Genomic DNA, 1,125,494 nt, shown 5'->3' with positions numbered 1-1,125,494 from the left:
TGGTGGACTGCTCCTAATCTATTCGGTGTTTGGATAATATCTCGAGAAAGGAATCCGGTGACCAACGCGGTTTCCGGGCAAGTGGGCATTGTTGTGTAGCAACATGGACCCGATGGGCGTTGATGGAAATTCAAGTCGAGATATGTTTGTGCAGAAGGATACCCGAATTAAAGGGGAGTAAACCTAACACTGGAGCTCACACGTGAGTTATAGGTAGGTCTAAATAGATATTTTATTTAACAGGTTCAGACTTGGGCTCTCTCTCGACAAATTTCCCTAGTGAAGGTATCGGACTTCTGTCATGCGCTCCCAACCAAAAGCTAGTTTTGGGAATGAGACAAGCCAAAGACCATCCAACACCGGTGTCAAAGCTTAGGTTATCAACAAATCTGGACCTAATAGTCACACAAAAGAGATAGAAGTTGTCGCTACCTCCGACCCAAGGCCCAATATGTGAAGAGGAGATTGTTGGGGTTATCCTATATCGGTTGTGGAACAAGTCGGTGGAGAGCAAATGATTGATTGGTGGCCCACTTCCAATATGTTTGATGTTTGACAAATATCTCAAGGAAGGAATTTGATGACCGGCACGGTTTCCGGGCAAGTGGTCGTTGTGGTGCAACAACACGGGCTCAATGAGCGTTAATGGAAATTCAAGTCAAGATATGTTGATGCAGAAGGATACCCGAATTAAAGGGAGCAAATCTAACACTAGAGCTCACCCGTAAGGAAAAGATTATTAGGATGTACGTGTAGTTGTATTAAAGAAGTCCTACATTAAAAAATTGATGTGATTTTGAGCAATTAATATATCCTAGTTGACCCATAACTCACAAGCTTAAGATTTTGAGTGGAACCGAGTCCAACTGGATATATTGAATGGCTCATACTTGGGTTCTCTCTTGGCGATTTCTCCCGACGAAGGTATCGAACTTCTACTGCGCATTCCCTACAAATAATATTAGAGCCGATGGTTAATTGGTGGTCCACTCCCAATCTGTTCGATGTTTGGTGAATATCTCAATGAAGGAATCCGATGACCAACACGATTTTCGGGTAGCTGGGCATTATGGTGTAGCAATGCTAGCTCGATAGGCATTGATGGACATTCAAGTCGAGATATGTTGGTGTAGAAGAATACTTGAATTATGAGGGAGCAAACCTAACACTGGAGCTCACACGTGAAGGGATATTATTAGGATGCACATGTGAGTTGTGTTAGAGAAGTCTCAGATCGGAGAATTGATGTAATGTTGAGCAGTTTTTATATCCTATTGGCCCATAACTCGGAGGCTTTAACTTTTAAGTGAAGGTGGGTCCAACTAGATATGTTGATGGATTCGGACTTGAGCTCCCTCTTGACTATTTTTTAGGATGAATGTATTAGACTTCTGCTATATGCTCCCAACAAATGCAATTCAAAAATCCCAAGTGTGCACTAAGTCTCTAGCCTACCTATTGTTCCCCTCCATAATGCCATATTTGACAAGACTCATTAGATTCAACGTCTAAACTGGATACATGCTATGAGTAATCAATTTCAAGGTAGCTAGATTCCCACTTTGGAATTGAAAATCGGACTAGAAGGGCCAATTCCCGGTTTGTAGAACCGAAAACCCACCCACCAGGGAACTGGACCGTCATGTCCGATTCAATTTCTAAGTGGGTCCAAGAACCAGCTGTGATCATTTCCTTTCCTACAAGTTCACAACAATTGGAAGTAATAGACAAACCGAAGAGAAGTAACATAGAGAAACATCAATTCAAACGAACTTTAATGATATCAATTGTTCAGCACTAATTAAGGTTTCCATGCCCTAAAAAATTTCAAAACATTCAACCATAAACAGTTGCAGATATGAAACTCCGGCAAATTACAACGAAGTACCAAAAAAGGAAAGAGAAAATTCGAAACACAATCCACGACCAGGATCTAATTAGCTCGATGCAACCAACCAAAGTAGAGAACCTTTCCTTCGAAGATGCGCAATAGAAAGCAAAAGCCAGAAAGGCTGAAACTTCAAGGAGCGAGAAACGAAATGGTACCTAAAAAGCCATCGATTTTCTTCAAGTATTCAATAACGGAGAGTCCGAGAGTGAGCGAGACCGACGGTAAGCAAAGAGCATCATGAGTGAGGTTACAAGAGATGTGCCCGAGAGTCCGAGAAGGAGCGTCGTGCTCGCGCACGCGTGCGCGCGTGTGAGAGAGAGAGACATGTGAGTGAAAAAATGGACAATTAGGATTTTCATAACGCAACGTTCGGCGAATAACGCAAGAAAATCCTTCCTAAAGGAGAGAAATCTCGAAAATTCTGTGAATATTATTGATGATGTGCTTTAAAAAAACGTGATAAACACCTTTTATAGAGTGTTATCCTAACCCTAATCTAATTATGAATCAAAATATCAAAACAACGAAAAATTACAAAAGTGCCACTGAAATAAAATTAAGCCCGAAAAATACTAAAAAAAATAGGAAAACCCATCTAGACATTCTCGAACGGCCAAAATTCATCGTTAGTCACGGCCAAAGGCGGTGAGTATTGATCGGGACGCCGTTTCGCTTCAGCCTGCCGAATTTGAGCTCAATTCGACGTCGTCAACCCAATCACCTGGTTCTAGCCGCAGCACTTTTTCGCCTTCCGATTAGATTTATATCGATCAAATCGATCCAGAAACGTATTACTAATGACATCCGCATCATTCTCCTCTACTTGAGAAAAATTCGTCCTCGAGTTAGAATCAGAATCCGGATACATCGGCTCGGTTGACTCATGGAATGGCGACAAATCAGCAACATTAAAAGTGTTGGATATGCCCATGCTATGTGGAAGGTCTATAACATAAGCATTATCATTGATTCTTCTACTGACGGTATAAGGCCCGTACTTCTTCTGCTGCAGTTCATTGTAAGATCCAACTGGTAACCGCTCCTTACGAAGAAACACCATGACCTGATCACCTACCTCAAACACCCGCTTTCGTCTGTGCTTATCTGCGGCTGCCTTATACTTCTTATTAGCTTCCTCCAGCTTCTGTCTGACTTCATGATGCACCTCTACAATCTGTTTAGCCATATGATCCGCTGCAACACTCTTGTCTGTTTGCTTAGGCAACTGTATCAAATCTAGAGTATGCTGAGGCGCCTTTGTATAAACAATAGAAAAAGGCGATCTGCCAATAGAACTATGGATTGCATTATTATAAGCAAACTCTGCCCGAGATAAAGCAATATCCCACTGCCTCGGCTTGTCTCCACGGATGCTTCGAATCAGATTGCCAAGAGTTCTATTGACCACCTCTGTCTGACCATCGATCAGCGGGTGTACTGTGCTACTAAAATTCAAAGAAGAGTCAAAGAGCTTCCACAAAGTCCTCCAAAAATGCCCTAGAAACTTACTGTCTCTATCAGAAGTAATAGATTTATGCACTCCATGCAAGCGAACCACTTCTTTGAAAAATAATCCGGCCACACTTATCGCATCGGACATTTTCCTACAAGGAATGAAGTGTGTCATCTTGAAAAATCTGTCTACCACAACAAAAACAGAATCTACGCCTCTTTTGGTTCGTGGCAACCCAAGCACAAAATCCATAGACAAATCTTCCCATATATTGCTAGAAACAGGTAAAGGCATGTATAGACCTGTATTCTTAGATTGCCCCTTAGCAGTTTGACAAACATAACATTTTTGCACGTACCTGCTGACGTCTCTACGCAACCGGGGCCGGTAAAATCGCTCCCTAACGGCAGCAATAGTTTTGTCACGTCCCGGATGTGCAGCTAAACCTCCTTCATGTAAATCACGAATTACCTTCTCTCGTAATGAGGTCCGAGGAAGGCAAAGCTGATTACCTCGCATCAGATAACCATCCATGGCATAGAATTCTTGCACAGTTGCCCAAAGAAGACATGACCCCCAAATCTGCCCAAAGTCATCATCGTGCGCATAATGCTCTTTCAGCTGCTCGAATCCCAGAATGTCTTGGCTTAATGTAATCAACAAGCCAGCCCTTCCGCTCAACGCATCAGCTACTACATTCTGCACACCCGACTTGTATTGTAATCCGAAAGGAAATTTTTGCAAGAATTGACACCAATGCACGTGCATGTCTTTACTAATTCTCTTCTAACTATTCAGATACTTCAAAGCTTCATGATCAGAATATAGCACGAATTCTTTTCCAATCAGATAATGCTCCCAGGTCTTCAAAGTCCTTACGACGAAATAAAATTCTTTGTCATAAGTACTCCACTTCTGTCTCGCGTCGCTAAGGTTCTCACCGAAATAGCAAACCGGTTTGCGCTCTTGAGATAAAACAGCTCCTATGCCCACTCTACTAGTATCACAATCCACTTCAAACAGTTTATCAAAATCAGGTAAAGCCAGAACATGTGCGGTACATAACTTTTCCTTCAGAGCAATGAAACTACTCTCGGCTTCCTCCCCTCATACAAATTTACCTTTCTTCATACACTCTGTAATTAGGGCCGCAATAGTACTGAAATTTTTAATAAAACGCCTATAAAAAGTAGCCAACCCATGGAAACTCCTAACTTCGAAAACGGTTTTAGGAGCTGGCCACTCTCTTATTGCTTTAACTTTCGCCTCATCCACCTCTATTCCCTCAGCGGTGATAATAAATCCCAAGAATAACAACTTATTAGTCAGAAAACTGCACTTCTTAAGATTTACATACAGCTTATTGATCCGCAAAGTCGTCAACACCTCCCTCAAATGCATCAAATACTCCTCCTCGGTTCTACTATAAATCGGGATATCATCAAAATAAACTACGACAAATTTGCCAATAAAAGATTTCAAAACCTAATTCATAAGCCTCATGAAAGTACTTGGAGCATTAGAAAGCCCGAACGGCATCACCAACCACTCGTACAGCCCCTCTTTTGTCTTGAAAGCTGTCTTTTACTCATCGCCAAGCCGAATACGAATCTGATGATATCCGTTTTTCAAATCCAGCTTCGAAAACCACTTAGCGCCATGTAACCTATCCAGCATGTCATCCAATCTTGGAATAGGAAACTTGTAACCCACAGTTATTTTATTGATGGCTCTGCTATCTACACACATCCTCCAACTCCCATCTTTCTTAGGAGTTAACGGGCGAGAAACAGCACATGGGCTCATACTATTCTGAATATGCCCCTTTCGCAGCAACTCCTCCACCTTCTCCTTTAGAATCTCGCTCTCCTTTGGACTCATCCTATAATGCGGTAGGTTAGGCGGACTAGCACAAGGAATTAAGTTTATATGGTGCTGAATATCGTGCATAGGAGGCAACCCGTCTGGAATCTCCTCGGGCATCAACTCGCTAAATTCCTTCAATAAAGGTCTAACCGATTCAGGTTGCTCCTCTACTTGTTGTTCGGCCTCTGCCTTAATTGCCTATTTTACTATCAAAACATGAATTTCCCTGGTCTCCTTAATTTCAGAGTCAAATTTCCTTGTAAGGGTAAGGAAATTACTTCCGGCAACCTGTTTGCTTTTGTTCTTTAGGGGCAGCAATGTATACTTCACACCATCCTTCACAAGATTATACTGATTGCTCCTCCCCGAATGCTGAGCATCTACATCAAATTGCCATGGCCTCCCAAATAACACGTGACATACATCCATGTCGACCACATCACAATACAATTCATCATGATATTTACCAATGGAGAATGGAATTTTACATCGCTCGATCACCCGAATGCCGTCTGCTCCAGATTTAATCCATCTTAACGTGTATGAGTTAGGATGCTTCTCCATGGGTATGCCGAGCTTGTTTACTGCCTCTTTCCCGATAATGTTCTCCATGCTCCCACTGTCAATGACCACAGCAAAGATTTTTCCCAGAATGGTACATCCGGTTCGGAATAACCGATGTCGCTGCGAATCATCCTCCCGTTTTGGGACTAACATCATCCCGCGCACAACACAATTCACCTCCTCTTCCTCTTCTTCAAAATCATCCTCGTCGCCATTTGGTTCACAACAATATTCATCTTCCTCCTCTTCCCTCCTTGCCACATTAACTGTCTTTCTCCGAGGGCATTCATTAGATTTGTGCCCAAGTTGATTACACCTGTAGCACTTTATCCCCGCTGGTTTAGCGTAAGGATTTGGGTTCGCAGATTTCTGCGCTTGTGTTCCCTTATCCCTCGCCTCGTTCATAGGGCGCTTCTCCACCGCCTTATCATCTCGACTCCGCTCTGTGTTATAGTGATTGTTGAAGCCGCTCTTCTCTACGGAACTGTTCGAACTACTACCTCTATAATTCTCGTAGCCCCTCTTACCCCGTTCTTGCTGCATCATCTCTGCCTTCATCGCCATGTTCTTCGCTTCAAACAGATTCCACAAAAACTGTACTCCAATCTTATCTCGGATGAAGGGCTTCAACCCATCGAGATATCCGGCCACCTGTTGCCCCTCCGTCTCCGACAGGTTATTCCGCTCCGCCAACCTCATAAATTCTGCCGTATACTCATGTATAGACCGATTACCTTGCTGGCAACGTTGATATTGCTGGAACATGATTTGCTCATAATCGGGAGGAAGGAACTCCCGCTTCAGCAATCTTCTCATCCTCTGCCAAGTTCGAACTCGCTCTTTTCCTTCTCTTTCTCTCCTATTCTGCAATCTCTCCCACCATGCGGACGCACCTCCCTTCAATCTACAAGCTACTAATCGCACTCTTTTCTCACTAGGGGTTTCCATATAATCGAAGAATTTATCTATATCAGCAACCCAATCCGGAAACTCCTCTATTCCCGGACCTCCATTAAAAAAAGGGATATCGACTTTTAGTTTAAAGTCGTTACCTTCACGTTCGTCATAGCGTCGCTCGCCGTCTCTTCTTTCACGATCGTTGTAACGTCCCCTTCGAATTCCTCCATAATTGTTCCGGTTTGCATAATCAGCACGTTCTTCATCCGAAACTTCGGTCTCCTCTTCTTCCGAACTCTTTGAATAAAGAGGATTATCCTCCTCGCGAACAGGAACAGGCCTATTGACAGGGTCACCGTGAGCAAAATCTGCACCCGGCCTTACGCCATGTCGCCGATTCCGATTCACATCAACGCCGAGACCCTCGAATCGATCCGCTATCTCGTCAAATCGCTCTTCGAAACGACGAAGGCCTTGATCAAATCGTTGATCTATGCGTTCCATTAAACGCTGCTCCAAACGTTGCAACGCATCGTCCCCAAGGATTGGGGCTCCGGTCTCCTCAACATCGTCACGAAGACCACCGCCAGTCGCCATAGGCTCTGATACCACCCGACGCGGCGTTCGGCGAATAACGCAAGAAAATTCTTGCTAAAGGAGAGAAATCTCGAAAATTCTGTGAATATTATTGATGATGTGCTTAAAAAAAAACGTGATAAACACCTTTTATAGGGTGTTATCCTAACCCTAGTCTAATTATGAATCAAAATATCAAAAAAATGGAAAATTATAAAAGTGCCACTGAAATAAAATTAAGCCCGAAAAATATTTAAAAAAATAGGAAAACCCATCTAGACATTCTCGAACGGCCAAAATTCATCGTTAGTCACGACTAAAGGCGTGAGTATTGATCGGGACGCCGTTTCGCTTTAGCTTGCCGAATTTGAGCTCAATCCGACGTCGTCGACCCGATTAGCCGGTTCTAGATGCAGATGATGCGGATGTCATTAGTAATACGTTTCTGGATCGATTGGATCGACATAAATCTAATCGGAAGGCGAAACAGTGTTGCGGCTAGAACCGGCTGATCGGGTCGACGACGTCCGATTGAGCTCAAATTCGGCAAGCTGAAACGAAATGGCGTCCCGATCAATACTCACGCTTTCGACCGTGACTAATGATGAATTTTGGCCGTTCGAGAATGTCTAAATGGGTTTTCCTATTTTTTTAAATATTTTTCGGGCTTAATTTTATTTCAAGGGCACTTTTGTAATTTTCCGTTTTTTTTTTTATATTTTGATTCCTAATTAGACTAGGGTTAGGATAACACCCTATAAAAGGTGTTTATCACGTTTTTTTTAAGCACATCATCAATAATATTCACAAAATTTTCGAGATTTCTCTCATTTAGCAAGGATTTTCTTGCGTTATTCGCCGAACGCTATGTCGGGAAAAATAGGAAAACCCATCTAGACATTCTCGAACGGCCAAAATTCATTGTTAGTCACGGCCGAAGGCGGTGAGTATTGATCAGGAACCGTTTTGCTTGAGCCTGCCGAATTTGAGCTCAATCCGACGTCGTCGACCCAATCACCTGGTTCTAGTTGCAGCACCGTTTCGCCTTCCGATTAGATTTATGTCGATCCAATCAATCCAGAAACGTATTACTAATGACATCCGCATCATTTCACTTTACCGTGAGAGCGAATTATGAATAATGGATAGTTAGTAATTAGGATTTTTACTTTTGTAATAATAAAAATTGATAAATATATCGGTCCAATATGAATGGAATCGAGAACCCGATCGATATTTGCGGGTTCCAAGTTTGAGGAATCGAGAATAACTTAGAAGCGACTTGTTTGGTCCGGTTCTTTTTCTCACATCCAGTGCGTGCATAGTTTTTCTCCGCAGTTTGACTTTGTACCAGACAGTCCCCCATGTCTCTCTCTCTAGACAATGTCCACGTCAGATGGGTCCAGGTCAACTCCACATTTTGACCGCCACGTAGGACGAGAATCTGCACTAGCAGAGCAGTGGAGGACTAGGCGCACCAGCAAAGTGACCCGACTGATTTGATTATACGTCTCTTCGTCCTCATACAAACCAGAAGAAGCCCTTCTCTTCTCGAACGCTGAACTCTCTGCAACTTTGGCCATCTACGACGGAGACAGCGCAGTGAAAGCCACTGACAATCTCAGAATTCGCCATCTCTCTCTTTTTTTTGGTTTCTTGTCGTGGCTATAATGAGTGTGGGAGGCGTGAACTGACTACGTCATCATCTCCCTCTTTTGATTTCATCTTTTGCTCGTTTTGCACACTTCGAGCGAAACTTCATTTGCTTGGCAGGCTTTAGCTTTTTCCCTCTCCATCTTCAACAATGCTCCTGCAAAAATTTTCAGAATGGGGTCGGGAGACCACCATAAAAGCCGATTCGCCGTTCCGCCAAAACAGAAGCAGATAGATTTTGAATTTTTCCCCATAATGATAAACATTCGGAAAAGTAATCGCGGTTTAAAACGTTTGATGAAACTTTTAAGATGTTGCATGTTGGATATAATTTAAATTCCCGGTGGTAATAATAAGAAGTTAATGTGAAGAACAAAAGGCCGGGATGTCCCTAGGCGTAGTAATTTTTAATAGAAGATTTGCTCTTTTTAGACCCCAAAATAAAATAATTACTTAATTCTTATCTCTTTAATAGGCCTGTTAAAATGGGTCTAAAACTCATTTAATAGATAATAAGCATTTAAATTGGTCATAAATAAATTATTACAAACTTAGCAAGCATGTATAATGGGTCTACAAAATAAAGATGCTAAAATAAGTAGCCTATAAATGGGTCCAGTGTAAACTCATTTATAACCCATTTAAAAGGCATATATCATTTCATTATCAGCTAGACTTAACCCATTTTTTTAAGCAAAAGACTTAACCCATTTAATAGATCGAACAATTAACAAGATTTTAACACTTTTTTTTTTAATTTCCGGCCGACCCTCGTCGGACTTTGCAAGAAAAGAAACAAGGAAAGAAAGACAAATAAAAATGAAAAAAAAATCATTTTCTAAAAAATTTATAAAATTAGTCCACTAAGTTTATATTGCATGGAAGTGTCTTAGCAATATTTAAGAAATAAGTTTTCTGAAATTTGGCTAAATATGGAAGTGTATTAGCAGTATGAGTCGGGTCGGGTATGAATTAAGAAATTTCCATTACAAATAAATGGGTCCATTTGGATTGAACAATTTATGAAACCCAAACCCGACTCGACCCACCCGTTTGACAGCTTTACTCTTCTGATGATAAATTGTGATTAACTGTTGCAAAGTCAAGACTCCATATGCATAAATCAAACAACGTGCACACAACCGATGAATGCATAAAAGAAACAACACGCTGGTGCTAGTTGCAAGCACTAAATAGACCCCGATTGAGGTGAAGCCAAAGATAGTACATAAATTATCAACTGGATTATATTTCCGAAATGAATGCTAAGGCGCATGTTCAGACAAAAAGCTAGATGAAGTTTCACGAATTCAAAAGCCTAGATTGGGGGATGCATTCAATCTCCCTTTGCGACTATTTAAACTCAGTTTTACAACTTGGTCTGTCGTGTGGACAAAAATTGTCTGCGGGATGGATGTGAGGTCAATTATGTGGGGCTGCATTTTGCAAATACACTGTTTTGCCACTGGAGAATGTCTGAACTTTATTCATCAAGATGCGTACATTTTGTTGGTTGCTAAACTATTTCAACCCGACAGAGTAATATGTATTTATTATTTGGCCCGTGCATATAAGTTTATTGGGGATTGTGTTGGAACCAAAGTCATCATGAGCACACCTACGTTTCTATATTCAGTCTTGATGCAGGTTCTTCGTCCTTTAATTATGGCAACTTCTGTTAGTGTTTGTGCACGGGTAATAAACTTTTGGATGGTTACATAAATGCTCCCTAAGTTTTGGTCTAACGTGGGATTTCATCATTGAACTCTTCGTTTATTCAAAATGGTCCATAAACTTTAACCCCTTTTGATTTGTTTAGTATGATCCCTGAACTTTTAGTAAATATTCAGTTTATTGGCTAAACTATAAAAATGTTCAATATTAGAAACAATTCTTCCATCAGTTCAAGTTTAGAAACAACATTGTACATTTTTATATAATTTATGCACTCAATTGAACATGTATCAAAAGTTCATGAATTACATTGAAAAATTAAAAAACTAAAATCTAGGGACCACATTGAATAAATTAAAAGTTCAAGGACGACATTGCACTTTAAGCCAAAGTCTAGGGACCATTTGCGACATTTTTACTGAACTTTTTAGTTCAATTGTGCCCTTTCTTACATGTTTCCACATTCATATTACTGAATTTTGAAAAAAAATGATTTTTTTTTTTGGCATATATGATAGTAATGTCAAATCACGAGGTAAGGTTAGGCGTCAAATTGGGTGGTTGCCTATGAGAAGAAAATGACTGGGAAAGAGGATGAAATGGAAAATAATAAGAGATATTGATAATTATATTTTTATTTTTTATCATTTAATACATGGGTGATTTGAGAATAAACACGTTTTCACTTGTCATTGACGGCAATATGGGAAGAAATTTGTTGTAAAAATGAATTCCTAATGCTTAGTTGCTTGAGGACAACATTCATGGTCAAAACTCCGTAGAATTTTTCATTGGATTTCTTCAATTTTGAGATGATAATGCATACTACAAATCGCAAATTATATTTTTGATGTGCTTGTGATTATTTAAAACATCTCCTATAGTCTAACCATCATCTTATAAACTTACAACACGACCCATATTTCTTTTTCATATTGATGGGAACCAATCCCTAATTCTACGCATATGAATTGTGCAATTAACATGATAAAATCAACTTGAATCACCGATCGGAAGTGTACGTCATGGAACGAGCGGAGCATACCTTGCGTTTCGCAAATTAAGATTTGCAATGCAGAGAGAGAGAGAGACAGAGAGAGAGAGAGAGAGAAGTCGTCCTCTTTCAAGGTCGTTTACTGTTCTCTGTATTCTTTGTGAAATGAACGACAGACTTATGACATCTAAAAAGACATGATCCTTTATCACGTTCAAAAAAAGGTAATGGGCTAGGTTACCCAACATGGGCGGCCCCACCCATCCATAAAACCCAACACATTTTTAATCACATTTTTATTTATTTTCACATAATCGAGATTAAATATTTAATCTATTTGGTTTATAGGCTCTCTTGATATTTCCTGGTAGCTTGTTACTATAATATACTACAGAAGAAAAAAAGCTTGCACATGTAAGTGTAGCTATTTTAATTACAACTTCATACAAAAGTATTGTATATGGTAATTGAACTTTCATTACGTTGTTCCATGTAATTGCAAATCAAAAGAATATTATATTTACTTTTACTTGTTCGAATAGAATGAGATATAACTGTATCTTCGGCTCACTTACATGATAACTGACGTATTGATCAATAATTTACTGAGCAACAAGATTAAAGTGTTTTACATGAGTATAACACATGCTTTTTCTACGTGTGTAATACATTTACGCTAGACAAAACCAGGCCTTTTTTTGCATAGAATGCGAAAAATACTGAGTAATTTGCCCAGAGGATGGGGGAAGAACCATGAGCAAATCCCTTTTTTGTGGTATATCCATGCTTATGTCTATCGACGGAATTTAGACATCGAGAAGGTTAGGGCTCTTTAACTTCAGTGATTACATTAGTCATATTGAGATTTCCAGATTGAGCATGTACCATTGGAGATTCCATCAGAAACTATTCCCAAGCCAAATAGAGTTTTTGTTTTTGGACATTTGTTATCATCGACCCTTAAGTAATCCATTAGCTTTTTCTACGTATGTCGTAACGAATATTGTAGGACGTATTATTGTACATACCTTTAGAAAATGATTATCTTAAGGAAACAAGATAATATGATATCAACCACAGTCAGTTAGGGTAGGTATTCTTGCTTCGGAAATTAATTGCCAGTCAGCCACAATTTGACAACATAAACAGTCAACAAAGGGTCTTCTGTTCTCAAGGACAAGTTGGTTTAGTTTCCATTAATCAAAGCTTAGCGGTGATTCTTCACCTGTTCTTTCTCTCGATAGTTAAGGTTGAGAAAAATATATTTTTTTGTTTTCTTCTCTCTTTTTTCATGTCTTCGAAGATATGGATAAAAATTGTACAAGTGTTATAACTTTTATACGGAGCTCACTTGAGTGTCATTATTTTTTTTTTAATACTTGAGTGTCACATTGATGAAAAATCATTCACTTGAGTGCCTATTTTGGTGATTTATCTTATATGACTTTTTAAATAGAGTTTATAATCCGGCATGGCTTTGGAAAAAGAATCGAATCCAAAGTGGAAAATGGACAAGAGGACATGGCAATGGAGACTAAAATGATGAGGCTTCATTGCACGGATTAGGAAGTACCAGTTCTCTCTCCGTCTCTTGTCGACGGCCATAGGCTGCGCCTTTAGACCTACCTTCCTTAAGAAAGTTTCTCCTAATATTCTTATCCCTTCGAAATTTTATATGCCACGCAATCAAATGGAAGCCATCTTAAAATCTACGCGATGTGCTAATTATGTTGGAGTTATTGGTTGGACGCAGCACTAGTTTTGATATGTTACAATGGGTGGAAAAACTCATTCTGAAAAGCTAGCTGTCCAAGAGAGGGAACCCTACCCATTATACACCCAAGAATATCTCCTTAGCTGCCTGATGTGGGACTTTGCCCATATCAAGTTTAAGGATGAACTAGAATAAATCTTATGTAGATTTCTCTTTCTCGCTTTATGCTTTAGTTTATTTGTGATTTGTGTGCCAAATCCTAACGGTTCGTACTCCTCATCAACAAGAAGGTATAAAGTCTCTCTCACCGGTGAGTGGGGGAGGGCCCTCGGGCCCCCCTCCAAGCGGGAGTTGCAAGAGGTGAAGGGTTGTATCGCAAACCAATTCAGAACAATCACATAGATAATAGAAGAAAATTAAACGACGCACGGTTTACCCAAGTTCACCCCGGAATAGGACTACGTCCCGCAAAGAGATTTCACTATGATTTAGGTTTACAACCGCATAACTCGTTACAATAATCAACAAAAAAACGAGTAAATATATATGCCCTAAACGGGCCCAAAACCTAAACTTATTCGAAACCTCTTTAATCCCTCAACAAATAGGTCAACTTAAACAAAAGCCCAAAATCGTTGTTATTTAGGGGGTATTGCCCCCGAACCCCCGCATCCCGTGCACAGGGGTTACATGTCGTCGGATCATACTTCAGATCTCCTAAACTCGCGTGGACGTGCTCGGTGTGAGAAACAAGGGTTCCCGAAGTATTTGCCAATTCCAACAGGAAGCAGTATTCCCGAAACACTATAGGGCTTTTATAGTTTGAACATACATTTTGTTAGTAATTTGAGCTTGAACCTAAGAATAGCTATAATCTCTCTCTTGTAACATTGAGAGTTGTAACAAAGAGGTGAGATGTGCTAATTATAGTAGAATCATCTGCTGGATGTAGCTCTAGTTCAAAGGCGAATAAGAATTAATCTCGTGTCTTGATTTCTCTTTCTTAATTTTGCTTTTTATTTCGTTGCGTTTATCAAATTTTGCGGTATTGGTAATACATACCGAGCTAAATCTCTAGAGACGACTTCATCACCGGCGGAAATGCCTGGAACACTAATGTTGCTCCTGTGGAGTTGCAAATTGGTGCTGAGCCATGTCGGGGACGCGTAGGCGCATTATGCTATGTTTTGCAAGTCTTGGTGTGTTTAGACGTTCTTCCAATTTTGAACTATCGTAGAGTTGGACCACCGTGGCCGGATTAGGTAGATTGTCCCCAAGTATTCCATGGTTCAGGTTGATGTCGCCTTCGTAAAACCGTATTCATAGTAAAGCAATGCTAAGATTGATGGAACGAGGATCATCAAAACCGGCCAAATAAATGAAAATTATCTTTTATTTAGTAATCTGAAAGAGGTAATGAGAGAGAGAAAGAGACTACCCGCGACAAATTATGGGAATAACATAGATTTTTTTGGACGGAAATGGGAATAACATAGGTGACAAATGACATTTTCAGTTCGATGAATGCCCAAAAAGAAAATAAAACACAATTTGGTGTTTATGGTCACTCGGAAAAGTCCCTACGAGGTTACGAAACTTAGGTCCGTTTGTTTCACGAAAAATAAATTATTTTGAAATTATTTTCCTAAAAATGATCTATTATATTACTTAAAATAATTAATCAATGAAAAACCTTTTTCATTATTAATAGCACTTTATATTTATATATTTTTGTGGAAAAAATATTTTTTTCTCCATTAGTTTTGTAAGCGATAATTAATTTTTTTTTCAAATTATTCATTTTCCATGCAACAAACGAAGTCTTAGTTTGCGAATGATCCTTCAAGAATGATGACCTATAGCTAGACATGCATTATTCGATGTGGACGTTCAAATAGTGAATCCTCTTTGACCCTAATGTTCTTACAACAACTAAATGCTAATAGTTGCATAATATTATATGTATCTTTCCAAAAATCAGGGAATTTGTTCTGATAGGTAAGTTTCGGTTTTAGGTAGATGGAACTTGGAATCTAAACTTGTAATCTGTAACAATTTTTGTAATTTTTTTTGTAGTCTTCGTATGATCATTTGATATTCTATGATGTCTAATAATGAGTATGCAATAATAAACTACTAGTCTAAGCTTTCATTTCCGACGATATTAAATACTCGTGACTTTTATTTTTTTAATGTATAATATTTATTTGTGTGTCTAAATAGGAATTGTGATCAGTAGATTGTAGCAACAAATAATGCTCATTAAAAGTGATAATTCATTGTAATCATTCAATTAAAATTATAGGTGGAACTTAAGTAAACTCTAAAACGGATCCCGAAACTTATGACAAGGTAGGTTCTAGGTTTCGGGTAGAACCTATACGGAACCCGGAATCATTCATCCTTAGTTTCTTTCATATCAACCATCTTTTCTTTCGAATGAAAATTTTAGAGTTTCAACTTTTATTTTCAATTTAAAAAGACTTAGCATGTCGTAATGTCAATAGTATTGTCTCGTTTTGCTAATGTCTAGCCTAATCAATATGTTTCAAGTTTCATATACTTGGACCCCTGATGAGTTGTTTAAATATTTCACCGTAAATCTTCATATTACTCAATAAAGTTGCTGCAATAGAAAAGTTTGAATACCCCTAGCTAGCTGTATTTTATAGACAAAAGAAGCAAAGCAATAAAGGACGATGGCAACTTTTTCACTTCTCCTTGGCCCTATATATTTGTGTGTATATATCACTGCCCATAAAAAAGATTGGTTCACCTAATTGTAGGACCCTCCAAGAGCTTATGGCTTTTCTCTTCCTTGTTCCATTACATCTTTTCAAGACATTAAACATGATGAATCCTATGATTGGTGCTCATGCGTCCTAAAATCCAAAGCCACACACATATATCGCGATGGGTAGTTCAAATCATAGAAGATCAAGAGATAAGAGAAGTGATTAGAGTGGTGGGACAGGAGGATCTCATTGTCATCATTAAAACTGGATGCTACGTGTCCCTCAGGACACCCTACGAGCCCTATTCATCTTCCACTGACTGAACTAAAGACAATTCTCAGGTTCTAAGGTTGGTCTCACTCTCAGACGGGGAACCCAACTCGCCTTTATTCGAGGACTGGCACATATGTGTTTGTCACGACCTGGGGAAAGATAGAGGATTCCATAAATTTTTGGGGGAAATGTCGGGATATATATAGTAAAGGATTTTAGTTTTAAGGTAAGTTTGTTTCGCCGAAAATTTGCCGTCGAAAGATGTTTTTCTCATCTTCCGACGATGGAATCATTCAAGAAAAAGAACGGATGAAAAAAGCTTTTCATAACCAATGAAAATGTGCAATTAACTTAAAGGAATATTTTTTTAGGGAAGTTCATGTTCCGTGAAATAATCAAATTAGGTTATGTGCGATTTTCACTCTCCAACTTTTTAATACTCAAGCAATTTGATATTTTTAACTCTTTTTATAAGGTAAAGTCTTGTAATTAAACCTAAAAAAAAAATTCAAATAAGGACTTGAAGTGTTATCGTTTTCTCAAATCAGGGCATGAAGTAGATTTTATTTTAAATAAGAGCATGAAGTGCTCAAATTATTTTAAAGACGGGTTTTTTAAAAAAAATTTTTTTTTGTCATTTCTTTTTTCTTTTGCGTTCTTTTTTCCTTTTCCTCCTCTCCCTTCTCCTGGCTATCGCCAACCTCGGACCATCCTCGCTTGGACAGTATTGGGCTACCCTCGCTCGACGTCCGCTCGGGTGAGTCCGACGATGACCTGAGAGGGGAGGAAAAAAGAAAAGAAAAGAAAAGATCAAAAGAAAAAAAATAAAAAAATTCAAAAATAAAAAAAATTCAAAAATGTAAAGGACAAAAAGGCTCGTTGGCTAGGTCCTTTTTTAAAATAATTTGAGCACTTCTGACCTTTATTTAAGAAAATGAGGACATTTTAAGTTTTTTTTTGAAAATTTTCCTTTGAACCTTTTCTGCTTTTTATTTTGTACCGGCGCTGAGTTGTTGGGCAATGACTCAGCCTCCTCGGGAGTCCTCTCTGGGCATTGATAGTGGACCCTTAGCTAACTACTGGACCATAAACGTACAAATCGTATGAATTTCTCAACCATTATAGATTCTTATGATCACGCCCGAATTTGTTGCTATCAATTGGTCGGCATCTCCTACGCATTCATTTAGAGATGGTAAAAATAGACGTCTCGCTTGTCGAATCCTCTCAAACTCCTCCTCGGACCTTAAATTCCAAACCGATTTTAGGTGGAATCTTTGACTATAACCACCATCTCAACACCTACATTCTTTTAAGACATAATGGTCCTAAACCCCAAACCGATTTAGAGATGGCTAACATGGCGCGCTTTGTTCTATCATCCATGGCAGCTAGAGGCCCACCTTGAAACGACTTTTGATGGAACTCTTTTGTTCACGTCGATTTGGGATTCGGCTCACTCGCTCTTCCTCACGTTTGAAGCTTATCTGGTGTCGAGTCCGAGCTCTTTCACAATGTCTCAGCCGTTCAATTAATAAGCCGTCACCTTATATAGATGCTAACATATTATCTTCCTTGGATTGTTGTATGAGATCCACACAAAGCCATCACATTAGAGATCCACTTGCTCCTTAGGGACCAAGGTCTGTCGCCATGTCCGAATGTGACGATCTCGAAGTTTTTGTCACTCCTTTTCAGATATAAAATACCAATCGTCCTATCCACATTGAAGATTTAATATCCCTAATCCGTGTAAGACTGGTTCTACAGTTCCGTTACTTATAAATGATAAATTTGGCATATCTCTTGTCCGCCGTTGGATTGAAACATTTCAATGTCAGCCATCGGACTCTGTCTGTGCTATCGGTGTTCAAGCATGTCTGCAATTTGAATTTGTGAAAAAAAAATTGTGATCTGAATAGAAAGCTATGTCCGAACAGAAAATGTAATTAGACCACTGAACAAACGAGCAAAATTTTCATGCGTAAGTCCAAGTGAAGGTGGAATTTCCTACTTAAGGATATACATATTTCATGTTTTGGAAATGTCCTTTTATGCTTGTATGTGCAGAAATTTTCGGCGTTAGATCAGAGAGTTCATTTTTTAAATTACGACAATAAAAAAAAATATCAGCTTGGTTAAATCTTGTGGATTTTCATGTATTCTTTTTTAAGATTGAAAAATTAATTCGTAAGCAATTATAAAAGCTAAACATCTTACAAGTCACTAGGTTAGGAAATGCTAAGAATGTTTAAGTAACTCAAGTGCGATTGTAAATCTGTGATTTGCTTAGTGGTGGAATCTTTGACTACTCTTGCTGCAGAGTAGGTTATATTGACCGAACCATATAAATTTTGTGTCTGACTTAATTTTCTTGCCGTGGTTATTAGTGTGATTAATCACTTGTCTTTAGCAAAAGTCAGCAGTCAAACCAAATGTTATCAGAGTCAACTGATGAATTGTGCAGACACGCATGTCGTTATGCTAGAGCCTACCAAAGCATAATGAAAATGGTGGATAGATCCACGTCTTGCGCGAGAAAAATAAAATTCATGAACTAATTTCGAACCAACCCCGCAGAGTGCTACTCTATTCAAACATCAAATTACCCTTTTTATCTAGCAATTTATATACTATCTATAGTACCCCACGAAAATATCGAATCCCATGTTAGCGATGCTCAATGGTGCCTGGCGATATGGTGCTAGAGGCAGAGACCAATCTTGGCTGTGGCAATCACCTATCATGATAGTGATTGTCGCAATGGTTGATGGTTGTATTGATATAACGAGGTGGCGATTGATAATAGAAGTTGCGATAGGCCAGAATCGATAGAGGGAGTTGGGCGTCGGGAACAATAGTAGGGTTGACAGGTAGGCAATTAAGGCGCTGATTATTGACGACGGAGGAGAGTCGGTGGTGCCGGTGGTATATAGCTGATAGTTAAGGCGGTCTTTGTATTTCGGGCGCTATTGTACAAGCCATACTATGTAAGCTTAACAGGAAAAATTGCCCATATATTTTCATCTGAAGTCACTGAAAATTCTTGCTCGATCCGTTCTTAAATAAGGGCACGATTCCCATCACGGTTCACATCTCTTCATCAAACCACACGCAGAGTAGGGCAAAAGTAACTACGAGTTCCGAGGACAGCCTCTCAAATCTTACTTTTGTGTTCATTAATTTCTCTTTTACCCTGGCGATGATAGGCACCCAGGGAAGCTCTCCCTTCAGTCAATTCAACATGGGCATTTCCGGTTTCGTGGCAGATTGGACAAAAGTAAAGCGGCAGTTACGAATAAGTGTTAAAAACGTGTAAATTCTATTACGTGACAAAGTGATACCAGATGATACCAATTTTATGTACATAGAGTTCGACAGAATAATTGTTCAAAAAGAAGTTCGTCAATTGCACATCCTTATACGATTTCAAAAATCCGATTATGACACACGATCATGAATTACCAATTAATGAAAAAGAAGACAGGGATAGACTAGTGGTGAAAGGAAAACAAACGGTAACATCACACGGACCATATGACATACTTAGCCAAAAATGGTTTAATTTTAAGGAATTTTCTTAATAAGCGTCTCGATATTTGTAAATCAATTAACTAAACAAAAAGCGCAAATTTCATTAGTCTGATTATTTTTATGACGTGCGTAATTTATGCTGTAAAATTTTATTTTTTGCTAATAAAATATGCTTTGTAAGTGAAATTCAATTTTTCAAAACCAAACATTGGTCTCAAAAGAACGTTATTGTTTATATAAAAAAAAAAGGTGAAAAACCAGGAAAGCGTCGGGAGGTCGAGACGTTCCAAAAGCAGGATTTGTTTTTTGACCGCCAAAGGGGGGTCACGAAATTCAAAAAGAGACGCAAAGTGGGATCCAATCAAGCTGGCTCTAAACCTTTTTTGGGCACCTTTTTTCTTTGGTAACAGTAAAGAAAATGGAAATCCGACGCAGTCTTAAGGACCAACCAACGTGTTAAGAAGAGTCATCTTGCTCGGTAGCAATTTAATTTTAACACGTAGGTTCTTTTGCTTCAAATAAGATAAACGATTTAAAAAATATCTTTTTTTTAAATGATCGCTTATATTATTTATAAAATTAAACGAACGAATAAAAAGTTCATTAATTACCAAAAAATTTATACATAAATATTTTATAAATAATAAAATATTTTATATTAATTAATTATTTCAAAAAAATAAGCAATCACCTTTTAAAAAATATTTTCTAAATAATTTATTTTTCGCGAAATAAATGGCATCATATAGTGTCTCGAGTTTATATAGAATGATATAATAGGCCTTCTTCAGAATATCTACATTTTCCTCTACCTTCATGGTAACGGAGCTTATCATTTTTCTTAAGGGTTAATACCACGAAAATGTCCAAACCGATACACTTGTGATAAATTTACTTCAAATTATTTTTTTGACCATAAAAAATCTTAAATTGGTACACTTTTGATAAATTTACCCAAAACTAGTATACCCGTAATAAATTTATCATTCATTAATTTTTGTTAAATCTAATTATTAAATTGCTGAGTGGGATAACACATGACGGTTAACGTGTGTACCATATCTATTTTTCACAGATGTATCAGTTTGAGATTTTTCGTGGTATTAACCTAATTTAATGGAAGATAAATTTGTTACATGTGTACAAGTTTGAGATTATTTGTGGTAAAAAAATATTTTAGGGTAAATTTTCATAGATATACCATTTTAGAGGTTTTGGTGGTAAAAAATAGTTGAGGTAAATTTGTTATATATATATTAATTTAAGATTTTTCGTTATAAAAAAAGTAATTTGAGATAAATTTATTAGAAGTGTATTAATTTAGAATTTTTCGTGATATTAACCCCTTCCTTAATATATCTCCAACAAAGTGCTCATCTTAATGCTCTCTAGATTATAAGAACTCTCCTAATTAAACTACCCCGACTCGAAATTCTTGTTGACTAGATAATTTTCAGAACTATCAAATCAACATAATGAGTTGAGGGCTTTGATATCAATTTGATAATAAAATCGAGAAGAGTGGACAAAACATATGAGGCCTAACTCTATGCCATTATCACATCTTCCCCGCCATGTCGCTATTTCATTTAAAGTTCCGCGTCATCCTTTGGTAATCTTTTTCAAAATTCTTTTACCAATCGATCCAAAGAAATGTAGCATTTGGATTTGGTTTAACACACACACACATATACATATAAATATAATGTCAAGTTTTATTTTATGTGGCACAACAAATGAAAGAAATTAATTTAGGAAAGAAATTTAAATGATTGCCATACGAGAGACATTTAAATACAATTTTTTTGAGCAGTTAAATAATAGGGTTAATACTACAAAAAATCTCAAATTGGTACAATTGTGAAAAATTTATTTCAAATTATTTTTTATTAAAAAACCCCAAATTGGTACTCCTGTAATAAAATTTTATAAATTATTTTTTTGACCACAAAAAATGTCAAACTGGTACATTTGTAATAAATTTACCCCAAATTAATTATTTTGACCACCAAAAATCCCAAACTCGTAGATATGTGACCAGTTTACTCTCTGTTAATTTTCGTTAAATTGAATAATATCACGAAAAATTCAAATTGATACACCTATGACAAATAGATGATAAAAATCACAAACATTTACATTCGACAATTGCTACGTGTTATCCAACTCGTCAATTTGACGATAAAATTTAACAAAAATTGATGGAAGGTAAACTTGTCATAAATATATCAATTTGGGATAAATTTGTCAAAAGTATATCAGTTTAGGGTCTTCAATGGTAAAAAAATAGTTTAGAGTAAATTTGTCACATGTGTACCAGTTTATGATTTTTCATGGTATTAACCCAAAAAAAATATTGTGATGGCTCCATTACTTTTAATATATTTATCTCATTTGGATAAGTTCGTAATTAAGTACATATGTAACGATCTTATCGATTCGATTATAACATGTTACTGTTTAATGTGATAACAACAAGCATGCGCTATTCATAAAATTGTTTTATGAAAGTTTTCGAGACCGAAATGGAATGGGCGAGTGGATTGATTAAATTATTTACGTAAGAACACTATATCATAATGTTTGGATGCATTACAGTAGTATATTTCATTTCATGATGATAGCTATCATTTGGCCAGTACAAACAATAGCTGGCTCCAATGAAATGCCCTTCTACAAAAATAAGTACATAAAGCTATAATGACGACCGTGCGCCGCCGCTTGGGAGGCGCCGTAGAATAGGAAGAGGAGGCCAGTTGCTAGTGTTGGGACTTGAAGCGATCACAAGAAAGATTCTCTTTTCCTCTCTTTATTATTGACTCTTAGTAGATGGGGATGGCCTCGTTTTGAAGGGGAGAATAGGTTAGGGGAAAAAATCTCTTGACAAGCAACAGTTCAGCTATAAAGTTTCGATCTTCGTACGCACCGAGCCACATGAATACTGCAGATTTTTGTAGTCCTCGAGCTTATGTAGTGAGAGTCATCAAGAGTTTGTGATGCGGAAAGTTTGAGGAAAGTGCTCGTATGGAGAAATTTCATCGCCATCGAGGTTTGGTTGGGACGTGTTTGGTAACATTTTCATTTTCAAGAATAATTTCTGATCAAAAATAATTTTTTTCGATTTTATTCTTAACAACAGTTTCTGAACAGAGGCCGAGTTTGCTAATTGTATAAAATTTCTATTTTCGGAATAGAGAAAGAATAGAAATTTGTTTAGTTTGATCCTAAAATTTCTATTCCCAATTTTTTTATTTAATTATAAAAATATTAGTGGAGGCGGCGAAGACCGATAGGCGGGGGCAGTGGACTTGTGGTTGTAAAGATGAGCATTACGTTACACTAAATTTGTTTTTTTAAAATGACATTTTTTCTTATTTTGTTAGAAATTACTTTTTTTACTTTGTTTTGGTTGTCTGGAATAAAAAATCAATTTATATTTCAAATAGGTTCATGTTCTTTTTATATTCCGAGAAATAAAAGAATAGAAAACAGAGAATAGGAAACCATACCAAACGTTGCCCTAAAGAGATTTTAGTTGCATGCATCAAGTGATAAGTCTTCCGTGGCAAAGAAAACAAGTTTCGCGTTAGGCTCGGGCTGCCTTTGAAGAGCGTCTCAACCCCAATTAAGCGGGCTTAGTGAAGGAGGGATCTGATTAGAAAATTTAGGTGAATTTAGAGAAACGTGATTAGAGAGATTTAAAGTTTAGGAACCTGATTGAAAAAACAAAATCGCACAAATTGAAGGACCAAAACTGGACATTTACCTTTTAAAGTACAAAAATCAATCCATTGGGGAAAAATGTCAAAAAAAGTCATTAACCTATTGCATTGGTACTAATTCAGTCCTAAACTTTATTTTTATGCCAATTAAGTTCTAAATCTTTTACATTGGTGCCAATTCAGTTCCTAAACCATTTATTGGTGCCAATTGAGTCCTAAACCTATTTGGATTGACGCCATTTTAGTCCTAAACTTTTTGCATTTGTACAAATTGAGTCAATTCGGTCAATTTTAATCGAAAATTGCTAACGTGGATGTCGGATGTTTTACGTGAAATGTCTGACGTGGATGTTTTAATATTTTCAAATATTTTATATAATTAAAAATAATTAAAAATAATATTAAAAAATATCAACGTCAACTCCAGTCGTACTATGTAGAATAACTGTCATTCACATTAATGATTTTGGGTAAAAATTGATCGGATTGAGTCAATTTGTAGAAATGCAAAAAGCCTTAGGACTAAATTGACATCGATACAAAAGGTTTACGACTCAATTGGCACAAATAAAAGATTTAATACTGAATTGACACAAATATAAAATGTTTAGGATTGAATTTGCATCAATGTAAAATGTTTAGGACTGAATTGACACTCATACAATAGGTTTAGAACTTTTTGGATACTTTTCCCAATCCCTAGCAAAACAAAAAAAGTACAAAAATCAATCCATGCTGCAAGTGAAGAATTTGTCTAACTGTAATGGACTTATTAAAACATATTAGAAGTATTGAGTTTCTCCTTGATGAGTTGGTTAGGATCTTTACTTTTCTTTTATTTTTTCATGATTAGTGAACTAATTTCCAATAATCGAAGAGCATAAGGATTCAGGTCGCCAAATACGGTATGCAGCCATTCTGGGCCTCTTTAAGATTCAGACCTCTGATCATTTGCCCCTCAACATCACTGGTTTAGCCAAAACAAATTCATCAGGCTCTAAGGTCACGATCCATTCAATGTAATTTCCCTGAAAATTATTAGTAAAAGCACATGCCTAGATCGATTCCACCACCTCAATGAAAGTATTATTCACTAATAATGAATCTAATTAAAAGTATAACTGTGGGTCGTTTGTATTTTGCACACATGAAACATGCCAAACCGCATCGATCGACAATGGTTAGCACTGGAAAATTGCTGTCAATTCGAAATTATTGTTGGGAGATACTTCTATAATTCGTTAGAGAAAATTTGTCAAATGCCTCTACCAAGGATTAGAATTTTGTATATTCTCTTGTCAACCTCGTACTCAAAGTGAATTCATGATCTCTCTCTTCCATGAGCACAAAAGAAGCACAAAAATACTTTTGTCAGTACATTTATTAGTTTTCATTCGCTGCAAAGAGAGTTGTTTTTGCAATTCAGAGAAGCTCAAAAGCCATTTGAGTTGGGATTTGGCTTAAACCTTTTACCTTTAGACCCCTCTGTTAGGAGTCGGCGCACAATCATAACGAAATAGAGCATAAAAATAAGAAAGAGAAATCGAGACACAAAATTTATCCTATTTTACCCTAAAAGTAGTGCTATATTCAACAAATGAGTATGAACCATACCCCTGTGCTTTTCCGTCGATGGGGAGTACGAATTACACCCTAACATCCTCACCGTCTGCAAAAGTGGGTGTTGAAGCAGTATTATGCAAAGATGAAATCCCCGGATTCCAGCAATCCATTCCAATTGCACCTCCAAAAGGGATTACCTAATTAGGCTCACCAACGTGGGGTGCAGGACTTAACATTGTTTGTAGCATGGAAAAGCAGTGAGATTGAGGAGACTGCATCAGCCAGATTTACCCGGGCAACTGTACGGGAAACTTGAAGTCTTGTTACAGGTTAGAAATGGAGAAGGCAGCCAAAATTTAGCGGAAACCCATCTACGACAAACCAACAAAAAGCAACTTGTGACAACAAGCAGATCGAAGGGAGAATAGTAGTTGCTGTTAAAGAGTAATTCATTAGCTTGTCTTGTTTTCTCCTCAGCTGAAGCAGGGGATTTCATGCAAGAGATGATTGAAGGTGCCTGCAAAAAATGGGGAAGCAAGAAAAGAAATGTCTATTAGAGCAGCAACCCAATGATATAAAGTTGATGAACAAGAGAAACAGCTATAAGAATAAAATCTTTAAGGTTAATACTAGATGTTTCTTTCTAGTACAAGATGCATGTTGACACATGAAAGAAATTATTGCTTCAAGGCTAGTAGATCCCCAGTCAAACCGGAGTTCTACTCGTAGATGATAGATACTACCTATCTTATGACATTGAATTGATTCTTCTCTCATTTGGCTAACAACCAGTGACAGCAACTCCGTTTCTAGGAAGATTAGTGCATGTTACAGTTGCTTATTTAACTTTCTAACTGTTAAAGTATTCCACAACAGTTATCTATGACTCTTATATGGGCCCGTATGTTTTTTTTTTGGTAAGGATATGGGCCCGTATGTTCGTGTAATCACATTTTATCAAATAGCTTAAGCTTCTTGGTGAGACTTTTTCACATGATATTAGAGCCAAGTTTCACCTTGAATTTATTTCGTGTGTCTCCACTCATCAATTGGATGTGCCGTTCTTAATCTTTGGGTTGAATTCTCTCACATCAACAAGGTTAGACAAATTTTCAAAGTGACACCAAACAATAAATCAGATGAAAATTCGATTGACCTCCATTACCAACTCAAGCTAAATATTAATATAGACATTTATAGACATTCACGACTATGACGGATTCTGCTTTGATTATTTTGCGGTTCTTTTCTCCCTCAAAGTATCAACAACAATCGATCTAGGCCTCCCTTCATCAATTAAATCCACAAAGAACACATTCCTGTAAAACTGGCACTAACAAAGCAGAAAGGAGCAATTCACACTATGTTATGGCTTAAACAAGTAACCAGTCTAAACCGTTGGTGTTCATAGAATTATATTTGATCATGCCCTATGACCTGCTAAGATTTCCTTGTCTTTCATTCAGGAAATGCTGCATACTGATGGTTCTACAAACTCGTTTGGAAGGATGACTAACTAAGAATGTATTATTAATGGATGGATCAAACAGGAAAAGGGTCACCTTAGTCTTAAATTTTTCTCAAAGCACATGTCGAAATCTTGTCTGTCTTCTTCTTTGACAAAAACTGGAGACATTCCTCTATGCATAGAATGAAACTAAGTCGAATGTACTTCGTAACAATCTACGCATTATGACAGAAGTTGACTATCCCCTATCAGTAATTTAATAAAGTCTATTTACGCAAATTTAGCAGTTTCAATCATCCATTACAAATACTACACATCAGGAAATATAAGCCCGCGAATATCCAGAGAGAAGCAACCCAAAGAGGAAGACATGAACTCTTCAAATCAATGCACTTAGGGATTCCATCCTCAACATCTAATTCTGAGTAGTAGCTGCAAACATGCGCGCAGAGAGAGAGAGAGAGAGAGAGAGAGAGAGAGAGATTACAGTTGGGAATCACACAAGGGAGGAACCTGAGATGATGATCAGTGCGTCAAAGAGTCTGTTTCCATCCAGGTTCACATTCACATTCAAACAGGAAAGTGCTGTGCTCACTGTGCTTACATCGAGGGATGACAACATTTCTGATGCAGAAATTCATTTGATAACACAACTTTAGAACTAGAAATCTGTTTGGTTACGGAACTTTATTTTTCTATTTTTGAAACATATTTTTACTTGAGAAGTAGTTTTACAATCACCTAAAAAGGTAAAAACAATTTGCTTCTCTTCAAAACTAGAAACATCAATTTGTCTAGAAGTTGATTTCTAGGGCAGAAGTATTGTCATGCGTGCCCTAAAGGGGCAAAAGGAAACCCAAAAATTTCGATTTGTGTACTAAAGTCGTTAACATTTATTGAAAAAAGCAATCGGATCGTGACCTATATTGAGAAGTACAGTTTAAATTGTCACGCATGGAGTTCTCTGGTACAACATAGACACATTGCTCACGAAAAATGAAAAGGCTCTACTGTACTTTTGGAAGAAAAATATTAGATTTGATTGTATTGATTGGAAAGTTTAGGACCCAATTAATTTTCCATAGACTTATGAAGAGAGTAAATTAAATGAAGGCTAAGGCACATGATTATTGACTTGAGGAACAAAAAGTGCGGAAAATCTGACGAATTCGAAAGCTAGACTAGGGGATGCATTTAATCTCTCTTTGTGACTCTTTAAATGGCTTAATACCCAAAAAAACCTCAATTTTAGTATTTATACTAATTATATTAAAAAAATTATCTCATAAAAAATCCCAAACCCTTACTTTTGTCCCAATTTTACCAGCCTAATACCCAAAAAAAAATTCAATTTTAGCATATGTTCCAATTATATCCAAAACGTTTTTTTGTCTCATAAAAAACTCCTAACTTGTGTCCCAATTCTACCACCGTCAGCCTTCTGTCCATAATCAACATTAGTTAATCCTACGTAGCTCGAATTTTCTAGCTGAACTTACCAATGAATCTTTGAAATTCGAAAACAGAAGATTTCGGGGATGATGAGATTTGAAATTGTTGGTCCAAATAATTAGATCTCTACGTCTAGCTGTTCTTTGGAATATTGAGTATCGGGGAGAATCCGAAATGCGCCGCCTAAAGTGACTCTGTGTCTCCCGATAATGTGTAGGTGAAGCAAATAACAAAAGAGAAGTGGGGGGATCTTTTTATGTCGGCTTTGCTGAGGTGTAATTTATTAATGACGTGAAAATATCACGTAGGATTAACTAACTGTGATTGTGGATGGAAGGTTAATGGTGATAGAACTGGGACAAAAGTAAAAATTATGGGTATTTTTTGAGACAAATTTTTTTGGATATAATTGAGACAGATGATAAAGTTAAGCGTTTTTTTTTTGTATTGAACCGATAGAATTTGGACAAAATTAAAAGTTGAAGATTTTTTATGAGATAAAAATAAGTTTTAGATATAATTAAAATAGATACTAAAATTGAAGGTTTTTTTTGGGCTATTGAGCCCTCTTTAAAGTCAATGTCACAACTATGTCGAGCTGAGAAAAATTCTCTGTAGAGTGAACGTGAAGCCAATTATGGGGGGCTGCAATTTGCAAATCCACTGTTTTTGCCATTGGAGAATGTCTGTCCTTTGGTCATCACAGTGCGTACGTTTTGTTGGGTGCTAAATTACGACAATCCGAAAAAGTAATTCTGGTATTTATTATTTGACCCGTGGATATAAGTTTACTGGGGATTGTGTTGGAACCAAAGTCATCATGAGCACACCTACAGATGCATTCACTGCTCAGTAATCTCTTGTATCTATATTCAGTCTTGAATCTTGATGCAGGCTCTGTGTCTTTTGATAATGGTAACTTCTGTTTGTGTGTGACCTTTACCTGCCCGTTATGCCTTTTTTTTTCAATCCTGTTATGCCTCTTTTTTTTAATCTGATTAGATAGGTCTATACTCTCCGGATTTATGAGGATGCGAATAATAACTATTCTATTTTTGGAGATTATTTCTGCCTGAAAATAGATTTTTTTATTTCTATTCTATGGATGAATTTATGAGTAGAGTAACACGTTTGATAATGGCACATCATTTCTATTCCCGGGACATAAATCGTTTGACAACAGTATAAAATTTCTGCGATGGCTGGCTGCCGGTTTGAAGACCAAAATTTTTACCCGATTTGGATTAACAAGCAAAATGGTGATATGGGGTTAATAAACTTAAGCGCGGTGGACTAGTTGTGGTGTCAGGCGTGATATTGTTGGACGGACTGTTGGTTTTGATTGTTTTAAGTAAATCGGTTTGGAGTGGAATTCGTTCGTGATTTGGGTGCGAAGCTCCCACCACCGATCTATCCATTGCCTTACCCTCCTATATAACCCCTTCTCTTCTCTGTCTTCCATCATTTTTTCCTCTCTTCTCATCGTGGACAACCCCCCTCCCTCTCAAGTTCTCTCTTTTCTCTCTTTCTCGATGAGCCCTTTCGTTCCTTCTTGCTTAGATGGCGATACCACAAGGCGACGCCGGCTCCTCGAGACTTCAAGACATCGTGCCTCGGCCCTTAACACTCGCCACTCGGCCCCTTGCTTGCTCATCTCGGTGGCTGCGGCGCTGAGGAGGAAGGAAGGTGATTTGAGTCCGTTTCGTTGTCGAATCGACTCTCGTCTTTGCAGAGCTTCAATCTAAGGTAAATACTCATCCAACTCTGTCTCTAGATGGCTAGATTGATGTTCGTTGTGATGGGAAACTTAGATTTGAAAATGGATATAAAGAAAGGAAAATGGGTTTGCATGTCGGGGTAGATGACCTTATACGGACGATCCAACGCTTGATTTAGCGTCCTTAGATCTTGGGTGAGCTGATTCTATAGTCTGATCGTTTTGAATGTTGCCAGATGCGCGTGAATTGAAGTTGAGCCGCTGTGGGTATTTGGCCATGCATCTTGGGGACGGTTTATGATGTTTTATAGGGCGTGGATACCATGATTTGATGAGGAAAGAGGATTAAGTCGTAGGTGGCATTGGCCGTGAGTCTCGAGAAGCCTTACTTAGGAGTTTGTTAGTTCGATTGCCGGTTGAATTCATTAATTGATACCTATGTCTCATGAACCTCCGCGCTTTTGTTTCACGTCGCTTTCTGTTTTGCGTTGTGCTGACTTGTGCCCTGCTGAAATTCACTTGATTAAATGAATGGATGGACTATTTGGTAGTTTGGCTAGATGTTTACTTGTGGAGCATTCCGCTCACCCTTATTGTTATAACCCCTTTTCAGATCGACAGCAAGGACAAAGCCGATGAGATACTGTGGAAGATAGGAAGGCTATTGGAGCTCGAAGGTGATATCTGTTAGTCAAGAATAGTTATAGTACCTTCAAATTTTTCTGTAATCTTTGAAATTTTGTAAAGAACCTTCTAAAAGATATGCATATATGTATATAAACTCAAATTTTCTTTCCCAGATCTATTGCTTTATCAGGCTAGTGCGCCCTATTAATGCTGTACCCCTTTAGGCATCGTGCCTGCCACTTATTATGATACACTTGTATTTTTGTCCAGTCTTCCACAAACGTCCTATTATATGTAATAAAAGATTAAAACAGAACACGATTAGAGCATGGATTAAGGTCGGTGTCCTAATAAGGTTGGTATCAGAGTAGGATTAAGGTCGGGCCCCGATAGCCAAGACTCGACAGGCGAGCAGCAGACGTTCGGGGACGCGAGAGAGAGAGGGAGACTGCATCAATAGGAGAGGAAGCGAGCGATGAAAAGCACTACTATTTTTGTTTCTATTCTAGAAATAGAAAAGTGCACAATTTCTACATCCCATTTCTATTTCAAATTTATTTCTGGGTTAAAAATTTATCCCGAAAATAGAAAAATGAAATTGTTTTACCAATCTGATTTACATTCCAAACTTATTCGTGGGAACATGAAAATAGAAAAACAAAGAAACATAACGGTTGTTATTCGCGCCCTAAATAGCGATCATGTTTTTGTTTTTTTTTTGAAATAGCAATCATAGTTGGGATCATTAACTTGTTGTCGAATTCTAACTTGCCATTGTATTCCTATTTTGCACATACCTTAGATCCAATTAATGTAAGATTAGATTATTCTCAATTCACCACGCTACGTCCTATGGTGTAGGATAGCCACTTGAGTTACTCAAACATGCTCGACCCGATTATGGATGCTTTCTACTGGGCCATGGAGAAAGAAGGAGTAAGCCATGTGGATATGGTGGTTTCCGGGAGCAGTTAGCTATCAGCCAGAAATGGAAACTATTAGAATATATTTGTATGAGTTTTATTAATTGGTATTGTAATTAATTATTGGTCTAATAAAGGAAAGATATAAGATTATCTAATACTAGTTAGATATGAGGCTGGATAGTATGAGCTGAGATAAACCTTATCCATAATGAGAGAATATGTTAAAATCTCTATAAATAAAACTCAAGTTTCTCCTCTAGAGCCTAATGTTCATATAACCTCTCATAAGGAGTCGTCAGAAAGCGATATGTGAGGGGTTGTCTGGTTGAAGCTAGTGTTTAAGTGGGTTCATAGAGGAGAAGCTCTTTAGTATCGGATCGTCGCAATTCCACATAAAAAACGACGGATCCTAAACAAAGTGCGTCAATTCTTTTATTTTATAAAACTGTGGTTCGCATATCAATACGTGAAGGTCTTGGGGCGTTGCTTAAGATTATAATCACAACTTATATGTGGCATCTTAGCCTATACGTTTTAGATCTTGAATCAATTTTTAGGTATTTTTTGGAATTTTTTTACTCGGTAAAACACAAGGTGAGTATCGATCTCTCAATTCCCAGCAGGTAATAATTGCAGATTTGGTATTTCCCTAAAAAAAAGAAAAGCAAAGTGGGATCATACTGAAGGGGACGTTTGTTGGATTTGATTCGTATATAAGGCTATGGTTTGTGGGGGCTGAGTATGATCTGGTTTGACTTTGCTCATGATAAGCTCTAAGATTGGATGAAAGGGTCAGATAATTTAGAGCCCATACATGTGATTGCTAATCCTAGCTTTTCTGGATCATGAACCAATCGGCCCCATACGAACAAGAAAGATTATATGCTTTTGCCTCTTTGTGCACATAAATATTTCGAGTATGTTACAATCGCGACAATATCATATTTTAAGTGTTATAAAAGCTCAAGCTTTTAATTTTTGATCACATATTTGGATTGTGCTCGATGAGATGAGAAAAACCCACGTTGGATCTTCGCCGGTGACCGCTGGACGAGCTGTCATGCGTGGCCACACGCATGAAGAACAACCATGTGCTAGACCCGGGCCCGCACATGGTCTGCATGTGCGGGACCGACGTCACTTTATTCTGGGTAGAACCAATTTGACCTGATGACTCGACTCGGGGAAAAGTACACTAGAAGTGCTATAACTTGTGTACGACGTTCACTTGAGTGCCATAACTTTCAAAATGTTCACTTAAGTGCCATAACTTTCAAAAATCGTTCACTTGAGTGCTACGTTGAAGTAGAATCATTCACTTGAGTGCCACAAGAACTTTTTCGGCGTGCCATGTTAGCTTCCCGGCTACCACGTCGGTTTTTCCGACGTCCACGTCAACATGGCATTCAAGTGAACGATTTTTGAAAGTTATGGTACTTAAGTGAACATTTTGAAAGTTATGGCACTTAAGTGAATGCCGTACAAAATTTATGACACTTCTAGTGTACTTTTCCCCTCGACCTGACCCCGGACCCCGACCCGAACAGGTTGATTATTGGCTCGGGCCTTCCGATTGAACTGGTCATTGACCGATCGGATCGTATCGCGATTCGCTGGTTTGATAAAGGGATATCGGTTAGATCGGAAAAATCGGTTGGACTAGTTTTTAGAATCGACTAATACTCAAACATGTGCTATGCACATGTCGTTGTTCTTGCCCGACTTTTGAGGGTCGATCCGTGCAAGAACTTAGGCTCCCTTGCATCGTTGGAGTGACTAAGCTAAGCTTTTGCTCAAGGATCACTTACTCGAATCACCCGGATCATAGAGAGAAAGTTTAGAGAGAGAAGCTTTAAAATACTTGTATTGCTTAATTGAAGTGGATGATACAAATGCGGGAGATGACTACTCTATTGATACTAAAGGGCCTCTTATTACAATCACCGATCTACTATACGATCTAATGATAGAGAAAGTTGGTCCTTGTTTAGTCAATCCAAGGGTAGAGATTTACTTAATCTAACATTGGAGGATGGTGATCCTCGCCATATTAAACTCACGGTGGATATTAGATTCATCCGATGGTTGAGATCATCAATCCTTATTAACCAATTTCGATGGTAGAGATTGAGCCCTTTTACGATCTAACGGCTTCGATGAGTTCCATTTGGATTGATGATGTGACACTTTTATTTGATCGTAACATTCTCCCCCACCCATTCGAGGGCCATTCTCGATGCTCTCGGCTTGGGGAATTTGACTGTCGACTTCTTTGAGCGTTGTCATTTTTTTGTCCTCGAGACTGCTTCTTCTTTGGCTTCGGAATTTGACAGCTCCCCCGTTCTTTGGGTTCTTTCTTTGATTTGGCAGCTCCAATTTTGGTCGGCAAGCTTTTCACCTCCGAAAAGAGAACATGAATTGGCATTCTATGTTGAGTTGGTGATTCTACCTTTAGCTTCTCTAAAGGTTGCGGTTTAGCACTCGACCATATCGTAGGTGTCCCAACTCTTAGTATTCCCTTCATGAGTTGGGTCATGGAGATGGATTTGGTCTCCATCAACCCATGAATCGTCGGCACCACTGATTGGCGTTTTGGGTCGGTGATTATGATTGACTTAGTTCTCATGTCAATCGTTGCCCCCGCGCTATCAAAGAATTCTAAATCCAAGATTAGATCGTATTCATCAAGCGGGATTACCTAGAACAGGAGTTTGCCCTTGTTGGGATTTGCGTAATATGCATAGGCAAATAAAACATATAAAATACGCATCGGAAATAAATAAAAACCTATACACGTATCTCCAGAGGCGTAATTCGTGCGTTTCAATCGAAAAACATGTGCAACGAAGGGGGTTTAACGGATTACCTCTTGAAGCGTGCTTGAAACAAAACATGTTTAGATATTCTTCGATCCGAGCCCCACAAGTGTCGAGCCTCTAGTTCAGACACACCACCAATCACGAAGACGAACGGAAGAACGTACACGCGAAAGTTACCACCTAAATTGTGCTAGCAATTCGTGGCGACAATTCTCCGCACGCTCGATTCTCGGTCACCGCAAAAACATAAAATGCAAAGAGAGAATTTTCTGTTTTCTCTCACACTTTTTTTTTACACCCATCCGCACACCGGACTTGAATCATATTCACTACGTCAATGCGTTTTTCACATTTTTCAATAACCCTAAGCGGTTGCCGATCGTGAGAAACGCCCACGATCAGCAACCGCTTGCTGATCGTGGAAGAACACCCACGATTCATTAATCGTGGGTGTCCCATGCACACGGTCAGCAAGTAGTTGTTGACCGTGTGGTCAGCAACTACTTGCTGACCACGTAGTGCATTATGTGGTCAGCAACTACTTGCTGACCATGTAATGCATTACCTTTATTTTTTTTAAAATAATAATAATAACAATTATTATTATTATAAAAACAAAAAGGTACACCACCCTTATGTGCGTAAATTGGGCACATCAATATGTGTTCGGACAATACGTGTATGTCATTATATGCACGTATGTCAATGACCGAAAATAAAATTAAATTAAATCTCATTTAATCTAATTTATGTCCGACTAATTCGATAGTCGTGATTGCAAACAAATTTACAATATCGCATTTCCGTTTAACGTCGTTATTTATTGGTTAAGGTGTGTGACATCCCTAGGTTCATCACTGAGCTGGTAGTAAGACATGCACTAACATGTTAGTACTTCCAAGAGAATTAATTGTCCCGATTAACCTCTAGGTCCCACAAGCCATGAGTGACATCTAGCAATATGTCATGGCTACCCGGACAAGGTGAATTCTTTAAGAACATAATGAACCTGTCAGCTTTGACTACAGTGTAATTCAATCCCTCCGTCTTACTATATCCCGATCGAACAAAGACCATGGAATATTTGTCAAGTCACCAATTCGATCATATGCACAAATCTAATCGACATGCATTCATACGAGACATGAACATTTCATTCGCGGTTATAACCCCGGCCGAGGATTTCAATGCATTGTCATAATTAAATTGCATAGGATATCATACCTTGCATGTGACAAGGAGACAGATTCCATTTTGCGCACACGTGTGACTTCGTATGTGCATGAACTGCGACCATCAAGAACAGAGACGGATCGACGAACCATCAATATGCGTCCTCGTGAACCATAGTCATGCAACACACAAGTCAACACTATGCCTCAGGTCTAAGGATTATTTACACAAGACCAAAGCATGATCAATTAGACATTGACCACGCTAAAAGCTTCCATGTCGCTAATCGTCCAATGTGTGTCACGTTCGGTGAACTTGTCTGATACAAACACATGTGTTCTAACTCGAGCATCGCAATACCCAATGACTTGTGACTCGTCATTCCCTTAAGCATCCAATGCTCAATGGTGAAGTTAAGAACACACCGGTCTCAACAGGATCATTGATATCCATTCAATAATCCATCAACCGGGAACAGTTTAAAGATTCAGTTTAATCGTGAACCCGTCACACATATTCTCAACGTCTCAAGAATAGGTCCAGCCACAACCGATCTTGTGGAATTTATTCATATAAGTAAATAATTGGACAAATGAATAAATACGTCTTTGCCATTAATTAAATAATAAATTGAAAATACAACTGAAATCCCTAACATGTAACTATTACATAGTCGCTTTAGGGCATATCTCTAACAGCCCTTCCATTCATTGATTTTCAGCTCTATGTCTCAAGTGACACCCATGGCTGGAGCGTCATCCAAGTTTATTGCCTTAAATCGACGTTCGGTTGGCTCCACGCGAAGTTCTAAACTCTAGGCCACTTCGCATGACATGAACAAGTTTGATGCTCCCGTATCAACTAAGGCATAGAGTGATTTGTCGCGTACCTTGACTTCTACGAATGGCAAACCGATTGCACTCGAAGACTTCTTAGGCAGTGGTTGAGTCTTCACAGAGTTGAGGGAGTTGAGAACCTTCACGGTTCAGAGTCGCACTTCTCTCTTTTCTTCTTTCTTTAACTCGTCATCTTCTATGGCGAGCAAAGCACTAAGTTTGTTCTTCTTTGGACATAATTAGGTCCAATGCCATCCATTGCAAATGAAGCATGGCGATGGCGATGGCGACTTGAACTTGTCGTCGTTGTTGTTGTTGATGAAGTTGCCTTGGGGCCGGTTTCCCTTTTGTTGATAGGGTGATTTGGAAGACCCTTCTCCATATGATTTTTCTCGTTCACCATGGTTTTTTCTACCACAATTGGGTTTGCCTTCTTCTTTCTTGTCGTGGTGACGATCCGATCTCCACCTATTCCCTTTCAACTTGGGGGAATCGATTTTGGTGAAGTAGGTGAGAAACTTGGCTACGGAGAGCGCCTTCGAGATACTTCAAATGTCTCTTCGCTTGAGCTTGAGTTGTGTCCATGGTTTCAATCCATCCATGAACGCTATGAAAGCCTCCTCCTTCCCAAGATTGGGAACTTGGAGCTTGAGTTCGGTGAATTTCTTCACGTACTCTCCGACTGTACCTCTTTGCTCGAGGTGGTGGAGCTTGCTACGGGCCTCTTATTGAGCGAATTCGGGGAAGAAATAGTCCGGAAACTCCTTGACGAAATCATCCCATTTGTTGATGGGTTCAGCACCTCGCTTGGCCTCATCATAAACATTATGCCACCAAAGTATGGCATTATCGGTTAGGAATATACAAGTGTTTCATACCTTGACCAACTCATCTTGGATTCCAATGCATCGAAGTATTACTCCATGCTCCAAAGGAAGTTATCCACTTCTTTTGCGGATCAATCGCCCTTAATGGCTTGGGTTTCGGTACCTCTATCTTCGGCGTCATTTGAATGGGCATGATGCCGTTCGCGAAGCTAGACTTGCACAAGACTAGCTTGGTTTTAAGTTGTTGGACCTCTACCTTCAAAGCATCGATCTCGACTTGGTGGGTGTTGTCCTTTTCTTGGACTTTCAACTTTAAGGCATCCATCGAGGCTCCGAGGGCTTTGTTCTTCATATGTAACGGAGACACGATTTCGTTGACGACGACGGTGCAGTCTTGACGAAGCATCTTTTCGACCTCATTGATTTTCTCCTTCACGTCATTGAGTCTGTCAACAAACCTTATCATGGTGGCTCTTATTCGAGTGAGTTTTTCGTCAATGGTGGACATGGCATCCGACGAAATAAACCTCTTTTGGGACTTGGATCTCCCACGAGTCACCCTTTATGGAACCTTCTCGTGCGGAATTTCATCATCTACGGCAACACGATCAGCTTCCGAATTCGACATTCTCTCGACCAATTGTTGCACTCCTTGATCTCACGAACTATCTTCTCTACTCCCTTTGATACCACTTGTCACGGTCCAACTTTTGACGGTCGATCCGTGTGGCAACTTAGGCTCCCTTGGACCGTTGGAGTGCCTAGACTAAGCCTTTTCTCGAGGATCGCTTACTCGAATCACCCGGATCATAGAGAAAAAGTTTAGAGAAAGAATTTTTGGAATACTTGTATTTCTTAATTGAAGTGGATGATACAAACAGGGGAGATGTCTCCTCTATTTATACTAGAGGGCATCTTATTACAACAATTAATCTACTATGCGATCTAATGTTAGAGAAAGTCAATCCTCGTCTAGTCAATTTGAGGGTAGAGATTTACTTGATCTAACGTTGGAGGATGATGATCCTCGCCATATTAATCTCACGGTCCATATTAGATTCAGTCGACGGTTGAGATCATCAATCATTGTCAATTAATTCCGATGGTAGAGATTGAGCCCTTTTATGATCTAACAGCTTCGATGAGTTCCATTTGAATTGATGGCATGATACTTTTATTTGATCCGTGACATCAACATGTAGGGATCACGCGCAAAGGCTTTGATACTGTTGTGAGGGGACAGGTCAAAATGAGGTGTTTCGGGAACCGACGTGCTTGTATGCTAATGCTCTATTAGGTGGTATATTTATTTTACATGTTTGATATTTTTATAGAATAAAAATACATACGGAACCTTAAATATGTGTATTTTTTTGGGGTATTTTTCGTATGTATTTCTCTATAATTTGTGAAATATAGCTGCAAGCTCATACGTAAGTACCACATGCAGATACATTGAGCATGATTTATCAATTAAATGTATATGGTTTAACTTGTACTCTTGAGTGTATCAATGTAAATTAGTACGGAATGTAATCTTTTATGATAATTGCCCCTAATCTTAAATCTAAAATTACATGCGCACTGTGAATGTGAAATAAAAAATTTATATTTCAATTTTAGAAAAATTCAATTGATTTGTGACCGCAAAAGTGTCACACTTGATTGGCTTTAATAAATAACGGTTTATAAAGTATTAGGATGTTTTTTGTTTTAATACGTAGTTATACTCCCAAGGAAGATAATTACGTATTGTTACATGGAGGGATACATGCACAACATATGGTTGAGAATTGTTTAATCTAAGTATTTTCATACACCCAAAGATGGTGATTAACGAAGATTAAAATAAATTCTCATGGCCGCTGTAATATAGAGAGTATATAACTAATATATCATGTTTTCTACCCAAAAGTGATTATATGATGATGTACGTAGCTCTTAAGGTAAAATTTCACATTATGCTAATTGTATACATTGATTATTTTTCACTCAACATTTCTGTGAATGACAACTCTATTAAAATTGAGATTCATATTGGTTCAAATTTTAAAAAGTAAATGGAGATTGCGAATATTAAAGATGTTGCTCTTATTAAGTATAAACCTGCATATCTCACTCTCATTAGTGTGGAATTCTAAAAGGCACTATGTGTTGCTAGGAAAAAGAGCAATATGATCTGTTTATTGTTAGCTATGAAGCGATTCATTAAGGAATACTTGAAAAGTGTTATTGCCAGCTGACTACACTGTTAAATAAATGATGAAAACCTTCGAGGCTTTGATCCATGTGTCGTCTAATGCTGAAAGTGGTACACATCTACAATGACTCTTTAACATCATATGTGATGACTCTAGTAAGTTTAAAGATTACGTCTTAAAGATGGTAGAATTGCATATTAAGCGATTTCTATTAAGCGATTCAGAAATCATACTCGAGAAGGAAATCATAAAATCACCAGTTATTCTAACTGTTTGGACCCATAGAAAGCATCCTTTAAGAAGGATGGTGACCTCTACTTCTTTCGTAAGCGGAATGGTCACATAAAGATAGTTTGTAGTAAAAAAATAAAAATAAAACTTGATTGTCTAAGTGTGAGTGTAAATGTTATGATTCTTTGGCATTTGTTTGTAAATCTAATATATCAAAAGCCCCATCTTGTTCGCGATGGCTAGATAGCGGTGCAACAAATTATGTTGCGTTTATCATATGGGGATTCATGAACTGAAAGATGCCAAATTAGGATGAATCAAGCTCACTATAGAAACGACTATAAAGTTGGCGTTGAGTTTGTGGGAATGTCATTCCGTATTCTGGTTTTAACTTGACATTAAGAAACACATTTTATGTACTTTCCTTAAAGACGGGACTTTGTTTTTGTATGAAGTCCGGGCTTGTGTAGTTATTCTTCTGAATTAAGGAACACTAGTATTTATATGTTCTTTGATTCAGATAAGGTTGGGTGCTATGCCCAATGGATGGTAGATATTTTATTGAACTCCCAATGACATATACGTCGCTTATACAGCTAAAAGAGTTATTCTTTTTCTCCGGATAGGATGTCATCTTGTGTAACTAGGTCTTGGGGAATTAGCTGGTACAGCCTGTGACAATAATTTGGTGGAAAGGCATTTACCTAAGGAACAGTCTTACTCGTTATAGTATATATGTCTTAATCACATATCTAAAGAAAGAGAAAAGACTAATAAAGGCAGACATTCTAGCCACTCTTAAAAGTGATCTATACATATGCATAGACTTCTGTAGATATAAGATGACTAAAATAAAGAATAAAATTGCAGTCTGCAATCATGACCTATTGGAGGTCATTCGCACCGATATAAGTGGACCAAATATGGCAACATTGTATAGAAATTTTTGTTTCATCATATTTATGGGCGGTTATTCCCTATATATATAGTTATATGTTCTTGATTAAAGAAAAGTTTGGATTTTTTAACAAGTTCAAAATATTTCAGGCTAAAGTCAAGAAACAGTTGGGAAAAATCATAAAGGTTGGTTTGGACTAAGGTAGCGAGTATTTTGACAGACATTGTGATGCTGGATAGCTTAAAGAGCCATTTGCCAAATACTTAAGAGGATTCTAAGATAGTCCTTCAGTTTACTATTCATGGGAGTCTTAAATTAAAAGGTATGATCGAAAGGCACAATCACACCCTTATGGATATGATGAAGATTATGATTTGTAAAATCAATTTATATGATTTTCTGTGGGGGTGAAACTTTGAAAGTAATCCTTTACATTGTGAACCGCATTTCTACTAAAGTCGTTCCATTGACTTCTGTTGAGTCATGGATTGGACGTTCATTTAGCTAAACCATACTAAATTTTGAGGTGTTCCTGCAGAAGTGAAATTACATAATCCAACATTAGATGAGTTAAACTCCGGAACCACTCGGTTGTACTTCGTACCTTACCTATATCATTCAAAGGGATACTGATTTTATGATCCTAATGGAGGAATGAGAATTGTGGAATCACAGATAGCTAAGTTACTAGAGTTTGATGTGGCCGAGAAAATGTATACACTTACGGACTATTAAAGATAACGGTATGATCGGGATTATCGTGTTGTTTTTCTCTACTTATACTGGATCATAGAGATTCCTAAACTACAAACTAAACTTGTTGGGGTTTAGGATTTGTCAATGTGACACTTCCCGATGAAGTTTTTCAAACCGTACAAGCGCATGATAAGGTTGAAGTAGTTCTGCTTAATAGATCTATCAAGTTGAGATGGCTGCTATACCACCACACCGTATTGTCTATCCGGGAGAGCATGACTACAATATCGGCTATATGATTAATCTAGTAATTTATATATATACTATTTCTTATTCTCAATCGGAACTATAGTTGGGTGCATTGATAGATGAGATACATACTATGAAACATAAGGCGTTTGAAAGTTTGTTGACATGCCTCAAGGTCACAAGTCCATCTACTGCAATTAGGTGAATAAAAATAAAACGAACTCCAAATGAAAGATATTAGTAATTAAATTATTTCACTCATAGAGAAGGAGTAAACTTAAAATAATTTTTTCCTTCATTCTCTCCTAAAATTTTTTCAGAGTGATTATGGCATTAATAACTCATTATGATAAGGAGCTTTATCATATGGATGTAAAACTTCTTTTATGAATGGAGACCTTATTAAGAAAGTCTATATTATGTAACCCATAGGTTTTGCAGCAGATGATTCAAGTAAACTTGTGTGTAGAGAAAGATGAATCTCATATAAATACCATGGAAAAAAGTTTGATCATACTCATGGGGATTTTAGACTGAAAAATCTATTTATGGGTTCGAGTAAGTTTTTAGACAACGGTACTTGAAGTTCATAATGTTATTGCTTTATTCGGTTATGTCAAAAACAAAGTAAATTGGTGCATATACTACAAGGTCGGTGGGAGGAAATTTTTTTTCCTCGTGTTTTATGTGGACGACATCTTATTTGAGAGCAGTTTTTTTAAATTACTGCATGTGATGAAGCAGATATTGTCAAAGCATTTTGATATGATTGACCTTGGTGAGGAGTATTTTGTCCTAGGCATTGAGATCCTTATAGATCGTTCTTGCTGTATATTGGGTTAATTCTAAAGGACACATGTTGATCGTATTTTTGAAAGATTTGTGATAAAGTATTGCAAGCCAGGAATTGCTCCTGTCATTAAGGGCAATAAACTAAATCAGTCATAATGTCTTCATAAAGATATTAAGAAAATCCAAATAAAGAATGTACCATATCTTGGTGCGGTTAGAAGCATCATGTATTCTCAAGTTTGCACCGGATCGGATGTTGTTTTTGCAATGAGACTTCTAGATAGATATCGATCAAATTCAGGACAAGATCACTAGGTTATTGCTAAGAAAGGTTTGAGGTACTTAAAGAGGACAAAAGACTATATCCTGATTTATAAACATATTCAGAACCTACGGTTTGTAAGGTATTTGGATTTAGACTTTGCTAGCTGTTAGGATGATGTGAAGTTGACAACTATATATATTTGTATGTCTAAAGGGAAGTGCAGTATTATAAAAAAGAAAGAATAGAAATTTATGTCATCCTCTATCAAGCAAGCGGAGTTTGTAGCATGCTTTTCGGCTACTATTCAGGTAATTTGGCTCCGGAATCTCATTAGGAAGTTAACCGTATTTAATTTTATGGATAGCCCCGTACATTTGTATTGTGACGATAACTTTGTAGTGTTGCTCATTAATAGCAATAGAGGTCCCATGGGGTCTAAGCATCTGGCGGTCCAGTTTTTTACCATAAAGGTAACATAAGAGAATGATGACAATGCAGTAGAGCTTATTTCACAGATAATATGGATGCAAACCGACCAACTAAAAATCTTTGCCTTTGCATATTTGAACGACATGTCATAGACTTAAAAGTATAATGGGATGTTGTTATGACATGTTAATTGATGGGTTAAATAGTATCATGAGATGCTATTATTTAGTGGGAGCTGTTTTATTTTTGCTCTAATAAAGTTTGCATATGTGTTCTGTTACATTTAGTAACAATTTTGATATGTATTGACTCTTTTACATTTAATAAAGAATTTGTGAATGTATTGTCTTTATATATAACACATATGTAAAGAAAAATCTCAAAGTATCGTATAAACCTTGAGTGATGGCCGTGGCATTTAATTTTCAGCTATAAACATATGTCTTGGTACAAATAAAGCATAGTTAACTATAAATGTGAGACATATGTGAGTTCATTGAAACTATAAGGATATTGTCTAGTGGCACATCAGATTTCGTGACACATAAAGTAAGAGAATTGCGACCGACAAGGAAGATAACATATAAAGTTTCTCTATTATTTGGGATGTTATCTATTTGCTATACCGCCATATCAAATCCATATTAGTAAATTTAAGAGCATTTGTGACCATGAATGGCTCTGTGTCTTCTAATGCAGTTACTACCATGATTTGGTGTCTAAGATTTTATGGGATCGGATTGACTATTAAGAATTATCTATAGACCAATATAGAGATGCACATGTACAGTACAATCAATTAATATAGCCCAAGTGAGAGAATGTTAGAATATATTTGTGTGGGCTTTATTAATTGTTATTGTAATTAATTATTGGTATAATAAAGGAGAGATATAAGATTTTCTAACCCTAGTTGGATATGTGGCTGGATCGTATAGGCTGAGATAAATCTTATTCATAATGAGGGGATAAGTTAAAATCTCTGTAAATAAAACTCAAGTTGCTCCTCTAAACCCTAATGTTAACATAACCTCACATAAAGAGTTGTCAGAAAGTGATACGTGAGGAGCAGTCTCTTTTTTCTTTTTCTTACTTTTCTCTAGTTTGAGAGCTTTTCTCTTTCAAGTTAGCATAGATCTAGAAGCTTTTCTCTATCATTTTTGGGAGATTTCTATTCCTATCTAGTTTAGATTTGGGATTTTCTGCATGTATGTTTTCAAGATTTCGCTCTCCTCGGGTTTCGTCGATGAACAAATCTTGTTTCGAAAGAGATCATAGGAGCTTGCTCGTGTTAAATCTATGCTCGTTCAACCTTTTTACTTTGCTTAGTAATGGTGTTGGGGACGTCGGACCTATGCACTCATTGCCAAAGGGCAAAGCCGTAACAAAAGATGAGGTTCTCGATGTGTGCTCATTATTGAAAATGGATTCGGTTATTGGCCATCGATTATGGTATGAAGAAGTCATAAATATGCTCTTTGAGCGTGTAACTCAGATTTTTCTTGTTATATGAAGCTTGTTTTATTCTAAAATTGTCTGAAATGTATTTTGATTTGCACTTGAATTGCGATATTTCTCTCTTGTATCTTAGGAAGTGAATGAGATTAAATGTTACTTTGACAAAAAAAAAACCTAGATGGGACACTGGATTATTGAGAGACTTATGGATCGAGGCCAGGGATGTGTAATGAATAATGTTTGTATTCGGATTAAGTATACCAAAAAAGTCTTAAACCTATTATAACTGTGCCAATTCAGTCCATCTAGTCAACCGTCGTTGATGTCGTTGACATAGACTTCTTCAAATGATATTTTAATATTTTTTTTATAAATTTTTACAATTATTTTCTTTCTTTCTTTTTTTTAAACTTTTTTGGACTTTAGGGCCGGCGGGGACAGAGACGGCCTCGCCGGCATTGGGTGAGGGCAAGAGCGCGCGGCCTCTCGGGCAAATCCGGTGAGAGCGTCGCGGCCCTCGCCTAGATCAGACAAAGGCCGTGATGCCCTCGCTCAATTTGGGTGAGAGAGACGTCGCAGCCCCCACCCTAACCGGGTGAGGGCTGCGCCACCCTTGTCGGCCCTCAAGTCCGAAAAACCTAGAGAAAAGAAAATAATTTTTTTTAAAAGATATAAAAAATATTAGTGCCAACTGGTCAGATAGATTGAGTTGGCAAAATACAACATGTTTGTGATTGAATTGTTACAAATGCAAAATATTTACGAATGAATTGGACAAAAAAGAAAGTTTAAGATTGAATTGGGAAAATTATAATAGGTTTAGGACTTTTTGGGTGATTCTCCCAGTTTCATGCAATTGGAATCCAAAAAAAATTCAATTTTAAGGGCCAATATACGGAACATTCTAAATCCCACGTATGTATTGCAGTTAGGTTCTTAACAATGCAATTGCTTCAATCAATAGTCTTAATTTTTTTTTTAAATGCGAATAAGTCCATTAAGAGAACGATGGGTGAAATGCCTAAGTAGCACCAACAATTTGCTTGTGAGGAACTTAATCTCTTAATTGCATTAAATTAAGGATTTAAAACTCGACCCAGTCCTCGTCTTGCTTCTGCATCGTCGTCCTTGTTTGTCGTCACTGTCAACCGGCAGTGGCGGTTCGAACTTTTTGCTTGAGTCCCAACAATGCACGGCGGCGATATCCGTGCCTCCATCAAATCGACCGCCGAGGAAGTTGTGTGCAAAATTACATGGCGAAAGACGGGCTCTCTTGCTCGCACGCGTCGGGTCTACTACTCTCGGATTGGAAGTCCGCACATGACACCCCATCCTACTCTGGTCCGCCTACGCTTCAAAATTACATGACCGAATTCTCCTTGATTGCATTTAATTGCTGTGCCGAGATCCAGCCACCACACCTGCCGACTGTTATTCACCAAATCTCGATTTTGTCGATAAAAAAAAAAAAAAAACGAAAGAAGTGTTTAAATGTGAAAATGAAGTATGAGTCAAGTTTTAAGTTTATTTTTTTTTTAAAGTCAAGTTTTAAGTTGGTCACATGATTGTTCGGTTATTGGCGATTTTCTAAATTATCTCTCTCTCTCTCTCTCTCTCTCTCTCTCTCTCTCTCTCTCTCTCTCTCTCTCTCTCTCTCTCTCTCTCTCTCTCTCTCTCTCTCTCTCTCTCTCTCTCTCTCTCTCTCTCTATATATATATATAACTATTTGCAATTGGTACTGTCATCAAAATCGAAGAAAACCGAGGAAGGATTTTCACAAAATTTTTACCATGAATGTTGTCCTCAGACAACTAAGTGTTAGAAATTCCTTTTTATAACAAATTTACCAATCACTTGTTATTTGGTATCTCATTGTTGCGACCTAATTTTTGGGCTAGTAGATTACTAAAATAATTATTTAATTAACCTAGCTCGGACTCTCCCGAGTCCATACCAAATCGCAACTTTGGATTTATGTCTATATGCAATATATATCTAACTTTGGAGTCGCCACTAATCAATTTATTATAGGTCGATTAGACACATAAGTAAAATAGTGTGAGAACTAAATCACTTCTACGAATAAGAGATTATGAATTTGAGGGCTTGGTTACACTAGATTTTCTAATGCCCTTCCGTTACCATTTCATTTTTATGAAAACGTTTAATCAGGCAGCTGAATTGATTTTAACCTAGCTCACTAGGTTATCATGGGTGCGCAATCAATTAAATAAAACACCCAGAAATCAATCCAAACCGTAAGGAGCATGTGCCACGCAGATTATTCTCTCTTTATGGGTGTTTGCTTTTTATGAAAATAAAATGCATGCAATGCATGAATTCTGTTCTAAAATGCAATGAATTAATTGATGCAAGTTATCCTCAGCTAATGCATGTGAAATTAATCTAATTAATTACATGACTATTCTAGATGACATGCTATTAACTTAAATTAATATACGTACTATGTTATGGCCTGATTAAATCGACTATATGACGCTCGAATTAATTAAAACCTAAGCATGCAATTCTATATGCAATGTATCCTATGATGCAATCTCTATGATATGGCGAGAACGAATTCTTTTTTGTGATTTTCGGAATTAATTATGATTCTAAAATAAACGATGCCAAAGCAATATCTATCTTGCGTATTTTAGGGTTTAAATTGACCAAAACCCTAACTCATTAAGATAAATTATTTAAGGCATAAAAATCTACTTGAACATGCATCTATCCTAGAATGCAATCCAATTTAAATTATTCTAAGAATTAAATAGACATGCAAATTATCTACATGATTCTACTCTAGAATGCAATTTAAATCTAACATGGCAATCCTATGCAAATCTAATATATATGCAATAATTATCCTCAAGCCGAAATCTTTTTTATTTTTTTTTGATGGAAACATACTAGTTTCATTCATAGATGTGAATAAAAAACATTTGAGTCACCACAATCCATACATAACAAAGACCAGAGTTGTTGAGCGGGCTTAAAAAGCCAATTCGGGTTGAGAAAATCAGTACGTTGAGCCTTGGCCACCCAGTCGGCGGTTTGGTTGGCGGACCGACGACAGTGGGCCAGTTCAGCTGTCCAAATTGGTCGAACAGAACTCTGCACTCCTTTATAATTGGGCTCACTAACCTTGGGCTATCATCCTGGTTTAAGATCCTTCGTATCACAGAGAGGCAATCTGTCTCAATCTCAACTTTCGGGGCATGGAGATCTAAATAACGATGACTTCCAGACCACTTTGCACTTCGTACTTGTAAAAGGTGTTTCAACCCAGCTCGCACAGCTAGGGTTTCTGCTGCACAGGCGGATGGGGCTCGAATCTTCCTCGCAAAGCCGGAAGTTTTAGAAATTTAAAGTCATGCAAGATAATATCCTAAAAGATAGCAAGCCAATCCAATCAAGTCAAACAGGGAAAATGTATAATTGACGATGTCGCAAAATTTAAATCCCATTATTGATCTATAATCTTACAGATCAATCTATCGGATTTAAATCCCTGCTTAATTAAATGTTCATAGATAGACCAATCTAATTATTTGGAAGGTTGCAGATTAGGAATTCTCCTAATCAATGTCCACATGGTTAGAGATAATGCAATATCGTCAAAATAGGCAATCAAAATATTCTAATTATCCAGGACAAGAAATTTACCTTAATTGCACAATTTACTTTCCAAATTCAAAGAAAACGAATTGACTCAATCTTGCTTGCGGATGGGATCGGCTGAACAAGGACGGCGACTCACGAACCGGCGGCGGATCTCGCAGACTAGCAAGGTCATCGTTGCGGCTGGTTCCTCTGACGTCGATGGAAGCAACAACAGCTAGAAGCGATGGCCTTCGGTCTTCGGACAACAGCAACACCAGCAGGACAGCAGGATCATTGAGAGGTCTTCTCGGCTTGGCACAGCAACAACGGTAGGATGACTCCGGATCAGCAGCGACCGGAAGCGCCAAGACCAGTTCTGCTCGGCTCCTTGGCAACAACGGCAACCAGACGGAGTAATAGTGACCAATCAACTTGTCGAGACTGGTCTCGCATTTGGTGGGGAAAATTACCAAAAAACAGTCCTAAACCTAATTTAATCGCGCCAACTTTTTTTTTGCCAATTAAGTTATAAACCGTTTGCAATTGTGTTAACTCAGTCTGGGCCGGCACTAACTTGGCAAATTTTTAATAATATTTTAATATTTTTAGAGTTTTTCAATTATTTTCTCTGTCTTTCTTTTTCTTTTTTTTTTTGTTGGACCTGCAGAAGGTTGCCAACCACCGGCCGAGCACCGGCGGCCTCCACCGACCCCTAGGCAAGAGCTCAAGACCCCTTGCCAGTGTCCGACAAGGGCTCGCAGGCCCTTGATAGGGGCTAGCGGTTAGCTCACACAAATAAAAAAAAACATAAAGAAGAAAAAGATAGAAAAATTATTAAAAACATAATTAAAAAAATTAAAAAATTATTAAAATTTGCTACGTTAAAATGGGCAGCGCCACGTCAACACCAGCCAGCCAAATAGATTGAATTGACATAATTGCAAAAGATTTAGTACTCAATTGGTAAGAAAAAGATTTAGTACTCAATTGATACAATTACAATAAGTTTATGACTTTTTCGTAACTCTCCCCCATTTGGTGTATAGGATCTCTTGACAGTTCTTGTAGGAGGGACTTCGGCAGCAAAACCTTGAGCAAACCCAAATAAACTATCTCCCCTATAATTTTTATGGAAAAGAAAAACTTATTCTATTTTGTGATATATTCAAGTCTATCTATGTCTACTAAATTATATAAATACATTTAATCACGCTTTCCATCTAACAACTTAAATTTTTAAAATAATTGAGTGTGACATCAATATAAGTAGTGTAATCATTAAACTTAAAGAACTCCAACCTGCTAGATATATGAATTTTGTAGATAGATATTGTCAAATTTTGAACTTTCTCCCCTATAATTTTATGGAAAAGAAGAACTTATTGTGTTTTGTGATATATTCAAGTTTATGTCTACTAAAATATATAAATACAATTAGTCACGCTTTTCATCTAACAACTTAAAATTTTAAAATAATTGAGTGTGATCTCACAAAATTTGACAATATCTATCTATAGAATTCATGTATCTAGCAGGTTGGAGTTCATTAAGTCCAAGATTGCACTACTCATATTGAGATTTCGCAGGTACGATTGGAGAATCCACAAGGTTATTTAAATCTTATCCTTTTTTATTTGAACAATTATGTGTAAAACAATACAAGAAAGAAACACAAGGGCCAAGTATATGGATATGGTGTCTCATTTATTGTATTTCCATTTGTCTAATTATTATCCATTTCTACAATTTCCCTTGGGACACTCAAGGACCGAGTATAGAAAATGATACACGTTAAGAGCCTAAAATCAATCATATGTTGGAGGGATAAACTCCCTTATCTTTTTAACTAGTTCGATAGCTTTCTCATAAAAGCTTCATTGCATAAGGTACTTGCCTCACATTTGCATGCATCTAATGGACATTTAGAGGGATGGCAACATAAACTTATATATGGTCATGTAATAAAACAAGATAATATACTACATTTGCCCATAGAAAATACATTCTTAATTTTGAAATCAATTGCCAGCGTCAGCCTCAATTTGACAATATAAGCGGTCAAGAACGGTCCTTCCGATTTTCAAGGACAAGTTGTTAGTATCCATGGATCGAGCTTACCTGTGAGTTTTTACATGTTTCTTCTTATAATAATGTTTGAGGAAATTAAACTTTCACTTAGTTTTTTTATCTCCTTGAAGTTCTATATGCCACGCCATTCTATGATAAAGGAAGAGCACCCTTACGCTCTTTCAGATTACTATTGATAATTGTCATGTTTCTAGATAGGAAGTAAGAATCTAAGAGATGGCATCAGCTTGGATAAATATTGTCATATCAATAGTAGCACTGCCTGCGAGTCTTTCCATGTTTCTTTCTATCATAGTGAAGTTTGAGGAAACTAAAAAGGGGGGTTTTTTTTGTCCAATTTAATTTAAAAAAAATATTTATGAAATTATTTTTTTAAAAAAATATTTACAAGTTTGGGCCTCGCTTGGCGGTGGGGCTGCCGAGCAGCCCATGCAAGCTCGGCCCACCACTCGGCAGCCCAATCGACGAGCAACCCACTCGCTCGGCGGTTGGGTTGTCGAGCGGCTGGGCTATTTTTTTTTTTAAATTTCATTTTTTAAATGTTTTAATTATTTATACTTATAATATTTAGTTTATTTTGTATTTTTTAAACATATTTATATTTATTTTATTTATAATTTTTTTCTTGTGAAACTTATCTTTATAACATAATTAGTAATAATTAATATAAAAAATTATTAAGATCTATAATTAATAAATAATATTGTAATTATGTAATTAATTAAAAATATTCATAAAATAAAATTGTAAGATATATGAAATCAAGGAGGACGAGGATCCAGATGTCATTTCGTAAATATATTTTTTTTGAAAATTAAATTGGAAAAAAAACCCTTTTTTTGCCATTTTCCCTACATTTCATAAATGACAAATTTTATCAGCTTTTATAGTTTTGCGAGAGTCTCTCGTCACATTTTTCAAGAGTCGCGTTAGGACAAAGGCTGTTCGATTGATAAAGCTGAATAATGCATCGACACTCGACTTGTCACGCACCACATGCATGAACCTCCTCCTTGATTCAATATCATGCAAGTCCGTATGTTCCACTATGATGCAATGGAAGTGTTAAGTGGAAATGCTTTTCAAAGGGTAAATTGAATTTGACAAAATGATAACATAAAAATTACATAGGGTGGACGTCCATTATATAGATTGGACTCCTTTAGGAATTAGAATTACTCAAAGATAACATTAAACGAATCAAATATACTCTAATCAAACGGAATCCAAATCAAATATTGCGATTATCTATATCGCTAAGTTTCCTAAAATTAAAAAATTGCCCCGAAAACCTATCTAAACGACTCCGAAATGCGAAAATTCATCGTACGTCACAGCAAAGCTGTGGTTATTATTAATCAGAAGGCCGTTTCACTTTAGCCGATCGAATTTGAGCGCAAACCGAGCTCGCCAACCTCAAATCGGTGAAATCTGCCTAATTTCTAACGATCACGTTTTTCCAAAAAATCACACGCCGGTTGTTCTACATCAGATCATTCTTGGATAGTTGATTAGTATTATCCAGATCGAGTAATTTGTCGGTTCGGTATGCAGCAGCTAATACCTACTTGTCCACGTAATCATACGGCATTGCATGATATTGAATTAAGGAGGGGGTTCATGCATAAGGTGTGCGACAAGTCGAGTGTCGATGCATTGTTCCACTTTATCCGTCGAACAGCCTTTGTCCTAACGCGACTCTTGGGGAATGTGAAAGGGACTCTGGCAAAACCACAAAAGCTATGAAATTTTTCATTTATAAAATGTAGGGAAAAAGGCAAAATAAGGTTTTTTTTCAATTTAATTTTCTAAAAAAAAAAATTTACGAAATGATATCCAGATCCTCGTCCTCCTTAATTTCATATATCTTACCAATTTTATTTTATGAATATTTTTAATTAATTACATAATTACAACATTATTTAGTAATTATAGATCTTAATAATTTTTTATATTAATTATTACTAATTGTGTTATAAAGATAAGCTTCACAAGAAAAAAAATTATAAATAAAATAGATATAAACATGTTAAAAAAATACGAAATAAACTAAATATTATAAGTATAAATAATTAAAACATTTAAAAGACGAAATTTAAAAAAAATAAAATAGCCCAGCCTCTCGGCAACCCAACCGTCAAGCGAGTGGGCTGCTCGGCGGTTGGATTGTCGAGCAGCTAGGGCGGGGCCCAGCACAAGCTGTTCGGCAGCCCAACCGCCAAGTGAGGCCCAAACTTGTAAATATTTTTTTTAAAAAATAATTTCGTAAATATTTTTTTTTGAAAATTAAATTGGAAAAAAACCCACTAAAAAGTCTTTACACTGTTTTAGCCTCACTTGTAGTGTTCTTTTCCCAAAGTAAAAAACTTGTAGTGTTCTTTCCCCAAGTAAAAGACTCACAGCTTAGGCGTGGATTAAAATTCGAAGTTCTAATACAAATAAAAAAAGACCGATAATCAAGATTAAGCACAAATCAACTCCAAAAAAAGGATAAAACATATTCGTTTTCATCTCTTCGTCCTCCTTCGTAGAAATTGAGATGGGTAGAAGTGTCGAAACGGGTCATGAACTCAAGTTTTTCGACTCGTGTTTTTAGGATCTGATTATATATGGAATTGTCTAAATGTCGAACCCGTCTTCCCCTGCAGAAGAAGAGGATGGTGCGCCTCTTTTCTCTCCGCGGGTGTGTGTGGGAGTGAAGGTGCTGCTCTTTACAGGTGCGTCCTCGAATTTCGGGCTTTTCTTCACGCCCTCGCTCGCATCCTTTCAACATCATTGTGCAGCAATGCCACGCAATCGAAAAGGCATGCACGGTGAAGGTGGGGAGCATCCTTTTACCATTTGATTCTCGCAAGAACATCAGTGTCGGAGCAGCATTCAATTATTTGTAGCTGTCCTTGTCTAATTTCATTCTTATTTTATCTTTCAGATTGCTAACAAATGACACTTCTCATGCTTTTGGGATAGGTATCTTAAAAAGATGTCATCAAGTTTGACGATCCTCATTCTATCTACAGTAGCATTATTGCTGCACTACCATATCGGAATTACAGAGGCAGACGTCGGGGTGAACTACGTAGGGGAAGGAATCAATCTCCCACCTCCAGCCACAGTGGTCCAACTTTTGACGAAGAGCGGCATTGGAAAAGTGCGACTTCTCCAGCCAGACTTGGACATGCTCAATGCGCTTGCGGGCAGTGGAATAGACGTCACGCTAGGCATACCAACCCATGACATAGAGACCGTAGCATCGAGTTCCAGGGAGGCTATGAAATGGTTCAACACCTAAGTGCTACCACACAGCAATGACATCAATTTTCAGCATATTACGGTCGATAATATGGCCGTTCCGAGAAATTGGGCTAAATATGTATTACCGGCTATGCAAAATATACAAGCTGTTAAAGAACTCTATCAGTTTAATGGGTTGAGGGAGACCACAGTAGTTGGGACCAGTAGCTTGGGGAGTTTCGACCCACCCTCAGGCCGTGCATTCTCCGGCGAAGCTCGAACCCACATTGTTGGAATCCTTAAATTCCTGGTGAACAATAGCTCGCCATTACTAGTTAATGTGTATCCCTATTTTGTGTATGCCTTGATCCAACAAAGGTGAGAATAGATTATGCTCTAGGTACCGCGACCGTTCCATTGGTTCAAGATGGCAACTTGGGTTACAAGACCATGCTGGATGCGATGGTGGATGCTTTCTACTGGCGATGGAGAAGGAAGGCATGAGTTCCGTGGATGTGGTGGTTTCTGAGAGCGGTTGGCCGTCGGGCAGAGGCGGACTCGTCACCACTCCGCAGTTTGCACAAGCTTATAATCAACATTTTGTGAAGAAGTTTATGGCCATGCAATCGACTCCTAAGAGGCCTAACCACTACTTGTAAGGCTTCATCTTTGAAATGTTTAATGACGATCAGAAATCTCCAGGCGTGGATCAACATTGGGGCTTATTCAAACCGGATGGGACGCCGGTTTATCCTGTATTTACAGAGGGTTGATTAAGGGAAATATACTGAATCCTTTTCAAGGAAGTCTAGGAAATGAGTAATGAAAAATGTTCTGAATCTGAATCAGTATTCACGGTTTTGTTTTAATACGCTTCCTATTCATCTACTTGGATCTAGAGTTTAAAGTCAAAGAGTTGCTCAGATGAAGTTTCATGCGACAGGAATCTAATAATTTCAATTTCAAGGATCCATAGATTTGGAAGTTCTAAATCATATAATCCAATTTCAATTTTGCTCTAAACTTTTCAATTGCTTCACTCAGTAGTCCTAAATTTAAATCTCAGGTTTGGATTAAAATTGAAAGTTCTAAATCTAAAGTTTTCCACTGACCGCCAAGCACTCTCCAGAAACCATCACATGCGCATCGCCTCTGCCTTCCTTCTCCATCGCCCATGCCTTCCTTCTCCATCGCCCATTATAACGTGCATGATCGCATTGAGCATGTTATTATAACTCAAGTTGCCATCTTGCAGCACCGGACAAGTCACAGTGAATCAAGCATAACCTTCTTTCCGACCAAAAAAAAAAAAAAATGAATTAAGCATAACCCGATCTCACATTAGTTGATAGGGGCGAGCGATTCCAGGTTCCTTACAAATTTCACCCGGAACCCGAAACCTACCCATCTACACAAGTTCTTTTTTTGGAACCTGGAATTTACCCATCATACCTTGGAACCCGGAACCTACCCTATCACAGGTTCTAGGATCGGTTCCACGGTACCCAAGAACCTATCAATTTCTTTTATTTTCTTTTATTTTTTCATTTTTAGTTAAGCAAAATAAGAATGAACGCTACAACATCTAAGAAAAAATAGAGGTGAGTGGTTTTAGGTTTCGTATGCATTACATTTAAAACCCGTAACTAATACATTGGAACACGTTTATCCTTTTTTGGAACCTGAAACCTAAAAATTTGTTTGACTCCAGATTATACACTCATCATCGGACGCCATAGAACATTGCGGGATCGTGCAAAAATATATACTAAAAAAAATATAAAAAATTATTTCAGAATCTAGGGTCCAGGTTCCGGGTTCCAAGTAGTGGAACCCGGAACCTACCCATTAAAACATGTTCCTCAATTTTTGGAACCTGGAACCTACCCTACATACCTTGGAACCCGGAACCGGACCGGATCCTACGGGTTCCGGTTCTAGGTTCTCGGTTCTCGGTTTTACCCTGGAACCATGCTCACCCCTATTAGTTGGATATGAAGTGTACGCAAGTACGGATACGCATTAATTAGGGGCAATGAGCTACTGCTTGACAAGAAGTTTATGATCCCACCCATGCCGGCCTAACCTTCATCCTAGGATGCACCGCTTAAGGCTCTAGCACGACTCCAAATCCGTCCGAAGAAGAAGAGCCATTCGTTTGCTCAGAAACCGTCTGATCGCGGGTAAGAACTCCTGAGGCTCCGGAAGCAATTGTGACGGCAACTCTCGCTCCATCATATTTAGAACTACTTAAATTGGTTGTAGATTTTGCGTTATTGGTAATACATGCCAAGCTAAATCTCTGGAGACTACTTCGTTACCTGCGGAAATACACGGAAGATTGACGTTGGTCCTGTAGAGTTGCAAATTGGTGGCGAGCCATGTCGTGGACACATCGGCACTCGAGGCTATGTTAAGTCTCGGTGTTTTATGCATTCTTCCAATCTTGTACTCTCGTAGAATTGGATGACCGTCGCCGGATTAGGCAGATTGTCCTTAAGCATTCCCTTGTTCACGTCGATGTCACCTTCGAAAATCTGATTTCACAGTGAAGCAACGCTAAGATTGATAGAATGAGTATCGTCAAAGCGAGGACCTCCTCTTAGAATTTTTTCTATTATCAAACTTATCTTTTAATTAGCAATCTGCAAGAGGTAATTAGAGAGGGAAAGATTATTCACGAAAAATTATCGAAAGAACATGTTGTCGACAGTAAATTATTTTGAGTGCCAACAGACAGAATCAAGATTAGGTGTATTACCATTTGGTGTATAGGTTCTCTTGACATTTCTTGTAGGAGGAACTCCGGGAGCAAAACCATAAGCAAATCCACACAAACTTTCTCCCCTACAATTTTTACGGAAAAAAAAAACATTTTCCGTTTTGTGATATATTGAAGTTTACGTCTACTAAAATATATAAATATATTTAATCACGCTTTGCATCTACCAGTTTAAATTTTTAAAGTAATTTACTGTAACCCGTTTGATCGAGTACGCTACCAATCCACCGGTGCAAAAATACTATAGATGTAAGATGTGATCTCACAAAATTTTGCAATATCTATATATGAAATTCATATATCTAGCAGGTTGGAGGTCTTTAAGTTCAATGATTGTACTACTCGTATTGAGATTTAGCAGGTACCATTGGAGAATCCGGGTGGTTATTTCAAACTTATCCATTTTCATTTGAACTATTCCTTGTAAAATAATACAAGAAAGAAACATGAGGGCAAAGTATATGGATATGGTGTCTCATTTATTATCTTTCCAAGTGTCTGATTATTATCCATTTTTACAATTTCCCCAATATAGAAATTGATAAACGTTAGGAGCCTAAAATTAACCTTGTTTTAATATTCACATGTTGGAGGGATAAACTCCTTTATCTCTTTAGCTAGCTCGATAGCTTTCTCATAAAAGCTACATTGCATAAGGTACCTGCCTCACATTTGAATGCAATCAAAATGGACAGTTGACGTGAAGGCAACATGAGCCACAATTCGACGACATAAACGGTCAAGAAATGTCCTTCTGATTCTCAAGGACAAGATGTTAGTATCCATCGATCGAGCTTACCTGTGAGTTTTTACATGTTTTTTCTTATAGTAATTTTTATGGAAATTAAACTTTCACTCCCTTTTTTTTTGTTTTTGTTTTTATCTCCTTGAAGTTCTATATGCCACGCCATTGTATGGTAAAGGAAGAGCACCCTTACTCTCTTTCATATTACCAACTAATAATGATAATTGTCATGTTTCTAGATAGGTAGTAAGAATATACGAGATGGCATCGGCTTTGATAGTGAAGTATGAGGAAAAAAAAAGTCTTTTCCATCGTTTCAGTCTCACTTGTAGTGTTCTTTTTTCAAGGCAAAAGACTTACAGCTTCGATGTGGATTAAATTCGGAGTTCCAATACAAATGAAAGAAGACTGAGATTCAAGATTAAGCACAAATCGGCTTGGAAAAAAAATGGACACAACATATTCGTTTTCTTCTCTTTGTCTTTGGTGATGGAGAGATGGGTAGAAGTATCGAAAGGGGTCATAAATTTAATTTTTCCGACTCATGGGGCTTTTAGGATGAGATTATATATGAAATTGTCTAAATATCGAACCCGTCTTCCCCTCCAGAAGAAGAGGATGGTGTGCCTCTTTTCTCTCCGTGTGTGTGTGGTGGCGGTGAACGTGCTGCTCGCGTCTCTTCGTCCTCGATTTTATGGGCTTTCCACATCCTTTTTTAACGTTGAAAATTGTGCGGCAATGGCACACGAGCGAAACGTCTGGTATGGTGAAGAAAGGGCATCCTTTTGCCATTTGATTCTCGCAAGAACATCAGTCTCGGAGAAGCATTCGATCATTTGGAGGTGTCCATGTCTAATTTCATTCTCATTTTATCTTTTCATGCTTTTGGAATAGGTATCTTCAAAAGATGTCATCAAGTTTGACTATCCTCGTTCTATCAACAGTAGCATTATTGCTGCACTACCACGTCGGAATTACAGAGGCGGACATCGGGGTGAACTACGTATCGGAAGGATTCAATCGGCCACCTCCGGCCACGGTGGTCCAACTTTTGAAGAGCAACGGAATTGGAAAAGTGCGACTTTTCGACCCGAACGTGGACATGCTCAATGCGCTTGCGGGAAGTGGAATAGACGTCACGCTAGGCATACCAAACCAAGACATAAGGACCATAGCATCGAGTTACAGGGAGGCTATGAAATGGTTCAACACCCATGTGCTAGCACACACCAATTGTTGGAGTTGGCGAATACTTCGAGGACCCTTGTTTCTCACACCGGGTACGCCCATGTGAGCTTAGGGAAATCGAAGTGTTACCTAACGACATATGACCCCTACGTGCGGGATACGGGGGTTCGGGGGCAGCGCCCCCGACACGGGTGTCCCGCTGCCCGGTCAGCGGGCGGGGGTTCGGGGGCAGCGCCTCCCGACGGGGGTAAACCGGAAAATATAGTGAAAATCTCTTTGCAGGACGTAGCCCTAATCTTGGGGTGAACCTGGGTAATCTCGTGCGTCTTTCAATTTTTCTCGATTCTCTGTGTGATCGTCTGATTCGGTTCCGATAAATCCCTTCACCAATGAGATCAATTTCCAATATATTACGGTCGGTAATATGGTCGTTCCAGGATATTTGGCTGAATACGTATTACCGGCAATGCAAAATATACAAGCTATTAAGGAACTCTATCAATTGAATGGATTGAGGGTGACCACAGTAGTTGGGGCCAATAGCTTGGGGAGTTTCGACCCACCCTCAAGCGGTGCATTCTACGGCGAAGCTCGACCCCACATTGTTGGAATCCTGAAGTTCTTGTCGAACACTAGCTCGCCGTTGCTAGTTAACGTGTACCCCTATTTTGTGTATGCCTCAGATCCGGCAAAGGTGAGACTAGAGTATGCTCTAGGTACTGCGACCGTTCCATTGGTTCAAGATGGCAACTTGGGTTATAAGACCATGCTAGACGCGATGGTGGATGCTTACTACTGGGCGATGGAGAAGGAAGGCGTGAGCTCTGTGGACGTGGTGGTTTCCGAGAGCGGTTGGCCTTCGGGTGGAGGCGGACTCGTCACCACTCCGCTGTTTGCACAAGCTTGTAATCAACATTTTGTGAAGAAGTTTATGGCCATGCAGTCAACTCCTAAGAGGCCTGACCACTACTTGGAAGGATTCATCTTTGAAATGTTTAATGACGATCAGAAATCTCCGGGCGTGGATCAACATTGGGGGTTATTCAAACCGGATGGGACGCCGGTTTATCCTGTATTTACAGAGGGTTGATTAAGGGAAATATACTGAATCATTTTCAAGAAAGTCTAGGAAATGAGTAAAGAAAACTGTTATGAATTTGAATCAATATTCATCGTTTTGTTTTAACACTCTTCATATTCACCTACTTGGATCTAGAGTTTAAAGTCAACAAGTTGGTTAGATGAAGTTTCATGCGATATGAATCTAAGATGAAGTTTCATGCGATATGAATCTAACAATTTCAGTTTCAAGGATCCATAGATTTGGAAGCTCTAAAGTCATATAATCCAATTTTAATTTTGTCCTAAACTTTTCAATTGCTTCACTCAACAGTCCTAAATTTAAATCTTAGGCGTGGATTAAAATTGAAAGTTCTAAATCTAAAGTTTTCGACTAACAGGTAACAGCCAAGAACTCTCTAGAAACCATCACATGCACATCGCCCATGCCTTCATTCTCCATCGCCCTTTATAATGTGCATGATCACATTGACCATGTTCGTAGAATTCAAGTTCCCATCTTGCAGCACCGGAGAAGTCACGGAGAATTAAGCATAACCCAATCTCACATTAGTTGGTTATGAGGTGCACCCAAGAACGGATACATATTAATTAGTGGCAATTAGCTTGTGCTTGACAAGAAGTTCACGATCCTACCCGTATAGGCCTAAGCTTCATTGGACCGGACGGTGCACCGCTTAAAGTTCTAGCACCATGCCAAATGTGTTCGATGAAGAAAAGCCACTCATCTGCCCAGAAGCCGTCTGATCGCGGGTGCGAACTCCTGAGGCGCCGGACGCGATTGTGACATCAACTCTTGCTCCATCATATTTGTAACTACTTAAATTGGTTGTAGATTTTGCGTTGTCAGTAATACATGCCGAGCTAAATCTCTGGAGACTACATTGTTACGGGTGAAATACACTGAAGACGGGAAAAATGTCAAAATGTTTTTAAACATATTGTATTTGTGCCAATTCGATCTTAAACCTTTTGCATTTTTGTTAATTGAGTCAATCCGGCCAATTTTGAATGAAAATTCGCTAACGTCGACGTCGGTCACCCTACGTGGCACGGCCGACGCCGATGTGAATATTTTTGAATATTATTTGAATATTTTAAAATAGTTTTAAATTTTTTTAATGGTTCAGAAAAGAAAAAGATGAAAAAAGAAAATATTTATTAACAATTTATTAAAAAATAATAAAATAAAAAAAATTCACTTTAGCGTTAGCCATATCACATATGACAACCGATGTCTACGCCGGTGAATTTCTGATCAAAATTAGCCGGATTGACTCAATTAATTAATAGAAATGCAAAAAGTTTAGAACTGAATTGACACAAATGTAAAAAAGTTTGGCACTGAATTGACACCAATAAAATGTTTATTATTGAATTAGCACAAATACAATAGGTTTAGGACTTTTCCAACACTTTTTCCCATGAAAGACGGACGTTGCTCATGTAGAGTTGCAAATTGGTGCCAAGCCATGTCATGGACGCATCGGCACTCGATGCTATGTTGAGGCTTGGTGTTTTATGTGTTCTTCCAATCTTGTACTCTCCTAGAATTGATGTGGCCTTCCTAAAGGGGATTTCATGGTGAAGCCACGCTAAGATTGATGGCACGAGTATCGTCAAAGCCAAGGCCATTCTCTTGTAATTTTTGCTACCAATTTAAAATATAATGAAAATTAACTATCAATTAGTAATCTGAAAGAGGCAATGAGAGAGAGAGAGAGAGAGAGAGGGAGAGAGTTTGCAAATGATCCTCCAAGAATGATGACCTGTAACTAGACAAGCATCCTTTGATGTGGACTTTCAAATAGTAAAAGCTCTTTGATCTCAACGTTCTTCCAAGAACTATACTATATATAGATTGTTCCAATGAAAATTTCTCTTTCAATAGGAATGAGACGGTAACAATCAAATAATTCTCTCTCTCTCTCTCTCTCTCTCTCTCTCTCTCTCTCTCTCTCTCTCTCTCTATATATATATATATATTGGTTATGTTACCTTCACTTTTAAAATTCATGTTTAATTATATGAAAATCCGAGGCAAAAACTTCTTAAATTGTAAGGAATATCCAAAAGCTTCATCTGACTTGGGAAAAATTTCTAGGAACCCACTCGAGCCACAACTATAAAAATGGGTAAGGTTGATTTTTAGGCTCTTAACATTGATTGTCTTCTCTATCGAGTCCCCTAGTTTCACATTTATCAATAGGGTCCGTCAACCCGTGCAGCGGATATAGTTTTAGTCTTCCGTTGATTCTACTATAATGGTAAAGTCAAAGTCTATAATTTTGCTGTTCTTTGTAAGGCCAAAGAGCAATAAAAGTCCTCACATTTTCTTGTCTTTTCAATTTTGTTCCCACCTTTTCAGGTTATCAACAAATTCTTACTAGGGGTGGCCATCGATCTTGGTCCAACCCGTGAAGCGGACTGAACCGGCCGACTTTGGGTGGTTTTTGGAGGGACCAATCCATTTGCTGGAACAAAAATTTTGGAATGGGTAATAACAGGTCCGGTTCCTTGATTTCTTGAATTATTTATTTATTTATTTATTTTATTATGAAGAACCCTAATTAGTACATTTTTTTTTTGTTTAATATAGGGAAACTCCCACTTTTAGGGAGAAGAAAAAAAAACATTGATTTCGGGGTCAATTCCAACATCGTTTAGAATGATTCTCAATTCCACATATTGGGAATCGATCATGCCCGATCGAGTTCTAGGTTCCAGGGTTGGAACAGATCCTCCCCGAAACAAATCACCCCCAATCCGCATAATCAAAATCATATTCAAATCTATCCCAAGATTGAATTCCCTCCAAAAATTGTGATTTAATTGCCCATTCCCTCTTCACCCATAAATATTTATAGCATTGCAATTAAGACTTAAGTTTTTTTTTAATAATATAATATATTTTCTGTTGAAAAATTAATAAATTAAATAGGGCTGATATGCAGCCAAATAAATATTTTTCCTTGAATTATGCATCTGTTAAATAATTCCCTTGGATATCCTTTCTTGGATAATAAACTAGAAATCTTCTTGCCGTAGTGGCAAAATTGTAACTGGAGAAGGAATCGAATGATATTTGCTTGCACAAATGGGGTTAAAGGGACTGGATATATTTGAAACAAAATCAAATTTTCTTTTATGGTACTAAAAGGTAAAGTAAAATTGAAAATGAAGCTTGTGCCGAATTTGCAATCGACATTCGGGATCGATGCTGCCTGCCCAAGTCGGCGGACCCAGCGAAACGACTTTGAGCTCGCCTTGTCCTCCTCCTTCACTTGGTCTTGTCGCCGCCGTCGCCAACTTGCCAGAAACATTATCCGCCACCATTTGAAGCAATATCTAAGGTCCATAACTCACAAACAAACAAATCCCGATTCAATGTCAACCAGCTTTTCATTTTTTTTTTTTTGAGTTTATTTCTTTTCAAATTTCTTTTTAGGCTCCATTTGTTTAGCGAAAAATTTAACATTTTCAAAAAATATTTTCCGGAAAGTTATTTTTTTTTAGGGAAATGACAATATTCTTTGGTGTTTGGCTAAAATATGAAAAGCACCCGGAAAATATTTTTTCTTATTTGGTATGGAAAATCAAATTTGATTTTTTTCCATGGACTCCTTTTAATAGTTTTTTCTATTTCTATTTTTTCTTTTCATTTTTGTAAATATGAACTTTTAGTTATTTATCTTTATCTTTTTTCTCTTTTATTTTTTTGTGTTCATTTTTTCCCTTCTGGGTTTAGCTAGTTTCGGCCATGTAACGACCGACAACATGCTATAGGTGAGCTCGAGGCTCAGCTAGTCTCAACGATCTCGAGCTCGGCCAAGGCCAGCTCCCTCCCTCCCTCCCTCATCCTCGGCACTGTATTGCGCCTGCGACCGTGAGAGAGAGGGAGGAGATGAAGTGCTTCTATTTCACCAATGGAGAGAGACAAGACGAGGAGGATGGTATCGTCTCTAGGGCTTCCAAGGTGTTGTGGACCCGCTCCTTTAGCATCGCCTCTTGCACCGCCGACACCAGGTGGTCTGAGTTCGACTCTGATTCCAAGGACTTCGGCTATTCTGTGGCCTTCTACGAGCTATTGACCTAGCACCGTGCTAACGATTTGCGCGTCTTCTCTCTTTTAAACCTCAAATCAGCCACCAGAGGTTTCAGCAGAGCTCTCATGATCGGCGAGGGAGGATTAGGTCGTGTGTAAAGAGGCATCGTTGCGAAGTTCGCCGATCTTGCGATCCCGAGATTGCCGAGACCAATCAAGCCTCGAGCTCGCTAACCCGCTTCATGCCCAATAGCCGGGCTGCCGGCTGTTGCCGAGGTTTGCGGTCGACGGAGGAAGTAGTGGCGGGCGAAGGAAGCAGGAGAAAAGACAAAAAGAACAGGAGAAAAAAATTTAAAAAAAAAAGAAAAAGAGAAAAGAGAAAAAATAATTTTTTTTTGAATTTTTAAAAAATAAATGAACAATGAAAATAAAGTAAAAAAATAATTATAAAGAAGGGAAATGTGAAAGAGAGGAGGAAGGAAAGATGAAGAAAATATTTTCCTCTTCTAAAAAATAGGAAAACCATTTTCCCGCTTTTAAAGGGTTTTTTCCATGAGTGGAAATTGTTTCCCTAGACTAGCTTATTTTTTGAACCAAAACCGAAAAACTCGAAGAACATTTTCCTAAAAGTTATTTTTCGCAAAACAAAGCGAGCTTTAATCTCTTTAATTTTTTTTTTCTCCACAGTGGCTGATATAGCAATGACGCCAGTGGCTCTCTTTACAGAAAACAGTAAAAAAATGCCACGTCGTTATTTTTTGTTTCTCAAATTGGACGAAGTTAACTTGATTGCACTTTGCCAACAAGTTTTAAACCTTTTGATGCACTTTCCCTTTCAAAACCTGACATGTTAAATTTTTCAGCAGGAAAAATCATTGAAAACACTTAATCTCACTATTTTAAGATTATTAGGATTAAAATGTGCAATAACAACGTCGAATACCAAAATGTACCTCGAATGACAATTTTAGAATCTTGACTGTTATTTTCTCTCTTGAAAACACTTAGCCCGTCGTAAAGTTTCATCATAAATCTTCATATTACTCACCTATAACAGAAAAAAGTTTGAATATACCCTAGCGAGCTGTATTTTAGACAAAAGAACCCACTGATCAAGATGATGGCAACTTTTTACTTCTCCTTGGCCAAAGCAAACATGTAAGATTGGATCATCTACGTGTAGGACCCTCCAAAGTTACTGCTCACTTCTGAGCTTATGGCTTCTCTGTTCCTTGTTCCATTACATCTTTTCAAGACATTAAACATGATGAATCCTAGGATTGGTGCTCATGAGCCCTAAAGTATCAAGAGATGTGAGTGGAGAAAGAGGGAGAGATAAGAGAAGTGATTAAAGTGGTGGGAACATGGGTTGGTGGGACAGGAGGATCTCATTGTCATCATTAAAACTAGGTGCTACTTATCCCTTGGGACACCCTACGAGCCCCATTCATATTCCACTTCGTGATCTAAAGACAATCCTCAGGTTCTAAGGTTAGTCTCAAACACGCGAAATTTCATAAACAATCCTTAACTTTATATGAAGTCTCAAATCTATTCTAAACTTTTTTTATTTAAAAAAAATCCGAATTTTTGATTTGTCCTTCGAACTTTTTTTTATATTAAAAAAAACCTCAAACTTTAGATTCAGTCCCAAACCTATCCCGAACCTTTCTTTTTTATCTCAAAAATAATCTCAAACTTTAGGTGCAGTCCCAAATCCATCCCAGTTTGTCTAAAAAGTTCATAAATTTTCAATTTATTTTCAAATTTACCCTGTAATCCAGTCCCAACTTGACGTGGCATTTTCACGTTGACAAAAAATCCAACATTAACAAAGTAATGAAGCGATAGTTACGAAGCAACATGGCATTTTCATGTGAATAACAAATTCACCCCAATAAAAATCGTTGAAATTCTCGAAAATGAAACCACCCTCGGATATGAAAATTAAGGATATCTAACGACGATTTTTGGCTAAAGGGCCAATAGGGATATGTTTGAGAGTAGAGTAAAAAATGATGATTTTTCTCTCGGAAAAAAAGTGTTCGGGGTAGATTTAGGATTGAAAATAAAGTTTGATGTTTTTTCATAGACAATAAAAAAGGTTTGGGGCATATTTGGGATTAGACCGAAAGTTGGGGGTTTTATTTAAGAAAAAAAGTTTGGGGTAGATTTGGGACTGGATATAAAGTTGAGGGTTTTTTCTCAAAAAAAAAAAAAAGTTTGGGACATATTTGAAATTGAACATAAAATTGTGAGTTTTTTTGTGGACTTAGGCGGTCAAACTATGGACCCCAACTGTGACCCGGTTTAGTTCAATGGATCCCCACTGCCCTTTATTTGAGGACTTGCACATTTGTTTTTCGTCAGACCTTGGGGAATGATGAAGCATTCCAAGAAGTTTGGGAGGAAATTGTGGGGATACAGACAGAAAAGCATTATACTTTTTGGGTAAATTTTTATTTTTGAAGAAAATTTATTGTCGAAATATGCTTTTCTCATTTTTCAACGTTTGGATCATTTAGGAAAATGAATAAATGGAAAGACTTTTCACAGTTAATGAAAAATCTGTGGTTAAGTTCAAGAATAATTTTCAAAAAAATTCATTTTTCATGAAACAAGCGAATTAGGCTATGTGCGATTCTCATTATCTATCTTTTTAATACTCATGTTGATAATGAAAATATTTTTTTTGACTAATTATTTTGAGCAATACAAATGATCGTTTTTAGGAAAATATTTTTCAAATTATTTATTTTTTACGAAACAAATAAGTTTTTGTTCAACTCTTTTGTTCATGTCAATTTAGCATTCGACTCACTCTCTCTTTCACAATGTCTCAACTGTTCAGTTAATAAGCCGTCAAATTAGAGAGATGCTAGCACGTTCTCTCTCTTGGATTTGTTGTTTGAGATCCGCACAAAGCCATCGCGTTAGAAATCTACTTGTTCGTTAGGGACCAAGGTCAACCTCCATGTCCGAATGTGATCATCTGGAGGTATTTTGCCGCTCCTTTTCAGATATAGAATGTCACGTCCCATGCACGTTACGGATTTACTAAACCCTAAATCTTTGAAGAGCTTAACGTGAGGCGACAATCTAAAGAATAAGGTATGACTGTCTCGAATTGCCATGAAATATCCTCGTCAACCTGCGGCTACATTTCTGACCCAAAAAAAAGAACCTGCGGCTACATGCATACGCGACTTTATAGATGGGAAATTTGGCGTATTTCTGATCAGTTTTTGATAGGAAAACTTGCCTATACATAGTATTTTTTTTTTCATCTGATTCACTCAAATTTCTTGCTCGATCCGTTCTTAATAAGGGCACGTTTCTTGTCGCAGTTCGCATCTCTTCATCAAATCACACAGAGAGGATAGGGCAAAAGAAGCCCTCTATCAGTCAATTCAAAGGGGATATTTCCAGTTAGATGACAAGTTGCAAAAAGTAACTCGGCAATTACATATTAGAATTAATGCATTTAAACACGATTATATCACCAATTCGAAATTGACACGCAAATGTACAAGCATATTATAATTTAATTAAGAAATGAAATCCATACGACTTAGCTCGATTATGGAAGTGGTCTATGAAATTATGAACTAGTGGTGAGTACCAATCCCCGTCCAACCCGGTAGACGGATCGGATTGGATCGGCCGGTTCTTGACAGTTCCCAATTCCCAAATTTTGGAATTGGTGATTACTGAACCAAACTGGGAAACGGCTACCCTAAAATAGGATTTAGGGCTTGAATTCTACCCTTCAATCTTCAATTCATCTGCCTCAACTGTAGTAAGATACTAGGTTTACTATACTTGGCATTTATTGTGGTTCAATGTCAGTTAAGTATCCAATTTTTGAATGACTATTTTATCTCTTCCTTAATTGTTGATTTTTGGTTTACTTTTGGCTGAGTCTACCAATTTTATGATGGTGGAGAGTTCATGTTTGTTTGGTTGCAAGTTTGACTGTTGTGTTAAAGGAGGAGCAAAAAAAGAAACAAAAAACGACCCTAGTCCAATCCAGGAACTGCATCGGGATCAATTGATCGGGTCTGATTCTTGATTTCATGGTGGGAGCTGGTCCACTTTAAAACTGATCATCCAATGAACACGAATGATTACCTAAGAGACACGAAAAGAGAAGGAAAGACATTGGTCGCGAAAAAAAGAAAAAAAGGGAAAGATCAAAGGAGCCAATATTTAACTTTCAGCGGTCTTTATGATATATGGCCCAATATTTATTAAGTTATCAAATAAGTACAAATTGTAACTATCAGTAGATTAATTAATTTTGTGATATGCACGACAAATATTTCAAAAATCGAATATTCTTAATAAGAGAGATCCTTTTAAAATCAAACATTTCCGATAATAAGTTCTGAGCATTTTTCTCGAAGACAGAGAAGTGGATTTTTTTTTTTCACTTCTTGTTTCTGCTCCAAATTTGCTTCCTCGCTACTGATCTGTTCCAGGAATGAAATAATTAACCGACATTAACCAAATAGATTTTTTTGTTTTTTGTTTTTTTCTGTACCCGAGAATAGAATAACAGAGGAACGTTACCAAATAGATTCTTAATTTAAACACGTAGATCATCCCAAGTTTCTTTAGAGCAATATTATAATCCCTTCTTGAGAATATCTGCTTTTTCCTCGCCTTCATAGCGACGTATAACTTATCCTCTTCATCAAAACACTAAATCTAACCCATGCGTCCACAACGATACGCTCACCTTATTACTCAAGAATGTGAGTGTCACGACCTAAAAAATTAATTTAGATTAATGGATTATTAGATTAATTAGATGAATTAACTAACATAATACGGACTCTTTCAAATCCTACCAATTCGCAACTTAGGTTTAATTTTTAATTTAGGAGTCGCCACTAATCTTTTTTGGTAGGTAGATTAGATACCTAAATAAAGTACAGGAGAATACTTTATTTTCCGCCAACCAGAAATTTAGGGTTCGGGGACTTGATTATGTTAATTTTTAATTAACACCCTTTCGGTACCAAATTTCATGAAAATGCCTTTTCCTGATTGATGATTTGTGATTTTGATTTCCATTTTTTTTATTTTCGGATTTTTTCATTTTTTTATCTTTTGGATTTTCCATTTTTTTATTTTTTCGAATTTTTGAATTGAAACAGATGAATTTGAATAAAATTAAACAAAAATGCCCATAATATACCTTTAAATCCGATTTTCCGATAAATCTTCCCATTCCCGAAGATCCGGGCTAGAGCAAGATTTTATTCGCTACATTCTCGGGGATTCGAGCTAGTATGCGAATAGTGGTATAAGATATCAACGTCCCTTCTCGCCAAAGGGCAGAATACGAAATCTTATACTAAATTGCCATCCCACCCCATAAGATCACGGTTAAGGCTTGCAATTTAATATTCCGAAGGGTCGGGCACAAGGGAGCATATATTATAGGCAATTTTGTTTAAAAATGTTCAAATATTTATTAAATTTTCGAAAATCCTTAGGGGATTCCGGAATTTTCAAGGAGATAAGCTCCTATTCACAAATGATTGATATCTTTTAATTCAAGAAAAGTTATCTCTCGAGATCTAAAATCTTTTAGATAATTCCTCGAATTTTAAAGATATATTCAGAATTCCCAACTGAGATATAGATCTTATCCGATATGCTTAGGATTCGGAAATTTTAAATAGAGCAACAAAAGATGTCAAATATTCTAGAGATAGACATAATATCCACAAGATTTGCTCAAGATTCCAATTTTCCAATTTAAGAAAAAATCCTTACGGATAATGTCAAGTAATCTGGATAAATTCAAACAAGACAACTTTGATATCCAAGAGTAGAATTTTACCTTATCTTGCGAATTGCAATCTCCTAATTCGAACTTTGCTTGAAAAAACCTGCACACCAAGCTTGGGAATGGACTGATCGGCTAGGGAATGGACTGATCGGCTAGGGAATTCCGCACACCTAAAGGACTTTGGCAAAGACAATTTTGTATTGTCGATAAAGCTTAATTTGCAGCGGCAATTTAAAGCGTAGATCCACCTAAAAGAAACAACAAATTGCAGGGAAATTGTGCAAAAAACGGCAGAACACGCAACCCCGAACAGCCCGTAAAAAATCGGCTCAAACTAGTGTTGATGGCTTGGCAACGAACAACCCATCTGAGCGTGGTCATGAATGGAGTCAGATTTTCCATTTTTTTATGCACGCACTCCTGCTATATGTTGACCGAACGTGGTCTTGCATTGAACATATACTTCTCCAATGGATTCATGCGTGAACTTGGAGTTAGCTGCTTGTGAGGGTGATCAACGACACGATCTGGCACATTGGACTGTTCTGGCATCACTTTTATTGTCTTCGGTCCTGCACTCCACTTGGCAAAAAAAATATGACAAAATTAAACTCCGTTAGAATCCTTCCAAACCTGATCAAAAGGTGGTGAGTGATGCGAGGAAGGACAGATTTTTCCGATCTTGTTTCTTAAAACATCAAGGACCAAGATTCTTGAAGGAAACTCCACGATTGTAAACACTGCAGCGGCTGCATCGTGAACAGGTTGGGAGGCGGTGAACGGCCATGTGGCTCTCCGTTTGAAGGTCTATTTGTCGAAATTTGCTCGAATATCGTCGAACGTAGATCAAATAGCCCTTTACATGTGCTGCCCCATAGTGGAGATATGTGTTCTCCCTCCTCAATCGTCAACCTCCTACATGCTGAAGACTCCTCTTGGCCTCTTCTCCGATTGTTCCACCTCCAAGGAGAGCAAGAGTTTTTTCTTTTCTTTCTCCCACTGATCACCTTTTTCCTCTCTCACGACTTTCTCTCCATACTGTGATCATGTATGTGAATGAAGGAACCTCCAATGGCCGTATATTACAATTGAATTGGCCTCCTCAACCCTAGGCATAACACTTGTATTTATAGCTAAAAGTGTTCCAAATCAAGTGCCTAAGTTTCTTAATTTTTGTAAAATAAACCCGGGCTCAAAATATAACTTGAATTAAGTCCCGAAGGGTGTAATTGCACAAATTGATCCTTGAATGAACTGAAAATTTTGGCCTAGCCATATAGATGGGCTAGTCGAATTTTTCATGTCAATTGTGAGCTTAATTAGGCTTTTTCCAAATAATTGGCATTTTAGACAAAGCCTTTTTTCTAAAATATAAGCTCCAAAATAGTTTTAAATTTTCGGCACATATGTCCATGAATTGCTAAAAAATTTCCCCATCTGTTTAAGTCCAAATTGCCCGATAAATTAAGCTCGATCTCGCACCGCCGATCCAGATAAATGCCGATGCAATGCATTAATGAAAAATGACTTAATTATTTTTGTCTAGAACTAAAAGATTAGCTCTAATTTTCTATGCAAAATTGATTGAAAAGTTTAGTCAAAATTTAGGTGTCAACAGCTGCCCCTCTTTGAGTGGAAGCTCGTAGAGGTTTCGTTCAAAGACCAAAGATTGCAACCTAAATTTTGCTAATGCGAGTGATAGTAATTTCTGGTGGGTTTGAATCCCATTTTTTTTACATGAAATAAATGATGCATGAAATGCGAAACTGTAAATAACATGTGAAATCTGCACATGGATCGCATATGAGAATACCTATTGTACCAAATACCTCATAATGCTGATGATTCCCTTAATTTCCAAGTTTCTGATGCGAGGATATTAAGGTACTAGGCCCATCCGTTACCAGAGATTTCCCCACGATGCGAGACGACGCAAGATATGTGTGTCCTTCAAGATCACAAGAGTTACGTCGTTGTGAGTCGAAAGAAGTGAAATCAAGTTCACAAGAGCTACGTCGTTGTGAATTGATAAAATGTCAAAATCGCGAGTGCATATGTCTTCACGATTTGACAAAGGGGAACCAAAATCATAAGAGCTACGTCGTTATGATTTGGTTTGGATCAAAATCATGGGTGCTTATGTCGTCATGATTTGATAAAGGGCCGAGAATCATAAGAGCTATGTCATTATGAGCCGACTAAAGGTCAAGATCACCAGTGCATATGTCTACGTGATTTGAGACCGAAATCATAAGAGCTACGTCATTATGATTTGATAAGATGTCAAGATCGCCAGTTCATATGTCTACACGACCTGAGATTGCAATCATAAGAGCTACGTCGTTATGATTTGATAAGATGTCAAGATCGCCAATGCATATGTCTACACGACCTGACAGGAGAGGCATATTGCCCGATTTGAACAATATTTGAGAGGAGTACCACCGAATGGAATCGATAAGTACGAAAGTGGCATATTGCCTTAATTGAATCATAACAACTATCATAAGAAGAGTTGTTAATTTGAAAAGGGGTTAAGAAAACTTACCTGGATTCTCCGAACGAATAATCAAGGAACGAGATAGATTGCTTGCATCGTACCTGTTTAATCCCTTGAGATGAACATGATCGATTGTCAACACAACATGACACATCCACAAATTCTTGAAAATTTCTTTTGTTTTTATTTATTTATTGCAAAGCTCCATGGGGATTTGTCAATAAGAAAATAAGTATGGTCCTTTTAACAAAACATAATCGCATTAAATGACGAACCTTTTGTTGGAAAGGACTTTTACTCACTCCCATGGAAGGGTTCAGGTTGAAGAGGTACTTACCCGAGGGTTTGAAAGATCACCTGGTGGGCATTTGCCAGCAGAACTTGCTCATTCAATCCTTGGATGAATTTCGAGACCTTGGGAGGGAACTTGAACATCGGGAATGCATTACCTATCATAGAATGTCGGAGGTAACATGTGCAAACATATTCAATAATGAGTTCATGTAAAACTATTCTGCTGAGCTTGCAATGATTAGAAATAACATGCGTATAATGCAATGACTCATACTATGGTTCATGCATAACCATTCTATCAAGTTCGCATTACCAATTCTGTCCAGGGAGGTTCTCACATTATGAATACCTCAAATGTGAGCTGAATGGGGGGACTTTAGTCCGAAAGGGTTTTCTCTCACTCTCAAGAAAAGCTATTTATCATGTCTGCAGGATTCAAGAAAAATCACTCAATCTTACGATCATCGAACTCGACAAGGATCCGAGTAATCTCGCAATTGATACGACCGAGCCGATCTGGAGATCTTGATTAGGACCGTAATGAGGGCTAGGTCAAAGGTTTACAAAGGGGACTCTAGTTGAGTCAAGGCTGCTTAAATGAATTTCTTCATCATCTACTCCGGGTTTACAAGTCAAGAACCCCGCAAAAATGAGAGAGAAATAATCTTGCTCAAACTTCTTCGAGCGATGCTTAAAATCATTTAACTCTACGTTAACTCAAGTGTCCTAATCAGAAGAGACTTTGAAGGGTTGTAACGTAGGCTAGGATTAGGGACCGAGGAACAAAAAGGCTCGTTTTGGCTCAGAAACTATATGAGAAGGGGCTTGACGTTGGTGATCATCGCCGACTAGTCACCGATCTTGGTCTTACGGAAATGTCTTCCGAAAGAATGCCATCATTAAATGAGGGATGATAGTTTTCTACTGAAAATTGCACTTTGCAAACCGACTTCTTGGGGAGTCTTCTTCACAACAAGTGTCTGTCGGGGATTTGCAAGAGACACAATGCAAACATGTACGTGGAATTTACAACTTAACATGCAAAAATGTACATTCAAAATTCAGAAGTACTTTACAAATGAATGGGCATTGGCTTTACTTTTGGTAGGCACTTTGCTTTTCTTATGCTCGAAATTTTCTATGAAATCAACCTTTGCTTTTCTTACTCCCGACTCTCATTTTTCTTTTTCTTTTTCTTTTTCTTTTTTTTTTGGGAGCGGGCCCCTTTTTTCAAGCTGCATTTTCTTTTTATAATCCCGTGATTTTGAATTAGGAATTACAATAAGAATAAACTTTACAAACAAAAATTACGAAAATATCAAATACAAGATGAGTTCACACGGGAATTGTCTCTTGACTTGATCATCTCCAATTCTGCTCCTTGGGAAAATGTTATCTTCATTTTGGAGTGAGCAACCGATCACCAACGGAGGTTTAAGAAAGGAATTTGCAGGCTCAAGTGGGCTATGCAAAGGACATAGTGTATAGGATAGAGAAATGAATGCTCTTCATCATCCTAAGGCACTTGAATTAAAGTTCGAGTATAATGTAAAGGAACACCCGAAAATTGATGTTAGTCCGAGCAAGAAAATTTCTAACCATTTACCTTGTTCTGCTGGTAGAATTTCCTCATTTAAGCCCCGATATGGGGTGGTTCTTGACAGGGGTGAAGAAATGAAACCACCGTTCAAAAGGGTTAATCAATGGATCACCCGTAGTGTTTGGGATAGAGAACTGAATGCCTCTGTCACATCAGCTATCGTACATTTTGCGAGAAAACCCTTTGCCTTATGAATGCGGAATCTAGCTGCTGCTAAACTCACTGGGGATTATAACGCGGAATGTGTGTAGAAATGGGTTGCCTTTCATCATCCCATTATACCCCATTCTGTACATTCGATGCATCATATATAGCTTACACTCCCTATTCAGAGTTGGTAAATTAAACATGAAGAACAATTATGCACAAATTATGAAATGAGTGAGCATTTTTGGGCATGCAAAATCATATTGCATGAAAATCTCATGCACTTTGTTAAAGAAAAGACCATGCAAGTATAAAAAGCAAATTCTTGTGGATGGGGGATTTGAGTTGCCCCAGAACATGCCAATGGGTCAAATCAAGGAGTTTAATCTTTGGGTCGAGGACCAGCTCGTTTCCATCTAAGCCTTAAAACATATATGAACGAGTTGAGTGAAGACTTCAAATGCTCTGGTTGCTCCCTTTCAATGGTGATGGCCGTCATGGTCGGTCGCATGATCCTACAAAAAGGAAAATGTTACCTTGAAAACAACCTGAGATAGAGAAATATATCCCCTTTTTCAAGTTGTGGTTTGCTTTTGGTTTGCCTCATTTTCAATCGGGGTGAGTATAGCTTTGGCAAAATGTGAGATTGCCCCGACATGGCCGAGTGTTGGAACTCGATTTCAAACCTTGGCAAACAACTTTTCTCACACTTGATTCTGCATAGAAAAATGTGAATGAATAGGATCTAAAAAAAGACGAGGTGAGAATTTGAGAAGCTCCAATTATCGATCCGCTTCGATGATAGCTATTAAAGACATGTCTCCTAACTTGGCACCCGTAAAAAGGAAAATAAAAGGTCATCTCGTAAATGATTGGTCGAGGGCAAGAGATACTCCCTTTGAGATCGGGCGGCTTTAGTCTTGGCCCGTTCTTCCTTGGTCGATACGACATGATCAAAGGATTGATCGAGGGCGAAGCATGGATAGGCTACGACCGGCTGATGCGGATAGTCGGACATGCCCCAATCCCTTCATTAAGTTGCACCCTAGCCATGTGTGATCCTTGATAGCTGTAGATGCTTAGTTGAGCTGTCTTGAATCATATAAGGGAAAATACATACTCCATGGACGATCGTCCATTGGATCGAGTCGTCGAGGATTGTCCCATGGATTATCATTGGGTTGATCAATCATTGGACGGCCTGAGGCAGCGCCGATCGATGCAGGGCCCGACGACAGTTGACATCGAGATATAATGCAAGGATTGTTGAGCATTTGGTCGGTCTGGCCTGACACCGATGCATGGTCGACAGTCGCTCCATCGATTGGCATGGGAGAATGATCAAAAGCGAAGCATGGATCTGCCTCAACTGGATGATGAACTAAATTCTACCAAGGACGTCCAACTTGATATTCATGCGTGGGGCCATCCAAGGATCAATCGGGCTGATGTGTAGTGAGAGTTAAGAATCTACCCTCTAGCCCCTGGATTGATTCTGAAACACATAGTATAAGCATCAGTAGAACAACTCGGGTTAAACCACATGCCATTTCTAAAATTTTTTATGAAAAACCTTTTGTTTTCAAAAACCTTGGGACCAGAAATCTTGAGAAGCCCAACCCTCGGTGCTTACCATGGATGACAATACGTTCAATCGTTGGTTATCATCATCGGGTTAGTTTGAGATACCTCGACAAAATTCAAAATATAATGAAAAACATCTGTAATTTTATTGATATTAAATCAATCGAATTACATCTTATTGAAATTGAAATCCTAAATTGTAACATGGAATGAAAATGAAAATCCTAGAAAACAATAAAAGCTCCCATACAGGGGGAAATGAAAGATTGAAAAATAATTACTCTTGAGGGCCAACGCCCATCCCCACCAATGATTTCTCAAACGTTGCCCGAATGATTGGGCAACCGATTATTTTGAACATTCGATCGATCGTTATTCTGAAATGAAAATGCCCCGGAGTCGAGCAAGTCCTGGATGCGATTCTTGAGTACATAACAGCCGTCCGTATCATGTCCGAGTTCTCCTCGATGGTAGTCACATTTCTTAGTCGGGTCGTACCTTGCAAAGGTTGCATAATTCGGCCACATGGGCTCTGTTGACAATAAGTCCTTCTTACGTAGGACGGCCTAGACCTGCGAAAGAGTACCAGGCAATGGTGTATACTGTCGATTGCGCTTGTATCCTCTTTGTCCCCGAGTACTAAAATTCTCCGATTGTTGATTAGGGGTTTGAACCTTGGGCGCTTGGACCTGGGGCTTCCGAGTATAAGTGACATTCACTTGTGGAGCGGGTTCTTTGTCTTTCTTTACCGCGAACCGTTTAGCGGGCGCACCAGCATCCTCATACCAACCTTTCTTCATGCCACTTTCCACCTCTTCAACCATTGCAATGAGGTGACTGAACGACGTTGCAGCAGATCCAAGGATTCGCGACCGCATTGTCCGAGGTAGAGTGGAGACAAATAATTTCATGAGCTCTCGCTCGGGGGGTATTGGCTTCAGCTGAGATGCCACATTCCTCCACCTGGTGGCGTCATGCTTAATCGTCTCGCCTTTCTTCATCTCTCGCTGTTCTAGATCTTCCCTAGAAATGAGAACATCCAAGTTGAAACTAAAATGCTTAACAAAAGCATTAGCCGCCTTCTCCCGGTTCTCCATGCTGTATATTTCATAGTCCGTGTACCATCTCATAGCTGCATCTTTCAAGTTGGCCTGGAAGGTTTGAATCATCAGAGGAACGTTAGCCGCATATTTGCTCATCCTGGCTTGGTACATCTGAACATGTTGCACTGGGTTGGAAGTGCCGTCATACTTTTCGAAGTCGGGCATTTTAAACTTCTCGGGCACACTAACCTTCGAGAAGGCGGAGAAATCAACCTGGGGGATGTTATGGGTACCTTCTACTTCTCGGATCCTCTGCTCCATCTGAGCTAACGGTTTGGCCGTCTCATCATTCATCCCCATAGCAACAGGATTGGCTTGGGGAGCTGGGAGTGGGGGTGGTGAACCCGAGCTCATGCCAGCAATGATCACGTCTTCTAGCGGCATTGTCCGGTAAGGAGCAGCTTCGGAGGTTTTGCCGGTGTTATCTCCCGGAGGAATGGAAAGGCCTGGTAGTAGGCCAGAATTAGGTGGCTGAAGCTTGGCGGTAAAGGCAGCCATCATTTCCTCCATCTTTTGGGACATCATCCCTTCAAAGCGTTCGATCGGGGAGGCAAGTTTCTCATCTAGGGCGGCATTGACGACGGCGTTGATGTCGGCCATCCTCTTTGTGACTGATCGAGTAATATGCGGAGGATCCGTGTTAAATTACCTGAAAGGGACGATCAAGTGATGAGTAAAACGTTGTGAGAGACGTCGAGTCGATCCATGGCTAATCTAGACTTGTGAACGCCACTCAAACTTGGCTCGCGACCCTGACCAGGAAATTCCAGTTTCGTCGGATTTCGGCAAACAATTCGTGAAAAATCATAATGTAGTCAAAATGGTGTGAAAATTTATGAGCTTGTAGTAGAGAGGCTGATGAACAACTTTCATGTAGGGAGATCAGACTAGAAATGAGCGGATCAAATCAGTTTAATGTGTCTTTCCGAAAAATCATGTTCAGAAAACTGTCCTGTCCGCCTATATTTAAAAGAACGAAGGACCCCCTTAGATTGTGAATTTAATTCTGAAATTTTTCAGACTATTAGTTGAAACATAGATCTACAACTTTCATATTTGGCAATTTATCAATACGGCACGTTTTCTAGTAGTAAATTGCAAAATGAATCTGTAGTCTGGGAACATGTCAAATTCCAGCCTGCTCGACCCCGGCCATTAATTCCATAATAAATAGAAAACACACTGGATTACCATGAAATTTTTTGAGACGATGGATCAAGATCTTACGAACATTTTTCGTTTGAAGTGAGGAAATTAAATCCAACATGAAAGGGAAGTAAAAATTCGTACAAGACAGCAAGGTCAGAATGAAAACAGAACTGTTTTAGTAATCAGAAAGTGTAATAAGATATGAGATCCCTAAAATCCGATGAACTCCTAACATAAGGCCTAGGAAAGAAAAAAAAACACGACGACATGACTCAACAAATGTATATCACTTCGAGGGCCCGGCTCCATTCCTGGATCTCTTGACTTGAGGACCAGCTTGTGCCTTCAACCGCTTGATGACTTTCTTCGCCATGGCAATCTCTTCATCAGCTTCGGCCAGCAAACGCCTAAGCTCGTTGTTGAGGGATCGGGATGGAGTAATATCTGGGAGCTTTGGACGCCATTCCTCAAGGATGGAGTGCTTCAGTCGGTACTCCTTGGTGGATCGATGGGCCTCCTCAGCGGGCTCAAGCGGTTTCCTCGGGAAAGAAAGTTTGGTCGGCTGAGAAGCAGCCCATAGGTAGTTTTGTTTAAAAATGTTCTGGCTAGAGCAAGATTTTATTCGCTACATTCTCGGGGATTCGAGCTAGTATGCAAATAGTGGTATAAGATATCAACGTCCCTTCTCGCCAAAGGGCAGAATACGAAATCTTATACTAAATTGCCATCCCACCCCATAAGATCAAGGTTAAGGCTTGCAATTTAATATTCCGAAGGGTCGGGCACAATGGAGCATATATTATAGGCAATTTTGTTTAAAAATGTTCAAATATTTATTAAATTTTCGAAAATCCTTAGGGGATTCCGGAATTTTCAAGGAGACAAGCTCCTATTCACAAATGATTGATATCTTTTAATTCAAGAAAAGTTATCTCTCGAGATCTGAAATCTTTTAGATAATTCCTCGAATTTTAAAGATATATTCAGAATTCCCAACTGAGATATAGATCTTATCCGATATGCTTAGGATTCGGAAATTTTAAATAGAGCAACAATAGATGTCAAATATTCTAGAGATAGGCATAATATCCACAAGATTTGCTCAATATTCCAATTTTCCAATTTAAGAAAAAATCCTTACGGATAATGTCAAGTAATTCGGATAAATTCAAACAAGATAACTTTGATATCCAAGAGTAGAATTTTACCTTATCTTGCGAATTGCAATCTCCTAATTCGAACTTTGCTTGGAAAAACCTGCACACCAAGCTTGGGAATGGACTGATCGGCTAGGGAATTCCGCACACCTAAAGGACTTTGGCAAAGACAATTTTGTATTGTCGATAAAGCTTAATTTGCAGCGGCAATTTAAAGCGTAGATCCACCTAAAAGAAACAACAAATTGCAGGGAAATTGTGCAAAAAACGGCAGAACACGCAACCCCGAACAGCCCGTAAAAAATCGGCTCAAACTAGTGTTGATGGCTTGGCAACGAACAACCCATCTGAGCGTGGTCATGAATGGAGTCAAATTTTCCATTTTTTTATGCACGCACTCCTGCTATATGTTGACCGAACGTGGTCTTGCATTGAACATATACTTCTCCAATGGATTCATGCGTGAACTTGGAGTTAGCTGCCTGTGAGGGTGATCAACGACACGATCTGGCACATTGGACTGTTCTGGCATCACTTTTATTGTCTTCGGTCCTGCACTCCACTTGGCAAAAAAAATATGACAAAATTAAACTCCGTTAGAATCCTTCCAAACCTGATCAAAAGGTGGTGAGTGATGCGAGGAAGGACAGATTTTTCCGATCTTGATTCTTAAAACATCAAGGACCAAGATTCTTGAAGGAAACTCCACGGTTGTAAACACTGCAGCGGCTGCATCGTGAACAGGTTGGGAGGCGGTGAACGGCCATGTGGCTCTCCGTTTGAAGGTCTATTTGTCGAAATTTGCTCGAATATCGTCGAACGTAGATCAAATAGCCCTTTACATGTGCTGCCCCATAGTGGAGATATGTGTTCTCCCTCCTCAATCGTCAACCTCCTACATGCTGAAGACTCCTCTTGGCCTCTTCTCCGATTGTTCCACCTCCAAGGAGAGCAAGAGTTTTTTCTTTTCTTTCTCCCACTGATCACCTTTTTCCTCTCTCACGACTTTCTCTCCATACTGTGATCATGTATGTGAATGAAGGAACCTCCAATGGCCGTATATTACAATTGAATTGGCCTCCTCAACCCTAGGCATAACACTTGTATTTATAGCTAAAAGTGTTCCAAATCAAGTGCCTAAGTTTCTTAATTTTTGTAAAATAAACCCGGGCTCAAAATATAACTTGAATTAAGTCCCGAAGGGTGTAATTGCACAAATTGATCCTTGAATGAACTGAAAATTTTGGCCTAGCCATATAGATGGGCTAGTCGAATTTTTCATGTCAATTGTGAGCTTAATTAGGCTTTTTCCAAATAATTGGCATTTTAGACAAAGCCTTTTTTCTAAAATATAAGCTCCAAAATAGTTTTAAATTTTCGGCACATATGTCCATGAATTGCTAAAAAATTTGCCCATCGGTTTAAGTCCAAATTGCCCGATAAATTAAGCTCGATCTCGCACCGCCGATCCAGATAAATGCCGATGCAATGCATTAATGAAAAATGACTTAATTATTTTTGTCTAGAACTAAAAGATTAGCTCTAATTTTCTATGCAAAATTGATTGAAAAGTTTAGTCAAAATTTAGGTGTCAATAGTGAGGAACTCCGACTCGAAATTGGTAGAGGCCATAGGTATTGTTGCCTAGATAATTTCAAAACAATGAAATCAGCATAATGAGTTAGGGGCTTTGATATCAATTTGATGACAAAATCGTTATGGGTAGGCAAATATAAAGCGAAAGATTTACGTTGCTCGACTTACCAACCCTAGTGGAAAAGACCATGAGTTATACCAATATAGTCAGCATAACATGGATTACAAATGCTCAAATGATTCGTTCTCGAGTGTTTTCGAACCTGATCACACCCAAGATCCTCAGGAGAGTGAAAAGAGCGCTCTCTCTTGGGCACGTAAAATATTCAATTAAGCCTATAATTCACTTAAATAGTCCAGGAAAGAATGATTTATTTGTTAATTCGTCCGCTAGGGAGATTAATAATGGAATTTGCGCGTCACTCTAACGCTCCGGTGCTTGATTTTCAAACTTAGGCCAGAATGCTGTCTTTGAATTTCATCTCAGTAGTATTTTCAATTTCCCACCTTCGTGCTTTTCTAAATCGCCGTCCAACTCCATGTCATGATTACATTTTCTCTGCCATGTCGCTGTTTCAATTAAAGTTCCGCGTCATCCTTTGATGACTTTTTTCAAAATTCTTTTACCAAGAAGAATAAAAAAGTGTAAATTAGCATTTAGGCTCCGTTTGTGCCGCAAATAATTTTCTCCTCATTTTTCAACATTTGAATTGGTTAGAAAAATGATTTAATGAAAAATGTTTGCGTACCAAAACTTAAATTCGAAAAAATGATTTCTTCTTAAAAAAATGAAAATCATTTTTCCAAATATGGCTAGGTGTTGGCCCTTAAACCAAAAACATTGCATTTGGGCACGGGAACCCCAACTCTCGTTCCTAAGCCCTTGGAAGTTGGGCCAGGTCCCTAGCTTCTAGGCCTGGGCCCATCAAGGTCGGGCTTGAGACTCTGATACCCCGGCCCATCTCCATCTAGGCCGTGCCCAAGACCCTAGCCACCACGCTCGGGTCCGTCGATCTTGGGCTAGGGACATCGAGCTTGCTAACGTTGAGGTCGTGCCCGGGTGTCAAGAGCCGTCCTTAATCCATGCCTGATACCAACTAATGTAAAGAGCCATCCTTAATCCATGACGTCCCAATGCATCACCTTACTAATTGCGTTCGATTTTAATCTTTTAATTACATATAATAGCGCACGTGCAGAAGACTGAACTAAAATTAAGTGTATACAGAACAAAAAGGCAGCATCGACGCCTAAATGGTAAGGCTTTATTTATAGGATTCCTAACCTGTAGCGATCGCACAGAAAGACTATTCAACAAATTTTAAATACATCATTCTAAAACGAAATGAGATTGAACCATAGGAAGAGAATCAAAACAAAACTAGCTTCCTCTAGCTACCACCACTGATGTACTCTATCAATCCTGCCTGGCTATCATGCGACCTTAGTAAAAAAATAGCCATCGTGTCAACTAATGCCCCCAAAAACTAACCTGTACACCTCCAAGCTCTGACCTCAACTCGCCTACAGTGAACTATCGGTACCATACCTCACGAACGGAATCGGCCCCGTGAGTCTGCCATCATCATGTCTCTCAAATATGGCAAAGAATTGGTACGTCACAAATCTATTCGATTCAACCGCAAGCTCCAATACCGTCACCAACCGCACAAAGAGTAGCAGAACCCCCTCCCATGGTATTATCCTCCATAACGTACGAGAAGTTGGAGGGAGCGCCGTAAATAAAGCTGGGGGTCGGAGGTGCGATCAGCATGGCTGTCCAACTAAGAAAAATAGGTAAAAGCCACAAGTGCGAGTTTGATAACTCAGCAAACACGCATCGAATCTAATAACCAGACTTATCAATTAATCCCTTGATCGAACAGAGAACCTTAAACCAACGATGTGAACCGGGCAAATGGTTCCACCAGTCACCCACACCCGAATACTCAAGAGACCACCACACTTCTTGATTATGTTACCAAATACAACAAGGGGACCATTATTCCAGGCCACCAATTGTCCCTCGCTGCCGAGACAATGACCAATCCTGATCATACGGCACGTAAAGCTACCCCACAAGCTTCCCAAACTCCCAATCAGAACCCCACGAGGGCTCATCCTCAAATGAGCTCCGTTTGACATCATGTGAATGAATCAAATCTCGAGTTCTGTCCACCCACCCACGATGAACTAATATAACCCATGGACAACCCGCAAGATCGCGCGGTTCTTTTGTCAAGGTACCCGGTCGCCGAACTTGCACCGCCATTCATCTCTAAATTAAATTGTCCTGAACCAAGTCGAACACGATGATCAGCCTGCGTAGTCGCACTAACAATGTCCTAAAAGTGTTATATCCGGCAATAGATTGGACATGCATCTGTGTTTACTCTTCGATGGAACTCAAAACTAAGTCGGCACTTTCATGAGCGAAACCAACAAAATTAAGCTCGATCAAACACTAATTGGATGATCTAGTAATAAGATTGGACGCGCACTTGCCTAGGAGCATCACACGAAGAAACAGGAGCTCAAACGACAACGAGACGAGCTAGGGCTTCAATTTCTCCTTCTCGGGGCGTCCTAGGTCCAAGGACAATGGGGAAGGCGAGTGGAGGCGATTGGTTCGACGGCGGAGCTCAGGACCTCCACGGCTACTGGCTTCGTGGGGTCGCGGCGTCACTCGAGCTCAACCGAGCTTGCGGGCACCGAGTGGATATAATGAGGTTGGCAGTGACAAGAGAGTGTGTGGGTGGGGGCTTGTCCACGAGGGGAAAATGGCGAGGTGAGAGAGTGAGTGGAGGGGAGGGGAAGTCTTATATGAAGAGTATAAGTGGGTCGACTATTTGAAGTTCCCGAAGTGAGTTTCGCGCCCAAATTCCTTGGACCGGCTTAACATGACCAAACCAATTACCAATGGTCTCTCACTCCAAGTGAGAATTTTTCATTCGGTTCTAACAATCATCGCGCCAACTAATTAGTCCGCATGGACATAAATTTCATCAGCTAATTTATTCTAACAAAATTCAGGTCATTACACCAGGTCCTTGGCACACACGTCCATGTCCATAGGGGCTGGGACCAGGACTCCAGAACCCATGCTTGAGTCCCCAACTTTCGAGCTCGAGTCCCCCTATGCTTACGCCATAGTCCATTGATGCGAAGCTGGGGTCCACTACGGTTGTGGCTGCGACCCTGATGCTCAATCTCGGGTCCATCGAGACTATGCCCGGGACCTTAGTGTCCATGCTTGAGTCCTTAGTGTAGGGGTCCGTGCCTGGAACCCCAACCGTTCATGTTCGGTCCATCAAGGCCAAAACCTAGGCCACGGGTTTTCTGGATCAAGTCCCCAGCGCTCCCAGGCGGCGGACCTCAGCACTTGCACCTGGGTCCATCGAGGTCGGGCCCTAGACCCCAAAGCCGGGGTCCAAGTCTCTAGTGTTGGGAAATAATGCGCATACATTAACATATCGGGAGAAATACGTAACACTGTTTGTATATAATAAAAAAAAATAACATAGAGGCGATAATAATATTTAATACCAATCAAGCCAATGTATAATCTTTACTAATAAAGATTACAAAACAAATAAACTTGCTGAATACTGCAAACTAGAAAAAGAATTGGACAATATGTGACGTACGGCTAACCAAATCTCTCAAGGCGATTAATTCCTGTTGATGATACCAAGCAGCTTCACGAACTATGCCTCCCAAGATACAATTCCCCGAACTTGTTTGTATCGGCATTATAAAAACAAGACTCTGTTGAACACTTCTCGAAACCGGTACACTTGGAGGACGACTATGAGAGGACTAGAGGAATGTACTTCGATTTGTGAATTGTAATTCTAATCTATGGAAACACGTCAATTTATAGATCGGGAAAGCATTGGTTACGTCGACATAAGTGCATGTCGGTTGCACCGATATTAATCCATGTCGATTACGCAAACATAAATGTACGTCGGTTACACGAACATAAACGCATGTCGGTTATGTAGACATAAGTGCACGTCGGTTACGCAGACATAAGTGTTACGCCGACATTAGACTAGAAAAGACGTAACCATTACAAAAACTGAAGAGACATGAATGCAATAATGTCTCATTAATGTTGAGCCATTAACACACAAAATTACAATAATCCCCCACATAATGGCTCAACAGAACAAAGACTCGAGGAATTCCAAGTGTGCTTGTGAAAATACACTGTATCAAGATAGTAGCTTTCGCATTGAACCTTCTTTAGTGAAAACCTATCGAACATACTTAACCAATCGGTAAACTTAGTATTGAACCACCGGTTGTTGGAGTAAGGCCGGATAATAGCCCTCACATAGAGTATCTTTGAATCAATATTGGTTCTTAGTTGCATTCATTCTTTTGGCCCCGAACCTCTCGGGACTCATGCGTGCTTTAAAAAATCCAACCTTTGAAGATTTTCATTGAGCCGGCCATATCCATGCATATAGTTGCATTCCTATTAGTGTTATCCTACCTTATTAGGATGTTAAATCCAAGCTATAGGAATCATTAAATGTATAGCGTACCCTTAAAACGCTATAGGAATCACTATTGCATTATAGGAATGAGAGACAATGCTCACTCTAGAATTTTTGAAATTTGTGTTGTCTTGTTGAACCTAGTCCATGGGATCTCCAATCGCATAGGTTAGGTTTCCACTTCAGAAGCTCTTTATTGGATTAAGGCTTTTAACCCCAATCCCCTCCATATGCGGTTTACTTGCTCTCTCAACAAATCTTTTGTTAGTGAATCCGCAATGTTTTCCTTTGACTTCACAAAATCCAACGAAATTATTCCATGCAATAGCAACTGCCTTAGGGTGTTATGTCTACGACGAATGTGTCCAAATTTATCATTATATATCATATTATGTGCCCTTGCAATTGCTGCTTGATTATCACGGTGAATGCATATTGTAGGCACAGGTTTTGGCCACAACGAAACATCCTCTAAAAACTGTCAAAGCCATTCTGCTTCTTTAGCAGCTTTATCCAAAGCAATAGACTACGATTCCATCGTGGAGCATGCTATTAGAGTTTGCTTTGAGGATTTTCATGACAATGTGGCACCTCTTAGTGTGAAAACATACCCGCTTGTTGATTTCGATTCATCAGAATCCGAAATCCGGTTGGCATCACGATAGCCTTCCAATGCTCGTGAGTTGGATTGCTTGTATATCCGCTCGGTTTTCCTACTGAGTATGCAATATCCGGTCTAGTGCAATTCATGATGTACATGAAGCTACCGATTATTTGAGAGTATTCCAACTACCCGATACTATTTCTAGTATTCTTTCTTAAAGTTAGGTGCGGTAGAAAAGGATTAGTTGCATCTATAATGCCGAATCTTTTAAACATTTCAATTACTTTTTCAAAGTAATGAGAATGTGTTAAACTTAGGCATCGGGATTCTTTAGAATTTTGATGCCGAGTATAACATCCAGAACACATAAGTCTTTCATCCGAAAGTTCTTCTTGAGAACATTCTTGGTAATTTTGATAATATTAGTGTTATCTCCAAGAATAAGCAATTTATCAATATATAGACAAATAAGTACACATCTAATGGACATAGATTTGGTGCACACACATTTGTCATATTCATTGATTCTATATCCATTTTGGATCATCACATGGTCAAACTTCTCATGTCATTGTTTAGGAGCTTGTTTAAATCCATACAATGATTTGACAAGTCTACACACTTTGTGCTTTTATCCTTTGACCTTGAATCCTTCAGGTTGTTCCATATAAATCTCCTCGTCAAGATCATCATTCAAGAATGCGGTTTTCACATCCATATGATGTGCATGCAAATTCTATGACAAAGCTATATGAATCAACATCCCAACCGATGTTATTCTTGTTGAGGGTCGGCAACCCTTGAGCGTAGGCCGGCGGGGGTTGCCATCCACCGGGCGCGGGTCGCGGCGATCCCGCCAATCACGGCGTGGGGCTGCGACCCTTGCCCACTGCGGGTGGGCATTGCCGGCGACCTCGCCAACCCTTTGCCCTAAGTAAGAAAAAAAAATAAAAAAAGAAAGAATGGTTAACCAAACCAAATCGAACCAAAATAACCAAACTGAAAAAAAAAAAAACAAATTCTTATTTTTCAATTACCTAAATCGAAAACTGAACCAAATCGAAATACACGAAATTTTCAGTTCAATTCAATTCGGTTCATGGTTCGGTTCGGTTTTTCAATTCGGTTTTGACACCACTAGAATCATAGGCGGGGAAGCCATCTCCGAGTAATGCGAGCCGTTGGTAATGGAGAATTCATCAGAATCAGAAACGACAAAGACAACCTATTCGGAAGCAAGATCGCACTTGATCCTCTGTGTCCTCTTTATTAGCGCATCCTAGAAACTCTTGTGCTATTGTTCCTATATTCGTGGACTAAAGAAGTATGGTCGGGAATTGACGCGGATGTCATTAGTAGTGCATTCTTGGATCGATTGGACGGGACGAAATCTAATCGGAAGGCAAAACGGTGCCGCGGCTAGAACAGGCGGATCTGGTCGACAACGTCGGATTGAGCTCAAATTCGGTAGACCGAAGCAAAATGGCATCCTGATCAATACTCACGGCCTTTGACCGTGACTAACGATGAATTTTGGTAGTTCGGGAATGTTTAGATGGGTTTTCCTATTTTTTTAGTATTTTTCAAGCTTAATTTTATTTTAGTGGCACTTTTGTAATTTTCTATTTTTTTATATTTCGATTCCTAATTGGATTAGAGTTAGGATAACACCCTATAAAAGGCGTTTATCACGTTTTTTTGAAGCACATCATTAATAATATTCACAGAATTTTCGAGATTTTTGTCCTTTTAGCAAGGATTTACTTGCGATCTTCGCCGAACGCCGCGTAAGGTGGTATCAGAGCCTATGGCGACTACCGGTGGTCTTCGTGACGATGCTCGGGAGACCGGAGCCCTAATCATTGGGGACGACGCGCTGCAACGTTTGGAGCAGCGTTTAATGGAATGCATATATCAGCGATTTGATCAAGGCCTTCGTCATTTCGAAGAGCGATTTGATGAGATAGCAGATCGATTCGAGGTTCTCGGCGTTGATGTGAACCGGAATCGGCGACATGGTAGAAGGCCGAGTGCAGATTTTGCTCGCGGTGACCCTATCGATAAGCCTATTCCTGTTCGCGAGCGGGATAATCCTCTTTATTCAGAGAGTTCGGAAGAAGAGGGGACCGAAGTTTCGGATGAAGAACGTGCTGATTATGCAAACCGGAACCATTATGGAGGAATTCGAATGGGACATTACAACGATTGTGAAAAAAGAGACGGCAGGCGATGCTACGACGATCGTGAAGGTAACGAATTTAAACTAAAAGTTGATATCCCTTATTTTGATGGAGGTCTGGGAATAGAGAAATTTCTAGATTGGGTTGCTGATATAGATAAATTCTTCGATTATGTGGAAACCTCTAGTGAGAAAAGGGTGCGATTAGTAGCCACGAGATTGAAGGGGGTGCGTCTGCATGGTGGGAGAGATTGCAGAATAGGAGAGAGACGGAAGGAAAAGAGCGAGTTCGAACTTGGCGGAGGATGAGAAGGTTGCTAAAGCAGGAGTTCCTTCCTCCCGATTATGAGCAGATCATGTTCCAACAATATCAACATTGCCGGTAGGGCAATCGGTTTGTATATGAGTACACGGCAGAATTTATGAGGTTGGTAGAGCGGAATAATCTGTCGAAGACGGAGGGGCAACAAGTGGCTAGATATCTTGATGGGTTGAAGCCCTTCATCCGAGATAATATTGGAGTGCATTTTTTGCAGAATTTGTCCGAAGTGAAGAATATGGCGATGAAGGCAGAGACGATGTAGCAAGAACGGGGAAAGATGGGCTACAAGAACTATAGAGGTAGCGATTTGAGCGATTCCGTAGAGAAGGGCGGCTTCAACAATCGTTATAACGCAGAGCGAAGTCGGGATGATAATGCGGTGGAGAAGCACTCTATGAACGAGGCGAGAGACAAAGGAACGCAAGCGCAGAAATCTGCGAACCCAAATCCTTACGCTAAACTAGTGGGGATAAAGTGCTACAGTGTAATAAACCCGGACACGAGATCTAATGAATGCCCTTAGAGAAAGACAGTTAATATGGCAGCGAGAGAAGAAGAGGAAGATGGATATTGTTGTGAACCCGATGGCGACGAGGATGATTTTGAAGAAGAGGAAGAGGATGAGATGAATTGTGTTGTGCACGGGATGATGTTAGCCCCAAAATAGGAGGAAGATTTGCAGCGCCATCGGTTATTCCGAACCGGATGTACCATTCTAGGAAAAATCTTTGATGTGGTCATTGACAGTGGGAGCATGGAGAACATTTTTGGGAAATAGGCAGTGAAGAAGCTAGAAATACCTATGAAAAAGCATCCTATCCCATACACGTTATGATGGATTAAATCTGGAGCGGACAGCATTCGGGTGACTGAGCGATGTAAAATTCCATTCTCCATTGATAAATATCGTGATGAATTGTATTGTGATGTGGTAGACATGTGTCACGGGCCGGGAGATTGTGATCGACCCGCGCGGCGACTCGGGCTTCCTTTGGATCATTGGAGCACCCGAGCTAAGCCTTTTCTCTATTTTCTTCTTCTTTCTAACCTGGATCGCGTAGAGAGAGAGATGATCGAGAGGGAGAGGCTCTGGGGAGGAAAGCTTTCTATTTCATTAGTGGATGATCAAAATGAGAAGGAGGACTCCCCTTTATATAGGAGGGGGCCTCCGATTACAACCGTAGATCTAGATCTCATCTAACGGCTTAAACTTCATCTACCGACTCCCCAACCACCGATAATAAATAGGAAGGTTCCAGAACATTGCCAAATTACCGACTCGCCCGTCCCCGGAAACCTTCTAGAATATTATGGAAACTAGTAGAAAATAGTAGAAAATCCTAGACAAACCCTAGGGGACCAAGACACAGCAAGTCTTGGGGCATCTCTCGGCCATCCGGACGACCGTTTGGGGCATGAAAACCTCGGCCCGTGTCATTCTCCCCCACCCATTCGAGCACCGTCCTCGGTGCTCTTGGTTCGAGGCGTTTCTTCGCAGCGGAATTTTTGTTTTGGCCGCCCACATCCTTTACCTGGACCGTCGGCTTCTTCTGGCTTTTGTTTTTGCGTCCACGAGAGTGATTCTTCTTCGGCTTCGGGACTTGGTATTTCTTCGGTGCTTGGACCGCTTCATGAGTCATCAACGACTCGTTCTTTGTCTTGACCGCATCAATGACCTCTAACTCCGGGAATAGCACACCGATTGGCAAGTAGTCTTTTGTTTCTATGGGCAGCTCCCACTTTTCCTTTGGCATCTCCGAAGATCCGGTCTTGACGCTTGGCTTGGGTGGCGACTCAGCACTTGCTTTCTTCTTTTCCACGACTCGAATTGTGTTGATGTTTTTCGACTCCTTCACTCCGTTGAACATCGGTACGACCGACGCTCCTTTTGGATCGGTGATGATGATCGTCTTGGACCTCGGATCAAGCATCGCTAGAGCTTCGTCGAAGAAGTCCATCCCCAGCAACGGATCGTAATCGTTCATCGGGATCACATCGAAATCAAGCTTTCCTTTCCATCCGCCGACTTGAATTTCCACGCCTCTGGCTATGCCATTGGCTAGCTGGTCCGAAGTGTTGATCGGCTTGAAGAAACATTCAGTGGGTTCCACTCGGAGTCCCAGCCACTTTGCCGCTTCGCTTGATATGAACAAATTTGTCGCTCCCGTGTCAACCAAGGCGATCAGAGTTTTACCACGTACCTTGACCTCCACAAAGTTTAGCGATGATGCTCCAGCAGTCTTCTTTGATGGAGATTGAGCTCGGATAGTGTTGAGTCGAGATACGCCACCAAGTCGCGCAATCTTCGGTTCTTCTTCTTTTTGCTCCTCGTCCTCCTTATGCTTGGCAACGACGGAGTAGAGAGTTTTGCCGTTGTTCTTCTTCGGACACTGTTGAGTCCAATGGCCGCCACCACAAATTGCGCATGGCTGCGAGGGAGGATGTTTGAACTTGTCCTCCGGGTTGATGTAGTTGTTTTGGGGTCGGTTACCCCGATGTTGGTAGGGTTGTTGTCTAGAAGACCCTTCTCCCCAATTTCTTCCTTTTCCTCGGTCTCGATATTCTGATCGATCACGACCGGAATTGTTTTCTTCATCTCTACGATCCGCGTCTCGATCTCTTCCTCCATTTCCCTTGGATTTAGATGAGTCGGATTTGCCGAAGTCGACCGGTGACTCAGCCACGGATATCGCCTTTGTGAGACTTTGGATGTCTCTCCTCTTTAACTCGAGCTGCGCCCACGACTTGAGTCCGTCCATGAACGCTCCGAGAGCCTCCTCTTCGCCCAGATTGGGGATTTGGAGTTTGAGCTCGGTGAACTCCTTGATGTACTCCCGAAGCGAGCTCTTTTGTTCAAGATGATGAAGCTTGCTACGAGCTTCTTGTGCCGCGAACACCGGGGCGAAGTTGTTCCCGAGTTGCTCGGTAAACTCGTCCCATGTTTCGATCATGTCCGAGTTACCCTTTCTAGCTTCATCGCACATGAATCGCCACCATAGCATGGCTTGATCGGACAAATATAGGACTAACGGTTTGTACCTTGGCCGCTTCGTCTTGAATTCCCACGGCGTCAAAGTATTGCTCCATGCTCCGGATGAAGTTTTCAACATCCACGGCGGATCGTTCGCCTTTAAAGTCTTTTGGTTTCGGCACCTCGATCCTGGGCGTCGCTTGAACGGTGTATGCACCATTTGCGGTTGCACCGTTGGCTATGCTGGTTTTGTACAAGACCAACTCCGTCTTGAGTTCTTGAATTTCCACCTTGAGCGCCTCTATCTCGGCTTGGCGGGAGTTTTCCTTTTCTTCGACGTCCAGCTTCAAAGCTTCGATCGACGCTTCGAGAGCTTCGTCCTTCATTTGCAATGGTCCTATGGCTGCGTTGAGTCCGATGATGAAGTCTTCGCGAATCTTGTCGTCCATGCTGGTGATTCGGTCCTTAGCATCTTCAAGACCATCAAGCAACTCTTGCACCGTTCTCTTCATCGTATCAAAGTTGTTGGCAAGCACGGACACCACATCCGATGATGCTTCTTTTCTTTTTGATTTGCCCCGTTTCTCTTGCGGAGCTTTGTCATGAGGAAGTTCCCCATCCGTAGCTGCATAAACATGATCCACTTCTGAGTTAGACATTACCTCAACCCGCTTGATGCTCGTCGACCTCACGAACGGCTCGCCTATACGTTGTTTGCTCCGATACCACTTGTCACGGGCCGGGAGATTGTGATCGACCCGCGCGGCGACTCGGGCCTCCTTTGGATCGTTGGAGCACCCGAGCTAAGCCTTTTCTCTATTTTCTTCTTCTTTCTAACCTGGATCGCGTAGAGAGAAAGATGATCGAGAGGGAGAGGCTCTGGGGAGGAAAGCTTTCTATTTCATTAGTGGATGATCAAAATGAGAAGGAGGACTCTCCTTTATATAGGAGGGGGCCTACGATTACAACCGTAGATCTAGATCTCATCTAACGGCCTAAACTTCATCTACCGACTCCCCAACCACCGACAATAAATAGAAAGGTTCCAGAACATTGTCAAATTACTGACTCGCCCGTCCCCGGAAACCTTCTAGAATATTATGGAAACTAGTAGAAAATAGTAGAAAACCCTAGACAAACCCTAGGGGACCAAGACACAGCAAGTCTTGGGGCATCTCTCGGCCATCCGGACGACCGTTTGGGGCATGAAAACCTCGGCCCGTGTCACATAGATGTATGTCATGTTTTATTTGGGAGGCCGTGGCAATTTGATGTAGATGCTCAGCATTCGGGAAGGAGCAATTAGTATAGTCTCGTGAAGGACGATGTGAAGTATACATTGCTGCCTTTGAAGAACAAAAGAAAACAAATTGTCGGAAGTAATTTCCTTACACTCACACGGAAATTTGACTATGAAATTAAGGAGACGAGGGAAATTCATGTTTTGATAATGAAGCAAGCCATAGAGACAGAAGTTGAACTACAAGTGGAGGAGCAACCTGAATCAGTTAGGCCTTTATTGAAGGAATTTAGCAAGTTGATGCCCGAAGAGATTCCGGATGGGTTGCCTCCTATGCACGATATTCAGCACCATATAGACTTAATTCCTAGAGCTAGTCCGCCTAATCTACCGCATTACAGGATGAGTCCGAAAGAGAGCGAGATTTTAAAGGAGAAGGTGGAGGAGTTGCTGCGAAAGGGGCATATTCAGAATAGTATGAGCCAATGTGTTGTTCTCGCTTTGTTAACTCCTAAGAAAGATGGGAGTTGGAGGATGAGTGTAGATAACAAGATAACTGTGGGCTACAAGTTTCCAATTCCGAGATTGGATGACATCTTGGATAGGTTGCATGGAGCTAAGTGGTTTTCGAAGCTGGATTTGAAGAACGGATACCATTAGATTCGTATTCGGCCTGGCGATGAGTGGAAGACAACTTTCAAGACAAAAGAGGGGTTGTACGAGTGGTTGGTGATGCCGTTCGGGCTTTCTAACGCTCCAAGCACTTTCATGAGACTTATGAATCAGGTTCTGAAGTCTTTTATTAGTAAATTTGTCGTAGTTTATTTTGATGACATCTTGATTTATAGTAAAACTAAGGAGGAGCATTTGATGCCTTTGAGGGAGGTGTTGACAACTTTGTAGATTAATAAGCTGTATGTAAATCTTAAGAAGTGCAGTTTTTTGACTAATAAGCTGTTATTCTTGGGATTTATTATCACCGCTGAGGGAATTGAGGTGGATGAGGTGAAAGTAAGAGCAATAAGAGAGTGGCCAGCTCCTAAAACGGTTTCTGAAGTTAGGAGTTTCCATGGGTTGGCTACTTTTTATAGGCGTTTTATTAAAAATTTCAGTACTATTGCGGCCCCAATTACAAAGTACATGAAGAAAGGTAAATTTATATGGGGGGAGGAAGTCGATAATAGTTTTGGAGTTCTGAATGAGAAGTTATGTACCGCGCCTGTTACGGCTTTACCCGATTTTGATAAACTGTTTGAAGTGGACTGTGATGCTAGTGGAGTGGGCATAGGAGCTGTTTTATTCGAGGAGTGCAAACCGGTTTGCTATTTCAGTGAGAAACTTAGCGACGTGAGGCGTAAGTGGAGTACTTATGACAAAGAATTTTATTCTGTCGTAAGGGCTTTGAAGACCTAGGAGTAGAGATGGCCAAATGGACTCGTGGGCCCGAAACTGCCGGTTCTGGGCCGGTTCCGACGCGATTTTTTAAATAAAAAAAAAGGAAATAGGTTTGGTGAAGAGAGCAATTAGGCCTTGGAACCGGCGGTTCCGAACCGGAATCGGAACCGGCTCGGAACCGGCGGTTCCACCTTTTTTTAGAACCGGAACCGGCGGTTCCGTCGAACCAACCACCTCTACCTAGGAGCATTATCCGATTGGAAAAGAATTCGTGCTATATTCTGATCATAAAACTTTGAAGTATCCGAATAGTCAGAAGAGGATTAGCAAAGACATACACGCGCGTTGGTGTCAATTTTTGCAAAAATTTTCTTTCGATTTACAACACAAGTCCGGTATGCAGAATGTAGTAGCTGATGCATTGAGTAGGAGAGCTAGCTGGTTGATTACGTTAAGCCAAGACATTCTGGGATTCGAGCAACTGAAAGACTGTTATGTAGGCGATGATGACTTTGGGCGGATTTGGGAGTCATGTGCTTCTGGTCAACCTATGCAGGAATTCTATGCCATGGATGGTTATCTGATACGAGGTAATTAGCTTTGCCTTCCTCGGACCTCATTGCGAGAGAAGGTAATTCCTAATTTACACGAAGGAGGATTAGCTGCACATCCGGGATACGACAAAACTATTGCTATAGTTAGGGAGCGATTTTACCGGCCCCGGTTGCGTAGAGATGCCAGCAGGTATGTGCAAAAATATTATGTTTGTCAGACCGCTAAGGGGCAATCTAAGAATACATGTCTATACATGCCTTTATCCGTTCCTGGCAATATATGGGAAGATCTCTGTATGGATTTTGTACTTGGTTTGCCACGAACCCAAAGAGGCGTGGATTCTATTTTTGTTATGGTAGACAGGTTTTCCAAGATGGCACACTTCATTCCTTGTAGGAAAACGTCTGATACAATAAGTGTGGCTAGATTATTTTTCAAAGAAGTAGTTCACTTGCATGGAGTGCCTAAATATATTACTTCCGATGGAGACAGTAAGTTTCTGGGGCACTTTTGGAGGACTTTGTGTAAGCTCTTTGACTTTTCTTTGAATTTTAGTAGCACAAGACACCCGCAGTCTGATGGTCAAACAGAGGTGGTTAATAGAACTTTGGGCAACTTAATTCGAAGCATCTATGGAGACAAGCCGAAGCGGTGAGATATTGCTTTATCTCGTGCAGAGTTTGCTTATAATAATGCAGTCCATAGTTCTACTAGTAGGTCGCCTTTTTCTGTTGTTTATACAAAGGCGCCTTAGCATACTCTAGATTTGATACAGTTACCTAAGCAAACAGACAAGAGTGTTGCAAAGGATCATATAGCTAAACATATTGTAGAGGTGCATCATGAAGTTAGACAGAAGCTGGAGGAAGCTAATAAGAAGTAAAAGGCAGCCGCAGATAAGCACAAGCGAAAGTAGGTGTTTGAGGTAAGTGATCAGATCATGGTATTTCTTCGTAAGGAGCGGTTACCAGCTGAATCTTACAAAGAACTACAGCAGAAAAAGTACGGGCCTTATACTGTCAGCAGGAGAATCAACGATAGTGCTTATGTTCTAGACCTTCCACATAGCATGGGCATATCCAACACTTTTAATGTTGCTGATTTGTCGCCATTCCATGAGTCAACCAAACCGATATATCCGGATTCTAATTCTAACTCGAGGACGAGTTTTTCTCAAGTAGGAGAATGATGCGGATGTCATTAGTAGTGCGTTCCCGGATCGATTGAACCGACAAAAATCCAATCGGAAGGCAAAACGGTGTTGCGACTAGAACCGGCGGATCGGGTTGACAACGTTGGATTGAGCTCAAATTCGGTAGGCTAAAGCGAAACGGCGTCCCGATCAATACTCATGGCACTAACGATGAACTTTGGCGCTTTGGGAATGTCTAGATGGGTTTTCCAATTTTTTTTTTGTATTTTTCGGGCTTAATTTTATTTCAGTGGCACTTTTGTAATTTTCCATTTTTTTTATATTTTGATTCCTAATTGGACTAAGGTTATGATAACACCTTATAAAAGGTGTTTATCACGTTTTTTGAAGCACATCGTTAATAATATTCACAGAATTTTCGATATTTATCTCCTTTTAGCAATGATTTACTTGTGATCTTCACTGAACACTACGTCGGGAATGCTAATACGAATCCAGATTTTGAGTCACGGGCTTAACCGAATGGAGCATCGGCTATAGAACTATAATAGTGCGCAAAATGAGTCGCCAAACCTGGAGCTTACGACGGCATTTCTATGGCAGATCTGGAAATCTCGGAACAACTACATCTTCAGAGGAACCAAACCAAGTCCGAGAAGTGTAATCGCAGAACCTTGTGCAATGAGTAGCAATGTCACTCACAGGAGCTCGAAACACACAGGAAAATGGAAAGGACAGGAGAACTCACCAGGATCTTGAACTCCATTGCAATCGGCTGCTCTGAAAATTAGTGTGGATAGCTTGTATCTGGAGGAAGAAGCTACAGGCCCCATCTCCTGGATATGCCAAGACTCCTCCGGGAAGCTTATAAATGCATTCGCGAGCTCGGTGAAGGTCACTTCTTCCCTGCATGCCGAAACCCTAGCTCTAGCGTGAAGCGTTGAAATGGATGAGTTCATGAATGGTGTAAAGCGTTGAGTTAGAGTCAGACAACTCTCATTTAAGTCAGAATGCTTCAAGGTGCAAATCAAGTGTCTAGTAAAGTTGATGCACTTATCCGAGAGTGTGACCGCTTGCTTCTCAAAGTGAATGTCATTCGTTCGGCCCACTGTACGTGAGCCCAAAATGAGGTTGCGCATTTAGTTGTAAAGGCCCAAGCCCAAATAACGTTCCTCTTAGCTAGGTTTCCAATCCGCTGCAGGGAATTTGGGATTTATTATGTTGAGAAGCCCACTTAGTGTAGTTATCAACTTTTTCAATTTAAATGAAATGGTACGTCCCACCCCACCCCACCCCACCCCACCCCAACCCACACAGACACAACACACACACACACACAACAACCCCACCCCCAAAAAAAAAAAAAGACACTCAAGTATGTGCATATCATATGCATATATATGTGCAATTTTAGGGAATACGAAGAAATATTCTGGTACTTAATGCTCAAAAAACAATTTGGAAGATATCTTGAGAAAATGCTTTAGTACCAGTGTCATGTATGATCTTACAAGGTCGATGAGATTTATATTCCAATATTTTTTTCTTAGATCAGCTCTTTCCTCTTTCTCTATCATTATCCCATAGGTACAGCTTTAGCGAATGAGAAGCAGGGCTTGCCACCAGGGGGCAATGCAATAAGAAGATAGCCCTAAGTGGTTGTTAAAACCTTAAAGCGGTTGATCAGATAGACTAAATAGAATCTTTGTATTCGGCTAAATCCTTTTAGTAAAAGATTGGGCCGAATTTAATTGCAATACAATTAAGAGAACGAACGGTAATTAGTGAGTTACAAAGTATCCATTGCTTCGAATTCAAATTTGATCTACTTCCATACTTCACAAGCATCAACCAGTTCATGACTCCATTTGCTAACCTCACGGATAATTTCATTGCCCTCACGAGCAAGATCATGTCCCTCATTACGAGCTTGTATGCATACTTCCAGAGCCACTCGACTCGCTACGGCACTCGATATTTTTCCCCAAGGGTGTCCTGAAGTTTGCAGTGCAGAATCATCTGGAATCCATTTCTTACACAACAAATATTCTTGTCTTGGAAATCGTGCATAATCAGGCTAGATACAGAGCATCTTCAAATTATCCCTAACACAATTAATGCTCCTAGTGGAATCCCATTCATGTACAAAATGTACTGTTGTTTTGGAAATTAATTGCCAGTCAAGAAAAGGTCCTCTGTTCTCAAGGACAAGTTGTTTTAGGCTCCATCAATCAAGCTCTCCTGTAAGTTCGACCAAAAAGAAAGAAAGCTCTCCTGCAAGTCTTTACATGTTTCTTTGTCTCGTGGTAAATCTGAGAAAAAAAGTTCTTCTTTTCTTTTATGTGGTGGAACTTGGAAGTTCTATATGCCACCCCATTGAAATGTCTTGCGCGATAAAAGAAGGGCATCCTTTTTCCATTTAATCCTCGTAAGAAAATGAGGATTAAATTGAAGGTGTCCATGTCATGAAGCAGACGTCTAATACCACAGTTCTTCATTCTTGTTTTATCTTTCAGATTAGTAACTAATAATGATAATTCTCATGATTTCGAAATCGGTATCTCAGAGATGGCACCCACTTTGATGATCCTCATTGTATCCATCGTAGGATTGCTAAACGGACCATATCGGAATCACAAAGGCACAACTTTGAAGAAAAGCACCTACCTATCATTTAGGGGCAGTGGAATAAACGTCATGCTAGGCATAAAAAATCAAAGCTTAAAATCCGTATCATTGAGTGCCGATGAGGCTAAGACATGGTTCAACACTAACGTGCAATCCTACATGAGAATTATCACTCTCTAGTATATTTTGATCGGAAACGAAGTCGTCCTTGAATTTTTGGCTCAATATACATCATCAGCTATGCAAAATTTATGAACAGTTATGAGTGATCATAAATACACTGGAGTGAGGGTGTCCATAGCAATTGTGACCAGTACCCTAAGGAGTTCATACCCACCGTCGAGAGCGGTGCATTTGCTGACGAAACTCGGACCAGCAGAGTTTGAACCATAAACTTCTAGTCGAACACTAGCTTGCCATTACTGATTAATGTGTATCCTATTTTGCATATGTCGCAGAAGCACGCTCAATTCACCGTACCCGGTCTAGTGGTGTATAGATCCACTTAATGGTAACACCACTTTGTTTTTTTCTTAATTACAGAATCGAGACTAGGCGTACAACCCATTTGCGGTGAAGACTCTCTTGACATTTCTTGTAGGAGGGACTTTGGAGCAAAACCATGAGCAAGCCCGCATAAACTTTCTCCACCATAATTTTTACAGGAACAAAAAAGGCTATACTTAATTTTATGATACATTCTTATAGAAATCCAATAGAATATTTAACTATTAAATCAATTTTTTATCTGACAGCTCAAATTTAAAAAAAAAAAAATAGTTGTGATCTCACAAAATTTTACAATATCTATCTACATGAGTCATGTATCGAGAAGGTTGGAGTTCTTTGAGTTCAATGATTACACTAGTCATATTGGGAAGTTCATTGCCCCCACGCAAGCGCGCGTGCGCGTGCGCGCGCACACACACACACACACACATATATATATATATATATATATATATATATATATATATATGGATATTTGTGACTTCCAAATTTAGCAGGTATCATTGAAGAATCCAAGAGCTTGTTTCAACCTTGTCCATTTTTATTTGAACAATTCTGTGTAAAATAATGCAAGAAAGAAACACAACAGCAAATTATATGGATATGGTGCCTCATATATTATCTTTCCAAATACTAGATTATTATCCATTTTTACAATTTGCCTTAAGATACTCAAGGACCCAATATAGAAAATGATCAAGTACCTGAAACTCGTTCGATAACTTTCTCATAAAAGCTTCATTGCATGAGGTACCTGCCTTACATTTGCATGCAATCATAAGGGATGTTCGAAATGAAGGCAACATGGACATATATATGGTCATGTAAGAAAACAAGATACTATACTATATTTGCTCGTAGAAAATCCATTCTTACTTTGTAAATCAATTGAACTACTTTGGATATTCCTTACCATTATCTCTTTAACTAGCTCGATAACTTTCTCATAAAAGCTTCATTGCATAAGGTACCTGCCTCACATTTGCATGCAATCATAATTTGGAAGTCTGAAATGAAGGCAACATGGATATATATATGGTCATGTAAGAAAACAAGATACTATACTATATTTGGTCATCGAAAATCCGTTCTTACTTTGGAAATCAATTTCCTAATAAGCCACAAGTTGACAATATAAATAACCAAGAAAGGTCCTTTTGATTCTCAAGGACAAGTTGTTGGTATCCATCGATCGTGCTCACCTGTGAGTTTTTATATGTCCCTTTTTATCATAATGTTTGAGGAAAATAAACTTCCAGTTTTTTTTATTATTTGTCTCGTTGAAGTTCTATGTGCCACGCCATTGCATGATAATGGAAGAGCGTCCATATTCTATTTTTTTTTCAGATCACTAACTAATGAGGATAATTTTCACGTGTCGGTATAGGTAGTAAGAATCTAAGAGATGGCATCAACTTGGATAAATATTGTCATATCAGTAGGAGCGTTGCTGCACTGCCATATCGGAATCACAAAGGCACAGCTCGACATCGGAGTGAACTACGGAATGGTCGGAGACAATCTTCCCTCTCCGGCCACTGTGGTCCAACTTTTCAAGAACTACAGCTTTGGAAAAGTCCGACTTTTCGACCCTAACCCCGACGTGCTCGATGCGCTTGCAGGCAGTGGAATAGACGTCACGCTAGGCATGCAAAACCAAGACATAGAAACCGTAGCATCGAGTGCCAAACAGGCTGGGATATGGTTCAACACCTATGTGCTACCATACATCAATTTTATCAATTTTCAGTATATTACAGTGGGTCATGAAGTCGTTCCGGGAAATTTAGCTAAACATGTATTACCGGCTATGCAAAACATACAAACTATTAAAGATTCCTACGGGTTAACTGGATTAAGGGTGTCCACGGTAGTTGCGACAAATACCTTGGGGAGTTTGGACCCACCCTCAAGCGGTGCATTTGCCGATGAAGCTCGAGATGACATGGTTGGAATCATAAACTTCTTGTCGAACACTAGCTCGCCGTTACTAGTTAATGTGTATCCCTATTTTGTATATGCCTCAGATCCAACAAATGTGAGATTAGATTATGCTCTACTCACCGAGACCAATCCAATGGTTCAAGATGGCAACTTGAGTTACTCGAACATGCTAGACGCGATCGTGGATGCTTTCTACTGGGCAATGGAGAAGGAAGGCGTGAGCCATGTGGACGCGGTGGTTTCCGAGAGCGGTTGGCCGTCGGCTGGAAACGGACTCATCACCACTCCGTTGTTCGCACAAGCTTATAATCAACATTTTGTGAAGAAGTTTCTTGCCATGCAATCGACTCCTAAGAGGCCGGACCACTACTTGGAAGGATTCATCTTTGAAATGTTTAATCAGGATCAAAAACCTCCAGGCGTGGACCAAAATTGGGGCTTATTCTATCCGGATGGGACACCGGTTTATACTGTATTTTCATAGGGTTGATTTAGAGAAGTAGACTGGATCCTTTTCAAGGTAGTCTAGGAAATAAGTAATGAATAATGTTTGAGTATGAATAAGTATTCACTGGTTTGTTTTGACATTGTTCCTATTCATCTTTGATCTGGGTTCTGTTTTGACCCTCTCGGTTATCTCTCTCAGCTTTGCCCATCTCGTGAGGATTCTCCCGCTTTGTCCAGCTTTGTGACTACTGTCGCCGACCCTTGCTCGAGGTTCACCCAGATCGAAGTGAATCATTGCTTCCAAATTAGGGATTGACGGGTGTAAGAGGGTGTTAACAGAGCCTCCAAGGTGATGCATCCAACTCGAATTCCTCCTCCATTTTGTTCGTCTTTTCCAAATTTTTTGTTTCATTGCAATCATGGTTTTGTTGATCTTTTGGCTTATGTGGAAGAAAAATACTTGGACCTGTACAATGGTGAATGAATGCGGCGGTTTAGAAAGAGGAAGTTTAATTTAATTGATCAATCCCTAGGATAGAGCCGAAGCCCGTTTCGCGATTTCGGGTTTTCTCATAGGCGGAATAAGATAGAGCGGGAATTGATAGTGTTACGATAGGATTCGAATAGAAGAAGGGATCGTATGAAAGAGCTATTTCGCGATTTGGCTATTGGAAATAGAGATTTTGTCCATTCCTACCATAGTCTCTGAATCTTTTGGTCAGTACACGAACGTTCTTTATAGAGGGGGCAAGAGAAATTTCTTGAATTTTGAAATGACATAAGACCAATGAAATAGACGAAGATTAAGGTTCATAAGACATAAACCAGTCTCCAATTGAAATCGGCATGAAACCTAAAGACATTTGTGTAATCCTAGCCTTCGTACCCGAGCGATGTGCGTGTTTGTAAAAAGAAGCCATTTCAAAAACTACTTCAACATGTCTGCGGACAAAAAAATTGCATTTTGCTTAGTTACCGTCAATGTTGTGATATTTTCTGCATACATATATGTTAGATGTCCTTGAAAAAATGTTGAAGTACATCATGAACAAAGTTTACCAAATGAATTATCTTTGTGGGCTAATATAACAGGGTTTGCTAAATAAGTGTATGGAAGTTTAGTACCGAATGAATCAAAGAGCGCCAATCTAACAGATGTCGTAGTTGTGAATCTTATGGTTGCGACATGGTCAAGTCGATGTATTTATATGTAGCGAAAATCCAGAAGTACTAATATGCATAGAGGTACAACTGCAGAGAGTGTAAGTTTAATGCTGAATGCTATTTCTGTAACCGGGAAAACCTAGTAATATGCTTTTGTATTATTCTTGTTGTTTGTGTTATTTAAATTAGAAGTTAAACTCTCATCTTGCCCCTATTCACTGTATTCAGAGTCTTCAAATTATCCAAGCTTACAATACTCATGAGCTCAGAGTCTTCAATTTGGGCTTTTCCTTGCATTGCTGGATGTTCATGTTGGGAAGGTTCAATCATAAGCTTGATTACAGTTTACAGATGGGGCGACGCCGAAACTCGTTGGAAAGTCGAAGCAGATGGAGGAAATCCGAGGGAAAAAGCCCCATGAGAAGGTGGAAACAATGTGAGTAAGGCAGCTATATGGCTTATGGTTCGACCTTCTGAGAGTAGTTTTCCATGGCGGCAAATGCAATGACCCTAGGTGCCGTTCGCCCGTTTGTGATCAGAACTTATAATTTTAGCTTACTTGATTAAGCCTAGTTCGAGTTTCTGGCATAACAGTGATGTTGCTGTTTTTTGCTTACCTTTCACTTGGATGTCACTGAAGCCAAATATTTTGGAGAAAGTAGCATGATGTGTTCAGTAAATTTAGCCGATTTTTCCAGTTCGATCCCTCAAAACACTACAACAGAGAGGTTTTGCAAATCTGCATTCGGAAACAGAATTGATCAAGACAATAACAATTTTGCTGCTAACAATTCAGTTTCTTGCGACGAAATCTGGCTTTTGGCACACTAATGGCCGGCTTAATGACAAAATTGATATGCCTTTGCAATTGTCGACGAATTGCTTTTGTTAAAGGTTCTCTCTCTCGTTATTTTTTGCGTAGTGCAATTGAAATAGAGAACAACCAAGGAAAAACCCAGATAGGGGAGGGCACCTTCTCGTCACATATCGGAATCTTGAGCATATATTTCAATTGCAATTAATCAGACTACCATAAATGTAACCTCTGCCTAATTGGAGAAAATTACCAAAAAAGTCCTAAACCTATTGCAATTGTGCCAATTCAGTCCTAAATTTTTTTTTTGGCCGATTGAATCATAAACCTTTTGCAATTGTGTCAATTTAGTCTATCCGGCGAATTTTGGCTGGTCGGCGACATAATTACTATTTTTTTTTATTTTTTTCAATGTTTTTGAATTTTCGTATTTTTTTATTTTTATTTTTTTACTTACCCTTCCCAGCCCAGTAGGTCATCTTCTCCACGATGCTTTTCACAGGGCCTTCTTCACAGGTCCTCCCTCTTGGACCTGCACAGGAACCGACCGCCTCCCCCAAAAAACGAAAAACATCAACGACGCCATCCACCAACTCCAACCGCCAGGACCATATTTCCTAATGGATCTTGGTTCAGTTCAAACATATTTCCTAATGATCCAGTTCAGTTTGGTTATTTGAATAACCGAACTAAACTGAATCATTGACATCCCTAGTTTAGATGAAGCTTCATGCAATAGGTATCCAATAATTTTAATTTCAAGGATCCATAGATTGGAAGTTCTAAATCTTATCAATCCAATTTCAATTTGGTTCTCAACTTTTCAATTATTAAACTGTTTTACTCAATAGTCTTAAATTTAAATCTTAGGTATGGATTTAAATCGAATGTTCTAAATCTAAATTTTTTCGACTAACCGCCAAGCACTTTCTAGAAACCACCACATGCACTTCGCCTATGCCCTTGATATCTCAATGAGTCCACACGATGCATGGCAACGATCGCCGTGCCTGCAACAAATCGGTTGCCGAGCAAGTCGTGTGTAAAATTACACGGCGAAAGACAGGCTCCTGTTCCCGAACGCGTCGGGTCAGTTCTTGGATTCAAAGTCCATGCGCCATGCTAAGAATACTGTTTTTTTTTTTTTCCTTTAATTATCTAATACATAGGTACTTTGAGCTTAAATAGGACTTCTTTCCTTTATCGTTGAGAGTGACATCGGAAGATCCTGACAAGTTGGTGTAAGAGTAGTTTTGGCTTAATATATATGAGACACCAAATAACAAGTGATTGGTAATTTGTTGTAAAAAAAAAAAATCCCTAACATTATTCCCTTTGTTTCACGGAAAACAACTTCCGAAATAGCGTATTTTGGATTTTTTGGCGCTTGGTTCTAAAAAAATAAACTAGTCTAGGAAAACATTTTCTATTCATGAAAAAAGCTTCTTCAAAAGTGAGGAAAATAATTTCCTCTTTTTGAGAAAAGGAAAACATTTCCCCTTATCTTTACTCCCTTAATTCCTTTATATTCATTTTTCTTTATACTATTTTTTTAATTTTCTTTTCTTCTTTTGTTTGTTTTTTTGTTTTTCCTTTCTTTTTCTTTTTCTTTTTCCTTCTTCCTCCTTCCTTCGCTCGTGCCTCCTTCTCTTTCTTGCTCCGCCTATCGCGGATCTCGGTGATGATCGATAGTCCAAGAACCAACAGTGATGCGGACCGGCAAGCTCTGAGGCTCGGCCAAGGCTTGTCAGAGGCCGATAAGCCCCGAGCTCGCTTCGATTTGGTGAGCTTAGTGGCCTCGGGGGAACCTTGAGCTCGCCTATGGTTGGTCGTCAGCCGTCACCGTGGCTAGCAATAGGCTGAAACGAGAAGGAAAAGAAAAAATATATAAAAAATAAAAGAGAAAAGAAAGAAATATAAACATAAATAATAAAAAATTCAAACTTTTTAAAAAAAAATTATTGAAAGGGGTGCATGGATGAAAATCAAATCCGATTTTCCATACCAAACAACGGAAAGTATTTTTCAGGTCTTTTTTATTATAGCTAAATACCAGAAAATATTGTTTATTTTTTTGGTGAATAACTTTTGGGAAAATATTTTTTGAAAACGTCACATTTTCCGTGAAATAAACGGAGTGTGCAACCATTCATGGTCAAAATTTTGTAGAATCTTTCGCTGGTTTTCTTCAATTTTGAGATGACGATTCCAATAGCTAATAGTTTCTTTTTACATGCTTGAGATAATTTAGAAAATCACCAATAGTCGAACGATCATGTGACCAACTTAAAACTTGGCTCGTACTTCATTTTCACATTTTAAACGAGAAAAATATATTAAAAGTGCCATAACTTTTGTACGGCGTTCACTTGAATGCCATAACTTTCAAAACGTTCACTTAAATACCATAACTTTCAAAAATCATTCATTTAAGTGTCATGCTGACGTAGATGCTGGAAAAGCTGACGTGGCAGCTGGAAAGTTGACGTAGTTCATCGGAAAAGTTGTTGTAGCACTCAAGTGAACAATTTTGCTCCGACGTGGCACTTAAGTGAACGATTTTTGAAAGTTATGGTACCTAAGTGAACGTTTTGAAAGTTATGGCACTCAAGTGAACGTTGTATACAAGTTATGACACTCATGGTGTACTTATCACCATTTTAACCGCTTCTTTTGTTTTGTCTTTTGTTTTTTTTTTTTTTTTTTTTGAAGTTTGACAAATCGAGATTATGTTTTTAACCCATTTTGTGTGTAGGCCCTTTTGACATTTCTTGTAGGAGGGACTTGGGAGCAAAACCATGAGCAAACCCACATAAACTTTCTCCCCCATTATTTTCACGCAAAAAGAAAACCATACCTACTTCGTCTTATAATATATTCATTTACACATCTATAAAAAATATTGAAATAGTGAATCATGCTTTTATCTAGTAGCTTAAATATTTAAAATAAATGATTGTGGTCCCCCAAAAATTTTACACTATCTATTATAAGAATTTATGTATCGAGAATGTTAGAGATCTTTAAGTTCAATATTTACACTAGTCATATTGAGTCCCCCGAATTTAGCTAGTACCGTTGGAGAATCCATGAGGTTATTATGTTTCCAGTTATCTGATTATTATCCAATTTTACGATTTCCCTGGAGATGCTTAAGGACCCAATGTAGAAAATGATAAACCTTAAGAGCCCAAAATCAACCCTTTTTTTTGTAATTTTCATCCCTTATCTTCTTAAGATCTTTTCCTAACGCCAAATGAAGCTTTTGGATATTCCTTACCGTTATCACTTTAACTAGCTCGATAACTTTCTCATGAAAACTTCATTGCATAAGGTACTTGCCTCACATTTGCATGCAATCATAATTTGGATGTCTGAAATGAAGGCAACATGGTCATATATATGGTCATGTAAGAAAACAAGATACTATACTATATTTGCTCCTAGAAAATCCATTTACTTTGGAAATCAACTTCCCAATCAGCCAGAATTTGATAATATAAATAGCCAAGAAAGTTCTTCTGATTCTCAATGACAAGTTGTTAGTATCCATTGATCGAGCTCACCTGTGAGTTTTTACATGTCCCTTTTTATCATAATGTCTGAGGAAAATAAACTTTCAGTTTTTTTTTATTCATCTCGTTGAATTTCTATATGCCACGCCATTGCATGATAATGGAAGAGCGTTCATATTCTTTTTTTTTTTTTTCAGATTACTAACTACTGAGGACAATTTTCACGCCCCGGCATAGGTAGTAAGAATCTAAGAGATGACATCAACTTGGATAAATATTGTCATATCAGTGGGAGCGTTGCTGCACTGCCATAGCGGAATCACAAAGGCACAGCTCGACATCGGAGTGAACTACGGAATGGTCGGACACAATCTTCTCTCTCCGGTCACTGTGGTCCAACTTTTCAAGAACTACAGCATTGGAAAAGTCCGACTTTTCGACCCGAACCCCGACGTGCTCAACGCGCTTGCGGGCAGTGGAATAGACGTCACACTAGGCATAGCAAACCAAGACAAGGAAACCATAGCATAGAGTGCCAAAGAGGGAGGGATATGGTTCAACACCTATGTGCTACCATACATCAATGGCATCAATTTTCAGTATATTACAGTGGGTCATGAAGTCGTTCCAGGAAATTTAGCTAAATATGTATTACTGGCTATGCAAAATATACAAACTATCAAAAATTCCTACGGGTTAACTGGATTGAGGGTGTCCACGATAGTTGCGACTAATACCTTGGGGAGTTTAGACCCACCCTCAAGCGGTGTATTTGCCGACAAAGCTCGAGATTGTTGGGATTCTCCTTAAATTAGTTGGGTGAATCAAAACATTAAAGCTTTGTTGACTATGTAATTCCAACGCAACCTCCAAGCATGGGAAAATGAATTTTTGCAAGGCTCCATACAATTCACAACCCACAAGCAAGAGAGAGAGAGAGAGAGAGAGAGAGAGAGAGAGAGGGGCACTATTGAGTGAAGAGTTTGAGAGATTCTCAAACTAGAGTGAATTCCACCACAAAGGTGAGGGTGATCCACCAAATTCGGTGAGAAAATACCGTTGTAATCCTACTGCTATAGTAGAAGATTTTGTGGTTTTTCCCTTCGTTTTTGAGGGGATTTCATAAAAAAAAAAAATCCGTGTGTCCCTATCTCTACATTTCTTTATTTTTCTCTTGCCTATCTCAGTCACAAAAAGAGGAAAAAAGGGTTCGCTTCTGCATACCCACCTTTTTTCCCAATAGTGGTATCAGAGCTTGGTTCAAGGGCATCGTGTGATTCAAGATGGAGGCTACCGTCACACATGATGGTAATGTGTTCAAACTTACCGTGGAGAACTATTCCTATTGGAAGCCCATGATGGAGGACCTTCTATATTGCAAGGATTTGTACGAGCCAATCATAAATGATAGATTGTGGGTTGTGAATTGTTGGATTGTCCGATGCTACAATCCATCTATCAACACGCCCGATTCAGTCTCACCCAACTATCAACATATCATCAATATAAAGTAAAAGAATGATGAAATCACCACTAGCTTACCTCTTAATAAACACACAGTGATCAGCATGAGTCTTCTTGAAGTCATGTTGTGCCATGAATGAATCAAACTTCTTGTACCACTGTCTTGGTGCTTGTTTTAAACCATAGAGGCTCTTTCTGAGATGACACGCCAAGTGCTCTTTACTTGAAACTTTGAAACCCTCAGGTTGCTCCATGTAGATCTCTTCCTCTAGGTCTCCGTGAAGAAAGGCAGTCTTCACATCGAGTTGTTCAACCTCCAAGTCTAGAGTGGCGGCTATACCAAAGACAGCCCGGATCGATGACATCTTTACCACCGGAGAAAATATCTCTTTGAAATCGATGCCCTTCTTCTAGTTGCATCCTTTGACAATAATTCGAGCTTTGTACCTCGGCCGTGAGCTGTTTTCATCAATTTTCAGTCTATACACCCACTTATTTTTCAACGCTCGCTTTCCCTTCGGTAACTCAACTAGATCATACGTATCATTCTCATGCAAAGACTGCATCTCCTCATGCATGGCTTTCACCCATTCTTCTTTCTCATTGCTAATCACAGCTTCTTCATAGCTTTGAGGCTCCCCCTCTTCTGCAAGAACTGTATAATCATCTGCAAGATATCCGGTGGAGGGACGCCCGATTCTAGTGGATTGCCTCAATTGAGGTTGAACTTGGGGCTCTAGTTAGGCAAGCTCTAATTGGTTTAGTTCTATCTCAACCGTCTCAACAGGCTCCTCTGTTGGTGGTTCAACATTGCCATCACCAACTTCTTCGTTGTTGTTTTGTGATGATTCTCCCCTTGAATCATCACGCTCCTTAGAAGATAATACAGGATCGGAATGGGAAACAACTCTGGTCTTGGGCTTCTTGACATCTTCAAAAGGTTGGTCTTCAAAGAATACAACATCACGACTTCTCACAATCTTCTTTTTGATGGGATCCCATAAGCAAGAACCAAACTCATCTCTTGGTGAACCAAGGTAGATACACTCCTTGGTCTTTGCTTCAAGTTTAGATCGTTCATCTTTAGGAATATGGACGAACGTTCGGCAACCGAATACTTTCAAATGATCGTATAACGCCTTCATTCCTATCCAAACCTCCTCTGGAATTTCTCCATCCAAAGGATTTGACGGTGACAAGTTGATTATATCAACCGTGGTCTTCACGACCTCACCCCAAAATGACTTGGGTCGTTTGGCATGAGATAACATGCATAAGACTCTCTCCTCAAAGGTTCGGTTCATCCTATCAGCTACACCATTTAGCTGTGGAGTCTTTGGAGGCGTCTTTTCTGGTTTAATACCATGTGACTTGCAGTACATTTCGAATGGACCCTAGTACTCGCCACCTTTATCGTCTCGCACGCACTTCAATTTCCTCCCTATCTCCCGTTCTACCATGGCATGGTACTCCTTGAATGCTTGAAGAACTTGATCTTTCGTGCTCAACAAAGATACCCATACTCTTCTTGAGTGATCGTTGATAAAGGTGACGAAGTAGTATGCACCGCCGACAGATTTCTCTATCATGGAACAAACATCTATGTGGACTAGATCAAGAACATACATTCTCCTTCTAGGTTGATTTGGCTTCTATAATGACACTCGGCATTGTTGCCAGCTATGTAGTGAGTGCGGGGCTCTAGCAATTGGCCTTTTACATTAGAGAGTAGTTCTTTCTTGGCGAGGACTTGCAATCCCTTCTCACTCATGTGACCAAGCCTCTTGCGTCATAGCTCCAAGCTTGAGTCACCGTAGGCAACATTAGCATCTTCATTGCATACTCTGCTCCGCATGACGTATAAGGAGCCTTCTTTCTTTGCTCGGGCAATGACCATACTCCCTTTGGCAAGTTTCCATTTGCTCGCACCAAAGTGATTCACCAACCCAGCATTGTCTAGCTTCCCAGTTGAGAAAAGGTTGAGAAGCATATCCGGAACATGCCTCACCTCCTTCAATACTAACTTATATTCTCAGTCGACCATCAAAGTGACTTCACCAATTCCAACAATTTTGCTGGTGACGCGGTTTCCCATCTTGGCTGTACCAAAGTTGCCACTTTGGTAGGATGAAAAGAAACCTTCATGTGGAGTAACGTGGAAGGATGCACCCGAGTCAATGATCCACGAACTATCATCATAGGCAACGTTGAGGTAGTTGGCTTCTCCAATCGGGAAGACATCATCATCTACAAAGGTTGCGACGGCCGTAGGGCTTTTCTCCTCCTTCTTCTTTGGGTCAACTTGGTCCGGCTTAACATTGTCCGACTTTTGATCTCTCTTAAGAATCCGACGCTTCGATTTCTTGTGACCTAGCTTCCCGCAATAATAACAAGTTACTTTGGAGTGATTTCTAGACCGCCCATGGGACTTAGCATGACCGCGGCTTTTACTTCTTCCATGAGTCTCACTTCTCCCATGATTGTCGACGACGTTGGCCTCATATTGGTTGGACGTGCCTCGTTCTTTTCTCCTAGCTTCTTCATTCAATAGGCTATCGGCTACGGCATCCATGGTGAGCTTCCCTTCCGGGCTGAGTTATTTAGAGTGATGACCAACGTATCCGAACTTTCTAGTAGCGAACCGAGGAGTAGAAGGGCTTGCAACTCATCATCAATCTTCATCTCAATCTTCATTAATTGATTCACGAGCCCCTTAAAAGTGTTTAAGTGCTCGATCATACTTTGACCATCCTTATACTCCAGCTTCACCAATCGTCGCACTAGATGAGCTTTATTACGTAGCGTCTTCTTTTGAATCATGGACGCTAGCTTCGTCCATAACTCATAAGCATTGGTGTATGTTGACACAAGCTCGAACAGACTTTTATCGATGTATTTACGGATCATGGCGACCGCTTTGCCATTTAAGAGTTCCCACTCTTTATCGCTCTTTTCCTCCGGCTTCTCCTCTTTTATGATTGGCTCGTACAAATCCTTGCAATATAGGTGGTGCTCCATCATGGGCTTCCAATAGGAATAGTTCTCCGCGATGAGTTTGAACATATCACCATCATGGGTGACGGTAGCTTCCATCTTGAATCACACAATGCCCTTGAACCAAGCTCCGATACCACTGTTGGGAAAAAAAGGCGGGCATGCGGAAGCGAACCCTTTTTCCCTCTTTGTGTGATTTAGATAGGCAAGAGAAAAAAAAAAGAAATGTAGAGACGAGGACACATGGATTTTTACGTGGAAAACCTGTCAAAAAAGAAGGGAAAAACCACAAAATCTTCCACTATAGTAGTAGGATTACAATAGTATTTTCTCACCAAATTTGGTGGATCACCCTCACCTTTGTAGTGGAATTCACTCTAGTCCGAGAATCTCTCAAACTCCTCACTCAATACTCTCTCTCTCTCTCTCTCTCTCTCTCTCTCTCTCTCTCTCTCTCTCTCTCTCTCTCTCTCTCTTGTGGGTTGTGAATTGTTTGGATTGTCTGATACTATAACCCATCTCTTCCTCTCCTATTTATAGATGGCCAAGGGACCCCTCTTCCATGCTTTAGAATTTTCAACAATTAATTAGGAGGATTTACGAAGATGACAAGCATCTTTTCAATGTATGGAGCCTTGCAAAAATTCATTTTCCCATGCTTGGAGGTTGCATTGGAATTAGGTAGTCAACAAAGCTTTAATGCTTTGATTCACCCAACTAATTTAAGGAGAATCCCAACAATCGCGAGCTTATGGTGGGTCTAAACTCCCCAAGGTATTAGTCGCAACTACTGTGGACACCCTCAATCCAGTTAACCCGTAGGAATTTTTGATAGTTTGTATACTTTGCATAGCCGGTGATACATATTTAGCTAAATTTCCCGGAACGACTTCATGACCCACTGTAATATACTGAAAATTGATGTCATTGATGTATGGTAGCACATAGGTGTTGGACCACATCCCTGCCTCTTTGGCACTCGATGCTAGGGTTACTATGTCTTGGTTTTGTATGCCTAACGTGACGTCTATTCCATTGCCCGCAAGCACGTCGAGCACGTCGGGGTTTGGGTCGAAAAGTCGGACTTTTCCAATGCTGTAGTTCTTGAAAAGTTGGACCACAGTGGCCGAAGAGGGCAGATTGTCTCCGACCATTTCATAGTTCACTCCGTTGTCGAGCTATGCCTTTGTAATTCCGATATGGCAGTGTAGCAACGCTCCTACTGATATGACAATATTTATCCAAGCTGGTGTCATCTCTTAGATTCTTACTGCCTATACCGGCACATGAAAATTATCCTCATTAGTTAGTAATCTGGAAAAAAAGAAAAGAATATGGATGCTCTTCCATTATCATGCGATGGCGTGGCATATAGAACTTCAACGAGATAAATATAAAAAAAAAACCTAAAAGTTTATTTTCCTTAGACATTATGATAAAAAGGGACATGTAAAAACTCACAGGTGAGCTCGATCAATGGATGCTAACAACTTGTCATTGAGAATCAGAAGGACCTTTCGTGGCTATTTATATTGTCAAATTGTGGCTGATTGGGAAATTAATTTCCAAAGTAAATGGATTTTCTATGAGTAAATATAGTATAGTATCTTGTTTTGTTACATGACCATATATATGTCCATGTTGCCTTCATTTCAGACATCCAAATTATGATTGCATGCAAATGTGCGGAAGGTACCTTATGCAATGAAGCTTTTATGAGAAAGTTATCGAGCTAGTTAAAGAGATAATGGTAAGGAATATCCAAAAGCTTCATTTGGCGTTAGGAAAAGATCTTAAGAAGATAAGAGATGAAATTTTTTTTTAAAAAAAGGGTTGATTTTAGGCTCTTAACGTTTATCATTTTCTATATTGGGTCCTTCAGTATCTCCAGGGAAATTGTAAAAATGGATAATAATTAGATAACTGGAAACATAATAACCTCATGGATTCTCCAATGGTACTTGCTAAATTCGGGGCAGTCAATATGACTAGTGTAAACATTGAACTTAAAGGTCTCCAACATTCTCGATACATAAATTCTTATGATAGATAGTGTATAATTTTTGGGGGACCACAATAATTTTTTTTAAAAATTTAAGCTATTAGATAAAAGCATGATTCAATATTTAAATATTTTTATAGATATGTAAATGAATATATTAGATGAAGCTTCATGGACTAGGTATCTAATAATTTTAATTTCAAGGATCCATAGATCGGAAGTTCTAAATCTTATCAATCCAATTTCAATTTGGTCCTAAACTTTTCAATTATTAAACTGTTTTACTCAATAGTCTTAAAATTAAATCTTAGGTATGGATTTAAATCGAATGTTCTAAATCTAAATTTTTTTGACTAACCGCCAAGCACTTTCTAGAGACCACCACATGCACATCGCCTATGCCCTTGATATCTCAATGAGTCCACATGATGCATGGCAACGATCACCGTGCCTGCAACAAATCGGCTGCCGAGCAAGTCGTGCGTAAAATTACACGGCGAAAGACAGGCTCCTGTTCCCGAACGCGTCGGGTCAGTTCTCGGATTCAAAGGCCATGCGCCATGCTAAGAATACTGTTTTTTTTTTTTTTCCTTTAATTATCTACTACATTGGTACTTTTAGCTTAAATAGGACTTCTTTCCTTTATCGTTGAGAGCGACATCGGAAGATCTTGAAAAGTTAGTGTAAGAGTAGTTTTGGCTTAATATATATGAGACACCAAATAACAAGCGATTGGTAATTTGTTGTAAAAAAAATTCCTAACATTATTCCATTTGTTTCACAGAAAACAACCTCCGAAATAGTGTATTTCGGATTTTTAGGTTCTTGATTCTAAAAAAATAAGCTAGTCTAGGAAAACATTTTCTATCCATGAAAAAAGCTCATTCAAAAGTGAGGAAAATGATTTCCTTTTTTTGAGAAAAGGAAAACGTTTTCCCTTATCTTTACTCCCTTAATTCCTTTATATTCATTTTTCTTTATGCTATTTTTTTAATTTTCTTTTCCTCTTTTAATTTTCTATTTTCTTCTTTTTATTTGTTTTCTCGTTTTTATTTTCTTTTTCTTTTTCTTGTTTCCCTTCTTCCTCCTTCCTCCGCCCGTGGCTCCTTCTCTTTCTTGCTCCGCCTATCGCGGATATCGGTGACAATCAACAGTCCGGCAATCAGCGGTGATGCAGCCCGGCAAGCTCCAGGCCCGGCCGATCCCGACGGTCTAAGGCTTGCCAAAGGCCGACGACCCCCGAGCTCGCTTGGATTTGGTGAGCTTAATGACCTCGGGTGAGCCTCGAGCTCACCGTGGCTAGCGATAGGCTAAAACGAGAAGGAAAAGAAAAAATATATAAAAAATAAAAAAGCAAAGAAAGAAATATAAATATAAATAATCAAAAATTCAAACTTTTTTAAAAAACTAAAAGAATCAAAAATAAAAAAAATTATTGAAAAGAGTGCGTGGATGAAAATCAAATCCGATTTTCCATACCAAACAACAGAAAGTACTTTTCGGGTCTTTTTTATTATAGACAAACACCAGAAAATATTGTTTATTTTTTTGGTGAATAACTTTTGGGAAAATATTTTTTGAAAACGTCACATTTTTCGTGAAATAAACGGAGTGTGCAACCATTCATGGTCAAAATTTTGTAGAATCTTTCGCTGGTTTTCTTCAATTTTGAGATGATGATTCCAATATATAGCTAATAGTTTCTTTTTACATGCTTGAGATAATTTAGAAAATCACCAATAGTCGAACGATCATGTGACCAACTTAAAACATGACTCGTACTTCATTTTCACATTTTAAACGCATCTTTCGCTTCGTTTTGTCTTTTTTTTTTTTTTTTTTTTAAGTTTGACAAATCGAGATTATGTTTTTAACCCATTTCGTGTGTAGGCTCTTTTGACATTTCTTGTGGGAGGGACTATGGGAGCAAAACCATGAGCAAACCCACATAAACTTTCTACCCATTATTTTCACGCAAAAAGAAAACCATACCTACTTTGTCTTATAATATATTCATTTACATATCTATAAAAAATATTTAAATAGTGAACCATGCTTTTATCTAATAGCTTAAATTTTTAAAATAAATGATTGTGGTCCCCCAAAAATTTTACACTATCTATCATAAGAATTTATGTATCGAGAATATTGGAGATCTTTAAGTTCAATGTTTACACTAGTCAGATTGAGTCCCCCCGAATTTAGCAGGTACCGTTGGAGAATCCATGAGGTTATTATGTTTCCAGTTATCTGATTATTATCCATTTTTACAATTGCCCTGGAGATGCCTAATGACCCAATATAGAAAATTATAAACGTTAAGAGCCTAAAATCAACCCTTTTTTTAAAAAAAATTTTCATCCCTTAATTATCTTCTTAAGATCTTTTCCTAACGCTATCTCTTTTTTTTTTTTTTTTTGGTTTGGGTTGTGGGGCGGGGGGTGGGGGGCGCGGGGGGCGCGCGGCAAATACCGTTATCTCTTTAACTAGGTCGATAACTTTCTCATAAAAGCTTCATTGCATAAGGTACCTGCCTCACATTTGCATGCAATCATAATTTGGATGTCTGAAATGAAGGCAACATGGACATATATATATATGGTCATGTAAGAAAACAAGATACTATGCTATATTTGCTCATAGAAAATCCATTCTTACTTTGGAAATCAATTTGCCAATTAGCCACAATTTGACAATATAAATAGCCAAGAAAGGTCCTTCTGATTCTCAAGGACAAGTCGTTAGCATCCATTGATCGAGCTCACTTGTGAGTTTTTACATGTCTCTTCTTATCATAATGTATGCGGAAAATTAACTTTCAGTTTTTTTTCTTTTAATTTATCTCCTTGAAGTTCTATATGCCACACCATTTTATGATCATGGAAGAGCTCCTTTTGTTTTTTCGGATTACTAACTCAGAGTCACAATTTTCCTGTTTAGATAGGTAGTAAGAATCAAAGAGATGGCATCAGCTTGGATAAATATCGTCATATTAGTAGGAACATTGCTGCACTGCCATATCGGAATCACAAAGGCATGGCTCGACATCGGTGTGAACTACGGAATGGTTGGAGACAATCTTCCCTCTCCGGCCACTGTGGTCCAACTTTTCAAGAAGTACAACATTGGAAAAATGCGACTTTTCGACCCGAACCCCGTCGTGCTCAATGCACTTCGGGGCAGTGGAATAGACGTCACGCTAGGCGTAAAAAACCAAGACTTACAAACCATAGCATCGAGTGTTGATGCGGCTAAGACATGGTTCGACACTAACGTGCAACCCTACATGAGCAAAGTCACCATTCGGTATATTTCGGCCGGTAACGAAGTTGTCCCCGGAGATTTGGCTCAATACGTATTGCCAGCTATGGAAAATTTACAAATTGTTTTGAACCATTATAAATATACTGGAGTGAAGGTGTCCACAGCAGTTGCGATGGGTACACTGGGGAGTTCATACCCACCCTCGAGCGGTGCATTCTCCAACGAAGCTCGGGCTGACATGGTTGGAATCATAAAGTTCTTGTCTAACACTAAGTCGACATTACTGGTTAATGTGTATCCCTACTTTGCATATGCCTCAGATCCAACTCATGTGAAATTAGATTACGCTCAATTTACCGCGCCCGGTCCGGTGGTGAAGGACGGTGACTTGAGTTACTCAAACTTGCTCGACGCGATGGTGGATGCTTTCTACTGGGCCATGGAGAAGGAAGGCGTGAGTAGCGTGGATGTGGTGGTTTCAGAGACCGGTTGGCCGTCGGCCGGAAACGGAGTCTTCACCACTCCACAGCTTGCACAAACTTATAATCAGAATTTTGTGAAGAAGGTTCTTGCCAAGCGAGGAACTCCTAAGAGGCCTGGGCACTACTTGGAAGGATTCATATTTGCAATGTTTAATGAGGATCAAAAGCCTCCGGGCGTGGAGCGAAATTGGGGCTTATTCTATCCGGATGGAACGCCGGTTTATCATGTATTTTCTTAGGATGGATCAAGAGAAGTAGATTATATAAATAAGTATCCACAGATTTGTTTTAACATCGTTTCTATTCATCTACGTGGATCTTGGTTCAAGTCAATGAGTTGTTTGGATTAGGGGTGTCAAAACTGAACCGAAAACTGAACTAAAAACTGAACCGAATTGAACCGAACTGAATTTTTGTGTTCTTTCGGTTCAGTTTAGTATTTGGTTCAAATAATGAAAATAACCAATTCCTTCTAAACAGTTTGGGTTTTTTTAGTTCAATTCAACGGTTAACCGAACCAAACTATACACGCTTCTTCGTTTCATGATTTGATACTCTTTTCTTTTGTTTTTTTTTTTTTTTTTTTACTTTTTGGTGGTTGAGGGCCGGCGGAGCCACCAGCATTGGCTGAGGATCGGCGACCCTCGCCGGCCCATCAGCGAGGGGCGTGAGCACTCGCGGGCGATGGGTGAGGGGTTGCGGCCCCCTCGCCGACACGGGACAGGGCGTCACGAGCCTTAGCAGTGGCCGGCAATGGTTGCCGGTCCTCGCCTCGCCAGCTCCGGCTGTCGAGAAGTATGTCCAAATCAGGCATCAATTAACCTCGCGAAGCATTTGGAGGGCTTAGTGGAGACGATAAAGTCGAAGGTGCGAGTGTTGAAGAAGACGAAGAAGTCGTGCGCAAAGATGGACAAGGGCTTGGTGGAACGACACCTTGCAGCAGATTTTGGAGAAACCCTAGGGGCCAAGATTCGAGGGAATCAGCCAAAGACAGAAGTGAAGAAGACGAAGATCTCAAGGCAGGTGGTGTGCTGGAGGACAGAGAAGACGCCCGTGACGGAGCCCCGGAGGTTGGTGGTGTCGAGGGTCATCACGATGTGGATGGTGTGTCGTCGCCGTTGCTTCTGTGGGTGTCCTCCTGTGGTGGAAGGAGGATGGGGGTATTATGGGAAATACGTGAGCGAGTGGGGGTGTCCTTTTGTGGTTTCTTGGGGGCATAGAGTGACGCATCTTGATGACGATGATGCGCACGTTCTCTCTCTATTTTCATTCTAAAACCCAAAAACTGAACTGCCCCAAATTGGACTGAACTAAATTTTTAGTTTGGTTCATATGCGGTTCAACAAAAGATATAGTTCGGTTCAAGTTATCTCTTAATGGTTCGGTTCGGTTCGGTTCAGTTTTTTTAAAAACTAAACCGAACAGAACTATTGACACTCCTAGTTTGGATGAAGCTTCATGCAACAAAAATCTAATAAATTTCAATTTCAAGGAGCAATAGGTTGAAAGTTTTAAATACTATGATTTGATTTCAATTCGCTTCTAAAATTTTCAATTGCTTCAGATAATAGTCCTAAATTTAAATCTTACGTGTGAATTAAAATCAAAGTTCTTAGACTTTCTTTTTCGACGGACGACCAAGCGCTCTCTAGAAACCACCACGTCCAGGTCGCCCATGCCTTCATTCTTCATCGCCCACTATAGTGTGCACGATTGCTGAGCATGTTCGTATAACTAAAGTTGCCATCTAAAAGCACCGGACCTAAAGTTGCCCTCTCAAAGTACCGGATAAGACGCAGTGAAGTGAGCATAACTTAATCTCATATTAATTGGACACGTACAAAACTGTCCAAAAAGTCATAAACCTATTGCAGCCAATTTCACTTCTAAAATTTTTAATTTTACCAATTGAGTCATAAATATTTTTATATTTTGCTAATTGAGTACATTCGGTCAATTTTAGCAGAAAATCGTTGATGTGGACGTCGCTTGTCCTACGTAGTACGGATGGCGTTGACAAGGACAATTTTTAATAGTATTTTAATATTTTTCTATTTGTTTATTAATTTTTTAATTTTATCTTTTTTTTCCTCTATTCTTCTTTTCTCGTTGACCGGCAAGGGTTGTTGGGCCCTCACCGGCAGCTGGGCGAGCGTTGCCTGGCCCTTGCGGCCGCTAGACAAGGGCCGCGACGCCTCGCCGACCGTTGAGAAAATTGATAAAATCTATGTCCTATTTTGAGGTTTGATCAAAGTGTACAATTGAGTATATTCATCTTAAGATTTATGATGACACTCAATTTGTTCGAATCAAATGGCTGATGCTTAAGATACACATGTTTCGATTATGATCGTTCAATCGTGTTATGTTTGGAGCGTTATGATTTGGCCTGATCCGTTCATTCCACGTCAAAAGATTAATTCATAAGCTTTTCGACACTGGACCCATTAGTTTGACTCGATTCTCAGAAATTGGTGAACCTAACACTTTTTCGGAAAAATGTACCTCATTTTCTAGAGTTTAGAGTCATCAGCTTTCCATGGGCATTGTATGGTAATTGATGGCTGGACCGGAAAAATTATCATCGGTCAAAGTTTAGTCAAATTTAGGAAAAATATTTTCTTTTTCTAAAAAAGAAATTATGACGTCAGCCTGCCACCGGCCAATGAGCGACCGCTATGTGCCACTTCCAGTGTCGGGCCAGCTTGATAGGTGAGGTTTTTAGAGTTTGATGCGTAAGTTACTCTTTCTATGCATTTTAAGTTACTCCTTCTTCTTCTCCTCAGATTTTCATTTGATGCGTAATTTACGGAAAATCTGCCAAACTTCACTAATCCATGCATTTAACAGCTATAACTTTATCAAGTCATCTCCAAAAATAAGAGAAAATTATAAAAAAAAAGTCCTAAATCTATTACAATCGTGTCAATTTAGTCCTAAATTTTTTTTACCACTTCAGTCTTAAACATTTTGCATTTTTACAAATTCAGTCTATCCGATCAACTTTGGCCAACCGGCACTCTCATGGATGATTTTTTTATAATATTTCAATATTTTTTGAATTTTTTTATTTTTTGTTTTTTTACTCCTTCCTCCTCCTCCAGCCAGTCACCGATCCAACCGATTAGAATTTAATCCTCGGACCTCTCTTGTAGCACTTTACTAGTTTTTCAACTCCATCGTGAAAATAAGAAACTTTCAATACCCTGAACTTCAACCTCACCTTCAATGGACCATGGTACGTACCCACTCGATAGGCAATCCAATCGAAGTGATCATTTCATTAGGGGTAGATGTGATCGTTTGTAATTCGCCTACCACAAGCACATGAAACAGATTCCCCCAAAAAAAAAAAAAATCATCCTGAATCGAAAAAATTTCTATTTTACCACCAACTTCCACGCTGCCTTTGATAATTTCACTCTATAAGTAGCTAATTAGCAAGGAAAATTACCTCAATCAGTTATAAACCTATTATACGGATGGTAATTCAATATTAAACTTTTTAATTTTTTCAATTTAATCATAAACCTTTGGATGAAATTCTAATGTAGTCTTTTCGATCAATTTTCGTCGGAAGTTGCTGACGTGATGACATGTCACGTAAGATGACCAATGATGATTGGATTATTACGTCAACGATTTGCGACGAAAGTAGATCAGAATAACTACATTGAAATTTTGCTCAAAAGATTAGGACTGCATCAATAAAATTAAAGAGTTTAAAACTGAATTAGCATCCATACAATAAGTTTAAGACTTCAATGGGACTGTTAGGGCTTGTTTGGCAATGATTCTAATTTTCTAATTATGTTCCTCGGAATAGAAAAATGTGAGAAATATGTTTGGTAACTTAAATGATTCCGGTTCTCGAATTCTCTAATTATGTTCACGATAACATATTTAGAGTAGAAAAAAAATAAAAATAAAAATTGATTCTTTGTTCGAAAATCACTTTTGAGAAACAATATAAGGATTACTAAAAAAGTACTAAACCTATTGCAATTGTGCCAATTGAGTCTTAAACCTATTGCGATTGTGCAAATTGAGTCCTAAACCTTTTGTAATTATGTCAATTCAGTCTATTTGATTGGCCAAGACTATGTGACAATGCCAACACCGACGTGGCAAATTTTTCATTATATTTTGATTTTTATTTTATTTTTTTCCTATTTTGTGCTAATTTAGCTAATTGGCCGGTGATGCTTGAAGTGGCCTTGCCAATGCTGATGTGAAAAATATTAAATAATTTATTATGTCTTCTCTTTTTGTTTTCTTTTGGTTTGGACCGGCAACCCCGCTGCCATCAACCAAGGAAAAAATTATTAAAACAGTCAAAAATATTAAATTATTGTTAAAAATCTATCGCGTCAATGCCGACCGGCCAGCCAAATGGATTGAATTGGCACCATTGCAAAAGGTTTAGGACTCAATTGACAGAAAAAAGAAAGTTTAAGACTAAATTGACAAAATTGCGATAGGCTTAGCATTTTTTTGGTAATTTTCTTGAGAAAAAGATCGAAATTTAAGTGCAACTTGCCTATTAAGCTTATGTTCTTTCTTAAAGATCTTGCATATGCTTTCATGCTCCAAGAAATAAATAGCATAATTACGGATTATGCATGATCTGTATTCATTTCATTAATGATGCTACATAGTGACAAAACATAATTATTTGACTTAAATGAAAAAATTGGGAAGAGAAATTGTTCTTGGAAACATAAAATTTATGCAGCTACCAATTGCATTCATGTTCCGAAAACAGAAATTTTATACAATTAACAAATACTTTCTAATTCTCTAAAACTTGTCCGAGGAACATAATCAGAAAAAAAAAAATCAATTTTGATCAGAATTGATTTTTTGGATTAAAATCGTTGCTAAAGGCACCCTTAGTGTGATGACTAGTGAGGTCCTTTGACTGTCAAAGTTTGATACAAGCTTTTCATAGAGATAGATTATGAAGCCACATACATATAAGCATATGTTAGTTTTACTATTAGAGACCAGAGAGGAACAATTTTGGAGATAAATCCGTTTGTTTCGTGAATAGTTAATAATTTGAAAAATATTTTTGTAAAAACAATCATTTATGTCACTCGAAATAATTAGTCAAAGAGGAATCTTTTCATTATCGACCACAATTTAAGTTTCAAAATTTTCGTGAACGATGAAAATACTTTTGGTTTGTTCATTTTTGTTTTTGTTTTGAGCCATCATTTTTAGGAAAAAAAAATTCAAATCATTTATTTTTTTGTGAAACAAACGGTGCTAAAGAATCTTGTGCTACTGTACCATCATACCACGTGTCATTATGACATTTAAGTAGTTAACATTCGGATTTAGGTCCTTGAGCTTAGTAGTTTTTTCCAATTAAACCCTTGGATTTCTAAATTATCCAACCAAATCTTTGAATTTGCCTATATTTTATAAGTCTGTCCGGTTTCAAATCAGGTCAATTGAATTTGATGTGCTCATTAGAGTCATCAGGAGTCTAATGTAGAAGGTTTGGAGGAAGTACTCATACGGAGAAATTTCATTATCATCGCAGTTTGAAAGTGGTTCTTGTGGAGATTCAGACCCATGCTGGCTTTGAAGAATGGACTCAGAGCAGTTTGATCTGAATAGAAAGTTTATGCAAATTTAAAAAACCTGATTAATAGAGATTAAAAGTTCAAGAACTTAACTGAAAAAAAATGCACAACTTGATGAGCTGGTTAGGATCTTTCCTTTTCTTTTCATTTCTTTCTCATGAAAAGAGTCCATTTTAACTAATTGAAGGAGATAAGGATCCACGACGCCAACATTGCAACATACTGTCAAGACCCAAGAAACCCGTGATTTGTAGGCGGCCATGCACGGGTTGCAATCTTTTTCTGGGCCTCTTTACGATTCACTCCGACGATCCTTTTCCCCTTATCATCATTGCTTAGCCCAAACAAATTCATCAGCTCTAAGGTCGATCCATTCAATGTAGTTTCCCTCAACTTAATTAAGGAATAGCATCGACCAAAAAAATAATAATAATAAGGAATAGCATAGGCATGGATTCATTCCACCACCTTTCACAACAATGAAAATAAAAGAAAAATCAAGACATAGCCGAAGCAAACCCGACTCGACCCGAGTCAAAGGGTATAATGGTCTTTGTGGGTTTTGAATGTTTACTTTAGTATGTATGTATATCGTTCTTTTCATCAAATAAAAATAATGCGCTATGTTAAGAACTTCAACATGATATCCGAGCCTTTTTGAAACCCTAAACCTAGGTAGCCACCTCTGTCGACCACCCGCAGTCGACCACCATCGTCGATCGTCGTTGACCTCCCACCGACAATTGCCAGCCACATGTCGAATTCACCGAAGCTCGTCAAAAACCCTAAATCCGAAGTCACCTAGGCCTAGCGAAGCCAAATCCAAGGTTGCCCAGGCCCAGCCAGCCAAGACTTGATGTTGCCTAGGCTGGTGAAGCCTATACCCCTTGTCACCCAAGGCCGCCGAGTCCAGATCTAGGGTCCTCCGAAATTGCCTAGGCCGGCGAGCCTAGCTTTGGCGTCAACCGGCCCCTTCTAGTTAACTGTTCTGGTCTATTTTTAATGTTCTTGATGGTCTGCTAATGTTCTGCTCTATTTGGTGACTGCAATTGTATTGGTGATGGGGCTGTTCAATAGTGATGTGACTTTTGGTTGTGAATTTTTGGAATCTTGGCTTTTGTTGGTGTTCTCATTGATGTATGATGTGAGTATTGGATTGTGGGGTCTCGGCTGTTGATTATAGGATCTTGATTATTGGTTGTTAGTGCTGGTTTTCTTATTTATGTGAGATTGAAGATGCTGATTTAGTTAGTAATTAGTGGTGTTGTGATGGTTTGTGGAGTTTTGTTTCTAATTTGGTAGAAGTATCCGATCTCTAATTTACTAGTCTTAAGATTTTTATGAAGCCCATGTTATGGCAAAGAGCAAAGGAGTAGTGACTAAGGCCATGATTGCATCCTCTAGTCGTTTGACGTAAGGGAAGCTTGCTAGTGTCACCAATTTCCAGCAATGGAGGAGAATTGGGGTGGTGATATTGACTAAAAGGGAGCAATATCATTTAACAGGTGAAAGATTTGCTGCTAATACAAAATGGGATACCATGGATGCTAGAATTCTTAGGCAAATATGGAATTATATGGAATTTCATGTGGCTACCTTGGTTACACATGCCACTAGAACTAAGGATTTATGGGATTACTTAAATGTCCTTTTATTCTAGACAAAATAACCTCTCAAGGATCTATGAAATTTCCCAGGATTTCTTTAGAGCCGACGAAAAGAGTCAACCCATTACTAAGTTTTTTGTTGATTTTAAACTAATGTACGAGGAGTTTAATTATCTTTTGCCAATTGCCTCTAATGTTAAGAAGATGCAGGAACAGCGAGAACAATTGGCTGTTATGGGATTTTTGGGAATACTAGGACCATAATTTGATGCAGTTCGGTACACAAATTCTTTGAGCAAAAAATGTGGCTTCACTAATGGAAACTTTTTCTCATGTCTTAAGGGTTTCAAGTGAATCATCTAAGGATAAATTTCTCACAGGTGATACCTCGGCTTTGGCAACCCAAGGGAATCATGGTGATTGTTACGGTCATGGTGGTGGTCGTCGTGGTAGTAGTGGCTACGGGTTTGGTAGTGGTTGTGGGTTTAGTAGAGGTCAACCACACTCATATAATAATACCTCTGGTAATACATACCAAATTTGCATGGGCATGTCACTAATGTGTTGTACATGGACACATTTAACGTTTTACTATAAGCTTCATGGAAGGCCCCTTCATTCGACTCCGGCTAATGTAGCCAATGTAGTAAAGTCGGATGTCATTTCGCAGTCATATGAAGGAGGAACATTGATCAGAATGTCAGAAGAGGAATTTGCTAGATACAATCAGTTCTAGATTTCTCAGTTAGTTTCCTCCTTCATAGGTACTTTTGCTCGACATGATAGTGCCACATTGTGCCTTTCATCTACCTCTTGCTTTTGGGTCATTGATTCAAGTGCTACCTATCATATGACTGGAGTTTCATATATCTTTTCTAACTTTCATGAGTTTATGTCTAATGTTACATTAGCTGATGGTTCTCTATCAACAGCAAAAGAGATGGGCACAGTTCCCCTGACATCCTCCATATCTTTATCTTATGTCATGTACCTCCCAAATTTTCCATTTGACTTTATATATGTCAACCATCTTATCAAAGAATATAATTGTTCCATAACTTTCTATCATAATTCCTATGTTTTTCAGGATTTGAAGACGAAGAAGACGATTGGTAAAGGACATATGTCAAGGGGGCCGTACGTGTTTGACAATGCTATCGTTGTTACTTGTTCAACGGTTTCTCCACATCAAATTCATTGTCGCTTGAGACATCCCTATTTGGGAAGTTTAAAGAAGTTAGATTCACGATGTCATTCTTTATCTAGTATTAAGTGTGAGTCGAGTTAATTTGGGAATTTGCACCGTGTTATAGTCCAAAAGTTAATCAATAAATTTCTCGGCCATTTGCTTTAGTTCATTATGATGTTTCGGGTCCATGTCCTACTACTTCAAAGTTGGATTTCAAGTATTTCGTTACTTTTGTACATGATTATTCAAGAACCACTTGACTATATATAATGCAAAGTCATTCTGAGTTTTTCTCTATTTTTTGTGCCTTTTTTAACGAAGTACATACTCAATTTTCAGCTCCTATCTGTATTATTCGAAGTGAGAATACCAAAGAGTATTTTTCTAAGACTTTCTCTGAATTCATGTCCCAATGAGGCATCATTCATCAATCTTCTTGTTCGAATACACCACAATAAAACGATATCGCCAAAAAAAAATCGTCATTTGTTAGAAGTTGCTAGTTCTTTGATGTTTGAAATGAATGTAGATAAATCCTTTTAGGATGATGCTATTATGACTGCATGTTATCTTATTAATCGCATGCCATCCTCTAGTTTTAAAGGTGTAATTCCCAACTCTCTTCTTTTTCCTTCTCGTTCCTTGTTTCATTTGCTACCTCGTATATTTGGTTGTGTTTATTACATTCGTGACCATCATCTAGGACTTTCCAGACTTGATCCTTGATCTCTTAAATGCATTTCTATGATTCACCTACCCAAAAGGGTTAACATTGTTACTTTCCTTTGCATATGTATTTCACCACCGCAGATGTCTCCTTTTTTTACTCTATTGTTTATTTTGATAATTGAATGGAGCCTCCCACAGTGGATGATGATTCCTTGATATACGTTATTATGGAATCACCATCCACTTCGGACTCTCCAGTTATTCCTCCACCAATCTAGTATGTTTATAGCGGACATTCCCATCAGCATGTGAAGCCCCTCCAAATGTACCTCAGCCTATTTCGTCTTCTGAGCCCGTGATAAATCAATCACATACTGACCTTGATATCCCTATTGCACATCGCAAAGGAATTCATAGTTGTACCCAACACCCTATTGTATAGTTTGTCTCATATTCTGGTTTATATGCCTTGTGTCGGGCCAACCTATATATTGATACACACCCTATTCCTAAAAATGTTCTTGAAGCATTAACTAATCAAGGCTGGAACACGGCTATGGAAGAGGAACTATTGGCACTGGACCAAAACCAGACTTGGGATCTTATTCCTTTATTTGCATGAAAGGCGGCCATTGGATGTAAGTGGGTGTTTATTGTCAAGGTTAACCTTGATGGTTCTATTGCCTGTCTCAAGGCCAGGCTAGTTGCTAAAGGATAAGCACGGGTTCGTGGGGTGATTATGGTAATACTTTTTCTCCGGTGGCTAAGATGACCCACGTTCGTCTTTTACTTTCTTTGGATACTTATGCTTGTTGGACTCTTTTTCAACTTGATGTTAAGAATGCATTTCTTCATGGAGATTCACTAAAAGATGTGTATATAGAGCAACCACTAGAGTTTGTTGCTCAGGGGGAGTTTGGCCATGTTTGTAGTTAAAAAAATATTTATTTGATTTGAAAAGTCTCCTAGAGCCTGGTTCAAGAAGTTTATTGAGCCGATACTCCAATTTGAGCCGTGTAGATATACTGGAGATCATTTTATGTTTTACCGCGTTTCTAGAGCTGGTTGGATATTCTTGTAGTTTGTGTAGATGATATTATCATAACTGGAGATGATTCTATAGGGATTAAAGAGTTGAAACCGTATTTGCAATAGCAGTTTCATACAAATGATTTGGGACAATTTAGATATTTCTTGGGTATCGAGAAGGCACGAGCGAAGAAATATATTTATATCTCACAACAACAATATGTTTTGAATTTCCTTACAAAGACAGGTATGCTAGGAGCTAAACCATTGGATACACCAATGGAAGTGGGCTCGAAATTGATGGCAAAGGAAGGTGAACTGTTAGACGATTCGGAAAAGTATTAAAGACTTGTCGGAAAATTAAATTGTCTATCACTCGACCTGATATTTCTTTACTGGTGAGTGTTGTGAGTCGGTTTATATCTTCCCCCCATACCTCACATTGGGATGTTCTAATCAAAATTCTGACAGACTTGAAGAAAGCTCAAGGTTGTCATCTCATTTATCGGGATCATGGTTACATAAGAGTGGAAGCCTTCTCGGATGTTGATTGGGCATAATCTCTTATAGATATGAGGTCTACATCAAGTTATTGCACCTTTGTGGGAGAAAACCTAGTCTCTTGGAAGAGTAAGAAGCGAAGTGTTATGGCTAAATCAAGTGCAAAATCAGAATACAAAGCCATGACTTAAGCTACTTGTGAGTTAATTTGGATGCATCAGCTACTAGTTAAACTTGGATTCGAAGATCCCGCGGCAATGAAGTTGTGGTGCGATAATATAGCGACTTTCCATATTGCTTCAAATCCAATATTCTATGAGTGTAACAAGCATATTGAAGTTGATTGCCACTTTGTCCGTGAAAAACTTCGTGCTAGAGTTATTTTTACTAGTTATATTAGGACTAGTGAACAACTAGCTGATATTTTCACCAAATCTCTAGAAAGTAGTAAGATTGAGCATATACGTAACAAGCTACGCACGCTTGATATCCATGCTCCAACTTGAGGGAGAGTATTAAAGAAAACTATCTATCAACTAGCAGACAACTAACGCAAGCCTACTCAACTAATCTCATAAGTAAATGCCTATTTGATGTGGATTGAAGTTCTTCCACATAGCGAAGCAGGGAGAACTATGACTATAATAGACTATAATGAGGAGGACGATAGACCCACTTACTGGCCCTTCTTTGGCATGCACCTCTGGCGCTGCTGCCATCGATCCTCCATGTCCCCTTGCAGACTTCCCAAAAGATTTTGAGGATCATTCTCTACTGGTTGCAACTCAATCTTGTTGCCAAACCACTCATGCCTTCTTGTTTACCATAGAAAATTTGCTAGCCTTGACAGACTGAAGAAATTGAGGGGATGACGGTTCCTCGGCCTTGCCCCATTCCGCTTTTTAACCTATGTCTTGAATTGGGAAAGCTGCTTCACTTTGTGCCTTTGCCCTTGCCATTGTGGCACATGTTTGGCCTAGCCCATAAGGGCCATGCGGACTTGACGTCATCCTAAAAGAGCTTATTCTTGACATCCCATCTCAGAAGGCTACGCACCTTGCCTAGCCACAACATCTTTCGCATCGATTTTGAAGAAAGGCTTCCTCTTCCCCTTATTCTTTAAACCAGTCTGACTCTTCCAATTTCTAGAGTTGGGCAGGCGAATAATAGCTCTCGCTTGAAATAAAGAGGAGAGAATGATTTTGATAACAATTACTTTAATGTAAAAGGGTATAATAGTCTTTATGGTTCTGTTGAAGTTGTTAATAGAACTCTGCATCGTTTGCATTCTGCATGCATGAAGCAATGAGGAAAGATACGAAGCAATTAGGCACCTTACATGTTATTCGACGTACCGGACATATTTGGTCAAGAAAGTATGCACAACTGTAACATCCTAACACCATGTCGGGGAAAGATAGCTTGCCGCTTAGGTGATAGATAAATAGAGATAAATTATCATTGCTCACCACTTGAATATTCTGTCTCGGCACATTGTTACAGTAAAGCTTCTTGCAAAAGTAAACAGCGAAATACTCCTACATTCTTGTTATAAATAATAAGCATAAAAAGAAAGAGCTCATGAGCAAGACGATTTATGTGCTAGAACTTAAGAAAATAAAAGAAATAATACAAGCATGAGATTTGGATAATCTACTTACGTGTCACTCTCATGAAAACTTGTATTCACTCACATTCACTTGTCCGTTGGGTTCAGTCAACTAATCTGCACAACAGCTCTAACAGTACAACAAATCAGGTATCAAAATGGACCTCCGCATAAGGTTATTCACAGGAACGTCATCCGCGATTTGAATATGTCACAAGAGATATCAGCTTTCTTCTTTACCTTTTGCCTTACGGGCACTGAACAATGCCCAAAAAGAACAACAGGGCAACCAACCAGTGAGAATTCCCTCGCATAAGTGAGCCTGCTGCAGAAAGAACAGAGACATCGAAGGCATGAGTCAGCCTAAGAACAAAGTCCCTTGACTGATGTTATACTTTTTCCTTTTTTCTTTTTTCGCCAGCTCTTGATGGATTTTATTCAGTAAACATAAACTGCAACTTTCCCCTTGTCAATTTCTTCCGCATCAAGACTGAACTTCTCCAAAGAAATTTTCTTTAGTTTTTCATCCCTATGCTTGAACTCAAGTAAATTAATCCTCTTTCTCTTCGAACACAAATGAAACACATAAACCTTTGTTAGTATACCTTGTACTTTTCACTAGCAGCAAAAGAGTAGTTATTGCATTTCAGAGAGCTCAAAAGCCAATTGAGTTTGGGACTTTGCTTAAACCTTACCTCTAGACCCATCACTATCTGCCAAAGTGGGTGCTGAAGCAGTATTATTCGAAGATGACAGCCAAAGATTCGGGCAATCCATTCCAATTGCACCTTACAAAGGAATTACCTTATTAGGCTCACCAATCTTTGGCGCATTAGGAAAAATGGAAATGCTAATCCTTAGAGAACCACCATTTCTCACAACCACTGAACTTCTTAAAAACAAAAATCTTTCAATCTTATGTGGTGAGGGATGTGACCTATGTTAGGTCCATAAGGAAAACTGTTTCTTTCCTGTTTAGAGAAAAACAAACGAGGACTTACATTGTTTGTAGCATGGGAAAGCAGTGAGATTGAAGAGACTGTAGTAGCCCTCGTCACATAGGCAACTGTACGAGATACTTGAAGTCTTGTTACAGGAGCCACCTCCGCAATCGACCCAATGACAGGCTATAAATGGAGAAGGCAACCAAATTTAGCATGAACTCATCTACAAACCAGCATAAAGCAACTTGAGACATCAAGCAGATCAAAGGTAAGTAGTTACGGTTCAAAATTGATTCATTATCTTGTTTTGTTTTCTCCTCAACTGAAGCAGGGGATTTCATGCAAGAGGAATTGAGGGTGCCTGCCAAAAATGGGGAAGCAAGAAAAGAATGAGTATCAGAACAGCAACCTAATCATATAAACTTAATTAAAAAAAAACTTTAAGAGTAAAATCTTTAAGGTTAAATATCGGATATTTCATTCTTGTACACAATGCACATTGGCACATGAAAGAAATCATTGCCTCAAGATCGAGTGGTTCCCAGTCAACTGCAGTTTCAAACTCATATAAATGATACTTAGTAGGACATCTTGCCCTTTAAAACAACTGGACACGTAGAAAAGTTCCTTGATCTTGACACTACCTATCTTTGTGACATTTTTTTTTTTTTTATTCTTTATGACATTAAATGGACTCTTCTCTCTCATTTGGCTAACAACTAGTGAAAGCAAGTCTGATAGTAAAAGTTCTAGGAAGATCAGTATCCATCAACATTTTTAGTTTTGCCATTATTGAATGATTTTGAGTGTTGGTTTCACTATAGACATGTCATCATAGAGAAGATAAACCTATGCTAAGTCTAGTTGTACAGTCAGAGCTTGGGGGGAGAACGACTGGATGTGAAAGTGGGATTGTTAGCAAAGGCGCAAGCCAACATGCATTTGAGACAGCAGATTTTAAGTCTTTCTTTTCAGCAATCATACAAGTCTCTGTCTTATAACTTTTTAGACGAGAAATCAATACCAGTATACATAATATCCAAATTTGAGTATTATTAGGTAGAGGAATGAGAATACATCCTCAACATCAGCTTAGGTATCGCATCAACATCACATGTTACAGCTGCTTGTTTAACTTTTTTCTAATCGTTAAAGTATCCCACATCGCTTGTCTACCGGCCCATAAAACCCTTATATTCACGTAGTCTCCATTACCGAGTAAATTAACATTTTTAGTCGGATCTTTTCACAAGACATCAGAGCTTATTTCCCCAGATTTATCTCAAGTGTAAGGCTCCCAATTTATTTATTCGACGTGCCTTTTCATATAGTCTTTCTCCAACTAATAGCTTAAACTTTTTTATCAGACTTTTGTTGCACCAACAACGCCAGACAAAATCTCAGAGTAACACAAAACCATAGACAAGATGAGAATTTGATTGACCTCCGTTACCAACTTAAGCTAAATAATAATTTAGAAATTTACGACTATGACACATTCCTCTTTGATTATTTTGGGTTCTTTCCACCTTCAAAGTATCAATAACAATCAATCTGGGACTCCCTTCTTCAACTAAAATCCATAGAGAATCCACCCAGTAAACTGATACAACCAGCAGAAAGGAGCAATTAACAACACTATACTAGAGCTTAAACAGATAACCAGTCAAATTTATTGTGTTTGTAGACTCAAATTTGATCATGCCCTACAACCTCATTAGATTTTCTTGTCTTTCATTTAGGAAATGCTGCATACTGATGGTTCCACATATGGTCCACCTGAAATCATTTGGAAAAATGACTAGCTGAAAATAAATTATCAACAGGCAGATCAAACAGACAATCATCCCAGCTTATAAAGTCTTGTTTCTGTCTTCTTCAGCAAATATTGGAAACATTCTTCTATGCACAGTATGAAACTAAGTCGGAAGAACTTTGTGAGAATCTACGCAGTATGACAGCAATTGATCTATCCCCAATCAGCAATTTAGTAAAGTCTTTTTTATGGAAACTTAGCTGGAATGAATCATCCATTACCAGATCTTAATTCGCTATACAAAACTACACACCATGGATTGTATAACCAGTAATATACAGAGAGCAACCCAACAGAAGACATGAAACGGGATCATTGCTTCACATCAATGCACTCTTATCTCAACTTCTAATCCCCAATAGTAGCTGCAGACAAATACAGAGAGAGAGAGAGAGAGAGAGAGAGAGAGAGATTACAGTTAGGAATTACACAAGGGAGGAACTTGAGAAGATGATCAGTGCTTGAAGAAAGAGTCTGCTTCCATCCAGGTTCACATTCACATTCATGCAGGAAAGTGCTGTTCAGACTGGGCTTGCACGTTCCTCTCCCACATGTCACTCCTTTGCACACCTCATCTGCAACATCGAGGCACCATAAGAAACCAGATAAAGAACAAATCCAACTGCAGTCGAGAACACCCAGTTGGCCAAATGTCCTAAAAAGTACAACCCCAGATGAAAACAAGGCCATTCCTCTTTGAGCCAAATCGCCAAACACTATAAGAACAGTAACCCGAATCAGAAAACGACGAAACAGAGGAGCATCTTTCAGGGAAGTAACGACGCGAACCAGCGATGGGTGAAAGAAGAGGGGACAAAATGTCGCCGAGAGCAAGCGTGGGCAGCTGGATGGAGATCATGGCGAGACAAGCAGCAGCAACAACGACAGCTGAAGCCATGGCTGATCAAGAGGGCAAAGCTCAGCAAGCGCGTGGCGATCGGGAATCAATAATGAGATGAGCCGACCGGCTAACGTTCCTTTCTTTCACCTGTCTTTCACCTGTCCTCCAAAATATTTCAAAAACATCCGGAATAGCTTTTTGGTTTACTTCGGGTGGATGTGGAAGTTTCTGCAATGGAAAAACGATTACCGAGTCAAAAAGTAAGTCAATGCTGGGAGATTTTTTCTGGGTGAAAGAGAGATTATGTTGCTCCCACGTGTTGAGTCGTTGGGGACTTCTATGTCTAAGGGAGGACCTCAGTCTTGAAGACGGTAGGGTTCGCGTCGAATCAAGTTAAACTTCCCCTGTTGATTCTAACTTTCCAAAATAAACATAGTGAGCATCGGCGAGATCTCTATCGTCGTCCATGGCAGCCGGGATCCCGTCCTTAGAGCCGAGTCCTGTGGCCTCGGAGAAGCCACGGCGACCATCTCTCGCGGCGCGGCGCATTCCACGGCCACTGATGCCGAGCCTCCAAATTTGCTCGTGAGTTGGGGGTTGTGGTCAAACAGCGTGAGTGTGGGGGTGTCTGACGAAAGGGTCATTATTCAAAAGCTGAGGAGTGAGTCATCAAGTAGGCGTGTCAAATTAAGCATGGGAGAGATCAAAATCAAGATTTAATCAAACGAGTTTTCAAATAATTTGAAGATATTATGTGTTACAAACTAATAAAATATGGAAATCGCTTGTTGTGCATGAAATCTGCTTAGGTTAATATTCGCCTTTAATTAATAAAATATGGAAAATTACTCGCCTGTTGATCATCTCTATTATGACAAATGCGATTAGTATGAGTATTTTCAGGCCTCGATTACCAGTGTGTTTGGCCAAAAGCACCAATGGCGAAATGCTAGGGTGTTTAGCAACTTTTTTCAAGAAGCATTAGGCCAAATGCTAGCTTTGAAAAAGCTGAAAATCCAATGCTCGTAGGAATCAAATCTAGGCTTTCTTTTTTCGAAAACTATCCTCATCAATTCTTTCAAGGACGTAACGACGCAAACCAGTGATGGGTGAAAGAAGGAGGGGGACAAAACGTTGCCGAGAGCAAGCGCGGACAGCTGAATGGAGATCATGGCGAGACAAGCAGCAGCAGCAGCAACGACTGCTGAAGCCGTGGCTGATCAAGAAGGCAAGCTCAGCAAGTGGGCGACGATCGATAATCAATAACGAAGGCCAGTCGACCCGCTTGCGGCTTTATCTCGCTCACATGTCATCAAAAATAGGATTGCTGAGTCAAAACTGAAGTCAATACTGAGAGATTTTTTCCTGGGTGGAAGAGAGAGATTACTCTGCCTACACGTGTTGTTCAGTAGTTGGGGCTTTATAATACAGGGAGAACCCAATGCTTGAAGGCGGTGGTGTTTGCCTTGAATCGAGTTAAATCTCCCCCGTTGATTCTAATTTTCTAAATTGAACATAGGAGCAACGGCGAGATCTCCATCGTCGTCCATGGCGGTCAGGATCCCGTCCTTTACTAGACGAGTCCTGTGGCCATGGAGACGCCACGGCGACCATCGCTCGCGGCGCAGCCCTAAACCCCGGAGGCTCGGCACCCTCCACGGCCATGGATGCCGAGCGTCCAAATTTGCTCGTGAGGTGGAGGTTGCGATTAACGGCGACAGCGGGGGCTGATCAAACGGACCCAGCCAAGTCCGAAGGTCAAGCCTATCGTAATGTCCGAACCTACCCATAATTTTCACTTAACATGGAAATATCTAGGACGAGCTAGGCATTTTCGTACAAGCCTGTTGCTTTAAGTGACTCACTTAGAATTGATCATCTCCAGTTGAAAGAGAGAGAGAACTGGGACGATGATTGACTTTAGGGTTTTGATCCGGCTATGGTGAGCATTAAATGAAGCGGCCCGGCATAATCATCCCGTTGCGTCGACATAGGCGGGTCACTATCCCTCTTGAAAGGTTCCGTAACATGAATTCAATTTTGAGTGAATCACTTAAAAGTTTGGTCACTATCCCGTCGCGTCGACATAGGCGGGCCACTATCCCTTCCACTTTGGTCCCCGAAAAGTGGAAGGGTCAGTTACGTCCAAAATATGTAACCAAATTCAATTTTCTAGGGCTGGACGAGTGTGTCAAATTGTCAAGCATAGGAGAGATCAAAATCAACATTTAATCAAACAAGTTTCAATAATATGAAGATACTAAGTGTTACTACTTAATAAAATATGGAAATTACTCGCATGTTGATCATCTCTATTTATAATAAGTGCGATTAGTATGGATATTTTGGGCCTCGATTGCTAGTGTGTTTGGCCCAAAGCCCTTTGTCAAAATGCTGTGGTGTTTGACAACATTTTTCAAAGATCATTTGGCCAAATGCCAACTTTGAGAATGCTGAAAGCCCAGTGTTGATAGAGACCACCATTTGGTTAAATGCTGACCTAGGCTTTTTTTTCTTTTAAAACTACCCTCACCAATTCTTCCAAACTTCGATTTTGCCATTTATATTCTTTCCTTCTTATTTTATTAAAAAAAAAATGAAGCCCCGGGGCGATGGCTACGAGCCTAGGCCATCAGGGGTCGAGCGAAGCCCTGCGAGGGTCCCCCGCACCGCGTGACCCCTACAACAAGCCCTAGGATTGCACGATCCTGGCGGTGGGACATGCGATCCTAGGGTTCGTCGCTCGGGTCGAACGGCGCGAGCAACCTTCGTCGAGGGTCACTCTACCTCTAGCGACCTCGGCCCACAATCGACGCCCACTAGAACCAGATCTGGCTCGCCGGCAACCTTAGTCCAAGGTTTGATTTTTTTTTATTTAAAAAAGAAATATTATACAAGAAGCCCTTTTGCAATTTTTTTTTGCCAAATATTAGTTAGCCCAAAGTTTTTTTTTTTCAAAGCATTTTTTATCAAATGCCATTTGCATTTTTTCAAAGCTCCTTACGCTAAGCGTATTTGCATTTCTTCCAAAGCACATTTTCAAAGCCAAATCAAACCCAACCGTCATCCAGGCCGTGAGGCCACTAAAAAGCTCATTGTGCCACGGCCCAGAACCAGGGTCTTGTTTAATGGTTAACCGAGTCAGGCAAAGATAGGTTCACAAGGAGCGTGAAAGTGACAATGTGTAATGCAAAAGAATGATGTAAATGCCAAAAAAGTGAAAAGAACAAATAAAGATGATGATCAAAATGTAAGAGAGCGAACCCACACAAGATCCAATATCCCAAGAAAATCCTTCTCTTTATTTTGGAAAAAAGTAAAGTGAAGGCCCTTTTTGTGGTTGCTTATAAGCTTTTCGCATTTCAGTGTAAGTTACATGATTCTTCACTTTCAAATAGAGGTGACAAATTGGTCTAGAACTCATATTTAGTCAATCCATATTTAATGGTGGTGGATAAAAAATGGGTTAACTTAGGTGTTTAAGTAGGTCATAAATGGGTTGCTTAAAAACTTAATGGGTCCTAAATAGATTTTAAATGGGCCATAAATGGATTAGTTAAGACAACTATTTTAAGGGAGTCATAAATAGGTTTGTGAATATGGTTAAAATATTATTTTTTATTATTTTAATTTTTTATTTCTTGTTCTTCCTATTTTCTTTTTGCTCCTACCTTGGCCATTGTCGTGCCTTGGCCATAGGAAGAAAAGAAAGAAAGAAAGAAAATTAAAGTATTAAAAAAATATGAAATATTAAAAAATTTTAATATTTTTAAAATACTTAAAAAATCTATTTATGCCTCACTTAAAATCCGGTGAGCCTCGAACTCACCAAAATCGACCGTTTACGTGGCTAATTGAGGGCCATCGCTAGGCCTCGACAGTAGACGGAGAAAAGAGGTAGAAGGAAAAGAAAAAAATAAAAAATAAAAAATAAAAATAAAAATTTTATTTTTTTAGAGATTACAAAATTTGTACATAATGTTTTAGGAATATATATTTTTTCAAAAATTTATAAAAATAAATTTTCCTAAATACGATTAAATATTGAAGTGTTTGAACAATACGGGTCGGGTTAGATATAAGTCATTAAATTTGTATTGTATGAAAATGATTTAAAACATGTTAAATGTGTCGATATGGGTCAGAGCATATTCGATCCAATCCGACTCATCCGTTTGACACTTTTACTTTCAAACTCACATTAGATTACTTCATTGGAGAGTTTTAAATTTTTTAAAGTTTCGATTCACTTGTTATGAGATTGGATCATGAGAGAAGTAGAACAACAAGAATTTTTTTTTTTTTCCGTTGCGTGTTCGTTCCATACGATAGAAATATAAAGATATCTAACGCCGGTCGGTCTCCCTATTTTGTACTATGCACGCCGTTTTGTACTATGCCGGTGGTAAACCACGACCGTTGGATCCCGTAGGTCTCACTCGAAACCTACCAAGAGTCAAAGATTATGAACGTATTGAACCCACATGAGCTCGATTGCATGGAAGAATTCTTCCTTGATCACATAATAAGCATGCAAACCCAAACGCATGAAACATCCATCTTCTTATGGTCTCAAATCCCTTTTGTTTTAGCACGCTGTGGCCAAGTGGCTGTGTCGGGAGGGGACCGTCCTTTTCCTGATTTGTTCACATCAGAAGAAATCGAATCACCAAGAATTGTAGAGAGAGAGAGGGAGAGAGAGTTAGTTTTGAGACAAATCATACTCTTGTCTCTCCGTACGCTGCCCATTTCCAACCGTCCACCGCAGAAAATATTCCCTCACTCGCGCACCCGCAGAGCAACATGCGCAGCACATGTCCCACGTTATTAGACACGAAAACAGGCGCAGAATTTTTAAGGGAAACGGTGCCGAACTTTGACCTGACGGGCATTAGTGTCGTTTAACGTGGTTTTTGAATTTTAACCTGATTTGTATTATCGTCTATGTGTTTTTTCGTTCGTTCAATGCGATCTTTGAATATTTGCTACATGTTCGGTTTAGTCATTGGATAATGTGAAGCTGTTCAACTTAGTCATTTAGTTAACTTAAGTCTAGGGGCGACATTGTACATTTTCATACTATCTGGAGACTAAATCGAACATGTATCAAAAGTCTAAAGACCATATTGGATAAATTAAAAGTTCAAGAGCGAAATTAAAGTCCAGGGATCGCATTGAACAAATTTAAAATTCGTAATTTTATTGCATATTTAATCAAAGTTTAGGAATTATTTATGTTATTTGTCCATCTGAAAATCAAATGTACTAAGAATGTCTAGAAAGAAATCAATTCACACGGACTCCTCTACGATTTGACCCATTGCTTTTATCGATCGCGACTTGTCTCGTTTTACATTTCTCCATCACCGTTGATCATAAGTGTTAGTATTGGGTGTAGCAAATTTAGTCGAGCTCAATTTGTCATAGCTATTAAGTTGTGGGTGTCTCACGTCAAATTTATTAAAGTTTAAAAAAAATTACGCACTAAATTCGCAACATGATATAACTAAATCCTTAAATTAGAGGATCCTCTCAACTTATATCGCAAATTAAGAGGGTCATCCGTTGGGATTTTAATCATATGGTGATTAGCATTTCAATTACTCGTTCAATTAAATTTTTGCCCAAAAACTCATGCCACCTTTGTTTTCCCCTTTAATTTAGAGTCGGGGCTCTATTTAGTCCTAGACAAGCATAACTCATTTTAGCGGCCGGCGGCATAGCAACATCGAAAATGGCTCCATCTTTAGTGAGATCGATTCTAATGAATCATAGTCATAACTTTTTATTCGGGGTGTTTCCCCCGCTTTAACTTATACTTAATCCATACACTTGGCACGCTTAAATTTTGTTTCTCTTGTAGGGACATACATGCCATGAACCTAGCATGTGTGCGATCCAAGTCGACATTAGATGCACTATGTTCGGGTGAGCTCGGCATACCGCAACCGCTCGATCGAATAAATCTCGCGCGGAACCTACTAAAAAATCAAGGGTTGTGAACGTATTGAACTCATACGGACATTATGAGTTCAAGAATTCTTGGTCAATCACATGATAAGGTTGTTAACCGAAACTACAGAACATTTTATCATCCTGTTGTCTCGCTTCTCCCGTTTTAGCACGCCGTGCCCGAGTGGCAGAGCAGTCCACGGTCCACCCACCTTATTCTTGATTCGGTACTATAAGGGAGACATCGAAACGCAGACACACGACTCATGTAGAGAGAGAGAGAGTTTTCAGACATAAATGGGACGTGTCTTAGCGAAAAGCGAATTCTGAAGACAAGACTTCGTTTGACCCAGAGCGGCACAGAAGTCCTAAGGGAGTTCTCCATGGAAGGCCGTGGCAAGACCGCCATTGTCGAGGACGGATCGAGCGTGAGAAAGCAGGGGAGGCCGGAGAATGACGACCGAGGGAGACTCGAGGGCTCGAAGATAGACAAGCTCAAGAGAGAGAATATCGCCGAGTTGTACTCGAAGCTCCGGTCTATGGTGCCCGGCGTATGTCCCAAGGTTTCGTCGCATTCCCATTCATCTGTCTACATTTCTCACTCGACTCTGTTTTACAGTCGATACAAGGATTAAAAAGGACACAATTTTGACCAAATGTGATTCTGTGATTTAATTCCAACAAACAGTGTCAATCTAGTTTGTTCAGTTGAGCAAAAGCTGTGGTGTTTTCTTACTTTGGCAAGAACCGACATGAATCACCGACACGATCACGGCATTCTAAACCAAATTGCCCTTAGAGATCATGTTGATCATTGGAACACAGCAAAATCATCTCCGTCATCTCGAGTAATTATCTTTTAGGAATTCACTATCGATCGAAGTCAGTGATATCAACAAGCAAATACCAGTGAATTTTCTGGGCTTAATTCAGACTTATGGATCATGCCTTTAATTTCTCGTTTCTGCAGGCTCCAATGGCAGAAACTTTGCAAGAAGCAGTTCTTTACATCAGGTCCCTTGAAGAAGAGATGGCGAGGTTGGAGAAGCTGAAGATGTCATCGGGCCAATTAACAACCACCAGCACGTCGATCAGCGTCCATTCTTCCAACAGCAATCTTGCTTGCTTCGCGATCACATCGCCCATCCGACGAAATTTGGTGACCGACGTGATCAATGTCTTTGACGAACATCGAGCCGAAATTATTACCTCTCACATCGTGGCCCACGAAGGGAGGATGAGGATGACAGTGACGGCGGCAGTGAATGACGTAGACGACCGCGCTGTCGAGAAGATTAAGCAGGACATTCTCACGGTAGAAAGCAAAAGAAGGGTCTCAATTTCATAAACTACAACTAGCATCTCGAGTTTTTCCGCATATATATATAGAGGAAAATAGGGGGAAAATATATATTTAAGAAATACTAATTTCTACTCTATTTATGGAGGTCCATCTTAGATAATTTCAAATTATAATGTCTATCAAGTTGCATATGAAAGGTCGAAAGTTGCACATATCTTTTCATCTGCAGAATAAGAACAATTAACCAGCAATCTCTGAACAAGCAGGGAACAAGTAGCAACTCTTTTCCGTGCAGGAACACGAACCGAGCTTTGATTTACCATGGGCCAAAGATAGCTTCGGAGCAACTACCGCGACGAAATGCCAAATGGCGTAGGATTGTGGATGAAATTGCAGCATCAATTGACCCCAATGTCGGCATCTTTGAATCGTTTTGCAGAACCTCCGTGGCTGGTTAGCTGGGCTTCAACCCCCAAAAGTTTGGAGGAAGAACGCCACAAATTATGACTGTAGGCTCAGCCAACTTGGGCTGTCCTTAGGCGGGCGCCCCTCCGAGATAGATCAGACTGATATATCGGGATCTGGTACTAACCAAAGCGTCCTTGCCATTTCGTGCAAAGCGCGAAGGCTTCGGTCATGCCTCCCTCGCCGGCACAATTGCTCGACTTATAGAACTAGTCATTGAGGAAGTACAGAAGGGCTAACCGCTTGGGTTTTATCAGATTTGCAGTGGCCACATTTCTGCCCGATAATGCGGACATTAACTTCGCAGTCGTCGCCTACGATCCACACCTGCAAATACCATTTGCGATCTGCAGAATCACTTCCAGAGAAATTAAGCTTCACCATAGCAGAGGATGCGATAACAGGTGCGCTATACGGGTAACAGATAGACCGACAGGAGCAATTGTATTCACATTTCGGAAGCGACTGCATCATCATTCTCGAACGAAGTGGACAAACCAAGGCAAGATCACAACCGATCTTATAGATCGAAGGCAGACCAAAACATAGGCTTACTTAGGAGATACCCATGATTCTGGATTATCATCAGAGCAATGGCAAAACAACATAGACTCGAGATCGAAATATAGCATGCCGCACAGAAAAGGTTACTGTGGGACACGAGGACAAGATGGTCTGGTCGGAAAGGACGAGAAGTCTCGCCTCTTGTAGCAACAGCCTTCGTTCATCGGTCTTGCTTCTATCTGCTCAGAATGTAAAAATTAAGTGATTCATGAGGATCAAATTTAAGATTGTTAAAATGTTTATGACTAATGATGAGTTCAACTAGAAACTGTTTCAATTTGAATAACGAAAACTATTACTCAATTTCTTTTTTCTTTTCGGGTACTTGGTAGTGGCCGCTCTCTCCTTGCTCCTCCTATTCACCAACAAAGGCGGGCAAGAGCAGAGTGCTGGCCAGGGGACGGCAAATCTCGGGCATTGCCATGGTGGTGCTCCTCTTCTCCAGGAGAGGCGCCCGCCACGGCCGTCAGGGTCATCGGCCACGAGGGGAACTCGCACGTGCGATGGGGGAAAGTGTGCAATGTCCTTGACAAGTTCTGTGACCGTGTGGCCATGTCTATCATCTTGCCTCTGCTTTTGTTAAAATGGCCGGTTTGGCGGTTTTGGGCCCTTTCAAAAGCCTCCTCTAATTCATTGCATGTTTCAACATCTAAGGTTCTTTTTTGCCTTTCATGTTGATTGGGTAATGACATGTGAAGGTGTGCCTAGGCAAACATTGCTTATTTCAAATGTTCCTTATCTCTCCTTTTTTTTTAAATACCTGTTCAATTTCAATAAGTTTTGACAAAAAAAAATATCAATAAGTTTATGTTTAATTCATAAAAAAATGAAAAATTACTCAAAAAAGATTCACTACTAATTCACATGAAGCCATGAAAAATCTTTAATTTTCCTCAACCCGTTGATTTCGACCGTGACTCCTCTAACGTTTTTTAAGTAATCATTGTGATACGCAAAGATGAAGTGAAAACTCTACAAAACCTCCCGATCTCGCCGAAGTTGGGCGAGCTCAACTTTCTTCAGAAAGCCCATTGTGGCCAAAATCCCTACATCTATCCTCCAAGTAGGGGTGTCAATGGGCCGGGTCGCAGCAAGCGCTATTAGTATGGTCTTTTTCGGGCATAAAAAAACATTTGGTCGAAATTGGACGACAATTCCATGTTATGTTAAACATTTGTTGAAAATGACAGTTAAACAAGTGTTGCTGTTTTTATTATTATTATCAATTAGAAAAACAGTACACGACATGCAAGAGGAATTTAAGTTGCTTCACTCAAAAAGAAGAAAGAAAAATGAAAATTGGAAAAAAAATACAAAGGACAAAGGCATTGCAACAACGTAAACCCAACCGACCTTGCATGTGCTTAAAGACATGCAGACAAATAAGGCGAAACAGGTCCTCCACATTTTATTTAATCAAATGCACATGCATTTAACCACTTCTAATATAGTCCATCCAACGGACTTTCCTAATTAAAAATAAAAACTTTAATCAAAACATCGAATTTTTTGTGTTAGGGCCTGCATGACAATGATTTTGGTTCTCTGATTCTGTTCCCTAGAACAAAAAAGGATGAGAATCATGTTTGGTAATGTAAATGATTCTAATTCTAATTCTGATTCTGATTTTGATTCCGATTCTAATTCTGTTCCCAGGAATAGTTTTGGAGCAAAAAAAAAAAAAATTGATTCCGGAAAAAGAATCACTTTTGAGAATCACAAAATAGAATGAAATCCCACCTATATCACTTTTTGCTTTCAGTTCTCTCGTCATTTTTAACTTGACCAAAAACATATTGAGTCTCATTTTCAAAGAAAAATATATAAGATAATAAAAATAAAAAAATTGAAAAAAATTCTCAAAAATCAGGAAAATTTTAGAAAATCCCTAAAAATAGAAGAAGCTTAGATTAGGCTAGTTTGACCTCATTCTCATAAATTTAGGCTTAAATCCCCTAGATTTTATATATTTTATTATTTTTTAGGAAAATGATAAACACCTTTGAAATTAAACCCAAACCACATTTTTCTAAGCCCTTACGGCTTTATTAGGGTTTTATCATGCAATTTATCAATGTCATGATTCCTTGATTCCGCACTTGATTTCATTGATTGTGATTTGCCTAGGTTTAAGTATTTTAGACTTAGTCTAGTTTTAGAAATTTTGGAAAAAGATTAAAATAACTCACGTGAATACTTAGCGTTGGCTTACCTCATAAGTTTAAAAATGAATTAAAATTTTGTATGAAATACATTTAGAAAACACTCAACTTCGGTGCCGAAAGAGCGTCGGTGGAAACGCCGACGTAACCAAGTCCCCGGACCTTAAATTTTCTTAGTTGCGTAGAATCGAACAGTTTTTCTCGACTATTCGATAAAGTTCTTGATCTACCTTTTTTCAAAGATTGGTAGAGACTCCATTTGCATGTACACATACATATGTTATCGATCACACTAGGATTGAGTTTGATATTCCTTTGTTACGATTTGGTATAGGCCTGCGAGGGCCCGAGTTAATATGAAATCACACACTAACCCAACATGGTCTATCCTTTTTAAAATGGCTCGTTCTGATACGACAATTAGATGGAATAGCGCGAAAAATTGTTATATGCATTATGTAACATCTTGTATAAGAGAATCAATATGAATTAATCTTCAATTAATTCGAAATGTAGGAAGGAATTTTACAAGTAACTACGTAATCATTTAACTTAAATGACAAAAATTAGGGAGAGAAATTATTTTCAAAAACAAAAATTTTGAGCAGTTACCAAACGTGCTTGTGTTCCGAAAATAAAAATTTTATATAGTTATCAAATACTTTCTGATTCTCTAAAACTCATCTAGGGAACAGAATCAGAAAAAGTAATTTGAATCAAAATTACTTTTTCGAATCAGAATCGTTGCCATGCAAACCCTTAGTAGTATGTGATTATGGTGTTCTCACATGCCAAGCTATATGCCGATGCTTAGGTTCTGTCTTCAGTTTTCTTTTATAAAATTAAAATAACTTATATGTAAGTTTGTTTGATCTCACCCTTTGCATCCCGTACTTCTAGAATTTGTACTTTGCACCTTGAGCTTTCGCAGAACCTGTATATTACACCTGAAGTTTAGGAAACTACAAGGATGTATGGAGGGTGCGAGCTATATGTTTCTAAACCTCGTGGGCTAAACTGTAAGACTAGTGGAGTAGAATTAATCGTGATTTTATTTTTAGTGGGCTTAAGAAGTTTAGTGGGACTTTAATTTTGTTTTTGGGTCAAATTTAGTCGATTAAATTGAAAATATAGAACATATTACACAAAAATTGAACAAAAATACATTAATAGCGATGTCGATCGACCCCACTGCCTTCTACACGTTTGAGAAGGAAGTACAGAAATAACATTTAATGATAGTACTTGTTTGTCTCATACGTTCTCGCTTTCCACATCTTCAATTTGCAATTTTCGAGGTTTCACTACAAAATCCACATGCAAAACGGGGACACGAAAGATATTGAAATTCGATCTTCTAACCATGTTAATGATCTTTGATAAGACGTTGAAGAAGCTTATCCCCACTTCATATATCTTCTTCATCCATATTTTTTCACTATTAGATTGAATATGCTTTAGCATAATTTGTCCCATATATTTTATATATAGTAAAGAGGAAGGCATGATGATGTCCTCAAGGCACTAGACAAAGCACAAGTGACAAATCTCAATAGGTGCGGTGTTTCCCTAAGCAAGACTCCGAGTCAAAGGATCAAGAAATAAACCACGCCACGTGATTGCCAGCTAACCTTTCCTATGTTGTGGAAAATCAACGTTCACGATAAGATGAGACTACTTAATTCCTCCATTATTGATTGGTCGGACAAGGACAACACCACTTTTAGGGTTCACTGCATTTAATAATACCACAGACTTTCCTCAGATTATTTTATCGAGCTTTCGTGAGAATTTATTTTGTTTTCATGTGGTTTTTAGAACCGTACGGCATAATATAAAAAAAGGGAACCAATCAATGGGAGAAACATAGCAATTGATGTGTGGTGGACGAGCTTAGTGCAATAATTCAACCGTGTTGTTAAAAGTGCCTTAATTGATCCAATAAATGACGCAATTAATATATTTTTTTACTGACTATTAAGTTAAATAATTTAGATTTTTGAACCATAAAATCGAGTCTATTTGAGTGGGACTAAGATCGATGATGAAGCCCTTGCATGGTGGACATGGACTGATTTGTCTCCCTTTGTGTTTTGTTGATCTTGTGGTTTCATCGTTTCAATTTATTTCTTTGTGCTCTCCTTCGGTTTATCATCGCAGCAAGGACTTATCTGTCGATCGATTATTTGCTAGAAATGCTTCGTATACTAGGACCGAGATACAAAACCCGTGTACAAATTGATGTGACGGATTGTGAGCATGCAGAAAATAAGGCTGCGTATGGTAAAGTTTTTATTCTCGGAACAACTTTTCGAACATAAACACTTTTTTTTTTCTGTTCCCGATGACGATTTTTGAAAATAGAAACGCGTTTGGTAATCGTAAAAAAAATTTGTTCTCGTAACAAAAAAGCATTTGGTAACCGCATAAAGTTTCTGTTCCCGAAACAAAACAAAAAAAAATAGAAACGCATTTGGTAACCGCAAAAAAATTGTTCCTAATTTTTTCATTAATTAAGGGGACTATATATATTAAAATTAAGATGTCTTTATCTTTTAACTTACTGAATTAAATTAAATCTCATTTGTTCAATTTACTAAATCAAATTAAACCAATATATGTATAAGTAATTTATGCACGATTTATCAAATTACAATATGGACGAGATCAACTATAAAAAAAAAAGGAGAAGAAGAATTGGAATTGGACAACGAGAACATCAAACATGTTTTCTATAGATAGGAAAAATTACAATTATGAGTCATACGTAAATATTCCCAAGTAATTAATTGCAGCACTTGAAATAATTAATCAATAAAAAATTATTTTGATCATCAATTCATTCCATTTGGCCGCCTAGCGTTGGCCCTGATAATATTTTTCATAATTTTAAATTTTTGTCTTTTTCCTTTTTTTAAGGGCTGGCGAAGGTCGCCGAGTGTCGCAGCCCACGCTCCTCTCCAGTGGCCGGGCGAGGGCCACGACCCTCGTTGTGGCTAGCAAGGGCTCATAGACCCTTGCCCAAGAGCCAACGACGTAGCCAGCCCCTAACAAAAAATAAAACAAAATAAAAAGACAGAAAAAAACTTATTAAAAAAATAGAATAACAATTAGAATTTGTGAATTATTAAAGTATTATTAGATTTGGCACAATTATAAAGGTTTGAGACCGAATTGACACAATTACAATAGGTTTAAGACTTTTTTGGCAATTTTCTCGTTTGGGCCATCCAATAACTTGAGCTAAAAATCAACATCAACGTTTTAAAAATAAAAATCAAATATAAAAATAATTACCTGACTTCAATCCAATGCTGATTGATTGGTTTGCGGATTAAACCTGTTAAATCACTTGGAATTATCATTAACAAGTTAATAAAATGAACTATAAAATTAAGTAAAAAAGTCATAATTGATCAAGTTGCTTAAATTAACGAGATGCTTTTAGCATTCCTGCATCGGACCTTAAAGCCGAAATCAAACTAGAGAAACTGAAGATCACCGGATCCATAAGGGAACGGGACCGGCTCTCCCGTCTGGTCGATTTCGAAAGATTTCGGGAGAAAATAGAGATGTCTCCTACCTCACCCGTCTTTTTGCTCACCCCTATAACAATTCTCTCATAAGTTAATTTCAATCTCTTACATAATCGAATCTCAGCATCCTAAAGTCTATATAGCCAAAGAGCTTTGGGATTTATGGGGTGAATTTGTCCTAACATATGTAGGTCTCGGTCCACACAAGAACAACACATGATCCCCCCTCTCTTTTTTTTTCTCAGGTCAGCAGACTTTTAAATAGGTACACGATTATTGTGCTAATTCAGTCCTAAATTTATTTTATTGTCAATTCAGTCTTAAATCAACTAACAATTTGTATGGACTTTTGACTAGGTACACAACTATAATGATTTTGTCATAAATTAATTTGAACCGCTTGCATAATCAAATCCCAACATTCTCAAGTCTATTCAGAAGATCTTTTAGGGAAAATTTTTCAAAAAAGGCCCTAAACATATTATTATTGTGCCAATTCAGTCATCAACTTTATTTTTGCCAAGTCAATCATAAATCTTTTGCATTTGTGCCAATTTAGTCCTAAAACTTTTACATTTGTGAGAAATCGTTGACATGGTAAGGCTCTCGCATCTGGTCGGTCATCGGGCTTGGCGGCCGACTAGAGGAAGAAGAAGAAAAGAAAAGAGAAAGAAAATAAAAAAATAAAAAAATTGAAAAATACTAAAATATTATTAAAAATTGGCCACGTTAGTGCCGGCCATTCCACGTCATCTATTTCGGGTCAAAATTCACCTGAATAACTGAATTGGCAGGAAAGCAAAATGTTTAGGACTGAATTAACCAAAACAAAATTATGAATGAGTTGGTACAATTACAATAAATTTATGACTTTTGGGGGGTAAATCTGCCCAACTTATGTACGTCTCAATCCACACAAGAACAAGACAATCTATTTTCCCCGTTTCTCCCCTTACCTTAACAGGCTTCCAAGAACCGGGTACACTGCAATGACATCTTTGGATAGTGATCTGACGCTTACGCATATCGGACATTTGATAGCTACAGAACCTATTGAACTCCGTTGAGCTAACCCATTATTATTTATGTCTGAAGAGAAGGAAGTGCCAACCATCAGATTGTACCCTGTGGGGGTACCTGTTGGCTCCTACCAAAGGCGGAAGACATGGAAGCTTGGAAGTCGTTGATTTGGCTTGCCTCCCCACCAACTGTTCTCCCACGTCGCGTCTCCATCCCTTGGCAATGGCTCCCTGTACCAAAAGGTATTATGCCTAATGGACCCGCTCCTGCACCCAATGCTGAACAGTAAATGGTTCCTAGTGACATTAGTACATGCCGGGTCGTTTGTGGGGGTTTTTTTGTTGTCTTGAGAGAGCGGCCGGCGACGAGCGGGAACCAGGGCCGGAGGGGGCGATGGTGTCGAGGACAACTGAGTTAGGTTTTGGACAGTGGATCTGAGAGGAGTTGGTTGGGAATATGGAAGTGCTATTGATTATCATAAAAGAAAGAGATTACTTGGTAAATAAACTCACATTTGTTTGTTTTGAAATACAATCTAGTGCCTCGTTGTAAAAGTGAGGGCGCAAAATTATAGTTTTGAATATGGGGGATGTAAAAGTGATATTGAGGTTCAGGTGAAAAAACATTAGAGTTTCTGAAATGTTCCCCTAAATTAATAATTCAACTCTTCAAAGGTCGAATGTTTGATCTAGATACGGTAGATCTTATGTCAAATGGCATCGTCTCCTAATTTAAGTACTTTATGATGTCACGTCCGCCACCCTATGAATGAAGACTTAGTCGATGCACATAAATGTATCAGCTTACATGCACTCGAGAGGATTAATCGAGCCCATTCAAGTTATCATATCCTTTTGTGCCTAACGTTACTTTAGTGAGTCCAAAATCTGAATAGGGGCTCTTAAGAAAGCTGGTCCTGGTCCATTGAGTTAGACCTAATTTTAGCACGAGGAAACTCTAATATATGGTGCACGATATTATTAAGTTATCATACCTGCCGTTATCTCAAGCATGTAATGGAAGATATTGAGGCACAATATGCTTGATCAATGACCGATATATCTCGCTAACTGCTCAAATCAATAGATGGTATATAACGACTTTCTCGATAGTCTTACCCACATGAGAATCCAACTCGTATCACAATCCCAGTCCTATAGGGTAATTTGCCTTTCCCCATTAGGGATTACTTGCTTCTCCTCTTTAGGGAAAGCCATGAACTGAAAGAGGACACTACGGGTGCGAAAGATGACTTGGTGGAGAGTCATTGCATCTTGGTGGCTTTCAGGTTTTGGAAACAAAACATGGCAAAAGCCCCTTCACCTCAAACTCAATAGCTCCCTTCATCAGGCAAAAGACTCCTCTCCTTTCTTGAAAATTATCACATGCTCCGGACACACGTGAGCCCAGTGAATATGAGCCGTCGGATAACGTACGCCTTACGGAACCTGCTTCATCCAACGGCTGGGATGCCCCAGGCTTTCCAGTGCGCCCGGTTCAGGCAAGTTATGCTCCTCCCTCCTGCATTGCACCAGTGTGCGCTTTGGACGAGCACGTGCAGGCCCGGTTGGCAATCCCTCCAGATTAAGGAACTCTTGCCCCTTGAGTGGGCCCCAGTATCCCCACAACTCCTATGTCTCTCCAATTTCTTGTAAAGTCCCTATCAATATACAATAAAAAATTTAAAAAAATTTAAAAAAAATGAATACGACACAAATTAAGGATAGAGCTCTTGATGCAATGACCCCATGATGGATCTCCAACTGGGACAAATGGATTATCTTCCCCCCCAAATCTTTAACAATGAGTATTGTACAAGGATTCTCCATGTTCCTTGACCCATTTCCACATGGTCCCTCTGATGCCTCATTTTCCCCAATCCGCTTCGGGAAAATTACCAAATCAGCCCTGACCGGACCCGCGAGGACGAGGGATTCAGGTAAGGGCAAGATGGGCATAGGACTAAGATTGGGTGAATATAAAAATGTGAGAACCACAGTGAAAACCATTGCACACCTAAATTTAATATGTTTCCCAATGTCATTACTTTTCAAAGAATGTCAATGCAAGGTAAGGTATCACAGCACAACTCACCGATTCACCAGCTCCCTAGGGATTGGCAGGGTGGCTTGGGCATGTTGCTTCCTCTGAGCTTCTCTCACCCCTCCACCACCACCACCACCACAGGACAAAGCACTTATCTCTCTAAACTTGCCTTGCCAAGAAAGACCCAAAATAATTCTCTGCATGCGGTGGTTGAGAGAGGGAGAGAGTAATGAGACAGTGAGATTAGGCTGTCAAAACCAGAAACAAGAAAAGAAAATCTTTGCAGCTGAGTTGTGCTTTGTAATAAGAAAGACTGACGGGGTTGTGCTCAAAACCACTGATCAAGCATTGCCTTGGAATCATTTTCGTTTGCCTCCTCCTCCTCCATGTTCTTCTTGGCAGTTTAGGAGGATTTGAAGAGAGGGAAAGGGGAGATGGGGAAGACAGGAAAGTGGCTCAGACACTTCTTGACGGGCAAGAAAGACAAGGATCTCAAGGACAGGGACAAGGACAAGAGCTCAACCAATCACACCCGCAATCCCCCCACGATCCCGACCGAGAACCCGACGACCCCGCTCTGCTTCCTCCCCACGACTCCGAAGGAGAAGCGGCGGTGGAGCTTCCGGCGATCGTCCGCCGCGCCGGCGACTCCTTCGAAGGATCTGAATTCCTCGGAGCTTGTCGCCGCTGCTACCGTGACACCAGCCCTGTTGGCCACCCTAGACTCTGAGAATGAGCAGAAGAAGAAGCACGCAATGGCTGTGGCGGCGGCGACTGCTGCGGCCTCCGATGCGGCGGTGGCAGCTGCACGGGCTGCAGCTGCCGTGATCCGGCTGACTGCGGCCACCAACAGAAGAGGCAGCGCCATCGAGGAGGTCGCTGCTATCAAGATCCAATCAGTGTTCAGATCTTACTTGGTAAAACATGCTAGTTTCTCCTCCTCCTAGAGACCACAGATTAAAGTAGATGTGGCATTCCTTGAGACATGGACGAGTAGCCCATCTCAACAAGAGCCAAGTCCTCAGGATTGGTGTGATCTGAACTGTTCTTTTCTCGATTGTCTCTCAGGCGAGGAAAGCGCTTCGCGCGTTGAAAGGGCTTGTGAAGTTGCAGGCATTGGTGAGGGGTCACCTGGTGAGGAAACAGGCAACGGTGACTCTCCGGTGCATTCAGGCATTGGTGACGGTCCAGGCCAGGGCCCGAGCGAACAGGCTCCGCAGCACCGAGGGCTCAAAGCCCACCAACCCGAGACTCTCGACCCACCGGAAATCCACTCAAGACAATCGGTACCGCAACATATACCATGTAAGATCCAATTTTTTTAGCCATATAAACTAGTCCTGCATTTTTAGTCACACAACCGATGGAACTGATGGAACAGTGACATCTACTAACTGATATTAGTCCTATTAGGAATTAATGAGTAAATTTCTTGTTTATGCACTTAGGAATCTGAGAAAGTGTTGGAGGAGAATATAAAGATTGTAGAGATGGATTTAGGAGAGTCAAAAGCAAGCACAATGAGCAGGAGTAGCTACTCCACTCATCCGCAGCCCGAGTGGATAGATTCCAAATTCCCGGCGCCGCCCCGGGCATACTCCAAGCCTCAGAACAACCAGATTTCCCCGGTGCCGTCGGAGCTCAGCCCGAGAACCTGCAGTGGCCACTTTGAGGATTACTCCCTCGGGATGGCCCAGAGCAGCCCGCAGTTCTACTCGGCCGTGTCCAAGCCCGACCCCGCTCGGATACCCTTCGCCTTCCCAAGGCCCGAGTACGCAGAGTCCCTCTCCTACGAGTACCCGCTGTACCCGAACTACATGGCCAACACCGAGTCCTCCCGGGCCAAGGCCCGATCCCAGAGCGCGCCGAAACAGAGGCCAGACAATTACTACGAGAGGCAGCCGAGCCGGAGGAGGCCCTCGATGGAGGGGAGGAATGTGCCACGGGCGATGCGGATGCAGCGGTCGTCGTCGCACGCCGGGTCGGCGGTCCAAAACTACCAGTATCCCTGGTCGATCAAGCTGGATAAGTCGACGGTGTCGCTTAAGGAAAGCGAGTGCGGATCCACCAGCACAGTGCTCACAAACGCCAATTACTGCAGATCCCTTGTTTCATATGACGTGAGTAGTGCTGAATCTAAAAATGGAAAATACCCATTGAAAGAAGAACTCAATTCAGAAGAGTAATTCATTGTTTTTCTGTGATTGCAGGTTCATGGAAACAGGTACTGATTGAGCTTTTTTTCCAAACTCAATGCCTATCTTCAAAAGCACGAGCGTGGTTGAAGAGAGTCTAGAGCTGGTTTTCTGATGAAGTCAACTCCGAAGCTGTGCTGACAGTTTCCCAATTCTCCCTCTTTCCTTTCTTTTTCAATTGAAAAAAGGAAGCACCTACTTGATGCAACCTAAGTGTGGAATCTGGATTTCTCTCTTGCCTCTCTCTCTCTCTTTTGACTTTCTCGTTTTGAATTTGTGTAGCTGACTGTCCCTGAAGAAGGTTTGGTCTCCCCTTTAACTTAAAGCAAACTCCAACGTATTTATCAGAGCGACAGCCGTTTCGCTGTTGCTTCATCTTGTCTATAAAAGTTGTTCGAGTCCGATTTCGCACCCCGTGTGATGTTCGCGACGATTCGTCTGTATCCATCGGCGTGTCTTCGATCGAAGTCGAACGTTCATCTTTGTGTTCATAACTCTCAAGCGTTGCTACCGAAAACGACAGAACAACAATGTTCTTGACCAATAAAAACAGAGACGTCGCGCACGAGTTTTGATGACAAGAGGTGAAGCTGGGCGGAGAGGTTGATAGCTTCTTTTAAATCTCCCACATTCTCAGTTCTTGAAGTTAAAATGGACACGGGCAATTAAGTCATAGGACTATGGGCCTAAGCACACTCTGTGGGCTTTCATATTGAGCGGGCTTTTTATGGGCTAATTATGAATGGGCCCAGACATGTGAGAACTTGCAATGGGGCGATCCATACATGAAGCAGGCCTTGGGGATGTGAGGGACATACATCACGGTCCGAGACCGCACGGTGTTGGGAACGCTAGATAAACCGACATGTGACACATACATGAAAGTAGAGGTGGCCGGTTCCGGTTCCTAAAAAAGGTGGAACCGCTGGTTCCGGGCCGGTTCCGGTTCCTAGGCCCAATGGTTATTTTTCCCCGGGCCTCCTCCTTTTTTAAAAAAAAAAAAGACAGGGTCGAGACCCGCCCGGAACCGGCGGTTCCGGACCGGTTCCGGGTTGGAACCGTGGGCCCGGTCAACAGGCGGGTTCCGGGCCGGTCAACAGGCCGGTTCCGGGCCCACAGTTCATTTTGGCCATCTCTACATGAAAGTATGCATCGGCTACTTGTACTGGACACGATCATAAAGGGCGGGCTTGGCTATATCCAAGTCTACTGATGACAAATAGCATCCCTCAACTTTGCTTTTCACATCAAGTATTTTCGAGTATTCACCTCCCATTTGTTGTTCTTTTTTTCTTATCCCCTTTTTTTTTAAAGTCCAGTAGACCCTCACTGGTCGCAGACGAGGACCCGACCCTCGCTCGTATCTGACACGGGTTTCGTGGCCCTCGCCGATCGCTAGACCTCGGCACCGGTGGTGTCTCTCCCTCAACGCCCGCAAGAACCGGCCGCCTCCAACTCGAGAAGGACCAATAGGGTCATGAAAGTCAACTTCTTCCGTTGCGGTGGTGGTCTCTTTCCCTCAACCCGCCGGGAGTGCCGATGCCCATCCTCCCTCTCGGCCATTGGCGGTGGAGGAGGTGAGGGCTCATACCGGAACCGGGAAGGCTTTCTCTTGAAATTGCCTCTGGTCATCGCTAGGCTCGTAGTCCCCAGCACCGCCGCCCTTCCTCGTTCCGGCGGTAGAAGCAGAAATGACCTTCACGGTGAAAGATGACTTCTGCTCATGGTAATACTAATACCTAGAGATGGCCAAAATGAACCGTGGACCCGGAACCGGCCCGTTGACCGGGCCCACGGTTCCGCCGGTTCCGACCCTATTTTTTTTTTTTTTAAAGAGGAGGTCTGGGGAAAAATAACCATTGGGCCTAGGAACCGGCGGTTCCGGTTCCACCTTTTTTAGGAACCGGAACCGGCCACCTCTACTAATACCCCATCGAGGAAGAAGAGACCTTGTGATGGGCCGTTGGAGGTTCAAAGGATGATGAGAGTTTTCTCTTCTTGGATAGTTCTTCCTAGGGAAGCCGATGTGAGAGAAGACATCTTGCTTTTTGTTTCCACTCCGCCGCCGCCACTACTGCCGCCTCTCTCAATAAAAAGAAAGAAAAAAGAAAATTAAAAAATTAAAAAAAAATTGGAAAACTTTTTTTTATGACTCGCTTAAGATATTTAAGATATTAAAGATAAACTCACTTATGACCCATTTAAGACAAAATAAATTATTAAGTAACCAATTTATAATCCATTTAAGTATGTTAAGCAATTCATTTACGATTCACATGGGTTGATATATGGATTCTTGATCCATTTTCCCACCTCTACAACTTGATAAATGTTATGTGGAGTGACAGATGTAAGTGGAAATCTAATGCCAATTTGAAACTTAATGTGTTGCCCGAGCTTTTCTTGTGAATTTATAATAAAAGAAACAAGTTTCGAAATCTTCTTTCCTTTTTTTTTTTTTGGGGGTCAAAAGTTTCGAGATCTTCAAACATTAGAGTTTTAATCCAATTCATCAATCCATTCTATTGAATTGCGGAATTCTATAGCTCTTTTAACACCTCCATCTTTTCTACATAAGTTGATTTCACGAAAAAAAAGAAAAGAAATTTTCTTATGTCTTCTTTCCCTGTTCATCATGGATGCATTAATTTTCGCAGAAACAAAGTTAGGAACTATACAATTCCTTCTTAGCAATTAAATGGTGCTCCGATCGGCTTTCGCGCACCTTCACCTCTTTAGCGATCTAATGAATGCACTATGTATTTTATTCACAGCATTTCTAGTAAGGCTTGAATTACGAAGAGAGAAGCAATCGCTCTTATTATTTGAACCAACACCTTCTCGACACAAATTGTTTTACCTTAAGTAATCTATTTTTTTTTCAATTCACATGTTCCTTTGTATGTTGTCCCGCGCATGCCTCCCCTTCTATATGATACGGTACACTAACACACAAGTAATGGTCTCATGTTTCATCGTCTCGGAAGTTCTTTATATTACAATAAAAAAAACCGCCTAATCACAAATAAATTGAAAAAAATATAAAAGATTTTTCTATAACGTTTACTGACAGCCTGAAAAATATTTGAATTTTCACCCAAAAATATAATTGACATATAGAAAATATCACTTGCAAAATTAACCCAAGCACGCAATGGTCGGCATTGGACCTAATCGACAATTTTAAGGTGAAACTCAAAATTCATAAACCAATAATAAAAGAACAAAAGAAGAAAAATCTTCTCATAAGACCTTTGTACTATCTTGACGATATTACCCTTCTGCTCCAGGTCCACGCATAGACGGTGGACGCGCACGCACCGCATCTTTGCCCACCCTACTATAAAACGTCCGCGCAGGTGCTGAGCTGGTATTAGGGTTTTCACTTGCCAGTGCGTCGAAGGGGGTTTGCTCGTAGAGCCGTCACCAGCTCCTTCCCTCCTAGACAAACCCTAGTCTCCTCCCAACCATGGCCGTCGGGTAACTCCCCCTCACCTCTCTGCTCTTCACCTTCATTTTGCTCCCCCATCGCGTTCGTGGTTCGATTCCCCTGTTTGAACTTTGTCGTTGAATACTGATGATTGGTGATTGATGCAGGAAGAACAAGAGGATTTCCAAGGGGAAGAAGGGAGGCAAGAAGAAGGCGTAAGTTTCGGTGTTCTAGTTTTGGGCTGATTGGGTGTTCGTAGATCTGTTGAATTTGATCTTCTGTCATAGCTATCCGAGGTCATTGTAGTTTGTTCTGATTTTGTCCATTTTTGTTGTTGCTGTTGTTGTGGCATTTGTGTAGAGTCGACCCGTTTGCCAAGAAGGACTGGTATGATATCAAGGCCCCATCAGTGTTCTCCGTGAAGAATGTGGGCAAAACTCTTGTTACCCGTACTCAGGGTACCAAGGTATGTTCTTTATTGCTTTTGCTTTTGTTTGATTTGATCTAATTGGTCTGGTTGAAAATTGGGGAAGTTTTCAGCGTATATCTGTATGCTCGTTGTGAAAGTTCTTTGTTGTCTAGGACTTTGGATTAAATGTCATTACTTGAATGGTGGTCTAGATAGCACTTAAAGACATCTTTTTTGGTTTACTTGTGGTATTCATCTTTGTAGTTGTTGATGTGTAAAACAGCAAATCGTTTGCCAAGAGAACGAATGATTTAGATAATAAATTTTATAAAATATTTGCTTTTATCACTGTGATAAGAATTGGAGATATTGATATGCTCAGTGCTGAACGTGTCATTTGTCGTTCTCTCTCTGGCGCTCGTAGCTGGTTTCTTTGTGATAATTTGGCGCTGATCTTGCCATGCTCTTTGTAAGGATCTTATGAGGGTGAAAGAATAAGAATTGTTTGAAGTCAATGCCTTTTGACGTCTTTTCTGATTCTCTCATAGTAATGCCTTAGTTGGTGTTGTCTTTTTTGGCAACCCGCCTGCTCACACAGCTTTTAGATTTCCGGAAGTTATTTGTTCCTCATAGTGTCTTTTGACATGACACCAATTATGCACATTGGCAGATTGCTTCAGAAGGTCTCAAACACAGAGTGTTTGAGGTATCGTTGGCTGACCTTCAGGGTGATGAGGACCATGCCTACAGAAAGATTCGTCTGAGGAGTGAAGATGTTCAGGGAAAGAATGTCCTGACTAATTTCTGGGTAAGATCCTTTTTTTATGTTGGGTTTCTGTGTGAGGTTGAGTTAAACGTGATCATTACACTTTTTGAGAATCATCTATTCCTTTTGAAATGAAATTAACCTATGCCTTTCCTTTATATGAATAATTTCAGGGAATGGACTTCACGACCGATAAGTTGAGGTCCTTGGTGAGAAAATGGCAGACATTGATTGAAGCTCATGTTGATGTGAAGACAACAGATAATTACACTTTGAGGATGTTCTGCATTGGCTTCACTAAGAGACGTCCAAATCAGGTCAAGAGGACCTGCTATGCGCAATCTAGCCAGATCAGACAGGTGACTTATCTGTTATGCTGAATAACAGCTATTTCTCTGGTCTATGAGAGAATAGCAGTCTCTACTATATCTGTAGAAGCATTACAGTTAATCTGCATGGTATACCGATGAATGGTATGCTCAACATCATTAGTTTGCTTTCTTTTTTAATTTTCTCCTCAGCGCCCTATAATGTGTATGCTCTGATAATTTACATAGTGGCGGTGGTTGGATGTGCCCAATATGTAGTTTTCCTTAGAGATTGGCTTTGCGATTATGTGTTGCGATTTAAGTAGAAATGGTTTGGTACCAGATTCGTAGGAAGATGAGGGAAATCATGGTAAACCAGGCTACATCTTGCGACTTGAAGGAATTGGTCAGGAAGTTCATTCCTGAGATGATTGGAAAGGAAATTGAGAAGGCTACATCTAGCATCTATCCTCTGCAGAATGTTTTCATTCGGAAGGTCAAGATTCTGAAAGCTCCTAAATTTGATCTTGGAAAATTGATGGAGGTATGTTTCTTTTTCCATTGATTTTATTTTCGTAACTGTCTGAGATAGTGAAGGAAAATTTCTTAACCTAATTTCGTGAAGTTTCTTATCCTAATTTCAGGAACTGAAATACTTATATTTGCTCTAAAAATCTTGATAGTTTTTCTGCCCGTTACATTCTCGGCGGATGTTGACGGATGTTGACGAGTTTTGAGATGCCTAGTGTGGTGTACTTAGTAAAATGGTTTGCATATAACCTTAGTTTTCATTTGTGCTCAACTGGATAACAAGATTGAATTTGCTTTATGGAGTCGCGTAGCGTCAGCTACAGGGGGAGTTAATAAGATATTATTATAGATGTCAGTAAATTCAGTGCTTCAAATAAAATGAAAGTGACTTTTATATGGATACTGCAGTTCGTGATTGTTAAATCGTTGGGAAATCTGTAGCCTAACTGTTTGTGTATCCTGTCATATGATAGGTCCATGGTGATTATTCAGAAGATATTGGCGTGAAGTTGGATAGGCCTGCTGATGAACCAATGGCCGAGGCTGCCCCCACCGAAGTCATCGGAGCTTAAATCTAGGGTTTTGTTGTTCTCATATCGAGTTTTGAAGTCCTTTCTACAGACCAGACGATGTTTTGCTTCAGCAAGAATTAATGGGTTTTGATAATTGAGCGATGTTGTTTTGTTCTTTAGCTGAGAAGATGGTTACATAGCTCCTTCCATACTTATTAATGATGAGACGAGAATTAGAATTTTCTGCATTTTCTCTGTATTGTTTCACTTGGTCTGGTATAAACTATGCTTGCTGTGTGGTAGCATTGTTGGAGGTGATGCTTTTCTATAGTGCAAGCTATCAACTTAACCTGTAGTTAATATCCAGTTCAATGATGTTGCTACATGGATCCTTTCTCCCACATGTCCCCGTTTCCTCCCACATTATTCTCCCAAAGGGAAAATAATTAAAAAGAATTAACGAAAGGATTTAATTGCATTAACTTGACTTAGTTTTACGGTTTGATTGTAATTCTTCGAGTAGGATTCAATTGTACTTTTAAGATGAATTTTTAGGACTTTCAATGTATTTATTGTTTCTTTTAATTGTTTGCCCTACATATGCTGTTTGTTTCCGGAGACTTTTTAATTCATGCTACGTACGCATGAATTTACAAAAGGGAAAGACCATCAAAAGTCTGCCCGTCAATATCACTAAATATTTTTTTGTTTGTCACCAAAATCTTCCAGATTCATTTGCTCATTTATCAATATGAAAAATATATCCTTCATCACGTTTTCGTCCTAGTCACCCGTTGAAGTCCTACATGGAGTGGCTTACTTAAACAACATAGAAAATAGAGTCAAAGAGAACTTGAAATTGTCGGAGGGAAGCAATGGACTCCTCATGACAATAGTGTAAACGAATTGAGTTTATGTGATACATTACATTGGAAGTGCAAGTCAATTCGATTTTTCTACCGTTATCCATATATGCCACCACATAAAATTTTTAACGGCCAACATGGGACAAAATTGCGACAGAGTATATTTGTCATATTGATGAAGTTTTGTGTATTAGGGTTGTCGTAGATCTTCTCTGGATTAATGTTATTATGGTAGTTAATATGTGCCTACTTGAGAGCTGCTTGTTAGATAAATGATATGTCATGTACAAGTAAAGAAATCTATTAATTTCGGAATTGAATAATAAGCAACTCAATGTTTAAAATTTGTAAAAACAATTTAATGTTTTATTGCGCACATAAGATAATTCATTTGTTTCATCGTATATTCGACATTTCAGAATTTTCTAAACCATCTTTAACAATGACATTTTCTTCTCTCATTTTGTGAATTCTACTTTTCAGGTGAGCTAATGCTTACTCTTATATTATGTTATATTTTTAAAGTTGAGTTAAAAGTCTTACGAAATCAATCTTATATTTTTTGTGTGTTTTTTTTAATTATTGAGTTTTTTTTTTCCAAATTTCTAAGTGCTTTTGTTTAATTCGCTAAAACAAAGTGGTTGGTTTATGCTATTTGGCACTTCGTGGAGGTTAACTGGTTTTCAGAGGCTACTAGCGACAAGCTATTTATTTTAGTAGAGTGGTTATCATTTGAACTTAGTTTATAATTCTTTAATTCAATGTTAAACTTTGGAAATTAAATAAAAGAAATAAAGAGAAAATATTATAGTATCCCCATTCTGCGGATAATTGTTTATAATTATGGAGTCAAATTGTGGTCAAGCTACGTAGTTAAAAGTATAATTCATTTTTTCGTCCCTTAAATTATCATAGTGCCAATCCTCTCTCTCCCAAATAAATAAATAAATAAATAAATAAACCTCGGTAAAAAAAAAATTCACCTGCAGCTCACAGCTTTAATATCTGAAGCTGAGAGCCTACTTTGCTCCGCTTTTATATTTTAGGCTTTGATTCTTTGTTTTTTTCTCTCTATCTAATCTTTTGGTGTCTTCTTTATATTGTTGTTGCTTTTCTTTGTTTGTCATGGTGAACAAATCTGCTTACAGTTAAAAAACTTTATGAGAATGTCATCACCAGTCCTACCGGCAGAATGTATTGGATGTGGTTTTATGACTTTCTGGGATTCGATGGAAGTCCTCGTCTCCTGATTTAGTTAAGATTTAAGTTTCAGAACTTGTCTCTGTATGATGATAGAATTGAGGGTGTCAAAGCTAGGCACACACTACAAGCCGTAGTTTCTGGAGGGCTAGATCTCGATGTGCATCCATTACTGACGGTTGGGGTGATCGGCCTTCGATTTTTTCCTTTTTAATGTTGAGACGAATTTGGTCTTTTGGGATGAAAGCAAGCTTGTAAGTGCAGGCATACCCTTGTTGTTTTCGGTTTTTTTTTTTTTTTTTTTCTTTGCCGCATTTTGGGATTTGCTTTACTTGAAAGCTTCTTATGTTCCTTTTTTGTTCGATCTTGACCATTAAAATTTTCTTTCGAAAAAAAGGACCACATCGGATCTTTTTGCCCATAATATTGATTAGACATGAACTCAGTATATACTTCAAAGGCAGTTTCCTCGGAAAATCGATATACATCTTCAACTTAGTTTGAGTGATGCTTTGAACCCAAATAGCTGAATTTGTTATGCAAATTCGGAGGAAAGATAGTCTGTTATTTACATTGATTTGGTTTGAGGGATATTTTCAACCCGAATTGATCACTTCAGTTATTTTTACATAAAAAGCTTAACCTTAATCATTTTCTGTCCATCCAAACACGATGTGCTTATGCCAATTCGGTTGATGTCGGCGACAGCCATGCCACGTAAGACGGTCTGCTTTCACATAAGCGATTTTAAGCTAAAATTAACCAGAATGAGTCAATTGGCAAATTATCAAAAAGTTTAGGACTAAATTGACCAAATAAAAAAATTTAGAACTAAATTAAGATTTTTTTTTTCGTAATTTTCCCTATTTTAAACCCGAATCAATCACTTTGGTTATGTTTACATAAGAAGAATAACCCTAATCCTTTCCCTCGGCTTATTTCTCTCCATCCAAATACAACCGTGCTTTAAGACCCCTTTCTTCCCTCCTAATCCCTCCGAACAAACGTTGTGTGAGTGACGAGGGGAATAAGGATTTTACCAACTTCAAATGGAATGTAAGTTATGTACTTATTTACAAATTGGCCACTCAAAGGAAAACCTTAACAGTGACATTAGTAAACTTGCCAAAGCAGTATCCCTTACAACTATTTTTTTTTTTGTCAAAGCTTACAACTAGTTAGTAAGGCTTTACTTGTTTCGTGAAAAATGAATCATTCGAAAATATTTTTCTCAAAATGATCACTTTGTGTCACTTAAATAATGGATAAAATATTTTCATCGTTCACGAAAATGTTCGGATATAAGTTATTGTCAATAATGAAAAAAAAATTCATTGACTAATTATTTCAAGCATATAAACGATCATTTTTAGAAAAATATTTTTTAATCATTCATTTTTCGTGAAATAAATGGAACCTTACTATTAATGTACGGAATTTGTTATTGTAATTAAATTTGATGATAACTAAGGTTACATTTGTTTCACGGAAAAAAAAATTTCCTCATTTTTCAGCATTTGGTTCACTTAAGAAAATGAGTCAACGGGGAAAATATTTTCTTACCAAAGCTTAAATTTAGAAAAATGATATTTTTATAAATATCAGAAACTATTTTTAAATATATGGCTAGGTATCAACACTTGAATCGGAAACACCAGGTTTGAGCATAGGAACTTGGGCTAGGCCCTTCCCCTGGCACTTGGGCTCTTGTCCATCAAGGTCGGGCCCCGGAGTCATGCCACCCCGTATGGGTCCATCTAGGCCGTGCCTGAGACCTCGGCTCTTACGCTCGGGTCCATTGAAGGCGTGTCCGGGACATCGATGTCCGGCTTGGAATGCTGGGCCCGATAACATCGAGGCCGTGATGGGGTCCTTCCCTTGGTGCCCGTGCTCGGGTCCATTGAGGCCAAGCCTCGGACTCCTATCGTCCGTGCCTGGGTCCCCAACTTTCAAGCTTAGGTCCCTGCGCCTCGATCCATGGAGGTTGGGCTCGAGACCTTGGCGCACCGGCCTTGGTCCATTAAGGTCATGCACATGAACACGACACTCGAGCTCAAGTCCATCAAGATCGTGGTCAAGACCTTAGCGCCCATGCCTTGGTCCTTGGTGCACGGGCCCAAATTGATCGAGGTCAAGCCCATGACTGGGACGTGGGTTGCCCGTGCTAGTTCCATTAAGGCCATGTCCCAAGTGGTCATGACCAAGTCCCTAATAGTTAAACCCGGTCGAACCATAGACCTTGGCGCTCACATCCCAATCCATCCAAGTCGGGCCCCGGACTCCAGTGCTTGCATCTAGGTCCCTAACACCCGGACCCGAGTCCATTGAGGTTGTGCCTAGGACCCAACAACCATGCCTAGGTCCATTGAGGCTGGCCAAAGTCCTTGGTACCCGTGCTTTGGTCCACCAAAGCCGAGCTTGGGACCCCGATGCCCGAGCCCGAGACGCTAGGCTCACATCTACCTAGGTTAGGCTTGGGACCTTAGTGATGCCCGAGCTTTAGTCCACAGTGGCCGGGCTTGAGATTGAAGTGTCCATGCCCGGACCTAATTGCTGAGGACTCGGACTCGAGCACCGAGGACCTTGGCCCGGTCTTGATGGACCCAAGTGTAGGTGCCGGGGACTCAAGCCCAACCTCAATGAATCCGGGCACAAGCACGGGGGCCCAAGATTGGAGGTCAACCTCGATGGGCTATGGTGCCAATGCCGAGGACCAAGACCGGGGTCTTGGCCCCGGTCTTAATGGACATGCCCGGGCGCTAAGTTCTATAGCCCGACCTCGGTAGATCTAGGCACGACTATCGAGACCAAGTCCCAGCCTTAAGGGATGCAGGTGTGGACGGCTGGGTCTCGGGCTCGACCTTGATGGATCGAGGCGTAGGTGTTGGGAACCGAGGCCTAGCCTCAATGGACTTGGGCCTAGGCACCTGTTCAGGGCCCGGCCTCAATTGACTCGAGGGTGGGCATTGAAACCCGAGTCTCGGGCCTAGCCTTGATTAACCTAGGCCTAGGCACCGGGGTTTGCGGCCCAGCATCAATGAACCTAGGCTCGGCCTTTGTAGACCCAAGCGAGGGCACTAGGGAGCCGGGCATGTGCACCGAGTTCTCCGGCTCAATTTTGGTGGACCCAAGACTAGTGCCTGTGCTCTTGCTTGAGAGTCGAGATCTAGGCTTGAGAACTCGATGGTCAATGTCGATTTCTTTGGCTTACCCATGCATAAGTTACTAAAATCAGAATAGTGTATGTCTATTTAGGAAAATCATTTCCTTACCAAACGTTGGAAAATATTTTTCAATTTATTTTCAGGCCACTGCCAAACATAAAAAAATATTTTCATTTTCTTAGAAAATGACTTGCCTGAATATATTTTTAAGAAATGTCACATTTTCACAGAAAAAAAAAACGAAAGCCTAAATAACTTACCAACATAAATATGATTTTACTGTAATAATTTACCAAACAATTTGAGGAATTTACGAACATAAAAGTCGATAGCATGTTTTCAATCCGTTTAGAAAGTAGTCATTTAGAATGGGATCTGTTTAAGAGAAAAACGTACCAGAAAATAGATAATTTTCGATACCATGGACTTGCTTTTAGGGTGGTAAGTTACTCATCTAGTGAGGAATTTACCAATTGTTACGCCAAAATTTCTGTCGCAACAAAATACCTTTCACAGAAAGTAGTTTTTTACTCTTTTAAATGTAGGAAAAAGGATCCTGTGGCGATTCCGGACAAAAGTAATCCAGAAAATCAGGAAATCAACGAATGAATATTTGACAAGTTACACAAACGTAAACTACACCGGAGTTTAACTCGACAGAAAGATCTAGAAGGTACAATTTTTACAAGCAAACCAACGTAGATAGACTTCAATGGAGTTTGACTTGACAGCTTGACTTGACAGCGAAGCCTAAAGACACTTCGACACTACACTGAAGTTTGACTCGACGGCAAAAGTGTCTAGGATAAGGATTAACGTTGGAGTTTGACTTGACGACGAGAATCTAAAAGCTACAGTTAATGAAAGTAAAGTGCGATACAGGAAGTAAAGATAAAAGATAAATTTATTTGATTTTGTTAAGGGGCTTTCTGGTAGCTGCTTGGCGGTGTTTATAATTGTTGAATGATAACTGCCGTTTGACAGTTGCGACTTATAATGTTCATCGACATTCCCACGTTCACTATTCTTCATAAACTGCTCGACCATGTTCATGGATAGTTGTTTCTGCTGTGTATAAGTGGTCACATAACTGTGGACAGCCCTCTGACTAGTTGCAGCAACTTGAATCTCTCTATTTGCCCTTATCGATCATGCCTACGTTCCTTATCCATCGCGAATCTCATGATCAGCCTTCGGGTAGTTGCCTTTATAACGTATAGGGGCATATATACTTGTCAATGACTATTTTGTGGCTGGATGTTCAAACGATGAGCGTTTTTCGCTTCTGGTGCGCATCTATCTCTGATTATTTCAATTCTCTAGCGGTATAACACGTTGTCGGTGTCAAAATTAGTGACCATTTCAATTCCGTCGTCGTATATGATGAGTGAATACATGGCATTAATATATGCCGTCGTCGATTAGCACGCGAACATCCTCTAATAGATTGATAACGGTATGATAGCACCCATGTGCCGTACGCATAACCTATGTTTGCTCTGGTATCTCGCCTTGACTCTTATGCCTTAGGCACGTGTGTGTCCATGGATGAGCTATTTTTGGTGTCAACACCAACATACAATCCAATAGCTATTTACCAAAATTGGAAGTAAAATCTTGTTATTAAATTTAGCAACACTTTAATGAAATTAGCAACTTACCAAAGAATGCTAGCTTTTATCGAAATAAGCAACCGACAAAGTGAGTAATTTACCAACAAGTTGTCCATTTATTTATTTGTTTTCCGCAGTAAACAAATCTTAACAATGAAATTAGCAACTTACTAGCACAGGCCAGCTCCGTAGCAAGTTGCCAACAACGCAAGGAATGTACCAAGGTTAAAGTAACGAAGTATTTAATTTGAGGGTGGTCAAATCATCATTTCATCAGTACGTAAATTTCGAACATACATTTGAGGATGGTAAAATTATTCTTTGGTTGACATGTTACTTAGGCTCTCTTTATTTAACGAAAAATAAATAATTTGAAAAATATTTTCTTAAAAATAAATGTTTAAATCACTTACAAAAATGAATGGACGAATCTCGTAGTCCACGGAAATAGTTATGCAAAAATTATTGTCGAAAACGAAAACATCTTTTATTGTCAAATTATTTCAAGCGATCAATTTTTAGGAAACTGTATTTCAAATCATGCATTTTTTGCGAAACAAACAGAGCCTTAGTTATGAAGACATTTGTAAAACTTAAATTAACTGGTAATATTTTGACGGCGGTTAATTCTCTATCGTTTGATCTATTTACAAATAAATAAGCGAGAACACTTCTAAAATCGAACAGCTGTTTGTAATCACAAGGTATTTAAACATGGTCAATTCATTGTAGCGTTAGTATGTTTAGTGACAAATAAACCGGGGCACCAGTAGAATCCGAACTAGCAACCAATGAACCACAAAATATAGGTAAAGTGTTTAAAACGTATCTCACTTTTGACCTAATGACCACTTACATACCTCTTCTTTACAACTATCTTTCAAATGCGCCGAAACAAGACTTGGAAAACCAAATTGCCTCCTCATAAGACCTAAGTATGTATGTGGTATTTTCAAAGTAGAGATGTAGGAATAATCGGTTGTTAAAAATAATGAATGTTTTATCCTATCATTCATAAAATGTACTTTCAGAGTTTTCCCTCCACTCCACTCCACTCTTGAGAAAAATTCTTGAGAAAATAAACGACGGGCATGTTACTGAAAGGCTGAATTTGCTGTTCCAATTGAGTCAGAGCTTTAGGAACAGATTGGACATATCAAGAACCAAGGCCTTTAGAATTTGCAGGAGCAGATCACTCCAAAATTATGAAAACCAAGGCATAAGCCCTTCATTCAAGAAATGGTCAGATATCAAGCACGAAAAACGATCTAATCCTTTTCACAAATTTCAAGTTTCATCTGATAATATCTTCTCTTGCCCCTCCAGATTGATACAAGATTGGAAAAAAAAATGGAGTTCAAAGTACTCTTAAACAATGAATGCAGTCAAGAAAAAGTTAAAGGAACTGTGAAGCTGGATCAACTGAAAATTTGACTATTTTTCAATATACATTGACATTCATAAGAGCAGGTTACAACTTTTATTATACTGCATGTCCATCGGAAAGAAAAAGACACTAGGAAAATTGCAATTGAACGACACGCCTCTCTCAACGAGGCGAAGTTCAAGGAAGAACCAAGGCGATTCTCGAGAAGAAAACCATGACACGGCTCCCTCCTAGTGTTGAGGAGTGAGAGAAGGAAAGGACGGAATAGATTGTAGAATCAACCTCCGACCACTCCTCAGGTTCGGGGAGGTCCCCAAGTCGCTGTGTGGGGGAGAGACCCTCTTGCTGTTGGGAGAGGCGCTCTTTATGCTGGCCATTGGTGTGCTGCTGCTGCAGAGGATCTCGGGAATTTCGTCCTCCGTAATAGTTGGAGGAAGTTTCTCGAATTTTGGTGGCGGCGGCAGTAGAAGATCCGGTTTTCCCATTTTCTGGCTAGAGGGCAACGTGTAAGAGGATCCAATGGTGACGAAAGATGAACGCGGCTGCTTGAGCTTCGACGGAAATGCCAACTGAACCAAAGGCCTGCAAAATGCTCAAAGTTAAATGACCAGAAAATACATTTGTTGGCGAAGAAGCTAAAATGAGAGACTAAAGGATTGAAAGAATTTAAGTAAACCAAACCTGCGAAACCTGGATGGTGTGCTTGGAAGAGCAGAAGCTAAATTCAGCTCATCACTATTCTTATTTTCCATTTTCCATGGAATTTTCTCCGCTTTGTTCCTTTCGCACTTCTCAGTCTCTTCTTCTTCTTCACAATCTGGTCCTCTTAGAGCAGACCCTGAATTCCACATTTAACAATTTCAATGTAGGAATTTCATTTAGTTTCAAGACAATAAAATAGTGTAGACAAACGGATCAGAATAAAGTAGCAGAAGGGTAGAAGGTTGGTGATGGTATCCATTGAGCCACATGCTAAGGCAACGTGAGGACCACTTACCCTCTTTTGTACCAAATGCATTTTTACACCCTTCGCACCGACAGTTGATGGAGCATCCAACACCACCCTTTTTGAAATAAAAACCACCATTAATAAAAATTATAGCCGAAGATCAAATTGGACAGCGTAATCTGACAGGAAAAACCTGATAGCATTCGCAGTATTTCTTGAGGCAACTGGACTTCTTACAATTGCATCCTCTTTTATGTCGTGCTGAAGCTGGCGTTTTGCTAGACTCATCCTGCACAGGAAAAACGGAAGAAGTGACATGTTAGGCAGTGTTTCATATTTTTTATTTTTTATTTCCCTTTTGGTCAATGAGCAGGAAAAAAGTTGACAAATCATATTTTCTCACCCCAAATTCAGAAGCAGATTCAGAAGACCTAATAACTTTTGGAGCAAATGCAAGCGGGTTACGTGACTCAATCTGTTTTCTAGTTGCAAGAACAGTATCCTCGTGAATAGGCTTGTTGAAGCAACCTTGACATGCACATGGCTCGATGCAGTAGACACCAGCAGCAAAACATTCACAGTAACTGCATAGACAATTTCGAAAGGTCAAATAGCATACTAATAGTCTCCAGACTTCCTGAAATTGTTCATCTAATTCAGTTTTGATTTGCCAAAAATGGCCTACGGTGGACGATTTGTCTCTAGGATGAAAATAATTTTCGCTGGAATGACTCAGCAACATCCTGCTTTTCTGGGTTGTTTACAAAAACCATCTCTCAATTATTTAATTTATCAGCATTACGCTACAGTTGTGACCAATTTGATGACATCAAGGCAACCCTTTGGCTTCTATTAAATTGTCACTCAGAGGGAACTGGAGACTCAGTCTGCGCTGAGGATACAACAGCCCCGTGGAAAGTCTTTTATTAAAGGGTTGAAGTTCAGATCTAAATGATTACATACCTTATAACTATGATAAGATTGCTTCCCATAGTCGGCCCTTGTTGGGACAAGAACTTCGCTCAAACAACTTAAATAACATTGCAACTCAGTTTTCTTTCTATGTAACATTTCAGCACTTCTGCAAGCAGTTCTCTGCCACAAGATTCATTTGTAGTGGATCAAGACCAGTTATTTAGGCCCAAGAGAAGAAAAAAAAAGGACCAATTGCTTAGGTTTGAAATATACAGCATGAGAAACTATAGGTTTTGTACATCATGGAAGACTTTATGACTGAGTGCTTTCCATGGCTTGTGGGCCAAAACTGGATGGCAAGAATACTAATCATTGAACACAAAAAAGAATATTCATGAATACAGAGTTCCAGGGTTTAAAAGCAAAATAATTAAGTCAACAAGTGAACTTACAGCTTCAAACATTTTGATTTTTTGCAATTGCAGCGCTTGCAGGTCTCACTTTCTCCACCATTCTCCATTCGTCTCCTGCAAATCAAATAGGGCGTATAAGGAAAAGGGAAGCATCAAAAGCAGTAACTGATAATGCGGTCTTGAAGATCGAGTTATAAACAGATTATAAATGCCTTTTCTTTCGGGGACTAGTCTGGCCATGCTCTTCATAGATCAGATCTGCGGGTGCTTGAGAAGCTTCTTCAGTAACCTGAAGCCCATTATCATCACAGTCCATGTCTTCAGCATTACTCAAAGTCAAAGACTTGTGAAGCAACTCCTGACTAGTCAAGGGAGACTGCAACGAGGTTGTGGACATGTGCACGTTTAATGCTTGGACATCAGATAACAAGCTTTCATGTTTAACTATTCTGGAGTCCTTTGTACTTGAAGTCAATGCATTCAAGTGCAAGCCGATTCCAGGTACAATGCACCGTGTAGAATCACCGCCACGTTTGACAACGACCAGTTGCTTATTTTTTGGGATGTTATTCTCGTCAGATTTAAGTAGTGATGAAGAATTACCACCTGAACCACCATCCAAGCTCTTCTGGTGAGTTCCCACCATCTCAAAATCAAGACAGCGCCTTCTCATACCACGAGGTAGATCAGAGATTGGCTACATATCAACAGACAGAGGTACTTTAGGTTGTTATACCATCCAACGGAATTCTATGCGTTTCAGCAATTAAAACAAACAAGAAATGTTTCTACAAATGGTTGGAAGACTAAGTAGTACTGCTAATGTATCAGATTAAAACAAGAGCTAAAGTATAGATAAACTAACAACAGAGATGAGATTTTTTCAGGAATTTCTGACTGAAGATGCTTCAGAAATCGCAAATACAATTTAAAAGTCACTTTCAGCACCATAACGGCATGTTACAGACGTGTTTTCAGAAAGAATGAGTTCACAGATGGATTAGCAGTTGATATTATAAGCAATAAATTGAAAACATATCTATGTGGAACACTATCATTAAGTTCTAATAGAATTTTGGTGAGAATAAGAAGAAAGTATGAGATTTTGGATCAGGGAAGTCTGTGCATCTGGGCTACCCCTTGAAGAGGCAGTGGATACCGTGCCGGCACGTAAAAAGCAGCAAATTTTGTGAGAGAAAACGTGGAGCAACAATCAAGCTGTGTCTTTTACCTTATTAGCAAATGGAATTAGCGCTCCCACCTCATTATCCATATTTACACTCGAATAAGTACCAGTGTGATCACCAAGAGTGCTTATTGCAAGACCATTCTGCAAAGAATTTGTGTCTTTCTGCTCGCTGGAATCTACAGGCTGACAAGAAGGCTCCTCTGCTTCATGCTGTTCGTCAAAAGTGAGTTGATACAGTAACTGCTTTTTCAGTTCATCGTTAACCTCATTCTGAGGAAAATTTGACACCATAGAAGCGAAACATCCCACCTCTACATCTGGTGATCTCTGCATCAGTCCCCTAAAAGCAGCAGCATCATTAGGGGAACTAAAGATTAAAAGGTCGGTCGACTCTGAAGCCAAACTCTCCCATCCACACCCTGTATCATTTTTCTGTTGAGAAATTCGCTCATGATGAGATTTACCATCAGGTAAGTCTATTTGGAAGTCCTTTTCAACAATTGGAGCATCTGACTTGGACACAGTACACGCTGCAGCAATGCCACATGGGGTTGGGTTGCAATTTGGACTGCCACAGTCGTATTTTAAGGATTGCGGCAGTTCAATCGCAAATTCTTGGTGCTCGTTGAGTGGCTCCCCGGAAGATTCTCCAATGGGAACCAAGATATCAAAGTTTTCCTGCACCTCACTTTCAATTTCAGCCACCTGAGCCGCATCTGAAACGTCGCGTTCAGCTGTTGGAGTTTTATTCTCATCTTTACACGATGTTCCGGTATTTGATGGATCTGAGTCTTGATGGCTGAAAAAAGAGATATCTGTTAGCAGACATGTACAAACATGGCAGTCTGAGCCAACTGTGCAGGACTAAACAAGAAAGACAGACAATCACCTTCTCAGAAATCTCGATTCCTTGTGAAAAGAACTAACATGTGGAGAAGTGAAAATGGATGGAAGAGATGCAAAAGTCAGCGAGCTGAATGCCTGAGTGATTCGAATGGACTTCACTGGCTTTATGGGGGAGAGACTGTTGATATAATTGAAAACTGGGGAGTCCTGCAATCATCATGAAACTATTATTCTCGGACCATTCTATATATGCATCCAAAGAAAGAATTGCATGGAAGCGATGTAAAGCAGAATTATACACACGAAAAACAAGTGCAAAATGAAGATTCTTAACCAAAAAGTACTGAATACAAGAAAAATGTTCAATTAGCTGATTCTCAAATCAAGTTCTGCTTCTGATAATGCAAAATTTAAATCAAGCATAACATTGTTTCCTGCACAACTGCATACCTTATGTCCGTGTTAAATAAACTCAAGACTTATTGAAATAAAACGTCCCAACTGGAATAAAGGCCAGAATAAAGAAGAGCTCACAACCGAGAGCTCTCAAATGCGAAACTATCTCGAGTGTATGATAAGTTCTCCCTGCCAAAGCTATTTGTGAGCGTATTAGACCAACAAAAAGTGGTCATTCAATAAGATCCACTCCTCAACCCAAGACGATAACAATGACATGTGCGAATTGAAAAGAAATTACATAAAAGAAGAAGCAGCATAACCACTAAAGAACCCTCAAACAACCTCAAGTGCATTAACCACAGGATCTGTAGTTCACTCATAAGAGTGGTTGGTGGTAAACATCTCTAGACATTTCCCCCGAACAACACCACTTTTGACTAATTAAACACTTAGTCAGAAATTTCTGACCCCGAAAAGGAGAATTAGACAGAAACTCCAGACAATTGCTTCAAATCCAAAATCATGCCTCGAACTAGCTCAAAGTAAAATCAAGAGAAAGATTATCATTGAAAAGCAAGGTCGACCAGCATTGACTTGCCAGAGATCTAAATATAGAGAGGTTTAAAGCACCAAGTGGAGATCTACTCAAATTGGCTGGAGTTCAGACCATACTTCCAAACAACTTTAAGTAATTTGAAGCTTCTTCTTTCCCCCTTCAAAACCCCCCGAATTCTTCTAAAAACTTCAAAGAAGCTAAACACACTACAATTAACTCGAAGGACAAGATTCCCCATTTCAAAATTAAGGTCAACGACCCAGATGGGAAAGAAATGAAGAACATGCAGACCAGGCAAGGATCGAGACAACACACCACAATCAAGCTTCAAAAGATCCAGGAATTACCAAATCCAACTCGAACCCCCCCGAAAAAAGGAAAAAAGAGAGGAAATTGACGACAAAACCGAAATGGGTGCTCCAGATTCTCAGCCGGGCGAGCGCAAATTACCTCGAATTTAGAGATGGGAGTGGCGATCTGGTTCCTCTCTGGAGTATCCATTTCCAGAGAAGAGACTGCTTCACATTTCCCTCTCTAAAGCACCCCCTCTCTCACCTTCTCTAAAGCCTCTTTCTTTCTGGGTTTCTCAGACAGCGAGAAGAGGGGAGTGAGAGCGAGAGAGAGTAAGAAAAAGTGGAGGAGAATGTAGAAGAGAAGATGAGATTCAAGGAGGAGCGGGAAGGCGGGAGAGAGAGAGAAACTTTAGAGAGAGAGAGAGAAAGAGAGAGATTTTCTCGTGCCGATAAAGTTTAGTGAGTTGGGCCCCACCTCGCAACTCCACAGGACCACAGCTGTCCGTTATTTTTTTCATGTGGTTCCTCGTTACGTTATGATGTAAATGTTATACGAAGATGTTGTTGGGTTTGGTGTTACCATAAATAAAAATAAATTATAAATGTTGGCTTTTGCGACAATGTCATAGAAAATGTTGTTGGGTTTGGTGTTGCCATAAATAAAAAAACAAATTATACATGTTTGCTTTTGGGAAAATGTCATAATTATTTTTCCTTTTTTTAAAATTTTTGGCATCGGGCAAATATATGAAGTAATATTCGCCTTTTGAATAGACAAGTACAGTTATGTTCTCTCTTCTACGGACTTCCCAAAATCTCATTAACGATCAAATACTACGAATTCTTATTATCATCAGCGTGGAGTTGTAACTGGCGAAATTAGCCGTTTCTGACCCGTAAAGTACTCGAAGTATCGATTGCCGCTAAATTCAACTTCATTAAATGTCGTATCTGATAGCGAATCTACGAAATCATCTCATGAATCTATATGCATTTATTTTATGAATCCGATTATGTTTGGCGAAAACAATTCACTTTTTCGTCTTTATTTGAAAGGGAAATGAAGAGCTTTTCGTTTTCTTTTTTTCTTTTTTGAATTAAAAAAAATCATCAGATAATTATGACGCGAAAGAATGGATTTGGAATTCGATTGTCGATAAATATTACACGTCATGAATAATAACTTAATTAGCCCAATTAAATGTGGACCATTACGTACTTTATAATTTAATCACCACTTTGAGGAGATCTCTCTCCCAATTGAATTCTCAATCCCCATTTATTACAATTATTTCTTCAGGGATTGTAAACGTGTTTCTCCAGCATTTACGATATTAATTTCAACGGTCATGATGAAAAAAGTAAATGCGCAAAAGCGTGTAGGAATAAACGAAATCTTATTGGCATTAACTGGAAATAAAAAACACTTTTTAATATTAAGAAGGACATAAATCAAATCTTGTTTTTTGCCACACGTTAAATTGTATTTACTACCCTGCTTTTCTGTTACTAAAGTAATTATTCTTTGGTGGATTTTGACCATGGGCGAGATTAATATTATTCCGGACTCTAACTTAATTACCCAATGAAGCCAAATATAAACTAATGTACGTAGTTTTGGTAATTTATACCAGATGAATACGAAAGAGGACAATTGTACCGCGTAAACTATATTCTCAAAATGTGTGCAATATGTTGAATAATGTGAAAAGTCCATTTAATACAAGATTAACACAGATTATAAAAGATGATCAATTTCAAAACTGATGTAGAAATATTTTTCCTAACAATACACAGGTCTATGCGTGTTCTTTTTCTAACAAAACAGAAGTTTAATTTCATATATCTCAATAGGACTTTCTATTATATTAGTGAATATGTGAATGTACATAATGAAAGTTTTTTATTTTGGTGAAAATTTCCTGCGAAAACATTCTATGTCAACTAAGGGCCTGCAGATAATAATAAAAAAAAAAAACTAAGGGCACATGGCAACGATTCCGATTCAAAAAAGTGATTCTAATTAGAATTATTTTTTCTGATTTTGTTTCTTGGATAAATTTTAGAAAATCAAAATGTGTTTGGTAACTATACAAAATTTATGTTCCTGGAACAGAAAAGCATTTGGTAATCGCATAAAATTTTTATTCTGGAAAATAATTTGTCTTCTCAAGTTTTGTCATTTAAGTTGAATAGTTACATGCTTACTTTGTGAAATTTCATCATACATTTCGAATTAATTAAAAATAAATTCATATTGATTCTATTATATAGCATATTGCGTATTGCATATAATATTTTTTTTCGTGCTATTCCATCGAATTGTTAAGTCATAACTAGTCATTTTAATTTTCAAAAAGAATAGACCATGTTGGGTTAGTATGTGATTTTAGATCGGTTTGAGCCCTTGCAGGCCTATATCAAATTGCAACGAAAGAATATCAAATTCGATATTAGTGCAATCGATGGCATGTGTATGTGTGCCTGCAAATGGAGTTGCCACCAGTTTTTGAGAAAGGTAAATTGGGAACCTTATTGAATGGTCAAGAGAAACCATTCGATTCTACACAACCAGAGAAATCTAGGATCTAGGGACTTGGTTACGCCGGTGTTTCCATCGACGCTCTTTCGACACCAAAGTTGAGTGTTTTTAAACGTGCTTATACAAATTTTTAATGCACTTTTAAACCTATGAGGTAAGCCAATGCTAAGTGTTCACGCAGATTGTTTTTGTCTTTTTCCAAATTTTATAAAACTATACTAAGTCTAAAGTACTTAAACCCAAGCATATCACAACCAAAAACCCAAGCATATCACAACCAATGAAATCAAGTGTGCTATCAAGGAATCATGACATTGATAAATTGCATTATAAAACCCTAATAAAGCCCTAAGGGCTTAGAGAAATGTAGTTTGGATTTAATTTCAATGGTGTTTATGATTTTCCTCAAAAAGAATAAAATCTATGAAATCTATGGAATCTAGGTCCAAATTTATGAAAATAAGGTCAAACTATCCTAATTTAAGCTACTTCTATTTTTAGGGATTTTCCGAAATTTTCTGATTTTTTAGAAAAAAAAATTCAAATTTCTTATTTTTATTTTATTTTGTTATTATCTTATATATAATTCTTTGAAAATGAGACCCCGTTATATTTTAGGTCTAGTGAAAGTGATGAGAGAACTGAAATGGAAAAGTGAGAGGTGTGACACTTTATTTTATTTTGTGATTCTCAAATGTAGTTCTTTTTCCGGAATCAACTTTTTTTTGTCCTTATTTGTGCTCTAAAACTGTTCCCGGGAACAAAATTAGAGAAGAGAATCGGAGAACTGGAATCGTTACCATGCAGGCCCTAATGGTGAAGTTTTGACGAAAAAAAAAATAACAGTGAAGTACAAAAGAAAATAACAGTAAAGCATAAATGCGACTATAAAATGCGTACTTCCATTATATTAGTCTTCCCAATACTGTTAATTAATCAGGAGAATGGGCCTTTGATGACACTAATTCTCGCATTAATCATAAACATAACCATATGCTTTCTTAAAATTTAGCAAGGCTGACGTCGTCGTCGATAAGCTGTGGCAAAGAATTGCAATCTGGCATCGCGAAATTATAGCCGACATGACTTTCCTTGAATCTTCGATGAAGAGGAATGAAGCTATCCTCTTACAATATTTATCGTTGCTTGCCCAATTGATGAGCTCAAAATTTGATACACCAACGATGTAAAATAATTTCTCCACGAGCGGGATAAAAATATTAATCGCATTATGAATAAAAACTTCCATCTCTACAAGAATAATTGTAATTCATTTTACGTTAGTGTGTGCTTAGTAAAAAGAACAATGCTAGAGATAATAAATGGATCTATGAAATTAATCAAAGAAGTGACGCGACGAGTTCTTATAAAATGGATCTATTTATTATTTGCATTTTCCCAAAACGTTGTGAGCCATTTTTGTAAATAAATATTTATGCCTCAGAATTACTCTTCAATAAAATTTATAATATCAATTGTTTATTTTTTATTTATATTTCTCCAACTGCTTTTTGCTTTGTATTTACTTTTTCTTCACGCTTTTTGTTAAACTATTTCCAAAACACGTCCTGAAACCCTAATTCACTTCTAGCAGTCACATGCAGTATCAGGCTCAAAGGAAAAACAAAATAGAGCAAAATTCAATCTAGTGATGTGTTCTTGGCTTCACTGCCCCACCAATTCGTTGAATATGATAAATTATTTTTTGGACGCCAGAAATAATATATATATATATATATATATATATATATATATATATATATAATGTATTAGAACTTAGAAGGGGGGGAGTCAACAAATATGAGCGGGTTAATCACTTTTAGGAGTATAGAGTATAAAATGACGACTTGGGCTTTCTAGGGTTTAGCAATCCAATTGATTTTTTTTTCCTTTTGTAAAAGAGAATCTAAAGCATGAGTCTTTACATGTTATACTTGCCTTGTGATTGAAGTTTAATGTTGTAAAATCAAGACTAGGAAATAAAACAAAAATTAAGGATTCTAAATGGCAAAATATGAATGGTTGGCAATAATATTTTTTTTTCCCGAATGTAAAGAAAAGTAAAAGGAGATAAGTTATATCTCATATTGCATACATTGGTTTGACCTAGGAAGTATGAGCTTAGGAGGCAATTGAGGAGACATAAAAATTTTAATTACTTACTTTAAGCAACATACACATTTCAAATCAAGTAATACTATCCTCTCGGTCTGCAATGCATGTATGCCACCGTTCATCCACGAGATTAATTTCTTCGAGCTTTACGTCGGACGATGTTCATTTGATTTTGTTTCCTTAAACAATCATATTATAGAACCTAAAATAAGCTCATATACTCTTTGTATAAATACACAAAAACATATAAAAATCACGAATTTCTCTCTTTTGCCTATTTGTTACCCGATTTAAATATCTTGATTAAAAGGCATCACATTCTCCATAATTTCTGCCAATTGTAATTATTATTATTTTTATTTTTCTGTTAAAGTGTGTCATTCAGTTGGAAGCTTCCTTACTGTAAAAGCTTACACCGTCCGGATCTACCCTCACCTGCCGACATGCTCTCTCACTTACGTTTGTCACGTGCCGCCCGGTCGGGGAGAAGACATTTTTGGCGCGCAAATGTTTTCAAAGCGGGAGTTATCCAGTAGGCCTCAGGTCCACGCTACTACCCATGGATCCGCACTGTGATGAGCTATCCACCGTTGAAAAGGGGCCGCTCGCGCGTGATCGATGATGGGCGGCACATGATTAGGCGGTGGACCTCAGGCCTACGGAATAATCTTAACTGCTCCCTTTGACCGCTTCCTAGGATTTGATTTGATTATTGTTTTTGTTGTCCCCTAAGAATAGGGGGACCGAAAAAATTTACCCACCCAACACAAGAAGACACGATAAGGTTCGTTGGCCGTTCACATCGGAGTCTTATTTTCTTTTTTAATGTTTTTTTTAAACAGTATAGTTCTTGGGAGTTGGGACCCAGACTTATCTTCGCTTATTGATGGATCTTGTGATGCCGGCCATAGGCAAGGGCCAACGATCCTCGCTAGCCGACTGTAAAGAAAAAAACGAGGGGAAGAAAAGGAAAAAATGAAAGAGGAAAAAAAAAGTTAAAAATTAAAAATTTTGTCTATTTTGGCATTGCTATACCACATAGGACAACCGCCATTTATGTCGGCGATTTTCGATCAAATTTGATTAGATAGATTGAATTGAGATTTATGACTAAATTAATACAAATGCGATAAATTTAGCACCTTATTGGTACTTCTCCCCTTATTGAACACCTAAATAAAGAAACTATTTTTTTTGTTCAATGTGCGGTTTATCGTGTATTACGTATAGTCAATGCATTGAGGATGACAATCTTTTCTTGTTAACTATGTCTAAGAAGCGCTCTTGAAACACTAATTAACAAAATCCGGATATTTTATGTCAATGTGTTGCGATGTCCATGTTGGCATCGAATAAAAGATTATGTCTTTCCAAACACAATGATATCCATGAACTACTATTGTGCCTAGTTTAAATTTCAAACGCAAAAGGTGTTGAGATTCCTACTCATTGAACCGATCACTAAATACTAAATGTGCTCGAGATATTATCTTCGAAGAGAATAATGAGGTTTGTGTTATTTCGTCGCTTTGAAATTGATTGAGTGAATAGAAGCTTAACATTTTAAGCAAACATAAAAATCTATCTTTCAAACAAAAAAGATTATTGATCGGAGAAAAGTTGTTGAGTGTATTTCAACATAGCGTTTGCCATGTCTTTTCGTCATTGAAACTCTTTTGGTATAGCATATAACCTTACCCAGTGTTTAGGCAAGGATATGCAGTTGTTACATTTTCTACATCTATTATACTCTAAATTTGCCAATGTGGTCAAATTTCGCTGCATTGTCAATTTGACGGTGTTAGAGATGGTATGTATAGAATGATTTTATTGTACAAGTTAATAAGGTTAAGAGATTACATTGCTTAAAAAGGCAAGAGAACTAAATTGCATAAAACAGCAATCCTAGAAGAACCAAAACTTTTTTCCTAACCCTTTTGGTTGGCATCCATCTGCATGTAAGTACATCGATAAACATCTTCCCCCAATCGTATTCAAATTTCTAGGGGTAGGCATGGTTTTAAGGTAGAACCTAGAACCGGACCGATGAGAAACCCATGGTAGGTTTCGGGTTTCAAAATTGGGAAACCCGTTCTGATGGATAAGTTTTTGTAATTTTCTTGGTAAAATGTTTTCGTGTGATTCTGCGGTACTTCACGGTGTCCAATGATGAGTGCATAATTTGGACCAACTAGTCTAAGCTTTCATTTTCAGTTATATTTATGACTAAGATTTTAACTTTGTCAATGTTTCAAATTTGTTCGTATGTCTAAATGTGAGATGTGGTCGGGGGATTGTAACAACAAGTGATTGTATTAAAGGTAATAATTTATTGTAATCGTTCAATTACAAATATAGGTGGAACTCGGGTAGACCCCGTAAACCGTTACGGGGTAGGTTTCGGGTTCTATGGTATGGCATGGTAGGTTCTAAATTCTAAAATTTGAGGAACCTATTCCGAAGGGTAGGTTCTAGGTTCCTTTCACCCCTACACATTGCATCGTTAAAAGGAAACAAACCATTTCTTTCAAGAAAATGTGGCAAAGTATAGTCGACTCACAGGAAAGACGATGTTGAGGAAATTGACCGAATGAAGAAAGGGTTGTTTCCTTTACAGCTGCATATAGAATATACCAGCTAGAGTAGCTTATAGAATCCTTAGGCGAATGCTATTGGTGAATTACTTTGGCTAGAAGGCTTATTAACAAGGCGAAGGCTTCAATTTAACATTCCTTAACGTAGTGCGAAGCTTATGAAAGTACTAAAGCGTTAGCTACATAGAAGTGTGTTGCGGAAGAATCTACGTGCGGGGTACCTAATTCCTTCCGTGAAAAGCTAAAAAGCTTTGTCTAGGTTCAATTCAAGCAAAATTAGGTGAAGAAGAGAAAGGCTTAAAGTTCGTCCCAGTGGATAGAGTTAGAGGAAGTAAGTCAACATGCTATTTAAACTAAGCAAAAGACAAGGATGTTAGGAGCGCACAATAGAAGTCCGATATCTTTCGCTTGGGGGGATTGCTAAGAGAAAGCCCAAGCCCAAGTCTGTTAACACATCCATTTGAACCCACCTTCACTCAAAAGTTTAAGTTAATGAGTTATGAGTCAATTATGATATATTAATTGCTTTACACTACACCAATTCTTCGATATGAGAGTTTTTTTAACCTAACTCACACGTGATTTTCTAGCGCCATCCTTTCCTCTCGCCAATAACTAAAAACTACTCCCATGATGGTAATTATAGTCATATTAAGGCTTCATCTAATGAATCAAATCTAATTCGTGACATGACACCTTGTCCCCCCGTGCTAATTGAGCGTATGATATTCACTAATTGTCGACGACACAAATAAACCAAGAATTTCCAGTGCTAATATGTGTTAATATAAGAACAAATGACCGCTTTCATCGAATTGACAAGTACAATGACGCTAGAAATAAGTACGAAAATTTAAGCAAGATCAGAGTGTGCAAGAATTAATTCGAGATTTGATTGGTATCTTGACACGATAAAGTCTCATCATTTCCCGAGTCATATATGAATTGGCTCGTATAGATCAAGATCAAGAAAATAGTATCCGTGAACTTGGTGCGTGATCCGATCTAGAGCTTCTTCACATTTTCCAATTCCGCTGAATCCCATGACCATTCTTGTACGCATAAATGAGCCGATGGTAACCCACTCATATGTCACGTGAATTTCCACATCCTTATTTATGTCCCCCATCAAATCAAGACCTCTATTTCAATGTCAACCCGAAATAGAAAAACAAAAAGAAGAAGAAAGAAGAAATGAGCAATGACAGCTTTACACTCACATTGTCACAGAGAGAGAGAGAGAGAGAGAGAGAAGTTCATGATCTTGCGACATCATCGTGTCCATCACACGCGTGCTTTTAGCACGTGCCACTCTTCTCTCTCTCTAATCTCTCTCTCTATTCCATCCACTGGCACTAAATGACGAATCGGATCCAAACAACAAGGAGCAGAGTTCTTGGTAAACGCAGCATGATGAAAGTTAAAAGCTGAAGTTTTAGGGCTTTGGGGTCGGGCATGGTGTCCTTTATACGTAGGGTTTTGATTTCGATGTTAGTGAAAAAAATGTGGAATGAAGACTAAAGAGCCAAAGTCTTCTTGACATTATGCGATTGAGTCAGATTCCACAGTCGACTTAGTACAGCACAGCTTAGTAGACCCAACGTTTTTGACTTTTTGCTCCTAATATTTGCAGAATAATCAAAACTTTTGCTCTTGCAAAGACAATAAACTGAAAAAAGCTAACTACATTTTCTCTTGCAAGAAGTCAAAAACAAACTACAACAGGTAAGATGATTGAGTAGAAAATGATCAAAATCAGGTTTGTTTCGTCATAAGCATATTCCAAAGCGTAGAACTTTGTTTTATTTTGGGTTAATATTACGAAAAATCTCAAATCACTACACATGGGACAAATTTATCCTAATTTAATTTTTTTACCACAAAAAAATCCAAACTAGTACACATTGTGATAAATTTACCCCAAATTAACTTTTTAACAATAAAAAAAAATCCTAAACGGATACACCTATGACAAATTTCTCATCCGTCGGTTTCCGTTTAATTGGATTACTACCACAGAAAATACTAAACTGGAACATCCGTGATAAATGGAAGGCAAAAAAATTTTAAACTGGTACACCCGTCAACTTCCACGTGCAATCTAATTCTATAATTTGACAATAATATTTAATACTAAACTGGAACATCCGTGACAAATGGAAGGCAAAAAAATTTTAAACTGGTACAACCGTCAACTTCCACGTGTAATCTAATTCAATAATTTGACAATAATATTTAATGAAAACTAACGGATGGTAAATTTATCAATGATGTACCCGTTTGTGATTTTTTGTTGTTAAAAGATTAGTTCATGGTAAATTTATCGTATGTATACTAATTTTGTGTTTTTTTGTGCATTAACTTCTTTCGTGCCTTTATTTATTTGTTTATAGGAAAGTGGTTATTTGTTTTGCATGGTGATGCGTAGTTGGATGGCTTTTGTTTCACACAGAACCCTTTGACGAAATTCACGACGATCAACTTCTGCCTTTCTAGGGTTTCCATGGATGCTGATTCTTTTGGTCGACCCATCGCAAAATTCCAATTAAATTGTACTGAGGTGACACCACGACGACTGATCTTATTACACATGAATAAATAAGGAGAGATAATTACAAATATTTCGAGCTTGTCATTAACCAAAAAAAAAAAAACTAATGATAGCCATTGTAATTAATCATGGTTCTCAATGTTTAATTGGGTGATTTCGACCACAGTTAGGCCCACAATGACATCAAGCATGTTAGCTGGCGCGTGTACGCTCTCAGGATGAATCCATATCTTTCGAATAGCCCGCATTGAATTTGAAACACACTTGTTCGATTAAACAGGCTAGGGAGAGGAAAAGAATTGTCCATCTAGCCCGGCTCGACGTATTCCAAACATAAGGAAAAAAACAATTGGGCGAGCTTGGGGCAATGACTCTTCTTATAGAGCCTAGACTAGAGCTACCAAGACTCGCCTGAAATTGATTTTATTGTTTGGCGAAAGTATGATCTGAATGAATCTGGGCAGACGACTTTCTTCTTGGTCTTTGGCTCACCCCGATGCTGGGTTAATATTATGAGAAATCTCGGACTTGTACACCAATGACAAATTTACTTTAAATTAATTTTTTAACCACAAAAAGTCCTAAACTGGGACACATATGATAAATTTACCAAAAACTAATTTTTTTTATCACAAAAACCCAAAATTGATACGCCCGTGATAACTTTACTCCAAATTAATTTTTTAACCATAAAAAAAAAACTTCAAGTTGGTACACTTGTGACAAATTAACCCTATGTTAGTTTCTGTTAAATTGGGTCAATGCCACACACACACAAAAAAACTCCACATTGGCACACCCGCAGCAAATTGATGGTAAAAACGCTAAACCAGTACAATCATCAAATATCACGTATCGTCTAACTTAGCAATTTGATAGCAAAATTTAATGGAGGGTAAATTTCTCACTAATATACCAGTTTAAGGTTTTTAGTGATCAAAAAATTAGTTTGGGGTAAATTTGTCACGGGTGTATCGGTTTGGGGTTTTTCGTGGTAAAAAAATTACTTTGAGATAAATTTATCATATGTGTACTAGTTTGGGGAGTTTTTTCTCGGTATTAACAGTTATTTATATGAAGAAAGTATAACTATTTCCAAAATCATAGGTTAGGCTAGGTAAGAAATGTAATGTTCGAACTCCGATTTGGTCCATTTAGGCTCGCCAATTGAATGGTTCTACAAATAATAAGTGCGGTCCCAGCCGAATGACTTTCTCCAACTTATTACCTGAATTGTATGTCAAGTCTAATTGCAACCCCATCCGTTGGGATTAGGGCCCATGAGTTGGGCTTTTCTACTTTTGAGGCCGAACATGTCAAATCAGGATGAATCCACATTTGACTTCCATTTAATAAGAGCACCTAAAACATTTCACGTTACATGAAAACCGACTTGTAAATTCAAGTATAAAATCTCCCTAATCTTTCAAAAAAATTCTTTCATTTTCAATATTTGAAGAAGGGCATATTTTAGGGTGCTCTTAATGTGGTTATTGGAACTAACTAGGAACTCTTTTTTCTGCACCTTCTTATATTTTAAGATGAGTTGACTGCGAAAGGTTGTTTCAATTTTATATCCAGGTTTTGTAAAGAAAGAGAAAGAAGGATGTTGTAAATAATGAAAGACTTGTCATTTTTGACATTTGCACATATTGAAGATTCGCAAAAGCTTTTCTTTTGACAAGGGAGAATTCCTCTAAAGTTGTTTTTCTCACATATATGCGAGTTCCTTCTCTTTCACCTTAGCAAAGTATATTTCCCACTTTAAGAATCTGGTTTTACTTATTGTTGGTCATCTGTAGATCATCAGCAGATCGCGCAATGTTGTTGGAAAAATCAACAAATCTAAATCATTGGTGAGAGATCATTGGAAAAATCAATATAAATTTCTCAAAAATCGTTGAGAAAGGATTCAATGTTAGTTGCATGAAAAGAGAAAAAGATTAAACAACCAAAAAGAACGACCTTTTTTTCGATTTCCTGTCTTTCGCCGATCGCGACGGTCAATATAATAGTTATCCAACTTCCAGTTCAAACTGAAGATTGATATTGGGTATATGAGATGAAAATGGCAACAATTAAAACATATGGAATGAGAAAATCCGGTCGCCCTAGGTAAAAAATGTTGCGAGAGTAGTTACACAGACAAATTATATAGATATTCACCCTACTGCATCCAAAAAAGAACAAGGCATACCAAGGTACTTTCCTCCATTCCCAATCTTTAAAAAAAGGAGTGACCCTTTCGACGATTTTTGCTTTTTCTAAATGGGCCTCATGATTTTGTCAATGCAGAACTATTGGACCAGGTATAGTGGCCTAGTGGTACACAAGCTGATATTCCGCAAATGCGAGGTCACGATGATAATCCATTAGCGACGGTAGTGCCTGTATCTTGCCCCGGGATTATGGTGACAAGCCTTGCCTACCCAAGATAATTGGGTTGCTAGTAGTCTTGGAATGACGACCTTCTCGCAACCTTATATCGAAATACTTCATGGCAGACTCTGGAACTTTTACAATTACTCAACAAAGTCACAGAGCATAGTCTCCTTGATTGCTCCTCTCCGCCTTTCCTCTACAACAAAGAAAAAGAAAATGTTCTCTGAGATGGTGTGGGAATTTGTCTAGAACAAAGAAAGAAACAAGTCGGAAACATTACCTGAAGAAAAGGAAGCAGCAGAGTAGCTAAACTACAAGTATGCAAGAAAGAAACAAGTCTGAAACATTACCTGAAGAACAAAACCTAGACGTTGGATAGATATCTCCTCATTGGATCCGAACTCGATCAACGACGTTTCTCGTATGAGGTGCCAATAGTCGCCACTGAGTTTTGACTGTTGATCTTTCAGAATTTCACATTGAACTATGCCGAATACTTGGAGGAGGGAACGGAGTCATCCTCTGGCAAGTTCTGCGAACCTACAAAATGTAGATGTTTGAGAGTGGAGATATGGCTGTGAAGACCACTGAATGATTTTTCCACGTTCCTCATATTTCTCATCCAAAGAGAGGTTAGGGAGGAAGGAAATAGAAGATTTACACATCTCACGTCCCCCATCGTTGATAGTCCTTCAACACTCTTTATATTTCTCATCCAAAAATCTGGAACAGGACAATCAATTAGTCCTGAATATTAATGATCTTACATGCATAATGAACAACTATGAGAGTGATTAGCCAACCAGAATTATATGCATAACCACCTGATAGCTACAAAAAATTAACAAACAAGACAAGAACCAAGATACTTTGTTTCCTATTCTCAGTATTACTGACCTCCGATGATTTTTTTTATTTTTCCGCTGAACAATTCCAACAATTATGCTAACGCTCAATTCTGGGATACCATCAAGACCGGTGATGGAGATGTATTGGCAAGGGCTGATATACTACAAATGTGAGGTCACGAGATTGAATGACTGGTACGGGCTAATAACTCCTAAGAATGATTGTCTACACCTGTTGGTTTATCTGGAAAGCTATTTACCCATAAATCACCAGATACTAAAACTGTCACTTCTACAGGTTAGAAAAGCTCTTTTGGAGTGTGTTGCCAGTAAAAATGTAAGCTAAGTTGTAATTGGGTGGATGAAAGGCAGGGTGCGTGGAGTAAAACCGAGCTAGGTTTTGTGAAGATTAACTGAAACAAGTCTTACATAACATGCTGGCTGTTGTATGCAGCAGCGGAATACAAGAATATCATCAACTCTCGCAAGCAGTGCAATTGGAGACTCAAGGAAACTCTTGCTGGGATTCAACCAGTTAGATATCATTTTTCGGCCCATTGGGTGACTTTGCACACCAGGAAAGTTAGATTTTTAGGATTTCTCAAAAGAGTAACAAAGCATAGTCTCCCCAATTGCTCCTCTTCGCCTTTCCTTTACAACAAACAGAAAAAAAATGTTCTAGGAGATGGTGTGGGAATTTAAATAGAAGAGAGATTAACTGTGAACTTTGACAAGAAAGTCAGATTTAAATAGCAGCAAGGTTCATTGAAATGTATTGCCAACAACACCTGTTTTGGCATCTTTAAAGCAGGTGTTATTGGAAGTAAGAAAGCTTCTTAAATTGACTTAGAATATAAACTCTGATAACCGACATCATGATACAGGTTATTCCTATTCAGAGCATGTCACAATAGAGGAAAATGAAGAAGTTTAGAGCATATCAGTGCACCTACCAAAATAAGTAGCTTGTGCTTTTTCTTTTGTCAAGTTGCAAAAGATGAACATAAGTACAGCAGTTGCCTACCTCGGCAGTGTTTGCAGTTGATCCTCCCGAGAGATTTTGCCAAACACAGATGACAATAGGATATTCTGCAAAACAAGCACAGTTGAGAGAATTCAGGTCAATGAGCTAGGGCCTAAGAAACAGATATTTGGAAGAGAAAATGCAGCAAATGCTTAAATTGCTGAACAATATTAATTCAAGAGCAACGATTAAATTATCAAGGAGAAGTTGGAGAGTGGATTAATTTGTATGCCCTTTGTTCAGTCCGGTGATCCACTTGCTAATGTGTTCACTAAAAGATTAGGGAGTAAATCGTTTCATCCTGTTTTAGTCAAGTTGGACATGTGTGACATTTGTGCTCTAACTTGAGGTGGAGTGTCAAGAGTATTTGGCCGATGAGAGCATATTTGTCTATTTTCTTTAATATTTTCTGAATAGCAGCAACAAGGGCAATATTATAATTCTTGCCTTTTGGCTTTATTATAAGTAAATAGTTTGGGATCACATTAATCTAACCAAGCATTCAGTTCAGTTTTTTTTTTTCCCTCTCATCACCTCATGATTCTCATGCAAAGCATATTGCGTGTCCATTTACAAATTCGTTGTGTGTCATCCAAGTGCAAAGATAAGCAATTTTTGTTCAAGTTCTAGATATATAATCAATATAAACGGGCACATATGATGCATGCATCATAATTCCAGCTCGCGAGCGAGTCCATGAAGGTATTATTTGTTTTGAGGAATAGTCACTTGCTGCACCCCGTTGGCATTGTAACTTTTTCATTGCTTGCTTCCTTGTCAACCAAAACAGAGCAACCGAAATATCAACCTTGGACCTTCAGTAGCTGGTTTGTGGAAATTTCTGTGACGAATGTCCACGGGAAAACATGAACTTTTTAGCATCGACTTGGGGAAGCGGAATGGAAATGCATCCTGGAGCAGCGGCAGTAGCTAAACGGCAAGTGTGGAAGAAGGAAATAAGTCCAATTCATTACCTGAAGAACAAAAATTAGATAGTGGAGAGAAATCTTCTTATTGGATTCCAACACGATCAATTACGATGAGCGCGATATATTGGACAAGGTGCCAATAGTCGCCAAGGAGTTTCGAGCATCGATCTTTCAGAATCTCACATTGAACTATGTGAAATACTTGGAGGGACGGAGGGAAGTCATTCTCAGGCAAGTACCTCAACTTCCGACAATGTACAACATATAACTTGTCCGAAAAAGGAGAGATGGCTGCAAACAACACTTGATAGTCTTTCCTCGTTCCTCACATTTCTCATCTAAAGAGAGGACACGGAGGAAGGAAACAGAAGCCCCTACACATCTCACATCCGCCATCATTGATAGTCCTTCCACATTCTTCATATTTCTCATCCAAAAATCTGGAACAGGACAATCAATTAGTACTGACTACTAATTATCTATGAGAGTGATTAGACAACCAGAATTATATGCATAACCACCTGACAGCTACAAAAAATGAACAAGCAAGACAAGAATCATTCTGATGACACTTTTTTCCGCCGAACAATTCTATTGATGCCTACACCTGTTGGTTTATCTGGAAAGCTGGAAATGCAGTAACTTTACCAATAAATCACCAGATACTAAAACTGCCAGTTGTACAGGGTAGAAAAGCTCTTTTGGAGTGTGTTGCAGGAAAAAAGGTAAGTTCAGTCAAGATTGGGCGGATGCTGGCTGTTGTTGGGACTGAGGCCAGAAATGAAACAGGGGAGATGGTTGGGTGCAGAGGAGGGTGATTTTCAATTACTCGCTGTTTGAAAGAGCATTGGAGTGGATAAAGGAAACAGCAGGCCCAAGGCAGTAGTGGAGCTGGATGCAGCAGTGGCATACAAGAATATAATCAACTTTCGCAAGCAGTGCAATTGGACACTAAAGGAAGCTTTCGCTGGATTCAAGCAGGGGAGATGGTTTCTGGAAATTCAATGCAACAATTGTCCATGAAAAATAAATAAATGAATTCGTGTTAAGCATCGAATGGAAGAAGAGAAATGAAATTAACCCCAGAAAACTGACTGTACATCAAAGAAGGAATCGCGGCAGTTAACAAATGAAAGGCGAAAGAAGGAAAGATGTTGGAAGCATTTTTACCTGAGGAAAAAGAAGCAGTCCACAGAGACTAATCTTTTATCACGTATCGGGCGTGATCGATTTCAATTCATTGGATCCGAACCAGATCCATCTTGATGGTCGTGACGAGTTGGATGAGGGGCCAATAGTGGCCAGCGAGTTTTGAGCATTCATCTTTCAGACTCTCGCATCCCGATATGTTCAGATATTGAAGGGAGGGAGGGAGGGAGGCCATCCTCAGGCAAGTGCCTCAACTTGGGGCAATCACTAATCCATAACTCTTGGCGGGAGGAGAGATGGTTGCAAAGACCACTTGATAGTCTTTCCACCTTCCTCATATTTGTTATCTCAAGAGAGGTCAGAGAGGAAGGAAAGACAAGACTCCACGCATCCTCCTCCGAAGAAGGAAAGCACACCTCCTCTCCTTCCCCTCCCATGCTCCTTTCAAAGTCAATTGTCAAATACTGAGGGGATGTGAGGAGGGGTAAGCCCCATTCTCTCACTGGCTGCTTGTCTTTCTCGCACTCCCTAATCTTAAGTGTCTTCAAAGCTGCAAGTTGAGGCATCCGGTTGTTGCTGGTTGGGTCATGTGGAGCAATGGTTGATCCCATGAGTTTTGGAAACTTCACAATCGACAAATCTCTAAGGGTGTGCATCTTGCTTGGAAGCTTTTCTAAACTTGTGCATCCGTCAATTTCATCCTTTCAAGGTTGCAGGGCAGCTCTATTTCTCCTTCTCCTGCCATGAAAGATGTGAATCGCGGATATCTTTCAATGGCTTATTCCTGGAGGCAAGTAAGATTTAGCATCTCATTTCCATCTTGCCACAAGTATGTTAGCTTGTCACACCCAACTATACGAAGCTCCTTTAGCTTGATCAAGCAGCTCATCTGCCCGTGATCAAAGCAAACAAGCTCGAGCAAAATTTTCAATTTTGAGTACGGTCAAAGAAGTTAGGTTCACCAAGCTCTTTAAGATGTCCTTGTATAACTCAAGGAGAGATATAAGACTAACCACACTAGTTGAGTTATTCAGATGCGGGTATGAATGAATTTCCAGCTTTGTGAGGCGATCGAGTTGACAAGGCAATGTCCCGACCAATGAAGGACAGCTCCGGACAACAAGGTGCTGAAGACAGGAGAACTGGAATTCTTCTTCGGGCCTCCAGGCATAATGAGACCAATCCGTCCATGCCAACATCTCTTCAAAGCTAATCTAATCTGATTCTACAAGGACTGGAGTATCTTCTTATAAATCCTCGAAACCCCCACGGAAAAGGCGCCACCTTGCCTTGAGGAACCACCCAAAACTCGTCCCCGCTGAGAGATATTAGATGCTCATCAATACTGTCTTGCAAATCTAGGTAAAAAGAGGGCTATTAGCTGAGAAGACGGCCCATCGTTGGTTAAATTGAAGTATTTTGGCAAGAAATTCAATCTCACAATTAGAATTCCTCCTTGGAACAAGACCAGACCCTGAATAAGCTCCTCAACCGCATCCAAATCCTGTAGTTGGGGATAGTGAAAGCACAGAGTCATACTCTATCCGTCCATAGACAAGAAACTACCAATTTACGAGGATAACACTTTGGTAGTCACTGGTCATTAAAGAAGAACTTAAAGTCCACATTTATAAACAAAGAAATTTTCACATTAATTATGTGCTATAGCCACAGATATTTGAACTACTTGGTATTATAGACTGATGAGGCTAGCATAAATATTTCTATTCCCAATATTTTGCAAGTGGGAACAATTAGATTGGTTTTTGTTCCATTATAAGCTAGATGTAAGATGGCATAGGCTCCCTGTAGCTGTGTTCACTGATTTGTTCTACATCATTTTCAATGCAAAGACCAGATTCCTATAAGTCCAATTAGTGCAAGAACAGTAACAATCTAACTGAAAAAGTAGTCAAAGTCATGAAATGGAGAAACACTCACCAGATGATTGGATGGCTCATCAAACAAAACTATGCAAGGCTTCTTCAAATGCAACTCTGTTTTCTGACCACCTATTTATATGGTCAAAGCACTACGTTATATGTGCAATTGCATCCCCTTCCTTCACAATCACATCACAGCATCCACATAACTAATCACTCTTTTTTGGATTTTGGAAGAGGTTATTATTATTTAGATCATATGCAGTGCACTGAATCAAACCAAAGGCTTCTTTCTTCTTCCTTTTGTTTGGCAAAATACGGCACAAGAGATTTTGCCAATACAACATCGCAAATGGTACCCTGCAAAACAAACACAGCACGGATGAGCTAAGGGCACAAGAAGAAGCTGTTGGGAGGAGAAGATACAACAAACGCCGAAAATGCAGAGGAATATGATTTTGGAACGCTATGAAAATTTCCCATCAATATAGCAAGAGGGAATTGATGTGAAAAATCTCAATTGAGGAAAATCAGTCTGTATTAAGCATCGAATTGGGGAAGGAGAACCGAAATCGATGCGTTCACAATCCACGAGAGATCACGACCCAAATGTAGGGTGATTTATGGAATATCAATGTTGTCATGAATTAGAGTTGTATTGGAAGCTTGGAGCCATGAGCTGCCCCAGAGATTTATTCCAGATCAACTGGTTAATACTATGAAGGATCATCATCAACGAAAAGAAGCTTCTCGATTCTTATGAAAACTAAAAGAAAACAAAAAATGCATCCCCTTTCTTCAGTCATATCACAGTTTCCACATAACTAGTCATGCTTTCAGTTTTCAACAAAAGAAAATGTAGAACATATTAGTGCACCAAATAAAAATCAAACGCTTCTTCTTCGTTTTTTTTTTTTAACTGCAAAATATGACACATAACATGGAGACAGAATTAGCCCCACCTCCACAGCATTCGCAAGTGATCCTTCCAAGAGATTTTACCAATACAAAAGGTATCTGCAAAACAACCCCAGTGAATGAGCTAAGGGCACAAGAAAAAGATGACGGGAAGAGAACTTTCAACAAACACTGAAAATGCAGAGGAATATGATTGCGGAACGCTATGATTCTTGGTGATTCTCATGCCAAGTACAGTGCATTTTCATTCACAAATATGTTTGGGCATGAAGCAGAGTCGAAGATATATGTGGTGAATAATTGAATGTCAGTCTCCGACCTTCAGTCGGTGGTTTCTGGGAATTCTCCGCGACACTTGTCCGTGGGGAAAAAAGTAAAATAAATTCGTATTAGGCATTGAAGTGAAGAAGGAAGAGAAACGACATTGATGCATCCAAGAAGAAAAACTTACACCAACCCTAGAAAACCGACTGTACATCGAAGAATGAAAGGAGAAAGAAGGAAAGCAGTCGGAAGCATTTTTACCTGAGGAAGAAGAAGCAGTCCACGGAGAATAAGGATCGGGCGAGATCGATTTCAATATCATCGGATCCGATGGCCATCGATGCGGATCTCAGGGATGTGTTGGATGCGGGGCCAATAGTGGCCAGTGAGTTTTGAGCATCCTTCTTTCAGATTCTTCGAGCATCCTCTTATCCACAATTGTTTGAGGGAGGGAGGGAGGCCATCCTCTGGCAAGGACCTCAACTTGGGGCAATCGAAAATCACTAACTCTTGGAGAGAGGAGAGATGGTTGCGAAGACCGCTTGATAGTCTTTTCACCTTCCTCATATTGTGAATGTAAAGAGAGATTAGAGAGGAAGGGAAGAGAAGACTCCACGCATCCTCCTCCGACGACGGAGGAAAGCACACCTCCTCTCCCTCCCCTCCAAAGTCAATCCCCAGCGACTCGAGGGAGGTGAGGAGGGGTAAGCCCCATTCTCTCACTGCCTGCTTCACATTCTCGCACCTCAATATTCTAAGGACCCGCAAATTGGGAGGGAAACCTCCTTTTGGGAAGCATTCGATATTTGGGCACAGGATAATGTATAGCGTGTGGAGGGAGGTAAGATGATGCCACTGATTTGGTAGACACTTTATCTTCGGACAATGAGTAAGAGAGAAATATGAGAGCGTGATGGGAAGGGGAGGGAAGTCCTCCTCTATCTCCAATGCTGGACAGTTTTCTATATGTAAAGTAGTGAGATTCTTACAACTGGCAATGTTACAACTGGCAATAGACTTTATCTTCGCACAATTCAAAAGAGTGAGTTTCGAGAGGGTGAGGGGAAGGGGAGGGAAGTCCTTCTCTATCTCCAATGTTGGACAAGTAATTATTGCTAAACTAGTGAGATGGGAGAGCGCGTGAAGGCACCGTGGTAGGCTTCCCAGATTCTCACACCTTCTAATACTCAAAGATTCCAACGATTCCGCCACTGCGGTGACCTCTTCCAAGGACTCCACTCTCTTGCACTCCCCAATATAAAGTCTCTTCGGAGCAGCGAGTGTACCCTCGGCAAAGGAAAACGATGTCGGCGAATCACATCTTGCTATCCCAAGATACTCAAGCTGAGGCATCATGTTGTTTCTGGTGGGGCCATCCGGAGGAATGGTTAGTCCCACTATTTTTGGACAATTCTCAATGCTCAAATGTCTCGGTGCGTGCACCTTGCTTGGAAGCGTTTCTAAACTCGCACAATCCCTCAATTCCATCCTTTCGAGGTTGCACGGAAGCTCTATCTCTCCTTCCCCCGCCACAAATGATGTGAACTGAGGACACCTTTCGATGATAACTCTTTCAAGGCAAGTGAGATTTCGCGTTTCATTTCCATCCCGCCACAAGTAGTTTAGCTTGTCACACCCTCCTATATGAAGCTCCTTTAGCTTGACCAAGCAGCTCACAAACTCACCATTGAAGCAAACAAGCTCGGTAAGATTTTTAATTCCGAGAACGGTCAAAGAAGTTAGGTTGACCAAGCTCTTTAAGATTTCCTTGCTACAATAATCGAGGTATAACTCATGGAGAGATGGAAGACGAATCTCACTGGTTGAGTCATTTAAATGTGGGCATGAATGAATTTCAAGCTTCAAAAGATGATCAAGTTGACAAGGCAATGTCCCGACCAACGAAGGACACCTGCGAACAACAAGATGCTCAAGACGGGAGAATGGGACTTCTTCTTCTGTGCCCCTGGCATAAGGAGACCATTCCTTCCATTCCAACATATCTTCGAACTTCAAAGTTGTTAAGGATGAGAAAGGCGTTTTACTTCCATAAAATTCAGAGCCTATCATTCTTACTGCATGTAGACCTTTGAGAGATAATTCTCTCAATAAAGGTAGTTGCCCAAGTGAGGGCAGCGATGTAACATTAGAACAGGCCCACAAGCACAAAGACGTTATCTTAGAATAGGATGTACCATCTAACCATGAGGGGAATCTTGCACCACCATAGTGCGAGATAGTGAGATTTTCCAAATTAGTGTGAGGTCGCAGAGAGTCGAGCACATGTGCTTCGCGTTCATGATTCCGGAGACTTCCCAAATGTTCTTCCCACTGCAAGGATAAGTTGCTAAGACCTAGCTTTCCAAACAAATGAGCATCCACTGCATCTCTAACTTTTTCCACCTTTTGCAATTCCGATATGATTAATTCTCCTTGAAGATGTGGCAACTTCTTCAACGCCTTTAATTGCGACCCTTTCTCCGTTCCCACCACAAACTTAGACAAGATAGTAAGATTCTTCAAATTGCCGATACCCAATGGCATCTCTTTTAGATTCCTTGTACCTCTAACGTCAAGAAACCGTAAGCCGACCAACTTTGTGATACCTTGAGGCAACTTTGAAAGGTTTTGACAACCTCTTAAGATCAAAGCTTGTAATTTGCACAAGTCGACAATTGACTCGGGTAGCGTTTTGATATCAGTGTATGAGAAATTGAGATATCGAAGATGTTTTAAATCACTAACACATTTCGGTACTTCCACGATTTGGCAATGACATACCGAGAGTGTCCTCAAGTACTTCAATTCTTTTAGCAAATCATGTAGCACCTTGTTGGAAATAACGAATCGGCGCGAGCCCCAACCTCTAGATCCACCGGGCACTAGAATTAAACTTCTTAGCGCCTTCATTTGGTGATATGCTCTCGTGCATTGTGACGTCATATACCACGGCGAGATGAATGATGCATATCGAGTTTTTCCTTCAAGAGAGGCGTCATCTTCATTGCCCACCAGCTGAGACTCCCCAGAGGTAAAGCACGTCCCACCCGCAATTGAGTTTGCTAGGTCATTCAAAAGATCGTGCATCACAAACATTGATCTGTCAACACTAGATCGTTGAAAAAAGGATCTAGATACTAACTCATCGAAGTAATTCCGTCCTAATCTCAAGATATTCTCCTTTATTTTTCTTCCATCTAAAAAGCCCCCTGCTATCCATAAGAGTACTAGCTCATCCCTCTCAATTTGGTAGTCCTTGGGGAATATTGCACAGTAAGCAAAACATCTCTTCAAATACGAAGGAAGATGGACATAGCTCAATTTCAAAACAGGGAGAACCTCATCATTCTCCGCCATCGGAAGATCCCATATTCTGTTATTTAAGGTATCTTCCCATTCATCGGGATTCCTTTTATTACGTAGGACACCGCCCAACATCTTCGCTGCCAAAGGTAAACCTTTACATCTTTTAGCTATCTTCTTGCCTATTGTTTCAAAATCCGGGTGGCTCTCAAAATTTTTTGCTCCAAGAGCATGAAAGGCTAATAAGCTTGTACAATCATCAAGGGACAATTCCTTCAAAGTATATGGCGATGCTCCTGTTATGGAAACAACGGCAAGGTTGCGAGTGGTGATGACGATCTTGCTTCCCTTGGCCCCGACTTCAAATGGCTTTAAGAGGTCGGTCCATTTTTTGTACTTCTCATTCCAGATATCATCTAGAATCACAAGAAACTTCTTCCCGGATAGATTGTCCTTCAACTTAACTTGAAGGCTGTTAAGATCTTCACCCGCGCAGGACGACCCGGTGATGGACTGCAAAATAGTCTTTGTTATGTCAAGAATATCAAAAACATCTGACACGCAAACCCATGCTCTTGTCTCGAAACAGCTATATACTCTGGCATCATTATAGAGCCGCTGAGCCAAGGCCGTCTTTCCAACACCGCCCATCCCAACTATGGGGACTATGCTCAACGTGGTATTGGAATTTTCAACCTCACTGGTTAGTCGTTTGAGCATCTGTGCTTCTTCATTCTCCCTGCCGAAAAACTGGGGCTCTGGCAAAGAAGTGGTGGGATCCCTTTTGTTGGTGTGGTTGGATCTGTCCGCAACATTCTCTCTCAAGCTTAGACTAGCTTTGCTTGTGACAATCGTTTTCAATCTGCCATTGATCTCTTGTACCTTGGTTTTAGACACGAGCGAGCGCGGTCTGCCAGAGAAAGAGAAAGAGAACTTTCTCTTAACTTGACCTCTGCTTGTGCTGGATTCTGCTTCCGACTTGGCCTGAACGGCTTCAATCTCGTACTCATCGAGCAAGTCTTCCATGTCATAGGCCAAGTCCTTGACATCATCTAGCCACAGCTTCACTAGAGGGTTATCGCTGAGTTGCCTGTCCTCTGCGTCAGCCAGCACTGCATTGATTGTGACCAGCATCTCCTTCCACTCCTCGAGCAGGGCGGTGCTGATTCCTTCACGCTGTACGTAGCCCAATGCGAGAGAAGTCAACTTGTCGAACAGAACCTGAAGGAAGGAACCCAAAACGATCTCTCCAGTGGCCATGGGTGAATCGGTCACTGCAGAGAGCAGCAAAGGTGTTATGGTGAAGCACAGTGAAAATGAGCTAATGAAGAGAGAAAACAATGCAGTCCGGGAAGACCAAGACGTTACAATTTTTAAAAAAACACCAAGGCTTTCAAGGGATGCGAGGCAAAGGTTAAAAAAATCAAAATTAAATATACAGAGCAGAAATCAATGGAGTGATATGATCTTGGCTTCACAGCAGCACAAATTGAAGTAACAATTTTTTTAAACTTGAAGTAACAAATTTTTTTTTTTTTTTAGACTTGTTATTAAACTTGACAGCAAGTATTTGACATCAAGGCATGAAATCGGTTTAAGAACCAAAATATGTTGCTGCTGCCGTCCTCTTCTTTTGCTCAAAATATTGCTTTTGCTTCCATTCATAGAAAGATTTCAGAAAGAATAGGTGGTTGTCTCTTACCTTTTCCGAGCAGACTGGTGAACGGGATGAGATCAACGACAGCAATCCAGCAAGCACGAGCGCTAGGTTCGGGCGAGCAGGAGGAGAACACCGTTCAGCAGGGGGGACGAGAAGAACGGGCTATGGTGATTCAAAGCGAAAACGAGCTGAAGGAGAGAGAAAACTATCAAAGTCCTCCCGGAAGACCAAGACTTTTCACCTACCAAAGAGAAGGGAGACGAAGACCAAGACTTGGCGGATGCTTTCTGTCCACAAGTGCTTACTCCGTACTATTTTGAGATTCTCCCAGAGATCTGTAGTTTTCATTAAAGGTATCCGAACTGAACCGAATAATCCAATCGAAAACCGAACTTTCAACTTTCGGTTCGATTAATAGCAAATGAATTTAGATACCTTAATAGTTCAGTTCGGATCTATTTGCGAATATCAATTTATTTTACCCCAACACTCGCAATACTAAACTAGTCACAAATTACCGTCTAACAATATATGATCCATTGAAAATTATACTTTATAAATAACATTAATGAATTGAAAAAAACGTTTTAAAAAAGATTAGGATTCTCCTATCAAGCGGTTTTCGATTATTAACTACTACCTTAGCTTCCTTCAGTGGATCATTGTTAGCAAGGACTTGTTAGCATTGTAATTGCCACGTAACTCAGGAAGACCAAGATTTTTTTGGATATCATGGATATATATATTTTTTTTTGTAAAGAAAGTGAAGCCAATGTGAAAAGGAGATGATGCGAAAGAAACTTTAATAAAGTTCAGGAAGACCAAGACTTTTCGGGACGCAAATTGTCTTTTACTGCTTCACTTTTCACATGGGTTCTCTCTGTCCTTTTTTTCCCGTCTGAATGAAATATTATTTGACAACTAGCATCGTGTGCTGTTCTCTTGCTCAAAATCAACAATACAATAAACTTTCGTTAAACTGTTTTTATGTTTAATCTTTTGTTGACACCTAAATTGTGGTGACCTAGGTGTTTGTTATTGCATAAAATTAGGGATCGACTTTGGTGTCCCCAGCAAAAACATTTAATTTTCATATTTGCATTCATAACATTTAATTTAAGAAAGACTTGAATGAATGGTTTTATTTGCAAGATTTGGTCAAGCACACTCAAACATTACATGGCTGAAGTCCATGAGGAGGGGCGACCAAGTCAGGAGATTGGATTAAATTAGAGAAGCGATTTTCGTGCTATGGCAAGCAATCAACATATTCCTACTGATATTGGATGACAATAAACTGTTTGAGAGAACAAATACGGGGAGAAGCAAAACTCGATTCTGGTGATTGAGGACATCGGCAATGAAAAAGGAAACATAAAAAAAGGGGGGAAAGCAAGCAGAATGGAACGATTGTTGATTATTATCTCTGTACATTCCACTTTGGCATTCAAAGAGGATAATATATAAGAAACTATTCAGCAGAAGAGAAGGCAATCACTCAATTGGAGGAAGAAAAATCAATGGGGTCCCGAGAATCAAGAGATAATTTCTTTCACTTTGGGCATTGTTTTTCAAGAAAAGGAAAGATTGAAATGCACGTGCACATGGTGGAATGAATCTGATCATAGAAAGAAGGGATATTCATGGAGACGTATGCAAAAAGGAATCCTTCTTGCACTGATTTACAGCCAATTCTCGATGGCAATCTAGAACCAAATTTCAGTGATTGACACTCTCATTCTCTCTCATCGCTGGGGTCCACCGCCTCATCCCTTCACCTCCGTCGCAACATCGCATTGATTGCTCACCCTTCTGTCATTGACTTTCGCTCTCATTCGCTTTTTTGCTTTGTTCTCTCTCTTCTCTCTCTTCTCTCTCGGCACTTTGTGTTTCATCGGAGGGAGAGAGAGGCCATTCAGCCCGAAAGGGCCCCCCTCCCATGGTGAATTCTTAGGGCACAAAGAGGGAGACCACTGAACACGGCACTTTGTGTTTCATCGGAGGGAGAGAGAGGCCATTCAGCCCGAAAGGGCCCCCCTCCCATGGTGAATTCTTAGGGCACAAAGAGGGAGACCACTGAACACGGGACGTCTCCTCTCCACCTTCGCGGAACTTTCCGCCTTCACCGCCCGCGCGCGCCCTCCTCTCCACCACCCATCGCCTCGCGGATCTAGCCCCGTGCTCCGCCATCGCCGTCCTCGACGTCCCCAACGCCTACTCTGCCTCCTCTTTGACCTCACTTGTTGCGACGGGGTCCAAGCTTTCCAAAGAAACGTGAGTGACATTTGCTCTTTGTCGCGAATGGTCACAGGACCTTGATCACAAACCAATACGGAAGAGGCCCTCGCTGCAATCCTCGCCGTCCCGACGTGCGGGTTCTCCTCGCTGTTGCCTCGACGAACCAGCCGTTGCACGTTCACTATCCGGCTCCAACTAAAACGCTTGATGGAGACATTTACCATTGAGCGTTTTTATAAAGAGCATGGAAGTCCACCCCAAGCTAAAAAAAAATATGCCCGAAACCTTTGCTAGCAATTTCAGTGCAGTAAATCCAGTCCAACTAATGCAAACGAGAAACCCAGCAAGACTACGACACACGCGGCTAGAGATTTGAACCAGCCTTGCCCGAGCCATCCTGTGAGCCGAAAGTTGTCATTCCCCTGGGCGTAGCTGAGTCGTTCGTTGATCCCAAGCTCATTGCGGTGCGCCTCGTTCCAGTCCCAATTCGCGAGCCCATTGAAGTCCCCACGGCAAACAAAATTTGAAATATTTCATAGGGATAATGACAAATACGGTCCTGAACTTTGACCAAATGAGTAATGTAGTCATTGAATTTTTTGACACAAATGGTCCCAGAATTTTAACACAATGTGCAATGTGGTCACTGAATTTTTAATTGGATTAATATAGTCTCCGAACTTTTGAAACATGTATAATTTAGTCTTTGAATTATAAGAAGATATTCAATATAGTCCTTCCATTGATTCAAGTCTATGGACTAAGTTGAACATGTTCAAAAAGTTCAAGGATGATATTGGTTAAATTAAATATTCGGGGATCGCATTGCACATTTGATTAAAGTTCAAAGGCCTTATTGATCAAATGAAAAATTCAAAGACCAAATTGCACAATGGGTCAAAGTTTATGGATCATTTGTGTACTATTTTCTCTATTTCGGTTCCGGTAAAAACTTGTTTGCTTGATTTTGTTTTATAATTGATATGGATTTTGCATGAAAGTTAACTCCAAATCTTTTAAGATAATCTTTAACCGGTTCATGTCAAATCTTCAGCAACTTTTAATTCCGAAAATCCATTAAAAGTACCAAAAATATCTCATTCATATAGGTTGCATATAAATTAAAACATTCTATTCATTTACGTAGGTTGAGCATTTTATTTTATATGTACGTCATATAGTTTAGTTCCATAACTGTTATGCCATTCCCATACCACATCGGTTAGTCATGTCATATAATTTTGCCATATCATATAATTTTGCTACGCCGTTTGTTTCCTTCATATCATATAGTTCATCATGCCATCTTGTCATATCATTTATTGCATTTTGCATCATTTATCGTGTCATTATTTTTGACACATCATTGACGCTACGTTGCATTCGTATGTCATTTAGAATCATATGAATTGTTCATGTTAGACTAATAGACTTAGTCCAACCTAAAGTCATATAACATGCAGATAAGAATTCATGTTAATTTCCATATTATTAGAATTCGGAAAATTTTGAAAAAATTTGGTCATACATTCACGCCATATAAGTTAGTTGTCACTTATCATGTCATTAGAATACTTGTTCTCTTAGAATACAATTACATTCATGCATCGCATTTACTATAAAAAAAAACACATTTGGAACTATAAATCGGAATCCCGAAAGTTGCCAACTCATATAATTTTCATGAAATTGGTACCAAAATGGTGTTAATATAAATATAAGTGTAATCAAGTTATCAAATTTAAACTCTCTGGTTTGCTTAAAAAATGATTAGTGATGGCTCCAAAATTGAAAATCATTTGCACATTAATTACTTGAACCAAAGTTACAATTTGGTGGAACTTAGGAGAGTTCGAGCTAGGTTAGTTAATTTCATTAAGTTAATAATAATCCATTCACCTGAAATTTCTAATTTTAGGATGTAACAATCATTTTATTATAAATCATTCATTTATCTCTTATGTGCATGTCAATTAGAATTATGTCTAGATTTTCATGTATCTTATCTAATTTATGCTTAAACTAAAAGCAAAAAAAAAGCAAACACACAAAGCAAAAAAGCAAGAAAACCTTCAAAAAAAAAAAAAAGTGAAGGAATGGGGCTAGAGAGCGCCGAGACATCACAGAAACCTATGGAAGAATGAATAGATTGTAGCAATGTCTAATGCGTGCGCCGCCACCAGCTGGGACGAGGGGCATGAGCAAGACCGCATTGATCGGGTGGATCGGAGAATGCCGATGACCATAACATTCCACCACCGGCCTAGATGTCCTGTAGCGAGGTCATGAGTTGGGCTCATTGAACCGGCACTTGAGGTCAAGCCGTGGCGCGATTTGGGACGGCGTAGATGGCGAGCGCAAGTCGGCGCGACGTTTATATGGTGAATGCAAGATCCAATGTAGATGCAATAGAGCGCAAGATTATATATCTATGCAACCAAAACCTGTACTCGTGACCGTAATCAAGAAACCGCATTGACATTACTTGGCCTTAGATTGTAATCAATGTAGTTTGGGAATCTATAATCCCGAAGCAATGCTGTCTTTTGTGTTCATCTTATTCATTTTCAATCTGTATGGATCCTCTTTCAATACCGCATGAAAATCAAGTGCATATTTTCTAGGAGACCATCCACGAAAATTTCAGCAAAAGTACGATTAAAAAAAGGGTTTTCAGCTTTAAGCGGAGAAAGAGCACAATAGCTGAAACGTTACATCTGCTTCGTTAACGCAGGGCATTGCTGTCCCGATACGACACCGCCCAATGCGCTTAATCAGTACGCTGAATTGCTAGCACCAAAAACACCAACTCGCATTAAGTCATAATCGGGAAGGAATCAACAAAAAAGATGGAATTAGAACTCCATTTCCTCGATCCTTGAAGCAATCGAATCTCACTTTCCAATTATCGGTCAGAGTAAAGCAGAGTGGATTTCGGAGAACAACTTTCTTGTCTTCGCTTGGGTTTCGACGATTTTGGGTGAGTCTTGAATGCGAACAAAGCGAAGCACGAGGTTGAAGAAGAAGACGGGGAGATGATCGGGAAGAGAGGCCAAAGATTGACGGAGAGCAGAGGTCGGGAGAGAAGATTGCGGAATTTGTTCCCAAAATTGTGAAATTTATTTATTTTTATTTTTTTAAAAATTTCATATATCCTATCCGGATCTATTCCACTTCCAAAGTGAGAATTTTTTATCCAGATTATGTCCGGGCTATATTCGGTCATATCCGAATTTCGTGTCGCTTCAAAGATCGGATAGGATAAAATCCTATTTAGAGTTTTATTCGGTCCATCAAATGTAGCCTAAGTTTAGACATATTTGTTATCACCATACGGTTTAATTATAAGAAGATATTCAATATAATCCTTCCATTGATTCAAGTTTATGGACTAAGTTGAACATGTTAAAAAAGTTCGGGGATGGTATTGGTTAAATTAAAAATTCATGGACCATATTGCACATTTGGTTAAAGTTTAGAGACCGTATTAATCAAATAAAAAATTCAAGGACTAAATTGTACAATGGGTTAAAGTTTAGGGATCATTTGTGTGCTATTTTCCCTATTTCGATTCCGGTGAAAACTTGTTTGCTTGATTTTGTTTTATAATTGATATGGATTTTGCATGAAAGTTAACTCCAAATCTTTTGAGATAATCTTTAACCGATTCATGTCAAATCTTCAGCAACTTTTAATTCCGAAAATCCATTAAAAATACCAAAAATATCCCATTCATATAGGTTGCATATAAATTAAAACATTCTATTCTTTTACGTAGGTTGAGCATTTACGTAGGATGAAGAAGGGCGTTGATTGCTTAATAGCAAGTGCTGCACCTGTGGGGGTGGCAACATGTGGATCAATGGATGCCCTAGGAATCCGGTGCAACCATTGGAAGGAGGACTGAAAAGAGGGTTATTCATAGGGGTGTCAACGGTTCGGTTCGGTTTGGTTTTTCAGAAAAACCGAACCGAACCGAACCGTTAGAATAAATGGCTAAGCCGAACTGAATTGCAAACCAAATCGAATACGAACCGAATCGAAAATCCAGTTCGGTTTGGTTCGGTTCAATTCTGTTTTTCTTTCTATTTTTTCTTGCTTTTTTTTTCCTTTTTTGTTCAGATCTAGCGTTGTTACTGTTGCATCTGCTAAATGCACTGTGAAAAGCCCTTTGTCGCCCCCAATTTTAATTCATCTTCACAAATATTCTTTCCTTGCCCGTTTCCTCTTCCACCACCACTTTGTCTGTGTCGCTGCCTGCTTTGGTCTAAGTTCCTTCCTCTGCAACCGATTCCCATTCTCTTCCTCGTTCACACACAACATACTCTCTCTCTCTCTTCTCTCTCTCTTCTTTCGAACGCACACCAAACGTACCACATTCTCTGCTCTGCTCTGCTCTTCCATGGCCACCCTCCAAGACATAGCCGTCTTGGGATTCATAAACATCCTCACCGCCTTCGCTTCTTGCTTGCCTTCACGCTGCTCAGGCTCCAGCCCGTTAACAACCGGGTCTACTTCCCCAAATGGTACCTCGACCGGGCAAGGACGAGCCCCATGCGTTCCGCGAACTTCGTCGGCAAGTTGGTCAATCTCAACCCCTGGCCTACCTCACTTTCTTGAATTGGATGCCTCAGGCCATGAAGATGAGCGAGGATGAGATTGTTCGCCATGCGGGGCTCGATTCGGTTTCTTTCCTCAGAATCTACACTCTTGGGTACACTTTCACTCTCTTGTTCTCCCAACTTTCTCTTTAGCACGAGAGGAACGAGAAAACTAAGGGGAGGGTTGCTTTTGTTCTCCCAAAAAAATTATTCCAAATGGCTAATATTAAGTAGAGAGAAGATGTTTCGGTTCGCGGTTCGGTTAACCGAACCAAACCGAAATAACCCGAACTGAAAAATAAAGAATGGTTATTTTTCATTATGCAAACCGAAAATCGAATCGAACCGAAATGGGCAAAATTGTTGGTTCTGCTCGGTTCGGTTAGTGGTTTGGTTCGGTATTTCGGTTTAACTTTGACACCCCTATTATTCAGTGTCCGACAATTGGGTATTGATGAAACGATCCTCTGGCTTTGTAGAAGTGGTTATTGATGAAAGTTAAAAGTTGAAGTCTAGAGCTTTGGTCAGGCATGGGTGTCCTTTGTATTTAGGGTCTTGTTTTCGATGACACTCCTAGTCAGATTTTCTTCAAATGAAGAAATGTGGAATGAAGACTAAAGAGCCCAAAGTCGTCTTCACGCCATTCGATTGTCAGATTACAGAGTCAGATAAATATATAGTGAAGTTTGGTTGACCCAACATTTTTGACTTTTTGCTCCTAATATTTTCAGAATAATGTATTTGCTCTTGCATGAATTTTAAAAATAACAAAAACAAAACCGTAAAAAATGTAGAATGATTGGGAGGGTAGCTTGGGAAAAATCGAAATAGCAAGTAAGGTTAATTCTAAGCTGTTAAAGTACGCCGCATAGTTTGTTTTTCCAGTTTATATGCTCTTTATGTACATATGATCTCTCTTTATTTATTAGCTTATGCTTTTGAATTTAACTTTAATACGGTATAAGAGCAAGTTCTACCCAATTTATTTTCAACTTGCATGTAAGAGAGAGTGTCAAAGTATCACAAGAGAGAGAAGTATGCCATACTGGCCCTCTCCACCTACTAGCTCAATATTTGGATTAGATTTTTTAACATTAGCAATAACAATGCGATCAAGTAAAATTGACTCAACATCGAATTTTTTGTTTTTTGCCACGGGAATACCCTTAAACCCCAGACTTGGCTTGTCTGATTCAGTATAGTTGGTCATTTTCTTAGCTTTTTTTTTAAATTGTTTATAGGAGGGTTGTTATTTGTTTTGCGTGGTGGTGTATTGTCGGGTAGGAAGTACCGACACTCTTCGGAGGCCTCCTTGTTGTGTCCGACACATTTTGACATATGATCCACACGTGGTTAGTGCTGCAGACACGCATATCCGCATTACGACATGCCATTTCGACAAACACAAAGTCAATTTTAAGCAATCAATAAATTAGGGGTCAAAATGTAGTTTTATAAAAAATATATATACTTTAGTCAAATGTCTAGTCACCCCAAAATTAATATATCCAGTCATAAAAAAAAAAAGTGAATCCCTAACAGAAGAAGAAAAAAAACCGACCGATACACTTATATAATAATGTATATATAAAAATATACATTTAATATACATCATATCTCAACGTGTTGGAATTCTTTACTTTTTTAGAAATGGCGTACCAGCGTATCGTATTGTGTCGTATCGTGTCATGTCTGTTGCTTGTCACGTGTTGGTGTTGCTGCTACTTAGATTTGTTGGATGGCTTTCGTTTCACATCGAATCCTTTGACAAAAGTACCGAGGATCGAGTTTTGTCTTTTGAGGGTCTCTGCGGAGGCTGATTCTTTCGGTCGATTCACCGTATAATTCCAATTAAATTGTTGTTGTTAGGTGATGATGACGACTCATGTGTTATGACGCTAGAATAAGGAAGGAGAATAAGGCAGGAGAGGGAATTAGAAAGATAATAAGCCTGTCATTAACTGAATCTAAAGAGAGCCATCGTAGTAAATCATTGTTCTCCATATTTGATTTTTGTGTTTTCGCACGTAATTAGGCCCTAAGTTTCCAACTCACGCGAAAAGTACCCACATTGATGTCAAGCATGTTATCTCTCATATATATTTTTTCTCGGGACGAAACCGAATATTCCGACAAGCCCGCGTTGAATTTGAATGCAAAACATGTTTGTTCATTTGAGTAGGCTTGAGAGCGAAGAAAGAATTGCCTAGCAAGTTGGGCTCGACGTCGCCCGAATATAAGGGAAAAACAATGGTGCGAGCTTGTAGCCATGCGTCTTCTCTTAGAGCTTGGAGCTACCAAGACTTGCTTGGCGTGGTTTAAATGTTTGGCGAATACACGATCTGAATGGGTCCGGGCAAGCAACTTCCTTCTCGGGCTCCGGCTCACCCCGATGCTGTTATTCATACAGAGAAAGTATAATAGGTTTCGAAATCATAGGCCAAGCTGTGTAAGAATTTTGATGGTCGATGTCTGACATGGTCCGTCCATACTCGCCCATTGAATAGTTCTACAAGTAGCCAAGTGTTGTTCCAGGCAAACGACTTTCTTTGAACTTATTACCTGAATTGTATGTCAAGTCCAAGTGCAATCCGATCCATTTGGGGATTAAGGCCCAAGAGTTGGGGCTATCTACCTTTTGAGACTGAACATCCCAATAAAGACCCATTCAATTGCATCAAGTAGCCTTTTGATATGAGCGTATGAGAAATTGAGATATCTAAAATGTTTTAAATCACTGACATAATTCGGTACCTCTATAATATCACAGTGACATATTGAGAGCACTTTCGAGTACTTCAATTCTATTAGGAAGTCATGAAGCGCCTTGATGGAAATAGAGGAGTCCCCTCTAGATCCAATGTGCAGCAGCATTAAACTTCTTAGTACCTTCATTCAGTGATATGCTCTTAAGCATTTTGCCGTAACAAACTACGACAAGATGAATGATGCATAACGAGCTTTCTCAAGAGATGCATCATCTTCATTAACTTCCAAGTAAGACTCCCCAGAGCTAAAGAATACCCCATCCGCAATTGAGATCATTCAAAAGATCATGCATTGTAAACTTAGATGAATTAACACTTGATTGTTGAAAAAATGATATGGATACTAACTCATCGAAGTAATTCTGTCCTAATCTTAAGTTATTCCCCTTTGGTTTTTGTCCATCTAAGATGCCCTCCACTATCCATAAGAGTACCGGCCCATCTCTCTCATCAATTCTAATCAGAAATGACGTGACGAGTTCTTATAAAATGGATTTATTTAGGATCTGTTTGGTAACATTTCTATTCCTAAAAAGTGATTCTGATTAGAATCAATTTTTTGATTCTATTCATGCATAAGTTTTAGAGAATCGAAATACGTTTGGTAACTACATAAAATTTATGTTTTCGGAACGTAAACGCGTTTGGTAATCGCACAAAATTTCTGCTCCGAGAAATAATTTCTTTTCCCAATTTGTCATTTGAATCAAATAATTGCATAATCACATTTGATTAGTTTTCTCAGGCCCCACAAGTGAGATCCTCTTGCACCATGACATCTTATTGCTCCGAATGAATAAAATCCATTTCTGCCACATAGGTGGCTCAATTTTACCCTTGTATATCATGTGAATAGTCACCGATAAAGCATGGTACTCCAACAACAAATCATGCAAGACTTAGAAAAAATGGAAAGGTAAAATCCCCAAAAAATGATTGGCCAATTGAATTGACCTATTTTCTATTTTTTGAGATTTTTTTTGGAATTTTTGGGATTTTTTTTAACAATTTGCCTATGAAGGGAAAAATCGTCATTTGGGAGAAATCAAAAGGCAAAATCTCAAAAACATGAATGGCCAGTTGAAATGACCCATCTCCTAATTTTTGAGATGTTTTTTTTTTTTGGAATTTTTTCTGATTTTTTTCCAATTCTTTTAGACTTTTCTTTATGAATGTTCCATTTTTTGGATTTTTAATCATTTTTCAATTTTTTTATTTTTTTATTAATTTTTAAAATTTTTATTAAAAAATTATCGGGACTAGATTGGGTTAACCCCGCCCATGCCTTACGAGCACCCAACAAAGGTGAGAGAAGATGTCATTGCCTTTTTCATTTTCTCAAAAGTGTTCCTTTTCTTGAAAATCAACTGTTTTTTTTGTTCTTAAAAGCGGACCAAATTATGCCCAAGAGCAGAATCAAAACTAGAATCATTTGCGTTACCAAACATATTTCTGATTCATTTTTGTTCCAAAGAACAGAAACGTTATTAAACAGAGTTCTTATAAATATTTATTGTTTGTACTTTCCCAAAACTTTGTGAGCCATTTTTGTAAATAAATATTAATGCCTAAGAATTACTCTTCAATAAAATTTATAATATCAATTGTTCATTTTTTATTTATATTTCTCCAACTGCTTTTTACTTTGTATTTTTTTTTCTCCTTCCCTCTCCCTTCTCTCTGTTGTATCTTTTATTTTCTAGTAGTGGGCTCGCACGAATATGAGCGGTTAAACACTTTCGGGAGTATAGAATATAAAAGGGAAAATTTCAAATAAGGGCCTGAAGTGCCTTCGTTTTTTAAAAAAAGGGCCTCAAGTACACCTTGTTTCAAATAAGGTGCTGAAGTGCTTTTCTTGTTTCAAAAAAGGGCCTGATTCAAGGGCGTTTCCGTCTTTTTAGTTTTTTTGAATTTTTTTCCATTTTTTCAGTTTTCCTCTCTTACTTTTCTTTTCTTTTTTTCGTCCTTTAGCTGCTAAGCCAAGCTTCGATCTGTTCTTTCCTCCAAAAGCCGCTGTTCCACTTCCTCTCCCTCCTCTTCCATCGCCTTCGCCACCCCGCGCCCTCTTCTTTTCTCCGACCGCAAGCCTTATTTTCCTCCCGGACTCACCCCTTGAACCCTCCAGACTCGCCCTCGCTGGAGCTGACGACAACCTCAATGCAGTCCCACCCAACCCGGAAGCAGCCTTGGCTAGCTCCCCCTCCTTCGGTTGGTCATTTCAGTTTTGAGTACTCCACGTTTGCAGCAATCTCTAAAGAACCTCTCCCCTCCCCCGCCCATCGCCGGCCTCAGGCTTGGGCAAGGGCTGCTCTCGAGAGGAAAGCTCTCCTGACCAACGAACACGGTGTCGCCACCGTCAAACGTAGGAGGGGGGCTAGCGGAGGCTGCTTCGTGGCTGGGGGGGACTACGTCGAGGCCATCGTCATAAGCATAAGTTAGGGCAATCACTCGAAGATTCACGCGTAATCCGTCTAGAAGGGGGTTCCAGATGGGGCGAGTGTAAACCAGTTGGAGATGAACTGCGGTGTGCGGAGGGGTTGCGGTGTAAGCCAGCTTCATGCCGAGCGTGTGGGTTGGATTGCATGGCTCGCAACTAAAGAAGACTGCGCAAATTATTGACGTCAAGCACAGTGATTATGGGCATTGCGGATCACTTCTTGAGGATTTGGGGGATTTGGTTATGACAATCGAGTCATTATCTCTCGATCCTTTCCGAGTGATGTACGGAAAAGTAGTCTAAGCTTCGGTTCCTTCCTCCTCCTTGTGGTCGTCTGTTCGGTCGCAGCAACCAAACTCATCCGGTTTGTCTCTGACGGCGTCCTTCCCCACGACTTGAGTTCTCTATACTCCCGATCGTCGATCGTACCTTCCACACCGAGCACAAGGCCAACCAGAACATCTCTCTCGACCTCTCCGCTCAGCTCGTGCTTGCTGGCACAAACATTCTCGTCTCGGATGAAAACATAGCAGAGAAAGACCAAGAGAGTAGAACCGGGCCAAGAAACGAGCGAGAATAGAAAGCAGAGCTCTGGGCAGAGGGAGGCTCGCGATAGAAGCTCTCTCGGTCTTGACAGAAAAATCGGAGAAAGGGGAGCAACGCAAAGCAGAAAAGAGAGGGGGTATGGGTCGCAAAAGGAAAACGCCGAAACAAGAGACTCTTCATTCTCGCTCGTGTGCGCCATGCCTGACCAGTCGTCTCTATTGATACTGTCCGATGACCTTCGGCCGACATGCTTTCGCACTAGAGGAACTCGTCTTTGGGGGGCTCGGGGGTTAAACCGAGAAAGAAAGCCTAAAAAGCTCGTGAGTGAGCTAGAGCAGACCGACGAGGACTTCGTGGGGTGAGGCCGGGAGGAAAATAAAGCTTGCGGTTGGAGAAGAGAGGACGGCGCGGGGTGGTGAAGGAGATGGAAAAGGAGGGAGAGGAAGGGGAGCAGCAGCTTTTGGAGGAAAGAACAGATCGAAGCTTGGCTTAGCAGCAAAAGGACAAAAAAAAAAGAAAAGAAAAGAGAGAGGAAAACTGAAAAAAAGGAAAAAAAATTCAAAAAAACTAAAAAGACGGAAATGCCCTTGAGTCAGACTCTTTTTCGAAACAAGAAGAGCACTTCAGGCCCTTATTTGAAACAAAGTGCACTTGAGACCTTTATTTGAAAAAACGAAGGCACTTGAAGCCCTTATTTGGAATTTTCCCAATATTAAATGACGACTTGGGCTTTCTAGGGTTTAGCAATCCAATTGATTTTGTTTTTCCTTTTGTAAAAGAGATCTAAAGCATGAGTCTTTACATGTTATACTTGCCTTGTGATAGAAGTTTAATGTTGTAAAATCAAGACTAGGAAATAATAAAAAAAGGATTTTAAACGGCAAAATATGAATGGTTGGCAATAGTTTTTTTCCGAATGTAAAGAAAAGGCAAAGGAAATAAGTTATATCTCATATTTTATACATTGGTTTGACCTAAGAAGTATGAGCTTAGGAGGCAATTGAGGAGACATAAAAATTTTAATTACTTACTTTAAGCAACATACACATTTCAAATCGAGTAATACCATCCTCTCGGTCCGCAATGTGCATATGTCACCGTTTATCCACAAGATTAATTTCTTCGAGCTTTACGTCAAACGATGTTCATTCGATTTTGTTTCTTTAAACAGTCATATTATATAACCTAAAATAAGCTCATATACTCTTCATATAAATACACAAAAATATATAAAAATCACGAATTTCTCTCTTTTGCCTATTTGTTACCCGATTTAGATATCTCGATTAAAAGACATCACATTCTCCATAATTTCTGCCAATTGTAATTATTATTATTATTATTTTTCCGTTAAAGTGTGTCATTCGGTTGGAAGCTTCCTTCCTGTAAAAGCTTACACCCTCCGGATCTACCCTAACCTGCCCGACATGCTCTCTCACTTACGTTTGTCACGTGCCGCCCGGTCGGGGAGAAGACATTTTTGGCGCGCAAATGTTTTGAAAGGCGGAGTTATCCGGTAGGCCTCAGGTCCACGCTACTACCCATGGATCCACACTCTGATGAGCTATCCACCGTTGAAAAGTGGCAGCTCGCGCGTGATCAATGATGGGCGGCACATGATTAGGCGGTGGACCTCAGGCCTACGGAATAATCTTAAGTGCTCCCTTTGACCGCTTCCTAGGATTTGATTTGATTATTGTTTTTGTTGTCCCCTAAGAATAGTGGGGACCGAAAACATTTGCCCACCCAACACAAGAAGACACGATAAGGTTCGTTGGCCGTTCACATCGGAGTCTTATTATTATTATTTTTTTATTTTTTTAAAACAGTATAGTTCTTGGGGGTTGGGACCTAGACTTATCTTCGCTTATTGATTGATCTTGTGACGCCAGCCATAGGCAAGGGCCAACGATCCTCGCTAGCCGACAGTAAAAAAAAAAAAGGGGGAAAGAAAAGGAAAAAATGGAAGAGGAAAAAAAAACTTAAAAATTAAAAATTTTGTCTATTTTGGCATTGCTATGTCACATAAGACTACTGTCATTTATGTCGGCGATTTTCGATTAAATTTGATTGGATAAACCGAATTGAGATTTATGACTGAATTAATACCAATGCGATAAGTTTAACACCGTATTGGTACTTCTCCCCTTATTGAACACCTAAATAAAGAAACTATTTTTTTTCAATGTACAGTTTATCATGTATTACATAGGAACCGCTTTAACCTACACCAATTCTCCAATATGAGATTTCTTTAACTCAACTCACACGTGATTTTCAAGTGCCATCCTTTCCTCTCGTCAATAACCAAAAACTACTCACATGATGGTAATTATAGTCATATTAAGGCTTCGTATAATGAATCGAATCTAATTCAAGACATGACACCATGTCCCCATGTGCTAATTGAGCGTATGCTATTCACTCATCTTCAACGACACAAATAAACCAAGAATTTCCAGTGCTAACATGAGTTAATATAAGAACAAATGACCTCTTTCATCGAATTGACAAGTGTGGTGATGATGAAAATTTAAGCAAGATCATAGTGCGCAAGAATTAATTTGAGATTTGATTGGTATCTTGATATGATCAAGTCCCGTCATTTCTCGAGTCAGATATGAATTGGCTTGTATAGATCAAGAAAATAGTATCCGTGAAGTTGGTGCGTGATCCGATCTAGAGCTTCTCCATATTTTCCAATTCCGATGAATCCCATGAACATTCTTGCACACATAAATGAGCCGATGGTACCCCCACCAAATGAAGACCTCCATTTCATCGAATTGACAAGTACAGTGACGCTAGAAATAAGTGCGAAAATTTAAGCAAGATCAGAGTGTGCAAGAATTAATTCGAGATTTGATTGGTATCTTGACATGATAAAGTCTCATAATTTCCCGAGTCATATATGAATTGTCTCGTATAGATCAAGAAAATAGTATCCGTGAACTTGGTGCGTGATCCGATCTAGAGCTTCTCCACATTTTCCAATTCCGCTGAATCCCATGAACATTCTTGTATGCATAAATGCGCAGATGGTATCCCACTCATATGTCACATGAATTTCCACACCCTCATTTATATCCCCTCTCAAATCAAGACCTCTATTTCAATGTCAACCCAAAATAGAAAAACAAAAAGAAGAAAGAAGAAATGAGCAATGACAGCTTTACACTCACATTGTCAGTGAGAGAGAGAGAGAAGTTCATGCGACATCATGGTGGCCATCACACACGTGCTTTTAGCACGTGCCGCTCTTCTCTCTCTAATCTTTCTCTCCATTCCATCCAAACAACAAGGAGCAGAGTTCTTGGTACACGCAGCATGATGAAAGTTAAAAGCTGAAGTTTCGGAGCTTTGGGGTCAGGCATGGTGTCCTTTATACTTAGGGTTTTGATTTCGATGTTAGTGAAAAAAAACGTGGAATGAAGACTAAAGAGCCAAAGTTTTCTTGACATCATGCGATTGAGTCAGATTCCACAGTCGACTTAGTACAGTACAGTTTAGTTGACCCAACGTTTTTGACTTTTTGCTCCTAATATTTGCAGAACAAACAAGACTTTTGCTCTTGCAAAGACAATAAACTGAAAAAAGAAACTACATTTTCTCTTGCAAGAAGTCAAAAACAAACTACAACAGGTAAGATGATTGCGTAGAAAAGGATCAAAATCAGGTTTGTTTCATCATAAGCATATTCCAAAGCCCAGAACTTTGTTTTATTTTGGATTAATATTACGAAAAATCTCAAACCACTACACATGGGACAAATTTATCCTCATTTAATTTTTTTACCACAAAAAAATCCTAAACTAGTACACATTGTGATAAATTTACCCCAAATTAACTTTTCAACAACAAAAAAAATCCTAAACGGATACACCCGTGACAAATTTGCCATCCGTCGGTTTCCATTTAATTGGATTACTACCACAGAAAATACTAAACCGATACATCCGTGACAAACTGAAGATAAAAAAATTTTAAACTAGTACATCTGTCAATTTCCACGTGCAATCTAACTTAACAATTCAACAGTAAAATTTAACAAAAACTAACAGAGGGTAAATTTATCGGTGATGTACTCGTTTGTGATTTTTTGTTGTCAAAAGATTAGTTCATGGTAAATTTGTCGTATGTATACTAATTTGGTGTTTTCTTTGTGCATTAACTTCTTTCGTGCCTTCATTTATTTATAGGAGAGTGGTTTTTTGTTTTGCATGGTGGTGTGTTGCTGGATGGCTTTTGTTTCACACATAATCCTTTGACGAAATTCACGACGATCAACTTCTGCCTTTCTAGGGTTTCCATGAATAACTTTACTCTAAACTAATTTTTTAACCATAAAAAAATTTCAAATTAGTACACTTGTGACAAATTAACCCTCTGTTAGTTTTTGTTAAATTGGTTAGTACCACAAAAAAAAAAAAAACTCCAAATTGGCACACTCGCAACAAATTGATGGTAAAAATGGTAAACTAGTACAATCGTCAAATATCACGTATCGTCTGACTTAACAATTTGATAACAAAATTTAACGGAGGGTAAATTTGTCACTAATATATCAGTTTAAGGTTTTTAGTGGTCAAAAAATTAGTTTGGGGCATATTTGTCACATGTGTATCGGTTTGGGGTTTTTTGTGATCAAAAAATTAGTTTGAGATAAATTTATCATATGTGTACTAGTTTGGGGGCTTTTTTCTCTGTATTAACAGTTATTTATACGAATAAATTTTAATTATTTCCAAAATCATAGGTTAGGCTAGGTAAGAATTGTAATGTTCGAACTCCGATTTGGTCCATCTAGGCTCGCCAATTGAATGGTTCGACAAATAATAAGTGCGGTCCCAGCCAAATGACTTTCTCCAACTTATTACCTGAGTTGTATGTCAAGTCTAATTGCAACCCCATCCATTGGGACAATGCCTTTGAAGCATGGTGTTTATAATTTTGTACTACCACAATTGTCAAATCGGGATGAATCCACATTTGACTTCCATTTAATAAGAGCACCTAAAACATTTCACGTTACATGAAAACCGACTTGTAAATTCATGCATAAAATTAAATTCTTCCTAATCTTTTAAAATTTTTCTTTCATTTTCAATATTTGAAGAAGGGCATATTTTAGGGCGCTCTGAATGTGCTTATTGGAACTAACTAGGAACTCTTTTTCCTGCACCTTCTTATATTTTAAGATGAGTTGGCTGCGAAAGGTTGTTTCGATTTTATATCCTAGGTTTTGTAAAGAAAGAAAAAAGAAGGATGTTGTAAATAATGAAAGTAGACTTGTCATTTTTTACATTTGCACATATTGAAGATTCGCAAAAGCTTTTCTTTTGACAAGGGAGAATTCCTCCAAAGTTGTTTTTCTCACATATATGCGAGTTCCTTCTCTTTCACCTTAGCAAAGTATATTCTCCACTTAAGAATCTGGTTTTATTTTTATTGGTCATCTATAGATCAGAAGATCGCGCAATGTTGTTGGAAAAATCAACAAATCTAAATCATTGGTGAGAGATCATTGGAAAAATCAATATAAATTTCTCAAAAATCGTTGAGAAAGGATTGCATTTTAGTTGCATGAAAAGAGAAAAAGATTAAACAACCACAAAGAATGACGTTTTTGTTTATATTAGAGCTCATCTCACTATGGTCCTAGACCTTTTGTTCGCTTTCCTGTCTTTCGACGATCGCGACGGTCAATATAATAGTGATCCAACTTCAAGTTCAACCTGAAGATTGATATTTGGTACGTGAGATGAAAATGGCAACAATTAAAACATATGGAATGAGAAAATCCGGTCGCCCCAAGTAAAAACTGTTGCGAGAGTAATTACACAGACAAATTATATAGATATTCACCCTACTGCATGCAAAAAAGAACAAGGCATACCAAGGTACTTTCCTCCATTCCCAATCTTTAAAAAAAGGAGTGACCCTTTTGACGATTTTTGCTTTTTCTAAATGGACCTTATGATTTTGTCAATTCAGAACTATTGGGCCAGTGACAGTGGCCTAGTGGTACACAAGCTCATATTCCGCAAATGTGAGGTCACGATGATAATCCATTAGCGACGGTAGTGCCTGAATCTTGCCCCGGGACTATGGTGACAAGACTTGCCTACCCAAGACAATTGGGTTGCTAGTTGTCTTGGAATGACGACCTTCTCGCAACCTTATATCAAAATACTTTATGGCAGACTCTGGAACTTTTACAATTACTCAACAGAGTAACAGAGCATAGTCTTCTTGATTGCTTCTCTCTGCCTTTCCTCTACAACAAAGAAAAAGAAAATGTTCTCTGAGATGGTGTGGGAATTTGTCTAGAACAAAGATGAACTGTGAACTTTGACAAGGAAGTCGGATTTAAACGGATTGTAATCTGCAGGGTCATTCACATTTAGTTGTTATACCGGCCAACTCCAAAGAACCTTATTTTTTCATCTCTACAGTAGCTGCTGATATCGACATCATGAAAACAGATTAATCTTTTAGACCATGTCACAAAAAATTAATATCTATTCGCTTTTACTTTGTCAAGTTGCAACAGATGAACATAAGCACATCAGTTGCCTACCTCAACAGTGTTTGCATTTGATCCTCCCGAGAGATTTTGTTGAATGCAGATGACAGTGGGATATCCTCCAAAATAAGCACAGTTGAAAGAATTCACGTCGATGAGCTAGGGCTATAAGAAAAAGATCTGTGGAAGAGAAAATTACAACAAATTCTAAATTGCAGAAAAATATTGACATAAGAGCAGCAATTCTTCATGATTCCCACGCAAAGCATGGGGCATTTCAAAAAGTGGAAAGATAACCAATTTTTGGGCATCAAACAAAGTTCAAGACATATCATCAATACAGACAGGCACATCCACACATCATAATTCCAGCACTGGAAGCTAGTCCAAGTAAGTATTACTTGTTTTGAGGAAGAGGCACTTTCATTAATCAATGTTTGACTTGCCGTACCATGTTAGCATTATAACCATTCAATTGCGTGCACCTTGTCGAACATAGCAGAGCAACCCAAATGTCAACGTTGGACCTTCAGTAGCTGGTTTGTGGAAATTTATGTGAAGCTTGTCCATGGAAAAAGCACGAACTTTCTAAAATCGAGTTGAGGATTCGGAATAGAATTGGATCCTGGAGCAGCAGCAGAGTAGCTAAACTACAAGTATGCAAGAAAGAAACAAGTCTGAAACATTACCTGAAGAACAAAACCTAGACGTTGGATAAATATCTCCTCATTGGATCCGAAATCGATCAACGACGTTTCTCGGATGAGGTGCCAATAGTCGCCACTGAGTTTTGACTATTGATCTTTCAGAATTTCACATTGAACTATGCCGAATACTTGGAGGAGGGAACGAAGTCATCCTCTGGCAAGTTCTGCTAACCTACAAAATGTAACTGTTTGAGAGTGGAGATATGGCTGCGAAGACCACTGAATGATTTTTCCACGTTCCTCATATTTCTCATCCAAAGAGAGGTTAGGGAGTAAGGAAATAGAAGATTTACACATCTCACGTCCCCCATCGTTGATAGTCCTTCAACACTCTTTATATTTCTCATCCAAAAATCTGGAACAGGACAATCAATTAGTCCTGACTATTAATGATCTTACATGCACAATGAACAACTATGACAGGGATTAGCCAACCAGAATTATATGCATAACCACCTGATAGCTACAAAAAATTAACAAACAAGACAAGAACCAAGATACTTTGTTTCCTATCAATTAGTCCTGACTATTCATGATCTTACATGCATAATGAACAACTATTAGAGTGATTAGCCAACCAGAATTATATGCATAACCACCTGATAGCTACAAAAAATTAACAAACAAGACAAGAACCAAGATACTTTGTTTCCTATTCTCAGTATTACTGACCTCCAATGATTTTTTTTTATTTTTCCGCTGAACAATTCTCATAATTATGGTAACGCTCAATTCTGGGATACCATCAAGACTGGTGATGGAGACGTATTGGCAAGGGGTGATATACTACAAATGTGAGGTCACGAGATTGAATGACTGGTATGGGCTAATAACTCCTAAGAATGATTGCCTATACCTGTTGGTTTATCTGGCAAGCCATTTACCCATAAATCACCAGCTACTAAAACTGTCACTTATACAGGTTAGAAAAGCTCTTTTGGAGTGTGTCGCCAGTAAAAATGTAAGCTAAGTCGTAATTGGGGGGATAAAAGGCAGGGTGCGTGGAGTAAACCCAAGCTAGGTTTTGTGAAGATTAACCGAAACAGGTCTTACATAACATGCTGGCTGTTGTATGCAGCAGCGGCATACAAGAATATCATCAACTTTCGCAAGCAGTGAAATTGGAGACTCAAGGAAACTCTTGCTGGGATTCGACCAGTTAGATATCATTTTTCAGCCAATTGGGTGACTTTGCACGCCAGGAAAATTAGATTTTTAGGATTTCTCAAAAGAGTAACAAAGCATAGTCTCCCCAATTGCTCCTCTTTGCCTTTCCTTTACAACAAACAGAAAGAAAACGTTCTAGGAGATGGTGTGGGAATTTAAATAGAAGAGAGATGAACTGTGAACTTCGACAAGAAAGTCAGATTTAAATAGCAGCAAGGTTCGTTGAAATGTATTGCCAATAACACCTGTTTTGGCATCTTTAAAGTAGGTGTTATTGGAAGTAAGAAAGCTTCTTAAATTGACTTAGAATATAAACCCTGATAACCGACCTCATGATACAGGTTAATCCTATTTAGAGCATGTCACAATAGAGGAAAATGAAGAAGTTTAGAGCATATCAGTGCACCTACCAAAATAAATAGCTTGTGCTTTTTCTTTTGTCAAGTTGCAAAAGATGAACATAAGTACAGCAGTTGCCTACCTCGGCAGTGTTTGCAGTTGATACTCCCAAGAGATTTTGCCAAACACAGATGACAATGGGATATTCTGCAAAACAAGCACAGTTGAGAGAATTCAGGTCAATGAGCTGGGGCCTAAGAAACAGAAATTTGGAAGAGAAAATGCAGCAAATGCTTAAATTGCTGAACAATATTAATTCAAGAGCAACGATTAAATTATCAAGGAGAAGTTGGAGAGTGGATTAATTCGTATGCCCTTTGTTCAGTCCGGTGATCACCTTGCTGATGTGTTCACTAAAGGATTAGGGAGTAAATTGTTTCATCCTGTTTTAGTCAAGTTGGGCATGTGTGATATTTATGCTCTAACTTGAGGTGGAGTGTAGAGAGTATTTGGCCGACGAGGGCATATTTTTCTATTTTCTTTAATATTTTCTGAATAGCAGCAATAAGGGCAATATTGTAATTCTTGCCTTTTGGCTTTATTATAAATAGATAGCTTGGGATCATATTAACCTAACCAAGCAATCAGTTGAGTTTTTTTTTTTTTCCCTCACATCACCTCATGATTCTCATGCAAAGCATAGTGCATGTCCATTTACAAATTCATTGTGTGTCATCCAAGTGCAAAGATAAGCAATTTTTGTTCAAGTTCTAGATATATAATCAATATAAACGGGCACATATGATGCATGCATCATAATTCCAGCTCGCGAGCAAGTCCATGTAGGTATTATTTGTTTTGAGGAATAGTCACTTGCTGCACCCTGTTGGCATTATAACTTTTTCATTGCTTGCTTCCTTGTCAACCAAAACAGAGTAACCGAAATATCGACCTTGGACCTTCAGTAGCTGGTTTGTGGAAATTTCTGTGACGAATGTCCATGGGAAAACATGGACTTTTTAGCATCGACTTGAGGAAGCGGAATGGAATTGCATCCTGGAGCAGCGGAGGCAGCAGCTAAACGACAAGTGTGGAAGAAAGAAATAAGTCCAATTCATTACCTGAAGAACAAATTAGATAGTGGAGAGAAATCTTCTTGTTGGATTCCAACTCGATCAATTGCGATGAGCGCGATATATTGGACAAGGTGCCAATAGTCGCCAAGGAGTTTCGAGCATCGATCTTTCAGAATCTCACATTGAACTATGTGAAATACTTGGAGGGACGGAGGGAAGTCATTCTCAGGCAAGTACCTCAACTTCCGACGATGTACAGCTGTCCGAAAAAGGAGAGATGACTGCAAACAACACTTTGATAGACTTTCCTCGTTCCTCACATTTCTCATCTAAAGAGAGGACACGGAGGAAGGAAACAGAAGCCCCTACACATCTCACATCCGCCATCATTGATAGCCCTTCCACATTCTTCATATTTCTCATCCAAAAATCTGGAACAGGACAATCAATTATTACTGACTACTAATTATCTATGAGAGTGATTAGACAACCAGAATTATATGCATAACCACCTGACAGCTACAAAAAATGAACAAGCAAGACAAGAATCATTCTGATGAGATTTTTTTCCGCCGAACAATTCTATTGATGCCTACACCTGTTGGTTTATCTGGAAAGCTGGAAATGCAGTAACTTTACCCATAAATCACCAGATACTAAAACTGCCAGTTGTACAGGGTAGAAAAGCTCTTTTGGAGTGTGTTGCAGGAAAAAAAGGTAAGTTCAGTCAAGATTGGGCGGATGGAAATGAAACAGGGGAGATGGTTGGGTGCAGAGGAGGGTGAATTTCAATTACTTGCTGTTTGAAAGAGCATTGCAGTGGATAAAGGAAAGAGCAGGCCCAAGGCAGTAGTGGAGATGGATGCAGCAGTGGCATACAAGAATACAATCAAATTTCGCAAGCAGTGCAATTGGACACTAAAGGAAGCTTTCGCTGAATTCAAGCAGGGGAGATGGTTTCTGGAAATTCTATGCGACAATTGTCCATGAAAAATAAATAAATGAATTCGTGTTAAGCATCGAATGGAAGAAGAGAAATGAAATTAACCCCAGAAAACTGACTGTACATCAAAGAAGGAATCGCGGCAGTTAACAAATGAAAGGCGAAAGAAGGTAAGATGTTGGACGCATTTTTACCTGAGGAAAAAGAAGCAGTCCACAGAGACTAATCTTTTATCACGCATCGGGCGTGATCGATTTCAATTCATTGGATCCGAACCAGATCCATCTTGATGGTCGTGACGTGTTGGATGATGGGCCAATAGGGGCCAGTGAGTTTTGAGCACTCGTCTTTCAGACTCTCGCATCCCGATATGTCCAGATATTGGAGGGAGGGAGGGAGGGAGGCCATCCTCAGGCAAGTGCCTCAACTTGGGGCAATCACTAATCCATAACTCTTGGAGGGAGGAGAGATGGTTGCAAAGACCACTTGATAGTCTTTCCACCTTCCTCATATTTGTTATCTCAAGAGAGGTCAGAGAGGAAGGAAAGACAAGACTCCACACATCCTCCTCCTCCGAAGGAAAGCACACCTCCTCTCCCTCCCCTCCCATCCTCCTTCAAAAGTCAATTGTCAAATACTGAGGGGATGTGAGGAGGGGTAAGCCCCATTCTCTCACTGGTTGCTTGTCTTTCTCGCACTCCCTAATCCTAAGGGTCTTCAAAGCAGCAAGTTGAGGCATCCGGTTGTTGCTGGTGGGGTCATGTGGAGCAATGGTTGATCCCATGAGTTTTGGAAACTTCTCAATCGACAGATCTCTAAGGGTGTGCATCTTGCTTGCAAGCTTTTCTAAACTTGTGCATCCGTCAATTTCATCCTTTCAAGGTTGCAGGGCAGCTCTATTTCTCCTTCTCTTGCCATGAAAGATGTGAATCGACGATATCTTTCAATGGTTAATTCCTGGAGGCAAGTAAGATTTAGCATCTCATTTCCATCTTGCCACAAGTAGGTTAACTTGTCACACCCAACTATATGAAGCTCCTTTAGCTTGATCAAGCAGCTTATCAGCCCATGATCAAAGCAAACAAGCTCGGGAAAAATTTTCAATTTTGAGAATGGTCAAAGAAGTTAGGTTCACCAAGCTCTTTAAGATGTCCTTGTTACAATCCTCAAGATATAACTCAAGGAGAGATAGAAGACTAACCACACTAGTTGAGTTATTCAGATGCGGGCATGAATGAATTTCCGGCTTTGTGAGGCGATCGAGTTGACAAGGCAATGTCCCGACCAATGAAGGACAGCTCCGGACAACAAGGTGCTAAAGACAGGAGAACTGGAATTCTTCTTCGGGCCTCCCGCCATAATGAGACCAACCCGTCCATGCCAACATCTCTTCAAAGCTAATCTAATCTGATTGTACAAGGACTGGAGTATCTTCTTATAAATCCTCGAAACCGCCACGGAAAAGGCACCACCTTGCCTTTGAGGAACCACCCAAAACTTGTCCCCGCTGAGAGATATTAGATGCTCATTGTGACTGACTTGCAAATCAAGGTAAAAAGAGGGCTATTAGCTGAGAAGACGGCCCGGCGTTGGTTAAATTGAAGTATTTTTGCAAGAAATTCAATCTCACAATTAGAATTCCTCCTTGGAACAAGACCAGACCCTGAATGAGCGCCTCAACTGCATCCAAATCCTGTAGTTGGGGATAGTGAAAGCGCAGAGTCATACTCTATCCGTCCATAGACGAGGATAACAATTTACGAGGATAACACTTTGGTAGTCACAGGTCATTAAAGAAGAACTTAAAGTCCACATTTATAAACAAAGAAATTTTCACATTAATTATGTGCTATAGCCACAGATAATTGAACTTCTTGGTATTAAAGACTGATGAGGCTAGCATAAATATTTCTATTCCCAATATTTTGCTAGTGGGAACAATCAGATTGGTTTTTGTTCCATTAGAAGCTAGATGTAAGATGGCATAGGCTCCCTGTAGCTATGTTCACTGATTTGTTCTACAGCATTTTCAATGTAAAGACCAGATTCCTATAAGTCCAATTAGTGCAAGAACAATAACAATCTAACTGAACAAGTAGTCAAAGTCATGAAATCGAGAAAAATGAGTAACACTCACCAGATGATTGGATGGCTCATCAAACAAAACTATGCAAGGCTTCTTCAAATGCAACTCTGTTTTCTGACTACCTATTTATATGGGCAAAGCACTACGATATATGTGCAATTGCATCCCCTTCCTTCACAATCACATCACAGCATCCACATAGCTAATCACACTTTTTTGGATTTTGGAAGAGGTTATTATTATTTAGATCATATGCAGTGCACTGAATCAAACCAAAGGCTTCTTTCTTCTTCCTTTTGTTTGGCAAAATACGGCACATAACATCGAGACAGAATTAGCCCTACCCCCACTGCATTCGTAACTGATCCTTCCAAGAGATTTTGCCAATACAGCATCGCAAATGGTACCCTGCAAAACAAACACAGCACGGATGAGCTAAGGGCACAAGAAAAAGATGTTGGGAGGAGAAGATACAACAAATGCCGAAAATGTAGAGGAATATAATTTTGGAACGCTATGAAAATTTCCCGTCAATATAGCAAGAGGGAATTGATGTGAAAAATCTCAATTGAGGAAAATCAGTTTGTATTAAGCATCGAATTGGGGAAGGAGAACCGAAATCGATGCGTTCACAAACCAAAAACTTACGCAAACCCCACAAAACTGTCTGTACATGGAAGAAACAATTCATTCGATCCGAACATCCTCAATGTAGATGTAAGGGATGTGTTGGATGAGGGGCCAATCGTGGCCAGTGAGTTTTGAGCATCCATCTTTGAGATTCGAGCATCCAACTATGTGCAGTTCTTGGAGGGAGGGTGGGAGGCCATCCTCTGGCAAGGACCTCAACTTGGGGCAATTGTAAATCCCTAACCATTGGAGAGAGGAGAGATGGCTGCGAAAACCCCTTGATAGTCTTTCCACCTTCCTCATATTTATCAAGTGAAGTTGGGTTAGAGAGGAAGGGAAGAGAAGACTCCACGCATCCTCCTCCTCCTTCGAAGGAGGAAAACACACATTGTCTCCCTCCCCTACACCCATGCTCCTTCCAAATTCAATTCTTAGATAGTAGAGGGAGGTGAGGAGGGGTAAGCCCCATTCTCTCACTGCCTGCTTCACATTCTCGCACCCTAAAATTTCAAGTTCCCGCAAATTGGGAGGGAAACCTCCTTTGGGGAAGCATTCAATATTTGGGCAATTGGAAATAGATAGATGGTGGAGGGAGGTAAGATGATGCCACTGATTTGGTAGACACTTCATCTTCGGACAATTAGTAAGAGAGAAAGACGAGAGGGTGATGGGAAGGGGATGGAAGTCCTCCTCTATCTCCACTGCTGGACAGTCAAATATATACAAATCGGTGAGATTCTTACAGCTGGCAATGTTACAGCTGGCAATAGACTTTATCTTCGCACAATGAATAAGTTCAAGAGTTGAGAGGGTGAGGGGAAGGGGAGGGAAGTCCTCATCTATCTCCAATGCTGGACACCCCCATATTTTCAACGAAGTGAGGTGGAAGAGCGCGTGAAGGCACCGTGGTAGGCTTCCTAGATTCTCACACTCGCTAATACTCAAAGATTCCAGCGACTCTCCTGCTACGGTGACCTCTTCCAGCAGCGACTCCACTCCCTTGCACTCGGAAATACTAAGTGTCTTCGGAGCAGCGAGTGTACCCTCGGCAAAGGAAAACGATGTCGGAGAATCACAATAACTTACCTCGAGAGATTCAAGCTGAGGCATCGGGTTATTACTACTGAGGCCATCCGGAGGAACGGATAGTCTCACTATTTTTGGACAATTATGAATCCTCAAATGTCTTGTTGCGTGCATCTTGCTTGGAAGCTTTTCTAAACTCGCACAATCCCTCAATTCCATCCTTTCGAGGTTGCATGGCAGCTCTATCTCTCCTTCTCCCGCCACAAATGATTTGAACTGAGGACATCTTTCAATGATAACTCTTTCAAGACTAGCGAGATTCCGCATTTCATTTCCATCCTGCCACAAGTAGTTTAGCTTGTCACACCCTCCTATATGAAGCTCCTTTAGCTTGACCAAGCAGCTCATAAACCCAGCATTGAAGCAAACAAGCTCCGTAAGATTTTCAATTTTGAGAATGGTCAAAGAAGTTAGGTTGACCAAGCTCTTTAATATCTCCTTGTTACAATCCTTTAGGTATAACTTGCGGAGAGATGGAAGATGAACCGCACTGGCTGAGTCATGTAAATGCGGGCATGAATGGATTTCAAGCTTTACGAGACGGTCAAGTTGACAAGGTAATGTCCCGACCAACGAAGGACAGCTCCGGACAACAAGATGTTGAAGATAGGAGAATGGGACATCTTGTTCTGCGCCCCCGACATAATGAGACCAATCCTTCCACGCCAACATCTCATCAAACTTCAAAGTGATTAAGGATGAGAAAGGCCTTTTACCTCCATAAAATTCTGAGCCTATCATTCTTACTGCATGCAAACCTTCAAGAGATAATTCCTTAAGTGAAGGTAGTTGCCCAAGTGAGGGCAGCGATGTAACATTAGAACAGGCCCGCAAGCACAAAGACGTTATCTTAGAATAGGACGAACCATCTAACCATGAGGGGAATCTTGCACCACCATAGTGCGAGACAGTGAGATTTTCCAAATTAGTGTGAGGTCGCAGAAAGTCAAGCACCCGAGCTTCGTGCTCATGATTCTGGAGATTTCCCAAATGTTCTTTCCATTGCAAGGATAAGTTGGTAAGGCCTAGCTTTCCAAACAAATTAGCATCCGCTGCGTCTGTAACTTTCTCCACCTTTTGCAATTCTGATATAATTAATTCTCCTTGAAGATGTGGCAAGTTCTTCAACTCCTTTAACTGCGACCCTTTCTCCATTCCCACCACAAACTTAGACAAGATAGTAAGATTCTTCAAATTGCCAATACCCAATGGCATCTCTTTTAGATTCCTTGTATCTCTAACGTCGAGAAACTGTAAGCCGACCAACTTTGTGATACCTTGAGGCAACTTTGAAAGGTTTTGACAACCTCTTAAAATCAAAGCTTGTAATTTGCACAACTCGAGAATTGACTCGGGTAGTGTTTTGATATTAGTGTATGAGAAATTGAGATATCGAAGATGTTTTAAATCACCGACACAATTCGGTACTTCTACGATGGAGCAATGACATACCGAGAGTGCCCTCAAACACTTCAATTCTTTTAGCAAGTCATGTAGCACCTTGTTGGAAATAACGAATCGGCTCGAGCCCCCCCCTCTAGATCCACCGAGCACTAGAATTAAACTTCTTAGCACCTTCATTCGGTGATATGCTCTCGTGCATTGTGACGTAACATACCACGGTGCGATGAATGATGCATATCGAGTTTTTCCTTCAAGAGAGGCGTCATCTTCATCACCCACCAGCTGAGACTCCCCAGAGGTAAAGCACGTCCCACCCGCAATTGAGTTTGCTAGGTCATTCAAAAGATCGTGCATCAAAAACTTTGACGTGTCAACACTAGATCGTTGAAAAAAGGATCTAGATACTAACTCATCGAAGTAATTCCGTCCTAATCTCAAGATATTTTCCTTTGTTTTTCTTCCATCTAAAAAGCCCCCTGCTATCCATAAGAGTACTAGCTCATCCCTATCAATTTGGTAGTCCTTGGGGAATATTGCACAGTAAGCAAAACATCTCTTCAAATATGAAGGAAGATGGACATAGCTCAATTTCAAAATAGGGAGAACCTCATCATTCTCCGCTGACGGAAGATCCCATATTCTGTTATTTAAGGTATCTTCCCATTCATCGGGATTCCTTTTATTACGTAGGACACCGCCCAACATCTTCGCAGCCAAAGGTAAACCTTTACATCTTTCAGCTATCTTCTTGCCTATTGTTTCAAAATCTGGGTGGCTCTCAAAATTTTTTGCTCCAAGAGCATGAAAGGCTAATAAGCTTGTACAATCGTCAAGGGACAATTCCTTCAAAGTATATGGCGATGCTCCTGTTATGGAAACAACAGCAAGGTTGCGAGTGGTGATGACGATCTTACTTCCCCTGGCCCCAACTTCAAATGGTTTTAAGAGGGCAGTCCATTTTTCGTACTTCTCATTCCAAATATCGTCTAAAACCACAAGAAACTTTTTCCCAGATAGATTGTCCTTCAACTTAACTTGAAGGCCGTTAAGATCTTCACCCACGCAGGACGACCCGGTGATGGACTGCAAAATAGTCTTTGTTATGTCAAGAACATCAAAAACATCTGACACGCAAACCCATGCTCTTGTCTCGAAACAGCTATATACTCTGGCATCATTATAGAGCCGCTGAGCCAAGGCCGTCTTTCCAACACCGCCCATCCCAACTATGGGGACTATGCTCAACGTGGTATTGGAATTTTCGACCTCACTGATTAGTCGTTCGAGTATCTGTGCTTCTTCCTTCTCCCTGCCGAAAAACTGAGGCTCTGGCAAAGAAGTGGTGGGATCCCTTTTGTTGGTGTAGTTGGATCTGTCCGCAACATTCTCTCTCAAGCTTAGACTAGCTTTCCTTGTGACAATCGCTTCCAACCTGCGGTTGATCTCTTGTACCTTGGTTTCAGACACGAGCGAGCGCAGGTTTTGATTCGATCTGGAGGATTTATCTCGGCCAAAGCAAGAGACCTTCCATTTCTTCCGACCTCTGCTTGTGCTAGATTCTGCCTCCGACTCAACCTGAGTTTCTATGATAGCTAACTCATCCAGCAAGTCTTCCATGTCATAGGCCAAGTCCCTAACATCGTCTAGCCACAGTTTCACTAGAGGGTTACCGCTGAGTTGCCTGTCCTCTGCATCGGCCAGCACTGCATTGATTGTGACCAGCATCTCCTTCCACTCCTCAAGTAGGGTGGTGCTGATTCCTTCTCGTTGTGTATATCCCAATGCGAGAGAAGTCAACTTGTCGAAAAGGACCTGAAAGAAGGAAGCCAAGAAGGAACCCAAAACGATCCCTCCAATGGCCATTGGGTGAATCGGTCACTGCAGAGAACAGCAAAGGCGTTATGGTGAAGCAAGTGAAAATGAGCTAATGGAGAGAGAAAACAATGGAGTTCAGGAAGAACAAGACGTTCACCAACCGACAATTTTTAAAATAGACCAAGGCTTTCGAGGGATGCGAGTTGCGAGGCAAAGGTTAAACAAATCAAAATTAAATATAAAGAGTGGAAATCAATGGAGTGATATGATCTTGGCTTCACAGCAGCACAACTTGAAGTAACAATTTTTCTAAACTTGAAGTAACAAAAAAATTTTGTTATTAGACTTGTTATTAAACTTGTCAGCAAGTATTTGACATCAAGGCATGAAATCGGTTTAAGAACCAAAATATGTTGCTGCTGCCGCCTCTTCTTTAGCTCAAAATATTGCTTTTGCTTCCACTCATAGAAAGATTTCAGAAAGAATCGGTGGTTGTCTCTTACCTTTCCCGAGCAGACTTCCTGGAGCAGACAGGTGAACGGGATGAGATCAACGACAGCAATCCAGCAAGCACAAGCGCTAGGTTCGGACGAGTAGGAGGAGAACACCATTCAGCAGAGGGCACGAGAAGAACGGGCTATGGTGAAGCAAAGCGAAAACGAGCTGAAGGAGAGAGAGAACTATCAAAGTCCTCCCGGAAGACCAAGACTTTTCACCTACCAGAGAGAGGGGAAACGAAGACCAAGACTTGGAGGATGCTTTCTGTCCACAAGTGCTTACTCCATACTATTTTGAGATTGTCCCAGAGATCTGTAGTTTTCATTAAAGGTATCCGAACTGAACCGAATAATCCAATCGAAAACCGAACTTTCAACTTTCGGTTCGATTAATAGCAAATGAATTTAGATACCTTAACAGTTCAGTTCGGATCTATTTGCGAATATCAATTTATTTTACCCCGACACTCGCAATACTAAACTAGTCACAAATTACCGTCTAACAATATATGATCCATTGAAAATTATACTTTATAAATAACATTAATGAACTGAAAAAAACATGTTAAAAAAGATTAGGATTCTCCTATGAAGCGGTTTTCGATTATTAACTACTACCTTAGCTTCCTTCAGTGGATCATTGTTAGCAAGGACTTGTTAGCATTGTAATTGCCACGTAACTCAGGAAGACCAAGATTTTTTTGGATATCATGGATATATATATATTTTTTTTTGTAAAGAAAGTGAAGCCAATGTGAAAAGGAGATGATGCGAAAGAAACTTTAATAAAGTTCAGGAAGACCAAGACTTTTCGGGACGCAAATTGTCTTTTACTGCTTCACTTTTCACATGGGTTCTCTCTGTCCTTTTTTTCCCGTCTGAATGAAATATTATTTGACAACTAGCATCATGTGTTGTTCTCTTGCTCAAAATCAACAATACAATAAACTTTCGTTAAACTGTTTTTATGTTTAATCTTTTGTTGACACCTAAATTGCGGTGACCTAGGTGTTTGTTATTGCATAAAATTAGGGATCGACTTTGGTGTCCCCAGCAAAAACATTTAATTTTCATATTTGCATTCATAACATTTAATTTAAGAAAGACTTGAATGAATGGTTTTATTTGCAAGATTCAGTCAAGCACACTCAAACATTACATGGCTGAAGTCCATGAGGAGGGGCGACCAAGTCAGGAGATTGGATTAAATTAGAGAAGCGATTTTCGTGCTATGGCAAGCAATCAACATATTCCCAGTGATATTGATGACAATAAACTGTTTGAGAGAACAAATACGGGGAGAAGCAAAATTCGATTCTGGTGATTGAGGGCATCGGCAATGAAAAAGGAAACGTAAAAAAAAGGGGGGAAAGCAAGCAGAACGGAAAGATTTGTTGATTATTCTCTCTGTACATTCCACTTTGGCATTCAAAGAGGAGAATATATAAGAAACTATTCAGCAGAAGAGAAGGCAATCACTCAATGGAGGAAGAAAAATTAATGGGGTCCCGAGAATCAAGAGATAATTTCTTTCACTTTGGGCATTGTTTTTCAAGAAAAGGAAAGATTGAAATGCACGTGCACATGGTGGAATGAATCTGATCATAGAAAGAAGGGATATTCATGGAGACATATGCAAAAAGGAATCCTTCTTGCACTGATTCACAGCCAATTCTCCATGGCAATCTAGAACCAAATTTCAGTGATTGACTCCACGGGGTCCAAGCTTTCCAAAGAAACGTGAGTGACATTTGCTCTTTGTTTCGCGAATAGTCACAGGATCTTGATCACAAACCAATCCGGAAGAGGCCCTCGCTGCAATCCTCACTGTCCCGACGTGCGGGTTCTCCTCGCTGTTGCCTCGACGAACCAGCCGTTGCACGTTCACTATCGAGCTCCAACTAAAACGCTTGCTGGAGACATTTACCATTGAGCGTTTTTTCAAAGAGCATGGAAGTCCACCCCAAGCTATAAAAAAAAAAAATGGCCGAAACCTTTGCTAGCAATTTCAGTGCAGTAAAGCCAGTCCAACTAATACAAGTGAGAAACCCAGCAAGACTACGACACACGCGGCTAGAGATTTGAACCAACCTTGCCCGAGCCATCCTGTGAGCTGAAAGTTGTCATTCCTCTGGGCGTAGCTGAGTCGTTCGTTGATCCCAAGCCCATTGGGGTGCACTTCGTTCTGGTCCCAATTCGCGAGCCATCTCGATCCATTGAAGTTCCAACGGGAAACAAAATTTGAAATATTTCAGAGGGATAATGACAACTGTGGTCCTGAATTTTGATCCAATGTACAATGTAGTCCTTGAAGTTTTTGACACAAATGGTCCCGAACTTTAACACAATGTGCAATGTGGTCCCCGAACTTTTAATTGGATTAATATTGTCTCCGAACTTTTGAAACATGTTTAATTTAGTCTTTGAGTTATAAGAAGATGTTCTATATAATCCTTCCATTGATTCAAGTCTATGGACTAAGTTGAACATGTTCAAAAAGATCGAGGATGATATTGGTTAAATTAAAAATTCAGGGATCATATTGCACATTTGGTTGAAGTTCATATACCGTATTGATCAAATAAAAAATGCAAGGACTACATTGCATAATGGGTCAAAGTTTATGGATCATTTGTGTGTTATTTTCCCTATTTTAGTTCCGGTAAAAACTTGTTTGCTTGATTTTGTTTTATAATTGATATGGATTTTGCATGAAAGTTAACTCCAAATCTTTTAAGATAATCCTTAACCGATTCATGTCAAATCTTCAGCAACTTTTAATTCCGAAAATCATTAAAAATACCAAAAATATCTCATTCATATAGGTTACATATAAATTAAAACATTCTATTCATTTACGTAGGTTGAGCATTTTATTTTATATGTACGTCATATAGTTTAGTTGCATAACTGTTATGCTATTCCCATACTACATCGATTAGTCATGTCATATAATTTTGCTACGCCGTTTGTTTCCTTCATGTCATATAGTTCATCATGCTATCTTGTCATATCATTTATTGCATTTTGCATCATTTATCATGTCATTATTTTTTACATGTCATTGACGCTATGTCACATTCGTACGTCATTTAGAATCATACGAAGATTGTTCATTTTAGACTAATAAACTTAGTCCAACCTAAAGTCATATAACATGAAGATAAGAATTCATGTTAATTTCCATATTATTAGGATTCAGAAAATTTTAAAAAAATTTGTCATACATTCACGCCATATAAGTTAGTTGTCACTTATCATGTCATTAGAATAATTGTTTTCTTAGAATACAATTACATTCATGCATTGCATTTACTAAAAAAAAAAAACAAATTTGGAACTATAAATCAGAATCCTAAAAGTTGCCAACTCATATATTTTTCATGAAATTGGTACCAAAAGGGCATTAATAGAAATATTAGTGTAATCAAGTCCCCGGATTTAAAATCTCCGGTTTGCTTAAAAAATGATTAGTGGTGGCTCCAAAATTGAAAATCATTTGCACATTAATTACTTGAACCAAAGTTACAATTTAGTAGAACTTGGGAGGGTCCGAGCTAGGTTAGTTAATTTCATTAAGCTAATGATAATCCATTAACCTGAAATTTCTAATTTTAGGACGTAACAATCAATTTATTATAAATCATTCATTTATCTCTTTTGTGCTTGTCAATTAGAATTATGTTTAGATTTTTATGTATCTTATCTAATTTATGCTTAAACTAAAAGAAAAAAAAAAGAAAAAATACAAAGCGAAAAAGCAAAAAAACCTTTAAAAAAAATGAAGGAATGTGGCTAGAGTGCGCCGAGACATCATAGAAACCTAGAGGTGGCCGGTTCCATGGAACCGGCGGTTCCGGTTCCTAAAAAAGGTGGAACCGGAACCGGCCCTTGAAGCGCCGGTTACGGTTCCGAGTTCGGAACCGCCGGGTTCGGTTCCGGTTCCGATTCCGGTTCCGGTTCGGAACCGCCGGTTCCTAGGCCCGATGGCTATTTTCTCCCAGGCCTCCTCTTTTTTTTTTTTTGAACGGGTTGGAACAGGCCCGAAACTAGCGGTTCCGGGTTGGTTCCAAAAATTTAGAAACCGGAACCGGCCCTTGAGGGCGGGTTCCGGTTCTCGGTTGGAACCGTGGGCCCGGTCAACGGGCCAATTCCGAGCCCACGGTTCCGTTTGGCCATGTCTACGAAAACCTATGGAGGAATGAATAGATTGGAGCAATGTCTAATGCGCTGCCGCCCACCAGCTTGGACAAGGGGCACGAGCAGCACCGCATTGGTTGGGTGGATCGGAGAATGCCGATGACCATAACATTCCACCACCGGCCTAGATGTCCTATAGCGAGGTCATAAGTTGGGCTCATTGAACTGGCGCGCGAGGTCAAGCCGCGCGATCCGGGATGGCGTAGATGGCAAGTGCAAGTCATCGCGACGTTTATATGGCGAAATGCAAGATCCAATGTAGATGCAATAGAGCGCAAGATTGTATATATGTGCAACCGAAACCCGTACACGTGACCGGAATCAAGATATTGCATTGACATTACTTGGCCTTATACTGTAATCAATGTAGTTTGGGAATCCATAATCCCGAAGCAATGCTGTCTTTTGTGTTCACCTTATTCATTTTCAATCTGTATGGATCCTCTTTCAATGCTGTATGAAAATCAAGTGCATATTATCTAGCTAGGAGACCATCCAAGAAAATTTCAGCAAAAGTACTTGTTGAAAAAGGGCTTTCAGCTTTAAGCAGAGAAAGAGCATAGCTGAAACATTACATCTGCTTTGTTAACGCAGGGCATTGCTGTCCTGTTACGACACCGCCCAATACTCTTAATCCGTATGCTGAATTGGTAGCACCAACTCGCGTTAAGTCATGATCGGGAAGGAATCAACACAAAAAATGGAATTAGAACTCCGTTTCCGCTATCCTTGAAGCGATCGAATCTCACTTTCCGATTATCGATCAGAGTCAAGCAGAGTGGATTTCGGAGAACAACTTTCTTGTCTTCGCTTGGGTCTCGACGATTTTGGGTGAGTCGTGAATGCGAACAAAGCAGAAGCACGTGCTGAAGAAGAAGAGGGAGCGATGATCGGGAAGAGAGGCCAAAGGTTGAGGGAGAGCAGAGGTCGGGAGAGAAGATTGTAGAATTTGTTCCCAAAATTGTGACATTTATTTTTTTTATTTTGTTTTTTTTAAATTTCATATATCCTATCGGGATCTATCCCACTCCCTAGGTGAGATTTTTTTATCTAGATTATGTCCGGGCTATATCCGGTCATATCCGAATTTCGTGTCATTCCAAAGATCGGATATGATAAAATCCTATGTAGCCTAAGTTTAGACATATTTGTTATCACCATAAAGTTTACATATACTCTTACCCCCCACCACACGCCACCACCCCACCCCCCCCCACACACACACACACACACACAAAACAAAGCAACATTTCTGTCAATGGACGAATCTGCAAATTAATAAGTTTACTTGCCTGTCATACATTTCAGCTTTGGAATTTGAATCTATCCAGCTTATAATAATCTTGCCAAAAGAAAATTCCAAATGGTGAAATATTTTTATTTTCCGGCATATTTTCGTATAATTTCTTCAAATTATACCAATAATCATTTTCATTAATTAATAATACAAATAATTCGTAATAAAAGAATTTATCCAAAATTTTCTGAAGGTCAATTTTTCACTTAGTCACATTGCATGTGCAGTTTCACTAGTACATGGAATGCAAAAGAATTGGGAATAAGTACAACATAAGTTCTATAACTTTCGTACAATACTTATTTGAGTGTGATAACTTTTTCTTAGATCATTTAATCATCATAACTTCCAAAAATGTTCATTAGAGTGCCACAACTTTTAACCGATCACTTAAGTGTCAATTTTATTTTTAAGACGTTCATCCAAATGCCTAAAATTCGTCATGCATAGCACTTGTAGCGAATGTTTTTAAAAAAATTATGACACTTAAGAGATTGATTGAAAAGTTATATGGCACTCAAGTGATCAGAAAAAAAGTTATGTCACTTAAGTAATCGCCGCACATAAGTTATGAAAAGTCATGACATTAAAGTGAGCGCCGTAAGAAAGTTATAACATTTGTAGTGTCTTTATCTCAAAAGAATTGACTTTCTTTTCGATATCGGTTTGATAGAAACTTCCACTTTCTTGCGTTCAAAGTGTATGGCGGGATCGTCTTTTTCATTTTTCGTATAAAGTTGGTCGGACCATAATTATTTCAAGTGAATCAAAAGATAGAGAAAGTGGAAAAGTACAGGCACTATCAATCGCTATCGTCAACATAATTATTTCGATTGAATCACATCAACTGTATCTAATTCTTCAAGTTTAACCAAAAGATTGATATATGATGTGGGAGATGAAAATGGGAACAAAAAAAAAAAATGGAATGAGAAAATCAGGTAAACCACAGTAAAAATTACTTTGTCATGCGAAATAAACAATCACAAGAGTAATCAGATAAACAAATTATAAACATCCTCACCAGACCGCAACAACAAGACATGCCATGGTACTTCCCAGACCAAATCTAACAAATGTGATTGTTTTGATGATTTTGTTTTTCCTGAATGGCCTTTACGATTCTGCTGATGCAGAACTACAGGGGGACTGCTGATCACCACCAGTGATTGCGGCCTAACGTTATAAGCTGATATTCCACAACCGCGAGGTTGCGAGGATAACTCGCTAGTGAACATGGTGCCTGTATCTTATCTTGTCCGTGACGAGAGGTCTGGCAGCTTGGTGGGGGTCGTAGCGACGGACTTGCCGACCCTTGCTCAGTTTGGGTCTGTTCGCGAATATCAATTGTTCTTTTCCTTCCCTCCATGCGCGCCCTTTCTCCTCAGCCCTCACTCTTACTGTTCTTCACTTGCTATGTGCTGTCCTTTCTCTCTCCCGCCCTTTTCTACTTTATTCTCTCTCTTCCTCTTATCTTCGTACCGTCACTGCTGCCCTGGTCTCCTTCACTGCTCTCTCTATTTCACTTTACTGCTTTATTCTCTCTCTTCCTTTCGCATCATTTTCATCTCCCAAAAAGTGACAAAACACAAATTTCACTTTGAGCTTCTCGATTCTGCCAATCCCACTGAGTTTTTTACTCAATAAACGAGTGCTGCATCAAGAATTACCCGGATCAAAAAGATCCTTAAGAGCTGGGAAACTACGAATCTGGATCTGGTCATGAAAATAAATCATAACAAACTCGGGATGACCAAGACTTCTCATCATGCATTTTTGTCTGTTCAATAAGGAAAACAAAAGCACGCGATTTGAGCTAAACAAGAAAAAGGATTAGTTCACCAACCAATCCATTGAGCAAGTTCCTTTGTTTTACTTTGACATTTGTAATACTAAACTAGTCACAAATCACCGTCTAACAATATATGATCCATTGAAAATTATACTTTACAAATAATATTTAGTGAACTAGAAAATTTTGTTAAAAAAATTCAGGATTCTCCTATCAAGCGGTCTTTGATCATTATCTACTACCTTAGCACCCTTCAGCGGATCATTTTCGCCCATCTTGCTAGGAATTGTTAGCACTGTAATTGCCATATAACTCAGGAAGACCAAGACTTTATTGGATATCCTGGACTTTCTTTTTTCTTTTCTTTTTTTGTAAAGAAAGTGAAGCCAATGTGAAAAGGGGATGATGTGAAAGAAACTTTAATAAAGTTTAGGAAGCCCAAGACTTTCCGGGACACAGATTGGCTTTATTACTTCACTTTTCACATGGGTTTCTCTTTGTCCTTTTTTTTCCCGTTTGAATGAAATATCATTTGACAACTGGCATTGATTGTTGTTCTCTTGCTCAAAATCAACAATACAATAAACTTTCGTTAAACTATTTTTTTGTTTAATATTTGTTGACAACTAAATTGTAGTGACCTAGGCGTTTGTTATTGCATAAAATTAGGGATCGACTTTGGTCCCCAGCAAAAACATTTAATTTTTATATTTGCATTCATAACATTTAATTTAAGGAAGACTTAAATGAATGGTCTTATTTGCAAGATTTGGTCAAGCACACTCAAATATTACATGGCTGAAGTGCATGAGGAGGTGGGACCAAGTCAGGGGATTGGATTAAATTAGAGAAGCGATTTTCGTGCTATGGCAAGCAATCAACATATTCCCAGTGATATTGTATGACAATCAACTGTTTGAGAGAACAAATACGGGGAGAAGCAAAACTCCATTCTGGTGATTGAGGGCATCGGCAATGAAAAAGGAAACATAAAAAAGGGGGGGAAAGCAAGCAGAATGGAAAGATTGTTGATTATTCTCTCTGTACATTCCACTTTGGCATTCAAAGAGGATATACATATAAGAAACTATTCAGCAGAAGAGAAGGTAATCACTCAATGGAGGAAGAAAATCAATGGGGTCCCGAGAATCAAGAGATAATTTCTTTCATTTGGGCATTGTTTTTCAAGAAAAGGAAAGATTGAAATACACGTGCACATGGTGGAATGAATCTGATCATAGAAAGAAGGGATATTCATGGAGACATATGCAAAAAGGAATCCTTCTTGCACTGATTCACAGCCAATTCTCGATGGCAATCTAGAACCAAATTTCAGTGATTGACTCCATGGGGTCCAAGCTTTCCAAAGAAACGTGCGTGACATTTGCTCTTTGTTTCGCGAATAGTCACAGGATCTTGATCACAAACCAATCCGGAAGAGGCCCTCGCTGCAATCCTCACTGTTCCGATGTGCGGCGCTGCTCGCTGTTGCCTCGACGAACCAGCCGTTGCACGTTCACTATCCGGCGCCAACTAAAACGCTTGCTGGAGACATTTGCCATTGAGCGTTTTTTCAAAGAGCATGGAGGTCCACCCCAAGCTATAAAAAAAAAATAAAAAAAAATGGCGGAAACCTTTGCTAGCAATTTCAGTGCAGTAAATGCAGTCCAACTAATGCAAACGAGAAACCCAGCAAGACTACGACACACGCGGCTAGAGATTTGAACCAGCCTTGCCCGAGCCATCCTGTGAGCCGAAAGTTGTCATTCCTCTGGGCGTTGCTGAGTCGTTCGCTGATCCCAAGCTCGTTGCGGTGCGCCTCGTTCCAGTCCCAATTCACGATCCCATTGAAGTCCCCACGGGAAACAAAATTTGAAATATTTCAGAGGGATAATGACAAATATGGTCCTGAACTTTGACCCAATGAGTGATAAAGTCCTTGAATTTTTTGACACAAATGATCCTCAAATTTTAACACAATGTGCAATGTGGTCCCTGAATTTAATTGGATTAATATGGTCTCTAAACTTTTGAAACATATTTAACTTAGTCTCCGAATTATAGGAAGATGTTCAATATAGTCCTTCAATTGATTCAAGTCTATGAACTAAGTTAAACATGTTCAAAAAGATCCGGGATGATCCATTAACCTGAAATTTCTAATTTTAGGACGGAACAATCATTTTATTATAAATCATTCATTTATCTCTTTTGTGCATGTCAATTAGAATTATGTCTAGATTTTCATGTATCTTATCTAATTTATGCTTAAACTAAAAGGAAAAAAAAAAGCAAAAACACAAAGCAAAAAAGCAAAAAAACCTTAAAAAAAAAAAAGTGAAGGAATAGGGCTAGAGAGCACCGAGACATCACATAAACCTATGGAAGAATGAATAGATTGTAGCAATGTCTAATGCGCCTACCGCCACCAGCCTGGACAAGGGGCACGAGCAACACCGCATTGGTCGGGCGGATCGGAGAATGCTGATGACCATAACATTCCACCACTGGCCTAGATGTCCTATAGCGAGGTCATGAGTCGGGCTCATTGAACCGGCGCTCGAGGTCAAGCCGTGGTGCGATCCGGGACGGCGTAGATGGCGAGTGCAAGCCCGCACGACGTTTATATGGTGAATGCAAGATCCAATGTAGATGCAATAGAGCGCAAGATTGTATATCTATGCAACCGAAACCCGTGCTCGTGACCGGAATCAAGAAACCGCAATGAAATTACTTGGCCTTAGATTGTAATCAATGTAGTTTGGGAATCTATAATCCCGAAGCAATGCTATCTTTTGTGTTCACCTTATTCATTTTCAATCTGTATGGATCCTCTTTCAATACTGTATGAAAATCAAGTGCATGTTTTCTAGGAGACCATCCACGAAAATTTCATCAAAAGTACAATTAAAAAAAGGACTTTCAGCTTTAAGCAGAGAAAGAGCACAATAGCTGAAACATTACATCTGCTCCGTTAACGCAGGGCATTGCTGTCCCGATACGACACTGCCCAATACGCTTAATCCGTATGCTGAATTGCTAGCACCAAAAACACCAACTCGCATTAAGTCATAATCAGGAAGAAATCAACACAAAAAATGGAATTAGAACTCCGTTTCCTCGATCCTTGAAGCAATCGAATCTCACTTTCCGATTGGCGGTCAGAGTCAAGCGGAGTGGACTTCGGAGAACAACTTTCTTGTCTTCGCTTGGGTTTCGACGATTTTGGGTGAGTCGTGAATGGGAACAAAGCAGAAGCACAGGTTGAAGAAGAAGAGGGAGAGATGATCGGGAAGAGAGGCCAAAGATTGAGGGAGAGCAGAGGTCGGGAGAGAAGATTGTAGAATTTGTTCCCAAAATTGTGAATTTTGTTTTTTTTTATTTCATAAATTCTATCCGGGTATATCCCACTCCCAAGGTGAGATTTTTTTATCCCGATTATATCCGGGCTATATCCGGTCATATCTGAATTTCATGTCGCTCCAAAGATCGGATAGGATAAAATCTTATTAAGAGTTTTATCCCGTCCAGCAAATACAAACTAAGTTTAGACATATTTGTTATCACCATAAAGTTTACATATACTCCACCCCCCCAACAAACCCCAACCCCAAACAAAATTTCCACAATTAATTAGTCTATAAATATTCTTTCAATGGACGAATCTGAAAATTAATCAGTTTACTTGCCTCTCATACATTTCAACTTTGGAATTTGAATCTATCCTATCTTATAATAATCTTGCCAAAAGAAAATTACAAATCTTGAAATACTTTTTATTTTCCGGCATATTTTCATATAATTTCTTCAAATTATACCAATAATCATTTTCATTAATTAATAATTCAAATAATTCGTAATAAAATAATATTTCCAAAATTTTCTGAAGGTCAATTTTTCGCTTAGTCACATTGCATGTGCAGTTTCGCTAGTACATGGAATGCAAAAGAATTGGGGATAAGTACAACATAAGTTCCATAACTTTCGTACAATACTTACTTGAGTGTGATAACTTTTTTTTCGATCATTTAACCATCATAACTTCCAAAAATGTTCATTTGAGTGGTACAACTTTCAACCGATCACTTAAGTGTCAATTTTATTTTTAAGACGTTCATCCAAATGCCGAAAATCCGATGTGGCATAGTACTTGTGGTAAAAAAGTTATGACACTTAAGAGATTGATTGAAAAGTTATGTGGCACTCAAATGATCAGAAAAAAAAAATTATGTCGTTTAAGTGATCGCCGTACATAAGTTATGACACTCGATTGATCGAAAAAAAGTTATGACATTTAAGTGAGCATCGTAAGAAAGTTATAATATTTGTGGTATCCTTATAAAGCGTACGATGGGATCGTCTTTTGCATTTTTCGCATAAAGTTGGTCGGACCATAATTATTTCAAGTGAATCAAAAGATAGAGAAAGTGGAAAAGTACAGGCACTATCAATCGCTATCGTCAACATAATTATTTCGATTGAATCACATCAACTGTATGTAATTCTTCAAGTTTAACCAAAAGATTGATATATGATGTGGGAGATGAAAATGGGAACAAAAAAAAAAAAATGGAATGAGAAAATCAGGTAAACCACAGTAAAAATTACTTTGTCATGCGAAATAAACAATCACAAGAGTAATCAGATAAACAAATTATACACATCCTCACCAGACCGCAACAACAAGACATGCCATGGTACATCCCAGACCAAATCTAACAAATGTGATTGTTTTGATGATTTTGTTTTTCCTGAATGGCCTTTACGATTCTGCTAATGCAGAACTACAGGGGGACTGCTGATCACCACCAGTGATTGCGGCCTAACGTTATAAGCCGATATTCCACAACCGCGAGGTCACGAGGATAACTCGCTAGTGAACATGGTGATGGTGCCTGTATCTTATCTTGTCCGTGACGAGAGGTCTGGCAGCTTGGTGGGGGTCGTAGCGACGGACTTGCCGACCCTTGCTCAGTTTGGGTCTGTTCGCGAATATCAATTGTTCTTTTCCTTCCCTCCATGCGCGCCCTTTCTCCTCAGCCCTCACTCTTACTGTTCGCTGCTGCTTTGTGCTGTCCTTTCTCTCTCCCGCCCTTTTCTACTTTATTCTCTCTCTTCCTCTTATCTTCGTACCGTCACTGCTGCCCTGGTCTCCTTCACTGCTCTCTCTATTTCACTTTACTGCTTTATTCTCTCTCTTCCTTTCGCATCATTTTCATCTCCCCAAAAAGTGACAAAACACAAATTTCACTTTGAGCTTCTCGATTCTGCCAATCCCACTGAGTTTTTTACTCAAAAAACGAGTGCTACATCAAGAATTATCCAGATCAAAAAGATCCCTAAGAGCTGGGAAACTACGTATCTAGATCTGGTCATGAAAATAAATCATAAAAAACTCGGGATATGACCAAGACTTTTCATCATGCATTTTTGTCTGTTCAATAAGGAAAACAAAAGCACGCGATTTGAGCTAAACAAGAAAAAGGATTAGTTCACCAACCAATCCATTGAGCAAGTTCCTTTGTTTTACTCTAGCACTTACAATATTAAACTAGTCACAAATCATCGTCTAACAATATAAGATCCACTGGAAATTATACTTTACAAATAATATTTAGTGAACTAGAAAATTTTGTTAAAAAAGATCAGGATTCTCCTATCAAGCGGTCTTTGATCATTATCTACTACCTTAGCACCCTTCAGCTGACCATTTTTTATCATTTTCGCCCATCTTGCTAGGAATTGTTAGCACTGTAATTGCCACATAACTCAGGAAGACCAAGACTTTATTGAATGTCCTGGACTCTTTCTTTTTGTAAAGAAAGTGAAGCTCATGTGAAAAGGAGATGAAGCGAAAGAAACTTGAATAAAGTTCAGGAAGACCAAGACTTTCCGGGACGCAAATGGCTTTATTACTTCACTTTTCACATGGGTTCTCTGTGTCTTTTTTCTTTTTTCCTTTTTTTTGGTTGGATTTTTTTTTCCCGTTTGAATGAAATATTATTTGACAATTAGCATTGTGTGTTGTTCTCTTGGTCAAAATCAACAATACAATAAACTTTTGTTAAACTATTTTTATGTTTAATCTTTTGTTGACATCTAAATTGTGGTGACCTAGGCATTTGTTATTGCATAAAATTAGGGATCAACTTTGGTCCCCAGCAAAAACATTTAATTTTCATATTTGCATTCATAACATTTAATTTAAGAAAGACTTAAATGAATGGTTTTATTTGCAAGTTGGTCAAGCACACTCAAATATTACATGGCTGAAGTCCATGAGGAGGAGGGACCAAGTCAGGAGATTGGATTAAATTAGAGAAGCGATTTTCGTGCTATGGCAAGCAATCAACATATTCTCAGTGATATTCGATGACAATCAACTGTTTGAGAGAACAAATACGGGGAGAAGCAAAACTCGATTCTGGTGATTGAGGGGATCGGCAATGAAAAAGGAAACATAAAAAAAGGGGGGAAAGCAAGCAGAACGGAAAGATTGTTGACTATTCTCTCTGGACATTCCACTTGGCACTCAAAGAGGATATATATCATTGATGTTTTGATATTCTCTTCTGACATTGATTCCCATTTTAAACATGTTAATCAATTTTTGGAAATTACCAAACAAAGTGGATTAGCCTTATCTCCGACAAAGATTTTGTTATTCCAAACAAAAATAAGATTTCTTGGACATTATATTGAACATGGTACCATCATACCCATTGTATCATTGTTTACATTGATGATGTTTTGATATTCTCTTCTGACATTGATTCCCATTTTAAACATGTTAATCAATTTTTGGAAATTACCAAACAAAGTGGATTAGCCTTATCTCCGACAAAGATTTTGTTATTCCAAACAAAAATAAGATTTCTTGGACATTATATTGAACATGGTACCATCATACCCATTGTATCATTGTTTACATTGATGATGTTTTGATATTCTCTTCTGACATTGATTCCCATTTTAAACATGTTAATCAATTTTTGGAAATTACCAAACAAAGTGGATTAGCCTTATCTCCGACAAAGATTTTGTTATTCCAAACAAAAATAAGATTTCTTGGACATTATATTGAACATGGTACCATCATACCCATTGAACGTTCTATTCAATTTTCCGACAAATTCCCAGACGACATTAAAGACAAGACTCATTTGCAAAGATTTCTTGGATCTTTGAATTATGTAATTGACTTTATTCCAAATATTAATATTATATGCAAACCTTTACATCAAAGGTTAAAGAAAAATCCAATCCCTTGGACTAATTTGCACTATGACACCGTTCGCAAGATTAAAACTTTGGTCAAAGAAATACCTTGTTTACATCTTGCTGACCCCTCTGCCTTTAAAATTGTGGAAACCGATGCCTCCGATATAGGATACAGAGGTGTTTTGAAACAAAAGAATGACCTTGGTAAAGAACAAATTGTGTAATTTATTTCTAAACATTGGAATGATACTCGGAAGAATTATTCCACCATTAAAAAAGAAATTCTTGCTATTGTTCTTTCCATCTCTCTAAACCTCGGACGAGGAATTTAAATATTTTGCAGGAACAATCTATCAAGGAGATTAATTGTCTCATTAGAGATAAGGAATCTCGCCTTTTATTTTTAAAAGAAGAACTGGATTATAAAAGGATTGAACAAAGGATAGTTCATCCCGATGTAAAACAAAAAATCCTTCTTTTAGAAAATAAATTAAAAAGAGAGGTCTGCTCCACTCTTCCAAATGCTTTTTGGAATAGGAAGCGACATATTGTTGATTTACCTTATAAATCTGATTTTTCTGAAAAAGATATCCCAACGAAGGCAAGACCTTCGCAAATGAATTCTGAACTTTTGACTTTATGCAAAAAAGAAATTGAAGATCTTTTGCAAAAAGGTTTAATCCGGAAAAGCAAGTCTCCATGGAGTTGTTCTGCTTTTTACGTCAATAAGAATGCGAAATTAGAACAAGGAGTCCCCAGACTTGTTGTGAATTATAAACCTTTAAATTCCGCTTAAAATGGATTCGATATCCGATCCCCAACAAAAAGGATCTTTTGAACAGATTGTGTCGTTCTAAGATATTTTCTAAATTTGACATGAAATTTGGATTTTGGCAGATTCAAATTTCCGAAAAAGATCGTTGAATGGAACATTGACGGCGTTTCTGAAGCAAACCTAATCCAAGTTTTGAATCAAATGGTTATGCTTGCAACAACTTACAAAACCATTCCGGACACAACAGACCAGCAAATTGCTTTTATGATTATAGCCGGTTTTTCGGGTACTTTAAAAAGATGGTGGGATAATTATCTCACTGAAGACCAACGAAACCAGATTTTGAATGCAGTCAAAACTGAAGAAAATGGTCAAACTGTTTTCGACGACCAAGGACAAATGGTCCAAGACGCCGTTTCAACTTTGATCTATTCTATTTCTCAACATCTCATTGGTGACCCTTCCGTTGTTCGAGATCACAACCAGGATCTTCTTTCAAATTTAAAATGTAGATCCTTAGGTGAATTCCGTCAATACAAAGATGAATTCTTCCAACATGATTTGCTCCGACCGCATCGCAATTAACCATTCAGTCCGAAAGCGTATACGTGAGCGGTTCGGCGAAGAAATACCTTTTAACATCATTTCTTATGGTGAACTTGTTTCTTATGTTTTTAAGACTGGTTCTGATATGTGTAATAACATTAAGTTGCAAAAACAACTTAAAAAAGAAAAATCTCTCGGTAACAAAGGACTAGGAGATTTTTGTAGACAGTATGACCCTTCTTATGACTTTTCTTCTGTTCAATATAATGTCCAAGAAATCTTATTTTTGTTTGGAATAATGGTGTGGCTGCTGGGATACGAAGTAGTAATCCCAGAAGAGGTACAATCTCCTTCACCTTTGAAACCAAAAAATATTTTGAGTGAGGTGGTTCTTCCCGCTTTCTTTTGAGAATTGATTGTAAATCCGCAAAGCACATTTTGCAGAAAGATATTTTAAATATTGCCTCTAAACAGATTTTTGCACGATGGCAAGCCATCCTCTCCGTTTTCTGTTTTTGGAGTTTTTATGCACGGATCTACGGATCTTTTCTTGTAATCTTTTGATTTTGAGGAATACATTGTGAAATTTTCTCATTTTTAGCTTCATACCCACAGATCGCGGTAGGCTCTGCCTCCCACTTGTGGCATTTCAAGCTATATCTTTTATATTCTGCCGTTTAAATTCTGCATTTTGATTCCCGTACTTTAAATTCTGCAATTTTTTTTTTTATAACCGAGGTGTCCGCGCGGCCAGCGAGCTTGCGCTCAAACCAGCGGTGAAGCACGACTAGTCCTCGGGGGCAACTGCAGGACCCCACCACTACGGTGCTCGGGTAAGACACTGGCACCACGAAGTTTTGAACCCGGGACCTCTCGTGAAAGGAACCGAGCGCAAACCAGCGCGGCCACCAGCCGGTGGGTAAATTCTGCAATTTTTATATTGTTCTTATACCCCAAAACGGAAGGCCAAGCCTCCTAATTGGTGGTTGACATTTATGATTATCCAGCTCGTTTTAATTATTGTTAAGTGTTGACATTTTGATAACCATAATCTGTAATCTTTGTGAACTTTTGAATATTTATAACGAATATAGTCCATCGTTTAGACGATTCCACAAACGACGACGACTCTAAGCCCCAGCAGTGGAAGTGCCGTGCCTCCTATTAGTGGCCTTTAGTTTTGATTTTGAGATCTGGATATTAAGTGAACAGAGTGTGGAGTCCGCTGGGAGCCCATAGGGGGACTAAAATCGATAGACCGGTGCATAAAACACAAATTAAAATTGAAGAGGAGAATGCTGAAAGTATGTAGAAGAAAACAAGATAAAAGTCCGAAAAGAGTCCGATTAAAAAGGTCGGGATATTAAGAACAAATCTCGCCGAAGTTAATCAAATCGAGGGGAGGGCTCCCAATGGACTCCACACTTTGTTCACTTAATATCCAGATCTCAAAATCAAAACTAAAGGCCACCGGTAGGAGGCACGGCACTTCCAATTCTAGGGCTTAGAGTCGTCGTCGTTTGTGGAATCGTCTAAACGATGGACTATATTCGTTATAAATATTCAAAAGTTCACAAAGATTACAGATTATGGTTATCAAAATGTCAACACTTAACAATAATATTAAAATGAGCTGGATAATCATAAATGTCAACCACCAATTAGGAGGCTCGGCCTTCCGTTTTGGGGTATAAGAACAGTATAAAAATTGCAGAATTTAAAGTACAGGAATCGAAATGCATAATTTAAACTGCAGAATATAAAAGATATAGCTTGAAATGCCACAAGTGGGAGGCAGAGCCCACCGTAGTCTGTGGGTATGAAGCTAAAAATGAGAAAACTTCACAATGTATTCCTCAAAATCAAAAGATTACAAGAAAAAATCCGTAGATCCGTGCATAAAAACTCTAAAAACAGAAAGATCTGGAGTATATTTGAGAAGAAAAGAAGAATATCAAAATAGATCGGAGATAGATCCGGGTACTTACTGGATGAACTCCGGGAAGTGGAGGAAGGTCTCGTCAGAAGATAGAAAGGATAGGAGGCAGATATCTCTTTTTGGGTTTTGCTCGTGAGGAGCGGTCGGAATGGGAGAAGATCTGGACAAGGTTCGCCGAGAAGCAAGGGAAGTCTCTCTCTGTTCCTCTCTTTGGTGTTTTGAACGTTACGTCTTGTAACGTTCGGAATGCGAGTATTTAAAAACAAAAATTACATTTGCTACGGTAAAAGTCATTATAGTGTACGATGTACGGTGAAAGTCTACAATGTATAGTGTACAGTGTCATACGATGTCAAAATACATAAAAAATTTTTATATTAAAATACATCAAAAATTTCTAGGAATCTGATGCTAGGTCTTCAACATCTTCTTCCTCTTCGTCCGCAACATCCGCCCGATTGATTCCCGGCGGTATTCCATAATAGTCATCTTCATTTGTATTTCCACTGTGATGAGACTACGCTTGGGAATTTCTGGAGCCTTCATAGTCTTCAACGGCTTGTCTCATCATTTGCCAGAAGTCTTCTTTTGTAGATGCTCTTGCTAGTTTTGAGACAGCTATTGATCGATCATGCAAAAAAGTCGTATTTGGAGCCGATGTACTGGATTTAACCTGTTTTGATCGAATCCAACTTTGTACGCTGGCTATTGAGCATTTGTCCCAGAAATTAAAACCGTCCCACCATTTCACTTTAAATCTTCCGGACAAAATCACAAAAGTAGATCCTGGTGCACCTACTTGGTATTCAAAATCCCAGGCTAAAACCCGGGAGATATGGAAAGTGACCGAGAAAAATATAAAGGCCGGGTACGTCTTTTCAACGGGAGTCGGTGTGTAGGAAGATTTGAAAATACGGTATGATTCAGAAATGGTATGAGGAAGTATGTCAGTAAGTGGTCCAAAATGATCCCACCAACGTATAAACCAAGAAGGTAGGTTTGAAATGTCAAAACTTTCTTCAAAATAGAACAACTAGGTGTGTGTTTTATTGGGGTTTTGTTTGAAGAAGGTATTCCACCAGGCCTGTTGATAGTCAAAATACATAAAAGTGGGTCCGTGAGAAAGGATTTTAGTCAACTTGGTATTAAATTTGATGGGTGTCCGAGGGGATATTTCCCGGTCAGAAGGGTGAATGACCCTCATAATTTTTGCGGTAGAGTAATTTATAATGTCCGGTTTACGATTATCAGCAAAATGTCTAAATTTTATTGATCCTGTTTGTGTCAAAATTCTTTCATAAAAATCAATTGTCTTTAGATTGTCATAAGGGGTATAAAATTGATTTTCTCCGAACATGTTTTTTGCAAAAATACAAGGATCTTTGTGGTAAAAACCCTTTTCAATTGTCAAAAAATTTTCCAAGTGTTTGGGGAACCACTTGGATTTAGTTTTAGCAGTCTTTTGAGGGGTTGGCGAAGCCGGAAGAACCACCTCACTCAAAATATTTTTTTGGTTTCAAAGGTGAAGGAGACCGTACCTCTTCTGGGATTACTACTTCGTATCCCGGTTGCTTCAAAAATTCTGGGGGAATCATAGCAAGTTTGTCAAAAGGGATAAGTCCCGAGCCCGTCAGTTTTAGAAATTTGGTCGAGGATGATTGTCCTGGTCCGGAAGGTATCTTTGGTTGTGGCTGGGTCACAAGTTTTTCCGAAGACCGGGTGGCTTCAAGCTAGCTCCGGATGGGGGTCATTTTTGCAGGAATTATTTGGTTTTCTGGCGGGCCAGGAGCTTTGCTCTTGCCTTTGTCTTTTCTGGGGGGCATGGTTGAGGATTCTTTCCCTGTAAAAATTCGCGAGTGAGAAAATCAGGAAGAGAGTTTGAATCCCCGTGTATAAATTCAATGTCAAAGTAAAAAACGGAGAGGATGGCTTGCCATCGTGCAAAAATCTGTTTAGAGGCAATATTTAAAATATCTTTCTGCAAAATGTCCTTTGCGGATTTACAATCAATTCTCAAAAGAAATTTTTGGTTTAAAAGATCACTTTGAAATTTAGAGATGGAAAGAACAATAGCAAGAATTTCTTTTTTAATGGTGGAATAATTCTTCCGAGTATCATTCCAATGTTTAGAAATAAATTGCACAATTTGTTCTATACCAAGGTTATTCTTTTGTTTCAAAACACCTCCGTCTCCTATATTAGAGGCATCGGTTGCCACAATTTTAAAGGCAGAGGGGTCAACAAGATATAAACAAGGTATTTCTTTGACCAAAGTTTTAATCTTACGAACGGTGTCAGAATGCAAATTAGTCCAAGGGACTGGATTTTTCTTTAACCTTTGATGTAAAGGTTTGCATATAATATTAATATTTGGAATAAAGTCAATTACATAATTCAAAGATCCAAGAAATCTTTGCAACCGAGTCTTGTCTTTAATGTCATCTGGAAATTTGTCGAAAAATTGAATAGAACGTTCAATGGGTATGATGGTACCATGTTCAATATAATGTCCAAGAAATCTTATTTTTGTTTGGAATAACAAAATCTTTGTCGGAGATAAGGCTAATCCACTTTGTTTGGTAATTTTCAAAAATTGATTAACATGTTTAAAATGGGAATCAATGTCAGAAGAGAATATCAAAACATCATCAATGTAAAACAATGATATAATAAGAATAAGGATTAAAGATATCATTCATAATCCTTTGAAATTCAGAAGGAGCATTCTTTAAGCCGAATGGCATAACATTCCATTCAAATTGGTCAAAAGGAACAGTGAATACAGTCTTATAACGGTCTTTTTCAGAAATTTGAATCTGCCAAAATCCAGATTTCATGTCAAATTTAGAAAATATCTTAGAACGACACAATCTGTTCAAAAGATCCTTTTTGTTGGGGATCGGATATCGAATCCATTTTAAAGCATAATTTAAAGGTTTATAATTCACAACAAGTCCGGGGACTCCTCGTTCTAATTCTGCATTCTTATTGACGTAAAAAGCAAAACAACTCCATGGAGACTTGCTTTTCCGGATTAAACCTTTTTGCAAAAGATCTTCAATTTCTTTTTTTGCATAAAGTCAAAAGTTCAGAATTCATTTGCGAAGGTCTTGCCTTCGTTGGGATATCTTTTTTAGAAAAAATCAGTTTCATAAGGTAAATCAACAATATGTCGCTTCCTATTCCGGAAAGCATTTGGAAGAGTGGAACATACTTCTCTTTTTAATTTATTTTCTAAAAGAAGGATTTTTTGTTTTATATCAGGATGAACTATCCTTTGTTCAATCCTTTTATAATCCAGTTCTTCTTTTAAAAATAAAAGGTGAGATTCCTTATCTCTAATGAGACAATTAATCTCCTTGATAGATTGTTCCTGCAAAATATTTAAATTCCTCGTTCGAGGTTTAGAAATAAAATGAAAAGTAATTTTATTTCCCAAAATATCGGTCTCAATTCCTTCCCGAGTCACCATGAAAGGTTGAATTAGATTAATAAAGGGGGTTCCCAGAATAATATTTTGTTTTAGGTCTTTAGCAAGTAGAAATGATGTCTTTAAAGAAATATTGTCTTTAATAATCAAAACTTCTGGGAGTTTATAACGAATGTTCAAATATCCTCCCGAGGCGGTTTTCAAAGCTTCAGTAGTTTTGTCAAAATATTTAGTCGGGATTAAACCTTCACGAATGCGGTTTAAGTCTGCACCCGTGTCAAAAAGAGCTGTAGTGTTTAATACAAAATCATGGATTTTAATAGAAATGTTAATTATCCATTTTTTAGAGGTAACTTCGGAAAGCAAGTGAAGAAAAGATGAAGGATCTATTTCCTCGGTATCCCCGGTTTCAGTTTTTCTTTTTGTCAAAATTTGTTTTTTGAATTCCAAAAATTCCCGATGTTGTTCAATTTGATTGATTTTGAGAAAACGAATTTCCTTTTTTAATTCATTTATCTCAAACTGCAGGTCATTAGAATTCGTTGGTCGGGAAAATTGTTTCTTTCCTCTATTCAAAATATCAGTCAGATTGTAAGGATTGTCAAAAGGTTTCGAAGTGGAAATGTTTGTTCTTTGAAAACGGTTCATGGCAATCTCGGAATCAGAAAGGTTTTCAATTTTATCTAAAATTTCTTCTTCATCCTTAGTCAAAATGCAAATGTCCTTTGAATCCTTTTCAAGGTTCTCGGGTTCATCAATCTCGGAATTAAAAAGATTTGCTAATTCATCGGTCTGGAGACCATCGTCATTATCCTCTTGGTCGGAGAAATCGGAGGTCTCACTCTCGGAATCAATCATGAGTTGGTTTAATTGGTCAAGGGTCTCCTCATCCAATTCTAACTCATTAATCCTTTTGAAAACTTTGCAAAATTTGCGAGTATGTCCCTTTTTCCAGCAATTAAAACAAGTAAACTTGGAAAAGTCTCTTTTTGTTTCTTGTTTTTTAAAGTCAAAATTTTTCTTTTTAGAAAATGTCTTAGGTCTTTTGGAAAAAATTTTCTTTTTCTTTTGTTCGGTTTTCTCGGGTGGACAATTTCCTTTGCACTTCGAGTTTCTTTTGGAAGAAAAGTCATAAGAAGGGTCATATTGTCTACAAAAATCTCCTAGTCCTTTGTTACCGAGAGATTTTTCCTTTTTAAGTTGTTTTTGCAACTTAATGTTATTACACATCTCAGAACTAGTCTTAAAAATATAAGAAACAAGTTCACCATAAGAAAGGATGTTAAAAGGTATTTCTTCGCCGAACCGCTCACGTATACGCTTTCGGACTTGGTTTCCGATAAGGATAGGGAGACCGGCAAGGAATTTCTCTTTCCAGAATGGTTGATTGTAGTCCGGTCGGAGCAAAACACGTTGGAAGAATTCATCTTTGTATTGTCAGAATTCACCTAAGGATCTACATTTTAAATTTGAAAGAAGATCCTGGTTGTGATCTCGAAGAAACGAAGGGTCGCCAATGAAATGTTGAGAAATAGAATAGATCAAAGTTGAAATGGCATCTGGACCATTTGTCCTTGGTCATCGAAAACAGTTTGACCATTTTCTTCAGTTTTGACTGCATTCAAAATCTGGTTTCGTTGGTCTTCAGTGAGATAATTATCCCACCATCCTTTTAAAGTACCTGAAAAATCGGCTATAATCATAAAAGCAATTTGCTGGTCTCTTGTGTCTGGAATGGTTTTGTAAGTTGTTGCAAGCATAACCATTTGATTCAAAACTTGGATTAGGTTTGCTTCAGAAACGCCGTCAATGTTCCATTCATAAATCGCGTCGGCAGAATATTTATTCTGGAATCTAGTCGGAGATTCTTCCTTGACGAGATCCGGAGGAGTGGCGCGAGAATAGTAAAGTTTCTGAGGTTCTTTCCAAGATATCCCGTTGATCCGAGGAGTATCTTCGGAGTCTAACGTAGAAATCTTTGGAGTATCAGAAATTTCATAAACTTGATCACAATCTAAAACGGCAACTTCCTTGGGAGTAGAAATTGTTAAAGGTCTTTCAACCTTTGGTGTGCTCAAAACCGGTTGAAGAACAGGAAAGTCCACAGCCTTTTGCTTTCTTTCCTTTTCTCTTAAAAAGAAATTCCTTTTCTCTTGAAGGGCTTCATAAAATTCTTTGCTGAATTTCTTCGGCATTTCAAAATTCTTAAAAAGGGGTTGTTTCAAATTGAAAGAAGAAGATAAAGGAGTGGAAACGATCTGGATAGGATTGGAAAATGAACGAGAAGAAATCGTAGAATCGAGAGTCGTTTCGATCCTATTCAATTGTTCACCTATCGTGTAAATATGTTGGTTTGCAAAATTATTTTGTTCAATAATTTTTCTGAATTCTTTTTCTTGTTTGAAATCTTTGTCATCATCACAAGGTTTTTTGAAAGGTGCTGCAGGAATTGTCTGAGTCCTATAATCAATATTAATTTTTCTTAAAGGAGGATGATTTGATTCAATCTCGTGACCATCATCTAATTTCCATTTAAAAATTTTGTTAATGTTAAAAACCTCTCTTTGTTCAAGAAAATGGTTTTCAAACCAGTCAAAGAAAAACATATGTTCTCCTAGTTGTCCTAGGAATTCATAATATTGGTCCTTGATTTGTATGGCTTGTTTCTTAAATTTTTCAAAAAACCAGTTTCTGATTTCAATATTAAATTCAAAATTAAATTCTTTGTTTAAAAGGATTCGGTCTGGTTCAAAATCTTTTTCTAAAACGAGAACCTCGGGGTCTTCGTCTTGCTCCATTTGCGAAGGAGTGGGTTCCGGAGATCCCGGATCCCGTTGTTGATAAACAGGTCTTGCAATTCCTGCGCTTGTGTCGAGACCGCTAATATTTAAATCAGAATTTAAAGGGGGAGCACTTGGAGTTGCATGTCCTTGTGCTTGAGAAATGGAATCACCTTGGCTGCTTACCGGAATAGTAATAACGGGAGGTAAATTCGGTCTTAGATCAACGGATCTTCGAGAAGAAGAACTAGAAAAAGAAGGTCTTGAAGAGATATGAGTTGAGAAGTCAAAAGATCGTCGAGGAAATTGGATAGTCACTCTTCCTTCAGGATGTTGAACAATGTTCGTCGGATTTTTGTATCGGATAATGGGACGTGGTATCGGGTTTTCAATTTCCCATTGTTCCGGCAAAACAACGTCATTCCAAGAAATGGATTTCGAGATTATACAGTTTGATTTTTTAATGTCGGTTGTCAAAAGAAGGGTTTCACCCTTAGGGGTTGAGTTTAAAGAGTGAACGTCAAAAGCGGAACTCATCGCCTTGTAGTGAACTTTGTAAATGAGAGAAAGCGGAATCGAACCGTCATCTATCGCATAATTATGGGTCTTGATTTGCAAAACTAGTGACTTCAAAATATTCTTATCTCTTAAAGAAACAGAAAAGTTAGGAAAACAATCAAAATGAATAGGTCCATTGCACAAAGAAGTCTCAATTGTTGCTAAAATTGAATCTTCATAACGCAAAAGTCTGGAATCACGCAAAACAAGCAAAATAGAAGTGTTTAAACCTTCTTTCAGAAGTGGCTTGATGCCAACTTGAACCATTCCAAAATGTAAGTAATTGTATTTTTGGGCATGTTTTTTAACAGAGTCTTTATTCAAAAGTGGAATCAAAGAATAAGACGAATTAAGAGGAATGTCTCGTTCCTTTGTCGTAATCACATAGTCAAAAGATTTAAAAATCTTACGGAATGAGGATTGCTCATAAATTTGGTCATAACGAACTTTAGGAATTTTCCAATTTCTAATTGATTTGTTAAAATCTTCAATAGTAATTTGTTCTCTATGCAAGGGTCCTTCAGTCTAAGAAACCTCAGATCTTGAACCCGAAGAGGAAGAATTAGTACGTCTTAAAAGATTCATCTTATATAAATAATGCTTTCCAAACACTTGATCGGTTCCTCAAAACTCTGCTGACCAACAGTCTTACGCACCTCTGCCGGGACCACAGTGGCATACCGTAGGTATCCCCTTTCAAGTGTTTTTTCCACAAAACTTATATAAAATTTCACTCAAAAGATATACTAATTACTCCTCTCCTTTGGCTCTGATACCATAGGGGGACCGAGAAACCTCAAATACCGAACCCGAAGAGGAAGAATTAGTACGTCTTAAAAGATTCATCTTATATAAATAATGCTTTCCAAACACTTGATCGGTTCCTCAAAACTCTGCTGACCAACGGTCTTACGCACCTCTGCCGGGACCACGGTGGCATACCGGAGGTATCCCCTTTCAAGTGTTTTTTCCACAAAACTTATATAAAATTTCACTCAAAAGATATACTAATTACTCCTCTCCTTTGGCTCTGATACCATAGGGGGACCGAGAAACCTCAAATACTGAACCTAAAGAGGAAGAATTAGTACGTCTTAAAAGATTCATCTTATATAAATAATGCTTTCCAAACACTTGATCAGTTCCTCAAAACTCTACTCACCAACGGTCTTACGCACCTCTCGCTGGACCACGGTGACATACCGGAGGTATCCCCTTTCAAGTGTTTTTTCCACAAAACTTATATAAAATTTCACTCAAAAGATATACTAATTTCTCCTCTCCTTTGGCTCTGATACCATAGGGGGACTAAGATCGAAACATATATATAGAGACACACACACATAAGAAACTATTCAGCAGAAGAGAAGGCAATCACTCAATGGAGGCAGAAAAATCAATGGGGTCCCGAGAATCAAGAGATAATTTCCTTCACTTTGGGCATTGTTTTTCAAGAAAAGGAAAGATTGAAATACACGTGCACATGGTGGAATGAAATGAATCTGATCATAGAAAGAAGGGATATTCATGGAGACGTATGCAAAAAGGAATCCTTCTTGCACTGATTTACAGCCAATTCTCGATGACAATCTAGAACCAAATTTCAGTGATTGACTCCACGGGGTCCAAGCTTTCCAAAGAAACGTGAGTGATATTTGCTCTTTGTCGCGAATAGTCACAGGATCTTGATCACAAACCAATCCGGAAGAGGCCCTCGCTGCAATCCTCACTGTCCCGACGTGCACCGCTCCTCGCTGTTGCCTTGATGAACCAGCCGTTGCACGATCACTATCCGGCTCCAACTAAAACGCTTGCTGGAGACATTTAACATTGAGCCTTTTTTCAAAGAGCATGGAAGTCCAAGCTAAAAAAAAAAAAAAAAAAAGACTCCACCCTGTAGGAACTACAAGATCACCCCAAGGACGCCTTCGGCATCCAGGGATTGCGAATAATTATTTGTTTTTTATTCTCCACTTACTTATCTTGTGTTTAGTATCCAAAGAAGAGTTGCTCTTTGGAGAGCATAGTACGATGGAAGTTAAAAATGCCGAAACCTTTGGTAGCAATTTCAGTGTAGTAAATCCAGTCCAACTAATACAACGAGAAACCCAGTAAGACTACGATACGCGGCTAGAGATTTGAACCAGCCTTGCCCGAGCCATCCTGTGAGCTGAAAGTTGTCATTCCTCTGGGCGTAGCTGAGTCGTTCGTTGATCCCAAGCCCATTGCGGTGCGCCTCGTTCCACCCCCAATTTGTGAGCCATCTCGATCCATTGAAGTCCCAACGGGAAACAAAATTTGAAATATTTCAAAGGGATAATGACAAATATGGTCCTGAACTTTGATTTAATGTGTAATATAGTTCTTGAATTTTTTAACACAAATGGTCCCCAAACTTTAACACAATGTGCAATGTGGTCCCTGAACTTTTAATTAGATTAATATGGTCTCTGAACTTTTGAAACAAGTTTAACTTAGTGTCTGAATTATAAGAAGATGTTCAATATAGTCCTTCAATTGATTCGAGTATACGGACTAAGTTGAATATGTTCAAAAAGATCAGGGATGATATTGGTTAAATTAAAAATTCAGGGGACCATATTGCACATTTGGTTAAAGTTTATATACCGTATTGATCAAATAAAAAATTCAAGGACTACGTTGCATAATGGGTCAAAGTTTAGGGATCATTTATGTGCTATTTTCCCTATTTCAGTTCCGATAAAAACTTGTTTGCTTGATTTTGTTTTACAATTGATATGGATTTTGCATGAAAGTTAACTCCAAATCTTTTAAGATAATCTTTAACCGATTCATGTCAAATCTCCAGCAACTTTTAATTCCGAAAATCCATTAATATAGGTTGCATATAAATTAAAACATTCTATTCATTTACGTAGGTTGAGCATTTTATTTTATATGTACGTCATATAGTTTAGTTGCATAACTGTTATGCCATTCCCATACCACATCGATTAGTCATGTCATATAATTTTGCCATATCATATAATATTGCTACGCCATTTGTTTCCTTCACATCATATAGTTCATCATGCTATCTTGTCACATCATTTATTGCATTTTGCATCATTTATCATGTCATTATTTTTGACACATCATTGATGCTATGTCGCATACGTACGTCATTTAGAATCATATGAAGATTGTTCATTTTAGACTAATAGACTTGGTCCAACCTAAAGTCATATAAGATGCATGTAAGAATTCATGTTGATTTCCATATTATTAGGATTCAGAAAATTTTAAAAAAATTTGTCATACATTCACGCCATATAAGTTAGTTGTCACTTATCATGTCATTAGAATAATTGTTTTCTTAGAATACAATTACATTCATGCATTGCATTTACTTAAAAAAAAAACACAAACATTTGAAACTCTAAATCAGAATCTTGAAAGTTGCCAACTCAAATAATTTTCATTAAATTGATACCAAAATGGCATTAATAGAAATATTAGTGTAATCAAGTCTCCGAATTTAAAATCTACGGTTTGCTAAAAAATGATTAATGGTGGCTCCAAAATTGAAAATCATTTGCACATTAATTACTTGAACCAAAGTTACAATTTGATAGAACTTGGGAGAGTCCGAGCTAGATTAGTTAATTTCATTAAGCTAATAATAATCCATTAACCTAAAATTTCTAATTTTAGGACGTAACAATCATTTTATTAATTATAAATCATTCATTTATCTCTTTTGTGCTTGTCAATTAGAATTATGTCTAGATTTTCATGTATCTTATCTAATTTATGCTTAAACTAAAAGAAAAAAAAAGCAAAAACACAAAGCAAAAAAGCAAAAAAACCTTAAAAAAAAAATGAAGGAATGGGGCTAGAGAGCACCGAGACATCACATAAACCTATGGAAGAATGAATAGATTGTAGCAATGTCTAATGCGCCTACCGCCACCAGCCTGGACAAGGGGCACGAGCAGCTGATGACCATAACATTCCACCATCGGCCTAGATGTCCTATAGCGAGGTCATGAGTCGGGCTCATTGAATTGGCGCTCGAGGTCAAGCCGCGGCGCGATCTGGGACGGTGTACATGGCGAGCGCAAGTCGGTGCGACGCTTATATTAGGGGTGTCAGCGGTGCGGTTCGGTTCGATTTTTCTAAATAACCGAACCGAACCGAACTATGATAGTGAATGGATGTACTGAACCGAATCGCGACCCGAACTGAATACATACCAAACCGAACCGAACCGAATTTTCGGTTCGGTACTGTTCGGTTTTCCTTTTCCCTTTTTTTTTTTTTTTTTTTAAAAGAATTTACCTGATTCCTAGATGTTTACATCATATTCTTTTCTTGCAAAGTGAAAGTTTTTCAATCTCAGAGAACTATGGTTGACCAATCATCATCAATTTTTTTTAGTGCCATTTTATTTCATATCAAACTTGTTGGTGAGACAACGTCCAATCCAGGGCATCAATTTGCTGCATAAGTGAACACGAGACCGTAACATGCTACATTGCTCTGTTTTTTTCAGTAATGCAAATAAAGTGCAATGGCTAAGATGTATCCCTTTTTTATCTTTTCAACCAAATAAAATTGGTAGGGATTGACTAAGATATAACCTAATTTACTAAAGAAAGCAAATACACATAGAGTCAAAGATGTTTGGGAAAATGCAATTTCTACTATAGTCGCACTATTCCTATTTTCCAATATTTTTTATGATTTTTATATATCTCTTTTTCCCCTTTTTTTTTATAAATTTCTTTTGTTCATTCTTTTTAAATTTTTCTAGCTTATTCACTCGTTTTCCTTCTTAGACAGGGAGAAACTCAACTTAAGCATTTTCACAAACATGCGGTGTTCATTTATGGTGCAGCACGCAGATATATCAACGAGATCCACTAATTTCGATTTGAAAAAACGAGAGCACATCCTCAGAAGTTTAAACGCACTAGCTAATCCAAAATTATCTTACGACTTTCACTCAAACCTAAACACTCAACTCTTGGACTCGGATTAACAAAACAGAGCAAGAGCGTACACAATTTCACTTAAACATTTTCTCAAACATGCGGTGTTCATTCATAATGCAATACTCAAAGACGTCAACGATCCTCTAATTTCGATGTAAAAATCGGGAAAACATCCTCGGGAGTTGAAACCCACTAGCTAATCTCAAATTATCATTCGACTTTCACCCAAACGTCGACACTCTGCTCATCGACCCAAAAGATGGCGTAGGGCTTGAGGTCGCCGTTCCTCCGGTTGACGTGCTTGAGGTGCGGTCGAGCTTGAGGGGCTTCAATGGCGGGATGCGAGAGGAGAGGCCGATTAGGGTTTCACGGAAGCTTTTTTGACAGGGAGTGTAAAAGAAGAGAGGTAGCGTAAATGTTAAATTGATAAGATTGGCCTTTCTCGGTTCGGTTAACCGCATCCCGAACCGAATAAGCCAAAGTATCCCGAACCAAAAAGAAGAAGAATTTTTTATTTCATTATCTAAACCGAAACCGTAGCGAACCGAAATACATAAAATTTTCGGTTTGGTTCGGTTCGGTTAACGGTTCGGTTCGGTTTTTCGGTTTTATTTTGACACCCCTACAATCTATTCATTCTTCCATAGGTTTCTGTGATGTCTCGGCTCTCTAGCCCCATTCCTTCACTTTTCTTTTTTTTAAGGTTTTTTTGCTCTTTTTGCTTTGTGTTCTTGCTTTTTTTTTTTTAGTTTAAGCATAAATTAGATAAGACACATGATTATTTCGATTGAATCACAGCATAAGATTCTTCAAGTTCAACCAAAAGATTGATATATGGTGTGTGAGATGAATCACAGCAACTGCATAAGAGTCTTCAAGTTCAACCAAAAGATTGATATATGGTGTGTGAGATGAAAATGGGAACAAAAAAAAAAAAAGGGATGAGAAAATCAGGTAGCCCAGAGTAAAAATTACTTTGTCATGCGAAATAAACAATCACAAGAGTAATCAGATAAATAAATTATACACATCCTCACCAGACCGCAACAACAAGACATGCCATGGTACTTCCCAGACCAAATCTAACAAATGTGATTGTTTTGATGATTTTGTTTTTCCTGAATGGCCTTTACGATTCTGCTAATGCTGAACTACGGGGGGACTGCTGATCACCACCAGTGATTGCGGCCTAACGTTATAAGCCGATATTCCACAACCGCGAGGATAACTCGCTAGTGAACATGGCGCCTGTATCTTATCTTGTCCGTGACGGGAGGTCCGGCAGCTTGGTGGGGGTTATAGCGACAGACTTGCCGACCCTCGTTCAGTTTGGGTCTGTTCGCGAATATCAATTGTTCTTTTCGTTCCCTTCATGCGCGCTCTTTCTCCTCAGTCCTCACTCTTACTGTTCGCTGCTGCTCTGTGCTGTCCTTTCTCTCTCCCCCTTTTCTACTTTATTCTCTCTCTTCCTCTTATCTTCGTACCGTCACTGCTGCCCTGGTCTCCTTCACTGCTCTCTCTATTTCACTTTACTGCTTTATTCTTTCTCTTCCTTTCGCATCATTTTCATCTCCCAAAAAGTGACAAAACACAAATTTCACTTTGAGCTTCTCGATTCTGCCAATCCCACTGAGTTTTTTACTCAAAAAACGAGTGCTGCATCAAGAATTACCCGGATCAAACACAGCATTCGTAACTGATCCTTCCAAGAGATTTTGCCAATACAGCATCGCAAATGGTACCCTGCAAAACAAACACAGCACGGATGAGCTAAGGGCACAAGAAAAAGGTGTTGGGAGGAGAAGATACAACAAATGCTGAAAATGCAGAGGAATTTGATTTTGGAACGCTATGAAAATTTCCCATCAATATAGCAAGAGGGAATTGATGTGAAAAATCTCAATTGAGGAAAATCAGTTTGTATTAAGCATCGAATTGGGGACGGAGAACCGAAATCGATGCATTCACAAACCACGAGAGATCACGACCCAAATGTAGGTGATTTATGGAATATCAATGTTGTCATGAATTAGAGTTGTATTGGAAGCTTGGAGCCATGAGCTGCCCCAGAGATTTATTCCAGATCAACTGGTTAATACTATGAAGGATCATCATCAACGAAAAGAAGCTTCTCGATTCTTATGAAAACTAAAAGAAAACAAAAAATGCATCCCCACCTTACAAAAAAAAACAAAAAATGCATCCCCTTTCTTCAGTCATATCACAGTTTCCACATAACTAGTCATGCTTTCAGTTTTCAACAGAAGAAAATGTTGAAAATATTAGTGCACCCAATAAAAATCAAACGCTGCTTCTTCGTTTTTTTTCTTTTGAATTGCAAAATATGACACATAGCATGGAGACAGATTTAGCCCCACCTCCACAGCATTCGCAAGTGATCCTTCCAAGAGATTTTACCAATACAAAAGGTATCTGCAAAACAACCCCAGTGAATGAGCTAAGGGCACAAGAAAAAGATGACGGGAAGGGAACTTTCAACAAACACTGAAAATGCAGAGGAATATGATTCTTGGTGATTCTCATGCCAAGTACAGTGCATTTTCATTCACAATACGTTTGGGCAAGAAGCAGAATCGAAGATGATGAATAATTGAAGGTCAGTCTCCGACCTTCAGTCGGCAGTTTCTGGGAATTCTACGCGACACTTGTCCGTGGAAAAAAAAAAGGTAAAATAAATTCGTTTTAGGCATCGAAGTGAAGAAGGAAGAGAAACGAAATTGATGCATCCAAGAAGAAAAACGATTGTACATCGAAGAATGAAAGGCGGAAAGAAGTTGGAAGCATTTTCACCTGAGGAAGAAAACAGCAATCCACGGAGACTAATCTTTTATCACGGAGACTATGGGAGTGATCGATTTCACTTCATTGGATCCGATCGGCATCGATGTATATCTCAGGGATGTGTTGGATGAGGGGCCAATAGTGGCCAGGGGGTTTTGAGCATCCTTCTTCCAGATTCTTCGATCCTCTTATCCACAGATGTTGGAGGGAGGGAGGGAGGCCATCCTCTGGCAAGTACCTCAACTTTGGGCAATCGGAAATCCGTAAATGTGTGAGAGAGGAGAGATGGTTGCGAAGACCGCTTGATAGTCTTTCCACCTTCCTCATATTTCTCAAGTGAAGGACATTTAGAGAGGAAGGGAAGAGAAGACTCCACGCGTCCTCCTCCTCCTTCGAAGAAGGAAAGCACACATTGTCTCCCTCCCCTCCACCCATGCTCCTTCCAAAGTCAATTGACAGAGACTGGAGGGAGGTGAGGAGGGGTAAGCCCCATTCTCTCACTGCCCGCTTCACATTCTCGCACCCTCTAATTTCAAGGTTCTGCAAATTAGGAGGGAAACCTCCTTTGGGGAAGCATTCGATATTTGGGCAATTGAAAATCCATAGCGTGTGGAGGGAGGTAAGATAATGCCACTGATTTGGTAGACACTTTATCTTCGGACAATCAGCTAGCCATAAAGATGAGAGGGTGATGGGAAGGGGAAGGAAGTCCTCCTCTATCTCCAATGCTGGACACTCCCTTATTTCCAACCTAGTGAGATTCTTACAGCTGGCAATGTTACAGCTGGCAATAGATTTTATCTTCGCACAATTAATAAGTTCAAGAGTCGAGAGGGTGATGGGAAGGGGAGGAAAATCCTCCTCTATCTCTAATGCTGGACACCCCCGTATTACCAAACTAGTGAGATGGGAGAGCGTGTGAAGGCACCGTGGTAGGCTTCCCAGATTCTCACATCTCATAATAGTCAAAGATTCCAACGATTCCGCCACTGTAGTGACCTCTTCCGGCAGCGACTCCACTCCCTTGCACTTCCTAATATAAAGTGTCTTCGGAGCAGCGAGGGTACCCTCGGCAAAGGAAAACGATGTCGGCGAATCACATCCATTTATCTCAAGATATTCAAGGTGAGGCATCGGGTTATTACTGCTGGGACCATCCGGAGGAATGGTTAGTCCCACTACTTTTGGACAATTCTCAATCCGCAAATCTCTGATTGCGTGCACCTTGCTTGGAAGCTTTTCTAAACTCGCACAATCCCTCAATTCCATCCTTTCGATGTTGCACGGAAGCTCTATCTCTCCTTCCCCCACCACGAATGATGTGAACTGAGGACACCTTTTGATGATAACTCTTTCAAGGCAAATGAGATTTAGCGTTTCATTTCCATCCTGCCACAAGTAGTTTAGCTTGTCACACCCTCCTATATGAAGCTCCTTTAGCTTGACCAAGCACCTCATAAACCCAGGATCGAAGCAAACAAGCTCGGTAAGATTTTCAATTTTGAGAGCGGTCAAAGAAGTTAGGTTGACCAAGCTCTTTAAGATCTCCTTGCTACAATCCTCAAGGTATAACTCGCGGAGAGATGGAAGACAAACCACACTGGTCGAGTTATCCAAATGCGGGCATGAATGAATTTCAAGCTTTATGAGACAGTCAAGGCGACAAGGCAATGTCCCAACCAACGAAGGGCAGCTCCAAACAACGAGATGCTGAAGACATGAGAATGGGACTTCTTCTTACGGGTCCTTGACATAATGAGACCATTCCTTCCATGCCAACATCTCTTCAAACTTCAAAATCTTTAAGGATGAGAAAGGCCTTTTACCTCCGTAAAATTCAAAGCCTATCTTCCTTATTGCATGTAGACCTTCGAGAGATAATTCCTTAAGTGAGGGTAGTTGTCCAAGGGAGAGCAGCGATGTGACATTAGGACAGCCCCGCAAGCACAAAGACGTTATCTTAGAATAGGACGAACCACCTAACCATGAGGCAAAACTTGCACCACCATAGTGTGAGATAGTGAGATTTTCCAAATTAGTGTGAGGTCGCAGAGAGTCAAGCACCTGTGCTTCACACTCGTGATTCTGGAGATTTCCCAAATGTTCTTTCCATTGCAAGGATAAGTTGGTAAGACCTAGCTTTCCAAACAAGTTAGCATCCGCTGCGTTTGTAACTTTTTCCACATTTTGCAATTCTGATATAATTAATTCTCCTTGAAGATGTGGCAAGTTCTTCAACTCCTTTAACTGCGACCCTTTCTCCGTTCCCACCACAAACTTAGACAAGATAGTAAGATTCTTCAAATTGCTGATACCCAATGGCATCTCTTTTAGATTCCTTGTATCTCTAACGTCGAGAAACTGTAAGCCGACCAACTTTGTGATACCTTGAGGCAACTTTGAAAGGTTTTGACAACCTCTCAAGATCAAACCTTGTAATTTGCACAACTCGGCAATTGACTCGGGTAGTGTTTCGATATTAGTGTATGAGAAATTGAGATATCGAAGATGTTTTAAATCACCGACACAAATCGGTACTTCTATGATGGAGCAATGACATACCGAGAGTGCCCTCAAATAATTCAATTCTTTTAGCAAGTCATGTAGCACCTTATTGGAAATAACGAATCGGCTCGAGCCCCCCCCTCTAGATCCACCGAGCACTAGAATTAAACTTCTTAGCACCTTCATTCGGTGATATGCTCTCGTGCATTGTGACGTAACATACCACGGTGCGATGAATGATGCATATCGAGTTTTTCCTTCAAGAGAGGCGTCATCTTCATCACCCACCAGCTGAGACTCCCCGGAGGTAAAGCACGTCCCACCCGCAATTGAGTTTGCTAGGTCATTCAAAAGATCATGCATCAAAAACTTTGACGTGTCAACACTAGATCGTTGAAAAAAGGATCTAGATACTAACTCATCGAAGTAATTCCGTCCTAATCTCAAGATATTCTCCTTTGTTTTTCTTCCATCTAAAAAGCCCCCTGCTATCCATAAGAGTACTAGCTCATCCCTCTCAATTTGGTAGTCCTTGGGGAATATTGCACAGTAAGCAAAACATCTCTTCAAACACCAAGGAAGATGGACATAGCTCAATTTCAAAATAGGGAGAACCTCATCATTCTCCGCCGTCGGAAGATCCCATATTCTGTTATTTAAGGTATCTTCCCATTCATCGGGATTCCTTTTATTACGTAGGACACCGCCCAACATCTTCGCAGCCAAAGGTAAACCTTTACATCTTTCAGCTATCTTCTTGCCTATTGTTTCAAAATCTGGGTGGCTCTCAAAATTTTTTGCTCCAAGAGCATGAAAGGCTAATAAGCTTGTACAATCGTCAAGGGACAATTCCTTCAAAGTATATGGCGATGCTCCTGTTATGGAAACAACGGCAAGGTTGCGAGTGGTGATGACGATCTTGCTTCCCCTGGCCCCAACTTCAAATGGCTTTAAGAGGTCAGTCCATTTTTCGTACTTCTCATTCCAGATATCATCTAGAACCACAAGAAACTTCTTCCCAGATAGATTGTCCTTCAACTTAACTTGAAGGCTGTTAAGATCTCCACCCGCGCAGGACGAGCCGGTGATGGACTGCAAAATAGTCTTTGTTATGTCAAGAACATCAAAAACATCTGACACGCAAACCCATGCTCTTGTCTCAAAACAGCTATATACTCTGGCATCATTATAGAGCTGCTGAGCCAAGGCCGTCTTTCCAACACCGCCCATCCCAACTATGGGGACTATGCTCAACGAGGTATTGGAATTTTCGACCTCACTGATTAGTCGTTCGAGCATCTGTGCTTCTTCCTTCTCCCTGCCGAAAAACTGAGGCTCTGGCAAAGAAGTGGTGGGATCCCTTTTGTTGGTGTAGTTGGATCTGTCCGCAACATTCTCTCTCAAGCTTAGACTAGCTTTGCTTGTGACAATCGTTTTCAACCTGCCATTGATCCCTTGTACCTTGGTTTCAGACACGAGCGAGCGCGGTCTGCCAAAGAAAGAGAACTTTCTCTTAACTTGACCTCTGCTTGTGCTGGATTCTGCTTCCGACTTGGCCTGAACAGCTTCAATCTCGTACTCATCGAGCAAGTCTTCCATGTCATAGGCCAAGTCCCTGACATCATCTAGCCACAGCTTCACTAGAGGGTTATCGCTGAGTTGCCTGTCCTCTGCATCAGCCAGCACTGCATTGATTGTGACCAGCATCTCCTTCCACTCCTCGAGGAGGGCGGTGCTGATTCCTTCCCGCTGTGCGTAGCCCAATGCGAGAGAAGTCAACTTGTCGAACAGGACCTGAAGGAAGGAACCCAAAACGATCTCTCCAGTGGCCATGGGTGAATCGGTCACTGCAGAGAACAGCAAAGGTGTTATGGTGAAGCAAAGTGAAAATGAGCAAATGGAGAGAGAAAACAATGCTGTCCAGGAAGACCATGACGTTCACCAACCAACAATTTTTAAAAAAGACCAAGGCTTTCGAGGGATGCGAGGCAAAGGTTAAACAAATCAAAATAAAATATACAGAACAGAAATCAATGTAGTGATATGATCTTGGCTTCCCAGCAGCACAAATTGAAGTAACAATTTTTTAAAACTTGAAGTAACAATTTTTTTTTATTAGACTTGTTATTAAACTTGACAGCAAGTAGTTGACATCAAGACATGAAATCGGTTTAAGAACCAAAATATGTTGCTGCTGCCGTCCTCTTCTTTTGCTCAAAATATTGCTTTTGCTTCCATTCATAGAAAGATTTCAGAAAGAATAGGTGGTTGTCTCTTACCTTTTTCCAAGCAGACTTCCTGGAGCAGACTGGTGAACGGGATGAAATCAACGACAGCAATCCAGCAAGCACGAGCGCTAGGTTCGCACGAGCAGGATGAGAACACCGTTGAGAAGGAGGCGAGAATGGGCTATGGTGAAGCAAAGTGAAAATGAGCTAAAGGAAGAGAAAACGATGAAAGTGCAGGAAGACCAAGACTTTTCACCTACCGCCAAAAGGTAAAACGAAGACCAAGACTTCGAGGATGCTCTCTGTTCACAAGTGCTTCTCTCTCTCTGTTTCACTTTACTGCTTTATTCTCTCTCTTCCTTTTGCCTCGCATCATTTTCATCTCCCAAAAAGTGACAGAACACAAATTCCACTGGAGCTTCCTAAGAGCTGGGCAACTATATATCTGGTCATGAAAATAAATCATAAACTCGGGAAGACCAAGACTTTTTCATCATGCATTTTTGACTGTTCAATAAGGAAAACAAAAGCACGCTATCTGAGCTAAACAAGAAAAAGGGTTAGGTACACCAATCAATTCATTGGGCAAGTTCCTTTATTTTACTCCGGCACTCATAACACTAAACTAGTCACAAATCACCGTCTAACAATATATGATCCATAAAAAATTATACTTTACAAATAACATTAATGAACTGAAAAAACATGTTAAAAAAGATTAGAATTCTCCTATCAAGCGATTTTCGTCGTTAACTACTACCTTAGCTACCTTCAGCGGATCATTATCGTCCATCTTGCTAGGAATTGTTAGCATTGTAATTGCCACATAACTCAGGAAGACCAAGACTTTTTTTGGATATCATGGACATTTTTTTTTTTGTAAAGAAAGTGAAGCCATGTGAAAAGGAGATGATGCGACAGGAACTTTAATAACGTTCAGGAAGACCAAGACTTTCCGGGACGCAAATTGGCTTTATTACTTCACTTTTCACATGGGTTCTCTTTGTTCTTTTTTTTTTTCCCCTTTTTTTTGGTCGGAATTTTTTTTTCCCGTTTGAATGAGATATTGTTTGACAACTAGCATTGATTGTTGTTCTCTGCTTAAAATCAACAATACAATGACTTCCGTCAAACTGTTTTCATGTTTAATCATCTTATTATTCATTTATCTCTACTGTGCTTGTCAATTAGAATTATGTCTAGATCTTCATGTATCGTATCTAATTTATGCTTAACTAAAAGAAAAAAAAAACAAACCGAAAAAGTAAAAAAAGTGAAGGAATGGGGCTAGAGAGCGCCGAGACATCATAGAAACATATGGAAGAATGAATAGATTGTAGGGATGTCTAATGCATTGTCTCAACTGGATTTTTAAGAGCTGTAAGCTGTTAAGTGTTCAGAAAACTATAACCACCAATACTCTAAGTTTAGACATGTTTGTTATCACCATAAAGTTTACATACATTCCTCAATTAATTATTTTATAAATATTCTGTCATGGACGAATCTGCAAATTAATAAGTTTACTTGTCTCTCATATATTCCCACTTTGGAATTTGAATCTATTCTATCTTACAATAACCTTGCCAAATGAAAATTCCAAATCTTGAAATACTTTTTATTTTCTGCATATTTTCGTATAATTTCTTCAAATTATACCAATAATCATTTTCATTAATTAATAATACAAATAATTTGTAATAAAATATTTTTTTCAAAATTTTTTTGAAGGTCAATTTTTCACTTAGTCGCATTGCATGTGCGGTTTAACTGGTAGATGGAATGCAAAAGAATTGGGGATAAGTACAGTACAAGTGCCATAACTTTTGTATCTTGCTTACTTAAGTGTCATAACTTTTTTTTCGATCACTTAACGGTCATAACTTCTAAAAATGTTCATTTGAGTTCCATAATTTTCAATTGATCACGTAAGTGCCAATTTTATTTTTAAAACATTCACCCAAGTGTCGAAAATCCGATGTGGTATAGCACTTATGGTAAACTTTTTTAAAAAGTTATGGCACTCAAGTTATCGGAAAAAAAGTTATGGTATTTAAGTGAGAGCCGTACATAAGTTATGGCGCTCGGTTAATCGAAAAAGGAAGTAATGAAACTCAAGTGAGCGCCGTATGCAGTTATGACACTTGTGGTGTCTTTATCCCAAAAGAATTGACCTTCTTTGCGATATTCTTTTAATAGAAACTTCTACGTGCTTGCGTTCAAGCGTACCATGCCATAGCGGCGGGATCGTCTTTCGCCTTTTTCCCATAAAGTTGGTCGAACCTTAATTATTTCAATTGAATCAAAAGATAGAGAAAATGGAAAGGTACAGGCATTGTCCCTCGCCATCGTCAACATAATTATTTCGATTGAATCACAGCCATCAGGCTCTTCAAGTCCAACCAAAAGATTGATACATGGCGTGCGAGATGAAAATGGGAACAAACAGAAAAAAAGAATATGGGATGAGAAAATCAGGTAGCCCACAGTAAAAAATACTTTGTCATGTGAAAAATACAATTACAAGAGTAATCAGATAAACAAATTATACACGTACTCACCAGGCTGCAACAACAAATCAACAAGACATGCCATGGTACTTCCCATTCCAAGTCTAACCAATGTGACTGTTTTGATGATTTTGTTTTTTCCTGAATGACCCTTATGATTCTGCTAATGCAGAACTATGGGGGACTGCTGATCACCACGAGTGACTGTGGCCTAATGTTACAAGCCGATATTCCACAAACGCGAGGTCACGAGGATAACTTGCTAGGGAACATAGTGACTGTATCTTCTCTTGTCCATGAATGGAGGTCTGGCAGCTTGGCGGGGTTATAACGACAGACTTGCCTACCCTCGGTAAATGGTTGCGAGTGGTAGACGATGACGGCCTCCTTGCAATCTTTGAATGAAAATATATTGTCGTAGTCGTCAGGGCTTTCATGAAGACTGAACAGAGCGACAGAGTATCTTCCCCCCGATTGCTCCTCTCCGCCTTTCCTTGACAACAAAGGAAAAGAACAAGTGCCCTCAGATGGTATGGGAATTTGAATGGAAGAAAGATGAAGTATGGACTTTGACAAGGAAGTCAGATTTAAATGGATTATAATCTGCAGGGGTTCATGTAAATTTAGTTGTTATATTCACCAACTCGAAAACACCTGTTTTAAATCCTAGTTTTTGCCTCTTTACAGTAGCTGCTGCTGTTGGAAGAAAACTTCTTCGTTTGGCTCTGAGTATAGACTTCGATAATTGACATCATGATACAGATTAATCTTTTAGAGCATGTCACCGAAAAACAAAACTTGAGAGCACATCAGTACACCTACCAAAATAAACAGCCTTCTATTTTCTTTGGTCAAGTTGCAAAAGATGAACATAAGCACATCATTTGCCTACCTCAACAGTGTTTGCATATGATCCTCTTGAGAGATTTTGCCACACAAAGATGACAATGGGATGTTCTGCAAAACAAGCACAGTTGAGATAATTCAGGTCACTAAAAACATTACAGTCGACGAAGTTGTGGAAAAAAACCAATACAAGAGCGACTATTCCTCATAATTTCCGTAAGTAGTAAGACAAGCAATTTTCGCGCATCAAACAAAGTTCAAGATATATCATCAATGATCTATATAGACAGGCACATCCGCGCATCATAATTTCAGCACTGTGAGCAAGTCCATGTAGGTATTATTTGTTTTGAGGAATAGTCGCTTTTATGAAACAATGGTTGACTTGCTGTCCCAGTCAGCGTTATAACCATTTCATTGCGCACTTCCTTGTCAAACAAAACAGAGCAACCCAAATGTCAACGCTGGACCTTCAGTAGCTGGTATGTGGAAATTCATGTGCAGCTTGTCCGTGGAAATACATGAACTTTCCAGCATCGAGTTGAGGATTCGGAATAGAAATGGATCCAGGAGCAGCAGTAGTAGCTAAACGGCAAGTGTGCAAGAAAGAAATTAAGTCCAAATCATTACCTGAAGATGAGTGGGCTTTCTTGGATGTTATTGACCTCAGTGGGCGGGTTTTGGAAATTCATTGCGAATATCTGCATGAGAAAATATCAACTTGTATTACGCATCGAATTGAGGCAGCAGAATCGACATCGATGCCTTGAAAACCAAAAAACTTACCTTAACCATAGAAAACTGACTGTACATGGAAGACTCAATTCATTGGATCCGAACCCAATCCATCTCGATGAGAGGGATTTCTTGGATGAGAGGCCAATAGTCGCCAGTGAATTTTGAGCATCGATCCTTCAGAATCTCGCATTTATCTATGTACAGTTCTTGGAGGAAGGGAGGGAGGCCATCCTCTGGCAAGTACATCAGCTTCGGGCAACAGTCGATCCATAAATGTTTGAGAGAGGAGAGACGGCTGCGAAGACCGCTCGATAGTCTTTCCACGTTCCACATGTTGCAAATGCGAAGATGGGTTAGAGAGGAAGGGAAGAGAAGACTCCATGAATCAGGAAACCACACCTTCTCTCCCTCCCCTCCCATGCAAAAGTCAATGAAGAGAGCCTTTAGCGACGCGAGCATATGTAAGCCCCATTCTCTCGCTGGCTGCTTCAGATTCTCGCACCCTCTTATTAAAAGGCGCCGCAAATTGGGAGGCAGACCTCCTTTGGGAAAGCGTCTGATACTTTGGCATTCCGAAATCCATAGCTCTTGGAGGGATGTAAGCTGATGCCACTGATTTGGTAGAGACTTTATCTTCGGACAATTACTAATTATAAGACACGACAGGGTGATGGAAAGGGGAGGGAAGTCCTCCACCTCCAATGCTGGACAGCCACTTATCTCCAAACGAGTGAGATGGGAGAGCGTGTGAAGGCACTGTGGTAGGCTTCCCAGATTCACACAGCTATCGATTGTCATTTCTTCGAGTGATTCTACGGTGATCTCTTTCACCGACTCCACTCCCTCGCACTCGCCAATACAAAGTATCTTCAGAGCATCAAGGCTTCCCTTGACAAGCGGAAAGGATGTCAGAGAATGACAATCGATAATCCGAAGATATTCAAGTTGAGATAACGGGTTATTGCTGCTGGGGTCATCCAGAGGAATGGTTAGTCCTGTGATTTTTGGACACTTCCTAATTATCAAATGTTTAAATGTGTGCCACTTGCTTGGAAGCTTTTCTAAACTCGTGCAACTACTCAATTCCATCCTTTCAAAGCTGCACGGCAACTCTATTTCTCCATCTCCTGCCACAAAAGATGTGAATAGAGGACAGCTTTCGATGGCTAATTTCTGGAGGCAAGTATGGTTTAATATTTCATTTCTATCTTGCCATAAGTATGTTAGCTTGTCACAGCGTCCTATATGAAGCTCCTTCAGCTTGACCAAGCACCTCATATACCCATGATCAAAGCAAACGAGCTCAGCAAGATTTTGAATTCCAAGAATGGTCAAAGAAGTCAGGTTGACCAAGCACTTTAAGACCCCCTCATTACAATCCTCAAGGTATAACTCACGGAGAGAAGGAAGACAAACCTCACTAGTTGAGTTATTCAAATGCCGGCACGAATGGATTTCAAGTTTTATGAGACAATCAAGCTGACAAGGCAATGTCCCGATCAAAGAAGGACAACTTCGAACAACAAGTTGTTGAAGACAGGGGAATGCGACTTCTTCTTTTGGGCCCCCGACATAAGGAAACCAATTCTTCCATGTCAACATCTCTTTCAACTTCAAAGTTCTCAAGGATGAGAAAGGCCTTTTACATCCGTAAAATTCAGAGCCTATTGTTCTTACAGCATGTAGACCTTCAAGAGATATTTCTTTAAGTGAAGGTAGTTGTCCAAGTGGGGGCAGGAATATAGCATTAGGACAGCCCCGCAAGCACAAAGACACTATTTTAGTATAGGATGGACCACCTAACCATGAAGAGAATATTGCACCACCATAGTTCGAAATATTGAGATTTTCAAGATTAATGTGAGGTTGCAAAGACTCAAGCACTTGTGCTTCGAGCTCATGATTTTGGAGACTTTCCAAATGTTCATCCCAATGCAAGGATAAGTTCGTAAGGCCTCGCTTTTGAAGCAAATTAGCATCAACTACATCTCTAACTTCTTCCACTTTTTGCAATTCTGATATGAATAATTCTCCTTGAAGATGTGGCAAGCTGTTTAGCTCCTCCAACCGTGACCCTTTCTCCGATCCTACCACAAACTTCGACAAGATAATAAGGTTCTTTAAATTACCAATACCAAAGGGCATCTCTTTGAGACTTCCTGTATCTCTAATATCAAGAAACCGTAAGGCGACCAATTTTGTGATACCTTGAGGCAACTTTGAAAGGTTTTGACATCCTCTTAAGATCAAAGCTTGTAATTTGCACAAGCCGACAATTGAATCGAGTAGCCTTGTGATATGAGTGTACGAGAAATTGAGATATCTAAGATGTTTTAAATCACCAACACAATTCGGTACCTCTACAATATCACAGTGACATATTGAGAGCACTTTCAAGTACGTCAATTCTATTAGCAAGTCATGTAGTACCTTGATGGAAATAGAGAAGGAGTCCCCTCTAGATCCAATGTGCAAGAACATCAAACTTCTTAGTACCTTCATTCGGTGATATGCTCTTAAGCATTTTGCCGTAACAAACTGCGACGAGATGAATGAAGCATGACGAGCTTTCTCAAGAGATGCATCATCTTCATTAACTTCCAAGGGAGACCCCCCAGAACTAAAGCATGCCCCACCCGCAATTGACTTTGCTAGATCATTCAAAAGATCATGCATTGTAAACTTGGATGAATTGGCACTTGATTGTTGAAAAAATGATCTGGATACTAACTCATCGAAGTAATTCTGTCCTAATCTTAAGTTATTCCCCTTTGCTTTTTGTCCATCTAAAATGCCCTCCGCTATCCATAAGAGTACCAGCTCATCTCTCTCAATTTCGTAATCCTTGGGAAATACTGCACAATAAGCATAACATCTCTTCAAATAGGAAGGAAGATGGACATAGCTCAATTTCAAAACAGGGAGAACCTCATCATTCTCCGCCTTCGGAAGATCCCATATTCTGTTATTTAAGGTGTCTTCCCATTCATTCGGATTCCCTTTATTACGTAGGGCACCGCCTAACATCTTCGCTGCCAAAGGTAAACCTTTACATCTTTCAGCTATTTTCTTGCCTGTTATTTCAAAATCCGGGTGGCACTCAAAATTTGTCGTTCCAAGAGCATGAAAGGCTAATAAACTGGTACAATTATCAAGGGACAATTCCTTCAAAGGATACGGCGATGCTCTTGTTATGGAAGCAACAGCAAGGTTGCGAGTCGTGACAATGATCTTGCTTCCCTTGGCCCCTGCTTCAAATGGCTTTAAGAAGGCAGTCCATTTTTCATACTTCTCATTCCAGATATCGTCTAAAACCACAAGAAACTTCTTCCCCGATAGTTTGCCCTTCAACTTAACTTGAAGCCCATTAAGATCTTCACCGTCACAGGACAGCCCAGTGATTGACCTCAAAATAGTCTTTGTTATGTCATGAACATCGAAAACATCTGACACGCAAACCCACGCTCTCTTCTCAAAAGAGCTATATACTCTGGCATCATTATACAGCCGCTGAGCCAAGGCTGTCTTTCCAACACCGCCCATCCCAACTATGGGGACTATGTTCAGCGTGGCATCTGAATTTTTGACCTCATTGATCAATAATTCGAGTATCTCGGCTTCTTCCTTCTCCCTGCCGAAAAACCGAGGCTCCGGCAAAGAAGTTGTGGGATCCCTTTTGTTGGTGTAGTTGGATCTGTCCACAACATTCTCTCTCAAGCTTAGACGAGCCTTCCTGTTGACAATCACTTTCAACCTGCCATTGATCTCTTGTACCTTGGTTTTAGACACGAGCGAGTGCATGTTTGAATTTGATCCAGAGGATTTATCTCCGCTGAAGAAAGAGAATTTCCATTTCTCCAGACCTCTGCTTGTGCTGGATTCTACCTCCGACTCAATCTGAGCCGCTTTGATTGCAAACTCATCAAGTATGTCTTCCATGTCATAGGCCAAGTCCCTAACATCGTCCAGCCAAAGCTTCACTAGAGGGTTACCGCTGAGTTGCCTGTCCTCTGCATCGGCCAGCACTGCATTGATTGTGACCAGCATCTCCTTCCACTCCTCTAGGAGGGCGGTGCTGATTCCTGCCCATTGTGCATAGCCCAATGCCAGAGAAGTCAACTTCTCGAACAGGACCTGAAAGAAGGCAGCCAAGAAGGAACCCAAAACGATCTCTCCAGTGGCCATGTGTGAATCGGTCACTGTAGAGAACAGCAAGGTGTCACGGTGAAGCAAAGTTAAAATGAGCTAATGGAGGAAAAAAACTTTGAAGTCCAGGAAGACCAAGACCTTCGCTTACCAAAAACATTAAAAAGAGGAAAAAAAAAAAAAAGACCCAAGCCTTTCAAGGGATTCTTGGTCCGGTTTCGATTACGTGGTCAGATAAGAGACTTTGCGGCACTCATACACTCCGGAAGCGAGGGTGTTAATAAGAGATTACTCTTTCTCTCGACCGGTGAACGGGGATGAGATCAACGACAACAATCCGGCAAGCACGAGCAGTAGGTTTTGGTGAAGCCAAGTGATAATGAGCTAATGGAGAGAGAACTATTTGTCAAGTCACGGACGACCAAGACTTCCACCTACCAAAAAGTTCAAACGAAGACCAAGACTTTCAAGGATGCGTTCTGTCCACAAGTGCTCTGCTCTAGTAAATGCACCATAAACTCAAGAAGACCAGACTTTACTGGACTATCATGTAATGTTTTGGATAAGGCTATTGTATATCCTAAAATTTATCACGAATATTTTAGGACTTCGTTGTACTTTTTAAAAATTTTAGAACTTCGATTGCAATTTTTGATAAGTTTTAGGATACGGTTACACTTTTTGAAAGTTTTAACACTCAATTGTACTTTCGTAATAAGTTTTAGTACTTCCGACGACTTGTCACTATTTTTTTTTTTTGGGAGGGGGGGGTGTTTCTAGAAAGTGAAGCAGAAGTGAAAGAGCGCAAATGAAGAACACAGAGACTTTGCAAGACGCTAACTGGCACTGTTGCTTCAGTGTTCACGTTCCTCCTCGTCAATCCCTATGTGAATGCCTTTTTCTCGTCAGTAGTAAAATTTCCAAGCGTCACATGACATGCTTGAAATTAACCGTTACTATAATTTTCATCGGACTGTTTTCATGTTTAATCATATAATGGTTTTCCATTCAGTAATCTCTCATGTACTTGTCTACTAGAATTATAACTAGATTTTCACGTATCTTTTGCAATTTAAGTTCAATAAAAGAAAAAAAAACAGCAAAGAAAAAATAACTTAAAGAGGGATTAAAATTTAAAAAAAGAGAAGAAGCGAGAACGGAGCAACAGAGAGAACCACCGTCCCCCGGCCACTGGCCCACCGCCATGCTGTTGCCATCAGCACTGCTGCTTATTGTTAGTTCCATAGACAACTTAGCTGCCCGGGGTCTCACCATCTCACTCTTAATCTCAGCCTCTCAATTTTTAGCATGTAGATTGTGGGAGTCAATTTGAGTGCTTTATAGAGGCAATTGGTATGCGTAGATAGATATCGCTCTCTATAATTGCAGCTCTGCCTTCCAAACTTTAGATTCTTGAAATGAGATTCTATGCAAAGAAAGGGACACTCCTTAACAGTGAAAATCGGATGGACGTGAGCAGAAAGGGTTCTAAAAATGAATTTGTTTTGCTAAATAATTAAATGTTAAGAATTTTTTTTCTTATTAATTTGAAATTTTTTTTTGAACTTTTAGATTCTAAAAATCTATCCCTCTTTGCTCTCCTCTCCCCACTTACGACTTTTGAGAGAGGCCCGGAGGCGGCGTTACGTGCACGGTAGCTTCAGCGTCGCCGGCTTTAGACGGCAAGGAATCGCCGTCAACGTGCTTTTAAAGTTCCAGCGCACGACTTCCTTTTGCTTTCCCATCGCATTACATTTTTGGCGAACTGCCGTTACTCTCCCTTGACCCTCTCTTCTCTCCATCTACCCTCCCAAATGCACACGCCGGTCAAATCTCGTTCAATTGCAAGTTTTTCTTTCTTTCTTTCTTTCGTTTTGACAACTTAGGCTTCATTTTAATTCTGGAAAATGAAATTTATCCATAAATAATTGTCCATGGATGGACTTGGAAAGTCAAATTTATATGTTTGACCTTCTATTTATGATTTATGGTGGGTAGCAATAAGCCGTGCTCGAAGGCGTTGCGCGTGTCGAGGTGGTTACTAGGCTAGCTTCGAAGTCAAGCCCACGCTCATAGAGGGAGGATGAAGAAGAGAGAGAACGAAGAAAAGAAACTTTTAAGATTTTAATTTTTATTTATTTCCACTTCCGTGACACGTGTCAGTCCGTGATTGGTGAACAACACGTAAGCGCTTGCCACATCAACCTATCACGTGGCCCTCGGCAAAAAGGGACGACTCGCTTAGCGCGAAGATCGACTGTGACTCGGACTCACACGAAAACCCCCATCACTGCCGTCGATCACATGGCTCGTAACAAGAATGGATCCCATGGGACCGGTATCTCTAGAAAGTCCTTGGATGCCATCGCTCGACGAGTCATCTGTCGCCACGTGTCGAACCCTTTCTGCTCACGTCCGTCCGATTTTCACTGTTCAGGAGTGTCCTCTGGTTTCAAATTAATAACAAAAAAATTCTTAACATTTAATCTCGATCCAGCGAGAATTCGTCGGTGCCCGTGGATTTGTCTCCGGCGTATCCGTGATGATCTTCATGTCTCGGTCGTAACTCCAACTTTTGCCTCGGCTGCCATGTTGTTTAAAGATCGCGTCCCTGAGATTTCTTCTTTATTTGGCTTCGAAGTTGGTTTTCTTGTCTTTGTGTTCTATAATTTTCGCATCTTATTTATTTTGCCCTCATGAGTCGGGGCATTATGGATTATTTTTAATCTCGCTCCTCTAATCACGGTTGGCAAAATGGTCATGTTTTTAGGGAGTTGCCTAAAATTTCAAAGAACAGGCTCAAATGAACTGTGAAAAAAGCAAAGAAAAAATAACTTAAAGAGGGATTAAAATTAAAAAAAAGAAGAAGCGAGAATGGAGCAAGAGAGAGCACCATCGTCCCTCGGCCACCGGCCCACCGCCATGCTATTGCGATCAGCACCGCTTCTTATAGTCAGCTTCATAGACAACTTAGCCGCCCGAGTTCTCACTGTCTCGCTCTTAATATCAGCCTCTCAATTTTCAACCCATGGATTGTGGGAGTCAATTTGAGTGCTCCATGGGGACAATTGGTATGCGTAAATAGATATCGCTCTCTATAACTACGGCTTTGCCTTCCAAATTGGGGATTCTTGAAATGAGATTATGAACCTTTTAGGGCGAACCGCAAAGAAATTATATTTCGGATGAGGCAACGTCCAAAATTTAATTATTGGAACCCCCGAAGATCCGACATCTAATTTCGAAGTCCGATTCGCGATCAATCTCAATCAATTGGGATTTCAACGTATCTCAAACTAACGGGCAGCTTTTAGAAGTTACGCGTATCGATCCGTGATTAATATTACGTTTAAGAATTACTCGAGCCATGGCGACTTTGGTTGTTATGTAATTGCGAGGGTCAATCACTAGTCCCGATGGACACGATCGTTAGAAAATGATTCGGGGACGTTCGGAACCCATAAATGGTCAAACGGGGTCACCCGTGATCCAATTGTAGGGTATTAGCCAAATCGTTCTTTAACCGTTCTAGGATCGGCCTCTAATGGTCCAAAGTATTCCCTCGACAATTCTTATGGCCAATAGTCAATCTAGGATCAAGTTCTTATGTCAACGTACTTGATTTGTCTAGCTAGCCATTCTCCATTGGTTAGTCTTCTCAAGAATGATCAAATCCGAGTGAGATTTAGCAGAAATACATTTATGAGATATTTCATTCATTCATAACTTCGAAAGTGGGTCGGAATTCGGGATATCACTCTCTCTCTCTCTCTCTCTCTCTCTCTCTCTCTCTCTCTCGGGCTCAAAGGGAAAAAACATGAATATAGAGCAAAATCAATGGACAAATACAAGAGAGTTACTCACTTTGAGGAGTGTACAATATAAAATGACAACTTGGACTTTTTAGGGTTCAACAATATGCGAAGTCTGTTTAATATGAGATTAATGCACATTATACGAAAGTTATTTATTTTGTTTGGCACAGCGAAATCATAGCAATGTGACTTTCTTGTGAATCTTTGCTGAAGAGGAATGAAGCTATCATCTTGCGATATTTATTGTTCGTACCCAATTACTCTGCGAGTAGGACAAAGATACCGATTCCATCATAAATGGACACTTCGAGCTTGGGATTACTAATCGTATAAAATCATTTCACGCACGTTTGTGTTTAGCAAAAAGAACAATGATAGAGAGATTAAAAAAGTAACCTTAATGTCCTGATCTTACTATCTAACAAAATCTAAAATAACAATTTCTCGTTATTAAGCTTGTTATTAAACTTCACATCAAGTATTGGACATCAACTTTAATCCGGAGTATAGATAGGCATGTAATTGATTTAATCTTGCTGCTGTTGCATCAGTTTGAGGGAAAAAGGAGAGCAAGTAGATAGATATGTCTCTTACCTGTGCCAAGTAGAATTCCTAGGTTCTGACGAGGAAGAGAACACAGTCGAGCAGGGATACGAGTATGAAAACTACAAAAGTCGACGAAGACCAAGACTGTCACATTCCAACTGTCACATTCCAAAAACATTAAACAAAGACCAAGACGTTTCAAGGATGCTCATCAGTGGGTACCGGAATCAAAATTAAATACGTTTTCTCCACAAGTGCTTGCGACGTCAATTGCTCTCCTTACTCTTCGGATCTAGACTTTTGTTTCGGACCTTTACTTGCAAAACAGTCTTAATATGACCAACCTAGAGTGCTTAATGGACTGCAATGTCCTCGTTTTTTACTTTATTGTTGTCACTCACGAGTGATTTGTTGGCTTTCAATGTCTTTGTTTTCCGCTTTAATGGTGAATGTGCGATTAATGAAGACTTTCACGTGACAGTTACAATGCAAAAAATTTGCAGCAATGATATACTGAAGAGTGCTGAGGTAATTGTTTATAACCGGAAATAGCCTTGATAAGAGAATCGTGGTCCTTTAAACACGATTTTTCAAGTTCACTAGTGTCATGCATAGAGTATAATTTCCAGTAGATTATATAATGTTAGTTGGTCATGCTGGTTAATGGATTAGTTGGTATGCCTAGCCCTTTTCCTTGTTTAGCGATGAATGAAGCTGACCCCAGTTATTAGGATTGACAAATAAGCATATTTATACAGCTTGCAACGACTAAAATAAACATTTTTAAGACAGAAAATATTAAGGATCCACCCAACAATGACATCTTACTTTATCTGTCCAATAAGGAGAATGGAAACACGTGCTTTAGGCTAAACAAGAAAATGGGTAAGCACACCAACTAGTCCATTAAGCAACTTGCTTTATGTTACTCTGCAACTGGTGAATGAGTCATAGATCACTGACTGACAATGTATAATCTATTGAAGATTATTCTTTACCCATCACACCAATAAACAGGAAAATCGAGTTCAAAGGACCACGATTCTCGCATCAAGCCCAATCATCAACTACTAACTCATCAGCGTTAAGCAGATATTGCCGTCCATCTTGCTGCGAATTTTTGTCCATAAGTGCTTGTTCCGTAATATTTAGAGATTATCCCCGGACATTTGAAGTTTCCACTATCATATACTCGGCGATATAAATAAACCCTAAACTCGGGAAGACCCAAACATTACTGGATATCATGAACTCTTTTGTCGTCCATAAGTGCTTGTCCTGTAATATTTACAGACTATCCCTAGACATTTGAAGTTTCCACTATCATATACTTGCCGATATAAATAAACCCTAAACTCAAGAAGACCCAAACATTACTGGGTATCATGAACTCTTTTGTCGTCCATAAGTGCTTGTTCTGTAATATTTAGAGATGATCCCCGGACATTTGTAGTTTCCACTATCATATACTTGCTGATGTAAATAAACCCTAAACTCGGGAAGACCGAGACATTCTTGGATATCATGAACTCTTTTGTCGTCCATAAGTGCTTGTTCTGTAATATTTAGAGATTATCCCCAGACATTTGTAGTTTCCACTATCATATACTTACTGATGTAAATAAACCCTAAACTCGGGGAGACCGAGACATTCTTGGGTATCATGAACTCTTTTGTCGTGAAAGTGAAGCAAAGTTGATAAAGAGTTGATGGGAAAGAAACTTATGGAGACGCAAATTGGCTTCGCTGCTTCGCTTTTCACATTTATCCTCTTCCATTAGTAGAATTTCTATCGTGCTTATCGATTAACCATAGTAAATTCCAACTTTTGTCATTTTATTCATATTGTGTTTTTTCATTCATTAATCTCTTTCGTACTTGTCTATTGGAATCATGTCTAGATTTGCATGATAACACTTGTCCATGAAAATTCTATTATTTTTTCTAATATAACACGAATATAATGAAAGTCCATCCTAATATGTAATGAGAAATCCTAAATCTGCCCAAATCTGCAAATATGAACACACTTAAAATTGTGAATATGACTTTCCCTAAATAAGTAAATGGTTGATCTGTAATTCCCCAAATAACAACACTTAATAAATCTACATGTGTTCTTATTGAACATGCCCCCTAATTGACAAATCTAGAATGCAACGAATGTATATAACATTTTGTTTATGACTTCTATGAGATGTAACACATGAAAGTTCATGAAATTACACATGAATACGTGATCGAGAGTGACCTAACGATATGCAATTTCATGAACACCAATGGCGAAAATATCCAACATATCACCACGTATTATGCAATCAAGCCGCAACTTTAATCGGGACAGCAAGTATTTGACATCAACTTCCCCCAAAATTGGTTATTGAACTTGCAATCAGGATTATAGATGGGCCTGAAATCTGTTCAAGAACCAAAATATTGTTGCTACTGCCGCCTCTCCTTTTGCTAAAAAAATATTGCTTTTGCCTCCATTAATATAAAAGTTTTCAGAAAGAATTGCTTGTTGCACTCGTGTAATAAATGCCCACCAGATGCTTTCTGGCTGTTTTTGTTCGAGGGAAAGACAGAGCAAGTAGATAGATGTCTCTTACCTATTTCGAGTCGATTTCCTGGAACAAACTGGTGAACGGAATTAGATCAACGACAGCAATCCAGCAAGCACGAGTGCTAGATTCAGAGTTCAGACGAGCTGGAGGAGAACGCTGTTGAGTAGGGGAATGAGTATAGTTATGGAGAAGCCAAGTGATAACGAGCTAATGGAGAGAGATAACTATAAAGTCGAGGAAGGCCATGACTTTCACCTACCAAAAACATTAAACAAAGACCAAGACTGTTCAAGGATGCTCAATAGTGGTTAGAGGAATCAAAATAAAATACTTTTCGTCCACTAATGCTTGTCTCGTAATGTTTAGGGATTATTCTCAGGTATTTGTAGTTTCATGAACCATAAACTCATAAAAAACCAAAACTTTTCAGTATACATTTTTATCTGTTCAATAAGAAAAACAAAAGCACGCACTTTGAGCTAAACAAGCGAAAGGGTTAGGGACATCATCCAATTCATTGTGTTATTTAGTCCTTTTACCTTTTTATTTAGCATGTATTTTTTTTCTTGAATACATTCTTTAGTTTTATTAAAGTAGCGACATTTATCAAATTTTGTTCAATATTACTATTAGTACTTGTGCTTTCTATTACTAGTATCTTATATAATATAATTTCTCCCATATTCTATTTTGTCTAATTTATTTTACAGCAATTGTGGGTAAAAGGATTTTTCCTTAAAAATTGAGCTGAAATGTATAGTTTTACACCTTGCAAGTCATCTGCACAAATCCGACCAAAAAACAAAAAGGTCATCTGTACTACACAGGTTAACGAAAGAAAATAACGAAGGCTAATGGATATAACAAAACGAAGGTATTGTGTAACAACTGAAAGTTTAGGGATAAACGTGCACTATCCCCAACGTTAATAGGGATTTGGATTAATTTCTCCTTGCGAAAATGACTAATTGCAATATTTGGCTAGATGGAATAATTAGTATGTTATAATCTTGCTATTCCATAGGTACGTACTACTAAAACATCAGGTTCTACCCCCAAAAGATTCAATAGAAAGACATTAAACCTTGTGATTCCTTCAAACTAAGCAGTGGATAGACGTTATCCAGCTACTGTCATTAAACTAACCACTAACGTTTGCTAGATGGAATAATAAGCAATATTCTGGCAGTTCCGTCGTTTGGCACTATCAAGACATTAGGCTCTACCCAAAACGTTTATTAAACAAAAAAATAAAAAAATAAATAAAAATGAAACCTATTGGCTAATCTAGTGGGCCTAATTAGGCATCATATACGTATATTGATGTTTCCGGTACATAAGGGAAATGCTATTGTGGTACTTCCCATTATCTTGGGGATATTCTTACTCCACTGGGTTAAGTGTGATAATCCCAGGTGACCGTGTCAATAGGGCCAGTAGAACTGTGGAGACAGATAGGCAAAGGTTATTCAACAAGAATCCAGAGATGATTATCGTTGGTGGATCCTGACTAATGAAGTTTTTATAAAAAAAAATTGCTAAAAAAAGTCATAAGCCTATTTCAATTGTGTCACTTCAGCCCTATTAGCTTAATATTTGGGTTAGACTTTCTACCATTAACGAACATAATGTGATAAAGTAATAATAAACTTGTTATATTATGTCTCGAGTTTGAGCTCATTACAAAATTCGATATTTATTAGACTCTTGCTGTTGCTTATTATTTTCCTTTTGGTACTTTGTAATTGTCCAAGGTGACCAAACTTGGACGGCACTTTCTTTAGTGCAAAGAAAAGAGAAGATTTGATTTGGACGCTAAAAAAAAAAAAAAAAACAGAAGGAAAGAAGAAAGTGCGTGAGGCCCAGAGTAAAGAAAGGGTTTGCCTTTTTGTTTTTATCTGGCCTGCACCAACCCTACAAAAAGAAATAGAGAGAACTTTTGCGGTTCTGTTCCAAAAAAAAAAAAACCGAGGCAGCCGCACAGTAACGAGAAAAAGGGTCGCGCTCGAAGAAGAGAACAAAGGGACACGACGATCTGGAATTTTTTCTTTTCGATCGCACGGACACGAACGCAGACTTCACACACGAGTTTTATATCTGAGTTGTTTTATATCAAAATACTTTGAGTTTGGATATAATCTAAGTTTGGAAAAGACGAGCGAATTAAGTTATTGTAGCTCCAATTCTCGGATTATAGTGGATTATTCTTACCGACTCTTCTCGTGATGTAGGTATCGATATTCGGACCGAATCACGTAATTTCTAATATCTTTTATCGTTTCTCGTTATTTTTCTAAGAGTTTCACGTTGACTTAATTCGCAAAATCCTGATTAGTTTTCGCATTAATATTGTAACAGAACTAACTTCTGATGACTTAATTTGCAAGATTAAAGCCTATAACTTGGCTTTTATGATTCAGTACAGTTGGTGATTTTCTTGCCTTTTTTTTTTTTTTTGAAAATTTGTATAGGAGGGTGGTTATTTTTTTTTGCATGGCGGTGTGTTGATGGATGGCTTATGTTTTGCACTGAATCCTTTGACAAAAGTACCAAGGATGAAGTTTTGACTTTTGAGGGTTTTCCATGGATGCTGATTCTTACGGCCGACTCACCGTACAATTCCAACGATATTGTTGTGGTTGGGTGACGATGATGACTCATCTTTATTACGTTAAAATAAGGAAGGAGAGGGACTTAGAAAGATGACAGGCCCGTCATTAACAAAATCTAAAGAGAGCCATTGTAATAAACCACAGTTCTCCATATTTTTTTTTTGGTCGGAATAGTTCTCCACATTTGATTGTGTTTTGGCACGTGCTAGCTCACGCGAAAAGTGTCCACATTGATATCAAGCATGTTAACTCTCAATTTTTTTTTCACCAGACGAAAAACCGGATATTTCGAATAGCATGCACTGAATTCGAATGCGAAACATACTCGTTCATTTGAGTAGGCTTGAGAGCGGAAAAAGAATTGCCCCTTCAACTAGCTTGGGGCAATGACTCTGTGCGAGCTTGGGGCACTGACTCTTCTATTAAAGTTTGGAGCTACCGAGACTTGTCCGACCCGGTTTCATTGTTTGGCAAATGCACGATCTGAACGACTCTGGGTAAGCAACTTTCTTCTCGGGACCTGGCTCACCCCGATGCTGTTATTTATACGGAGAAAGTATAATAGTTTTCAAAATCATAGTCCAGGCTGGGTAAGAATTTTAACGGTCGATATCCGACTTGATCGGCAAAAGGACATTTTTGGTGTCAAAAGTTGTGTACGGAAATCACTGTGGTACTAAAAGTTTTAATCGAATCACTTTAGTGCCAAGTCGGACAGAAAGGGATCATTTGGTGCCTTCGACGAAAAATTTTGGCCGATCTCAACGCGTGACATTTTTAATTAATTTTTGACTTTTAATTGGTATTTTAAAAAAAATTGAAGTCCATGTGGACTTCAAATTTTAGAAAAAAATTAAAAATTGAAAATAGATTTTAAAAAATAAAAATTAACAGAAAATTTTTAAAATAAAAGTTTTATTTAAAATAAATTGAAATAAGTTACAAAAATTAGAAAAAAAAAAACTAAAAGAAAAAAAGGGCTGTGGCGACAAGCGCTTCTTGTAACCCTCGTTGCCTCACTGCCGCCACCTCACCGTTATTGGCGAGCCTCACCGGCCGTAGGCAAGAGCCTAGCGGCCCTCACTTGCATTTGGCAGAGGTCGTCGGCCCCTGGCCGCGGGCGACCATGCCCCATCGTCGTCGGCGATTGCTAGCGATGGTGGGGCGGTAGTGGCGAGGGCGAGTATGGACGGACCAAGTGAGCAAAAGGATACTTTTAGTATCAAAAGTTATGTACGGAGATCACTTTGATGCCAAAAATTTTAATCTGATACTTTAGTGCCAAATTTTTTGAAAAATGATTACTTAAGTGCCAACTTCGATATTCTTCACGGGAAATCCGACGTGGCACTTTTTTATTTATATATGACGCCGACGTGGCTCGCCGGAGGTCTACTATGGCATTTTTTTGTTGAATTTAAAATTTTTTATTTTAACATAATTCTAAAAATAAGCTGAAATTTTTAAAAAAAAAATGCTAAAAATTCAAAAACAAAAGGAAACAGGGGATAACCAAACGACTTTCCTTGAACTGATTACCAACAGCCCCCTCAATGCCTTTGAAGCATGGTGTTAGGGCTTCGTACTACTGCAATTGTCAAAATCGGTGAAATGGCATGTAACTTTTATTTTACAAGAGCATCTGAAGCATTTCGAATTGCATTAAAATCAACCTGTAAATTCATGCATACAATTTTAAAAAATTTCTGTTTCATTTTCAAAATTTGAAGAAGGGTGTGCTTTTAGGGCACTCTTAATGTGGTCGTTGGAACTAACTACGAACTCTTTTTCATATTTCTTTCAATATTAAACTCATAACTCAGGGAAGTTACCCAAAAATTCCTAAACCTATTGTGATGTGTCAATTTTCATAAAACTTTTTTCCTTTTGCATTTGTGCTAATTCAGTCCTTAACCTTTTGTATTTATGTCAATTTGGTCCTTCCGATCAATTTTGATCAGAAATCGCTAACGTGGCACTACCGGCATTGACGTAGTATTTTTAATGATATTTTAATATTATTTATTTATTTCTTTCTTTTTTCTTTCTCTTTTCTTCCCTCTCTCCTCTTCTTCCTCAGCTGGTCGTCAATAGGCGATCGGCTAGAGGAGTGGGTCGATGAGGTCGGCCTCGTGAGGGGAGGTGAGGTCGGCCTCAACGTCGCCTAGGCGAGGCTTATCCTTGCAGAATCTGGCGATACTGTATCATGGAATTCGTACAGAAAAAAAGGAAACAATACTATATCATAAATAATGAAAGTTGACTTGTCATTTTTGACATTTGCAAATTTTGATGTTTCGCACAAGCTGTTGTTTAGACAAGGGGAGATTTCTCAAGAGTTATTTTGGCGCACACAGGTGCGGGTTTCTTCTCCTTTTGACCCGAGCAAAATGTATTGCCGACTTAGAATATGCTTATTTTATTTATATCTCATCTATAGATCGACATATCACGTAGCGTGGTTGGGAAAATCGCTCAATCTAAATCATTAGCGAGAGGTATTTAGGTATTATCAAAGCATTCATCGTTCAAGTTAATAATTGCATGCAAAGTATTGGTATATTTTAACGAACAAAAGAGAAGATTCATAACACTTTAAATGAAGGCAACCGAGTTTGGTTGACCAGATGAAGATACGTGCTGTATAAAAATCTAAATTTCGTAGAAATTGTTGAGAGAGATTGCATATTAATTGCGTGAAAAGATAAATAAGTTAAAAAAAGAAAAGAAACAAAAGAATAACTTTTATAATATTCCTATCCTTCGCCGACGGCCATCGTTAATATAATCATTTCATTTGAATCACGGTCATGTGAAATTGACATTTACGTGAGGATAATCCACTTATGATGGTAGAGCTTGTATCTTGTCTTGCTCGTGACGGAAGAATTACTGGGTTGCGAGTGGTATCGTCTTGGGAAGAACTAGGCAGCAATTCGCCAAGAATTAACCCAATCCAGGATCAATTTCTTCCCTAAAACTAAACCGACAAAAGGATCAACTTAACTCCACCAACGACCAGCAGTATGTTCCAGCTATATAATCTCAAAATAAGCAAATATAATGTTGATATATTAAGGGGACAAAGGCAAAACACCAAGATTTTACGTGAAAAACCCATGAGGGAAAAATCACGGACAGCTTAGAAAACCTCCAATAATCACTGAGAATAACAGGTTATATAGAGTTTCTTCTTTAGTCATACACTAGAGGCTCAACGTCAACAATACAAAGGTATTTTATCACCACGGAGTTGGATTACTCCAAATGGAATAAAAAAAACCGTACCCGCAATTGGAAAAAGTAAAGAAAATTCGAAAAAGGTTGTCTATGAACAAAACCGATCAACTCGTAGCCCTCAGTCTGGTGAATAACATGTCGAAATTCGAGCAAATTACAACAACATTTGCTTTCAAATTGACCGTTTTCCCTCTTGGCTGACAGCTCCTTCTCTCCTCTTGGGCACGCACGAACAAGCAGCAATCTTCCTTTTTTTCTTCTTTTCTTTTTTTTTTTCATCTTTTTGCTTTTTTGGAGGACGACCTTCCCGGGCAGAAGTGAGACTTCTAGGATTACTCAAAAGAGTAACGAAGCATAGTGTTCCTGATTGCCCCTCTCCATCCACATCGGCAGTGTTTGCAGTTGATCCTCCCGAGAGAATTTGCCAAATACAGATGACAGTGGGATATTCTGCAAAACAAGCACAGTTGAGAGAATTCAGGTCAATGAGCTAGGGCGTAAGAAGCAGATATTTGGTAAGAGAAAATACGGCAAATGCTTAAATTGCAGAACAATACTAATTCAAGAGCACCAATACTTCATGATTCTCACGCAAAGCATAGTGCACTCCATTTACAAAGTTCTACATATATCACCGATATAGACTGGCCCATTTGACGCATCCCAATTCCAGCAATGTGAGCAACTCCACGAGAGTAATTTGTTTTGAGGTACAGCCACTTTGTATGAAACAAGGTTGACTTGCTGTAAGCCCGTTAGCATTATAACCCTTTCATTGCTTACTTCCTTGTCAAACAAAACCCAGCAACCGAAACATCAACCTTGGACCTTCAGTAGCTGGTTTGTGGAAATTTATGCGACGCATGTCCATGGAAAAACATGGACCTTTTTAGCATCGACTTGAGGAAGTGGAATGGAAATGCATCCCGGAGCAGCAGCAGTAACTAGATGACAAGTGTGGAAGAAAGAAAGAAGTCTGAATCATTACCTGACAAATGAAAATTAAAACAGTTGGGAGAGAAATCTTCTTATTGGAACCGCACTTGATCCATTACGACAAGTGGGATTATTGGATGAGGTGCCAATAGTCGCCATGGAATTTCGAGCACTGATCTTTCAGAATCCCACATTGAATGATGCAGAATACTTGGGAGAGAGGGAGGGAAGCCATCGTCCGGCAAGTATGTCAGCTTCTGAAAGCGGGGAGATGGCTGTGAAGACCACTTAATAGTCTTGCCCCGTTCCACATATTTCTCATCCAAAGAGAGGACACGGAGGAAGGAAACAGGAACCTCTACACATATCACGTCCGCCACCATTGATAGTCCTTCCACATTCTTCATATTTCACATCCAAAAATCTGGAACAGGACAATCAATTAGTACTGACCAATAATTATCTTACGTGCACGATGAACACCTACGAGAGAGCGATTAGACAACCAGAATTATATGCATAACCACCTGCCAGCTACAAAAAATGAACAAACAAGACAGGAATCATTCTGATGAGATTTTTTTTTCCGCTGGACAATTCTAAAGATTGCCTACACCTGTTGGTATATGTGGAAAGCTGGAAATGCAGTGATTTTACCCATAGATCACCAGACACTAAAACTGTCATTTATACAGGTTTTTTAGAAAAGCTATTTTGGAGTGTGTTGCGGGTAAGAATGGAAGTCAAGTCAAGATTGGGCGGATGCTGGCTGTTGTTGGGATTGAGGCCAGAAATGAAACAGGGGAGATGGTTGGGTGTAGAGGAGGGTGAATCTCAATTACTTGCTGTTCGAAGGAGCATTGAAGCGGATAAAGGAAAAAGCTGGCCCAAGGCAGCAGTAGTGGAGATGGATGGAGCAGTGGCATACAAGAATATCATCAACTTTCGCAAGCAGTGCAACTGGACACTAAAGGAAGCCCTTGCCAGGATTCAAGCAGCTAAATATCATTTTTTCTTTTCAGTTGTACTTCATTCAAGAGAAGCAAATGCTTGTGGGGGTAACTTTGCATACTAGGAAGAGGATGCTCTTCTTTACAGCATTTGCTTAATATTTCGACTGTGGGTGAGAGCCCCCCCCCCAACCGAGAACGAACACACTCCCACAGATCGGTGGTTTTCTGGAAATTCTATGCGACACTTCTTCAAACGGGAAAAAAATTAAATAAATTCGTATTGAGCAACGAATGGAAGAAGGGGAGGGAAGTCCTCTATCTTACACCCCTGTATTGCCAAACTAGTGAGATGGGAGAGCACGTGAAGGCACCGTGGTAGGCTTCCGAAATTCTCACACCAGATAATAGTCAAAGATTCCAGCGATTCTCCCACGGTGATCTCTTCCAGCAACTCCACTCTCTTGCACCATCCGATTATGAGTGTCTTCAGAGCAGCGAGTCTACCCTCAGCAAAGGAAAACAATGTTAGAGAATCACAGTCATATATCTCAAGAGATTCAAGTTGAGGCATCAGGTTATTACTATTGGGGCCATCCGGAGGAGTGGTTAGTCCCTTTATTTTCGGACAATTCCATATGCTCAAATGTCTCAGTGCCTCCATCTTGCTCGGAAGCTTTTCTAAACTCGTACAATCCCTTAATTCCATCCTTTCAAGGTTGCACGGTAGCTCGATTTCTCCTTCTACTGTCACAAAAGATGTGAATCGAGGACAACTTCCGATGACCAATTCCTGGAGGAAATGCAACTCGCCTTTTTCTGGCCACCTATTTATATGGTCAAAGCACCATGTTTTATGTGCAATAACACCCACAGTGAACCGAAATTCAGATTACGAATTATCTAAACTCTAATAGAGCCGTACAGTGTCATAAGAAAATTGCTTCAATAATTACACATGCAACAGTAGCATAGAGGGAGATGTACCAGACAAGGTATACATTGGTTGAAGAGCAAGATTTCCAGTTAAACAAAAGGAACCCAAGTGAGCTCGAAGCTTTTTTTCAGGAACTCCCTGCAGGAAGAATGCCACATAAGAAGGTATTTTCAGATAATATTCCACTGTAGAGTAAACCTAAACAACTGTCACTTTAAAGGAACTGAATAGATTAGCCCCAGAGGTCACTGCTAACAATGCAAACACAAGAGGCAGGTAGTATATCATTACAATCTCAACCATTGGAATAATTGTTGGAGACTCAAATGGTGGATGTGCGAGCATGAAGCATAACTATATAGGCTGAAAATTCCTAACAAGCTGCTAGTAATAGTTCCTAACCCACGAGAGATCACGACCCAAATGTAGGGTGATTTATGGAATATCAATGTTGTCATGAATTACAGTTGTATTGGAAGCTTGGAGCCATGAGCTGCCCCAGAGATTTATTCCAGATCAACTGGTTAATACTATGAAGGATCATCATCAACGAAAAGAAGCTTCTCGATTCTTATGAAAACTAAAAGAAAACAAAAAATGCATCCCCTTTCTTCAGTCATATCACAGTTTCCACATAACTAGTCATGCTTTCAGTTTTCAACAGAAGAAAATGTAGAACACATTAGCGCACCAAATAAAAATCAAACGCTTCTTCTTCGTTTTTTTTTTTTAATTGCAAAATATGACACATAACATGGAGACAGAATTAGCCCCACCTCCACAGCGTTCGCAAGTGATCCTTCCAAGAGATTTTACCAATACAAAAGGTATCTGCAAAACAACCCCAGTGAATGAGCTAAGGGCACAAGAAAAAGATGACGGGAAGAGAACTTTCAACAAACACTGAAAATGCAGAGGAATATGATTGCGGAACGCTATGATTCTTGGTGATTCTCATGCCAAGTACAGTGCATTTTCATTCACAATATGTTTGGGCAAGAAGCAGAGTCGAAGATATGTGATGAATAATTGAAGGTCAGTCTCCGACCTTCAGTCGGTGGTTTCTGGGAATTCTACGCGACACTCGTCCGTGGAAAAAAAAGGTAAAATAAATTCGTATTAGGAATCGAAGTGAAGAAGAGAAACGAAATTGATGCATCCAAGAAGAAAAACTTACACCAACCCTAGAAAACCGACTGTACATCGAAGAATGAAAGGAGAAAGAAGGAAAGCAGTCGGAAGCATTTTTACCTGAGGAAGAAGAAGCAGTCCACGGAGAATAAGGATCGGGCGAGATCGATTTCAATTCACCGGATCCAATGGCCATCGATGTATATATGAGGGATGTGTTGGATGAGGGGCCAATAGTGGCCAGTGAGTTTTGAGCATCCTTCTTTCAGATTCTTCGAGCATTCACTTATCCACAGATGTTGGAGGGAGGGAGGGAGGCCATCCTCTGGCAAGGACCTCAACTTGGGGCAATCGTAAATCCCTAACCATTGGAGAGAGGAGAGATGGTTGCGAAGACCGCTTGATAGTCTTTCCACCTTCCTCATATTGTCGATGTGAAGTTCGGTTAGAGAGGAAGGGAAGAGAAGACTCCACGCATCCTCCTCCTCCTTCGAAGAAGGAAAGCACACATTGTCTCCCTCCCCTCCACCCTTGCTCCTTCCGTCAATATATAGTTCCACGAGGGAGGTGAGGAGGGGTAAGCCCCATTCTCTCACTGCCTGCTTCACATTCTCACACCCTCTAATTTCAAGGTTCCGCAAATTGGGAAGCACTCGATATTTGGGCAATTATGAATATATATTGACTGGAGGGAGGTAAGATGATGCCACTGATTTGGTAGACACTTTATCTTCGGACAATTATAGAGATAGAAAAATGAGAGGGTGATGGGAAGGGGAGGGAAGTCCTCCTCTATCTCCAATGCTGGACAGGAGTGTATAGTTAAAGTGGTGAGATTCTTACAGCTTGCAATGTTACAGCTGGCAATAAACTTTATTTTTGGGCAATTCCGAAGAGTGAGAGTTGAGAGGGTGAGGGGAAGGGGAGGAAAGTCCTTCTCTATCTCCAGTGCTGGACAATCATTTATTTCCAAGCTAGTGAGATGGGAGAGCGCGTGAAGGCACCGTGGTAGGCTTCCCAAATTCTCACACCGGTCAATAGTCAAAGATTCCAACGATTACGCCACCGCAGTGACCTCTTCCAAGGACTCCACTCTCTTGCACTGCCCAATATAAAGTCTCTTTAGAGCAACGAGTGTACCCTCGACAAAGGAAAATGATGTCAGAGAATCACATCTTTCTATCCCAAGATACTCAAGCTGAGGCATCATGTTGTTATCGGTGGGGCCATCCGGAGGAATGGATAGTCTCACTATTTTTGGACAATTATGAATCCACAAATGTCTTGTTGCGTGCATATTGCTTGGAAGCTTTTCTAAACTCGCACAACCCCTCAATTCCATCCTTTCGAGGTTGCACGGCAGCTCTATCTCTCCTTCTCCCGCCACAAATGATTTGAACCGAGGACACCTTTCGATGATAACTCTTTCAAGGCAAGCGAGATTTCGTGTTTCATTTCCATCCCGCCACAAGTAGTTTAGCTTGTCACACCCTCCTATATGAAGCTCCTTTAGCTTGACCAAGCAGCTCACAAACCCAGCATCGAAGCAAACAAGCTCCGTAAGATTTTCAATTCTGAGAATGGTCAAAGAAGTTAGGTTGACCAAGCTCTTTAAGATCTCCTTGCTACAATCCTTGAGGTATAACTCGCGGAGAGATGGAAGATGAACCTCACTGGTTGAGTCATTTAAATGTGGGCATGAATGAATTTCAAGCTTTAGAAGACGATCAAGTTGACAAGGCAATGTCCCAACCAACGAAGGACAGCTGCGAACAACAAGATGCTCAAGACGGGAGAATGGGACTTCTTCTTCTGTGCCCCTAGCATTAGGAGACCATTCCTTCCATTGCAACATCTCTTCGAACTTCAAAGTTGTTAAGGATGAGAAAGGCGTTTTACTTCCATAAAATTCAAAGCCTATCATTCTTACTGCATGTAGACCTTTGAGAGACAATTCTCTCAATGAAGGTAGTTGCCCAAGTGAGGGCAGCGATGTAACATTAGAACAGGCCCTCAAGCACAAAGACGTTATCTTAGAATAGGACAGACCATCTAACCATGGGGGAAATCTTGCACCACCGTAGTGCGAGATAGTGAGATTTTCCAAATTAGTGTGAGGTCGCAGAGAGTCAAGCACTTGTGCTTCGCGCTCATGATTCCGGAGATTTCCCAAATGTTCTTTCCATTGCAAGGATAAGTTGGTAAGACCTAGCTTTCCAAACAAATTAGCATCCGCTGCATCTGTAACTTTTTCCACCTTTTGCAATTCTGATATAATTAATTCTCCTTGAAGATGTGGCAAGTTCTTCAACTCCTTTAACTACGACCCTTTCTCTGTTCCCACCACAAACTTAGACAAGATAGTAAGATTCTTCAAATTGCCGATACCCAATGGCATCTCGTTTAGATTCCGTGTATCTCTAACGTCGAGAAGGCGTAAGCCGACCAACTTTGTGATACCTTGAGGCAACTTTGAAAGGTTTTGACAACCTCTCAAGATCAAAGCTTGTAATTTGCACAAGTCGACAATTGACTCGGGTAGCGTTTCGATATTAGTGTATGAGAAATTGAGATATCGAAGATGTTTTAAATCACCGACACATTTCGGTACTTCTACGATGGAGCAATGACATACCGAGAGTGCCCTCAAATACTTCAATTCTTTTAGCAAGTCATGTAGCACCTTGTTGGAAATATCGAATCGTCTCGAGCCCCACCCTCTAGATCCACCGGGCACTAGAATTAAACTTCTTAGCACCTTCATTCGGTGATATGCTCTCGTGCATTGTGACGTAACAAACCACAGCGAGATGAATGATGCATATCGAGTTTTTCCTTCAAGAGAGGCGTCATCTTCATGACCCACCAGCTGAGACTCCCCAGAGGTAAAGCACGTTCCACCCGCAATTGAGTTTGCTAGGTCATTCAAAAGATCGTGCATCAAAAACTTTGACGTGTCAACACTAGATCGTTGAAAAAAGGATCTAGCTACTAACTCATCGAAGTAATTCCGTCCTAATCTCAAGATATTCTCCTTTGTTTTTCTTCCATCTAAAAAGCCCACTGCTATCCATAAGAGTACTAGCTCATCCCTCTCAATTTGGTAGTCCTTGGGGAATATTGCACAGTAAGCAAAACAGCTCTTCAAATATGAAGGAAGATGGACATAGCTCAATTTCAAAATAGGGAGAACCTCATCATTCTCCGCCGTCGGAAGATCCCATATTCTGTTATTTAAGGTATCTTCCCATTCATCGGGATTCCTTTTATTACGTAGGACACCGCCCAACATCTTCGCTGCCAAAGGTAAACCTTTACATCTTTTAGCTATCTTCTTGCCTATTGTTTCAAAATCCGGGTGGCTCTCAAAATTTTTTGCTCCAAGAGCATGAAAGGCTAATAAGCTTGTACAATCGTCAAGGGACAATTCCTTCAAAGTATATGGCGATGCTCCTGTTATGGAAACAACGGCAAGGTTGCGAGTGGTGACGACGATCTTGCTTCCCCTGGCCCCAACTTCAAATGGCTTTAAGAGGTCAGTCCATTTTTTATACTTCTCATTCCAGATATCATCTAGAACCAGAAGAAACTTCTTCCCGGATAGATTGTCCTTCAACTTAACTTGAAGGCTGTTAAGATCTTCACCCGCGCAGGATGACCCGGTGATGGACTGCAAAATAGTCTTTGTTATGTCAAGAATATCAAAAACATCTGACACGCAAACCCATGCTCTTTTCTCGAAACAGCTATATACTCTGGCATCATTATAGAGCCACTGAGCCAAGGCTGTCTTTCCAACACCGCCCATCCCAACTATGGGGACTATGCTCAACGTGGTATTGGAATTTTCGACCTCACTGATTAGTCGTTCGAGCATCTGTGCTTCTTCCTTCTCCCTGCCGAAAAACTGAGGCTCTGGCAAAGAAGTGGTTGGATCCCTTTTGTTGGTGTAGTTGGATCTGTCCGCAACATTCTGTCTCAAGCTTAGACTAGCTTTGCTTGTGACAATCGTTTTCAACCTGCCATTGATCTCTTGTACCTTGGTTTCAGACACGAGCGAGCGCGGTCTGCCAAAGAAAGAGAACTTTCTCTTAACTTGACCTCTGCTTGTGCTGGATTCTGTTTCCGACTTGGCCTGAACGGCTTCAATCTCGTACTCATCGAGCACGTCTTCCATGTCATAGGCCAAGTCCCTGACATCATCTAGCCACAGCTTCACTAGAGGGTTATCGCTGAGTTGCCTGTCTTCTGCATCAGCCAGCACTGCATTGATTGTGACCAGCATCTCCTTCCACTCCTCGAGCAGGGCGGTGCTGATTCCTTCCCGCTGTGCGTAGCCCAATGCGAGAGAAGTCAACTTGTCGAACAGGACCTGAAGGAAGGAACCCAAAACGATTTCTCCAGTGGCCATGGGTGAATCGGTCACTGCAGAGAACAGCAAAGGTGCTATGGTGAAGCAAAGTGAAAATGAGCTAATGGAGAGAGAAAACAATGCAGTCCGGGAAGACCAAGACGTTCACCAACCACCAATTTTTAAACAAAGACCAAGGCTTTCAAGGGATGCGAGGCAAAGGTTAAAAAAAATCAAAATTAAATATACAGAGCAGAAATCAATGGAGTGATATGATATTGGCTTCACAGCAGCACAAATTGAAGTAACAATTTTTTTAAACTTGAAGTAACAAATTTTTTTTGTTATTAGACTTGGTATTAAACTTGACAGCAAGTATTTGACATCAAGGCATGAAATCTGTTTAAGAACCAAAATATGTTGCTGCTGCCGCCTCTTCTTTTGCTCAAAATATTGCTTTTGCTTCCACACATAGAAAGATTTCAGAAAGAATAGGTGGTTGTCTCTTACCTTTTCCAAGCAGACTTCCTGGAGCAGACTAGTGAACGGGATGAGATCAACGACAGCAATCCAGCAAGCACGAGGGCTAGGTTCGGGCGAGTAGGAGGAGAACACCGTTCAGCAGGGGGGACGAGAAGAACGGGCTATGGTGAAGCAAAGTGAAAACGAGCTGAAGGAGAGAGAAAACGATCAAGTCCAGGAAGACCAAAGACTTTTCACCTGCCACAGAGAGGGGAAACGAAGACCAAGACTTTTCACCTACCAGAGAGAGGGGAAACGAAGACCAAGACTTGGGAGAAAATATGCTTTCTGTCCACAAGTGCTTATTCCGTACTATTTTGAGATTATCCCAGACATCTGTAGTTTTCAATAAAGGTATCCGAACTGAACCGAATAATTGAATCGAGAACCGAGCTTTCAATTTTCGGTTCGATTAATAACAAACGAATTTGGATACCTTAACAGTTTCGTTCGGATCTGTTCGCAAATATCAATTTATTTTACCCTGACACTCGAAATACTAAACTAGTTACGAATCACCGTCTAGCAATATATGGTCCATTGAAAATTATACTTTATAAATAACATTAATGAACTGAAAAAAACGTGTTAAAAAAGATTAGGATTCTCCTATCAAACGGTTTTGATCATTAACTACTGCCTTAGCTTCCTTCAGTGGATCATTGTTAGCAAGGAATTGTTAGCATTGTAATTGCCACATAACTCAGGAAGACCAAGACTTTTTTGGATATCATGGATTTTTTTTGTAAAGAAAGTGAAGCCAACGTGAAAAGGAGATGACGCGAAAGAAACTTTAATAAAGTTCAAGAAGACCAAGACTTTCCGGGACGCAAATTGGCTTTATTACTTCACTATTCACATGGGTTCTCTCTGTCCTTTTTTTCCCCGTCTGAATGAAATATTATTTGACAACTAGCATTGATTGTTGTTCTCTTGCTCAAAATCAACAATACAATAAACTTTTGTTAAACTGTTTTTATGTTTAATCTTTTGTTGACTTCTAAATTGTGGTGACCTAGTCGGTTGTTATTGCATAAAATTAGGGATCGACTTTGGTCCTCAGCAAAAACATTTAATTTTCATATTTGCATTCATAACATTTAATTTCAGAAAGACTTGAATGAATGGTCTTATTTGCAAGATTTGGTCAAGCACACTCAAATATTACCTGGCTGAAGTCCATGAGGAGGGGCGACCAAGTCAGGAGATTGGATTAAATTAGAGAAGCGATTTTCGTGCTTTGGCAAGCAATCAACATATTCCCACTGATATTGGATGACAATCAACTGTTTGAGAGAGCAAATACGGGGAGAAGCAAAATTCGATTCTGGTGATCGAGGGCATCGGCAATGAAAAAGGAAACATAAAAAAGGGGGGAAAGCAAGCAGAACGGAAAGATTGTTGATAAATTCATTCCACTTTGGCATTCAAAGAGGATAATATATAAGAAACTATTCAGCAGAAGAGAAGGCAATCACTCAATGGAGGAAGAAAATCAATGGGGTTCTCGAGAATCAAGAGATAATTTCTTTCACTTTGGGCATTGTTTTTCCAGAAAAGGAAAGATTGAAATACACGTGCACATGGTGGAATGAATCTGATCATAGAAAGAAGGGATATTCATGGAGACATATGCAAAAAGGAATCCTTCTTGCACTAATTCACAGCCAATTCTCGATGGCAATCTAGAACCAAATTTCAGTGATTGACTACGACACACGCGGCTGGAGATTTGAACCAGCCTTGCCCGCGCCATCCTGTGAGCCGAAAGTTGTCATTCCTCTGGGCGTAGCTGAGTCATTCGTTGATCCCAAGCCCATTGCGGTGCGCCTCGTTCCAGTCCCAATTTGTGAGCCATCTCAATCCATTGAAGTCCCAACGGGAAACAAAATTTGAAATATTTCAGAGGAATAATGACAAATATGGTCCTGAACTTTGATCTAATGTGTAATATAGTTCTTGAATTTTTTACACAAATGGTCCCCGAACTTTAACACAATGTGTAATGTGGTCCCCGAACTTTTAATTGGATTAATATGGTCTCCGAACTTTTGAAACATGTTTAACTTAGTATCTGAATTATAAGAAGATATTCAATATAATCCTTCCTTTGATTCAAGTCTATGGAGTAAGTTGAAAATGTTCAAAAAATTCAGGGATGATATTGGTTAAATGAAAAATTCAGGAACCATATTGCATTGAGTTGAAATTCAGGGATCATATTGCATATTTGGTTGAAGTTCAAAGATTGTATTGATCAAATAAAAAATTCAAGGATTACATTGCATAATGAGTCAAAGTTTAAGGATCATTTATGTGCTACTTTCCCTATTTTAGTTCCCGTCAGCTTGATTTTGTTTTATAATTGATATGGATTTTGCATGAAAGTTAACTCCAAATCTTTTGAGATAATCTTTAACCGATTCATGTCAAATCTTCAGCAACTTTTAATTCCGAGAATCCATTAAAAATACCAAAAATATCTCGTTCTTATAGGTTGCATATAAATTAAAACATTCTATTCATTTACGTAGGTTGAGCATTTACGGAGGATGAAGAAGGGCGTTGATTGCTTAATAGCAAGTGCTGCACCTGTGGGGGTGGCAACTTGAGGATCAGTTGATGCCCTAGGAATCCCGTGCGACCATTGGAAGGAGGACTGAAAAGAGGGTTATTCAGTGTCCGACAATTGGGTATTGGTGGAAGGATCCTTTGGCTTTGTAGAGAGTGGTTATTTGTGAAAGTTAAAAGTTGAAGTTTAGAGTTGTGGTCAGGCATGGGTGCCCTTTGTATTTAGGGTCTTGTTTTCGATGATACTCACTAGTCAGATTTTCTTCAGTTAAAGAAATGTGGAATGAAGACTAAAGAGCCCAAAGTCTTCTTCACGCCATTCGATTGTCAGATTACAGAGTCAGATAAATATACAGTGAAGTTTGGTTGACCCAGCATTTTTGACTTTTTGCTCCTAATATTTTCAGAGTAATGTATTTGCTCTTGCAAGAATTAAAAAAAAAAAAAAACAAAACCATAAACACTGTAGAATGATTGGCAGGGGAGCTTGGGAAAAATCCAAATAGCAAGTAAGGTTAATTCTAAGCTGTTAAAGTATGCGACATAGTTTGTTTATCCGGTTTATATGCTCTTTATGTACATATGATCTCTCTTTATTTATTAGCTTATGCTTTTGAATTTAACTTTAATACGATATAAGAGCAAGTTCTACCCAATTTATTTTCAACTTGCATGTAAGAGAGAGTGTCAAAGTATCACAAGAGAGAGTAAAGTATCCCCTACTGTCCCTCTCCACCTACTAGCTCAATATTTGGATTAGATTTTTTAACATTAGCAATTACAATGCGATCAAGTAAAATTGACTCAACATCAAATTTTTTGTTTTTTGCCACGAGATACTCTTAAAGCCCATACTTGGCTTTTCCGATTCAGTATAGTTGTTCATTTTCTTAGTTTTTTTTTTAAATTGTTTATAGGAGGGTTGTTATTTGTTTTGCATGATGGTATATTGTTGGGTAGGAAGTACCGACACTCTTTGGAGGCCTCATTGTCGTGTCCGACACATTTTGACATGTGATCCACATGTGGTTAGTACTGTAGACACGCATATCCGCATTCCGACATGCCATTTCGACAAATACAAGGTCAATTTTAAGCAATCAATAAATTAGAGGTGAAAATGTAGATTTATCAAAAATATATATACTTTAGTCATATTTCTAGTCACCCCAAAATTAATTTATCCAATCATAAAAAAAAAATCATGAATCCCTAACAGAAGAAGAAAAAAAAACTCACCGATACACTTATATAATAATGTATATATAAAAATATACATTTAATATACAACATGTCTCAGCTTATTGAAATTCTTTACTTTTTTAGAAATGGCATACCATCATATCGTATCGTGTCATGTCCGTTGTTTGTTACGTATCGGTGTTGGTGTTACTTAGATTTGTTAGGCGGCTTTTGTTTCACACTGAATCCTTCGACAAAAGTACCGGCGATCGAGTTTTTTCTTTTAAGGGTCTGCTCGGAGGCCGATTCTTTTGGTCGATTCACTTTATAATTCCAATTAAATTGTTGTTGTTAGGTGATGATGACGACTCATGTGTTATTACGCTAGAATAAGGCAGGAGAGGGAATTAGAAAGATTATAAGCCTGTCATTAACTGAATCTAAAGAGAGCCATCATAGTAAATCATTGTTCTCCATATTTGATTTTGTGTTTTCGCACGTAATTAGGCCCTAAGTTTCCAACTCACGCGAAAAGTACCCACATTGATGTCAAGCATGCTATCTCTCATATATATTTTTTCTCGGGACGAAACCGAATGTTCCGAACACCCCGCGTTGAATTTGAATGCAAAACATATTTGTTCATTTGAGTAGGCTTGAGAGCGAAGAAAGAATTGCCTAGCAAGTTCGGCTTGAAGTAGCCCGAATACAAGGGAAAAACAATTGTGCGAGCTTGTGGCCATGCCTTTCCTCTTAGAGCTTGGAGCTACCAAGACTTGCTCGGCGCGGTTTAAATGTTTGGCGAACACACGATCTGAACGGGTCCGGGCAAGCAACTTCCTTCTCGGGCTCCGACTCACCCTGATGCTGTTATTCATACGGAGAAAGTATAATAGGTTTCGAAATCATAGGCCAAGCAGGGTAAGAATTTTGATGGTCGATGTCTGACATGGTCCGTCCATACTCGCCCATTGAATAGTTCTACAAATAGCCAAGTGTTGTTCCAGCCAAACGACTTTCTTTGAACTTATTACTCGAATTGTATGTCAAGTCCAAGTGCAATCCGATCCATTTGGGGATTAGGGCCCAAGAGTTGGGGCTATCTACCTTTTGAGACTGAACATGCCAATAAATACCCATTCAATTGCATCAGGTAGCCTTTTGATACGAGCGTACGAGAAATTGGGATATCTAAAATGTTTTAAATCACCAACATAATTCGGTATCTCTACAATATCACAGTGACATATTGAGAGCACTTTCAAGTACTTCAATTCTATTAGCAAGTCATGTAGCACCTTGATGGAAATAGAGAAGGAGTCCCCTCTAGATCCAACGTGCAGCAGCATTAAACTTGTTAGTACCTTCATTCGGTGATATGCTCTTAAGCATTTTGCCGTAACAAACTACGACAAGGTGAATGATGCATAACGAGCTTTCTCAAGAGATGCATCATCTTCATTAACTTCCAAGTGAGACTCCCCAGAGCTAAAGAATACCCCATCCGCAATTGACTTTGCTAGATCATTCAAAAGATCATGCATTGTAAACTTAGATGAATTGACACTTGATTGTTGAAAAAATGATCCGGATACTAACCGATCGAAGTAATTATGTCCTAATCTTAAGTTATTCCCCTTTGCTTTTTGTCCATCTAAAATGCCCTCCACTATCCATAAGAGTACTAGCTCATCTCTCTCTTCAATTTTAATCATAAGTGAAGTGACGAGTTCTTATAAAAGGGATCTATTTTGGATCCGTTTAGTAACGTTTCTGTTCCTAAAAAGTAATTCTGATTAGAATCAATTTTTTTATTCCGTTTCTGCATGAGTTTTAGAAAATCAGAACATATTTGGTAACTACATAAAATTTATGTTCTTGGAACATAGACACATTTGGTAACTCGTATAAAATTTTTGCTCGAAAAATAATTTATTTTCCCAATTTGTCATTTGAATCAAATAATTGCATATTCACATTTGATGAGTTTTCTCAAGCCCCACAAGTGTTATCCTCTTGCACCATGACATCTTATTGCTCATAATGAATAAAATCCATCTCTGCCACATAGGTGGCTCAATTTTACCCTTGGATACCATGCTAATGGTCACCGATGTAGCATGGTACTCTGACACCAAATCATGCAAGGACTTAGAAAAAATGGAAAGGAAAAATCCCCAAAAACAAGATTGGCTAGTTGAATTGACGTATTTTCTACTTTTTGAGATTTTTTCAAAATTTTCTGGATTTTTTTTATGATATTTCCATGAGGGGAAAAATAGTCATTTGGGAGAAATTGAAAGGAAAAATCTCAAAAACACGATTGGCCAGTTGAAATAACTCATCTCCTAATTTTTGAGATTTTTTTTGGAATTTTTGGAATTTTTTCTGAATTTTTTTATTATTTTTTTAGATTTTTCTTATGAATTTTCCATTTTTTGGATTTTTTTTAATTATTTTTGGATTTTTTAAAAAAATTATTTATTTTTAAAAAATTTATTAAAAAATTTATCCGAACTGGATCGGGTTAACCCTAACCATGCCTTGCGAGCGCCTAACAAAAGTGAGAGAAGATATTGTTGCCTCTTTCATTTTCTCAAAAGTGTTCATTTTTCTTGAAAATCAACTTCTTTTTTTTGTTCTCGAAAGTAGTCCAAAAGTGTTCTCGAGGGCAGAATCCGAATCAAAATCATTTGCGTTATCAAACATGTTTCTGATTCCTTTTGTTTGGAGGAGCAGAAACGTTACCAAACAGAGTTCTTATAAATATTTATTGTCTGCACTTTCCCAAAATTTTGTGAGCCATTTTTTTAAATAAATATTTATGCCTAAGAATTACTCTACAATAAAATTTATAATATCAATTGTTTATTTTTTATTTATATTTCTCCAACTGCTTTTTACTTTGTATTTTTTTTTTCCTCCTTCCCTCTGCCTTCACGATTTTTGTTAAACTATTTCTAAAGCACGTCCTAATCGGGCTCAAAGGAAAAATAAAATAGAGCAAAATTCAATCTAGCGATGTGTTCTTGGCTTCACTGCCCCACCAATTGGTTGAATATGATAAATTATTTTTTTGGGTGTCAGAAATAATAAAATAAATTGACCCCCCCTCCCCCCCACAAAAAAAAATATTTATTATGTATTAGAACTTAGAAGAGGGAGTCAACAAATATGAGCGGGTTAAACACTTTTAGAAGTATAGAATATAAAATGACAACTTGGGCTTTCTAGGGTTTAGCAATCCGATTGATTTTTTTCCTTTTGTAAAAGAGAATCTAAAGCATGAGCCTTTACATGTTATACTTGCCTTGTGATTGAAGTTTAATGTTGTAAAATCAAGACTAGGAAATAAAATAAAAATAAGGATTCTAAATGGCAAAATATGAATAGTTGGCAATAATTTTTTTCTGAATGTAAAGAAAAAGGCAAAGGAGATAAGTTATATCTCATATTGCATACATTGGTTTGACCTAAGAAGTATGAGCTTAGGAGGCAATTGAGGAGACATAAAAATTTTAATTACTTACTTTAAGCAACATACACAATTCAAATCAAGTAATACTCTCCTATCGATCCGCAATGCGCGTATGTCACCATTTATCCACAAGATTAATTTCTTCAAACTTTACGTCAGATGATGTTCATTCGACTTTGTTTTCTTAATCAGTCATATTATGGAACCTAAAATAAGCTTCGTATACTCTTTGTATAATTACACAAAAATATATAAAAATCACGAAATTTCTCTCTTTTGCCTATTTGTTACCCTATTTAAATATCTTGATTAAAAGACATCACATTCTCCATAATTTCTGCCAATTGTAATTATTATTATTATTATGTTAAAGTGTGTCATTCGGTTGGAAGCTTCCTGACTGTAAAAGCTTACACCCTCCGGATCTACCCTCACCCGACGACATGCTCTCTCACTTACGTTTGTCACGTGCCGTCCGGTCGGGGAGAAGGCATTTTGGCGCGCAAATGTTTTCAAAGGCGGAGTTATCCGGTAGGCCTCAGGTCCACGCTACTACCCATGGATCCGCACTGTGATGAGCTATCCACCGTTGAAAAGCGGCAACTGGCGCATGATCGATGATGGGCGGCACATGATTAGGCGGTGGACCTCAGGCCTACGGAATAATCTTAACTGCTCCCTTTGACCGCTTCTTAGGATTTGATTTGATTATTGTTACTGTTGTCCCTTAAGAATGGGGGCACCGAAAAAATTTGCCCACCCAACACAAGAAGAGACGATAAGGTTCGTTGGCCGTTCACATCGGAGTCTTATTTAAAAAAAAAAAAAATTAGTATAGTTCTTGGAACCTGGACTTATCTTCACTTATTGATGAATCTTGTGACGCGTGCCTTGGGCAAGGGCCAACGATTCTCGCTAGCCAACAGTAAAGAAAAAAACGAGGGAAAGAAAAGAAAAAAAATGGAAGAGGGAAAAAAAGTTCAAAATTAAAAATTTTGTCTATTTTGGCACTGCTCTGCCACATAGGACGACCGCCATTTATGTTAGCGATTTTCGATCAAATTTGACTGGATAAACCGAATTGAGGTTTACGACTGAATTAATACCAATGCGATAAGTTTAGCACCTTATTGGTACTTCTCTCCTTATTGAACACATAAATACAGAATTTTTTTTTTCAATGTACAGTTTATCGTGTATTACGTATATTCAATGCATTGAGGATGACCATCTTTTCTTGTTAACTATGTTAAAGAAGCGCTCTTGAAACAGCAATAAACAAAATCCAAATTTTATGTCAATGTGTTGTGATGTCCATGTTGGCATCGAATAAAAGATTATGTCTTCCAAACGCAAAGATATCCATGAACTCCTATTGTGCCTAGTTTAAATTTCAAACGCAAATGGTGTTGAGATTCCTACTGATCAAACCAATCACTAAATACTAAATGTGCTCTAGATGTTATCTTCGAAGAGAATAATGAGGTTTGTGTTATTTCGTTGCTTTGTTATTGATTGAGTGAATAGTTCGCTTAACTTTTTAAGCAAATATGAAAATCTCTCTTTCAGACAAAAAGAAAGTATGGATTCGAGAAAAGTTGTTGAGTGTATTTTTTTATTTTTATTTTTTTGGTCAAATGTTGAGTGTATTTCAACATAGCATTTGCTATGTCTTTTCGTCATTGAAACTCCTTTGGTACAGCATATGGCCTTACCTAGTGTTTGGGCAAGGATAGGTAGCTGGTACATTTTCTACCTCTGGTATATTCTAAATTTGCCAATGTGGTCAAATTTTACTGCATCATCAATTTGACGTGTTAGAGATGATAGGCATGGAATGATTTTATTGTACACATTAATAAGGTTAAGAGATTACATTACTTAAAAAAGGCAAGAGATTACATTACTTAAAAAAGGCAAGAGAACTCAATTGCATAAAACAACAATACTAGAAGAAAAACATTTTTCCTAACCCTTTTGGTTGGCATCCATCTGCATGTAAGCATATCAATAAATATCTTCTCCCAATCATATTCAAATTTCTAGGGGTAAGCATGGTTTTAGGATAGAACCTAGGATCTAAAACCTGGAACCGGACCGGTGAGAAACCTAGCTAGTTCCAGGTTCCAAGATATATATATGGTAGGTTTCAAATCCCAAAAATTGGGGAATCAGTACCGACGGGTAGATTTTAGGTTTTATGTAGGTGGAACTTGGAACATGTAACAATTTTTTGTATTTTTTTTTTTGGTAATATATCTTTGCGTGATCCTATAGTATTTTATAGTGTCTAATGATGAGTGTGTAATTTGGAACCACTAATCCGAGCTTCCATTTTCAGTTATATTTATGACTAAGATTTTTACTTTGTCAATATTTCATATTTATTCGTGTCTGTAAATATGAGATATAGTCGATGGATTGTAGCAGCAAGTGATAGTATTAAAGGTAATAATTTATTGCAATAGTTCAATTACAAATACAAGTGGAACCCGGGTATACGCTAGAAATTGTTACGGGGTTGGTTTCAAGTTTTAGGGAATGCATGATAGGTTCTAAGTTCTAAAATTTGAGGAACCCATTTCGACGGGTAGGTTCTATATTCCATATAGAACTTGAAACCACACACTCCTATACATGTCGGCGTTAAAAGGAAACAAACCATTTCTTTCAAGAAAGTGCAGCAAAGTATAGTCGACTCACAAGGAAGACAATGTTATTGATTGAATGAAGAAAGAGTTGTTTCCTTTACAGCTACATACAAAATATACCAGCTAGAGCAAATTGCAGAATCGTCGGGCGAATGCTATCTGTGAATTACTTTGGCTAGAAGGCTTATTAACAGAGTGAAGGCTTCAATTTAACATTCCTTAATGTAGTACAAAGCATATGAAAGTACTAGAGCATTAGCTACATAGAAGTGTGTTGCAGAAGAATCTCCATGTAGGGTACCTAATTTCTTTTGTGAAAAGCTAAAAAGCTTTGTCCGGGTTCGATTTAAGCGGAATTAGGTGAAGAAGAGAAAGGCTTAAAGTCCGTCCCAGTGGATAGAGTTAGAGGAAGTAAGTCAACATGCTATTTAAACTAAGCAAAAGACAAGGATGTATAGCATGTGTTAGGAGCGCACAGTAGAAGTTCGATACTTTTTGCTTGAGGAGATTGCCATAAGGGAACCTAAGTCCAAGTCTATTAAACATAGCTATCTGGACCCACTTCCACTCAAAAGTTTAAGCTAATGAGTTATGAGTCAATTAGGATATAATAACTACTTTACCCTACACCAATTATTAGATATGAGATTTTTTTTAACCCAACTCATACACGATTTTCAAGCGCCATCCTTTCCTCTTGTCAATAACTAGAACTACTCCCACGATGGTAATTATAGTCATCCTAAGGCTTCATATAATGACTTGAATCTAATTCGAGACATGACACCTTTTCCCATGTGCTAATTGAGCATATGCTATTCACTCATCTTTGACGACACAAATAAACTAAGAATTTCCAGTGCTAATATGCGTTACTATAAGAACAAATGACCTCTTTTATTAAATTGACAAGTGCGATGATGCTAGAAATAACTATGAAAATTTGAGCAAGATCAGAGTGTGCAAGAATTAATCTGAGATTTGATTGGTACCTTGACACGATAAAGTTCCGTCATTTCCCGAGTCAGATATGAGTTGACTTGTAAAGATCAAGAAAATAGAATCCTTGAACTTGGCGTGTGATCCGATCTAGAGCTTCTCCACATTTTCCAATTCCGATGAATCCCATGAACAGTCTTGTACACATAAATGCGCAGATGTTACCCCAATTTCCACACCCTCGTTTATATCCCCTCTCAAATCAAGACCTCTATTTCAATGTCAGCCCAAAATAGAAAATCAAAAAGAAGAAGAAAGAAGAAATGAGCAATGACAGCTTTACACTCACATTGTCAGTGAGAGAGAGAGAGAGCGAGAGAGAGAGAGAGAGAGAGAGAGAGAGAGAGAGAGAGAAGTTCATGCGACATCATGGTGTCCATCACACGCGTGCTTTTAGCACGTGCCGCTCTTCTCTCTCTAATCTTTCTCTCCATTCCATCCACTAAATGACGAATCGGATCCAAACAAGAAGGAGCAGAGTCCTTGGTAAACGCAGCATGATGAAAGTTAAAAGCCGAAGTTTTAGAGCTTTGGGGTCGGGCATGGTGTCCTTTATAGAGTTTTGATTTCGATTTTGGTGGAAAAAATGTGGAATGAAGCCAAATTCTTCTTGACATTATGCGATTGTCGGATTCCACAGTCGACTTAGTACAGCACAGCTTAGTAGACCCAACGTTTTTGACTTTTTGCTCCTAATATTTGCAGAATAAACAAGACTTTTGCTCTTGCAAAGACAATGAACTGAAAAAAGAAACTACATTTTCTCTTGCAAGAAGTCAAAAACAAACTAAAACAGGTAAGATGATTGAGTAGAAAAGGATCAAAATCAGGTTTGTTTCATCATAAGCATATTCCAAAGCCTAGAACTTTGTTTTATTTTGAGTTAATATTACAAAAAATCCCAAACCACTACACATGGGACAAATTTATCCTAATCTAATTTTTTTACCACAAAAAATCCTAAACTAGTACACATTGTGATAAATTTACCCCAAATTAACTTTTTAACAAAAAAAAAAAAAAATCCTAAACAGATACACCCGTGATAAATTCGCCATCCGTTAGTTTCCGTTTAATAGGATTACTACCACACAAAATACTAAACCGGTACATCCGTGACAAACGGAAGGTAAAAAAATTTTAAACTGGTAAACTTGTCAATTTCCACTTGCACCCATTCGTGATTATTTGTCGTCAAAAGATTAGTTCATGGTAAATTTGTCGTATGTACACTAATTCAGTGTTTTTTTTTTTGTGCATTAACTTATTTCGTGCCTTTATTTATTTATAGGAGAGTGGTTATTTGTTTTGCATGGTGGTGCGTAGTTGGATGGCTTTTGTTTCACACAGAATCCTTTGACGAAATTCAAGACGATCAACTTCTGCCTTTCTAGCGTTTCCATGGATGCTGATTCTTTTTGTCGACCCATCACAAAATTCCAATTAAATTGTACTGAGGTGACATCACGACGACTCATCTTATTACACATGAATAAATAAGTAGAGAGAATTACAAATATTATGAGTTTGTCATTAACAAAAAAAAAACAACACTAATGATAGCCATTGTAATTAATCATGGTTCTCAATATTTAATTGGGTGATTTCGACCACAGTTAGGCCCACAGTGATACCAAGCATGTTAGCTGGCGCGTGTATGCTCGCAGGATGAATCCATATATTTCGAAAAGCCCACATTGAATTTGAAACACACTCGTTCAATTAATTAGGCTAGGGAGAGGAAAAGAATTGTCCATCTAGCCCGGCTCGACGTATTCCAAACATAAGGAAAAAAACAATTGGGCGAGCTTGGGGCAATGACTCTTCTTATAGAGCCTAGACTAGAGCTACCAAGACTCACCCGAAAATTGATTTTATTGTTTGGTGAAAGTACGATCTGAATGAATCTGGGCAGAGAAATTTCTTCTTGGTCTCTGGCTCACCCCGATGCTGGGTTAATATTATGAGAAATCTCAGACTTGTACACCAATGACAAATTTACTTTAAATTAATTTTTTAACCATAAAAAAATCATAAACTAGGGCACCTATGATAAATTTACCAAAAACTAATTTTTTTATCACAAAAACTCAAAATTGATACACTCGTAATAACTTTACTCCAAACTAATTTTTTAACCATACAAAAACTCTAAATTGGTGCACTTGTGACAAATTAACCATCTGTTAATTTCTGTTAAATTGGGTCAACACCACAAAAAAAAAAAAAATTCAAATTGGCACACCCTGAGCAAATTGATAGTAAAAACGGTAAACTAGTACAATCATCAAATACCATGTATCGTCTAACTCAACAATTTGATAGCAAAATTTAACGGAGGGTAAATTTGTCACTAATATACCAGTTTAAGATTTTTAGTGGTCGACAAATTAGTTTGGGGCAACTTTGTCACAGGTGTATTGGTTTGGGGTCTTTCGTGGTAAAAAAATTAGTTTGAGATAAATTTATCATATGTGTACCAGTTTGGGGGGGTTTTTTCTCTGTATTAACAGTTATTTATATGAAGAAAGTATAGCTATTTCCAAAATCATCGGTTAGGCTAGGTAAGAATTGTAATGTTCGAACTCCGATTTGGCCCATCTGGGCTCGCCAATTGAATGGTTCTACAAATAATAAGTGCGGTCCCAGCCGAATGACTTTCTCCAACTTATTACCTGAATTGTATGTCAAGTCTAATTGCAACCCCATCCGTTGGGATTAGGGCCCATGAGTTGGGCCTTTTCTACTTTTGAGGCCGAACATGCCAATTGCGGCCCACTCAGTGCCTTTGAAGCATGGTGTTTTGAATTTTGTACTACCACAATTGTCAAATCAGGACGAATCCACATTTGACTTCCAGCACCTAAAACATTTCACGTTAAATGAAAACCGACTTGTAAATTCATGCATAAAATCTTCCTAATCTTTTAAAATTTTTCTTTCATTTTCAATATTTGAGGAAGGGCATGTTTTAGGGCGCTCTTATGTGGTTATTAGAACTAACTAGGAACTCTTTTTTTTGCACCTTCTTATATTTTAAGATGAGTTGACTGCGAAAGTTTGTTTCGATTTTATATCTCAGATTTTGTAAAAAAAGAAAAAGAAGGATGTTGTAAATAATGAAAGTTGCCTTGTCATTTTTTTAAATTTGCACATATTGAAGATTCGCAAAAGCTTTTCTTTTGACAAGGGAGAATTCCTCTAAAGTGGTTTTTCTCATATATGTGCGAGTTCCTTCTCTTTCACCTTAGCAAAGTATATTCCCCACTTTCAGAATCTGGTTTTACTTATTGTTGGTCATCTGTAGATCATCAGCAGATCGCGCAATGTTGTTGGAAAAATCAACAAATCTAAACCATTGGTGAGAGATCATTGGAAAAATCAATATAAATTTCTCAAAAATCGTTGAGAAAGGATTGCATGTTAGTTGCATGAAAAGAGAAAAAGATTAAACAACCACAAAGAATGACGTTTTTGTTTATGTTAGAGCTCATCTCACTAAGATCCTTGACTTTTTTTTCGATTTCCTGCCTTTCGCCAATCGCGACGGTCAATATAATAATTATCCAACTTCAAGTTCAACCTGAAGATTGATATTTGGTACATGAGATGAAAATGGGAACAATTAAAAGATATGGAATGAGAAAATCCGGTCGCCCCAAGTAAAAACTGTTGCGAGAGTAATTACACAGACAAATTATATTGATATTCACCCTACTGCATGCAAAAAAGAACAAGGCATACCAAGGTACTTTCCTCCATTCCCAATCTTAAAAAAAGGAGTGACCCTTTTGGTGATTTTTTCTTTTTCTAAATGGACCCTATGATTTTGTCAATTCAGAACTATTGGACCAGTGACAGTGGCCTAGTGGTACACAAGCTCATATTCCGCAAATGCGAGGTCACCATGATAATCCATTAGCGACGGTAGTGCCAGTATCTTGCCTTGGCCTTGCCCGTGACGGGGAGCCCCGGCAGGTTGGCGGGATTATGGTGACAAGACTTGCCTACCCGAGATAATTGGGTTGCTAGTAGTCTTGGAGTGACGACCTTCTCGCAACCTTATATCAAAATACTTCATGGCAGACTCTGGAACTTTTACAATTACTCAACAAAGTAACAGAGCATAGTCTCCTTGATTGCTCCTCTCCGCCTTTCCTCTACAACAAAGAAAAGGAAAATGTTCTCTGAGATGGTGTGGGAATTTATCTAGAATAAAGATGAACTGTGAACTTTGACAAGGAAGTTAGATTTAAACGGATTGTAATCTGCAGGGTCATTCACATTTAGTTGTTATACCGGCCAACTCCAAAGACCCTTATTTTTTCATCTCTACAGTAGCTGCTGATAATCGACATCATGAAAACAGATTAATCTTTAGAGCATGTCACCAAAAATTAATATGTTTTCGCTTTTATTTTGTCAAGTTGCAACAGATGAACATAAGCACATCAGTTGCATACCTCAACAGTGTTTGCATTTGATCCTCCTGAGAGATTTTGCCGAATACAGATGACAGTGCGATATTCTGCAAAACAAGCACAGTTGAAAGAATTCACGTCAATGAGCTAGGGCTATAAGAAAAGGATCTGTGGAAGAGAAAATTACAACAAATTCTAAATTGCAGAAAAATATCGATATAAGAGCAGCAATTCTTCATGATTTGCACGCAAAGCATGGTGCATTTCAAAAAGTGGAAAGATAAGCAAGTTTTGGGAATCAGACAATGTTCAAGACATATCATCAATACAGACAGGCACATCCACACATCATAGTTCCAGCACTGGAAGCTAGTCCAAGTAAGTATTACTTGTTTTGAGGAAGAGGCACTTTCATTAATCAATGTTTGACTTGCCGTACCATGTTAGCATTATAACCATTTAATTGCGTGCACCTTGTCAAACATAGCAGAGCAACCCAAATGTCAACGTTGGACCTTTAGTAGCTGGTTTGTGGAAATTTATGTGAACCTTGTCCATCGAGTTGTGGAGTCGGAATAGAATTGGATCCTGGAGCAGCAGCAGAGTAGCTAAACTACAATTATGCAAGAAAGAAACAAGTCTGAAACATTACCTGAAGAACAAAACCTAGACGTTGGATAGATATCTCCTCATTGGATCCAAACTCCATCAACGACGTTTCTCGGATGAGGTGCCAATAGTCGCCACTGAGTTTTGACTATTGATCTTTCAGAATTTCTCATTGAACTATGCCGAATACTTGGAGGAGGGAACGAAGTCATCCTCTGGCAAGTTCCGCTAACCTACAAAATGTAGCTGTTTGAGAGTGGAGATATGGCTGTGAAGACCACTGAATGATTTTTCCACGTTCCTCATATTTCTCATCCAAAGAGAGGTTAGGGAGGAAGGAAATAGAAGATTTACACATCTCACGTCCCCCATCGTTGATAGTCCTTCAACACTCTTTATATTTCTCATCCAAAAATCTGGAACAGGACAATCAATTAGTCCTGAATAGTAATGATCTTACATGCATAATGAACAACTATGAGAGTGAACAGCCAACCAGAATTATATGCATAACCACCTGATAGCTACAAAAAATTAACAAACAAGACAAGAACCAAGATACTTTGTTTCGTATTCTCAGTATTACTGACCTCCGATGATTTTTTTTATTTTTCCGCTGAACAATTCCAATAATTATGCTAACGCTCAATTCTGGGATACCATCAAGACCGGTGATGGAGACGTATTGGCAAGGGCTGATATACTACAAATGTGAGGTCACGAGATTGAATGACTAGTACAGGCTAATAACTCCTAAGAATGATTGCCTACACATGTTGGTTTATCTGGAAAGCTATTTACCCATAAATCACCAGATACGAAAACTGTCACTTATACAGGTTAGAAAAGCTCTTTTGGAGTGTGTTGGCAGTAAAAATGTAAGCTAAGTTGTAATTGGGTGAATGAAAGGCAGGGTGCGTGGAGTAAACCTGAGCTAGGTTTTGTGAAGATTAACTGAAACAGGTCTCACATAGCATGCTGGCTGTTGTATGCAGCATCGGCAGACAAGAATATCATCAACTTTCGCAAGCAGTGCAATTGGAGACTCAAGGAAACTCTTGCTGGGATTCAACCAGTTAGATATCATTTTTCAGCCCATTGGGTAACTTTGCACACCAGGAAAGTTACATTTTAAGGATTTCTCAAAAGAGTAACAAAGCATAGTCTCCCCAATTGCTCCTCTTCGCCTTTCCTTTACAACAAACAGAAAGAAAACGTTCTAGGAGATGGTGTGGGAATTTAAATAGAAGAGAGATGAACTGTGAACTTCGACGAGAAAGACAGATTTAAATAGCAGCAAGGTTCATTGAAATGTATTGCCAACAACACCTGTTTTGGCATCTTTAAAGTAGGTGTTATTGGAAGTAAGAAAGCTTCTTAAATTGACTTAGAATATAAACCCTGATAAATGACATCATGATACAGGTTAATCCTATTTAGAGAATGTCACAATAGAGGAAAATGAAGAAGTTTAGAGCATATCAGTGCACCTACCAAAATAAATAGCTTGTGCTTATTCTTTTGTCAAGTTGCAAAAGATGAACATAAGTACAGCAGTTGCCTACCTCGGCAGTGTTTGCAGTTGATCCTCCCGAGAGATTTTGCCAAACACAGATGACAAAGGGATATTCTGCAAAACAAGCACAATTGAGAGAATTCAGGTCAATGAACTAGGGCCTAAGAAACAGATATTTGGAAGAGAAAATGCAGCAAATGCTTAAATTGCTGAACAATATTAATTCAAGAGCAACGATTAAATTATCAAGGGGAGGTTGGAGAGTGGATTAATTCGTATGCCCTTTGTTCAGTCCGGTGATCAACTTGCTGATGTGTTCACTAAAGGATTAGGGAGTAAATTGTTTCATCCTGTTTTAGTCAAGTTGGGCATGTGTAACATTTATGCTCCAACTTGAGAGGTAATGCTGAGAGTATTTGGCTGATGGGGGCATATTTGTCTATTTTCTTTAATATTCTCTGAATAGCAGCATTATGGGTAATATTGTAATTCTTACCTTTGGGCTTTATTATAAATAGATAGCTTGGGGTCACATTAATGTAACTAAGCATTCAATTCAGTTTTTTTTTTCTCTTCACCTCATGATTCTCACGCAAAGCATAGTTCATGTCCATTTACAAATTCGTTGTGTGTCATCCAAGAGCAAAGATCAGCAATTTTTGTTCAAGTTCTAGATATATATTCAATATAAACGGGCACATATGATGCATGCATCATAATTCCCGCTCGCAAGCAAGTCCATGTAGGTATTATTTGTTTTGAGGAATAGTCACTTGCTGCACCCCGCTGGCATTATAACTTTTTCATTGCTTACAACCTTGTCAACCAAAACAGAGCAACCGAAATATCAACCTTGGACCTTCATTAGCTGGTTTGTGGAAATTTCTGTGATGTCCATGGGAAAACATGGACTTTTTAGCATCGACTTGAGGAAGCGGAATGGAAATGCATCCTGGAGCAGCGGAGGCAGTAGCTAAACGAAAAGTGTGGAAGAAAGAAACAAGTCCAATTCATTACCTGAAGAACAAAAATTAGATAGTGGAGAGAAATCTTCTTATTGGATTCCAATGCGATCAATTACGATGAGCGCAATATATTGGACAAGGTGCCAATAGTCACCAAGGAGTTTAGAGCATCGATCTTTCAGAATCTCACATTGAACTATGTGAAATACTTGGAGGGACGGAGGGAAGTCATTCTCAGGCAAGTACCTCAACTTCCGACAATGTACAACATACAACTGTCCGAAAAAGGAGAGATGACTGCAAACAACACTTGATAGTCTTTCCTTGTTCCTCACATTTCTCATCTAAAGAGAGGACACGGAGGAAGGAAACAGAAGCCCCTACACATTTCACGTCCACCATCATTGATAGTCCTTCCACATTCTTCATATTCTCATCCAAAAATCTGGAACAGGACAATCAATTAGTACTGACTACTAATTATCTATGAGAGTGATTAGACAACCAGAATTATATGCATAACCACCTGACAGCTACAAAAAATGAACAAGCAAGACAAGAATCATTCTGATGAGATTTTTTTCCGCCGAACAATTCTAGTGATGCCTACACCTGTTGGTTTATATGGAAAGCTGGAAATGCAGTAACTTTACCCATAAATCACCAGATACTAAAACAGTCAGTTGTACAGGGTAGAAAAGCTCTTTTGGGACTGAGGCCAGAAATGAAACAGGGGAGAAGGTTGGGTGCAGAGGAGGGTGAATTTCAATTACTTGCTGTTTGAAAGAGCATTGGAGTGGATAAAGGAAAGAGCAGGCCCAAGGCAGTGGTGGAGATGGATGCAGCAGTGGCATACAAGAATATAATCAACTTTCGCAAGCAGTGCAATTGGACACTAAAGGAAGCTCTCGCTGGATTCAAGCTGGGGAGATGGTTTCTGGAAATTCTATCCGACAATTGTCCATGGAAAATAAATAAATGAATTCGTATTAAGCGTCGAATGGAAGAAGAGAAATGAAATTAACCCCAGAAAACTGACTGTACATCAAAGAAGGAATCGCGGCAGTTAACAAATGAAAGGCGAAAGAAGGAAAGATGTTGGAAGCATTTTTACCCGAGGAAAAAGAAGCAGTCCACAGAGACTAACCTTTTATCACGCATCGGGCGTGATCGATTTCAATTCATTGGATCCAAACCAGATCTATCTTGATGGTCGGGACGTGTTGGATGAGGGGCCAATAGTGGCTAGTGAGTTTTGAACATTCATCTTTCAGACTCTCGTATCCTGATATGTCCAGATATTGGAGGGAGGGAGGCCATCCTCAGGCAAGTGCCTCAACTTGGGGCAATCACTAATCCATAACTCTTGGAGGGAGGAGAGATGGTTGCAAAGACCACTTGATAGTCTTTCCACCTTCCTCATATTTGTTATCTCAAGAGAGGTCAGAGAGGAAGGAAAGACAAGACTCCACGAATCCTCCTCCGAAGAAGGAAACCACACCTCCTCTCCCTCCCCTCCCATGCTCCTTCCAAAGTCAATTGTCAAATACTGAGGGGATGTGAGGAGGGGTAAGCCCCATTCTCTCACTGGCTGCTTGTCTTTCTCGCACTCCCTAATCCTAAGTGTCTTCAAAGCTGCAAGTTGAGGCAGCCGGTTGTTGCTGGTTGGGTCGTGTGGAGCAATGGTTGATTCCATGAGTTTTGGAAACTTCTCAATCGACAAATCTCTAAGGGTGTGCATCTTGCTTGGAATCTTTTCTAAACTTGTGCATCTGTCAATTTCATCCTTTCAAGTTTACAGGGCAGCTCTATTTCTCGTTCTCCTGCCATGAAAGATGTGAATAGCGGACATCTTTCGATGGCTTATTCCTGGAGGCAAGTAAGATTTAGCATCTCATTTCCATCTTGCCACAAGTATGTTAGCTTGTCACACCCAACTATACGAAGCTCCTTTAGCTTGATCAAGCAGCTCATCTGCCCATTATCAAAGCAAACGAGCTCGGGAAAAATTTTCAATTTTGAGCATGGTCAAAGAAGTTAGGTTCACCAAGCTCTTTAAGATGTCCTTGTTACAATCCTCAAGGTATAACTCAAGGAGAGATAGAAGACTAACCACACTAGTTGAGTTATTCAGATGCGGGTATGAATGAATTTCCAGCTTTGTGAGGCGATCAAGTTGACAAGGCAATGTCCCGACCAATGAAGGACAGCTCCGGACAACAAGGTGCTGAAGACAGGAGAACTGGAATTCTTCTTCTGGCCTCCTGCATAATGAGACCAATCCGTCCATGCCAACATCTCTTCAAAGCTAATCTAATCTGATTCTACAAGGACTGGAGTATCTTCTTATAAATCCTCGAAACCCCCACGGAAAAGGCGTCACCTTGCCTTGAGGAACCACCCAAAACTCATCCCCGCTGAGAGATAGTAGATGCTCATCATGACTGTCTTGCAAATCTAGGTAAAAAGAGGGCTATTAGCTGAGAAGACGGCCCATCGTTGGTTAAATTGAAGTATTTTGGCAAGAAATTCAATCTCACAATTAGAATTCCTCCTTGGAACAAGACCAGACCCTGAATGAGCACCTCAACCGCGTCCAAATCCTGCAGTAGGGGATGGTGAAAGCGCAGAGTCATACTCTATCCGTCCATAGACAAGAAACTAACAATTTACGAGGATAACACTTTGGTAGTCACTGGTCATTAAAGAAGAACTTAAAGTCCACATTTACAAACAAAGAAATTTTCACATTAATTATGTGCTATAGCCACAGATATTTGAACTACTTGGTATTATAGACTGATGAGGCTAGCATATATATTTCTATTCCCAATATTTTGCTAGTGGGGCAATTAGATTGGTTTTTGTCCCATTATAAGCTAGATGTAAGATGGCATAGGCTCCCTGTAGCTGTGTTCACTGATTTGTTCTACAGCATTTTCAATGTAAAGACCAGATTCCTATAAGTCGAATTAGTGCAAGAACAATAACAATCTAACTGAAAAAGTAGTCAAAGTCATGAAATCGAGAAAAATGAGTAACACTCACCAGATGATTGGATGGCTCATCAAACAAAACTATGCAAGGCTTCTTCAAATGCAACTCTGTTCTCTGACCACCTATTTATATGGTCAAAGCACTACGTTATATGTGCAATTGCATCCCCTTCCTTCACAATCACATCACAGCATCCACATAACTAATCACTCTTTTTTGGATTTTGGAAGAGGTTATTATTATTTAGATCATATGCAGTGCACTGAATCAAACCAAAGGCTTCTTTCTTCTTCCTTTTGTTTGGCAAAATACGGCACAAAAGATTTTGCCAATACAACATCGCAAATGGTACCCTGCAAAACAAACACAGCACGGATGAGCTAAGGGCACAAGAAAAAGGTGTTGTGAGGAGAAGATACAACAAACGCTGAAAATGCAGAGGAATATGATTTTGGAACGCTATGAAAATTTCCCATCAATATAGCAAGAGGGAATTGATGTGAAAAATCTCAATCGAGGAAAATCAGTTTGTATTAAGCATCGAATTGGGGACGGAGAACCGAAATTGATGCGTTCACAAACCACGAGAGATCACGACCCAAATGTAGGTGATTTATGGAATATCAATGTTGTCATGAATTAGAGTTGTATTGGAAGCTTGGAGCCATGAGCTGCCCCAGAGATTTATTCCAGATCAACTGGTTAATACTATGAAGGATCATCATCAATGAAAAGAAGCTTCTCGATTCTTATGAAAACTAAAAGAAAACAAAAAATGCATCCCCACCTTACCAAAAAAAAAATACAAAAAATGCATCCCCTTTCTTCAGTCATATCACAGTTTCCACATAGCTAGTCATGCTTTCAGTTTTCAACAGAAGAAAATGTAGAACATATTAGTGCACCAAATAAAAATCAAACGCTTCTTCCTCGTTTTTTTTTTAATTGCAAAATATGACACATAACATGGAGACAAAATTAGCCCCACCTCCACAGCATTCGCAGGTGATCCTTCCAAGAGATTTTACCAATACAAAAGGTATCTGCAAAACAACCCCAGTGAATGAGCTACGGGCACAAGAAAAAGATGATGAGAAGAGAACTTTCAACAAGTGCTGAAAATGCAGAGGAATATGATTGCGGAACGCTATGATTCTTGGCGATTCTCATGCGAAGCTTAGTGCATGTCCATTCACAGTATGTTTGGGCATGAAGCAGAGTCGAAGATATATGTGATGAATAATTGAAGGTCAGTCTCCGACCTTCAGTCAGTGGTTTCTGGGAATTCTACGCGACACTCGTCCGTGGGGAGTAAAAAAATTCGTATTAGGCATCGAAGTGAAGAAGAGAAACGAAATTGATGCATCCAAGAAGAAAAAATGACTGTACATCGAAGAATGAAAAGCGAAAGAAGGAAAGAAGTGGGAAGCATTTTCACCTGAGGAAGAAAACAGCAGTCCACGGAGACTAATCTTTTATCACCGATATTCATTGGATCCGAACGCCATTAATGTGGATGCGAGGGATGTGTTGGATGAGGGGCCAATAGTGGCCAATGAGTTTTGAGCATCCTTCTTTCAGAATTGAGCATTGATATATGCGCAATGATTGAAGGGAGGGAGGGAGGCCATCCTCTGGCAAGTATCTCAACTTGGGGCAATCGTAAATCCCTAACTGTTTAAGAGAGGAGAGATGGTTGCGAAGACCGCTTGATAGTCTTTCCACCTTCCTCATATTTCCTATATAAAGATAGGTCAGAGAGGAAGGGAAGACAAGACTCCACGCATCCTCCTCCTCCTTCGAAGAAGGAAAGCACACATTGTCTACCTCCCCTCCACCCATGCTCCTTCCAAAGTCAATTCTCAGATGGTAGAGGGAGGTGAGGAGGGGTAAGCCCCATTCTCTCACTGCCTGCTTCACATTTTCGCACCCTAAAATTTCAAGGATCCGCAAATTGGGAGGAAAACCTCCTTTTGGGAAGCATTCGATATTTGGGCAATTATAAATATATATTGATTGGAGGGAGGTAAGATGATGCCACTGATTTGGTAGACACTTTATCTTCGGACAATTATCGAGAGAGAAAGATGAGAGGGTGAAGGGAAGGGGAGGGAAGTCCTCCTCTATCTCCAATGCTGGACAGTCCCATATACGCAAAGTAGTGAGATTCTTACAGCTGGCAATGTTACAGCTGGCAATAGACTTTATCTTCGCACAATTATCAAGAGTGAGAGTCGAGAGGGCGAGGGGAAGGGGAGGGAAGTCCTCCTCTATCTCCAGTGCTAGATAGTCACTTATTTTCAAACTAGTGAGATGGGAGAGTGCGTGAAGGCACCGTGGGAGGCTTCCCAAATTCTCGCACCCGGAAATACGAATTGTCTTCGGAGCGGCGAGTGTACCCCCGGCAAAGGAAAACGACCTCGGCGAATCGGATCCATCTATCTCAAGATATTCAAGCCGAGGCATCGGGTTATTACTGCTGGGGCCATCCGGAGGAATGGTTAGTCCCACTATTTTTGGACAATTCCGAATTCGCAAATCTCTGACTACGTGCACCTTGCTTGGAAGCTTTTCTAAACTCGCACAATCCGTCAATTCCATCCTTTCGAGGTTGCACGGCAGCTCTATCTCTCCTTCTCCCGCCACAAATGATGTGAACCGAGGACACCTTTCGATGACAACTCTTTCAAGGCAAGCGAGATTTCGTGTTTCATTTCCATCTTGCCACAAGCACGTTAGCTCGCCACACCCTCCTATGTGAAGCTCCTTTAGCTTGACCAAGCACCTCATAAACCCAGGATTGAAGCAAACAAGCTCGGTAAGATTTTTAATTCTGAGAATGGTCAAAGAAGTTAGGTTGACCAAGCTCTTTAAGATTTCCTTGCTACAATCCTCGAGATATAACTCGCGGAGAGATGGAAGACAAACCTCACTGGCTGAGTCATGTAAATGCGGGCATGAACGAATTTCAAGCTTTAGAAGACAATCAAGTTGACAAGGCAATGTCCCGACTAACGAAGGACAGTTCCGGACAATAAGATGCTGAAGATAGGAGAATGAGACTTCTTCTTCCGAGCCCTCGACATAAGGAGACCAATTCTTCCATGCCAACATCTCTTCAAACTTCAAAGTTGTTAAAGATGAGAAAGGCCTTTTACCTCCGTAAAATTCAAAGCCTATCTTCCTTATTGCATGTAGACCTTCGAGAGATAATTCCTTAAGTGAGGGTAGTTGTCCAAGTGAGGGTAGCGATGTGACATTAGGACAGCCTCTCAAGCACAACGATGTTATCTTAGAATAGGACAAACCATCTAACCATGAGGGAAATCTTGCACCACCATAGTTCGAGATAGTGAGATTTTCCAAATTCGTGTGAGGCCGCAGAGAGTCAAGCACCTGTGCTTCGCGCTCATGATTCTGGAGATTTCCCAAATGTTCTTTCCACTGCAAGGATAAGTTGGTAAGACCTAGCTTTCCAAACAAATTAGCATCCGCTGCATCCGTAACTTTTTCCACTTTTTGCAATTCTGATATAATTAATTCTCCTTGAAGATGTGGCAAGTTCTTCAACTCCTTTAACTGCGACCCTTTCTCCGTTCCCACCACAAACTTAGACAAGATAGTAAGATTCTTCAAATTGCCGATACCCAATGGCATCTCTTTTAGACTCCTTGTATCTCTAACGTCGAGAAACCGTAAGCCAACCAACTTTGTGATACCTTGAGGCAACTTTGAAGGGTTTTGACAACCTCTTAAGATCAAAGCTTGTAATTTGCACAACTCGACAATTGACTCGGGTAGCGTTTCGATATTAGTATATGAGAAATTGAGATATCGAAGATGTTTTAAATCACCAACACATTTCGGCACTTCTACGATGGAGTAATGACATACCGAGAGTGCCCTCAAATACTTCAATTCTTTTAGCAAGTCATGTAGCACCTTGTTGGAAATAAAGAATCGGCTCGAGCCCCCCCCTCTAGATCCACCGGGCACTAGAATTAAACTTCTTAGCACCTTCATTCGGTGATATGCTCTCGTGCATTGTGACGTAACAAACCACGGCGAGATGAATGATGCATATCGAGTTTTTCCTTCAAGAGAGACGTCATCTTCATCACCCACCAGCCGAGACTCCCCAGAGGTAAAGCACGTCCCAACCGCAATTGAGTTTGCTAGGTCATTCAAAAGATCGTGCATCAAAAACTTTGACGTGTCAACACTAGATCGTTGAAAAAAGGATGTAGATACTAACTCATCGAAGTAATTCCGTCCTAATCTCAAGATATTCTCCTTTGTTTTTCTTCCATCTAAAAAGCCCCCTGCTATCCATAAGAGTACTAGCTCATCCCTCTCAATTTGGTAGTCCTTGGGGAATATTGCACAGTAAGCAAAACATCTCTTCAAATACGAAGGAAGATGGACATAGCTCAATTTCAAAATAGGGAGAACCTCATCATTCTCTGCCGTCGGAAGATCCCATATTCTGTTATTTAAGGTATCTTCCCATGCATCGGGATTCCTTTTATTACGTAGGACACCGCCCAACATCTTTGCTGCCAAAGGTAAACCTTTACATCTTTCAGCTATCTTCTTGCCTACTGTTTCAAAATCCGGGTTGCTCTCAAAATTTTTTGCTCCAAGAGCATGAAAGGCTAATAAGCTTGTACAATCATCAAGGGACAATTCCTTCAAAGTATATGGCGATGCTCTTGTTGTGGAAACAACGGCAAGGTTGCGAGTGGTGATGACGATCGTGCTTCCCCTGGCCCCAACTTCAAATGGCTTTAAGAGGTCAGTCCATTTTTTGTACTTCTCATTCCAGATATCATCTAGAATCACAAGAAACTTCTTCCAGGATAGATTGTCCTTCAACTTAACTTGAAGGCTGTTAAGATCTTCACCCGCGCAGGACAACCCGGTGATGGACTGCAAAATAGTCTTTGTTATGTCAAGAACATCAAAAACATCTGACACGCAAACCCATGCTCTTGTCTCGAAACAGCTATATACTCTGGCATCATTATAGAGCCGCTGAGCCAAGGCTGTCTTTCCAACACCGCCCATCCCAACTATGGGGACTATGCTCAACGTGGTATTGGAATTTTCGACCTCACTGATTAGTCGTTCGAGCATCTGTGCTTCTTCCTTCTCCCTGCCGAAAAACAGAGGCTCTGGCAAAGAAGTGGTGGGATCCCTTTTGTTGGTGTAGTTGGATCTGTCCACAACATTCTCTCTCAAGCTTAGACTAGCTTTCCTTGTGACAATCGTTTTCAACCTGCCATTGATCTCTTGCACCTTGGTTTCAGACACAAGCGAGCGCGGTCTGCCAAAGAAAGAGAACCTTCTCTTAACTTGACCTCTGCTTGTGCTGGATTCTGCTTCCGACTTGGTCTGAACGGCTTCAATCTCATACTCATCGAGCAAGTCTTCCATGTCATAGGCCAAGTCCCTGACATCATCTAGCCACAGCTTCACTAGAGGGTTATCGCTGAGTTGCCTGTCCTCCGCGTCAGCCAGCACTGCATTGATTGGGACCAGCATCTCCTTCCACTCCTCGAGCAAGGCGGTGCTGATTCCTTCCCGCTGTGCGTAGCCCAATGCGAGAGAAGTCAACTTGTCGAACAGGACCTGAAGGAAGGAACCCAAAACGATCTCTCCAGTGGCCATGGGTGAATCGGTCACTGTAGAGAACAGCAAAGGTGTTATGTTGAAGCAAAGTGAAAATGAGCTAATGGAGAGAGAAAACAATGCAGTCCGGGAAGACCAAGACGTTCACCAACCACCAATTTTTAAACAAAGACCAAGGCTTTCGAGGGATGCGAGGCAAAGGTTAAACAAGTCAAAATAAAATGTGCAGAGCAGAAATCAATGGAGTGATATGATCTTGGCTTCACAGCAGCACAAATTGAAGTAACAATTTTTTTGAACTTGAAGTAACAAAATTTTTTTTGTTATTAGACTTGTTATTAAACTTGACAGCAAGTATTTGACAGCAAGGCATGAAATCGGTTTAAGAACCAAAATTTGTTGCTGCTGCCGCCTCTTCTTTTGCTCAAAATATTGCTTTTGCTTCCATTCATAGAAAGATTTCAGAAAGAATAGGTGGTTGTCTCTTACCTTTTCCAAGCAAACTTCCTGGAGCAGACTGATGAACAGGATGAGATCAACGACAGCAATCCAGCAAGCACGAGCGCTAGGTTCGGGCGAGCAGGAGGAGAACACCGTTCAGCAGGGGGGACGAGAAGAACAGGCTATGGTGAAGCAAAGTGAAAACGAGTTGAAGGAGAGAGAAAACTATCAAAGTCCAGGAAGACCAAGACTTTTCATCTACCAGAGAGAGGGGAAACGAAGACCAAGACTTGGAGGATGCTTTCTGTCCACAAGTGCTTATTCCGTACTATTTTGAGATTATCCCAGATATCTGGAGTTTTCATTAAAGGTATCCCAACTGAACCGAATAATCGAATCGAAAACCGAGCTTTCAATTTTCGGTTCGATTAATAGCAAACGAATTTAGATACCTTAACAGTTCAGCTCGGATTTGTCCGCGAAAATCAATTTATTTTATCCCAACACTCGCAATACTAAACTAGTCACAAATCACCGTCTAACAATATATGATCCATTGAAACTTATACTTTATAAATAATATTAATGAACTAAAAAATCGTGTTAAAAAAGATTATGATGCTCCTATCAAGTGGTTTCAATTATCAACTACTACCTTAGCTTCCTTCGGTGGATCGTTGTTAGCAAGGAATTGTTAGCATTGTAATTGCCACATAACTCAGGAAGACCAAGACTCTTTTGGATATCATGGATTTTTTTTTTTTTTTTTAAAGAAAGTGAAGCCAATGTGAAAAGGAGATGATGCGAAAGAAACTTTAATAAAGTTCAGGAAGACCAAGACTTTCGGGGATGCAAATTGGCTTTACTGCTTCACTTTTCACACGGGTTCTCTTTGTTCTTTTTTTTCCCGTCTGAATGAAATATTATTTGACAACTAGCATTGATTGTTGTTCTCTGGCTTAAAATCAACAATACAATAAACTTTCGTTAAACTGTTTTTACGTTTAATCTTTTGTTGACAACTAAATTGTAGTGACCTAGTCGTTTGTTGTTGCATAAAATTAGGGATCGACTTTGGTCCCCAGCAAAAATATTTAATTTTCATATTTGCATTCATAACATTTAATTTAAGAAATACTTAAATGAATGGTTTTATTTGCAAGATTTGGTCAAGCACACTCAAACATTACATGGCTGAAGTCCATGAGGAGGGGCGACCAAGTCAGGAGATTGGATTAAATTGGAGAAGCGATTTTCGTGCTATGGCAAGCAATCAACATATTCCCAGTGATATTGATGACAATAAACTGTTTGAGAGAACAAATACGGGGAGAAGCAAAATTCGATTCTGGTGATCGAGGGCATCGGCAATGAAAAAGGAAACATAAAAAAGTAGGGAAAGCAAGCAGAACGGAAAGATTGTTGATAAATTCATTCCACTTTGGCATTCAAAGAGGATAATAAATAAGAAACTATTCAGCAGAAGAGAAGGCAATCACTCAATTGGAGGAAGAAAATCAATGGGGTCCCGAGAATCAAGAGATAATTTCTTTCACTTTGGGCAATGTTTTTCAAGAAAAGGAAAGATTGAAATACACGTGCACATGGTGGAATGAATCTGATCATAGAAAGAAGGGATATTCATGGAGACATATGCAAAAAGGAATCCTTCTTGCACTGATTCACAGCCAATTCTCGATGGCAATCTAGAACCAAATTTCAGTGATTGACTCCACGGGGTCCAAGCTTTGGAAAGAAACGTGAGTGATATTTGCTCTTTGTCGCGAATAGTCACAGGATCTTGATCACAAACCAATCCGGAAGAGGCCCTCGCTGCAATCCTCACTGTCCCGACGTGCGGCGCTCCTCGCTGTTGCCTCGACGAACCTTTGCTAGCAATTTCAGTGCAGTAAATCCAGTCCAACTAATACAAACGAGAAACCCAGCAAGACTACGACACACGCGGCTAGAGATTTGAACCAGCCTTGCCCGAGCCATCCTGTGAGCCGAAAGTTGTCATTCCTCTGGGCGTTGCCGAGTCGTTCGTTGATCCCAAGCCCATTGCGGTGCGCCTCGTTCCGGTCCCAATTCGTGAGCCATCTTGATCCATTGAAGTTCCAACAAGAAACAAAATTTGAAATATTTCAAAGGGATAATGACAAATATGGTCCTGAATTTTGATTTAATGCGTAATGTAGTCCTTGAATTTTTGACACAAATGGTCCCCGAACTTTAACACAATGTGCAATGTGGTCTCTGAACTTTTAATCGGATTAATATGGTCTCTAAACTTTTGAAACATGTTTAACTTAGTCTTTGAATTATAAGAAGATGTTCAATATAGTCCTTCAATTGATTCAAGTCTATGGACTAAGTTGAACATCTTCAAAAAGTTCAAGGATAATATTGGTTAAATTAAAAATGCAGAGACCATATTGCATATTTGGTTAAAGTTCAGAGACCGTCTTGATCAAATAAAAAATATAAGGACTAAATTGCGCAATGGGTCAAAGTTTAGAGATCATTTGTGTGCTATTTTCCCTATTTCAGTTCCGGTAAAAACTTGGTTGCTTGATTTTGTTTTATAATTGATATGGATTTTGCGTGAAAGTTAACGCCAAATCTTTTAAGATAATCCTTAACCGATTCATGTCAAATCTTCAGCAACTTTTAATTCCGAAAATCCATTAAAAATACCAAACATATCTCTTTCATATAGGTTACATATAAATTAAAACGTTCTATTCATTTACGTAGGTTGAGCATTTTATTTTATATGTACGTCATATAGTTTAGTTGCATAACTGTTATGCTATTCCCATACCACATCAATTAGTCATGTCATATAATTTTGCCATATCATATAATTTTGTTACGCTGTTTGTTTCCTTCATGTCATATAGTTCATCATGCTATCTTGTCATATCATTTATTGCATTTTGCATCATTTATCATGTCATTATTTTTTACACGTCATTGACGCTATGTCACATTCGTATGTCATTTAGAATCATACGAAGATTGTTCATTTTAGACTAATAGACTTAGTCCAACCTAAAGTCATATAAGATGCAGATAAGAATTCATGTTAATTTCCATATTATTAGGATTCAGAAAATTTTAAAAAAATTTGTCATACATTCATGCCATATAAGTTAGTTGTCACTTATCATGTCATTAGAATAATTGTTTCTTAGAATACAATTACATTCATGCATTGCATTTACTATAAAAAAAAAAAACACATTTGGAACTATAAATCAGAATCCCGAAAGTTGCCAACTCAAATATTTTTCATGAAATTGGTACCAAAAGGGCATTAATAGAAATATTAGTGTAATCAAGTCCCCGGATTTAAAATCTCTGATTTGCTTAAAAAATGATTAGTGGTGGCTCCAAAATTGAAAATCATTTCCACATTAATTACTTGAACCAAAGTTACAATTTGGTAGAACTTGGGAGAGTCCGAGCTAAGTTAATTAATTTCGTTAAGCTAATAATAATCCATTAACCTAAAATTTGTAATTTTAGGACGTAACAATCATTTTATTATAAATCATTCATTTATCTCTTTTGTGCATATCAATTAGAATTATGTCTAGATTTTCATGTATCTTATCTAATTTATGATTAAACTAAAAGAAAAAAAAAGCAAAAAAACCTTAAAAAAAAAAGTGAAGGAATGGGGCTGGAGAGCGCCAAGACATCACGAAAACCTATGGAAGAATGTATAGACTGTAGCAATGTCTAATGCGCTTGCCGCCACCAGCTTGGACAAGGGGCATGAGCAGCACCGCAATGTTCGGGTGGATCGGAGAATGCTGATGACCATAACATTCCACCGCTAGCCTTGATGTCCCGTAGCGAGGTCATAAGGCGGGGCTCATCGAACCGGCGCTTGAGGTCAAGCCGTGGGGCGATCCGGGACAGCGTAGATGGAGAGTGCAAGTCAGCACAATGTTTATATTGTGAGCGCAAGATCCAAGGTAGATGCAAGAGAGCGCAAGATTGTATGTCTATGCAACCGAAACTTGTACTCGTGACCGGAATCAAGAAACCGCATTAACATTACTTGGCCTTAGATTGTAATCAATGTAGTTTGGGAATCTATAATCCCAAAGCAATGCTGTCTTTTGTGTTCATCTTATTCATTTTCATTCTGTATGGATCCTCTTTCAATACCGTATGAAAATCAAGTGCATATTTTCTAGGAGGCCATCCATGAAAATTAAAAAAAGGGCTTTCAGCTTTAAGCGGAGAAAGAGCACAATAGCTGAAACGTTACATCCGCTCTGTTAACGCAGGGCATTGCTGTCCCGATACGACACTGCCCAATACGCTGAATCTACATGCTGAATTGGTAGCACCAAAAACACCAACTCGCATGAAGTCATAATCGGGAAGGAATCAAAAAAAAAAAATGGAATTAGAACTCCGTTTCCTCGATCCTTGAAACAATCGAATCTCACTTTCCAATTAGCGGTCAGAGTCAAGCGGGGTGGATTTCGGAGAACAACTTTCTTGTCTCAGCTTGGGTTTCGACGATTTTGGGTGAGTCGTGAATGCGAACAAAGCAAGAGCACAGGTTGAAGAAGAAGAGGGAGAGATGATCGGGAAGAGAGGCCAAAGATCGACCGAGAGCAGAGGTCGGGAGAGAAAATTGTAGAATTTGTTCCCAAAATTGTGAAATTTATTATTTTTATTTTTTTAAAAATTTCATATATCCTATCCGGGTCTATCCCACTCTCAAGGTGAGATTTTTTTTATCCAGATTATGTTCGGGCTATATTCGGTCATATCCGAATTTCGTGTCTCTTCAAAGATCGGATAGGATAAAATCCTATTTAGAGTTTTATCCGGTCCATCAAATGTAGCCTACGTTTAATTAGACATATTTTTTTTTTTTGGGTAAGGATAATTAGACATATTTGTTTTCACCATAAAGTTTAATTATAAAAAGATATTCAATATAATCCTTCCATTGATTCAAATCTATGGACTAAGTTAAACATGTTCAAAAAGTTCAGGGATGATATTGGTTAAATTAAAAATTCAGGGACCATATTGCACATTTGGTTAAAGTTCGGAGACCGTATTGATAAAATAAAAAAATTCAAGGACTAAATTGTACAATGGGTTAAAGTTTAGGGATCCTTTGTGTGCTATTTTCCCTATTCCAGTTCCGGTGAAAACTTGTTCGCTTGATTTTGTTTTATAATTGATATGGATTTTGCATGAAAGTTAACTCCAAGTCTTTTAAGATAATCTTTAACCGATTCATGTCAAATCTTCAGCAACTTTTAATTCCGAAAATCCATTAAAAATACCAAAAATATCTCATTCATATAGTTTGCATATAAATTAAAACATTCTATTCATTTACGTAGGTTGAGCATTTACGTAGGATGAAGAAGGGCGTTGATTGCTAAATAGCAAGTGATGCACCTGTGGGGGTGGCAACATGTGGATCAGTGGATGCCCTAGGAATCCGGTGCAACCATTGGGAGGAAGGACTGAAAAGAGGGTTATTCAGTGTCCGACAATTGGGTATTGATGAAAGCATCCTTTGGCTTTGTAGAGAGTGGTTAATGATGAAAGTTAAAAGTTGAAGTTTAAAGCTTTGGTCACGCATGGGTGTCCTTTGTATTTGGGGTCTTGTTTTCGATTATACTCCTAGTCAGATTTTCTTCAGTTAAAGAAATGTGGAATGAAGACTAAAGAGCCCAAAGTCTTCTTCACACCATTCGATTGTCAGATTATACAGTCAGGTAAATATATAGTGAAGTTTGGTTGACCCAACATTTCTGACTTTTTGCTCCTAATATTTTCAGAATAATGTGTTTGCTCTTGCATGAATTTAAAAAAAAAAACAAAACAAAACCGTAAAAAACTGTAGAATGATTGGGAGGGGAGCTTGGGAAAAATCCAAATAGCAAGTAAGGTTAATTCTAAGATGTTAAAGTATGCTACATAGTTTGTTTATCCGGTTTATATGCTCTTTATGTACATATGATATCTCTTTATTTATTAACTTTTGCTTTTGAATTTAACTTTAATACAATATAAGAGCGAGGTCTACCCAATTTATTTTCAACTTGCATGTAAGAGAGAGTGTCAGAGTATCACAAGAGAGAGTGAAGTATCTCATACCGTCCCTCTCCACCTACTAGCTCAATATTTGGATTAGATTTTTTAACATTAGCAATTACAATGCGATCAAGTAAAATTGACTCAACATCGAATTTTTTGTTTTTTGCAACAAGAATACTCTTAAACCCCAGACTTGGCTTTTTTGATTCAGTATAGTTGTTGATTTTCTTAGTTTTTTTTTTTTTTAAATTGTTTATAGGAGGGTTGTTATTTGTTTTGCATGATGGTATATTGTTGGGTAGGAAGTACCGACACTCTTCGGAGGCCTCATTGTTGTGTCCGACACATTTTGACATGTGATCCACACGTGGTTAGTACTGTAGACACGCATATCCGCATTCCGACATGCCATTTCGACAAACACAAGGTCAATTTTAAGCAATCAATAAATTAGAGGTGAAAATGTAGATTTATCAAAAATATATATACTTTAGTCATATTTCTAGTCACCCCAAAATTAATATATCCAATCATAAAAAAAAATCGTGAATCCCTAACAGAAGAAGAAAAAAAAACTCACCGATACACTTATATAATAATGTATATATAAAAATATACATTTAATATACAACATGTCTTAGCTTATTGGAATTCTTTACTTTTTTAGAAATGGCATACCATCATATCGTATCGTGTCATGTCCGTTGTTTGTTGTGTGTCGGTGTCGGTGTCGGTGTTACTTAGATTTGTTAGATGGCTTTTGTTTCACACTGAATCCTTTGACAAAAGTACCGGCGATCGAGTTTTGTCTTTTAAGGGTCTCTGCGGAGGCTGATTCTTTTGGTCGATTCACTGTATAATTCCAATTAAATTGTTGTTGTTAGGTGATGATGACGACTCATGTGTTATTACGCTAGAATAAGGCAGGAGAGGGAATTAGAAAGATTATAAGTCTGTCATTAACTGAATCTAAAGAGAGCCATCATAGTAAATCATTGTTCTCCATATTTGATTTTGTGTTTTCGTACGTAATTAGGCCCTAAGTTTCCAACTCACGCGAAAAGTACCCACATTGATGTCAAGCATGCTATCTCTCATATATATTTTTTCTCGGGACGAAACCGAATGTTCCGAACACCCCGCGTTGAATTTGAATGCAAAACATATTTGTTCATTTGAGTAGGCTTTAGAGCGAAGAAAGAATTGCCTAGCAAGTTTGGCTTGAAGTAGCCCGAATACAAGGGAAAAACAATTGTGCGAGCTTGTGGCCATGCCTCTCCTCTTAGAGCTTGGAGCTACCAAGACTTGCTCGGCGCGGTTTAAATGTTTGGCGAACACACGATCTGAACGGGTCTGGGCAAGCAACTTCCTTCTCGGGCTCCGACTCACCCTGATGCTGTTATTCATACGGAGAAAGTATAATAGGTTTCGAAATCATAGGCCAAGCAGGGTAAGAATTTTGATGGTCGATGTCTGACATGGTCCATCCATACTCGCCCATTGAATAGTTCTACAAATAGCCAAGTGTTGTTCCAGCCAAACGACTTTCTTTGAACTTATTACTCGAATTGTATGTCAAGTCCAAGTGCAATCCGATCCATTTGGGGATTAGGGCCCAAGAGTTGGGATTATCTATCTTTTGAGACTGAACATGCCAATAAAGGGCCATTCAATTGAATTAGGTAGCCTTTTGATATGAGCGTACGAGAAATTGAGATGTCTAAAATGTTTTAAATCACCAACACAATTCGGTACCTCTACAATATCACAGTGACATATTGAGAGCACTTTCAAGTACTTCAATTCTATTAGCAAGTCATGTAGCACCTTGATGGAAATAGAGAAGGAGTCCCCTCTAGATCCAATGTGCAGCAGCATTAAACTTCTTAGTACCTTCATTCGGTGATATGCTCTTAAGCATTTTGCCGTAACAAACTACGACGAGATGAATGATGCATAACGAGCTTTCTCAAGAGATGCATCATCTTCATTAACTTCCAAGTGAGACATCCCGGAGCTAAAGCATGGCCCACCCGCAATTGACCTTGCTAGATCATTCAAAAGATCATGCATTGTAAACTTAGATGAATTGACACTTGATTGTTGAAAAAATGATCCGGATACTAACTCATCGAAGTAATTCTATCCCAATCTTAAGTTATTCCCCTTTGCTTTTTGTCCATCTAAAATGCCCTCCACTATCCATAAGAGTACCAGCTCATCTCTCTCTTCAATTCTAATCGGAAGTGACATGACGAGTTCTTATAAAATGGATCTATTTAAGACCTGTTTGGTAACGTTTCTATTTCTAAAAAGTGATTCCGATTAGAATCAATTTTTTTAATTCTGTTCCTGTATGAGTTTTAGAGAATCATAATACATTTGGTAACTATATAAAATTTATGTTCTCGAAATAGAAACGCATTTGGTAACCGCACAAACTTTCTGCTCCGAGAAATAATTTGTTTTCCCAATTTGTCATTTGAATCAAATAATTGCATAATCATATTTGATGAGTTTTCCCAAGCCCCACAAGTGTGATCCTCTTGCACCATGACATCTTATTGTCCATAATGAATAAAATCCATCTCTGCCACATAGGTGGCTCAATTTTACCCTTGAATACCATATTAATGGTCACCGATGCAACATGGTACTCCGATAACAAATCATGTAAGACTTAGAAAAAATGGAAAGGTAAAATCCCAAAAAAAAAAAAAGGATTGGCTAATTGAATTGACCTATTTTCTATTTTTTGAGATTTTTTTTTGGAATTTTTGAGATTTTTTTAACGATTTGCCCATGAGGGGCAAAATCGTCATTTGAGAGAAATCGAAAGGCAAAATCTCAAACATGATTGGCCAGTTGAAATGACCCATCTCCTAGTTTTTGATATTTTTTTTTTTGGAAATTTTTCTGAATTTTTTCCAATTTTTTTAGATTTTTTTTTTATAAATTTTCCATTTTTTGGATTTTTTAAATCCTTTTTTTTATTTTTTAAATTTTTTAAATTTTTTTTAAAAAATTTATCCGGACCGGATTGGGCTAACCCCGCCCATGCCTCGCAAGCGCCCAACAAAAGTGAGAGAAGATGTCGTTGCCTTTTTCATTTTCTCAAAAGTGTTCCTTTTCTTGAAAATCAACTTTTTTTTTTGTTCTCAAAAGTGGTCCAAAAGTATTCCCGAGAGTAGAATCAGAACCGGAATCGTTTGCGTTACCAAACATGTTTCTGATTCGTTTTTGTTCCGAGGAACAGAAACGTTACCAAACAGAGTTCTTATAAATATTTATTGTTTGCACTTCCCAAAACTTTGTGAGCCATTTTTGTAAATAAATATTTATGCCTAAGAATTACCCTTCAATAAAATTTATAATATCAATTGTTCATTTTTTATTCATATTTCTCCAACTGCTTTTTACTTTGTATTTTTTTTTCTCTTTCCCTCTCCCTTCTCTCTGTTGTATCTTTTATTTTCTCGTAGTGGGCTCGCACGAATATGAGCGGGTTAAACACTTTTAGGAGTATAGAATATAAAATGACGACTTGGGCTGTCTAGGGTTTAGCAATCCAATTGATTCTTTTTTTTTCCTTTTGTAAAAGAGAATCCAAAGCAGGAGTCTTTACATGTTATACTCGCCTTGTGATTGAAGTTTAATGTTGTAAAATCAAGACTAGGAAATAAATAAAAAAAGGATTTTAAACGGCAAAATATGAATGGTTGGCAATAGTTTTTTTCCGAATGTAAAGAAAAGACAAAGGAAATAAGTTATATCTCATATTTTATACATTGGTTTGACCTAAGAAGTATGAGCTTAGGAGGCAATTGAGGAGACATAAAAATTTTAATTACTTACTTTAAGCAACATACACATTTCAAATCGAGTAATACTATCCTCTTGGTCCGCAATGTGCATATGTCACCGTTTATCCATGAGATTAATTTCTTCGAGCTTTACGTCAAACGATGTTCATTCGATTTTGTTTCTTTAAACAGTCATATTATAGAACCTAAAATAAGCTCATATACTCTTTGTATAAATACACAAAAATATATAAAAATCACGAATTTCTCTCTTTTGCCTATTTGTTACCCGATTTAAATATCTTGATTAAAAGACATCACATTCTCCATAATTTCTGCCAATTGTAATTATTATTATTATTATTTTTCCGTTAAAGTGTCTCACTCGGTTGGAAGCTTCCTTACTGTAAAAGCTTGCACCTTCCGGATCTACCCTCACGGGCCTCACCTGCCTGACATGCTCTCTCACTTACGTTTGTCACGTGCCGCCCGGTCGGGGAGAAGACATTTTTGGCGCGCAAATGTTTTCAAAGGCGGAGTTATCCCGTAGCCTCAGGTCCACGCTACTACCCAAGAATCCACACTGTGATGAGCTATCCACCGTTGAAAAGTGGCAGCTCGCGCGTGATCAATGATGGGCGGCACATGATTAGGCGGTGGACCTCAGGCCTACGGAATGATCTTAACTGCTCCCTTTGACCGCTTCCTAGGATTTGATTTGATTATTGTTTTTGTTGTCCCCCAAGAATAGGGGGACCGAAAAAAATTTGCCCACCCAACACAAGAAGACACGATAAGGTTCGTTGGCCGCTCACATCGGAGTCTTATTTTTTTTTAATTTTTTTAAAAACAGTATAGTTCTTGGGAGTTGGAACCCAGACTTATCTTCGCTTATTGATGGATCTTGTGACCCCGGCCATAGGCAACGATCAACGATCCTCGCTAGCCGACAGTAAAGAAAAAAACGAGGGAAAGAAAAGAAAAAAAATAGAAGAGGAAAAAAAAAGTTAAAAATTTAAAAATTTGTCTATTTTGGCACTTCTATGCCACATAAAACGGTTGCCATTTATGTCAGCGATTTTCAATCAAATTTGACTGGATAAATTGAATTGAGGTTTATGATTGAATTAATACTAATACGATAAGTTTAGCACCTTATTGGTACTTCTCCCTTTATTGAACACCTAAATAAAGAAACTATTTTTTTTCAATGTACAGTTTATCGCGTATTGCGTATAGTCAATGCATTGAGGATGACCATCTTTTCTTGTTAACTATGTTAAAGAAGTGCTCTTGAAACACTAATTAACTCTTTGCCATGGGAGTATTCCTTTTTCCTTCACACCCCTACTTTGTAATCACTGAACCTTCCCAACCCGAACGACTAATTCTCAAATGAAAAATGGGAGATCAAGATATCAGTGTGCTTCTGGTTCATCTGGACACTCCGTCGACCAAGCTCCAGAATACTTTGTAAGTAACTCTTTCAAAACCCTCTGTTTCTATTAACCATGGAGGCGGATTACGAACACGATTTGCGAATGACTGCTCTAAGTAGAAGATTAAAACATCTCTGGCCGAGAAGGAAAACTGCAGTTGTAGATGATATTATTACAGAGGAAAATTTGCGTGAAGGAGAGAAGATTGCCTTCGGAAGGTTACATGGCAGTCCGGATGTTAACTTCCAGGCCTTTCAGACAACTTTGAAGAAAGCCTGGAAATGCGAGAGTGTAATCTGTGTGCATGTTCTCCCTGGCCTCTTCCAATTTGAATTTCCAACGGTTGAGGAAAAGATTAAAATACTGGAGACTGGTCCCTGGTCTTTTGCCCGCCATGTGCTTGTTCTAAAGTCTTGGGAACCTGGTATTCTACCACAATGTGTGAAGTTTGATACCTGTGCTTTCTGGATGCATATTCATGGACTGCCTGTTGAGGGTAGAAAGGAAGAAGTAATTAGGAGTATTGCAGAGAAAGTTGGAAAAGTTATAGCCGTCAAGATTGAAGCAAAAGGATACTCTGCTCTGACTGTTGGAAAGGCAAAAGTGATGTTAAACTTATCCTGCCCCCTTGAATCTGGAATGATCTACAGTTTCAAAGGTAAGGAACACTGGCTAGACTTTCGTTATGAAAGACTCCCTGTGTTCTGCTATTCTTGTGGAAAACTAGGTCATTACGCCCAAAAGTGCACAGAAATCCCTTATGACGAGGGGTTCTTCTCAAATGATGACAACTTACTTTATGGCTCTTGGCTGAAAACTGAATTAAACACGTTCAGCCCTTTCTGGAAATCCTTCTATGATCCACCACTGGAAGACCAGAATGAGGAGGAAAGTATTCCTGAGACTCCAGGAATGTCTGAACAGCAAAATACACTCCAAATTATGCCCATTAGTCCACTAGAGGAGAGAGGTAAGAGGAAGATGTCGGATAATGAGGAGAGGAATGTGTTAAATACCTTGGTGGCAAAGGAAGCAGTGATGTTGGCTCAGGCTTCTACCATGTTGATAGAGCTCCCTTCATACCAGCAAGGTTATGAACCCCAGCATAAAACCAAAACTGGGGGTAAAGGAAGAGAGGTGAAAAAATTGAAAAGATTTACTCCCTATGAAAAAAAGGGTTCTAGTAGTCAGACTTTAAATGAGTCAGAGCTGTTGGAGACTCAAGTACTTGAGGTGGGAGATACAACTCTACGGGCTATGGTGGCTGGCCCTAATAAGCCACCGGGTTACAAATGACACTTCTATGCTGGAACTGTCAAGGGTTGGGCACTCCCTTGACAGTTCAAGCCTTACGGGCTATAGTGGCTCGCGACCAGCCCAATTTGATTTTCCTTAGTGAGACTAAAAATCAAGAAGCACTCATTGTTCGTATCCGTAAAAGACTGAAGTTCCAGTATCATCTGACTGTGAATCCGAATGGGATAGGCGGTGGTCTAGCTCTATTTTGGAAGGAGGAGGCCTCGGTATCCATTTACTCTGCAACTGAAGATTTTATTGACTTTCGTTATGAGGACCCACAGTATAAGACCCCATTTAGAGTGACTTGTGTTCAAGCCCCAGCAACCTTCCAACAAAGACTTCAAACCTGGGGACAGATATTGGAGATTAAAGCACACAATAGCCTTCCGTGGTTGTGTTTAGGCGATTTTAATGAAACTTTGTATTTTTGGGAGAAGGAAGGAAGGTGAGACTCGGAGCGTTATCGCATGCAGGCTTTTCAGGAGTTCCTTAATAGCTGTGGCTTAATGGATCTAGAAAGCAAGGGGTGTGCATTTACATGGGCTAATAACCGAGAAGGGGGGGATTTGGTAAAAGACTTGATCGAGCAGTTAGCAATTTAGAATGGAGGTTGGATTTCCCGGAAGCTGAGGTGTTTGCCCTCCCTGCGATAGGCTCTGATCACAGCCCACTATTGGTGGTGCTGCCCAGCGATCAAGTGCAAAGAAAGAAGATATTCAGGTTTGAGGCTTTCTGGCAAGAACATGAGGAGTGTGGGATGATAGTAAGAGAAACATGGAGATCGCCGAACCTGATAGCAGTTGATCTGGTTGCGAGGATTAAAGCTGTAACAAAAGCCTTATCGATATGGAGCAAAAAAGCTTTCTCCAACAATCAGAAAGAGATAAATTACCTGCTGACTAGACTTCAGGTCATTACGAATGATCAGGTTATAAGCCAAGAGGAGGTTAATCAGCGAGAGGTCATGGAGGATATTGAGAAATTTTGGAGGAGGGAGGAGATGTACTGGGGAATGAGGTCCAGGATTTCATGGCTTAGATGGGGCGATAAAAATACGAAATTTTTCCATGCCACGACAACATAGAGAAGACAACGGAATAGAATCTCTATGCTAAAAGATGACAATGATATCTGGATTCGCAATCCCGGGAATCTTAAGGATATGACGTCAAAGTTTTTTAAGGACCTTTACAGCTCAGTAGGTCCTCGAAATTTCGACCTTATGCTTCAAAACTGCCCTATCCTTGTCACAGATAAGATGAATGATGCGTTATCTACAAATATCTCTTTGCTGGAGGTACAGACAGCTGTTTTTCAAATGGGATCTTTAAAAGCTCCGGGACCAGATGGTTTAAATGGGCTCTTCTTTCATAAAAACTGGGAGGAAATTAAATTGGAAGTGTTTGAAGAGGTACACAAGTTCTTTAATACTGGGATCCTAAATCCTGAGATAAACAGAACTCACATTACTCTTGTCCCAAAAGTCAAAAATCCAGAAAGATTGGATCAATTTCGTCCCACAAGTCTCTGTAATTTCGCTTATAAGATTATTTCGAAAGTCCTTGCCAATAGACTCAAGCCATGGTTGAAGGATATTATTGAGGAGGAACAGAGTGCATTTATAGGGGGCAGACAGATTCAAGATAATATCCTAGTTGTGCAAGAAGTTCTTCATCATCTTAGGGTGCGGAAAAGAAAGAAGAAATTTCAGGCTATCCTTAAGCTAGACATGAGGAAAGCATATGATAGGTTTGAATGGGATTTCTTAGAAGCTTGCATGAGGAAGATGGGCTTATGTGATTGGTGGGTTGATAGAGTAATGTCATGTGTTACTTCAGCCTCAATGAGTACTAAGTTGAACGGTGAACCTCTTCCCTATTTCACACCAACGAGAGGGATTCGGCAAGGTGATCCTCTCTCTCCCTACCTCTTCATACTTATGGCAAACTCCCTCTCGGCTTTGATGAGGAAAACAATAGATGATGGTACTTTAAAGGGGATAAAACTAAACAGGTATTGTCCAACCCTCTCACACCTTTTATTTGCAGATGACTCGATTTTTTTCTTGGATGGAAGAATTATTGAATGCCAGAATCTGATGATGTTACTGAATCAATATTGCTATGCCTCGGGGCAGGCTATAAATCTAAACAAATCGGGAGTTTCCTTTAGTGCAGATTGCCCACCAGATTTAAAGAGGAACATGGCGTTGGTATTGAGGGTTCCAGTACTGGATAAAATTGGCAAGTATCTGGGTATCCCCTCTGATTGGGGAACTTCAAAAAAGGACTTGTTTTCCTGGCTGCTGGCAAGAGTCAACTCGAAACTGGAGGGTTGGAAGGAAAATTTGATATCGAGGGCCGGAAAGGAAATCCTAATTAAATCGGTAGTCCAAGCTCTCCCTCAATTTGCTCTGTCTATTTTCAAGATTCCCATATCCATTTGTAAAGCTATTGAGAGGAGGATTGCTAACTTTTGGTGGAAAGGCTGCGAGACAAAGAGGGGGCTCCACTGGAAAAAATGGGAGGTATTAAAAGGGAGAAAAGACGAAGGAGGAATGGGCTTCAAAGACTTAGTATCGTTTAATAAAGCTATGTTGGGCAAACAGGTGTGACGCCTAGCTAAACAACAGAACTCTATATGGGGAAATTTACCGAAAGGTCTTTATTTTCCTAATAGGAACTTTTGGCAGGCAGAGAAGGGTTCTCGCCCCTCTTGGGGGTGGCAGAGTATCTTGAGTGGGAGAGATACAATTGTTCACGATGTCAGGTGGTCTGTAGGTTCCGGAAAGGAAATTAATATTCGGGAAGATAAATGGCTGAAGCAGGGTATTATTGGAGGACCAGCTAATCGTAATGACCCTTCAATGGTGGCTGATTTGATAAGTAAAGAGGACTCCTGTTGGGACGAGAAGACTCTAAGGGAACTCTTTGATGACCAATTAGTTGAGGAAATCCTGGCAATTCCACTGAGCTCTAGAAAAACAGAAGATCGACTAATCTGGACTGCTCAAAAGTCAGGAGTCTTCTCAGTGAAAAGCGCCTATAATACAATCCGCAGCAAAGACAAGGAACCAAGCTTGAATCAGGCCTCAACATCCTACAAACCCTCTCGGAAATTTTGGCATCAGATCTGGCATCTTCGAGTCCCACCAAAGGTCAGAATTTTTCTATGGAGAATGTGCCAAAACGCTATCCCCACCTGTGAAAACCTTTTCAAAAGGAAAATAATTGAAGATGCCTACTGCCCCTTCTGCAGAAACCAAGTTGAAACAGTTGAGCACCTCTTCCTTCATTGCCCCTGGACCAAAGCTGTTTGGAGCCACCCTACAATTAACCTACAACTATCAGCCAGTGAAACATCTAGAATAGATAGATGGCTTGAAGAGCTTTTCAAGAGGACAGGAGATTCCCTTCAGATCGAGAAAATTGGAGCAATCCTCTGGACGATCTGGAAAGCCCGAAACGATTGTATATTTAGGAGTAAACATCCCAAACTGGAAAATCTAATTGAGATGGCAGGGGCTTTGGTTCGCAGCTATGACAGATGGAGTAAAGTAGAAGGGAAAGAAGAGCATAATCGAACTCACCAACAAGCTGTATGGAACCCACCGAAGGATCGTGCCCTGAAGATCAATATTGATGCCTCCTTTGAGGTTGGGAGCAGAGTAGCAACAATTGCGGGAGTCCTCCGAGATAAACATGGAACGCTACTTGAAGGATTTGTGAAAAAAATTCCATGCTTTATAATCTCTTCAAGCGGAAGCGAGTGCTCTGGTGGAAGCCTTGGGGTTCTTTAGATCTAGAAGAGAGGAGAAACTGTACTTGGACTCAGACTGCAAGATGGTGATTGATGTCGTACTTGAACAGGATGTTGTTCCTTGGGAAATTGAAGCGGTGATACTGGAGGCCCAGGCCCATATCTAGAGCTATTCAGACCTTACTGTGGCTCATTGCGAGAGATCTGCAAATCAGGTTGCTAACTGGATTTCTAAGGCGTTTCGTTTAAGCTACCTTCCTATTTTTTGGTTATATAAACCCCCCCAAACTCTATGGGACCTCCTATGTTGTGATGCCCCTGCTTTGGGCTTGCCGTATGTTGTCTCTAGTTGAGGAATAAAAGGGTATGAGTTTTTCTGACAAAAAAAAAAAACACTAATTAACAAAATCCGAATATTTTATGTCAATGTGTTGCGATGTCCATGTTGGCATCGAATAAAAGATTATGTCTTTCCAATTACAATGATATCCATGAACTCCTATTGTGCCTAGTTTTAATTTCAAACGCAAATGGTGCTGAGATTCCTACTCATCAAACCAATCACTCAATACTCAATGTGCTCGAGATATTATCTTCGAAGAGAATAACGAGGTTTGTGTTATTTCGTTGCTTTGCGATTGATTAAGTGAATAGTTCACTTAACGTTTTAAGCAAATATAAAAATCTCTCTTTTAGACAAAAAGAAAGTATTGATTGGAGAAAAGTTGTTGAGTGTATTTCAACATAGCATTTACCATGTCTTTTCGTCATTGAAACTCCTTTGGTATAGCATTGGCCTTACCTAGTGTTTAGGCAAGGATAGGTAGCTAGTACATTTTCTACCTCTATTATATTCTAAATTTGCGAATGTGGTCAAATTTCACTGCATCATCAATTTGATGGTGTTAGAGATGGTAGGTATGGAATGACTTTATTGTACACATTAATAAGGTTAAGAGACTACATTACTTAAAAAAGGCAAGAGAACTCAATTGCATAAAACAACAATACTAGAAGAAAAACTTTGTTCCTAACCCTTTTGGTTGGCATCCATCTGCATGTAAGCATATCGATAAATATCTTGCCCCAATCATATTCAAATTTCTAGGGGCAAGCATGTTTTGAATTGTATGTCAAAGTCTGATTGCAACCCCATCCGTTGGGATTAGGGCCCATGAGTTGGGCCTTTTCTACTTTTGAGGCCGAACATGCCAATTGCGGCCCACTCAATGCCTTTGAAGCATGGTGTTTAGAATTTTGTACTACCACAATTGTCAAATCAGGACGAATCCACATTTGACTTCCATTTAATAAGAGCAACTAAAACATTTCACGTTACATGAAAACCGACTTGCAAATTCATGCATAAAATCTTCCTAATCTTTTAAAATTTTTCTTTCATTTTCAATATTTGAAGAAGGGCATATTTTAGGGCGCTCTTAATGTGGTTATTGGAATTAACTAGGAACTCTTTTTTCTGCACCTTCTTATATCTTAAGATGAGTTAACTGCGAAAGGTTGCTTCGATTTTATATCTCAGATTTTGTAAAAAAAGAAAAAAAAGGATGTCGTAAGTAATGAAAGTTGCCTTGTCATTTTTTTACATTTGCATATATTGAAGATTCGCAAAAGCTTTTCTTTTGACAAGGGAGAATTCCTCCAAAGTTGTTTTTCTCACATATATGCGAGTTCCTTCTCTTTCACCTTAGCAAAGTATATTCTCCACTTAAGAATCTGGTTTTATTTTTTATTGGTCATCTATAGATCAGAAGATCGCGCAATGCTGCTGGAAAAATCAACAAATCTAAATCATTGGTGAGAGATCATTGGAAAAATCAATATAAATTTCTCAAAAATCGTTGAGAAAGGATTGCATGTTAGTTGCATGAAAAGAGAAAAAGATTAAACAACCACAAAGAATGACGTTTTTGTTTATGTTAGAGCTCATCTCACTAAGATCCTAGACTTTTTTTTCGATTTCCTGCCTTTCGCCAATCGCGACGGTCAATATAATAATTATCCAACTTCAAGTTCAACCTGAAGATTGATATTTGGTACGTGAGATGAAAATGGGAACAATTAAAACATATGGAATGGGAAAATCCGGTCGCCCCAAGTAAAAACTGTTGTGAGAGTAATTACACAGACAAATTATATAGATATTCATCCTACTGCATGCAAAAAAGAACAAGGCATACCAAGGTACTTTCCTCCATTCCCAATCTTGAAAAAAGGAGTGACCCTTTTGGCGATTTTTGCTTTTTCTAAATGGACCCTATGATTTTGTCAATTCAGAACTATTGGACCAGTGACAGTGGCCTAGTGGTACACAAGCTCATATTCCGCAAATGCGACGTCACGATGATAATCCATTAGCGACGGTAGTGCCCGTATCTTGCCTTGGCCTTGCCCGTGACGGGGAGCCCCGGCAGGTCGGCGGGATTATGGTGACAAGACTTGCCTACCCGAGATAATTGGGTTGCTAGTAGTCTTGGAGTGACGACCTTCTCGCAACCTTATATCAAAATACTTCATGGCAGACTCTGGAACTTTTACAATTACTCAACAAAGTAACAGAGCATAGTCTCCTTGATTGCTCCTCTCCGCCTTTCCTCTACAACAAAGAAAAAGAAAATGTTCTCTGAGATGGTGTGGGAATTTATCTAGAACAAAGATGAACTGTGAACTTTGACAAGGAAGTCAGATTTAAACGGATTGTAATCTGCAGGGTCATTCACATTTAGTTGTTATACCAGCCAACTCCAAAGACCCTTATTTTTTCATCTCTACCGTAGCTGCTGATAATAGACATCATGAAAACAGATTAATCTTTTAGAGCATGTCACCAAAAATTAATATCTTTTCCCTTTGATTTTGTCAAGTTGCAACAGATGAACATAAGCACATCAGTTGCCTACCTCAACAGTGTTTGCATTCGATCCTCCAGGGAGATTTTGTCGTATACAGATGACAGTGGGATATTCTGCAAAACAAGCACAGTTGAAAGAATTCATATCGATGAGCTAGGGCTATAAGAAAAAGATCTGTGGAAGAGAAAATTACAACAAATTCTAAATTGCAGAAAAATATCGACATAAGAGCAGCAATTCTTCATGATTCGCACGCAAAGCATGGTGCATTTCAAAAAGTGGAAAGATAAGCAATTTTTGGGAATCAAACAAAGTTCAAGACATATCATCAATACAGACAGGCACATCCACACATCATAACTTCAGCACTGGAAGCTAGTCCAAGTAAGTATTACTTGTTTTGAGGAAGAGGCACTTTCATTAATCAATGCTTGACTTGCCGTACCATGTTAGCATTATAACAATTTAATTGCGTGCACCTTGTCAAACATAGCAGAGCAACCCAAATGTCAACGTTGAACCTTCAGTAGCTGGTTTGTGGAAATTTATGTGAACCTTGTCCATGGAAAAAGCATGAACTTTCTAAAATCGAGTTGAGGATTCGGAATAGAATTGGATCCTGGAGCAGCAGCAGAGTAGCTAAACTACAAGTATGCAAGAAAGAAACAAGTCTGAAACATTACCCAAAGAACAAAACCTAGACGTTGGATAGATATCTCCTCATTGGATCCGAACTCGATCAACGACGTTTCACGGATGAGGTGCCAATAGTCGCCACTGAGTTATGACTATTGATCTTTCAGAATTTCACATTGAACTATGCCGAATACTTGGAGGAGGGAACGAAGTCATCCTCTGGCAAGTTCCGCTAACCAACAAAATGTAGCTGTTTGAGAGTGGAGATATGGCTGTGAAGACCACTGAATGATTTTTCCACGTTCCTCATATTTCTCATCCAAAGAGAGGTTAGGGAGGAAGGAAATAGAAGATTTACACATCTCACGTCCCCCATCGTTGATAGTCCTTCAACACTCTTTACATTTCTCATCCAAAAATCTGGAACAGGACAATCGATTAGTCCTGAATATTAATGATCTTACATGCATAATGAACAACTATGAGAGTGATTAGCCAACCAAAATTATATGTATAACCACCTGATAGCTACAAAAAATTAACAAACAAGACAAGAACCAAGATACTTTGTTTCCTATTCTCGGTATTACTGACCTCCGATGATTTTTTTTTATTTTTCCGCTGAACAATTCCAATAATTATGCTAATGCTCAATTCTGGGATACCATCAAGACCGGTGATGGAGACGTATTGGCAAGGGCTGATATGCTACAAATGTGAGGTCACGAGATTGAATGACTGGTACGGGCTAATAACCCCTAAGAATGATTGCCTATACCTGTTGGTTTATCTGGAAAGCCATTTACCCATAAATCACCAGTTACTAAAACTGTCACTTATACAGGTTAGAAAAGCTCTTTTGGAGTGTGTTGGCAGTAAAAATGTAAGCTAAGTTGTAATTGGGGGGATGAAAGGCAGGGTGCATGGAGTAAACCTGAGCTAGGTTTTGTGAAGATTAACTGAACCAGGTCTTACATAACATGCTGGCTGTTGTATGCAGCAGCGGCATACAAGAATATCATCAACTTTCTCAAGCAGTGCAATTGGAGATTCAAGGAAACTCTTGCTAGGATTCAACCAGTTAGATATCATGTTTCAGCTCATTGGGTAACTTTGCACACCAGGAAAGTTTGATTTTAGGATTTCTCAAGAGCAACAAAGCATAGTCTCCCCAATTGCTCCTCTTCGCCTTTCCTTGACAACAAACAGAAAAAAAAAATCTTCTAGGAGATGGTGTGGGAATTTAAATAGAAGAGAGATTAACTGTGAACTTTGACAAGAAAGTCAGATTTAAATAGCAGCAAGGTTCAATGAAATGTATTGCCAACAACACCTGTTTTGGCATCTTTAAAGTAGGTGTTATTGGAAGTAAGAAAGCATCTTAAATTGACTTAGAATATAAAACCTGATAACCGACATCATGATACAGGTTAATCCTATTCAGAGCATGTCACAATACAGGAAAATGAAGAAGTTTAGAGCATATCAGTGCACCTACCAAAATAAGTAGCTTGTGCTTTTTCTTTTGTCAATGCCTACCTTGGCAGTGTTTGCAGTTGATCCCCCCAAGAGATTTTGCCAAACACAGATGACAATGGGATATTCTGCAAAACAAGCACAGTTGAGAGAATTCAGGTCAATGAGCTAGGGCCTATGAAACAGATATTTGGAAGAGAAAATGCAGCAAATGCTTAAATTGCTGAACAATATTAATTCAAGAGCAACGATTAAATTATCAAGGAGAAGTTGGAGAGTGGATTAATTCGTATGCCCTTTGTTCAGTCCGATGATCAACTTGCCGATGTGTTCACTAAATGATTAGGGAGTAAATCGTTTTATCATGTTTTAGTCAAGTTGGGCATGTGTGACATTTATGCTCTTGAGATGGAGTGTTGAGAGTATTTGGCCGATGAGAGCATATTTGTCTATTTTCTTTAATATTTTCTGAATAGCAGCAATAAGGGAAATATTGTAATTCTTGCATTTTGGCTTTATTATAAATAGATAGCTTGAGATCACATTAACCTAACCAAGCATTCAGTTCATTTTTTTTTTCTCTCATCACCTCATGATTCTCACGCAAAGCATAGTGCATGTCCATTTACAAATTCATTGTGTGTCATCCAAGTGCAAAGATAAGCAATTTTTGTTCAAGTTCTAGATATATAATCAATATAAACGGGCACATATGATGCATGCATCATAATTCCAGCTCGCTGGCGAGTCCATGTAGGTATTATTTGTTTTGAGGAATACTCACTTGCTGCACCCCGTTGGCATTAAAACTTTTTCATTGCTTACTTCCTTGTCAACCAAAACAGAGCAACCGAAATATCGACCATGGACCTTCAGTAGCTGGTTTGTCGAAATTTCTGTGACGAATGTCCATGGGAAAACGTGGACTTTTTAGCATCGACTTGAGGAAGCGGAATGGAAATGCATCCTGGAGCAGCGGCAGTAGCTAAACGGCAGGTGTGGAAGAAGGAAATAAGTCCAATTCCTTACCTGAAGAACAACAATTACATAGTGGAGAGAAATCTTCTTATTGGATTCCAACTCGATCAATTACGATGAGCGCGATATATTGGACAAGGTGCCAATAGTAGCCAAGGAGTTTCGAGCATCGATCTTTCAGCATCTCACATTGAACTATGTGAAATACTTGGAGGGACGGAGGGAAGTCATTCTCAGGCAAGTACCTCAACTTCCGACAATGTACAACATATAACTGTCCGAAAAAGGAGAGATGACTGCAAACAACACGTGATAGTCTTTCCTTGTTCCTCACATTTCTCATCTAAAGAGAGGACACGGAGGAAGGAAACAGAAGCCCCTACACATTTCATGTCCGCCATCATTGATAGTCCTTCCACATTCTTCATATTTCTCATCCAAAAATCTGGAACAGCACAATCAATTAGTACTGACTACTAATTATCTATGAGAGTGATTAGACAACCAGAATTATATGCATAACCACCTGACAGCTACAAAAAATGAACAAGCAAGACAAGAATCATTCTGATGAAATTTTTTTCCGCCGAACAATTCTATTGATGCCTACACCTGTTGGTTTATCTGGAAAGCTGGAAATGCAGTAACTTTTCCAATAAATCACCAGATACTAAAACTGCCAGTTGTACAGGGTAGAAAAGCTCTTTTGGAGTGTGTTGCAGGAAAAAAGGTAAGTTCAGTCAAGATTGGGCGGATGCTGGCTGTTGTTGGGACTGAGGCCAGAAATGAAACAGGGGAGATGGTTGGGTGCAGAGGAGGGTGAATTTCAATTACTTGCTGTTTGAAAGAGCATTGGAGTGGATAAAGGAAAGAGCAGGCCCAAGGCAGTAGTGGAGATGGATGCAGCAGTGGCATACAAGAATACAATCAACTTTCGCAAACAGTGCAATTGGACACTAAAGGAAGCTTTCGCTGGATTCAAGCAGGGGAGATGGTTTCTGGAAATTCTATGCGACAATTGTCCATGAAAAATAAATAAATGAATTCGTGTTAAGCATCGAATGGAAGAAGAGCAATGAGATTGACCCCAGAAAACTGACTGTACATCAAAGAAGGAATCGCGGCAGTTAACAAATGAAAGGCGAAAGAAGGTAAGATGTTGGAAGCATTTTTACCTGAGGAAAAAGAAGCAGTCCACAGAGACTATTCTTTTATCACGCATCGGGCGTGATCGATTTTAATTCATTGGATCCGAACCAGATCCATCTTGATGGTCGGGACGTGTTGGATGAGGGGCCAATAGTGGCCAGTGAGTTTTGAGCATTCATCTTTCAGACTCTCGCATCCTGATATGTCCAGATATTGGAGGGAGGGAGGCCATCCTCAGGCAAGTGCCTCAACTTGGGGCAATCACTAATCCATAACTCTTGGAGGGAGGAGAGATGGTTGCAAAGACCACTTGATAGTCTTTTCACCTTCCTCATATTTGTTATCTCAAGAGAGGTCAGAGAGGAAGGAAAGACAAAACTCCACGCATCCTCCTCCGAAGAAGGAAAGCACACCTCCTCTCCCTCCCCTCCCATGCTCCTTCCAAAGTCAATTGTCAAATACTGAGGGGATGTGAGGAGGGGTAAACCCCATTCTCTCACTGGCTGCTTGTCTTTCTCGCACTCCCTAATCCTAAGGGTCTTCAAAGCAGCAAGTTGAGGCATCCGGTTGTTGCTGGTGGGGTCATGTGGAGCAATGGTTGATCCCATGAGTTTTGGAAACTTCTCAATCGACAGATCTCTAAGGGTGTGCATCTTGCTTGGAAGCTTTTCTAAACTTGTGCATCCGTCAATTTCATCCTTTCAAGGTTGCAGGGCAGCTCTATTTCTCCTTCTCCTGCCATGAAAATTGTGAATCGATGATATCTTTCAATGGTTAATTCCTGGAGGCAAGTAAGATTTAGCATCTCATTTCCATCTTGCCACAAGTACGTTAGCTTGTCACACCCAACTATACGAAGCTCATTTAGCTTGATCAAGCAGCTCATCTGCCCATGATCAAAGCAAACAAGCTCGGGCAAAATTTTCAATTTTGAGAATGGTCAAAGAAGTTAGGTTCACCAAGCTCTTTAAGATGTCCTTGTTACAATCCTCAAGATATAACTCAAGGAGAGATAGAAGACTAACCACACTAGTTGAGTTATTCAGATGCGGGCATGAATGAATTTCCGGCTTTGTGAGGCGATCGAGTTGACAAGGCAATGTCCCGACCAATGAAGGACAGCTCCGGACAACAAGGTGCTGAAGACAGGAGAACTGGAATTCTTCTTCGGGCCTCCCGCCATAATGAGACCAACCCGTCCATGCCAACATCTCTTCAAAGCTAATCTAATATGATTGTACAAGGACTGGAGTATCTTCTTATAAATCCTCGAAACCCCCCCGGAAAAGGCGCCACCTTGCCTTGAGGAACCACCCAAAACTCGTCCCCGCTGAGAGATATTAGATGCTCATCATGACTGTCTTGCAAATCTAGGTAAAAAGAGGGCTATTAGCTGAGAAGACGGCCCATCGTTGGTTAAATTTAAGTATTTTGGCAAGAAATTCAATCTCACAATTAGAATTCCTCCTTGGAACAAGACCAGACCCTGAATGAGCGCCTCAACCGCATCCAAATCCTGTAGTTGGGGATAGTGAAAGCGCAGAGTCATACTCTATCCGTCCATAGACAAGAAACTAACAATTTACGAGGATAACACTTTGGTAGTCACTGGTCATTAAGGAAGAACTTAAAGTCCACATTTATAAACAAAGAAATTTTCACATTAATTATGTGCTATAGCCACAGATATTTGAACTACTTGGTATTATAGACTGATGAGGCTAGCATAAATATTTCTATTCCCAATATTTTGCTAGTGGGAACAATTAGATTGGTTTTTGTTCCATTATAAGCTAGATGTAAGATGGCATAGGCTTCCTGTAGCTGTGTTCATTGATTTGTTCTACAGCATTTTCAATGTAAAGACCAGATTCCTATAAGTCCAATTAGTGCAAGAACAATAACAATCTAACTGAAAAAATAGTCAAAGTCATGAAATGGAGAAAAATGAGTAACACTCACCAGATGATTGGATGGCTCATCAAACAAAACTATGCAAGGCTTCTTCAAATGCAACTCTGTTTTCTGACCACCTATTTATATGGTCAAAGCACTACGTTATATGTGCAATTGCATCCCCTTCCTACACAATCACATCACAGCATCCACATAACTAATCACTCTTCTTTGGATTTTGGAAGAGGTTATTATTATTTAGATCATATGCAGTGCACTGAATCAAACCAAAGGCTTCTTTCTTCTTCCTTTTGTTTGGCAAAATACGGCACAAAACATCGAGACAGAATTAGCCCTACCCCCACTGCATTCGTAACTGATCCTTCCAACAGATTTTGCCAATAGAGCATCACAAATGGTACCCTGCAAAACAAACACAGCACAGATGAGCTAAGGGCACAAGAAAAAGGTGTTGGGAGGAGAAGATACAACAAACGCTGAAAATACAGAGGAATATGATTTTGGAACGCTATGAAAATTTTCCATCAATATAGCAAGAGGGAATTGATGTGAAAAATCTCAATTGAGGAAAATCAGTTCATATTAAGCATCGAATTGGGGAAGGAGAACCAAAATCAATGCGTTCACAAACCAAAAACTTACGCAAACCCTAGAAAACTGTCTGTACATGGAAGAAACAATTCATTCGATCCGAACATCCTCAATGTAGATGTAAGGGATGTGTTGGATGAGGAGCCAATAGTGGCCAGTGAGTTTTGAGCATCCATCTTTGAGATTCGAGCATCCACTTTTGTACAGTTCTTGGAGGGAGGGAGGGAGGCCATCCTCTAGCAAGTACCTCAACTTGGGACAATTGAAAATGAATAAATGTGTGAGAGAGGAGAGATGGCTGCGAAAACCGCTTGATAGTCTTTCAACCTTCCTCATATTTTCTATATAAAGAAAGGTTAGAGAAGAAGGGAAGAGAAGACTCCAGGCATCCTCCTCCTCCTCAGGAAAGCACACCTTCTCTCCCTCCCCTCCCATGCTCCTTCCGTCAATGTAAGGAGACTCCCTGTATCTTTCAGAATCTTGCATTTTTCTATCCGCAATAGTAGGAGGGAGGGAGGGAGGCCATCCTCTGGCAAGTACCTCAACTTGAGGCAATCCACAAAACATAAATATAGGAGAGAGGAGAGATGGTTGCAAAGACCGCTCGATAGTCTTTCCACCATCCTCACATTTGACATGCAAAGAGAGTTTAGAGAGGAAGGAAAGAGAAGACTCCACGCATCCTCAGGAAACCACACATTGTCTCCCTGCCCTCCACCCAATGCTCCTTCCGTCAATTCTCAGAATGTCGAAGGATGTGAGGAGGGGTAAGCCCCATTCTCTCACTGGCTTCTTCACATTCTCGCACCCCCAAATTGAAAGGGATCGCAACTCCGCTCTTCTGACCACCTATTTATATGTTCGATTAGTACAACAACAATGACAAGCTAACTGAAAAAGTAATCAAAGTCATAAGGTCGACACAAATGAGTAAAACTTACCAGATGATAAAATGGTACATCAAGCAAAACTATGTGAGGTTTCTTGAAAGTTATCTTGGCAAAAGCAACTCTGCTTTTCTGACCACCTATTTATATGTTCAAAACACCATGTTATATGTGTAATAGCATTCGAAAAGCCCCGAAGAAATTACACAGTGAACTATACTTCAGATTACAAATTAACTGACCTCTAATAGAGCTTCATGATGTCATACGAAAATTAGCAGAGAGGGAGGAGATGTATCAGACAAAATATACAGTGGTTGAAGCGCCAGGCTTCCAGTTACACACCAAAGGAACCCAAGGGAGCTCGAAGCTTTTGCTCCAGAAGTCCCTGCAGGAAGAATGCCACATATTAAGGTATTTTCAGGAAAAATGACATAATGCATTACGAAATCATATTCCCCGATGGAGTAAACACAAACAGCTGATACTTTAAAGAAGTAAATAGATTTGGCCCAGAGTTCACTGCCGACAATACAAAAACAGAGGCAGGCAGCATATAGTGACAATCTCAACCAAACAAGCATCGGTACATTGGCTAAAAATTTCTAGCAAGCTGGAAGGTACACTTGCTAACCCACCAGAGATCAAGACCCAAACGGAAGGTGATTTATGGAATATCAATGCGGCCATGAGCTGTTCCAGAATTTTATGACAAGATCGACGGCTTCATATCTCAGATTCCACATAACTAATCATGTTCTTTTAGATTTTGAAGAGATTAGTCTCATCTAGATCATATTCAATAGACGAAAAAGATTAGAACATACCAGTGCACTAAATAAGATTAGAGGTATCCTTGCAAGAGAGATTGCGCCAATGCAGATGAGAAAGGTATCTGCAAAACAACCAGAGTGAATGAGGTAGGGCACAAGAAAAACGATGTTGGGAAGAGAAGAAAAGACACACGCTGAAAGTGAAAACGCGGAGGAATATGATTCTGGGTGATAGTGCATTTTCGTTCACAATATGTTTGGGCATGAAGCAGAGTCGAAGATATATGTGGTGAATAATTGAATGTCAGTCTCCGACCTTCAGTCGGTGGTTTCTGGGAATTCTACGCGACACTTGTCCGTGGGGAAAAAAGTAAAATAAATTCGTATTAGGCATTGAAGTGAAGAAGGAAGAGAAACGAAATTGATACATCCAAGAAGAAAAACTTACACCAACCCTAGAAAACCGACTGGACATCGAAGAATGAAAGGCGAAAGAAGGAAAGCAATTGGAAGCATTTTTACCTGAGGAAGAAAACAGCAGTCCACGGAGAATAAGGATCGGGTGAGATCGATTTCAATTCACTGGATCCGAACGCCACCAATGTGGATCTCAGGGATGTGTTGGATGAGGGGCCAATAGTGGCCAGTGAGTTTTGAGCATCCTTCTTTCAGATTCTTCGAGCATCCATATATGTACAGATATTGGAGGGAGGGAGGGAGGCCATCCTCTGGCAAGTACCTCAACTTCGGGCACAACGAAATTGTTAAATGTTGGAGAGAGGAGAGATGGTTGCGAAGACCGCTTGATAGTCTTTCCACCTTCCTCATATTTCTTATCTCAAGAGAGGTAAGAGAGGAAGGGAAGAGAAGAGTCCACGCATCCTCCTCCTCCTTGGAAGAAGGAAAGCACACATTGTCTCCCTCCCCTCCACCCATGCTCCTTCCAAAGTCGATTTCCAGAGTCTCGAGGGAGGTGAGGAGGGGTAAGCCCCATTCTCTCACTGCCTGCTTCACACTCTCACACCCTCTAATTCTAAGATCCACGAGATTGGGAGGGAAACCTCCTTTGGGGAAGCATTCGATATTTGGGCAAACATAAATATTTATTGTCTGGAGGGAGGTAAGATGATGCCACTGATTTGGTAGACACTTTATCTTCGGACACAAAAATAGCCGGAAAGACGAGAGGGTGATGGGAAGGGGAGGGAAGTCCTCCTCTATCTCCAATGCTGGACAGTGAACTATACTCAAGCTAGTGAGATTCTTACAGCTGGCAATGTTACAGCTGGCAATAGACTTTATTTTTGGGCAATTCCAAAGAGAGAGAGTCGAGAGGGTGAGGGGAAGGGGAGGAAAGTCCTTCTCTATCTCCGGTGCTCGACAATCACTTATTGTCAAGCTAGTGAGATGGGAGAGCGCGTGAAGGCACCGTGGTAGGCTTCCTAGATTCTCACACTCGGAAATACTCAAAGATTCCAGCGACTCTCCCGCTACGGTGACCTCTTCCAGCAGTGACTCCACTCCCTTGCACCTCCTAATTATGAGTGTCTTCAGAGCAGCGAGTCTACCCTCGGCAAAGGAAAACGATGTTAGAGAATCACAATAACTTACCTCGAGAGATTCAAGCTGAGGTATCGGGTTATTACTGCTGAGGCCATCCGAAGGAACGGATAGTCTCACTATTTTTGGACAATTATGAATCCTCAAATCTCTGATTGCGTGCATCTTGCTTGGAAGCTTTTCTAAACTCGCACAATCCCTCAATTCCATCCTTTCGAGGTTGCACGGCAGCTCTATCTCTCCTTCTCCCGCCACAAATGATGTGAACCGAGGACACCTTTCGATGATAACTCTTTCAAGGCAAGCGAGATTTCGCGTTTCATTTCCATCCCGCCACAAGTAGTTTAGCTTGTCACACCCTCCTATATGAAGCTCCTTTAGCTTGACCAAGCAGCTCACAAACCCAGCATTGAAGCAAACAAGCTCCGTAAGATTTTCAATTCCGAGAATGGTCAAAGAAGTTAGGTTGACCAAGCTCTTTAAGATCTCCTTGCTACAATCCTCGAGGTATAACTCGCGGAGAGATGGAAGATGAACCTCACTGGTTGAGTCATTTAAATGTGGGCATGAATGAATTTCAAGCTTTAGAAGACGATCAAGTTGACAAGGCAATGTCCCGACCAACGAAGGACAGCTGCGAACAACAAGATGCTCAAGACGGGAGAATGGGACTTCTTCTTCTCGTGCCCCGGCATTAGGAGACCATTCCTTCCATGCCAACATCTCTTCGAACTTCAAAGTTGTTAAGGATGAGAAAGGCGTTTTACTTCCATAAAATTCAAAGCCTATCATTCTTACTGCATGTAGACCTTTGAGAGACAATTCTCTCAATGAAGGTAGTTGCCCAAGTGAGGGCAGCGATGTAACATTAGAACAGGCCCTCAAGCACAAAGACGTTATCTTAGAATAGGACGGACCATCTAACCATGGGGGAAATCTTGCACCATCGTAGTGCGAGATAGTGAGATTTTCCAAATTAGTGTGAGGTCGCAGAGAGTCAAGCACCCGTGCTTCGCGCTCATGATTCCGGAGATTTCCCAAATGTTCTTTCCATTGCAAGGATAAGTTGGTAAGACCTAGCTTTCCAAACAAATTAGCATCCGCTGCGTCCGTAACTTTTTCCACCTTTTGCAATTCTGATATAATTAATTCTCCTTGAAGATGTGGCAAGTTCTTCAACTCCTTTAACTGCGACCCTTTCTCCGTTCCCACCACAAACTTAGACAAGATAGTAAGATTCTTCAAATTGCCGATACCCAATGGCATCTCTTTTAGATTCCTTGTATATCTAACGTCGAGAAGCCGTAAGCCGACCAACTTTGTGATACCTTGAGGCAACTTTGAAAGGTTTTGACAACCTCTCAAGATCAAAGCTTGTAATTTGCACAAGTCGACAATTGACTCGGGTAGCGTTTCGATATTAGTGTATGAGAAATTGAGATATCGAAGATGTTTTAAATCACCGACACATTTCGGTACTTCTACGATGGAGCAATGACATACCGAGAGTGCCCTCAAATACTTCAATTCTTTTAGCAAGTCATGTAGCACCTTGTTGGAAATAACGAATCGGCTCGAGCCCCACCAACTAGATCCACCGCGCACTAGAATTAAACTTCTTAGCATCTTCATTCGGTGATATGCTCTCGTGCATTGTGACGTAACATACCACGGTGCGATGAATGATGCATATCGAGTTTTTCCTTCAAGAGAGGCGTCATCTTCATCACCCACTAGCCGAGACTCCCCGCAGGTAAAGCACGTCCCACCCGCAATTGAGTTTGCTAGGTCATTCAAAAGATCGTGCATCAAAAACTTTGACGTGTCAACACTAGATCGTTGAAAAAAGGATCTAGATACTAACTCATCGAAGTAATCCCGTCCTAATCTCAAGATATTCTCCTTTGTTTTTCTTCCATCTAAAAAGCCCCCTGCTATCCATAAGAGTACTAGCTCATCCCTCTCAATTTGGTAGTCCTTGGGGAATATTGCACAGTAAGCAAAACAGCTCTTCAAATATGAAGGAAGATGGACATAGCTCAATTTCAAAATAGGGAGAACCTCATCATTCTCCGCCGTCGGAAGATCCCATATTCTGTTATTTAAGGTATCTTCCCATTCATCGGGATTCCTTTTATTACGTAGGACACCGCCCAGCATCTTCGCTGCCAAAGGTAAACCTTTACATCTTTTAGCTATCTTCTTGCCTATTGTTTCAAAATCCGGGTGGCTCTCAAAATTTTTTGCTCCAAGAGCATGAAAGGCTAATAAGCTTGTACAATCGTCAAGGGACAATTCCTTCAAAGTATATGGCGATGCTCCTGTTATGGAAACAACGGCAAGGTTGCGAGTGGTGATGACGATCTTGCTTCCCCTGGCCCCAACTTCAAATGGCTTTAAGAGGTCAGTCCATTTTTTATACTTCTCATTCCAGATATCATCTAGAACCAGAAGAAACTTCTTCGCGGATAGATTGTCCTTCAACTTAACTTGAAGGCTGTTAAGATCTTCACCCGCACAGGACGACCCGGTGATGGACTGCAAAATAGTCTTTGTTATGTCAAGAATATCAAAAACATCTGACACGCAAACCCATGCTCTTGTCTCGAAACAGCTATATACTCTGGCATCATTATAGAGCCGCTGAGCCAAGGCTGTCTTTCCAACACCGCCCATCCCAACTATGGGGACTATGCTAAACGTGGTATTGGAATTTTCAACCTCACTGATTAGTCGTTCGAGCATCTGTGCTTCTTCCTTCTCCCTGCCGAAAAACTGAGGCTCTGGCAAAGAAGTGGTGGGATCCCTTTTGTTGGTGTACTTGGATCTGTCCGCAACATTCTCTCTCAAGCTTAGACTAGCTTTGCTTGTGACAATCGTTTTCAACCTGCCATTGATCTCTTGTACCTTGGTTTCAGACACGAGCGAGCGCGGTCTGCCAAAGAAAGAGAACTTTCTCTTAACTTGACCTCTGCTTGTGCTGGATTCTGCTTCCGACTTGGCCTGAACGGCTTCAATCTCGTAGTCATCGAGCAAGTCTTCCATGTCATAGGCCAAGTCCCTGACATCATCTAGCCACAGCTTCACTAGAGGGTTATCGCTGAGTTGCCTGTCCTCTGCATCAGCCAGCAGTGCATTGATTGTGACCAGCATCTCCTTCCACTCCTCGAGCAGGGCGGTGCTGATTCCTTCCCGCTGTGCGTAGCCCAATGCGAGAGAAGTCATCTTGTCGAACAGGACCTGAAGGAAGGAACCCAAAACGATCTCTCCAGTGGCCATGGGTGAATCGGTCACTGCAGAGAACAGCAAAGGTGTTATGGTGACGCAAAGTGAAAATAAGCTAATGGAGAGAGAAAACAATGCAGTCCGCGAAGACCAAGACGTTCACCAACCACCAATTTTTAAACAAAGACCAAGGCTTTCAAGGGATACGAGGCAAAGGTTAAAAAAATCAAAATTAAATATACAGAGCAGAAATCAATGGAGTGATATGATCTTGGCTTCACAGCAGCACAAATTGAAGTAACAATTTTTTTTAAACTTGAGGTAACAAATTTTTTTTTGTTATTATACTTGTTATTAAACTTGACAGCAAGTATTTGACAGCAAGGCATGAAATCGGTTTTAGAACCAAAATATGTTGCCGCTGCCGTCCTCTTCTTTTGCTCAAAATATTGCTTTTGCTTCCATTCATAGAAAGATTTGAGAAAGAATAGGTGGTTGTCTCTTACCTTTTCCAAGCAGACTTCCTGGAGCAGACTGGTGAACGGGATGAGATCAACGACAGCAATCCAGCAAGCACGAGCGCTAGGTTCGCACGAGCAGGATGAGAACACCGTTGAGAAGGGGGCGAGAATGGGCTATGGTGAAGCAAAGCGAAAATGAGCTAAAGGAAAGAGAAAACGATGACGGTGCAGGAAGACCAAGACTTTTCACCTACCGCCAAAAGGTGAAACGAAGACCAAGACTTCGAGGATGCTCTGTTCACAGGTCATGAAAATAAATCACAAACTCGGGGAGACCAAGACTTTTCATCATGCATTTTTGTCTGTTCAATAAGGAAAACAAAAGCACGCGATTTGAGCTAAACAGGAAACAAGGGTTAGGTACACCAACCAATCCATTGAGCTAGTTCCTTTGTTTTACTCTGGCATTCGCAATACTAAACTAGTCACAAATCACCGTCTAACAATATATGATCCATAAAAAATTATACTTTATAAATAACATTAATGAACTGAAAAAAAGTGTTAAAAAATATTAGAATTCTCCTATCAAGCGATTTCTGATCGTGAACCACTTCCTTAACACCCTTTAACGGATCATTGTCACCCATCTTGCTAGGAATTGTTAGCATTGTAATTGCCACATAACTCAGGAAGACCAAGACTTTTTTTTGATAACATGGACATTTTTTTTTTGTAAAGAAAGTGAAGCCAACGTGAAAAGGAGATGATGCGAAAGAAACTTTAATAACGTTCAGGAAGACCAAGACTTTCCAGGACGCAAATTGTCTTTATTACTTCACTTTTCACATGAGTTCTCTTTGTCTTTTTTTTTCCCCCTTTTTTTTGGTCGGAAATTTTTTTTTCCCGTTTGAATGAGATATTGTTTGACAACTAGCGTTGGTTGTTGTTCTCTGGCTTAAAATCAACAATACAATGACTTTCGTCAAACTGTTTTCATGTTTAATCATCTTATTATAAATCATTCATTTATCTCTAAAAGAAAAAAAAAACAAAGCGAAAAAGCAAAAAACTGAAAAAGCAAAAAAAGTGAAGGAATGGGGCTAGAGAGCGCCGAGACATCGTAGAAACGTATGGAAGAATGAATAGATTGTAGGAACGTCTAATGCATTGTCTCACAAAATATTTTTGACTGGATTTTAAGAGCTGTAAACTGTTAGATGTTCAGAAAACTATAACCACTAATACTCTCAGTTTAGACATATTTGTTATCACCATAAAGTTTACATACATTCCTCAATTAATTATTTTATAAATATTCTGTCATGGACGAATCTGCAAATTAATAAGTTTACTTGTCTCTCATATATTTCAACTTTGGAATTTGAATCTATTCTATCTTACAATAACCTTGCCAAATGAAAATTCCAAATCTTGAAATACTTTTTATTTTCCGCATATTTTCGTATAATTTCTTCAAATTATACCAATAATCATTTTCATTAATTAATAATACAAATAATTTGTAATAAAATATTTTTTTCAAAATTTTTTTGAAGGTCAATTTTTCACTTAGTCACATTGCATGTGCAATTTGGCTAGTAGATGGAATGCAAAAGAATTGGGGATAAGTATAGTACAAGCGCCATAACTTTCGTACGGCGCTTATTCAAGTGTCATAACTTTTTTTTTGACCACTTAACGGCCATAACTTCCAAAAATGTTCATTTGAGTACCATAATTTTCAATTGATCAGTTAAGTACCAATTTTATTTTTAAAACGTTCACCCAATTGCCGAAAATCCGACGTGGCATAGCACTAGTGGTGAACTTTTTTAAAAAGTTATGGCACTTAAGTTATCGGAAAAAAAGTCATGATATTTAAGTGAAAGCCGTACATAAGTTATGGCACTTAGTGGATTGAAAAAAAAAAGTAATGAAACTCAAGTGAGTGCTGTACGAAAATTATGATACTTGTGGTGTTCTTATCCCAAAAGAATTGACCTTCTTTGCGATATTGTTCTAATAGAAACTTCTACTTGCTTGCGTTCAAAGCGTACCGTGCCATAGCGGCGGGATCGTCTTTTGCATTTTTCCCATAAAGTTGGTCGAACCTTAATAATTTCAATTGAATCAAAAGATAGAGAAAATGGAAAGGTACAGGCATTGTCAATCGCCATCGTCAACATAATTATTTCGATTGAATCACAGCCATCAGGCTCTTCAAGTTCAACCAAAAGATTGATATATGCTGTGCGAGATGAAAATGGGAACAAAAAAAAAATGTGGGATGAGAAAATCAGGTAGCCCACAGTAAAAAATACTTTGTCGTGTGAAAAATACAATTACAAGAGTAATCAGATAAACAAATTATACACGTACTCACCAGGCTGCAACAACAAATCAACAACAAGACATGCCATGGTACTTCCCATTCCAAGTCTAACCAATGTGACTGTTTTGATGATTTTGTTTTTTCCTGAATGACCCTTATGATTCTGCTAATGCAGAACTATGGGGGACTGCTGATCACCCCGAGTGACTGTGGCCTAATGTTACAAGCCGATATTCCACAAACGCGAGGTCACGAGGATAACTTTGTAGGGAACATAGTGACTGTATCTTCTCTTGTCCATGAATGGAGGTCCGGCAGCTTGGCGGGGTTATAGCGACAGACTTACCTACCCTCGGTAAATGGTTGCGAGTGGTAGACGATGAAGGCCTTCTCGCAATCTTTGAATGAAAATATATTGTCGTAGTCATCAGGCCTTTCATGAAGACTGAACAGAGCGACAGAGCATCGTCTCCCCGATTGCTCCTCTCCGCCTTTCCTTGACAACAAAGGAAAAGAAAAAGTGTTCTCATATGGCATGGGAATTTGAATAGAAGAAAGATGAACTATGGACTTTGACAAGGAAGTCAGATTTAAATGGATTATAATCTGCAGGGGTTCATTCAAATTTAGTTGTCATATTCGCCAACTTGTAAACACCTGTTTTAAATCCTAGTTTTTGCCTCTTTACAGTAGCTGCTGCTGTTGGAAGTAAGAAAACTTCTTCGTTTGGCTCTGAATATAGACTTCGATAATTGACGTCATGATACAGATTAATCTTTTAGAGCATGTCACCGAAAAACAAAACTTGAGAGCATATCAGTACACCTACCAAACTAAACAGCCTTCTATTTTCTTTGGTCAAGTTGCAAAAGACGAACATAAGCACATCATTTGCCTACCTCAAAAGTGTTTGCATATGATCCTCCTGAGAGATTTTGCCACATAAAGATGACAATGGGATGTTCTGCAAAACAAGCACAGTTGAGATAATTCAGGTCACTAAAAACATAACAGTCACCGAAGTTGTGGAAAAATACCAATACAAGAGCAACTATTCCTCATAATTTCCATAAGTAGAAAGACAAGCAATTTTAGGGCATCAAACAAAGCTCAAGATATATCATCAACGATCTATATAGACAGGCACATCCACGCATCATAATTCCAGCACTGTGAGCAAGTCCATGTAGGTATTATTTGTTTTGAGGAATAGTCGCTTTTATGAAACAATGGTTGACTTGCTGTCCAACGTCAGCGTTATAACCATTTCATTGCGCACTTCCTTGTCAAACAAAACAGAGCAACCCAATGTCAACGCTGGACCTTCAGGAGCTGGTATGTGGAAATTCATGTGCAGCTTGTCCGTGGAAATACATGAACTTTCTAGCATCGAGTTGAGGATTCGGAATGGAAATGGATCCAGGAGCAGCAGCAGTAGCTAAACGGCAAGTGTGAAAGAAAGAAATTAAGTCCAAATCATTACCTGAAGATGAGTGGGCTTTCTTGGATGTTATTGACCTCAGTGGGCGGGTTTTGGAAATTCATTGCGAATATCTGCATGAGAAAATATCAACTTGTATTACGCATCGAATTGAGGCAGCAGAATCGACATCGATGCCTTGAAAACCAAAAAACTTACCTTAACCATAGAAAACTGACTGTACATGGAAGACTCAATTCATTGGATCCGAACCCAATCCATCTCGATGAGAGGGATTTCTTGGATGAGAGGCCAATAGTCGCCAGTGAATTTTGAGCATCGATCCTTTAGAATCTCGCATTTATCTATGTACAGTTCTTGGAGGAAGGGAGGGAGGCCATCCTCTGGCAAGTACATCAGCTTCGGGCAACAGTCGATCCATAAATGTTTGAGAGAGGAGAGACGGCTGCGAAGACCGCTCGATAGTCTTTCCACGTTCCACATGTTGCAAATGCGAAGATGGGTTAGAGAGGAAGGGAAGAGAAGACTCCATGAATCAGGAAACCACACCTTCTCTCCCTCCCCTCCCATGCAAAAGTCAATGAAGAGAGCCTTTAGCGACGCGAGCATATGTAAGCCCCATTCTCTCGCTGGCTGCTTCAGATTCTCGCACCCTCTTATTAAAAGGCGCCGCAAATTGGGAGGCAGACCTCCTTTGGGAAAGCGTCTGATACTTTGGCATTCCGAAATCCATAGCTCTTGGAGGGATGTAAGCTGATGCCACTGATTTGGTAGAGACTTTAACTTCGGACAATTACTAATTATAAGACACGACAGGGTGATGGGAAGGGGAGGGAAGTCCTCCACCTCCAATGCTGGACAGCCACTTATCTCCAAACGAGTGAGATGGGAGAGCGTGTGAAGGCACCGTGGGAGGCTTCCCAGATTCACACAGCTATCGATTGTCATTTCTTCGAGCGATTCTACGGTGATCTCTTTCACCGACTCCACTCCCTCGCACTCGCCAATACAAAGTATCTTCAGAGCATCAAGGCTTCCCTTGGCAAGCGGAAAGGATGTCAGAGAATCACAATCGATAATCCGAAGATATTCAAGTTGAGATAACGGGTTATTGCTGCTGGGGTCATCCAGAGGAATGGTTAGTCCCGTGATTTTTGGACACTTCCTAATTATCAAATGTTTAAATGTGTGCCACTTGCTTGGAAGCTTTTCTAAACTCGTGCAACTACTCAATTCCATCCTTTCAAAGCTGCACGGCAACTCTATTTCTCCATCTCCTGCCACAAAAGATGTGAATAGAGGACAGCTTTCGATGGCTAATTTCTGGAGGCAAGTATGGTTTAATATTTCATTTCTATCTTGCCATAAGTATGTTAGCTTGTCACAGCGTCCTATACGAAGCTCCTTCAGCTTGACCAAGCACCTCATATACCCATGATCCAAGCAAACAAGCTCGGCAAGATTTTGAATTCCAAGAATGGTCAAAGAAGTCAGGTTGACCAGGCACTTTAAGACCCCCTCATTACAATCCTCAAGGTATAACTCACGGAGAGAAGGAAGACAAACCTCACTAGTTGAGTTATTCAAATGCCGGCATGAATGGATTTCAAGTTTTATGAGACAATCAAGCTGACAAGGCAATGTCCCGATCAATGAAGGACAACTTCGAACAACAAGTTGTTGAAGATAGGGGAATGCGACTTCTTCTTTTGGGCCCCCGACATAAGGAAACCAATTCTTCCATGTCAACATCTCTTTCAACTTCAAAGTTCTCAAGGATGAGAAAGGCCTTTTACATCCGTAAAATTCAGAGCCTATTGTTCTTACAGCATGTAGACCTTCAAGAGATATTTCTTTAAGTGAAGGTAGTTGTCCAAGTGGGGGCAGCAATATAGCATTAGGACAGCCCCGCAAGCACAAAGACACTATTTTAGTATAGGATGGACCACCTAACCATGAAGAGAATATTGCACCACCATAGTTCGAAATATTGAGATTTTCAAGATTAATGTGAGGTTGCAAAGACTCAAGCACTTGTGCTTCGAGCTCATGATTTTGGAGACTTTCCAAATGTTCATCCCAATGCAAGGATAAGTTCGTAAGGCCTCGCTTTTGAAGCAAATTAGCATCAACTACATCTCTAACTTCTTCCACTTTTTGCAATTCTGATATGAATAATTCTCCTTGAAGATGTGGCAAGCTGTTTAGCTCCTCCAACCGTGACCCTTTCTCTGATCCTACCACAAACTTCGACAAGATAATAAGGTTCTTTAAATTACCAATACCAAAGGGCATCTCTTTGAGACTTCCTGTATCTCTAATATCAAGAAACCGTAAGGTGACCAATTTTGTGATACCTTGAGGCAACTTTGAAAGGTTTTGACATCCTCTTAAGATCAAAGCTTGTAATTTGCACAAGCCGACAATTGAATCAGGTAGCCTTGTGATATGAGTGTACGAGAAATTAAGATATCTAAGATGTTTTAAATCACCAACACAATTCGGTACCTCTACAATATCGCAGTGACATATTGAGAGCACTTTCAAGTACGTCAATTCTATTAGCAAGTCATGTAGTACCTTGATGGAAATAGAGAAGGTGTCCCCTCTAGATCCAATATGCAAGAACATCAAACTTCTTAGTACCTTCATTCGGTGATATGCTCTTAAGCATTTTGCCGTAACAAACCATGACGAGATGAATGACGCATGACGAGCTTTCTCAAGAGATGCGTCATCTTCATTAACTTCCAAGTGAGACTCCCCGCAGCTAAAGCATGCCCCACCCGCAATTGACTTTGCTAGATCATTCAAAAGATCATGCATTGTAAACTTGGATGAATTGGCACTTGATTGTTGAAAAAATGATCTGGATACTAACTCATCGAAGTAATTCTGTCCTAATCTCAAGTTACTCCCCTTTGCTGTTTGTCCATCTAAAATGCCCTCTGCTATCCATAAGAGTACCAACTCATCTCTCTCAATTTCGTAATCCTTGGGAAATACTGCACAATAAGCATAACATCTCTTCAAATAGGAAGGAAGATGGACATAACTCAATTTCAAAACAGGGAGAATCTCATCATTCTCCGCCTTCGGAAGATCCCATATTCTGTTATTTAAGGTGTCTTCCCATTCATTCGGATTCCCTTTATTACGTAGGGCACCGCCCAACATCTTCGCTGCCAAAGGTAAACCTTTACATCTTTCAGCTATTTTCTTGCCTATTATTTCAAAATCCGGGTGGCACTCAAAATTTGTCGTTCCAAGAGCATGAAAGGCTAATAAACTGGTACAATTATCAAAGGACAATTCCTTCAAAGGATACGGCGATGCTCTTGTTATGGAAGCAACAGCAAGGTTGCGAGTCGTGACAATGATCTTGCTTCCCTTGGCCCCTGCTTCAAATGGCTTTAAGAGGGCAGTCCATTTTTCATACTTCTCATTCCAGATATCGTCTAAAACCACAAGAAACTTCTTCCCCAATAGTTTGCCCTTCAACTTAACTTGAAGCCCATTAAGATCTTCACCGTCACAGGACAGCCCAGTGATTGACCTCAAAATAGTCTTTGTTATGTCATGAACATCAAAAACATTTGACACGCAAACCCACGCTCTCTTCTCAAAAGAGCTATATACTCTGGCATCATTATACAGCCGCCGAGCCAAGGCTGTCTTTCCAACACCGCCCATCCCAACTATGGGGACTATGTTCAGCGTGGCATCTGAATTTTCGACCTCATTGATCAATAATTTGAGTATCTCCGCTTCTTCCTTCTCCCTGCCGAAAAACCGAGGCTCCGGCAAAGAAGTTGTGGGATCCCTTTTGTTGGTGTAGTTGGATCTGTCCACAACATTCTCTCTCAAGCTTAGACGAGCCTTCCTGGTGACAATTACTTTCAACCTGCCATTGATCTCTTGTACCTTGGTTTTAGACACGAGCGAGTGCATGTTTGAATTTGATCCAGAGGATTTATCTCCGCCGAAGAAAGAGAATTTCCATTTCTCCAGACCTCTGCTTGTGCTGGATTCTACCTCCGACTCAATCTGAGCGGCTTTGATTGCAAACTCATCAAGCAAGTCCTCCATGTCATAGGCCAAGTCCCTAACATCGTCCAGCCAAAGCTTCACTAGAGGGTTACCGGTGAGTTGCCTGTCCTCTGCATCGGCCAGCACTGCATTGATTGTGACCAGCATCTCCTTCCACTCCTCTAGGAGGGCCGTGCTGATTCCTGCCCATTGTGCATAGCCCAATGCCAGAGAAGTCAACTTCTCGAACAGGACCTGAAAGAAGGCAGCCAAGAAGGAACCCAAAACGATCTCTCCAGTGGCCATCTGTGAATTGGTCACTGTAGAGAACAGCAAAGGTGTCACGGTGAAGCAAAGTTAAAATGAGCTAATGGAGGAAAAAAACTTTGAAGTCCAGGAAGACCAAGACCTTCGCTTGCCAAAAACATTAAAAAGAGGAAAAAAAAAAAAAAAGACCCAAGCCTTTCAAGGGATTCTTGGTCTGGTTTCGATTACGTGGTCAGATAAGAGACTTTGCGGCACTCATACACTCCGGAAGCGAGGGTGTTAATAAGAGATTACTCTTTCTCTCGACCGATGAACGGGGATGAGATCAACGACGACAATCCGGCAAGCACGAGCGCTAGGTTATGGTGAAGCCAAGTGATAATGAGCTAATGGAGAGAGAACACTTCGTAATTAAAGTCACGGACGACCAAGACTTCCACCTACCAAAAAGTTCAAAGGAAGACCAAGACTTTCAAGGATGCGTTCAGTCCACAAGTGCTCCGCTCTAGTAAATGCACCATAAACTCAAGAAGACCAAGACTTTACTGGACTATCATGTAATGTTTTGGGATAAGCCTACTGTATATCCTAAAATTTATCACGAAAGTTTTAGGACTTGATTGTACTTTTTGAAAGTTTTAGGATTTCAATTACACTTTTTGACAAGTTTTAAGATACAGTTACACTTTTTGAGGGTTTTAACACTCAATTGCATTTTCGTGACAAGTTTTAGTACTTCCGACGACTTATCACTAATTTTTTTTTTTTGGGGTGGGGGGGGGAGGGGGGCTCTAGAGAGTGAAGCAGAAGTGAAAGAGAGCAAATGAAGAACACAGAGACTTTGCAGGACGCTAACTGGCACTGTTGCTTCAGTGTTGACGTTCCTCCTCTTCAATCCCTATGTGAATGCCTTTTTCTCATCAGCAGTAAAATTTCCACGCGTCACAGGACATTCTTGAAATTAACCGTTACTATAATTTTCATCCGACTGTTTTCATGTTTGATCATATAGTGGTTTTCCATTCAGTAATCTCTCTTGTACTGTCCACTAGAATTATAACTAGATTTTCACGTACCTTTTGCAATTTAAGTTCAATAAAAGAAAAAAAAAAGCAAAGAAAAAAAATAACTTAAAGAGGGATTAAAATTTAAAAAAAAAAAAAAAAAGGCGAGAATGGAACAAGAGAGAGCACCACCGTCCCCCGGCCACCGGTCCACCGCCATGCTGTTGCCATCAGCACCACTGCTTATAGTCAATTTCACAGACAACTTAGCTGCCCGGGGTCTCACTATCTCGCTCTTAATCTCAGCCTCTCAATTTTCAGCGCATGGATTGTGGGAGTCAATTTGAGTGCTCTATGGGGGCAATTGGCATGCGTAGGTAGATATCACTCTCTATAATTACAGCTCTGCCTTCCAAACTTTAGATTCTTGAATTGAGACTCTAGGCAAAGAAAGGGACACTTCTGAACAGTGAAAATCGGACGGACGTGAGCAGAAAGGGTTCTAAAAATGAATTTGTTTTGCTAAACAATTAAATGTTAAGAATTTTTTTTTCTTATTAATTTGAAAAAATTTTGAACTTTTAGATTCTAAAAATCTAACCCTCTTTGCTCTCCTCTCCCCACTTACGACTTTTGAGAGAGGCCCGGAGGCGGCGTTACGTGCACGGTAGCTTCAGCGTCGCCGGCTTTAGACGGCAAGGAATCGCCGTCAACGTGCTTTTAAAGTTCCAGCGCACGACTTCCTTTTGCTTTCCCATCGCTTTACATTTTTGGCGAACTGCCGTTACTCTCCCTTGACCCTCTCTTCTCTCCATCTACCCTCCCAAATGCACACGCCGGTCAAATCTCGTTCAATTGCAAGTTTTTCTTTCTTCCTTTCTTTCTTTCTTTTTTGCAAATTAGGCTTCATTTAAATTCTAGAAAATGAAATTTATCCATAAATAATTGTCCATGGATGGACTTGGAAAGTCAAATTTATATGTTTGACCTTCTATTTATGATTTATGGTGGGTAGCAATAAGCCGTACTCGAAGGCGTTGAGCGAGTCGAGGTGATTACTAGGCTAGCTTCGAAGTCAAGCCCACGCTCGTAGAGGGAGGATGAAGAAGAGAGAACGGAGAAAAGAAACTTTTAAGATTTTAATTTTTATTTATTTCCACGTTAGTGACACGTGTCAGTCCATGATTGGTGAACAGCACGTAAGCGCTTGCCACGTCAACCTATCACGTGGTCCTCGGCAAAAAGGGACGACTCGCTCAGCGTGAAGATCGACTGTGACTCGGACTTACACGAAAGCCCCCACCACTACCGTTGATCACATGGCTCGTGACAAGAATGGATCCCACGGACCGGTATCTCTAGAAAGTCCCCGGATGCCATCGTTCGACGAGTCATTTGTCGCCACGTGTCGAACCCTTTCTGCTCACGTCCGTCCGATTTTTACTGTTCAGGAGTGTCCCTCTGGTTTCAAATTAATAAGAAAAAAAGTTCTTAACATTTAATCTCGATCCAGCAAGAATTCATCGGTGCCGGTGGATTTGTCTCCGGTGTATCCGTGATGATCTTCATGTCTCGGTCGTAACTCCAACTTTTGCCTCGGCTGCCATGTTGTTTAAAGATCGCGTCCCTGAGATTTCTTCTTTATTTGGCTTCGAAGTTGGTTTTCTTGTCTTTGTGTTCCATAATTTTCGCATCTTATTTATTTTGCCCTCATGAGTCGGGGCATTATGGATTATTTTTAATCTCGCTCCTCTAATCACGGTTGGCAAAATGGTCATGTTTTAAGTGAGTTGCCTAAAATTTCAAAGAACAGGCTCAAATGAACAGTGAAAAAAGCAAAGAAAAAATAACTTCAAGAAGGATTAAAATTTTTTAAAAAAAAAAGAAGAAGCAAGAATGGAGCAAGAGAGAACACCACCATCCCCCCGGCCACCGGCCCACCGCGATGCTGTTGCGATCAGTGCCGCTACCTATAGTCAGCTTCATAAACAACTTAGCCGCCCGGGGTCTCACTATCTCGCTCTTAATCTCAGTCTCTCAATTTTCAGTGCATGGATTGTCGGAGTCAATTTGAGTGCTTTATGGGGGCAATTGGCATGCGTAGATAGATATCGCTCTCTATAATTACAGCTCTGCCTTCCAAACCGGGGATTCTTGAAATGAGATTCTAGAGAAAGAAATGGACTTGCACAAAAACAAGTGTCATTCCCTCACTCGCATGGGGTTTATCCATCTCATAGGGAAATTTAATCAATAAGCCAAATACAGTTCTTTACCTTTCATTTTCATTTTACCGGTTTCATTGCACTGTTCGGAAATTGGACCAACTCGGACTATGCTTACCCTTACCGGGCAGCTCCATGAGCATCTAGGGGTAAGCGGTTCCAGATTCCTTACGGGTTCCACTCGAAACCTAGAACCTACCCGTCGGAATAGGTTCCTCATTTTTTGGAATCTGGAACTTACCTGTTATACCTTGGAACTTGGAACCTACCCCGTCACAGGTTCTAGGGTCGGTTCCAGGGTACCCGAGAACTTATAATTTATTTTATTTTATTTTATTTTTTCATTTTTAGTTAAGCAAAATGAGAGTGAACGCTACAACATCTAAGAGAAAGTAGAGGTGAGTAGTTTTTGGTTCCATACATATTACATTTAGAACCTAACACTAATCCATCGAAGCACGTTTATCATTTTTTGGAACCTAAAACCTAAAAATTTGTTTGGCTCTAGATTATACACTCATCATCGGATGCCATAGAACATTGTAGGATCGTGCAAAAATATGTATCAAGAAAAATATAAAAATTTATTTTAGGATCTAGGGTCTAGGTTCTAGGTTCTAGGTTCCATGTTCTAGGTAATGGAACCTGAAACCCGGAACCTACCCGTTGGAATATGTTCCTCAATTTTTGAAACCTGAAATCTACCATGCATACCTTAGAACCCGAAACCGGACCGGATCCTACAGGTTCCGGTTCTAGGTTCTCGGTTCTACCCTGGAACCATGCTCACCCCTATGAGCATCGGGGTACCAAAATTGCATCAAAGGACTGCTACTATGTCAATATTTTTGAAACCTAAGTTACCTAGGATACAACAAACTATGGCATCTTATTTTCTGTGATACATCAACAAGCCATCAAATACGGCTAAGTTGTCTGTGCTTTGGCCAAAAGAAAAGGTCCTCTGTTTCAAACGACGTCCAGAAGTCCTGGTCTCAAGAGAAAGGAGAACAATCTAACTCGAGGACATAACGTGCATCAACACATGCGCTCCTCTCAAATTTCTACGGCATTACTAGGAAGACCAAGACTTACCGGAACTCATCAACTTTTTTGTGTAGAAAGTGAAGCAAAACGGAAAAAGTGATAATGACGTTTCATCCACAATCATATGTTAGAGATTATCCCCTGATATTTGTAGCATCCACAATCATATGTTGTTGTTTTTTTTTTCCGTGTATATAAACCATAAAATCGGGAAGGCCAGGACTTGCTGTTATACATCTACAAGTCATCAAAGACGGTTAATTTTTTGTCAATTTAATAAGGAAAACAAGAGCACTAGCTTTGTGCTAAATAAGAATAAGGGTCGGCACACCAACCAATCTAGTAGCAAGTTGCTTTGTTTTACTCGAGCAATAATAAACGAGTCACAAATCACCATGTAACAATATATGATTTACTGAAGATTATATTCTACGCATGACACCGATGAACGAGAAAATCGGGTTCAAAAGGACCAAGATTCTCCTATCAAGCGGTTGCCAATCATTAATTACTACCTCAACACCCTTCATTGGATCAGTGCCACCCATCTTGCTGCAAATTTCGGCACTGTAATTGCCATGCATACCATAAACTCAGGAGGATCAAGGCTTTTACTGCACATCGTGTACTTTTTCTGTAAAGGAAGCGAAGCAAAAGTGAAAAAGAGATGATGCCAAAGAAACTTCAATAAAATTCAGGTAGACCAAGACTTTCCCGGGCGCAAATTGGCTTTGTTACTTCAATTTTCACATGGGTTCCATTTTCTTTTTCCATTTGAATTATTTTTATTACTTGACAATTAGCATTAATTATTGTTCTCTTGCTTAATATTACAATGCAATAACTTTCATCGAACTTTTTTCGTGTTTCATCATAGTTTGATTATTCATTCATTTATCTCTAATTGCACTTGTCTATTAAAACTATGTCTATATTGTCATGTATCTGATCATATTTAAGCTTGATAAAAGCAAAATAAAATAAAAAATAAAGAAAAAAAAGTAAAAAAAGTAAAAAAAGTAAAAAAGAAAAAAAGATGAAAAAGAGATAAAAAAAAATTGAAGGAATGGGATGAGAGAGAGCATTGTTGTTCATATGGCTAGCGCAATGCTGTTGCAGTCTACATAAGGCGACTCATGCCAATGCTGCTGCCATCATCGCACCTGGCCAAACTAGCTAGACCAACCATCACATCGAATAATCTTCAATTACCTAATGAGCAACTTAACTTGATCTAGAGGGGAATTCACTGTCAAAGGAAACGATGATGTGTCCCGATTCAGCTACAATTTCTCCATCGCTTGCTCATCAATCACAATCTCACCTGGTTACAATCTCTTCCTTGATTGCACATCAAGCACAATCTCAATCAGCTGCTATATCTCCATCAATTGCTTATTGTTGACACTTAAAATAATCCAAGAGAGACTCGTGACAAGCACGTGAGGAAGCGATAATCAGCTACGGGAAGGGACACCGAAGCAAGGAACGTATCAATCAGAAAGGTGCCACGTGTCGGAATAAATTCTGGCGCCACTTTCTTCTAGAGCAAGAAAAGCGCGCGGAGGGAGGCCACGATCGAAGCGGTTGGCGGTAATTCCCACGGGATAAAAAGAAAAGGCGCGAAGACCGGGAAATCGTCATCCACGTGGCTTATGGAAAAGAGCAAAGCGTGGGGCCAAAGGAAGAAACCGCTCGGCGGTTACCAAAGAGCTTGCCTATAAATACCTCGCAATAGCAAGATACAAGGACACACAACAACAAATCCAAAACACTTGCATTTTCAAAACTAGCTCTTAGCTCTTAACCTTTAGCCTTTAGCCTAGCCTAGCTGTAGTTTTCAGATCCCCGTCGTCGATTCAATTCCGACGAGTATCATATCCAGAGTTAGGTGTCGTCGATTAGATTCCGGCGTCTACTCATTAGGTTCGGTGCCGTCGATTAAATTCCGGTGTTGCACCCTTCACCCATCTTGTCCAAGGCCGTCGATTCAATTCGGGTATTGTGTCCTACAATCCCCCGTCCAGTGCTGTTGATTAAATTCCAGCATTGTGTCCTATATCATCTCCCGGTCCTGTCGATTCAATTCCGTGGTCACGTCGACAGTTGTCACATACTGTTCCTGTTGCATATTGGGCCGTCGAAGTTGTCGAAAGCCCGTTTGTAACGCGCCCTTTTGTGTAAATCTACTGCATTTGACACTCTCTGTCCAAAATCGACCCGGAACCCCTTTTCGGAAAACGAACGGATTAAGTTCGATAAAAGATTCCCGCGTAAACAACCTTCATTGGGCCATAATCAATTTGGGCCTAGAACCCATCGCCAACAAAGCCTTGTCGAGGGATTTTAATGCGCAACAATCTTTTTTGGCACACCCAGTGGGACCTTTGGTGTCGGTTCGAGAGAAGTGCTATGCCACGCACACGAGGACGTAACAACATAGACGGTGGTGGAGACGAACCCCAGGAAGAAATACAACGAATGGAGTCATCCACGGCCCACCAAGAGGACGTCGAGGTCTCTCGACGTAACGTTGAGGAGCCAAGGAGAAATCCAGAAATGACGCCTGTCATGTTAACATCGATAAGGCGTACCATCGAAGAAGTCCGTAACGAGTTTATCGATCACATGGTCCAACGGATGACCGAAGTTGTCAGGCCGTTAATCATCAACACGTATCACGAATGTGCTGCGGGGCAGCATGGGATTACAATCAACCCACCTCATGCTCAAGAAGGGAATGGTTTCGTGCCAACAGCAAAAAACGGTCTACCAATAACAACACCGCCAAATGGAGGCCTTGCAAGGCGTAATGCTCAACCTTTAGCACCTCCGCGGATTCCGCAACGAGGGGAGACGTTACCGGCCAACGAACCTAGACCCCCGGTAAATGCGGACACGGGTATGTTCCCTAGACATCCTATTCGACAAGATATACCTGCGGATACTGTTATGTTTCCAGGACACCCTGTTCGACAAGACGAGAATGTTGCTCGTCGGGAGGTAGCTGCCCAACATAACCCCGTCCCTATCAATGAACAACCGGTACCCATGATTATCGAAAATTAGGGGGCAATGCCCTTTAGGGGGTAATGGCAGGCTAGGGGGCAAGATCAATTACCCCAAGTCGAGGGGCAAGGACAGTATGGACACCGGGCCGTACGACCTGGATATCAGCAGATGAATCGGGCCCTACAACCACCAGGTCCCGAGCCAATGTTTCAGCCCGTTGTGCAACCCATATATCATCCGCCACAACCTGGATATCAAATGCCATATCAACCACAGTACCATCAGCCGGTGTTCGACCAGGCACCCGTATACATTGACCCAATGGTAGGATACCGGGCTAATGTTTACCGAAAACCATACCCGGATTAGATGGATACGATCCCGTATCCAAGAGGGTTTAAAATACCCGAGTTCACACTTTTTACTGGCGAGGATGATCGGTCCACGTATGAACATATCAATCGTTTCCTAGCACTATGTGGAGATGCTACACATGCGGATCACTGGAAATTAAGGCTCTTCCCATTATCCTTGTCGAAAAAAGCCTTTATATGGTATACCGCACTACCACCCAATTCGGTGTTGACATGGGAACAGATGGAGCGTTTGTTTCATGACCGGTTTCAAAGAGCGGTGTCGAACTTGTCGGTAGTAGATTTGTCGACAATGAAGCAAGTGACAAACGAGACGGTCGACCGGTTTATTGCAAGGTTTAAACGGGCTAGGAACAAATGTTTAGTTCCTTTACCAGAAAAGACATTCGCCGAGTTCGCTTTCAACGGATTGAAATTCGAAATACGAGATAGGATGGTGGGACATCCATGTGCAGATCTATTCGAATTATCCACGATGGCAACAAAGCACGAAAGTCCGCTCAAGGAAAAAGACAAAAGGCACACCCGAAGAGGAGATGTAAGTTTTGTCGAGCCACCTAATTTCGACGAAGAATCAACGGAGCCCGTCGAAGTGGCCGTCGCTCGATTAACCATCGACAAGCCATACACTTGCCAAGCACTGAAGCCAGCAAGGATGAAAGAAAAGTCAACTATAATGGTTAAAGCAAAAGAGGCAGTGTATTATTCATTCGATGCGAATCGGGCGAAAGAAATTTTCGACATACCGTCTTGGGCGACGGACAAATCAGGCCGACGTAAGGGCAGAATATACCATCCAAAGAAGAATTAGTGGGGAAGAAGTATTGCAAATGGCACCACTCATGGAGCCATAACACATCGGATTGTTTAGTCCTCAAAAAGAACATTCGGGAAGCGATTCGACAAGGAAAGATCAAATTCGCTGAAGATAAAGGGAAACCCCCGATGGATGTGGACGCGGATCCTTTTCCGGTGATGACTGGAATGGTATCTTTAAAGCGATCGAGTAAAGGCCATACGTCAACAAATTTATGCGCTTATTGCAGGCGAAAATTGGGAAACATGAGTACACCCGAGGAAGGGTACCAAAAGAGCGGTCGAACTAGTCGGAGGGATAAGACGCCTTTTCACATTGAAAGTGCCGGACCTCGAAGAAGTTCCAATCATCGGAGAGTTTATAGGTCATTTAAGCAGAGATACGATGAAGGGGACCCTACAATTGGTACTTTAGGTGAGCCAAGTGGCAAGTTTGATTATTACGTAAGCTATGGTCCACCAACCCCACATACTCAAGAAAGAGTCCACTATGGATGGGGAAAGGAGTTCGACAGAAATTTTCGACAAGGCCTTTATGAGCCACATCGTCGACGCACTCTTAAGATACCAAGCAACCCCGTAGAGGGGTCATGGTATGAGGTGACGGAAGATCAAGAAAAGGAGAAAATCTTGACCCGAACTCAGAAGAGAAGGGTGCAAAGAAAGAACAGGGTCCACATACTACGGCAACAGGAGATTCCAGCCGGTCATGACTCGATGGCAGGAGCTTCTAACCACACCAAACTGCGGAGGCCGAGAAATCTGGTTTGGCGACGACGACCAGAAGAGACACACCCAGTTCAAGAAAAAGAGGACAAGGGTACAAAGACACAGAAAACATATGCGTCCAAATCTCGATTTAAAACCCCCGCTAGCAGGTCGGTTTCCCCCCTAAGCTCTTGTATGGTACGAGTTAAGTTACCACACGAGTTTCAACTCGAGTCGACCTCGGCTGACGGCGGCGACAAAGAAACGACGCAAGAAAAGGAAGGGGCTCGGTTTTGCTTCAGCGATGAAGAAACCATGGAATTCGGGAAACCCATGGAAGATCTCTCAAATCATTTAAGGTCGCTCAATATAAATGCCAAGATCAACGGACGGCCGATAATGAAAGTACTTGTGGATGGGGGTTCAACGTTAAATCTCATTCCATACCGCTTCTTCAAGAAAATAGGAAGAAATGATGACGAGATAATCCCATCGAATATACAATTGTCTGATTTCACCGGCGAAATTACCGAAGTAAAGGGAGTATATGTCGCCGACCCGACCGTCGGATCTAAAACTTCGAGGACGTCTTTCCGTGTCGTCGACGCCGACGGATCTTATAACTTGCTGTTGGGACGAGATTGGATACATGGAAACCAATGTGTCCCATCGACGCTTCACCAGATGTTGGCATTTTGGAATGGGGACAAAGTCGAATATGTAAAAGCAAATCCCCGGACTTGTGTTACCTGGACCCGTATATCCGGCCGGGACAAAGTGATGCCAGATGATTGCCTTCGCATATCCAAGCCGCCCGAAGTGGACCCAAGAGATATTGCATTCCGCCATTTCGACAAAGGGAGTACCGAATGAATCCCAAGAAAGGAACCGGTGGAACCAATTGACCAGTTTTCCGATGGAAAGTCGGTCATTTGCGCAAAACCTCGCTAAGAGGTATGCGGCCTATAGGGCCGAGCAAAGTGATCAAGCCCGACAGCTTGCAGACGGCATTTTAGATTTTGAAGACTCCCCAATTAAGGAGGACGACAAGGTAATTCAAGCTCAAGACCCACTGGAAGAGGTAAATCTCGGAGATGAGGCCTGTCCTCAACCTACTTATGTGAGCCAACTACTTGATCAGAGATACAAGGTTCAAATGGTAAACCAATTGAAAAAATATAAGGATTGTTTTGCCTGGAATTACCATGAGATGCCTGGTCTTTCAAGGAGCATAGTTGAGCATCGATTACCAATTAAAAGAGGATTTCGACCACACCAACAGGCCGCTAGAAGATTCGCTCCCGAAGTAATCCTTAAAGTTAAGGAGGAAATCGAGCGTCTCCTTTCAGCCGGATTCATAAGATCAGCAAGGTATGTCGAATGGTTGTCGAATATTGTGCCCGTCAAGAAGAAGAACGGCAAACTCCGAGTGTGTGTTGATTTCCGAGACATTAATGCGGCCACCCCGAAAGACGAGTACCACATGCCCATCGCCGATATGTTGATCGATTCGGCATCCAATAATGAAATGATGTCCCTCATGGACGGACATTCTGGGTACAATCGGATATTTAATAGCGGCGGAGGATGTTCACAAGACAGCATTTAGATGCCCCGGGGCTATTGGTACGTTCAAATGGGTCGTCATGCCTTTCGGTTTGAAGAATGCTCGTGCTACGTATCAAAGGGCAATGAATTACATTTTCCATGATATGATTGGGGAATTCATGGAGGTCTATATCGACGACGTCATCGTCAAGACAGACCAGGTAAGTCATCTGGACCACCTAAAGCAAGCTTTTGAGAGAATGCGCAAATTTAAATTAAAAATGAATCCTTTAAAATGCGCTTTCGGGATAAAAGCTGGCAATTTCCTTGGTTTTTTGGTTCATCAAAGAGGTATAGAGGTAGACATGAATAAAGCTAAGGCTATTTCAGAATTGCCATCTCCCGATAATAAAAAACAGCTGCAAATGTTAATCGGGAAATTAAATTTCTTGCGGCGTTTTATAGCTAACCTCTCGGGAAAAATCGAAGATTTCTCCCCGTTGCTCAAATTGAAGAATGAGCGAGAGTTTGTGTGGGAAGAGAAACATCAGGTGGCTTTCGACGGGTTAAAAGAGTATCTCATCAAGCCACCAGTGTTGACGCCACCAAAGGCGGGACGGCCATTGAAGTTGTATTTATCGGCCGCCGATACAACGATCGGGAGTATCTTGGCTCAAGAAAATGACGAAGGGAAAGAGCAGGCCGTGTACTACCTAAGTAGGATGCTCAATGATGCCGAGACGAGATACACGTCCATCGAAAAACTATGTTTATCATCGTACTACGCTTTGTACAAAATTACGACATTATATGTTGCCGACTACGGTACATGTAATTTGTAAAACAGACGTGATTAAGTACATGTTGTCCGGGCCAATCATTAGGGGCCGGATTGCAAAATGGGCGTTCACTCTAATAGAAATCGATCTGATTTATGTGCCGCTCAAAGCAAGAAAAGGGCAGGCAATATCTGATTTTATTACAGTATACCCTTCGGGTTTAAAAGTCGAGGATGATGACAATTATCCGGGTATTGCGCCTTGGATATTATATTTCGATGGGTCGGTGGCATCCGGTTCAGCGGGTGCAGGAATCATGGTTATATCACCTTTTCGACAGAAAACAAAACTCATATTCGGGCTCGACTTTGAATGCTCAAATAACCAAGCCGAGTATGAAGCCCCGATCGTGGGGCTGAATGTTTTAATTGACATGGGGATCGGGTCAATTAAAGTGAAGGGCGATTCTCACCTGGTGATCAAACGACTAAATGGTGAGTATCAATGTTTGAATGAAAACATTATTAGGCATCACCACCTGGCAAAAGAATTGTTGTCGAAGTTCGTCGAATACGAGCTAATCCATGTCAAGAGGAGTGAAAATTCAGAAGCTAATGAATTGGCTCGGATGGCGTCGGGATATCGTATATCGAAGGAACTAGCGGACCACATCATTACTCGTGTAAGGACCTTACCATCAATAGATGCTCGGGTAATGATGATTGAGCGATCTGAAAGCTCGGGAGAAACCAGTGGCCAATAAGATTGGAGAACCCCTTTGGTAAACTACTTGAAAAACCCAGGTTCTAGCAAGAGGGACTTCAAAAGAAAAGCCTTAAAATATCTGCTGATCGACAATGAGTTATATCGAAAGACCATCGACGGATCGCTTCTCAAATGCTTGGGGCAAGAGGAAGCAATGCTAGTCTTGACGGAAGTCCATGAAGGGATCTGTGATGCGCATCAGGCTGGATTGAAAACAAAGTGGTTGTTAAGGCGACATGGGTATTTTTGGCCAACAATCACCCAAGACCGCATCGATTACGTGAAGGGGTGTTAATCGTGCCAAAGGCATGGACCAATCCAGCAAGTACCGGCCGCACCGATGAACCCAATTATCAAGCCGTGGCCTTTTTAGGGTTGGGCAATGGACATAATAGGGAAAATTTATCCTCCCTCGTCGAAGAAGCACGCTTTCATTTTAGTGGCCACAGATTACTTCACAAAATGGGTTGAAGCGGCGTCATACAAAAGCATGACGCAAAAAATGGTTAGGGAGTTCATCGAAGAGCGAATTATTCATCGATTTGGAATTCCATAGACTATCACTACTGACCAAGGGACGATCTTCACAAGCCAAGAAATACGAGATTTTGCTAAGTCGAGGGGTATCAAGATGATTCATTCGACGCCCTATTACGCTCAAGCTAATGGCCAAGTAGAAGCTTCCAACAAAATAATCATCGGATTGATTAAAAAGCATTTGGAGGACAACCCAAGGGAATGGGACTCATTGTTGTCGACGGTGTTATGGGCTTATCGAACTTCCAAAAGATCAAGCACTGGAGTCACTCCTTACATGCTAACATATGGATAAGAGGCCGTGTTACCCCTGGAGATTACGGTGCAATCATTAAGAGTAAAACTCCAGGATGGTATGGCTAAAGAGTAGTACGATGAAATGATGTACACCAATATTGATGAATTGGGAGAGAACCGAGCCACAGCACTTGGAAAAATTGATGGCTCAGAAGCGAAGGGTTGCCAAGGCTTACAACAAACACGTGAAAGCTAAGCGTTTCGACGTAGGAGACTTGGTATGGAAGACTATTTTGCCTATGAACCTCGACAGCGAAAAGTTTGGCAAATGGTCGTCGAAGTGGGAAGGACCATACTTGGTAATAGACGCCCTCCCAGGGAATGCATATCGAGTAATGGAGATCGATGGAAGAGAACTACAACGCTCGATCAACGGGAAGTATTTGAAAAAATTCTATCCATCGATGTGGGAAATGCAAGGAGAATCAAAAAGCGAAGAGTAAGAAAGATCAATTCCATTCATTCAGTAAAAACTTTTTACAATCTTCCTCCCTTTCCCTCTCTTTCTCTCTTTCTCTTTCCTTCTTTCCCTTTCTCTCTCTCTTCCTCTTGCTCGCTCGCCCAAAGAGGCCCTTACTGGAAGTGCTCCCTAAAACGGACCACGAAGCCTAGCAGCCGGCACTCCAACTTGGCATTCTCTTCTCTCGCGCGGTGATGAGCTTCAACCAACTCTTCCAGCACCGCCTCCAGCTTGTCCTTCTCACTCTCCAGCCGCTGAAGGTGCTCCTTCCGACCTACGAGAAGACCATTGGTAGAGTCCAACATGGCCTTCGGACCCTCCAAAGGGGCCCCAATGGAAGCCAAGGAACGGGTCTCGCAGGCCTCGGCCGATTCATGTTCCCGCTGCTCGGTTTCCTTCGGAGGCCTTCGCAGTGTCGCTGCCGGGCAGTCAAGGTCGGAAACAATGTTTCGAAGTTGGAGGACGCCGGCGTGAGAGGCATGGAGGGCTTCCCGGACGTTGCAGAGTTCCTTGTGCACCACTTCCCCGTTCTCAATCTCTTCGATCTTACACCAAACTTCATGTTCGGTGAGATCATGCTGAGACATGGTCGCCCGATTCCGGCGAAACTTATCCAGCCCGTAGTCGAAGAGCGTGACAAACTCTTCGTAGTCCGACTGGAACGGGTGGTCGGAGGGAAGATTTTGGGGCGCAGAGCGGCTGAGCGGGGCATGCAGCTTCTCGAGGGCCCGCGGTTTCACCACCAGCATGGTATAGGTGTAACTCAGAAGGGAGATAATCTCCCTCCGGATAGCCGAGAACTCACGGTTGAAGTATGTAGGAGGAGATGAAGCCGTAGAAGAAGACGCACGCTCCATTAGGGCTTTGAGAAGTTTTTCTCTAAGGATCAAAGGCAGAAGGGTTTGGATGAAGACGCACTCCAGGCAAGTGATCCTATTTATAGATAAAGGCCAAGGAACGGTTCGTCCCACGATGCCGAGTATCCGCCCACGACCTTCCGACGATCGAGGCAGTAAAAGTTAGTGGACGGTTATCGAGGCGAGAAGGTATATCGCGATTGGTGAAACACGTAAGTAACCATAATGACGCGAGTGGCGGGTTTCCCGCCGGCTATTAACCACGACGAACCGTCATGACGATTTGAATTCGTAGGGAGAATCGGAAACGACGTCTTTCTTTAAATGCCACATGGAAAAAGGATGATCCCGAGAAGATCATGTCATGATGAACTTTGGAGAATTGATACTAAGACCGGCAGTTCAATGATAGAATAAGACGATAAGGACAGGTGGCATTAATGTGGAACTAGCAACAGCAGACTACAATACGTGCTGTTCAAGACTCAAGATGAAACTATGAAGTTGCATTTCACTCTTGCGGTTGGCGTCAACATTTGCCTCCTTTCGATGACCGGCTTGCATCATATCAAGGTGCAATGATTCGCAAATTGCCTCTTGCTGTTTGATTGCCTTCAATTGTGCAGATAGTACTTGCAAGGTGGTACAACTGTCACTTTCCAGGGTATCAAGAACACTACGTTGATAAGCCAGCTCATTGTCAGCAAGAAGGGAATCTGTTTCCAACTTATCGATAATCACTAGTTCACGCTGCCTTGTCCTGAAGGACCTTAGAGTCGAGCCAAATGTGAGGAAGAGTTCATTAATGGCGAATCCAAGGGCACGACATTGGACCGGATAGGGCAAATGGGCCAGAAAAGCAAGGAGAGCTTTGATCTCGTCCTCAACGGATGCTTGGTTACATATGTAGGCATATCCTCCTCCTAGTAAGTCATGCAAGCGTGACCACTTGCCGCGAAGGTATGGATAGTCGCAGCGAAGAGTATTCGATGGGCCAACCGAGGCACTCGTCATGTTCATATGAATAACCCACGATTTGTTGGGTAAGTCGTCCGTGCGGCCATCAGAAGCCGATGAATCATCCGGGAAGAAAGTCAGATCAATAATTACATCAAGCAAGAATGCGGGGAAGTACCCACTTTCATTATCAGATTGTTTATCAACAAAGGGTTTACCTTCATCGACTGGTTGCTCCAGTATAATGCTCGGAATAACGAAAGAAGCGGGTCTTCTTAGAGGATGCAAGAAGCCCAATGAGTGTCGACGGACTTTCGAGAGAACGTCCATTGCACCGGTTGAGAACAAAGAGGAGCGATAGGAGAGCCACCACTTGTCGAAAAATGAGGTGCTACAAGGATGGTCAGAGAAGCCGACAAATACAAAGCGCCCGAGAACGGCATGAACAACTTCGATATGGCCCATCATGTCAATTACCTCTTTCTTGCGACCGGAGAAAGGGAAATTCATGGAATACACCACCGGCATTGGAATCCCCCGAGTAAGCCCGAATTGGCGAGCACAATAATGAGGATTATAAATCTCAAATCCCGATGAGAATTTGCCGCCACCGGACAAATTCGTGGCTAAGTCATCTAGGCCTAACACGCTCATCCGTAAAAGACAAGAATCGGGATCTGCACCGGAGGAGCTATAGATATCATTATCGACGGGCAGCCTGGAGAAATCAAAACTGGTGAGAGATAACAGTTCAATAAGGAAGTCGTCGAAAGCGGTAAGATTGTCAAGGGCACAACGAAGGGTCCGATTGAACACCATGGGTACATCATCCCTTTTAATTTTCGATGATTCAGTTGTCGAAGTGAGCGCTTGATAAAAAAACATATGAGTAAAGTACACTCGGACCCAATAGTGCAGAATCCATAAAGGACTCGAAAAGGGGGCGGGATGATTGTCCATCGGCGAAGATTGAGCATCCGATAATCCCCAATATAATGCAGCCAGGAACATCCGGCCTAGGCCAATATCAACACCACATGCCGGTTCATATGCTATATCAAGGAATTCCGAGGAAATTCGACATGTGGGGAGACAAAAGACATATTTGCAAAGCCAACATAAAAGGAAGGCAGTATGTTCCCCGAGAAGGATGGGTCCTGAAGGTTTAGCATGGCGATCCATGAATTCACCATATGGCAGGTCAAGGCAAGAAGACATATCAAGGAAAAATTGGTCGTCTGGAGGTCGAGAGTCACCGTCGATAAATGGAGAACGACCGGTCAGAAACCAAATATCAAGAAGGGTAGGGGTCACTGGACCAATAGGCAAAAAGAAACAGTTCGATGACGGTGACCAAAAGCAACACAAACTACCGACGAGGCCATACTCCGAGGGGTCAATAGATGTACCACAAAAGGACAATAGGACATCTACCCCGGCTTGTGCCTAGATGGTAGCTACTTCTCCTTCTAGTCGTTTGTACCGGTTGTAAACCTGGTGGTCGAAGGATGGGTATGAAGAAAATCTATAGTTACTCGACGACCAAGCAGAGGTACAAATAATAGATTGCTCAAAGGGTAAGACTTCTTCAGAGCAATGGGGAAAACAAGTAATCAGTGAAGAAGGGGGTGGCAAACTTGTGAGATGCGGACCCAAAATTATGTGACCATTGCTGGGTTGGTGATCCATGAAGGATAAGGAAAGTTCCCTTTTGGCATCGTTGTGAGAGAAAGCGTCGAAGCGCGACAAGCAAGGAGTCACGCGAGTACTCATGTGAACTTGATAGCAAAGTTCATATGAATCGACATTTGGAGGCAATCATTATTTATAAGGGTTTTGAAGTAACCGACTCGAGATTGTGATGGCGATTACTCGGACATGGGCGCTTACATGGATCGTGGCGGAATGCAATACGGAAAATAAGGAGAAAGAAAGGGAGATTTCATTGACGAAAATCGGGATACAGAGCCGTCTTGATCCCTTCAAGCGCTTCACAGAGTAAACGTTCAAACTTCTTATTTTTATCTATGTACATATTCCTAGTATGACGTCGGTCTACTTCTACTTGCACGACCCGAGCGCAATCGGCTCGTTTCTTCTCTTCTAAGGAAGCTGCGAGCGTTTTCGCTTGATCTTCTATGGAGGATCGACGGGGAAATCCTGTCGATCGCCGACTTCGAGTCTCCTCTAGTTCTCTCTCTATCGCTAGCCTCTGTTGCTCCGGGGTAGCCTCCTTCTTATCCAAAGCAGCGAGCTCGTCGACGCGAGATTGAAGGGATTGTTCTCCTTGAGTTACAAGTTGCCTCGTCTCTTGGGTCTCGGAGCTGGGAGAAAAGAGCCGATCGGGAAAGTTCGACAGAGCAAGCACATTGTCCCGACACTTTCGAAAATGCATAAAGGGAGTAGGAAAGTGGTCCAAGAATGTTTTCAGCCGGCGGACTAAGCCTTGAGGAAGCTTCGCGCTGATTTCCTCTTTGACCGACCACTCCATCACGGATTGGATGTTTCGAATATTCGATGGGTTGTCAACAAAAGAGGCTACCCCTGAATGAACAAGGTCCAGGGAGCAAGATAGCATGATTCCCGGTTTGCTGAAAATCTCCGAGTCAGGTGAGTTGCTTGATTCAGGCATACTCGGGTGATCTGAAGAGCGAGAAGATCCAGCAGGATGAGCTTGAACGTCTTCGATGGGCGACTGAAGAAGAGAAGCAGCAGGAAGATCCCAGATAATATCCGCAGATGAAGGATCTTCGGGTGTTGAGGGACCTTCGGCTATTAAAGGAGCTTCGACTATCGGGGTCGGGACAATGGCAAGGGTCATCGAAGAAGGTTCCCCTTGAGGCTCAGTAGGCGAAGGAGCCGTGGGTTCAGACAGATCCTCAGCAATGGTAATATTGCTAGACCCCCCAATGGGTGGATCAAGATCTACCAAAGAATCTTCAGGACAAACGGTTGGAGACGTTTCGACAAGCCGAGGGACTATCGGAGATTCCACCGGAGATTTGCTCTTCTTCGCTATCATCTTTCGCCGTTTAAGAGAAGTGAGCGTCTCCTCATCAGCTCTGTCGTCGGAATCGTCACCTAACGGCGAAAATAAAGCAAAAATCACCTCGGGCCAGTAATACTGCGAAGACCCGGAAGAAAAAGACCCACCAGAAACGGTCGTCGGACGTTTGCGACCACCAATCGAGAGGGCTCTGGTGGCACCCTTTTTCCTAGTTTTCTTCAAAGCGGGACCGAAGGGTCAGATTCGGCTGCTCTGGAAGATGGATGAGATAGCATCTTCGAAAGGGCTTTCGAAGGCAAAGGACGTCCACCAGGTCGTAAACTCAGAAGTCACGCCAGGGCTAGAGCGAAGTATTGTTGGGATATCCCCCGAAAACCGCTGGTACATCATGGTGGTAATCTCGGCACAACAGGTGAACGGTTCGTCAATCTTGATATTATACATCTTCTTGTCCATCGATGGGAAATCCATGAGATAAGGGATAGGCATAGGCACTGCCCGTCGAAGACCGAATTGCCCGGCGCAAGAATGAGGAGAATATGGTTCGAAGCCTGGATAGAACCTACCCTTAAGACATAGCCGGATTGGAAGGTCTCTAGGGAATAGGATAAAGGTCCAAAAATCACGGTGGTTGAACCATTTCAAGGTTCGAGAGTTGAAACAAGAATTGAACTCGCCCGAGCGGTAAGGAAAGAAATCTATTCGATCAGCCTCGTGAGACGGAAGCTGTCGAAGGAAGAACCGAAAAGGCTGAACATCACCAGAGACCTTTGAGGGGATAGCTTGGAGTAGTCGTATACCAAGCTTCAAAGGAACCATGTTGGGATTGAAGGAAGGAATGCTCTCAAACATGAAAGGGAAGTAGAATGCAACCCAAGATTGAAGAATCCAGAGCGGCCCCGACAAGACACCATCCTCTTCGGAATTCGACATTAGCCGAGCGGCATAAGAAACACTCCTGTACGCAGACGCAAGAGCAAGAGGGCCAAGGGCAACAAGATTCCCTTTTGCTAGAAGTAGGGCGAGATCGTAATAGTCCTTGGACACTTTGAGTGTTGGGCTAAAGAATAGATATTTCGACAGCCAAAAAAGAAGGAAGGCTGTTCGTTCCTCGAGGGAAACATCCCCAGATGTTTTACTATGGGCATCGATGAACTTCCCATAAGCAAGAGAATCGTCAAAAATGGGGCAATCCTTAGTTTTTCCTAGATTCTTGACTGAGGCCCCATAAGGAGAGAGACCAACTATGGCGAAAGTATCTAGAAGGGTTACGGACATGGGACCCCACGGGAAGAAAAAGCAATTAGTGGAGGAGGACCAAAAGCTTGTAACGGACCCCGGTAGACCTCTATTCAAATCGTGGGACAACATGCTGACCTCAATTGTTGTCCCGATTTGTCTTGTTTCCCAGAGGCCAACCGTTGGAATATCCTCCCGAAGCCTTTGGAACCCGGTATAAGCCCTGTCGCCAAACGACGGGAAACTCCTAAAACGCTGAGCCGGTATGGACCAAATGTCCTTTAGTGAAGAAGCTTGAATGGGAAGCTGCTCGTCGGCCCGCATTGGAAAGCAAGACCGAAGAGATGATGGGATGTGGTGGTGATCATGGAGACCGGGCCCGAGAATCAGACCGGCGTGCTCTCGTTGAGTGTTCAACAACTTGAGGAAACAATAATCGGCGTCATCACTATTGATGATCCCATCGAAGCGGGCGATGAGCTGGTGAGGAAGGAACTCGGGAGTTTCGGTCGCCATGAAAGCTTGGAATACTCAGAGAAAGGGGTTTAGGGTTTAAGGAAAAACGTTGATGAAGAAAGACGACAATTGGGAGCTTTTTCAAGATCCTTAAAAGCAAAGACGAAAAAGGCCGGTGCACGGTACGAAGTCGAAAAGGTTGCGCTTTGGGAAAAGAGATCAAAGGGAAAGCGTAATCATCATTTGTACAAATGGAGATCACCAAACCAGAGGAAGATATTTTAAAAGAGGTAAATCTTCGATTTACATCTTTTAAGGGGGCATATGTTGACACTTAAAATAATCCAAGAGAGACTCGTGATAAGCACGTGAGGAAGCGATAATCAACTACAGGAAGGGACACCGAAGCAAGGAACGTATCAATCAGAAAGGTGCCACGTGTCAGAATAAATTCTGGCTCCACTTCCTTCTAGAGCAAGAAAAGCGCGCGGAGGGAGGCCACGATCGAAGCGGTTGGCGGTAATCCCCACGAGGTAAAAAGAAAAGGCGTGAAGACTAGGAAACCGTCATCCACGTGGCTTATGGAAAAGAGCAAAGCGTGGGGCCAAAGGAAGAAACCGCTCGGCGGTTACCAAAGAGCTTGCCTATAAATACCTCGCAATAGCAAGATACAAGGACACACAACAACAAATCCAAAACACTTGCATTTTCAAAACTAGCTCTTAGCTCTTAACCTTTAGCCTTTAGCCTAGCCTAGCTGTAGGTTTCAGATCCCCGTCGTCGATTCAATTCCAACGAGTATCATATCCAGAGTTAGGTGTCGTCGATTAGATTCCGGCGTCTACTCATTAGGTTCGGTGTCGTCGATTAAATTCCGGTGTTGCACCCTTCACCCATCTTGTCCAGTGCGGTCAATTCAATTCCGGTATTGTGTCCTACAATCCCCCGTCCAAGTCTGTTGATTAAATTCCAGCATTGTGTCATATATCATCTCCTGGTCCCGTCGATTCAATTCCAGGGTCACGTCGACGCTTGTCACATACTGTTCTCGTTGCATATTGGGCCGTCGAAGTTGTCGAAAGCCTGTTTGTAACGCGCCCTCTTGTGTAAATCTACTGCATTTGACACTCTCTGTCCAAAATCGACCCAGAACCCCTTTTCGGAAAACGAACGGATTAAGTTCGATAAAAGATTCCCGCGTAAACAACCTTCATTAGGCCATAGTCAATTTGGGCCTAGAACCCATCGCCAGCAAAGCCTTGTCGAGGGATTTTAACGCGCAACACTTATCAATTAATTTTCAGCGCATGGATTGTGGGAATAAATTTGAGTGCTTTATGGGGCCAATTGGTATGTGTAGATAGATATCGCTCTCTATAATTACAGCTCTTCCTTCCAAACCGGGGATTCTTGAATTGAGATTCTAGGCAAAGAAAGGGACTCGCACAAAAACAAGTGTCATTCGCTTGCTCGCATGGGAGTTGTCCATCTCATAGGGAAATGTAATTAGTGAGTCAAATACAGTTCTTTACCTTTTATTTTCATTTTACCGGTTTCATTGCACCGTCCGGGAATTGGACCAACCCGGACTATGCTTACCCTTACGTGGCAGCTCCACGAGCATCAAGGTACCAAAATCGCATCAAAGGATCGCTACTATGTCAATATTTTTGAAACCTAAGTTACCTAGGACACAACAAACAATGGCATCTTATTTTCTGCAATACATCAACAAGCCATCAAATACGGCTAAGTTGTCTGTGCTTTGGCCAAAAGAAAAGGTCCTCTGTTTCAAACGACGTCCAGAAGTCCTGGTCTCAAGAGAAAGGAGAACAATCTAACTCGAGGACATAACGTGCATCAACACATGCGCTCCTCTCAAATTTCTACGGCATTACTAGGAAGACCGAGCCTTACTGGAACTCATCAACTTTTTTGTGTAGAAAGTGAAGCAAAACGGAAAAAGTGATAATAACGTTTCGTCCACAATCATATGTTAGAGATTATCCCCTGATATTTGTAGCATCCACAATCATATGTTGTTGTTTTTTTTTTACGTGTATATAAACCATAAATCGGGAAGGCCAGGACTTGCTATTATACATCTACAAGTCATCAAAAACTGATTAGTTTTTTGTCAGTTTAATAAGGAAAACAAGAGCACTAGCTTTGTGCTAAATAAGAATAAGGGTCGGCACCCCAACCAATCTAGTAGCAAGTTGCTTTGTTTTACTCTGGCAATAATAAACGAGTCACAAATCACCATGTAACAATATATGATTTATTGAAGATTATACTCTACGCATAACACTGATGAAAGAGAAAATCGGGTTCAAAAGGCCAAGATTCTCCTATCAAGTGGTTGCCAATAATTAATTACTACCTCAACACCCTTCATCAGATCAGTGCCACCCATCTTGCTGCGAATTTCGGCACTGTAATTGCCATGCATACCATAAACTCAGGAGGATCAAGGCTTTACTGCACATCGTGTACTTTTTCTGTAAAGGAAGTGAAGCAAAAGTGAAAAAGAGATGATGCCAAAGAAACTTCAATAAAATTCAGGTAGACCAAGGCATTCCCAGACGCAAATTGGCTTTGTTACTTCAATTTTCACATGGGTTCCATTTTCTTTTTCCATTTGAATTATCATTATTTGACAATTAGCATTAATTACTGTTCTCTTGCTTAAAATTACAGCACAATAACCTTCATCGAACTTTTTTCGTGTTGGATCATATTTGATTATTCATTCATTTATCTCTATTGCACTTGTCCACTAGAATTATGTATAGATTTTCATGTATCTGATCATAGTTAAGCTTGATAAAAGCAAAATAAAATAAAAAAGAAAAGCTAAAAAGTAAAAAAAAAAAAAAAGCAAGAAAAAAATGAAAAAGAGACTAAAAAAAAAAAATGAAGAAGTGGGGCGAGAGAGAGCATTGTTGTTCCTATGGCTAGCGCCATGCCGTTGCTGTCTACATAGGGCGACTCATACCAATGCCGCTACCATCGTCGAAACTAGCCAGACCAACCATCACATCCAATTATCTTCAATTACCTAATGAGCAACTTAATTTGATCTAGAGGGGAATTCACCACATAAGTTGAATTCTGGGATTCACGATGGGTTCCATGCGAAGTCCACCTCATCCAACAGTGGATAAGCCGGGCTCACATGCACCAGGTTCATTTAGTATCTTTCCCTCATCTATAGTCTAAGACTACCTGTAGCTGCCACGACCCTTTCATAACCTCCATCGTCGTTGTTGGCGAAGCCACCACCGGCCTCCGTTCTCGAGTACCACCGGCACCAGCAGTGTCACTCATCTCTCTTTGACCCTATTCCTCGGTTCTCTGCCAGGGCCTAGACCTGGGCTGGCACGAGCTCTGCTTGCCCCATGGGGCACGAGCTTTGCTTGCCCCATGCACGTGGGCTAGCCGAGGCCGGGCACATAGCCATTATGGCACTTCTTAAACAAGAAAACTCTTTTTTTTTTTTTTTTGGGTGCAATGAAAGGTAGACAATTAATTGGATTATACCAGACATGCCTTCATCTTTCCTGGGCTTAGACTCGCTCGGGCGCTATTATTCATGCGAAAGAAAGTACAATATTTTCCCGAAAAGCCATACTCCGGCGTGGTAGGAATTTTAATGCTCGATATCTGTTTGATCCGTCCAGGGATAGTTCTATAAATAACTAACATATAGTCCCATCCAAATGACTTTCTTTTCTTGAACTTATTACCGTCCAAAATGACTTTCTATTCTTGAACTTATTACCCGAATTGTATGTCAAGTCTAAATGCAATCCGATCCATTGGGTCTAAGGCCCGAGAGTTAGGCTACTCACTAATTTTTAAGCATGATGCCAAGACTTCCTGCTATTACAGTTGTAAAATCCGGTGAATTCCCCCGTTCAACATTTCATTTAATAAGAACGCTTAAAACATTCGCCTTCCACCTAAGCTGGGCACGAAGGGTACTCCCGGGAACAGATCCAGTGGGTTACTCAAAATTCAACTTGTAAATTCATGCATCAAATCTTCCTAATTTTTTTTTCAAAAACTTCAGTTTTTCTTTCATTTCGAAAATTTGAAAAAGAGCATGCTTTTAGGGTGCTCTTAATGTGGTCGGTTGAGGCAAATGTACAAGTCCTGAGGTATCAATACCGCTTCCCTTGCGAGACATCGATATTGCCACTATTTGTGTAATTATTTCCTTTACCAATTTATTTGTCCCATACCTTCAGGAAAACAAATATAAAATATTTGGAGCTTATCTCAAATATTAAGATTAGTCAACTACGATGGGTCACAAAATAATGTACACTGTCATATCATGGATAATGAAAGTTGAGTCGTCATTCTTAAATTTCCATATTTTGAATATTCGCAAAGGCTTTTTTTTTTTTCTTGTTTTCTTATCTTGTCGACAATGGGGAGTTTCTCAAAAGTTATTTTTGCTCGCATATGTTTGAGTTCTCTCTCTTTTTGACCCTAGCAAAATGTATCACTGACTTAGAATCAGTTAATTAAATTTATTTCTCATCTGTAGCTCAGCATATCATGCAGTGCTGTTGGAAAAATCAATAAATCTAAATCATTAGGGAGAAATATTTAGGTATTATGGAGAACCATTTATTGTTCAAGTCACTCATTGCATGGAAAGTACTAATATATTTGGTAAAATAAAAGAGAAGATTCGTAACACTTTTATATGAAGGCAAACTAACTCGGGTTGACTAGCAGAAGAAATCGTTAAAAGGACTGCATAGCAATTGCATGAGAGACATAGTAAAACATAAAGCAAAAGAATAACGTTTTCTTTAAGTTAATCAGAGTCCATCTCACTAAGGCCCTAGACATTTTGATTAATTTCCTGTTTTTTGGCAATGGCTATTGTCGATACGATAATTTCGATTGAATCACAATCTTTTGCATTGGACTCTTCGAGTTCAACCGAAAGGTTGACATCTGGCGCGCGAAACGAAAATGGGAACAAATAACAAATCTGGAGTGCCAAAATCAGGTAGTCCCCAGTGAAAATTATTTTGCCATGCAAAATAAACGATTACAAGAGTAATCAGATAAACAAAGTATATAAACACTCGCCCCAATGCAACCAAAAACCAACAAGCTACTCTAGGGTACTTCCCATTCCAAATCTGAAGAATGCGCGAGCCTTTTGATGATTTTCTCTATCCAAAATGGCCCTTATTATGTTAATGCAGAATTATATAGATGTTTGGATTAAGCTCACAAGCACGAAGAAATAGAGAATAAAGATGAGAAGGAAAAATTGGGATATAAGATTTATCTTGGTTCACCCTTAAATTAGGACTTCATCCAGCAGATGATTCCACTATAATTAACACCTCTTATCTCTCTCTTACAACTTTCAATTTCAAAATAAATGAATTATATATGGACGACACTAGAAAATCCTAGGGACCAAGAAAGCCCTAGGCTATAGGGGCCTCCGGTAGCCGGGGGGTGCTATATTCTTATCGATGGAGAGTATAAACCATACCCCACTAGACTGCTAGCCTAATTATAAAAGCTGATATTCCACAAATGCTAGGTCATGAGGATAATCCACTGGCGATGGGAGTGCCTGTATCTTGCCTTGCTCGTGACGGGAGGTCTGGCAGCTTGGTGGGGTTGTCGTGATGAGACTTGTCTATCCAAGCTAACTAGGCTGCGAGTGGTATTGGAGGACGACCTTCTCGAAATTTTAGAGCAAAATGATTCGCGGTAGACATGAGACTAGGTTTGCTCAAAAGAGTAACGAAGCATAGTCTCCCTGATTGCTCCTCTCCGCCTTCCCTTGACAACAATGAAACAGAAATATGTTCTATGAGATGGCGTGGGAATTCAAATAGATGAAAGATGAAGTGTGAACTTTGACAAGAAAGTCAGATTTAAATAAAGTACAATCCGCAGGGTTCACTGAAATTTAGTCGTCATATTTGCTAACTCGAAAGCCCCTATTTTAAAACCTAATTTTGTATCTTTAAAGTAGCTGTTATTCGAAGTAAGACAGCATCTTAAGTTGACTTAGAATAAAGACCCTGATAAACGACATAATGATACAGATTAATCTTTTACTTAGAGCATGTCACGAAAGATCAGTGCACCTACCAAAATTAATAGCTTGTGGTTTTTCTCTTGTCAAGTTGCAAAAGATGAACGTAAGTACAGCAGTTGCCTACCTCAGCAGTGTTAGCATTTGATCCTCCCGAGAGATTTTTCCAAATACGAAGATGACAGTGGGATATTCTGCAAAACAAGCACAGTTGAGAGAATTCAGGTCAATGATCTATGGCACGAGAAACAGATATTTGGAAGAGAAAATACGGCAAACGCTTAAATTGCGGAACAATACTTCGTGATTCTCACGCAAAGCATAGTGCATTTCCATTTACAAATTCTTTGTGTGTCATCCAAGTGCAAAGAAAGATAAGCAATTTTTGGGCATCACACAAAGTTCTACATATATCATCGATGTAGACCGGTACATTTGACGCACCCAAATTCCAGCAGTGTAAGCAACTCCATGAAAGTATTATTTGTTTGGAGGAATAGTCACTTGTATGAAACAAGGTTGACTTGATGTCCCCCGTTAGCATTATGACCCTTTCATTGTTTACTTCCTTGTCAAACAAAACAGAGCAACCGAAATATCAACCTCGCACCTTCAGTAGCTGGTTTGTGGAAATTTATGTGACGCATGTCCATGGAAAAACGTGGACTTTCTAGCATCGACTAGAGGAAGCAGAATGGAATTGCATCCTGGAGCAGCAGCAGTAGCTAAACGACAAGTGTGGAAGAAAGAAAGAAGTCTGAATCATTACCTGACGAACGAAAATTAAAACAGTGGAGAGAAATATTCTTATTGGAACCGAACTCGATCCATTACGATGGCCAATAGTCAGCCATGGAATTTCGAGCACTGATCTTTCAGAATCTCATATTGAATGATGCGGAATACTTGGTAGAGAGGGAGGGAAGTCATCCTCCGGCAAGTACGTCAGCTTCTGAAAGAGGGGAGATGGCTGTGAAGACCACTTAAGAGAGGACACGGAGGAAGGAAACAGAAGCCTCTGCACATCTCACGTCCGCCACCATTGATAGTCCTTCCGCATTCTTCATATTTCTAAATCCAAAAATCTGGAATAGGACAATCAATTAATACTGACTAATAACTATCTTACATGCATGATGAATAACTACGAGAGTGATTAGACAACCAGAATTATATGCATAACCACCTGACAGCTACAAAAAATGAACAAACAAGTCAAGATTGGGCGGATGCTGGCCGTTGTTGGGATTGAGGCCAGAAATGAAACAGGGGAGATGGTTGGGTGCAGAGGAGGGTGAATTTCAATTAGTTGCTGTTCGAAAGAGCATTGGAGTGGATAAAGGAAAAAGCTGGACACTCAAGGAAGCAGTGGCATACAAGAATATGATCAACTTTCGCAAGCAGTGCAATTAGAGACTAAAGGAAGCTCTCGCTGGGATTCAAGTAGCTAATTGAGCTCTGAATTTTAGTTGTACTCTCACGAGAAGCAAACGCCTTTGCCCATTGGGTTACTTTACAGTCGGTGGTTTTCTGGAAATTCTATGCGACACTTGTCCAAATGGGAAAAAAAATGAAATAAATTCGTATTGAGCATCGAATGGAAGAAGAGAAACGAAATTGATGCATTCTAAGACCAAAAACATACCCAAACACTAGATAACAGACTCCAGTGTTGATGCACGAATCAATTCAGTGGATCCAAACGCCCTAAATGTAGATCTCGGGGATGTGTTGGATGAGGGGCCAACAGTCTTTCAGAATCGAGCATCCTCTTGTGTCCAGACATTCGAGGGAGGGAGGGAGGCCATCCTCTGGCAAAAGTAGCTTAGCTTGTCACATTCAGAGGTCACTGCTGACGATGCAAACACAAGAGGCAGGTAGGGTGATTAATGGAATATGAATGTTGTCATGAATTAGAGTTGTATTGGAAGCTTGGAGCCATGAGCTGCCGCAGAGATTTATTCCAGATCAACAGGTTAATACTATGAAGGATCATCATCAATGAAAAGAAGCTTCTCGATTCTTATGAAAACCAAAGGGGAAAAAAAAATGCATCCCCTTATCATATGGCAGTTTCCACATAACTAGTCATGCTTTAGTTTTCAACAGAAGAAAATATAGAACATGTCAGTGCACCAAATAAAAATCAAACGCTTCTTCTCTTTCTTTTTTTTTTTTAAAGATTTTATTGAATTGCAAAATATGATACATAACATGGAGACAGAATTAGCCCTACCTCCACATCATTCGCAAAAGTGATCCTTCCAAGAGATTTTGCCAATACAAATGGTATCTGCAAAACGACCCCAGCGAATGAGCTACGGGCACAAGAAAAAGATGATGGCAAGAGAACTTTCAACAAACGCTGAAAATGCAGAGGACTATGATTGCGGAACGCTATGATTCTTGGCGATTCTCATGCGCAGCATAGTGCATGTCCATTCACAATATGTTTGGGCAAGAAGCAGAGTCGAAGATATATGTTGTGAATAATTGAATGTCAGTCTCCGACCTTCAGTCGGTGGTTTCTGGGAAATCTACGCGACACTTGTCCGTGGGGAAAAAAGGTAAATAAATTGGTATTAGGCATTGAAGTGAAGAAGGAAGAGAAACGAAATTGATGCATCCAAGAAGAAAACCGATTGGACATCGAAGAATGAAAGGCGAAAGAAGGAAAGCAGTTGGAAGCATTTACCTGAGGAAGAAAACAGCAGTCCACGGAGAATAAGGATCGGGCGTCATTGATGTCAATCAATGTAGATGCTGGGGATGTCTTGGATGAGGGGCCAATAGTGGCCAGTGAGTTTTGAGCATCCTTCTTCCAGATTCTTTGAGCATCCACCTATCTCCAGACATCGGAGGGAGGGAGGGAGGGAGGCCATCCTCTGGCAAGTACCTCAACTTTGGGCAATCGTAAATCGCTAAACGTGTGAGAGAGGAGAGATGGTTGTGAAGACCGCTTGATAGTCTTTCCACCTTCCTCATATTTGTTATCTCAAGTTCGGTTAGAGAGGAAGGGAAGAGAAGACTCCACGCATCCTCCTCCTCCTTCGAAGAAGGAAAGCACACATTGTCTCCCTCCCCTCCACCCATGCTCCTTCCAAAGTCAATCATCAGAGTCTGGAGGGAGGTGAGGAGGGGTAAGCCCCATTCTCTCACTGCCTGCTTCACATTCTCGCACCCTGAAATGTCAAGTTCCCGCAAATTGGGAGGGAAACCTCCTTTGGGGAAGCATTCGATATTTGGGCAATTGATAATCCATAGCGCGTGGAGGAAGGTAAGATGATGCCACTGATTTGGTAGACACTTTATCTTCGGACAATTCATAAGATAGAAAGATGAGAGGGTGATGGGAAGGGGAGGGAAGTCCTCCTCTATCTCCAACGCTGGACAGTTCCGTATCTCCAAATAAGTGAGATTCTTACCGGCAATGTTACAGCTAGCAATAGACTTTATCTTCGCACAACTATCAAGAATGAGAGTCGAGAGGGTGAGGGGAAGGGGAGGGAAGTCCTCTATCCCCAATGCTGGACACCCCCGTATTACCAAACTAGTGAGATGGGAGAGTGCGTGAAGGCACCGTGGTAGGCTTCCCGCATTCTCACACTCGCCAATAATCAAAGATTCCAACGATTCTGCCACTGCAGTGGCCTCTTCCAAGGACTCCACTCTCTTGCACACCCTAATATAAAGTCTCTTCAGAGCAGCGAGTGTACCCTCGGCAAAGGAAAACGATGTCGAGAAAACACAATAACTTATCTCGAGAGATTCAAGCTGAGGCATCGGGTTATTACTGCTGGGGCCATCGGGAGGAATGGTTAGTCCCACCATTTTTGGACAATTCTCAATGCTCAAATGTCTCGGTGCGTGCATCTTGCTTGGAAGCTTTTCTAAACTCCCACAATCCCTCAAGTCCATCCTTTCGAGGTTGCACGGCAGCTCTATCTCTCCTTCTCCCGCCACAAATGATGCGAACCGAGGACACCTTTCGATGATAACTCTTTCAAGGCAAGTGAGATTTCGCATTTCATTTCCATCTTGCCACAAGCACGTTAGCTTGCCACACCCTCCTATATGAAGCTCCTTTAGCTTGACCAAGCACCTCATAAACCCAGCATCAACGCAAACGAGCTCGGTAAGATTTTGAATTCTGAGAACGGTCAAAGAAGTTAGGTTGACCAAGCTCTTTAAGATTTCCTTGCTACAATCCTCAAGGTATAACTCGCGGAGAGATGGAAGGCGAACCTCACCGGCTGAGTCATGTAAATGCGGGCATGAATGAATTTCAAGATTTAGAAGACGATCAAGTTGACAAGGCAATGTCCTGACCAACGAAGGACAGCTGCGAACAACAAGATACTGAAGACGGGAGAATGGGACTTCTTCTTCTGTGCCCCTGGCATAAGGAGACCATTCCTTCCATGCCAACATCTCTTCAAACTTCAAAGTTGTTAAGGATGAGAAAGGCGTTTTACTTCCATAAAATTCAGAGCCTATCATTCTTACTGCATGTAAACCTCCGAGAGATAATTCTCTCAATGAAGGTAGCTGCCCAAGTGAGGGCAGCGATGTAACATTAGGACAGCCCCACAAGCACAAAGACGTTACCTTCTTGCCATTCATTGGGATTCCTTTTATTACGTAAGACACCGCCCAACATCTTTGCTGCCAAAGGTAAACCTTTACATCTTTCAGCTATCTTCTTGCCTATTGTTTCAAAATCCGGGTGGCTCTCAAAATTTGTTGCTCCAAGAGCATGAAAGGCTAATAAGCTTGTACAATTATCAAGTGACAATTCCTTCAAAGGATATGGCGATGCTCCTGTTATGGAAACAACATCAAGGTTGCGAGTGGTGATGATGATCTTGCTTCCCCTGGCCCCTACTCCAAATGGCTTTAAGAGGACAGTCCATTTTTCGTAGTTCTCATTCCAGATATCGTCTAAAACCACAAGAAATTTCTTCCCAGATAGATTGTCCTTCAACTTAACTTGAAGGCTATTAAGATCTTCACCTGCGCAGGACAACCCGGTGATGGATTGCAAAATAGTCTTTGTTACATCAAGAACATTAAAAACATCTGACACGCAAACCCACACTCTTGTCTTGAAAGAGCTATTTACTTTGGCATCATTATACACCCGCTGAGCCAACGCCGTCTTTCCAACACCGCCCATCCCAACTATGGGGACTATGCTTAACGTGGCATTGGAATTTTCGACCTCATTGATTAGTAGTTCGAGTATCTGTGCTTCTTCCTTCTCCCTACCGAAAAACTGAGGCTCTGGCAAAGAAGTGGTGGGAACCCTTTTGTTGGTGTAGTTGGATCTGTCGGCAACATTTTCTCTCAAGCATAGACGAGCCTTCCTGGTGAATATCGCTTTCAATCTGCCATTGATCTCTTGTACCTTGGCTTCACACATGAGCGAGCGCAGGTCTGGATTCGATCCGGAGGATTTATCTCGGCCAAAGAAAGAGAACTTCCTTTTCGCCCGACCTCTGCTTGTGCTAGATTCTGCCTCTGACTTGGCTTGAGCAGCTTCAATCGCGAACTCATCGAGCGAATCTTCCATGTCATAGGCCAAGTCCCTAACATCGTCTAGCCACAGCTTCACCAGAAGGTTACCGCTGAGTTGCCTGTCCTCTGCATCAGCCAGCACTGCAGTGATTGTGACCAGCATATCCTTCCACTCCTCGATCAGGGCGGTGCTGATTCCTACCTGTTGTGCATAGCCCCATGCAAGAGGAGTCAACTTGTCGAACAGGACCTGAAACAAGGAAGCCAGGAAGGAATCCAAAACGATCTGTCCAATGGCCATGAGTGAATGTGGTCACTGCAGAGAACAGCAAGGGTGTTATTGTGAAGCAAAGTGAAAATGAGCTAATGGAGAGAGAAAACAATGCAGTCCAGGAAGAACAAGACGTTCACCAACCAACAATATTTAAAAAAGACCAAGGCTTTCAAGGGATGCGAGACAAAGGTTAAAAAAATCAAAATAAAATATACAGAGCAGAAAACAATGGAGTGATATGATCTTGGCTTCCCAGCAGCACAAATTGAAGTAACAGTTTTTTTAAACTTGAAGTAACAAATTTTTTTTTTATTGGACTTGTTATTAAACTTGACAGCAAGTATTTGACATCAAGGCATGAAATCAGTTTAAGAACCAAAATATGTTGCTGCTGTCGCCCCTTCTTTTGCTCAAAATATTGCTTTTGCTTCCATTCATAGAAAGATTTGAGAAAGAATAGGTGGTTGTCTCTTACCTTTTCCAAGCAGACTTCCTGGAGCAGACTGATGAACGGGATGAGATCAACGACAGCAATCCAGCAGCACGAGCGCTAGGTTCGCACGAGCAGGATGAGAACACCGTTGAGAAGGGGGCGAGAATGGGTTATGGTGAAGCAAAGCGAAAATGAGCTAAAGGAGAGAGAAAACGATGAAAGTGCAGGAAGACCAGGACTTCTCACCTAAGACCAAAAGGTGAAACGAAGACCAAGACTTCGAGCATGCTCTCTGTTCACAAGTGCTTCTCTCTCTGTTTCACTTTCCTGCTTTATTCTCTCTCTTCCTTTTCCCTCGCATCATTTTCATCTCCAAAAAAGTGACAGAACACAAATTCCACAGCTTCCTAAGAGCTGGGGAACTATATATCTGGTCATGAAAATAAATCATAAACTCGGGAAGACCAAGACTTTTTCATCATGCATTTTTGTCTGTTCAATAAGGAAAACAAAAGCACGCGATTTGAGCTAAACAAGAAAGAGGGTTAGGTACACCAACCAATCCAAATTGAGTAAGTTCCTTTGTTTTACTCCAACACTCGCAATACTAAACTAGTCACGAATCACCGTCTAACAGTATATGATCCATAAAAAATTATACTTTACAAATAACATTAATGAACTGAAAAAATGTGTTAAAAAAGATTAGAATTCTCCTATCAAGCGGTTTCCGTCGTTAACTACTACCTTAGCTTCCTTCAGCCGATCATTGTCACCCATCTTGCTAGGAATTGTTAGCATTGTAATTGCCACATAACTCAGGAAGACCAAAACTTTTTTTTCGATATCATGGACCTTTTTTTTTATGTAAAGAAAGTGACGCCATGTGAAAAGGAGATGATGCGAAAGAAACTTCAATAAAGTTCAGGAAGACTAAGACTTTCCGGGACGCAAATTGGCTTTATTACTTCACTTTTCATATGGGTTCTCTTTGTCTTTTTTTTTTTCTCTTTGTTTGGTCGGAATTTTTTTTTTCCGTTTGAATGAAATATTATTTGACAATTAGCATTGATTGTTGTTCTCTGGCTTAAAATCAACAATACAATGACTTCCGTCAAACTGTTTTCATGTTTAATCATCTTATTATAAATCATTCATTTATCTCTATTGTGCTTGTCAATTAGAATTATGTCTAGATCTTCGTGTGTCTTATCTAATTTATGCTTAACTAAAAGGAAAAAAAAAGCGAAAAAGAAAAAAACTGAAAAAGGAAAAAAAGCGAAGGAATGGGGCTCGAGAGCGCCGAGACATCATAGAAACCTATGGAAGAATGAATAGATTGTAGGAACGTCTAATGCATTGTCTCACAAAATATTTTTGACTGGATTTTTAAGAGCCGTAAACTGTTAAGTGTTCAGAAAACTATAACCACTAATACTCTAAGTTTAGACATATTTGTTATCACCATAAAGTTTACATACATTCCTCAATTAATTATTTTATAAAATTCTGTCATGGATGAATCTGCAAATTAATAAGTTTACTTGTCTCTCATATATTTCAACTTTGGAATTTGAATCTATTCTATCTTACAATAACCTTGCCAAATGAAAATTCCAAATCTTGAAATACTTTTTATTTTCCGCATATTTTTGTATAATTTTTTCAAATTATACCAATAGTCATTTTCATTAATTAATAATACAAATAATTTGTAATAAAAGAATTTTTTCAAAATTTTTTGAAGGTCAATTAATCACTTAGTCACATTGCATGTGCAATTTGGCTAGTAGATGGAATGCAAAAGAATTGGGGATAAGTATAGTACAAGTGCCATAACTTTCGTACGGCGCTTATTCAAGTGCCATAACTTTTTTTTCGACCACTTAACGGCCATAACTTCCAAAAATGTTCATTTGAGTGCCATAATTTTCAATTGATCACTTAAGTACCAATTTTATTTTTAAAACGTTCACCCAATTGTCGAAAATCCGACGTGGCATAGCACTTGTGGTGAGCTTTTTTAAAAAGTTATGGCACTCAAGTTATCGGAAAAAAAGCTATGGTATTTAAGTGAAAGCCGTACATAAGTTGTGGCACTCAGTTGATTGAAAAAAAAAAAAATAATGGAACTCAAGTGAGTGTTGTACGAAAGTTATGATACTTGAAGTGTCCTTATCCCAAAAGAACTGACCTTCTTTGCGATATTGTTTTAATAGAAACTTCTACTTGCTTGCATTCAAAGCGTACCGTGCCATAGCAGCGGGATCGTCTTTCGCATTTTTCCCATAAAGTTGGTCGAACCTTAATTATTTCAATTGAATCAAAAGATAGAGAAAATGGAAAGGTACAGGCATTGTCAATCGCCATCGTCAACATAATTATTTCGATTGAATCACAGCCATCAGGCTCTTCAAGTTCAACCAAAAGATTGATATATGGCGTGGGAGATGAAAATGGGAACAAAAAAAAAAAAGAATGTGGGATGAGAAAATCAGGTAGCCCACAGTAAAAAATACTTTGTCATGTGAAAAATATAATTACAAGAGTAATCAGATAAACAAATTATACACGTACTCACCAGGCTGCAACAACAAATCAACAACAAGACATGCCATGGTACTTCCCATTCCAAGTCTAACCAATGTGACTGTTTTGATGATTTTGTTTTTTCCTGAATGACCCTTATGATTCTGCTAATGCAGAACTATGGGGGACTGCTGATCACCCCGAGTGACTGTGGCCTAATGTTACAAGCCGATATTCCACAAACGCGAGGTCACGAGGATAACTTGCTAGGGAACATAGTGACTGTATCTTCTCTTGTCCATGAATGGAGGTCCGGCAGCTTGGCAGGGTTATAGCGACAGACTTGCCTACCCTCGGTAAATGGTTGCGAGTGGTAGACGATGAAGGCCTTCTCGCAATCTTTGAATGAAAATATATTGTCGTAGTCATCAGGCCTTTCATGAACACTGAACAGAGCGACAGAGCATCGTCTCCCCGATTGCTCCTCTCCGCCTTTCCTTGACAACAAAGGAAAAGAAAAAGTGTTCTCATATGGCATGGGAATTTGAATAGAAGAAAGATGAAGTATGGACTTTGACAAGGAAGTGAGATTTAAATGGATTATAATCTGCAGGGGTTCATTCAAATTTAGTTTTCATATTCGCCAACTCGAAAACACCTGTTTTAAATCCTAGTTTTTGCCTCTTTGCAGTAGCTGCCGCTGTTGGAAGTAAGAAAACTTCGTCGTTTGGCTCTGAACATAGACTTCGATAATTGACATCATGATACAGATTAATCTTTTAGAGCATGTCACCGAAAAACAAAACTTGAGAGCATATCAGTACACCTACCAAAATAAACAGCCTTCTATTTTCTTTGGTCAAGTTGCAAAAGATGAACATAAGCACATCATTTGCCTACCTCAACAGTGTTTGCATATGATCCTCCTGAGAGATTTTGCCACATAAAGATGACAATGGGATGTTCTGCAAAACGAGCACAGTTGAGATAATCCAGGTTACTAAAAACGTAACAGTCGCCGAAGTCGTGGAAAAATACCAGTACAAGAGCAACTATTCCTCATAATTTCCATAAGTAGAAAGACAAGCAATTTTCGGGCATCAAACAAAGTTCAAGATATATCATCGATGATCTATATAGACAGGCACATCCACGCATCATAATTCCAGCACTGTGAGCAAGTCCATGTAGGTATTATTTGTTTCGAGGAATAGTCGCTTTTATGAAACAATGGTTGACTTGCTGTCCCACGTCAGCGTTATAACCATTTCATAATTTCATTGCGCACTTCCTTGTCAAACAAAACAGAGCAACCCAAATGTCAACGCTGGACCTTCAGTAGCTGGTATGTGGAAATTCATGTGCAGCTTGTCGGTGGAAATACATGAACTTTCTAGCATCGAGTTGAGGATTCGGAATGGAAATGGATCCAGGAGCAGCAGCAGTAGCTAAACGGCAAGTGTGAAAGAAAGAAATTAAGTCCAAATCATTACCTGAAGATGAGTGGGCTTTCTTGGATGTTATTGACCTCAGTGGGCGGGTTTTGGAAATTCATTGCGAATATCTGCATGAGAAAATATCAACTTGTATAACGCATCGAATTGAGGCAGCAGAATCGACATCGATGCCTTGAAAACCAAAAAACTTACCTTAACCATAGAAAACTGACTGTACATGGAAGACTCAATTCATTGGATCCGAACCCAATCCATCTCGATGAGAGGGATTTCTTGGATGAGAGGCCAATAGTCGCCAGTGAATTTTGAGCATCGATCCTTCAGAATCTCGCATTTATCTATGTACAGTTCTTGGAGAAAGGGAGGGAGGCCATCCTCTGGCAAGTACATCAGCTTCGGGCAACAGTCGATCCATAAATGTTTGAGAGAGGAGAGACGGCTGCGAAGACCGCTCGATAGTCTTTCCACGTTCCACATGTTGCAAATGCGAAGATGGGTTAGAGAGGAAGGGAAGAGAAGACTCCATGAATCAGGAAACCACACCTTCTCTCCCTCCCCTCCCATGCAAAAGTCAATGAAGAGAGCCTTTAGTGACGCGAGCATATGTAAGCCCCATTCTCTCGCTGGCTGCTTCAGATTCTCGCAACCTCTTATTAAAAGGCGACGCAAGTTGGGAGGCAGACCTCCTTTGGGAAAGCGTCTGATACCTTGGCATTCCGAAATCCATAGCTCTTGGAGGGATGTAAGCTGATGCCACTGATTTGGTAGAGACTTTATCTTCGGACAATTACTAATTATAAGACATGACAGGGTGATGGGAAGGGGAGGGAAGTCCTCCACCTCCAATGCTGGACAGCCACTTATCTCCAAACGAGTGAGATGGAAAAGCGTGTGAAGGCACTGTGGTAGGCTTCCCAGATTCACACAGCTATCGATTGTCATTTCTTCGAGCGATTCTACGGTGATCTCTTTCATTGACTCCACTCCCTCGCACTCGCCAATACAAAGTGTCTTCAGAGCATCAAGGCTTCCCTTGGCAAGCGGAAAGGATGTCAGAGAATCGCAATCGATAATCCGAAGATATTCAAGTTGAGATAACGGGTTATTGCTGCTGGGGTCATCCAGAGGAATGGTTAGTCCCGTGATTTTTGGACACTTCCTAATTATCAAATGTTTAAATGTGTGCCACTTGCTTGGAAGCTTTTCTAAACTCGTGCAATTACTCAATTCCATCCTTTCAAAGCTGCACGGCAGCTCTATTTCTCCATCTCCTGCCACAAAAGATGTGAATAGAGGACAGCTTTCGATGGCTAATTTCTGGAGGCAAGTAAGGTTTAGTATTTCATTTCCATCTTGCCATAAGTATGTTAGCTTGTCACAGCGTCCTATATGAAGCTCCTTCAGCTTGACCAAGCACCTCATATACCCTTGATCAAAGCAAACAAGCTCGGCAAGATTTTGAATTCCAAGAATGGTCAAAGAAGTCGGGTTGACCAAAAACTTTAAGACCCCCTCGTTACAATCCTCAAGGTATAACTCACGGAGAGAAGGAAGACAAACCTCACTAATTGAGTTATTCAAATGCCGGCACGAATGGATTTCAAGTTTTATGAGACAATCAAGCTGACAAGGCAATGTCCCGATCAATGAAGGACAACTTCGAACAACAAGTTGTTGAAGGCAGGGGAATGCGACTTCTTCTTTTGGACCCCCGACATAAGGAAACCAAGTCTTCCATGTCAACATCTCTTTCAACTTTAAAGTTCTCAAGGATGAGAAAGGCCTTTTACTTCCGTAAAATTCAGAGCCTATCATTCTTACAGCATGTAGACCTTCAAGAGATAATTCTTTAAGTGAAGGTAGTTGTCCAAGTGGGGGCAGCAATATAGCATTAGGACAGCCCCGCAAGCACAAAGACACTGTTTTAGTATAGGATGGACCACCTAACCATGAAGAGAATATTGCACCACCATAGTTCGAAATATTGAGATTTTCAAGATTAATGTGAGGTTGCAAAGACTCGAGCACTTGTGCTTCGAGCTCATGATTTTGGAGATTTTCCAAATGTTCATCCCAATGCAAGGATAAGTTCGTAAGGCCTTGCTTTTGAAGCAAATTAGCATCAACTACATCTCTAACTTCTTCCACTTTTTGCAATTCTGATATGAATAATTCTCCTTGAAGATGTGGCAAGCTGTTTAGCTCCTCCAACCGCGACCCTTTACGTGATCCTACCACAAACTTCGACAAGATAATAAGGTTCTTTAAATTACCAATACCAAACGGCATCTCTTTGAGACTTCCCGTATCTCTAATATCAAGAAACCGTAAGCTGACCAATTTTGTGATACCTTGAGGCAACTTTGAAAGGTTTTGACATCCTCTTAAGATCAAAGCTTGTAATTTGCACAAGCCGACAATTGAATCGGGTAGCCTTGTGATATGAGTGTACGAGAAATTGAGATATCTAAGATGTTTTAAATCACCAACACAATTTGGTACCTCTACAATATCACGGTGACATATTGAGAGCACTTTCAAGTACGTCAATTCTATTAGCAAGTCATGTAGTACCTTGATGGAAATAGAGAAGGTGTCCCCTCTAGATCCAATGTGCAAGAACATTAAACTTCTTAGTACCTTCATTCGGTGATATGCTCTTAAGCATTTTGCCGTAACAAATTGCGACGAGATGAATGACGCATGACGAGCTTTCTCAAGAGATGCATCATCTTCATTAACTTCCAAGTGAGACTCCCCGGAGCTAAAGCATGCCCCACCCGCAATTGACTTTGCTAGATCATTCAAAAGATCATGCATTGTAAACTTGGATGAATTGGCACTTGATTGTTGAAAAAATGATCTGGATACTAACTCATCAAAGTAATTCTGTCCTAATCTTAAGTTATTTCCCTTTGCTTTTTGTCCATCTAAAATGCCCTCCGCTATCCATAAGAGTACCAGCTCATCTCTCTCAATTTCGTAATCCTTGGGAAATACTGCACAATAAACATAACATCTCTTCAAATAGGAAGGAAGATGGACATAGCTCAATTTCAAAACAGGGAGAACCTCATCATTCTCTGCCTTCGGAAGATCCCATATTCTGTTATTTAAGGTGTCTTCCCATTCATTCCGATTCCCTTTATTACGTAGGGCACCGCCCAACATCTTTGCTGCCAAAGGTAAACCTTTACATCTTTCAGCTATTTTCTTGCCTATTATTTCAAAATCCGGGTGGCTCTCAAAATTTGTCGTTCCAAGAGCATGAAAGGCTAATAAGCTGGTACAATTATCAAGGGACAATTCCATCAAAGGATATGGCGATGCTCTTGTTATGGAAGCAACAGCGAGGTTGCGAGTCGTGACAATGATCTTGCTTCCCTTAGCCCCTGCTTCAAATGGTTTTAAGAGGGCAGTCCATTTTTCATACTTCTCATTCCAGATATCGTCTAAAACCACAAGAAACTTCTTCCCCGATAGTTTGCCCTTCAACTTAACTTGAAGCCCGTTAAGATCTTCACCATCATAGGACAACCCGGTGATTGAACGCAAAATAGTCTTTGTTATGTCATGAACATCGAAAACATCGGACACGCAAACCCACGCTCTCTTCTCAAAAGAGCTACATACTCTGGCATCATTATACAGCCGCTGAGCCAAGGCTGTCTTTCCAACACCGCCCATCCCAACTATGGGGACTATGCTCAGCGTGGCATCTGAATTTTCGACCTCATTGATCAATAATTCGAGTATCTCCGCTTCTTCCTTCTCCCTGCCAAAAAACCGAGGCTCCGGCAAAGAAGTTGTGGGATCCCTTTTGTTGGTGTAGTTGGATCTGTCCACAACATTCTCGCTCAAGCTTAGACGAGCCTTCCTGGTGACAATCGCTTTCAACCTGCCATTGATCTCTTGTACCTTGGTTTCAGACACGAGCAAGTGCATGTTTGAATTTGATCCAGAGGATTTATCTCCGCCGAAGAAAGAGAATTTCCATTTCTCCAGACCTCTGCTTGTGCTGGATTCTACCTCCGACTCAATTTGAGCGGCTTTGATTGCAAACTCATCAAGTAAGTCTTCCATGTCATAGGCCAAGTCCCTAACATCGTCCAGCCAAAGCTTCACTAGAGGGTTACCGCTGAGTTGCCTATCCTCTGCATCGGCCAGCACTGCATTGATTGTGACCAGCATCTCCTTCCACTCCTCTAGGAGGGCGGTGCTGATTCCTGCCCATTTTGCATAGCCCAATGCCAGAGAAGTCAACTTCTCGAACATGACCTGAAAGAAGGCAGCCAAGAAGGAACCCAAAACGATCTCTCCAGCGGCCATCTGTGAATTGGTCACTGCAGAGAACAGCAAAGGTGTCACGGTGAAGCAAAGTTAAAATGAGCTAATGGAGGAGAAAAACTTTGAAGTCCAGGAAGACCAAGACCTTCGCTTGCCAAAAACATTAAAAAGAGGAAAAAAAAAAAATTTGCCCAAGCCTTTCAAGGGATTCTTGGTCTGGTTTCGATTACGTGGTCAGATAAGAGACTTTACGGCACTCATACACTCCGGAAGCGAGGGTGTTAGTAAGAGATTACTCTTTCTCTCGACCGGTGAACGGGGATGAGATCAACGACAACAATCCGGCAAGCACGAGCGCTAGGTTATGGTGAAGCCAAGTGATATTGAGCTAATGGAGAGAGAACTATTTGTCAAGTCACGGACGACCAAGACTTCCACCTACCAAAAAGTTCAAACGAAGACCAAGACTTTCAAGGATGCGTTCTGTCCACAAGTGCTCTGCTCTAGTAAATGCACCATAAACTCAAGAAGACCAGACTTTACTGGACTATCATGTAATGTTTTGGGATAAGGCTATTGTATATCCTAAAATTTATCACGAATATTTTAGGACTTCGTTGTACTTTTTTAAAATTTTAGAACTTTGATTGCAATTTTTTATAAGTTTTAGGATACGGTTACACTTTTTGAAAGTTTTAACACTCAATTGTACTTTCGTAATAAGTTTTAGTACTTCCGACGACTTGTCACTATTTTATTATTATTTTTTTTTTGGGAGGGGGGGGTGTTTCTAGAAAGTGAAGCAGAAGTGAAAGAGAGCAAATGAAGAACACAGAGACTTTGCAAGACGCTAACTGGCACTGTTGCTTCAGTGTTCACGTTCCTCCTCGTCAATCCCTATGTGAATGCCTTTTTCTCGTCAGTAGTAAAATTTCCAAGCGTCACATGACATGCTTGAAATTAACCGTTACTATAATTTTCATCACTGTTTTCATGTTTATGGTTTTCCATTCAGTAATCTCTCATGTACTTGTCTACTAGAATTATAACTAGATTTTCACGTATCTTTTGCAATTTAAGTTCAATAAAAGAAAAAAAAACAGCAAAGAAAAAATAACTTAAAGAGGGATTAAAATTTAAAAAAAGAGAAGAAGCGAGAACGGAGCAAGAGAGAGCACCACCGTCCCCCAGCCACAGGCCCACCGCCATGCTGTTGCCATCAGCACCGCTGCTTATTGTCAGTTCCATAGACAACTTAGCTGCCCGGGGCCTCACCATTCGCTCTTAATCTCAGCCTCTCAATTTTCAGCGCGTGGATTGTGGGAGTCAATTTGAGTGCTTTATGGGGCAATCGGTATGCGTAGATAGATATCACTCTCTATAATTACAGCTCTGCCTTCGAAACCGGAAAATCTTGAAATGAGATTCTAGGCAAAGAAAGGGACTTGCACAAAAACAAGTGTCATTCCCTCACTCGCATGGGGGTTGTCCATCTCATAGAGAAATGTAATCAGTGAGCCAAATACAGTTCTTTACCTTTTATTTTCATTTTACCGGTTTCACTGCACCGTTCGGGAATTGGACCAACCCGGACTATGCTTACCCCTACCTGGCAGCTCCTCGAGCATCAGGGAATCTGATGAAAATTATAGTAACGGTTAATTTCAAGCATGTCATGTGACGCTTGGAAATTTTACTACTGACGAGAAAAAGGCATTCACATAGGGATTGAAGAGGAGGAATGTGAACACTGAAGCAACATTGCCAGTTATCCCGCAAAGTCTCTGTGTTCTTCATTTGCGCTCTTTCACTTCTGCTTCACCTTCTAGAACCCCCACCCCCAAAAATGAAAAAAAAAAATTAGTGATAAGTCGTCGGAAGTACTAAAACTTATCACGAAAGTACAATTGAATGTTAAAACTTTCAAAAAGTGTAACCGTATCCTAAAACTTATCAAAAATTGCAGTCGAAGTCTTAAAATTTTTAAAAAGTAAAATAAAGTCCTAAAACTTTCGTGATAAATTTTAGGATATACAGTAGACTTATCCCAAAACATTACATGGTAGTCCAGTAAAGTCTGGTCTTCTTGAGTTTATGGTGCATTTACTAGAGCAGAGCACTTGTGGACAGAACGCATCCTTGAAAGTCTTGGTCTTCGTTTAATTTTGGTAGGTGGGAGGTCTTGGTCGTCCGTGACTTTACGAAGTGTTCTCTCTCCATTAGCTCATTATCACTTGGCTACGCCATAACCGGGCGCTCGTGCTTGCTGGATTGTTGTCGTTGATCTCATCGCCGTTCACCGGTCAAGAGAGAGTAATCTCTTATTAACACCCTCACTTCCGGAGTGTATGGGTGCCGCAAAGTCTCTTATCTGACCACGGAATCGAAACCGCACCAAGAATCCCTTGAAAGGCTTGGATTTCTCTTCTTCTTTTTTCCCTTCTTTTAATGTTTTTGGCAAGCGAAGGTCTTGGTCTTCCTGGACCTAAGTTACCGAGGATACATCATACAATAAACAATGACATCTTATTTTCTGTTATACATCAACAAGCCATTAAATACGGCTAAGTTGTCTGTGCTTTGGCCAAAAGAAAAGGTCCTCTGTTTCAAACGACATCCAGAAGTCCTGGTCTCAAGAGAAAGGAGAACAATCTAACTCGAGGACATAACGTGCATCAAAACATGCGCTCCCCTCAAATTTCTACGGCATTACTAGGAAGACCAAGACTTACTGGAACTCATCAACTTTTTTTGTGTAGAAAGTGAAGCAGAACGGAAAAAAAGTGATAATGGGAACGATACTTTAGTTAAGTTCAGGAAGACCAACAGTTTCACCAACCAAAAACATTAAACAGAGACCAGTACTTTCAAAATAAATAACGTTTCGTCGACAAGTTCTTGTCCCGTAATGTTAAGAGATTATCCCCTGATATTTGTAGCATCCACAATCATATGTTGTTCTTGTTGTTGTTTTTTTTTTTCCGTGTCCATAAACCACAAAATCGGGAAGGCCAGGACTTGCTGTTATACATTTACAAGTCATCAAAGATGGTTAATTTTTTGTCAGTTTAATAAGGAAAACAAGAGCACTAGCTTTGTGCTAAATAAGAATAAGGGTCGGCACACCAACCAATCTAGTAGCAAGTTGCTTTGTTTTACTCTGGCAATAATAAACGAGTCACAAATCACCATGTAACAATATATGATTTACTGAAGATTATATTCTTCGCATGACACTGATGAACGAGAGAATCGGTTTCAAAAGGACCTAGATTCTCCTATCAAGCGGTTGCCAATCATTAATTACTACCTCAACACCCTTCATCGGATCAGTGCCACCCATCTTGCTGCGAATTTCGGCACTGTAATTGCCATGCATACCATAAACTCAGGAGGATCAAGGCTTCTCTGCACATCGTGTACTTTTCCTCTAAAGGAAGTGAAGCAAAAGTGAAAAAGAGATGATGCCAAAGAAACCTCAATAAAATTCAGGTAGACCAGGACTTTCCCGGGCGCAAATTGGCTTTGTTACTTCAATTTTCACATGGGTTCCATTTTCTTTTTCCGTTTGAATTATCATTATTTGACAATTAGCATTAATTACTGTTCTCTTTCTTAAAATTACAACACAATAACTTTCATCGAACTTTTTTCGTGTTTGATCATATTTTGATTATTCATTCATTTATCTCTATTGCACTTGTGTATTAGAATTATGTATAGATTTTCATGTATCTAATCATATTTAAGCTTGGTAAAAGCAAAATAAAATAAAAAATAAAAGATAAAAAGTAAAAAAAGAAAAAAAGCTGAAAAAGAGATAAAAAAAAAATGAAGGAATGGGATGAGAGAGAGCATTGTTGTTCATATGGCTAGCGCAATGCCGTTGCGGTTTGCATAGGGCGACTCATACCAATGATGCTGCCATGGCCAAACTAGCTAGACCAACCATCACATCGAATAATCTTCAATTACCTAATGAGCAACCTAACTTGATCTAGAGGGGAATTCACTGTCAAAGGAAACGATGACGTGTCCTGATTCAGCTACAATTTCTCCATCGCTTGCTCATCAATCGCAATCTCAGCTGGCTACAATCTCTCCCTTGATTGCGCATCAAGCACAATCTCAATCAGCTACAATCTCTCCATCAATTGATTATCAATCAATTTTCAGCGCATGGATTGTGGGAGTAAATTTGAGTGCTTTATGTGTCACGACCCAAACCTTGCGAGCTCGTCGACATCCCACCTGGCCACGCTTATGTACGGTTCTCCAGGATCCAGAGGCCAACAAATTCATGCGGAAGCAAAAACGAATCCCCGTACAGAAACAATTAACATCTCGATGACTTGGGACGGTAAAACAAACTTATGTACCTATATACATAACTGCTACAAACTCATCAGCCTAGGGCTTCGGGGGCCACCGTACGAGCCCGTGACCACCTAACAAAAGACACGTGGTCGAAGCCCGCTACAGAACCAAAACAAAGTACTCTACAAAAGTCGAGAGGCCAACTATCCTAAACCTCAACCTCGCTATCTCAAGCGGCTACTCAGCTTCCGAAGGCTCCACCATTTCTCCCGGCGTCTCAATCTCCGGGTCGGATCATTACAGCGGAGGGTCCGAAAAACAACGAACCCACGACGGGGTGAGATAAAAATCTCAGTAAGCTAGCCCCTAATCCTAGATTAGGGCTCTAGTGCCTCCAGACACATTTTTCAGTGAACAATTTCCAATAATTCTTCTTTCTTCCCAAAAATTCCACAATTTAATTCTAGAAAATTCCATTCTTTCTCCGAAAATTCTCACACCTTCTCCAATATTCTACGTTACTCCCGTTTCGGCGTTCCACGCCTCGGTCTAACAATAAAATATTCTACGTGCTCCCGGGGCCCCTTTTTAGCACAACAGGCCATAATATAAATGTCCACCTTACTCCAAAAATTTCCACGTTACCCTGAAAATATTCCACGGCACTCCGAAAATATTCCACGTTACTCCGGAAGTATTTCACATTGCTCCAGAATATTCCACGTTACTCCGGAAATATTCCACGTTACACCAGAATATTCCACGTTACTCCAGAAATATTCCACGTTACTCCACCGCCATCAAGTAAGTTCATAACATTGAGCCTCGGACCTTTATGGAACACGGCTCTATATATATACCAGGGTCTTAGACACATAGGAATACGACCCACGGATCTCGGTCTCGGACACATAGGAACACGACCGGATCAAGTCTCGGACAATTAGTCGAACACGACTCACTTTGGTCTCGGACGACTTAATTGAACACGACTTTCTTACTTTCTCGGTCTCGGACAATCAGACGAATACGGCTCACTTTGGCCTCGGGCGACTTGATTGAATACGACCCTCACATTTCCTCGGTCTCGAGACAATCGACGAATACGGCTCACTTTGGCCTCGAGACGACTTGATTGAATACGACCCTCACATTTCCTCGGTCTCGAGACAATCGACGAATACGGCTCACTTTGGCCTCGAGCGACTTGATTGAATACGACCATCACATTTCCTCGGTCTCGAGACAATCGAGCGAATACGGCTCACTTTGGCCTCGGACGACTTGATTGAATACGACCATCACATTTCCTCGAATCGTTCGGGATCACGTGATTCACTCACGTTAGAGAATTAATAATTCGGGATCACCCGATCAATTTATGCTACCATAGTATCCAATCCACGCCATGCGACCATATTATGCTAACGTAGCAATTTATAAATCACGTGCCATTAAAATTATACTAACGTGGAAATTTATCACGGCCAAACAATAATAATTTTCTAACATATAATTAATTTACAACCATAGTACTATACTATAATAATGTCACATTTAATAAGCACCGTGGCATAACGACTTTATGTCACATAAAAGTAACCCTAGTTAATATATTAACTAACCATGGTTCAAAATTAACTAGAGTTAAATACTAACCTAACCATGATTAAACTATAGCATAAAGTAACTCTAGTTAGGGCATAAAGTAACTAGGGTTGGTAGGGTAACCATGGTCAATCTTTGACCAAACAAATATCCTCTTGCATTTACTATTCATTGCAAGAACAAGCTTTCTCTCTCCTCCAAATATTCATTCTCGGCCAAGGCATAAAAATGGCCAAAAACAACCAATTTTTCACCCAAATCTACCAAATCTCAAGTCCATTAGCATCCTAGATACCTAATATAAGGTTAGGGACCAACTTACCACTATTTTAGCAAGTTTTCCGGCAAGAAACCAAGAAAAATTTTGACCCTAATCCGGCGGCTCCGGCAACTCCTCTTGACCGGCTTTAACCCACGGAAATCCGGCGACTCCGAGTAGCTCACGGCGGTAGTCGAGCTCCGGCGGTTCAAGGCGACACCGGTGGTTGTTTGAAGAATTTTCGATGAGGGAGAGAATGAGCAAGGGTGAGTTTGGCCAAGAGAGGGAGTGACCTAGAGAGAGAAAGGGTTCTTGAAAAATGAAGAAGAAGAAAGCCAAAATAATTAATATAGGTTAAAATAATTATTGGGTGAGATATTTTGGTGTCTTGAAAGTCAAGAGGGACAAATTGGTGATTTTCTCCACCAAAAATAGTCAAAATTCGGCCAAGGGGTAAAATGACCAAAATACCCTTCGTTCCAAGTTAAAAATGGGGTATTTTTCGAGGGTAAATGGGTCCTTTCCCATATCCAGTCCAAATCTATTTTTCCTGAACCTCTTTGGGGCGAACCGCGAAGGAATTGCACCCAGGATGAGGAAACGTCCAAAATTTTTATTTTTATTTTGAAACCCCGGAAGGTCCGACCCGCCGAATTACAGGATGTCACATTATGGGGGCAATTGATATGCGTAGATAGATATCACTCCCTATAATTACAGCTCTACCTTCCAAACCGGGGATTCTTGAATTGAGATTCTAGGCAAAGAAAGGGACTTGCACAGAAACAAGTGTCATTCCCTCGCTCGTATGGGGGTTGTCCATCTCATAGGGAAATGTAATCAGTGAGCCAAATACAGTTCCTTACCTTTTATTTTCATTTTACCGGTTTCATCGCACCGTCCGTAAATCAGACCAACTTGGACTATGCTTACCCTTACCCGGCAGCTCCACGAGCATCTAGGGGTGAGCGGTTCCAGGTTCCTTACAGGTTCCACCTGGAACCCGGAACCTACCCCGTCACAGGTTCTAGGGTTGGTTCCAAGGTACCCGAGAATCTATCAATTTCTTTTATTTTATTTTATTTTTTCATTTTTAGTTAAGCAAAATGAGAGTGAACGCTACAACATCTAAGAGAAAGTAGAGGTGAGTGGTTTTAGATTCCGTACATGTTACATTTAGAACTTGAAACTAATCCATTAGAACACGTTTATCATTTTTTAGAACCCGAAACCTAAAAATTTGTTTGATTCCAGATTATACACTCATTATCGGATGCCATAGAACATTGTAGGATCATGCAAAAATATATACCAAGAAAAATATAAAAATTTATTTTAGGATCTAGGGTCTAGGTTCTAGGTTCTAGGTAGCGGAACCTAGAACCTACCCGTTCGAACAGGTTCTTCAATTTTTGGAACCTGGAACTAGACCGAATCCTACAGGTTCCGCTTCCGGGTTCTCGGTTCTACCCTGGAACCATACTCACCCGTACGAGCATCGTGGTACCAAAATCGCATCAAAGGACCGCTACTATGTCAATATTTTTGAAACTTAAGTTACCTAGGATACCACAAACAATGGCATCTTATTTTCTGTGATACATCAACAAGCCATCAAATACGGCTAAGTTGTCTGTGCTTTGGCCAAAAGAAAAGGTCCTCTGTTTCAAACGACGTCCAGAAGTCCTAGTCTCAAGAGAAAGGAGAACAATCTAACTCGAGGACATAACGTGCATCAACACATGCGCTCCTCTCAAATTTCTACGGCATTACTAGGAAGACCAAGACTTACTGGAACTCATCCACTTTTTTGTGTAGAAAGTGAAGCAAAACGGAAAAAGTGATAATGAAGTTTCGTCCACAATCATATGTTAGAGATTATCCCCTGATATTTGTAGCATCCACAATCATACGTTGTTGTTTTTTTTTTTTCCATGTATATAAACCATAAAATCGGAAAGGCCAAGACTTGCTGTTATACATCTACAAGTCATCAAAGACTGGTTAATTTTTTGTCAGTTTAATCAGGAAAACAAGAGCACTAGCTTTGTGCTAAATAAGAATAAGGGTCGGCACACCAACCAATCTAGTAGCAAGTTGCTTTGTTTTACCCTGGTAATAATAAATGAGTCACAAATCACTATGTAACAATATATGATTTACTGAAGATTATATTCTACGCATGACACCGATGAGCGAGAAAATCGGGTTCAAAAGGACCAAGATTCTCCTATCAAGCGGTTGCCAATCATTAATTACTACCTCAATACCCTTCATCAGATCTGTTAGATAATGTCTCGAGTTTAAACCGTTTACGGATGTTTATGAGTTTGTTAAAGAAAAAGATAAGAAAATCTTTTGCAGGTCTAGACGTGGACTTGATATGTGCGGAGTTTGACCGAATAAACACAAACCCAACTGAGATTGACTTTCCTTGCCAAACTACTGCACTTTGGACTCTTCTTATCAAAAGATTGAATAAAGACAAGTTATAAGGGCACACCTATATTCTGTGAATAAGAAGGCAATTCGTGGGGCCCAGTCAACCAGTCAAAGTTGTTGTTTTCTTTGACTCCTTAAAGGCACGAACAGGGAACAAAAGGGTTAAGACTCGTCTAGCAGAAAGCTGCGGCACGAACAGTGGACGCGAGAGAACCGTGGGTTCTTGAACCGCACAAGAAGAACGACGACTTCGTTGGTTGTTTGGTTGAGATCTTCTGGTCGCAACTTGAAGGGCGAACAGTGAAGGTCTCTCTAGGACGAAGGTGACGTTCTTGATTTAGCTGTGCGGGAAACACTTGAGTGCATGAACGATTGTAAATCTGACTCTCCGATTATAGTGCATTATATTGCTGGCTCTCTCTGTGGATGTAGGTACCGACCTCGGACCGAACCACGTAAATATCTGGTGTGCTTTATTATTCCTCGTAATTTCTCTGGTGATTTCGTATTGACTTATTTGCAAGATCCGTTAGTGTGTCCGCATTAATATCTCAACAAGATCAGTGCCACCCATCTTGCTGCGAATTTTGGCACTGTAGTTGCCATGCATACCATAAACTCAGGAGGGTCGAGGCTTCACTGCACATCATGTACTTTTTCTGTAAAGGAAGTGAAGCAAAAGTGAAAAAGAGATGATGCCAAAGAAACCTCAATAAAATTCAGGTAGACCAGGACTTTCCCGGGCGCAAATTGGCTTTATTACTTCAATTTTCACATGGTTCCATTTTCTTTTTCCGTTTGAATTATCATTATTTGACAATTAGCATTAATTACTGTTCTCTTTCTTAAAATTACAACACAATAACGTTCATCGAACTTTTTTCGTGTTTGATCATATTTTGATTATTCATTCATTTATCTCTAATGCACTTGTCTATTAGAATTATGTATAGATTTTCATGTATCTAATCATATTTAAGCTTGGTAAAAGCAAAATAAAATAAAAAATAAAAGATAAAAAGTAAAAAAAGAAAAAAAGCTGAAAAAGAGATAAAAAGAATGAAGGAATGGGATGAGAGAGAGCATTGTTGTTCATATGGCTAGCGCAATGCTATTGCGGTCTACATAGGGCGACTCATACCAATGATGCTGCCGTCGTCGCAGCCGACCAAACTAGCTAGACCAACCATCACATCGAATAATCTTCAATTACCTAATGAGCAACTGAACTTGATCTAGAGGGGAATTCACTATCAAAGGAAACGATGATGTGTCCTGATTGAGCTACAATTTCTCAATCGCTTGCTCATCAATCACAATCTCAGCTGGTTACAATCTCTCCCTTGATTGCGCATCAAGCACATTCTCAATCAGCTGCAATCTCTCCATCAATTGCTTATCAATCAATTTTCAACGCATGGATTGTGGGAGTAAATTTGAGTGCTTTATGGGGGCAATTGGTATGCGTAGATAGATATCGCTCTCTATAATTACAGCTCTGCCTTCCAAACCAGGGATTCTTGAATTGAGATTCTAGGCAAAGAAAGGGACTTGCACAGAAACAAGTGTCATTCCCTCGCTCACATGGGGGTTGTCCATCCCATAGGGAAATGTAATCAGTGAGCCGAATACAGTTCTTTACCTTTTATTTTCATTTTACCGGTTTCATTGCACCGTTCAGGAATCGGACCAACCCGGACTATGCTTACCCTTACCTGGCAGCTCCACAAGCATCAGGGTACCAAAATCGCATCAAAGGATCACTACTATGTCAATATTTTTGAAACCTAAGTTACCTAGGATACAACAAACAATGGCATCTTATTTTCTGTGATACATCAACAAGCCATCAAATACGGCTAAGTTGTCTGTGCTTTGGCCAAAAGAAAAGGTCCTCTGTTTCAAACGACGTCCAGAAATCCTGGTCTCAAGAGAAAGGAGAACAATCTAACTCGAGGACATAACGTGCATCCTCTCAAATTTCTACGGCATTACTAGGAAGACCAAGACTTACTGGAACTCATCAACTTTCTTGTGTAGAAAGTGAAGCAAAACGGAAAAAGTGATAATAACGTTTCGTCCACAATCATATGTTAGAGATTATCCCCTGATATTTGTAGCATCCACAATCATATGTTGTTGTTTTTTTTTCCGTGTATATAAACCATACAATCAGGAAGGCCAGGACTTGCTATTATACATCTACAAGTCATCAAAGACCGTTAATTTTTTGTCAGTTTAATAAGGAAAACAAGAGCACTAGCTTTGTGCTAAATAAGAATAAGGGTCAGCACACCAACCAATCTAGTAGCAAGTTGCTTTGTTTTACTCTGCCGATAATAAACGAGTCACAAATCACCATGTAACAATATATGATTTACTGAAGATTATACTCTACACATAACATTGATGAACGAGAAAATCGGGCTCAAAAGGACCAAGATTCTCCTATCAAGCGTTTGCCAGTCATTAATTACTACCTCAACACCCTTCATCGGATCAGTACCACCCATCTTGCTGCGAATTTTGGTACTGTAATTGCCATGCACAACATAAACTCAGGAGGATCAAGGCTTTACTGCACATCGTGTACATTTTCTGTAAAGAAAGTGAAGCAAAAGTCAAAAAGAGATAATGCCAAAGAAACTTCAACAAAATTCAGGAAGACCAAGACTTTCCCGGACGCAAATTGGCTTTGTCACTACACTTTTCACATTGGTTCTATTTTCTTTTTCCGTTTGAATTATTGTTATTATCTGACAATTAGCATTAATTATTGTTCTCTTGCTTAAAATTACAATGCAATAACTTTCATCGAACTTTTTTCTTGTTTGATCATATTTAAGCTTGATAAATGCAAAATAAAATAAAAAAATAAAAGTTAAAAAAATTTAAAAAAAAAGAAAAAAACTGAAAAATAGATTAAACAAAATGAAGAAATGAAGAAATGAGAGAGAGAGAGAGAGAGAGTTGTTGTTCCTATGGCTAGTGCCATGCCATTGCTGTCTGCATAGGGTGACTCATACCAATGCCTCTGCCATCGTCGTTGCCGGCGAAACTAGCCAGACCAATCATCACATCCAATTATCTTCAATTACCTAATGAGAGGGGAATTCACTGTCAAAGGAAAAAATGACGTGTCTTGATTCAGCTATAATTTCTTCATCGCTTGCTCATCAATCACAATCTCAGCCGGCTACAATCTCTCCCGTGATTGCACATCAAGCACAATCTCAATCAGCTGCAATCTCTCCACCAATTGCTTATCAATTCTTTCCAAAGAGAAGAGATTATGATTGTATCCTTCATTGATTCTGTAACTCTAGCTTGTATTACATAAAAACACCACACTGCATAGCTGATGTATGTACAAAAATCCTATCAATGAAACACAAAGCACTTATCGGCAATTGCCACCCAATCTCTTCTTGTTAGTTTATTGTTTTACATTCACAACATAAGAATGAATTCTAGGATTCATGATGGGTTTCATGTGAAGTCCACCTCATCCAATACTGGATAAGCCGGGCTCACATGCGCCGGGTTCATTTAGTATCATTCCCTCATCTAGTGTCTAAGACTACCTGTAGCTGCCACAACCCTATCATAACCTCCATCGTCGTCTTTGGCGAACTCACCACCGGCCTCCGTTCTCGAGCACCACCGGCACCAGCAATGTCACTCATCTCTATTTGACCCTATACCTAGGTTCTCTGCCAGGGCCTAGCACATGGGCTGGCACGGGCTTTGCTTGCCCCATACCTTCGGGAAAACAAGTATCAAATATTTGGAGCTTATTTCAAATATTAAGATTAGTCAACTACGGTGGGTCGCTTGAATATTATATCATGGATTTCGCAAAATAATGAACACTGTTATACCATGGATAATGAAAGTTGACTCGTTATTTTTTAATTTGCATATTTTGAACATTTGTAAAAGCTTTTTTTTTTCTTCTGGGGGGTTTCTCAAAAGTTATTTTTGCTCGCATATGTGCGAGTTCTTTCTCTTTTTGACCCTAGCAAAGTGTATCACTGACTTAGAATCAGTTAACTAAATTTCTTACTCATCTGTAGATCAGCATATCACGCAGTGCTGTTGGAAAAATCAATAAATCTAAATCATTAGGGAGAAATACTTAGATACTATCGAGAACCATTTATTGTTTAAGTCAATCATTGCATGGAAACTATTAATATATTTGGTAAAATAAAAGAGAAGATTCATAACACTTTTATATGAAGGCAACTAACTCGGGTTGGCTAGCGGAAGAAATCGTTAAAAGGATTGCATAGTAATTGCATGAGAGATATAGTAAACGGTAAAGCAAAAGAATAACGTTTTCTTTAAGTTAATCAGAGTCCATCTCACTAAGGCCCTAGACATTTTGATTAATTTCCTGTCTTTTGCCAATCACTATTGTCGATACGATAATTTTGATTGAATCACAATCTTTTGCATTGGACTCTTTCGAGTTCAACTGAAAGGTTGACATCTGGCGCGCGAAACGAAAATGGGAACAAATAACAAATCTGAAATGACAAAATCTGGTAGCCCTCCGTAAAAATTATTTTGCCATGCAAAATAAACAATTACAAGAGTAATCAGATAAACAAAGTACATAAACACTCGCCCCAATGCAACCAAAAACCAACAAGCTACTCTAGGGTACTTCCCATTCCAAATCTGAAGAATGCGTGAGCCTTTTGATGATTTTCTCTATCCAAAATGGCCCTTATTATGTTAATGCATAATTATATAGATGTTTGGATTAAGCGCACAAGCACGAAGAAATAGAGAATAAAGATGAGCAAGAAAAATTGGGATACAAGATTTATCTTGGTTTACTCTTAAATTAGGACTACATCCAGCAGAAGATTCCACTATAATTAACACCTCTTATCTCTCTCTTACAACTTTCAATTTCAAAATAAATGAATTATATATGGACAACACTAGAAAATCCTAGGGGCCAAGAAAGCCCTAGGCTATAGGGGTCTCCGGCAGCCGGGGGGTGCTACCTTCTTATCGATGGAGAGTATAAATCATACCCCACTAGACCGCTAGCCTAATTATAAAAGCTGATATTCCACAAATGCTAGGTCATGAGGATAATCCACTGGCGATGGGAGTGCCTGTATCTTGCCTTGCTCGTGACGGGAGGTCTGGCAGCCTGGTGGGGTTGTCGTGATGAGACTTGTCCATCCAAGCTAACTAGGTTGCGAGTGGTATTGGAGGACGACCTTCTCGAAATTTTAGATCAAAATTCTTCGCGGTAGACATGAGACTAGGTTTACTCACAAGAGTAACGAAGCATAGTCTCCCTGATTGCTCCTCTCCGCCTTCCCTTGACAACAATGAAACAGAAATATGTTCTATGAGATGGCATGGGAATTCAAATAGATGAAAGATGAACTGTGAACTTTGACAAGAAAGTCAGATTTAACTAAAGTATAATCCGCAGGGTTCACTGAAATTTAGTCGTCATATTTGCTAACTCGAAAGCCCCTATTTTAAAACCTAATTTTGTATCTTTAAAGTAGCTGTTATTCGAAGTAAGACAGCATCTTAACTTGACTTAGAATAAAGACCCTGATAAATGACATAACGATACAGATTAATCTTTTACTTAGAGCATGTCACGAAAGATCAGTGCACCTACCAAAATTAATAGCTTGTGGTTTTTCATTTGTCAAGTTGCAAAAGATGAACATAAGTACAGCAGTTGCCTACCTCAGCAGCGTTAGCATTTGATCCTCCCGAGAGATTTTTCCAAATACAGATGACAGTGGTATATTCTGCAGAACAAGCACAGTTGAGAGAATTCAGGTCAATGATCTATGGCACAAGAAACAGATATTTGGAAGAGAAAATACGGCAAACGCTTAAATTGCAGAACAATACTTCATGATTCTCACGCAAAGCATAGTGCATTTCCATTTACAAATTCTTTGGTGTGTCATCCAAGTGCAAAGATAAGCAATTTTTGGGCATCACACAAAGTTCTACATATATCATCGATGTAGACCGGCACATTTGACGCACCCCAATTCCAGCAGTGTAAGCAACTCCATGAAAGAGCATTGGAGTGGATGAAGGAAAAAGCTGGACACTCAAGGAAGCAGTGGCATACAAGAATATGATCAACTTTCGCAAGCAGTGCAATTGGAGACTAAAGGAAGCTCTCGCTGGTTTCAAGCAGCTAATTGAGCTCTGAATTTTAGTTGTACTTTCACGAGGAGCAAACGCCTTTGCCCATTGGGTAACTTTGCAGTCTAGGTAGAGGATCCCTTATTCTTCTTAGTGCATTTGCTTAAATATTTGGACTGTGGGTGAGAGGCCCCCTCCCAACCGAGAACGAACACACACACAGTCGGTGGTTTTCTGGAAATTCTATGCGACACTTCTCCAAATGGGAAAAGAAAATGAAATAAATTCGTATTGAGCATCGAATGGACGAAAAGAAACGAAATTGATGCATTATAAGACCAAAAACGTACCCGAACCCTATAAAACTGACTCTAGTGTTGATGCACGAATCAATTCAGTGGGTCCAAACGCCATCAATGTAGATGCTGGGGATGTCTTGGATGAGGGGCCAATAGTGGCCAGTGAGTTTTGAGCATCCTTCTTTCAGATTCGAGCATCCAGTTACGGACAGATATTGGAGGGAGGGAGGGAGGCCATCCTCTGGCAAGTCCCTCAACTTCGGGCAGCCATAAATGACTAAATGTGTGAGAGAGGAGAGATGGCTGCGAAGACCGCTGGATAGTCTTTCCACCTTCCTCATATTGTAAATGCAAAGATAGGTCAGAGAGGGAGGGAAGACAAGACTCCACGCATCCTCCTCGTCATCCTCCTCCGACGGAGGAAACCACACCTTCTCTGCCTCCCCTCCACCCATGCTCCTTCCAAAGCCAATTGTCAGAGATTGGAGGGATGTGAGGAGGGGTAAGCCCCATTCTCTCACTGGCTGCTTCAAATTCTCGTACCCGCAGATTTCAAGGACCCGCAAATTGGGAGGGAAACCTCCTTCGGGGAAGCATTTGATATTTGGGCAATTACAAATATATATTGACTGGAGGGAGGTAAGATGATGCCACTGATTTGGTAGACACTTTATCTTCGGACAGCTCGAAAGTTCAAGAGTCGAGAGGGTGGTGGGAAGGGGAGGGAAGTCCTCCTCTATCTCCAATGCTGGACAATTAGCTATATCCAAGTGAGTGAGATTCTTACAGTTGGCAATGTTACTGCTGGCAATAGACTTTATCTTCGGACAATGCCAAAGAACAAGTTTCGAGAGGGTGATGGGAAGGGGAGGGAAGTCCTCCTCTATCTCTAATGCTGGACACCCGCTTATCATCAACTTAGTGAGATGGGAGAGCGCGTGAAGGCATCGTGGTAGGCTTCCCAAATTCTCACACCAAGCAATAGTCAAAGATTCCAGCGATTCTCCGGTGGAGATCTCTTCTAGCGACTCCACTCTCTCACACTCACTAATATAAAGTGTCTTTAGAGCAGCGAGTCTACCCTTGGCTACCCAAATGGATGTCAGAGAATAACAATGAATTACCTCGAGAGATTCAAGCTGAGGCATCGAGTTATTACTACTGGGGCCATCCGAAGGAATGGTTAGTCCCACTATTTTTGGACAATTCTCAATGCTTAAATGCCTTGGTGCGTGCATCTTGCCCGGAAGCTTTTCTAAACTCGCACAATCCCTCAATTCCATCCTTTCGAGGTTGCACAACAGCTCTACCTCTCCTTCTCCAGCCACAAATGATGTGAACCGACGACACCTTTCGATGATAACTCTCTGCAGGCAAGTGAGATTTTGTGTTTCACTTCCATCCCGCCACAAGTAATTTAGCTTGTCACACTCTCCTATGTGAAGCTCCTTTAGCTTGACCAAGCAGCTCACAAACCTAGCATCAAAGCAAACAAGCTCCGAAAGATTTTCAATTCTTAAAATGGTCAAAGAAGTTAGGTTGACCAAGCTCTTGAATATCTCCTTGTTACAATCCTTGAGGTATAACTCACGGAGAGATGGAAGACGAACCGCACCGGCTGAGTCATGTAAATGCGGGCATGAATGAATTTCAAGCTTTATCAAATGATCAAGTTGACGAGGCAATGTCCCGACCAATGAAGGACAGCTTCGGACAACAAGATGTTGAAGACAGGAGAATGGGACTTCTTCTTCTGGGCCCCCGGCATAAGGAGACCAATCCTTCCATGCCAACATCTCTTCAAACTTCAAAGTGGTTAAGGATGAGAAAGGCCTTTCACCTCCATAAAATTCTGGGCCTGTCATTCTTAATGCATGTAGACCTTCGAGAGATAATTCCTTAAGTGAAGGTAGTTGTCCAAGTGGGGGTAGTGATGTAACATTAGGACAGCCCCCCAAGCACAAAGACACTACCTTAGAATAGGATGAACCATTTAACCACAAGGGGAATCTTGCTCCACAATAGCGCGAGATGGTGAGAATTTCCAGATTAGTGTGAGGTCGCAGAGAGTCAAGCAAATGTGCTTCGCGCTCATAATTATGGAGATTTCCCAAATGTTCTTCCCAATGCAAGGACAAGTTGGTAAGACTTAGCTTTCCAAACAAATCAGCATCAACTACATCTCTAACTTTTTCCACCTTTTGCAATTCTGATATGATTAATTCTCCTTGAAGATGGACCAAGTTCTTTAACTCCTTTAACTGCGACCCTTTCTCCATTCCTACCACAAACTTGGATAAGATAGTAAGATTCTTCAAATTACTGATGCCCCATGGCATCTCTTTTAGACTCCGTGTATCTCTAATATCAAGAAACCGTAAGCCGACTAACTTTGTAATACCTTGAGGCAACTTTGAAAGGTTTTGACAACCTCTTAGGATCAAAGCCTGTAATTTGCACAAGTCAACAATTGACTCAGGTAGCATTTCGATATTAGTGTATGAGAAATTGAGATATCGAAGATGTTTTAAATCGCCAACACAGTTCGGTACCTCTACAATGCGACAATGACATATTGAGAGTGCCCTCAAGTACTTCAATTCTTTTAACAAATCATACAGCACCTTGTTGGAAATACTGAATTTGCTCGAGACCCCTCCCGATCCACCGGGCACTAGAATTAAACTTCTTAGCACCTTCATTCGATGATATGCTCTCATGCATTGTGATGTAACATACCACGGTGAGATGAATGATGCATATCGAGTTTTTCCTTCAAGAGGGGCGTCATCTTCATGACCCACCAGTCGAGACTCCCGAGAGATAAAGCACGTCCCACCCGCAATTGACTTTGCTAGGTCATTCAAAAGATCATGCATCACAAACTTTGATCTGTCAACACTAGATTGTTGAAAAAAGGATCTAGATACTAACTCACCGAAGTAATTCCGTCCTAATCTCAAGATATTCTCCTTTATTTTTCTTCCATCCACAAAGCCCTGTGCTATCCATAAAAGTACTAACTCATCCCTCTCAAATTGGTAGTCCTTGGGGAATATTGCACAATAAGCGAAACATCTCTTCAAATGGGAAGGAAGATGGATATAGCTCAATTTCAAAACAGGGAGAACCTCATCATTCTCTGCCGTGGGAAGATCCCATATTTTGCTATTTAAGGTATCTTCCCATTCATTCGAACTCCCTTCATTACGTAGGGCACCGCCCAACATCTTCGCTGCCAAAGGTAAACCTTTACATCTTTCAGCTATTTTCCTGCATATTATTTCAAAATCCGGGTGGCTCTCAAAATTTGTTGTTCCAAGAGCATGAAAGGCTAATAAGCTGGTACAATTATCGAGGGACAATTCCTTCAAAAGATATGGTGATGCTCTTGTTATGGAAACAACATCAACGTTGCGAGTCGTGATGATGATCTTGCTTCCCTTAGCCCCTACTTCAAATGGCTTTAAGAGGGCAGTCCATTTTTCATACTTCTCATTCCGGATATCGTCTAAAACCACAAGAAACTTCTTCCCCGATAGATTGTCCTTCAACTTAACTTGAAGCCCATTAAGATCTTCCCCCTCACCGGATAACCCAGAGATTGACCGCAAAATAGTCTTCGTTATGTCATGAGCATCGAAAACATCCGACACGCAAACCCACGCTCTCTTCTCAAAAGAGCTATATACTCTAGCATCATTATACAACCGCTGAGCCAAGGCTGTCTTCCCAACACCGCCCATCCCAACTATGGGGACTATGTTCAGCATGGCATCTGAATTTTCGACCTCATTGATCAATAATTCGAGCATCTCTGCTTCTTCCTTCTCCCTGCCGAAAAATCGAGGCTCCGGCAAAGAAGTTGTGGGATCCCTTTTGTTGGTGTAGTTGGATCTGTCCACGACATTCTCTCTCAAGCTTAGACGAGCCTTCCTGGTGACAATCGCTTTCAACCTGCCATTGATCACTTGTACCTTGGTTTCGGACACGAGCGAGTGCATGTTTGAATTTGATCTGGAGGATTTATCTCCGCCAAAGAAAGAGAACTTCCATTTCTCCAGACCTCTTCTTGTGCTGGATTCTGCCTCTAACTCAACCTGAGCGGCTTTGATTGCGAACTCATCAAGCAAGTCCTCCATGTCATAGGCCAAGTCCCTAACATCATCCAGCCAAAGCTTCACTAGTGGGTTACCGCTGAGTTGCCTGTCCTCTGCATCGGCCAGCACTGCATTGATTGTGACCAGAATCTCCTTCCACTCCTCGAGCAGGGCGGTGCTGATTCCTGCCCCTTGTGCATAGTCCAATGCCAGAGAAGTCAACTTCTCGAAGAAGACCTGAAAGTAGGAAGCCAAGAAGGAACCCAAAATAATCTCTCCAATTGCCATGGGTGAATCGGTCACTGTAGAGAACAGCAAAGGCGTTATGGTGAAGCAAAGTGAAAATCAGCTAATGGAGAGAGAAAACTATGAGGTCCAAGAATACCAAGACTTTCCACTTGCCAAAAAGATTAAAAAAGAAAAGGCCAAGACGTTGAAGGGATGCCCACCAAAGGTTAGACAAATTCAAATAAAATAGGTTTTGTAGGCGAGTGCTTGTTTCGTCAATTGTTCTCCTTTTTCTTCAGATCGAAACTTTTCTTGTGATATTGGCTTCACACCCACACTTATTGAAGTAACAATTTTTGGTTATCAAAAACGTGTTATTAGACTTGACATCAATCAGCAAGAACGAGCGCAAGTAGATAGATGTCTCTTACATGTTTCGAGTAGAATTCCTGAAGCAGACTGGTGAACGGAATTAGTTTCAACGATAGCAATCGAGCAAGCACGAGCGCTAGGTTCGGACAAGTAGGACGAGAATAATGTTGAGCAGGGGGACGAGCAGAGGTTATGGTGAAGCCAAGTGATAATGAAATAATGGAGAGAGAACGGTATGAAGTTACAGGAAGACCGAGACTTCCGCCGACCAAAGAGATGAAACGAAGACGAAGACTTTCGAGGATGCTTTCTGTCCACAAGTGCTCTGTTCATGTGAATGAACCATAAACTCAGGAAGACCTAGACTTTAATCGACACCACGTACTTCTTGTCTAGAAAGTGAAGCTGAAGCGAAAGAGAGCAAATGAAAAAAGACTGGAGACTTTGCAGGACGCAAATTGGCATTGTTGCTTGATTTCTCACATCCCTCCTCTTCCATCCCTATGTGAACGCCTTTTTTTTTTTTTTTTCCATTACTAGTAGAATTTCCCCACGCGTTACATGGCATATGCTTAAAATTGACCGTTACTGTGACTTTCGTCCACCTCTTTCCATGCTTAATCATACTGTGATTTTTCATTCACTAATCTCTCTTGTACTTGTCTATTAGAATTATGCCTAGATTTTCTTGTATCTTTTCAGTTATTTTTATTTTCTGATTTTTCACATTTTTACTTTTTTCTTTTCCTTTTTTCCATGAAATCCGGCAAGGGTCGCTAGTGCCGCCGGTCGTCAGCTGGTGGTTGCCGGATGTAGAAGAAAACAAAATAAAGGCAGAAAAAGAAAAAATATGTTAAAAAGCCAGATTTTTTTGGAAAATGTGTTTTAGCTATATATATATTTGAAGTATTTCAAGAAACAAGTTTTGCTAAACTAGATTTAATATTGAAGTGTTTTGACAATATAGATCGGGTTGAATATGTGTCGCTAGATTTGTATTGCATGAAAATTGATCAAAACAAGTTAAATTGATTAATATAGGCCAAATCCAAACCTGACCCACACCCATTTGACCGCACCAAACATCGGTTCCCTCGCTAAACTAGCAAAAAACAGACCGTTTTTCATAATTGGATCCACCCAATTTTAGAGTCTCACGGATATAGAACTGAGGTTTTGGCTTCAGTTGCGCACGACACTTCTACCACGAAAGGGAAGATGATAGCAGGTGACTATACCTAATAGAGGTTCGTGTGTTACAGAATTACTGCCGTGTATGCTCCTCTCTCTCCTTGGGCATATGAGATGCGGAAAAACCTTCGTAATGCGCCAAATGAGGTTGATGCTCGACCTCCATGTCCATGCTACATTACTCTTGTCCTTGCTCTAGTTGGAGCTGTGACTGATGCTTGACCGTGGCACATTACTACAAGTCATTAGACACGACTAACTTTGCATGTTCAATAAAGAAAACAAAAGTTCCCGCTTTGAGCTAAACAAGAAAAAGGGTCAAACGCACCAACCAAATCATTAACCAAGTTGCTTTGTTTTACTCTGGCAATAGTAAACAAGTCGCAAATCACCATCTAAAGATTTATGGTTAACTGGAAATCATGCTCTTACGCATAACACTAGTGAACAGGAAAATCGTGATAAAAACAGGTCAGGATTCTCCTATCAAGCGGTTCTCGATCATTAATTATAACCTCAGCACCATTCAACAGATCATTGAAACCAATCTTGCTGCGAAATTTAGCACTGCAATTGCCACGTATACCATAAACTCTGGAAGTCCAATACTTTACTGGACATCACGTACTGCCCTTTTTTTTTGTAAAGAAAATGAGTAAAAGTGAAAAGGAGAAGATGTGTAAGAAACTTTAATAAAATTCAGGTAGATCAAGACTTTCCAGGACGCAAATTTGCTTTGTTACATCACTCGTCACATGGGTTCTATTTTATTTTTCCAATTGAATGAAATATTACTCGACAATTTGCATTGATTATTGTTCTCTTGCTTAAAATCAACAATACAATAATTTTCGTCCATCTTTTTTCACGTTTAATCTTCTTTTGATTATTCATTCATTTATCTCTATTGTACTTGTCTATTAGACTTATGTCCAGATTTTCATGTGTCTTATCAAATTTAAGCTTAGTAAAAGGAAAAAAAAAAGGAAAAAAGTGTGAAAGTTATTTCTAATTTGGGCTAAATTAATTATTATTGTAATTATTAATTGGTCTAATAAAGAAAAGATATACAGTTACCTAATTAGTCTAATATGGGGCTGCAAAGTGTGGGTCGATTTATACCTTATTCGTAATAAGGGGATTAGGTTACAAACTCTATAAACAGAGCTCAAGTCCCTCCTCTAAACCTAATGCTCACATAACCTTACATAAAGAGTCGCCACGGAACATGATACGTGAGAGACAATTTTATTGAAGCCGATGATTTAGAGAGTTATAGAGACGAAGCTCTTGAGCATCGGTTCATTGCTATTCCGCATCAAGAGCGATAGATTCAAAACAATGTGCATAAATTCCTTTACTCCATTGTTGTAATTCATGTATCTAATTATGGTAATCCCGCTGCTTATGGTTAATAATCACAGCTTACAAAAAGAAAAGTAAAAAAGGCAAAAAACTGAAAAAGAAAAAACAAATGAAGGATTGGAGCAAGAGAGAGCACTGCCGTTTGTTGCGACCTAAAAAATAAAATTTTCAGGCTAATGGATTATTAGGTTAATTTTAATGACTAACTTAATACGGACTCTCCCAAGCCCTACCAAATCGCAACTTTGATTAATCAGAATGATTTAGAATTCGGAGTCCCCACTAACCATTTTTGGTAAGTTGGTTAGATATCTAAATAAAATAGCGGGAGAACTATTTTATTCCTACGAACCAGAGATTAAGGATTCGGAGATTTTGTTACATTAACTAATTAAAGCTAATACCCTTTCGGTACCTTAATTCCATGAATGTCCTAAGTTTGGCAACTCAGATTGAATTGTTCAAAGTTCGGAGGATGGATTTTTTTTTAGGATTTTCGCTTTTTAGATGCAATGCGTGACATGCAAAGGCTAAAATACGTGCCGAATTTGTGTGACTAAATTAAGCAATGCTAACGACATCAAATTAAAGTAAAATGCAAGGCAACGTGCAGACAATTATGCAATAAAAATAAACATATAGAGACCGTAACATGCAAAATGTTCAGTCATTGTTTCCCTATATGAAACAATTAACTACTTAATTAAAACATGCAATATGGCACAACATTTGCGTAATATGAGATAACATGCAAGATAATGAACTCGAACAAACATGATATGCCAATGACATGAACATGCAACATAACAAAATAATGATTTTCAAAAAATAGGATGAATGAATATGCAATTTTCGAAAAAATATGGTATATGATGTTGGTGATATTCAAAATATGCCAATGAACAACATGTGATATAAAAGTATGACATGGGATAAGGGAGATATGATTTTTCTGAAAAAATATGATATGAGAAAGATATGCAAAGATGGCATGATATATGCAGGAGATACGCATGGAAAACACGAGATATGCAATGTGATATATTTTTTAAAAAAATGGAAGGCGGGATAAGTGATACTCAAAAAAATATGTAGTGAGAAGATATGCAAAAAGTGACATATATCTAAGATGTGAGCTGAATTTTTGGTATTTTTAGAATGAGAAATACGCATGAGACGTGTGATGTATGAATGATATTTTAAAAAATATGGAATGCAAGATATGATACTCGAAAATATGAAGTGGATATGCAAGATATGCATAAAATTCGAAATATGCGCGAGAATGACGTGAGATATTCAAGATATACTAAATATGCAATGAGATAATGCGAGATATGCGTGACAAAATTCTCTGATTTCTGTCCCTTTTCTTTTGAATTTTCGGCCGGATTAAGAATGTTCCGATTTGATCCGCTTTACCTAAATTTTCAAGATAAACTTAATGAGATAAAGTTTTCAAGAAACCTTATCTTCCTAAAGATTTAATCAGACATGGTTTATAAGAAACCATATCTCACTAATTTTTTAGGATTTTTTTAAAGTTTATCAGGAAATTTAAATCAAACAAGATCTCAATCAATTGCAGAATATCAATCCAATCAGATAATTCAAGATAACAATCCCGATAAGTCGAAACGAATCAAACCCCATCTCTTGCATTTTTTTAAAAAAAAAGGATATTCATAAATCTAAATTCTGCTTTTTGAAGATAGTAAATCGGATCTAAACGGCGATAGATCGGATTAACTAAATTCCCATCTTTACTAAGTTAAAAAGTCGTATCCGAACAGCGACGGACAAGTTTATCCAACTTAATATAGATGTTGCCTACTAGGAAACAAAATTTCCTAATTTAGATTTAAAACTTTTTTATTCTGAAAACATGTCTAGTGAGTCCAATTAATGTCAATTTTCAAAATTTGTATCAAAATTAGGGTTTTGATATGCGAAAATTGTTCTTTGACTTTCTTCAAAAAGATTCGATTTCTTAGTCGAAGAAACCAGCAAACAAGCAGCAGTTAATTCATGCCAAATCAGCAATCAAATAGTCAAAAGACTTACCTTTAAGCTTGACGAGATTCTGCATGGTTAGGGATATGTATGATGCGAAACAAAGGACTATTCCAAGTAAAAAAAAAAAACAGCACCAGCACTTAAATAGCATCGAAAGCATGTCAAACAGCGTGCTTCCTATCCCAAATCAACAACAAATTAACATTAATAAATGTGGGAGAGTTACGTTGATTTAATTCCATGCACCGTGGGCTCGTATTGCCAATTCAACCTCAAGGCCACCAGTCTACGGATGAGAGTTCGCGGGATCGATGCACGTACAACTTGGAAGATCACACTTGTGCAAGGCTTCGGACTATGAATCGCCTCGTCGCAGCCGGCTCAGGAAGCTCACGAACAGCAAGGGAGTTGCTCACAAACAATGCTAGATCAGCCCCGAACAGCAGACAACGACCAACACACTTCAAGCTTCGTCTTTTCTTTTGTTGTGTAGCGCTTTTGATGAAGATTTGCAGCCAGCGAGTATAGCTCCACCCCACGCTCCTTAGTAACAATTCGCTTGAAGTGCTTAACAATGGAACGAAGACTCACTCATGTTCTCACGTTTTCTATTTTTCTGAAAAATTCTGGACCTCCTCTTTTGTGAAACCTAAGTGCTCTATTTATAGCGCGCGTTAGGTTTCTTGTTCATCAATCCTTTTGCTTGTGGGCTTATAGGCTTGACTCCTTGAACAAATTTTATGAATTAAATTGAAAGCCTTTTCCATAGGCTAACACTCAGCTCAATTAAAGGTCCAAGCTACATTCTTTCGTTGTAATTTTCGGCCACTAATATGCTAGAACAGCCTAGTTGAATTTTGCATTCCCTCAAGGCTCAAGTTCTCATCCGTCCACTGTTGGTCCGATTAAAATGTGAATGCAATGTATGCTAAAATAAATATGAAAATTAAGTTAATTATTTTTTTGTAGGAACTAAAATTTAATTCCTGATTTTTATGCAAAATAAAAGGTTAGTCAAAATTTAGGTGTCAACACCGCTCCTAAGGCCGATGCCGTGCCTTTGCTGTCGGCAGCACCACCAGCGTGACTAATACAAATACCGCTGCCACGTCATAGCCGATGAAACTAGCCGGACCAACCATCACATCCAATTACATTTAATTACCTAATGACTGACATAACTTGATTTAGAGGGAAATCACAACATAAGAATAAACTCTAGGGTGGACGATTTCTCACGTGCATCGTCAAAAGTTGGGTTCCTTGTGAAGTCCACGGCATCCAACAATGGGATAAGCCGAGCTCATTTGCATCAGGCTTATTTATGAGGTGAATAACCATTCTGTTTCAGAAATAGATTTCCGGTTAGAAATAGTTTTTCTATTTCATTTTTCGAATGAATTTTTCAGCAAAAAAATGCGTTTGATAACGACGTAAAATTTATGATCCTAGAATTAAAATTTACTTTACAATAGTTGAAAATTTTTACTTCTAGAAAATGCAACGGCCGGTGATGGCCACCGATGACAAGCGGTGGGCGGTCGGTGACCAAACGTCGGCGGGTGGTAGTTGGTAACGGCTGGTATTTGAGAAAAAGTGAGATTTCTATTTCTGTTTCTCGAAGAAGTAGAAAATTATTGTTTCTCATTTCTCCTTCAAATCTATTTCTGAAACAACTTTTTGTTTCAGAAATAGAAAAATAAAATTGCTTTACCAAACGAATGTTTGTTCCAGAAATAGGTTTGGAACATAGATTCTATTTCCGAAATGTTTTCATGCACCCCCTTAGCATCTTCCCTCATCCGGTTTCTAAGACTACCTATAGCTGCCATGACCCTATAATAACCTGCATCATCGTCTTTGGCGATAGGGATGTCAATGGGCCGGCTTGGCCCGGCCCGAAACCGAAGAATACCAAGCCCGACCTAGCCCGTACCCTCTTAGAGCCGGGTTGGGTCGGGTCGGTTTCTTTTTTTTTTCTTTTTTTTTTTTGAATCAAAATCACTTGACATGTCCGTCGAATGAAAGAATATAAAAAATAAAAATGAAAATAAGATAAATTAAAAAGAAAACGTGGGTGAAAAAAAAAAAGCAAAAACCGGGCCGGCCCGACCAGCCCGACTTGCCCAAATCCTAACAAGATCAAGCCGGCCCAAAAGGCTCGAAAATTAGGGTGAATTTTTGGGCCGGATCGGGCTGAATTGGGCCGACGCGGGCTTTTTTGACATCCCATTTGGCGAAGTCGCCATTGGCCTCCGTTCTTGAGTGCCACCATCAACGTTGCTCATTCTTAGGTTCTTTCTCTCTCTCTCTCTCTCTACTTGTCATTGCCAAGGTCAAACAACCCCGGATCACGGGTGAATGAGGTGGTTGACCTTAATTTTTACTCTACATGAGATCGCATCGGTAGGGGCATAGAGCTGGAGAAAAAGTGGTTGGACAAAGGGGACTGAAATAGAAAATTTAGATTTGGGGGAGGACAGAGATTATATGAATGATGATGGAGGCGAACATGGCGGTAGTGCGCACTACTCTAAGGTAGAGCATTCAGTGGACACAACTTATAATTTGTTGGAGTTGATGAATATTTCGGAGATCCTTATTTCTCACACCGAACACGCTCACGTAAGCTTAGGAAAATTGAAATATAATCCGACGACATGTAACCTCTATGCACGGAATGCGAAGGTTCAAGGGTAGCGCTCCCGACACGGGTGTCCCGCTGCCCAATCAGCGGGCGGGGTTTCCCTTCTCCGGTGAGCGAACGGCTGCCCCGCTCACAAGTGAGTTGATCGAGGTTCGAGGACAGTGCCCCCGAAACAACAACAATTTTAGGCTTTTGTTGAAGTTGCCCATTTGTTGATGGATTAAAAGGATTTCGGAAAAGTTTAGATTTTGGACCCGTTTAGGGCATATATATTTACTCATTTTTTGGTTGATTATTGTAACGAGTTGTACAGTTATAAACCTAAATCATAGTGAAATTTCTTTGCAGGACATAACCCTATTCTAAGGTGAATCGGGGTAAACCGTGTGTCGTCTAATTTTCTTCTATTATATGTGTGATCGCTCCGAATCGGTTTGCGATATATTCCTTCATAATTAACAGTTGAAATTAATAGAAAGTCAAAAGTCAAAAACTTAAAACTCATGAATGATGAGAGATTACGTGTATATAAAGAGCATATACATCATATTTTCAAGGATTCACGTGCAAACTGGATTAAGAGTGGCAAGTGGAATTTGACCAATGGATTGGACACATACACGAAAGGATTAAAATCTGGCTCTAATACCATGTCAGCAATTAAGCTTATAGGTGGAGAAAGGTCACATCGTTTTAAAATTTTCATTATTAAAGCGATGTTGGATTTTCAACAAAATCTTCTAGATGTATAAATATGAAAATTCAAAGGATCTCTAACATTCCTTCAAGTTCAAGGTGGTGAAGAAGAAGTCAACTTGAATTTAGATAAATGATATGAAAAACGCCTAGGTAGGGGTGAGCATGGTTCCAAGGTAGAACCAAGAACCTGGAACCGGAACCCGTAGGATCCGGTCCGGTTCCAGGTTCCAAGGTATGTAGGGTAGGTTCCAGATTCCAAAAATTGAGGAACTTGTTTCAACGGGTAGGTTCTAGGTTCCACTATCTAGAACCCGCAACCCGGACCCTAGATCCTGAAATATTTTATATTTTTCTTGGTATATTTTTTTGCACGATCCTACAATATTCTATGGCGTCCGATGATGAGTGTATAATCTGGAACTAAACAAATTGTTTGGTTTCGGGTTTCATAAAATGATAAACGTGTTCCAATGGATTGGTTTCGGGTTCTAAATGTAATCTATACATAACCTAAAATAATTCACCTCTACTTTCTCTTAAATGTTGTAGCGTTCACTCTTATTTTGCTTAACTAAAAAAAAAAAGAAATTGATAGGTTCTCGGGTACCACGAAACCGATCCTAGAACCCGTGACAGGATAGGTTCCAGGTTTCAATATATGACGGGTAGGTTCCAGGTTCCAAAAAATGAGGAACCTATTCCGGTGGGTAGGTTCCAAGTTCTAGATGGAACCCGTAGGGAACTTGGAACCGCTCACCCCTACGCCTAGGCGGACAGTTGATGTGGTTCGGAGTGATGAGCAGAGAACCGACTAACATGGCTATCGTGTGTTATCATGGCTGCTACATAGGCTACGTGGTGGGGGGCGCTATTGTTGTGGCAGGTGGCCGCCGTCTTGTAGGTGGCTGTCATCACGACAAGAGGCTGCTGTCGCGCGAGAGTCTGTCATAGGACATGAGGCTTTTTGTGGCCGCTGTGCAGACAACATGACAACAAAATATGTTGATGTGGCTATCATAAGAGACGACAATGTTGATGATCAACATTACTCCCCGAGGTTTTAATTATGTTATAGTCGCTAACTTATTACTGTTACATTTTTTGCTGGCTTGTGCAATACACATGAATTTTCAGGAGTAAATATGTATGTTCATCTCTTTCTTTTTTTTTTATAGAAATCTCTCCTTTGTCCATGATTTCGAGAAAAAAAATTGACTAAAATTTGATCATTAGGAAATAATAATAATAATAATAATAATAATAATAATAATAATAATAATATCCCGATAAGATAAAAAAATTTGATGAAAATATTAAAAGGATAATAAGATATTCTTAAGAAAAAGAAACATAATTAAGGAAAAAGGCCGGAATAACAAAAAGTGGAGGAAACCAATTATGTACTTTTAATTATTATTTAATACAGAAGATGACCGATCCATAAGTACTAAAAAATACTTTATATTTCATTTAGTCGTTTCCTTTCATGAGTTGAAGACATAATTTCCTTTTATATCTCTTTTAAAAGATCTTGTTAATCAATATCTTTACATTTTTTAGCCTTTAAATGTGCATAATAAATAATAAATTTTTTTATTTCACCTTCTTGTTATTCAGATATTTTTTTTTCTTTTCTTATTTGTGCTTTTCCCATCTCATCTTTTGATTAGATTTCTCTTTTACCCTTGAAAAAATAAAGAATATGGAGAAAAATAAACTAAATAAAATAACAATATCGGATCAATAAATATCAATAAAAATGATTAAATGTGGTGAAAATATTAATACAATTAATAAGATATTTTAAGAACAAGAAATACAATGTTGTAAAAAGGAAAGAGACCTCAATAACGAAAGCGAAAAATAAGAAATTGGATATTCGTGATGTATAATCGTTAATCAATGCAAAAGATGATAGATCAATAAATATGGTTTAAATCATTTTAGATCTTAGTGAATTAGTTCATGTTATGATTCGAAGGCGTGATTTCCTTTTATAACTCTTTTCAAAATATTTTTGTTAATTGAAAATTTTTTCATCAATTGAGCATATGAATATACATAATGGGTAGCCAATTTTGTCATTTCATCTTAGGCTATCGAGTCCTTGTCCCTTTTTTTTTCTTGAATTTATAATTAAGTTCCATTAAAGTGGATACATTTATATTAATAGAAAATTGTTCACTATTAGTACTTATGCTTTCTGTAATTAGTATTTTACTCTCCCAATTTCTAATTTTTTGCATTTATTTTATAGCAATTGTGGGTGAAAAATATATTTTCATAAAAAAAAATGAGATTTTTTTTGCCAAAAAAACTGAAATTTCTGGGAAAATAACGTAGACTAATGGATATAACAAAATGAAAGTTCTGGGAGATACTGTGTAACAAGTGAAAGTTTAGGGATAAATGTGTACCATCCCCGATGTTCAGGGGGATTTGGTTTAATTTCCCCTTAAGAACATGACAAAGTGCAAAATTTAGCTAGATGGAATAATTAATATGTAATAATTCGCTACTCCATAGGTACGCACTTCGAAAACATCAGGCTCTACCTCAAAAAGATTTAAAAAAAAAAAAGTTAAACCTTGTGACTCCTTTGAACTAAGCAGTGGATAGACATTATCCACCTATTGCCATTAAACTAAGCACTAACATTTGCTAGATGGAATAATAAGGAATATTATGGCACTTGCATCGTTTTGCACTATCAAAACACCAGGCTCTACCAAAAAGTTTATTAAACACAAAAAATAGAATAAAACCTATTGGGTTAATTATTATTTTTTGGGTTAGAAAACCTATTGGCTTAATTAGGCATCAGATACGTACACGGATGTTTCTGTTAGACGAGGGAAACGCCATTCTGGCACTTCCATTATCCTGTTTATTCCATGATGGCTCGCGATATTCTCACTTCACTGGGTTAACCATGATATTCCTCCGAAAGTGGTTTTGTGATCAACTAGTATCTTTTTTGTGCTCATCCTCTCCGATCTAGAGCTAGAATTAGATTTATGTGTTCTTCTATCCCGATCTAGAGATAGATTTTGGATTTACAAGGTGTTTTTCGTATTCTTTCAACCTATTGGTGTTGTTGTGGTCTCAATTCGGTAACGGTGCTAGGAATGCCGAACACACCGCCTTTGGCAAAATCGTAGTTCTTGGATAAGAACTTCTCGGCGTGTGCTCATCATTGATGCTGATGCGAGATTCGGTGATCGACCGCCACATGAGCTTTGATGTTATGACAAATCCATCTTTGTAGAATAGACCAATTGTTGACGCCTAAATTTTGATTAATCTATTTTTTGCATAAAAATTATAAAAAATCATCTCACATATTTATTTTTAGCGTACATTGCATTGGCATATAATCGGGCAAGCAGAACACTTAATTTAGCATGCGTCTAGACTAGGCACGGGATGGAAAAATACACCGAGAAGATTTGAAACTTCAAGGACTGTATTGCAAATACTTAAAATTTCAGGGACCGTATTGCAAATACTTGGAACTTCAGGGACTGTATTGCAAATACCAAAAGAAGATGAAGAAGGGAAGATGATGAAGGGAAGATAATGAAAAGAAGATGAAGAAGGGAAGATGATGAAGGGAAGATGAAAATGGAAGGTGAAGAAATGAAGATGAAGAAGGGAAGATGAAAATGGAAGGTGAAGAAATGAAGATGAAGAAGAGAAGATGAAGATGGAAGGTGAAGAAATGAAGGTGAAGAATGAAGGATGAAGAACTTTGCCTATAAAAGAGAGAGCTCTTGAGAAGAGTTTTAGAGGGGGAAGTGGAAGAGAATTGAGAGAGAGAGTAGAAGAGAATTGAGAGAGTTTTTTAGGGAGGTGGAAGAGAATTGAGAGAGTTTTTGAAAGGAATTTTTAGAGAGGAAAAAGAGAGTTCTTGAGAAAAATCAGAAGAGAAAATTCGAGAGTGAAGAAAAGAGTTTTAGTCGAGCATCATCTTCGACGAGTCCCGACACATATTTCGCCCCTTGCAACCCAACAACGCCATTGCTTGCCATTTTCGACGACAGCCGCGTTCTTCCGGTTCCGAGATCTTGAAGGGAACTATAACGTGTATGTGAGTAAGATTTTGTGTAATAGAAGGTAATCCTTTCCATCTCGATTTACAAAAATGTAATCGTTTGGTTTGAACATTTGTTTGTTTATTTTAGACATGCCACGTGTTCCAAATTTTAGCATTATTACATGTTAATTTATTTTTATAAATACTCGTGATTGGCTGCGTTTTCTTTCTTTCTGAATCACCCATGGTGTATATCGTACAAAGTTCAATGTTTTACATCCCCATAAAAAAGAAGAAAAAACCAAAAAATTGCATCTTTGAATTTCAAGCAAAATCCATCAAAATAGCCAAATCAAATATTTTTCATGAAAATGGTACCGAAAGGGCGTTAGAGAAATCCGACGTAACCAAATCCCCCGAATTCAAAATCTCCGGTTCGCGGAAATAAGATAGTTTTCTCCCGCTATTTTATTTAGGTTTCTAATCAACCTACCAAAAATGATTAGTGGCGGCTCCAAAAAATGAAAAATCTTTTGCAAGATAATCACATGAACCATAAGTTGCGATTTGGTATGGACTTGGAAGAGTCCGAGTTAGGTTAGTTAATTAATTAACCTGATAATCCATTAGCCCGAAATTTAACTTGTTTATTTTTTTTAGGTCGCGACAGCTTGGCGACTCACTTGGGGACTCAAAGAGGACTTAGGCCAGATAATTTCATGAAAAAGAAATCACTTGATTTGGTAAACTTTGGTTGAATTCTCATTCTTAGGTGTTAAATGTTTTTGCAGATTGGGAGTTATAAGGGGAGGAGTGATCGGCTAACCCTTTGTTTTGCAGGCTTGGTGAATTGGAATTGTGATTTAACTTTTGAATCATGGAAGCGGTGTTTGCCTTTAATTGTTGTGCATGATTTATCGTATTTGCACTACACCGCACACAACCCGTGACCGGACTCCGGGTCACACTAATAGTTTTAAGATGGTATTTAGATGGTGCTTTAACCTTGGCGGTAAGGTTTCGCTAAAGGTTATCCCATCTGGATCCCGAAAATTTTTCCAAAAAATGGCTCAAGGGTCGTTCTCATGCACGTGAGGCTACGACGCATGATAATTGCCCTTGTCGACCGAACCAAGCCGAAGTGATTGGACCCGACTAGTCATGACTATTGTACGCGAGGTTGCGACTAGTCATGATGACTGTGCGCGAGGCTGCGACATGTCGTTTCGTTCATCATTTCACTTTGCAAAAGCTTTTTGGATAGATAGAATAAGATTTAAACTCACAATTCATGCGCATGTCTTTGTGATTGGCATTTTCTTCGTATGAGAGGTAATTTCTTGTCTTTTGTACCCTGTTATCTCATTTTTATTTTGGGCCGGTCCATGGTTTAGGTTGATTGTTTAGAAGTTTCATTGTCTTATTTCCAATTTCGCACTTTGCTTCCGTAGCTTTTACAATTTCATCAGTTGTCCTCAATTCTGATTTGGCTTATTCCTGTTGTACGATTTTTACTAAATTCTACGATCGAGCTTTGAGTAAGTGCCAAACATGAAAGTTGTAGACCTATGTTTCAACTAATATCTTACAAAATTTCAGAATTAAATTCATAATTTAAGATGGCCCTTCGTTTTTTCAACAACATGCGGTTATAACAGTTTTCTGAACATGATTTTTTTGGAAAGACACATTAAACTGATTTGATCCGCGCATTTCTAGTCCGATTGGCCAACATAAAAGTTGTTCATCATCTTCTCAACTACAAGCTCGTAAAATTTGGACATGTTTTGATCAACGTACGAATTAATACGAATTTTTTCGTAAAAGCGGACAAACTGAAAATTACATGTTTCAATCCTTTGGTCATGATCACTTTGTTCATTTGAGTCTAGAGGGATGCCATGGGCCGGCTCGCTATTCTTGCTCCCTGTACTAATTTTGGGTTTGTTACTTGTGTACAGGTAATTTATCACGGATCCTCCACATATTACTCGATCGATCGCAAAGAGGATGACCGACATTAACGCCACTATCGGTGCTGCCCCGGACGAGAAACTTAACTCATTGACCGAGTGCTTTGAAGGGATGATGTCCCGAAAGATGGAGGAAATGATGGCCGCCTTCACCACCAAACTGCAATCATCCACCTCCAGCCCGCCGCTAATCATTCCTGCTCAAATTCCTCCCGCGGATAACTCCGGTAAAGCCCCGGAAACTGCTCCCTATCAGACAATGCCGCTAGAAGATGTGATCATCACAGGCATGAACTCGAGCACGCCACCCGTAGTCCCAATCCCTCAAGCCAGCCCCGTGACCCCCGGATTGAATGGTGATGCGGCCAAGCTGTTGGCCCAAATGGAACAGAGGATCCGAGAGGTTGAGGGGACTCACAACATACCCCAGTCGACTGTGTCTGTCTTTTCAAAGGTCATTGTGCCGAAAAAGTTCAAGATGCCCAACTTCGAGAAGTATGATGGGACTTCCAACCCGGTTCAGCACGTCCGGATGTACCAGGCAAGAATGAATAAGCATGCGACCGGACCATAGTTGATCGGAAGATCAATACCGGGAAAACCTACTGAGCAAAAGGTACCCGGCCACTTCCCAATCAAGAATACAGGCCATACCAACCTTCCGCTGGTGGTTCTAGCAAGAGACCAGTTGATCATCCCTACAAGTTCCCGAGCAACGGCGGAAGCTCAAGCTCAAGGAGTCGACTCGCTCACGGCGAAAACAAAGTGGGAAATCCGTCGCCGGTGTTAGCAAGTAACACCGCCCAATTCGAGTATCAATTGCTCGAAAAATCGAAGATTACTTTGATGATGAGCTCACCACCTTGATAAGCCGGTTCGGAGTGAAGGACCTCCCGAGTTGTGATCCGAAGCAAGTGATTATGGATCCTCAAACAACAATCGTTGGTGTATGATCCAAGACAAAATCGATCGATCATTGGAATGGCCAAGAAAAGAGGTGGAACCAATCTCGCATGAATACTCATTTAATTCCATGTATAGTTCCCTGCGTGGGACATTTTTGACTTTCTCGGCTGTCTAGAATTTGTCTAGAGTTAAAGGGCGAATTTTCTCCTATCTTATCAAATGCGTAAGTTCCTTGTTAAGCTAGGCACGTAGCAAATCAATTTGTGGACGACGCCCCTGAACGCCCGTAAAGAGAGATTCCGAATAGCCTTACTTGGGAGAATACGAGTAAAAGACCAAGCGGGCTCAAAGATGGGTAACTCCGTATCGTCCCAATTGGCTCTCGATCATTTCAAACTCTGATTTAAGCTTATTTCATTCTCGACAGGGGATTGCCAACTGTTTTGAGAACAATATAGCAAAAAGCGAACCAACCGTGGACGCCAACATCACCACGGCCTAGTGGTTGGGGGAATGACAGTGGTCCGAGGCGTCCCAGGTTCGATCCCGGGATTTGGCATCAATGTACAAAGACTAATAAAAAAACTTTTTTGCTTGGCGATCTAGTATCGGTTGAAGTTTGGCCCAGATGGTTACAAAACTTGAAGAGATAACATCCCGGACATACAACCCGATCTAGATGAGCCGATCTTTTCAATTCAAAGTTCGCAAGAAATGCATACAAGGGTAAAGCGGTATCGTTTCAACTCATTTAGAACATGAGGACATACATTGATGCTTTCCCTTTTGATTTTTACGGGGTCACTTTGCCTTTTCGGATAGGAAAGTATCCATTCTCCCTAAAAAATTAATGAAATGAGAAATTCCTGGAGCCTTTGACAATCTCATGTCTTGAACCGGATAATGAAGTTTTGCAACTCATTTGCATGAGCAGAGGGCAACTCCCGATCCACGCCCCTAAGAAGTTTCTTATGTGCTTGCGAATTCTGTCCACCAAGATAAAAAGTTGCTGCATTTTAGATGCTCAAAAACACTCATACATTGCATAGTTTGCGCATGATTAGTTTCTCATGTTTAATTTACCAACTCGAATAAGGAACATGAACTACATAAGATACATCGAATGTGTGGAATGGGGCGAGGCGGGATGATGAAAGGCAATCCTTTCCCAAACACGTCCCATTTTTTCGGGAGAGTTGAACGATGGCTAAATTCCGCATTTCTCGAGGTTATCCGTTGATTGACCCATTTGAGCGGAGGTTTCACTTCTACAACCCTGTCAAGAACCACCCCACATTGGGGCAAAACAGAGGTGATTCCATTAGTATCACGAGGCAAAATGGTTAGAAATTTTCTTGTTTGGACTAACATTAATCTTCGGATGATTCTTTGCATTTATACTCGAATTTTGATTCAAGTGCCTTAGGATGATGAAGAGCATTCATTTCTCTATCCTACACACTATGTCTTTTGCATAGCCCACTTGAGCCTGCAAATTCATTTCTTGAACCCTTGTTGGTGATCATTTGCTCATTCCAAAGACGAAAATAGCATTTTCCCAAGGATTAGAATTGGAGATGGTCGGGTCAACGAGAGAATTCCCGAATGGACTCATTTCTTGTATGCTAGATTTTTTATGTTTACATAATTTTTCTTTGTAAATGTTTATGTTTGTTGTAATTCCTGGTTCAAAATCATGGGATTGTAAAAAAAAGGAGAGGCAAACTCAGCTTAAAGGAGAAGGGCCCGCTCTCGAAAAAAAAAAAAAAAACAACAAAAAAAAAAGTAAAATAAAGAGATGTCGAAGAGCTCTCAAAGAAAAAGGAAAAGAAATCTCTTCTCGAAAAAAAAAAGGAGAAAAAAAGAAAAATGAGAGTCGGGAGTAAGAAAAGCAAAGGCCGATCTCATACGAAAATTTCAAGCATAGGAAAAGCAAAGTGCCTACCAAAAGTAAGGCCAATGCACATTCATTTGTAAAGTACTTCTGAATTTTGAATGTACGTTTTTGCCTGTTAAGTTGTAAATTCCATGTACATGTTTGCATTGTGTCTCTTGCAAATCCTTGACAGACACTTGTTATGAAGAAGACTCCCCAAGAAATCGGTTTGCAAAGTGCAATTTTCAGTAGAAATCTACCATCCCTCATTCAATGATGGTATTCTTTACGAAGACATTTCCGGAAGACCAAGATCGGTGACTAGTCAACGATGATCACCAACGTCAAGCCCCTTCTCATTTAATTTCTGAGCCAAAACGAGCCTTTTCGTTCCTCGGTCCCCAATCCTAGCCTACGTTATAACCCTCCAAAGTCTCTTCCGATTAGGGCACTTGAGTTAACGTAGAGTTAAATGATTTTAAGCATCACTCGAAGAAGTTCGAGCAAGATTATTTCTCTCTCATTTTTGCAGGATTCTTGACTTGTAAATCCGGAGCAAATGATGAAGAAATTCATTTCAGCAGCCTTGACTCAACCGGAGTCCCCTTTGTAAACCTTTGACCTAGCTCTCATTACGGTCCTAATCAAGACCTCCGGATCGACTCGGTCGTATCAATTGCGAGATTACTTGGATCCTTATCGAATGCGATGATGGAAAGATTGAGTGATTTCTCTTGGATCCCGCAGACAGGATAAATAGCTTTTCTCGAGAGTGAGAGAAAGCCCTTTCGGACCGAAGTCCCCCATTCAGCTCACATTCGAGGTATTCGTAATGTGAGAACCTCCCTGGACAAAATTGGTAATGCAAACTTGACAGAATGGTTATGCATGAACCATAGTATGAGTGATTGCATTATACTCATTGTTGAATATGTTTGTGTGTGTTACCTCCGACATTCTATGATAGGTAATACATTCCCGATGTTCGAGTTCCCTCCCAAGGTCTCGAAATTCATCCAAGGATTATTGAATGAGCAAGTTTTGCTGGCAAATGCCTACCAGGTACGATACAGCAATCTGCTTCGTTCCTTGATTAATCGTTTGGAGAACCCAGGTAAGTTTTCTGAACCCCTTTTCAAATTAACAACTCTTCTCATGATAGTTGTTATGATTCAATTCAGGCAATATGCCCCTTTTGTACTTATCGATTCCATTCGATGGTGCTCCTATCAAATATTGTTCAATTCGGGCAATATGCCTCTTCCGTCAAGTCGTGTAGACATATGCACCGGCGATCTTGACATCTTATCAAATCATAACGACGTAGCTCTTATGGTTTCAATCTCGGGACGTGAAGACATATGCACCGGCGATCTTGACATCTTATCAAATCATAACGACGTAGCTCTTATGGTTTCAATCTCGGGACGTGAAGACATATGCACTGGCGATCTTGACATCTCTTCAAATCATAACGACGTAGCTCTTATGATTTCGCATATCGAATCACGAAGACGTATGCACCGGTGATCTTGACCTTTAGTCGGCTCATAATGACATAGCTCTTATGATTTTCGGCTCCTTTATCAAATCATGAAGACATAAGCACCCATATTTTTGATCCAAACCAAATCATAACGACGTAGCTCTTATGATTTTGGTTCCCCTTTATCGAATCGTGAAGACATATGCACTGGCGATTTCGACATTTAATCAACTCACAACGACGTAGCTCTTGTGAACTTGATCCTACTTCTTTCGACTCACAACGACGTAGCTCTTGTGATCTCAAACGACACACATATCTTGCGCTGTCTTGCATTAGGGAGAAGTCTCCCGGTAACGGGATAGGCCAAATACCTTAAAATCCTTGCATCCGCAAAAAGAAGCTTGGAAATTAAGAGAACCATTAGCTTACGAGAAATTTGGTAAAACAGGTATTCTTGTATGCGATCCATGTGCGTGTTTCTCTAACATGAAAAAGGGAAATTATGACACGTGTTATTTACAGGTCTTGCATATCATGCATCACTTCATTACATAAAAAATGGGATTAAAACTCCCGCCAAAAAGTTCATCCATAATTTGCACCTGTCAAAATTTAGGATTCAATTTTGTCTTTGAGCGGAACCTCTACGAGCCTCCACTCAAAGAGGGGCAGCTGTTGACGCCTAAATTTTGATTAATCTATTTTTTGCATAAAAATTATAAAAAATCATCTCACATATTTATTTTTAGCGTACATTGCATTGGCATATAATCGGGCAAGCGAGAACACTTAATTTAGCATGCGTCTAGACTAGGCACGGGATGGAAAAATACACCGAGAAGATTTGAAACTTCAAGGACTGTATTGCAAATACTTAAAATTTCAGGGGACTGTATTGCAAATACTTGGAACTTCGGGGACTGTATTGCAAATACCAAAAGAAGATGAAGAAGGGAAGATGATGAAGGGAAGATAATGAAAAGAAGATGAAGAAGGGAAGATGATGAAGGGAAGATGATGAAGGGAAGATGAAAATGGAAGGTGAAGAAATGAAGATGATGAAGGGAAGATGAAAATGGAAGGTGAAGAAATGAAGATGAAGAAGAGAAGATGAAGATGGAAGGTGAAGAAATGAAGGTGAAGAATGAAGGATGAAGAACTTTGCCTATAAAAGAGAGAGCTCTTGAGAAGAGTTTTAGAGGGGGGAAGTGGAAGAGAATTGAGAGAGAGAGTAGAAGAGAATTGAGAGAGTTTTTTAGGGAGGTGGAAGAGAATTGAGAGAGTTTTTGAAAGGAATTTTTAGAGAGGAAAAAGAGAGTTCTTGAGAAAAATCAGAAGAGAAAATTCGAGAGTGAAGAAAAGAGTTTTAGTCGAGCATCATCTTCGACGAGTCCCGACACATATTTCGCCCCTTGCAACCCAACAACGCCATTGCTTGCCATTTTCGACGACAGCCGCGTTCTTCCAGGTTCCGAGATCTTGAAGGGAACTATAACGTGTATGTGAGTAAGATTTTGTGTAATAGAAGGTAATCCTTTCCATCTCGATTTACAAAAATGTAATCGTTTGGTTTGAACATTTGTTTGTTTATTTTAGACATGCCACGTGTTCCAAATTTTAGCATTATTACATGTTAATTTATTTTTATAAATACTCGTGACTGGCTGCGTTTTCTTTCTTTCCGAATCACCCATGGTGTATATCGTACAAAGTTCAATGTTTTACATCCCCATAAAAAAGAAGAAAAAACCAAAAAAATTGCATCTTTGAATTTCAAGCAAAATCCATCAAAATAGCCAAATCAAATATTTTTCATGAAAATGGTACCGAAAGGGCGTTAGAGAAATCGACGTAACCAAATCCCCCGAATTCAAAATCTCCGGTTCGCGGAAATAAGATAGTTTTCTCCCGCTATTTTATTTAGGTTTCTAATCAACCTACCAAAAATGATTAGTGGCGGCTCCAAAAAATGAAAAATCTTTTGCAAGATAATCACATGAACCATAAGTTGCGATTTGGTATGGACTTGGGAGAGTCCGAGTTAGGTTAGTTAATTAATTAACCTGATAATCCATTAGCCCGAAATTTAACTTGTTTATTTTTTTTAGGTCGCGACAGCTTGGCGACTCACTGGGGGACTCAAAGAGGACTTAGGCCGGATAATTTCATGAAAAAGAAATCACTTGATTTGGTAAACTTTGGTTGAATTCTCATTCTTAGGTGTTAAATGTTTTTGCAGATTGGGAGTTATAAGGGGAGGAGTGATCGGCTAACCCTTTGTTTTGCGAGGCTTGGTGAATTGGAATTGTGATTTAACTTTTGAATCATGGAAGCGGTGTTTGCCTTTAATTGTTGTGCATGATTTATCGTATTTGCACTACACCGCACACAACCCGTGACCGGACCTGGGTCACACTAATAGTTTTAAGATGGTATTTAGATGGTGCTTTAACCTTGGCGGTAAGGTTTCGCTAAAGGTTATCCCATCCGGATCCCGAAAATTTTTCCAAAAAATGGCTCAAGGGTCGTTCTCATGCACGTGAGGCTACGACGCATGATAATTGCCCTTGTCGACCGAACCAAGCCGAAGTGATTGGACCCGACTAGTCATGACTATTGTACGCGAGGTTGCGACTAGTCATGATGACTGTGCGCGAGGCTGCGACATGTCGTTTCGTTCATCATTTCACTTTGCAAAAGCTTTTTGGATAGATAGAATAAGATTTAAACTCACAATTCATGCGCATGTCTTTGTGATTGGCATTTTCTTCGTATGAGAGGTAATTTCTTGTCTTTTGTACCCTGTTATCTCATTTTTATTTTGGGCCGGTCCATGGTTTAGGTTGATTGTTTAGAAGTTTCATTGTCTTATTTCCAATTTCGCACTTTGCTTCCGTAGCTTTTACAATTTCATCAGTTGTCCTCAATTCTGATTTGGCTTATTCCTGTTGTACGATTTTTACTAAATTCTACGATCGAGCTTTGAGTAAGTGCCAAACATGAAAGTTGTAGACCTATGTTTCAACTAATATCTTACAAAATTTCAGAATTAAATTCATAATTTAAGATGGCCCTTCGTTTTTTCAACAACATGCGGTTATAACAGTTTTCTGAACATGATTTTTTTGGAAAGACACATTAAACTGATTTGATCCGCGCATTTCTAGTCCGATTGGCCAACATAAAAGTTGTTCATCATCTTCTCAACTACAAGCTCGTAAAATTTGGACATGTTTTGATCAACGTACGAATTAATACGAATTTTTTCGTAAAAGCGGACAAACTGAAAATTACATGTTTCAATCCTTTGGTCATGATCACTTTGTTCATTTGAGTCTAGAGGGATGCCATGGGCCGGCTCGCTATTCTTGCTCCCCGTACTAATTTTGGGTTTGTTACTGTGTACAGGTAATTTATCACGGATCCTCCACATATTACTCGATCGATCGCAAAGAGGATGACCGACATTAACGCCACTATCGGTGCTGCCCCGGACGAGAAACTTAACTCATTGACCGAGTGCTTTGAAGGGATGATGTCCCGAAAGATGGAGGAAATGATGGCCGCCTTCACCACCAAACTGCAATCATCCACCTCCAGCCCGCCGCTAATCATTCCTGCTCAAATTCCTCCCGCGGATAACTCCGGTAAAGCCCCGGAAACCGCTCCCTATCAGACAATGCCGCTAGAAGATGTGATCATCACAGGCATGAACTCGAGCACGCCACCCGTAGTCCCAATCCCTCAAGCCAGCCCCGTGACCCCCGGATTGAATGGTGATGCGGCCAAGCTGTTGGCCCAAATGGAACAGAGGATCCGAGAGGTTGAGGGGACTCACAACATACCCCAGGTCGACCTGTCTGTCTTTTCAAAGGTCATTGTGCCAAAAAAGTTCAAGATGCCCAACTTCGAGAAGTATGATGGGACTTCCAACCCGGTTCAGCACGTCCGGATGTACCAGGCAAGAATGAATAAGCATGCGACCGGACCATAGTTGACTGGAAGATCAATACCGGGAAAACCTACCGAGCAAAAGGTACCCGGCCACTTCCCAATCAAGAATACAGGCCATACCAACCTTCCGCTGGTGGTTCTAGCAGTAGACCGGTTGATCATCCCTACAAGTTCCCGAGCAACGGCGGAAGCTCAAGCTCAAGGAGTCGGATCGCTCACGGCGAAAACAAAGTGGGAAATCTGTCGCCGGTGTTAGCAAGTAACACTGCCCAATTCGAGTATCAATTGCTCGAAAAATCGAAGATTACTTTGATGATGAGCTCACCACCTTGATAAGCCGGTTCGGAGTGAAGGACCTCCGGAGTTGTGATCCGAAGCAAGTGATTATGGATCCTCAAACAACAATCGTTGGTGTATGATCCAAGACAAAATCGATCGATCATTGGAATGGCCAAAAAAGAGGTGGAACCAATCTCGCATGAATACTCATTTAATTCCATGTATAGTTCCCCTGCGTGGGACATTTTTGACTTTACGGCTGTCTAGAATTTGTCTAGAGTTAAAGGGCGAATTTTCTCCTATCTTATCAAATGCGTAAGTTCCTTGTTAAGCTAGGCCCGTAGCAAATCAATTTGTGGACGACGCCCCTGAACGCCCGTAAAGAGAGATTCCGAATAGCCTTACTTGGGAGAATACGAGTAAAAGACCAAGCGGGCTCAAAGATGGGTAACTCCGTATCGTCCCAATTGGCTCTCGGTCATTTCAAACTCTGATTTAAGCTTATTTCATTCTCGACGGGGGATTGCCAACTGTTTTGAGAACAATATAGCAAAAAGCGAACCAACCGTGGACGCCAACATCACCACGACCTAGTGGTTGGGGGAATGACAAGTGGTCCGAGGCGTCCCAGGTTCGATCCCGGATTTGGCATCAATGTACAAAGACTAATAAAAAAACTTTTTTGCTTGGCGATCTAGTATCGGTTGAAGTTTGGCCCGGATGGTTACAAAACTTGAAGAGATAACATCCCTGACATACAACCCGATCTAGATGAGCCGATCTTTTCAATTCAAAGTTCGCAAGAAATGCATACAAGGGTAAAGCGGTATCGTTTCAACTCATTTAGAACATGAGGACATACATTGATGCTTTCCCTTTTGATTTTTACGAGGGTCACCGCCTTTTCGGATAGGAAAGTATCCATTCTCCCTAAAAAATTAATGAAATGAGAAATTCCTCGGAGCCTTTGACAATCTCATGTCTTGAACCGGATAATGAAGTTTTGCAACTCATTTGCATGAGCAGGGGCAACTCCCGATCCACGCCCCTAAGAAGTTTCTTATGTGCTTGCGAATTCTGTCCACCAAGATAAAAAGTTGCTGCATTTTAGATGCTCAAAAACACTCATACATTGCATAGTTTGCGCATGACTGTTTCTCATGTTTAATTTACCAACTCTGAATAAGGAACATGAACTACATAAGATACATCGAATGTGTGGAATGGGGCAGAGCAGGATGATGAAAGGCAATCCTTTCCCAAACACGTCCCATTTTTTCAGGAGAGTTGAACGATGGCTAAATTCCGCATTTCTCGAGGTTATCCGTTGATTGACCCATTTGAGCGGAGGTTTCACTTCTACAACCCTGTCAAGAACCACCCCACATTGGGGCAAAACAGAGGTGATTCCATTAGTATCACGAGACAAAATGGTTAGAAATTTTCTTGTTTGGACTAACATTAATCTTCGGATGATTCTTTGCATTTATACTCGAATTTTGATTCAAGTGCCTTAGGATGATGAAGAGCATTCATTTCTCTATCCTACACACTATGTCTTTTGCATAGCCCACTTGAGCCTGCAAATTCATTTCTTGAACCCTTGTTGGTGATCATTTGCTCATTCCAAAGACGAAAATAGCATTTTCCCAAGGATTAGAATTGGAGATGGTCGGGTCAACAGAGAATTCCCGAATGGACTCATTTCTTGTATGCTAGATTTTTTATGTTTACATAATTTTTCTTTGTAAATGTTTATGTTTGTTGTAATTCCTGGTTCAAAATCATGGGATTGTAAAAAAAAGGAGAGGCAAACTCAGCTTAAAGGAGAAGGGCCCGCTCTCGAAAAAAAAAAAAAAAACAAAAAAAAAAAGTAAAATAAAGAGATGTCGAAGAGCTCTCAAAGAAAAAGGAAAAGAAATCTCTTCTCGAAAAAAAAAGAGGGAAAAAAAGAAAAATGAGAGTCGGGAGTAAGAAAAGCAAAGGCCGATCTCATACGAAAATTTCAAGCATAGGAAAAGCAAAGTGCCTACCAAAAGTAAGGCCAATGCACATTCATTTGTAAAGTACTTCTGAATTTTGAATGTACGTTTTTGCCCGTTAAGTTGTAAATTCCATGTACATGTTTGCATTGTGTCTCTTGCAAATCCTTGACGAGACACTTGTTATGAAGAAGACTCCCCAAGAAATCGGTTTGCAAAGTGCAATTTTCAGTAGAAATCTACCATCCCTCATTCAATGATGGTATTCTTTTCAAAGACATTTCCAGAAGACCAAGATCGGTGACTAGTCAACGATGATCACCAACGTCAAGCCCCTTCTCATTTAATTTCCGAGCCAAAACGAGCCTTTTCGTTCCTCGGTCCCCAATCCTAGCCTACGTTATAACCCTCCAAAGTCTCTTCTGATTAGGGCACTTGAGTTAACGTAGAGTTAAATGATTTTAAGCATCACTCGAAGAAGTTCGAGCAAGATTATTTCTCTCTCATTTTTGCAGGATTCTTGACTTGTAAATCCGGAGCAAATGATGAAGAAATTCATTTCAAGACCTTGACTCAACTGGAGTCCCCTTTGTAAACCTTTGACCTAGCTCTCATTACGGTCCTAATCAAGACCTCCGGATCGACTCGGTCGTATCAATTGCGAGATTACTTGGATCCTTATCGAATGCGATGATGGAAAGATTGAGTGATTTCTCTTGGATCCTGCAGACAGGATAAATAGCTTTTCTCGAGAGTGAGAGAAAGCCCTTTCGGACCGAAGTCCCCCCATTCAGCTCACATTCGAGGTATTCGTAATGTGAGAACCTCCCTGGACAAAATTGGTAATGCAAACTTGACAGAATGGTTATGCATGAACCATAGTATGAGTGATTGCATTATACTCATTGTTGAATATGTTTGTGTGTGTTACCTCTGACATTCTATGATAGGTAATACATTCCCGATGTTCGAGTTCCCTCCCAAGGTCTCGAAATTCATCCAAGGATTATTGAATGAGCAAGTTTTGGTGGCAAATGCCTACCGTGCGATACGGCAATCCGCTTCGTTCCTTGATTAATCGTTTGGAGAACCCGGGTAAGTTTTCCGAACCCCTTTTCAAATTAACAACTCTTCTCATGATAGTTGTTATGATTCAATTCGAGCAATATGCCCCTTTTGTACTTATCGATTCCATTCGATGGTGCTCCTATCAAATATTGTTCAATTCGGGCAATATGCCTCTTCCGTCAAGTCGTGTAGACATATGCACTGGCGATCTTGACATCTTATCAAATCATAACGACGTAGCTCTTATGGTTTCAATCTCGGGACGTGAAGACATATGCACTGGCGATCTTGACATCTTATCAAATCATAACGACGTAGCTCTTATGGTTTCAATCTCGGGACGTGAAGACATATGCACCGGCGATCTTGACATCTCTTCAAATCATAACGACGTAGCTCTTATGATTTCAAGTATCGAATCACGAAGACGTATGCACCGGTGATCTTGACCTTTAGTCGGCTCATAATGACATAGCTCTTATGATTTTCGGCTCCTTTATCAAATCATGAAGACATAAGCACCCATATTTTTGATCCAAACCAAATCATAACGACGTAGCTCTTATGATTTTGGTTCCCCTTTATCGAATCGTGAAGACATATGCACTCGGCGATTTCGACATTTAATCAACTCACAACGACGTAGCTCTTGTGAACTTGATCCTACTTCTTTCGACTCACAACGACGTAGCTCTTGTGATCTCAAACGACACACATATCTTGCTGTCTTGCATTAGGGAGAAGTCTCTCGGTAACGTATAGGCCAAATACCTTAAAATCCTTGCATCCGCAAAAAGAAGCTTGGAAATTAAGAGAACCATTAGCTTACGAGAAATTTGGTAAAACAGGTATTCTTGTATGCGATCCATGTGCGAGGTTTCTCTAACATGAAAAAGGGAAATTATGACACGTGTTATTTACGATCTTGCATATCATGCATCACTTCATTACATAAAAAATGGGATTAAAACTCCCGCCAAAAAGTTCATCCATAATTTGCACCTTGTCAAAATTTAGGATTCAATTTTGTCTTTGAGCGGAACCTCTACGAGCCTCCACTCAAAGAGGGGCAGCTGTTGACGCCTAAATTTTGATTAATCTATTTTTTGCATAAAAATTATAAAAAATCATCTCACATATTTATTTTTAGCGTACATTGCATTGGCATATAATCGGGCAAGCAGAACACTTAATTTAGCATGCGTCTAGACTAGGCACGGGATGGAAAAATACACCGAGAAGATTTGAAACTTCAAGGACTGTATTGCAAATACTTAAAATTTCGAGGACCGTATTGCAAATACTTGGAACTTCGGGGGACCGTATTGCAAATACCAAAAGAAGATGAAGAAGGGAAGATGATGAAGGGAAGATAATGAAAAGAAGATGAAGAAGGGAAGATGATGAAGGGAAGATGATGAAGGGAAGATGAAAATGGAAGGTGAAGAAATGAAGATGAAGAAGGGAAGATGAAAATGGAAGGTGAAGAAATGAAGATGAAGAAGAGAAGATGAAGATGGAAGGTGAAGAAATGAAGGTGAAGAATGAAGGATGAAGAACTTTGCCTATAAAAGAGAGAGCTCTTGAGAAGAGTTTTAGAGGGGGGAAGTGGAAGAGAATTGAGAGAGAGAGTAGAAGAGAATTGAGAGAGTTTTTTAGGGAGGTGGAAGAGAATTGAGAGAGTTTTTGAAAGGAATTTTTAGAGAGGAAAAAGAGAGTTCTTGAGAAAAATCAGAAGAGAAAATTCGAGAGTGAAGAAAAGAGTTTTAGTCGAGCATCATCTTCGACGAGTCCCGACACATATTTCGCCCCTTGCAACCCAACAACGCCATTGCTTGCCATTTTCGACGACAGCCGCGTTCTTCCAGTTCCGAGATCTTGAAGGGAACTATAACGTGTATGTGAGTAAGATTTTGTGTAATAGAAGGTAATCCTTTCCATCTCGATTTACAAAAATGTAATCGTTTGGTTTGAACATTTGTTTGTTTATTTTAGACATGCCACGTGTTCCAAATTTTAGCATTATTACATGTTAATTTATTTTTATAAATACTCGTGATTGGCTGCGTTTTCTTTCTTTCCGAATCACCCATGGTGTATATCGTACAAAGTTCAATGTTTTACATCCCCATAAAAAAGAAGAAAAAACCAAAAAATTGCATCTTTGAATTTCAAGCAAAATCCATCAAAATAGCCAAATCAAATATTTTTCATGAAAATGGTACCGAAAGGGCGTTAGAGAAATCCGACGTAACCAAATCCCCGAATTCAAAATCTCCGGTTCGCGGAAATAAGATAGTTTTCTCCCGCTATTTTATTTAGGTTTCTAATCAACCTACCAAAAATGATTAGTGGCGGCTCCAAAAAATGAAAAATCTTTTGCAAGATAATCACATGAACCATAAGTTGCGATTTGGTATGGACTTGGGAGAGTCCGAGTTAGGTTAGTTAATTAATTAACCCGATAATCCATTAGCCCGAAATTTAACTTGTTTATTTTTTTTAGGTCGCGACAGCTTGGCGACTCAGCTGGGGACTCAAAGAGGACTTAGGCCAGATAATTTCATGAAAAAGAAATCACTTGATTTGGTAAACTTTGGTTGAATTCTCATTCTTAGGTGTTAAATGTTTTTGCAGATTGGGAGTTATAAGGGGAGGAGTGATCGGCTAACCCTTTGTTTTGCGAGCTTGGTGAATTGGAATTGTGATTTAACTTTTGAATCATGGAAGCGGTGTTTGCCTTTAATTGTTGTGCATGATTTATCGTATTTGCACTACACTGCACACAACCCGTGACCGGACCCGGGTCACACTAATAGTTTTAAGATGGTATTTAGATGGTGCTTTAACCTTGGCGGTAAGGTTTCGCTAAAGGTTATCCCATCTGGATCCCGAAAATTTTTCCAAAAAATGGCTCAAGGGTCGTTCTCATGCACGTGAGGCTACGACGCATGATAATTGCCCTTGTCGACCGAACCAAGCCGAAGTGATTGGACCCGACTAGTCATGACTATTGTACGCGAGGTTGCGACTAGTCATGATGACTGTGCGCGAGGCTGCGACATGTCGTTTCGTTCATCATTTCACTTTGCAAAAGCTTTTTGGATAGATAGAATAAGATTTAAACTCACAATTCATGCGCATGTCTTTGTGATTGGCATTTTCTTCGTATGAGAGGTAATTTCTTGTCTTTTGTACCCTGTTATCTCATTTTTATTTTGGGCCGGTCCATGGTTTAGGTTGATTGTTTAGAAGTTTCATTGTCTTATTTCCAATTTCGCACTTTGCTTCCGTAGCTTTTACAATTTCATCAGTTGTCCTCAATTCTGATTTGGCTTATTCCTGTTGTACGATTTTTACTAAATTCTACGATCGAGCTTTGAGTAAGTGCCAAACATGAAAGTTGTAGACCTATGTTTCAACTAATATCTTACAAAATTTCAGAATTAAATTCATAATTTAAGATGGCCCTTCGTTTTTTCAACAACATGCGGTTATAACAGTTTTCTGAACATGATTTTTTTGGAAAGACACATTAAACTGATTTGATCCGCGCATTTCTAGTCCGATTGGCCAACATAAAAGTTGTTCATCATCTTCTCAACTACAAGCTCGTAAAATTTGGACATGTTTTGATCAACGTACGAATTAATACGAATTTTTTCGTAAAAGCGGACAAACTGAAAATTACATGTTTCAATCCTTTGGTCATGATCACTTTGTTCATTTGAGTCTAGAGGGATGCCATGGGCCGGCTCGCTATTCTTGCTCCCTGTACTAATTTTGGGTTTGTTACTGTGTACAGGTAATTTATCACGGATCCTCCACATATTACTCGATCGATCGCAAAGAGGATGACCGACATTAACGCCACTATCGGTGCTGCCCTGGACGAGAAACTTAACTCATTGACCGAGTGCTTTGAAGGGATGATGTCCCGAAAGATGGAGGAAATGATGGCCGCCTTCACCACCAAACCGCAATCATCCACCTCCAGCCCGCCGCTAATCATTCCTGCTCAAATTCCTCCCGCGGATAACTCCGGTAAAGCCCCGGAAACTGCTCCCTATCAGACAATGCCGCTAGAAGATGTGATCATCACAGGCATGAACTCGAGCACGCCACCCGTAGTCCCAATCCCTCAAGCCAGCCCCGTGACCCCCGGATTGAATGGTGATGCGGCCAAGCTGTTGGCCCAAATGGAACAGAGGATCCGAGAGGTTGAGGGGACTCACAACATACCCCAGGTCGACCTGTCTGTCTTTTCAAAGGTCATTGTGCCAGAAAAGTTCAAGATGCCCAACTTCGAGAAGTATGATGGGACTTCCAACCCGGTTCAGCACGTCCAGATGTACCAGGCAAGAATGAATAAGCATGCGACCGGACCATAATTGACTGGAAGATCAATACCGGGAAAACCTACTGAGCAAAAGGTACCCGGCCACTTCCCAATCAAGAATACAGGCCATACCAACCTTCCGCTGGTGGTTCTAGCAAGAGACCGCTTGATCATCCCTACAAGTTCCCGAGCAACGGCGGAAGCTCAAGCTCAAGGAGTCAGATCGCTCACGGCGAAAACAAAGTGGGAAATCTGTCGCCAGTGTTAGCAAGTAACACCGCCCAATTCGAGTATCAATTGCTCGAAAAATCAGAAGATTACTTTGATGATGAGCTCACCACCTTGATAAGCCGGTTCGGAGCTGAAGGACCTCCAGAGTTGTGATCCGAAGCAAGTGATTATGGATCCTCAAACAACAATCGTTGGTGTATGATCCAAGACAAAATCAGTCGATCATTGGAATGGCCAAGAAAAGAGGTGGAACCAATCTCGCATGAATACTCATTTAATTCCATGTATAGTTCCCCTGCGTGGGACATTTTTGACTTTCTGGCTGTCTAGAATTTGTCTAGAGTTAAAGGGCGAATTTTCTCCTATCTTATCAAATGCGTAAGTTCCTTGTTAAGCTAGGCCCGTAGCAAATCAATTTGTGGACGACGCCCCTGAACGCCCGTAAAGAGAGATTCCGAATAGCCTTACTTGGGAGAATACGAGTAAAAGACCAAGCGGGCTCAAAGATGGGTAACTCCGTATCGTCCCAATTGGCTCTCGGTCATTTCAAACTCTGATTTAAGCTTATTTCATTCTCGACAGGGGATTGCCAACTGTTTTGAGAACAATATAGCAAAAAGCGAACCAACCGTGGACGCCAACATCACCACAGCCTAGTGGTTGGGGGAATGACAGTGGTCCGAGGCGTCCCAGGTTCGATCCCGGGATTTGGCATCAATGTACAAAGACTAATAAAAAAACTTTTTTGCTTGGCGATCTAGTATCGGTTGAAGTTTGGCCCAGATGGTTACAAAACTTGAAGAGATAACATCCCGGACATACAACCCGATCTAGATGAGCCGATCTTTTCAATTCAAAGTTCGCAAGAAATGCATACAAGGGTAAAGCGGTATCGTTTCAACTCATTTAGAACATGAGGACATACATTGATGCTTTCCCTTTTGATTTTTACAGGGGTCACCGCCTTTTCGGATAGGAAAGTATCCATTCTCCCTAAAAAATTAATGAAATGAGAAATTCCTGGAGCCTTTGACAATCTCATGTCTTGAACCAGATAATGAAGTTTTGCAACTCATTTGCATGAGCAGGGGCAACTCCCGATCCACGCCCCTAAGAAGTTTCTTATGTGCTTGCGAATTCTGTCCACCAAGATAAAAAGTTGCTGCATTTTAGATGCTCAAAAACACTCATACATTGCATAGTTTGCGCATGACCGTTTCTCATGTTTAATTTACCAACTCTGAATAAGGAACATGAACTACATAAGATACATCGAATGTGTGGAATGGGGCAGGGCGGGATGATGAAAGGCAATCCTTTCCCAAACACGTCCCATTTTTTCGGGAGAGTTGAACGATGGCTAAATTCCGCATTTCTCGAGGTTATCCGTTGATTGACCCATTTGAGCGGAGGTTTCACTTCTACAACCCTGTCAAGAACCACCCCACATTGGGGCAAAACAGAGGTGATTCCATTAGTATCACGAGGCAAAATGGTTAGAAATTTTCTTGTTTGGACTAACATTAATCTTCGGATGATTCTTTGCATTTATACTCGAATTTTGATTCAAGTGCCTTAGGATGATGAAGAGCATTCATTTCTCTATCCTACACACTATGTCTTTTGCATAGCCCACTTGAGCCTGCAAATTCATTTCTTGAACCCTTGTTGGTGATCATTTGCTCATTCCAAAGACGAAAATAGCATTTTCCCAAGGATTAGAATTGGAGATGGTCGGGTCAACAGAGAATTCCCGAATGGACTCATTTCTTGTATGCTAGATTTTTTATGTTTACATAATTTTTCTTTGTAAATGTTTATGTTTGTTGTAATTCCCGGTTCAAAATCATGGGATTGTAAAAAAAGGAGGAGGCAAACTCAGCTTAAAGGAGAAGGGCCCGCTCTCGAAAAAAAAAAAAAACAACAAAAAAAAAAAGTAAAATAAAGAGATGTCGAAGAGCTCTCAAAGAAAAAGGAAAAGAAATCTCTTCTCGAAAAAAAAAAAGAAGAAAAAAGGAAAAATGAGAGTCGGGAGTAAGAAAAGCAAAGGCCGATCTCATACGAAAATTTCAAGCATAGGAAAAGCAAAGTGCCTACCAAAAGTAAGGCCAATGCACATTCATTTGTAAAGTACTTCTGAATTTTGAATGTACGTTTTTGCCTGTTAAGTTGTAAATTCCATGTACATGTTTGCATTGTGTCTCTTGCAAATCCTTGACGGACACTTGTTATGAAGAAGACTCCCCAAGAAATCGGTTTGCAAAGTGCAATTTTCGGTAGAAATCTACCATCCCTCATTCAATGATGGTATTCTTTCTGAAGACATTTCCAGAAGACCAAGATCGGTGACTAGTCAACGATGATCACCAACGTCAAGCCCCTTCTCATTTAATTTCCGAGCCAAAACGAGCCTTTTCGTTCCTCGGTCCCCAATCCTAGCCTACGTTATAACCCTCCAAAGTCTCTTCTGATTAGGGCACTTGAGTTAACGTAGAGTTAAATGATTTTAAGCATCACTCGAAGAAGTTCGAGCAAGATTATTTCTCTCTCATTTTTGCAGGATTCTTGACTTGTAAATCCGGAGCAAATGATGAAGAAATTCATTTCAAGCAACCTTGACTCAACTGGAGTCCCCTTTGTAAACCTTTGACCTAGCTCTCATTACGGTCCTAATCAAGACCTCCGGATCGACTCGGTCGTATCAATTGCGAGATTACTTGGATCCTTATCGAATGCGATGATGGAAAGATTGAGTGATTTCTCTTGGATCCTGCAGACAGGATAAATAGCTTTTCTCGAGAGTGAGAGAAAGCCCTTTCGGACCGAAGTCCCCCCATTCAGCTCACATTCGAGGTATTCGTAATGTGAGAACCTCCCTGGACAAAATTGGTAATGCAAACTTGACAGAATGGTTATGCATGAACCATAGTATGAGTGATTGCATTATACTCATTGTTGAATATGTTTGTGTGTGTTACCTCCGACATTCTATGATAGGTAATACATTCCCGATGTTCGAGTTCCCTCCCAAGGTCTCGAAATTCATCCAAGGATTATTGAATGAGCAAGTTTTGCTGGCAAATGCCTACCAGTGTACGATACAAGCAATCCGCTTCGTTCCTTGATTAATCGTTTGGAGAACCCGGGTAAGTTTTCCCGAACCCCTTTTCAAATTAACAACTCTTCTCATGATAGTTGTTATGATTCAATTCGTGCAATATGCCCCTTTTGTACTTATCGATTCCATTCGATGGTGCTCCTATCAAATATTGTTCAATTCGGGCAATATGCCTCTTCCGTCAAGTCGTGTAGACATATGCACCGGCGATCTTGACATCTTATCAAATCATAACGACGTAGCTCTTATGGTTTCAATCTCGGGACGTGAAGACATATGCACCGGCGATCTTGACATCTTATCAAATCATAACGACGTAGCTCTTATGGTTTCAATCTCGGGACGTGAAGACATATGCACCGGCGATCTTGACATCTCTTCAAATCATAACGACGTAGCTCTTATGATTTCAGTATCGAATCACGAAGACGTATGCACCGGTGATCTTGACCTTTAGTCGGCTCATAATGACATAGCTCTTATGATTTTCGGCTCCTTTATCAAATCATGAAGACATAAGCACCCATATTTTTGATCCAAACCAAATCATAACGACGTAGCTCTTATGATTTTGGTTCCCCCTTTATCGAATCGTGAAGACATATGCACTCGGCGATTTCGACATTTAATCAACTCACAACGACGTAGCTCTTGTGAACTTGATCCTACTTCTTTCGACTCACAACGACGTAGCTCTTGTGATCTCAAACGACACACATATCTTGCGCTGTCTTGCATTAGGGAGAAGTCTCTGGTAACGGATAGGCCAAATACCTTAAAATCCTTGCATCCGCAAAAAGAAGCTTGGAAATTAAGAGAACCATTAGCTTACGAGAAATTTGGTAAAACAGGTATTCTTGTATGCGATCCATGTGCGGTTTCTCTAACATGAAAAAGGGAAATTATGACACGTGTTATTTACGGTCTTGCATATCATGCATCACTTCATTACATAAAAAATGGGATTAAAACTCCCGCCAAAAAGTTCATCCATAATTTGCACTGTCAAAATTTAGGATTCAATTTTGTCTTTGAGCGGAACCTCTACGAGCCTCCACTCAAAGAGGGGCAGCTGTTGACGCCTAAATTTTGATTAATCTATTTTTTGCATAAAAATTATAAAAAATCATCTCACATATTTATTTTTAGCGTACATTGCATTGGCATATAATCGGGCAAGCGGAACACTTAATTTAGCATGCGTCTAGACTAGGCACGGGATGGAAAAATACACCGAGAAGATTTGAAACTTCAAGGACTGTATTGCAAATACTTAAAATTTCGGGGACCGTATTGCAAATACTTGGAACTTCGGGGACCGTATTGCAAATACCAAAAGAAGATGAAGAAGGGAAGATGATGAAGGGAAGATAATGAAAAGAAGATGAAGAAGGGAAGATGATGAAGGGAAGATGATGAAGGGAAGATGAAAATGGAAGGTGAAGAAATGAAGATGAAGAAGGGAAGATGAAAATGGAAGGTGAAGAAATGAAGATGAAGAAGAGAAGATGAAGATGGAAGGTGAAGAAATGAAGGTGAAGAATGAAGGATGAAGAACTTTGCCTATAAAAGAGAGAGCTCTTGAGAAGAGTTTTAGAGGGGGGAAGTGGAAGAGAATTGAGAGAGAGAGTAGAAGAGAATTGAGAGAGTTTTTTAGGGAGGTGGAAGAGAATTGAGAGAGTTTTTGAAAGGAATTTTTAGAGAGGAAAAAGAGAGTTCTTGAGAAAAATCAGAAGAGAAAATTCGAGAGTGAAGAAAAGAGTTTTAGTCGAGCATCATCTTCGACGAGTCCCGACACATATTTCGCCCCTTGCAACCCAACAACGCCATTGCTTGCCATTTTCGACGACAGCCGCGTTCTTCCGGTTCCGAGATCTTGAAGGGAACTATAACGTGTATGTGAGTAAGATTTTGTGTAATAGAAGGTAATCCTTTCCATCTCGATTTACAAAAATGTAATCGTTTGGTTTGAACATTTGTTTGTTTATTTTAGACATGCCACGTGTTCCAAATTTTAGCATTATTACATGTTAATTTATTTTTATAAATACTCGTGATCGGCTGCGTTTTCTTTCTTTCTGAATCACCCATGGTGTATATCGTACAAAGTTCAATGTTTTACATCCCCATAAAAAAGAAGAAAAAACCAAAAAAATTGCATCTTTGAATTTCAAGCAAAATCCATCAAAATAGCCAAATCAAATATTTTTCATGAAAATGGTACCGAAAGGGCGTTAGAGAAATCCGACGTAACCAAATCCCCGAATTCAAAATCTCCGGTTCGCGGAAATAAGATAGTTTTCTCCCGCTATTTTATTTAGGTTTCTAATCAACCTACCAAAAATGATTAGTGGCGGCTCCAAAAAATGAAAAATCTTTTGCAAGATAATCACATGAACCATAAGTTGCGATTTGGTATGGACTTGGGAGAGTCCGAGTTAGGTTAGTTAATTAATTAACCCGATAATCCATTAGCCCGAAATTTAACTTGTTTATTTTTTTTAGGTCGCGACACCAATCTCTACAAGTAGTATCCAATTGATTCACTTTTCAAATTTACTTATTTTATTTGTTTTGGGATTTGCATCATTTTTATATACTCCTTTTTCATATGAAATGAAAATTTCCATTCCGACCGAAAAAAAAAAAAACTGTGATATCCCAGTGGACCGTGTCAATAGGGACAAGAGAATTATGGAGACAGACAGGCAAAGGTTATCCAGAGATAATTGTCATTGGTAGATCCCGATAAATGAAATTTCTAAGGGAGAATTCCCTAAAAAGTCGTAAACCCGATACCAAACAAGGAAGTGGAGACAAGCCCAAACCAAGCAACAAGTATGCTAACCCCAAACTCAAGCCCTCTTAGCGATATCGAGGGTCCGCCTATTAGTTTCGGGGTTTGTTCTTGAAGCTCAACTCTCAAGATATTAGAAATTTCTGATCCACAGGTTCCACTAGTGTGGCAAGTGGAGAGCATACTGAACCATATCGTACTACCAAATTAACAAAACAATTCTAAAATAAGAGACCACAGAGAGATAGAAGGGATGGGAATTTAGAAACTCATGGTGTAGTAGCACTTCACTCTGATTTCTGAAGGAGGCTTAGTCTTCTCCTACACATTACACAAGGTGCCATTATATAGGCAAACTAACTCACAAAAGGACAAAGTCATTGGATTCCTAGATCCATCATTGATGCATATAGGACATACACAGGACACACAACTTTTGACCGCACATGGTCAATTATTTAGGCTACTGGGCCTACAACATTGTATGGTTGTCATATTGTCACGGCCTTTAAGAAGGGTAATAATTTGCATCATCGTAGTCCGAGCTGTCTAAGCCATCTCTCTATCTTTTGAAGGTCCGCACAAGTTCTTCTTCTTCGAACTTCGAAAGCTTTTCATCGAGCTCGGGTCATAAACCTGGACAGAATATCTCCTAGAATATTCTAGCTCGAACTAGATGCTTGTTGGGAAAGGTAATATGGATTCTATGAGAGTGGTCCTCCTCATAGATCTTGAGAAAATTGATCCATATCCATTGAGGATGATGGCTAATTGGAATAGTCTCCCATAAGAGCCTTGGACAAAGCTCTCACAACCTTATCGGTGGGGAATTCTATGGCGACATGATAAAGATTAAATATGTACCATAGCATCCATTTGAGTTCTTTTGGAAGTTCAAGATCTAGAGACCACAAGAGTGGGTGAACGAAAGGATAGTCATAGTTAAGACCATGTGGTTTTAACATCAGACTACCATATTCACTAAAAATGTGATAATGATAATGCCAAAATCTTTCAGAAAGATTGGGAGTAAACCGGTTCCGCTTGATTAGGTCCGGGACGACAAGAGGATACTGCTGTGAAGTTCACCGATGTTCTCTCGTATTGACCGGTGTGATGCTATCTTGTTCCAACGTGAAATCCTTATGATGGAGTGCTTTCTAGGCATTATCATCAGGAGTGCTTTCTAGGCATTATCATCATTAGCCACCTTCCGCATAAAGGAATTAGTCATTGAAAGTTGGCACAAGCTTGGGCAATCGAGGTAACTTAGTGCGTGTGTCGTAATCTCCGGCGTGAGCTATTCCATCATTGAAGCCCCGCCGAATGTTCATCGCCCACTCAAATCGATCTAAGTCGGCATGCTCGGTCTCGACATACTTCGCCCGGAGATGCTCAAGCTGGGAATTGATGTTGATCAAACATGGAAGACTGGACATATGCTTTGATAGATCTTGGAGTATGCATTTTAGTTCTATTTTTTTTTTTCATTAGAGTTCTAAATCTTTTACATTTGTGTTAATTTAGTCCATCTAGCCAATTTTAGACTAAAATCGCTGAGATGGCGCTAGAAGTGAGTGGCTCCAAATTCTATAGAGGCTCCACCAAGAATGCGGAACCTAACTCACAAAACAGGTTCCAAAAAAATATACCTTGGAGGTTCGGTTCCAAAGTCTTTCCAAGTTTCACCCGTATTGGTAATTTAACTATTGCCATTAATAATCACATTTAGTGATCACCGCCGAATGTTCATCGCCCACTCAAATCGATCCAAGTCGGCATGCTCGGTCTCGACATACTTCGCCCGGAGATGCCAAGTCGGGAATTGATGTTGATCAAACATGGAAGACTGGACATATGGTTTGATAGATCTTGGAGTATGCATTTTAGTTCTTTTTTTTTTTTTTTCATTAGAGTTCTAAATCTTTTACATTTGTGTTAATTTAGTCCATCCAACCAATTTTAGACTAAAATCGCTGAGATGGCTCTAGAAGTGAGTGACTCCAAATTCTATAGAGGCTCCACCAAGAATGCGGAACCTAACTGTCAAAATAGGTTCCAAAAAAATATACCTTGGAGGTTCGGTTCCAAAGTCTTCCCAAGTTTCACCTGTATTGGTAATTTAACTATTGCCATTAATCATCACATTTAGTGATCACCACTTAATACTACAATTCACTAACTACAACTCATATTTAGTCACACGAATAAATTTGAAACATTAACAAATTAAAAGTCCCCATAAATATTTCGGAATAGTGGTTTCGTATAACACACTTATCTTCGGTCGCCCATGGAATGCCGCAGGATTGCACAAAATATAGACCAAGAAAAGCGTAAAAACTTGTTATAGGTTTCAAATTTCAAGTTTACTTGGAACCCGAAACTCCGTCCGTCGAACAAGTTCTCCAATTTTTTAACTCGGAACCTACCTTGCATACCTTAAACCCGAAACTGGATGGGTTTCCCACCAGTCCGGTTCCGTGTTTCAGGTTCTACTCTAGAATTATGCTTACCCCGTTTGCTCTACTAGCGTTGACGTGGTAATTTTTAATATTTTTCAATTTTCTTTTTTAATTTTTTCTTCCTTATCTTTTTCCTCAGCCATTTGGACGAGATCGGCCTTGCCCAATAGACTTTGGCAACCGGCCGGAGGAAGAAAATAGGGAAGAAAAGAAAAATATATAAATATTAAAATATTATTAAAAATCATGCACTTCAGCTATTTCTAACCAAAATTGGTCGGATCTAAAAAGTTTAGGACTCAATTGGTACAATAATAATAGGCTTAAAAAAATTTATAATTTTTTTTGAATTTGTACCGCTGAAGAAACATTTTCAAGTCGAGGCAACGGAGGATGATGACAGTTGACACCATCTCGTGCGCCTCTTGTTGATGGAGGGAGCAGCTTGTAGCATTGATATTTGTAGTTTTCTTTCAAGCTGTAATTTTTGTATGAGGTGTATTCGTGTAAGTTCGAATCTTATATGTTTGCATCTTGACCAGCGTAACGTAATTTGATTTTATAATGGGATGTAATTAATTATCTAGGTCTGAATCTTGTGTGCCGTGTTTTGTGTTAATGTTATTTTTGCAATTATCCCTACTTCGAATCCAACCATATTTTGCATCGCCACCAATGGACTTTACAAGCTAAAAAGCGAAAATGCATTTAGCGTGCCCACTGATTTTCAACTTTCAATCTCTAGACTTCATTGACCCAAACCCAACAAAAAAAATTACCACATACTCAACAACAACCAATACTCCGAATTTAATCAATTTATCCAATACTTCCATGAAAAAAGACGCATAAACCATCTTCAACATCGAAGAAAAGAAAGCAAAAGCATAGCAAAAGAGAGAATGACGAAGATGAAGAAAAGTGGGACCCACAAAAGTAGAAATTGGAAAAAAGTACATTAAAAAGATGTAAACGATGCTAAAAGGTGGAACCCACAACGGATAAAATAGCCACAACACTTTGTTGGGAAGTGTTATAATCAAATTTGGGGTGGAAAAAGCGCAACCTTAAAAACAACCATGAAGTAGAAATAATTTTTCAGTCGTATTTTTGCTTAATTTTAAATATAAAAAAAATTGAAAACCGTACACGAGCATAACGTGCTGGGCCTAGTACGTGGGCTGGCAGGGGGCGTTGCTGGACCCATGCCGTGAACAGGCCCAAAAAAGTGTCGGGCCATTATGGGCCGTACATGGGCTGACCCAGGCCGGGCCCGTGGCTATTGCTAGTTATGCCACTTGTTAAACAAGACCTTTAAGCTTTGGGGGCAATGAAGAGCGGACACTTAATTGGATTATACCGAACATGCCTTTAGGGATGCTGGGATCCTGCACGCCTGCAACCCATGAATTTGCAATAAGAAATAAAATGCACGTGACTTTGGAGGGATTAACGTGTATTTTAAATTTTTTTTTATTGAAATCTCTCTTTTACCCTTGATTTCTATAAAATAAAAATATTAAAGAACATGCCAAAGAAAGTTAGCTAAAAAATTAATACCAGAAAAATAAGTATCAATAACAATATATTTTAATACATATTATTGAAAACTGTGACAAGATTGATTTAACTAATAAAATATTTTTTTTAAAAAAAGAAGTACAATTTAGTAAAAAGGAAAAATGCCACAACAATGAAAGGTCAAATAACAAAAATTGTATACTCAATATGTATCTTTAAATTTTTAATCAATACGAAAAGGGTTAATATCACGAAAAATCTTAAACTGATATATATGTGACAATTTTACCCAAACTAATTATTTGACTGCCAAAAACTCCAAATTGGTATTGTTGATGACAAGTTTACCTTATGTTAGTTTCTATTAAATTTTACCGTTAAATTGCTGAGTTGAATGATACGTGGCGGTTTGACCAATGTACCAATTTGAGGCTTTTTCCCTCTATTTATCACAAGTTTACTGATTTGAAATTTTTCATGGTATTAATCCAATTTAACGAAAATTAACCGATGGTAAATTTATCACAAACGTACCGCTTTGAGGCTTTCGATGGTCAAAAAATTAGTTTGTGGTAAATTTATATCGAGTGTATCAACTTCAGGTTTTCATGGTATTTGATGGATTAGTGAAAATGAGAATATCCATTTTCCGTGGGTAGTTTTGGGTAAAATAGAGAGATTTCCTTTAAAAAAGAGAGATTACAATATAATTTTGCACTTTACAAGTCTATGCACCGCACGTGCTTACGAAAAAAATAACGTAAGGTTAATGACTGTTACAAAATGAAAGATCAGGGGTGATCTTTTTAATAACTGAAATTGGGGCAAGCATGTACTACCCAAAGCACAAGGAGATTTTGTGTAATTTCATCTTAAATAAATAATAAAGCCAAATTTAGCTAGATGTAATAATCCCCCCAAAAAAAGTAAACCTTGTGGCTCCTGTAGGGGGCTTAGTCAGGCATATTATGTATATATGCATATACACACATAGTTGATAGATGTTGCCCATGTATTGTCAAAAAATAATCACCAATGTTTGTTGGGAAAATTACCAAAAAAATCATAAACATGTTACGTTTGTGCTAATTCGGTTTTAAACCTTTCAATTTGATCAATTGAGTCTAAACATTTTCACAATTTGCCAATTGATTCGCATACCTTTTAATTGTGCCAATTTTGTCCAAAACACTTTGACGATTTACCATTTTTAGCCATATACCTTTTGACAGTTTGCCAAATTAGTCATTCCAATCAATTTTGGCTATAAATCGCTGATGTGTACAATTTTTGTAAATTTTTATAATTTTTTATTTTCTTCTTTTCTTCTTTTTTCTTCTTTTCTTTGTTTTTCCAACCCCGGGCCATGGTTGGGGAAAAAAGGAAAAAGAAATAGATAATAAAAGCATTTAAGAAAATTAAGAAATTAAAAATATTATCTACGTTAGCAACGACCGTGCCACATAATATGGCGGGCCTTGACTATACCGCCATGTCGACGACTTTCATCCAAAATTGAAAGGTATAAATTAGCAAATTGTCAAAATGTTTAGGACCAAATTTGGCACAATTAAAAGATTTAGAATTTAATTAGCAAATCATCAAAAGGTCCGAAACTAAATTGGCCAAATTGAGAAGTTTAAGATTAAACGTGTACACGTGCAATAGGTTTAGGAATTTTTTGGTAATTTTTTCAAAGTTAATGATAAGTTAAACCTTATTGGCTCATCAAGTGGGCTTGACTAGTCCTTCCTACACGTGTACGTGTATTTCTGGCATACAATGGAATTTATCGACATTATCCGGTTCTCATATTTATTTACTATTCGACATGGATGGAATAATAAATAAATAGGATTTTGATTTTACATAGAACTATGGCCGACCAAATAGGACACTTTAAATATTTTTCACGACTAGATTTCCATGTCCATAAATTTTTTTTCTCTAAAATTGAACATAAAAAAAGGTACAATGGGTGATTCACATTCGCCTTGTCCTATTAAAATCAACTAATCAATGAGCCATCCTTAAAATATGAAACCACATTTTCCATCTGACTCTCATTCGATTTTTTCTTTTTTTTCGAAATGAGATGATATCAATGTGACGAAATCAATTAAAACGGATTATTTTTGCTAGATAGAATCATTATTTATAAAATGACTTCAACGATTTTGTTCTTCGCATGCCCAAATGTCTTCTTACGTTTTTTTAACTAAAATTTCTAAATGCTCCACTTAAAATATGAATTGTGAATCCTCATTCTATTTGCACCTCTTGGGACAAATAATAAATGTTGCTTAATGTAGAGATGGTTAAATATAGGAAAAAATCTCAAATTATTGCCAGCGATAGTAGGTTAGTAACAATGGTTAAATAGAACCGGACACCTCACTATTGGCAAAATATGAAAAGGTCGTCACACCTTAAATAAAACCTGTCGTAATGGGCGACACCGGAAGTCCGTTCAAGCACAACGAGGCCCGGGCTCAATGCCTAAATGAACAGTACGCCCTCCAGGCATGGGTACCCATTTGGGCTCACCCAAAGATCTGAGGGGCGTTTTAGTCGAATTACAAAAGGTGTTTCAAGGACCACGAATACTAGGAAACGCAAGGGTCTATACGAGGAGAAAAGAGCAGAGTTGGTACAGCTGCTATCCACAGATAACTTTTCAAGTCTCCTTGGCTTCGAATTTGTGGACTAGCCAAAAGACCCATGCCTAGATTCGCTATCCCATCATCGTACCCAGTCGTCTAAGCATCCATATCCACACAAATCACAAAATATTCGTGTGGAAATCACGAGATCGGTGATCGACTTTGGCAATTGGAACAAAGTATTAACCGTTGCTTTGGATAAAGCCACCGTAACAATGTGGTTGCTAGGAACATGGTCGCACAGATGTGCCTAGTTTGCAATGGCCAATTCTTCCATGCGTGCTACGCGAGTGCGATGTTTATCGATCTTTGCTTACAAGATAGTCTCGAGAGATTTTTATGATTCAAGAAGTTGTATGAGCTGGCGAGTTCACTGCATAGGTTCCGCTCCATCAAGGGTTCAAGAGATGGAGATGACGTGCGTGGAACGTGGAAGAGAGCCCCAAAAGCTCCCTTTTGATGTCAAAACTAGGTGGAATTCCTCCTTTTTGACGTTGAAGAAGGCCTGTGATTAGATGGATGTGTTGACGTTGTTTTCTTTACACCAAACTGACGACTATTCAGGGACTTCTTGGAGGTGTTCAACGGGGCTAAGGAGGATTTATCCATGAGCGACTATCCATCGGCCGATCGAGTTTTGTCTTTCCTCTACTTGATTTCACATCAATTGGGCACTACTTGCGAAATATAACGAGAATTTGGGACTCGTAATTCTGTCAATGCCCAAGATGTACTAGCGATGGTGTGAAGCTGGCTGGACAATCTCCATGGCCTATGCTCTGCTCGATACATTGCAAGCAATTCCGCCCCTCGGCCTGAGACAACGTCCTCATCGAGCCAAAAAAGGACTTAAGCAAAATGAATTTTATGGAATCTCATACGAAGAAAATGTTTGGTGTCTACTACCTGCGAACTTTCGTTGTTCATTGACGCCAAATTTGTACCGCATTCGCAGAGTCTTTGCATGGTCCTGTAATATGTAAGTACAAAGCCAGGTATTATACGAAGCAATTTGGGACAAAAGGGGAAAAGGGAAGGAATGGGTGTTCGTCAAAAAAAGAAAAAACAACATAGAGCATAAAAAAAAAAAAAAAAGAGAGAGAGAGAGAGAATCAGAACAGAGTTAAAAAGAAAGTATGTTTGTTATGCCTTTCATGTAGAAATTGTTGGATCCGTATCGCATGCGGTTATATTTTAACATTTGCAATCTAGATGATTAGATTTACCACAAAAGTGTTGAGGGGATCTTTCATGATTAATAATAGGAATAATCACATAATTGATCTCTAAACTTTGGCTCAACATGTAATGTGGTTCATGGACTTTCAATTTGTTTAATATAGCGCCTATACTTTAGTCCAACGTGCAATGTGGTCCGCGAACTTTTAATTATATGAAAATGTTCAATATTGTCATTCTATTAATTCAAGATTAAGGACAATATTGAACATTTTCATATGGTTAAAGATAAAATTAAACATGTATCAAAACTTCATAGATCATATTAAATAAATTAAAAATTCAGGGACCACATTACACATTGAACTAAAGTTCATGGACCGCATTAAATAAATTGAAAGTTCAGAGACTACATTGTATATTGAGTTAAAGTTCGGGAATTATTTGTGTCATTTTACCTTAATAATAAAAAGAGAGAGGCCATGAAAGAGTGCATTTATAAAACTTAGTTTTCGTGCAAATTAAGCATTTAGAATGCATTTTTACTCGGGCATGTCCAAGGCCGGTGCATTAAAATTCTCCCTGCTGCGGCTGGCATTCTTCATTTTTATTAAATTATTTACTTTGATATGATGTTGATGTTTATTGATTATGGGTGTCTACTTTTATTGTTTGTGCCCTCCCCATGATCGCATGTTAGTGGCTTAATATAATAAATTTGATGAAGGTCGCACGTAATTGTTTTCATATAAAAAAAATTGTATCGAAAGGGCATTAGTTATCAAGTGTAACCAAGTCACTGGATGTGTGAATATAAATGGTTCGCGGGAGTAAGGTAGAGACACGCGTCTTATTTAGGCTCTTCCATTATAGGTTAGTGGTGATTCCTAAAGTGAAAATAATTTTTTTTTTTTAACTAATTGAGGAAATCATGTTGGGATTGGAAGCGCTTGGGAGTCCTCACGACGGTAGCGACAATAATCCTTACTTGAGACTACCTATAAAACATAACCATGTAGTAGGCAAAAACTTTTACTATTGAGATTTTCGTTACTTAATTGTACTAATTTTTTTTGTTGAAACTTAACTGCATTAATTAACTAAATGTACTTTTAATTAGTTGATAAATTCTTTAATAAAAAATAAAAAATCAAGCATGTGCTCTAGTTGGGCCCGTGGATCGGCAAGGCCCGTCATTGTCACGAGCGGTGCCGGCCTGGGCACCGGAATCGCTTTGCCGTGCTACAGGCCCATAAAAGTGTCGGGCCTCGCAGCAAGGCCATTACTAACTTTGATACTTCTTAAGCATGACATTTCTTTTATGAAAAAAACTACCAAAAACATTAAATTATGCCCATTGTGACACATCTACTTCAAAATTTTTCTGTGACACCAAAAACTCATAATTTGTACTCGTGTGATAAATTTACCCCAATTCTTTTCTTGTGACACCAAAAACCCTCAAACTTATACCCGTGTGACATATTTATCCAAAATTATTTTTTTGTGACACCAAAAATCCTAAACTTGTAGGCTGCGACACATATACACCAAATTTTGAGGGAAATGTATCACACATATACAAGTTTAGGATTTTTAATGCCATAAAAAGGTAAATATGTCACACTAGTATAAGTTAGAGGTAAATGTGTTGCATGGGCATAAGTTTGCGGCTTTTTGTCAAACAAAAAAAGTTTAGAATAAATTTATCACAGTAGTCATAGTTTAGGGTTTTTGGTGGCTTTTTTCGTTTCTTTTGTTTTCGGTGGGTGCAACAATAAGTGGGATCCTTTAATTGGATTCGACCAAACATGCCTTTAAGGATGCTGAGATCCTGCATGTCTTCAACTTGTGAAGGTTGGTTCATAGGAAGGGAAGATTCAAGGTATAGATTACATATTTGATTGGACGGGCAGATGCTGAGAATTTGCGGCATTGTGGTTCTTTCTTCAACCATAACAACAATGCCAGTGCATCTAATTCTCATTAAACAAAAAGAAGTAACAAAAGAAGGAAAAAACATCGTATCTAGTCGCATTATGACTGGCTTCACAAGGACCACAAAGAGACATTTCTTTTTTTGTTTTCTTTTTCATTACTCAATTGGTTATATAAAAGAAAAGAATCTTCTTACAAAGGAACTACTTCTTATTTTCCATACAAATGTTTGCTTCTAAAAAATTTTGGTTCGTTCACTCTAGATTTCGGTTAATCATTTTCCTTTTATGAGTCGACGACATTATTTCCTCTTATAACTCTTTATGGATTTCTTTTTTTGTTAACTGATATTTTCACATAACTAAACATTTAAATGTTAAACCAATTATTGTCATTTAACGTTTTTGTTATTGAGGTGTTTTCCCTTTCTATTTGTGTGACTTTTCAATATCATTTTTTTATGGGAATCTCTCTTATACCCTCGGTTTTTATGAAAGAAAAGAAAAGTGTAATGGAGAAATATTAACTCAAATATATCTACTAGAAAAACGTGTATAAATAACACTTGATTATTAGTAGGTGAAATTAGAAAAAGAACTACGATTTAAAGTGAAAAGGAAAGATGCCTTAACAACAAAAACGGTAAATAACAAAAAATTGGATACTCATACTTTTAAATAGCTAATTAAGGCAAAAAGTGACTTGATCACTACAAAATTTTGAGGAAATTAATTATTGGTCAATCATTTCCTCTCATGATTCGAGGTTCTCATGTTCTTTTTTAACTTTTTGTAAAAAAAAAAATGTCGTCAATCAATTTTTGTTATATTAATTAAGTCTTTAAATATGCACAATGACTAACCAAATTCTGTCCTTTTACCATTTGGTTATTAAGGCCTTCTAATTTTTTTTTTCTTAAATTATCTCTTTGATTTCATTAATATGGCTATGATCAAATTTTGTTGACATAATTATTAATATTTATATATTTTATAATTAGCATTAGCTATTTTGTCTTACCCCTGTTTTCTATAGTTTTCAATCATGTATAACATTATGGGTGAAAGAGAGATTTCTTTCCAAACATGAGATGAAAAATATACTTGTACACCCTTACCAATATATATATATGTACACACATACTTGTACACCTTGCACGCCATGTGCATTGACATACTAACAAAAATATGAAGTAACGTAGGGTCAAAATTAGTGTAGTTAAATAAAAGTCAAAGGGTATTGTGCAACAATTGAAAGTTTGGGAATAACATGTACTACCCTCAAAATTCAGCAAGACTTTGTGTAATTTCTCCTAAAAAACATAACTAAACATCAAATCCACCTGGATTGAATAATAATTATATAGTATTCTCGCCTTTCAAAAAGGTATATTCTACAAAAGCATCAGGCTCTATCCCATAAAAATGTTCAAAGATTACAATTTGACATTGTGGTCGACAGACGTCATCTAGCTATTGTCATTGAACTAAACAAGAAAATTTACTAGATGGAATAATAAAGTAATATTCTGGCCCTTCCGTCGATATGCACTAGAAACACAGCAGGCTCTACCAAAAAGTTTATTAAATAAGTGAACATTAAACGTCATCTAGGGCGCATAATTAGGTACATGTACATGTGAAATGTATATTTTTAGGTATATCAGGGAACTAATAGACATCATCAAGCTATTATATCCTTTTTATATTGGAGGCTGATGGATGATTCCAAAGGGTTCAAGGATTGTCCAGTGAATGTTTCGTGGAGGCTATTTCGGCTTTTGGATTTTACACATAAGTATGCCACCAAATAAGACAAGTGTAAATATTGCGACAGAGAGAATTTCCATTTCCCTAAATCTTTCTATCTCTAAAATTGGCGGAAAAGCACGAGGGGTCATGCACCTTCCCCTTGTCGTATTGAAATCCACTAATCCATCGGTGACCACCATAATTGGTGAAGCCCCATTATCCATGTGATTCTGCATTACTAATTTATATATGAAATTAGAACAAGTCAATTAAGTTAATTCGATTCACACTAATCGAATTGTTTTTAATATGTTTTTTTTTTCCGACGTGACAATACTGATGCAATGACATCGACAATAGATACAAATATTGAACCTGCAAACTTTCTTGAGGCGCAACAAGCAGCTACGTGGAGGAATGCCGGCTAAGGAACTCGAACCCCAAATGATGACAATGTCATTCCATGTGATTAGTTTAATATATGAAATTAGAATGAGCCATCAAATTAATTCAATCCATAAGAACTATATCGCTTTTTATATGTGTTTTTTTCTGACATGCAACAATACTAGTTCAGCGAAACCAATTCCAATGGATTCTTTACTCTAGATAGAGTTATCTTTCGGACTCAATCGGTAATAAAACGAACTGCGATGATTTCAAATTATATGTATTTCGGAATCTCTTAATATGTTTTTTTTTCTAAAATGGAAATCACAGCCCTTATTCTACATGCACTTTTTTTGGGAAAAATAATAAATGTCGGTCGATGGTTAAATATAGAAAAGAAGGCCGAATTATTGCCAGCAATGGTGAGTTAGAGAGTGAGCCAGCCGTTGATGGGCTGCAAAAGGCAGGTAATTTCGTTAGAAAATCACTTATTGGTTAATCATTTTCTTTCATGAGTTAAGGTTCTCATGTTCTTTTCTAGCTTTTTTTTTATTACACTAACTAAGTCATTAAATATGCACAATAACTAACCAAATTTTATGGTTTTATCTTTTAGTTAATTTTTTCTTAAAATATGTATATAATTTCATTAATATGCCTATGATCAAAATTCGTTTCATATGATTATTAATATTTATTTTTGTAAAATTAGCATTAGTTGATTTATTTTCCCCTATTTTGTCTATTTTTCATGTATAACATTATGGGTGAAAGAGAGATTTCTTTCCAACTATGAGATGAAAATATACTTGTACACCTTACAAGTCATGTGCATTGACATACTAACAAAAAAATAAAATAACGTAGGGTCAATTACTGTAGTTAAATAAAAGTCAAAGGGCATTGCGTAACAATTGAAAGTTTCGGAATAGCATGTACTACCCTCAAAATTCAGCAAGACTTTGTGTAATTTCTCCTTAAAAAAAAAACATAACTAAACACCAAATTCACGTGGGAATAAGTATTACATAGTATTCTCGCCCTTCAAATAAGTATATTCTACGAAAACATCAGGCTCTATCCCATAAAAATGTTCAATGAGTACAATTTGACAGGGTGGCTCCTTTATTTGGATGCACACAAAAGGAGTCGATAGACATTGGCCAGCTATTGTCATTGAACTAAGCAAGAAAGTCTGCTAGATGGAATAACAAGTAATATACTTGCACTTCCATCGATATGCACTAAAAACACATCAGGCTCTACCAAAAAATTTATTAAATAAAAGAACATTAAACCTCATCTAGGGGGCATGATTAGGTACATGATTAGGTATATGTATATTCCTAGGTATAGCAGGGAAATTGTAGACATTATCAAGCTATTATACTCTTTTTATATTTGAGGTAGATGGATGATTCCAAAGGGTTCAAGGATTGGCCAGAGAATGTGTTGTGGAGCTCTTTCGGCTTTTGCATTTTACATATAAGTATGCCACCAAATAGGACAAAAGTAGGATTATTGCTGCAGGCAGAATTTCCATGTCCCTAAAATCTGTTTATCTCTAAAAGTGACAGAAAAGAACAAGGGGTGATGCACCTTCCCCTTGTCCTATTGAAATCCACTAATCCATGAGTGACCCCCATAATTGATGAAGCCACATTATCCATGCTATTCCACATTGTTAGTTTATACATGAAGTTAGAATGAGCTATCAGATTAATTTGATTCGCAATAATCGTATCGCTTTTAATATTTTTTTTCTACATGTGATAATACCAGTGCAATGACATCAACTATAGATACAAACATTGAGCCTGCAAACTTTCTTAGGGGCGCAACAATCAACTGTGTGGAGGAATGCCATGGATGAGGACCTTGAAACCCTTGATAAAAATTAAACTAGAGATATTATTCCATCACCTATTGAAAATCTAGTGCTTGGATGAGGAACTCAAACCCCGGATGATGTGGATGTCATTCCACGTTATTAATTTAAGATATGGAATTAGAATGAGCCCTCAAATTAATTCAATCCACAAGAATTGCATCGCCTTTTATATGTGTTTTTTTGTTTACATGCGACAATACTGGTGCAACGAAACCAATTCTAATGGATTCTTTACTCTATATAGAGTTCTCTTTTCGACTCAATTGGAAATAAAAGAATTGCGGCGATTCCAAATTCTATGTTTGCCGGAATGTCTTGTTATGTTTCTCGGAATGTCTTGTTATGTTTCTCTAAAATGGATATCATGAGTGTCGTTAGTCTACGTTCATTTTTTGGGATGGAACAATTCATGTTGGTTGATGGTTAAAAAATAGACAAGAAGGTCGAATTATTGCCAGCAATGGTGAGTTAGGGAGCGAGCCAGCGGCTGATAGGCTGCAAAAGGCGGGTAATTTCGTTAGAGAGAGGCTGGACGGGCGGAGCTAACTTTGCTTTGGCCTCCCCAACATTCTCTCCGTCCTTTTCCTTTCTTGGATTCTTTTCACCATCATTTTATTCCCCGAAAAACAATAAATTAATAAATAAACTGAAAACACCTTGTTCTAGGACGACAATCTCTGTCTGTCTCTGTCTCTGTCTCGTTCTCTACTGTGTCTTTTCCGTTGTCCTCTTCCGTCCATTTGTTTAAATTTGGCTGGCGTTCGTCCTCAAATTTGTCTCCCTCCCTCTCTCTCTCTCTCTCTCTCTCTCTCATCTGCCTTGAAATTTTCCTTCCGTTTGGCTTCCATTTGTTCATTCTTCCTTCTCGTTCTGGTTTCCATCTGGGTCTGGGGCTGGTTCGAGAGCCGATGAGGAAATGGGGTCATGACGTGAATGGGTCTGCTCCTTCGTCGTGGCTTCTGACTCTGGAAAGCTTCTTTTGACGCCCGCCCGCCCGCCCGCCCGCCGACTCTTTTGCCTTTTCCGATTCCGCTTCCGCAGACAGGTTCAAAGTCAACTTTTCCGTCTCTCCCTCTCTCTCTCTCTGGATCGTTGATTGCGGGTCGTGGTTGTCATGGGTCGCGCATGCGTGTCTGTTCAGGCTTCGATCTCAGTGGCCTTTGGCCGCGTCTAAAGGTTGAATTTTTATTTTTATTTTAATCGTCTCGGGGAATAATTCTGGTTCTTTCGTCTCAATCGCGTGAGAGTTGGATCAGGGGTCTCTTTCGACGTGTGTACTTTTACTTACTGTTGTTCTTTTTGAAGATTGCTATTCAAATTCGATGAAATTCTAATCCGTAGTGACGATCGGAGGCCCGGAGCTGCGAAAAGTCAATTGACCGTGCGCAGTGGGGAAATCCAAAGAATGTTATTTTGGATCATTGCGTCGTCAGTTTGGAGGGAGTCAATTAAAAAATAAGAATAAGAATAAGAATCAGAATCAGAATCAGAATCAGCATAAGAATAGGAACACAATTAGGACCTCTGTTTTCTGCTATAAGTTGGCGTCTCGTTTTGCCCCAGTTCTTTAGTCTTTTGAACTCAAATAATTTTATCTCAAATTCAGCTGGTGTTTGATTTCGGCAATTCTCTGTGTTGGCAAAGATCGTTAGATCTTTGAAGGAGATCGTCCAAAGGGCAAATCTGCTGAAACAGAGGATCTTGGTTTCAAAATTCAATCTTCATTTTCGCTGGGTCGGTCGGCGATGGATTCGGCAAAAACAGCTGATTCCGGTGGAGCGAGAACACCGGAGATGGTGGGTTCAAAGATCAAGGGATCGGGGAATTTGAGCAGCAAGGACATGTTTTTGAGGGCAGCTGATTCTGGTGGAGTGAGAACACCGGAGATGGTGGGTTCAAAGATCAAGGGATCGGGGAATTTGAGCAGCAAGGACATGTTTTTGAGGGCTGACAAGTTTGATCTGAGGAGTCTGGACATTCAATTGGAGAAGCATCTGAGCAGGGTCTGGTCAAGAAGCGTCATGGAGAACCAGAGGCCTAAAGAAGAGTGGGAGATCGATTTGGCCAAATTGAATATCAGATATGTTGTGGCTCAGGGGACTTATGGCACTGTGTACAGGGGCACTTATGACGATCAAGATGTTGCAGGTACGTCATCATATAATCAGTTCGTTATCAGCCCATAGCCTTCATTCGCTATTTAATCATTGCTTTGATGCCCCTATTTCATGGGCACAAATTTTTCCGGTTATTTAGGATGTGAGATCAAATTGTTCACTCTGTTGCTGTTTGTTTGTGTTGAGTCTCGTCTCGGCATGGGGGTTGCATGATTTACAAGTTTCGAATGACATGAATAGTGTGTAATTTGTCATTTGCAGTGTCTGTTGTCTATTATGATTGGTGACATTGTACAGTTTCTTGCATTTGGTTTTATGTAACTGTTCTTCCGCATGCCATCTTAATATGGTATCATAGTGCAATCAATTAATGATCTCATTCTGGTCTATGTTAAAAGATTGACAAGACAATAAAACTTGATCGATAAGTACTATATCAGCACCACAACTGTTTATAACGATTAAAATACAGACCTTCCTATTGAGCTGCTTTCTATACTTTGATGGCTCGTCTACTGTTCTGGAGTTGTTTCATTTTGAGTTATGACACTTGGATATAATATTATATGATTGTGAGAATCCTATATTCGAAGTGAATTATAGTTATGTGAGTCCTTTACTGGAGGAATTTCTTTGTGGATTGTAATATCATTTGACTATTGTTTCCCTTACCACTATGCCATTTTGGGTGTCGTAGTGAAGTTGTTGGACTGGGGCGAGGATGGTCTTAACACAGCAGCTGAAACTGCTGCCTTGCGGGCATCGTTTCGGCAAGAGGTTGCTGTTTGGCACAAGCTTGACCATCCTAATGTCACGAAAGTACATAACTCTTAGCCTTTTACCTTGCATCTTTCATTTTGCGAAGTAATTCTGATGACATCAGACTGAATGAAGAGATGATGTTCCAAAAGACTGTTTCACAGACCTGTTTACCATGAGACATTTGAACATCTAATCAGTGGCATAGAAGCATCTGTTGCTTTAGATGATTTTGATAATTACTACTTTGGATTCAGTTTGTTGGAGCTTCAATGGGAACTTCGAATCTTAAAATCCCTGCAAAGGCCGCTTCTGGCGAGGCTTCTGAATCTCATCCAACTAGAGCATGTTGTGTTGTTGTGGAGTATCTACAAGGAGGGACTCTCAAACAATACCTGATACGGAAGAGCCGCGAGAAACTTGCCTTCAAGGTTGTCATCCAGCTGGCTTTAGATCTCTCAAGAGGGTGAGTGTTGGCATTCATTTTCATCCTTCATGCTTCAAAATTATCCCAATAGAGATCTGTCCAGGGGGCGACTATGAACATTCTTTCCCATGAAACCTTGCTTCTACTATCTTTAAAGAAGAATCTTGAGAAACCAGTATATAAATATGTTGGTTTGCAGTTTGAGCTATCTTCATTCAAAGAAGATCGTGCATCGAGACGTCAAGACAGAAAACATGTTGCTAGATACTAGCAGGAGTCTAAAGATCGCTGATTTTGGAGTCGCACGTGTCGAAGCTCAAAATCCAAGAGATATGACCGGTGAAACTGGAACCCTTGGTTATATGGCTCCGGAGGTATTTACTTCATCAAATTTTGTTGAAACTTTACGAGACAACTAACATAGCACTTGGCATTGCCTACAGAAATTTATTGATGAGTGAGATATTATACCTGATGTAGGTTCTTGATGGCAAGCCTTATAATCGACGTTGCGATGTCTACAGCTTCGGCATATGTCTATGGGAAATTTATTGTTGTGATATGCCCTACCCGAATCTAAGTTTTGCCGATGTCTCATCCGCCGTAGTTTTGCAGGTTGGTTCTTCAGAATTTCGGCATATGCACTTTTTCTTTAGCATGCTCAATAAAAAAGAAGAAGTTTTGACCAGTGAAATGCTTTGGATAAGCTGTTTAGCTGTCAATCTTTTTTACTTGTATCAACCCAGCATTGGAGATGAAATGGCAACTCTCTTGGTTTCTGTACATGTTTAGCTCAATCCACAACATATAACCAAATTTGCCTTGTGTTATTGTGCTCAACAGAACTTGCGACCGGACATTCCTCGATGTTGCCCTAGTGCTCTGGCAAACATCATGCGCAGATGTTGGGATGCAAACCCAGACAAACGCCCGGAAATGGATGAGGTGGTTCGTTTGTTGGAAGCGATCGACACCAGCAAAGGCGGAGGGATGATTCCCGATGACCAGCTTCGTGGTGGCTGCTTTTGTTTACGTCCGGTTCGTGGTCCTTGATTTTTTTTCCTTTGATTTCACCGCGGAATTGTAAAGATCCATTCTCTTCCTTGTGTTAAATTAGGTTATCACTACTTAACCATTTGTAGTTCAGTTGAATTAGGTCGGAAGGGGCTTGATTTGTAGTGGTGATTTTGGGAGAGCTAAAACCTGTATAAGTTTTGTTACTCTTTCCTATTTAGGATTTATTCAATCGAGTGTATCATTCTTACAACAATTTTCTCCTCTACGGTTTTCTTCTCGCCTGATCTTGCCTAACGAGCACCAAACCATAGCATCCATAAACAGCACCATTTGATTTCAAAACTTAATCATTCTGGGGCTGATCTGCTGGGGGATCATTTTTGGGCTGATCCGCCTTGGACTTATCCCCTGGCTGATTCTCCACAAGTTGTTAAATTCTAACAAAAAAATGAGTTTTGATAATTTTCAGTATAAACGCTTGTAAGCTTTATCTCTAAAGCCAAACATATATATTATTCGCTGGCTGATTCTCCATAAGTTGTTAAATTCTAAAAAAATATGGGTTTTGATAATTTTGGTTATAGATGCTTATAAGCCTTATCTCTAAAGCGCAAACATATATATAGCATAAGATGTCAACTATGTTGATCATTTACTGTTCCATGATTTTCATAGGGTATCGGGGTGTGCAGTTGGCTCATGTCCATGGGAGAGCACGATTTGATTTCAAAACACTTAATTATTCTCGGGTTGATCCGCTGGTCGATTCTAGGAAATTTGTCAAATTCTAACAAAATAAGGGTGTTAGTTTTGAAAGAGAAGCACAATTAGGAGGGCTTAACAAACTATTTTGTTAGAAATAAAACTATCAGCCAGCGGATCAGCCCGGAGGGTTAATGATTAACTATTGAAAACAAATCGTATTGTTTATCCCATTTGGAGATATTCTGAAGTTTTTTTGGGGCTTTTTTTTCAAAATATGATTAAAAAAAATTACCAATTTACGTAATTTTTTAAACAAATTTACCTAGAGGCGCACAAGGGGCTGTGCGCCTCCGTAGAGGCGTGTGCCCCTCTTGTAGAGGCGCACACTTTTTTTTTTCAGCCGTAAATTTATGTTTTTTATTTTATTTTATTTTTGTATTTATAATAACAGGTTTTTTTCAAAAATATGGTTAAAAATAAATAAATTACCTATTTAAGTGTTTTTTTAAAAAAATTTACTGATTTAGAGCATGTGTGCCTCTTTTACAGGCGCACAAGCCATCTTAATTTTTTTTTTACTTTCTTTTTCTTTTTTAGTTGCACATTTTATGTTTTTTTTTTACTTTTTTTATTTTTTATATTACCCATGCACCGTAACCCCGCGAGCCCCATGCTGCCGCCACGCCCGTAAGTTGCCACCGTGTCATCATCGTCATTGCTTGAGTTAAAAAAAATTATTATAAATATAAAAAAGAAAAAAAAGTAACAAAAGGACACCGTCCGCCGCAAGCCCGCGAGCCCCGTGCTGCCACCGCGCCCACAAGTTACCGCCGTTTCATCGTCGGATGAAAAAACGTTATTATAAATATACAAAAATAAAATAAATAAATAAAAAGTAAAAAAAAGGACCCCCCTGCGCCGCAGGCGCACGAGTCCCGCGCTACCGCCGCGCCCACCGCTTGCCACCATGTCGTCACCGTCATCCGAGTCGTCGCCAAGTAAAAAAAATATTATTATAAATATAAAAAAGAATAAATAAAAAAAGGATCGCCATGTGCCGCAAGCCCGAGAGCCCCGTGCCGCCGCCGCGCCCGCAAAGTTGTCGTTGTCGTTCGAGTCGTCACCGAGTAAAAAAAACGTTATTATAAATATAAAAAAGAAAAATAAATAAAAAAAGGATCCCCGTGCGCCGCAAGCCCGCGAGCCCTGTGCCTCCTCCGCTGCGCCCGAGGGTCCTTTTTTACATTTTTACATTTGTAATAATGTTTTTCTTTTTAAACTCAGCGACCACTAGGACGACGATGATGACACGGCGGCAACTTGCGGGCCCGGCAGCGGCACGGGGCTCGCGGGCTTGCGGCGCATGAGGTTCCTTTTTTGACTTTTTTATATTTATAGTAATTATTTTTTTACTCGGACGACGATGATGACCTGATGGCAACTTGTGGGCGTGGCGGCAGCACGGGCCTGGAGGGCTTTGCGGCGAACGACGGTCCTTTTTTTATTTTTTTCCTTTTTTATATTTATAATAATATTTTTTTTACTCGGCGACGACTTGGACGACGACGACACGAGGACAACTTGCAGGCATGGTAGCGGCACGGGGTTCACGGGCTTGCGGTGCACGAGTGTCATTTTTTTTACTTTTTTTATTTTTTATATTTATAATAACTTCTTTTTTACCTCGGACAACGATGATGACAGGCAGCAACTTGTTGGCAAGGCGGAACGGGGGTCTTTTTTTTCATTTTTTTCTTTTTTAAATTTATAATAACGTTTTTTTATAGGGCAACGACTCGGACAGCGATAGTGACATGGCGAAAACTTTCGGGAGTGGGGCGGTACGAGGCTCGCAGGCTTGTGGTGCACGGGGAATATTAAAAAGAAAAAGTAAAAAAAATAACATAAAATATGTGGCTAAAAAAAAAAGTAAAAAAAAATTAAGATAGCTTGAACGCCTGCATGAAAGGCATGTGCACATGTAATGGAGGCACACATGTCCTAAATCAATAAATTTTTTTAAAAATACTTAAATTTGTAATTTCTTTTTTAACCATATTTTTGAAAAAAGCCCCGTTATTATAAATATAAAAAGAATTTTTTAATAAAAAAACATACACTTACGGCTACAAAAATAACAAAAAAAGCATAAAAAAAATAACGGGTGTGCGCCTCTATGGTAGGCATACTTGTACTGTGCACCTGCCATGGAGGGGCGGTAAATTTTTAAAAAAATCACATAAATTGGTAATTCTTTTTTAACCATATTTTGAAAAAAAAAAACCTTTTTTTGCCTCATCAAATTTTCAAAGTTTGCGAACTAAATGATGGGAGTATACATTAAGGCTATATTTGTTTATCATCCCTCCAAATGATTTCTCAAGGAAATTGGACATAAAGGTCAACATTAGCTGTTTCAACTTTTCCTCATTCTCCCCTCAACAAAATCATTATCCGTACGTTATCACCTCGATTTTCTCCTCATTTAAACATTCTTCTAGAAAGCACATTCCTTTTCTCTAGGGTGACGGTTTGATCACGCTCCCATTATTTTATGATTTCGATTTACTAAGGCAAGCAGAAGAGAAATCTTGTCTTTAAACATAAGGTCTTCATTCAGTGGAGTTAATTGACATAAGACAAGTTCACATTGGGCCGTCACAGTCTAACACGCTACAAACAAACAACTACAACCATAACTACCGCTTAATCCTCCACCACTTCTAGGTAGCTCTCCTCCTCGGACCCGCCATTCCCGTTCCCACCATTGCTGTCTCCGTCGTTGCCTTCTCCATTGTCATCATCGTCGATAATTTGGAGTCCTAAGACACATTCCCCCTACCAAAAGTACCATGTGACAAATCTAAACGTAATCACTGGCAGGCGACCCATATTGACGAACAAAATAGTAATATACTTGACAAAAACGGTCAGTGAATCAGGGAACACTACATCCTCATGCCATGATCGAATATGAAAATGAGCTCCACATAAATGTTTTGGAGGTACACCCATATCTAATGATCTAAATTTTTTAGCAACAAGAATGAGCTACGGCCAAGCAAATAAAACATCTAAATATTACAGAATATGATTCAAACATTACTCGATACTAATTTATTGAAAACGTACTTTTCTAATGGGTTACCACATATCAAGCAAGCATTCGCATAGTAAGAACGAAATTCACACCGGATAATATGCTATGCGTTCACGAATATACAGATATGCATTTAACTCATCTTTAAGTCATATTTCATTTCACAATTCACGGTTTCTCTTGCCAAGAACCCACAGACTCCTCTCTAACATCCGCGCATGGCACTACCAAGCTTTCCGCCCTTGGGCATCTCCACTCTAGAGGCTTTCCTGATCACACAGCAGCGGCTATCTTGATCACACAGTAGCAGCTTTCCAAACACTTAGGGCTCTTTCGAAACTCTATCCGATGGGAATCTCTTTACATCTTTTAACTCCATGACAAATGCACACATATCTATATATGGTACGCCACATGATCATATCATATGCAATTCAATCAAATTATCACTATGCGGCAATCATATGAATATTTTCTCATTCAAGGAATTAATTCATCCCAACTCCGAAATCAAGGCAGATTAAGGCCCGATTGTTAACTATGGTTAATTCACTAATTAAATTCATAAAGTTCCAAGATTTCATAGAATGATAGTTCCCTCAGTGATGATCAATTTTCGTTTGAAGCTTTTGACCATTAGATCCGCAGATTAAGGGGTTTTGCCTAAATTTCGTGACTTACTTGTCCAAATATAGATGTACACATTGATCGAAATTTTTACTTTTACCCAAGTAAATCAACTCCAAAAATTACTAAATTTTAGTATGTTATAGGTAAGACCCAGTTCAACAACTTTTATACTAGAGTGAAGTTTATATCTTTTGGTATGAGTCACAGTAAATCGTAGGATTGACACCAAATTTCAGACCTAGAAATAGAATACAGTTGGCTAAAGGAATGGTCGTAACCCTAACTTAAAATGTTTTAAAATTATCAAATTAATATATGTTCTATTTTAAAATGTTAGCTCAACTTTCATGTTTTATGCTAAGGCGATAAGCATCCACAAAAAAAGATACAAAAATAGTTAATATCAAGGGTCAGATTAGATTCAGAATGGCATATACAGACCCCTAAAAGTGTAAAATAGAAAGGCCGATCACACATGCTCTAAAAATTCTCAATTTATTATATGTCGTAATTTACGATGTTATGAGTGACTATCATGTTTTGATTGCAGTCATTTGAGGCTCACAAAAGGAGGTATAAAAATAGTGAATATATAAGGTCAAAATAATCTTAGATTAAGCACAGTCTAGAACAGTGAAAAAGAAAGGATTTTTGGCCGACCAAATGAACTCAAAAAATTCTCAAATTAACATATATTATATTTTAGGATGTTAACATCATCTTTTATGTTTTGATCTCATACATTTAGAGCTCATAAAAGGTGGCATGAAAATAGTAAAAACAGAAGGTTAAAATAGTCTTAAATCAAAGCAGCTTCTATAATCCACTTGCATACCTCAAATAAATCATAGAATAGCAACATTGAATCACAAGAATGCAATAAAAAGATGTTGAACTTGCCTTAATTCTTAAGAACAACTTGAACTTTCGTAACTTCTTGAGAGAGTTTTTGTGTGAGATGAAAACTTGAGGATGAAGAGAGAGAGAGAGAGAGAGAGAGAGAGAGAGAGAGAGAGAGAGCTCAGCCAATGGGGGTCAAAGGTGAGGGGGAAAATGTTGAATACAAGTTTCAATTTATCATGGAATCCTATTGGGCATGATGGGGGCATGAATAGTATTATAAGATGAATCATGATGGGGAATTAAGTCAAAATTGGGTACAATTGCCTAAGAATTTTCGGCCATCCTAGGGTGAAAACATCTATTTCGTCCTTGGTTATCTAATTACGTACATTAAGTTCCAAATTAAGTACTGAATTGTACTATGGTCTTGGTAATGGTAAATTAAAGGTCATATTAATACTATAGTTCTTTGATTGACCTCTTAATAAATCCAATTAATGACAATCAATGCTTAGCCTAATACCATGATCATATCTAATCGGCGAAGAATAATTTCGGTTGTCACATTTATACTATGATCATTCCGTATTTCTCACACTAGGGATTAAATTAGTACCATCGACCCTTAATTAACTATATGACACATTCCAATTAATGTCAAGTAGTTCGGTTGTAATATCAAAATTGCCTTTGGTTAGCTAAATGAAATTCGGCATGTCACATTTCATGCGCCGCCCATGGACATAAACCAACTGCACAGCCGATGCCATATGGTCATGCGTTGGTCATGCTTCCATAGTCGGCCATTAGGTGTTAGGTCGAAAAGATGAAAGCGTGAAAAGAATGGAACTGTATATGATCAACATAGTTGCCATGATCTTGCTCTATAAATTTATGTTTGCGCTTCAGAGGTAAAACTTACAAACATCCATACTCAAAACAATCAAAACTCATGCTTTGTTAGAATTTGACAGTTTATAAGGAATCAGCCAATGGATCAGCTCGAGAATGATTCGCCATCGGATTAGCTCGAGAATGATTAAGTTTTGAAATCAATCATGCTATTTGTCCTGTTTGAAGAAATTATGAAGTTATTTTGCCTCATAAAATTTCCACATTTTATGAACAAGTGAGGGGAGTATACATCAAGGCTCTATTTGCTTATCATCCCTCCAATTGATTTTTCAACGAAACCGAACAAATAAGTCAACCTAAGCTATTTCGGCTTTTTCTCTTTCTCCCCCAACAGAATCATTATCCTCACATTATCACCTCGATTTTTTCCTCATTTATACATTTTCTTTAAAAAGCGTCTTCCTTCTCTCTATGATTTTTCGAGAGCATTTCATGTGTCACCCATTGACATGAGCCGATTGTAAACCCGATGCCCTATGATCATGCGTTGGTCATGCTTCTACACTTTCATCTTTTCGACCTAACTCCCAACTGTTAAGCATAGAAGCACGGCCAATGCATGACCATAGGGCATGGGGTGTATCGTTAGCTCATGGTCATGGACGGCGCATGAAATGCTCTCCAAAGTCCTGAAGAGAAGGGAGGCGCTTTCTAGAGATAATGTATAATTGAGGAGAAAATCGAGGTGATAACGTGAGGATAATGACTTTGTTGGAGGAGAAAGAGAAGAAGGCAAAATAGCTTAGGTTGACCCTTTTGTCCGGTTTCCTTGAAAAATTAATTGGAGGGATGATAAATAAATGGAGCTTTATACTCCCTCCACTTATTCGCAAACGCTGGAAATCTGATGAAGCAGAACAACTTTAGAATTTCTCCAAACAAGATAAATATCACGATTTGATTTCAAAACTTAATCATTCTCGAGATAATCCGCTGGTAGATTATTCTCGAGATTATGCGCAGGCAAATTATTCTCGAGGCTGATTCGCTTGCTGATTCACTAGAAGATTCTCCATAAAGTGTCAAATTCTAACAAAGGATGGGTTCTGATAGTTTTGAGTATCGATACTTGTAAGCGTTACCTCTAAAGTGGAATCATATATACCGTAAGATCATGCTAACTATGTTGACATTTAGCATCACCATTCATTTTACGCTTTAATCTTTTCAACCTCACACCCATCTGTCGAACATAGAAGCACGATGAACGCATGACCATAGGGGGTGTATAGTTGGCTCATGTCCTTGGGCAGTGCATGAAACTCTCTTGAAAGCCCTAGAGAGAAGGAATACGCTTTCTAGAGAGAATGTATAAATAAGGATAAAATCGAGGTCATAACATGATGATAATGATTTTGTTGGGGGTAAAGAGAAAAAGGCGTAACAGCTGAGGTTAATCTTTTTGTCCGGTTCCTTAAAAAATCAATTGGATGGATGATAAACAAATGGAGCCTTAATGTATACTCTCCTCATTGGCAAATCGTGGAAATTTGATGAGGTAGAACAACTTTGAAATTTCTCCAAACGAGATAAAGAGCACGAATTAATTTCAAAACTTAATCATTCTCGGGCTAATCTACTAACAGTTCGTTCTAGGGCTGATTCATTGGCTACTTCTCCATAAGTTTTCAATCCTAACAAAGTATGTGTTCTGATAGTTTTGCCCATGGATGCTTATAAGCGTTGCCTTTAAAGTGCAAACATATATATAGCGTAAAATTCTGTTAATTGTGTTGATCATTTACTGTTCCATGTTTTCCACATTTTTATCTTTTCGACCTAAGGCCGACCACAGAAGCACGATGTATGATTGGCTCATGTCTATGGGTGGCACATGAAACCCTCTAAAAAAGCCCTAGAGATAAGGAAGACACTTTCTAGAGAGAATGTATAAATAAGGAGAAAATCAAGGTGATAACAAGGGGATAATGATTTTGTTGGGGGTAAAGAGAAAAAGGCGAAACAGCTGGGGTTGACATTTTGATTAAAAATCAATAAAAAGGATGATAAATAAACAGAGGATTAATGTATACTTCCCTTACTTGTTCGCAAATTGTGAAAATTTGATGAGGCAAAACAACTTCAAAATCTTTCCAAACAAGATAAACAATACGTTTTGATTTCAAAACTTAATCATTCTCGGGCTAATCCACTGGCAGATCATTCTCAGGTTGATCCACCTTGAGCTGATTCATTGGCTAATTCACTGGCTGATTTTCCATATGTTGTCATATTCTTTCAAAGTATGGGTTATGATGGTTTTGAATGTGGATGCTTGTAACCGTTACCTCCAAAGCGCAAACATATATATAGCGTGAGATCATATTAGCTACGTTGATTATTTATCGTTCCATGCTTTTCATGCTTTCATATTTTCAACATAATATCCAACGGCTGACCACGGAAACACAACCATCGCATGACCATAGGGGGCTAGGTGTACAATTGGCTCATGTCCATGGGTGGCGCATGAAACGCTCTTGAAAAAACCTAGAGAGAACGAATGTGCTTTTTAGAGAAAATATATAAATGAGGAAAAAATCGAGGTGATAATGTGGGGATAATTATTTTGTTGGGGGAGAAAGATAAAAAAGGCGAAATAGCAGAGATTAACCTTTTTATCTAGTTTTCTTGAGAAACCATTAGAGGGATGATAAACAAATGGAGTCTTAATACATACCCTCCTCATTCGTAAACTATGAAAATTTGATGAGGCAGAATAACTTTAAAATTTCTCCAAACATGATAAACATCACGATTTGATTTCAAAACTTAATGATTCTCAGGCTAATCTGCCTTAGGCTAATCCGCTGGCTGAATCACCGGCTAATTCTTCATAAGTTGCCAAATACTAATAAAGTATGGATTTTGATAGTTTTGAGTATGGATGCTTGTAAATGTTACCTATAAAGCCTATAAAGCACAAACATAAATGTAGCGTAAGATCTTGTCAACTACGTTGATTATTTACTTTTTCATGATTTTCACGCTTTCATCTTTTTGACCTAACATCCAATGCCCGATCACAGAAACATGACCAATGCATGACCATAGAGCATCGAGTGTACTATTGGCTCATGTCCACGGGCGGCGCATGAAACACCCTCGAAAAACCCTAAAGAGAAGGAAGATGCTTTCTAGAGAGAATGTATAAATGAGGAAAAGATCAAGATGATAACTTGGCAATAATGATTTTGTTGGGAGAGAAAGAGAAAAAGGTGAAATAGTTGAGGTTGGCCTTTTTGTCCGATTTCCTTGTAAAATCAATTGGAGGGATGATAAAGAAACTGACCCCTTAGTGAATACTCCCCTCGCTTGTTCATAAATTATCAAATTCTAACAAAGTAATGGGTTCTAATAATTTTGAGTATGGATGCTTATAAGGCTTACCTCTAAAGCGCAAACATATATATAGAGGAAGATCATGTCAACTATGTTGTTTATTTGCCATTTCATGCTTTCCACGCATTCATCTTTTCGACCTAATACCCAATGGCTGATTAACGTAGTTGACATGATCTTATACTAATATATACATATATAAGTTTGCACTTTAAAGGTAATGCTTACAAGCATTCATACTCAAAGCTATCAAAACCCGTACTCAAAGCTATCAAAACCTATACTTTATTAGAATTTGACAACATATGGATGATCAACCAGCAGATCAGCCCGAGGCAAATCAGCTCAAGAATGATTAAGTTTTGAAATCAAATATTTTTGTTTATCCTGCTTGGAGAAATTCTAAAGTTGTTCTGCCATATCAAATTTCCACGATTTGCGAACAAGTGAGGAGACTGTACATTAAGGCTCCATTTGTTTATCATCCCTCTAATTAATTTTTCAAGGCAACCGGACAAAAAGGTTAATCTCAGCTGTTTCACTTTTTCTCTCTCCCCAAACAAAATCATTATCACCTCGATTTTCTCCTCATTTATATATTCTCTCTAGAAAGCGCATACCTTCTCTTTAGGGTTTTTCAAGAGCATGTCATGCGTTGTCCATGGACATGAGCCAACTATAACCCGGTACCTTATGATCATGCGTTAGTTGTGCTTGCATAGTCTACCATTGGGTGTTAGGTCGAAAAGACGAAAGTGTGAAAAGCATGGAACTATAAATTATCAATGTAATTTATCTTACACTTTAGAATTTGACAACTTATCAATATATATATATATATATGCGCTTTAGAGGTAACGCTTACAAGCATCCATATTCAAAGCTATCAAAACCCATACTTTGTTAGAATTTGACAACTTATGCATTATCAACCAGCGGATCAACCTGAAGCGGATCAGCCCGAGAATGATCCGATAGCGGATTAGCTCGACAATCATTAATTTTTGAAATCAAATCAATTTGTTTATCCTGTAACCAAGTGAGAGGAGTATACATTAAGGTTTCATTTGTTTATCATCCCTCCAATTGATTTTTCAAGAAAACCGGACAAAAATGTCAACCTCAGTTGTTTTGAATTCTTCTCTTTCGCCCCCAACAAAATCATTATACCCATGCCATCACCTCGATTTTCTCCTCATTTATACATTCTCTCTAGGAAGGGCTTTACTTCTCTCTAGAATATTTCGAGAGTATTTCATGTGTCACCATGGACATGAGCCAACTATACACTCGGTGCCCTATGGTCATGTGATAGTCATGCTTCCGTGGCCAGCTATTAGGTGTTAGGTCGATAAGATGAAAGCGAGAAAAGCATGGAACGGTAAATGATCAACGTAGTTGACATGATCTTACGTTATATATATATATATATATATATATATATATATATATATATAATTGTGATTTAGAGGCAACGCTTACAAGCATTCATAGTAAAAAATATTAGAACCCATGCTTTGTTAGAATTTGATGACTTATGAAGAATCAGCCAATAGAGCAACTCGAGGCGGATCATCCCGAGAATGATCCGCCAGCGGATTAGCGTGATATAATTAAGTTTTGAAATCAAACAATGTTGATTATCCTGTCTGGAGAAATTCTGAATATGTTCTGTCTCATCAAGTTTCCATAGTTTGTGAACCAGTGAGAGGAGTGTACATTAAGGCTCCGTTTGTTTATCATCCATCCAATTGATTTTTCAAGGAAATCGGACAAAAATGTCAACCTTAACAGTTTCTCCTTTTTCTCTTTCTCCCCCAAGAAAATCATTGTCCCTACTTAATCACCTCAATTTTCTCATCATTTATACATTCTCTCTAGAAAACGCTTTCCTTCTCTCTAGGGTTTTACAAGAAAGTTTCATGCACTGCCCTTGGACATGAGCCAACTGTACACCCAGTGGTCATGCATTGGTCATACTTCCGTGGTGGGCTATTGTGTGTTATGTCAAAAAGATAAAGTGTGGAAAGTATACAACAATAAATGATCAAAGTGGTAGACATAATCTTACTCTATATGTATGTTTGTGCTTTAGAGATAAGGTTTACAAGCATCTATACTCAAAACTATTGGAACCCATACTTTGTTAGAATTTGACAGCTTATGAAGAATCAAGCAACGGATGAGCATGAGGCAGATCGGCCCGAGAATGATCCGCCAGCGGATTAGCCCGAGAATGATTAAGTTTTGAAGTCAAATCGTGTTGTTTATCCCATTTGGAGAAATTTTGAATTTGTTCTATCTCATCAAATTTCCACAGTTTGCGAACAAGTGAGGAGAGTATACATTAAGACTCCATTTGTTTATCATCCCTTCCATTGATTTTTCAAGGAAACTGGACAAAAAGGTCCACTTCAGCTATTTTGCCTTTTTCTCTTACTCCCCCAACAAAATCATTATCTTCATGTTATCACCGATTATCTACTCATCTACACTTTTCTCTAGAAAGCGCCTTCCTTCTTTTTAGGGTTTTCCGAGAGCATGTCATGCGTCACCCATCGACATGAGCCAATTGCATACATGATGCCCTATGGTCATGCATTGGTCATGCTTCCGTGGACGGCCGTTGGGTGTTTGGTCGAAAAGATAAAAGTATGGAAAGCATGGAACGGTAAATAATCAACGTAGTTGACATGATCTTACTCTATATATGTTCATTTGCGCTTTAGAGGTTAGGCTTATACGTATCCATACTCAAAACTATCAGAATTTATACTTTGTTAGAATCTGACAACTTATGAAAAATCAGTCGATAAATTATCCAGCGGATAAACCCGAGAATGATCTCACAAGGGATAGTTTTGAAATCAAATGGTGTTGTTTATCCCATTTGGAGAAATCTAAAGTTGTTCTGCCTCATCAAATTTTCACAATTTGCGAACAAGTTAAGAGAGTATACATTAAAGCTTAGTTTGTTTATCAACCCTCCAAGTGATTTTTCACAGGAACCAGACAAAAAGCTTAATCTTAGGTGTTTCGCCTTTTTCTCTTTCTCCCCCATCAAAATCATTGTCCCCACTTTATCACCTCGATTTTCTCCTCATTTATACATTCTCTCGAGGAAGCGACTTCGTTCTCTCTAGGCTTTTCGAGAGCGTTTCATGTGCCACCATGGACATGAACCAAATGTATACCCGATACCCTATGGCCGGGCGTTGTTCGTACTTCCGTGGTCGGCCGTTGGGTGTTACATCGAGAAGATGGAAGCGTGAAAATCATGGATCGGTAAATGATCAACGTAGTTAACACGATCTTACACTATATATATTTGCACTTTAGAAGTAATGTTTACAAGCATTTATGCTCAAAGCTATCAGAACCCATACTTTGTTAGAATTTGACCACTTATGGAGAATTAGCCGGTGGATCAGCCCGAGGCGCTTCAGCCCGAGAATGATCCGCCAGTGGATTAGCCCGACAATGATTAAGCTTTGGAGTCAAATCGTGTTGTTTATCTTGTTTGAAGAATTTCTGAAGTATTTCTGCCTCATCGAATTTCTGAAGTATTTCTACCTCATCAAATTTCACAATTTGTGAGCAAGTGAGGGGAGTATACATTAAGATTGTGTTTGTTTATCATCCCTCCAACTAGTTTTCCAAAGAATCCGGACTAAAGGGTCAACCTCAGTTGTTTCGCCTTTTTCTCTTTCTCCCCCAACAAAATCATTATCCCCGTTATCACCTCAATTTTCTCCTCATATATACATTCTTTCTAAAAACGTTTTCCTTCTCTAGGTTTTTTTTAGAGCGTTTCATGCGCCTCCCATGAACATGAGCCAAGTGTACACCCAGTGCCCTTTGGTCATGTGTTGGTCGTGCTTCTATCGTTAGCCGTTGGGTGTTAGGTCGAAAAGATGAAAGCATGGAAAGTGTAGAACGATAAATGATCAACGTAGTTGACATGATCTTACGCTATATATATATATATATATATATATATATATATATATATATATATATATGTGTGTGTGTGTGTGTGTGTGTGTGTGTGTGTGTTTTTGCACTTTAGAGATAACACTTATAAGCATCCATACTTAAAAATATCAAAACCCATATAAACAAATTCCCATAGTTTGCGAATAAGTGGTGGAGTATACATTAAGGCTCCGTTTGTTTCGCAAAAATGAATGATTTGTAAAATATTTTCCTAAAAGTGATAGATTTTATCGTTTACAAAAATGAATAAACTTATTGTTTAGGATATTATTTAGACATAAATTGTTGTGAGTTATGAAAATATTTTTAGTAAATTCATTATTTGAATCGATACAAGCGATAATTTTTTTAAAAAATATTTTATAAAATTATTTATTTTTCAAGAAATGAACTCATCCTAAATTAAGTGGACGGACCAAAGGACATGCGCCTAGGACGAGCATCACACAAAGCCAATAAGCATCAGGCCATGATGATGATTGTGAGGAGTGAAGAAAAACTAAGAGATACTTGTTCCGGCATGTAAGAGTAAATATAGCGATAGCATCAAAGCAAAATATTTAAAAAAAAACAAATTTTTTCTTCTTCTTTTTTTTATTTTTTCTTTTGATTATAAGTTTTTTTCTGATAAAACTCTTTATCTTGTTTCGTATTATCTAATTTAGAAATTAAGAAACTGCTCCTGATGGAGTTGGTACTACCCTTTTTTACTAGTATTCGAAGAGTCTCTATAGTCAATCTTGCTTCTTCTTCTTCTTCTTTTTTCTCTCGTTCGCATAATCATGTTGCTTTGTGCCGAAAATAACAATAGTGCGTAGCTAATTAACTATGGCCATGGTTCTTTTATAAACTGTTTACCACTAGCAGATATTGGAAAATAAACTGATTTTTTTTATATGTCCATGATTATTTTAATCGCTTGGGATAAAATTGAAATGTTTTTAGCAAATCAAACATATCATTGTTGATTTTTATTATGGTTAATATTATGAAAAATCCTAAATTTGGTACAGTTATGATAAATTTACCATAAACTATTTTTTAATCATGAAATACCCCAAACTAGTATACATGTGACAAATTTACCCTCCGTTAAATTGAGTCAATATCATGAAAAATTCTAAATTGATAAACATGTAGTAAACAGAGAGTAAAAATCCTAAATCAATATACCCGTCAACCGTCATGTGTCATCCAACTCAGCAATTTGACAGTTAAATTTAACGAAAACTAATAGAGGGTAAATTTATCATAAGTGTACCGATTCGGGGTAAATTTGTCACAAGTTTAGTAGTTTGGGTTTTTTATGGTAAAAAAATAATTTTTGATATATTTATCACATATGTACCAATTTGGGATTTTCCTTGGCATTAATCTTTTTTACTATTATGATTATGACAAGGCCAGTGCATTATTTTTCATTTTGAAATTTTTATTTTAGGACTTCAGTTTGTTCTATCCTATTTGGGAAATAAAATTGTGAATAGACTAAAACAACGAAGAAAAATTATAATATAAACTTCGAAAAATCAAATGCTCGATCAAGAACAAAAAACAAAAAAGGCAGGAAAAATTACTGAGGTTGAATTTTTTTTTTTTTTTTGCAGAATAAAGGTTGAAAATTGAGCTGCTTATATTATATAAGTTCCCGAGGATTCTGATCGTTTTCCTTGTAAAACGAAGTTTTCAGACTCCTCATCGTCCTCGCCGGCCGCAACCCGCCGGCGACAACCCGAACTCGCCTCTCAGTTGCTTGTTCACGTCGCATCGAAGGAGATAAAGGCTGACTCCAGAGAGAGAGAGTGGCGGCGAAGTTCTGCGGCGGGCCAAAGCACAGATCCGACCCAGCAATTTCCAGCCACGGCTCCATGACCTTCAAGTTCGTGTTTTTAGACAGTTTTTAGCCGCTTATGCCAATCGGCCATGGCTCTGTCAAGCCTCGCCGCTCTCTGTTCATCTCCTCCTGTCTCGGGGATCCCGGACTCGCCAACAATCTCTAACCTCAATGGGTTCTCACCCACCACGGACAACGCAGCTGCCCCGAACGCCTTCCTCAGGAGCTACACGATCCTGAACGAAATCAAGCAATTACACTGTCGCGTCGCCAAGAAAGGCCCGACCCACAATAATGAGCTCATTGCTAAGTGCGCCGAAGTGGGCACGCCCGAGAGCTTAGACTACGCGCTCAAAGTGTTTGAAGGGTGGAACGAGGACGAATGCGTCGCTGGGTCTTTGTTCGTGTGCAATTCTTTGATTAGAGCTTGCTCTTCCGCTGGGCTCGGTGATAGAGCTATCTTGGTGTTTGTTCGGATGTTGGAGATGGGCGTGATGCCGGACAAGTATACGTTCCCGTTCCTGTTGAGCGCTTGCACGAGGGTTTCATGGTTTGGTGAAGGGGTTCAAGTTCACGGGGCAATAGTAAAGATGGGATTTGCGGAGGATATTTTTGTGGCGAATACTTTGATTCATTTCCACTTTGAATGTGGGGACGTCATGGATGGCCGCAGGGTGTTCGATGAAATGCCTGAGAAGAATGTCGTTTCCTGGACCAGTTTGATTTGCGGTTACTCCCGGAGGGATTGTCCGAAGGAGGCGGTTTCCTTGTTCTTTGATATGGTGGAGGCCGGTGTGGAGCCCAACGCGGTTACAATGGTGTGCGCAATTTCTGCTTGTGCTAAGTTGCAGGATCTTAAATTGGGAGAACGGGTTCATTCTTATATTGGTGATATAGATATTGAGCCTAATGGTCATATGGTGAGTGCTCTTGTTGACATGTACATGAAATGTGGAGCTTTTGTTACTGCAAAGCGGATTTTTGACAATTGTATCGAGAGGAATTTGGTCTTGTATAACACAATCATGTCGCACCTTGTCAAAAGAGGACTGGCAAGAGAAGCATTAGCTGTCTTGGGTGAAATGCTGGAACAGGGACCACAACCAGATAGGTTAACAATGTTATCCGCTATCTCAGCAAGTGCCACTTTAAATGAACTCTTATTTGGGAAGTGTTGTCATGGTTACATTTTGAGAAATGGATTACAAGAAAAGGACGATAACATTAACAATGCAATGATCGACATGTACATGAAGTGCGGAGAATCAGGACTAGCCTGCACGATTTTCAATTCTATGTCAAATAAAACTGTTGTGTCGTGGAATTCACTACTTGCAGGTTATGTTAGAAATGGCGATGGGAGATCAGTTAGGGATATCTTTGATGAGATGCCTGAAAGAGATCTGGTGTCTTGGAACATCATGATTGGTGCTCTAGTTCAGGAGAGTTTATGCGAGGAAGCAATTAAGTTTTTCCGGATGATGCAGAGGGAGGGAATAAAAGCAGATAGAGTGACAATGGCCAGTGTTGCATCTGCCTGTGGAAATTTAGGTTCGCTAGGTCTTGCAAAGTGGATTTATCATTACACAGAAGAAAATGCTATTGAACGTGATATGCTCCTTGACACAGCCTTGGTAGACATGTTTGGACGGTGTGGTGATCCAAGGATTGCAATGCAAATATTTGAGAAGATGGAGAAAAGGGACGTGTCATCTTGGACTGCAATAATCTGTGCGATGGCCACTGAAGGAAATGGTAAACAAGCGCTAGAGCTGTTCAAGGAGATGCTTTGTCAAGGAGTTGAACCCGATGATGTGACATTTGTTGGACTCCTTACAGCATGCAGCCACAGCGGATTAGTTAAACAAGGCTGCCAACTTTTCCAGTCCATGAAGGAGATATATGGGATTTCACCTCAGGTGGTTCATTATGGGTGCATGGTTGATTTGCTTGGTCGAGCTGGACTGTTGGAGGAAGCACTAGATTTCATAAAGAGCATGCCAATTGAACCCAATGACATCATCTGGGGTTCACTTCTATCTTCATGCCGGACCCACAAGAACGTGGAGATGGCGGCTTATGCTGCCAACAGAATTCCCGACTTAACATCAGATAGGACTGGGATCCCGGTGATTTTGTCAAACATATATGCGTCCGAGGGAAAATGGTCAGAAGTAGCGAAAGTGAGGCTAAAAATGAAAGAGAGAGGGATGCACAAGGTTCCAGGCTCGAGCTCCACAGAGGTAAATGGAACTGTTCACGAATTCTCCTCAGGAGATGAATCTCACCTGGAGATCAGCCGCATCTCCCAGATGCTGGATGAAATTAATTGCAAGCTACGGGATGCAGGCCATGTTCCTGATCTGAGAAATGTGCTGCTTGATGTGGATGAGCACGAGAAGAAGTTTTTGCTGAGTCGGCACAGCGAGAAGCTGGCTATAGCTTATTCACTTATTAGCACAGGTCAGAAGATACCTGTCCAGGTTGTGAAGAATCTGAGGACATGCTCTGATTGCCACACATTTGCCAAACTAGTGTCAAAAGTATATAATCGGGAAATCACCATAAGAGATAATAACCGGTTTCACTTTTTTAAGGAAGGGGTTTGTTCATGCGGTGGTTTTTGGTAGGCTGAGAATGAAAGGTACAATTTTTCAATCTGTAAGGCAATCTTAGAGAATTTGGTCCTGGATAATCGAGTCAGCAAGAATCCTCCAAGTGAATTAGCACAGGATGTGTAAACGGATTGCACTCTCCATGATGAGGAGGATATGGTTTTCGGAAAATTTAAAGGAAGACATGGAGCACTGTGCGAATTCCAGCTTTGATTTGAGATGAGTGGTGTCCTGTTGGACTACCCTAGTAAGCCGATGAAGGGCTACAGTTCTGTGAAGATTTATTCTAATGGTGAAGAGGGTTTGCTCCCTCAACGCCCTTTTCTACAGCTTGTTAAACTTAATGTGACATAAAGAAGGCAGCTTTTAGTTGTGACGATATAAAGGAAACGCGCATAGCCATTGCCAAAATTTGGTATCACTAATCTGCGTTTTCTGTAATTTATTGGCCAGGGTCTAGACATATGCAGAGTCACGGAATTGGTAACAGCTACTATAAATCAATCTGCTTGTTGACAGACCCAACCAACTTCTGGTGGTGCTTGTACCATGCTGTAGTAGTCCGTGGGTAGATATTCTCTTTACTGATATTGCGTCCCTAATTCTCCACCTTTTGACGGTTGTGCGGATCAAAATGCAGATTGAGGGCTAGTTCAGTTAACATCAGTGCTTAGCACTTAGCAGGAGTTCGTTAAACATTTTGCTTTCTTTGATGCTGTCCGTTCTTTCTTCCTATGACTCCTGTTCTGTTGTCTGTAACCCATTACTTGTATTCATGTATTTATTGCCTTGTATCGGACTAATTCTGATGTTAAGTATGGAGATACGTTCACACTAATCAGAATTTAGTTTTGTGCATCTCTTTGTACATGCCAAAACAAGATAATACAGCCTCAAACTTCATTTCACCGACAATATAGTAGTTGAAAAAACTAATTATCTTCCTATCCGTATGTGTTGCGTGCCCCCATCAACAAAGGGCTGTCACTTCGGTCTAATGAGGGTAGTCATTCTGACTTCAAGGCAACAGCTATTTTGTTGGTCCGGCGAAGTATTTTCTTAACACCGATCATTCATGCGCATGTCAGTACCGACAAAGTCACCAGTGACTCCAATGCACGCTCGCCTACACCAATTTGACAGTCGCCCGAGACGCCACTGTGCACACAATGCACAGGCACACAGATGGAATTCTGCGCATGCATAGAATTCAAGGACATTTATCTCACAAGGAATATCGTTGTTAATTCATAAAAACCATTATCAGCAGTAATGTACAATGTAACCAAAACTTACAATTAAGAAATGATATCCACTGGATTGCAAACAGAGTTTGACAAGGAAACAACTATAGAAACAAATTGTTAAGACTGTATGTTATGTCGAGTGTAGTGTAATGTTTGATTGCAATGTGGTCCTAATCTAATCTGTGGGGGTCAGAGATTCCATGGTTTTTTCCATTTTTCTTTGGTCCTTGGCAGGTTTACTTGGTGAAACTCTACCAGGCTGGTGGGATGGGATACAGGCGTCTGACAGGGCACGCCGATCTTTTCCCATTCCACCATCCATCAGGTGTGTATGCCCAAGGCTGGTGCGAAGTGTGGCAATCCAATATAAAGTTTGTCTTCTTACTGGAGTATAGAACTAGAGCTCTTGCGCAATGGCAACTTCTTTCCTCTTGGCATCTGCAACCCATATCTCTCCAGGAACTCCTCAATCAACCTACATTTTGGAGGGGCAATAATGATAAACAAAGTCAAGCCAAAGCCAAAGCCAAAACCATAAGCCACTTGAAGCCCAGGTCTACTTACTGGCTACAGATAGCCTTCTGGGAAGCCGCCACCTCAGAGTCGGGGAATGAATCCTCCATTCGAAAACTCAACCAGACATACAGCTCCAGAACCTATCATTCGTTTCCAAGCAGGAAGATGAAAGCTTTTAGCTAAAAATAGATAGGTTCTAGGCAGGGTCTGTAGCTGCAAATGTCTTTGTTCTTCACGCAGTTCAATTATGCCCACCTTCTTTTGTTTGGTGCTTCCACATAAGCAGTGGGTGGAGTGAAACGTAAATAGCTAATTAGCCGACCTAAAAGCAAATATCCTTGGTTCCATCTTAGAAAAATTAGAGATCCTCAAGTAATTTGTCTTATTTTCTGCTTAGCTCATTTTCTCCAAACATCACAGCAACATCATGTTGTCCTTTCTTAGTCATCTATCGTCAAATTTCTTTATTATCTGATCAGCAAGCCCCTGGAATTGCGTAAGCAAAAGCACTAAGCAGCCGCTGATTATCAACAGCTTATCCCTACAGGCGCAAAATTCTAGAAGAGAATGTTTTTTGACATTAGTTCCAATTTTTTATTAAAATTGATAATTTGGCCACCTAGACCTCCTTTTGGAGTGCCTTGAGCCTCTCTATATGCACCAACTCTGTTGCTCAAGCCTATAAGTCGGTCTTACTGACATTCTAGGATTCATTCCTAATTTATCACCTATAAAAACAAGAACGATAATTAAATTGGTAACCACACATTGACAGTCTCAAATAGGTGTAGTTGCAAGTTCACACTAACAGAATAATCCTATGATGCCTCTATTCTTATTTCAGGCCCTACACAAATTATTTATCTAAAAAAGCTAGAATAGACCCGTTTAATTCAATCTAAAAGAGGTGAAACATCTTAACAAGCAGAAACTCATGTCGTACAACATTCAGATGAGCGAGCGAATATTCTAACCTTGTGAATTGATTCAAGTTCCTTCATTGCTCTATGTGTTTTTGGCACCTGAAGCGTCCCCGGAGTAAATATTTCTCGGAGATGGACAATGCCTCTCTTCGAATAGTTCTGTGCAAACTGGTTCACCAAAGAAGTTCGATGATCTTAGTTCTTTGATTAGGAATAGCCATAAATACTCCCAAAAGATCACCAGGATTTTAACCATTCATCTAACCTGTATAAGACCTTGGGTTGAAATGTCATCGTTCACGTCAACTGGACTGCAAAACACGTGTCCTCATAAATTAGCAACATTGAATTACCACAATCCAATTCACATGCGAATTGCCAAAACATCATGCAAACCAGTTTTTACTGGTAGGTAAATGAAATTTTGCTGAAGTAGGTTTTCACTTTTAATTGTGTGCAATTGTGTGCATGCATACGTGCGTTGGCAAAAAGGGGGAAGAAGCATCTCATTATAGCTAACTCCATTATGACAAAATAGGTCAAAACATGACTAAAAGCAACTTAAATGGTGATAGTATTACCTGAGACAAAAAAGGTACTTCTCACGCAAAGCGACAGGCAATTCATCGACAATAGCGGCTACTTTCTGATTTGTATTGAAACAAGGTTTAAATTAATCATGAGGGGAATCTTAACTGCCTAAAGGAACAAATCTATCCTGCCACACCACCTACTTTCTTATAGATGAAGGAACAAGGGTAAACGTACCAACATATCTTCGCAGTTAGCAATGAAGTAGTTTTCAGATAGCTTGGCATTCTCTAGAAAATGCTCCTGTTGAGGTTGTTTGAAGAAAAAATTAAAAGTCGAAAAGGAACAGAAAAGGAAGCAAATGAAAAGGATGCATACACCATTGATTCATGTTAAAGACAAAACAGAAATGTCACAGGGTGCTGACAGTTTGTCTAATGATTACCTTTTTTCTTTTTGATGCGAGACAGGCTACAACAGGACTAGACAACTGGTACTAATCATGTGTGCCCTGTATCTCGCCACATCTATGTCAATTTGAAGAAAGCTACAACTTGTATCTACCCACTACACAACCAACATAATGAAGGGGTAAAGTAACCTGTTGCTTGGGTAATATTTGCCTGAGGCTCATTGGTACCACTCATCTTTTCCTCCACTCTCTTGATACTTTGATGTCACGCAGTCAAGAGCATAAGAGATGATTCATTTCAACTTGTGAGCTTAATCATTTTATCTTCAACTGAGGAAAAATTCAGGCAATTTCTTTGTTACGATCTACAAGCAGTCCCTGAAGCATTCTATCCTTTCGGCTAGTAATGCATTTCATATTCCTGGTGTGTGTACCAGAACAATCCTAAGTATCGTTATCCATCAACTATCAATGATTTCATTTTATCAGGAAAGGACATTATGATATGTAGCTATAGATTAGGACAGCCCTATGTAAATCACTCAATTCTCTTGCCCTTTGCGGGGGACCATACAGCTAAAATTAGCTACGACTAGCAGGCAGAACATCTAGAATTGAATCTAGTGAAAGATCAACCTACCAATATCTGCCGAAAACCATATTGTGGGTTTAAACGTGAGTACATCAGTAAAAGATCGAAGGTTGGAAATAATCCTGCACACTGCAAAATAGAACATGTGGGATAGTAAGTATGTTATGAATATCCATGAATTTTGGTTGGACTACAATTGGCCTTAAAAACCACTTGAAGCACAGGCACATATGTGTTGTCTTATGATCTCTCCAAGCATGAATAGGTCACCTCTAGAGTAGGCGATGCGGCACTCAGAGCTGCGTGAAGCAAAGGTAAATCCTCTTTGTCTACACAAGTCACTTCACCAACAGGATATTTGGATCCATACCTGCCGGCCCTCCCTATGTTAAAGCCAATTTACAGATGCTTTAATATAAAGCATCATTCCCATAATGTTTCAAGCAATTAATAATCAGTTACAAAATCACATTAGAGTTTGCACAATGATGTACAGACATGACATACGAAGCATGCATTTGACAAACAGCTGTCCCCAGGAGAATATACTACAGTTTGATAGCTTTTACAGTGTTTAAAGAGCACTCTCTTTGTAACCAATTTCACAAGTACACCACATGTAGCGACGTTTAAGCATGAACTGGAGTAAAGGGGAAATAAATACGAGATGGCTTTTGGCGCCCACCCATAAGGCCAAAAATTTCCAAGAACTATTTCCGAAGCCTATTTTCCATGATGGACAACAGTACGGCTAAAAAGAAGCAGCACAAGCAACCTTTTAAACTAACAGTTTGCTACAATATTAGGTTCATCTGGACGTGGTAAGCCTCAGGTTCTAAACTGATCAACAGAAAAACTCCAACTTTCTCATTATAAACTATATGGTGCATATAGCCCCGTCCACAGCATGACTTCGTTGCATAAATCCAATAACATGTTTCTACCTAAGTCATTGAAGCATCAAAATTCCATTAGATCCAAAAACATGTTTATCTTTTGGTACTTCTAATTTGATAAAACCCTCTCATGCAACTAATGTATTTCGATTGAACTGGCAGCTTTGTGCACTGTTGATGAACTTTCTGCTTCTTGGTTCAAAAGAAAACATCTGCGTGGCACAAGCTTTTTCAGTGAACTTATCAAGAATCTACACGTGGCTTCAGGGTTGGGGCATATTTTCCCAGTGAAAATAATGTTCAACCATCACAACCCATCTAAACAGCAACATATCAAGACCTGATCATCGAAAATCGTGTCATGGACTTCATACATGAGAAAAAATTGCATATTTATGGACCCTCAAGTAGATGCAAAGAATACAAGGCTAACAGAGGATGTCTTTATTGTGCCAACATGAAAAACATATGTACCTGCAATTTGCTTGATCTCTGGTACAGTTAGCTCACGAAACTCTATACCATCGAATTTTGTCATCGATGAAAATATGAGCCTGGAAATTTGCAGATTGAGACCCATTCCAATGGCATCACTAGCAACAAGAACATCAAATTCGCTATTTGCATCATTGAACATGGTTGCCTGCAGTCCTAAAGAACATGCATCAGAACATCTTAATTATCCAATGCTTTCAAAACACAAGAATATGCATTCTCTACAAGAGAAAGAGAGGGAGAGATATAAAATCTACAATGCATGGAGGTCTCATCTAGAGCTCTGGCAAAACAAAAAGAAAAGAGAAAATATTTTAATATAGAGAATGGACTAGGAACATGTCATATGAAATACAAAAAGATGTCTTACATAATCATTTGGACCATTCTTATGCAGGTTCTATATCTCTAACAAAACATTAGTTACATTTACTGGCAAAAAAATTTGAGGAACATTCCTCAGGGAATATTAATACAAGGCCTCATTACAGCCATTTCTGACAACACTGCAATTGACGAAGTGCATCAATTGCCAAATGGTGCATTTATTTCATCTTCTTGTTTGCGGCTTTTGGAATGACATGCTCCTAAACCTCGATATGTGAAACCCCCAAAGAGTTTGACTACTAAAAAGTGATAAATTAATTCGACTGATCACGAAATTTGATGAGAGATTTTGTGGTGAGGAAAACTTCACAAAGATTTTGTGGCGAGGAAAACTTCAGATTCACATTAGTTACTCCATAAGAATAGGAAAATGTTGAAGGGTGCCTCTAGGGCACTCGTGAAGAGTCACTAGTTGTGCTTTGAAAACAAAAATATTTCTGTTTGAAGTAGATAACTTGGGTGAAATATATTATTGCTCAATTGCCTAAGTTTGTTGTATGCGTCATTACCATTTTAGTGGTAGTCTTAACTAGCACCCTCAGAGCACTCGTTAACAAGACCCTATCAATAAATATATAGGAATTAGAAAAGCAAAATCGGCATTTCTTTTAACCTGCTCAAGTGGCAAATAAGCCTTTCTTTTCATTGTAATGTTTAATGGACTCTAATTGCCTGGTTGGGCCTCGTCAAAGCAGACAAAAGTTCACAGGAGCAAAATACTACCTGTCTTGTTCGAGTCTGAGGTGGCAATGAACCATAAACAACAGCACAACGATGTTCTCCCACTCTTTCAATTTGCTTCTACATTTTTAAAGGTGGGTTACAAGAATGGATTAATATTTCATTGTAACAAAAATTACAGCCAGATGAACAGGAGGTGAAACATAAAAAGGGAGGAGATTCCAAACCTTCAATTGGAAAATTCCAGGACGGGAAAAGGTGACCATACAATCGCCTTTTCGTATTTCAGAAAAAGATCGCAGAGGAACTTTCAGTGGGACCAGAGGTGAAAGTCTCTCATAATAGTGAATCTAACAGCCAGCAGAAAGCAGAAAAAGCAATTAAGCAATATGCTCAAAGCAGGCCAAAGCAAGAAGACATCAACATATTGGTAGGTACCATATTGTAACAAATGGAGATCTAAGTTTACCAGACATTTATTTGCATAAGAAAATTTTTTGAAAGTAAAAGTCATTGAGATGTTCGATTTCTAGATTCTATACCAAGTACCAGCTAGATGAAGTGGCCAAGGCATCGTTTCCTGAGCATCCAAGGTAATGTGTTTCTTGGGATCATATGGTATTACATCTCTCACAAAAGGATGAAATTCAAAGAGATCTAATGCATAAAATACCATTAAATAGTACACCCAGTTAACTGTACATGGCATTTGTTAGTGAGGGAGTTGAAAGTACAGCAACAGGCCAGTCGGCTTTTCTTGAAGCCATTGACACTGAGAATCAAATGGTACATTCTTCATACTGACTAGAAAATTTCATGTCACTAATACGAAATATCTCTCTTGAGTTGCCATTAAAAGCTATAGCAGAAAAAATCCCATTCAAATATGAAAGAAAAGACATCAGTACCTCAAGATCATCGCCTGTCACTTTCACTATATCTTCAACAAGAGCAACTACCGCTGCATCTCCGCAAAGATGGAGCTCATCAGCAGCAAGTCCCAGTAGCGCTCGTGTAAACGAATATCCCCTCGTCTTACATCCCACCATCTGAAAGTGAATCCCCAAAGTTAGAGTTCTAAACAAAAACCCTACATATCTGTGGATTTGGTATGCCTTTACACTGAGGCAAAAGGTGAAAAGATCGATGGATGTTTGGCGACCACAAATTGCATGATGTTTCCAATGTGTGCTCATATTTGAGCCCTCAATTAGCTCTCTTATGTTACTGATAGCCACAGGTGTGAGACATTAAATTGATTTTATGTACTATCTATTAAGTCAACATTCCACCATGTGCATGATCTATTGCGCTTTTAGTGAATTTACTTCAGCAGTTATGTGTTTCACAGCAAAAATGTCTCATGAACCAGTCAACAACATGCCTGGATTTCATCAATAATGGCACAATGGTAGTCTGACGTAACATCAGCCATCTCAACTGTCATAGACTTGTGCTTTGCACCTTCAACTTCCTCCCTTTCTTGTCCCGTAATCAAATCACAGGGAACTTTTGCTTTATTCATTCTTGTAGCCACTTCCCATGCCAATAACCTCAAGGGACCGCAGTATACACCTGAATTTTGTAAAGTTAATTCAGATAAACAACAAATCTGGGGCAAAATTGCAAGTAATGCATACATATTAATCATGTAAATCGACAAATTCCGTACCTGAGGAGAGGGCTATAAACACATTGCCTACGTAAATCTAAGAATACTAATTGAAAAGCCTCCCTCAACTCCTTGCATGCAAGTCGACTATCACATTTCCAATTCCGACAAAACAAAGTTCACATGCTTTAGACATGTACAGGTTATCCACATGTGAATGCTGGCTGAAAGAGTGAATATTCTTACTATATACAAATTGTGCCAGATTTATTAAACATTCTGAAAGTTAGGCAGGTACCTCGAAAATCTGCCTTTCTATACATGGGTGCGCGATTTGTGATTTTTCCACTAATCAAAGAACTCCGAAACATAAAGAAAAGCTTGCCTGACAAACTCAGCTCCAGTTGCTTCAATGCAGAATGTGTTTTGCCACTGTTAGTAGGACCTACATGGAGAATGACCTTGCGCTTTTTCTTCCGAGCCATGGGGTACCATGTATGAGGACGACTGCAAAATTGCACTTCTTCACAATGATGGAAATTAAAAGATTGCAGATGCATATTGAGGGTTTGAGTTGAATAACAAAGTTGAAGATCAACTTTTCAGCCAACATTGCTTAACATAATATGCATACAAATGGACCAAATACTAGATACATGGGTAAACATAATTTTGCGCAGCCCCAAAAAGCCATATATCAAAAAATGGGTATCCCATTACAAAAGTAGCTTCATCACATACTAAAATATATTCTAGAACAATATGAAGACAGTGATGCATGGCACTGACAAAAAAGAAAGGCAAGATGAAACAAAGCACTTTAAACTGATAAGGAAAAAGAACATGAGGATGAAGAAACAAGCACATGATATCGTACGTTAGGTCCATGAGATCCAACTTGTTGGAAATGCTGCAACGCCCATCTTTTAGGTCTGTGAATTCAAACTTTCTCGTGCCGCTGCAGCTTCCATAGTGCCTTTTCGTTTTTAATACAGCCGTTTCATATCTGCACTTTGATTCCAGCCACAGCCAAAACGACTCCACATGATCTATCAACAGCAACACCATACCAAAAGGTGCAAGGATACAATCAAATCACAGCGCCTCCACAAAGTTTGATGGAAGGACAATGTTTTTTTTGCTAGAAAGGAACACACAGAACAAAATCCATAATGTATGATGTCAACAATTGGTCTCATGTTGTACATTGTTCACATGACCTCATTTAGTGGAAGTTACACTAAAATACCTTGTGATGCATGCGTTTCCATCATATTATCGTAATACGATGGTTATTCATAGTCGTCAACAAGTGATATTGTCAACACAAATTGTTATCTAAAATCATATTGATCCGCAAATATCTACTTGTGAACATGACAATCAGCAATATCCTTTGGTTGCCCGAAACAAGTACGATAGAGACATATACGTCAGTTATATTGAATGACAAAAGTTTCTGGCAATGGAGTTTTGGAAAGAGCAAAGATATAGCCTATACAAGCAAACTAAACTAGCGAAACAGGATATCAGGAATGTCAACATTGACCAAAGTGCCGTATTTTGAAGACCGGTCTACCTGACTATACGATCTACATATATTTTGGTGGACATCCATAAAAATGTGAAATAGGTTAACTCTCTCCCAAGACCAAAAAAAAAAAAAAAAACTTTCGGGAAACAAGATCCTACTTCTCACTATTCACCTCAACTTACAGAAAAGCTAGAAATCAAGCAGAGAAATAACACATCAGACAATTATGACAGATGGCTGAACAACTCAATACCATATAGATAAGGGTTAATACCACGAAAAACCCCAAACCGGTACACCCGTGACAAATTTACCCTAAACTATTTTTTTTAGTCACAAAAAACCCCAAACCGGTACACTTGTGACAAATTTAACTCAAACTATTGTTTTGACAATAAAAAACCCTAAACTGGTACACCAAGAATAAATTTATCCAAATTAAATTTTTTTGCTTACGAAAAATCCCAAAATGGTATAATCGTGACAAATTTACCTTCGTTAAATTGGGTTAATACCACAAAAAATCCCAAATTGAAACACCATGACAAATAGAGGGTGGAACCCCTAAAATGGTACATCTATGAACTGCCACGTGCTATCTAACTTAGCAATTTAATGGTTAAATTTAACGAAAACTAACGGAAGGTAAATTTGTCACCGTTGTACCAGTTTAGGATAAATTTATCACTGGTGTACTAGTTTGGGATTTTTCATGGTCAAAAAATAGTTTGGAGTAAATTTGTCATTAATGTATCAATTTAAGATTTTCTGTATTATTAATCCTGTAGAAAAAATAGAACCTCACTACTCCAAAAAAAAATAAAAATAAATAGTCCCTTGGTTGAAGCCTCCTACCTCAACAGATTCTAAGATCAGCTAAACAAAACCAGAAAATCCAAGAAAACATAGAACAAGAAAAGAAAAAGAAAGAGGGCGAGAAAGGAAAGGCATTTTAGTCTGAGCTTACAATCCCCTAATCAATGAAGCAACAGCAGAAATACCCAACAATGAAGAATCGGGTAGAATTCGAGTTCAAGGTCAGACCTTTGAGAATGGAAGTGACACCCAAAGCCGAGACTCTCCGCTGGAGTAACAGAGCAGCCATTAAAGGTCGTCGGAATCGCCGTTGGTGGCGATATAAATCGTGGGCCTGCGAGTTCAGTTTATTTCACAGACGAGAGACATCAGGGCAGCGAAACTCGTGTCGCCGATTCTTGAGGTATGACCGTGATTCCAGAGTTGGAGAAGTAAGAAGCGAAAGACGAAGACGCGCGCTCTAAGCTCCCCGAACTTAGCGTCTACCCAAGCATGTGGGAGTTCGTCGGAGGATCGGCGGATTTAGCGTAAATAATGAATCCTTCGAAAATGTCCCAACTTTTTTTATTTATATAAGGGAAAATTTTAAATAAAATCCAAGTGTTTTCATCTTTTTAAATAAGGACCTTAATCTTATTTCAAATATATGATATCTTATTATCTCAAATAAGGATCTAAAGTGGATATTCTTTTAAATAAGGGCCTAACCATATCAATCTCAAAAAAATACCGGACTCACCAGTTGATTAGGGACATTTTCATAATTTTTTATTTTACTTTTCTATTTTTCAAAAATTTTGAAAAACCTAAAATTGTAAAATTATATATATATAATAAAAAAAAAACATACAAGCGGGAGGGAGCTGCCCCCTGCTCGTGGCTGTTGTCCCAACGCCGGTAGGGCGGGGACGAGGGTTGTCGTGGTCATCAATGCCTCGGTGAGGGTTGGCAATCAAAGGCTAAGCCCTCTCCTAGATCCGAGCGAAGGTCGCCGGCCCTCGCCAAGTCTAGGGGTAGGCCACAGCCCTCGGCAAGAGTTGGGCGAGTGTTGCTGCCCTCAGCCGAAGGTAGCAGCTTCAGCTTATTTGGATAACAATTTATGTTCGGGGTTTACATATACTTCTATTTGCTATTATAATGGAAATTGGGAAGGATTTTTTTATGGAAAAGCATCAATACTGTTTCCTACTCACACGAGCCCATATCCTTGCTTTTAGATCAATCTCTAGTTCTAATCTTCCTTCCCAATCTAATATTATAGTACCGATATAGATCAAAATTCTATTATGCTCCAATTCTAACCGATAATCGATATCGGGACTTTGCGATATTTGATTGATCACAAATTTGTATATTCCATTTACTATAGAAGTTCCTAAGGAATTCATTCAAGGAATGTTTCCAATAAAAAGAGTTTGCTCTTGCATATATCCCTACTGGTTTTCCAAATTAATCACGCAGATACATATAATCCAAAAGAATATGTGAATGATTCATATACGTAATATCTTTCTTTTATCAAAGGTTCTATCAATTGATATGTTTCCACAAATAATTGAAATTCAATTTCTTGATCTGTATTTTCAATTTTTGGAAATTTATAAAGTTCTTCTGTTAAGCCCCGATCAAGAAATCTACAAAATCCTTCAAATTTATATCTAATTAAAATCTGGTATTGTGGATATTCCCTCATTTTCATCCCCGAGCATTTTGAATTTCTCTTTTCTAAAAAAATTCCATTATGGACCCATTCTTCATCAAATCTTAAGGATTTATTGAGCAATGATGGAATTTCTATTTTGTTTACATAATCACAAGAAATTTTACCCACCCCATATATGAATGTATTAAATGCATATGAACGGCGGAATAAAGAAAATTTGATCTTTAAATTGGAATTTGTAACAGATACAAAATCGAAAGGAATTAATAAAGGCTACTTAGACCTATGGAGTTTTGCATAAAATATATACATATTTATCGATGGTATTACAATCAGAAAAATAAATGGATTCGGGATTTAATCTATTCGATGATATAAAGACATTATAATCATAAAAAATATAGAGTTGATATTTTTTTAGTACTTAACTTTTTCATGGATTCTATTGTTCAACAAATGATTCGCATAAAAGAGAGATACTTTTATTTTACCTTTTCTTAGTGGAATACGATCGAAGGGCATAACATAATAATAAATTTTTTTATTTATTAATCACGTGTAGATAGCTATCTATGTTTCAAAGTTCTATTTGGACATCGCGTGCTATACTACATCATCCATTTTCTATACCATCTGTTGAATGAAAAATTGAAGCACTACAATTTACTGATAATTCTCAATAGACATCATATATAAATAAGATATTCAATTAGATATTTGGATAACAATTTATGTTCTTGGGTTTACATATACTTCTATTTGCTATTATAAGGAAATTAGGAAGGATTTTTTTATGGAAAAGAATCAATATTGATTAGTTATGTATCAATTTGGATTGTCTTATATCATTAGGATTAAGAAAAGACAATTTTTTTATTCAAATCCAAGAATCTTTTATGAATTTACAGTCACATTTAATAGTTAATGGTTCCAATTTGTCCAAAATTTTGGCTTTTGTGAAAGAGAGGGAATTTTTTTAGATATTTAGGTTTTGAGATACTATACATACAACATAAGGGATGGATCCAATCCAATCCTCTGTTCGGCAGGGTCACTGGCCCTTGTCACCGCCCCACTAGCATTGGGGAGATGGCCACCACGGGAGGGTAGCCCCCTCCCGCCCGTATCTCAGTCCTTTCTTGTTTTTTCTTCTTCTTTTTTATATAGCTTTAGTTTTTTTAAATTTTTGAAAAACAAAAAAAGTGAAAATAAACAAAAAAGAAAATTACCAAAATGCCCCCTATTTAGCCTGAATATTTGGTCAGCTTGTTAAGTGAGGCTCTTATATGAAATAGATATAGCAACTCTAGGCCTTTATTTGAGATAAAGAGGGCACTTCGAGCTTTTATTTGAGACAAAAAGACATTTTATGCCCTTATTTGAGAATATAAGGCCACTTGGGGCCTTTATTTGGAATTTTCCCTTTATATAATGTCCTTTTTAAACTCTTTATTGGTAAAATTCTAAATAATTGCCTAAAATGCTCTCATTTTCTCAAATAAAAGCTGAAATAGAACTTATTTCAAATAAAAACATAAGGTGCCCTCTTTATTTCAAAGAAAGGCCAGATCATGGAAATTTTTTTTTCTTTAGTTTGGCCATTGAGGGTCGTCGTTTTTGCCGGCCACTGGGCGAGGGCCAACAAGGGCTTGTCGGCCACCGGCAACCCTTGCCCCGATCTGCGAGCATCGGCCTCGCCGCATTTGGGTGAGGTCATGGCCGACGAGGGTCGCTAGCGGCCAACGAGGCCTCGTCATCCCTCGCCCAATGGCCGGCGAGTGTGGCAACCCTCGCTGGCCGAAAGAAAAGGAAAAGAAAAAAATAGAAATGAGAAAAAAGAAAAACATGAAAAAGAAATAAAAAAAGGAAATTACAAAAATACATTTGATCGTGTCGTTCTTTGAAACAAAGAGGGCATTTGAGACTTTTATTTGAAACAAAATCCACTTGAGACCCTTATTTAAGAAAATGAAAGCACTTCATGCCCTTATGAAATTTTTCATTTTTTTAAATGGTTGATAAAATAAATCTTCTTTTAATGCGGTAGTCTTTCATTACGTTTATTCATATTGGTCATACCATTCACCAATGTGAATATTAGACGACGTGGTTGTTAAATGGTTGTTAAATACCAAATTAGCACGTAAATGGTAGTCACGGAAAGCTCTTGTTCAAAGAAATCGAATTTTTCTTAAAAAAACAAGAACAAAGTTATTTTCTGCAAAGAAATTGGGAGAAAAATATTAAAATTTGTTGTCTCGGGCCTTTGGCGGAGCATAGGCCGAGCCACGAGAAGCCGAGGCGAGCGTTCGTTGACGAGCCACCGCAAGGGTCATTCTCAATGGAGAAGAGAGTACAACGTATTAGGACATGCATTACAACGATTCCTACTCTCTAATTCTGTTCTTCGAAACAAAAACTCATGAAAAACATGTTTGGTAACATAAATGATCCTGATTATGTTCCCTGGGAATATTTTTTGGAGTAAAAAAGAACAACAAAAAGTTAATTCTGAAAAAAAAAAAAAAGAATCTCTTTTCAAAAACACAAAACAATATGAAATCCCATATCACACTTTTTCCTTTTAGTTTTCTCATCACTTTCCCTCACCTAAAATATAAATTTTGTGCAGTTATCAAACATATTTTAATTCTCTAAACCTCATCCAAGAAATAGAATCGAAAAAAATTAATTCTAATCGTAGTCACTTTTTTGGATCAGAGTTGTTGCCATGCGAGCCTTTCATGCAATCGCAATGAACTTCAAAGCTTTCTTTGTTCCTCTGTCAACCATACTATTAAACCTAGATCTAGGTCGCCAGAGATGCCGCCATTAAAGTTTTGAACATATAAAAGAAAACTCATAATTGATGAAACTCATAATCCGACTAGACATCAACTTTCGAAATTGGAATAGCACGAACCCTACACAGAATATATTCTAAATAAATTTTACTTCTTCCCCTGCTCTCTCTATGACTAGTTTACAAGAAGTCCTTAAACCGCTTCATCCGAGGCTCGTTCGGGACCTCAAGAACTCTCAGATGTAAAATAAATAGAGAGCATTTTCCGCCATTAGGGAAGAAAGAGATAAATTTTACTTCTTCCCGTGCTCTCCTATGGCTGGTTCACACTAATTTTTTCTTGTCTAGTAAAAAAAGAAAAACCTATGATAGCTTGGGTCTCAATTTGGGACCCAAACCTTTTTTTTTTAAGCACAAAATTCATCTCAAGCCCAAATTGCGGCTCAAAATCTTCTTCTTTTTTGGCTCATAAGTTTAGGGTGCGGACCGAAAGTGGCGCTTTTTCACGAGACAAAATGAAGTTTTGGCTAGTTTGGGCACCCGAGTTGAAGTTGGTGTTTTCCCTAGACAAAAAGAAAATTAGGGCCAAAATCGCGAACCAAACTAGAACAGGTGCTTCTTAAGGAGACAAATAAAAAAGTTTGGATCAGAAATTGAGACCCGAACTAAAGTTGATGTTGTTTAAGGTAATCATGCCCATTTCTCTCTTACAAGGGGGCCGCGCTTCTTTTCCGGTGGCAGCGGCACCATCAAACAAGGAGACCTCATTTGATCGAACATGCATCATAATCCGGCGTAACCAAATTGTTTTGCTTCTGAATTTTCCTGATATGAAAGTATGATTATTAAATATCCGAGATGAGCAAATAAGAATACTCATAAAAAAGTTTTTAGGATTGATTCCTCTATGTATTCATCCCATTGTTGCTGCCATCCAATTTTAACCGTGTTGGTCCCTAGATCATATACATACAACCCTAGGGATGGATCCAATCAAATCCTTTGATCGGCAAGGTCGCTGGCCCTCGTCACCGCCCCACTAGCGTTGGGGCGATGGCCACCATGGGAGGGTAGCCCCTTCTTGCCTGTATCTCAATCCTTTCTTTTTTTATAGCTTTATTTTTTAAAAAATTTTGAAAAAGAAAAAAAGTAAAAAGAAACAAAAAAGAAAATTACCAAAATGCCCCTATTTGGCCGGAATATTTAGCCTGCGTATTAGGTCAAGCTCTTATATGAAATAGATACGGCAACTTGAGGCCTTTATTTGAGACAAAGAGGGAACTCCGGGCCTTTATTTGTGATAAAAAGGGTACTTTATACTCTTATTTGAGACAATAAGGCCACTTGGGGACTTTATTTGATATTTTCCCTTTATACAATGTCCTTCTTAAACTCTTTATTGGGAAAATTTCAAATAATTGCCTGAAATGCTCTCATTTTGCTCAAATAAAGGTTGAAATAAAGCTTATTTCAAATAAAAATCTGAGATGCCCTCTTTATTTCAAAGAAAGGCCGGACGATGGAAATTTTTATTTTATTTTTTTTCCTTTAGTTTGGCCGTTGAGGGTCGCTGTCTTCGCCGGCCACTAGGCGAGGGCCAACAAGGGCTTGCTGGCTGCCGGCGACCCTTGCCCAAATCTGCGAGCGCGGGCCTCGCTAGATTTGGGTGAGGTCGCGACCGATGAGGGTCGCTAGCGGCCGATGAGGCCTCGCCGTCCATCAACCAGTGGCCGGCGAGCGTGGCAACCCTCACCGGCCAAAAGAAAAGGAAAAAAAAAACAAAAATGAGAAAAAAGAAAAATATGAAAAACAAATAAAAAAAAGGAAATTACGAAAATGCCTTTAGTCAGGCCGTTCTTTGAAATAAAGAGGGCACTTTAGACTCTTATTTGAAACAAGATCCACTTCAAATCCTTATTTGAGAAAATGAAAACACTTCATGCCCTTATGGAATTTTTCATTTTTTTAAATGGTTGATAAAAGAAATCTTTTTTTAATGCAGTAGTCTTTCGTTACGTTTATTCATATTGGTCATACCGTTCACCAATGTGAATATTAGACGACGTGGTTGTTAAATACCAAATTAGCACGTAAATGGTAGTCACGGAAAGTTCCCGTTCAAAGAAATTGAATTTTTCTTAAAAAAACGAGAACGAAGTTATTTTCTGCAAAGAAATTGGGAGAAAAGTATTAAAATTTGTTGTTCCGGGCCTCTGGCGGAGCATAGGCCGAGCCATGAGAAGCCGAGGTAAGCGTTCGATGACGAGCCATCGCAAGGGTCGTTCTCAATGGAGAAGAGAATACAACGTATTAGGACATGCATTGCAACCATTCATATTCTTTGATTCCGTTCTCCAAAACAAAAATGCATGAAAAACATGTTTAGTACCATAAATGATTCTGATTCTATTCCTGGGAATATTTTTGGAGTAAAAAAAGAACAAAAAAAAGTTAATTCTGAAAAAAAAAAAAGAATCTCTTTTCAAAAGCACAAAACAGTATGAAATCCCACATCTCACTTTTTCCTTTTAGTTTTCTCATCACTTTCCCTTGCCTAAAATAGAAATTTTATGCAGTTATCAAACACATTCCGATTCTCTAAACTTCATCTAAGAAACAGAATTAGAAAAAATTAATTCTGATTGGAGTCACTTTTTCATATTAGAGTTGTTGCCACGCAGGCCTTTAGTGCAATCACAATGAACTTCAAAGCTCTTCTTTGTTACTCTGTCAACCATACTATTAAACCTAGACCTAGGTCGTTAGAGATGCCGCCATTAAAGCTTTGAACATATAAAAGAAAACTAAGAATTGATGAAACTCATAATCCGACCGGACATCAACTTTCGAAATTGGAATAGCACGAACCCTACACAGAATATATTCTAAATAAATTTTACTTCTTCCCTGCTCTCTCTATGACTAGTTTACAAGAAGTCCTTTAACTGCTTCATCTGAGGCTCGTTCGGGACCTCGAGAACTCTTAGATGTAAAATAAATAGAGAGCATTTTCCGCCGTCAAGGAAGAAAGAGATATAAATTTTACTTCTTCCCTTGCTCTCCCTATGGCTGGTTCACACTAAATTTTTTCTGTCCAATTAAAAAAAAAATCTGTGATAGCTTGGGTCTCAATTTGGGACCCAAACCTTTTTTTTAAGCACAAAATTCATCTCAAACCCAAATTGCGACTCAAAATCTTCTTCTTGTTTGGCTCATAAGTTTAGGGTGCGGACTGAAAGTGGCGCTTTTTCACGAGACAAAATAAAGTTTTGGCTAGTTTGGGCACCCAGTTGAAGTTGGTGTTTTCCCATGACAAAAAGAAAATTAGGGCCAAAATCGGGAACCAAACTAGAACCGGTGCTTCTTAAGGAGACAAATAAAGAAGTTTGGATCAGAAATTGAGACCCGAACTAAAGTTGATGTTGTTCATGGTAATCATGCCCATTTCTCTCTTACAAGGGGGTTGCGCTTCCTTCCCGGTGGCAGCGGCACCGTCAAACAAGGAGACCTCATTCGATCGAACATCAGAATCTGGCGTAACCAAATTGTTTTGCTTCTGAATTTTCCTGATATGAAAGTATGATTATTAACTATCCGAGATGAACAAATAAGAATACTCCTAAAATGGTTTTTAGGATTGATTCCTCTATGTATTCATCCCATTGTTGCTGCCATCCCATTTTAACCGTGTTCGTCCCTAGATCATACACATGTCCGGATAGGTCTAATAGTTTTGTCCATAACATAGGCCTTTCTTCAACGAGCATAGATGGATGGGCGTAGTTGATATTAGCACAGACAGAGCAGAAACATGTGCTAGGATGATGTCAATAGCATAACACCTTGAGTAGCAAGAACAGGAACACAACATTGTACAGCAGCTCTGTGGGCTTGTCTTCCCCATCTGATGTCTCGTCGCTTGGCTTCCCGAATGCATTCAATTTCTTGGCACTGTTTTGATCTGCCATCGAATTTTGGAGCACTCCGACGTTTGCAGAGTTGGCTCCTCCTAAAGCAGCAGACAGTTCGCTGTCGTCTGGTGTGATCGGTGGAAACACTACCGGCAGAGCGCGATCTGTGATTGCCAGGAAAAAGGAGATGAATTTCATAGCCTTAGTAAAAAGAAACAAAGAAATTAGACATACGAAACCCGGTAACGACCCCCGGAAAAAAAAAAAAAAAAGACCAAGAGAAATCAGCGCTTAAATTGAATAGACTAAACTGAATTTCGGTTCATCGGTCGACTCGGCGAATGACTTACGTTTAGCTCGTGATACATGCAAAATGACTAAGCTACAGAGACTATTCTTTTGTCCCTGTAAGTGTGTATTCTACCTATTAAGGATGTATAAAGATTTATGGAACGAGATAGATTTCAAAGCGGAACATTGTTTTTGCTTCAATAGCAGTTCTCTTTCTTGACTGATTTGATCAAATCCTTGCCGTCGCAAGTATCACATCATAAATAGAAGTTGCATCAGATGGGGAAGATAAGCCCACAGAGCTGAGCTTATCGTGCGAAGATTTACCTTGACAAAGGGCCAGAGGAGGTATCGACACATAGCAGTTCGACGATAGCAACGAGAATCCATTCCTGAGGAGCGGCTCGGAATACGTGAACAGTGAGCAGAAGCAGTCAAATCCTTCTCGAATCACCGCATTAAGGGCGATGCAGCAAGTTTCTATAGACCCCTCGTCTTGCTTTGAGCACTGCTTGAGGCCTATTTCCTCCACAAGACAGCCTTGATATGGGGCTCTCGCTATACATCGCGTCGAACACAACGTGAGAGCTAGACAAAGAGACAACTTGAAGAAACTTAGGCGGCTCGAGACCATGATGTTCATCTTTCCCTTCAATGCTAGTTGCTGTTAAAAATTCATTACCTTCACAAGTTTATGAACACATGCAGTGCAAGTTCTCTGATCAGGAGGGACGATTCGCATGCTCGGGCAGGCGTTATTCCCAGAATGCCCCAAGTCATAGTCACAATGACATGACCTAAATAGAACAATTAATCGTGACTTCTTAGGTTATAATCATCGAATACATCTTGAAGGGCGTGGCGGGAAAACTGGCATTTACCGCATTCTCACAGTAGTCAGAGCATGAAGTTGTGAAGGCATGATCAACTTTCTCCCTCAACTACTAGGGAGGTTGAGTTCTGTGATAGGTGCATGTTGCCTGTGTGAAAGCGTGAATCTCAAATGGCTGCAAAGCTCACAGCTGTTTTGCGCTTAGAGATCTCATCCTTCCTACTGAAGACAGGTCTAGACCGCATACAGGACACGTTTTTTCTGTGAATGATAACATGCATTCTCCAGACATCTTTGCAAGTTCGGATCGAATTCATGAATGTACTCTTCGTGCGAAACCATTTTTAACTTCTAGCAATCAGATTCAGGACATTGCTTTTTGATAAGGACCAGCATTGGCTTTGCTTCTATGATTAGTATCCTCTAGCTCAAGCCTGAGTTCTTCAAACAGTATAAAAGAAAGCATATTTTTACTCCCACTCTCATTACTGCAGTACAAAACAAATATAATCTCATTGTACAAACAAATAACCAAATGACTCTCTCTCCCGCTATCCTGAAAAGCCCTACTATAATAGTCACACACCCAAAGAATCACCACAGACAATATTGAAAGAAGAAAAATTAATACAAAATCAAGTAGACAATCCCATGGTAGATCAGTAGTACTTCAAGAAAGACGATGCCAATGCGACTAGCAGCAGCACTGGTGAGAAAACATTGGAGGGCCTGGCGGCTGACGGGTTTACATTAGAGCGGCTCCCGGTGGTTTGCGTCGGATTCTCTGAACTGACTGTCGAAGATGGCGGAGTTGAGAGCGAAGGCGTGTCGGATTCTGGGGACAGAGCTGGTGAGACGGGTTGAGAATCTGTGGACCCTGCCGCACAAAATCAAGAAAACTAAACACATGCACCTGATAAAGCTACAATATTTAGTAGCATTTGCTCGTTGATTTTCAGAAGGTTACCTGTAGGACTGCTCGCTGGAGAGGATGACGGAGAGAGAATCGGTCCGAGCGTGGCAGGACCTGAAAATCGATGAGAAGAGTTAATCAGTCAATGATGATTCAATTGATTGAGTTTGCAAATTCTCTTCTCTTGCGATGATTGAATTCAAATTCTTAAGAGGCTTTGATTTTGGCTTCCTTAAATTCGATCTAGTATCCCACATCGCTTGCACGGGATTTATATGCTCTTTATAAACATGTAGTCTCCTTCTCATAACGACTTAAAATTTCTGTCAGACATTCTAACATGTATCAGCAAACATCTCACGGTAACATCCTTGTGACATGGTTTCGTATGGCGGTTGTGATGGGGCAGCAATTCAATCTACTAACAACTATCACGTTCATGCTCCATGGTTAGCGATTCAATCTACTAACAACTATAATAACTGCAGAAGCACGACGATTAAAGGCGTAAGGGTGATACCTGGAGCAGGAAGAGGCGCACCGGTAGCTGCAAGTTACAATGAAATGGGGAACATTAGGTGGAGTCTAGGACAGCACTAAGGAAGATACGATCATATGAGTAGAGAATAAGTGTAAGTGACACCAAAATTAGCAGGATTAGCATACATTTGCACTGGAGGGGAACACGAGGCATGTTGCAGGCCCGGGGAAGCGAGATGGCAAGGGTCCGATTGATGGGTAACTGGAACGGAATGCCACCAGCCACAATGAGGCACAGGCAGCCCATCCCGCTGTTTGTGAGCGACTTGAGCGAGTCGCAACACTGCGAGGTCGGCGTTGTGCCGTTGAGGCTGCTGTTGGTGACAAAGTTCATGCACGGCGTGAAGGTCGACATCATGGAGGGAGTGCACGGCGTGGTGATCTGGCTGCGCACCGGGACGGTGGTGATCGAGAGCGTGATGGCCATGGCGAGGAGTGGAAGAGAGAGTGAGCTGGGCCTGAAATGCTTCATTTTGACCAGGATTGTAGGGAAAACTCTGCCTGTTTGGAGGAAGAAGACTGAGGAAGCTCTTTGGGATAGGAGAATGGAGCGGTCCTCGGTGATGAGGGAGGGGAAAGATGGTGATGGAATTTATAGGTATTGAGAAGTGGAGGGAAGTATGACATGAGTTCAAGATTTTTCATTTTACTTCTTTTTCTTCTTCTTTTTGGGTTGGGAAAATGAAGTTGGTGTTGGAGTTAAACTACCTTAACAAACTTCTGGCTTTCAAAGAACAGGTGGTCAGGACTTGTGACAAGATTGGTGGATTGGCATGTATGCCTGTGGACCCCATTTTGACCTATCTTTTCTTTTGGTGGTAAGAGGGGCTCTTGCTTGCGTGTCGCTTGCTAATTGGTCACCTTTCAAGGATTAGACGGTTGTAGTTGTCCTAACGAGGGACCATGGGAGGGTATTGACCTAGTGTTTCCGTCCTTTAACGAACTTGGTTTGTGAAAAAGAGAGAATTCCAGGAATTGAAGTTCTGAACGATCAAGAGCAAGTTGAGGATTTTGTGCATGATGCTCTTGAAGGTGGATGATCCTGAACTCAAACTCTGGCTAACCCTTCAGACCCATTTTTCTAATTCTGAGCAATTTCAGAGGAAATAAAGATAAAGAGATGTCCTTGGATTATAGAAAAAAAAAATCATTTGTATTGAAGATTATTGTATGAGAACTTCACGCATAAGGCACATCCGATCCGATAATTCGGAGGTCTAAACGCATGGCTCTAACAAGAAGCATTCGAAAAATATTGAATCGGGAATGAGCAAAAACTTTTGTTATCACCATAGAGCATGATGAACTAATTTTACGAGATAATTCACAAGGACGAATAGTTTTCCGAAAATTTTTCCCTAAGATCGTTCTCATCACTCCAAGCAGGATCCTTTTTAGTTCTAATATTTTTAGTAATGTATGCTCCTTTTTGGGCGAGGATTTTTAAGCCTCATACCTAATCAACTCGACCGGTCCAACGATCAAACCTAGCGAGTGACCGCCGATTTGCTTGGGACTTGTAATTTCTCTTGGGCAAAAAGACTACTTGAAATGTCAATCGAATTTGTTATGACAAATAAAATTGCCTCTTCTACCAGTTTTTAAGCAACAGCATGCGCATGGTGTTCTCTTGCCTCCAGTTATGTCACAGCTTACCAAACATGAGTTGCTAGTCATGTGGAGATCCAGATGAAAGCATGATAGCAATAGACAATTTCATCAAAGCATTCTGTTAAACAACCTCCATCAGCTGACCACACAAGTCCAGCTCGTCATGCTCATTACTTCTTGATGCAAGTTTCCACAGCTTTGAAGTAATCGGTTGTAACCAATAGTTAGTAGTTGGCCACCTGAAGAACCAAACAGATTTCATTCACAACAAGAACCAAAGACATGGACTTGTTCCTGGGTATTATGCCCAATCAACATGGTCCTGTCCCTAGCATCTATGTTTATATGACCAGAATCAGGACATCAAATGAATTTCTGATAACAAGAAAAGATCCTCTGAGGAAGTGGTAGGAGAAGTTGGTGACCCAAATCAACAATTCCTGAAACTCTTCCCTCTCTCTCAAACTTCCCCCTACATAAAGCCAAACCAGCTGCTCTCTTTCTCTTCACCCCACTGAACTGAACTCACAATCCAGGACTCGCAAGTTCATCCTTTGGCACCAGCACAAAATTGGAAACAGGAAAGATCATCCAATGGCACAGACTAGGATGAGAATTGTGGCCCTGGTCTTGGCCATGGTGGCGGCTGGAGCGGCGGCTCAGTCGTCGAGCTGCACGAACGCGCTGATCAGCATGTCCCCCTGCCTCAACTACATCACGGGCAACTCCTCGTCCCCGTCCTCGAGCTGCTGCTCGCAGCTCGCCAACGTGGTCCGCTCGGAGCCACAGTGCCTGTGCCAGGCCCTCAACGTGGGCGGCTCTTCCCTCGGTATCAGCATCAACCAGACCCGGGCCCTCGCCGTGCCCAGCGCTTGCAACATTCAGACTCAACCGATCAGCCGTTGCAACGGTGAGTGTGTCTGCACACGAAAAACATTGAAACTGACATCTTTCGTTTTCCGGTTCAAAATCATTTTATCTTACTTTTTGTGCTGATGGAATATATCTGCAGCTGCTTCGCCCTCCGCATCGCCTACCGGAGCTCCTGATACCCCCAATGCAGTTCCTTCAGGTACACTCTCCATACGGTATCATCAGAGAAAAGTCAATCGATTCGAGCATTTTGGTCAATTAGGCGCGACTTTAGTAGTACCCAAACAATAACGAAATGCTGTCTCAATTGCTAATCACCCTGGCCCCCATGATTTTCCTCTCTTTTTTTCCATTACGGTTACAATTTGGCTGTGAATATTCATCTCGTTGATTAGAGACATCCCCATGCATTGTCGCAGATTCCGGAACGAAAGAGGTACCAACGACCGAACAAGACGGCTCATCAGCAGGAAGCATCGCCGAGCTGTCGATTCCGCTTCTGTTTGCCCTGCTCTTCGCAGCATCATATGCCTCAGCTAATACCTAATATCTACTGTCTAGTTTCAGACCCCTTTCGTTGACCCCCACCACCACCGTTTCCACATTTCTTTTGTCATCAGAATGTATTCGTTCATCTTCGTTCTTCTCCTTTAGCTCGAGTGGCACATGTATTACATAATTCTTTATGATCTTAGACGTATAGAATACGTATCTATGGGGCAAATTTTTCATTTAATAACAGGAGTCCCTTAGATTACAAATTGGCCTGTTGGCATGATTTTCGGTTTCAGAGGACGACTTAATCGATTTGAATGAGAAATCTACTTTTAAACAGATCGATCAGAAGAACATTCAATAGCCGGTGGAGAAGGAAATTCAGATTAATTGCCAAGTTCATAATTGCAACCGAAGAATTTCGCCGGTTTTGGGCAATTTAGTAACACCTAACTCCGGCGAAAAAGCACGGAACATCTGTCCCTGTGGATAGAGATACATTCACCCCAGGCCAAGTCCATGCGAATTGAATCGAGCTGAGATTTTGCCCCAACGATGGTGATACTTGACTACTACTCCTAGCACACGGCTACTTTCGCCAAATGAGATCACAAAAAAAATGGCGATTCTCCTATCATAATTGTAATTACATGCTCCCTACTGTGAGCTACTTCTGATAAATTAATCGACAGAGTGGTTTATTCAAGGCTTTATGCAATTGCGGATTACCTAATCAGCATCTGCTGCTAAGCTCGTGCCGTCGGAGTAATTGGTAAATTAAATCTCTCAAAGACAACTAAAATCAATCTATGCAGATTAGGCGAAACTTAAAATATTCCAACAGCAGAGTGAATACGATGAAATTACTCTAAGCAAGATGATCACCTTTAGTTTGATCCGAGAGACACACTTTGGAGATCATCACTAGAGTTATCTAGCTCTTCCCTTCAGGACTAAATTACTTCCTCAGAACGCCCTACCTCCTGAGCCCAGCCTTCTCCAACACCCTAATTGATCCTACATTCTCAACATCAACAAGAGCCTGAAGCCTCAACAGCCCCGGCCACTCTAGGAAAATCGCCACCGCCGCCATCTTCACCCCCCGCGTCATGATTCCCCATCCCTAGCATGCCGAGCCTAGGCCATAGCCGATCTGAGCTGTCGACTGGTGGTCCCCACCCGATGCCACCGGCCCCATGGAAATGGCGCCAACCGGAAGCACTTTCTTTCTTTTTGAAAGGATTTAAATGCTTATGGTCAACGTCTCGTCGCTAGGAAATTTGCGTATTTGCATTGAAGTCATATGTGACGATGCTGATTGTCGTCGCCATGGTTGAATCCTCTCTTAAAGAATCCAGATTCAAGGTACATTGCTATAGATTTTTTAGAAGAGCTACAACTTTGGTCCTAATTGACCTTTTTGTGTTCTGTTTTCGTACCCCTAGCATTGTTCTTTTTCCGGCCATAAAGTGACTTGACCGATACCGTTTCATAGAAGCCTAGCACCTGACCTTGGAAGATAAGTGTTGTCGAATGATAAAACTTGCCGAATAATCTCTCCGTTAACTCCATCCAATTTAGATTACAAAAGGTATCCACTAATTTTTATTTATGAGATTCTTAGTATACGTGGCGAAGATGTGGCACATAAAAAAAATAAGAATTATAGAATAATCTCTCCCAAATCACAGTGATTGCTGCACATAAAGACTAGGGAGGATAAGGAACATGAGATTGCAAAGTTCCATCTTTCCCTTCTGATGCGTGCCTCTGCTTTTGTCCTTGCAGGGTACTTGGTCAGGCATGATCAAAGGCATTTGTTACCAAACGATAATCCTCATCGTTTACCAAATGGAACAGAGAGGCTGGTGATCCTTGCTCTTGCCCCCATTTTCTTTTTCAAGTCAGTCCCATGATAATCTTGACTCCATACTTTTCTATGCATCCCATTCTTCGGCAGGCTGATGATGCGGAAACTCGCGTGGAAAGAAGGGAGGGTCTGCCGGGGAGCACAATCAATGAGAACGCTGCAAATCATAGTCGAGACAATGGGTGGTAGCGATGCAAATAACAGCGTAGCAACATGTTTTTGGTCAAGTTCAAGTTGCCTTGGTGCCCGAAAAGCCGGCGAAAGAGATGTAACGGTCACGGTTTTCTGTGACTCGACTTTCACCAGCTCAAAGCTGTGATTCAGCCTACAGTCGTCTGACTTTAGAATCCACTAGACTCTGCTTTCTCAATTGGGCTGCAAGTTCAATATGGTATCTGGTTTAGAAACGCTCGGTTTCCGGTTAAAGAGTTGATGTTGTAATGTTTGGAAGATTTAATGTCGTGACCAGTTCTTTACTTCTGTGTGCAATTTCTAGCATATTGCAGCGCAGAACATTCTCTTCCTTAGCTGTGTATACAGCCAACTTTGTAAGGAGGGAAAATGTTTTCTAGGAAAATGGTTTGTGTTTAGAAGAAAAGTGGAGCTGTTTTCCTCTGCTTTCCTTTTCCATGGGCCAAAACAAGATGGCACGAAGCGACGTTACGGATCTTTCTCCCGTCGACAAGGGCTGCTTGGTGCACCTAACCGGAGGCCCGTGCCGGAAAACTGCCTCGCCTTTCTGCCCCGGCCGATTGTCTTACTGTCGGAGGCGACGCTGCCTGGGATGGGCTTAAGTCGCTTCTTCAGCTCTTTGATCTGATCTTGGATGTAGACAGCCGTCACCATTGCTGCCTTAATTAGTCGGCCTTCGCCAGCCGCCGAGCGAGGATCGCTGGCCCTCAGAGTCACTGGTGAAGCCACCAGTTATGTCTTCTTTTCATTTTTTTGTTTACGAAGGATGTCTTTTTGGACATTGCTTCCTGCTCGAGTTAACGCTAACAACCACCAAAGAGATATAATTATAAAAAAAAAAAAAATCACGTGAGTCTTTCATTGATCAAATCGAACGGAGTTAACAAAAGTTCTTCATCGCATAAATTTGATAAGTTAGAGGATTTGATTGCACTATCTAAAAGTTTTAATACTCAATTGGACTTTTACAACGAGTTTTAGAATTCATAGCTCGTTTTTCTTATAAGTTTACGACATGCTTTTGACATGAAAGCAAGTCATTACAGACGATTTTGCGATGAATTGTGGCCCTTCATGTAAGCGTTTTTTTTTTTTTTTGGTCAAACAATTCGACTCATATCTGATCATGTATTCTGGTGATTTTCTCTGGATTAGGGATAATTACATCACGCCCCCCTAGATTTTGGTGTTGTGGCACTTTGCACCCGAGATCTCAATTTTCTTAATATCAACTCCTGCATTTTCTTCCACAAATTTTCCCTTTTTTCGTAAACTAGTCCTGGGATTTACTTTAGAATGTGGCCTCGAGGGCCATACAAGGCCGAACACAGATGTTTTTTGGGCCTAAGAAACAGTTAGTTTGATTTTTGTTTGGCCCCATTGAATTTAAAGACAAATAGCTAGACCAACTCATAGGTACTCTTTTGTTCATAATCTATGAAAATTGCAATGCCACATCCGAAAGGTTCTTCAGTGATTGGATGGCCATGAATGACGTCCAATCTCTTGTGGGGATTTGAGAAAACTCAACCCTTTGCTGCTATTAAATTTTTTGCGAAAGCTTTTGATAATCCACGCTAATCGTCAAATCCTCGTTAACGATTTAGAACGGAATGAATGTAGTCGATGAAAGAAATGAATGGTGTATCCTTATACAGATTAGGACAAAGGTGTTGATCCATCTGACGGTAGGTGCAATCTGTGACCTTGACGGCGCAAGGATTGAACCCGATGCAACAAGCGACACAGGCTTGACACCTTGTTACTCGATGGCAACCATCAAAATGCGATTTTCGTTCTTAGTCGCAACCCAAGTTGTTCCTATCGAGAACAATTTGTCATGGGTGATCATGGTACATGTGAGCCCAAGTCACATACATCATTAGATCATATCGGTCTCGTGCGGGAGACCACCCTCACCCGATTGTGCAGGCAATTGGGTGTAAAAGTTTTGTGCATGTCGAAATGGAGGGGGAGAGTTTGGGAGTCACGGATCATCTTGTTAAAGATTCAAGCTCAAGGCAAATTATAAATGTATTTTTAGTTCTATGCTAATAATCTATCGAAAGCACTCAATTAGCCTAGATAAAACCCTCAGGGTTAGCGAAAGTTTGCTAGGGTATCGGCCTATTGAGAGATTTTCAATTCAAAAGCTGAAGACCATCCATTCGAATCCTACCAATCGAGCACAAACTGCTCTGGATCAATATCATTCACACAAACCAAAAGTTTTGAGCTAACCGATTTGTAGGGCTTACAAGATATCTCACGGACATCCCAGCAGCCGGATCTCCACGCTTGTGTCCCTAATTAAAGGAAAAAAAAAAACCACCATAGAGTAAAACTCAAACTCAAGTACTCGCTAGGAGAAACAAAGGGAACTTTGCAAGTGGACGAATGGTTTGTGTTCTTCAAGACCTAATCTTTTGCCCATATTGGAAGACCACAAAATCCATCTTTGCCTCCACCACTCTCTCACTTTTTTGCCCTAGATTGCAACCCCACCATCTTCTGTTCCCCAATAAGAATCCCTCCCCAACTCTATTCCCACCCACATTACGTCGGTATGGATAGGATGCTGCCTTACAGATTCGCCCACTTCCGAGTCACCTTTCAAGTTCTTATCATGAAAGGAACGTGCCCGTGTTTTCCCCCCTTTAAGATCTCGATTCACCCCTCCACTATCTTTTTGACAAACTTTGGCATCTTCGCCACCCAAAAAAAAATTAATCAAGACGACATAAGTTGCACTTTTCCTCCTTAGTGACGTTCAAAAAGCACAATAAGGGCAGGCTTGAAATCTTCTCCAAAGCGTGTCTAATCCTATGCAAACTTTTGGTAACATGCACATGTGTCGTAGAACAGCAACTTCCACTACGAGCTGAAACGCCATTATCAAAAAGGTTTTCCCCGTCAATTTCCTCAACCATCCGTGTTGTTCCAAGTGCGATGTCTTGCCATTGATTGGACAAATGAAAAATTAAGGAGTGTAGGAATCCTATCTGCTTCGTTTGGGGCCAAGCCAACTTTGAATATTCATGAAAGGTTGGCGAAATAATTGAGGGTGGGTCTGCTTGGGCGTAACGTCACAACAAGTCCTCAACCATCTGATGCGGGACTCGAGATGCTGCAAACCCTCCCGGTTAAACTAATTATGGCTTTGTCAGTGTCGGTCGTATTGCGCGATGATCCCCTGTACTCGTTGTGTGGCCAATCTATTATGATCCCCTCCGCCGTCCTAAAAGCATCTGAGGAGCCGCATCTTGTCTAGGCTCTGCTGCGACGAGGGCTCGCCTCACTTGTTAGATCGGGCATGGACTCGGTAGGTCCAAAAACCACACCTCTACTGAAGGAGGTCTCATGATGATAAGTGATGGACAACCCGACTTCTTTCGTTTGGGTCAAAAGAGTCGCTTTGAAAGAGATTAGAAATGAAATTAGAAAGAATTGCATTTACGTCGAGTCGAAACGACGGGCTGGAGCACCTATCTATAGACAAATTTGTGCATCGAAGAAAGCATATCCCTAAGGATATAAAGCTAAGGAAAATGATGGAAATGACAAGAATAATGATGGAAATTGAAAATAAAAATGTCGGGAACAGCAATATGGGCCTATAACTGCATGAAGTGGTGATGGGCTTAGCCCGTGCTGCCTAGGCCTAAGTTGGCCAGGGCGGCCCAATGCTTGTGACTTGATCACGCGATGGGCACGTGCAGCCCAGCCAACGGCCATGCCTTGGTTGGGCAGGCGTTGCGACTGCAATGTGGCAGTTGCCTATTGGCTGGCCTTGCCACTATCGATGGTCAATAATTTACTTTTGAACAATATAAAATCTTAACCTGATTTCGAATAAATTGACCCCAACTTTGGTCTCTGGTAACTTTTTCGTTTGATTTCTGAATGACCCATTTTTTCATTTATGAAAAGCTCGTGGCATTAAATTTTTTAAAACAAAGTTCAAGCTTTGAAAAAAAATATCGAGACTGTGAATTTCTAGGAATTGGGCAAAATGGATGGTTGCGATAATATCATGCTTAATTATGAAAATTCAGTTAATCATACGTACGAGGTGCTAGTATTGTGCTTATCATTAGGCTTTGAATGACTTTTAGTAATAAAAAAACGTGCGTATAACGCGTCAATTATTACACCAAACATATGTATTATATAGCTCAACCATTTGCATAATTCTAATATTTTATGTACTAAAGTATAACACGTTGTAATGTTGAAATAATTAAATTTGGGTATAACTATATGACTAATACGGTTCACATAAATTTAAATCATGTTCAATGTAATATACATTGGTAGAGGAAGTGGGAGGAAAGTAACGAGAGACTTATAGGTTTACTGTAACAGGAATTACACTGTAATAATTATTACTGCAAGCGGACATTGAAACATATAATCAATCTGTAGTAGCTCTTTTGCAATGGGGGTAAAAATCAATCCTACTGCAGAGTCTCATCAAACCTTATTTTTTCCGATGGGCTCCAAATTTGTCAAACGTCTCCCATCACAAAGCTGTCCTCAACAGAGATGACGTCGGCACAAACGATTGCCAAGTCAATGTGCGGGGCCCCACAGCTTTTGAATGATTAGGATGCCGTGGGATCGTTCATTGGCCCATTGGGCGTGTGGATCTTGATTCACCACCGCATGATCCATTATTGCACCCAATAGATATCCCTCAAAGCGGAGATGATGACGTGGACACAACCAAGTGCCACGTCCATGTGGGGCCCAAGATTCATCGGGCGGATGTCGATTCACCACCGGGCACGAATCAAGACATTAATAATGAGCCAAAACAACATTATCGGATCGTTTAATGAAGTGCCAAACATGGAGGCCCCACCGCCGTTTTGTCAATTTCGTAGTAGGTTTGCCCCTAAGCATGAGTTAACAGGGTCTACACGAGGCTGTCTTTGTCCTAATAATATGCGCTCGTGTCAAGACAAAACCCTAAACTGGAGATCACATCCTATTCTAGGTTTAGGAATTTACAGTACTTGCATTCCGATGAATGGCTCGCAAAAATTACGACATGACTGACGATTTACTATTGAGTTGAATACTTTCAGGTAAAAAGTGAAGTGATAGCTGAGTGGTGCGAGGCCGAAGTTAAATGATGCTCCGATCTAGGAGAAAAAAATAAAATGTGATCGACGCATAGGCTTGTCGAATGCGGAGAAATTGATTGGATTGGTAGCGCAATCAAAAATTGGTGACGGTAGTCACAGTTATTTACGTATAAAGAACCAAGTGGATGACTATGGGAATAGCTTTCCTAGACCATAGAGATCAGCCGAGAGAAACTTCATAAAACAATAACATATGTAAAGTTATTGAAACGTCATTGTAGTATAAGGCATTGTTTTAAGACATGCCTCATCACCCTCTTTTTTTACCTAGAGTTCAATAATAATCAGTTAACCCCAAAGATTAATTGCACTTAATTGTGGCGTTGGAGATTTTTAGTTCGGGAAGCAAAGGTTCCATGTCAAATCCAACTATCTGCGTACAAATTGCTTCGATTCATGGTCGCCTGCAAAAGATAAAGGCCTAAACTTAGTTGGTTAATCAAGCTTATAGAATGTTTTACGGGCGTTCGGGTAATCATATCTCTTCAACGGTATCTTTGATTATAAAGGGAAAAAAAGAATTAATAAGGCAGCAATTTCCGGACATTTTCTTTTGGGAGTTAGCCTTCTCCTAACCTTAAAACCCTCCCTGTCCCGAAAGCCACGGATCTTTACATTGCAGCACTATCGAGTGAGTCAAAAAGGCTAATAAGGACAATCACTTCAATTATCATAGGAGCCTTCATCTAGACAACTACTTTTCAGAAAAAAAAAAAAATCGGCAAAGATTTTGCTAGGATAATAATTTTTTGATATTTGTGAGAGTAACAGCACGTTGTGTGTCATAAATTCTTAAAGGAGTAGACCATATAATAATTATTTATTTTTTATTTTTTTATAACTCATAATATGTTGTTAATCGCATAGCAGAGAAAAAAAACTGTCGTGCACGGTAGAGCATGAAAAATGTCATACATAATAACCTCACTATATTGCATATATCTCGGATATGTTTCTTTTTAACTTTGTTTTATAAATAAAATTATTGTTAGACGTTGTGATGAATTAACCTCGTCACTGTCTAATAATGTGTTATAAGACATTGTTAATCGTTTCTTTAATTGATTATATCTTTGAGAAAAAAAGGGTATTGGTATCGGCGCACATGTCAAGAGTTCGGATCATGGCAATCTCTCTCGTTAGGGGTGCAGTTGAGTCTAGTCGAACCAACACAGCATCAAACTCGAGCTGGACTTGATTCGTAAAATTGAAACTCGACTTGATGAAGTACTATTTTCAGGCTCAATTCTATAGGAAAATAAGAAATTCCAATTCAAGTTTCTTTAGATAATTTCCATAATCGATGTCACTTGATCTGGAAGTGGCCATCGTGACCATAAGCGAGGCAACCTTGCCCAATTGCTAGAGAGGGCCCGACGACCCCGCTTGTCAAAGTAAAGAAAAAGCGAAGAAAAATAACAAATAAAAATTCGAAAAAACTAGAATATTATTAAAAGTCGTCTACATTAGCACCAGCGAATGACCGACCTCGTGTCAGCAATTTTTGGCTACAATTAGCCGGATGAATTAGCAAAATTAAAAATGTTTACAACTGAATTAGCAAAAGTGCAATAGATTTAGGATTTTTTGGATAATTTTCCCCCTTGTCATGTGAGAGCACTTGATCGAAATTCCAGTAAGAATTTAGCCGGAGGAGGCAACACAAGGGGTACATCAAAACAGATTTCAAAAAATCAGGATGGACATAGCAAAAACTGAAACATTTGTTCAGGAAAAATAAATAAATATTTGGCATGTCCCAAGGCATATTATAAACATCCCCAATGTACCAAAAATAGAGAACAGAATAATCGAGATATCATCGCAGATGGCAGAAAAAGATAATAACCATTTTATTATCTAGTCGCAATAACAATTCTGTTGAAATCGTGCGAAACCAAAAAGGAGGTGAAAAAATAGACTACATTAATGCAAAAATAAAAGTGAGATTTCTGTATAATCAACCTTTATGATCTGAGTTCCACAACGGGCTTGAAAGTAGAGAAGAGGAATATATATATAAGTGACAATATTGTTCAAAAATAAAAGTGACAATATTTAAGTTGTCTTTATTATCCTTTTCCTAACTTTATATATATATAAAGTTAGGAAAAGGATAATAAAGACAACTTAAATATTGTCAAGATTTCAGGAATTTTGGATTCGAAGGAGTCAATGTGCATGAGTAGCAGGTAAGAAGCAAGTAAGAAGAAAGTAAGAAGAAATGTGCTCCCCCCACGCTCCATGAAAACGAAATAGAAGATAGTAACCCGATGGTGTTCCCAGCCATCTGAGATAACTACTCCTCCAAAAAGTTTGAAAACTGCCGGAAGATATAACACTGCATTGGAGGGAACGGTTGCGCATACTGAGCTAAGACTCCGCTTGTTTTACAGTTAGGATCACCTGTATAGGTCAATGATTTGGACTTAACCGGTTCATAAGACTAACAGGGTCTTTCACGGACCTTCTAGTAACTAGGTTTTCACGCTCATATACTTAGATTATAATATAAGGGTGAGTTTTGTTCGGCTTTTCCAAAAGACTTTGGGGCCCCAAAGCCCCGAGACAAATGTAAATGGGGTTTAGCAAATATTTTGGAGAATTTTGGGGAAATGTAATTTCATTTCCAAAGGCCTTTAGTCCAAGGTAAGTTCGGAGGTATTTTGGAATGCTACATTTCTAAAATGTAAGCACAATTTTTTCTTTCAATTTTGCCCTCGCTCAACTTTCATAATTTCAAAAAGGTCCCCATCACACGCGACTTCACCGGCGAGGGTTCATGCATGCCGCCGATGATGCTAGATCTAGTTGCCAGCCTGCCATGTTTCGCCCTACCTTAGGGGGCGTCGCTAGGTTTGCGGGAACCAAGGCAAAATGAGGTGACACCGACACTGCCAAAGAACTAGAAGGTGGCCGATTTGGCTCGCTGGTAGTCGAGTTCCTCTTTGAGAGTTTTTACAATAAAAAAAATTAGCAAAAACCCTTTACAAAGTATAGTTTTTACTAAACAACATTTAAATCAAAGCTACTTCCTCATGTAAATACACTTTACCAAACGGCATTTGTATTTCACAAAACCCATTTAGCCCAAAGATCTTCGCATTTTTTCAAAAACATTACCTAAATCAAATAGACAATAGCCATCCGATAGTAAAGCTCACGATCAAGTACTTGATGGGGGAGACAGTAAAAAAAAAAAAAAAAAAATCTGAGTGGTCGATGATTTGTGTTCTTCGAGAGCTAATCTTTGCCCATATTCGTATCCCATAAAATCCATCTTTGCCTCCACCAGTCTCTCACCTTTTGCCCTAGATTGCACCCCCACTATCGTTTGTTCATCCAATTAGAAACCCTTTCTAACTCTAGTTCCACCCACGTCACGTCGGCATAAACGAGAGGCCTTTGGATTCGACCACTTGGAGTTATTACCATGAGATGAACGTACCCATGTTTTTCCATCAAGTTCTTGATTCACCCCTCCACTATCTTCTTGACAAATTCTGGCATCTTCACCACAAAAAAATAAAAATTATTGAGAAAACAAAGAAATTGCGCCTTCCTACTTTTCCTTCCATAGTGACGTTCAAAAAGCACAATAAAGAAGGGCTTGAAATTTTTCCCAAGCGTGTCTATCCTGTAACGCCTTTACAACACGCGTCATGGAATAGCAACCTCCACCGCGAGCTGTAGGCATTACCAAAAGGTTTTCCCGTCAATTTTCTTAACCGTCGGTCTTGTTCCAAGTGCGATGTTTGCAGTTCATTGGACAATAGTTAGGAGAACACTGGAAAAAGCAATAGTATGGGAGTGTACTCGGAAAAGCTAACCTTGAATGGACTCTTCAATGTTAGGAAATGAAAAAGTAAGGAGTCTTAGGATCCTGTTTGGTTCAACTGGACCGAGCCGACTTTGAATACCAATATAAGGTGGTAAACAACTGAGGGCGGATCTTATTTAAGTTTAACAGCACAAGCCCTCGACTGATCTTACTTAAATTTAACATCACAAGTCCTTGACAATTTGATGTGACACTTGAGATGCTACAAAATCTCTTACATAAAATCAATAACGTCCATATTAGTATTGACCGTACCACTTAGGGATACTCTCCATATTTGATGTCTAGTTCGAGATTCGTTTCTATTCCCTCTACCATCCTAAAAGCCCCAAGAAGCTACACCTTGTCTAAGCTTTCTTGCTGCGACGATCTCTCTCCTCTCTCGTCAGATTGGGTGTGGACCCAGTAAGTCCACAAACCACACAACTAGTGGGGGGGTCTTGCTCAATACATTATGAACAATTCGACCCATTTTACATGGGTAAAGACCCTAAAAGGAGAGCTTTGAAAGAGATTATAAATGGAATGATATTTCTTTACATTTAGTCAAAACGAGGTGTTAGAGCCCCTACCTATGGCCAAATCTGTGTATCAAAGAGGACTGTTTGAAATCACATTCCCAACGATGTAAAGCAAAGGAAAAAGGATGAAAATGATAAGAAGAGTTATAGAAATTGAAAATAAAACACCGGGAATCGCATTATGGGCCTTGAACTGCATGAACTAGTCATGCATGGCTTGATCATGCAATGGGAACGTACCCTTGACCACGCCTCGATTGGATGGGTGTTCTGACCACCACGTGGTAGTCGCCCGTTGGTTGGCGTCGTCACTGTTGACGATCAAGAATTTACTTTTGAAAAACGTAAAATCTCATTTAATTTTGACACGAACTTTGATCTGTCATAACCTTTTTGTTTGATTTTTGATTGATCCCACTTTTTGCGACCACGGAAGGCTCGGCGGCCTCAACATTGTGAGAATAAAGTTCGTTCTATGAAAAATTATTGAGATTGTGAATTTTCAGGACTCGGGCCAAAATGATGGTTGTGATAATGTTGTGCTTAGTTATGAAATTTCGATTATCCTACCTGTAAGGTACTAATGTTATGCTAATCTTTATACTTTGAATGAATTTTAAAGGATAAACAATTATGTAAAACATATTTGTTATCACATCAAAAATATGTATTATTGCATCAATCATTTACATAAACTTAATGTTTAATTTTTTGAACACGTAGTAAATGGCTATGTCAAAATAACTATAATTGGGGTATCATAATATAATTGTTTTAAGTAAATTAAGTTGCAATTTATATGAATTTGAAGTGCATTCAATGTGATATAATATGGGTTTAGTGAGTGGAGAAATGAGACGCGAGACTTGTAGGATCATTATTACAAGATCACGTTGTAAATTACTGCAAGCGTACATTAAAACATACAATCTGTTAGAAAGTTCAACTCGAAAACAGGTAGTGGGAGACCATACGAATAAAAAAAGCATGTAGGACCCATTCTCAAGCGATATTGGATAATAACTTCAACACCCCCACTCACGTGCAAGCCGTGGAAGGGACAACATTAATTCTGATACCATGTTAAACAGTCTCACTAGAAAACTTAAACTTATAGGTAAAATGAGATCACATAAATAAAAAGAGCACATATGATCCATTTTCAAGCGATGTCAAATAATAACTTTAAAATAATAATTTATAATAGATTGGAAATATAGTAATTATTATTCTAATGATAGTAGAGTGAAGGATCGTTTCCTCGAGCTTAGATGGTTAACCAACAGGGGTCCCCAAATCTTTTGCAAAAGGGTAAAAGTAATTCCTATTATAGAGTCTCATCAAACCTTCTTGCTCCGACCAAAAAAAAAAAAAATTCTCGCGATGGACTCCAAATTTGTCAAACGTCTCCCATCACCAAGCCATCCTCAACAGACGTGACATGGACACGAGCAATTGCCAAGTCAATGTGGGCCCCCACAGACTTGAATGATAGGATGCCATGGCATCATCATTCATACATTGGGGAGTGGATCTTGACGTACGACCACCATAATCTACTGTAACCCTAAATGTTACTCAACAAATATGACGTGGACACAACAAGTGCCAAGTCAATGTGGGGCCCGCCTACGGGCCCCACGGGATCGAATGATTGAACACCCCATTGGGTCATTTCCCTGGGTGGATCTCGATTCCCCCACCCTTCTCTTCTCTTCTATGTATCAATCATCCATGTCTTCTCGGGTCCTTGTAAGAGGACAACTAAGGCAAGCTAAGCTCGCACGATCAAGACATTAATAATGATCCAAAACAACATTATCAGATCATTTAATGAAGTGCCAAACATGGAGACCCCACCACCTATGAGCAAAAACGAAAAAAATTGGGGTTGTTTTGTCAATTTCTTAGTAGGTTTACCCTAAACAGTAAACATGATTAATGGGGTCTAGGCTGTCTTGTCCTAATAATGTGCGCTCGCGTCAAGACAAAACCCTAAACTGGAGATCACATCCTATTCTAGATTAGGATTCAGACGCAAATTATTTGCGTTATCGTCATTTTGGCTTTACTGTAAATCACATCACCTCATCCATATTTTGATGAACAATTTACAGAAGTTACGATTTGGCTGAAGATGTACTGTTAAGTTGACGAGTTTCAGGTAAACAGTCAAGCTAAAGTTGAGCAGTGTGCGCGTCCGTGGTGCCAACTCCAGTCAGCTTTGCTGAAAATCTTATTTGGCCTCTGCATAAGCTATCCGGAAGATCCCAATCAGCAGTAAAAAAGAAGAAGCTAAAAGCTAAAAAAATATTAAAAATTAAAAAAATATATAACAATAAAAGTTGCTTGCAATGGTGAGGGCTGATGCGTTTCTATAGACGTTGGCTACGATGGGGACGGACCATAGGATGACCCTGGGAGCAAAGGAGGCGAGGAGAATCGTCACGGTTGCGCCCCACCATGGCCGTTCCGGCGGAGAGATGGTCGTCCCAGAGGCGCACGCGGCCGGCTTAACAGTCAAGCTCCTGTGAGCTCCTGATTTGGAAGCAAAATTTTGGAGAGGAGAGAGAAGGCAGGTGACGTCGACAATGGTGGCGTTGGATTTGAATTGGAACACTCGATTCTCAGCGGATCTAGAGATGAGGGAGGAGTTCAGTGGCGCGCGATTCTCCCTTGCCATTGCTGGCAATGGTACCGCTGCAAGCCAAATTTACTTTTTTTTTTTTTTTTTGCTTGTTTTAGTTTAATTTCAATTAAAAAAATTGATTTTTTTTTTTACTTTAAGAGTTCACGTGAATTGATTTTTTAGAATAATTTGCCACTTGGATTATTTTTTAATTATAAATGACATGGCACTATAATATTTTAATTATACGTGCCACGTGTGGTCGGAATCTCTCTTTGTTGGTATTTGAGTGATAGTTTTTTCTCCGTTTTGGTAGTTAAGTGAGTCGGCAAAAAAATTTGACACTAAAGTAAGCGGCGTACACAAATGTTGATACTTGAGATATCTTTCTATCATAAATGATCGTTTAAGTTTGTTTCATATACTAGTTCAAAAAAAAATTTGTTTCATATACCACGAGAAATTTGATAACAATGGAAAACGTCTGATAAAGATTAATCTTCATGTGGTTCCACGATAAGAAATCTTTAAATAGATGTTCATTCCGAATATGAAATGGCAATCCCTTTCAATTATTTGGATTGCAAAAAAAAAAAAAAAAGGGCCTTCAAAGAGAAAATAATAGTCATAGGTGGTGACAACCGACTACCGGCAACAAAGTTTGGCCTCTAGCGACTGGCGATAAAGTTTAGCGGCCGGAGACTGGTAGTGGTCAAGGCTAGCAACCGACGGTGGCCGTGAGAAGTCAGTGACGAAATCGAGCTTTTGAAAGTTAGGTGTTTATAAAAATGCGGAATGGGCTCCCAAACTTAACATAGTTAGCTATCAGAGTTGCAATATGTTGAGGAATTTTTGTAAGAGTTTTTCTATGTTGGCTTACATTAATTGAAATTGATATTTACCGAATTGATATTTGGTATTAGAGCCGCCTAACCGAGAACTTAAACTCATTCTTCCGTGGCGTGTTTTTGATAGTTTCATCCGATGAAAATTGTATTTGATTGCATATTCGGATTATTGCATGTAGATAATATCTTGTATGTGAGGAGTAATCATGGATTATTGCATGAGAAAAGCGGATGTTATCAAAACATTTCAAAGAACCTTGATAAGGCGTCTTTGTCGTAGGCATTGAGATCCATTGAGATCGTTCTCGTTGTTATTGAGTTTGTCTTAGAGGATATATGTTTATTGTATTTTGAAAAGATTCAGTATGTAGTATTGCTAGATAGGAATTGCTCCTATCATTAAAGGTGATAAACCGAATCATTACAGGTATCCTCATATGGTTGTTGAGAAAGCCCAAACGAGGAATGTACATTATACTAGTGCACTTGGAAGCATCGTGTATGCATAAGTTTTCGCTAGACTAGACATTGCTTTTACAATTGGACTTCTAGGCAGATCTTATTTAAATCCAGGACACGATCTTTGGGTTACTACCAAGGAGGTTTTAAGATACTTAAGGAGGAAAAATGACTATATGCTAATTTATAAACATGCTGAGGACTTGTAATTAGCAATGTATTTGAAGGCAAACTTTGCTAGGTATCAAGATGACAAGAAGATGGTCATCTTTATGTTAACAAGAGGTGCAATATCATGGAAAAGTGTGAAACAGAAATCTAGATTAACCTCTATCATATAAGTAAAATTTATAGCATGAGTTCCGGTTGCTACTCAAGCTATATGGCTCGGAAGCCTCATTAGGGAGTTAATTGTATTTGGTTTTGTGGATAGACTCATACTATTGTATTGTGATAAGAGCTCTGTAGTGTTGTCGCTTAACAACAATAGAGGTCTCAAGGGGTGTAAGCATCTAATGATCAAGTATTTTTATCATAAAGGAAATAGTTAAGAATAATGACATTAAAATAGAGCATAATTTCCACAAATGATATAGCTGCTAACTCACTAACAAAAGATCTTTGCCCTCGTGTAATTGAACAATATGTCATGAACATGGGTTTAGAAGCATCAAGTGATGCTATTATTCAGTGGGAGTTGTTTTCCTTTACTCTAATAAAGTTTACATAATATTTGATATGTATCAACTCCTTTGCATTTAATATTGTATTTATGAATGAGTTGATGCTCAATAAATATATTTGGTGAAAATCTTAAGGTATGTGTAAACCTTGAGTAAATGCTAAATGCATTCAATCGTTAGCCTTAAGGATATGTCTTGTTTCACATAAAGTAAAGTTAACTATAAGGATAACACATATGTAGGTTCATTAGAACCATAAAGAATATTCTCCGATGACACATCGTGTGTCGTGACACATAAGGTGAGAGAATGTGACTGATAAAGGTAATGGTACATAAATGAATCACTATCTTGTGAGGTGTTTTCATATGTCACACTACCATATTGAATCAATATCAATAGAGTTAAAGGCATTCGTGACCATGAAAAGCTCTGTGTCTTCTAATGCAGTTACCACCATGATTCGGCGTTTGAGTCTTTACGGGATCAGATTGACAGTAAAGAATATCTCTAGACCAGCATAAAGATGCAGACATATTGTACAATTTCAATTAATATAGCCCAAGTGAGAGAATATAAAATTTTTTCTATGTGGACTCACATTAATTGAAATTGATATTTACCGATTAATGGGATTGGTCTAACAAGATAAGATATAAATATTCTTGATCAATTTAATATAGATCGGCTTAATGTGGGCCGAGTTTGCCTCGACTTGTAATGAGCGGGCCCACGACTGGAAACTATATAGATAGGCTCAAGTCCCTCCTCTAGCCCGCTAATGCATAATTCAGAAAGTACCTTTTCGTTCAGAAGGTAGTTGTCTCATTCGGCCAGCGCTCCAAGAGGGAATAGAGAGGAAGCACTCGAGTATCGATTCGTCGACAGTTCGCATCGCTTTTTCGACGAATTCTAAATAAGGTGCACACCATTCTTCTCATCTCTAATTTAGTGTTTCTGATTCCGATTAGACAATTGTTGGCATCACAATTTTACTCCGCGTGGAATCTAAATCCGTATTCGGATTCTTCTCCACACATGAAAAATAATGAGAATCGAAATCTTATTTTTAAAGAGACTTGGATTCCGTACACGCTTAAAAAGCCATAATCTTTGCTTCCAAGAATTCAATCGGTCCAATAAATCAGTCCCAGAGTGGGGAACATGATCCACGACTTATGGTATGAACGACAATGATCATTTCTTTGAATCTCCACGAAGCCAAAATCAATTTCGCTTTTGAACTTCTGCAAATCGGGCCAAATCAAGAGAGAAGCAAAAGAGCAACTACTGCAAAATCAAAAACTTCCACAAATGCATGCTTTAGGAATAACTAAACTTTCCACCCTCTTGACAAGCCAAAAAGATACCTCCCCCCTTGGCCTATATGTGGAAAAAATAATGAAAAAAATCACAAGATGATGGCTCTGACTTTATGTCTAGTTTCTAGGGGCTAGCAATTATTAAAGGCACCAAGATTTATAAAAAGTTCGGAAGCAAGTTCTATTAATAAAATTTCGAGACCCATTGGAATTGACTTTTCACTTTTTATTTAATTTAAATTTTGCGGCGTTACGCACTTTTGACCTTTTTAAAATTCGAAATAGTTTCTATTTCGAATGATACAAATGTTAAAAAGTAAGTATTTTTAGTTCTTTTGTAATTTTCAAAATTCAAATTATTTTTTTTTTAGATTTTCACATATAAGAAGTCCCGTAATCGTAGAAGAAATACATAGTGCGCACACATATATGGAGTCAGATAGAGTAGATAATTTCTTTGTTATAGATTTGATTTCAAATTCAATAAAGATTTATGATATATGTACAAGACCGCCTCCATACAGGACGAACGGCGAACGCCATCAAACCATTTCTATTTCTCTCTGCTCTTCTCAGGTCGACCCAAGGTACCAAAGGGATATTGGCCAGAGGGGCAGCAACGTTGGCTTCGAGGAGTGACATCTCGCAATGTGGCGATAATGGCTAGGCAACTCCGGTGCAAAATCTGTAATTTTTTGTTTTTTTTTTTCAATTTCTTTCTCTTTTTCAAAACAATTTCTAGAAAGTACTTACTTCCTTTCAAATAAAAAACAAAATCCAAATCGTAAAATCAACATATCAAATCATTATGAATATAGCAATTGGTTGGTCATATCATGTTAGTCGTGTGACCTACACATAAAATACTTTTTTATTTAGAGCGGGTCGGATTATTTTCGAGTTCCGTATCCTTCTTTTCATTTGAAACTTAGGTAGGATTACTTCTTAATCGCCATATTAACGAGCATGCTTCACATTAATACATTGCGCCATCATTTTCTTAAATTTTTTTTTACTAGTTTTGTGGTGTCAAATAACACGCGAGGATATGGCCAAAAAATAAATAACACACAAGGACAAAAAAGGTGGTCTCCATCAATCGGTCAGGCCTTTTTTTTTTACTAGGCTTTTTTTATCACTCTTGGATCCGGAGACTATGATCACTCATCATGGGCCCCACCCCGACTTCATTATTTTTATTAACTCCACCGTGGGGCCCATCGAATCTCTCCGCTACCGATCATGCCCCCACCCTCGAACCATGATCTCGCTCTACGCGCAAGGGTGTTTTGGTAAAATGCCTCGCATCCCCCTTTCGTGCGATTCAATTTCAGGCGACAATAATTCAGTGGGGGCCAAAAATGAAAAAGAGAGGATTCGAGCGTGAGATGGCGACGCGACACAGTTAAGGAAAAGATGAGTGGGCCCCGCAAGAACTTAAGGTAGCGTGGGGCCCAGGTGCGGACAAAAGGGCCCAAAAAAAGAAAAACGTTTGGTTTTGTTTTCGTAGGTTCGAGCAAGCGCGGAAATAATTTCTCAAAGTGGAAGTCAAATAGTAAATTATTTCCGGTCTTGTAAAATCAAAAGGGCGTTTAATACTGTTTTCACTTTTTTTTTTCTCTTTACTTTTCTGACGAGTTGATCTGATTTTTTTTAATAGCATGAATTAAAATGTTTTTTTATATATATTTCAGTTTTTTTTTGCCAAGATATTTCACTTATTAAAACATGAATTACCTTTTTATCATCATACATAAAAAAAAAACGTAGATATACGTTTTAAATTATGGTTAGTACTCCTATTTTTTTGTGCCCGTTCTATTTCTAATTCTTCTCATTCAAGCTCATTGCACAATCGATATGAGATAACCCGCACAATCGATATGAGATAACCCGCACAATTTTTCCCTTATACATCGAGTTTCGAGTCGGAGGTGTAATAACCCGTGTCTCTCCACTGTGATTGCTGGGTCTAGATTTATTGATAATCTGGACTCTGATATCAATATTAAGTGGTCTTGAGTATTTCTTATTAGATAAGTTTTTTCTCACACTTATAAATTAATCATTGGTCCTTTAATCGATATGGCATTGACCCTCGGCATAATCGTTAATACTCGGTCGATGCAATTTGGGGGGTTAGTGATGACGTGGCGGAAGAGTGAGTGGGAGTCGTAGAGGCGCAACAGGACGGTCGGTCCGTGAACCTCCCCGCTCCGCCCCGCTTTCCGGTGTAAAGCGGTGGGCCCCACTCCCGCCACACCCAGCTTCAATCATCCGTCTCCGCTTCTTTCTCTTCTCACGGACCATCACCTACCCGGTCGCTGCCCTCGAGCGGAGCCGAGCCGAGCCGAGATAGAGTAGGTAGCTTTAGGAGGTAGCGGCTAGGCTTGCGCTCGCAAGGGAGATGCTGAGCTCCTCTCGGCTCAGGGGCTCGGAAGCCTTTTTAGCCAGTCGAGCTCTGCGTAACTGTGGCAATCAGTGCACAGTGCACAGTTCGTACGGGGGAGGTGGGGGCAAGTCTTGTCAGAGTGGTGGAGATAGGGCCTGTGCATATCTTTTTTTTTTATATTTTTTATTGCTCTGCGTCCATTTTTCAATAAAAAAAAATATATCCATTTTTCATTGTTCCCCTTAAAAAAAAAAAAAATCTATTTTTCAGTATCCTTTCACACAAGCACTCCACTCGTATCCAAAATCACTAAGTTTATGTCGTGATGTAAGTGAATCTCTCTTGTGGAGTTAACTTGGATTCAAGTTATCTCATGTGGAGTTACCCCTTTTTTTTTAACTCCTCGTGTTGCGACGATTGAATTATACACTAATGAGTGGATTAAATAGCCGGCACCCAAAGTTGAACTTTGATTGTAATAATTTCTCTTCTCACTATTTTACTCAAAGAAATAGATTATGATTTGATACGCCCATTTATACAAGGTCGTGTTTTTCTCGGTCCTTAGAGGAATCTCTCTCTCTCTCTCTCTCCCATCTTTCTTATTGTTGGATACTTTCTTTTAACGGATGAAGGCAAATTTTTTTTTTGAATTAATGCAGTCCAATTATATTGTTTTAATGTAATCGATTGTATACTTCATTAATCAATGCATTCTGTTTTTTTTTTTAAGATTTACAATAAGTGCGGAAAGAAGGCATTCCCCCCATATCTTTTGCTTCCTCAAATCTCAATCGTTTTGTTAAAAATATTATGATGAAAGAGAGAATTGTGAAATTTTTTTGCATATTTCGACATGTCATAATGAAGATGACATCAATCTATTTATAATTTTATGAAATCACTATTGAATGCAATATGTATCAATCACTATACCCATAATTAAAGGGAGATAGACGCACAACCTTGAGGAATAAAAAAATTAAAAGAATTATCAAGTATCTTTAACATATAAAAATTATTCTAAATAAATTCTAATTATTTCTAATTCGCTAAGTCAGACTTGATTTTATGTTTAAGGATATGAGAGTAAGTATAGAGGGACGATAATAAAATTTGGAGAGTCGGCTTTATTCATGTAGAGTAAATTTGATGAAAAAGGGCTATTGTCAAACCCGTAATTTACACGCTTTGGAGCAAGAAAATATTATTATAGCGTCGTCACAAAATTATGCAAAAAATAATTTAGTGTACATTTTTTTCATAAAAAATAAATAATTTAAAAAATATTTTCTTAAAAATGATTACTTGTATTGCTTAGTAAAATAAATAAAACGAAAATATTTTCCATCGACGAGAATCTTTAGGCATATATTGCTGACAATAATTGAAGTATTTTTCAATAATTAATTATTTCAAGCCATTTGAGTAATTTTTTTTTTATAAAAAATGTTTTTTAAATTACTTATATAGGGTAAAATAAACTGAGCCTTGAAGGAAATTTGTCACGTCTACAAAAAAATAAAAAAATAAAGAGACGGGATTTTTTGTGTGCATGGCCATCGATCTATCTGCTCCCACAGAAGCTCTCGTTTACCTTTGTTTTTTTTTTTTTTTTTAACGTTTTGGTAAAGACAGCGACGTAAATGGGACTGCCATTTTTAGAGGACTACGGGCAGGGAAGGTCCATCCTAGAGAGAGAGAGAGAGAGAGGAGAGAGAGAGAGAGTGGTTTCAATCAGATGCCCACTGATTCCCATGCACGCGCAGTTTTTATAACATCCATCCACGAGCCACTCTCCATCTTCTCTCTACCTGGCTTTCTCTGCACCAAATTCCTCCCTGGAGGTTTTCCCGGGAAAACTCCAGTCGTGGGCTTGGGTTTCCGAGATGAAATAGAACAGACACTGCCCACTAGAGAGAGAGAGAGAGAGAGAGAGAGAGACAGAGAGAGAGAGAGGGGTCTTCTGCAACTGCAAGTATCCCACCAGAGAGTTAAAAAAGGGATAAAGAAAAGAAGAAGATTCTTTGTGAGTACGTGAGATAGAGAGAGAGAGAGACAGAGCGCACCTGGTTCATTAGCGATTTTAGTCTGCATTAACTCTTGATCGGAGAGTGCTTTGTCTGCATCTTAGGCTTCGAGACTTGTTCATGATGGAAACCATTTTCCTTGTTTGTATTTTGGGGGAGTGAGGGACCGAAATAGATATATTTTTCCCAAAGAGAGAGAGAGAGAGAGAGGGGGAAAACGACGAAACACATCAAAGGGGAAACAGAGAAAGGCTGAACCAAAGGAGGGGGCTAAAATACACAACTTTCTTTGGTTCTGCTGTCTGATAATTGATGATGACTCCTGCGTGTCTCTCTCTGCATGTCCGTTCTGGGAGCAGTTGGATTCTTCCTCTTTCATGAGAAATCTGAGCTAGAAACACTTGTGGGGAGGAAATAGAGCGAGAAAACCGGGGAAAAAGTTGGAGCCTTTGCGCCATCTCGAGCTTCCATTTCTCTTGGGGTATGCTCTGTTTCTGGAGATGGAGGTTGGAGAAATCTAGCAGAGTGAGAGAGACAGAGAGAGAAGAACTTCAACTTCATGGGTTCTTCCTTGCGTGATTTTCATGATTCTCCGGCGCTAAAAAAATGGCCTCTTTGACTGTACTATTGCTATCCCCTCTCGTCCTTCATTCTCTGACACTAAACTTCGAAAAGAAAAAAGCCATAAACTTTCTGCAATTTGGTGGAGCATAAAGGCGATCCTGCTTGTGCCCATTTGAATTCACGGCTGTTCTTGCCTGAGAACTAAAAATCTTTTCAGGTCTCTTTCTCTCTCTCTCTCTACCCAGACATCATTTTTCAATTCCTTCTTTTATTTATAATTATGTGAGGGTCTTTGTTTCTTGGTGTTTCTTCTTTGCAGATTGAGCTGTTGTTGAGGCCGCATACATAGAGAGAACAGTTTTTTTTTTCCCTTAGCAAGAAGCTTTTTAATGGCAGAATTTGGTTCTTTCTCCTTACCATCTCCCAAAAATAATTACAAGAAAGTCATTGGATCGTCTTTTTTCAGCTTGCCTAGACTGTTCACTAGCTTCACTGTGAAGGGATTCTCTGAAATCGACTCTGTGATTAGCCCCACTTCAATTCTTGACACCAAACCATTCTCATTCTCGACAATCAGAAACTCCTTCTGGTCTGATAACACCAGCAGTTCGTCTTCTTCACCCAGAAACACAGACACAGAGCACAAGCGCTCTCACTGGGAAAAGAAGAAGATAGAGTCAGTGGGAATTGGCTTAGGCATTGTTGATGCTCTGAAAGATGAGAGCTTTGACCCGAAGCAACCGAAACCCGAGACCCGGCCTGTCGTCTTCTTCGGATCGAAGCTCAAAATCCAAGTCCCTCCCCTGCCATTCTCTGTCCCTCCGAACCCCGAGTCCGCAAGCCCGAGGTCTCCACCCAATTTCGGGATCAAATCAAGGAATTCCCAACTAGGTTTCGCATCACCTCGCCTTTCGCGGTCCCTGGATACGACATCCCGTTCCGGGTCGTCCTCCAATTCACACGGCCTCGGAGTGCCGGCCTCGCCCCGGGTTTTGAGTGCCAGCAAGATGGAGCTTTCAGAGGACTACACTTGTGTGATCACCCACGGCCCGAACCCGAAGACAACACATATATTTGACGATTGCATTGTTGAGAGTTGCTGTGGTGATTTCGGGTTTGCCTCTGATATGAAGGAGAACGGGTTCTTGAGTGATGAACATAGTGGTTCTTTGTCACAGAGTTTTCTTAGCATCTGCTGTACATGCAAGAAGAATCTTGGGCAGGGAAGTGACATTTACATGTACAGGTTAGTTCCATCTTTCAAGTTCTGTAATTATGTTGAGGCATGATTTTGAGTGATCTTTGAGTGTGATCTATTGAAATTTGGGCACTTTTTGTACACTTTTGTGGATGAATGTGGCAACGGAGCATGGGGAACTGAGAATCCCTTTCCAAGTATGGTCACCAAGTTTACTTCATGTAGCTTCTATAACTGGAAAATCTTGTGATTCTGAAGCCTTTTTAGGAAGAAAATAACTTTTCGGGCCGCATGAATTTGAATTTACCTAGTCGTGTCTCATGCAAGAAGACGCTGAGACTTCCAACTGCAAGTTAGTACAGCGATCACTGCAGCTCTATTAGATTCACCACTCGTAGGAAGATGGACCAATTGATGCAAGTTCATGTAGTGATTTTAGCTCTCTTTTATTGTATTTATTTTTAAATCATAAGATGGTTTACTCAATACCAAGGATTTCATTTCACTTGCTCTGGTATACATTCTGGTCACATTTACCTGTATAGAGTGATTCAATAAACCATAAAAAAGGAACATCAATTTGTTTGCACCATTTATGTCTGAATCTTTTAGCTTTGGATCATACAAAGTTGCATTTTCACCATTTTCAGGGGAGAGAAAGCTTTCTGCAGTGGAGAGTGCCGGTACCAGGAGATTCTCTTGGAAGAGAGAATGGGAAGATCAGAACCAGATGAATATGGCTTTTCTTGATAACAAATAATCATCACTTTGCTTCAAGGTAGTCTTGAACGTACCAGCTTCACAAGGATGTATTCATCATTCTTACATAAATCTTTAGAGGCAGAGATGGAGACTGAACTTTCTATTGTATGAAATGGGTTGAGCTTGGGTTTCTTGATATCTTAGGCTGCTCTGCTACTGCTGCTCCTCTCAGCAATCCTTTTTGTTTTCTTTTTCTATTTCTCTCTCTCTCATAATGTTTCTTGTATAATCGATTTCAATGAAGTGGTAATTTAGGAGATTTACTAATCTGGTGCCTTGGTCCAAAAAGGTTTTCTTGTTTGCAAAGTGGTGCTCATAATGATGATAGGATGACTGAAATGATGCCCATTATCTTCCCCAAATTAATATATTGGTGCACATCATCCTGGGCAGATAAGGACAGATTACATCATTTGATGCAGATTCTTGCAATTTCTTTTTCCTTGCCTGTGAGCCTGTGTCCCTCCTGATCATACCCCACTTTGACAAGTTTTTGTCCCCTTCCATCAATTTAGCATTAGTCTAATGCAAGTTGCATGATCTTCATGATAGCTCATTGATGCAGGAATGATTGTTTATTGTATAATTGATATTATTATGTGGTTGGTATCTTGAGCGGATATTTCTTTTTGATTTCCTCAGGTACTCTGGTATTGAAATCCCCACCATTTGGTAAAATATGTTTCAGTCTCACACCAGACTCTGATGCTGTACATTCTTCGAATTATTCGTATTCTGCAACAAATTATTATTCAATTTGAAAATGCTGCTTGAATCTGACCCGGTTGATTGTCATAGTAGAATTGCCCCTTCACCCATCTTGTAAGCCCCATAAACCGGTTAAATCCAAGCAAGCGATTCTTATCCAGACTAGTTAGAACGTAGTTGATTAGATTCGAATGAATAACCTCGAATTCTTAATTTGGAAATCCCTCAACGCTCTAATAAGGTTTACCAATCACGTATAGGTCCTTTCATTCACTGGCGTCGAATCCTCTTCAGAGGCGCGAAAATAGGCTAAGGCTAGCGCCATGCGCGTGTATGAAACGAGATTGTTATGTTTTGGAAAAAGTATTGGTAGCATTAAAGAAAGTGTATGAAGGGGTGCGTAGTGAGAAGAATATATGTTCTAGTCCTCTGTATAACTTTGCTGCCTTCTCATTAGGCGACCTAGTTGGTATTTCAGCACCTTGAAGATTAGTCGCGCACTTTGGGCTTTTGCCAACTTTTACTTACCCAAAAATAATTGATAGTACTATTTTAGTACTCAACTGTTTCAAGGAAGTACAAGAAGTGAAAACATTTTGTACAGATCTAATTCTATTGTTCTTGCGATTCAAATATCGTGTCATACAACATTCTAAGCTATAAAGACTCATTCCCAAAGGATTTTGGGCAAATTGATGCATATCGTGAAATTTTACGGCGCAATGATGTAAACTAAATTTCGAGGAGCAAATCAATTAAAATTAGGGATTATCTATTTTGATTCCTCTTGTCTTTATTTCGAGATAAGCCCTTCATATCAAATAAAATTAGGGGATATTTGAGAACTCCAAAATGATTCAGTCACATAAATGAACAACATATGTTGATAAAATATAGTAAAAACCCCATATTTTTTTGCTTAATGCCCTGGCTTCTGCTCATCTCCATCATCATTAATCAATACAATTTGAATCAAGCTCTCACTCGTATCAGAGACTCTTCAACTTGATGAATGACTCATGGCATGAGATGAACGCCAAAAAAAAAAAAGTAATGTATCTATATGGGAAGGGACGATCAATTAGTCCTGAATAAAAATTATCTTTCATCATAAATAAGCAACTGCAAGAGTGATCAAACAGACAAAATGACGTACATAGCCACGCGACAGCAGTTTCTTTTTCTGCTGAATAACTCTTATGATGTTGTTAACCCACAAGTATGGAGAACCCTAATCATCGGCAGTACAACCTTTTTTTGTTAAGCATGAAAAATTTCACCTATAATTCGTCTAAACAGCGCCAAACGAGGAAACCTTAGTTGCCCCTGAAGCTATTGGCAAATGATACTGCATACTCAATGTCAAAAACTTAAAAGACGACTCCTTCCACGAGCCGGAATTAATGTTTAAATGACAAAGGAGGGCCAATGTAACTGTGAGTACATCCTGTATATCAGCAGCCATCCTCTCTTCGTCCTTTTTCGCCTTCTCTCTATAGCGAAGCCTCGTTTTCTGTTTTGTTAGGTATTGTGACCCCATTGAACCACCCTTGACTGTTGACAAGAACTAAACTTTGCCTGATTTGACGAGGACTGAAGTATCTTCTCACGATCCTGGAAATTCCCATGGAAATGTGCCACCTTGCCTTGAGAAACCACTCAGAGCTTGTCCGCGCTTCTAGATATTAGAAGCTCATCGTGACTAACCTGCAAAATCAAGGTGAAAAGAGGGCTATCATCTGTGAAAATGATCCATCCTTGGTCAAGTTGAAGCATTTTGGCACAAAAATCAATCTCACCATTAGACTTCCTCCTTGGAACAAGACCGGACCTTAACTGAGCGCCTCAACCACATCCATGCTCAAGGTCTCTGGTCATCAAAGCAAAATCATACTCATTTATCTTTAGATAAGGAAGTACCAATTTGATAATAACAATTTAGTAGTCTCTGGTCATTAAAACAGAACTTGAAGTCCACATTAATTACGTGCAAAGCCCAATACTGCCTATACGCACTTATGTCTGAAATACTTAAAATTATAGACACTGTAATACCAAAACAGCTTTCAAGCTAATATAACCGTTCCATTCCCAATATTTTACGAGTTAGAACAATTAGATTTGTTTCTGTTTCGTTATGAGTTAGATGAATGATGACAGAGACTCCCTGCAGTTCTGATCACGGATAAGTTTTACTACATATTCATTGTAAAGACCAGATTCCGGTAAGTTCAATTAGTACAAGAACAATGACAAGCTAATTGAAAAAGTAATCAAAGTCAAAGGGAGGAGACAAATGAATAAAACTTACACAGATGATTAAATGGTTCACAAACCAAAACTATGTGGGATTTCTTGAAAGTAATCTTGGCAAAGGCAGCACTGCTTTTCTGACCACCTGTTTATATGTTCAAAATACCATATTATATGTGCAATAACATTCGAGAAGCTCCGGAGAAATTACACAGGGGACCATAGTTGAGATTCCAAATTAACTGACCTCTAGTAGAGCTTCACAATGTCATACGAAAATTGGTTCAACAAAAAGTTCATGTATCCGACAGAAGCAGAGAGGGGTGTGATGTATCAAAAACATATACATTGGCTGAAGCGCAAGATTTCCAGTTACACCAAAGGAACCCAAGTGAGCTCGAAGATTTTGTTCCAGAAGTCCCTGCAAGAAGAATGCCACATATGAAGGTATTGTAAGGTAAAATGACGTAATGCATGATGCAACCATATTCCACGGCGGAGTAGTTGCAAACAGCTGATACTTTAAAGAACTAAATAGATTTTCCCCAGAGATCACTGCCAACAATGCAAACACAGAGGCAGGCGGCACATAGTTATAATCTCAACCAACAAGCATAGGTACATTGGCCAAAAATTTCTAGCAGGCAGGAAGTTACAGTTGCTAACAACCAGAGATCAAGACCCAAAACAGAAGGTGATTTATGGAATAAAAATGCGGGCATGAGCTGTTTCAGTATATTTATCGCAAGATCGACTGCTCCATACAGCGAAGGATCATCATCAGCAAAAAGAAGGTTCTCCATTCTTAAGAAAACCATAACAAAAAAAGCAGCATCCCCCTTTCTTCACAATCCTATCACAGATTCCACATAACAAATGAAAAGACTATTCTTAACTACATCATGTTCTCTAGAAGAAGAAATTTAGAACACACCAGCGCACCAAACAAAACTAGACGCATCCTTGCAAGCGATCTCGCCAGTGCAGATGACAAAAGTACCTGCAAAACAACCAAAGCGAATGAGGTAGGGCACAAGAAAAAGAAGTTGGGAAGAGAAGATACGACAAACGCTGAAAGTGAAAATGCGGAGGAATATGATCGTGGAATGCAATTATTCTTGGTGATAGTGCATTTTCGTTCACAATTTGTGGTGAATAATTGAATGTCAGTCTCCGACCTTCAGTCGGTGGTTTCTTGGAATTCTACGCGACACTTGTCCGTGGGGAAAAAGGTAAAATAAATTCGTATTAGGCATTGAAGTGAAGAAGGAAGAGAAACGAAATTGATGCATCCCAGAAGAAAAATTTACACCAACCCTAGAAAACCAACTGTACATCGAAGAATGAAAGGCGAAAGAAGGAAAGCAGTTGGAAGCATTTTTACCTGAGGAAGAAGAAGCAGTCCACGGAGAATAAGGATCGGGCGAGATCCATTTCAATTCACTGGATCCGATCGGCATCGATGTATATCTCAGGGATGTGTTGGATGAGGGGCCAATAGTGGCCAGTCAGTTTTGAGCATCCTTCTTTCAGAATCGAGCATCCACATATATGCAATGCTTGGAGGGAGGGAGGGAGGCCATCCTCTGGCAAGTTCCTCAACTTCGGGCACGACGAAATTGTTAAATGTTGGAGAGAGGAGAGATGGTTGCGAAGACCGCTTGATAGTCTTTCCACCTTCCTCATATTTCTTAGCTCAAGATAGGTAAGAGAGGAAGGGAAGAGAAGACTCCACGCATCCTCCTCGTCCTTGGAAGAAGGAAAGCACACATTGTCTCCCTCCCCTCCACCCATCCTCCTTCCAAAGACAACCATTCGAGAAAGGAGAGATGGTTGTGAAGACCGCTTGATAGTGTTTCCACTTTCCTCATATTTATCAAGGAAAGAAGGGTCAGAGAGGAAGGAAAGAGAAAACTCCAGGCATCCTCATCCTCCTCCGAAGGAAACCACACCTTCTCTCCCTCCCATCCCAAATCAATTGCTAGTCTCTTGAGGGATGTGAGGAGGGGTAAGCCCCATTCTCTCACTGGCTGTTTCAGATTCCCGCACCCTCCAATCGCAAGGGACAGCAGATTGGGAGGCAAACCTCCTAGGGGCTAGCATTTGATATTTCAGCAATTCATAATAGATAGCCACTGAAGGGATGTAAGATGATGCCACTGATTTGGTATAGACTTTATCTTGGGACTATTAACAAGTATAAGCATTGGAATTCCTCCTTGGAACAAGATCGGACCCTGAATGAGTGCCTAAACCGCATCCAAATCCTGCCTTGGGGATGGGGATAGATAGTAAAAAACGCAGTCATACTCTATATATCCTTAGACAAGAAACTAACAATTTACAAAGATAACACTTCAGTAGCCGCTGGTCATTAAAGCAGAACTGAAAGCCCACATTATAAACAAAGAAATTTGTACATTAATTATGTGCATAGCCCAATACTGCCTATAGGCACAGATATCAGAGCTTCTTGATATTATAGACACTGTAATACAAAAACACTGATCAGGCTTAGCATAACTGTTCCATTCCCATTATTTTTTTAAAGTTGGAACAATTCGATTTGTTTCTGTTCCGTTATAAGTTAGACGTATGATGACAGAGGCTCCCTGCAGGCAGCTGTGACCACTGACTGGTTCTACTGTATTTTCAAAGTAAAGACCAGATTCCTACAGGTTCAATCATTGCAAGAACAATAACAATCTAACTGAAAAAGTAGTCAAAGTCATGAAATGCAGAAAAACGAGCAACACTCACCAGATGATTGGATGGCTCGTCAAGCAAAACCATGTGAGGCTTCTTCAAAGTTATCTCGGCAAATGCAACTCTGTTTTCTGACCACCTATTTATATGGTGAAAGCACTATGTTATATGTTTCCTTCACAATCATATCACAGCATCCACATAACTAATCACTTTTTTTTTATTTAAGATTTTGGAAGAGATTATTATTATTATTATTTAGATCATATTCAGTGCACCACTGAATCAAACCAAAGGCTTCTTCTTCTTTTTTTCCTTCGTTTTGAATACATGGAGACAGAATTAGCCCTACCTCCACTGTGGTTCGTAAGTGATCCTTCCAAGAGATTTTGCCAATACAGCATTGCAAAAGTACCTGCAAAACAAACACAGCACGGATGAGCTAGGGCACAAGAAAAAGATGTTGGGAGGAGGAGAATGTACAACGAACGCTGAAAATGCAGAGGAATGTGACGAGCAAAACATTTTGGGCATCAAGCAGAGTCGAAGATATGTCATCAATATAGCAAGAGGAAATTGATGTGAAAAATCTGAAAATTGAGGGAAATCAGCTTGTATTACGCATGGAATTGGGGAAGCAGAGCCGAAATCGATGCATTAAAAACCAAAAGAACTTACCGGAACCCTAGAAAACTGTCTGTACATGGAAGAAACAATTCATTGGATCCGAACCATATCAATCGTGATGAGAGGGATGTGTTGGATGAGGGGCCAATAGTGGCCAGTGAGTTTTGAGCATCCTTCTTCCAGATTCTTCGAGCATCTTTGTATGGCCAATACTTGGAGGGAGGGAGGGAGGCCATCCTCTGGCAAGTACCTCAACTTGGGGCAATCTTCAATCGCTAAATGTGTGAGAGAGGAGAGATGGTTGCGAAGACCGCTTGATAGTCTTTCCACCTTCCTCATATTTCTTAGCTCAAGATAGGTAAGAGAGGAAGGGAAGAGAAGACTCCACGCATCCTCCTCGTCCTTGGAAGAAGGAAAGCACACATTGTCTCCCTCCCCTCCACCCTTGCTCCCTCCGTCAATCCACAGATACTGGAGGGAGGTGAGGAGGGGTAAGCCCCATTCTCTCACTGCCTCCTTCACATTCTCGCACCCTAAAATTACAAGCCACAGCAAACTGGGAGGGAAACCTCCTTTGGGGAAGCATTCGATATTTGGGCAATTGACGATGCATAGATGGTGGAGGGAGGTAAGATGATGCCACTGATTTGGTAGACACTTTATCTTCGCACAATTAATAAGTTGAAGAGCCGAGAGGGTGATGGGAAGAGGAGGGAAGTCCTCCTCTATCTCCAATGCTGGACAGTCGTGTATTTCCAACCAAGTGAGATTCTTACAACTGGCAATGTTACAGCTGGCAATAGACTTTATTTTCGCACAATTGACTAGTTGAAGAGTCGAGAGGGTGAGGGGAAGGGGAGGGAAGTCCTCCTCCATCTCCAAGTTCCGCACTTCCAAACGGGTGAGATGGGAGAGTGTGGGAAGGCGCTGTGGTAGGCTTCTCAGATTCTCGCAGCGGGAAATAACCAAATATTTCAGCGATTCTGCTGCGGTGACCTCTTCCAGCGACTCCACTCCCTCGCACTCCGTAATGTCAAGACTCTCCAAAGCAGCAAGTTGAGGCATCGGGTTATTACTGCTGGGGCCATCCGGAGGAATGGTTAGTCGCACAAGTTTTGGACACTTCTTAATTCTCAAATCTCTGACTGCGTGCATCTTGCCTGGAAGCTTTTCTAAACTCGAGCAATTATTCAATTCCATCCTTTCAAGGTTGCAGGGTAGCTCCATCTCTCCTTCTCTTGCCAAAAAAGATGTGAATCGAGGACAACTTTCGATGGTTAATTTCTCGAGACAAGTGAGATTTAGCATTTCATTTTCGTCATTCCACAAGGATGTTAGCTCGTCACTGCTTGTTATACTTAGCTCCTTTAGCTTGATCAAGCAGCTCACAAACCCATCATCGAAACATACAAGCTCGGCAAGATTTTCAATTCTGAGAATGGTCAAAGAAGTTAGGTTGACCAATCTCTTTAAGATCTCCTTGTTGCAATCTACAATGTATAACTCACGGAGAGATGGAAGACAAACTGCACTGATTGAGTCATGTAAATGCGGGCATGAATGGATTTCAAGCCTTGTGAGACAATCAAGTCGACGAGGCAATGTCTCGACCAACGAAGGACAGCCGCGAACAACAAGATGCTGAAGACGGGAGAATGGGTCTTCTTCTTCTGGGCTCCCAGCATAATGAGACCATTCCTTCCACGCCAACATCTCTTTGAACGTCAAAGTTGTTAAGGATGGGAAAGGTGTTTTACCTCCGTAAAATTCAGAGCCTATCTTCCTTATTGCATGTAGACCTTCGAGAGATAATTCCTTAAGTGAGGGTAGTTGTCCAAGGGGGGGCAGCGATGTAACATTAGGACAGCTCGCCAAGCGCAAAGAAACTAACTTGGAGTGGGATGACCCATCTAACCATGATGGGATTATTGCACCACCATAGTGCGAAATAGTGAGACTTTTGATATTAATGTGAGGTCGCAGATAGTGAAGAACCTGCGATTCGCGCCTCTCATTCCGGAGATTTCCAAAATCTTCATCCCAACGCAAAAATAAGTTGCTAAGGCCTTCCTTTCCAAACAAATTAGCATCAGCAGCATCTCTGACTTCTTCCACCTTCTGCAAGTCTGATATGAATAATTCTCCTTGAAGATGCGGCAAGTTCTGTAACTCCCTCAGCCGTGGCCCTTTCTCCGACCCTACCACAAACTTGGACAAGACAATAAGATTCTTCAAATTACTCATACCCAATGGCATCTCTTTTAGACTTGTCGTATCTCGAATATCAAGAAACCGTAAACCGACCAATTTTGTGATGCTTGGAGGCAATGTAGAAAGCTCTTCACAACCTCTTAAGATCAAAGCTTGTAATTTGCACAAGTCACCAATTGACTCGGGTAGACTTTTGATACTACTGTGCGAGAAATTTAGGTATCGAAGATGCTTTAATTCACCCACACAATTTGGTACCTCTATGATATCACAACGACATAATTTAAACACCCTCAAGTACTTCAACTTCATTAGCAAGTCATGTAGCACCTTGTTGGAGATAGAAATTGTTTCATGAGGTCCAACATTCAGTAGCATTAAACTTCTAAGTACCTTCATTCCATGATATGCTCTCATGGATTTTGATGTAACACACCTCGATGAGATGAATGATGCATAACGCACTTTCTCAATAGATGGATCATTTTCATTACGTACCACTTGAGACTCCCCCGAGCTAAAGCATGTCCCACTTGCGATTGAATTTGCTAGATCATTCAAAAGATCATGCATTGAAAACTTAGATGCGTCGACCCTTGATTGTTGAAGAAATGATCTCGATACTAACTCATCGAAGTGATCCCGTCCCAGTCTCAAGATATCCTCCTTTGCTTTTTGTCCATCTAAAAAGCCCTCTGCTATCCATAAAAGTACTAGTTCATCCCTCTCAATTTCATAATCCTTGGGATATACCGCGCAATAAGCAAAACATCTCTTCAAATAAGAAGGAAGATGGACATAGCTCAATTTCAAAACTGGGAGAACCTCATCATTTTTTCCTGTCTCCCATATTATGTTATTTAATATAGCTTCCCATTTGTCCGGATTCCTTTCATTGCATAGGGCACCGCCCAACATCTTTGCTGCCAAAGGTAAGCCTTTGCATTTTTCGGCTATTTTCTTGCCTATTGTTTCAAGATCCGGGTGCCCGTCAAAATTTGCTGCTCCCAACGCATGAAAGGCTAATAAGCTTGTACAATTATCAAGTGACAATTCCTTCAACTGATACGGCGACGATCTTGTTATGGAAACAACAGCAAGGCTGCGAGTCGTGACGATGATCTTGCTTCCCTTAGCCCCCGCTTCAAATGGTTTTAAGAGGGAAGTCCATTTTTCGTATTTCTCATTCCAGATATCATCTAAAACCACAAGAAACTTCTTTCCGGATAGATTGTCCTTCAGCTTAATTTGAAGCCCATTAAGATCTTCACCCTCATAGGACAACCCAGTGATTGACCGTAAAATAGTCTTTGTTATGTCGAGAACATCAAAAACATCCGATACACAAACCCACGCTCTCATGTCGAAATAGCCATATACTTTGCCATCATTGTACAACCGTTGAGCTAAGGCCGTCTTTCCAACCCCGCCCATCCCAACTATGGGGACTATGCTCAACATGGTATTGCCATTTTCGGATTCACCAGTCAATAGTTCTACTATCTCCGCTTCTTCCGTCTCCCTACCAAAAAACCGACTCTCCGGCAGAGAAGTGCTAGGAAGCCTTTTTTCGGTGTTGTCAGATCTGTTCACAGCATTCTCTGTCAAGTTTAGCTGAGCCTTCCTGGCGACGAGCTCTTCCAACCTGCCATTAATCTCTTGGACCCTGATTTCAGGCATGAGCAAGCGCGGGTTCGGATTCCGTCCGGAGGATTTATCTTGGCCAGACCAAGAGAACTTCCAATTCACCCTCTCTCTGCTGGATTTTGCTGCTGACTTAACCTCAGCGGCTTGGATCGCGAGCTCATCGAGCAAGTCTTCCATGTCATAGGCCAAGTCCCTAACATCATCCAGCCATAGCTTCACTGGAACTTTACCGCTCAATTGCTTGTCCTCTGCATCATCCAGCACTGCATAGATTGTGACCAGCCTCTTCTCCCACTTTTTGAGCATCCCGGTGCTGATTCCAAAGAAAGGCGGTGCTGCTTTCCTTTGTGCATCTTCCCATCCAAGAGAAGCCAATTTTTGGAACAGGACCTGCAAGACGGCACCCAAAACGGAACCCACAATGGTCTCTACAATGGCCATGGGCGAATCAAGTCACTGTAAAGAGCAACGAGTGTCAGGATGAAGCAAACTGATAATGAGCTATTGGATAGAGATGACTATGAAGTCCTAGATGACCAGATTGTTAAGACCGAGACTTTCGAGCATGCCACATCAGAGAAAGCGAAGCGAAAGTGAAGAATTGCTAGTGGGAAAGAAATTTTAATAGCTTCCAGGAAGACAGAGACTTTCCAGGACGCAAATTGGCTCCGTTGCTTCGTGTTTCACATCCCTACTTTTCCATTACTAGTAGAATTTCCAAGCGTCACGCGGTTTCTATTATTTGACAATTAGCACTGATTATTGTTCTCTTGCTTAAACTTAACAATACCATACGTTTCGTCCATCTTTTGCCATTTTTCATCGTATTGTGAAGGAGGAGCAAAAAGAAAGACTGAAAAAGAAAAACGGCAAAAAACTGATAAAGAAAAAATATGCAGGAATGAGGCGATAATTATCTTCGTGTCTCGCGGGAAGTTCCAAAAGATAAAAAGAATCCTAATGAAGATACAATCTAAAATTACTACCCTGCAAGATTTGATTTTCCCAGATTCTCCAATTTATAACATGTTATTTATGAAAGGAAACGTGCAAATATGACAATTAATACTAATGCCCTCCAAATGTTTGTCCATAATAAGTCTGATTTTTCTAATATAATTGTCATGCTACGAATAAAAATGACATTCCACCGTAATGTACCGAAAAATCCTAAAATTCCCAAATGTGGGACACCTAATTAAACTATATGTGATTCTATAAAACATGCCCCCGAATAAACAAATCTAGAATGTAAAGCGTGTCTATAACATGGCATGGATGACTCTTAGTAAATGTGCTACTTGTAAATCAAGTGCAGTGTAAACATTAAATTAAATGCGAAGACGTGATGGAAAGTGACCTTGCGATATGCAATTTCATAAACACCAATGGCAAAAATATTCAACAAATCACCACGAATTATGCAATCAAGCCATGCAACTTTAACTTCGACAGCAAGTAATTGACATCAACTTGCCCCAATTTTGTTACTAGACCCGCTGCATCAGTTTGAGGGAAAAAGAGAGCAAGTAGATAGATGTCTTTTTACCTATTCCGAATAGACTTCCTGGAGCTAACTGGGTGAACGGGATCAGATTAGCAACAACAGTCTGGCAGGCATGAGCGCTAGGTTCGGAAAGCAGGAGGTTGAGCAGGGGACGAGCGCCGGGTTCGGCGGTTCACGATGTATGCGTGCGAGTTCAGCTCCGGCAATGGGTGGTCACTGCTTGCAATGACAAGAGACTTTATCTTTTCAAATTTAAGTTTAACAAACGAAAAAAGAGCAAAAATGAAATAAAATTTAATAAAATAATGGAAAAACAATATAAAACTGATAAAATAAAAAAAGATGCATTAAAGCAGAAGTATAATTGTCCTGATACGGATATAATGTAATTCTATTATAATATGTAATCAAAAATCATAAAATAGAGGTTCAAGTTTTGGCTCCAACAAGTATTCATAGAGATGTGTCACCTCCTTAAAACAACTAGGCCAACTAAGGGCAGAGTGACATTTCAAGTGACAGTATTTGTGTACGAACGCTTACTTTGGTATCTTAATTTTTTTTCTGATACTTAAGTGCCATCTTTTTTTTGAAAAATGGTTATTATCTCAGTACCAACTCAGGTGAGCTTCGCCAGAAATCATACATGGTAAGTCTTTAGTAATTACCTCATCCTATGTGGCTCACTAGAGATCCTAGTCAACTTCCAAACCATAAACGTCGTTTAGCCAATTTCGGGAGTGACTTTTAGTGCTCTAAGTTGTAAATTATGATCATTGAGTGCCAAATTTTTTTAGAAAGTGATCACGTAAGTGCCATTTGTTACAAAATGTGATCACCTAAGTGTTATAAATTGAAGACATCTAGGCCAAGTCGACTGAGCGACGTCGTTCTCTTTGCACACATAGAACTGAATTTTTTATTTAAAAAAGCCATGTCATAAATTATTTGAATTAAAAATGCCATGTTGATAAATTATTTTAAATAAAAATGCCACGTATTTATTTTAGCCGAAATCTCTCATCGTGATCGTTTTTTCTCCGATTTAGCACTTAAGTGAGCTGACAAAAAATTTTGGCACCAAAGTGAGCGCCGTGCACAAATCTTATCACTTGAGGTGTCCTTCCATCCCAAATTAGGATCAACAAACCACCATGAATTATGCAACCAAGCCCCAACTTTAATCTGGACAACAAGTTTTCGACATCCACTTCTCCAAAAATTTTGTTATTAAACTTGCTGCATCAGTTTGAGGGAAAAGAGAGAGCAAGTAGATAGATACCTCTTACTATTTAATGTAGACTTCCTGGAATGGACCGGTGAATGGGATTAGATCAATGAGGACAATCTAGCAAGTAATAGCGCTATGTTCGAACGAGCAGGAAAAGATCACTGTTGAGTAGGGGAATGAGAATGAGTTATGGTGAGCTATGAGTGATAGATGACCACCATATGCTTTAGATGGCGAAGTTCTAGCTGTATCAGCTTGAGGGAAAAAGAGAGCAAGTAGATATATGTCCCTTACCTTTTCCGAGTAATCTTCCTGGAGAGAACCGGTGAACGGAATTAGATCAATGACGACAATCTAACAAGCACAAATGCTATATTCGGATGAGCAGGAAGAGAACACTGTTGAGCAGGGGAACAAGAATGAGTTATGGTGAGCTATGAGTGATAAATGACCAGCATATGCTTTAGGCAGCGAAGTTCTGGCAGTATCAGCTTGAGGGAAAAAGAGAGCAAGTAGATAGATGTCTCTTACCTTTCTTGAGTAAACTTCCTGAAGCGGATTGATGAACGGGATTAGATCAACGACGACAATCTAGCAAGCACGAGTGCTATGTTCGGACGAGTAGGAAGAGAACACTATTAAACAGGGAAACGAGAATGAGTTATGGTGGGCTATGAGTGACAAATGACCACCACATGCTTTAGGCAGCGAAGTTCTGGCTGCATTAGCTTGAAGGAAAAAGAAAGCAAGCAGATAGATCTCTCTTACCTTCTTTGAGTAGACTTCCTCGAGCAGATCGGCGAAGGGGATTAGATCAACGATAGCAATCCAGCAAGCACGAGGGTTAGGAAAGACCAAGACTTCACCGGAACTCATCAACCTTATTGCTTAGAAAAAAAAAGCGATAATGGGAAAGAAACTTTAATAAGTTCCACGAAGACCAAGACTTTGCAGGACCCAAATTGGCTTCTTGACGTTTCACATCCCTGAATGTCTCTTTTCCCATTACTAGTAGAATTTCGACACGTTACGCGTCTGGCTAAAAGTTAACAATACTAGGGGACAAGAAGACTACATAGTCCAGGAAGATCAAGACTTTCATGGACGCACACCAGAGATTAGGAAAACAACTAATAAAATACTTTTTGTCCACAAGTGCTTGTTTCATAATATTTAGAGAATATCCCCGTAGATTTTTCTGGATATCATGTACTTTTTTTGTCTGGAAAGTGAAGGAGAGGTAGAGAATTTCCACGCGTTTTATGTGAAGCAAAAGTGGAACAAACTTCAATAGCGTCCAGGAAGACCAAGACTTTGCAAAAAAGTGACAATGGGAGAGAAACTTTAATCAATGCCAGGAAGACCAAGACTCGGCAGCAAAAAGGACAGAAAAGAAAGAAGAAAATAAAGAAAGAAAGTGATAATGGGAGAGAAACTTTAATCAATTTCAGGAAGACTAAGACTTTGCAGGATGCAAATTGGCTTTGTCCCTTCACTTTTCGCATCGCTGGTCCATCCCCATGTGAACGTCTCCTTTCCCATTGCTAGTAGAATTTCCACGCATTGCATGTAAAATTAGCAAAATTATAATTTTTGTCCAACTCTTTTCGTGTTTAACCATATTGGGGTTTTTCAATCCTTAAGTGGAGAAAAATATCAATATGGTCAAATTTTTTTTTTCATATTTTATCAATTGAGCCCATTCGATCAATTTTAGGTGAAAATTGCTAAGGTGGATGCTAGATAGTGCCATATAGGATGGCTAACATTGGTGTAGACAATTTTTTATAAGTTTATAAAAAAATTTGATTTTTTTTTATAACTAATGAAATAAAATATTAATCATCTTTGATCTTGTAATTATATTATTTACTGAATTTGGATAAATGTGCTCCGCTCGGAACATTCATCGCAATTGCTCATACCATATAAGGAGAATAAAGAAAAGTAAGAAAAAATAGACAAATAAAAATTTGATGGGTATAAACTGAAAGTCTTTAGATTAAAAATTTGATGGGTATAAACTGAAAGCCCTCGCTGGCAGGCCCTTGATGTGGCTGGTGAGGACCATGAGCCCTCGCCCAGATCTAGCCAGGTGAGGCCGTCGCGGCCCTCGCCTAGCCATGGCCCTCGCTGGGGTTGGGTGAGGGTCGCAATGCCCTCACCTGTTACCTGCCCTCAATAAAAAAAAAGAGTACGAAAAAGAAAAAAGGAGAAAAAACAAAAAATATAAAAAAAATATCTATGTTAGCACTAGCCATGTCATGTAGGATAATCGACGTTAACATTAGCAATTTCCGATCAAAATTGGTCGCATGGAGTCAATTGGCATAAATGCCAAAAGTTTACAACCGAATTGGCACCAATAAAGATTTAAGAATGAATTGGTACTAATGGAATAAATTGAGGAATTTTTGACACTTTTTCCACAACATTTGGTGGCTAGCCATTGGCCACTACTATATTTTCTATTTTGATATTTTAAAAGTAACCCAAAAATTAATTGAGAAATATTAATGAAAAATTCTTATCCAATTAGACACGAAGCAAATACAAGTACATCTTCAAATTATAAAATAAATAATAAAACTTTTCTAGATGCACATCAGAGATTAAAGAAATAAATAATAAAAATTTTTGTCCACAAGTGCTTGTTTCATAATATTTAGAGAATATCCCCATAGACTTTACTGGATATCATGTGCTCTTTTGTCCGGAAAGTGAAGGAAAGGTGGAGAATTTCCACGCGTTACATGTAAAGCAAAAGTGGAACAAACTTTAATAGTGTCCAGGAAGACCAAGACTTTGCCAAGAAAGTGATAATGGGAGAGAAACTTTAATTAATTCCAGGAAGACTAAGACTTCGCAGCAAAAAAAAAAAAAGAAAGTGATAATAGGAGAGAAACTATAATCAATTTCAGAAACACTAAAAGCACACGTGATAATTGTTTTATTTTTCTGTTTCTATTCTAAATCTATTTCTGGAATAGGTTTGAAACAAAAATTCGTTTGATAATACAATTCTATTTTTCTCTTTTTGGAATAATTTTTTTTTCGGAAATAGATTTAAAACAAAAATGAGAAGCTAAAAATTATAACTTCTTTGTTTCAGAAATAGAAATGAGAAACAACGTGCCAAAACCATTCATTTTTTTCTCAAGTTCTCGTTGCACTCTCTCTGTTGTCTATCCTTTATCAATCGCCGCCCACCGCCGACCTTTGTCAACCGCTCTCTCCTACTGCTAGCCGCAGCAACCATCGCTAGCCGCCACTAACCACTAACCCCACCGTTGTCAACTATTGCCTGCCACAGCCCACCGCCGACGTCTATCGCCCCTTGTTGACATCCATTGCCCCCCGCTGCCCACTCCTCCCCTCAGCCAACTATTGCCCTCCACCACCCACCACCGTGACCATTGCTTGCCTCCGCCAACCATTGCTCGTTGCCACCCGGCTCCCGCCATCGGCCCCCATCGCCCCTCGTTGTCGCCATCAACCTTTCGCTCCGCTAACCATTGCCGATCACCGCCTACCGCCACCCTCCACCAATTGCCGGAACTACCGCCACCTATCACCACCCATCGCCAACCCGTACTGCCCACCACCAACCTTTGCTAGCTACCGCAACCACTACTAGCCGCCGACCTCCACCGGTCACTGTCGCTCACCACCGCTGAAGCCAAAGTAAAAAATAATTAATATTTTTTTTATTTTTAAATAGTAAATAAGATTTTCTAATAATAAAAATTATTTTTTTAAAGAAATTTAAGAAAAAATAAAAATAAAGTATAAATTTTTTGTAGAAGATTTTGTGTTAATAATATTCCATAAGTAGAAATTTTTACATGTTATCAAACGAACTTCTATTTCAGGAACAGAAATTTTATGTCATTATCAAACCCCCTTTTTTTTTTCGTCAAAAACTCATCCGTAAACTACAAATAGAAAAACCTTTTTTAGCCAGAAATTGATTTTAGAAATAAAATAGTTATCATACGCGCTTTAAGACTTTGCGGACACAAATTGGCTTTGTCCCTTCACTTTTCACGTCCCTGGTCCATTCCCATGGGAATGTCTCTTTCCTCATTGCTGGTAGAATTTCCACACATTACATGTAAAACTAGCAAAACTATAATTTTTGTCAACTCTTTTCGTGTTTAATCATATTGGGGTTTTTCATTCATTAAGTGGAGAAAATTATCCAAAAAGTCATAACCTTTTCCTGTTTTACCAATCAAGCTTATTCGATCGATTTTAGCTAGAAATCGTTGAGGTGGACGCTAGATAGTGCCACATAGGATGGCCATATTTGGAATATATAATTTATTATAAGTTTTTTAAAAATTTATTTTTTTTATAATTAATAAAATAGTATATTAATCATTTTTGATCTTGTACTTATATTATTTACTGAATTTGGATAAATGTGTTCCCCTCATAACATTCTTCCTAATTGCTCATACCATATAAGAATAATAAAGAGAAGTAAGGAAAAAATACACAAATAAAATTTTGATGGGTATAAATTGAAAGCCATCGCTAAGCAAGGGCTCGTGGGCCCTTGATGTGGCTGATGAGGACCGCAAGCCCTCGCCCAGCCTCGGCTCACCAGATGCCCTTGCATGTTGCTGGCCCTTAATAAAAGAAATTTACAAAAAGAAAAAGAGAAAAAGAAGTAAAAACAAAAAAATCGTTAAAAATGTTTATAAATATTAGAGGTTTATGACTGAATTGGCATCGGTCATGTCACGTAGGGCAATCGGCTTTAACATCAACAAATTTTTTATCAAAATTGGCTTGATGGACTCAATTGACACAAAAGCAAAAGTTTAGGACCGAATTGACACCAATAAAAATTTAGTACTGAATTGGCATCAATGCAATAGGTTTATGACTTTTTGACACTTTTCTCGCAATATTTGATAGCTAGCCGTTGGTTTAAGAATAACCCAAAAACTAATTGAGAAATATTAATGAAAAATTCTTATTCAATTCGACACAAAGTAAATATAAGTACATCTCAAAATTTGAAAAGCGTAAAAAAAATGCGTACAAGTGTCCCAATAATGATAAAAAGTACGTTACATTCAAGAGAATGCCCAATTATTTTGGTGTTTTTGAAATTGTGCCCCTCTCATAATTCCGATGATAAGTTGTCTTTGGCCTCTCATAATTTCGAATCTTGGCGGTTCAGATTTTTCATAAATAAGTTGCACCTATTTTCTTCTATAATCTATTGGCTAATATTGACTGTCGACTCCGATGTTACCGTAAACGCCAGGTCAGTAAGTCGCAAGTCATGTGGAAAGAATCGCAAAATGCAAACCTCTGCTCTTCCACCCCTCCATAATATCCACGTTGTCTTCACCAACTCTTCAAATGTATTCGGAGTGAATTATTGTCGAGTACGTTTCCACCTTATTGATATATGAAGACGAGGAGTTGGTAGAAGTTGGTGAGAGCATTTTTCGTTTTACGAAGCAAAAGCCAAACAAATGATTGGACAGTGCTTGATGAAAAGGGTGCATTCTCCGTCTGTGAAGCAAAGTTCGTTTATTGAATCAGTTGGCATATACATGAAATATATTTGAGGAATTTCGTCTTCATGGCAACTACAGCTTTACTTAAGAAGGTGTCACCTTCTTTGTTTGCTAATTCAACACACATCATGTATAGAAATGGAACACACGGTTGCTTATAAGATAGTTGCTGGATGACAAAGCGCTCATTGTATTGTTGAAAACCTGCTGTCGACACGTGATTTTCACCTAAAGCGCGACACATGCATCCCATGACAAAGCCATGGATCGAATTTGTCAATAACACTACAAATGGACCCGTGGCAAAGGATATCGATTTTGGATCCTCATTTGCATCTTCCACGAGTAGAAAATTGAAAACATTTTTGCTTGAGAAATGTGTGTCCGCATCAAACGTCAACTTAGGCGAAATCATTATTTCTCGAGCCGGCCTCGTTCGTTCATGGCATCTCCAGATTTCAAGAGATGTTCTTGGACAAGTTTGAAAAGTCTCGTGCTTCAGCTCTTCAAAAAGGGCACATTTACGAGCAGCAAGACCCACTTCATTTCAAGCACATTCAAGCACCAGACACATTCTCTCGCAAAAATTTGTGTTTATTAGAAACAGAGTTGTCGTCCCGGCCAGAACCTAAATTTCCTGGGTAGTATTATTGGTATTCTCGAATAGTTTTTCACTGTAGCTTATTTGTTCTCGGTCCGATAGTGCGTATTGATTGGTTCACTATTCACTTGGTGTTCACAGCCATCTCTCTCCCCTCAACTTCTTGCAATCTATAAAATATAACTGTTTGAGAGAGGAGAGAGAGGTGGCTGCGAAGACCATTTGATAGTCTTTCCATGTTCCTCTTCTCTCTCTTCCATACATAGGTTAGCGAGGAAGGAAAGACAAATTCCGAATGATTAATGTAACAAAGACCATATATCTGTTCTCCTGAGCCGATATCATTGCCATAATTATTCCAGTCATACCCTAGTATTGTTTTTTCTTCTCCCGTTTAGTGCGGGATGAGGAACTTAGGCAATGGAACAAAGACCGGCTACGCGCAACACACGGGTCAATGTTACGACAATTTCCAAGGGCTTGAAACCGTAAAATTTTCCAAGTCAATTCACGAGACTTCATTCACTCCCTAAGTTTCCGTTCGCAAGAAAGAAAGATTCAAAAAGACTTGGTGAGTAGGGAAAAGAACTTTCGATTATCGTATCGACGAATGGGAGGGGCATCCTCTACTCGCGGTCAAAATCCAAAGTAAACCAATATAAATTAAGAGCCACGTTTGATTAAAAGGAACACACACCTTGTGATATATCAGCATGATGTTACACTTCCGATCAGTAGCGTTATCTTTCTGTATGATCTTTTATGGACGGGCAAAACGAGGCCGATCAATTGCGCTCGTGATGCCATGTTACCATGTGGGGGTACGGCATATGCATTGGAAAGAAGGGATGTTTGTAGCTTTAAGGGGTACGGCATATGCATTGGAAAGAAGGGATGTTTGTAGCTTTAAGGAGACCATGAGACGCTAAAACATTTGTAGTTCCGAGGGTTAACCCGAAACCTCTCGCATTCCGAGAATTGAAATCGGGACCTCTCGTACCCTAAGCGAGAATCATACCACTAGACCAAATGCCCTCGCTTTGTGATCATGCGATACACCAATTTTAAAAATATCTTCTATGATCAAAACAGGCGCTTTATTTTTTTAATAAAGCCACCTCTATTGGGAAATGGGAAAGTTATTCACATGTTAGCTGCACGTTGTGGCTGATATTCAATAAAGGTGAGGTCACGAGATCGAAACCATTTGTAATGAAGTGTGTGTCTCGTTTCGTGTGATTGGCTCTGGACTGACTTTTGACACTTTGATGGGGCCAATAGTGACAGGGCTCGCCTACTTTCAAAGAATGGGTCAAGTGTGTTGCGGAGTGACGACCTTCTCAGAATCAATCTCATAGCAAACCTTCTCAGAATTAAAGTATCTCATAGCAAACGCAGAATCCTGAAAATAACATCCAAAGACTTCCAGTTTATACAGATTGTTGTACTTAAAGAGTTGAAGGTGCCAAACAACGAAAATGGGGAAAATGTTTCTGTACAGTTGACTTCACAATCGATGGAAACAACGTAAGACATCCTTCCACGAGCCCTAATCAAGTTTAAATGATAAACAAGGGCCGATGTAACTGTAAGTACGTCCTGTATATTATCAGCAGCCATCCTCTCTCTCCGTTTTCACTTTCTCTCTATAGCTAAGACTTGATTTCTGTTTTCTAAGGTAATGTGACCCCGGTGAACCACTCTCTGCTGATGACAAGAACTGAACTATTCTGATTCTACGAGGACTGAAGTATCTTCTTATACATCCTGGACATCCCATGGAAAGGCGCCGCTTTGCCTTGAGGAACCAGGAGCTCGTCCACACTTACAGATATTAGATGCTCATCGTGACTGACCTGCAAATCAAGGTGAAGAGAGGACTATTAGCTGTGAAGACGATCCATCATTCGTCAACTTGAAGAATTTTGGCAAGAAAACCGATCTCACCATCAGAATTCCTCCTTGGAACAAGACCAAACCTTGAATGAGCGCCTCAACCGCATCCAAATCCTCAAGTTGGCGATAGTGAAAAATTTAGTCTCATACTCTTAACTATCCTTAGACAAGAAACTGACAATTTACAAATATAACACTTTAGGAGTCACTGGTCATTAAAGCTTACAAACAAAGAAATTCCCACATTAAATTATGTGCAAAGCCCAATACTGCCTAAAGGCACATATATCTGAACTACATGGTATTACAGATTACTGTGATACAAAAACACTGACTAGGCTAGCATAAATGTTCTATTCCCAATATTTTGCCAGTTGGAACAATTACATTGGTTTCTGTTCCATTATAAGCTAGATGAAAGATGGCAGAGGCTCCCTGTAGTTGTGATCACTGATTGGTTCTACTGTATTTTCAATGTAAAAAACCAGATTCTGATAAGTTTAAGTAGTGCAAGAACAATAACAAGCTAACTGAAAAAGTAATCAAAGCTGCAAAATGAAGAAAAATGAGCAAAACTTACTAGATGATTGGATGGCTCGTTTGATATAGCCATTAAGAAAGACACTTTTCACATCCAATTGGTACGAGGTGAAATCATAAGGACAAGCATAATCACGTAGGAGTCGGATAGCTTCTAGTCTAGCTACAGGAGCATCAGTGAACCACAATTCAGACCACTAATTAACTAACCTCTAATACAGCTTCACAATGTCATAAGGAAATTGCTTCACCAAAGTTTTACATATGCAGCAGTAGCAGAGAGGGAGCAGATGTACCAGACAAGATACACATTGGTCAAAGCGCAAGATTTCCAGTTACACCAAAGGAACCCAAGTGAGCTCGAAGCTTTTGTTCCGGAACTCCCTGCAGGAAGAATGCCACATAAGAAGGTATTTCCAGAAAAAATGACGGAGGATGACAAAATAATATTCCGCGGTGGAGTAAATGCAAACAATTGATACTTTAAAGAACTGAATAGATTTGACTCAGAGATCACTGCTGACAATGTAAATGCAGAGGCAGGCAGCATATTGTTACAAATCACAATCTCAACCAAACAAGTGAAAATATATTGGCAAAAATTTTCTGGCAAGCTGGAAGTTACAGTTCCTAACCCACCAGAGATCAAGACCCAAACGAAAGGTGATTTATGGAATATCAACGCTGTTATGAATTGGAGTTGTATTGAAAGCTTGGAGCTATGAGCTACCCCTGGGTCGACTGGTTAATACTACTAAGGATCATCATCAACAAAAAGAAGGTTCTTGATTCTAAAGAAAATGATAAAAAAGAACTGCCTCCCCTTTCTTCACAATCATATCACAGATCCCACATAAGTAATCATGCTTTTAGTTTTTGACACAATAAAAAATGGAAACATATCAGTGCGCCAAATAAAATCAAATGCTTCTGGATTTTTTTTTTAAATATATATGACACATAACATTGACAGACCTTACCAAAAAAAAAAAAAAACATTGACAGACGTGGCCCTACCACCGTAGTATTCGCAAGTGATCCTTCCAAGAGATTTTGCTGAGACAGATCACAATGGTATCTGCAAAACAACCAGAGCGAATGAGGTTGAGAAAAAGATGCTGGGAAGAGAACATACAACAAACTCTGAAAATGCAGAGGAATATGATTGGAACCCTTTGATTATTCGTGATTCTCATGCAAAGCATAGTGCATTTTCATTCAATATTTGTTTGGTGGGTCACTCAAAGTGCAAAAGTAAGCAAACTTTTTGGGCATCAAGCAGAGTTGAAGATATGTAATCAATCTAGCAAGAGGCAGCACGGTAAACATTTCGTTCTGCAGATGTCAATGTTTCACCTTCAGCCACTGGTTTTCAGAAATTTACGTGAAAAATATCAATGAGGAAAATCAGTTTGTATTAAGCATCTAATGGAGGAAGCAGAATTGCAACTGATGCCTTCAAAACCAAAAACTTACCGTGTGTGGAAGAATCAATTCATTGGATCCGAACGTCCTCTATGTAGATGCTCGGGATCTCTTGGATGAGGGGCCAGTAGTGGCCAGTGAGTTTTGAGCATCCATCTTTCAGAATCTTGCATCCCAATATCTCTAGATATTGGAGGGAGGGAGGGAGCCCATCCTCTGGCAAGTACCTCAACTTCGGGCAATCGTAAATCCCTAACTGTTTAAGAGAGGAGAGATGGTTGGGAAGACCGCTTGATAGTCTTTCCAAGTTCCTCATATTGTAAATGTCAAGAGAGGTCAGAGAGGAAGGAAAGAGAAGACTCCACGCATCCTCCTCCTCTGAAGGAAACCACTCCTTCTCTCCCTCCCCTCCCATGCTCCTCCCATCAATTGTCAGAGACTCGAGGGATGTGAGATTGGGTAAGCCCCACTCTGTCACTGGCTGCTTCAGATTCTCGCACCCTACAATTGAAAGGATCTGCAAATTGGGAGGCAAACCTCCTTTGCGGAAGCATTTGATATTTTGGCAGTCCCAAATGTGTAGCCTCTGGAGGGATGTAAGATGATGCCACTGACTTGGTAGAGACTTTATCTTCGGACAATTATCGAGATAGAAATATGAGAGGGTGATGGGAAGGGCAGGGAAGTCCTCTATCTCCAATGCTGGACATTCCTCGATATATAATTCAGTGAGATTGGAGAGCGCGCGAAGGCACTGTGATAGGCTTCCCAGATTCTTACATCCGTAAACACTCAAAGATTCTAGCGATTCTATGCTGATCTGTTCCAGCGACTCCACTCCCTCGTAGTCCCTTATTTCAAGCTCCTTCAGAGCAGCAAATTGAGTGGTTAGTCCCTTTATTTTCGGACAATACTCAATCCTCAAACGTCTCAGTGCGCGCATCTTGCTTGGAAGCTTTTCTAAACTCATGCAATTCCTCAATTCCATCCTTTCAAGGTTGCAAGGTAGCTCTATTTATCCTTCTCCTGCCACAAAAGAAGTGAAACGAGGGCATCTTTCGATGGCTAATTCCTGGAGGCTAGCAAGATTTAGCATCTCATTTCCATCTTGCCAGAAGTATGTTAGCTTGTCAAACCTTCCTATATGAAGCTCCTTTAGCTTGACCAAGCCACTCATATACCCATGATCAAAGCAAACAAGCTCAGCAATATTTTCAATTCTAAGAATAGTCAAAGAAGTTAGGTTGACCAAGATCTTTAGGATCTCCTTGTTACAATCCTCAAGGTATAGCTCACGGAGAGATGGAAGACAAACCTCATTGGTAGAGTTATCCAAATGCGGGCAAGAACGGATTTCAAGCTTTATGAGACGATCAAGTTGACAAGGCAATGTCCCGACCAATGAAGGACAGCTCCGGACAACAAGATGCTGGAGACAAGAGAATGGGACTTCTTCTGGCCCTTGGGCATAAGGAGACCAATCCTTCCACGCCAACATGTCTTCGAACTTCAAAGTGGTTAAGGATGAAAAAGGCTTTTTACTTTCGTAAATTTCAGAGCCTATCATCCTTACTGCATGTAGACCTTCGACAGATAATTCTCTAAGTGTAGGTAGTTGTCCAAGAGAAGGCAGCAACGTAACATTACGACAGCCCCGCAAGCACAAAGATACTATCTTAGAATAGAATGGACCATCTAACCATGATGGGAATATTGCCCCAAGATAGTATGAGAGTGTGAGATTTTCGAGATTAGTGTGAGGTTGCACATAGTCAAGCACTTGTGATTCGCGCTTGTCATTCCTAAGAATTCCAGAATCTTCATCCCAATGCAATAATAAGTTGCTAAGGCCGTGTTTTCCAGACAAATTAGCATCACGTGCTTCTCTAACTTCTTCCACCTTTTGCAATTCTGATATAGATAATTCACCTTGAAGATGTGGCAAGTTTCTTAACTCCCTTAACAACGAACCTTTCTCTTGTCCAACCACAAACTTGGACAAGACAATAAGATTCTTCAAATTACTAATTCCCAATGGCATCTCTTTTAAACTTCTTGTATCTCTAATGTCAAGAAACTGTAGGCTGACCATTTTTGTGATACATGGAGGCAACATAGAAAGCTTTTGACAACCTCTTAAGATCAAAGCTTGTAATTTGCGTAAGCCAACAATCGACTCGGGTAGCATTACAATGTCAGTGTACGAGAAATTGAGATATCGAAGATGTTTTAAATCACTAATACAGTTCGGCACCTCTATGATGGAGCAATGAGATACTGAGAGCACCCTCAAGTACTTCAATTCTTTTAGAAGGTCATGTAGAACCTTGTTGGAAATACAGAATTTGCTTGTGTTCCCTCCAGATCCAAAACGCGCTAGAATTAAACTTCTTAGTACCTTCATTCGGTGATATGCTTTCATGCATTGTGATGTAACATAGCATGACGAGGCGAATGATGCATGACGAGTTTTTTCAAGAGATGAGGCATCATGTTCGCTACCTGCTAGCTGAGACTCCCCTGAGCTAAAACAAGTCGCACCAGCAATTGACTTTGCTAGATCATTCAAAAGATCATGCATTGAAAACTTAGATACGTCGACATTTGCTTGTTGAAGAAATGATCTGGATACTAACTCATCGAAGTAACTCCGTCCTAATCTCAAGTTATTCTCCTCTGCTGTTTGTCCATCTAAAAAGCCCTCCGCTATCCATAAGAGTACCAGCTCATCCCTCTCAATTTCGTAATCCTTGGGAAACACCGCACAATATGCAAAACATCTCTTCAAATAAGAAGGAAGATGGGCATAGCTCAATTTCAAAACTAGGAGAACCTCATCATTTTTTTCTGTCGGAAGATCCCACATTCTATTATTTAATATAGCTGCCCATTTATCTTGGTTCCTTTCATTACATAGGGCACCGCCCAACATCTTTGCTGCCAAAGGTAAGCCTCTACATTTTTCAGCCATTTTCTTGCCTATTCCTTCAAGATCTGGGTGCCCCTCAAAATTTGATGCTCCAAGAGCATGACAGGCTAATAAGCATGTACAATTATCAACGGACAACTCCTCCAAAGGATACGGCGAAGCTCCTGTTAAGGAAACAACCGAATAGTTGCGAGTTGTAACAATGATCTTGCTTCCCTTAGCGACCACTTCAAATGGCTTTAAGAAGGCAGTCCATTCTCCGTACTTCTCATTCCAAACATCATCTAAAACCACAAGAAACTTCTTCCCTGATAGATTGTCCTTCAACTTAGATTGAAGCCAGTTAAGATCTTTGTCCTCGCAAGACAACTCGGTGATCGACTGCAAAATAGTCTTTGTTATGTTGAGAACATCAAAAACATCCGAAACACAAACCCATGCTCTCCTCTCGAAACAGCTGCTTACATTGGCATCATTATACAGCCTCTGAGCCAAGGCTGTCTTGCCAACACCGCCCATCCCAACTATGGGGAGTATGCTCAGCATGGCATCAGAATCTTTGGCTTCACCATTCAACAGTTTGAGTATCTCTGCTTCCTCCTTCTCCCTGCCGAAAAACTGAGTCTCCCGCAGACAAGTGCTCTGGGGCCTATTGTTAGTGTAGTCAGTTTTGCCCACAACATTCTCTATCAAGCTTAGATAAGCCTTCCTGGAGACAATATCCTCCAACCTGCCATCGATCTTCTGTACCTCAGTTTCAGACACAAGCGAGCGTGGTTTCAGATTTGATCTGGAAGACTTATGTTGGCTAAAAAAATAGAACTTCACCTGACCTCTGCTTGTGCTGGAATCTGCTTCTGACTTGGCCTGAGTGGCTTCGCTCAAAAACTCATCGAGCAAGTCTTCCATGTCATAGGCCAAGTCCCTAACATCGTCCAGCCACAACTTGACTGGACCTTCACCGCTCAGTTGTTTGTCCTCTGCATCATCCAGCACTGCATTGATTGTGTCCAGAATCTTCTTCCACTTATTGAGCAGGTCGATGCCGATTCCAAAGAAGGGCGGTGCTTCTTCCCTTTGCGCATAGTCCAATACCAGAGAAGCCAACTTCTCATACAGGACCTGAAGGAAGGCACTCAAAAGGATCTCCCCAATGGCCATGGGTGTATCCGTCAACTGTAGAGAACAAGATGGGTTATGGTGAAGCAAAGCGATAGTGAGTGAGACTTTCGCCTACCAAAAGACATTAAACAAACACGAAGACTTCCAACAATGCACATCAGTGGCTAGAGTAACCAAAATAAAATAATTTTCTTCCACAAGTGCTTTTCTCGTGATGTTTAGAGATTATCCCCTGATAATTGTAGCTTCGAGAATCATATATTTCCTCATGTATATAAACCATAAACTCAAGAAGTCCAGGACTTTTTGTTATACATCTACAAATCATCAAAGATGGCTAATTTTGTCTTTTTAATAAGGAAAACAAAAGCACCCGCATTGAGCTAAACAAGAAAAAGGGTTAGGCACACCAACCAATCCATTAAGCAAGTTGCTTTGTTTAACTCTGACAATAGTAAACGAGTCACAAATCACCATCTAACAATATATGATCCACTGGAAATTATACTCTATACATAACACTAATGAACGGGAAAATTAGTGTTCAAAAGGATCAGGATTCTCCTATCAAACGGTTCCCGATCATTATACATTTTGTATTTGGGATCGTTCATAAACCATGTGCTCTCAACCCAGAAAGCATGTTCGCTTCATCTATCCTTTTCATTTGTTATCTTAGATCTTTATGTGCAGCAGGAAGGCATCCTCTCTAGAATAGTTCATCTGACATTTTGTATTCAGAATTGTTCGGAAAGATGTGCACTTCACCCAGAAATCACATGCTCTCCATCTAAAACATGTACTTAATTGGTTACACCGGCACACATTAACTTTCCCGTGAATCTTTGCTGAAGAGGAATGAATCTAACCTCTTACAATATTTATTGTTGTTTACCCAATTTCATGGACTGAAATTCCAATATATTAACGGTGCAAAATAATTACTATGCGAGCAGGATAAAAAAACCAATTCGATTATAAGTATTTACTTTGATCTCAAGACCGCCAATTGTGACATTTCACGCCAGTGTGTGTTTAGGCAAAAAAAAAAAAAACCAATGATAGAGAGATTAAAAATTAGTCTTAATGTCCTACTAACTGAACTTGACAGGTATTTGACATCAACCTGAATCGGGATTATAGATAGCCATGAAATCAGTTTAAGAACCAAAATATTGTTACTATTGCATCAGTTTGAGTGAAAAAGAGAGAAAGTAGATAGATGTCTCTTACCTGTTTTGGGTAGAATTCCTGGAGCAGACCGGTGAACAGGATTAGATCAACGACAGCAATCCAGCAAGCACGAGCAGGAGGAGAGCACTGCTGAGCAGGGGGATGAGCATGGGTTATGGTGAAGCCAAGTGATGACGAGCTTATGGAGAGAGAAAACTATATGAAGATTAAGACTTTCAAGGATACTCTTCAGTGGTTAGAGGAATAAAAATAAAATAACTCCTGTCTGCAAGTGCTCATCTCGTAATGTTCAGAGATTATCTCCTGATTTATTATGTGAGAGCAAGACTTTTTGTAATAAATCTATTTACAAGTCATGAAAGAGAGCTAACTTTGCCTGTTCGATAAGGAGAACAAAAGCACGCTCTTTGGGCTAAACATCTACAAGTCAGACACATCAAATAATAATATATAATCTGCTGAAGATAACTCTAATGAACAAGAAAATCGTGTTCAATCCCAATGTCGGAAGGAAATTTCAATGAAATCCATGAAGACCAAGACTTTTGCGGGACGCAAATTGGGTTTGTTGCTTCGCTGTTCGCATCCCTCCTCTTCCATTCCTATGTGAACCTCTTTTTTTCCATTACCAATAGAATTTCCAATCGTTACATGGGTTCTAATCGTTTCCTTTTTTTGGTTTGAATGAAATATTCATTGACAAATGGTATTGATTGTTGTTCTCTTGCTTAAAATTAACCATACTACAATTCTCGTCAAACTTTTTTCATGTTTAGTCATACTGTGGTTTTCCATTCCTTAGTCTCTATTGTACTTGTCTATTATAATTATGTCTAGATTTAAGTTCATCTTTTCAAAATAAAGTTTAGTAAAAGAAAAAAAGCAAAAAGAAAAAATTGAAAATTATAAAAAAAAAAGTTCAAGAATGGAGCGAGAGAGAGTGCCATCGATCCCATCGCCACTGTCACACAGTTACCTTAGCACCATTGCCCGCGCAACTCAACCCAATGCCGCCGCCGCCGCTGTCACAGCTGGCACTACTAAGTGAACCAACCATCACAGTCAGTCACCTTTAATTACCTAATGACTAACCTAAATTGACAATGTAAAGAATTAATTGTAGGATTCACACTTTGTCACGTGCATCGTCAAAGGTTGGGTTCCATGTGGAACCCAGATCATTCAACGGTGAATGTTAATTGGGCTCACAAACTACGGGTTAACTTTTTGTTATACATCTACAAGTCATCAAAGATGGGCTACCTTTGTCCGTTCAATGAAGAAAAGCCAACTTTGTCCGTTTGTACTTATATTTCCATAATATACTCAAGTTATTTGAGTATATTATTTTCTCAAACATATGTAAATTCTTAGCACAGTAACTATCATGTAAAAGCCTACATTGATTGCATATTCAACAATAAAGCATAAAACAAGGACATTGAAACAACAAGGATACTGAAAATATATGGATGTTAAAAGAGAATACAAAACACAAGTTAGCAATAGATTTTTCAAGAAAATATCCATGCACTCTAAGTTGGTCATATGAAAAACCTGCGTATTATGCTTTGTTTTAGATGGCCACAAGAAAAGGTCCTCTGTTTCAAACACAAGGCAAAACTCTTGATATAAAACAGAGGACAAAAGGTGTTTTTTTCTTCACATGACCAACTTAGAGTGCAAGCAGATTACCATAAAGATTTATTACTTACGAGTGTTTTGTTGTTTTTTTTTTTTTTTCGTAACATTCTCAGTAACCTTATGTTTCAATGTCTTCATTTTATGCGGTATTGGAAAATATGCAATCAATGTAGGCTTTTACGTGGCAGTTACATGCTGAAAATTTGCAGCAAGATGGGTAACAATGATCTGGTGAGGGGTGCTGAGGTGGTAGTTGATGATTGGGAACCACGTGATCGGAGAATCGTGGTCCTTTGCACAATTTTCCTGTTCGTCAGTGTGATGTGGAGAGTACAATTACTAGTAGATTATATATTGTTAGTTAAAGATGCCTGACCCTTTTTCTTATTCAGTAAGGAATGAAGCAGACCATGATTAATAGGACCGACAAATAAGCATATTTGTGTAATCGGCACTAACTACAATAAGTAACTTCGTGCAAGTTGCATGAACTAACATCAATGTTTTTGAAACATACGAATAATGGCATCATACTCTCTGTTATAAATCTACAAGTTACGAAGATAGCTAACTTTGTCTATTCAATGAGCAGAACAGAAACACATGCTTTGGGCTACACAAGAAAAAGGGTTAGGCACACCAACTAATCCATTAAACGCGTTGCTTTATTTCACTCTAGAAATAGTAAATGAGGGTCGGCCGACCCTCACCGACCATAGGTGAGGGCCGACGATCCTTGTCAGCCAATAGGCGCAGGCCACAAAGCCCTTGTCGATTGTGGGCAAGGGTCCCGGAAGAAAGAAGAAGAAAATATTATAATTGGATATTTAAAGATAATACTATCCACGTCAGCATCTGTCGTGCCTCCATTTTAGCGATTTCTACTAAAATTGGCTGGATCCACTCAATTGGTAAAATATGAAAAAGTTTATGACTCAATTAGCAAAATTGAAAGATTTAGAATTGAATTGGTCAAATTGCAAAGGTTTGAAACTTTTTAGACAATCTCTTTACTGATATCATGAACTTTTTTGTCATGAAAGTGAAGCAAAATTGATAAAGAGTTGATGGGAAAGAAACTTTAATAAAATCCAGGAAGACCGATACTTATGGAGACTCAATCTGGATTTGTTGTTTCACTTTTCACATCCCTCCTCTTCCATCCCCATGTGAATGTCCATTTTTTTTTCATTACTAATTGCCTATTTGAATTATATCTAGATTTTTATTTATCTTTATGAAAAAAGAGCGAAAAGAAAAGCTAGAAAAGAAAAATAAAAATGCAGAATGGGGCTATAATGCTCTTCGTGACTTGCGGAGAGTTCCGCTTTACATTTTTTAATATAAAGTCACTAACATGCAAGATATGATTTTCCTAGATTTTCCAATCTATAACATGTGATTTATAAAATAAAACAATATGACAATTAATAACAATGCACTTCCAATGGCCTAGATGTCCGTGATAATGCTTATCCATGAAAGTTCTACTTTTTCTCATATAATTATCCTGACAAGAATATGTAATGAAAACTCGTAAATATGCCCAAATATGCAAGTATGAACACACTTAAAATTGTAAATACGACTTTCCCTAAACAACATCTAATAAATCTACACGTGGTTTTATTAAACATGCACCCAGATATACAGTTTTAGAATGCAATGAATGCATGGATGACTTTTATGAAATGTGACCAATGTAAATATGAAATTACACGTGAAGACATGATCAAGAGTGACCTAGTGATATGCAACCTCATGAACACTGACGGCAAAAGTATTGATAAATCGCCATGAATTTTGCAATCAAACCATGCAACTTTAATCTGGAAAGCAAGTATTTTTTTTTTTTTTGGTAAGGAATGGAAAGCAAGTATTTGACATCTACTTCACCCAAAATTTTGTTATTAAACGTGCAATCGGGATTATAGATATGCATGAAATTGCTTTAAGAACCAAAATATTGCTGCCGCCATCTCTTCTTCTTTTGCTCAAAATATTGCTTTTGCCTCCATTAATAGAAAGATTTCAGAAAGAGTGGGTGGTTGCTCTCGTGTAATCAATGCCTACCAGATGCTTTAGGTAGCAAAGTTCTGGCTACATCAATTATGAGGGAAAAAATAGAGCAAGCAGATAGATGCCTCTTACCTATTCCGAGTAGACTTCCTGGAGCTGACCGGTGAACGGGATCGAATCAAAAACAGCAATCCAACAAGCACGGGCGCTAGGTTGGGGCGAACAAGAAGAAAACACCGATGAGCGGGGGAAGAGCACTAGTTTCGGCGGTTTAGGCATGTGAACTCAGCTCCAGCAATGGGTGGCCACCGCGTGCAACGACAAATGACTATGTCGATGGAGCTACGACCAGAATAGGTTTGTACTTTGAAGGGGATTGGGCAGATCAAAGGGGTTGGTGTTGAATAATCAACATCCTACAATTGGCGGTCAAGAAGAGAAATCAAAGTTGGCCACCAAATCTTGGTCAACTTGCTTAATTAAAGAAGGAAAAGAAACTGGCGGTGAGTCATAAGTTGAGGCTCCAAGCTGTCACTTTCAGAAAACAAGTTGACAAGTTAACTTGCCTTAGCCAAACCTTTGCTCTATTAGAAAAAATGTTGGCCTACTTGTTCTGAGTCAGCCCCCACTTCATGTGAAAGCCAAAACTTTCCTCTATTATTACTCGACGTGAAAAACGTGTACATGCTAATTATTGTTATTCAGGAGAAGTCACAATTATGCGCTATCAGGAGCATGTACCCAAATGATCCTCGTCTTGAATTTATAACGGTATAATGAATTTTGAAGCTGGAAATCTATATCCGAAGGCTCGAAACTATGTCGAACTCCATCATTAGGTGGAAATCGTGCCAACATCATCCCAGGCAGGTCCTTGAGCATCGAGAGCCAAATTCGTGCCGAAGGATCGCGGCTAAGTGGATGACTAGAGCAACAGGTGCGACCACGAAGGTCAAAGTTGCAGAGAGGAGCGGAAGAGCCAGTGGTTCCCAGAGGGTAGAACAATCCAACCGGCTCAAGTGATTTCAAGATCAACACAACACTGAGACAGATTCAATCGATTTTATAAGATGATGTTGAACTTTTATCGCCTTCGGGGTAAAATATAAAAGTCGAGAGGTTGTTGCGACCCTCTGCCTAATAGCCAGAAAAGAAAATCAATATCATGCGAAAACATGTCAATTTTCCTTGAGATTGGACAATTTGGAAAGAACTTTTTCACAACCGTGTCTCAGCGACATTTCATCGAACAGGTTGCGGACATTGACCGAGGAACAAAATGAGCCATCAATGAGGGCATTCATATGCGGTTTACTTGAGAGAGAAAGATAGATAGAGAATCCAAACCGTTGCAGACTTCGTCCTTCGCGTGACCTCAACCGTTGCAGACTTCGTGCTTCTCTGGGCCGTGCATCTATCTGCTTCACATGAAATTCACGCGAGCCAGTCGTTTTTAGTTGAATGACGTGCAAAAGTTCACACGTGGATTACAGTTAGCTTTGCCGGTTCTTTTGTATTTGTCTCATTGACACGTGAATTTTTCCCCGACAACACAAGCATTACATCTTCGTAAATAGCTAAATAGTAGTAAAAGGAATACGACCAAAAAAAGAGTAATAGTTAAAAGAACAAATAAAAGAAAAAAAGATAGATAAGCAAAATAACAACTAACAAAAGAAGAATAAGAAGAAGAGAATGAAATAATAAAGCCTTGGTCCAATTCAGCCCAGTCCACAAAGCCAATTAAAGTCATATTTATTTTGCACTTAGCTTATCGGTCCATTTGGTTAATTTACGAGCATTCATAGTTGAATCTAAATATTAATATTAATTCACAAAAGATGAATGTCCTATTAGGGAAACAAACTTGGCATATGGAATTCGGTAAAATCCTAAACTTTACACCTTTACTATCATGTCCAATAGTGTCTTAAATTCTTCAATCATTGTCCATTGAAATAACATGATCACACTTAAAAAAGAAAAAAAAGATTCAATGATTTGTTTGTGTTAATTTGAACCGTTTAGGACTTGATTACGTGCCGTGCATTGGGAGTTAAAAGCTTTTCAATGCATTATTCTTCTTTGAAAATCTACAGCAAGGAGTAAAATTTCACGACTAAAAGGCAAATTTGAATATGTAATTGACTTTCTTCCCATTTCTTCACACCTTTCTTGTCATCCTAACATCAAGAGGAGATTAGCGGGTAGGTTTTCAAAATTCTTTGGTGAACAGTGGGGGCAATTAGACCGAGTGTATATGCAAATTTAAATATGTGATTGATGTTTAAGCTTCTTTTGTTTCTCTACGCAAGTACAGGCGCTTCATAATAAAATATAGGTGAGAAGATCGATTTTTCAATGTTAATGGCAATATTGCATTTCACCCATCTTGAATTTCTATTCTTTCTTATAAAAAATTGACAATTATTAGAAAAGGAAAACCACATTGACAGTCCTAAAAGTTTTTCTTAACGTGCAATCAAGTCGTAAACATTTGGAAAAAAGTGAATCAAGTCTTAAACACTTTGGATCCGATGCAATCTAGTCTTTCCGGTGACCATTCAATCAATTCTCCTGACGTGGTGTTCTAGAGATTTAACGCGTCATCTTAATTTTTTTTTTTTTTAAGAATATTGGACACTGGCATGCTAGTCATATGACATCACTTGAAAGTATATGCCTAATATGAAAAGTAACAAAATCCAAAAGAATAAAAAGAGAAGGACAAAAAAAGAAAAATTAAATGAAAAAGAAAAATCATCTAAGGAAGAGAGAGAAAGAGTCACATTAGTAACTACTTTTGTTCATATAAACTACTTCTAAATACATTTAAAAAAAAAAAGGTTTGACGTCCATAAGATACTTCATTATACATTTACATTTGGTCTAACTCTATCAGTTGCAGTAAGTTGTAGTCTCTCTCCTTGTCTCTCAAAGCTCCTTTCTTGAACTTGTGTCCCGCTCTTGTCCGAGGCCATCATCCTTATTGAGAAGTTTAGGATTAAGTCCAGTTTTAGTCCTTTAAGTTTTAGAGTTTATGCAATGTAGTCCTCTGAATTTTATTTTATGCAATCTTTCTCTAAGTTTCTGGATTAAGGCAATTTGGTCCTCCAAGTGTTATATTGTGCAATCAAATCCTCTAACTTTCTTTATTTTTGCAATCAAATGCTTTGTTTACCTACCGTAACTAATACTGTCAAATTAAGATTTCTTTTTTTTTTTTTGGGGGGGTGTTTTCCTCGTTTCTTTTTGGCTCATTTGATGCCAAATCAGCACTCGTGTCATTTTCTGTCACCATGTCATTAATCAATTTGACAGTTCAATCAGAGAAATTGATCAAAGGATTTGATTACACAGATTGAGGAAGTTAGAGGATTTGATTCAACAAAATAAAAATTAGAGGGCCAAATTGCACAAATCCAGAAAATTAGGGGACTCGATTGAGCAAAATAAAAGCTAGGGAAACGCCTGAGACTTAAAAGTCTAAATCTGTACTTAACCCAAACCTCTGGTTCTAATTTAAATCATAAGAAGGCTTGGATATTGACTTTTGGGTCAGCAATCTAGGGTGCCCATTGCCTATGTCTATTTGCTATTAGTATTTGATTACTTCTAGTTTCTTGTACATATTACTAAAGTTGGTACGTCATTAACTGGAAGTCAGTACTCACTATGCAAATCCACATGTTTAGCCCAAAATCCCCCGGCCATTCACAACCCAACTAATACTGTTTTCATATTCTTCAACATCACAAGTAGAGCTGTCAATATGGATCAATGATTCATTTTCTGACTCATTATGTACAAATGTATTGTATATGAGTTGTGAATTTTTAAAGGGCCAAGTGGAATGGGTCCAAAAATCAAAAATTGGATCAGGTGGATAAAAAAGGAGTCACACAATTGAACCTATTTTCGACACATCTAAAAAACTAAGTCATCAGTTGAGTTTGACTTTTCGACCAAAACAGAAAAGTTGAGTTGGACTTGGCTTGGGTCAATGGGCCTTATTAGTTTATATTTTTTAATTTTTATTTTTTATAAGTAAAATAAAGAAAAAAAATTAAAAATTATAGAAACTGCTCAAGAGGTGGAACGTCACAGCCCACTGCTGCCAACGCATGACCAACCGCTGTCCTCCGTCCATCGCCGCCGACTATCGCGGTCCTCCGACAGCCGAAAAAAATAAAAAAATAAATCAAAAATAGAAAAAAAATACTATATTTGTATTGTATGAAAGTGTTTTAGTAATATTATTTTTGTTAACAAGTTGTAAGAAATAAAAATTGAATGATTTGATTAAATACAAAAGTGTTTAAATAATACGGGACGGATTGAGTATGCGTCATTAAATTTACATCACATGAAAAAGGATCAAAACGGATTAATAGATTCATTTGGATTGGACCATAATCAACTCGACTCAAATCCGACCCGATTCACATGTTTGACACCCCAGTTCATGAGCAGGAAATGCTAAGCACATCACATGCTGAAGATATTACCGTCGGGAGTTATTGGCACCACCAACCCCATTCCTTGATCGATTGCATGGCCCGTTCGCATATGTCATCCACTTTTAGAGGGGGCCGGTTCAACGGAACCGCCGGTTCCGGTTCAAGAACCGGCGGTTCCAGTTCCAAAAAAAGGTGGAACCGGAACCGGCCCTTGAAGAGCCGGTTCTGGTTCCGGGTTTGGAACCGCCGGTTCCGGGCCGGTTCCGGTTCCGGTTCGGAACCGCCAGTTCCAAAGCCCAATTACTCTTTTTATCAAACCTACTCCTCTTTTTTTTTTTTTTTTTTTTAAAAAAACCGGGTTGGAACCGTGGGCCCGGTCAATGGGCCGGTTCCGGGCCCACGGGTCCATTTGGCACCCCCTATCCACTTTTGGAAGGCAGTTGATCTTAGGCACTCAGACAATGGAGTCACTGAGTGCTTGGCCTTTTATCGCGATTCTAGGGAGAAAGTGAACGCCAAACCGACCGAGCTCCATTGCCCACCTAAGACGCCTCCTTGATACATCAGGCTTGTGCAATGAATCACGTAGGGGTTGATCCATTAACGCCTTAATTCACCTGGCTCTGATCAGTGCAAAGATCGGCTCTTGAATAACCGGTATCTTGCTTCAGCCCCCTCCAGGCTTGTGCTCGGACAATTGGCGCGGCGCTATCTGCTCTCCCGATCTTGGACTAACAAAGCACTGATGACTTCCTCGGTCGCTTGCAAATGTACTTGAGAGGCCAGGTCGTCTCAGGGTTGAGCCAGGGCAAGGACTCCCATTAAATCGGACCTCAACTCATCAAATGCTTGTTCTGCTCCTCTCCCACTGAAATGAAGCACCACCTCTCGACAATATGAGGATAGACATACATTTGTTCACTGATTTCGACACATAGCGTTGAAAGTGGCGACTCGCCTTGTGCATTTCTCCATTTCCTTCACAGTTCGTGGAGCTGTTATATGTAGTATTGCCTGCAACTTTTCCGCGTTGGACTGCCTGAGAATATTCCCCCGACAAGATTCTAAAGACATTTTGATAGATTTAACGTCAGGTCAGAACTGCCTTAGTGTATCGAACGTCTCCGCTTTGCCTAATATATGGTTTTCCAAAAAGGAGACTTAACCACGTATACATCCACATTTTTTTTTTCCAAAAAACATCACCCCTGTAATAGAATAGCCCCTGATCTTTAACAGCGGACGTCCTTTCTTCGTCAGAAGAATGCATCAGGATTTGGTTATTTCTCGCATGAATTGTCCGTAAATGATAGTAGCTCATTCCCTGCAGTGGAACCACCAATTAATCAATTCTTGGCAACGCGAAGCTGTCCTTTGCGCATGCTCTGTTCAAACTGGTGAAGTCTATGCCCAGATGCCACTTTCCATTTGGTTTCTTAACTAATGCCACATTCGCCAGCCATTCTAGATAAGTTGCTTCCCAAGAAAAGCCCGCTAGCAATAATTTTTCTGTTTCTTCCTTGACAGCTTGCCGTCTCTTTTGCCTGAATGAGAACTTCTTTTGGTTGACAGGCTCATTGTCCTTCGAAACATTGAACTTATTGGACATCACTGCCGAGTCGAATGCCCGACATGACCGATGGCTCCCCATGCCAATAGTCTTCAATTGTAAGCTTATAAGCTTTCCATCTATATATTGGTCCACACACTCATAGCTTTTCGCTAGGATATGAGGCATCTCTGTGCTTGTTTTACAAACAATCTATCAACACATTCTAATCACAATTATTCGTATAGAGTGATTCGCACCATTTATCTCTGAATTTTTTTGATTTGAATCACACAAAGTCGCATTTCACCATCTTCAGGGGAGACAAAGCTTTCTGCAGTGGAGAGTGCCGGTACCAGGAGATTCTCTCGGAAGAGGGAATGAGAAGTCCAAAACCAGATGAATATGGCTTTTCTTCACAACTAATTATCATCACTTTGCTTCAAAAGAAAGTCTTGAAGAAACCAGCTTCCCAAGGATACACTCATTATTCTTAACATAAATCTTTAGAGGCAGAGAAAGGGACTGAACTTTCTGTTGTATAAAATGGGTTGAAGCTGGGGTATCTTGATATCTTAGGCTCTTCTGCTGCTGCTGCTCCTCCTCTCAGCAATCTTATTCGTCTTCATTTTCCTTTTTCCTCTCTCATAATGTTTTTTGTACAATCGATTTCAATGAAGTGATAATTTAGGAGATTGCTAATCGGGTGGTTTTGGTCTAAAAAAGTTTTCTTGTTTGCGAAGTGGCGCTCATAATGATGATAGGATGACTGAACTTATGCCCAGTATCTTCCGCAAATTGATATGTTGCTGCACATCGTCCTGGGCAGATAAGGACAGATTACATCATTTGATGCAGATTCTTGCAATTTCTTTTTCCTTGCCTGTGAGCCTGTGTCCCTCCTGATCATACCCCACTTTGACAAGTTTTTGTCCCCTTCCATCAATTTAGCATTAGTCTAATGCAAGTTGCATGATCTTCATGATAGCTCATTGATGCAGGAATGATTGTTTATTGTATAATTGATATTATTATGTGGTTGGTATCTTGAGCGGATATTTCTTTTTGATTTCCTCAGGTATTCTGGTATTGAAATCCCCACCATTTGGTAAAATATGTTTCAGTCTCACACCAGACTGTGATGCTGTACATTCTTTGAATTATTCATATTCTGCAACAAAGTACTATTCAATTTGAAAATACTGCTTGAATCTGACCCGGTTGATTGTCATAGTAGAATTGCCCCTACAAGCTTGATGATTTGCGTGAAGCTGGGGAAGATAATGATTGAGTTCTCTTTTGCATGTTTCTTTCGCAAATTTTGGTGATTATCAATTTAGGAAAAGAAATGGGAATTAAGGTATACTAATGATTGTAGAATTAGGCAAATTTAGATCGTTACATTCCTATTATTTTTTAATGGTCCAGAACACAAGTAAAATCCAACTGCGTAGAGACCCATGGAACATCTTGTAAGCCCCATTAACCGTTTAAAATACTAACCTTCGACCGAAGCAAGCGATTCTTATCCAGACTAGTTAGAACGCAGTTGCTTAGATTCGAATGAATAACCTCGAATTCTTAATTTGGAAATCCCTCAACGCTCTAATAAGGTTTACCAATCACGTATAGGTCCTTTCATTCACTAGCGTCGAATCCTCTTCAGAGGCGCGAAAATAGGCTAAGGCAAGCGCTATGTGCGTGTATGAAACGAGATTGTTATGTTTTGGAAAAAGTATTGGTGGCATTAAAGAAAGTGTATGAAGGGGTGCATAGTGAGAAGAATATATGTTCTAGTCCTCCGTTAACTTTACTGCCTTCTCATTAGGCGATCTAGTTGGTATTTCAGCACCTTGAAGATTAGTTGCGCACTTTGGGCTTTTGCCAAATTTTACTTATCCAAAAATAATTGATAGTACTATTGAGTACCCAATTGTTTCAAGGAAGTACAAGAAGTGAAGACATTTTGTACAGATCTAATTATATGGTCCTTGCGATTCAAATATCGTATCATACAACATTCTAAGCTGTAAAGACTCATTCCCAGAGGATTTCGGGCAAATTGATGCATATCGTGAAATTTTACGGTGCGATGACATAAAATAAATTTCGAGGAGCAAATCAACTAAAATTAGGGGCAAATCTATTTTGGTTCCTCTTGTCTTTATTTTGAGATAAGCCCTTCGTATCAAATAAAATTAGGGGATACTTGAGAATTTCTTGCTTCAAGTATTAACCAACTCCAAAATGATTCAGTCACATAAATGAACAATATATGTTGATAAAATATAGTAAGAGCCCCATATTTTTTTGCTTAATGCCCTGGCTTTTGCTTATCTCCATCATCATTAATCAATACAATTTGAATCAAGCTCTCACTCGTATCGGAGACTCTTCAACTTGATGAATGACTCATGGCATGAGATGAACGCAAAAAAGAAAGCAATGTATCTATATGGGAAGGGACGATCGATTAGTCCTGAATAAAAATTATCTTTCATCATAACTAAGCAACTGCAAGAGTGATCAAACAGACAAAATGACGTACATAGCCACGCGACAGCAGTTTCCTTTTCTGCTGAATAACTCTTATGATGATGTTAACCCACTAGTATGGAGAACCCTAATCATCGGCAGTGCAACCTTTTTTTGTTAAGCATGAAAAATTTCACCTATGATTCGTCTAAACAGTGCCAAACGAGGAAACCTTAGTTGCCCCTGAAGCTATTGGCAAATGATACTGCATACTCAATGTCAAAAACTTAAAAGACGACTCCTTCCACGAGCCGGAATTAAAGTTTAAATGACAAAGGAGGGCCAATGTAACTGTGAGTACATCCTGTATATCAGCAGCCATCCTCTCTTCGTCCTTTTTCGCCTTCTCTCTATAGCGAAGCCTCGTTTTCTGTTTTGTTAGGTATTGTGACCCCATTGAACCACCCTTGGCTGATGACAAGAACTGAACTTTGCCTGATTCGACGAGGACTGAAGTATCTTCTCACGATCCTGGAAATTCCCATGGAAATGTGCCACCTTGCCTTGAGATTGCATATTAATTGCATGAAAATAGCCTAATGATACTGTGATGACTGAAAAACTTCCACCTGCTTAAATGTGAATTGAAAAATAATAAGTTCGGACTATTGGATTATTGGATTAAGTAATGAGGATATTTTTATCCGAACTCCCGGGTGTTTTTTTTTAAGGATTTATTATGGACCTGATGTTGTTTTAGGGATATGATATATTAGAATTATGTCCCATCGGGTCAACTACGTATGAAATTGGAACACCTAGAGACTAAATTTGGACAAGTGGCCGCACAAGCACACATGTGGGGCCATGTGCCGACACGTGGATGCCATGTGTCACCGTGAGGCAGTGCACACGTGACACGTGTCATGTTCTAGTATATCTGCAAGCAGGTCAACCTGCTGATGCATTGAAAGCACGACAAAGTAAAAGCAAGACAAATCAAAAGTAGCTAACAAGCTGCTGATCGTAAGCACAACAAGTCATAAATTGCTCTACTACAAGTAGCCGATTAAGCACGACACATCATAAGCTATCGATCGCAAGCTGCTGACTATAAGCAACTGACCGAATTATTATAAATAGAAACCGCCGCCAGTTCATTCAGCATCTTTAATCGAAAATTCTGTCGTTATTTTGCTGGAACTGTCGGCCATCGACCGACCGACCGTCGATCGCCTTGGCCAAGCCGTAGCCGTCCGTACGCCATCCACCGTGCGTCGTTCGTGCGCTGCCATCGCCCAAGCCGTGACCGCCTAGCCACGGGCCGCCTTAGATGCACCACCTCAAGCCGTGATCGCCTTTGGCCGTCCAAGGATTCGTCCGGCCGTTCGTTCACTTGTTCATATGTTTTATTTCTCGCTTAGTCAAGGTAAGTAGATCTCTATCTTTAATGCTATGCTTCCTATGATTATGGATGCGAGTGTTGGATTTTGATGATTGATGAGTTGTGGTAGAGGATTTGGATATGATTATGAGATCTACTGTCTATGAGGATCGTGTTTGCCTTGGTAGGATTCCGATATCTACCATTGCTGTGAGATATGTTTGGTTGTGTTGGACAATCCTCAATTCCGTGATCATATAGTTGGTTTAGTTGTTTGGCCTAGGGATTCTACTTGCGGAGGAGCTTTGGCTTACTCCTGTTTATTAATCATTTTTTAGATGAGCAAGTCGACGAGGAAAAACGTTATGGGAAGTAAAGATCATGGACAAAGATGACGTTGGTGGATTTGGAGTAGATTATTCACCGCAATACTCTTCCCATGTGAATCTGTAAATAATGAGAGTAGTTATTTACATATGTAACAAGGAGTAAATGGTGAGCTATGAATAAACAAGTGAGTTGTTTGAAATGCGTGCATCTAGTTAGTGGACCATATAAAAGGCCATACCCTTTGTTAGGTGTGCCTGAGGATTGAATATTTTTCTTTGACATGCATTTGTGCCTGTATGGCCGCTTGAATATTTTTATACAATAGAGCTTCCGCATGCGTCGCTTACTACGATTGAAATATTAAAGAAGATATCGCGAGCCCGAGTCGCGAGTAGACAAGATGGGATGTCTCGCTACCCTCGAATTGGATATGAGGACGCAATAGTGGCTAGAGGATGAGGATTTAGAAAGCCTTCCCGATGAGGTGTGGCGAAATTCGGACGCTACAGGTACAAGCTGATATTTGACAAACGCCAGGTGGCGAGGATAATCCACTTATGATGGCAGAGCTTGTATCTTGTCTTGCTCGTGACAGAAGCTCTGGTAGCTTCGTGGGGTTATAGTGACGAGACATGCCTACCCAAGATAACTGGGGTGCGAGTGGCATTGCATTGGGAAGAACTAGGCAGCAATTCACCAAAAACTAACCCAATCTAGGATCAATGTCTTCCCTAAAACAAAATCGACCAAAAAATCAACTTAACTTCAACAACAACCAGCAATATATTCCAGCAATATAATCTCAAAATAAGCAAATGTAATGTTGATATATTAAGGAGACAACGGCAAAACACCAAGATTTTGTGTGGAAAACTGACGAGGGAAAAACCATGACCAACGCAGAAACTTCCACTAATCACCAAGAATAACATGATACACAGAGTTTTTTCTCTAGTCATATACTAGAGGCTCAACATCAACAATATAATAGTATTTTATCACCACGAAGGTGGATTACTCCAAATGGAACAAAAAACCCAAACCGCAATTGGAGAAACTAAACAAAATTCGAAAAAGGTTCTCTATGAACAAAACCGATCAACTTGTAGCCCTCGGTCTCGCGAATAACATATCGAAATTCGAGCCAATTCTGACAACGTTTCCCTTCAAATAGATACCGCAAAGCCATGCCCCTTTTTCTTCTTCTCCTTCGTTTTCCCTCTTGGCCGAGAGCTCCCTCTCTCCTCTTGGGCACACACGAACAAGCAGCAATCCTTTTTTTTTTTTTTTCAACTTTTTTTCTTTTTGGGACGACGACCTTCCTGGGCAGAAGTGAGACTCTTAGGATTACTCAAAGGAGCAACAAAGCATAGTCTCCCTGATTGCTCCTCTCCACCTACGTCAGCAGTGTTTGCAGTTGAACCTCCCGAGAGAATTTGCCAAACACAGATGACAGTGGGATATTCTGCAAAACAAGCACAGTTGAGAGAATTCAGGTCAATGATCTATGGCACAAGAAACAGATATTTGGAAGAGAAAATACGGCAAACGCTTAAATTGCGGAACAATACTTCATGATTCTCACACAAAGCATAGCGCATTTCCATTTACAAATTCTTTGGTGTGTCATCCAAGTGCAAAGATAAGCAATTTTTGGGCATCACACAAAGTTCTACATATAAAGTTCTACATATATCATCGATGTAGACCGGCACATTTGACGCACCCCAATTCCAGCAGTGTCAGCAACTCCATGAAAGTATTATTTGTTTTGAGGAATAGTCACTTGTATGAAACAAGGTTGACTTGCTGTACCCCGTTAGCATTATGACCCTTTCATTGTTTACTTCCATGTCAAACAAAACAGAGCAACCGAAATATCAACCTTGGACCTTCAGTAGCTGGTTTGTGGAAATTTATGTGACGCATGTCCATGGAAAAACGTGGACTTTCTAGCATCGACTTGAGAAAGCAGAATGGAATTGCATCCTGGAGCAGCAGCAATAACTAAACGACAAGTGTGGAAGAAAGAAAGAAGTCTGTATCATTACCTGACGAACGAAAATTAAAACAGTGGAGAGCAATCTTCTTATTGGAACCGAACTTGATCCATTACGATGGCCAATAGTCAGCCATGGAATTTCGAGCACTGATCTTTCAGAATCTCATATTGAATGATGCGGAATACTTGGGAGAGAGGGAGGGAAGTCATCCTCCGGCAAGTACGTCAGCTTCTGAAAGAGGGGAGATGGCTGTGAAGGCCACTTAAGAGAGGACACGGAGGAAGGAAACAGAAGCCTCTGCACATCTCACGTCCGCCACCATTGATAGTCCTTCCGCATTCTTCATATTTCTAAATCCAAAAATCTGGAATAGGACATTCAATTAATACTGACTAATAATTATCTTACATGCATGATGAATAACTACGAGAGTGATTAGACAACCAGAATTATATGCATAACCACCTGACAACTACAAAAAATGAACAAACAAGTCAAGATTGGGCGGATGCTGGCTGTTGTTGGGATTGGGGCCAGAAATGAAACAGGGGAGATGGTTGGGTGCAGAGGAGGGTGAATTTCAATTAGTTGCTGTTCGAAAGAGCATTGGAGTGGATAAAGGAAAAAGCTGGACACTCAAGGAAGCAGTGGCATACAAGAATATGATCAACTTTCGCAAGCAGTGCAATTAGAGACTAAAGGAAGCTCTCGCTGGGATTCAAGTAGCTAATTGAGCTCTGAATTTTAGTTGTACTCTCACGAGAAGCAAACGCCTTTGCCCATTGGGTTACTTTACAGTCGGTGGTTTTCTGGAAATTCTATGCGACACTTGTCCAAATGGGAAAAAAAATGAAATAAATTCGTATTGAGCATCGAATGGAAGAAGAGAAACGAAATTGATGCATTCTAAGACCAAAAACATACCCAAACACTAGATAACAGACTCCAGTGTTGATGCACGAATCAATTCAGTGGATCCAAACGCCCTGAATGTAGATCTCGGGGATGTGTTGGATGAGGGGCCAACAGTCTTTCGGAATCGAGCATCCTCTTGTGTCCAGACATTCGAGGGAGGGCGGGAGGCCATCTTCTGGTAAAAGTAGCTTAGCTTGTCACATTCATATCACAGAGTCCACATAACTAATCATGTTTTTAGGTTTTGGAAAGATTATTCTTATGTAGACCATATTCAGTAGAAGGAAAATTTTGAACATGCAAGACGTATCCTTGCAAGAGATTTCACCAATGCAGAAAACGAACCGGAGTGAATGAGGTAGGATACAAGAAAAAAGAAGTCGGGAAGAGAAGACACAACAAACGCTGAAAAGGCGGAGGAATATGATTGCTGGTGATAGTGCGTGTTCATTTTGCCCCAGAGGTCACTGCTGACGATGCAAACACAAGAGGCAGGTAGGGTGATTTATGGAATATCAATGTTGTCATGAATTAGAGTTGTATTGGAAGCTTGGAGCCATGAGCTGCCGCAGAGATTTATTCCAGATCAACAGGTTAATACTATGAAGGATCATCATCAATGAAAAGAAGCTTCTCGATTCTTATGAAAACCAAACGGGAAAAAAAAAATGCATCCCCTTATCATATGGCAGTTTCCACATAACTAGTCATGCTTTAGTTTTCAACAGAAGAAAATGTAGAACATATCAGTGCACCAAATAAAAATCAAACGCTTCTTCTCTTTCTTTCTTCTTTTTTTTTTAAAGATTTTATTGAATTGCAAAATATGATACATAACATGGAGACAGAATTAGCCCTACCTCCACAGCATTCGCAAAAGTGATCCTTCCAAGAGATTTTGCCAATACAAATGGTATCTGCAAAACAACCCCAGCGAATGAGCTACGGGCACAAGAAAAAGATGATGGGAAGGGAACTTTCAACAAACGCTGAAAATGCAGAGGACTATGATTGCGGAATGCTATGATTCTTGGCGATTCTCATGCGCAGCATAGTGCATGTCCATTCACAATATGTTTGGGCATGACAGAGTTGAAGATGTATGTGGTGAATAATTGAATGTCAGTCTCCGACCTTCAGTCGGTGGTTTCTGGGAATTCTACGCGACACTTGTCCCAAAGGGGAAAGAAAATGAAATAAGTTGGTATTAAGCATCGAATTGACAAAGAGGAAAGAAATTGATGCTCCCAAGAAGAAAAACATACCAGAGAACCACCCTAGAAAACTGACCGTACATCAAAGAAGGAATCCCGAGCAGTTAACAAAATGAAAAGCGAAAGGAGGAAAGAAGTTGCAAGCAATTTTACCTGAGGAAGAAGAAGCAGTCTACAGAGACAAAATCTTTTTGTCACGGAGACTATGGGCGTGATCGATTTCACTTCATCGGATCCGAACGCCATCGATGTAGATCTGAGGGATGTCTTGGATGAGGGGCCAATAGTGGCCAGTGAGTTTTGAGCATCCTTCTTTCAGATTCGAGCATCCACTTACGGACAGATATTGGAGGGAGGGAGGGAGGGAGGCCATCCACTTACGGACAAGCATAGGTACATTGGCCAAAAATTTCTAGCAGGCTGGAAGTTACAGTTGCTAACCACCAGAGATCAAGACCCAAAACAGAAGGTGATTTATGGAATAAAAATGCGGGCATGAGCTGTTTCAGTATTTTTATCGCAAGATCGATTGCTTCATACACCGAAGGATCATCATCAGCAAAAAGAAGGTTCTCCATTCTTAAGAAAACCATAGCAAAAAAAACAGCATCCCTCTTTCTCCACAATCCTATCACAGATTCCACATAACAAATGAAAAGACTATTCTTATCTACATCATGTTCTCTAGAAGAAGAAGTTTAGAACACACCAGCGCACCAAACAAAACTAGACGCATCCTTGCAAGAGATGTCGCCAGTGCAGATGACAAAGGTATCTGCAAAACAACCAGAGCGAATGAGGTAGGGCACAAGAAAAAGATGTTGGGAAGAGAAGATACGACAAACGCTGAAAGTGAAAATGCGGAGGAATATGATTGTGGAACGCAATTATTCTTGGTGATAGTGCATTTTCGTTCACAATATGTTTGGGCATGAAGCAGAGTCGAAGATATATGTGGTGAATAATTGAATGTCAGTCTCCAACCTTCAGTCGGTGGTTTCTGGGAATTCTACGCGACACTTGTCCGTGGGGAAAAAATGTAAAATAAATTCGTATTAGGCATCGAAGTGAAGAAGAGATACGAAATTGATGCATCCAAGAAGAAAAACGACTATACATCCAAGAATGAAAGGCGAAAGAAGGAAAGAAGTTGGAAGTATTTTCACCTGAGGAAGAAAACAGCAGTGCACGGAGAATAAGCATCAGGCGTCATCGATTTCAATTCATCATTGGATCCGAACCCGATCAACAAGGATATCAGGGATATGTTGGATGAGGGGCCAATAGTGGCCAGTGAGTTTTGAGCATCCTTCTTCCAGATTCTTCGAGCATCTTTGTTTTGAATACATGGAGACAGAATTAGCCCTACCTCCACCGCGGTTCGTAAGTGATCCTTCCAAGAGATTTTGCCAATACAGCATCGCAAAAGGTACCTGCAAAACAAACACAGCACGGATGAGCTAGGGCACAAGAAAAAGATGTTGGAAGGAGGAGAACGTACAACGAACTCTGAAAATGCAGAGGAATGTGACGAGCAAAACATTTTGGGCATCAAGCAGAGTCGAAGATATGTCATCAATATAGCAAGAGGAAATTGATGTGAAAAATCTCAAAATTGAGGGAAATCAGCTTGTATTACGCATGGAATTGGGGAAGCAGAGCCGAAATCGATGCATTAAAAACCAAAAGAACTTACCCGAACCCTAGACAACTGACTGTACATGGAAGAATCAATTCATCGGATCCGAACGTCATCAATCTCGATGAAAGGGATGTGTTGGATGAGGGGCCAATTGTGGCCAGTGAGTTTTGAGCATCCTTCTTTCAGAATCGAGCATCCATATATGTGCAATGATTGAAGGGAGGGAGGGAGGCCATCCTCTGGCAAGTACCTCAACTTTGGGCAATCGGAAATCCATAAATATGTGAGAGAGGAGAGATGGTTGCGAAGACCGCTGGATACTCTTTCCACCTTCCTCATATTTATCAACTGAAGATCGATTAAAGAGGAAGGGAAGAGAAGACTCCACGCATCCTCCTCCTCCTTCGAAGAAGGAAAGCACACATTGTCTCCCTCCCCTCCACCCATGCTCCTTCCAAAGTCAATCAGCAGTATCTCGAGGGAGGTGAGGAGGGGTAAGCCCCATTCTCTCACTGCCTGCTTCACATTCTCGCACCTTGCAATTACAAGGCTCTGCAAATTCAGAGGGAAACCTCCTTCGGGGAAGCATTCGATATGTGGGCAATTATCAATATGTATCGACTGGAGGGAGGTAAGATGATGCCACTGATTTGGTAGACACTTTATCTTCGGACAATTAATAAGACGGAAAGATGAGAGGGTGATGGGAAGGGGAGGGAAGTCCTCCTCTATCTCCAATGCTGGACAGTTGGATATATGCAAAGTAGTGAGATTCTTACAGCTGGCAATGTTACAGCTGGCAATAGACTTTATCTTTGGGCAATTATGAAGAGTGAGAGTCGAGAGGGTGAGGGGAAGGTGAGGGAAGTCCTCTATCTCCAATGCCGGGCAGTCCCGTATTTCCAAAATAGTGAGATGGGAGAGCGCGTAAAGGCACCGTGGTAGGCTTCCCAAATTCTTACACCAGCCAATATAAAGTCTCTTCGGAGCAGCGAGGGTACCCTCGGCAAAGGAAAACGATGCCAGCGAATCACATCCATTTATCTCGAGAGATTCAAGCCGAGGCATCGGGTTATTACTGCTGGGGCCATCCGGAGGAATGGTTAGTCCCACTATTTTTGGACAATTCCGAATCTGCAAATTTCTGATTACGTGCACGTTGCTTGGAAGCTTTTCTAAACTCGCGCAATCTCTCAATTCCATCCTTTCGAGGTTGCACGGCAGCTCTATCTCTCCTTCTCCCACCACAAATGATGTGAACTGAGGACACCTTTCGATGAGAACTCTTTCAAGGCAAGTGAGATTTCGTGTTTCATTTCCATCATGCCACAAGTAGTTTAGCTTGTCACACCCTCCTATATGAAGCTCCTTCAGCTTGACCAAGCACCTCACAAACCCAGGATCCAAGCAAACAAGCTCGGTAAGATTTTCAATTCCGAGAGCGGTCAAAGAAGTTAGGTTGACCAAGCTCTTTAAGATCTCCTTGCTAGAATCCTCAAGGTATAACTTGCAGAGAGATGGAAGACAAACCACACTGGTCGAGCTATCCAAATGCGGGCATGAATGGATTTCAAGCTTTATGAGACGGTCAAGCCGACAAGGCAATGTCCCGACCAACGAAGGACAGCTCCGGACAACGAGATGCTCAAGACATGAGAATGGGACTTCTTCTTCCGGGCCCCGGACATAAGGAGACCATTCCTTCCATGCCAACATCTCTTCGAACTTCAAAATCTTTAAGGATGAGAAAGGCCTTTTACCTCCGTAAAACTCGGGGCCTATATTCCTCATTGCATGTAGACCTTCGAGAGATAATTCCTTAAGTGAGGGTAGTTGCCCAAGTGAGGGCAGCGCTGTAACATTAAGACAGGCCCGCAAGCACAAAGACGTTATCTTAGAATAGGACGAACCACCTAACCATGATGGGATTATTGCACCAACATAGTGCGAAATAGTGAGACTTTTGAGATTAGTGTGAGGTCGCAGATAGTGAATAACCCGTGATTCGCTCTTCGCATTTTGGAGAATTCCAAAATTTTCATCCCAATGCAAGAATAAGTTGCTAAGGCCTTGCTTACCAGATAAATTAGCATCAACAGCATCTCTAACTTCTTCCACCCTTTGCAATTCTGATATGGATAATTCTCCTTGAAGATGTGTCAAGTTTTGTAACTCCTTCAATTGTAACCCTTTCTCTGTTCCCACCACAAACTTGGACAAGATAATAAGATTCTTCAAATTATCCATACCCAATGGCATCTCTTTTAAACTCCCCGTATCTCGAATATCGAGAAACCGTAAACCGACCAATTTTGTGATGCTTGGAGACAATGTAGAAAGCTTTTCACAACCTCTTAAGATCAAAGCTTGTAATTTGCACAAGCCGCCAATTGATTCAGGTAGCCTTTCGATATTGGTGTATGAGAAATTGAGATATCGAAGATGCTTTAATTCACCAATACAATTCGGCACCTCTACTATGTCACAATGACATAATGAGAACACCCTCAAGTACTTCAATTTTGTTAGCAAGTCATGCAGCACCTTGTTGGAAATAGAGAAAGTGCCCTCACTAGATCCAACACGCACCATAATTAAACTCCTTAGTACCTTCATTTCATGATATGCTCTCAAGCAACGTGATGTGACATACCAGGACGTGATGAAGGATGCATGACGGGCTTTCTCAAGAGATGCATCGTCTTCATTACCCGTCAGCTGAGACTCTCCCGAGCTAAAGCATGTCCCACCCGCAATTGACTTTGCTAGATCATTCAAAAGGTCATGCATTGAAAACTTAGATGCATTGACACTTGATTGTTGAAGAAATGATCTGGATACTAACTCATCGAAGTGATCAAATCCCAGACTCAAGATATCCTCCTTTGTTTTTTGTTCATCTAAAAATCCTTCTGCTATCCATAAGAGTACTAGCTCATCCCTCTTCATTTCGTAATCCTTGGGAAATACCGCACAATAAGCAAAGCATCTCTTTAAATAAGAAGGAAGATGGACATAGCTTAATTTCAAAACTGGGAGAACCTTATCATTTTTTCCCATCTCCCATATTCTGTTATTTAATATCGCGTCCCATTTATCCGGATTCCTTTCCTAACACAAGGCACCACCCAACATCTTTGCTGCCAGAGGTAAGCCTTTACATTTTTCAGCTATTTTTTTGCCTATTGTTTCAAGATCTGGGTGCCCCTCAAAATTTGTTGCTCCAAGAGCATGAAAGGCTAATAAGCTTGTACAATAATTGAGGGGCAACCCCTCCAAAGGATACGACGAAGCTCCTTTTTCAAAAATAGCTGAACGGTTGCGAGCTGTGACGATGATCTTGCTTCCTTTAGCCCCCACTTCAAATGGCTTTAAGAGGGCAGTCCATTTGTCGTAGTCCTCGTTCCATACATCGTCTAAAACTACAAGAAACTTCTTCCCGGATAGACTATCCTTCAACTTAACTTGAAGCCGCTTAAGATCTTTGTCCTCACAAGACAAGTCGGTGATCGACTGCAAAATAGTCTTTGTTATGACAAGAACATCAAAAATATCCGAAACACAAACCCATGCTCTCCTTTCGAAGCAGCTCCTCACATTGGCATCATTATACAACCGTTGAGCCAATGCCGTCTTTCCAACACCGCCCATCCCAACGATGGGGACTATGCTCAGCGTGCCATCAGAACTTTTTTCTTCACCAATCAATAGTTTGAGCATTTCAGCTTCTTCCTTCTCCCGGCCGAAAAACTGAGTCTCCGGCAGACAAGTGCTGGGCGGCCTTTTGTTGGTGTAGTCAGTTCTGCCCACAACATTCTCGGTCAAGCTTAGATAAGCTTTCCTGGCGACTATATCCTCCAACCTGTCATTGATCTTTTGTACCTCGGTTTCAGACACGAGTGAGCGCCTGTTCGGATTCGACCTGGATGATTTATCTCGGCCAAAGCAAGAGAACTTCCAATTCACCCAACTTTTGCTTGTGCTGGGTTTTGCCGCTGACTTAACCTCAGCAGCTTGGATTGCGAACTCATCGAGCAAGTCTTCCATGTCATAGGCGAAGTCCCTAACATCATCCAGCCATAACTTCACTGGACCTTTACCGCTCAGTTGCTTGTCCTCTGCATCATCCAGCACTGCATTGATGGTGTCCAGCATCTTCTTCCACTTATTGAGCTGGTCGATGCTGATTCCAGAGAAGGGCGGTGCTCCTTCCCTTTGCGCATAGCTCAATCCCAGAGAAGCCAACTTCTCGAACAGGACCTGCAAGGCGGAACCCAAGATGGAACCCACAATGGTCTCTACAATGGCCATGGGTGAATCAAGTCGCTGTAGAGAACAAGAAGTGTTAGAATGAAGCAAACTGATAATGAGCAATTGCATAGAGAAAACTATGAAGTCCTAGATGACCGAGACAACTAAGACCAAGGCTTGTCATTTTTTATCATGCTGTGATTTTTCATTCATTAATCTCTATTGTACTTGTCTATTGGAATTATGTCTAGATTCTCATTTACCTTTTCAAATTTAATTCTAACAAATAAAAAAAGAGCAAAAAGAAAAACAGCTAAAAACTGATAAAGAAAAAAATATTCAGGAATTGGGGTTTGGTTGGGGGGGTGGGGGACGTGCAGATATCACAATGAATAATAATGCACTCCAAATGGCCCAGTTGTGCATGGAAAGTCTAACTTTTTCTAGTGTAATTGTCCTGCTACGAATTAAAAAAAAATGAAAATCCATCCTGATGTAATGAAAAGTACTAAAAATGCCCAAATGTGCAGATATAAACACACTTAAAATTGTAAATATGACTTTCCCTAAATGTTCAGTCTGCAAATTTCCTAACTGTAGAACATGCCATGGATGAGTTTTTGGAAATGTGCTACTTGTAGACTATGTGCAATGTAAACATGAAAGTAAATGCGAAAGACGTGATAGAGAGTGACCTTGCGACATGCAATTTCAGGAACACCGACGGCAAAAATATTCAACAAATTGCCACGAATTATGCAATCAAGCCATGCAAGTTTAATCTGGACAGCAAGTATTCGACATCAACTTCCCCCAATTTTGTTATTAAACTTGCGATCTGTGTTATAGATAGGCATGAAATCGGGTTAAGAACCTAAATTTTGTTGCCTCTTCTTTTGCTCAAAGATTGCTTTTGCCTCCATTAATCAAAAGATTTCAGAAAGAATAGGTGGTTGCTCTCGTGTAATAAATGCCTACTAGATGCTTTAGTTAGCGAACTTCTGGCTGCATCAATTTGAGGGAAAAAGAGAGCAAGCATATAGATGTCTATTACCTATTCCAAGTAGACTTTCTAGGGCTGACCGGTCGAACGTGGTTAGATCAACGATAGCAATCCAGCAAGCACGAGCGCTAGGTTTCAGACGAGCAGGAGGAGAACACTGTTGAGTAGGGGGACGAGCATGGGTTATGGTGAAGCTAAGAAAGGGGAGAGAAAACCATGGAGTCCAGGAAGAACAAGACTTGTTATTAAACTTGTTATTGAAGTGGATATTAAGTATGTGATATCAACTTTAATCGAGACTAAAATAGGCATGAAATTGATTTAGGAACCATAATATTGTTGCTGTTGTTGTTGCTGTCTCTTCTTTTGCTCAAATATTGCTTTTGCTTCCATTAATAGAAAGATTTGAGAAAGAATAGGGGGTTGCTCTCTTGTAACAAAGTTCTGGCTACATCAGTTCGAGAGAAAAACTGAGCAAGTAGATCGATGTCTCTTACCAGTTCCGAATAGACTTCTTGGAGCTGACCGGCCGACCGGGATCAGATCAACAACAACAGTCCAGCGAGCAGGAGGAGAACACTGTTGAACAGGGGGATGAGCATGGGTTATGGTGAAGCTAAGAGAGGAGAGAGAAAACTTTGAAGTCTAGGAAGACCAACACTTGCTATTAAAATTGTTATTGAACTTGATATCAACTTTAACCAAAATATTATTACTGCCGCTGTCTCTTCTTTTGCTCAAATAGTGCTGTTGCCTCCGTTAATAGAAAGATTTGAGAAACAATAGCCCGTTTCCTTCGTGTAACGAAGTTTTGGCTGCATCGGCTTGAGGGAAAAACAGAGCAAGTAGATAGATGTGTCTCACCTATTCTGCGTGGACCTCCTGGAGCTGACTAGGCGGCCGAGATCAGATCAACAACAGCAGTCCAGCAAGCATGAGTGCTAGGTTCGGATGAGCAGGAGGAGAACACTGTTGAGCAGGGGGACGAGCACCAGGTTTGGCGGTCGCTGTGTATGAGCGTGTACTCAGCTACAGCAATGCGTGGCCAGAGCTGGCAATTACGGACAGGGAATATCGATGGAGCTACAATAGATTTGTAAGGAGCGATTGAATCAAAGCGGTTGAAGAAGAAGTGAGGCGGTGTGGCTTTAAGGGAACATGCAGGAGAACCAAGAGATGGATTCTGCCGTGCGTGCTTTGTTCTAAGAAGTCCCCTTATACTTTATGCTATCTAGCTCTCTTTCTTTTTCTCCTTTGCTTCCCTCCACCCACAAGCAATGCACGAGAATCCTACTTTACAGAGTTAAAGGAACTTAATCCTATTTGTCGGAATTCTGCTATATGCTTAGGAATTGCTTATATTGCAATCAATTCCATCTCTTTTTCCTTTTCGGAGGAAAACAGATTCCAAAATTTGATTCTCTTCTTGGAGTGGGGATGTCTTGTCTGACCTTGCTTTCCTAAAGCAAAGTTCAATTCTCTTGCACGATCGACCATTTTTTAAAGCAAAGTTTGATTCTTTATTATGAGGGGGGAGACCAACTTGACATGGAAAATTTTCTGCACAGCTAATCAGGATCAACTACGATATTTGAATTTTGAGAACGATTAAGCTTATACATCTGAGTGAACGCATCATTCACGTAGACAAATGATTTGTGACTTGAGTTTAAACTATACATTGAAGGCTCGAAATTGTGTCGAAATCCATCATACATGGCACTGGTCACAGAGGAATTCTGCAGCTAGCTATCTCGTGCCACCATAATACTGAAACAGATTCAGTTGATTTCATGTGGAATTTTTGTGGCCTTCGTAATATTTTGGCAAAAATATAAATGTCGATGGTAAGGGTGCGTTTGGCTCGAAATTTGTTCTCACAATCCCCCGGTTCTTAATGTGGATGGCTTGCTCTGGAGGAGAACGACTTAAATTTTTGGCGCCCCAACAAGTCAACACCATCATTTGCAACAAACTTCAGTCCATTGAAAACCGTCTTGCTTTCTTTTTCTTTTCCTTTCACAAACTCCTTAGAGCTGCTTCTTCTTCTACTTTTTAAAGAACATGATTCAGGAGAAAATTTGTGCGAGTATCGATCTTTCATAATTTCGCATTGAATTGGGCAGAATACTTTGAGGTAGAAGGCATCCTCTCGCAAGTACCACAACTTCTGGCAACCTATAAGATATAATTGTTGCAGAGACAAGTTATGGCTGCGAAGAGCACTTGATAGTCTTTCCAGATTCCTCATATCTCTCATCCAAACAGAGGTTACGAGAGGAAGGAAACAGAAATTTCGAATGGTTAATGTAACAAAGAAGTAGTGGAGTAGCTTGGTCTGCTCATAAATTGGCGCGGGTATACTGAAAGTCTTCGAACTTGATGGGGAAAAATTGAGGCTATCTACCTTAAGATAAATGGAGGTAAACTAAAAACATGTCTACCGATGGAGATCATGACCGAATAAGAATTGTCACGACCAAATGAAGGCGTCATTTGTGTGAACGGATGCGAGTAACTAGGTCCTCTTGTGGCTGCGCGTTGTTTTTGCGCTGTTACTTTGCATGTGTCTGATGCAAAATACTTCCACCATCCTTGTGACAGACACATCGTACCACGCAACATTCTAACCTATGAAGACACTATTTCCAAAGTATTCTGGGTAAATTGATGCATATTATGAAAGCTTTTGAGGTACAGTTACACGATATAAACTTGGAGGAGCAAATCAATTGAAGAGACTAATTTCTAAAGGGCAGCCTATATTTCTTCATCTGGTCTTAACTTCCAGAAAAGCTTTTCAAATCATACAGAAAGCTGAGAAGGTTGAATTTTTTTTTTTTCCCCATCTGGTTAATGGTTGAGAATTTCTTGCTTCAAGTAATAACCAACTCCAAAAGAGTGATCAAACAAACAAAAAATGAACAAACAAGACAAGAACCAGGATACCTCTTATAATTATGTTAATCCACAAGTATGGGAGACCCAATCACCGGAGATTTGTGACTTATTGGTACCGGCTGATATTCTACAAAGCTGAGGTCACAAGATCGGAATCATTTGTGATGAATTGTGTATATCTCGTTATACGTGATTGGTTCTGGACTTTTGGCATCTTGACGGGGTTAAAAGTGACTAGCTTGCCTACTTACAAAGGAGTCGTGTGTTGCTGAGTGACGACCTCCTCGTAGTACAAGTATGTCACAGCAGAGCAGACGCAGAATCCTCAAAATAACATCAAAAGAGTAGCTATAGTCATTAACCTTTCCTCCCTCCCCCTTCCTGCACATGAAAAACAACATGTACGATTGCTTCAAATGCTGTCAAGATATGGACTAGGCAAAACCTCTGTTTCGACTCTGTTCTTCCACCTGTACAGTAGTTGTTATTGGAAGAAAGAAAGCTTTGCATTCTGAATATTGACCTGAACATGTTGTTAAAGCATAACATCAACTGGATTCAGGTATTTATGCAGAATGTTGTCCGTAAGAGTTGAAAGTGCAAATCTTTTGTTTACCGTAAAAATATGTCCCATATAATTCTCCTAAACAGTGCCAAACAACGAAAATGGGGAATTGTTTCTGTACAGTTGACTTCTTGTAAAATAGACCCTTAGTTGCCTCTAAAGCTGTCGGCAAATGGTGCTGCATACTCGATGTCAAAAACTTAAGATATCCTTCCACGAACTCTAATCAAGTTCAAATGACAAACGAGGGCTGATGTAACCGTGAGTGCTTCTGCATATTACTGATTGGTTCTGCTACTGTATTTTCAATGTAAAGTCCAGGTTCCTGATAAGTTCAATTGGTGCAAGAGCAATAACAAGCTAACTGAAAAAGTAATCGAAGTCATGAAATGGAGAAAAATGAGTAACACTGACTGATTGGTTCTACTACTGTATTTGTTGATGATGGTCCTTCGCAGTACAAGGTGACCCACGATTCAGAGTACAAATAAACTAAACTTCAATAGAGCTTCATGATGTCATACGAAAATTGCTTCAATAAAAAATGTACACAGGCAACAGTAGCAGAGAGGGAGGAGATGTAACAGACAAAAGATACTTTAGTTGAAGCGCAAGATTTCTTGGCGGTGTAAATGCAAAGGAATCCAGGTGAGATCAAAGCTTCCGTTCCTGAAGTAACTGTAGAAAGAATGCCACATATGGAGGTATTTTCAGATAAATTGATATGACGCATGATGAAATCATATTCCGCTGTGGAGTAAACGCAAATAACTGATACTTAAAAGAATCGAATAGATTTGCCCAAGTGGTCACAGTAAATGCAGAGGCAGGCAGCATATCGTATAGTGGCTAAATTTCTAGCAAGCTGTAAGCAACACTTCTTAAACCACCAGAGCTCAAGACCCAAACGGAAGGTGATTTATGGAATATCAATACTGTCATGAATAGGAGTTGTATTGAAAGCTTGGAGCCATGAGATGCCCCAGAATTTTATCCCACATCGACTGCTTTCTGGGACGACCAAGTTGACAAGGCAAAGTCCCAACCAGCAAAGGAAAGCTTCGGACAAGAAGATGCTGAAGACCGGAGAATGAGACTTCTTCCAATTTGCCCATGCCAACATCTCTTCAAACTTTAAAGTTGTTAAGGATGAAAAAGGCCGTTTAACTCTGTAAAAGCCCCATCATTCTTACTGTATGCGACCTTCCAGAGATAATTCCTTAAATGAAGGTAGTTGTCCGAGCGGGGCAGTGATATAAGATCAGGACAGCCCCGCAATCCCAAAGACGCTTCACTAAATCTTTACCGCTCAGTTGCTTGTCCTCTGCATCATCCAGCATTGCATTGATAGTGTCCAGCATCTTCTTCCTTCCACTTATTGAGCAGATCAATGCCGAATCCAGAGAAGGGCGGTGCTCCTTTCCTTTGGGCTAAACATCTACAAGTCAGGCACGCAAATTAATCAATTAAGCAACTTGGTTTATTTTTACTCTCCAAATAGTAAACGAGTTAAAAAAATCACCGACCAATAATATATAATCTAATGAAGATTAATTCTGTACGCATCACACTAATGAACAGGAAATCTTGTTCGATCCCCATCTGGGACAGAAACATTAATGAAACACAGGAAGACCCAGACTTTACAGACGCAAATTGAGTTTGTTGCTTCGCTTTTCACATCCCTATCCTCCATCCCTATGTGAACGTTTTTTTTTTTTCTCCTTTACCAGTAGAATTTCCAATCGTTACATGGATTTTAATTTTTTAGAATGAAATATTATTTAACAATTAGACTCCGTTTGTTTCACGGAAAATATTTTCATGGAAAACATTTTTCTTGATTTCCGGCGTTTGGGGGGGCAAAAAATAGATACTCAAGGAAAATGATTTCCAATCAATGAAAAATTTCCTTTTAAAATTAGGGAAAATGATTTCCGTTTCTGAGAAACGGAAATCATTTTCCAATCCTTCTTCTTTCGTCCTCGTCTCCCCAGAGCCCTCCTTTCCCCTTCTTTCTCACTCAACTTCTCCATCTCAGCCCTCAGCTCCAGAGCTGCTCCTCCATCTCGTCCCTCCTCCTCCGCTGCTCCTCCGCCTCCTTTCCCCAGCTTTCTCATGGAGGCGTCAACCTCACCGTCGCAAGAGGGGGAGGAAGCGACTATCTGGCAGAAGCGCACGTGGAGTGATGATTCGATTTTTGGAGGGCTTCGAGGAAGAGGTGGAGGCATAGACGATCTTTGATTTAAGGCTATCACTGGCGACAGATCTGGTTGGTCGTGGACGATTTGGGCGAGGCCAGATCTGGTTTGATTTCGATGGGGAGCTCGAGCTGCGCAGCCAGATCTGGTTTGATTTTCGACGGCGAACTCGAGCCTTGCGGCCTCGCCGATGGCTCGCTCGAGGTTCGCGGCCACACTCCAACCCGCTTTCCGACTCGTGGACTGGTTGGGCAATCTTGATTTCCTCCACCATCAGCCCTTTGTCTTGCTGCTCTCTGCGTAGAAGAGAAAGGAGGAAGAAAAGAAAAATAGAAAAATAAAAGAGAAGAAAGATAAAAGAAAATAATTAAAAATTTATTTTTTCTAAAAATATAAAAATGTTAAAAAGAGTGTACTACTGAAATTGATTTCTTACCAAACGGTGGAAAATATTTTCCGATTCATTTTCAGATTTCAGCCAAACAACGGAAAATATTCTCATTTTTCGGGAAAATGACTTTTTGAAAAATATTTTCCAAAAATGTTACATTTTCCGTAAAACAAACGAAGCCTTAGTATTGATTGTTGTTCTCTTGCTTAAAACTAAACATACTACAATTTTAGTGAAACTTTTTTCATATTCAGTTATACTGTGGTTTTCCATTCCTTAGTCTCTATTGTACCTGTCTATTATAGTTTAGGTCTACATTTTCGTTTGATGTCGAGATTTTTGATATAATGAAAAGCTAGACATATTTATGATAGACTAGTAAAACAGAGATTAAGGAAAAAAAGGAAAAAGGAAAAGCTTAGAGTGCATTTGGCAATGTTTCTATTTTCGGCAACAATTTTTAAGCAGAAATGATTTTTTCCGATTACGTTATCGAGAATCATTTAAGTGCCAATTGTGGAAAGCCACGTCAACTCAAATATTAGTAAAAAATAGGCCACTTTGGATTTCCGGCAAACCATGTTAGTTCAAATCGGATTTGGCACTGAAGTGAGTCTTTTTCAAAACATTTAGCACTTAAGTAATCTTTTTTAAAGTTTTGATACTAAGGTGAGGGCCGTACACGAGTTTTGATGCTTATAGTGTAGTTTAGCCCCTTAATGACCTATTTGCCTTGTGCAACATCCGCCTTATTCTGGCAAAGTTCGAAATTTTGCTATTCTGGCTAGCGGCAATCTTATGACCCAAATGACTAGAGGTAATCATTAGGCAGCTCCTTGGAAAACAAGCTAACAGAGGTTTGGTCAGCTCTAACCTTGAACAATTCTTGAATACTGCTTCACAATATTACAACCTTGAATGGTTAATGGAACAAAGACAGCAAAGGAGCTTAATGCGGTCATATACTTGGACAGGACGTAAATTAAACATACAAAATAAGAATTATTGTGACCAAACGAATGTGTCATTGGTGGGAATGGACATGAATAACTGGGTCAACCCTTGATTTTTTTTTTTTTGTTGGGTCGAAGGGTCAACCCTTGATTGACTGCACATTGTACTTGAGCCACTACTTCGTATGTGTTGGAGATATAATACTTTGCTCAGATCTAATTCCCACATTGTTGTCGTCCTCCTATGGTACCATACCATACTACATTTTAATATAAAGAGGCATTATCCCAAGGATTTTGGGTAAACCGACACATTCTAATCTAAAGCCATGTATTAGTAGCCTAGTTTGCTTTAAAACCACATACGAGTAACCTATTTTGCTTTTAATTGGAATTGAAGATTTCAGATCCGGATTGATGTGCTCAGAGTTGGGGTCCTAAAACAGTAAAATCAAATTAATCCACAGATGCTGCATTCAGAGATTCTGCACACTGAACTAATTTCTAGGGGTGTCAAAATCGAACCGAAAAACCGAACCAAACCGAATTAAACAAAAAATTTCATTAATTCCGGTTCGGTTCAGTTTTTCGGTTCGCATAATGAAACAAAAATCATCCTTTTTTTCGGTTTGGGATACTTCAGCTCGGTTTGGCACGGTATTCGGTTAACCAAACTCAGTAAAACCAAGTATTAGGTGCTTCTTCCTCGAGCGAACACCAGAACCCACAGCACGTGAAAATACGGACATGGCAACAGCACCACCATCGCCACCCGCTCGCCGCACGCCCTGCAACCTGGGCCCGACCCGACGGTCCTCTCCGGGTCCCTATAAACTGACTCCGCGTCCTCAACCTGCGCTCGGGTCCAGCCTCGCCGGCATTCTCTGACCTCCGCTCAGTACGATCTGTTTTTTACCTGCGCTTGAAGGAATTGATCTTACTCGAATTGATCGAGTTAGGAACATCGAATCTGACCAGATTCATCTTCGCTTTGCTCCTTCAACCTCACGACAAATCCGTCCTCGGATGGTGGTTTCCATTCGTGGGTGTCCTGTGACTTTGACTGACTCCGGTTTGGTTTTCTGCAGAGAGGGTGTGGAAATGGCTTTGTGCGGTGACATTGCATTGAGCTTGAAGGGGTGCGCCACCGGGAAGAGCAAGGGGGAGGGATCCGGGTTCGGGCTCGTGAGGTGCATGCGGTGCCTTGGGAGGAAGAGGGTCGGCATCACGGAGGGTCCTGAGGCGGCGGCTTTGTGATAGGCCGGTGACGCCGGCTTTGGAGCTTCACACACATGGCACATGCTTTGCGTGGGCATATGTATAAAAGAAAAATATATTTTTCGTTGCCGTTTATTAAGAAAACTGAAAAACCGAACTACCAAACTGAAAAGTCGATTTGGTTCGGTTCGATACCTATTCTGTTCGGGTTGCAATTCTGTTCAGTTTATCCGTTCACCATAATTGCTCAGTTCAGTTCAGTTATTTCAAAAAACCGAACCAAACCATACCATACCGTTGGCACTTTCTACAACATTTTGGGATGTTTCTCCTCCTCTGTTATTGTATTTAATGAATGGGCGCCTTAACCGCATCCAAATCCTAGAAACAAGATCAGACGCTGAATGGGCGCCTTAACCGCATCCAAATCCTACAGCTGGGGATAGGGTCAAAGGCAGCATCATATCTATCCTCAGACAAGAAACTGACGATTTATGAAGATAACACTTTAGAACTCATTTGTCATTGAAGCAAAACTTAAATTATGTGCAGAGCCCAATACTCCCTATAAGCACACACATAGGAACTACTCGGTACTTTAGATTACTGTAATGCAAAAACCCTGATCAGGCTAGCATAATTGTTCCATTCCCAATATTTTGCGAGTTAGAATAATTAGATTTGTTTCTGTTCTGTTACAAGTTAGATTTATGATGACAGAGGCTCCCTGCAGCTGTGATCACCGATTAGTTCTCATGTACTTTCAATGTAAAGACCAGATTCCGATAAGTCCAATTATTACAAGAACAATGACAAGCTAATTAAAAAGGTAATCAAAAGTCATAAGGTGGAGAAAAATCAGTAAAACTTACTAGATGATTAAATGGCTCGTCAAGCAAAACTATGTGGGGTGTCTTGAAAGTTATCTTGGCAAAGGCAACTTTGCTTTTCCGACCACCTATTTATACGTTCAAAACACCACGTTATATGCGCAATAACATTCGAAAAGCCCCGGAGAAAGTACACAGTGAACCATAGTTCAGATTACAAATAAACTGACCTCTAATAGAGCTCCATGACGCCATATGAAAATTGCTTGAACCTGAAATTTCATATCCAACAATAGCAGAGAGGGAGGAGATGTATCAGAAAAAAGCTACATCGGTTGAAGCATAAGATTTCCAGTTACACACCAAAGGAACCCAAGTGAGCTCGAAGCTTTTGCTCCAGAAGTCCCTGCAGGAATAATGCCACATATGAAGGTATTTTCAGGTAAAACAAAAAATGCATGACAGAATCATATTCCATGGAGGAGTAAACACAAACAGCTGATACTTTAAAGAAGTAAATAGATTTGCCCCAGAGGTCACTGCCAACAATACAAAAACACAGAGGCACGCGGCATATAGTTACAATCTCAACCAAACAAGCATAGGTACATTGCCTAAAAAAACTGCATCCCCCTTTCTTCACGACAATCATATCACAGATTCCACATAGCTAATAATGTTTTTAGATGTTGAAAAGATTATCTTTATCTAGATCATATTCACCATAAGAAAAATTAGACGTATCCTTGCTAGGGAGATTTTGCCAATGCAGATAACAAAGCTATCTGCAAAACAACCAGAGTGAATGAGGTAGGGCACAAGAAAAAAGATGTTGGGAAGCGAAGACACGACAAAAGCTGAAAATGCAGAGGAATATAATTCTGGGTGAGAGTGTATTTTCATTCACAAGATGTTTGGGCATCAAGCAGAGTTGAACATAAGTGACAAATATAGCAAGAGGCAGCACCCAAATGTCATGCGGTGGTTTCTGAAAAATAAATAAATTGGTAGTAGGCATTGAATTGAAGAAGAGAAACGAAATGGATGCATCCAAGAACAAGAACTGACTGTAGATGTTGGAAGGAAGAAAGCAAGTGGGAAGCAAATTTTTACCTGAGGAAGGAAAAGCAGTCCATGGAGAATAATCTTTTATCACGGAGACTATGGCGCGTGATCGATTTCAACATCATCGGATCTGATGGTAATCAATGAGGACGTAAGGGATGTGTTGGATGAGGGGCCAACAGCGGCCAGTGAGTTTTGAGCATCCTTCTTCCAAAATCTCGCATTTGTATATACACAAATGTTGGAGGGAGGGAGGGAGGCCATCCTCTAGCAAGTCCCTCAACTTGGGGCAATCTGTAATCCACAACTGTTGGAGAGAGGAGAGATGGTCGGGAAGACCTCTCGATAGTCTTTCCACGTTCCTCATATTACTTAACGAAAGTTTGGTTAGAGAGGAAGGGAAGACAAGACTCCACGCATCATCCGCAGGTGGAAAGCACACCTTGTCTCCCTCCCCTCCACCCATGCTCTTTCCAAAGTCAATTGTCAGAGACTGGAGGGAGGTGAGGAGGGGTAAGCCCCACTCTCTCACTGGCTGCTTCACGTTCTCGCACCCTGAAATTTCAAGGCTCCTCAAATTCGGAGGCAAACCTCCTTCGGGCAAGCATTCGATATTTGGGCAATTCACGATGCTTAGCTCCCGGAGGGATGTGAGACAACGCCACTGATTTGGTAGAGACTTTATCTTCGGACAATTATAAAGATAGAAATGCAAGAGGGTGATGGGAAGGGGAGGGAAGTCCTCTATCTCCAATGCTGGACAGTCCCATATCTCCAACTTAGTGAGATTCTTACAGCTAGCAATGTTACAACTAGCAATAGACTTTATCTTCGGACAATTATCCAGCTAGAAAGATGACAGGCTGATGGGAAGGGGAGGGAAGTCCTTTATCTCCAGTGCTGGACAATTCCAAATATTCAGTTCAATGAGATGGGAGAGCGTGTGAAGGCTCCGTGGTAGGCTTCTGAGATTCTCACAGCTGTCAATGGTCAAAGATTCTAGCGATTCTCCCGTGGCGATCTCTTCCAGCGACTTCACTCCCTCATAGTATCTAATTATGAGTATCTTCAGAGCAGCGAGTCTACCCCTGGCGACCCAAATGGATATCAAAGAATCACAATGACTTACCTCGAGAGATTCAAGCTGAGATATGGAGCTATTGCTGCCATGGTCATCTGGAGGAATTATTTGTCCCTTCAATTTTGGACACCCCTGGATTGACAACTTTCTGAGTGTGTGCATGTTGCTCGGAAGCTTTTCTAAGCTCGCAAAATCCCACAATTCCATCCTTTCAAGGTTGCAGGGCAACTCGATTTCTCCTTCTCCTGCCACAAAAGATGTCAATTGAGGACAATTTCCGATGACCAATTCCTGGAGGCAAGCGAGATTTCGCGTTTCATTTCCATCTTGCCACAAGTACATTAGCTTGTCACACCTTCTTATACGGAGCTCCTTTAGCTTGCCCAAGCAGCTCATAAACCCAGGATCAAAGCAAACAAGCTCAGCAAGATTATCAATTGTGAGAATGGTCAAAGAAGTTATGTTGACCAAGCTCTTTAAGATCTCCTTGCTACAATCCTCAAGGTCTAACTCGCGGAGAGATGGAAGACGAATCACACTGGTTGAGTTATCCAAATGCGGGCACGAATGAATTTCCAGCTTTATGAGACGATCAAGTTGACAAGTCAATGTCCCGACCAATGAAGGACAGCTCCGAACAACAAGATGCTGAAGACAAGAGAATGAGACTTCTTCTTCTCCTCGGCCCCCGGCATAATGAGACCAATCCTTCCATGCCAACATCTCTTCGAACTTCAAAGTTGTTAAGGATGTAAACGGGCTTTTACTTCCGTAAACTTCGAAGCCTATCATCCTTACCGCATGTAGACCTTCGAGAGATAATTCTCTAAGTGAAGGTAGTTGTCCAAGGGAGGGCAGCGATGTAACATCAGGACAGCCCCGCAAACGCAAACATACTAACTTAGAGTAGGAAGACCCATCTAACCATGACGGGATTATTGCACCACCATAGTGCGAAATAGTGAGACTTTTGAGATTAATGTGAGGCCGCAGATAGTCAAGCACCTGTGAATCGCGCTTGTCATTCCGGAGATTTCCAAAATCTTCATCCCAATGCAAGGATAAGTTGCTAAGGCCTTGCTTTCCAAACAAATTAGCATCAGCAACATCACTAACTTTTTCCACCCTTTGCAATTCTGATATAAGCAATTCTCCTTGAAGATGTGGTAAATAATTTAACTCCTTCAATTGTAACCCTTCCTCTGTTCCTACCACAAACTTGGACAAGATAAGATTCTTCAAATTACTCATACCCAATGGCATTTCTTTTAGACTCCCTGTATCTCGAATATCGAGAAACTGTAAACCGACCAATTTGGTGATGCTTGTAGGCAATGTAGAAAGCTTTGCACAACCTTTTAAGATCAAAGCTTGTAATTTGCACAAGCCACCAATTGACTCAGGTAGACTTTTGATACAAGTGTACGAGAAATTGAGGTATCGTAGATGCTTTAAATCACCAACACAATTCGGTACCTCTACGATAGAACAATGACATAACAAGAACACCCTCAAGTACTTCAATTTCATTAGCAAGTCATGCAGCACCTTGTTGGAGATATAGATTTCTTTGTAAGGTCCAACAGTCAATAGCATTAAACTTCTCAGTACCTTCATTTCATGACATGATCTCATGGATTTTGATGTAACATTCCCTGACGTGATGAATGACGCATAACGAGCTTTCTCAAGAGATGCATCATCTTCATTACTTGCCACCTGTGACTCCCCTGATCTAAAGCATGTCCCACCTGCAATTGAATTTGCTAGATCGTTCAAAAGATCATGCATTGAAAACTTAGATGCATCGACTCTTGATTGTTGAAGAAATGATCTGGATACTAGCTCATCGAAGTGATTCTGCCCTAGTCTCAAGATATCCTCCTTTTCTTTTTGTCCATCTAAAAAGCCCTCTGCTATCCATAAAAGTACCAGTTCATCCCTCTCAATTTCATAATCCTTGGGAAAGATCGCACAATAAGCAAAACATCTCTTCAAATAAGAAGGAAGATTGACATAGCTCAATTTCAAAACTGGAAGAACCTCATCATTTGTTCCCGTCTCCCATATTCTATCATTTAATAAAGCTTCCCATTTATCCAGTTTCGTTTCGTTACACAGGGCACCGCCCAACATCTTTGCTGCCAAAGGTAAGCCTTTACATTTTTCAGCTATTTTCTGGCCTACTGTTTCAAGATCCGGGTGCCCCTCAAAATTTGATGCTCTAAGAGCATGAAAGGCTAATAAGCTTATGCAATTATGAAGGGGCAACTCCTTTAAATGATACGGCGATGATCTTGTTAGGGAAACAACAGTAAGGTTGCGAGTTGTGAGCATGATCTTGCTTCCCTTAGCCTCCGCTTCAAGTGGTTTCAAGAGGGCAGTCCATTTTTCATAGTCCTCATTCCACGCATCATCTAAAACCACAAGAAATTTCTTCTCAAATAGGCTGTCCTTCAACTTAACTTGAAGCTCATTAAGATCGTTGCCCTCGCAGGACGACCCAATGACCGACTGCAAATAGTCTTTGTTATGTTGAGGACATCGAAAACGTCTGAAACACAAACCCATGCTCTTTTTTCAAAGCATCTTTTCACTTTGGCATCATTATACAACTGTTGAGCCAAGGCCGTCTTTCCAACACCACCCATCCCAACTATGGGAACTATGCACAACGTGGTATTGCCATTTTTGGCTTTATCAGTCAATAGTTTCACTATCTCCGCTTCTTCCGTCTCCCTGCCAAAAATCTGAGTCTCTGGCAGAGAAGTGCTGGGGAGCCTTTTTTCGTTGTTGTTAGATCTGTTCAGAGCATTCTCTGTCAAGTTTAGCTGACCCTTCCTCGCGACGATCTCTTCCAACCTGCCATTGATCTCTTGGACCCTGGTTTCAGGTATGAGCAAGTGCGGGTTTGGATTCGATCTGGAGGATTTATCTAGGCCAAAGCAAGAGCACTTCCAATTCACCCAACCTCTGTTTGTGCTGGATTTTGCCGCCGTCTTAACCTCAGCAGCTTGGATTGCGAACTCATCGAGCAAGTCTTCCATGTCATAGGCCAAGTCCCTAACATCATCCAGCCATAGCTTCACTGGAACTTTACCACTCAATTGCTTGTCCTCTGCATCATCCAGCACTGCATAGATTGTGACCAGCATCTTCTCCCACTTATTGAGCAACCCGGTGCTGATTCCAGAGAAAGGAGGTGCTGCTTTCCTTTGTGCATATTCCAATCCCAGAGAAGCCGATTTTTCGAACAGGACCTGCAAGATGGAACCCAAGATGGAACCCAAAATGGTCTCTACAATGGCCATGGGTGAATCAGTCGCTGCAGAGAACAACAAGGGTTATAATGAAGCAAACTTATAATGAGCTAATGGAGAGAGAAAACTGTGAAGGCCTAGATGACCAAGTCTATTAAGACCAAGACTTTCAAGCATGCACACAGAGGTTTTGTCAGGAAAGTGAAGCAAAAAGTGAAGAATTGCTAAAATGCAACCTAAAATTACTAAAATTCCACTTTACATTTATTTTTTCTAATGAAGATGCAATCTGAAATTACTAAAATGCAAGATATGGTTTTCCTAGATTTTTCTTTTAAGTCTAATTTTTCTAGTGTTATTGTCCTGCTACGAATAAAATTGAAAAATTCTAAAAATCCCAAATATGCTTATATAAACGCACTTAAGATTGTGAATATGACTTTCCCTAAATGTTCAATATGCAATTTCCTAACTATAGAACACCTAATTAATCTACATGTGATTTATAAAACATGCCCCCTAATAAAAAAGTCTAGAATGTAAAGCGTGTCTATAACATCCCATGTAAACATGAAATTAAATGTGAAGACATGATGGAGATTGACCTTGCGATAGGCAATTTCATGAACACCAACGGCAAAAATATTCAACAAATCACCACCAATTATGCAATCAAGTCACGCAACTTTAATCTGGACAGCAAGTATACGACATTCCCAATTTGGTTATTAAACTTGCGATCTAGATTACAGATAGGCACAAAATCGGGTTAATAACCTAAATTTTGTTGCCTCTTCTTTTGTTCAAAGATTGCTTTTGCCTCCATTAATCGAAAGATTTCAGAAAGAATAGGTCGCTGCTCTCGTGTAATAAATTCCTACTAGATGCTTTAGTTAGCAAAGTTCTGGCTGCATCAGTTTGAGGAAAAAAGAGAGCAAGCATAAAGATGTCTTTTACCTATTCCGAGTAGACTTTCTGGGGCTAACCAGACAAACGAAGTTAGATCAACAACAGCAATCCAGCAAGCATGAGGGCTAGGTTTCGAACGAGCAGGAGGAGAACACTGTTGAGCGGGGGCATGAGCATGGGTTATGGTGAAGTTAAGAAAGGAGAGAGAATACTATAAAGTCCAGGAAGACCAAGACTTGTTATTAAACTTGTTATTGAACTAGATATCAAGTGTTTGACAACAACTATAATCGGGATTATAGTAGGCATGAAATCGGTTTAAGAATCAAAATATTGTTGCCGCTGCTGTCTCTTCTTTTGCTCAAATACTGCTTTTGCCTCCATTAATAGAAAATTTTAAGAAAGAATAGGCCGTTCCTCTCGTGTAACGAAGTTTTACCTGCATCAGTTCGAGGGAAAAACAGAGCAAGTAGATAGATGACTCTTACCAGTTCCAAGTAGACTTCCTGCAGCTGACCGGGCGAACAGGATCAGATCAACACAGCAGTCCAGCAAGCACGAGCGCTAGGTTCAGATGGGCGGGAGGAGAACACTGTTGAGCAAGGGGACGAGAACCGGGTTCGGCAGTGTATGCGCGTGTACTCGGCTACGGCAATGCGTGGCCACCGCTGGCAAGACGAATAGACAGTATCGATGGAGCTACAGTAGGTTTGTAAGAAGCGATTGTATCGAAGTGGTTGCAGAAGAAGCGAAGCAGTGTGGCGTTAAGGGAACGTGCAGGAGAACCAAGAGATGCATCCTGCCGTGAGTTCTTATGCTTATAAAATGCTTTAATTTCAATGAACTTACTTTGGAAAACCTATTCAATTTCTTCCAAAGTACATGAAAACAACCTTTGGGCAAAATTCAGGTATCAACAAGTTCTATCTATCAAATGGTTATTTGTGAGCTTCTTATACTTAGTTTGGCAACTCCGATGGACAGAATTATCCTTAAGAAAAATGCTTGAATACCTCAGACATTTTGATTTTATCTTTTAATCTTTTTCAACAGATTTTCAATAATTCTAATTTATCATTTTATTTAATATTTTTCCAACATCTTGTTCACCAATAGTGACCAAAGATCGGCCCCATATGTGTTAAGACAGAATGATGCAACTGGGAGGACCTTGCCTTAGCCTTTTTTGTCCCCATGTCCAATCATTAGTGTTAAGGACTCGAACCCTCCGAGGACCATGGCTCCGCACTAATGCACTAATTTGTATTTCATATGCCAATTGTTAAAGGCTGATCAATCGTAAAACGTCGAGTTGGTAACTTGCACGACCTTGCCTTCTTAAAGCAAAATTCGTTTCTCCTTTTTGAGTGGGCAATGTCTTCCACGATCTTGCTTTCTTAAAGCAAAGATGTATTGCACAATCTTGCTTCCTTAAAGCAAAATTCCGTTCTCTTTTTTCGAGTGGGGGGACCAAACCAATTTGATATAGAAAATTTTCTTCACAACAAATCAGGATCGAGTATGATTTTAAAATTTTGCGAACGATACAACTACATATTTTGAGTGAGCGCACCATTTAGGTTGCATTTGAGAAGACTTTTGGGGAAAGCCTTTAAGAAAATGCAAATGTCTTTGGGCTAAAAGGATTTGGTGAAATGCAAATACCGTTTGGTAAACTGAAATTGAAAAGTTCATTGAAATATAACTTTGGGAAAATGTTGTTTGATAAACTTACATTTAGAAAGTCCTTTGGTGTGCTAATTTATTTTTTTAACTTTACTTCGTTTAAAATTAGGAAAAAAATAATGACAGCAATTTTTATATTTTCACGTTGAGAGTGAATTAAAAGGCACATATTAACAAATTTATAAATTACAAAAGTCAAAATATGATAACCTACGTGCAATGATATGAAAACATCATCATAATGAATATGATCAAATAAGTTCTCCTTAATATTATAAACTTCCTTAACTATTAATTCAACCCATAAATCATGGTCAAACTAAATATCCATACTTTAGACTAAAAAAAAAGAATATCCGTAGTAAAGTGTGATTGCTTGTCATCAGATTTGCCTCCTCACACTAAACTCTTTTCCGCGCAAAGAAGTTTAGGAACAAAAACAAGAACTTCATAAAATAAAAAAAAATAAAAGCATGGCTCCATTAAGATTACATTCATTGACAGATGAAATTGACTCCCAACATATCAACAAATAAACTTTCCCCCGGATACCAGAGGACACCACCATGTCTATAGAAAAAAAATCAAATTTCACATCTTCCAAGAAAACATCCTCCATCTCTCTGTCTCCATCGCAAGAACCCACCATCGGAGGGTAAAGCAGCACGTTTCTTCATCCCCCCTGACAATTCAGAGGATAATCGATCCTCAGCTCCCTGAAATACACCATTTGATAACACTAATAAGTTAACTCTTTCATTCTTCTCCACTTCACGTCAACTGCAAGTTAGTTGTTAGCCATAAAAACAGACTGCAACCTTAAATAGTAAATTCCTGCTGAACTTATTCCATTAGCCTCTTATTTCACTCGTGAACTTACGCTATAGCATCAACACAATCCCAAAATATGGTAAATCAAATATGACACAGGATAGCAACGCGAGAAGAGATTTATCCCGACTTTGAGGCCACATATGGGGGAAACCGATGATTTACTCTTAATCGCACCGAATTTCCCACGTCTTTCGGTTCTGTACCATTGCTTATTAATGGAAAAAGGCAACGAAGAGAAAATTTGGCCAAATAGGAAACAGGTGATATCATAAGCCAATCACTTTGGCGGATATCTCAAGCTACCCTCAAACAAATGCCCCTAGCAACTGGGAATTGTTACCAACATATCCTCACCAAAAGGAATGGTTAAAGAGGAGGTGTGCCGAATTTTACAAGAGGGCTTGAACCTATTGAAACATTGTCTTGAGTTAGTTTTACAAACACCTAGATTCTTGGAAAAAAAATCCCCAAACACCTAGATTTTGGGCTAAGGGGCTTTGGACACCCAAAGCCCTTGGAAAAGCCCTTCCAAACACACCCTTAGTACTATGCCTTTCCTCTATTATTTGAAGCGAATTAGTATTATGCCTTATTAGTCTGCAAAGTGCATATGCTAATTATCGTGATTCTAGAGGATTCCTACATATGCACCATCAAAAGCTCGTACACAAACAATTCGAGACTTCAATTTACCCTAGGAAAATGCTTTCGTAACAATCTGACAGTTTGGTCGGTTATTTCTGACCGTTAACCTACAAACCATCACCGCATGTTTTACATAAAACACTCATTAATTGAACAATCGTGAGTTAGAAATAATGACAGTACTGTCAGATTGTTAGAGCAGTGTTGACACCTAAATTTTGATTTTTAGGAATTCATTCATTTAAGCATAAAATGAGGATTAGTCATAGCCCTCACAAAAAATAATTTCTCATGCATAGCATATTTATTTTCTGTTAGTCATGCATTTTCATTCAGGCCATAGGCGAAGCAATTGAACTAAATCTGACATGCGACCGGACAAGACATAGTTCGAAATTTCCAATTAAGTACAAGAGGAGGTGTGCCGAATTTTACAAGAGGGCTTGGACCTATTTTTCAAACTTAATTCAACCCATTTTCCTTATTTTAATTATCAAGGATTTTAATTAATTAATTATTTAATTAGTTAAAGCCCGATTTGAGCTCAAAAGAGCCCGACATAGCCCGAACTCACATAAAATTCGGCTCGCCCAATGAGATTCCAATTTGTGGCTGAAATTTTGAAGGGTTTTAACGATATCGGACTCTCGAAAATCAGAATTTCTAATCTGACGGTCGATGATGAGTCATAGTCCAACTAAGACTAGAAAATTCTTAGTCTATAAATAGAGAGCTAAGCCTAGGTTTGAAAGGAGGCCACTTCATTGTAATACACGGCCATTGGGGGTGACATTCATTATACACATACGGCTAAGAGAAGGAAAGTGGTATCCATAGCTCAATTGATCTCCTCCATGGCAACCCCAATGGGCATGAAGCTCATGTACAGATAAAGCTAAAAGAGGAGCATGCCCTCAACAGTTCCTGTTTGCATCACCAAAGGCTCCCACTTCAATACTTGTTCATGCATATTTGTCACCACGAATTTAGCGGCGGAGTCGCATCAACCCAGCTGCTGTCCAGGCGTGTTTTAGCTTCTGCTCCAGCAGGTTTTGTGCATTGATTCAGCGCCGATTCAACAGTTGTTCGACACCAGTTCACTTGCTCTTCGGTGCTCCTAATTCTCTGCTGATTTGTGGCGCTTACACTGCTGTTTGGTGTTAATTCCACTGCTTTTTGCTCCTGCTTACACCCTGACTTATTGCTCGTTTCCTTAAGCTGTTTGGAGCACAAGATCGCCTCTGTCCAGCTCCATTCAAGGTTGATTCAGCCTTATATTCAACTGATATTTTGTCACTAATTTGTGTACTATTTGGTGCTAGAGTCCCTTTCTTTTTAGAGCTCAAATTTGGCTCAAAAGGGTCTGTTTTAGGCGATTACCCGACTGCACGTGTGCTGGAAATTGCTTTGAAAAAAAGGTAAAATCTTCACATCTTTGCTTGCTATCTATGCTTATTTAAATTGGTAACATGCATATACTTCATGGATGTCAATGAATATATGTTGATTTGTGATCAAGGTTGGAAAATGACATGTTTTTATCAACTCCAATCAAGAGCAGAAATTTGAGCATGTTGGAATGAAATTCTGACTTTTCTTAACACGTTCATTAATTTGGTTGACTTGTGACACTCTTGGGAATTGATTAAGTTTAATTGGAAATTCATCTTTTCTCAATGTAAATCAAGCACTTTCAAGATCAAATTGAACTAGGTTAAAATTTGAGGATTTTATCAAATTAGGGAGACGATTGAATTTTTGGCATACTCACTCTCTTGGCCGAATTACATATAGATGGATGAGCATTGTTTTGATTTTTATCCCAATTGGTTGATTTGATGTTGTCCATTGGTTGTTCAATCTTATCTCATGTAAATCGGACAATAATCTATAATAATCGGATTTTATCTAATAGCTAAGATTCTCTTGAAATTGGATAATGTTGGATTTGTTGTGGGTAATATTTTGATCTCGATAATTATCCGTAGCATTTGAGTTGGTTGATTGCATATTCGATGATCATTTTATCTTATCTCATGCAAGTTTTTTTGAATGTACTCGATTAGAGATAAGATTTGATTTGGATTAAGTGTTATCCGAATTTCCTTTGAGGATTATCTCAAATCAAATTTTCCAATCCTTAAAGATAATTTTCTCAAATTAAAGTTGGACCAATTTTGAATGAGGAAAGGCGGGCCCTCACTCAACAATTTCGGCAACTGCTCTTTGAATTTTCGAAATTTCCACTTAATTGACTCACTTTTTATTTTATTTTTGTCCTAATTGTTTGTTATAAAATTTGCACATTTTTAGACAAACATGCCCATAATATATGCTCCCATGTGCCTAGAACCTTTGGAAAAATTAAATCACGCGCCTTAGTCATGATCTCATGGAATGGGATGGTGATTTAGTATAAAACTTCGTGTTCTTTCCTTTGGCAAAAGGGACGTTGTTGTTTTATACCCCTATCCGCATACTGGCTCGAATCTTCGAGGATGTAGTGGATAAAAATACTTCTCCAACCCAGATCTTTGGGGATGAGTGTATTTTTCGAAAAAAAAATTGGAAATTCAAAGGTATATTATGGGCATTTTTGTTTATTTTTGTTCAAATTTTTTATTGCTTTTTCTTTATTTTTATTATTGCGAAAATTCATAAAAAAAAAATACAAAAAAAATCATTCTTTTTGGCGCATAATATATGGTGTCATGTCACATTTTTCCAAAATAAAAAATCGATGCACAATCGATCAATCGAAAAAGGATTTTTCATGAAAGTTGGTACCAAAAGGACATTAATTTTCTAAATTAATGTAACCAAGTCCCGGAACTCAATTTCTCCGGTTCGTAGAGATAAAATAGTTCTCCCTCTATTTTATATAGGTTTCTAATCAACCTACCGTTAATGATTAGTGGCGGCTCCAATAAAATAAATTTTCATGAATTGAACCTAAGTTGCGATTTGGTAGGACTTGGGAGGGTCCGAGTTAGGTTAGTTAATTTAATTGACATGATAGTCCATTAACCTAATTTTAGGTCGCGATAGGTAGTAGCTGTCATTTACCGTATATGGTGAATATGAAGCTGGACATCCAAATGTGAAGGCTCGAAATTATGTCAAAACTCCATCATGACATGATATATGTCGCAGAGCATTCTGCACCTAGCCATCTCGTGCCAACATATGCCTCCCTAGCAGCTCCTCGAGCATCAGGGGGCCAAAATCGCATCAAAGGATCAACGCTATCGTAATATTTTTGAAACCTTAATTATCGAGGATACAACCAACAATGGCAACTTGTTTTCTGTTGTACATCCACCAAGAAATCATTAAAGAAGGCTAAGTTTGTCTGTTCAATAAGGAAAACAAATCGCGTGCTTTGGCCAAAAGAAAAGGTCCTCTGTTTCCAACGATATCCAAAAGTCTTGATATGAAATAAAAAGGAGAACAATTAACTCAAGGACTTAATGCGCAACTAACTCAAACTTGTCGGCACATTAGGAAGACCAAGACTTTGCTGGAACTCATCAACTTTCTTGTGTAGAAAGTGAAGCAAAAGGTCAAAAGTGATAATGGGAACGAAACTTTAATTAGATCCACGAAGACCCCGAGATTTTGCAGGACTCAAATTGGCTTTGTTGCTTCAATTTTTCCCATTCCTCCTCTTCCATCCCTATGGGAATGTCTCTTTTTCCATTACTAGTAGAATTTCCACGCATTACATGTCATGCATAAAATTAACAATACTAGAAGAAAGTATTAGAAGAAAGCCAAGAAGGAACGGCAAAAGATCTCTCCAATGGCCATGGATGAATCAGTCACTGCAGAGAACAACATGGGTTATGGTGAAGCAAAGTGATAATGAGCTAATGGAGAGAGAACACTATGAAGATCAAGACTTCCACCTACGGAAAAGATTAAACAAACGCCAAGACTTTCAAAGATGCACATCAGAGGTTAGAGAAATCAAACCAAAAGATGAAAGGATGTATGGAATAGGAGCAGCATGCCGAATTCGTTGTAGTCTCTGTCCCACCCCTGTCCCGTTGCCTACTTACCCTTTCGTTCCTCTCCTGTTGGTATTGTACCTTCGTTCCGTCTGCTATGTGAATCAAAAGTGAAACGCTTTAAAGGAAAAAAAAAGTATTTTTAATTAGTTCCAGGAAGACCAAGTCTTTGCAGGACTCAAATCGGCTTTGCTGCTTCGCTTTTCACATCCCTCGCTTCCATCCTGTGGGAACGTCTCCTTCTCCATCACTGAATTCCTTCCCGCTGCATGTAAAACTAACAATACTATAATTCCCGTCCAACTCTTTTCATGTTTAGTCATTTTGGGGTTTTTCATTTTCATTTATGATTGCAAAATTAAGTTTAATAAATGAAGAAATGAACAAAAGTGTTATGCCACATCGGATTTTCAACACTTTGGTGAATGTTTTTATAGTTTTGTATTCAAGTGATCAATTGAAAGTTATGACATTCAAGTGATCGGTTTTTTTGAAAGTCATGACACTCAATTGGTCGAAAAAAAAAATTATGACACTTACTTGAATGTCGTACGAAACTTATGACACTCATGGTGTCCTTGTCTCCTTTAGTCACCTAATGACTAGCCTAATTTAATTTACAATACCACAAATATTAAATTTTGGGATTCACAGTTTCTTACGTGCACCGTGAAAAGTTGGGTTTCACGTGAGGCCTACATCATTCAATGGTGGATGTGAGCTAGGTTCGCAAGCTTTCACGTTCTTTCAATATTTTCCCATCATTCTGTGTCTAAGACTTTACCAGTAGCTGTCACGGTGGGTCTTTTCTTCTTCATTTTCCCAAAAAGAAACAAGAGTTAGGCCCCAGAGAAACCCAATTCTCATTACTTACGCCCATGAAACTGCATCTCTGAAGCCTGACATGCTAGCTTCCTTCAGCTTATTTATAATTGTTGTAGCTAGCTTAAGAGGGAAAAGAAGAATAGTTAAGAGAGAGAAATGAGAATCAAGAAAGCTGGAAGTGAAGCCTTGAGAGAGAGAGAGAGAGTTTCGGTTCAAGCTCGCCAGGGACATAAAACAAACAAGGGAAGCCTGCTTCTATCAAACCCCCACACTTTCATCCCTGGCCCTTTAATGCGTCGGATTAACACCGTTGCAAAGCGCTCCAAAAGAAATCAAGGGTTTGATTAATCTAATTAATGATTTTTTTTTAGATTAAGTTGTAATTTTCAATTCAGTTTGAGTTTTAGGTGCTGGGTGGATCCTAGAGGTTGTTGAGCATTGAAATCATATACTAATGAAACTTTAGTATGTCGTGGAACCGTTGGATTTATGAATGTTAACTTCGGGTTACGATTTGGTCGGAGTGAAATTCTGAAATTTACTCGCTCTGCTGGAATCAGATTCGAACTACTGTGTTTGGCGCAGGTTTTTACCAGTCTCCGGACCTCTTTATGGTTGACGGCGAGTTCTCGTTTTGAGCATGTCTGAGTCGATTTTCCAATTTCTGACTCCCTTGAAAAGGGTGTTGGTAGAGTTTACTTTTTAAAATTCTGATACGTAAGTTGCGCAGTATTGCAGTAGTTATTTTGCTTTGAGCTTTTCATTGACGGATCCGAGTTGTTTTGTTACCGAATAAGCTTAGTTAAGTCAGAGTTTTAGCAAATGTAGGCATCTACTTGATTTTGATATCCGTTTCCCATTTAATTAATTGGATTTCGAGATTTTTCCTTTGAGGTAGCCTTGGTTATTTGATTTTGAAAAGTTTAGAACTGAATTGATATCCAGCACAATAGATTTAGGAATGATTGAGTAGTTATCCCGAGTAAATTGGGGTCACTCTTGTGGGATTTAGATTGAACGAGATTTAACGATTTCCTAGAGTATAGTCACGTGCCATGGATGGGCCACATCTCTCAAGAAAGGCAAGAGATGGTCAAGATTGCGAAAGGATAAGAGGTGACCCGCTGAGATTATGGGAAAAGATAAATGCAAAATCTTCATGCGATGAAACAAGGGAAGGAAGGATGGGGGCTTACTTCTACTAAAATCTTCGTCAAATCACACTATTTTGGAAAGAGCAATCAGCATAACCCCCGAAGACATTCACACGTCCGCAGCTATTTGAGGGAAACAAATTTAGAGAAAGCAAGGCAGATTCTGGTTATTGTGGGGGAGAGGCATAAGAAAAAAGGGAAAAACAATAAGGGTTAATACCACGAAAAACCTTAAACGGGTAGATAAATTTAAACCAAATTATTTTTTTGACTACCGAAAATCCTAAACTGGTACACCTTTGACAAATTTATCCCAAATCGGTACACCGTGACAAATTTACCCTCTATTAGTTTTCGTTAAATTTTTATCAAATTGTTGAATTGGATGACACGTGGCAATTGTCGAATGTGCATGTTTGGCGTTTTTACCATCTATTTGTCACGTATATATCAATTTGAGATTTTTCCTGATGTTAATCCAATTTAACGGAAATTAACAGAGGGTAAATTTGTCCCAAATATACCAGCTTGCGGTTTTTTGTGGTCAAAATAATTAGTTTATGGTAAATTTGTCACAAATGTGACAATATAGGATTTTTGGTGATAGAAGAAATAGTTTGGGGTTAATTTGTCACAAGTATATCGGTTTGGGATTTTTTATGGTTAAAAAAATAGTTTGTGGTAAATTTATCATAGATGTACCAGTTTGGAGTTTTTTGTAGTATTAACCCAAAAAATAAAGATATGTAAGAAACAATATTGAGATAAAAAAAAAGGGAAATCCTCAAAAGAAAATAAAATTCCGTGATCGATTCCACCAAGTCCTCGTTCGTTCATGGCATCTCCAGATTTCAAGAGATTGGGTGTGTTGAAATATTAAGGCTCCGTTTATCTAACGGAAGACGAATGATTTAGAAAATATTTTCCTAAAAATGATCACTCCTATCGTTTAATCCACCCTATGCACCATTCAAACCCCAGTCCAGAAAAATCCATTGTCGGAACAGGGGTCGTTTAATTTCAATAAACAAAACCGTGACAAGGTAATGTTGAATGCTTTGTAGGGAATTAGGCCCAGTTTCTCATGGGTAGGTGCCTGTTTTCTACTTCCATCACATATTTTGACTAATCAATGTAGTCACGTGTTTTGATCAATCTATGTCGTTTCGTCATCTCTGTGGCTCAAATTGCATGCTTGTTTTAGAGGAAAATTGTCAAAAAAGTTTTAAACATTTTGTATTTTTATCAATTCAGCCCTAAATCTTTTCACCTTTCGCCAATTCGGTTCTATTGGCCGAAAGTCATTGACGTGAACTCCAGCCGTCCCACGTGGCGTCGCTGGCCCCGACATGAATAATCTTTAATAATATATTTTTAATTAATTTTTTTATTTTTTATTTTTCTATTTTTCATTTTCCTTTTTCCTATTTTTTTTCCTTTTTTTGTCTTCCTCCGATGTCGGCGAACGTTGCCCTCGCCCATCCGGGTGAGGCCAACTCAAGCAAGGGCCACCATCACCGGGGGCCGGCGAGGGTGGTCCTCGCCAGGTTTGGGATAGGTTTACCCTTGCCCGAGGCCAACGAGGGCTGCCACGACCTCACGCCGGAGCGAAAAAAGAAGGGAAAAAAGAAAAAGGAAAAACAGAAAAATAAAAGAAGGAAAAATAAACAAAAATATTCAGAAAATAATAAAATATTATTAATAATTGTTTATGTTAGTGTTAGCGGTGCCACGTAAAATGGTTGCCGTTCATGTCAGCGATTTCCGAACAATAAGACGGAGTTGCAAAATGTGAAAAAGTTTAGGATTGAATCGGTAAGCATACAAGGTTTATAGCTGAACCGGCAAAAGTGCAAAAAAAAAAATGGTAATTTTTAGACAATTTTTCCTTGTTTTAGTGATTGCATTCTGAACACCTTTGTCCAATCTATAGTTATTAGAAATTCAGCCATGTTTCCCCACTTGATACGTTTGGGGCTGGCCTTCATTGGTCCTAGGGGTGTGCATGGTGCAGGCCAGTCCGGTCCCGGCATGAAACAGGGGACCAGACTAGTGGTCCCGATCCCCAAATTTTGGGACCAGGGACCGGATTGGGGCCGGATTGGCCCAGGACCGGCGGTCCGGTCCCAGTGGACCATCCATACAAGAAGCATAAACAACATTGCTCCGAGGCACATCCTGTACATGTAATGTTAGCAGTTTGAAATTGTTTTTTTTTTTTTTTGGTAAGGTAAGTATGTATAGACTTTTCAAACGACTTAGTTACAAGAAAGGGCCGAAACACAAAAACCTTGACCCGACTAGGACACAAGAGATTGTCCTAGAAGGGTCAAAGGTGATGCGGCGCAAAAGATCAAGAGGGATCAAGAGAAAGCCTAATAGGTTCTTGTTTATGCAGCAAAATCTGAAAACTCATGCCCGTAAATTATATGATATATGAACACAACATTTATTCACCCAAGGAACAACAATTCTTGCGAAACTCATAGTTGTGCAGATACCCCCTTCCATTCATCTTCAGTTAGAAACCCCAAAGGAAGATGATACAACGTAATCAGAGATAGCCACATGATAGCTCCATTACAAAATCTTGATGTCTGCAAATGAATTTGGATACAAATACAAATGACACAGGAACTAGATTTCCAAAAGGGATGTTATATAAATATGACAATACCGTAATTATATAATATATATATTTGTGTATTATATATTCTAGGCGGTCCGGTCCGGTCCCATCAACATGAAACCGAGAACCGGATAGCCCAGCTACCGGTCCCATTTATTAGGGCCGGGGACCGGACCACCTCTCTCAAGGACTGGACCAACCCGGCCGGTCTAGGCCAGTCCCAGTCCGGCCTAGTTTGCTCAACCCTAATTGGTCCACACAGTAAGCCTCAAAGAGCCCCTTGGACGGTCTCGTTATTTATCGTTTCAATTTGGTTAGCAATTGCATCGCATTTGTTTCCATCATATTCAAGTGTGCACTGACTCGCTTCTTGCGGGAAGTTCAAAATCGAAAGCCCTAGTAAACGGTCAGTTTTTTATTTTTTGGACAATAACATCGGTTGTTCAGGAAAGGTATCAAAAAGTCCTAAATTTATTACGTTGATGCCAATTCAGTTTTAAACCTTTTATCGGTGTCAATTCAACCCTAAAATTTTTGTATTTGTGCCAAGTGAGTCCATCCGGGATCAATTTTGAACGAAAATTGCTGACGTGAATGTTGATTCTCTCAAATGGCACGGCCAATCTTGATGTGGATTTTTTTTAAATTTTTTTAAATTTTTTTGTTTTCTCTTTCTTTTTTGACTAATTTTTCTTTTTTCATTGAGGGCGGGTGAGGGTTGCCGACGGAACCCTGCCATCCCCAAGTGAGGACCAATGACCCTCACCGGCCTTGGACAAGGGCATCGCAACCCTCGCTTGGCCGGATCCGGTGAGGGTGTCGCCGCCCTCGCTAGCCACAAGCAGCCCTCGCCTAGTGGTTGGCAATGATAGACCGGCGACCCTCGCCGGCCCTTAATCAAAAAATAAATAAAAAAATCATAAAAGGAAAAAAAAATAACCAAAAAAATTATTAAAAAATATTTAAAAATGACTATGTCGGCCAGCCATGCCACGTGGGATGACCGATATCCACGTTAGCTATTTCCAATCAAAATAAGTTAGATGGACTTAATTGGCAAAAATGCAAAAGGTTTAGAACCGAATTGGCACCAATAAAAGATTTAGGAAAGAATTGGCACTAACGTAATAGGTTTATGACTTTTTTGACATTTTTTCCTCAGTCATTCATTAGTGCAAGTTTTTGGGATTGGTAATGCAAGAGAGTTTTAGCATGTAGATCATCCTAGATTTTAATTGGTTTTAGCATAAAATTCATGAAAAGTAAAAAAAAAAAAAAAAAAGCATCCGAATTGCTAGATGTCTCATTAGTTTATTTTTTTATTTCATTTAGTCGAGTATTTCATTTTCACTATTCATATTAGAATTCATTAGGTTAACTCCAATTTGAGCTGACGTGGCTTGCCGAAAGTGGTACTGAAGTGAGCTTTTTTCAAAAAAATTGGTACTTAAGTGATCATTTTGAAAGTTTTGGCAATCAAGTGATTGTTTTGAAAGTTTTGGCAATAAAGTGAGCACCATACACAAATTTTAGCACTTGTAGTATACTTAAGCCCATTTTTTTCTCATTCACAGCTCGCAAGGTACCTAACTCGGCCTGATCATGGTCGAATAAGAATTTTCATAATAAGGATTGTCTTTGAAATGATGCATAATCTCTTCCTTAAGATTAATGGAGCTAAAATAAAATATAGTTGTCCATGGAGATCACGGCCGCATTGTCGTGACCAAATGAAGGTGTCGTTTGCGAGTAACTAGGTTTTCTTGCTTGGCTGCTCATTGTTTTTGTACATTACTTTGCCTGTGTTTAATACAAAATACTTTATTTCTATATAATTCTATCGTCCTGGTAATAGACATTATACTATACATCATTCTAATCTATAAAGACACTATTTCCAAAGGATTTTGGGCAAATTGATGTACATATTAAAAGTTTGCTGTGCAATGACACGAAATAAATTCCGTGGAGCAAAAATCAATTGAAGAGACTAAGTTTTAAAGGGCAACCTATAATTTTCCTCTCGTCTTGATTTCCAGATAAGTTTTTCATATCATTCATAACGTCAGAAAGTTGGTGCTATTATTATTCTTTTCATCGGGGTGCTAGTTAAGAATTTCTTGTTTCAAGTAATAACCAACTCCAAAATGATTTGGTCACAAAAATAAAATGTACGTATTGAAAAACAAAGTAAAAGCCTCATATTTTTTCTTAAATTTCGGTCGGAGATTCTTCGACCAGAAGATTAGCATATGCATGAGAAGAAAATAAGAAAATTAGAAGATCTGGAATGGGACGATTAATTAGTCCTGAATAAAAACTATCTTTCATGCACAATAAACAACTAAAAAAGTGATCAGGCAAACAAAATTATATGCATACCCACCCGACAGCATGAAAAATGAACAGTTAAGAGAACCGGGAGACTTCACTTTCCTACTCTCAGTAATTAGTGACCATTTTGATTGTGAGATTTGGTGGGACCACTGTCAATTGTTCTAAAAGCTTAAGTTTTTTTATTGGACTTTCTAACTGGTATTAGAGCCAGTGTTGTCCGCGTATGTGAGCCCACCCCCAATAGTCAAATTTCATGTGCCGCTCTTAGATCTAGCTTGCACGTGAGAGGGGAGTTTTGAAGTTGTCCTATGTTGCGTAATAACAGATCATATATGCTCTTTATATTCATATGTATATAAAATTATATGAATATATCCATATGAATATTTTTTTTTTGTTTCCCTCAATCTAATAGCTTAAGCTTTTGGATTGAACTTTCTAACATAAACTAATAGGTAAGACTTTCTAACATTGATGATTTGTTTTCACTGAGGTGAACCCTAATCACCGGCGATCTACAGCGATCAATCTATTATGTGCAGAGTTCATTGAGGACTTAGCCGTAATATTCTCATTCGCATATTCAAAACCTCTGTTTTCAATCCATTCTTCCATCTTTACAATAGTTATTATGGAAGAAAGCAAGCTTCACATTCTGAATATTGACCTGAACATGCGGAAGGATATGATTTAATGGCTTCAGGTATTTATGCAGACCTTTCTACTTAAGAGTCGAAAGTGAACATTTTTTGCTGACCATGAAAATATTTCCCATCTAATTCTCCTACACAGTGCCATACAACGAAAATGGCAAAAATGTTTCTGTACATTTGAATTCTCGTAAAACTAGACCTTAGCTGCCTCTGAAGCTATTGGCAAATGATACTGCATACTCGCTGTAGACAACGTAAGACTCGTCCTTCCACGAGCCCTAGTCAAGTTTAAAAATGATAAACAAGCGCTGATGTAAGTGTAAGTATGTCCTGTATATTAGCAGCCATCCTCCCTTTGTCCTTTTTTCGCTGTCTCTCTGTAGCTAAGGTAATGTGACCACAGTGAACCACTCTTTGCTGATGACAAGAACTAACCTCATCTGATTCAACGAGGACTGAAGTATTTCCTTATAAATCCTGGAAATTCCCACAGAAAGGCTCCATCTTGCCTTGAGAAACCACCCAGAGCTCATCCAGGCTTACAGCTATTAGATGCTCATCGTGACTGACCTGCAAATCAAGGTGAAAAGAGGGCTATTAGCTGTCAAGACGATCCTTTGTTGTTCAAATTGAAGTATTCGGGCAAGAAAATCAATCTCACCATCAGAATTCCCCCTTGGAAAAAGATCAAACCCTGAATGAGTGCCTCAACCGCATCCAAATCCGTCAGCTGGGGATAGTAAAACGCAGAGTCATACTCTGTCTATCCTTAAACAAGAAACTAGCAATCTACAAAGATAACACTATAGTAGTCACGGGTTAGTAAAGCAGAGCTTAAAGTCCACATTTATAAACAAAGAAATTTTCACATTAATTATGTGCAAAGCCCAGTACTGCCTGTCGACGCAGATATTTGAACTACTTGGGTACTATAGATTACTCTAATACATAAACACTGATTAAACTAACATAAATGTTCTATTCCCAATATTTTGCCAGTTGCAACAATTAGATTGGTTTCTGTTCATTATAAGCTAGATGTAAGATGGCAGAGGCTCCCTGTAGCTGTTATCACTTATTGGTTCTCCTGTATTTTCAATGTAAAGACCAGATTCCGATAAGTTCAATCAGTGCAAGAACAATATCAAGCTAAATGAAAAGTAATAATGGAGAAAAATGAGTAAAACTTGCCAGATGATTGGATGGCTCGTCAAGCAAAAGTATGTGAGGTTTCTCGAAAGTTATCTTAGCAAATGCAAGCTCTGCTTTTCTGACCACCTATTTATATGGCCAAAGCACCATGTTATGTGTGCAATAACATCCAAAAAGCCTCGGAGAAAGTACACAGTAACCACAATTCATAAGAAAATTGCCTCACAATGTCATAAGAATTGCTTCAACAAAAAAATTTACATATGCAACAGTAGCAGAGAGGAAGGAGATGTACCAGACAAGATACACAGTGGTCGAAGTGCAAGATCTCCAATTACACTAAAGGAAGCCAAGTGAGCTCAAAGCTTCTGCTCCGGAATGCCCTACAGGAAGAATGACACATAAGAAGGTATCTTCAGATAAAATGATGTCATGTATTAGTAAATGCGAACAACTGATACTTCAAAGAAGTGAGACAGATTTGCCCCAGAGGTCAATGCTGACAATGCAAACGCAGAGGCAGGCAGCATATCGTTAGCATCTCAACCAAACAAGCACAAAAATAGTGGCTAAAAATTTCTAGCAAGCTGTAAGCAATAGTTCCAAACCCACCAGAGATCAAGACCCAACCAGAAGGCGATTTATGGAATATCGATGCTGCCAAAAATAGGAGTTGTATCGAAAGCTTGAAGCCATGAGCTGCCCCGGAATTTTATCCCAGATCAACTGCTTAGTACTACAAAGGATCATCATCAACAAAAAGTGCATCCCCTTTCTTCACAATCACATCACAGCTTCCACATAACGGATCATGTCTTTATAGATTTTGGAAAAGATTATTCTAAATTAGATCATATTCACTAGAGGAAAATTTAGAACATATCAGTGCACCAAATTAAATTAAACGCTTCTTTTTTATTTTGTTGAATTGCTAAATATCGATACATACAATTGACTACCTTAGTCCAACCTCAGCAGCATTCGCACGTGATCCTCCCAAGATATTTTGCCAACACAGATCAAATTGGCATCTGCAAAACAACCACAGTGAATGAACTAGGGCACAAGAAAAAGATGTCGGGAACAGAACATACAACAAACGCCGAAAATGCAGAGGAATACAATTGCGGAACGCTTTGATTCTCGGTGATTGTCATGCAAAGCATAGTGAATTTTCATTCACAATTTATTTGGTGGGTCGCTCAAGTGCAAAAAATAAGCAAACTTTTGGGGCATCAAGCAGAGTAGAAGATAAGTGATCAATAGAGAGAGGCAGGGATGTGAACATTTTGTCCTACAGATGTCCATCTTTCACCGTCAACGGCTGGTTTTTGGAAATTCATGTGAAAAATCTCGATGAGGAAAATCAGTTTGTATTAAGCATCGAATTGAGGAAGCAGAATCGAAATTGATGCCTTCAAAACCAAAAACTTACCCCAACCACAGAAAACTCATTGTACATAGAATAATCAATTCACCGGATCCGATCCCTATCAATGCTGATGCTCGGGATGTCTTGGATGAGGGGCCAATAGTCGCCAGTGAGTTTTGAGCATCAATCTTTCAGAAAATCGCATCCCTATATGGGCAATCGTTGGAGGGAGGCCATCCTCTGGCAAGTTCCTCAACTTCGGGCAATTTATAAACCACAACCATTCGAGAAAGGAGAGATGGTTGCAAAGACCGCTTGATAGTGTTTCCACGTTCCTCATATTTATCAAGGAAAGAAGGGTCAGAGAGGAAGGAAAGAGAAGACTCCAGGCATCCTCATCCTCCTCCGAAGGAAACCACACCTTCTCTCCCTCCCATCCCAAATCAATTGCCAGTCTCTTGAGGGATGTGAGGAGGGGCCAGCCCCATTCTCTCACTGTCTGTTTCAGATTCCCGCACCCTACAATCGCAAGGGACAGCAGATTGGGAGGCAAACCTCCTTGGGGCTAGCATTTGATATTTCAGCAATTCATAATAGATAGCCACTGAAGGGATGTAAGATGATGCCACTGATTTGGTAGAGACTTTACCTTGGGACTATTAACAAGTATAAGCATTAGAATTCCTCCTTGGAACAAGACCGGACCCTGAATGAGCGCCTCAACCGCATCCAAATCCTGCCTTGGGGATGGGGATAGATAGTCAAAAACGCAGTCATACTCTATATATCCTTAGACAAGAAACTAACAATTTACAAAGATAACACTTCAGTAGTCGCTGGTCATTAAAGCAGAACTGAAAGCCCACATTATAAACAAAGAAATTTGCACATTAATTATGTGCATAGCCCAATACTGTCTATAGGCACAGATATCAGAGCTACTTGATATTATAGACACTGTAATACAAAAACACTGATCAGGCATAGCATAACTGTTCCATTCCCATTATTTTTTCAAAGTTGGAACAATTCGATTTGTTTCTGTTCCGTTATAAGTTAGGCGTATGATGACAGAGGCTCCCTGCAGCTGTGACAACTGATTGGTTCTACTGTATTTTCAAAGTAAAGACCAGATCCCTACAAGTTCAATCATTGCAAGAACAATAACAATCTAACTGAAAAAGTGGTCAAAGTCATGAAATGCAGAAAAACGAGCAACACTCACCAGATGATTGGATGGCTCGTCAAGCAAAACCATGTGAGGCTTCTTCAAAGTTATCTCAGCAAATGCAACTCTGTTTTCTGACCACCTATTTATATGGTGAAAGCACTATGTTATATGTTTCCTTCACAATCATATCACAACATCCACATAACTAATCGCTTTTTTTTTTTATTTAAGATGTTGGAAGAGATTATTGTTATTATTTAGATCATATTCAGTGCACCACTGAATCAAACCAAAAGCTTCTTCTTCTTTTTTTCCTTCGTTTTGAGTACATGGAGACAGAATTAGACCTACCTCCACTGCGGTTCGTAAGTGATCCTTCCAAGAGATTTTGCCAATACAGCATCGCAAAAGGTACCTGCAAAACAAACACAGCACGGATGAGCTAGGGCACAAGAAAAAGATGTTGGGAAGAGGAGAACGTACAACGAACGCTGAAAATGCAGAGGAATGTGACGAGCAAAACATTTTGGGCATCAAGCAGAGTCGAAGATATGTCATCAATATAGCAAGAGGAAATTGATGTGAAAAATCTCAAAATTGAGGGAAATCAGCTTGTATTACGCATGGAATTGGGGAAGCAGAACCGAAATCAATTCATTAAAAACCAAAAGAACTTACCCGAACCCTAGACGACTGACTGTACAAGGAAGAATCAATTCATTGGATCCGAACGTCATCAATGCGGATATCAGGGATGTGTTGGATGAGGGGCCAATTGTGGCCAGTGAGTTTTGAGCATCCTTCTTTCAGATTCTTCGAGCATCCTTCTATGCACAGAGATTGGAGGGAGGGAGGGAGGCCATCCTCGGGCAAGTACCTCAACTTGGGGCAATTGTAAATCCCTAACACTTGGAGAGAGGAGAGAAGACCGCTGGATAGTCTTTCCACGTTCCTCATATTGTAGATTGCAAGATAGGTCAGAGAGGAAGGGAAGAGAAGACTCCACGCATCCTCCTCCTTCGAAGAAGGAAAGCACACATTGTCTCCCTCCCCTCCACCCATGCTCCTTCCAAAGTCAATTACCAGATAGGAGAGGGAGGTGAGGAGGGGTAAGCCCCATTCTCTCACTGCCTGCTTCACATTCTCGCACCCTAAAATTGAAAGGTTCCGCAAATTGGGAGGGAAACCTCCTTTGGGGAAGCATTTGATATTTGGGCAATTGATAATGCGTAGCCTGTGGAGGGAGGTAAGATGATGCCACTGATTTGGTAGACACTTTATCTTCGGACAATTCATAAGAGTGAAAGACGAGAGGGTGATGGGAAGGGGAGGGAAGTCCTCCTCTATCTCCAATGCTGGACAATTGTAGATCCCCAAAGTAGTGAGATTCTTACAGCTGGCAATGTTACAGCTGGCAATAGACTTTATTTTTGGGCAATTGAAAAGTTTAAGAGTCGAGAGGGTGATGGGAAGGGGAGGGAAGTCCTCCTCTATCTCCAATGCTGGACAGTCCCATATACTCAATTCAGTGAGATTCTTACAGCTGGCAATATTACAGCTGGCAATAGACTTTATTTTCGCACAATTAACAAGTTCAAGAGTCGAGAGGGTGAGGGGAAGGGGAGGAAAATCCTCCTCTATCTCCAGTGTTGGACAATTATAAATTTTAAGATCAGTGAGACGGGAGAGCGTGGGAAGGCGCGGTGGTAGGCTTCTCGGATTCTCGCAACGGGAAATAACCAAATATTTCGGCGATTCTGCTGCGGTGACCTCTTCCAGCGACTCTACTACCTCGCACTCCCTAATGTCAAGTGTCTCCAAAGCGGCAAGTTGAGGCATCGGGTTATTGCAATTGGGGTCATCCCAACGAATGTTTAGTCCCATGAATTTTGGACACTTCTTAATTCTCAAACGTCCGATTGCGTGCATCTTACCCGGAAGCTTTCCTAAACTCGGGCAATTATTCAATTCCATCCTTTCAAGGTTGCGGGGTAGCTCCATCTCTCCTCTTGCCAAAAAAGATGTGAATCGAGGACAACTTTCGATGGCTAATTTCCGGAGACAAGTGAGATTTAGCATTTCATTTTCATCTTCCCACAAAGATGTTAGCTCGTCACAGCTTGTTATGCTTAGCTCCTTTAGCTTGACCAAGCAGCTCACAAACCCATCGTCAAAACATACAAGCTCGGCAAGATTTTCAATTTTGAGAATGGTCAGAGAAGTTAGGTTGACCAAGCTCTTTAGGATCTCATTGCTACAATCCGCAATGTATAACTCTCGGAGAGATGGAAGACGAATCGCACCGGTCGAGTTATTCAAATGCGGGCATGAATGAATTTCAAGCTTTTTGAGACGATCAAGCCGACAAGGCAATGTCCCGACCAACGAAGGACACCTTCGAACAATAAGATGCTGAAGACGGGAGAATGGGTCTTTTTCTTCCGGGCTCCCAGCATAATGAGACCATTCCTTCCATGCCAACATCTCTTCGAACGTCAAAGTTGTTAAGGATGGGAAAGGCGTTTTACCTCCGTAAAATTCAGAGCCTATCTTCCTTATTGCATGTAGACCTTCGAGAGATAATTCCTTGAGTGAGGGTAGTCGTCCAAGGGAGGGCAGCGATGTAACATTAGGACAGCCCCGCAAGCGCAAAGAAACTAACTTAGAGTAGGATGACCCATCTAACCATGATGGGATTATTGCACCACCATAGTGCGAAATAGTGAGACTTTTGATATTAATGTGAGGTCGCAGATAGTGAAGAACCTGTGATTCGCGCCTCTCATTCCGGAGATTTCCAAAATCTTCATCCCAACGCAAGAATAAGTTGCTAAGGCCTTGCTTTCCAAACAAATTAGCATCAGCAGCATCTCCGACTTCTTCCACCTTCCGTAAGTCCGATATGAATAATTCTCCTTGAAGATGCGGCAAATTCCGTAACGCCCTCAGCCGTGACCCTTTCTCTAGCCCTACCACAAACTTGGACAAGATAATAAGATTCTTCAAATTACTCATACCCAATGGCATCTCTTTTAGACTACTTGTATCTCGAATATCGAGAAACCTAGAACCGGCCAATTTTGTGATGCCCGGAGGCAATGCAGAAAGCTTGTCACAACCTCTTAAGATCAAAGCTTGTAATTTGCACAAGTCACCAATTGACTCGGGTAGCCTTTCGATATTGGTGTACGAGAAATTTAGGTATCGTAGATGCTTTAAATCACCAACGCAATTCGGTACCTCTACGATGGAACAATGACATAACGAGAACACCCTCAAGTACTTCAATTTCATTAGCAAGTCATGCGGGACCTTCTTGGAGATCTTAATTTCTCGGTTAGGTGCATTAGTCAGTAGCATTAAACTTCTTAGTACCTTCATTTGGTGATGTGCTCTCATGAACTTTGATGTAACATACCCCGACGAGATGAATGATGCATAACGAGCTTTCTCAAGAGATGCATCATCTTCATTACCTACCAACCGAGACTCCCACGAGCTAAAGCATGTCCCACCTGCAATTGAATTTGCCAAATCATTCAAAAGATCATGCATTGAAAACTTAGATGCGTCGACCCTTGATTGTTGAAGAAATGATCTTGATACTAACTCATCGAAGTGATCCCGTCCCAGTCTCAAGATATCCTCCTCTGCTTTTTGTCCATCTAAAAAGCCCTCTGCTATCCATAAAAGTACTAATTCATCCCTCTCAATTTCGTAATCCTTGGGATATATTGCGCAATAAGCAAAACATCTCTTCAAATAAGAAGGAAGATGGACATAGCTCAATTTTAGAATTGGGAGAACCTCATCAGTTTTTTCCTTCTCCCATATTCTATTATTTAATATAGCTTCCCATTTATCCGGATTCCTTTCGTTACATAGAACGCCGCCCAACATCTTTGCTGCCAAAGGCAAGCCTTTACATTTTTCAGCTATTTTCTTGCCTATTGTTTCAAGATTTGGGTGCCTCCCAAAATTTGCTGCTCCAAGAGCATGAAAGGCTAATAAGCTTGTACAATTATCGAGGGACAATTCCTTCAACTGGTACGGTGGAGCTCTTGTTATGGAAACAACAGCAAGGTTGCGAGTCGTGATGATGATCTTACTTCCCTTAGCCCCCGCTTCAAATGGTTTTAAGAGGGTAGTCCATTGGTCGTATTTCTCATTCCGGACATCGTCTAAGACCACAAGAAACTTCTTCTCGGATAGACTATCCTTCAGCTTAATTTGAAGTCCATTAAGATCTTCAGCCTCGTAGGAGAACCCGGTGATTGACCGTAAAATAGTCTTTGTAATGTCAAGAACATCGAAAACATCCGACACACAAACCCACGCTCCGATCTCGAAACAGGCACATACTCCGGCATCATTGTACAACCGTTGAGCCAAGGCCGTCTTTCCGACACCGCCCATTCCAACTATGGGGACTATGCGCAATGCGGTATTGCCATTTTCGGATTCACCAGTCAATAGTTCCATTGTCTTCGCTTCTTCCATCTCCCCGCCAAAAAACCGACTCTCCGGCAGAGAAGTGCTAGGGAGCCTTTTTTCGGTGTTGATAGATCTGTTCACAGCATTCTCTGTCAAGTTTAGCTGAGCCTTCCTGGTGACAATATCTTCCAACCTGCCATTGATCTCTTGGACCCCGGTTTCGGGCATGAGCGAGCGTGGATTCGGATTCCATCCGAAGGATTTATCTAGGCCAAAGCAAGAGAACTTCCAATTCACCCGCCCTCTGCTTGTGCTGGATTTTGCTGCCGACTTAACCTCAGCGGCTTGGATGGCGAACTCATCGAGCAAGTCTTCCATGTCATAGGCCAAGTCCCTAATATCATCCAGCCATAGCTTCACTGGACCTTTACCGCTCAGTTGTTTGTCCTCTGCATCATCCAGCACTGCATTGATGGTGTCCAGCATCTTCTTCCACTTATTGAGCTGGTCGATGCTGATTCCAGAGAAGGGCGGTGCTCCTTCCGTTTGCGCATAGCTCAATCCCAGAGAAGCCAACTTCTCGAACAGGACCTGCAAGGCGGAACCCAAGATGGAACCCACGACGGTCTCTACAATGGCCATGGGTGAATCAAGTCGCTGTAGAGAACAAGAAGTGTTAGAATGAAGCAAACTGATAATGAGCTATTCGATGGAGAAAACTGTGAAGTGCCAGATGACCAAGACTTGTAAGACCAAGACTTTCAAGCATGCACATCAGAGGTATTGTCTGGAAAGTGAAGCAAAAGTGAAGAATTGCTAGTGGGAAAGAAACTTTAATAGATTCCAGGAAGACAAAGACTTTGCAGGACGCAAATTGGCTTTGTTGCTTCACGTTTCACATCGCTACTTTTCCATGCCTACGTGAATGTCTTGTTTCCCATTACTAGTAGAATTTCCAAGCGTTACATGGGTTCTATTTTTTTTGCGCGTGTTTGAATGAGATATTATTTGACAATTAGCACTGATTATTGTTCTCTTGCTTAAAATTAACAATACCATACATTTTGTCCAACTTCTGTCAATTTTCATTTATCTTTTCAAATTTGAAGTCTTATAAATATCCGACCCAAAAAAAAAAGTCTTATAAATAAAAAAGAGCAAAAAGAAAAACTGAAAGAGCATAACAGCAAAAACACTGATAAAGAAAAAATATGCAGGAATGAGGCGATAATTATCTTCATGACTTGCGGGGAGTTCCAAAAGATAAAAAGAATTCTAATGAAGATGCAATCTACAATTACTAACCTGCAAGATTTGATTTTCCCAGATTTTCCAATTTATAACACGTTGCTTATGAAAGGAAACGTGCAAATATAACAATTAATGCTAATGCCCTCCAAATGTTTGTGCATAATAAGTCTAATTTTTCTAATAAAATTGTCATGCTACGAATAAAAATGACATTCCGTCGTAATGAACTGTAAAATCCTAAAATGCCCAAATATGCAAATATGAACACACTTAAGTTTGTGAATATATGACTTCCCCTAATTGTTTAATATGCAATTTCCTAAATGTAGAACACCTAATTAATCTATATGTGATTTTATTAATCATGCCCTCGAATGAACAAATCTAGAATGTAAGGCGTGTCTATAACATGCCATGGATGACTCTTAGTAAATGTGCTACTTGTAAACTATGTGCAGTGTAAACATGAAATTAAATGCGAAGACGTGATGGAGAGTGACCTTGCGATATGCAATTTCATGAACATCAATGGCAAAAATATTCAACAAATCGCCACGAATTATGCAATCAAGCCATGCAACTTTAATCTGGACAGCAAGTATTTGACATCAACTTCCCCCAATTTTGTTATTAGACCTGCTGCATCAGTTTTTGAGGGAAAAAAGAGAGCAAGCAGATAGATGTCTTTTACCTATTTCGAGTAGACTTCTTGGAGCTAACCTGACGAATGGGATCAGATCAACAACAGCAGTCTGGCAAGCACGAGCGCTAGGTTTGGACAAGCAGTAGGAGAACACTGTTGAGTAAGGGACAAGCACCGGGTTTGGTGGTTCACAGTGTATGCATGCGAATTCAGCTCCGGCAATGGGTGGCCACGGCTTGCAACGACAAAAGACTTTATGTTTTCAAATTTAAGTTTAATAAACTAAAGAAAAAGCAAAATAAATAAATAAATAAATAAATAATGAAAAATAGTATAAAACTCATAAAAAAGATGCAATAATGGGGCGATAATACTCTTCGTGACTTGCGGAGAGTTCCACTTCACATTTTTGTTTTGTTCTTTTTTTTTCCAAATTAATATGCAATCTAAAATTATTAACATTTAATATATGATTTTCCTAGATATGAGAGGAAACATGCAAATATGACAATTAATAATACTGCACTCCAAATGGCCTAGATGTGCATGACAATGCTTATCCAGGAAAACTTCAAATTTTCTATTGTAACTGTCCTGATACTGATATGAATGCAATTATATGTAATGAAAAATCATAAAATAGAGGTTCAAGTTTTGGCTCAAACAAGTATGTGTACAGATGTATCACCTCGTTAAAACAACTAGCTAAACTATGGCAGAACACACCTCAAAACAATATTTGTGTACAGCGCTTACTTTGGCTCAAACAATTAAAACAACTAGGCCAAATTAGGATCAACAAATCAGCATGAATTATGCAACCAAGCCGCAACTTTAATCTGGACAGCAAGTTTTTGACATCCACTTTTCAAAAATTTTGTTATTAAGCTTGCTGCATCAGTTTGAGGGAAAAGAGAGAGCAAGTAGATTGATGTCTCTTACCTATTTCGGGTAGACTTCCTGGAGCAGACAGAGGGAACGGGAACAGATCAACAACAAATGTCTGGGAAGCACGAGTGCTAGGTTCGGACAACAGGAGGAGAACACTGTTGAGCAGGGAAAGACCAGCAGGCTCGGCAGTCCACGGCGTATGCGGATGAGCAGGAGGAGAATACTGTTGAGCAAGGGAACGATGGTGAAGCCAAGTAATAAAGAGCTAATGGAGAGAGAGAAAATCAAGGAAGACCAAGACTTTCACCTACCAAAAACATTAAACAAAGACGAAGACTTTGAAGGATGCTCATCAGTGGCTAGAGAAATCAAAATAAAATACTTTTCGTTCACAAGTGCTTGTGTCATAAATCATAATGTCTAGAGATTATCCCAAAAATCTTATGCAAGGACCAAGACTTTTTGTTATACATCTACATCTCATGAAAGACAGCTAATGTTGTCTGTTCAATAAGGGAAACAGAAGCACGTGCTTTGGCCTAAACATCTACAAGTCATGCGCACCAATCACTCTCTTAAGCAGCTTGGCTTACTTAACTCTGGAAACAGTAAACAAGTTAAAAATTTGCCAACGAAAAATAACTCTCCACACATCGTACTAATGAACAGGAAAATCGTGTTCAATCCCTTATGGGAAGGAAACATTAATGAAATCCAGGGAGACCAAGACTTTGCAGGACGCAAATTGGGTTTTGTTGCTTAGCTTTTCTCATCACTCCTCTTACATCCCTATGTGAATGTCTTTTGTTCCATTACCAGTAGAATTTCCAATTGTTACATGGGTCTATCTTTTTATTTATTTTTAAATGAAATGTCATTTGACAATTAGTATTGATTGTTGTTCTCTTTCTAAAAATTAACCGGGCTCTAATTTTCGTCAAACCTTTTTCATATTAGTCATACTGTAGTTTTCCATTCCTTAGTCTCTCTTGTAGTAGTATATTATAATAACGTCTAGATTTTCACTTATCTTTCCAAACTGAAGTTTAATAAAAAGCAAACTTAATACAAGAATGGGGAGGGAGAGAGAGCGTGCCATCACTCCCATCGCCATTGCCATTGCCAGTCTGCCACACCGTTGCATTAGCACCACCGCCTGGGCAACTCAATCCAATGCCCTCGCCCCCGCCGTCCTAGCTGGCACTACTAAGCGGACCATCCATCACAGCCAATTACCTAATGACCAACCTCAATTGATCTAGAAGGGATTTCATGATGTGAAGAATTAATTCTAAAATTCACAATTTCTAACGTGCATCATGAAAAGTTGGGTTCCACGTGGAGCCCACATCAATTCACGGTGAACGTAAATTAGGCTCACATACTCCGGATTAATTTTTTTTTTCTTACATCTACAAGTCATCAAAGACAGCTACCTTGTCCGTTCTATAAAGAAAAGCTAACTTCGATCATTCGTACCTATATTTGAGTATATTATATTCTCAAATATATGCGAATTCTTAGAACGGTAAGTGTCACTTACACTACAAAAAAACAAGGATTTAGCCACGAAAAATTAGCGACGAAAAAAATTTGTCGCTAATTTGTGACGAAAATAGTGACGAAAACAAAATTCGTCGCTATTTGAGACGAAAAAAGCGACGACAAAATTTGTCGCTAATTAGCGACGAAAATAGCAACGAAAATATATTCGTTGCTAATTGGTGACGAAAATAGCGACGAAAATATATTCGTTGCTAATTGGCGACGAAAATAGCGACGAAAACATATTTGTTGCTAAATTGTCGACGAAAATAGTGACGAAAAAAATTTCGTCGCTAATTTGCAACGAAATTAGGAATGAACAACTTTGTCGTAGCTAATTTAGCGACGAAAAAGTTGTTCGTCACTAATTTAGTGACGAAAAAATGATTCGTCGGTAAACCAACTTCTATAATTTAGCGACGAAAAAATAGTTCATCGCTAAATTAGCAACGGAAATATATTTGGTCGCAAAATTCATCACAAAATTTGTGATGAAAGGGATTTTCGTCGCTAAATTACAATTGTTTTTTTTGTTGCTAAAGTCCACCAACATCTTTTCTTCATTAATTTATACAATTAACGATGAAATTTGCAATTCTCATCGGATTAACCACGTCCTACTATAAATAATTCAAGCAAATACTAGAGTAAGTGTTTTTGATGTGGTTATTTTTTTCAATTTCAAAGTAATTGTCTTGTCACATAAAGAATTTAATTTTAGAATTTTATGGTCTTAATTAAAAGTATTAAACATTAGATATGATATTTTTAATATTTTATAAATCTTTAATTCGTATGCGGGCACAATGCAAAAAGATAGGGCTTTGATGTATAATAAGAACTTACCCGAACGTTGATGATTGGCCGATGAGTTTCATATTGGGTTGAAACAGTTTACGGACTTTGCTCACAATTACAAATCATTCTCAATTACATTGCTACTATTGATCCTAATTACAAATCATTCCGTATTTCCAATTATCTTGGTCGATTTCTATGTTGTTGTATAATAAGAAAGTGCTTGTGCTCATTTCTATTTCTTTGTTGATGGTCAGTGGCGATACATTTTAAGAAACTTCAGATTGTGACATCTATTTTTGATGCATTCGGGAGGTCGATGCTGCTATTTCCGTTCTTGGTGAGATGGAGCATGGATAATCTATTAGCGAATGAGATCTTTTTCTGAGGCAAGGATGAGGTCTTTTACCGACGAAGATTGTTTCGTTGCTAATTTAGCAAATTCTTTTGAATTCTATAGGATATATTCCGTTACTAATTTTAAGAAGCTTTAGATTGTTTCCATTTTTCATTGCTCATTTAGCGACGAAATTTCCAATATGATAGAATTCCAAATTCGAATTATTTTGAATTCTATTTTTTTCAAAAATAAGAATAGAAAGAAAATATTTACTAAATTAAGAAATTGAAAATATATTAAAATAGAATATGAATAAAAATAAAAAAAGAAAATATTCAAATTAGCGACGAATTTATTTTTTTGTGGCTAAATTAGCGACGAAACAAATTATTCGTTGCTAAATTAGCGACGAAAGAAATATCTGTCGCTAATTGAATATGAATCAAAAATAAAAAAAATATTCAAATTTGCGACGAATTTATTTTTTTGTGGCTAAATTAGCGACGAAACTCTATTTCGTCGCTAATTTAGCCGCAAAAATAAATTCGTTGCTAATTTGAATATTTTTTATTTTTTATTTATATTCAATTAGCGACGTAAACAAATTATTCGTTGCTAAATTAGCGACGAAAGAAATATCTCGTCGCTAATTGAATATGAATCAAAAATAAAAAAAATATTCAAATTTGCGACGAATTTATTTTTTGTGGCTAAATTAGCGACGAAATAGAGAATTTCGTCGCTAATTTAGCCACAAAAAAATAAATTCGTCGCTAATTTGAATATTTTTTATTTTTTATTTATATTCAATTAGCGACGAAACAAATTATTCGTTGCTAAATTAGCAACGAAAGAAATATCTGTCGCTAATTGAATATGAATAAAAAATAAAAAAATATTCAAATTTGTGACGAATTTATTTTTTTGTGGCTAAATTAGCGACGAAACTCTATTTCGTCGTTAATTTAGCCACAAAAAATAAATTCGTCGCAAATTTGAATATTTTTTTTTATTTTTGATTCATATTCAATTAGCGACAAAACAAATTATTCATTGCTAAATTAGTGACGAAAGAAATATTCGTCGCTAATTGAATATGAAAGTAAAATAAAAAAGAAAATATTCAATTTAGCGACGAAAAAGTGGTTCGTCGCTAATTTAGCGATAAAAAATAAATTCGTCGCTAATTTGAATATTTTATTTTTTATTTTTATTCATATTCCATTAGCGACGAAAAACTGGTTCGTCGCTATTAGCAATGAACCAGTTTTTCGTCGCTAAATTGAATATTTTCCTTTTTATTTTATTTTTCATATTATATTAGCGACGAAAAAGCGAATTCGTGGCTAATGTGAATATTTTTTTTATTTTTTATTCATATTCAATTAGCGACAAACAATTTGTTTTGTCGCTAAATAGCGACGAATATTTATTTCGTCGCTAATTTAGCAACGAATAATTGGTTTCGTCGCTATTTAGCGACGAATAATTTGTTTCGTCGCTGATGTAGCGACGGAAGATCGATTTGTCGCTAAACGATCTTGGCGGACAAAACATAAAAATAAGAGCAGTTTCGGGAAAGAGCCACTTTTGAGCGGGCAAAACCTAAAAGTAAGAGCTGTTCTCAGGAAAAGAATCGCTTATTGAGCAACATCCCTCCCTTCCCCTCTTCAGAAACCCTAAGAATCATCTTCGTCTTCGTCGTCTTCTCTCGCAGAGGTCTCATTTGTCTACCGTCTTCCGTTTTGCTAATCAATCTCGAGCTCAGATCGTCGTGTATTCACTTGCTCGGATCTTGTGACTCGCCAGCGTTCTCTCGGCTCTCAGTTCACTCTCCTGTTCGCAGCTTTCGCGGGTCTCTCTCGGCTCTTAGTTCACTCTCCCGACCACCTGGTGAGTCTCGCACGATCGTATTTTTTCCCTTGTCTCCTCGCTCGAGCCCGATTATGGCGGCCCTCGTGCAGATCGGCGACGGACAGTCGTCGATCTGCGCTAGGGCCGCCCTAGTTGGGCTTGGGTGAGCATCACCCTCTTGTTCGTTTCGTGTAATGCATTTCCCCTTTTTTGGATCTGCTGGTAGTGTCATCGTTGCCTCTTTGTTTCTTTGTTTCCTTTTGCACTTTTGCTAAGCTGTAGAGCGCCTTTGATTGAGACTTTTCTGCTGCTCGAAGTGTAACTTTCGAAATGTATTTGGCCGTGCTTTGGAAGATCTTGTGATGGCTTGACCTGCTCAGTTTGGTGGGATCGTTTCGACTTTTGAGGTCCTATAAGGCTTCTGATTCATGATTGTGTTACCACAATGCGATGTTTGAAGTGTACATGATTAGCCATTATCCATATTAGGTGGCACTGGCATACAGAAGTCTCTTTTGGATCTATAGGCCTTTGATAGATAAGAAACGTTGTGTATCTAGAATTATTACAGTCCCAGCTTTGCCTGAATATGAGTACTGAGTTGTCGAACATATCTTTGATTTGATGTAGCGAAAATTCACAGATGAAGACGAAGTCAGTTGCAGTGAAGATGGTGAAGTAGAAATGTATAGTTCCCCAGTACATTTCTGTAGATTGATCAACCCTCTATATGTTGGACATGGTTCGTACACGTGTTTGAAACTTGAATTCTGGAAAGGAACTTTTTTCCTTTTCCTTTTAATATCTGATGGAACATTTCCTCTTGTTTTTTACGGCAGTTCAAACGTTAGCTTCTATTGCATTGTGCAAGATAATAAACTCTGTTCTCGGAGGCCAGCCATTGTTGATTCTTGGAGTGGTGGAGCCAACTGTAATTATGTATACTTCTTATTTAACTTTGCTAAAGATAGACTGGAATTGGGATCAAAGCTCTTTCTAGCGTGGACTGGATGGTACAATATTCCTCTTTTTCCTGCAAAAAAAAAAAAAACAATTTAAGTTCTGAAACTCTGTTAGGCATCAGTTATTCTTATAATTATGCATTACTTATAAAATTGCAGGGTTTGTGTGTGGACTGCAATCTCTATTTCTACTAGCTGTCCTTGGAGCTTGCTTAATCATAAATAGGTTTACTTGTCCTGCTGGTGAATTATTTGGCCTCCTTATCGCAATGCTTTTCATGTAGCAAACTATCAAGTTTTCTCTTCCAAAAATATGTGTTTGATGTCCCCAAGGTTCATTTTCAAGAGAGACAAGGTATCACAAAAATCTGATATAGGTCTATGCTTTGCTTGCTGGAGATTCGATTACTTGTTGATATGCTTGCATTCAGAAATAAAGTGGTCTGTCTTCTGCTTTCCCTCTGTTGACAGATAGAGATATCTCTTGTCTCTAGTTCTCTACAATTGTATCTCATGATTTGTGGTATTTTTTGGGTTATTTTTGTTGGTCGTCTCTTTTGAAGTGAAAACCACCTATATATTTTTGCTACTTTAATTGCGTGGCTCAATGTTGAGTTTGATACTTGATGTGTACGTGGTGCAGAGGAAAATGCTATGTGTGATCAGCCTGGACATGAGTTGCTATCAAATGACAATTAATCAGTGTTCTATACCTTTTTTTTTGGCATTTGACATAGGAGTTGCCCTTTAGCTGTGGTTAATAATCTCAAATAAAGGATACTTATTCCAGCTTCCATAACAATCTTTCTAAATCTTACTCACTTGAACATCTTCCATGACTGTGCTGTTCAAGTGAGCCAGCTCTCCTTCCATTCTCTTATATGTCCTTCCTTTTTGTTTTTCTTTCCAAGAATTGGAGTGAAAGATGCTTCCATTTGCTTCCATTTGGGGTTTTATATCTGTTGATTGATTTTGTGAGTGTTGTTGGTTGATTTGCATTGGTGGGATCTGATTCTCGTGCCATCAAAATTACTTTTTTTAGCAGCAAGTGCGAGTTTTTGCTTGTTGTTTTTGGAATTTTCACTGCAACTCAATCATTTGAAGTTCAAATTACAGCGGAGCTGCATCGGGAGGACCGGAACATACAGAAAAATAGAAGGCGAGATTGCGATTCGATAAGGGTCGTCTGGAATTGTGGAGGGTTTGCGTGTAAATCGCCGGCTTTTGTGAAGTTGAGTGTGTTGCTTGTCATGGGGATGCTAATGTTAGCCATCTCTCGGCAATCACTATCGTCGACAGCGGCTTTGGAGAACTTTTTGGCCAGAGACGGGACAGTGTTGGAGCTGGATGATTCAAATCTCAACTCGGCTATCACGATGCGAGAGCTTGGGAGAAAAAGTCGTCATGTGTTGTAATGTAGAATCCTGGTACTTGTCTAACGTTCTAGGCAGTGATATTTTTCACTTGACATTTTTCATTTATTTATTTGCTTAGCTGTTATTGTTCATTTTGTTTGTGTAGTATTTAGTGATATAATTCTCTGATCTTTTGCTAAATCTATGGGGAAAAAAAGAGACAATGGTAGATGAATGTATTTTGTTTTCATATTATTATAATATTTAGATTATTACTTGCTTAATTAATGTTAAATATAAATTCTAGAAATTAATTTTGCTTTTAATTAGATTTAAAATAAAAAATAAAAGAAATTATTTTATCATGCGATCACAAAAGTTTGTTGCAAAACTCATCCCATGCTCGGTCGTCGCAAAATCTATTGCTAGAGAAGATTAAAAAATTAATAAATTTTGTTGTTAAATTTAATTTTACTAATGCTGAATTGGCGCTATTTTCGTTGTAACATACTTTAGCAACGAAAGTTTTCGTGGCAAATCGTCCTGTTCGTCGCAAATCAACGACCAAAATTGTTCGTCGCAGAAAAAGGAAGTTTTAGCCACGGAATTTGCTACGAAAATTGTGACAAAATTAGTGGCTAATCCATTTTGCGACGAAAATTGCAGCGGAAAAAAATTTGTGGCTAACTCAGCGTCGCAAAATTAGTGACGAAAAATCGAATTTTCGTCGCTAATTTGCCACGAATGTTTGCGACGAAAGCATTCGTCGCAAATCAACGATGAAAGGTGTTTGTCGCAAATATTCGTCGCAAATTAGCGACGAAAATTTGATTTTTCGTTGCTAATTTGCCAAGAAAAATTTTGGCAAAATTCGTGGCTAATAGATTTTGCAACGAAAATTGCAACGAAAAAAATTTGTGGCTAATTCGGCGTCGCAAAATTTAGCGACAAAAAATAGAATTTTCGTCGCTAATTTGCAACGAAATTTGCGACGAAAAATGTTCGTCACAAATTAGCGACGAAAAGAGTTCGTCGCAAATCCCGTCGTAAATTAGCGACAAACCACTTTCGTCACAAATCAGCAACGAACATTTTTCGTCGCAAATTTCGTCGCAAACGCCGAATTAGCTACGAATTTTTTTTCGTTGCAATTTTCGTCGTAAAATCGATTAGCCACGAATTTTGCCAAAATGTTCGTGGCAAATTTCGTGGCTAAAACCTTGTTTTTTTGTAGTGTTAAAAGTCTACATTGATCACAAATTCACCAAAAAGCATAAAACTGGGTGAACGGGATTAGATCAATGACGACAATCTAGCAAGCACGAGCACTATATTCGGACGAGCAGGAAGAGAACACTGTTGAGCAGGGGAACAAAAATGAGTTATGGTGAGCTATGAGTGATAAATGACCAGCATTTGCTTTAGACAGCGAAGTTCTGGCTGTATCAGCTTGAGGGAAAAAGAGAGCAAGTAGATAGATGTCTCTTACCTTTCCTGAGTTAACTTCCTGGAGCAGACTGATGAACGGGATTAGATCGACGACGACAATCTAGCAAGCACGAGTGCTATGTTCGGACGAGTAGGAAGAGAATACTGTTGAACAGGAGAACGAGAATGAGTTATGGTAAAGCTACAAGTGATAAATGCCCGTAGCATCGAAGTTCTGGCTGCATTAGCTTCAAGGAAAAAGAAAGCAAATAGATAGATCTCTCTTACCTTTTCCGAGTAGACTTCTTGGAGCAGATCGGCGAAGGGGATTAGATCAACGATAGCAATCCAGCAAGCACGAGGATTAGGAAAGACCAAGACTTCATCGGAACTCATCAACCTTATTGCTTAGAAAGTGAAGCAAAATGGAAAAAAAAAAGTGATAATGGGAAAGAAACTTTAATAAGTTCCACGAAGTCCAAGCCTTTGCAAGCCTCAAATTGGCTTCTTGACGTTTCACATCCCCGAACGTCTCTTTTCCCATTACTAGTAGAATTTCGACACGTTACGCGTCTGGCTAAAAGTTAACAATACTAGAGGACAAGAAGACTACAAAGTCCAGGAACTTTCATGGACGCACACCAGAGATTAGGAAAACAAATAATAAAATCCTTTTTGTCCACAAGTGCTTGTTTCATAATATTTAGAGAATATCCCCGTAGATTTTTACTGGATATCATGTGCTCTTTTGTCCGGAAAGTGAAGGAAAGGTGGAGAATTTCCACGCGTTTTATGAGAAGCAAAAGTGGAACAAACTTCAATAGCGTCCAGGAAGACCAAGACTTTGCCAAATAAGTGACAATGGGAGAGAAACTTTAATCAATGTAAGGAAGACCAAGACTTGGCAGCAAAAAGGACAAAAAAGAAAAAAAAAGGAAAGAAAGTGATAATGGGAGAGAAACTTTAATCAATTTCAGGAAGTCGAAGACTTTGGAGGACGCAAATTGGCTTTGTCCCTTCGCTTTTCGCGTCGCTGGTCCATCCCTATGTGAATGTCTCCTTTCCCATTGCCAGCAGAATTTCCACGCATTGCATGTAAAATTAGCAAAACTATAATTGTTGCCCAACTCTTTCCGTGTTTAATCATATTGGGGTTTTTCAATCCTTAAGTGGAGAAAAATATCAAAATGATCAAAAACCTTTTCATGTTTTGCCAATTGAGCCAATTTGGTCAATTTTACCCGTAAATCGTCTAGGTGGACACTAGGTAGTGCCATATAGGACGGCCGATGCTTGTGTAGACAATTTTTTATAAGTTTTGAAAAAAATTGAATTTTTTTTATAATTAATGAAATAAGATATTAATCATCCTTGATCTTGTAATTATATTATTTACTGAATTTGGATAAATGTGCTCCGCTCGGAACATTCATCGCAATTGCTCATACCATATAAGAAGAATAAAGAAAAGTATGAAAAAAATAGACAAATAAAAATGTGATGGGTATAAACTGAAAGTCTTTAGATTAAAAATTTGATGCGTATAAACCGAAAGCCCCCGCTAGGCGAGGGCTCACGGACCCTCGATGTGGCTGGTGAGGACCATGAGCCCTCGCCCGGATCCGGCCGGATGAGGGCGTCGCGGGCCTCGCCTAGCCACAGCCCTCACTGGGGTTGGGTGACGGTCGTGATGCCCTTGCCTGTTGCTTGCCCTCAATAAAAAAAAAAAAAAAGAGTGTACAGAAAATAAAAAAGGAGAAAAAAACAAAAAATATAAAAAAATATATCCATGTCAACATTAGCCATGTCACGTAGACAACCGGCATTAACATTAGTAATTTATGATCAAAATTGGTTGGATGAAGTCAATTGGCATAAATGCCAAAGGTTTGTGACCGAACCGGCACCAATAAAGATTTAGGAATGAATTGGTACTAATGTAATAAAAGTAACCCAAAAATTAATTGAGAAATATTAATGAAAAATTCTTATCCAATTAGACACGAAGCAAATACAAGTACATCTTCAAATTATAAAATAAATAATAAAACTTTTCTAGATGCGCATCAAAGATTAGAGAAATAAAAAATAAAACTTTTTGTCCACAAGTGCTTGTTTCATAATATCATGTGCTCTTTTGTCCAAAGTAAATTATTGTCGAGTACGTTTCCACCTTATTGATATATGAAGACGAGGGGGAAAAGTACACTAGAAGTGCCATAACTTTTGTACGGCGTTCGCTTAAGTGCCATAACTTTTGTACGGCGTTCACTTAAGTGCCATAACTTTCAAAACGTTTACTTAAGTGCCATAACTTTTAAAAATCGTTCACTTGAGTGCCATGTTGTCGTGGCAGCCGGAAAAGTTACCGTAGACGCCGGAAAGATGACGTGGCATGCCGGAAAGCTGACGTGGCACGCCGAAAAAGTTATTATAGCACTCAAGTGAACGATTTTGCTCTGAAGTAGCACTCAAGTGAACGATTTTTGAAAGTTATGGCACTTAAGTGAACGTTTTGAAAGTTATGACATTCAAGTGAACGCCGTACACAAGTTATGGCACTTCTAGTGTACTTTTCCCGAAGACGAGGAGTTGGTAGAAGTTGGTGAGAGCATTTTTCGTTTTACAAAGCAAAAGCCAAACAAATGATTGGCCATTGCTTGATGAGGAGGGTGCAATCTCCGTCTGTGAAGCAAAGTTCGTTTATTGAATCAGTTGGCATATACATGAAATATATTTGAGGAATTTCGTCTTCATGGCAACTACTGCTTTACTTAAGAAGGTATCACATTCTTTGTTTGCTAATTCAACACACATCATGTATAGAAATGGAACACACGGTTGCTTATAAGATAGTTGCTGGATGACAAAGCGCTCATTGTATTGTTGAAAACCTGCTGTCGACACGTGATTTTCACCTAAAGCGCGACACATGCATCCCATGACAAAGCCATGGATCGAATTTGTCAATAATGCTACAAATGGACCCGTGGCAAAGGATATCGATTTTGGATCCTCATTTGCATCTTCCACGAGTAGAAAATTGAAAACATTTTTGCTTGAGAATTGTGTCCGCATCAAACGTCAACTTAGGCGAAATCATTATTTCTCGAGCCAGCCTTATTCGTTCATGGCATCTCCAGATTTCAAGAGATGTTCTTGGACAAGTTTGAAAAGTCTCGTGCTACAGCTCTTTAAAGAGGACACATTTACGACCAGCTAGACCCACTTCATTTGAAGCACATTCAACCACCAGACACATTCTCTCGCGAAAAGTTGTGTTCATTAGAAACAGAGGAGTTGTCCTGGCCAGAACCTAAATTTCCTGGGTAGTCTTATTGGTATTCTCGAATAGTTTTTCACTGTAGCTGATTTGTTCTCGGTCCGATAGTACGTATTGTTCTTTATCGTGCTCAATGGTTCGCTATTCACTTGGGGTTCACAGCCATCTCTCCCCTCAACTTCTTGCAATCTATAAAATATAACTGTTTGAGTGAGGAGAGAGATGGCTGCGAAGACCAATTGATAGTCTTTCCATGTTCCTCTTATCTCTCATCCATGCATAGGTTAGCGAGGAAGGAAAGACAAATTCCGAATGATTGATGTAACAAAGACAAAGCAGAGTAGCTTGGTGTGGTCACAAATTGATGGGTGTGAACTGAAAGTCTTCAAATTTGGTGGTGGAAAAAGTGAGTTTTTGAAACAATGCATAATCTCTCCATTAAGATAAATGGAGGTAAACTATAAAAATAGTTATCAATGAAGATGACGACCCAATAATAATTGCCGTGACCATATGAAGGTGTCATTTGTGTACTTTGTTCTGATCCAAATCTATCGTTCATGTGATAGACATAACGTACCATACAATATTCTAATATAGAAAGGCACTATTTCCAAAGGATTTTGGGCAAATTGATGCATATTGTGAATTTTTACGGTGCAATGACACAGAATAAACTTTGAGGAGCAAACCAAGTGAAGAGACTAATTTTTAAAGAGCAATCTGTATCTCTTCCTCTCGTCTTTAATTGCAAATAAGCTTTTCATATCATACAGTAAGTGAGAAAGTTGGGTTTTTTTTTTTTTTTTTGCATCAATTAAGTATTAACCATGCTGTATTTCAATCGGAAACCCCTTCAACCTGAATGAGAACAAAATAAGGAAATCAAAAGATCCAGTATGGGACGATTAATTAGCAGTAAAAACCATCTTTCATGCACAATAAACAACGAAAAGAGTGATCGGACAAAAGGACTACATGCATACCCACCCGACAGCAACAAAAAAATGAACAAACAAGACAAGAAAGAACCGGGATACTCCATTTTCCCACTCTCAGAAATAAGTGACCACTAAGGATTATGTTAATCCACAAGCATGGGAGACCCCTAATCACCAGTGATTTGTGACTTATTGGTACGGGCCGATATTCTATAAAGGTGAGGTCACGAGATCGAAACCATTTGTAATGAAGTGTGTGTCTCGTTACGTGTGTTTGGTTCTGGACTTTTGGCACTTTGATGGGGTTAATAGTGACAGGGCTCGCCTACTTTCAAAGAATGGGTCAGGTGTGTTGCGGAGTGACGACCTTCTCAGAATCAATCTCATAGCAAACCTTCTCAGAATTAAAGTATCTCATAGCAAACGCAGAATCCTGAAAATAACATCCAAAGACTTCCAGTTTATACAGATTGTTGTACTTAAAGAGTTGAAGGTGCCAAACAACGAAAATGGGGAAAATGTTTCTGTACAGTTGACTTCACACTCGATGTAAACAACGTAAGACATCCTTCCACGAGCCCTAATCAAGTTTAAATGATAAACAAGGGCCGATGTAACTGTAAGTACGTCCTGTATATTATCAGCAGCCATCCTCTCTCTCTCCTTTTTCACTTTCTCTCTATAGCTAAGACTTGATTTCTGTTTTCTAAGGTAATGTGACCCCGGTGTACCACTCTCTGCTGATGACAAGAACTGAACTATTCTGATTCTACGAGGACTGAAGTATCTGCTTATACATCCTGGACATCCCATGGAAAGGCGCCGCTTTGCCTTGAGGAACCACCCGGAGCTCGTCCACACTTACAGATATTAGATGCTCATCATGACTGACCTGCAAATCAAGGTGAAGAGAGGACTATTAGCTGTGAAGACGATCCATCGTTCGTCAACTTGAAGAATTTTGGCAAGAAAACCGATCTCACCATCAGAATTCCTCCTTGGAACAAGACCAAACCTTGAATGAGCGCCTCAACCGCATCCAAATCCTCCAGTTGGCGATAGTGAAAAATGTAGTCTCATCCTCTTAACTATCCTTAGACAAGAAACTGACAATTTACAAAGATAACACTTTAGGAGTCACTGGTCATTAAAGCTTACAAACAAAGAAATTCCCACATTAAATTATGTGCAAAGCCCAATACTGCCTAAAGGCACATATATCTGAACTACATGGTATTACAGATTACTGTGATACAAAAACACTGATTAGGCTAGCATAAATGTTTTATTCCCAATATTTTGCCAGTTGGAACAATTACATTGGTTTCTGTTCCATTATAAGCTAGATGAAAGATGGCAGAGGCTCCCTGTAGTTGTGATCACTGATTGGTTCTACTCTACTTTCAATGTAAAAGACCAGATTCTGATAAGTTCAATTAGTGCAAGAACAATAACAAGCTAACTGAAAAAGTAATCAAAGCTGCAAAATGAAGAAAAATGAGCAAAACTTACTAGATGATTGGATGGCTCGTTTGATATAGCCATTAAGAAAGACACTTTTCACATCCATTTGGTATGAGGTGAAATCATAATGACAAGCATAATCACGTAGGAGTCGGATAGCTTCTAGTCGAGCTACAGGAGCATCAGTGAACCACAATTCAGACCACTAATTAACTAACCTCTAATACAGCTTCACAATGTCATAAGGAAATTGCTTCACCAAAGTTTTACATATGCAGCAGTAGCAGAGAGGGAGAAGATGTACCAGACAAGATACACATTGGTCAAAGCGCAAGATTTCCAGTTACACCAAAGGAACCCAAGTGAGCTCGAAGCTTTTTTTCCAGAAACTCCCTGCAGGAAGAATGCCACATAAGAAGGTATTTCCAGATAAAATGACAGAGGATGACAAAATAATATTCCGCGGTGGAGTAAATGCAAACAATTGATACTTTAAAGAACTGAATAGATTTGACTCAGAGATCACTGCTGACAATGCAAATGCAGAGGCAGGCAGCATATTGTTACAAATCACAATCTCAACCAAACAAGTGAAAATATATTGGCAAAAAGTTTCTGGCAAGCTGCAAGTTACAGTTCCTAACCCACCAGAGATCAAGACCCAAACGAAAGGTGATTTATGGAATATCAATGCTGTTATGAATTGGAGTTGTATTGAAAGCTTGGAGCTATGAGCTACCCCTGGGTCGACTGGTTAATACTACTAAGGATCTTTATCAACAAAAAGAAGGTTCTTGATTCTAAAGAAAACGATAAAAAAGAACTGCATCCCCTTTCTTCACAATCATATCACAGATCCCACATAACTAATCATGCTTTTAGTTTTTGACATAATAAAAAATAGAAACATATCAGTGCGCCAAATAAAATCAAATGCTTCTGGATTTTTTTTTTTAATATATATGACACATAACATTGACAGACGTGGCCCTACCACCGTAGTATGCGCAAGTGATCCTTCCAAGAGATTTTGCTGATACAGATCACAATGGTATCTGCAAAACAACCAGAGCGAATGAGGTTGAGAAAAAGATGCTGGGAAGAGAACATACAACAAACTCTGAAAATGCAGAGGAATATGATTGGAACCCTTTCATTATTCCTGATTCTCATGCAAAGCATAGTGCATTTTCATTCAATATTTGTTTGGTGGGTCGCTCAAGTGCAAAAGTAAGCAAACTTTTTGGGCATCAAGCAGAGTTGAAGATATGTAATCAATCTAGCAAGAGGCAGCACTGTAAACATTTCGTTCTGCAGATGTCAATGCTTCACCTTCAGCCACTGGTTTTCAGAAATTTACGTGAAAAATATCAATGAGGAAAATCAGTTTGTATTAAGCATCTAATCGAGGAAGCAGAATTGCAACTGATGCCTTCAAAACCAAAAACTTACCATGTGCGGAAGAATCAATTCATTGGATCCGAACGTCCTCTATGTAGATGCTCGGGATCTCTTGGATGAGGGGCCAGTAGTGGCCAGTGAGTTTTGAGCATCCATCTTTCAGAATCTTGCATCCCAATATCTCTAGATATTGGAGGGAGGGAGGGAGGCCATCCTCTGGCAAGTATCTCAACTTCGGGCAATCGTAAATCCCTAACTGTTTAAGAGAGGAGAGATGGTTGGGAAGACCGCTTGATAGTCTTTCCAAGTTCCTCATATTGTAAATGTCAAGAGAGGTCAGAGAGGAAGGAAAGAGAAGACTCCACACATCCTCCTCCTCTGAAGGAAACCACTCCTTCTCTCCCTCCCCTCCCATGCTCCTCCCATCAATTGTCAGAGACTCGAGGGATGTGAGATTGGGTAAGCCCCACTCTGTCACTGGCTGCTTCAGATTCTCGCACCCTACAATTGAAAGGATCCGCAAATTGGGAGGCAAACCTCCTTTGGGGAAGCATTTGATATTTTGGCAGTCCCAAATGTGTAGCCTCTGGAGGGATGTAAGATGATGCCACTGATTTGGTAGAGACTTTATCTTTGGACAATTATCGAGATAGAAATATGAGAGGGTGATGGGAAGGGCAGGGAAGTCCTCTATCTCCAATGCTGGACATTCCTCGATATATAATTCAGTGAGATTGGAGAGCGCGCGAAGGCACTGTAATAGGCTTCCCAGATTCTTACATCCGTAAACACTCAAAGATTCTAGCGATTCTATGCTGAGCTCTTCCAGCGACTCCACTCCCTCGCAGTCCCTTATTTCAAGCTCCTTCAGAGCAGCAAATTGAGTGGTTAGTCCCGTTATTTTCGGACAATACTCAATCCTCAAACGTCTCAGTGCGCGCATCTTGCTTGGAAGCTTTTCTAAACTCATGCAATTCCTCAATTCCATCCTTTCAAGGTTGCAAGGTAGCTCTATTTCTCCTTCTCCTGCCACAAAAGAAGTGAAACGAGGGCATCTTTCGATGGCTAATTCCTGGAGGCTAGCAAGATTTAGCATCTCATTTCCATCTTGCCAGAAGTATGTTAGCTTGTCAAACCTTCCTATATGAAGCTCCTTTAGCTTGACCAAGCCACTCATATACCCATGATCAAAGCAAACAAGCTCAGCAATATTTTCAATTCTAAGAATAGTCAAAGAAGTTAGGTTGACCAAGATCTTTAGGATCTCCTTGTTACAATCCTCAAGGTATAGCTCACGGAGAGATGGAAGACAAACCTCATTGGTAGAGTTATCCAAATGCGGGCAAGAACGGATTTCAAGCTTTATGAGACGATCAAGTTGACAAGGCAATGTCCCGACCAACGAAGGACAGCTCCGGACAACAAGATGCTGGAGACAAGACAATGAGACTTCTTCTGGCCCTTGGGCATAAGGAGACCAGTCCTTCCATGCCAACATGTCTTCGAACTTCAAAGTGGTTAAGGATGAAAAAGGCTTTTTACTTCCGTAAATTTCAGAGCCTATCATCCTTACTGCATGTAGACCTTCGACAGATAATTCTCTAAGTGTAGGTAGTTGTCCAAGAGAAGGCAGCAACGTAACATTACGACAGCCCCGCAAGCACAAAGATACTATCTTAGAATAGAATGGACCATCTAACCATGATGGGAATATTGCCCCAAGATAGTATGAGAGAGTGAGATTTTCGAGATTAGTGTGAGGTTGCAGATAGTCAAGCACTTGTGATTCGCGCTTGTCATTCCTAAGAATTCCAGAATCTTCATCCCAATGCAATAATAAGTTGCTAAGGCCTTGTTTTCCAGACAAATTAGCATCACGTGCTTCTCTAACTTCTTCCACCTTTTGCAATTCTGATATACATAATTCTCCTTGAAGATGTGGCAAGTTTCTTAACTCCCTTAACAACGACCCTTTCTCTTGTCCAACCACAAACTTGGACAAGACAATAAGATTCTTCAAATTACAAATTCCCAATGGCATCTCTTTTAAACTTCTTGTATCTCTAATGTCAAGAAACTGTAGGCTGACCATCTTTGTGATACATGGAGGCAACATAGAAAGCTTTTGACAACCTCTTAAGATCAAAGCTTGTAATTTGCGTAAGGCAACAATCGACTCGGGTAGCATTACAATGTCTGTGTACGAGAAATTGAGATATCGAAGATGTTTTAAATCACTAATACAGTTCGGTACCTCTATGATAGAGCAATGAGATACTGAGAGCACCCTCAAGTACTTCAATTCTTTTAGAAGGTCATGTAGAATCTTGTTGGAAATACAGAATTTGCTTGTGTTCCCTCCAGATCCAAAACGCGCTAGAATTAAACTTCTTAGTACCTTCATTCGGTGATATGCTTTCATGCATTGTGATGTAACATAGCATGACGAGGCGAATGATGCATCACGAGTTTTTTCAAGAGATGAGGCATCATGTTCGCTACCTGCTAGCTGAGACTCCCCTGAGCTAAAACAAGTCGCACCAGCAATTGACTTTGCTAGATCATTCAAAAGATCATGCATTGAAAACTTAGATACGTCGACATTTGCTTGTTGAAGAAATGATCTGGATACTAACTCATCGAAGTAACTCCGTCCTAATCTCAAGTTATTCTCCTCTGCTGTTTGTCCATCTAAAAAGCCCTCCGCTATCCATAAGAGTACCAGCTCATCCCTCTCAATTTCGTAATCCTTGGGAAACACCGCACAATATGCAAAACATCTCTTCAAATAAGAAGGAAGATGGGCATAGCTCAATTTCAAAACTAGGAGAACCTCATCATTTTTTTCTGTCGGAAGATCCCACATTTTATTATTTAATATAGCTGCCCATTTATCTTGGTTCCTTTCATTGCATAAGGCACCGCCCAACATCTTTGCTGCCAAAGGTAAGCCTCTACATTTTTCAGCTATTTTCTTGCCTATTCCTTCAAGATCTGGGTGCCCCTCAAAATTTGATGCTCCAAGAGCATGACAGGCCAATAAGCATGTACAATTATCAACGGACAACTCCTCCAAAGGATACGGCGAAGCTCCTGTTAAGGAAACAACCGAATAGTTGCGAGTTGTAACAATGATCTTGCTTCCCTTAGCGACCACTTCAAATGGCTTTAAGAAGGCAGTCCATTCTCCGTACTTCTCATTCCAAACATCATCTAAAACCACAAGAAACTTCTTCCCTGATAGATTGTCCTTCAACTTAGATTGAAGCCAGTTAAGATCTTTGTCCTCGCAAGACAACTCGGCGATCGACTGCAAAATAGTCTTTGTTATGTTGAGAACATCAAAAACATCCGAAACACAAACCCATGCTCTCCTCTCGAAACAGCTGCTTACATTGGCATCATTATACAGCCTCTGAGCCAAGGCTGTCTTGCCAACACCGCCCATCCCAACTATGGGGACTATGCTCAGCATGGCATCAGAAACTTTGGCTTCACCAGTCAACAGTTTGAGTATCTCCGCTTCCTCCTTCTCCCTGCCCAAAAACTGATTCTCCGGCAGACAAGTGCTCTCGGGCCTATTGTTAGTGTAGTCAGTTTTGCCCACAACATTCTCTATCAAGCTTAGATAAGCCTTCCTGGAGACAATATCCTCCAACCTGCCATCGATCTTCTGTACCTCAGTTTCAGACACAAGCGAGCGTGGTTTCAGATTTGATCTGGAAGACTTATGTTGGCTAGAAAAATAGAACTTCACCTGACCTCTGCTTGTGCTGGATTCTGCTTCTGACTTGACCTGAGTGGCTTCGCTCAAAAACTCATCGAGCAAGTCTTCCATGTCATAGGCCAAGTCCGTAACATCGTCCAGCCACAACTTGACTGGACCTTCACCGCTCAGTTGCTTGTCCTCTGCATCATCCAGCACTGCATTGATTGTGTCCAGAATCTTCTTCCACTTATTGAGCAGGTCGATGCTGATTCCAAAGAAGGGCGGTGCTTCTTCCCTTTGCGCATAGTCCAATACCACAGAAGCCAACTTCTCATACAGGACCTGAAGGAAGGCACTCAAAAGGATCTCCCCAATGGCCATGGATGTATCCGTCAACTGTAGAGAACAAGATGGGTTATGGTGAAGCAAAGCGATAGTGAGTGAGACTTTCGCCTACCAAAAGACATTAAACAAACACGAAGATTTCCAACAATGCACATCAGTGGCTAGAGTAACCAAAATAAAATAATTTTCTTCCACAAGTGCTTTTCTCGTGATGTTTAGAGATTATCCCCTGATAATTGTAGCTTCGAGAATCATATATTTCCTCATGTATATAAACCATAAACTCAAGAAGTCCAGGACTTTTTGTTATACATCTACAAATCATCAAAGATGGCTAATTTTGTCTGTTTAATAAGGAAAACAAAAGCACCCACATTGAGCTAAACAAGAAAAAGGGTTAGGCACACCAACCAATCCATTAAGCAAGTTGCTTTGTTTAACTCTAACAATAGTAAACGAGTCACAAATCACCATCTAACAATATATGATCCACTGGAAATTATACTCTATACATAACACTAATGAACGGGAAAATTAGTGTTCAAAAGGATCAAGATTCTCCTATCAAACGGTTCCCGATCATTATACATTTTGTATTTGGGATCGTTCATAAACCATGTGCTCTCAACCCAGAAAGCATGTTCGCTTCATCTATCCTTTTCATTTGTTATCTTAGATCTTTATGTGCAGCAGGAAGGCATCCTCTCTAGAATAGTTCATCTGACATTTTGTATTCAGAATTGTTCGGAAAGATGTGCACTTCACCCAGAAATCACATGCTCTCCATCTAAAACATGTACTTAATTGGTTACACCGGCACACATTAACTTTCCCGTGAATCTTTGCTGAAGAGGAATGAATCTATCCTCTTACAATATTTATTGTCGTTTACCCAATTTCGTGGACTGAAATTCCAATATATTAACGGTGCAAAATAATTACTATGCGAGCAGGATAAAAAAACCAATTCGATTATAAGTATTTACTTTGATCTCAAGACCGCTAATTGTGACATTTCACGCCAGTGTGTGTTTAGGCAAAAAAAAGAAAAAAAAAAACCAATGATAGAGAGATTAAAAATTAGTCTTAATGTCCTACTAACTGAACTTGACAGGTATTTGACATCAACCTGAATCGGGATTATAGATAGCCATGAAATCAGTTTAAGAACCAAAATATTGTTACCATTGCATCAGTTTGAGTGAAAAAGAGAGAAAGTAGATAGATGTCTCTTACCTGTTTCGGGTAGAATTCCTGGAGCAGACCGGTGAACAGGATTAGATCAACGACAGCAATCCAGCAAGCACGAGCAGGAGGAGAGCACTGCTGAGCAGGGGGATGAGCATGGGTTATGGTGAAGCCAAGTGATGACGAGCTTATGGAGAGAGAAAACTATATGAAGATTAAGACTTTCAAGGATACTCTTCAGTGGTTAGAGGAATAAAAATAAAATAACTCCTGTCTGCAAGTGCTCATCTCGTAATGTTCAGAGATTATCTCCTGATTTATTATGTGAGAGCAAGACTTTTTGTAATAAATCTATTTACAAGTCATGAAAGAGAGCTAACTTTGCCTGTTCAATAAGGAGAACAAAAGCATGTGCTTTGGGCTAAACATCTACAAGTCAGACACATCAAATAAGAATATATAATCTGCTGAAGATAACTCTAATGAACAAGAAAATCGTGTTCAATCCCAATGTCGGAAGGAAATTTCAATGAAATCCATGAAGACCAAGACTTTTACGGGACGCAAATTGGGTTTGTTGCTTCGCTGTTCGCATCCCTCCTCTTCCATTCCTATGTGAACCTCTTTTTTTCCATTACCAGTAGAATTTCCAATTGTTACATGGGTTCTAATCGTTTCCTTTTTTTGGTTTGAATGAAATATTAATTGACAAATGGTATTGATTGTTGTTCTCTTGCTTAAAATTAACCATACTACAATTCTCGTCAAACTTTTTTCATATTTAGTCATACTGTGGTTTTCCATTCCTTAGTCTCTATTGTACTTGTCTATTATAATTATGTCTAGATTTTCGTTCATCTTTTCAAAATAAAGTTTAGTAAAAGAAAAAAAGCAAAAAGAAAAAATTGAAAATTATAAAAAAAAAAGTTCAAGAATGGAGCGAGAGAGAGTGCCATCGATCCCATCGCCACTGTCACACAGTTACCTTAGCACCATTGCCCGCGCAACTCAACCCAATGCCACCGCCGCTGCCTCCGTCACAGCTGGCACTACTAAGTGAACCAACCATCACAGTCAGTCACCTTTAATTACCTAATGACTAACCTAAATTGATTTGGAAGGGATTTTACAATGTAAAGAATTAATTGTAGGATTCACACTTTGTCACGTGCATCGTCAAAAGTTGGGTTCCACGTGGAACCCAGATCATTCAACGGTGAATGCTAATTGGGTTCACAAACTACGGGTTAACTTTTTGTTATACATCTACAAGTCATCAAAGATGGGCTTCCTTTGTCCATTCAATGAAGAAAAGCCAACTTTGTCCGTTTGTACTTATATTTCCATAATATACTCAAGTTATTTGAGTATATTATTTTCTCAAACATATGTAAATTCTTAGCACAGTAACTATCATGTAAAAGCCTACATTGATTTCATATTCAACAATAAAGCATAAAACAAGGACATTGAAACAACAAGGATACTGAAAATATATGGATGTTAAAAGAGCATACAAAACACAAGTTAGCAATAGATTTTTCAAGAAAATATCCATGCACTCGAAGTTGGTCATATGAAAAACCTGCGTATTATCCTTTGTTTTAGATGGCCACAAGAAAAGGTCCTCTGTTTCAAACACAAGTCAAAACTCTTGATATAAAACAGAGGACAAAAGGTGTTTTTTTCTTCACATGACCAACTTAGAGTGCAAGCAGATTAGGTTAAAGTTTTATTACTTACGAGTGTTTTGTTGTTTTTTTTTTTCGTAACATTCTCAGTAACCTTATGTTTCAATGTCTTCATTTTATGCGTTATTGGAAAATATGCAATCAATATAGGCTTTTACGTGGCAGTTACATGCTGAAAATTTGCAGCAAGATGGGTAACAATGATCTGATGAGGGGTGCTGAGGTGGTAGTTGATGATTGGGAACCACGTGATAGGAGAATCGTGGTCCTTTGCACAATTTTCCTGTTCGTCAGTGTGATGTGGAGAGTATAATTACTAGTAGATTATATATTGTTAGTTAAAGATGCCTGACCCTTTTTCTTATTCAGCAAGGAATGAAGCAGACCATGATTAATAGGACTGAAAAATAAGCATATTTGTGTAATCGGCACTAACTACAATAAGTATCTTCGTGCAAGTTGCATGAACTAACATCAATGTTTTTGAAACATACCAATAATGGCATCATACTCTCTGTTATAAATCTACAAGTTACGAAGATAGCTAACTTTGTCTATTCAATGAGCAGAACAGAAACACATGCTTTGGGCTACACAAGAAAAAGGGTCAGGCACACCAACTAATCCATTAAGAGCGTTGCTTTATTTCACTCTAGAAATAGTAAATGAGGGTCGGCCGACCCTCACCGACCATAGGTGAGGGCCGACGATCCTTGTTAGCCATTAGGCGCAGGCCACAAAGCCCTCGTCAATCGTGGGCAAGGGTCCCGGAAGAAAGAAGAAGAAAATATTATAATTGGATATTTAAAGATAAATATTATCCACGTCAGCATCTGTCGTGCCTCCATTTTAGCGATTTCTAGCTAAAATTGGCTGGATCCACTCAATTGGTAAAATATGAAAAAGTTTATGACTCAATTAGCAAAATTGAAAGATTTAGAATTGAATTTGTCAAATTGCAATAGGTTTGAAACTTTTTAGACAATCTCTTTACTGATATCATGAACTTTTCTGTCATGAAAGTGAAGCAAAATTGATAAAGAGTTGATGGGAAAGAAACTTTAATAAAATCCAGGAAGACCGATACTTATGGAGACTCAATCTGGATTTGTTGCTTCACTTTTCACATCCCTCCTCTTCCATCCCCATGTGAATGTCCATTTTTTTTTTCATTACTAATTGCCTATTTGAATTATATCTAGATTTTTATTTATCTTTATGAAAAAAGAGCGAAAAGAAAAGCTAGAAAAGAAAAATAAAAATGCAGAATGGGGCTATAATGCTCTTCGTGACTTGCGGAGAGTTCCGCTTTACATTTTTTAATATAAAGTCACTAACATGCAAGATATGATTTTCCTAGATTTTCCAGTCTATAACATGTGATTTATAAAATAAAACAATATGACAATTAATAACAATGCACTTCCAATGGCCTAGATGACCGTGATAGTGCTTATCCATGAAAGTTCTACTTTTTCTCATATAATTATCCTGACAAGAATATGTAATGAAAACTCGTAAATATGCCCAAATATGCAAGTATGGACACAACTTAAAATTGTAAATACGACTTTCCCTAAACAACATCTAATAAATCTACACGTGGTTTTATTAAACATGCACCCAGATATACAGTTTTAGAATGCAATGAATGCATGGATGACTTTTATGAAATGTGACCAATGTAAATCTGAAATTACACGTGAAGACATGATCAAGAGTGACCTAGCGATATGCAACTTCATGAACACCGACGGCAAAAGTATTGATAAATCGCCATGAATTTTGCAATCAAACCATGCAACTTTAATCTGGAAAGCAAGTGTTTGACATCTACTTCACCCAAAATTTTGTTATTAAACGTGCAATCGGGATTATAGATATGCATGAAATTGCTCTAAGAACCAAAATATTGCTGCCTCTTCTTCTTTTGCTCAAAATATTGCTTTTGCCTCCATTAATAGAAAGATTTCAGAAAGAGTGGGTGGTTGCTCTCGCGTAATCAATGCCTACCAGATGCTTTAGGTAGCAAAGTTCTGGCTACATCAATTATGAGGGAAAAAATAGAGCAAGCAGATAGATGCCTCTTACCTATTCCGAGTAGACTTCCTGGAGCTGACCGGTGAACGGGATTGAATCAAGAACAGCAATCCAACAAGCACGGGCGCTAGGTTGGGGCGAACAAGAAGAAAACACCGATGAGCAGGGGGAAGAGCGCTAGTTTCGGCGGTTCACGGTGTAGGCATGTGAACTCAGCTCCAGCAATGGGTGGCCACCGCGTGCAACGACAAATGACTATGTCGATGGAGCTACGACCAGAATAGGTTTGTAGTTTGAAGGGGATTGGGCAGATCAAAGGGGTTGGTGTTGAATAATCAACATCCTACAATTGGCGGTCAAGAAGAGAAATCAAAGTTGGCCACCAAATCTTAGTCAACTTGCTTAATTAAAGAAGGAAAAGAAACTGGCTGTGAGTCATAAGTTGAGGCTCCAAGCTGTCACTTTCAGAAAACAAGTTGACAAGTTAACTTGCCTTAGCCAAACCTTTGCTCTATTAGAAAAAATGTCGGCCTACTTGTTCTGAGTCAGCCCCCACTTCATGTGAAAGCCAAAACTTTCCTCTATTATTACTCGAAGTGAAAAACGTGTACATGCTAATTATTGTTATTCAGGAGAAGTCACAATTATGCGCTATCAGGAGCATGTACCTGAATGATCCTCGTCTTGAATTTATAACGGTATAATGAATTTTGAAGCTGGAAATCTATATCCGAAGGCTCGAAACTATGTTGAACTCCATCATTAGGTGGTAATTGTGCCAACATCATCCCTGGCAGGTCCCTGAGCATCGAGAGCCAAATTCGCGCCGAAGGATCGTGGCTAAGTGGATGACTAGAGCAACAGATGCGACCATGAAGGTCAGAGTTGCAGAGAGGAGCAATTTGGAAAGAACTATTTCACGACCGTGTCTCAGCGACATTTCATCGAACAGGTTGCGGACATTGACCGAGGAACAAAATGAGTCATCAATGAGGGCATTCATATGCGGTTTACTTGAGAGAGAAAGATAGATAGAGAATCCAAACCGTTGCAGACTTCGTCCTTCGCGTGACCTCAACCGTTGCAGACTTCGTCCGTCTCTGGGCCGTGCATCTATCTGCTTCACATGTAATTCACGCGAGCCAGTCGTTTTTAGTTGAATGACATGCAAAAGTTCACACGTGGAATACAGTTAGCTTTGACACGTGAATTTTTCCCCGACAACACAAGCATTGCATCTTCGTAAATAGATAAATAGTAGTAAAAAGAATTCGACCAAAAAAAGAGTAATGGTAAAAAGAACAAATATAAAAAACAAAGATAGATAAGCAAAATAACAAATAACAAAAGAAGAAAAAGAAGAAGAGAATGAAATAATAAAGCATTGGTCCAATTCAGCGCAGTCCACAAAGTCATATGTATTTTGCACTTAGCTTATCAGTCCATTCGATTAATTTATGAGCGTTCATAGTTGAATCTATATATTAATATTAATTCACAAAAGATGAATCTCCTATCGGGAAAACAAACCTTACATATGGAATTCAGTGAAATCCTAAACTTTACACCTTTACTATCACGTCCAATGGTGTCTTAAATCCTTCAATCATTGTCCATTGAAATAACATGATCACACTTAAAAAGAAAAAAAATTCAATGATTTGTCTGTGTTAATTTGAACCGCTTAGGGCTTGATTACAGGTCGTGAATTGAGAGTTAAAAGCTTTTCAATGCATTATTCTTCTTTGAAAATCTACAGCAATGAGTGAAATTTCACGACTAAAAGGCAAATTTGAATATGTGATTGACTTTCTTCCCGTTTCTTCACACCTTTCTTGTCATCCTAACATCAAGAGGAGATTAGCAGGTAGGTTTTTAAAATTCTTTGGTGAACAGCGGGGACAATTAGACCAAGTGTATACGTAAATTTAAATATGTGATTGATGTTTAAGCTTTTTTTGTTTCTCTCCGCAAGTACAGGCACTTCATAATAAAATATAGGTGAGAAGATCGATTTTTCAATCTTAATGGCAATATTTCATTTCACCCATCTTGAATTTCATTCTTTCCTATAAAAAATGACAATTATTAGAAAAGGAAAACCACACTGAAAGTCCTAAAAGTTTTTCTTAATGGGCAATCAAGCCGTAAACATTTGGAAAAAAGTGAATCAAGGCATAAGCATTTTGGATATGATGCACTCTAGTCTTTCCGGCGACCATTCAATCAATTCTCCTGACGTGGCGTTCTAGAGATTTAACGCATCATCTTAATTTTTTTTTTTTTAAGAATATGTGACACTGGCATGCTACTCATATGGCATCACTTGAAAGAATAAGCCTAATATGAAAAGTAACAAAATCCAAAAGAATAAAAAGCGAAGGACAAAAAAAGAAAAATTAAATGGAAAAGAAAAATCATCTAAGGAAGAGAGAGAAAGAGTCACATTAGTAACTACTTTTGTTCATATAAACTACTTCTAAATAAATTTAAAAAAAAAAAAAGGTTTGACGTCCATAAGATACTTCATTATACATTTACATTTGGTCTAACTCTATAAGTTGTAATAAGTTGTAGTCTCTCTCTCTCAAAGCTCTTCTTTCTTGAACATGTGTCCCGCTCTTGTCCGAGCCCATCATCCTTATTGAGAAGTTTAGGATTAAGTCCAGTTTTAGTCCTTTAAGTTTTAGAGTTTATGCAATGTAGTCCTCTGAATTTTATTTTATGCAATCTTTCTCTAAGTTTCTGGATTAAGGCAATTTGGTCCTCCAAGTTTTATATTGTGCAATCAAATCCTCTAACTTTCTTTATTTTTGCAATCAAATGCTTTGTTTACCCACCGTAACTAATACTGTCAAATTAAGATTTCTCTTTTTTTCTTTGGCGGGGGGGTGGGTGGGGGTGGGTTTCCTCGCTTCTTTTTTGCTCATTTGGTGCCAAATCAACACTCGTGTCATTTTCTATCACCATGTCATTAATCAATTTGACAGTTCAATAAGAGAAATTGATCAAAGGATTTGATTACACAAATGGAGGAAGTTAGAGGATTTGATTTGACAAAATAAAAATTAGAGGGCCAAATTGCACAAATCCAGAGAATTTGGGGACTCGATTGAACGAAATAAAAGCAAGGGAAATGCCTGAAACTTAAAAAGTCTAAATCTGTACTTAACCCAAACCTCTGGTTCTAATTTAAATCATAAGGAGGCTTGGATATTGACTTTTGGGTGAGCTATCTGGGGTGCCCATTGCCTATGTCTATTTGCTATTGGTATTTGATTACTTCTAGTTTCTTGTACATATTACTAAAGTTGGTACGTCATTAACTGGAAGTCAGTACTCACTATGCAAAGCCACATGTTTAGCCCAAAATCCCCCAGCCATTCACAACCCAACTAAAACTGTTTTCATATTCTACAAAGTCACAAGTAGAGCTGTCAACATGGATCCATGAGTCAGGCTGTCAATATGGATCAATGATTCATTTTCTTACTCATATTATGTACAAATGTGTTGTATATGTGTTGTGAATTGTTAAAGGGCCAAATGAAATGGGTCCAAAAATCAAAAATTGAATCAGGTGGATAAAAAAGGAGTCACACAGTTGAACTCATTTTCGACACATCTGAAAATCTAAGTCATCAATTGAATTGAACTTGGCTTGGGTCAATGGGCCTTATTAGTTTATATTATGGAAAGTGTTCAAGAGGTGGAACGTCGCAGCCTACTGCCGCCAACGCATGATCAATTGCTGTCCTCCGTCCATGGCTGCCGACTGTCGCGGTCCTCCGATAATGGGAAAAAATTAAAAAATTTAAAATTTTTTTATGAAAAAAATACTAGATTTGTATTGTATGAAAGTGTTTTAGTAATATTATTTTTGTTAACAAGTTATAAGAAATAAAAATTGCACGATTTGATTAAATACAAAATTGTTTAAGTAATACAGAATGGATTGAGTATGTGTCATTAGATTTGCACTATATGAAAAAGGATCAAAACATGTTAAATAGTTCCATTTGGATCCGACTCAATCCGACCCGATTTACCTGTTTGACACCACACCTCGTGAGCAGGAAATGCTAAGCACATCACATGCTGAGGATATTACCGTCAGGAGTTATTGGCACCACCAACCCGAATCCTTGATCGATTGCATGACCCGTTCGCATATGTCATCCACTTTTGGAAGGCAGTTGATCTTAGGCCCTCAGACAATGGAATCACCGAGTGCTTGGCCGTTTATCGCGATTCCAGGGAGAAAGTGAACGCCAAACCTACCGAGCTCTATTGCCCACCTAAGACGCCTCCTTGATACATCAGGCTTGCGCAATAAATCACGTAGGGGTTGATCCGTTAACGCCTTAACTCACCTGGCTTGGAAGTACGATCCGATTTGTCTGAGCGCTACTATCAGTTCGAAGACCGGCTGTTGAATAACCGGTATCTTGCTTCAGCCCCCTCCAGGCTTGTGCTCGGATAATTGGCGCGGCGCTATCTGCTCTCCCGATCTTGGACTAACAAAGCACTGATGACTTCCTCGGTCGCTGCCAAATATACTTGAAGAGGCCAGGTCGTCTCAGGGTTGAGCCTTGGCAAGGACTCCCATTAAATCGGACCTCAATTCATCAAATGCTTGTTCTGCTCCTCTCCCACTGAAATGAAGCACCACCTCTCGACGATATGAAGATAGACATACATTTGTTCACCGATTTCGACATATAGCGTTGAAAGTGGCAACTTGCCTTGTCCATTTCTGCATTTCCTTCACAGTTTGTGGAGCTGTTATATCTAGTATTGCCTGCAACTTTTCCGGGTTGGACTACCTGAGAATTTTCCCCCGACGAGATTCTAAAGACATTTTGATAGATTTAGCTTCAGGTCGGAACTGCCTTAGTGTATCGAAGGTCTCCCCTTTGCCTAATATATGGTTTTCCAAAAAGGAGACTTAACCACGTATACACCCCATTTTTTTTTTCCAAAAAACATCACCCCTGTAATAGAATAGCCCCTGATCTTTAACAGCGGACGTCCTTTCTTCGTCAGAAGAATGCATCAGGATTTGGTTATTTCTCGCATGAATTGTCCGTAAATGATAGTAGCTCATTCTCTGCAGTCGAATCCACCAATTAATCAATTCTTGGCAACGCGAAGCTGTCCTTCGCGCACGCCCTGTTCAAACTGGTGAAGTCTATGCCCATACGCCACTTTCCATTTGATTTCTTAACTAATCCCACATTCGTCGCCATTCTAGATAAATTACTCCCCAAGAAAGCCCGCTAGCAATAATTTTTCAGTTTCTTCCTTGATAGCTGGCCGTCTCTTTTGGTTGACAGGCTCATTGTCTTTCTAAGCATTGGACTTATGGGACATCACTGTCGAGTCGAATGTCTGATAAGCCCATGTCCACTCTCTCATAGTAAGAGCCTATTGGCTGGATTTCAATACGTAATCAAATGAGAGATTACAGAAATAAATGATTGCTTGACCACAAGTACTTTCAACAGAAGCGAGCCCTGCCTTTGCCAAGGCTATCCCACTTTACACTTGACTCTGTATAATACCTCACACAAGATTTTAAGTAAAAGTTCAAGTAGATAATTTTATCAAATAAAGCTCTTTTGGAATAAGGATGATGAACTCTTGATCTCTCTCACTGGTCTTCGAACTTGATACTCTTTATACTCCTGTCTTGCAAACTTTCCGTTGGATAGAACCACTCCAAGAATCAATCTCCAAAAACTAGCCATTGGTTGATTGATGTATAAAGATCACAAGCCGTTGAGGTGAGAACGACTAGAATTTTGAGAGGATTTGTTCGCCCATATAGTTAAATCCTAGCTTAAACTAAGCATCTAACAAAGAGGGTGATTGCCAATCAATCAAGACTCATTGTATGGAAAGTCTCAAGAATATCTTTGAGATTGATTAGTCAATCAATTTAACCTAGGAATGAAATCCTAATAAGATAATTGACTGTTAATGAGGGAAATTTAATTTGCTAAAATAAGCAAGAAAATAAGATTGATTAAACAATAAGGAAAAATCAAAGATCAAGATATATCTCGTCATGATTCATATATTAGTTTGCCTCTGTCACGAATCCTACTTCTATTAAAATATAAACGTTAAGAATATTAAGTACAAAAGGCATAGGGATATATTGTAGTAAATCCTCAAAGTATTAGTCAACGTCTTTTCAACAAAACATGGTAGTTTTCTTTCCTTCGAAATCAAATAAAATTTCCTAGCACATTGCTCAAAAGGATATATGAAAAGTACATAAACTTCATGGAAAAGCAAACAGAAACAAAACAAATCCCAAAAGACTGTGAAACAACGCTAAATGAAGCAAACAAAGAGGATCAATGGAGCACTAGCAGGTTAAGCATACACTCTTTTTACAACAACGGGTTTGTCAAATAAAATAATTGGTGGTCGACCACTGTAACTTGTATCTTCGTCAGTACTGAGCGCACACTGGAAATTCCTTCTCTAATAATTATGATGTTAGCAATGTACGTCTAGGTTCGGCTTCCACTATACAGTCATCATATGGAGACAACCAAAATAGGTTGAACAAATAAAAATCTAATATTTGGAAGAGCAAATCTTTATAGTTTAGCGAGACTCAATAGCTACTGCAATTGCCATTGAAACTGGAGGCAGAAGACCTGTGCACTGACAAAAAAAGGGGTATAAATCTCCAAAAACTTGTTTATTATACTCGCAAATCTAGATTGGGAGAGTTCAAACTCTTAGATCTAGATTTAGACCGAGGGAAGAGAGCTGCCAGATCTAAATTGGGAGAGAAGAAAAGACAAATCAATTAAACACAAACAACAACAAGAAGAAGAGAGGGAGGGAAGGGTGAGAATAACTCAAACCCTCCCCCCATGACTATCAAAAGTGATGATTATTGAAAAAGGGAAAATCACGTTAGAAGTCGTAAAAATTTTGTTCTGAATGCAATCAAGTCCTACATGTTTGAAAAAGTGAATCAACTCTTAAACGTCCTTGAATCTAATGCAATCCAGTCTTTCCGGTGACCGATCAATCAATTTTCACTGACTTAGCATTCCTGAAATTTGACGTGTCATTTTCAATCAGGTTACTCATGTGTGTTACTCATGTGGCGTCACGCAAGAGAATAGACTAACTCTTCAATAATCAAGTATCCTACTTCAGTCCCCTCCGGGCTTCTGATCGTACAATAGACGGGGCGCTATCTGCTCTCCTGATCTTGGACTAACAAAGCAGTGACGCTACCAGATATACTTGAAGAGGCCAGGCATTGTCAGGTTGAGCGCCACCTCTAAACAATATGAAGAAAGGTAGACATCAATTCATCAAATGCTGGTTCTGCTCCTCTCCCACCTCTCCCACTGAAATGCAGCGCCAACTCTCAACAACGCGAAACAAGAAAGATATTTGTTCACCGATTTCGATATATAGCAGTTTAAAGCGGTGACTCGCCTTGTCCATTTCTCCATTTCCTTCACAGTTCGTGGAGTTGTCATATCTGGAATTACCTGCACCTTGTTGGTGTTGGCTTCTAACCCTTCCCTATGCAACCATTAAGACCAAGAATTTTCCGGACAAGACTCTAAAGAGACATTTTGATGGATTTAGCTTCATGTCGTACTGCCTCAGTGTATCGAAGGTCTCCCCTTGGCCTAACATATGGTTTTCCAAAAGTAGACTTAACCAAGCATGCCACTCATATGGCATCACATGAAAGGACAGGCCTAATATAAAAAAGTAACAAAATCCAAAATAATAAAAGAAGGACAAAAAAAAAATTAAATGAAAAAGAAAAATCATCTAAGGAAGAGAGAGAGAAAGAGTCACATTAGTAACTACTTTTGTCCATATAAACTACTTCTACATACATTAAAAAAAAAAAAAAGCTTTAACGTCCATAAGATACTTCATCATACATTTTCATTTGGTCTAACTCTATGAGTTGTACTAAGTTATAATCTCTCTCTCTTTCTCTCTTGAAGCTGCTTCTTTCTTGAACTTGTCTCCCGCTCTTGTCCAAGCCCATCATCCTTATTGAGAAGTTTAGGATTAAGTACACTTTTAGTCCTTTAAGTTTTAGAGTTTGTGCAATTTAGTCCTTTGATTTTTATTTTATGCAATCTTTCTCTAAGTTTCTGGATTAAGGCGATTTGGTCCTCCAAGTTCTATATTGTGCAATCAAATCATCTAACTTTCTTGATTTGGCAATCAAATGCTTTGTTTACCTACCATAATTAATACTGTCAAATTAAAATTTCTTTTTTTTTGGGGTTTTTTTCTCGTTTCCTTTTTGCTCATTTGGTGCCAAATCAGCACTTAACCCAAACCTCTGGTATTAATTTGAATCATAAGGAGGCATGGATATTGACTTTTGGGTCGGCGATCTGGGATGCCCATTGCTTATGTCTAGTTTCTTGTACATATTACTAAAATTGGTGCGTCACTAACTAGGAGTAAGTAGTCACTATGCAAAGCCACATGTTTAGCCCAACATCCCCCAAGCCATTCGCAACCCAACTATTACTGTTTCATACTCTAAAACATCATAAGTAGAGCTGTCAATATGGGTCAATGACTCATTTTCCAACTAATATTTGCTACAAAAGTGTCGTATATGGGTTGTAAGGTCTTAAAGGGCCAAGTGAAATGGGTCCAAAAATTAAAATTGATTCAGATGGGTCAAAAATAGGTCACATAGTTGGATTCATTTTCGACCCATCTAAAAAATTAAGTCATTAGTTGGGTTGGACTTGGCTTGGGTCAATTGGCCTTAAGTATATTAGTTTATAAATATTTTAATTTTTATAATTAAAATAATGAAAGAAAAATAAAATTAATAAAATGTAAAAACTATTCAAGAGGTGGAATGCCACTGCCGACCCGTCATCGACCGCCATCCTCTATCTACCGTTGCCAATTGTTGCGGTCCACCAGTAGCTGGAAAAAATTAAAAACGTTTTTCTTAAAACATTGAAAAATATTTTTTTAATGAAAAATTTAAAAAAATTCACTAGATTTGTATCACAAAAGTGTTTAAGTAATACGCGTCGGATCAAGTATGAGTCATTAGATTTGTATTATATGAAAATGGGTTACACAGTCGATATAGGTTGGACTATAATTGACTCGACTCGCCCATTTGACACCTCTAATTGTAAGTAGGAAATGTTGAGCACATCACATGCCCGAGGATGTTACCGTTGGGAGTCATTGGCACCACCAACCCGATTCCCTGGTCGGTTGCACGACCCGTTCGCATATATCATCCACTTTTGGAAGGCAGTTGATCTTAGGCACTCGACAATGGAGCCACTGAGTGCTTGGCCTTTTATCGCGATTCCAGGGAGAAAGTGAATACCAAACCGACCGAGCTCTATTGCCCACCTAAGAAGCCTTCTTGATACGTCAGGCTCGTACAATAAAGCACGTAGGGATTGATCCGTTAACGCCATAATTCACCTGGCTTGGAAGTATGATCGGATTTGTCTGAGCGCTACTATCAGTGCGAAGACCGGCTCTTGAATAAGCGATATCTGGCTTCAGCCCGCTCCGGGCTTTTGCTTTGATAATAGACAGGGCGCTTTCTGCTCTCCTGATCTTGGACTAACAAAGCACTGACGACTTCCTCGGTTGTTGCCAAATATACTTGAAGAGGCCGGGCATTGTCAGGTTGCGCACGCTCTGTTCAAATTGGTGAAGTCTATGCCCATACGCCACTTTCCATTTGATTTCTTAACTAATACCACATCCGCCGGCCATTGTAGATAAATTACTTCCCAAGAAGAGCCCGCTTGCAATAATTTTTCAGTTTCTTCCTTGATAGCTCGCTGTCTCCTTTGCCTGAACGAGAACTTCTTTTGATGGACAGGCTCATTGTCCTTCGATACATTGAACTTACGGGAAATGACTGCCAAGTCGAATGCCTGACATGACCGATGGCTCCCATGCCAATAGTCTTCAATTGTAAGGTTATAAGCCTTCCATTTATATATTGGTCCACACATTCATATCTTTTTGGTGGGGGATGAGACACCTTTTCGTTTGTTTTGCAAACAAACTACCAATGCATTCAAGTCACAATTATTCATATAGAGTGATTCAACGTACCAAAAAATAGCACATCAATTTGTTTGAACCATTTTTCTCTGAATCTTTTAGCTTTGAATCATACAAAGTTGCATTTTCACCATTTTCAGGGGAGAGAAAGCTTTCTGCAGTGGAGAGTGCCGGTACCAAGAGATTCTCTTGGAAGGGGGAATGGGAAGATCAGAACCAGATGAATATGGCTTTTCTTGATAACAAATTATCATCACTTTGCTTAAAAATAGAGTCTTGAACAAACCAGCTTCACAAGGATGTATTCGTCATTCTTAACATAAATATTTAGAGGCAGAGATGGAGCTGCACTTTTTATTGTATAAAATGGGTTGAAGTTGGGGTTTCTTGATGTCTGGGCTGCTCCTGCTTCTGCTGCTGCTGCTTCTCACATCAATCTTCTTTGTTTTCATTTTCCTATTTTCTCTCATAATTTTTCTTGTACAATTTATTTCAATGAAGTGGTAATTTAGGAGATTTTCTAATCTGGTGGTCTGGTCCAAAAAGGTTTTCTTGTTTGCATAGTGGTGCTCATAAGGATGACGGGATGACTGAACTTATGCCCATTATCTTCCCCAAATTAATATATTGCTGCACATCATCCTGGGCAGATAAGGACAGATTACATCATTTGATGCAGATTCTTGTAATTTCTTTTTCCTTGCCTGTGAGCCTGTGTTCCTCCTGATCATACCCCACTTTGACAAGTTTTCGTCCCCTTCCATCAATTTACTGTTAGTCTAATGCAAGTTGCATGATCTTGATGATAGCTCATTGATGCAAGAATGATCGTTTATTTTATGATGGAGATAATTTTGTGGTTGGTTTCTTGAGTATGTCGGGTACTCCAGTATCAAGAAGTCCACCATTTGGTAAAATATGTTTCAGTCCCGCACCAGATTGTGATGCTGTACATTCTTCGAATTATTCATATTCTACGGAAAAGTATTATTCAATTTGAAAATACTGCTTGAAGCTGACCCGGTTGATTGTCATAGTAGAATTGCCCCTACAAGCTTGATGATTTGTGTGAAGCTGGGGAAGATAATGATTGAGTTCTCTTTTGCATGTTTCTTTCGCAAATTTTGGTGATTATCAATTTAGGAAAAGAAATGGAAATTAAAGTATACTAATGATTGTAGAATTAGGCAAATTTAGATCGTTACATTCCTTTTATTTTTTAATGGTCCAAGGCACAAGTGAAATCCAACTGCGTAGAGACCCATGGAACACTTGTAAGCCTCATAAACCGGTTAAAATACTAACCTTCGACCGAAGCAAGCGATTCTTATCCAGACTAGTTAGAATGCAGTTGATTAGATTCGAATGAATAACCTTGAATTCTTAATTTGGAAATCCCTCAACGCTCTAATAAGGTTTACCAATCACGTATAAGTCCTTTCATTCACTGGCGTCGAATCCTCTTCAAAGGCGCGAAAATAGGCTAAGGCAAGCGCTATGCGCGTGTATGAAACGAGATTGTTATGTTTTGGAAAAAGTATTGGTAGTATTAAAGAAAGTGTATGAAGGGGTGCATAGTGAGAAGAATATATGTTCTAGTCCTCCGTTAACTTTACTGCCTTCTCATTAGGCGATCTAGTTGGTATTTCAGCACCTTGAAGATTAGTTGCGCACTTTGGGCTTTTGCCAAATTTTACTTATCCAAAAATAATTGATAGTACTATTTAGTACCCAATTGTTTCAAGCAAGTACAAGAAGTGAAGACATTTTGTACAGATCTAATTATATGGTCCTTGCGATTCAAATATCGTATCATACAACATTCTAAGCTGTAAAAACTCATTCCCAGAGGATTTCGGGCAAATTGATGCATATCGTGAAATTTTACGGCGCGATGACATAAAATAAATTTCGAGGAGCAAATCAATTAAACTTAGGGGCAAATCTATTTTGGTTCCTCTTGTCTTTATTTCGAGATAAGCCCTTCATATCAAATAAAATTAGGGGATACTTGAGAATTTCTTGCTTCAAGTATTAACCAACTCCAAAATGATTCAGTCACATAAATGAACAATATATGTTGATCAAATATTGTAGAAGCCCTATATTTTTTGCTTAATGCCCTGGCTTTTGCTCATCTCCATCATCATTAATCAACACAATTTGAATCAAGCTCCCACTCGTATCGGAGACTCTTCAACTTGATGAATGACTCATGGCATGAGATGAACGCTTAAAAAAAAAGCAATGTATCAATATGGGAAGGGACGATCAATTAGTCCTGAATAAAAATTATCTTTCATCATAAATAAGCAACTGCAAGAGTGATCAAACAGACAAAATGACGTACATAGCCACGTGACAGCAGTTTCTTTTTCTGCTGAATAACTCCTATGATGATGTTAACCCACAAGTATGGAGAACCTAATCATCGGCAGTACAACTTTTTTTGTTAAGCATGAAAAATTTCACCTATGATTCGTCTAAACAGTGCCAAACGAGGAAACCTTAGTTGCCCCTGAAGCTATTGGCAAATGATACTGCATACTCAATGTCAAAAGCTTAAAAGACTCCTCCTTCCACGAGCCGGAATTAAAGTTTAAATGACAAAGGAGGGCCGATGTAACTGTGAGTACATCCTGTATATTAGCAGCCATCCTCTCTTCGTCCTTTTTCGCCTTCTCTCTATAGCGAAGCCTTGTTTTCTGTTTTGTTAGGTATTGTGACCCCATTGAACCACCCTTGGCTGATGACAAGAACTGAACTTTGCCTGATTCGACGAGGACTGAAGTATCTTCTCACGATCCTGGAAATTCCCATGGAAATGTGCCACCTTGCCTTGAGAAACCACTCAGAGCTTGTCCGTGCTTCAAGATATTAGAAGCTCATCGTGACTAACCTGCAAAATCAAGGTGAAAAGAGGGCTATCATCTGTGAAAATGATCCATCCTTGGTCAAGTTGAAGCGTTTTGGCACAAAAATCAATCTCACCATTAGACTTCCTCCTTGGAACAAGACTGGACCTTAACTGAGCGCCTCAACAGCATCCATGCTCAAGGTCTCTGGTCATCAAAGCAAAATCATACTCATTTATCTTTAGATAAGGAAGTACCAATTTGATAATAACAATTTAGTAGTCTCTGGTCATTAAAACAGAACTTGAAGTCCATATTAATTATGTGCAAAGCCCAATACTGCCTATGCGCACTAATGTCTGAAATACTTAAAATTATAGACACTGTAATACAAAAACAGTTTTCAAGCTAATATAACTGTTCCATTCCCAATATTTTGCAAGTTAGAACAATTAGATTTGTTTCTGTTTCGTTATGAGTTAGATGAATGATGACAGAGACTCCCTGCAGTTCTGATCATGGATAAGTTTTACTACATATTCATTGTAAAGACCAGATTCCGATAAGTTCAATTAGTACAAGAACAACGACAAGCTAATTGAATAAGTAATCAAAGTCATAGGGTGGAGACAAATGAGTAAAACTTACACAGATGATTAAATGGTTCACAAACCAAAACTATGTGAGGTTTCTTGAAAGTAATCTTGGCAAAGGCAGCACTGCTTTTCTGACCACCTGTTTATATGTTCAAAATACCATATTATATGTGCAATAACATTCGAGAAGCTCCGGAGAAATTACACAGGGGACCATAGTTGAGATTCCAAATTAACTGACCTCTAGTAGAGCTTCATAATGTCATACGAAAATTGGTTCAACAAAAAGTTTATGTATCCGACAGAAGCAGAGAGGGGTGAGATGTATCAAAAACATATACATTGGTTGAAGCGCAAGATTTCCAGTTACACCAAAGGAACCCAAGTGAGCTCGAAGATTTTGTTCCAGAAGTCCCTGCAAGAAGAATGCCACATATGAAGGTATTGTAAGGTAAAATGATGTAATGCATGATGCAACCATATTCCACGGTGGAGTAGTTGCAGACAGCTAATACCTTAAAGAACTAAATAGATTTTTCCCAGAGGTCACTGCCGACAATGCAAACACAGAGGCAGGCGGCTATAATTATAATCTCAACCAACAAGCATAGGTACATTGGCCAAAAATTTCTAGCAGGCTGGAAGTTACAGTTGCTAACCACCAGAGATCAAGACCCAAAACAGAAGGTGATTTATGGAATAAAAATGCGGGCATGAGCTGTTTCAGTATTTTTATCGCAAGATCGACTGCTTCATACAGCAAAGGATCATCATCAGCAAAAAGAAGGTTCTCCATTCTTAAGAAAACCATAGCAAAAAAACATCATCCCTCTTTCTTCACAATCCTATCACAGATTCCACATAACAAATGAAAAGACTATTCTTATCTACAGCATGTTCTCTAGAAGAAGAAGTTTAGAACACACCAGCGCACCAAACAAAACTAGACGCATCCTTGCAAGAGATGTCGCCAGTGCAGATGACAAAGGTATCTGCAAAACAACCAGAGCGAATGAGGTAGGGCACAAGAAAAAGATGTTGGGAAGAGAAGATACGACAAACGCTGAAAGTGAAAATGCGGAGGAATATGATTGTGGAATGCAATTATTCTTGGTGATAGTGCATTTTCGTTCACAATATGTTTGGGTATGAAGCAGAGTCGAAGATACATGTGGTGAATAATTGAATGTCAGTCTTCGACCTTCAGTCGGTGGTTTCTGGGAATTCTCCGCGACGCTCGTCCGTGGAAAAAAAAAAGGTAAAATAAATTCGTATTAGGCATCGAAGTGAAGAAGGAAGAGAAACGAAATTGATGCATCCAAGAAGAAAAACTTACACCAACCCTAGAAAACCGACTGTACATCGAAGAATGAAAGGCGAAAGAAGGAAAGCAGTTGGAAGCACTTTTACCTGAGGAAGAAGAAGCAGTCCACGGAGAATAAGGATCGGGCGAGATCGATTTCAATTCACTGGATCCGAACGAGATCAATCTCGACGTAAGGGATGTCTTGGATGAGGGGCCAATAGTGGCCCGTGAGTTTTGAGCATCCTTCTTTCAGATTCTTCGAGCATCCACTTATCCCCAATTGTTCGAGGGAGGGAGGGAGGCCATCCTCTGGCAAGTACCTCAACTTTGGGCAATCATAAATCCCTAAAACTTGGAGAGAGGAGAGATGGTTGCGAAGACCGCTTGATAGTCTTTCCACCTTCCTCATATCGTAGATGGCAAGACGGATTAGAGAGGAAGGGAAGAGAAGACTCCACGCATCCTCCTCCTCCTTCGAAGAAGGAAAGCACACATTGTCTCCCTCCCTTCCACCCATGCTCCTTCCGTCAATCCACAGAGACCGGAGGGAGGTGAGGAGGGGTAAGCCCCATTCTCTCACTGCCTGCTTCACATTCTCGCACCCTAAAATTACAAGGCTCCGCAAATTGGGAGGGAAACCTCCTTTGGGGAAGCATTCGATATTTGGGCAATTATAAATATATATCGACTGGAGGGAGGTAAGATGATGCCACTGATTTGGTAGACACTTTATCTTTGGACAATTAATAAGAAAGAAAGACGAGAGGGTGATGGGAAGGGGAGGGAAGTCCTCCTCTATCTCCAGTGCTGGACAGTCGTATATACTCAATTTAGTGAGATTCTTACAGCTGGCAATGTTACGGCTGGCAATAGACTTTATCTTCGCACATTTATCAAGAGTGAGTGTCGAGAGGGCGAGGGGAAGGGGAGGGAAGTCCTCTATCTCCAATGCTGGACATCCGAATATAAACAATTCAGTGAGATGAGAGAGCGTGGAAAGGCACTGCGGTAGGTTTCTCGATTCTCGCAAAGGGGAAATATTCAAACATTCCAGCGCTTTTGCTACTACGGTGACCTCTTCCAACGACTCCACTCCCTTGCATCGGAAAATACTAAATTTCTTCGGAGCAGTGAGTGTACCCTCGGTGAAAGAAAACGATGTCGCCCAATCACATCCATTTATCACAAGATATTCAAGCCGAGGCATCGGGTTATTATTGTTGGGGCCATCCGGAGGAATGGTTAGTCCCACCATTTTTGGACAATTCCGAATCTGCAAATCTCCGATCGTGTGCATCTTGCTTGGAAGCTTTTCTAAACTCGCACAATCCCTCAATTCCATCCTTTCAAGGTTGCACGGCAGCTCTATCTCTCCTTCTCCCACCACAAATGATTTGAACCGAGGACACCTTTCGATGATAACTCTTTCAAGGCAAGCGAGATTTCGCGTTTCATTTCCATCCCGCCACAAGTAGTTTAGCTTGTCACACCCTCCTATATGGAGCTCCTTTAGCTTGACCAAGCACCTCATAAACCTAGGATCTAAGGAAACAAGCTCGGTAAGATTTTCAATTTTGAGAGTAGTCAAAGAAGTTAGGTTGACCAAGCTCTTTAAGATCTCCTTGCTACAATCCTCAAGATATAACTCACGGAGAGATGGAAGACAAACCACACTGGTCGAGTTATCCAAATGCGGGCATGAATGAATTTCAAGCTTTATGAGACGGTCAAGCCGACAAGGCAATGTCCCGACCAACGAAGGACAATTCCGGACAATAAGATGTCGAAGACAGGAGAATGAGACTTCTTCTTCCGAGCCCCCGACATAAGGAGACCAATTCTTCCATGCCAACATCTCTTCAAACTTCAAAGTTGTTAAAGATGAGAAAGGCCTTTTACCTCCGTAAAATTCAAAGCCTATCTTCCTTATTGCATGTAGACCTTCGAGAGATAATTCCTTAAGTGAGGGTAGTTGTCCAAGTGAGGGTAGCGTTATAACATTAGGACAGCCTCTCAAGCACAAAGACGTTATCTTAGAAAAGGACGAACCATCTAACCATGAGGGAAATCTTGCACCACCATAGTGCGAGATTGTGAGATTTTCCAAATTCGTGTGAGGTCGCAGAGAGTCAAGCACTTGTGCTTCGCGCTTATGATTCCGGAGATTTCCCAAATGTTCTTTCCATTGCAAGGATAAGTTGGTAAGACCTAGCTTTCCAAACAAATTAGCATCCGCTGCATCTGTAACTTTTTCTACCTTTTGCAATTCTGATATGATTAATTCTCCTTGAAGATGTGGCAAGTTCTTCAACTCCTTTAACTGTGACCCTTTCTCCGTTCCCACCACAAATTTAGACAAGATAGTAAGATTCTTCAAATTGCCAATTCCCAACGGCATCTCTTTTAGACTACCCGTATCTCTAATGTCGAGAAACCGTAAGCCGACCAACTTTGTGATACCTTGAGGCAACTTTGAAAGGTATTGACAACCTCTTAAGATCAAAGCTTGTAATTTGCACAAGTCGACAATTGACTCGGGTAGCGTTTTGATATAAGTGTATGAGAAATTGAGATATCGAAGATGTTTTAAATCACCAACACATTTCGGTACTTCCACGATGTTGCAATGACATACCGAGAGTGCCCTCAAGTACTTCAATTCTTTTAGCAAGTCATGTAGCACCTTGTTGGAAATATCGAATCGTCTCCAGCCCTCCCCTCTAGATCCACCGGGCACTAGAATTAAACTTCTTAGCACCTTCATGCGGTGATATGGTCTCGTGCATTGTGACGTAACATACCACGGTGAGATGAATGATGCATATCGAGTTTTTCCTTCAAGAGAGGCGTCATCTTCATCACCCACCACCCGAGACTCCCCAGAGGTAAAGCACGTCCCACCCGCAAGTGAGTTTGCTAGGTCATTCAAAAGATCATGCATCAAAAACTTTGATGTGTCAACACTAGATCGTTGAAAAAAGGATCTAGATACTAACTCATCGAAGTAATTCCGTCCTAATCTCAAGATGTTCTCCTTTGTTTTTCTTCCATCTAAAAAGCCCCCTGCTATCCATAAGAGTACTAGCTCATCCCTCTCAATTTGGTAGTCCTTGGGGAATATTGCACAGTAAGCAAAACATCTCTTCAAATACGAAGGCAGATGGACATAGCTCAATTTCAAAACAGGGAGAACCTCATCATTCTCCACTGTCGGAAGATCCCATATTCTGTTATTTAAGGTATCTTCCCATTCATCGGGATTCCTTTTATTACGTAGGACACCGCCCAACATCTTCGCTGCCAAAGGTAAACCTTTACATCTTTCAGCTATCTTCTTGCCTATTGTTTCAAAATCCGGGTGGCTCTCAAAATTTTTTTCTCCAAGAGCATGAAAGGCTAATAAGCTTGTACAATCATCAAGGGATAATTCCTTCAAAGTATATGGCGATGCTCCTGTTATGGAAGCAACGGCAAGGTTGCGAGTGGTGATGAGGATCTTGCTTCCCCGGGCTCCAACTTCAAAAGGCTTTAAGAGGACAGTCCATTTTTCGTACTTCTCATTCCAAATATCGTCTAAAACCACAAGAAACTTCTTCCCGGATAGATTGTCCTTCAACTTAACTTGAAGGCTGTTAAGATCTTCACCTGCGCAGGACGACCCGGTGATGGACTGCAAAATAGTCTTTGTTATGTCAAGAACATCAAAAACATCCGACACGCAAACCCATGCTCTTGTCTCGAAACAGCTATGTACGCTGGAATCATTATATAGCTGCTGAGCCAAGGCCGTCTTTCCAACACCGCCCATCCCAAATATGGGGACTACGCTCAACGTGGTATTGGAATTTTCAGATTCACCAGTCAATAGTTCTACTAACTCCGCTTCTTCCATCTCCCTACCAAAAAGCTGACTCTCCGGCAGAGAAGTGCTAGGAAGCCTTTTTTCGGTGTTGTTAGATCTGTTCACAGCATTCTCTATCAAGTTTAGCTGAGCCTTCCTGGTGACGATATCTTCCAACCTGCCGTTGATCTCTTGGACCCTGGTTTCGGGCATGAGCGAGCACGGATTCGGATTCGATCCGGAAGATTTATCTCGGGGACAGCAAGAGAACTTCCAATTCACCCAACTTTTGCTTGTGCTGGGTTTTGCCGCTGACTTAACCTCAGCAGCTTGGATTGCGAACTCATCGAGCAAGTCTTCCATGTCATAGGCCAAGTCCCTAACATCATCCAGCCATAACTTCACTGGACCTTTACCGCTCAGTTGCTTGTCCTCTGCATCATCCAGCACTGCATTAATGGTGTCCAGCATCTTCTTCCACTTATTGAGCTGGTCGATGCTGATTCCAGAGAAGGGCAGTGCTCCTTCCCTTTGCGCATAGCTCAATCCCAGAGAAGCCAACTTCTCGAACAGGACCTGCAAGGCGGAACCCAAGATGGCACCCACAATGGTCTCTACAATGGCCATGGGTGAATCAAGTCGCTGTAGAGAACAAGAAGTGTTAGAATGAAGCAAACTGATAATGAGCAATTGCATAGAGAAAACTATGAAGTCCCAGATGACCGAGACTACTAAGACCAAGGCTTGTCATTTTTTATCATGTTGTGATTTTTCATTCATTAATCTCTATTGTACTTGTCTATTGGAATTATGTCTAGATTCTCATTTACCTTTTCAAATTTAATTCTAACAAATAAAAAAAGAGCAAAAAGAAAAACAGCAAAAAACTGATAAAGAAAAAAATATTTAGGAATTGGGGTTTGGTTGGGGGGGGGTGGGGGACGTGCAGATATCACAATGAATAATAATGCACTCCAAATGGCCCAGTTGTGCATGGAAAGTTTTTCTAGTGTAATTGTCCTGCTACGAATTAAAAAAAAAAATATGAAAATCCATCCTCATGTAATGAAAAGTACTAAAAATTCCCAAATGTGCAGATATAAACACACTTAAAATTGTAAATATGACTTTCCCTAAATGTTCAGTCTGCAAATTTCCTAACTGTAGAACATGCCATGGATGAGTTTTTGGAAGTGTGCTACTTGTAGACTATGTGCAATGTAAACATGAAAGTAAATGCGAAAGACGTGATAGAGAGTGACCTTGCGACATGCAATTTCAGGAACACCGACAGCAAAAATATTCAACAAATTGCCACGAATTATGCAATCAAGCCATGCAAGTTTAATCTGGACAGCAAGTATTTGACATCAACTTCCCCCAATTTTGTTATTAAACTTGCGATCTGTGTTATAGATAGGCATGAAATCGGGTTAAGAACCTAAATTTTGTTGCCTCTTCTTTTGCTCAAAGGTTGCTTTTGCCTCCATTAATCAAAAGATTTCAGAAAGAATAGGTGGTTGCTCTCGTGTAATAAATGCCTACTAGATGCTTTAGTTAGCGAACTTCTGGCTGCATCAATTTGAGGGAAAAAGAGAGCAAGCATATAGATGTCTATTACCTATTCCGAGTAGACTTTCTAGGGCTGACTGGTCGAACGTGGTTAGATCAACAACAGCAATCCAGCAAGCACGAGCGCTAGGTTTCAGACGAGCAGGAGGAGAACACTGTTGAGTAGGGGGACGAGCATGGGTTATGGTGAAGCTAAGAAAGGGGAGAGAAAACCATGGAGTCCAGGAAGAACAAGACTTGTTATTAAACTTGCTATTGAAGTGGATATTAAGTATGTGATATCAACTTTAATCGAGACTAAAATAGGCATGAAATTAATTTAGGAATCATAATATTGTTGCTGTTGTTGTTGCTATCTCTTCTTTTGCTCAAATATTGCATTTGCTTCCATTAATAGAAAGATTTGAGAAAGAATAGGGGGTTGCTCTCTTGAAACAAAGTTCTGGCTACATCAGTTCGAGAGAAAAACTGAGCAAGTAGATCGATGTCTCTTACCAGTTCCGAATAGACTTCTTGGAGCTGACTAGCCGACCGGGATCAGATCAACAACAGTCCAGCGGGCACGAGTGCTAGGTTCGGACGAGCAGGAGGAGAACACTGTTGAACAGGGGGATGAGCATGGGTTATGGTGAAGCTAAGAGAGGAGAGAGAAAACTTTGAAGTCTAGGAAGACCAACACTTGCTATTAAAATTGTTATTGAACTTGATATCAACTTTAACCAAAATATTATTACTGCTGCTGTCTCTTCTTTTGCTCAAATAGTGCTTTTGCCTCCGTTAATAGAAAGATTTGAGAAAGAATAGCCAGTTTCTCTCGTGGAACGAAGTTCTGGCTGCATCGGGTCGAGGGAAAAACAGAGCAAGTAGATAGATGTGTCTCGCCTATTCTGCGTGGACTTCCTGGAGCTGACTAGGCGGCCAAGATCAGATCAACAATAGCAGTCCAGCAAGGATGAGCGCTAGATTCGGACAAACAGGAGGAGAACACCGTTGAGCAGGGGGACGAGTACCAGGTTTGGCGGCCGCTGTGTATGAGCGTGTACTCAGCTACAGCAATGCGTGGCCAGAGCTGGCAATTACGGACAGACAATATCGATGGAGCTACAATAGATTTGTAAGGAGCGATTGAATCAAAGCGGTTGAAGAAGAAGTGAGGCGGTGTGGCTTTAAGGGAACGTGCAGGAGAACCAAGAGATGGATTCTGCCGTGCGTGCTTTGTTCTAAGAAGTTCCCTTATACTTTATGCTATCTAGCTCGCTTTCTTTTTCTCCTTTGCTTCCCTCCACCCACAAGCAATGCGCGAGAATCCTCCTTTACAGAGTTAAAGGAACTTAATCCTTTTTGTCGGAATTCTGCTATAAGCTTATGAATTGCTTATATTGCAATTAATTCCATCTCTTTTTTCTTTTTGGAGGAAAACAGATTCCAAAATTTGATTCTCTTCTTTGAGTGGGGATGTCTAGTCTGACCTTGCTTTCCCTAAAGCAAAGTTCGATTCTCTTGTACGATCGAGCTTTCTTAAAGCAAAGTTTGATTCTCTATCATGAGTGGGGAGACCAACTTGACATGGAAAATTTTATGCACGACTAATCAGGATCAACTACGATATTTGAATTTTAAGAACGATTAAGCTTATACATCTGAGTGAACGCATCATTCATGTAGACAAATGATTTGTGACTTGAGTTTAAACTATATATCGAAGGCTCGAAATTATGTCAAAATCCATCATACATGGCACTCGTCGCAGAGGAATTCTGCAGCTAGCGATCTCGTGCCACCATAATACTGAAACAGATTCAGTTGATTTCATGTGGAATTTTTGTGGCCTTCGTAATATTTTGGCAAAAATATAAATGTCGACAGTAAGGGTGCGTTTGGCTCGAAATTTGTTCTCGCAATCCCCTGGTTCTTACTGTGGATGGCTTGCTCTGGAGAGGAACAACTCAAATTTTTGGCGCCCCGTCAAGTCAACACCATCATTTGCGACAAACTTCAGTCCATTTAAAACCGTCTCGCTTTCCTTTTCTTTTCCTTTCACAGACTCCTTGAAGCTGCTTCTTCTTCTACTTTTTAAAGAACAGGATTCAGGAGAAATTTTGTGCGAGTATCGATCTTTCATAATTTCGCATTGAATTGGGCGGAATACTTTGAGGTAGAAGGCATCCTCTTGCAAGTACCACAACTTCTGGCAACCTATAAGATATAATTGTTGCAGAGACAAGTTATGGCTGCGAAGACCACTTGATGGTCTTTCCAGATTCCTCATATCTCTCATCCAAACAGAGGTTACGAGAGGAAGGAAACAGAAATTTCGAATGGTTAATGTAACAAAGAAGTAGTGGAGTAGCTTGGTCTGCTCATAAATTGGTGCGGGGTAAACTGAAAGTCTTCGAATTTGATGGGGGAAAAGGAGGTAAACTAAAAACATGGCTACCTATGGAGATCGGCTTAAGTACATCCCAAGTGCCATAAGTTATGTACGGCGCTCACTTTAGTGCCAAAACTTTCAAATCGATCACTTTAGTGCTAAGTTTTTGTAACTTCGATCACTTCAGTGCCAAAACTTTCAAAACGATCACTTAAGTGCCAACTTTTTTTAAAAACGATCATTTAAGTGCCAATGTTTTTAAAAAATGATCACTTTAGTGTCAAATTCACCGAGCCACGTCATTTCAAATATTAATAAAAAAAGCACGTGTCGAATTTTCGGCAAGCCACATCAGCTCCGGCACTAAAGTGATCGTTTCTAAAAGAAATTGGCACTTAAGTGATCGAAGTTACAAAAACTTAGCATTAAAGTGATCGATTTGGAAGTTTTGACACTAAAGTGAGCGCCGTACACAACTTATGGCACTTGTGGTGTATTTAAGCCTATGGAGATCATGACCGAATAAGAATTGTCGTGACCAAATGAAGGTGTCGTTCATGTGAATGGATGCGAGTAACTAGGTCCTCTTGCAGCTGCACGTTGTTTTTGCGCTGTTACTTTTTATGTGTCCGATGCAAAATATTTCCGCCGTCCTTGTGACAGACACATCGTACCAGACAACATTCTAATCTATGAAGACACTATTTCCAAAGTATTCTGGGTAAAATTGATGCATATTATGAAAGCTTTTGAGCTACAGTTACACGATATAAACTTGGAGGAGCAAATCAATTGAAGAGACTAATTTCTAAAGGGCAACCTATATTTCTTCATCGTGTCTTTACTTCCAGATAAGCTTTTCAAATCATACAGAACGCTGAGAAGGTTGGATTTTTTTTTTTTCCCCATCTGGTTAACGGTTGAGAATTTCTTGCTACAAGTAATAACCAACTCCAAAAGAGTGATCAAACAAACAAAATATGAACAAACAAGACAAGAACTGGGATACCTCTTATAATTATGTTAATTCACAACTATGGGAGACCCAATCACCGGTGATTTGTGACTTATTGGTGCGGACTGATATTCTACAAAGCTGGGGTCACGAGATCAGAATCATTTGTGATGAAGTGTGTATATCTCGTTATACGTGATTGGTTCTGGACTTGTGGCATCTTGATGGGGTTAAATGTGACTAGCTTGCCTACTTACAAAGGAGTCGTGTGTTGCTGAGTGACGATCTCCTCGTAATACAAGTATGTCACAGCAGAGCAGACGCAGAATCCTCAAAATAACATCAAAAGAGTAGCTATAGTCATTAACCTTTCCTCCCTCCCCCTTCCTGCACACGAAAAACAACATGTAGGATCGCTTTCAAATGCTGTCAAGAGATGGACTAGGCAAAACCTCTGTTTCGACTCTGTTCTTCCATCTGTACAGTAGTTGTTATTGGAAGAAAGAAAGCTTTGCATTCTGAATATTGACCTGAACATGTTGTTAAAGCATAACATCGAATGGATTCAGGTATTTATGCAGAATGTTGTACTTAAGAGTTGAAAGTGCAAATCTTTTGTTTACCGTGAAAATATGTACCATATAATTCTCCTAAACAGTGCCAAACAACGAAAATGGGGAATTGTTTCTGTACAGTTGACTTCTTGTAAAATAGACCCTTAGTTGCCTCTAAAGCTGTCGGCAAATGGTGCTGCATACTCGATGTCAAAAACTTAAGATATCCTTCCACGAACTTTAATCAAGTTCAAATGACAAACGAGGCTGATGTAACTGTGAGTGCTTCCGCATATTACTGATTGGTTCTACTACTGTATTTTCAATGTAAAGTCCAGATTCCTGATAAGTTCAATTGGTGCAAGAGCAATAACAAGGTAACTGAAAAAGAAATCGAAGTCATGAAATGGAGAAAAATGAGTAACACTGACTGATTGGGTCTACTACTGTATTTGTTGATGATGGTCCTTCGCAGCACACGGTGACCCACGATTCAGAGTACAAATAAACTAACCTTCAATAGAGCTTCATGATGTCATACGAAAATTGCTTCAATAAAAAATGTACATAGGCAACAGTAGCAGAGAGGGAGGAGATGTATCAGACAAAATATACTTTAGTTGAAGCACAAGATTTCTTGGCGGTGTAAATGCAAAGGAATCCAGGTGAGATCAAAGCTTCCGTTCCTGAAGTCCCTGTAGAAAGAATGCCACATATGGAGCTATTTTCAGATAAATTGATATAACGTATGACGAAATCATATTCCGTTGTGGAGTAAACGCAAATAACTGATACTTAAAAGAATCGAATAGATTTGCCCAAGTGGTCACAGCAAATGCAGAGGCAGGCAGCATATCGTTACAATCTCAACCAAACAGGCATGAGTATAGTGGCAAAATTTCTAGCAAGCTGTAAGCAATAGTTCTTAAACCACCAGAGCTCAAGACCCAAACGGAAGGTGATTTATGGAATATCAATGCTGTCATGAATAGGAGTTGTATTGAAAGCTTGGAGCCATGAGCTGCCCCAGAATTTTATCCTAGATCGACTGCTTTCTGGGACGACCAAGTTGACAAGGCAAAGTCCCAACCAGCAAACGAAAGCTTCGGACAACAAGATGCTGAAGACCGGAGAATGAGACTTCTTCCAATTTGCCCATGCCAACATCTCTTCAAACTTTAAAGTTGTTAAGGATGAAAAAGGCCGTTTAACTCTGTAAAAGCCCCATCATTCTTACTGTATGCGACCTTCCAGAGATAATTCCTTAAATGAAGGGAGTTGTCCAAGCGGGGCAGTGATATAAGATCAGGACAGCCCCACAATCACAAAGACGCTATATTAGAATAGGATGGACCGTTCAACCACGATGGAAATTTCGCACCACCATAGCACGAGATAGTGAGATTTTCAAGATTAGTATGAGGTCCCAGACAGCCAAGCACCTGTGCTTCTTGCCCATGATTCTAGAGATTTCCAAAATGGTCACCCCAATGCAAGATTAAGTTGCTAATGTCTCGATTTCCAATCAAATTAGCGACAACTTCATCTCTAATTTTTTCCACCGTTTACAGTTTTGATATGAATAATTCACCTTAAAGAAGCGGCAAGTTCTTTAACTCATTTAACTGTGCCCTTTCTCTAGTCCTACCACAAATTTTGACAAGATAATAAGATTGTTCAAGCTATTGATACCCAGTGGTATCTCGTTTAGACTCCTTGTATCTCTAATGTCAAGAAATTATAAGCTGACCAATTTTGTGATATCAGAAGGCAACTTTGAAAGCTTTCGAAAGCCTCTTAAGATCAAAACTTGTATCCGCACGAGCCGAAAATTGACTTAGGCAGCTCTCCAATATCAGTGTAAGAGAAATTGAGGTATCGAAGATGTTTTAAATCACCAACACAATTCGGTATTACTATGTGTTGACACCTAAATTTTGAATATTTTTTTTAGTCATTTATGGATAAAAAACTAGAACTAATTTTAGTTCTAATAAAAAATTCATCATCTTTAGCATATTTAATTTTTACTCATGCATTGCATCTTGCATTGGACCATCGGCGGCCCAAATTTGAACTTAAATTTGACGGGCAGGAGTAACAGGGCATTTTTGGCCAAGGCATTTGAAATGGGTGTTCCGAGTTTGAGGAAGTGTTTGATTTTTTTTTAAATTCAGCCCAATCAGACTTTTAATTAATCGAGCTCAAGATTGCACAAAAGCCCATACACACGTAAAATTCGGCAAGCCCACGTATATATTCCTTGAAGCTGAATTTTTTTTTTAGGAAAGAAATTGTGCGATTCGGCTAGCACATTTGCATATCTCTTCGGCCGATAATTGCACTCCAAGAGGGGATATTTTCCAAATATTCAGATTTTTTTTAAGAAACACAAGGATATGCGAATATTGCATTCTTGCCCATCAAGTTAGGCCAATTCTCTCTATAAATACAAGGTCCTAGTAAGAGGGGAGGGGGATTACATTGAGAATTTTCAGAGATAATTAGCTCATAATACACGTGAGAACAGAAGGTGAAAGAAGGAGAGCGTTTTCAAGATTGGTGGTGCGACTCCTTTGAATCGTTCACGTTCGACGCAGTCGGTGGTCCATTCTCGAGGGCTGCTGAATCAAGACCACCCGTTCAGTCCCGTTGTCATCCTTGTCCAATACTCCACGATCCCGACGGCTCCCTGTTTGCCTCAGGATTCTAGCTGCTGTCCAAGGGAATTTTATTTGCTGTTGGGGGGCAATTATTGTTTTGTTTTGCCACGTTGGAGCTGCTGTTCGTGTTTATTTTCCAGGCAAGTTAGTGCTGAATTCGAATTATTTTGGTGAGATTTATTGGTGCATGTACAACTCTTCTAGGCGTGCTCAATTCCTTAGCCGACCGGCGTGGGGAAACTCTATGGTACCCAAGTTTGCTTCACTTCAAATTAGCTGCAACACCCCAAAAAAAAAAGGGCAACAAACAGCCCACGAACAGAGCTGGTTTTGCTTCTACTGTTGATCGTTAGTCACGTCAGATTTGGTTCCAAACCGGTGCACAACTCTTTGCTGAACCAGTCCAAAATCGTGGAGCTCCTAGCTTGGTCGTCAAGACTTGCGAAGATCAAATTAGCGAAGCAATCTTTGGGCAATCAAAAGTAATTTTTCTTATCTTGAACTTTGGTATATTCAATTTCCTATTTTGTGATATATTGCATATCTTGATCGCATTGCATCAAAGTGGATATCTTTTCAAAATGCAGGTAGATTAGGAAAATTTTCTTTCCTAATCCGCAACTTGTCACACGATTGAGAACGTCCATCTTTAGGATTATTGATGGAATACTTGATTAGGCAAGGATTTGGGTCTAATCGTTAATCGTGGGATTACGAATTAAAGATTGACTCAAATATTTCGCAAAATATTTCGAAACTTGATTGATATATCCACTTTCTCGATTGACATTGATTGGCATATTCACTTTCCTAATTTGATTTGAATTGTTTGATTTTTTTAGAATATATCCGTCGTGTGATCTAATCTCGAAAATTCTAAAAGATTTGCATTCATTCACTTTCCATATTTGAAAATTACATAGCATCATGTAGATCATTGCATATCTATTTTTTTTTTTAGGTTAGATTGCATCTTAGGATATAAATTGCATGTTTAAATAGAATCTTATGTTTAAAATAATATATCTTCAATATATTAGGGTTTAGGTCAATGTAAACTCTAAAATATACAAGATAAAAATTGTTTTGGCATAGTTCTATTTTAGGAAATTAATTCATCCGAAAATATAAAAAAATCATTTATCCTTGCCACGTCGTCCGTGCCATGTCATCCTTGCTACGTCATCTTTGCCATGTCATCCATGCCACGTCATTCATCTTTGCTATGTCACCTCATACCATGTCATATAGATTGCATGTTTGTTTGCATTCCATGTAGAATTGTACGCTTAGGTCAATTTAATTGATTCCAACATCACGTAATCAATTTAATTAAACTATAAGCATATCTTGTTACATTAGTTTAAAATTGCATATTTAAAATTTTAATTAATTCATACGTCACGGAGTTAATTTTCATTTGCATGTCATCTTTTGCACGTCATTTAACTTAGTCTTGCATTTGCATCACGACATTGCATCATATATAGTATAGTCTTTCATGCATTCATATAAAAATCGAAAATAAAAAAATAATTTTGTGTGGCGCATGCTCCCTTGATTATATTGACTTTCTGGATGTTCATTAATTGATTGTGCACCCGCATGATAACCTTTGTTAGTGACTTAGGTTTAAATCAATTAATGTTGCCTTCTTAAATGATTTTTCATGAAATAAAATGGTACCGAAAGGGCGTTAGAGTAATCTGGCGTAATCAAGTCCCCGAACTCTTAATCTCCGGTTCGTAGAAATAAAATAGTTCTCCCACTATTTTATTTAGGTTTCTAATCGACCTACTATAAATGATTAGTGGCGGCTCCAAAATTAAAATACATTGCATGTTAATCAATTGAACCTTAAGTTGCGATTTGGTATGGACTTGGGAGAGTTCGAGTTAGGTTAGTTAAATAATTAACCCGATAATCCAGTAGCCTGAAAATTTTCTAAATTTTTAGGTCGCGACAGCTTGGTGACTCCGCTGGGGATTTGAACAACTTGATTTTCTCGAAATTTTTTTTTGATTAATCAATCACTTTAATTTTCGAAAAAATTAAAAGGCACCTTAGTGGATTTAGGCCGATAATTTCATGGAAAATCGCATTTTTGTTTGGCAATTGGACTCCAGGTAAGTCTTTAACCATAGTGTTAAATGATTTTGCAGATTGGGAGTTATAAGGGGAGGAGTGTTTTGCTAACCCTTTGTTTTGCAGATTGGTGTTTGGGATTGTTTGTTTAATTATGCACATTTTGAAGCGGTGATTGCTTCTTAATTATTGTGCACGATTAATTGCTTTAGCACTACACCACACAGAACCCGTAGTCGGACCTGGGCCACTAGTTTTAGGACGGTATCGAGATTGGATCCTAACGTTCTCCGTGAGATCACGGCTGAAAGTTAGTCCGAATTCGATCCCGACTGTCTCTTCAAAAATGAGTTTCAAAAGTTAGAACCCACGCTCGGTAAGATTACCAAAGTGGGGTTATAATTTTTAACTCGAGAAGCCGAAGTTGAAATGATCCGGCTAATCCTAGTTATATCGTGGGATCCCGATTAATCTTGATTATGTGCGCGAGATTGTCGCCTTGCCGTAAGTCTTTCACTTCATTTTGCCAGCCTTTAGGATAGTTAGAATAAGTTTAACTCACGACTCGTATGCATGTCTTTGTGATTGGCATTTTCTCCCTAAAGGTGATCATTTCTTGAACCTATCTTTTTTTTTTCTTCCTTATCTTATTTTGGGTCAATCCATGATCTAGGTTGATTTATTCAATATTTTTATGGATCATTGGAGTATTCTTGATACTGTTTATATTATTGGTCTTCCTTAAAAAATTCTGTCATTCGAATTGGCCCACAAAGTCTTCATGAAAAACATTTCCAAAATTCTAATCTATCACCTAAAAATTTTCGAATCGGTGCATTTTTTATGAGGACAAATCAATCTCGATTTCAGCAATTTTGGACGAAACTGATAGTTTTCCGAAATGGAGCATTGGTGTCTTGTTTACACTTTCACCTTGCTCACCCGTTGCACTCAAATGGAAAGAGTCTAGGCACATGTCATGGATTGACCTACTATTCTCATCAAGTGTACTTATTCATGTGTTTACTATTTTTAGGGATTTAGGTTGTTACGGATCCTCCACGAGAACCCTACGGCACACGGTCTAGGACAAGGAAGATGGCCGACAAAGCTGAAATTGCGGCGCTTGTTGAAGAAAAGGTGAAGGAACAAATGAAAGGACTAACCGAACAAATGTCCTTGCTGATGGACATGTTCAAAGCCCAACAGCAGCAACAATCTAGTTCAAGTTCCCAATTGGAGATGGTTCCGCCGATGCGTCAAGGCCTTCGTTCTGATAAAGCTGTAGAAGTGGACGCCAACGAGACGTTACCCTTCGAGAATTTTATCATTACTGGAACTAATGCCATTGCACCTAATGTGACCACACCCCCTATGATCAATACTTCCCAGATTCCTATGGCTGAACCATCAAATGATGAAAGTGCAAAGCTATTGGCCAAGCTTGATCGAGGGCTTCGCGAGGTAGAGGGCTCGCACCACCCGCCTCCCATTGATGTCTCCATTTATGCTAAGGTGCAAGTGCCGGAAAAGTTCAAAATGCCAGATTTTGAGAAGTATGAGGGTACCTCCAACCCAATCCAGCATATTCGGATGTACCAGTCATTGATGTATAAGTACATATCCAATGGCCTCTTCATGGTCCAAACTTTTCAAGCCAATCTTAAGGATGCAGCAATGAGATGGTACATTGACTTTAAAATTAACCAGATGGAGAACTGGGAAGAGGCGGCCAATGCTTTTGTTAAGCATTTCAGATTCAACCTGGATATTACTGTTTCCGGGGAAGACCTTGAGCAAGTCGAGATGAAAAAGGGAGAGAATCTCAAGCGGTATGCCACTAGATGGAGGAATATCGCATCTCAACTAAGGCCCGAGCCTCCCGAGCGTGAGCTAATGAGGCTATTTGTGTCTACTCTTCCCCAAGCTATGAGATCACGATTGGTAGGAACCGCAGCCCAATCTTTCAGTCAACTCGTTATAATGGGTGAAGATATTGAGATTGCTATGAAGAAGGGATGGCTCGGTGATACTAGTTCAGCAAGCAAGTGTCCTCCGGGAAAGAAAGAACCGACAGCTGAGGTGAACATGGTCTATGCCCAAAAAGCTGCGGCTCGAAATCCTGGAAAACAGTTTGCCGCTCAACAGCAAGCTAGCTCTGGTCAACAAAATCAGCGGACTTATCAACGTAAGCCTCGGCAATATACTCCTCTTCCTGGAACAGTGTCACGGGTTTTTGCTGTATTACAAAAGAAGGGGTTGTTGACTTGAGAACCACAACGACCCAATCATGCATCCTTTCGCAACTATGACCCATCTAAGAAGTGTGACTATCATAGGGGAGAACCCGGTCATTCAACCGATGAGTGCGGGGTGCTCAAAAATCGAATCCAAGATCTGTTAGACACGGGGGCATTTGCACTCCAGTCGACCGGACAGCCAAACGTTCGTAGTAATCCGCTACCCGATCACGGGGGTAATTAATCTTGTTTTTGGGGAAGCAGGCAAAGACCTGAATCAGTAACTTATTTATTTTTATGCAATCCCCTGCGTGGGATATTTCTTGCTTTTTAGGTGTTTAGGTTGCATTTTCATTTCCTAGGTTGATTGTCAGAGTTAAATTCCTCACCGTCGAGGAGTTTTTTGCATTTTGAATTCAATAAGGTGTAATTTGTTGAGTTATCAATAAAATTACAGATGTTTTTCATTATATTTTGAATCTTGTCGAAGTATCTCAAACTAACCCGATGACGATAACTAACGATAAAAAATATGTCATCTATGGTAAGCACTGAGGGTTGGGCTTCTCCAAGATATCTCGTCCCGAGGTTTTCTAAAATCAAAATGTTTTGTAAAATTTTCAAAATAATGTTGTGTGCTTAACCCTGTTTATCTATTTGACTCATTTATTAGATGTTTCAGGAATTTCCAAGGGGCAGGCAGCAAACCGTGTATCGGGCCATTAGACAAATGAAGCTTAATCATAGGACCATGTCCCGACATGCATCCTAATCTTTAGAGGAACGTATCTCTCACCAAGTTTGATCATTCCTAAAAAAATAATGTCTCATTTTCCTCCTCGCAAGATCAACGGAAGAAGCGGTTATCATGAACTCCCAACTTGAGGCACATTCAGGGCACTTCCAATCCCCCTTCATGGCAATCCCACGATTATTGGACATGATCCATTCTAATAGAAAATGGGGCAAATTGACAGCAAACTCCGACTTGGGAAGGGAAGTACCTCTTTCTCTATCTTATGTTATTCTCAATGTGACACTCTTTCCTCTTTGCGGGAACACATGATAAACATATTGTCATCTCCGAACAGCTAGAGCATCTCAAGTCCTTGATTGATCGATCTCATGGGCATTTCTATCTCCCCATTCCTTGAGATTTCTTCCACATTTGAATTTTCTTGATTTGCACTCCTTTTTTATTGTGAATAATTAAATCAAATTGAATTTCATGAATTTCATTTCATCAAATTTTGATATGTATTGCAAATCTTCATTGGGAGATAATTTAAATCAAGCAATCTTTGTGGTCCAAATGATCATACTGAATGAGAAAATCTCGGGAAGACGAAAGGCAAGCCATTTCCATACACGTCCCGCATTTCTAATCCCCAGTGAGCTGAGTGAGAATTTCCATGCTCACAAGGTAAAGGGTTATCTCGCGAGAAGTATGACAACCAAGATGATATGAGGCATTTATTTTCTCTATCCAAACACTACAAGTTGCCCTTTGCTAAACCCCTTTTGAACAGCAGTTCCATTTCTTACCCCTGTCAGGAACAACCCCACACCGGGGCAATTCTCGAATCAAAGAATGGTTAAAATTTTCTTGCTTTCACTTGCATCAATCTTCAAGTGTATTTATTGCATACGAGTTCCGTATTAGCTCAAGTGCCCTAGAAATGACGAAGAGCATTTCTTTTCTATACCATATACATTTATCCCTTGCTTAAACCAACTCGAGCGGCGGATTCATTTCTCATAACCCAGTCGATGATCACTATTGTGATAAAAAGGAAAATGAGAATCTTAAAGTATCTAGCGGGTGAGGAGCAAGGTGCCTTGGAGCAAGATGAAGTTTGAAAGTTCCGTCACGAAATGTGTAGAAGATTCAAATGAGATCCTCTTTTCCTCCCGAGAAGAAACTCTCGAAAAAAAAAGGAAAAAAAGAAAACAGGAGTAGGGAGTAAGAAAAGCAAAAGCTCACCATGCAAAAAATTTGGGGCATCCAAAAATTCTATGCACCCAAAAGGAAGGAAAAACAAGTGTAGCCCAAAAGAAAAGGGCCCACTCCTGTAAGAAAAAAAAAAGGAATCTTTGGATGGAAGGAGGTCTTAACTAGACCGGCTCACAATATGTTCCTCATGGATAGTCATTTTTGAAGCAGATCAAGAGAAATTGCTCGCTCGAAGCGACATCCACGCTTAAAAGCGACAAGGATGGATGATCACCGATCTCATCTTCATACACCTCTTTTGTTATAAATAGGCCTTTCATTTCTAAGCCTACCCCGAACCTACGTTACAACCCTTACCGAAGTCTCTTCAGATTAGGGCACTTGGGCTAATGTAGGATTTCAAATACTTATAAATGTCACTCGAAGAACTGCAAGCAAGATCATTTTATCTCATTTTACAGGGTTCCCGACTTGTAAACCCGATGCGGCTGATGAAGATCTCATTTCACTTCTAAGCCTTATGACTCTTGTGAGTCCCCTTTGATCAACCTTTGACCGAGCCCGAATTACAGTCCTTGCAAAAGACCGCATGGATTGGTCCGATCATACTAATTACAAGAATACCTAGACCCTTGTCGAGTGTGATGATGACAGCTTTGAGTGTTTCTCATGCCCACGTTAATGGTCGGGGTTTCAAAAGCCTTTTCATGAGAGTGAGTGAAAAGTCCTTTCTGATTGAAGGTTCCTCATTCAACTTAATCAAATTTGTCAAAAGGATCGAATAGATTTCCTCACTAATAAACTCTCCAATGGAAGCTTGGTAACGCGAACAAGTTTTGACTTAGGTTGTTGCATTTTTGTTATGAACGCAATTATTTGCAGCTTTATTTAAGTGAATGAATAGGTATGATGCAGTCGGCCTAGCCATTCCTTAACCATTGTTCAGAAAATCCAGGTAAGTTTTCTCAAACCTTTTCCAAATTGACCTTGGTTGTCATTTTAATCCCTATGTATGTTCGTGCTGATAAGGTCCGTACGACATACCTATGTTATGTTTATGCTGATAAGGTACGCGTGACATATTCATTTTGTGTGCATACTAATAAGGTTTGTATCACGCTCTTTTTGTGAATCGTATCGGCAAGTTTCAGGCGTCACATCATCTCTTGCATTCATACGAAGAGACCTACTAAAACGGAGAAGGTCGCAAGAGACATTTTACCGACTCACGGTGACCCATTAAAACGGAGGTGGTCCCGAGAGACATTTTATCACTCGTAGTGGCTCGTTAAAACGGAGGAGTCACGAGAGACAATTTTACCGACTCATGATGACCCGCTAAAACGGAGGTGGTCTCAAGAGACATTTTCAGCTGATACGTGACCCGCTAAAACGGAGGAGGTCGCGAGAAGCATTTTACCAACTCATGGTGGCTCACTAAAATGATGGCAGCCCCAAGAGAAAAGATGGTGCAGCTTGAACCATAACTCAAGCACATTTCTTCATTACGGATCTCGCGTCGCCTCGCATCGGGGAGAAGTTTCTGATAACAGATGGGCCCAAGACCTTAAGATCCTCGCATTATAAGCTTGGAAATTAAGGGAATTGTCAGCTTATGAGGTATATAGTAAAACAGGTATTCTCGTATGTGATCCATGTGCGAGCTTCTCTAATATGGAAAAAAGAGAAGCTCTAGCGCATGTTATTTATAGTCTTGCACATCATGCATCATTTCCTTTGCATTAAAAAATGGGATTAAAACTCCCGCAAAAAAAAAAATAATAAAATAAAAAAAATATCATTCATTCACATACATTTGCAAAATTTAGGTTTCAATTTTAGTCTTTGAGCAAAACCTTTGCGAGCCTCCACTCAAAGAGGGGCAACTGTTGACACCTAAATTTTGAATATTTTTTTTAGTCATTTATGGATAAAAAACTAGAACTAATTTTAGTTCTAATAAAAAATTCATCATCTTTAGCATATTTAATTTTTACTCATGCATTGCATCTTGCATTGGACCATCGGCGGCCCAAATTTGAACTTAAATTTGACGGGCGGGAGTAATAGGGCATTTTTGGCCAAGGCATTTGAAATGGGTGTTCCGAGTTTGAGGAAGTGTTTGATTTTTTTTTAAATTCAGCCCAATCAGACTTTTAATTAATCGAGCTCAAGATTGCACAAAAGCCCATACACACGTAAAATTCGGCAAGCCCACGTATGTATTCCTTGAAGCTGAATTTTTTTTTAGGAAAGAAATTGTGCGATTCGGCTAGCACATTTGCATATCTCTTCGGCCGATAATTGCACTCCAAGAGGGGATATTTTCCAAATATTCAGATTTTTTTTAAGAAACACAAGGATATGCGAATATTGCATTCTTGCCCATCAAGTTAGGCCAATTCTCTCTATAAATACAAGGTCCTAGTAAGAGGGGAGGGGGATTACATTGAGAATTTTCAGAGATAATTAGCTCATAATACACGTGAGAACAGAAGGTGAAAGAAGGAGAGCGTTTTCAAGATTGGTGGTGCGACTCCTTTGAATCGTTCACGTTCGACGCAGTCGGTGGTCCATTCTCGAGGGCTGCTGAATCAAGACCACCCGTTCAGTCCCGTTGTCATCCTTGTCCAATACTCCATGATCCCGACAGCTCCCTGTTTGCCTCAGGATTCTAGCTGCTGTCCAAGGGAATTTTATTTGCTGTTGGGGGGCAATTATTGTTTTGTTTTGCCACGTTGGAGCTGCTGTTCGTGTTTATTTTCCAGGCAAGTTAGTGCTGAATTCGAATTATTTTGGTGAGATTTATTGGTGCATGTACAACTCTTCTAGGCGTGCTCAATTCCTTAGCCGACCGGTGTGGGGAAACTCTATGGTACCCAAGTTTGCTTCACTTCAAATTAGCTGCAACACCCCCAAAAAAAAAGGGCAACAAACAGCCCACGAGCAGAGCTGGTTTTGCTTCTACTGTTGATCGTTAGTCACGTCAGATTTGGTTCCAAACCGGTGCACAACTCTTTGCTGAACCAGTCCAAAATCGTGGAGCTCCTAGCTTGGTCGTCAAGACTTGCGAAGATCAAATTAGCGAAGCAATCTTTGGGCAATCAAAAGTAATTTTTCTTATCTTGAACTTTGGTATATTCAATTTCCTATTTTGTGATATATTGCATATCTTGATCGCATTGCATCAAAGTGGATATCTTTTCAAAATGCAGGTAGATTAGGAAAATTTTCTTTCCTAATCCGCAACTTGTCATACGATTGAGAACGTCTATCTTTAGGATTATTGATGGAATACTCGATTAGGCAAGGATTTGAGTCTAATAGTTAATCGTGGGATTACGAATTAAAGATTGACTCAAATATTTCGCAAAATATTTCGAAACTTGATTGATATATCCACTTTCTCGATTGACATTGATTGGCATATTCACTTTCCTAATTTGATTTGAATTGTTTGATTTTTTTAGAATATATCCGTCGTGTGATCTAATCTCGAAAATTCTAAAAGATTTGCATTCATTCACTTTCCATATTTGAAAATTACATAGCATCATGTAGATCATTGCATATCTATTTTTTTTTTTTAAGGTTACATTGCATCTTAGGATATAAATTGCATGTTTAAATAGAATCTTATGTTTAAAATAATATATCTTCAATATATTAGGGTTTAGGTCAATGTAAACTCTAAAATATACAAGATAAAAATTGTTTTGGCATAGTTCTATTTTAGGAAATTAATTCATCCGAAAATATAAAAAAATCATTTATCCTTGCCACGTCGTCCGTGCCATGTCATCCTTGCTACGTCATCTTTGCCATGTCATCCATGCCACGTCATTCATCTTTGCTATGTCACCTCATACCATGTCATATAGATTGCATGTTCGTTTGCATTCCATGTAGAATTGTACGCTTAGGTCAATTTAATTGATTCCAACATCACGTAATCAATTTAGTTAAACTATAAGCATATCTTGTTACATTAGTTTAAAATTGCATATTTAAAATTTTAATTAATTCATACGTCACGGAGTTAATTTTCATTTGCATGTCATCTTTTGCACGTCATTTAACGTAGTCTTGCATTTGCATCACGACATTGCATCATATATAGTATAGTCTTTCATGCATTCATATAAAAATCGAAAATAAAAAAATAATTTTGTGTGGCGCATGCTCCCTTGATTATATTGACTTTCTGGATGTTCATTAATTGATTGTGCACCCACATGATAACCTTTGTTAGTGACTTAGGTTAAAATCAATTAATGTTGCCTTCTTAAATGATTTTTCATGAAATAAAATGGTACCGAAAGGGCGTTAGAGTAATCCGGCGTAGTCAAGTCCCCGAACTCTTAATCTCCGGTTCGTAGAAATAAAATAGTTCTCCCACTATTTTATTTAGGTTTCTAATGGACCTACCATAAATGATTAGTGGCGGCTCCAAAATTAAAATACATTGCATGTTAATCAATTGAACCTTAAGTTGCGATTTGGTATGGACTTGGGAGAGTTCGAGTTAGGTTAGTTAAATAATTAACCTGATAATTCAATAGCCTGAAAATTTTCTAAATTTTTAGGTCGCGACACTATGATGTCACAATGACATACTGAGAGCACCCTTAAGTACTTCAATTCTGTTGGCAAGTCATGTGGCACCTTGTAGGAAATTAGAAATTGTCTCAGGCCCCCTCCAGATCCAACATGCAATAGAATTAAACTTCTTAATACCTTCATTACCTAATATGCTCACAAGCATTTTGATGTAACACACGACAACAAGATGAATGATGCATAACGAGCTTTTCTAAGAGATGATGCATCAGGTTCATTACCTACCAACTGAGACTCCTCTAAAAGCTAAAGCAAGTGTCACCCACAATTGACTTTGCTAGATCATTCAAAAGATCATTCATTGAAAACATCTACTTCGATGTGTCAACATTTGGTTGTGGAAAAAATGATCTAGATATTAACTCACCAAAGTAATCCCATCCCAATCTCAAGATATTATCGTTTGTGTTTCGTCCATCCAAAAAGCCCTCCGCTATCCATAAGAGCACCAGCTCGTCCCTCTCAATTTCGTAATCTTTGGGAAATATCGCACAAGAGGCAAAACATCTCTTCAAGTAAGAAGGAAGACGGACATAACTCAATTTCAAAATTGGGACAACCTCATCATTTTCTCCCGTCGGAAGATACCATATTCTACTATTTAAAGTATCTATACATTTATCCCGATTTCGTGTAAAGCAACAAAATGCATGACGGAATCATATTCTGCAGTGAAGTCAATGCAAACGGCCAATACTTGATTTGGAAATCCCTGGTGATTAGATTATAATGAATAAATAACCTCAAATTCTTGATTTGGAAATCCCTCAACGCTCCAATAAATTATACCAATCATTTTTAGATCCTTACATTCATTGATGTCAAATTCTCCTCAGTGGGGCGAAAGATAAATTCTAAATTAACAGAATCCCAATAGCTCATAATTATGCGCAATAGGTGAGGCACGCACTATGCGCATGTATGAAACGAGATTGTTATGTTTTAAAAAAGTATTGGTAGTATTAAAGAAAGTGTCTGAAGGGGTACGTGGTGAGAAGAATATATGTTTTAGTCCTCCGAATTAGTTATGCACTTTGGGGTTTTGCCCAGTTTTACTTACCCAAGAATAATTAAAAATTTAGTACCCAATTGTTTCAAGGAAGTATAAGAAGCGAAAACAATTTGTTCAGATCTAATTCTATCGTTCTTGTGATTCAAATATCGTATCGTACAACATTCTAAGCTATAAAGACTCCATCCCAAAGGATTTTGCGCAAATTGATGCATATGCTGAAATTTAATGGCGCGATGACATAAGATAAATTTCGAGTGGCGAATCAAATTAAAATTAGGGGCTATCTATTTTGAGCAGCAAAAAAAGTAATACATCTATATGGGAAGAGACGATCAATTAGTCCTGAATAAAAAGTATCTAATAAACAACTGCAAGAGTGATCAAACAAAAAAAAAATTATGTACATAGCCACGCGACAGCATTTTTTTCCCGCTGAATAACTCCTATGATGATGTTAATCCACAGGTATGGGAGAACCCTAATCATCGGTGGTACAAATTTTTTGTTTTAAGCATGAAAAATTTCACCTATAATTCACCTAAACAGTGCCAAACAAGGAACCCTTAGTTGCCCCTGAAACTATTGGCAAATGATAATGCATACTCAAATGTCAAAAACTTAAGACTCATCAATGGCAAAAGACGGCCGACGTAACTGTGGGTACGTCTGGTCCTGTATATCAGCAGCCATCCTCTCTTCATCCTCTTTCGCCATCTCTCTGTAGCGAAGCCGCATTTTCTGTTTTGTTAGGTAATGTGACCCCGTCGAACCACCCTTGGCCGATGACAAGAACTAAACTTGCCTAATTCGACGAGGACTGAAGTATCTTCTCATGATCCCGGAAATTTCCCTTGGAAATGTGCCACCTTGCCTCGAGAAACCACTCAGAGCTTGGCCAAGCTTCCAGCTATTAGAAGCTCATCGTGACTAACCTGCAAAATCAAGGTGGAAAGAGGGGTATCAGCTGTGAAAATGATCCATCCTTGGTCAAATCATAGTATTTTGGCACAAAAACAAATCTCACCTTCATAATTCCTCCTTGGAACAATACCGGACCTTGAATGAGCGCCTCAACCGCATCCATACTCAAGGTCTCTGGTCATTAAAGCAAAATCATACTCATTTATCTTTACATAAGAAACTAACAATTTGACAACAACAATTTAGTAGTCTCTGGTCATTAAAGCAGAATTTGAAGTCCACATTTAAAAAAAAAAAAAAAAAAGGGAGAGAAAGGAAGAAAGGTCCACATTAATTTTGGGCAAAGCCCAATACTGCCTATAGCACTTAAGTACTCAATCTTATAGGCACTGTAATACAAACACATTGATATGGCTAGCAATAACTGTTCCATTCCCAGTATTTTGCAAATTAGAACAATTAGATATATTTCAGTTCCGTTATAAGTTAGATGTACGGTGACAGAGGCTCCCTGCAGCTGTGACCACTGATTAGTTTTACTGTATTTTCGATGTAAAGGCCAGATTCCTATAAGTTCAATTAGTACAAGAAAAATGGCAAGTTAATTGAAGAAGTAATCAAATTCATAAGGTGGAGAAAAATGAGTAAAACTTACCAGATGATTAAATGGCTCAACAAGCAAAACTATGTGAGGTTTCTTGAAAGTTATCTTGACAAATGCAACTCTGCTTTTCTGACTACCTATTTATATGTTCAAAACACTATGTTAGATGCGCAATAACATTCGAAAAGCCCCGGAGAAAGTACACAATGAACCATAATTCATATTACAAATTAATTGACCTCTAATAGAGCTCCATGATGTCACACGAAAATTGCTTCAACAAAAAATTCACATATTCGACAGTAGCAGAAAGGGAGGAGATGTATCAAACAAAATATACGTTGGTTGAAGCGCAAGATTTCCAGTTACACACCAAAGGATCCCAAGTGAGCTCGAAGCTTTTGCTCCAGAATACCCTAAAGGAAGAATACCACATATGAAGGTATTTTTGGGTAAAACAACGGAATCGTATTCCACGGAGGAGTAAACAAACATAGAGGCAGGCAGCATATAGTTACAATCACAATGAAACAAGCATAGGTACATTACATTGGCTAAAAATTTCTAGCATGCTGGAAGTAACAGTTGCCAACCCACCAGAGATCAAGACCCAAGACAGAAGGTGATTTATGGAATTTCGGCCATGAGCTGTTCCAGAATTTTATCCCAAGATCGACTGCTTCATACTGCCCAGGATCATCATCAGCAAAGGGAAGGTTATCGATTCTTAAAAAAACCATAACAAAAAAGAAAAAAAATGCATCCCCCCTTCTTCACCATCATATCACAGATTACACATAACCAATCATGTTTTTAGAATTTGGAAAGATTATTCTTATCTAGATCATATCCGCAAGAACAAAAATTTAGAACATACCAGGGCATAAAAAAAATAAAATTAGACGTATCCTTGCAAGAGAGATTTTGCCAATGCAGATGACAAACTTGTCTGCAAAGCAACCAGAGTGAATGAGGTAGGGCGCAAGAAAAAGATATTGGGAAGAGAGGACACGACAAACGCTGAAAATGCGGATCAATTCATTGGATCCGAACGTGACCAATGTGGATGTCAGGGATGTGATGGATGAGGCCAGAAATGAAACAGGGGAGGCAGAATTATGTGCTGTTCGAAAGACCATTGAAGTGGCTAAAGAGCTGGCCCAAGGCAGCAGGAGTGGAGATGGATGCAACAATGGCATACAAGACTATCATCAACTTTCAGAAGCTCTTGTTGGGATTCAAGCAGCTAAATATCATTTTTCTTTTCAGTCGTATTTCATTCAAGAGAATCAAATGTTTGTGGCCATTGGGTAGCTTTGCATACTAGGAAGAGGATCCATTCTCTTGGACCAGGCAATCAGTTTGTATATGGGTTTTGATGTGCAGGGTACATTCAGAAAAGAGCTGTTATATTCGCATACTCAAAACCTCTGTTTTCAACCCATTCTTGCATGTAGTCGTAATTGGAAGGAAGAAAGCTTCGTACTCTGAATATTGGCCTGAACATGTTTGAGGACATCATCAGATATTTATACAGATTATCATCATAGTATTATCTTTTTGGCTATACAAGGCCTATATCGCAGTTACTAAAAAGCAATTTTGTGCTTAAGAGTCGAAAGTAGAAACTTTTTGCTTTTGCTGACGATGAAAATATTTCGAATATAATTCTCCTAAACAGCGCCAAATAACGCAATGGGGAAAACGTTTCGGTACAGTTGACTTCTCATAAAATAAACCCTCAGTTGCCTCTGAAGCTTTTGGCAAATAATACTGCATACCCGACGTGAAAAATCTTGACTCCTTCCACGAGCCCCAATCAAGTTTAGATGATAATGAGGGCTGCTGTAATTGTGAGGACGTCCTGTATATCAGCAGCCACCCTCTCTTTGTCCTTTTTCGCTTTCTCTCTGTAGTTAATCCTCAATTCTGCTTTGTAAGGTAATGTGACCCTGATGAACCACTCGTTGCTGATGACAGAACTAATCTCATCTGAGTCTACAAGGACTAATCTTCTTATAAATCCTGGAAAACCCCCACGGAAAGGCGCCACCTTGCCTCGAGGAACCACCTAAAGCTCTTCTCCGCTCACCGAAATTAGATGCTCATCGTGACTGACCTGCAAATCAAGGTCAAAAGAGGGCTATTAGCTGTGAAGATGATCCACCATCGGTTAAATTGAAGAAAAATCAATCTCACCATCAGAATTCCTCCTTTGAAAAGGAGTGCCTCAACTGCATCCAAATCCTGCAGCTTGGGATATTAAAAAACGCGGAGTCATACTCTATCAATCCTTAGACAAGAAACAAACAAAACAAATATAAGACTTTAGTAGTAACTGGTCATTAAAGCAGAACTTAAAGTTCACATTTATAAAAAAAGAAATTTTCACGTTAATTATGTGCATCACCCAATACTGCCTATGGGCACACATATCCGAACTACTTGGTGTTATAGATCACTGTAATACGAAAACACGGATCAGGCTAGCATAAACGTTCTATTCCCAATATTTTACCAGTTGGAACAATTATATTGGTACCGTTCCATTATAAGCTAGATGAAAGATGGCACAGGCTCCAAGTAGCTGTTTTTACTGATTTGTTCTACCGTTTTTTCAATGTAAAGACCAGAATCCTATAAGTTCTATTAGTGCAAGAACAATAACAATCTAACTGAAAAAGTAATCAAAGTCATGAAATGGAGAAAAATGAGAAACACTTACCAGATGATTGAATGGCTCATCAAGCAAAACTATGTGAGGTTCTTGAAAGCTATCTTGGTAAATGCAACTCTGCTTTTGTGACCACCTATTTATTTGGTCAAAGCACCATGTTATACGTGCAAAGCAATAACATCCAAAAAACCTTGGAGAAAGTACAAAGTGAACCTCAATTCACAAGAAAATTGCTTCACAATGTCATAAGAAAATTGCTTCAACAAAAAAATTTACATATGCGACGGTAGCGGAGAGGAAGGAGATGTACCAGACAAGATACACAGTGGTTGAAGTGCAAGATTTCCAGTTACACTAAAGGAAGCCAAGTGATCTCGAAGCTTCTGCTCCGAAACTCCCCGCAGGAAGAATGCCACATAGGAAGGTGTCTTCAGATAAAATGACGTCATGTATTAGTAGATGTGAACAACTGATATTTCAAAGAAGTGAACAGATTTGCCCCGGCTAAAGAACACTAGAAGTGCCAAAACTTGTGTATGGCGCTCACTTTAGTGCCAAAACTTTCAAAACGTTCATTTAAGTGCCAACTTTTTAAAAAAACGATCACTTTAGTGCCAACTTCAATTTCAGCTGACGTGGCTTACCGGAAATCCGACACGTGCTTTTTTTATTAATATTTGAGCTGACGTGGCTTGATAGAGTTGACACTAAAGTGATCGTTTTTTAAAAAAATTGGCACTTAAATGATCGTTTTTAAAAAAAATTGGCACTTGAGTGATCGTTTTGAAAGTTTTGGCACTCAAGTGATCGTTTTTAAAAAATTTTAGCACTTAAGTGATCGTTTTGAAAGTTTTAGCACTCAAGTGAGCGCCGTACACAAGTTTTGGCACTTGTAGTGTACTTAAGCCGATTTGCCCCAGATGTCAATGCTGACAATGCAAATGCAGAGGCAGGCAGCATATCGTTATGATCTCAACCAAACAAGCAGAAGAATGGTGGCTAAAAATCTCTAGCAAGCCGTAAGCAACAGTTCCTAACCCACCAGAGATCAAGACCCAACCAGAAGGTGATTTATGGAATATCAATGCTGCCAAGAATAGGAGTTGTATCGAAAGCTTGAAGCCATGACCTGCCCCTGAATTTTATCCCAGATCGACTGCTTAATACTACGAAGGATCACCACCAACAAAGAGTGCATCCCCTTTTTTCACAATCACATCACACCTTCCACATAACTAATCATGTTTTTTTTTTAGATTTTGGAAAAGATTATTCTTATTTAGATCATATTCCCTAGAAGAGAATTTAGAACATATCAGTGCACCAAATTAAATTAAACGCTTCTTTTTTATTTTGTTAAATTGCAAAAAGTCGACACATATAATTGACTACCATAGTCTGACCTCAGTAGCGTTCACACGTGATCCTCCCAAGAGAATTTGCCAGCACAGATCAAATTGGCATCTGCAAAACAACCACGGTGAATGAACTAGGGCACAAGAAAAAGATGCCGGGAACAGAACATACAACAAACGCCAAAAATGCAGACGAATACAATTGCGGAATGCTACGATTCTCGGTGATTCTCATGCAAAGCGTAGTGAATTTTCATTCACAATTTATTTGGTGGGTCGCTCAATTGCAAAAAAAAAGAGAAAAAAAAGAGCAAACTTTTTGGGCATCAAGCAGAGTAGAAGATAAAGTGATCAATAGAAAAAAGAGGCAGGGCTGTGAACATTTCGTCCGACAGATGTCAATCTTTCACCGTCAGCGGCTAGTTTTCGGGAATTCATGTGAAAAATCTCCATGAGGAAAATCAGTTTGCATTAAGCATGTCAATTTTATGGTAAGCCCCATTCTCTCACTGGCTGGTTCAGGTTCTCGCGCCCTCCAATCGTAAGGGACAGCAGATTGGGAGAGGCCGCCTCCCAACCACACTCCCACAGTCGGTGGTTTCTGGAAATTCTATGCGACAATTGTCCACGGGAAAATAAATAAATAAATTCTTATTACGCATGGAATTGGGGAAGCAGAGCCGAAATCGATGCATTAAAAACCAAAAGAACTTACCCGAACCCTAGACAACGAACTGTACTCGGAAGAATCAATTCATCATATCCGAACCCCATCAATGCGGATCAAAGGGATGAGTTGGATGAGGGGCCAATAGTGGCCAGTGAGTTTTGAGCATCCTTCTTTCAGATTCGAGCATCCATATATGTACAGAGATTGGAGGGAGGGAGGGAGGCCATCCTCTGGCAAGTACCTCAACTTTGGGCAATTGTAAATCCTTAACTCTTGGAGAGAGGGGAGATGGTTGCGAAGACCGCTTGATAGTCTTTCCACCTTCCTCATATCGTATAAACCAAGATAGGTCAGAGAGGTAGGAAAGAGAAGACTCCACGCATCCTCCTCCTCCTTGGAAGAAGGAAAGCACACATTGTTTCCCTCCCCTCCACCCATGCTCCTTCCAAAGTCAATTGACAGAGACTGGAGGGAGGTGAGGAGCGGTAAGCCCCATTCTCTCACTGCCTGCTTCACATTCTCGCACTCTCTAATTTCAAGGCTCCACAAATTGGGAGGGAAACCTCCTTTGGGGAAGCATTCGATATTTGGGCAATTACAAATATATATTGACCGGAGGGAGGTAAGATGATGCCACTGATTTGGTAGACACTTTATCTTCGGACACTCAATAAGCCAGAATTGTGAGAGGGTGACGGGAAGGGGAGGGAAGTCCTCCTCTATCTCCAATGCTGGACAACCCCATATAGTCAATTCGGTGAGATCCTTACAGCTGGCAATGTTACAGCTGGCAATAGACATTATCTTCGCACAATTATAGAGAGTGAGAGTCGAAAGAGTGATGGGAAGGGGAGGGAAGTCTTCTATCTCCAAGTCGTACACTGCCAAACGGGTGAGATGGGAGAGCGCATGAAGGCACCGTGGTAGGCTTCCCGCATTCTCACACCGGTCAATAGTCAAAGATTCCAACGATTCCGCCACTGCAGTGACCTCTTCCAGCAGCGACTCCACTCCCTTGCACTCCCTAATATAAAGTGTCTTCAGAGCAGCGAGTGTACCCTCGGCAAAGGCAAATGATGTCAGCGAATCACATCCATTTATCCCAAGATATTCAAGCTGAGGCATCGGGTTATTACTTCTGGGGCCATCCGGAGGAATGGTTACTCTCACTATTTTTGGACAATTACGAATCCGCAAATCTCTGATTGTGTGCACCTTGCTTGGAAGCTTTTCTAAACTCGCACAATCCCTCAATTCCATCCTTTTGAGGTTGCACGAAAGCTCTATCTCTCCTTCCCCCACCACAAATGATGTGAACCGAGGACACCTTTCGATGATAACTCTTTCAAGGCAAGTGAGATTTCGTGTTTCATTTCCATCATGCCACAAGTAGTTTAGCTTGTCACACCCTCCTATATGAAGCTCCTTTAGCTTGACCAAGCACCTCATAAACCCAGGATCGAAGCAAACAAGCTCGGTAAGATTTTCAATTTTGAGAGCAGTCAAAGAAGTTAGGTTGACCAAGCTCTTTAAGATCTCCTTGCTACAATCCTCAAGATATAACTCGCGGAGAGATGGAAGACAAACCACACTGGTCGAGTTATCCAAATGCGGGCATGAATGAATTTCAAGCTTTATGAGACGGTCAAGCCGACAAGGCAATGTCCCGACCAACGAAGGACAGCTCCGAACAACGAGATGCTGAAGACTGGAGAATGGGACTTCTTCTTCTGGGTCCTTGACATAATGAGACCAATCCTTCCATGCCAACATCTCTTCAAACTTCAAAATCTTTAAGGATGAGAAAGGCCTTTTACCTCCGTAAAATTCAAAGCCTATCTTCCTTATTGCATGTAGACCTTCGAGAGATAATTCCTTAAGTGAGGGTAGATGTCCAAGGGAGAGCAACGATGTGACATTAGGACAGCCCCGCAAGCACAAAGACACTAACCTAGAATAGGATGGTCCATCTAACCATGATGGGATTATTTCACCAACATAGTGCGAAATAGTGAGACTTTTGAGATTAGTGTGAGGTCGCAGATAGTGAATAACCTGTGATTCGCTCTTCGCATTTTGGAGAATTTCAAAATTTTCATCCCAATGCAAGAATAAGTCGCTAAGGCCATGCTTACCAGATAAATTAGCATCAACAGCATCTCTAACTTCTTCCACCCTTTGCAATTCTGATATGGATAATTCTCCTTGAAGATGTGTCAAGTTTTGTAACTCCTTCAATTGTAACCCTTTCTCTGTTCCTACCACAAACTTGGACAAGATAATAAGATTCTTCAAATTATCCATACCCAAGGGCATCTCTTTTAGACTCCCTGTATCTCGAATATCGAGAAACCGTAAACCGACCAATTTTGTGATGCTTGGAGACAATGTAGAAAGCTTTTCACAACCTCTTAAGATCAAAGCTTGTAATTTGCACAAGCCGCCAATTGATTCAGGTAGCCTTTCGATATTGGTGTACGAGAAATTGAGATATCGAAGATGCTTTAATTCACCAATACAATTCGTCACCTCTACTATGTCACAATGACATAATGAGAACACCCTCAAGTACTTCAATTTTGTTAGCAAGTCATGTAGCACCTTGTTGGAAATAGAGAAAGTGCCCTCACTAGATCCAACACGCACCATAATTAAACTCCTTAGTACCTTCATTTCATGATATGCTCTCAAGCAATGTGATGTGACATACCACGACGTGATGAAGGATGCATGACGGGCTTTCTCAAGAGATGCATCGTCTTCATTACCCGTCACCTGAGACTCTCCCGAGCTAAAGCATGTCCCACCCGCAATTGACTTTGCTAAATCATTCAAAAGGTCATGCATTGAAAACTTAGATGCATTGACACTTGATTGTTGAAGAAATGATCTGGATACTAACTCATCGAAGTGATCAAATCCCAGACTCAAGATATCCTCCTTTGTTTTTTGTTCATCTAAAAAGCCTTCTGCTATCCATAAGAGTACTAGCTCATCCCTCTCCATTTCGTAATCCTTGGGAAATACCGCACAATAAGCAAAGCATCTCTTTAAATAAGAAGGAAGATGGACATAGCTTAATTTCAAAACTGGGAGAATCTTATCATTTTTTCCCGTCTCCCATATTCTGTTATTTAATATCGCTTCCCATTTATCCGGATTCCTTTCGTTACATAGGGCACCGCCCAACATCTTTGCTGCCAAAGGTAAGCCTTTACATTTTTCAGCTATTTTCTTGCCTACTATTTCAAGATCCGGGTGCCCCTCAAAATTTGATGCTCCAAGAGCATGAAAGGCTAATAAACTTGTACAATTATCAAGGGGCAACTCCTTTAAATGATACGGCGAGGATCTTGTTAGGGAAACAACGGTAAGGTTGCGAGTCGTGACTATGATCTTACTTCCCTTAGCCCCCGTTTCAAGTGGTTTCAAGAGGGCAGTCCAATTTTCATAGTCTTCATTCCAGACATCGTCTAAAACCACAAGAAACTTTTTCTCTAATAGACTGTCCTTCAACTTAACTTGGAGATCATTAAGATTTTTGCCCTCGTAGGACAACCTGGTAACCGACTGCAAAATAGTCTTTGTTATGTTTAGAACATCAAAAACATCTGAAACACAAACCCATGCTCTTCTCTCGAAACATCTTCGCACTTTGGGGTCATTATACAGCCTTTGAGCCAAGGCTGTCTTTCCAACACCGCCCATTCCGAATATGGGGACTATGCACAAAGAGGTATTGCCATTTCGGGCTACACTGGTCAATAGTTCCACCATCTCCGCTTCTTCCATCTCCCTGCCAAAAAACTGAGTCTCTGGCAGAGAAGTGCTGGGGAGCCTTTTTTCGGTGTTGTTAGATCTGTCCACAACATTCTCTATCAAGTTTAGCTGAGCTTTCCTAGTGACGATCTCTTCCAACCTGTCATTGATCTCTTGGACCCTGGTTTCGGGCATGAGTGAGCGCGGGTTCGGATTCGATCTGGAAGATTTATCTCGGGGAAAGCAAGAGAACTTCCAATTCACCCAACTTTTGCTTGTGCTGGGTTTTGCCGCTGACTTAACCTCAGCAGCTTGGATTGCGAACTCATCGAGCAAGTCCTCCATGTCATAGGCCAAGTCCCTAACATCATCCAGCCATAACTTCACTGGACCTTTACTGCTCAATTGCTTGTCCTCTGCATCATCCAACACTGCATAGATTGTGACCAGCATCCTCTCCCACTTATTGAGCAACCCGGTGCTGATTCCAGAGAAGGGAGGTGCTGCCCTCCTTTGCGCATATTCCAATACCAGAGAAGCCAATTTTTCGAACAGGACCTGCAAGACGGAACCCAAGATGGAACCCACAATGGTCTCTACAATGGCCATGGGTGAATCAAGTCGCTGTAGAGAACAAGTGTTAGAATGAAGCAAACTGATAATGAGCTATTGCATAGAGAAAACTATGAAGTCCTAGATGACCGAGACTATTAAGACCAAGGCTTGTCATTTTTGATCGTGTTGTGATTTTTCTAGATATGAGAGGAAACATGCAAATATGACAATTAATAATACTGCACTCCAAATGGCCTAGATGTGCATGACAATGCTTATCCAGGAAAACTTCAAATTTTCTATTGTAACTGTCCTGATACTGATATGAATGCAATTATATCCTAATATGTAATGAAAAATCATAAAATAGAGGTTCAAGTTTTGGCTCAAACAAGTATGCGTACAGATGTATCACCTCATTAAAACAACTAGCCAAATTAGGGCAAAACACACCTCAAGACAATATTTGTGTACGGCGCTTATTTTGCCTCAAACAATTAGAACAACTAGGCCAAATTAGGGTCAACAAATCAGCATGAATTATGCAACCAAGCCGCAACTTTAATCTGGACAGCAAATTTTTGACATCTACTTCTCCAAAAATTTTGTTATTAAGCTTGCTGCATCAGTTTGAGGGAAAAGAGAGAGCAAGTAGATAGATGTCTCTCACCTATTTCGGGTAGACTTCCTGGAGCAGACCGAGGGAACGGGATCAGATCAACAACAAATGTCTGGCAAGCACGAGTGCTAGGTTCGGACAACAGGAGGAGAACACTGTTGAGCATGGAAAGACCAGCGGGTTCGGCAGTCCACAGTGCATGCGGATGAGCAGGAGGAGAACACTGCTGAGCACGGGAACGATGGTGAAGCCAAGTAATAAAGAGCTAATGGAGAGAGAGAAAATCAAGGAAGACCAAGACTTTCACGTACCAAAAACATTACACAAATACGAAGACTTTGAAGGATGCACATCAGTGGTTAGAGGAATCGAAACAAAATACTTTTCGTTCACAAGTGCTTGTGTCATAAATCATAATGTCTAGAGATTATCCCAAAATATCTCATGCAAGGACCAAGACTTTTTGTTATACAGCTACATGTCATGAAAGACAGCTAATGTTGTCTGCTCAATAAGGGAAACAACAGCACGTGCTTTGGGCTAAACATTACCAGTCAAGCACACCAACCAATCTCTTAAGCAGCTTGGTTTACTTAACTCTGGAAACAGTAAACGAGTTAAAGAATTGCCAACGAATAATAACTCTCCACACATCGTACTAATGAACAGGAAAATCATGTTCAGTCCCTCATGGGAAGGAAACTTTAATGAAATCCAGGAAGACCAAGACTTCGCAGGACGCAATTTGGGTTTTGTTGCATAGCTTTTCTCATGCCTACTCTTCCATCCCTATGTGAATGTTTTTTGTTCCATCACCAGTAGAATTTCCAATTGTTACATGGGTCTATTTTTTTTTTTTTTTTGGGATGAAATGTTATTTGACAATTAGTAGTGATTGTTGTTCAATTGCTAAACATTAACCGTACTCTAATTTTCATCAAACTTTTTTCGTATTTAGTCATAGTGTGGTTTTCCATTCATTAGTCTCTATTGTACTTGTCTATTATAATTAATTCTAGATTTCATAATTTCTCAGGTGCATCATGAAAAAGTTGGATTCCACGTGGAGCCCACATCATTTCACGGCAAACATAAATTAGGCTCACATACGCCAGATTAACTTTTTCTCATACATCTACAAGTCATCAAAGATAGCTACCTTGTCCGTTCTATAAAGAAAAGCTAACTTCGTTTGTTTGTACCTATATTTAAGTATACTATATTCCCAAATATATGCGAATTCTTAGCATGGTAAGCGTCACGTAAAAGTCTATATTGATCGCACATTCACCAATAAAGCATAAAACAAAGACATTGAAATCACAACGATCCTGAGAATATATGGATGCTAAATGAGCCAATAAAACACTAGTAAGCAATAGACTTTTCGAAAAAATATACATGCCCTCTTAGTTGATCACATGAAAAACAATGACCTCTCATTCTTTTGTTTTGGATTGCCACAAGAACAGGTTCTCTTCAAACACATGCCAAAAGTCTCGATCTAAAATAGAGGACAAATTATCGTTAAAAATTATTACTTATGAGTGTTTTGTCGGCTTTTTTTTTCTTTTTGCATCTTTCTTAGTAAACTTAAGTTTCAATGTCTTTGTTTTATGCATTATTGGTGAATATGCGACCAATATAGGTTTTTACGTGGCAGTTACGTGCTGAAAATTTGCAGCAATGATCTGCTAAAGGGTGCTGAAGTCGAAGTTGATGATAGGGAACCACTTCATAGGAGTTGCGGTCCTTTGCACGACCTTCTTGTTCGTATGTGTGTTGTGTAGAGCATAACTTCTAGTAGATTATACATAGCAATGCATAATCCTTTTCGTGTGTTAGCGATGAATGAAGCAGACCATAATTAAGGATCGTGAGATAAGCATTTTTGTGCAACTTGCATTGACTAAAACAAGCACCTTTGTCCAACTTGCACGCGCTAAAATAAATGTTTTTGAAACATAAAATATTAAGGATCCATGCAAAAATAGCATCTTAGTTTATGTTATATCTCTACAAGTCATTGAAGACAGCTAACTTTATCGACGATAAGGAGAAAATGACTCTTTCCTTTGTTCTGCTGACTACAAAACAGAAACACATGCTTTGGGCTAAACAAGAAAAAAAATCTGGTACACCAACTAATCCATCAAGCAAGTTGCTTTATTTTACTTTGAAAATAGTGAACGAGACACAAATCTCCATATAATCCATTAAGCAAGTTGCTTTGCGCTAACTTTGTTTAAAGGACCACAATTCTCCTAACAAGCAATTCACGATCATCAACTGCTTCAGCACCTTTCGTTTGATCATTGCCGCCCATCTTGCTGCGAATTTTTAGCACTATAGCTGCCACGTATAAGCCGTAACTGCAGAAAAGAGGGAAAAAAAGCCAACTGAACACTTGTAAGTTTTCGACCAAAAAACAAAACATTAGTAAGTTACAAAGTTTTCACGAAGATATGCATGCGCCGTAAGTTGGTCATATAAAGAAAAATCTCCTTTTATCCTCTGTTTTGGATGCCACAAGAAAAAGGTCTTGTCTTACAAACGACAACCAAAAGTCTCGATCTGGAGAAAAAAGGGAAAAAAGAGAACAATTGATTTATATAACTCAAGGACATAATGTGCATCAAAAGATATGCTCTTCGGTCTAACTCAAACTGCTAATCGGATGCTTCAGTAAAATCTTTTCATCAGGAAGACCCAGACTTTACTGGATATCGTGCATCTTTTTGTCTTGAAAGTGAAGCAAAAGTCAAAAGTGTTGACAGGAAGCAAACTTTAATCAATTCCAAGAAGACCAAGACTTTGCAAGACGCAAAGTGGCAATGTTCCCTCCCTTTTCACATCCCTCCTCTTCCATCCCTATGTGAATTTCCACGCATGATATGTCTTGCTCAAAGTTAACAATTCAATAAATCAGTATAAGAAGGAAGCCAAGAAGGAACCCGAAACGATCTCTCGATGGCCAAAGGTGAATTAGTCATTGTAAAGAACAAAGGTTATGGTGAAGCTAAGTAATAATGAGCCTATGTGGAGAGAGAAAACTATAGAATCCAGGAAGACCCAAGACTTTCACCTACCAAAAAGATTAAACAAAGACCAAGACTTTCAAAGATGTACATAAGGGGTTAGAGAAATCAAAATAAAGTAACTTTTGTCCACAAATGCTTGTTTCGTAATATTTAGAGAGTATCCAGAAACTTTACTCGATATCATGTGCGCTTTTGTCTGGAAAGTGAAGCAAAAGTGGAGAATTTTCACGCGTGACATGTGGAGCAAAAGTGAAGCACATTAAGAAAAAGTACTAATGTACGTGTAGGTTTTCATTTATGTTTACAAGTTTAATTATGTCTAGGTTTTCATTTGTGACAGCATGCTAGAGAGAGAGAGAAAATTTCGGTTCAAGCTTGCCGGGAACATCTTAACACGTTGGATTAACGACATTGTGAAGCACTCGATAAGAATTCAAAAACTTAATTTATCTAATTGAAGAAAGTTTTCTTAGATAAGGTGTAATTTCAATCCAGTTTGGGTTTTAGGTCGCTGGATTGATTCTAGAGGTGGTTGAGCTATGAAATCATGTGGCAACGAAACTTAGTCTGTTGTGGAACTGTGGGATTTTATGGAAGTAAACTTGGGGCTACGATTTTGCCAAGGTGAACTTTTGAAGTTTATTGCGCATTGTTGGAACCACATTTACACTACTGTGTTTGGTGCCAGTTTTCGCCCATTTCTTGACCTCCTTTTAAGCATGCCAAGTTAGTTTTCCAATGACTTTGGACCCACTTGAAACGGAAGCCTGCGGAGATCCTTTTTTAAATTTTGCACGTGAGTTGCTGCGGTGCAACAAACATCAGTAGTCATGCTGCTTTGGGCGAGCTTTTGTTAGCGCACTGGAGTTGTTTTGTACAGGCTTTGTTTAGTCGACTCTTAGTTAAGATAGTCATTGCTTGATTTCGATATCCATTTATCACTTGATTGACTGGATTTCGAGTTTTTCCGTTTATGGGAGCTTTCATTGCTTGGTTTCGCAGTTTCAGTTGAGTGGGGCTTGTCTATTCTCTCATTTGTGAACTCACCATCGCAACCCTCCTGAATGGGGTCGGAAAAATACGGGTTTAGAGGTAACGTCAAGTTTGGGATCAACAGTCCTCAATCAGCGCTGAGTTCTCCCAAACCCTTACCTCACATGACGTTGGGATTTCCATTTCTTATCCAATTAACCCCATGAGAATTTTATATGAAGATGGTCAGCAAACCAAGTGCAGTAACGCAACTAGAGATCTACGGTTACGGACTTGATTACACTAGTTATCTAACTAATGCCCTTTCGAAACCTAAACTTGATCATTTGTTAACTAAGTGTCATACGTAGTCTTCTCATCCAATTATGCGTCCTAAAGTTCTTGTCCACTAAGTGTTCCATGCCATGTTTTCATGTTTATTAATGTCCTAAAATGCAACCTACCCATTTAACTAAACAGGGGAAAAAATAAAGGAACACACATCTAAGAAAAGCAATATAAGAGAACGCAATCAATCGATACAAGAAAATAACGAAAGAACTAGTAAAAAATAAAATAAGTTAACCGATATGAGTTGGGCAAAAAGTATAACATAGACCCATCATTAAGCCCAGACAGCAACACCTATGAGCTTGACTATAGAGACTATCCCACCTTAAAATGGTAACATAGGTTATCAAAACTTTCGGAGAAACAGGAAGCCCCAGGTCGTTACTTGATCATCCTAAGTCAAGGTCCCAATCCGGCCTTAGGATATTCAGTACTTGTTTATTCCCCTCAAGTTTCTCCTAGGTTATGACATTTCCACGTTACCTATTCAACTTGTGGGGTGAATCCTAAATTCAACTACACTATGTACTGTGATTTTTTATTTTTTTTGAAGTGATGTTTCGAAGCTACTATTTTTATTACTTATCTTCTTTCTTTTTTGGTTATATTTCTCAAACTAAATCAGTTTTATTCATTAGAGCTAATTGGCTAAACTAATCCTAAGTGACCTAAACAACTAAGAATCCACAATCTAATTTAAAATAAACACGGAAATCATTAATCAATCGAGTAAAGGCACAAATTACACTAGAAAAAACAAGGAAAGAATGTTCCTAGTAATATGAATTCCAATGAAGTGAAACTGCGCTAAATCTAATACTTTAACCCAACAATCTAATCAGAGCCTACTTTTTCTGACCAATTTTCCAATTTTTTAGTTTCATGTTTTTTAAATATTTATTATTTCTATTTTTCTCTTATTTGGTCCTTCTCCTGAACACTCGAACTCACCTCAATGAATTTCCCTTTTTGATCTTTCGTTCTTGCATTCTCTCCTCCTCTTAAACATTCTAATTTTGACTCATTTTAAACTAACCATTGGAGTGAACCTATTGAACTCCTTCCCCACGTTTTACATGCTGCTACATTGCTCAAACTACTATTCAATCCAATGAAGATTTCTGTTGATGCAGACTTTTCATATTCTTCACCAGAAATTCAAATACAATGGCCTAAAACATCCGACCTGTATGTGGCTTTCTGTGAGCAAAGTCTTGGTAATTCGGTGCAGCAACCCAACAACAGCTTGGGGCATATGACCATGACTCAAAAGTTGGCGCAGCAGTTTAGTGTAGGCTCGACAGGTCATACAAAACTGCAAGAAAATGAAGCAAAGAAGAAATCAAGAGACGAAACCGGAATGAGTAGAAACCAATTCTAAAGTTTAATCCGAATGAAGCAATCTGGTAAGCATACCTCGCTAGCACCAATTGATACATATACTCCAAGGTGGATGATGATATACATGCGAGTTTTTGCGGAGAAAACCGAATCTCTACTCTTCATGCTTCAAAGATAACATGAACTATATTTTGGGGCAATGATGTGACAGTAATATGATCTCAGCAAGTCATGATGTCCTCCTGCATTCAACAGCCAAAACTCATTGATACAAAAGTCGCAGCGAGTCATGCTGTCCTCTCTGACTTAATTTAATATTCTTCCCTCGCTCAATGTCTCCTCATGCTCATGGGAGAACCCCCTTTGTTCTCTGTCCTACTCTTTACCTGAACTCTCTCCATTACATGTACGTGTGGTCATATGGTGTGGAGATCCAAGAGACAGTGCCTATCGCAAAAGGCAAGAGCAAGAGATGAAGGTATCTATTCTAAACCTCACTTGCGTCCTTCCTCTGGAGTAATATGCCAAGAACTCCCACAGATGAGCTCGGGAAAAAGAAGGATGCGGCTGCTTCGACTCGCAATTGGAGAGCCGAACCAGGAACTCAGTCTCTACTCCCTTTCTTTCAGCGTTTCTCTCTACAGATTTGCGTTTGAAGAGGAAAAAGAACAAAGAGAGCAATCTCTATCTCCCTTGTGGACTTTCTTGTTAACTTCCAGACTCAAGCATCACACACAACTTTAGAAACACATTCATATATGATATATTTTCCTATCCCATTCACATTCACGTTTTCCTTCTAAAAACCAACGTTTTCTTTCCATCCAGTCTCCTCCTATCTCTTAGTGATTTATTTCTTTGAAAGCCTCTTTCGTCTAGTCTCTCAGTCACATTTGATCAAACATTGTGCCTGCAAATTATTCGCAATCGAAAATTATGACCTCCAAGCAGGTTTCCTCAGAATACGCAAACATAGGAGCAGAACAACAAATAGAGAAACAAAAATATTTCTTGCAAAAATCTCTGGTTGTTTTAGCACGAAGGAATCGGCGGCGCGGGTCACGAAATGGAAATCCTAATCTGATTCGAACGATCAACTCATGAAGCGCGAGCGAGAGAGCGAAATTCAGTTCCAGTCAGTTCTTCCTAAGGAGAGAAAGAAACAATACCTGGGCGACACGAGGACGGAATCGGCCACCGGAGGAGAACGGCAGGAAGACAGTCTGAATCCCTTGTCGACGGGGCAGTAGCGGGTGGCGATCAGCGATCATGGTCGGAGATGAAGAGGTCGTGATTCGTAGGAGGAAGCACAAGGTGACGGTCGAAGCAACCACTGGAGGATGAAGAGAGTCAATTTTCCTAGCCCCTATTAGAAAATGATTTTTTTAATTTTCTATCTAAAGTACATAAAATAATTTTCAATTCATTTTCAAATTCCAACCAAACCTTAGATAATATTAAAAATAAATTCTAAAAAAAAACCTATTTTCTGAAAGCACTCAATTTTCAACGAAACAAACGGAACCCTAGTTAATTAAGAGTTTCTTTCTTATTAATATTCACTTAGAGGTGTTATGAACTCTAAATGGTACGGTGAAAAAGTAAAAGGCATACTCGAAAAATAAACTCAAAAGCAATTTTTACTGCTCGAATGTAATAATTAGGCTCTAGAATATTTCGTTAATTCCTTGTGTTTCGCCTTTCGTGATCTTCAATTAAAAAAATTCCGTGTGAATCATATTCATTGTTTTGGACTCTTCAAGTTCCATGTGAAGATTGCTATATGGCGTGCGAGTTGAAAATGGTAACAAACAAAGAATTTGTGATGAGAAAATCAAGTACCCCCGATAAAAAAAAAAAAAATTGTCATGCGAAGTAAACAATTAGAAGAGTAACTTAACAAACAAATTATATTCGCACTAAGCAACCAAAGAACCAATGAACCAGACATATATGATTCCCACTCTCACAATGAGTGAACCTGTTGATGACTTTTCATTATATTAATGCAATACTATGGGGGACCGTTGATCATCAGTAGAGATGACCTAATGATACAACTTGATATTTCACAAAAAGGAATGATTATGTTATTCATTTTTTTGGCTATGGAAACTGGTCGTGGTCGTGGTCGCGGTCAGAACACGAGTCAAGTGGGCCAAGATTGATTGACTCGAAATAAGACTTGAACAACCACCATCTTCAAGAGACTATTTAGAATAGACAGATGGATTCATCACTGCATATTATATAAAGAAGAAGAAAACTTGGGATTAGACCGATAGCACCCTCACCCTCCTTTGATGACATACCATTAGGGGTGAGCAAATCGGACCACCCGAACCGGGACCTCTCGGACCAGATCGGGACCGGTGGTCCAATTCCCCGTTCTAGGCTCTTAGGACCAGACCGATTGAATTTTTTTTTTTTTTACAGTTACCCTCTCTTTACTTGTTAAGAGTGTCCGGGAAATTTTATCAAATTGAGAAGCTATTGGCACTCTCTATTTTTTATTCTCTTATGTAAAAGTCTTTTTAGTTGCACTCTGTTTTTTTTTTTTTTTAAAGTAACCAAGCTCATGTGCTTCATGTTAGGAATGGTGTGTGTGTGTGTGTGTGTGTGTGTATATATATATATATATATATATTTTTTTTTTTTTGTGTGCATGTGTCCGGTCTAATGGAACCACCCGGGAACATGACCGGACCGGTGATCCAGTTCCCGATTTCGAAAAATTGAGAACCGAGATCGTCGGTCCAATTCTCAACTCTTGAGGGGAACCGAACCGGATCCGAAACCGATCACCCCTACATACCATTAGCATCTCCCCCACTGAGTGGACTAGACCAAAATTGGCCCCAAAAAAATAAATAACATAATCATTTCTTTTTTGTGAAATATCAGATTGTATCATTAAGTCATCATTATTGATGATCAACAAAAAATAAATTACAAATAGTTAAAAATTATTATAGGGCTCACTCCTTAAAAAATATGCAGCCATAGCATGTTGTTACTCTCACACTTACCCAAAAATTATTATGCTAGTAAAATTCACCTCCAGTAATTTGGTGTGCTTTTTGTGACGGGACTTGCCTATGCAAGAGAAATGGGTTGCAAGTCGTGTTGGACGACAACCTCCTCGCATTTCTATATCAAACTACCTCGAGGCACACGTGAGTTTTTTTTTTTTTCCATGATAACTCAAGAAGAGCAACAGAGCATAGTTAATATGAGATTACGTGGGAATTTGAAAAGAAGAGAGATGGGCCGGGAACTATTACGACGAAGTCATTTTTAAATGGATTATAATGTACAGTGGTCACTCTTTTCACTTGGAAAGGGGGAGGTGGGCGGTTCGAATCCCCACCTTTGGAGGAATTGAGACATGACGCTTGAGAAAAAAGTAGGGTTTCGCAACATACGTGCACACATAGCATACACGATAACTTCTATATAGAATAGGATCATACCAAAAAAAAAGGAGTAGCTACTGTTATTGGAGGTAAGAAAGTTCCTTAGATTTGCTTTGAATGCAGACCTCCATGATCGATATCATCATGTAGATTAATCTGATTTAGAGCATGTCACCCCCAAATGTCAATCTTGGACCTTCAATAGATGGTTCGGGGAAATTTATGCGAAGCATGTTTAGGGAAAAACATGAACTTTTTTGCATCGAGATGAGGAAGAAAAAACGAAGTCTGAATCATTGCCTAAAGAAAACAATTAGACAACGTATACAAATCTTCTTATTAGATTCGAACTCACTCAATTCCCGTGAGTTTATTAGTTTTAAGTAGGTTTCACACAAAAGGATTTCCTATTTTGGATGGAAATCATTTGAACGTAAGGCTTCGTTTGTTTCGTGAAAAATATTTTTCGGAAAGTTATTTCTAGGAAAATGATGATATTTTCCGGTGTTTGGCTGAGACTTACAAATGAACTGAAAAATAATTTCAGTCGTTTGGCAAAGAATTGATTTTCCTAGGAAAAATTACCAAGACAATTCCAATTTTTAATTATTTTTTATTTTTTCGACTATTTTTTTTTATGCACTTTTTTTTGTCAAAGTTTGTAGATGCACTTCAATTAACCATTTGCAATCGTCTCTTCGTCTCCAGTCCGCAATGTTGAAGCCGTCGTCTTCTTCAACACCTTCGGCGACGGCGGCCCTCTATTGTGAGACCCATCTCCACCTCGTCGTTCGCCTCTTTGACGCCTCTATCGCTTGCTCCCTCACCTCCGCCAGCTTCAGCGCCTCGCTCCAAATGCTGCATGGTGGAATCCACTCCTGGAGACACTCTGCCAGAGGAACATCGAGATTGCGTCCGTCCTCTTCGGGCACCACTACTGCTCTGCCTGGCTCGAGTGACCTCGCCGCCTCCCGAGGGTGATCGCCGTGCTCCGTCGCATGTGCGACTTCTACATGGAGATCTCGTTCCATTTCAAGAGCTCCGTCATCCCATTCGTCGGAAAGATCACCCCCTCCGCTGCGTACCAGATCTGGAAGCACGACGGGAATCTCCGAGCTAACACCTCCATTGCCGGCTTTGACGGCCTGCCGATTAGAGCTTCTTTTTCCTCGGGGAAGGAGACCAGAGCCACGGCATCTCCGAGGGCTGTCTCCTAGTCCTCAACTACGACAATCAAATGATCTTCAATGCATTCGAGAATGCCAGAGCTTGGCCTTGCCAGATCCGGTGAGCCTTGAGCTTGCCGGCCCATGTCATAGCCGATCGCTGACGTCCGCGAAGGAAGGTAGAAGGAGCGGCAGGCAGAGAGGAAAGAGAAAGAAGGAGAAAAGAAAAAAGAGAAAAAGAAAAGGAAAAAATTAAAAAAAAAAGAGACAAAAAAAATTAAAATATAAAATTAAATTTTTGAATTTTAAAAAAATAAATAAAAATGAAATGAAAGTAAAAATAACAATTATAAAGAAAGGAAGTGTGTAAAAGAAGAGGAAGGAAAGACAAGGAAAATGTTTTTCTTTTCTCCTCACTTTTGAAAGGATTTTTTTTAATTGGTGGAAAATGTTTCTCTAAACTAGGTTATTCTTCATGAACTAAACGCTGAAAATTCGGAAAACATTTTTATGTAAGTTGTTTTTTGCGAAACAAACGAAGCCTAAGAAGTGGGTCTTTTTCATAAAGAGTATCCAATTGGAGCTCCCGGCCATGATAATGATTTGTGTGGCGTGTTTGTGAATTATATTATGAAGAAATTACAAGTGCTTTAAAGCCAATATATTTTGTACTAAGATTTGTTAATTCTTCGGTGAGATTTAGAGATTATTTCATGAGGTATTATGACAGCTAAACATTGTAAGAGTTATTAGGGGTTGGGAAATACTGAAAGTATTTGAGTAACTTAAGTGTGAGTATAATTTCCGCTTGTTCCATAATCAAATCTTCTGTTGCTTTTCCTCCGAAGTAGGTCTTACAGATGGAACTATGTATTTTACTTATTTTATTGTTGAATCTCTTGCTTTCGCAATTATTGATATCATTGCTAGGCTTAGCTAAGTTGATGAAAATTGATGACAAAGAAGAATGAAAAATGAAGATCGATATATTTGATGGCAAGGATTTTATTTAGTAATATGCATATTGATGATTAGTTGTACTAGAAGAGTTCGCACTTACCTGTATATAGTAAGAAGTTAAGCCGGTGAACCAACTTGATAGTCCGACCAAAAAAAAAAAATTTGATTGGAAATTGCTGGATAGACACGTGTTGGGTGTCATTTGGCTAATGTTGTTGCGTAATGTCGTGTTTAACACCGTGAAAGCTAGAGCCATCTTAGGACTAATGAATGCTCTGTCAAACATGTACGAGAAGCTATCTACGATCAACAATGTCTATTTGATGCAATGCCTGTTTCACTTTAAGATGGGTGAAGGTGCATGTGTAACCGAGCATGTCAATGAATTCAATATAGTAGTTAGTCAATTGAGTTTAGTTAAGATTGACTTTAATGATCAGGTGCGTGCTTTTAATTCTATTGTTACCATTACCCGATAATTGGAATATTATTGTTATTGTTGTTAGTAGTTCCTCCGGGTCTAGAAGTTTGATGTACGTTGATGTATGGAATATCCGTGAGTTGATTCATATGACATCTGTCGATGAGAATTTGATAAGCATGTGATTGTTGTCTTAGTAAGTAAAGGTAAAGAAATAAATTGTACTTATGTGCAGCAAAAGTGGTGTGAACCTGAATAGATGAAGTCAGTCTAAGATGGTGGAGCTGTATGTTGGAGTTGTAGCAAAATGAGGTATGTTAGATGGAATTGCCTTAAGTTAAAGAACAAGAAAGGGAAGGAAATCATAGCTGAGTCTATAGATGATATTATGGAATTAGCTCGCAGTAATTCGGATAGTATATTTTATCCGTAACAAAAGATTCGTCATTTGACGGATTTCGATTGGTCGTTTCACGCTTCATCGACTATGAATTGGTTTTACTACTTATTAGTGCTTGTATAATGGTAGAGGATAATTTCAAAATCAAAATACATGATGACATTGTAATAACATCGACAACACTGAGAAATGTTCGGGAAGTGAACATAGTTTTTTTTTTTGTGCACGTGGTCGAATTCAGCTCTAACCCCACCAAAAAGCCAAATTAACCAAAATCTGTTGTTTGATTGATGAAGGAAGCCGAGTCTTAATTAGCCTCACGTAGAGGGGGCCATTTGGGCCCGTGGGCCCGGAACCGGCCCGGAACCGGCCCGTTGACCGGCCCGTTGACCGGGCCCACGGTTCCGGAAACGTGGGAACCGGCCCGGAACCGGCGATTCCGGGCCGGTTCCGAACCGCCAAAAAAAAAAAAAAAAAAAGTGGGCCCGGGCGGAGAGCCGTTGGGCTCTCGCCCCGGCCCCCCCCCCCCGCGCGCCCGCGGCTTTGGGCCGTTGCTTTCCATTTTTAAAAAATAATAATAATAATAAAAAAAATGATTCTTGCCTATAAATGCATATGTTTCCCCTTTCATTTTTGTCACAAATTCTCTGAACAATCTCTCGAATTCTCTCCGAAATCCTCTCAAATCGCTCAAATTCTCCCAATTCTCTCAATCTCGACTCAATTCTCTCAATCGGATTTCCGATCAATTCTCTCAAAAAATGGCAAGTGGAAGCAGAAATGCCGACAAGGGCAAGATGGCTATGGGAGATTCCGACTATCCCTTTCATGAATACGATCCTCGTGAGTATGCAAGTTGGGAAGACGACGACGATAATATCAACTATGTCCCGATTCCGAACGTCGAGCACATCCCAACACAAGAAAGTCTTCATCCTCCCACTGGTGTCGAAGAAACGTCAACGGCAAATGAGCCGGAACGGAAGGGCCGAGATAATACATTGGACTTGTGGCTACACTTCGACAAGGTACGTGATGAAGTCGAAGGTAAGTATAATGTAAAATGTAAATATTGTTCGCAAACTTATAAATTCACGAAAGGAGACGGCTACGGAACATTCCGTCGGCATTTGACGAAAAAACATCCAACGCAAGCGGGGATCGACAATACGCAACAACAAATTTCCGAGTACGCCACTTCTAAGCCTCATCCTTTATTTCGTTTCACCGAAGCACTTTATAAACAAACATTAGGTGAATATGTTGCCCTTGATCATGCTCCGTTTAATACTGGTGAAAATTTTAATATGAAATATTTGATAAATACTGCGTTGGTTCCGAAGCGCCAACTATTCCAAAAAATACTCTTAAACGCGAAGTTTTTCATCTTTATAAAAAAGGAAAAAAATCTTTAGCAAAATTTTTTTGGCGAATTCAATGGACGTGTGCATATAGGTAGCGATATTTGGAGTGATCCTTGGCAAATTCATTGTTATATGAGTGTCACGTGTCATTGGATAGATGACAATTGGATGATTCAAAAAAGACTTATTGCATTCCGAGTTTTTGATGAAAGCCATTCGGCTCATAATATTTATAGAATAATTAGGCAAGTTTTAGAAGAATATAATTTAATAAATAAAGTATTTTCAATTGGTTTTGATAATGCCGCCGCAAATACCGCTTCTATTCCCGAATTAGAAAATATTTGCAAACCCACTTTTGGCGGACAATTTTTTCACATTAGATGTGCTTGTCATGTTTTAAATTTATGTGTACAAAATGGTTTACGAACTCTTGACACTTCTCTCGCCCCAATAAAAAGTGCAATTAAATTTTTATGGAGTCGTCCCCAATGTATGAAATCATGGGGAAAATTTTGTAAACAAAATGGGAGAAGGCCAAGAAGATTTCCAAAAGATATTCCGACTCGTTGGAATTCTACGTACGAGTTGCTTCGGCAAACTTTTGAATATAAAGATTTATTATGTATGTTTATTTCACAAAATATTCCCGAAATTACTTTACTTCCTCAACATTGGGACGTTTGCAAGAAAATTTTAGATATTTTGAAAATTTTTAATGATGCTACTAAGACTTTATCTGGTATTTATTATCCTACAACGCATTTATTTTTAATAGAGTGTGTTAATATTAGTAGTGTTTTTAGTGAATATGAAAAAGATACCGAATTAGGTCAAACTATTTTAGTAATGCGAGAAAAATGGTTGCATTATTATTTGCAAATTCCTCTTGTCTATTTAGTTGGTATTGTTTTTGATCCACGTATTAAATTAGACGGTTTACAAGATTATTTGAATGTGTATTATCATGATTGTTTACATTTGGATGATTCAATAGATATTTTAAATATATTAGGACATGTTAAAGAATCTATAGTAGCATTATATGGAGAATTTTGTAGTAGATATGGTTTAAGTGATTCCGGATCTTTACAATCTACCGCCTCACGTAGCGAAGGTGGTAGTTCACTTAGTAGAGGGTATAATATGCTTAAGAGTAGGCAAAAAAAAAAAAAAGGGGCAACAGGTAATATTTCTGAATTAGAAAAATATTTAACCACTCAATTTGAGTTTCGTGATGCAGAACATAGTACAGATTTCGAAATCCTGAAGTGGTGGAAGAGTCACCAAATCGAGTATCCAGTTCTCGCCCTCATCGCTCGTCAAATATTAGCAACCCCTTCTTCAACGGTTGTAGTTGAACAAGCATTTAGTTTTGGAGGATTAATTTTGGACTCTCGCCCTTCAAGATTAAGCCCGGACTCTGTGGAAGCTCAAGCTTGTGTCGGCGATTGGACGAGGGCGAAATATCGACACCAAGAGTTAGATCGTGAACACGAATTTTTTAGCGATGATGTTGGAGATACCACCGCCACGGGTACCACAACGGGTAGCGACGATTGACGATGAGGTAAGTTGGGGTTCTCAAAGGTAAAAAGAACTACATGGGCTTTGATTCTTCTATCCCCAAGAAGATATGTAGGTCGCTTAATGATAATTCATTAAGTTCAAGCCCATTCCTTCTTTTTTTTTTCCCATATTTTATTACAATGTACAATTTAATTGTATTTTATAATTTATAATTTATTATATTTATTTTATTATTTATTATTTTAAAAATTATTATTAAAAATGAATCGGAATGAACCGGGGTTCCGAACCGGAACCGGCGGTTCCCAGCAGGAACCGAACCGCCCGGGAACCGGCCCGGAACCGCCGGTTCCCGGTTCGGAACCGGAACCGCCATTTTTCACGGCCGGTTCCGGTTCCACCTTTACGTGGAACCGGAACCGCCGGTTCTCGAACCGGAACCGGCGGTTCCACCGAACCGGCCGTGACTAGCCTCACGGCCCCAGTCCATCCGTGAATAATCTCACAAGACGAGGGCAATTCAGTCATTACGACCATCCAAAATCCCACAAAACTGGAAGGCAACGGGCAATCAATAAACAAAACAAAAGCCATCTGAATTTCCAAGAAATTAAAGCCGAACTCTTTCTTCTATAAGTAATGGCAATCCTGTTCCTAACCACCCTCTCCTCCTCCGAGCTGCCCTCCCCAAAGTTTGCACCTTTGTCCTCCATCTCCCCCTCCCGTGCTCTTCCCATCTCGTCGCACGTTCGCAGGAAGTCGTCGGACCTCGCCGCTCGGTCCCGGAGACGAGCTCGCCGGAAAGATCCGTCGGAGCCGCCGGGTGACGACATGTCCACCGCCGTCCAGATGCCGGCGGCCCCTCGCCGGTGGGAGGAGGAGGAGGAGGATCATGACCGGTTGCTGAATTCTATGGGTAACTTTTATTGCGTCAATTTTTTCTTCTCCCATGAGTATTTTCACCATTTCTCCCAATCGTTGGCACATTTGTTTTCTCTTTGAGGAATTTGTGGTTTTGATTGAGCGTGGGTCGAGGATGATACTTGAATTTAGGATGTTTGTTTTGTAGCCAATTATTGGTTGCTTATTTGGGTTTGTGTCGCTCATGAAGACTTGTGAGTCTGCTTGACGTGACAGTGGCAATGTAGTTGTTGTGAGTTAACTGGTTAAGTGGTGATGGTTGTAATTCAATTCATCCTGCGATCTCTTGGCTGATCGTCTTTGCTCATGCTCATCTCTGATTTAAGTTGAGCTGATCTGTCAACTGCCTACTTTAGTTGAAGTTGCACAAGTAGAGATGTGAGTGTCATTCAATCAATGTAAAATACTGTTCGAGTGAAGTAAAACCTGCTTAGATATCAACTTTATGGCCAAATATGTGCTGCTTGTGTTGGAAGCTGACTCCTCTGTGAAGGGTCACTGACCTGAAGTGGCTTTTTCCTTTGTTGTTCCTTTTGGCAGCTGGCAGATTCTACTTCGGAACATGATTTAGCTTGTTGCAAACTTTCTTGAACATTTATCCTCAAACTTTATGCTGCTTCCCTAATGACACTACTCCTCTGATGGTGTTCTTTTCCTTATCTATTTCCGTTAATAATTCAGGGGCAGGAAATGGGGATACGTTGACAGCAAACAACGACGAAGAAACAAGCACTTCCAGTAAAAATGTTCTTCGCAAGAAAAAAAGCCATGCAAATTCAATAAAGTTATTTGGGGTCGACTTGTCCCCAGACAATATTGCAGTTGCGATGGTTTATTTTGTTCAAGGTGTCTTGGGCCTTTCAAGACTCGCCGTCAGTTTTTATTTGAAAGATGATTTGCATCTAGATCCTGCAGAGGTATGTCATTGTTTCCTAAGGATTTCTTAACGAAAAAGTAGGTCTCTTTTGAGATCATTCAATTGGTATGTTTCGGCTAGTATGAAGAGAAACTCGTGAGCTTCCTCTGTTATTGCTTACCTCTGAACTTTCCTTAAGACTTAAGAAGATTTTCCTGTCTGTTATGGCCTTGGTTAGTCTGGACTCGGCCAACTCATTAGCAAATCTATAATTCTGGTTTATGCCACTTAATAGCGAGGAATATCTTTGTAAGCAGCTGATCAGCTTCCCTTTGCTCTGATACTTATGAGCACTAACACTGTTTGTGGTTGACTAGACAGCTGTGGTATCTGGTTTTTCTGCATTACCATGGCTCGTAAAACCTTTATATGGGTTTATCAGGTGCATTTTCCCTTTCAATCTCGTTTTAATGGATCGCATTTGTTCCAAATATGAATTGCATCTATTTTTATTTCTAGGGAAATTATTCACAAACGAGATTGTTGTTGCAGTGATTCTATCCCACTTTTTGGTTACCGAAGAAGATCATACTTGGTTTTATCAGGGCTTCTGGGAGCACTTTCATGGAGTTTAATGGCCACCTTTGTTGATAGCAAATACAGTGCAGCATTCTGCATATTGCTTGGATCTCTCTCTGTTGCCTTCTCTGATGTTGTATGTATCCACCCTTAATTCCATACTTACAAGGATATGACATGTTTTTTGGCCTCCAAAATGTTGCTTTAACTTGCCATATAGATGCCTATGATTTTCAATTACAGCTGAAAGTGACAAATTAGCAAACAGAATGATTTAATGCCAGTGAAGTGTAGGACTCTCTGGAAACTGGGTACCTCCGGAAATTGGCGGTTGAAATGCACGTGATTTTATGAGAATCTGGTGATTGGTTGCAGGATGTCTTCATGTACTTGCCTTTTGTCAGAGCATGAAAGGGCAACACAACTAATCCAAGATTTTCTTTTCTTAGCTATTTGCACAAAGGGAAATTACACCACGTTGAAATTGGATAATCACATGGCCAGCATGTGCTTAACAAACTCTTTTGCCTGCAAAACTATAGTGGGGTTAAGTTGTAATGAAAATGAGCAAATATACCAGGCTTGCATTGAACCTGCTTGTTCCTAAAAAAGGTCATGTCTCGACCAGCTTTCTCACAGCCTAATCTGTCAGAGTTGTTTCCATTTTTTTTGTCACTCTTAATATATGGGTTTTCCACCTGAATGTTCTCAATCAAATCGTTCTTATAGAGATACTTAGCTATAAGTTGAATATTTGCCAGTGTTGTTTTCTCTGGATACATACAAATCATGCCAAATATTGAAGTATGCTGTAGGTTGTGGATTCCATGGTTGTGGAGAGGGCCCGTGGTGAATCACAAAGCATGTCTGGATCCCTTCAGTCCTTATGCTGGGGATCCTCAGCTTTTGGTGGAATTGTTAGCTCTTACTTTAGTGGATCCCTTGTGGACGCATATGGAGTAAGGTGCTTTTGGTGAATCTTTCCTTTGTTGGCAAACTAATATTGAATCTTTGTTCTGGTTGCACTTTAAGCAACCTTTTCGACATCTCAAAAACTGAGTTTTCCCATGTCAATCTCGTTTTTCAGGTTTGTATTTGGTGTTACAGCCATGCTACCTCTGCTAACATCTGCTGTAGCTGTTCTTGTTAAAGAGCAGCCAGTTGTTGGTTCTGTAAGGGGACTGAAACAGAATTTTCCTCTTGCCAATGCTGGCTTTCTGGAAAAGTCAAAAGAGGATATTATAAAGCTCTGGGGTGCAGTGAAGCAACCCAATGTACTTCTCCCCACATTATTCATCTTTCTTTGGCAGGCTACACCACAATCAGATTCTGCTATGTTTTACTTCACGTAAGTTCAGACTTGATTTTTTAATTGCGACAATTTCTTTCTAGACGATGAGGTATTCTCATCTCCTTACATGATAGCAATTTTGATGACATTTTTGGGAATTCAGCACGAACAAACTTGGTTTCACTCCGGAGTTTCTTGGACGAGTCAAACTTGTTACTTCTGTTGCGTCACTTCTAGGTGTTGGGCTCTATAATGGATTTCTGAAAAATGTTCCACTACGGAAGATCTTTGTTGCGACGACATTAATGGGATCGGTGCTGGGGATGACACAGGCAAGTGTCATGCTTGTATTTAGTTAAGATTAAGCTGCATTGATTCCCAGGCTTGTTGCATCACATGGCTTCTTTCTTTGTTAGGTTTTCCTTGTGACAGGCTTAAACCGTCAATTCGGTATAAGCGATGAATGGTTTGCAATTGGAGACTCCTTAGTTTTGACTGTTCTGGGCCAGGTAATTAGTTTCTAACACATTCAATTATGCTGGTGTGTCTTGATTATGAACCATCCCACACAACCTGGTGCACCTAATACATAAGCACTTGCGTGCTATGTCAGTAAGACGAGAAATACAGGTGCCAACCACATATGTTGTCCTTGGTGCTGGTCTATTACTCTAAAATGGGGACTATGACTTAGGCTAATTAGTATAGTATTTTATATGAGGACATGAACATTAAGAAACTATCACGATGTTAGTCGGAGAATCTGCAGTTCTGGGATACTGTCTTTTTAGTGAAACAGAGAATTCATTAATTACTTTTCAAAGTTTTATTCTAAAAGTTGTTGAGTTATAGGACCAAATAGGTTCTTGATATATCTGAGGCTAATATGTAGCATCCTAGGGTAACCAGATTTTTTTGCCTAAAATGTCATAATATGTAACACAAATACTGTTGCCACTTGCATCTTGTGCTGCTTCTGAGCTTTGTTTATTATGTTAGTCATTGTATAACCTCCTTGTATGAATCTGCCAATGCAAGACTTCCATGTGATAGTATCAGCTATGCTACAACAGAAAGAACATGCGTTAATTTTATTGCTTTCGCACCAGTGCATTATCCTCGTTCTCTGGTGCTGACTGCTAACTTAACGAACTAGTGATTTATCCTACTGAGTTACTAGGAAAGTGGGCACACACATTAAAATATGATAAACAGGAGAAGGAATTAACATTAGGCGGAAGTGGGGGAGAAATGACAAGAGTATTAGTAGATAAAATGATTTCTTTCATTAACTTTACTAAGAGGGGATCCTATACAGGTATTGCTAAGTGAATAGATGTATCTAGGGAAAATTTGGCGATCCTTTTGCTAACGGATGCTCCCATTGCACTTGTAGTCTCTGTGATAGCGGTGAGGGAGCATGTTTGTGTTACTTAAAGAATAAATTTAAATTGTTGTAGGATAACGAAGATTACTTAAATATAGAATCTATATAAAATATATTTCTCAAACAACATGATAAATGTTCACATTTTAAATTGCTATATTTTCCATTGTTTAGTAATACGAATCATTGTTTGTTTCCTTAGAATGCATGGGTATATTGTGGAATTTTTAGGAAAAAGTTTAGGTTGAAGGTTCCTTTTGGGTTTGCTTTATTATATGGATATTGGAGAGATTATTTAACCCCTCATTTTTACGTTGTAGGCTTCTTTCATGCCTGTCCTTGTCCTGGCGGCAAGACTATGTCCAGAGGGATTGGAAGCTACACTTTTTGCCACTCTCATGTCCATATCCAATGGGGGGAGCATGGTAGGTGGGCTTATTGGTGCTGGACTGACACAGCTCTTTGGTATCACCAAGGACAGGTTTGACAATTTGGCCTTTCTGATAGTGCTGTGCAATCTCAGCTCGTTGTTGCCCTTGCCTCTCCTTGGCCTCCTTCCACAAAATGATTCTGACACCACCTTGAAGGAGGATGAAGATATTGAGATGAAGTCCAACTGAGTGGTGTGTGCCTCTTAAGTTTTCCAAGTTTGGGCACATCCACTATTGGATCGTTCACCTTACTGTAGAATATGCACCGCGAGAGAGAGAGAGAGAGAGAGAGAGAGAGAGATTCACGGTCAAGGGCAAGTTAGCTGGGAATACGGCTTCTGCTCATTCCAACCTGTAATAGTGAAGCCATTCTTCCACAGAATGCAGCGACTTTTCGAAATCCGAGTCTAACTGTAGTTAGTGGATTGGAAGGTTCTATTAGGCCCAAACTCTCATGGATTCAACTTCTCGGCAGGTGCTTGAAGTAAAATACTTGGTGAGTTCACCTTATACGATAAGAACTATGACTCTCTTCCCCTACAGATCTGTGTATGCCACATTGATGCAGCTTTTAGATTTTCAATTCGCAAAATACGCTGTTTACAGTGCATATTATTATATAATAGCAAATTTGCAGATTTTGGAACAATTCGATCTGCAATAAATTTTTCTCATTGTATGATATTGTCTTAATTCATATGCTTTTAACTGCTGAGTCCTCAAATGTGTGCTTAATAGATAGAAGAGGTGATATATCATTGTCTTCTTTCTTAGGAATGGAGAGAACGTGGAAACTATTTGTAGCTCTGGAAAAAGTTGAAAAAGAAGGATTTTGCTCTTGGAAAATCATGGTTTAGACTTCAAACAGAGTCGAACTCCTCTGCGAGTCCAATGTCCTCGAACGTATTGAGCGGTCTGAGAGTGGTTAAAATCTCTTTTGTGTCCAATCATCCATTATCACATTAGATTCAAGGCCTGAGTCAATTTCAATATATAATGAGGCGTCAGTTCATCCTTTTTCATTTCAAATTCTCCTAACAACCCTTGTCATTTGTCACTACCCACCATTGATTCTCTAAGAATGTAGAGAAACCTAATGTATATCTCAGACATGATGAGAAAATCTGGCATGTAGCGCAAGCTTATTGCTTGAACTTAAAAAGTTGTGAAGAAGTAGAAAGGGATCTACTCAATTTGAATGCTTTTTACCTTCAGAGAGCAGCGAAAGCATAGTAATGGATAGCAGAGCCGGAGGACTTTGTTTTCTTCAATGAGACGTAGAATCTGTGTGAACATAGGCCCAAATAATCAACAACATTATCAGTTGAAACACGGGGATCCGATACTTGAAGCTATCCACCTGCGAGCTCACCATGAGTCGCGTAAATTCGCTATCAAGTGCTCAATAGTGATTTGATGGCCTTCCCTTGGGATGGGCAATAGGAGGAACACCGGTCTCTCCTCGTTCTCTATCGACTGAAGTCGCCAGCCACATTGAACAACCTTGTGCCAAAGTCGAACCTCGTGCGTATGTAATCTAAGCAAGGTACTTATTCTTCATCTTCTCAACCCCAACATGAGAAACATATGAAGGACGAGGTTGTGGTCTCACGATCCAAGGAGAACCTGAAGTCAAATAAAGAAGTAGGTTGACGTTTTCCCTGGAGGAGTTTAATGTCCCCCTTAATCGCACAATCAATGGCTTTTACAGAGCTTACAAATGCTGCCAGTCGTTATGAAAAGAATTAATGGGGAGAAAATGGGAAGAATGTAACGTAAATTAAGCCCCATAAATACTTGTAATTGATCATTGAGAGGAATAACGGGAGATGGAGGAGATAACTTGAACGTGAAATCTCATGGAAAACTCCTTTAAAAGCTGATGTGGGAATCATATAATATTTTGAGAGAATCTCATTTCATTAGTTTCAATTTAAGTTCTATATAGATATAAATATTGATGAAAATGTAGCTATAGATAGATTCGTGGTCTAAAGCTTAAGAAAAAATTAAGTGATTTGACCGAGTCAATTTAAGTTTTACATAGCTCTGTTCGTTACGTCGATCAATGATTTGGAAAGCATTTTCCTAAAACTGAATTTTTGTATAGCTTGAAATAATTAGTCAATGGAAAATTTTTTTTATTATCGACAATAATTTATAGCCAAATATTTTCATGGACGGTAAAAATATTTTTCATTTATTCATTTATTTTAAACAATATATATTTTCCAAATCTTTATTTCCCGTGAGACAAATAGAACCTTGAGCAATGTTTGTAATTTCTGCAAAGTAAAGGCCCATTTTGCAACATATTTGGGCCTCCATTTCGTTTTTCTTCTTTCTTTTTTTATCTTTGTAATTTAGGGACATGAACACTAGACCACGAAAAAGTGAACCCGAGCCCAATAACCCACCCCATAAAAAGTGTATGTTTTTTTTTCCCTGTCAAAGACGGAGTTAACAGTACTTGAAATTGATTTGTAGTCCACAAGCTCCATCTCTTGTTAGGTTATACTTTCAAAAAGGATAAATGGAAAGTATCTTAAATTTATTTTTAAGTGATAGTTAATTTAACTCAAGCGAATCTATCTAACTAAGAATGAAAAGAACGATATGATTCATCTAATTTAGCGAAACTTTTCAACAAAGAATAATTGTATGTGATTTCTTGATAATAACAATAATTTCGGATGATTATGCTTAATAATATGTGATACAACCAAAGTACTCTCAATGTCGGGCATATGATTTGGTCGCTTTGGTAAATTTGAGGGGAAATTAGTTAGGCGATGCTCCGAAGAAGACATGGCAAATTAAATTGAGACACAAATTGGTTAGATTGCAAATTGGAAAAATAAATGGGCATCTTCAGGAAGTTCTCTTTCTACTTTTGTTGATGAGCAACAAAAATTAAATGATATGTCCAAAGAACAATCCACATTTTGCCCACTCGACAAGTCCATAAATGAGCAAAACCCCTCCTGGTGCTCACAAACTCACAAGTCATTGTCAAATGCTGAATTTTTTAGGACACCAATCTCATGTGGATGATTCAATGGACAACCCCACATGGTGGTTCCTCCAACTTATCCATTGTCTTGTCCATTGTCTCCAATACCAACTTCTTCTCTGCATACCAAATTTGAATTTTGAAGGGACTGAACTGAACATAACTTTATATACATATATTTGATCCACTAGGGCCTCACCAAAGGCCAAACTTCCTAGAATGGCATGTTCAAGCTTCCTTACGTGAGATCATGTGCCAATGTGTTTCTGAGGTTCCTGGTCAGGCTCACAGGTTCGTGCTTTGGTAGTGTGTCCCATCTGTCTTTAATTTTCCTTGTCTTGTTTGTTTATGGAAGACCTGAACATATAAATGTTAGGCAACTGAAAAACCTGTCGGACGATAAATTGTTAGGTGGTTTCAGCTCACGCTCCCCCATCGTCCATCGAACCGATTACCAAGTATCAACTTTTGGGAACTAAGTTATGTTCTTTCAGGACAAAAAGAAACTTTGATGGAGTTTGACACTCTATTTTAGTGGTTCTAGAAAAAGGATAATGATACTAGGCTCTGTTTGTTTCTCAAAAAATAAGTCATTTAGATAATACTTTACCGAAAATTGACGCTTGTATCACTTACAAAATTAAATGAACCAATAATATTCTCGTCGTCCACAAAAATATTTAGACATAAGTTGTTTTCGGCAATGAGAACATTTTTTGAGTAACTACTAATTTCAAGCGACATAAGCGACCTATTTTTAGGAAGATATTTTTCAAATCATTTGTTGTCTGTGAGATAAACGAAGAGGAATGAATAGTGTTGGAAATAGTGTTCATTCTAAGTCTAACGAGTCTAACAGAAAAGATGTATCTATGGCAAACACACCCGTATTTTTATCAGGTACAATATATTAGAGGCAGTAATCACAATTTAAATTGTAGTCGAGCCTAATTAGCAGATGATCAATGCTAGAGATACTGAGATTAGTATACTAAATGGGTTGACTAACAATTATTTGACTAACTGTAAAATGGTTGTTTAAATTAGTCCGCCCATTTAAGCACCTAACAATTATTTGCCGTATCATTTGGTAATCCAATTCTGCGTGTCGGTCTTAATATCTCTAGCACTGTTCTTAGTACTTGAATAAATTTTGCTCACACGAAAGACAATATGCACTCATTCGTACACATGATAGGCAAGTCTAGATTGGTTTTGCATGGAGAAGATCAGAGAGGTACTGACCATTGCAGAAACTTTCCTGTATTTTGCCATATATAGATCAGACCTATACTTCCAGGAAGTCTCCAAATACTTTTACGAGCATTTCATGTAATATTTGTTAGAGCTACCTCAAAAGATTTCACAAATGTAAAATCCTCCAAAACTCACATGGATGTCACGGACCAGAAATTTCGTGACCCAACCGTACGCACGTACCCTTGTCATGTCGGGATGATAAGCGAGTGATGCGGAAAGGAAGATAAAATTGGTTTGTGGAAGTGCTGTCAGGTTGGTTTTTGCTAGGAGTTCTATTATAGAAATATTATATTTCTAGGAAGTTCTGAAGGCGGGAACGGCCTCCCATGGACAATCTGATTTGGAGCTGCTGCCACTTTCTTGATGAGGCCATGATAGGTTGAAACCAGCTATTGTACTCAAAGGTTATGAGTGTTTCGCTCGATGGATTGGATGCTTGAGTTAAGCTAGGTATGGTACGATCCAATATGAGAATGCTATTCGTCGTACTGTTCTTAGGAATAATTATAGAATGAAGGTTGGCCTGGCACTCACTAGGCACCGCACTAGCTATTTTGCGGCCTTGAATCTGTCAGCCCGTCACACAATACTCTTGCTTACCTCTGAGTATGTTTAATCATATCATGAATACACACTCCTCGTCTTTCGATACTTCAGATTATCCGATCTCTCTGTCATCCTTTATGTTTTTTAATTTTTGCATTGCATTCAACTCTTTTCGGCAAAGGCCCCTTAAGAGAGTTTGAATGATTATCCAAAATAACTCCATATTCAATCATAACATACAAATATAGAACCCAAATATGTATGCTGCAAAAATATTTCAGAAAATTTAGGGTTTCATGGGTCAAGGCCAACATATCACCGTTCCAATAAGGGTTTTAATATGGTGGGAGTTGGAAGTTGAAATGGGTGGTTGAGTTTCAAATGATTGTGTGAATTTTAATAACGTAAAGTTCAAGCCCAATAGAATTTAATAACTTCTAAACCGGTCCACAGAATCACAAAAGTGGAATACATATACCGCTGTCCCAGTGGGGGTATGGGAAGTAGGGTTTGGCAAAGAACGCATAAAGAAATTGATGGACGGCCAATTTGAAAAGGAGCCGTAGCGTTCATCTCGTATTGGAATATCCATTCAATGAGTTTAGGTTTAGACTAGTATGGTAGCACATGGGTTGAGATTAAGGTTAAAGCAAAAAGTAGTCAAATCCAGAGAAGATGGTTGATGATTCTTCTACTTGAAAATAGAAGTTTCTAATCAATACTTGTTTAACCACCTTCTAAAACAAAATATATATTGGAACAACAGCATGTTAGAGTAATCGGATTTTTTTAAATGTAATTGAATTCCGACGGTGGGTTTACGGGTGTTGATATTGCTTCGGCGTCATAATGGAGTGGTGATATCTATAATTTGGAGTTTGGATGACAAGGTTCCTATCCGACTCGGTTTGCACTTTTTAGATCTTTACGCATTTTTGGTGAGTAAATCATGATTTTAAGGCAAGGTTTAATTGACATGGTTAATGGGACAGGATTCAATGTCAATTGAGGCATTGCTTTACCTCCGACTCGAGTTACCCATTCTACCTAAAGTAGGATTTCCGGTCATGCTAATGATTTCTCAGGATAAGGACAGCATGGTAGTGACGCATTAATATCGGTCTGCCTTTTCTTGTTATCGCTAGCTAATGCCCATATTTCCACTTTCATTTATCATTTTTTCCTCTTGAGAATGATGTTCATAACCTATTGGAGCAAAGGTGGACATAGCCGATTGTTGAGGGCGAGCTTTCATTTTTTTTCCCCTAATGTAGGATATCCAAACCTTTTAACTCAGATAATTTCTACATATGCATGTGAATACCTCCGCTCATATGCATTGCATAAGACTTCACACACAAGGGGCGGGTGTCACCTATGAAATCACTTTGAGTGAATAATATTACGGTGCGAATACAATATTGTCAGAATCCAATTAAAACGTCTAATCACTCAACCAGTCCTTGGATGGTTAGGGTGAGCTTCCCATATTTCAATTCGTTGCGGTTTTAAATATCTAGAGCGATGCTCATTGCCATGAACACAAAACACTTTTAATCACACAAAATGCCAAGTGATTGACTGTCTTAGCGTGATTTGATTATGATCATGATCATGATAATATGTCACGATTCTTAGCGTGATCTGATTGTGATCGTGATAATATGTCACGATTGCGTCTTCGTGATAATATGCCACAATTCTTAGTGTGATCTGATTGTGATCGTGATAATATGTCACGATTGTGTCTTTATCTGATGGGTTGTCATATTCAATCTTTTGTTTATACTTTCCTAAAATATATGAGTAAATTTAGGAAGTATAATTGCGAATTGTGTATAAATATGTGCATAGTTTTTGTATCGAAAATTATTGGGAATTCGATTCTGTGTCATTTCTTATTGTTATTTCTCATGGTATCAGAGCAAATATCGATCCCGGTGTAGTTTCTTCTTCATGGCCGATCAAAATACTTCCACCGTCTATCGTACAATCGATGTAACTTCTTCATATTTTCTTCACTCGAGTGACCATCCGAATGCTCCTCTAATCTCTCCTCCTTTAGATGGAGACAATTATCCAACATGTCATCGTGCCATGCCCAAGGCCCTCGAGGCAAAAAATAAAATGTGTTTTGTTAATGGGTCTTTATTGCATCCTGCTTCAACCTCTTCAGATTATTCATTATGGTTACCTTGCAATAGCATGGTGAGATCTTGGTTGATTCATTCTACTATACCAACAATCTCGCATAGCATTCTCCGGCATGACTCTGCAAATGATATATGGAATGATCTTTGCGAGCGTTTCTCTCCTCATAACTCTCCTCGGATTTTTGAGATCCGTAGGGATTTATTTACATATCAGCAAGGTACGGCTTCAATAGTTGCCTAGTACACTGTGATTAAATCCTATTGAGATGAACTATCATTGTACCGAAACTTGCCGACTTATAATTGTGGTGCAATGTCAAACCTACTACGGTTTCTTGAAATAGATTCATTATTAGATTTCCTCCAAGGCCTTCATGAATCTTATGCAGCGGTTCCGAGTCAGATCCTCCTTATGGATCCATTCCCTTCCGTCAACAAAGCATATTCTTTACTTTTACAAGAGGAACGACAGCGCACTGTTCGGGACAATCGCACTGTTATTCACAACCCCGCTACCATGGCTGCGTTTCATGTTAATAATACTCGTACTTATCCATCTACGAGTTCCTCCAAACCCTTTTTACATTGTACTCACTGTGAAAAGGATGGACATATTGAAAACAAGTGATTTAAAAAGCATGAATATCCGGAATGATGGAATGACCGTAACAAGCGCTCCACTAATGATTCCGGCAGCCAACGACGTTCACGCTTAGCTATTTCTACAACTGTTGCCGCAGCTACCACTGTTGATTCCTCGTCCCTACCGACTCTTATTGCTGCACAAATAGAATAGCTCCTTCATTTACTTCCAGCTGGTATTACCGCATCTTCTTCTCGCCCTTTGGTGAATTTAGCAAGTACTTCCATTTGTATAAATTCCACTTCATCTTGAATCCTAGACTCCGGTGCAACGGATCATGTCTCTTGTGACGCAACCTTATTTTCTAAATTTTATGACAATGCAACTTCTAATCATGTGTCCCTTCCCGATGGGACTATGGTTCCCGTTGAACGAATTGGGCGGATTCCTCTACTACCAAATCTAACTCTTGATCATATTTTATTTATTCCCCAATTTTGGTTTAACCTTATTTCAATTAGTAAACTTACTACTGCTACTTCTCTCAATATTAAATTTATCTTTGATACTTGCCTGTTTTAGGACCCAATCTCGATGAAGACTTTAGCGACGGGTAAGTGGCATGGGGTTTATACTATCTTTTCACAACCCAACCTACTTCTTTGACATCCACCACCACACCAGGCGCACATTTGACCTTTGGCATTGGCGGTTGGGACATCCGGGTTCATCATCTCTTCATCATGTGCAAGCTTTAGATAATAAGATTTCTTTTTCTAATACATTTCCTTGCACTGTGTGCCCACTTGTGAAATAATCTCGCTTGCTATTTCCTTCTAGTAAAATTTCTACTACTTCATATTTTTAATTGATTCATCTAGATATTTGGGGCCCATATCGGACCATCTCTTTGACTGGGGCAATTTTTTTCTGACTGTAGTTGATGATTATTCCCGTAGTATGTGGCTTTATTTAATGTCTTCTAAAGTTGATATAAATCATTTTATCGCTAATTTCTTATCCATGGTAAAAATCCAGTTCGGTAAACAAATTCGTTCCATCCACTCTAACAATAGAAAATAATTTTTGAATCAACTTACTATTTATTTTCTAAACTCCATGGGTGTCGTTCATCAATCAAGTTGTGTGTCCACCCCTCAACACAATGGGGAGGCGGAGCGCAAGCATCGGTACATTCTAAATATTGCACATGCCTTACGCTTCCAATCTAACATTCCCATTGAGTTTTGGGGTGAATGCGTCCTCACTGTTGCCTATATCATAAATAGACTTCCTCTTGTCATCTTGAAAGGGAAAACTCCATATGAAGTTTTGCATGGTCGATTCTTGAATCTCACTCATCTTCGGGTCTTCTGTTGTTTATGTTTTGGGCACAATACATCCATTCAAAATAAATTTGATGCCCCGTGCTACTCTGGGAGTTTTTGTGAGATTTCCTAATGGTCAATAAGGATGTTGTATTTTTTATCTCCTCAACAAAAAGATATATGTAAGTCGAGATGTTGTGTGTCACGAAACAATTTTTCCCTACTCGATGCTCCCCAAACCTACCTTGTTAGGGTAGCCTATATTACCATTACCTGTCACATAGTGTGACGACATAACCCGACCCTCACCTATAAACCCGGCACCACCATGACACTCGATCCCCACATCGCCACAAACACTCTTACCTCTATCGCATGAACAATCCATCAGACCCCCACAGATACGTCAACCTCCCCGTTACTTCCAAGACTACAGTTGTTCGTTTACTCACATGCCAAGTTCCGCTGAAGATAATGGCCTAGGTATTTCTTACCCCATGTTTGATTTTCTTCAATATACTCATTTTAAATAACCCCATTTAGCATTTCTTACTTCTTTATCTACTACCACCGAGTCATCCACTTTCACCGAGGTAATGCGGCATCGGGAATGGCGAGATGCCATGCGGGGTGAGATCAAAGCTCTTTCTCGGAATCATACGTGGTCTCTCGTACTACTTCCACCTCATAAGAAGGCCATAGGCTCCAAGTGTGTCTATAAAATTAAACGAAAATCAGATGGCAATATTGAACAATATAAGGCTCGTCTAGTCACCAAAGGCTACACCGAGGTTGAAGGGGAAGACTATCATGATACATTTGCACATGTTGCTAAATTGGTTACAGTTCGCGTACTCTTAGCCGTTGCTACGTATAAGGGATGGCCTCTTGAACAAATGGACATTAACAACGCCTTCTTACATGGCGACTTAGATGAAGAAGTCTATATGAAACCTCCATCCGATTTTCGACATAAGGGGAGAATCTTGTGTACCGACTTCACAAGTCTCTATATGGCTTGAAACAAGCATCTCGCCAATGGTATTCTAAGTTTTCTTCTGCCTTATGTGATTTCGGTTTCGCACATTCTCGGGCCGATAATTCTCTCTTTGTCTTACATAATGGGAATGACTCTGTTTTTGTGGTACTATATGTTGATGATCTAGTGATACTGGTACTAGTGCTTCTTCGATTGACTCTGTGAAGACTATGTTGCACGATCGGTTCCACATTAAGGACCTCAAGCCTCTAAAATATTTTTTGGACATTGAGGTGGCTCAACCCCGCTTTGGTCATTATTTATGCCAGCGAAAATATATCTTGGATATTCTAGAAGATTGTGGTTTTAGTGGGGCTCAATCAGCTGATACTTCCATGGAACGGAATATAAAATTAAGCATTGCTATTGGCACTCTATTGGAGGATTTGTCTCTCTATTGGCGCTTGATTGGTCAATTCATTTATTTGTTTGTTACTAGGCCGGACATTGCTCACAGGGTCAATATTCTGAGTCAATTTATGCATGCACCATGCCAACCACATTTGGCTGCAGCATACCGTCTTCTACGATATCTTAAGGCTTCTATAGGCCAAAGGCTCTTTTACCCAACTAAAAATGAACTTCAACTCACAGCTTATTATGACTCGGATTGGGCTAGTTGTCCCATGACTCGTCGTTCAATAACATGGTATTGTATTTTATTGGGTGATAGCCCCATTTCTTGGAAAACCAAGAAACAAAACACAGTCTCACACTCTTCTGCTAAAGCAGAATATCATGCAATGGTAGTAACTACATGCGAAATTACTGGTTTATCATACCTCTTACAAGACATTGGAATGCCTCTCCAAGTCCCGGTTTCTTTACACCGTGATAACCAGGCTGCCCTCCACATCGCTGCCAACCCGGGTTTTCACGAGCAAACGAAACACATTGAAATATATTGTTATCTCATTTGTGAAAAAATACGAGTCGGCCTCATTGCTCCATTGAAGATTAGTACAGAGTCACAACTAGCTAACGTGTATACCAAACCACTAGGCCGAGATCGGTACATGCGGTTACTTTCCAAGTTGGCTGTTCGCAACCAACACATGCCAACTTGAGGGGGAGTCATAGCGTGATTTGATTGTCATCGTGATAATATGCCACGATTCTTAACGTGATCTGATTGTGATCGTGATAATATGTCACGATTGTGTCTTTATCTGATGGGTTGCCATATTCAATCTTTTGTTTGTATTTACCTAAAATATAGGAGTAAATTTAAGAAATATAGTTGTGAATTGTGTATAAATATGTGCATAGTTTTTATATCGGAAATTATTAGAAATTCGATTGTGTGCCATTTCTCGTTATTAATTCTCATATTGCAAGCAAGATAAGATGGAGGAGGGGAAGAAGTGGTTAGATGAGTACAGAAGAAGATCCTTAAATGAGAGTCGAGTTCGAGAGGGTGCATGTGGGAAGCCATGTGAGGGCTATAAATTATGATGACACCTCCAAATTTTTTCACCTTTTTTTGGTTTTTTCGTGCCCAATTCATTTAGAAATAATTTTTTTATTTTTGAATTATTATAGCGGGGTATCTCTCATCACTCGTTTTGGTTTATGTCATTACATCCATTCATATGTGGACGGGAGAAACAGACAAGGCCCCATGTGGGAAATCATTGACCCTGTGCACAATCAGGGCATGGAGCCAATCCTAGCGAGGATATGATATCATAGCTGCAGAAAAAGTATAATATATGGCCAATTTATATGGATACATTAAGATTTTATGTGCATATATACGTGCGGCTGACCAAACTCATCTAAGAAAACTATGGAGATACATATGGATTATGTGTAATAAATTATTTGATCCACATGGCTTGGCTGAAACTGCTCAGCCAAGCGCCCTTGTGGCTAGAAGCCACAAACTATACAGTCGACTCAAGTGGACATCTATCTAATTGTAACATTCTATTTTTGCTCCCTAAATTTGTGCACCTTTTTAATCAAGCCGATAAACTTTTAACTTATCGAATCAAATCTTTGAACTACCATAGTCTTGCTACTGAAGTCTCTATGATGCCAACTTTGGTCAATCGGCGGTAATGTGTCAATTGGAGCTGGCAAGAGTGACGGGAATGTGCAAGTGCAATATTCGTGTCGAGAGATCTCATTGCTCAAGGTCTAACTGAGATCTTCGTCTTCCAAGTTTTTTGTTCGGCATGTTAGTTTATAGTTTATGTCAGTAAAGGCTCTAATAGCATTTCAACTTCAATTAACCGGATTCAAAGTTGGAGACGCCTGATTATAACAGTTGTAGAAGCTTAGAAGCTCGATTAGATAAACTGAAAACTCAAAGGGATTGATCGGTGAAATGCATAAATTCAGGGATTGAAAGTAGACTTTTACCTTAGAAAACGCATTGAGAAAGATTGGCTGATGTCTGATTTTTTCTGAATGCGCTTCTATGTTAGACAAAAACCGAACCAAGACTACGGACCTATATAACGTTAACTGCATCTATGCATTTTGTGGAGTAAACAGTCATGACCTAATTATTAACCCAAGACAAGACTTTGCTCAAGAAAAAAAAAAAAAACTTTGGTGGAGAAGATCTAAATCCAAATCGATGGAGCAGCATTGGCACTTGTGTGAGCTTGGGCCTAGAGGGGGCAGGGTTTGCTGTAGATGACCATAAAGAAAGAGACATGAAATGCTCCTGTGGCCACTGGAAATGTGGGAGATCTACCGGACAAGCACTCACATGTAGGGAAATTGCCTTTTGATGATGACAATTACTCTTTTATAGGAAAACATGGTGTGTGTTTCTGTGGGTTTTCTTCAAGTTGAACACTCAAAAGAACCCACATGCTAGGGCACTTCTTGGTTTTTGTGGCCCTTTTTGATGGCCAATCAATTATTGGAGAGAAGATCTGGTAGCTGCTTGTTTGGTTTGGATAAATATGGGTGGGAAAGAAGAGCAGAAAAAAAAAAGAGTTGAAAGATTTTTCATGTTAATTTGAAAGAGAGAGAAAGAAAATCCAATTTCAACTTCTATGTCATTGTGCATGTGGTGCATGTAATTTGAAAGACGAATAGACGATAAAAGAAAAAGGGAAATACTTCCCTCACGATCTGACAGGGTTAGTTATTGTTGACCGTAGATTCACATACCATTACTGCACTTTTTGCATAAAACACTCATTAATTGGAAAATCGTGGAGTCAAAAATAATGACAATACGGTCAGACCGTCAAAATAGTAGCTCTCAAAGAAAAATTTTCAGGAAGACAATTTTGAAAAGGAAAAAAAAAAAAATAAGGGCGACACTATTTTCACTCTCATTTTGGCTAAGTCACTACTTTTCTCAATCAACAGACTAAAATAGCCTTCTCTTTTTTCAATTTATGGTTTCTTTATTTATCAACCTGACCAATATAACTACCTTTATTTCTATTTTCTCTCTTAAATTATCAATTTCACAATATAAATGTCAAATTACACCAAATAAAATATCATCTTGTCACGTATCATGTTATCACTTTGCCTAAAGAGTCGTTATTTTTAATTTATGGTCTTATTTTTTAATTACAAAAGTTATACAAAATATTATAAATTTCTAGTTATAACGAATTATAAATACACAATCAACTACCTATTTTTCATGAAATAATTTGAGAGAAACTTTATTTCAAAGTTAAAAATCAAAATTCAATCTAATTTTCTAGCAGATTTTGACCTTATGGTTGATTTTTCGGAATAAATTTGTAGGTTTCTAAATTTAAACATCGATGATTTGTGCTTCTTTTTTTTTTTTACTTTTCACATTTAATATGAATGCATGATGGGGTTGAAAATTTATTTACACATTTTGCACTTCCAAACCGACATCGGATATTTTTTCGGAGGAAAGCTTTTTAAGCTATTTTAATTTTTTAATCCACTTGCTATGAGATTGAATTAACAATCGATACTAATTAATAAATAATATGTTTGACATTTGATCATGCTTTTAACAAATTAATTTTTTTCCATATTTTCATCAATTTTTCTTTTGAATTTTTTTATCAAGATCGGCTAAATAATTAAATTGAATTTTAATTTTCGACTTTGAAATATATTTTCGCTCACACTAGGAAAATTGACAACATTCTCTAGGAAAAATGTCAATAAGATATGGTAAATTGGAGCATTTACACTGTGAAATTAACGAGAGAGATGACAGAAATAAAGTCAGTTTTGTGGATTAGCCTAACAAAAAAAGAAACAATAAATTGAAGAGAAAGACAGATGAGGGTACTTCGGTAAGTTAACAAGGAAAAAGAGTGTCTTAGCCAAAATATGAATGAAAATAATGCCGCCCAAAAATGAAAGAAGATGATTTTGTGTCCCACCATGAGGTTTTATCCAATTTGATCCATCTGCCTCACGATTTTGTCCTAGCCCCATAAGCCATAGCCATCGATGATTCTCAATGGATGTGGCTTTTGACTCTCTCAAGTACTTTTCTATTGCAATTAAGTCTTCTTGTTTAACTCGTAGAGCCGGTTACTTTTGTTATCTACTTTTGATAACTACGATCAATTTTTAATTTTTAAAATTATTGAAAAAATTATCCATTCAGTGTGGATGTGGCATGTGGCTTCAACCATGAAGTCTATCATTAAATAGTCTCAGCCCCATGTTAAATTTACACAATTTAATACTTGAGATGCAGTGAACTCACATGTATTGGCTGCATGTAGAAACTTTTTGCCGTGGAGAGGCTCCTTCTCCTTCTCCTCCCCTGCATTTGCGGTGCTCCGGAAGCAAATCAATGAAGTTATCATGGCGAGTCACGGAAAGATTCGATTGCGTAAACTAATGAGTCTCAAAACCTGCCTACTACCACATAGAAGGTTCAGAAGATCAAGTTGTTCAGATAATAACTTAAGACTTCAAGCATTGAAACCGTATTTGATCAACCTTTTCTTTTCAAACGAAGCACTAACCCTAAAAGGGAGAAAATCCCAAGTAATCTATTTGGTTATGCATCAAACTAGAGGTAGTGACCCTAATTTTTTTCTTCTTTACTTACTAATTAAAGTCCTATCTGTTGGGAGAATAGTGATGACGTTTAGTCTAATCAATCTAAATTGCTCAAGTTACGTTGTATTCGCTAGCAAACATGAGGTTGAAATAGGATTTAGATCCTCTCACTATTCTTACCCGAAAACCCTAGAACCTAATAACATGTAAATTTCAAATGTTGTGACCCGAATCTAATGATATAGTTATAAGATTATATAGCACGACAAGGCCTAGGATTTGTAGGCCCCCCACCTACTTGAATTGAAGCCCCCTTATCAAAGAGAATTAACCCAGGAAGATGAAAATTTATGTTGAGTTACATTAAACTAGAGGAAATAATAGTATGAGGGCATATGGAGACAAGGTCAACTTTAGAGAAAGCAAAGATAGAGCAGGCCAGGACAAAAGTGGGGCTCTCTAGAAGGGACATGTCATGAGCTGCTTCTATGGTTTTAGTATTTATTTGTTGAGACAAAGTCACAAAGACATGATAGTATGAGGGCTCATGGAGACTAAGTCAAATGCAAGTATGTTCAGATGTTCCTTGAATGCAGATTGTCAAAAAAGGATCAAAAGGTGACCTTTCTTTTGGCTTTTTTAAAAAAAAAATTCTAATGGTTTTGGGTAAGGATGAAAATGGAAGGAGAAAAATGATTGGTTCTAATTAGTGAATGCAGCTTGTAAACTCCAAGTGCTCAACCAAATCATATGCAAATTGCATGCACATCAATAATAAGCTGGGACCATCCTTAGATATGATAGTGTCAGCATTATCAATTTGAATGCATGAATCTACGAACACCTACCTAATACCTGTAGACTCTTTTCTTGGATATCATTGAGAAAAGAGTGTATTTATCACTGAAAAAAGTTTCACGTGTATTGTCCATTGGAATTTCTTCGAGGGACAAAAAAGTAACTCTCTTTTTGCTTTTTTCATGCACATGTGTTAGTTGAGAAATGTCTAAAAAGTTCTAAACCTATTGTATGGTGGTCAATTAAATTCTAAACCTTTTGACGATTTACAAATTTAGTCTTAAACCTTTTGACAATTTATCGATGTAGTCCTTTCGCCCAATTATCCAAATAATAGATTTAGGATTAAATTGGAAAAACTTTAAAAGTTTAGGACTAAATTAACCCATTGAAAGGTTTATGACTAATTGTCAAGTTGTCAAAAGATTTAGGACTAAATTGACAAAATAGAAAAGTTTATGCCTAAATTAGTCGTTGTACAGTAGGTTTAGGACATATGGACAATTATTATTGTGTTTGCTAGTCAACACAAAGATAATTTCCAGATCTTTAGTGGAATCTCTTTAATTACTTGACTAAATTATTTCAAAACATGCTATTATTCAATCCTATGAGTCCTTTCTCCTTACCCTCCTCCATAATGTGGGTCTCTTGGATAAGGTTGAGCTAAAGCATGAGTAAGGTCAAGAGCAAAATAATTTCTCTTTGTTTGTTATATATATATATATATTCCTAAAAGCGCAAGACAAGGCATAGCCCTCATAATTCCTCATGACTGCGCCTGATCATTGATGAGTCTTTTCCAATTGTTGCTTACCTTGAAATCAATCTTGATGATTAGATTGTGGTGAGATCATGCGTGGTCGTGACATTTATGGAATGATTGCGATCCATGTATCGGGTTTTCAATCAAAATCTACAATCAATGTGGACCATATCATATATCTCTTGAGCGTGGTTCTCTTCTGATAAATACTAGGGTTAACAGGAAAGCAAAAGGCCGCAGCCATACATGTAATAAAAATTTGGTCGATCAAGAGTCCTTTGCCACCTTTTATCATCCTCTAAAATCACTGTAACCCAGTTTACAAAACAAAAGAAGAAGAAGAAGAAGAAGAAGAAGAAGAAGAATCAAGACGAAAAGGGTACAAGATAGAACAAAGTGATCCATGTTATATATTTCTGAGGGAATGCCAGCTACCACCTATATATATTGTTATTTGTGAATTAAGAATAATGTAATTCCAACAGCCAATAAAGAAGCATACCTTAACAAAATTCATTGGCAATCGAAGAACTCGCCTGGAAAAAAAATCCCGATGTTATAACCCATGTGTAGACGTGTTAGGTCTATTGACGGTGCAAAAAGCAAATTATTGAGGCACTGTCGCTTATTTGTGGGACCTGTCTAGACCTTAGATACATGTGATCACCATTCACTTAATGACTTAAATATCTAGATAAAACTATTATAGATGGTATCAGAGGCAAGTTACAATTTTTTGCACTCTATTCAATTAATATTTCATTTCAAATGTGGCTTCCGATTTGCCTTATTACCATAGACTTAAGTATCAAACAGGCTTCACTCATGTGGGCTGGGACCACTACCAATAGTCTAAATGCTTAAACAGTTAAATGAAAACGTTTTTTAATATTTACAAACTATAACACTCCCCAGCACACGTAGGCTAGACTTTGGCCTTAGCCTAAGACGTGGGAATATGCATTTGAGAAGGTAAATTGGCACCTAGGAGATTTGAATCCAGGTTCTCCTGCTCTAATAGCATGTGATATTTGATAGGATTACTACTAACTATTCAAAAATTTAAACTGTTAGATGAAGGCATGGTTCGATATTTACATACTCTAAGTTTCTGACATGATCAATAGTTATCAGTCAAATCCAACAACTATGGAACCTTAAGGAGAAGTCCGATTACAAACTTTGACGGATGAAACTCACCAATGACGAAGAGCCATATCCCAAGTTCAAGAACACTCTTTTTGAAAATATTGTCAAGTAAAAGATGGCGTGATGGAGGACAAAAGCGATGGAGAAACAACCCCAAGTTGCACGTGGGATAAGCAGGCTCAAAACCCTACTCGTAAAGCAACTCAACATGGGGTGGCAAAATTTAGGCATTGCATTATCTATTTCGATCAACCAATCCATTTCCTTTTCAAGCGATGATTCCGAAAAAAAAGGGAAGCATCGTGTCCACAAGAAAGTGATGCAAGATGGCCCAAACACATGAATTTTCAATTTTGTGTAGGAACAGGTTTTCAAAAAGGAAGAAGGGTTTTACATGAACAAGTCAATGGAGAGGACAAGAGAAAATGGCGAAGGGTTAGGGTTTTAAATGCCCATTATGTGTGAAAGTGGACAAAATGATTCTGACTAAAAATCAAAGTCACATGATACCATATATACCTTCTACATTGAAATGCAATCATTTTCCAATACAAGACAAAAAGCAGGTGAAGGAGAGGATCATCAATCATTTCTGAACCGATTTCCATTTCTAGAATTAGGTTCAACTGTCTCAAGTGAATAGTCAGCTTGTTGCTCATTCTTTCCTCCCTTGAGAAATCACATTCCGGATATAAATTAAAAAAAGAGTATTGTATATACTTATTCCACAAATTGATAGCAAGAACTTATTGATAACTAGCTTTTCTTTATTTAGTTAACCTTTTTCGAATAGATTATCCCTTTGCAAAGAACCAACATCATCGGTGGTTGTAGCTAGCGTGTTAACCCAAATCGGTTTGCTTATGGTTATAGTCCCATGGAATGACCCCTGTATATTAAATCTTTTGTCAGTGGCACCTCTATGACCACGTGGTAAGGGTTTGCCCATCCTCAAGTCCATTTAGGAACCTATCATAGTCTAGAAGAAATGTGGAATTTCAAGCTTGGGGAAAGTTATTGGCCGGGGTGGACTTTCTCATCCTTTCACTTAAGAAGAAAGAAAAATGTCACCTATGAATCGATCTTGTCCTCACATAATGCATTCTTTGGAAAATCTCAAGGTGCAATAAAGGGCAGTTTGATATCGGCCGAAAAGTAGGGATAGGCATCCAATGAAATGTCTCGTCAGGTCTATCGACAACCATAATTTTCCCGTGAACAATGTTCTCAACCATGTAAAATGCGCATTAATTTGGGCATTATAAGCAACTTATTATGTTCATGGGGGACCAAACAGACATTGAGTTCATCAAACCCCAAGAAAGAACAAGAAAACGGAAACAACATATGTCGGAGCCAGAAGCTAGGGCCATGGCTTGGCGTCAGCGAAGCCAAGACAAAAACCCAATCAACGACCGGTTCAACTGAAAGTAACCGTCAAAGAGGGGCGAAAAGAAAAGGTGAGGATAGAATAACCATGGTTTTCCAACTACCAATGCATTTGCAAAATGACAAAGGAGAGAGGAGAAGGACATTTAATGTTAACCTAATCGATTTCCTATTGTATAAATGAATTGTGTCCCTCTATAAAATGCTTGAAAAGGCCACTCATGAGGCCCCATGACCACCTTTTGTCTCGTTTTCCACTGCCCATGTCCCTTAGAACATGGAGTAAATTATGGCTGCTTTCTCCACTTCTCTCTCTCTCTCTCTCTCTCTCTCTCTCTCTCTCAATTATTGTCTAATGTGTTGCAGGCAATGCATAAAAATCTCTCCCCACGGAGTAAAATGTTTGTGCCCAATGTTTTGAGCTTTCGAGTAGTCTCCAATGGATGTTCCATGTATTATACTGTGTAATAATGGAACATATAAGTTTGTGCTCTTGATGGAAAAAATGGTTTGGACTGTTGGAGTGTGATTTATACTCTCCATCGATAGGGAAGCACCGGTATCCCGTTCCATGAATAATGGGGCAAAGCCTCGAGCCGCCAAATGACTTTTATAGTTTGAGTTCATATTTTATTAGTAATTCGGGTTTGGACTGATAAATAATTATTGTCATGTGTGCTTTTTTTTACTTGTAATTGAGTGATGTAACAGAGAGGTGCGAAGTGCTAATTATATGGAATCCTATACTGAATATAGCTCCATTTTAAGGGTAAATCGGGATAAATTTTGTGTCTCGAATTCTCTATCTCGTTTTTACCATTTACTTCGATGTGGTTTGTGCGCCGAATCCTAACATGGACAAGATAAATGAGTACTCCATATAATGTGTACATTATACGATATTAATCGTATAGGATGGGATGTGGAGGGTGTTTAAAGGGTGCAAACCATCTCATGCAATTTTTAAAAAATCAGGGAATCCGAACTTTCTTTGCTCTCTACAGCAAAGAATATCTTAACTTGCTGTATTCGAGATTAAGAGAGAGTAGTACACGATTCGGATATATGTGCCAAGAGATGAAAAATAAAAGGTCATCCATATAAAATGATGGAATAGCGGAAACTCAAGCCTTTGTATTCTCTGTGGGATAATGAAGTCGCTAGTCCCAATATTCTTAAGCAGAACTGCAAAATCGCCACAGCTTTGTTATTACAAAATGGTTAGATGTTCGTCCTCAGCTGAAGTTGATGACTGATTTTGCTAATACAGACTTAATCTCGTCAAATTTGTTGACAAGGACTCTCTCTCTCAAATATTTGCCCATCCTAGGGTGGCCACCGCCGCGAGGCTCGCACCCTTCTGGCGATAGCTATTGCCACCACCTCGTGGAGGCACCAGCCTCTACGGTGATTGATATGACCCCTTTCTTTTTTTGATTGATGATAATTTTTCATACTGATGATGTGGTGCTCATTTGGCGTCACATGAGAAATCTGAGCAAGTTCAAATGTGGCGCGTGCTTTCCGACGTTCTAACTTAACCTTCACACCAATCAAAATCAAAGAATATGCTAATGTGAACTTTTCTTCAAAAGTATATAGACCATTTTAAAGAAAAGATAGAAGGGCTACTCTAAATTTCGAGTATAGGAACCATACCTTACCTATTTTACGCCATCTCTATTTTACATGATTGAATTGCTATTATAAGTGCATGGACTCATTTTTCCACTTTACCTTACCTACCCTAGTGCAACCTCTTCAATTTATCCGTGCACATATGCCATAAATATAATGTTCCCCTCCTCTTCAAGAGATTCAGAACTTCTCACCACTTCGCAGTCAGGGCACCAAAAACTATCTCATGTGTTGAGGCACCAACTCAAAAGGAAATTGTAAAGAAAGCATTGATTTTTCTCTCTCCCTGCCTCTCTCTCTCTCTCCCTCTCTCTCTCTCTCTCTTGCATGAGTCAAGCCCAACTATAAAAAGGCATCCTCAATTTACGGCAGGGTCTCCCAAATTGATCAGTTTTCAGCTCCTGAAGTCTTCAGAGACTCCTTGGGAAACGAGTTCTCAGCCCTCCCAGACACAACCCCTCCAAAAAAAAGAAGACCCAAAAGGTGAAAAAGAAGAGAGAGACAGAGAAGGACAAGAACAGAGCATGGAGATCGAGATGGTGAAGTGCGAGTGCTGCGGGCTGAAGGAGGAATGCACCCAAGACTACATATCCCAAGTGAAGTCCAAGTTCGAAGGCAAATGGCTCTGCGGGTTGTGCTCGGAGGCCGTGAGGGACGAAGTGAGCAGAGCCAACAGCAGCAACAAGACGCCATGCGGGGTTGACGAAGCCGTGAGAGCCCACATGTCCTTCTGCAGAAAGTACAAGTCGAGCCCCGCGTTCAGGGTCGCCGATGGGATGAGGCAGATGCTGAGGAGGAGGTCCGGCGATCTGTCGTCTTCTTCATCTTCTTCATCATCATCTTCCTCTTCTTCTTCTTCATCTTCTAAGAAGTACTCGAGATCAACCAGCACTTCACAAGTTGGTGATGAATCGCCGTACTCACTGTACTGAATGGGGGAAGCAGAGGAAAGTCTAGCTCTATTCCTGTTCTTTGGTTTGGCTTTCTTGAAAATCCAACCAAAAAGGAACCTCAAAAAAAAAAAAAAAAAAAGGAGGAGAAAAGTTTTCATCTTTTGTCTTGTACAGGGGATGTTGAATTCAGTGGAGGCTTCTTCTGAGCCCTGGGAATTTTGGCTGCTTCTTTCTTTACCCAAGTGTTCATGGGATGTGATTTGCTCCTATTTTTGTCTCTCCTTTTATTTTCTATTTTCCCCAAATAATTTCCAAATACCCTTTTTCTTTTTCTATTTTTTTTTTCCAAATTTTCTAGGTCAATATTTTCTTCAGATTGTCCATTGACTTTTAGCCTGCATCATACAATTAGTCTTGCTAGAGAGGAAAGAACAAAAATACAATCATTGGCCCTGATCATGCATAATGGAAGTGGTAAACCAGGAAATCATTCTCTTTCCCCTCTTTTTCTTGACAATTATTTTTCTTTACATTATACATATGACTTGGTAAGAATATAGAATATATATATCTATATATATTTGTGTGTGTGTGTGTGTGTTTTTTTTTGTGGGTGGGCCGGCAAGAAATATAGGAATTACATGTATATTCACTATTTTCAATTTTTTTTTAATATCAAGAATATCTAGGGTAAATCTAGGATCTCACAACATCACAAGTCAAAGGTCGTTTCACTAAAGAGAGGACTAATTCAACATCATGACATGGGCTTCAATTATTAAAGCTAAGAAATGTTGAATTTTTTTTTCCACCATGCCTAGGTTATCATGTTGTATGTTGCAATTATTCGTGTTGTCTTTTCCACGACTTAGCACGAGTTTTAACCATTGGGGGTCCTGGTTTCAATCATGGGTTCTCACCTGTTGATTTAGACCACCACCATATGCTCCCACATGCTAAATCCATTATTGGAAGTCCAAAACTCAATAATTTGGACCGGAAAATGATAATTAATTCAACCAAAGTCAAAGAATGTGAAATATAAAATTGGGCCAATTACAATTCACTCAACCAATAGGCATGCGGCTATGCTTGTAAAGGGATCGAGGCCGGAGACGCTAATATCATAGGCGAGAGGTTCAATTCCCGTACTCTGCAAAAAGGTCGAGTAAAAGTCAGAAAACGATGAGAGTTAGAGATAGGACAGATAAAAAAAAAATTTACAATTTAGTCATGGTGCAACGACTCTCCCGAGAAAAATCTTAAAGGTCACTCAACCCCTAAGAGTACGAAACCCAATAAATAACAATATCATTTTATTGAATAATGATATGAGTTTATTAAATCAATTTGAGATGATAAGTTCTTAATTCTCGCCATGACAAGCGGACACATGAAGATTCTGTAGAACATGGTATCTTGTTTTAGTTGGAATCCATATATAAAAAAATGAATAGTCTACATATTCACAATTTTCAATTATGTAAAGAGTGATTAATCTATTAGGTTTTGGGGTATATGATGATTGTTGTATTCATATACTTACACAACGGTAAACTATACTAATAGGAAAAAGGACTTTGCTAGCATAATAATATTTGGGTAAATGTAACAATAAGGATAGATTGTGAGCAACGAGTTCTTAAAAGAATAGACTCCACAATAATTTAATTAAGTATTATTTATTTTTTATGGCCCAAAATAGATGTATTAGTTTTACAATCACTCAAAACTATTATATAATCAATTTCTTAGAAATTATAGGCTACTTTTAAAGTTAGAACCGTAGTTTACATATTAATTTTAACCTTTTTCATTTGTTCCATTCTACCCTCCATATAAATGCGATTATAGAATCATGATAGTTTTACCCCTTCAAGGTAAACTACCGTGCATGCATCGAACAAGATACAACATAATACTTGCCCGTGCTAATAGCACATAAAGCTTGACACGCAACTAGCCAATGCAAACTCAAACCCTCGAAAGTTTAGCCCCGATATGTCGATAAATGAACCCTAACTTCACATCTAATCATCTCTAGATCCGTTGACGAACATCGCACCGGCTCACCAAACCCTTCGGGGCGGTCAATCTCGAAAGATAATCAAGGGGCGGCGGATTGTAACTTTCAGTTGTTTAATACAATGGATTTTCAGTTGTTAATACAATGGATTCCTCGCTATTTATGTGTACAGACGTACGTCAGCAGGCAAAATTATAGGGATGTTGTTCCCCATGCGATACAGTTTTGAGATCTTCTCATTCATGAGGGGTCGGTCAATTCAGACAAGGCAGGGCAGAGAGACAGCAACGTACATTATTTCAATTACATGGCCATTGGCCACTTCTGTGTCCGGGCTTTGCGCCGTCCATTTAAGGCTGCGGCATCTCGAATTGGATTCCGATTTTGAGTTTGAGACTGTAACGCAATTGCCCTAGCGAAATTCATTTCCTTGGGGGGGCACGTCTCCCCGAGTCTTTATTTTATTTATTTATTTATTTGGTCTCCGAGTGGCCACGAGGGCGGACAAGGGTCGGGTGACCAACCGCTCACGACGATCCTTCGAATATGTGACTACAGAAGCTTTTCCGTGTCATGAAATTAAAGTTACGATGAGAGTCCCGAATGACTCGATCCATCTTTAACAGTCGGGTAATCGTGTCGCCAGTGCTTTTTCAATGCCCATGTTTTCTGCATTAACTTACAGTTGATATGTAATTTTGTTTCTAGAATTGAGTATCTAATGAAATTCAAACATATTTTTATCAGTACTCTATTACTTTCTAGGGCTTTGATATCATTACGGACCTTATGTGACTATGATAGTAACAATATTTTGTGAGCCGTAAATTCTTGAAGGAAATAGACGTCATAAGATTTTTTAATTGTTTATTATTTATTTTTTTAATAGCGCAAAATAGACTATTACAATCACTTAAAGATTGTTACATAATCAACTCTCTACTTTCTATATTGTCCGAACATATGCAAGTGGGAAACGACACATATCAAAAGTGTTTTATATATAGTATAGGGGAAAAAATAACTACCTCATTCACAGATAATGGATATATATATATATATATATATATATATATATATATTATGCATCTATTTGTCCGGGCTAACTCACAAACTAAAAAGCTTGGTTCAATACATTAAATCGACCCAGTCAGGCATCGAGTTCAAGAGTTGGAGGTCATGTACACTACATAGGACAAAAGCTGTGAAATTTCTTCTGAAAGTAAGAACAAGGTAGAATTTAACATGTAAGATGTTGAAAAAGACATACAAGGAGGGAGATGGGTATGTAGCACGCTCCATGGACACTTTACGAGGGTTGTTAAAATCTTTGGGTAGCTACCGGAGGTTTTCGGCGATGCGACGGCTGCTTCGAGCACCAACAGCTATCTATCATGAAATCGGTCGTTCCGTCCGTATTCATGATTTTGGTTGAATTGGTGAACGAGATGGGCGATCGCTTCTTTAACGAAACAATATGGTCTATGAAAGCAATGCATCCTCCGGTTGATTCGACACGATGAATTGCACCCTATGGACAAAGATGGCGCCCTTATTGAATGGTGCCTCGATAATTTTATGGTCTCCGGTTGGTAAGAGGAAGAATACTCGACAACCTTTCGCTGGCTCTTCATTTTCATCTACCAACTCGTCGGAGACGTAATTGGCAACAAATTACCCTAAATACATTAAAAGGGCCAGCGAAGATGACGTCGACATTCTGACACAGCGGAATAGGAGAGCTGCTAGTTTTCGGATCCTTTCCGCCGTGGTTTGTAGCATGTGAACCCCATCGGCATCCACGGCACCATCGAAATCCGCATTCAATACTAGACAACAAATATAGGGAAACAACAGGTCAAGTTTGTCTATGAAAAATTTAGAAATGAATGTGGTAAGGCGTGATTGGTTTTTGCAAAATTTGACTCGAGCCGAACATGCTCAACGTAAACAAGAGGACAATGACTATCGTATCATCCAAATCATGGTAATGGTAACGGACACAGAGCTGAACACATCAACTCTATTAGAGATTCTCTTAGGTGTAATTGTCACGACCTAAAGTTCGGGAACCTTAGGTTACTAAATTATCAGGTTAATTATTTAACTAACCTAACTCGAACTCTCCCAAACCCATACCAAATCGCAACTTAAGTTTATTTTATAATTGAATCCGACACTAATCATTTACGGTAAGTCGATTAGAAACCTTAATAAGATATCGGGAGAAATATCTTATTTCTACATATTAGAGAAAATGAGTCCGTGAGGACTTGGTTACATTAATTTAGAAAAAATTAATGCCATTTCAATATCAATTTTCATGAAAAATCCCTTTTGATTGAATGATGTGAATTGAATGATTTAGAAAACAAAATGGACCATATGACCCAAATTCGTCATCAATTAAGCTCCAGATTGCAGAAATTCTAAGGCCAAATAGCAGCTATATTAAGCACCAAATAACAATGAAAAGGAGAAAATTACACTTTTAGTACCAAAAGTTGTGTGCGGATACACTTTAGTGCCAAAAATTTCATTTGGATTTGTCAAGTTTATGAAAAAAAGATCATTTTAGTGCCAAGTTCGATTTGATCCTCCGAAAATCTGATGTGGCATTATGTTACTAATATTTCGTGCCGACGTGGCTCCGACGAAGTTAGCAATTAAAAAAGGTACAAAATTTTAAAAAATATTATAAAAATAAAAATACAAACTCAATTAGTTTACAAAAATAAATAAAAATCTAAAATTTGGAAAAAATATCAAAAATTCAAATTTTATTTAAAATAAACAGAAAAATTCAGTTAAAAATTAACAAAATAAATTAAAAACACTAAAAAAAAAGTTATAGAGCGGCCCACCGTTGCTGGCAATGGCCGGCGACGATGGGGCACGGCCAACGGTGGTCGCCGAGCCCAGCGATGGTAAGGGTGCAAGCCCTCGCCTCCCGATAAGGTTTGTCTTTTTTTTTTTCTAAGGTTTTTTGTTAAATTTTAAAATCATTTTTAATTTTATTTTATATACAATTTGTATTTTAAACGAATTTATTTTTAGATAATTTTTAAATTTGAATTTGATTTATTTTAATTTATTCTAAAGTTTTAGAAGTCCACGTGGACTTATTATTATTTTTAATTGTCATTTTATATTAAAAAATTAATTGTTATTGACACATGGTAATTTTGGCCGGAAAATTTCGTCAGAGGCATCAAAGTAATTTTTTTTGTCTCTGACGTAGAGTCAAAGTGATCTCCGTACACAACTTTTGATATCAAAGTGATATTCCTATACAACTTTTGACACTAAAAATGTATTTTTCCCCGATGAAAAGATAAGGCTGAATAACCTCAAAATCTAAGCTGATTGAGCGCTAAAACAAGATTGATCCGCAGCTCGGGAAGGCAAAAAGTGAGCAACTTTGGGCGACGGTGCTATGATTGATGTGTGCCCGCATGAGGATCTGCTCGAGCAAAGATCCGCCCGGATGGCATGGTAACTTATTTGTCTTTTTGTCTTTGGCCTCTTTCTTGATCTTGACGATGATCTACTGTGGGTGGACTTCGCATGGTCCTCTATGGGACCTTCGGTTTTGGCCACCGAAAATCCGAAAAGATCAGCAAGGAATTTAGCTAGGTGCCGCTAAATTCATGAACAATTGGAAAAAAGGACAAATTGAAGTTGCAGAGGTGGTTGAGATTGCTGCAAGAGTTGAAGCTCAGGAATTGAGGCGCCAGGAAATTGACGTGAGGCTCTACGTCCTCTTGTTGCCATTGAGCGGCTTCGGAGAATCGTAGTCGACGGACGGAGGCTATGTACTCCTTCTCCTCAGAACCGCCTCTAGACGACGAATCGATTAACACCCAGCCAGCCCTCTTTTTTCCCCTGCGCTCTCTCTCTATATGGCCATATATTCAATGTGCGTGGCCTCCTTTTTGAATGCCCTAGGTATAAGTGTGTATACATAGAGCTAAGAGTTCTAATGCTAGTAGGAGTAGGATTGAATATGAGCCATTAGATCTTTAGAGTCCCAATCCTCTAAAACTCTAATCCCTAGCTAAGGTAGGACTATTAATTTAAATATTCTGAATTAAACCAAATTTTGAAGAGCCCTAATCTCCTAGAACACCTAAGAATTTCGGCCAAATGGGTATCTATCTAAATGGGCGTGGCCGAAAATCCTAAGTCTTATCTTATGGGCTTATCGGTGCAATTCCGGGCCTAATCGGGCTTTAATTAACTAATGGATAATTAATTAAATGCCGCACATAATTAAATGAATAAAAATGGCCCGAATTGAATTTTAAAATGAGTCCAAACCCCATATAGAATTTGATATAGAATTTGGCACACCACCCTCCATTGCCTTAGTCGAAAGTTTTAGACTAAGTTTGGTTCAACTATCTATTCAAATTAAGCTCAATTGCTTCGATTCTAGTCTGCATGCAAGAATGATCGATAGAAAAATAAAAATGCAATACATGAGGAATTAATTTTTGGTATTTCATTTTATGCTTAAATAAATGATTTAAAGGAAATCAAAATTTAGGTGTCAACGCAGTTTGTGAGTATTCGTTATTAAGGCATTTGTACATATGATTATTTTTTTCAATATATTGGAAATTTTACTTGTGCTTCATTCATTTTTAGTTGGATTGGTGTTTTTTTAATTAAATCCCTCAATTAAATTTTGTATTATTGGTAATATTAGTAAAATTAGTTTAAGTTTTTTTTTTGTAATTTTTTAATTAAAAAAGAATGTGGTATGATTTTTTTTTAGTTTTACAATATATGTCCTCCAAATATGCTACAAATAACATGATATCATTTTTCATTGCTCAAGTTGGACGAAACTAATAAAAAAATCATCAAGTATATTAATTTATTGAATTCTAGGATAATTTTATTTTTGTAACAGGTTTTAGGTTCTTGGTTCTCGCGCTCTTGTCAAATATTTTAATAACTAATTGAAAATCCGTGCCTTATATTGCTCTAAACTTTTCTTTTTTTGAGTTGGGAAATATTTATTTTTTTTATTTATCGAAAGTGGGGAAATATTTACTTAAAACAAAAAGGATTTTAATCAGAGTTCTTAAACCAAAGTTGTGAGGTGGAACTCGGGTCAGTCCGGTATTTTCCCCGGACCCGACCCGCACGGACTCGGCAAACCGACCATTCTTGGCCGATCAGTAGCGTAGGGTTATTGGACCAAAAAAAAAAAAGTAGCGTAGGGTTTGCTCGCAGACGACCGTTAGAATTCAAATTTCAAAACGATAAGAAGATCTCAAACCCCCGAAACCCTCATAACACACCCAGAGAGAGAGAGACGGGCAGAGAGAATAAGAAAGAGACGGCCAGAGAGAATCAAACACATTGATCCAACGCAGCCATGAAAGAACTTCTCTCCGACTCATCATCATCCTCCTCCTCCTCCTCCTCCTCCTCCGTTGCTGCAAAATCAGTGACCACCACCGCCAACGTGTCCACCACTCCGATCCGGGACGACCGAGCCGAGTCCAGAGACAGCTGCTACTTCCCCGGATGCCGTAAGGATGCCAACTGCGACTGCCAGATCTGCTTGGCCAGCATCAGCGCGACCCTCGACCTCATGCCCGCTAGCATCCAGAAAAGCTCCTTCACTAAGCTCTCCCCTTTGACACAGCCAACGGGGCCACTTCGCGCCCCATTGTCCTTCGACCCATCTGTTCTGTCCACCCCTGGGTCGAGCGTCTCGAAGACAGTGGACGGTCCGCGGAGCTTGAAATCGGCTGCATTGCGTGAGGGGAAGGCGATGGGGAAGAAGAAGACAAGGTCGGGGTCGGGGTCGGGGTCGGGGTCGGGGTCGGGGTCGGGGTCGGGGTCGGGGCCGCGGCGAGTGAGGAGGTTTCTGGGGTGGGCTTTGTGTTTCGCGTTGATAATCATGGCAGATTTGGGGCTTCAGTGGTTGGTCTCAGCTGCCGTAAGGCCTGAGCTATCGATTGACGCAGTGAGGCAGATTGGCGAGGAATCTCAGAGAGTAAGTGATTTGATTAGGAAGATCAGGTTTTTGCAGGCAGAAATACGGGATTTTGTTGAAGGCAGGGTTTCAAATTGCAGTGACCGGAATTCCGAGTGGAAGATCAGTCAGGTTTTGAATAAAGTTTGATTTTTTCTCTTTTACAAGTCAATTTCTTTGTTATTGAATTTCTCAAGTGATACCACTGAGGTTCTCTCGTCTTGTAGGATGGTCAGCTATTGAATTCTAGGTGCACACTGTATAAATCCATGACAGAAGAGGTCAGCATATGGGGATGGCCTTTGCAGACCGCAGGGCTTCTCAAAACCGGCGCTTCTTCGAGATCATTCACCATCATCAAAGGCAGAGTCACAGAGGTAAATTTCAGCATTGATTTCTTTCTGTCCATTGACATATAAAATAACAGTTGATAACAATCCGAAATGGCTATAGTAGCAACCAAATCTGTCGAGTGATACCTTACCAAAAAAAAAAAAATCTGTCGAGTGATTGTTGTTTTGTTACCACAATAAGATTGTATCTTTCAAGTTTACCAAGTAAAAGGTTTTAGCCTTATGTAACTAACTGGGGTCTAAAATCTGTGTGACCTTTCATGTAATTGCTAGAAGCACTTGCACTTTAACTTTCTTTTTGATGTAGCAACTATCTGAAGTGCAAACTTTCAAAGGATTGATGAGCTGAAAACTTGCGAAAGATTTCAAATTTCGGCTTCATTTTCCTTTGTGTCATACCATTCGCTCATGGTTATATTTTTTAATCTTCTGTTTAATAGTGGAGCAATGGAAACCTGGGCTATGTCATCCGAAAGGTAACTAGTTCTTGGGTGCACGGAAAATGGAGTTCATCTGTTGTGCAGCTTGATCCTGGTACTTTGATACTGGAGTACAAAAGGAGCTCGATATTGGATGACTCGGGATTTCTTATGAAGGCGCTGGAGTTCTTGAAGTACCAGGTGACAATAGTAATCGGACAAATGCATCGACGGTTTTGGTATTTTCCTGCTTTCGAGGACCATCCCGTGCAGATCAGAGCAAAATATATCAGCAAAGTCCCAACTTGAGGAGCTTGTGTGCTGCAGAATGCTTCGGTTCTTGATTCTCATCCCTTATGAGAAACTCTTTTGGTTTTTCTGGGCAGCAATCACATTGTGAAATTAATAGCTCTTGATTTTGACTATTCTTTTGCTTTTCTCGGCCATACTTTGAACAGCATTAGTTTGAACAAGTTTTAGATAACAACTGTAATTATTCAACGCGGTAGTGGCAAAATTTTATTAGCTTTGTAGAGGTAAGTTCTGATTGCCAGACAGAATTATAGCTGATGTAGTCGGCTGTAAGTTTCAGAAATGTCCAAGATGCACAACTTCTACATTAATAAACATCCACAGAAATCAAAGTTCGCTGACCATGCAATTGCCGACATTTCAGCTTGAAAGATACCTAATGATATCCAGTAAGTGGTTAAGCAAGTGGAGCTCCTACCAAAGATGAAGAATGAAACAGAAGCCTAGTGTGCAGGGACAAGGCATACGCAAACTTTTTTTGCACATCAGGGTCTTGGAATTACAGAGTAAGCATTCTGCATGAATGTTTTCTTTACAGAGAACAACTACAGTGGAATTTACAGTTACGATCAATACTGGAAGGAGAAGGTAGCAGAATACAATCACCAATAGTCTCTACAAGAGCAAACGCCATCTTTGCAATGGTGAAACCTAGTCCTGTCTCTGACAATGATTTCTCTTCTGTATTCCTTTGAGATAAGCTTCATGAAAGTATGACAGTCCTCGCATATCCTGAGGTTCTTTACTATGCGGATGCACGATCCTGTTCTTTGGGTCAACAAGCCGTAGCAAACTGCCAACTTCTCACTATGCCAAAGTACCACTTCTCTCTTATCTTCATCCTCTACATCAACCAAAACACATTGGGCACTAGGAGCATAGCCGACAAGCTTCAACTCTCTAACCACCTCTTCTAATTTCACATAGATTTGATCTGCTCGATTGTGATCTCGGTCAGCCATAGCAAACTGGTGTACCTTGTTGTTTAATTCAATCCTACTCCACCCCCTCTCCTTGAATACGCCCCTCTGTCTCATTAATTGCCTCAACTCACCGACATCTTGCCATTTTCTATGTTTTGCATAGATATTTGATAAGACCACGTGAGCTCCATCATGATCTGGTTCCAGCTTGAGGAGCTGCTTGGCAGCAAATTCTCCTAGTTCGTCCTCACCGTGAACCCGACAAGCGGCCATCAATGAACCCCATATGACAACATTAGGAGCCAGAGGCATCGTCTCTATAACCTCCAAAGCTTCTCTCAATAGACCAGCACGCCCAAAGAGGTCTACCATACAACCATAGTGCTCATATTTTGGTTTGAGATTGTGTTGACTAACCATGGATGAGAAGATTTCCCGGCCCTTCCCCACCAACCCAGCATGGCTGCAAGCATAAAGCACGCCAATAAATGTTATCTCGTTAGGTGCGACATTTTCTTGTTTCATTTGATAAAAGAAACTTAGTGCATTGTTGGCATCCCCGTGCATGGCAAAAGAATTGATCATAGTGGTCCAAGAGATCACGTTTTTGCTCGAAATTTTCTCAAAAACTTTCCGCGCTCTCTCCAAGCTACCACATTTCGCATACATATCAATAAGGGCGTTCTTGATAGGCAGAGCTTCTCCAAAACCATTCTCATCGACATACTTATGCATCCATCTGGCTTGATCTAAAGCACCAAGATGAGCACATGCAGATAAAACACTCAGGATGGTGATTTGATCAGGTTTTATCCCCCATGATTGAATCTCCTTAAACAAAGTGAGAGCTTCCTGAGGTTGATCACTCTCAGCATAGCCAGAGATCATTGCACTCCAACAGACCAAGTCTTTTTCATCCAGCTGGTCAAAAATTAGCCGTGCATTCTCAACTTGTCCAACTTTGGAATACCACGATATCATGGCAGTTGAAACAACTAAATTTTTAGGAGACATTTCGTCGAAAAATTCTTGAGCCAAATCCATGCAACCAGAACTTGCATACATGCTGATGAGGGCACTCTGTATATGGGGATCCAGTATGATATTATTCTCGGAGATGTACTCATGGATCTTCTTTCCATAGGTTAGGTTACTGGCCCGAGCACAAGCTGAAAGTATGCTAGAAAGAATCATCTTGTCTGGTTCCACATTAGACCTCCGCATTTCTTCAAACAGAGACATAGCTTCATCAAAGAGGCCATTCTGACAGAACCTGCCATGTGAAAACATAATTCGCATGAATAAGGTGGCAGGGAAAGTGCAATCTATAGCATTATACATTTAAGACACTACTGCATTTTGGCTTCTCAACTGTTAAAGATATGCGTTGCAAAAAGTTTCCACTATCCGCGACAATCACCTACAACTAGTACAGGCTATAAACTCAAAAGGACACAGTATCGGGTGTATCTGTACGTGAAACAACAAGGAAATCACCATACCCATCAATCATAATGCTCCAAGAAACCACATCTCGCTGCCACATTTTATTGAACAGCAGGTGCGCATCCATAATCTGCCCACCCGAAGCATACGTACGGACCAAAGCAGTCTGCACAAAAGGATCACCACCGTACCCCAACTTGACAACCAACCCATGAATCTCCGACCCTTCAACTAACCCCACCACTTTGGAGCCCGCCTTGAGCAGGGGAGGGAAGCTGAACCTATCCAAAACAACGCCCTCCCTCCACATTTCATCAAACACAATGAGGGCATCCCCGGGCCGGTCGCCGCGGGACAGCTCCCGCAGGAACTTGTTCAGGACTCTCGTTTTCGACGAGTCGGGGACGTGGCGGAAGACGGAGAGGGCGTAACCGAGGCTCGGGGAGGAAAGGAGGAGTTGGGCAAGGAGGGGCACGGCGGAGGGGTGGTTGAGGTTGGTGCGGCGGAGGATTTGGGCATGGGCTTGTCTGACATGGGTCGGGGTGGTGGCAGTGGATAGGGCGGTGTGAAGCGTGGTGGTTGTGGCGGTTCCGGCGGCGGCGGAGGAGGAGGGAGGAGGGAAGGACGTGGCGGGATGGAGCAGCGTTTCCATGGCTAGAGCCTAGACCGTCGAATACGTTGGGAGTTTATGATCTCCTTTGATTTTTGTTAAATGAAATTAATTGTCTAATTGGGAAAGTAAATTAGATTCACGTCTTGACCCGTGCCGAGCACGCGCCGTAATTAACTTAGGCTTCATTAGTAACTCGTAACTTGCTTTGCTCTTGAGGTCCACCAAAGTGATCTTAGCCTTACAAAATTCGATCGTACCTCTACGTTTTCAAAGGTTGAGGACTCAACTCACCAAATTAAGACGTTAGAAACTCAAATAATCAATAATTAACTAAGGATTAAAACGTTGAGAAGAGATTCTGCACTAACTCATGTCCTTCGTTTATCTTAGGTGTATATGACTTCATATCACCATGAATGACAACGCTTCTGTTTCGTCAAAACGTTACCGACAAAGCACAATTCGAAATGTGATATGGAAATCGACAAAGAATGCGAAAGATACTTTGTTGATTCTTGAACAGGGATGCAAATTGAGGATTTACGGCAACTGAAGGCCATTGGAGCCAACCATGTAAAAGAAAGGGTGAAAATTGTCCAAAAAGTTCTAAATCTATTGCACTTTTACACTTTCACGTTTTGCCATTTAAGTTCATCCGACCAATTTTAACTATAAATCATTGAGTTGGACGATGTTTGTCTTACATGGCTTAATCGGCATTTATGTGGATAATTTTCAATAATATTATATATTTTTTTTAAAAATTAATTTTGTACTTTGTTATTTTCTTTTTCTTTTTTTTTCTTTTCCTTTTTTTTACTGTGGCCTACAAGGGTGTTTAGGCTGCCTTGCCCAAATCTAGGCAAGGATGGCCTTGCCTACAACCGACGAGGGCTTGCCGGGCCTTTCTGGCCACAATAAATAAAAAAAAGGAAAAAATACAATAAATAATAAATAATTTGTAAAAATACTTAAAAATTGAAAAATTATCAACATCAAGAATAGTCGTGTCACGTAAAATAGCCGACGTCCACATCAACAATTTCAAGCCAAAATTGATCGGATTGACTCAATTAGCAAAATTAAGACTGTTTAGTACTGAATTTGTAAAAGTACAATAGGTTTAGGACTTTTTTGAACAATTTTCCCAAGAAAAGACTATTGGAATGTACAGATAATAAGAAAGTGAAATTGAACAATTAGTGTTCATTGATTGATTGACTTGACGATCCTTTACTCGAACGACAATCTTAATATTACTAGCTACTAGTGACGGTTAGCAGCAATCACGGAGAAAGCAAATAACATTCTAGGTTGCCCTTAAAATTCAGCAATGTGTATTTACAAATGGTTGCAAAAAGAACCGCTACTCGATGCACTTTCACCCCACGTCGACAATTTCTTCCACGGCTTGCAACTCCTCTTCTCGACGATTATGACAACCCATGTTTCTAGATCATTATCATCAATGCTTCATGCAAAACACGCAATAATTATATTAAATTTACGGTTGTCTTGAGTTTGTTTTCATCTTGGAACTCCCGCCAGCTGGTGCTTCTTGACTCGCTAAGACATGCCGGGAGGGAAGCAGTTTTTTGTTTTGTTTTTTTTAATGTTGGCCGAGTGATTGATTCGACTGAGTAAAGATGAACCAAAATGCCAAAAAGATGACGATGAGATACCACGTCTACCAGTCCCCATGCAAAAAGTGCTTATCAAACGCGTGTGTCCTTCCCTCCGCCGCCACGTCAGCCACCGCTCCGCCACGTGTCCCGGCGTCCAATCGCGTTGACTAGCTTCTTCCCAAACCCCGACCCGCAGAACTAGCCACGTGTCCTATCGGACCGCCTTGTCACACCCTCCGTCCTACTTATATCTGTTATCTGCCGCAGCCGAAGTCACTTGGGCCCGATTCTGAAAGCAAGAGAGAAGTTATTCAGACGCCAACCAGGTATTATTTGCGACTTCCATTGAAGATGAGCCAAGAACAGCCAAGGAGGCCACGAGAGGAGCAGCGGCAGCGGCAACCTGGGGTCGAGCCAATCAAGTACGGCGACGTTTTCTCTGTCGCCAGCGACCTTGCCTTGAAGCCCATTGCACCGCAGGACGCGGCAACGATGCACACTGCCGAGGCTGCAGTGCTCGGACAGCCTCCGAGGGGTGGCCCTGAGGATGCTATGTGTGCCGCCGCAGAATGGAATGAGAGGGTTGGGCTTGTTGGCCGCGAGGATCGCACGGACGTTGTCGCAGAAGAAGGGGTCACAGTCACCGAGGCTGAAGTCCCTGGCGGGCGTATCATCACTGAAAAAGTGGCTAGACAGGTTCATCTTTTTTTTCCGCTTCAGCTAAAAACACAGAGATACATTCCTGGTCATCATCTGTTCGGATCGTATCAAAAACGTCTCCGTTCGAAATTCGTTAGGTTGTCGGCCAGTACATCGAGGGCGCTCATGCGGCAGATGCGCAGGTGCAGGCGGTCCGGCAGAGTGCGATAACCATCGGCGAAGCGCTGGAAGCGGCTGGCCAATCGGCCGGGGGCAAGCCTGTGGATCGAGGCGACGCGGCCGCCATATTCGTGGCGGAGCAATGTGTGACAGGGAGCTCCGTGGCCGTACCTGGAGGGTTGGCGGCTTCTGCTCAGACGGCCGCGGCTTACAATGAGGAAACGCTCAGGGACGATGCCAAGATCAGGCTCTCCGACGTCCTCACGGTAGTTCTTTGAAGATGAGATGACGTATATAACTTGAATATGACAAACCTTGCTAGGTGTTCTGCAAAAGAGTATATAGTGTATAAGTGGTATTAATTACTTTTTATGGGTGTGTTGGTGGTTAAGGCCGATAGGAATTGAGCTTAAACAAAAGAGTTTTTATTAACAGGGCGCCGCCGTGAAGCTGCCCGCAGACAGAGCCGCGAACCGGGAGGACACGGAGAGAGTGGCGAACGCAGAGCTGAGGACAGGGGGCAGGACGTCAGCCCACCCTGGCGGGGTGGTGGCGTCGGTGGCCGCGGCTGTGAGACTCAACGAGAGCATCACCAATCCGTGAAGAATGAAGTGAAAGCTTCGTCCTTTGCAAGTGTTTAGAGCAAGAAGTTTCCTAAGTGTGTGTTAAAGAGAGGTTTTCTCTCTGTCCTTGCTTTTCCTCTTGGTGGTTGCCCGTGTAATGGGCAATGTCCATAGTGCTGCTTCTCTCTTCGGTCGATGAACTGATGGACACTCTCTTTTTGGGCAAATGATGGGGAGATCGTGTCCACATGTTGGAATTTTTCCACGTGAATTCTATAAGAACAGGGTCAGTTAACGAGAGACGGTTTCTTTTTCTTGCTTTCCTTCCGTTTACGAAGTTCTTTTTCTTTCGGATCTAAGATTTAATCTAGACATAAAGGTTCTCTGTTTCGGGGAGATTTTTATTCCAAGTCTAGTCTATTTGAGTTTTTTGCGCTGGTTTTCGCTTTTGATCTTATTTTGTTAATGTACTTCAGTTTCGAAGGAGATCGGAAGAATTTTTAGGTTTCGCTCTCACCGCATTACACGGTGCTCGTGTTGGGAATGTTGAATTTAGGTGCTTATCAGTAGTAGAAATAGATAGAGATCTTGGCATGTGCTTATTACTAAAGACAGATACGGTGATTGATCATTAGTTTTGGTTTGAAAGAGTCATAGTTTTGCTATTTGAGTGGGTGATCCTTATTTGATGATTCATTCTTGAAGTCGTATGTGATTGGTTTGCAGTTGTACCGCGAAAATATATGAGAAGTTATTTGAAAAAATGTTCTATAAGAACTAATAAATAAGATAGAAATACCAAGACTCCAAAGATGAGATGAGTGGTGCCCGCCATCTTGAGTTCTCTTGTAGAATAAGAATTAGAAGTAAATATTGAGACCTTTTCCCTTTGTTTTATGGATATTTTTTAATTCAATTCTCTACTAATTTGTGATTGGGAAATGCTTTCCCAACAATAATGTCTCTGACAGTATAATTTCAACCGTGGATCCACACATAATCACCGCGTGTTTTGCATAAAGCACGTGACTGGAAAGATTGTGTAATCAGAAATAACTAATAGTACTTTCAAACCGCTAGGTTAGCAGCTTCCTTTGTGATTCTTCTATTTTGTCCATTTTTCGAGCAAATCAATTAAAACTGCAAAAAAGTTTGACATATTTGGAAATGCTCGTCTTACTTTGAGCTTTTTCCAAATTGAAGAAGAAAACGTCAAACTGATTACATGATGGGTTCAAAATTAGGAAATGCTTTCCTGATAGTACTGTCAGAGATTGTACAATCTCAATCGTAGATGCACATAACATCACTGCGTGTTTTGCATAAAGTACTCATTGATTGGGAAATCGTGTGATCGATTTCTCGGACTATCGGGTTAGCAATTTTCCTCAAAATTCCATCAAATAATGAGGTGAAGTACACAAAATTAAGAGTTGATATGTATATGATGAAAAAGAAAATTATTTTTCCAAGGCATCAGATGTCTTGCGTAAGGATAGCGCCTTTCTAAGGCGTTTTCGATGTATTCGATCTTTTGCACGGACAACACTAGCCTCAAAGGAAAATGTCAAAAAATGTCCTTAGGATTGAAGATTAGTAAATCTTCTTTTGAAAAAAATAACTATTTCAATTTGAACGCATGGTAACTTTTGAATTATGTTATTTTTGAATTGAATGTGTGCTGATATTTGTTTTCGTTATGGTTAATACTAAAAACAAGTTGTCAAACCAATGTACTCAAAGAGAGTTTACGATTGAATTGGCACAATTATAATAGGTTTGGAACTTATTTGATGGTTTTTCCTTTTTGAACATATACAACTTTCCTTTGAAAGGTTGCATATTGATTGTATCCCGTTGCAAAAGACAAACTATAAATTCGTATAAAAAATAACAATTATTTTCGTACTTCAATTTTTACAACTTGTGTACAAGGTTGATTTGTGTCAATTTTGATCCTCGATGGTAAATATTAAGTGTGCCAAATTCACGCACATGCACGCGAGTATTGTAGGATCTAATCCACTTGACCCATGGTCTTTAGTTGTGAGGTTAGAATCCTTCCCCTTGTGTATTAACCCACGTACTTATTTTTTTCTACGTGGGACAAGACAATTTTTTTTTTTTACAAACAAATTTTCAACACCCCCACCATCGATGCTTCCTGTCTGCTTTTTTTATTTTGCTTCCATTTCCTATTTTTTGCCACCAATGGCTCCGAGTCTAGACATATTTTGCATCGTCATTAACACATGACACATCATTTATCAAAAAAATAGAGAACTCCGACAAGTTAAGACGCGTTGTCTATTAAATGTATATCTTTATATATACATGATAAATTTATCTCTCATATATATATATATATATATATATCAACGATGAGTTTCTTCTTCTTGTTTAATTAGAGATTCATGATTGGGTTTTTTTTTTTGGCTTGCTGAATATATTAATTTTGGAGTGACTGGATATATAGCTTAAGTATATATATGTTTGATAAATTTACATTTTGACTTTTAATTTATTGAAAATATTTAAAATTGACCCCATGTGTGGCGAATTGGCGTGTAGGAATGCTGGATTCACGTGTTAACCATGTGTCATTCGCATGTCAGAGAGTGTCAAAGAGTATTAGGAGAGTGTTAGAGTGTCGGACATGACACAGCGGTTCCTAGAGAGTGTCGGGGCTTCATAGAGTCTAGGACGACTCCCAGGTAACACTGGATCTGTCCCCATTTGAGCGTGCTAGTTCCTCTCTTGGTTCTTCCTATTTCTGAGTTCTTGGTTTAGCCTCTGTATGCATCATCAGTTAGCTTTTCTGCTCGCAATGAGATTCTTTGGCGATTACGGTCGAGGGAACGATGGTTAATGATGAATGCTCCAAGAGTGTTTGATGAAATTCCTATGCTAGGTTTCGTGGCATATTCCGAGCTTTTTTCCAAAATAGGATTAAAAAAATTTATCGAAATAGGTTAAAAAATTTACCATTTTAGGTGTGGTTCGGTAGTCTTACTGCTGCGCTGGTGGGCCTCGCTTGGCAGCCTGACTATCGAGCGATGGGGGGCCCCCCGAAAATTCACAGGCGCTACATAGGTCAACAAGGGCGCTGTAGAGCCTTCGGCTCTGTTTTTTAAGCAAAGCCAAGGGCTTTGCCTCCCTCACTCTTCCTCATGCTGTAGAAATCCTTTCCATCACGCTGTAGAAATCCTCTCTCTTGCGTCATACTCTTCCTCACCTCAAAAGCTCCTTGCCAAAGGCTCTCCCTCACCTCAAAAGAAGAGCCCTTTCGTTGTTGTCGTCAATTTTTCCTTGCTCAATACTTTCTGTCGTCGACCTCATTTGCTCATCGAAGGAAATCCCCTAACCTCTAGCGCCTTTATTGGTATTAAATAATTTTTCAATTAAGTATTACATTTTTATGTAAATTGATGTTATTATATGTTGTTAGTACTATGTTTTTATTTTATTGTTAAGATTTTCATAATATTTAAATTAATTTGTGAATTTTTTTTATTTTGCAAAATTTGAGATAAAAACAAAGCCGGCCTCCTTATTCAATGCTTTCTCTTGGCAGTTTGAGCTCCTCATTTGGTGCGTGCTCTCCCTCGGTAGTTCGAGGTAAATTTCGTTGTAGTTATTTTTTGCAGTTTCATAAGCATATATTTATTTATTTGGTTATTATTTATACATGAATATGTATGTTACTTATAGGTTGCTAATAATATGTTTTAATTATTTGTTAATGATTTGATAATAGTTATAATGTTTACGAATTTAGGCATTCTTTAAAAATATTTACTGTTTTCGGAACTAGAAAAATAATTAGGTATCGCGATCCGGGGATTTTCAAAATATTAAAAGTATTTATGTTTATGTATTCTTTAAAATAATTACCAATTTAGGCATTCTTTAAAAATATTTATGTTTACTTGTCACGATTCGACGCTTTTCAAAATATTAAAAATAATTTTAAGAGTTTAAAATGAATTCTTCGGAAAATAAAAAAAAAGGTCATCAGATGGCTCGACAAGTGCGGGCCGGGTTTGACCCGACCATGAAAATATTTTTTTAATAATTTCAAAATTAGGAAAAAATCAGAAAATATAAAATTGATTAAAAATGTGGAAAAATCATAGAAAATTTCAAAAAATTAAGAAAAATTCTTTAAAAATAAAATAAAAAAAAAAAGAAATGGCCACAATCAACTGGCTATGGATTATTGTGGGTATTTGGCCCCCGATTTTTCAAAAAAATGATGATTTTGCCCTTTTGGCAAATTGTCTCACAAAAAAATAGAAAAAATTCTAAGAAATTTCCAAAAAAATTCCCAAACCGGCCAAATCCCAATTTGGATATTTGGCCTCCGATTTTTCAAAAAAAAAAATGACTATTTTTCCCTTCTGACAAATTGTCTCCCAAAAAAATTGAAAAAATTCTGAAAAAATCTTTATAAATCCAAAAAAATAGGAAATGGTCACAATCAACTGGCCATAGACTATTTTGTGTATTTTGGCCGACAACTTTCAAAAAAATGATGATTTTTCCCTTTTGACAAATTATCTCATAGACCGAGTACTTTCGGCGGTTTGGTATACAGCAGCCAATACCTATTCCTCCTCGCAATTATAGAGCATTGCATGATATTGACTTAAGGCCGGTTAGGAGAGATTAGATAGATAAGTACAAATGGTGGATCGATATTTGAGACAGCCGTGTCGATTATATTGTCCATAATGATCTTGCAACGAAACCACTTCACTATCATTCAGGATATATGAAGTGGTACTAGACATACGTGAAGGTGGATTTCTCTTACGGGAGCCGCAATGGGTTCGACGGTTCGTGCAAACACTTTCAATTTCATTCATTAATTTTTTTTGGTAATATAAATTATTTGCATTTGATAACTTTTGTTAATTTTGATATCATTAGCGGGATGATGACATCGAACAAATCTTACATATGATAGATTCAGCCACTCTATCTCCTCAGTCCCGGGCGATTACGGAGAGGATAGCTAGAGCAATGCTATACGCCCAGAATAAGGAAAGATGACTAACATTGACGCCGCCACCCCAACCACCAATTACAGTAGCATCCGTTGGGCAGCACGAGGATGACCCACTTGAGATTGTTCAGCCAACTTGAAGGACCACTCGAACTCATTCAATTGATGATGTTGTCCCTTATCCCTTGGAATATCATACGACATATTTTACGCCGGGATTTACTACGGGATTTGGCCAGGCATATTTTGCTCCAGGGTTCACCTAGTTTGTCTGCCCATTTCACGGGGGATTGACTTTTCAACAGCCGTAGACCCCACCTACTTCTCTGGCTGCATACGGATTCGATTTTCCTCCTTCTTTCCATGCCTTCCTACAATAGGATATGTACCGTCCGAGCGTGGCATATTTTTTCACTTTGATGATGCATCTACATCACAAGATATGCTTTCGTCATCTACACATCTTACTCATTCAGATTCTTATCCTCGTTTATACAATATTAGACTCGCCGAATGACGAAGATAACCTAATTACGAATAAGAGGTCTTGTAGGAAGACGATATCATTAGTAGATGTAATTGCGGTTAACGATTATTCTCTATTACGAAAATCCCACGTTTTTTATATATCTTACCACTTTTATTTTATGAATATTTTTAATTAATTACATAAATACAAAATTATTTATTAATTATATATATTAATTAATTATTGATAATTATATTATAAAAATAAGCTTCAAAAGAAAAAAATTATAAATAAAATAAATGTTATAAAAATGTAAAAAAAATTAGGAAATTTTAAAAAATGAAAAAAAAAAGTTTGGCTCGGCAGTCACACCTAAAATGGAAAAAAACAAAATTTAACCTATTTTGATATTTTTTTTTATCCTATTTTGGAAAAAAAAGCCCGCATATTCCTGCCTTCCGGAACGGCTATGGAACGGCGGGAATGTGGAGCTTGCATGACTCGGATGCGCCATGGCACATTGGCACTTGAACGAAGCTCTAAGTCTCTGTCTTGGGTCATTTAACACAAAGACGAGACACGAGTCCGCCGAAAAATTCCAGCTAGCTGCTTGTGGCGCTAGAATTTCCCGCACCTTTTCGTAAGGTCTTCCGCCACGTGTCTCGGCGTCCATCGCGTTGACCGGCAGAGCCCGCCACGCCACGTGTGTTGTCGTGCCACCACGTCACACCCTCTCTCGTACTTATATCTACCGGAGCCGAAACCGCTCCTTGAGCTCGATTCTGAAAGCAAGAGAGGAGAAATTTATTCCAACCCACAACCGAGCGATATCACTACTTTCACTGAAGATGAGCCAAGAACAGCCAAAGAGGCCACGAGATGAGCACCGGCGGGAGCAGCAACCCGGGGTCGAGCCGATCAAGTACGGCAACGTCTTCTCTGTCTCCGGCGACCTCGCCTCGAAGCCCATCGCGCCTCAGGACGCGGCGATGATGCAGTCCGCAGAGGCCACGGTGCTCGGGGAGCCGCAGAGGGGCGGTCCTGTGGACGCCATGCGGGCCGCTGCAGCATGGAACGAGAGGGCTGGGCTTGTCGGCCACGAGGACGTCACGGACGTCGCTGCAAAAGAGGGGGCGACGGTCGGCCGTATCGTCAGTGAAAGAGTAGCTGGACAGGTTCACCTTTTCTTTTTGTTCTCACAGGGAAACAAATAAGTAAAATCCAGGTCATCCTCTGTGCGGATATTCCTGAAAACTTGATTCGCTCAAACTCATTAGGTTGTTGGCCAGTCAGTCGAGGGCGCGACAGCGGCGGCGGGGGCACAGGGGACTCAGAAGAGCGCGATAACCATCAGCAAAGCGCTAGAAGCGGCCGCTCAATCGGCCGGGGACAAGCCTGTCGACCGGAGTGATGCGGCCGCCATTCTCGTGGCTGAGCTGCGCGCGACGGGGACCACCGTGGCCATCCCGGGAGGGTTGGGGACTTCTGCAGAGACCGCAGCAGCTTACAACGAGGGAACGCGCAGGGAAGATGCCAAGATCAAGATCTCCGACCTTCTCACGGTAATAATTCTTCGGATATAAGATGACGGAAAACCTTAAATGACAGTTCCTCGAGCTCAATCTGAGCGGACATCACTTGAGTGCACTAGATGAGACTGGTGCCGTTTTTCCGCAGGGTGCCACGTTGAAGCTGCCGGCGGACAAGTTGGCGAGCCGGGAGGACGCAGAGCAGGTGGTGAACGCGGAGGTGAGGACGGGTGGCAAGACGGCCGCCCACCCGGGTGGGGTGGCCGCGTCGGTGGCCGTGGCCGCGAGGCTCAACGAGAGTATCACCAACCCGTGAAAGAATGAAAGCTCTTTTCATCCTCTGGTGCTGTTTCTGCTTAAGAGCAGAGAGGTTTCCCGAGTGTGTTTCAAAGACGTTTTTCTTTTTGCGGTTGCTTTTGGGAGCGAAGGGGTTGCTTGCATATTATGACCATCTGAGCCTGTAACGTAGTGCAGCTATCTCTATTTGGCCGATGTTCGAATGTGACAAATAAGAATAGAGCTCCATGTCAGGGTCTCATGTTAAAATGAAAAAAAATCAAGAGTAACATTAAATTTACGTACTTTCTTTTACGAATGTTTGTTTAAAAGCTTCTGCAAGCTTATGGAAGCATAGTTGGTTGAGAGCGGTTTAGATATGATAAAGTTTGAGCTGGTGCTAATCCAGTTGCCCAATTTGATCAATAGAATAACTTTTAGATTGCCCTCCATTAAAAAACCACGCGTAATGTTCAGTTGGGTCGTTACAATTTGCTAATTGAACTCGTCCCATTCTTAGAGTCCCATGCTTAAATTTGACGAGAAAGTCCAAGAAATCGCAACAAAAGCCGTTGAAATTTGAGCTCTAGGTTTGTCAGCTGGAGTCTCGTTTTCTTATGTGCCATTGCCGGCGCCGATGATCGAAATAGTCTTATGCATCATAGTACTTTGGCGTAACTGTCATAGTTCTAATGGGTTCAAATTCTCTATAAAAAAAAAATGAGGTGAAATACATAAAAGAATTTAAAAATTTATGCGTATGATGAGAAAATAGTCATTTTTCGCTGGGGTCGAATTTATTGTGTGTGATAATGGTGCTTTTAGGAGCTTCTTTTTACTTTTCGGACAGAATGCTTTCGTTCTATCTGATCTTGTGCACAATGTTAAAGATAATTAGGATGATAATTAGGATTTATCTAGGATAATTTCTAATATCAGAGATATTTGATAATTTTATTGATTTTATGTATCCCTTAAGATTGCGCACATATCTCCATTTGATTGTGCGTTTCTCGATTGATATATACTGCCCTATATAATGATCTCATAAAGCCTATAAATAGGCTCAATGTAATTCATTTTGCTATATCTGAATATATGGAAATTCCTCTCTTCCGCTTTGCATTATTTAACTCAAAAAATAGAATTAGCTAAACGAAAATGTTATAATTTGTCCTCAGGACTATCAGCAACCCTTAGGCTGCATTTAGTAGTCGGGATAAAAATTAGGATATGATAAAATTTATCCTATGCTGTGTTTGGCTATCGCCTTGAACATGATAAAGTGGGATATAAAGAGAATATAGCATGGATAAAATTATCCAATAAGGGAGGTAGGATAAATGTGGATATGATTTCTTATGTTCATGGTATAAATGCTATTTTATCTCGAATAAAAAACTTCTTAAACAATAAAATTCTAAAAAATATCATTTTATTTATTCATAAATGTGTTTATAAATTTTAGTGTTTTTTCTATTTCATAATATATTTTGTGCATATACACACATACTTCATATCCACATTGCATCTTTACATATTTTAGGTATGGTAGTGTAGTTTATTATTTAATAAAAATTTATTAAGAAATGATGTAACGAAAAAATAAAATAAAATAAGAGATATAAAAATAAAAAATAAGTATAAAAATGAAGTAGAAGAACCCAGACTTTAAATGAACAAAATTCGAACTTGAAAATGAAAATAATTCTCGAAGAATGTGGGGCAATGAAATTTCTCAAAAAAAAAAAAAATAGAAATCTGCATCTACATCTCTTACATATCTTTGGTTTGTGTTAAAGTTTCACCACTCCTTTGTAGTTTTTTTAGTTCCCCTTAGAACTTTATGAAAATGGCAAGAGAGTCTAAACTTCTTCTCTTTCGTAGGTTTTTGGTTCACATAAAAAATCTATGAAAGTAAAAAGAGAGTCAAAACTTTTTCTCATTTGTAGGTTTGTCATTCATGATAAAGTTTAATGAAGTAGAGAGAGGCAAAAATTTTTGTAGTTGCAAATATGAATTATCATGTTTTCTCTCTTACTGGAGTTAGTAGTGAATTATGAAATATCGATATGTGTAAATACTAAACAATGAACATGATAGAATATGAACATATCCAGCTTCATTACTGTGATTCGCCAAACAGTAAATAAGATATGACAAAATCTTTGGATTTCATATCTTATCATATCTAATCCTATCATAGCTAAAAATCTAGACGACCAAACGTAGCCTTAGTAAAGGTAATTAATCGTTCTTTAGGGTTCCTTTTGTTTCAAGAAAATAGAATAATTTAACGAATATTTTTCTGAAATAATTATTTATATCACATGAAATTTTATATATGAATATTTTCCGAAAGCGATGAAATTTTATTTTGTTAAATAATTTTTGTAAGCAAAGATTAATTTTAGAAAAATAATTTTTAAATCGAAAAACAAAAGCATCCTAGAAATATAAATATTTCTGTAAAAATCATGCTACTTTTTTGGGATATATTATTTTTCAAATTTCCAAATGCGTTGCTTTTCGCGTTTTTATTAAATTTAATTGCGTTAATTGCCAGTGCCCTTCGCGGACGTCCTGATCCGTTCGTGAAAGGGTGAAACCCAGGCCCAGGAACAAGCCGAGACCGAGGCCCAGGCCCAGGCTCAACTCTATCACCAGAAATCTCCCCATTCCCTCGCTCCTCTCTCGCTCTCCCTTCCAAGTTCCAAGTCTCCGGTGGCACAGCTCCGTCGCGTCCGAGCCGTGGAGGTATGGCATTCACGCTTCGCGTCTGCGCATAGCTTTTGCTTCTTGAACTCGCTTACCGTTCATTGCTTTTTGCGACCTGTAGCTCCGACTCTTAGGTCGAGGTCCAAGACAGCACTGGGTTTGTCCCCATTTGCTCGTGCTGGTTCCTCTGTTGTCCTGTCATTGATTTGGGTTCTTGGTTTGGCGTCTGTGCGCATTATTGGTTAGTCTTTTTTTTCTCGAAATGTGGTTCCTTCGTGATTGGGGTCGGGCGGGCGATTGGGATGGTTGATGAGGATGCTTTGTTTTGATCCTCGATGCCTTGAAGTGTTTGATCAAATTCCCATGCCAGCTTTCGTCCCATATTTCTGCCTTCCAGAACGGAAATGAGAAGGCAGGAGTATAGAGCTTGCAAATCTCTAATGCGGTATGGTACTTGAACGAAGCTTCAGCATCTTTTAAATCAAGTAGGAGGCAGAGGAGAGTAGGGTGGTGGGTGTTGCTAAATTTGGCTCATCGGCTTGTTTCTACCCTCTTAGGGGCCATTGACTCGAAGATACTAGTACACGGAAATTTCTAGTGAGCTGCTTCACGGGGGAACTTTGTCTAATAAAAATAGCACAATTTTTACTTTTGATGATATGTGTCTGACTGTGCTAGTAAACCGCTTAAGGAGAAAAAGGATGCACTTTATTTAGGGTTCCTGCCCTGATTACATGCTATATCGCATTGCCTATTCTATGATGTTCAATGTTACTAGTCACCATAGAGTTGACATGAGCATACTGAAGTTTACTGAAGCAGTTGTCAAGTTTGGCTGTTTTAGTTTAGGCTATGTATTCAAGATTACATATTAAATCAAACCTCTTGTGTAAAGGAAAGTGGTGGGCTTTGTCATCTTCTCAAATTGAGGGAAGCAAGTGAGATCAGCTTGACGGCAACCTGCAACCTGCATGCATCCACACACTGTGTGTGTGTGTGTGTGTGAGAGAGAGAGAGAGAGAGAGAGAGAGAGAGAGAGAACGAGAGAGAGAGAGAGAGAGAGAGATCTTCTTTGGGTACCATTCTCTTCTCCATTTGTTGGGTGGGCATGAACAGTTTTACTGTGCATTTGCATCTTGAAGATGACCTGATAGTTATGATGGTTGTTAATAATGGATGGTGTTTTTGTTTCCTATTACCAGTTTTGGCATTGAAGCAGTGGATAATACCACATCAGGGATGGCTGTTGTTGCTGTAGGTGCAAACATGTGCCTTTCTGTTTCTTCCAGAGCCACAAAAACCGGCCAAATGGTCATTTCTACTCCTTTGCCATTACCCTTTGCATCAACTCTTTGTGTAAGAGCAAAATTGCCATCCACCTGTGCTTTGGCTGATTCCAGACCATCAATAGGTAGTGAAGGCTTTCTACTTTATGGCAATACTCATAAGCAGTCCCACATTGTTAGGGCCGTAGGAGAGAGCCAGGAAAGCACTGAGTCAGATGTTCAAAACAGTGACAATTTCGAAGAGGCTGAATCGATTGACCAACAACCGAGCAAGGCGACTGCTGAGTTGACTGAGCTGGGGGCCGAGATAAAGAAAGCGTTGGAGCAGAGGAAGGAGAAAGCAGATGACAATTTGTTGAGTGGTGTGGCAGAGGAGATTGGGGAGATTGAGTGGCCCGCATTTGGCAAGGTGTTGGGAATAACTGGTGTTGTCTTGGGGGTAATTGCTGGATCGAGTGTCGCCCTGCTCACCGTGAATGTCGTTTTGGCAGAGCTGTCAGACAAAGTTTTTGGGGGTAAGGGAATCCAGGATTTCTTTGGTTAGAAGTGGGAAAAGCTACAGATCGTGCAGGGGTTTGCAAGGCCGAGGAACCTTCCTCATGGGACAAGCTAAGGTGTTCTGTTCACCCCCTCGAGAATTGAGATAAGTAGTATGATTGTTGGGTGAGGCTTTCATGTTCCACAGCAGTGTACTAATCTCGTATTTCACAAAGTCGAATGCATCTATCCGTGGCCGGCAAGCAGTTTTGATTCTATCCAAAGTTGTAGAAGTAATGATAAAGCTGCTGAATGTAGACAAGATCAAATCTCTATATGCTTATTCCATTGTAGATAAAGAATTATGGCAAGATTGAATCAAGAGAAGACTGTTATTACATTGTCGTTCTTTCTCCACATAATTTTAGCTAGACAGCCAAGTTCAACAGAGCGACACGCCAATTGTTGGGGCGTGTATCTTTTCACTTGTAGAATGAAAAAAGAAGCAAAAGGCGGCAATAATTCAGAGGGAATTAATCGTCCGACAAAAGGAAAACCAAAAAGATGCTGAACTTGATTCAGGCAGACTAGAAACAGTCGTGATCTGCTTCTGTGTCTGTAGTAGAATGAATGACCTCTTCCATTGGTTTCAACCATGCAGACCCCTAGGATTCCATAATTACATGATTCCCGTTTTGAAATTTCATGTTTCGAATTTTGAACTAACCCGCTTTTGTTTACATCCTTTGGACTCTGTACATCATTTCGATTGTTCAGAAGCTGATAACCTTGTACTGATGAACAAAACAGATGGAAGAAAAATGAACAGCTTAGCCTGAAACATGAGTATGCTCAATCACTAAATTTCCAGTGGAGTACCCACCATATTTTACCATATCATGTTATCAAGCCTCTTCCAAGAGATTTGGTAAAAAAACTTCAACTGGATGAGGTTGAAAACGTCGAAATTAAGCAACGGCGAAGGTAAACTGAGTTCCAAATTAGTATGGGAAAAATTTAATGGGTGAATCAAGTCCATGTCGTGTATTTTCAGTTGGGATGTCTCTCGTTCTATCATTCCATAAAATCGAACAATCCATAAGTATAAACTAGTTTCAATTCCTAATAGAATTGCTGAAAAAATAAAATTCCGTAGTAAACGGAATATTTCGGGAATTCCACCTATATAAACACGAGTAGTACCCGCTTCGACATTAGGGACGTCAATAGATCGCGTTTAATGGGGAACCCACTGCATGCCGAATCCTAATAGGAATCGAACGTATTGTGGTTTACAATCGCGGGATGGGTTTGTGATTTCATTTACGAAACCTATGACATTCGGGACGAGTTCAAAATTTGTCTTTCAAGTACTCAGAACCTGAACCCGGCAGCCATTTTACCAGAATAATTCATGCTCTTCTAAAGGAAATAATGTTACCTGTACAAATCTATATACCTAAGAATAGAAGTTACTGATATCTTTATTTTCCTACAACATCCTTAATTTCTTTCTCCTTTTATAATTCGTGAAATTGTTATTGAGTGGTTGTTAGAGCTGGTGTCTCCCCAGGTGACTCCTCCCACTTGACGATTTGCCTTTTGATTTACCGCTACATGCTTGTGAAAATGGCCTTCTTCGGCCAGAATGTCCTCCAGGCCCCGAACGTTCTTCTCCACGAAACCGGCATTGCAGTAGCTTTTAAGAGTTTTCTTCAAGGTGCTGTGTACTGTCCCTGCAGTTCCTCTCAATCGTCGGCTCTCTGCGTCTCGTCTTCGTCGAATTAGACTTGTTGCGGGAGCAGGGTTGGCTCGTATACGTTGTTGCCATGGTACTCACTGAACAAGCCGCGTTCGATTGCACGGTGAAGTGTGAATTGAGCCGGGATGATTCGACACGGTTGCTGTTGTCCTCTTGGAACGCGATTGAATCTTGATAAAAGGAAAGAAAATAAATAAATTGACAACGATTTTACAAAGCGAGACCTTTTTTTTTTTTTCTTTTGGCTTTTTGCTTCATCGGCCATTGATCAAGTGATCCCTGTGATCATGTAGTCATCGCGGTGATTTGAAGTCATATAGCTAAATCCATCAAAATAAACTGTCGGGGCCTTGACCAATCGAGGCTCGACACGACCTCAGCACAGGCACGGCCCTTCACCCAACGGGCTGTGCCTGGGCACAACTCGTTCAACACGGGCTCGTGCTGTGCCTCGACCGGCACATCCCAGTGGCCGAGCCTACTTGTAAAAGCCAGAATTTACTCAATCGAGCACCTAATTGGTACGTATGGATCTTACTGTTTCAACACCTTGTCAAACTTGTCACAACACTCGCAGTGCGATTTCTATACATGCATTTTAGAAAAAGGGACCTCAGCCTCCCAACAAAAGATTAGCCAAAAAGAAAAAACACAGAAATGCCATTTTAATCTTTTCCGTTCTTCCGCCATCCGACAGAAAACACCTTATCTCCCCAAAGCGAAAGCGACCTGACCCAGCAACACCACAGCGACCACATTTTTCATGGAGCCATTGTCGCGCTTACTCTTCGAGCTTTTGGGTAATGCTTTCATCAAAAGAACAATTAAGGGTCAAGTTCCAATTTCTATTTGGCATCTTCTTTACCGATTTTGTGTCATCAGAGCCTGCTTAGTTGCTCTTAACTTCTTACAGTTGCTTGTTCGTTTTCCTTTATGCTAAGACTGGATTCTCCATGCCATGTTGGAACTTGAATCAAGAAGCAGATAGGTGAAAAGAACATGAGTATGGATGAAAAGGGTGTCTCAAGATAGGCTCTTGTTATAAGTTTAGTGCATTGTTTGAGTAACATGGTTTGGTTAACAGATTTGGCGAGGGAAGACTTGGTTTTGGTTTTGATTGGTTTTTTCTCAAGAATTTTGTTACTCGACTGTGATTGTTATCTGGGCAATTTTGAAATCCTTCAGGATGTGAATTCAGGTGGCACAAGTTGTTGATCCAATTGTGCTTCAACCCTTTTTTGTTCCCTATCCTTTGATTTTGGAGGAGGCGAGTGTTCAAGAAGTGCAATTTCTCTTGATATATTTTGGCAAAGCTGGTCCGCTATGCTGATATGGCCGCATTGATTCTATTTGGGGTAGGCATATTGGAGTTTGATCAGGTGGTTACCATTTTGTTTCCCCCATCTCTTGCAGATTTGAATGTTGGCTGTTAACTTCACGTTGAGGATGGCTATTATCACTGCTGCTGCAAAGTTTTGTCCCGCTACGATCTCCAGAGGCCCGGAGAAAATCTCAAACTTCGGCTATGAATGTGAGTGGGAAGTTTCCATAGTTTTTGATACTCATTTTTCTGGAAGTTCTTAATGCAGCCATGTCGCTGATTACTGATCATTATAGACGTTATTGCTGTATCTCCAATATTTTCTTTATCTTTTGAACCAGTCCTGCGCCTTTCAATAGGAAGGCAGCGGAATTATACTAATGATTCTCTAACAGGATGATTGATTTACTTAAACTCAGATTTGTTTTGTCTTCCTGCTTTGACCAAATTAAGAATTCTTTATCCTGGCGAATTTTAGGTAAGACTGCGTGCGCATTTTCATGACTGTATTTCATAACAGACAAACTACAATCTAGGTACCAAGTTGTCCTGCCACTTGAGGGACCAACATTCAGTCGTCGAAATGCCATTATTTGCATTGGTTCTTTGCTGGCTTCTGTTGTTCCTGTGAGCTATGTCATTGCCCCATTACCGGTACTCGCTGAGGAGAAGTCAGCTTCGTGGGAAGATGAAGATGGAGGAGTCATTGGGGCTATCCAATCTCTTTTCGATCCAAATGAGAAGACAAAATCAGGCAAAGTATTGCCGAAGGCGTACTTGAAATCAGCGAGGGAGGTCGTGAAGACCCTGCGTGAATCATTGAAGGAAGACCCTAAGGATATTCCGAAGTTCAGAAGGACGGCAGATTCAGCAAAGGAGTCGATTCGAGAATATCTGAGCAGCTGGAGAGGACAGTCAAAAGTTGCAAATGAGGTGCGCATTCTTAATGTTTTTGGTTTGAAGCTTTTAAGTCAGGTATCTGTGAATTTCTCCCCTAATTTGTTCTTCATGGCTTTCTGCAGGAATCGTATGTAATGCTTGAGAAGGCAATTCGGTCTTTGGCGAGTTTCTATTCAAAGGCAGGCCCATCTGCCCCGCTTCCAGAAGAGATTAAGTCTGAAATTTTGGCCAATCTGAGTAAAGCTGATGAATTCTTGTGACAAACATTAGTTCTTTACACCTTCAGAACCATCATTGTTATTAGTTCACTGGCATTGACACTTATAGCTCTAAAGTGCAGGCCTTCGAACTAGTAGTTTTTTTTATTTTTTTTATTTAGATCACCGACGGCAATATTAATATATGAGCACAGCAATCCGGAAAGCCTTGAGTACTATTTTTTGCTGTCGTATGCGTTTAATTTGATTGAGAGTGCTTTCAGATCGACAAAGCCAAAACAATTCAGTTGGATCTTCAGGGCCGTCTCTCAGTGAAGTACTCAACATCTAGTCATTGAATTTTCGCAAGTGGGTGAAGTTGAGGCTAGTGATTACACCAAAGAGGCTGTAGTCTGTTGTTATTGGTGACGCTGCATGTGCTACTCTTTTAGTAATTTCTACGTAAACGAGATTTATCGTGATGACCGGGAAGATCACACGGGGCTCCTCTCTTGAAAAGAGTACCATGAGAGCATTGTTTCCTCTTCGACGACGAACATATAGTGTGATTCCCCTACTATATGTTGCTACCTTTGCTTCTTTTCAAGGTATGAATCCGGGTAGAAGGGACCGAACGGCAAAGCCAAGGGTATGGTTTTGAGATGGTAAGTCGTTTGAACTGAAATCACTTTGTTTTTGTAGTTTCTCTTTTCTGCTATGTACATTTGCTTCTCCTTCATTGTGATATGCATAGATCATGGACTGAATAACTGCTTCAAAGATTGACATGAGACCGGAAGCTTCATGCCCGACCAAATTTATTTGGTCTATCCATGTAGCAGACACTTCCGGCATAAATCCAGGTCGGTCTCAAGCATTGTTTTGCCTATGATGGACAATAAGAAGTAAGGAAGATTGTTGCGTCACTGCCTAGATTCTGAGAGTTTGGCATGTCATTGTAGTAAATCCCAAGAAGAGATTTGCAATTTGCAACCAAAGAACCAAACAATGAAGTTTGTAAGAGAGTATGAAAAAATAAAGGAGAGCGTAAAAACAATTCGCGGTCGAGAAATTCAAAATTACGCACATCAATCTAATTTGAAATGACACCAGGCTGAGGACGTCTGCCGGGCACAATGTTCCTCCACTTGTTGAGCATGATGACCGCAATGCCTACGATTCTGAACCTCCTCTGATCGACAGGAGCGGACATCGTGGCTTCTTCATCAACAGGGAGCCTCCGAAACCCCCATCTTCGCTTAACGCGACAGACCGCATGACAGAGGAGAGGGATGAGGCCCGAGTATGTCTCCAACGCCTCGCTCTGCATCGCAGAGATGAGCTATTTACGAATCAATAGCCATGCATGACGAGCTGAGTGATGACTTGGAACTCCTCGAGGGTACAAATAGTTGGGCAGAGAGAAGAAGACATGGCAGCACGTAAAAGGAGTGGCCAACCTCAATGGACGATGGCGTGAGACTTAGAAAAGGAAATGGCGATTGAAGCACCGTGATGGTGGACAATCCAACTGGTTTTAAATTGGACATCGTTCATATTGACCACAATAAAATTAATAGACATGCTTTGTGACTGATGTGAAGTTTTATGAAAAGAGATTTCAATATCGCCAATCTTGATCTAGCCAGCGAACATGTACAAAAGTTTCAATTTCGCCAGTCTTGCTCCATATACATTTGACTATATTCACCATATCCTAGTTTATGATTTCAAACTTATTGCAACCTACCAAACTTATAGGTCAGTAAACCTGAAGATTTTCTACAGGAACAGTCAAATGTCCTCGTACACATTTCTTGAGAGTCGGCCCTACCATCGACGAATAAATGCGTAAACGAGAGTGTTACATGGATGCCATTACATTAGTTGCTCCAATCTCTCCTAAACTGCACACGAGGTCAAAACCAAGAGGCAACATAGGCAATTCGCATTGAGAACATAAAAGCGGCCTTTTTACTCAAAACCTGGCGATATTTCAAGACTATCAACTATTGCCAACAAAGGAGACTGGCAACTACAATCAAAGAACCATTTCAAGGAGTACACTCCGATCAGAATCAAAACCAACTACCGAAAATTGAGAGAGACAGACAAACCTAACTGACGTGACAAACAAAAATAAACTGTTTTACAGTCTACACAAATGGGTCACTCATCATTCAATCAAAGCAACCTCACAATTAGATCCTGCGCTAAAGCGTATTCTGAATCCTGATTGTAGAGTCAAAACTATATGCACTAAAAACTGAAAAGGGAAACTTGACCTTCGCTGTGGGAGTTAAAATCACTCGAATCCAATGTAGTTGCGCTCTGCAGAACAGATGATTACCATAAACTTGTCTTTCTTGCCAAATCAGGAATAATGATTACGCCAGACTGAGATAAACCCAAGGCACCAAATGGCAGGCAACTGGAGCAGTTCTGATTGCAAATATTATGTAGGAAATGCTGGGCAACGAGGGTCGTATTGAATCTCGTAAGGCAATAATACAGGAAAAAAGCAGCTAAAAGATTAGGATATATACACAATGAGGAAGCCAGACCACATATCCTATATATCTACTGAAAGCACTGTGTCCATCAATATTATCATTTTACTGCGACGGCTAATTCCCTTTTGGGAGAGATGATTCTGCTTTAACAGTCACTAGCATGAACAGTAGAATGGCTGTACTAACCGGGCAAACCAAACCTTTAAACCTACTTTGTCAGATTCCCAGACAAAATTGTCTTCATTAATGAAACTTCCAGAACCAGTGACAGATGCATACCGAGAGAATAGCAAGAATTTGCAATGGTGCAGTATGTTCTCATGTTGTAACACCATGTATTTCACCAAATCCAGGGTGCTATTTCCTATTTGCACTGACACTGTAGGCCAGTGAGACTGTCAATAACATCCAGTATCAGAAGCAAATCCAGCATGTGGCATTGTGATCACCCCTCGAATATCTTAAGGATAGCTCTGAATCAGATTTGAAATTAAATCAAAGAGGATCCAGTTCCCAAATGCAGAACATTGCCGCTTCAATCACACGGAAAAATAGCTTCTACTAAGCTGTGTCTGGTGCTAAATGGTTTCAACTGATTTGTTCTCGTCTCCCACTGTAGTTGGGCAACTTGGTTCAAAGTTGATCTGCACTGAATTCCCATCAGATACAGAAGCATCTTGACAACTCTCCTCCACGGTTAGATCTTTCCTGAAGTCCTCTGCTTCCTCTGACGCTTGAATTGAAACCACAGTAGAGACCGGAGCATCTTCTGCATTCTCCTCCTCCCAGATTTCGATAGTCTCCTGCTTTTCCTCTGAAGTTGCAATAGGCTCAACTAGTGTAACCTTGACATCCGCATCAGCATTGTCATACCGACTGTTTCCACTGCAAGAATCCCAGTGAGTCTCATTCAAAGACTCGCCTTCAGATGGAAAACTCAACAATGACTTATTTTCTACTTCCACATCCGCATGAGAAAGTACGTCCTCGTGACTATTGAACTCAATCACGTTTTCCTTTCCATAACTGATTTGGTCATCTGCATTTGAATTTACCAATATCAGATTTTCCTCGGACTGGTGAATACTAGGAGCATCTCTTGATTTGCCATCTGCACCCTCAGTTGCATTCACTGCTGAAATATCCCTTTTTTCCTCATTGGCGTTGGTTAGACAACCTGAATTATGAAAATCACCTGCAACACAGGAATCCGAGATTGACTTGTCATCCATCCTAGATTTGTTATGGCTGACATCAGAAAGCAGGGGACACATCTGACTTCTGTTTATGGCAAAAGAATCGCAAATAGAAGCAGCATCTGGAGTTCCATTGATCCCCTCAAGAATCTTCACATGTTTTACTTCTGAATTACTAGCAAAATTCTTACATGCAACACCAGCTTCAGCTTCTGGGGAATCATCTGTATAACCATCTTCGGTAGTGGATTGAACACCAACTTGAAATGGCAAGACTGGCATTGATTTGTCTTCCACCTTAGAAGCTTCTACCTCAGCATTAGATGGAGCAGAACAGATATGATCTACATCAGATTCAGCAGACTTGTCAGCCAAATCAGGGTCAGAATCTTTAAGCCTTTCACTGGAAACTTGGAGTTCCATATCATCTGAAGCATCGTGAGACGAGCCATTCCCTGTTGAAGCATCACCCAGGGAAACATCCTGAGACTTTGGATCGCAGTCCATGATATCATCACCCTCCTTACCAGAATGCTCACCAGGATTGTCATGCTGGCAAATATCATCAGGTTCAGGGGTAGTAACTTGCCTGTCCATTTCCAGTTCCATGGGTTTGGCATCTGTAAGAAACCATGTAAACAGTAAGATGCAGATGATGAGAATAACAGAAGATGCTCACAAATTTTTCAGACTTGAAACAGAGCCTGAACCTCTTGAGCCCCTGGCAGTATCTTGTCCAAGAAGCAGCTTCTGCAACATGTCTAAACCGGGGAATACTAACATATTCAAGGACCTCATGTACTGCTTCAATGACTCCTTAAGAGGAGAGAAACCAAAGGTAACAGTCCAGGTGTGCATGAGTTCAGATATAGCAGGGATAATCAGCATCTCAACTTTGAGCGAATGCAGAGCCTGAAGTGGAACAAATAACTATTGAATAATGGCAATTTGGTTAATTGTCATAACAAAACATTCAAGGTAGTCCAACAAATGCATGTATGGATAATCTAATCTACACAATGCTTGAGGTCACCATCACACTTATCGTTGCTTACCGACTCAATGGCAGAAAATAGTCTACGGCACATCCCCTGACGCCTATAAATATGTCGCGTCCCAATGAAAGGCATCTCTGCTAGCTGGGTCCCATGAAACCTATCCAGGCAAGAGAGAGAGGTTGAACTACGTATATGACCCACCATGCCCCTACCAAGCTGGAAGAAAAAGACAGACATCTTGCTTGCATTCACACACAAGCAAATGCATCTATATTGACATGGCATTTACGTAGAACACTTAGTTTCCCAGTAAACTAGGGGATAGAGAAATAGATAACAAAAAAGAACACTGAGTAATTCAAATTCAAGTAACACGATGACAGAAGAGGGCGGACGTTAGCTTGTCAACAGAGATAAAGAAAATCATTAAAATAGAAATGCACTGCAAAGTATTTTTTTCCTTGAAAGCACAAAACAGAGAGGGAAAACAGAAAACACTGATAGGAAGTTTGTCAGAATAACATCAAAGCAGCTGAAGATAATGCTTTTATCAAGGTTGAAGCATGTTTAACATAATTTCTCACGTCATATCCGTTTTCGTGCTGCTACACAGTGCTTTCCTCACTCCGTAATTAAGTTCTTCAAAGGCACAGGAACCATGTCAATCTTCATCGAACATAACAAACAACACCAAGAATTCAACCAGGTAAACAGATCTCGTTTCTTCAAGCCTCTCCTCACTCCTCTAGTCCTCCTCTCCATACTTTTCTTTTTTTCTTTTACTCTCTCTAAGGTAGACAAACTACAATTATAATAACACATAGCTGACCAATAAACAAAGAGAAAACACACCTGAGCGATGCAGCGGAGATAATTTCGTCACCCCTCTCCAATATAGCAGTGTAGAATCCACTATAGTTAATCCTATTGAAGTTTGATCTGTGCAAAGGAATAAAAGGAAAATTTTATCTATCAAAGAAATGAGCAATCAGACTCCAAGGACCTCAGATTGGCTGTAGAGCAAAAGATAGCCTTAACTGTAACAACCAGACAACATAACCAGTTGACAGCTAAGACATATGCTTAATTGCAAAAGAACGCCACTAAGCATATTTTGCATGTCAAGCATCTTTCACTCTAAAGATAGATGCTACTAAGCATATTTTGACAACTAATTAATCTTATGTCAAGCATTCACTCTCGAAGACAGATGCTGGACCAACTAGAAGACTATCGCGCATCCATCTCACTGTCCCACTGATTTCACAAGTTCTGTGAAAAGTAGACACATGCGAGGCAGGTATCTTAAAGAGACACATACTATAATAGACCACACAAACACAAAATGGCATTGCACTAAATTTAAGCCTGAATTCTTGACAGCTTTATGATCAAGAATTGATCACGTTTACTAAGAATTATATCAGACAATCACTCCTCATTCTCACTTATGTTCATTCCAGATCACTCAAATACTTGGAAAAGAGAATAAAGCAGTCGTAAAATTAACAAACAAGTGACAAAAGTTGTTTTGCTTGTCATCATGTGGCAATAAATTACCAGATAAGATCATAAAAATGCTCTCGCTATGTTTACCCATGAAAATGGAAACCCAAGGTAAATTTTAGCATTAGCCATCACGTACCCGCAATTCTTTCAGCATAATAAATCAAGGCAATTTTGAAAATAATCATTTCTTCAAGAAATAGGTGCATCCACATGCCAAAATATTCTTTCAATGAATCAGTATAACAGATTAAAGACCTTTCCAAAACAATCATTTCTTCATGAAATAGGTGCATCAACATGCCAAAATTTTCTTCACCAATTCGCTATTGATAGGTAAAGGATCAAAAGTAGAGCTTACCCACAGCTATAGAGAACATTGTGAATCATATTTATCCCACTTCTCCTGTCAACAATAGGCAAAAAGCATTCATCCATTATTGTAAGCGCCACAGCTAGCTTGGAGTTGCATTCCACTCTCTGATGAAGCCCTCGAAGAGGCATATCTGAATCTGCCTCTGTCCTATGAATGAGAGACCATGAAAATCCACCTTCTATTTCCTGTTTGACCCCAAGATACTTCTGAAGATGTTCAAAGAGCTGCAAAATTAACAAAAACTTGAGTCACAAATACAAACTCTGCATAAATAATGTAAATCTACCCGAAAAGGAGGAGGAATTATAGGGCTAACCATACACAATATAAAAGAGGCAACTAATAAGGAGAAGTCGTTATTTTTTAACCTTTAAACATAATCTTCTAACTTCAGATTTGTTAAAGAGAACATTGACAGAAAGAAAGCTGAATCAACAAGACCAGTAAATCATTATTAATTTGCTGACATCTGAGATCATAATTTTCCTGGAAAAAATTCAGGTATCTATTCACCATCTCTATTTCATTATCCAGTTGCCTAAACCAAATCCCATGCTCGCCACAACATATCCCAAGTAAAGATCATTATCAGCCTCACAAAACATGCGGTCCAACCTTGGATGTTGCGTGCCCAACTTAAGATGCTCTATGCCAATTTCATTCCATTAGAAAGCATGGAATTAAATGCCATCTGGTCATAATTGCTAAGCACATGACAGATGCTCCTCAAGGCAATGACTTAGTTTGATAAACATCAGCAACTGCTCGACTTGAATATAACTATAATGGTGACTTTACCTTGCCCAACTAGAATAGGCACTACAAGTAGGTCTCCATATGATGCATTGCTAAGCCAATTGGAAGCACAATTTGGAACTTAAATTGCATCCAGATCTAGGTATCAGATATAAATGCCACACATTTAGATTGGCAAGTTTAATGCTAAAGGATGGTAACTCGAGAACACCAGTTAAAACCCCATGACAAAATAATGAACCATTTACTACTATAAAAGAATCACCTAGATGAGGCAAAAAATCAAATTCAAATCCTTTGCTGCCAAGATGTGGATCAGTATTCATTACAACCTTATCAGAGCTGTTGTGGTTGCAAAGAGAGAACCCAAAAAGAAGATTACCTCTCCACATTTCTGACTGCAAAAAGAATGACCTGTGCTATCGGAGTCCAAAGGAAAACCATCTGTTTCCTCAAGACATGATTTGTGATCTGCAATGACATAATCGATATGCTGAGTGAATGTAGAGAACATGTGTCGACCCTGTCATATTAAGTTCTACCAGAAATAAAGACTTACATTTTTTCTCGCACAGGTTGCACGCAAAGATTTCACTGACAGTTGTGTTATCAACATGCGAAGTACATTCACTCGCTACTCCACAATATTTGCATGTGCAGTTAGGACAATGCCAGTCCCCAGGAGGAAGCTTCTGCAGTCAAACAAGATTACATTAAAACTAAAATCAGACAAAAGGCAACTAACTGGGGGCAACAAGTTAGCTGAATTGAATGAACAAACATAGATGTCCATATCTATCAATGTAGACGAATAATATACATACATCTACACATATTGTCTCTCATAGTATCATGATCAGTAACGGTAATCTGACAAAGAGTGGTATATGAGAGCAAGGTTATCAACAATTAAACAAAGAACATGCAAGAAAAGACACTGATAATATCTTTGCCCTTAAAACAGCAGATGAAAACCATGCCACTGCAATTAACAGATACAACCATGCTGCACTGAGATGATGCGACTCAGCTAGTTGAACAAATATCACAAAAATCTAGAATTCCATTTGAATATTGAAAGTTTCTCCACAAAAATAATCAGACGTCAGTAATTTCATAAAGTCAGTTCAAATTAACATTGGAAATGCAATCTACAGTTATGATTAATCATACAAGTTTTCGTGCAGTTGGTTCAGTTTTGTTGCACAGCAGAGTCACAAATTCAGAGGACCCCAAAAATTATCAGGGAAGAAGAGAAAGATGACTGCTATGAATTCTTCCATTAGGCTACCTCCAAGTTCCAGTACATCAAAACCTATCAAATAGCCATATCCTCTCGCTGAAAATCACTTGAAGGAGCAATTATATTCTAACTAGGGAAAGGCCTCAATTGCCAGTGGGAAGCTCCAAGAATGAAGCAGAATTTTGTTAAAGCAGTTGAAATAAAGATAAGCTATTGAAATAGCAAAAAGGACCACAAGGCATGAGCCATGCATGTGAAGACGACCTGTATGTTTAAGCAGCTTTGATGGAAGGTCGATGGACAACCATCACAACATATCAAATCACCACCATCTCCACAAAGGCCGCACGTATCGTCATTTGGATCATCACCATCAGTGTCCACAGAATGGAATCCCCCACGTACAGACTCCTGTTGTTTATTCCATGCATCAATCTGGCACTGCAAAAGGGAGACACCAGAATCCAGATGTATGTTCTGAAATGGCTGGCGGAGTTTGCTGCCTGCATGGATCTCAAACTTTGACAAAGGGAGGATCTTGCTACAGCAACCACAATGGATGCCATCTCTTGTGACCCATCCCTCCAATAGCACTCGTGTTTTTCGACGGTTCATATACTGCACTTTCTGGCTCAGCTCCACAACCCCAGAATCGATCAGCCATGAAAGCAGGGTTCTTTTACCAGTATAAGGGATGAAACCATCACTCTCTGAGTTCAGCCCCTTGTCAGAACTGCGGACCAGTAAAGTACACCTGCCTAGTTTTCTGCCCTTTCTTCCGTGCACTTGGTGAAAATTGGAGTCAGAGGTGCCTTTCTCAATACTGCTGTGCATATGATGAACAGCACCTTTCTTTGATGACTTACCCCCCTGCTTTATGAAGGAGCTTAACTTTTCTTCCTCGCTATCGCTGTCCATGCTATCTTCTTCATTCTTTGGCTTTGAATTTCTCTTAATAGCAGCTTGTCTTGCATTGGCACTTCCAGTGCCTTCTCTTTCTTTCATCTTCATTTCTTTCTCCATCTTCTTCTGGGTCTTCCTTGTTAGTTGGCCAAGAGTCTCATCTGATATAAGAAAAGCAGACCGCTCCCCACTTGCTTTTCCCTCATCACTGTCATCCTTGAGTTGCTTTTGAAGTGCATCATATGCTTTAATAATAGACCAGTAAGCTGTCCCTGTGGGGTTAATATAGACAGCATCTAGATAGTCTCTATTCCTTCTAGGTCTATAATCAATTGTCCACCCTGCATTCAGTAGCATCTCTCTTATACGTTCTCTGAGTTTTTGCTTCTCCGTGCCACTGCCACGCTTCACTTTTCCTTCTTTGGGTCCATCCGGAACAGGTGTTTCAGGTGACTTGGCCCGTGCAACCATTTTAGACTGGGAGGATTTTTCTTTTTCACGGATCATTTTAGCTTGCCGGGGTTTTCCCTTTCTGCGGCCAATTTTCAAATGTGGGGATTTCTCTCTGTCATGGCCTATTTTAGATTGTGGGGATTCTTGTTTTTCACGGACTCTCGTAACTGATTCTCGTATATCTGCATTCCTCCGTGATGGTGTTGGAGATATATCACTGTGCCCTGACTCCCAGTCATCAGGCTTATTGATCTTAGAAGACACAGGTTTCTGCACATTCAGCTTATTTTTCTCTATCTTCATCGTCGGATTCCGCATCTCATGCCTTCTAATCTCAGCAAATGCTGTAGGACGGGATATGACATTATGAGTAGTATCTTCAGAGATGCCTTTCCTGCCTTCCCCCACAGAAACTTTCCGACGCTCATCCCACTGATCAAGATTTCTCACAGGCCCACCTACTTTTTTCTTCGGGTTAACCAGCACCTTCAAAACTCCATTCTTACCCTGAACCCTTATGGCTTCGTCTGGACGACCACCATATTTTTCTCTCAACATTTGTATAGGAATTCGACCGCCTTCCCGCTTGACCTGAAACCTATTTTTACCTACACCATCTTCCCTACCGAAACTACTAGTCTCATCGATATACACATTCTTTCTCCTCTCAACAACAGTCTGCCTGCTCGAACTACTGGCGAAGTCCCTATTACCACCGCTTCGAGCAATGGGAGGTGAGCCCAGGAACCTTCTCCCTGAGGACTCGACCCCACCATCATCAAACCGTCTGCCCCCCATCCCCTCCCCATCAATCCCATCATACTCATCGAACTCAAACACATCTAACCTACTTCTCATCCTATTTGCCTCCCCATTTCGGCCAACACCAACGCTCACTTCGGAAACTCTCTTCCTCGGACCAGTCAAGCCATTGCACACTCGAATCGTCTCAGCACCTACCGGCACCCTGCGAGGCCGGGCCAAGGAGAGCTCGTCGCTCGACCCCGAATCGCTCGTGACCAATCTAGGCCTCTTCCTCCGCGAGGAACCAACCCCACCAACCCCATCCCCCCCTTTCTTCCTCACGATCAAGCAGCCCGAGGAGCTCCTCTTCTTCAACACTATCCCCGACCGCTCCGCAGATCTTCTACTACTCTCCTCCATGAGGCCCACTCACACACCCAAGCCAAGCCCTAAACTTCGAATTCTGTCACCATCCCAAGATTTCAAGAAGAAGAAGAAGAAGAAGAAGCCTCGATTCTCTCTCCCAAACAGTAACACGAAAATAAAGAATCAAGCATCAACAGATCTGAAGCCGAACCACCACGAAAGCTCCGAAACCTCGACGACAACCAAGAACGGATTACTTCAGGCTAACGTTACCTCGCCGCATGTACGCCGGATTCGCCCGCACGGGATCAGTAATTCACAGCTCCGCCGAACCCACGAAAGCAATTGGCGAATTGCAGAGAGAGAGAGAAAGAGAGAGAGAGAGAGAGATTGTGATTTTCCTCTAAATACAACGACTTGTCGCGCTCGTATGAAAATGCGAATCGGCCGATTACTATTTTCCTTTTCTTTGCACTTTTTTCTTTTTCTTTTTCTTTTTTTTTTTTTTTTTTTTTGCTCCTTTTCTCATCGCCTCGTATGTTCCCCTGTGAGCACGTGCACCGACTCCCCTCCGAACTTATACCTCGCGGATGATCGGGAGGCCCTTAGGATCCTGCCACGTGTTCAATGGCCTGCCTTCAGTGACGTGTCGAGGACTCATTTGGGTGAAAGTTCGAGCGCAACCGAGTGTGATTCTCTATTGGCCGCTAACAAAGTAGCGTGAATGAGAAGCGCTGAGTAAGCGCGTGGGGAGGACAACGGGGCTTCTCTTGTCCCCTACGATGTTATCCTGCTTAGATTTTGGGGAGTTTTGCTGAGGTGGTAAGAACTGAGTTAGGCAATTACTTTTTCCCAACGGGCAATGATTTCTTTTGGATTTTGTATGAGAATTTCAAGTCCATTAGGAAGTGTTCTCCTGTTAAGGTCTGGCCTGAAGGAATACAAATGCAAGTTTAATTCATTCAATCGCGTGTGAGTGGTTCGTTTTTAGGCACGTTTGTTTTACAGAAAATGAATTATTTAAAAAATATTTTATTAAAAATTGATCGCTTATATCTTTTGAAAAATGAATAGATGAAAAATACTTTCATTGTCAAGAAAGATATTTATATATAAATTATTGTCAATAATGAAAATATTTTTCATTATTATTATTTCAAACGACATAATCAACAATTTTAAGTCATTCATTTTACGCGAAACAGAACGAATTTTATGGTTTGAACGGTTTTAGTGTGGAGATAGAAGTTTATGCCATTTTCTTTTATTGCATATATATTTCTGTTGAACTTTGCATTAATCATTAATGATGATTTGAGTTGTCTCTATATTTTTGTTAACGATTTTGAAATTTCTGTGATTTTTTGGGACTTCAACTGGAAAGGATCGAAACTCAAGAAACAGCTGAAGGTTCCATTGATTTTATTTGAAGATAAGCTGAAATGACTTTTTAATTTTTTGCTCGATCTAAATCTTGTTACTCAGCACATTAACTTTTTTTAAAAACCCGATCTCTTGGAACATTCGTAATATACTTAATTTTTTGACACGTAGATTCACGCACAATTCTTTCACAATTTTGCTGAAATTTGAACAATATTTGAAATTGCAGGGGTTTTTTTTTTTTTTTTTGCTTACTTTTGTTTATGTGTAAATAAGCAAGCCCTATATTGTGAGGATGGAAATTGAATAATTGTCAAAAAATTGATTGAGGATTCACCATTCACTTGTATTTATGTAAACATTGCATTCCCTATATTACCTAATGTTATCAGTCAATTCACCAAATATTTATCTTAAATATTAGTACGTCAGCTAATAGACAATATATGTATTAGTTGCTATTTTTTTTGTTTTTGTTTAGTGCAATAAGCCGTCTTAATATAGTACTCTAATTATATTGATTTTGAGCAACTATATGTTAAGTTAGTATAGAGGGAAGGGGATACCATAAATGAACTTTGCTACGGGCCATTCAGCTAACCTTTTTTAATTAAAAAAAAATGTCTTAAATAAGAAGCAAGCCTCAGAATGAATAAAGAAAAAGCAGAACTTGCGTAAGATAGAAAGATTGATTATCCCATTTCTTGCATGGACCTACTCTCTCTTCTAAATCCAATCAATAGCCTGGTTCACCATCACGAGAGAGTGAGTGCAAAACATTTTGAAAATACTAATAGAATGATTCGCCCCTTATTCAACCAATAAAAATGGGTGCTTCTACTTCTAAACTTTAGGATTAATATCACAAAAAAAATCTAAATTGAGGCCACGTGTATCCAAATCTAATTTCCGTGTTACAAAAAGCCAAATTGGTGGGGCGGTTGTAGGGCAAAAAACGATATTTGCGGAGAAAGCCCCGGATAATTTTCCCACTACTGGTTATGTGAGAATTAAATAGGATAAAAATATCGATAGAAAGTTATAAAGATAAATAATAAAGAATACCAGAATTTTAACGTGGAAACCCCTCCAATGTGAAGGGAAAAACTACGGGGACGGTAGTCCACTCCAAACCCAAACTTCCACTTTAGCAAATAATGGGATTACAATTTGACCCGAAGGTGGATCTCTCACTTTAATTTGGGGATCTAGATCTCTCATAAATTAGATAATTCAAATAATTCGCTCAAAGAAAAATTGTTTTGGAAGAATGAGAACTGTTTCTTCTGCTACGCTCCGAACTTCTTGTTACCGTTTTCTCCATTGAGAACAACTCGTATTTATAAGAGTAGATGCAATCTCAATTGCACAATCTGGAAGATTGCTTTGATAATCTTCCGATTCCGTAAGATTTTGGAAGATCAATTTATTTCCCAAGTTTCCCTAAATTCGTATCACTTAGAAGATCACATATAATTATCTCCCGATACCTCTTGATTTTGTATGACTTGGGAGATAGCTTTGATTTTCCTCTCGATATCCCTTGATATTCTTTTCTTTTCTCCTTTTTTTTCCTTTTATGTCATCTACTACACATATTTTACATTGTCCTCTCTAATTGTGAGGGACTCAACAAATCTCCTCCTCACAAGCAATTAGAAGAGGATGTCAAATCCGCAAAAGTTCGACAAGCTTGCATCTTCACTGTAGATAGAGTTTTTGTCATCATATCTGAGTTGTTGTCATCAATGTGTACTTTCTTCAATAGCAGGGCTTTTTCTTCCAACACATCACGTATCCAATGATATTTGTCATCGACGTGTTTGGATTTGGAGTGAAAAGTTGCATTTTTGTTGAGGTGAATTGCGCTTTGACTATTCAAATACAAAATGTACTTCTCTTGATTGTGGCCCACTTCTTGTAGAAATTTCTTCATCCACAACTGCCATTTACATGCTTCGGTTATAGAAATATATTGCACTTCAGCAGTAGAAAGCGCAACACATTTTTGCAGTGGGGATTGCCAAGAAACTGCTCCCCTTGCAAAAGTCATTAGATATCCCGATGTAGACTTTCTTGAATCCATATCCCCAATCACGTCCGCATCCGAAAAACCTTCTAACATAGTTTTGCCATTACCAAAACATAAATAGCTATTAGAAGTGCCTATGAGATACTTGAGTATCCATTTGACAGTTGCCCAATGTTCCTTACTAGGATTGCATAGGAACCCGCTTCCTGCACCAACCGCATAAGCGATATCGGGCTTTGTGCATACCATCACGTACATTAAATTGCCAACCGCTGATGCATAAGGAACCGTTTCCATTTCCTTCTTTTCCATCCTACCTTTTGGGCTTTGTTCTACTATTAACTTGAAGTGGTTTGCAAATGGAGAATTAACTGCTTTGGAGTTATTTATGTTGAATCTTTCAAGAACTTTATTAACGTATTGTTCTTGAGATAACCAAAGTTTACAATTCTCCCTATCTCGAAATATTTTCATGCCAAGAATTTGTTTCGCGGGTCCCAACTCTTTCATCGCAAAGGCCTTGCTCTACTCTTTCTTTAGGCTGTTGATCTTGCTTTTATCTTGACCAACAATGAGCATATCATCAACATAAAGTAGGAGAATAAGGATATTACCGTCAGCAAATTTCTTGAAGAACACTCGGTGATCAGCAGTGGTTTTGGGGAACCAATTTTCTTCCATGAATATATCAAACTTTTTATACTACTGTCTAGGTGCTTGCTTGAGCCCGTAAAGACTCTTCCTCGGTTTACATACAAGATTTTCTTTTCCTTTGATTTTGAAACCTTCCGGCTGATCCATATAAATCTCCTCGTCAAGGTCTCCATGTAAAAGTGCAATCTTCATGTCAAGTTGCTTGATCTCCAAGTTTAAGCTTGCTGCTAATCCAAGAACAACACGAATAAATGACATTTTAACTACAAGTGAAAATATATCTTCGAAGTCGATACCTTCTTTTTGAGCTAATCCCTTCACCACCAGCCTAGCTTTGTATTGCGGTTGTGAGTTACCTTCTTCATTCTTTAATCTAAACACCCACTTATTCTTGAGTGCTTTTCTTCCTTGTGGTAATTTGACTAAATCATAAGTATGATTTTTGTCTAAGGATTTCATTTCCTCTTGTATAGCTTTAAACCACTCCTCTTTGTGATCGTGGGTCATGGCTTCTTTGTAGCTCTCCCGGTTCTCCCCGTCGGTGAGCATTACATACTCATTGGGAGAATATCTATGACTGGATTGTCGTTCACGGGTTGATCTCCTCAATTGAGGTTACGGTGGAACCTGTTCATCAATTTGTTCGGGTTTAGTTGAAGTAGTCTCACATTAAATGTTGTATTCAATTTGCTCCTTTTTAGAATGATTGGGAGAATCATCCGGATGAAGATCAATAGGATAGTCGTCAGTTGATTGAGGTTTTTCGTGTTTCTCAAAATCTTCAATTGTTTGATCTTTAAGAAACACCACGTTCCTGCTTCTAATTATCTTTCGGTTGACGGGATCCCATAGTACGTAGCCGAACTCTTCATGAACGTAGCCCAAGAAGATGCATTGCTTCGATTTCCCGTTAAGCTTTGATCTCTCATTCTTGAGAATATGAACAAATGCTCTACAGCCAAATACCTTCAAGTGATCGTAAGAAACATGCTTACCGGTCCAAACACTTTGTGGCACATTACCGTGGAGTGGAGCTGAAGGTGGTAGATTGATTAAGTCAAGCGCCGTCCTCATTGCCTTACCTCAAAAATGGCTAGGCAGCTTTGCATTAGAGAGCATGCATCAGACTCTCTCACGGGTGGTTCTGTTTATCCACTCCGCAACACCGTTGTGTTGAGGTGTTTTTGGCATGGATTTTTCCAATTTGATTCCGAAATTTTTGCAATAATTCTTGAACGGTCCTTAATACTCACCACCATTATCCGAGTGTACGCACTTCAATTTCTTACCTATTTCCCTTTCAACCTTCATATGAAATTGCTTGAAAGTTTCCTGCATTTGATCTTTAGTTTTCAAAACAAATGCCCACACCTTTCTAGAGTGATAATCAATAAATGTTACAAAATAGAGAGCACCTCCAAGTGATCTAGTTTGCGTTGTACATACATCGGTGTGTATCAAATCTAGAATTTCAGCTTTTCTAGATGGTGGGGAAGTACAAAATGCCATTCTGTGTTGCTTTCCCATAATGCGGTCAACACAAGTATTTAACGATGCACCTTTAATTCTGGGTAGGAGTTGCTTTCTAGTAAGAATCTTGAGTCCTTTCTCACTCATGTGTCTGAGTCGTCTATGCCATAAGTCGATGGTGATTCCTTTTCCTGTTACATTCACCTCTCCTCTACACGGCTTCGCTTGTGTGATGTAGAAGGAGCTAGCCTTTTCTCCTTTGGCTACCACCAAATTATCTTTAGTGAGTTTCCATTTTCCATCACTAAAGTAATTACTGTAACCTTCATTATCAAGCTTGCTAGTAGATATAAGATTGAGACGTATGTTCGGAACATGTAGTAATAGCCAGCATCCAATATTAGTTTCCAAATAAATATTACCAATACCAGTAACTTAGGACGTACCGTCGTTTCCCATCTTTACAAAGCCGAAGTCTCCTTTAGTGTAAGATGTAAAAAGATCTTAACGGGCCGTAACATGGTAGGATACGCCGGTGTCGACTACCCATGTCGAATCTTGGGATGCAAAATTAATGGAATCATCACTTTGAATGATAATTACGTCATCCGCAACATTTACGAAAGCATTCGTCCGATTCTCATCACTTTTGCTGATACTATGATTCCTAGATCTTTCTGCCTTTAGCTTTCTGCATTCTCGAATAAAGTGCCTCAATTTACCGTAATGATGGCATTTCTTGTCACATCCAAAATTGGATTGGGACCTTCCTCTTTGTTGGTTTCGGAAGTTTTGGTTTTTGCTCCTCCCTCTATGTTCTTGATTATCTTGTCGGCTAATGACAAGAGCCTCGGACTCAGGTTTTAATTCGCGCTCTTTTCATTGGGATTCTTCATTCAACATTCAATCTTTTACCATATCCATGATAAGTTTGTCATCGGGAGCAGAGTTCTTGATTGACACAACAAGTGTGTCCCAGCTATTTGGCAAAGAGCTAAGCAGTAGCAACGCCTACAATTCATTATCTAATGTCATCTTCATAGAGTTGAGTTGATCAACTATACCTTTGAACTCGCTCACCTGTTCCGAGACATTGCTTCCATCCTTGTACTTCAGATTCACGAGTCGTCGCATATGATTTACTTTATTTTGCGCCGTTGTCCTTGCGTACATTTTCTCCAATTTTTGCCAAAGAACACTAGCATCATGCTCATTAGCAAAATTTTGAAAAATGCTTTTGTCGATCCATTGCCGGATTTGAGCAGCGCATTTTAGATTTAGCTCCATCCACTCGCCTTCGGACATGGTTGTTGTCTTGCCATCATCTGATGCTATTGATTTGTCTTATGCTTTGGTATTGGATATCTTGATCCCTAGTGCTAGTTTCTCCATTGACATCAAGACCGGCTTCTAGAGATCTTTAGTATATAGCAAATCCTCTATCTTCGGTTTCCAAATCGCATAATTGAATGTGGTCAATTTTATCATATTGCCAGTATTCTCTTCCATTTAATTCTGCACAAAAAAAGATTGATATATAGAAGAACCTAGCTCTGATACCACTTGTAGAGAAAAAAATGATATTTGTGTAGAAAGCCCCATATAATTTTCCCACTACTGCTTATGTGAGAATTAAATAGGATAAAAATATCAACATAAAGTTGTAAAGATAAAGAATAAAGAATACCAGAATTTTAACGTGAAAACCCCTCCAATGTGTAGGGAAAACCACGGTACGGTAGTCCACTCAAACCCAAACTTCCATTATAACAAATAATGGGATTACAACTTCACCCGAAGGTGGATCCCTCACTTTAATTTGTGGATCTAGATCTCTCACAAATTAGATAATTCAAATAATTCGCTCAAAGAAAAACTCTCTTGGAAGAATAATAATTGTTTCTTTTGCTACGCTCTAAACTTCTTGCTGCTGTTTTCTCCATTGAGAATGACTCCTATTTATAGGAGTAGATGCAATCTCAATTGCACAATCTAGAAGATCACTTTGATAATCTTCCGATTTCGTAAGATTTTGGAAGATCACTTTATCTCCCAAGTTTTCCTCAATTCGTATCACTTGGAAGATCATATCACTTGGAAGATCACATATGATCATCTCCCGATACCTCTTGATTTTGTACAACTTGGGAGATTACTTTGATTTTCCTCCCGATATCCCATGATATTCTTTTCTTTTCTCCTCTTTCTTTTTTTTTTCCTTTTACATCATCTACTACACATATTTTACATTGTCCTCTCTAATTGTGAGGGACTCAACAGAGGTACCATACCTACCTCAAACTAATTTTGTGCCACAAAAAATCACAAACTAATTCAAGGTAAATGTGATAGGGACATATAACTTTTGAAATTTTTGTGATATGAAAATTAATTTAGGATGAATGTGGCATGATTGTACCAATTTGAGATTTTTTATGGTTATCTCTTAAAATTTGTTATTAGGTTATTTTTATGAGTTAAAAGGCGGGCAAGGGCGACAAGTACTGGTGGCCTCTTTGGTTGTTACCATAAGGAATCCCTACTCGTCATGGAATATTGAGTTATATTTGCTAGTAGGTTAAATTTAAGATAATATATGTCCTTTCCCCCTTTTATTATTATTATTAATTGCGTAATTTTCAAATTAAGTGGATTTCCTTGCTAAAAACATATGTCTCATGGAAATTGCTCGAACAATATAAGTTCAACCGAAGAACTAAACTACATATATATATTGTCTATTGTACATTTATGTGTATGTATCTGTTTATTTACCCAATAATGGGTTGTTAAATTCTGGATTAAGGTAATCCGTCGTGAAAGACTCGTTCCATCACCACCCTTAATTCTTCAACTTGCTACGAAGATCCTGTAATACCAAATTATAACCATCTCTTTGAAAATTCGACTTAACGGTTTATAAAAGTATAGCTTCACAGACTTCGGCTCTCCTCTTCCGACAAGCAGTTAGGTGCACCAAGCTTTTGCCACGTAGGACGGGATAAGTTTCAAGATACAAGGTATTCGATTTTTCCTCGTTGCGTACGTTGTTGTTGGTCAAATAGAGTCAGGAGAGTAGGGGTAAACCAAATAGAAAGGCCAAACCGCTATGATAGAAGACATTAAAACACAGCTTTATCCTTTGCACGTTGTTTTGTTCGCCGGCCATCACCGAGGCCCCGCGCCAGTCTCGCCGCCCGCCACAATGGCAAAAACGATAAAAACAAAATATAATTCCAACAAAATTGTAAAAATTGTCCGCTTAAGTATCAACCGTTCCACGTAAGATGAACGGTATCCACATTAGCAATTTCTGGCACAAGTTGACAAGAAAAGACTACATCTACCAATTGGCAAAAGTGTAGGACAAAATTTTACCAAATTAAAAGATATATGACTGAATTGATATATGTACAATAAGTTTATGATTTTTTTTTGTGTTGACTTTCTCACAATCTGCTTATATCCTACGATCCTTCTTTCTCAAGTTCTTGGGTTTACAGATCTCCGAGATGCAACCTCTTCCCAAATTAACTTCGTGCGTGATACTATAAGAGGTTCGGAAATTCCAAATTCCTTAGAAGATTGCGATATTCCGAATCTAGAGGATCTAGATGGTTCTCCTAACATTAGAGTCATTCTTCCTCCCCTTCGTTGGACATGCTAGATGCTCCAATAGGGGTTCTACCATAGCCCAACTCATTCGCCATGTTAATTAAAGGGATTAACTTCTCGCCTATGAATTGTTTATAATGGGGGGAGGATTACCAAAAACTTCATAAATCTATTACATTTATGCTAATTCAATCTTCAACCTTTTGATTGTACCAATTGAGTCTCACAATTGAGTCAATCTGGGGAATTTTGATCAAAAATTGTTAACGTGAATGATGGCCGACCTATGTGGCATGGCTGGCACCGACGTGGATATTTTTAAATAATAATTTAATAAATTTTTATTTTATGATTTTTTTTCTTTCTTTACTTTTTCCTTTTTTTTTCGATGGACTTAGGGCCGATAAGGGCGCGTGGCCACTCGCCCCGATCCAGCGAGGTTCGCGATGCCTTCCTTGAATCTAGCTAGCCTTGCTCGAGGCCGGTGAGGCCGCGACGCCGATCAACAGCCCTCGTTAGCCCTAAGTCCGGGGAAAAAAAAAGAAAATAATCAATAGATTATTTTGAAAAAGTCCACGCTAGCACCAGGTCATGTAGCATGTCGAGTGTCCACATCGGTGTTTTCCAGCCAAAATTAACTGGATGGACTCAATTGACAAAATATAAAAAAGGTTTAGTACCATTTGACATTATTAAAAGATTTAGAATTAAATTGATAGAAGTGTAATATGTTTAGAATTTTGATAATTTCCCTTCTACAATCATGTGAAACTTATTCGAACGATTCTGTTTTCCTTGAAAAATTCCTCGATGCAGGATCGGTGGTATGGATCAACTTGCAAATTATCCTAACATAGTATGCCAAATATTGGCCCGGGGGTTCATCCTATGCGGGTCTAAGGACTCCGAGTGCTTTAGGATTCCCCAAACAACCATCGTTCTATCACACATACAATCGCAAGGACTAATCCAGGGTGAGTTATTCCATGTCTTCGGCGGTCTCGGCACCCTTATTGACGCGTCATCCTCCCACGGATTGATCTATATATTTTGGAACCAAAAGAGTTTGGAACTTTTGACAACTTTGGAATTAAAACACGCAAATAGAAAACGAGAGAAGAATAGATTCAAAATGCCTTTTGCGCAAGCTTTACACGAAAAACACGCATATCTTGCAAGTTTAACAGTGCTTCTAAGAACTCAACAATTTATTTGACTTTTCTTCTACTGACTTAGCCAGTGACATCTTTGACCAATCATTGTTTTACTTATTCAACTTGGATACTACTTCTTGTCTTCAACCCAAGCTGGACTTTCTCTGTCTTTAATGTTGGAGTCGGTTAAGAAGTGGGAGCTCCGACCACAACCCAGTCTTCTTGTACTCAACCGCTGCGTGCCAAGAAGGAGTACAACTTCAAGAAGAACTTTTCTATCTTGTGCAATAGTGAGAGAAGGGAATCTGACTCCATGCATTATCATCGCTTTAAGAAGCACCAATCGAAGGATAGAGAATACAAGGAAGCCCCTCTGCACACGGAAAATTACAAAGAAAGTCGTCAACATATTACATTGGTGTCAATTCAATTCTAAACCTTTCAATTAGACTAATTTAGTCATAAATATTTTGTATTTATGTTAATTCAGTTAATCCGATCAATTTTGATCGGAAATCGCTGATATGAACGCCGATCATTTTACGTGGCATAGCCGACGATGACGTGTGTAACTTTTTTATTTTATTTTCTAATTATTGTTCTTTTCTTTTTTAAGTTTGTTATTTTGGGAGGGCCCGACTCTCGCCGGTCAAGCCACCTAGGACGGTCGGTCTCTATATCAGCGATTTTTGGTCAAAATTGACCAAATGATCCGAATTGACACAAACGTTCTTGCATTCACGGTTGGCAATGGTCACCGGTATCCACATCAGCAAAATCTGGCACAATTTTTTTTTTTAAAAGAGAAAACATAATTAAAAAATAAAAGTTCATATTCTTTAAAAATAGAAATTTAAAAAATAATTCACGTCGAGACGGGCCGTGCCACGTTGACGATCAACGTCCATGCCAACACTTTATAGCCAATAGGACTGAATTGGCAAATTATCAAGAAATTTAAGACTCAATTGATAAAATTAAAAAGTTTAAGACTGAATTGGCAAAAGTGCAATGGGTTAAAGAACTTTTTGGACAATTTTCGCCATATACGTAATTTCATGGGTGCATTTTGCGCGACATTTCAATGTAATCATTCTAATCAATTTTGCATGAAAGTCGCCGATGTGCTAATTCAGTTATTGTCGGCCGTCCTACGTGGCACATCATCACGTTAGTGGCTTCTGACGAAAATTGACCGGAAGGACTACATTAGAATTTTGCGCAAAGGTTGATGTCCAAATTGAAAAAACTAAAAACTTTAAGACTGAATTGACATCCCTATAACATGTCTATGGATGAACAGGCAATTTCCTCGATTAAGAAATGCATCAAAACTAACTACGGGCCCCAATGGATTATCCGCCGGAACGAATTCCGGTTCGGCTCCTTGTGGATGATCCGGCTTGCATGAAGCCTTGTTCCGCCATTAAAAGCTCATTAAATTGTTCTATCCTCAGTATGTACTGGACCTTCTTCAGCCAAACCCTAGAGATTGCCTAAGATCCTGGGCTAACTCACTAACTAGTCCAATAAGATTAGCTTCTTGCCTCAAATTTTTTTTTTTTTTTTATAACTTGAGAGACATGAGTTGAAGCTTGTCCCTCAAGGCTTCTTCACATTATTCTTCTTCTTCTCCTTTTCAATAACTATCAAGCTTTTCTCATCGACCAATGAGGGCATCTCTCGTGCAAGAGCACCTGTTCCTACTTTTTATACTCACAAGTCAATTTCTCGAGCAAAAACTTTTGTCGAGAGAGTTTATAATCCTTCATACTTGGATATTTTAAAAACTAGAGTTAGCTTTCGTTCGTCGTGTGAAAAATGAAGTATTTTTGAAAAATATTTTTCAAGAAGTCATTTTCTAAGAAAATTACAATATTTTTCAATGTTCGGGTGAAACTTGAAAATGAACGGCAAAATATTTTTCGCTGTTTAGTATGGATACTTAGATTTGATTTTCCTGCGTCCACTCCTTTTAATTATTTTTATATGCATTTACTTTTATTATTATTTTTATTTCTTTTAGAAAATTCAGCATCTTAATTTTTCTCTTTTTCGTTTTTTCTTTTTCCCTTTTTTGCCTTTTTCATTCTTCTTCAGCCTGACAACCGGGCGTAGGCGATGCCCGAGCTTGCCGGCCTCGCTCGCCTATGGCCCGGCCTCACCACGGGCCAATGAGGCTCGAAGATGGGAAAAAAATAAAATAAAAAAAATAGTTAAAAAAAGAAATGTGGAGAAGTTGAGGACAGAAAGATGAGGGAAAATATTTTCCTCTTCTCAAAGAGAGGAAATCATTTTCCTCACTTCTCAAGGTGCTTATTCCATGATAGGAAAATATTGTCCTTGACTCGTTTATTTTTTGTGAAACGAAATTCAAAAAATCCAAAAAGTATTTTTCTGTTCCGCCAACGAATTGACCCTTAATAGCATTAGAAATTCCAAATCGGCACACATAACGAATTCATCTTAAACTACTTTTCGCCTTACAAAAAATCACAAACTGGTATCTCGGACCAAAATCTTTCCTCCACTTACATGCATAAGTGTCAAAACACTATGGTTTACATTTTCTATGTCAGATCTGTCATTATTCACATTAAACCAGTCTTACAATTCTCTGTTAAGTGTGTCGAGGGTACGATATTTTAAAGAGAGATTTTGGACGGAATGCTAATGGACGATAGATTTGGTTCAAGAGCATCGATTTTTGGCTTTTTGTTTGACGAAAATTAGTTCCGGAGAAATGTGTCATGGGATATCGGTTTAGATTTTTTTTTTTTTTTTGCGAGATGAAAACTAATGCGTATAAATGTACTGATTGGATATTTTTAACAGTTTTAGTAAAAAAAAAAAATGGGCTCTTTTTTTTTTTTTAATGACCGGAGCTAACGGGGAACCATATTCCCTCCAATGACTCGAATCTGATGCACTTTCAAGTTGGGCTACAATTGTTCAGAGGTATATATACAGTTGGTGCCTACTCCGTATTTGTGCTCTCTGCGAGAATCTTTGAATCGCCCAGTCGATCAATCCCTCCGAATCACAATCATCAACACTGCCTCGAAGAAGCTCGATCGCGCTTCGCTCGCATTCGCTTTGATCTCTTCCACCGATAAGCTCGTCGGACTCTCTCTCTCTCTCTCTGTGATGGACGGCGTTATTGACCGGAGCTCCGATGAGCGACCGACGGTCTTGGTCACCAACGACGACGGCATCGACGCTCCTGGCTTGCGCGCTCTGGTTCGCGCCCTCGTCTCCGCCGACAGATTCCACGTCCGAGTCTGCGCTCCCGATTCGTAAGTTTCAGTAACCGCGCTGGCTTTGACTTTATGCACTCGATAATGCAGTATGTGGTGCGTGAAGGTCCTCCTATTCGATTTTTTTAGCTGGGAGTTTTAAGAGTCGAGGCTCTGATTCTCTGGATTATTAGGCCGTAGGAACTTGATGCGGACTCTGCGTTTGAGTTTTTGGGCGTTTGTGTGATGTCACTCTGTTTCGGTCTTCTTCGAGTTCAGTAGTATATTCAGCTTGTGATTTTCAAGCTGTTTTTGGTTGATCTTTTGGATATCTGTATAAAAGGTTAGTGTCCTTCAGCTGAATATGTAATTTGTGAGTAGACGAGGACAAAATATGTAAGTACTTCAAGAAACGAAGCAAACGTAATTGTAGGAGGATCTGAAACACTTATCAGTGAGGATATTTATGAGCTGCTGGTTTGATTTCTTCCGACACAGTTTCGGTTGTCCATACTCCATAGAGCTTTACTCTTGTTATCCATCTTTTTTCTCACTAGACACAAAAAAGAGAAACTCTTCGGTCAATGGAAATTCTCGCTGGACGTGTTGTGGGGACAAAACCTTTCACTCTTGATACTGAAAGGGGTAGTAGTTTAGGCAGTTAGATAGTGATGGGTCTTCCTCTATTCCTTGCACGAGCAAGTCTACTACACCAAGCCACTCACATATCAATAATCTGGGGGATCCAAACTACGTCCCTCTAAAAAGCACAAGTTACCATGTAATTTTTGCTATGTCATTGGCTTTGTTCTCCACATCCCTTATTAACTAAAGCTTATGCGAGGTATTCTCCCTGAGCACACAGGTGCTTGTTCTTTGGTTTTTTAAGATCAGTGTGTAGCCACATGGAAGTTCAAGTGAGCATATCATATGTCTTCCAACCTTTGATTACCTTGTCTGGCTTAAGTGTAAGAAGGTGCTTTCTCATGGTTACAGGCTAACAAACCACACAATATGGATATCTTTCAATGCTTTGGGCAGAGAGTACTTGCAAGGCAGCCCATCTTTGTTTGGTTTGCACCAGACCAGGGCTTAATCAAGTTCCTGAGGCATGCAGAGAGCTGTTTGCCGTCCCATGCCCACTTCAAATTTGGTAGTATGCCTCTCTAGGGAGATATCTCCTCTCTTAGAGTATCCTCACATTTAGAAAAACTCCGAAAAAATTTCATTGATGGATATTTAGGTCTTTATTAATAGAATGTCAAACCCGACAACTTAAACTATTAAATCAAAGGAGACTTATGTACATAAGGCCCATTGCAATTCTGTAATAAAGTGATGTTGGATGTACTTAATTCCCTCCATGTGCATTTCCCAATGAAAGATGACCGGGTAATTATCTCGTACATGGAATGGAATGGAAGAACAGGGGATATGAAGATTTACATACAAATACTAGTATCGGGGATTTCAAGAAATTGGATCGAGAACCTAAAAGTTTGAGGTATTTGGTGAAGAGAGATTAATCGTATAAAAGTCTCATTGCAGTCCTGTTTTAGACCGGTGTGAACTGGTTTGATTATAATTCTTTCTCCATGTTAAGAACTAGTTTGGGCTCTGACCAGAATATTCGATCATTAATTAACGGGAGTAGATACTATAGTGCCTAGCATATACATGGAGAGAAGAAGAGAGGGGGGATTTCCTGAATGTTAAGCTGTCAAGGTGGTCAAAGAAGACTGAGTGAGTTAGACTCCATTTCAACGGTGTGGATTTTACTAGCATAATTTTTTTTTTTTGTGTGTGCGGGCGCTTCTTCACTGTTGGGTATTTTGTGAGGACCTAAGGTACTCTACAAAAGGGTCAAAGTTAGTTCTCTAAAGTCTTGATTTCGAAACTTTGGTAGTTGTTTGTTTCTGATGAAATATTCTCTCGCTCTGTCAATGTGTGAATTGGATCCTAGTTGACATACCGGTACAAATTTAGAGCAGCCCACTTTTCATTCATTGGATGGAAAAGGGGTGTTGGGGTTGGGGGATGGTGTTGTTAATTTTTCGGAATATGCATTCCTTTGCTTGCAAGCTTCCTAACCCCACGGGAATTATTTTTTATTGGCATGATTTCTATTTCCTATTTGCAGTTCCTTTAAAATTCAAATGATTCGTGGATTTAATGGAATGGAATGCTTTTCTCATCCTGAGTTGCACCGTTGGCAGGGAAAAGTCTGCTGTGAGTCATAGCATCACATGGCGTCATCCTATAGCTGTTAAGCGAGTAGATATCGATGGCGCGGAAGCCTTTGCGGTCTCTGGTTTGAATCATCACCATTCAGTGGATATTCAAATTTGAAAATTTCCTGTTGTCTAGTTCAAGCTACTATCCCTTTACCTTTGTTGTTGGATGGACTAGCATTTCCATTTTTGGTGATTCTCTAATATTCTTACGACGCTTGAGGAACTTACAGAAACAGACGAAAAGAAAATAAAACGTCACTTGTGAACAAGATGTCCATACGGTCATATGTAACTCAACACCTGACCATCTTTTCTTGCAAAAGATTGGTCTGAATCTGGCAGATAATCCACTCATGAATCCTCTTGGTGAGTTGTTTTCCACCCATGATCGAACTCCCTAAAGCGAAGATAGTTTTGTATAAAGCTCTTAACATTATTTGTCATTTTAAAGGTGGCTCTTGAAAATGGCAATGGAAGATAAATGGTGTGAACTGACCACTGAGTATAGATATATATGATATCTTGTAGTCCATTTGGACCATTCCATCTACCTGAATGTCCTAATAAGAGAAGCTTTTTGTACCTTTCTTTGGGAGTAACCTACCATATTTTCATCATTTTTTTCCTCCTCAAAAGTAGTGTCTAAATCTTTGTCTAAAATTTTGGGCTGAGCTGTGCTGCAGAAGGAAGGAGTATAGATGAGACTAGAAGATCTTTACCTTTATGTCAGGATATTATTTAAACTTTCTAAAATGTGTTCTCAAAGTTAAAATTGCCCATTGAACTATTTGTTTTTCTTCCTTTTCTTTTATGAGTTGCTACCCCCATAACTTCTTTTTCTAGTTAACTTTTTGGGCTTATCATGGACCGACTAAATTTTCTCCATAAGCTAAATCACAGGAGTTGGGATATGCCTCGATTGTAAAGCAGGAGATTAGTTTTTTACGAGTGTGTAAAGAAGTGCTGTGCTTTGTTATCTTAGCCAATTCACATCTCCTATGTGCTTTGCAGGAACTCCAGCGGATTGTACTTCTTTGGGAATCTCTAATGCAATCTTTTCTTCGATTCCTGACCTGGTATATATGGCTTTTTGCACAAACTGTGTGCTCTCCGTTACCCCGTTCTTTTGAAAGTGTCAAAGTCAAACTCTGCTATGCTAGGACAATGCATTAGCTAGCTATGAGCGCTCTATGGGACTTTATATATGTTAGTCTGTCAGGACATTATACTCCTGTCAATTCAAAGTGTGCGGAGCCCTTCTTTCCAACTTTTCTGGGCAGTATTATTCTGCTACACTGGTAGAATTTTTGCTTTCTGATATCTTAATCAGTTCTTACATGCGCACAGGTACTCAGTGGTATTAACAAGGGCAGCAACTGTGGTTATCACACGTCAGTAAAGCATTCTTTTGGTCTATTCATGGAGTTTGCTTTCCTTATTTTTTGGTATCTCAATTGCGTAGTAGAGACTCAAAATCCACTAAATACTCAATCAGCCACCATTAATTGAAGTGATTTTATTTCCTTAGTAGATTACTCCCACATCCCTTGTTGTGGCAAATTTGTGTGACACTCTTCATATTTTAAACACTGTAGGAACACTCCATGTTAAGATCTGTTGGATCCACTAAATAAACACCATATGCTTAGATAACTTTAAAGTGCATGTTTTGTACAAGTAGACTAAAAGGATGATTTCCAAGGCATCTATTTACCTTTAATGATAAAAATGCTCATGAAGTGAGGGCCACGTTGTTTATGGATTTGGTGGATGTAACAGATTTTACGAGGTGCATCTTTGAAATGGTTTTGCAAAAGCACGGGTGGTGCTCCCTCATGTTGGCCAAAATAGGGGTGTTGGAGGATTTATTACTCTCTGTAATATGGAGGAACTCAATTTAGACTTAAGTATCTTTACTTTCTCATAAGAAAAATACTCATCTACTCGACAAGTCTGTTGAATATGGTTATTACAATAAATAGCAGAAAGTTCGAGTGAGCATATTTGGATTTTTTGTCACAGTAGATTAAAGAGGGATCTTGGCTATAGCAGTTATAGTTTTTTTGTACCTTGGCTTGGGAGGGAGTCAGGAGAAAAGACTCTTTTCAACGTGGACCTAAGAAGTTTAAGCCGGACATTATCATTGTCTTTTTATGTTTCCTCATGCTAAGTCTGACATTTTATCATAAATTGTGACCGGTTCAGGTGTAAATTAAAACTTGCAATTTTCTATTCTTAAAGTACAGGAAGGATATAAGAAGTTTGGCTTGAGTTTCAAAATAGATGCAAGCATAGTGTTAAATCCACTTTACAGTGACTTCAGTGATTTAGTAGCTAGTGCTTTTGTAGTCACAATGTAATATTGTGCGATACTCTATTGCCTGCTGACATAAATGTATACCTACTTGTTACATTACAGAGTTTACTCTGGAACTGTAGCTGGCGCTCGTGAGGCCTTCTTTAATGGTGTTCCTTCTGTCTCAATGTCATATGACTGGTATTGGACACTAACCATTCTCCACATGCTATGTACTCAATTGACAGCTTGGTTCATAGAGAAAACCCAATACTTTGTTATAATCCATACTCGAGGCAGTCTCAAGTTCTTAATTTTGAATGGCTTAGCGATTTATGTTTTTCAATAATCTCTTCTTGGCCAATGAGAGATTAATTTTGTATATAACACAATGAAAATAGTTCTTCCTGCAGATTGACTTTTAATCTGTTGCACATCTACTGCTAACCACATTATTCTCTTCTGACAGGAGCTGCATTAAGGTGAAATGCTTTGCAAGTATAAACAGCAATTAAAATCATTAAATTTTAGCTATAAAGAGCTGTCAAGTATAGCTGCATTATATTGGAAATTTACCTTATCTTTACTGGGCATCGATCATGATCTTAGTTTCAAAATTTGTTCTGCTAATATGTCCTCTCTAACATGTAGTTAGCAACCTCCAACTCCCATTGTAATATTCATTAGCATGACCAGCATGAGCATGCTATCTTCCATCCTCTTTCTGACTTCCCTGTGTCCTCGCATGTGAATGCTCATGCAAGAATGTGTTCAAGAGATCATGAGAGGCTGCTTAATTCGATTTGTAAAACTGGGCCACAAGCTATTCTAAGCTCGTTCAACCCTTAAGAGGAGGCATGGCCGGAATACAGTTGACTTAGGTGAATCACGTTATCTAGAAATGATTATCTGAGAAAAAAATAGCACTCATAAACAAAATTAAAAGAGAAATCGTAAATAAAGGTAAAATCTACACTTGCGAATTGAGAAAGTGACATCCTATTAGTTCATTATAAGCTTATGTAAAAATTCAGTCAAATTTATTCTAGTTTCCAGTTATTCATGTCGGACGATGATCAAATAGGAGAAATAGTCACTTCTGATTTATTTCCTTGTTTTTTCACCCTCATTTATGTTTAATTATGTTTGATTTGTAAAATAGGAATATGCGGCCGACGTCTGTAGGTTTGGACTGCATGTTCAACTTATAAACTTGACCTGTCTATTTCTTGTTTTTCTACCCGAGCCGAACTTTAAAGACTCATAATATGAATGAATGCATAGACACCAATCTGCCATATAAGTATGGTCTCCAGCAATTCTACTATAAATGAACTACTTGAACAAATTTGAATCGCCAAGATGGTTTTCTATGAACACTTTGGAAATGTCTCCAGTTCACTTGAATATATCATGTTACCAGCATGAGGTTCTCATGGTTTGGAGTTTGGACCTGACATGTCAATAGAAAACTAGGATGCAGTCCAAATTTTTAAAGGATTGTACCCCAGACATTGCAGGAAACACATTGCTAAGATTTTGACCGAGGGTACTTTTGGAATACTCTAATATTCATTTATAGATGTCATCAGATTGGTTTATATGATTGATCTCTAATGACTCAGTAGAAAGTACGCATTTGTACAGAATAGGACAACCTTGCATATAACCGCCACAAAGTTGGTATCTCTAAAGCTACCCTTGTTGCTTACTCCTGATTTCAGTATTGGCTTTCAGGGTTGGAGGTAAAAGCAAGGTTGATGACTTCACTCTTGCCGCTGAGGCTTGTCTACCTATAATAGGTGCAATACTCCATAGGATCAGAAACCACAGTTATCCGAATGGTTGTTTTCTGAATGTAGATCTACCAACAGATATTGCAAACCACAAGGTAAATTTGACAAATTGCTCTTTGATAGCAGGCAATATGAGATAATTGGGATAATTAATCTATACAATCACTATCACTACAAACATATCTATCTATTTCACATAGGTGTCTCCTGGCATACTTTCAACATCTCCTATTTGCCATTGGCAATGTACCTTTTAAACAGTGAAGTGTTTGTTTTTTTTTTTTTTTGGTAAGGTAAGTATGTATAGACTTTTCAAACGACTTAGTTACAAGAAAGGGCCGAAACACAAAAACCTTGACCCGACTAGGACACAAGAGATTGTCCTAGAAGGGTCAAAGGTGATGCGGCGCAAAAGATCAAGAGGGATCAAGAGAAAGTCCCCAAAAGGCCAGACAAGCGGCCGAGGAACCAACAAACAGTGAAGTGTTTGTTGGTTCCTGAAAAAGTGAAAGCTTTATTTGGTCAATTTTTTTTTTTCACACAAGCACAAGAATCCATGAACATGCATTCGGATCTCTTCCCTGTTTACTGTTCGTACTTTGAAATTGTCGGACTCCCTTGTCCTTGCAAATTTTCTTATTTATAACAATAGCTCCAGGCTTTTTTCAGAGAAGACACCTCATCTCTTGGGGAGATCTGGTGTAGATTCAGTTCCAGTCTTTAGCGTGCAGTTGACTCCACACTTGTCTTTGTTTGGTATATCCTATTTTTAGTTATTTGTGGGAATCATAGAACGTAAGCACGGGCGAACTGGTCTCAGTTTAGATAAAGCTGCTATTGCGCATTCGTATCTTGAAATTGAGGAATCAGATTGCAAATTAAGTGATTCAAACTTTTGGATAATTTGATGAACAGAGATTTTTTAAAAGGGACCCACACAGTCAAGCTGTCTTTTGACACGTGCTTTACTGGAATCAGTTGAAGCACCTCACAGTCTTCACGAGCCAATTTTGACCTGTTCTCTTTTATGGCATTACTATTACTATTGATTACGGGATGATTCCTGCCATTAGTCGAATGATCATGTGCTGTTATCCTTCACCACTTTCTTTAGGCTGTGACCAGATTGAAGTGCTATAGACTTACAAATGGGAAGGATTGTGAAATAGTTACTCCAAAAGTTCCTCCAAGTGCCCTTGCCTTTTCATATTTTTTACTTTTCTTCTAACCAGCTGTTAGAGCCTTATGCTAGCACTTGTTAGGGAGAGCACGGATAATTGTTTAGCTTAACAAGGTTTAAAATCCAACCTGTTCAGCCCCAACCTCCTTTGATTGACATGGGATGTATTCCTCTTCATTTCTTGAGATTTCGGATGAATGACCTTATAAATGCCCAATGAGCTCTAAATCATGTCATCCATGAGTACTGAATAGAGAATGCTTGCAACTATACATTTATTGGAATCTGGAACTTTTCTTTTGTGACTTTAACCATTATTTGAATTTGGAATTTCGATGTTGCGGTTCTAACTATCTATAGTGCGACTTCTCTGGAATATCTAGCTAGAGTTTTGTTGCAGTGAGGAGGATGTAATGACGTTTCACCAGTTCTTTATTTCCTTGAAAGGGGTATAAGCTGACTGACCAGGGTAGAAACTTTTTCGTGATGGGATGGAGACTGGTGTCCTCAGAAAAGCAAGGTGGACAAATGTTGTCGACAATGACTATGGATAAAGATGTAGCAGATTTGCCTGATATGGATGCATCAACTATCTCAGCAGAACATCGTCTGTTCAAGAGAGAAGTGGGTCTTTGTCAATCTGTCCTCTTGTTGTGACCTAGTTGTTTGATTATATATTTCTCAGCTTGCTTCTTGGGGAAACCTATTTGTTGTCAAAAAACTATTATTGCACTTGTCATTTTGATCTTTGACTTGGTGATTGCTAGTGCCTGGACGTTGCAAAGTTAAATGCATTCTGATTAAATTAATTTTTCATCAGTCTCCAAAAGGTTATGGTCTTTTCACGGATTGAAATTTACCATGCCAAGCGTGTCATGCACAGAATGTAGGGGCTTTTCTAGTTAGCTGCATATATTCCATCAGCAGGAAAAGTTGGAGACAGAAGGATAGGATTTAGGGGATCACTCTGTCAAGATGTCTGAAGTTTTTTCCTGTAAACATGCCATCAAAGTTCATGTTAATGTTTCTCGAAACAATATTGTTCCCCCCGGGGGTGTGGGGGTGGGGTGGGGTGGTGGTTTGGTGGTGGGGGGTTGGTTGCAAAATTATGGGGTTTTATGTGATTGAGCGCTATTGTAGATTGTTTCTCTCTTCGAACACTAATTTGAACATTGTCAGGTAAGGAAATCTCAAGTTGATGACAGCGATATGGACCACCACTCTCTTCAAGAAGGATATGTACGTGTTTTTGCTACCTATTTGCATAATTTGTACGAGTTGATGCCAAATGTGTAACTTACTTGACTTGACATTATCATTTTCCAGATTACCGTTACTCCTCTGGGTGGCCTTTCTCCTGCTGAGAAAGAATTTCAGGCCTTCTTTAAAGATTGGCTGCCAAGTTTATCTGAACGCCCCTGTTCATCAGCCTTATAGTTCTCCAATTTCCATGTGAGTTGCTGTATTACTAAAAATTTACGAGTTGTAAGCATCAGCTCTCGGATAGGGATAGAAAACTTTATCTTGACTGGTTGAGTTTTCATTCAACTGAAAGTTCTTTTGAATTTTTCGATATTGACAAACTGAATAGAGTGGCTCTGCTGGATCAAGCCTATTCCACTGCCATTTGGAATTTATGCCATACAATGATCTGTCAATTGTCATCAGTAGTTAATTATCAGTACAAATACTTTAGCTGCAATGGCGGCCCTATAGGTCCACAAAATTCTCATATTTCACAGTTAAAATTCTTTTGGAAACAATTTACTTTTACGTTATTTAACTAGCAATTTTTGTCTTGTCCCCCCACCCTCAAATTCCCTGTCTGCCATTTTGTAGCTGTGTATTGAGAAGGAATATGACAGAAGGTACTCTATGTTCTGATGCTCTCTTTTTCGTTTTGACAGATATTGCTGATTTTCTCCTAGAAGTAGATTATATTCATAAAAATGGATCTTCGCCGATAAGATTCGGTGGTTTCCATTCAAAGCACCTTGAAGCTCTATAATCAGCTTATTCTGCTTCCAGTTTCATATGATGTGTGTGGATGATGCTCATCAGTGTCAGCTACCTTTCTATTTGGAATAATGTAATAGCTACTTACCTCGAAATCGACTCATCTCATGTGGTTGCTTCTCCAACTTTTGCCTGTGACATTGGTTGAGGCCGTTTTACCTGTGACATTGGTTGAGGCCGTTTTAACTCAGTAATCACCTCGAATCAAGATGCTAATTCGGCGATTCTTCATGGTTGGCCCTGGCTACATCACACACACAGCAGTGCTCCCTGTTCGAGATCTTGTTCCGCTTAAACTGTACGCTCGTGTATGATCGATGGATTGGGGCTCGGGTTAGTAAGGGGAGAACATCTCTTTCATCCTTTTCATCTATAGATTATGCTGACAGACCTTTCATGCATTGTGATAAAAACTTTCCTAACCGAGCAAGTTCCGATTGAGAAGGTTCATTCTCTAACTCGGTAAAAGGACACGTCCCGATCCATGTAGTGCAGGAAGGACTCGATGGCAAATTTTGACGAGTCAAGGCGATAATGACATTTAATTGATGGGCAGGACCTGATTAAGCTAATCCCGAACAAAAACATTATCTATTTAGTAATGATGGGCTGACTTGGATAATAAGTGAGATCGAGGTTTAGCTAACCTCGACTTGCCCTGCGATCATCTCATCTATAATTTTTATTTTATTTTATGGGGAGGTTCTTTTTTTCCAATTTTTGAGGCGAAACTTGTTCGAACAACATGAAGACGAACTAAGATTAATTTATCGGTTTAAACTTGACAATAACGTGATTGAATTTTTTGGAATTGCATGCAATTATCAAGAAATTAGAAACTAGGGCCGAAACGGAGAGAACTGACAGAAGAAATTGAAAGCGGAGTAACAAGTAGCGATTTATTGAACTGGCTTTGAGCATTTGACAAATTAAAGGCACAAGTGTGCCACGCAGCCAACAAACAATGCTAAGTCAAATGTAGACCTGTCAAACGAGTGGATCGAAAAGGGTCATAAATGATCCGATTCAAATAGACCTATTAACCCATTTATGCGTAGTGTAAATTTTTTGACCCATATTCAATCCAATCTATATTACTAAAACTTAATTCAATCTAAGAAAATTTATTTCTTATATATTTAAGAAAATTATATTACTAAATCATTATGGAAATTTTTTTATATTTCTTAATTTGTTGTATTTTTTATAATTTATTTTTTTTTATTTTAAAATTTTTGATTTTTTGAATTTTTTTTCTTCATTTTCTTCTAGTGACCGAGGCCTTGAGGACTAGGTGTTGATTCCAAGCGTTGGAGCCACCACGACACGCTTTGTCTTGCTCGCTCGTGCAATAACGACGACGAATACGATGCTAAGTTGTTCGCTCTCGTGAAATCCTCTAGCAACACCGTCGCCGTCACTGTGCGCCAAAGGCCGATCGCCAAGCATTGTCGGAGTCCGATAGGCCCCGGTTATCATCTTTTCTCCCATGGCGTGTAGAGTCGAAGTTTGACTCCATCGGCTGGCGAAGGAGACGTGCCTTTTGGGGTCATTTTATTTTTCTGTAAGATTTATTATTATTATTATTATTATTATTATTATTATTATTATTTCAATTTTCTTCAGCTCCACAGATGCAGACGTGTCTTCCTTTCGCTTATTTTGTCCTCACTGGAGGTCCCACGTCGGAGATGATTCCACGTGGGATTTTCTTCTTTTAAAAATTGATTAGAATGTTTTTTTTTTCATCCCTTTTTGCAGATTTCGGTTTAGCTGCATCAACGACAAAATAATAAGTAAATAAATAAAAAAAGAAATATAAAAAAAGTTAACAGAAAGAAAATAAAATAAAAGGAAAAGTAAAATAAATGGTAGAGGTATGATTTATAAAATAGATTTTAGACCCATTTTAACAGGTCTAGTCAAATGTAACCTTGCACGAAATCTTTATGTTGACACTGTTAAGATTAAATCAAACTATCTTCCCTTGATTTTCTGCTTATTGGAATTCAATACGAAATAAATATTCATTCTCATTCGATCACGGCGGGAGAGTACGTCAAAATAGAAAAACTCGCATTGGTTCATAAATTCGATTTCTCGTAGAGCAAGAAACGAGATTCGGTCCATACGAGTCCATCAGCTTCGCCATTTCCCGGCTTGCTCAACGGATGGGAAATCCTAACGGATGGGAATGATGGGAGATTTGGCAATTTCCTTCCCCCCCCTGAAATTTCTAAATTTCCATTAAGGATCCACCGTGTGAAAATATGTTGCAATTAAGTACTTTCTGAAGGGAAAGAAATGGATTTGACCCCCCCAAAAAAAAACAGATAAAAAAAAGATGGGAAAAAATGGCAAGTAATTCTCTACAAAATCTGGGTAACGATGATGATGATGAGAAAAATATGCTTCTCGTATTGTATTAAAGCGAAACCCTAGAGAAAATTCAACTTTACACTTGAACAAAATATTCATTAAAATCCATGCTCCGTGTTAAAGCTAATCGAACGAGATGTTACTGCAAAATGGATAAAATTGTAAGTTGGGCATTCTAAAGATAGCCAAAAGTAATTTTGCAAATCTCTTGAATTTAAGTTTAATCAGTCGATAGATCTTCAAAAAGGATTTGCAATCCCTATGTATGTTCTCTTATCTTGTAATTTTAGTATACATTATTTTTAATAGTTGTGTCGCAAGTTTTGAAAGTCAGTCTATCATCATTCTAACTTTTTAATGTTAGCAGGCTCTTGACTTTGCAATTGCAAATTGACACAATACCATAGGACTGGATGCCAAAGGAGCACAGGTTCCTTCTCTTCTTCTTTCTTCTTTATGAATTTCGCTCAATATTTTCCTTTCGCCCAATATCCATTTCAATCCACCTAATACCATAAAGGCCAAAAGATAAATTTTGAAAAGTTAGGGTAAAAGATCTTTGGTTAATAAGTAAGACCTTATTGGGCTCGAGCCATGCTCACTACGAGATATTATGTAATTTGTGGTGATAGATTGGTCCACATTATAAGGGAGGTCGATGGTTACCTAATTCGAATATATTCGTTAATCACCTATGGTCTATGTATTTATGTCATGAAAAAGTCGTTTTTTGATCCATCCTCAAGGCAAATCTTGTCCAAACGACGAAAAGACGAACTGAATTCACCAATTGGTTCAAATTCTACAATAAAGTGAATGAATTTTTGAAATGGCCCGCGCGTACGGAAAAAAATAGAAATTAGGTCCAAAGCGAAGAAAACCAATGGAAGTATTTGAAAGTGGAGATTTGGCACATGGTAAATTGGATTTCTCATAGGGCAAGGACAGCTGAAGTTGTAATTGCCCGGAGCTCCGATCAGCGACCGATGATCTTGGCCACCAACGACGTCGGCATCGACGCTTTGGTTCGCGCCCTCATCTCCGTCGAGAGATTCCTAGGTTTCAATAATCGCGCAGGCTTTGACTTTGTGTGATCGATGATGCGATTTGCGGTGCACGGAGGTCCTCCTATTCGATTTTTTAGCTGTGAGTTTTGCGAGTCCAGGATCCGATTCTCTGGATTATTTTTGGTATCTCAACTACGTACTAGAGCCTCAAAATCCGCTAAATACTCAATCAGCCACCATTAATCGAAATTATTTTATTGCCATAGTAGTTACTCCCACATCCCTTGTTTTGGTAAATTTGTGTGACGCTCTTCATATTTCAAACACTGTAGTAACACTCCTTGTTAAGATCTGTTGGATCCACCAAATAACACCATATGCTTAGTTAACTTTAATGTGCGTTCTTCGTATACTAAAAAGATGATTTCCAAGGCATCTATTTGCCTGGAATGACAAAAATGCATGAAGTGAAGTCCACGTTTATGGATTTGGTGGATGTGACATATTTTAGCAGGTGTATCATCGAAATGAGGGTTTTTTTTTCCAATTTAATATTTTTTTAAAAAATATTTACAAAAATATTTTTTTAAAATAAATATTTACAAGTTTGGGCCTCGCTCGGCGGTTGGGTTGACGAGCGAGGCCCGCTCGATGACCTAATCGCTGAGCGGCTCTGCTGGGCCCGGCCCCAGCTGCCGAGAGGGGTAGGGCTTTTTTTTTTTTAATTTCATTTTTTAAGTATTTTAATTATTTATACTTATAATATTTAGTTTATTTCGTATTTTTTAAACATGTTTATATTTAGGGTTAATACCATGGAAAACCCCAAATCGGTACACTTGTGACAATTTTATCCCAAATTATTTTTTTTACCACAAAAAACCCCAAACTTGTATACCTGTGACAAATTTACCCTAAATTAGTACACATGTGACAAATTTACCCTCCGTTAATTTTCATTAAATTTAACTGTCAAATTGTTGATTTAGTGACACGTGATAGTTGACGGGTATACCAATATGGGGTTTTGACCCTCTGTTTGTCACAAGTTTATCAATTTGAGATTTTTCATGATATTAAATTAATTTAACATAGGGTGAATTTGTCACATGTATACCAGTTTGAGGTATTTCGTGGTCAAAAGAATTAGTTTAGGGTAAATTTGTCACAAATATACAAGTTTAGGGTTTTTGGTGGTCAAAAAAATAGTTTGGGGTAAATTTGTCACGGATATACTAGTTTGAGGTTTTTCGTGGTCAAAAAAATAGTTTGGGGTAAATTTGTCACAATTGTATCAGTTTAGGGTTTTTCATGGTATTAACCCTTATATTTATTGGGCTTCTTTTTTTTTTAATTTCATTTTTTAAGTATTTTAATTATTTATACTTATAATATTTAGTTTATTTCGTATTTTTTTAACATGTTTATATTTATTTTATTCATATATTTTTTCTTGGGAAGCTTATCTTTATAATATAATTAGTAATAATTAATATAAAAATTATTAAGATCTATAATTAATAAATAATATTATAATTATGTAATTAATTAAAAATATTCATAAAATAAAATTGGTAAGATATATGAATTAAGGAACCCCATTCTTAATTCAATATCTTTATAATATAATCAATCGAAAACCCATCTAGATGATCCCGAATAGCAAAAATTGCCATTAATAAATCCCGAAAATACTAGAAAAAATAGGAAAACTAGACAATCCCGAATTGCAAAAATCCATCGTTCATCACAGCCAACGGCCGAATTTGTTTGGGGAAAGAGGGAAAGGAGGGTTCGTTCGATATCGAGAAGTAGCACCGAAAGGAGAAAATGCAAAATTGACAAGGAAAACGACGTTTTTTGGGGAAAAAGGAAATAAAAAAAAAAATCGTCTCAAAAGGATGCTCGAGCGATGAGATATGCTCTTCCAAAGTTTTGCCATTTCTTTACTCGTTTCTACTCTTTTGCTGCGGTTTTTAATCTTTCCATGCGGTTTTTAACTCTTTTGTTGCCATTTCTTTACTCGTTTCTACTCTATTACTCAGGTTTCCAACATATTCTTGCGGCTATATTACATTATATCACAACATTATTTATTAATTATAGATCTTAATAAATATTTACATTAATTATTGCTAATAATGTTATAAATATAAGCTTCACAAGAAAAAAATTATAAATAAAATAAATATTCTACGTATTAATAATTAAAAAAATACGAAATTTACAATATAGCAGGTCCACATTGTTTTTTTTTTTTTGTAAATTTTGTATTTTTTTAATTATTAAAATACTTAAAAAATGAAATTAAAAAAAAAAAAGCCCAACCCGCTCAAACTGGCCGCCGAGCAGGTGGGCTACCCAAAGAGCCGGGCCGGGTCCAAACAGAGCTGCTCGGCAGCTTGGCCGCCGAGCAGTGGCTGGGCCGGGCCCAAAGAAAGCCGCTCGACAACCCAACCGCCAAGCGAGGCCCAAACTTGTAAATATTTTTTTTTAAAAAATTAAATTGGAAAAAAACCCTTTAAATGATTTTGCAAAAGCACGGGTGGTGCTGCCTCAAGTTGGTCAAAATAGGGGTGTTGGAGTAATTTATTCCACTCTGTATTATGGGGGAACACAAATGTAGACTTAAGCATCTTTACTTTCTCATAAGAAGAAAATTCATCTACTTGATATGTCACACTCTGATCCCCGGGCCCGCAACAACTCTACCAAATCACCTCGGGTAAAAAAAAAATGACGTCCCGGGCACGTTATCGACTCATAATTTTTATCTTATTATTAACGCATGCGGAACGTGTAAATTCCCCAAACAATAAATTAAAAGCAAGGATAGAACAAGAGGAAGTCAAATCAATCAACATCAATCAAAGATAACTTTTATTTAATTATCTTGTTAACTCTAGTAAAATACATATACATATACACAAGCCCTACCTCCGAGCCACTTTCTACAATTCTCACAAAAATATCAGTTCGGGGTAGGGGTTAACACTACTTCATGCTACTAAAAAAGAAGTCACGCTCACTTCTAACTTTCCACGACTAAGACCCGAAAAACGGTTAACAACAATGGAGTGAGATATAAAATCTCCGTGAGTCAACGCTTAAGTTCGAGTAGGATATTGACTCACTCAAGGCATCCTAAACATGCGGGATACTATCGATGGCGGATCAATAGCGTGCAACTCACGCCATGCTATAACTACCACAAAGTACAATATCACTGTGAACCTCAATCACATGCAAACTTACCTCGCCTTGGTCCACACAACGAATAGTTCATATGTATACACGCAATCATTTGCATACAGCCAAGGCAAATAACTAGAACACTCATCACAACTCGCATACACAATGTACCACACGTGTTCCAGCTATTAGAGGCCATTAGGCCTAGCACACTAGTTAGTTGGTACTTGGCACACTAATCGTGCACACTAATTAGTTGGTGCTTTACTGGCATGACTAGGCATCGTTCCATTCCTTCGACGACGACGACCGTTAAGCCGTGTGATTCCAATCACTACGCCACGACACGGCTAACAGGCATTCCTATAAGGAGCATTGTTCCGTCACAAGCCGTGACCAGCATCGAATCGGTCCGGTGTCACGAACCGTCGTGCATCCAATAAGTCGTGTGGTTCCGATCGTCACGGCACGAGCTTATCGGGTTAACCCTCATGTAACCATACAAGCACGCCAAACAATCAAGTCAATTTATATCTTCGCATTTAATCCAATGCACATACACAAACAATCGTGCTCAAAACTTGGCTCAAAGCCATTTTAATGCTTAAAATTCAGTCCACACATGGTCACACAAATATACTTGTCATCCACAAAATTTTGCATCTATAAACGGGGTGATCAATTACATCAATCCGGACAAGCAATAGCCAATATACAATCATCCAATAATAATAATATAGTAATCACCCAATAATAATAATAATCGTGCAGTAATGATTAATTAATAATAATAATTAATTAACCAGACTATATTTAATTAATCCAACTTGATTAATTAATCCAAATTCCGATTAATAATGCCGAATATACAAGCAATCTTGGTTTCGGATAATTAATGTGATTGCGATTTAAATAAATATATCTAGCACCAGTCAATTATTCCAATTGACAATAAACAATAATTAATCTAATCTTTAAATGCAGTTAACACCCTATTTAGAGTTTAGGGGTTAACTCACAAACTAAACTATGTTCGGTGTCGAGTTGGGTACGACGGCGATGATTTGGGCTCGAGGTCTCACGGTTCAACTTCGGTTCCACCTCGGTTCGGCGTAGTTTGTGGACGTCACGGGCTCGGGTCAAATTTTAGGGCAAGAGAGTTTCGGTTCGAGTCTCGTCACTGGCACGGGCACGACCTTGGGCATGGCCAGATCGCGGGCTTAGAAACTCGGCCACATGGGCCCAAATTCTCGGCCGCTTGGCCCACGGTCTCGGCACATGGCTTGGCACACGACCTTAGCTACTCACGGATGGGTCGGCATGGCGGTTCGCGGGGACTAGGCTCGCGGGTCGGTAGGTCTCTCGGTCGGGTTTCACGGTTCAAGGTAGCTGTGATCGACGGGTGTGGCGCAAGGCGGCGAGGCTTGAGTCCCGGCTGCGCCGGCACGACACAATTGAGGGGGCTCGAGTCCCGACCGGGCTTCGACGGATGCTGCGAGTCTTGGCCGGCTCGCGGGCGAAGGGGCTAGCGGTTCAACGACAGGCGATGACGAGGCGACGGATGATAGCGTGATAGGGTGGCTACCGGTGGTGGTAGTGTCGGGTGAGGGGGGTGGAACCGGAGAAGACCCGCAAGAAGAAGGAGAAGAAGAAAACGGAAGAAAGAAGAAGATAAAAGAGAGGGAGCAAGTCGTGTCATTGGGGGTCTCGACAAAGAGAGAGAGAGAGAAGAAAAAGAAAAAGAAAGGGAAGAGAGAGAATGAGGGGAGCAAGTAGGGGGTTTTCAAAGCTGACATCATGTGGAGAAGGGGGGAAGTATACGGCAGAAGTGATGGAGGGGTAAAGAAGATGGGCCCACTCAAATCAAATTTACACATTTTTATCTCATAAGTATAATATCAAGGGCAATTTAGTAAATTGGAAAAATGGGCACCGGTAGTCATTTGGCTCAACCGATCGGGGCAAAAATGAAATTTTCGCATTTAGAGTTCGATCAAAGCTAAATTTGCAGCGATGATTCTCGGTAAAACGAGTCAAAGGTTGATGATTCAAACTTGACTTTTTTTTAAAAACACCTCAGAATAGCCAATCATCGACTATTAAAACCTCAAGATCAAATTTCACATTCCACGCTGAAACTTATAATTTTTCCTACGGACGTCGAAATTCTAGGATGTCACATGATATGTCTATTGAAAATGGTTATTACAATAAATAGCAGAAAGTTGAAGTGAGCATTTTGATTTACAATAAATAGCAGAAAGTTGAAGTGAGCATTTTGACTTATAAGTGGTTATACTTTCATTACACTATGAGCGGAACCCATGCATACAGAAGCTTCAATGGGGGTATATGAACATAGAAAAATGCTTGAGGGTGGTCGGTTTGGCTCCGTTCGAGCCGAACGTCAAATGGAGCCAAACTTCCGCAAAATCTGTGCACAAAAACGGGGGATGCGGGAGCGGACCTGTTCGGGGGGAAACGTCGCGGCGCCGATGATCGATAGAGGCTCGATGAATGTTTAGGATGTTCTTGGGTGGTGGTGGGGTGTGGCCGAAGCTCGAGGATGCTTAAAAACTCTCAACCTCAAGCTCTCTCTCTCGGCCCTCTCCTCTCCTCTCAAACTCGGTGTATTTTTTTTTGTTTTTGGCCCGATCGCTCCTTTCTTACCTCGGGAGACTAGCTCAGCTCGGGACTCCATGCACTTGGAACTACCCCATTTAACAGCTCAGAAAACTAAAGCTCCCATGTTGACGCCTAAATTTTGACTAATCTTTTTCAATTATTTTTGCATAAAAATTAGAACTAATTTTAGTTTTAAACAAAAATCATCTCGCATATTTATTTTTAGCGTACATGTGACACCCCACTTTTATAGAATCTAAACGGTCAAGGAAGGCCGAAACAGATTGGAAAGCTAGCTAAGGACAAAAGGGGCTTGCGTTACTTGGGATACCGATTAGAAAAGAAATTCAAGTTATATATAGGTGGATATATATTTATGTGCATGCATTATATTTTTATATGGTCAGAATACGGAGAAAGGAACAAAAAAAAAGGGTCTCGGTCAAATTGAAGGAACGTGTTGCGCATGACTATGGTGACGAAACCTCACTAGGCCTCAATTGGAACTAATGGTAATGCATCAACCGAGAAAAAAAAAATCAAATGCATGTCATGTGTGCTCATGTTAACCTCCTTGCCGTGCATGAAGATCGTGCAAAGAGGTAGAGGAAAGGACGAGAAAAAGCTTAAGTGAGTGGAAGAGTAATCATTAGTCTTGTATTAGGACAAGTGGCACCAAGAGGGAAGATTAGAGTGTGCATAATTAAGGGCAGTAACACTTGGTAGAAAAAGGAAAAAAAAATTGCATGCAGCTTGCCACTTGTAGTCCTAAATGTCACATCCCCCCTTTTCCCACTCTATATAAGCTAACGTGAGGGTAGAGAAGAGCTTTTGGGCCTCTTCATCTTCTTCCTCCCTTCTTCTTGCCCGACGACCAGCAGCTGCAGGAAGGAATTGGTGGTTGTTCCAGCGGTGGTAACGGGGGGGAGACTTGGAAAACATCGGCACGTTGCGAGTTCTATAGGCAAGAAACTCTTCCAATTGTCTTGTGTAGCTGTTTGCATGCATAGATCGTTAAAAATTGGGTTCGGTTTAGAGTAGTTTTCTGGGAAATCAGAAATGGCAGCTTGTGGTTCTCGGTAGTAGGAGCAGAAACAGAAGATTAATTTCAAGAGATGAGAATTTTCTTTTTTACTAAGGGCATGCAAACATAGAGCTGGACTTTTGATAACCGTAGGCAAGAAATAGTCTTTGCGGATTGGGAGAGTTTCGTGTGCATTAAGTTCGGGTATAGCTACAACTCAAGACAATGGTAGGAAGATAACGTACCTTCGGTGGAAGTCGAGAATCGTCATTCAAGGGGTGAGGATCGTAGAAATGGCTGCACTTAGTTGCCGAAAATTTTTAGAAAGGAAAAAAAAAAAAAAGAGATAGGAAATGGCCTTACCTAACGTGGTCTGTTATGGATCAAATGGATGTCATACAATATAAAATGCTCATTGTATCTTGTGAATCGGATTTGGGTTGTGCTTATATACTGATTTTGTTTATTGATACGTCAAACAACCTTCAAATCGAGATGTTGTTGAGAATAACATTCTGTTACGTTGAAGGAATAGTGTGCTCCTTGTTCATGGCATGATTTACAACTATCGTAGGGGTATCCCAACCCTGTCCATGCTCTATACTCTAGCTTATGGGTATTTTATAACAAGTTGTTATTGAGACATTTCATCATGTTATTGCATGGCATGTCGGATGAGCTTAATGCTGTAATTGGAAGTAATTGTGGCAAAGTGCTTGGAACACCCAAGTTGGGTGTGGGGAAAAAAATGCTATATGGATATCCGAGGAGCCTCGGAGTAGAGGGCAGAAAACGGAGCCTCGGAGTAGAGGATGATAATGGAGGTCGTAAAGGATGCATCAACTGTGAGTTGATGAGAAGAAAGCTTCTAAATTGAGAAACCTTGTGCATATATCATCCGCATTTTGCATCATGCATCACTATATATATATATATATATGTGTGTGTGTGTGTAAGTACGTTGTGTATAAGGTAGCTATGTGTCCTTGCAAAATGATTAGAAGATTCTATTAAAAAAAAATATGATTCGAAATTAGTCTAATGCATTCGGAAATGGTTCGGTTCAGCCTTGCCTTAATGATGTCTTGGAGATTGAGATGTATTGTAGTAATAGCATAGGTTAGGGACGATTCAATTGGACGTTTTTCTTGCCAAGCTTTATGCTAACCCACGTTACTTCTTAATTTTTCCAGATTGACACGAATGGCAGCTGCTCTCGTCATGCATTATGGGGTTCCAATCGATTATGAAACCGAGTATCGTGATTTAATTCACCTAGATGTTTCGCATATAGGGTTAGTCATGTATATATCTACCTTGAGAGTAGATGAGGGAGTCCCTCATGGTGTTGTTCGATATCGTTGGTATGCGTACTATATTAGAGAAGGGGAGCAGCTTGTTGGTCCTTTTCCCGAACACGTTTTCGACGCACATGTGGAGCCGATTGCACCTGCCCCCATTCAGCCCATTCCACCCCCAGAGCCGATTGAAGAAGACGAGCCGAGCGAGGAGGAGGAGCTCATGACCGACCCGTCCGAAGATTGAAGACTAGACGTTTGACCCACTAACTTTTGGATGATAGGCGACTTTTGATGTAGATAGATATCGAGAGTAGATACCCTAACCCTCCCAGTTTCGCCATCTAATCGAAGAGACTAGCAAACAAGCTTGTTTATGTATGCGCACGTGGGGTCCTTTTGGGTGAACGTCCTAAGTATTGCTAGTCTTTGATTATGGTTATAGTATTGAGATGGTTGTTTTATTTTGAATGTTCAGTTATGGTTAACTTGTTGTTCACGTGAACATGATCTTTGATATATGGTATAGAAAAAAAATAGGAGGGGAAAAGACGATAACCAATAGACGTGGCGACCTGGGACGCCACAGTACATTGCATTGGCATATAATTGGACCGCAAAACATTTGATCTTAAATTGACATGCATTTGGACTAGACATAGGGTGAAAAATGCACCAAAAAGGTTTGGACTTGAAAGAAATATTTCATCGGGGATTGGATTGCAAATACTTAGAACTTCGGGGATCAAAATGTAAATACTTAAAGCTTAAGGGTCTATTTTACAAATAACCAAAGGAAGAGAAAATGGAGAAGGAAAGATGATGAAGAGAAGATGATGAAAAGAAGATGATGAAGAGAAGATGGAGAAGAGAAGATAGTAAAGAGAGGATGGAGAAATTTGGCTATAAGAGGGAAAGTTCTTATGAATTTGAGGGAGAGTTTTGGTGACAGAAAAATTGAAGAGTTGTTGAGAGAATTTTCGTGAGATAGAGATGTGATCATCTGGAGTTCCAATCCCATCGTAGTCCGGAGCGGTTTCATGCCAATTGACATTGCGTCGCTGTCCGTGCTCCGATTGATTCGTGCTAGGTACCACGACGTTTAACATTCGACGATCTATCACCAGCCGCTAATGGTACATCGATCCGATATCTAGAGCTTCGCGTCCAAGCCTCTAAATTTCCCCCTTTCTTTCTCGTTTCAGCCTACCGTACGCCGATTTTGAGATGTTGTCCAGCCATTGTTTAGCCTTGATTAGTGAGTAATCACCCTCTATTTTTATGTCATTTGAAGATCTAACATTGCTATTATGTGTGATAACTCAATTGGAAGTGGTCTATAGTGACTCGGGCTCCGAAAAAGTGCTATTTTTGGGTGAAAATCTGAAACTGTACGTGCTAGAATTTGGCATTGAAAAGTGGATTATTGAGCTCGTCATTAGCTCTAAATAACATCCGATAACCACCAGGATAATGACATTCAAACAACCTAATATGCAAGAGATGAGATAAGATATATGTAAGATAAAACATCCAACCAATTTGCATGTTAAAGATAACGACGAGTTCAATAATCTAATTTTCAATACAAAATTCTAGCACGCACAGTTTCAGATTTTCACCCAAAACTAGCACTTTTTTGGAGCCCGATTCACTAGATACCACTTCCAATTGATCCATCACACATAATAGCAATATTAGATCTTCAAATGACATGAAAACCGATGGTGATTACTCACGAATCAAGGCTAAACAATGGCTAGACGGCAAGACAAAACTGCCGTACGATAGGCTAAAATGGGCAGCAGGAGGGGAACTTTAGAGACTTGGACGGAAAGCTCCAGACATCATATCGATGTACCGTCAACGGCTGGTGATAGATCATCAAATGTTGAACGTCGTGGCACTTGGTATGAGTCAATCAGAGCACGGTCGGCGATGCAAGGTTAATTGTCGTGAAATTGCTCCAGTCTGACGATGGGATTGGAACTCCGGATGATCACCTCTCTATCTCATGAAAATTCTCTCAAGAACTCTCCAATTTTTCTATTACCAAAACTCTTCCTCAAATTCTCAAGAACTCTCCTTTTATAGCCAAATTTCTCTATCCTCTCTTCACCATCTTCCCTTCTCCATATTCTCTTCTTTATCTGCTCTTCACAATCTTCCTTTCTCCATCTCCTCTTCATCATCTTCCATTCTCCATATTTTCTTCTCCATCTTCTTTTCCTCTGGTTATTTGTAAAATAGACCCTCAAGCTTCAAGTATTTGCATTTCGGTCTCCGAAGTTCTAAGTATTTGCATTCCAATCCCCGAGGAACTATTTCTTTCAAGTCCAAACCTTCTTAGTGCATTTTTCACCCCATGTCTAGTTCAAACATCTATCAATTTAAGCTTAAATGCTCTGCGATCCAATTATAGGATATTGCAATGTACATTAAAAATAAATATGCTAGATGATTTTTGTTTAGAACCAAAATTAGTTCTAATTTTTATACAAAAAAAAAGCTGAAAAAGATTAATCAAAATTTAAGTGTTAACATCCCCATTTTTTTTTCGAACCTCGCCCTTCACAGCTAGGGGTGTCAAAAAAGCCCAAGCAAGGCGGGCCAACCCAGCCCGAAAATTCACTTAATTTTCGGGCCTTTTTGGGTCGAGTTTAGTACTCGGGCCGGCCCGCCGCCCGAATTTTTTAACACCCATGTTTTCTTTTTAATTTAATTTAATTTAATTTTTTCTTTTTATATTCTTTCATTTTATAAGTTTGTTAATTGATTTTGATTCAATAAAAAGAAAAAAAGAATCAGCCCAAAATCTGATCCCCCTCGACCCGACCCGGCCAGGCCTAGATCGGGCCGGGTCGAGCTCGGTATTGTTTAGTTTTGGGCCGGCTCGCGCCGGGTCTAAACAGGCAACATGAGAGGAACTTCAGAGGCTTATACGGGAAGCTCCGGACATCGGATCGATGTACCGTCAACGGCTGGTGATAGATCGTCGAATGTTGAATGTCGTGGCACTTGGCACAAGTCAATCAAAGCACAGTTAGCGACGCAAGGTTAATTGTCGTGAAATTGCTCCAGATTGCCGATGGGATTGGAACTCCGGATGATCACCTCTTTATTTCATGAAAATTCTCTCAAGAACTCTCCAATTTTTCTATTACCAAAAGTCTTCCTCAAATTCTCAAGAACTTTCTCTCTTTTATAGCCAAATTTCTCCATCCTCTCTTCACCATATTCCCTTCTCCATATTCTCTTCTTTATCTTGTCGCAACCTCGCCTTCGGCCTCCCGTAGAGGGTCCGGCGGGGTTTAGAGGTATTGTCATAGATCAATGGCGTGGACTCTCCCAAGTCCTACCTCGCGTGACATTGGATTTCTTTTTACCGATTAGCAAATTAAAATGCTATTAAGAGTCGCCACTAGCCTATTGGGGTCGGCTAGAAACCAATCGAGACACGGGAGGGTTATCTCGATTCCTACGCAACCAGAGCTTCTAGGTTCGGGGACTTGTTTACGCTAATTAGAAAATTAGCGCCCTTTCGGTACCTAACCAGTTGACATTTCCTAAGGTGACCACACATTTTGCATATCATTTTAAACTCACCGGATATCTAACCAATATTAAATGATCATGCATAATGTGTTCCGTCATTTCGTGCAATTACCTATTTATCCTTAACCTAACATATAGGAAAAGCGATTAACAGGCAATTTTTCAAAAGACAGTGTATGTAAACACTCAATCGAGTAAATATGCCAAATAAAGATCGGGATAAGCACATGCGGACCAAATCTATGATGGCGATATTTAAACAAACAAATTCGACTCAAAGGTCGAATTACAAAAGTTATCACACTGGATTGGACATCGGTCTTCAATCAACGCCAATTTCAGGCTGAAAATTCACATTAGGGGTAAAAAGGTCATGAAAACCATTTTTTTAATTTTCTGAAATTTTTCTGATTTTTTGAAATTTTTTATTTATTTTTCGAATTTTTTTATTATTTATTTATTTATTTATTATTAATTATTATTATTTTTTTTAAGGGACTGGGTCCTGGTCGGGTTCTCGGACCGGACCGATCGAGCCCGAGAGAAAGGACCCGAACCGGCCTGTTGACACAAAGAAGTTCGGGCCCACTTTTGCTTTTAATTTTTAAACGAACCGGGCTCAATAATCCCCTCTAGCCCAGCTTCCCTTTTCTTTTCGATCAGCCCGCTCGAGCAGCCCACATTTTTTTTTTTCGGGCCCATCTCTTTCACGCCCCAAGCCAGCCTCTTGCTTGAACAAAATAAAATAGGCCCAGAAGCTTTTCTTTTCCCCCTCAAGACCCATTTTCTCAACTTCACTCGCCCAATCTCCTCTTCTTCTTTTTTTTTTTTTTTTTTGCCAGCCCAATCCTCTCTTCATTTCCCACGCCAGCCCATCCTTTTCTTCTTATTCTCGTTTTTAATCTTTCTCAGCCCACAAACAGCCAACAAAAGCGTGAATCAGCCCCCCATTATTACTGTTCATCGTCTCCTCCGTGCATGCTCCATCTCTCTGCAACCAGGACGTCGACTCTGCACTTCCGACGCCAACCAAGCTCCGCCGCTCGCCTTGCCGTCGCATCGCCGGGAACCACTCGCCACCGTCACTAGCTCTCACTCCGCGGACTTCTTGGACCCCAACCGACTCTGCTCGAGCCGGTGTCGTCGTGCGTTGACGTTTGCGTCGCCGCAGCCCGAGCTCGAATCACTTCTGTTCATCCTCGCGTCGCCTCGGTCTTCACCGGTCTTCTTCTCCACGAAGTAATGTCCCAGTAGCCTCCGCAATACGACGCCTGAACCTACAAGAGCTCGCTGGGTTCTCCTGCGGGCCGAGGAATCACGTCGGTGATCTCCAAGACACTGACGTGGCGGTCTTCGCGCCTAACACGGAAGACCGAACCGACACGATCCGAACATCATCCAGGCCTCGTCCGGTTCCTCAATACACTACGCCAAAAAAAAGAACAGCCCTCTCGGACGATCCTTCGTCACTACCTCCTCTACATTTGAACTTCACTTTGGCTCGGTCTTCAAAACCGGGGCTCGCAGTGATCTTAACAGGTGGTAATGAATCATTGGCTAACACACGCCTCGTCCAAAACGAGCTTCTACGATCCGGGAACTTTTAGATAACCGATGCAACCCGAACCACGACAGCCGACTCTCCCGTCTTTCTTCATCACCGGGACGATATTCGCTATCCAATCCGGGTAATGAGCGACTTCAATGAAATCGACTTTCAGAAGCTTCATTACTTCCTCTTCAATCTTTTTAGACAACTCGGGCTTTGTCCTTCTCAATCGCTGTTTCTTCGGCGGTATATCCGGGTTACTCGGTAGTGCATGTTGCACGATATCCGGATCCAATCCTGGCATGTCGGTGTACGACCAAGCAAATACATCCTGAAACTCTTGAAGAAGATGGACCAATCTGCGGCGCTTCGCTTCCCGTAACCCCGCCTCGATTTTGGTTTCTCGGATATTGTCTTCAGTACCCAAATTCACCGTCACGATCGGTTCAGCTGTTAACGGCTCTGACTCCTCGTGGCGACTCCATTCGATCTCAATCCCTTTCAAATCGTCACTATCGCTGCCTAAGTCCGAAGAATCGTCGCTCGGCGAATCCAAATCACATGTGCTTTTATCATGAATATGAAGAATGCTATGCCCGAGACATGATGCAGAAAGGTTAATTCATTTCAATGACATATAAACAAAAAACAGAAAAGTGTGTTTTTGAAAACATATTTACAACAACATTTTTCAAATGGGTAAGCCTCGGGAAATACCCTCATATCATCGGGTTATCCGGATTTTTTTTAAAAAAAGCCAAAACTAGGAAGCGTGTGAAAGTCCGGTCCTCGGGATTATACTTAGGCTCATAATTGCATCGTCATGGGACCGGCAAGATACTTTCACACGTCCTTAATAAACATGTGCTCGTTTTATTTAACTGGGAGCCGCATTACAACATGTACTTCCCCCAAGCCAACGGCTCGAGACCTGGGGGTATCCAAAAAACGGTTAGCACATCGAAACACAGTCCTTGGCAAGAGCGAGAAAAACATACGTACATGACAAAAAACAAACAAACCCATGATCCTACTCTGGAGAGTTGGGGGAACTGCCTGACGACTCCACCTCCTCGGATGCCGGAGGCTCATCCGGAATAATCTTCTGAGAATCGGTAGGCTCACTCTTGAGAGTCTGTTCTTCAAAGAAGGCGTTAACATCAAGAAGTGTGATGACGGTGTCGGTACCGGGTTCTTCGAACAGCTGTGCTATCCCTTCCAAGTTAGAGAGGCTTGTGTCATCTAACATTTTGGGCGGACCGGGAAAAAACAACCCGAGGGGATTTCCAATGGGTCGGCTACTAGAACTCTCACCCACCACCAAGCGAGCGGCATTATCCGTGCGACCTTCCTGGTTGTCCCGACTTCCTCGACCATAGCGACTACACCAGGTGGGAGATGGGTAAGGATTAGCTGCATTACGACGCCTACGTCGAAACAGACGAGCCGTGGGGCCGTCGGATCGGTTACGGCTTCCCGAATAACCAAGTCCGAAAGGACCATTATCCGGTTCTACGCGAATGGGTTCGGTGATGCCCTGACCATACAATCCCAAACCTTCTCCAGGGATATATCCGTATTGAAGCAACACTCTGCTAGACATAAGGGCGGGGCCGGACAAAGACGGGGGTTGAGTGACAGCATCTTCCGGGACATGTATTGTTGATACCGGTTCGAATGTATGATAACCGGCTTCTTCTTCAGCCCTAGGCGGAATGTATGAGACGACTACTCCCTCGGGAAGTCGCATGTCCATTTCTCCATTAACCGTTATCATTTGACCGTTATCAATAAGTCGAACCTTCTGATGGAGGCTTGAAGGGACGGCCCCGGCCATATGAATCCATGGTCTACCCAAGAAGATGTTGAAGGAAGATGGAATGTCCAGAATTTGAAACGTCATTGAGAACTTGGAAGGCCCAATTAACACTTCCAGTTTAGCCTCACCAAGGACATTCTTGCTCATACCATCGAAAGCCCTCACATTTGATCTAGATGGATGCATCTGCGACTCTTCAAATCCCAGTAGACGGTATGTACTCAGGGGGCAAATGTTCACCGTAGACCCATTGTCAATAAGGACTCGTGAAATCATTCCGCTTCGGCATTTAATGGAGATGTGGAGAGCATTGCAATGCGAAGGACCACCAGACGGAAGATCTTCATCAGAAAATGATATTTGATCATTCAAGAAAATAGAGCCAACGAATTCCTCCAACCGAAGTGCGCCAGTAGTATCGGGAACATGCACCTCATTAAGCACCTTTAGGAGGGCTTCTTTATGCTTCTCCGACGATTGGAATAACTCGAGGATGGAAATCTGGGCCGGTATTTTTCTAAGCTGATCCACCACGGAGAATTCACTAGTTTTTACAACGGACAGAAGATGTTCGGCCTCCGCTTCCGTCACGGGTTTCTTCCGAGACGGCCCTGGAGGTGCATAAGAACGACCCGTCCGGGTGACCGAATCAATCGCCTCGGTCCCATAGTCCCGTGTCACTTCCTTATTGTCGATGGCAACAGGCGCGCCTTCACTTGCAACCGCCGATGGTGTGTCAACCGTGATTGGGCATAGGCTGCTTCCCACGATGCCCAAGCTAGCATCCAACCGAGCCCCCATACGGATGAATTCTTCGGAAGTGAGATCAATAACCATATGGCCTTCATCTTCAAGTTCGTAATCGCCTAGAGCCTCTATGACGGTGAGGTCTATTACTACAGGCTCTACCATAGCGATGAGTGTCTCGTTCAAATCCGGTACTATTTCAGGGGCAACCGTATCATCAAGAGCAGCCTCTTTGGTACCGATAGGCTGTTCTGTTTCAATGAGCGCGATCGCTTTGTCGGTGGGCTCCAGTGCATCGAACTCATCTCCCCATTCATTCCAATACGTTCGTGTCTCCGGGATGGGCTCCTCAAAGAACCAAGACGGTGGTGAATATTTTACTAGGAAATCATATCCACCACCGGGCTGTCCCAAAGTGTCAACGATCTCCCCCGCAGCATATGCGCTTCGCAGGAATTCTTGATCCCATGAGTGCGAGTTGTACGAGGCATCGGCTACTAGATCGTGATTCTCGTCAGGCCGCGCCAACGCCACCTCGTGTACGTTCACGTTTTCCGACTCGACAAAGGCGTTTTACGGCTCGACTACGGCCGTCTCCAATTTTGGCTCGACAGGGGCGGTTTCGGGAATACCAACCACATGAGGGGTTGAAGAGCCAATGACTTCATTTGGAGTAGCCCGAATTACTCCGGTTCGGACCATCTCGGCGATGCGCACACGCTTCTCTTGGATGGGGATTAAATCCGTACCACTGTAATGTCCAGCCAAAACGAGTGCTTGATACATTTCCACGACATCTATTCGGAATCTCTTCTTGGTGACGCTTCTCACCTCTTCAATGATCGCCACATTTGGGGCGTGGCTCAGTAGCGGGTTTCTCTGCACATTCGGCTCGAAATCCTTAAACGACAAATGATTTCTTTCTAGAAGATCCTGAACTTTATGCTTGAGGACGTAGCAACCGTCAACGTCGTGCCCTCTTTCTCTCGTGTGGAAAGCACGGGATTTGGAAAGGTCGAACCCACGATACTTCGGGGGGTTAGCTCGAGCAGCTTCTTTAGTCACAAGTCGTTTGCCTAACAAAGCGGGTAAAAGTTGTGATAATGGCCTCGGCAAAGGAGTAAACTGTCTTGGCTTTCCGAGCCGAGTATTCTGATATCCGCTATTCCGATAACTTCCGGATGCAGACGCCATCCGATTGGGGGTAGGTTGGGAAGTTGGCGTCGATCGGGTAACTGGAGCTTGAACAAAGGATACTTCGACCTCCTTTTCCTTTCTGATTGGTGCCCTTCTGCTGGCCCCTTCCGCTATTCTTCCTTCGTGCATTCCACCCTCAATTCTCTCCCCGGCTTCGACGAGCAAGGGAAAATTTTGAAATCCTGCTCCAATGAGCTTTTGATAAAACTCATTAGGAAGAGTTTTTACAAACATGCTGATCATCTCGGGTTCCTCGAGAGGTGGACGAACTTCAGCAGCCAAAGCGCGCCATCTATGTGCAAAAACCCTAAATGACTCGTCTCTCTTCTTGATCGTACGGGACAACACTTCCCTTGTTGGGGCCATCTCAGTGTTGTATTGGTATTGTTCTACGAATGCCTTAGCCAAATCTTCCCATCTTGTAACTTTATCCGGCTTCAGATCCAAGAACCAGCGAAGCGCCGCGTCTTCCAAACTATTCTGGAAAGTCCGTATCAACAAAGGAACATTCTTGACGTACCGACCCATCCGATTGGTGTAATAAACTAAATGTGCCCTCGGATCGCCCTTGCCGGAATACTTCGTAAAGTATGGAACTTTAAACTTATTAGGAAAGTCGATCTTGTCATATCGGAACGGATCCCCGACATTTTCGAGTCCATGTTTGTCCTTGAGCCGCTGCTCCGGATCGGCAAATCGCTTTTTAGTTTCCTCCTCTAATTGGGCCGAGATGGCTGCTGAAATGGGATCAAGAGGAGCGGGCGCAAGAACTTGAGTTACCGCATCTTCAACGATCGGATTTGCCGGGAGGTCATCAACAAGACCCGGCATCTCAACCGGCGGCGGAAGCTGCACTTGATTCCGATTTCGTTGTACTGAAAGCGCTCTGACTTCGGTAGATAACCGGATCAACATAGCCCTTAAATCTTGGATCTCCGCGAAGGCGGCGGCTCCTAGATTTCGATTCTGCGCTTCATCATCCGCACGGGCCTCCATACGTGCCGTTATAGACCTAGTGCGAATGGGTGAACGCATAAAGCCCGCAATATCTACCTGCAGAAAGTGAAATTCATGAGTTATTTCGAATAAAAATGTACGCGATTTCCTTTGAAAATATAAACTTTTGCAACGAACTCGGGACATGTAAATTCTCCAGCAAATCTAAATTGAGAGAATAGACTCTATCACGGGTCGTTTAGAAAATAATACATTCTCAAACGGAAAAACACGTAAAAATTAAATTAATAAGAATGTCGATAAGGAAATAAAGGCTTCATATAATAAGCTTAAGAAGGGTTTTCACAAAAGATTACAAATCACCAGCTCGAAAAACACCCAAAATATGACATAAACTCGATGGGTAACGGTTCCATCGATATCAAAATGCCCGCTCCCTTGACCACAAAATGGGAGTTTCGGGCGACCTATCTGTATTTTTTAGCTTATTGACCATCTTCTCGCTGCGGCCCAAGATGAATGACTTCCGGGGGAATGACGGGTAAAACGATTCGACAATTAGGATCTTCGGGGCGGTGAATGTATGCCCAAGATGCTTGATGGAGTCCCATCTCGCCCTCTAGTTCGGGAACTTGAACAATGGTCCGCTTAAAGCAACTCTCCCAGGCATTCTTGATATTGTCAATGTCCACTTGTCGAAGGGCGATTTCCTGCTCATCCATCTGCTTGTGCGGGAGGTTAAACCTGAATAATTGCCCTTTCGGTGGCGGCGGAATATCTTGAAGAGCTCCACATTGTCCGAACGTCCTCAATGGGTAACAGGTAGTGGCCCCAGTGAATCCCAATAGGGGTATGGGATCGGTGTGGGCGGCAAGAAGATGGATGCTTTGAAATTGGAAACCCCCGAATTTCCATCGGATTTGGTGCGGGGCTAAACTCCTCAAAAAATGAAACCAAGCGCGGTATGACCGTGTATAAGGTTGCATCTGCAATTGTATAAGCTTTTCAAATGGGTGAGTGCGATGCTTGAGATCAAAATATACCATGTGGAAGGATGTTTCATGAATGTGAGAGATAAACCAGGTATACAAAAGTCCAACAGAGGCATGAAACACTTTTTTCCCATCGGTATCGGCTTTGAAATTGTTGAGGGACAAGAAGGATTCAGTAAGAATCATAGGGATGAAGTCCCATTTGATGCGGACTTGTCTCACAACATGGGCAAGGAGAGGGTTCATAGCAACCGTAGACACAGGGAAAATTATGAAACCAAAAAAAAGCTAAAAGAAAAGCTCGGGCGGATTTGGTGCCATCCTTTTTTGGCAGCTTCGAGAATTTTCCAAATAAAAAGGTCAGAGGACAACGGCCAGCATTGCTTTTGAGCACTTTGGTGATCTTGACTTTGGGTGTATCGAGGAATTCAGCGAGGGTGCTTGCGGGATCACGACCTAAAGGGGGTTCAACCAGTCTTTCTTCCGGGCGTACACCACTTATGAGGTAGTATTCTTCGATGGTGGGAGTTAATTCATGACCATTGAAGATGAAGGTGGATGTGATCGGATTCCAAAAATGTGACATGGCTTGGATGGCATGGGCCCGACAACGAACCCGGAGTAGATGTATCGGGTAGCCGACCCGATCTTTGACATATCGTTGATTGTGACGATCCATACCCTCCCACCATATCATCAAAAGTCTTTCGGGGATAGGGATAATGGTAATATCATGCTTTCCCATCGAGTCTATATCATATATAAGTATTTCAGTCGATCAATGGACGTAACAAAAACATAACTGAAAGAGACATAGGAAAAATTGGGATAAAGTAGAGATTATACTTACAGTGGTTGGTGAATGGTATCCATTAATAGCATAAACACACGCATGCTAACAATGAGGTTTGACACATAGAGGGTAGGGTAGACTAATGGCCAAAGACTCTCATCACAACGAAATGATGTACCGCCCCCAAAAACGCCGACAAGATAATCGGGACGGGGCACACATTTCGAGGTGATGAGCGGAATCAGAAATGATCATGCCATTTGCGGACTTGCGTATGGCCCAATCTATTTCTGACACCTCCTAAGGGTTTCCCGAGGTCGCAGTCCGGGTTTGACCACTGGATGTGTGTGCAAAAAGTGTAGTGTATGAAAAGCATGCATAGCAGGATATATCAAACACCGCTTCAATATACATCTAGAAAACATACATTCCTACGACTCCTCGCAAAATAGATATGTCAACAATCACCCTTCCCCTTATAACTCCAAACCCGCAAGAACATCTAATTACAAAATTAGCAGATTAACCTGATTTTTCTACCAACATAGCAAAATGGTGATCAAGCTAGGAAATAATCAACTGGTTATTACGGCCTAAGTCTACATAGATTTTTAACCTATTTTTCCCCAGTGAGTCGCCAAGTCTGTCGCGACCTCGCCTTCGGCCTCCCGTATAGGGTCCGGCGGGGTTTAGAGGTATTGCCATAGATCAATGGCGTGGACTCTCCCAAGTCCTACCTCGCGTGACATTGGATTTCTTTTTACCGATTAGCAAATTAAAATGCTATTAAGAGTCGCTACTAGCCTATTGGGGTCGGCTAGAAACCAATCGAGACACGGGAGGGTTATCTCGATTCCTACGCAACCAGAGCTTCTAGGTTCGGGGACTTGTTTACGCTAATTAGAAAATTAGCGCCCTTTCGGTACCTAACTAGTTGACATTTCCTAAGGTGACCACACATTCCGCATATCATTTTAAACTCACCGGATATCTAACCAATATTAAATGATCATGCATAATGTGTTCAGTCATTTCGTGCAATTACCTATTTATCCTTAACCTAACATATAGGAAAATCGATTAACAGGTAATTTTTCAAAAGACAAAGTATGTAAACACTCAATCGGGTAAATATGCCAAATAAAGATCGGGATAAGCACATGCGGACCAAATCTATGATGGCGATATTTAAACAAACAAATTCGACTCAAAGGTCGAATTACAAAAGTTATCACACTGGATTGGACATCGGTCTTCAATCAACGCCAATTTCAGGCTGAAAATTCACATTAGGGGTAAAAAGGTCATGAAAACCATTTTTTTAATTTTCTGAAATTTTTCTGATTTTTTGAAATTTTTTATTTATTTTTCGAATTTTTATTATTATTTATTTATTTATTTATTATTAATTATTATTATTTTTTTTAAGGGATCGGGTCCGGGTCGGGTTCTCGGACCCGGACCCGATCATGCCCGAGAGAAAGGACCCGAACCGGGCCTGTTGACACAAAGAAGTTCAGGCCCACTTTTGCTTTTAATTTTTAAACGAACTGGGCTCAATAATCCCCTCTAGCCCAGCTTCCCTTTTCTTTTCGGTCGGCCCGCTCGAGCAGCCCACATTTTTTTTTTTCGGGCCCATCTCTTTCACGCCCCAAGCCGCCCTCTTGCTTGAACAAAATAAAATAGGCCCAGAAGCTTTTCTTTTCCCCCCTCAGCGGCCCATTTTCTCAAACCACTCGCCCAATCTCCTCTTCTTCTTTTATTTTTTTTTTTATGCCAGCCCAATCCTCTCTTCATTTCCCACGCCAGCCCATCCTTTTCTTCTTATTCTCGTTTTCAATCTTTCTCATCCCACAAACAGCCAACAAAAGCGTGAATCGGCCCCCCATTATTATTGGTCATCGTCTCCTCCGTGCATGCTCCATCTCTCTGCAACCAGGACGTCGACTCTGCACTTCCGACGCCAACCAAGCTCCGCCGCTCGCCTTGCCGTCGCATCGCCGGGAACCACTCGCCACCGTCACTAGCTCTCACTCCGCGGACTTCTTGGACCCCAACCGACTCTGCTCGAGCCGGCGTCGCCGTGCGTTGACGTTTGCGTCGCCGCAGCCCGAGCTCGAATCACTTCTTTCATCCTCGCGTCGCCTCGGTCTTCACCAGTCTTCTTCTCCACGAAGTAATGTCCCAGTAGCCTCCGCAATACGACGCCCGAACCTACAAGAGCTCGCTGGGTTCTCCCGCTGGCCGAGGAATCACATTGGTGATCTCCAAGACACCGACGTGGCGGTCTTCGCGCCTAACACGGAAGACCGAATCGACACGATCCGAACATCATCCAGGCCTCGTCCGGTTCCTCAATACACTACGCCAAAAAAAAGAACAGCCCTCTCGGACGATCCTTCGTCACTACCTCCTCTACATTTGAACTTCACTTTGGCTCGGTCTTCAAAACTGGGGCTCGCAGTGATCTTAACAGGTGGTAATGAATCATTGGCTAACACACGCCTCGTCCAAAACGAGCTTCTACGATCTGGGAACTTTTAGATAACCGATGCAACCCGAACCACGACAGCCGATTGTCCATCCATGGCGACTCAAAACCGGTCCGGGTATTACCAACGTGGAAGAAATTGAACAACTCTTGGACGACATCTCTATTAACGGCTCAAACGAAAAGCATGCACGAGTGTAAGGAAGATGGCAAGATCCTGGTGGCGTGAACATGCTACAACTAAATGGAGATCGTGAATTAAACGAGTGGGAACATGAGCAGGTTGCGGGTAGGGGACTGCATCCAGGTTCAAAAGAATACTATGCAAACATTCGTCGTATGAAAGCACGATGCGTACATGGACAAGAAAACGTCAACCTTGGATGAGCAAGCCTCATAATGAAGAGCCAAGAAATGTGCTTACCTGGTTGGCGTATTGGAGAGGAGCGGATTTCACAAACCCTCACCGAATGCCCCACTTGAACTTCCTTTTTTTTAGAATCCTCCCTTCTTTCTCTTTCTTACCGAACCTGCAACTCAAACTCTCTCTCCCTTTTCTCTATTTTTCTCCCCCCATTTTTCGTCGCTGAAGCGAACCTTCTTCTTGGAGCCGAACCGAACGAACGAGCCAACCCCCTTTTTTTTTTCTCCCGGACCGAACGCAACACCTGCTCTCCTCTCCTTCTCTCTATTTTCTTTTCATTTTTTGGTCGCCGAACGGAACCCTCAGCCTGCCCATCTCTCTCTCTTTTATGCTAGTCTTGCCTCCCTCCCCAAGTTTCATTATGTGGACGGGCGTGAATTCCGGTTGATGTAGACGGGGTTTTAATGAGAAACGACATGAGGCCTACGGTAATAATGTGAGTGACGTGAGTGTGTGCGGGAAAACGTGATGTGGGGGGATGAATGTGAGCTGATGAAAATAAAAATGAGAGATGTGGGCTGAAGAGAGAAAGAAGAGAAGATGGGCTGTGGGGGAAAATAAGAGGAAAAGGTGGGCTGTCCACTTGGGGGGAAAAGAAACGCAGTTGGGCTGGCCCGCATGGGCTTGCTGCGCGCGACAAGAAAAGAGAGTGTGGGCCGAGTTTCGCATGGGCGAGCTTGACTAACCCGATCCAATTTTTTTATTCTTTTTTTTTAAATGAAATAAAATAATAAAATAAAATTTGATTTTTGATTGATTTTTTTTATTCTATAGTACAACAAGAAAATATGCATATGCAATAGCTTATCATTTCATTTTTTTTTCTTTCTTTCTTTCTTTCTTTTTCTTTTTTTTTTCTTTTAAAATTGTTTCCTATATATTTTTTACTTTTTCTATTTTGCAATAAGACGAAAATAAATTAGACGTATTCTTATTTAACGAATAATAATAATAATAATAATAATAATAATAATAATAATATGGGATTGCCAAAATTAGGTGTCAACATATCTGCTCTTCACCATCTTCCTTTCTCCATCTTCTCTTCATCATGTTCCATTCTCCATATTTTCTTCTCCATCTTCTCTTCCTCTAGTTATTTGTAAAATAGACCCTCAAGCTTTAAGTATTTACATTTCAGTCCTCGAAGTTCTAAGTATTTGCAATCCAGTCTCCGAGAAAATATTTTTTTCAAGTTCAAATCTTCTTGGTGCATTTTTCACCCAATGTCTAGTCCAAACACCTGTCAATTTAAGCTCAAATGCTCATGGGTCCAATTATATGCCAATGCAATGTACGTTAAAAATAAATATGCTAGATGATTTTTGTTTAGAACTAAAATTAGTTCTAATTTTTATGCAAAAAAAAAAGTTGAAAATGATTAATTAAAATTTAAGTGTGAACATCCCCATCTTTTTTTTTCGGACCTTCCCCTTCACAACTAGGGGTATAAAAAATGCCCACGTATGGCTGGCCGGCCAGGCCCGACCCAACTTGGCCCGAAATTCACTTAATTTTCGGGTCGGGTCTAATACTCGAGTCGGCCCGTCGCCTGAATTTTTTTGACACTCATGTTTTCTTTTTAATTTAATTTAATTTAATTTTTTCTTTTTGTATTTTTTTATTTGATGGGTTTGTTAATTGATTTTGATTCAATAAAAAAAAAATCAGCCCAAAATCAGACCCGACCAGGCCCAGATCGGGCTGGGTCGAGCTCGGTATTGTTTAGTTTCGGGCCGGCTCGGACCGGGCCTAAACGAGCAGGAGGAAGGGAACTTCAAAGGCTTGGACGGGAAGCTCCGGACATCGGATCGATGTACCATCAACGGCTGGTGATAGATCGTCGAATGCTGAACGTCGTGGTACTTGGCACGAATCAATCGAAGCACGGACGGCGACACAAGGTTAATTGTCGTGAAATTACTCCAGGTTGACGACGGGATTGAAACTTCAGATGATCACCTCTCTATCTCATGAAAATTCTCTCAAGAACTCTTCATTTTTTCTATTATCAAAACTCTTTCTCAAATTCTCAAGAACTCTCCCTCTTTTATAGCCAAATTTCTCCATCCTCTCTTTGCCATCTTCCCTTCTCCATATTCTCTTCTTTATTTGCTCTCCACCATCTTCCTTTCTCCATCTCCTCTTGATCATCTTTCATTCTCCGTATTTTCTTTTACATCTTCTCTTCCTTTGGTTATTTGTAAAATAGACCTTCAAGCTTTAAGTATTTGCATTTCGGTCCCTGAAGTTCTAAGTATTTGCAACCTAGTCCACGGGAAAATACTTCTTTCAAGTCCAAACCTTCTTGGTGCATTTTTCACCAAATGTCTAGTCCAAACACCTGTCAATTTAAGCTCAAATGCTCTGTGGTCCAATTATATGTCAATGCAATGTACGTTAAAAATAAATATGCTAGATGATTTTTATTTAGAACTAAAATTAGTTCTAATTTTTATGCAAAAAAAACTGAAAAAATTAATCAAAATTTAAGTGTCAACATCCCCCATCTTTTTTTTTTTTCGAACCTCCCCCTTCATAACTAGGGGTGTCAAAAAAGCCCACACCATGCGGGCTGGCCTGGCCCGACCGACCCGGACTCGGCCCGAAAATTCACTTAATTTTCGAGCCTTTTCGGGTTGGGTCCGGTACTCAAACCGGCCCGCCGCATAAATTTTTTTAACATCAATGTTTTCTTTTTAATTTAATTTAATTTTTTCTTTTTATATTTTTTCATTGGGTGGGTTTGTTAATTGATTTTGATTCAATAAAAAGCAAAAAAAGAATTAGCCCAAAATCTGACCCGACCCGACCCGACCCAACCTGGCCAGGCCCGGATCGGGCCGGGTCGAGCTTGGCATTATTTAGTTTCGAGCCGGCTCGGACCGAGCATAAACAGGCAGCAAGAGGGGAACTTCAAAGGCTTGGATGGGAAGCTCTTGACATCGGATCGATGTACCGTCAACGGTTGGTGATAGATCGTCGAATGCTGAACGTCGTGGTACTTGGCACCTATGTAGCACCGACATGACATAGGACACGGGACACGATACGACACGACACACCGATACATGATTTCTCAAAAAATAGAGAATTCCGACACGCTGGGACACGTTATATATTAAATATATATTTTTATATATACATTATAAATTATCCTTTTTATCAACTCCAAACATCACAATATGTCCCTTACCCCCAAAAAAAAAACATTACAATATGTCTAAATGTCATAGCTATTTCCAGAAAAATGTTGATGAAAAATGTTACTCAAAAACTAGATAAAGAAAAAAAAGGAAGAAGAAAGCACCGCAAGGGTAGATGGTTGTCATCAACTGTCCAAATTTTGTTCCAAGCAAAACCACGATGCTCCAGCAATCCACAATTGCCAAACTTCAAAGTTAAAAAAGAACTTGAATAAAATATGTTCAACATTGAGTTGCTAATATATGTTGGATCATAAGATGCAGAGCACAATGGAAAAATATGGGAATCGCTCCCCTCACTGCTTTGGGGGCTTAAAAAATGCATGTAGTAAGATAAAATACAAGCAACAATTCAATGAATTGGGTCATTCTCAAATTTCCTCAAACGCTACGAGTTGAACAACTACATTTCATTCAAATACTCCATAAAACTTGGAGGGGAAAAAAAACAATCCATAAATTCCACCATTAAATTTAACAATTAACCATAAGTGGAAAACAAAAAACAAACCCCATTTCATCATCAAATATAACAAAAAGTCATTCATCTACGTGATCCGCTTCTTCCGACAAAATGACGGATTCTATATCTGGCTCATCAAGTGAAAGACTCGCAACTTCAAGCACCCTAACATCTTCAAACGTATCAAATGCATCTCCGCCAATATCCCACATCTTGGTCTCTCCTTCGAAATATTGTGGCTTTTTTCTTGATAGAAGACGAAGATTGCTATGTATGAAAACCAAATCTTTTGCACGTCTTGGGATCATCTTGTTTCTTCTTGCTGATTTTATAAATAAGTAAGTACTCTAATTCCTCTCGGCACAAGATGAAGAAGAAGGTTGAGCAAGAAGCTTTAAAGCTATACTTTGAAGCATAGGTGTACATACATCATGATCAAACCACCAATCCTTAGGATCCATAGTATACCGCTCTCGAATGGAGTCATAGTCATGAAAGTGCCCACTTCTGGATGCAAAGTCTAGATACTCCTTATTCACCTTTCGACGCTCATTCTCCGTAGGAAAGTATTTCCTCATGCATTTCTTTCTTTGTAGGTTAATATCATAATCCTTGTATGGAGAAACTCGAGTCGGATCTTCATTGAGCCATTGATCACTATAAAACCTTATTCAACAAAACAAAATAAGTAAAAGAAGTATTATATTATCATGTCAAAGAAAGAAACTAATATAATATTAATCTCATATGAGTATAGAACTTACTTAGGATTCAACGAATGTGCCAAGCAATGAAATGGAGTGTTGTTCCTACTCCAACAATCCAAAAGAATTGCATGAATCACCTCATAAAATATAAACTCCTCATCTAGCATTTTCACTTCATGCATATATATAGCTTTCTTCACTTTTTTAATCATTGAATCCCACATATCATAAACCAAGTGAAGACAAGGCATGTCGGTGTCACAAATTCTAAGCATGTCATAAATGGGAGCTGTGAATGAAAGTATGTAATCAATTGAATCCCACCAAAGATCATCCAACAACTTCTCCTTGACAAACCTAGCCCTCCCTTGATTATCATCTCGATAGATACTCCATTTCTCGCAAATAACCATGTTTTGAAGACCACTTTTTATCAACTTGAACCTCCTAAGCATCACAACCATTGAAGCAAAACGGGTATCCGCCACGGAAAGTAACTTCAAGGGAACAAACTCGTTGTATATTGCCAATCTCATAGAATGATTCATGATGAAATTTTTTATTTGCATAACATCATCAACAATCTTTGTAATCCAACTACACTCCTCATATACAACTTGATTGGTCTCCACATTCTTTGTGGCACAATTGTTCTTCAAAGCTAGATTAAGGGTGTGCACCACACAAGGAGTCCAAACAATAGATGGAAATTCATTCTCAATGAGTTGTCCCGCGGCCTTACAATTTGAAGCATTATCCGTAATGACTTGGACTACATTCTCATGCTCGACTTCATTGATTACTTCTTTCATTAAGTTGAAAATGAAATGCATGTCCTTCCTTTCTTTCGAACAATCAATTGACTTTATAAACATAGCATTTCCATCCAACACCGCCATAAAGTTAATTAGTGATCTCCTTTGTGAGTCACTCCATCCATCACTCACAATACTTACACCCTTTTTCCTTCCACGTGTTTCTGAAAGGTACACACAAGCTCTCAATATTTTTCTTCTCTTTTTGCAACAAAGTAGTCCTCAACATATTATATTTCGGTGGGACATACCCCTCAATGTTGTGATTAGCGGCATATGTGAAAGCAGATTGAAAGTAAGGATTTCTTGCTAGATTAAACGGCAAGCCCGTCGAATAGAACATCCTAGCAATCTTATGATTCAAATGTTCCCGTTGAGTCATGTTGAATGCATTCTCAATTGATTCTTTACTCCCACTCCCACTTCCAATCTTCCTTTTCCTAGAGTCAAAGGACGAATCTATCCTATCAACATTACCACTAGTAGCTGAAAAACTAGAATGGGGCAAAGGCACATTTCTAGGCACATTACTCCTTAATCTAACATTGACCTCTTCATCTAATCTTCCCATCTCCAAAAGATCTTTTTTTTCTACTTTTCTGCATTTTGTAATCCCTTTTCGACTTATCATCAACCAATGGGCCCTAACTCTTGTGTATGAACTCTTAAAATCCTTTTCACAAAAATTACATTTCCAAGAGCAATTCCCACCTGCATCGTCATGTTCAGCCAACCTAGTAACATACCTCCACAATGGTTTATTTAATTCTTCATTGGTGGATGTAAGTGGTTGTATACTGGAAGTGCTACTATCCATGATTGATATTACTCTACAAAAAATACAATCACAAGAACTATAAATTCAACAGAGTGATGGCAAAAAACAAAGCATACCACAAGAACAACCACCGCTAAGTGGCAATGAAAATGACTAGAGCTGCATATAAGACTTAAGATTCAGTTCCATTAATATTGAACTATTATTTTGGTAGAGGAAACAAAGGAAGGCGCAGTCGGATGGAGTTGGTCATAAAAAAGTACGTTCGGATGACCAATAACGGTTGCAAAACGCAGCCCTAATCTCCATACTGCTAAGTTTGTTGAAATTCAAACACATCACAAAAAAGCAGCCCCAATCTCCATTCAACCAATACGAGTTGCAGACATAAGACCACGACTTACCAATTCCAATGGGCAAAGCAAGGAACCATAAATCTCCGGAGGATCGCTACAACATATGAAATCACCTTACAAATGGGAAGTATGTAATGGCATTTCACACAAGATATAAAGCTTGACAGATACATGAAGTGTTGCACTATAAAAGCCGAACAAGCGGGCGGAAACCGTGACTAAGATGCAATCCTAGCCTTTCTCTCCATCATTTTTTAAGAATGAAAACCTCGACTCGATCAAAGAACTCAAATTCATGATTAATGGGTTCCGTCACACGTGAGGTCTTCACATCTGCTAAATCCTCTATGTCTTCTCATTATTTCTTCATTACAAACACAATGCTAGGAAAAGGTCGGATTGGAGTGAGCAAGACAAAAGAAGTAAAAATCTGAACCTCTGAGATATTCATCTTCTCGCTCATGAGTACGTGTATTCAACCGTTTGACTTAGGAAAATGAACTGCAACCGCAAATGACAGGAAACAAGTATCTAAATCCAACCGACATCTCATTCTTCTACAATTTCTTGCTTGGGGAAGAACAAACACAAATATTTACAAAAGAATCGGCTACAATGTATTTTACAACACAACGCTATTCGCAGACCTTTACCAATAATCTAATAATCCACAGTAATTATTGGAATCAAAACCAAGAAATTTACCTGGTTTTCGTGTGCAAAGAACAGACTTTCTTAAGTGACGGCGGCGACATGCGAGGGAGACAATCGCAAGGACCGAGAGGAGGCGAGCCGAGTGCCCGAGGCCGGCGAGGCGAACTAACAACGCGAGTTGAGGACACAGCCACACCAGTCCGTAACTTAGTGGCGAGCCGAGGTGTGAGGACGGTGAGTTGAGGACCTCGGGCGAGGCCCGCGGCCACAAGGCTACGAGCTGTGGGCGTCGAAGGGAGTAAAAGTCGACGGATGAGAAAGCTGCAAGAGAGAACGAGACAGAGGATAAGCGCGACCAAAGAGAGTGGACAGAGGGCGAGGCTCGAGGGTGAAAAGAAAATTAGGTCAGATTTGGGGTTTCTTTGACATCACTAAACAATTTCCCATCTTACCCGTGGACACGCGAGTCCCTCGCGTGTTCGTTACGCCGACCAAGTGTCCACGCTCGGACACGCGTTGACCGCTTGTTCGAGCGTGTCTGGCCGTGTCCGGAGCGTGTCGGACACGGTGAAGTGTCCGACACGCAAAAAATCTCCCCAAAGGAGTGTCCGTGCTACATAGCTTGGCACGAGTCAATCGGAGCACGGACGGCAACGCAAAGTTAATTGTTGTGAAATTGCTCCAGGCCGACGATGGGATTGAAACTTCAGATGATTACCTCTCTATCTCATGAAAATTCTCTCAAGAACTCTCCAATTTTTCTATTACCAAAACTTTTCCTCAAATTCTCAAGAACTCTCCCTCTTTTATAGCCAAATCCCTTCATCCTCTCTTCACCATCTTTCCTTCTCCATATTCATTTCTTTATCTGCTCTTCACAATCTTCCTTTCTCCATCTCCTCTTCATCATCTTCCATTCTCCATATTTTCTTCTCTATCTTCTCTTCATTTGGTTATTTGTAAAATAGACCCTCAAGCTTTAAATATTTGCATTTCGATCTCCGAAGTTCTAAGTATTTGCAATTCAGTCTCCGGAAAAATATTTCTTTCAAGTTCAAACCTTCTTGGTGCATTTTTCACCTCATGTCTAGTCCAACCACCCGTCAATTTAAGCTCAAATGCTCTGCGGTCCAATTATATGCCAATGCAATGTACATTAAAAATAAATATGCCGGATGATTTTTTTAAGAACTAAAATGTATTCTAATTTTTATGCAAAAAAAAAACTAGAAAAGATTAGTCAAAATTTAAGTGTCAATATCCCCATCTTTTTTTTTTTTTCGGACCTCCCCTTCATAGCTAGAGGTGTCAAAAAAGCCCACGCCAAGCGGGTCGGCCCGGCCCAACCCGACTTGGCCCGAAAAGTCACTTAATTTTCGGGCCTTTTCGGGTCGGGTTTGGTACTCGAGCCGGCCCGCCGCCTGAATTTTTTTAACACCCATATTTTTTTTAATTTAATTTAATTTAATTTATTTTTTCTTTTTATATTCTTTCATTTGATGGGTTTGTTAATTGATTTTGATTCAATAAAAAGAAAAAAAAAGAATAAGGCCAAAATCCGGCCCGACCCGACCCGGCCAGGCCTAGATCGGGCCGGGTCGAGCTCGGTATTGTTAAGTTTCGGGTCGGGTCGGGTCGGGTCCGGCCGGGCCAAGACCCGGCCCGTTCACACCCCGTATCACAACTTTTTGCAGTTCTATTTTAAGCTTCTAAACCCACCATGGCATAGCTAGAGACTTGCACAGCTTCTTGGGAAGAGGTGTGAGCTTGTTTTGGGCATCTTCAAGCATTGGGTGTGGGGTTGGACGGAAAGGAAGGAGAAGTTCTTCCCATTTTTGCTGCTGCATTTCTGCTCCGCATGTTGCTTCTGTTCATATGCTACCCAGTCCGGTTCAATTTGATCGGAATCGTCCGATTGGTCCTCGTAAAGACGAAAGCGGTTTCTTGATCTAGATTGCATTTAGGGCTTCATCACAGCAGTGATCCCGCTTGATTGGTTCGAGAACCCTAGATTTTGCGACCAAGTTAAATGTGACCAAGATTTTTTTTATGACCCAAATTAAGTTCTCGAAATCCAAAGTGGCCGAGACACTAATGGATTTAAAAGAAAATTTTTGACTATTTTCCCATATTTTTCCAGCCTTATTTTGTATTTTTTTTTTCTAATTTTCAGCTATTTTTAAATAAAAAGGAAAATCCAAAAATTCTGAAAAAAAAAACAAGAAAAATAATGTTTACCGAAAATTGATCCCTTGTGCTTGGCCAAGGGCTCCAAATTTGATTTTGTAATTTTATGAATTTTTCTGATATTTTTAATTAATTTAAAAAAAATGACAAAAAATCAGGTTTCAACAATACTTCATTCTAAAAATCATTACCTCTGTGTGGAGTTGAAAAATCGAACCGAAATCTCATTAAGGAGTTTGGCCCCTTCCATCATATGTGAGCTCTAGTCGATTCTAAATCTCCTCATCTTAGATATGATATGAAGCTCTATTAAACTCAACAAGAGATAAAGCACGGCACATAATATGAATAACTTTAGCATTCAATATTTTCATCAGCTTCGCCATTTTCAGCTGCAACAGAAGCCCTACATTTGATGAGCTGTTGTTCGATATATGTCAAGCTCACCTATTTAAAGGAAAACCTACTTGATGGGAATGATGAGAAATTTGGCCATTATGCCTCAAAATTTGTACATTTATTCCATGAAAAATAAAAGACAGAAAAAATATTTTCAAAAAAATATCGTTTCAATCACTTATGAAAATAAATAAACAAAAATTATTTTCATTGTTCATGGGAATATTTAATCATAAATTTATGTAGATGATATTTTTATTGATTAATTATTCCCAATGATATAAACGGTCATTTAAAAAAACTACTTTTCAAATCGTTCATTTGTTAGATAAACGGAGCCTGAGTTTGATTAAGAATCCACCAAATTACAAGGTGTTGCAATCAATTACTTTCTAAAATAAATTGGAAAGCAAATTATCTACATGATTTGGTTTATGACGATTTCAGTAGAAATAAGTTGAGAAAATATACCTCTCATATTCTTTTGCACATTAAGGCAAAACTTACTTGGCAAAATTCAACTTCACACTTAAAAAAAAAAAAGTCATTTAAACTTGCGCTTGATTTTAAGGCGAATATTAGTGATATGTCATTGCAAGATAGACAAAATCACGAGTTAAAGGTATGCTAAAGATAACAGTGAGTGTAATTTTATAAATATCTTGAGTTTAGATTTTGATAATTTAATTCATCTACTAAAACGGCTTAAATCACTATATTTTTTCTTCTATCTGTTACATAGTAAAATTTGTTTTGATCGGTGTATCACAAAATTTGAAAGTGAGCGCATCGTCATTTTAATTACTGCTAAAAAGAAAGGCGGGCTCTTAACTTCGCAATTGTGTACACCGGCACGACACTGTCGGATGTTCCATGTCATACGAGACTGGCACCATTAGATGCAAAAGAGACCTCTAGTAAAGAGGATCGGGATACCCCCGGGAATTCGAGGACAAATGCATAGTTAGATCTCCACAGGAAATGTTTTAGATGAATTCAAATTTCCTGGGTAAGTTCTGCAAGAATATGACCTCCATTCCATAAGCAATAGCTCGGAATCAGGGGAAAATTTATGCCGCACTTATTAGATGAGCAGGTCATAGTGGTTTGGTTTTCTACCATTGCAGAGAAGCTTCAAAACTTCCCTCTGTTTGCCCTTTCTTGAACGCTTCCGAAATCCCAATCCATACTCTGCAATGAGGACAAAACCCGAGCCTCGTCCGCCCCTTGTATGCTGCGGTATAGTCGAAAACACAGATCCGTCGAGATTGGCAAATAAAAAGTCACCATATCTTGCGTTGCATAAAGGAAAAAAACTTATTAATTTCACCATCGGAGTTTTTATCGCTCAGAGAAGTCCCGAACACTGTCATTGAGATAAAACTGTCAATCTTGCTTTCCTAATGCAAGGCATCTTATCCACCGGCACACCAGTACACGCAGATTCAACTTTCGATACGTCTATCTACCATAGCCAACATATGTAAATCCTCTACACTGGTGGAACAACATGAAAACTACCAGAAATTACCATAACGGGAACATGACACCATTATTTTGATGTGTCTAGCAATATCACCTAGATGGGGTGAACAAGTGATTTTAATCGAATTTAACTAGAGATTGCAAAAATAAATAAATTTGAGTTAAATAACACATAGAATCAGAATATGAAGATATGCAGGTTGTGATTCTAAATACGAATATGCAATATTCTATCAGACAAGAAGAGTTTAAGGGTAAGAGAACCGCACATGATGATTATAGTGGTTCAGCGTAAATCAAACTTACGTCCACTCTCCCACGCTGAAAGTCGATAGGCTGGATTCTACTAGATGAATAAATGAGGGTTTACAACAAGTGATGATGCATTCTTTGATAGGTCACACTATCTTCTCTAAATCACTCTTACAAGCCTCTCAAGACAAATGTGTAAAATTTGAAGTTCCCTTGCACTTTGAAAATTTTTATTATGATGTCTCGCACTTGTAACAACTCTAATGATATTATTTTATACTTCTTCACCTCCAAATTAGCCATTGGACAGGTCTCCCAAGATCGGTCTTCAATCTTTGATTGGACGTCATCAATCTTAATTGACGAGACTATATCTAGAAGATATAGTAGCCATTGAGTGACGAGAATCTAATCCCTTCGAACCTGGTCACCTATACAACGAAATCTTGAGTTTCCATAAGTGGATTTTTTCATTTATGAAAGTTTTCTTTACCGTAATTTCCAATTTGAGATATTTTGCGATCCGTTGTTGAATGATCTTCCAAATCCAAGATTACAAATTCCTTAGCCATATATAGCATATGTCAAATGTGGGTCTTCAAATAATAAGAGTTTTTGAATCTCAATGCATCACAGAAACTAAAGTGTCATCAGAAACAAAACTAATCTTCAGAATCCGAACAGAGATAACACTGAATTGGAAGTTAAAATAATCCTTGTAGTCGTTCGCATATAAGTCTTCATTTAAAGGTGTGACCGAATCTACATAAGTGACACTTCACTTAATCACACCAGCTATAACAAAGACCAGTAGGCTGCGGGATTAGTTACGACGCCGACAGGATTTCTTGAGAATGCCCAGTTTACCCTTGATGTTTGCGGTGATGCAATATCGTGATAGTACTCAGGAGACATGCGGTAGAAAGATGAGCGTTATCGAATAAGTATTGCTCGCATGGTACTGCATCGCCCGTCATACTATCATAGTTTGTGAACTCCGTATAAAGCACAGAAACTTGGACAAAAAGAGAGGTAACTTGGACAAAACGTCGTGGCCCTTGTCTGTGTTGATCTTACTTTAGAGTTCTTAAGTAGCTTTCTGGAGCCAAAGTCAAAAGTGAAATCACTGTTGAGATTATGAATGATTGCGCCGAAAAGCATGGGAAACGCGTCTAGATGTCCCGTGCATTAGCTTCTCTTCAGTCCCCGTTTTAATATATGAGAGAGAGAGAGAGAGAGAGAGAGAGAGTCCAAACGTGAAACTTGTGATAGGTAGTAAAACACCAATTTTATACCTGAGACCTTATACAATCTTCATAGATTTCTCCAGCTATATTCTTACAAAGTTCTGTTATAGCATCTATAATTGTCTCTGGTTTATGTGGACAGCTTGACAAATAGACATATACATGAATTAGCTTATCGACTCTCCGAATAGTACAATAAGAATCGGCACTGAATATCCCCATGTAATTGTGCATGCTCCCATAGCAATAATGTACTTTGGTTCATGCATTTATTCATATAATCTCACTACAGAAGGAGTTATTTTCATTGTTACTGTGCCGGATGTTAAAATGAGGTGTGCCTGTCTAGGACTCGATCTTGGTACCAGTCCATAACAATCAAAGTCGAATCGCGAGCCTATTAATGAAGCAAATTCGACAAAGCAACAACTGGTACTGGCCATAAACTCTAGAGCTTTGACTAATTTGAAAGACCATTAGATGTAGTTGAAATAACTGAAGTTTGGGTTGAGAGAGATAGAGAAACTGCCATCTCCAAACAGCTGATACAGACAAAACAGCAAACTCCACCGTCTCTTAATTAGTTTTAAGTGCTTCTTCAGATTGGTTGCACAACTTGAAGCTCAAGTGAAAAGGAAAGGGAAAGTAGTAGAGAACTTGAAGATTAAAGGGGTGGGAAAGAAAGGGAAAGAGAAGAAGAAAACAAATGTGTGAATACTTCAAACAAGCATGAGACATAATAAATATTGTTTGTGCATGTTGTAATTAATCTCTTGAATAAACTCCCAGAGCTGTTTGCCTTCTTCTGTGTTCTGATGGCAGTGTGGAATGTGATTCTTCTACAAGGATGGACCAGAGGACGTGAACATCCTCGCACGGGCACGATTTAACGTCGTCGTACAGAATGTATATCCCTCTTCTTCCTGGGAAATATAAGATTGAAACAAGTTCTTGGAATTAGTCACTATCTGTTTTTTGTTTATACGAAAATGTTCAAATTTCAGCGATAAAATGGTTTGTACTAGCAAGCAAGCGCTCTGAACTTCGCGCTGTTTCCTGAAAGATTTTCTGGCGCAACCAGAAATCGGAAGAATGAGCATGACATGCAGATGCAAAAAATGTGCTGAATCTTGGTTTCAAACAGAAAACTGCAGGCGCAAGATAGGCTATATAAATGAGAGACATGAATAGAAAACTGCATATGAAATGCAGATAAGCTTCATCAAATTGCGGGACGTACTCTTCTTCGTGGCCAAATGCAGACATGACCACAGCTTCTTCAACGGGGCGAGGAGGGACCGATCCCACCTCATGTGGAGCAGCGACCACTGCCACTCATGTAACCGATGCAGCAACCGAGGAGCAAAAACAAAGGGTGTTGAGAGCCGAGTTTGCTCAGGCAATCTAAACATTCCATCGCAGGGCAAGTTTATTATGCACACCAGATTTGATCTTTGGTGAGAAGTCACTGTCCAAAAAAAAAGAAGCCAACCCCACAAATTTTTTAAAAACTTACTTTCCCACATTCAATGCAAAGTCACAAACACGCCTTGTTCTTCAAGCCTCAGTGTAAATTTTTCTTTCTTTTCTCCTTGTTTGTTCTGCTTTTGGCAATACAAGATCTACTCATTCTTTTACCAGTTCGGGTCACCCCCTTGTCTTGAAAGAAAGTACCAAGTTTCACTCCAACACAAAGGAGGAGTCTTCTACAAGACTCTGCCTCCCATACGTCCATTTGTCCCTTGTAGTGCCTTTAAAGTGTGTCACCCTTATTCTATGCAGATATGCAGATCTGGTATTATGAAAGTGTGCCTTTTGCAAAAATGTTGTCTTTTCGTTGCCGAGGCCTTTCTGTGATGAGCCTTGTGTGATTTAGGAAGTTGTAGTCACGCGTCTTCATCGTTCGGCGCGATTCGCTACGTTATACTTGTGGCGTGATCTCAGTATGTAGGATCACACGGCACATACAACAGCATAACGGGTCCATTTCTGTGCCAATTCTAGTGCTTTGAACGAGTTTTCCGAATCGTTTCGGGAGAACCGTCTTTCCGATTAATATAAGAGAGCTGCAGAATTTGGAGTCACCCTTTTGCTAAGCATGTGCCATTTTGATCAGTCAACATTGAGAAAGTGTAATTAATAACTGAGAACAGACTTTTCATACAGTGCTCACATTAATGACAGATAAATACATCAAGAAGAGAAGCAAGTACTCCGAACCCAAGTGAACTATTTCTTCGCCTCACAAATCATAGGGTTGCTTTCCGGTGAACTTGACCTCGATGGGGCTGACGTTCTTCCCGATCGATCTGAAGTTCACGCCGACCCCTTGACGGCCCGGGTTCACCTTCTCCGGGTAGACGCCGTCCTTGGGGTGCAAGTACTGGACCTCGCCGTTGGGGAAGACCCGGTAGAATTGGTACTTGATCTTGTACTTGGACCTCAGTCGGGTTCCGAGCGCCAAGCACTGCTCTTTCCTAGCTAGCTTGAGCAGGTTGGGGCCTTGCCTCATGATAGCCGCCCCTCCGGTCGGCATCTCGAAGATCTGCTCCTTCGGCGACTCCCAGGTGATCACGTAGAACTCTTCGACCTGACATACCTCGGCACAACAGACTCAATCTATCAACAACTTCAGAAAAATTGTACATCATCCTCGGTCGGTCCAAGTCTACTATATGGGGTGCCCTAAAGAGACAGCTAGCACCTGATGGGTATGTAAATAGTACTTGGTATAGTTAAAACATGATTACTCATGTCGATCTGTCAGCATCATGATTAATAAAATGGAATTTTAGCATAAATTTAATTGGATCAATGTTTAATAAATATATATAGATACATACATAGATACTCGTCTAGAATCAGGTTGTGCCATTATATCAATGTCCGGAAAAATCTGGGGGCTAGTATTGTTACCTGAGCCTTGCGCAATAGGCCGCCGGTGCTGCCGCCGAAGATCGGGGACGGGGTGTTGGGGTCCAACTGTGGCGGCGTGAACCCGACGGGTGCCTCCTCCTTGGTCGGGGCCTCGGCTTTGCCCTCTGCGGCGGCTGCCCTGATGCCGGTCCTCGGCGAGGACTTGGCAGCCTTAGGAGTGGCGGTGAAGGCCAAGGAGGACGCCGATTGCTTCCACGGCGGGATCACGCGGTCGACGCCGGGCTTCGGGGCGGCGAGGGTTCGGGTGAAGAGAGAAGCTTGAGTTGCCATGGCCATCGAGGACTGAACAAGAAATTGGCAAGGCCTTGATGAAGTTTTGGAGAGGAAGAGAGGCAGAGAAAGAGTGATGTGATTTTATGGAATTGGTGGAGATAGAAAACGAGATAAAGGCCGGGGATCATGTGGAAGGATGGATGGTGTGGTGGAATTGGATGTGGATAAGGTGGGATATGGGCTGGGCCAATGAGGAGAGGTGATTTTGATACGTTCCGGGTCCCACAACACTCCTCAAACATTTCTTTTTTTCTCTTCTGACTTTTTTCCATCTCAAGAAAGATTTTTCATATTTACTCGTTTTTGCTTTTGCTAAAATTGTTATAATATACTATTATGACGAATAATTTTTCAGCGAATTTAATATATCTTGACCCTTAAACACGATGAATAAAATTAATCGATTTTCTCTACTTAAATAAATTCACCTTGTGGGCACAAAAAAAAAATTGGTTCCCCCGAGATAAATTATTGTTAAGTTTTATTTGTTTTTTGCAAAAAGTGATAGCTTGTATCATGTAAAAAAAACTGAAAATACTTATTTTCATAATCATTCGTATTAAGCGAAACAAACAAAACCTTGCATTCTCTGTGAGGACTAGAAGTCTAGAACGTGTGACTTTTATTATCGTTCGAGCCGCATATAAATATATACCCTTACACGATATTAAGTACCTTAAACATAGAGGTTTTAGCAATAAAGTTCATTTAACAGTGGTTAATTTTTTTTCAAATTTTCTCAATCGAGCAAAATACAATTCAAAGTCCTCGATTATCTAATGGTTAAAACGTTAACTCCCGTTTCTCTAATTGTCCCAATAAAAGTGAGTATATTCTACTTAATGGTAAATAAATCTAAGATGTATCTTCTAATTACGGTGAGCTTAGCTTACTTGTCAAGAAGATTGGTGATCTATATGCTAATTAGAGTCTCACAGTGGTCAAGTTCACGTAATTGTTCGAGACATCTTGTATTGGCATTATGCTAAATACCATGTAGGTGATCTTTATGGCCAGCAATAGGTTATAAACAGAGTTGATAAATGGTCAAAACTATTACCAATATTATGAATCAGAAACCTCACGAAAAAACAACCATTCACATTGTTAGGCAAACCGTTATTAAGAGACGGACTAACAATGTACACATAACATAACTTATTCATGTATTGCTTGAAAACTAAACCCAAGCCTTATACGAGAATGTGACCGCCTCAGTTTCATTACCATCGGAGATAGGAAAACGAGCAGAATATAGAGCGTGTCTCATAATATGTGTTCTGATATAATGTTTGATGAATTTTATTTTATTTTATTTTTCTAAAAGAGGTTTAAACCGTGAAGAAACGAGCCAAAAAAGTACACATAACACAGGTTTTAAGAAACACAAAGGTAAAGTAAATAAGTTAAACGGATTATTTGCCAAATCGAGACATAAGATTCTCTCATTCACTGCATTTTTTTCCATGTTTTCTTTCCCGTAGATCCACTTAATTGTGTAGCCAACGTGAGAGTCCAGATTAGAGGCCCACAAGCACTTCTTTTGGGCCATTGAAGCCCACAAGCACTCGAAACTCTTGAGATCTAACAAACAGGAAAATTATCAAAAAATTCATACACATTTTACACTTTTATCAATTAAGTCCTAAATTTTTTAAGTTTGCTGATTCAGTCCTAAAATTCTTTTACTTTTGACGTGGACGCAATCCATCCTATGTGGTCTTGCCGACGATGATGTGGACAGAATTTTATTTTTTAAAATATTTTTATTTAAAAATTTGAATTTTTTTTTTCGTCTTTGGCTTCAAGGCCGGCGGCCCATCGGATTAGGGCATTCAGGAGTCATCGGCCCTTGGCAACAGCTGGCGGGGACCAACGACCCCCGCTAGACCCTGAGCGAGGTATTTCCAACGACAGCGTCAACAATAGGTTATAAACAGAGTTGATAAAAAAGATTAAAAAAAAATTTATTAAATATTGTGCACGACAACTTCAGCAATTCCATGTCAAGTATTTCCAACGAATAGTATTGAATCGGCAAACTTAAAAGGTTTAGGACCGAATTGACAAAAGTGTGAAAGGTTTATGACTTTTTTTGACAATTGTCCCTCTAACAAACTAATACGTCCTCAATTTTTATTGAGGAAATTAATTATAAAAATTCATAGTTGTCGAAAGAATTTATTAAGTCACAAGAATGTATTTTGAGTCTCTAATATTTTTGCGAAATTAACCGTTGTAAAACTTTCACTCATTCATCGGCATTTGGATCGCTCAGCGAAACAAATGGACGGAAAAAATCTCTTTATAGTCAATGGGATCCTAAATTCGAACTTAGGAAAATGACGTACTCTTTTAAGGTTCACAAATTAATTTCCAGAGTATGACTTGACGTTTACCCGACAAGTGCCGGGCAAACCGCGCAAGACTCGGTCTCGGCTTGCCCTAACCGGGGGACCCCAGGGCCAGTCAAGGTACACAAGCGGCCGCCGTCGGGATCACGATCTGGCGGCCAAGAAAGAGGACGTGGTTGGTTTCTCTTTGGGCCTAACAAGAAGCAGGTGAAGGTTGAAGAGTCCATGGGCTGATTCAGGCCCACAACAGCGAGGCTCGTAATTGAACCCATCAATGAGCGTGTGAGGATTATTAGCTGAGGAGCATTCACTTTCAACATGTAATTAGACCAGAGTCAAGAAGTGCACGGATAAAGAAGAGTAATAAAAAATTCCAAATAAGGACCCCAAGTTCTCTCATTTTTCCAAATAAGGGCCTGAAGTTGTCATTGTTTCAAATAAGAGCATGTAGTGCATTCGTTGTCTCAAATAAAGATTTGAAGTGGCCATGACCATTTCAAATAAAGACCCGACCTCGCTGGCCGACTAGCTCGCTAAATATTCTGACCGATCAAAGGTATTTTTTTCAAAATAAAACTTTAATGTAATTTTTAATTAAATTAAATTAAAATAAAAAAAACTATAAATTTTTAGGAAAAAAAGGAAAATACAGAAGGGAGGACAACCCGTTCCGCCGGTGGGGCGGCGGTTATGATCGGCCGACCAACGAGGACGTCGGGGCCTCGATGAGGACCGGAGACCCTGCCGACCGGAGGCGAGGGTCCGCCGGCCCTCTCCCGAATTTGGAATAGAGTCGCCGGCCCTAGTCTAGCTTCGGGGAAGGGTTGCGGCCCTCGGCCAATCCAAGTCGATGGTTGCCAACCCTCTACCGTGGGCCGAGTCACTCCCCCGGACTTGTGCGAGGGCTGTCGATCCTCACTCGATTTTGGCAAGGGCCAACAACCCTCACCTCCGGTCGGCGTTGGGACGACAGCCACGAGCAGGAGGGCGGCCCCCTCCCACCTATATTTTCCTTTCTTTTTAACACTTTTGGTGCTTTTTTTAAATTTTAGAAAAAATTGAAAAAAGGAAAAAATAAATAAAAAATACTAAATGACCAAAATTCCCCTACTAACGGTGATCAATCCTTTTTTTGAGACAATGATAGTACTTTGGGTCCTTATTTGAAAAAATGTCAATTTTAGGCTTTTATTTGGGAAAATGAAAAACATTTCGAGTCTTTTTTTTGAAAATTTTCAATTAGAACTAGACATATAACCTATATGACAAACCTGAGGGATTGCTTGTGTTGATTGCCCTTTCAACCTAGATGAAGTATGAATATTCTCATTAAAGCTTGACTCAATTTCGAACAAAAGAAAAAAAAGCTTGACTCAATTTAGTTTGGCTTTCTAAAACTGAACTATCATATAAATTGGAATTTGAATCTATTTCTAACTTCAGTTAAAAGTGAACAAGATTATTGTACAAACACAAATCATTTTTCGTTGACTAATTTTTTTCAAGCAATATAACTAATCATTTTTAAGAAAATATTTTCCAGTCTAGAGTTTCCGTAAACAAACAGATCTAATACTACATAAAAAGAAAGTGAAAAGGAGTTACGCAAGTTAGTTTCGACTTCTGACCAAAAAAAAGGAAAAAAAGTTAGTTTCGACCCAAAAAAAAAAGTTGTTTTGATGAATATTCCTTTTACTTGGATTGAGTGATTCGGATCTCGCTGGTGTGTTACAAAAGGTGTCATAATAGGATCTTTCCAATAGATGCGTGGTTTAAGGATGGACAAGACCTTAGTCAACCCAACGAGGATGGAAAAGTGATTTTCCGAAGCGAGAATGGCTTGGGCAAAGTGCGGCTATCGACATATTTCCTATGTGCGAATGGAACGAATTGCACATCGAGTACGAGAAGCATCTCTAAGCAATACGGGCTTGACACTGATGAGGACATCGATGTTTTATTGGGAGAGTTTGTGATCCCCGAGTACGACGTCGTATGGAGAGAACTTCTTGACCGTTTGATAAGCGCGATCGACCCCCTAATGATCACTGCCTTGGCGGTTACACGTGAGCACTCTTTTTGGAGACTTAGTTAGCCTACTTGAATCGGACCGGACCGTTACATATAAATCGAGTCAGGCCGTTGCACAGAGGTTCCTCGGTAGCGTGGAAGAGGAGAAAAATGGCACACTCGGTGGAGATATTAGCTTGGTCGTTGATACGACATCTTCTATTGGTTAATTTGGACTTAATGTTAAGCATTGTCAAATCAATAAGGGCTGAGCTTGTTCGGATGGAATTCACAAACAGGTGAAGAATGAGTTCCTTCGCCGACTTAGGTGCAAGGTTCGGTCTTTAATTTTCTTGCTTGTTTATTTTGTGTACACACTACTGAACTCAATAGGCATGGAATTATAAAGAAATCACCTATCGTATGTAAAGGTTTTCTTGAAGAAGATGGAGGGATGACCATCAAATAAGAGCTCCAAATGCCATTATTTTTTCAATTAATATCATGAATTAGATCTTGTTTCAAACAAATACCTAAAGTGACCATGGGTGTTTTAAATAAGGGCCCGACCTCGCCGATCGGCTAAATATTCCAGCCAACCAAGAGCATTTTCATCCAAAAGTAATTTTAACCTAAGTTTAGTTAAATTTTATTAAAAATTAAAAAAAGCTAAAAGTTTCTTTAAAAAAGAAGAAAAAAAAAAGGTGGGGCCCTCTTGCTCGTGGCCGCCACCCCATCGCCCTCTAGCCGGCCATTGCCGACGTCCCACTCGCGATGGGGCGGTGGCCACAAGCAGAGGGCTTGGGGTTTTTCTTTTTTTTGTGCTTTCGTTTAAGCTTTAGCCATTTTTTTCTTTTTTAAGTTTGTTTTTTTATGGAAATACTTATTGGATTTTTAACCTAGGCGATGCCGGCCCTCACTTGTGGCTTCGAGCGTGGCCTCACCTGGCTCTTTACGGGCATTGCCAATGGCTGGCCATCGTCCGAGAGTGTCCAAATTGAAAAGGAAAGAACAAATCCAAAAATAGGAAAAAGAAAAAAAAATCAGAAAAATAAAGGATGAAAATGCCCTTGACCAATCGGTGACGTCAAGCCCCTTTTTGAGATAAATGTGGTCATTTCGGACTCTTATTTGAAATAAAGTTCACTTTATGTCTTTATTTAAGAAAATGAAGGCAATTTAGGTATTTATTTTGAATTTTCCGTGACATTTTGGTCAATCTCAGAGCAATCGTTGTCTTCAATGCAAGTACCAAAGAACTAATGATTTAAAAGGAAGGTTGATGTCAATGACTATGCATTGACTATCTAGTTAAGGTCGGTTAGAGAGTGTCAATATCAAAAGAATGAAAGAAAAATTAAATTCGAACCATCATTAGAAAAATAATCGAGTTTAAGAAAAAATTCAAGGTCACGCTTAAAATAATTGGCTGTACCATTGAGCCTCAGTATGATAGGAGAGTCAAAGAGGAGAGAACCGAGTAAGGACTAGAACATGCTGTTCGCGGGGAGCCGAGATCGATCGGCGTCGACTTTGAAAGATGGTAATTAGGAGGAGCAAATTAGATAAGAACAATTATTGCAATAAGCACTACATGCTTAAAGACAATCAACTCGGTAATTGGCCTATTGCGAACTGAGGGTTAAGTTCGCGATTCGACCTTCGGAGGTGCATGGAATTGTGAACCCCAAAAATAATACCAACCCGAAAGGCCAAAAAATGCAAAAAAAAAAAAAAAAAAGGGCAAGAAAACAGTACACGAGTGTAATGTGCACGGCGATTCCTCTTGTTGTCTTTTGGCTTTCAAATTCGTTAGACGAGTCTCAAATTGTGATAGAAAGAAGCAAGAGGCAATGTTCTTTTCAAAGAGAGTGAAGGAAGGACATACTAAAATTGGACCAGAATGGACAACCTTAGATTTCAATTGATGAAGACATGAGAGCGGGCTTCCCAAGATTGCGCTCCACCTTCTTCGTCCTACAGGCACTTCAATCCTAGTCTTAGTCTTCCACCGTTTTTGGCTTTTTCTTTGCTTTAATTTTGTTTTTCACGGTATTGATACTTAATTTTAGCCAATAAATCCCATAAAGGGAAAAAATGAAGATCAGAGTTCTCAATCGACATGGCCCGTTTCTCGACCGAAAAAAAGTTACGTCAAAGTTTTGCAATATTCTTTAAGTTTCATTACATTCCATCTGAACTTAGGAATCATTTTTCCCATTAATCAAAGTTTGATTTTTTGGTCAACCACTAAAGTCCACTCTCGATTAATGTTTTAAAAAATTTAAAAAACCCAAAAATTCATTAATTCTATCTTTTGCAAGCTTAATTGAACTTTCAATTTAATATATATATATATATATATATATATATATATATATATTCAAGAATTCTGGCCTTTGATCGACAAATGTCAAAATTCTTAGAGTTCTAATCAATTTTTTTCGAATATTTTCCTTGTCGACATTTGACCCAGGATCGTAATGCATCACAATTTCAAGGATTCGAACTTAAGACAGGTGGGTCGTCACTTGAGCGCAAATTTGAGGTCCTGATCTATCCTCTGTAATTGACCCTATTCAAAGCTGATTAGGCCAAATTAACTCTATTCAATACGAATTTTGGCAAACTCATGGTAATTTAGCTGAAACAACGAGTCGTGAACGATAAGTTAGGGTCGGGTCAACCGGTTCGGTCACTTGAGCCGAAACTCAATCCGGCCTATTGGGTCGAATCAAGAGTAATGGCCCAAGCCCATGTTGCTAATTAGAGATAATTGAGATAATTGGAAGGTCTTGCACCGACCCGGCCATCCTGGGTCAACCCAATTGGATCCAAATTGATCCTGCCCATTTCGCCGAACCTCAATTAGACCCGTTTGAAAGCCCAAGTCAACCCAAGAAGGATAGAAAGTAATTTGCTAGAGCGAGAAGATCTCTACGAGTGCAACACTTGACAGGTTTCGTGGTTGCGAATGGACCAAGTCGCACATTAAGTATAAGAAGTATCTTTGAGCGATACGACTTAGACACTAACGAGGATATCAATATTTTAAATGTGGGAGTTCGTAATTCCCAAGTATCGACCACCCCTCTAATGGTCAATGTCTTGGCAGTCATACCTTAACATGTTAGGATTAGATACATAAACACAATATAGTAAAAAGTAAAAATAAAAAAGAGAAATCAAGACACAAGCTTTTATCCTAGTTCACTCGTAAATTAGGGCTACATCTAAGCAAGGTTCCACTGTAATTAGTGTTAGAATTAGACGCACAATCACAATGAAGTAAAGTGTAAAATCGAGAAAGAGAAATTGAGACCCAAGGTTTTACCTAACTTATCCTTTGAACTAGAATTACGTCTAGCAGATGATTCCACTATAATTAGCATCGCATACCTCTCGTTATATCTCTTAATTACAAAAAAAAAAAAGATATAATATATAACAGTAGCTATTCATGACCCCAAACCCAAACTACTAATAAAAAAAATATTGGCTCAAACTATATAAGTCCTCTAGCAGCTCGGAGGCATTGCCCTCGCGACCCTCGCCGGGGCGGACCCCTTGGACCTCACCCGTTCATTTGGAAGGGGAATCCTGTGCTTTCTGTCGATGGGAAGTATAAACCACATCCCAACAATTAACATCTCCCACCTCTTTATTACAAATCTCAATTATAAGAGAAAAATATTATATAAAAGTAACAGTTATTCATGAGTCCAAGCACAAACTACAAATAATTACTAGTGCAAATCATAAAAGCTCTCTGGCGCCAAAAGGGCACTAACTCCTTAAAATCACCGCCAAGGCGGCTCTCTCGGACCCTTGTCCGCTCGCTGAATAACGGGACTCCCGTTCTTTTTTTGTCAATGAGGAACATAAATCATACCCAACAGAGTGCCCTTTCTGAAGGCTTTACCTATGCATATCAGACTGGACTATTACATATAAATCGGAACGGGTTATTGCACCGAGGTTCCTCAGTGAATATGAAATAGGAGAAAATGGCAGCCATGGAGAATTACTTCACTTTTGTTTCTCCTGTCCCTTGGAGGTGTTGGCAAGGTTGTGATGTGACATCTTCTATTGGTTATTTTGGAAATAATGTCGAGCATTGTCACATCAATTGAGGCTGAGCTTGTTCGGATGAAACTCACAAAAATGCGTAGAATCAGCTTCCTCGCCAACTAAGCTGCAAGGTTCGGTCCTCAATTTTCTTGCCCAGCCTTTCTATTTAAGAGCCTTAATGCAGAAGCTGCGCTTGATCGTCGAGATTTCTAGACATGATAGAACTGAATAGGATATGATACGAAATCCAAAAATTTTGTTATATCATATCCATTTTTTGGTGATTCGCAATAATAAAAATGGATATTTTCACATCCTATTTTATCTATTATTTGGTATGAACAACATATAAGTGTAAATGAATCTGAAAATTGCACAAAACAAAAATAGTATGAATCTCTCACGACGCTCTTACCAACTTCATTTTTATTTGCTTATTTCTTATTACTTTTCCTTGTCCTTTTTTAATTCGTTTCTTTTTTATTTCATTTTTTCCCCCTTTCCATCATTCTCTAAGAACATTTTACTAAATAACCAACTATACTAATATTCCTAAATTACTAAAATACCTAGAATATGTAATAAATATAAATATTCATATTCAATTTATATAGAAAGAAAATCGAATACATAAATAAAAATTGGAATAAATAATAATGAAATTATTTTTTTATTTTGAATTTTTTGTATTAGAAATCAAACATCATTTATATTCTTATAGTATTTTAATTTTATTAATTTAAAAAAAACTGTTATTCAAATAAAATAACTTACGCATTAATGTTATTAGAATTCATATCCACCTTTATCTAACCTCTTCCACGGGATAAGTTTATTCGGGCTATATTCCTTTCATATTCCACTTTATCCTGTCATGTGCAAGCGTCAAATAGAGGATATGATTTTATTCTATCCTGAATTTTATTCCGGCTACCAAACATAGCCTTTTTGTTTGTAGGACATGAAATTTTGAAGAAAATCAGCTATTGTACGTGAAGGTTCTCGTGAAAAAGAAGGATAGATTATCATCAACGACAAGTAATATCCAGTACAAATAGAGAATCACATACATTGACAATTGACAGCTTGCTTTTACATGTCAATCCCGAAGTCGAACCATAAACAATCGCCATCTCCAATGGAAATACCAAAGGACTAACGTCTTAAAGAGAAGTTGATGCCGCTGACTATGTATTGACTAATGACTATCTAGTAAAGGTTGGCTAGAGAGTTTCAAGATGAAAAGAATGAAGGAAAAGTCAAATTCGGACCTTATTTCAAAAAAACAATCGAGTTAACAAAAGTGAGTATCGAGTAAGTACGAGAACAGGTGGTTTATGAGGAGCCGAGGTCGATGAGTGATGACTTCAAAAGATCGTTACGAAAGAGTACCGAGTTCCACATCAGAAAATGAATTTGAAGTAGAGCGGAGTAAATTCGTCAATGTTAAAATAATTACACAATAAATCACACATTTATCTAACAACTTAAATTTTAAGAACCATTGGTAGTGAACTCACTATACTCTAATATAGTATCAGAGCAATTATCAACATCAGAACAACATGCTTAATATACCAACTCGGTAACTCAAGGTGAAGTTCGAGATTGGACCGTCGGAATCGGAGGTGATGGGATTGTGGACCTGAAAAATAATACTTGACCTAATATGAAGTTCATGGTGATCCCTCCTTATCTTTTGGCTTTCAATCCGTTAGACAAGTTTCAAATTGTGATAAGAAAGGAGCAAAATGGCAATGTTCTTCAATAGGAGCGAAGGACGTATCCAAATTGGAAAAGAACGTACAGCTTCAGCTTTCAACGACGAAGACAGGCGAGTGGGTTTCCTAAGATTGCAGCCCGCCTTCCTTGTCCTAAGGACATTTCAATTATGGCGTCCCAACACTTTGGCCTTTTTCCCTGCTTCAATTTTTTCTTTTTCGCAGCAATTCTGTTTGGACTTTTCCCATAATTTGGAACTTCCAGATTTACATTTGTTAAATTATTTATTGCAGTGTTATTTGAGAACATTGAACTTGTCGATTAAGGATGTGTAAAATGTTGATGTGTCCTCCTTAAACTAACGTGAACTCGAAATTTTAAAAAATGAATGATTTGAAGAATATTTTTTTAAAAATGATCGCTTGAAATAATAGTTCAAGGACATGCTTTTATTAATGAGAATAGTTTACATCTAAATATTTTCGTGAACAATGAAAAAAATTCATTGATTCATTTTTGCAAACGATATAATCGATCATTTTGAAGAAAATATTTTCAAATAATTAATTTTCCACGAAACAAACACATCCTTAGTCTCACTACCATTAAATATTACCCCACACATGGTCTGATTAATTCAAAACTAATTATAACTTACATTGTCAATGTAATTCGATATGATTTGAGACTCAAATCAATTATGAACAAGGCCGTTTGTCTGACTTTTATTTACACTGATAGTGCATACTTTATTTTTCTTTCATATATGGCTCGAAGCATATGGAAAAATGATTTGAGAAAAACATTTTCTGTTTAAGAAAATTTTCAAATAAGGGTCCAAAGTGCCCTTTTTTCCTTAAAGAAGGACCCGAAGTAGAACTTGTTTCAAATAAAGGCCTGAAATGCTCAAAACATATAAAAAAAGAAAAAAATAGAAAAATGAAAAAAAAAAGGAAAAACAAAAAATGGTAAATGACGAGAATGTTCTTGATCAAGCCATTCTTTGAAACAATTAGAGCACTTTAGGATTTTATTTGAAACAATGTTTAATTCATTCCCTTATTTGAGAAAATGAAAGAGCTTCATACCTTATTTAAAATTTTCCATTTTGTTTATGATGAGGGTGTAATTATTACACAAGGAGAATAATATTTTGGATTTTTCTTGTTAATAGATGATGACATAAGAAATTGTTGGAAATTCAAGGACTTGACTAAATCCAAAAAATAAAAATAAAAATTGTGGGCCCAATGAATTTTGAGAATGGATATTCCTTGTCCTTGAGAATTTAACCCCTCCCATTATTCTCTAAGGATTGTCTTATGCCACTTTGGGATTTATGGCAGGCCTTTGTAACTTGAGCATTGAAGATTCTCCACCATGATTGATGCTAAACTATCATCAACTTTTTCTCATCTTATCCTCCATTCCTTCAACTTATGGGGTTTATGCTAACTCTATTTCACGGCAATTTCACAGTGCTCTCAAATTGACTGGCCTGCTAAAAGCTGCTTCCAAACAAAGTATCTATTGCTCCAGCCGAATAGTTTTGACTATTTTTGATCGAGCTTGCTAGGAAAATTGTTAGGAAAGTATGTCGAAATCGGTATATAATTCGAACAAAATTTCGAATGTGAAATTTCGGTAACAAGAGAGCGATCGATTTTAGAGGGACTTTCCAAATTGGCCACTGACAAGGCGGCAACTATCCTAACCATTGATTCAAACATTGAATTATTTCACGTGCGGTGTCATCGTCGACATTCGGATAAAGATTTAGATACGTCTTTTTCTTGATGAGATTGGTGAGTTTGAAATTACACTTTTGTTCCAATTAAGTCCTTGATTTTGTTAACTTTCTCTAATCACGTCCTTGAGGGTTGCATAACTTTTCTAATCAAACCCATATTTGCTCCAATTAAGGGCCAAGAGCCCCACCAATCTCATAATTTTTTAGCGTTCTCCGATATCGTTTCTGGTCCTTATGAAACTACTTAGTCTTTTAATGAAGGAACATCAACCCGATACAACTCAAAATGAGCTTATACTTTCGCTGTTATAGATATAATAAGCCATTGTGAATGGCACCAAAGGATCAATTCGACTTTATTATGTATTGATGGATTATATTGAACGAATTAAAAGTTTTTAAGGACTTGATTCCATATTCGATAGTAATTTACGGACTTGTGGTGACTTTCTCTTTTGTTTGATCATACAAAATAAGTGTTATTAGTAATTTATTCGTAGTTGAGGTCTTACTTTTGACAAATTGGAAGTTTGAATAATCATTATCCTTGTAGAATTTTAGTTTGCTACCTCTAGATAGAGCTCCTATTAAGAAACCACCAAATAAACTCCTTTTTGCAAATCATCGCCCCCAAAAATTGTCCCACAATCCTTAACCTTTGTTATCCACGCATCGCCGTTTCTCCTCCACCGCGCAGCGCCTTTGGCCCCGCTGTGACCCCATACTCCGCCGCCATCGTCACGGCCGTCGACCCCCTCTTTGGTGCAGCCCTAACCCTCCCCTTGCAGCTCGATCTAGATTTGGCTGCCATCGCTGCAAGCTCGACTTGAGTGACCATGGTCGTATCTATTTACTAACCTAATTTCAATTTTTTATCCCACGAGTAAAAAAGATTCACCTCCGAAAAATCCCCGATACTTTTTTCACTCTACAAATTTATTGAAGTGAAGGTACAAATAGATATTTCTTAAGATATTCCATAAGGAATTGGTCTTCAGACAAATAGTGATTTTTTTTCAAAACTTTAAAATGCATAAACTTAGCATAGCGCGACCGAAGTTAGCCAAAATTGAGATACCATAACAACTATCGATGCTAGTAAAAATTAGGGTAAATACCACAAGAATCCAAAAATATCCATTGGTGATAAATTTATTCAAAATTAATTTTTTGACCATAAAAAATTGGTATATCTGTGATAAATTTACCATCGGTTAGTTTCCGTTAAATTGGGTTAATTCCACAAAAAATCCCACATATGATAATCGGTAGGTAAAAACCCCAAGCCGATACACCCGTCAACCGCCATGTATCATTCAACTTAGCAATTTGAGATGTAAAATTTAACGAAAATTAACGAGGCTAAATCAATCGCAACCGTACCGGTTTGGGGTTTTCGATGCTTCAAATATTAATTTGAGATAAATTTATCACGGCCTATAAGGTTATGGATTTTCGCGATAATAATCCTAGAAATTGGAAAACTATATTCGGCTAAAAACAGCAGGGAAATATCGAAAAGATTTATAAACAGGAAAAAGCAGTATTTTAAACGTGAACGAATTTCGAGACCACGAGGACGAAAACTCGGGGGCGTTCCTGTAAAAAACCGAAAACGGAAAGACATCGAAAGCAAAAAAGAAAAAGAAAAAAGGAAAAAAACAACAACAGAGAAAGCTAAGCACAAACTACAAAGGCAAATACAAGAAATCTGAAATTTAGATTCTTCACGCCGGGAGAGGAGAGAGGGGGAGAGGAGAGAGGGAGAGTCCATTGGCAGCAGATCTTCAGTAGCTCCTCTCCAACGCCTTCGCTTCCTTTAGATCCACGACGCCTCGCGACCCTTTTGCGGGAACCCAAATTCGCTCCGTTCTCAGGCTCCCCCGCGTGTTGCCGATTTCGCGGCGGCGCCATTTGATGAATCGACGGGAACGCGCGCGGGATTCGATCGAGTTCGGGAGAGGGAGGTTCTGATCGCGGCGGGTGCGGGTGTGGGGGCGCGGCGGCGGCAGAATGGGGTCCGGCGTAGGAGGCGCTTCGTCTCAACCCATGGATTTGTCTATCGCGGGCAAGCTTCTAATCCTTTTTTTTTTTCGCAATGTTGTTCGTTTGCGGCGGCGTGCTTCTTCGCTTTCTGATTCACGTTCTTGTTTCGTTTGCTGAATCCTCGGAGGGAATTTTTTTTTAATTTTTTATTTTATGTGCGAAAGCTCTGAAGGGAGTCCGTGAGCTCGGGAATTTCTGGATCTCCCGTGGAGATTGTGTATGAATCGGACATGTGAATTTTATTGAATAGGCGTTGCTTTTTCTGGAATGTTAAAGTGGGTTTGATGTTAATCAAGCGGTCACGATCGATCCTCCTCGATTTGGATACGCAGAGCATGTTTTCCTAAGATGAACGGAGATTCGATTGCATCTTCCTTCCTCCGGGTTATACAGATGACTTAACTTTGGGGAGTCTGTGTAATTGGATATTTTGAATGTTGAGTATAGCTATTAGCCACGGTATATGGGAAACGTGCTCTGTCGCTACGCACTTGTTATTAACCTTCTTGCTTTTGTCTTATAATTTGTGAGTGGAGTCTTGTGAAATCTTAGATGAGGTGCTCATCACGACCTCTCTTTTCGTACCGCTAGGGATGCTTAATGCCACTTCATCAACTGGCGTTACCTGCGCTTACGGGTCTCTCAGTGTGGTCAGCACTGGGTGTTTCTGAGCAGCCAAGCTTACACCCATTCGCATTAGTTCTTCCAAATTTCCTTAGCCTTATGCACGAATCTTTTAATAAGCCATATTCCAATCAAGATTAACGAGTCAACTGAGCATCTCAGCAGCGGGATGGGTATCATTGACTTTGCATTGTTGTTCTCACTTTGGAAGTTTTCTTGCATGCTGAAGTATTTGTATGGTCTTTATGGAGCTGCTTCAGTGAGCAAAAAAGATTTGAGAATAAAAGCTAATGTTGCTCCAGTTGCAGCTAAACCAATAGCAAAATGTGAAGGTAGTGTATAAAAGTAATGTGCTAATCACAAGATGGTCTGGTGGGAAATGTGACTTAGTGATAAAGAGCCAATAGAGGCCTAAGAAGACATGTGGAAGGTTATTGTAGATCTAGAAGGGAGAAGATAAACCAAGGAACTTCTTGAACCTGTCATCACTGTTCAATGATCGATTGTAACAATAAAGTAGATGGTGAACGATGTAATACAAATCCTTTGGGCTGGTAGTTCTTTTAGGAATGGTCTGTGATGACGAAACTTTGTAAGAAATTGATATCCTTGTGGGGAAGTTTTGTGTTTCCTGACGTACATAGGTTGTGCACTTCTTTTTCAATTCTTTCCTTCATAGACTAGTGGTTGTTTGGAAAGAATTGATGATGCATTATTCAGTGCTTCTATTTCTCGTGGTTCCAAAGCTAATAAGGTGTTTTGAGAAGATTATACATGGGGAAGCAAAAAGAAAATGGCATTTTAGAAGTAAATGTTTGATAGCAAAAAAATCAAGCAGTTAAAGGGAAAAAAGTCTGGCGGTTCTTTTTTTTTTTCGACTAGATTTTCCGTTGGAAGTACTAGAAAATATTAGCTTATGTTGGTGAAAATTGTCTTTGCAGTTGACCAGGATGTTTGTAGAACTTTTTCGCCCTCAAAATTCTCTTAGTGGTATCTTTTGAGGCTCCTATACTCTAACAGGTTAAACTGTGATGCCTCCCAAATTAAAATAAGAATGGTACTTTTTTCAGGACTCCAACAGAAGCATCAGCATGATCTGGAGAACTTGACACTATCAGCACAGCCCTTCAAAACATTGAAGTTCTTTACTTTGGCTGTAATCCAATATGTTCAAAGATCAATGTTTTATCTTCTCAGAAGAGGTGGTTGGCTTATGCTTTTAAGTACTGTGGCAGTGGCTCTTGGAGTTCTGCTTGTGACTTTTGATGGCCCCCATGACAAGGTAACTACTTGTAGTTAGTTCCTCTGTGGTGTCATGTTCGTGTTCGTTGTGTATATGTTTGTCTGCTTATGTTTGATAAAGAGGCACTTGGCTCCAACATATGACGGCTTTGACGTGTCTCTCTTTGGGTCTGCCACAACCAGTAATTTTGGAGTTCATTTTTAGAATTCAAATTCTGCCCATATCAGCTTTCTTCGCTCGCCACTCCTGTTTGTTTTCCTCCTCTTTTTACGTTATGTAGCAGGAATTCTCCATGGCTACTATTTATTCTTTCTAATTTTGGAGTTTTTCTTCTTTGTGTATGCAGCATGTCGAGGAGCTCTCTGAATATATTCGGTTTGGCTTATGGTGGATAGCACTTGGTGTAGCATCTTCAATTGGTTTGGGTAAGGAAAGTTTACTTGGAGAAAATGTGTTCCATTGGGTTCCCCTTAAAAACCCGGAAAGAAAGCTTGTCTGATGCAAAACATTGTTGCTAAGAGTCCCTGGTAAAGGAAAAGGAAACATTTGGGAAGAACAGTTTTAGGTGTTTAATTTCCTCGCAGGATATTGCATGAGAGATTGTTTGTACTTCATCGAAGATTTGATATCACTTTCTTATGGTTAAGGATTTATTTACGTATTTGAGATGTGAGAGTTTCCTGCTTCTGTTTTCTCCCACTCCTTTGCATTTTTCTTTTGTTCTTCTATTGAGTGCTCATGGTATTTTATATATTTTGTCGTTGGTGGTGGTGGCAGGGCTGGGAGAAGGGGTGGGGGGAGTAGTTGTGACGGGAGAATTTTTGGGTTCTAAGTCAAAGCTCATTGTTGTGGTGGTAGTTCCAGAAATGATGCTAGGTGTTCTTTTCTTTCTTTGTTTGTTTTTTCAAACAAGCATATCCTTTTTGACACTTGGAGAGTCATACATGCATCAGATGTGATCTGATATGAGTGATGAAGTCTTGTAAGAGCTGATCCCGCTGGGGCATGTGTATCATGATATATTGTCAGTGGTCCTCAAGCATTCCTTGTAATCATCACTATAGCTTTGCCTTATGTTAAAGAACTCCATTGTATTGTTATATCTTGGAACTTAATGGATCAGAGGATGCCTTCATGAGAAGTCTAAGTTGGATATGGTAAAGATTTGGATATATAAAGTTCCAGCTGTATGCTTACAGAATGTTTCGAGTTATCCTCTGCATCCTTGAAGAACAAATCCCAGATAACAAGAAATGTTTTCTGAGCCATGTATTCTGGATTTAAGATGGATGAGTCTGGAGATTTTGGGATTATCTGAGAGGCATGCCCTATAAAGGATCCTGTATAGCTCTGCATTGTTTGATTTAGAAAAGATTCTTATGGGTTTGTGACTGGTTTTCACCCTTCCCATGACCTGTATCAGGATGACATTGAGTTCGATTATGGTGAGTCCCTTAAGAAAAGGAGCAGTAGCCATAGGGCACAAGTATGCCGAGATGTCAATGTCACCAAATTAAGATTGTCGGTTTCGTTTGGTTTTCTATTGGTCAATGGTTATACATCTACACAAGGGCTCTACACCATACCTGCATGTCTTAGAGTGCAGGTGGGGTGTTTTCTTGTTGAAGGTCACACTTGTGAAGTGATCAAGCATTTGTTGATGAGTTATCATGCCTTTAACTTTTTGTTTGAGACATCTTAAAATCAAAACATGTGGTTGTTTGGGAACGTATTTGGTAGTTAAAATCACCTCTTGCTGCTTGGACAATATTTGGGCATTGCTGTCCATTTTGTTTGATTAGCTTTTTGACCATTTCTACTTTGTGCCTGCTCTATTTATATAAGACATAATTGACTTGGTTGTACCTCATCCTATGGCTCGATAACTCTCATTACAATAACCGTTTCATATGTCAGACAAAGATGACTGGTGCATTTTGCCTGCTTTTCTTCTGATACCTGCTCCTTTTTTTGTTTTTCAGGATCTGGTTTGCACACTTTTGTCCTATATCTTGGTCCTCATATTGCTCTGTTCACCTTTAAAGCAATGCAATGTGGGAGAATTGATCTGAAAACTGCTCCTTATGATACGATACAACTGAAAAGGGCTCCTTCTTGGCTTGACAAGGATTGCTCTGAATTTGGACCTGCTATGTTTACGTCTGTTCATGGTTTGCGGGTTCCCGTCAGCAGCATTTTACCACAGGTCCAGGTAGAGGCTGTCTTGTGGGGAATCGGTACTGCACTTGGAGAGCTTCCTCCATATTTTATATCAAGGGCAGGTGTGTGGACTCATTAATGTTATAGTTTTTAAGAATATTTTACCCTACAAAGTTCAGTTTAGCTATTTATTTAACCAGGACTGAAGCTTGTCATTTGATGCCCTCAACGACTTGGTGGTTACTGTTGAGGAAGTAAAACCAACCTAATAAATTGTTGATTGTGCATGCAATAGGCGACCATTCCATCTTATCTGATTTCTAGAATTTTTCAGTACTGATTGAAAGAGCTGAAATCCTCTGAGTTATGTAGAGTCACTCTTTTTTTTTTAACTACTGAATACCACTTGCCATTAGTTTTGTTAGGAAAACTTGATGATCACGTAGTGTTGATCCTTTATTAGGTTGGCCAAATGGTAACAGTTCTTGTGGTTAAAGTATTATTCCATAGTAGTACGAGTTCAAACAAATTTGAAAATGTTTGCAGCACAGCTGTCAGGAAGCAGAATAGATGCCATGGAAGAATTGGGTGGTTCCAACAGTGAAGATGCTGGATTTATAGCCCGTTACCTTGGACAAATCAAACGCTGGTTCCTTTCACACTCTCAACACTTGAATTTCCTCACAATTTTAGTGCTTGCCTCGGTTAGTTCAACTCCTTGTGATTTCACTTTTCATAGTCAATTTCTCCTATTTGGGTACAATCTTATCATGGAATCTGAATTATCTACGTATCTCATTGAACTTGACACATCTGTATTCTGTTCTAGTGGTGTTACAAGTTGTTGCAATGTGACCTCATTTTATATGCATTTCGTTTAAGTGAGGATTCTTGCCATTGTGATAATCTAGAGGGGAGGGGGGCATGATTTTTCTAATGCGAAAAAATGACTGACATTAGCAGGTTAAGTGCGGGATCGCATGACATTCACTAGCTAGTTTAGTAATGGCATGGTCTTTTAGAAAACTCTGGAGAATGGTCGGTGTGATGTAGGATTACCTGACAGAGAAGATCTGTAAACATTTTATAGCCAATCATCTTTTGATTGTTATGATCTCTACTTCCGTGGGAATTTTTCAAGCATCATCAAATTATCAATCTATCTACTTGTGCTACTACTACTACGTTCCCTGATGTAGTGACTTGAGCCTCTTATGTAACAGCTGCTTAAATTTTGCTTGTCTGGCTATTTGTTTAGGTACCAAATCCTCTCTTTGACCTTGCTGGCATCATGTGCGGACAGTTTGGGATTCCATTTTGGGAGTTTTTTCTTGCTACATTGATTGGAAAGGCTGTTATCAAAACTCACATTCAGGTGTGTGGAATCTTTTTAACTGTGCTCTTTCAGGCTGTCTATCCATTCAATGTGTGCTTTTTTCAAGAACAGAGCTTCCTCATTTCCTGCCTAGGATTTCTCTAGTTTTGAGCATGGTTTGCATTTTTTGTTGTGGCTATATGTCTTTGCAACAATCAACTTATTAATAAGATGTAAACAATATTCACAATGTTTCCAGATGTCATCAATGTCTTTATGTGTTGATACTAGATGAGATTCTATCTTTGATCCTTCATCTTCCGCAGACGGTTTTTATCATATCAGTTTGCAACAATCAACTTCTTAATTGGATCGAGAATGAGTTGATTTGGGCCCTTAGCTTTATCCCTGGTCTTGCTTCTGTCCTTCCTAACCTCATGCCCAAGCTCAATGCTGTCAGAGATAACTATCTCATAACACCAACTCCTGTGCCCTCACATGTGAAGGTATGGCCTCTTTTGATGAAAAGATTCAGTATTCAATTCTGTAAACTCTCTCTCTCTCTCTCTGCATCTTGTTGCAACTTACAGGGTTGTAAGCTTTGCAGGTGAAGAAATGGGATTTGTCATTTGCTTCGGTATGGAACAGCATTGTATGGCTTATGCTCCTGAACTTCTTCATCAAGATAGTAACTTCGACTGCTCAAGGTTATCTGAAGAAACAGCAAGAAAAGGAGCTTGATGACTTGAAAAACAGGTTATCCTCGGCAACAGACTCAAAATGATAAATCCGTTGAAGTGAAAGTGCCACCTTTATAATCCCCCTTTTCTTTTCTTTTTCCCTTTCTTTCCCTTATGGAACTAGAATTATTGATTTACAGTGACAGCTCTCCATAGGTCGCTATTTAGGTTCCCCCGAAGATCTCTGGGAATTAGAAGTCCTTTTACAAAGCTAGTATAGATCTAGGAACGGGACAACCATGGGAATTCGAGGGCTCTGCAATCTCCATTATATATGGGGCAAGCATTGTTTTAGGTGGTTTTTGCCCCCCAATCTCAACTGTTCACATTCGGACGATGAAATGTTATTATTCTTTCGGATGTAAGAACCGATCATCTCTCTCTCGCATATTTGTGTTCTCCGGTTGGTGTGAATGCGCCCCCGCACTTGTATGTGGATAGTTCTTTGAATCATTTTCTTAAAGTATGTACGATGTTACGTGCCCTGCTTTAGCGGAACATGTCCAAAGAAGATTTCCACGCCAAACGTGAAATCTTTGTGTTCATAATGATGTTTTCCATGATGTTTGTGGCCCCTTACAGGAAAGGAGGTTCTGGGTTCCACGAGCTTCATGCTTTTGAGGGAAAAGATTGCAATGTACCATTTCTTTATGCTAAGTGAGTGGAAACTGACTAGGGTAGATTGAATTGTTTCTAAAACGTGAGATCTTTCTTAGAAAGACGCTTTGCATTGTGGTTTAACTAAAGGTAGGACGACTTTTGGTCAATTTCTAGGTATCCTAAACTTGAATGCGACTGCACTAGTCGTCGGCTAGAGATTAGTTCTTTTATTATTTATTTTTAAGTTTAAGCTCTTTTTATTTCGAAAAAAATAAATAATTTAGAAAATATTTTTCAATCTCCTGAAATAATTATTCAATGTTTTTCTTTTTGTTATTGATAATAATTTATGTTTAAATATTTTCATAAACAATAAAAATAATTGTTGTTCATTAATTTCTATAAGAAATATAAGCGATCCTATTTACAAAAATATATGTTTTTTAAATTATTTATTTTTCATGAAATAAACGCCCCTCTTAATTTAAAATAAATTGATTGGTGCGGTGAGAGGTCGTCCATATCTTCCTAAATTGGCTTTCAAGTGCTGGGTTGCTCTCAGTGACATGATTTATAAAGTTCCCCACGAAATGCACGAGATATAATTGAGCATGGCATTGCTGACAACGTGATGCATAACAAAATATTTTTCTTGATCTTAGATGGCTCCTCTCTGTATACAATTGTTGTTTCACGCTTAATAAGCAGAGACGTTAATTAGGGGTAACATTCTTTTCCGAAGCTCAGAATTGAATCGAAACGTTTTAACTATGAGTGTACATATCGAACGGAATCTAGATATATCACCAATGCTCGTTATGCCACCGCTCATCCCACCGTGCATTGTCATGGCCCCATCTCCCTCCGGGCTCATCTCTTGCCCTCATGTCTGTCCCGCTTAGAGCCGTCAAATGGAAGGGTAAAGTCAGGTTTGGATTAGATTGAAAATTGTTGGATCCAAATTGATTAATTTAATCCGTTTTGACTCATTTATTTGTAATACACGTGTAGCGACTCATATCCGATTCGAATCCATACCCAATCTATATCCGATCCGACTCATTTCCTAAAATACTTCTATATTTAATTCAACCTATAAAAATCCATATCCACTTGGTTAACCCACTTTACACTCTTCATTAAATGGCATGTAAAATATCGAGAAGGATGATTTATGCTGACCATGGATTGCAATGAAAAGAACTAAGATTCGAGTTTTACAATAAAAGACAATATGAAATGCAATTCAGGAAATATATTCTCGAATAACCGACGGACAAAACTTACGAGATTAATTCAAATTAAAAAAATGGGGAGAAAAAAGAAGCTGTCGTGAAATTTTTAATAAGGGTGAATCGGGCCCATCTTGTGGGCCCAAAAAAACTTCTCTAAACTTGGAACAGTCCAACAAGTCCATTATTTACTCCTAGAAGATGAAAAATGAGTCACAAATGTGGATTGGCATTGAGTAAATTGTGAACCATTTAACACCCTTTTTTTTTTTTATCATTCTAAACTCATTTGAATATAGCTAACCCATATAATAACTCAACCCATCAAATATGAGTTAAGAATTAGGTCAATGATCCATTTTGACATGTTTATCTCCCTACTCTCATGGCACTGCACCATCCTTCCCTTATGGCTATAGCTGGGATCTTGGCTGTCACACAGAGAGAGAGAGAGAGAGAGAGAGAGAGAGAGAGAGAGAGAGAGAGAGAGAGAGAGAGAGAGAGAGAGAGAGAGAGAGTGGCCGAGCAACAATAATGGTGGTGCCGCGTCTTGGGCAGGGCTGAGCAACGGACTATATAGTCGCTCATTGAACTTTCGACTATAACTTATAACAAGTCTTGTTTTCAACTATAATTCAAGAAGAAGTGGACATCGTTCACATGCAAACTTAACTAAAATTAATTAAAAGTAAAATGTTGGCGATATCCTAATTTACAATCCACCCACGAACGACAAAGTCGGATGAACAAGATATGGAGGAACATATAATGAATTAGAAATTCACCCGTTTGTAATGAGGTATTGCACTATTCCCCGTCAGAATCCTATTCCCTGTCTTTCTCATGTGTTTTTGCTATCATCGCAGTAGCCGAACTCGAAACGTGAGGTTGCCATCTATTTCCGGCGGAAATTCCTCTTTCTTACCCGTCAATTTCTTCTCTCATTTTTCTACCCCACAAATTTTTTTTGTTCTTCTCTCTTTTGCTTTATTTTATTTTTATTCTAAATGATTTCTCTTTCACTTGTTGCGTGGAACAATCAGTTTGTCTAGTTTTTTACGCTCTACTGGTTATAATAATAACAAATATAACAATCCAAGACATGCATAACAACACTTCTACTCTGGAGATCAATATTCGAAGAGAATTAAATTTTATGTTTACTTCTTCACGTGGCTCTAAAACTATTTCTGGAATAAAAATTGTTCCAACAGTAGAAAAATAAAGTTACTTAATTAAATAGATTTTTATTTCAAAAATTATATTATTAAATTAATTTCTATTCTAGAAGTAATCTCGAGGTAGAAATTCTACTTCAAAATGTTTTTCATGCCTGCCCTAAACTCCAAAGCCGCCTTGACGTGACGCCACTTCGCGCCTCTCGTCCTCAAACTTTGTCAAAATTTGTCCCGACATACTTTTTTCTTTTTCGAATTGGAATTTTTTTTTTATAAATAACCTCGAATTACAATCATGCAAGATGTGGAGTTCACACATGGTTCTCGACTGTAGCCGGTCTTTTATTCATGGCATTATCTAATTTAGCAATGGAAACGGGGAAAAAAAAAACCATCAATAAAAAAAAGAGATTAGGTAGATATTTCCTCCCTCGGCAAAAGTATATATATAGGTCCATACTTATGTGACCCTAAGCTATCTCTAATTGAAGTATTAAAAAAAAAGGAAAAAGAAAATTTTAACAGAAATTTGTGAAAATGTATCCCAAATGTTATGACTAGTTAAACTTATGACCAATCCATAATTTAGGGTTTGATGATATTGTATGTCCTTTGTTTGGGGATGAGGTTAGTGGGATATTTCATGAGTTTGAGATCTGTTTATCTCTTATAGTAAAAAAAAAAAAACAGTGTGGATGCTATTATGTCAACGACAGCTAAAATTGGTACGAATGTAAAAAGTTTAAACACTGAATTGACAAAAAAAAGTTGAGGATTGAATTGGCACAATCACAATAGGGTTTAAGACATCTTTGATAATTTTCCCGTAGAAAATTAAAAGGAGAGCCCAAAACTAGAATTAACCTATTACTTATTTTCCGAGTTTCTTTGTTGGTTAGGCTTAATTACAGGTTGTGTAGAGTATTTATTTGTTCGTTTTGGAGAAACCTTTTCGTCGCATTATTTCAAAACACATGCTTTCAGAGAGGAATTTGTCCAAAATCTCGGCTTTAAGCTAATTCCGGGCGCATTTGCAGATTGGATTACTCGCGTTTTCATCGTTTCTACCTTCGAAACATACCCAAACCCAATGATCTCTTATGATCGATAACGTACCCAATACTTTTTGAAAATCAAGCTATAGGTTGTGGCTAAGTCAAATCGATCCAATATGCACACCAAAATCACAGTCGTGCTGCAACTTTCAACCACCACGCTATCACGCATACTCTACCAAATCCGACGACCGACCTCGCACGTTCTCCCCAGCCCCTTTTTCAATTTGGATAACCTTCGCTTCCCCCTAATTTGACCTTAATGCCACTCCTTAACGAATTTTCACGCGCAACATTGCAACGTGGCACGAATCAATTCTCGTAGCTGACACACACACACACTCACCCCTTATCTTGTTCTTCGTTAAAATTCAAACAACATGTTCCCATTCCCAAAGTAAAATAGACCCAAGCGCAAAAAAATTCGACGAGACCATTTGCTTGATCGAAACGACATTCTACACGTGTCGCTTTATCACTTCGAATCTTTGTGGTCGAATGTTCAAAGAAAAAGGGAGAAAGCGAGACAAATGTTGAGCCTAGGGTTTTGCTTGACTTCCTGTAGAGATAAGCCATCGGCTCCCTTTGGAAACCGTGGACGGGAATCTTTCTTCTTTTCAGAAATCAAAAGATATTTGACGACGGTGTTTGCTCATTGACCTTCGCAGCTGGCGCTGATTTAGAGCATTTCACAGAGACTTTCCGATGTATCCCCATGTCGAAATACGTTTGGACCGTCGGATCTTGTGTATCTCATGTGAGTTGAAAAGTCGAGAACTCCATCGGAACTAACCATATTCCATATGCATTGGTTGCCGGAAAATTAAACGAAGGACATGCGAAACTCGGCCGATCAAATGACCGAGGGGAGCCATTCCAGTTTCGTTCGACATCGAACGACCATAGAATTTGTCTTGCAGACTAAGATAACTCCAGAAGTTTTGACTGAATTATGATCGAAAGAGGGTAAGACGGGAATTTGTTTTAGATTCTCATTTTTCTCTTTCGATATGAAATCACGTTACACGTACGAGATTGGTGTCAAGAATTAATAGGACCAACCAATAAATTGCATGTAATTAAAGTTGGACGACATCCTCGTAATCTGAGAGTCAGATATTTGTACCATGGGTTCCTAAAAATATACTCCATTTAATAATACTCAAAGTCTCGAGGGCCATATATATAATATCTTCCTCCCTCCATTATGGAGGTGTAATGACCATAAATCTCTCAACCTCCTCCTCTTCTTCTTCTTCGAGGTAGAAGAGAGCATTGAGCTCGACCACTGCTTGTTTTTCACATACGAATTAGCTCTGTGACGGTCGGAGTACAACATGGCGGGGGGAGGCTTGGCAGTGGCGGCGCCGGGGGCGAGCCAGTTCGAGGCAAAGATAACGCCTATCGTCATCATCTCCTGCATAATGGCCGCGACCGGCGGCCTCATGTTCGGCTACGACGTCGGGGTTTCAGGTAAATTCATTCATTCGTTGGTCCATCAAATTGCCAAACGACAACCTCCGGGCATGTAGAGAAGTTCATGTTCCGGCGCTGCGATTGTTTGTCTCGCGACGCCGGTCTTGTTCGGGCCGGTTCGGTTCCATCCCTCGACTTCAAAACGAACTAATCTGCACGAAAGCTTCAAGAGTTTTGAGAGGAATAGAGAGAGCTCGTTAGGACATTTCTGGTCACGTGACCGATCACGTACGCGCAGCTTGCTAGCTTCCTCTGTTTCGCTAATGAAACTTTTTGTCTCACTTATTTTGACACAGGCGGAGTCACGTCGATGCCCCATTTCTTGAAGAAGTTCTTCCCGGTGGTGTACCGGAAAACCCAACAGCCGGGGCTCGACAGCAACTACTGCAAGTACGACAACCAGGGCCTCCAGCTGTTCACCTCGTCGCTGTACCTCGCCGGGCTGACGGCCACCTTCTTCGCGTCCTACACGACGAGGCGGCTCGGGAGGCGGCTCACCATGCTCATCGCCGGGATCTTCTTCATCCTCGGGGTCACGTTCAACACCGCCGCCCAGGACCTGGCCATGCTCATCGTCGGGCGGATCTTGCTCGGCTGCGGCGTCGGCTTCGCCAATCAGGTAAATTCCGTCCAACCAATATACACGATCGCACATCGAAAAAATCGTAACGCTTTGTGAATTGTTTTGAAATGTGGTCCCCAAAAAGGGTGTCGCTACGTGATGCTTTAATTGTTACGATTGAATTCTAGTCGATCAAAGGAGGTTCATTGATTAGGACAAGCTGTCTTTCTAACTAGAGAAGAACATAGGGTGGGTGACATTTGACCATCAGGTGAGAAAAGGTTTTTGTTTTTGTTTTTTTTTTAGGAGTTCCTAATAGAAAAAATAAAATAAAAAGAAAAACAGAAGAAGAAGAAGAAGAAAAAAACATGCTCTAGCACATTAAATCATGTAAAAATGATTTTCCTTTAGATAAGCCTAAATTAAACTCGACATGATTTTTCGGACCATGATAACATATAATACATCAATTATACCATTTCTTATCTTAATTTCGCTTGGAAATAAAGTCTTTAGCTCGTGCTATTACGTAAGTAACATTACCAGTTTCTTGTTGATCGTCCAATTCCATCAAATTACTCATTTTACAATTAAGCATTCACCTTTCTCGGAACCCTGGTTATTTTTTTGAAAATTAGGAGTCCAGAAAGACTCGAACTTGGGAAGGGTATTTTAGCAGATATGGTAATCCCGATCAATAGTTGTTTAAGCTTAATCCGCCAATAATTTCATAAAGAGGGAGATATTCTGTTACTTGGCAGTTTGTCCATGTGATTGGGACATTTCGTTTGTGGTCATGATGGTCCAAGGCGAACATCATATTCGACATCGACTGTTCTTGGAGTCATCCAGATAATGCCGACAACATCCCATTAAATCATTTGGCCTTTTGACAAGTCCTATGGCCTTTTCTAGTCCAACCCGATGTTCCACACTTTTTTTTTTGTACTTCTATTTTATCTTATCATCTTTTTACTAGACTTAAAATTCAAAATTCAATGCAACCACCTACGAAGAATTCGCTCCTCCTACTTCTAAGAATTGATAGTTTAATGTAGCACGCCGTGTGAGTCGAAAACAAACGTTAGTTTCTTAATCTAGCCAAAAAATCTATGTGGCCAGTTGCGACTAGATCACGACTTTGGGGTTGAACAAAAATATCATAGACCGTACTGAGGATTAGGTACTATTTTTTTTTATATGAAAAAGGGTTAAAATCGAACAGGAAAATCGACAATTTACTATCCCTATTTTATTACTCAATAAATCATGAAATAACTAGTGAAATGAATCTAGTCTTAAAGCACCTATCCATGCCAAGATAAGCAAATCAGTTAGTGGGAAATATTTTCTTCCTCGAAAATTATGTTGAAAGCTCAGTAGTTTGTTGATGTCTTTGTGCAAAGGAGGCCATCATCGTCAATTAAAAGCTCTCGACTAACAAGATCGACGATAGAGTCAATTTTCAATGATGATCCTGCAAGAATTAAGTTTTTTTTTGCCAAATTGAGTTCCAATCACAGTTCCGTGAACGTGATTTTTCTCTATTTCGGATCTATTAAGCACTATCATACAAATATATTTGTGCTATTCTCGAGATTTTCGATTACTTATCGTTTTTGGATTTCTTGTACTTACCAAAAACATGTGCATGCAATAATTGTCTTTTAGGCGGTACCACTGTTTCTGTCGGAGATCGCGCCGACGAGGATCCGAGGAGGGCTCAACATACTGTTCCAGCTCAACGTCACCATCGGCATCCTCTTCGCAAATCTAGTCAACTACGGCACTAACAAGTAAGTCAAGAATCCCTTATATAATTGCAAATTAAATATTATTTCCTCTTCTTCTTTTTTTATTCTTAATTTTTTTAAAATATATTTTTCGCATCTCCCGTGTTACACCTGTTGATTCTGTGAAAGGTCCCCTCTCTCTCTGTTTTTTTAAGTGTGAATAAAGGTGCACCGTCCACGTCGTCTTTGCTAAGATGCTGAAATTTATAGGATGGTTGACCCGCAACGGAACAAAAAGGAATAATAGTATAATTAAAGCAAAGAAGAGGAAAAAAACGAATAAGATGATTCTTCTTTTATTAATTAAGTTTCCGGATAACAAAATCGGAATATCGAATTATGTGGGAACGGTAGATGAGAGAAGTTTAGGATTGAATAAACAAAACGAATCGAGCTAATGAGAACACAACACACATGTTTCGGTGAACGTGTCTAGGTAAAATATTCTCATATGTGTCGGTCGGGGCAGAAGAGTTCGGGAATTTCTTCCGACAAGCCTAGTGGATGGTGAGTTGCAATCGTGGACATCGGACCGATCCGATAGGAACCAAAGGTTGGAGGATCCCTCCCACCAAGGACGAGACTTCTCCGATCTAGGGGATGACTGATGGGTCATGCCGTACGTGTCTAGGCCGACCCGATCCGTTTTGCCACCTTTCACACTAATCAGGAATAAAGGGAAATACAGGTTTGGTTGATTGGATTCTTCTTAATAGGGTGAACTTGAACCAGATGCGAGGTCTTGTCGTGGATAACTCTATTTTTGCTGATAATATTATTGAACCGACTCGATTCGATTTGGATTGATTGTCCTAATCTAACACGACAGCGAAAACTTGTGATAGGATCAAAGGGGGATGGGGTTGGAGGCTGTCCCTGGGGCTAGCGGGCATCCCGGCCGGTCTTCTGACCATAGGGGCTCTCATGGTGGTCGACACGCCCAACAGCCTCATCGAGCGCGGCCGCCATGAGGAAGGCAAAGCGGTCCTCCAGAAGATACGAGGGATCGACAATGTCGAGCCCGAGTACTTGGAGCTCGTCGAGGCGAGCCGTGTCGCCAAAGAAGTGAAGCACCCGTTCCGGAACCTCCTCAAGAGGAGAAACAGGCCTCAGCTAGTCATTGCCATGTCCTTGCAGGTACTTACTGTATAAAAGTACGGACATAATATAAGTTTCCAAATTGATTTTCCCTTTCATCTCTAGATCATAAATTACAGATAGGGCAGTCATCTAGTGATGATAGATGTTTTCAATTTCTTACAAGCACATATTTCTTGCATTGCAATAGCTTTTCCAACAATGCACCGGCATCAATGCCATCATGTTCTACGCGCCGGTCCTCTTCAACACGGTGGGATTCGGGGGCGACGCGTCGCTCTACTCGGCCGTCATAGTCGGGGCTGTCAATGTCCTATCCACTTGCGTGTCCATTTATTCAGTCGACAAGGTCGGTCGCCGGATGCTCTTGCTAGAGGCTGGCGTGCAAATGTTCCTGTCCCAGACTGCGATCGCCATTATACTCGGAATCAAAGTCAAGGACCACTCGGAGAATCTCAGTCACAGCTTCTCCATCTTTGTGGTCATCCTGGTCTGCACGTTCATCTCGGCTTTCGCGTGGTCATGGGGCCCCCTCGGGTGGCTGATCCCGAGCGAGACCTTCCCCCTGGAGACGCGCTCGGCGGGGCAGAGCGTGACGGTCTGCGTCAACTTGCTCTTCACCTTCGTGATCGCGCAGGCCTTCCTCTCGATGCTGTGCCACTTCAAGTTCGGCATCTTCCTCTTCTTCTCCGGGTGGGTGTTGATCATGTCGCTGTTCGTCCTGCTTCTGGTCCCGGAGACAAAGAACGTCCCCATCGAGGAGATGACCGAGAAAGTGTGGATGCAGCATTGGTTCTGGAAACGGTTCATGGACGACAAAATTCCAGTAAAGAACGGTAACGGCGCCTCCCTGAATGGACACAACAATGGACTATAAATCGCCTTCGCAGTTGTAAATCTATAGTATTCGTCGAGATATACTGACGATACATAAGCTAGTATGAAGTTTTCTAGGTGACTATCTTTATTGTATTGATATGCAGAGTTTGCTTTCACTTATACACGTCCTTGTTGTTGAGTGACATTAGAAAGATTCAATCTTTCATAATCTTTCGATCCAATTTGTGTTCCAATCTGGTGCTGCTTACAAAACTCGTCGACCATTGCGTCAATCAGCACGTTTTTGGTCTCGGGCAGCAGGAACAGCACGAGTAGCCCAATCAGGAAGATCCAGCCTCGAAGAAGAAGAAAATGTGGGGGCGCATGGGGCACCATCACGGAGAGGAAGGCTTGGGCTACAAGGAATGTGAACGGCATGTTGGAGCCGACCGGTAATTCGAACCCGGTGGTCCTTGTTTCGACGGGGCTGTGTCGCTCGAAATTAGCCAACCGAGCGGGCCCCATGACAGTGCAAATGCCCTGACGAACAAGCACACGAGCACGACTAGGATTGCAGCGTCTCTTTTGTCTAGTGAGTTTGTGGCTTCCAAGTAGGCCAATAGAATTGCTCCAATAGCAGCCTAAAAAATCACGCAGACTTGCTCATCATGAAATCCAGATATAGCAATATGAAACCTGAATGATGAACATTTGGATGCAGGCTTGGAGGAGCAGCTTTCTCCTGCTGACTCTATTGACAGTGTAGATCGACACTAACGTACTCGCCACGTTCACAATCCCGTGATGACGGAGGATGACACCCATACGTTAATCTTAGAACCCGAGTGTCTGGAAGAGGACCAGAGCGTAAAACATCGAGGCGTCGATCCCGGTGAAGTGCTGGCACACTTGCAATGAGATCCCCATTATTAGGGGAGGCAAGCTTGGCCTCATCAGGAGCTTCCTGAATGGGCTCTTGACTTGCCGGGTCACTTCAGAGGCCGCTGTGATCTGCTCGAATCCAGGTTCAACTCTTTTCACACTCCTTATCCTCTCAAGAGCCTTTCTTCCGCACTCTTTTCATTCCCGCGCCCGACTAGCCTAGTCGGTGTCGTGGTGATGACTACCGATCCTACGAGCAGGAACATCACAGGGACGCTGGTGAGTCCTAAGGGCGCCATCCGTGCGGATGCATCTTTGAAGTACCGTAGTCTACTGAATTCGTGACCGGAATGCCAATAGGGACAGACTTGAATAGAACGTGCACAGCTCCTCTTTGTTGAACAGGAGCAATCTTTGACAAGAACAAAGGCACAGCCTGCATGATTTATTTTCAATGAGATTCTAAAGGGCAAAAGTACATTTTTAGTGCCAAAACTTATGTACGGAGATCATTTTGGTGCCTCCGGCGAAATTTTCAGGCCAAAACTGCCACGTGTCATTAATAATTAAATTTTAATGTAAAATAACATTAAAAAAATTCAAATAAGTCCACGTGAGCTGCCATGTGGACTTTTGCATTTTAAAATAAATTAAAATAAATCAAGTTCAAATTTAAAAATGAGCAAAAAATTAAATTCATTTAAATACAAACTTTATTTAAAATTAAAAATAGGCTAAAAGATTTAACAAAAATCCTTAAACTTAAAAAAAAAAGGGAAAAAGTTTCTAGCTAAAGAACCAGGCGGAGAGGGATGTGCAAGCCCTTGCTGCCTATTCTGCAAGTTCACATTTTTTTTTTTGAGTTTTGATTTTTTTTTGTTAATTTTTAACCTAATTTTTCAATTTATTTTGAAAAAAATTGTATTTTTTTAATTTTTAATTTTTGTAAATTAATTTAGTTTGTATTTTTATTTTTAGTATATTTTCAACTTTTACATTTTTTAATTGTTGACTAGACCTCGCCGAGCCACGTCAGAGTTCAAATAATAATAAAATAGTGCCATGTCACATTTTTGACAGAGCAAATCGAACTTAGCACTAAAGTGATTCGATTGAAACTTTTAGCACCAAAGTGATCTCTGTATATAACTTTTGGCACTAAAAGTGTACTTTTGCCGATTAGAAAGTGCAACACATTTTGTGAAGTCCCATGATTTTTGTAATTTGGCCAAGTTACATGGATCTTTCCTCTAGTCCAAAAGAAATCTCCATCTTTTGTAACCCATGTTGTGAGAATAAGCTGTAAAATATAAGTATGAGTTGTAATTAGTTAAATTAAAGGTTATGCCTTTTTAGAAGTCTTTCCTTTCTCTGTATATATAGATCTCTAGGCCATTGTAATAGATATGAAAGAAGGAATACAGAAAATCGAGAAATAACGTTTTTTTCCTCAAAACCTCTATATATGAACATGGTATCAAAGCCTAGGGTTTGTTCTTTGTGAGTACTGTATACTAATCCCCAATTATGGTAGTCCCGCTCCGGCAACAACAAAATCAAGGTGGCCTTCGTCTCGCCACGGCCACCCAAGACTTCGTATTGCCCAATCTTCTTCATCATTCACGCGATCGACCTTGGACCCATGGTGGATCAGAATCCTACAGGAGCAATGATTCCCCACCAAAATCAAAGGGGGAATTCAACCACAGAAGCATTTTTGGAGAATCTGACCACTAGATTGATTTAGATTCTGACTCAGAACCAGATTCCTCCTTCGGCACCAACACCGTAGAATGATTCATCTTCATCATAGATTGCAATTAAATTGGATGGAACCAACTATGGCTTATGGTCTTAGGTTGTCGAGATGTGCGTCATAAGCAAAGACAAGTCGTGATACATCAATGGAGACCTCCCTCACCCTCTACCTACAGATCCTTTCAAAATTGGAAACCGAAGACTCATCCATTAAAGGGTGGCTGATCAATTCAATGAACTCGGCCTTAATTAGTAATTTCATTCGCTTCCCAACAGTAAAGTCCGTCGGGGATTCGGTTGCAACAGCCTTTTTCGATGGAACGGATGCCTCTCGGGTTTATGACTTGAAGAGGCGTGTAGCTCGAATGAGACAAGCGGGAGGACCAATTGAAGCATACTACAATAATCTTCAAGGTCCGTGAAGAGAGATCGACTTCTGTCACCTGAATCTAATGAGGTGTCCGGAAGATATTGAAAGACACAATATGGCTATACAAGAAGATCAGGTATACATCTTTCTTGATGGGTTGGACGACTGTCTTGACAAGGTTCGGGCAGATGTCTTGCAGATGCAGTTGTTTCCTACAATTGAACATGCCAATGCGCATGTTCAAAGGGAAAACATGAGACAAACTATAATGCTGACTAACAGTGATATTGTCCATGATTCAACAGCTATGATATCCCGGTGGAATAAGATGAATGTCAAAGCGAACCAAGAACTATTGTTACAGATGGCTAAGCCTAGGGTTGCATAGGAAGGAGGAAGACTTAGCTTAGCTCCACGCTCGAAAAATTCTCATGGGAGAGGTTGCTCAAATTGTGGTAATGCTAAACATACCAGGGAGACATGCTTTAAACTTCATGGGTATCCAGATTGGTGGAAGGAGTTGAAAGCTCGAAAGCAAGTAGAAGGGAAAGGGAGAGCTTCTCTAGTGACCGCTAAGCCTCAACACTCATTGATACCTCACATGGATCCACGGAATGTGATGTCATAAGGTAATCATGGAAGTGCTTTGGTTAGTTTCAATCGGGCTAACCGCAATCACTGGATCATTGATTTGGGAGCCACAGATCACATGACATTTACTCCTGATGATTTTATTCGTATTTCAGAACCAAGACGTGATAGTATCTCAAATGCTAATGGATTCACCTATTCGGTGACTAGGGCTGGAGTTTTTGCGATTTCCATTGCACTCTCTCTCCCCAACACTTTGCTTGTCCCTTCATTATCCACCAAATTAATTTTGGCTAGACAAGTTACTAAAGATTTGAATTGTGTTGTTATAATGTATCTTTACTTTTTTTTTTATTTCAGGATATTCTCACGAAGGAGATAATTGGGCATGGTACTGAGAGAGGGGGTTGTATTACATGGATGACTTCGATTCCGGGAGTGCAAATCATGTTCGAGGTGCGTCCATTAGTAGGGAGAAACAGAAATGGCTATGTCATCAACGGTTGGGACATCCATCATTTGGTTATTTGAAACGATTATTTCCTGATTTTTTTTTAATTTGAAGGATTTAGATTTACAATGTCAGACTTGCATATTGGCTAAGAGCCATAGAGTTCCTTTTCCTTTAAGTTTGAATAAAAGTGAAGTCCCTTTTTCTTTGATACATTCGGATGTTTGGCGTGCATCTCCTATTACTTGTTGTTTCGCTTGTAGGTGGTTTGTGATATTTGTTGATGACTGTAATAGGATGACATGGCTTTACTTGATGAGAAGCAAAAATGAGGTAGCTAAGATAGTTAGAAATTTTCGTATTATGTTACGGACCCAGTTTGGTGGGCGGATCCAAGTTTTAAGAAGTGATAACGGTGGAAAGTACATGAATGAATATCTTAAGAAATACTTTCAACAACATGGCATGATCCATGAGTCGTTCGCTTCCAAACCCCTCGAGCGGAATGGTATCGCGGAGAGAAAGAATAGACATATTCTCGAGACAGCTCGAGCTCTCCTAATTGAGAGTCATGTGCCTCATAGATTTTGGGACAACGCTGAATCTGTAGCTGTGCATCTCCTCAACCAGATGCTGTCTAAAGTGTTGAACTTCTAGACACTGCTACAAACCTTGTCTACATATGTCCCTTAACCGTCTGTCCTAACCATTCCCGCTAGGGTGTTCGGGTGTGTTGCATTTGTACACATCCCAAAGACCTAGCGAACGAAACTTGATTCCTGTGCACTGCAATGTTTGTTCTTGGGGTGTGGTGCATACCATAAGGGGTATTGCTGCTACAACCCATCCACCCGGCGAACCTATGCCACTATGGGTGTCTCGTTTATTAAAGCTGAATCCTTTTACTCATATTTCAATTCTTCCTTTCAGATGGAAACATTAACAGAAAAAATAAATTGGTGGGAGTTTTACGGTAGTTTATAGTCCGGAGGAGTGCTTGGGGGAGTAGAGGAGGAGGCGTTGTCTAACCAGATGCGAAAGTCACCGAAATGGGAGTTGTGGCTCTGAAGGATACCATAAACAAGAAGGTGGTGATCAGGCGGATGATCTTGGACATTGAACATGCCTTGACGGAGGGTGGACAACTCTTACAGGAGTAAAATCACGAAGAACATCGTCCCTCTTCTCCAATACTTGACTCAACTCTTCAGAATATCCCTAAGGTAACCTCTCCTACTCCTTGTGTCTTTGATGAGTTAAATACTTTTGTGTGATATAAACTACTTACTAGGCACAATCGAGGCAAGCGCCCGAATAGATATTTGCCGGATGTTGAAGAGAAGAGATTAACCTATCCTATTGCGAATTATGTGTCAACCAAAAGGTTGTCCAATCCATTAAAGGTGTTTGTGTCGAACGTGTCGTCAATCCGTAATCTAGAAGGAGTACATGATGCTATGAAAGATCCTAAGTGGGTTCAAGCAATGGAGTGGAAATGGTTGCACTAAAAAAAAAAAATTGGAAGTCGATGGATTTACCCCTGGGAAAGAAGATCGTGGGATGTAAGTGGATCTTTTCCGTAAAGTACAAAGCAGAAGGATCTATTGATAGGTACAAGGCGATACTAGTAGCGAAGGGATATACGCAAACTTATGGGGTTGACTATCGGGAAACGTTTTCTCATGTTGCCAAATTTAATACTATTCGAGACTTGTTTTCTCTTGCAGCTAATCTAGACTAGCCACTATACTAGTATGAAAAAAAATGCATTTCTTCACGATGATCTCGAAGAAGAGATTTATATGGATATTCCACCGGTATACAATTCACCCTTACAACTTGAAGCGGTGTGTAAGCTAGAGAGATCATTGTATGGTCTGAAACATCTCCACGAGCATGGTTTGGCCTGTTCACTTTGGCAATGAAGAGATATGGGTATTCCCAGAGTGACTCGAGTCACACATTGTTCCTGAAATGATATCAAGGGAAGGTAAGCGTGTTGATTATCTATATTGATGATATGTTTATCACTGGAGATGATTGGACAGAAATATCTAAGCTCCAAAAGAAACTTTCTAAAGAGTTTGAGATAAAAAATCTTGGGGGGCTGAAACACTTCCTAGGTATTGAGATAGCAAGATTGATTAGGGGAATATTTCTATCACAAATAAAGTACGTGCTAGACCTATTGGCAGAGGTGGGAATGTTGGACTACAAACCTGCGGACACACCAATTGTTCAGAACTATAGACTTGGGGAGTATCCAGATCAAGTGCCAACAAATAAAGAAAGTTATCAAAGGTTAGTTGGCAAACTAATTTATCTATTGCATACTCGTCTTGACATTGCATGTGTGGTGAGTATTGTTAGCCAATTCTTGCATGCCCCGAGTGAAGATCATATGAATGTAGTACTGCATATACTTCACTACTTGAAGACCTCTTTAGGGCGAGGATTGAGATTATTAAAAAAAGGTCATCTTGAGATCGAAGGGTTTACCGATGCAGACAGGGCTGGGAGTGTCTATGACAGGAGATCAACATCATGATGCTTCACTTTCGTGGGAGGAAAAGTAGTTACTTGGAGGAGCAAGAAGCAAAAGGTGGTGACATTATCAAGTGTAGAGGCCGAATTTATAGGGATGGCCAAAGGTTTATGTGAGCTTCTGTGGCTTAAGAAGTTAATGTTGGAAATTGGATTCGCTCCTAAAGCCAAGATGAAGTTGTTTGTGATAACAAAGCGGCAATTGACATCTCTCACAATCCAGTTCAACACAATCATAATCTCGATTTGCTCTTGTGATTTGAATATTTTTTCAGGTTCATAATCTCAATTTGCTCTTGTGATTCCGCAAAGCACATTTTCAACACTACTTATATCATACGTTGTTTCACACTAGAAGGAAACTTCGATAACGAGATAAGGCCTAAGTACCTTGAGATCCTCGCATCTACAAAAAGCTTGGAAATTAAGGAAATCATAAAGCATTATGAGGTATCTAGTAAAACAGGTATTTTCTTATGCAATCCATGTGCAGATTTCTTTAATTCATCTCATGGAGGAGAGAAGTCTTAACACCTGTTATTTACAAGTATGCATATCATGCATCATTTTCATTGCATTAAAAAATGATATTAAAACTCCCACAAAAAAATTATCATCATTCATCATTTTTGCATCGTTAAAATTTGGGCTTTTATTTTGTCTTTGAACGAAAGCTCTACAACCCTCTACTCAAAGAGGGGCAACCGTTGACACCTAAATTTTGACTAACCTTTTTAGTCATTTGCATGAAAAATTAGAGCTAATCTTTTGGTTCAAACATAAATAATTAAAATATTTTCATATTTATTTTTAGCATTCATGCGTTGCATTTGGATTTGGACCGACGCCAAGGCGCTGAGTTTAATTTGTCAGCCGAGTTGGACCTAATTGACAGGCAAATTTTTGCAACCAAAAGAATTGTGCCGAAATTTCATATAATTTTTGGACCTATTTTTATTTTCAAATCGGCCCATTTTTGCTCATTAAAATTTTAAGACATTTAATTAATTAATTATTTAGTTAATTAGAGCCCAATTTGAGCCTAAACTTGCGCGAATGAGCCCACGAAAGAGCAATTCTCGGCTGGCCCTATATCCACTCGTCATGGCCGAAATTCCTAGGTTAGTTTAAGAGAATGGGACTCTTAATTATCAGATTTTTTTATCCTACGACTACCATTGGATCCTATCCTAGCTAGGACTTCTAATCTGATGGCCTAGATTAAATCCTACGCTTACTAGTAAACCCTTCTCTATAAATATGTCTTTGTACCAAGGGTTAGAGGGAGGCCACAACTTGATAATGCACGGCCACAGTAGGGGTACTCCATTGACTGCACTTTTTGAGAACAGAGGGAAGTCACGTTGCAGAAGATCAGAGGGGACCCCTTCCTTCTTTTGCCTTGATTTTCACACACGCTTCGCAAAGGAGGAAAAGCATCAACGTCGCACCACACTTCATTGTGTCAATTCAGATTTCAAAGCCAGATTTCGGTGTCCACCATCGCTGACTTGGTAACGCCGAGAACAGCCGCTGTCTTTTGTTTGATCGAACTATCTGATGACGAAACCGTTGTCTCGATCGATCTACATCAACAACAAAGCCCGCGATCCAGCTTGACGAGCCCTGACGAATGAAGGAGTCCCGCAGCACCCGCGATGTCAGAAGGCTCCTGAAGTGAGACACTGAAGAGACAACTTCATGATCTCGAGAACAGCCCATGTCTTGTCTGTGTTCATGCCTTCAAGTCTCTGGTGTCATTAATTGCTTGTTGTTGACTGAACCATCACTCACGAGAGGCCATCTCATACATAAAGGGAGTTCTTTTGCACAAGTTTTTTTTCAATCCCTTAACATACAGACTCGCATGAACAGGGAGATTTTGAACAACAATTTCAATATTAGCAATCTTCACGGTTTTTTTCTTGATTAATGCTTTGAAGATTCCTAGATTTCATCACTGCATTAGTTCGACTTCAGTGGTGCCGAGTCTACCAGCACCACTTTGAGCCTCGATCTGCGATCTGCACACTGCTACGACTCGTTATTTTGTGCCCTCTTTTTTTTGCAGGCTGTTTGAGCACCCCCGCAGTGAACCTATCGCCCTCCACAAGTCCCCGTTGTCCTCGCCGCAGACCACTGTCAGTCAGTTGAGTCCGTTGATGCCCGTAACGCGAAGACGCCGCTGTTCAACCACCACTGGTCCGAGATCCTCATATCGCTTCAAGTTTGGAAATCAAGTATTGCAGACAAGATCTATCAAATCATGGACGAAAGCTTTTAGCTAATGGAGAGGAAAACCAATAAAAATTCGTCTTTGGTTCCTTGGGATGTTTCTCTTTGGCTTTCGTTCCTCTTTTTATTTTCCTTCGTGGTCTTATGGTCTTCCCTGCTGAATTTTTATTCTTGTCTTGGTTCACAGGTCAGAGACAGCCAAAGAAAGGGCTTCCCAGTCGACGGTACAAGACCATTACGAGGGAGGAGAGAGATGGTTCACATTGATCGATTCACGCGTGGACGAAAACACAAGAGAAACTTAAGAGCCAAATGAAGTCATTTTTACGTCATCTTGGGCTGAGAATCAAAAGAGAAGTTTTATTTTATTTTATTTGCCCAGCAAAAGGTTTTGTTCTCTTATTGTTATTTTCCCTCTGCAATGTTCCTCGAGGAGACATTTACATGCCAAAGGGAAGTGAGCACCGAAGCACTGTGAGGTTATAGGCAAGACAGGCAGCCTTAATCCCATCATTTGAGCCGATCTATGAGGTTCACGTTCGAGTTTGGAAGATTATCTCGAGCCTATTCGAATTAGGTAAGAATGTTATCCAAGTGATAATTTGTTTTCTAATTTGAATTGTCTAGATACTATCCTATCTTTTAGATATCTGATATATTTATTCTTGCAGATATTATTGCCTATTTTTGAAATAATGCAAATTCTTATTGATAAGGTAATATTGAGTTAGTCATTAACTCAATATTATCCTATTGGTAAATTTGACATATTATCTGTAGTTATTTTATTTGAATTGAATCATATCATGTCTTTATCTTGATTACTTTTTTTTAATCACGATATAATTTGCACTTAAATAAATAATTTTGCCCATAACACAATCTCCCCAATTGTATCTTGTCCCTTGGAAAACGTACATTAAAGGCAATATATGACTTCGATCTCGAAGTACGATGGTGCTCGTATGTATGAATTAGATATCAAGTCATCGATCTCGAGGAGCGGATTGCTAATTCTTAAATAGAATTTCAAGGTTTTCCCTATGTATATATGGAGGACGGTAATTCGATAATATATTTACTTGCTAGCCCCAATCTCGGGGAATGTTGTGAATTAAAATCGGATTTTCAGAATTAAAGGTGTATTATGGAAATTGTTTATTTTTGTTCAAATTTTGTGTTTTCCTCTTTTCATTAAATTCCCAAAAAAATACCAAAACGATGACACCTTTTTCTTGAGGTAAATCACATTTTTTTCATGCTTTTCATGACACGAATAACATTTAATATAAGTTGGGACTTTAGGAAATCAATTCCTTAAACTATAATGAATGTTATTTCACTTCAGGTAGTTTTTACCTTTATTTTTCATAAATCCGAAAATTCATGAAAAATACCAAAAAAATATCATTCGCATCGCATATTGTCGCGGCCTAATGTTTGGGAATCTTAGGTTAATGGATTATCAGGTTAATTAAATTAACTAACCTAATTCGGACTCTCTCAAGTCTATACCAAATTGCAACTTAGGTTTTATTTCATGAAATATTATTCAATTGGAGCCACCACTAATCGGGTAGGTAGATTAGAAACCTATATAAAATAGCAAGAGGATTATTTTATTCCTACGAATCGAGAAAATGAGTCTCGGGGACTTAGTTACATTAATTGAAAAAATTAATGCCCTTTCGGTACCAAATTTCTTGAAAAAATCCTTTTAATTGATTGATGTGAATTGAATGAAATTCTTTGATTTTCTTTGGAAAGATGCAAATGCAAACTACGTAAATGACATGGCAATATGCATAAATGACAACATAGCAAAAATATGCTCTAAAATATATGATATGCAAATGATAAGTGGTTTTTTTGTATTTTCGGATTTAATGACAATTGCTATGAAAACATGCCATAATGTGATAACATCCAATTTAACTTAAGAAAATGATTTCTCAAAGTCTTAACTTATATTAGACGTTATTTAAGATATGAGAACGAGTTTTTGACATGTATAACTGTAGAAAAATGAGAGTTATTCACAAGAGCAAGTATGAACAAAAATAAATAAAAATGTCCATAATAGACCTTTTAATTCCGATTTTTCGATTAATTCACTCATTCCCAAAGATTTGGGCTAGAGCAGAATTTTATCCACTACATCATCGAAGATTCAAGCTAGTATGAGGATAGATGTATAGAATAGCATCATCCCTTTTTCCAAAGGGCTGAACACGAAAATTCTACACCAAATTATAATCCCATCCCAAAAGATCATGGCCAAGGCATATAATTATTTTTCCGAAGGGTCTAGGCACAAAAGAGCATATATTATGGGCATGTTTGTTTATAAATGTGCAAACTTTATGCAAAAGTAAAATAAACAAACAAGACCAGATGAGAAGTAAAGGCGGACCAAATTAATTAAAATTTTCGAAACTTGAGAGGAGTGACCGAAATTATTCAAATGGGGGTCTACCTTTTCCTCATCCAAAGTTTAATTTGAGAAAATTATCTTTAAGATTTTAAAATTTAACTTCAGATAATTCTCAAAAATTTGATAAACATCCAATGGAATTCAAAACTTATCTCTAAACAAATAAATTCATAAAAATTCATGTCAGATAAGAAGGTAACTATCAAACAAGCAACCAATGGAATTCAACTCTTATCTCTAAACAAATAAATTTAGAAAAAATTCATGAGAGATAAGATAAGGTAACCACCAGATAAGCAACCCAACCAACTCAAGTGTTATAAAAATCATTGAGATCAAAAAGTTTATCCATTACAAATTAAACATTATCCAACTTAACCCAATTATTATCTATAATAAGAGATAGCATTAAATAACCAACGGATAAGTGCAGTCCAACCAAAATTGATTGCAATTCAAAACAATGACCATCCACAACCACCATAGAGCAATTCGGCCAAGGACAATGCATATGCCGAAAATCATTAGGCAACCTACCAAAAATTTAGTCTTTTCTAATTCAATCTGGATAATAGAAAGAACATTAAGCAATTTTTACTTTGAGAAAGTGATGTTTTCCAATTAAAACCAATCAATTCTCAAATTATGCACATGATTCAACCAATTTCATAACCCAATCAAATTAACTTGAAAAAAAAAATCAGAATTTTGTACAACAATGCTTAAATTTTCAATTCTTAGCAAAGAATTTGGCAAAAGGGTTTAACTTTTCACTTTTAATTGCAAATCAGCGTGTATTCATCAAGATAATGAAACAAATATGTGAGTTACCAAGCTAGCAAGCATGAATTGCAATAAAAAAGTTAAGAAATTTAACCTTTACCAAGCTAAATTTTAAGCATGCTCAATCTAGGATTTTCGCTCCAAAATTGCACCTTTTTTAGCCCGATTTGTTAGAGACTACTCCCACAAGATCTAGCACATGTAGCTAGAAGATTAGATCATCAAATAATAGCAAAACAGGGACTGATTACCCATGAATCAAGGCTGAATAGTGGCTGGACAGCAGGTTAAATCTGCTCGGTGAGACGACGGTGGTGCTCGGCGACAATAGATGATGAACGCCGGGGACGGCGGGCTTGTTGAGGACGCCGGGGCTGAGACAAAGACACCAAAGACATTGAGGTCGAGCTGAGGACACCAAGTACGAAGGAGAAGGAGCTGTGGCAGCCAGCACATGCACGGATCAAGGTTGGGGATGGACTAGCTTGAGAGGGAATTCCCGCACGGATGAGGACTTTCGGGTGGTCACGCATGGTGATGGTGCGAGGAATCGCCGATTGATTTGAGAGGACTTATCCCGTGGAAACAAATTGTTTGGCTGGATTGCTTGAGGTCCACCCATATCCATGAGCGAAGTCTTCGATTGGACTCCTTCCCTGCTGATTCACGGAATCACTTTAACGTGTATCCTTGACTTGATGTCAATCAAAAAAAGAATTAAAGTCCTAATCTTAATTGACCAAGTAAAGAAGAAGAGAAAATCCACCAATGGACTTCACTTGTTTAGATCCTGTATTTCTTTTTTTTTTTTTTTTTTGGTGAATTAAGTATGTATATAATTTTTCAAAGCACTAGGTAACAATATGAGGCCGAACACAAAAACCTCGACCCAATTAGGACACAAGAAATTGTCCTAGAGGGGTCAAAGGTGATACGGCAAAAAACATGTATGAGAGCAAGGGAGATAAACCCAAAAGGCCAAACAAGCGGCCAACCGAAGTAGCTCTTATACGGCCAAATAAACGGCCAAAACTCCTACTATCTACATGGCCAAATCAGAAGCCAAAAAGAATACAACAACTACTAGGCGGCTTAAGGGCAATCCTCAAAGATAGTGGAGGATAGACCCCAACTCCTTTGCAACCGTCGATTGCGGGGGTGATCTTCAACGCGTCCAAAGGAAAGAGCTTTGTCTTTGACCACTTTAATGAGGTGTTTGATCATACCAGGCACAAAAAGAGGCTTGTCACGGAATAAGATGTCATTTTTCTCGATCCAAATAATGTGACATAGTGCCCCGAGAGAAAACCTGAAAATATAGTGAGAGAACGACCGGCCACCAAAGTGTTTCATGGCCCATCCGATATAATCTTGCCAAGGATAGTTCCTCCAAGACAAGTGACATTTGGAAGCCCAAGATAGAGCCAGGCTACCCGTGACCGAGCACCCAAAAAAAAGATGATCCACGTAGTCCGGTCTCCTCTTATAGAAAGGATAAGAACCATCGACAATCCTACGATGTTGAAGCAACAAAATCTGAGTAGGTATGCGGTTGAGAGTAACTAACCACATGAGGAAGGCGTGATGAGGAGCAATGGCTTGATCCCACATGAAAGAGTGCCAAGGAACGACCCGCCCTTTGAATCCGATTAACTCCCAAGCTAAGGCAACCGAGAAGGTCCCGGATAAGTGAGCTTGCTAAGTGATTATGTTGGTCCTATCTTCCATAAATGAAGAAGCCAGCTCCGACCATCCCATAATGGTGTCCAATGTAGCAGACGTTTGCCACACCAAGTCATTGACGGACCATACAAAAGCATCGTGAGGGATTACGGACTGGTAAATATCTCCATTTGTGAAGAGCTTGTAGAGGGGTCCTTTGTCATGCCACCAATCATATTAAAATGACATCGTATGCCCATTCCCAATACTCCATCTGAATTGCAAAAAGAATTCCAAGCAAAGGTCCAATATTTTCTTCCATGCCCATGAGCAAAACGTGGATTTGGTAGCCACCCAAAAGTTTGTATTTTTCAAGAAAGTCAAATGGATCCACTTACACCACAAGGACTCTTTATTGGTGAAAAGAATTCATATATGCTTAAGTGTCATCACTTTGTTGCAATTCACATGTCTACGTATCCCCAAACCACTCTCTTCTTTAGGAACACAAATGTCAGCCCAAGATACCTCGACACCCCCAACACCTAAGTCGGGGCCTTTCCAAAGGAACTGTCTAAGGATAAGTTCAATTATATTCAAGACAGACTTTAGAAGAGTAAACATGCTAACCCAATAGACATGAATAGAATGCAAGACAGACTTGATGAGTTGTAGGTCTCTAGCATAAGATAAAAATCTTTGAGACCAAGACCGAGCTCTAGCGATGATGGAGTCCACCAATGCCTTACGATCGGCCTTGCCAAGTCTAGATGCAATGACAGGTACTCCTAAGTAGCAAAAAGGGAGAGCATCTTGCTGGAAGCCAAAGTGAAGCCGAATCTAATCATGAAGAGCCACTGTGCTACCCGAGAAAAAAATATCGCTCTTGTTCCCGTTTGGCCTCAAACTCGACCACCCCGAGAAGAGATCAAGCCCTTCCTTGAGCAACTCGGCGGAACCCAAGTTTGCCTCAGCGAATAAGAGTACATCATTGACGAAAAACAAATGGGATAACCGAGAAGCTTTACATCTCTAGAAGAATTTGAAGCCTGGGAGATTGGTTATGGCATGAAGATTACCTGTGAAAACTTCCACAACCATAGTAAACGGGTAAGGGGACAAGGGATTGCCCCGTCTAATACCTCTGCTACTAGAAAAGAAGCCATGAAACTCTCTGTTAATAGCAACCGAAAACTTTAGTGATATAACACATTCCATAATCACTCTAACTAAGAAGGCCGAGAATCAAAATGCTTGCGGTGCCATCTCAAGGAATGCTCAATCAACCGTGTCATAGGCCTTCCGGAAATCAACCTTGATTGCACACTTGGGAAGATACGACTCATGATGAAAATCCGCAAACACCTCTTGGGCAAGCAAGATACAATTACTAATCCTCCTCCCCTTAACAAAAGCAATATGAGATGGGGTAATGATATAAGGCAATACATGTGCAATTTGATTAGCTATGATCTTGATTATGCATTTATATATCATGTTACAACATGCAATAGGCCGGTAATCACTCATAGCCGAAGCATTGGGTGTTTTAGGCACTAGGGAAAGAACGGTGGTGTTGGTTTCTTTGAGCAAACAACCAGTCAAAAAGAACTCCTTAATTGCCAAGATAATCGACGGATCAATAATTTTCCATGAAGATATGAAGAATTCGACATTGAAACCATCGGGGCTAGGAGCTTTACCTTTAACAAGGGAAAAGAAGATGTTTCGGATTTCCTCCTCCGTGACATGCCGAGATAAAGAGTTAATTTGGTCATCATCCAGAGTACGACCAATGAATCCACGGATATCCGGAACTCCAGGCCAAATAGAAGTAGAATCCCCATTGAGCAACTCCTCAAAGTGCCCAACAATATGCCCTCGAACTAGGTTCGGTTCGGTCGAGACCGATCTAGCCGCATTAGAGACAGAGAGAATGCGGTTGAGATGGCGCTTCTTATTTACAAAGTGGTGAAAGTACCTTATATTCTGATTACCCTCCTTGAGCCACCGAATTCTTGACTTCTATTTATAAAAGGATTCCTCCTAAAGTCTAAGGTCCGAGAAAGACCGAAGGTGCTCTAATTCACGATCGGCTAAACTATGGTTCGTGGGATCAAGCTCTAGAGCATCTTGAACCGAAGTGAGGGCTAACCTTGCTTGCTCGGTTGGGTTGAGATGTCGGAAAAGGAGCTTATATTTAGTTGTTTGAGCCGGCCTTTAAGGAGCTTCAGCTTACAACACACCATGTACATAGGAGTACCCCGAATAGATGTATCCCAAACATGTGCAACAATATCCTTGTAGGAAGGATGATAAGTCTAGTAGTTGAAAAACTTGAAAGGTTTTACGGACAATGGAGGAGGAACAATCTTAACCACTATAGGAGTGTAATCCAAAATGTCGGGGGCCAATAAATAAAAAAAAGAGCCATAGGATACATAATTCGTGAGGTGCTAACTTGTTTTCAGTATCATGACCGACACATTCTCTCCCATGTTGTTTGTGCTTTTCATTTACTTTTGTGTCCTACATTGGCCAATAAGTCAAGAAAGAGAAGGAAAGCATAGTATAAAGGGGTGGTTGGCTTTGGAGCAGTACACTTGCCTAGGCGGGTTGATGGGCCATTAGGAAAGCCCATGGGTGGAGGGCAAATGATGGCCTCAAAAGTATGAGTATTTTCCCAAATTATCTTTGGGACTCGCGTGTCCTCTTGATTGACCGTGCGTCCTATTAGTTGACCGCGTGTCGAAAATTCGGACACGCGTTGACTACATGTCCGACCATGTCCGACATGTGAAAATTGTCTTTGGCGGCGTGTCCGTGCTACATAGTTGAACTCCGGTCTTGAATCATCTAGGGGATGGAAACTTCATGGGCGATCCTCTCTTGGCCTAGGTCATTCTCAAATGTATTAGACCGTCTCAATATTTTCGATGGCTAATGTAATGCGGTCGACGAGTCGATCAAGGGATCGGTAGAGAATTGCTTCAAAGATCATCTTTGGGCTAATCAACGGATAGCTAAAGTAGCGCCAACCAATGTAGGGATTAACAACGGCTTGATGCAAGGACCATCGGGGATCGTTACACATTTGATCGGTCCGGCTGATCATCGATGAAATACCGATCATGGAACTGTTGTGAGCACCAATATTTGTTTGAAAATAGCCTTAGCTCACGGTTGGTGTGGTTTTTGAACTTCAACTTAACTAGACCGATGTAAACCAGATTCGGAGTGTCTACCAGGAGCTCTACTACCTTATAGGAAATGATTGATGGTGAAGCATGGATCCACTTCAAATAGCCAAGGAATTAGACTCGATCGGGGATCTCTAGCTCGAATCGGTTGCTTAACAATCATGTGTGGGGCCGGCCGGGGATTGGTCATACTGATGCATAGTTCGGGGCTAAGAATCTGCCCCCTTGCTCCCGAGTTAATTTTGAAACATAAAGCGGATGGATCAGTAGGACAACCATGGTTAAACTACATACCATTCTTTTCCGAAAATTTGAAAAACCTCGTATTTTCGAAAACTTCGGGACGAGAATTCTTGAGAATCCCAACCCTCGGTGCTTACCACAGATGATAGATTATTCAATCGTTGGTTATCGTCATCATTACTCCTTTAAACTACATACCATTCTTGAGAAGCCCAACCCTCGTTGGTTTTCAAAATAATGAAAAAAATTTGTAATTTTATTGATGAATGAATCAATCAAGTTACATCCTATTGAAAAGGGAGATCCTAAGATGAAACATGAATTGAAAAGAAAAACCTACTAAAGTAATAAAATTTCCCACGCAGGGGAATGCAAAAACTTAAAAGATGTTATTGATTTGGGTCTATGCCCATGTCCTCAAAGATGAACTCTCTTGGCCTTTGGTAGAGCTATCGTCCCATATTTTTCAAGTAGCACCGCGAGGATAGGCATTATGCCTCGGAGGTGTAGAAAATATAACCATGAAGTTGTATCCTCCGCTTGGTTACCCCAAAGGTATCCTATATCACTTTTACTTCATCCTCGAATGCATGGGGATATTTCAACCACAGGTTAGGAATTACCATCATGTCTTGGTTCCCGTTACGTACTCCTAAGCACGAGAATGTGAGATCTCCCGTGTCAATCATCTCTTGAACCCGTATCTTTAATGTAAAGCATTCCTTCAGAGAATGGCCGACACGACCACAATGAAAATCACAGGACTTGCTTTGATCCACACATAGTGCATCTTCGGCCACGGAGAAATCTTCCTCCCTTTTGATTAATCCCTTTTTCAGCGGTATTGGCCGGAGTACGGACATTGGTTGAGATAGATGAGTGAATTCTCTAGAGACCAAAGATTGGTCCTGAACTGGCTATTTTCCATGAGGCACTTAAGTGGCACATCGCCGATTAGGGAAGATGGGACCAGAATATCGATAGAAACCTAACTGGGTCGGGAAGATTCCTTGGATTCGGACCTGGCACACCAAAACAGGAATTGGTGTCACGCGAAAGAGGTACTTGACTTGCTTTTACTAGATGTTTCAAGAGATAAACCATATGCCCGATGAGATCAATTAGACTGTTAATTCGTTCATTCAACTCATTCACTTGCTCTTTCACCTCTCGTTCTTCAAGAGCTGCAATCTCGGCATGGTTGGCCATATTGCTCACTCTCGATCGAGTAATACAAGTGTGTGGGGGTATCTGTGATAAATTATCTAACAAAAGGTGGTCATTGAATGAGTATAATAAGTGAGACTGTCGAGTTGATCCATGGCTATGGACTAGACCCAAAGACACAACCTAACTTGATCTGTGACCACAACCCAGGAAATTTCAGTTTCGTCGAATTTTGGAAAAAAACTCATGAAAAATCACAGAATGGTCGAAATGGAGCACAAATTTACGAGCATGTAGCCAAGTGGATGTTGAACAACTTTCATGTTTTGACATAAAACTGAAAATGGATGGATCAATATATTTTAATACATATTTGAAACAATTTCGTCCAAAAAACTGCTTCGCCCGGTTTTTGTTTGAGGGGTGAATGGGCACTTAAAAATGGGAATTAAGGTCCAAAAATTTGTAGGCCATTAGTTCAAAGCCCACTCTACAAATTTCATGTTTCACCATTTAATGAGAAAGCCCATTTGTTATTGGTAAACGGTGAAATGGTTCTGGAGTTAGAAAACGTGAGACACTCCAGCTTGCTCCATCTTGGCTATTAATTCCGTAGTAAATGGAAAATATATCGGATCGGTCTGAAAATTTTTGACGCGATATTTTAAGATCCTATGAACATTTTTCATCTCATGCATGGAGGTTGGTTCTGACTCCAAGGAGGTGTAAAAATTCGGATAATAAGGCAGTGTCATGATAAAAACAGAACTGATTCATTAACTGAAAATGCAGCTGAAGTAGGACAACCAAGATATCCAAGGGAGTTTCCTAACCAGAGGCCTAGGAAAGTAAAAACACAAGTAAAAAGACATGAATTGATAAGACCATAATGACAAACCTAATTTTCCATGGATTGACTAAAAAATAAGTATATGACAAGTACAAGAACGAAGATCATGGGCTTAAGTACACCCCAAGTGCCATAAGTTGTGTACGTCGCTCACTTTAGTGCCAAAACTTTCAAATCGATCACTTTAGTGCTAAGTTTTTGTAACTTCGATCACTTCAGTGCCAAAACTTTCAAAACGATCACTTTAGTGCTAAGTTTTTGTAACTTCGATCACTTAAGTGCCAACTTCTTTTAAAAACGATCACTTTAGTATCAAATTCACCGAGCCACGTCATCTCAAATATTAATAAAAAATACCACGCGTCGAATTTTCGGCAAGCCACGTTAGCTACGGCATCGTTTTAAAAAGAAGTTGGCACTTAAGTGATCGAAGTTACAAAAACTTAGCACTAAAGTAATCGATTTGAAAGTTTTGGTACTAAAGTGAGCGCCATACATAACTTATGGCACTTGGGGTGTACTTAAGCCAAGATCATGAGTTCAGAGACAAACAGAATGATATTCATGCATGCATTATTAGCTGAGTTTTGTAGAGTTTCGGAGGGCGAATCATACCTACTGATCTAAGTTGTATTCAGCACCTCTTAAGCTCGGCGGATGTCAAGAAATCCTCTCATGTCACCAAATTCAGGCTAGAGCGAGAAATTCTTTATATAGTCGGGGTCGAGGGCAAGATCATCCATTCCTCCATCTTGAGGCCAAACAGAGTCTTGCCCGGACACCATCCTAGGTTCATCTAACATTTTAGATCTGATGCAATGTCATGAATCATGCACAATAGGTAATATCCACTTAATCATGGCATTTTGCAATAAAATAAAACAAATAAATTCAATGCCACAAATTAAGTAAACCTGCATAAGATCATCGGAAAAATCAAGCGCAATAGAGCATGATCATCACAAAAGTTAAACTAGAACTCAAGAGGTATCCCAAACAATTGGTCCAAAAATCAATCATAATTCACAACCAATCGAGGCGGATCATAACCAATCGGTCCAAGGATAATTCGCGAAAATCAATGGCCTAAGTCCACAAAGAAGAATTTTTTATTTTTGAAAATTTGAGGGATTTACTTAGAAATTTTTTTTTTCGAAAAATTAAGTCCAATTTTCCCAAAAAATTAAATCTAAAAATTCATTTAACCCTTAATTTTTCAAAAAATAAAAAATTATGGTCCCTAGCGGAGTCGCCAAGCTGTCGCGACCTAAAGTTCAGGAACCTTAGGTTAATGGATTATCCAGTTAATTAAATTAACTAACTTAACTAGGACTCTCCCAAGCCCATACCAAATTGCAACTTAGGTTTTATTTCATGAAAAATTATTCAATTGGAGCTGCCACTAATTGTTTACGGTTGGTCGATTAGAAACCTATATAAAATAGGGGGAGGACTATTTTATTCCTACGAACCAAAGAGAATGAGTTCGGGGACTTGGTTACATTAATTAAAAAAATTAATGCCATTTCGGTACCAAATTTCATGAAAAATCCCTTTTAATTGATTGATGTGAATTGAATGAAATTCTTTGATTTTCTTTGGAAAGATGCAAATGAAAACTACCTAAATGACATGGCAATATGTATAAATGACAACATGACAAAGATATACTCTAAACTATATGATATGCAAATGATAAGTGGTTTTTTGAATTTTCGGATTTAATGACAATTGCCATGAAAACATGCCATAAAATGTGATAACATCCAATTTAACTTAAGAAAATGATTTCTTGAAGTCTTAACTTATATTGGATATTATTTAAGAAATAAGAACGAGGTTTTGACATGTAACTATAGAAAAATGAGAGTTATTCACATGAGCAAGTATGAAAAAAAATGCCTATAATATACCTTTTAATTCTAATTTTTCGATTAATTCACTCATTCCCAAAGATTTGGGCTAGAACATAACTTTATCCGCTATATCCTCGAAGATTCGAGCCAAGATACGAATATATGTATAGAATAACATCATCCCTTTTCCCAAATAGCAAAGCACGAAAATTCTATAGTAAATTATAATCCTATTACATAAGATCACAGCCAAAGCATATAATTATTTTTCCGAAGGGTCTAGGCGCAAGAGAGTATATATTATGGACATGTTTATTTATAAATGTGCAAACTTTATACAAAAGTAAACTAAACAAACAAGACCAGACGAGAAGTAAAGGCAGACCGGATCAATTAAAATTTTCGAAACTTGAGAGGAGTGGCCGAAATTATTCAAACGGGGGTCCACCTTTTCCTCATCCAAAGTTTAATTTAAGAAAATTATATTTAAGAATTTTAAATTTAACTTCAGATAATTCTCAAAAATTCGATAAGCATCCAATGGAATTCAAATCTTATCTCTAAACAACTAAATTCATAAAAATTCATGAGAGATAAAATAAGGTAACTACCAAACAAGCAACCAATGGAATTCAATTCTTATCTCTAAACAAAGAAATTCAGAAAAAATTCATGAGAGATAAGATAAGATAACTACCAGATAAGCAACCCAACCAACTCAAGTGTTATAGAAAATCATTGAGATCAAAAAGTTCATCCATTACAAATTAAGCATTATCCAACTTAACTCAATTATTATCTACATCAAGAGATAGCATTAAACAACCAACAGATAAGTGCAGTCCAACCAAAATTGATTGCAATTCAAAACAATGACCATCCACAACCACCATAGAGCAATTCAGCCAAGGACATTGCATGTGCCGAAAGTCATTAGTCAACCTACCAAAAATTCAATCTTTTCTAATTTAATCTGAATAATAGAAAGAACGTTGAACAATTTTTACTTTGAGAAAGTGATGTTTTCCATTTAAAACCAATCAATTCGCAAATTATGCACATGATTCAACCAATTTCATAATCCAATCGAATTAACTTGAAAAAAATCAGAATTTTGCAAATCAATGCTTAAATTTTCAGTTCTTAGCAAAGAATTTGGCAAAAAGGTTTAACTTTTCACTTTTAATTGCAAATCAACATGTATTCATCAAGATAATGAAACACATATGCGAGTTACCAAGCTAACAAGCATGAATTGCAATAAAAAAGTTAAGAAATTTTACCTTTACCAAGCTAAATTTTAAGCATGCTCAATCTAGGATTTTTGCTCCAAAATTTCACGATTTTGCGCCCGATTCGTTAGAGACTACTCCCACAAGATCTAGCACATGTAGCTACAAGATTAGATCATCAAATAATAGCAAAACAAGGGCTGCACTACAAAAAAACAAAGATTTATCCATAGAAAATTAGCGACAAAAATAATTCGTTGCTAATTTGCGACTAAACTAGCAACGAAAAAAACATTTGTCATTATTTGTGATGAAAGTAGCTATTAAAAAATTTGTTGCTAATTAGCGACGAATAGTTTTTCATCGCTAATTGGCGACGAAAATAGCGACGAATTTTTTTCGTCGCTAGTTTGCGACGAATAACTTTTTTGTCGCTAATTTGCGACGAAATTAGCGACGAAAAGCATATTTCGTCACTAAATTAGCGACGAAAGAGCTATTCGTCGCAAAATTAGAGACAAAAAAGTTATTTGTCGCTAAATTATAGATGTTGGTTTAGCAACGAAAACAGATTTTCGTTGCTAAATTAGCGACGAAAACCACGTTCGTCCAAATTTTGCCACGAAAATGGAATTTCGTCGCTAAATTACAGATGTTGGTTTAGTGACGAAAATCATGTTTGTCGCAAATTTTGCCACGAAAATGGAATTTCATCTCTAAATTAGCGACAAAAAAAAATTCATCGCTAAATTAGAGATGAAAACCACGTCCGTCGCAAATTTTGCCACGAAAATGGAATTTCGTTGCTAATTTAGCGACGAATATGATTTTTGTCGCTAAATTAGTGACAAAAAAAAATTTCGTCACTAAATTACGGATGTTGGTTTAGCGACGAAAACTATTTCCCCCAAGCACTAGTCCCCCTCCGAAGCATCTCCCTCGGAAGTGTTGCTTGCCTGCTCAAGGTTCCCTGGGTCAAGTGGCTCATCTACGTCGTCCCGAGCATAGTACGGGAACGAGCCTATAAGCTGCCCACCTATAGGTATGTAAATAGCATGAAAAATGTGAGGAACTATCCCGGACACAAAGCCCTCGTCTACCCACGGGGTGAACTCATATACTACTAGCTTCGGTTCTTGCGCATCTAAGTGGATCATGTCGTAGTTCTTCACTTCGTATTCTAAGGGGACTCAAGGCGACCCTGCTGGAAGGGTTGCCATTGTTTTCTAATCTGAAAAGAGAAAATAAAACAAGAGTGAGCTCTAGGCCTAGCAAGAAAAACGTCCAATCTCGTGTTGTTCCTAAGCTTATCCCTTAATAGCTAGATCAATTGACTCAAGGCGACAAGGTAACAAACATATTTATATGCAATTTTTCCAATAACAAACGAGTTATTTCAAATCCAAATAATGAATTTCATTGCACGAGAATCACTTGTTATAAGTCACGCATATGTAGTCGAAATGAGTGATGAACATGTATGTACATGATATCATGAACGCGAGTTCGTCTCGACCGATCCTTTCACCAGCCACAAAATTGATTTAGCATTGTGATGCCTCCCTCCGAGGCAAATGCCTCCCTTCGAGGCCTCCTTGCAGTGGCCACAACATCCCCGCACACAGCTCAAGGTTAACGCAACTCTTTTTCCAAGGCATCCCGAATTCCATGTAGAGATTACTCATGTCAACCACTTTGCTACTCTATGCCATGATATACGTGAATGTATAATGCGTGAGATATTTTAAATCCAGAACTTCTTTCCTTATGCTGCAATTTCTTCTTATGTTAGTCAACAAATTCAAACCAACTTCAACAATAGTAACGCAAGAACTAAAATCTAAGTTAGCTTCTTATTTGTACATCCTCACCTAAGAGACTTAACGTCTCGACCTGGTTCTTTGGTGCTCGATCAGCCCCCGAGGGTACATAGCTCTATTAGTTCCCCATACACGCATTTTTTTCTACCCGAAGACCCTTGGAGGCGTTTTTAAGTAATCAGCCCGTATCCGAAAAGAACAGCATAGCAATAAGAACAACCAAAAATACAATACTACAAGCTGCTCAAAGCCTCAATCAATAATTTGTGCATTAGGATAGTAAGCAAGTCATTGGGTTCTATTTGTTTCCCCTAACTGCAGTTCACGGTCCACAATCGGTTATTGTCTATGGTTTCACAACCCTCATTCACCAACAAGACAATTCTTCATTCCTTTAACCTCCACCGAATAGCATTCCTCTCTAAGTCTTACCATTTCTAGCCAAATACCATTGTGGCGCTCCCTAATCGGTTGTTCATCAAGTCCTACAACTAAGGTCAGTAGTCTTCCTCTTTCAATTTCATCCCAAATCAGTATCCTTAAAAACTCAAGCCCTCTAGCTAGTTTTCGCCCAACCTAACATCATCTAATCTACTCTGTTCAAACCTCCTAGCAACACTACAAGACAGGATTGAATGTGTTTCTTGCCTTAGTTCCAAGGATGAACAGGAAACAGCCGCTTAGTCTTTCCTATCTTCTTCACGGTCACTTGCGTCGTCCAAGAGAGCGTCGACGGAGCTACCCCAAACCTAGCGTTCTCTCTTCTCTCTCTTTTTTTTTTTTTTTCGAGTGGGTCTTCGACGTGAATGACAAGGAAGATGGGAAGGAGGACTCTTCCCCGTACATGTGTCCTTGCACATGTAGTAGAGGTTTGGTGGCTAATTCCCTAATTGCCACACTCCTCCACTAATCTTCCTTCTCATTTGCCATAGATGCCATGTGTTTAAGGAAGGAGCAGCTCATTGGGATTAGCTGCATGCTTTCCACGTCCCAAGAGGCATTGCCAATGTCATATATTATTTACATAATCTTATTAATAAAGTTTAATAGCCAGCTATGTAGTGTTGTCCACTTCAATGATCAGTCCACAACTCATGTTAACTCAGCCTTCGGTGACCTTAATTGCGCTATTGGAACCCGCAAACGGAACCTCTCCTACACGTCCAGGCTAGAACTGAAGCTAATACTGTTCGGCCCCCTAAGTACTATCGTATAATCTCAACTATTCATCCCTCATTTTCCAGAATTCTTCAAATGTCTTGTTAATTTTCAACTTCAATAACAATAATATATTCTTTTGGTATAACATGCAAATCCATTAAATATTCTACGAGCCTATGCCAACCCACATCTCAAGAGGAGATCACATGTCACCGCTCGAACTCGTTGGTTCACATGTACTTTCCGCTAGCCCGACTTATGGAGGTGTTAATCTAGCTACATGAATCAATATACCAGCTAAGCTGAACAACCTAGCCTGCTCTATCCGAATATACTAGCTAGACTATAAGACAAGGTCGAATGGATTCCTTGCACTTGCCGAAATCCATCATCACGTGGCCGGATACGCAAGCCCCAAAATGCTCGATAATTGTAACATGGGGCTTCCCTTGCGTTCTAACAAGTAATTGCACACGTATTCAAAGTTCCCTACCCTACACGGTTTGGGCGGCTACGTCCTCAACTCATTTCCCTCTTCGCATGAATCTCCTCATCACAAGTCAGCCTTCAACCTATTTCGGTTCTCTTGACCATTTGGAATCTATCAAAAGTGGGATGTCACAGTTCCTCCCACCTTATAAAATTTCGCCCCCGAAATTGAAGTACAATTATGAGATTGGAGGCTAGTCAGAAAATCTCTTCCCTCCGGATGAGTTTATTGTTGTATTAGCATTAGGTCATGTGTCTGCTTTTTAAGGAAGTTCTTGATCCCTCTCCTAATAGTAATTCCTCATAGGAGCTAATAAGGAGATACTGCAATGCCAAATCAACTATAGAAATACACTAGTAGATCATCAATAATTTTTGTACTTAAACCAAGAGGATAAAAAAAAAGAAAGCATTGAAGTGATAATGCAACATGTCTAATCAAGAGTCAAAGGCCCGACTTTTGATTCAAACAGATGAGGATATCGTTGTTTCATTAATTCTTCGAGTTCCCAGGTGGCTTCTTCCATGCCATGGTACTGCCACAATATCTTTACCAATGGGATGACTCAATTTCTTAAGACTTGCTCCTTATGGTCCAGAACTCGTACTAGTTCCTCAATATACTTGACTTTTTCGTCCACTTCTATTGTCTCATAATCCAGCACATGGTTAGGATCAGGTTGGTACCTCCTTAACATAGATACATGGAAGACATCGTGTATATTGGATAGCTTTGGTGGCAAAGCTATCCGATAGGCCATATCTCCTACCCTTTCTAGGATCTCAAAGGGTCCAACATATCTGGGACTTAACTTCCCCTTCTTCCTAAATCTTGATATGCCTCTGGTTGGCGAGACCTTCAGGAATACATGATCGCCCATTGTGAATTCAAGAGGCCTTCAACGCTTGTCGGCGTAACTTTTCCGACGACTTTGGGCGGTTTTGAGCTTATCTCATACTACTTGTATCACCTCGGTCGTGACTTGCACAAGTTCCGGTCCAGTAATTTTTCGTTCTCCTACTTCATCCCAACATATAGGCATTCGGCACCTCCATCCATACAGTGCCTCAAATGGTGCCATGTCAATGCTTTGTTGGTAACTATTGTTATAAGCAAATTCCGCCAAGTGTAACTTGTCATCCCGATTACCTTTAAATCCAATATGCATGCTCGTAACATATCTTCTAGGATTTGTATAACTCTTTCCGTTTGCCCATCTGTTTGAGGGTGAAAGGCTGTACTAAACTGAAGTTTAGTCCCTAAAGCGTCCGAAGTCCTTTCCAGAGTTTTGCCGTAAATCTTGGATCCCTGTTCGAGGTGATGCTTACCGGTACTCCATGTAATTTTACTATATATTGGGCATACAAGTCTACTAGTTTCTCTAAGGAGTAGTTTATTCTTATGGCCAAGAAATGAGTGGATTTAGTTAAACGATCGACCACAACCCAAATGGAATCATATCCTCTCGAAGTCCTTGGCAACCCTTGTATGAAATCCATAGTAACATGTTCCCACTTTCATTCGGGAATCTCTAGGGGTTTTAACATTCCTGCTGGTTTGAGATGTTCGGCCTTCACTTGCTGACAAGTCAAACATTTAGAGACATATCTAGCAATATCTCTCTTCATTCCGTTCCACCAATAGTTTTGTTGGAGATTTCGATACATCTTAGTACTTCCAGGGTGGATACTGTAGTTACTTTGATGAACTTCTACTAAGATTTCTTTCTTCAGATTTTCATCCCATGGCACGCAGAGACGTCATCGAAATTTGACAACTCCATCTTCTGACATGTGAAAGTCTAGTTTCTTACCTTCTAATGCCTCATTTCGGATCTTGGAGATCTCGGGATCCGACCGTTGTAACGTCCCGATCCTTTGCACTAATTCAGGTTCTATTTTAAGCGTAGCAAAAATACCTATAAGTCCATCCACTTCAACCTTAAACTCTGAATTTGAGATCTCGCTTAATAATGTCCATTCCTTACCCATCATATTAGCAATATGCAGTGTAGATTTCCTACTAAGAGCATCAGCTACCTTGTTTGCCTTACTAGGGTGATATAAGATTTCACAATCATAATCCTTCAATAACTCCATCCAACGCCGCTATCTCATGTTCAACTCCTTCTGTGAAAATAGGCATTTTAGGCTCTTGTGATCTGTATAGATTTGGAACTTTTCTCCATTTAGGTAGTGCCTCCACATTTTCAATGCGAAAATAACAACCGCCAGTTCCAAATCATGCGTCGGGTAATTCAATTCATAGGGTCTTAGTTGTCTCGAGGCATATGCAACCACTTTCCCATGTTGCATCAAGACGCAGCCTAAACCTTTGTGTGATGCGTCACTATATACCACGAATCCTCCAGATCCCGATGGTATTGTTAATATTGGGGCGAGAAGTTAACTGTCACGCCCGCGTACCCTAGTGCTCGCCACATCCCTTTACGATCGTCATACTCCAGGATCCGGACGATGATAAAACTCAAATTAGATGTACACGCGGAACTAAATAAATAACCCCGACAAACAAAAGGTACATCGAGGTACCCCACACATAATTAACATATGCATCAAAGTCTTACAGGAAGGTCGGGTCAAAATACAACAGACATCCACTTGGTCTCGTCAAAAGTCTCTAGCAAAAGACAACCAAAATCCCGGAGAAATAACACCACTACACCGAACTATCGGTCTCATCCTCATCCTCGTCTTGGTCCGCTTCAGGGTCGTAATCAGAAGAACTGTCGGATCGTACCTCAATGGCATTCTCCTCCTCCTCCTCCTTCTTCGAGTCAGAAATCTCGATCACTTCTATGTCCTCCTCAGCTTTATGAGTACTCTCCAGGATGTTCGTCGATCCAACCATACTAATTTCCAGCTCTACGTCATCTCGGATAGGGTGACACCCGTTGGGCACTACTCCTCTAGGGACTTCTGTTGGCTTTAGTGGACCTGTTGTAATGTTCCTAACCCGACGATACCACGCCTCATAACGATGAGGTGCTAACCGTTCCTTTCCTTCATCCACCCGGACGGTAGTACACTTCCTAATGTACATAAACCCTCTACCATCGGGAAATTCATCAAAAGTGGAGGTCATCTCCTTGGGGTCTCCCAGGCGAACCGGTAGCATCTTCGTGGTCCGGGGTCTAAAAAAAGGATCCCACGACGGGGTGAGAATAAATCTCGGTAAATCAACCCTAACCCTAGACTAAGCCACTAGTACCTCCAAACAACTTCTCAAATCAAAGACGTCCCAAGACGTCAATAAAATCAATATAGATATGATGCGAGGTGCGAGACATAGACATTGGCAATTTAAACAATCACGAGAACCCGGGCATTCGGTGGTTGAACCAAGCTCTACGTCTTGGTATAGTAATCTTATTTTTTTTATAACAAGATCCGCGTAATAACGCATCGGGCTATCTTGAGGTACTTGGCAAGACCCGCGTAATAACGCATCGGGTTTATATATATATTTGCCGGGACCCGCGTAATAACGCATCGGGTCAAATCCCGCGTTTAACGCCTCGGGATAATATCAAAACCCCGCGTTATAACGCATCGGGGTACAAATAATCTCATAACCCGCGTCATAACGCCTCAGGTTACCATAGTCCATGACTTTGCAATCCAATCGATCGAACTCAAATTCAGTCAAAACCTTCCCATTGGCCAAAGGTTCACAAATACAATTCTCATTTTGTAGACTTCATGATCGAGTATAGCTCGACTTAGCGAACAATTAATCTATCACACGAGAATACTCACGGCCACATTACACTAGGCCCGGCACAAATTGCACCACTATGCAATCAAGTTAACAAGTATAAATCCCGCCAATTCAAGCATAATTTATTCTCGTATCATACAGATGATTAAATACCATATAATCATTCAATGCAATCGATCATGCATAACTTGCCTCATAATTCACCCAATTGGATCACAAATTAGTCCCTTAGTACCCTAATGTCTTAATAAAGGGTTAAGGGCAATTTACCTTTTTAATTGAGCTAGCCACAACAGCTCAGTCAAACGTCCAAGTCCAAAATCAATTCTGTCCAAAACAGGGCAGAGTACGATTTAGGTTCATTCGCACCGTTTAGCCACAAAACTACCCCTAATCGTCAATCCACTGCATATACTCCTCAATAACACATGCATATACGTCGTAGCATGTCTAAACGAAAAATTCAAGCCAAGGCGACACCAATTCCAGCCTTGAACAGAATCGGACAGCACCCTCCCAGAACAGAGCAGAAACCGGTTCTGCTTATACCATTTGCAACAGTCCTTAATTTCATCCTACGCTCCAAATTAATGCGAAATCAACTTGCTAAAACCTTATTCTGTATGTCTCATGAGTTCACCGAAAATTTGAAGTCAAAATAAAACTTTGAAGATCTCCAATTCATCTAATTCTCTCAGACATGCAAACAGGCAGTTTCTGCTCCTCAAAAACCATCTCCATTCAGCCATGATTACTCATCAATACTCAACTAAATTTGAGATCCTAACTCAGCCAAATCAAGTACTATATGTCTAGAACATCCCACAAAAATTTTGAAGCAAAAATGAGTTCTTAAAACCGTTGTAAGCGAGCTCTCTCTCAAACCGGGTCAGATTCAATCCCGACTGGACCTTTGTCCATTCAATCGGACCTACAGGAAAATCTACTGGGCCAAATTTTACTCATAATATGTTCCTAGAAAGATAAGATGATAAGCTTTCAAATGGAGGTGATCTCACCTTAAACCGATGTCGGAAGAAGAAGTTATGGCCGAAATAGTAAAGGGAATCGGGGCTTGTCGGGCTGAGCAACTTTCTGTGGAAGTGCAGAAAGTGAAAGAACAGCAAGGCAGGAACGTGAAGAGCAAGAGTGGCTGGTCAACTGAAGTCAAAGAGTGTGTGAGAAGCTTGGTCTCCATTATTGGTTTGGTCCAAACAAAATAATAGAGCACATGGGTCAAATGAAGTCCAAATATCTTGGTTAACTCTTATCCATAAATTTTCTCTAGAAGCTTTGACTTCCATTGACCCCTTTCTCATCCAATTTTCGGTAGCCAAGGGGAAAGAAAGACCAAAATTGGAATTCTTCATTTCCATTTTCCCTATTTCAAGAATTCATTTCCTAATTCATTTTCCTTCGAACGTAATTTCAGTTCATCTCAACCTGACGGGCGGCTTTTGCAGCGACCTTACACTTATTGACTCAATGATTTTCATCACTCTTAGGCTTACTCAAGTCATGACCATATTGGTTGTCATGAAATTGCGAAATTTTATTACTAGTCCCTTAGGTCACGATCGTCAAGATCCAATTTAGGAAAATGTCGCAAATTATACATTGGTTAAGCAGAATCACCCGCGCTCCAATCGTATAACGCTAGTAATGGATTTCATAATCGTCCTTAGATCGACCTTTACTAGCTCTAAATATTCCCTCAGCAATTCTTATGGTCAAAATGTCAATTCTCATTCGAGTTTCCTAGGTCCACGTACATTGTCGTGCCTTAGCCTTTCCCTTTTTGGTCGGTATAATCGGGATTGATCGGATCCCGGAGAAATAAAAATGAAGTACATCGGTAGATAATCTTCATTCAATAGTCTCAAAATGGTACGAAATTCAGAATGTCACATAACCTCTTCTTGAGTTCTTGAAAACTTTGCTCGCACTTCTCTGTCCATTCAATCTTGGCTCCTTTTCACGTTAGTTGGGTCAACGGACCGGCGATACAAGAAAATCCTTCCACAAATCTTTGAAAATATCCTTCCAACCCTAAAAAACTTCGAATTTCATGAATCGTCGTTGGTCGAGGCCAATTTACTATTGCCTCTATCTTAGCCGGATCAACCGAGATTCCCTCTCCAATTATCATATGTCCAAGAAATATGACTCGATCCAGCCAAAATTCACACTTGCTAAATTTGACATATAACTTGTGCTCTCTTAGTGTCTGTAGCGCCATTCCGAGGTGTTCCTCGTGTTCCTTAGGTCCTTTAGAATATACCAGTATATCGTCGATGAATACTATCACAAATTGATCCAGATAAGGCTTAAACACCCTGTTCATTAGATCCATGAATGCAGCTGGAGCATTTGTTAGACCAAAAGGCATGACTACAAACTCATAGTGACCATATCTTGTCCGAAAAGCTGTCTTAGGAATATCATCTTCCTTAATTCCTAATTGATGATAACCCGATCTCAAATCGATCTTCGAGAAGACTGCGGCTCCTTGCAACCGATCAAACAAGTCATCAATTCTTGGCAAAGGGTATTTATTCTTTATGGTCACCTGATTTAGTTGTCTGTAATCGATACAGAGACGAAGCGTTCCATCCTTTTTCTTGACAAACAACACCGGTGCACCCCATGGTGATGTACTTGGCCTAATAAAACCTTATCCAAGAATTCTTACAACTGTACTTTTAATTCTTTAAGCTCTGCGAATGTCATCCGATACGGAGCTTTAGAAATTGGTTTCGTTCCTGGAGCTAGTTCAATCGTGAATTCAACTTCTCACTTAGGAGGTAACCTGGCAATTCTTTGGGAAAGACATCTAAAAATTCCTGAACTATCGAAATATCTTCTATCTTGTCTTCCTTTTTAGACAAATCCTTAACGCACACCAGGTACCCTTGACACCCATCGCTAAGGAGTTTACAAACTTTAATTGTAGAAATAAGAGGTACCGGCACCTTCGCTCCTCTTCCTAAGAATTCAAAGTTATTCTTGTTTGCAGGACTAAATCGAATCACCCTTTTAAAACAATCTACATTGGCTCGCATTTTCCGTAGCCAATCCATACCTATGATAACATTGAAGTCAACCAGATCTATTATTACCAAGTCAATCATTTGGTCCTGCCCTTCTATAACAATTTTACAATCCTGGCATACTAGAGTGGTTACCACCTTATCCCTCAGTGGAGTAGACACACTAAGCAACACCTCAAGTGGTTCGGACTTTAATCCACATAACTCCACGAATTTGGTAGATACAAAAGAATGTGTCGCACCTATATCGAACAGGACATATGCATTTCTATTGCATAAGGAGACCGTACCTGTGATTGTAGTCTTGGAGGTCTTTGGCTCCTCCCGAGTCATTGCCTGAATCCCGCCTTGAGTTGGGGGCCTTCGTTGAGCTTCTGGAAATTTGGTTCTACCTCTTTGGAGTTGTTAGGTCGGTGCAGTATGTTGAGGCTATTGCCTCCCTTGTGGGCAATCCCTTATCGAGTGTCCTACTTGTCCGCAACCAAAACATTCCCTTCCTATAGGACAAGGTGCATTACCATGTGTCTTACCACATCGACGACAGGTTCCATTTGGGCGTGAAGCTTGTCCTGTCTCCTAACTGCCTCTAGTCCCTCTATAATGTCCGAAGTTACGCCTCTTATTAGGACCATTGAATGTTCCGCCAAATGACCTTGGCCTCTTATTATCACGCCTTATATAATCCTGCGAGGTTTGGTGACTTGATCCCACCTTCAGTTCAGCCTCGATCCTTTCTTTCAATAACACTTGCTCCACTAGCTAAGCTCGTTCATAGAGTTCGGGGTACTCTCGAATCCTCGGTGGAGCTAACTACTTCCGGATCTCAATCTTAAGTCCATTCAAAAACCTCTTACATCGACGCTCTTATGTCTCAATCAACCGAGGAGCAAACCTAGAAAGCTCAGAAAATTTTGCCTCATATTGAACCACGGTCATGTCACTTTGAGTCAGATTCATAAATTCAGCTATTTTTTGATCTCTAGCACAATCGGAAAAATACTGCCCATAGAAGGCATTGACAAAGATCTCCCAAGTTACCTCCACACCTTGGGAAAATACGGTGTCCTTGCTTGCATACCACCAATGTTGGGTGTTGTCCTCCAATTGATATTCGGCCAGAGCTACTCTGTCCACATCATTGCAATTTAGCAATCTAAAGATCTTTTCCATACTTTTAATCCACCTCTCGGCATCCTCGGGCTGTCCTAATCCCGTAAACTTTGGTGGTCTTAACTTTGGGAACTGTTCTACTAAGCCCCGCAAACGGTATTCACCTCCTCCAACATTTGTACCAGCTTGTGGTTGCTGCGCTTGAGCTCCTATCGTCGTGCCTAAATTAGCCAAAGCTTGCAAGACTTCGTCAATCCGATTGTCTGCTCCTGCATTCCCGCCTCCACTCGTTGATGACCTTCCGGTCCTTACCATTGTGAACTTTTAGTCCTCAGCATATTGATCCATGCCCAATCATGATCACTATGATAAGCCTTATAAGTAACAAATGTTACTAAAGCCCATGAGTAACCTAATGGTTACTTATTTCGCAACAAATACAACAATCACAAGCATTAGTGTTTTAATTACGCTCGTGTCTTAGTACCCTAAACGCTTTCGCACCTTATCACTCCGGGTAAACTTATGCTCTGATACCAAAAGAGCCGTGGCGTCCCAGATAACCACATTCTAGCACGTTATAGTTTATCCATGATTAGTCCAACTTAGGATAAAATAGTACATGTAGGATTTATAACATTTCGTTACTCGTCATCCGACCTATGTAAACTACATGGACTTAAAGCTAGAATTCAAAGTAAAAGGTTATCTAGAAAAGTCCACTTCTATATCAGATTCATTTACAACAGTAATTATGACTTCCAAAAAAAATCTTCGGCATAGGTGGGAGGTTTGGGATGACTACTCCTCTTTATTTACTTACCGCCGAACTCAAAAGACATCATACGAACTATTTCCCTCCAGCACTAGTCCCCCTCCAAAGCATCTCCCTCAGAAGTGTCGCTTGCCTGCTCAAGGTTCCCCGGGTCAAGTGGCTCATCTGCGTCGCCCAGAGCATAGTACGAGAACGGGCCTATAAGCTGCCCGCCTACGGGTATGTAAACAGCATGGAAAATGTGAGGAACTATGCCGGACACAAAGCCCTCGTCTACCCACAGAGTGAACTCATATACTACTAGCTTCGGTTAAGGCGCATCTAAGTGGATCATGTCGTAGTTCTTCACTTCGTATTCTAAGGGGACTCCGAAGCGACCCTCTGGAGGGGTTGCCATTGTTTTCTAATCCGAAAAGAGAAAATAACACAAGAGTGAGCTCTAGGCCCAGCAAGAAAAACGTCCAATCTCGTGTTGTTCCTAAGCTTATCCCTTAATAGCTAGATCAATTGATTCAAGGCGACAAGGTAACAAACATATTTATATGCAATTTTTCCAATAACAAACGAGTTACTTCAAATCCAAATAATGAATTTCATTGCGCGAGAATCACTTGTTATAAGTCACGCATATGTAGTCGAAATGAGTGATAAATATGTATGTACATGATATCATGAACGCGAGTTCGTCTCGACCGATCCTTTCACCAGCCACAAAATTGATTTAGCGTTGTGACGCCTCCCTCCGAGGCAAATGCCTCCCTCCAAGGCCTCCTTGCAGTGGCCACGGCATCCCCACACACAGCTTAGGGTTAACACAACTCTTTTTCCAAGGCATCCCGAATTACACGTAGAGATTACTCATGTCAACTACATTGCTACTCTATGCCATGATATACGTGAATGTATAATGCGTGAGATATTTTAAATCCAGAACTTCTTTCCTTATGCTACAATTTCTTCTTATGTTAGTCAACAAATTCAAACCAACTTCAACAATAGTAACGCAAGAACTAAAATCTAAGTTAGCTTCTTATTTGTACATCCTCACCTAAGAGACTTATCGTATCGACCTGGTTCTTTGGTGCTCGATCAGCCCCCGAGGGTACATAGCTCTATTAGTTCCCCATACACGCATTCTTTTCTACCCGAAGACCCTTGGAGGTGTTTTTAATTAATCAGCCCGTATCCGGAAAGAACAACATAGCAATAAGAACAACCAACAATACAATACTACAAGCTGCTCAAAGTCTCAATCAATAATTTGTGCATTAGGATAGTAAGCAAGTCATTGGGTTCTATTTGTTTCCCCTAACTGCAGTTCACGGCCACAATCGGTTATTGTCTATGGTTTCACAGTCCTCGTTCACCAACAAGACAATTCTTCATTCCTTTAACCTCCACCGAACAGCATTCCTCTCTAAGTCTTACCATTTCTAGCCAAATACCATTGTGGCGCTCCCTAATCGGTTGTTCATCAAGTCCTACAACTAAGGTCGGTAGTCTTCCTCTTTCAATTTCATCCCAAATCAGTATCCTTAAAAACTCAAGCCCTCTAGCTACTTTCCGCCCAACCTAACATCATCTAATCTACTATGTTCAAACCTCCTAGCAACACTACAAGACAGGATTGAATGAGTTTCTTGCCTTAGTTCCAAGGATGAACAGGAGACAGCCGCTTAGTCTTTCCTATCTTCTTCACGGTCACTTGCGTCTTCCAAGAGAGCGTCGACGGAGCTACCCCAAACCCAGCGTTCTCTCTTCTCTCTCTCTCTCTCTCTTTTTTCTTTTCGAGTGGGTCTTCGACGTGAATGACAAGGAAGATGGGAAGGAGGACTCTTCCCCGTACATGTGTCCTTGCGCATGTAGTAGAGGTTTGGTGGCTAATTCCCTGGTTGCCACACTCATCCACTAATCTTCCTTCTCATTTGCCATAGATGCCACGTGTTTAAGGAAGGAGCAGCTCATTAGGATTAGTTGCATGCTTTCCACGTCCCAAGAGGCATTGCCAATGTCATATATTATTTACGTAATCTTATTAATAAAGTTTAATAACCAACTATGTAGTGCTGTCCACCTCAATGATCAGTCCACAACTCACGTTAACTCAGCCTTCGGTGACCTTAATTGCCCTACTGGAACCCGCAAACAGAACCTCTCCTACATGTCCAGGCTAGAACCGAAGCCGATACTGTTCGGCCCCCTAAGTACTATCGTATAATCTCAACTATTCATCCCTCATTTTCCAGAATTCTTCAAATGTCTTGTTAATTTTCAACTTCAATAACAATAATCTATTCTTTTGGTATAACATGCAAATCCATTAAATATTCTACGAGCCTATGCCAACCCACATCTCAAGAGGAGATCACATGTCATCGCTCGAACTCGTTGGTTCACATGTACTTTCCGCTAGCCCGACTCATGGAGATGTTAATCTAGCTACATGAATCAATATACCAGCTAAGCTGAACAACCTAGCCTGCTCTATCCGAATATACTAGCTAGACTATAAGACAGGGTCGGATGGATTCCTTGCACTTGCCGAAATCCATCATCACGTGGCCGGATACGCAAGCCCCAAAATGCTCGATAATTGTAACGTGGGGCTTCCCTTGCGTACGAACAAGTAATCGCACACGTATTCAAAGTTCCCCACCCTACACGGTTTGGGCGGCTATGTCCTCAACTCATTTCCCTCTTTGCGTGAATCTCCTCATCACAAGTCGGCCTTCAACCTATTTCGGTTCTCTTGACCATTTGAAATCTATCAAAAGTGGGATGTCACATCCCACGCCACGGCTGCGCATACCCTCTTGGAGAGACCCTTCATTTCCTCGAGCCTGTTGACACCCGAATTTTTAATCGGTTTTCTTTAGTTTTATTTTCCAAAATTCATTAAAAATTCACAAAAAATTAAAAAATTATAAAATCAACATTGGAAGCCTTGGCCAAGCATAAGGAACCAATTTGGAACAAAAAATAATTTTTCATGTTTTTCGCATTTTTTTTTAATATTTTCGAAAATAGGAAAATACTTGAAAAATTCATAAAAAATACTTTTCGAGATCGCAAAAATACAGAAAAATGTTCAATATTTTTCTTTTAATTCCTTTTTCATATTGACCTCAAGAAAAATCAAAAATTGAGTTCAATTTTAGGTGTTTCTTCATAATGCCTAAGGTTGAATTTGCATAAAAAATACCAATCGAGTCTTTTTATTTGCAATTTTTGCACATTTTAAGTCTAGACATTCAATTGCAGTCCCTTTGAGCTTCAATTTGATTAATTGCACCCTCAATTGCACGAATTGCGCGAATTAGACAAAAATCCCCAAATTATTTGCGATTAAGTCCCTCAACTTGCCAATTTTTGAAATTAATCTTAATTGAGGGACTATCATGGTAAAATTGGACTGTCACCCTATGTTTTCATACATTTAGAATTGATTGGAATGGGTCTCATGGTCCAATTTGGTCAAATTGACACTCAATTGAACTTTTCCCTAATTTGGGCAAATTGAAAAATTTGGGGTTTTCATGTAAATTGATGGGAACTTTTGGGCAAAACTACTTTTTTAGATAATATTCAGGCCCCTGAGTTCAATTTTGAAATTTAATTGCAAAAATTCCCAGCCAATTTGGTTTAATTTTGAAATTTGCATAAAATTCACCGTCTGCAACCGGTTCGGACCGGTCCGACTGCCCGGTCGGACCGGGCTGAACCGGTCCGAACAGTACTTCATCTTCCCCAAATTCACCCGTGCCATTTGCAGGTTCAACGATGGACTTTGACGATCAAATTGGAGTTCAATTCGTGCTTAATTGGATCAATAGAGGTGGGGCTTTTGTTCGTCAAGTCAAGATCCGTCGATTGCCACCGGCGGCACGGCAATGATGGCCGCCGGAGCACGGCGGAATCGATAGTCAAAGTTCCCGGCGACCGAAAGTCAACCATTTCAAAACCAAGTGCAATTCTTGCTCGTTTTTGACTCAACGGACGTCTAATGGACTTGGACGGAATCCTAGTGATTCCGTCACCGTCCGGCGGGCCTGAAATCACGTGGGCGCACGTGAATCACCCTCGGCCAGCTCACGCCCGACGCGCCAAATTTCAAAAGCTCACTATAAAAGCCCGAGGAGGATTCTAGAACGGAGGAGGTTCATTAGGCTCACCGGACTCAACAGAATAGAGAGAGAGTGAGCTAGAGAGAGAGACGAGCTCTCGCACGACGCCATCGCCGGAGCTTCAAGCTCGGATCGCAAGCTGCTCGGCCGGCCATTTCAGACCACATCAAAGTGCCGATTCACTTCCAGAAGTTTCCTGCTACTTCGGAGAAGCGATCGCACTCGATCAATTGTCCGAAAAACTTCTAAATCGGTAAGTCGATCTCTCAAACTCAGCTCGGCACGTTCATGGTATCTTACTGTTTTGAACACGATCATCGCAATTGCTGTGTGCGTTTTGGCTCTTGAACGTTGCTGATCACCTCTGCATATTCATTCTACTTCGATTTTGCATAAAACCTACCAATCGAGTCGTCGAAATCCAACCTCCATGGCCGATCAACGACGAAGCCCGTCTAGGAGATCCTAGACCAAACCAGGTCAATCGGACCTGCGGGTAAGGTTTCTAAACCTCATTCGAACCGATCCCGTGAATGAATTTAATAGTTATGCTCTAAATCGTATGATTGAGTTACGCAATGTCGCGACTGTGTTTCGTCTGATATTCGCGATTCCATGGATGAAATGCTGTGATTCTTAGATATGTTAAACTAGAGGTTGAGACGAGTCGATAGGATTTGGTTTCATGAGATTTGGTCAAGGATTCACCGTTGGATCGTCGCCGGAAGCTTCCGGCCGTCCATTGCGTCGTTGGCGGGAGGAAGAAGACGAAGGCGACGTGTCTGGTCGGCGGGTCAACATGCTGAAGTGGCGAGCTGTGGTTGGTCCAGCTCGGTGCCGAGTCGGCTCGTCCGTTGAGCGAGCCGGTTGACTAGGATAGATCGACGGTCGAGATAATTAGTTTAGTTCAATTCTCGACCGTCCGATTAGATTTTAAATAATTCGTTTATTAGATTAGAAAATAGAAAATGCAAAACGGTGCCGTATTCCCCGAGTGAAGTGTCGTCGTTTAGTGTGTAGGAGGGATCGACGGCCCGGATCTAATTTGAGTCCCGATCGTAGCCATCGGTACATTTAGGCGAGGCGACGTCGTTTTGCATATAGGGTCAGAAACGTTGCCGTTTTGATTCGGGAGAGATTGACGGCTCGGATCGAACTTCGTGATTTAATCTTGACCGTCTGTATTAGAGCGGTGCGGCGTCGTTTCGTTTAAGGCAGAGTCGACGGCTGAGATTAATTCACAGATTGATCTCAGCCGTCCATCCAATTTTTTGTATATTCGGGATATTAGAAAATAGTTTAGAAAATAGAAAATAAATAATAAATAGCATACGGCGCTGTTTTAGTCGTAGAGGGATCTCTGAGCGGTCGGACCGGGTTGACCGGCCGTTGACCGGGTTGACCCGGTCCGGTTTGTTAATAAAAAATAATAAAATAATAAAAAGAAATTTCCAAAAATCCAAAAAAATTTGTAAAAATACTTAGAAAATTCATAAAAATTCCCAGATTTTCATAAAAAATTTCTAAAAATTTGTAGATCGATTCGGGACTCATAAAGTCTGGATCGAAAATTTTTGAGACTACGAGGGTTGATTAATTTCGATCCGGAAAATTCCCAATATTTTTGAAAAATAAATAAAAATTCAAAAAAAAAATAGAAAAAATTAGAAAAATTCAAGAAAATCACAAAAAATGAGAAATGGCCACATTCAACTGGCCAAATCGAAATTTTGTGATTTTCGGTCCCAAACCCCAAAAATGACCATTCTACCCTTCCGGGCCATCCGCCCCAAATTTTTACCAAATCACCCCGATACCCAAAATTGATTTTTGTGTGGGCCGATAGGGCCATTTTAGACATATTGAACCTTGATTGATTGATTTGATCGATTGTAATGATTTTGATTGCGCATTATTTTTTTTCTGATTGTGATTGATTAGGATAGAAAAATCCCATCCGTATGAATACTTAGATTTTTTTAGGGCCTACCTCACCTGATATCGCATCTGCATGAAATCTTAGGTTAGAAAAACAATCAACATCGGTAACCGAAAGGGCGTCAAATATGAAACTTGGCGTAACCAAATCCCCGGACCCAAAATCTACGGTTTTCGCGGAACCGAACGGTTTCTCCCGACCGCTCGGTAAGGTTTTCCGATCGTACCTTCCAATAAATCGATCGGTGGCGACTCCAAATTGCATGTACATCTCGCACATGCCACCCGACCACACAAGGTCAATTTCGATATTTGAAAAATTTTACCCGACATCGCGATTCGAGTAATGGGTCTTGGGAGAGACTCGCGATCCCCCACACACATATATATATGTCTATAAAAAGGAGGGGATCGGCTCGTTAGCCCTATTCCACCCCCGGGAAGGAAATTTCCGGGAGGGTCGCGACAGAGCCGCTCCAAAGTTCACGACTTTCGGCCTCCGGGATCCCGAGGGCCGGATCCTTGAAGGCCCTCCAAGTGAAGTGCTCCGTCATTGTGGCGGCCGCGGCGGTGCCTGTGTAGCTACGAAAAAAAATTGCTAATACGAAAAAACGACTTTTTTGCGATAAATTTAGCCACGAAAAGTTCGGAAAAATTCGTCGCTAATTGATTTTTGTGACGAATTTTGCCACGAAAAAAAATTCGTGGCTAACACGACGTTGCAAAATTTAACGACAAAAATTTGACTTTTCATCACTAAATTTAGCTACGAAAATCCTAATTCGTCACTAAATTTTAGTGACGAAAACACATTTAGTCGCTAAATTTAGCGACAAAAATTTTATTTCGTCGCTAAATTTAGCGATGAAATTTTCTTTCATCGCAAAAATTTAGCGACGAAAATCTGATTTCGTCGCTAAATTTGGCGACAAATTTAGCTACAAAATCTATTTTCGTCAATAAATTGAGCGATGAAAATTCAAATTTTCGTCTCTAAATTTTGCGACGCCGGCTTAGCGACGAATTTTTTTTCGTGGCAAAATTCATCGCTAAAATCAAATAGCGACGGATTTTGCCGAATTTTTTGTGGCAAAATTTGTCGCTAAAATGTCGTTTTTTTGTAGTGTTGATTACCCCCGAATCAAGCCTAAATAGTGGCTGGACAGCGGGTTAAATCTGCTCAGTGAGACGACGGTGGTGCTCGATGGCAGTAGATGATGTACGCCGGGGCTGAGACAAAGACACCAAGGACACCGAGGTCGAGCTGAGGACACCAAGTACGGAGGACGCATAGCTGTGACGGCCAGTGTACGCACGGATCATTGTTGGGGATGGACCAGCTTGAGAGGGAATTCCCGCACAAATGAGGACTTTCAGGTGGTCAGACATGGTGATGGTGCAAGGACTCGCCAACTAATCTGAGAGGACTTATCCCGTGGAAACAAATTGATTGGCTGGATTGCTTGAGGTGCACCCGTATCCATGAGCGAAGTCTTCGATTGGACTCCTTCCTTGCAGCTTCACGGAATCACTTTAACGTGTATCCTGGACTTGATGTTAGTCAACAAAAGAATTAGAGTGCTAATCTTAATTGACCAAGTTAAAGAAGAAGAGAAAATCCACCAATGGACTTCACTTGTTCAAATCCTGTATTTCTTTTTGTTGAATTGCACGCTAATGCAAGGATACTTCAATGAATCGAGAACAAAAGAACCACAGACCAGGACACCGACTCGAGGAGGTTTGGCTCATGCACGTCAACTGGTTCGCCGTAGCTCGAGGGCGCTAGGATAGTCTGCGATGGTGGATTAGTGACCGATGAACATGAGGTCTTGAAACAGGATCAACGTTCGCGTCAGTGATGATGGGCTCAAAGAAGAAAAAAAAAACTCGTTCTTTGTCTTCTTCTCCTTTTGTTTTCTCCGTCTCTATCCATCTACCTTTTTGTGGGCTATCAGTGAAGGTCCTCACCTCAACGTATTACCCTCCCCTTCTGAACCTGCAAAGTAAAATTCTTCGTCTACCTCTCTCTCCATTTTGGCCATGAGTTATGATGTGAAGCCCTACTACTGAGCAAGAAAACAAAATAATTTGGAACCAAGATTGACAAAGGTCAGTGTTAATAACAACGCTGGCAAAGGAGAAACGTGATTAGTATTGACGATTTCCCCATGATCTACAATGTGGCTGCCCCCAAAGCGAATCCTCCCATCTAGCAGTCAATGAAGGAGAGAATCCTTGACCCTTTTTCCCGGGCCTGCTTCTTTCTCTCTCTACTTTTCTTCCTCTCGAGTGGCCGAGTCTCACCATTTTTTTTTTTTTTGTGCCGTGTATTCAATATTGTGGCCTCCCTCTAAGCCTAAGCCATAAAGCTCTATTTATAGGCAATAAGGATCCTAATCCTAGTCAATGTAGGATTCACTATTGACGTCGGATTTAAAAATTTTGATAAAGAGTCCTAATTCATTAAAACACTTCAATATTTAGTCCACAAGGTGATGAGATGGGCTGGCCGAAGGTTAGTCTGGGCTTAATTTTGCAATTCCAGGCTCAAAATGGCTTTTAATTAATTAAAAGCCTTAAATACTTAAGCAAGCAAAAACGAGCTGATTTAAATTTGAAACTAAGTCCAATACCATTTTAATTTTCGGCACACTCCCCATGCTTGGCTAGATTTTTCATGCTATGCCAACCCCGATTGCTTGTCAAGTTAAGCTCGAATCCTCCACCATCGGTCCAAAGTAATATGCAAATGCAAAGAAATTACTATGCTATGCATAAAAAATTAATTATTTTTGGTGAGAACTAAGACTAATTCTCATTTTTATGGAAAATGAAGGAAAAACAAAATTTATGTGTCAACACGTATTATATAGCTGCATGTCATATCTTCCATGTCATTCATATTCGCCACATCATTATGCCGTGTCATCTTGTCACGTCATTCATGAATACTTCATACTATGTCGTAATTGCCATGTCATTCTTTTATGTCATTGCATTTCACATGTCGTATAGTTAATTTACATTAGCATTGCATTTAATAAAGAGAAAACCCTAAAAAAATTAACTCAAATCACCCATCAAATGATCTTCATGAAAATTAGTACCGAAAGGGCATTGATCGAAAAATTAATATAATCAAGTACCCGAACTCATAATCTTTGGTTCGTTGAAATAAAATAATTTTCCCATTAGTTTATTTAGGTTTCTGATCAACCTATAGTAAATGATTAGTGGCAACTCCAAGATAAATATTTGCATGAAATTGAACTTGAGTTGCGATTTGGTAGGGCATGGGAGAGTCCACATTAGTTTAGTTGAATATAACCTAATAATCCATTAACCTGGAATTTCCTAATTTTAGGCCGGGACAAACAAATCGAAGGTTGGCTCACACAAACACTCATAAAATAACTCACGAAGGAGGAGACCGAATATGGCTTTTCTATATTTCTACATTTACAATTGATTCACCGATATCAAAATGGTTACAAGAAACACCTATTTATAGGCTTGATACATGACTCTTGATCTATCTCTAGATACATGAACAAACACATGTATATATATTGCAATAACTACCCATTGAAATACGAATAGACTCTTGAAAGACTCAACTAATAATGACTCTTGAAAATTGCACTATAACAAAGACAAGTCTTGATTTGTGCTCTGGTTTGTGTATCTGTGTTGGGAGTTGAACGGATCTCCACATGCTGATTGACACTATCCATTAATCGAGACAATATTTATGAATTTGATTTAATTTCTAACAACTTCGACCACCACAACCTCATATTTGGGGGTCATGATCTTAGATTTGGATATTGGGATGTTGTTTGAGAGAGAAACTCTGACGGTGGTGAGTCGAGACTCGAGCATAGTGCTGGTTGACATTGATGCTGGTGGCAATAAGTTGAACTTGGTTTGGGGGTGGTGAACCGCCCATGGTTGAGAGGGCAGTGAGGTGGACCGTGGCAGTTAAGTATGGTTGCTAATAGCGAGGTGAAGCAGCCGGTGGTGGTGGTGACACCATTGTGATTGGTGTGAGTCGGATCTAGGCAGTTGGTGGTGGCGAGGCTGATCAGCCATAGTCGTAGCACCATTGCGGAAATGCTAATGGCCACATGGCTGAGCTTCTTAGTGGTGGTTTTAGATTTTTAGCTTAATTACTTTAATTCTTATCTTTTTTTCATGTGTCCTTACTTTCTTCTTCTTCTTTTTTATTTTTGATACTTCTTTTTTGTCCTTTTTTAATGTGGAAGTTTCTGTCTTCCTAACGTGACATTTGGTGGGTGTTAAATTCACACCGCCGCGTATCTTGAAAAGGGAAAAAAAAAAAAAACACGTCATTTTTTTCGTTAGTCAAATCAACATAATTAATGGATGAACTTAATTACACAAATTCGACAAACTGCGCTATTCAAAGGTTCTAAAACTCGATTACATTTTCGTGATTGGATTTAGTACTTTGGTGCATTTGCCCCTTTGAAATATCATTCTGCATTTCATGAATATATGATGGACATAATTTGCAACTATAACTCATGTCATCTCACATAAAAGAAATAAATTTCAGTCATTTAAATGTATCACGTTTAGGATGTCAAATATAGCATATTTCTTTTTCATCTATCTGAATTAATAAAAAAATTCATTAAAATTTTTAAATTGTTTGTGATTTTTAGTATAGATAATTTCTTCGCATGGTTAACTTTCGCTTGATTTTATATCTAATAATGAAATTAGTTACAGACAAAGTTAACCTAGAAAAAGAACATTCAAATCCCCTATAAATATACATGTTATTAAAAAATATATTATTCCTAGTTAATGCATAAATGATTTTATCTAATTACTTTGATGGGTAAATACTATTAGAAAATATATTATCTTATTTTGAGCAAACTAGCAGTCCTTTGTCCATATAGCCCAAGGTGGCTTAATAATACTAATGTTTTGACATGCGCGTTATAAGAGAAAAAAAAAAAGATCTAGTAAATCACCTTAGTGAGCGGTTGTTCAATCATTTCTAACGTTTGGATAATTTCGGAATGTGCCAAAATTGAGACAAACCTCACTGTTGTATTGCTACATGGATGTTTTTGTCTGAAAGAAACGATCGAAACGGGTCAAAAAATATGTACGTTTAGTTTTTACATTTGTTCGAATGTGTATAACTTCGCCTCTCGTCTCGTCCCGCCCTCACGTGAATCCTACTTCACTTTCGGATGCACTTGCTTCAAGATTACTTCGTCGTCACCGTCGTCGACATGGACCATGTACCGCTTCCAGAACCAGTGTTGCTTCCATACCCTCTCGACCATCGCGTCGATGGGGACGCCCATCGTTTCCGGCAGGAAGAAGAGAGTGAACAGCCCCATGACCAAGATCCACGCTGCGAAGAAGAAGAAGATCCCGGCCCTCATGTGGCATAGCATCGACAGGAAGGCTTGCGCGATGACGAAGGTGAAGAGCATGTTGGAGCTTACGGCGCAGGCGAAGCCCGCAGTCCGGATCTCGAGGGGGAACGTCTCGCTTGGGATGAGCCACCCCAGCGGGCCCCACGACCACGCGAATCCCATCACGAATACGCACACCAGGATGACCACAATTAGGGCTTCCTTTGGGTGCAATGAACCTGTGGGCTTCAGGTCTATCAGAAGGATAAAACCGATCACAATCTGCAGTATCACAGCACAATGCCAATGTCAGTTGTGATATCATAGGAATATTCAAATGAACATGGGACTAGAATAAACTTCTTGTAGATTTTTTCTTCACCTGAGTGAGGAACATTTGAACACAAGCTTGGAGGAGCAAGATCCTCCTTCCCACCCGGTCGACCGTGTAGATTGAGACCAGCGTACTGAACACATTGACGAGACCTGTGATGACAGTGGAGAGCAGCGACGCGTTGCTGCCGAACCCGACCGTCTGGAAGAGGACAGGCGCGTAGAACATGATGGCGTTGATCCCCGTGAGCTGCTGGAACACCTGGAGCAGGATAGCTATGATGAGCGGGGGGTGGCTCGAGGGCTTCAACAGCATGCTGAACGGGTCCTTGACCTGGCGGGCCATCTCGCTCGCTGCCACGATGGACTCGAACTCGGCCATGACGTTGTCCATGCCCCTGATCTTCTTGAGTGTGGCCATGCCCTCCTCGTAATTCTTGCGCTCAATGAGGCTCGTCGGAGTCTCACAGATGGCGAGGGACCCACAGAGGAGGACGACGGCCGGGACCATGGCGAGGCCGAGGGAGACGCGCCACCCGTGAGGGTGGATGTCGGAGGTGAAGTAGTTGACGATGCCGGCGATCAAGATCCCGATGGTGATGAAGAGCTGGAAGCATATGTTGAGCGCTCCTCTCATCTTGGCCGGTGCTATTTCTGATAGAAATAGAGGCACTGCCTGAAAAGAATTGGAAACATACACAGTTAGACAAAATAAATTACAGAAACTACATGTTAAGGCTGCCAAGAGCATTAATATTGCTTGACACAAATCAGCATGTGTCACCATCAAATGGTTAGTAACTTCTACGCAAAACACACCTGATTGGCAAAACCGATGCCCATGCCGAGCATGAGCCGTCCGCAAAGAACCATCTCGATGCTGGTGCCGCCGGCCTGAAGCCCGATCCCAATGATGAAGAAGAGCGATGAGATCTGCACCGTCGGCCTTCGGCCCAGCTCCGTGCACACCCTCGAGGCGACGAAGCTGGCCAAGAGAGCTGCGATGTAGAGCGACGACGTGAAGAGCTGCAGAAGGTGGTTGTCATATTTGCAGTAGTTGTTCTCGTGCACATGCTGCTTCTTCTCGTACACTTCCTTGAAGAACTCCTTAAGGAAGTCATCCATGGCCGTCACACCTCCTGCGTTTGATTGAAATCACACAAAAGAAGTTAAATTAAACATTCTGTTTAGGTATATTACCATCTATTATGTTTTAATCTTCTCCTTTTTTATACAATAACAGCATTTCTTATAAGATTCTAGCAAAAACTCAAACTCTTGTGTCTGCAAAACTTAGCAAAAGCAATCAGTTAAGAAAGACGAATGTGATTCGTTATATATTGACAGATAGTTCTAATTTGTAATGAAATTCTATCATATTAGAGTTTATGTTCCGAAAATCATTTTTTCACGAAAAGATTAAGTTATGTGGTTATTTCTTCGTAGGCAACATAAGACTAATTTACCAGGTGCACCAGATTGACTAGTTTTGGCACCAGGTGCACTTTGATCAAATCCTTGTTAACAATTTTTCAGACCGCCAATTCAAATCTTTTCGTAGATGAGGACAAAAAACTCAAGCGAAAATAAGAAAGGTAGTAAGTTTTACCTGAAATTCCAATGTCATAACCGAACATAAGCCCTCCGAAGGCAGCGACGAACACAGAGACGATTACATAGAACGTGATCTTGCCGTCAAATTCTGGGGCATCCCCGTTATGCATTGCGAACACCGCCATTTCGACCTCTCCTTGAAAAGGAACTCCTCAGAAAATCAATGGATGGAAGGGTGAAAGACAAATTGGCCTAGATGGAGGAGAGGAAAAATTGCACGAAGATGAAGAGAAAAGAGAATGGAGTTTGAGCAAAAGGGCAAGAGCGAGAGAGAGTTTGACGTCCTTTTTGTGATGCTAGGGTTTTCGATTGCTCGTCTCATTATACAGGGGGAAGAAACCATTCGAGAAAGCTCTATTTAACTAAATATAGAGGCAGCAGCAAGAAATTCTTATTGATAAATTTGTGGATATTATTTTAAGGTTGTCCCTTAGGAATAGGAATGCCTATTCATTTATGTCCTCAGATGTTTTCGTTTTTTTAACCTAGTTTAATTTTCTTTTCCTATTATTTTGGATAAATGAAGAAAATTAGTGTCAATAATTTTTTTTTTGGGTCAAAATTAGCGTCATTAATGAACAATGCGAAAGATTTTCCCTGTCCAAAGAGGCTGGCATGAATGACCATGTTAAGATTCCGTTGGACTCTTTGTCCCGATCTCTCTTAACAACTCACAAAGACCAGCACAACATTGTACTAGTCCTTTGTGTTTTTTTTCAGTTTTTGTCCTCGTAATACTCTTCTGAATATGACTCATATTTCTTTCTGTTTCTACCCATTTGAGAAATATCTTTCGTACTCGAAGGACATTAATTTTTATTTTTATTTTTTACTTTTGAACATGATTGTTTTAATACAGCTTTGATTATTGCACACTAAAAAAACATATTTGCTTGTAATGTGCGTAGAAAACTTGACATTATAGCATCAATACGATTTTCTTTGGTATAATATCATAAAAAATTTTCATTATGAAATGTCATATTTTTTCTCTCACAACACACATTATAGTAATGGATTACCAAGTTCAAAAATATGCATATTAGCATACATGCATATAGGGCAGGTTAAGGAACTAGTTTAGCTACATCTTATTGGTATTTGACATTGTATTAGCACCACAAGATTATACGTGAATCTGAAATGATGGGAGTATCCGTTGAGTTTTAATAAATTGGTATATTGGCACGCGTGTTATAAGAAGAAAAAATCTAGTTAGATGACAGAAGTGAACAGTTGTTCAATCATTTATAATAGTTGGATAATTTCCAAATGTGCAAAAATTTAAACAAATCTCACTTTTGTATAACTATGTGGACCTATTTTCCAACGCAGGTTAGGTACACTTCCCCTCATGCTTAGGCTAATCTTTAACCTAAGACTAATGCCTCAAAATATGAGATTGGGGAAGCGAATAGAAGCCTGAACCCGATCTAAAAGTTTAAGCTTGGTTTAGTTCCTAACAAGCTTTAGGTCAACAACTATGTACTTTTAGTTTTTACATACGGTCGAACGTGTATAACTTCGCCTCTCGTCCCGTTCCACCCTCATGCGAATCCTCGCTGCGCAGCTCACTTGACATGGGGATGCACTTTCTCCATCATCACTTCGTCGTCCACATCGACCATATACCGCTTCCAAAACCAGTGTTGCTTCCACACCTTCTCGGCCATCGCGTCGATGGGGACGCCCTTTGTTTCCGGCAGGAAGAAGAGCGTGAACAGCCCCATGATCAAGATCCACGCCGCGAAGAAGAAGAAGATCCCGGCCCTCATGGTGCACAGCATTGACAGGAAGGCTTGCGCGATGATGAAGGTGAAGAGCATGTTGGAGCTGACAGCGAACGCGAAACCGGCGGTCCGGGTTTCGAGGGGGAATGTCTCGCTCGGGATGAGCCACCCCAGCGGTCCCCACGACCACGCGAATCCCCCGACGAATATGCACACCAAGGAGACCACAATTATGGCTTCCGTATGGTTCAATGAGCCTGTGGTCTTCAGATCTATCAGAAGGATCAAGCCGATCACAACCTGCAGCATCACAGCACAAATGTCACCGTCAATTGTGATATCATGGAAAATAAGCTAGTCTAGGTAAATATTTTCTTCACCTGAGTGAGGAACATCTGAACGCAAGCTTCTAGGAGCAAGATCCTCCTTCCCGCCCAGTCGACTGTGTAGATCGAGACCAACGTGCTGAACACGTTGACAAGACCGGTGATGACCGTCGAGAGCAGCGATGCATTGCTGCCGAACCCAACCGTCTGGAACAGGACAGGCGCATAGAACATGATGGCATTGATCCCGGTGAACTGTTGGAACACCTGGAGCAGGATAGCGATGATGAGCGGGGGGCGGCTCGACGGTTTCATGAGCTTGCTGAAGGGGTTCTTGACTTGGCGGGCCATCTCGCTCGCGGCCACGATGGACTCGAACTCAGGGATGACTTCATCGGTGCCCCGAATCTTCTTGAGGGTGGACTTGCCCTCGTCGAGATTCTTGCGCTCGATGAGGCTCGTCGGGGTCTCGCAGATGGCGAAGGACCCGACAAGGAGGATGCCGGCCGGGATAATGGCGAGGCCAAGGGAGATGCGCCACCCGTGGGGGTGGATGGTGGAGGTGAAGTAGTTGATGATGCCGGCGACCAAGATCCCCATTGTGATGAAGAGCTGGAAGCATATGTTGAGCGCTCCTCTCATCTTGGCTGGTGCTAGTTCCGACAGAAATAGAGGCACTGCCTGATTGGCAAAACCGACGCCGATGCCGAGCATGAGCCGCCCACACACAATCATCTCGATGTTGATGCCGCCGGCCTGGAGACAGACCCCGATAATGAACATGACCGACGCGATCTGCATCGTCGGCTTCCGGCCCATCTTCGTGCACACCCTCGAGGCGACGAAGCTGGCCAAGAGAGCAGCGATGTAGAGCGACGACGTGAAGAGCTGCAGAAGCCCGTCGTTGTATTTGCAGTAGTTGTTCTCGCGGGCATGCTGCTTCTTCTCGTACACGTGCATGAAGAACTTCTTCAGGAAGTCGTCCATGGATGTCACACCTCCTGTGTATGATTAAAATTGACTAAAAGAGGTTAAATTAAACATTTTTGTTTGGCTCTATTACCATCTACGACGTTTCAATCTTATGTCACAAGAGCATTTCCTATAAGATGCTAGCAAAAAAAAAAAATACTTGTGTGTCCGCAAAAATATCTGAAAGAAATCAGTGAAGAAAGACGAATGTGACTTATCATTTTCTAAAAATAATTTTAAGATATGCTAAAATATTTAATTGCTAGAGGCGATATTCCGGAAACCACCCATTAAACTTTTGTCCCCCAAATAAACAACAGTTATACGGTTATTTCTTTGGAGGCTACATAGGACTTAGTTTACCAACTAAAACAGACATTTACAGTACTTTTGAACAAATTATTTTTTAGAAATACCAATTTAAATCTTTTACTAGACAATGAACAAAAGTTTTGAATAGAAGTGACCCCAAAAAAAAAAGCAAGTTAAACCTGAGATTCCGATGTCATAACCGAACATGAGCCCTCCGAAAGCGGCGATGAACACGCAGATGATCACGTAGACCGTGACCTTGCCTTCAAACTCCGGGGCATCACCGCCGTGATTTACTACAACAGCCGGCATTTTGACCTCTCCTTGAACAGGAACTCCTCAAAAATCAATGGATGGGAGGGTGCAAGATAAATTGGCATAAATGGAGGAGAGGAAAAATACAAGAGCTGAAGAGGAAAAAAAAATGGGAGTTATCAAAGCGCAAGAGGGCGAGAGCGAGAGCGAGAGCGAGCTTCACGTCCTTTTGAGATGATAGGGTTTTGGTTGCTCATCATATTTTATAGGGAAGAAAACATTCAAGAAAACTGCATTTAACTAAATATGGAGGCAGCAGGAAATTCCTATTGATATAATTTGTGGGCATTATTTGAGCAAGAAATTGTTATTGATAGATTTGTGGATATTATTTTAAGGTTGCGCCTTAGGAATAGGTCTATGCATTTGTATCCTCAGATGTTTTTTCAGGTGGTTTAATCTTCCTTCCCTTTTTTGCGGATAGATGGAGAAAATTAGTGTCATTAATGAATAATGCGAAAGTGCTTTTTTCTGTCCAAAGAGGTTGGGACGACTGACCAAGTTAAGATTACGTTTGACTCTTGTCCCAATCTCTCTTACAACTGACAAAGACCAGCAAAAATCATGGTACTAGTCCTTTGTTTTTTTTTTTTTTTCTATTATATATTTTTTCTATTTTTCTCTTCTTCTTCTTCTTCTTCTTTTTGGTTTCAATATTTTTATTTCTTATTTCGGTTTTTGTCCTTGTAAATACTTTTCTGAATATGGCTCATATTTCTTTCTATTTCTGTTGATTTGAGAGCTATCTTTCATACTCAAAGGACATTAAAAGAAAAGGTTGTTTTGTTAGCTCGTAATTTCTTGTGAGTATTTCATATCCTAAGCTAAGGGAGAAACTATTTCTAACATGAGTTCTTAACATATCGAACACGACATGTGTGAATTTGGATTTTATATGGGGTGATCATGCACGTGTCAAATTGATTTTAGTAAATTTGTTTTCATTTTAGTAAATGTGTTTTCCTATTTTTTGTGAACGGTTAGATTTAAAGTGTAATGTTTTCTTGTTGTTACACGGCTTTTGTGCAAGCTATTCATTTTGCACTCTATAAGAGATTATTACACTCAAAAAGTCATGTGAAATCCAAAATATAATGAATTTGAGTTTAATATCTTACGTGGATAACCCACATATAACGTTATTTTTTTTCCCCCACCATTCAAAATCATCGAATTGGAAGCCAAAACAGCAAATTCCTTTAACTTAAACTAATGGAAAGATAGCATTTGATATTTTCATTCTAGTCTTGAGATAGGATTGAACATTTACCAAAAGTTCATCAGTACATTGAACAAATAAAAAGTTCAAAGACTGCATTGTATATTGGGTTAAACTTTATGAACCACATTGAACAAATTAAAATCTTTAGGAATGATATTGGATACATTAAATCAAAGTTCAGAAATCATTATAATTATTCCATTCGAGACTGCCGTGTGATGATGCTATATTTGGTTTGATTTTCAAATGATGCTTCAGCCCGAGAAACATCTATTAAGGGTTTCTAGGCTGAGGAAGGTGAATCAGCCAAGTGAAAGAAGGATTGGAAAATAACAATAATAAAAAGAAAAGAAAGAAAAGACAGATTTGCATTATGGTGCGAAAATGATGAGTTCGCGCCCATTGATCGTATTTTCCATCCGAAATTTGGAGGAGAGGACGGAAATCTTGAGTGTGTGTAAAAGAGAAAAGCTTATGTGACTTGTCTTTAATTTAGTGTGAGAATAACAACATGTTTTGAGTAAAAAAAAAAGAATAAATAACAAATAATTAAAATTAATGTAGGGTTCACTTTTTTAAGAATTTGTAGCTCATAACCTTACATTATGCTAGCAACGCCCGTGTCTTAAAAGGACAGGATGAGAAAGTATCTCGAAGTGAAGTTCTGATGATTAGAACAGAGCAGGTCCGACCGCCGGTTAACATAGCCAAGAGAATTGCTCAGCAGAAGAAAGAATCATCGAAAGGGTAACTAATTTCTAAGAATAAGAAAGCAAGGTATCTCGTTTCTTGTCTTGTTTGTTCTTTTTTCTTTTTTCTTTTTTTGTTTTTTGTTTTCGAGGATTCTACTTCTGGTATAAGATATTCTTATTCCGACAAGGTCATCACGTAGCCGAGCCCCATCAAGGTGCCAAATGTCCCGTGGACAGATACACGTACTAACTCACATTTGTAGAAAATTAGCCCTTTGTAATAAGTCACTACCCCAGCGATTAGTGATCTCCCCATACTTGCGGGTTATCATAGTCAGGAGAATTATTCGGCAGAAAAAAACAATCGTAAAAATGGTATCTAATTTCTAAGAATAAGAAAGCAAGGTGTTAAGGGAAGAAAATACTCAGCAAATATTTAGGGGATATTTGTTGTTTTGTTACCTTTTGCATCTTATCTCTTAGAGTCCTTTATATATATTGTATTTGCAACACAATCATGTTCTAAAAAAAGAGAAATGAAATTTTCTTCCCTAGATCTTAATTCGTCACTGAGCCACACAGCTCCCTCATGTATCTACTGCAATTGCAGTAGCTTCCTTTACATATATTGAAATTAAGTATTTTTTCAAGTGAGTTGTTAGAATATATTTCAAATATTCAATATGGGCTTTATTAATTGTTATTGTAAATATAAATTTCGTCTAATAAAGATAGATAAAAGATTTCCTAATTGAAATTTGATATGGGACTAGATAAGTATGGGCCAAGATAAGCTTTATCTATAATGAGAGGATAAGGTTTCAATCTCTATAAATAGAGCTCAAGTCCCTCCTCTAAACCCTAATGTCCACACAACCTCACATCAAGAATCGTCAATAACGATACGTGAGGGGCCGTCTTATTGGAGCCAGTGTTAAAGCGGGTTCATAGAGGAGAAGCTATTGAGCAACGGATCGTTGCAAATTCCGCATCAAGAACGATGGATCCGAAACAAGGTACGTCAATGCTTCAACTTTATGAATCTATGATTCGTGTATCTAAACGTGATTATCTTGGATCGTTGCATAAAGGTATAAATCGCAGCTAATATGTGGTATCAGAGCCTACACGTTTGAGATCGCGAATTACTATTTTGGTTAATTTTTGAAATTCTTTGTTGGAATTGTGCTACGGGCGAGGGCCTGCAAACAAGAACATCAGAGTTCAATGTTTACTCTGTGGCAATTTTTTTTTATTTTACTTATTTCTTCATCCTACCGTGCGGCTTGTGAGAACGATGATTGAGCATGCGCGTTTGAATGGAGACACGGATGTGCGCAAATGCGCTTTCTTGTTTTATAGAAACACTAAAGGTGATTCTTGCCTGCAATTCAACTTTAAAAAAAAAGAAAAAAAAGGTCCATCAAGAATCTGAACGCAGAAAGGTTTTGTGCCAATACAATTTGCCTAGTTGGCGTGTTCTTCTTTTGTGGGCTCAAGTCTGCACAAATCAGACTATTTTTTTTTTTTTTGTTTTCTTTCTGCACAAGAATTCGTATTAGTGGGCTTGGTGCAAGGGCATGGTGCAAGCTACTCTTTTTCTTTCTCTAAATAAGTATACACAAATCAGACTTCAACTTCTGCTATGAAGAGAGAACGAAACACAAAAAAAAAGATATGTATATATATGTTCGGATTGTATGGAGCACGCCAGTCATCCCCACGCATGCTAGACTTGGGCCCGTACGTGCTCGACACGTGCAGGTTGACGTCACATGACGTCGCTTCAGTCCGGGTAGACCCACTCCGATTCGATGACCCGACTCGACTCGTGATCCCGACCTAAATCGGTTGACTGTTAACCGGTGCCTCTCGGTCGAACCGGTCGGACCGAGTTTGCGTGACCTAGTTCGCTGGTTTGGTCAAGGGATAGCGGTTAGATCGGGAAAATCGATCAGATTGGTTTTCAGGACCGGCTGATACTCAAACACGTGCTGCGCACGTGTTAACGCGTGGGGTAACGCACAAAAGCTTTGAGATGCATGAGCGCTTTGTTCGAGTATTTTAGGTATCGGCGTGCTCGTATGCTTATGCTCTACCGGGTGGTATATTTATTTTACATGTATATAGATTAACATGTACTGTTGAGTGAATTAGCACGGCATGTAATTTTGTGGATAATTGCCCCTAATTTCTGAAATTACATGCATACGGTTAATGTGAAATATAATGTTTATATCCCAAACTCAGAAAAATCTAATTGGGTTGTGACTGCCAAAGTGGCATACTTGATTGGATTTAATAAATAACGATTTATAAAGTATTAGGATGTCTCCTGCTTTAATGCATAATTATACTCCCAAATGAGATAATTACGTATTGTTGCATGGAGGGTTGCATATACAGCATATGGTTGAGAATTGGTTGGTCTAAGTGATTTCATATACCCAAAGGTGGTGATTAACGAAGATTAGAATAAATTCTCATGGCCGTTGTAATGCGGAGAGTATACAACCGCATATCATGTCTTCTGCCCAAAAGTGATTATATGATGATGTATGTAACTCTCAAGGTAAATTTTCACATTATGCTAATTATAAATATTGATTTTTTCAGTCACCTTTTCTGTGAACGGCAACTCCATAACTATTGAGATTCTTACTGGTTCTAATTTTAAGAAGTAGAGAGAGGATTTTCTGTTTGGTATGGAACTAGCGGATGTTCATGTCGCTCTTAATGAGGATAGACCGATAGCTCCCACCGATGCTAGTACGGATGCCCAGAAAGCACGGTTTGTTGCTTAGGAAAAGAGCAATAGGATTTGCTTATTGTCGATGAAGCGATCCATACGGGAATATCTTAGAAGTGATTTTGATGCTGACATCACCGCTAGGCGGATGATGGAGGCCTTGGTGGCTAGAAATCGTGACTCGCATAATGCTGAAGTTGGGACACATATGTCGGGGTTATTCAGTTTGAAGTATGATGGTTCTGCTAGTGTTAGAGATTATGTCCCGAGGATGGTTGATCTGCAATCAAAGCTTAAGGCCCTTAATGTTCCTATCATCGATGCTTGTATTGTGCATCTTGCACTTAACTCCCTTCCATTTGAATTTGGCATCATCCAAACACAGTACAATACCGCCGATCAACCATGGACAATCAATGACTTGATTGCAAGGGTAGTGTCAGAGGATACTAAGCTGCAGAAAAGTAAAGCATACATTGCTATGTACGCTGCTTCTAGTTTTGGTGTCAAAAAGGGTAGGGGACACAAAAATCGCGCTCACAAAGAAACTCATTCATCTGCTGGTGCATCCGACAACTTGGGTTCAAAGAAGCCGACCTTTAAAAGGGACGGTAAAGCTGATAAGGTTGGTCTCTATTTCTTCCGTAAGAAGGGAGGACACGTAAAGAAAGAATGCACTAAGTATAAAAATTGGTTGTCTAAGCGTGAGCCTAAAGGTAATGATTCTTTGGCACTGGTTTATGAATCTAATATGTTAGAAGCCCCATCTTGGTCGTGGTAGCTAGATAGCGGTGCAACTAATCATGTTGCGTTTACCATACGAGGATTCATAAACCGGAGGAAGCCAAATAAGGAAGAATCAAAACTCACCGTAGGAAACAACGATAAAGGCGACGTCGAGTTCGTGGGAGATGTCATTTTAATTCTAGATTCTGGTTTTAATTTGATGTTAAGGAATACATTTTATGTACCTTCTTTTAGACGGAATTTAATTTCCTTATCAAGTTTGGACATGTGTAGTTACTCTTTTGAGATTTCAAACAATGCAATTTCTATTTCTTTTAATTCAAATAAAGTTGGGTATTGCACTATATCCAATGGATTGTACAAATTATGTTTGTCTCCCAACGAAATATATGTCATTTATACAGCCGAAAATCTTGTTTCTAAAATACCTCTACCTAAGGAACAGTCTTACGCATTATAGCATAAACGTCTTGGTCACATCTCTAAGGAAAGAGTGGAAAGACTAATAAAGGCGTACATTCCGCCCACTCTCAAAAATGATCTAGACGCATGCGTAGACGGCCGTAGAGGTAAGATGACTAAAATAAAGAAGAAAACTGCAGTCCGTAGTTCTCATTTATTAGAGATCATCCATACAGATATAAGTGGACCCTATACAGCAACATTGTGTAGAAATTTTTATTTCATCACATTTATAGATGATTATTCCCGATATGGTTATCTGTACTTGATTAAGGAAAAGTCTAAATCTCTTAACAAGTTCAAGATTTTCCGAATCGAAGTCGAGAAACAGCTGGGAAAAGTCATAAAAATTGTTAGATCCGACCGCGAAGGTGAGTATTATGGACGACATGGCGATGCTGGACAGCTTAAAGGGCCATTCGCCAAGTACTTAGAGGATTATGGGATTGTGGCTTAGTTTACTATGCCCGGTAGTCCTTAACAGAATGGTGTAGCAGAAAGGCGTAATCGTAAACTTATGGATATGGTGAGATGTATGATTAGCAGAACTAATTTACCTAGTTTTTTGTGGGGTGAAGCTTTGAAAATAACGCTTTATATTTTGAATCGTGTTCCTACGAAATCTGCGCCTCTTACTCCTTTCCAGTTATGGACTGGACGGAAACCTAGCTTGAATCACACGAAAGTTTGGGGATGCCCCGCAAAAGTAAAATTGTATAATCCAACTTTGAGCAAGTTGGACTCCAAGACCACTCGATGTTATTTCGTGTCTTATCCAGATCATTCAAAGGGATATCGATTTTATAATCCCAATGGAGGAATGAGAATTGTAGATTCACAGACAGCGAAGTTTCTAGAGCTTTGATGTGGTAGAAAAAGGTGATTGTTCGCAAACTATTGAAGATAATGGTACGGTGAGTACTTCTATGTCGTTTTCTATACATATGCAAACAATTGTTGAAGCTCCTACTCCACGGGTCGAACCCGTTGAGGCTCAAGAACCATTTACTGAAGCGGTTCTCGATGAAATTCCTCAAGCCTCTTAAGAACAGAATGAGGTTAAAGATGCTTCTCTAAGGAGATCTGTTAGACAAAGACGATCAGCTATACCACCAGACTACATAGTTTATTTAGGTGAGCAAGATTATGATATCGGTTGTGTTGTTGATCCGGTGACTTATGCAAAAGTTATTTCTTGTCATCAATCTGATTTATGGTTGGATGCGATGAAAGATGAAATGTTGTCCATGAAATGCAATGGTGTTTGGGAGCTTGTTGAATTACCTGAAGGATATAAACCTGTCGGTTGTAAATTGGTGTTTAAGACCAAGAAAGACTTCACAGGAAAGATTGAAAATTTTAAAGCCAAATTGGTAGCTAGGGGATTCACTCGGAGAGAAGGAGTAGATTATGAGGCAATTTTTTCTCTCGTTTCTTCTAAAGACTCATTTAGAGTAATCATGGCTTTGGTAGCTCATTTTGATATGGAGCTTCACCCAATGGATATTAAAACTGCTTTTCTAAATGGAGACCTTGATGAACAGGTTTATATGGCACAACCTAAAGGTTTTGCAGCAGATGATATAGGTAATTTAGTTTGTAGATTGAAAAAGTCTATCTATGGTTTGAAGCAAGCTTCTAGACAGTGGTACTTGAAGTTTCATAGTATTGTTACTTCTTTTGGGTTCATTGAGAACAAGTTAGATCAGTGTATTTACTGCAAGGTAGTGGGAGGAAATTTTTTTTTCTCGTTCTCTATGTTGATGACATCTTGCTTGCTAGCAATGATATTGAATTACTACGTGAGACAAAGAGAATGTTGTCACGTAACTTTGATATGAAGGATCTTGGAGAAGCGTCGTTTGTCCTTGGTATTGAGATCCATAGGGATCGTTCTTGTCGTATATTAGGCTTATCTCAAAGGGCATATATTGATCGTATTTTGGAGAGATTCAATATGCAACAGTGCAAACCAGGAATTGCTCCTGTCTGCAGAGGTGATAAATTGAGTCTTTCACAATGTCCTCATTCAGATATTGAAAAAGCACAGATGAAGAATGTACCTTATGCTAGTGCACTTGGTAGTATCATGTATGCACGGGTTTGTACTAGACCGGACATTGCTTTTGCAACTGGACTTCTAGGTAGATATCAGTCAAATCCAGAACACGATCACCGGGTTGCTGCCAAGAAGGTTTTGAGGTACTTAAAGAGGACTAGAGACTATATGCTATTTTATAGACATGTTCAAAACTTGCAGCTAATAGGGTATTCAGATTCGGATTATGCTGGTTGTCGGGATGACAAGAAGTCGACAACGGGGTACATTTTTATGCTAGCGGGTGGTGCAGTGTCATGGAAAAGTGAGAAACAGAAAACGATATCATCCTCTACTATGCAAGCGGAGTTTATAGCATGCTTTTCAACTGCTACTCGGGCTATTTGGCTCCGGAATCTCATTAGGGAGTTGACCGTGTTTGATTTTGTTGATAGACCCATACGGTTGTATTGTGACAATAACTTTGCAGTGTTGTTCATTAACAACAACAGATGTCTCAAGGGGTCTAAGCATATGGAAGTCAAGTTTTTGACTATAAAGGAATCCATACGTAATGGTGACGTTACGGTAGAGCATATTACTACGGATGTTATGATTGCTGATCCACCGACTAAAGGTCTACGCCCTTGCGTATTTGAATGACATGTTATTAGCATAGGCTTAGAAGTATCGTGGGATGCCATTATTTAGTAGGAGCTTTCTATTTTTGCTCTAATAAAGTTTGCATTTGTATTATGTTACTTTTAGTAACGGTTTTGATATGTATTGATTCTTTTACATTCAATTGAGTATTTATGAATTTGTTATTGAATGCATATCTGTTAAAATCTCAAGGTATTGTGTACACCTTGAGTAATGGCTGGGGCATTTATTTTTGGCCATGTGCATATGTTTTGTTACACATAAAGTATAATTAACTATAAAGGTCAGAAATATGTGGGTTCATTGGAACCATAAGGATGTTCTCTTGTGACACATCGGGTTTTGTGACACATAAAGTAAGAGAATGGTGACCGACAAAGAGGATAACATATAAGGTGTCTCTATTTTTTAGATGTTATCCGTTTGCCATACTACCATATCAAATCCATATCAGTAAAGTTAAGAGCATTAGTGACCATGGATGGCTCTATGTCTTTTGATGCGATTACTGCTGTGATTCGGTGCTTAAGACTTTATGGGATCGGATTGACTATTGGGAACTATCTCTAGACCAATATAAAGATGCGCATATACAGTACAATTTCAATTAATCTAGCCCAAGTGGGAGAATATTAGAATATATTTCAAATATTCAATATAGGCTTTATTAATTGTTATTGTAAATATAAATTTGGTCTAATAAAGATAAATAAAAGATTTCCTAATTCAAATTTGATATGGAACTGGATAAGTATGGGCCGAGATAAGCTTTATCTATAATGAGAGGATAAGGTTTCAATTTTTATAAATAGAGCTCAAGTCCCTCCTCTAAACCCTAATGTCCACACAACCTCACATCAAGAGTCGTCAATAACGATACGTGAGGGGTCGTCTCATTGAAGCCAGTGTTAAAGGGGGTTCATAGAGGAGTAGCTCTTGAGCAACGGATCGTCGCAAATTCCGCATCAAGAACGATAGATTCGAAACAATGTGCGTCAATGCTTCAACTTTATGAATCTATGATTCGTGTATCTAAACGTGATTATCTTGGATCGTTGCATAAGGGTATAAATCGCAGCTAATATGAGTATCGGAGTATCTTTGGCGAATGCCTCACCGTCCATATTTGAAGGAGCATCACCTTCAGCACCGACGCCATCCTCAACCGCCCTAAATAACCCTACTCTCATGTCACCACTAAGTATTGGGGAGAAGCTAAATGGGATGAACTTTCCAACGTGGAAAACATAGATCTCATCGTATTTACCCACTGCCCACTTTCTGTCCATTCTGGATAGCATCGAACCTCAACCAGAGGAGAACAATCCAGCGTTTAAAAATTAGAAATTTCGAGAGTCCATTGCCTTGGCTTGGATCCTCGATTCGTTGATCGCATCGATAGTTGCCGTGACCAGTCACACATCCACGGCAAGTGTTTGGAAGTATCTTGTGGACTAGTATGCCGCTCAATCAACTGCCCGCGCGTCCGCTTTACGGCTCCAGCTTCATTCACTCTCAAAAGGTCATTAATCCGTCACGGAATTCCTATAAGAAGCCACCAGCCACATGGACCACTTAGCTACTATTTTGGTAAAACTTTATCTATTAATAAATATCATACTCAATTGTTTCGTGGTTTGGGTGCTGAATTTCAAGTTCTCGACATCGCAATTTTCGTTTTAACTCAAACCGGGCCTTTAACAAAGGACCAACTTCATGCCTTAATTTTTAATCACGAGGGAAGGCTAGAGCTAGCATCGGTAACAAATAATCAACCCCCACAGCAGCTTTTCGGACCAGCCAAGGACGGCCTCCTTATCGACAAACCCGTCACGGGTCCAACAACTTCCATGCAGATTTTAATCAATCTAGAAATTTTTCTTGAATATCCCATGGCCGTGGCTCACATTATGAAACTGGAAATCGCGGGAGACGCCGCAACGGAGGAGGCCCATCTTGTTAGCTTTGTGGCAAGCCGGGCCATAGGGTCAATACATGTTACCTCTTTGTTGGATCGGTCCGGCTTGCACAAGCGCACTGGACGAGTCCAAACCCACCGCCACAGTATTTGCCGCAATCAAGTCCACCCTTTGCTCTCACATCTTTTCGCGTGATTTGTTGATTCAGGTTCTATGCATCACGTTATGGACAATTCTACAGGACTTACAAGTGTTACTCCATATTCGGGTCAAACTTAGCTTGTTGTGGGTGACGATGTCTCCTTACCGATCACCCACATTGTTAAACTTGTGTCCTCTTCTCTATCGTTTGTACTTTGTCAAATTTTGGTCATACTTGGAATCACTAAAGACTTACTTTCCGTGTCTCGGTTTGCACTTGATAACCATTGTGTTTTCCAATTCAATTCTAACTCGTTTATTGCCATGTCTATTAAAAATGGTCAGGAAATCCTCCGAGGAGTGCTTGATAATGGGCTTCATTGCGTCATGCTTCCGTCCCGCCACTCTTCCACACCTTTTGTGTATAGTTGCTTCTCTCATTATGTGGTATAACCGCTTGGGACATGCCACCACCGACTAGCTTGTGCGTCTTCTCAATTCATCCAACATTAGTCTTAGTTGTTCTTTATCCTCGGTTTGCACAGCATATGCTATGAATAAAAATTACCCCCGTAGTGATTATCCTACTTTGTTTGGGTCAAAATATCCTTTGAAATTAATTCATTTTGATATTCGGTGTCCCTCTCCTGTTATTTCATTCAACGGCAATAAATATTGTATTTGTTTTATTTACGATTTCTTGCATTTTACTCAATTTTGTTGTATTTTTAAAACCTTTTACTAACTTGTTGAAAACCAACTTAACAATGCAAAATCAAGTCTTTACAGTGTGATGGAGCACCTGAATTTGTCATATACACCGAATTTGTCCAATACATTAGAGAGTATGGCATTTACCAACGAGTTTCTTGTCCTTATGCACCCTATCAAAACGGGATTGTGGAACGGAAACATCAACATATAGTCAAAACTGGATTGACTCTTCTTCATCAAAGTTCTGTTCCACTAGTGTTTTGGAAGTTTGCTTTCGAAACTAGGGTTTACTTGATTAACCGCACGCCAACACCGGTCATTGATAATATTTCACCTTGGGAGGCTTTCTTTCATACTAAACCCAATATTACATTATACATTTATGTGTTTTGGTTGTGCAGTATTTCCATTTGTTCGCCCTTACTTGCTCCATAAGCTCGCACCAAGATCCAAGGTTTGCATCTTTATGGGCTATCCTCCAGGATGTGAAGGATATCGCTGCTATTGCCCCAAGAATAAGCGCTTTTATGTTGTTGCAGATGCTACTATTGATGAGGTCATTTATCCTCTTGCTGCCACACTAAACTCCTCTCGAAATGCCTCAACACCAACACATGTAGAATTATTTTTGCCTACTGATTTGTCCCTATCATCCTTGGCACCCGCTGGACCACCCGAATCTCCACCAAAATCTGGATGTTTCGCTTGTTGACACCACCAACATTGCAACTGAACCTATTGAGGTACCACAAGAAACTCTTGTCACGGTAACAACATCATCTTCACATCCTATGGCCACCCGTCTTTGAGATGGGACCATAGCTCGTCGAAGTTGTAAAAGAAATCACACCTTGACTCTTGTGGTTCAGTCTAGTATTCTTGAAGAATCCACTTGTTTTTCCAAGGCTACAAAGGATGAGAAATGGCAGCTCGCAATGCAATCCGAATACAAAGCACTAATGGACATGGCACATGGGATCTTGTTCCTCTTCCCGCTCATGCTCGATCCATCGGATGCAAATAGGTGTATAAGATTAAACTCCTCTCTAACGGAACTATTGAACGATATAAAGCAAGATTGGTCACCAAGGATTTTCATCAGCAAGAGGGTATCGATTACAGCAAGATGTTTAGCCCGGTGGCCAAGCCCCTTACCATACGTACAATCTTGTCTTTGGCATATTCTCAACATTGGTTCATTTGACAATTGGATGTCTCTAATTCATTCCTACATGGATTACTTGAGGAGCAAGTTTATATGACTCAACCGCAAGGTTTCATTGATGCGAGTAAGCCCAACTATGTTTGTCACCTTCGACACTCGTTATATGTTTTAAACAAGCGCCTCGTACTTGACACACATGCTTGAGTTTCTATTTGTACGACTTGGGATTTGTCATATCTGTCGCAACCTAAAAATCGAGAAAATCCTTAGGTTAATGGATTACTAGGCTAATTAGATGACTAATCTAATACGGACTCTCTTAAACCCTATCAAATCGCAACTTTGGGTTATTGTTCAAATGATTTAGGATTCGGAGTCACCACTAAATATTTTTGGTAGGTTGATTAGGAACTTAAATAAAGTATCGAGATAAATGCTTTATTTCTACAAATCAGAGATTTTAAGTTCGGGAACTTAATTTCGGTACCTTAAATTTCATGAAAAATCCTAAGTTGGACAACTCAACTTGAATTGTTTTCACTTCATATTCAAGAGGAGTGATTTTTGGGTTTTCACTTTTTAAATGAATGCAATGCATGATAATAATGACATGAATTCTACCTAAATGACAATATGATATGCAATGCAAGAATTATCCTGCAAAATTTAACTAACCAATTAAAACATGCAAGATAGACATGATATGAATGCAATGTAAGGTGAAACACAAAACAATTTATTCTAACCATGCATGACAAAACCAAAAGTCCGAATTCTATACTATGCAAGAAGACATGACTCCTAACTTAGATGACATGAATTACATAGATACCGACTTACATGATGTGCAAGTTAATTAAACGGCCAAAAGCATGATTTTCTACGTGGCAAATGAATAACATGGCATAGTGATGAAGTGAATATGACATGGCAAAAACATGACATGTAATATGCAAAAAAATGACAAAGCAAGACATGGTATGCAAATACGTAATATGAGAAAATATGATGTCACACAAACATGAGATATGCGAAGTATGACTTGGCGATTTATGCAAAAATGCGGAAAAGATGATGAGTACATAATATCTGAAAAAAAATGGTAGGCGAAATATAGTGATACTCGAAAACATGATATGCACAATAACATAGGAAATGCAAACATGACATGAGACATGTGAAACATGCATGAGATATGATTTTTTTTTTAATATTTTCACATGAATTTTCAGAAATTTGAGATATGCATGAGTGATTTGATTATCTTGATTTTATTCCAAATAATTCAATAAGATAGTCTTCTAGGAAATCATATCTTCCTAAAGTTTTAATTAGATAGCTTCCAAAAAACCGTATCTTACTAAAAATTTTAGGAATCTTAACATTTATGGAATCCAAACAAGATATAGATATCAACCATAATATCTGCAAATTCCAAACAAAACAAGAAAGCAATCAATCAAAATCGGTCCATGGATACAGCTTCTTATTTTTCGAAAATCACAACCCTCCTAATCCAAAATCGGCTTCTCGAAAATAGCGGTATAGATTGGATCGACTAATTTCCTGAGGATCGTATCCGAATGATTACTGCTGGGGCTTGTAAAATTTAGGAAATGCGTTGCCTTTAAGAAAGAAACTTTCTATTTATATTCAAAAAAATATGCTTGAAAACTTGAATCAATTCAATTCAAAGCAACTTTTTCCGAATTCTTTCGATAAAATTCAGAATCTTGCAAAAAATGCTTCCTTTGATTATCAAAACTTGACAATCAATGCTCGTTCCTCAAAAGGTTCTTAATTCCAATCCTTGATAGCAAAAGATGTGCCGAGTCAAGAAAGATTATGAACATATGCAGATTTCAGTCAAATATTCATAATATTGGAATCAGGAACATACCTAGATTGCAAGATATGTTTTCAATTTGAATTTGCACGGAACTTGGCGCCTAACTCAACACTTCGGATGGAATTGATTCACCTAGGCTCTCGCACGGATTGACTCACGGCAACAGTATGTATCTACCACAGTTTGATGCTCGGATGAACAGTGGGGAACAAGCAGCTGGGGCGGGGTCGTTTACAGCCAAAAAAAAAAAAGCAGAAGCAATGGCAGGAGCAGCCTTTACTCGAGTAGGCGTCAGCAGGCTGCACAAAAGACGAAGATTCGCCCAATAATCTCCAATGGGACTCGAGCAAAAGCGGGACAAGGACGAGACTTGGCCTGTTTGTTAAAAAAAATTTCCTGCGTTCGTCTCCAAGCGTTCTTCGTGCGCGTCATCGACTGGAGAGAGGCGAGACCTTGGTGATTAAAAGTGAAGTTCGTGCCACGGATATGTTGAAGTTCTCTGCTGGAACTTTTCACCGAGTGCCTCCAAAAATCACCCCTTCACAACCAAGTGGCTCCACGTCTGTATATTATGTGTCTGCTTGGCCAATGGATTTCTTCTATGCCTTCGAGAGAAATCAACACCACTTTTCCTTGTCTTCTCTTGTTGCCGTGAATGTTCCCTCTAATGTTAGAGGAGTGTCCCCCACCTTTCTTCTTGTGAGGCGTGGACTCAAAGAGAGAGAAGGAAGGAATCCTTCTGATTTTTGCACAAGGTGACCTCACCTCTAGCCGTCTCTCTCCTGTATTCCGCTCTCGATATTTCTGAATTTTCTGAGTAATGATGGATGATTTAAAACCCTAAGCTTTAGCTTGTTTATATAGGCATGAACGTTGCAAGCTTGGGGCCTCAGTTTTGTTAATTTTATAAAATAAATTCCGGGATCAAAATATGTGATCAATTAAGTCCCGAAGCGCCTAATTGCTTAAAATAAACTCAAAATTTTCTGCCACAAGGGGTTAGGATAGCTTTGGCCGAAAATCTGATTGTCTTGTGGGCTTGATTGTGCGATTCCGAGCTCAATTTAGGCTTTATTCAAAAAATTAGTCAATTAATTAAAGCCTTTTCGAATTTTAAGTGAGCAAAATGAGGAGAAAATAGGTCCAAACCTTCATAAAATTTTTGGCACACCCCACCATGCCTTAGCCGAATTTCTCTTGAAAGTTTGGATCCAGTGGCCTGTCAAATTAAACTCAATTCCTTCACCGTCGGTCCGAATGAATGTAACAAAAAAAATGCAATGCATGCTTAAAATAAATATTCTATGCATGAAGACTAATTAATCATTATTTTTGGCGAGAATCAAAACTAATTCTCATTTTTTATTAAAATAAATGATTAAAGAAAAATAAAAATTTAGGTATCAACAATATCCAAGGCCGACACCACCTTTTTTGTCGAACACACGACTGATTTCACCATTTGTTGGTGTACGTTGACGACATTAGTTTAACCGGTTCCCCAAATGCTCCATTACATGACCTCATGCAATCCGTTCGGCCGGAATTTGCTATCAAGGATTTAGGGTGTTAAAATATATCTCGAGTTTAAGCCCCTTGAACGAACTTGGCTCAAATTATTATTTGGTACGTAAGAGTTCAATGCCAAATATTAGATATTGTTCGGAGACAAATCTTGCGGAAACTGTTTCTATGTTTACTTCGTGAAGATAACAACGAAACAAGAAAAGTCCACGGTTTGTTTTTGGACTTGGCGGTGGGTTTTCTTCTGCAAATTAAAGGCAACTTTTATTCAACAACCCATGCAAGATAGACTCGGTCATGGGTAAGAGAAAGAATCAAAAGAATAAAATATATGGATTTCTTTTTGTGCAGAAGGATTCGGTTTTGGATTGCTTATCTTTTATATCTTTCTAGATATATATAAAGATAGCAGGAAAGTTCACGAAGACTTGAACTAGGACACGCTGGTTGATCCGTACGTAATATCTGTACGAAGTCTTGAAGCGCCGCTCCTGTGAGCGCTTGAGTGTGGGTCTTGTTCGTGAAGCCGAAGTTGTTCGCGAATTACATCCGCCGAAGAGCCAAGAGTGTTTGTAGTCGATAGAAAATCTGGTATAAGATTTATGTACAATTTCTTTACGAGATTGAGAGATTATTTCGTTAGGAATTAGGGGCTAAATATTGTGTACGTTCTTGAATATAATTGGGGCTTGGGAAACTCTTTGAGTTACTCGAGTTTGGTCTGTAATCTTCGTGTATCGCTCGTTCTATGGTGGAATTCGTTGCTGCTCTCCCCGTGGACGTAGGTTTTTATGACCGAATCACGTACATCCGATATCCGATTTATTTTCTTATTCTGTATATTTTATCGTTCGATCGCTTGTTCCGCGCTACAACATAGGGGGCATTCATTATTTTTTGGGGTTGAAGTGCTTCATACCAACGATGTGTTGCATCTTCACCAGGGTCAATTTGTGAGGAAAATACTGAAACCATTTACTTAGCAAGAAATTTGGTCCACGATAGGTTATCCTGAATATCTTCTTCAGGATCTTCATGTGCAACCACCCGAACCACCCGCTCTATGGTGCAATAACTTATTCACCATCTACTTATCCGCAAATCCTGTGTTTCATGCTCGAACTAAACATGTGGAAATTGATTACCATTTCATTCGGGAACGCATTACTTAGAAACAATTGATAGTCTACTATATTTCTACCGAAAAACAAACTGCCAATATCTTCACTAAGTATTTTTTCAAGTCAAGGTTACCCATTTCTTGTCATGTTTGTTCATGTTTTTTTGGTTGGCCCTTGAAGGAAACTGATTCCACAAAATGAACAACGAATATGCGGGAGATATACAAATAACATGCCCAAACGTAATCCAAAATTACGTCATTGATCAATAACGTATACATCATATTTCGGGACGTACCGTAATAGCCACAGATTAAATATCACCGTGCAATCTCGAGAGATTCCTCACTTCAATCAAGTGTTGGAGTGTAGAGAGCAAAAAGTGTCTATGTTATTCTCTATATACTATGTTCTCAATTTTCTGTCCATGGAAAAACTGACAAAAAGAATGAGAGAACTATCGACACCTAAGAGACGTGATATTATCGCGTTTCAAAAAAGTTGATAATTGCCAACAGTGGGTAAGGGTTGTGGTTGCTTATATGGGCAGACCACAATAAACCTCATGAAACCCAACACCCTTTAAAATATTGTTTATCTGATCACTCGTATAGCTGTTTATTATGCCTCAAGATGATTATTGGTCAAGACTAATGAAGAGTCACTTCCAGATTTCTTTGTTTTCTTCTTTCCGTATGTTCATCTTCAGATTGAAGAGTCTCCGATAACAGACAGCATCATTCGCATTGTTTGACGACTGGTGATGGCGATACGGGAATAAAGCCAGTGTAATTAAAGAAAAATTCTGGGCCTTTTGCTTTGTTTCCTAATATGAGTTTGTCATTTTTTCTCTTACTAAATCATTTTGGAGTTTCGATAATAAAAAAAAATCATTTTGGAGTTTAATATACTTCCGATTATACAATGGATATTACCTGAAGCAAGAAATTCTCAGCTAGTACTTGGACGAGACAAATACAACTATATCATGTTCTATATAATATGAAAAGCTTATCCGAAAATAAGGTGTAAGAGAGAGAAACTACATATTGCACATCACAAATTAGTCTCTTAAATCAATATGCTCTTCGAAGTTTATTTTGGGTGATCACACCGTAAACTTTCCAAGCTGCCCAAAATCCTTTGCAATAGTGCCTCTATGGATTATAAAATTACGTAGTTACCATATGAGGATCACAGCGACATGAGAGCTAGACGTGAACAAAGTATTTTGTCTCAAACACACAAAAGTAGTAGCACAAAAATAATGTGAAGTCAATCAAGATGTGACCTAGTTACTCATGCCCGTTTTTACAAATGACACCTTCTTTTGGTCTCTTATTCGATCGTAATCTATGATTTTATTTTCAGATTACCTTGCTAATTTTAAAAGAGAGATTATGCATCCTGTCGGGAGACTCACTTTCCCCCCACCAAATTGGAAGACTTTCAGTGTCCCTTCATCAAATTTATGACCAGATCAAGCTACTGTACGTACTTTGTCTTTGTTACATTAACCATCCAAGCATTATAATATACTTTGTCCCCTTCAATGATGGAGCAATGGAAGGCCCACAAGTAGCCGGAGACAGCATATAAATATATTTACAGTAGCATGCTAGATTACTCATCTTATAGAATCAAATCACAGTCCCAGACAAAATTTAATAAAATATTCAGGCATTGCCCTACGTAATTCAGCTGTCCGGATCAATTTTAGGGCTGCCCACAAATCTTTCTGCTAGCTTATTTTCCCAAGAAGCTGCATGATAATTACCACTGGCCATTTGGGTCCCAAGATTGCCCCTACCAAGAAGGGCAAAATTACAAATTATGCCAGAATGTAAGCCCAATGTTGCATGGGGCAAATGGGTCATTAAGGGGGTCTAATGGTTGTCGTTGGTCTCAGCTTTGTACTGGCTCTCACATGGCAAGAAAAAAAATTAATTCTCCTGTGAGCACATGGCTAGGGCTCCTATGATTCATGCTACAATCCACGCGAGCCCCTGGTCAAAGCAATTACAAAATTAAAGTATAATTCATCTTTGACTGATCCTAGTTTTAATTATGATTCCCAATTGTCCACTAGCACGTAAAAGAGATAAACCCTAGGCTTCCTCACCCTATATCATAATTCTTCTCTTCTTTCCAGACGCTGAAATCCCGTGGTGCAATGATTCAGACTGAAAACAGAAGATTTCAGTTTTCTTTTTAGATTTTTGCGCTGCTTTTTATTGCAATTGGAAACCATTTTACCATCCAAGGACATATGTTGATGTCCTATTTCCTGCGGTGGCATAGTAATTGATAAGTACATATAGGTTGGAAAATTATAGATCATTGGTGACTGAAATTCGCGAGGAGATTTCAGGTTTTAAAAGTTTGAAACAATGAGAGCATAAGATAAATTCCAGAGTTTAAGATTATCTCCACCAAAAGGGTGGTTTCTTTCATTGAAAACATTTCTCGGCAATTCGTTTTTCCAAAAATGATTTTTGCCAAATTATTTTACCAAAAAACGGTTTTTTTTTGTCTGGGTATATATTATTGAAAACATTTTTTTATCTAATGATTTCAATCTTATAACTTCATTAGAAGGAAAAAAAAATTATTCAAATTTTTAAATATTTTTTAATTTTTATTTTATTCTTTTTCTTATTCTTTATTTCTTTATTGTTCTTCTCCTTTCTTCATCCACTATCACCGGAGAGCCTCAAGGCCCACTAGAGGCCGACGGCCTCGAGGTTCGCCAAATCTGGCTCTATGGAGGCTCGTCGCCGGCCACTCGCAATGAGGGATGAAAAAAAGAAAAAGAAAAGAAAGTAATATTAAAATATTATAGAAATTAAATAGGAACAATTTCGGAAAGTACTTTCACCTCTTCGGATTGAGGAATTTACTTTCTTGATTATGTATATGAACTTTTCGTTGACTGAGTAGTTTTGCGATGAACCAAACGGGGTGAAAATTCAAAAAATTAATTCCAGAAAAACAATACGTAATGAAGGAAGCTGCACACTATCCTTCTTCGGTGTTTTGCTTCAAGTGCAATATCAACGGAACCCCTTCCTAGCATTAACTATTTCGAGGCAACCCTTGGCTTTTCTCATTAAGAGCAAATTAAGTATTATATCTCTTGTTAAATTATTCATCCATCCGAATCTAAGCATGTACTGTCATGATACTTACTAATAACCAATTAAGCATTTCATACCTCATAAAACTAGTCATCAAATTCGGATTCTTTTTATCCGGCACTTGCTTTAGTGTTCAAAATTAAATGATCATAGCTAAGGAAATTTGGAAAAATAACTAACATGCCGCTGTCGCCTATAATGTTAGAGTTCATACGACACCAACGCTTACTTTAATACTATCCTTTTCTTTTCTCGTTCTTTTTTGAACTTTTCCACTTGATAAAACAATCGAATCCAAACCCAAATTTTATAAGGAGGTGTGCAGATTGGATTGAAATTTTCAGAATCAGTAAGGAAGAACCCAAACAAAAATGATGTGTTTCTGGTTTATTTTTGCATGCAGAAGAAGATAGAAAGGGGCCAAGCCATTTGTCACGTGTCCCCAAGGAGGTCCATGTGCTGTTCCCACATTCTAACACACCACCATCACAACCTCTGATGTTTGGGCATATCCACACCAATTTCATTTTTTCTATTCAACCGACACACAAAAAAAAAAAAAAAAAAAAACAACAACACTGAGACTCACAATCATGTCAAAATTCAGACCTCAAATAAATAAATAAATAAAATATATTTATATGACATTTTTTTTACTGTAAAATTGATTAATAGCATATTGTAAATCACAAAAAATAGATAAAAAATAATTAAAAAAATTTTTAAGTCCACTCATTTAAGAATTTATTACTCACAACATACTGTTATTTTCACCGTCATCGAAAAATCGTTATACTAGCAAAGTCTGATATACATGTAAACATATATATATTAAGAAATGCAAAAAGAAATTTCAGCAAAATAAACAAATAAACACCATCCTTTGTGGTCTCCCTCCCTTTATAAGATCCCATCTCCACTACCCTCCCCTCTTGTTCCAATCTCTCTGTGTCTCTTCCCAAAACAGAGAAAGAAAAGGAAAAAATCATGGTTTCCCAAGAGAGCATTGACCCACCTCCCTCAGCCCCCAGGATCTCCTTCTCTGCAGATTTTCTTGACGAGGGCGACTTCATCTCCATCAACCCAGATGGCCATTTCCACGGCCAAGAAGCCAAAGCCGAAGAGATCACAACACTGGAGCTCGAGAAGAAGCCGAGGAACGGCGAGTTTGAGTTCTTGGTGGCCGCCAACGTGAGCCCCCACAAGATGATGACTGCGGACGAGCTCTTCTTCGAGGGAAAGCTGCTTCCTTTCTGGGAAATGGAGCAGTCCGAGAGGCTCAAGTGGATCACCCTTAAGCCGAAATCCGGAGACAGTGAAGAATCCCGAGATCAGGAACCAGATCGAGGTGAGGAAGAGATGAGGAACAAGAAGAACTGCCGTAATAGTCATAACAGAGACCAAGATCAAGAGCAGAACAGAGCAAGTTGGTTTCTTGACGACGACCCATCGCCGAGGCCGCCCAAGTGCACCGTCCTGTGGAAGGAGCTCCTGAGGCTGAGGACAAAGCAGAGCGCTTCGTCCGCCCTCTCGTCGTCGTCCTCTTCCTCGTCCACTTCGTCTTCCTCCAGCTCGCTCGGCGAGGCGGCCTCAGTAAACGAGAGGAAGGAGGCCAGAGACAGAGACACAGACAGGGAGAGCAATACTAACTATCTCCAGAGGATAAGGAAAGGGATGGAGAGGACGAGATCGAACAGCATTAGGATCAGGCCCATGGTGAACGTGCCCATCTGCAAGCACGTGAAGAGCGCGGGCGGCGGCGGCGGCGGGTCGTTGCGTCCTCTGTTTCCGCTCAAGAAAGGAAGAGTATCAGAGGCAGAGAGACGTGGAAGGTGAAGGCGGAGATGAAGGGTTGGGATCAGGGAGAGATGTGAAGATTTTCTCGTTTATGTTTTCCTTTTTTTATGTTTTCTTTTATCGTTTTCATTTTCGGATCGACTAATGTCGTTGTTACGGCGGATCTGCCGATTTAGGTTGTGCATAAGCTGACTTGTAACTTGCTTTTGTGGAATTAACGATGATTCATTACATCTTCGCTTCTTCCAGTCTCGTGAAAAGTCAGGAATCTGCCTTCCATGGTCGTCTCAAAATCACCTGTTCATTTCTTTTCCATTTAGCAGATGACTGTACCGGGAAACATAGGGATTAGTGTTGATCTTGAACCTCGGGGTTAGGGCCGAGCAAGACGGACTGCCAGACCAAATCGGGAATCGCCCATATCAAACTCTTGGTCCAAATTGACTGGTTCGATCCCGTTCTCGTTCCATAAAATTGAAATCGGTGATTTTTAGAGTGGTCGGATTCCTATTCCATAAAATTGGAACCGATGATTTTCGATCCTATTTTCAGTTCCAAGAGGATCGGACCGACTTGACTGGTGTAAACTTAATTTTAATCACTCTTAGTAGCTATTTTTATGATCCTAAAAGTTGAAAATTGATTTTTCTGATCCTATTCTCGATTCCTAAATGGGACGGGAACTGATCACCCTTTGAATCATTAAAAAAAAAAAAAAAAGGGGGGGGAGTGGAGATGAGTTTTTTGTTTCAAAGAAGGAAGGGAATCCACAGGAATTCGGGATGGAACTTATATGGAAGTATGTAATAATGGTCCAGTTGTACTTTTGGGCCTTCCCATTTGCGTTGTTTGCGGCGTATCTCATTTCTTTTTTTTTCATAGGGGCGTATCTGATTCATTCTGATCATTAAACCATGTTGGTTCTAATCCAATCAATATTAATAAGGAAATGAATTTATTGAGCTTCTGATTTTTTTTTTCCAGCGCTTTCTTTTTCGGATGTGCAGACAAAGGAGATATGTTCAATTGCGATGAACTTATAATGCAATCACATTCTCTAGTCCTATTGCCGTTTTGGTTTCTGTATTCTGGATTTATCCACTAGGTCAGTCTAGTTGGTTCTTTGCGCCTAGTTTTGGTGTAGCAGCTATATTTCCTGCATTAGTCCTCCACTCAAAGAAGTGATGGAAGTTATGTCTTAGCTTGGTTGGAAGCAATGGTTGTTCCTTCCAACCTTGTTCGAATAGGAAATGTTGGGCGGACTGGACACTCTAGGTTAGGCATTCCTTAACACTACACGTAATTAAATGTGTTAGGATTGAATTTTATCATTTGGGTCTTAAGGGGGCCAACTTATTCATATACAGAATAATAATGTCTCATTTCGCAAATTGACCCCTTCAGCCAAATTATGAAATGTTTAGACATGCTTAACAAGTAGGGTAACATATGAAACATGTCGAGTGGTAGATGTGTAACCACGTGTACACATCATAATATACGTTCAAGGATATTCCCACATATAATATTGAAAAAGAAGAAAAAACATTTCTACAAGTTTATTTGTAGAATATTTTCTGTCTTAAAGGTGTTAAATAATAATTAACACAGGTCTTTGACGAGTTTCAAATGACTAGCTAGATCGACCACGCCTAGAAGATGTTGAATTCAAGAATTGCCGTAATTGTGCTTTAAGCTAGAAATCCTCTCTATTTATATCTCTCCGTAAAGGTTGAGCTTTGTAATAGCATTCAAGTGTAAGTACAGTGGTTGTGTAATGATAGGATGATTTATCTTGCAAAAGGAGCAACACGTGCCAGTTATAATGGAATCCAGTTGTTATTAGGGTATTAGCTAAAAAGTGGATGTAGGCTTGGATATAAAGCCGAGCACTATCTACCATTATGTCATTAATCTTTAGTGTTCACCATCTGCCTTATCTGCTTACTATTATCACACACACTGTTCAAACATTTTTCACAATCTGGCTTGCTGATTGTTAAGTTATTCCACGAAATTTTTTCAATATCTTCAATCATTTATTCAACCCCCGTTCTAGGTTGTATTATTAGCCCCAACTGTATCCACCTTACCCTTTTCGAAATCATGTTCGAATGTAAATGTGCTCAATTTCTCATACTAAGCTTTCGGTACTTGTTTGAGTCCATAGAGTGCATTGTTTAGTCGATATACATCATTGATCTCGTTTGGGTCTTCCAAACCTAGTGATTGTTCTACAAACACTTGCTCATTGATATAATTATTTAGAAAAACACTTTTGACATCCATTTGATGGAAGTAAGTATAAGCTAATAATAATCTTATTGCTTCTAATCTTGCAACAGGAGCATATGTCTCAACATAATCAATATCTTCATTTTGAGAATATTTTTTAGCAACTAGTCTGGCCTTGTTGTATACAACATTACCTTTGTCACCAAGTTTGTTTTTAAATATCCAATTTGTATCGATGACAGGACGATCTTGAGGTCAAGATACAAGTTCCCAAACTTCGTTGACCTTGAATTGATATAGTTCTTTTTGTATAACTTCAATCTATTTTTTAATCAGTGATAACTTTATCATTTCCTTTCGGTTTGATCTCATATATCAGTGCCAATGAATTCATCAAATCCTTGAATAATGACCTAGTTTTGATTCATTCATCAATCTTTTCGAGGATTTGCTTCTTGGGATGTTCTTATTTGGATCTCCAACCTTTTGGTAGAGATGTAGGATTTGAACTTTGTGCTTCCGGTTGCTGTCATCGGTTGGTATAGGCATCAACATATATTCTTCATTATTATCAGCTTGCACACCCTTAATGTTATCCTTGAACTTGACATTTGGATTTCTGCATTTCCTGAGAAACAATGTTAAACACGCAGTATGCTCTACTAGAAGTTGAGTAGCCAAGCAAAATATCTTCGCTTGCTTGGGGATCATATTATCCAACATTGTCATTGGCATTCATAAGAATGTAACATTTGAACCCAAATATATGAAAGTATGAAATAGTGGGCTTTCTATCTTTGAAGATTTTATAGGGTGTTTTCTCCAACAATGGTGTCAAGAGTACCCTGCTCATCGTATAGCAAGCTATGGCGACAGCTTCTGCTCAGAAGTAAGTAGGAACACCGCTTTTTATCATCTTGGTTCTCGCCATTTCTTGGAGAGACTGAGTTCTTCTTTCAGCAGCACTATTTTGTTAAGGAGTGTAGGCAGTAGATAAATTGTGGTTCAGACAATTTTCATCAATATCGAAGAAGCTTTAATTCTCAAACGCCCCTACATGATGAGTTCTTATTGTAGTGATGTTGTATCTCTTTTCATTTTGAACTTTTCATTTGCAGCTATTACCCATGTGATTCTCAATAATCATCAACAATAATAAAACAATACCTCTTTCCTCCGAGACTTAAGGTTTTGTTGGTCCGAATCGATCCGTATGCAATAGCTGCAATTGCGGGAGGCATGGATGCTGCCATTGAGTAATTGAAGGCTTGATTTTTGGTCCCTTGGAGTAGGGAGGTATTGATTCTTACAATCCTATGTGCAGGAATATTTACTCCTTTCTAGGATTCACTTACTAGGATCTAATTGCTTTATAGGATTCCTTTTTCAAATAATGTAGTTTGTTTTTTTGTTTTTTCCCATTCAATAGATTGCAATTTCGTGAAAATTTTAAGTATTTTGGGAGCAAGTTGAAGTAAACCAAACTAGCTCTGTCACGAAATCTCTCTCAAGGCTGGTCTTGTACATGACCTTTCCCAAAGTTTAGTGAAAATTGTTTTGAAAATAGCATGCTAACCACTTGCATCACGAGCATAGATAGCATCACGTATCTTTCGAATAGAACTCGTTGCGACTTGGAAACGCAGGAGGGGCATGACATATTTGATGATCTAGCCGGGGAGTGACGCTCTGAATTCTGCAATACACAAAGGAGCCGCATCGCAACTTGTACTTATTGTTGCATATCGTCCCTACATTCGGCGTAACATACATGTACACCATGTTTTGTAGGGGAAAAGAGTAAAACCAAAGCGTTTTCCGAGTCGAAGATCAGACATCCATTCCGATAAATCGATTTTCACGTGCCCTCTTCCTTCAAATAGGGGCAATCCACGGTCACCCATTTTTCAAATCGTCCTCTATGCTTGATATTAGAGTTTAACACCTTATCTTCGCAGGAAAGTTGCTGCATTAGATCTAACAATTGTCTCGTCCAGAAATGCTTCTTGGTGGAGGTCATGTCTTTCGCGTCAAAATTTTCTTGATAAACTTTTTGGCATAACAATCTGTTTGTATTGAAATTGCAATGTATCTTGTGCTCAAAGTTGATAAACTCTTAAGATGCTAATATCTTTCGAGAAAAAGGATTTTGCATGACATTTTGCTTGTTTAGTTCACCAATTCCACCCGAAACTTGTCAAGTTAGACGGCTCAATGAATGGGATGAGATGCTGGGAATGCCAAACCTGTCTAGATAAGGAAAGCCAAACCCTATCCTATGCACCGTCCATCATACGTGTTTTATGAGATTAGTGCAGAAAACATTCCATGTTCATAAAGTAAAGAGTTATCATGTGAAGGATATGCAAACTAAAATGATGAGGGGCTTTTTGTTGCCCTATCGTAAACAATGCAGGTAAACCATTGTGTAACCCTTATGAGCTTAAATGTCGGAAGAATCTCCGTCAAAGTAGTCCCGTCAATAACCACCCCACACACCGGGTAGAATGGGGGTGAAGTTGATATTACACAGGGAGAAAAAATGAGGCAAATTTTTTTTTTTTCCCTCCCTTAAATCAATCTTCAAGTGTCTTTATCACATATGAACTCAAACAAGAATTTAAGCGTCCCGAAATGATGAAGAGCTTTTTATTTTCCTATCATGCACACTTTTATCTCTTGCATAGCCTACTTGAGACTGTAATTTTGTTTCTAAATCCGGTTGGTGATCAATATCATCCTTTCACACTGGGGTAAAGCATATGAGTTCCCACAATGACAGCATGAGCCCCCTGAGGTTAAAAAAAATGCTAAGTTGTTCAAGAGCTGACGAAACTGCAAAAGTCAAAGTCTAGCTTGTCCGTGAATGTATAGAAAAGGAAAACTAAGAAGAGCAAAAAGACGAGAGAGGAAAGAAAATTTGTGGATGTTGTTATGAAAACCCAATTGGATGGGATGCAAAGCGAAAGTATCAAGGCCAATGGCCCTAGGGAGGGAGCCGAGCTCTCTCAATTCTCGGGCGATCTATAGATGTGAAATCAATGTTAAGACTCTCGTGGCCCGCCAAGCATCTACACGAAAAGATAATTCTCAATGCAAAGGAAGATGATCGGTAATAGCGTAGGTATGATCATTAGTTTCATCTTTGAGCCTAGCAAACCCTTTCATTTCCCATCCCCTTAACTAAGTCTAAGTTTGCCTCCCTTATGCAGTTCCTTCAGATTATAATGCTCAAATTGACGTAGGAGTTTCAAATGTTAAAAGTTTTGTCCGAATAAGTGCGTGCAAGATTGTTTCTATCTCATTTGCTGGTGCTTGACTTGTAAACTCAAGAACGTCTCTTTCTAAGACATACAATTTGAATTACGGCTTTTGCTAAGCCGTTGACCAAGCCTATATTACAGTCTTAATAAAAGACCGTTCAGATTGGTAAGGTCGTATTGTTTGCGAGAAACTCGAGACTCGACAATATGACCACGGTGAGATCGAGTGATAATTCCTTTCTCCCCGCATCAATGGACAGGAGAAAGCGAAGTTCTAAATGAGAGTAGGTGAAATGTCCTTTCGGACCGAAAGTCTCTCGTTACGTACTCTAAGCGAATCCGCAGAGTTAATAAAGATCGTATTGACGATGACTTTTTTCCTGTGAAAATTCGATGATGCGGACACGACGAAATGGCCATGCATAACCCTCAATTATTGACGAAAACGATTGTTTTAGAACATGCAATAGATTTTGACTGTTTAGCTCTTTCAATATACAAACGTTTGCTCTAAACATGCTTGACAGGAAGCACTCAAAAACCAATGCCATTCCAGATTTATTTCCAGATTTGGACTTGAGATCTAAGTCCTTAATTACTAACCACCTCAGTAATTAAAAGCAGGTGAGGAACCCGCATTTATCATCCGGTGGGTGGTTCGACTTTCGAAATCATCGGAGTACTCAACACGGTTTAAATCGCTAGTTATAAGACCACGGAAAATCTCAAAATGATACATTTGTGATAAATTTTACCCAAATTAATTTTTGGACCACAAAAAACTCCAAATTAATACACTTGTGATAAATTTACTCAAAAATTAATTTTTTTATCACCAAAAATCCCAAACCGGTACATCTATGACAAAACGAAAAACTCCAAATTTGTACACATGTGACTAACAAAGGGTAAAAACACCAAACCGGTACACCCACCAACCGCCTCGTGCCGTCCGACTCAGCAAATTAACAATAAAATTTAACGAAACTAATAGAGGGTAAATTTGTTACGTATATACCAATTTGGCATTTTGGTGATAAAAGAATTAATTTGAAACAAATCTGCCTATCAATTTAGGGGTTTTCGTGGTAGTGATACTTTATATAAGCAAAATAATCCTACTAGCATACCTCCTATTTAGACATATAGGCAGGATAGAATAAGGTTTGTTGAGAATACATGGCATCTTGTTTGAATGGTCTTGTCCACTACCTCTTTCCTTGGATTGGGTTCACATATAGGAAGAGATCAGCTTCTCCATCCAGCATTCAGTATCGAGCTGATGCGAAGATCTCGTAGGAATTATGATTCAGGAAAACACAATCCTTGCTAACAGAAACGCATATTACAGCTTGAAGATTCTTGACAACAATGACAATTGTCCGAGTGAGGGTATGTCGGAAAATTCAGAACCTCAGCCCTTCATTATAGACAATCATTCTTGTACTATACATAAATCAGCAAGCAAATTCATAAAATTACAGGCTAGAGGATGGCAAAGCTACGCAGGATGGCAAGAACTTTATTGAAAAAAGAAGCTATGAAAGAGAGCATCATCCTACCCACCGATCGATGGCCGAGTTGGTTTGAGTTCAGTTCCTTTCACGAGAGGTCCTAGGTTCAAAACTCCTCGACGCCAGTGTCTTAAGTGGGGGGTCGTGGTGCTTGGCTCCTGCGCTAGCCCCTCTCGAGAACTAGTCGTGCTCCACCGCTGTGTTGAGCGAAGCTCACCGACCGCGCGGAACCTCGGTCATCAACAAAAAAAAAAAAAAGAGCATCATCCTTAATCAAAATATCTCAACTGAACTAATCAGGCAGTCTTGTCACACACCACAAAACTCCCTGGACTGACTGTAACGCCCTTAGTGCAGTTGTCGGTTTTGTATATTCCTACAAGTCGATCCGCAAGCTCAAACATGTTGTTTCTGAGGCTGCACATAGCATATATAAAACATGCGTATGGTGATTTGGGAGAACATTGTCATCTAAAATATATTTAGACTATCTCCTAGCCAATGTACCTTATAATAATGAATTGTGCATCCTTCGTTCGATCTTTGCCATAGTATCCCAGAATAGAAACATTTTTGAAGCCTGAGAAATTATAACAAGTACGACCAAGGTTGGAACAGGGGCAAAATTAGCAGCATGCCAAGGAAAGAAATGAAATCTGGAATGTGCACCAAGTACCTAGAGCAGCATCGATGTCATCCATCACATATAGCGGAGTGGGTTTGTAGTGATGAAGGGAAAATACAAGAGCTAATGAGCTGAGAATCTGAAGGTTCAAAAGGGCAATTAGTCATGCCAGCACATAAAGCTTCGCCAAATAAGCTGGGCGGAGCAAGTATGTTTTCTAGTTACCTTTTCCCCGCCAGACAAGTTGGCGATATTCTTCCGGCTTTTCTTTGGCGGCCTGACGCTGAAGACCACACCTTCAGAGAAGGGATCCAAAGAGAACCAATCCAAGTTCTGCATTACCTCCTAGTGTGATCATCTGTTTTCTAAAACATAAGGATCAGAAGAAAAAGTACCGCAGGTGCATAGCACCTGATATAGTTTGGAAGCTATTTTCCACGAGGGCACAAATAATTGAGCCTAGTAACTGAAAAGTCAAGTTAATTGGGAGATGAACTAGACAAGGCAAGAGATGGGGCAGCATCATCATCATCTATAACAGTTTGTGCAGGGTAGATCAAATCAACTAGTAAAGAATTGAGATATATTGTCATGAACCTCTGCAGACATGTGCAGGGTAAGATGTATAGATATACAATTACTCAAATAGGGGATAGAAATTAGAACCTGATACATCTCTTTTAACTTCAGAGATATTGTATTAAATCCTGTCATGAACTCATCCAGCCTAATGTCAAAATACCTGTTAGAACTATTTCAATGTCAAGAAGCAGTATAAAATATAATTATTCTTACCTCTTCTTTCTCCACTCATCATACTGTTTCTTTCTGTCATCTCATGTCGAGTGATATGATTAAGAACATCGACTCGTTCATCATATGACGCAACTTTCTTCCTGTACCTGTACATACAAAGAAAATTACTCCAGAAACTCTTCTCATGCATCTCAAGGTGGAGAGGTTATTGAGAGCAAGGAGAAGAAGTCCCTACTCTGAGATTGAATCAATATTAGGACTCATTTCCTTGAGTTGTACTTCTAATAATGCTAACACCTCAAGCGCCCTCCTCAAGTCAAAATTCTCGGCCAGAGACTTATCAGTCAATGTAGCTTGAAGCTTTGCAGGATCCACTGAATCTCTGTGAATCCTACAAAAGAGAAAACACGATATGAAAACCTATGCAGCGCTCTGCCAAAATAATTTCTTTTCTGTAAACCAACATAATGTCCCATATGATTTGCAAGTGCAACTTGCAGATCCTCATGTCTTTTCTGGTCACGTTTTGCCTTTGATTCCAATTCCTCGTATGTCTTCTTCATGCCTTGCAATTTGAAATCAGCATCAACCTGCAGTGCTAAGAAACTCCAATCATATGTCCCTCTTTGTGGATGATAGGAGCAGGAAGCGGAAAAGGTTTTGCCAGATGGTACCTCTGACGCCCGCAATTCATCCACAGACCTTTGCACTCTCCCATATTCAGAATTTGCTTTCTCCATAACTTCCCTATGCTGATCTAAAAGCTAAAAGCAAGCACCCAAAGATACATGACATGTCGACATCAACCAGCAGCCACATGTTGCTTTGTCTAGAGACCACAAAGATACCCGGTGGCATATGCCCAGACTAAACAGAGCACTATAATGCCTTCCGCAAATTTTTGTAATCTTCTTTAACTTTGAATGCTTTCTGTTCTCTTTCTTGGAAGGCAGACCATAATTTCTCCTCCTCCTCAAAGTCTCTCTTTCTCCTTCGTTGCCTCCTCAGTCCCTTTCCTTAAATTTTTCATCTTTTTCTTGCCAGTATCAATCTGCAATTTGCCATGTGGCTGATCTCCGTCTTGTGTCGATCAATATCCTGATAGTGGAAAGATGAATTTATAGACTTTTGACAGCATAATTCAATGTCGCGAGATTTCTTACAGACTGAATCTTAGAGACCTGGACTTACTGCACTTTCATCTTTCCCCCTCCAGCATCTATTTTCTTCTGCAGCTCCAACACCTGAAAACAAATGTCATCACCACGAGGCGTAAGCAGAAGACATGTCCAGTTTAAAGTAACACAGGCTAGATTCTCTACTTCGCCTGTTATGCCATGTTTATACACGGATCAGCGACAACAGGTGACATTTAGTTGCACAACAATAAAAGCAGCAAAAACTTGTTAGAAGAACAATCATTTAAACGCACACTACCTTCAGTTTCTTGGACCATAACACAATCCTACCAATCTCCTTTTCTTCGTCACCAGTAATTTCCTGGACTTCCCCAAGCCTATCAAGCTCATCCTTCCCTAACTTTGATGCTGCCTTCAAAGAACCAAGTCATTCTTCAAGGTCTCTATGCTGGGAATGCAAACTGTCTACCTGTAACGCGCCATCTTTGTCCGTAAGTATCAGTACATATGACAATAACAACATGACTGAAATTAATAGGTACCTCCTTGTGGCACTTAGCCAATTCCATCTCCAGATTTGCAAGTGCTTCTTTGCAGGACTGGTAACACCTCACTGCATTAGCTATTTGTCATTGCAGATCGCTTAATTTATCGGACAAGGTAGAAAGCTTGTTCTCTGCATTTCCAACCGCTTCTGCAGACACTGTAGCGCTTCGAATGCATGTATCCACCTTACCACCATGTGGTTTACTTCCCCGGCCGCTCATGGTCCCAGATTTTTCAATCAGTTCTCCATCTAGTGTTACAACAAGTCTAATATCTCTATTTCCACTGCAAGCATTTGTGTTGCCTGAAAGTTGTACATAAGTGTGATCACATCACAGGCCATAAGGACTAAGTTATCTTTCTGACGAAAACAAGCCTTGCCAATCGGAAGTTCGATTATTTCAATCTTGTCGCTCTAACTTACAGGACTTCTTTTTTTTTTTTTTTGGTAAAGGTAAGATTTGTATTGACTTTAACCAAAACGCAGCTTTACAAGAGCGAAACCCGACACCACAGAGAGATCTTGCACTCATGTTGACACCAGTCGATGTCACTGGGGGCGCAAGGGTGTCGTGGGTTCAAAAAGAGGGGTTAGTAACCCAAAACAGCTTACAAGAAAGAAATGGCCAAACAAGCGGCCAAAGAGCAAATAACCGAAATCTAGGACGAACCTCCTATCAAATAAAAATAGACGGATTGATGCTCCAGCTAGCTTGCATCCTCCGGTTTCTAGAGGTGTCTTCCCCTTGTTCGAACGTAAAGGCCTTATCCCTTACAACCTTCTCAAGGTGCTTCTTAATAGCTGGCAAAATAGCGAGTCTGATTCCGAAAAAGGATGTGATTCCTTTCCTTCCAAATTATGTGGCACATGGCTCCAAAAGAGAAGCGAGCAATACTCTAGCGAAAGCTTTGGCCAGAAATGTGCTTCATGGCCCACTGTAAGTTATCTTGCCAGCACTTGTTCTGCCAAGCAAGACTACACTTGGCTGCCCAAAAGAGAGCAAGGGCTCCGGTGGTGCGGCAACCGAAAAATAGGTGGTCGATAAAATCTGGCCTACAAATACAAAAAGCACAAGCAGCATCCGCAATTCTGCCGTAATTAAGCGACAGAACCTGGGTAGGCAACCTGTTTCGCGTGATCAGCCAAAGGCGAAAGGCATGCCAAGGAGCAAAAGCACGATCCCAGATGAATGAATGCCAAGGCACAACCTGCCCTTTTGTGGCGAATTATATCCCAAGCAGTGGCAACGGAGAAGACTCCCGAGGAATGACCCAGCCAGACAAAGCGATCACTACCCTGAGTAAGCGGGGGGAGTGGCTCCGACCAAGCTGTAATTGTGGCCGTGACATGTGATGGGTGCCCAGAATAGGAGATAAATTACGCCACCGTGGCCTTACGATGTATACCCGAATGATAGATGTCCATATCCGAGAAGATTTTGTTGAGAGGTCCTCTCTGATGCCAAAAATCAAACCAGAATGACACATTGCAACCATTGCCAAGCCGCCACCTGAAGAGGTGTTGAAAATCCGAGCGAAGACCAAGAACCTTTTTCCAAGCCCACAAACAAAAAGTTGGCTTCGTGGCTATCCAAAAATTCTTGTTCTTCAGGAAAGTAGAATGAATCCATTTGCACCACAAAGATTTCTTGTCAGTAAAGAGAATCCAAATGCGTTTGAGCATAGCCACCCTATTGCAATTACTAAGCTTGCGAATGCCAGGGCCCCTTTCTCCTTTGGGAGACATAACATCTTCCCAAGAGACTTTCGCACCACCTACTCCAAGTCCCGAACCTTTCCAAAGGAATCGTTTGAGGATCTACTCAATGCAACCTAATACCGATCTAGGAACTACAAACACATTGCCCAATAGACATGAACCGCATGAAGAACTGACCTTATGAGTTGTAGCCAACCAGCAAAGGAGAGAAATCGCTGCGACCACGACTGTGCTCTAGCTGTGATTGAATTCACCAAGGAGCTACAATCTACCTTGCCGAGTCTTGATGCAATAATAGGAACCCCAAATACTGGACCGGTAATGTTCTACAATATGTTTCCGAGTACCTCCCGAAGAGGTAGACCACGTGAATCTGTGGTCCACATATCTAAGATCTTCCAATCCAGCTTAAGCATGGCACGATCCGGAACTCATCAAACGAAGGAAGCCAACTGTTAGAGCTACTCAACCCATCCGAAGGGTCTCTGATGGCATTAAAGTCCCCTGCAATAAGCCAGGGGGAAGTAGCCAAGGCCACATTGGTCTGAGTAAGATCTGCCCATAAAGAATGCCTAGATACAAAGGTATGTTCCGCATATATGACCGAAAGGTAACAGCCCTTATTGATGGCCAAAAACTACAGATGCCCATGGATAGCCTGCGAGGATGAGTAAGACAAAACAAAATTTGCAAGCAAAGGATTTCATCCAACCCAAATTCTCCCTCGATAAGAATGATCATAATTAGCGCACCACACCCAGCCAGGCAGCAAATTAGACGTGATATTGGAGAATAGGGACTGCGGTACCTTAGTCTCCAGAATACCAATACAACAAAGATCCTTGGATCTAACCAAATTCCTAATCTCAGCTTGTTTCAAGGGGTCAGCCATACCCCTAATATTCCAAACTCCTTTATACATATGTACAAAGAGGGACAAGAGTTACCATTTCCCTCGGCCCCCCCCCCTTTTTTTCTTGGCGGTCGGTTTGGCCATTTTAGCAGAGCTAGGGCCACTATCCGAGCTCAATTCCTGTTGTACATCCACAGGAGGAGGGGGACATATCGCTGGTTGCTTGCCGAGAGTACATTCGGGCCCTTGAGAATCACCAGCCTTCTTTCGGGTGTTTGGAATGGCTGGGGGGAAATCCTCATTATCCTCACTACCAACGTTACTGGGCTCATCATCAAGAACATCCTCCGAGTCAGATGAGGCCGCCGAGGCAGTCCGAGGTGCCACAATAGGTCTGGACACCAGAGCATCGCAAGCTGCAGGGACCAGAGCAGAGGTCATTGTCGAGGACCCTGCAAGATCAGCAGATGCAGCCACATTCCCAGCAATTGGTGGGGCAGAATTACCAAGTCTGGTTGGTGCATGACCCTGCTTTTTAGAGACTTGGTCTGGTGCACTAGGCATAGCCAACGACCCTGCAAGATCATTAGGAGCAGCCATAGTCCCAACAATATCAGTAGAGGTAGAGATACCGAGTTTGGCTGGTGCACAGCCCTGTTCTTTGCCGACATTCTCCCACTCGTATTCCACTTTGACCGAGAGAGTCTCACCATTTAACAATACCTCGACAGAATCACGGAGAGGCTGTTTTGCACTGATCTCGACAGATGCCCGGGCGTAGGAGATCATTTTCATTTGCTCCGTTTGGAGATCCACATATAGTGGCCTTCCGATCGCACTCACCACAGCACTTATTCCACGGGCAGACCACAGAGAATAGGGCATATTTCTCAGCCGAATCCATACCGGGAGGGCGTCATGGTGGCCTTCCCTGAGGTCCATCTTTGGATGCCACTGTTGGAGAATTAGTGGCACATTCACGACCGTCAAAGGGCCACCGTCAAGTGCCTTGTGACGAAAATCTTCGTCTGGTATGTGGAAGAAGTAGAAACCATCGTCGTTGGGCATCACTTCGGACAAATGAGGACCCCATATGTGTTTCACAGCCAACTCGGTAAGTTTGAATGGGAGCGTTTCACCGATATAGTAGCCGACGAGGCATTCTCTCCACTTGGGATTAGCGGCTTCAAGTATTTCATCCGATATGTGCACGACAGGTTTACCACCGACAAAGGAGGGAGGGACATAAGTTAAATCATACCATGTCGCAGCAGATTTGGCAACAGCAGCCCAGGAGCGGGGTGGGGATCGATTTGCCTCCTCGGAGGCACGATCGAGGGATTGCGGTGGCTTGGATGGATTCCTACGACAGCTCCGCCCGCGCCTACTAGCATGCGGGTCTTGCGGGACCTGGCTCGACGCAGCTGGATTTCGAGCAACGTCTGCAGAAACTGCAGATTTCCCCTTCGCAGAAGCTGAAGCTGCAGGGGGTTGCAAGGCACCTTCGGCGGACACCAGCCGGACACTAGCAGCTTCCTCAGACATCACGGGATTCCCTGGGGGCTTAGCCTTCGCCGAGGCAGGAGGCTTTTGCGGGAGAGATCCCTCCCGGTTCAGCAGACGGGCGGCCATACAAAGACCTAACGTAGATCCGACACAGGGGCCACAAGAGCGCGCACTCCAAACCAAGATCCCAACGGTGGGAAGGGAGTAGCGAGTGGGGGCGACTTATGACTCCCAAAATCAGGACGAACCGACGATGGGATCGCCGGGAATCGCTGAAAACCGAAACTGATGAACAGTAGCAGTCGGGCAGAGGCGAGAGAGGGAGAGAAACCGTGTGAGCAGTGCCAGCGACTCATAGAAGTTGCAACGCATAGGCTCGCTTTCTGTAGTAACTCAAACACATGCCTGTGCTGTGCTCGTTGTTTCCACCACTATATAGTCGAGTCCCGGACATGCCGTTGATATAGCAATCTCGTACTTTGCTGCAAGGGAAGTCAGTTCAGCATCTGATCTATTAAAGATTATCTAGTATTTTCAGAGCGAACAAAAGACAGCTTCGAATTCATAAATTTTGGACCATCCACTTGAATATTGGCTCGCATCTTAATTGATCATGAGATTAGCAGGGTGTTTCATAAAGATGGGATTGGCCTACCTGAAGTGAGCTCCGTCGACATTAAAAGTAGCAACAGAAATCGGAATATGAGCAAACTATGAACGCAGTTCTGTTTTCGCGTTAAGCTCAACCGGCAAGATTCTGTGACAAGGATTGACCTGAAGAATCAAGAAACGGTTGTTGTCCATGCCTGCTTCTTTCCCTCTCAATAATTTAGCGACCTCGGCGAAGTTACTCAAGCGGTTATTAATGTAATACTTGGAGGAGTTGTCTCGTAGCGCAACCCGGCTTATTTCAAAATCACTTCCTGGAAGAGCTTCATATCCACCGTCATCCAGGATTTTTGAAAAACTAATTTGTTAAAAACATGTGAACACTGTGACTCTGCAACAAAATTAGGCTATAGATGGAAGTCCTTGTTACCAAATCCACAATTTCCTGAAAGTAGACAGAAACACTGGCGCTGTCAAGATTCTGGTGATTAGTCGAGCTATGGATAAGCTCCGAAGCCTTTTCAAGCCTCATCTGCAGAGACATGCCCAAATTTCCGCAAACGCGAGATCAGTTTAGCAATGTGGTTTCTGAACAGCTTTATAGAATTTACCGTTGAAGATCATGCATCTGCAAATATACCTGCTTTGCTCTCTTCCCGAACACGAAAAGCACAGCATCTATCACTTTGCTCTTCCTGCTCCCATTCGGTCCGACTACAGCTGAAAATTTCTGAAAAAATCCACAACACCCAGAACTCAATGGTCGTATATCGCCAGCCACAAACCTGTTTACCTCTTTTTCAAACGACTAACATGGGAATTTCTCAAAATCTGAAAGGCGAAATTCCTGCTTCTTCGCTACAAGACCAACAAATTCAAGCTAACGGCAACAAGTTCCACAGCAGAAGACGTCGAGATCCTAACCTTGTGAAAAGGGCCCACGCGCTGCTTCCCGGCGTAGGACTTGAAGTTCCTCATCACCATCTCCTTGATGAACAGCCTCGCAAGCTGCTTCCTCTTGACGACCTCCGACCCGGCTCGCGGGCCATCGCGTCGGCCCCATTCTCCATCCCCATTTCCTTCGATTCGAGCTTGCCTGTGCTGCTCCGCAGCCGATCAAGCTCTCGAATTCGTTCAGCGGGTGCTGGCGAAACCAAGGAAGAGAAACCAGCGAGCCCTCTCCAAAATCAGAACACGTAAGGATGTATGACTCTCCGATCTCTCCGAATCTCCAGTTTCCTGTGCGAGTGGACTTACAAGTAGACGAATCATGCAAAATGGCGGGAAAGTGAATTTCGAGAGGCTGCTTTGAATTCAGGGAGGCCAGCGAATGGTCTGACTGGATCGGGCTCAGAGGCCTAAGTTAATTGGGCTTCCCCTAACATCTCCATGGGAATATATATATTTTGGACCTCAAAGAGAAACAGCAAAAGGAACCCCCCGTCATAATGGACTTTGTCTATAAGTTCTCTTCAAGAAAGAAAAATATTTGGAGAAAACTTATGGGGCATGGGTGGTGAGGTAAACATCACGTCACCTCTGGATAGCTACCGCCGAGTTAGATCATATAATAGCATTCATGCCTAGAGTGAAATATCGAAACTTCGGCTCCTGCTAGGTTGACCTATACTCCACACAATGCATCCATACAATTCCAACTTCAAGACTTGAATAGTCTCTTATTTTGGGGAAAAAAAATATGAGACCAAAAGCCATTCTAAAAATGTTAAAGGAATTTTTATTAAAGGAAAAGGCAATTTTCCTTGTATTTTTTTTAATTGTCCATGTTGACATAATTAAAATAAAACTTATAAAAAAAGAAAAAAAATGACTTTAGAGTTTATAGTAGGTTTGTTTCTAGGAAGCAGTTCTTTTTAGTCTTCAACATCATTAAAGAGAATTTTAGTAACTGTCTCTTCTTTAGTCAAAAGATTAAAATTTTGAATTTAGCTAAGGGGGTTACTATCCCGGGGCTTAAGAACGAGGCTCTATAATGTTCTTTGTCTAACTCATTTTGGATTACTCTACCGCGCTTTACCTTTTATTTGCCTATTATTACTATTTTTTCACTATGGCTTTATAATATTCTTTGCAGCCCCCGCTGCATCTTTTTTTATATAAAAAAATTACTTATTTTTTAATATAACTTCAATAAATTTTACGCTTGAAAGTCGGATTTGGACCAAAACAACGTCGTTTCGGCCACGTCGGCGCCTCGTAGGATAGAGTAAATATAAAAAAAAGTCACATCGGTATTTTTTGCTAGTCTAATTAGACGAAGTTAATAAAATGACTCAATTGCATCAATTTAATAAGTTTTAAGACTTGATTACATTTTTTACAAGTTTTAGGACTCAATTAAAATTGTTTGATAAATTTTAGGCTTTCTTGTGCGCATATAGGTGTTATCCAAAAAACGTATTGAAACTTATTACATCAATTATCGTGTGTAAGTATGTCTTACATGTTTATCATGTACACGTGTTAACATATTTGTAAACAAGTTACGAGACGCTGACATGTCTTATAATTGTGTCTGACATGTTATCCACTGAATTAGCAGTGCTGTACTCTGTGTCAACGCAGTTAGACGCGTTTAATAAACATTTCGTGTTTGGGTAGCAATACTCACCTTTATATCCAGGTTTCGTCATCATATGATTAACATGACCGTTCATTTCTAGAAAATAATAAAAAGGAAATGGAGAAAAAAATTAACTAAAAAATTAACATCACGAAAATAATCAACAATAATGTTGAAAAATAAAATTTATTATCAACTGATGAAAGTTTTAATAAAACTAGTAAGACATTTAAAGAAAAAGAAACACTAATAAGTTAAAAGGAAAAAGGCCTCAATAACAAAAGAGCGACGCTATTTCTAACCCATAAATGATTAAATTCATGTCTTTTATATCAAAAAGACAAAACTACCATTAATCTTTCAATTGCAATTTAAAGTTGTGGTTACACCTCCTTCTTTTTACTATTTTTTTCTTTTTCTATTTAGGAGAATTACCATAATTAGGCATTTCACTTGTTTTATCTATGAGCGTATTCCTACAATGTTTTGTATGATTCATGTAAAATTATTTCAATAATAGTAAGATAAAAGACATTCCTCAATATAGTATAAAACCGAAAAGTATCTTCTTTATCATGCTTCTGTATTTTTTGTCCCTCTTATCTCAAGAGGTCACCTTGTTGGTGAACTTTTTTATTAATTTCATTAGTTGAAAATATATATCTAGTCTCTTTATTTACTATATCAAAGAATTTATTTTTTTTTTTCCTTACTATATTGGCAAGATACTTTTATACAAAGCATCTAAGACGTTAGAGGAATATCTAGGAATACACTAAAAATATTATGCACCATGAGGCATTTTGATATTTCTTGGTAAATAGATCACAAATGATATTCATTTTGTTAATATAAAATAATGATATTTCGATGGTATTTTCTAAAAGAAATATTTTTACTTTATGCGATGTTTAGATTTAACTGTATTTCATCTCATAACGTATCCATATATTTGATCAACAATATAGAAAAGAACTAGATTTGTTGGAATTTTGTCTTTTCAACAAATTTTTTATGGAAGTAATATATACCGCCTTTAACAAACAAGGAAAATCTATTAGCAAAAACTAAACATATGAAATTCTTAATTTTAGTAGGTAGATCATATATAGATATAAGAAAACTAATAAAAGGAAAGTAAACAAATTTGGAACCGCCAATTTATATTGTAATTGGATGATATAGGGCAATTTTGTTTTTTTGATAAAAAGAAGAGTGGATTTAGTCATATAGGGGTGAAAATAGCTTCACCCTAACAAAATGGTCAAATGACAAAAATTGGATACCCATTATGATCAATGAGAAATATTTAACAAAATCACCTTAAATTTCATTAATATTTCTTTCATGAGTTGAAAACATCGTTTCTTTATATTTATTTTAAATATTTTGTTTACTCAATCATCATCGACATTGATTAACCCTTTATATATAATGAGTAGTCAATTTTTCATTAAGACCTTCTCCTTTTTATTTACTTTGTGTTTATTTTGTTTCTTCAAATATCTTATTGAATCCCCCCAGTCATTTCTTTTTCCTATTTGCCTCCGCCTTCATCATGATAATATTTCTGAAGTCGAGAAATGATGCATCAGAGGAGAATGGTGAATCAGATCATCGAATACGTTAGTATAAGAAATTTTCTCTAGGGATTTGACATAGTCTGTTAAATTGAAGGTTCCTTGGTTTGGAATTCAGTTATTGATATCTTTTTCGTTCCTTTGAGAAGAGAATTTTGGTAGGCAATCTGGTAGTAATGCTTTCACGAAGTTAGAAGTAGACATTTCAAACGGTAGGTCAATTTAAGTCATAAATGGTCCGACCCAAATATATATATAGATTCATTTATTGCAATGCAAGTTTCTTGACCCATACCTAAACTATACTGATAAAACACTTTCATATTTAATTCAATTTAGGAAAACTTGTTTCTCATAAAAAAAAATTTAAAAAAATTACATTGCTAAAATACTATGAACAATTTAAAAAAAATCCGCTTTTTTATCGTTTTTCTTTCTCTTTTTCTTTTTTTCACTTCTAAGTCCGGCGAGTCCGACTCTCCTTGGCCACTTGACCGCAGGCAAGGGTTGGGCCCTCGCTGGCTGTGGGCAAGGTCGAGCTGGCCCTTGATTGTGACTAGCGAGGGTCGGTCAGCAACCCTCATCAAATTTCGTAGAAGAAAAAAAGAGAAAGAAAAAAAATAAAAATTGTAAAAATTTAGAACATAAAAAGTGGATATTTTATTATGACTCGGTTAAGATGGTTAGATAACTCATTTATGATATATTTAAAATTCATTTAAGACCCATTAAGTTTTTAAGTAACTCATTTATAACGTACTTAAGGTTATTTTTAGTACTTAAGGCAATCATTTTATGATCCACACTAATAAATATTGATTCTAGACCCTTTTTTACCTCCTCTATTTTTTTTTTTTTTTGGGTCAAATTTTACCTCCTCTAGTTAGAAGGTGGAATTTTAAATTAGTTTCTAGTGTTGATATCCACGAAGTTGTTTTGTGGGTGAAGGGTTTCTAGAGGGTGAGGAGCTAATTTGACGAGATATGTTTTAGTGGCGCTATTTTCGTTTGTTTCGTGAAAAATGAGTGATTTGAAATATATTTTTCAAAAATTGATATCTTATATCTTTTATAACTATGAATGAATGAAAAATATTTTCATCATCTACGCAAATGTTTAGACACAAGTTATTGTCATTAATAAAAATAATTTTTATTGATTAATTATTTCGAGCGATACATGCAATCATTTAAAAAAAATTAAATCATTTATTTTTTTCCGAAATAGATTGACGTAGCTTTCCATATCTCTCAAGTCTCAAGCACCTATTGATATAATGAATCAACCCTTTTCTGCTTCTTTGAGCTTTTTAACCTTTTCTTTTGAGGTCTAGGAACTAATGTTCTATATTATAGACATTACCTCTTCTCATGTCCACCGATTTTGGATAGGTACTCTCTTTTCGTGGATGATATTTTGAAGTTTTTGCTTAGATGATTTGATGAATGACTCCTAAGTGGGAATTCCCTTGGCTCACAAAGCTCAGGAGTCAAGACCATAACACTTGGCTATCATAACTAGACGTGGCCAACCTGGAACCGGGCCCGGGCACTGGCTCGTTGACCAGCCCGGAACAGGCCCGTTGACCGGGCCCACTGTTCCGACCCGTTTATTTTTTTTAAAAAAAAATAGGTGGGCCGGTGGGGCAAAGAGCCGTTGGGCTCTTTGCCCCACCACAATCCCCCCCCCCTCGGGCCCCGCCCCAAAAGAGCTGTTGCCCTGCAAGGCTGCAATGACCAAATTGACCGTTGCGATTGCGGACATGCAACGGCAGGTTTTAAATATATATATATATATATATATATATATATTGATTTGTTTTTATTTCTTCTCTGTAAATACATATCCTCCCCCTTTCATTTTTCTCACAAATCCTCTCAACAATTCTCTCAAATTCTCTCAATTATCCCAAATTCTCTCAATCCGCTCAACTCTCTCAATCCCGCCTCAATTCTTTCAATTGGATTTCCGATCAATTCTCTCAAAAATGGCAAGTGGAAGCATAAATATTGAAAAGGGCAAGATGACTATAGAAGATTCCGAGTATCCTATTCCCGAATATGATCCTCGTGAGTATGCATGTTGGGAAGACGATGACGATAATATCAACGTTGTTCCGATTCCGAACGTCGAGCACATCCCAACACAAGAAAGTCTTCATCCTCCTACTAGTATCGAAGAAACGTCGACGGCAAATGAGCCGGAACGGAAGGGTCGAGAGAGTACATCCCACTTGTGGCTGTACTTCGACAAGGTACGTGATGAAGGCGAAGGTAAGTATAATATAAATTGTAAATATTATTTGCAAACATGCTAATTTACAAAAGGAGACGGCTACGGAACATTCCGTCGACTTCTGACAAAAAAAATCCAACGGAAGCGAGGATCGACACTACGCAACAACAAATTTCCGAGTACGCTAATTCTAATCCTCATCCTTTATTCCGTTACATTGATGCACTTTATAAACAAATATTAGCTGAATATGTTGCCCTTGATCATGCTCCGTTTACTACTGGTGAAATTTTTAATTTGAACTATTTGATAAATACTGCGTTGGTTCCGCAAGCGCCAGCTATTCCAAAAAGTACTCTTAAACGCGAATTTTTTCATCTTTATAAAAAACAAAAAAAAAATAGCAAAATTTTTTGCGGAATTGAATGGACGTGTGCATTTAGGCAGCGATATTTGGAGTGATCCTTGGCAAATTCATTCTTATATGGGTGTCACGTGTCATTGGATAGGTGAAGACCGGACCATTCAAAAAAGACTTATTGCATTTCGAGTTTTTTATGAAAAACATTCGGCTCATAATATTTATAGAATAATTAGGTAAGTTTTAGAATAATATAATTTGATAAATAAAATATTTTCAATTGATTTTGATAATACCGCCACAAATACCGTTTTTATTTTCGAATTAGAAAATATTTGCAAATCCTCTTTTGGCGGACAATTTTTTCACATCGGATGTGTTTGCTATGTTTTAAATTTATGTGTACAAGATGGTTTACGAACTCTTTACACTTCTCTCGCCCCAATAAAGGGTACAATTAAATTTTTATAGAGTCGTGCCCATTTTATAAAAGCATGGGAAAATTTTTGTAAACAACATGGGAGAAGGGCAAAAAGGTTTCCAAAAGATATTTCGATTTGTTGGAATTCTACCTACGAGTTGCTTCGTCAAACTTTTGATTACAAAAATTTATTATGTATGTTTATTTCGCAAAATATTCTTGAAAATACTTTACTTTCGCAACATTGGGACATTTGCAAAAAAAATTAAAATTTTTTGAAAATTTTTAATGATGCTACTAATTCTTTATCTGGTATTTGTTATCCTACTACGCATTTATTTTTAATAGAGTGTGTTAATATTGGTAGCGTTTTTAATGAATATGAAAAAGATACTGAATTAGATCGGACTATTTCAGTAATGCGAGAAAAATGGTTGCATTATTATTTCCAAATTCCTCTTGTCTATTTAGTTGGTATTGTTTTTTATCCACGTATTAAATTAGATGGTTTACTGGATTATTTGAATGTGTAGTATCATGATTGTTTACATTTGGAAGATTCAATAGATATTTCAAATATACAAGGAGATGTTAAAGAATCTATAGTAGTATTATATGGAGAATTTTGTACTAGATATGGTTTAAGTGATTACGGATCTTTACAATCTACTGTCTCACGTAGCAAACCCGGTAGTTCACTTAGTAGATGGTACAATAGGCTCAATAGTAGGCAAAAATAAAAAATAAAAAATGAAAAGGGGCAACACGTAGTATTTCTGAATTAGAAAAATATTTAACCACTCAATTTGAGTTTCGTGATGCAGAACATAGTACAGATTTCCAAATCCTAAAGCGATGGAATAATCGCTCAATCGATTATCCAGTTCTCGCCCTCATCGCTCGCCAGATTTAGCAACCCCTTCTTCAACGGTTGTAGTTGAACAAACATTTAGCGCTGGAAGATTAGTTTTGGACTCTCGCCATTCAAGATTAAACCCGAAGTCTATAAAAGGTCAAGCTTGTGTCGACGATTGGACGAATGCCAAATTTCGACACCAAGAGCTGGATCGAGAACACGAATTTTTTAGTGAGGATTGTGGAGATACCACCGCCACGAATACCACAACGGGTAGCGACGATTGACAATGAGGTAAGTTGGGTTTATCAAAGGTAAAAGAACTACAAGGGCTTTGATTCTTCTATCCCCAAGAAGATATGTAGGCGCTTAATGATAATTCATTAAGTTCAAGCCCATTCATCATCTCTCTCTTTTTTTCCCACATTTTATTACAATGTACAATTTGATTATAATTTATAATTTATTATGTTTATTTTATTATTTATTATTTTAAAAATTAAAATTAAAAAATAGAACCGGAATGGGCTTAGGAACCGGCCCGGAACCGGAACCGGCTGGAACCGCCGATTCCACCTTTTTGTGGAACCAGAATCGGCGATTCCTGAATCGAAACCGGCTGTTCCAAAGAATCGGCCATGTCTCGTAACCTTACAGTTGCTCCCTAAGAGCCAAAATTCATGTAAGTAATCATTGATACCTTTGTGCCACTATCCTCCTATTGCCTTTGGGAACTTTTGTGCATGTAGAAATTTGAACAGTATTATGTGGACTTATTGCTAGACATATGCCCTAAAACAGTCATGTAATAGTTATATATTATGGATTTCAGTTGTATTTTTAATTTTTTATTTAATTAATGGTAAAGACGTGTTCATTTACTTGTCCAATTATTTTATATTTTATGAATTATTGTATAAGATCGGTTGTGACCGAACCTATTCTTAAGATGTTAAGAATATGTGTGATAAGCTTACTGTCGGACTGAATCTTTAAATTGTTCTCAATCGATGGATCATTGAATATATATTAATGATTTTGCTGAGAGTGGTGTGTTTTTACCTTCACCATTAAGTATTGGACACTTAAGGGAATAACGAGTCACGAGTCATTGGGAATTGTGATGCCCAAGTTAGAACACGGGTATTTGTACTAGGCAAGTTCACTAAACGTGACACATACAGAACGATTAGCAACATAGAAGCTTTTAGCGTGGTCAATGTCTAATCGTTTATACTCTGGTCTCGTGTAAATAATTCTTAGACCCGAGGCATAATGTTGATTTGTGTGTTAGATGGCTATGGTTCACAAGTGTGCATATTAGTGATTTGTTGATCCGTCTCTGTACTTGATGGTCATAGTTTATGCACATACGAAGTTACACATGTGCGCAAAATGGAATGTGTCTCCCTGTTACGGGTAAGGTATGATCTCCTATGCAATCTAATAATGACAATGCATTGAAATCATCGACCGGGGTTGTAACCGAGAATGAAATATTCATGTCTCATATAAATGCATGTCGATTAGATTTACGCATATGATCTAATTGGTAGCTTGATAAATATTCCATGGTCTTTGTTCGATTGGGACATAGTAAAACAAAGAGATTGAATTACACTATATCCAAAGCTAACATGTTCGTTATATTCTTAAAATATTCACATTATCCGGGTAGCCATGATATATGACTAGATGTCACTCATGGCTTGTAGGACTTGGAGGTTAGTTGGGACAATAAATTTTCTTGAAAATACTAATGTGTTAGTGCAAATCTTACCACTAGCTCGGTGATGAACCTAGGGATGTCACACACTATAACTAATTCAAGATGACGTTGAGCAGAAGAGATAATATTGCAAATATATTTGCAATTATATATTACCGAATTAAGGCAACCTAAAATTAAATTAAATGAGATTTCATTTTATTTTATTTTTGGCCATAAGCGCACATGCATATGATTCACACGCATGCTCAAACTGGACGTATATTAATATATCCATAATGCACATATACTAACGGCATACCCTTTTGTTTTTAAAATAATAATTTATGTTATTATTATTTATAAAAATTTAAAAAAAGAAAAAGAAATTGTGTCTTGACACATGGTCAGCAGCCGTCGCTAACCATGTGAAGCACACACAATCAGCAATGGTTGCTGATAGGGGTATGCAATCAGACCGGGTTTACTCGGAAACCAAACCGGACCACCCGAAAAACAAGTTCGGGAATCTATTCTTATTGAAACCGGTCCGAGTACGGGTTCTAATTTTAGGGAATCAATTGGAACTAGTCCGGTTCCCGGTTCCAAGCGAAGACTCACTCGGGAATCAAACCGATTTTGAAATCGATTTTTAGCTACTGTTAAAAAAAAATCCTAACTCGCTCGCCTCACCTCATCTATTTTTGGTGGTTTGTAATTTCTATCACCCATATTAGGAATTGTTGCTTTTGGCGAATAGTGAGTTTTATTATTCAATATTTTACTTTGAATCGTTTCATTGCTACTCATATTATTTTGCTGAAAAAAGTGAATTTAAAAAATAAAAGAAAAAGTAGGTTTTTGGGTAGACCATGGAACCGGATCGAAAAAATAGGGTAGCTTCCAAAACAAGTTCCAGGACAAAAAATGGTGTGTTTCAAGTTTCAAAAACTAAGAACTAGTTATAACATGGTAGGTTTTAGGTTTTAAGTTTGGAACCTAACCAGCTAAACTATGCTCACCCCTAACTATGCTCACCCCTAATTGCTGACCATGTGGGTGTTTGATGATCATGCGCTACGATCAATAATGACCGATCGTTACTATGTGTAAATGGATTGTTGTAACAACCTGAGTTCCGCTAATCTAATTAAAGAGCACAATTAAGTTATTGTGGCGGCAATTGGGAAGCAATTTTATCTTTTGAACTTTAAATAAATGATGTGAAAAGTCATTATCGAAAAAAAAGGACTGATTGTATGTAGTTTCAGTCTAAGAGGACTCATTTACATGAAAATTTGAGAAATTAGTAGAAATTGCTACTTGGTGGCCCAAGGGCACCTGGAGGCTCGCATGGAGAACACTTGGCACTCATGCTCCAAGCCACCTACTATATAAGCCTATTTTCTCTCTCCTTAGACATTTTTGGGCTAGAATAAAAACCTTGAGGCCATCTCTCCCTCTCAAAACCGCCTCACCTGACGCCACCCTCTCTTGCTGTCTCACTCTCGCCAGCCAATTCTCACTTGCTCTCTCAATCTTCATTCGTGCGCGACAAGGACAAGCTATTAGGACAATTCCGTGGTGGTTTCTTGTGCGAAATCAAGGCACTGACTCTTAGATTGTTCAATATAGCTTGCATGTTGCTTAATTTAGCTTGAATGACATCATTGAGTATTGGATGATGGGATTGAGGGATGGATTGTCAATTAGAGCCGTGAAATGAGGTTATCTCGTAGGAGAGGGTTCGGTTTTGGTGTAAGAGGTGCACGGATGACTAGTATTGTTCTTTTGGGTGCAATAGATGATGTAGTATGTTGTCGTAGTGGAATTGATGGACCAATTCATGAGATTGAGTGGCGACATGAGCTTGCCGAGAGAGGAGGGATATGGTCGGACTATGTGAGGTGCCGAATGGTTTTGTATGTTGTCTCTACGAGCATCATTACCCTCCTTGAGGATAGGATAAGCAAGATTAGAGGACGAATTGGGAAATTGGATGGTGAACAGAGCATGGCCGAATGGTATAAGGTACGGTTTTAGTGTTCTAGAGCATGACGGACCATTGAATTATTTATTGAATTGTAGTTGACGTATGAATTAGCATCCTGTAGTCCTTAGTAGCTAAATTACGTTAATCGATCGGCAAACTTGTCGTCGGTTTGATGTGAGAGTTGAAATTATTGTACAGGTGAGGTTCGACTATGAGCCCCATATGATTAAATGAGCAGCTTCGAGTTAGCTTCTTTTACATATGGTGTTTGAATGCTCTAATTTGAGTATATCGTCTTGACAATGCATTGTGAATCGAATCATACATATCTAATGATATGGTGTGCGGTTATATGATGATGAATAAGTCGAGATGTGACATGTGGCATGACATAAGCATATTAATGCATTGCATGTCAAGAAATGAATTGTGAGAGTGACATCGATGAGTAATATCGATGAAGCCCCATGCGAGCTAGGATTGGCAATCAGGTTGCTTCCGCTATGTGCGTACGGAGAGGTTCCCCTGCTGTATGCGTTTAGGGAAGCCTTGGAGTAAGATGACTGTGGACATGGTGTTCCACAGTAGTTCAATCAACAAATCGGAAGTGACCCACATGGGCCAATCGGCAAACCGGTAGAGCTGTTAGATGGGTGTAGACTTGAAATAGAGTGACTCATGCATTCTCATGCATGTGGCATAAAGTCATACGTCTCATTGGTGGAAAGTCATGTAAAAGCTCCTTATCGAATCTATTCAATTCCATAGTGACTTTCATACATGTTTGCTACGATTTGATATGTCTAATTGCTTACCAGTTAGGTTTTTACTCGTTGAGTATTAGCTCACTCCTATTGAATTGTGGCTTTTCAGATAATTAGTAGCATGCCGTTGATTCCAGCAGTCCCTACAATACAATATAGAATGCCAGTAGATCTTACTAGAACTTGGGAGTAGTATGTAGATTTGGAGTTTCTGGATGTCTAGTTTAAAAAGCTGTTGGTCACTATATGGATAGACGTGGGAGCAGAGTCAGGTCTTACTCCATGTCGTTTTGTTTCTCTTTTTGTAAGAGCCTATGATGGAAGTCCGGTGGGACCACTTCCACTTTTGCGTGGTAATGATGATGGAGATGGCAGTGATGTGGAGTAGACACACTAGATGGTGATGATGGAAGGCCCAAGCAAGTTCCTTTCCCTGGTAGTGGTGGTAGTTAAGTTGTAACGAACCCCAACCTCCAAGAAGACTATTAAAACTGGTAATGTCTTATTTGTAGGTGGTGCACTTGTCTTTTATGGGTGACAGAGAACCCTAACGTGGCCATATCTTAATTCTGGTTATGCCTGTTTGCCTGTTTTTGTATAGCCTAATACCTGCATTAATGTTGTTTTTGCATGCACCATAGTTAATAAGTAATCAAAAGTAACAAAGCCGCGTAGGACGTTACGAGTGTCCAGTGCAATGGGCGAAAGGGGTATTCATGAGAGTAGAAAAAGAAAGAGAGAATATGATTTTCTCTCAATTTTCATGCTTGCAATGATCGATATCAAGAGTGCGGAGAATAGTCTTCACGAGATTGCTAACATAATCAAAGTGGTGATTACCGCGAGTTTGTCTTTTCGTTCAATGTACTATTGGTGGTGTGTCTGAAATAGAGGTCCAATGCTTGTGAGACTCCAATCGAAGAACATCTAAACCAACTTGTTTCAAGCACTATACAAGAGGTAATCCGATTAACCCTCTTCGTTTAGATGAATTTTGATTGACACGCACAAATAACGCCTTTAGAGATATATGCATAGGTTTTTATTTTCGTTGCGTTTTATGTTTTAATTTTGCCTATGCATGTTATGTTTTTCCCAACACTTTTTGCATTAGGTTGTTTAGTGAGATCCAGGCACATCCATCATATCTTGGGCACGTTCTTGATGGACCCAAGAGCGGGCGCCAATGACTTGGGCGCGAGAGATATGGACTGCATGGGCACCGGGTTCTTGAGCGCAATCTCGAGGACTTAGGCCCAGCCATTGTGGATCCGAGCTCGGCTACTGAGTACACAGGCACATATGTTGAGTTTGCCTAAGCGCCGAGGTCTTTGGCAAGGGTGGGTCAGTCACCATGCAAATGACGAGTGGACCAACTTGGGGTTTTTATTTTCCGTTTGTCACATGTGTATCAGTTTTGGATTTTTGGCGGTGTTAACCTAATTCAATGGAAATTAATGTAGTGTAAATCTATCACGGATGTGTCGATTTAGAGTTTTTTGTGGTAAAAAAGTTAGTTTATGGTAAATTTATCACAATTGTATCAATTTGAAGTTTTTTATGGTAAAAAAAATAAATTGAGGCAAATTTATCATAAGTGTACCAGCTTGGGATTTATTGTCGTAAAAAAATAAATTGGTGTAAAATTGTCACAAGTATATTAGTTTAGGGTTTTTTATAGTTAAAAAGATAATTTGATATAAATGTGTCACAAACCTATTAATTTAGAATTTTTCGTGGTATTAACTCTTTATTTTTTCGTATGAAAAGAACACCCTATAGCAAAGTTACTAATCATTCATGTAGCGTCCTTACCTCTGTTAATAAAAGTTACTGAGAACATTAGATGTTATCGGATTTATTTATTTTTTTATGTACAAGCGTAATGCTGGGATAAATTCCAAACTGCTATACTGCTGCCTAAAATATTAATAATTAGTAGTGATATATTAAAGTTATTTCGTTATAAAAAAATTACTAATGACATGAAAAAGTTCTTGGCGTACGCCGACGTATGTCAACATATAATTTCGCAGGCAAAAAAGGTAACAGAAAAATCACAGCATAAATATTATTTCTTTTAAAAAAACAACCACGATCTGTGATTGCTAGCATATTCATTCAAAATCTTAGTGTAATCATATTAAAATTCGTTTTTTTCCTGAAAATAAATAATTTTACTTATGAGTCCACTGAAAAAGCAAATGGTATTGAAGCTTGAAAATGGGCTTATAAGGATTTGGATCGCTTAATATTGAGATTTCTATGACATGCGTGATATTATTCAAATCAAGTCGTCCAAATGAAAATGGACGGCTTGATATGAATCACGTCATGTGTTGAAATGGAGAAAAAGAATATGAACGGGAATTTTTTCAAGATTTGAAAATTTTTGAATTCCAAACATTACTCAACTCAGATAATTTATTTTTATTTTTATTTGGACGGTCCGATTTGAATAATGTCATGTCACGAAAATGCATACTTCGGCTATCCGGATCCGGGTAAAAACAGAGGGGAAACGAAACACGAAACTGAAAACCAAGCATCAGTCTCTCTGCTCTAGTCTCTCTCTCTCTCTCTCTCTCTCTCTCTCTCTCTCTCTCTCTACGGCCATCTCTTCGCCGTCGCTGATGGAGTCCACCGGCGACTGCGACCACGCGGAGGTGGACCCATGGCGCATCAGTCGCTCCTGGGCAGCGTTGGTCGAGCACCGTATCACGACAGACTCCCCCGCGAGGTTGGTGTGCCTCGCGATCGAGATGGTCGGCGTCCTCAACCGCGCCCTCCCCTGGCGCAATCCCGAAGATCGCCTCAGAGCCCGCCTCAGAGCCATATATACCCTCTCTGAACTCGCCCAGAAGGGTAACGAGTTACCTAGCACACGGCCCACTTTTGCACGTCGATCCTTTCGAGTTAGTCCCTTTTTAGCGTAGAGGCCGATCGATTGCCCGGACATTAGCTGATTTATCGAGGAATCTCATCGCGCGCGATTAGTGTAGACTGGAAAGCCTGTGTGGTGTTTGGCATAACGCGTGTGGCGTTCTGCTGTCTTATTGTTTTTCGTTTATTTTAGGGAAGTGTGTGGACGAGATGGTTGAGAATGGAGTGATTCCTGCTTTAGTGAAGCATTTGCAGGCGCCGCTCCCTTCGGTAGAAGGGGACAATTGCGAGAAGTCTCACAAGCATGAAGTCGAGCGGGCGAGTGCATGGGCTCTGACATTGCTTACTGCGAAGGTTAGTGGAGTTCATATTGCTCGTCTTTTTTCCAAGTTTTCTCAAGATGTTAGATGCAATCAAGGTAAGTGTTTGTGTCTTCTTTCAATTGGAAATGTTAAAGCTTCTGTTTTTGGATTAAGCAGGAAGCACTAGATTCTGGCCAAGGGCTATTTATTCTGCTCAAGTCTTCTTTTCTGTCTCTTGGTTTCGACAGCCAGAGCATCGGCAACTCATAGTTGATGGTGGTGCCTTATTCCATCTACTCAATCTGTTGAAGCGGCACAAAGCAGGCTCTAGTTCACAGTCTCTGAATGGTCTTATTCGATGCGCAGCCAGGGCTATTTCAGAGCTTGTTCGAGGTAATAGCAGGGCCGGCATCCTTGTAAGGTATTTTGGCTTTCATACTTGTATGCTTAATTGTCATTCTTTGATACCTCATCTATCCTTGCTTATACGGTGGATTTGTAGGATGGGAGGTGGTATTCTACTACTTGTTAAGTTGCTAGATGCCGATGACATATATGTGCGAGGAGCAGCTGCTAAGGTGTTGCGCTTGCTCGCTTGGGAAAATAAAGAGACTGGGAATCAGGTGGTCACATTTTAGGAAATTGAACTTCCATTTTGTCCTTCTGCAGCAATATGCGCCAAAAAATCTAGTGTGTATGGAGTGGCTTTTATATTTTGTCTTTTGCTTTTTTCAAATCCAGCACAAGTATCATGTTTTCTTTTTTTTTTTTTTTTATTTTAGCAGGCTAAACTTTCTTAATATTCAATTATTGACATATAAGTTATGAAAATCTATTTATTATTTTTTTTTATGAAAGATAATATTCTAGACTTTAGCAGAAAAGACAAATGCTGCTTTTTATTTTTCATTTGCCAAAACAAATGGACTATTGGTAACTTGTCATTTCAGATCGTGGATTGTGGTGCTCTGCCAAGCATTGTGCCGATACTCAAACCTGACAATGCTGACATGCACTTTAAGGCGGTAATATATCTAGACGACCATTGTGCTTCCTTGATCTATTTATGTGCAAAGTATCAACTCTTAACTCATTGATTGCCCCACTAAAACTCACAATTTGCGGTAATCACTGCTTTTGCAGGTTGTATTTACTCTAGCCCATCAAAATTATACTCTATAAGAAACTTGATTTTCGAATTTATAATGCCTATATTCATTGCATGGTTTTACTGGTGTTTCTTGACACGCCGCTTCTTGTTGGAGGAAGCTTGTATTCTAGAGAAGCTTGTAATTTAGGGCTTTCGAAGCAACTTCTTCTGTTGGCTAATCGATGGTGAATTTCTAATTGATCAACAATGCCATCTGATGGTGATCTTTACCTTTGAGAGACTTGAAAAGTCCATTTGCCTTGAATGTTATGTTAACGGAGAAACAACATTCTATGAGAAACAACATGCAGTTTGGTATGTCATAAGCAAGGTAGGAGGCATTTAATCATTGTTAACGAATAGTTACGTTTATGGAGATAGACTTGTAAGTAGTCATACTACCACAAATAGCAAGGGTTGCACAGTCATCCCACCGCTTATAATCCCTCCCTTGTTCTTTTACTTTCTCATGGTTTCAGAGCCATGACTTTAGCTGCATGTTAGTTAGTGTGGTTAAAGTGCCTAGTTGAGTTGTTGGGATTTAGACAAACAAAGCCTATGGATCTAGTTTGTGATGATCAGGCTATGCTGAACATTTCTTCTGACTGGGAACCAGGACAAAATTGGTTTGTGGTGATATCAAAATAGGCTTCTAACTTTCTGAGTTATTTAAGTCTGTTGGTGGTCCTTGTTGGAATTACATATGTAACGAGTAACTTATACTACAAATTATATGCTTAAGCTTGAAGGGGAGGGAAAGAATAATTCTTTTTTTGCAGACATACCTGCAGATATCTATATTGCATGCGTATCATTGTATGAGGGAGGCACAGTAGAACCGAACCGAACCATTTGATCTAGAAACATCCATTGGCAAACAGACGAAATATGTCTCTCTTGGTCCTTTGGTTTTCGCAATTACTTTACATTTGGTTCGTTGATCTTTTTCTTGTCGAATCAGAAAATATATCTCGCTACTTTTATAAATGTTTGAAGAGAGACATGCACATTCTTAGTACTGACTTTAGATTGGGGATTCCTAAGATCCTTCATAAGTTTTGATTCATCATAAGGCGGTGCATTCAGGATTAAAATAATTAGGTTCGGCAACAGACTTGTTTCTCTGAGATATGGATATACGGTGCCAAATCATAGCTCCTAAAAACTTTCTCTTTCTTTGTAGTCATGGTGAAAGGTGAATCTGGTTTTAGCACCGAATTGATTTGGCTTCACAAGTGGTAGTAGGATTCTGTTCACCCTATTCTTTTTGTCCTTCTGAATGGAGAATTTGATGTAAGAACTATATTTTGCTTGTGTTCAAAACATGGGCTGTAAAGTATACGAGTTTATAAGAATGATTTTTTTCTGTTTTAGAGATATATACACAGATGCTCTCATGAACCTTCTAACTAAAGGAACTTTGTGATAAATGATGAAGTCAAGGATAATAGAGGATTCTAAAATAAGTGAATATTTCCTCAGTAGTCAGCTGCAACTTCTTTAGTGGTATTCATAATGAAACCTCACCTCGCTGATACTTTTCCTAAGTTCTACCTGGGGTCTCTAGTTCTACTTAGTTTACTAGACATTCTTCATCTCAGCTTCATCTAATCTTTTTTTTGGTCGGAAAGCTTCATCTAATCTAAAAGGAGTGTAAACATCGCAAAGTATGAAGTACTTATGAATTTGATATTCTATCTCGAGGCCTTAATGCGAAACTATCCATTGTTCCACTTTCATCTTATTCCTACACAATGTCTAAGCACAATGCATTGCTTTGACTGTTGATACTATTCATGTATTTAAGCTTGTATTATCGTCCATCACGTAGTTTCCATCTTGGTAAACATGCATCGCCTTTTGGAAGAGGATAAAAACTTGTGAACATACCAGAAGGGAAAGATTGGAGCCCAAGAGAAGGGACGGTGATTGAGCAGAATTCTCAACAAACAAAGGACAAGCTTGAGGATGTGCTTTCCGTGGCAGAATGCTGACATTAGCATGATCTCAAGCTGATGTCTGTGTGACATAGGCATCGTTTCGTGTCAGTAGGTGGCCCTGTAGAAATCTTGGACATTTGTATAATTTAAGGATGTTACAAACAGGAAATCTAAGTCTGAAACTTCATTTTTTCTCTAACCGGGCTCTAATAGCACCTAAAGAGGAGAGAATATTGTAAGTAGATACTCTTTCAGTAAGATGTGACATCTCAGAAGTGCATAACGACAATAACACGGTGGACACTACCATTGTTCACAGTTCATTAAAGCCTTCTGGAAATTGAGTGCCTTGTTCTTCAAACCATTTGCACGAAGATTAACTTTGACAAATCTATTAGTATTTCTCCTTTGACATTTATGTCCAATTTTTAATTGCTTCTTTTAATGATTTAGTAATGCTTCTTTATTTGACCATTTGTTTAATGGACTGATGGAAGGAGTCTTATTGCAGGTCTATCGGAGCGAGCAATACGTGAACAATGCTATGCACTCTGATGTAACCTTTTTGGTTGAATGTGAGTTTGGGTTGTCTGTCCAAGTTTGTATGCTCTTATAAATTCAACCTAATTACTCTCACTCTCTTGTTCGTTTTTCTGTCGGGCTGCCTCATGGTATTGACTTGTTTGTTGCAGCCAGACAATTCTATGCACACAGAATTTGCTTGTCTGCTTCTTCAGATGCATTCCGTGCAATGCTTGATGGCGGCTATCGGGCAAGTCTTTATGCTTTTTAAGTTGGTAAATAATAATCAGTTGTGGCAGTCTGGCTCTTATTCTTGAGGAAACATGCCTCAATGACCCATTTATTCTCATATTGAAGAAGCCTTATTAAGCTATTCTACTGTAGATACGGGTTATATTGGGTGCATGATGCATTTTGACTAATTTCACTTTGTGTTTGCTTACAGGAGAAGGACGCAACTAGCATAGAGATTCCAAACATAAGATGGGAGATTTTTGAGTTGATGATGAGGTCACTGCAGTTTTACGTAACATGGAAAAGGACCTATCTGCTTTATTCTCTAATTCGCTAGATCTTTTTAATGGTACAGGTTCATCTACTCCGGGTCAGTTGAAATTACGCCAGATATTGCACCAGAGCTTCTTAGAGCTGCTGATCAGTATCTCATTGAAGGACTAAAGCGACTTTGCGAGCATACCCTTGCGCAGGTTAGCCAGAGAGGTTATCTGTCTATTTCCTTTTGATTATTGAGATAATTGGGAGTGCATATTGCAGGAAATATCCATGGAAACTGTTTCAACTATATATGAATTCTCCAAAGATTTTAATGCAACGTCATTGAGGCATTCATGCATCTTGTTTATCCTGCAGAACTTCGACGAATTCAGGCATCGGTATGTAATCTCAACAGTTTTTGGACTTCCAAAAAATTATATAGTTTATTCTGCTAACCAGATAACTAGAATGATAAATCTTTTGAAGTTGGTGTATTGGAAGAATTATAAAGGTCTCTATTATTTGGAAATTATGTCGCCATTTGGCAACTGACAAGCTTGGTATCTCGATCAGGGCTAGGCTCTTTGCATACCAGAAGAATGATTATTGGCTCGATATCTATACCATTTTCCAGTAATGTGCAGCTAAGGCACTGTCCACACGCAACAAGCTTTTTAATAGCGTTCCCTTTTAGTGTTCCAAGATGCCACGGACTGCACAACACAACATTTCACATATAAATCCTGTTTCATGTATGACGAGCACTCCTCATCATTATATCAGGATAAAATTCTTAGGCACGGGGTTACATTTTGGTCACATTTGCGTGCGCAATCTTGGCTGACAAACTCAGGATTGAGTCACTTGGCTCTCACATCACTAACAGTTGGGCAGTCAAGAATCTACAATTGGTTACTAAGAGCCAAACTCATATCACTAGTGGTCGGTCCAAGACTCATATCACTAGTTGTCGGTCCCTTTGTGCCACTATCAGTCTAAAGCCAAAGGCTGCAACATTAGGGCCCGAGAGTTTGGGTAAGCAGGCTGTGTCACCCTGGTTGCCATTGCAAGGAATTGCTCATTGCAAGTGGCTGCAATCCAACCTGTTTTCCCCAACAGTGAGCCACAGGACATTACTTAGGGTTTTCATCTAGAATTTCTAAGCCATGCTTATTGTTATCCTCAGAAAAATTTCATCCAGGTGGAGATTGGACAGTATTATCTGGAGTTTCTGTGTAAGGTGTCTAGTTTTTGCCTGTGTGCGCATTCAAGTACGTGCATTTGCCTTTGTCACTTGCTGCATTTGTAATTTCAAAAAGGCTTGCTAGTGAGAAACTTTCATTTGGGTTGACTCTTACGAGCTTTGGCCAATTAATATCAGAAAAAGAATCAAGGTACTGCTCCTGGCTATACAATTTTCTAAATTGTTACTTTAGTGAGGTTCAGCCTATATTCTGTTTAAAGCGCAAAGCTAGAGGTAATCCGTTCAGCAATAAAATCCAACTTCCGTGGTTTTGTTTGAGTGAGAAAGGATGGCCCTATTTAGTAATTTAAATGAATCTTTGGGTATGTCTGTCTTCGTGTATGTATTGATAAGTCTGCTCTTAATGCTCAACTCTTGCCGATTGTGCATGTCTTCATCATTTTGTACTGAAAAATGACATATATTACTTGTCTTGTGGCATCCTCCTAATTTTCATTGAAATCGGTTTTGCCGTACCATCTTGGAATATAACTGCCTCTTGATATATTATTTTTCATCTGCATTGTCTGCTAATATGGTTGTAGCGATTCTCCAGGTACTCTCACCTACTTCAGGGAATTGTGTCAGCAATCCGTGATTATTTTTCTGAAAGTGTTAACTAAGTTAACCTCCATCCAAAAGGCGTGAGAGCGCAGCAAATCTCATTTGGCTCTGGCTCGTTATCGCCTTTAGAGAAAATCGGCAAGCCTCCTGATGTAGGAGCAAGCAAATGGTGGGCCATCTATATATATCTTTGAGCCCTGTTTTACTGTATAGTTAAATATTGCAAGGATTGGATACAGTCCAACTGTAACGTAGCATAGTTCTTTTCATCTGCCTACATTCGGTTGAACTCTTTCTTAGCCAATCGGGCACACTCATCTCTCTTGCTTGAAAAGGGACCAGTTCGAAAACACTGCATGAACTCAGTGAGAATTCAATATAATTCAACTCTTGTGCAGGATTTTTCTCTCTTTTCATCTGCCATCAGCAAATCAACAAAAAAAAGAAGAAGGGGGAAAGTGGGTTTTTTTTTAACAAGATAAGCAAGGCTCATAATTTTCCTTGCTAGAATTGCATGTTGCAACCCGGTTTGGACATGGATAGCGATGTCTAATATGATCTAATTTTAAGTTCTCAATTGACCTATGGCTAAAATCTTGAAGTCCTCAACAGGTTTACCACATCTTTTTACCTACAAGAAGCTCAGTAGTAATCTGGCCAATAAAAAATTCTACCGCTCGTTATTGACTCAATTTGTCCAGTGTTGTTGCTTCTCGGATATACTCTCAAATACTCCTTTTCTAGCAGTTCTCTTACTTGGACGCAAGGTAAGACCAGTGCTTTGCATAAGAATCGTATCAACTTATGCTTCTGAGCAGAAGTTAATTCTACTTTTGAAGAGAAGTAAATTTTTTTTTACTTTTTTAAATAGCTCCAAAACTACTTTTCGAGTAAAAAAAAAAAAAAATGAAGTTACGTAATCAAATAGAATTTTTGCTCTAGAAGTTGTATTATCAAATGGATTTTCGCTCTAGCAGCACTTACGGAGCATAAATTCTACTCTAGAAGTGTTCTCATGCGTGCCTTTAGTCGTTCAATGCTTTAGAAAAGAAATCCTAGACAAGGGGAATGGTATATTGGATCACCCCTATTATGGTTACTTTACTCAAGCTAACCCACTCGTATTCCTAGCCATTGATCAAAAAACGATATCAAAAATTGAGTAATACACTATTCTAACAAACGACTCCACTAAACTACGCTTATTCGGCAATCAATTAACTCCCACGCGCTAATGAAGAAACTCGTATGTAGCCATCATCAACTTTGTTCGCACCTCTTGTTATGCGTCACGCATAACTCGAATGCGAAACTTCACAAATTTGTTCCGATCAAACCGTACTTCGAAATCAATTTTCATCGCACAGCACAGCTCCACAACGCCCTAATCTACCATTTCCATATAAAATCAGAAGCTCAATTGCTCCTCAAACCTCGCAATTCGAAAATTACTCCGATTAAATAATAGCCTTGAATACTTACCCGACGTTGCGGTTCGCAGTTGGTTCGGCTTCTCAGGCTTTTTAATGGGCTGGGCTTTGAGTCCATCTATCACATATTCGATGCCCAAACGGCGTGGCATGAGATATTTGAGAAAAAAAAAACATTGCTTGAACATATGGAAAGTTACATTTTTGTTTTTGAAAGTTAATAATGGTGCAGGCGGTCCTTTCCTTTGAGGGGCTGAAAAAGTTCATTTGCATCGATTATTATATTATGGGACGTATAGACACCAGGCAGTTTGGTATTCATAGCTAGAGCTGGACGTGCAATTTCATAATTGTTAAGAAATAACAATGTTTATTAGTACATGTGTTTATGGAGTTCGCGCTGTAAATACTCATAATCACTCTCTCGTTCTTTTACTTGCACGTTGTTTGAGAGCCATGACTTTAGCGGCATTTATCTAGGGTGGTCAAAATATCTAGTCGGACTGTTGGTGTTGAATTATGTTTCGGATATTAGACCCACATTGAGTTTTGATACTTGAATTGAAGTTTGTGGCCACCCGACTTCGCCCAAGCCCTCCACTACCAACACTAGACATCGGCGAAAAAGATCTAGAAATGTATTCTCTTGTTCTTTAGTTTCACGATTACTATAGATTTGGTTGGTTAATCTCTTTTCTCGTGTGAACAGAAAATATATTCATAGAACGATTTTATATAGCGAGTTTATAATAATGATTTTCTACTGTTTGAGAGATGTATACATAGATTTTCTCACGAATCTTAGGGCTAAGGAAATTTTGTAATCAATGAAGTTGAGGATACTAGAGGATTCTAACAATAAAGCGAATAGTTTCAGTAGTCAGTTGCAACTTCTTTAATGGTTTTCATAATGAAACCTTTTCACCTCGCTGACGTTTACCCTAAACCCTAGCCGTAGTTATCCTTCTACTTAATCTTTTTTCTTTTCTTTTTTGGTCAAAAAGTACTTACTTTGCTAGTCATTCTTCAACTCAGCTTCATCCAATCTAAGAGGAGTACAAGCATCAGAAAGTATGAAGCAAAATATGAAAGTTATGTTTCATCTCAAGGCCATAAATGCAAAACCATCCACTGTCCCATTTTCGTCTTACCTTTACGTAATGTTTGATCAAATTTCTTAAAGAATCCTCAACTTTAAATCAAGTTCCAAATTTACCTCGAGCTTTTTTTTGTCTTAGAAAAAACCCTTAACTTAAGGTTCAGTTCCAAATCTACCCTATTTTTTTTTTTTTTTGTCTCCGAAAAAATCCTAAACTTTAGTTCCAGTTCTGAATCTACTCCGAACTTTTTTTTGTCTAAAAAACAACACCAATTTTTACTCTAATCTCAAATATGTTCCATTAGCCTTCTGTCCAATAATCGTTATTTGTCATCCTTAATTTTGATATGCTAGCAGTTTCATTTTGGATAATTTATTTATTCAGATGGTTTCATGTGGAAATGCCACGTCGGTCCGTACCTATCATCCCATTAATTGGCTAATGTGAATTTTTTTTTTTTACATGTAAATGACACATCAAGTTGGGACTGGATTTATGCCTGAAAAAAATTTGAGATTGGACCTTGGGGTAGATTTGAAAATTTGTGATTTTTTCAAGATAAAATAAAATTTGAGATTGTACCTAAAGGTTGAAATTTTTTCTGAGACAAAAAAAAATTCGGAACGTATTTGAGAATGGACCTAAAATTAACTTTTTTTCTAAGATAAAAAAACATGTTCAGGCACAAGCTTTACCTTGGTAGTATTCGTGGCCAAATACTGACATTGGCATAATGTCACATCACATAGGCCTATGGAAATCTAGGAGATATGCATCGGGATGGCACAAACAAGAAATCTAAGTTTGAAACTTGACCCTCTTTCAATAGTTCTAATACCATCTAAAGAGGTGAGAATACCTGGTTTCCAAATAATAAATCAACAAGAAGAGAAAATGGTCTCTAGCACGATGAGCCAGACTCATCTTCTCATCTCCTTCCTTGCTAAACTTGCGAGTTGCATCCTGGTTTGAACACATGTACTGTTGAATAAGTTGTAACATTTTGTCTTATTTTGGGTGGCACTATTTCCACACCCATTTTACCTAAGACATTCCTTGTTTTCCAATTAACTTATCAAAATGCCCCCATCTCTCTCTTCAATTTATTGTTTCTTTTTTATTAGGCTAATTCACAAAAGTGCATTTATTTCTATCATCTCTAGTTAGTTTCATAATACAAATGCTCCATTACACCTATTAAGATATCAATCTACCATGTCTATTATCATTTTTCCTAGAGAATGCTGTCAATTTTAATTTATGGTCTCATATTTTCATCCGCAAGAAATTTCTATCTATGATAGTTTATGAACACACCATTAAGTGACTTTTTTCCGAATAGTGTGAGTAAAACTATATTTCAAAGCCAAAAATTCAATTTAATTATTTAGCCGACCTTGATAAATAGTGGACAGGAAAATTGATCAAAATTTGGAAAATGTTAATTTATTAAAAGTGTGATCAAATGTCAAACATATTTATATTCAGAACATATCTAAATATTAACAAAGGATAAACGCATAAGGGAGTAACATGAAACTCCTTACTATTTAACTCTTGTTATGAAGAAAGTAATCAATATCGATTGCAAATTTAATCTCATAGAAAATATATCAAAACTTTAAAATATGCTTAAAACATTTCCCCTAAAAAAACTTTCGCGAGATTGAAAATTCAAGATGTATAAATAATTTTCAACGTGATCTTTTAATTCATATTAAAATGTGAAGAGCTAAAAAGAAAGCACAAATTAGCGATGTTTAACTTTAGAGAACTACATATTTAGTCCGCAAATTCACCCACAAGGTCAAAAATCTACAATTCGTTGACACGGACAAAGTCGGGGAAAACCTCTGAAATTATTTCAATATTGGACCTTGGACATATAATAATTCCGAATCGAATCTTTTTAGAAAGAAGATCTTTTGTCTCATGGTAGCCTGCTCTAGTTCCCTTACGAAACTTTCGTTATTGGGTTAGCCATACACTTCACATGTTTCTACCAATTCACATGGTATCATCAAATGATACAAGTATTGGATAAGAATCTACAACACACTAGAACGCCTTTGTTGACGATCCTTTACTCCGACAGTATCTAGGGTTCATCGAACAATGTGATATCTCACACCAGGTAAATCCTTAACCCTTCCCTCTCTTACTAAGACTACAGAATGTTCTTGTGAATTATGGCCAATACCAGGTATATAAGCAGTGATTTCAAATCCCGAGGTTAATCGTACTCAGGCAACTTTACGTAAGGTAGAGTTTGGTTTTTTGGGGGTGATAGTGGAAAAATTGACAGATAAGTCACCCTTACTACCACTCTACGTAACCGTACATGAGATTTTCACCTCATATGGCTCCTCGTTCAACTTCGAAAGATAATTAGATTGAGGTATAATTTTCAAATTTGAAGTAAAGTTTTAACAAATAGGCAATTAATTCTGTGTTCATAAGCCATTATAACTAGGAAATTCCAACCTTTTATGTATCTTTTGTAATTGAAAAAATCATATCATAAATTAAAAATAACAACTTTCTCTAGGCAAAATGATAACATGATGCATAATAAGAAAATATCTTATTGGGTGTAACAGTTATATTGTCAAATTGATAATTTAAGAGAGATAGAAACAAAAGTAGTTATGTTGGTTAGGATGATAAAAAAAAATACATTACGAGAGAGAGAGAAGGGTATTTAGGTTTATTGATCGAAAAAAGGAGTACATTAGCTAAAATGAGGGTGAAAATAGCGTTGCCCTTATTTTTCTCCTAAGTTCTGCATTTTTGTGGCAATCTATCTAAATGTAATGAGATCCTTATCTAGTATTGTTTTACGTGATCCACTGACCAAAGGTCAAAACCTTAAATCTTGTATCTACACTCCCATTTTCAGAATTCACCAAAATAGATCTGTTAATTTTCACGAATTACAAAAATAATTAGTTTCTTGTGTAGGGAGTACTTAAGTATTTACAATTTTTTGCAAAATAAATTCACATGTTTTTTTAAATTTCTTTGAAAAAAAATTGTGGACTCCACGTAATGGCCGTTGAATAATTCTGGACTTCACCTTTCTTGCTTGGGTTGAACCTGGTTGCTTGCTTACTAAGCAATTCTGGCTGTCATCTAAGTGGCATCGACACGCAACACGATACGATACAACATACCGACATGTCATTTAAACAAATAGAGAATTTCGACACGTTCAAACATATTATACATTAAACATATATTTTTATGTATTCATGATGAATTATCATTTTTATGGTTAGTTCAATCAAATTAATTTGATTCAAATTCACAAATAAATAAATAATAAAAAAAGCCTGGAATTGGTCCCACATCGGTGGTGAGGGAGAGAGACAAAAGTAAAATGACTTGAGAAGATGAGAGCTAAAGATATATCATGATTCACGGGTCCCACATTGGTGATGAGGGAGAGAGACAAACATAAACTGTCTTTAAGATACTAGAAATGAGACTTTGAGGTTTAAAAGTTGAAGGAAGGGGTGCCACAATCGGTTGCCTAGTGAGGATAATAACTAAGATGGCTCTTTAAAATGCCAGGGATGAGACTGAATTTTTTTTAGTGGAAACCATGTGTCAGTAATCTTACACGTACCACTTGTCCGAGTGTATTGGTGTCTGACATCGACGCACATACTCCTGAGGCGTGTTGTTGCTTCTTAGGCTGCCACAGGGAAATCTCTCTCTCTCTCTCTCTCTCTCCTAGTGTCGACAAAAATAAAAAAAACGTTAATTTCAGCAAATTGCTTGGAAATGGCACCTAACCATTTTAATTCTACTAACATGATCTTGATTTGGTTCTTCAATTTCGCTTCGGTCGCACATTACGAAAATTGCCTAGACAACAATATGAACTTCCATTTATCATTGCTCATAATTTTGAAATCATTTCTTCTTGTACTCAAAATTGACGTATACTTTATTCCCACACATTGTTCATTCAAGGGTAATTATATCTTTTATGCATCTAGGATCTACAAAAAATATCTGTAAGTACTTAAAAAGAAAGGAAAATTACACAAATAGTCTTTGAAATTTTATCCGAGGTGTAATGTGATCTATGAACTTTTAATTTATTCAATTTAGTCCCTAAATTTTAGCATAATATGCAATGTGATCCCTAAACTTTCAATCTTTTGAATGTGGTTTGTGAATTTTCTATACATATTCAATCTAGTCATTGGTTATGAGTTGGCATAGTTCCAGGATAGAACCAGAAACTCGAAATTGGAACCTATGGAAACCGATTCGGTTCTAGATTTCAAGGTATGTAGGATAGATTTCAGGTTTCAAAAACTAAGAAACCTATTTTAACGGATAGGTTTCAAGTTCAACTACCTAGAATCGGAAATCTAGAACCCGAACCCTGGATTTGAAATAAATTTTTGCATTTTTCTTGGTATATGTCTTCCCATGATCCTACAATATTTTATGGTGTCCGATGATGAGTGTATAGTTAGGAGCTAAAGAAAATTTTAGGTTTCAGCTTCCAAAAAATGAGAATCCTATTCCAATGGATTGGTTTCATGTTCTAAATGTAACATGTACGGAACATGAAACCGCTCTCCTCTACTTCCCCTTAACAGTTGTAGCGTTCACTCTCATTTTTACTTAGCTAAAATGAAAAAAAGGGAGAAAAGAAATTGGCGGGTTCCCAAGTACCCTGAAATCGATCCTAGAACCTATGATAGGGTAGGTTCCGGGTTTCAAAAAATGCGGAACCTGTTTCGACGGGTAAGTTATAGGTTTCGGGAGGAATCAGTAAGGAATCTGGAACCGCTCACCCCTAGTTATTAGGCTATATAAATACATTTATTATTGTTCCCGAACTTGAAACAATGGAAGGTTACCATTGAATATTTTCATATAATTCATGGACTAACTTGAATATATATCAAAGTTTAGGAACCACATTGAACAAATTGAAATTTCAGGGATGATATTGCACATTAGCCTATAGTTCAAAGAACACAAGAAACAAATTAAAAGTTCAAGGATTTTATTTGCAAAAGTTTGGGGACCATTTGTCCCTAAAGAGAATTCCACATTTTTATTTTTAAGTTATTTTTAATATTCTTGTAAAAAAAAATTTGGAGATCTTTAAATGTTATTATATCGCATCAAGACTATTTATCTCACGAAAAATAAATAATTGTATAAAACAGATTTCGTAGTTGTTGAAAATTAAGAATGGAATCTCTCATTGATTCGATTGCCCATACAATCAAGACATAGATTTCCAAAAATATAATTTTTCTTTAGGTAATAAATCCTATTTGATCTTAATCTACATCTTTGATAGAGAAAGAATAATATTGATAATTTTCAAAGACGAATCCAACTTTTTGTGCCAGCAATTGTGATAATATAATATCTCCCAATCATGATAGTGCATTCGAAGTACTCTCTCTGAGCTATTTATGTGTCCGCGTTTGAGCTTGTATTACAATATCAAATCCTATAAACACATTCCTTAACATTCGAATGTATTTAGGACAACCCGTAAAAGAGTATTTCACTGCATTAACTCAAATTCAACCGAATATAGAATGTTTTGTCAACTTCAAAATCAGATATGACTTTTTATCAACAAATCTTTTTCTTGTCGAAATGGAAAATATATGTATAGAATGATTTTATATATTGAGTTTATAAGAATGATTTTCTACTGCTTAAGAGATATATAAAAAGATTTTCGCATGAATCTTCTAACCGAGGAAATTTTGTAATTAATGAAGTTGAGGATACTGGAGGATTCAAAAATAGGTGAATAGTTACTCAGTTGCAACTTCTTTAGTGGTATTCACAATGAAACCTTGTCACCTCGCTGATATTTTTCCCAAATCCTAGCCGTGGTTATTTTACTAGTCACTCGTCTACTCAGCTTCATCCAATCTAAGCGGAGTACAAACATCACTAACATTATGTAGCAATAAGACAAAAATGGGACTATGGATGGTTTTGCATTTGAGGCCTTGAGATGAAACATAAATTTCATATTTTACTTCAAGGAAAGTGTTTCTGGAATTTGGTTCACCCATTTGGTTTGTTGAAAAGAATTTAGGATGAGTGTCGTTCGGCTTTGCAAATGGGCTTTGGGGAAATATAAATATCTTTAGCCTAAGAGACTTTGGAGAAATGCAAATAGCATTTAGTAAAAAATAATTTGAAAAGCAACTTTGGCCTAACTAACGTTTGGCAAGAAAAATTTGTAAATGAGCTTTCTTACAACATTTTTTTAAAAATATATATATAATTAAGGAAAAAAATCAAACCTAAGGCAAAGGCAGGCCGCCGCCGGGGGTCAGGAGACCTCCGGCGATGGTCGCCCGGGCAGTGCGACCCCGGTTGACGGCCGTAGAGGATCGCGCAGCCCTAGGCGGCCCTCGCGGGGAGTCACACGACCCCCGGCGACCTCAGCAACGGCCATTGGCGAGCTTGATCTGGCTCGCCGGTAACCTAGGGTTTCACTTTCTTTTTTTAATATTATATTTGAATAAAAAATAAGGAACAAAATCGAAATTTGGGAAAAAAAGTAAGGATAGTTTTGGAAGAAAAACCCTAGCTCAACATTTGGCCAAATGTGGAAAGCTCAATGCTGATCCTTATCGACATTGAGCTTTCAACATTCTCAAAGCTAACTTCCATCCTAAAGCCCATTGAGAATAGTTGCCAAAGCTCTTGCATTTTTCTCAAGAGGCTTTAAGGCTCTAATGGGCTTTGGAAAAGCTAAACTAAACTCACCCTTAGTTAATAAAAAAAAAAAAACTTTTCGCTCAATGAAAAATTCATGCATAAAATTACAAAAGTGAATTAACTATTCTTTAAACACTTTCTAAATTACTACTCTCAATTTTTGACATTTACTTTTTAACATTTTAACAACTTCAAATTTATTTATTAGTCTAATAAGCGATTTCTTTTTTTTAATATATATTTTATATTTTCTTGATCTTTTTCTTATTTTCTTTTTCTTCTTTAGTCGGTGCCCTCGGTGACCGCTGGCGACCGGCCACAAGAGGTCAAGCCTCACAAGATTCCAATGAGGCTCTCATCAGCCACATGGTGAGCTCAAGCTCCCCGATCACATGGCATGCTCGAGCTAGCCGGTCTTGAGCGAGGCCGAGCTTCGCTGGACGTGGCAAACTCAAGCTCGCCCCGCGAGGCTCCGGCAAGAGATCACCCGGTCGGCCTAGTCATGGCCCGGTGTCCGGTAACGTAGAAGAAAAATAGAATAGGAAAATAGAAAAAAATGAAAAAAATAATTTAAATAGAGAAATAATTCATAATAATTAAAATGAAAATCAAATATAAAAAAATATTTTCGATCTCATCTCATAAAACAAAAGCGAAAAAAGACCCGCTTTCATGAATTTAACGATTTCCCCGTCTTCGTGAAGTTTTTCGTGAAATAAGTTGGGCTTTGTACTTATTGTCCATCATTACGTAGGTGCCATCTTTGTGAACATGCATTGCAGTTGGCTAGACAGTAAAAGCTTGTGGACAATCTTGGAGGGAAAGATTGGAGCACAATTCTCAAAAATGATAGGACCAGCCTGAGGATTTGCTTTTGGTGGCCGAATACTGACATCGGCATAGTGTCAAGGCTGACGCCCGCGTCACATCATACAGGCAAGGGCTTCCCGGGGCGTCGGTACGCCTACCGCCTATCCATAGGAGATATGCGTTGGGACTTGGGATGGAACAAACAAGATAAAGTTCGAAGCTTGACCCCTCTTTCACTCCGGGCTCTAAATACCATCTAAATGGGAGAGAATACTATTGAGGGTGCGCATGGTAATATATTTGAAAGTAAATTCTACTTTAAAAATATTTTTGAAGCATGAATTGATTTGGTAATTTGAACTTTAGATGCAGAAACTCGTTTGATAAATTTTTTTGCTTTTATAGTGAATTTTTATTACTGAAGTTATTTTTTTCTCTAATTTAGAGTGTTAAAAAAAATTACTTTTTAGCTCGAGAAACACTTTTTGCCTTACTCTATTTTCATTAAGTATTTACCCTCTTTTCGACCACATTAACCTTCGTTCGCTGCCAACCCCTATCGCCACCCACTACCGTCCATGATCATCGCCCTCGGTTGGCAACCGTCGACCACCGCCACCGTAGTTGCCCATCGCCTCCTGCGACCATCGTCAACCATCGATCATCGCACGCCGTCGCTGCCCACTGCAGACCTCCATCGGCCGTCACACACTGCCGCCCTCGACCGTCACCACCAATCGACCACCCCTGCTGCCCATCACTCCCCGCGACCCCCACTACCGGTCACCAACCGTCAACCACAGCAGTCGCCCATCGTCGCTTGCGACCACCGCCAACCGTCGATCATCACACGCCATCGCTGTCCATCGCAAACCTCCATTGACCGTCACACACCGCCGCCCCTGACCGTCGCCACCAATCGACCACCCCCACTACCCATCACTCCTTGCGACACCCATCGCGTGTCGCCAACCATTAACCGTTGCCTATTGCCCCTCGTCGCCAACCACCGCCGCCTGCGACCACTGTTGGCCATCGCCTACGACCACTGCCAACAACCTATTGGCGCCGCCACAAACCATCGCCGACCATTGCTCACCGCAACCACCGCAGCCAGCTGCCACCAACTGTTGACCATCGCCCCGCTCGTTGCCACCGGCTGTCGCCGGCCACCGTTGACTATCACCGACCACCGCCACCCACCTTCGCCGCCATGTCACCATATCCCGTTGGCAGAGTAAAAAGTAAATAACATTTTTAATAATAATTTTTTTTAAAGAAATGCAAAATGAAGTAGAAATTTTTTAGCCATCGATAATAATTTTTTGTAGGAGATTTTGTGTTAATAATATTTCATAAGTATAAATTTTCAAAAGTTACCAAACGAATTTTTATGATCGAAATCAACTTTTGGAGCGAGAACTAGAAAAATGAACTTTGAAGCAGAAGTGTTGCCATGTGCACCCCGAGCCACTGGACTTAGGTTTTCATCTAGAATTCTTAAGCCATGCTTATTATTATCTTCGGAAAAAATTTCATGCACGTAGAGATTTAGCAAGTATTATTTTTTAGTTTCGCATGAGATGTCTAGTTTTTACTTTTCCTCTTTTTTTTATAAGTTGTGTACTTTCATTTGCCCCAACGAAAAATTTAAAGTTGAGGGATCGCATTGAACAAATTGAAAGTTCAAAAACGATGTTGCACATTGGGCTAAAATCCAAAAATCACACGAAATAAATTAAAAATTCAGGGACCACATTGCATATTAGGCAAAAATTTAGGCATTTATCACTATCCGTAAAGAGAATTCCATATTTTTACTTCACAGTTATTTTTAATATTCTTGTAATTTAAAATCTTATTTGGGAAAAATAATCATGATCTATGATCGCTAGTACATTCTTGAAAAGTTATTATATTATCGCATCAAGACTCTATTTATCTCGCAAGAGGCAATGAACGGTATCAGTGAACCTTGAATGTGGGGCCCCCACATTCGGCCAGTTGATCTCAACCGTTGAATCAGCCTCAAGTTGAACTTGCCCAATCAAACACGCGGCGGTAGGGAGTCTAATAAATATGGCATTACCCCCGTACGACAAAATCGAGAGCAAATGCTATAAACTGCGACACAAATATTCTCAATACTTTTTTATTATATCAGAAAATTTCAAATTTACTGATTGTGCCGTAAATATCCTTAATTTTTTTTTCATGCCGAGAAAATCCAAATATATACATGTGTAATATAGACACCCTCTATTTCAATTCCATCTAGGGCATATCTATCACACTTTTATAAATTTGACATTTTTTACGGCATCAAAAAAGGTTGAAGGTTGATAATAAAATTCAAGCACAATGTCTATAATTAGGGTACATCGCCGACAAACAGGTTATAAATACTTTGTGAGACACAAATAGATGATATAGGAGTTCCGGTGACTCATTATAGGCACAAGATGCTACTATTAGGGGTATGCATGGTCCGGGCTGATCTGTCCCGGTATAGAACCCGGAGACCGGACCAATAGTCCCAGTCCCCAAATTTTTAAGATTAAGGACCGGATTGAGACCATACTGGATTGGGACCAGCGGTCCTGTCGTGTCCCGGTCCCGACCTAATGAGATTGCTAATATCGCTTGCTTATAGAAATCTAACCCTTGAAATACAATATGCTTCGATTGCATGTTAATTTAGAATCTATATCTCCGGTTGAATAAAAAAATACGCTGGTCTAGTTTGTTCACTTTCATAATGAAGACGTGTCTTCACGTAATAGTAGGCTTAATAATGACATTGGTATAACCGCCGACATAACAGAGATATATAAAGGACAGAATCAAAAAAACCTAGCTGACGAAGACATACTAATAGTGATGTTATTCACTAAATGGAGCCCACATCCAAGTAGTGTGCAGAAACAAAATACGGGACTACTTATTAAAATGAACAACCGAAATGCATAAACAGTAAGAAATTGCTATCATTATATTAAATGAACTGATTGAATCATTTCTTTCCGAAAAGAACATGTCGGCGCACACTCACTACACAATGCACTGGAAAGATCATAATAAAGATAATAGATTGCATTCATAACATTGATGATCCGTCCGAGTTTTAAGAATGTACTGCCTAACAATGGAAATGGCTCAAGAAATGAACATTAAAAACAAATGAAAACTTTGCTTTTTTAATTATATATATATTATGAGTGATCTGGTTTACACCGATTTCATCCACCTGGAATTATAGACCGAATCGCCTGACATCGGGTCTCATTTATTGGGACCGAGGACCGGACCGCCCTCTCAAGGATCGGACCAACCCGTTCGGTCGGGTCCGATCTCGAACCGATTCGGACCGATCCGATTCAATTTGCTCACCCCTAACTACTATTATCAATTGAAATTGATACGGAGTTTATCTTCTCTACAGTCGCTCGCTAAGTTGTCACCGTACCTTTTTCTTATTAGGTGATGATGAAATTGCAACGTAAGCGTGGCAGGCTGATTTGAATGGGGCCCCACAAAGCGTCAACTCAGCACGAACCCCAAAAGACGCGGGGAAGAAGGAATGCTTGACGGGCAAGCGAAACACAAAATAGAAAGCCAACACATCACTCTCTGCTCTCTGCTCTCACCTCTCTCTCTCTCTCTCTCTCTCTCTACGTCCATCTCTTCGCCGTTGCTGAATGGAGTCCACCGGCGACCGCGACACCGCAGGCCTCCGCAAGCCGGAGCGGAGAGGCCGGAAACGCAAGCCGGAGGCGGTGCCAGGGCCCGTCTTTCCCCGCGCGTCGCTCCGCTCTCCCGCGATGTGGGTACCGCTGGACGAGAGCTTGGTCACGGAAGCCTACCCAAAGATGGTGGTGCGCTTGGCGATCAAGATTGTGCGCTTCCTCCACCGCACCTTTGACATATCGGTCCTTTCGAGTGAGTATTTTTTTTCAGTGTAGAGGTCGATTCATTGCGGGGACTTTAGCTGATTGATCGAGGAATATCGTCATGCGCGATGAGTGTAGACTGTAGAGTCCGTGTGGTGTTTGGCATAATGCATGTGGCATTCTTCTGTTTTTTGTTTTTCAAAATTTTTTTTTTATAGGGAAATGTGTTTTTTTTTATATTTATTTTTGAGTTCGTCCGCCGATCCCAAATAATTTGGGACAAAGGTGACGGTTGACGTTGACATTGACATTGTTGTATTTTTTTTATAGGGAAATTTGTGGTCGAAATGGTTGAGAATGGAGTGATTCCTGCCTTAGTGAAGCGTTTGGAAGCACCGCCTTCGGGAGAAGGGGATTCTGATGAACAGCTCACATCTGATTCTGATGAACAGCTCAAAGGTGATTCTAAGGATGCCATATGCCGTTTACGCCCTCTGTTGAAGAAGCTCAAAGCAGATTCTAGTTCCCATGTAAGAGCAGCCGAGGCTATTTCAAAGCTTGTTCTAGGTAATATCAGCGCCAACACCCTTGTAAGGTACTGTGGCTTTCATTCTTGTATGATTAATTGTCATTTTTTCATAGCACATCTTCCTTGATGGTACGCTGATTCGTAGGATGCGAGGTGACATTCCACTACTTGTTGGGTTGCTAGATGCCGATGACATACATGTGCAAGGAGCAGCTGCTGCTGTGTTGTGGATGATGGCTTCTGAAAATGTAGTGAACAGGAATCAGGTGGTCACATTTTAGGAAGTTAAAACTTCCATTTTGTCCTTCTGCAGCAATATTCGCCAAAAAGTCGAGCGCGTGCGAGCGTGTGTGGAGTGGCTTTTATTTTTTTATTTTTAAATCTTTTTCTTAGGTCGAAACTTGCAGCACAGCATCATGTTTTTTACTTTTCTAATTTTAACAGGCTGAACTTTCATAATATACAATTATTGACAAGTAAATTGAATAATATTTTTGTTTCTATTAAAATCATATCCTAGACTTTAGCGGGAAAGAAAAAATGCTGCTTTTTATATTTCATATGCCAAAACAAATGGACTATTTGTAACCTGCCATTTCAGATTGTGGATTGTGGTGCTCTTCCAAGCATCGTGTTGATACTCAAATCTGACAATGCGGACATACACATTAAGGCGGTAATATTTCTAGAAAACCATTGTGCTTCATTGATCTATTTATGCGCAAATTATCGATTCTTAACTCGTTGATTGCACTCACTATAACTCACAATTTTCTGTGATCACTGGTTTTGCAGGTTGCATTGATTAGTGTTCTGTTGTCTTCATCTTCAAATTTAAAGAAAGATGTGCTGGCTGCTGGAGCTTTGCAACCTATTATTAGATTGCTCAGGTATGAATATGTCTTGGGTTATTCATGTGTCTTTTGCTTGGTTGGCAAAGCACCTGTATATTGCAGCTATCCCATGTTGGGAACTACTGTCTCTCTCTGTCTCTCTCTCTGAAATTCGAAATTTGTCTATTGCAATGCAGTTCCAGCTGTGTTTTTAGCCAGATGGAGGCAGCTCGCTTAGTTGAACTATTTGCTGCTGCCTATTTAGTTCGTAAGGTGACTAATGAGGGTTGCTGTTTTACTCGTGATCCCTCTATATCCTTTTTTCTGTAGTCTTTTTTCTTCTATATATTTCTCTAAAGAGATATCATTTGCATTACTTTCTACAGTGAAAACGTGCATCCCCGAGAGCCCTCTGCCAGGGCCTCAGATATCTTATAAATATCTTTTGGAGGTCCTAATATTGGTCCTATGGAAGAGACCTTCGAAATGATCAACATTGTTTTTTCCTTTCAAAATTTCAGCGAAGTAGCTAATGTCTGCTGCTTTACTGTACCGAAAATTTCACTGTATTTTAAGATGCATTAGTGACAAGACAAGTACCTAACTTGACAAATGGTAATGTCCACTTTCCTTCATCATACACATGAGCAAGCTTTATTAACTGCATGGATCTTTGATTTGCTCTGATGTTTGTAAATAGCATATATAAATGTGGATGTATTAGTCTAGAAAACCTGATGTACTAATCTTACGATGTGTTTAGTACAATAAATACAACAGAGGTTTTGGTTAATGCATCTGTCTTTTGATCCGGATTGTTCTCTGGTCAAGTTATATGAAGCCGCTCTGAGCTAAAGTTTGTTATCTTCGAATTTCCATACTCGGTGCCCCAGCATAAGGGTAAAAAAAAATGATGTTATTGGCAAAAATGTCTAAGGGATGATTTTTATTGCTCTTTCTCTCAATAAGCTGAATGTTTAGTTTGTATGCCTTTTGACTAGAAGCTCATTTGCTCGCATTCTTCAACAATATATACTTCTTGTCCTTTTTAATGAAAAGCTTTAAACAGGCTATCGTTCAGAGGGGTGCAGTACGTCCACTTATTGAGATGCTTCGATCTCCTGAACTCAAAGCAAGGGAATTGTCGGCTTCTGCTCTGTCGACATTGGCTCAGGTCATTTTAGTCTTCTGCATTATTGCTCATTGATTTATATGAATGTTGGGCCCAATTCATATGATTGTTTTTCTTTTGCTTTATAGCTTCAATGACTTCGATTTCCCCTGCGTTTGAAAATTTAGAAGTTAACATAGATTTTAATGATATCCTTGACTTCAGAAAAAGGGGAGTTTGCACCTGTAGTTCTGTCTTTACCACGACTAATTAATCCTATCGTATGGTTAATACATAGTAGATGTCATTTTGGTTTGCATGCTTAATTGCTGTTAATTCAATAACCTTTTCAACTTCTGGACATGAACTGATTGTTATCTTGTAGTGATTCTTAGAATACTTAGCCATGACTTGCTGATAAATCTGGTAGCTCAATTTAATCTCCCTCTGAACTTCGTTATCCGCTTTCTGACTGCATAAAAATCAGCAATATATTAGCTTGGAGGAGAGTGGCTCTGTGGTTGGGCTGGTTGTGAGATTCACTGTACTTACCATAGGAATCACATTCTCAATTTCAGAACTCAGACACCCAGGTTGGTATTGCTCATGAGGGCGGCTTACTGGCGTTACTGGGACTTCTAGATTCAGAAAGTGAATCATTGCAGTGTGTCGCTATACGTGCTCTTCATACTCTATTGGATACTGAGGTATTGAATGGTCAGAAACTTCTCTGGACCAAGACTCAAGTCCTATTCTTGAAGTGGATAGCTGTCGACCATATTCCTGCATCATCTAATGGATTTTCTTCACTTGTCACAGGATAACGTGTCAGATTTTATAACTATTGGTGGATTTCCGAAGCTACAGAGAGGAGAATTCACTGCCCAGGTAAGTCAAGTCATCTCCTTGTTGGCAACTCTCATATCATACTTAACATGAATTATCCAAGTAGACAAAAAAAAAATATTTGTCCTGCTACTGCTAGGATCTGGACAAATTAATGCCGAGATTGATTTGGTATGACCAAATAACATCATCCAACGAGAAAATTCCTTCTCAACTTGGGTTCAGCTACTATGTTTTCCTAGACTCTAAATGTGCTGCAGCAGGCTCTACTCAACTGTCCAAAAATTGAGCTGGAGTATCCCATTGCACACGGTTGTGTCGTTAAACTTAACATAAAGAGCCACGTCCCCTGCACATGATTGATTAACCTTATAGTAACATCAGAAGTTATTGGATAGGGATGCTCTGGACCAGGTTGTAAGTTGAGTGGCACGTGCTCGTGTTTGAAGTATAGAGGATATTTAGCTCGAAGCTTAACAATGCAATCTTTTTCCACATTACTAGAATATGGAAGTAACAAATCGGGAAAGGTTGTTAATTCATTCCCTATATTGTGGGAGTTTCAGTAACTCTGATTTTGGTAATTTCAGTCCATCTACTTTGTATGTTGGCGATGTTCCACCCAACTTCTGTTAGTTTTCTTTTTGAGTTAGGTGATGTTGTATCTCTGAGGGAGCCACTGCCACATCTTGATTACTTTTTGAAAACCCTAATCTGAGTAGGACTAAAGGACTGTTTTCACTAAATGAAGTAAGGGACTAAAACCATTAACATTAAAGTTTGGGGGGCCACTTACCAAATCTTCCAAAGCATAGTGAGTGTCTAGAAATTAATGACGATTATTTCCGTTTAAATTTGGGCGCCTAGCAATGCAATATGGAACTAACTAGGTAATGCTTTCTTTGTCCATATTTTGTAATGCTACGATGACAAATTAAGTGCCATATTCAATAATGTATCTCAATTTGAATGGTAATCTGAAGCAGTCATCTAGGAAGCTGACTTGCACTCATGGTTCATTGATGTTTTGAGGCACACTACAAGCCTATGAAATATATGAGATACTTCGTATCTGAAGCATTTCTATGCCTTTGTGTCAAGACTCCTACGAGTTTGTTCACCATGTTGTTTTGTAGGCCACAAAGATTCATGTCGAAGGAACAGTGAAGAAATTAGAGCAAAAGATTCGAGGCCCAGTGCGTGTTTATCTTTGTAAAGATGTTCTTCACGATAATGATGCTTACTTTGCAATTCTCTTATGCTGGCGATGCTTACATACTGTAGGCAGGTTGTGCAGTGTGCTTTTCCTACTAAACACTAGTTAGATAATTTTTTGGTTTTCTTCTATGTAGGTCTTCAAACACTTGTTGCTTTTAATGCGTGCATCAGAGAATAATACCATCCAAGGAAGAGTGGCTGTAGCCCTTGCACATCTTTCCCACCCAACCAATCAACGGATGATTTTTATTGACAATATTGGCATGTTATGCTTTGGGGTTTTTATTAGCTTTTCTGTGGCCAACTTTCATGCTCAATGGCAGCAACTGTCATGTTAGAAAAATATTTTGGTGACTAAGCAAGCTATTTTTTCATGAAGGGTTGAAATTGCTCCTTGGGTTGCTTACTTCTTCGTGTCCCGAGGAGCAAGTTGATGGTGCACTAGCATTATTCAAGTTGGCTAACAACGCAATTGTCATTTCACCTGCATATGCAGATTCACCTCCTCCAGCACCGCGAGTATGCTTTTTATGGATTTACTCTAGCCCATCATAGTTATATTTTATGAGAAACTTGATCTTTGGATTTATAATACCTATTCTCATTGATAGTTCAATCGTGTTTCCTGACTCTCTTTGTTGGAGGAAGGATTGGTATTCTAGAGAAGCTTGTAATTTAGGGCTTTTAAAGCAACTTCTTCTGTGGGCTACATGATGGTGAATTCCAATTGATGAGCAATGCCATCTAATGGTGATGGTGATCTTTATCTTTGAGGGACTCAAAAAGTCCATTTACATTCGATGATATGTTACGGGAGAAACAACATTCTACAAGATACACCATGCATTTTGGTATGTTATATGCAGGCTAGGAGGTGCATTTAATCATTGTCAACGAATAATCTCGTTTGTAGAGGTTGACTTGCAAATAGTCATTATCATACATAGCAAGGGGTGCATTGTCCACATAATCTTGTAATCACTCTTTTGTTCTTTTACTTTCTCATGGTTTTGGAGCCGTGACTTTAGCTGCATGTTAGCTAGTGTGGGTAAAATACCTAGTTGAGTTGGGATTCAGACAAACAAAGCATATGGGCCGAGTTTGTGGAGATCAGGCTATAATGAACATTTCTTCCGATCAAGAACCAGGACGAATTTGGTTTGTGATGATAACAAAGTAGCATTTTGTGGGTTCAAATGATCAACTTGCCGACTTATTTACTAATTCTCTTGACGGTCCTTGTTTGAATTACATATGTAACAAGGAACTTATACTACCAAATATGCTCAAACTTGAAGGGGAGTGAAACAATAATTCTATTTTTTAGACATACTGCATATAACTATGTAGCATACTTATCAGTGTACGAGGGCGCCACAGTAAAACCGAACCGAAAAATTTAATCTAGAAATGTCTATTTCCAACCAAAAAAAAAAGATCATCTCTCTTGTTCCTTTAGTTTCGCATTTACTATATATTTGATTAGTTCATATTTTTCTTGTTGAAACAGAACATATATCTGGCTACTTCTATAAATACTCGAAGAGGGATATGCACGTTCATAGTACTGACTTTAGATTGGGGATTTCTAAGATCCTTCGTAGGTTTAGATTCATCATGCCAATCATAGCTCCAAAACTACTTGCACTTTCTTTGTGGTCATGGTGAAAGATGAATCTGGTTCGAACACGGAATTGATTTGGCTTGAGCAGTGGTAATAGGATTCTGTTCGCTATTCTTGTTGTCCTTCCGAATGGACCATTTAGTGTAAGAACTATATTTTACTTGTGTTCAAAACATGGGCTGTAAAGTATATTTCATAGGCAGGACTTAAAAAAAGGGCATATTACATACGAGTTTATAAGAATGATTTTCTCCTGTTTAAGAGATTCTCATGAACCTCTAACTGAGGAAATTGTGATATATGATGAAGTTGAGGATAACAGATGGTTCTAAAATAAGTGAATATTTCCTCGGTAGTCAGCTTCGACGTAGTGGTATTCATAATGAAACCTCACCTCACTGATACTTTTCATAAGTTCTACCTAGGGTCACTAGTTCTACTTAGTTCACTTGACATTCTTCATCTCAGCTTCAGCAACTCTAAATGGAGTGTAAACATCACAAAGTATGAAATAATTATGAAATTGATATTTCATGTTGAGGCCTTAAATGCGAAACTATCTATTGTTCCACTTTCGGCTTATTCCTACAAAATGTATAAGCACAATGCATTACTTTGATTGTTGATACTATTCATGTAGTTAAGCTTGTATTATCATCCATTTATGTAGTTGCCACATTGGTGAACATGAGTTGCCTTTCGTAGAGGTAAAAATTTGGGAACATCTCAGAAGGGAAAGATTGGAGCCCAAGATAAGGGAAAGTGATAAAGGCAGGTTTCTCAACAAACGAAGGATGAGTTTGAGGATGTGCTTTTCGTGGCAGAATGCTGACATTGGCATGATCACAAGCAGATGTGTGTCACATAGGCATGGTTCCATGTCAATAGGTGGTCCTGTAGAAATCTTGCACGTGTATAGTTTAAGGATGTTACAAACAAGAAATCTAAGTTTGAAACTTCTCTTTTACTGGGCTCTAATACCACCTAAAGAGGAGAGAATAGAGTATGTAGATATTTTGTTACAGTAAGATGTGAGATCTCAGAAGTGCATGACGACAATAATAATGCGGACATTAACATTGTTCACAGGTCATTAAAGCCTTATGGAAATTGAGTGCCTTGTTCTTCAAACCATTTTCACGAATATTAAGTTGGACAAATCTAATAAAATTTCTTCTTTGATATTTATGTCCAATTTTTAATTGCTTTCTTTTTATGCTTTAGCGATGCTTCTTTATTTGACCATATGTTCAATGCACTGATGGAAGGAGTCTTATTGCAGGTCTATCTGAGCGAGCAGTATGTGAACAATGCTATGCAATCTGATGTAACCTTTTTGGTTGAATGTGAGTTCGAGTTGTCTGTCCACGTTTGTATGCTCTTGTAAATTCAACCTAATTACTGACTCTCCTGTTCGTTTTTATATTTGGCTGCCTCGTTGTATTTACTTGCTTATTGCAGCCAGACAATTCTATGCACACAGAATTTGCTTGTGTGCTTCTTCAGATACATTCTGTGCAATGCTTGATGGCGCTTATAAGGCGAGTTTATTTGTTCTTTTTAAGTTGGTATATAATCATCAGTTGCGGCAGTCTGGCTTGTTCTTGAGGCAACATGCCTCAGTAACCCAGTTATTCTCATGTTCAAGTAGCCTTATTGAGCTATTTAACTGTAGAGACGAATATATTTGGGTGCATGATGCATTTTGACTTATTTCACTTTATGTTTGCTTACAGGAGAAGGATACAACTACCATAGAGATTCCAAACATAAGATGGGAGACTTTTGAGTTGATGATAAGGTCAATGCAATTGTACTTAACATGCCAATGGGCCTATTTGCTTTATTCTCTAATTCGCTAGATCCTTTTACTGGTGCAGGTTCATGTACTCTGGATCAGTTGAAATTACGCCAGATATTGCACCGGAGCTTCTTAGAGCTGCTGATCAGTATCTCATTGAAGGACTAAAGCGACTCTGCGAGAGTGCCGTTGCGCAGGTTAGCCAGAGAGGTTACCTGTCTATTTCCTTTTGATTACTGAGATAATTGGGAGTGTATATTGCAGGAAATCTCCATGGAAACTATTTCAACTATATATGAACTCTCCGAAGATTTCCATGCGACATCATTGAGGCATTCGTGCGTCTTGTTTATCCTGGAGCATTTCCATGAATTCAGGCATCGGTATGTAATCTCAACAGTTTTTGGACTTCTAAACTTATATAGTTTATTCTGCTAACGAGATAATTAAGAATGATAAATCTTTTGAAGTTGGTGTATTGGAAGAATTATAAAGGTCTCCGCTACTTGGAAATTACGTGACTATTTGGCAACTGGCAAGCTTGGTAACTTGATCAAGGCTAGGCTTTTTGCATACCAGAAGAATGATTTTTGGCTTGGTATCTATACCATTTTCCAGTAATGGCTGGCTAAGGCACTGTACATACATGCAACAAGCTTTTTAATAGTGTTCAGAGATGCTGCAGACTACACAAACACAACATTTCACAAATAAATCCTGTTTCATGTCTGACCAGCACTCAACATTATATCACGATAGAATTCTAAGGCATGGGGTTACATTCTGGTCACATTTGCACGTGAAATTTCTTGGCTCACAAACTCAGGATCGAGTCACTTGGCTTTTACATCACTAATAGTTGGGCAGTTGAGAATCTACAAGTGGTTACTAATAGCCAAAACTCACATCACTAGTGGTTGATCCCTTTGTGCCACTATCACTCTAAAGCCAAAGGGTGCAACATTAAAGCCCCAGAGTTTGGCTAAGCAGGCTAGTGTCACCCTGGTTGCCATTGCAAGGGATTGCTCATTGCAAGTGGCCACAATCCAACCTATTTCACCCAACATTGAGCCGCAAGACATTTCGGGTTTTCATCTAGAATTTTTAAGCCATGCTTATTGTTATCCTCAGAAAAATTTCATCCACGTGGAGATTTGACAGTATTATCTGGAGTTTCTGCATAAGGTGTCTAGTTGTTGCCTGTGTTTGCATTCAAGTACATACATTTGCCATTGTTGCTTGCTGCATTTGTAATTTCACAAAGGATTGCTAGTGAGAAACTTTCATTTGGGTTGACTCTTACGAGCTTTGGCCAATTAATATGAGGAAAGGAATCGAGGTACTTCTCCTGGCCATACAATTTTCTAACTTGCTACTTTTGTGAGGTTCAGCCTTTGTTATGTTTCAAGCGCAATGCTAGAGGTAGTCCATTCAGCAATGAAATCCATCTTCCGCGATTTGGTTGAGTGAGAAAGGACAGCGCTATTTAGTAGTTTAAATTAATTTTTTGTGTATGTCTGTCTTCGTGATACGTCTGCTCTTAACGCTCAACTGCTGCCGATTGTGCACGTCTTCATCATTGTGTGTACTGAGAAAGACATATATTACTTGTCTTACACCACCCTCCTAAAATCGGTTTTGTCGTACAATCTTGAATTTATAACTGCCTCTTAGTATATTATTTTTCAGTTGCATTGCCTGCTAATATAGTTTTTGCAATTCTCCAGGTACTCTCACCTAATGCAAGGAACTGTGTCAGCAATCCGTGATCATTTTTCTGCAAGTGGTAACTAATTTTCCCTACTCGCAAAAGCCGTGAGAGCACAGCGATCTCTTTTGGCTCTGGCTCGTTATGGGGTTTTGAGAAAGTTGGCAGGGCTCCTGATGTAGGAGCAGGCAAATGGTGGACCAGCTATATTTATCTTTGAGCTCTGTTATACTCTATAGCTAAATATTCCATAGATTGAATACAGTCCATACTTAACGTAGCATAGTTATTTTCATCTTGTTTTTCTTTTTGGGTCGAAACCTTGCTTACCTTTTCAAGCACGAAAGATGTGTGTATGCAAGGCTCGTCTTTTTCCTTTGCTAGAATTGCATGTTGCAACCTGGTTTGATGTTGATTAAGATCTAATTTTTGAAATTCTCAATTGACCAATGGCTAAAATCTCATCGTCCTTGATAGGCTTACTACATCTTTTTACCTACAAGAAATTCGGTAGTGATCGTATGATAAATTCTACTGGTGATTATTCAATCAATAGGTCAAGCGTCGTTGCTTCTCGGACATGCTATCAAATGCTTTTTTCTACCAATTCGCTTGCTGGGACGTTAAGTGAGACCCATGCTTTGAGCAAGAACCGTATCAAATTTTCCCTAATCCCAAAATGAGAACAAACCAACATCCATAGGAAGAAATTGTTATGCAGTATCATTTTTAATACAGCCAATGAATACAACTATATTATTATTTATTGAAGGTATTTAAAAGAATTTGATACTTGGATTTTCAGTTATTTTTACTACTCTGGTAAGTTGAAGTTGTTTTTTTCTTTTTTTCCGAAGAAAAGCCATGGGCTATGATTACAAGCATATCGTCTAGAAGTTGTAAACCTAAACTTGAAAACGGCAGTTGCATTTAAGTTGATTGTACATTGGAAAAAAGCCACAAAAAAATCACACGTTATATCTGCTGTGACGTATTTACCTGGGCTGGCATATCTTCTTGTTATTTTGCTGTACTTACAGGAATAACAAAATGAGAAAGGACTTAAATCGAGACAAGCAGAGGCTACTCTTTTGCTTTTAGCATAACATGTGCAGATGATTTACAAAAGAAAAAGACGTACACATGTTTTTGCGGAGGAAGAGAATCAAATAAATCGTTCCTCCGATCGGTGTTCCCTCCTTGAATGGTACAAACCAGTAAGCTTCTTCCTTTGTACTCCTATCTGCAAAAATGTCTACTTCTCAGGGTCCTCACCTATGATGGCCTCGTCAGGGATGTACCTTCCCCAGAACCAATGCGCCTTCTACGCTCTGTTCATCTCTTCGATCGGCACGTTCTTCGTCTCGGGCAAGAAGAAGAATATGAAGATGGTCATTATGACAACGAAGCCGCCGAAGAAGAAGAGGCCGAACTTCAGGGCGCAGAGCATGGAGAGGAACCCCTGAGCGATGATGAAGGTGAAGAACATGTTGACTGAGATGTTGATCGCTTGGCCAGCCGACCGGATCTCCAACGGGCAGATCTCGCTCGGCACAAACCACCCCAGCGGACCCCACGACCACGCGAATGCCACTACATACAAGCAGATCAACGTCAAGAGCAGATCGGCTTCGACTTTGGAGAAGGATCCTTCGCCGATGACTCCGAAGTTTGCACCAATCAGTGCTCCTACCGCAATCTGTAATGTGGACATTCATTAGCAGGTGCTTTCACTAACAGTATCCAACTTTGTTGTGATTGTGATTCACTATGTGATGACATTACTCTCCATCTTCACTAAGCAATGTTACCATGGCCTTTGAAAAACTATCGCAGCGATTCTCCTCTTCGAATTTCAGATGAAGAAGATGCATCTTTTCGAGTTATTCACTATCAATAGCTCTAACGGAATTAAGGGAAATGAATTGGAAGGTCGGTCATCTGCTATAAGTGCAATGTTTTTTTTTTTTGGTAAGGTAAGTATGAGTATAAGTGCAATGTTGTTAATTGGGTATTCCAATTTTCTTAATCAAAATCAATTTGAAAGACCACGATTTGTCATTTAATTTTCGCCTAAATTATGGATAAAACTTAAATCTTGTAGTGTACTTTAGCCCTTATTTATATGAATGTGTTGCGTGTTATCTGATTTTTCATATGAAAAGTCACTCACCCAATTGAAAAGTTGCTAATTAGATTTTGATTTGTTTTTCATATGAAAAGTCACACCCTATAGTTAAGTGACCAATTCCTCACGTGGTGTAGTTTAGCTTCTTAATAAAAAGTTTGTAAAACATGGAGATTTTACTACCTTTTTATGTAGGAACATACGACTGAAAAATATACTAACTGCCTAAAGAAATTGCTAGATTTTATTATTTGCTTAAAAAGTTACTATTGATAGGGACATATTGAGAGTTACTTTGTCACATAAAAGAAATTAAATATAACATGGGAAAGTTACTAGTAAAGTAGACATATATTTTCTTTTGGCAAAAGTTACCGATTGGTAAGAAGTCACAGCTCTCATGTAACCACTTTAAAATTTATTTTTTAGGAGAAGGTAACTATTTAACGAAATGCTTGGGAATGCTCAAGACAAGTTTGTTCAATCACACAAGCATACAAATTAGTGTCTCTGGAAGGAGTTGAATTATTTACAGATACGAAATGTTGTGTTCTTTTCGCTATTCTATATTAAGCGATTCTGTTCAATATTTACTTACTTCAACTTCCATTTTTGTTTATCTAAAAAAAAATACAACCATTGTTTCCAATTGTTTCCCTTTTTAGAGTTCTTGGAGAAATATCAAAATTGCTATATGATATTCTCATTCCAAGACTTTGTTGTATCTTGGAAATTTTTTGCCGGTAATCATTAACAACGTTGCGGGGAACATAATTCTTTAAAAATAGTGTTATCATTCTTTGCTGTCAACATGCCAAATTGATATAAGCCCACCAGCTTACGTGTGGTTTGTCCCTGAATGACACACATACTAGAGGGGTTCCACTCTAATACCATACTGCAACATCCTTCGATTAATACACTCAAGGTATTATCCGCTTTGGCAATTCCCACACCAAGTATTGTTGGAACACATCTCTATAGTATTTTGATGATTACCAAACTATCTCTAGTTTAATGTTTACCATAATGAGTGCAGATGGTGAAATCTGTTATCATCATCAATGATCCTACATGTCAACAAGGATGAGAAACTATGACTTGACTTTTGGGAGAACAAGTACCAGTGAGGGTATATCATGGTAGCTTGAAAGGAGAGATGATATTCTTGGAAGTTCTTGGTACTAGTCAAAATAGAAAGATCATTGTTCCTAACATCATGAAAGATAGTTGGTGTCATCACTGAAGATGGTCAATCTAGTCATGATCAATCTGCACTGGTGATAGTTCTTGATGTATCAGGTTGATGATAGTGAGGCACGCATCATTTTATGACCAGTGATGGCTCGGAATATAGTCGTTGGAGTTTTGGGTCCTGCAGCTACAAAACTGGGTTGAGTATCAGAAAAGCAATTGACAAGTTTCTGAGGCAGCTACAATAGTTACTATATAAGGGAACCCGCCTAACAAGGGAGTAGACTGCAGCAGCAGTCATGATTCCATGCAACAGGACTCCCAATGACTTCAAACGGCTAGTTGTCCTTTGCTGATGATCTCCAACGAATACATTGAGGAGATAAAGCTCTCCAATGGTTATCTTGAGAGAGACCAATATCTGAGGGACAAAGAAGATGCCAAGAAGAAGGGAGAGAGACTTAGGCATTCTGCAAACACTTCCACAAGCTCAAGTTGTTCTGATATATGTGTTTTGCTCTCTATATTTGGTTTGGCACTATAATAGCAATGTATTCAAATGTACAAGCGTGAGTGCAACTGCTTGTGTCCTAATAGTGCGATATATAGTGTAATGAGAACAACACTAGCCAGCTGTAATTTGCATCGCGGATTACTAGTGAAATCCAGCTGATATTAGGCTATTAGCTTTGAAAGTGGATGTAGGTTTAATCTTATGCTGAACCACTACATATTTCTGTGTAATCTTCACTATCTTATCTTTTATATATGCACATCACCACACGTGCTGATTACGTTGACTTACCATCTTGAGTGCAGAGTGTTTAATATTCCGCAAAAGTTCTTTATAGTTTTGATCTATCTATCTCGCTATATTTATATACCAGCTTCACACATACTGACTTGCATCTAACCCCATCTGGTGTGAAGATGATTTGGTATTTTGCGAAAAGTTTTAAAGTATCATCACTCACCATATTCTATCCCCCTTCTAGGTCGTATTGTTTGCCCCAACAAGTATCACAATGGGCTTTTGGCTAGAGTTGTCAATATGGGTTTCATGAACCATTTTGACCCATATTTTGAATAAATGGGTTATATATGGGTTGTCAGCTTTTAGAGGGCCCACTAAAAATGAGACCAAAAAATTGAAGCTAAATCTGATGGGTCGAAAATGGGTTCTATGTATAACCCATTTTCGACCCATCAAAAAGTTAAGACATCGTTGTACTTGGGTTGGGTCACAGGTAGCCGACCATTGCTTGCTACCGCCTCTGTCGATCGCCGCCGCCACCCGTCCGCTTCCTTCGCCGACCGCCGTCGCCGCCGCTGCAGCCCACAGCCGCTTGCCGCCACTGCCACCAACCATTGCCCGCCGACTGCCATTTAAGGATAGACTCAACGTTCAGTGCCACCATTTGATCGCAGTGGCTGATGACTCGTGCGGAAAGGTAATGGCAATGCGTAGTGAAAAGTACAGCAAAAGTAGAGAGTTGAACATGACTCCAATGTTTTGAACGACCAACACAAAATGTTGAGATAAATATAGATCAATCGGTAGGGCTAAAGCAAAGCTTCATGAATTAGAATGAATGCGAAGAAAGTTGAAATCGTTGGTCGAACGTGTATTAACCTACGAGATTGTTTTGCGTGAACGTCAAAGCTGTGTTTATTTGCTACCAAATGCAGGAAGGGGATACAAAGCTTGGTTTTCCTTTTTGGTTGCAGGCTTTGATGGCGATGAAATGTGGGGCGCTTCTGTTCGTGTTAGTCCAACGGCAGTTATATGTAGAGAGAGAGAGAGAGAGAGAGGGGGGGGGGTGTTAAAATGGTAATAGCAGAGGGGGATGCATATACGTCTTCCAAGTACATTGGATACATAGCAATTATACACATCCCCTCGAGAATTGTCGAGATGGATGGATCCCGATTCCTCCAATGATACTTGTCGAAACGTTCAATAACGATGCCACACATTTTCATCACTCGGGTTAGGTTTGCCATCATTTTGTAACATATTTGTTAACCCATGAATGATCAACATCTCGAACGATTTACATATGAAGTTGACTCCAATCATGCGTGTTGCTCAATCGAACATGCGCACCCACACTGGACCTAATATTGGACCATGTTATTATACCGTGTTGTGTCGAAAAGTTATCATTTTTATTGGATTAAAGTATTTTAGTAATATTATATATTTTTTTACTATTTTTTATTGTTTAATTTGCTTATTTTATTTGATGTGAAGTTTTTATCTAGGTAACATATACATGTGAAGAGCTTAAAATATGTTAAATGACTTGTATAGATTTTTTTAGAATATTAGTGTGTCTTAAGAATATGGGTCAAAACGGATTTCATCTCGAGATGGTGTCCATATGGCATTGACATTGACAAATCTTATTTATGTCATACTCAGGTGTTGTTCAACGGCCATGTCCATTAGCGTCGGGGATACTTGATTAGAAAATTTATGAAAGTAAAAAGATTTGATTAGACAAATTGAAAGTCCAAGCACTTGATTATGGAGCTTGAATAGGAGATATTTTGGGTTCGCCAGGTGCTTGCGAGGCCAATGCATTTCGGCTCATTTGCACTACGATCATTTGAAAATTTCCCCTTGAATAGGCAAGTTGTTTGGCTGGTCCAATCCAACTTGGATTAGGAAAGAAATATCCAGCTTAGCCAAAACGAGAATCAAAGGGAAAGAAAGGATCGTGAACTGCCATTCTAACCCTTCTAGAGGGATTCCATTCACAAATGTAAAATTTATGGTTGACTGACATTGCTCATCATCATTTGGCTATTGCATTTATTTTTCTCATGACCGATCATATGTTAGAACTAATTTCGAGATTGGGTGCGCTATAAAAGATCTTGCAGAAGCACATATTCTTCTAAGGGGCCGATTGGGGCGTAGACATAAAGGTCTTCATGACACAATCAATAATTCGATTCATTTTTAATTAGGCCTTGCTCTAACCTCTTTAGGTATTATTACTTCCTTGCGAGCTCAACAAATGTACTATTTACCTACTTATGCGTTCATAGCACATGACTTTACTACTCAAGTTGCGTTATATACTCATCCTCAACACATTAGAGGATTCATTATGAGAGGGGCTTTTGCTTATGAGGCTATATTTTTCATTAGAGATTTCAATCTAGAACAAAATACAAGTCAAATGTCTTTTTAAACGCGGAGTCATATATAGACTACGTGAAATAGAGAAGGTAAAATAAAACTAGACGCGGCATACGCTGATTGGACAACAAATTTTAGATGGTTTTTTATGGTAATATTATAAAGTTCCTTCTTACGTGTGGTGCTTGACTAGTATCTCACGGCCACAACATATATATCTCTAGATGGTTACGACAAATTATAATGTTTTTCGAAATTGGCTCGACTTGAGTACGACACAGCTATAACTATACCAAACAAAAACTCTAGCAATTTTGTAAATCAGCAGAACTTGTAGTTTACCATTGTTTTGGAAAGAGATCCTAAAGTATGCCAATCCGCCACATTCCTCAGTATCATTTTGCATCACTGTCTAAATGGGAAGATTATTAAATGCTCCGCATTTTATGAGGCAACTAAAATCTCAGCTGTTGAATAGGGTTGGCCCTATTCATTGAATTCATGATCACCCGATTCATGAAGTATTGATCATTTAAATGAAAAGCGGTAAAGGGAGAAGGAACAAACATGACGGATCGTGACGCTATGAACAGGCTGCTGGAGACGGGCAAGAAGCGCCAGCTTGACCCAGCTCGTGAGAAGCTCCTCTCTCAGGTGAACCGGTTGATGGAGACGGGCGTTATCAAATCATTGGAGGGCCCGGTGGTCCCGAGGATCGATATCCTCACTCCCTCCTTCTCTTGGGAGCAATCTGATCGGGTCACGGCTAAAGACGCCGACTACTTGTTCGCTCGTCTCGTTACCGAGGGTATCACACTGCGACTTCATATTTTGCATCAATCATGATCTATTGTCTTTCCTTCATATTAGATAATGCTCAATTAGTCTGCTTAGTGCAGTGTTGATCGATAAGTCTAATTTCGGTGGCTGAGTCTATTTTGTGTTTTTGGTAGAGCGATTTGCAGAAGTTATGGCAAAACATGGAGCGATACCTACTTTGGTGAAGCACTTGCAAGCTCCTCCTTTAGGAGAAGGGGACCAGCGTGAGAAGCATCTTGAGCACCAAGTTCAGGAGGGAAGCGCGGCTATCCTGACTGTACTTGCTGAGAATGTGAGTTGGGTTTAATTGGACATAAGGATCGAATAAAAAAAGATAACATGAAGATAAATGGATGCAGAGACGAGAGAAGTGAAAGAGTAGTTTTAGTATTGATCGTTTCTCTATATCCTCTATTTTACAAAGATGAATCTCTTTATATACACTTCAAGATATGTGCTAAAGAAAAGGAAAAGATCAAAAGCATATATTGTTTCTATCTATAATACAATAACTATTCTGAAGATGAGGAAAAGATCGTATAGGATGAAGATCATATCTCAAGATCATATCTTTGACTTATTTAACATCCCCCACAAGTTGACGGCGCGGAACAAACAGTTGGCTTGGATCTCAAAAGTTTAAAGCGTGTGGAAGAGAGACCTTTAGTGTAAATATCAGCGGGCTGATCCATAGATGAAATGAAATGAATGTTGATCTATCCACGGGCTAGGCGTTCATGGATAAAATGATAATCAATTTCCACGTGCTTTGTTCGAACATGAAATACAGGATTCGCAGTGAGGTATAAAGCTGATAAATTATCACACCAAAGAGTTGGTGGATGTTGTGGAAGAGCTCGAAGATCTTTCAATAGATATTCAATCCACATAACTTCTGCAGTTGTGTCAGCTAAGCATTTATATTCAGCTTCCGTACTGGAACGAGCCATAGTTCATTGCTTGCAAGAACACCAAGAAATAAGATTGCAAAGCCAGTCACTATTCGCACTGTCATTGCTGTTGCCTACTCTAGAGGATGATGGCCCATCAAACAACTCGATGTCTCCAATGCGTTTCTACATGGTTACCTAAATGAGGAAGTTTATATGATACAACCTCCAGGGTTCATTGATCCCACATGGCCTCATCATGTATGTCATCTTCATCGTTCCCTTTACAGCCTCAAGCAAGCACCTCGTGCTAACAACTAAGTTCCTATCTCGTTGACCTTGGATTTCGACTGTCAGGCGCAGATTCCTCGTTGTTTACTCTCCACACCACTCACTACAACATCATACTTCTAGTATATGTGGATGACATTATTCTACCAGGCTCTCCTAATGCTCCCTTCGGAAATTTTCCTTGCTGCTCTTCAGACTGAATTTGCAATTAAAGACTTGGGTCCACTTCACTACTTCCTTGGTGTCGAAGCTCAATCAACTTCTGAAGGACTACTTCTACATCAAGCAAAGTACACTCATGAAATCTTGGAGCAATCAAAATGACAAATGCTCGTGGAGTTTCTACGCCATGCACAACTGATGAACCACTCTCTAGCAGACACGAAAATCCTTTACCATATGCTTTACTTTATCCCAGCATAGTCGGTGCCCTTCAATATTTGATCCTTACCATACCTGACTTTGCGTATTATGTTAATACAGCATGTCAATTTCTCCATACCCTACAACTGCTCATTGGCAATTCGTTAAGCGTATACTACGCTATTTAACAGATACTCTTCGCCTTGGTATCCTTTTCACTCGTGGTCCTTCCAAAGCTCTTCATGACTTTTCTGATGTTGGATGGGCTGGTGATAAAGATGATCGGCGCTCATTGCAACAACAATGATAGTGCAATGACAGGGCTAAAAGTTTAGTGTAATTAATTCCAGCTTGTTGGTGGAATCCTTTAGCGACAAGCCAAGCCTTATATCGTTCTAGAGTTCCATTTTCTCGAAGCTTAACTTTGTAAATCCATTTGCATCCAATTGGCTGAGCATGAGGAGGAGTAGGAACCAGTTCCTGAGTGCCATTTTTTATGAGGGTAGTATATTCTGCTTCCATTACTGCACGCCAATTAGGATCACGAGAGGCTCGAGTAAAGATGTAGGCTCCATATAATGATGTGCTGTAGCCATCATTGCAAACGTGTATTGATGGCTGATAGTCCGGCGTGGAATAGTTCCATCCTTGAGGCGAGTAACCATCGAATGAGTAGAAGCAGGAAGACTGGGTGACAACTGTGAATCATTCAAAGCAAGAACACTTGTTGCCGATTGTAAAACAATCGACGCAGGAGCTATTTGAGACGTATCTGGTGGTGATTTTGATGGAGGTGGTTGCACTGAAGCTTCTTGTACTGGAAATAGCATAGGTGGTTGAGGTAGAGGCAAACACGATGTCTGGAGTTGGAGCTGGTGGCATTGGGGAAGACATAGTACTGAAGGGAAATGAGGTTTCATCAAAGATTGCATCTTCAGAAATATAAAATTTGTCGTTCAGTGGGCAATAACACCTATAACCCTTATAACCTGGAGGGTATCCAAGAAAAATGCAAGCTTGAGAGTGTGGGGCCAATTTATGAGGGGCATAAGACCGCAGATACGAAAATACTGCACAACCAAAAACTCTCAAATATGAAATATTAGGCGGTGTCCGAAAAAGTGTATGCCAAGGACTAATGTTGCCAATGACCCTTGACGGAAGTCTATTTATCAGAAAAGTTGTAGTCTCAAAAGCATATTCCTAGAAATTTGGCGGAATTCTAGCTTGATTCATGAGAACCAATCTAGTTTCGACTATGTGACGATGCTTGCATTCCACCGTGCCATTTTGAAATGGGGAATAGGGACATGATATTCATTGATGGATCCCATGTTGAAGTAGGTGAGTTTTAAATGTCGAAGAGAGAAACTCAGGCACGCCATCACATTGAATTGCCTGCACTTTACATTGAAGTTGAGTTTCTACAAATTTATGAAACGCAATAAAGGTGTTTAACAATTGCGCATGAGTACTCAGAGGATAGAACCAAGAGAAACAAGAGAAGTCATCAGTAAAACAAATATAGTATCTATATCCACTGAGAGACGTTATAGGAGAAGGACCCCATATATCAAAGTGAACAAGTTCGAGTGGAGAAGATGCTCGAGAATTAGTAGATGGATGGGAATGGCGATGACTCTTGCTAAGAGCACATGCCGTACAAAAATTGGAGGATGATTTGGTAAAATTCATCTAAGTAGATCGTAGTAGACTAGTAATGGCATCGGAGGAGGCATGGCCGAGTCGATGATGCCACAGATTAAATGAAATAGCAGGAGTCGCAATAAATATTGACGGAGACGCCGTGGAACTAAATGGCAAAACAAGGTAGAGACCATTTTCAAGCTTGCCTTAGAGTAGAATCTGACCGGTTTGAAGAGAAATGACACGAAAGCCAGTGCCATAAAAAATGAAGACACAATTACTTTCAATGGCAAATTGAGAGACAGACAACAAATTTTTAGTGATATAAAGGACAACTAAAACATTTGAAAGGCGATAAGGAGTGGATGAAGTAGGTTCAAGAGTACCTGTGTGAGTGATGTGAAGAGAGACTCCATCACCCATAATGAGCTATTGAGGACCAATGTATGGGGTAGCATTAGACAGTATAGTGGCATTGTTGGTGATATGGTGGGATGCACCAGAATCCTGGTACCACGATGCAGCAACAAGAGCAGATGGTGGCGGAGCTAAAAGGGGGTACAATGATTAACAGGTGGGGGAAGAGAACTGTAGTATGCTTGAGGAGATGATCCAAGTTGTTGGGGTTGAGTTTGTGTTTGGGTTGCAGGTGGATAATATGTCAGCTGATTTGGCTTGGCAAATTGGGTGTGATTAGAATTTTATGGAGGTGCAAAATGTGGGTTATACCTTTCCCAGCACGTAGCAACTTTGTGGCCTGGGCATCGGCGTAATTGATAATAGATAGTGTTGCGGCCATGACTACAACCATGACCACGACCACTTGGTGCCGAATTGGGAGTGCGTAAAATTCCACTTTGCTGCCCTATATAGAGACCTGAAGAGTTGTGTCGGCCAGTGCGGGAGAAACTTCTCGAATTGGTTGAGAATGGTGTTGTTCCAATGTATGTTGCAAAGGTGACAGGTGGTGATTGTGCTTTGTTGAAATCGGATAGTTCAATCCGGCCTTCATGAGATAAGAGGAGACCATGAATGTCCTCACGGGAGAGTGGATTGGCTCGAGTTTGCACCGAAATTGCAATAGCAAGTTGGTCGTATTCACTGCCAAGACCACGGAATAGATGAGTTTGATATTCATTTTTAGAAATAATCTCACCTATGGCTAAGAGTTGATCACAGATTTCAGTTGCTTGTTGTATGTATTCTTTTATCGATCTTCCGCCTTTGTTAATTGTTTGCAGTTGCATTCGGAGAGATGAAGCCCGAGCTGAAGATTGAGCCTCATATGACGATGAAAGATATGCCCATGCTAAAGCCGAGGTACGATGTCTAGATAATTGAGTGACGATTGCTGTGGAGGAGGTGGCCATTATCCACCCAAGGGCTGTCTGGTCTCTAACTAACTAGTTTGTATATGCTGGATTTTGAGTTGATGTTGTGGTGCCGTTGCTCTCCTGTTGCTGGATGTACTGTGGTGGAGCTTGTTCGGTGCCCTCCATAATGGAAAGAAGTTGGGAAGCCAAGAGGAAGGGAGTTAGACGAGTTCTCCAACCCACAAAATTTGTCTCGTCGAATCTCTCACCGATTGAGGGAGTGGAGACTACATTTGGAGTAATCAGAGCTAGGAGAACAAATGAAATATTTGTAGATTTAGTGGAAATGGGGGGAACAAAGGAAGTAGGAGGGGCTGATGCAAAAACCATTATTTTTTCTATAAAAAAAAAAGAGGGCTTTCGCCAAAGAGGTTCTGATACCAAATTGGACAAAAGGATCGAATAAAAAAAATAACAGGAAGATAAATGGATGCAGAGACGAGAGAAGTGAAAGAGTAGTTTTAGTATTGATCGTTTCTCTATATCCTCTATTTTACAAAGATGAATCTCTTTATATACACTTCAAGATATGTGCTAAAGAAAAGGAAAAGATCAAAAGCATATATTGTTTCTATTTATAATACAAGAACTATTCTAAAGATGAGGAAAAGATCGTATAGGATCAAGATCATATCTCGTATCATGTAGAAAGAATCAAGATCATATCTCTAGATCATATCTTTGACTTATTTAACAGGTTTCATATTACCAATGTTTATGTAACTTACATGCAGCTTGCGGTGAACATCGATAATTATAAGTAATGGCTGGAAGGTGACATCGCTGGCTTTTTTACCCTCGCACACAAGTGTTACTAATCAAAATGGCAATTTCAGTTTCCATTCATCGCACAAGTGAGGGAAAATTATTCAAAAAGTCCTAAATCTATTGCACTTGTGCCAATTCAGTTTTAAACCTTTCAATTGTGCTAATTTAGTCATAAACCTTTTGACAACAAGCCAATTCGATCCTAAACCTTTCAAGTATGCCAATTTGGTCCTGAATCTTTTAAAGATTTGCCAACTAATCCTAAACCTTTTCACAAATTACCAATTTAGTCTTTCCGGCCAATTGCTTAAACAATAGGTTTAGGACTAAAATGAAAAAATTTCAAAAGATTTAGGACTAAATTGGCAAAATTTCAGAAAGTTTAGGACTGAATTAGCATAATTAAAAGGTTTAGGACTGAATTGGCAAGTGGTCAAAAGGTTTAGGACTGAACTCTCACAATTAAAAAGATTATGACCGAATTGACATAAATGCAATAAGTTTAGGATTTTTTTGGTAATTTCCCCCAAAGTGATATAGCTTTCACAATTTGCCGTCATTGTCTTATTGTATATTGACGGATCTGGATGAATTAATGAATTTGTCCTGATGTGCTTAACATACAATGATTAGAAATATATTAGATAAAACATAGATTCATGTTACCGCCAATTTGGCTTTTGACAGAAAGCTTCTCTAGTTAGATATTAAGCCTCTCCTAGCTAAGGTTACATTTTTTGAATTTCATACATTGATTTAATGATAAGTAGAAGCTCATTAAATTCTCATTCTTCTATATAATATGTGTTGAGATATTAACGCGAAAATACTAATGGATCTTGCAAATAAGTCAACATGAAATCACCAGAGAAATTACGATGAACGATAAAGGACACCATCGATTTCGTGGTTTGGTCCGAATGTTGGTACCTACGTCCACAGGGAAAGTCAGCAATATAATTCACTATAATCGAAGAATCAAAGTTACAATCGCTCATACACTCGAGTATTTCCCACATCTAGTTTAAGCCCAGAGGAAATCCACAAATATTATCTTACAGTCTCTCACAGAGAAATTACTCAGAAAACTCACAGAGAAAAATCCGATAATTATCTTGTTTGTTCTACGTATGGCTAAATCAAGCACGTCACCTTCGTCCTAGAGAGAACTTCACTGTACGCCCTTCAAGTCGCGACCAGAAGATCTCAACCAAACAACCAACGAAGTCGTCATTCTTCTTGTGCGGTTCAAGAACCCACGGCTCTCTCGCGTCCACTATTCGTGCGGCAACTTTCTGCTAGAGGAGTCTTAACCCTTTTGTTCCCTGTTCGTGCCCTTTAAGGAGTCAAAGAAAACAACTTTGACTGATTGATTGGTACCCACGAATTGCCTTCTTATTCACAGAATATATGCGTGCCCTTGTAACTTGTCTTTATTCAACCTTTTGATAAGAAGAGTCCAACGTGCAGTACTTTGACAAGGCAAGTCAATCTCACTTGGGTTTTCCTTTATTCGGTCAAACTCCGCACATATCAAGTCCACATCTTGATCTGCAAAAGATTTTCTTATCTTTTTCTTTAACAAACCGATAAATATCCATAAACGATTTAAACTCGAGACATTATCTAACAATATGTACTAACATGAAAGCAAAGAGGTCAGCACGAAAGTGCCTTGAATTATTGCTGCCGTAAGCTTCCCTGCCCAACAGCATGGAGTAATGTTTTTTTTCTTTTTGGGCAAGGAGCATAGAGTAATGTTACAATTCTTGTTGTCCAATTTTTTTATTGTGTATACCGGCTATTGTTCAAAAGGGTGCAGTTCGTTCTCTATACTGCAGCACTAAACGATCCATAGATTTTTTTAGGTTGATTGTCATGTGAGTACATAGAAGATGCCATTTTGATTCGCGTGTTTAATTGCTGTAATTTCAGTCCACCTTTTTCAGCATCTGAATATGAATTCAATGTCTTTACCTTGTAATTCATAGAATATTTTCGCCATGGCTTCTCGACAAATCTAGTTGTTGGACTTATTCTTCCTCAAAATTGCACAATATTAGCCTGCGAGATATTCTTTGTTACTGCTCCACCGTAGTAAACATGCTTTTAATTTCAGGATTAAACACAAGCAATCTGGTATTGCTCATGAAGGTGGCTTACTGGCATCCCTGCTTCTTCTAGATTCGGAAAGCGGACCATTCCAGGCTGCCGCTGCCACTGTGCTTGATTGTCTACCCAGTAACGAGGTATCAAATTATCCAGGGGTTTCGTCGACGAAGAGTGAGGAGCCTACTTTGAAGAAGATGCCCTCAATAGTTTCCTTCATTTGTCACAGGATAACCAGTCGGAATTCATTACCGCGGATGGAGCACGGATGCTGCAACGTGTGAAATTCACTTGCCAAGTATGTCCGATCATAATCAACTTTGACTATGCAAGTGGAAGATTGAAATTTTCATCTTGCTACTACTAGGGTCGCTGTACATTGTTCATGCTACTGATCTCAATGCTAATTTTTGTTGTGGTGTCATCTTTTGTAATGACGTTAGCCATTGTGAGAACCCCATATCTCAGTTTGAGTTCATCAACGAGGAATTCTCTAGGATCTAAATGCGCTGCATCAGGCCCTACTCAACTTTCCAAAAAATTTGTGCTTTCTTGTTCGAGTTTGACTACAGTTGTGCGATCTAGTTATGTAATGAGATAGTTTAGTACCCTCAGATCCATATTTTATGATTTGAGACACCACACCTCCTAGAGCCTGCCCTGGAGAGTGAACATCGTAGATCAATGGATTATTTAATGATATATAGGGGACAGATCCCCACCAACCCCTCAATGAACCTCAGATAGAAAAATAAGGGATAAGTGCGTTGGAAGTTTTAAAACTTATCACAAAAATGCAATTGAGTTCTAAAATTTTCAAAAAGTACAATTAAGTCTTAAAACTTGTGAGAAAATGCAATTCAGTCTTAAAACTTTGAAAAGGTACAATCAAGTCTTAAAACTTGTCAAATCGATGAAATCAAATCCTTCCATTGATTGCACTTTTTGAAAATTTTAAGACTCGATTGCACTTTCATGATAAATTTAAGGACTCGATCATACTTTCTAAAAACTGGCTCAATTACACTTTCGTGATAAATTTTAGCTCTTCTAATGTACCTATCCCAAAAACAAAAAAGCACGTTCCGTCCATTGATCATAAAACCCCTTAAGTTTTTATATGTTACAACATTCCATTGCGGAGTTATGGGAAAATGGAACTGATCATAAAACCCCTTAAGTTTTTATATGTTACAACATTCCATTGCGGAGTTATGGGAAAATGGAACGAGTCAAGATCCGCTAAGATCTAACGATCCGAATCATTGCCCTTATTAATAAAAGCAATTACGTCCTGTCATGTTCATCTGATACCGAACCTTGACACGATTAGTTTCTCTCCAAGTATTTTATTCAATTTTGCGACTCTATTTCCGCTCGTCAATCAATCTAAAGAACATGCACTAAGTCAAAAAAGGAAAGAAGATGGAATGAAAGGGCACATCTCTGTACAATAGGTAATTTGAATTGCTACTGGTACAATACAGCCTCCATCCACTAAAATGAATAGAAGGTGAGTGGACAACAAGCCAAAGCTACAGGTGTTGTCACCATTTGCTGCCCCTAAAAATACACTTCTGCCAGAATTCCCAGTTTGCAGCTCAACCCCATGAATGAGAGGGAAAGGGGGGAAAAACCCTAAAAAAGGATGGAGCATGAACTTAAAAGAGTAAGAAAATTATTGACTAACTCCATCCATTCCCTCTTCCGTTTAAGTTCGGTCCCCTCGAGTCTGATGAAGAGCTTGGAATATAGCTGGATCTCTTCTTCTTATGGGTATTCCATGTTAGTATATGCCCGTTCCACCCGACCCTCTTAGCACCCTGATACTCAGGTTTTTCAATGCTATCAGTCTTCAATCTCTTCGGCACTGAACCATAAGTATCTTCACTGTTATCCTCACTCGCCACAGCCATATTTTCATCATCCAAGTCAACTGCACTGTCATGAAGTAACTCGGTGGACTCGGAAGGAAGTTGATCCTTTTTCTTCCCCTTAAATGAGAATTTGGAAATATCTTCTCTGCTTTCACTTTCCAATTCCGACACGGCATCATTGCTAGCTGAATCATTGGCACTTGAGAGGATATCATCTCTCCTCTTTCCTTTTACTAAGAACTTTGATGACCCTTCTCCATCTTCATTTCCCGGTTCTGATCCTGTACCGATTAACCCATTGCTCTCGGAAAGAGGGTAATTCTTTCTCTTTCCTCTGCCAGAACGTTTAGATATGTCTTCACCATTTTCTACTGCCTTCATCCACTGCAAATCACTCAGAGTATCTGCATAAAGAACCTCCTTTCTGCGTCGTTTTCCAGTGAGGTTGCTGACGTCATGATCAAAACCCTTGGACTTGCTTGCCTTCACGTCAGGTGTAGAATAGGCCCACTCTGGCACCTCATGCTCTTCCATGAGACGGGACCTGTAATTTTCCCTCTGCCTTCTCTCCTCGTCCATCTTCTCGAAGAGCCAGAACTCTTCATCTGATCGTGCTGCAAGGCGGTTGATCTCTCTCTCGCTTGGCACATCTGTGCCCAATGATCTGCTACCTTTACGCATTATCTCTTCTAACATCTCCCTTCGGTCCCGAGCTGTGACATTAAAGTTAAATGAATTTCATACTTGAAATTAAGAGAAAATATACTGAAAGGAAATATGTCACATGTATTATTTCATCTATGGTCCAAATAAAAGCACTACTTAGAAACTTGACAGGTTCCGCAATATACAGCAATCTCGATGAGTCCAAGACTGCAGTATGGTCATCAATCATGAATAAAATATGCAGTTTCTATGAATTAATTTCTTCCTGCGTCCAAATGGCCTTGCTACAGTTTGGTCTCAATGAGTCCCAGACTGCAGTATGGTCAACAATCATGAATAAAATATGCAGTTCCTATGACTTAATTTCTTCCTGCATCCAAATGGCCTTGCTACAGTTTGGTCTCAATGAGTCCCAGACCGCAGTGTGGTCAACAATCATGAATAAAATATGCAGTTTCTACTCCAGTACCTCGCTTTCTAACTTTTTCTAAACTAGAAGCAAGGCACAACAAGCACACTTGTGCAACTGTAAGCATGCATGCCGCATGTGTATATAGATCTAAAGCAAGAAACACGGCTCAATCATCAATTAATACAAGTTCCTATCCAGTCGCTGATAGGGTTACAGGTAACTCATCCATAATAAATCTTTTAATAACAGACATCTCTTATAACCCTTACGAGCACAGTTAATCTCTCTCTCTCTCTCTCTCTCTCTCTCTCTCCCCTTTTCCTTTCGCACTTCAGATCTGTCAACTGTACAAACTTCTATGTATTACCATATAACGGGTGATTGAGCAAAAATTAGTGTATGGTTGAGCACTAAAATATAAGCACAACTCACCCGTGGAAGTCGTATTAAAAAGACCAGCCTGGATAACCTTGGCATCAATACCCATCTTTTGTTTTGCACGCTCCAGAATTACCTCCTCAATTGATCCAACACTAACCAGTACAAAAACTCTGACCTCTTTCTTCTGTCCTATTCGATGGGCCCGATCCTCTGCCTGTTGATCCATTTGGGGGTTCCAATCACTGTCAAATATTATTACTGTATCTGCTGTTTGCAAATTCAAACCAAGGCCTCCAGCTCGAGTGCTCAAAAGAAACATAAAGTATGGGGAATCGGGAGCATTAAATTGCTTCAGCAAAAGCCCCCTTTCTTCAGTTTTAGTTGAACCATCCAGCCTAAGATATTTGAAATCATGAAGTTGTAAATAGACTTCAAGAATGTCCATAAGACGAGTCATTTGTGAGAAAAGTAGGACCCTATGCCCAGATCTATGGAGTTTCGGGAGCAAGCGGTCAAGTAGCTCAAACTTCCCTGATGCTCTGATGATCTCATCCTTACGCCACATGTTGTATTCTCCAACAAAAAGGTAAGGATGGTTACAACATTTGCGAAGCTGCATTGAGAGGTTCTGCAGAGACTTTGATTTTCCGGATCCTGAAATGGGTTAGACAAGTAAGCAAAGATGTACATGCTTAAGTAAGCAGGTTATTGACTGAATTCGAAACCAAAAAATGCCCCCACAGTTAGTTCCCATTATTCAAGTCCATTAGAGTAACTTTCATAATTAAAGATAATATTGTGAAAGGTTATTTAAGAACAGATTAGACAATTAATACACTTCCCGATATGTGCTCAAATATGTTTTGAGTGATGTCGTGGGACAACATACAGAAATGGTCAAGGAGCATAAGCTACAAACCAGTATCTAGCCCAACTCTGCCAACATCCGTCACTTGTTGATAATATACTTTCTGCCAAGCTGACATATCACATTTCAATATAACCTGGGACTTCCCTGGAAGGAACTTCTCCACTTCATCTTTCTTTCTTCTCAATATGAACGGTCTTATAACCTTGAGAGTGAAACATACAATCAATTAAAAAGAAGAAAATGGTTGAAAGGAGGACCAGATAATTTGACAACAAAATGTTTATACATACTTGATGCAAACGATTAATAATTAATAACTCTTCTTCATCTGTGAGGGATAAATCACCACGGTCCGCAAAGGGTGCATTAAACCATTCCTCAAAATTCTGAACTGAATTGAAAATACTTGGAAGAAGAAAATTAAGCAGCGCCCATAGTTCCTGCAAGCTATTCTGAATTGGTGTGCCCGTCAAAAGAAGCCTGCGTTGAGTCTGATAGCTGCGTAAGTGAAATTCCACTAATTAGACTATTCCCAAAACAATTAAGTAAATCATTCAGCTGAACCAACAGATATAACAACATAAAGGGATAACAAACGGTCAAAGGCAGTATTCAAACAGAAGTAGATTCCAAAAGTCCGCCTTTCACATATACGCTTTACTTTGTAAGCAGGCATTTCCCATGGTATAATCAATATAAAGTAGTTTGACGTGGATTAACTTAGTGCACCAAGAGACATTTAACAATTTTCTTCTGGTCAAATCATTAAGATACATCTCGAATATGCTCACATATTAGATTTGTACAAAAAACCATAATCTAAAAAATGAAGGAGTTGAACCATCTCCTGCTCATTGAAGACCTACACATAATAGGGAACTGTATCTGAACACACGACTCATGTTAGAGCGAAGACTCTATGACTCAATATAAGACAATTTGATGGTTGCAATATGATATCACCAGCTTTGAATTTTTAAGTCAACTTATAGCAGCCAAATGGACTTGCCTTTTCATCTAAACGCAGATTTGATGTAAATACTGGAAAAACATTCTGAAATGAAAGCGCTGAGATTTCCCTAAGATAATCAAGGGAAGCAGAAGAAAATCACTGCCCTTGTACTCGTGTAAAGTTAATATACTCCTTCAATGCATATCTAGGTAAAGAGTATTCATCTACACCCAATCATGATATTGCTAAACACTATCCTTGTTGTTTAACAAAATATAGTGGGGTAAAAATTTGGAAAGCTCTTCGACGGAAAACATGAGAGACAATTTTGCAGTATCGCTGATGCAGTGAGTAAGGATAAGCAGGCATAAGTAGTTCATCAAAAGGGGTTCAGCATAAGAGAAGCGACTCAGCTGTACATGACATGAAAGTAAAGACAGAATTCTCAGCAGTTGAAGATGTCAGTATTGAGATTAATAGTCAGTTGGAGCAGAGTGCACCAATGGCGAATTAATCAAGCAAATGAAAACGTCAGCAGCATCATACCTAGATACAAGAGTCCTTGTAAGGGAACATTCATGATTCTTTAATCGATGTCCTTCATCTATAATCAAATAGTACCACTGAATTTTCTTCAGGAATGCTTTATCTCTCATGATCAGGCCGTAATGGGTAATTAAGACGTTAAATTTCCCCTCTCCAGATAACTCTTCCCTCATCACCTTTCTCTCATCCAGACGTCCATCATAAAGCACAGCTGCAATACTGGACATGAAGAAAATAATAAGCATCTGAAAGTGAAGTGAGGCATGCAAGCAACTGCAAGCCCATCACATACGAGAGAGAGAGAGAGAGAGAGAGAGAAACCTTGGAGCCCAAGTTGAAAATTCAGTAATCCAGTTTGGCAGCACAGCCTTTGGAGCCACTATCAAATGAGGCCCTCCGACACCCTTGTTTTCCACGAGATAGGCAATCAATGAGATGGTTTGTATTGTTTTCCCTAACCCCATCTCATCAGCTAGAATACCATTTAGGTTGTTATTAAACAATGAAACCATCCACTGAAGTCCCTCCAATTGGTAGGGCCTCAATTCTCCACCTTGAAGCATGGATGGCTGCTCAGTTACCTGTAGAATCCGCAATTGATTTAGACAATAATAGAGACAGGCAAAATGATGTGATGACAGACATAATGGGATTTTTTCGGTGGAAAAAAGCATAACGGGCCATTCACATGAGAGCACCTACTTAGCATTCTAAAGGTATTATGCTGGCAAAGATTGAAAATTCAAGTGATAAGTATCTTAAATTCATCAGAGACGTGAAAGCTGAAGCCAGTAATTCTTCTCCATTGATCACTTTATAGCTCATAAAGGTAGTAAAAGAATATAACACAGAGGCATTCTATGCAAAAAGAAAAGAAAAGAAACAGATAATAATGGTTTTACCTTTTCCTCAATGGAATGAATAGCGGAGTTATATTGCCGCTGACCCTCAAGTAAGTCGCTGGAGTCATCATTGCGATCTGATTCAGAGACATCACCCTCTTCCTCCGGAAGTACATCCGCAGGAGTTCCACTGCTTGAAGCATCCAACTCAGGCAAATCAGCTTCAGAATCTTTAAGATCATCAATTTCATCAGCAAGTCCAGCATCTTTTTGACGCTGGACAGCAGCTCCTAAATTGTGAAGCAGCTGGTTCGTTTCTTGAAGAAACGTATTCAATCGCAAATTTTTACTTTTCTTTACCATTCTCATATATTCTTCCTGATCATCAGCCTTCAAAGCTTGGATTCTCAATTTTTCAGCACGTGTAGCACGCTGTCTTTGCCTTGCATGCCAAGCCTGCATCAAATGATTATTGAATTGATCAAAATAACGAACATCTAGGAGAGAAGTTAATGTACTCTTAACTCCTCATATATTCAATGCAACAGATAATATTTATGGACAACTCCTATCACATCACCGTAAAGTTATTTCCTTCCAAGTTCCAACATTAGCCAAATATCCCGGTGAACAGCTCCGCCAAAATAGAACTGGACACACTAGTAAAAAAACCGGAGCCGATACAAAAGAGGAAGAAAATAATGATGATCTTCATTGGGCTTCATAACTGATTTGAGACGTGCTCCTAATTGGTCAAAAATAAAAATACCATCCTAAATGTGAAAGAAGAATAAAACTATCTCATATAAAGCAAAGGACAGTACGGAATTCTCATGCCCACTTCTAAGTCGGCGTAGTTTCATCATCTTATTTCACACTGAAAAAACCCGACCTTCTTTGTTTCAAATGCCTGAAGGTTGTTTTTCTGATAAGGAAAAGTCTAGCGAATTCATTTGACCAAGGTTATCATATTCTCTTTAACTGCATGAGCAGTTTCATATGCCAGATAATTAATGCACCTGAATATATCCAATCCAGCATCAGACATTTGATTCAAGATGGCTGTACTCTGAAAATAAATATGAGCTTGGCCTGCAGTGCCAAACCATCACAGGAACCACATTCTAACGTCGACTACCCATTTTGTGACAGATAAATAAATATTAAAAAAAAAAAAGAACAGGAGAGAAGGATGCCTACCTGGATCCCATCATTCCTCTGCTTTCTTTGCTTTAGAGAAGCCTGATTTTGTAAATGGAATTCTCGTACTGCATTAAGTATTTCTGCGAAAAATTTCCTTTTTTTGGTCTCTACAAGATTCTTTTCTTCTTCTTCCAATCTCGAGAGCCTCTGCAAATCAAAATTGAGGTACCGGCATGATATAGAAGCTTTTCTCCCACATTCAAATCCATGTCTATAAACAAATGAAATGTAAATATAAAAAAAGGGTGCTTCAATTCAAAGTTAATTATGAACTTGGTTATTGCCATATAGAATAGGAACAGATAGTAAATATCTATTTCATAACATTGAATTCCTAACCAGATATTATCTCATGTCATCTCATGCAAGTCACATCACAAAACTATTCCAGTATTTCCCCTCAATAGCACTTAAAAGAAATGTTGATAAGTGATTCATCACCAATGAAATTACCTCTGCATCCCGTTTCTTTCTGAAATGATCATCAGCTTCCACGGCAAAAGCATCCCCAACACCATATTGAGTGCGGCGCAATCGCATCATACCCCAGTCAAACAACTGCTTGTCAGGGTATGCACAGTTCAATCGAAGCCAGTACTCCGAACTTACTTGGGAGCGAACCTTACTTTGCAAATCTGCTAGCTGCCAGAAAAAAAGTGTTTGCCAAGAAAGTCAGAACTCTAATCATCCCTCGATATCAAATGCTAAATGAAACACAAATGTGGATATTTATGCTGAAAGATAAATTACGTCATGCAACAATTGAAGTTATATAGCTGACTGTAAACACAAGAAACAAGACGAAGGTTGGACATAAATCACTAGCTTAATCATGAAGTTCTAGTTGCTATTCAATGCACAAGACATTTCAAACTGTTAAAACTGTTTTTGTAGCCATTCATCACACAAACATAGTCAACATTCTCCTACAATAAAGGTGACAGCAACCTTTTCTATTACTCCAGTCTAGAGTCTAGATAAGGAAGAGGTATGGATCTTGGGACACAAAACCTTCAAATGCTACAATCACAGTAAAATCTCAAGATCAAGATCCAATCAACAGTCTGTTGTAAAAGCATTATATAAGGAATAAAGCAATAAGCAAAACAATTCAAAGAACGTCAAGCGAGCATTTACCTTCAGTCCATAAAGTTCAAGTAGGCACTTTGTCTGCAGATCCTCCCCTCTAGTTGATGGCAATTCTAATCCAAGATTCAAAGTATCAGTTAGTGAGACAGAATAAGTGTGACATGTGGCTTTAAGCCCCAAAAGGATGTGTACTGAACATGACGCGGTATGGATGCCTTAGATAAACAACCTACTAACAAATATTTTTTCACAAAAAAAGAGAACTCATGCTACAACATGCCATAGTATAAAGTGAATCATGTGAGGATGCATGACAAAGTTGAGACCATAATAACCTTCTAGTTCACTTATGCGATGCTGGACTTGGCTTTGAAGACGCTTTTCCTTTGATTCTGCCAATTTAGAACCTGACATGCAATTTATCCGCTGTCTCAAGAGTGCATCCTCAAATTCTGCAAGTAAATCTCGTCCGCTAGAGTTAACATAGTCAACCTGCATTAAAGGTATTACAAAATATGAATTTTGAAATAAAATAAAAGAAAGTTCAATCAAACAAACCAGCAATGAAGGAGCAACTAGTGTTTCTTGTTAATTTAGCATGGTCAATAATATCTAAGATGATCCAGAGTACTCACAAGCACGAACCATTATAAGGTTCAATCAACAAGAATGACCAAACACCAAAGTGAAAATGACAACCAGAGGGACATTTTATCTTGCAGAATATTGCCCAAACCAAATTATGGCAATGTAAGGAAGAAACCAAATCTACAAACCTCTTCACCATGATTGATTCCAACATGAAAAAAACGCAGTACAGCAAAGTCCCAATATAATTTTTTCCCATAAAAAACCCACACCACTTCTGAAAGTTGCCGAATTCTAACCAATGCAGGCATCAGAAAGAGCTACTCAACTCAATTCATCACATACTAAACTCAAAATGTCAAAAAGCGCATGTAAGGGCAAATCTTAAACCACGCCTTTACTTGAGCAAGATCGGTTCTATAGGAGGCTCATACCCCAGTGCTTGACTTCAAAGTGAAGCTCCAGCCTTTGTACTATAAGATTATAAAGGAAAACCACTGAGGTGATACTGGCTAATTAACTAGAAGGGCTATACGACAGATTGGAACTCACTTGCAGCACTCCTAAAAAGAAGGGGCAGCAATTAGAAATCAAAATCGAGATTTTGTGCCTACGAACCAGTTAGACAGAACACAAGAAGGAAAGGAGTGCATTTCCTTCGAACTTGGTACCCAGTATATTGGGTTTGTTCCATAGAATAGGCAACCCAAGGAAGTCCATAAAACTACTCATATAAAATATGCTCGCAAAACTGCCAATCCAAGACCCTCACATAGCCCCAGAGGGCATCTGAAAATTATGAAAAGACAACAACTTGCACGCAATTATCAAATCTTACGCCGCAGCAACACCGCAAAATAAAGAGGAACGTCGCCAGAACCCTAAGTTCTCAAAATTGTCCAGCCCAGTTGCCAAAATTCACAACAGGGCATTCCACAATTTTTTCCAAAATCCCAAATTGAAAGCGCACACCTCAGAATCCCATCTCAGACTACTTCCGATCAAGAACGACCCGCATCGAAATCAAATAAAACCCCAAAACCAACAACCGGAAACCCTCACCGAACCCTTCTCGACCGCCGGGACCACCTCGGATCCGCCGCCCGCGCCACCGTCCCCCTCACCGCCCCCGCCGCCCTCCCCATCCCCGCCGCCCGCGTCGTCGCAGATGGAGGAGACGGCATTCAGCAGGTCGGGGGGCAAGGGGAGGTTGCGGGAGATGAGGCCGAGGGCGCACATCAGCGACTTCGTCTTCTCCAAGCCATCGAGCGACGAATCATCACGCTCCCGTTCCTGCTCACGCCGCTGCTGGGGCTGGGGCTGGGGCTGGGGCTGTGGGCTCTCGAGCTGAGCCACCATGAGAGGCGCGAAATCGAATCAACGGCTCGTTTCCTTCGCGTGCTCTCTTTTTTTTAACTGTTATTTAAAAGGGGGAAAATCTGAAGGCAAAGAGAGGGAAAGGCAAATATAAAGGTCGGATTTTTATGTGGGTCTTCTTGTTGTTGCTCTGCTGCTTTGAGTTCGACCAGGGGCGCTCTCTCTCCCTCTCCCTCTCTCTGCCTTGTGAGTTTTGTCCGAGGGGAAGAGGGGATTGTCTGTGGGGGTGAAGTTACCGAAACGGGCATGGATATCTATTCTTATTACCGAACCGACCACTAGGGTCAACCTTAAGAGTTCCAAAAGGAGGAACCCCAACATCTAATTTCCTCCCTTTTTTTATATTTTTGTTGGCTTTTCTGGCATTCAATTCCAGATTCTCTCCACGTGGAATTCCTTTCACGGCATGAATTCCCAATTTCTCATTTTTGGTCTATATGGCGGAAAAGTCATAGCGAGAGAAGGTAGGAATTTCAAAATCTATGACTGCACCTTTCATTCGTATTGATTTACGTCCTTCAATATTTTCAAATCCATCATTTACATTCCCAAACAGATCACTAAAATTAAAAAGGTCAAAGTATTCTTAACAAAACTCCAACCCAACCCCGTCTCTCGAACTTCCTTAGTTGCGATGTCCCAATGCCACATTGCTGTCAAGGTTGACATCACGGCAGAGCTCGAGACCTCAAGATTTGGAGCTCTAGCTCGACACCATTGGGGAAGCTCAAGGCTTCCTGATCTGGAGCTCAAGCTCGATTAGCATCGAAACTCTGGATATCTAGATCTAGGATTTAATTAGAGCTCAAAGCTACCAAATTTGGAGTTTGAGCTCGAGACACGGGCAAAGCTTAAGGCCCCGAATTCGGCCAAGATCTCGATATCCATCCGCAAAGTTGAACTACCACATGGGTAGGGAAGACGGACGGGAAGAGAGAGATAGTGAAGACACAACAGGAGGGGGCAGAGGGACAAGTGGTTTTAGGAAGATTGTCGCAGGCGACAAGGTGGTAGCTCACCCTAAAGCAACAACGCGGTGGTGCAGTGGCAAGGTAAGGCGACAAGAAAGGTGGCTAAGGGCACATATGACAACACTTCTGGAGCAACAATCAATTTGGATCCACAACTTTATTTTTCTATTTTGAGAGCATTTTTTTTTACTCCAGAAGTATTTTTTGAGCCACTAAAAGAAGTAACAAAAAAAATTTATTTCTCTTCGAAAGTTAAAGATCAAATTTCTGCTCAAAAGTAGAAGACTTCAACTTCTGATTAGAAATTGATTCCTACAGCAAAAGTGTTGCTATGCTCGCCCTAATTTGCAGTTAGGTTTGGTTTTGATGGGGGTTTCCAAAGTGGGAAAATTTGGAAAAGTGGGAGGGCAAATTTGAAAGAAAAAAAAAAGAATTTCATAAAGAGGACCATGACTGAAACGAATGGCAGATGTAACTTGAAGTGAAATCACAAAAAGTGAGGATACAAATGATAGAAAATCGATGCGGGAACAAAAAATAATCTACACTGTCATGTAATTGGATGCCTTGCCACGTAAGGGAGGACTTTCTAGCACAAGCATGTATCATGGGAGAAGGAAAAAGGGTAAATCTAACTGTACCTAGGGAGTATCGAATTAAAGCATAATTTGATCGACATGCTTTATTAATACACTTAACTTAATAACGAACACGTAGTCATAATCACACTTAAATATACATGTCGCGACCCTCCCAAAGCAATCATCCGAGGAGCAGAGGCAATGTCGAAGGTGGACCAGAGGTTCTCAGTTTGCGTGGATTCTCCAAATCCTTATCTCGAACGACGTTGAGAGGTTCACTTTGACTAATTTCCCTAAGAATGTTCAATCTTTTAAGAAACACGCCACTAATCTACCGAGACCAACTACAAGTCAAGTGAGATGTAAAAGAGATCTCACTTCCTACTCAACCAGAAATCTAAGTAAGGGATCTGAAACAGTATTTATATTACTAGTTATATAAATAAATACAGTCTTCTACCCAATTATGAGCCCTAGAGGTCTTGTCCCTAAGTGTCCACAGCGATGTGTTTGTGTTTATTATGATCCTAATACGTGGCCTAACCATCCAACAAAACACAAGTAAGACAACAGTAACCGGATTCATACCTTAGCTTCTAGCATCAAAAGGAAGATTGGTGATTATTTCCTTTGTTTGAGGTCACCCCTTCACACTTTCCCATCCGGTGATATGCTTCAATTGCTTCACTTGCAGTATTATTCTGAGCATAACATCCACTGCATTTCAAGTGGTACAATGTGTTGATCAAAGAAGTCTTCGAAACTTATCGTACTTGATCTCCATCTCGAGCGCTCATCTTGCATCTTATGTTTAGATCATGTAGTGTTTCAACTTTTGTACTTAACATTTAGTGTGTACTTTGGATTAGTTAGGTCCATTGTCAACGCGGCATTATAATTGTACTTTTGCTATGGATTTAGGACATTTGACTTTTATTAGATACAATCATGGCAAATCGTCTATACATATTGACACTTCAGCTTATTTGAAATTTTCTGGAGTCTTTGCTATAGTTGTATAACAATTAAAGCTATGTATTCTCTTTGAAAGACAGCATCAAAGCACATTCGAGATGTGTTATGTCTTATAATAATTCATTGTGCTTTTCCCTCTACCGAGTAAACTTGGTGGTTGACATAATAAGGCCACGGACATTGAGTACACTTTAAGTTTTTACCCAAGGCACTATCATCTTGTTCTAGGAAGGAGAAAAAAAAAAAGCAATATAAGGACGTGTTTATTTCGCAAAAAAAGATTGATTTGGAAAACATTTTCCCAAAAATGATGGCTTATATAGTCTACAAAATTGAATGATTGAAAAAAAAAAAACTCATCTTCTACGAAAGTATTTAGACATAAATTATTGTGGGAAAAGAATTAAAAAGCCTTCAATCTCTTATATTGATATAAGTTCGCTTCTAAACTTTTTAATTGGACCAATTTAGTTCGAAAGCTTTTTGTATATGTGCCATCTGACTAATTTAGGCCGAAAATCGTTTAAGCGGACAACTGTCGTCCTATGTGGCATAGTCGGTACTGATATGGATATTTTTTTTAATTATTTAATAAATTTTTTGAATTTTTTCCTTTTTTTGCCTTTTTTCCTTTCCCTTTTCTTTTTGTCGATGGCCAATTGCTAGCAATAGGTGAGGGTTGGCCTTGCCGAGCCGTGCTTGGGCATGGGCGACCCCCCTTGGGAAATCTAGCTGAGCCGAACCTTACCCGTGCCAAGACGGCGTCGTAGGGCCTTGCCTCAATGAGGCTAGTTGGGCCAACCCTCACCCAGGCAAAGCCACCCCCAGTCGGGCTTGGGTGAGGGTTTGCCTCGCCAGATCTAGCAAGGAGGACTCAACGGCGCTTGCCCTCACCGGCCATGGCCTACGGCCGGTGGCTAACAATTGAGAAAAAGAAAAAGGGGAAGAAAAAAAAAGGAAAAAAAGGGAAAAACTTTTATAAAATAATATACACATCAACGCCGGGTGTGCCACGTATGACGATCGACATTAGCGATTTCCAACCTAAATTAGTCGGATGGACTAAATTGATACTAATACAAATAGGTTTGGAACTAAATTGGTTCAACTGAAATATTTAGGATTAAACTAAAACCAATACAATAAGTTTGTGATTTTTTTGATATTTTTCCTAACTGTTGTCAACAATGAAAATATCTTCCATTGAATAATCATTGCAAGCGATACAAGCTATTTTTTGAAAAACATTTTCAAATCATTTATTTTTCGTGAAATACAAAAAAACTTAAAAGACTAAAAAGTTGATTGAAGTTTGATCAAGAAAGAACGGAAATTCCAACCTGCTTGGCATGGCCGTCTTGCAAGCCTTGAGTTCTTCTTCGACCATCGCCGCTCCTCTCGAAGATAGTCCACGGTGAACTCACGAGCATCATTCCTATCGTGCAATGAGCCAGCGAGCGCTTGCTCGACCACGTTGAGCGACTCCTCCAAGTTCTCCGACCCATCCTTCGATTTGCCATCAACCAACAACACTCCGGTTAGATTCTCGCCGAATGAGGACGTGATATCCCTCAATCGAGTTCTCATGGCACGGGACTCCTCCTCTTGACCCTTGTCTCCAACAGCAGCCATAGCAATAACATCCAATTCCGACATCACCTCGACCACTTGGTATGCACCTTCAAGTCTCTCAAGTGTGCTCTGTACAACTTACTTTGATACTACTTATCACGGGTAGCTACTTGAAATTACGATGGTGTGACACCTAGGGTTTCTTTGACTCATTCACTCCTAACAAGAGTCGCCTGAGCTCAGCCTTCTCTCGAACTACAACTCGCTCATTTGGCATATGTCAAATCGCAGAGAGAAACTCTAGCAAGAGAAATGTTTGGGAGAGAATGCTTTTATTGCTCTTATTGTATCGGAACTATGGATTGATACAAATGAGGGAGAAGGGACTCCTTTTTATACATGAGCCCACTTAATTACGACCGTAGATCTTTCCTTGATTTGATGGTAGAGATACAATCTCTATATCTACCAACTCTTCTGTAGTACAAGCGTACATTACTTATTATACATTCGAGAATGTTCGAGAATATTCATGAATCTGCTCACCTCGACCTATTATTTCCTTGAAATCCTCTGCTCCTTAACAGGATGCCATAGGTGACAAGGTGGTGGCTCGGCCTGGAGCAATGATGCGGCAACGGAGTGACGGCGGCGAGGCAACCATCATCGTCGGTGATGGAGATCACAGAGGAAAGACGGCTGAGTTGTGGTAAGGTTTGGTTTCGATACGGTTTCCAAGGTGGGAAGATATTTGGAACCGTGAGAGGGTAAATTTGAAAGAAAAACAACGTCATAAATACGACCATTCCAATAATTGATGCAGATCGCAGAAAATTGATATCCTTTTTTAGATTTTCTTGAAATTGTGTACTAGTGCAAACATATACAATTGGAGAAGCAGATTTTTTTTCCCCTTTTTTTTATTGTCCGAAAAAAGCACATCCAAGTTATCTAACTATATTTGGACCAAAAAAAAAAAAAGTTATCTAACTATACCATTACCTACAAAGTGCATCGGAATAAAGCATGATTTGATCGACGTTGTTTTTCTAATAAACTTAACTTAATGACCGACGGACAGTCAAAATCACGCTTAAATGTACGATAGTCAAAGTAGTCTTCATTTCATCGTACCTTTTTTTTTTTTTGGTCGAATTCATTTCATCGTACTTGACCTCCATCTCAAGCGGCCATCTTACAACTTATTTTTACATCATATATAGTGTTTTAACTTTTATTTTGAGGTTTTAGTTTGTACTTTGGCTAATTATTAGGTCCATTATTAATGTAATCGATATTCGTACTTTTGCTATATATTTAGGACACTTGACTCTTATTATATGCAATAATATGAAATCTTGTATATAGATTGACACTAGAAAAATTATCAAAAAAGTTCTAAACCTATTATAATTGTGTCAATTCAGTCCTAATTTTTTTTCCAATTCAGTTATAAACATTTTTCATTTATGCAAATTATGTTAAGCGGGGACATTTTTAAATAATATTTAAATAATATTTTGAATTTTTTTATTGGAAAACACTACCAAAAATCCCAAACTTATATCCGTGTGACACATTTACTCCAAACATTTTTTTATGACACAAAAAAGCCTAAGCTTATATCTATGTGACACATTTATCTAAAATTATCTTTTTGTGACACAAGAAAGCCCCAAACATGTAGGCAAGTGCACATTTACCCTAAATTTTGAGGTAAATGTGTTATACGGATACAAGTTTAGAGTTTTTAGTATCATAAAAAAAAGATTGAAGTAAAGGTGTCACAATAATAGAAGTTTGAGGTAAATGGGTCACATGGATAAAAATTTGAGATTTTTTGTGTCACGAAAAAAAGGATTAGGGTAAATGTATTACAATGGGTATAGTTTAAGGTAAATTTCCCTTTTTCTTTTCTTTTCTTTAATTTTCTATTTCCTCTAACCCTTAGGGCCGGTGAGGGTAGCCAGTCGACCCTTGCTGGCACTAAGCGGGGCATCGTAGGGCATAAAGTTGATCTTGTTTCAAATAAGGGTCTTAAGTGCCTTCATTTTCTCAAATAAGGGCCTGAGTGTCTTCATTTTCTCAAATAAGGGTATGAAGTTGATCTTTTTTCAAATAAGGGTCTTAAGTGCCCTCATTATCTCAAATAAGGCTTTGAAGTTGATATTGTTCAAATAAGGGCTTTAGGTGGCTATATTAATCTCAAGAAAGGACCCGACTTATCGATTGTAGGGGCATTTTCGTTATTTACTCTTTTATTATCTTATTTTCTTCTTAGTTTATTCCTTTTTTCTGTTTTTAAAAAAAAAAAACTAAAGACTGAAAGTGAAAAAAAAAAAATATCCAGGTGGGAGGCAGCCTCCCACATGTTTTTCCCTTTTTTTTTTTTTTAGTTTTTAGTTTTTAATTTAATTTAACTAAAAATTAGGTTAAAATTGCATTTTGAACAAAATGCCATTGATCAACTGGAATATTTAATCAGCCAGCCGAACGACAAGGTGGGGCTCTTATTTGAAACAATCATGACCACTTCAATAAGGGCTCTTTAGGCATTATTTGAATCAAAGACTACTTCAGACCCTTAATTAAGAAGATAAGAGCACTTGGGCATTTATTTGGAATTTCCCCTTTTTCAATTGACGTGGCTCATCAACACTCTGGGTCAGCATAATCACCCTAAACAGCATCACTAAACATGTTTGCCCCAAATTTAAACCCTAAATTAGACAAAACGAGCCACTTCCCCTCTTGAAACCCTAATTCGGACCAAGGCAATTTGGGCCAAGTTGACTCAGAACGACAAAAAAAAAAAAAAAAAAAAGGAACAATGAAACCATGAACGTGCTGACATCGATGAAGAAAAAAGCCTCGATATTCTAGTAAACGCCTACAAGGTGGTGGAGTATCTGAAGGCAGTGATGTTGCGAGACCTCTATAAGGTCTCAGACACAATTCGTCCTTTGTCTTCAACTCCTCTCAAAGCTTGATCTGGTCTAGTCTCTGCGCCCACCTTGCCATCGATGTCGACTACATCGGCACTCTAAAGATTGGATTTGCCCCCACAGAATTTTTCTTTTGCTAGGTTCATAGCTAAAAAACCTACTTTCTTACGATTACGAGGATTATTCGAATATGAAATCAGCACGACAAAGAAGAAGAAGATCAATCTCTCGACGAGTAATAAGAAGAAGACGAAAAAGAAAGTGATTATGGAAATCTAAGTTTGGATTATCGAGTTTCTATTTAGAATTTCCAATTTATGGTTCATTTGATTTGGGGGTTTTCAAGGTTGGAGCTGTTGGGGGTGTGGCTCATACTCCCCAACGACAGGAAAGTACATAGATCACACTCATAATTTTTTGACTAATAGTTAGAGCTTGGGTTTATAAATAGCTACTATTATATATACTCTTTTTCGTTTGTAATTGAGTAATGCAACGAGAGGTGTAAGGTGTTAATATAGTGGAATCCTCTCTTGGACACAATTCTAGTTTAAGGGTAAACTAGGATAAAAATCATGTGTCTCGATTTCTCTTTCTTGTTATGTTTTACTTAGATTTGATTATGCACCGAATCCTAATAGGAACAATGATCCATGCATTTCAAGAAGAAGAAGAAGAAGAGAATAGATCTCATGGTCCACGTGAAGCTCTTCAGTTGACACTTTTAGTATTCTTTTCCCGATTTTAACGATAATTACTTCACTTCTTTTTTTTTGGTAAAGTAATTACTTCACTTCTTTGGGTGGACTAGATGCAAGAAGAAATGGAAAAAAACAATGAGGGGAAAAATTACCAAAAAAAGTCATAAATTTATTACAATTATATTAATTCAGTCCTAAAACTTTTGTATTTATGTCAATTCAGTCCATTCGGCCAACTTTAGCCGGTCAATGCCGACACGATAATTTTTAATAATATTTTAATTTTGTTGAATAATTTGTTTAGTTTTTTTTTTCTTTTCTTCTCCTTCTTCCTCCAACAAATTATCGGATCGGCTGTTAACCATCCATCCAAGAACCGCCATTAGTTGTTTGACGTAGCATTTTCACGTTGATAACAAATCTACTTCAGCAAGGTAACATGAATTTCCTTAAAAAAACCATTTTTTGATACGAAAATTAGGTAAACTAAGGACGAATAACGTGGATTTTTCGATGGTGGGCTAATGGAGGCAGATTTGGAATTAGAATTACAATTTGTGAATTTTTTTAGACAAAAAAAATGTTTGAGGCAAATTTCAGACTAGAGCTAAACTTGGGCCTTTTTAGATAAAAAGTTTAAAGCGAAATTGAGACTTGACTAAAATTTGATTTTTTTTTTCTGCGAATTAGGCCCTTGATAATCCGATAATCGGTGGAAAATTTTCTGCCTGTATTTCTTTGTCAAACTTCAATTAACCTTTTGAGATTATAATGCCTTGCGTCAGAACATAGTTGTTGTCAATCCCCATGGTCTTATTATGTCAATGACCAAGTGCACTTGGTGGAGCGAAAACCGTAATGAATGAGTACGCTAGGTATGCCACGTGTAGCGCTCCGTTTATTTCACGAAAAAAAATTTCTCAAAAAAATTTCCTCAATTTCTAGCATTTGAGGGCCGAAAAATATGTGATAAAAAAAAATTTCCTATCAACGAAAACTTTTTTTTTTTAAAATTAAAAAAATGATTTCCTTTTTTAAGAAAGGGAAATCATTCTCCCTCTCTATCCACGCTTTTCTCACGCGCGCGTGTGAAAGGGAAATCAAAGGAAATCTTCCTCTCTCTGCTCTTCATCTTCCCCTCTCTCTCTCTCTCCCCTCTTCCTCCCTCCCCGTTCTCTCTCCTCACGATCTCTGCTGCTCGTTCTCTCTCTTCAAAGCCATTCCGATTCCATAACGAGCCGTGATCTGGGAACTTCGCCTGGACGGCGAGCTCGAGTCGAGCAGTCGCCAGATTTGACGAGGCCTCGCCTCGTCTCGCCGGCCTCGAGACTCTCCCACCAGCTTCCTCAAGAGGAAATCGGACTACGTCCAGACTTCTATCTCGAAGGCTAATCTCGATTGGCTCTGGAAGAAGATGAAAGTAGGGGTCGTGTTCAATCCGTACGGTGGGTGGATGAGCGAGATCCCGAGATCCGGTTCTCGCATCGGGCTGGGAATTTGTTCAAGATTCAGTACTCCGTCAACTCGAGCTCCGCCAAGGCCGGGAACCCCGAGCTGGATCTGAAGAGCCCGAGATCGCCGAGACTGGCCGCCTCGAACTCCCGAGGCCGAGTCATGGCCAATCGCAGGGCGGCCGGAGAAGATTCAGTACTCCGTCAACTCGAGCTCCGCCGAGGTCGGGAACCCCGAGCTGGATCTGGCGAGCCCGAGATCGCCGGGACCGGCCGCCTCGAACTCCCCGGGCTGATTCACGACCAATCGCAGAGCAGCCGGAGGAAGAAGGAAGGAGGAAGGAGGAGGAAGAAGGAGAAAAGAACAAAAGAAAAAAATCAGAAATAAAAAGAGAAAGAGAAAAATAAAATATGGAAATTTAAAAAATTTAACAAATAAATAAAAAATGAAAAAAGTGAAAAATAATTATAAATAATGGTTTTCTTAAAAAAATAAATAATGAAAATAAACAGAAATATAAAAAATTATTGGAAAGATTTTGCAAAATCAAATATGATTTTTTATACTGAACTATGGAAAATATTTTTTCGGGGTCTTTTTCATAGTTTAGCTAAACATAAAAAAATATTATTATTTTTCTGAAAAAATAACTTTCTTGAAAATATTTTCCAAAAGTCTCGCATTTTCCTCAAAAAATGACTTACAAGAAAATATTTTCCTGATTGTTTGGCATTTAGTTCATAAAAAATAAGCCAGTCTAATAAAACATTTTCATGCTCTGTTTGTTTCATGGAAGTTAACTTCCAAGAAAACATTTTCCTGATTTTTCGGCGTTTGATACATGAAAAATAAGCTAGTTTAGGAAAATGTTTTCTACTTATGAAAAAATCCTTTTAAAGTCGAAAAAATATTTCAAAATATTTTTGTCTTCTTGAGGAGAGGAAAACATTTTCCTCATGTTTCCATCCTCCTCTCTTTCACACTTTCTTTCTTTATAATTATTTTTTACTTTCTTAACATTTTTATTTAGTTTTAATATATTCAAAAAATTTATTTTTATAATTTTTATTTTTTAAAAAAAATTCTTTTTTTTTTCTCTTTTCTCCTCCTTCCTCCTCCTCCTTTCGCTCGTCACTCCTTCCTCCATCAACCGCGAACCTCGATGACGGCCAGCGCTCAGCGAACAACCATGACGTGGACTGGCAAGAACGAGCTCTAGCATTCTCAAATGCGATAAAGATCTTCCAATAATCATGGTTGAGGACTAGGAGCAGGCCCTTAGGGACGCCATGGCTCTAGTCTCCTTTCCCGAGGAAAAGGAAGCTCTAATCGGCGCACTAGATCTTCAAGCCGTCGAAGCCTGTGTTGGCCCGGAGATTCCCATCACGTTTTTAGATCTAGTATGTGCCAGAGGGGCAATCTTCCCGATGAATGTGATGAGAGAGCTCTTAAAATGGAATGAGATCACCATGTAGAAGTAGTGCAGGCTGTGGAGCACAGCGATCACCTTAGAGAAGCGGCAGCACCACTTGCACCAGGTGGAGCAGTGGTGGTGCTCGAGGAGGATGGACCTGATCTCAGCGTTCCTCCAGCAAAGCGCCTCTAGGAGCGAGTTCCACCACGCATCATTATGGAGCGAGGCATCGACGTAGGTAGAGGTGAGGGAGTGGCTGGCGGAGGCTTTGGAGAGGCAGACAGTGAGGTGCAGGGAGGTCTTGCGAAAGGGGACGTCGCCACTGAAGGCGTCAAAGAAGAGGACAGCTTCGACGTTATGGATTGAAGACGAAGAATACGATGAAAATGGTGAATTGAAGTGCTTCTACAAAAAAAAAGAAAGAAAGAAAGAAAAAAATATGTTTTTTAGTCTAAAAAATAAATATAAATTCAAAAAAATAGTGTTACGTGAAAAATAAAAAAATAATTACAAATTCAAATTCTTTGGTAATTTTTCCTAGGAAAATCAATTCATTGCCAAACGATGAAAATTGTTTTCCAATTCATTTTTAAGTCTCAGCTAAATATTAAAAAATATCATATTTTTCCGGAAAAAGATTGTCCGAAAAATAATTGTCCTACAAACCTCATATTTTTTGCGAAACAAACGGAACCTAAAATTCGAAATGAGAAGTGCTCTTTTGTTTCCATTAACATGGGAGGAGGTGGGGATGGAAAGAAATGAATGGAAATAAATTAATTTGCAAGGTGACATTAACTTGGACCAATAATTAAGTTTCGAGTTTGGCATCCCTCTATAAGAAGGAAAACGTGACATGGTAGGTACATGTTATGTCTCTATTCATTTTTCTTATATTGATTGCAACCGCAAATGTATTTCATAAGTAAATCGCGTTCTTATTCCAAGACTTACCAAACGTGGTAATTCAAAAGTAAACTATCATCTTGATTTCTTATCATTTGTTTCGATTCCTATTAGCAAACGAGACCTTACTAATTTGAGAGGTTTTGGATTCCAAGGCTATTACGGGCTTCAATTTGAAGCCTGCATCCTAGATCGGGCCAAACAAAGAAAACAATTAGGTCCGGTAGTTCGACCCAGGTCAAGTTAGGCCAGTCTGGGTTTCCGTGCTATCGGCCAACTATGAACACACTTGATAGCTAAATAGTGACTTGTCAAAATGGTTTGTAGACACATTTTTTAATCCATATTGGATAGGTTGGGCTGCTATATGGGTTAATTATATCAATAAATGATTCATAAATTGATAAAACCCAAAATAATATAAGTGTTAAATGAGTTCATATTTCCTAGATTAAGTTTAATATGTAAGTATTTTAGTAATATAGGTCAAGTTAGATCGAATATGGTCACTACATTTGAATTAATGAAAATGATTTGAAACAGGTTAAATAAACTAATTGGGGTCATAAACTTTCGATCCAAATGACTCGTTTGACAAATCTAGCTAAATCTAAGGTGGCATTGTCAAGCAAAATTCATATGATAATTTGGTGGCTCGAGTTGCGTTACGTGATTGAGATAGGCTTGCTATTGGGCTTAAAATAATTGGTGAATCTATGAGCAACCAATCCGACTACGACCGGTGTATTTGCGGAAAACCGTGTGAGAAATTTAGATTCGTAGGGGGTCTGCGTTTAACAGCCCACGCTCCGTTTGGGACTCTCCTTTGAAGACTCGGGTCAAACCGGCATGGTCGACCCGATTGGACGAAGACGGAAAAATAGAATAAGAGCTTAAAATTTGGTAAAACCGGAATGATATGAACTTAAAATTTAAGCAAGTATTGACAAATATAAATGTTGAAAATGAAAAATAAAAGTTGTTTCTATAAATGACATTGGTTTCTTATCAAATATGGAGTACGTTACCGGTAGGTCGTCATAGAAAAATTGGTAATATTATAATTTGCGTCGAGCAAGCATGTTTTCGTTCGATAAAATGAGTGACCGTTTTCTTGTTTATTAGATAATTTGGATCGAGTGGTTTTTGACTCAAGTCAATCAACTGACTTATGTGTAGCTAGAGCCTTAGAGGTCATCAATTTCAATAGGTTCTGTTGATTGAGAAGTTCGTTGATAATTTTGAAGTTTAATGTTTAATTACTGATCTAAAAGTCTAAGATATATTGTACTTGGGCGCTAGAGTATATTTATATTCTATAACTTAGACGGCCCGTTATATGGAGTCTAGCAAAACGATGAAACCAAATAATGTGCAACCCCAAAACGTGTGGCCCAAAAGTACTTATGAAAAAGACTCGTGATTAATAAATTCACGGAGAGATTGAGAAATTAAAATATAAATATTCTAAAGATCTATACTCGAATTATATATTGCATCATGGCCCATCCAAATGTCTAACTTCAGACTCTTCCCTCCGTGCCAGCGACCTTTTACAAATTAAAGCTCAAGAATGATATGTTCCGAGACATCACTCATGTGACACGAACCGAAGCACACTTAAAGATAGAGAAACCCATATTGTCCGTGTTGAAGGGTTGTGATCCGCCATGCGATGTAAAAGCTGTTGTTGCATCGAAACAGATATTACTAAACATATAAATGAAAAAAAAATTACCCAAAAAGTGAAAAAAAAAAAATTAATACACAATGTGTAACAGTTCACGAGGTATGACCAAGACACAGTGATATCCGTATGTGCCAGGACGGCCTCAGCCATGACGAGGGTCCAGCCTTCGCCTGGCCGCTCCGCGTTGAGACTCGAAGACCTGTCAACGCATTGAGCTCGGTCGGTGGGGGATCGGTCGGCGAATGTTCTAAGAGCCCAAATAATGCAAAGCTCTTTGGGTTGACCACAAGCAAAATGAGTAACATAAGCCTAAATGCAGTGGCTTCTGTCTGTGAGGAAACATCCTCATGGGCCATGTGAAGTTTGGTCTGACCTGTGAAAAATGATGACTTTAACCGCTTTCCGGAGCAACTAACTGTGCGCCGTCGACGAGGTTGGACCGAGTTTCGCCGGGTTAATCACAGTTGGATGCTTTCTACTGAGAAACTCAAGTCCAGGCCAGCCTCTGGTTAAAAAAAAAACAAGCATATTCAGATTCAGCAAAGGAAGGGAACCTTTGTGTCTGTTTGCTATGTAGGGCCTAGCTTTTTATTATATTATTGCCCTGTCCTTTTGTGCTGTGTGGCCGATCAAGAGTTATATATTTTCAAGTGGTGCGAGGAGCTCCTCCTCTTCAAGCCTCTCCTCTCAGCCTACTCTCCACCCCCGCACTTCCTGACACACTACAAATTCACACCCTCCCTCCCTCCCTCCTCCTCCTCCTCTCATCTCTCCCATGCCCAACCTCACCTGCTCTATCTTCTTCCCTCTCCCATAGCCTTTGATCCTCAAGATCCAACCCTCGAACGTCAGCTTTCCATATTGAAACTTTCAAATTTTGGCCCCTTCTTCCTCTTGGTTCCTTCTTCTGTCATGGCAACCATTGTGTGCCAAGGTTTGCAGTCTTGTCTAGATTCCCAAATCATGGAGCCGATGTCCGTAAGGCTCAAATTGACTTCACCAAGTCCTCCTCACTTCTCTCAGTTCTTGGATGTGCCCTCAAAGAGTAGCCCTTTGGGCAAATCCAGCAAAGGGTCTGAAGTGCAAAATGAAACCCCCTGGATGGCCAGCAATTCTCTTGCCAATCCCATCTCGCCAGTCAACAAGCAAGACTTTGCCTATGTCCCGCCAATGACAAAGAGTTCTTCTTCAATATCACTCCTTGAGAAAAGCCTGGCGATGTGCACTGAGGATCTGGGGAACGAGACTGGTATTGTTGACCACGTTAGTGAAAGCATGGTTTTACCATCTGTTCCAACCGGCGGATCGAGGTCCGATGAGAACTCACTTAGACCCCGCGAACACGTTGGGGCTAAGGAATCGATGCGTCGCAGTTTCCCACCTCCACTGACTACTATCAGCGGGGTAAAGTCCCTCCAAGTCAGGCCTCACAGAGAACATGGAAGATTGGTTATTGAAGCCGTAAAGGCCCTGTCGAGTTGTCCTCATTTTCGAGCCGAGAGGAGCGACGGCCGGCTTCGGCTATGTTTTCTGAGAGAACCCACTTCATCATGCGTTGATTCTATAGATGATGAAGGGAGAATGTTCGATGATGACACGATGGAAGATGATGAAAAAGATTGGGAAGAAGACTGTGTCTCTGAGGAAGAGGAAGTTGATGATAATGATATGAGAGATGATGCCTGTGGTGATGTCAAGGGAATCCTTCAGAGAACTGGAAGATGCAAGGAGAAAGAGCCTGAAAATAGAAGGTTGTTAACTTGGGAGCCATCCTGGGTGGCCACATCATGAAGCTTTCTATCTCTCTCTCTATCTCTCTCTTGAATGAATATCATCGTCCAATTTTGTAGAGTGTTGTCCCTTTTCAACTTCTTATCCTTTCCGTCACTGCAATTGGTTTTTATTGTCAACTTGATTAAATAAAGAAAAATCAAGGAGACAAAAGGCACATGTTTTAATCAAGGGCTTCTCATTATTTGTGAGGGATAACGACCCAAATGGGGTATGAATTTTGGCATAATATGCAATATAGTTGCTGAACTTCAAATTCATTCGATGTAGTCCCTAAACTTTAGCCAAATGTGTAATGTCGTTCTCGAACTTTAAATTTGTTCAATGTGGCCTCTAAACTTTTGATACATATTTAATTTAGTCTTTGGACAATATGAAAATGTTAAATATTGTCTTTCAATTAATTCAAATTCGGAGACAACATTGAATATTTATAGACAGTCTAGAGGCTAAAGTGAATATGTATCAAAAGTTCATGGACCACATTGAACAGATTAAAAGATCACGGATGACATTGCACATTAAGTTAAATTAAAAAAAAATTAAATTTTATAATTCAAATTACATATTGGATCAAAGTTCGGAAATCATTTGTGTTATTTACCTTATTTATTACTATCTCGTGTCCCTGGTTTACACTAGGGTAGGTAGATGTCTGCCATTTTGTCCATGGAAACTCTACATGAATTGCCAAACTAAAACATCTCCTTCTCTCCCCAAACCACAACTCTCTCCCCTTAAAACCGTCACTCGCCGTACTGTCGCAGCTGCCCTCTCCAACCCCGCTGCCTCATGAGTCTCCCTCTCCTTGCGTGCGCGCGCATCCCTCGTGCCTCTCTCCCACTTTCATCGTCACCGTTGGCAAGGGCTTCTACGACAATTTTAGCATATCTACAGTGGTAAGTGAACATGGACCACGTATGCGACATGTGATGATGCGACATCCCTCTCTAACTTGAGGTGTTCATGGCCATAACAAGAGCAACCTAATTTAAGAATTGAAGGGCGTGAAACGGTTGCTTTGCATGCACAACGAGACTGAAAAATATATATAAACACGTGGACGTGGAAAGTTAAAATCACGTCTTATCTCACATCCACCCAATATAAATTGAAGGGAAAATGACATAAATGATTCTTAAACTTTGATTTAATGTATAATGTGATCCTTGAACTTTGAATTTGACTAATATTATCCATGAACTTTAGTCCAATGTAAACGTTTAATTTTTTCAATATAGCCACCAAACTTTTATAACATTTTCAACTTGGTCTATGAACTAAAAGAAAATGTTAAATGTCGTCCCTAAACTTGAATTAATAGAAGGATCGTATCAAATATCTTCTTATAGTTCAGGGATTAAATTAAACATGCTCTAAAAATTTAAGGACCATATTAGTCAAATTAAAAATTCAAAGTTCACATCACACGTTAGGTCTATATTCGGTAACCATTTTTGTCATTATCCCTAATTTAAAAGAATGTCCGGTACCCCTTGGAACGGTCAAATATTCTCTCAGTTTTTCTGCTTTTGTTGATTTCCTGCTTATTCGACGTGGCTGATGCAACTCCAATCTTCTAAGATTTGGATTAGGTTGTCTAGAACAATGAAGCATGTGTTGAAAATGAAAACATGGTGTCGCCATCATGAAAAGGAACAATATTTTGTCCTCGGGAAATAATAAGATTTTTCTTGATGCCCAATTGGGGTGATTTATTTTAGGGTAAGTAGGTTCCAAATAAAAAATTTGGCACGTACTCTATGGTTTGGTTCTCTTGAGGACCCGCTTGGTATCGAATCGGCTGGTTCCAAAGAGACCTGAGAACCGGGCCAAATTATTTTCCCTACACATTTTAAACGAGCTTTAAGTAATATAATTACTACTTTAGGAAAACATACCACGTGAACAATTTGCGGTACAGTAGTTAAGGCACTGACGGTTCACAATATAAAATTGGAAACCATATCGGTTAAGACAAGTTCGATTCCGTTCCCGGGTTGAACCGGAGTAGTTGCTCAGTGAGCAACCGGAATAACATGTCAGTAATCCAGACGTGATCATGTTTATTGTGACGATTTGCATGAGCATTACTAGATATAATTTTGGTTCATATAATCTCATAATAATTATAATCAAATTGTTGAAATATGTTTGCAAACAAATAAAATGTGCCCTTTTTCTAATCCCACATAAGATGAAAAGAAGAGTGCACGTCTTTTTATTAGTTAAAAGGCTCTTAGGTTTTTCAAAATAAAGAAATTGATAAGTGGGTTAGACCCCATTATACCCACACGTGGGTGCGCAATTATTATGCACACTCAGCACTTTGCGCGGCCGTGAAGAATTATTGGCACTAATTAACAGTTATTTTATTTTTTATTTTTATTTTTTCCAAATTACAATAAAATAAATAAATAATAAACTGTTGACTCCTAACAAAATAGTGCGACTGTCACATAGGAGTTGCATTTATTTTGTTAAATTTATTTTTGAATTTTAGTTATTTAATTATGACCAATGGTTGTAATTTTTTGAACATAATAGTTCTTTTAAACAACAAAGAGATGCATCCGAATTAACTATTCTTCGGTGCGTCAGCTATTTTTCGGACACGAAGAGTTGTCCGAATTACAGTATTTGAGACACGAAAAGTTGTATTCGTTCGACTATTATATATTGAGCAACATTTTCAGATGTTCATTTTTCCAGAACTTTTTATTTTCGTTTTTCTCAAAAGAAACACAGTTTTTTTTTTCAATTTTTTCCTTGAGAGATCGTGGAGAAATATCATAATTGTTATCCGATATTCTCATTGAGACTTTGTTGTATTTTGGAGAATATTTGCCGGAAATCATTAGCAATGTCGTGGGACAAATAAATCTTTAAAAAAAGTGTTATCACGCCTCAAAGTCCGATTCTATTGTTCATCCTATTCGATCATATTTTCCAATAAAAATTGTTTCTGTTAGCTAGAGAGGAATATGCTATTTTTTTAGTTTTTCTCTTGATCATTTGTGGCCAGCATATTTTGGAGCGAGAAATGGATCAGTCCAAATAGAATTTTTCCTAAATTTCCCATGAGAAAGTAGCCCTATGGAATCACCAGAGGATATGGTTCATGTTGCCATCACCTTGCTGTCCCGGTGGTCCTGATACCATAGATTAATAACTTTTTCTTTAAAAAAATGTAGTTGCTTCAAGGATACGGATTTCCAATTCTTAACATGATCCATTTGCACGACACATAATGAAGCAGTTTTAAATTTGATATGAACAAGAGTGACCGACTCATGACTCGACAAAAATCGTGATTTACACGGATTGACTTGCTTAACCCATTTGGATTTGAATTGACACATTTAGGTTGATTTATTAGCGCTTTCTTCCCATACAACATAATTAGACATGTTTTAATATGTTTAATACTCATATCTAAAGATTTTTATATCCTTAAAAAATTTATAAAAGAACACTCATGTCTAAGAGAATAAATGATAAACAAAAAGCATATATTAGGGTGCAAATTTATTTAAAATAAAAATAACTAGCTCAATAATGCACTTTCGATGGAGCGTGAAGTGAAATTTTTCATATCGTCGTTTGTCTAGAAAAGTATTAAATGTAACAAAAATTATCATGTATAAAGGTGTTTTATATTTTTATTGTGTATATGGGTTAATGTGCATTTGAATCTACGTGTTAATGTATAGTGTCATGTCAATCCCTGACACGATGACATACTTGATAATCGTGTTAGTCAAATCATGTAATCTGCTTCATTAGGCATTCCTTGTTTGTGTCAAATCAGATCAACAAGTTTCATAAATGTGTCGTACTCAGATATATCATATTCGTGTCATACTCTATTTCGACACGACATGACACTATTAAAATGACACAAGGTGTTTTGTACTTTTATTGTGTATATGGGTTACTGTATATTTGTATCTACATGTTAATGTATAGTGTTGTGTTACCCGACACGATGACATGCTTGATAATCGTGTTAGTCGTACCATGTAATCTGTTTCAATAGGCATTCCATGTTCGTGTCAAATCAGTTCAACAATTTTCGTAAATGTGTTGTACTTGGATATATCATATTCGTGTCATACTCTATTTCAACACGATTAAAATGACACAAGGTATTTTATATTTTTATTGTGTATATGGGTTAATGTATATTTGCATCTATGTGTTAGTGTATAGAGTTGTGTCAATACCTGACGCGATGACATGCTTGATAATTGTGTTAGTTGTACGATGTGATCCGCTTCATTAGGCATTCCATATTCGTGCTAAATCAGTTCAACAAGTTTTGTAAATGTTTCGTACTCGGATATATCATATTCGCGTCATACTTTATTTCAACACGACACGACACTATTAAAATGACACAGGTGTTTTATATTTTTATTTTGTATATGGGTTAATTTATATTTGTATCTACATGTTAATGTATAGTGTCGTGTCAATACTTGACACGATATGCTCGATAATCATGTTAGTTGTTCCATGTAATCCACTTCATTAGGCATTCCATGTTCGTGTCAAATCAATTCAACAAGTTTCATAAATGTGTCTTACTCGAAAATGTCATATTCATGTAATACTCTGTTTCGACTCGACAACGACACGATTGAAATAACACAACATGGATTGACATCTCAATATAGGAATATACTTCTGAATTTTGTAAGTACTTAAAGAAAGAAAAAGAAATCCTCGGTCTAAACCAGGTAAAATTTCACCAGCGGTAACTAAATTTTCCTCTGTGCGCTTTTTTTTTTTGGTGGTAAATTCCTCTCTGCACTTTGATTGTATAGTTGTAATACAACCGTGATGTCAGCAAAATATAGACACGGCTGAATAGCTCTAACATGGCCTTCGGCCCATCAACCTTACTAAAACAAAATTAAAATAGTTCAGGAATATATCAGAAACAAAAAAGAAAACAGAAAGAGGGGGAAGAGAGGCGCGCACGACAACATTTTTAGAGCAGAAATTCGTTTTGCAATGTAATTTTTGAAGCAGAAGTTCATTTGGTTACGCTTCATTTTTCTGCTTCCGGAGCATTTTTTTTTTTCCTCCAGAAGTAGTTCTGGAGCCACTTGAAAAAGAAAAAAAAATTACTTCTCTCCATAAATTGATTTCTAGAGTAGAAGTGTTGCCATGTGTGCTCCAAGTGACCCGTCACCTTTTTTTTTTTTTTTCCCCTTTCATTCTAATTTGCTATATTATTCTTGATTAGGATTGAGTTGGACAACATGACATCATTCTGAAATCACCATATTAGGAAGGGGGAGGTGGGGGCTTCGAATCCCCACCTTCGTGGGGAAGTTGGAGTGGGGACACGTGAAGAAGGAATAGGTTTCGCAACATGCGCACACATAGCACATATGGTGACTTGTAAAATATAATAGTATAGGATTAGACAAAAAGAAATATTAGCATTTTCTAGAAAGATCATTTAAATTACCGTCAAAATGCATTAATTGCAGAGAAAGAGAAAATTCAGTGCATGAACAATTGAAATCAAAGATCCCATTGTAAAACAAGATGAGTTACTATCAAAAAAATAAAAGTAAAATAAGATGAGTTAATTACTATGATGTCTCTATTTTTTTTTAGTTTCCGGGAACATATTTGGTACAGAAATCCATTTGGTAATCCAATTTTATATTTCTATTTTCGGGATAAATTTTTAACCCAGAAATGGGTTTAGAACAAAAATAAAAGTAGAAATTTTCTACTTTTCTATTTCCGAAATAGAAGCAAAAATAAAAACTCTTCTCGATTGTCGGTCCCCGTCTGCTGATTGCCGATCCTCGACAGCCCATCTTCAGTTGCCGGCCGCCGTAGAAATTTTATGTTGTTATCAAACGAATTTTTAGTCCATAACAGAAATTTTGTGTCGTTATCAAATGCATATCTCTGCTCAGAAATTCATCCAGGGAATAAAAATAGAAAAATCTATTCATTGTCAAAAATTGTTTGCAGAAATAGAATAATTATCATTCGCATCCAGTCACATGTACAAAAGAAATTGGCAAAAGCACACAACAGAAAAATCTGTTCACAAAAACCCTTGTTTTCCTTTTCAACGACGGGTGACACGGAGTCACGTTTCTCGCAAGTGGATCGGACTCGATTGAACAAAGTTGTACAGCCTATGGCGTGGTTTTGTTAACGGTGTGGTGATCCTCGTCATAAGGTGTAGCTCTCTCCACGATTAAAATTGTACTATACCACTATTAATTTGGGAGAACAAATGAAACAATCCCAGCAAAGTAATTTGAGTAACGAAAAAATGTGCAAAATAATAATCTCAAAGGGTAACGCAGTACAAAATCTAAAACTCTTAATTTATGAAATTAAGCAATGGAATTTTTGAAATTCGTTTATTCAAGTATCTTCGAGTGGCCCTAAGTGGGTTCCATACAAGAGAGTAAGCCCAAAGTTTTTCTCTTAAGAAATAGAAAAGCCAGAAAAAGGCCAAAAGCGAAAAATAAGCCAATAATTCAATAAAGAAATCCAAAATTTATTTTTTTTAGAAAAAAATAAAAAAGAACATTTGAATCTTAAGCTCCGTTCGCATAGTGGAAAATGAGTTGTTTATAGAAAATATTTTCTAACAAGTCATTTTCAGGAAAATGGCCATATTTTATAGTTTTATGCTAAAACTTGAAAATGAACTGAAAAATATTTTCCGTCATTTGTATGGAAATTTGAATTTGAATTTTCTTTGTGCAATATTTATAATAATTCATATTTATATTTATATTTAGTTCTATTTGCATATAAAAATTTTGAATTTTTATTTGTATTTGTATTTTTCGTTCTTTATTTTTTTATTCTTTTTCCTTCTTCTTAAGCTTATCGCAGGCGACAACCGCTCGCCTAATGCTAGGGAGGCCATCTCACCCGAGCCCGGCGAGCTTACCTCACTAGATCCTATGTGCTTGACCTCGCCGATGCTGGGCGAGCGGCCGTAGCCGATCGCCCGCCATTGCCGTTGTCGGCAACACGCAAAGAAAGAAAAAAGAAAAGAAAAAAATTAGAGTATTAAAATATTTCAATTTTTTTTAAATAATTAGAAAGAAAAGTAATGTGGAGGAGTGGAGAGAGGAAAGATAAAAAGAGGAAAATATTTTTCTCACTTTTGAATGTGTTTTTTTCATGGGAGGAAAATGTTTTCCTTGACTTATTTATTATCCGTGAAACTAATGCTAAAATTCCGAAAAACATTTTCCCGAAAGTCATTTTTCGCAAAACGAATGGAGCTCTAGTAATGAGAGACAGTTGAAGTGGGTGGTCCGGCAAGAGCTCGCGACTGTCACTGACCCATCAACTAGGGCCGACGAGCCTCACTAGTTCAAGGCGAGAGCTCATTGGCCCTCTCGTGGTGGTGCTGCCATCACTCGCTACCATTGCACGAGAGTCAATCAACCTCGCATTAAGGTTTGTGGCCGGCGAAAGTGGGACAACGGCAATCTCTTGCCAACCTCTCAACTGTCGGATATGGCTTTTTTTCGTTCTTCTATTTTTTTTTTTTGGATTTTTTGAAGAAAAAACAGTGGCCTTTCTTCTTATGTGGGACCCACTTGATGCCACGTGGCATAGGAGGATATTCTTTTTTTTTTTTTTTTGGTCAAATATTGGATGTAGTTAACAATATATTCCAAGAACAAAAAGAATATATTCAATTTTCCGACTTAGACAACTTTTATAACATGATTGTAAAGTTTGAAATTTTTAAAATTTGAGTGCATTTACACGACTAGTTTAATGACTTTTATTGCACTAACTTTGTTTTGTGATCTCACACATGTAACACCTACATTGTCAAATTACTCGAATTATATCTTAAATCTATTAATAATATGATAAGAAAGTTGAAATTTTTTTATTTAGGGTGTATTTGTTTTTACAAAATATTTAAGGATTATACCATGAAAAATCACAACCTGATACACATGTGACAAATTTGCCCCAAACTTTTTTTTATCACGAAAAATCTCAAACCGGTACAACTATAACAAAGTTACCTCAAACTATTTTTTTTACCACCAAAAATCTTAAAATGGTCAAAAGAAATTTGGTCATCAAATATCTCAAACCGGTACACTTGTGATATATTTAACATCCGTCATTTTAGTTAAATTTTACTATCAAATTGCTGAGTTGGATAACATGTAACAGTTGATAGGTGTATCGATTTGAGATTTTTATTTTATGTTGGTTATAAGTGTATCAATTTGGGATTTTTCATGTTATTAAACAAATTTATAGGAAAATAACGAAGGGTAAATTTATTATAATTGTACCGGTTTATGATTTTTTATGATAAAAAAATTAGTTTGGGATAAATTTATCATGGGTGTACCAATTTGAGGTTTTTCGTGGTATTAAACTAAATATTTATATAAAAATAATTGCTTGTCTCACTTGAAATAATTAATAATTAATTATTTTTATCAACAATAATCTATATCTAAATATTCTCGTAAACGATGAAAATCACTTTTATTCATTCATTTGCACAAACATACAAGCGATCGTTTTACGAAAATGTATTTTAAATGATTCATTTTCAACGAAACAAAAGAAACCTTGCGTAACAGTCTTTCGTCAAATTAACTGGCTAATAACAATTATAACTTTCTTTTGTAATTTTACTCATGCAAAATGCCTAGTTGTCCCTGACGACATATTGTTTTGATTTTTTGAGTCTGTTTATGTTGTTTCAATTAACATTACATGATTAATGGAATTATTTTTTAAGTCTCATTTGCATTTCATATTAAATTTCTTTAGGAACTGTTTCATATTTCACAATTATATTTTATCACATGAAATGCAATAACGTTCTCCAGCTTCTTCTCTCTTTCACCTCAAAGTCAAACGGACGACTCTTACTCAGAGGCTTGCTCGGTCGCTCGCAGCTTACGGACTTCGCTTGCCCCTGTCATCTGAATTCGCAACACGCGGCGCCGCCACACCGACGCCACCCTGGTCGTCGTCGTCGTCGCCGTCGGTCCTCAGGTAGCCCCAGAAATCCCGATCGTCTCTCTCTTTCTCGTGTCCTAGCTCGCCGATTCTCTCTTTCTCGTGCCCTAACTCGCCGATTCTCTCTCTATGTCTAGTGTGTGCGTTTGCCGATTCTCTCTGTATTTCTAGTATGTGGGTGTTGGAGCTTGGTGAATGTGAATTTGGGGGCATAGATGGATGCTTGGCATGTGGATGTGCGATTTGTCTCTCTGAATTTTGAGAGATTATGAATGCATATGTGGTTTCTGAGTCTAGATGGGTGTGAGAAAGAGAAGGGAAGTTATATAATAAAGGGGCATCTATTAAGCAAGGGAGCTTCCATGGCTGAATAAGCACTTATGGTTGGAATTTTGCCCAAATGGGGCGGGCCACTGTTGCCTAACGACAGCTGCCCTGTGGGCAGCTTTTACCTCTGCACGGCAGGGCGGATTTTGCTGTGGTTTTTTGGAACATTTCTATTCCATCAGAAGTGATTTCTGGCATGATACTAAAACATGGCTAAGACATGCCAATAGCTCTTATGTTCTAAGGAAGAATTGAATCATCTGGATTTGGAAAAAACAGTTGTTGCTTCTTTTGCTTTTGTATCGAAAAAGGACTCATGTTTGGATTATTCTTTTTGAAGCAGTAGTTTTTAAACCTATGTACATTTTTGAAAACCTGAGCATGACAATAGATAATTCTTCTATGGAGCTTCTCTTTTCTTGTCTATTGGTGATTTTTACAGAACTAACTTAGCATGAGATTCTCAACATCCCATGACTGTTGGCAAAGAAAAGGGGTTCCATAGGAAGTAGATAAATATAGAGAAAACACTAAAAAGCCTCCTCACCTTTTTTTATCATCTTTCTACTTTCCATCCTCTATTTTATGCGGCTTGCTCTGCACAAGCTACACAACCCTCGGTCGAATGAAATCCAAGAATTTCTGAGGAAGCAGAATGCTACGTAATTGAAGCAGAAGATAAAGAGTCAGTAAAGGGAGAAAGATTTGCAACTTGCCATCCGGACTTACTTCGTGAGTCAAGTTCTTAGGGAGAAAGGAGAGGCATTCCTTGAATTTCTTGGTGCAGCTAGCATAAATTGAGTAATGGGTTATAGAGCAAGTTGAGCCACTGGGCATCTCGCTCGGAAAGAATCCCCGATGCAATTTGTCTATACTAGAAACCTATTCAACCTTCTGCCCACCAAAATTACCACCTTGTCTTGAGTTTTCATCTTGGACACCAAATTTCACCTCACATTAGTTGGCATATTTGATTTTTTTAGAGGGTAAAAGACCAATTTAAGGCTTATTTTGTTGTTGATTACCAATCTATAAATTCTTCTTTGGTGAATATTCCGAGATTAACTTTTTCTCTCACATGATATCAGAGTCGATGGTTGCGGTTTTACGGCAAGTGAGCATTGTGGTGTAGCAACGCAGGCTCGTAAGAATGAAGTTGGGCGTTGATGTAGATTCAACTTGTAATAAGTTGATGCAAAATGATGCTTGAATTAAGGGGAAGCGGACACGATACTGAGCTCGCACGTGAGGGTGTAAGTGAGCTTGCACATAAGGTGAAAATTGTTAAGATGCACGTGTGAGTGAGTTGTATTAGAAAAATCCCACATGAAATAATCGATGTGGTGTATAGCAATTAATTTATCCTAGTTAGCCCATAACTTATTGTTCTAAGCTTTTGAGTGAAGGCGAGTCCAATTAGATATGTTGACAAACTCAAACTTGGCCTCCCTCTTAGCGGTCAACAAAAAAGCTGAGAGTGGTTCCGAGAAGAATAATGTTGTGATAACCGAGGTGATCTCCTCATTGTCTAATCGAATTACCGATAAGAAGCTTGAGGGTTGTTCTAACTTTTACCAATGGAAGAAAATTGTGAAGCTTACTTTGACAAGCGGGAATCAACATAGACACTTAACCGAGCCTAAGCCCAAAGATGATGAAACTTGGGATGTTATTGATGCACGCATTCTTGGTCGGATGCTAAACTCTATGGAGAGTAATATAGTTGGACTAGTGACTCATATTGACAGTGTTAAAGAACCGTGGGAGTATTTAGATGTATTGTATTCAGGTCAAAATAACCTGTCAAGGGTTTATGAGCTATTGCAGGAATTTTACCAATCCGAGAGGAAGGGGCGTTCTATTACACAAGACGTTGCTGATTTTAAGAGGATGTATGAGGAATTGAATGATGTTCTCCCCATTTCAACCAATGTTCAGCAAATGCAACTTCGGAGAGAACAATTGGCTGTAATGGGATTCCTAAGAGGTCTTGGTCTTGAATATGAAACTGTTAGGTCTCAAATTCTTGGAGGAGAGATTGTTGCGTCACTCACAGATACATTTGCTCGGGTTCTTGGGACGTCTCGTCGGTTTTCTGGAGACCTCACATTTGTGGCGGATAATTCAGCTCTTGTGTCACGGTCTCGAATTGGTAGTGGGAATAGGAGTGATGGAGGAAACTGTGGAGGACATAACGAACGTGGTGGCCGAGGGGGAGGCCGAGGCACAGGAACAGGAAGAAGTGAGGGCCAGCAACATCTTTATGAACAATCTCACATGTCTATTGATAGCTTAGGGGCAGCACGGATTTGTCATTATTGTGGCAAACCTGGTCATATTAAGAGATTTTGCTACAAGTTACATGGGAAACCAAGGCAGAAATAATAGTTTGCAAATGCTGCACTTGGTACTGATTCTTTTCCACAGTGTTTTGAGGGCAAGGTAGAGGTTATGTCTAAAGAGGAATTTGCTCGGTACAATCAATCTCAGATTTCACAGCCTACTTCTTCCACTGCTATTTTGATACAGATAGGTAATGCTACTGCACGTCTTTCATATGCTTCTCATCCTTGGATTTGGGGGCTTCTGATCACATGTTAGGTTTTTCAGGTACGTTTTCCTCTCTTACTCCATCTTCATCTACAATTACATTAGCCAATGGTTCATCTACATTTGCTATGGAAGTTGGTATAGTTCATCCAACTTCTTCATTGTCATTATCCTCGGTGCTTTATATTCCAAATTTCTATTTAATCTCATGTCTATTAGTAAGTTGACTAAAATCTTTCGGTGTTCGGTAACATGCTATCCCGATTCTATATCTTTCAGGATCTATCTATGAAGAGGACGATTGTTAGAAGACGTGAGGAAGAGGGATCAGTATGTGCTTGAAGATGCAACCTTCTTTGCATGCTCTGGCGTTACCTCTCTACATTGTTGTCTTGGTCATCCTTCTCTACAGTCTTTAGAAATTGGATTCAAGTTTTAAGTCTCTTTCTAGTTTAGAGTGTGAGTCATGTCAACTTGGCAAATTATATTGTGTTAGTTATTCGGTTCAAGTCATTAAACCAACTCTCCCTTTTTGTTAGTTCGTTCATATGTTTGGGGTCCGTATCATGTGACTTCCAATTTGAGTTTTAGATATTTTGCTACTTTCCAGTGGTGGTTATATCTGATGAAAAATCGTTCAGAGTTGCTTTCTATATTTCATACATTTATAGTTGAAACTTATACTCAGTTTGGTGTGCATGTTGAAGTTTTGTATTTTGATAACGGTAAGGAGTACTTTTCTGTACCTTTTCAGACTTTATGACACAACATGGTATGATTCATCCTGTCTTGATACACCACAATAGAATGATATTGCTGAAAGGAAGAATAGACTTTTGTTGGAAGTTACTAGATCTATGTTGTTTGAGATGAAGGTCCCCAAAACCTTTTAGTCCGATGTTGTCTTGACTGCATGCTATCTCAATAATCACATGCCTTCTTCTGTTTTGCGAGGTGTTATTTCATTTTCTACTCTGTTTCCAAATCAGTCACTGTTCGACTTACCACCCTATACTTCTGGTTGTGTCTGTTTTGTTCATGATCGACGTGGAGTATCAAAACTTGATTCCAGGGCTATCAAGTGTGTATTTCTAGGTTACTCTTGTACTTAAGAGGGATATCGTTGCTATTCTCCATTATTGAGAAAATACTGCATATCTGCTAATATTTCATTCTTTGAATCCACTTTTTATCATGGTGTTCCAATTATTGTGTTTGAGCTGGATGAAGAATTACATGAGACCACCATTCGGTCAACTATACCAACCGTTCCCCAGTTATCTATACTACTGGAAATTGCCTCCTATAGAGGTTTGTTTCGGCGTCCTTGGGTTTGTACTCTCCTCTTCCTCCTGTCACTACTATGTTATCTTCGTCCCATATGTACCATTAGCTGATCCTCCTCCCGTGTCCGATCTTGATCTTCTTATTGCTCATCGCAAAGTTACACGTGCTTGTACTCAACATTCTATTGCAAATTTTCTTTCATGCACTTTTGTGTCTCCTTCCTTTCGGTCCTTTTTACCCGTTGTTGAACAATATCCTGTCCCCAAGTATGTATATGAGGCATTATAAATTTTTGACTGGAGGATAGCTATGGAAGAAGAATTGAGGGCTATATAGGTTAGTCAAACTTGGGACTTGGTATCTCTTCCTTCGAGCAAAACTACTATTGGTTGTAGATGGGTGTATGTTGTGAAAGTCACTCCCGATGGTTCTCTTGCTTGCTTAAAAGCGAAACTTGTTATGAAATGGTACACTCGGGTGTATGTGCTTGACAATCTGGATACTCTCTCTCCCGTTGCCAAGCTTACTTCTGCTCGTATTTTGATCTCTCATTGCCACCTATAATTGGCCCTTTTTTCAACTTGATGTCAAGAATGTTGTTATGCATGGTACTTTGTATGAAGAAGTTTATATGGAGTAACCTCCGGGATGGGGAATCTGGAGGATTGGTTTGCAATTTCAAAAATCTTTGTATGGTTTGAAGCGGTCTTCATGGGCGTAGTTTGAAAGATTTTCCGAGGTCGTACTTTGTTTTTGACTTTCTAGATGTGGCAATGATCGCTCTTTCTTTTGTTATCAATTAGGGGAATGCAAGCTATTCTTGATTGTGTATGTGGATGATATTATCATCATGGTTGGTTTAGCTGAACTAAAGATCTATCTTCGAAAACGACTTCGGACCAAGGACCGAGGAAAATTGAAGTATTTTTTAGGAATTGAGGTGGCACAATCATGGAAAGTTATTGTTCTATTACAACGAATATATGTCCTGGATTTACTTGGGATCAAAGCCTCTTGATGCACCCATGGAACAAGGGGCTAAACCGGTTGCTGAGGGAGGAGAGCTTTTTGATAATCCCGAGAAATATAGAAGAATGGTAAGCAAGCTGAATTATCTCATAGTTACTCGACTAGACATTGCCTTTCCAATTAGTGTGGTAAGCCAATTTTTGTCTTCTTTGAATTTCAAGGTAATTGAAGAAGACTCCAAGGAACAAAACCATGGTCATAGCGAGTTGAAGGATTTTCTCGATGCTGATTGGGCGGGGTCTCTAGATGATGAGAGATCAACTACTGGCTATTGTACCTTAGTTGGAGGAAATCCGGTGTCATAGAAGAGTAAGAAACAGAGTGTTTTTCCCGCTCCAGTGATGAGTCAGAATATAGAGCCATGGCACAAGTGACGTGAATTGTTGTGGATTCCATAGTTATTGACCGAGTTAGGCTTTAAATCTTCGGTTCTTGTGCCTATATGGTGTGGTAATAACGCTGCAGTACATATAGCTTCCAACCCCGTGTTTCATGAATGAACAAACATTTTGAGATTGACTATGATTTTATTCGAGAGAAGTTGCAGAGTGGAATGATTGTTTCCAGTCATATTAGAACACGGTGAACAACTTGCAGATATTTTTACTAAACGTCTAGGTAATAAGAGGATAGAATGTTTTTGTAACAAGCTGGGCATAATCAATGTCTATGTTCCAGCTTGAGGGGGAGTGTTAGAAGTATAAAGGGTAAATTTGTCTTTAGGACTCTTAGAGCTTATTTTGTTGCTGATTACCAATGTGTAAATCGTTCTTTATCGAATAATATGAGATTAACTTTTGCTCTCATAGATATATTTGCAAAAATTGTCCATGTTATGGTTCTATTCCCCAAACTCCATACAATTCCTCCTTGGAGAAAGTCATAACTCACTTCTTGGTCTTCGACCCCCTCGATCACTAACCCTAACCCCTATCTTTAGGCGCGACTTCCTCCGCCGCCACACAAGCTACCGTTCTGACCATCGCGCTGGTTGATGCAGCTTGCATTCAATGGTGAGCCACCAGCCTCCTTCGTCTGCCTCTCTCCATCTCTGTCTCTATTTGTGTAGATTGTCACTGGAGGTCGTCCCTCCAGATGTGGAGGCTTCTCCTTTAGATCTGGAGGTGATGCCTCTGCCGATGCCGACCGAGGTGGAGCTTTTCACTGTGTCTAGCTCTGCAACAATCGACGAGCTTGATGCGAGCATCTAGCTCAAAGTCCGAGAAATAATACATATATATGTACATATATACATATACAAGAGAGAGAGAGAGAGAGAGAGAGAGAGAGAGCGAGAGAGAGAGGGAGGGAGGGAGGGAGGGAGGGAGGGAGGGAGACTTGGAAGACAGAATTGTTGGGTTCCATTGTTGGGGCTGCAGCAAGAGAGGTGCGAGGGGCTTTTTTTGGGAGTAACGGAGATTAAGAAGAAAGGGTTTGTCTTGTATTGAGGGAAGGGAAGTTTGGTCCTTCTGGTGTGAAGTTTTATGGGAGGATGCAAAGTGGTAATTTAACAAATAGAGGATGCAAATTTGTATTGACTTAAAAAGTGAGGAGGCTATTTGGTTTTTTCCAGCTGGATCACCTACGATGTGCCTATTGAAGGGGCTATATGACATGAATCGTTTACCATGTTCCAAGATATGAACTTTCATGTAAACATGTGAAAATATGTTCAAAACTTTGAATGCGTATTAATGTGTATAAATGTATCTAAACAAATCATGTGGACACTGATAACATTTGGAGGGATTTGAAATACTATAAAAAGTCAGATAGACATTCCCCCATCAATTTCTTCTAATCCCTTCCTATCTTTTCCCTCTATATCTTTCCATCCAAACAATTAGCTTAAACTTTAGGATTTTTTATACTTGAATGAAATGACACTCCGAATTTGGCCAGAATTGTTTGTTCTTATTATCCGTGAGAAATTAGTTTAGTATACGTCATATTTTTGTGTGTTCTATGACTTGTCTCGTGTTCAAAGCAGAGATGACCAAACCAATAAAGTGAATACATACGAAAATATAAAAGCTTCGACCAAATTTGGAATGCCATTTCCCTTTACGTCTCCGCATTATGCCATATGATTCTCTCACCTTGATGGTGAATGCTTTGTCAAAGACATTGACCACAATTGCCCATCAGTGCACCCCACCGAATTACGATAGTTGCATCGCACTAAATTACACAAGTGTCTCCTACGTGTCTCCACAATTTTTTTTGGTTGATAACCGTAAGAGACTTGACCTCCCAACTGGCTCCTCCTCTTCGTGGCTCTATGTCCTTTGATTTTGCTGCAGACTTCCAACCGTGACTGGATATCTAAACTGGCGTGCTGTAAGTAGTTTTGATCAGCTTCTATGTTTATCTTTAGTGAGAGGCTGGTGGATTTCTGAAAGTTGTGTGTTACTAGGGCTTTTGCATCTATTCTTAGGTTTGAATAGAAGTTGTGACCAATCACATAGTTGACAGCGCTTCTCGTATTGAGTGCAGTTGGTCCTAGGGTTTATTTAGATGCTATGTCTGGTTAAATTTCTGCAGTCGAATGAAGTCGTGAAACTAATTTTGAGTCAATCGGATCATATGAAGATGGATTTGGAGTTTCACTGAACTTTTGTTGTGAAATTCTAATCTTGAAGTCTTGACCTTTTGTAGATCTGAACAAGCCATGTTCTTTGCTTTCCTTAGAACTGTTATTATCTTAAGCAAACCTTTCATAGAACGATGCAGTGTCTTGGAAGTATCTAGTTTTTATTGCTTGCAATTGTTGCGGTGGTCTTTACACCCTGCTTTTATGCCATTTTCTTTCATGATATGGTCTTGCTATCATATGTTAGTCTGTATTATTGACGAACTGGCATCAATCACTACAACTCAAGTAATGCTACTTATTCAATTTTTTTGGACAATTAGCATAGGTCCTCACCACCTGTGACTATGGAAAGGCCTGTGCTTGCCCCCTTTTTTTCGACCAGTAAATATGCTTGCCCTTTGTCCATGTAATTGTTGCCTATGTAAAAAGCCAGATTGTTTATAAGAGTACCTATGCTTCTGTTGCCTGGGTAGCTGTGCTTCTACCTGAAATTACGAAAATAGTGGGCCTCCTGACATTTTCATAGAGAGACTTACTGCGGTATAGCCGTATAAATAAAGGAATCCCTACTATAAGCACCTTATGAATAATAGAAGGTGATTTGTATAGTATTTAACTAGTTTTGGATCTATGGTTATCTTCCCTATGCAGAAATTTTGAGCTGAGATTTGCAAGATTTTTTGTTCCATGATATCCTTTTGTATTGTGGCTGACTATTCTCCAAGTTTTGCATGAGATTTACCTCTATTTATAATTCGGTGGCATGCTTTTTATGTGTCCAATGTGGTTTTTCTGTAGGAATTACTTGCGGTAAATGGCTTCTTTTCGAGCTTTCCTAAACAGTCCTGTTGGCCCCAAAACTGTTCATTTTTGGGGACCTGTTGTAAACTGGGGATTTGTGATTGCTGTATGCTCTCTTCCACTGTCTATGTATTTCTACGTGCCTTCATAAGTCACCAATGAAAATATCTGCAAGTTGTAGCTTTTCACTGGTGTTTTATTTGTCTGGTGCTTCCAATAGGGTTTGGTTGACATGAAAAACTGCCAGACATGATATCAGGCAACATGACAGCAGGTTAGCAATTTCTGATTCAAGAAAAAGTGACAATTTATCTTCTTCTTAGCATGTCCAGCCGGGCAGTGTTTTCAGCTCCTTGTCTTGGTTGCAGCTATGTGCATATACTCAACACTGTTTATGAGATTTGCATGGATGGTGCAGCCACGGAACTATCTACTTCTTGCATGCCATGCTTCAAATGAAACCGTCCAGCTCTGTCAACTCTACTGTTGGGCGAAGGGTCAGGGGCATGTACTGAACACAGTATACACTCTTTCCCGGCTCTGTCAACTCTGTCAACACAGTCGGTTCAATACACTCTTTCCCTGTTACCTCAAGTATACTTTCAGATTTTGTCAGCTGATCCATCATAGTTTGTGTAATGTGACGTCAATCCATTGGATGATGAGATGCTTAAACCGATAATCATCATTTACTTTGTTGTTTTCTCTATCTAGGTACTTGTCAAAGAAGAAAAAAGACGAAGCCTCGTCACAATAGTATGTTGCTGGGTCTGTCTTTTCCTGTCTTGTGATTTTTTCACCGGAGTCCCTCAAAAGTTTGCTTTTAATGTTGTCAAAATCGTAATTGGCAGGTCTTGAGTGATTAGAACTCGATTTAAATACTTTGGTGTTGCAATTTACAATTTACGCTCCACTAATGATCCTTATTAGTGCATGTATGTGAATATATAGGATGATGCTGTCTAGTTGTGCTTGCAATGGAAATCATCTCTTACAATCTGTCAACACAATGCGTGATAATCAATCTATGAAATCATGAGAGATTGCAGCATAGATTATGTGTACATCTCTTTGGCTGAGTCTATCATGTGTCGTGGATGAGTTTACGTCTGGATGCTCACCTTTGAATCGGTTGGATGCATGAATGCTCTAGGAAAGTGATTTTAATTCAATTGGAACTTGTCTTTTCATAAATAAAGGTTATTCCTCAATGGTAGTCGAGCTACATTGAATAAAAAAATCAGAATTTTCTGGCATGAGCATGGAATTTTTGGCACTTAGGCAATCCGTTTGACCGAACGGTTCAATATGAGTGGAGGATTAATCATTTTTGCCATGTTGGTTGAATGGAATTTATCCATTGGGCGTTCGATGATAACCTCGTGTTATTGATAGGTATTTGTGACTATTCAACGTTATCTCCTGGTGTGAATAAAGATTCGATTAAGTTGAAATTTTATCTGATTTAGCTGAATTGGATAATTTTTGACTTGTGGATAGATTTTTGAGCTAGTTGTTAGCTTTAGCACCTGCAAAATGATTTGGATGTTATTTGGATGTTATCTTATCCTATCTCTGGCAGTTTTTTTGGAACCATTATATGGTCAAAGATAAAGTCCGAGTTGGATGATATCCATATTTTCTTGAGAAGTATCCGTAACAATTTTTTCCGATCCTTAAAGACAATTTCTCAAATTAAGATGTCCTAAGTGTAAATTAAAATCATATCTCACAACTGAAATAAAGAATTTCCCTAAAAAAGATAGAACTGCAGATTACATATTATATTTATATTAAAATATAGAACAACCAATAGGTGAACTTATTATTATTATTTTTTTAAGATACGAAAGAACAAGAAGAAACAATTTAGAAAATGTTGATAAAAATTATTAGATTGATTGATTAACATGAAAGGTACATTTTTCTATTTCACCAATCTTACCATTAAACGAGGTCTCAATAAGGTCTTATTTATAGATGGGAAAAAGCCAAAAATTGGCATTTCTTTCCACTTTTTTTTTTTTTTGGGTCCAAACATTTCTTTCTAATTGAGACCTCGTTATATTTATATTTTTCATGTTCCAATATTTTAAAGATATTTTTAATAAGTGCAAACATTGGCATTTCTTTCCACTCTTTTGTTTATTTTTAGAAGGAAATAAGAGGTCAACTATAAGGGATTAGTTTGTTTCTATTTAAAATAATTTAGGACGTTTATACGACTTCGGGGATTTTTCGTGGGTCGAAAATGAATTTGAATAAATGTGTTTTTTTTTTTTTTTTTTGTGTCAAAGAATAAGTGTGTTTAAGTGGTATTAATTTAGGCTTCTTTACAGTGTCGACCCTAAAGATAATGATGTTGATTTTAACTCACACTTAAAGAAATTACTTACTAAAATAAAATTACGAATATAGCAAATAAGATTGTCTTTAGACAACATCTATTTAGCCATTTCAGAAAATCGAAGCCATTTTTGATATTATTAATGCGAAAGATGTCAATTGCTACATTTTCACTTGTAAGCATTTCAAGATGAAAAAATAACAAAAAGTGAATGTCCGGAAAGTGGAAACAAACGTTAGGGCAGTGAGTGTGTGTTTGGTTCTGCTTTTTGGCGGAAAAATTACCAAAACAAACATAAGCCAATTACGGGTGCTAAGTCGGTCCTAAATATTTCAATTGTGCCAATTGAATCCTAAATTTTTTGATAATTTGTTAATTTCATCATTGCCGCAAATTTTTTGATTTGAAATTGCTAACATGAACGTCGGTCGTCCTATACTCTGACATGGACAATTTTTTACAATTTAAAAATAATTAAATTGTTAATAATTTATTTAATTCTCCTTTCTTTTTACTTTTTGTTTCCTCGGTTGTCGGGCCTCAAGGATGGCTAGCGACCTGGCTAATCTCGAGTGAGGCTCCACCTTGCCACATTTGGTGAGGTCGAGCCTCTCCTAAGGCGCACCCTCGTTGGCCCTCGCTTGTGGTCGTCGTCGAGGCTCGGCTACTGGCAAAGGAAGAAGGAACACGAAAAAGCAGGAAAATAAAAAATAAAAAATTGCTTACAAAAATTGAGTTTTGTTTTTTTTCATTAGCGCCAGCTCTATTCAGGAGCATGGCCAGGCGTGCACACCGCACGTTAGTAATTTTTTATGAAAATTAATCTGAATGAATGAATTGCAAAAAATTTAGAGCTCAGTCGATATAATTGGAAGGTTAACACAAGTGAGCTGTCATACGACAAGCATTGACATTAGTAGCAAATTTACAGCAACGTTCCGACATTTTGCCCAACATCTTTTGTCGATTCCCAAGAAGATACAGCAGTTCACGGCACACTCGAGAGAAAGTAACCAAGCCCATCGCTTCCCTCCCTCCATCACTTTCGGTAGTTCTCTCTCTCTCTGTCTCTCTCCTCTGTGATCTCTCCTCTTCCTTGAACCAGCTGCTAACCTCCCGAAAGACGACGAACGTGCTTCTATTCCACAGCTCTTGAGTTGGGCTGACGGGACGCGGCACGTGAAGTACAAGTACGGGGATATCTCGGTTCGTTCTCCTTTTTCCATCGGAAGGAAGTCGAAAGGATCTTCTTGAATTATGGCGTTTAATCTGGAGTCTATCTCGGAGGCGACGTCCGGAGCCGTCGGAGCTCTGGTCAGCACCACCGTCCTCTACCCGCTCGACACCTGCAAGACCAAGTATCAGGCCGAGATTCGATCTCGCAATCATCAAAAGTACAGGTAACAAAGATGTTTCTCTCTCCTGGGTCCCACTCATGAGCACGGAATTTGGATGTTGTCGTGTTTGATTTTGGCGGAGTTTCTTCTGGGTTACGGTAGTTGGCGTTGTTTTCTTGATGTTCTTGGATCAGGATCTTGATGGTTTGTTTTGAGAATATGCTATTGCGTGAAATTTCTTTTAGCAGGATTGTGTGTCGGTTTCTGCTTCAAATGGCGCGAGTGTTTTCAGTAATGTGATGCTGTTAGTGTAAAGCAATGGGATGACCCAGAATTAGCAATGGAGATATCAAAATTGCTGTTTATCTCACTGTTCTGTTGCTGTTTTTGTATTCGAGTCGGGATGCTATATAGATGGAATTTTCGTTGGCTGCTTCAATGAGATTGTTCGGAGTATATAAGTGTCTAGACGGATCCATACCATGGACATAGAAATGGCGTGATTGGCGTGGCCTTGGCCTCTCCTGAGGAGTTGTTTTAAGTTTCAACGGAACAATGTAACGGCACAGGCTTCCACCACATGCTAGACTTTGAGGAAGCAATGATTGTGAAAGGCAACTGATTTTACGGAGAAACATCAGGTTGTATGCAGGAATCATGAATTCAAACTCAGTCCCTTGTGTCTCATGCTTCTTATAGCTTCCAGACATCCACTGTCCATTTGTTCTTTGATTTCTGGTGGAATCATTTCTCCATGTACTCCACTGTACAGTACTCTTGCCGATGAATGAATCTGACAGTGCACCATGGAGATCCTTCATCATGGATGGGATAATCTAGGACTAGGTCACGTGCAAATTCTAGGTGATTGTGTTGTTCAGAGCATGTGGTCAAAGTGGGCGAGTGACAGTTCTCACATGGCTGAAATATCACAATCTATGCTTGCTGGACTTTGAAACCCTATTTATGGAACCCCGTTGGAGGTTTCTGTCTGGTTGACTATAAAATCCAGTTGTTCATTGTCATTTAGTTTTCAGCATGTCAGTGTTTATTTATGTTTTGTCCAAGATAACTTGATGCTGTGCATTTCCTAGTTTCTGCTGAAACTGATTTGGTAGTTTTTTGGTGTTTATGTCAAGTGTTAATTGTACATTGGTTTCGCAATGTGCTTTGTCTTTGGATGCGGGGTGAATTGTCATCAAGTTTGTACAATAGCAAAAAGAAGGTTACTGTGAAACCAGGGTATATGTGTTTTTATTACACCAAGGACTGATTAAGTTGGAATTTTCAAACTGGTTGTAGTCAATGTTGCTGGTTCCCTCATGTTATTTCAAATTCTAGACCTTCCATGCATACGGAGATGCTTGACCTGTTTCAGTGTTCATGTCCTCATCCAAGTTGCTGACATGGAACTTATGAAGATAGCTCTTATTCTGTGTCTTGCTTCTTCAGGAACATTTCAGATGTCCTATGGGAGGCAATTTCTACTGGTCGGATTCTTTCATTGTACCAGGGACTTGGAACGAAGAATCTCCAATCTTTCATTTCACAATTTGTCTACTTTTATGGATATAGCTTCTTTAAAAGACTGTACTTGAGAAAGAGCGGCAATAAAAGTATTGGAACAAGAGCAAACCTGATTGTTGCAGCTGCAGCTGGAGCTTGTACTGTCATTGTGACACAGGTAGTTAACACGGGCTGTTCTTGTGTCTAAAATGATAGACAATATGGGAGGAAGGGATTGGTGTTTTTTATCTTGAAAACAAAAGGGATATTTGGAGAGTTGTCACAAGTAGAATGCTAACAAAGGAGTAAAACCCTTAGGTTAATCTCTAATGCAATGCCTACTACAGCTGCTAATCTTTTTGTGCCATTGATGAAACTACAGACATTTAGACCACTGAAAAGGCACTTTTTTCCCAATTTGTTTAAAATTCAATTCTTCGATAATAATATGTTAACGTCAAGAGCGAATAGATCTGTTTTCATTTGATATTTTTCAGTAGTCTAATATCAAAAGCATAATGCAGCCCTTGGATACAGCATCATCCAGGATGCAGACAAGCGAATTTGGTAAATCTAAAGGACTTTGGAAGACCTTTTCAGATTTCACATGGAGGGAAGCATTTGATGGTCTTGGCATTTCTCTCCTTCTAACAATAAATCCATCTGTTCAGGTAGGTGATTCTCTTTTAATATGTAGTCACATGTAGAGAGCACCTACTTTACAGGGCTGCGGGATTCTCGAGGTTATTTTGTATAAAAATGATTGGGAGCATTCTGTTTTAAAGATAAAAAAGGCATCTAATGCATTCTCACGTCTCCAAGATCGTTTTCATGCATGATGTTACTGGAATAGCTGATGTCAGGGACTTTTTGCTGTAGTCTTACTCATGTTAGTTGCTTCCAATTCTGCAACATTTTGAGAGAGGGTTAAACTGCATCTCAAATGTTACATCCCAAGGAAACAACCTAAGAGCAGCTGGTAGAAATTAAAATTCACCTGATAGAACTATTCCAAAAAATAAAAAGAGAATCCACCTGCTGGCACTATAGATATGTGCTTTTCGTATTTTTAATGTCTAGTTGAAAAGGTCATATGCAGACAGCATAGTTAATAATTGAAAGTACTTTTGTATTCTACAGTACACTGTATTTGATCAGTTGAAAGAGAGATTGTTGAAGGAAAAGCGGAGCAGAAGTAGAGGTACGGGGTTGTCTCCTGAGTCTCTTTCTGCCTTTTCAGCTTTCGTCCTGGGTGCAGTCTCCAAGTGTGTTGCGACCTGCATAACATACCCAGCTATCAGGTGAACTTATTAGTTTTTCTTTTCCTGACACATGGTCTAATTTAACCTAATTATTGAATTCATAGTTACAATAGCCAGTTGGAATGAACGAATGGTAACAATTACAGATTTTTTTCTTCGTCTTGACTGTTGTTTCAGTTTATGCAAAATAGGTCTATGGGAGGCCTTTAATGAAAAAAAGTTTGATGGAAAGATACTGCATTTGCAAAACTGATCTGTATAGATCACTCGAAATTTCTATAGAAACCAAATACTCCGATATTGTGAAAAGTTGTCCACCTAAATGCGAGCTTAATAACTGCTATCTGCTTGGAATAGTTTTCCAGAAGCTTGATACAAGATATTTTGATGATGGCTAGTACACAGTGGTTCAGTCGGATGTTAGTCTAAGAATGCGGGTTTCTTTGGTCATACATGCCTATTTCTATTTGCATGCTATCTATCAACCTTAATCAAAGGAGCTGTCGTAAAACTATGAGATACTTAGTTCCACATATTTTGCATCCCTTTATAAAGGTTAGAACTTCAAGACTCCAGTTGTGTGTTCCTTGGTTGTCGTCAACTTCCTTTTGTTCGTCCGTGCCTTCTACAGTACTGTCTTCAGAACTAACTTCATCTAGTTTTGAGACAGGTGTAAGGTCACGATTCAGGCTGCGGAATCAGATGAAGATGAGACAAAGGAATCTCAGGCTAAAGCCGAGAAGACAATTTCTGGCGCAATGTATGCAATTTGGAGACGAGAAGGCTTGTTGGGTTTCCTCAAGGGACTGCAAGCTCAGATCCTGAAGACGGTGTTAAGTTCAGCATTACACTTGATGGTTAAGGAGAAGATCACAAAGGGCACATGGGTTCTAATGCTTGCACTTCAAAGGTATATTTTGGTCAATCGCATCAAATTAAAGAACGCTTGATATTGGTGCATGTCATCAAAGTAGTGGGTCGTAGAGTGGTGGGATTACAAGTTGTGATCAGGGGCCTCTTCCAAGGGAAAGGGAAGATAAATCAAATTCTAGCAGACGGCGACGGCTTCTCCTGAGTAATAATGTGGGAATGGTTAGGTTTGTTAAAGAATTATAAGTGGATATCTATCTAGATTTCTCTTACTGCATCTCTGATGCTACTTCGCCGGTCGGATGTGATTTGCTTGCGTCCTGGAAAAATCAAGTCCACAAGCTCATTTCTTTGTTGAGGATATGAAACCCTGTAAGCCAAAGAAAAGAATTCCTATTGCCCCATATGACAGCTGATACGGATTCAACCGGGTCTCTCTGTATTGGTAAATCTTTGCCATCGGCATCTCGGTTGTGAGATTTTTCTTAAACAGGTAAGTAAGTGGTAAATTCGAAAAAGAGTGGTTACTCAGCAAGATAAGTAAGTGGAATATATTACAAATCTTGTGTGTTTTGTCGACATTTTCTGCACAAATTAGAAAATTAACTACTATTATAAGCATATGATGATGCAGCAGAGTTCAGCTCCTGTTTCAGCAGTCGAGTAGTTTTGAGTTAACACAGAGACTGATCATCAAAGGCGCTGAGCTATCTGATGAAGGGTACCTCCTCGTCAAAGTGTCCTTTCACCGAGTCAAATGATTGTTCATGCCGTAAGCTTATCTTAGTCCAAAATTTAAACTGTAATAATAACAGGGTTAGACGCGCACACACACGAGAAATACAACATTACAATCGCAGATTTGGCAAATAAGAAAATACTAGCAAATATTTAAAAACACTCATAATCTCTTCTATCACTTCCAATAATCATTTAGACGGGAGGATTACCAAAAAAAATTCTATACCCATTGTAATGTGTCATTTCAATATTAATTTTTTTTTTCAATTCAATCCTAAATCTTTTGTATTTGTGTCAATTCAATCCATCCGGCCAATTTTGGCCGGAAATCATAGACCGACGTTGCCAGCACTAATGTGGTAATTTTTAATATTTTAATTGATTTTTTTCTTCCCTATCTTCTTCTTCCTTTAGCCATAGGGAAGAAAAAGAAAAGAAAAAAACAAATGAAGTTTGAAAAAGATTAAAGTATTTTTAAAATTACCATGTCAGCTATTTCTAGTCAAAATTGACCGGATGGACTAAATTGGTACAAATACAAAAAATTTAGAACTGAATTGACACAACTATAATAAATCTAAGATTTTTTTTTTGTACAATTTTTCCTCATTTAGACACACTTTTAATATTTCGCATTCGTATAATTCACCCTGATAATTAGAGTAGGTGAAAAATTATTCAAAAACGACTAACATGAAGTATGACCGGCCTCATGTGATTTTTTTTCTTCTAAATGGCATAATTATTCAATATTTTATATGCCCAATTATTGCAAATTTTGGTTAACGTTGACCCAGTGAAAGCAGAAAGAAAGCCAAAACATGGGAAGAACTTCACATGGCTTCTCAAGCAAAGCTTGAGTTCGATGGTTGTCTTCTGCGAACCGCGGAGAATTTCCTCGGCAACAATTCATGGCAGCATAAATTAGTCACCTAAGCGCATGTGCTCACATGACAAATCTTTGCCCTTGTTGATCACATTCGTTACCATCCAGATTGAATAAAGATTTAATATCACGAAAAATCCTAAATTAGTGCATATATGACGAATTTACCCCAAACTAACTTTTTGACCTCCAAAAATCTCAAACTGCTACATCAGTTACACCGTTAGTTTCCGTTAATTTTACATCAAATTGCTTAGTTGTATGATACGTAGCAACCGACAAATGTACCGGTTTGGGGGTTTTTACCATTAGTTTGTCACAAATGTACTAGTTTTGAATTTTTCACAGTATTAATCCAATTTAATGAAAACTAACAAAGTGTCAATTTATCACAAATGTACCAATTTGAGATATCATAGGTGTACTGGTTTGAGGATTTTGTGGTAAAAAAAATTAGTTTTTGGTGAATTTATCACAAATGTACCGATTTGGGGTTATTTATGGTAAAAAAAATTAATTTGTGGTAAATTTATCGCAAATGTATCACTTTACAGTTTTTCGTGGTATTGATCCCGGTATAAATGCGTGGAAAAGTAAAGCTTTCTGCTCAACCGGGGTTGTTAGCGAGATGTGAATTCTATATTATCTAATCGGAAGAGATTGGCAATTGTGATTTTCTGTAAATTGCTTCGGTTGACATTCAACATATAGACATCACTCTTTAAACTTCAAAGCCGTGCTTATTTTCAAACATTAAGTACATGCACAGACACAGACACATACACAGACAAGAACATACACTTATTTGCCCAAAAACCAGGATTAGCTACTTGCTGTTTTTGGTTGGGGTCTATACTATTGGTTCTTATTCTTTCACAAGCACACAGCATCATTGCACACAAAGGTTCTTTTTCCTTTGCGGGCCAAGCCAACTTAAAACAGATCTGATCAAGGTTTGACGGTGAAGTCGAAGTTGGCGCAAGTAGTGGCATAGCCCAGCAACGAGGAACTGAACCCCAATGTCAATTGAGCCAGATCGAACACGAGGAAGTTGTCCTCCATTTGGTAAGATCCTATCGCCACCGCTTGCTCGGCCGCCTTCCCTCCATCCACGAAGGCCAGGCAGGCCACGTCCTTGCTCACTTGCTTCATCGAGTTCGCTCCGTATATCGTCCAGTTCTTCCCACTCGCCACTTGCAGATCGATCTGGGGAACCTGCAAACCTAACCGAGTCGATGCGATCGCGCTTGACTTGAGACAATACTCAAAGGGCTTCACCATTTTCGCTTGAGGAATGCCCCTGGTGGCTTTCTTGAACTCATTGACAAAGGCGTCATAAACATCGCTCCTGAGAACAGTGTAAGGAATGACAGTGCTCAGCTTCGTGCCGCCACGGCCAAACGGATCAATGGAAAACGCATTTCTTGGGGAACGGACCGCCTTCCCAGCAATTGATATGCCGCTGAGGCCAATGTAATAGTCGGATGATTTAGGGCTTTTTATCAATTGGGTGTAGGAAAGAATTCTGGATACGTCAACCAAGGCAGGGTTCCTAAACTGATACGGGCCGCTTCCGAAGAAAAGCGTGCCCTTACCATTAGGAACACTAGGAAGACACACTGCGAAGCTCTTGGTCATTCCCAGATAAGGAGGGGTTAGTTGTGTCGAAAGAGCGAGAGAAGCCCACGAAAGGGAAGCCAAACCGGTAGTGCCCGAAGGAAGAGACTTCAAAAGGTACACAGGAGCACAAGACATGTATATGTCATTCAAGTTTATGGAACTAGTCGGGCTTCGGCCATTTGTTGTGTAAAGGGCGACGTTCTTGTATGTGAGGTCGGAGAGAGCGCAAGTTTTGGCAATTGGGTTGACGGGAGTTGTGATGCAATTTCGGCAAAGGTTGTTGGAGGAGCTGCTGGATGGAGGGCAAAGCGGGGAGAGGTAAGACCTCGCCGACATGCATTGTGCCGCCTTGCAAGCCACGGGAGGGTGCTTGTACGGGCAAGAGCACCACGAAAACGGAGCGCCGAGATCGATGACATAGCTCTCGTGGAAGTTGAGGGTGGCGGTGTAGAGAGAAGTGGCGGTGTCCTTGGTGATGGGCGCAACTAGGGTCTTGTAGGGCTGATATGATGCTGAAGCATGAGAGCAAGCTAGGGCAAGTGCCAGGAGCACCAAAGCTTGAACCAGATGCATTTTTGTTCTCTTTCTCTTGGATTGGATCAGTGTTCAGGCCTTGAGGGATGATTTTGGGTGATTGGAGAAGATGGCTATTTATAGGGGAAAACTAAGCTTTGATTTCTGGATCTTGATCAAGGAGAGCAAGTACTTCCACTGGAACTAGAGATCAAGATCATAACCTCGTGATAAACAGTGTGCTAAAGTGAGCAGAAGACTTCAACTGATTCTGACCAGAGCTACTACTAAAACTGAAACAGGCAATTGCTGGTATCTTTAGCTGTCCTGTAATGACTTTTTCATCATTCGAAGAGGAACTAATCCGTGGACATGTCATTCATAAATATAATCAATGAAGTTCATTACGATATAATAAAAAAAGATTATGTATGCCCGATTTTAATCAATTTCAAAGAATCCCTCGTTATTCCCATAATTCAAAAGAATTTGCTTGTTAACTGTACTCGATTATAATTTTTTTAAAAGTATTGTTTGCTCGAAACATGAGAGAAGAAATGCATTGCAAATTAAGAATTGTACTAGTTTGATTGCAAACAATTTGCCTGACAATCCCTTAATAGACCCCTGATGGAAAATGGATTATTAACTGTCTAATTATGATAGTCTTTCAGAAAGCGCCTTAAGAGTATTAACAAAGAACCGCACAAACTTCTATTTAGAACATAGCTAATAAGTAAAATATATCAAAAGCATGATTAAGACATAACATAAGATGAAGACATATATTTATATTTATGTTGTTTGAAAACTCAGCCAAATAAAAGATAAGGACAAAACATCATATTGACCATATCTGCCAAATTTGAAAAATTGATCATTTACATCAGAAAAATTGCCCAACATTATTTTAAGCTCAATCTCTGGATGAATATGCTAAAGAAAGTCAAATTATAGATGCAGCATTATTATCACTCTCCTGTCTAGTATTTTAAGGGCACTTCCCGAAATCCCAGAGGATCCGATTCTTGGAGATGGATGGGCGATCGTTGTATTATCGAAGAACAAATCTCAATCTTACATTGGAAGTCTTTATAATATTCGTGAAGTACAACATTCGATGAAGAGGATACAGCAAGATGCAATTGGGAACGACTTTGATAAGAAGGTTAAATCTATCTCTCGAGGGACGATAAAAACCCCCATTTATGATTGTGAAGCAAGGACCGTCCAGAAATCCCCAATTATTAAATGGTCGCATAGAGTAAATTGTTGCTAGATTGAGCTAAACTGTGAACCACTACTAAAGAACTTCCAATCAGTCCTCAAGAGGGTAGGGCGATGACTGGTTTGATTAGGAGCTTCTTCTCGTTGGTCAAAATACATGGGCTTTGGCTTGGGCCTTTTACCCTTTCTTTTTTGTTCTTTTCTCCTTTTGATTTTGCTTTTGGGAGGGTTAAGTAATAGGCCTCTAGGAGTTGAAAAACCAGTGTAAACATCCTGCGGGTAGATGCGAGTCTGAGAAAGCACTCTTTACGGAGCTGGGATTTTTTGTCTGAACTTAGGAGCCTCAAGCAAGTTGACAGCTTTGACCATAGCCATAGCTTAGAGAATAGCATCCATCAATTACTTTGTCACAGAGTGAGTCATTGTCTTGGAGATGGCCGGATTCAATAAAACAATCAACATTCTCCAATTCAAGTAATGGTGTCTAACGGGATTCCATCGGAAAACGTGCGACCCATTTCGGGTCGAAAGTCCGCAATTGAATTGAAGGCAAACTTGCCGTATATCGGCGACACTATGCGCAGTTGCCTTCGAAACTCGATAAACTTGGAACCAGAAAGTCTCCTTTCGTGAATATATCAGCCTCTCAGGATGAAGTTTCTGGTTTCAGCCTCTAGCAGTTGCCACATCATGTGATGTACACAACTGACACATGAACTGAAGCAAGTCTAAATGTTTTGCAATGATTAATTGGTGACTATCAGTGATAGCACAAGAATGTTGCAGATCAAGATACTTAAGCTTGATCTACTGCAATGAGTAAGCAAAAAACAACTACTATCTCATCGACGCCACACAGATTTGGTAGAGAATCTTACCCAGCACAAGCTTTTCTAAAGGAGTGTGAACCTTTTGAAAGTCAAAAAGATTCCTTCCTCCATGAAGGCTATTACCTTTTCTTGGCAAAGCTATTGCATTGCCAATAGCCAGCTGTGACACTACGTGGATGGTTACCACAGAATATCGTTCCACAGTTCCATTTTAGTCATACTATCAGAGACCACGTAGTTAGTCCCTGTTTTCTTCTTCTATGTTTTTTTTTTATTGACCGCTTGAAAGAATGGAATTAGCAAGCAACAAATGAATCAATGAATGAGCTTCAATATGCAGATAAGGCCGCATCCAGCCTCACTCAACCACACCCAAGATTGCGAGAGCAATCGATAGCATGGATGATACAGTTCCCGTCTCAGTGGCATAGTGCCCCAGCTCCAGTGTTAGAATTTTCACCAAGTAAATAATGACCAAGAGCAACAGATGATTTAAGGTTAATCACTACTGTAGGGCTTTGTCCTAGAGGCCTGCTGCTCTTATGAGAAGTGCTAGGTTGGATTCTCAATCTCTCACCTTTGATGGGGTTGGAGTCTCACTTTTGATGGGGTTGGAGACAAAATAGCCTATGAGCTCTCGAGATGCAATGTGGCAACAAAAAACAAAAAAATGAAAAATGAAAAATATAAGGTTTATGGTCTGATCGCAACAAATGGTGTAATGAGGAAAGCTTTTGGAGGAACAGAACCAAGCAACCTGTAACTCTTTTGCACTTATTCCATTCCAAATGTAACTCAGTATTCAAGTAAAGGATGAAATTAGGGCAAAAGGAAGAACACATATAACATAGTAGAACCCTCATACCAAGTCGCGTTACATATTTCCAGCCACAGCACAAGCTACTACAACAAGAATGTACTCACGATTATTCTGCAATTTCACCTTTTCCTTCAAATTAAAACAATGCAATGAATCCTCTGTAGTTATGCTTTGATTGCTCTCAGTCAAGCGGCCATAAGGCCATGTTATCGCCAGTTTCACAATAGGAGCACAAGACCGACAAGTAGAAAGAGCAATTGATAAATGAAACTGCTTTTCAGAATCAAACTGGCTGACTGGACAGCCGAGTAGCTTCCTTCGGGTGTATTCGTGGTTAAGATGACTACCATCCAATCCTTTTCAGAACTAATTCCAATTCCTGTATACTTGCTATCATTCAGGTTACCTGAATACTGAGACTGAGTGAAGTTAGAGAGGACAAGGGTTGGGACCAAGTTGGGAACACAAGCAGGCATTATTGCCCCATCCCTTGTGATAGAGACGTTCAGATGGCAGTTGGCTAAAAGTGTTGGATAGTTGGAGAATTGAGGCTCAGTACCAGGTACAGTGTCAGCACCCGTCGTATTAGTACAAGGTTGATTCTTAAATTGATCAGCTATTTCCTCGGCAAGGCATTCCGCCTTATCATTCTTTGTAAGGGCTGTTAAGTTCAAAGATGTCCGATAACCATTAATGCCTTGAAGAAGATTATCTTCCTCACCTGCAAGGACAAGGTGAAGATGAATTAGATGGCAGTATGGGAGCGCGAGCAGGTGCATATGTGAGAGATGGGAGAGGGAGTAAGGCGGTTGTTCCTTGGAGATGTACTATTCAAGGATATTCAAGAAATGCATTATATGGCACTGATTTTCAACAGCATACCAGCTCTGAAATACAAAATTGCTCTAATTTTTGCATGTCAGTCAGCTAGTAAAGTTATAAGAAACAATGAGAATAAGAGAACATGGTGGGTGGGATTAGCCCATTGCAATAGGGGGCCTTAACCATCCCCCGCATGACATTGAAAGACATGGCTCGTCCATATGCAAAAGATAAAGGAAGAACTTTAGACTGGCATCTGCATCGGCGAGTAGCAAAAATCAGCAGAAGGTGACCAGCAATTACAATCTACAAATTCACACGGCACTCTGCATCGAACTACCAATGGAATCAAAATCTTGCGAAGTAGGATACATCCAGTGATATGTTACAAGAAAGTGTACTGAGAGGAGCAGCAAAGAGCAGCATTACATAGATTGAGGCATTTATCTCTCCTGGATATTAACAGAACTACTGTAATGGGAAAAAAAATCAGTTGATCCACGTAATGAAAGACCAATTCAGCTCTAGTGTAAGGACCATAGAACTAAAAGTAAACATATGGCTCAACGACCTATTACTGCAAAGTCACAGATAGAAAACAGGGACAAACTATCAAAACCAGTCCATCAGAAGGTTTGATGATAAAACAAATTGTGCAATGAAGATACTTGAGATAAATCTAGTCCGCTGTCAGCAATCACCATAATTTTCTCCAGAAGATTCCATCCAGTTAAAGGGAGTTGATTCCATTTCACCGCAACATGAGTTACAGTCCGGCAGTGACATAGCATTTCTAAGTGGAAAGGCATGTTCCTACAATCTATGCGAGATTCAGTTAAAGTCAAGCAAAAGGATGGAATTCAGAAACTTGGCATCTGTGTATGTGAAGAATTTTCTCCATGCTCTTAAGTCATCAGTTTAAGATACCTCAGAAAAAAAAATCTCCAAGGACAAGCAGCAACAAAGCACCAAAAAAAAAAAAAAAACTTATCGTGAAATGACATCATGACATATGGAAAACTGTCGAATATCAACAAAGTTGATGAGAATTGGGTAGATTTCGGTGGCCACCCAAAGCTGGAAAAATTCTCATCATATTTCTTCCTACAAATTAAGTGACGGCATAACACAAATCCAAACCCTCAATTGGCTTGCTTTCAGTAACATCAACCACTCATCGCATCAGAGATTTATGAATTACTGCACATATTTGCACATCACCGACTGTGTTCACAGGATAATCAAAGATCGCTTTTTTTTTTCCTATCAATGTTTCCATCCAAGTCTATATCTTCCTAAGATGAAGAAAAGATTCAGCAGCATCCTGATGGATCGAAGCATAAATAAACCATCGCTAGTAGCTACTCCTACGACGCGCATTGGTCGAGAGAGGACGACGGCATCTGCACAACATCCAATCAGAAAATCAACTCCGCAACCGCAAAACTCTTTTACGGTACGACAACCGCGAAATCACTACCGAACCGAAGTCAAACTGACATTAGCGGATTGAAACAGTAACTCTTCCGAGCTCAAACAACAAGGCTAAACCAGATTTGGCGCCCAGATCAAGGATGCCCAGATCTCGCTACTCATCCAGGTTCACAAGCGATATTCACAATGCCACTCACTCTCTCGGATATGGTAAGGAAGTAACCAATGGATGAGTAAACAAGTAGAAGAATGAAACTGCGGGCGAAGGAAACGCCAGCGAGAAGCGCGAATTGCGGAAGCTTACTGTCGCACTTGACCAAGCGATTCGAGGAGAGGATCGAAAGGGTTAGCAATGCCAGCAAAAGATGGAGTGTCGAGGAAGACGCCATTGTTGCTGGACCTGAAGAGAGAATGCTTATGAGCTCTCTCTCTCTCTCTCTCTGTGCTTCTTTAGTTGTTGTGCAGAGAACAAGAGAGGAAGGTGGTTCGCGAGGAAGAAGACTGACTAACCAGAACAGGACGACGACTTTCCAACAAGCGAGTAACCACTTCTCGGTGAAGGTCAAGACAGGGACCGTCTTGAAGTGACGGTCGACCGGGTTCGACCGGTTGTAGTTCCAGTCTTTCGCGACCCCGGTTCTCCTTATTCTTGCCTAGTCACCAGAAGCGGGCAGCGAGCTTTCCGGGCCCGGGCCCGCTACCTACTTGGGCCTTCGCAGGTTTGACTAATGGGCCAGGCCCAGAACAGAATATTAAAATAAATTAAAAACATAGCGCTCCGGGCCAGGCCGTGCGGCACGGCTGTGTGGCACTACTAGGAACGCTGGCTTCAGCATGACTTTCGACTTTAGATGCGGGGAAAATGGGGAGAATTGTCAAAAAAAGGTCCTAAACATTTCATACTTTTACTAATTCAGTTCTAAACCTTTTAAATTTGTAGATTCAATCTTTTTGGCTGGAAATTGCTGACTAGGAAAGTGTTTAGTATTTATATGTCATAAACCTTTTAAGTTTGCGGATTCGGTTTTGTAGGACGGCCGACATCCTAACCAGTTATTTCGGGGCAATAGGACCGAATCGGCAAAGGTGAAAAATTTAGTATTTGAATCAACAAACTTAAAAGGTTTATGACTTAATTGACAAAAGTGTGAAAGGTTTAGGGCTTTTTTTTGGCAATTTTCCCGAGAAAATGACATAAATGATTTTTGAATTTTGACCCAATATACAATGTGGTCTTTGAATTTTTAATTTTTTCAATATGATTCTTGAAATTAGACCAATATGTAATGTCATTCCTGAACGTTTAATTTGTTCAATGTGGTCTTTGTACTGTTGATACGTGTTCAATTTAATCTCTAAATTATATGCAAATGTTCAATGTTATCCTTAAATTTGAATTAATGACGGGGAAATAGTAAACACTTTCATACAGTTCAAGGGATAAATTGAATATATATCAAAATTCCAAGGACTACATAGAACAAATTAAAAGTTCATGGATGACATTGTACATTAGGGTAAAATTTAAGGACTATATTAAACAAATTACAAGTTTATGGATCATATTGCACATTAGGCCAAAGTTCAAGGGCCATATGTGCCATTATCCCTTAAACCTAATTTCTATTTAAAGCTTGAGATTTCAATTTTTTTTGTAAATTAATGAAGTCTAAAGGATGTTACTTTCCAACAGTGACTTATGACATGCGACTAGGGGGTCTCGTCCATCATGGGATCGGCAAAGCCTTCTTATCGAAAGAGATACCATTAAGAAGGAGGTGAGGTGGAAAGTGGGTGACATGGATGAAATTAGAATTAGGGAAGATAGATGGCTGGAAATAGGTGAATTAGGAGGATGAAAGAACCAACATGAACCCAACATGGTTGTAGAACTTATCGCCTAGCGGAACCCCTTTGGAATGTGTAACTTTTACACAACATGTTTGGTGAAGTTGTTGTGAATGAAATCCTTGCTACTCCACTATCATCTACTCGAACCGAAGATTCACTAGTGTGGTCACCTCATTGATCCGAGTGCTATTTCATTAATAGCAAATACAATGAACTACGAAAGCAAGGGACCACACATGATGCTAGGCAAGCCTCTTCTTCCTACCAAACCCCTAAAGCTCTCCAGAGCAAAATTTGGAGGCTGAAATCACTTCCAAAAGCTAGACTTTTCATATGGAGCATCTGCCAAGATGCATTACCAACCAGGGTGAACTTGTCAAGAGAAGAGTATTACCTAAGCCGATTTGCCCCTTGTGTCAAAAAGAACCCAAGGTAGCCGAGCACATATTCCTCCTCTATGACAAGAGAGAACAGGTTTTGTCAAATCCCGAATTCAATATCCTGTTTTCTCACCAACTAGTAAATATATTTGAGGGGTGGTTGTTAAACCACAATGATATGACCGAGAATAACTTACCGTTCAAGATCATCGTCGTCACCCTTTAGAAAATTTGATTAGCGTGCAACTCTCTCTTCTTCCAATACAAGTAGCCAAACCTATTTGGGAGCATAGACATGAATCAATATTACACGAAGTGGAATAGAAGCAACTTAAAGTACAAGGCAATATCGGTGAACTTACGGCCAAGATGGAAACCACCGGACCTGGGATTGCTGAAGATAAACATCGATGGATTTCACCTCTCGGGATCACGTAAGGGGCAATTGCATGCGTGTCCCATGGTTTAAAAGAAAGATTGATTGAAGGCATCGCATGACCAATCCGAGCGTTATATACCCTTCAAGCCGCAATCCTAGCCTACCTCTATGCTCTCTACCACTCTGCCGGTTGGCATCAATTAAAACTAACGTTGGAGTTTGACTGTTCAACCTTGATAAGTTGTCTAAAAGATTCTTCCCTCTGTTCTTGGGATGTTGAGTCACTTATCACTAATTGTGTTTACCTCTTGGCCCTTTTTGAGAATTTAGAATTTTGCCTACTACCCTCGTGAAAGTAGACGGGCAGACCGGGTTGTAAAGGTCTCTAGATGCAATGCCTTCCCCTTAACTCGGGTTAATAACTCCCTTCCCCGTTTGAGAAATCTTGTGTTTTGATGCCCCTTATTCTTGTAGGTGGACTTGGTTTAATTTAATGAAATTCTCAATTTCGACAAAAAAAAAGGATGGACTTGGTTAACCTAGATAGACAGGCCACGTTGAAGAAGGGAATTGCATGTCCCAACCCACTCATGTGGCCCTTTAAGATGATAGAGTCTAACCGAGGTCGGCCCACCCATATGTCTAGCCGTTGGGGTTTCGAAGACATGTGATATATTATTGCCCAAGTAGCCACTCTTCTCATTTGGGAAGAGGGAGGTGGGGATTCGAATCCCCACATTCGGGGGCAATGGGGTGAGGATGCATAAGTAGGGAGCAGGGTTTTGCAACTTGCACATGAAACATCGATAATGTTGAAAGGTAATCTAGTCTTTTCCATAATTAGTGAGCTCTAATGCTCACTATATATACAAAGATGATGTAATCTGATTTGAGTTATTCACGATTATGTTTTTCATCATGGTATCAGAGCTTACGATCGTCATTAAAATACTTCTCCGCTTTCAGTAAGAGAGAGAGAGAGAGAGAGAGAGAGAGAGAGAGAGAGAGAGAGAGCGGTCGACGTTGCCCGGCGCCGCCTGGCGTTGCTCAACACTACCCAACCCTAGATCAAGAGTGGCCGGCGTTGCCTGACGCTACTTGGCGTGGCCCGACGTAGCACAGATCCGACGTCACCAGACCTTGCCCAGTGTCACCCGACGTCTAGATCCGGCGAAGCATCGCCGACCAACGTCCCCCGACGCTTGGCACCGTTGCCCGTCTCATGCAAACCCCTGCATCGTGGCTCAATAAAACACATGGCAAGAATTGAAACAGAGAGAGATTAGGCACGGGTTGGTGGTAACTTCTCTTATTATTAATGCTCTTGGATGTCGCTACTCAATATGCTCATCCGGCTCGCTTCTTACCGGATGACAAATACTCGAGGTAAAGAGTTCTTTTGAAGAAGCGATCCGGATAGTTGCCGACCTAATTTTTTTTTTTTAGAAGGATCTTCATTAATTTGTGAAAGACCTTGTCGTATTAGCATTAGACCTTGTCTTATTGTTAAAGCCATTGAAGAATGTTCACCAATTAGGAGACATGAATCTCGTGACGGAGCTAGAGCTTTTCTTAAGCTTTACACACACACACACACACACACACACACACACACACACACACACACACACACACACACACACACACACACACACACACACTTGTCGTATTAGCATTAGACCTTGCCTTATTGTTAAAGCCACCGAAGAATGTTCACCAGTTAGGAGACGTGAATCCCGTGACAGAGCTAGAGCTTTTCTTAAGCTTCACACACACACACACACACACACACACACACACACACACACACACACACACACACACACTTCGAAATATTAAATGTGTGGCATCGTATAGGCATTCTTCTCTTGTGAGCAGCCTGCCTAATGTTAAGGTTTACTCGCAATGGTTGATTATTGGGGTTTGTTAATACCATATGTTGATTTATGATTCTATTTTGATGATTATTGTATTTGGTGGTGATTGGTGGTAATTATTACCTTTGGTGCACAAGGTGCAAAATTTTGTGAAGTTCACTTTTATATTACTATTGAGTTATGGTCGGCACTTCTGGAAATATGGATACCGGTTTCACTAATCCGAAGTTAACCTCTGTTAAGCTCAACGAGACCAATTACCCTTCTTGGTCTATGGCGATCGAAACATATCTTTTGGTCACCAAATAACTGAGTTATCCGGCTTCATCTCCACCTATGGATACAACAAAGATTGATGATTGGCATTACGGTGATGCTGCTATTTGGACATTGTTATGGAATACCATGAATTCCAAGATTAGTCCTCGGTTTATGCGGTGTACATTAGCTAAAGCTATTTGGGACAAATGTGCTCTTATGTTTTCAGGTCGTGATAATATAACCTGTGTTTGTGATGTATGGAATTAGCTTTTGATCTATATATTGGAGACATGTCCGCATCCGATTACTATTCTAGGTTCACTACCCTTTGTGAGAAACTGGATACTTATTTGCCTACCATTGATGACATTAGAAAGTTGGCCGGTCGCCAACGGGATATGAGAGTTGTGTTATTTCTTCGAGGGCTTGGTTATACTCATTCTTCTCTCAAACAGCAGATTATCTCCTAGGGTACTCTTCCATCAGTAGATGAGGTATTTTCTCGGGTCCCTCAATGCGTGCCTGGCTCATTATCATATGGTCTCTTCTTCCGGTGGTCGTGGAGGCCGATGGCGTGGCGGGTCTATCTTTTCACTAGGTCGTGGCTAAGATGGTGGTAAGAGTCTTGGAAGTTTTTGTTAGTGCAACCATTGTCGGCGAGCTAGCCATACTGAGCCTTATTGCTATATCCTACATCCCGATCTTTGTTCGCGAGCTGCTTATGCCGAAGTAGTAGAATCTCAACTACAAAAGGTTTCTGATCGGTTACGGGAATTGCCTAGTACCATTATGCTGAATTGCATCGAGTACGAGTCCTTAGTACATTCCAACCGGATGGTCAATTCCTCTGCTCCTACGACTACTTTGGCACGGGTTTCTTTAGGTAGTTCATCTTGTTTACTTTCGTCTACACCCACTTCTTGGGTCATAGACTCGAGTGTCACAAATCATATGACCGGTAATTCTAAGTTGTTATCTGGTATTATTTACGTCACGTCCCGATCCCCGGGCCCGCAACAACCCTACCAAATCACCTCGGGTCATAAAAGGATGACGTCCCAAGCATGTCATCGACCCATTATTTATATTTTAATTAACGCAAGCGGAACGTACAATTCCCAAACATAAATCAAACAATAGGGATAGAAAAGTAGGGTAACGATAATATCTAATAATTAAGCAACAACTTTTTATTCGTTTTATAGATACTTTTCAACCCTCGGGAGTCAAAGTAATATCTACAAGCCCACTCTCTAGGGCGCCTCCACGTGACCAACAAAAAAATATAGGGGTCGTCGGGGTTAACTCGTATCTACAACAACTAGAGGGGCTATCCTCACCCTTCCAGGTTATAACAAAAGGTCTCAACAAAAAGTCCCTACGGTCATAATCAAGGGTGGAAACCCGGCGGTGGTCCAGGGGCAGAGTCCACATCACTATCCGGATCCTCAACCTTTCCATCCGGAGTGTCTAGATCCATAGGGTCCCATGTCCGGCTCGAGGGCGCAAATGGTGGTCCATCAAATCCTCGGAGCGGCCCATATAAAATGTCACCATCTCGGAGGAACCGGGCTTTAAAAACGTGACGTACCGAAAAGCCTAGCCCCTCATCGACCCGGATGGTCGTAATATGGTACTCCTAAATCAGGTGGGACCCGGGGACGGGGAGATGAGTAACATTGTAGGACTGGTCTACTGGGACTCCAAACCTCACTGGGTGGACTAGTGACATCACGGTCCCGAAAACATTTAACAACAACGGGTGAGATATAAAATCTCTATGAGTCAATGCCTAAGTTCGAATAGGACACCGACTCGTTCAAGGCATCTTATGCATATAAAGCAATACCAATGTCATAGTAATAACGTGCAACTCATATCATATTACAATGTTCAAACATAATATCGAATTGTCAATCACATGTAATCTTACCCCACCTTGGCCCACACATGAACAGTTCATAAAACATGCTATTAATTGCATAAAGTTAAGACATATAACTAAAATACTCATCACAATTCGCATACACAATGCATCACACGTGTTCCAATTAATAATGATTGATCCTGGTCTAGCAAAACCATACTCTTCCGGCAGAACCGGGCTTCGTCCCATTCCTTCGGCAACGGTGACCGACAAGACATGTGGTTCCAAGTACCCTCGGCATGGACTAACAATCGGGTATTCTTGTAAGGAGCGTCGGTCCATCATAAGCTGCGACCGGCATTTGATAAATCGTGTGCCTCCAAGTACCCTCGGCATGAACTTACCGGGCTCGAACCCTCGTACCCGGGGGTCGGCTTCGTCCTCACGTACTCGAGAAGACAGTATCCAATATGTGATCACACAAGCACGACAGAAAACCAGCCAATTTTATATCTTTGCATTTAATTCAAATGAACCCACAAACACTCGTGCTCAAAACTTGGCTCAAGGCCATTTTTATGTTCAAAATTCTGGTTCACATGCGACCACACATACACGTATATTATTCACCAAATTTTGCATTTATAACCAGAATAATCGATCATCAAATGCACATAAGTCATAATATTTCATAGTCACCAAATAATCACCCAATGATACAATAATCGTACAATAATAATTAATTAACGTAATTAACTATACTAATCCCACTTAATTAATCCGACGCGATTAATTAATCCATATTCCAATTAATACTACCAACATATTTAGCGAACTCGATTTCGAGTAAATAACTCGATCACAGACAATTAAATTATTCGGCCACAACTAAATAATCTAATTAGCCGTTAATATATTAAATCTATCCTTAAACGCAGTTAATGCCCTATTCAGAGTTTAGGGGTTAACTCACAATTCCCGCGTTTAACGTCGAGTCGGGTGCGAGGCGGCGCGAGCTTGAATTTAAATCCGCATTCAGATTCGCGGCAATCAACGGAACTCGCATGTCGGTCCTCGGATTAGCGCGTCGTCGGTCCGAGTCGGTTCAAGTTCACGAGTTGGCTTCGGTTCGGGTTGGGTCGGCGTCGGTCTTGCGAGTTCTTGTTCACGGCAAGGCGTCGGCAACGTAACAGGAGGTGGCGATGGCTGTGGGTGGTCGGATCAAGGGCGCGGGGTGGTCGAACGGCCGTCGGGTCCGAGCACGGTGCAACTAGGAGTCACCGTGGGCGTCGGAACAAGGCTCCCGGCAATAATAGGCTCGGGTACAAGGAAAATTGAGCAACAAAAACAGGGTCACGGGTCGTCCATGGGTCTCGAGTGGTAGCTAAGAAGTGGTTCGAAGGGCTGTACAAGTGCGTCGGGATGTATGGTGTCGCGGCGGGACGACGTTGAACCGGGCATGGCGGCTCGAGCCGCGTTGGCCCTCGGCTTCGTGAGCTCCCGTGATTCAAGGGTGGCGCGACAGCAAAGCAAGAAGTTCGGGGAAGGCGCGACGGCGTCGAGGGGAGGCGGAGGTACGGTGGTGCAACGGTGAGCGAAGGCGGAGGCTAGGTGATGGTAGCGGTGAAGTGAGGTGGCCGGGTGAAGCTGGGGTTGGTTCGCACGTAAGTTGCAAGTAAATAAAGGAAGAAGAAGTTGCGGGTTGAAGACCCAAAAAGAAGAAGAAGATGATGTGCGGGTGTGGGACTGTTGTCGTGCGGAGGAAGGCTTAAAGAGAGAGAGAGTATAAGAGAGAGAGAGATGGGTCACGTGGGTCTATAGAACTTGGGCTGCAAGTTGTGGTGAGGTCAGCCTTGCTGACATAGGAAAAAGGAAAAAAGAATCAAATGGGAAAAAGTGATGTGTGGCTGATTAGGGAAGAGTTTGGTTGAAGTACAACTAGAAAGGGATGGGAGTAAAATTCGGTTGGGATAAAAGAAAACAATGATAATGGGCCTACTTCTATCCTCTGCACATCCAACGTAAAGACTTAGCTAATTAAAACTAACAAAACCCTAAAAGATCACAAGATAACATATATATATATATATATATATATATATATATATATATATATATATAAACGTGGAATCCACGATAAAAATTAAATTCAAGTCACACCCATAAATAAGTTCGTTCTTTACCCATAAATACTAGGGCAAAAATGTAATTTTGATAAATGGATCTTGGACGTCATTTGATTCGATCGTCTACGGGCAAAAATGGTATTTTTTTCTTTTTGGGTTCGGACGAGACCAAAATACACGTGATGAGTATCGATTGAAAAAGTCAAAATTTGACGATTCAAACTTGACTTTTTCTGACAATCGCTTCGGAATAGCCAATCGTCGACTATTAAAACTTCAAGATCAAATTTCACTTTACACGCTGGAATTTGAAATTTTCTTTCGATCAACTAAATTTCAGGACGTCACAATTCTCTCCTCCTTAGGAAATTTCGTCATCGAAATTGAAAGACTGTTACATTTCATTTTCCTAAAAAAGAAAAGGGTACAATTCTTTCACAATTTCCTCACGCTCCCACGTTGCACCCTCTGTCCCATGGTGTTGCCATACCACTTTAACCAAAGAGATCGTCTTCCTCCGAAGTACTTGTTCCTTTTTATCTATAATCTTTATTGGGCACTCTGTATACGATACTCGTTCATCCACTTCAATTTCTTCAAAGCTCAATACATGAGCTGGATCGAGCTCATACTTTCGCAGCATTGACATGTGAAAAACATCGTGCACTTGAGCAAGTCTTGGTGGTAACGCCGGACGATATGCTAAATTTCCAATTCGCTCTAGAATCTCAAATGGTCCCACATATCTCGGACTTAGCTTTCCTTTCTTGCCAAATCGTGATGTTCCACGCATTGGCGATACCTTTAAGAACACATGATCTCCAACTTGAAATTCCAGAGGTCTTCGCCTTTGTATCGCATAACTTTTCCGGCGGCTTTGAGCAGTCTTTAGTCTTTCTCTGATGACCTTGACAGCTTCCGGTGATTGTCGTACCAACTCGGGGCCTGCGATACTTCTTTCACCAACTTCCTCCCAACATATTGGTGTCCCGCAAGGTCTACTATATAACGCCTCAAAAGGTGACATCTTGATGCTCTGTTGAAAACTATTATTGTAGGCAAACTCGACTAAATGAAGTTGTTCTTCCCAGTTGCCCTTAAAATCCAAAACGCAAGCTCTCGGCATGTCTTCAAGGGTCCGAATTGTCCTTTCTGATTGGCCATCTGTCTGCGGGTGATAAGTCGTACTAAACCGTAACTTTGTTCCTAACGCATTCTGCAAACTTTTCCAAAATGTAGTAGTGAACTTAGGGTCTCAATCTGAAGTGATCGTCACCGGCACTCCATGTAATCTTATTATGTGTCGCACGTATAAATCAGCATATCTGTCCAGAGTAAAGTCCTTTCGTACAGCAATAAAATGCGCAGACTTCGTCAATCTGTCTACCACAACCCAAATGGAATCATTACCTTTCTGACTTCTCGACGGTCCCACTATGAAATCCATTGTGATGTGCTCCTATTTCCATTCTGGAATCTCCAACGGTTGCGATAACCCGCCAGGCTTACAATATCTGCGCCTTCACTGCCGACACGTCAAGCATTTCGCAACATGTTTTGCTATGTCAAACTTCATACCGTTCCACCAGAAATGTTGCTTCAAATTCTGAAACATCTTCGTGCTACCAGGATGAATACTGTAGCTACTACGATGTGCTCCGGATAAAATTTCCTCCTTTAAATCTTCATCGCCAGGCACACAAAGACGTCCTCGAAACCTCAATATCCCATCGTCGGCCACTTGAAAATCAATTCTTCTATTGGCTGAGTCTTCTTGAAGGATCCTTTGAATGGTGGGGTCGGTCGATTGCAAAGCTTTAACTCTCGCCTACACTTCCGTGTCAATTCTCGGCGTAGCTATGAGAGTTGACAGGTGGATTACCTCCGATTTAAAGTCAGAGTCTCTCACTTGTTCTAAAAGTCACCATTCATGGACTTGTAATTAAGCAATCACTGACTTTCTGCTCAAGGCATTTGCCACTTTATTAGCCTTACCCGGATGGTACAGAATCTCACAGTCATAATCTTTAAGCAATTCCATCCAACGACGCTATCTCATATTCAGCTCCTTTTGAGAGAATAAATACTTGAGACTTTGATGGTTAGTGTACACCTGAAATTGTTCACCAATTAAGTAATGCCTCCAAATTTTAAGAGCAAAGACAACAGCTACTAATTCCGGATCATGGTTGGATAATTTAACTCATGAGGCCTTAAGCGACGAGACGCGTATGCAACTACTTTTCCATATTGCATTAGCACACAACCCAATCCTCTGTGAGATGCATCACTGTAGATTTCAAATCCTTCGGGGCCAGACGGTATTATCGGGACAGGTGCTGTAGTCGGCTTATGCTTCGGTTCTTGAAAGCTACGCTCGCACTTTTCTGTCCACTCAAATTTCACGTCCTTTTTCAGCGATCACGTTAGTGGCATAGCTATAGCAGAAAACCTTTCCACAAAGCTTCTGTAATAGCCAGCCAATCCCGTAAAACTTCGAATATCTCTTATCGTAGTAGGTCTTGGCCAATCCATGACTGCTTCAATTTTGGTTGGATCCACGGATATTCCTTCACCAGAAATCATGTGGCCTAAAAATGCCACACGAGTCAACCAAAATTTGCACTTGCTCAACTTGGCGTACGGTTGATGCTCCCTCAAGGTTGTCAGAATGGTCCTCAGGTGCTGTTTATGATCTTCAAAACTTCTCGAATACACCAAGATATCGTCAATAAATACTATGACGAATTGATCCGAGTATTCTTTAAACACCCTGTTCATCGGGTCCATAAAAGCGGCAGGCGCATTCGTTAAACCAAACGGCATTACGGTAAATTCATAATGACCATAGCGCGTCCCGAATGCCGTTTTCGGTATATCCTCTTTTCGAATTCTTAACCGATGGTATCCCGTCCGCAAGTCAATCTTGGAAAATACCAAAGCTCCTTGGGCCTGATCAAACAAATCGTCGATCCTTGGTAGCGGATACTTGTTCTTGACCGTCACTTGATTCGGTTGTCCGTAGTCTATACACGTACGCAACGTTCCGTCCTTTTTCTTCACAAACAAGACAGGCGCTCCCTAGGGCGATGCACTAGGGCGAACAAACCCTTTATCCAATAATTCCTGCAGCTGCACTTTCAGTTTTTTTAGCTCTGACAATGCCATTCTGTACGGAGCTTTAGAAATCGGCTCCGTTCTCGGGGCTAACTCAATCACAAATTCAATTTCTCTATCTGGTGGTAGACCCGGCAACTCTTGTGGAAAAACATCGGGAAATTCGCACACAACCGTAATGTCTTCCATCCCCGGCTCCTCCACAGACATATCAATAATTGCTGCCAAATATCCTTCACAACCACTTTCTAACAAGCGAGTTGCTTCTAATGACGAAATCAACAGGTTGACATTCCACCTCGGCTTTCGATAAATTCAAAACTAATTCCATTCAAAGGATTAAATTGGATCACCTTACGATAGCAATCCATCGTGGCTCTCTGCTTAGTGAGCCAATCCATGCTAATAATTATATCAAAATCATGCATTTCTAGCACGATTAGATCTATCTTTTCTTCACGGTCACAAATTACCAATTTACAAGTAGGACAACCTACCACAGATACTATACTGTCTTTTAGTGGCGTAGATATCTTAAAAATAGTTCCCAACGATTTTGGATTCAACCCAACCAATTTAACAAATTGTTCAACAACAAAAGAGTGCGTGGCTCCGGGGTCAAATAACGCATATGCAATATGGTCATTCAAGAAGATCATACCTGTGACGGTAGGCGAATCCGTCGCCTCATCTCTAGTCACTGCATAGACTCTTCCTTGAGCCGAGGGTCGGTTCTGGTTGTTCTGAGGTGCATTTCCACGTGGCTGTCCTCCCCGCTATGGTTGCACTGGAACTCTTCCTTGCCTCCGAGAGCAATCTCTAACCCGATGGCCCATCCGGCCACAACCAAAGCAGGCACCATTTCTGAAGGGACACGGGGCGATCCCATGCCTCCGATTACAGAATCGGCATATTCCTACATTACCAAAAGCTGGCTTCCCCACAGCATTCCTCCGGTTAGGTGGAATGGTTGATCTTCCTCCAGACATTGGTCCTTTGCCAAACCTCCGATTATTCCTGCCGGTGGGCACCAATCGTGATCCGGACGCAGCAGCCCTTTCAATCATATTCCTCTCGATCAGCTGAGCCCTTTCATACGGTTTGTTGTAGTCTTTCGGGTTCAATGGCACCAACTGGTCCTTCGGCTCTGGTTTCAATCCATCTCTCAATCTTCTTGCCTTGTCAACTGGATCTTCCACCATCCTAGGTGCATACCTTGACAGTTCAGCAAATTTATCCTCGATCTGGTCCACCGTCATCTGGTTTTGTCATAGACGCATAAACTCATCCATCTTCCGTTCCTCGGCGCAATCAAAAAAATATTTGCCATTAAAGGCTTCCACGAAGGCATCCCACACTGGAACTGTACCTTTTGGAAAGATCCTTCCACGTGAGGCTTCCCACCAGTGCTTGGCATTCCCTTGCAACCGGTATCTTGCTAGAGTCACCTTGTCCTCATCATTGCATCTCAATAAAGCGAATGTCTTCTCTAGCTCTTTTATCCACAGAGTGGCAGCCTCGAGATCTCCTACTCCCGAAAATTTTGGCGGCTTGAGGTCCAAGAATTGCTTCACCATCTTATGCATTAATTGGCCACCATTCCCGTTTCCAGCTATCGGGTCCTCGGGAGGAGCGGTAGCGGCGGCGGCAGCAGCAGCTTCCCGGTTTCTCACCTGCTGCCCAACAATGTTTCCCAATGCTTCCATCGCTCGTAGCAATCCATCTACTCGGGGGTCTTCTTGTGTTGCTCCTCCCATAGGAGCCTTGGCATTACGGTTGTTCATCTTGCGGGTTGATTATGGAGCCCTGTTCACCCCAAAGTGACACGTAAGAAAAAGCGAGGCGTACCGCCTTAAAACTTTAAGTAACAAACACATGCACGAGATTTTAATCCTACTAATTATCCCAAAAACCCAACGCTCCTTATTACTCCAGGCTATGACCGAGTAGTTTAGGCTAACCTCGCTCTGATACCACCTTGGGCGGGGTTGTCACGTCCCGATCCCCGGGCCCTCAACAACCCTACCAAATCGCCTTAGGTCATAAAAGGATGACGTCCCAGGCACGTCATCGACCTATTATTTATATTTTAATTGACGCAAGCGGAATGTACAATTCCCAAACAATAAATCAAACAATAGGGATAGAAAAGTAGGGTAACAATAATATCTAATAATTAAGCAACAACTTTTTATTCGTTTTATAGATATTTTTTAACCCTCGGGAGTCAAAGTAATATCTACAAGCCTACTCTCTAGGGCGCCTCCACGTGACCAACAAAAAAAATAGGGGTCGTCGGGGTTAACTCGTATCTACAACAACTAGAGGGGCTATCCTCACCCTCCCAGGTTATAACAAAAGGTCTCAACAAAAAGTCCCTACGGTCATAATCAAGGGTGGAAACCCGGCGGTGGTCCGGAGGCAGAGTCCACATCACTATCTGGATCCTCAACCTCTCCATCCGGAGTATCTAGATCCATAAGGTCCCATGTCCGGCTCGGGGGCGCAGATGGTGGTCCATCAAATCCTCAAAGCGGCCCATATAAAATGTCACTATCTCGGAGGAACCAGGCTTTAAAAACGTGACGTACCAAAAAGCCTAGCCCCTCCTCGACCCGGATGGTCGTAATATGGTGCTCCCAAATCGGGTGGGACCCGGGGACAGGGAGATGAGTAACACCGTAGGACCGGTCTACTGGGACTCCAAACCTCACCGGGTGGACTAGTGGCATCACGATCCCGAAAACATTTAACAACAACGGGTGAGATATAAAATCTCTATGAGTCAACGCCTAAGTTCAAATAGGACACCGACTCGTTCAAGGCATCTTATGCATATAAAGCAATACCAATGGCATAGTAATAACGTGCAACTCATATCATATTACAATGTTCAAACATAGTATCGAATTGTCAATCACATGCAATATTATCCCACCTTGGCCCACACATGAACAGTTCATAAAACATGCTATTAATTGCATAAAGCCAAGGCATATAACTAGAATACTCATCACAATTCGCATACACAATGCATCACATGTGTTCCAGTTAATAATGATCGATCCCGGTCTAGCAAAACCATGCTCTTCCGGCAGAACCGGGCTTCGTCTCATTCCTTCGGCGATAGCGACCGACAAGCCATGTGGTTCCAAGTACCCTTGACATGGACTAACAATCGAGGCATTTCGTAAGGAGCGTCGGTCCGTCACAAGCTGCGACCGGCATCCGATAAATCGTGTGGTTCCAAGTACCCTCGGCACAAACTTACCGGACTCGAACCCTCGTACCCGGGGGTCGGCTTCGTTCTCACGTACCCGAGAAGACGGTATCCAATATGTGATCACACAAGCACGACAGGCAACCAGCCAATTTTATATCTTTGCATGTAATTCAAATGAACCCACAAACACTCGTGCTCAAAACTTGACTCAAGGCCATTTTTATGCTCAAAATTCTGGTTCACATGCGACCACACATACACGTATATTATTCACCAAATTTTGCATTTATAACCAAAATAACCAATCATCAAATGCACATAAGTCATAATATTTCATAGTCACCAAATAATCACCCAATGATACAATAATCGTACAGTAATAATTAATTAACGTAATTAACTATACTAATTCCACTTAATTAATCCTACGCGATTAATTAATCCATATTCCAATTAATACTACCAACATATTTAGCGAACTCGATTTCGGGTAAATAACTTGATCATAGACAATTAAATTATTCGACCACAACTAAATAAACTAATTAGCCGTTAATAATATTAAATCTATCCTTAAACGCAGTTAATGCCTTAGTCAGAGTTTAGGGGTTAACTCACAACTCCCGCGTTTAACGTCGAGTCGGGTGCGAGGCGGCGCGAGCTTGAATTTAAATCCGCGTTCGGGTTCGCGGCAATCAACGGAACTCGCATGTCGGTCCTCGGATTAGCGCGTCGTGATTAGCGCGTCGTCGGTCCGAGTCGGTTCAAGTTCACGAGTTGGCCTTGGTTCGGGTTGGGTCGGCGTCGGTCTTGTGAGTTACATTCCACGGCAAGGCGTCGGCAACGTAACGGGAGGTGGCGGTGGCCGTGGGTGGTCAGATCAAGGGCACGGGGTGGTCGAACGGCCGTCGGGTCTGAGCACGGCGCAACCGGGAGTCACCGTGGGCGTCGGAACAAGGCTCCCAGCAATAATAGGCTCGGGTACGGGGAAAATCGAGCAACAAAAACAAGGTCACGAGTTGTCCATGGGTCTCGAGTGGTAGCTAAGAAGTGGTTCGAAGGGCTGTACAAGTGCGTCGGGGCGTATGGTGTCGCGGCGGGACGACGTCGAACCGGGCACGGCGGCGCGAGCCGCGTTGGCCCTCGGCTTTGTGAGCTCCCGCGGTTTGAGGGTGGCGCGACAGCAAAGCAAGAAGTTCGGGGAAGGCGCGACGGCGTCGAGGGGAGGCGGAGGTATGGTGGTGCAACGGTGAGCGAAGGCGGAGGCTAGGTGATGGTAGCGGTGAAGTGAGGTGGTCGGGTGAAGTTGGGGCTGGTTCGCACGTAAGTTATAGGTAAATAAAGGAAGAAGAAGTTGCAGGTTGGAGACCCAAAAAGAAGAAGAAGATGATGTGTAGGTGTGGGACTGTTGTCGTGCAAAAGGAAGGCTTAAAGAGAGAGAGTATAAGAGAGAGAGATGGGTCACATGGGTCTACGGAACTTGGTCTGCAAGTTGTGGTGAGGTCGGCCTTGCTGACATAGGAAAAAGGGAAAAAGAATCAAATGGGAAAAAGTGATGTGCGGCTGATTAGGGAAGAGTTTGGTTGAAGTACAACTAGAAAGGGATGGGAGTAAAATTCGGTAGGGATAAAAGAAAACAATGATAATGGGCCTACTTCTTTCCTCTACACATCCCACGTAAAGACTTAGCTAATTAAAACTAACAAAACCCTAAAAGATCACAAGATAACATATATATATATATATATATATATATATATATATATAAACATGGAATCCATGGTAAAAATTAAATTCAAGTCACACCCATGAATAAGTTCGTTCTTTACCCATAAATACTAGGGCAAAAACGTAATTTTGACAAATGGATCTTGGACGTCATTTGATTCGATCATCTGTGGGCAAAAATGGTATTTTTTTCTTTTTGGGTTCGGACGAGACCAAAATACACGCGATGAGTATCGATTGAAAAAGTCAAAATTTGATGATTCAAACTTGACTTTTTCTGACAACCGCTTCGGAATAGCCAATCGTCGACTATTAAAACTTCAAGATCAAATTTCACTTTACACGCTGGAATTTGAAATTTTCTTTTAGTCAACTAAATTTCAGGACGTCACAATTTCTACGTCACCTAGTTACGTTACACTTGCTGATGGTTCACAATCACATATCACTAGTCAAGGGAATGCAGCCTTGGGTCCCTCTTTTACTCTTTCATCTATTTATCATTTGCCAACTTTCCCATGTAACTTGCTCTCTGTTAGTTCTTTTACTAGAGATTTGAATTGTTACGTAACGTTTACTTCCACTTATTTCGTCTTTCGGGATCCGAGGATCGGATGGATGATTGGTGGAAGACATGAATCTAATGGATTGTACTATCCGAACAAGGACCTTATTACTGTGGCTGCTCAAAAGAAAACCGCTTTCGACTTATTTCATATGCATTGTCGTATGGGTCATCCACCACATGACATTCTTCACCATTTTTCACATGTTTCAAAATCTATGAGTCCTATCCAGTGTGATTCTTGCCAATTTGGCAAACACCATCGGGTGTCGTTTCCTTCTCGTGTCCAGCGTTGTGTGTCAAGTCCTTTTAAGTTGGTCCATTCTGATGTTTAGGGACCGTGTTGTGTCGATGATATGTCGGGTTATAAATATTTTGTTGCATTCATGGATGATTATTTCTGAGTGATGTGGTTATATTTAATAAAAGATCGAACTGAAGTTTTTTCTTATTTTCGTATGTTTTACTTTGAAATTCTCAATCAATATCATGTTTCTATTAAATGTTTGTGTTTTGATAATGCCAAAGAATATATGGCTGTTTCCTCCGGCTTTCAGTCATTTCTTATATCTCATGGGATTTTGCATCGGACTTCTTGTCCCCGTACACCCCAATAGAGTGGGGTGGCTGAACGAAAAAATCGCCATCTCCTAGATGTGGCCCATTGCCTCCTTTTTCATATGAACCTTCCCAAAATGTACTGGGGGCATGCTATCCTTACAGCATGCTATCTCATAAATTGCCTTCCATCCTCGGTGCTTCATGGGGGCATACCTTTCTCTACTATCAATCCCAAAAGTTTGCTTTTTACTTTACCTCTTTGTGTGTTTGGATGTGCCTGTTTTGTACATCGCCTTGCTCCTAGTCATGATAAGCTCAATCCACGGGCCGACAAGTGTGTGTTTCTTGGATATTCTTGAACTCGGAAAGGATATAAGTGTTATAGTCCGGTTAGTCGGCGGTTGTATGTCTCAGCAGATGTAACTTTTTTTTAAGATTGGTCATATTACTCCTCTATAGCGGGTCCTTCTGAAGATGTTCTATCTTCGACTATAGCTCCACTACCGCCTATTTCCTTGGCGAGTATGCCTGAGTCGTCGGCGTCATCGCCTAGTTTTCAATTCGGCGACAAGACCTATCGGCGACGCCAATATATTCAACGTGAGGTAGTACAATCGCCGCCTACATTGGATATGCATGATTCTTCACCGATCAATGTCCCATCTTCCGATCCACCAGTTACCTCTGAGCCGGTTTCTACTGTTGATATTCCCATTGCATTGCGCAAAGGTATACATTCTTGTGTTGGTCAACCCAATTCTCGATTTACTCCCTATAGTGGATTGTTTTGTCATACATATACTCGTTATCCTCTTTTTCAATTTTTATCCTACGATTGTCTTTCTCCTACATATTTCTCGTTTGTTGCTTTTTTATCCGTTGTGTCTATGCCAAGTACCGTTGTAGAGGCTCTTGCTCATCCAGGTAGGCGGCGGACTATGGAGGATGAAATGCAAGCGCTACAGAATAATGAGACATGGCAACTTACATAATTACCTGTTGGGAAATGGGGCGTGGGGGTGCCGTTGGGTTTTCAGAGTGAAGTTTCGACTAGACGGCACTGTTGAGCGTCTAAAGGCACATCTAGTTGCCAAAGGTTACACCCAAACATATAGAGTTGATTATGATGATACATTCTCCCCTGTAGTAAAGATGCCTTCCGTTCGTGTTTTCATCTCTCTTGCCATCCATTATGGTTGGACTTTTCACCAACTTGATGTTATCGGCTACTACGATGCTGATTGGGCTAGTTGTCCTTTTGATAGGCGATCAACTTCTAGTTACTAGTTACTGTGTATTCTTGGGAGGCAATCTTGAGAGTTGGAAAAGTAAGAAATAACAGGTGGTGTCTCAATCGAGTGTTGAGGCGGAATATCGGGCCATGGCTCATGTGACTAGTGAGTTGATTTGGTTGAGGATGTTATTATTTGAACTTAGTATGTCATCTTCAACTCCCTCGGTTACGTGTTGTGATAATTAGTCTGCTATCCATGTTGCTTCAAATCCAGTTTTTCATGAGTATACGAAGCATATTGAAGTAGATTGCCATTTTGTGCGAGAAAAGATTCAAAACAATAGCATAACACTTCAATACATACGGACTCAAGACCAACTTATTGGTCTTTTCACTAAGTCATTGCAGGGCAGTAGGGTAATTACTTTGTGTAACAAGTTGGGGCTCTTTGATGTTTATGCCCCAAACTTGAAGGGGAGTGTTGAAAGGGTAGTCTAGTTTTTTCTATAATTAGTGAGCCCTAATGCTCACTATATATATATAGAGATGATGTAATCTGATTTGAGTTAATGACGATGATGTTTTTCTATCAGATAAGATAGAACCAGACTAAAACAAGAAATCACATGGTGGCGTGATACATCATGTGGAGAGTCTTCCTAATTAGCACCATCTTGATGGAGCTGCGATGATGGGCTCTTCGAAATCGGACCTTCGGATCGAGGGCGATGTGCAGTAATTATGACTCAATTTAAGCTTTTGATAGTGGGATCGTCCATTCGGGATCTTTAACACCGGTCGTCCATCTCTAATCCTTTTACTTACTGAGAAAAGGGGGCATATTCCCTGAGACATAGTTTCATAATCAAAAGCAGAATGGCCAGGAGTCACTAGCTGCAAGTTTGTATCATGCAAGAAGTTTTTCGAGAGGACCACAAGCAAACACAAGGAATTGGTGGTCGGCATTTACTGAAGATAACGTGGCCCAATCTTCCAATTCCATGCATTTCCATGTAATCCAAAATCTCTCTCCCTTCTCTGTCCCCAGTTCAGTGTCCATAGTCTTAATGAACGCACAAAACACTAAAACAATCCCACTTCTCCAAATTTCAATCTCTTTCTCCCTTCAATCTTGAGCAGGTGATGGCGGTCTCAGCCGATGGCCGGGTGTCACTCTCGGCGGCAGGGCAGCTGCGCAGCACGGCCGGATTGGCAGGCCGGAGCTGGAAGATGGCGAAGTTCTGTAACGGGGAGTTGATGGGGAAGAAGCTGAAGATGAGCCATCCGGGTCATGGGAGGGTCAATGGAAAGAGTGATGTCAGGAGCCGTGTGTCCATGTCTCTCACTGCTGACATCGCAGGCGAGGCCAAGGTAAAGCTAAGAGCTTGAAGCTCGCTAGAAACTTGCAGTTCAAGAAAGTGCGAAAGCCAATTTACCCATTCATGAGTGTGCACTTTGTTTAGTTTTTGATTCATTCAGTAACTAAAGATAGCGTAGTTTACATTATGTACAAATAGGACAGAGGTCTCCAGGGCAGTAAGCATTTGGAAGTTTTTTTTTTTTCAAATTTTTAACTATGTAAAGCTTAAGATGGCAGACGTCTTGTCTACAACCAGTGTTTCCCTTTTTTGGTTGAGGAAGTAGTTAAGCATGAAGAAAGTGACCTGCCGAACTGAGAGAACGTCAGAATACCATGTTCGGAGAATTACGGAACATCGATTAGAAGATCCTATGTCGTGTGCACCATGTACTTGTTCGAAAACACAAAATTGCTGGATTGATGTTAGTGTTTCTAGTTACAAGGTTTGGTATGTTCATTCAAGACATTTATGCGTCAGGCCGGATAGTCTGCAATTTCTGTTCACTTCTTGAATAGAGCAATCTTTTCTGACTAACCAAATGCGACCCGGAAATGGATTTTGAATGCCGAATGTAATTCGACTTGGTGATGCAGTTGCATTAAGCAATAAAATTAGCTTCTATGTAAGGTTACATGTGCAGCTGAGGGACTTGGAGATGGAAAAGAGGGATGCAAGGACAGTTGTGGCTATTATACTGGGAGGCGGCGCCGGTACTCGTCTTTTCCCTCTTACCAAACGCCGGGCCAAGCCTGCCGTAAGTTTTATGACATCGTTTCTTTACCTCCGACCTTCTCTTGAATTTGTCCTATAAAATTGACTTCAGTGACAAACACAAGAGCCCTAGATCGGGTTCATACATGGCTTGCCAAATGTTTCTTGAGTTTTGCTCGCTGAAAAGCGATTCTGCCTAGCAATTTTGCCCGAACTATAAGCATCACAGGCAGTTCTATGACTCTACAAACGAGTGTCCTGTATGGATTGCAATCAACTATTTTGATAGAATGACTCTTACCGAATTTGCTGTGTTTCTTTTGCTCATACCTGTAGGTTCCGATTGGGGGTGCGTATAGGCTGATTGACGTGCCGATGAGCAACTGCATTAATAGCGGAATCAACAAAGTCTACATCCTCACTCAGTTCAATTCAGCATCGCTCAACAGGCACCTCGCCCGCGCTTACAATTTCAGCAGCGGAGTCACCTTTGGAGATGGCTACGTCGAGGTAATAACATTTCCACAACTTATTGTATCTCGTTGTAGGCTGTTTGATTTATAGAGTCGCTTATGAATGAATCTCCGGCGGTGGAAGTTTGTTTTGGAGTTGTAAACTGAGGCTTACTCGGGCTGATTTTTTGGCCAGGTTCTTGCAGCAACCCAAACTCCAGGAGAGGCGGGTAAGAGGTGGTTCCAGGGCACTGCGGATGCGGTTCGCCAGTTCCATTGGCTTTTTGAGGTACTATGCAACACTATCAGGATGCTTAGCTCAGAATCTCAAGACATGATGATTATATGCACTTCTAATGTTCTACAGGAGTCGAAATTTACCGAGATCGCCTGTTTGCTCAGAGTCGAATGCCCATGAGATACCTTAAAAGCAGATCATTTTTAGGAATCACAGAACATATGGAAGTGGTTCGGATGAAATTTTAAAATGTTCTGGACTAGGTTCTGTTCTCCATAGTCGGCCTTTACATGTGAATTAGCCGATGATCAATTTTAAGGTTGCCCCTTTGTTTCTTTCCTCCTCAAGAATGAACCTTAGGGAGAGGCATTGATGCTCTTGTTATTCCAGTAGGTTGGTGCAGTAACAGCTAGCTTCCATATTTCCTGGTAGAAACTGAATCCGAACAATAACCGACACAACTGTATGATGCATCTCACTTTGACCCTTTTCCTACTAGACCAAAAACTGTATGTCCAATGGGAATGTCCAACCTGAAAAAACTTGTCCATCACGTGACAACAATGGCAAACAACTCGTTCCTTCCTGATGCAGGATGCGAGAAACAAGGAGATTGAGGATGTCCTTATACTATCCGGGGATCACTTATATAGGATGGACTATATGGATTTTGTTCAGGTAATGAACCGTTGCAGAACTCCGGGGCATCTTAATGGGATTAGTCTCATTTCTTAACAGCATCTTTATGTGTTTATAACACTCTCACACATGATTTTATATCTTCATCTCAGAGCCATAGACAGAGCGGGGCGGATATCACCCTTGCTTCTTTGCCAGTAGATGACAGGTAGAGCACTGATTCGATCAAACCCAGGTCTTTTTCCATGCCTAATGACATTTCTCCAACTTACCTAAAACACCGAAATTTCAGGACCAAGCTCATCTGTCTCCATTTCCTGCATCCAATTAGCAATGCTATATTACTTGCATTCATTCATGATGCAGATTACCCATTTAACAAGCTTTCTTCTGTTTCTACATAGACGGGCCTCGGACTTTGGTTTAATGAAGATCGACAACAAAGGAAGGATCCTTTCCTTCAGCGAGAAGCCCAGAGGAGCAGAGCTCAAAGCAATGGTACTTACAAAAACCGGAAGACTATTTCAAACTTATAGTCATAATCAGAAACTGGTAACATGCTGATACAAATCAACGCTTCAGCAAGTGGATACCACGGTTCTGGGTCTATCACGGGATGAAGCGAAGAAGAAACCATATATCGCTTCCATGGGAGTCTACATCTTCAAGAAGGAGATACTTCTGAATCTCTTAAGGTACTGATTCCCTCGGAGTCGCGTTTCCCATAGCACAATTGTGCAGACCTTTGGCACATATTAGGCTGATCAGATTAACACTATGCCTCTTTGTCGAGTCAGGTGGCGTTTTCCCACTGCCAATGATTTTGGATCAGAAATTATTCCTGCCTCTGCCAACGAATTCTTCATAAAGGTTGGAATTTTTTCATGCTCATTGTCCAGGATGAAGCATGTATGTCGTTCATTAGCTAGGATTCTAGGTATCAGCATTAACAGATTTATCGAAAAGCTCTTGCAGGCTTATCTGTTCAATGATTACTGGGAAGACATTGGGACCATCAGATCCTTCTTTGAGGCAAACCTCGCCCTCACCGAGCATGTAAGTGCATTACTTAACTTGATTGTATCTCCTCGTCGTCGTCAAGCTTCAATGCCTCTTTCTGTTTCCATCTGGAACAGAACGAATGATGTCGAAATCAATTTTTACATGTTCTGTGTTCTTATTAAGAGCTCTAACTCGTACAGATCATTTCGTATTTTATCTTTCAGCCACCAAGATTTAGCTTTTATGACGCGACAAAGCCGATATACACATCAAGAAGGAACTTGCCACCATCCACGATTGACAGCAGCAAGGTGAGGTTTAAGTTACATTCCCCATTCCATGAACCCGGTAACATTGCATTTGTCTTCACGTAGTTTATATCAGGGACGGAAAGAATGTACCGCGACATCTTTTGTCCTACCAATCTATGGCCAACCGTTCATCCTTTCTTCAGGTTGTTGATTCGATTGTGTCGCACGGGAGCTTCTTAAATAACTGCTTCATAGAGCACAGCGTCGTCGGTATCAGATCGCGTATAAATGCTAACGTTCACCTAAAGGTAAGCATCAAAGTTTACTCTGATGTTAAGTGAACTGAACATGTCGGAAAATTGCTACTTTAGTAAGTTTACTATGATCTTATTTAGGGACTCGCTGCTTAGTATGACATGTTCTGCTTCGACTTATTACATTGCGTTGCAGGACACGGTGATGCTCGGAGCCGACTTCTATGAAACCAATGCTGAAGTAGCCGCGCTGGTTGCAGAGGGAAAAGTCCCAATCGGCATCGGAGAGAACACGAAAATCAAGTATCGCAATGCTCCTAAATCTTTTCATTAATCAATTTTGGTCATCATTTCATCTCTTTATGATCGTTATGCACTCTGGCCTTGGAATTGAGTCTCTCTACACATTTGTGCAGGGAATGCATCATTGACAAAAATGCAAGAATCGGGAAGAATGTCGTAATTGCGAATTCCGAGGTACGCCGAATCGAATTCCCCCTCGAGACGCAGCCTAGAAGAGATTTCATTTCGTACACGGAACCAGACGCTTATTCATTCAGTTCTCAGACAGATCACATTCCACCATTCTTTTTGCAGGGAATACAAGAAGCTGACAGATCTTCGGAAGGTTTCTACATCAGATCCGGCGTCACCGTCACACTGAGAAACACGACGATCCCGGACGGATTTGTAATATAGACAGGCCGCCCTGTCCTCTCATTTTGTTCTCCGATTAGGCGGGGGCATCACGGGGCCGAGAAAAGACAGATGAAAACATAAGATTATATGTCTGCTTGAGAAGAGAAAGGAACATGTCACTGCATTTAGCCGGTGTCCTAAAGCCGTACATCGATATGCAATGCGAACGACCGGAATCCTCGCCGTCTTTTCGATTGATTCTGTAATACACCTCACATTCAGATTCTTTCAACAAGAGCATGAAACAGTTAGATGCTGAATTCGTTAGTACAGACTACGAAACAATAAGAGATTGCCAATTGGCTTCATAAAAAAGATTATAGTTGCATAGGTGACCCAAGATCATGCCACAGTGTAGTATAATCGAATCTAGACGTTTGTTGCAGAAATTATGGGGACCAGAATCAATTGGACCGCCTGCAAATGGGCGGGCCAGAACCGATTGGACCGATTACTCAGCCCGGACTAGGCTTTTAGTTTGGACTACATTTTCGAACCCGCCCATCTGTGCTTCGGGCTTGGTTGATCTACTGGGCACCTGAGCAAGTATATTGTCAATTTAGGGATAATTACAATGGAAGTCCTAAAACTTGTCGCCATTCCTTATAGTGCTAGTACTTCCGTTAGCTCCTTTAGCTTTTAGTGGACAAAAAGGTCCGAGATGACTTCTTTTCGACCACGTAAGAGTCAATAGGCCAACAGAGCTAATCAAAGCCCAAAACGGGTCGTTTTGCATTACAAATAAATTGAAAAAATAAAAATAAACTAGAGTATAAAGAAATAAACTGAAAAATTCAGAAAAGGGGTAGGGGGAGGCGGGATTGGGGGCAAGGGCGAGGGCAAAAGATAAGCGGTGGCAGCATCGGCGAGAGTCGGGAACCCTTGCCGGGATCGCTGTGAGAGCATGGCCGGCAGTGACGAGCCGCGTCGCCCCGACCATCGGGAGTTGGGCCCTTGCCTTCTGTCCTAAGTCAGTTTTCACCTTTGATGGACGTACCTCTTGTGGAAAAGGTCCAAAAAAAACAAACGCGTTCGCCAAAATTTTCCAGAGGCTAATGTAGTACCCGACATGTTCACACGAAGCTGTTCCAAAAGTCAAACTTCTTCCTCGGGCTTTAGAATTTTCACTCGTTCCAGATGGCCCCATTGTTTCCTCCTTTATTTTATTTTCTCCCTCCTTTTTTGACTTTTTTCCTCAATTTCCCAGCCATATTTTAATTATATATACAAAGGGCAATGACCAAAAAAAAAAAAAAGAAGAGGTCGACGTGCGATTCATGAAGGAGAAGATTCGACATGACATACTCGCATAGTAACTTTGAATCAGCAGGACGTTATCGACAAGTCGATTCTAAGATATTATGTAAAGCACAAGTTAACTACGCGGGAGCCGAAACTACGATGATTCACCCCATACACGGGACGCTACAATATGACCCTATCCAACGGTAACCATATAAAAATAACGTGGAGTCTACCTTCCTCACCATCACCCTCTAAGTTGAGATAAAGTATTTTTTTTCCCTTTCATCGTCCCGAATTTTATGTCCCAGAGTTCAGATTAAGCGGTTTAAAGACTTTACACAGGTCCATGATGATGCCATTATTTCCTCCTTTATTTTATTCTCTCCCTCCTTTTTTTGACTTTTCCTCAATTTTCGTTCCATATTTTAATTATATATACAAAGAGGAAAGAAAAAAAAAAAGGGAAAAGGAAAAGAGGTCGACGTGCGATTCACGAAGGAGAAGATCCCACAGGACATGTCCGCATGTCTGCTTGAGAATATTCTTTTTCTTTTTTTTATCTTTACTTTCGACTTTTTTTTCCAAATATTATGGCGGGTGAATTTTGCTTTTGTTTTAATGTAAAATATATTTTTAAACCTTTAAATATAATTAGATTCACATGTACCTTTTTTCACAATTTTTTCAATTTTCGATAATATTTCAAGTTTCGGCAAGGAAATTATTTTCAACTTTTAAAAGGTCGAGACAAATTAACCCTATTCATGTAGAAGTATCGATGACTTCCAATTCCCGCGAAATTGGATTATTTTCGGGGTCGGAGGTTCGTATGTCGCGCTCGGCCCCGTCTCTTGGCCATGTTTACGGCCTGTCGGGCCCTGAAAATCTCTGGTCCGTGACATATAACCTTAGAAATTAAGTTTCTGAGTGATTGATTTTGGTGGCAAGTGGCACCAATTGTCAAGATCCCCAGGACCGTCCAAATGCTTTCCACCGTCACTTTGGTGGGAATATCCAATTCCAAATGGAGAACCGTTGGATGGGAGGCGGAGAGCTCCTACCAGCCGTCGGATCACGGCGGATGAAAGTCCTAAAAGCTTCGGTTACAAAAGGTGGGGAGGGAGGTGCGGTTGGTGAATTGATTTTGATTTATTAACCCTTGATTTAGAAGTGAAGTGACATCAATGGCAAATCGAGTGGAGGACGAAAGAGTAAATTAGCCACCCAAAAAAAAAACGTATGAAATTTAGGTGAAGTGCAATAATTACGTGATCATGGACAAGATATAATTATTACTACTCACTTGATTGTTTTTTTGGAAATAATATACATAATATATGAAGTCAATTTCATATTGATTTGAAATTAAAAATTGCAAGAAATGTTTGGTAAAGATCTTATACCTAATTGGCCCGCCCTCGAAAGATGTCAGTTATGAGCTTATCATATGAAAAATCGGATGTGATATTAAATTTTATGGCATTTGTGGTGTATTTTTTTCATTAGTTATTACATTCAAATGATCAATTAAAAAGTTATGACACCAAAATGAGAACCATACAAAACTCCTCGCTCGTAGTGTTTTTTCCACGGCATATCTTTGTGAGTACTATAATTTTATTTACTTATCCTTTTAGTTCACTCCATTGAAATTGTTAAACAAGTCTTGCACTTTTCTTGCTCATTTAGATAACCCAAACTTGAAATTCAAAAGGTGCTTTTTTATTTTTTTATTTTTTTTTTGCTTTGTTGTTGCTTGTTGATATTTTTTTAATTGAAGGCGACTTAAGAAGAAGGCTTTCGTCAATTATGAGTTAACGAAAGAAAAAATACCAACGGTGAGGAAGGATTTAGTTTAGTTTTCGTTTGCACCAACCGAATAGAAGCAACTTGAGTTAACACCCGTGCAATGGCATCAT

The 1,125,494-nt window shown here is 39.6% G+C and overlaps 48 protein-coding genes, 11 long non-coding RNA genes and 2 pseudogenes across 136 annotated transcripts; 32 read left to right on the top strand and 29 right to left on the bottom strand.

Annotated features, from left to right (window-relative positions):
- Nucleotides 1-53,586: 53,586 nt before the first annotated feature.
- Nucleotides 53,587-58,906, top strand: LOC115741482 (probable glucan endo-1,3-beta-glucosidase BG4). Its single transcript, XM_048280618.1, has 3 exons — nucleotides 53,587-53,756; nucleotides 57,523-57,869; nucleotides 58,254-58,906. Exons 1-3 carry the CDS (start codon nucleotides 53,587-53,589, stop codon nucleotides 58,904-58,906), a joined length of 1,170 nt encoding a protein of 389 aa, XP_048136575.1.
- A 16,529-nt stretch (nucleotides 58,907-75,435) lies between these two features.
- Nucleotides 75,436-76,482, bottom strand: LOC125315464. Its single transcript, XM_048280617.1, has one exon. The coding sequence runs from the start codon at nucleotides 76,480-76,482 to the stop codon at nucleotides 75,436-75,438; it is 1,047 nt and encodes a 348-aa protein (XP_048136574.1).
- A 12,310-nt stretch (nucleotides 76,483-88,792) lies between these two features.
- LOC125315588 lies at nucleotides 88,793-99,510 on the bottom strand. The gene is made up of 3 exons (XR_007198757.1): nucleotides 99,479-99,510; nucleotides 95,722-95,728; nucleotides 88,793-88,960 (listed from the first exon to the last, which is right to left on the bottom strand). It is a non-coding gene; the product is annotated as an uncharacterized LOC125315588 (long non-coding RNA).
- Nucleotides 99,511-99,749: 239 nt separating this feature from the next.
- Nucleotides 99,750-100,367, top strand: LOC115741533 (probable glucan endo-1,3-beta-glucosidase BG4). The gene has a single exon (XM_030675504.2). The coding sequence runs from the start codon at nucleotides 99,750-99,752 to the stop codon at nucleotides 100,365-100,367; it is 618 nt and encodes a 205-aa protein (XP_030531364.2).
- Nucleotides 100,368-115,245: 14,878 nt separating this feature from the next.
- On the top strand, nucleotides 115,246-116,268 carry LOC115741592 (probable glucan endo-1,3-beta-glucosidase BG4). The gene has a single exon (XM_030675583.1). The coding sequence runs from the start codon at nucleotides 115,246-115,248 to the stop codon at nucleotides 116,266-116,268; it is 1,023 nt and encodes a 340-aa protein (XP_030531443.1).
- An 8,943-nt stretch (nucleotides 116,269-125,211) lies between these two features.
- Nucleotides 125,212-129,910, top strand: LOC125315662. Its single transcript, XR_007198934.1, has 3 exons — nucleotides 125,212-125,561; nucleotides 126,756-126,759; nucleotides 129,901-129,910. It is a non-coding gene; the product is annotated as an uncharacterized LOC125315662 (long non-coding RNA).
- LOC115745722 (protein lin-12-like) lies at nucleotides 127,947-132,048 on the bottom strand. 8 transcript variants are annotated; one of them, XM_048281373.1, is made up of 7 exons: nucleotides 131,777-132,048; nucleotides 131,404-131,562; nucleotides 129,452-129,532; nucleotides 129,229-129,354; nucleotides 128,923-129,015; nucleotides 128,468-128,549; nucleotides 127,947-128,099 (listed from the first exon to the last, which is right to left on the bottom strand). In XM_048281373.1, the coding sequence occupies exons 1-6, from the start codon at nucleotides 131,883-131,885 to the stop codon at nucleotides 128,476-128,478; spliced, it is 642 nt and encodes a 213-aa protein (XP_048137330.1). In that variant the 5' UTR covers nucleotides 131,886-132,048; the 3' UTR covers nucleotides 127,947-128,099; nucleotides 128,468-128,475. The 8 variants fall into 8 exon arrangements, with proteins under 8 accessions (XP_048137330.1, XP_048137328.1, XP_048137329.1 ...); XM_048281371.1 differs by having other exon boundaries at nucleotides 127,949-128,099; nucleotides 128,468-128,552; nucleotides 131,777-132,047; XM_048281372.1 differs by lacking the exon at nucleotides 127,947-128,099 and adding an exon at nucleotides 128,144-128,357.
- Nucleotides 132,049-138,108: 6,060 nt separating this feature from the next.
- LOC125315463 lies at nucleotides 138,109-139,128 on the top strand. The gene is made up of 2 exons (XM_048280616.1): nucleotides 138,109-138,343; nucleotides 138,751-139,128. Exons 1-2 carry the CDS (start codon nucleotides 138,164-138,166, stop codon nucleotides 139,126-139,128), a joined length of 558 nt encoding a protein of 185 aa, XP_048136573.1. The 5' UTR covers nucleotides 138,109-138,163.
- A 9,835-nt stretch (nucleotides 139,129-148,963) lies between these two features.
- Nucleotides 148,964-151,323, top strand: LOC115745864 (protein IQ-DOMAIN 19). The gene is made up of 4 exons (XM_030681480.2): nucleotides 148,964-149,793; nucleotides 149,945-150,181; nucleotides 150,325-150,996; nucleotides 151,087-151,323. The coding sequence occupies exons 1-4, from the start codon at nucleotides 149,311-149,313 to the stop codon at nucleotides 151,105-151,107; spliced, it is 1,413 nt and encodes a 470-aa protein (XP_030537340.1). The 5' UTR covers nucleotides 148,964-149,310; the 3' UTR covers nucleotides 151,108-151,323.
- Nucleotides 151,324-154,400: 3,077 nt separating this feature from the next.
- On the top strand, nucleotides 154,401-157,275 carry LOC115744047 (40S ribosomal protein S3a). The gene is made up of 7 exons (XM_030679136.1): nucleotides 154,401-154,551; nucleotides 154,669-154,716; nucleotides 154,862-154,967; nucleotides 155,581-155,718; nucleotides 155,850-156,035; nucleotides 156,328-156,528; nucleotides 156,989-157,275. Exons 1-7 carry the CDS (start codon nucleotides 154,541-154,543, stop codon nucleotides 157,085-157,087), a joined length of 789 nt encoding a protein of 262 aa, XP_030534996.1. The 5' UTR covers nucleotides 154,401-154,540; the 3' UTR covers nucleotides 157,088-157,275.
- A 7,986-nt stretch (nucleotides 157,276-165,261) lies between these two features.
- LOC115743761 (protein tesmin/TSO1-like CXC 2) lies at nucleotides 165,262-171,185 on the bottom strand. The gene is made up of 10 exons (XM_030678703.2): nucleotides 170,975-171,185; nucleotides 169,613-169,776; nucleotides 168,766-169,522; nucleotides 167,747-168,231; nucleotides 167,574-167,648; nucleotides 166,610-166,790; nucleotides 166,400-166,495; nucleotides 166,255-166,321; nucleotides 165,939-166,095; nucleotides 165,262-165,839 (listed from the first exon to the last, which is right to left on the bottom strand). Exons 1-10 carry the CDS (start codon nucleotides 171,023-171,025, stop codon nucleotides 165,488-165,490), a joined length of 2,385 nt encoding a protein of 794 aa, XP_030534563.1. The 5' UTR covers nucleotides 171,026-171,185; the 3' UTR covers nucleotides 165,262-165,487.
- A 19,149-nt stretch (nucleotides 171,186-190,334) lies between these two features.
- On the bottom strand, nucleotides 190,335-195,108 carry LOC115733587 (putative disease resistance RPP13-like protein 1). Its single transcript, XM_048280615.1, has 2 exons — nucleotides 195,022-195,108; nucleotides 190,335-194,593 (listed from the first exon to the last, which is right to left on the bottom strand). Exon 2 carries the CDS (start codon nucleotides 194,577-194,579, stop codon nucleotides 190,335-190,337), a length of 4,245 nt encoding a protein of 1,414 aa, XP_048136572.1. The 5' UTR covers nucleotides 194,580-194,593; nucleotides 195,022-195,108.
- A 23,803-nt stretch (nucleotides 195,109-218,911) lies between these two features.
- On the top strand, nucleotides 218,912-221,686 carry LOC125315596. Its single transcript, XR_007198803.1, has 2 exons — nucleotides 218,912-218,974; nucleotides 221,492-221,686. It is a non-coding gene; the product is annotated as an uncharacterized LOC125315596 (long non-coding RNA).
- LOC115733080 (putative disease resistance RPP13-like protein 1) lies at nucleotides 219,982-711,244 on the bottom strand. 50 transcript variants are annotated; one of them, XM_048280909.1, is made up of 10 exons: nucleotides 711,063-711,244; nucleotides 681,962-681,991; nucleotides 657,462-657,535; nucleotides 570,890-570,976; nucleotides 568,439-569,710; nucleotides 551,720-552,043; nucleotides 340,599-340,605; nucleotides 287,493-287,547; nucleotides 286,767-286,854; nucleotides 286,584-286,606 (listed from the first exon to the last, which is right to left on the bottom strand). In XM_048280909.1, exons 1-9 carry the CDS (start codon nucleotides 711,175-711,177, stop codon nucleotides 286,806-286,808), a joined length of 2,013 nt encoding a protein of 670 aa, XP_048136866.1. In that variant the 5' UTR covers nucleotides 711,178-711,244; the 3' UTR covers nucleotides 286,584-286,606; nucleotides 286,767-286,805. The 50 variants fall into 50 exon arrangements, 15 of the variants coding, with proteins under 15 accessions (XP_048136866.1, XP_048136873.1, XP_048136870.1 ...); XM_048280910.1 differs by lacking the exons at nucleotides 286,584-286,606; nucleotides 286,767-286,854; nucleotides 287,493-287,547; ... (5 more) ...; nucleotides 681,962-681,991; nucleotides 711,063-711,244 and adding exons at nucleotides 544,949-545,128; nucleotides 548,435-548,519; nucleotides 564,477-564,564; ... (2 more) ...; nucleotides 679,225-680,464; nucleotides 681,444-681,640; XM_048280911.1 differs by lacking the exons at nucleotides 286,584-286,606; nucleotides 286,767-286,854; nucleotides 287,493-287,547; ... (5 more) ...; nucleotides 681,962-681,991; nucleotides 711,063-711,244 and adding exons at nucleotides 547,898-547,941; nucleotides 548,435-548,519; nucleotides 564,477-564,564; ... (2 more) ...; nucleotides 679,225-680,464; nucleotides 681,444-681,640.
- LOC115733647 (putative disease resistance RPP13-like protein 1) lies at nucleotides 220,616-263,076 on the bottom strand. 2 transcript variants are annotated; one of them, XM_048280901.1, is made up of 4 exons: nucleotides 262,944-263,076; nucleotides 250,614-250,616; nucleotides 221,062-225,411; nucleotides 220,616-220,821 (listed from the first exon to the last, which is right to left on the bottom strand). In XM_048280901.1, the coding sequence occupies exon 3, from the start codon at nucleotides 225,394-225,396 to the stop codon at nucleotides 221,101-221,103; it is 4,296 nt and encodes a 1,431-aa protein (XP_048136858.1). In that variant the 5' UTR covers nucleotides 225,397-225,411; nucleotides 250,614-250,616; nucleotides 262,944-263,076; the 3' UTR covers nucleotides 220,616-220,821; nucleotides 221,062-221,100. The 2 variants fall into 2 exon arrangements, with proteins under 2 accessions (XP_048136858.1, XP_048136857.1); XM_048280900.1 differs by lacking the exons at nucleotides 250,614-250,616; nucleotides 262,944-263,076 and adding an exon at nucleotides 225,852-226,032.
- On the bottom strand, nucleotides 258,225-353,336 carry LOC115729449 (putative disease resistance RPP13-like protein 1). The gene is made up of 5 exons (XM_048280130.1): nucleotides 353,140-353,336; nucleotides 271,105-271,169; nucleotides 261,153-262,442; nucleotides 259,885-260,504; nucleotides 258,225-259,743 (listed from the first exon to the last, which is right to left on the bottom strand). The coding sequence occupies exons 2-5, from the start codon at nucleotides 271,153-271,155 to the stop codon at nucleotides 258,225-258,227; spliced, it is 3,480 nt and encodes a 1,159-aa protein (XP_048136087.1). The 5' UTR covers nucleotides 271,156-271,169; nucleotides 353,140-353,336.
- On the bottom strand, nucleotides 286,775-358,197 carry LOC115729447 (putative disease resistance protein At3g14460). 3 transcript variants are annotated; one of them, XM_048280933.1, is made up of 4 exons: nucleotides 357,094-358,197; nucleotides 344,247-344,253; nucleotides 312,135-312,155; nucleotides 286,775-286,857 (listed from the first exon to the last, which is right to left on the bottom strand). In XM_048280933.1, exon 1 carries the CDS (start codon nucleotides 358,107-358,109, stop codon nucleotides 357,108-357,110), a length of 1,002 nt encoding a protein of 333 aa, XP_048136890.1. In that variant the 5' UTR covers nucleotides 358,110-358,197; the 3' UTR covers nucleotides 286,775-286,857; nucleotides 312,135-312,155; nucleotides 344,247-344,253; nucleotides 357,094-357,107. The 3 variants fall into 3 exon arrangements, 2 of the variants coding, with proteins under 2 accessions (XP_048136890.1, XP_048136889.1); XR_007198795.1 differs by lacking the exons at nucleotides 286,775-286,857; nucleotides 312,135-312,155; nucleotides 344,247-344,253 and adding exons at nucleotides 340,130-340,184; nucleotides 356,914-356,984 and having other exon boundaries at nucleotides 357,069-358,197; XM_048280932.1 differs by lacking the exons at nucleotides 286,775-286,857; nucleotides 312,135-312,155; nucleotides 344,247-344,253 and adding an exon at nucleotides 356,438-356,983 and having other exon boundaries at nucleotides 357,068-358,197.
- Nucleotides 287,496-418,276, bottom strand: LOC115744901 (putative disease resistance protein At3g14460). Of its 3 annotated transcripts, XR_007198794.1 has the most exons (3): nucleotides 416,962-418,276; nucleotides 342,089-342,100; nucleotides 287,496-287,537 (listed from the first exon to the last, which is right to left on the bottom strand). XR_007198794.1 is itself a non-coding variant. In XM_048280928.1 (2 exons), the coding sequence occupies exon 1, from the start codon at nucleotides 418,195-418,197 to the stop codon at nucleotides 417,010-417,012; it is 1,188 nt and encodes a 395-aa protein (XP_048136885.1). In that variant the 5' UTR covers nucleotides 418,198-418,276; the 3' UTR covers nucleotides 348,177-348,199; nucleotides 416,966-417,009. The 3 variants fall into 3 exon arrangements, 2 of the variants coding, with proteins under 2 accessions (XP_048136885.1, XP_048136884.1); XM_048280928.1 differs by lacking the exons at nucleotides 287,496-287,537; nucleotides 342,089-342,100 and adding an exon at nucleotides 348,177-348,199 and having other exon boundaries at nucleotides 416,966-418,276; XM_048280927.1 differs by lacking the exons at nucleotides 287,496-287,537; nucleotides 342,089-342,100 and adding an exon at nucleotides 397,693-397,744 and having other exon boundaries at nucleotides 416,966-418,276.
- Nucleotides 348,603-400,066, bottom strand: LOC115732205 (putative disease resistance protein At3g14460). The gene is made up of 3 exons (XM_048280917.1): nucleotides 398,393-400,066; nucleotides 390,038-390,720; nucleotides 348,603-348,853 (listed from the first exon to the last, which is right to left on the bottom strand). The coding sequence occupies exons 1-2, from the start codon at nucleotides 399,839-399,841 to the stop codon at nucleotides 390,094-390,096; spliced, it is 2,076 nt and encodes a 691-aa protein (XP_048136874.1). The 5' UTR covers nucleotides 399,842-400,066; the 3' UTR covers nucleotides 348,603-348,853; nucleotides 390,038-390,093.
- On the top strand, nucleotides 472,136-475,945 carry LOC115744906 (serine/threonine-protein kinase STY13-like). Of its 4 annotated transcripts, none has more exons than XM_048280925.1 (7): nucleotides 472,136-473,219; nucleotides 473,313-473,526; nucleotides 474,193-474,314; nucleotides 474,512-474,720; nucleotides 474,881-475,055; nucleotides 475,162-475,296; nucleotides 475,525-475,945. In XM_048280925.1, the coding sequence occupies exons 1-7, from the start codon at nucleotides 473,124-473,126 to the stop codon at nucleotides 475,732-475,734; spliced, it is 1,161 nt and encodes a 386-aa protein (XP_048136882.1). In that variant the 5' UTR covers nucleotides 472,136-473,123; the 3' UTR covers nucleotides 475,735-475,945. The 4 variants fall into 4 exon arrangements, with proteins under 4 accessions (XP_048136882.1, XP_030536170.1, XP_048136881.1 ...); XM_030680310.2 differs by having other exon boundaries at nucleotides 472,137-472,423; nucleotides 473,041-473,526; XM_048280924.1 differs by having other exon boundaries at nucleotides 472,137-472,423; nucleotides 473,023-473,526.
- LOC115744907 (pentatricopeptide repeat-containing protein At3g22690) lies at nucleotides 490,918-494,185 on the top strand. Its single transcript, XM_030680312.2, has one exon. The coding sequence runs from the start codon at nucleotides 491,153-491,155 to the stop codon at nucleotides 493,691-493,693; it is 2,541 nt and encodes an 846-aa protein (XP_030536172.1). The 5' UTR covers nucleotides 490,918-491,152; the 3' UTR covers nucleotides 493,694-494,185.
- On the bottom strand, nucleotides 494,483-504,871 carry LOC115744877 (DExH-box ATP-dependent RNA helicase DExH16, mitochondrial). Of its 2 annotated transcripts, XR_007198793.1 has the most exons (17): nucleotides 504,549-504,871; nucleotides 502,848-503,019; nucleotides 502,356-502,477; nucleotides 501,743-501,933; nucleotides 501,267-501,407; nucleotides 500,586-500,708; nucleotides 500,401-500,478; nucleotides 499,270-499,438; nucleotides 498,170-498,282; nucleotides 497,948-498,028; nucleotides 497,133-497,198; nucleotides 496,946-497,010; nucleotides 496,630-496,675; nucleotides 496,416-496,532; nucleotides 495,490-495,581; nucleotides 495,166-495,400; nucleotides 494,483-494,836 (listed from the first exon to the last, which is right to left on the bottom strand). XR_007198793.1 is itself a non-coding variant. In XM_030680271.2 (16 exons), exons 1-16 carry the CDS (start codon nucleotides 504,607-504,609, stop codon nucleotides 495,307-495,309), a joined length of 1,731 nt encoding a protein of 576 aa, XP_030536131.1. In that variant the 5' UTR covers nucleotides 504,610-504,871; the 3' UTR covers nucleotides 494,906-495,306. The 2 variants fall into 2 exon arrangements, 1 of the variants encoding a protein (XP_030536131.1); XM_030680271.2 differs by lacking the exon at nucleotides 494,483-494,836 and having other exon boundaries at nucleotides 494,906-495,400.
- LOC125315590 lies at nucleotides 512,429-513,747 on the bottom strand. The gene is made up of 2 exons (XM_048280938.1): nucleotides 513,316-513,747; nucleotides 512,429-512,861 (listed from the first exon to the last, which is right to left on the bottom strand). Exons 1-2 carry the CDS (start codon nucleotides 513,629-513,631, stop codon nucleotides 512,614-512,616), a joined length of 564 nt encoding a protein of 187 aa, XP_048136895.1. The 5' UTR covers nucleotides 513,632-513,747; the 3' UTR covers nucleotides 512,429-512,613.
- LOC115744878 (non-specific lipid transfer protein GPI-anchored 20) lies at nucleotides 514,260-515,844 on the bottom strand. 2 transcript variants are annotated; one of them, XM_030680273.2, is made up of 4 exons: nucleotides 515,400-515,844; nucleotides 515,254-515,280; nucleotides 514,788-514,847; nucleotides 514,260-514,697 (listed from the first exon to the last, which is right to left on the bottom strand). In XM_030680273.2, the coding sequence occupies exons 1-4, from the start codon at nucleotides 515,743-515,745 to the stop codon at nucleotides 514,480-514,482; spliced, it is 651 nt and encodes a 216-aa protein (XP_030536133.1). In that variant the 5' UTR covers nucleotides 515,746-515,844; the 3' UTR covers nucleotides 514,260-514,479. The 2 variants fall into 2 exon arrangements, with proteins under 2 accessions (XP_030536133.1, XP_030536134.1); XM_030680274.2 differs by having other exon boundaries at nucleotides 514,260-514,703; nucleotides 514,794-514,847.
- LOC115744879 (non-specific lipid transfer protein GPI-anchored 5-like) lies at nucleotides 517,378-518,472 on the top strand. 2 transcript variants are annotated; one of them, XM_030680275.2, is made up of 3 exons: nucleotides 517,378-517,794; nucleotides 517,894-517,956; nucleotides 518,177-518,472. In XM_030680275.2, the coding sequence occupies exons 1-3, from the start codon at nucleotides 517,479-517,481 to the stop codon at nucleotides 518,302-518,304; spliced, it is 507 nt and encodes a 168-aa protein (XP_030536135.1). In that variant the 5' UTR covers nucleotides 517,378-517,478; the 3' UTR covers nucleotides 518,305-518,472. The 2 variants fall into 2 exon arrangements, with proteins under 2 accessions (XP_030536135.1, XP_030536136.1); XM_030680276.2 differs by having other exon boundaries at nucleotides 517,380-517,794; nucleotides 517,897-517,956.
- On the top strand, nucleotides 539,930-543,091 carry LOC115744885 (FCS-Like Zinc finger 8-like). Its single transcript, XM_030680295.2, has 3 exons — nucleotides 539,930-540,970; nucleotides 541,073-541,999; nucleotides 542,602-543,091. Exons 2-3 carry the CDS (start codon nucleotides 541,143-541,145, stop codon nucleotides 542,699-542,701), a joined length of 957 nt encoding a protein of 318 aa, XP_030536155.1. The 5' UTR covers nucleotides 539,930-540,970; nucleotides 541,073-541,142; the 3' UTR covers nucleotides 542,702-543,091.
- LOC125315595 lies at nucleotides 552,635-559,445 on the top strand. The gene is made up of 3 exons (XR_007198802.1): nucleotides 552,635-552,826; nucleotides 557,704-557,706; nucleotides 559,436-559,445. It is a non-coding gene; the product is annotated as an uncharacterized LOC125315595 (long non-coding RNA).
- On the bottom strand, nucleotides 555,986-556,491 carry LOC125315591. Its single transcript, XR_007198796.1, has 3 exons — nucleotides 556,372-556,491; nucleotides 556,135-556,238; nucleotides 555,986-556,001 (listed from the first exon to the last, which is right to left on the bottom strand). It is a non-coding gene; the product is annotated as an uncharacterized LOC125315591 (long non-coding RNA).
- On the bottom strand, nucleotides 565,194-566,593 carry LOC115744883 (putative disease resistance protein At3g14460). The gene is made up of 2 exons (XM_048280934.1): nucleotides 565,657-566,593; nucleotides 565,194-565,258 (listed from the first exon to the last, which is right to left on the bottom strand). The coding sequence occupies exon 1, from the start codon at nucleotides 566,591-566,593 to the stop codon at nucleotides 565,676-565,678; it is 918 nt and encodes a 305-aa protein (XP_048136891.1). The 3' UTR covers nucleotides 565,194-565,258; nucleotides 565,657-565,675.
- Nucleotides 626,638-630,874, top strand: LOC115744890. The gene is made up of 3 exons (XR_007198798.1): nucleotides 626,638-626,647; nucleotides 629,471-629,472; nucleotides 630,675-630,874. It is a non-coding gene; the product is annotated as an uncharacterized LOC115744890 (long non-coding RNA).
- Nucleotides 641,129-641,903, bottom strand: LOC125315592. The gene is made up of 2 exons (XR_007198799.1): nucleotides 641,316-641,903; nucleotides 641,129-641,284 (listed from the first exon to the last, which is right to left on the bottom strand). It is a non-coding gene; the product is annotated as an uncharacterized LOC125315592 (long non-coding RNA).
- LOC125315594 lies at nucleotides 650,632-685,928 on the top strand. Its single transcript, XR_007198801.1, has 4 exons — nucleotides 650,632-650,836; nucleotides 674,767-674,816; nucleotides 675,655-675,663; nucleotides 685,798-685,928. It is a non-coding gene; the product is annotated as an uncharacterized LOC125315594 (long non-coding RNA).
- Nucleotides 711,245-714,395: 3,151 nt separating the features above from the next.
- On the top strand, nucleotides 714,396-715,505 carry LOC125315593. The gene is made up of 2 exons (XR_007198800.1): nucleotides 714,396-714,546; nucleotides 714,944-715,505. It is a non-coding gene; the product is annotated as an uncharacterized LOC125315593 (long non-coding RNA).
- An 11,063-nt stretch (nucleotides 715,506-726,568) lies between these two features.
- LOC115744895 (folate-biopterin transporter 1, chloroplastic) lies at nucleotides 726,569-732,087 on the top strand. Its single transcript, XM_030680302.2, has 9 exons — nucleotides 726,569-726,889; nucleotides 727,576-727,811; nucleotides 728,128-728,192; nucleotides 728,303-728,465; nucleotides 729,145-729,293; nucleotides 729,417-729,677; nucleotides 729,784-729,952; nucleotides 730,037-730,129; nucleotides 731,328-732,087. Exons 1-9 carry the CDS (start codon nucleotides 726,613-726,615, stop codon nucleotides 731,625-731,627), a joined length of 1,713 nt encoding a protein of 570 aa, XP_030536162.1. The 5' UTR covers nucleotides 726,569-726,612; the 3' UTR covers nucleotides 731,628-732,087.
- A 20,053-nt stretch (nucleotides 732,088-752,140) lies between these two features.
- LOC115744876 (ADP-ribosylation factor-like protein 6-interacting protein 4) lies at nucleotides 752,141-753,248 on the top strand. Its single transcript, XM_030680270.2, has one exon. It carries the CDS (start codon nucleotides 752,611-752,613, stop codon nucleotides 753,016-753,018), a length of 408 nt encoding a protein of 135 aa, XP_030536130.1. The 5' UTR covers nucleotides 752,141-752,610; the 3' UTR covers nucleotides 753,019-753,248.
- A 7,014-nt stretch (nucleotides 753,249-760,262) lies between these two features.
- LOC115744861 lies at nucleotides 760,263-762,271 on the top strand. The gene is made up of 4 exons (XM_048280929.1): nucleotides 760,263-760,830; nucleotides 760,873-761,132; nucleotides 761,228-761,377; nucleotides 761,794-762,271. The coding sequence occupies exons 1-4, from the start codon at nucleotides 760,395-760,397 to the stop codon at nucleotides 762,079-762,081; spliced, it is 1,134 nt and encodes a 377-aa protein (XP_048136886.1). The 5' UTR covers nucleotides 760,263-760,394; the 3' UTR covers nucleotides 762,082-762,271.
- A 200-nt stretch (nucleotides 762,272-762,471) lies between these two features.
- LOC115744860 (pentatricopeptide repeat-containing protein At4g14820) lies at nucleotides 762,472-765,105 on the bottom strand. The gene is made up of 2 exons (XM_030680249.2): nucleotides 764,510-765,105; nucleotides 762,472-764,280 (listed from the first exon to the last, which is right to left on the bottom strand). Exons 1-2 carry the CDS (start codon nucleotides 765,103-765,105, stop codon nucleotides 762,687-762,689), a joined length of 2,190 nt encoding a protein of 729 aa, XP_030536109.1. The 3' UTR covers nucleotides 762,472-762,686.
- Nucleotides 765,106-766,970: 1,865 nt separating this feature from the next.
- On the top strand, nucleotides 766,971-768,157 carry LOC115744859 (late embryogenesis abundant protein D-34-like). Its single transcript, XM_030680248.2, has 3 exons — nucleotides 766,971-767,387; nucleotides 767,489-767,776; nucleotides 767,946-768,157. Exons 1-3 carry the CDS (start codon nucleotides 767,043-767,045, stop codon nucleotides 768,111-768,113), a joined length of 801 nt encoding a protein of 266 aa, XP_030536108.1. The 5' UTR covers nucleotides 766,971-767,042; the 3' UTR covers nucleotides 768,114-768,157.
- Nucleotides 768,158-774,328: 6,171 nt separating this feature from the next.
- LOC115744858 (late embryogenesis abundant protein D-34-like) lies at nucleotides 774,329-775,444 on the top strand. Its single transcript, XM_030680247.2, has 3 exons — nucleotides 774,329-774,725; nucleotides 774,828-775,112; nucleotides 775,228-775,444. The coding sequence occupies exons 1-3, from the start codon at nucleotides 774,399-774,401 to the stop codon at nucleotides 775,393-775,395; spliced, it is 780 nt and encodes a 259-aa protein (XP_030536107.1). The 5' UTR covers nucleotides 774,329-774,398; the 3' UTR covers nucleotides 775,396-775,444.
- Nucleotides 775,445-778,006: 2,562 nt separating this feature from the next.
- On the top strand, nucleotides 778,007-780,241 carry LOC115744820 (preprotein translocase subunit SECE1). The gene is made up of 2 exons (XM_030680200.2): nucleotides 778,007-778,112; nucleotides 779,276-780,241. Exon 2 carries the CDS (start codon nucleotides 779,313-779,315, stop codon nucleotides 779,901-779,903), a length of 591 nt encoding a protein of 196 aa, XP_030536060.2. The 5' UTR covers nucleotides 778,007-778,112; nucleotides 779,276-779,312; the 3' UTR covers nucleotides 779,904-780,241.
- Nucleotides 780,242-782,246: 2,005 nt separating this feature from the next.
- Nucleotides 782,247-784,253, top strand: LOC115744819 (photosystem II D1 precursor processing protein PSB27-H2, chloroplastic). 6 transcript variants are annotated; one of them, XM_030680197.2, is made up of 5 exons: nucleotides 782,247-782,398; nucleotides 782,797-782,865; nucleotides 783,012-783,129; nucleotides 783,440-783,852; nucleotides 783,942-784,253. In XM_030680197.2, the coding sequence occupies exons 3-5, from the start codon at nucleotides 783,018-783,020 to the stop codon at nucleotides 784,077-784,079; spliced, it is 663 nt and encodes a 220-aa protein (XP_030536057.1). In that variant the 5' UTR covers nucleotides 782,247-782,398; nucleotides 782,797-782,865; nucleotides 783,012-783,017; the 3' UTR covers nucleotides 784,080-784,253. The 6 variants fall into 6 exon arrangements, with proteins under 6 accessions (XP_030536057.1, XP_030536058.1, XP_030536054.1 ...); XM_030680198.2 differs by lacking the exon at nucleotides 782,797-782,865; XM_030680194.2 differs by lacking the exon at nucleotides 782,797-782,865 and having other exon boundaries at nucleotides 782,247-782,407; nucleotides 782,920-783,129.
- Nucleotides 784,254-786,052: 1,799 nt separating this feature from the next.
- Nucleotides 786,053-795,511, bottom strand: LOC115744818. 3 transcript variants are annotated; one of them, XM_030680188.2, is made up of 9 exons: nucleotides 792,869-795,511; nucleotides 791,921-792,053; nucleotides 791,744-791,832; nucleotides 790,591-790,829; nucleotides 789,576-789,662; nucleotides 788,781-788,880; nucleotides 788,436-788,637; nucleotides 787,917-788,345; nucleotides 786,068-787,724 (listed from the first exon to the last, which is right to left on the bottom strand). In XM_030680188.2, the coding sequence occupies exons 1-9, from the start codon at nucleotides 795,122-795,124 to the stop codon at nucleotides 787,108-787,110; spliced, it is 4,152 nt and encodes a 1,383-aa protein (XP_030536048.1). In that variant the 5' UTR covers nucleotides 795,125-795,511; the 3' UTR covers nucleotides 786,068-787,107. The 3 variants fall into 3 exon arrangements, with proteins under 3 accessions (XP_030536047.1, XP_030536048.1, XP_030536049.1); XM_030680189.2 differs by having other exon boundaries at nucleotides 787,261-787,414; nucleotides 787,513-788,345; XM_030680187.2 differs by having other exon boundaries at nucleotides 786,053-788,345.
- A 12,783-nt stretch (nucleotides 795,512-808,294) lies between these two features.
- Nucleotides 808,295-818,227, top strand: LOC115744894 (5'-nucleotidase SurE-like). Of its 2 annotated transcripts, none has more exons than XM_030680299.2 (10): nucleotides 808,295-808,674; nucleotides 810,831-810,925; nucleotides 811,860-811,924; nucleotides 812,196-812,239; nucleotides 813,268-813,345; nucleotides 814,882-815,035; nucleotides 816,568-816,744; nucleotides 817,300-817,359; nucleotides 817,447-817,575; nucleotides 818,031-818,227. In XM_030680299.2, the coding sequence occupies exons 1-9, from the start codon at nucleotides 808,526-808,528 to the stop codon at nucleotides 817,555-817,557; spliced, it is 933 nt and encodes a 310-aa protein (XP_030536159.1). In that variant the 5' UTR covers nucleotides 808,295-808,525; the 3' UTR covers nucleotides 817,558-817,575; nucleotides 818,031-818,227. The 2 variants fall into 2 exon arrangements, with proteins under 2 accessions (XP_030536159.1, XP_030536157.1); XM_030680297.2 differs by having other exon boundaries at nucleotides 808,296-808,674; nucleotides 817,447-817,572; nucleotides 818,028-818,227.
- A 39,069-nt stretch (nucleotides 818,228-857,296) lies between these two features.
- LOC115744825 lies at nucleotides 857,297-858,215 on the bottom strand. The gene is made up of 2 exons (XR_004015854.2): nucleotides 857,975-858,215; nucleotides 857,297-857,657 (listed from the first exon to the last, which is right to left on the bottom strand). It is a non-coding gene; the product is annotated as an uncharacterized LOC115744825 (long non-coding RNA).
- Nucleotides 858,216-858,845: 630 nt separating this feature from the next.
- LOC115744824 (photosystem I reaction center subunit II, chloroplastic-like) lies at nucleotides 858,846-860,052 on the bottom strand. Its single transcript, XM_030680207.2, has 2 exons — nucleotides 859,651-860,052; nucleotides 858,846-859,324 (listed from the first exon to the last, which is right to left on the bottom strand). The coding sequence occupies exons 1-2, from the start codon at nucleotides 859,945-859,947 to the stop codon at nucleotides 858,977-858,979; spliced, it is 645 nt and encodes a 214-aa protein (XP_030536067.1). The 5' UTR covers nucleotides 859,948-860,052; the 3' UTR covers nucleotides 858,846-858,976.
- Nucleotides 860,053-873,588: 13,536 nt separating this feature from the next.
- LOC115744823 (vacuole membrane protein KMS1-like) lies at nucleotides 873,589-880,411 on the top strand. Of its 3 annotated transcripts, none has more exons than XM_048280921.1 (10): nucleotides 873,589-873,770; nucleotides 873,810-873,919; nucleotides 875,592-875,803; nucleotides 876,111-876,189; nucleotides 877,747-878,046; nucleotides 878,471-878,628; nucleotides 879,183-879,299; nucleotides 879,566-879,745; nucleotides 879,847-879,995; nucleotides 880,136-880,411. In XM_048280921.1, exons 2-10 carry the CDS (start codon nucleotides 873,865-873,867, stop codon nucleotides 880,197-880,199), a joined length of 1,314 nt encoding a protein of 437 aa, XP_048136878.1. In that variant the 5' UTR covers nucleotides 873,589-873,770; nucleotides 873,810-873,864; the 3' UTR covers nucleotides 880,200-880,411. The 3 variants fall into 3 exon arrangements, with proteins under 3 accessions (XP_048136878.1, XP_048136879.1, XP_030536065.1); XM_048280922.1 differs by having other exon boundaries at nucleotides 880,126-880,411; XM_030680205.2 differs by having other exon boundaries at nucleotides 873,590-873,770; nucleotides 879,847-880,411.
- A 4,867-nt stretch (nucleotides 880,412-885,278) lies between these two features.
- LOC115744822 (sugar transport protein 13-like) lies at nucleotides 885,279-889,995 on the top strand. The gene is made up of 6 exons (XM_048280919.1): nucleotides 885,279-885,331; nucleotides 885,366-885,517; nucleotides 885,817-886,139; nucleotides 887,754-887,878; nucleotides 888,721-889,012; nucleotides 889,164-889,995. The coding sequence occupies exons 2-6, from the start codon at nucleotides 885,382-885,384 to the stop codon at nucleotides 889,848-889,850; spliced, it is 1,563 nt and encodes a 520-aa protein (XP_048136876.1). The 5' UTR covers nucleotides 885,279-885,331; nucleotides 885,366-885,381; the 3' UTR covers nucleotides 889,851-889,995.
- LOC115744857 lies at nucleotides 889,875-891,116 on the bottom strand (annotated as a pseudogene).
- Nucleotides 891,117-923,176: 32,060 nt separating this feature from the next.
- LOC125315399 lies at nucleotides 923,177-923,737 on the bottom strand. Its single transcript, XM_048280123.1, has one exon. The coding sequence runs from the start codon at nucleotides 923,735-923,737 to the stop codon at nucleotides 923,177-923,179; it is 561 nt and encodes a 186-aa protein (XP_048136080.1).
- Nucleotides 923,738-935,478: 11,741 nt separating this feature from the next.
- LOC115744856 (sugar transport protein 8-like) lies at nucleotides 935,479-937,736 on the bottom strand. Its single transcript, XM_030680245.1, has 4 exons — nucleotides 937,607-937,736; nucleotides 936,817-937,136; nucleotides 936,047-936,673; nucleotides 935,479-935,946 (listed from the first exon to the last, which is right to left on the bottom strand). Exons 1-4 carry the CDS (start codon nucleotides 937,734-937,736, stop codon nucleotides 935,479-935,481), a joined length of 1,545 nt encoding a protein of 514 aa, XP_030536105.1.
- Nucleotides 937,737-939,061: 1,325 nt separating this feature from the next.
- LOC115744855 (sugar transport protein 8-like) lies at nucleotides 939,062-941,427 on the bottom strand. The gene is made up of 3 exons (XM_048280920.1): nucleotides 941,131-941,427; nucleotides 939,722-940,668; nucleotides 939,062-939,641 (listed from the first exon to the last, which is right to left on the bottom strand). The coding sequence occupies exons 1-3, from the start codon at nucleotides 941,261-941,263 to the stop codon at nucleotides 939,183-939,185; spliced, it is 1,539 nt and encodes a 512-aa protein (XP_048136877.1). The 5' UTR covers nucleotides 941,264-941,427; the 3' UTR covers nucleotides 939,062-939,182.
- A 20,862-nt stretch (nucleotides 941,428-962,289) lies between these two features.
- Nucleotides 962,290-963,421, top strand: LOC115744891. The gene has a single exon (XM_030680296.1). It carries the CDS (start codon nucleotides 962,397-962,399, stop codon nucleotides 963,243-963,245), a length of 849 nt encoding a protein of 282 aa, XP_030536156.1. The 5' UTR covers nucleotides 962,290-962,396; the 3' UTR covers nucleotides 963,246-963,421.
- Nucleotides 963,422-970,514: 7,093 nt separating this feature from the next.
- Nucleotides 970,515-979,048, bottom strand: LOC115744854 (annotated as a pseudogene).
- Nucleotides 979,049-993,107: 14,059 nt separating this feature from the next.
- LOC115744853 (ARM REPEAT PROTEIN INTERACTING WITH ABF2-like) lies at nucleotides 993,108-1,024,668 on the top strand. The gene is made up of 21 exons (XM_048280122.1): nucleotides 993,108-993,339; nucleotides 993,551-993,711; nucleotides 993,908-994,080; nucleotides 994,162-994,282; nucleotides 1,014,663-1,014,737; nucleotides 1,014,857-1,014,951; nucleotides 1,015,092-1,015,150; nucleotides 1,015,700-1,015,719; nucleotides 1,015,964-1,016,068; nucleotides 1,016,584-1,016,712; nucleotides 1,016,825-1,016,893; nucleotides 1,017,988-1,018,047; nucleotides 1,018,204-1,018,330; nucleotides 1,018,449-1,018,588; nucleotides 1,020,976-1,021,039; nucleotides 1,021,155-1,021,234; nucleotides 1,021,430-1,021,494; nucleotides 1,021,574-1,021,691; nucleotides 1,021,759-1,021,877; nucleotides 1,023,222-1,023,280; nucleotides 1,024,469-1,024,668. The coding sequence occupies exons 1-21, from the start codon at nucleotides 993,108-993,110 to the stop codon at nucleotides 1,024,666-1,024,668; spliced, it is 2,271 nt and encodes a 756-aa protein (XP_048136079.1).
- Nucleotides 1,024,669-1,039,361: 14,693 nt separating this feature from the next.
- On the bottom strand, nucleotides 1,039,362-1,048,916 carry LOC115744834 (probable ATP-dependent DNA helicase CHR12). The gene is made up of 12 exons (XM_030680218.2): nucleotides 1,048,425-1,048,916; nucleotides 1,047,110-1,047,266; nucleotides 1,046,823-1,046,887; nucleotides 1,046,139-1,046,327; nucleotides 1,045,683-1,045,832; nucleotides 1,044,543-1,044,938; nucleotides 1,043,962-1,044,221; nucleotides 1,043,641-1,043,859; nucleotides 1,042,433-1,042,640; nucleotides 1,042,191-1,042,344; nucleotides 1,041,323-1,041,925; nucleotides 1,039,362-1,040,525 (listed from the first exon to the last, which is right to left on the bottom strand). Exons 1-12 carry the CDS (start codon nucleotides 1,048,719-1,048,721, stop codon nucleotides 1,039,621-1,039,623), a joined length of 3,603 nt encoding a protein of 1,200 aa, XP_030536078.1. The 5' UTR covers nucleotides 1,048,722-1,048,916; the 3' UTR covers nucleotides 1,039,362-1,039,620.
- A 13,540-nt stretch (nucleotides 1,048,917-1,062,456) lies between these two features.
- On the top strand, nucleotides 1,062,457-1,063,819 carry LOC115744852 (protein FANTASTIC FOUR 3-like). Its single transcript, XM_048280935.1, has one exon. It carries the CDS (start codon nucleotides 1,062,859-1,062,861, stop codon nucleotides 1,063,735-1,063,737), a length of 879 nt encoding a protein of 292 aa, XP_048136892.1. The 5' UTR covers nucleotides 1,062,457-1,062,858; the 3' UTR covers nucleotides 1,063,738-1,063,819.
- An 8,811-nt stretch (nucleotides 1,063,820-1,072,630) lies between these two features.
- On the top strand, nucleotides 1,072,631-1,081,850 carry LOC115730419. The gene is made up of 3 exons (XR_007198797.1): nucleotides 1,072,631-1,072,785; nucleotides 1,081,337-1,081,613; nucleotides 1,081,708-1,081,850. It is a non-coding gene; the product is annotated as an uncharacterized LOC115730419 (long non-coding RNA).
- A 2,844-nt stretch (nucleotides 1,081,851-1,084,694) lies between these two features.
- On the top strand, nucleotides 1,084,695-1,088,961 carry LOC115744874 (peroxisomal adenine nucleotide carrier 1-like). The gene is made up of 5 exons (XM_030680268.2): nucleotides 1,084,695-1,085,086; nucleotides 1,086,476-1,086,707; nucleotides 1,087,054-1,087,200; nucleotides 1,087,670-1,087,830; nucleotides 1,088,462-1,088,961. The coding sequence occupies exons 1-5, from the start codon at nucleotides 1,084,944-1,084,946 to the stop codon at nucleotides 1,088,739-1,088,741; spliced, it is 963 nt and encodes a 320-aa protein (XP_030536128.1). The 5' UTR covers nucleotides 1,084,695-1,084,943; the 3' UTR covers nucleotides 1,088,742-1,088,961.
- Nucleotides 1,088,962-1,091,008: 2,047 nt separating this feature from the next.
- Nucleotides 1,091,009-1,092,481, bottom strand: LOC115730417 (probable aspartic proteinase GIP2). The gene has a single exon (XM_030661027.2). The coding sequence runs from the start codon at nucleotides 1,092,479-1,092,481 to the stop codon at nucleotides 1,091,237-1,091,239; it is 1,245 nt and encodes a 414-aa protein (XP_030516887.1). The 3' UTR covers nucleotides 1,091,009-1,091,236.
- Nucleotides 1,092,482-1,095,304: 2,823 nt separating this feature from the next.
- On the bottom strand, nucleotides 1,095,305-1,098,075 carry LOC115744871 (uncharacterized GPI-anchored protein At3g06035). Its single transcript, XM_030680266.2, has 2 exons — nucleotides 1,097,859-1,098,075; nucleotides 1,095,305-1,096,019 (listed from the first exon to the last, which is right to left on the bottom strand). Exons 1-2 carry the CDS (start codon nucleotides 1,097,941-1,097,943, stop codon nucleotides 1,095,517-1,095,519), a joined length of 588 nt encoding a protein of 195 aa, XP_030536126.1. The 5' UTR covers nucleotides 1,097,944-1,098,075; the 3' UTR covers nucleotides 1,095,305-1,095,516.
- A 19,641-nt stretch (nucleotides 1,098,076-1,117,716) lies between these two features.
- LOC115744865 (glucose-1-phosphate adenylyltransferase large subunit 3, chloroplastic/amyloplastic) lies at nucleotides 1,117,717-1,122,475 on the top strand. The gene is made up of 15 exons (XM_030680253.2): nucleotides 1,117,717-1,118,094; nucleotides 1,118,725-1,118,838; nucleotides 1,119,132-1,119,305; nucleotides 1,119,444-1,119,536; nucleotides 1,120,080-1,120,163; nucleotides 1,120,277-1,120,332; nucleotides 1,120,529-1,120,622; nucleotides 1,120,707-1,120,819; nucleotides 1,120,922-1,120,994; nucleotides 1,121,100-1,121,180; nucleotides 1,121,351-1,121,437; nucleotides 1,121,581-1,121,685; nucleotides 1,121,828-1,121,934; nucleotides 1,122,048-1,122,108; nucleotides 1,122,229-1,122,475. Exons 1-15 carry the CDS (start codon nucleotides 1,117,867-1,117,869, stop codon nucleotides 1,122,328-1,122,330), a joined length of 1,572 nt encoding a protein of 523 aa, XP_030536113.1. The 5' UTR covers nucleotides 1,117,717-1,117,866; the 3' UTR covers nucleotides 1,122,331-1,122,475.
- Nucleotides 1,122,476-1,125,494: the final 3,019 nt, after the last annotated feature.

The sequence above is a fragment of the Rhodamnia argentea genome, chromosome 6 (genome assembly GCF_020921035.1).
Source record: "Rhodamnia argentea isolate NSW1041297 chromosome 6, ASM2092103v1, whole genome shotgun sequence".
NCBI lineage: Eukaryota > Viridiplantae > Streptophyta > Magnoliopsida > Myrtales > Myrtaceae > Rhodamnia > Rhodamnia argentea.
Note: the sequence above shows the minus strand (reverse complement) of the source record. Positions and strands in the feature narration are given on the sequence as shown.

Coding starts and splice junctions, on each gene's coding strand:
- LOC115743761 (XM_030678703.2), bottom strand. CDS start 171,025: ATGGATACTCCAGAGAGGAACCAGATCGCCACTCCCATCTCTAAATTC. Junction 166,496..166,609: donor AATCTGCTTCTGAATTTGGG/GTGAGAAAATAT, acceptor TTTCCTGTGCAG/GATGAGTCTAGCAAAACGCC. Junction 166,322..166,399: donor AATACTGCGAATGCTATCAG/GTTTTTCCTGTC, acceptor TATTTCAAAAAG/GGTGGTGTTGGATGCTCCAT.
- LOC115744856 (XM_030680245.1), bottom strand. CDS start 937,736: ATGGCGGTGTTCGCAATGCATAACGGGGATGCCCCAGAATTTGACGGC. Junction 937,137..937,606: donor TTATGACATTGGAATTTCAG/GTAAAACTTACT, acceptor AATCAAACGCAG/GAGGTGTGACGGCCATGGAT. Junction 935,947..936,046: donor TTCAAATGTTCCTCACTCAG/GTGAAGAAAAAA, acceptor GTGATACTGCAG/ATTGTGATCGGTTTTATCCT.
- LOC115744834 (XM_030680218.2), bottom strand. CDS start 1,048,721: ATGGTGGCTCAGCTCGAGAGCCCACAGCCCCAGCCCCAGCCCCAGCCC. Junction 1,043,860..1,043,961: donor TTTTCAACTTGGGCTCCAAG/GTTTCTCTCTCT, acceptor CTTCATGTCCAG/TATTGCAGCTGTGCTTTATG. Junction 1,042,641..1,043,640: donor ACAAGGACTCTTGTATCTAG/GTATGATGCTGC, acceptor TCACTTACGCAG/CTATCAGACTCAACGCAGGC.
- LOC115744047 (XM_030679136.1), top strand. Junction 154,717..154,861: donor AAGGGAGGCAAGAAGAAGGC/GTAAGTTTCGGT, acceptor GCATTTGTGTAG/AGTCGACCCGTTTGCCAAGA. Junction 156,529..156,988: donor ATCTTGGAAAATTGATGGAG/GTATGTTTCTTT, acceptor GTCATATGATAG/GTCCATGGTGATTATTCAGA.
- LOC115729447 (XM_048280933.1), bottom strand. CDS start 358,109: ATGGAATTGAGTAGTTGCACGAGTTTAGAAAAGCTTCCAAGCAAGTGG.
- LOC115744894 (XM_030680299.2), top strand. CDS start 808,526: ATGGACGGCGTTATTGACCGGAGCTCCGATGAGCGACCGACGGTCTTG. Junction 813,346..814,881: donor GTCTCAATGTCATATGACTG/GTATTGGACACT, acceptor ATTGGCTTTCAG/GGTTGGAGGTAAAAGCAAGG. Junction 817,360..817,446: donor ACTCTCTTCAAGAAGGATAT/GTACGTGTTTTT, acceptor ATCATTTTCCAG/ATTACCGTTACTCCTCTGGG.
- LOC115744878 (XM_030680273.2), bottom strand. CDS start 515,745: ATGAAGCATTTCAGGCCCAGCTCACTCTCTCTTCCACTCCTCGCCATG. Junction 514,848..515,253: donor TGCGCCTCTTCCTGCTCCAG/GTATCACCCTTA, acceptor ATCGATTTTCAG/GTCCTGCCACGCTCGGACCG. Junction 514,698..514,787: donor TCCAGCGAGCAGTCCTACAG/GTAACCTTCTGA, acceptor TTTGTGCGGCAG/GGTCCACAGATTCTCAACCC.
- LOC115744860 (XM_030680249.2), bottom strand. CDS start 765,105: ATGGAAACGCTGCTCCATCCCGCCACGTCCTTCCCTCCTCCCTCCTCC. Junction 764,281..764,509: donor TGGAGCATTATGATTGATGG/GTATGGTGATTT, acceptor TTCACATGGCAG/GTTCTGTCAGAATGGCCTCT.
- LOC115730417 (XM_030661027.2), bottom strand. CDS start 1,092,481: ATGCATCTGGTTCAAGCTTTGGTGCTCCTGGCACTTGCCCTAGCTTGC.
- LOC115733587 (XM_048280615.1), bottom strand. CDS start 194,579: ATGGCCACTGGAGAGATCGTTTTGGGTTCCTTCCTTCAGGTTCTGTTC.
- LOC115744858 (XM_030680247.2), top strand. CDS start 774,399: ATGAGCCAAGAACAGCCAAAGAGGCCACGAGATGAGCACCGGCGGGAG. Junction 774,726..774,827: donor GTGAAAGAGTAGCTGGACAG/GTTCACCTTTTC, acceptor CAAACTCATTAG/GTTGTTGGCCAGTCAGTCGA. Junction 775,113..775,227: donor AGATCTCCGACCTTCTCACG/GTAATAATTCTT, acceptor GTTTTTCCGCAG/GGTGCCACGTTGAAGCTGCC.
- LOC125315590 (XM_048280938.1), bottom strand. CDS start 513,631: ATGAACATCATGGTCTCGAGCCGCCTAAGTTTCTTCAAGTTGTCTCTT. Junction 512,862..513,315: donor TCCTCTGGCCCTTTGTCAAG/GTAAATCTTCGC, acceptor TGGCAATCACAG/ATCGCGCTCTGCCGGTAGTG.
- LOC125315399 (XM_048280123.1), bottom strand. CDS start 923,737: ATGGTAAGGACCGGAAGGTCATCAACGAGTGGAGGCGGGAATGCAGGA.
- LOC115733080 (XM_048280902.1), bottom strand. CDS start 711,177: ATGCTCAACAGTGTTCTCCTCCTGTTGTCCGAACCTAGCACTCGTGCT. Junction 681,992..711,062: donor AGGAAGTCTACCCGAAATAG/GTGAGAGACATC, acceptor CCTGTTCAACAG/TGTTCTCCTCCTGCTCGTCC. Junction 657,536..681,961: donor CTGCTCGTCCGAACCTAGCA/CTCGTGCCCGCT, acceptor GCTCTCCTCCTG/CTCGTGCTTGCTGGATTGCT.
- LOC115733647 (XM_048280901.1), bottom strand. CDS start 225,396: ATGGCCATTGGAGGGATCGTTTTGGGTTCCTTCTTGGCTTCCTTCTTT.
- LOC115744871 (XM_030680266.2), bottom strand. CDS start 1,097,943: ATGGCGTCTTCCTCGACACTCCATCTTTTGCTGGCATTGCTAACCCTT. Junction 1,096,020..1,097,858: donor TCGCTTGGTCAAGTGCGACA/GTAAGCTTCCGC, acceptor TTGTCCTTGCAG/GTGAGGAAGATAATCTTCTT.
- LOC115744820 (XM_030680200.2), top strand. CDS start 779,313: ATGGCTGTTGTTGCTGTAGGTGCAAACATGTGCCTTTCTGTTTCTTCC.
- LOC115745864 (XM_030681480.2), top strand. CDS start 149,311: ATGGGGAAGACAGGAAAGTGGCTCAGACACTTCTTGACGGGCAAGAAA. Junction 149,794..149,944: donor CAGTGTTCAGATCTTACTTG/GTAAAACATGCT, acceptor ATTGTCTCTCAG/GCGAGGAAAGCGCTTCGCGC. Junction 150,182..150,324: donor GGTACCGCAACATATACCAT/GTAAGATCCAAT, acceptor TTATGCACTTAG/GAATCTGAGAAAGTGTTGGA.
- LOC115744853 (XM_048280122.1), top strand. CDS start 993,108: ATGGAGTCCACCGGCGACTGCGACCACGCGGAGGTGGACCCATGGCGC. Junction 1,016,894..1,017,987: donor GAGGAGAATTCACTGCCCAG/GTAAGTCAAGTC, acceptor GTTGTTTTGTAG/GCCACAAAGATTCATGTCGA. Junction 1,021,040..1,021,154: donor TGTAACCTTTTTGGTTGAAT/GTGAGTTCGAGT, acceptor TGCTTATTGCAG/CCAGACAATTCTATGCACAC.
- LOC115744861 (XM_048280929.1), top strand. CDS start 760,395: ATGAAAGAACTTCTCTCCGACTCATCATCATCCTCCTCCTCCTCCTCC. Junction 760,831..760,872: donor GACAAGGTCGGGGTCGGGGT/CGGGGTCGGGGT, acceptor CGGGGTCGGGGC/CGCGGCGAGTGAGGAGGTTT. Junction 761,378..761,793: donor TCAAAGGCAGAGTCACAGAG/GTAAATTTCAGC, acceptor TCTGTTTAATAG/TGGAGCAATGGAAACCTGGG.
- LOC115744865 (XM_030680253.2), top strand. CDS start 1,117,867: ATGGCGGTCTCAGCCGATGGCCGGGTGTCACTCTCGGCGGCAGGGCAG. Junction 1,121,438..1,121,580: donor CCACGATTGACAGCAGCAAG/GTGAGGTTTAAG, acceptor TCCTTTCTTCAG/GTTGTTGATTCGATTGTGTC. Junction 1,121,935..1,122,047: donor GGAGAGAACACGAAAATCAA/GTATCGCAATGC, acceptor ACATTTGTGCAG/GGAATGCATCATTGACAAAA.
- LOC115745722 (XM_048281371.1), bottom strand. CDS start 131,885: ATGGCTTCAGCTGTCGTTGTTGCTGCTGCTTGTCTCGCCATGATCTCC. Junction 131,563..131,776: donor TCTTCTTTCACCCATCGCTG/GTTCGCGTCGTT, acceptor TCGATGTTGCAG/ATGAGGTGTGCAAAGGAGTG. Junction 129,016..129,228: donor TTTCCCATGCTACAAACAAT/GTAAGTCCTCGT, acceptor TTCCTTTGTAAG/GTGCAATTGGAATGGATTGC.
- LOC115744879 (XM_030680275.2), top strand. CDS start 517,479: ATGGCACAGACTAGGATGAGAATTGTGGCCCTGGTCTTGGCCATGGTG. Junction 517,795..517,893: donor ACCGATCAGCCGTTGCAACG/GTGAGTGTGTCT, acceptor GGAATATATCTG/CAGCTGCTTCGCCCTCCGCA. Junction 517,957..518,176: donor CCCCAATGCAGTTCCTTCAG/GTACACTCTCCA, acceptor GCATTGTCGCAG/ATTCCGGAACGAAAGAGGTA.
- LOC115744907 (XM_030680312.2), top strand. CDS start 491,153: ATGGCTCTGTCAAGCCTCGCCGCTCTCTGTTCATCTCCTCCTGTCTCG.
- LOC115744877 (XM_030680271.2), bottom strand. CDS start 504,609: ATGGCTGCTCTGTTACTCCAGCGGAGAGTCTCGGCTTTGGGTGTCACT. Junction 501,934..502,355: donor ACTGGAGCTGAGTTTGTCAG/GCAAGCTTTTCT, acceptor TACAAAATTCAG/GTGTATACTGCGGTCCCTTG. Junction 498,283..499,269: donor AGAGATCAAGCAAATTGCAG/GTACATATGTTT, acceptor GCTTTAACATAG/GGAGGGCCGGCAGGTATGGA.
- LOC115732205 (XM_048280917.1), bottom strand. CDS start 399,841: ATGCCGTTTGGTATTGGTAATTTAAAGAACCTTATTATCTTGTCGAAG. Junction 390,721..398,392: donor GTGGCTGTCCAGCATTGGAG/GTGGAGGACTTC, acceptor CCAGCGTTGGAG/ATAGAGGAGGACTTCCCTCC.
- LOC115729449 (XM_048280130.1), bottom strand. CDS start 271,155: ATGGCCACTGGAGAGATCGTTTTGGGTTCCTTCTTGGCTGCCTTCTTT. Junction 262,443..271,104: donor TCTTGGCTGCCTTCTTTCAG/GTCCTGTTCGAG, acceptor TCCTTCCTTCAG/GTCCTGTTCGACAAGTTGAC. Junction 260,505..261,152: donor AAATTGAGAGGGATGAGCTA/GTACTCTTATGG, acceptor GTCGGCTTACAG/TTTCTCGACGTTAGAGATAC.
- LOC115744818 (XM_030680187.2), bottom strand. CDS start 795,124: ATGGAGGAGAGTAGTAGAAGATCTGCGGAGCGGTCGGGGATAGTGTTG. Junction 792,054..792,868: donor AAAGCTGCTTAAACATACAG/GTCGTCTTCACA, acceptor GTTTGACTGCAG/AAGCTTCCTCCTGGGGACTG. Junction 788,638..788,780: donor TATTTTCTGCCATTGAGTCG/GTAAGCAACGAT, acceptor GTTCCACTTCAG/GCTCTGCATTCGCTCAAAGT.
- LOC115741592 (XM_030675583.1), top strand. CDS start 115,246: ATGGCATCAGCTTGGATAAATATCGTCATATTAGTAGGAACATTGCTG.
- LOC115744823 (XM_048280921.1), top strand. CDS start 873,865: ATGGGGTCCGGCGTAGGAGGCGCTTCGTCTCAACCCATGGATTTGTCT. Junction 873,920..875,591: donor CATGGATTTGTCTATCGCGG/GCAAGCTTCTAA, acceptor TACTTTTTTCAG/GACTCCAACAGAAGCATCAG. Junction 876,190..877,746: donor AGCATCTTCAATTGGTTTGG/GTAAGGAAAGTT, acceptor TTTGTTTTTCAG/GATCTGGTTTGCACACTTTT.
- LOC115744885 (XM_030680295.2), top strand. CDS start 541,143: ATGGCAGAATTTGGTTCTTTCTCCTTACCATCTCCCAAAAATAATTAC. Junction 542,000..542,601: donor AGTGACATTTACATGTACAG/GTTAGTTCCATC, acceptor CACCATTTTCAG/GGGAGAGAAAGCTTTCTGCA.
- LOC115744874 (XM_030680268.2), top strand. CDS start 1,084,944: ATGGCGTTTAATCTGGAGTCTATCTCGGAGGCGACGTCCGGAGCCGTC. Junction 1,087,201..1,087,669: donor CAATAAATCCATCTGTTCAG/GTAGGTGATTCT, acceptor TGTATTCTACAG/TACACTGTATTTGATCAGTT. Junction 1,087,831..1,088,461: donor ATAACATACCCAGCTATCAG/GTGAACTTATTA, acceptor GTTTTGAGACAG/GTGTAAGGTCACGATTCAGG.
- LOC115744819 (XM_030680198.2), top strand. CDS start 783,018: ATGTTGGCTGTTAACTTCACGTTGAGGATGGCTATTATCACTGCTGCT. Junction 783,130..783,439: donor CTCAAACTTCGGCTATGAAT/GTGAGTGGGAAG, acceptor ATTTCATAACAG/ACAAACTACAATCTAGGTAC. Junction 783,853..783,941: donor AGTCAAAAGTTGCAAATGAG/GTGCGCATTCTT, acceptor GGCTTTCTGCAG/GAATCGTATGTAATGCTTGA.
- LOC115744859 (XM_030680248.2), top strand. CDS start 767,043: ATGAGCCAAGAACAGCCAAGGAGGCCACGAGAGGAGCAGCGGCAGCGG. Junction 767,388..767,488: donor CTGAAAAAGTGGCTAGACAG/GTTCATCTTTTT, acceptor GAAATTCGTTAG/GTTGTCGGCCAGTACATCGA. Junction 767,777..767,945: donor GGCTCTCCGACGTCCTCACG/GTAGTTCTTTGA, acceptor TTTTATTAACAG/GGCGCCGCCGTGAAGCTGCC.
- LOC125315463 (XM_048280616.1), top strand. CDS start 138,164: ATGGAAGGCCGTGGCAAGACCGCCATTGTCGAGGACGGATCGAGCGTG. Junction 138,344..138,750: donor TGCCCGGCGTATGTCCCAAG/GTTTCGTCGCAT, acceptor TCGTTTCTGCAG/GCTCCAATGGCAGAAACTTT.
- LOC115741533 (XM_030675504.2), top strand. CDS start 99,750: ATGCAAAACATACAAACTATTAAAGATTCCTACGGGTTAACTGGATTA.
- LOC115744852 (XM_048280935.1), top strand. CDS start 1,062,859: ATGGCAACCATTGTGTGCCAAGGTTTGCAGTCTTGTCTAGATTCCCAA.
- LOC125315464 (XM_048280617.1), bottom strand. CDS start 76,482: ATGGAGGAAATGATGGCTGCCTTTACCGCCAAGCTTCAGCCACCTAAT.
- LOC115744906 (XM_030680310.2), top strand. CDS start 473,124: ATGGATTCGGCAAAAACAGCTGATTCCGGTGGAGCGAGAACACCGGAG. Junction 474,315..474,511: donor ACCATCCTAATGTCACGAAA/GTACATAACTCT, acceptor CTTTGGATTCAG/TTTGTTGGAGCTTCAATGGG. Junction 474,721..474,880: donor GCTTTAGATCTCTCAAGAGG/GTGAGTGTTGGC, acceptor GTTGGTTTGCAG/TTTGAGCTATCTTCATTCAA.
- LOC115744883 (XM_048280934.1), bottom strand. CDS start 566,593: ATGGAATTGAGGAATTGCATGAGTTTAGAAAAGCTTCCAAGCAAGATG.
- LOC115744901 (XM_048280928.1), bottom strand. CDS start 418,197: ATGGAATTGAGGGATTGTGCGAGTTTAGAAAAGCTTCCGGGCAAGATG.
- LOC115744895 (XM_030680302.2), top strand. CDS start 726,613: ATGGCAATCCTGTTCCTAACCACCCTCTCCTCCTCCGAGCTGCCCTCC. Junction 729,678..729,783: donor TCTGCTATGTTTTACTTCAC/GTAAGTTCAGAC, acceptor TTGGGAATTCAG/CACGAACAAACTTGGTTTCA. Junction 730,130..731,327: donor TTTTGACTGTTCTGGGCCAG/GTAATTAGTTTC, acceptor TTTACGTTGTAG/GCTTCTTTCATGCCTGTCCT.
- LOC115744855 (XM_048280920.1), bottom strand. CDS start 941,263: ATGCCGGCTGTTGTAGTAAATCACGGCGGTGATGCCCCGGAGTTTGAA. Junction 940,669..941,130: donor TTATGACATCGGAATCTCAG/GTTTAACTTGCT, acceptor AATCATACACAG/GAGGTGTGACATCCATGGAC. Junction 939,642..939,721: donor TTCAGATGTTCCTCACTCAG/GTGAAGAAAATA, acceptor GTGATGCTGCAG/GTTGTGATCGGCTTGATCCT.
- LOC115744891 (XM_030680296.1), top strand. CDS start 962,397: ATGGTTTCCCAAGAGAGCATTGACCCACCTCCCTCAGCCCCCAGGATC.
- LOC115741482 (XM_048280618.1), top strand. CDS start 53,587: ATGGAGAAGGAAGGCATGAGTTCCGTGGATGTGGTGGTTTCTGAGAGC. Junction 53,757..57,522: donor AAGAGGCCTAACCACTACTT/GTAAGGCTTCAT, acceptor CTTTTGGAATAG/GTATCTTCAAAAGATGTCAT. Junction 57,870..58,253: donor AGCACACACCAATTGTTGGA/GTTGGCGAATAC, acceptor TGGTCGTTCCAG/GATATTTGGCTGAATACGTA.
- LOC115744824 (XM_030680207.2), bottom strand. CDS start 859,947: ATGGCCATGGCAACTCAAGCTTCTCTCTTCACCCGAACCCTCGCCGCC. Junction 859,325..859,650: donor GCCTATTGCGCAAGGCTCAG/GTAACAATACTA, acceptor GAGGTATGTCAG/GTCGAAGAGTTCTACGTGAT.
- LOC115744822 (XM_048280919.1), top strand. CDS start 885,382: ATGGCGGGGGGAGGCTTGGCAGTGGCGGCGCCGGGGGCGAGCCAGTTC. Junction 886,140..887,753: donor GCGTCGGCTTCGCCAATCAG/GTAAATTCCGTC, acceptor ATTGTCTTTTAG/GCGGTACCACTGTTTCTGTC. Junction 887,879..888,720: donor GTCAACTACGGCACTAACAA/GTAAGTCAAGAA, acceptor AACTTGTGATAG/GATCAAAGGGGGATGGGGTT.
- LOC115744876 (XM_030680270.2), top strand. CDS start 752,611: ATGGAGATCGAGATGGTGAAGTGCGAGTGCTGCGGGCTGAAGGAGGAA.